The 908,598-nt window shown below is 37.6% G+C and overlaps 2 protein-coding genes, 3 long non-coding RNA genes, 1 other non-coding gene and 3 pseudogenes across 9 annotated transcripts; 5 read left to right on the top strand and 4 right to left on the bottom strand.

The window, feature by feature from the left end:
• Positions 1–83,235: 83,235 nt before the first annotated feature.
• On the bottom strand, positions 83,236–152,850 carry LOC112861551 (uncharacterized). The gene is made up of 2 exons (XR_003223648.2): positions 152,709–152,850; positions 83,236–83,769 (listed from the first exon to the last, which is right to left on the bottom strand). It is a non-coding gene; the product is annotated as an uncharacterized LOC112861551 (long non-coding RNA).
• Positions 152,851–161,012: 8,162 nt separating this feature from the next.
• Positions 161,013–163,689, top strand: LOC147584230 (uncharacterized). Its single transcript, XM_086718695.1, has 4 exons — positions 161,013–161,072; positions 162,211–162,267; positions 162,683–162,780; positions 163,084–163,689. Exons 3-4 carry the CDS (start codon positions 162,690–162,692, stop codon positions 163,587–163,589), a joined length of 597 nt encoding a protein of 198 aa, XP_086574821.1. The 5' UTR covers positions 161,013–161,072; positions 162,211–162,267; positions 162,683–162,689; the 3' UTR covers positions 163,590–163,689.
• A 61,733-nt stretch (positions 163,690–225,422) lies between these two features.
• Positions 225,423–723,207, top strand: FBXL17 (F-box and leucine rich repeat protein 17). 4 transcript variants are annotated; one of them, XM_086686042.1, is made up of 9 exons: positions 225,445–226,911; positions 244,215–244,337; positions 248,784–249,041; positions 269,331–269,462; positions 377,666–377,773; positions 403,423–403,553; positions 558,591–558,667; positions 701,161–701,303; positions 720,316–723,207. In XM_086686042.1, exons 1-9 carry the CDS (start codon positions 225,925–225,927, stop codon positions 720,454–720,456), a joined length of 2,100 nt encoding a protein of 699 aa, XP_086542168.1. In that variant the 5' UTR covers positions 225,445–225,924; the 3' UTR covers positions 720,457–723,207. The 4 variants fall into 4 exon arrangements, with proteins under 4 accessions (XP_086542310.1, XP_086542379.1, XP_086542237.1 ...); XM_086686184.1 differs by lacking the exon at positions 269,331–269,462 and having other exon boundaries at positions 225,423–226,911; XM_086686253.1 differs by lacking the exon at positions 701,161–701,303 and having other exon boundaries at positions 225,429–226,911; positions 720,316–720,453.
• On the bottom strand, positions 332,076–333,273 carry LOC147584231 (uncharacterized). The gene is made up of 2 exons (XR_015243965.1): positions 333,228–333,273; positions 332,076–332,366 (listed from the first exon to the last, which is right to left on the bottom strand). It is a non-coding gene; the product is annotated as an uncharacterized LOC147584231 (long non-coding RNA).
• LOC147584232 (uncharacterized) lies at positions 520,803–525,031 on the bottom strand. The gene is made up of 2 exons (XR_015243950.1): positions 524,671–525,031; positions 520,803–521,007 (listed from the first exon to the last, which is right to left on the bottom strand). It is a non-coding gene; the product is annotated as an uncharacterized LOC147584232 (long non-coding RNA).
• On the bottom strand, positions 522,672–522,777 carry LOC112861774 (U6 spliceosomal RNA). Its single transcript, XR_003223674.1, has one exon. It is a non-coding gene; the product is annotated as a U6 spliceosomal RNA (small nuclear RNA).
• On the top strand, positions 541,573–547,580 carry LOC147584233 (uncharacterized protein C19orf44-like; annotated as a pseudogene).
• A 137,038-nt stretch (positions 723,208–860,245) lies between the features above and the next one.
• Positions 860,246–860,909, top strand: LOC112860542 (H/ACA ribonucleoprotein complex subunit 1 pseudogene; annotated as a pseudogene).
• Positions 860,910–885,632: 24,723 nt separating this feature from the next.
• Positions 885,633–886,254, top strand: LOC112861203 (high mobility group protein B2 pseudogene; annotated as a pseudogene).
• Positions 886,255–908,598: the final 22,344 nt, after the last annotated feature.

The following is a 908,598-nucleotide window of genomic DNA, read 5'->3' on the forward strand; positions in this document are numbered from 1 at the left end:
AGCCTGCTTTGGATTCTGTGTCTCCCTCTCTCTCTACTCCTCCCCTGTTCACACGTTGTCTGTCTCTGTTTCTCTCAAAAATAAACACTTTAAAAAATTTATTTTAAAAAGTGAATGTATTTACTACTAATATATTTAATGACTTAGGATTCTAACCAAGTAAGTCATAGCCACCCTTCTTGAATATTCCTAAGAGTAAGTATAAAATCTCAAATAAGTACACAATCTTAAAAGTAAGTATAAAATAAGATTTAGATGAGATTTATCCATCCAATTCCAGACCTTGGAAGAGTTTTTCCATACACGAAAGTTGAGGGAACCAGGACTTCATCTGTGGGTAAAAAATACTTTCATGTGGTACAGTGAGGCAAGATGCAGTAGTAAAGGTAGTTAGTTTATTTTTCCATCAAGTGGGAGTAGGTCTCCTTCCTCCAAATCTGGATTTTGGTAAATCACTGTTTTAAATAAGTTACCAAGACTCTCCTCTTGCTCACCATTGTTCCACTTCAGAGTCCCTGTCAGAGCCTGCTACTCTCCCACCCCGTATCCTTCTCATGTTGTCTGATACCTCCAGTTCCACACAGGGACACCCAGGGGATGTTGAAGAAAATCCCACTGCTGATTTTACACATGCATGGTTCCAGCTTCAGCAGAGGCCCCTCCCCTCAGCCTTCCACATGTCCCAGAAAGTTCTCGTGTCCATTCATCATTGGGGGCTATTTCACTCAGTCCCCCTCTTGGCCTCCACTATCCCTCACTCCCCATTCTTTCTCTCAGTAGATGATCTTCAGTCCTGTAACATTAGAAAAAATAGACTCTAAGGCAGTTGCTAAACTTCCTACCCCTTCCCTTGCCCTCATCCTCATTCTGTTCCTCATGTCTTTAATTCTATCCCATTTCTGGGGTACCTTCAGTCTTTCCCTCTTCTTTGACTTCTCCTGAGCTTATGAAGCTAAGCCTCTCTAACCCAAGAAGAGCTCCTTTCAGTTCTGCTTTCTTTTCTAGTCACCTTCAAACCCCAATCTTACTGGTCTTTCAGGTAAGACTGGTCATACTGGTCTTAACTGATCATTGCAGGTCTGATACCTGTGAAAGGAGAGAAGGAAGGAAGGGTTGGATGGGAAAAGCCACAGACCACAGTGTAACTCTAAGAAAAATCTCATCTTTGATGATGATGAGACATCACTGAGCAAAAGTTTCCTGTTAGAGGGATCCTGTGTTGAGCAGAAGTGGGCTGGTTCTATGACCCTGCAGTGTTCAGTCAGTCATTAGGGGCAGTCTGTGCAAAGTATGGTCTCAGTGTTTCCATGGTAGAAGACAAAATTCATCAATCAGTTATGTTTCATACAACAATTTGGAGATCTGGACAGCATATCCGTGATTGTCACAGTCTATACCATATACTGCCCAGATTCACTTCTCCATTCATGCTTTCCATGGTCTTCATGTGCCTCTATTCTTAAGGGAAACTTAGAAGAGGGAGTTATCCTACAAGGATAAGTTACAACCCCTGTTTCTACCATTGATCTCAAACCTCCCCTCGCTTCCTCCCATACTAAGCTGTCTTCTTCCAGTCTTGTTGGCTTACCTAGTGGCATAACTCAAAAACTCATTCCTGAGGGGTCTGATTTCTTAGAAATCATAACCTTCTCAGGCTGTGGCTGCTGCACATGTACATTCACAGTTACCATTAGGCAAGAAAGTATCAAGAAACACCTAAGCAAACCACCTTGGTTCCATACATCTTCTTTTCTGCCCTCATTTTGTCATAGCAGCCCTACCTCTTCCTGCTGGTTGGGTTAAGTTATTTCTGACAAGATGGTGGCTCCATGTCTTATCTGCCAGTACTTGGACACAAAGAGTCCATAGTGATCTGGCAGCAGTCATAGCTTAGAGTTCATGGGGATCCTTATTCTGTTCCTTCACAAGAATGCACCCCTTTGGTGACCATGACCCCCAACCTTGCAGAGTCCAGAGCTGAAGGAATGAAAAACACAGAGATCTCAAGTGGGTCATTGAGAATGATGATAAGTGAGGCCATTTCTATTTCTACTCTTGGTTCCCAGATCCATGTATTCTTCCTACTGAGGCTATTTAGAGGTCTCTGATGGCACCCCATCCTTGCAGAGTACTGCATTTAAGGATGTTAGTTCAGATGTGTCTTCAATAGGTTCTTCTAGTACTCTATGAGGGTGGCAGATTCCGGAAGGTGCAATGTGTATTGCAAACAGTGAATTCTTTGCTGAGCAGTGGTTTCCCTGATTGGATGCTATATTATGTGGACTACATCCTATGGATCAAGCATCCTGTAAGCCCTCAGAGAGTGATCCTGCCTGAGGATCTATGGAAAGGAAAGGTAAACTCATATCCAGAATACGTATCTACTCCTGTGAGGGAGTGAAAGGGGTTCAATGTAGTTCACTTGCTACCAAGAAGATAGTCGGTTTGCTGAAATAATAGTGCCAAATTGGGGGATCAACATTGATTGTTCTCTTCTGCTCACGGGTTGGACATTCAGAGGCAGTGGCAATTAGCAAATGATAATACATGTTGTTAGATTCATGTGCAGTCTCCATCTCTGCCACTGGGCCACTCTCATTTTGTACCCATCATTCCAGTTCTGAGGTGGCAGTGATGAAAGCTGGTGAATGCCAACTGTCCTTTTTTCTGTTTAGTTGCTCATGGTCTCCTCCATAGTGCGTGCTTTCTCCTGGGTATTAATGTGTGAAAATCTTTATACTTTGTACCCACTACCATATGCTATCGATTTGCTTTTACCCCAGAACTCCTTATGTCTGATCTTCTAGTGTTTTTTCTTCTAGGCCCCTCGCCATCTTGTTAGGCTATTGGTCACTGCCCAAGAACCTATAGTCTTGCCTTGGGCCACTTGTTCTTGCACACAAAGTAAATGATGAGGCATATCACCTGCTCATTGGGAAGATTTTCCCTTTCCACCGTATTTCAAGGCCATCCCTGAATGTGGCTATACAGCTGCAATCCATTTTTGGATTGTACCCACATACTAAGCTGATCCATATGCAGACCAAACCTAGACATTTTCCTCCACCTACAGCTGGTCATAAGGGGCCCCACATATACTCATAGATGTTATCTGAGACAGTGGTTCTGGGGCAGCTGTGGTGGAAGGGTAGACTACTTGCTCATGCAGCTTATTTGTGCCCTCTGGTCTTGCTTCTGATTATAGATATTAGGCAAAACTGGCCAATTTTTGCTCTATTAATTTTCCACAACTTCCTGAAGTCAAGCATCCTTGGCTGTTCCACTCCCCTTATTGGTTGTTATGATTATTGTGGCCTGCTGGCTTTTAGTAGCTGATCATCACTGCTTGGTCTTCTTTACTTCACTTCTCATCATGAGTCCAGCTCTGTGACCAGCTATCTTACCATGATCCCTGGTCTGCATAGGTGGCCACCACTGAAACTTTGAGTGCTGCTGGTGTCCCTCTCACCAAAACATTCCTGAAAGCCTTGGTGAATGGTATATCCTCTGGGGCCTTCCATGGAATGTTATCCTGCAGAATGTCTTCTGGTTTCACATAATGTATCTATTCCAGCATCCCACTTTCTGCAGCCTTCATATTCCATCTTCTACCATATACAGGGAAGTTCAGGCATTCCCATTGTCCGGCACAAGACATCATTTTTTCCAGACTTCTAAGAGTCACCCAAGTTGAAAGTTTGTCTCATCCCCTTGGGTCCAATGCAGGGTGGTAAATCCTATGTCCTGAGAAAGCATCACCAGTTGCTGACTTTTTGCTTATCCAGTTTTATGCTCTGACCCTTTGATCAAGCACCCTCAAAATTCAATCCCAGGATTATTCCCCCAGCCCATGTGTATACATACTGCTTAATTCTTCCAACTTCTTTAACAGAAATATCTTTTCCTCCTTCTCTCAGGCCCAGTATGTTTCCAGCAAAGTTATGTGGGGATTTAATCCTAGTAATTAGTCTGGCAGCCTGAAGAGAAGGTGGGATGAGCTCCTGAGGGTGTTATCCATTGTTTAATGAGGAAGAGAGCTCAGCAGAATATTTCCTCTTGGGAACTCTTCCTCCAGAGAGGTAGGCCACATTTTCAAACTTTGAGATTTCAGGGGACTGTACAGAGTTAAGATCCACAGAAACACTCACTCTGGGTGTTTCCATTTCATGTTTCAGGGTCCCAGGTTTTCCCGACCTCAGCCCTTACCCTTGTACACAAGACCTACTTTGAGCATTTAAATATCACTAGAGTTCAGCAACCTCAATTATCAGATGTTGATTTTGCTCCTCAGCTGTGATTGCTCTCCCACACAGCAGGAGATAAGGGTTTTTTTGTAAACTGTCAGGTAAGCTCTCACATTTAGCTTTTAACTGTTTGTTAACAGCTCTTACTAGGATTTCTAATCATCCCTCTGTCAGGCTTCACTACAACCTAATAATAACCAGCCAACTCCACAATAGTCTTTGTCCTCTCAATATTTATCAGATGCTTTTGCATCATCTCGCTGGCAAGGGCATTCTTCTCCACTGGGTGTTTCCCAGGTCATCACTTTCCAATGTCATCCCAAATGGCCTTTCCATTCTCATCTCCTGCTGTCTATCTGTCTTCTCCCACCCCACAAGCACCTTAAGCTCCTCACCATTCTCCAAGCAATTTTTGCTGCATCATGCCTACACACCTTTGCCTATGGTATTGCCTCTGCCTGAAGCTTTTCCTCTTTACCTCTATGACCCATGCTTCAAGTTCAGTGCAAGCATCATCTCCTGAGAGAGTCATAAAGTGGACATGCCTTTGCTTTAAGGTCACACAGACCTGGGTTGTAATACCAACTCTATGACTTACTGCTGCAAGAATCCAGCAGTTTTGTGGGGGGATGTAAACTCCTCTGTTAGTACTCAAACTGCAGGGATGAATTTTCTGATAAGCCATGGAGTGCAGCTCTGTGCTATGGTAAGGATGTAGTAAAGTGTCTAAATTTGATGTAAATGGGAGCTGGTTTGGGGCTGGAATCTTTTAAAATGCATCCAATGACTCCTAAAGGTCAGACTACCTCTATAGGCTGAACCCACACTATTCAGAAGAGTCAAGGTAGTGATTGCTGGATTGGTGAAGTAGGTGAGTTACCGGTTAAGACTTGGGAACCAGATACATCTAGACTCAAATTCTGACTCTGCTACTCAGCTGAATGACTGTGGGCAATTTACTTAAGCTCTCTGAGCCTCAGTCTCCTCCTGGGAAACTTGGAAACAGTAAGCCTAGCTCATTGCATGGTAGTAAAGCCTGGGTGAGAAAATGTGTAGAAAGCATTCAGTACTCTGCTCAGCACATTGTAAGAGCTGGATGAAATGAAGGAAGGAACGACATTGATTAGTCTACATTCCCATCTCAGGTGATGGTCTCTCTTTAGGACAGATGACCTGTCATAGATGGTGAAAGGGATATCCTAAGTGGGTTCCTTTCCTGATGAGCCCATCTGGCCTCCTTCATATTTAAAGCTTTTTGCTCCTCCTTCTTTCTTGACTTTTTCCTTCCATGTATTTGATGCTTCACTTCTGCCCAGTTTGCTGAGCACAGTTCTTTCTCCCCAGCTTGCGCCAAACGCTTTGAATCTCATTTAGTCCATCACTTTATCAACATTTACCTCTTATGCCCCCCTTTGATTAGGGCCCTGCTGGGGAGACACCCAATTAATGTGGTGAAGCAATTAAAGGCAGGGCATTAATGGCTGGCAATGCTGTGTTCCTCCCAGGGAGTCTGAGGTACTTTAATAGGAGTCTCCTTAGCTCAAAGCAAGGAGTGACTAATGGGCTAATTTCAGGACCTTGTGAGGTCAACATCACTGGGACAACAACCTACATAAAATCCAACTGGAGGACTGAATAGACTAGTGAGTGCCAGACACTGACTATGAACAGGGTCTCCTGTCCTTGAAGTTGGTTAACATTGTCAAGGGGTCAAAGATTCCTAAAAGAGCACACCAAGCTAAATGGGACAGTGGAAAGTGCCCAGATAGGTGCATTACTGAGACTTTGATTCAAAACCTTAGTCTCTCTTGCCAAGACAGCAGGTCTCCCTGCCTCCTTGAATAGGTTTCTTTCTAGTCTTTTTTCCATACCACTGATAGGGGACCTTTAGGTGACACCATTCTGAGAATGGTATCTTTCATTGGGCCCCCATTACCTAAAGGTAAGGTCTGAACTCCTTATCTTGACACAAGCCCCTCCTGCCACACGTTTACTCCCTTCTTCAGGCTCATCTTCTGCCACTGCCATCACACACTCACATTCCAGACCAAATGGGAAGACCTGCTGACCCCTAAAGCCCTCCGGACCTAGCATTTGCAGTTCCCAACACCCAGACTGCCTTCCTCCCCTCTCACTCCCATAATGCCTCATCTCCTCATTCTCCTCCTCTTGTACATTGCCCCATGGGTGCTTCTGTATTTTTTCAAGACTCATCTGTTATCACATCCTGGGGAAGTCTTCACTATCGCTCACCGTCACTTAACACTTGCAAAGTCATACATTTCTTCTCTTTTGTCCTACCAAGCATACCTCTGTTATAATATTTTCACTTTTTAAAAGTTACTTGTTTTGCATGTTTCATCCCACATTAGGTAAAAGCTCTTTGAGCATTTGGAGCATGTCCTGTTTGTTTGAATCCTCAGCTTCAGGAGTTCAAGGTGATCGATAAAATGTTTTGAGTGAAATGAATGTAGCTATGAATGACCAGAATTTAACTGGCATTCTGTGTCTACCACATATTATAGGGCAATCTATTTAATCTCTCAGTGACTCCATCTCCTATTTTGGTAAATAGGAATAAAATACCTACCTACAAGGATGAAAATGAGATTTTATGTATATGAAATGTCCTGTCCAATGCTGGACACAGCACACTGTCCAGTTGGGCTGCTGCCCCCACCTTTACCAGCCTCAGTATATGTCTGAGTTGAGTTACAGTACTTTTGAAGACAAGTCCCCAGAATCATAGGAGGAACCAAGAAACTGAGGGGAAAGCCAATATTTGCTGAGTAATTTCCTGTGTCTAGTCTTATTACCACTAGTAATAGTAGGTGTTCAATAAACATCTGAATTTATTAAAAATTTTTTTTAATGTTTATTTATTTTTGAGAGAGAGACAGAGTGTGAGTGGGGGAGGGGCTGAGAGAGAGGGAGACATAGAATCTGAAGCAGGCTCCAGGCTTTGAGCTGTCAACACAGAGCCCGACATGGGGCTCAAACTCACAAACCATGAGACCATGGCCTGAGCTCAAGTCAGACGCTGAACTGACTGAGCCTCCCAGTCGCCCCAATAAACATTTTAATTTAAATAAATCAAACAGAATCTTTTTACACTGATTCAGAGTTTGAGGACCATTTCCTTCTGCTGTACTTTCCCAGTAATTAAGTTACAGATTTTCCTTGAATAACTACGATTATGCAGACAGATTTATAAGCTGTTACTGCTGAGTATTTAAAAGAGACTGGTTCTTTATACTGGAATGAATGTGTTTGGCTCACAGTTTTTGCCAGCTTTGTGAGTAAAGGATTCAAAGACATACATTTCTATTGTAAATTGAAAATTTCTCTACCAACAACAAATAGAGGAAATGAAAGAGAGAGAGAGAGAGAGAGAGAGAGAGAGATTGATTCCCATACGTGTGTAGATACATAGAGAGACAAACGTCTCCTCCATTTGATGGCTATTCAGAGCACACTCTAGTCTGGTATCTTAGAATAGCTTATTTGTTGAATACTAGAAGAATCAAGTAACTATAAGGGATTCAAATTGCTATAGAAAGTCAATCTTTGCAATATATTGTTTGCTCAAATAAACTGACAAGGAAATCTTTCAGGAACTAGAACCAGAAGGCCTCCTAGATATAAAAGGAAAAACACTACAGTGAGCTCTTGGTTACTGAACACTTTTAAAACAAAAGGAAATGACAATAAGACATCATTTCCTTGGCTTTGTGTAAATTCAGTCTGTCAGTACCTGGGCAGGACTCTTTCAATCTTTCACTACCAGATATAAATTGTAATCTATGCTGTTATTTACTGCTTATAGAATATTGTCTCTTAAGAAATGTATATAAAAAAGGGTAAATATATACAATGGTATATGCAGATGTTTAATTTATATGTGTTCATTTATGATTAAACAATTATTTATAGAATACTTGGTACGTGCCAGATAGTGCTTTAGGCACTGGATATATAGCAAAGGACAAGACAATGTCTTCTGTCATGGAGTGTACATTCTGAAGGATGGGGCTGGGGGTAGATGGAGAAAACATGGCTGTTAAATAAACTGATGAACAAGAAAAATATCACAGAGTGAAAACTGCTATGCACAGGGAACATACAAGTCCCTACAGTAGGAATAGGCTTGGTGTGGTGAAGGAACAGAAGGCAGACCAACATGGTTGGAGAGAAGTGATATGGTTAGGAGGTGAAGTGGAACATCAGACTTGGAAAATCTAGGTACTGAATTTGAGTTTTATTCTCAGTGCAGTTGGAAACCTTTGGAAGGATTTTAAACTGAGTGGTGACAGAATTGGAAGAACATTTAGAAATGAGGGTGGAGAACAGATTCCAGTGGGTCAAGAGTGGAAACAAGATTTCCAGTTAGAAGGATTCTGAGTTGAAAAAAAAAAACATGACAGCAGCATAGACTATAGCAAACTGGTGAAGATGGAATCAACAGAAAGAACTTACATATGATACACATTTGCATCTGTTTATTAATTGGCAAAAGAACTAAAATATCTTTGTCTTTTTGACATTTAAATACTAAATGTAAGCCAAGCACTGTGACGTATGCTTTATCTCATTCGATCCCATTACAACCCTATGGATTGCTATTATAATTATTCCTTTTTTATGAGATAGGGAAATGAAGGCTTGGAGGTCCAAGGTCATACCACTAAAAAAAGGTATCCTCGGCTCTCTCTGCCCTCCCCTGCTCATGCTCTGTCTCTCTCTGTCTCAAAAATAAATAAATAAAAAAAAAAAACATTTTAAAAAATTTTTAAGAAAAGGGGGGGCACCTGGGTGGATTAGTTGGTTGAGCAACCGACTTCAGCTCAGATCATGATCTCACAGCTCATGAGTTTGAGCCCCACGTGGGGCTCTGTGCTGAAAGCTCTGAGGCTGGAGCCTGCTTCGGATTCTGTGCCTCCCTCTCTCTCTGCCCCTCCCCTGCTCATGCTCTGTTTCTGTCTCAAAAATAAATTTAAAAACATTAAAAAAAATTTTTTTTTTTAAAGTATAGTTGGAACTTGTAATTCAGGTCTGCTTCTACCAAAATGAGTGAATTTATAACTTAACTACAAATTAAACTGCTTTTCAAAAGTGAAATATATAAACGATTTACTAAAAGTATCTAGAACACTTTCTTCCCTTCCATCATAATTTTACCAAGGACTCTAGATTTTACCATTGAATAAACATCAGGATCAGAAGCATATAACTTGAGTCTATGGCCCTAACTGTGGAATGGGATATAATAAAAAGGACCAACAGATTGCCTATACATTTCTCATCGTACCTCACCAAGCACTTATAGGCCAGTCTTCTTGAGTTGAGACTTGCTCAACAAGCCACTTTGTGTTCTGATTTTTAAATCCCATTGATTCTATTTCAGTGCCTCAACCTCGTAGCCCTTTTTCTACAGCCGCTTTCAATACCCGTGTCCAAGTCCTACTACCTGGTGCTTCATCAAAATTCTACCGGTGGTGCTTTATGGTTTATAAATCATCTTTTCACATTATTACCTCAACTCTCGTAGCAATGTGAGATGGATATCAATACATTTTGTTGGTTTCTTGATACATCTATCTTTTTTCACATTGTAACATATTTGCAAGTGAAACAGGTTTTACACACTGGCAACTAACAATTGCTATTGGCCAGATAGCAGTTGTGGTATGTTTGTCCTTTACTTGCTAGCTCAGTCTGACATATTTTTCCCGATGGTATGAATGGAACTCACTGTTCTCAACTGCTAGCTCCTAACAGATTGTTTAAGGAAGGAATAGGAGTCCTGATTATTATCTAAATACTTCTATTAAACATCCTAAGATGTCTTCCAGAAACAACATTTTGAGAATGAATAGGGCTTGAAAAAACTTGCAGAGACTCGAGTGGAGCACTTTTTAGAAGATGATGCATCACCAATGCATCTACTGGCACAGAGGCTAATAATGTGTAGATAAAACATGGGTGCAGACTACTCTGAATCAGAGCGATCCAGAAGAGTTGCACTATGAATGTGAAGAAGTTTTACGAACATCCTAACCCAGAGATTCACAAATTTTCTTGGTTTCAGCCTTACGAGGGTCTCAGTACTTGTTCACAGCATGCCAAGGCCAATAGTTCCAATTATTAATTACTTAGGCCCAACAATTTAGTAGCCATTTGAAAATTTGAAAAAATGATATCTATTTTTTCCTTCCTAAATAACTGGAATTACCTTCTAATGGGATAATGCTTTTGGGTACTGCACAACTCTAAATCCTTGGAATTAGATTGGACACTGCCACCCTCATTTCCTGTTCCACATTATTTTTGCATTATGTGCTTTTTTTTAAGTAAGTATAATTGACATACATTATATTATTTTCAGGTGCACAGCATAATGATTTGATATTTATATATATTGCAAAATGATCACCACAATAAGTCTAGTTAGTATCCATCACCATAGTTATATATTTTTTCCTTGTGATGAGGACTTTTAAGATCTACTCTCTTAGAAAACTTTCAAATATGCAATACAGTATTATTAACTATAGTTACCATGCTGTACATTACATCCCCATGACTAATATTTCATAACTGAAAGTTTAGTACTTGCTTTTTTCTCACAGCGATTGCCAATAACCCACCTTCACAAAATACAATGTCATCAAAAGGGATGTAGCCTGAGCTAATATTAAAATTGCCAATAATCTCCAGCTCATAGTTGGTACCATGTCTAACAGATGTCGAAGTTATCACTGTGCTTCCCTTAAAAATGTAAAATATACTATGATACTGTGAGTTCCTTGAGGAGGATTGGTACATGTTACGGGAACCATGGCCTTGCTCAATCCATTTGGCTCAGAGTTTACTTTTATAAATGCTCAAGAATAACATATGATAAAAATGAAAACAATGTCCAAGTAAGTACACAAGAGCAATTAAATACACATAAAATAAAGTTCCAAAACGATAAATCATTTTGTTACAATTTTATTGGTAGGAACCTTTCTTTCTTTGGGGTACATAAGTGCTTCTTATAACTGATGGCATCTTAGATTCCATTTTATAGATTGAGGTAATCAGACATTAGATTCTGAATTCATCTCCTTGCCTCTAGGCACTTAGGCTATACTTTGTTGTCAGATCAGTTGCCCTAAGTCATAATTTTCACTATGTCACTTCCCCTTATCCAAATATTCAACAACTTGCCTTTGCTTGCATGATTAAATCTAGGTTTCTCCATGTGACAGGTATTGCTGTCTGCAGTGTATTTTAATGTACCTACTTTTGTAGCCTTAGCTTTTGCCTTTTAGGGCCAGAAGACTCTCAGCCTGCACCTTCTTTTAATTGGTAAAGCACTTTGCTACTCTAGGTCTCAGTTACCGAATCTATAAAATGAGAGTTTTGATTCGATCAGTGGTTCCTAGGTGTTTTGGAAAAAAAAATTTGAAGACTGACATAGGGTTGCCAGAGTTTTAGTCCATGACTGATTAATTCTGATATTCATATAGTCTATTTTAATAGAATTGTGTTGCAAATAAAGTAAACAACATAAATAACAAGAAAAAACTGAATAGAATTAACTATATAAAAAGTTCAGTTTATTACTTTTACTGTTTTCATTTCACCATGGACTGTATACACTGTTAAGCCCTGGTTCTTAGATCAGCATTTGAGACCAATGGATGACTCTTCCTACTCAAACTGAAGCCTTAGACCAGGGGCATCATATCACCTGGAAGCTTGTTGGAAGTGCTAAATTCAGAGTCTACATTTTAAAATGATCCACACGTGATTTGTATATACATTAAAGTGTGAGAAGTCTTAGACCAGATGCTCTCCAGCAGGAACATTCTCTGTTACCTATGATTCTCTTATATGGACTTGGCTGCCAAACCATGTCTTGCCCTGTGACTTGCATCAAGCTAATCTTATACTTTCTTCCATATTTCTTACTGCTCAGCCCCCTCCCTGCCCTTTTACCTGTTCTTCAATGTCTGGCTCAGCTCTCATCTTTGCTTCTCTGTGTGTGACTTTAGGCAAGCTGATTTTCCAACCCAATTTGCAACTGCCTCAGAAATATCTATTTCATAAGGCTGGTGAAAGATTAAATGAGCTAATATTTGTAAACTTTGTACCACAATGCTGGCCATAACAGGCCCTCAATGAGAAGGAACTGCTATTGTTGCTGTCTTTGTCCTTACTGTAACTAGCAATACTAGTGTACCAAACAGGCAAAATGCCCTGCCCCGTAGAACTTACTTCCTAGCAGGTACTGCCGAATTAATGTTTGTTGGATACCGGAGTCACATCTTGATTTGCCAGGCAGTCACTCATCAGCTCAGTGGGTCCTGAAGATTGCCAGAGAGCTCACTGTGAGATTTTTGTATGCTTATGAAATTTACCATATTATGTGTTACACTATAAGTATTCATGTATTTGTTTTTCACTTGTTAACCTCTTAAATGCCTTGCTTCTATGAACAGTCCCTTGGCACTTGATACACAGTGGGTATGCTTAGTGGATAGAAGAATTTTAGAAAGTTCTCAGCTCTCTTTATCCTTCTAGTGTGAGGCTGCTGTAGTCAGTGCGGTTCAAGCAGCCATCTTAGAAAAAGGTGTTCCTAGCTCCAATCAGACACTGTTCTCTGAATTCTCCTGTTTGTCCCAGCTGTTTAACATGGACATCTCTATTTCTAGCCTCACTGTCTTTAAGTTGCCTTGTCACTGATGCTGATGACTTCATGGAGAACTTCTAGCTTGAAAAACATAATGCCAACCACAGGCTGGTCCTGAGTGCAAAGGTTTTTGTCCACTACAGATTATTACAACACACATTCATTCTCTCCGACTTTCTGATGTGGCCTTTCCTGTAGTTCACATGACTATGATTAAGAAAAAAAGATCTTGGAAATTTTTGGTTTAAATATAAAAACTATCACTAAAGCAATTTCAGGGAAATAAAGAACTGTCTTATCGTTCCTTTTGGCCTTGTCTGCCCCATGATCTAATTGATATCCATTCTTTTTCAATTAAATCACCACTTGTTTTGGCAAATCCAAGACAGTTCATTGTCTTTCTACTGCCTGTTTGGTAAGGTCAGGGCTGGTGTTTCTGTGCATTAGTTTCCTGAAACCAGGTCGACACGAGCAGAGGGGACTTGGAAACCGAGGTTGTCTGGTTCCCTGGAATAGCCTAAAATCACCCTTCCAACTGCAAATGCCTTCCTCACTAAAGTTTCATCATCAATTTGCCGATACGCTTCTCTTTCTCTAACAAGCCCCAGTAAAGCCGTATCCCTTATTCAAAACACCCATGTTCTCTACATCCTCAAATTCGCCATCTAAATCCAAGATGCTTGGGGAGATCATTAATTCAGACATTTGACTGAACAGAGCCCTTTATCCCATTTCCCCCCAAACAGCAAGCTATGCTAAGTGCAGGGTAGGAAAACTCAATAACTCATGGCAAAGGCATTCATTTTACTTTTAAATTTCAATCACCAGGGTGAAGGGTCAAAAAAGGCCATGACAGAAATTCTTACAGAAGAAAATCCCCCTGTTGCCCTGAAGCCAGTCATCTTCCGATTGAATAAATCATTACATTCTGTGGAACGTCAGCTTCAGCTATGATCAGAGTGCCAAAGAGAAGGGCTTTCTTTAGGGCTTTCTTTTCTTTCTGCCTATTTATTTTGGTCAGGCTGACAGATGAACAGCCTTTTCAAAACAGCAAGATTCATTAAAGACTCGTTCCTACACATGCACTTGGTGCTGGCCTGGTCCCATTGTAGGAATGAGGAATCTGCATTGCTGTGCATGGTCCCCACGGTAGCATACGCAGACCTCCTGGTCCCCTGCAAGGATATGGTGGCTATCCACATCCTCCTGCTTCACTCCTTTTGGTGCGATGCCACAATATTTAAAAGAGAAGGAGGAAATAGACTTTGACTCTAATCTGCAGCAAATGGACAGGGAGAAAGTCCTGCCTTTTGCCTCTCTCCCAGATGGCACCATTTCCTTTTCATCACCTATCTTCCCAGCTGCCCTGTACACCTGAGCTCATAACCCTCTCCCCCAGTACTCTGAGACTTCCACTGAAACTTCCAATGAAACCACACAAGAAACCAGAGAGACTGCTCACTCCCTGCTTCATGAATGCTCTTGCCTATTCTCTCCTTTCTGCCTCCTGGGATTACCTTGGTGCTTCCCAAAGTTTGGACTTGGCTCTGCTTCTGCATTTTGCTGAGACTTCGCTTCCCAGATGCCCAATAAAATCTCTACTGGGAGCACCACTTATCCTCAAACTCAGCACTGACAAGCTAAACTAGATTCATTCCCAGGTAAGTTCTCCTCCTGACACCCCTGTTTCTCCAGTTGACTAGGTTTGAAAACAACAGTTTTCTTCGATACCTCATTTTCTCTTCCAAAGAATGAAGCCAATAACCAATTGGTATGACTTAAAAATGTCTCTTGAATCCACTGCCTTTCAAACATCAGGGCCACATTTCTAGTTCATACCCTTATTTTCTTCAGACATTTACCACTGGCTCCTCTCATCTCTCATCTCACTTGCAGTCACTCCTAAGTCTTCCTTGCCCTCCATCCTGTGAACAGCTCATTCTGGAACAGCTCTAATCCTGGTGCTTTTCTGCATAAAAACGTTTAGGGGCCCTCCATTGCTGAATCAGGTGCATGTTCTTCAGACCGGTTTCAGAGCCCCCAAAATATGGCCCCAAGATAGGACATCTGTAATTTTTCCTACCCAATAGGCAGTTCTTTTTTGGTAGATGCCTTTAAGTTTCCTTTGGGGTTTCCCTCCTCCCTAATCCATATGGTTTGGTTGGCACTGATCCCTCTTCTTGGCTCTAGAAGTGGACATGTGACTTATCCTCCAAAACACAGTAAATAGTTCTGGGAGAGGCAGAAATAACTTAAATTGGAACAAGAGTCTCTATTCTGAGGCTTTTGCCTAAACATTTGAGAAAGAGAAACTCATTTTGTGTTGACACTGCTAGGAGTAACAATGATAAAAGATTGGAGCTGCCAGGAGTTAACAAGCATAACATGATAATGAAGTCAACAGAGAGAAAAGAAGTGGCATTTAGAGAGCAAGATGGGAGTCCCTGGATCTAGCTTTGATTGAAGCCAGAGCATCCCCTGGCCTCTCCAGTGATATGGGACAGTGCATGTCTTTCTGAGTTTGTCCGGTTTTATTTATGCTGCAGTGACCTTCAATCTAAAGAATTTTGACCAGGGGCGCCTGGGTGGCTCAGTGGGTTAAGCGTCCGACTTCGGCTCAGGTCATGATCTCACACTTTGTGAGTTCAAGCCCTATGTCGGGCGCTATGCTGACAGCTCAGAGCCTGGAGCCTGCTTCAAATTCTATGTCTCCCTCTCTCTCTGCCCCTCCCCTGCTCACGCTCTGTCTCCATCTGTCTCAAAAAGAAATAAAACATTTAAAAAAATTAAACATAAAAATAAAAAAATTAAAGAATTCTGACCAGTGCAGCTTCCACTTATCCTTTTGAATATTTTCTCCTCCTCTTCTACAGCTATGCTAAACTATTGGTCTTGCTTCAAAGTATAATGATTTTACATATTTGTGCTTTTGCTTGTGCTGTTCTATTTAGAACACTGCAGCCATCTATCTCTACCAGTCCAATCTTTTAAGGTCTCTTTCGGATGTTAACTCCCATCTGATGTCTTTTCTGCCCTTCAGCCCCATAGGGTCTTGCCCCCATTTGAATCCCCCCACTGCCACGGAGCCTTCTGTGCCATTAAACACTTAACATCCTTCACCAGTGACCCACATTAGATGCACAATAAACTCATGTGAATTAAATCAAACTAAAAAGGAGGGGGCTTCCTACATAGAAATGAAGTCAATACTTGTTGAGTTGAATTGACTTTATGTCCTGAGGAAATAACAGGAAATAGTTTATCCTTTCTACATTACACATGGCTTTAGTTTCTTCCAGCAGATAGGTAGACATTTTCACTGCTACTTCCTTAACCACACATGCCACTATAAACTATAATTTTGCAGCATAAAAGCACTTTAGTTTGAACGTGTGGGAAGCAGTAGTCCTTCTGGTTACAGAAAGGAATTTTATTTACTTTAATACTGGGTGCTTCCTTTGACATAGAGATTTTGTTGTTCTTTTGTTGGTGTCACCATTGTTTTGGTGTTTGGGATGTATTTTTCTCAAATTCAATATTGTGGATTTATTTCACTAATAATATCAGTATTTCTGAGGCTTTTGTATTGCTTTCTCCTTCAGAGTACTGCAATTCTTTGAGCCTTGTTGGTTTTACTACAGCCCTATTTGAAATGAATGTTTTAGTTGCATTTGGTGTTTATATAATACCTGCCAGTTGATCTTCTGAATGATTTTTAGCTCCTCTCTGGAAGAGGAAAGTAACTACACCATAGTCTGGCAGAAGAGGGGCTCTTTCTATAAATGTTAACTGACTGGTTAAACACGAAAAATCCAATCCAACGCCTTGAATCTCTCGTCTACGTGATGCCAAAGACCCACTTTTTTCCCCTTAAGTTAAAATAGTTACCTTGATGTCACATAAATACAACTTATGGAACCAGACTTTGAATTCAAAAGAAATCTTAGGACTGAAATCCAGGCCTTTCTTTCCCTCACTGCCATAGGCTCCATCCCCTTGAAGAGCTGCTTTACAGTTAAGTGAGGAAAAAAAAAAAAAAACCCTCAATTTATGTTTGTCTTGGTAAGCAGCTTAGAAAGGAAACTCTAGATGGTCTATGCTCTTGTCCATATTCGGCTCATAATATCACTGGGAAATGTTTTTCTTATGAACACTGAAACATGGGGAACTTGTAAGTTTGGGGTTTCTACGTATGTGATGTGAGTGTCTGAACTAAAATGTTTACTGTTTCTACCTGATTTTACAAGCAATACATATTCACTGTGAAAAAACAAGGCCACAATGAAATACCATTTTATAACTGCTTTATGGGCAAAATTTAAGGAATCTAACATTCTGTGTATTGGGAAGGTGTAGATAAAGAACATCTTTCGTATGTTGCAAGTAGGAGTGCAAATTGGTTCTACTACTTTGGAAAATAATTTGGCATTATCTTGTATAGTTGAGCACTCACATACCCTATGGCATGAAACTATACTTTGTATATACCCAAAGGAACATGCACCAGGAGTTCTATACAAGAATGTTTATAGCAACCTTATAACAGCAAAAAACAAACACACAAACAAAAACTGGAAACAACTAAAATACCCAGAAGCAAGGAAGTGTACAAATTATTGAATATTATACAACAGTGAAAATGAATGAATTATAACTACATGTAGAGTATATATGAATCTTGTAACATACCGTTAAATAAAAAAAGCAAATCTTAGAAGACTGCATACAATATTTTACTCTTTTAGCAAAGTTCAAAAACAATTAACATTTTGTTTAACCATACATTCACACAATGAATAAGAAAAACAAGACAATGATAAACCCCAACTTTGAAAAACTTGTTATTTCTGGCAGTAAGGCAAGAGCATACTATGGGGAGGAATACATGGGAGAATCAAATAATTGTTAATGTTTGAATTCTTGGATTGTATGATAGTTTGTGGGTATTTATTACCAAGAAATAAAATTAAACAGGGCTACGAATGGACCAATGATGGTAGTGTGCCATTAACCAAGATTTAAGGTGAATTCAATTCTGTGCATCAGAAGTCCAGAGTTAAGAAACAAAGGACAACAAAGATGAAAAGGAAAAACATGTCACTTGAAACTTTTCATTTTTCGATAGTGGGAAACTCAACTGCAGTGGCTTAAACAAGAACGAGATTCCTTATCTCTTCCTGCACTGATATTCGGGTGTATAGGACTTTCATTTTTATGAAAGGCTAAAGCCTAAGATGCATGCTGACCAAGGCTGTCCTCTTTTAAAAGGATTTGCCGAAGCCCCATCTAGCTTCTGTTGGCTTCATTCATTTACTTTTTATCCTTGCTTTTACTGTTCCTGCTGCTTCCCACCACCTTCTCTCTACTTTCCTTCTCTCTTCTACGTGGCTTCTATTTATTGCCCCTTATTGCTTCTGAGTATTCACAACTTCAGTGTCTTACCTTCTCTCTTTGTGCATTTCACTTTGTTCCCAAAATGAATGGTTCGTTCTAATGCCGTTAAGTCCAGAACTCCTTGAGAGAGACCTATTTAGCCAAAGCTCACCTGTTGGCCCCCTAAAGTGTCTCCAGTCAGGTTTATTGATTGGCTACCCTGCTTCATTCCCCTAAGGCATTATGCACCAGCAAGGCCCCTTTAGGGATGATCTCTCTGAAAAGGGTTGTAGACATGGCAGACATTCCAAAGCTTGACCCATCAATGACAAGCCAGCTCATAATGTATAGCTGACATATACGGTCAACAATATGGTCCTAGAAGAGCATATAAATGGTAAAAGAGAGGGTGGATTTCTACATTGTTGTGGTATTGGGAAATGTTATCAACTCTTTTTAGAGAAATGTGTAAAGGATTCTTGAAGGAGATTTTTTTTTTTTTTGAAAGAGGAAAAGAAAGGATGAGTCTCACATATTATTATGGTTTTATCCCTCTTCTGGTATCTTTACTGTCATTTCTATGGGACACTGGAAAGGAGAAATAAATACAGGTTTTCAGTCAACCTCCTGAACCAGAAACCAGCTTCCGCATTTTGATGAGCTTAGTTCATTTCAACATCACCTGCATCCTTGAAAACAATATATTTTCACAAAATAACCCTTCTTACTGCTCTGGTATAATGAACAGGAAACTTTTAAAAAGGTGAATTTTGGGAAAGGCAAAGTCCAAACGCTACTGCTGACAACCGAGTCAATGGGCTAATTTGTGGTCTCACTATATGGGGAAGAATTCATCCCTTGGCAGCTTTGCTGTGACTGACTATCAGTGGGTTTTTCCTGATCTACTTTGCACTTGGGAAAGAAATGCAGACTAATTTCTAGAAGGCTGAATCGTATTTTCAGGATGGGCTGGAGTGGGCAAGAAAAATCTAGAAACTCAGCTCAGCCAGCAAGTGGCATTTGTTGTCTTGTTAACTATCTTACTGTTATTTTTTTTTTTTTAAGTCAGCAGTTGGTATTGAAGGCATTATAACACAATTACAGAGAAAGCAGCAGCAAATTCCTCAAAACAAAAAAATAGTAATGAATGTAAATGTTTTTTGCCTCATCTCTTACTGACATTCTTCTTTTCCTCAGTGGTTTAATAGACTGTACTAAATCATCTACACGTGTTCAGCTGGTTCCTGCTCTAGGGGATCAGATACATTTGGAGGGAAATTAGCAAGAGTAAATATTTAGCCTTTGGCTGTGAGATGGGAATTTAATCTGAGTGAAGATAGTGACCCATTTGAGATTTAAATACATGATCTTGCCTCTAACTCATGGACCCTATATGGGGAAAAATCAAACAGTCCACCAGAAGTACTTAACTACATACATATTTATTTACTATTTTCTGTGGTGTGTTCAGTATTGTGGCATGTGTTAAAGATGGAGGAGTGGTATGGGATCAGCAATCAAAATGCAGAAACACCATTTATTAATTGGCAATCTATTTGGGTAGATAAAATATGAAGCAAATTGCAAGGTAGAATGCCAGTGGTTCTCTGCCTTAACTATCCACTGGAATCACCTAGGGGGCTTTTAACACTACTAGTGCTGAGGGGCACCTAGGTGGCTCAGTCAGTTAAGCATCCAACTTTAATTTGCATCATGATCTCATGGTTTGTGAGTTTGAGCCCTGTGTAGGGCTCTGTGCTGATGGTGTGGATCCTACTTGGGATTCTCTCTCCCTCTCTCTCTCTGCCCCTCCCCCACTTGCTCTCTCTCTCTCTCTCTCACTCTCTCTCAAAATAAATACGTAAACTTAAAAAAAAATACCAATGCTGAGTCCTACCTCCAGAGAACTTCATTATATAATGTACTTAGTATATAGTAAAGAATTTGTCCGGTGAGGACTACAAGTCCTAGTGCTTGTTTTCAACATTAGTAGCATATTTAGAATCACTTGGAAGACTTTTAAAAGCCCATGAACCCAACTCAATAACATGAGGATCTCTGGGTATGGGACCCAGCCATTAGTATAACTTAAAGTTCTTGAAGGCTGAGAGCCATATCCTTAGAGAAATTCATAGCAAGAGAGAAAAAAAGTAATGTCTGGTACAGTGAAGAAGATTCCACAAAGAGGGCATAAGATGCTTTGATACAGAAGGGAGCAGACTTTTATGTGGGAATAAACATGGGCAAAGGCACAGAACTGGGACAGAGGCTTGTGGGAACCCAGAACACAAGCTAGACAACAGTCAAGGCTTTTGTTTGAGAAGAGTGAAAATACATTTTGAAAGACAAGGTGAATTGAAAGAGGGATTTTTTAAAGTTTATTTATTTTTGAGAGAGAGAGAACACAGGCACGAACAGGAGAGGAGCAGAGAATGAGGGAGAGAGACAGAGAATCCCAAGTAGGCTCCACAATGTCAGCACGGAGACTGACCTGGGGCTGGAACTCATGAACCATGAAATTATGACATGAGCTGAAATCAAGAGTCAGATGCTTAACCGACTGAGCCACCTGGGTGTCCCAAAAGATGGATTTAAAAGTCACACTGCACACTTATTAAAATGATGAAAACCCCAAACACTGGCAACACACCAAATCCTGGTGAGGATGTGGAACGACAGAAACTCTCATTCACTGCTGCTGGGAATGCAAAGTGGGATAGCTGCTTTGGAAGACATTTGGGCAATTTCTTACAAAAAAAAAAACAAACCCAGGACATTCTTATACATTTCAGCAATCATGCTCTTAGGAGGTACCCAAATGAGATGAAAACTTATGTCCACACAAAAGCCTATACACAGATGTTTATAGCAGCTTTATTCATAATTGTGGAAACTTGGAAGTGACCAAGATGTCCCTTGGTAGGTGAATGGATAAATAAACTGTGGTACATCCAGACAATGAATTCAGCACTAAAAAGGACAAAAAGACATGGAAAAAACTTGAATGCACATCACTAAGTGGAAAAAGCCAATTTAGAAAGGCTGCATGATATAGGATTCCAGCTATATGACATTCTGGAAAAGGCAAAACTATGGACAGAGTAAAAGGATCAGTGGTAGCCAGGGATCGGGGAGGAAACAAGGGATGAATAGGCAGAGTACAAAGGATTTTTAGGGCAGTGAAACTATTCTATATGCTACCACATTGGTGGATATATGTCATTGTACATTTGTCAAAACCCAAAGAATGTGCAGCATCATGAATGAACTATGGACTTTGGGTGATAACGCATCAATGTAGGCTCATCGATTTTAACAAATCACCACTTCCATGCAGGAGGTTGATAGTGGGGAGCCTGTGCATGTGTGAGGTCAAGGAGTGTATGGGAACTCTTTATAATCCCTGCTGAATTTTTGCTGTGGTCCTAAAACTCTAAAAAAATAGTCTATTTTTAAAAGTGGGGGAAACAAGTCAGGATGAAGAGTTGAAAATTTAGACCGGAAATAGCAGGGTGCTCTTGTATTTCTTGAGCAGGGAACGATGTGGTAAGAATGATGTTTTAAGAATACTTTTGTCACAGTGTATAGAGTAGATCAAAACAGCAAGACACTATGACAACAATATAAATGCAAACTGATGAGAGAGGGTTGAAGATCTGGTGATGATCTGAGACTCAATGGGAAGGAAGCCTTAATGTTGACATCTCATCATCTTGACCCTTGTGGTTCTCTTTTCATTATGTGATAAATAAAAGTGGTGTTGGGGCTATCTAAAAGGAAAAGGGAAGAGTATGAAAGAAAAGTTGAAATGTGTCCGAGGCTCTGAAAAATCTGTGCTTCAGAATGAGGCTGGAAGGCGGCATATGGAAAGCACTTGAGTACATTAAAAAGCCACCATGTGAATTATTTTAAAAATCTAATTTGCAAAGGCCATTGGCATTGCTTGGGTGCATTTGTAAATCAGGCAGTCGCTAAGTCATCTTGAACAGCTAAAGCTATAATTTCCATGAAAAGGCTCAAAATATTAAAACATTAATTGAAAAAGAGCACTTTGAAAATCCTGTTTGCAGAGTTCACTCAGCTGGGCAGGATAGGGTCAGGCTACTTTTTCATCTGCAGGATAGGCTAAGCCTTTTTGCATGATTGCCCTGGAAAACAAATCCTTCATATTGTAAATGAATGACTCCTTGGTCTGTTTGCTTTATTAAAGTCTATTGCAGTCCTTTTTATTTATTAAGCTCTCGGTTTCTAGTAAACTCTCAAACTTGAATATAAAATGTCCTGTGTTATTTAATCTGCTAGCTATTGTTTATCCCCTTGTCTCATGAAGCCAGGGCTGGCAGACTCAGCTTTTATTATAATGGCTGTAAAGTGTCTGTGGCATCTGTGATGGGGATAAGCCTGGCAGGACAGGGGTCTGCTGTTCCCTGCTCTTCTCCTGTGGGCTAGCAGGTGGGCACAGATGCTCCCCTAGCGCTCCCTCCCCAACAGCTCCTGCCAAACCTTAGATCACCTTTACAGAACAGAGGGTAACTCAATGTCAGCACCTCACACAGGCTAATCTTCCCTCTGAGGCAGTTGACAAAAGCTGCTGAGAACAGAAGATTGACTCTGGGCTCCTTCTCTGAAGGTCCTTGCTGTTTCAAGGTCAGGTAGGTAATGCACATAGTGTCTTAATTAGGGCAGACGCTACAAAGTCTGGAAGGGAATAGAAAAAAAGGAAAGGAGAACTATATGCTTATTCCAATCCAGGTACTTTACATTAGCATAGTTTACGGTCTTACCATCTTAGGAGAAAAGAAATATTATTTCCCTCATTTTATAGGTGAAAAAAAAAAGGAAGGTATAAAGAAATAACCAGGAAGCAGGGCAGGCACACAGATAAGAAGTTAGTAGTAAAAAAAAAAAAAAAAAGTTATTAGTAAGCAGCAGAGCTGCGGGGGTAAATCCAGGCCCGCCCAACTTCAGACCCTGAGTACTTTTCACTCCACTAACTCTTGTCTTGGTTCTGTTACCAGGTCCGCCTGGACCCGCCAGTACTCTGCACCTCCTGTCTGTGTGACCCATTCCTGCATTGCTTCTGAGATCCTTGCCTGAATGGCAGAGCCCCAGGGCTCACCCATGGAAAGTTACTTCTCTGTGGCTCCCAGACTGCAGGTCAGCTGGGAAGTCCACATTCTTGTCACACACACACCAATTTTGTCACTGGTAGGATTAATTTAGCTCATTAAACACCTTCGCATTAGGCCTGTGGCTTAAGTGACATGTCAAAATTTGATGACTACTATTTTATGAATTACACTGATGTGCTGCTTCTTTGATCCCTTTTCATAGCCCATGTGATGGCCATCTGGACACCTCCTTCTCTTGGAGTTTTTGGGATGGCAGCCAAAGCAAGTACAGAATGCTGAACAGATCAATATAGTTAAGCGCATTACCATAATCCACAGACATTAAAACGTCAATACCTCATCCCCCTGACAAAGCCTATATCAAACAGAAGGCTCGATGGCACAATAGATAGATTCATGAGGCTTTCACCTCTGGGAATGGGTTTCAACACGGCTTAGGTCACTTGAAAAAGATGAGTTTCATGGTGGTAACTTTGCCAAACTTTGTTTATTGGCATTTGGGCTCCGATCACAATCCAATCACATGGGCAGCTTTCCTTTACAAAGGGGACACTCTCTACGCTTTCATCAAACACAGGAATTCATTTGAGCTCTGTGTGACCAGTATCCTGTTCTATTAAAAACACCTATAAACATTAGACTGTGAAGCTTCACATATAACCATATCAATATGTTACGCCAAGACGTGAAGAATTTTAAAACTCAATGAGTATTTCTCAGGCACTTAACTTATGTGCCCAGCACTGTTCTAGGTGCTGGAGATGTAGGAGGGGTATACAACAGACTAGGGGCTTCCTCTACAGAATTTATGTTGTAGCTGGGGAGACAGACAAGTAAACAAATAGATAAAGTAATTTCAAGTAACTATAGATGCCATGAAGAAAGCAGACCTGGAAATGTAAAGTGGGGTGGTGAGCTGAGTCCAATATGTGGTGAGAATAGCCATGAAGAAGTTTGGAAGTTACAGGAGAGGCATCCTAGGTAGAACAGTAAGTGCAATGCCCTGAGGCAAGAATGAGCTTAATTCATGTAAGGAATAGAAATAAGGCCAACAGGGACCTCAAAGTCAAGCTGAAGTTGGCATGGGCTAGATCATGCAGAGCCTTCCTTGACATGATGAAGGACTTGGGGAGTCACTCGAGGATTCAAAGTAGTGAAGTGACATAGTTTTAATTTCATTTTTTATTTTAATATTTGTTATTAGTATTAATCATGATTCATTTTTTAGATACAAATTATTCTGGCTATGGCAGTAGTTTTCAACATGGGTGATTTTTCCCCCTAGGGGACATTTGTCAACGTGTGGAGATACTCTTTGGTCATCACAACTGGTGAGTGCCACTGACATCTAGTGGGAAGCTGCTAAACATCCCATAATGCCCAGGACAGCCCCCGCAGCAAACAGTCTAAAATATCAGTGGTGCTGTGTTTGAGAACCCCTGAACTATGGTATGGAGAATAGATCATTCAGGAATGGGGAAGAGTGGAAGCAGAAGGCTGGGGCAGGAACCAAGGAGAAATTATGGTTATTTGGACTAAACTGTCAGTGGCAAGGTAAAGTGACTCAAGATATATTTTGGAGATAGAGTTGATAGGACCTGCTGATATATTGGCTGTAGGAAGTAAAGGAAAAAGGAGTCAAGGATGACTCCTCATGTTTTCATTCTGAGCAAATGGGTAGACAATACAGTCATTTACCAAGATGGGAAAGAATAGGCAAGAAATGGGTTGAGAGGGGAGAGATCAAGAATTTTATTTTGGGCACATTAAATGTAAGACCTGTTAGACTTCTCAGTGGAGATTCATTAATACATGAATCTGAAACTAAAGGTAGGGATCAGTTATTGAGCATGTAGATAATAGTTAAGGCCATGGGACTGGAGAGGGTGGCTAAGAGGAACAGAGAGGAGAGTGCTGATCTCTCCAATATTTAGGGGCTGAACTGAAAAGGAAGATCCAGCAGTGAGCACTGAGAAAGAGGTGTTAGGGGAGCACCTGGGTGGCTCAGTTGGTTAAGTGTCCAACTTCATCTCAGGTCATGATCTCACAGTTTGTGAGTTCAAGCCCCACCTCAGGCTCTCTGCTGTCAGCATAGAGCTGGCTTCCAATCCTCTGTCCTCTCTGTCTGTCCCTCCCTCCTCTCTCTATTAAAAATAAATAAACATTAAAAGAGAGAGAGAGAGAGGTGTTAGGGAAGCAAAAGGGAAACCAGGAGAATGCACTATACTCAAAAATAAGGAAGGAAAGGGTTTGCAGAATGGAGCCATCATCTATACTGAATGTTTCAGAGAGGTCACATACAACGAGAGAGAAAAAAAAAAGACCTTGAATTTGGCTGGCTCGATTTGGCCAACAAAGTAGTCACAGACTAGAGTAGCTTGGGTGACATGGCAGATATTGCGCCCTGACTGGTGTGGGTTGCAGAGAGCTTGTTCAGAAGATATAATCAAACAATATGAATTCTTTCACTAAATATTGCTAAAAAGAGGAAAGAAATGGGATGGTGACAGAATTCCAATTGCACAGCAACAAAGAAGTGTCTTCTTCTTAATAGAATCCTTTCTTTATAAGTCACAATGTGTTACATTTACTTATGAAATTCACCAGTAATCATTTAAACAACTAATTTCATTATTTCCTAGGCATTGGTATATAACACGTGCATTTTATCAACAGTGGAACTCTATTTTATGAATGAAACTAAAATAAAACATCCCGGAGCCACTGAACGAGCTTCAGAACAGTAATTATTTTAAGAATGTAGTTAGAAAACGACCACATAAAGTTCATTTAATTGAAACAACAAACTTTCGTGCACCAGTCAGTAAGGGGGTAAACTTGTCCTCCCAGCAAGTTCTTTCTCCTAAACCTGAAATTATAGCAAGATTTTCATCTTGGCACCGTCACTTCTTAGTTCTCTAAGTTGCTTCATCTCTGGACACACAAGATTCCTCATTTATAAAACAGTAGAGGTTTGGGCGGAGATTAAATGAAAAAAACATGCAAACTGTGTGTGTCCTGCAGGCATTAAAAATCCATCTTCTCACTTCTTTCTGGCACCTTCACTCTAGTACTTTCTGACTTTCTTTACATGGCAGTGCTGGTCATCATGGGGAGTTCTGTTTTTTCCCCCACATCTCTCTTATGATGTCTTCCCACCTCGGCTAGCACACAGTCCAGAATGCAATGGAATTTGATACACTTGCTGCCTATTACCCTGAAGCATCTATATGATGTTAACACTGTAGCAAGATTTGTTTCCGTGGTTTCTGTATTTCAGTATATGAAACATTGTGGATTACCAAATATGTAAGCTATGATGACTTCAGAGTGAGAACTCCACCAAATTGTTGGTTCAGAGTTTAGATACAGTCAGGACCATAAGATACAGCCAGGACCTAAATTATCCAACCACAAACAGAAGATTTTTCTAAGAATGAAAAAAAAAAGACCAAAAATCACAATAACTTAAATTATTTATATAAGTAGAAGGGAGAAAAAAGCCTCTTCAAATTAAAAAAAAAAAATGCTACTGCCCTAAATTGAGATTTTTGAAGAGAAAAGAACTTATTTGTTGATTAAATTCTTATCAAAGATGGGGAATGCTATAGGAGACTGTTAAAAACTGAGAAAAAACTGAGGGTTGATGGGGGGTGGGAGGGAGGGGAGGGTGGGTGATGGGTATTGAGGAGGGCACCTTTTGGGATGAGCACTGGGTGTTGTATGGAAACCAATTTGACAATAAATTTCATATATTGAAAAAAAAAAGATGGGGAATGCTAGGAGGAATCCATAAAGACAAGGAAATTGTAATAATGAAATCTTTGTATAATGTAAGCAAAGCAATCAGTTCCCATACACCAAACCACAGGCTCTAGAGTTCACCAGTTCAGAAGAATGGCATATTCACAAATGTATCATTAGGATGGGCTGAAGGTTTCTGGGTTTGTTTTTTAGACAATGCTGGGAATATCTGCCAAAGAGTGCTCATCCTTTTGTGCTTCCAATAAATGGATGCTGATAGTTCACTCCAAATCCCCAGACTTTTTTTTTCCAACCATGGTATTTTGGAAATTTCTTTTATTTCTGAGTTGCCTAGACTTTCTCCTGTCTCTGTGCATACATTTAGGGAATTTTGATGTGAATGTCTCAATGACTGCCTTATTTTTAACTTATTTATGGGCAATTCCTAAGTTCTATCTAGTATTCAACTAATTTAAATGAATGAAAGACATCATTAAGTCATGAACTGTCATTGGAAGAAAGGTGATAAAGCCAGAGGCCCATGTTTTCCTCAGCAAAGTCTATAACTAGTCAATGGTCATCTAGATCCCCATTTGACCCTCTAAAGATCTAGAACTGAATATCCAACTAGGGAGCCCATGCTGATCCCGATCTATTTGAATGGCTCTACATCTATCCTCTGAATCCACACAGAAACAAACTAATTTCCTTTTCTAGGCAGGCATTGCCCATAACACAACCCAGCTCTGCCTAGTACAGAGTGAGGGATAGGGAGTTCAGGGGATGAGAAGGAGCTGCTTGAGAGGGTAGGTAACCAGGCACAAAGAGAAGAACTCTTGCTTAGCCTGTGAGAAGAGCATAGGTGAATGGGGGTGGTGGGAGTAGACAATGCCTTCTGTTAATGTTAAATACTTTTCAGGTCATAGTTTGAACCCTGTGCACAGACTGAAGGATGCATGCCATTTTAGCCCCAGTTAACAAGTGATTTTCACACTTTTGTCCCTTCTAGTCTCAAATCCCCCACTACCGCTCTGCATTTCTTACATTGGAGCCTAAACATCCCAGAACACCATCTCTGTGAATATTCTGAGATGTGCCTAATGGAGGGAGGATAATGTCCTTGGGTTAGGGTAAAGACTGTTTTGGAGATACTGACCTATGTTCAGCAGCCTTCCTAGGGCAGTTTCCACAATGAATGAATCCTATCTTTAAACATGGAGCTCACTTGGGCTTTTGAAATGTGAAGTCAGTGCCAAGTAGGACCAATCAGAGTCTGGTGTAATTTCTGCCATGCAAATCTCTTTTATGTAAATTGTGTCTTAGGGAGCTTCCAAACACATACAGGTGGGGAGTGATTACAGAAAGTCCGTAATTCTTCTCATATTATTAGCATCTTCAGTGCAAGAATTCTGACAGAGACACTAATGATGAAGCAGCCAAAAAGGAAATTAAGAAAACAATCCCATTTAAAATTGCGTAAAAAATAATAAGATATCTAGGAAAAATTTAACCAAAGAAGTGAAAGACATGTACTCTGAAAACTATAAAACACTGATGAAAGAAACTGAAGATAATACAAAGAAATGTAAAGACATTCCATGCACAAGGATTCGAAGAACAAATGTTGTTAAAATGTCTATACTTCCCAAAGCAATCTACAGATTTAATGCAATCTCTATCAAAATACCAACAGCATTTTTCATAGAACTAGAACAAATAATCCTAAAATTTGTATGGAACCACAAAAGACCTCAAATAGCCAAAGCAATCTTGAAAAAGAAAAACAAAACTGGATGTATTCCAGACTTCCAGTTATATTACAAAGATGTATTAAGTATGGTTCGGCACAAAAATAAACACATAGATCAATGAAACAGAATAGAAAACCCAGAAATAAACCCACAATTATATGGTAAACTAATGTTTGACAAAGGAAGAAAGAATATGCAATGGGAAAAAGTCTATTCATAAATGGTGCTGGGAAAACTAGACAGCTACATGCAAAAGAATGAAGTTGGACCACTTTCTTACACCATACATAAAAATAAACTCAAAATGGATCAAGGACCTAAATGCGAGACCTGACCATAAAAATCCTAGAAGACACTATAGGCAGTAATTTCTCTGACATCAGCTGAAGCAACATTTTTCTAGATATGTCTCCTGAGGCAAGGGAAATAAAAGCAAAAATAAACTATTAGGACTACATCAAAAAAAAAAAAAATTCTGCACAGCAAAGGAAGCAATCAATAAAACTAAAAGGCAACCGATGGAATGGGAAAAGATATTTGCAAATGACATATCAGATAAAAGTTCAGTACCCAAAATCTATAAAGAACTTACCAAACTCAACACCCAAATAATCAAATAATTGGGTGAAGAAAAACAAATAATCCAGTGAAGAAACGGGCAACAGACATGAATAGACACTTTTCCAAAGAAGATACCCAGATGGCTAATAGACATGAAAAAAATCACTCATAATCAGGGAACTACGAACCAAAACCACAATGAGATAAAACCTCACACCAGTCAGAATGGCTAAATTGAACAACTCAGGAAACAACAGATGTTGACAAGGATGTAGGGAAAGGGGAACCATTTTGCACTGTTGGTGGGAATTCAAATTGGTTCAGCCAATCTGGAAAACAGTATGGAGGTTCCTCAAAAAATTAAAAATAGAACTACCCTATGACCCAGCAATTGTGCTACTGGGAATTTATCCAAAGGATACAAAAATGCTGATTTGAAGGGGCACATGCACCCCAATGTTTATAGCAGCTCTATCAACAATAGCCATATTATAGAAAGAGCCCAATGTCCATTAACTGATGAATGGATTAAGAAGATGTGGTATATATATACAATGGAATACTACTCCACAACGAAAAAGAATGGAATTTTGCCATTTGCAACAACGTGGATGGAACTTGAGGGTATTATGCTAAGCGAAATAAATCAGAGAAAGACAGATATCATATGACTTCACTCATATTGGAATTTGAGAAACTCAACAGATGAACATAGGGGAAGGGAAGGAAAAATAAGATAACAGAGAGGGAGGCAAACCACAAGAGACTATTAAATATAAACAGGGTTGCTAGAGGGGAATGTGGTAGGGGGTATGAGTTAAATGGGGGATGGACGTTAAAGAGGGTACTTTTCAGGATGAGCACTGGTAGTCATATGTAAGATACAATTGCTGGGTTCTACTACAAGACTACATTGTATGTTATCTAACTTGAATTTAAATAAAAAAGAAATCTTGCCATTTGCAACAACATGGATGGAGCTAGAGAGTATAATGCTAAGTGAAATAATTCAGAGAAAGACAAAGAGCATATGATTTCACTCATATGTGGAATTTAAGAAACAAAACAAATGAGCAAAGGAGAAAAATGAGAGAGACAAACCAAGAAACAGACTCTTAACTCTAGAGAATAAACTGATGGTTACCAGAGGGGAGGTGCATGGAGAAGATGGGTGAAATAGGTGATGGGAATTAAAGAGTACACTTATCACAATGAGCACTGAGTAATGTACAGAACTGTTGAGTCACTATACTGTACACCCAAAACTAACATAACACTGTAGCTTAACAATACTGGAATTAAAATGAAAAACTCAACAACAACAAAAAAGACTTCTGATATAGAAAAGCTCCAAAAGTTCTAAGACTATTCATTCTTCAGGGGATGCTTCTCTATTTTTGGTCGTATTTTATTTCCCTTAGTATTATTCTATCTGCCTTGGCATCATTTTACTTTCTTAAAAAACTTTTTTTAAGCTTCATGTGGTGTGGATGAATCTTTAGCCTTGGGATAAAAGTCAATTCATAGCAATTTAGCAGTATCTAGTGATTCTCAGGATTGTCCTACTTAAGACAGGTTAAACTTGGGGCGCCTGGGTGGCGCAGTCGGTTGAGCGTCCGACTTCAGCCAGGTCACGATCTCGCGGTCCGTGAGTTCGAGCCCCGCGTCGGGCTCTGGGCTGGTGGCTCGGAGCCTGGAGCCTGTTTCCGATTCTGTGTCTCCCTCTCTCTCTGCCCCTCCCCCGTTCATACTCTGTCTCTCTCTGTCCCAAAAATAAATAAACGTTGAAAAAAAATTTAAAAAAAAAAAAAAGGTTAAACTGTTCAACAGGTTAAAACTGTTTCCAGATCCCCCACATTATTATTTATATCCATTGATTGAGAAACCACATAATGACAGAAGCAGACGCACTTGAACAGAGAATAGTAGCAACTGAACAAGTTCACTAGTTTTCAAGACAGTACAAATACATGTCATATTAATCCTACACTTTTCAGGAAGTGCTTAGTGTGCTATAAGAATGAGTCAATCTTTTAATGTGGTGGCTGCTCAGGAGTCTGCCTCCATCCTTTCGTCATACTTCCCCACCTCCCCACAAAGAGTTCCTTAAAGCCCTGATACGTTTGTTAAGCAGTGTGCCAACTCATAACACTCATTGGTTTTGCCCAGAATGCAAGATAACTCTTCTGGCTTGACCTGATTAGATCCTAAGTTAAAACCATAGAATTTGGTGCTAGGGGGCAGTAGAAATCATCTAGTTTTACCACCTTAATTCCCCAATAAGTAACCTAAGGCCAAGGCATTGGAGTGGCTAGCATAGGGCATGGAGAGTAGGACAGAACCAGGTCTTTCTGGTGCCCAGTCCCTGCCTCTGTCTTATATATAGAAGAGCCAGGCCTGCATCCCAAGCATTGGCTACTCCCTAAGGCCTGAAGATTCTCCAGTGTGTCAGGTTGTGTCCTGCTTTCAGCACTCTACTCATATAACTCCTCTCGCCCACAATCTATTTCTCTCCACAATTATCTGGCAGAAATTTGGTGCATTTTCAAGACTTGGCAGAGTAGAATCTTCCCATGAAGCATCTTTAGACCCTCTCAAGTCAAATAAGACACTTTTTTTGTGCTTCTACCATAGAAAGAATAATGATAATGGCTAACATTTACTGAGCATTTACCATGTGCCAGTAATGTTATAAATTATATATCACTCAATTCTTATAACATCCTATGCCATAGGAACTATTATTTGTCTCCAGGATGAAAATGAGAAAACTGAAATTCAGAGATTTAAGTAATTTTTAAGAAGTGCCTACAAGTGAGATGCCTCACTGGCCGCGTGAGTTAAGTATCCACACGCTTAAGTACTGTGCTATCAACAGTTGTTGAGGCACATCACCCATAACATGGGAGTGTACTCATGTTTGACATATGTCTTTCTTTCCCACTAGACTGTAAACCCCTCAGAGCAAGGGCTTGTGTTTTGACTTTTTTTCTCTCCATACCTAGCAGTTTCTGGCAGAGAGTAAGTTGTCAATAAACATTTGCTGAATGAATGCATGGAGGAAAGAATCATTTTTCATCAGGGGTTCTTAAAGTGCAGTTCCAAAACAGTCCATGCACAATGGTTTATAAATGAGAGGCCCGGACTAGTGATTTTTTGCCTGAATAATGACTTCCCCAAATAGACACTACAGATTGTTGGCAAAAATGTCAGATACTTAAAAGACTTTATATAGTAGCACAATCAAATACCTCTATAGGTCACTATGAGAATTTCAGATTTCTCTCTCTTCTTTTCTTGCTAAGGAAGAAAGGGGAGCAAGAGAGGAAGCAGGGAACAGTGGGAATAGTGTCAGAGTGGAGGCCGAGAGAGACAGCCCCACTTTCTGCTCTGTAGTCACTTAGCTTCCTGAGAAATGCTGGCATGGGAGATAGCCATAAAAACAACTCTTTCCAGTTTTAAAAAAGATATGCTTTTACATGCTCTCTAAGGCCTTTTAAAAGCAAATATTCTGGGATTCTAAAATTCACCTCTAAATTTCACCGTGGCCCCCGGGTGGATCCAAAATTCAAGTCATAGGAAAAATCTTGGTTACTTTAGAATTCTTCAAAGTACGTATTTTCTATTGTACAGTTTTGAAGCTGCTTTTAAAAGACAGAAAATGAAAATTTAGAAAATGAAACTAAACCTACTCTTCTTTCCCAAGGGCAGAGCCTTCAAAGATTTTGTGTTTGTGGTGCTGAGGACCAAAGATGCTCTCACCTATAAAAATGGTCATCAGCCAACAAGAGCTGAAGACACGCCGTGACCCCGAGCTAACCCTCCAGCCCAGCTTGGTCTGCCTGTCTGTCAAATGCAGGGTGGGAGCTCATCAAAGGTCTCTTCCAAGGCAAATGTTCCATGATTTCACACACTCCTGAAATCAACTCGTGATCTCCCTTTACACCACCAGCAAGGGAGGGCATCAGATCAAAACCCCCTGCCAAATATGGCCTTTTGTAGCAACATGGATGGAACTGGAGAGTGTTATGCTAAGTGACATAAGTCATACAGAGAAGGACAGATTCCATATGTTTTCACTCCTATGTGGGTCCTGAGAAACTTAACAGAAGACCATGGGGGAGGGGAAGAAAGAAAAATGGTTGAGAGGGAGGGAGCCAAAACATAAGAGATGCCTAAAAACTGAGACTAAACTGAGGGTTTATGGGGGGTGGGAGGGAGGGGAGGGGTGGTGATGGGCGTTGAGGAGGGCACCTGTTGGGATGAGCACTGGGTGTTGTATGGAAACCAATTTGACAATAAATTTCATAATAAAAAAAAAGCAAACAAAAAACAAAAAACAACCCCCCCCCCCCCCCCCCCCCGCACCACATACCACTCTTTCTTCTACCGCCTTTCTATTAATGCTGTAGCTTTGGTCACAGCCATTATCTCTCCATGACTATTGGAAGTTCAAAGTCACTTACTTCTTTCTTTTGACTTTGATTCTCCTCATCCCCCACCCTGCCTACAATTTTTCTGGATGACTGGGAATTATCTGAGAACATGCCAATACTCACTTATGTCATATTCTAGACACAAATCTTGAGATTCACACCCATTTCCTACCATAAGAGAAATACAGTATATATGCATTTAAAATATGACTTTCTTTGGAAAAAAATCCTTAATTTCACAAATAGTTTATTTGGTGCAAAATTTGAAATTATCTTGAGTTTTTAGTTCTCGTGATTTTCTCATTAAATATATTTTGCTTTAAAAAAATACAGTAACAAAAAATTTAGTATTTGGAATTAATACTAAATGGTCAATAAATGACCATTATTTAATAAAAGAGGCTATGGCATTTTCCAGTGCTTAGCTATGAAGCTCTCAGCATGCAAGTCCCTGATAGATATTTTTGAACAACTCACATAAGCTATTCTTAATATCATAAGCTTCCTTTTATCCTCTACCACTTTCTTTTTTAAACCTGTTAGATATATTCACAGAATATCACATTTTCCTCACAAGCTGTTTTAATTTGCATTTTTCTCAATGACTAATCTGACATGCCAGATAGGAGATTCTTATTTTTTTCCAACTTAGGAAATGCTACCAAAGTATTTTGTTTTGTTTTCGTAAATTCTGAGAAATCTAGCAATAATAGACAAGAAATAAAGAGTCCAATGTCTGCATGTTCTTGTTCTCAAGATGGTCATATTTTTGAGATTATCCTTTCTGCAAAATGGCAGTCCACGTTTCCTTTTCAGAAAGTCATAAAAGTGTTGCCAGAATCAATATTTTAAATTCTTGTGTTGGTTTCAGACAGCAGGATTCACAGTGGTAATACCGTATACCATGTGTTTCTATTTGAAATTATCTGAGTTTCTTATTTGTAGTTATGCTGCAAGATGGTGTGATTCTGAGTTTCCTTTTCTCCCAAAGATTTTATTGCCTTATTTTTTAGGAGAATGAATTCTCTTATTTCTAAGACATTGAGAAACGATTCCATTTCTCTGTATTTGTACCAAGAAGAAGGAAGCAGTTATCCATTTCCATTTCTTCTGTGTCCTATTAGTTGCCAGGAGAATCCTCCTTGTACTTTCAGTGGCCATTTGTCTCCCAGTTATTTATAGTCAACTAATGATCACTCTTCCGGAACTTTGTCTGTGTTCCACATGTTTGGTTGGAATAAGGCAGTCAGTTGGCAAGAAAGCTCAATGAGGAAACCCCTCAAAAACTGGCTTGAGGATTTTCCATGTTTATTGTTGGTTAGAAATAGGACTCAGGAAGTACTCATTCTGTACTCATCACCAGTAACAATCAGAGATTTAAAATAAATGGAGAATCCCCATGTGAATGGTAGTTAAGTTCCTAAATGTATGTGATTGCACTTTTTCCATTGGCATTTTCATACCTTAAGTAAATCTTGCATCTGAAAGATAAGATGATTCTTCTAGAAAATTCTCATGACTGTGGCTGAAGAAACCACAAAGTTCAAAGGGGAGCCAAGAGTTGAGGCTGAGGGATAGCAAAGACTTAGAAACAGAGGTTATTTCAGTTTGCAGAAGGAATGGGGCAAGTAAATGGCCTGACCTACTGGTGGCTTTACTTTTGAAAGAGTCATAACGGTTTCTTGAGAAGTTAGGCACAAAGACCTCAGACTGAGAATAGGGGTGACATAGAGGTTAAACAGACATCCCCAGACTAAGAGAAATGAGTAAAAATCATTCCTAAGGCTGGAGAATTCAAGACTAGTCCATCCATTCAGTAGCATTTATTGAGGATTTATTGTATGTAAGTCACCAATTATGTTACTATGCACACTCACCTCACTACTAAACAGAATGTTCCCCTGTCCCCTTCTCTTAGGAGTTGCTCCTCACTCATCTCACGGTCATGAGATCGAGCCCTGTGTTGGGCTCTGTGCTGACAGCGTGGAGCCTGCTTGGGCTTCTCTCTCTCTCTCTCTCTCTCTCTCTCTCTCTCTGCCCCTCCCTCACTTCTCTCTCTCTCTCTCTCAAAATAAATAAACTTAAAAAAAGAAAGTATATACTTTCTGCTTTGTAATTGTACAAGCCCTCTTAAGCCTCAGCTTGCCTTTTTATTTTAGAATCATATTGAAGACCACATGGCATTCTAACCTACTGAACTTTTCTTTTTTTTTTTTTTTTTTTTTCAATGTTTATTTATTTTTTGGGATAGAGAGAGACAGAGCATGAACGGGGGAGGGGCAGAGAGAGAGGGAGACACAGAATCGGAAACAGGCTCCAGGCTCCGAGCCATCAGCCCAGAGCCTGACGCGGGGCTCGAACTCACGGACCGCGAGATCGTGACCTGGCTGAAATCGGACGCTTAACCGACTGCGCCACCCAGGCGCCCCCCTACTGAACTTTTCTTACCAGGTTTCCTAATGCTATAGACTCAGTAGGCACATGGTCACAATTCCTATATTTAACTAATTGTTTTGCTATCACATGACAATGACTGCCAATTTGTAATGGTGTGTTCACTGCCTTCTACCCAGTTTGCAGTCAGCAAGTCTCACTTTTTATAGTCTGTTATTTTCAACACCTTATTTCTGGGAACAAATTCTGTTCCCATTAAGATATATTTGGTTGGGATGCATCTGGGTGGTTCAGTTGGTTAAGTGTTTGCCTCTCAATTTTAGCTCAGGTCACAATCTCACCCTTAGTGTGTTTGAATCCCACATCAGGCTTTTATCTTTTATGTCAAATAAACATATATTTGACATAAAAGATAAATTTGGTTGGAGGTAACGCAACATGCTGGATGGCTTAAACATCAAAAGTAATTTATTGGCTCATGTAACAAACAGTTTGGAGGTAATGTAGGCTTCAAGCATGGTTTGATCAGCGCTCTGGCCCCATTTCTCTGTGGTGCTTGGCTCTGCCCTCCTCTTTGTGTTAGTTTGGTCTTAGGTTGTCTTCTCTCATGGTAGTGAAATGGCTGCCAATGGCTACCAAGACTACGTGTTTCTTGTTTACAAATAATAAATTTCTCTCTAACTTTCACATCTTTTCTGTCACACAATAGAGAGAAGCTTTGGTTCACAATTAAGTTGTAGTTAATCATTTCCACATCTTCATGTACTAACTCAACAGGTACTCCTGACAAAATGTAATCCCATCACCAAATAAGGAGATAGGAGATCTCAGTCCACTCACCTATTTTCACAAGCATTTTATTTCACGACACTTCATGTTAAGCAGATTTTCTCTTACCAGACTCTAAGACCCATTTAAATTTTCCTCTTGCTCTTGAAAAGGACAATTTTCCTTATTTCCAAATTGATGTCTGAGAGCAAAGAGGACATATGGTTTTTGGTAAAACTGGAAAGTCTTTGGGAAAGAAGCTGTCCCAGGATAGAACACTCTTTTATGCTACTTTTTCCTTTCTGACTCCACTCCTGCTCTTAGAGGTGTCAGTAGAAAGAGGAACAAGTCACCCTAAAGACACATAGCTTTGGGATGATGTTACCACCTTACACATACACCCTGGAATTTAGATATCTGGCTGCAGTGAGATCTGCTCCTTCACTTCTATGCCAACTCTGCAGAGGGTCCCGCGTCCCTACTTTGTACCCAGCACATCTGTATTTTAGAATCAGCTCTTGTTGTTCTATTCCTTTTCACTAAGGCATAGGCAAACATATTATGGTCTCCAAATAGATTCAAACCACTTTCTTAAGAGCAGACTCAAGTATTAGATGTTCATGTGTAATATGGGTTTACTTAGAACATCCAACCACATGTTCAACTACAAAGGAAATCAGATTAGAGGAAGATGTAGTCAAAGTGGTACTTAGTAATCTCCCAAGGCCAGGGTCCAACCCTCTGACTCTGTCTGTGAAATGTATAGAGATGTACCAAAGGAGGCCTGAGGGAAGTCAGGAGGAAATGCATTGTCCGTCTTAAGAGAATTTCTGATAAATTCTAAACGAGCAGAAAGGAATTTGGAAATTTGGAAAACACCACACAAATAGCCCAGAAGTTGCAGCAAACGATATATTTGGTGGTTCAAGTTCACAACTCTCTCTCTCAAAATGCCATTATTTGGGACCCTACATGGAGTTAGGTCTTACAATCCAGCCTTTCCCCATCACAATGCCCTTCTTGATTTAGATAACAAAACCAAGCAGAATACAGTCTGACACCACCTTGGATAAGACAATGGATAAAAGATTATGCCATCCACTCCTGGATTGGATAGAGCTGGAGTTCCGTTAGTGGACAATCCACCTAAATCATTCAAGGCTCTTGTGCTATGGCACCTTCGATGTCTCAGGACAGCTCTCACTCCTCTCCCAGACATCTCTCCTATTTCCCAAGCAGCTCAAATGCCCAGCAATTCAACCATGTGATAAATACAAATTAAACTTTTGGCTGTCCCCAACTTTATTATGAACACCTGGGGGGAGCCAATTTAAGGGAATAAGCATTCAAGGGAAGACATAGCTATTTTGTTATCATTGTGCACAAAAACAGGTGGATGCAAATTCCTCACTTTATTGCTTTGTTTGGTTTGCTTCATTTCCTCCCATCAAGACCTTCTCTCTCTTTCTATAACCTGTTTTGTATTCTGCTGGTAGATCTAGTTCCTCCTCAACACAGAAAGAAAGCTAAATTGTTTTGAGATAAAAATGTCATCTGCCTCCCTCAAAATGGGAAATTCAATCATACAAATGACTGTACAAATGACTGTGGAGGCTGGTTCTCCATTTCCAATGTGGTGTCACTTAGAATGAGATGTCCTTCAGCAGCTGTTGTGCATTATTATGGAGGCTGAAAGCCCATTCCTCCAATCACAGCAAAGGACACCCAAAGCTGCTGCTCCCTCCCTCAAACAAATCACTCCAGGCTGCAAATCTTAATTGTCAACAGCAACCAAGAGAGCAGACTGCACTGGGGAAATCCAGTGCACCCAGCTTGGAGTATGGGCCAGAAACACAAATAGGAGCAGAGACTTGCTGTGTAGCCTGGAGACACATAAGTACCTCTTCCAACTGTGACATTCTTTGTCAGGTGAAGGTATAGAGGGCCTGAGAGCCCCAAGAGGGGAAGGGGCCACAAAGCTCGGTAACACATCAGCTGGCTTCAACCAGATTTCCACTCCTTCATTCCGACTAAACATTCCCTTGGGACTATTGCTCTTCTCTGTTTGATAGTGTTCTTTAGGCAAAGTCAGAACATGTTTTTTAAAACAAGTGTTTATGTTAATTTATTTTTGAGAGAGAGAGAGTGAGACAGAGACAGAGGGAGAGGGCCAGAGAGACAGAGACACAGAATCAGAAGCAAGCTCCAGGCTTTGAACTGTCAGCACAGAGCCCGACACAGGGCTTGAACCACGGACCATGAGAACATAACCTGAGTGGAAGTCAGATGCCCAACTGAGCCACCCAGGTGCCCAAATTCAGAACATATTTTAAAGATCCTCCCTGTTGATGGGGGGTGGGAGGGAGAGGAAGGTAGGTGATGGGTATTGAAGAGGGCATCTTTTGGGATGAGCACTGGGTGTTGTACGGAAACCAATTTGACAATAAATTTCATATATTAAAAAATCAATAAAGATCCTCCCTTTCAGTAGATGCAGTTTAAAGACAACTTTAGTTTTTGAAATACCCATATTATACAGCCTCATGATTAGAAGGAAAAGGGCTCATTATTAAAGACATCTGCTGGGCACCTGGGTGGCTCAGTCAGTTGAGCATCCAACTTCAGCTCAGGTCATGATCTTGAGGTCCGTGGGTTTGGGCCCTGCATCAGGCTCTGTGCTGACAGCTCAGAGCCTGGAGCCTGCTTCGGATTCTGTGTCTCCCTCTCTCTCTGCCCCTAACTGACTCACATTCTGTCTCTGTCTCTCTCAAAAACAAATAAACATAAAAAAAAATAAAATAAACATGTCTGCCAAGGAACAGTCAATAGAGATCTACAACCAGTTCATTCTAATATGCCCAGATAACTGTTAACCCCACCAAGAATGGGAGCAATAAATTAAAGTGCACTAGTTGGTATCCACAAAAATGGTGACAGGAAGGGAAATACTTGTGTGCATATCTGGGGCCAGGCCTCAGTGTAAGGGATTTTCATGTGCATTATCTCCTATAGTCCTAGAAAACTCTGTTAGATAAAATTATAACTTCCATTTTTACAGGTAAGAATAGTGAAGTTGACAATATTTAAATTGGCCAAGTTTCTACACAGAGAGTGAGTGAACTAGAATTTGACCTGTCTAGCTCTATGCTCTTTTCATTACATATTTCAATTTTGGGCATATGACTTCAAGAAAGCAGATTTAAGTAAACCCTTCCCACTGTGGGCCTGATCAATTTTAAGAATAAGTCCTATATGGGAATATTGCTTCTGGGAGGAGTAAATTACTCATACCTCAAGTAATAAAACTTTCTCTCCTGTTTTTCCATCTCTAAAACCTTCTCTTCCCTTTTCCTATTTGCATAAGCATGGGGATTTACAATAGCATAAAAACAGTAATTCTAAGAGAAATGTAATTATATTCCTCTAAAAAAGTGGCCGCCTAGGGGAATCCATATAATTCTTTCCCTCATCAAAAGTTACCCTTCCAAAAAAAAAATACAAAACAAACAAGCAAACAAAATGATAGGAACACACACACACACACACACACACACACACACACACACGCATGCAAATTCTACATGTGTCTCCTAGCCTGGCTGGTAAACTCCTTACAGAAAGAAATCATTGGTCTGAGACTTCATCAGGAATTGAGGAACTCACATTGGAAATGAATGGTAGCTTGGCTGACTTAGACACTTCTCAAATTGCTGGGGGTGGATCTGAGGGTTTATCTTGAGGGAGCCCAGGGTTTAGAGAGACAAGGGAAGCCAGCCAACACTCTGCAGGAGAAATGCAGGACTGGGTCAGAGGTAGGAGTGAAGCTGAAAGTATAGAGCCAAGAGGTTAGAGTCTGGTGGAAGCAGAGATCTAAGTACAAGAAGGACAGAACAAGAGTGAAGACAATCATGGGACACCTGGGTGGCTCAGTGGGTTCAGCATCCAACTCTTGGTTTTGGCTTAGGTCATGATTTCACAGTTTCATGAGTTCAAGCCTTGCATCAGGCTCTGCACTGGTAGCATGGAGCCTACTTGGGATTCTATCTCTCTCCCTCCCTCTCTGCCCTCTGCCACTCACACTGTCTCTGTCTCTCTCAAAATAAATAAACTGAAAAAAAAAAAAGAGTGAGGACGATCACCATGAACAGCGTTGAAGAATACGTAAAACTTTTCACTTTGGGATGGCTCAATTTTTAAAGTATACCGCACGTAAGATGGGTAATACGTGGTAGATAGGACAAGTACCTAAAATGGAGACTCACAAAAATGATCCATAAAATACATGTGGGTTTTATTATTGTTATTGTTATCATATTACCTTAGGTCAGCAAGGTTTCCAATCTCAACAACAGCTCCATTCTTTCCCCTGGAGAATACATTTGTCCCTTTCCTTTCTGTGAGGATAATCTTCCTGATGCACACAGGTCATTGTGCTTCAATGTTACATATTTTCTTTTTCTTTTTTTTTTTTTTTTTAATTTTTCTTAACGCTTATTTATTTTTGAGACAGAGAGAGACAAAGCATGAGTGGGGGAGGGTCAGAGAGAGGGAGACACAGAATCTGAAACAGGCGCCAGGCTCTGAGCTGTCAGCACAGAGCCCGATGCGGGGCTCGAACTCATGGACCGTGAGATCATGACCTGAGCCTAAGTCGGCCGCCTAACCGACTGAGCCACCCAGGTGCCCCAATGTTACATATTTTCTTACCTCCCTTTTCTTGCCATGTTTTCTATTATCTACATTATTCCAAATGTGACTTGCATGGTTTTACATTTCCTACTGAGTTGTACAATCATTCATGTGCTTCCTTCTCACAAAGTTCCCTGAAAAAAGATGTATAGTCTCTGGAAGCAGTGCATTATTACCTGTAAAGTAAAATTGAGACACTCAGAACATCAGCATGGAGATAATTCTCTAGCCATGGAGCCCATGGAAACCTGTCTTATACAAATATTCCATTTTAGTGTTACACAAAGAATAATCTAGTACATAAAGAGTCCCCCTAGAAGTTAAGTAAGCACTATTATAAACTTGTTTTGCAACACCTATGTAAGGGACATTGTGTTTCAATATTGAATAATAAAACATTGAAATACAAAACATTGTGGAGCCTGCTGTTATGCTCAAAATAAAACTGACACAATTCTTATTTTTTTATAGAAACCTAGCTTATTTTAATGTTTATTTTTGAGAGAGAGACAAGCACAAGCAAGGGAGGGGGAGAGAAAGAGGGAGACATGGAATCTGAAACAGGCTCCAGGCTCTAAGCTGTCAGCACAGAGTCCCACGCGTGGCTCAAACTCATGAACTCATGTGAGATCATGACCTGCGCCGAAGTCACTTAAATGACTGAGTCACCCAGGCACACCCACAATTCTTTTTTTTTAATTTTTTTTTTTTGAGAGAGAGTACAAGCGGGGGAGGGGCAGAGAGAGAGGGGTACAGAGAATCAAAACAGGCTGTCAGAGCAGAGCCCAACGTGGGGCTCAAACTCAGGAACCCCGAGATCATGATCTCAGTTGAAGTTGTATGCTTAACCAACTGAGCCACCCAGGCACCCCAAAACTGATGCAATTCTTAAGTTAAAACTTGGAAAGTAGATTGTTACCACCTGGAGGTGGACTCAGGTTGGAATGGGAACCCTCTCAAAGTGTTTGCCTGACTCTGCACCCCTCCCTAGAGAAGAGTAGCTCTTATCTTTCCTTGGCCAATGCACTCATACTCTGTCAAGATGAAAAAAAAGTTCTTCAGATACATGTACCGTGAAAGGAATATTCTTGAAGCAGAGGAACGGTATGTCCATCCTTCTATTCCCTCTACGTACACTTCTTCAGAGCATCAGAGAGGTGCCAAGACCTTGAGCTCTGCAATCAGGTTGATTCCAGCAAGTCTCTGAGCCAACTTTAAGTCCCATTTGGGGCAGAAATCGAGAGAGTGTTATTTTCTGCCCTCCAAAGCTCTGGAGCATGCTTTGATAGAATGTTTCAAATCAATACAATGCAAGTTACACTCTAAAGTTCTTGAGGATTAAAATGTGCCTGAGAACAGGTTGCCAGCATATTGGGCTAGAATTCAAAAATTTCTTCTTTTGAATACAGAAAACCTCCTGAGGTCTCTTCACTACATCACCACACAGTCTCCTTTAGAGGGCTCGCAGTTGGGCTGGTTAAAAGCAACTCTGAACGCTATCACCCCTATTATATCTGCTTTGAGGGTGAAAGATTCTTCTAACTTAGTATTTGTTGTGTTTGCAGATCTTTTTTGGTCTCTTACGATTTGGAAATGGGAATGCACAGCTGCAGAGTGGCAATCAAAGTGGGGGAGGTGATCATTTACATTCTAACACACAGAGATTTCCTAGTCAAGGTTACTTATAAATCAAATAGACGTCATTTTATAAACACCCCCTAACAACTGTACTCCATTACCAAAATGGGAAGCAGTGCTGTTAATGGGTATCTAAGGACTGAAATCAATTTAACTTACAGGCACTCAGCTGCTACAACAGTTGTGAACATATCTGAATTTTAATAAACGCTGATTAGTATTAATATCATACAAGACTTTAAATGTGGCTGGCATGAAATTCTCAATCTAATGAACAGAGAAGCCTGTTGACAAAGATACATTCTCTATTCCCTTGTCTAAAGAAATTTCCCATAGGTTTGACAGTATTACTATCAGTTTCACAAAGATATCATGGCATTTAGTTAGTGTTTGATACTGTAACACTCTCATGAAAAGAGAGTAACTACAAGACTCACATGTCATTCAGAGACAACATGGAAATGATACAGAGCAAACCCAGGAGCAGCAAGTGGAATGTGAAAATTAGGACGAAAGACAGTGAAGATATGCAGGCCGTGATGACACAGAACAGCTGGGGAGTGAGAGCCTGCTCCTTAGAGAAGAAGCTGACAGCAGCCATGACCTGCATGAGGAGTGATAATGCTGGGACATGGCTCCACTTTTGTTTCCTTTCAACAGGAGTGTAAAGGAGCAAAATGAAGGGAAGTGTAACCTATCAATTGGAATTGCAAACATGTCTGATTTTAGCAAGTTTCATGTGAACTCTGAGCTCTGATTTCTATTTTCTCACTCATCATTGTTTGCCTTGACTACCCTGTGATGTAAGAAAACTGGACTCAGAGTGGATAGTTAATTGTTAGAATAGTATGAATCAGTGGGTTTTATTTGAATAATATCTATTGTCTAGGATACTTATATATATTTTAATGGATATATTGAAGTATAATTGACAAATAAAAATGATATATATCGAAAGTGTACTCCTTGATGTTTTAACATATGTATACATTGTGAAATTTTCACCACAATCAAAGTAAGTAACATATCCATCACTTCACATAGTTACCATACTTTTCTTTGTCTTTTTATTAATGGTGAGGACACTTAGGCACATTTCGCACGTACAATACACTATTGTTAACTATGGTCATCATGCTCTACGGTAGGTCTTCAGGGCTCATTCATCACAAAGGTGACACTGCAGTGAGATGGAGGAAAGGATTCTCTTTTCAATAACTGGTGCTGGGTAAAATGGATACCAATATGGAAGAAAAAAAAAGAATATGTAACCCCTCCCCCACTATATACAAAAAGAAAATTCTAAGAGGGCTGCAGATTCAAACATGAAAGGTACAAGTTTCCTTTTTTTTTTTTTTGAGAGAGAGAGCGAGTGGAGGAGTAGGGCAGAGAGAGAGAGAGACAGAGAGAGACAGAGAATCTTAAGCAGGTTCCATGTTCAGCACAGAGCCCGATGTGGGGCTCAGTCCCACGACTCTGGGATCATGACCTGAGCTGAAATCAAGAGTCGGCTGCTCAACTGAGCCACCTAGGTGCTTCACCTTTGCTTTATATGGGTTTCTGGGGTCCTAATGACACAGTTTCTTTATCTGGGTGCTATTATACAGGTATGCTCAGTTTGTAAAACCGCATGCAACTGCGTACTTACAATTTGTTTACTTCTCTGTAATAAATGTTATACATCCGTTAGAGCTGTTATACCTCAATAAGAAGTTTTAAAAATCAAGTAACATCTGAACTTAAATGTTAACGGGTCCTTACTCTCTCTTACAACCCGCAGAAAAGTTGAAAAATTGTTAATACCATAAGCACACATATAATGTACACCTATATTCACCAGTTGTCAAAATTTTACATTTGTTTTCTCCCTCCCTCCCTCTCTCTTTCTGTCCACCCACATACATATCCACTTTAATTGAACAAGTTAAGAGTAAATTGTACCATTTTAACTGAACCAGTTACGAGTAAATTGTAGACGTGACTACATTTCACTTCTAAATTCTTCACTGTGGATCTCCTAAGAACAAGGACATGACCACATCAGCACTACATAACCACATTCTATTCTCATATTTTAAAAAGTGTCTTATGTAAATTAAGTGTTCATACTTTCCCAATTGTCTCAGTAATGTTGTACAGTTTTGTTGTTGTTGTTGTTTTTGTGTTTTCAAAGAGCCAGACTCCTAACAATTAGTTGTCAAGTCTCTTCAGGGGCAGTTGCTCTCTTCCTCCCTGCCTGCCCCAGGAGGGAGGCTTTCTACCGTCTCTACCTTGCCCTTGGTCTCTGGAGGCACTCGTGGCATCTGTGAGATGGACTGGAAGTGTTAGGACAGCCCTTGTGTTTGAAGCTCCCAGAGGCCACGTGTTGTTAAGCTTGCTCACCCTCAACGTCCAGCAATTCATTAAAGCTTTGATCTGAAATGTTAAACTCACTTGTAGAGTCACCCCATCTTCCCTGTGTCCTGCCCCAGGCAAACCAATGTTCCTGTACCTTCTCTTCCTGGAGGTATCCATTTTTTCCCCTTAGATTTCACAATAGGTGGATGCACTGAAAAACTTAGCTTAGTCTGTTATTCAGTCTGTGGTTGAAGTTTCTCTGGATGTATCATTACCTTTAAAGTTGTTGCGTTGTTGTTATTGTTGTTGCTGTTGGTGGTGGTGGTGGTTTTGTGTAGGTATGTGTGTGTGTGTGTGTGTGTGTGTGTGTGTGTGTGTGTTTGAGGCTATTTTTTTCCCTCCATTTTTGTCCTATCTGCTTTCTATATTCTGGGAATTTCCCATCTTTTTTTTTATATATGTTGATAGCATGATTTGTAGATTTGCTTTCTTGTGCTGCTGAAGATTTATTCACAGTAAAATCTATTTTCTATTGCTAAAAGGAATTTGAGCTGGGAAGAGAGAGGTAAATGCATGTGCTCAATCCATTGTTTTGCTCTCATTTCTATTTTGATTCTTTTAACTTTACATCAAGATTTCTTGCAATTAGGGCCAACTGTGTACAAGCAGATGATTTCATCAACTCTCAAGTTGTTATACCCACCCCTTCACTCTCCTAAGTTTTGTTCTTCCCTCTTTTGCTCCCTAAATAAAGAGAACAGAGAGAAGGCAGTTATGAAAATCATATACCACTTTTGCTTCTGTGTTCACCCATTGTGGGAAAAAGTTGATTTTGGTTAAAATTTCTCCCTAAAATGAAGGCCCTGCAGTATTAGATTTCCTCCCCACCTGAATACCCAATGCGTGGATAACAGAAGCACTGTCATAACCTTCAAATAACTGGAACATTTTGATGAAATAAGCCTATTCAATAAGCCATCAAAAGCACAAAGGAAGTGGAATCAAGTTGATAACCTCTTTTAGGGAACTAAGATGGAAGTGGATGGCACAACCTCAGAGACAATAATGATATTTCCTAATTGGACTACAGAGTGCAGAATGTCTTATCAACAGATAATATGGCATAGTGCAGCCCATAATTAAAGGGAAAGATTTTAAAGAAGCAGATTTTGAAAGGGACATAAAAGTATTTAGATCAAACGACACATACAGCTTATAAATATATACAAATATATACACAAGTTGCTTGTCCAACTCACAGAACAAGACAGTCAGATTTGAACTAAATTTCCAGTAGAATTGTACGCTAAATGCATACGAGAGACCAGAGCATAAATTCAAGCCCTGAGAGAGTAATAGTAACTGACATACAGGACAGAGGAGAGCTGTTTTACATGTTCTCTCAGCAGAAAGTATAGTAAAGGGAATTGGAGGGATAAATGTTTCAGAGAAAGCTAAGTCTTGCAAAATGGACCAGGTGAAAAGAGTATTAATTCTAATATACAAGGCAAGCATTCAAGGGTGAAGGACTAGAGATTGTAATCCATCCTTCTCTCTGCCAGATTGAGTGCCATCCATACCATGCCAGGAAAACATTCTATTTAGGGCCATGAACTCAGTGGAAAATTGAGTAGCATCTATAAATTCTATTCACTCCCTTTTCCAGATCATTAAAGGCATTAAACTAGACCAGACCCAACAAAGACCCTTGCAACACCCGACTACACATCGCCCTAGAGTTAATTATGCTATCATTAATCATTTGCCCATTGTTTATAATCACCCAAGCATTGTTAATAGAACTAGATTCTTATTCAAGTCTGTTTTAAATTAATTTTGCCAATGAAATTTGGAGGGCTAACATACAATGATCAGTTGACACCTACATCCATCAATTATGCAGCATTCTCTCTTTTCCTCCTTGGGAATTTTTTTTGGTAGGATGTGCCCTCCCCACAGATCTAAGCTTTATGTTAGACATAGCTCAGCTGTGCTCTACTTGTTTGCAATTTTTCTCTTTCAATAGCTGCACCATAACTTTTTAATCTGTTGACATAAGAACAACCAGATGCTAGTGACTCGAATCACACTTGTTTCTTAAAAACTGATTACACGTCTGTTTTGTTTTATATTCATTTTTCCACCTACTACATTCCTGTCTTCATTTTCAGCAATATGTCCTAGTTCTCCATGGAAGTGACCAGTTCGTATATTTCTTTAACACCATTTAGGTCCTTTTATGCTTGGATGTGTGTCACATCATTGCCACTTTGGATTTATTAAATAAATGTCTTATACTCTTTTCAGACTGCATTTTGAAAAGGGTTATTTTTCATATTTTTCCACAGACTTCAAAAACAGTCCATATCTTCCCTTTATACATCTGTTCATTAATTACTGGTTTTATTTTTATGGACTCTATTCTTTTCCAGCTCTTTGTCTCTTTCTCTATTTTTAACTAATAAAACCTAATTTTAAATGCATATATTTTAGAATCAAACAGCTCTACAAAGTTTGTAATGAAAGAGAATACTCTTCCATCCCCACCCCAGCATTTACTTCTCCAAGAGACAACAGATTTGATCTCAGCTAAATATTTTGGTATTTATCTACATGACTTGAAATAATGTACTTGAATTTCTACCATTGATTTTTATTTTAGACATTATGTAATGTCTTCCCATTATGGAAGATGAAAGTTTTACTCCTTTTCCTCCCGTGTTCCTACCATACATGTGTTACCTTTCCTTTATCTTATACTTCGGATATGATTATATCATAATTTTAATTAGATTAATATCAGTTTATTTTATTATGATTATGTACAAGTTAGGTCTAGGAGAAATAAATGGTAAAGTCTGATTATTTATTCTTTCCTGTACAACTTTTTGTTTTCTCTGGAATTAACAATTGTCTTTGTTTTCTTGATTTTTTTATTTACTTTTCACTAATTCATTCCCTGACTTCTCATCAGTTGTCAAAAGCTCCTCTCAAGACTGTCAGATTCATTAGCATTACCTCCATTGTCTCTTCCTAATAAAGGGCCTTACAGAGACTCTGACTTCTTCCAGGCTGGAATGGTAGCACGCCAGGTCTGATGGACAACTCTCATCCAGGGATTCCCCCCATTGGTTGACTCTCCTGGTCTCTTTGTCCTGGGTGTTTCTCTTTCTTGACTTAATCTCCAAGAGTCTTGAAAATACATAAATGGTAGGTGATGTTTTGAGGAAGCTGCGTGTTTGAAGTTGCTTTATATTGCCCTAACACATTGTTGGCTGGGAACATAAATCTAACTTGGGACTGGTTTCTTTCAGATTGTTTGAGGCCCCCTTTTCTATCAGCTTCTAGCTTTCAATGTTGCTGTTGAGAAGTCTGAAGCATTCTGATTCTAGCTTCTTTAGTATTTGATCAATTTTTTCCCTTTCTCTTTGTTTCTTTTGGTGCCCTGTGTTCTGAAATTCCACAGTGATGAATCTCAGTATAGTTCTTTTTTCATCCATTGTGCTATATACTTGGGGCACCCTTTCAATCTAGAAATTAAGTTGTGTAATTCTAGGAAATTCTTCCTCAATTACTTCATTGCTGATTTCTTCCTTTGTATTTTTCTTTCTTTCCTCTTTCTGGAATTCCAATTATTTGAATATTGAATTTAATGTGCTTTTCATTTTCTCCTGTCTTAGTTTCCATCTTTTTGTTCCTCTGCTCTACTTTCTAGAATAGTTCCTTAATTTTATCTGTCAGTCCTTCTATTGAGGTATTCACTTTTGCTATATTTTCAGTTTCTAATAGGTTTTCAGTTTCTAGTATTTTTTTTATTTTTTTTATTTTTTTAATATATGCAATTTATTCTCAAATTGGTTTCCATACAACACCCAGTGCTCATCCCAAAAGGTGCCCTCCTCAATACCCATCACCCACCCTCCCCTCCCTCCCACCCCCCATCAACCCTCAGTTTGTTCTCGGTTTTTAACAGTCTCTTATGTTTTGGCTCTCTCCCACTCTAACCTCTTTTTTTTTTTTTTCCTTCCCTTCCCCCATGGGTTTCTGTTAAGTTTCTTAGGATCCACATAAGAGTGAAACCATATGGTATCTGTCTTTCTCTGTATGGCTTATTTCACTTATCATCACACTCTCCAGTTCCATCCACGTTGCTACAAAGGGCCATATTTCATTCTTTCTCATTGCCACGTAGTATTCCATTGTGTATATAAACCACAATTTATTTATCCATTCATCAGTTGATGCACACTTAGGCTCTTTCCATAATTTGGCTATTGCTGAGAGTGCTGTTATAAACACTGGGGTACAAGTGCCCCTATGTATCAGTACTCCTGTATCCCTTGGATAAATTCCTAGCAGTGCTATTGCTGGGTCATAGGGTAGGTCTATTTTTAATTTTCTGAGGAAACTCCACACTGCTTTCCAGAGCGGCTGCACCAATTTGCATTCCCACCAACAGTGCAAGAGGGTTCCCATTTCTCCACATCCTCTCCAGCATCTATAGTCTCCTGATTTGTTCATTTTGGCCACCCTGACTGGCGTCAGGTGATATTTGAGTGTGGTTTTGATTTGTATTTCCCTGATAAGAAGGGACGTTGAACACCTTTTCATGTGCCTATTGGCCATCCGGATGTCTTCTTTAGAGAAGTGTCTTTTCATGTTTTCTGCCCATTTCTTCACTGGGTTATTTGTTTTTTGGGTGTGGAGTTTGGTGAGCTCTTTATAGATTTTGGATACTAGCCCTTTGTCCGATATGTCATTTGCAAATATCTTTCCCATTCCGTTGGTTGCCTTTTAGTTTTGTTGGTTGTTTCCTTTGCTGTGCAGAGGCTTTTTATCTTCATAAGGTCCCAGTAATTCACTTTTGCTTTTAATTCCCTTGCCTTTGGGGATGTGTCGAGTAAGAGATTGCTACGGCTGAGGTCAGAGAGGTCTTTCCTTGCTTTCTCCTCTAAGGTTTTGATGCTTTCCTGTCTCACATTCAGGTCCTTTATCCATTTTGAGTTTATTTTTGTGAATGGTGTGAGAAAGTGGTCTAGTTTCAACCTTCTGCATGTTGCTGTCCAGTTCTCCCAGCACCATTTGTTAAAGAGACTGTCTTTTTTCCATTGGATGTTCTTTCCTGCTTTGTCAAAGATGAGTTGGCCATACGTTTGTGGGTCTAGTTCTGGGGTTTCTATTCTATTCCATTGGTCTATGTGTCTGTTTTTGTGCCAATACCATGCTGTCTTGATGATGACAGCTTTGTAGTAGAGGCTAAAGTCTGGGATTGTGATGCCTCCTGCTTTGGTCTTCTTCTTCAAAATTACTTTGGCTATTCAGGGCCTTTTGTGGTTCCATGTGAATTTTAGGATTGCTTGTTCTAGTTTCGAGAAGAATGCTGGTGCAATTTTGATTGGGATTGCATTGAATGTGTAGATAGCTTTGGGTAGTATTGACATTTTGACAATATTTATTCTTCCAATCCATGAGCAGGGGATGTCTTTCCATTTCTTTATGTCTTCTTCAATTACCTTCATAAGCTTTCTATAGTTTTCAGCATACAGATCTTTTACATCTTTGGTTAGATTTATTCCTAGGTATTTTATGCTTCTTGGTGAATGGGATCAGTTTCTTTATTTGTCTTTCTGTTGCTTCATTGTTAGTGTATAAGAATGCAACTGATTTCTGTACATTGATTTTGTATCCTGCGACTTTGCTGAATTCATGTATCAGTTCTAGCAGACTTTTGGTGGAGTCTATCGGATTTTCCATGTATAATATCATGTCATCTGCAAAAAGCAAAAGCTTGACGTCATCTTTGCCAATTTTGATGCCTTTGATTTCCTTTTGTTGTCTGATTGCTGATGCTAGAACTTCCAGCACTATGTTAAACAACAGCGGTGAGAGTGGGCATCCCTGTCGTGTTCCTGATCTCAGGGAAAAAGCTCTCAGTTTTTCCCCGTTGAGGATGATGTTACCTGTGGGCTTTTCATAAATGGCTTTTATGATCTTTAAGTATGTTCCTTCTATCCCGACTTTCTCAAGGCTTTTTATTAAGAAAAGGTGCTGGATTTTGTCAAAGGTCTTTTCTGCATCGATTGACAGGATCATATGGTTCTTTTCTTTTTTTTTTGTTAATGTGATGTATCACGTTGATTGATTTGCGAATGTTGAACCAGCCCTGCATCCCAGGAATGAATCCCACTTGATCATGGTGAATAATTCTTTTTATATGCTGTTGAATTCGATTTGCTAGTATCTTATTGAGAATTTTTGCATCCATATTCATCAGGGATATTGGCCTGTAGTTCTCTTTTTTTACTGGGTCTCTGTCTGGTTTAGGAATCAAAGTAATACTGGCTTCATAGAATGAGTCTGGAAGTTTTCCTTCCCTTTCTATTTCTTGGAATAGCTTGAGAAGGGTAGGTATTATCTCTGCTTTAAACGTCTGGTAGAACTCCCCTGGGAAGCCATCTGGTCCTGGACTCTTATTTGTTGGGAGATTTTTGATAACCGATTCAATTTCTTCCCTGGTTTTGGGTCTGTTCAAGCTTTCTATTTCCTCCTGATTGAGTTTTGGAAGAGTGTGGGTGTTTAGGAATTTGTCCATTTCTTCCAGGGTGTCCAATTTGTTGGCATATAATTTTTCATAGTATTCCCTGATAATTGTTTGTATCTCTGAGGGATTGGTTGTAATAATTCCATTTTCATTCATGATTTTATCTATTTGGGTCATCTCCCTTTTCTTTTTGAGAAGCCTGGCTAGAGGTTTGTCAATTTTGTTTATTTTTTCAAAAAACCAACTCTTGGTTTCGTTGATCTGCTCTACAGTTTTTTTAGATTCTATATTGTTTATTTCTGCTCTGATCTTTATTATTTCTCTTCTTCTGCTGGGTTTAGGCTGCCTTTGCTGTTCTGCTTCTATTTCCTTTAGGTGTGCTGTTAGATTTTGTATTTGGGATTTTTCTTGTTTCTTGAGATAGGCCTGGATTGCAATGTATTTTCCTCTCAGGACTGCCTTCGCTGCGTCCCAAAGCGTTTGGATTGTTGTATTTTCATTTTCGTTTGTCTCCATATATTTTTTAATTTCTTCTCTAATTGCCTGGTTGACCCACTCATTCTTTAGTAGGCCTGGATTGCAATGTATTTTCCTCTCAGGACTGCCTTCGCTGCGTCCCAAAGCGTTTGGATTGTTGTATTTTCATTTTCGTTTGTCTCCATATATTTTTTAATTTCTTCTCTAATTGCCTGGTTGACCCACTCATTCTTTAGTAGGGTGTTCTTTAACCTCCATGCTTTTGGAGGTTTTCCAGACTTTTTCCTGTGGTTGATTTCAAGCTTCATAGCATTGTGGTCTGAAAGTATGCATGGTATAATTTCAATTCTTGTAAACTTATGAAGGGCTGTTTTGTGACCCAGTATATGATCTATCTTGGAGAATGTTCCATGTACACTCGAGAAGAAAGTATATTCTGTTGCTTTGGGATGCAGAGTTCTAAATATATCTGTCAAGTCCATCTGATCCAATGTCTCATTCAGGGCCCTTGTTTCTTTATTGACCATGTGTCTAGATGATCTATCCATTTCTGTAAGTGGGGTGTTAAAGTCCCCTGCAATTACCACATTCTTATCAATAAGGTTCCTTGTGTTTATGAGTAATTGTTTTATATATTTGGGGGTTCCGGTATTCGGCGCATAGACATTTATAATTGTTAGCTCTTCCTGATGGATAGACCCTGTAATTATTATATAATGCCCTTCTTCATCTCTTGTTACAGCCTTTCATTTAAAGTCTAGTTTGTCTGATATAAGTATGGCTACTCCAGCTTTCTTTTGGCTTCCAGTCGCATGATAAATAGTTCTCCATCCCCTCACTCTCAATCTAAAGGTGTCCTCAGATCTAAAATGAGTCTCTTGTAGACAGCAAATAGATGGGTCTTGTTTTTTTTATCCATTCTGATACCCTATGTCTTTTGGTTGGCGCATTTAATCCATTTACATTCAGTGTTATTATAGAAAGATACGGGTTTAGAGTCATTGTGATGTCTGTATGTTTTATGCTTGTAGTGATGTCTCTTGTACTTTGTCTCACAGGATCCCCCTTAGGATCTCTTGTAGGGCTGGTTTCGTGGTGACAAATTCCTTCAGTTTTTGTTTGTTTGGGAAGACCTTTATCTCTCCTTCTATTCTAAATGACAGACTTGCTGGATAAAGGATTCTCGGCTGCATATTTTTCTGTTTAGCACACTGAAAATCTCGTGCCAATTCTTTCTGCCCTGCCAAGTTTCAAAAGAGAGATCAGTCACGAGTCTTATAGGTGTCCCTTTATATGTGAGGGCACGTTTACCCCTTGCTGCTTTCAGAATTTTCTCTTTATCCTTGTATTTTGCCCGTTTCACTATGATATATCGTGCAGAAGACCAATTCAAGTTACGTCTGAAGGGAGTTCTCTGTGCCTCTTGGATTTCAATGCCTTTTTCCTTCCCCAGTTCAGGGAAGTTCTCAGCTATAATTTCTTCAAGTACCCCTTCAGCACCTTTCCCTCTCTCTTCCTCCTCTGGGATACCAATTATGCGTATATTATTTCTTTTTAGTGTATCACTTAGTTCTCTAATTTTCCCCTCATACTCCTGGATTTTTTTATCTCTCTTTCTCTCAGCTTCCTCTTTTTCCATAACTTTATCTTCTAGTTCACCTATTCTCTCCTCTGCCTCTTCAATCCAAGCTGTTGTCGTTTCCATTTTGTTTTGCATTTCGTTTAAAGTGCTTTTCAGCTCCTCGTGACTGTTCCTTAGTCCCTTGATCTCTGTAGCAAGAGATTCTCTGCTGTCAGCTATACTGTTTTCAAGCCCAGCGATTAATTTTATGACTATTATTCTAAATTCACTTTCTGTTATATTATTTAAATCCTTTTTTGATCAGTTCATTAGCTGTTGTCATTTCCTGGAGAGTCTTCTGAGGGGAATTCTTCCATTTGGTCATTTTGGATAGTCCCTGGAGTGGTGAGGACCTGCAGGGTACTTCCCCTGTGCTGTGGTGTATAACTGGAGTTGGTGGGTGGGGCCGCAGTCAGTCCCAATGTCTGCCCCCAGCCCACCGCTGGGGCCCAGTCAGACTGGTGTGTGCCTTCTCTTCCCCTCTCCTAGGGGTGGGATTCACTGTGGGGTGGTGTGGCCCGTCTGGGCTACTTGCACACTGCCAGGCTTGTGGTGCTGGGGATCTGGCATATTAGCTGGGGTGGGTAGGCAAGGTGCACAGGGGCAGGAGGGGCAGGCTTAGCTCGCTTCTCCTTAGGTGATCCACTTCAGGAGGGGCCCTGTGGCAGCGGGAGGGAGTCAGATCCGCTCCCGGAGGTTTGGCTCTGCAGAAGCTCAGAGTTGGGTGTTTGCGTGGAGTGAGCAAGTTCCCTGGCAGGAACTGGTTCTCTTTGGGATTTTGGCTGGGGGATGGGCGGGGGAGATGGCGCTGGCGAGTGCCTTTGTTCCTCACCAAACTGAGCTCTGTCGTCCAGGGGGCTCAGCAGCTCTCCCTCCCTTTGTCCTCCAGCCTTCCCGCTTTCTGAGCAGAGCTGTTAACTTATGATCTCCCAGAGGCTAAGTCGCGCTTGCTGTCGGAACACACTCCGTCCGTCAGGCCCCTCCGCTTTTGCCAGCCAGACTTGGGGGCTCTGCTTGGCCAGCGAGCTGCCCCTCCACCCCAGCTCCCTCCCGCCAGTCCGTGGAGCGCGCACCGCCTCGCCGCCCTTCCTACCCTCTTCCGTGGGCCTCTTGTCTGCGCTTGGCTCCGGAGACTCCCTTCTGCTAATACTCTGGCGGTTTTCTGGGTTATTTAGGCAGGTGTAGGTGGAATCTAAGTGATCAGCAGGACGCGAGGTGAGCCCAGCGTCCTCCTATGCCGCCATCTTCCTCCTATCTCTAGTATTTTTTAAATGTTTATTTATTTTTGAGGTGGGGGGAGAAGCAGAGAGAGAGGGAGACAGAGGATCTGAAGCAGTCTCTGTGCTAATCAGGGCTCAATCTCCTGAACTATGAGATCATGACCTGAGCTGAAGTTGGACGCTTAACTGCCTGAGCCACCCAGGCATTCCAGTTTCTAGAATTTTTAAAAATAAATCTAGTTCTATTAGGACCTTAATCCTGTTTTCAAATTTGCATTAACTTTTGTTATGTAAGCCTATTTTTCCAACATTTTAATCCAAAGATTTCAAACATACACAAATAGTGAAAGAGTAGAGTGATAATAATCATACACACACTACCCAAATTCGGTAATTATATACCATCCAAATACAATAATTGTTAACATTTTACTACCTTTGTTTTTATCTATGTCTACATATGTATATATGTATATTTTGCTAAGCCATTTGAAAATCAATTGCAGATACCATGTTACTTCACCCCTAAATTCTTTCATGGATACAATGTGATCAGTTTGTCCTCATTTGCCATTGATTTTCCTAGGTTTTTTAAATGTTTTATTTATTTTTTGAGAGGAAAGAAGAGGACAGAGGATCCCAAGTGGGTTCCATGCTGACAGGCTGATAGCATCAAGTCCATGTGGGGCTCGAACTCACAAAACATGAGATCATGACCTGAGCCAAAGTCCGATGCCCAACCAACTGAGCCAGCCAGGTGCCCAATTGTCCTAGTTTTTAAACTGAATGCCCTGTGTCTTCAGAACCCCGCTCAGGACAGTCAATCATCCTCAGTAACTCATAGTGATGACATTCTCCTACATAATCATAAAACCATTATCAAACCTAAGAAAATTGACAGAAATTCTATATCATCTTCATTCCACTCTACATTCGAATTTATCCACTTGTCTTTATAATATATATGTGTATGTTTATGCGTTTGTGTATGTGCATGTGTGTGTATATTAAGCTCTCTACCCTTTGCTTCTCTGACATTAACTTTTTTTTTTTAATTTTTTTTCAACGTTTTTATTTATTTTTGGGACAGAGAGAGACAGAGCATGAACGGGGGAGGGGCAGAGAGAGAGGGAGACACAGAATCGGAAACAGGCTCCAGGCTCTGAGCCATCAGCCCAGAGCCCGACGCGGGGCTCGAACTCACGGACCGCGAGATCGTGACTTGGCTGAAGTCGGACGCTCAACCGACTGCGCCACCCAGGCGCCCCTGACATTAACTTTTTAAGAAATCAAATGAGTTGTCTTCTAGAATAATGCCTTATTACATTTTTGGATTTTCCTGATTGTTCTTGATGTCATTTAGTTTATTCTCTGTCAACATTATATTCTGCATACAGGCAGTAAGGATTAAACTTTGATTGGGTTGAGGTTAAATGTTTGGTGTGAATACTCTATATGTTATACTATATACCTCAGAATGAATCACATCAGGAGGCACAAAATGTCACGGTTCCCCGCTATCAGTAATATTAGGTTTGAAATCTCAGGTAAGGTGATGATCACCAGATATCTCCATTGGAAATGCATGTTATCTCCTTTGCAATTAACAAATAATCCATGGAATAATATTTTAGGGCCCTTAATATATTCTGCTCCTCACAACTTTTCATCTCATGATTTTGGCATTCATTGATGATTTTTACTGGTAATATTATTTCAAATGGGGCCACAAAATCGTGATTTTTCTGTTTCACTTATTCCATATTTATTAGCTGATGTTGTTCTGTAATAAAGAACTTTCTCTAAACTGGGGATAAACAATAGTTTCTCTTAAAAAGATCTAGTAAGTCTTTGCTTTTTTCTCTTTCATTCCCAATTTTCAGAATAAGGAATGGTGCTATTGGCCCTCCGAAGGTAGCAAATAGGATCTTTCCCCTTCATCCCCAATCAATGAGGGGTAATAGATTTTCTGTTGTTGTTGTTAATATAACAGATTTTATAATTTTGTTTTATATATAATACAACAGATTTTTTTTTTTTTAATTTTAGAGAGAGAAAGACAGAGTGGGGAAGAAGGGCAGAAGGAGAAAGAGAGAGAATTTTAAGCAGGCTCCACACTCAGTGCAGAGCCCAACATGGTGTTTGATCCCATGATGCTGTGCAAAAAATCTCTTTAATTTCAATAAACATATATATGGATCATTTTTTTTATTTTTATAGGTTTTTTAATTTTAATTTTTTTATTTTTAGAGACAGTGCAAGCAGGGACAAAGGGGGAGAGAGAGAATCTCAAGCAGGCTCCACACTCAGTGGAAGAGCCCAGGACAGGCCTTGATCCCATGACCTGGGATCATGACCTGAGCCAAAGTTAAGAGCTGGATGCTGAACCAACTGAGCCACGTAGGTGCCCCTATATGGATCATTTTAAATGACTACATAGTGTTTCATTGTGGAACTAAAACAAAATCTGACCAGTCTTCTATGATTACAATTTTAAAGGCACTATTATCCTCTCCACTTGCCTATTTTTTTTCATTTACTTATTGAATATCCAAACAGATTTTTGATTAGACAAAACTTGAAAATTTTCTTTAGAGAAAACAGAAACCCAAAAAGGCAAAAGACATACAATTAAATTATTAAAATTAACATTTTTACATTTTACTTTTCCATGGAAGCTCTAATAAGTTTGAACATGGACTGGAATTCTATCAAAGAGAAGTGATATCACAGCATTGATATCAAACAGCCTGTGTCCTGACTGGTATTTTAAAAAAAGATGGAGCCAAACAGCAGCTCTCTAAGTCTCCTAGCTTTGGCAGAAGAGTGTGTTTCTAGAAGCCAGATTTTAAAACTTGTATACTAATTATCCATAATGAAGATCCTTCTTTTGTAGGTCATATGTTTCAGAAGTGCTTTACTAAAATGTCTTCAACCCTAAAATTAATTTTGTCTTTAACTTTCTTTTCAGTTAACCTTAATCCAGTTATGGGAAATTGGACTCAGGTAAGTATGGGTGGTAATAGAATTGTTTATTTTTCTTTTTTAGCTCACTTATCTCATTATTAAGCTTTTAAGTATAATGGATACTAACAGCTCAGTGTTTGGCCAAATTGCTTATTCCAGATGAACTGGATATTCAGGTTATTTTTATTTAGGAGGAAAAATGGCAGAGGAAAGCATGTGGTCAAAAAGAATGACAGAACGATGAGCCTAATGAAAGGGTTGGCTGGATGTTCTCCAGTATCTCTTCAAAATGAGATTTCTTGACCCAGTTATCTAAGAGAAAATTTAGAACTTCCCCCCCCCCCAAATCCTCACTTACAAAATTGACTTGGATATTCCACCTGTAGCATTAATATTTTGAAACAAATTCATTCCCTTAGTCATCCCCAATGAATTGTGTTTAACCTGACTTAGAGCAGGGAATTAATTCTGTGTTATAGTAAATGTATTTTGAAATTTCTAAGTGTGTGGAAGTAAAGCTCTGTTCAAGAGCATGCCAGTTACTTAAAATATTAAGAAAGGGTGATTCTGATTTTTCTTCTGATGTTCTTCCACCCTGATTTTGTATATTGGTCTTTTTCATTCATGGTCAACTCTTTGACCCACCAATGAGCCAACTTAGGATCCTAGACTTTTCTGGAAAGATTTACTAGTGGTTCTTTCTTTCTTTCTTCCTTTTTCTTTCTTTTCTTTCTTTCTTTCTTTCTTTCTTTCTTTCTTTCTTTCTTTCTTTTTTTCTTTCTCTTTCTTCTTTCTTTTCTTTTCTTTTCCTTTTCTTTTCTTTTCTTCTTTTCTTTTCTTTTCTTTCTTTCAGTACATAAAGATTTGCAGTGGGAAGTTCTTTCTTCCCCCATGTTGAGGCAGCATGTTGAGGTTCCTAAGTGACTGGGCAAGGAAATTACATTCATATTCATCATATGCCTGCACTTCTCTGCCTACATGAATTGAAACTATTGGTATCACGACGAGGTTTATTGTCGGCATCTTCGCCATCTGCATGCTTTTCACACTCTTGCTGATTGCTTTTCTCAGCTTCACATTTCAGCCTTCATTTCACATTGGCAATGCAAAGATATGAGTCACTGTGGCTTAACAGTTTGAAATAATGGCCCCTCAAATAGGATCTCTGGACACTCTGCTTAAGCAGGGGCTTTCCTTGCCACAATGGACATAAATCCTATGCCCTCTGCAAAGTGAGGAGAACAGTTTGAAAAAGAGAGGTTAGATTTAGTATCTCGGTTGTCCTCTTTGAACTGGGGTTGACTTCATAAGAAGAATGTTCTTGGCCTGGTGGTCTGTGAGTCAGGGCAGCTTTGCTGTCATTTTGAAAAATTCAATTGAGTTTAATACCAAGTGTTTAATTCAACACATTGACTGACTTCTCAATCTGTCCTAGGCACGATGTGGGCATAGACATGAGTCTCTGCCATATGTTCATTCAGCTGACCAGGTGAACTCTTGCCTAAGCTACAGACTTCTCTAGCTGTCCTTTTTCTCATTCATGGCTGTCTTGGGGACAGTGAGATGGCCTATAGGAGCTGTTGGGAAGTCCTAGGGGACAAATAAAAAGGATGTATAAGTCAGACTATAGATAATTAACTTGGCTCTCTTTTCAAAATGTTTTCCACTATTTCTGGAGCAGGGGAGCAATTATCCAAGTTCTTTCATCTGAAAGCTCTAGTGCTCCACATTTATGGTATTCATGGGAGTCCAGACTGTTCCTGAAGTTACACTACATCAATGTCACTTGCAGTTAAACAATTTTACACATAACTAGTCCTTTCTTCCTCAGATCCTGTCATTTTGCATGCAGATAATTTCTATGGGAAACATGTGCCATATTCAAAATCAGCTTTCAGCCTTCATAAGTCCTATATGTACATTTCTGACGAGCAAGTGTCACTTCTCCAGAATTTGCAAATATCACAAAGGCATAACATTTTCTTCCAAAATGCACCTTTTGAGCATACTTTGGCACATATTCTGAAAAAAGATTTGAAATATGCTCTTTACTCAACTGACATTGGGAGGAAGTTGTCCAAAAAATACATTATTCTCTATTTCTTTTTTGTATAATGTACAAGTCAGAGCCTCACTGGGGCATCTTTCTTTCCATTTTGATTGATCCATCTAATTTGCAATTTGGCTTAGTGGTTACTGAATCAGCCCAGCAACCATCGCCCGGCATCATATACTCTTTTCATAAAAGCTAGTGTCAAAAATGCACTTGTTTTTGTTTGTACCCAAATGTATAGAATGGAATCATTATATTTTACATCTGAAACTAATATAACACTGTGTTTTAATTATACTTGAACAAAAAAAGAAAAATCACATATAACTCTGTTCTTTTTATGATACTATTTTAAAGGGCACTTTAAAAATTTGGGGGTATATATTCTACAACTTACAGATTTCATTTGATTTCTAAATTTTATAGAAATCTCTATTCTCTGACTTAATGATACCAAGCCCATTCTTTTTAACATGCTTTACCTAATCAGGAAACATGCCCCATGTTTTCACCTAACCAAAGGAGAATCACTTCTTTAAGTGACTATGCCACTCATGACTGAGCAAAGCAACTTTTTCAGCACTATTTTAAAATTAACAAACAACTTCTTAAATGAATATTCATGGTTCAAGCAAAGACAATGGAAATGAAAATGTGAGAAATGTGCCTCCACTATCTTGACACCCAAACAAATAAAACTTTGAGTTCCTTTCCAGTTTTTAGTCAAACACATTGGCAAATTTGTCATAGTTACCAAATGTAAACAAAATCTTATGCTCTGTTTTTCATGTAATGTTTCATAATAGTTTTCCTTCATGTTGAATGGTCTTCAAAAACTTAAATCATAATGACTACACAGTATCCCCAACAGTTCACTTTGAAAAATGCATAGAAAAGCCAATACAAAAGCCCACATCATTTCTCCCAATCATGCCTAAATACACATGAGAAATCTGAATGGAAGTGGTTATCAAAAAAAAAAAAAAAATACACTTTTTTCCCTAGTGACAATTTCCCTAGTCACAGTTCTCCCTAGTATCAGGGAAGTTCTTCTCCCTGCTCATCTGTGGCTGTTTCAAAATATATCTACAAAATCTTTGACACTCCTCCTTTCAGAAGATGGAATCTAATTCTCCTCTCCTTGATTATAGGCAGGACTCACTTCTAACAACATGTGGTAGAAATAATGCTCTGTGACTTCTGCTTGGTCTTTCAGGATGCTTGCCATTGAAAACCAGTCACCACCATGTTGTAAGGAAACCCAAACTATATAGAGAGGCCACACGTGGGCGGGCCTACAACCTCAGCTAGGTCTTCAGCCAATAGCCAGGATCATCCACTAAACATGTGAATAAATAACCTTCAGAAGACTCTAGCTGGTGAATTTCAAACCTTGCACCTGAAGCTCTGAAGATTGTGGAGCAGAGACAGGTCATCTACACTCACAGAAACCATGAGAGATAATAAATGATTATTATTGTTCTAGTGCAAGCCTCTTCAGTGAGCCTGAAACAGAAAAACACTTAACTTCCCCCTGGTAGATGTGCTCAGACTTTCAGAAACTTTGTGTTGACCTCTCTTTCAGGAGTCAGAACAAGAAAAAAAAAAACGCACTATTTGGCTTTTTGTTTCTTAGCAAATCATCATTTTGTTCAGTTGATTGTGCATAACTCTTTTGGTTACAAGTTTCAGAAAATTCAACCCCACAGTAGTTTACACAAACAAAGGAAATTATTGTTTCTTGTGTCTGAAAGATCCAATGCAGATCTGGCTTTAGAAACAGCTATATGAGGGGCGCCTGGGTGGCGCAGTCGGTTAAGCGTCCGACTTCAGCCAGGTCACGATCTCGCGGTCTGTGAGTTCGAGCCCCGCGTCGGGCTCTGGGCTGATGGCTGGGAGCCTGGAGCCTGTTTCCGATTCTGTGTCTCCCTCTCTCTCTGCCCCTCCCCCGTTCATGCTCTGTCTCTCTCTGTCCCAAAAATAAATAAACGTTGAAAAAAAAAAAAAAAAGAAACAGCTATATGAAGAAAATGAAACGGGATAAGAGTGCACTTAACATGGTGAGCACTGAGTAATATGTAGAACTGTTGAATCACTACCTTGTACACATGAAACTAATATAACACTGTATGTTAGCTATTCTGTAATTAAAAAAGAGAGAGAAGTAATGCCATTGGAACCTAGTGTCTCCAACGTTTTGTGGCTCTGCTCTTGTCCCTGTTTCTTCATTCTTAGCTTCTAGGTGGTGACAAGATGGCAAAAATAATTACAGGCCAACCATCTTCCAGGTGCAAGTATTAACAGAAAAAAAAAAAAATGTACCTCCCTGTCAGCAGACCCAGCACAAAGTCTGATTACATTTCACCAGCTCTGATTGTGTGTGTGTGTGTGTGTGTGTGTGTGTGTGTGTGTGTCCACCTCTGAACCCGTTACTATAAATTTGGGAATGTGCAGTGCTAACCAAGTCACCTGAACTTCTGTGGGGCACACGAAATGGAAATTGAGAAGATGATTCTGAGAAGAAATCAGGATGTAGTTACCAGAGAAGGACAGAGAGGTAGGTAGAAATAATTGCACAGTAAAGTTAAATAAAATGAACATAACAAATAGGGCAATGAATAAACTGAAATTTTCTAAGACATACTAGCAAAACACCTTCTTTCCTCCTGCCTCCTTTAACCCAATGAACAAGTACAGAGAGTGTACTGTCCACTGAGGTGGTTTAGAATGCCATTTCTAAAGACTACATTTTCCATCAAGTTTTTAAAGCTGTTTACAAAAAGTGTTATTCTACTACTTCTGATTTTAAATCCATTAAGCACTTATAAATATCTAAAAAGACTACATTTTTCACACAAAAGCTTATTTACCCACTAGGTATACAGCACTGTTAAAGAGAACTGCATGTTGGGGCGCCTGGGTGGCGCAGTCGGTTAAGCGTCCGACTTCAGCCAGGTCACGATCTCTCGGTCCGTGAGTTCGAGCCCCGCGTCAGGCTCTGGGCTGATGGCTCAGAGCCTGGAGCCTGTTTCCGATTCTGTGTCTCCCTCTCTCTCTGCCCCTCCCCCGTTCATGCTCTGTCTCTCTCTGTCTCAAAAATAAATAAACGTTAAAAAAAAATAAAAAAAAAAAAAAAGAGAACTGCATGCATTTAACAATGGTTATAATCTGATGTATCTTCTAAATATAACCATTTTGGCCTTATAACATTCCCTCCTCACTTCCCTATCTTTTCCACCAATCCAGTAGACAAGCACAGGCATGTGTAATGCTTAGAGGTGATGCAACAAATTTATATCCAAAAGCCATTTACAAAAGACAAGCTTTTCTCTGAATTTCAAGACAAAAGGTACAAAATGTGCTAATTTTACTACTTTGTCATATACTGGTAAGCTCTTTAACATCTAGAGACTAGACATTGCAATATCAGGATTTGTTTGTTCATTAGTTAAACTATATACAGCCAAAAAAATGCACATAACATACAGAAAAACAGTTTTGTTGGGAATGTTGATGAAAACATTAGCCTATTAACTTTTGAAATTCGTTCCTTCCCACTTCCTTCAAACCATTGAACCAGTACAAATAGTAGTACAATGCTCACACAGGTGATTTAACAATTTCATTCCCAAAAGACAATATTTCCTATGAGTTTTAGCAAAAAAAAATTTACAAAGTGCTACTTTACTACCTCCTCTACATTTAACATGCATCCAGTATTTCTACTAGATGTTTCAAATAAAGACTTCATCTGCCAACTGAATACACAGCAGTCTTGAATAAACCACACACATGTAATGACAATTATTATATGAAAATGTCTTCAAAATGTGAACATTCTGGCCTAAAATCCGTCCTTTCTCTCCCTCTTCCACTAACCCAGGGGACTGTAATGCTCAAATTTTCAGAGGACAATCTTTCCTTGGAATTTCAGCACAAATTTTTCAAAATGTGTTAGTTTACTAACTCTACTTTTGTCATAGACTGGCAACCTCTTTTAACATCTAGAAAGGCTGGATATTATAAATTACAACTCAATTGTCTATTTTATACACTATATATCCTGTAGAGTAATAAAAAATGCACAGACATAAGGAACAATGGTTAATTTTGCCCCATTATAAACACAGTGGAATAGTGGTCTCTGCATTTCCTCTCCCTCCTCAGAACAGTGCACAAATACAATTTTCCTGCTTAAAGAGATATTTTCTCTATCCCCCCAAAACAATATTGCATGTGAATTTTAATAAAAATATATTCACAAAATGTGAGATTTTATAATCTCTAGTTTCAACACATGTCAGGCACTTCAGAACATCTAGAAAGATAAGATATTTAATAAAGCACTCAGCACCATCAACTATATATACAGTAGTGAGGAACATGCACACACAAAACAATGATTATAATATGAAAATGTCTTCCAAATATGACCAGTCTGGCAAAGAATCTGTTTCTTTTCTTTTCTTTTTTCTTTTCTTTTCTTTTCTATTTATTTATTTGTTTGTTTAATTATTTGTTTCAATATATGCAATTTTTTTTTTTAATTTTTTTTTTCAACGTTTATTTATTTTTGGGACAGAGAGAGACAGAGCATGAACGGGGGAGGGGCAGAGAGAGAGGGAGACACAGAATCGGAAACAGGCTCCAGGCTCTGAGCCATCAGCCCAGAGCCTGACGCGGGGCTCGAACTCACGGACCGCGAGATCGTGACCTGGCTGAAGTCGGACACTCAACCGACTGCGCCACCCAGGCGCCCCTTCAATATATGCAATTTATTGTCAAATTGGTTTCCATACAACACCCAGTGCTCATCCCAAGAGGTGCCCTCCTCAATACCCATCACCTACCCTACCCTCCCTTCCACCCCCCATCAACCCTCACTTTGTTCTGTTTTTAAGAGTCTCTTATACTTTGGCTCTATCCCACTCTAACCTCTTTTTTTCCCTTCCCCTCCCCCATGGGTTTCTGTTAAGTTTCTCAGGATCCACATACGAGTGAAAATATATGGTATCTGTCTTTCTCTGTATGGCTTATTTCACTTAGCATAACACTCTCCAGTTCCATCCACGTTGCTACAAAGGGCCATATTTCATTCTTTCTCATTGACACGTAGTACTCCATTGTGTATATAAACCACAATTTCTTTATCCATTCATCAGGTGATGGACATTTAGGCTCTTTCCATAATTTGGCTATTGTTGAGAGTGCTGCTATAAACATTGGAGTACAAGTGCCCCTATGCATCAGTACTCCTGTATCCCTTGGATATATTCCTAGCAGTGCTATTGCTGGGTCATAGGGTAGGTCTATTTTTAATTTTTTGAGGAACCTCCATACTGTTTTCCAGAGTGGCTGCACCAGTTTGCATTCCCACCAACAGTGCAAGAGGGTTCCCGTTTCTCCACATCCTCTCCAGCATCTATAGTCTCCTGATTTGTTCATTTTGGCCACTCTGACTGGCGTGAGGTGATATCTGAGTGTGGTTTTGATTTGTATTTCCCTGATGAGGAGCGACGTTGAGCATCTTTTCATGTGCCTGTTGGCCATGCAGATGTCTTCTTCAGAGAAGTGTCTATTCATGTTTTCTGCCCATTTCTTCACTGGGTTATTTGTTTTTCGGGTGTGGAGTTTGGTGAGCTCTTTATAGATTTTGGATACTAGCCCTTTGTCTGATATGTCATTTGCAAATATCTTTCCCATTCCGTTGGCTGACTTTTAGTTTTGTTGATTGTTTCCTTTGCTGTGCAGAAGCTTTTTATCTTCATGAGGTCCCAATAGTTCATTTTTGCTTTTAATTCCCTTGTCTTTGGGGATGTGTCAAGTAAGAAATTGCTGCAGCTGAGGTCAGAGGGGTCTTTTCCTGCTTTCTCCTCTAGGGTTTTGATGGTTTGCTGTCTCACATTCATGTCCTTTATCCATTTTGAGTTAGTTTTTGTGAATGGTGTGAGAAAGTGGTCTAGTTTCAATCTTCTGCATGTTTCTGTCCAGGTCTCCCAGCACCATTTGTTAAAGAGACTGTCTTTTTTCCATTGGATGTTCTTTCCTGGTTTGTCAAAGATTTGTTGGCCATACTTTTGTGGGTCTAGTTCTGGGGTTTCTATTCTATTCCATTGGTCTATGTGTCAGTTTGTGTGCCAATACCATGCTGTCTTGATGATGACAGCTTTGTAGTAGAGGCTAAAGTCTGGGATTGTGATGCCTCCTGCTTTGGTCTTCTTCTTCAAAATTACTTTGGCTATTCAGGGCCTTCTGTGGTTCCGTATGAATTTCAGGATTGTTGTTTAAATCCTTTTTGATCAGTTCGCAAGCTCTTGTTATTTCCTGGAAATTCTTTTGAGGGGAATTCTTCCGTTTCGTCATTTTGGATAGTCCCTGGGGTGGTGCGGAACTGCATGGCACTTCCCCTGTGCTGTCTTGAAAACCTTGAGTTGGTGGGTGGGGCTGCAGTCAGACCTGATGTCTGCCCCTAGCGCACTGCTGGGGCCACAGTCTGACTGGTGTGTACCTTCTCTTCCCCTCTCCTAGGGGCGGGATTCACTGTGGGGTGGCGTGGCCCGTCTGGGCTACTTGTACACTGCCAGGCTTGTGGTGCCGGGGATCTGGCGTATTAGCTGGGGTTGATAGGCAAGGTGCACAGGGGCGGGAGGGGCAGGCTCAGCTCACTTATCCTTTGGTGACCTGCTTCAGGAGGAGTCCTGTGGCACCAGGAGAGAGTCAGACCCGCCGATGGAGGGATGGATCCGCAGAAGCACAGCATTGGGTGTTTGCGCGGTGCAAGCAAGTTCCCTGGCAGGGACTGGTTCCCTTTGGGATTTTGGCCGGGAGATGGGCGAGGGAGACGGTGCTGGCGAGCCCCTTTGTTCCCTGCGAAGCTGAGCTCTGTCGTCCAGGGCTCATCAACTCGCCCTCCCGTTGTCCTCCAGCCTTCCTGCTCTCTGAGCAGAGCTGTTAACTTATAACCTTCCAGATGTTAAGTCCCGTTTGCTGTCCGAACACACTCCGTCTGGCCCCTCTGCTTTTGCAAGCCAGACTCGGGGTCTCTGCTTGGCTAGCGGGCTGCGCCTCCGCCCCTGCTCCCTCCCGCCAGTCCGTGTGTAGCGCGCACCGCCTCTCCGCCCTTCCTACCCTCTTCTGTGGGCCTCTCGTCTGCGCTTGGCTCCGGAGACTCCATTCTGCTAGTCTTCTGGCAGTTTTCTGGGTTATTTAGGCACTTGTAGGTGAAATCTAAGTGATCGGCAGGATGAGGTGAGCCCAGCGTCCTCCTACGCCGCCATCTTCCCAACCAAATTCGTTTCTTTTCGTTTTATACAACATAAACAGCTAATTCTCTTCTGTCACTCTTTCCTTGATATTTCTAGTCTTATCATACAACCTGCTTATGGCCAACATCATCAATTATCAGTGATGTTGAGACTAACTGTCTGATTCTGTGCTTACTTCCCCTTCCCAAATCTTGGCCGTTATTTACTGTGATAGTATTAACCTAGTGGCCCTTCTGCAAGGCTTCACTTTTTTGGTCCCAGACTAAATCCTAACTTTGGATATAACATCCCAGTAGAAATCTTTACAGACTTTAAATTTCACTAAGTCTTAGCCAACATGCTTGTATAGTTTGCTTTTTTACAAGTTGAGGCTGAATTCCAGCGTAAATATGCAATTGGTTAGTCCTTTTGAAGGCCACCCTAATTGGATTTGATTTGAAGATTCATATTATAAAACTCACTCAACCAGACCTTTCAGTCTCTGATCCATAGAAGGATGAGAGGAAGTCAGAAGTGTAAATTCAATGACACTTTTTATTTTAACAGCAAGAAAACTGAAAAGCAATCTGAGAATTGGAAATCTATTTTCTTCATCACATGTAAACTTTTAAGAATCTGCTGTACATGACTAAATTTTTATTTGCAACATTATGTAATTCAATTCACTAGAGTATTTAAAAGAGAAAAGTGGTCTAATATTAATTTTCAATCATTTATAATGAAAAAAATTCTATATTATAACTTTGTGAGTCAAAACAAACAAGTCTTTTATTTTCTTTAAAGGCTTTTCTGTGTTCTGTAATTACACTAAAATTTTCTACCCCTTTCCCCATTTTGAGAATTGTTTACTAACTAGCTAAGAAATTTATTATGTATAAACATAAGTGACATGATATTTTACAAATATCAACCTACCTCTGAAATGCAAATATATTTTGCTCAGTACAGTGATACAAATATGACTATAGATCCAAGAGTAGAAAGAGGCTTACACTTATATACGTAATTCTTTGGAAATTGCATAAAATGCAATCACAGAAATGTGTTTATAATATTTACTTTTCTTTGTAGTTACATTTTAAAAATACATATTTTCCCAAAAAGTTTTCTGTATAAATTTGACCATTTTAATTATTAAATCTCTGCTTTCAGAAGACTGTTCCTTCATCAGCGATGTGCAGAAACCAAAAGAACCCTGAATTAGATAAATGGAGGCTATGGAGCTAACAAAAAGAAAAGCATATTTACACTCCAATAAATAATTACCTGATGCTATTTATGCCTCATGAAACTAGAGAAAGGGTTCAGCTCTAGAAACAGTGACCTCTTTCACTTATCAGTTAGCAAAACCAGAGAAGGATTCTAAATTGAATGTAATTCTGTATATTAAGGATGATTGGGCCAACCCAGCAGTCCAGTCTCTGGATGAACATATGTGCCTTTAGTCACATAGGTGTTTGCTTCTGGATTGCTACACGAAAAGGAAAGAAATTTCTATCTTTCCACTGTATTTTGGGATCTCTTTGTTACCACAGCTTAACCTATGTCCTAACTGATGGAACAACCCAGAAAACCTCACCTACTGTGAGAACCAGCATAATCATCATCATTATCTTTGTCCTCATGATATAATATTTGCTATCACCTGATGTATCTACTAATACACTGCTCATGTCAAGATGATTTTATTTAAAAATCAACATTAACAGCATACACTGTAATGCATGCAATACAATACACGGTGCAGGTTACAATGGGGTTACAATGGTAAATGTGCACCCTGAGCAGCATTTTTGTGCTGAGTAACGTGCATGTGCAGATTTCACATCTCTTCACTAAAGACTGGAGTGTCGGAGAGGAGGCGACATGCCCCCGGATCCTTTGAAAAAGGCCAGAATGTGATTGGGAAATGAAAATGGAGAGATGTGGCTAAAGTGTGGAACCACAAGTTCTATCTCTCTTAGAAACACATTTGCTGCTAAGTAATTGGTACTAAATATATCTTTAGACTAAAACGGACAGTTTCAGTAAAACTTGCAGGCAAACATACCACCCACAGAGGGCAAAAAGGCAGAGGAATAACATGCATCATCCAATTTGTGCCTGTAGGTAAAATCCATCACCTGTTCAGACTGCTGTGGATCAGGCCTCTTCTCTGCCACTCCTCACACTCTGGGCAGCTGCAGGCTGACAGGAGCTCCTGGCAGTGAAGTTGTCTTTAAATTTCTCTGCTATTACAATTCCATTTCCAAGGATTTTTAGTGCAGCAATGGAATATATTAGTATACTTGTATTATTCACTAGTCCTGCTTAGCTACACACAAAAGAGGTTACACTGGATTCAGAGCAATGTCTCTGGGTCTTAGAAGTTTCATAGATGCATGTATTCCTTTGTACAGTTTGGAAAAGAGGCCAATGTGAGAATTTCTCCTTGGAAGAGAAAACAGCCTCGAGCATCTGAGACCTTCCTGCCACAATTTTACCCTCTCCTGAGAAGCTCCAAATCTCCTCTCCAAATGTATATGTATGTATATGTATAGAGGATTTTGCCTTTCATGCCTGAATACACGGGGCATGTACTGCTGGAAATCCCTGAAAAAAAAAACCAGACTTAATTAATACAGGAATGTGCCTGAAAACACTCATATAGGGACAAATCAAATGACTCTAACTTTCTAAAACAGCAAACTGAATGCCTCCTGCACACAGATGTTGAAAATAGAACTTATTCATTTTAAATGCTCACATTTACAATTCACATTAGTGAAATTATCATATTCCATCAAGGTCACTGAAATTAGCATTACGGTGACCTCTCTATTGTGTCTCATCAATCATTCAATATATTAAGTCACTCTTGAGAGCCAGGCCCTGTGACAGGTCCAGGTCGCCATGTGAGGAATGCCTTCCCATTTATACCATAAAATCATCTCTTACTCCATGGTAGGAGTTGGCTGGACCTAAAGAATAATGACAATTCATCCTTGCTTTTACAAAATCTATTGGATAGCTGAGGAGCAAGATATAAACATGTCAAGTGTAACACTTTTTCAGAGATTTCAAAGCCCAAATTAATTAACTGCTAAATAGAATGAGTGGTGTAAAAAATTAGTCAAATTCCCAAACCTGAACAACCTCTAAAGGCATTGCCAGCCCCTCCGCCAAAGGAGAATGCTTGGGTGAAGCGAAGTTCTAACCCTCCTGCTCGATCTCAGAGCTCAGACACAGAGCAGCAGTCCCCTACAAGTAGTGGGGGGAAAGTAGTTCCGGCTCAACCATGTGAGGAAGGACCAGCAAGGAAAGATGAAAGCAAAGTAGATGGGGTGAGTGTCCCAAAAGGCCAAAGTGGGCACTCCAGCCATGGTCCAGGACACGGAGGGAACAAAGACCACTGGAAGGGGTCAGATAGGAAAGATGGCAAAAAGCATCAAGACTCCCGATCTGCAGATAAGCCAAAGAACCTGAAGAAAGTACAGCTTCCAAGTTCAGTTCTGCAAGCAAGTATGCTGCTGTCTCCATTGATGGCGAAGATGAGAACGAGGGAGAAGATTACACCGAATAGACCTATGCATCCTGTGCTTCCTCCTAGTCTCTCCACCCTGGAACATTCGAGAGCAAATCAAACCTCTATCTAGACAAGACAATAAAACTCACCATCTCCTGGAGACCTTTCTTAACTTTTTTTTAAAAAAACAAAAAACAAAATGAAATGAAATTCTTTTGCATGCTGCTGCAGCCTTTAAAGTATTGAACTAACTGGAGAATCGCCAGTGTAGCCAGAGAGAAAGAGACGGACAGCTTTTAATGGAAAAGTTGTGCATTTTTACGACACATGCAGTTGCCTGTGTGATTAGTGCCTGCGGGCTTCCATTTAGCAAAATGGCAGTGACAGTGATGCAGTGTCTGGACCTGGTTGGGCAGTAGGACAGGGTTAAGGAAGAGTGAGATTTCTACCTTTTCGTTCTTAATATCCTATTGTGGCACATATGAATTCTCAAACATTACCTGAATAAATTTTCCATCCTTGGAAAAAAAAAATTAGTCAAATTCTTAACAAAGCACCCAGCTGGTGGCCAAGAAGGACTTTCCAGTTATTGTCTCACCTAATCTTCTCCACAACCCCCTTAAGTATTATCCCCATTTGTGGAAAATGAAGTTAAAAAGACAGAGTAATTTGATCAAATTCATGCGATGAGTAAGTGAGGGGTCTGGGACTGGAATCAGACCTGTCTCCATCAATGACTTGAATTTAGAGGACCAATTAGACTCTCAGGGAGAAGTGACATGACCTATGCCAAGTCTTAGAGGAAGGCATATTTGGCCAAAAGAAGAACAAGGGCTTTCAGAGTTAGCATCTGAGGTAATTGGGAGCCTCAGGCTTGCCTGCCTACCCAGGAGATGCCTCAAATCCCAGGAGTGGTTACTTCTTCCTTTTGTTAGAGCATACAGTGCGCTAAGCAGTTTTCTGTACTATACTCATTTCCCACGTTTATATTTGCTTTCTCTTTCACTGGTGGTCTGAACGTATGAGTTAGTTTTGGGGACAGAAAAAGCCGCATTCTATCATTCAAATTAAACGCCTTCAGGTTTTTTTTTTTTTTTCTGTAGAAGGGCATCTGGATATTAGCATTTCCAATTGTGCCTAGGAGTCAAGAAGCAGATAAACACATTGAAAAGTTGACTTTTCATTATGTCCTTGAGCAGATCATTGCCATGAAAACTTTAGTCCAATTACGGTTTATGCTGCAGACCTAAGGTTCCAATAAAGCTACTAAATTTGTAAAGAAGATTCTGTTTTAAACCTGCTGGAAATTTCAAGCTGGTATCTCCTAGGGTTTCCAAGATACAGTTGTCTCCAAATTGGCCCTTTGTGTTGTGCCCTAGGGCAGCACAGCAGTGTTGCAATTGTGTCTAATTAACCTCCTGCTAAACACAAAATGTCAGAAAGGCAAATCACCAAGCTACAGCAAGATGCTGGGCTGTTGTTATTTTCAACAAGGGTAGAACTAGCTGTTTTAGGTTTGGGGCAACTACTCAGAAATTTGGCAGGATGTTAGCACTTAGTATTAGGGTATTTGCATGTCAAAGATGAGATTTGAATAGGCCTTAACTTTGAGGAGGTTACGTTTTAAAACAAGAAGCTAAGAAAGAAAAAGATTATTATAGATGAATATTAATTTAGAGGAGATTTTGTAACTAAGTTTGGTTGCATTCAAAATTCTGTTCTCTGCATAACTCAAGGTGACTATCATATATCGCAACTGAAATTTTTCTTTCTTTTTTAAAAATTTTAATTTTTATTTACTTTTTGAGAGAAAAAGAGAGACAGAGACAGAGTACGAGTGGAGGAGGGGCAGGGAGAGAAGGAGACACAGAATCTGAAGCAGGCTCCAGGCTCTGATGCAGGACTTGAACCCACGGACCGTGAGATCATGACCTGAGTCCAAGTCAGATGCTTAACTGAGTGAGTCACCCAGGTGCCCTTGGAACTTTTTCTTTATTTAATAATGTAGGTAAACAGGTGGGGAAAGCAAAAGACTTGCATTGCAATTCAGCTGCTGTAGGCTAAACTATGCTTCAGCAACAGCTCCAAAACCACTGTAGTCTTAAATACCAAAGTTTTTTCTTTTTTTCTTTTCTTTTCTTTTTTTGGCGGGGGGGGGATGGGGTGGGTAATCTCTACACCCAACATAGGGCTCAAACTTACAACCTGGAAATCAAGAGTTGCACGCTCCACCAACTGAACCAGCCAGGCACTCCTCCCCCAAAGTTTTATTTTTCAACAGCGCTCCATGTCCACTTGCTCGGCTGGGACCCAGTTTGCAGGAGGTTATATCTCTGTACTACCACAATTGCCAACTTGTTTTCTATTGTTGTATATCAAATTACTACAAATTTAGCAGCTTAAAACAGTACACACAAGAGTCTTGTAGGTTCTTTGGGTCAAAAATTCAGACATGGCTTAACTGGGTTATTGGCTTCTCGGTCTCTCACAGGACTGTAATTAAAACGTTAGCCAAGGCTAGGACTCTCATCTGAAAGCTTGAATGGGGACAGATTCACTTCCTCACTCATGTGGTTTTTGGGAGGATTTAGTACCTTGCACGTGGTTGGAATGGGGGCCTCAGTTCCTTGTCATGTCAGCCTCACGACAGAGCAACTCAAAACATAGCAGCTTGTTTCACTAAAGCCAGGAAGGAAGCGAATGTGCTAGCAAGACAAATCTACAATCTAATAAATATAATAATGGAAATGACTTCCCAACACCTTTGCTATATTCTATTTGTTAGTATCAAGTTACCAGAACAGCCTATACTCAAGAGGAGAGGACTGCACAAGGACACGAACCATAGGATGTGAGGATCAGTGGGGGTCATCTTGGAGTCTGTCCACCACACAGTAAGACAAAAAACAAAAAAACAAAAACTAGTTAACATAAGGGGCCATGCACTGGCTCTTAAAGATACATCACCTCCACTACTTTCATCAGCCATACCAAGTCAAATGGCCATATCTGCTTTGGGAGAGGAGGCATGCAATCCCACTACATGCTTAGAAAGAGGAGAAACAAAACATTTGCCAACAGCCCCAATGACAACCACATTTTGTCTATGCAATAAAATCACTTTGGTCTCTGTAGGCCAATTCACCAATTGCAAAAAGATCAGTGCATAAAATAACAAATTAAAAAAAATAATAAAACAAGAAAATTATACCATCACACCATTGTCTTAACTTGGGTTCTAAAAGCAGACTCCGAGATAAGAAAAAGTATAAGTAGTTTATTTTAGAAGTGATGGTGTGAGGACGTGAGAGAGGCAGGGAAAAAGCTAAAAAAAGAGGGGTGTGTGTGTGTGTGTGTGTGTGTGTGTGTGTGTGATAACAGTGGCTACTGTGGCAAATTGGGGCTCGAACCTTCTGAAAATATTTCTAATGAAATAAAATTCTGGAAACATTTTTAGGAGGCCCGGCTTCCAGGTCCAACATATTATTCTAAGAAGCTAAGACCTCTTGAATCTTATTTTCTTCATCTGTAAAATTGAGGAAATTTGCTCCAAAACTTTTTTTTAGGTCTTGTAAAAATAATTTACTTCTGACTCATATATGTCATGTTATTTAATATGAAATCTGCTTTACTCTGGTGCCTTTGATTGTTTCTGTCACATTAGGGAGAAACTGAAGTTCCACCGTTCCATGTACTATGCTAGACACCTCTGGGGAGACATATGAGTAAAAATCCTAACATCCCTCCTCAGAAAAGCTTTTAGTCATATAGGAAAGACAGACATGTACACCTTAATTCCTCCCCCTTATCCTCTTTCTCCTTTCTCTTAATATCACCCATGTCTGTACTTGGTATTCAGAAGAAATATGTGCAGCAAAAGATGCAATAAAGTGCTATGCTATTTCTCTATTTATCTTCATTATCTCCAGAGAGAAAAGATGCCAACGTGAAAATCAATGACAGGTTAACTGTCCCTTTCTCCTCACAAAGGAAACGTCTTAAATGGTTTCTTAGAAAAATTCAGACTTGGATTCCTTTCTGATTTCCTTTAAATGAAAATTAGCATAGAGAACTGAATTACAAATAAAATGCAGCGCCACAGGCAAGTTTGGACAAACCCAAAAACCAGTTCCAGCGTTAGAGAATTTCTGCATGTTGCAGGCAATGGATGAAACAGAGGGAAAGCAACTGTGTCCTCACACCCTATGCCTCTCCTCATGAGATGCTCAGTGTTTCCCAGGGCCAGGATTCCAGATGTTGAAGTCTTGAGAGTGGCCTGCTGAGCAGAGGTTCTCAAGAGATTGGTACCTCCATCTAGGGTATGGTTGCAGATTTAGTAAGTAAAAATACAGAATGCCTAGTTAATGTGAATTTCAGAGAAACAGTTATTTTTATAGTGAGAGCATGTCCCAAATATCTCACGAGACATATTTATACTGAAAAATATTTTGTTGTTTCTCTGAAATTCAAATATAACAAGGCATCCTGGATTGAATCTGGCAACTCTACTCTAGGGAGCTTTTCCAAAATTTGTGGAGGGAAATATTTTCATCACAGTGATGAAGGAGGGAGTAGGGATGCTGGATATTGTTCATGTGCTAAACAATCTTACATAATAGAAAACTGTCTCATAGCCACATGACTTTTGAATATCCCACTGGACACTCATGAAAACAAAGTAAGTTGGGATGGTTTTAATGTATAATGAGTTTAACATGCAATGGAATCTTAAAAATAAGAGTGCAACAACTATGTATATTAAGGGATAATTTTACTTTTTGTTCAGTATGTTACTAATGGCAATCCATCATCCCAGAAAACCATAATACCCGTGGCAACAGAGTTTGTGGAATTTGAGTCACCAATATATCACCTCTGAATCACTGGTGGCTGTCACCATCACACTGCTTCTATGTGTATGTGTGTACAAGGACGTGATTCTTCATTATTCTTGCAGTATTATTGAGTGCAAGTTCTTACATGTTAAAATACTGTGTCATAAATTATTTCCTTCTATTTCTCTTTTACATTAAAATTAGGGCATTATATATCTTATTCAAAATATTTGCAGAGATAGATTATGTTACCTATGAATTTCATCTCAGGACAGTAAGGGGGTTTGGGTCCGATTGGACCAATACTCACTGCTGGAGGAACCTGGGACCTAGATTTGTCTACCGTGCCACTTGGGTAGGCTCTGGCACAAAAAAGAACTTTGGAGGAAGAAGGACTCTAAAATTTTCAAAGGAAAATCAAAACAGCGTGATTATGCAAACACACTGCAACCTCTTCACCTCCTCCTTTCTCATCTAAATCCTTCCAAGAAACAGAAATTCAATCTTGATTCTGCTTTAAATTTTTTAAATGTTATTTTTTCCTCTAAGCTTTGGGACAAAAACTGCATCATTGCATGTTGGATGTATTTCTTTGCATTAACCAAAATTATGTTTTATGAATCCTAATAGATCTAAATGGAAAAGAAATCAACCCCTGAGGCTATTCAGGGTTTATTAATACTAATACTTCTGTCAGCATAAGGAATGATAGTGTTGATTTGGCTTTTAAAAAATCTATTTCTTAGTGAACACAGTGTCTAACCAAATAGAAGACAGACCTAGATCCTGCAGATATCTAAACATAATTATTACAATTCACATTCTAGGCTATTAAGCAATTTGTCTGGCAATTAACTTTCTATACAGTTCCTTGAACCACTGTTATCATAATAAATAGCATTTCGATATAATCAATGTTGGGATGCTATGAGACTGTCCTCAGGAGAAGGGAAAAAATGGATGCTGGTGACAAAGAGGAAGGACAGAGATGAGCCTGGGTGTTCTGGATATCAACTGCTGTGTAATAAAGTCCTCCTAAAATCAGTGGCTGAAAACAACATCCAATTTAATTATATCTCATAATTTGGGGGGTTAGGAATTCAAGTAAGGCTCAGTGGGGCAATTCTTCTGTTCCACGAGATATCCACTGGAGTCACTTGGGTATTTAACTGGAATTGGTCTGAACGGTTCAGGATAGCTTCCTTCACAGGCTCAATGCCTTGACAAGGAGAGCTAGAAACATGAGCTAAGCTGGACCCTTGTCCTCTCCGTGTGATCTTTTCTGGAGAGTAATTGGGTTGCTTACATGGTGGCTAAGATGCAGGAGTGTTTCCTATGAAGCAGAAGTAGCTGATCTTTTAGGGCCTTGACTTAGAAACTAGTGCAGTGTCATTTCTGCTGTACTCTACAGTTGCCATTAACAGACGGTGCACAAATTCAGAGCAAAGGAAAATTGACCTCACGTCTCAATGGGAAAAGGATCAAAGAATTTGTGGCCACTTAACGTACCAGATTTGAAGAGAAAAAGAAGATAAGCTGGTTGATGGGCACACATTACACCACCACAAGATGCAAAGCACCATGTCATGCAAGAAAGACATTGTAAAAAGAGACAGAGGGAAATGGCATAGCAGAAAATAAACAATAAGGTCAGCGGACGTACTGCTCACTGTGGTTCTGAAGAAGTCTGACAACAGTTTAAATTTACAATGTTGTGAGAGATTACAGCATCACCTGACATTATATCATACTAGCTAACACAGAAAAGTACAACAGGTTCATATTTTGAAATACTGTATGATGGATATTTTATTCCTGTAAGATTACTTCTCTAAAGGCCCTCTTCAGAGTAAGGGAAGAGTACAGCAAAGATAAAAGATTTATACTTTTATCCTACTTGGACTTCCAAATTAAGTTCATGAAGTGCATTTCATGTAAGAATGTAAAAGAGTCGGGTGGTTTAGAGTAAGTAGAACTTGCAGTTTTAAATGAGTCTGAACTTAGTGGAATCAAACAATAGAGGCTATAAACTAGACCACAGAGTAGTACGGATAAAGATGTGATTGTTTTGTCAAGAACTGGGGACGTGTTATGCTCCTTGTACTTTTTATATGCGAATCCTATGGACATAAAGCATCTGGGAATTCTTTATTGATACAACCAGATCAACAACCAGAATAGGACTGCAGAGTCTGTCCCTCACACCCATCCCCCAGACTTCTCAATGAGAGCCATGGAATCTTTTAACTTAGGTGTGTGGGGCAGGGGCAGAGAATAATGGATTTTCTCCATTTACACACAGGAAAGAAGCTGCCACCTCTATGTCCTTCCCCAAATAAAAGATGAAAAGAAAGAAATTTAAAAACTTCTGATCCTTTGAGAATGGAAAGGATGCTGGGTTCTCACTCTATTTGGATTGTAAATAAAATCTCTCCGGGAGTCAAAAAGCCTGGTGTGTTCCAACCTAGAGAGGTCCTGGTTTTTCATCTCTTTTTATACATAAATTCCTAGGAGCTCATCTAAGTGCCTATCTCAGGATGTTTGGATTTGGAGGAGATAAGAGAAGTTGTATTATCCTTTCAGATCAGAACAATTAGCTACATCATTAGAAAAACAAATGGCTACAGATCTAATCCTTATGGCATGTGAAAATGCATCCAGGGGAAGTGAAAGCCAGTATTCTCTATCTTTGTATCTTTCACATTTCTCTGTCTCAGGCGACTGGAGCTTTTTGCAGGAGCACTGAGGAATCCAGAGAAGTTTCATTTCCCCACAATGATATAACAGCGGTTTCCTGACATCTAGAATGTTAATAAAAACACTTGCTAGTCTAGGGGTACAAGTGGAAGTTGAAAAGTCACACATATTTAGAAGTGGCAAGACTAGGATATATATGGTGTCCAAGTTGATCATTTTTATTGCTTTTAGCTACAAGTACAAGTGACATAATCACAATGACTTACGTAAGTAGGGGATTATTTTTCCCCTCTAACAAGAAGTTTGAAGGTAAGTAATTCATCAACGTTCCAGACTTCTCCTGGCATCCGATTGCCATGTTAGCCTATGGCTGGTCAGTTACAAGGTGAGTACTCTACCTCCTGTCATCATGGATGCACTTCAATAATTAAGAAGGAGAAAAGTCAAAGGTACATATCAGTTTTTTAAGTTTTTTTAAGTCCTAGAAACAATACCTTCAGAGAGGCCTATCCAGTTATATCCATTTATATCTTTTTTCCCCATTCATACCTTATTGCCCATCCCTAGTGAAAGGGAACTTGAAAAGGTGAATATTGACACTAACCACATTGGTATCCTGAACAAAACTGGGTTTCTTTTAGCAAGAAAGACAAGATGAAAAGCTATCAGAACAGCAACAAGCAATGTTTCCCATCCCCTGGGCCTCAGGCTAAGGAAGGAACATAAGACTACAAAAATCCCTGGTAACTTGGGAGTAGGCTGAACATAGAGAAGGTTTCTGCTCCACTTGCTGTCTGGATCTGTGAAAGGAGACTTCCTCTCAATGTGCTGGCATTGTCACAGGGTGGATGGAGTGGAGTAGGAAGGCAGGGGTGGTATCTTTAAGCAGGGAAACAACCTAAGAACAATATGGTGGTTATCCAGAAGTTCATGCATCCTTTATATGGCTCTGAGAAGGGCCAGAAGGGACAGAGGAATAAAAGAAGTCCCAGTCAGGGGCATCTGGGTGGCTCAGTCAGTTGAGCGTCCAACTTCAGCTCAGGTCATGATCTCACAGCTCCTGGGTTCGAGCCCCACGTCAGGCTCTGTGCTGACAGCTCAGCACAGACTCAGGCTCTGTGCTGACAGCCTGCTTCGGATTCTGTGTCTCCCTCTGTCTCTGTCCCTCCCATGCTTGTGCTCTGTCTCTCTCTGTGTCTCAAAAATGAATAAATGTAAAAAAAAAAAAAATTTTTTTTAAAGAAGTCCCAGTCAGGGTGAGAAGGATGCAGAAGACATGGATCCCCTCACCAGAGGCTCTGGCAGGGACAATAAACATCAGAATCATATTTCTGTCCAAGATCCCCAACCAGATACATCAGCAACAGATAGAGTGCTTCAGAGGTAGATCCCTAAAAAGCCAATGGCAGCTGCTGAAGAGCTGAGGCTGGCCCATAGACCAGACATGCTACCCCGACATAACAGTACAGAGTGGCGAATGGAAGGAAAGGTTACAAACTTTGAATTGTGTGCCTCTAAATCCTGAATTGAATTTAATTAACTGAGAGGCTAAATTTTCAACTGAATGTGACTAAATTACGTCCAATCTGCAAAATCAAGATCATCCATCTTTCCCTCTACAGTGAGTGGGGATAGCATAGAGTCCCGAGTTAGTTTAATTAAATCATGGAAATATAAAAAAGTTGCACTTATAAAAGTTACACTTAAGTTACACTTACGTCATATATAAATTTAAAATCTATGGTCATAGGTAGAGTTATGATTATGGTATAAAAATTATTGAAAATTAGAAATTGTGTTTGGCCATTTCTGATAGCAAAGTGTAATTGATTAAGCTAATTCCTGTATTCAAGGCACAAACAATAACTGAGTCTTCTTTGAAGAGATGTAGTGCTTCATGCTGGTGGCTTGATTTTAACCACCACAGTGGAGTCTCTGGGGCTCTCTGAGCATGAGACAGGAGGCTCTGCAAAGGTGAGTGAAGCAATATTCAGGTTCTGAGTAGGAAGTCCCTTGTGGGGTGCGAGTCAGGCTGAGGAAATCTCAGCAGTTTGGGGTAAGTTTGGGAGATAGTCCACCCGAAGACAAAAGAAGAAAAAGAATGTTTCTCAGAGCTTGGTCATCACTGGGGAATTTGTAAGAAATTCTCAGAAGGAAGTATTAGGAGAGGGAGATGATAAGATAATAATAGTAGTAATAATAATCACAAATACTTATAACCGCTATTATTGGCTATGAATTTCTACTCTTTGGGAAACATGAAAAATAGTTATCTTCAATTCTCACAACAATTCTTGCAAGGTAAGTATTTTTATCCCCAATTTTGCATATAAGGAAACAGACTCAGAGAGATCAAGGCACTTTCCTAGGATTACACAGTCAATAATAGGGTTGAAACCCAGGTCAGCAGCCCAACACCAAAGCACTGCTCTTTTCACTGTGTTGTGCCTACTGCACACAACCAGGGAAACAGTCTTTGGCCATTTACCTAAACCCTCCCATTCTGAAAATGGGGAGAGGTTGTTCAAGACAAGCAGTGGGGTTTTGCTCCTTGTCCTGAGATATCCTACCTCCCATTCCTGCCAAAAAGGGAGCGGCCGAAGGTCCCCATGCTTACATCTGAGTTTCAAATCAACAAAATCTGGGTGTGTAAGTAGGAGGAATAGGATCTTCAACAGTTTCATGTTCAACAAAAGACTCCTGATTCCTAAAAGATGCAGTCTTCCAGGGTAAACACAGTGAACTTTCTGGAATTCATAACCAATTACATATGAATTTGGGATTTTTCCATTACATTCTTTGAGCTACTCCCTCTTAACTTCATAACAAGTGATGTCACCCCTGGGGGGCCACCAGGAAGCAGAGGGATTTCATGTGTCTTAAATGTGTATCTAGACTGCAATGGTGTAACTAAGTCACATTACAGTATTTGCAAATATTCAACTCATTGTTTTCTTTGGATCACTGAAGCGCAGCATTAAAATAATCCAAATTTCATTTTTTGGTTTATTTCCCAGAATAGAACTCATTATGTCCAGAGCCTTATGGGTCTCTTTAGGAAGACAAGGGCAGATCTCATTCTCCTCACCACAAAGGAAAACAACAATTGAAGATAACCTGTGGCTTGCATCTCTTATATCTAACTTCTTCCTTTGGTCCAAATTTCTAAGGGTTCCCTAGGGTGAAAAGATAGGGGAGCTTGGGCGGAAAGGAGAGAATGACAGTTCAGGATGAGAAAGTTTGTCACTAGTTGACCCTATGCAAGAGGATCCAATGCTTGTGAACTGATCTTCCAAATATTCTATGCTTTTCATATAGAATGAAAATAGAAAATATGTGATATTTATTGACATGTTTCAGCAATTAAATTTAAAACTTTGTGTCAAGAGGCTCTTAACTCAAGTTATATATAACTTAGCCCACACTTACATGTCCAATGACATGGATTTATGATAAGATAATGTCATCTCTTGTGTTGCCCACAAGATCCTTAAAGGTGATCCTGCAAGAAGTGGGGACTAAGCCCAAAATGTCAGAATCAAGGTTGGGCATGATTTCACAATAGGACAAGGTACAGAGTTTTAGGGGGTGAGCACACCTGGCCTTGATCTGAATTGGATCTGGCAGATGAGGTTTACAGAAAGAATTTCTGGAGGAGACTAAGGCAAATTATGCTTGCTAGGCCAAGATCCTAGCCAAGTGTTGGAATACAGCATGGGGTGGCCACAAGGAACAGATTCCACTCCCCTGGAAAAGAGAATGAAAATAACTAGGTGGGGCTTGGGTTAGGGTTCTCGTACAGTAGGACAGAATACATTCAGAAACCAAAGCAAAAGCCAAGGTATAAATTATATAAGCACACTATCAGGTGACATCTGTAGCTGGGTAAGTCCAAGAATGCCTGGAGGTTTCCCCTAGGTACCACAGGTCATGCCACAGGCAGGAAGGGGGCATTTAATAGGTTCATGAAGTTGATTCATGGATGGTGAACAACAAGGCTGCCTCATTCCACAACTTTCATGGGGCATGTGAAGGGCCTCGCCTGGCTAACTATCCAGTGGCCAGGACTCAAAGACAGTACAAATGGTATCCACTGGAGTGTTCCATGCAGTGGCCGAGTGTCAATGTTACTCTGCACATTTATGGTCTTTAGAACTGTTAGCATGGTATACAGATAGAACAGAAGATAATGACCACAAATTTCTATTTACTTGTGCATATCTTAGACTGATTTAGAAATAATTCTAAAATATCTTGCTCTAAGTTGAACAGAGCATATTGCTGAATGTGAAGAGCCAGAGAAACAATTCAGTTGAAGCAAAATTTACTGGTTAGAGGTAAGGACCAAAGATTTTTTGAACCACAGATTTTTGAATACCAAAGTGCTTTGACTATGATAGTTAGATTTATTTGTACAAGTTGCTCACATGAATCTTTTAACAAGGGAGAAATTTTTAACAAGGGAGATGAACAAGAGCTAAGCTGTGAAGCTAAGGAGGCTGAAATTTGAACCCACAACATTTCCTTGTCAGAGACCACAACATCTGGCTAGTGGAGCACATTTATATCCCTCCATTGCTGTGTCTTCAGGGTATGCCTGTCCATAATTCCACTCTACATTTTTTTATGTTTTATTTTTTTATGTGAGTCCAAACTCACCCCCACTCAGACTAGAATATGATAAATGACAACCTGAAGCATTGTAAAGATATGCCCCAAAAATAATTCTCACTCAGATTTTTTTCTGGCATCTTGTTTGGTCCAGTGTCTGAAGCTGTGATTGATGAAAGCTGGGCGCAATGGCACAAAGCTGGAGTCGTGACCACTCAATGTTCCTTCACCTGAGAAAATAAATCAAGAGGAATAGCACCATGTAGCAGGGAAGTGAGGTATCCTAGAGCTATTTCTGTGGCAGGCGGGGGGAACAAGTCATAGTCTCCCACAGAGCTTGAGTCTCTCAACTTCATTTCCATAATCAGGTTAGCTACTTTTCAAAGATGCACTATGACACTCATATGGAGGGAAAGCTCATGTTTCTTGGCTCAGCCTAATATGCTGACAGTGAAAAGGTGAGGAAGGCATTTCCCCTCTTTTTTTCCCTTAGTGAATTGAAAGGCACTTTGAAAATATATTTAGTGTCTCTGAACATTTCTGGGCTCACTGCTGGTAGCATTTACAGAAGCCACCTGGTGATACAGAAGCCTCACTCTCAAAAGCGAGCTTGAGATGAGTGAAAATAATGATCTAAATATTCTCTCCTAACTTGGGTGAGAAGGGAGCTGAGATGACAGGGGATCCCAGTTACCTAGCACTCCTTCTGATGCCTTCCTCTCCCTCTGTACCCTTCCAATCTATCACCTAGCCCTACCGAGGTTTCCTTCTAAATATCTCTTGAACCCATCTGTTATTTCCATCTCCACCACTAATACCTGGTCTTCAGTTCTTATCGGGGGACACACACACACACACACACACACACACACACACACACTGCACTAATCTATGGTCTCCTTCCTCCAGTTTTGTGCTCTCACAGTCCATTCCCCACACGGTAACCAGAGGTGTTATTACAACATCAATCACTTATGCCACTCTCCTGAATCAAACTCTTTTATTGGCTTCCTTTCACACTCCAAATAAAATCCAAGTTCCTCTAACCACAGTTTTAGGCCCTCAGTTATTTGACTTCTGCATCTTTCTCCATTTTCATTTCCTACAACTTTCTCATCATTCATAGTGCTCCAAACACACTGACCTTCATCCAGTTCCTCCTACCTTGCGCTTTCTTCTTACTCTTTCTAGAATGTGCTTCCTCCTGATCTTGGTTCTTCGGTACCACTTGGATAATCAGATTAAACATGGATGCTATACAGAGTTATTTCTGACAACTAATAGATTTTCACTCCCTGCCAAATCTGTAATGTTTTGTAGGTTACTGAATCATTTACCCATTTATTGTTAACCTCCAACAGACTATAGGATCCATGAGAACAGGTATCTCACCCTTGCACCTAGTAGTAACTGGCAGGTGGTTACGCACTCAATAAGTATTTATTAAGTGGAATGGACTGAATAAATGAAGGAATGACATTCTGGCTGTAACCCCTAACTCCCAGTTGCTGAGTCATTGTTCCAGCTAATTGGCTGGCCTGCTGCCCAATATTATATTATCTTGCTTTCCTCTGGTTTATAGGCACCCCAAGAGACACTTTGATATATCAGTCACCTTTTAACCAATTGTGCTTTGACTGATTCTGCTTGTCTCAGTGAGCTATGCCTATGTATGGGCTCTGACAATGAATACCAATGACCCTAATGTAGTTTCACTAGCTAACAGGGATAAAGGATGGTATGATGGATTAAAGATTGGCACAAATTCACTGACCTTCCTCCCTGGTATATGTTCAGGAATATATGTCTACTCCCCTTGAATCTGGTGTGTTCTGTGACTGCTTTGACTGATAGGATGGGTTGGAAGTGGTGCCGTGCCAGTATGGGGTCCAGGCCTTATGAGACTGGTAGCTCATACTTCCTGACTCTAGGAACACACTCTCTTAGGGTCTTGAGTCACCATGTAAGAAGTTCAATTACCCTGTAGAGAAACCATGTAGACAGCCCTCAAACTATAAAAAAAGGGAGAGGGGCCTGGCTGAGCCCAGACATCAGTCAATACAAATAAGGCAACACACATGAATTAATCCTTCTTGGACTTTCCAAATCTAAACAACCACTAGCTGAATACAACTGAGTGACCCTAATCAGGGCTCCATGAGGCAGAAGAGTTGCTTACCTGAACACTGTCCAAATTCCTAGACTACAGATTTTGAGCTTAATGAAATGACTATTGTTACAAGGCATCATAGGTTTTTTTTTGGTTTATTTATTTATTTGAGAAAGAGAGAGAGAGAGAGAGTATGTGTATGTGAGCAGGGGAGGGGCAGAGAGAGAGGGAGAGAGAGAAATCCCAAGCAGGCTCCGCACCGTCAGCCCAGAGCCTAATGCCAGGCTTGATCTCACAAATCATGAGTTCATGACCTGAGATGAAATCAAGAGTAGGACTCTCAACTGACTGAGCCACCCAGGCACCCCTATTGTAAGGCATCATGTTTTAGGTGGTTTATTAAGTGAGAGGATGGGTGACAGGACAAGCAAGTAGACTGAGTTTTATCCTTCAAAGAAGGCATGATCCTCTACTCCTTTGAAAAAGATACTTGTTATCAGTCAGTAATATGGAACAAATTAATCATAATCAATATTTGGGAGGGAGTGTGATGTGTGATGACTTCTCAGGTTCAGAAGAAGATTCCTGTGTGTTTTCTAGGATGCAAATCTAAACCACAGCAATATCAAGACTATCTTATCAGGACAACTGATAAATGAAAAAAACTGTCATAATATTCAATTTAATTCTAACTCAATTTTCCTCCAGGCCTATCTGATGAGTCTACCCAAATAGGATGTGATATAGTAATTATAGGTGCACTTTAGCATATTCTGACACAGGATTTGATTGCAATTTCTAGATTGAGGATATACAGCACTCTCAGAAATGAATCTAAAAACCTTCCAGCACTCTCTACCAACTATCTACTAACCCCATTAACAGCAGATAAGAGAGTATATCCAACAATTTTTCTTGCAGATTCCAGACTTTCTTAAGATTGTCTGAATCTGATATGCACTAGATTACAGTTTCTGTCTGTTTTAATCACTGATGTATCTCCAGCATGTAAAACAGGGACTGAGACATTGTAGGAGTTCAATAAATACTATTAATAAAATAAATCATTGAATTAGAAAAAAAATCAAAGAGGCAATTCTGAGCTGAGGTGGTCACTCCATAAAAGTATCAGATTGGGGCACCTGGGTAGTTCAGTTGGTTAAGCATCCAACTCTGTTTTGGTTCAGGTCATGATTTCATGGTTCGTGAGTTCAAGCTCCACATGGGGCTCTGTGCTGACAGTGTGGAGCCTGCTTTGAATTGTCTCTCTCCGCTTCTCTCTCTCTCTCAAAATAAATAAATAAACTTAAAAAAAATTTAATAATAAAAAAATAAATAAAAGTATCAGATCACCAGCATTTCTTTAGGACCTCAAGCATGCCCAAGTGCTATTCAGAAGATTATGACACCAAAATATTTCATTATAAAAGCTTTACAGTATATTTTATAATATTTAAGAGAGAAAAAAGAGGAATGAAGAATAACATAACTGAAATTCATGTACTACTCCCACCCAGCTTTAGAGACAATTATATTATCAAAATTGTTCCAATTCACCTAGGATGGCCCTTTGTAGGTGCCTTCTCCACCCTGCCCTGCAATATTACCACTATACTTAATTTGGTGTTCATCAAACTCTTTATACATGTATATATGTACACAAAATCTAAAGCAGGCTCCAGGCTCTGAGCCATCAGCACAGAGCCTGATGCAGGGCTCGAACTTACGAACCACAAGATCATGACGTGAGCCAAAGTCATACGCTTAACTGACTGAGCCACCCAGGCACCCCTCTTTTTACATATTTTATACATAGGCACACACACATATGTAATATGTATACATATGTGTGTGTATATATATATACATATATATGTAATATACATACGTGTATATATACATATATAATATATATACATATATATTACATATATATAATCTCTCATATATATAATCTCTTTATAATAATGGTATTATGTAGATAAGTATCTTTAAGTGCTAATAGATAGTATTGTTCCATGTCTTAAATTGTGTTACCTAACTATATGAATCCTTCTGCAATTTGTGTAAGTCTATGTTTAAGCGTTCATCCTTCTAGAAGTTCTGCACATTTACATAGCACAGATACAGACAGACATACCATATATGCTACTTTGTGACCTTGTTTTTTTCTTTATGGTCTTTCATTCTAAAATAATTCACAAAACAAAAATATAACAACCTGAGGTGGCCATACCCCAAGAGTTAAAAAACACTGCACATATACTAGAAGTGTCCTTTTTTCAGTGCATTCACTTCCTTCACTCTCCCTCTTATCCTCCTCCCATAGGCAGAATTTGGTCTTTATATTTATATCTCCCTCCCCCAAATATCTAATACAAGTTTTTATTTTTAAAAACTTTATCTATCATCCTCTTCTAGAAAGAAAAAGAGAAATACTGACTTTTTGAGGGTCTGGACTTCATGTAGGTATGAGAGTTCCAGCTCCCCACGTGGAAAGGGTCCTATGCCTAGTCTTAGATCCCCACACACAGCCTCTCCTCTCTTGATTTTTCAAGACTTGAGATGCCCCAGGGCGGCCTGTGGACATCACTACCCAGGGGCTTCTCTCTCTCCATTTTTGACACTTGTAGATTTCTACTGTTTTATTGTGAGCTCATGTATACAGTTTAAAGATGTATATTTGACCTTATGCAGCATTTCAAGGTGCTTATAGCAGGAGAGTTTTTCAGAACATCGAATCTGCCAAATTTCTGGAAGTAAAAGTTATGAAAGTAATTCCTCAATATTCTAAATATATTGTAGGCAGCACAAGCATACAGTCATTTCCCATAAGACTGTCACAATTTAAATAGCTGACAAATATTTACAAAACACATGCTAGATTTTTTAAGTTTATTTATTTATTTTGCGAGAGAGAGAGACAGAGAGAGAGAGAATGAGAGCGTGCATGCACATGAGTGAGCAGGGGAGGGGTGTAGAGAGGGAGGGAGAGAGAGAATCCCAAGCAGATCCTGTACTGTCAGTGTGGAGCCCAAAGTGGGGCTCAATCCCATGAACTATGAGATCAAATTGGACACTTAACTGACTTAGCCACCCAGGTTCCCCACTTACTAGATTTTTTAAAGACATGTATCAATTTCATCTAAATAACTCACTTTGTTTCAATGTGAATATCTTATATGATCATTTTTGTTTACAAAAACATATTTTTATTTTTTTTAAATAGAGAATAACTACACATGCCTAATAGGTTAAAAAAAAACTAACCAATTTTTCCTTCATTAGTATAAAAACAAAGGGAAATATTTCAGAGGCAATAAGTAGTTAAAAAGCAAAAGAAGAGAAGAATCTCCAAAGTGGTTAGGCCAGGCTTAGTGAGAGGGAACATTTGTGAACTGGGTCGACTAACACAGATAGAAGGAGGGGTCCGATGTCTGGAAAGGGGGGGGTTAGTGACGACAACATAAGCAAGTGTAACTCTTAGTCAATGCTAATGGAAAAAAGAACTCTGCAATACCTGGGAAGTCTTGTTCTGGAACTGCATATAGCACATCAAGTAGACTATTATTCTATCCGAAGTTATGATTATGATTGCTTTTTATTGGTTGTATAAGGTGGTTTTTATTTTGCTTTGATACTCTTTCTGTATTTAAAAATTCTTCCTGAGTTAGTAAATATCCTAGCTATCTTCCATTTGTCCCTTTGTCATTATCTAGCCTTCTCTGCCCTGTTCTGGAGGGTCCCTGGAGGCTGATGCATGGTCACAATGATCTCTTTTGGACCCTTGACTTTCGGTTGAGTTTAACCAATGAGAGGCACCAGGACGGGGCTAGAGGGTAGAAAGAGAATGAGTCACATTACTTGCTCCCCCAGCACGTTCCCTGACAGGTAGTCATGGATTATCTGTCTCCTTCTAACCAAAGCCACATATTTCTATACAGTTACTATCTCCTTATAACAGTGACTCTTCCCCTACCTGCCCCATCAGACATCAGGTGGTCCCAGTATCATTACTACTAGCCCCATGAGCCATTAACACTGCCTATAACTTTATTAACCTCTCTTCAAATTATCCAACTTGATTTTATCATCTAATTTATGAAGGAACTTTGCATGATATCCAGGGATAATTTTGGTGTGACGTGAGACTGAAGAGATAGGTAGGGAAACTAATATGATCAGATTTTTTTTTTGAAAGATTTCTCTGGGAGAAGGCTGGGAAGATGGTGGAGTAGTAGGGCCCTAAACTTACCTCATACCACAGATATAACTAGATAACACTCACATCACCATAAATAACCCCAAAAATGACCCAAAGATTGGCAGAACCAACTGTACAACTAAAAAAAGGAGAGAAGAGGCCACATTAAAGAATGTAGTAAAAGGCAGAGATGTGGCTTGAGAGCTAAACAGACTATCTGTGGTCAGGAGGGAGTTGGTGGCGCAGAGAAGGGTGAGAAAATTTTAACTCATCATTTCCCCATTTTATCATTCAGTCTTTTTGTGGTAGCATTGTTTAGATATAATATGCCATAGAGTATTTTTGGGGAAAGACACTATAATTTTTAAAGAGGAAAACATTTTTTTCCTTAGCCTTTTTGAGGTAAATGGGTGTTAAAGGGATAAAATGACTATCACACCAGCAAGCCCACAAAGAGAAGACAGATTCCCATAACACTTTATTTTGAAAGTGAGAGAGACCGAATTTCATGAGTTCTTAAAACCAGTGGGACCTAGACCCTGGAATTTTAAAAATCAGTGGCCCAACTCTTGGAGAGCCCAGAGGATGTTAGGAAGCTGATAAACCAGATGGGTGGTTCTTTAAATTTTTTTTCATGCACATTACAATATGATGAGGCACATATTCATTCCTTCATTCATTCCTTCATTCCACAAATGCTTATGATTAATATTTATGATCATCCACTATATGGCAGGCAGAGCTCTAGATAGTGGAGATATAAGCAAGAGTAGAGAAAACCCTGCCCTCGTGGAAGTATCATTCTAGTGTGAGAATGTAGCATTGAACTTGAGCTTTTAACATATCTTGAAAGGTGTTTGTAAAATAAACCTCCAGATGTGAGTTATGAGCTCCTACCAGTGTATGTTAACTCTTGACCTCATGGACTTGGTTTTGAATCCCCAGCTCTGTAAGCCCTTCCTTCCACTCTTTTCTCAATGTACTTGAACCTTAGCTTTCCGCCATGGAATTATCACTCTGGATGTCAACATTTTGAGGTAGCTTTAGCAGAGCAATCTGCTGTAGCTCTTGACTGACAGCACCTATCTCTGACATCTCAGATGGATGCACCCTAGATCTTCAGAGGGCAGGGTGGGGGTGAGCTGGTAGTGCTGAAGCAAGTATTCAGAAAGAATGAGTCCTACACAGCAGCAACAGTTAACAGCACATTGTGAGGATCTAAAAAATATTCATTGTATTAGTGTTATCAGCTACTTCCAACAAAATAAAGACATTAAATTGTTAATTGAGGGGTTGGATCAGCTGCAAAGGATGAGGGGACCCTGGCAAACTAGGGTCAGTGGAGAGGAAGGAGTAAGCTGGGAACACACAGAGGTTGTGCTTGCTTGCCCGACAACCAAGAATGGTCTCCCAGCTCTACAACTTATTGAAGTTACCTGTCTAAAATTTCTCATACATAAAACAGACATGATAATGGCACCTAACTTATAGTGTTGTTGTGAAGATTAGCATAAATACATATAAAGCACTTAGAATAGCACCCTGGCATACAGTAAAAACTCAATAAACATTAGCTATAATTATTTTTTAAGTCATAGGCTGTGTTGAAGAGGGAGTGTGCTACAGTTGTAGTTTGGTCAGAAGTACAAGCATCACCAAGTGATGGCAGATGACTCTCCATATTGTTACTGCCTCCTACTGGAATGGATTCCAAATGGGGTGGAACTGCATGTAAGGACAATTGTTTGAAGTAACTCATGGGAGAGAAGAAAAACAAACAAGGATATGAGTTACTGCCTGAAAAAGATAATTTCATACCTTTCCCAATAATTAATCCTAAAATTGTTATGATGCCATAGTTTAATATTTCTCTGGCTAATTCTCCATGTGGTATTAATAATTGTCTTCCAACTTGTCTTAAATTATCCTTGGAAGCTATATTGCTTCTAGAAACTGCACTATGCATTACAACCATCTGGAGTAATTATAAAACACACTGATGCCTAGGAGTTGGTTCAGTTATTTTCTCATAGGATCTGGACATCTGCATTTTTTTTTTTTTTAAGTGGCTCAGACGATTTCAGTGTGCAGCCAGGGCTAAGAACTTCTATCTTAGAAGATAGTTCCAGAATCAAACCAGTGGTTATCAAAAACTTTTTTCTCACAACTGCTAGCTCTGAGCACTTCAGCATGATGAATAATTACTGGGACTGGCCCTTTTTCTAACACTCTACTAATTTCTAATTTCCCTTTCTTCCACTGAACAAAAGGAGAAAGGAAAAAGAAAAACTTCATTCAACCAAAGTTTGTATCTTCATTCAACCAATATTTATTGGGCATTTGCTACAGAACAAGCATTTGTTGGGTTCTAAGGATCTAGTGATGAATAGTGTAGATTTCACAGACTGGTAAAGGACTGTGTGGTCTAGTACATTGCTTAGCCAATAGCCTCACATCTTACGTATGTGAAGTTCAAAGTGCAACCCTTATCTGGTTAAAATTAATCTGGGAATTCTTTATATAGATTTATATATTAAAAAAAGATTTTTTTAAATCCTTATTTATTTTTGAGAGAGAGAGAGTGAGCAGGAAAGGGGAAGAGACGGTGACACAGAATCCACAACAGGCTCCAGGCTCTGAGCCCTCAGCACAGAGCCCAACGCAGGGCTTGAACTCACAGACCATGAGATCCTGACCTGAGCTGAAGTCAGATGCTTAACTGACTGAGCCACCCAGGCACCCCTATGAATCTTTTTTCTTTAATTTTTTATTGTGGTAAAATACACATATCATAAAATGCTACCATCATAACCATTTTTAAGGGCACGATTCAGTAGTATTAAGTATTATAATATTAATAGTGTCATATTGCTGTGTACCCATCACCACCATCCATATCCAACTCTTTTAATCTTGCAAAATTGAAACTCAATCCCCATTAAACAATAACTTCCTAACTTTCATCCCTCTAGCTGCTCACAACCACCATTCTACTTTCTGTCTCTGTGATTACGGCTATCTGATACCTCATATAAGTGGGTTCATATGGTATTTGTCTTTTTGTGACTGCCTTATTTCACTTAGCATAATGTCTTCAAGTTCCATTCATATTATAGCACATCAGAATCTCCTTCCTTTTTAAGGTTGAATAATATTCCATTATATGTGTATTCCACATTTTGCTTCTCTACTGATCTGTCAATGAACACGTGGGTTTCTTCCATGTCTTAGCTATTGTGAATAATGTTTCTAGGAACACGGATATACAAATGTCTCTTTGAGATCCTACTTACAATTATTTTTTGTATACACCCAGATGTGGGATTGCTGGATTGTATGGCAATTCTATTTTTAATTTCTAGAGGAACCACTTTACTGCTTTCCACAGTGGCTGCATTGTTTTACATTCCCACCAACAGTGTGCAAGTGTTCCAATTTCTCCGCATTCTCACCAACACTGTTATTTTAAGGTTTTGTTTGTTATAGTAGCCATCCCAGTAACAGATGTGAAGTGGTATCTCAGTGTAGTCTTGATTTGCATTTCCCTGATGATTAGTGATATTAAGGATCTTTTCATGGGCTTCTTGCCCACTCCTATATCTTTTGTGGAGAAATGTCTATTCAAGGCCTTTTTAAAATCTGATTGTTTGTTCTTTGTTGCTGTTGTTGAGCTTTAGGAGTTCTCCATATATTCTCAATATTGATCCCTTATCAGATGCATGATGTGCAAATATTTTGTTTCATTCAGCAGGTTGCTTTCCACTCTGTTGATCGTGTCCAATGATGTGCAGGTTTTTAATTTTGATGAAGTGCAACCTATTTTTTCTTCTGGGGCCTATACCTTTGGTGTCATATCCAAGACCTCATTGCCAAATCCAGTGTCGTGAAGATTTTTCCCCATGTTTTTTTTTCCTAAGAGTTTTATAGTTTTAGCTTTTACATTTAGGCTTTTGGTCCATTTAAAATTAATTTTTGTATATGCTGTAAGGCAAGGGTCCAACTTCATTGTTTTGCATGTGGATATCCAGTTTTCCCAGCACCATTTGTTGAAAAGACTACTGAATAAATAGTCTTGCCATTCCTGTCAAAAATAATTGGATTATATTTGCAAAAATTTATTTCTGAGCTTTATATTCTATTCCATTGGTCTATAGGTCTGTCTTTATGCCTGTTCTTCAGATGAAATTTTAATGAGGGAAAGATAACGATACTTTCTGTAAAAAATCAAAGGAGGCATCAGAGCTATAGAAATATGGGCCAATATTTTATTTTTAGCCTGGCAACACTCAAGCCAGATATACCTATTATAACCCAGCTTCTAGCCACCTCCAGCCAACCTTGTGTTGGTTTCTTTAGAAGGAACAGAAGCAACAGAAATAGCAGCATATAACCTTTGATGATCTCTTCTCATTGTCCCTCTTCCTGCATGCTTATGTGGTCCCTGCTTTGCTCTGTCTTCCCCCAATTCCAACAGATAGGCTGAGATGAAGGACAGACTTTTATTTCCAGGTTTTGAACTTACTTTATGTGAAGTAAATTAACAAACCTGGTTGTCAGTCATTTATACTTCAGTGTAAAATACAGAATGCTGATACTCTGGGATACTTAGAGACCAATGAAATGTAGAAACATCTTAGCTGACATGTACTTCATTGTACAGTCAGAACTATAAAACCTAGATATCCATTCAGTGTTTTCTTCACCCTTGCCTCTTCATGGTGGAGACAAGAGTGGGTGTTTTTGTAGAAGTGGGGTCAAGGATCCTCAATGATTTAGGCTGAGTTCTGAATACTAACAGTGTGGGTACAAACAAGGAAGACAGGGATGAAAAGCATTGCCTGCTTTTGTACTGTGCTGAGATCTAGCTCTTGATCAAATTTGACTAAGAGATATTTTAGTCAAATTTTGGATATTTTGAAATACTGAACTCGCCTCAAAAAAAGCTGATGTGTGCCCCTTCCTAGTGAAGTTTTGCAAGATACTCTAAGCTCTTCAAAGCACATATACAGAGCACATATCTGAATATCCACAGTGAGGATAATGCTATTCTTTTCCTGGGGTTGAAAAGAGGATTTCTCGCTCATGATATCACATTCTGCTTGTTACAAAAAAAGAGAGGTGAAATTGTCTCACAGCTGGCAAAGCTCTTTCCTAATCTATAAAAATTATTCTATGCATTATGGCTTCTAGCTATTCTCTTAATCTCTGTAGCCTTGATTTTCTGATTTCTTCATTTTTACAGGGAAGTCTTATTATACAAAGGACATCACCCATGATGGGAGTTTAAAATATTGCTATGCAAGAAAGGAGTCTTTGGTGTGTTTGATATGTAAAGCAAGCAAGAAAAAAAAAAACCCTAAATTTACAAAGTTGATACATTTTCTCCATGATTCCCCAGGGGCTCAGCCAAAGCCAAAAATCAAAATGATCAAATTTAGTCTGGAATACACTATACTGCTACAGATTACTTGTACTTCCTGTGGTTGGAGCTCTTCTGTTCCTCATTTGCGATTTTCATGGGCTACCAAGCTGATATAAATTTGGGCATTTCTAAAATCCAGATTGGGTGTGAAGATTTCTTATTAAAAATTAAGTTAAAATGGGAAGACAAAACATAATTGAACCAATCTGAGATTATGGTTGGATTGTGTTTGTTCAAAGAGTTCGGTTATCAGTCTTAACAGCCATTAGTAATGGTTTGAGGTCAAACGTCATGCATGCCTTTTAAAATCAAGATATTTTAAAGAGGCCTTTTTGACGCTGTGTGTTCAGCCTTGAAATTATTTGCTTGGATGTTGCTGCCACAGGCTCTCAGTGATGTACTTGAAGAGAAGTTTCAATGGACAATCATTTAGAACATTTAGAATACTCAGAGGAAATGAGCATTTGAATGAATCATTGACCCAAACAAGAAAAGCTTCTATGTTATTTAAAATGCTTCAGAAATCCTAAAATAATTAGTAGCAAATCTGAGTACAGTGGAACATCCCTAAATCTTGCTCCAAGAGCAAGTGATGAATCACTCTTCTGGGGCCCATCTAAAATTAATATTCTTCAAGCCAATCTCTATTGTACTTACTATAGGGATGTTTTACTTAATCAGAAAAGAATATGAGTAGGCTGGTATTAAAATGTGCAATGTAGCCAGAAAAAAAATCATTATTCCTCACAATTTTCTGTTTTATAAAATACACCATGTTGATAACACTATCCAAACAATTCCACTAAATAATGAAAATTAAAATGTTAATTGTCGATAGTCTCTAATCTGTCCAAAATGGTTTATCTGTTTGACTTATTTTGGCATTTTTTCTTGGAATTAACATGTCCATGAATGCTGAAAATGTTGTATTTCTTGATCTGGATGGTAGGTACATGAGTATCTTCACTTTTCTTTTAAAAAATCACTACTTTAAGTATGTTTTGTGTGTGTGCTATACCTCAATAAATTGTTTAATACTTGCTGTAAAAACGTCTACAGTAATACACTTGGAAAAAATATTCTCAGTTTATATCAAAGACCAAGGGTTAATTTTCCTAATTATATATAAACCTTCTAAAATAAAAAAAAAGGAGGGGCACCTGGGTGGCTCAGTGGGTTAAGCGCCTGACTTCGGCTCAGGTCATGACCTTACTGTTTGTGGGTGTGAGCCCTGGGTGGGGCTGTGTACTGATAGTTTGGAGCCCGGAGCCTGCTTTGGATTCTGCATCTCCCTCTCTCTCTGCCCCCGCCCCCCCCCCCCATTCTCACTCTGTCTTTCTATCTCTCAAAATTGAATAAACATTTAAAAAATAAAAAAATAAAATAAAATAAAATAGGGAAAGATCCAAAACCCAAGGAAAAAGGTTGTGCAAAGGATATGAACTTAGTGTTCACAGAAAAAAAAGAAATACAAGTGGATCTTAAACATATAAGATAATGTTAAATCTCATTTAGAACAAGAGAAATGCAAATAAGACTTTATTGAAACAGCACTTTGTGTTTACTAGCTTGTCAAAAGTCAGAAAAGGCTGGGGTGCCTGGGTGGATCAGTTGGTTAAGCATCCAAATTTGGCTCAGGTCATGATCTCACAGTTCGTGAGCTGGAGACCAGCTTCAGGCTCCACACTGACAGTGCAAAGCCTGCGTGGGATTCTCTCTCTCTCTCTCTCTCTTTCTGCCCCTTGCTCACGTGTGACTCTAAGAAAGGAAAGGAGGGAGGGAGGGAGAGAGTGAGGGAGAGAAAAAAGAGAGAGAGAGAGAGAGAGAAAGAAAGAAAGAAAGAAAGAAAGAAAGAAAGAAAGAAAGAAAGAGTTATCCTAAAAATGAAAAAAAAAAAAGGTTGATCACACTATGTGGTAAGATCAAGGAGATCAACAGATATACTTCTCTACTGTAGAGAAATGCAAACTGGTAACATTTTCATAGAGGACAATTTGATGGTATCTGTCATATTTACAAATGGATTTTTTTGCCATAGCAACTCCACTTCTAAATATTTAACCTACAGTTATGTTTAAGCATGTGCAAAGTGACACATATACAAGAATATTAATGGCAGCATTGCTTACAAGAGCAGAAGATGGAAAGCAACCTAAACGTCTCTCAGTAGACTGGAGGTACAGTCACACAATGAAATACTCTCAACCCCAGAAAAGAATGGGAATGTTCTTTGTGAGTTGATATAGAAGGATCTCCAAGAACTACTGTGGGTAAAATAAAAAGCTGTGGATAGTGTGTACAGTACACTATCATTCACCCACGAGAGAGACAGTATGTATTAATATTTTCATGTATATTCATAAAATATGCTTGGAAAGATATACAAGAAAGTCCCACCATTGCTCAGAGAGGGGAACTGGGTGGTTTGGGAACAGAAACTCAAGGAGGACATTCACTACATAACCTTTTACATCTTCCAAACATTGAACTAAGTGAACGTATTGTTTCAAAAATACATTTTTTATTTTAAACAAGGATACATTTTTTTAAAATATGCCCATGAATTTCTTCCTTTAAGTGTTACTAAAATGCCTTAAAGATTGGAATAGATAAGAAGCACTATAGGTGCACAAACTGATCTCATCCTGCTTTAAAGGATCAGTGGGAGATGTAATTAATGTATGGGGCACAATTATGTGAAAATTCCAGAGATTCTGTTTTGTTTTGCACTGTATGCTGATTTTTAGAGACTGTTCAGACTTCTAATGAGGTGTTTCTCATCAGTCAAATTACCAAAAGACTACTAAATAGGTAAAAATTGTGGTAGGGAATTATGTAGTCTCTTTCAATATTAGTTTCATTAGTCTAAGAAATCCGAGAAATCAGTTAAAGAATGTAGATGCTCTAATTCAATATTCTAACTCAATCCAGTATTATTCTAATTTGAATTCTAATTTGAATTCTAATTGAATATTCTAATTCAATCTTATATTTATTAAAATATTGCGTATCTTTCTGAAGAATGCCCTTTACAGAATGCCCTAAATAGAAGCCATAAGACACAAGAAAAGACAGTCTTGGCATTAAGACAACCAGCTTGCTGGGTTAGTGTCGTGTCTTATTTTGTGTTCAGCAGGTATCTAACACTCTGAAAATAATCAAAACTGGTTTTGGAAGTTAACTATCAAATGGTGGGGCTATACAGTCGATCTGAGTGACTGTGCCAACATCATTTATTAAAGTAGTTAGAAAAAAATCAAAGCACATGTTGCAATGGCCTTGACTGCTCTATGGTGGTAAGATAAATGCTTAGCAAAATTATTTAAATTTTTCATACCATTAGGGTAGAGAGATCACTTTATAGTGACATATTTGGTTTTCTACATGGAAAAAAAAAACTAAACAGATAATTATCAGTTGGTGTTCCTGCTGTCGAAGACGAGGCATTTATTGAAGGCCTCTCTGCACCAGGCACTTAAGTTTGGCTGAGTAATTTTTATAGCTACATGAGGTAGGTTTAGTTATCTACCTTTTGAGACAAGGAAGCAAAGACACAGAGATTGTACATTTAGGAGTGATGGATCTAGCATTAAAACCAATCTCTGGCCAACAGGATGGACCAATATTCTTCTACCACAGTACTTTTACGTAAAAACTACTTACTGCCCATATTTCAATTTTGCCAGCTGACCTGTATAGCACTTTCCCTTTCTCTAGCACAGGACTGAGTCTAGAGCTGGGAAACTGCATGTAATCACCATGCCTCTTTAGCCTCTTTTAATCTAAAACATCTCCACAGCCTTTCTCTCGTTTACAACATTGACATTTTTATTTTTAAAAATTTTAAATGTTTATTTATTTTTGAGATGGAGAGACACAGGGTGTGAGCAGGGGAGGGGCAGAGAGAGAGGGAGAAACAGAATCTGAAGCAGGATCCAGGCTCCAAGCTGTCAGCACAGAGCCTGATGCAGGGCTCAAACTCACAAACCATGAGATCATGACCCGAGCTGATATTGGACTTAATTGGCTGAGCCACCCAGGCACCCCAACAGCATTGGCATATTTAAAGAATACTGTTGCTCTGTATACTTTTCTTTTTACATAGAAAGTTTCTCTTTCTGTGTTTGTCTGATGTTCCCTATTGATCAGATTAAGGTTTTGTACTCTTGGGTGGAGTACTACACAGGACAGCGATGTTGTATTCTTAGAGCATATCATTGGGATGCACACAATGTGCATCTGTCCCTCACTGATGATCTTAATTTGATCACCTGGTCAAGGTGTTGTCCAATGTTCCCACTCTGTAATTACTGGATTTTTTCCTCAGTTGCAACCAATAAGTGGTCTGTGGGGAGATACTTTAAGACTATGCAAATATCCTGCTTTTCACTAAACTTTCCTCCTAAGTTTAACATGCATTGATGATTCTTATATGATTTAGTCTTTACCATTATGGTTGCAAGTGATAATTTCCTAAAACCAACATTCAGTCTACATTTACCAGTAAGGCCCAGTCATTCTACTTGAAGTAAGAGAAGTCATCTATCTACCTACCTATCAATCATCAGTAAGAATTCATAAGTTCATATTTTTTCAATCATTGATGACTTATTTTACTTAATTATATGTTCAAATGGTCACAGATTCCGTGGTAGATCCTTGTGACATTTCCCTATCATGTGTTTTAGTATTTCTTTACTTTCTGGAGTAACAAAAGATGTTCTTGTATCATCTTGTACCTACTTGCTCCAATTCCAGAATCAGCTATTTATCTAAGAAGCTCTAGTTGTTTTTATTGACAATAATGTTAGAGACCAAAATCTGGATGCTAGGTATGCTGACTGCTACTGGCATGCCTTTACTTCTTAGCTCCTTCAGTAGACAGAGCTAGGAAATATATGTATGTGTATTCACATATACATACACATACATACAAACAAATAGACATACAGATATATACACATATTTTATGATACCCAGCTTCCAAGATGGCCCCCAACAATCCCTATCTCTAAGTTTCGTGAGAAGTTTGGTCTGAGTGACCAACAGGACATGGCAGAATTGATGATATGTCACTTCTGAGATCAGGTTATTAAAGACACTGTGGCTTCCATTTTGATTTTCCTCTCTCCCTCTCCCTCTCCCTCTCTTTACTGTCTCTGAGAAAAGTCTGATGCCTTGTAAGCAGCATATGGAGAAGCCCACAGAATGAACAACTGAAGCTTTCTGCCAACAATCCTATGAGTAGGCCTGGAAGTGGATCCCCTAGCCTTAATCAGCCTTGAAGAGGACTGCAGCCTCATGAAAGACAATGAGTCAGAACCACCCAGGTAAGTTATTCCTGCATTCCTAACCCACAGAAACTATAAACAATGATTGTTGTCTTAAGCTGCTAAACTTTAGGATAGTTGTAGGGCTATAGATTAATATATGCATACACACATACATACATACATATCATGAGTATATACGGGTATTTCCAATTCCAATCCCTTCTCACATTCCACAGTTGTGTGTCCCTTCTTCCTCATCAAGAACTCTTGCTTCTGCAATCCCTATCAAAATAACACCAGCATTATTCACAGAGCTAGAACAAACAATCCTAAAATTTGTATAGAACCACAAAAGACCCTGAATAGCCAAAGCAATCTTGAAAAAGAAAACCAAAGCAGGAGGCATCACAATCCTGGACTTCAAGCTGTATTACAAAGCTGTAATCATAAACACAGTATGGCACTGGCACAAAAACAGACACTCAAATCAATGGAAGGAATAGAAAACCCAGAAATGGATCCACAAATGTATGGCCAACTGATCTTTGACAAAGCAGGAAAGAATATCCAATGGAATAAAGACAGTCTCTTCAGCAAATGGTGCTGGGAAAACTGGACAGCGACATGCAGAAAAACAAACCTGGACAACTTTCTTACACCCTACACAAAAATAAACTCAAAATGGATGAAACACCTAAATGTGAGACAGGAAGCCATCAAAATCCTCAAGGAGAAAGCAGGCAAAAACCTTTTGAACCTCAGCTGCAGTAACTTCTTACTCAACACGTCCCCAGAGGCAAGGGAAACAAAAGCAAAAATGAACTATTGGGACCTCATCAAAATAAAAACCTTCTGCACAGCGAAGGAAACAATTAGCAAAACTAAAAGGCCACAGACAGAATGGGAGAAGATACTTGCAAATGACATATCAGATAAAGGATTACTATCCCAAATCTATAAAGAACTTACCAAACTCAATATCCAAAAAACAAATAATCCAGTGAAGAAATGGGCAAAAGACATGAATAGACTCTTTTCCAAAGAAGACATCCAGATGGCCAACAGACACATGAAAAGATGCTCAACATCAGTCATCATGAGGGAAATATAAATCAAAACCACAATGAGATACCACCTTACACCTGTCAGAGTGGCTAACATTAGCAACTCAGGAAACAACAGATGTTGGTGAGGATGCAGAGAAAGAGGCACTCTTTTGCACTGCTGGTGGGAATGCAAACTGGTGGAGCCACTCTGGAAAAACAATATGCAGTTTCCTCAAAAAATTAAAAATAGAACTACCCTACAACTCAGCAACTGCATTACTAGGTATTTATCCTTGGGATACAGGCATGCTGTTTTGAAGGGGCACATGCACCCCCATGTTTATAGCAGCACTCTCAACAATAGCCAAAGTATGGAAAGAGCCCAAATGTCCATCGACAGATGAATGGACAAATATATACATACACACACACACACACACACACACACACACACACACACACACACACACACACAATGGAGTATTACTCAGCAATCAAAAAGAATGAAATCTTGCCATTTGCAACTATGTGGATGGAACAAGAGGGTATTATGCTAAGCAAAATTAGTCAGAGAAAGACAAATATATGACTTCACTCATATCAGGACTTTAAGATACAAAACAGATGAACATAAGGGAAGGACGCAAAAATAATATACAAACAGGGAGGGGCACAAAACATAAGAGACTCTTAGATATAGGGAACAAATAGAGGGTTGCTGGAGGGATCGTGGGAGGGGGGATGGGCTAAATGGGTAAGGGGCATTAAGGAATCTACTCCTGAAACCATTGTTGCACTATATGCTAACTTGGATGTAAATTAAAAAATTAAAAATTAAAAAAAGAACTCTTGCTTCCAACATCAACATATTTACTCATTAGCTTAATCCTATTAGGCATCCAAAGTCCTCTCATAACATTTTGCCATACCATGACATAAATACACCTACTTTTTTTTTTTTTTATTAAAAATTTTTTTTTTCAACGTTTATTTATTTTTGGGACAGAGAGAGACAGAGCATGAACGGGGGAGGGGCAGAGAGAGAGGGAGACACAGAATCGGAAACAGTTTATTTATTTTTGGGACAGAGAGAGACAGAGCATGAACGGGGGAGGGGCAGAGAGAGAGGGAGACACAGAATCGGAAACAGGCTCCAGGCTCCGAGCCATCAGCCCAGAGCCCGACGCGGGGCTCAAACTCACGGACCGTGAGATCGTGACCTGGCTGAAGTCGGACGCTTAACCGACTGCGCCACCCAGGCGCCCCTAAATACACCTACTTAAAAGTGATCATAGGGGTGCCTGGCTGGCTCTGTCAGAAGAACACGTGACTCCTGATTTTGCAGCTGTGAGTTGAGCCCCACGTTGGGTGTAAACATTCATTACTTAAAAATAAAAAGTCTTAAAAAAAGAAGTGATCATGGCCTGTTTGCAATTCTTCCCCTTTTCCAGCCTTTCCCTACTCCAAACTGAGGGTATACAGGGAAATTCCATGTGCATAAGTTATTTGTATCACTTCTTTTTTGATTTCTTTGTTTTCTCTTCCTGAGTATGGATCTGGTATTTATTTGAGGTAAAATCAGAATAAGTTCTTTCAGTTTTAAGGTTTTGTCCCTGTTCTCATACTTACTGATTTAGTTTTACTTTTGAATATATAAGATATTAACATGTCTTGGAAAGCCAAAACTATATAAAAAGTTACACTCAGAGAAGTATTACTCTCACATGTATCCTTTCCACACTATGCCCCCACACCCACACCTTATGGGTCACCATTAAAAAAAATTGGTTTCTTGTTTATCATTTCTGATCTTTGTTACTTTGTAATAACAAGATGCAAGTATGATTTTTTATTGTCTTTTCTTTTGCACATACCTATATAATTTCATAGAGATTGTTCTCATTCTTTTTACAGTTGTATAGTGCCCCCATTTTATGTACCATAGTTTATGTTGGAATATTTAGGCAGTTTCCAATATTGTGTAATTATAAATAATGTTGAAGTAAATAACCTATGCATACATATTTTTATTTATTTATATTTATTTTTTAATTTATTTATTTATTTATTTATTTTTTATTTTTTTTACGTTTATTTATTTTTGGGACAGAGAGAGACAGAGCATGAACGGGGGAGGGGCAGAGAGAGAGAAGGAGACACAGAATCGAAGCAGGCTCCAGGCTCTGGGCCATCAGCCCAGAGCCCGACGCGGGGCTCGAACTCACGGACCGCGAGATCGTGACCTGGCTGAAGTCGGACGCTTAACCGACTGCGCCACCCAGGCGCCCCAATTTATTTTTTAATTTAAATATAATTTATTGTCAAGTTAGCTAACATATAGGGTATATAGTGTGTGTGCTTTTGGCTGCAGGAGTAGATTCTCATGATTCACTGCTTGCATACAACACCCAGTGCTTATCCCAACAAGTGCCCTCCTCAATGCCCATCACCCATTTTCCCCTCTCTCCCACCACCCCACCCCCATCAATCCTCAGCTTGTTCTCTGTATTTAAGAGTCTCTTATGGTTTGCCTCCCTCTCTGAAACTATTTTTTTCTCCTTCCCTTCCCTCATAGTCTTCTGTTAAGTTTCTCAAATTCCACATGAGTGAAAACATAGTCTTTTCTGACTTATATCACTTAGCATAATACTCTCCAGTTCCATCCACATTTTTGCAAATGACACGATTTCATTTCTCATTGCAAAGTACTATTTCATTGTATATATAAACCACATCTTCTTTATCCATTCATCAGTTGATGGACATTTGGGCTCTTCCCATAATTTGGCTATTGTTGAAAGTGCTGCTATAAACATTGGGGTACATGTGCCCCTGTGAATCAGCACTTCTGTATCCTTTGGATAAATTCCTACTAGTGCTATTCTTCAGTCGTAGAGCAATTCTATTTTTAATTTTTTGAGGAACCTCCACACTGTTTTCCAGAGTGCCTGCACCAGTTTGCATTCCCACCAACAGTGCTACAGGGTTCCTGTTTCTCCACATCCTCACCAACATCTGTTGTTTCCTGAGTTGTTAATGTTGTAGTGACACCTGTCACTCCGACAGGTGTGAGGTGGTATCTCAATGTGGTTTTGATTTGTATTTCCCTGATGATGACTGATGTTGAGAATATTTTTATGTGTCTGTTGGCCATCTGGATGTCTTCTTTGGAAAAGTGTCTTTTCATGTATTTTGCCCATTTCGTCACTGGAATTTGTTTTTCAGGAGTTGAGTTTGGTAAGTTCTTTATAGATTTGGGATAGTAATCCTTTATTTGATATGTCATTTGCAAGTATCTTCTTCCATTCTGTCTATTGTCTTTTAGTTTTGTTGATTGTTTCCTCTGCTGTGCAGAAGCTTTTTATCTTGATGAGGTCCCAAAAGTTCATTTTTGCTTTTGCTTCCCTTACCTCCGGAATTGCGTTGAGTAAGAAGTTGCTGCAGCTGAGCTCAAAGTGGTTGTTGCCTATTTTCTACTCTATGGTTTTGATGGCTTCCTGTCTCACATTCAGGTGTTTCATCCATTTTGAGTTTGTTTTTGTGTAGCGTTTAAGAAAGTGGTCCAGTTTCATTTTTCTGCATGTTGCTATCCAGTTCTCCCAGCACCATTTGCTAAAGAGAATGTCTTTTTTCCATTGGATATTATTTCCTGCTTTGTCAAAGATTAGTTGGCCATACATTTGTGGGTCCAATTCTTGGTTCTCTATTCTATTCCACTGGTCTATGTGTCTGTTTTTGTGCCAGTACCATACCGTCTTGATGATTACAGCTTTGTAGTAGAGGCAAAAGTCCGGGATTGTGATGCCTCCTGCTTTGGTTTTCTTTTTCAGGATTTCTTTGGCTATTCGGGGTCTTTTGTGGTTCCATACAAATTTTAGGGTGGTTTGTTCTAGTTCTGAGAAGAATGCCAGTGCAATTTTGATTGGGATTGCATTGAATGTATAGACTGCTTTGGGTAGTATTGACATTTTAACAATATTTGTTCTTCCAATCCATGAGCATGGTATGTTTTTCCATTCCTTTCTGTCTTCTTCAATTGCTTTCATAAGTTTTCTATAGTTTTCAGCATAGAGATTTTTTACATCTTTTTTTTTTTTAATTTTTTTTTTCAACGTTTATTTATTTTTGGGACAGAGAGAGACAGAGCATGAACGGGGGAGGGGCAGAGAGAGAGGGAGACACAGAATCGGAAACAGGCTCCAGGCTCTGAGCCATCAGCTCAGAGCCTGACACGGGGCTCGAACTCACGGACCGCGAGATCGTGACCTGGCTGAAGTGGGAGGCTCAACCGACTGCGCCACCCAGGCGTCCCTTTACATCTTTAGTTAGGTTTATTCCTAGGTATTTTATGGTTCTTGGTGCAATTGTAAATGGGATCGGTTTCTCGATTTCTTTTCCTGTTGCTTCATTATCGGTGTATAGAAATGCAACTGATTTCTGTACATTAATTTTATAGCCTGTGACTGTAGCTGAATTCATGTATCAGTTCCAGCAGCTTTTGGCTGCAGTCTTTCAGGTTTTCTTTTTCTTTTTTTTTTTTTTTTAACGTTTTATTTATTTTTTGAGACAGGGAGAGACAGAGCATGAACAGGGGAGGGTCAGAGAAAGAGGGAGACACAGAATCTGAAACAGGCTCCAGGCTCTGAGCTGTCAGCACAGAGCCTGACGCGGGCTCGAACTCAAGGACCTCGAGATCATGACCTGAGCCGAAGTCGGCAGCTTAACTGACTGAGCCACCCAGGCGCCCCAGTCTTTTAGGTTTTCCATGTAGAGTATCATGTTATCTGCAAAAAGTGAAAGTTTAACTTCTTTGCCAATTTGGATGTCTTTTTATTTCATTTTCTTGTCTGACTGCTAAGACTAGGACTTCCAACAGTATGTTAAACAACAGTGGTGACAGTGGACATCGCTGTCATGTTCCTGATCTCAGGGGGAAAGCTCTCAGTTTTTTCTCATTGAGGATGATATTAAATGTGGGCTTTTCATATATGGCTTTAATGATATTAAGGTATGTTCCTTCTATCCCAACTTTCTTGAGGGTTTTCATTAATAAAGTATGCTATATTTTGTCAAATGCTTTTTCTGATCTATTGACAGGATCATATGGTTCTTATCCTTTCTTCTATTAATGTGATGTATCACACTGATTAATTTGTGAATATTGAACCAGCCCTGCATCCCAGGAATGAATCCCACTTGATCATGGTGAATAATTCTTTTAATATACTGTTGAAGTCGATTTGCCAGTATCTTGTTGAGAATTTGTGCATCCATGTTCATCAGGGATATTGGCCTGTAATTCTTTTTTGTGGGATCTCTGTCTTGTTTAGGAATCAAGGTAATGCTGGCTTCATAGAATGAGTCTGAAGCTTTCCTTCCATCTCTATTTTCTGGAATAGCTTGAGAAGGATAGGTACTTACTCTGCTTTAAATGTCTGGTAGAATTCCCCTGGAAAGCCATCTGGCTCAGGACCCTTATTTGTCAGGAGATTTTTGATAACTGATACAATTTCTTCACTGGTTATGGGTCTATTCAAATTTTTTATTTCTTCCCCTTTGAGTTTTGGTAGTGTGTGGGTGTCTAGGAATTTGTCCCATTCTACCAGGTTGTCCAGTTGGCATATAATTTTTCATAGTATTCTCTAATACTTGTTTGTATTTCTGTGGTGTTGGTTGTGATCTCTCCTCTTTCATTCGTTATTTTATCTATTTGGGTTCTCTCTCTTTTCTCTTTAAGAAGTCTGGTTAGGGGTTTATCATTTTTGGTTATTCTTTCAAAAAACGAGCTCTTATATTCATTGATCTCTTTTACTGTTTTTTTTTTTTTTTAATTCTATAGTGTTTATTTCTGCTCTAATCCTTATTATTTCTCTTCTCCTGCTGGCTTTGGGGTTTCTTGCTGTTCTGCTTCTACTTTCTTTAGGTGTGAGGTTAGGTTTTGTATTGGGATTTTTCTTGTTTCTTGAGATAGGTCTGGATTGCAAAGTATTTTCCTCTTAGGACTGCCTTTGTTGCATCCCAAAGGGTCTGGACTGTCATATTTTCATTTTCATTTGCTCTCAAATATTTTTTAATTTTTCTTTTGTTTAATTGCCTGGTTGACCCATTCATTCTTTAGTAGGATGCTCTTTAACCTCCATGCATTTGGAGGCTTTCCAAATATTTTCTTATGGTTGATTTCAAGTTTCATAGTGTTGTGATCTGAAAATTATGCATACATATTTTTAAATTGTTGGAGGTGTATCTTTAGGAGAGATTCCTAGAAGTGAGATTTCTAGTCCAAGGATAAATGAATACGTGATTTTGTTTGACATTGCCAAACTCACTTCCATTCTGAATTCCAATCAGAAATATATGAAAGTGCCTATTTTCCCACAGACTTATCAACAGAAAGTACCATCAAACTTTTGAATTTTAGCCATTCTGTTGAGAAATGCTGTCTCAGTGTAGCTTTATTTTGTATTTATCTGATTATGAGTGATGTTGAACATCTTTATAAATATTAAAGAGCCAGTTTTATATCTATCTTTATAAATTGTCTGTTTACTTTTTTTTTAAATTTTTAAGTGTTTATTTTTGAGAGAGATAGAGAGAGACAGAGTGTGAGCTGGGGAAGAGGCAAAGAGAGGGAGACACAGAATCCAAAGCAGGCTCCAGACTCTGATCTGCCAGCACAGAGTCTAACACAAGGCTTGAACTCACAAGCCTTGAGATCATGACCTGAGCCAAAGTCTGATGCCTAACTGACTGAGTCACCCAGACACCCCATGAATTGTCTGTTTACTTCTTTTGCTCAATTTTATCTATCAAGCCCTTTATCTTTTTTTCTTAATTTTTAAAAGTTCTTTATATATTAAGGATATTAGCCCTTCACCTGTGGTATATATTGCAATTTTTTCCCCACAATTTGATAACTGTCTTTTGAATTTGCTTATAGTGTGTTTTGCCATGCAGTTTTTAAATTTTATGTCATCCAGTCTATCAATGTTTTCTTTTTATTGCCTCTGGACTTAAATTCCACTTAACTTTCCTCCACAGAGCAATTCACCTTTGTTTTAATACCTGTATTATTTTTTTACATTTACATCTCTGATCTATTTTTTTTTATTTATTTTTGAAGGAGAGAGAGACAGAGCATGAGTGGGGGAGCAGCAGAGAGAGAGGGAGACACAGAATTTGAAGCAGGCTCCAGGCTCTAAGCTGTCAGCACACAGCCTGATGCAGGACTCGAACTCACGAACTATGAGATCATGACCTGAGCCAAAGTCGGACGCTTAATCGACTCAGACACCCAGGCACCCCAGATCTCTGATCTATTTAAAAGTTTATATATATATATATATATATATATATATATATATATATATATATATGTTTGACTCAGTGATCTGAGATACCACCTTAATCATACACTATTATTTTTATATATTTGGTTCTATTTCTGGACTTTTTATCTACCCCACTGACCTCTTTATCCTTGTACCAATACCACACTGTTTTGATTATAAAAGCTTTTGGAGTATGTTTTAATTGCTGGTAGTGCTTGTCCCCTCTCAGAAATGTTACTTTTCAGTATTTTCCAAACTATTCTTTTGTGTTCATTTTTCCACATAAATCTTGCAACAAACTTATTTGGCTTCACTTAAAAAAAAAAACTTGCTGGATCATGATGGGCTCTGTGCTGACAGCATGGAGCTTGCTTGGGATTATCTCTCTCTACTTCTCACTCTGCCCCTTCCGTGCACATTCTCTCTCTCTCTCTCTGTCTCAAAATAAATAAATAAACTTAAAAAAACTTGCTGGAATTTTTGTTGGGGTAATACAACACATATATGTTAATTTAGTGGAGAACTGATATCTTGATAATGTTTAGAAGTTCTAACCAAGAACAAGGGATTTTTTTTTAATGTTCACATCTACTTTTTGTTTCTCAGCAGTGTTTTATAATTTTTTCCATATAAGTTGCAGTAGGCATAAAAACGGCCTCCCAAAGATGCCTACATCCTAATCTTCAGAACTTGTGAAGATTTTACATTAAATGACAAAAGGAGAATTAAGATAGCAGATGAAATTAAGGTTACTAATCAGCTGATCTTAAAATAGGGAGATTATCCTGAATTATCTGGATGGGCACAACATAATCACACCAGAGGGAGAAAGAGAGAGGGAGGGAGGGAAGGAAAGAGGGAGAGATTCTGAAGTGCACAAATGTGGAAGGGAGAGGCAGAAGGGTCAATGTCAGAGTGACATGGTATGAGAAAGAATCAACCAATGGCTGGCTTTGAAGGTGGAAGTTGGCTATGAGCCAAGGTATGCAAGCAGCATCAAAAACCTAAAAAAGGCAAGAATCGGGGCGCCTGGGTGGCTCAGTCAGTTAAGCCGCCGACTTCGGCTCAGGTCATGATCTCACGGTCCGTGAGTTCGAGCCCTGCGTCGGGCTCTGTGCTGACAGCTCAGAGCCTGGAGCCTGTTTCAGATTCTGTGTCTCCCTCTCTCTGACCCTCCCCCATTCATGCTCTGTCTCTCTCTGTCTCAAAAATAAATAAATGTTAAAAAAAAATTAAAAAACAAACAAACAAACAAAAAAAGGCAAGAACCATTCTCCCAAAGCCTCTCCAGAAATCAATTCAGCTCTGTAGATACCTTGATTATAGTCCATTTCTCACTGTTTTGGACTCTGAACTTACAGATCTGTGAAATAATAAATATGTAATTCTTACACCACTTAATTTATTATAATTTGCCACGGCAGCAATAGGAAACTAATACATAAATTCTTAACATTTCTTGTTAGGTTTACTCCTAAATATTTTCTATTTTTTGCTATTATTGTGGATAAGGCTTTTCTGATTTATCTTGTAACTAGTTCTTATGCCTGTTTATAAGTTCTATTTATTTTTGCATGTTAATTGTATATGTCACTTCCTTTTCATGCTCTTTGTTTGTTGGTTTCATCATGAATCTCAAGAATTTTTCAGGTATACTACCATGTAACCTGAAAACAGAGATAGTTTTCTTTTTCTTTTTGTACTTATACCTCTAATTATTTTCTCCGGTCTAATTATATTGGCTAATGCCTCCAGAATAATGCTAAATAGTGCAGTGTTATACACGGAATGTTTGTGTCACTCTAAAATTCGCATGTTGAAACTCTAAACCCCAAATATAATCACATTTGGAGATGGGGCTTTAGGAAGGTAATTAGAATTAAATGAGGTCATGAGAGTGGACCCCCCCACCCCCAATGAATGGGATTAGTGCCCTTATGAGAATCATGACTCATAACGTTGAACCTTTGAAAAGTAAATATGTAGTTAAGACAAACTCTTGTTTAAAAACTCAGGATGGGGGCACCTGGTTGGCTCAGTCAGAAGAGCATCTGACTCTTGATCTTGGGGTCGAGAGTCTCAGCCCACGTTGGGTGTAGAGATTACTTAAATAAATAAAACTTCAAAAAATAAAATAAGTAGTACATAAATATAAATAAATAAAAATAAAAACTCAGGATTTTTAATCTCTCAGATCCTCATCTTAAGTCACTATGTTCTCTTTTTACCTTTTTACATCTTTTTTGTCTTTTTATCTTACAGTAAAATTGAACTTTTATTCATGTGGTATATAGTTCTATGGCTTCTAACTTATGGATAGATTTGGGTAACCACCATCATTATCAGAATATAGAGCAGTTTCATCACCCAAAAAACTCTTTGATGCTAACCCTTTATAGTCATTACTTTCTATTTATTGATTTATTGATTGATTTATTTATTTATTTTTATTTATTTTTTTTCTAAAGTAATCTCTATGTTCAATGTGGGACTTAAACTCTTGAGCCTAAGATCAAGAGTCACTTGCTCTTCTTGACTGAGCCAGCCAGGCACCCAATTACTTTCTTTTTAAATGAAATAAATATCTACATAAAGATTCAATTTTTTACCCTATACCTTCATTTACAAATATGTATCCTTTTAATTATTCCTTCATAGATAATATATCAGTGTTCTATTGCTACATAACAAAATACCACAAAAATTAATAATTTAAAGCAATAGCCTTTTATTATCTCAGTTTCTTTGGAGCTGGACTCTGGGTATGAATTACCTAGATTTTCTACTCAGGGTCTCACCAGAATGAAATTAAGATGTCAGCAAGAGGGGCGCCTGGGTGGCGCAGTCGGTTAAGCGTCCGACTTCAGCCAGGTCACGATCTCGCGGTCCGTGAGTTCGAGCCCCGCGTCGGGCTCTGGGCTGATGGCTCTGAGCCTGGAGCCTGTTTCCGATGCTGTGTCTCCCTCTCTCTCTGCCCCTCCCCCGTTCATGCTCTGTTTCTCTCTGTCCCAAAAATAAATAAAAAACGTTGAAAAAAAAATTAAAAAAAAAAAAGATGTCAGCAAGAAATGGGGTCTCATGTAATGTCTGGGTCCTCTTCCCAACGTCATTCAGGTTGATAGCAGAATTAAGTTTCTTGCAGTTGTGGGATCAAGGACCTCAGCTACTAGAAGACCACCTTTCACTATGGGCAGTTGACAACATGACTGTTTTCTTCTTCCTTGAGATTAACAGCAAGGAATCTGCTGTTGCTTCTTGTCTCTTTCAGGGCCCACTTGACTAGGTCTGGCCCACCTATGATAATCTCCCTTTTGATTAAGTCACAGTCAAACTTTAAGGAACTTAATTGCATCTATAATATCTCTTTTGCCAGATAACATAATCACAACAGTGACATCCATCATTTTTACAGGTTCAGACCACACTCAAGAGAGAAAATTATACAGAGTTTGCTCACCAGGGTGTAGGAATCTTAAGATCATCTTAGAATTCTACCATAGATACCACAGATATATATATATATATATATATTTTTTTTTTTTTAACTTAAAATAGTCTATTTTTCTGTTGTTTTAGTACACTGAAGTGACTACAGAAGCTGGGAAGGTGACATAAATGAGTAACCTGTTATGATGTTTCAAAGGGACACATGCACCCCAATGTTTATAGCAGCACTATCAACAATAGCCAAATATGGAAGGAGCCCAAATGTCCATCAATGGATAAATGGATAAAGAAGATGTGGTATATATATACAATGGAGTATTACTCGGCAATTAAAAGAATGAAATCTTGCCATTTGCAACTACGTGGATGGAACTAGAGGGTATTATGCTAAGCAAAATTAGTCAGAGAAAGACAAATATCATATGACTTCATTCATATGAGGACTTTAAGAGACAAAACAGATGAACATAATGGAAGGGAAGCAAAAATAATTTAAAAACAGGGAGGGGCATGAAACATAAGAGACTCTTAAATATGGAGAAAAAACAGAGGGTTACTGGAGGGGTTGTGGGAGGGGAGATGGACTAAATGGGTAACGGGCATTAACGAATCTACTCCTGAAATCATTGTTGCACTATATGATAACTTGAATGTAAATTAAAAAAAATAATAATAAAAAAAAAACGAGTAACCTGTTATGACAAATGATACAGCCATGCTCTGCTGAGCTGGGGGTGGGAAGGGAGGGAGTAGGTAGCTATTTACTCCCAAGCAAATGTCAGTCAAGCACATAGATAACTACTGCCAGATCACCTTTTTCAAGAGATGCCACAAATTTGAATTTGTACACATGATCTGCCATTTTAAAAAATTTAGGACACTAGATCAAATTTTAAAAGAAATATTGTGTGGGATGAACAACTCCTAATTAGGAATGCATTCAGACTATTAGTTTATAGAACTATGTTATAGTGACTTCATGATCATAGAAGTAAAATAACTGAGGTTAAGAGACCTGCCCAAACATCACTAAAGTACTTAATGTCAGGGTTTAAATTAGAACTCAATTCTTGTGGGCCCTAGCACTCCCTTTATCTTAAGTAATCATTGAACCTGTTCCACTGTTATGTATTCAAATAACCCACTTGAAATTCACAGTGCTTTGAAGAGGCTGATCACTTCTCAAGACATTCACCTTTCAAACTAAACATTTCTAATAATTTTCCTTTCCTTTTATCTCAAAATCAAATACCAAAAGGAAGATTTTTATTCATGGTTCCTCTATTAAGACAAGGTATAATTTATCAAGTATTTGTAACACTTTGAGTATTGCTTTTGGAAAAAACATCTGCCAAGAGATAAATGATGTGATATCTGGATAAACAGTTGCCTGCAACTTGAGAAGCAAAGATTCTTCTCAATTAATTTATATCACATTAGACATTTGTGTCAAGTGGGTGCTTCATGGAATTTGACATCAGGACAAATATTATTAATAATAAATCTATCTTTCAGGTATATTGTAAAGTATAATTAGCTACTATCTGAAGAGTACTTTGTATGCAGAAATTGCTTTATAAATCCCAGGTATGGTTTCTCATTAATAACCTTGAATGCATTTAACATTAGTCAAATGTGAATTAATTTGACATGAAAATTGCCTATGACCCATGAGTGGTTATAAATGATATAATTATACAATACAGTATTATTAACTACCATTGCCATGCTGTAAACGTGCTAAAAGAGTAAATCTTAAAAGTTCTTATCACAGGAAAAAACAAATCTGTAATGACATACAGTAATGGATATTAACTAGACTTATTGTGGTGATCATTTCATAATATATACAAATATCGAATTATTATGTTGTATCTCTGAAACTAATATAATGATGTGCATCAATTATACCTCAATAAAAAATTTAAAAAATAAATGACATATTGTGAAACTCAATAATTCTAACCAAGTAAGAAAGAATAAATAGTGGAAATAAATATAAGTTTTTGGGAAATAGCTAAACACTATACCAAAAACAATTTTGAAAACTCAAGGAAAATTGTTGCACAGAACAATAAAAAAAATTGTGGGGGGAAACAGTCAGATTTAGCTATTTGACTATTACTTTTGATTAAAATGAGATTCTCTTCTTTTTTAGAATTAATCATTTGACTTCATGTGAAAACCCCAAAGGAATCAAAGACTCATAAAAACATCCCAGGTATTACAGACAGGCATTTTTTATTACTGGGCTGAAGAAGAGCTCCTTTCTGAACCATTGCCCAGTAGCTATGAATTGAAATTACTGCTGTTAGAATTTATATGACTCAATAATAAAAAGATAAATAAGCCAATTTAAAAATGGGCAAAAGATCTACATAGACATTTCTCCAAAGAAGACATTCTGGTGGCCAATAAGCACACGAAAAGATGATCAATATCATTAAGTCATTAAGGAAATGCAAAATTTTTTCAATTTTTTTTTTTTAAGTAATCTCTACAACCCAACGTGGGGCTTAAACCCACAACCTCACTATCAAGAGCTGCATGCTTCACTGAGTGAGCCAGCCAGGTGCCCCCAAGGAAATGCAAATTTAAATCACAATGAGATACCCACTAGGATGGCTAGAATCAAATCATCAGGTAATAACAAGTGTTGGCAAGATATGGAGAAATTGAAACCTTCATACACTGCTGGTGGGAATGTAAAGTGATGTAGCCACTTTGGAAAATAGTCTGATGTTTTCCCCAAAAGTTAGATATAGAACACACTTCATACCTACTAGGATGGCTATAATTTTTTAAATGATAATAACAGGTGTGGGTGAGGGGTAATCATAAATCACAGACAGGAATATAAAATGGTACAGCCACTATGGAAAACAGGTTGGTGATTCTTCAAAAAGTTAGACATAAAATTATCGTATGAACCAGTAACTTCACTCCCAGATGTTTACTCAAAAGCATTGAAAGGGACACCTGGGTGGCTCAGTCAGTTAAGTGGCCAACTTGGTTTCAGCTCAGGTCATGATCTCATGGTTTCTTGTGTTTGAGCTCCGTGTTGGGCTTTGAGCTGACAGCACCGAGTCTGCTCGGGATTCTCTCTCCCCATCTCTCTGCCCCTCTCCCATTTGCACTGTCTCTGTCTCTCTCAAAATAAATAAACATTTTTTTAAGCACTGAAAGAAGGAACTCAAATACTCATGTACCGATTAAAAAAAATTTTTTTTAATGTTTATTAATCTTTGACAGAGACAGAGACAGAGTCCGAGTGGGGAAGGTCAGAGAGAGAGGGACCTACAGACTCTGAACCAGGCTCCAGACACAGAGCTGTCAGCACAGAACCTGACATGGGGCTCAAACTCACAAACCGGGAGATCATGACCTGAGCCAAGGTCACACCTTTAACCTACTGACCCACCCAGGCAGCCCTCCTACCAATGTTTATTGCAGCATTGTTCACAATAGCCAAAGGTGGGAATGACCCAAGTATCCATCAGCAGATGAACTGATAAGCAAAATGAGGTATGTATACTCACAATAAAATATTAGTCAGTTATAAAAATGAAGTTCTGATATATGCTTCAACATTAATAAATTTTGAACACATTATCTAAGCCAGGCATACAAAGACAAATACTATATGATTCCAAATATATGAGGTACCTAGAATAGGCAAATTCATAGAGACAGAAATTAGAATAGAGGTTATCAGGGGATGGGGAGGGGAACTGGGAATTAATACTTAACAGAGTTTCAATTTAAGGTGATGAAAAGTTCTTGTGGTGATGGTTGCCTAACAGTGTATTAATGTATGAATGTAATTATGTCACTGAATCCTATAAAAATCATTAAAATGGCAAATTTTATGGTTTACATATATATATTACGGTGTGTGTGTGTGTGTATGTATATATATATATATGACCACAATTTTTAAAAATTGATAATGTAACATACCAAAAACTTGGCTTGTATATTTTAAATGGATGAGTTTGTGTCATATGAATAATATTCCAACAAATCTATTTTTAAAACCTATTGCTGGGGCACCTGGGTGCCTCAGTCGGTTAAGTGGCCATCTTGGTTTTGACTCAGGTCATGATCTCATGGTTAATGGGTTCAAGCCCTACGTAGGGCTCTGTGCTGACAGCTCAGAGCCTGAAGCCTGCTTCGGATTCTGGGTCTCCCTCTCTGCTTCTCCCCTGCTCATGCTTTGTCTCCCTCTCTCAGAAATAAATAATTTTTTTAAAAGTAAAACTGCTTAAGCCCCAAATACTCCTCAAATATCATTTACACACATGCACCCCAAAAAATATATTTGCATATTGTACCCGTGATCCCAAGCAAGCTTTCCTGAACACTGCTTGTCCATTCAGAGTTAATTCCATGCTTTTCCTTCATAGTGCTTATCACAGTTGACATTTGTTCCACTACTAGATTCCTAGCTCCATGAGAGTAGGGATCAAGTTTGTTTGCAATTCACTACTGCTTTATAGTGGCTAACACATAATTGGTGTTGAAAAAATGAATGACTGGGTTTGCATGAATAGCTGTGGGTCTTATCAGTTGATAAAGTAACCTTGCAAAATCTATGAGTTGACAGCACACAAAAAAAGTTTATATAAGGCAGTGAATAGCACATTTCTTCAAAACTGCCTTAGGAGTACACCCCAAGACACCTATCTACAAGCACACTAAAAACATGTGCGTCTAGTAAAGGAAGGTTTACCCAACTGTGATTTGAAAGGTGGTGCAAGGGTTTCACTACCAAATGGTTAGGGTGCTGTTTTATATTTGGATAAAAGATTCATTTATACATTTATGTGAAAATTGAATTTGGCAGATCGAATATTAAGAGAAACCTTAAATTCTAGAAATAAACAAAAACAGTTGCTAGTATGAGAAGAAAGCTACCAAAAAGAAGTCAAGAGATCTGATTTATTTAGATTAAAGAAATGACATTTCAGGTAGCAAAACACTTAAAAAGAGGGACTTGAGAGGAAAACAGACTTTAGAGTGAAGAGGTCTGAAGAACAGTAAAGCAAGAGCAAAGGGCAGACTCAAACTGAAATTGGGAAAATATTCCTGGAGCTAATTATGGTCAGAAAGTGGAACCATTTTCCTAAAGAGGTAATTATAGCAAACCCAATAGCAACATTCAAATGGAAATTAAATGTTTATGGAAAATGTGGTATTCATTTTTCTGATACAAGAAGTTCTACTAGCTGACTCATGAATTCATTACCCTCTTCCATATTCTTTCATGCTTTTGCTTCCTAAGAAGTTTTCCATTTTATCTGAGCTTGGGTCTGATGAGTGTTTTACAATTGTGTGCTTAGTCAGCATTTTATATTTTACAGGAGGTACTTACCGGAATGCCATATTTTAAATTTCATCTAAAGGCTAGGACAGTGAAGTTCATACAGTATGATTTTCTCAGCTTGGGTTCAGTGCAAGAAGCTCTATTTTAGGCCAAAATCTCTCAATCTAAGTGACATTGTCAATGAGTAAAACACTTAAATCTCTTATTCAAACATTTAACATTCTATAGAAATATGATACACATATATTTCAAGATACAAATTGGGATTTCCTGTTCAATAGCAAATTTAGAACAAGTGCTTTTCTCCTCTCTTTCCCTAGACCCCAATAATATAGTAAAGGAATAAACCTAGTGAAAGATGATAACTACACTTATTATGGTAAGCACTACACAATGTATGGAATTGTCAGATCACTATGTTGAACATAATATAACAATGTATGTCAACTATACTTCACTTTTTAAAAAGGAAGAAATCCCTATCACATCAAGGGAGGAGAGATTTTGAGAAATTTCTGGAAGATAAAAAGAGGGACACAGATAATATGGGAAGGTAGGAACCAAAAAGAGAGGGGTTGATAGACCAGCTCTCTCCTGAACAGCTCCACCTGGCAGTCTCCTTCCCCTGCTCTCCACCTTTCTGTCCAGGTTACTCAGAAGTTATTCCCAGGCAAAATCACGGGGACCTTCTCTTAAGAATTTAGTGAACTGCCTGAGGAGAATTAGAGTTATTAGGGTAGCTTAATAACTGCAGCCATTACTTTTTTGACATTTGGGGCCAACACGGCCTTATGGCCAGCTCCCTCCTAGCCTCTACCCACCATGTCTACACAACTCCCGGTCAGCCATTCTGATGAGGCTACAGAACAGATGGAAAAACAGCACAGGCACTCTAAACCAGTTACCTGGAACAATCAACACAGTCAAACATCACAGACATAGGAAGAAAACCATCAGCATGTGGGATATAGAAAAAAGAAACTGTATAAACAAAACAAAAATCCTATGAAAATGGAACCAACCATTACAAGAAATGTCTTTGAGCAAAACTGAACAGACTCAAGACAGTAAACAGCAAAAGGGGAAGAGACGATGTTTGTGACATGATAAAAAAAAAAAAAGTTTCCTCCTTCAAGAAGAAAAAATTATAAACTTCAGAAAAAAACAAACTATAAAATTCATGGTCCAAATAAGCAAACTAAATTATGGCTAGATTTAATGTAAAATATTAAAAGAGAATTCATGTAGGAATATTTTTTACAGGAATATTAGTCTTTGAGTGACCCAGAGGTCATGACATTAGGACCCAGCACACTCCTTTTCTATTCAATGGACCATATTTTACACAATGAAAAATGTAAATATTCTCATCTAATATAGTAGGAGTCAAGAAAAACTTTATTTTTAAAAAGTTTTTAAGAAAAATTTTAAATAAATATTCTAAAAGAAATACAGGGGGAAATATTTAAATAAATATTTAAATATTCAAATGTAACCAAAAGAACTAAAGTAATAATTATCAAAAATTGGAATAAGTAGAAAATAAGCTAAGGAAAAGAACTTATCTAAGTGCTTATCTTTCAAGGCAGGCAGTACAGACAATCATGTAACTGACAAATAAGAATGAGTATTATGGGTATATTTAGTGGCATGGAAACAATTACGGAGTTGGGGGCAGAGAGAGGACATTTAATTGGTTGCTTCTTTGGAAAAAAATAGGCTTAGGTATCGTTACTTTTCATTATAAACCTTTATACAACTTTTCTTTTTTGGTGTTCTCGTTGCTACTGCTTAGATAAAAATTAAACCTGAGGGGAGGGGCCAAGATGGTGGAAGAGCATGGAAGTTTTTTGTGTGTCTTATGTCCATGAAATATAGCCAGACCAACACTAAACTATCCTGCACACCTAGAAAACTGATCTGAGGATTAACACAACAATCTGCACAACCCAAACCACAGAATTCAGCAGGTATGTGGTGCAGAGAGGTGAACTGGGGGAGAGAGAAGCCACGGAGGGCAGGGAGCCACTTTTGCATGCAGAGATAGGACGGAGACGGGGGTGGGGGGGAGAATACAGAAAGGCACCCCCCTCAAGAACAGCTGGAGAGAAAGTGGAAAAGTGGAAACAGCCCCTGGGACTGAACTAAAAAGGGAGATAGGAGAAAGGAGAAAGGAGAGGGTTTAAATTCCATTAAGACTATAAAAAGGGTGAGCACAGAGTCTGAAACTCTGCAGCTCAATACCTGGCGGTGCTCTGGTGGGAAGGGCGAATCCCCAGGAGCAGAGTGGAGTCTGGGGTTCTTCAGGCCACATGGAGACAGGCAGTTCCCCTGCTGGAGGACACCTGGTAGAGGCTGTGTGGGTGCCCCAAAGGCAAGGCCCCAGTGGACCCGGGAGAACAACCACATTTACTGGTGCTGGAACAAGGTTGTTAAGGGTGAAACCTGGTTCCAGATATGTGTTGTGATTTTCCATAATTCCTGAAACACTTTGCTACACTATCTCGCAAACTTTTTCTGGGGTGGGCTAGCACCCAGCTGCAGTCTCTAGGCATCAGCAGCAGCACAGTCCCGCAAACGTTCCTGGGTGCAGCCAGCACCTGGACATTGCTCAGTGAGACCCTCCTGCAGGGGAGGGCAGAATGGGTAAAAGCTGCGGTCCCTCAGCAGTGGGGGTCGGGAAGAACAGCCTCGTCTGGGACAGAACTCAGGAGGGAGGTGCTGCCTGGGTTATGGTCACGGATTGTGTAAAAGCAGGGAGTGGATGGAGGTTAAAGACAAAGGATGGGTGCGCAATTGCTGACCGGGGAGAACAGAGTTCTGATTAACTAGAGACTGGGAAGCTGGGTGATGCCATTTTCACTGCTCCTGCACATGTGCAAATGCACCTATGAGGGCCACAGCAATCAACCCCAGGAAGCTAAGCAGCGCCATCTAGTGGAGAATGGAGCCATTACACTAAGCCCTGCCCAACTGGGCCAACTTCGCTCTTCAGGAACACAAGTCTCTCCGCTTGGTTAGTTTATGGACTACAAAGTGCTTCATAGTTTGACTTCAGGGTAAAACGAAGTAATTTCAGTCATATTTCAGTCTGTTCACAGGTCCATCTTTTCAATTTTCTTTCTTTTCCTTTTTCCTTTTCTCTTTTTTCTCTTTTTCATTTCTTTTTCTTCAATACAGAAAGAGAAAAAATTCATTTTTTTAAATTTTATTAAAAATATTCTTTAATTTTTTTCTACTATATTTTTTACTTTTGTGTAAATTTTTTCAAATTCTATTTTACTTCCATCATTTCATTTTAATCTACCTCAGTGTATTCATGTTTTCAAATTTTCAAACTATTTCTTTTTTTTTTTCTTTTCCCTTTTTTCTCTAATCTATCAATCCCCTTTCAACATCCAGACCAAAACATACCTGGGATCTAACATCATTTATTCAATTTTTTTGGTATGTGTTTGTTTTTAATTTTTTCATTTTAATATTTTTTAATTTTTTTTTTTTACTTTAATTTTTTTACCTCATTAATTCCTTTTCTCCCTTCAAAATGAGGAAACGAAGGAATTCACCCCAAAAGAAAGAACAGGAAGAAACGACAGCCAGGGACTTAACCAACACAGATACAAGCAAGATGTTTGAACCAGAATTTAGAATCACCATAATAAGAATATTAGCTGGAGTCAAAAATAGATTAGAATCCATTTCTGTGGAGATAAAAGAAGTAAAGGCTCCTCAGGATGAAATGAAAAATGCTATAACTGAGCTGCAACCTCGAATGGATGCCACAGCAGCAAGGATGGATAAGGCACAGAGAATCAACGATATAGAGGACAAACTTATGGAGAATAATGAAGCAGAAAAAAGAGGGAGATTAAGGCAAAAGAACATAATTTAAGAATTAGAGAAATCATTGGGGCGCCTGGGTGGCGCAGTCGGTTAAGCGTCCGATTTCAGCCAGGTCACGATCTCGCGGTCCGTGAGTTCGAGCCCCGCATCAGGCTCTGGGCTGATGGCTCAGAGCCTGGAGCCTGTTTCCAATTCTGTGTCTCCCTCTCTCTCTGCTCCTCCCCCGTTCATGCTCTGTCTCTCTCTGTCCCAAAAATAAATTTAAAAAAACATTGAAAAAAAAAGAAAAAAAAAATTAAAAAAAAAAAAAAAAAGAATTAGAGAAATCAGTGACTCACTAAAAAGGAACAAAATCAGAATCATAGGGGTAGAAGGGTTATGTGAGCAAATCATAGAGGAAAATTTTCTTAACCTGGGGAAAAACACAAGCATCAACATTCAGGAAGCACAAAAAAAGGACTCGCATTAGATTCAACAAAAACTGACCATCAACAAAGCATATCATAGTCAAATTCACAAAATACTCAGACAAGGAGAGAATCATGAAAGCAGCAAGGGAAAAAAAGTCCTTAACCTGCAAGGGAAGACAGATCACGTTTGCAGCAGACCTATCCACAGCAACTTGGCAGGCCAGCAGTGGTAGGATATATTCAATGTACTGAATCAGAAACATATGCAGCCAAGAATTCTTTATCCAGCAAGGCTGTAATTCAAAATAGAAGGATAGATAAAAAGTTTCCCAAACAAAAATTAAAGGAGTTTGTGACCACTAAACCAGCCCTGCAAGAAATTTTAAGGGGGACTCTCTGAGGGGAGAAGAGATGAAAAAAAACACAACACAACAACAGGAAATAAATAAAGACCAAAAGCAGCAAAGACTAGAAAGGACCAGAGAACACCACCAGAAACTCCATTCTACAAGCAACATAATGGCAATAAATCCATATCTTTCAGTACTCACTCTAAACGTCAATGGACTAAATACTCCAATCAAAAGACATAGGGTAACAGAACACATAAGAAAACAAGATCCGTCTATATGCTGTTTACAAGAGACCCACTTTAGACCTAAAGACACCTTCAGATTGAAAGTAAGGGGATGGAAAACCATCTATCATGCTAATGGTCAACAAAAGAAAGCTGGAGTAGCCATACTTATATCAGACAATCTAGACATTAAAATAAAGACTGTATCAAGAGATGAAGAAGGACATTATATCATAATTAAAGGGTCTATCCACCAAGAAGACCTAACAATTGTAAACATTTATGCACCAAATGTGAGAGCATCCAAATATATAAATCAATTAATCACAAGCATAAAGAAAGTCATTGGTAGTAATACCATAATAGTAGGAGACTTCAACACCCCACTCACAACAATGGACAGATAATGTAATCAAAAAATCAACAAGGAAACAATGGCTTTGAATGACACATTGGACCAGATGGACTTAACAGATATATTCAGAACATTTCATCCTAAAGCATTAGAATATACATTCTTCTCCAGTGCACATGAAACGTTCTCCAGAATAGACCACATACTGGGACACAAATATGTCCTGAACAAGTACAAAAAGATCAAGATCATACCATGCATATTTTCAGACCATAACACTATGAAACTCAAAATCAACCACAAGAAAAAGTTGGGAAAGGTAACAGTTACTTGGAGACTAAAGAACATCCTACTAAAGAATGAATGGGCTAACCAAGAAGTTAAAGAGGAAATTAAAAAGTTCATGGAAGCCTATGAAAATGATAACAACACAACCCAAAACCTCTGGGATGCAGGAAAGGCGGTGATAAGAGATATCTAGAAATCCAGGCCTTCCTACAGAAGGAAGAAAGATCTCAGATACACAACCTAACCTTACGCCTTAAAGAGCTGGAAAAAGAACAGCAAATAAAACCCAAAACCAGCAGAAGACAGGAAATAATAAAGATTAGAGCAGAAATTAGTGCTATTGAAACCAAAAAAAACCAGTAGAACAGATCAATGAAAACAGATGCTGGTTCTTTGAAAGAATTAACAAAATTGGTAAACCGCTAGCCAGTTTGATCAAAAAGAAAAAGGAAAGGACCTAAATAAATAAAATAAAAAATGAAAGAGGAGAGATCACAACCAACACAGCAGAAATACAAACAATAATAAGAGAATATTATGAGCAATTATATGCCAACAAAATGGGCAATCTGGAAGAAATGGACAAATTCCTAGAAACATATACACCAACAAAACTGAAACAGGAAGAAATAGAAACTTTGAACAGACCCATAACCAGTAGGGAATTGAATTAGTAATCAAAAATCTGCCAAAAAACAAGATGCCAGGGCCAGATGGCTTTCCAGGGGAATTCTATCAAATATTTAAGGAAGAGTTAACACCTACTCTCTTGAAGCTGTCCCAAAACATAGAAATGGAAGGAAAACTTCCAAACTCTTTCTATGAAGCCAGCATTACCTTGATTCCAAAACCAGACAGAGAGCCCACTAAAAAGGAGAACTACAGACCAAGTTCCCTGATGAACATGGATGCAAAAATCCTCAACAAGATATTAGCCAACCGCATCCAACAATACATTAAAAAAATTATTCACCACGACCAAGTGGGATTTATACTTGGGATGCAGGGCTGGGTCAATATCTGCAAAACAATCAATGTGATTCATCACATCAATAAAGGAAAGGACAAGAACCATATGATCCTCTCCATAGATGCAGAGAAAACACTTGACAAAATACAGCATCCTTTCTTCATAAAAACCCTCAATAAAGTAGGGATAGAAGGATCATACCTTGAGATCATAAAAGCCATATACAAAAGACCCAACGCTAATATCTTCCTCAATGGGGAAAACTGAGAGCTTTCGCCCTAAGGTCAGGAACAAGACAGGGGTGTTCACTCTTGCCACTGTTATTCAACATAGTATTGGAAGTCTTAGCCTCTGCAATCAGACAACACAAAGAAATAAAAGGCATCCAAATCAGCCAGGAGGAGGTCAAACTTTCACTCTTCGCAGATTAACATGATACTCTATATGGAAAACCCTACAGATTCCACCAAAAAACTGCTAGAACTGATTCATGAATTCAGCCAAGTTGCAGGATATAAAATTGACACACAGAAATTGATTGCATTCCTATACACCAACAATGAAGCAGCAGAAAGAGAAACCAAGGAATCGATCCCATTTACAAGTGCACCAAAACCATAAAATACCTAGGAATAAATCTAACCAAAGAGGTGAAAAATCTAGACACTGAAAACTATACAAAGCTTATGAAAAAAATTTGAGGATGACACACAATAAAGGAAAAAGATTCTATGCTCCTGGATAGGAAGAACAAATATTGTTAAAATGTTGATACTACCCAAAGCAATCTACATATTCAATGCAATCCCTATCAAAATAACACCAGCATTCTTCACAGAGCTAGAACAAATAATCCTAAAATTTGTATGGAACCAGTAAAGACCCCAAATCGCCAAAGCGATCTTGAAAAAGAAAACCAAAGGAGGTATCACAATCCCGGACTTTAAGCCATACTACAAACCTGTAATCATTAAAACAGTATGGTACTGGGGCGCCTGGGTGGCACAGTCGGTTAAGCGTCCAACTTCAGCCAGGTCACGATCTCGCGGTCCGGGAGTTTGAGCCCCGCGTCGGGCTCTGGGCTGATGGCTCAGAGCCTGGAGCCTGTTTCAGATTCTGTGTCTCCCTCTCTCTCTGCCCCTCCCCCATTCATGCTCTGTCTCTCTCTGTCCCAAAAATAAATAAACGTTGAAAAAAAAAAAATTAAAAAAAAAAAAAACAGTATGGTACTGGCACAAGAACAGACAGATCAATGGAACAGAACAGAAAACCCAGAAATGGACCCACAAATGTATGGCCAATGAATCTTTGACAAAGCAGGAAAGAATATCCAATGGAATAAGGACAGTCTCTTCAGCAAGTGGTGCTGGGAAAACTGGACAGCGACATGCAGAAGAATGACCCTGGACCACTTTCTTACACCATACACAAACATAAACTCAAAATGGATGAAAGACCTAAATGTAAGACAGGAAGCCATCAAAACCTCGAGGAGAAAGCAGGCAAAAACCTCTTTGATCTTGCCCGCAGCAACTTCTTACTCAACACGTCTCTGGAGGCAAGGGAAACAAAAGCAAAAATGAACTACTGGGATCTCATCAAAATAAAAAGCTTCTGCACAGCGAAGGAAACAATCAGCAGAACTAAAAGGCAACCAGAAGAATGGGAGAAGATATTTGCAAACGACATATCAGATAAAGGGTTAATATCCAAAATCTATAAAGAACTTATCAAACTCAACACCCCAAAAACAAATGATCGAATGAAGAAATGGGGAAAAGAGATGAACAGACACTTCTCCAAAGAAGACATCCAGATGGCCAACCAACACGTGAAAAGATGCTCAAGTTCACTCATCATCAGGGAAATACAAATCAAAACCACAATGAGATACCCTCTTACACCTGTCAGAATGGCTAACATTAACAACTCAGGCAACAACAGATGTTGGCGAGGATGCAAAAAAAGAGGATCTCTTTTGCACTGTTGGTGGGAATGCAAACTGGTGCAGCCACTCTGGAAAACAGTGTGGAGGTTCCTCAATAAATTAAAAATAGAGCTACCCTATGACCCAGCAATTGCCCTACTAAGTATTTATCCAAGGGATACAGGTATGCTATTTCGAAGGGGCATATGCACCCCCATGTTTATAGCAGCACTATCAATAATAATCAAAGTATGGAAAGAGCCCAAATGTCCACCGATGGATGAATGGATAAAGAAAATGTGGTATATATACACAATGGAGTATTATTCAGCAATGAAAAACAATGAAATCTTGCCATTTGCAACTATGTGGATGGAACTAGAGGGTATTATGCTAAGCAAAATCAGTTAGAGAAAGACAAATATCATATGACTTCACTCATATGAGGACTTTAAGATACAGAACAGATAAAGATAAGGGAAGGGAAGCAAAAGTAATATAAAAACAGGGAGGGGGGCAAAACATAAGAGACTTTTATTATGGAGAACAAACAGAGGGTACTGGAGGGGTTGTGGGAGGGGAGATGGGCTAAATGGTAAGGGGCATTAAGGAATCTACTCCTGAAATCATTGTTGCACTATACGCTAATTTGGATGTAAATTTAAAAAAATAAAATTAAAACAAATAGCAAAAGGTTGTTGACCAAAATGGAAAAAAAATTAAATCCGAAATTGTTTTTCTGAAATTCAGGAAGGAAATAGATTTGAACCATCATGTTCTTATTCATGGCAATGTTAAGTGTTCCAGTTACCTGGGGAAAATGAAATAACCTAACACATTTATTAGGGCTTTCTAGGGTTAACCCTTAGAAAGATCAAACATGTCCTTAGTACTTGAAAAAATGTTAAAAAACAACCAAAGAAAATCATCCCAGGACAACTATGATATTTGGAAAAAGATATAGCTACTGCTTCAGTACAAGATGAGGCCACTGCTAGAGCAGAAGAAACCTGGGAAGGTAATGGCCATTGTGGATGGAAGGGATATCAGGAAACCATCAGGTGGGATTGTCCATCCTAAGGCAACAGAGGCCAGAGAAGGCAGGGACTTCACACTGTATAACAAAGAGCAATGGGACTGCTCTTTTACACAACTTGATCAGGAAGCTCCCTCACATAAGTTAACATTTGAACAAAGACCTGATCAAAATGAGGGAGCAAGTCATAAAGATACCTAAAGGAAGGAAGTTTCAGACAGGGAAATCAGCAAGGGTAAAGGCCCTGGGTTGGAAATCTCATTTAATGCAAAATTTCTCCTTCAATATCTCAAAGGTGTTTCTAACTTAGTATATTCCAAACTAGACTACTTTTTCCCTCAAACTAGTCCTCTTCCTGCACTTGAAACCTTGGTAAACAGCACAAACATATAGCCACTAGTGCAAAACAGGAACCTAGCAAACATCACAGATAAGGGTTTCTTCCTGTCCACAACATCTAATACATCTAGTGCATCTGGTGGACAACCTTGCTAGTCCACAGCATTCTCACCATCAGCAAGGACTCTTGCAGCAGCTTCTCCATGGTCTCCATCCTGTGTGATCTGACTCTGGTGACCTCTCCATTTGCATCTAGCACATCCTCACCTTTGCTCTCTGCACTCCATTCACAATGGCTTTCTTTCAGATCTGGGAACACTATTTCTTCTGCCTCAGGTCTTTGGCATCGGTTAACTACCACCTCCTGTGGCCATCCCTTCAGTGACCTGTATTTTATCAAATCTTTAGATTTTATTTCAAATGTCACTTCCTCAAGAAGAACTTTCCTGATTGGGTCAGGCCCTGATTCTATCAATTCTTATGCTTTTCCTTCCTCATCAATCTCTTAAATTCTCCAATGGAAGGAAGAGTGTTTATTTTGCTTGTATCCTCAGCACTTACAATAGTGCCTGGCATATAATAGGTCTTTGGTAAAGTTGACCTTTCTTTTTCAAGCCCCTGGCTCTACATCACTTCCTGGCACTTCCCTCAGAACCTCTAACTTCCTCTTAAACCAAAGGGACAGGACAAGCCACACCAGACTTCTCCCTAGTCAGTGAGAAGGTCACCATTTCTAAAATGGAGGTAAAGGGCAGAAACATGTTTGCCTCCCCTGTGTCAGCCAAACGGGATCTTGCACTGTCCCACCCATTCTTTGATCACCCTCTGCACCACTATTCTGCAGACCCGAGGTGGTAAGCATGGGCCAAAGAGAAGACAGTTCTCTCTGGTAAGCAAACCCCAAACAATGGTGCCTGACAGCCCTGGTTCACTGATAGAAGACCACTACTGAGGCAAAACTTTCAGCTCCAAAGACAAAGCTCCCATGCCCTGTAGAATTGGGGATAACAGGTACAAGAGGCCATTCAGAAGTTTTTTAAATAACTGCAACAATACTTAATATTTATTGGGCATTTGGCATGAGATAGGCACTGAGATAAGCATTTTAAACATATTACCTTATTTAATCCTGTCAACAGCCTAGGAGCTAGGAACTACTATTTTAACCATTTTACAAATTAGAAACACACTGAGTAAAGTCCAGCAATTTGCCTTAATCTCACAGCTAAACAATTGGCGGAACCAACTTTCCAGGAAAAACAACTGTATTATACAGCATGGTTAGCAACATGGACCTTCTAATGGTAAAAGTGGTGTAAACGACTACAATTTGCCAAAGCCTGGATGTTAACTAGGCAGTCAAGAGAAACTATTAGGCAATTTTCTAGCAAACATAGTCTCATGCTACCTTCTTTTTAAGTCACAAACTCAGTATCTTTGCCTTAGATATATTTGTGGTTGTATTTATTCCAAAATTACATATATGATCATAATATACATGATTTTATACATGCTAGGGGATTCTGTAAGAATTATTCCATGTCACAGAAGCTGTAAATGTGTTAGAGAGGACATGGATTCTAATATGTTCCATTACTGAAGAGTTTCTGTCTTATAGTCTTCAGGTCAACTAGCCCTACAGTTGCATCAATACTGGACCATTTTGATTGGGTTGGTTTCAAGCATCGTATCCGTGTACTACAATTGCTAAAATTCCCAACTGTGGGTGTGTGCAACATGGTGGAAAATGTCTCCCTACCCCCCAACTATGAAATGGCCCCATAGCTAGTCCCTGCCACTCCCAGGGTTCAGTAGTTTTCAGTCAATGTGGTCCTGGGCAGCACACAGAAGTAGAAGAGTCCCCACAGGGGATTCTACAGAACAGAATTTAACCTTTCGCTTCTCTATTTTTTTCTAGTTTTGTGTTCCATATATGCTCTACCTTCAAGTAACAAGGGAGGTCTGCCCCGTGCCTTTAACTTTATAATAGACGGTGCCCTCTCCTGGCTGCCAAGGGTATGACATATAGAGCTAAATCACTTCTTAACTCTACCCCCAAAATGCCCAAAGGATTTAGAGAACTAGCTGACAAATCAATAGAATTACAGTTGGCCCATGAACAACACAGCATTTGGGGCACTAACATCCCCCCTCCTTGTGCAGACAAAAATCCATTTTGACTTCTCCCAAATTTACTTACCTGCTAATAGCCTACTGTTGACACAAAGCCTTACCAAAAGCATAACTGATTAACACATATTTTGTATGTTATATGTAATATATACTGTATTCTTACAATAAAGTAAGCTAAAAAAAAAAAAGAAAATATTATTAAGAAAACCATGGGGGGGGGGGGGTGCCTGGGTGGCTCAGTTGGTTAAGTGTCCTATTCTTGATTTTGGCTCAGGTCATGGTCTCAGTTCCAGAGTTTAAGCCCTGTGTTGGGCTCTGTGCTGTCAGCAAAGAGCCTGCTTGGGATACTCCTCCCTCTAACTCTGCTCCTCCCCCATGCACATTTGTGCATACATGTGTACATTGTCCCTCAAAATAAATAAACTTTTTTAAAAAAGCTTCCTTAAAAGAAAGGAAATCATAGGAAAATAAATTTATAGTGATGTACTGTATTTATCAAAAAAATCCATATGTAAGTGGATCCACACAGTTCATAAAGGGTCAACTGTATTTACTGGTTGCAAGGAATTACACTAGGATTGGCATACCATACAATGCAATAAAAATACTTTTAAAAAATCTGAAAGCTTCCTGCCACGTGGTCTGTGAGTACAAACTATTATTATGAAAATAGTTCACCTTTGCTCTATAAATGAGAGAGTAAAAACTCCAAACCATTTGTATCAAACAAGGATCTGACAATTAAGTGTTTGTCAGACCAAAAAAATGAAAATGCATTTCATAGGCTCTGGAGCCAGCCAGCAGGTTGGGGTCTGAACCTGGCTCTGTCATTTATCATCTGAGTGACTTTGGGCAAGTTACTTTACCTGTATGAGGTTCAAATTCCATAGGGATCACATATACTACCTACCTACCTCACAGAGTTTATTGTACAGGTTAGATTTAAGAACATAGTGACATAAAGGACTTAATACAGTCCCTAGCACTTATTAAATGCTCAACAAATGGCAGCAATTATTATGATATTGACAATGATATAAAGCAATGATCTCCAAATATCTTTGATTATTCACTTCTATCAGAAAAAAATGTTTGAATAGTATATCTCCAACATATATATATATATATATCTTTATAAATTATATCCACATACACCAATGTGTTAAAATAGAACTGTCTGAAGGATGCAACACAGTATCTCTATTTATAGACACAATTATAAATAAAAGTTCTATTTTCTTTCCACATCCCAGTGAACTGTGTTGTGACACTCCTAGTGTGTGTGCACCCTACTGGAGACTACTGATCTAAAGGCCCAAAATAAAAGGCTTTTCCCAGAGCATCTAGGTCCAAGTTCAAGATCATATTTCTCCTCCATAACCTCTTACCACCCCTCTCTCTAAATTTATCTTCCACAAAATATAAGTCCTATAGACCATGTGGGAGCTTGCTTTCTGCCTCTCCCGTAAGCCACATTCACTGTACTTGATGACTCAGCTCACGTCCAACCTATACCCCAACACCTGGCTTAGTAGTCCGTCCTGTCTATTGTTAGTCCCAGATGAATATGTGTACTATCTTGATCTCTACTTGGTTTATATTTCTACACATCTTATCTCTCCAGCAATAAGACCTGAAGACAGGAACCATGTCTTAGGCTTCTGGTGATCTCTGATGCCGGTGAATATATCTTCAAAATACATACCTGTTGAAACATTGACATGCAACTTACTTTTATTTTTTAAAAATATTACATTGGCTTCCTTGTCTAAAAGTGTGTTCTACCACATAAACTAATCATAAAAATTAAAGTTTCTTGCTACATGTTATTCAAACCTACTTCTTAAAATTAAACTATCTTAGAGGTGAAAAGAACTATCTTATTTTTCAAATGTGAAAACCAAGACTTGGAGATTAAGTGAACTCATTTTTTAAAGACATTTTCCAAAGGAAATTTTCAGAGTTCAAGATAGTTCTTAGTTCATCAGAATAAAAATATTTGGAGTGGATGGGGAGAGAATTTAGACATTCCTTTTATAGTTTGGTTCAAATGAGATCCTTTAGGACAGGAGAGCCTCTTTCTGTCTTCCTTGTCTCTGCACCTCATTTGTCTACAGCTTTAGGGTTTTTTTTTTTTTTTATGTTGTACAAAAGCACGAGGCTTTTAAAATCTGTCAAAAAAAAAAAAAGTGGCCCTTGTTACAGAAGGTACCCTGAGAATTGAACATAAGCAGTACTAGGCAGTTAGATGACCTAACTATAAGATGATGACTATCGAATAGAGAAAATCAATTGCCTTTTTTTCCCTGCTCAGAAAGTGCCCTGTAGGGGATAGATAAGTGCAGGCTGTAAATAGTTTATTACTCCGGAGTTCTTCCTAATGGCAGGCAGCACTGAAGCTGACAAGGTAACAAGTAGTCACTCAGCCAAAGGTCACTTTCCGTAGCCCAGCAGCCTTCCCACTTGGAAATGCAATCTGGATCTAATGTTGATTTGAAAGGAGAGGTCATTATACCACCCAGCTCCAGGCATCAACTTTCTAAAGGTTTTTAAATTGTGCTTCTTTTAAAAATGAACTCAAACCTGTGATATTTGTGCTTTATTGCTAGTGAAAAGACCTGATTACCGTGGTCAGCTTAACTGCTTTTATTGAGAAGTGGAAGCCAAGGAGTGGAAAATAAATCTTGTGGCTCTGTGTAGGAACTCTGAAATAAAATTCATCACTCCAGTTAGCTTTCAGAAATAAGAGGGATGAGGATGGGGCTCTGGTTTCTTTTGATTACAACTGTCTGTACAAGTGGATTGGGAGACTGTTTGGGGTCTGAAGGCTGCTGCCCTGGAGAAGGTCACTGGGATCCCTGAGCAGAAGGGAAGGACCTCCAGACAACACTGACTCTTGCACAGTAGCAAAAAATCAGTTCTGAGTCACCCTGTACTGGGCAGGAAGACTAGAATATACAGACAAGTAGATCTACATTTTTTAAAGCCTCCCTGCCCCACTCACTCCTCAAATATGCCTACCCTTGAGGGTAACCTAAGTAATTCTACTGGGAAAGGGAAGTAGAATCTACATTTAAGGATGTAATTTTTATTTCCATTCAGGGACAGCATTCTTTCACCTCTAGCTTTACTGGCATTAGTGGTGCTGCCACAGCCAGTTCAATTTCAGTCATTTGACAATGATTTGGGTTTGGCTGTTTGGGACCAACTAGCTCCAAGTTGAATAATGCTGATTATTACATATGATATGTTTTCTCTAATATTCCCTGTTTAATCTCTTATACTATCTATATTCACAAATTGTGTAACACCTACTTGAATATATCTCCCATACCTGTGTAGTCACAGCTACTCTTTTTTTTTTTCCAATATATCAAGTTTATTGTCAAATTGGTTTCCATACAACATCCAATGCTCATCCCAACAGGTGCCCTCCTCAATACCCATCACCCACCCTCCCCTCCCTCCCACCCCCCATGAACCCCTCAGTTTGTTCTCAGTTTTTAAGAGTCTTTTATGCTTTGGCTCTCTCCCACTCTAACCTCTTTTTTTTTTTTTCCTTCCCCTCCCCCATGGGTTTCTGTTAAGTTTCTCAGGATCCACATAAGAGTGAAAACATGGTCTCTGTCTTTCTCTGCATGACTTCTTTCACTTAGCATAACACTCTCCATTTCCATCCACGTTGCTACAAAATGCCATATTTAATTCTTTCTCATTGCCACGTAGTATTCCATTGTGTATATAAACCATAATTTCTTTACCCATTCATCAGTTGATGGACATTTAGGCTCTTTCCATAATTTGGCTATTGTTGAGAGTGCTGCTATAAACATTGCAGTTCAAGTGCCCCTATGCATCAGTACTCCTGTATCTCTTGGGTAAATTCCTAGCAGTGCTACTACTGGGTCATAGGATAGGTCTATTTTTAATTTTCTGAGGAACCTCCACACTGTTTTCCAGACACAGCTACTCTTAAAACAGAGGTGGACTGGAGTGCCCGAGTGACTCATTCAGTTAAGTGTCTGACTCTTGATTTTGGCTTAGGTCATGATTTTGGTTTTGGTCATGAGTTTGAGCCCTGTGTGGGGCTCTGTGCTGACAGCACAGAGCCTGTTTGTGATTCTGTCTCTCTCCCTCTCTCCCTGCCCCTCCTCCGCTCTCTCTCTCAAAAATATATAAACTTAAAAAAAAAATCAGGGTTGGGCTAACTGCTTATTTCGTAATTCAGCCCATGCTACCTGAGGGAGGAAAATGGCTCAACCTCAAAATACATGCATTTCCATGGTTTACATTCTGAAACTTAACTGGGCAGATTATTCAGCATATCCAATAATTTCTTTTGGAATTTTTCTGATTATGTGAATACACTTCAGAGGTAAGTTACATGAACTAGCTTGGATTTGCGTGCTGATCTTGTAATAACCCCATTGGCCAAAATACACCGGCCATAATTATTTCAGGTGGCCAGCCCCTACTTGTCCCTTGCTCCAGCAACACAGCTTTGTCTTGAGGACATCACTGTCATCTCCACTCCTCAGAAGTGCACCGTTACAGGCCATTTTGAAGTGCATCAAGTTGAAATCAGAGCTGCAGTTTCTAGGTCTCCATGAAGAAAATGCATTCCTCAGTTTTAAGCTGACTAAAATGAACACAGAATTGGTTTTGTTTCGAGGAGAGTGAATGTATTCACAGCAACTTATGGATTAATAAAACCATAGGTTTTATTATGGGAGAAATAAATAAATGTCTTTGGGAGTTTTCTTTGGGAGAAACTGCCACAAAAATGACAGCAGCTTTATATGGGTGTTATAAAAAGTGATACGCCTCAATAAGAAAATCAGAAAGGCTCTAATAACTGAAGTATCAAATGCATGGAAGGACAACCCTCAAAAGAGTAAATTTAGCCAGTAAGCAAACCTGGAGAAATGTTCACTCCTCCCAGTAACCCAATGAATGCAAATTTGGAAAAGAAGATACTGTTTTCATCGCTTAAATCAGCAAAAAAATTAAATTAAATTAAAATAACCAATGCTGCTGAAGTGGCAATCTGTCACTCTGATGCAAGCGACATTTTAATTGGCTCATCCCTTTAAAGAACATTTGACAATAAGCAGTGAGAATGTTAAAACTACCTATTTTTGGTTCAATAGTTCCTAAGAAGATAATCTAAAATGAATAAAAGAATCTCATGCATAAAGACATTCATTTCAAAATTATTTATGTTACCAAAAATTTGAAATAACCTCAGCAGTCAAAAATAGGAAAATGTTAAACAAATGGCATATTAGGTAACCATAAATTAATGCTATCACGAATATTTATTCACACCTAAAAAATGTTTATGGCCTTCTGGTCAGTATGACAGTTTTAAGCTTGTGAAATATTTCTCCTCTGCTTCAAATACATTAAAATTTCACTTAAAAAAATTTTAATATATAAATAATCTCAATTAAAAAGACTTTTAAAGCCTCAATACACAAGCTGAACAGCAAACTAAATACATTCTAAAAAGAAGTAATGAATTGGGAGACAGATCCAGGAATCTCACTGAGAATTCAAAAGCAACATAAAGAAATGGAAAAATACGAAAGAAATAATAAGAGATGTGGGGAACAGAAAGATCAGTCCATTATCTAACTGAAGTTTCAGGATAAAGAATAGAGAGAGTGGGGAGAGGCAATATTTAAATTTAAAAAATGGTTTAGATTCTCCCAACTGTAAAGAGACATGAGGTCACAAAAGGGGCACCCTGTGTCCTGAGGACAGTAAAACCAATGCACATCTAACCACATCATAATGAAGTTGAGAATATTAAAATCACAGAGAAAATCCTAAAAACTACCAGAGATAAGTCAGATTATCTACAAAAGAACAATAATGGGCTTGGGTAACTCGCCTCTGAAGTGTCTCCACATAATAAAGAAAAAATCCCAAAAATGTTACCAGAAATGCTAAAGCCCTTCACCCATAGTTGGGTTTTTCAACATTGCTTATCTGTATCTATTTCTATTTCTATAGAAATATTATTATATTTCTATATAATTTTATACCCTGCTGCCTTACTGTATCCTGTCAGTGTTGTTATAGTTTTTTATTTGTTTCTTTGGTGTTTTCTAGGTATAAAATGTATATAGTGATGTACATATGATACTGTAATGTTTACAATTATATCACCTAGAAATAACAATGCTTTTACGTCCTTTTTACCAATGCTCATTCATTTGGTTTCTTGGTCTTACCTAAGTGCGTTGACCAGAATTTCTGGAACAATATTAATAGGGACATCCTTGTCTTGCTTGTCACTTTATTGACTACTTCCAGTATACAATCTTCAATTAACATGATGTCACTTGAGGGTAGAGATGAATTCTTCCTTAACATGATAAAACATATCTATTGATTCCCACTTTACTTATTATTTAATAAAGAATTGATGTTGAGTATTATTAAACATATTTTCAGCGTCTATAAAGATGATCACATAAGTTTACATTTTGAGTAATATGATAAATATTATTAGTTTTTTCTGATGTTAAATTATTCTTATACTTCTAGATAAAATGCCATTTGGTCATGATTTATTATCCTTTTAATGTGCTGCTGAGTTTTGTTTATTAATGTTTTATTTAATGTATTACATAGTCATAAGACTGATCTGTCATTTTCTTTTCTGTTGTTGTGGGTTTTTTGCTGTCATATTTGGATTCTGGTATCAATGTTTTCTCATTTTATAAAAAGGATCTGGAAGCTTTAGTCCTTCTTCTATGTTCTGTAACAATTTAGACAGCATTGGAACTCTGACTTTTAGGAGCTAAATAAAATGCGCCTGTGAGAACATTTGGACCTAATGATGTTTTGGGGTTGCTTTCTGACAACTTTCCATACTTCTCCACTAATTCCTGTTTGCACTTTCAAATCTCTTCTAAGATCAGTTTTGCTAGTTTAATTTTTTCTATGAAATTAAACATCTTATGTTTTGATATTAATTGATATCACTGATATTAATATCAACATTATATATATTACATATATAAATAAAATCTCAAACTTACAAAACACTTACAAATACAAAGTGTTTATCTTTTCCATAAACCCTTTGAGTGTAACCTGTTGGCATGATACATCATTATCCCAAATATTAGTGTCATTTTCCTACAAACAAGGAAAGTCCCCATTCTAACCAAAATGCAAGCATCAAATTCAGGAAACTAACACTGATATATTACCACCATCTTATCATCAAACTTCATTTAGGTTTCACCCATTGTACCCAAAATGTCCTTTACAGCCAAATGATCTAGCCCAGAATCATGTGTTCCATTTAGTTATCACATCCCTTTGGTGTGGAAAGAGACTCATTCTTTCAGTGACTTTCATGATCTTATTGCTTTAAAACATTACAGACCAGTTATTTTGTAAAATGCCCCTCAATTTAGGTCTAATGTTTCCTTATGATTAAATTAGGGTTAAGTGCCTTTGGTAGGAATAGCACAGAAGTGATGAGGAAAAAATATTGATTTTGGGATCAAATTTATCACTTTTTTATTGTCTCTAGATTTTGAATAATTAGAAAGCTTTCCCCATACTAAGATTAAAGATGTATTCACCCATGTTTTCTTTGTACTTAAATTGTTAGAATATTACACTTAGATCTCTGATGAACTTGAAGCTTATTCTTGGGTATATTGTGATATTTCATTCTATCTTTTCCCAGATGGCTACCCAAGTCCATCTTTGACCCAGTGATTTGAGATATACCTTTACCATATACTGGATTTGTGTAGGAACATGGATCTCTGTCTGGGCTTTCTATTCTGTTCTACTTCTCTGTCTATTCATATACCAGTATGACATTGCTTTAATTATAGGAACTTTGTATTATGTTTTAATGCTTGGTAAGAGTAGTCTTGACTCATCTAGTGGTTTTTTTTTTTTTTTTTTTTTTTGGTTGTTTGTTTTGTTTTTTGGTCTTGGCAACTCTTATATGTTGGTTTTCCACAGAAACTTTAGGATCAACTTTTCTACCCCTATATTAAAGACTGGTGGTGTTTTTATTGGAGTTGCATCATATTAATAAATTCATGTAGTGAGACTGTCTTAAGTTTTCCTATTCAAGAATAGAGGATATACTTTGCATTTCTTCAAGTCCATGTTTGTGTCTTTCAGAAGTGTTTTAAAGTTTACTTCACATAGGTTGAACGTTTCTTTATTTTTGGTTTGTTTTGTTTAGAGAGAAAGAGAGAGCATGAGCCAGGAAGAGGGGCAGAGAGACAGAGAGAGAGAGAGAGAGAGAGAGAGAGAGAGAATCTTAAGCAGGCTCCATGCTTAAGAGCCCAATGTGGGGCCTGATCCCACAACCCTGGAATCATGACCTGAGATGAAATCAAGAGTTGGACGTTCAACTGACTGAGCACCACCCAGGTGCCCCAAGATTTTAGATACTTCTAAACTTTATTCTTAAATATCTGCTGCTATTATAAAGGGGTTGTTCTCTATTATTATGAAGACCTCTTTATTTTGAAACAAGACAAAACTACTTCACCTTTACAGTTCCCTTTCCTTCTTCTCCTACCTAATATAAATTGCGTACTCCATAAGTCATCCCTCCTAGGCACAGGGACATCACATCTGGTCTATGTAGGTGGTGCACTAGCTGTCTCCAGAGCATAGCAGGCACCTGTAATCTATGGCCATATACCAAGGCCTTGCCAAGAAGCCAACAATATTACCTATGATATCCATATAGAAAAGATATAGTAAGGTCTGTAGAATATGACTTGTCACAGAATTACATCTGACAATGTCTAAAACATTAGTCACTTTTGTTCTCTGAAAAGCTAATCTAAACAGTTATAATTAATTATTTCATTATATGTCCATCTACCTTTGATCTGAATCCCTCTTTGAGAGGCATAATGCTTTAGTTATTTATGAATTAACAGTACGTGGCACATAACACTAGTTACTCAATAAATGTTTATAGACCCAATAAATGAATGAGTAAATTATGTCTATCATAAACACGCCTTACCCTCTTTAAGACATAGATGTTGCCTCTTTCCATGGTTTTATTTTCTCTCCCATGCAAATTTAAAATTGGGAACTTTTTTCCTCAGAGTAAGAGGAGAATATAGCATTTTATCTTACTACATTATAAAATGTGATTATTTCTCCCGAAAGTAGGTCTCAGAGTGTGTTAGGTCCTCCCAGGGCTTCTCCTCAGTAGTCATCTGAGTGTATCAGAGCCACATGATCCCTTACAAGCACTTCACATGTTTTCAGACATCATGGTTTGTAGATTTGCTGTCACTATCAAAACTCCTCAAGCTAGGCAAGAAGGATTCCTCTCTAGGTATAAAGGCCAAGAACATTAAGCAACAGTCCTTACTGAGGACTGAAACCCACTGAACTGAGCACAACCAAATCTCTCACTCTAGTTTTGACCCCATCTAAAATCTGAAATTGAACTCACAGAGATTTTTTAAAGCTTCAGAAGAATACACTGCTTTCTGACATTTTCCTGGTTTTCTTCTCCAGGCAAGGTTGTTCTATCTCAATCTAAAAGCCATTCGATTTGGTAAATCTCTTCACAAATAGAAAAAAAAAAAAAAAATCCCATACCTTTTATAAGCACATAGCAGTTTTCTTCCAAGAATCTTCAAGTAGTAAGCAAACAAAAGCAATATTAGAAATGATGATAAGAGGAAGTAGATGTTACCACTGAATTGCTTCTCCAGTTGAGAAAGTATTACATGAGAAGCTAAAGCAAAAAATATCAAAGACAAAGGAAAGAACTTCAGAATCTGATCAAAGTCTCTCAAGTATGTGCCATCAATCTTTCAGAATCAATATCCTAATGGTCATTTGTCTCGATGGGCTTCAGTTTTCAAAGTGTAGGAGTGGGAAACATGGGGGTGGGGAGGGATTGATTGTGTTATGACTAAGGCCAGCTTGCTGAGGAGGGGCCAAGCAGGTGGTAGATCTTCAACTCTTCTGGTTAGTTGGGGAAAGCCAGTGCTTCTCATGAAGCATGAGGAAGGGACATTAACACAATAACCCTTGAGACAGAAAGGAGAGGAGAGCATTCCACTTTGTGCTATGAGAAAATGCACTTGAAATGGCAAGATAGGACACACCTACAAAAAACAGTAGAAGATATGCCACTAGTGGCTAGATCCAGACTGAGGGCAACTAAACAGCAGCCTCTTTGTCATTCTTGTCCCTGAAAATACATTGTTATCTCCTGTCTTCCAACAAAAGGGTTTTTAAGAAATGTCAATTGAAAGAGTTGGTAGGAATGAATCTTCATCCTTATAATTTGGGAGAGAATATTACATTTTAGATTTCCTAAATCAATATTATCTTTGCTCATATTTTTTTAATGTTTATTTATTTGAGAGACAGAGTGCATACACAGAGAGAGAGGGAGAGAGAGAATCCAAAGCAGGCTCTGTGCTTCAGCACACAGCCCAAGGCAGGGCTCAATCCCACAAACCTGGGAGATCATCACCCGAGCCAAAATCAAGAGTTGGATGCTTTACCGGCTGAGCCACCCAGGCAGTTCATATTAAATACAATTAAATCACTGAAATTATCTCCAAATATTAGGGTGTAGGTTTCCTGTTATTTCAGAAAACAAAAAAGCAAAAAACGGTAGACAAGTTAACAGGTGATCTGAGCAGAGACATGCATTTGGGTATATAATTAATTCCACAAACACTATTGGATCTAAATATACCTTCTTAGTTCAAAAATGCATAAAGCAAGGTTAAAAAAAATCATTTTCTGCAATCTGTGTTAAATCTTCCCATGTTTCAAAATGTAGAACCTAAAACTTTTCTTCGGATCCAGGCCACGTGTCTTTTTGAGAGATACGTGGGACTCATTTTATTGGGACTCATTTTACTCTGACGGAGGTTTACACAGTCTGTGATCACTAGAGGCTTAAAGGCATTTAAACTTATTATTTTCTAATTGCCTGAGAATCTAATTAAGTCTTGATCATATGATTAAAGGTTATCATCACCTCAATACTAAAATCAGGATTTTGAATGTTATAGTTCTATTCATATGTCTTAGTTAACTGAAAAATAATTTCATCCAGTTGTCTTCTAAATTATTGCAGCCATTCTTTTGACTTTCCCGATAGCAATAGAACTCAGGATATCACAGGGAGAATGGCCATTTTCTCTGCTTTGATTAACTTTATTTTTAGGAGTGCAAAACAATAAGTAACTGAGTCTACTTTAACATACATAAAAGTACCACGAGTTTTCAAATAAGCTTTATAAGGGATCCATACCTACTTCTCCCTAACTTGAAAACAAGCAGAAAACAAACAAGAAAGCCAAAAAAAAATCTGGATTTAAAAGCCCTGTGGCAACTGGGAATCAGCAAAAATTGAACACATTATCTATGGCTAAATTCATATTATGATTATTATGGTCAACAACTCACATTAAATTGTTTCTATTTACCATTATATAGCTCATATTCTTAGCTGTAGGGAAACAGCCAAACCACCTTTGCCAACTTTAGAGACTTGTGACTTAGGTTCAGTTTCACTGCATGGTATAGCCAGAGCTCCTATGATCAACAGCAATAACAAGAATGTTCTCTTGTAATAAATATTAGCAAAGGGTGTGTATATTTCTGCTCTTCAGATGACTGTGTCAATTTAATCTAATTTTAGTTCAAAGAGTCATTCATCTCTGGTTCTGCATCAGAGAAAAAATTACTTTATTTGATTAACTGTGAGGACTGGGAAGAAGTCTTCCATATATCTTAATATTCAATTCTAATGCATTCATTAGGAAGAAACAATTCCATAACCTCAAGTAAATCGTCTCAAATTGGAATGGTCAAAACAAAAATGCTAATAACCAAATAGAATTTAGTGTGTTACATAAGCATGTGCAATCATCTAAATTAAAACTAATCACTTTGTATCAGAAGCAGTAATAAAAGCCAAGTTCTGCCTCATTGTTCTCCAGCGAAGCATGAATAATTCATGACTCAGGTAAGCTTCCCACCTCTTCTGTGTCTTCCACAAGATTTTACCAGTTTTATTATTCAGACTGTGTCTCTTTAGAGCACTTTAGCCCTGTCAGAATTGAAATGATACTAGGCATCACACCTTCTGATGTTACTATTTGTAGATCTGTTCTTAGGCCTTGATCCAAAGCCGAGTTTGACCAGGTCTTCCTGGACAAAGCAAAATCCCAGAATTTAGCCTTGCTTCAGGACTTCCCACTCTCCCTGAACCTGCCCTGATTCCTCTCCATAGTCTCCAACACTCTCCCTGAATTAAAAATCTTTTCTGGTATCCGGTCCCACCGTGTCTTTCCAGGAAGCTGCTTATAGTGGAAAATTTAAATTATCCTGTTTTATAGCCAAAAACTCTTAATAGCACTTTTTACTTCACAATAAATGCACCCACCAATAGTGTCACCACCTTTGCACATCACATTTATGCATTCAGCAAACATTTACTGAGTTCCTACTGTGGGTGATATGCTAAAGTCAGAAAAAGACTCAAGCTCTGCCTCCATGGGGGAACAAATATGGTGGACCAAATGTTAAAACAGCGGTGCTAAGAGGTACTAACTCACATGAACAGGAGACGTAGAGAAGGATTCCCAGAGAAAGACACTTCCACCTATTCTTAAAGGATGAGCAGGAGTACCTAGGTGGTTGCAGAGGAGGGAGAATAAGGGAAAGAACTCCAGCAGGAAGAGATGAACACCTACAAAGGTGGAAAGTTGAGGACAAGAAACAGATTCCAGAGGGTTCCAACGTCAGTTCCAAAGTCAGGTCCCAAAGTCAGTCTGGATGAGCAAAGCTGGCTCAGGGCAGAGCAGCAAAAGCTGGGAGGCAGTGAGCTGACTGGAGAATGCAGGCCACTTCGAAGGCACCAGCCTACAGTGGCCATGTGGGATTGCAGGCCCAGAGAGGCCAGAGGCAGCCAGGAATCTGGATGTTTATGTAATATCTTAAACTTTTTCACTGTCAGCAACTTTTTTTTTAATACCACTCAGTAGGTGAAATCAAACATATTATGTATTTTGTGGTAGGCTGACTAATGGCCCCTAAGATATTCAGATGCTAATCCCTGGAACCTTAAATATGTTACCTTATGTGGCAAGAGGGACTCTGCAGATGTGATTAAATTAAGGACCTTGAGATGTGGAGATCATCCTGGATTCTTTGAGCGGACCCTAAATGTAGTATCAAGTGTCCTTAGAACAGGGGGAAATGGGGAGATTTGGATTACAGATGAGAAGTAGGAGAGGAGATGATGGAAGCATGAAGCAGGAGTGATGTGAGGAAGGGGTCAGGAGCCAAAGAATGCAGGCAGTCTCAGAAGCTAGAAAAGGCAAGAAAATGGATTCTCTCCCAAAGCCTCCAGAAGGAACCAACCTTGTAACACCTTAAATTTATCCCAGTGAAACTGATCTCAAATGTGTGGACTCTAGAACCAGAAAATAATTAATCTGTGTTATTTTAATCCACCAAGTTCATAGCAGTTTGCTACAACAGCCACAGGAAAATAATAGATCTTCCAACCTGATTCAGCTCTTTGAGTTGTCAGTGGCATGTGTGTTTGTGTGCCCAGCTTGACATTAGACCATAGAGGTGGCCTGGTCCAAGCTCTTGGTATTCTACCTGCTACCCCATTTGGAAACATTTGTTTATGTGTCATTCTACCCTATTAGACACTGTGAATTCACCAGAGACAGGGACTGCCTCTCACTCTCTCTGTGTTTCCATTGCCTAGCAGAGCGCTTGGCACATATTCTTTGCTTCTCAATAAATAAAAGGCAAGGTAGAAAGGCAGGCTGGAGCCAAATCACCAAGGTCTTATTTTTACCATGCCAAGAAATTTGAATTTTATATTGAAGGAGATGGGGAACAAATAAAATATTTTAAGCATAGGAAGGACATGATGGTTTTGCTTCTTAGAAACTGACAATACCTTAAGGACAATTTAGAAAAGCACAACTGAAAACAGGAGATTGGTTAGAAAGCTGTTGCAGTAACACAGGAATCCTGTAAAGCAAGACTAAGTTAGTAGCAGTAGGGATATAAAGAAAATTGATCATATATTGGGGTTTAAATTGATGGGACTTAAAGACTGGTTCAGGGCCGCCTGGCTGACTTAGTCAATAGAGCATGTGACCCCTGATCTCAGGGTCATGAGTTCAAGTCCCACACTGGCCACAGAGCTTACTTAAAAAATTTTTTTGTTGCGGGGCACCTGGGTGGCTCAGTCGGTTAAGCGTCCGACTTCGGCTCAGGTCATGATCTCACGGTCCGTGAGTTCGAGCCCCGCGTCAGGCTCTATGCTGACAACTCAGAGCCTGGAGCCCGTTTCAGATTCTGTGTCTCCCTCTCTCTCTGCCCCTCCCCTGTTCATGCTCTGTCTCTCTCTGTCTCAAAAATAAATAAACGTTAAAAAAATTAAAAAAAAAATTTTTTTGTTAATAAAAAATAAAGACTGGTTCAATATTGTAAGACAGAAAAGGAGAAGTCTTAATTGACTCTCAGGTTTGTAGTGGCAAAAGTAAGGTGGAAAAGGAGAAGTATAGGAAATAAAATGAAATCAGCTTTGACAGGTTGAGATTATAGTGCCCATGGGACATCAAAATGGAACTATTCAGTTGATTATATTTTCTTGAGTTTACAAGGGCAGTTTGAGGTAGAGATAGAGATTCTATCTATCAACAATAGTTGAAGCTATGAGTTGTGATGACATGACTTACAGGATGTGCATACATCAAGAGAAAAAGAGAGGAGGATAGAAGAGAAAGGAGAAGGGGTGAAGCTCAAGACTAGTGGCATTTAAGAGAAAAATACAGAAGAGTATCTCTTAAAGTAAATAAAGGACAAATAATCAGAGAAAGGAAGAAAAGTCCAAAGAAAGACAAGTTACTGAAACCAAGGCTATGAAAAGACCAAAAACAGCAATGTGGTTATCAGGGTCAAACACAGAGAATAACTGAGATTTTAAGACTGAAATTTGTTTAAGAAATTTAGCAACTACAAGAATATAAATTTCCTTAGCAAAAGAAATTTCAGTGGTATGACAAGATGAGGGCATCAGGCAGAATCAGACTGCAGTGGACCAACTAGTAAATGAAAAGGCAGGAGTATGAATACAGTGAGCAGAGATGGCGAGATCAGCTCTAGATACACACGGCAATTAAATTGGTAGGTTTCTTGGGGAAAACTGAAGAGGTTTCTGCCTTATTAATTCTATTTTGTCTGTAAAGTGGGAGTCAAGATCCTTTCTTGAGAGCAATGATGAGTTAGAAGATATGAAGGGAAGGGCGCCTGGGTGGCTCAGTCGGTTAAGCGTCCAACTTCAGCTCAGGTCACGATCTCGCGGTCCATGAGTTCAAGCCCCGCGTCGGGCTCTGGGCTGATGGCTCAGAGCCTGGAGCCTGCTTCCAATTCTGTGTCTCCCTCTCTCTCTGCCCCTCCCCTGTTCATGCTCTGTCTCTCTCTGTCTCAAAAATAAATGTTAAAAAAAAAAAAAGAAGATATGAAGGGAGTAATGAAGCCTTGAAATAGTCACCAAAATGATGGCGAAAGAGCTGAATAAATTCCAGGCAGCAAGGAAGATTAGCATACACTGGAGACCATCAATCCATGAAGGTTCCATACCAAACCAGTTGTGTGGTTCTTCTCCATGGCTGGTACAGTGAAAACAAGGACCAAAGAGTTAAGAGTATCTGTAGATCATGGATCTCTGCCAGAAGGAAGAAGTGGACCCAGAACCAAGCTGATGGCCTGAGAAACAATGAAGGGATTAAGAGACAGGATATTAGGGGATAAGGCAGTAAGAGAACGAAAATGATAGGATGTCCTAGTCATATAAGAACACTTAGGGGTCTAATGTTTAAGTGGGGTCCAATCTAGTTCAAGGATCAGCCATGGAGCAGGTGACTAAGTGGGAGGTGGCAAAAGTTCTTAGAGCCACAGAGGGTAGGAATCCTAAGGCAAACATAATGCTAATAGAATAGATACTGATGTCACACAGAATGACTTCAGGTAAGGAATAATGCAACCATTTGATGAAGTAATATAAAGCCCCACTCTGCCTCAGGTACTGCATTAAGTGATGGGTCAGACCCTACATGAACTAAAAGAGTGTACAATATTGTTCAGAGTAAAAGTGGTAAATAAATATATCCCATTTAATATGTGATAAGTAGTAATTGATATGGAATACCCACCTAACTGTAGTGGGCATACAAAGGAGGAGGTGTAGTCAACAACTTGGCAAGTTCAGAGAAGACTTCACCAAGAATGTAATACTTGCCAGAGTTACTAGAAAAAGTTACATTAGGAAGTAAATAGCTGACAATGATAAAGAGGAGTAAAGGGCAGCCAGTCCTAATGACATGCAAGTGAAGAGCTGCAGGCACCAAAAGTCTGCAACACAGAAATGACATCTCCCCTCCATATCTCTGGCTGCCCTAAGTGCCACCTAAACTATTCAGCACACCGCTGCCACACCTACTGGCCTCAAATACTACTTTCAAGACTTCGGTTTCCTTCTTACATCTTTCCATTTCTTTCCAGTTCCTTCACCAGTTCCTTTTTAAAGTGAACAGTCTCAATTCTTATATCACAGAGAAACAAATGTGAAAAACATTTGTTTTACTTGCCCAACATCCCCAACCCAACAGTATTTCCCACTACTTACCTATCAAGTACTTCTGCAATGTGTCACCTGCTTCCCGTCTTTCTCATTCATGAATGCTCATGCTCATCCCATGTTCTCCACGTGTGTTCCCTGTCTGTAATATTTCTCCCAGTTTTCCCATCTAAATTAGTTCATTTCTCCTGGCCTAGGTGAAGTTCCATGACTCCCATGATGCCTTTCCTTGACCATCTCTGAATTAGTTTACTATGTATTATAGCCTTTAGAACTGTGCTGTCTCCTCATATTCTCTAACAGTTCACATGTGCTAGACCTATCTTTTCAAATAAGGTTCCTGAGGACGGAGACCTTGCTTTATACCCCTAGTGGTTTGTAGAGTGTTGAACACACATCAGTACCAAACTAATATGGTAGTAAGTACCTGAGTCAGATCTCATTTTTTAATTCAAGATTTGTTCCTCATACTGAATTCTTTTTATTTGTGAAATGAAGAACCTGTACCCTAATCACTCAGATCCCTTTCACCTGCTGCAATCTGAGTCTAACAAATGCTAATTATTTTATTTGATCAGAAGCTGTGACAGTACACATCAAGAATATCACATGGGCGCCTGGGTAGCTCAGACAGTTAAACGTCTGACTTTGGCTCAGGTCATGATCTCATGGTTCATGAGTTCGAGCCCCATGTTGGGCTCTGTGCTGACAGCTCAGAGCCTGGAGCCTGCTTCAGATTCTGTGTCTCCCTCTCTCTCTGCCCCTTCCCTGCTCATGCTCCATCTCTCTGTCTCTGAAAAATGAATGTTAAAAAAAATTTAAAAAAAAGAACATCACATTGCTTTGATTCTAAGATTCTATCACATAGCATGCACCATATTTAAAAGGAAAGTAAATATATTTCAATGTACACTTTAATTCTAAGAGTCAAGTTTAATAAATAATTATTAAATTCATTCAGCAAATATTTATTGAGTACCCATTACATGTCAGGCATAATTCTAGGCTCTATAGGACCTTGTAGTATATAAAGCAGACAAGGTCTTTGCTCTCTTGGAGCTTATATTCTAGTAGAAACAGACACTAAATAAACATATAATATCAGGTATGCTATGTCATTTACATGTCACTCAGCGCTATGGAGAAAATAAAGCCTAGAAAAAGGATACAGAGACATGGGGTTTGTTATAGATGAGGTAGTCATCTTAATTTTAACATCACACAGTAAAGATATGGGTATTCTTGTAGACATGGACACAGGTATGTATAGCTATAAACAGATACAGCTATGGATACATAGATAAGTACAGATGTCCATGTTCTAGACACAGCACTATGTGCCATGTAATGAGCTTAAGTGTATCATGCTCACAAGCTTATTTAATCTTTCCAACAATCCTTTGAAATGTACTCTCCCATTTTACAAATGAAAAAAAAAAAAAAAACACCTCATATTCAGAGAGTAACATGTCCAAAGTCACTCAGAAAGTGTCAGTACTGGAAACCATACTGAATTTGCAACATACTGATTTTCTTGCACAAAAATATTTTAAATTAGAATGGGAAGAAAAACCATCATGTATTCTGATTGCCAGGAAAAGAAATGTATTCTCGTTTTAGGGACACCTGGGTGGCTCAGTTGGTTTAGTGTCTCACTCTTGATTTTGGCTCAGGTCATGATCTCACAGTTCATGAGTTCAGGCCCCCATTGGGGTCTGCATTAGGAGGGCGGAGCCTGCTTGAGATCCTCTTTCTCCCTTCTCTCTGCCCCTCCCCAGTTCATGCTCTCTTTCACTCTCTCTCAGAATAAATAAACTTTAAATAATGTATTTTTGGGGGTGCCTGGGTGGCGCAGTCGGTTAAGCGTCCGGCTTCAGCCAGGTCACGATCTCGCGGTCCGTGAGTTCGAGCCCCGCGTCAGGCTCTGGGCTGATGGCTCGGAGCCTGGAGCCTGTTTCCGATTCTGTGTCTCCCTCTCTCTCTGCCCCTCCCCTGTTCATGCTCTGTCTCTCTCTGTCCCAAAAATAAATAAAAACGTTGAAAAAAAAATTAAAAAAAAATAATGTATTTTTGTTTTAAATATGTCTTTGGCTTTGTTGGTTAATCATCTGACTTCGGCTCAGGTCATGATCTCACAGTTCGTGTGTTTGAGCCCCACATTAGGGGCTCTACCATCAGTGCAGAGCCCACTTCAGATCTTCTGTCTCCTCTTTCTCTGCTCCTCCCCTGCTTGCACACTCTCTCTCTCTCAAAAGTAAATAAAATTTTTTTAAATACATAAATATGCCTTAAAAGGTCAGAGGTCTTTTGTGTATTTAAGAATTGTGATGGATTATATCACCATAAAAGCCAATAACATAGCTGAAAATGAAGAAAACTCCAAGTTACATGGTTATACAAAAAACAAAGTTGTAAAAATGTAATATATCATGCTGCCATTTATACATAAAAGTGGACCATTTTCCTTATTTGTGTACATATGCACAATATATCTCCCAAGATCAAAAAAAAAAAAAATGTTGGTAACAGTGGTTACCCTAGACATGAGTAAGGAGACTTCCTTTTTACTAGTATATAACTCTTAAAAGTTTTTCATGTGCATGTGTTGCTTATTTACAAATAAAGCTTTAAATTTTTAAATGGGATAATTGATGTCAATAGGACACCCAAAATTGCAGATAGAATAATCTTGTACAAAGAGATTCTTTTCTTAACAAAACATAAAAATTTTCCACAAAAGAGCTTTCATTAATGTGTAGCCACACTAAAAATTGATGTTATGACAAGCTTGGCCTACTGTATGATTGTTGAACCACATTCCTCTATAAGCAACGAATAAATGAACAATTGGAAAATAGCCAGAAAGTAGAAAGTGACAACATAAACAATCTAAGCACTGTAAAGTTTTTTTCCATCACACATCTAAAGAGTGATAAGAGCTCAAAAGGTACTTGTAAGTATTTGATAATAAAAATTTAGATTATTTTTCAAACCTTTCCTCCTATATAACATTTTCACTTGCAACTTCCAAATATCCACCAAGATTACAAAGGAACAAGTCTTTCACAAGAAAGTCATGGGAAATAAAAATGAGAATATCAGGGTTCTCTTTGTATAAAATTACAAGAATGCCAAATGCCAGCATTATCTGGTTACTTAATGTATTTTAAATGTAAAATAAGTTTATACTAATCCTTTGCCCTTTTCAGTCATGAAATGTAAGTTTTTAGCTATAACGGGTATAGCAAAACGTTTTACCTAATTCAAATTCATGCCTCTACAGTGAAAAAGGAGGCGGAGTCCAGGGTACCTCAGTATAATCTATTGGGAATTTAGACCTGTAATTAGCTACCTTTGGTATCATCACTTGCTGTTCAATATCACTGCAACTGAGAAAGCATTTATCTGGCAATAAAAAGCTTTTTATATGTTATATGTGTCAGCTTTGTGTAGTTAGTCAGATCTGTAATTAACTCTCCTTTATAAGCTTTGTAGAAGAATGTAGGAGTACAGGTAGTGAAATCGTGGCAGGTTGATGCCCTGTGTCATTTTGTGGACTAGTTATGGTGCCAAAAAAAGAAAGGGGCCGAGTCAACACCAACTGGAACACAGCATCACAGAGATCTTTAATTTCTAGGATTATTTAGAAATAGATAATGATGGTATGACATACACTGACCCTGAATCTCTAGAATTGTGGGCACTTTGCTTCAAAATTTTATTCGCAGTGGTGAGGTTGCCACTCAAGTTTTCTTCCTTCCTGACAGGGCAGGTGGATCACTGAGATGGCTGCCTACACTGAAAAAACAGTGTACATGTTTAAAGCAGAAATTTCATCAGCATAAAACTAACTGGGCAGAAATGAGGCTCTTTTGACCTTACCATCATTAGCATCTTGTAACCAAACAACTCAGATACCTTTGAATCCTTTGCTGGGTCCCATGAATTATTAAGTGGAGAGTCTGATGGCTTGCCCAATTAATGATATACATTTTATTTCCAGGAAGCATTTATTCATCTCTAATAAGTGTTTACCATGTTGTGAGATTAAAAAAATAATAAAACACTTGGAATTTGGGTCAAGAAAACCTACAGGATTTATGTGACTCATTAATAAGTAGAGTAAAATAACCTTCATCTTGAATGTAAAAAAATAAGTACAGCAAATTTTCCATTAGAGTCGTTTCAAAATGGAGAAGAAACATAATGGAAAAGATTCCCTTTGACAAAATATAAACATTGAGATGGGAATAACAATTACAAAAATTACCTATATAACTAGATATATAAAGGGTCCATGACAAGAGAGTGTATCAGTCATATATGTGAACCATATACTGGAGACAAGAAATCCTCTCATTTGAAAAAAGTGCCAGAAACCATCCAATGTCTACAAGTGGACCTGGTGTCTCACCTTCTGTGCATGCAACCAGATTTTTCGAACCCGTTTCCTTTAAAGCCTTGCACACATATACATGAGTGATTAAGTAATCATTTTTTCCCATCCATTCTGATGTAGCAAGACAACATTCAGACTCCTTTACACAAAGAAGGCTTGTGCCAGGAGAAGTAAAGATATATACAAAGAAGGGCAAACAATTTTGCTCAAATCGCTAGCCTTCCTGTGTTGCTCCATCATCCCTGACTGAATAGACGTACCAGACATAAGACAAGATAATGGGAAGAATATAAAAGAGATAATAATATTCTTTCCTTCTGAAGAATCTTCCTACTGAAGAAGGAACATACATTTGTTCAGAGCAGATAAGAGCATACTCAAAGACAGTATTTGATCAGCTTCCCAATGGGAAAAACTATGCAGTTACAGGCAACTAAAAGGATGAGAAGGTAGGAAAATTTGCCTTAACTCAAACCAACAGTTTAAATATTACGTATAGGTAAAAGCAAGCAAGGGATATCCAGGAAAACAATGAAGCCATGTCACAGATAGGTAGAGAAGGGAAAGGGGTCAATTTAGAAGAATAAGACATACAAAATAGAGACTCTAGATATGTTCCTTTTGACATTAAATACTCTCTTGACATTAAATACTTGGAAGGTTTGGGGCGCCTGGGTGGCGCAGTCGGTTAAGCGTCCGACTTCAGCCAGGTCACGATCTCGCGGTCCGTGAGTTCGAGCCCCGCGTCAGGCTCTGGGCTGATGGCTCAGAGCCTGGAGCCTGTTTCCGATTCTGTGTCTCCCTCTCTCTCTGCCCCTCCCCCGTTCATGCTCTGTCTCTCTCTGTCCCAAAAATAAATAAATGTTGAAAAAAAATTTTTTTTAAAAAAAATAAATACTTGGAAGGTTTGAGCAAGGTAATAACCAAGTGAAAATAACTTATGTACAAGTATAGAGCTTAGCTATATAAAAAGTCCCTAAAATTTTTGTTTTTTAATTTATTTATTCTTTTTAAGTAGGCTCCAGGCTCAATGTGGAGCTCCAGTTCAAGATTCTGAGATCAAGAGTCACATGGTCCTCCAAATGAGCTAGCCTGATGTCCCTGAAATTTTTAATTTGTTATAAAAGCATATTACTTAACCAAAAGTTACATCCTCATCTGGACATGGCTGAGAACATTCGAAGTAAGTAACAGGAGCCTTTAAATATCCAGGGGGTACAAATCACAAACCAATACACTAAGGTTACCCCATTCACCATTGGAAAACTGACTTTCATTCAGAGCTTGTTCACTCTTATTTTAGAAAGGATCTAACTCCCCTCCCCATTGCAGATTAGAAGCAAGAAATTAAAAGGGGTAGCTTCTAGATTCGGGCATTCTCACAGTTGTAATAATTGATGGTTGGCAGTGAGACAATGAAGGAAGCAGAAAAAGTATTAAAAATAGTTATTAATTGAGAGATGTGGGTATTTACTGAGGTCAATTACCTCAGTAAAACAAAAATCTTCATTAAATCATTTGAATGCTTTATTTTCATTCTCTAATAATTTTGTTCCTGTAACAACATGAAGCAGTTCAAGCCAACCAATAATGATCTAAAAAATGTACCAAAAAGCCAACCTTTCTCTGACTTTCTGACCAATTTTAAATGTTACATCCTTTTATTTAGTTTCCCATTATAACATGTGACTGCACTCACACTAGACATTTACAATATTTGCTCAAAGAGAGCTGAAAGAAGGCTACTGTCCAATTGCAATATCTTCCTTGTAATGCTGTAATCACGTTTTTGCAAGGAAATAACAAATTTTTAAATAACAGTGTTTAAAGGCATACATGGTCTAAGAAAATGTCTCTTTTTTACCAGGCAGAGTTCTTGCCAACACAGCTCTCTTCTCATTGATTTCATATCATACAAACTGGTGTAAGTGAACATATAAAAATGGAAATTGCTTCAAGGCTGAATGCAACCATGATAAAGCAGTCATACTTTGTTGCATTTCTATATTAACCATTAACCCACAAGAAACTGAAAACATGCTAAAGTGTAGCCCAGGGTCTCTCTCTTTGTACCTTGGGCTGCCAGACTCCTGTCCAAACGTGTCAGGAAACACAGATGAGGATGGAATCATCGTGTACAAATCCAGAGTTCCTTTCTGGCACCACATGTTGTAATGCCTAAAAACAAGGGGGGAATAATAATCATAGCAATGTATTTTGACTACTTATTATGCCCAGGTACTGTTCTAAGCTTGTTCCTTAAATTAACCCATTTAATTTTTTTTAAAAAGCACTATTAGACAGGATTATTAGATCTAAGTACAAGGCAAATGTGGCTGAGAGATTAAGTAACTTGACCATGATCACAAAGCTGGAAAGCAGAGCCTAAATTCCAAAGCATGTCTATCACATGGAAACTCTTAGGTACCTCAACTGAAATTTCCTCTTCTACTGATTAATTACTATACCTTTCAACCAAATACTAAGATTTGTTTTATGATTATAGAGTTGACAAGATGACACAGCACCAATATTTCCCTAATTATTGCTATCTGTCACTCCAGTTTTACAAATAGGGTAAAGGACAGCAAAGCAGAATTCTAAAACACAACATGAGCAACCTAGAGTACACTTTTTGCTCTACAGGAAAATGTCAACAACTCACTTTGTGGCCCCCTCCTCAATATTAACAGAAGTCTTCATTATAACTGTTTGCATCCTTGTTAAGGCAAATATAGGCATATCATGCTCTTGAGATTTGGTGTATGGTTTCACCATTGCGTTATTCAGGATTCTTTCAATTGCAAAAGGCAAAAACCAACTCAACTAACCTAAGCTACCATAATATTAAGGGTTCACTACTGGCTTCACATGAAGCTAGATCTAGGTACTCAAGCGGTGTAGTTTGTATATCCTCCATCCACCCCCCAGTTTGGCCTACCCCATGCTGCCTTCATTTTCAGGCTGGCCTCAAGTAGTGGCAAAATGGCCGTAAGAAGGTATAGGCTTAGCAATCCCAAAAAACAAAAGAGAGTTTCTCTTTACCACTGGTTCCAGCAGAAAGTCTCAAACTGATATTTACAACGGTGACTGGCCTGCCTGGATCACATAAACTGCCTCTGAACTAGTCTCTAGGCCACGGCATATACTGCTCTCAACTTCCATGCACCAACCACTGGCTCTAGAGGCAGGTTCAACTCCAGCTGAACCAAAGGCCTCAACTGAATCAATGAAAGAGGATAGTTCCCTATAGGAGATTATTTTTACCCCGATATAGAGAAACAGATGCTGAGTACAGATAAGCCACAAATGTCCATTATTTCTTTACTGGCATGCCAGAATAAGTTGCCATCTTGTCATCACTTTAAGCAGATTTTGAGTTCAAAATGACTTCCTTATAATGGACTAACTTGTACTGAATCAAACAAGAGCAAGCTGAAGAACATTAACAAGGTTTCACTGAATCATATCAATGCAGATGTGTAGACACAGCAGTAGCAGCAGAAAACTTAGGCAACTATAGCAGTCATAGATGGTGGGGCTAATTTGGGCAAAGGCAACCTTTAGCAGAGAGGGCAAAGAGGCACTGCTAGTAAAGTACTTTGCCACATCACAGTCAACAGGTCAAACTCACATGATAATGTTTACTGTGAAAGTAACTGCAAATAATATATGCATCAGACTTTGTAGTTTTGCAAATAGGCAGAGAACAATGTTGTCAGCAGTAATATCTTTAATGCCGAGAATGCTATTTGGAAATAAAATAGGAAAGAACTTCAATATTCTCCTGCACACAAAAGTTACCCTAATTTAATCCAATTTGTCATGCTACACAGGTTTCCATTCATTGCTGTTACCCAATTTAAATAGTTCTCTTCTTATAAATATATTGTGTTAAGAAGTTTCATTTGGAAGAAGAAGGAGAAGAAGGAGAAGAGGAAGAAGTGGAAGAACTTGTTTCATTTGTAAGTCAGTGTTTTTAAAATTTGAGTCCATTTTCCCATTGAAAATGTATAAGAAATGGAGACTGGGTTCCAAGGCTAGACCATTAGTATCAATCAAGTAATCTGTATGTGCTTAATATAGAGCCTAGCACACTGCAAACACTTCACAGATTATAGATGTTATTATTTGTTATAATATGGTAAGCATGAACAAAACAATCAAAATGGTTTTTTTAAATACTAAGAGTTAAGCTAATGAGTATTTACAAAAATGACAGGAACACTCAGTTACTATGAAAAAACAAGCCATTTGTTTTAATTCCCAATTCCATTTCATATAAGAAGGTATTTAGGGGTGCCTGGGTGGCTCAGTCAGTTAAGCATTCAACTCTTGATTTCAGCTCAGATCATGATCTCAAGGTTCATGGGATCAAGCCCCTCTCTGAGCTAACTGTGCAAAGCCTGCTTGGGATTCTCAATCTCTCTCTCTCTCTCTCAAAATAAATAAATAAACATTTTTTTAAAAAGATGGCATTTAATATATTTCAGCTTAATGAATGTTTATTATTACAAAAAAAAAAGAAGTAGGGAATTATCTTAATATGTTTCAGAACAGAATACTATTTAAATTATGATATAATTAAATTTTGGGATTCTATGTAGCTGCAAAACTGAATTAAATATTTTGAGTACAACTAGATCCATACAGCTGGGAATATTTAATGAATTGCTTTTTATTTACCAAGAACTTTTCATAATTTCTCCTTCCACATGCTTACATCCGATGAAATTCCATTTATAAATTGAGGACACGGTATATTGCTATTACCAAAAAAAGAACTGTAATAGGGACACAGCCATAATTGAATTTACATCTTAATTATTTACACTCTTCTCTTTGCAGCCTGAATATTCTATGCCTCAGAGCTGTTTTGCAGACAAAATATCATCCAGGATTAGTAACGCAGATACTCTTTTGACATAAGTGACAAGTTCTTTTGGGTAACTCACACAATGTCTCAGTAAAATTTACTTCATTTAAGAATTAATTCCACAGATCTATTATAGAAAAATCTGATGCTAATTTTGACATTTTTTAAATTACTTAAATGCTAAAGATACCTAACTGCTATCATTTATCTGACCATTTTTGTTTTAGGACGATTTGGGAGAGAATTTTTTCAATCAGAAGTCCTTAAGAAAAAAAATAAATGTAGATAACCATGGGTGCCTAAAAAAATTTAATGAGTTAGTGTCAATAAGACTGCCTCACTAGGGTTTAGACTTCTACTTTCCAAGTATCTGGCTTACTGCTACCTATAAAAGAGATAAAATAGAGATACCAGATTGATTGAACTTTGCTTCATTTTTTTTCATTCACTCAGTAACTAGTTCTGGAGCACCTATTATGTGTCAGGCATATTTCTAGGTTCTAAAAGGAGACAGGAGTAAATAAGACAAAGTTCCAATCCTCCAAGGAACTTAATTCTGCTTGAGAAAGACAAAAAATAAATTATTAGGTAGTATTATTCCTCCAATGAAGAAAAATAAAGAGGATAAGGACAAGGTTGGGGAGAGAAGGATAGTGATCAGGGAAGTCCTTTCTGAAGAACTGACACTTGAAACTCAAATAAGAAAGTAAGCCATGCAAAAATTAGAGTGCAAAGGCCCTGAGATGCACAAATCTCACTGTGTTACAGAACAGCAAGACCATGGTAGCTAGAACAAAGTGAAAAGGTCAGAGGGAAAATGATAAAAGATGAAGTCACAGAAGTGGGAAAAGCCAGACCCTACAGAGCATGCAGGTCACAGTAAGGAGTTTGCGCTTACTTTAACTGCAATGGGAAGCCATAGGATGGTTGGGAATAAGACAGTGACAGGACAGGAAGTCCGGAAAAGAGGCTCTAAGGAGGCAAGGAGACCATTTCAATCTGGGCAAGGTATGACACTATTGCACTATTAAAATATTGACTCTATACTGCCTAATATCCAAGATGAAAATAAAATTGTTTCTGTGCAAGTGCCATGTTGGGAACAGAAAAATCAGCCATTTAGCTGAAGCGGAACAGATGCAGCTAGAATAAAATACCTGTTTCTATAATGACTGTAGAGAAACTGCTCACCTGAAGGCTTACCTGAAGTACCAATTTACAGAGGTTCTTTGTGGATGGATGCTAAATTAGAGAAGAGTGTAAAAGGTCAGAATATTCTGAAGTACATATAACACCTTATCTCCCACCCCCTCCTCCTGTGACAACTTGGCTTCTGGGTGTTGTTATGAATAGAAAAGCACGATGGGCACTACAGGCAATAAACAGCTTCTTCCAAAGTAAAATGCTGCCATCTTGAGGTTTCCAGAGAACAAAAATAATGTGAAAAACCAAACAAAAAAACCCTGTGTCTATTTGTTGTTTCTATATACAAGGTATTCGATTTGGGGGGAAAAAAAATCATAAAGGCCATTAATTTAAAAGAAGCAACAAGTCATCTAACCAGTCTCATGCTCTTGTTTGCTTGATTCAACCTGTGCTCTATAGTGGGCCTTAAATTCATTGTAGGTAGAGGGTATGTTTGGATTTTTTTCTCCTCTGTAGCAGCTAACACTAGCCCTAGTGATAAATGATAAATCTTTTCAAATGATAAATCTTCTGCATCCCTTTCATGATCTGGACCTATTCAGGTTTTTTATTTATTCAATTTTGGTAATTTATATTCTTCTACAAAAACATCAATTTCCCAGATTTTTAAATTGTCATAGAGTTGTACATAATATTCTTCCATAAAAGTTTGAGTCTCTCGTCTACCCATGGTTATGTATTATTTTTAATCATTAGTGTTACATCTTTTTTACTTTCTCATTTATTGTAGAATTTTGAGCAGAAAAAAATGACAAACTTGGGACCATTTAGGAAATAGCTATCTCATCTCTAATTAGTAATAACTGGAATCTGAACCAAAGAAAACCAGATTTAAAGGATCCTGCAAAACAAATCAGCAGGAAATGGTGACTACTGATATCTGTTTATAAGAGAAAGGAAAAGGTTAACATGATGTTGCAGTTTCTAGCCTAGGATGATAACCAAAGGGGGAGAATAATGATTTCCCCTGAGGACATCTGAATTTCAGGTGATGGAAGGATAGCTTTGTGAAAAAGTCCAATCAGTTTGGAGCTGTAAATACAAATCAAAGCTAGGGATTATAGCTGAAGTTGTGACAATGCATAGATCAGATGGAAAAAATTATACAGGGAGAGAAAAAAGTGAGTGTATTAAAATGTCAATAATTAAGAGTTTTTTCTAAAGACTTACACTTCTGGGCAGCTGAATAAAATCAGAGAGCATATTAGAGAAGCCAAAAAGGTCAAGAATTTTAAGGAAGAGGTTTAAAGAAAGCACAGCACAAAAGATGCAACACACTAAAATGATAAAGATTTGACTACACAGAAAGAAAAACTTTAATGTGGAACAAAGTACCATCAATAACCAAATTAAAATTTTGTTTTTATATTAAAAAAAACTATTTCTAACATGCCTGACCAGTCATAGGACTAATTTCCCTAATACATGAGCACTTAAAAATCAATAAGAAAGCCATAAAAGAATAAACTGATAAACTGAACTTTAACAAAAACTAAAACATTTGCTCTGTGAAAGGATCTATTAAGAAGATGAGGGGGCACCACCGGTGACTAAGTGTCCGACTCTTAATATCCCTTCAGGTCATGATCTCAAGTTTACAGGATCAAGCCCCACTTGGGGCTCTGTGGTGACAGTGAGGAGACTACTTGGGATTCTCTCTCGCCCTCTCTCTTTGCCCCTCTCCTGCTTTCCTTCTCTCTCTGTCCACATGCAAGTGCACACGTGCACACTCTCTCTCAAAATACATAAGTAAACTTTTTTTTTTTTTTTAAAGGTGAGAGGCACCTAGGTGGCTCAGTCAGCTAAGCATCTGACTCTTGATTTCAGCTCAGGTCATGATCTCACAATTGTGAGACTGAGCCCCACGTTGGGCTTTGTGCTGACAGTGCAGAGCCTGCTTGAGATTCTCTCTCCTGCTCTCTCTGCCCCTCCCCCACTTGCTCACGTGCTCCCCCACAAGATAAATAAATAAACAAACAAAACAAAAAAAGAAGATGAAAAAACAAGCTGCAGACAAGAGAAAAATAGTTGCAAACAACCTACCTGACAGGGAATTTCATCTGGAATTTATAAAGAATTCTCAGATCTCAATAGCAAAAACAAATAAACAACTCAATAAGAATGAACAACTCTAAAAGACATGGGTAAACAGATATTTTACCCAAGATGAGTTATGAATGGTAACTAAGAAAGATGAAAAGATGTTCAGCATTATTAACTGTTAGGGAAATGCAAATTAAAACCACAATGAGGTATCATTATACACCTATCAGAATGTCTAAAATAAAAATTATTGATAACACCAAATACTGGCAAGTATGCAGAGAAACTACATTAGTCATACTTTACTGGTGACATGTAAAATGGTACAGCCACTCTGAAAAATAACTTGGCAGTTTCTTATAAAACTAAATATGCATCTGCTATACTACTACCCAGTAGTCACACTCGTAGAAAATTATCCCAGAGAACTGAAAACTTACATTCACACAAACACTTGTGCATGAATGTTCATATCAACTTCATTCACAACTGTCAAAACTGGAAACAACCCAAATGTCCTTCAGTGGATGGATGGTTACACAAACCTTGGTATATCCATATAATGGAATTCTAGTCAGCAGTAAAAAGGATAAACTATTGATGCAAACAACTTGGATGGACCTCAGGGTCATTATGCTTAGTAAAAATGCCAATCTCAAATGGTTACATACTGTACGTTTGTGCTTGTATACATTCTTAAAATGACGAAACTATAGAGATGGAGAACAGATCAGTGGTTGCTAGGGGACAAGGATGAATGTGGGAACAACTACAAATTGGAAAGTCCTTTTCTATCTTGATTATGGTTGTGGTTACACAAATCTACATATGAGATAAAACCGCATAATACTTTACATGCACAGAGGAATAAAAATGGAATAAAGTCTGTAATCAAGCTAACAATTTTGTGCCAGTATCAGTTTCCTGGTTTTCATATTGCACTACAGCTATATAAAAGGTGATCAATGGGATAAATTGGGTGAGGGGTTCACAGGGCTTTGTGTGCTGTTTTAGCAATTTTGTAGGAGTCTATAATTGTTTTTAAACAAAGATTTTTTTAAGTTATGAGGAAATATGTTATTGCCTAGAATGAAGGACTTCTAAATATGGAAAAATTGCTTTTAACCTTAGTTAGATGGTATATGCAACTGTTTTTGCAATGTTTCATTATTTAATATGTGAAAATAAATTAAAAGAGGAAAAATATCACTATGAAAGTGACACATCAATAGGAAAATAAGCAAAGAACTAGAACAGACCTTTCAGCAAAAGACATACAAAATGGTCAAAAAACATGTGAAAAATGATCAAGCCCATTCCTTATCAAAGAAATACTAGTTAAAATCAGACATCATTTTTGCCTTTCACATTAGCAAAAATGTTAAAGGAATCTGTGTGACTATAGGGAAATAGGGATCTACGTCCTTGGAACATTTTTGGAAGGCAATCTGGAAATATTTACTAAATTTTTAAGAGTTTTTTTTTAACCTAATAAACTTTTTAAAAGTTTATTCATTTACTTAGAGAGAGAGGGAGAGAGAGTATGCACAAGTGGGGGAGGGACAGAGAGGGAGACAGAATCCCAAGCAGGCTCTCCACTGTCAGCACAGAGCCTAACACAGGACTAGAGATCCTACCAGCCGTGAGATCATGACTTGAGCTCAAACCGAAGAGTCTGTATGCTTACCCAACTGAGTCATCCAGACAGCCCTGTGGTCATTTTTTTGTAATGCTACTATTCTTCTCAAGAATTTATCTAACAGGGGTGCCTGGGTGGCTCAGTTGGTTAAGCATCCAACTCTTGATTTCGGCTCAGGTCATGATCTCAGAATTGTGAGATCCAGTGCTGCCTCTGGCTTGGTACTGGGTATGAAGGCAACTTAAAAATCTCCCTCTTCCTCTGCCCCTCTCCCACTCATGTACACCACACAGGCATGCTCTCTCTCTCTCAAAAAAAAAAAAAAAAAAGAATTTACCAAATAGAAACAGAGACTGTTCAAAGATCTATGTACACGGATGATCGTTGTAATGTTTATCACAGAAGATTTTTACAAACATTTACAAACATAAATATCCAACAATAAGGGATTGTTTGAAAGTTAAGATATGGTCATACAATGAAATATAATAGGGCATTCAATTAATGCTATTTACCAATAACCTATTATTTGTTCTAGTTGCTTTATAGATATTAACTCAGATAACTATCACAGCATCCCTATAAGGTCGATACTATCATATCTCCATTTTTCAGGTGGAAAAAAATGAACTATAAACAGTTGAAATATCTCACCCAAGATACTCAGCTAGATGTAAGTAGTCCTGGCTTTACACAGTAATGTAGGATCATACAATGACCATAATCAATAAGAAAATAATTGATATAAAGTTTTTTAATCAAAATATTAAAAATACTCATGCTGTCTATTATAAATGCACAGAAAATAATACAAATAATACTTAATACACTCCAATTTATTTTTTAATTTTTTAATGTTTATTTATATTTGAGAGAGAGAGAGAGAGAGAGAGAGAGACAGCACGAGAGGGGGCGGGGTGGAGAGAAGGAGACAGAATCCACAGCAGGCTCCAGGTTCTAAACTGTCAGCACAGAACCCAACTCTGGGCTCAAACTCAAGAACTGTGAGATCATGACCTGAGTGGAAGTCAGACGCTTAACCGACTGAGCCACCGAGGCATCCGTGTAACATCATTTTTTAAGTTTGGATAACTTTCCAATATTTTATCCTTAATGCTTTCAATATTGTGAAATATTTCTCATGGTTTCTGTGCTGTGAAGTTTTTGTAAGTGTCACTTCTTCTGGGATATCTTCCTCCCTTCCTTCACAAGCACTTTCTTCATTTATGTCAATGCACCCTCACTGAGTTCCTTGGCTGCATATCTAGGGTCTCTCACATAGCCGCAATGTTAACATTCCCCTGGTCAGTCATTCCTTCTAGAAATTCTACTCGAATTTCACTTTCAGCACTATTACTTTTTGTTTCTTTGCTGCCCTTTCATCTTTTTTAGCCAATTCTTTCTTTTTTGTACCCATTTTTCCAAAATGTCACATAGGTTTATCAATGGGAAACATGGAAGCAACATAACTATGTGTTTTATTGGGGTACCTGGGTGGCTCAGTTTGTTAAGCATCCCACTTCAGTTCAGGTCATGATCTCATGGTTCATGAGTTCACGCCATGTGTCAGGCTCTGTGCTGACAGCTCAGAGCCTGGAGCCTGCTTCTCTCTCTATTCCTTTGTGTCTATTCCTCCCCTGCTCATACTCTCTCTTTCTCTCTCTCAAAAATAAATAAATATTAAAAAAATATGTGCTTTATTGTCTGTGTGTGAATCGGTAACAGATGTACAATGACCAATCATCAACAGATTTTGAAAGAAGTGATGTGATTGGTGACTGATCATAATATATATCTATTTTTACATACAGATGTGTGGTTTGAAGAGCTAGCAGCAACATTTTGTTCTTTATGCAATTATTCACATGGTAAGTGAAATATGAATTGTGTTGTTGAGTCTGGTTTTTTTTTAACAAAACCATAGCAACTGAAATTCACGCAAAGAAAGAACTGACTGCAATAGCTTAGCCAGAATTTGAAGACTAGCAGTATGACACCAGAACATTTTCTCTTAACCACTAGGCAATAATACCTCTTAGAAAAGAAATGGTAGGTATATTAAAACTTTGAAATATGTCATTACAGTAGAAAAGAATTGCTAACATATAATATGATCTGATATTTGAAAAAATAAGTTGCAAAAATAGTCATTTGTGTGTGTATTAACATATTTAAAAAATCTGTAGAAATATTTACCAAACTGTTGATAGCAGTAATTATCTCAAGGTTGGGGTGCAGAGTCTGAGAACTTTATCTTTTATATTATATATTCTCTCTACACAGAGCCAGCATGAAATACGAAGACAATGAAAGGGAGAAGGACAAAAGAGGAAGTGATGGAGGAGGAGACTGCTGTCAATATTGGGGACTGCGCAATGCAAGTAAGACCAGGCTTGTGACACTGAGAAATTGCCCTCATAAATCCTCTCGTCTCTCCTCCTCTTTCACTCCGTCTCCTGTCTAATATGCTCAGGTATCTCTCGTCTTCGTTAAAAATTAAAAAATTCCTTTACCCTGTGGATTCCTCGAGTTCCCATTCTTGTTTTTGTTTGTTTCTATTCTTTTCATGGCCCACGTCTCAGATGCATACACTTTTTCTTCCCTATTCCCTCTTGCCCAGCACTTCCCATCATGTCATAACCCCGTTCCCAGAACAATATCAATGTTGAATTGTTCTCTCAAAGGTCAGCAAGGGGAGCAAAACAACCTCCTTCCCACTGCCACCCCAACCAAACCTGGTGCAGACATGGCCCGAGCAACCTTCGGGAACACGGAGCTAAGTACGCTGCGCTCTGCGAGCTGTTCTGGTGAGACCAACCCTCCAGGCAGAGGCCACCAGTCACCGGGGAACAAGCAAGTCCCCGTCTCTACACCGGAAACAGGAACTCTGAAGGGGACAGAGAGGCGGCAGCGGTTGCACAAACTGAGGAGTCGGGTCTGCGCAGAGGACTTCGGCGTTGCTGCAGGACCCGGATGCTGTAAACGGCTGGTGTGCGTGCAGGAGCAACATGGCCCACTGCAGGCTAAAAAGGGGGATACCCCCCGCTTCTGTCCTCCACCACAGTCATTGCAGGATGGGATGGGATTTTATAAAGAAGTCAGCAATGTTTCCTTAGAAAATGACGCCTTATTACCAACAGTGGACTATTCTTACCCTCTTTCCCAACATACATTATTAACCACGAGGTAATCACAATACCTGTGTAATGCCCCAGAATTTACACAGGTGAGAACCTGACTCACCTTCCCCTCTGATGGAAGGAATAAAGGAAAAACCTGGTATCCGAAAACCCCTTTGCTCTGGCTTCACGTGCTTTTCTGCCTCATCCAAAGCAGCCCAGAGTGGCAGCCTCATGGGGCTGTGGCCAGCAGAAAGGGAGAGAGAAAGTCCTAGTAGCTGCAGCCACGGATTCTCCCTTCTTCCACACCAGTCGTCTGTCCTTTGATCAGGGGTGGGCGTGAGGCCCTCCTGGCTGTGCAGGACGGAAAAGGATGGATCCAGAGAAGGGGCTTAGATCTCAGCAAAGGCAATTTACCACAGAGCCAAGGATTCAGGCCGTGATCTTGGGGAGGCCAGGTACCCCAAACCTAACCCAAAGTCCTGTGGTGCCTGGTCCCAAAGCAATAAATCCCATGCTGCTCTGCGGACCCCCTTCCTTCTCAGTGGACATAGAGCACATTCCAGAACCAGGAGCGGTGTCACAGCCAAATATATTTGGACTCTGTGGGGATGGGGGAACAACTCTGGAAGAGAATTAAATGTCACTAGGACCCTGGGATGGTAGTGAGAGAAGAGCTTCATGGGAATGGGATTTTCCCCTCATCTCTTTACATACCTGGCTCCTTCCTCTCAGGCCTCAGCTCATAAGTCACCTCCTCACTGAGGCCTCCAAGCGCACCCAGACAAGGCCCACTCTCCTCTAACTCCTCAATAGTCCTGGTTATTACCTTCTTTAGGTTCTGACAATAATAAGAATAAAATTTCTTTCACTTTTTTATTGCCCTCTCTCCCAAGTCATAAGTTCCACAAGAAGGGATCATGTCTTCCCTTTTCCCTGTCTTAGTGTGGTTTACCCTCAAAATTGAAAAATATTTAGTGATGGGGAGGTAAGCCCAGGCAACACTGGAAGGGAGGGAACAGGGAAGAGAGACAGGGAAGGGAGGAAAACCAATAAAGAAAGCCTCAATGAGCAGTTCAACACTGGGAGGCAAAATGGGCCTCAGTCCTCCAACTGTAAGGAGACTGGGGCATTTACCAAACATCTGCTGGGACCCACTGGTGAAGGAGCCTGTCAGAGATGTTGTCACATCTCTGAGCACATGCACAGGCCTGGCAAACACACTTAGCAGAGAAACTTAAGAAGCCATCAGCCTCTGTAGGAACTTGTGTGCCAGCAGCCTCCAGAGAACACTGGGCAGACACAGGCCAGGCAACAACAGTGTAGACTAGGCCTGTTCCCAGATAGCCTCAGTTCCCAGATCAGGCTCTGGCACCTGGTGTGTGTTCCATAAATTACAGCTGAATAAACAGAAGATTGATACATGAATGACTAAAAATGAGGATGAATGGGATTCCAGTAATGATAATGTCAGGACTGTTTTCTTTTTTTTTTTTTTTCTTTCTTGGTGTTGGCCTTAATTTTGACCCAATTCCTAGATCTTTACATTCTCCTTCTGCCAGGTTGAGAAGGATTTATCAGATTTCTCCTGCCATGTGCATTTTCCTTCTCTTCCTCCTCGCCTTCCTGGTCAGTGATTCATACACCTTCCTCAGAGGTGTTTTCTTATGCTCATTCCACTGTCAGAAAAAAAGCACTTTTTGATTGACTTCATTCCTGCTCACTTTTCAATGAGAAAAATATTACTAGGTTTCTTGGAAATAAATATAACATTACTTTATTGATCCAGTTTTCCTGGTATGTAAGCTATTGCCTATAAATTAGTTGGCCTACTTTTAGAAGTTGCATTAATTCTTTTGGGCCAATTGAGTACACTTTAGTGCACAAACAGCAAGAAAAGTTAAATTTACAACATTGCACACTGCAACTATTAATCTAGATCAACACATACTAGGGACCACTTTTTCCTTTCCCTCTTTTTATATCGTTTTCATCTGCACTATGAATAGGACATCTTGTCCTGGGCAAAGAAATATTATATCTTCAGGTTTTCAAATACTTGATTAAAATCTTTTAATTTGATTTAAATCTTTATATTTAAATCAAGATAAAATAAATCTTGATATTTAAATCAAGATAAAATCTTGATAGTAAAAATCTTTTAAGCTTAAATTGCTGATGTACACATTCTTTTTGTTTTTCTCCCACAGCTCTTGGTTTACATGAGCTTGGCCTAATTCTTTTATGTAACAAACGCTCTGTGAGAGTGAACTTTCTTTATATAAGCAGTAACAATGAATTTGAAGTTATCAAACACATTTGATTATGTTTCTAATTGTTTTCTGTAGGGCCTCTCTCTTATTTGTTATAATCAATTGTTTTTTCTTGCTTCATGGCGACTTGCTATAATACTGAATAATAAATGCAACTTTCCTGGCCAAGGTCATCTAAATAATACTACATGAACTTAAAATTAGTAAATAAACTCACATCTCTTTATTGTTCCTCTTATGGTTGATTTTATGTGTTAAATTGGCTTGATCATGGTACCCTTGTTTTTGATCAAGCGCCAATCCAGATATTATGATTAGCATTTAAATCAACAGACTCTGAGTAAAGCAGATTACCTTCTGTAACAAGTTCCATCCAATGAGTTGAAGGCCTTAAAGAAAAAAGTAAGGGCCCCAAGAAGAAGGAATTCTGCTAGTATATTGCCTTGAGATGTGGGACTGCAGCATCAACTCAATCCCTGGGTCTCCAGCCTGCCATTCCATCCTGCAGATTTCAAACTTGCCAGAACCCACAACTTTATAAGCCAATTCCTTAAAGAAAATCTCTCTCCCTCTCTACATATATATATATGTACATATATATGTATGTATGTGTATATATCTACATAAATATATAAATACATAAATATAAATACATAGATATGTGTGTGTGTGTGTGTGTGTATATATATATATACATATATATATATATATATATATATATATATATATGCAGTTCCTAAATTGCAAAAACAGTAAATCTTCAGAGGAAAGTCCTATATGAATTTTTGTATGTTTGGAAGAATTGTTTCCTTGTTTCACCTCCATCCTTCCAGTCATCATGTTGAGTATTAAGGGCACAAAGAAGAAAAGTCATGGGCACTGTTCTGAAGTTACAATATGATATGATGATAGCAGAGATAGATATAAGGGATGCACAGACATATTCAAGGAGATAAGCACTACCCAATGCCAGGAGAAGCTGAGGAGGCTTGACAGAAATGTTTCAGTTAAGCTGGATCTTGAGAGATTAGTAGGAGTTGACTAACTGGTATAGGAAAAAGATCTTCTAGACAGGTTTAATATTTGATTCAAAAATATGACAGCTACCTGTTATATTCATTAATTCACTCAGCAAATATTTATTGACTGTATTTTTTATGCTAGAGATGGTTTTTGTCCTCAATTTTAACTCCTATTTTTACATCTCCCTTTCCAGGCTAGGAAAAAACCATCATATTTATCCTGCTAGATGTCTGTCTCTCATAGTTCAGCTCCCATCACATCCTATAGCAGATGTTGGCAATAAAATGTTGAGCAAAAACAAGCAAATAAAAAAGGAATGCTTAGGATTCACTTTAAAAGCAATGACAGAAATCCCCAAATAACAATGACGTTAGCATGATAGAATTTTATTTTCCTCTCATCAAAATGTCTAGATCTATGATCTAGGGTTGGAATGATAGCATTAGGCTTCTTCTACCTCACTACTCTGTCAACCTCATCATGCAGCTATCACTTAATTCAAAATGGCTGCCCTAGCTCCAATTGTCTTGTCTACATTAAACCAATAGGAAGGAGAAAAGGAAGAAGAGATGAGCACTAATCTTCTCTTTACAGACACTTCTGGAAGTCACATATATCACTTCTACCAAAATCCCATTTCCCAGAACTTAGTTATACAACTACAACTATTCTTCATTAGTGGCAGCCGTATACCCAGATAAAAATTGAAGAAGGAAAGGAAAAAAAAAAAAAAAAGAGGTTAGAGTGGGAGAGAGCCAAAGCATAAGAGACTCTTAAAAACCGAGAACAAACTGAGGGTTGATGGGGGGTGGGAGGGAGGGGAGGGTGGGTGATGGGTATTGAGGAAGGCACCTTTTGGGATGAGCACTGGGTGTTGTATGGAAACCAATTTGACAATAAATTTCATATATTGAAAAAAAATTGAAGAATGAAAGATAAATATTCAGAGACGATGGACTGTGTTGCAGAAGGGAGAGAATCAGAATGAATATTATTCTGAACACTACACCCTTAGGCTGAAAAACAGAGTTGATAAACAGAAGTTAATTGTTGTTTTAATGTCTTTTAAAATCTCCACTATATTAGGGTGCCTGAGTGGCTGAGTTGGTTAAGCATGTGACTTAGGCTCAGGTCATGATCTCACAGTTCATTGGTTCAAGCCCCACATCGAGTTCTGTGCTGACAGCTCAGAGTCTAGAGCCTGTTTCCAATTCTGTCTCTCCCTCTCTCTCTGCCCCTCCCCTGCTTGCAGCCTGCCTCTCTCCCTCTCTCAAAAATAAATAAACATTTAAAAAATTTTAATCTCCACTATCTAATTTCATTGTTTTAATGATAGTCATTTAAAGCTAGTTGTTTAGAAGAAAAATGTACTTGAATTTCTCCAAAAATCAGGAAACGAATTTACAATTTCTGCACGAGTTAATTGATCAGTGGATAAGATAATTGGTTTTGTAAAGGTGAGTCCCTACCCAAAAGGTATATCCTCTTTCTTATTTTGAATCCTTTATATGATAGATGGGAGAGGAAATCACAAACGCTGAAAACTCAAAATAGAAGTCAACAGCATGGTTTCTCACTAATAGCAAAAGTCTGAAAGATTTTTAATTATTGTATTAAACATATCTATGTGGCTGCCATGGAGGCACACTGTCCATTCTTACCTTTCAGAGAACCTGCCATGAGGAGCATTATTGATGGACACACCTCTGGATTCTTGGTTCAAGACCAGATAGCCTCTGACTGTTCCTAGCCAATGGCTGAACACGGTGAAAGTATGAGAGATGTAACCTGTGAATTTCCAATCCTGGTCCTCAAGGATCCCTTCAGTTTCTGCTCTCAGTTTTTCACCTGCCAACAACACATGAAGAAGCCGAGGCATTCTCCTTGAAAATTAGAGACTATATGAAGAGAGCGGCTCAGTCAGTAGCTGACACTAACTGCCAGACCTATAAGGACATCTTGAACCATCTAGTGCCAAATTGCCATGTGACTTGCAACTGCATGAATAATTCCAGGCAAGACCTGCAGAAAACTGCCTTTGAGTCCAACACACATTGCTGACCCACAGGAACATGCGCAAATAAAATGGTTGCTCTAATAAGCTACTAAATTTTGGAGCAGTATGTTAAAGATCAAGAGGTAACTGATACACACCTAAAATATAAGGTATATGGTGGCTGAGATTAAATATATCTATACGTTCATATACATACACATATATACACATATAAGGCAAATACTAACAAGATTCAAGTCCAACTTTCTACATTAAACAAATTAGATTTCAAGACAAAAGCCATTATCAGAGTTAAAGAGCGTCAACATAATTCTAAATTGTATACACCTAGTAAAATGGTCTCAAAGTATATAAAACAGAAAAAAAGCAAAAAATGGAACTACAAGAAGAAACATATACGTCTATAATCGACACAACTGCCATCAGTGATTAAAATAGATCAAGAGGACCAAAAAAAACGAGATTTGAGGAGATTGGAATGCACAGTTAAAAAGCTGGATTTAATTAACATATAAAGACCCTTATGCTCTGCGGTAGGAAGAATTTTAGCTTGTGCAGGGCCCGTGGATATGATGGGATAGTTACATCCTTGATTACACTATGTTATACAGGACTCCATCTTTTCAGACTGGAAAGAGATTCTCCTCCTGGCTTTAAAAAATGTAATGTTCTGTGTGTGAAAGGACCACATGGCTAGAACCAGAGGGGGCTCCAGGAGCTGAGAGCCACCCCTGGCCAACAGCCAACAAAAAATATGAGGGCCTGTTTTATAACGACAAGGAATCGAAGACTACCAACAATCTGAATGCATTTGGAAGAAGATCCTGGGCTGCAGATGAAATCATTGCTGATAGATACTTTGATTTCAGTCTTGTGACACCCTGAGCAGAGAACCCATGCTCAGACTTGTGACTTACAGAAACTGCGCAAGAATAAAAATGGATGTCATTTTTAAGTCTCTAAGATTGTATTAATCTTAGCTAATATATACTCAACCATTAGAAAAGCATATTCTTCTCAACCTCACATGCAGTATTTATTAAAATTGATCACAAACAAGATCTTAGGGATAGTTTCTGCAAGTTTTAAATAACTGATGTCACATGAACTATATTCTTTGATCCCAGTATAATTAAAACAACAATCTGTGCATGAATTTCAGGGAATCCAGAAGGTTTCAGTGTCCAAATATAGCCTAAAAGTGCTAAGAGGGCTGGCTATACATGAGCAGGTCAGGAGAAAGAGGCCACCATGAATGGAAATGTTGGATGCAAGGACAAATGATTGTGATGGTGGACTCTGCAGTGGTCCCTGTGCCCAAATAGCTCACAAGAAGCTAAGGACTAGCTTCCCTTCTTTAGTCGCCGGTCTGGGGCAGCAGAGTAGACACTTGGCAGTAAGACCATCAATGACTCTGAGGATGCTTTCCTCCCTACCATTCAAAGTCAAGAAAGCCTGCCAAACACCTAACATTATCTGGAAAGAAGCAGGTGAGAAGGAAGAGAAATCAAACACTGAGCACTAAGCCTAAAGAGGGTGTGCCTGGCTGGCTCAGTTGGTTGAGTGTCCCACTTGGTCTCCAGTCATGATCTTGCTGCTGGTGGGTTTGAGCCCTGCATCTGGCTCTGTGCTGACAGCTTAGAGCCTGGAGCACGCTCTAAGATTCTAGACGGATTCTGTCTCCTCTCCCTGCCCCTTCCCCGCTCAAGTTCTGTCCCCCCTCCCCCTCAAATATAAATAAAGCATTAAAAAAAAAGCCCAAAGAGGATAAACATCCTCAAAAGACAATTAAAATGGAAACAGATACTACTGAGATACTATCGATCGATAAGTTTAAAATTTATTTTCCCTGCTATCAGCACAGACGACTAGTGAGGTATTTTTTTTCATTCCTGAGAGCAGTATAATTAAGAATTTTTTAGGGGTGCGTGGGTGACTCAGTCAGTTGAGTGTATGACTCTTGGTTTGGCTCAGGTAATGGTCTCACAGTTCATGGGTATGAGCCCCACTACTTGGGATTCTTTCTCTCCCTCTCTCTGTCTCTCCCCCGCTCTCTCTTTCTCTCTCTCTCAAAATAAATAAACTTTTTTTAAAAAGATTTTTTTAACACACCACACAAAATTTTCTTTAAAACTCATTTAAGGGGCGTCTGGGTGGCTCAGTCGGTTAAGCGTCTGACTTCAGCTTGGGTGAAGTCTCGCGGTTCGTGAGTTCAAGCCCCATGTTGGGGTCTGTGCTGACAGCTCGGAGCCTGGAGCCTGCTTCGGATTCTGTGTCTCCCCCTCTCTCTCTGCTCTTCCCCCACTCATGCTCTGTCTCTCTCCCCTTGAAAAATAAATAAACATTAAAAAAACTCATTTAAAAGATCAGTATTTAAATTATAATATGTCATCTCCCAGCAGGTGTCTGTTAGACCTATCTCCATACTAGGATCTCAAACTCAAGTGCTTAACAAGGACCAGGCATATAACATAAATGAATGAAGCAGACTAAGTTTACAAGAATAGGATATGGTGGAGTCTTTGGTAACCTGAAGAACACATACCCCAAGTCAAAGGATCTCAGATTCTGTGGCTTGGTTCTTGGCAGTGGGCCATCATTTTGTCTATTCCATAATATGCAATATGCATGCATATTTGTTATCTCTAATACATCGTGATCAAACTAGATCATAGTTAAATATTTTTATATCTGTTTCCCCTACAGTGAGACATTCCAAATGCTAGAACAGTTTCCTATTAATCTTTAAATCCCCAGGATATACCTTTAGCATACAGTAAGCCTGCAATAAATACTTGTGGTAGAAATCATGAATGAATAAATAAATGACCAGGGGCTCATAGCAGCAAATCATCCAGATCAATGCATTAAATGAATGATGGCAAGAGTAATCAAATCACAGACATGAACATGAGGCACCTCACAAAGTTCTGCCTCTCTGTGGTGTGACATGCAAACAGCTGACAGCTCTCTGCTTAATGACAGTCTGCAACCTGAGATTCTAGAAGCTCAGTGTTTGGAAAGGCACTAATTTCTTTCATTTTTAATTAGGTGACCAGTGATTAGATTATTATTGCTAGAGACAAGCTGATTAAGAAGTCACTGACAAGTCATTTGTCCTCCTCCAACGGCTGTCACAAGGATACATTTACATAATGACAGCTTCCCAGATGGGAGCTGTACTCTCAGCTAGTGTCACTTCTGGCAATAAATGCCAGTCCCTCACTATTTGGGACTTCAGTAAATTTTTCCAAGCAGGCAGTTTTCTAGAGGAAATTCTTACGGAAAAAAGTTAGGAATGGAAATGTACTGAAAGAGGATTTGCTAAGGCTTGTAGGTTTCTCTCTCTAGGTCTCTTTTTCCTAGAAACTAAGTTTCTTAAGGTGGTGATGAAAGGGTGGTGGAGGAAGGAGAGGGATCATCAGTTCTGTCTTAGGAAGAACACTTTGGGGAATTAGTTAAAAGAGTATCACCTTAAAGGGGCAGGGAGGTGTAGGGGAGTGAGTGATTGGTGTGTGTGTGTGTGTGTGTGTGTGTGTGTGTGTGTGTGTGTGTGTTTGTGTGTGGCTGGGGTAGGAGTTGGAGAGTCTGAGAGCAGGGAGTGAGTAGAAGGTTCTCTCTTAAATATTGTTGTATTTGAAAGGCAGAGGGGTGCCTGGGTGGCTCAGTTTGTTGAGCATCCAACTCTTGATTTCAGTTCAGGTCATGATCCCAGGGTTGTGGGATTGAGCCCCATGTTGGGCTCCACACTGAGCATGAAGCCTGCTTAGGATTATCTCTCTCTCTCTCTCTCTCTCACACACACACACACACACTCTCTCTCTCTCTCTCTCAAAAATAAAATAAATAAATAAAAAGAAAAGCCAAAAAACTTCACTTGATAAATTTTTCAAACTAGAGCAGCCCAAAGCCTCTATCTAGGTTGCTTTGTTACTTTTTTTTTTTCTTCTCATTTTCAAAAGCCTTTCAAGGCTTATTGTGTTTCTCCATTTTTACATAAACAGTTGATTACATTCATTAAATGAAACATTCAATGGGATAAGACAAAGAGAGGGAGAGAGAGCAAGAGAGAGAGAATTCCACCTCTGATTATTTCAGATTAGTGAAGCCTCAGTTAATTTCTAAATGGAATGCCATTAATCAAGTCCCTAAGTTGAATCTCAAAAAAGACAAACAGAAAAACTGAACTTCAAATGCAACCTTCAAAATGGCTGAAAATGTAGGAGAAACTAGCTTGTTTGGAGTAATGTTCCAAATTAAAGAAAATTCTAATTATGTAAAATAAAGCAAATTGTTTTTTCAGTGTTGCCAGCGAGGGATTGCTCTGAACTACTTAATGATATTCTACCCCTGCGTCTGAAATTTTCTGAAATAGGTGAAACATTTTTCATGCATTTTTTTTTTTTACATTATTAACTTGTTTGGTAAATTTATTTTTTCCTGTAAGAGATGATGATGCTCAGTAGAGTGCCCAAATTGTGGCAGTACATCAAGATAAAAAAGGGTACATTCCAAAAACATAAGGAGTTCAATATCAGAAAATCTAACGCAGTTCACCATCTTAACAGATTAAAAGGAAAAAAAACATAACACCAATAATTTTTTGCTCATGAACTTGTAATTTGGGCTGGATTTGGTAGATATGCTTCACTTCTGCTTCATACAACTTTTGTTGGGGTGGCTGGACTGAGGCTAGCAATTCAGCTTCCAGGTGAGCTCATTATAGGGCCAGCAAGTTGGTACTTGCTATTGTCTGGAAGGCTAGTTGGAATTTTTAGGGGAGCCTCAGTTCCTTTCCACAGGGCTGCTTGAGCTCTCCACCACGAGCTGGATTCCACAAGCAAGTGTTCTAAAAGACCTGGGTGGAAGCGGCAAGGCTTCTTAGGACTTAGCCTTGGAAATCCCAGAATGTCATGCCCACTGCATTCTATTCTTCAAGCAAGTCTCTTAGGCAAGCCTAGCTAGATGCAAGGGGAGGGGACTACATAGTCTGGTTTGGGGGTGCCAGCTTTTATAGGAGTTGTATGAGAACTAGCTGCTTGCAGCTGGGGATAATGGGGACTGTGGAAAGGCATAGGGCCCCCTATTCCAGGGGACAGAAGTCACTGATCCCATGGGAAGCTGAACCTGGGTGCAGTCACTCCAGTTGGCAGAGAAAGTAAGCTGGATTCCAGTTAGCTTGTTGACTAGATGACTCACAGTTAGTACCACAGTGAGAATTTTAGCTATTCCTCCCACTGCCCTTCCGTCTATCTGCCTATTTGCATCCATTGTTCTGGACACTTCTTGGTCCCCTTCAATCAGAAAGCTCACATTCTTCAGTTTTTTACTGATTCAGTTCTGTTTTCTCTTCTTGAAGTTCCTATTATTTGGACATTGGATTCCCTAGACTATTCCTCTAATTTTCTTATCTTTTCATTTCTATTTTTCATCTCTTTATATATTTGTTATGCTTACAGAGAGATTGCCTCAATTTCATCTCCTAATGTTCTGGTTTTTTTCCCACTGCTATAATGTTTTTAATTTCCAATATTCTTTCTTTTTTTGTTCTTTATAAAAATTTTAGCATCATATTGTTGTTTCATAGTTACAACATTCTATCTCCCTAAGAATATTAAAAAAATAGTTTTGGTTTGGGGTTTGGTTTAGTTTCGTTTTGTTTTTAAGTTTTTTTCTACCTAGATAGCTTCTGTTTCTTCCAACTTGCTGTTTTGTTTTCTGTTTTGTCCTTATTTTCTTTGTTAGCTTTCCTCATATGCCTGGAAATCCTTGGCAGCCTGCCCTTCATTAAGAATAGGAAACTAATAAAAATGAACTATTGGGACCTAATCATAATAAAAAGCTTCTGCACAGCAAAGGAAACAATCAGCAAAACTAAAAGGCAACGAGAAGAATGGGAGAAGATATTTGCAAACTACATAAGAGATAAAGAATTAGTATCCAAAATCTATAAAGAACTTATCACACTGAACACCTAACCAATAATCCAGTGAAGAAATGGACAAAAGACATGAATAGACACTTCTCCAAAGAAGACATCCAGATGGCCAACTGATACATCAAAAAATGCTCAACATCACTCATCATCAGGGAAATACAAATCAAAATCACAATGAGATACCACCTCACACCTGTCAGAATGGCTAACATTAACAACTCAGGTAACAACAGATGTTGGCGAGGATGCGGATAAAGAGGATCTCTTTTGTACTGTTGGTGGCAATGCAAACTGGTGCAGCCACTCTGGAAAACAGTATGGAGGTTCCTCAAAAAATTAAAAATAATGGGTATTGAGGAGGGCACATTTTGGGATGAGCACTGGGTGTTGTATGGAAACCAATTTGACAATAAACTTCATATGTTGAAAAAAAAATAAAAATAAAAAAATAAACGTAAAAAAAAAAATTAAAAATAGAGCTACCCTATGACCCAGCAATTGCACTACTAGGTATTTACCCAAGGGATACAGGTATGCTATTTCGAAGGGGCACATGCACCCCAATGTTTCTGGCAGCACTATCAACAATAGCCAAAGTATGGAAGGAGCCCAAATGTCCATCGATGGATGAATGGATAAAGAAGATGTGGTATATATATACAATGGAGTATTATTCAGCAATCAAAAAGAATGAAATCTTGCCGTTTGCAACTATGTGGATGGAACTAGAGAGTATTATGCTAAACAAAAGTAGTCTGTCAGAGAAAGACAAATATCATATGACTTCACTCATATGAGGACTTTAAGATACAAAACAGATGAACACAAGGGAAGGGAAGCAAAAATAATATAAAAACAGGGAGGGGGACAAAACAAAGAGACTCATAAATATGGAGAACAAACAGAGAGTTGCTGGAGGGGTTGTGGGAGGGGGGATGGGTAAGGGGCATTAAGAAATCTACTCCTGAAATCATTGTTGCACTATATGCTAACCTGGATGTAAATGAAAAAAATAAATTAAATAAAATGGTAAAACACACGCACACACACACACACACACACACACACACACAAGAATGCTGAAGAATGAATCTGCTAATGACAGATATGTTAAAAAAAAAGAAGACTATTCAATTGAAAAAAAAGAATAGGAAACTAAAAAGAGGTTTTGGGCATGTGAATGAGACCTATCAACTATGGGCTTCTCTTTATCTGGACAGGCCATTTGTTAGGAAAGCCCTGGTGTTGATATATTTAGATATTTCCTCTTTGCCTAGTCATATTTCTAAGAATATTTTGACACTGACTGGAGAATGAGAGTCTAGCTGACTCTTCTGGAGGCCACATAAGGGATGATGGCTAGAGGGTTCTGCATTCAACACTAGGCATATGGCCACCCATTCTCCTTGTTTTTAGTATTGTAGCCATGATCCCTCAACTGTGTTTAAAATGCCCCTTCCCATCACCTCCAGGGCACTGATCCTGTTTTACACTTTCCAGAATTAAACCTCTAATCCTCTACCTGGATGGACAATGGACAGTTTACCCAGAGTGACAGAGAGAAGGAGGAAATTTTAAAATCCAACCATTTCTCGAACAGCATTCACCCATATTTGTTATTATAGCATGACTCCAATACACACATACCCATAAATGGATACACTTCACATCCAGCTCCAAATGCACCTGGCACTAACAGTTCCTGAACTTCTTCAAGACTCTGGAGTAAATTGTGAATTGTATTTATTCGTAGCCTCTAGGCTGTTAGCTTGAGATCTGGTCTTCTAGTTAATTTGCCCTCAACCACTAGCTTTCCACCTTACAAAATTCTGTTGTCACCACATTGAGGGGCTTTGATTATTGAAAATATACCTTGTGTGTAGTTTTAATATGGTTTGGGTAAGGAATTAAATTAGATGCACCATCTTATCCCAGTCAGTATTTTTTGTGGTTGTTTGTTTTGAGTATAGTTGACACACAGTGTTGGATTAGTTTCAGGTGTACATCAAAGTGATTCAATAAATTTATTATGCTGTGTTGACCACAAGGGTAGCTACCATCTGTCCCCATACATCTCTGTGACAATATCATTGTCATATTCTTTTCGGCATCTTAACCTAGTGGTGTTAATAGTTTTAATAGCAAATTTTATATTTTTTTTCTTCTAGCTGCTGAGCAGTGTTTAAGTGTGTTCCCTACTAGAACAAGTGAGTAGGGAAGACTGACACAAAAATAATCAAGCCTGTAAGCTGAGGTGTAAAGCTTTCTAATGTATAACCACACTTGTAAAAGAACTCTAAAATGGCTAGCTACTCTATTCTATAGTGTCCTAACATCTACAAATTTTTTAAAGTTGATTGGTATATAAAAGTTTACTGGATGGCATAGCAATAGGTCCCAGAGTCAGACTTCAGAAGAGTTTAAAAATCAGACCTTGAAGAGTTAATGGAATTCTTCTAAGACTCAGTTTGTTCAACTCTAAAAAAGAAATGATGAGTGTGGACCTTATAGATTTATTGAGAGAATTAAAGGAGTGAAAACATAAAAATGGCTTTGAATAGTGCCTGGTATCCAATGATTACACAATAAATGTCGGGAATTAGAATTGAAATGCAATTTAATATATTGACATTAATTTGTTTTTAAATGTGCAGATCCTTAAGATAACTTTTGTATAACATTTATGAAATTAAATAATCCTACATAACATTGAAAAGAGTGATCTTCAAAAAGTTAACACTTGGTATTTCCTTAACAGGAAAATTCAAGACATTTATAAGAATTTCCAGTTTGTACTTAATCATTTCTGCCAAAACTTAGGAGAAAATGATACTTTAAATTTCCACCATAATTGTGCTAGCATAAATTGTGCTAGCAGCCACTGTATATGTCAATTTAATAAAACCAGTATATAATTAACAACAAGCTAAGTTCCATGAGATAATTTCTTCATTCCTTAGCTGACACATGTTTTAAAGAATTACCTCCTTCCTTTGATAATTAAAGCCAATCAGGAAAGGATTCTTTTTGTTTTGTCTTTCTAGTGCCAAAATGAATTCCCTTTTATGGCTTATTGCTTAATTAGAGGATATAAGGCTTCTCTGCTGATAAAAATATTTCACCACTCGAAAACCAGCATTGCAGTTAACTTTTCTGTATAGGCACTAGTTGAAATATAGCATGGAGCAAGACTGACACCTGGTGGTCATATGAGTTCATCACACTAAATTATTCCTTGGAATTATTTCATTTAAGGCCCCTTTTTATTAAAAAATAATAGGGCGGAACAGCATTGAAGCTTTTTGTGTGTCTCGCATCCGTGAAGTGCAGCCAGACCAACACTAAACCATCCTACACACCTAGAAAACCGATTGGAAGATTAACACAACAGTCTGCACAACCTGAACCACAGAATTCAGTAGGTACGCGACACTAAGAGCTGAACTTGGGGAGCAAGAAGCCCCGAAAGGAAGGGAACCCCTTTTGTGGGCGGAGAGAGGACGGAAACTGGGGAGGGGGAGGAGCATACAAGAAAAGCACCCTTCCCCAAAAGCAGCTGGAGAGAAAGTGGAAAATTGGAAACAGCTGTAGGGAATAAGCTAAAAAGGGAGAAAGGAGAGAGGAGAGGGTTTAACTTCCATTAAGACCGTAAACAAGAGGAGTGCAGCCTGCAACTCCATAGCTCGATACCTGGTGGTGCTCTGGTGGGAAGGACAAATCCCCAGGAACAGAGTGGGGTCCGGGAGGTTCTCCAGCCACACGGGGAAAAGCGGTTCAACTGCTGGAAGGACACTTGGTAGAGACTGTTGAAGCCACCTGGTCCCAGCAGACCCTGGAAGGCAGCCACATTCGCTGGTGCTGGGGCAAGGTTGTTGAGGGTGAAGCCTGGTGCCAGATGCGTGTTGCAATTTTCCATGGTCCCTGAAACGCTGAGGCTACACTGTCTCACGATTTTTTGGGGGGACAGGCTGGCACCTGGCTGCAGTCTCGGGGCACCAGCAACAGCAGGATCCAGCAGGCATTCCTGGGTGCAGCCGACATTCGGCTATTGCTCATTCGGCCATCGCTGGGTGAGACCCTCCCGCAGAGGGGCGGAGGGGGTCAAAGTCGCAGTCCTTTGGAAGTAAGGGGCCGGGGAAAACAGCTGCATCTGAGACAAAACTTGGGAGACAGGTACTGCCTGGGGCCTAGTCACAGAGAGTGGAAAAGCGGGGAGTGGACGAGAGCTGAAGACAGAGGACCGGTGTGCGACTGCTGATCCAGGAAAACAGACTGGGTGGCTGAGTGGCGCCATTTTTCAGCGCTCCCGTGCATGCGTATGCGCACCGAAGAGCACCGCAACAATTCATCCCAGTAGGCCAACAGCGCCTTCTAGGGGAGAGCGGAGCTGTTACACCGAGCCCTGCCCAACTGGGCCAACTTCGCTCTACAAGAACACAAACCTCACTGCCGGCTTATGTGGACTATAAAGAGCTACATGGACTGACCTCTAGGGGAAAACAAAGCAATTTCAGTCCTTCTTCAATCTGTTAGCAGGTTCATCTCTTCAATTTTTTTCTTTCTCTTTCTCTTTTACAATTCTTTTCTTTTTCTTGAATATAGAAAGAGAAAAAACTCATTTTTATTTACAATTTTTATTAAAAATATCTGTCTTTAATTTTTATTACTGTATTTTTTACTTTTGTGTAAATTTTTTCAAATTCTACTTTACTTCCATCATTTTATCTTAGTCTACTTCAGTGTAGTCACCTTTTAAAATTTTCAATTTCCTTTTTTCTTTTTCTTTTTTTCTCTTTTTCATTTCTTTTCTTTTTCTTGAATGCAGAAAGAGAAAAACTTCATTTTTACTTTCAATTTCTTTTAAAAATATTTTTATTTAATTTTTATTACTATATTTTTTGCTTTTATGTAATTTTTTTCAAATTCTATCTTACTCCCATCACTTTATTTCAGTCTACTACAGTGTATTCACTTTTTCAAATTTTCAAATGTTTTTTTGTCTTTTCCTTTTTTCTTTTTTCTATCTTTTTTCTCTTTTTCATTTCATTTCTTTTTTTCTGAAATACAGAAAATGAAAAAATTCATATTTCTTTTTAATTTTTATTACAAATATTTTTCTATAATTTTTTTCTACTATATTCTCTACTTTTCGTGTATTTTAGTCTACTTTAGTGTATTCATTTTTCCAAATTCTCAAACGATTTCCTTTTTTTTCCTCTCCCCCCCCTTTTTTTTTTGTTTGCTTCCTTGTTTGTTTCTCTAATCTGTCAAACCACTTTCTACACCCAGACTAAAACACACCTAGGATCTAGCATCATCTATTCGATTTTTGTGTGGGTGTGTTTTTAATTTTTAATTTTAATATTTTTTAATTTTAATTCTTTTAATTTCAATTTTTTGACCTCATTAATTCCTTTTCTCCCTTCAAAATGACAAAACGAAGGATTTCACCCCAAAGAAAGAGCATGAAAAAACGACAGCCAGGGATTTAACCAACACAGACACAAGCAAGATGTCTGAACCAGAATTTAGAATCACGATAATAAGAATACTAGCTGGAGTCGAAAATAAATTAGAATCCCTTTCTGCAGAGATAAAAGAAGTAAAAAATAGCCAGAATGAAATTAAAAATGTTATAACTGTGCTGCAATCACGGATGGATGCAGCGGTGGCAAGGATGGACAAGGCAGAACAGAGAATCAGCGATATAGAGGAAAAACTTATAGAGAATAACAAAGCAGAGAAAAAGAGAGAGATTAAGGCAAAAGAGCACAATTTAAGAATTAGAGAAATCAGTAACTCATTAAAAAGGAACAACATCTGAATCATAGGGGTCCCAGAGGAGGAAGAGAGAGAAATACGGGTACAAGGGTTATGTGAGCAAATCATAGCAGAAAACTTTCCTAACCTGGGGAAAGACACAGACATCAAAATCCAGGAAGCACAGAGGACTCCCATTAGGTTCAACAAAAACCGACCATCAACAAGGCATATCATGGTCAAATTCACAAAATACTCAGACAAGGAGAGAATCATGAAAGCAGCAAGGGAAAAAAAGTCCCTAACCTACAAGGGAAGACAGATAAGGTTTGCAGCAGACCTATCCACAGAAACTTGGCAGGTCAGAAAGGAGTGGCGGGATATAGTCAGTGTGCTGAATCAGAAAAATATGCAGCCAAGAATTCTTTTTTTTTTTTTTTTTTTTTTAAATTTTTTTTTCAACGTTTATTTATTTTTGGGACAGAGAGACACAGAGCATGAACGGGGGAGGGGCAGAGAGAGAGGGAGGCACAGAATCGGAAACAGGCTCCAGGCTCTGAGCCATCAGCCCAGAGCCTGACGCGGGGCTCGAACCCACAGACCGCGAGATTGTGACCTGTGCAGCCAAGAATTCTTTATCCAGCAAGGCTGTCATTCAAAATGGAAAGAGAGATAAAAAGTTTCCCAAACAAACAAAAATTAAAGGAGTTTGTGACCACTAAACCAGTCCTGCAAGAAATATTAAGGGGAACTCTCTGAGGGGAGAAAAGATGAAAATATAAATAAATAAATAAATAAATAAATAAATAAATAAATAAATAAATAATAAATAAATAAATAAATACCAAAAACAACAAAAGATTAAAAAGGACCAGAGACCACCAGAAACTCCAACTCTACAAGCATCATAATGGCAATAAATTCATATCTTTCAGTACTCACTCTAAACGTCAATGGACTCAGTGCTCCAATCAAAGGACATAGGGTAACAGAACGGATAAGAAAACAAGACCCATCTATATGCTGTTTACAAGAGACCCACTTTAGACCTAAAGACACCTACAGATTGAAAATAAGGGGATGGAGAACCATCTATCATGCTAATGGTCAACAAAATAAAGCTGGAGTAACCATACTTATATCAGACAATCTAGACTTTAAAATAAAGACTGTATCAAGAGATGCAGAAGGGCATTACATCATAATCAATGCGTCTATCCACCACAAAGACCTAACAATTGTAAAGATTTATGCACCAAATATGAGAGCACCCAAATATATAAATCAATTAATCACAAACATCAAGAAACTCATAGATAGTAATACCATAATAGTAGGAGACTTCAACACCCCACTCACAGCAATGGACAGATCATCTAATCAAAAAATCAGCAAGGAAACAATGGCTTTGAATGACACATGGGACCAGATGGACTTAACAGATATATTCAGAACATTTCACCCTAAAGCAGCAGAATATACATTCTTCTCCAGTGCACTTGGAACGTTCTCCAGAATAGACCATATACTGGGACACAAATCAGCCCTAAGTAAGTACAAAAAAGATCGAGATCATACCGTGCATATTTTCAGACCACAATGCTATTAAACTCGAAATCAACCACAAGAAGAAATTTGGAAAGGTAACAAATACTTGGAGACTGAAGAACATCCTACTAAAGAATGAATGGGCTAACCAAGCAGTTAAAGAAGAAATTAAAAAGTATATGGAAGTCAATGAAAATGATAGCACCACAACCCAAAACCTCTGGGATGCAGAAAAGGCGGTCATAAGAGGAAAGTATATAGCAATCCAGGCCTTCCTAAAGAAGGAAGAAAGATCTCAGATACACAACCTAACCTAACGCCTTAAAGAGCTGGAAAAAGAACAGCAAATAAAACCCCAAACCAGCAGAAGACAGGAAATAATAAAGATTAGAGCAAAAATTAATGCTATCAAAACCAAAAAGACAGTAGAACAGATCAATGAAACCAGAAGCTGGTTCTTTGAAAGAATTAACAAAATTGATAAACCACTAGCCAGTTTGATCAAGAAGAAAAAGGAAAGGACCCAAATAAGTAAAATCAAGAATGAAAGAGAAGAAATCACAACCAACACAACAGAAATAAAAACAATAATAAGAGAATATTATGAGCAATTATATGCCAATAAAATGGACAATCTGGAAGAAATGGACAAATTCCTAGAAACATATACACTACCAAAACTGAAACAGGAAGAAATAGAAACTTTGAACAAACCCATAACCAGTAAGGAAATTGAATTAGTAATCAAAAATCTGCCAAAAAACAAGAGTCCAGGGCCAGATGGCTTTCCAGGGGAATTCTACCAAATATTTAAGGAAGAGTTAACATCTATTCTCTTGAAACTGTTTCAAAAAATAGAAATGGAAGGAAAACTTCCAAACTCTTTCTATGAAGCCAGCATCACCCTGATTCCAAAACCAGACAGAGACCCCACTAAAAAGGATAACTATAGGGGCGCCTGGGTGGCGCAGTCGGTTAAGCGTCCGACTTCAGCCAGGTCACGATCTCGCGGTCCGTGAGTTCGAGCCCCGCGTCGGGCTCTGGGCTGATGGCTCAGAGCCTGGATCCTGTTTCCGATTCTGTGTCTCCCTCTATCTCTGCCCCTCCCCCGTTCATGCTCTGTCTCTCTCTGTCCGAAAAATAAATAAATGTTGAAAAAAAAAAAAAAGGACAACTATAGACCAATTTCCCTGATGAACATGGATGCAAAAATCCTCAACAAGATATTAGCCAACCACAGCCAACAATACATTAAAAAAATTATTCACCACGACCAAGTAGGATTTATACCTGGGATGCAAGGCTGGTTCAATATCCACAAAACAATTAATGTGATTCATCACATCAATAAAAGAAAGGACAAGAACCATATGATCCTCTCAATAGATGCAGAGAAAGCATTTGACAAAATACAGCATCCTTTCTTGATAAAAACCCTCAAGAAAGTAGGGATAGAAGGATCATACCTCGAGATGATAAAAGTCATATATGAGCGACCCAATGCTAATATCATCCTCAATGGGGAAAAACTGAGAGCTTTCCCCCTAAGGTCAGGAACGAGACAGGGATGTCCACTCTCACCACTGTTATTCGACATAGTATTGGAAGTCTTAGTGTCTGCAATCAGACAACACAAAGAAATAAAAGGCATCCAAATCAGCCAAGAAGAGGTCAAACTTTCACTCTTGCAGATGACATGATACTCTATATGGAAAACCCTAAAGATTCCACCAAAAAACTGCTAGAACTGATTCATGAATTCAGCAAAGTTGCAGGATATAAAATCAATGCACAGAAATTGGTTGCATTCTTATACACCAACAATGAAGCAACAGAAAAGGAAATCAAGGAATCGATCCCATTTATACTTGTACCAAAAACCATAAAATACCTAGGAATAAATCTAACCAAAGAGGTGAAAAATCTATACACTGAAAACTATAGAAAGCTGATGAAAGAAATTGAAAAAGACACAAAGAAACGGAAAAACATTCCATGCTCCTGGATAGGAAGAACAAATGTATTGTTAAAATGTCAATACTACCCAAAGCAGTCTACATATTCAACGCGATCCCTATCAAAGTAACACCAGCATTCTTCACAGAGCTAGAACAAATAATCCTAAAATTTGTATGGAACCAGAAAAGACCCTGAAGAGCCAAAGCAATCTTGAAAAAGAAAACCAAAGCAGGAGACATCACAATCCCAGACTTCAAGCTATACTACAAAGCTGTAATCATCAAGACAGTATGGTACTGGCACAAAAACAGACACTCAGATCAATGGAACGGAATAGAAAACCTGGAAATGGACTCACAGACATATGACCCACTAATCTTTGACAAAGCAGGAAAGAATATCCAATGGAATAAAGACAGTCTCTTCAGCAAATGGTGCTGGGAAAACTGGACAGCGACATGCAGAAGAATGAACCTGGACCACTTTCTTACACCATACACAAAAATAAACTCAAAGTGGATGAAAGACCTCAATGTAAGACAGGAAGCCATTAAAATCCTTGAGGAGAAAGCAGGCAAAAACCTCTTTGATCTTGCCTGCAGCAATTTCTTACTCAACACGTCTCCGGAGGCAAGGGAAACAAAAGCAAAAATGAACTACTGGGACCTCATCAAAATAAAAAGCTTCTGCACAGCGAAGGAAACAATCAGCAAAACTAAAAGACAACCGACAGAATGGGAGAAGGTATTTGCAAATGACATATAAGATAAAGGGTTAGTATCCAAAATGTACAAAGAACTTATCAAACTCAACACCAAAAAACAAATAATCCAGTGAAGAAATGGGCAAAAGACATGAATAGACACTTCTCCAAAGAAGACATCCAGATGGCCAACTGACACATCAAAAAATGCTCAACATCACTCATCATCAGGGAAATACAAATAAAAACCACAATGAGATACCACCTCACACCTTTCAGAATGGCTAACATTAACAACTCAGGTAACAACAGATGTTGGCAAGGATGCGGAGAAAGAGGATCTCTTTTGCATTGTTGGTGGCAATGCAAGCTGGTGCAGCCACTCTGGAAAACAGTATGGAGGTTCCTCAAAAAACTAAAAATAGAACTACCCTACGACCCAGCAATTGCACTACTAGGCATTTATCCACGGGATACGGCTGTGCTGTTTTGAAGGGACACATGCACCCCCATGTTTATAGCAGCACTATCAACAATAGCCAAAGTATGGAAAGAGCCCAAATGTCCATCGATGGATGAATGGATAAAGAAGATGTGATATATATATATATATATATATACACACACACATACACACACAATGGAGTATTACTCGGCAATCAAAAAGAATGAAATCTTGCCATTTGCAACTACGTGGATGGAACTGGAGGGTATTATGCTAAGTGAAATTAGTCAGAGAAGGACAAAAATCATATGACTTCATTCATATGAGGACTTTAGGAGACAAAACAGATGAACATAAGGGAAGGGAAACAAAAATAATATAAAAACAGGGAGGGGGACAAAACAAAGAGACTCATAAATATGGAGAACAAACAGAGGGTTGATGGAGGGGTTGTGGGAGGGGGAATGGGCTAAATGGATAAGGGGCATTAAGGAATCTACTGAAATCATTGCTTCACTATATACTAACTAATTTGGATGTAAATTTTAAAAAATAAAAAATAAAGTGAAATCAAAAATAAATAAAATAAAATTTAAAAAATATATAATAATAATAATAATAATAATAATAATAATAATAACTGGGGCACCTGGGTGGCTCAGTTGGTTAAGCATCTGACTTAGGCTCAGGTCATGATCTCACGGTTTATGAGTTTGAGCCCCGCATCAGGCTCTGTGCTGACAGCTCAGAGCCTGGAGCCTGCTTCAGATTCTGTGTCTCCCCTCTCTCTGCCCCTTCCATGCTCATGCTCTGTCTCTCTCTCAATAATAAATAAATGTTAAAAAAAAAAAAAGGTAAAACATGTAAAAGATTATGAAAGTAGTAAGAGATTTGCTGTACAATGAAAATCAGCTAGGGAATATTTTGAACTTCAAAAGCACAAAAAATGGCAATTAGATACATCTTGTTTCATTGGTAGGAGAGGTGAAACTTGCTTTTTATGCTACAAAAAGCATATTGATTCTTCTGAAACTATATGGGGATTTTACAGAAGATTCCTCCCATAAATGAATTTAAAAGAATTCAAAACAAAAAATCCAACAACAAATAAAAGCAAAGTATAAAGACAATATCATCAATACTAAACAAAGGTAACATATCTGATCTTGTCTACAAACTTCGTGTGGCATCAATAATGAATAATTCAATTTAGAGCACAGTAAATGTAAATACCAAAGTCAAAGAGGGCTTCCTTTGTGGGAAGGTCAAGATGGTAGTGTAGGATATTGTAAAACAAACAAACAAAGAAACAAACAAACAAAAAAAACTTCTGTCCAGTTCAGGAATACCAGAACTGAGGACAGTAGCATACTAAGAAAAAGATACAGACTATGTTCTGTGAAGTCCTCTAGCCAACCTTCCAACATAGAAGCTAGAAGAGAAACCAAACAAGAGAGGCTTTCCCCTAGATACACCACAAAGTGGGAGAGAGATGGGGGTAATTCCCAGGGACCACTATCTCGAACTTGAGTGATAGTGGCAAATAAAGGCAGATAAGTGCAGGGATATAGGTACAGCCACACACACTCTCTGTGTCTCTCTCTCTCTCTCTCTCTCTCTCTCTCTTTCTCTCTCTCTCTCACACACACACACACACACACACACACACACACACACACACACACGACAAAAAATATTGTAACTGTTCACCAAAGTGGTTCACTCTCCTGAAGAGAAGAGCAAAACCCTGAAGGTAACATATCCTCATACTTGGTTAGGAAATATCACTATCTCAACTCAGCTAGCCTTGGGTGCAGGAATTTCAACAGAATTATGAGGAAAGAGAGAGCAGAAATATATTTCCCCAAACGCGATTGACTATAGATGTAGCTTCCTCCCCATCCATCTCATACAGCTGCATAATTGAACAGATAATACAAACCAACATATCTAGTCTTCCGGCTGCAGGGGAAGACTCAAAAATAGTACCCAAGGAAATAAGAAAGAAAGTCAAAAGGAAGCCATTTATGGTATTAGGAGGGTAAATCATAATCCTGAATAAACTACTCTGATTCAAAGTTGAGAATAAAATAGATAATCTTTAATGATGCAAAGTGCTATGCTATGCAAAGTGTAGCAAAAGGAAAAAAGAAAGTGAGTACCAGCATCCAAAGAGCATACTCTTGAAGAAGCTTATCCCAATAAATAGAAAAAAATAGAAAACAATGCTTAATAATGTCAGAGAAAATTTGACATAAAAGAATAAAATAGTGGCACCTGGATGGCTCAGTCAGTTAAGAATCCAACACTTCGTTTCTGCTCAGGTCATGATCTCACAGTTCATGGGCTCAAGCCCTGTGTTGGGCTCTGCACTGACAGTGCAGAGCCTGCTTGGGATTCTCTCTCCCTCTCTCTTTGCTCCACCCGCCTCTCAAAGTAAATAATAAAATAAACTTTAAAAAAGTTTTTTTAAAAAGAATAAAATAAAAATACCATGAAGTGTTTTAGGAGGAAAATGATGGCATTACAGGACGTCCAATTCATTAGGAGTAGATATTACCTTACAGTAAAGTGAACCAATGACATTGAGACACATTTAAGATATCCACACAAAGCAGAGGAAAAAGACAAAAAGAGGAATCCCTTTTTTTAGGAAAGAAAAAGAGATACAAAAAAATACAACAGAAAGGTACAAAAGAAAGACAGTAGAAAGTCAAATATAAGGGCACCTGGGTGGCTCAGTTGGTTAAGCATCAGACTTTTGATTTTGGCTCAGGTCATGATCTCACAGTTCATGAGTTCAAGCTGGGCATAGGACTCTCTGCTGTCCAAGGAGGAGCCCGCTTGGGATCCTTAGTCCCCGTGTCTCTCTGCCATTCCCTGCTTGTGCTCTCTCTATCTCTCTCAAAATACATAAACTTTATAAATCAATCAATCAGTCAATAAAATATTTAAAAAGAAATCCACTGACTCCAGACACAGATTTTTGTAGGGGCATATTGTCCCTTGAAAGGGAATGAGTGATCTCTCCCCTCAATGCTATCCCAGCCAAGTTTGTCCCCTCATTGGGCGCCTTGGAGAGGAATTTTTGTGCTCAGCTCTTTTCATTTTTCATACACAGACCTCTCCCAGGGTTTATCTTAGGCCAGTGATACTGAGGTGGGACCAGGTTCTGGTTTTGGTCTCTTCATAATGTCAGAACCATGTCTGCCTTTCACTATATGGAACAATCCACAAGGTAAGCAGCATTTTTATTTTTAATTCTTAAAACACGAAAGGTCTGATTATTAATTACCCTTTCCCTAAGCCATCCTCCCGCCATCCTCCTGCTACTTTTGTAACTCTGTATGCAGCAAGGATGGTCGGTCCCCATCCCCCGTCCCCTCAGCCCCATGTGTTTACTTGCATCTGCTGTGAACAGCTTCCAGCATGGCAGGGTGCCTGCCTCCAGTGCCTGGGCTCACTTCTCTGCCTGAGAGCTTTGTATGGCAAAGAAAGAGCTTACTCCTGGCCAGCAGGTGTAACTGGCAGTATAGGGGAGATGCAGCCCCTGAGGGGCAAAGCAGAGAGGAAGGAAGTGGATGATTAAATGCTCCATCCTTCCTCCCTCCAGACTAAAACTCAGTGGTATTTTCCAAGCACTTACTCAGAAGGCTCTGCCAGGCCTGAGCCCCAGTTCTCCTGGTGGTGGCAGGCTCCTTAATGCACTCTTAATGACTGTCCACTTTTACTCTTCTCACTGTCACCCTGTCTCGCGTTTACCACTTTCTGGCTTGTGCTTCTTGAGATCACCTTCCAAATAAAACCACTTGCGCCCAAACTGTCACAGAGTTATATTTATTGATATAGAAACATGTTCTCAAGTTATTCTGAACTGAAAAGAAAGCATATTAGAAAGCAGTAGCACCAGTTCCTAGCAATCATGGGCTGTGGTGTCTTCCCCTACAAATGTGGTGCTGAAGCTATAGGGAGAGGTTGGTTTGTCCCAGTGCTAACCTCCAAGTTGTGGGAAGCACATTGGTCATGGAGAATGTGCCTGGAGGGGATGCCTTTGTGGAAGAGAGGGGAATGTGTAGGTTAGAGGAGATGAAGGCCAGATGCCAGGAACAAGCATGGGCCGGGGAGGGCTTCCTTATTTCCTCCCTTTTTTCTCCCCACATTTCCCAGACAAGCCCAATGGATATTGCAACGCATTGTGTAGCAGCCCCATCCCAGTGCCAGCCAGGGGTGTTGGGTCACTTTGGCTTGTGCAAGAACTCAGCTACAGGCCAGAGCTGATAAGGGTCATGCAGGCTTGTATTCTCCCATCTCACCCCCTTTCTATGTCATCATAGAAATAGGAATCCACCTCCACCCCCTCTACCCCCAACAACCATGGGCTAGGCAGTTATAATAAAGGGAGGCAGCCTCTCTTCTCTGAGCAGTAGTCCTAGGAGATAAATGAGTGGTCGAGCCCAGATTGCTTTATTCCTCAACACAGCACCACATCTAACTAATCTAGGATGGCACAAACTAGGGCCTACATTTGTACCTCTCCCCAGCTAAACATTTTCAGTGAAGGGAATCAGGCCCCAAGGAATATAAAATACTAAGAGGGGAGCTCTGAAAAGTGCAAACACTATAAACAAGATTACTTTAATAATTTAAAAATTTAGAAAAAGGAATTATAAGACCCACTTCACATATTATTATGACGAAGTCAAAATGCGTGGCGAGGACTGCCCAGGTATAAAGTTCTGTGCCAGCGTAACAAGAGGGGTACAGAGCACAGTGGAGGTGGAGTTTGAATGTTTGGAAGGGGGAAGATAAGGGAGGTTCCCTAATTGCTTCCATTTTCTTTATGAAGTAAGGGATGAGGTCATTACTTAGAGCAAAGAGGAAGGTTTTGGGGGTTTGAGCGGATGCAGAGGGGAACCAGGTAGGTTGGAAGTTTAGAAATAGCCTCATAGAGCAAGACAGTGAACTGCCCTGACAAATAAATCCAGCAGGTTTGAGGCCAATAATCACGAGTTTGTAGTGGGTATAATCTCTGTTGTGTGACTTCTGTCATCAATGTTCAGTTGTACTTTTGCAGACATGAACAGAGTGGGTAGTTAGGTTTATCCAAGACAAAGGTTTTGCCAGACATGGGATGAAAAGATAAAAGGACATAGTTTAGAGAATGGCAAAAGGCAAGGCATTATTAAAACAGTAAACCACTGAAGTTAAGCTGGATAAAAGGAAATGTAGAAAAACAGCTGGCCAAGAGGGAGATGTGGAGAGGCTAGGACTACGTTTATCTTTATGCATTTCCATCTTTACAGATTTCCTACAACTCGCTGAATGAATCATTCTTCTTTTAAGAAAGTGAGGCTTTTATTTTATTCTTTATACTTTACACGTTATATACTCTTGTTGATGTTTAATTTTTTTAATGTCTATTTAGTTTTGAGAGCCAGACAGCGCACACACAAGCAGGGGAGCGGCAGAGAGAGGGAGAGAGAGAGAGAGAGAGAGGCAGACAGACAGAGGATCTGAAGAGGGCTCTGCACTGACAGCAGAGAGCCAGACACGGGCTCGAACTCACTAACTATGAGATCATGACCTGAACCGAAGGTGGATGCTTAACTGAGCCAACCAGGTGCCCCAACGTTTAATTTTAACTGCCAAATATTTTATAAAAAGAAAATGCAGAGGCAAATTACAAGATTTCTCTAGTAAATCTCTTCACAAGGCAGATTATGTAGTTAAACCTTTTGCTTTACAACTGATGACACCCATGCTTTGTTTCTTAAATGAAGGTTTTCCTTTTCTTCTGAAGACAATAATCATCCTTAGTTGATAATAGATTAGAAATTCTGTATCTTCAGGTGCCAGTTCTTAAGTAGCTTCCAGTTGGGGCAAGACTTTAGTTGCAGGTAAAATGGACAAAATGAATGTGATATTCCTTTTGAGAGCCTTGCAGATCACACGGTCACCATTTTCTAGGGGCTTTTCTTCACCGTGCCAAGTACAACCTGAATCACGCCAACAAACTCTCCCACTGCTGTGGTCTGTCCAGCAAGGCCAGGTGGAGTCACATGACTGTCCAGGTGATGTCAAAATATAAATGACAACTTGGCATAACCCTGGGGCCACAGGGGAAAACTTCATAGACATTTGCCAAACCCCATGTGGATAACTTCAACTTCAGCCAACACAGCATCTGTGAAGACAGCCAACCAAATCTGGGGCTGCATGTGATTCTGCAGATTAACAACACATTGGAGTCTAATCAGTGTCTTACTGTCATCTAGTGACCGTTAATGGAAATGCAGACCCTAAAACTCCCTGAAAGCCTGCAGGACATGGGATGGCTCTGGGTTGGAGTTGGCCAAAAGAGAAATAGGAAAGAGATCTAGAAAGCAGAAGTGATGCAGCAGCCATTGCTCTCTGAAGGTCACTGTGGTTAGAGACCATGTGAGAGGCGGACATAGAGGTGGGATCCAGTTTGTACTCATTCTTTCTGGCCCCAGTTCCCAGTCTTGCCCTACAGCTGGCAGTTCTGACCAATAGCAAAAGTTCACTAATTGTTTACTGTGAACTCAGAGATGTCAGCCAAGAAGAGGGAAGAGCTTTCCAGGGACTTCAATACCAGCTTTTCAGGGGCTCATATTAGCAACTGCATGTGCCTGGCTTCCCATAAGCTCTGACTTGTCCACCTGTGCCAGTGCTTCAGAACCACTGTCCTTTTCCCTGATCTTCCAGTGTTGGGGACATCTTTACTGGCACAGCCCTTCTCCTAATTGTGTACTGTCCAACTCCTATAATAAATCCTTATTTCGTATACTCATAGTGGTTCTGCTTCCCTGAATGAACTTCATTGAAACACTCCCTCTCCAATAATCCATGACAGCAGAAAAGATGTCCTGTACCCCACCTGTTTCCCGGCAAAATTCAGCCCCAAATGCAAATCCCAGAAGGTTACATCCGATTGTTAGAATCTCATTCATGTTTGCATTCAAGCAAACAAGGAAATCGGGACATGTGTGGCTTTGTCTTGCTTTTAAGTATTAAAATGTGGAGATAGTGTTTGTCAGGGGCCTGTTTGAAGAAGATGACACCCTTAAACAGGGTAATATGACAACACTTTAAGACATGGGTAGGATTTAAGGAAAGTGGGTAGAGGTTGGCAATCATTGCCCTGAGAAATTAGTAAAGGGAGCAGATAAAACAAGCAGGAGGGAAATGGAAGGGGCATCTGACAGAAGCTGGGGCCTTCCACAGAGGCACACAGCTAACCACATCCACCTATCAAGGACAAAGATGCTGACCACTTTCTCTTCCTGCCCTCTAGACCTCCTCTGGGGTCTGTATGATTACCGCAAGTGCCTTTGCTCATGTTATTGCCTACACTTCTCTGTATAGTTAATTTCTGAACACCCTTTTGACTTTACAACATCTATTACTTCCATCACGAAGAAAAAGTACTTTGCTCTTTCTGCTAGAAAAAGACTTTTCTATATTTTCAGCAAAATCTTTAAAATCCATGTTGAAAATATTTAAGGCCTTTATAATAGTGATTCTTGATTTTGAGATTTCACTTTATTGTAGACCAATAGGTTGGTAAATTAAAAAGCAATTAATTAGAAAAAGAAATAAAAATAAAAGCAAATAAAATACAAGCCAAAATATTTTACCATTAAATTCTATAGCACAAAAGTATTCTGTCAAATTGGCCATAACAGTTTCTTAATACATATCCTCCATTCTGTGCTACCATTGGTCCTCTACCTCTGCTATGTCCACGAGAATAATTTGAAAGAATCGCCTCTGAATATTTTTTTTAAATAGTGTAAATTCTCTATACCAGACCAACTAAATCAAAATCTCTGGAAGGTGAGGACTAGCATATACATTTTGTTTTTAATTCCCCTATGTGATTCTAATATGAGACTATGGTTGGGAATCAATTACCCAGACTGATAAGTTAGCTAAAAAGAGAAACTGAATCTTCTTTGTATTTGCATAGTATAAAGCCTAGGATGGGTTTTTTTTTAATACCATATTAATTTATTTACAAAACATTTACATTAAAAACCCTCTCCTCTAAATGTATAGCTTTAAATACTACACTACATTTAGAAAACCTGTCATTTTGCAAAAATAGTTTCTTCAATACTCTTTTTTCTTACTCCAGTATTTTCCCCCTCTGAAGTAGTTTATCTTAATTATTGAAGGCGCTGGGGAATTAATTATTTAGGAAATCTTGAACAATGGCTTTTCTTCTTTCTCTTCTTTTTCTTTCTTTTTTCTTTTTTTTTGGGAAAAATTTTTTAAAATAATTACTTCTGTGAACTTTTCATCCAACGCTGATGCCTCTTATCTTTCTAGCAGCCTGGCCTAAAAATGTCAGGTTGGTATAATCCATATCCTCAAACATCTCAGTAGATTTTTACATGAATTTACTCATTTTTTCCCACTAAATGTATTCTCTTTGTGTTGTCTTTGTGTTGTCCTCTCTTTATTTTACACCTGGGCTTTTTTCTTTTCTTTTCTTGGAAGTTTTCATGGAGCTTGTCTATTTTCCCTACAAATATTCTTACTTACTCATAGTCTTAAAAGACTTAAGACTGTATGTTTTTAAGTAAGTTCTACCATTTTCTTCATTTGAGTTGTAAAAGGAGATTTTAAAGTGGAGCAAACAAGCCTAACTAAAAGAGTCTTTTTTTAAAACTAGGTTAAGGAGGCCATAAGGGAGGTGGAATTTATTCAAGTCCTAATCAGGGAAACCATGAACTTAAAAAAACAACTTTTCAGCCAGCTGTAGGTCCTCAGCCTGGACTTAACTTCCTCCTCATCAAGACACCTTAGTGATCTGCATTCTTCCCTTCAAAAGGAACCAGTGCCAGTGTTTTAAGAAGTTTCAGTCTCTCATTTGCATATTAATCCAACCAATCCCAGTTAACCTGGTTTTAATCCCTGATCATAGAGGGCCTGAATGAGGACTATACTAGTAGTCTTTTACCTGTATAACTCTGCCCCCTCCTTTTCTTCCCCGGAACATGATCCAGGTTTCTACCTGAATCTTTGTCTCCCAAATTGCAATTCTAATTGCCCAAATAAATGCCTATTTGCTTAAATTTTCAGTGAATTCTTTCTTGATCAATGGAGCTTTAAACATTCTGAAGAGTCTTTGTGAAAGCTTTAGGGGTTCTGGAAAATTAGGAGAATTTTTAAAAGACGTTCCTCTTTCTTTGCCAAATTTATATTCTTAAAGACCTTGGTAGATTTTTCTAAATGAGAGGCTTCAGAGTAATTTGGTTTTTTTTTTTTCTTTCTCAGTATTTTCTTTCTTGTCTGCCTGACCATAAGGACGTAAATTGAAAATTCCAAAGGAGGCCCTGGGGAATACTTTAGGAGGCTGTCCCGGAAACTACTTCTTTCTCTTCTACTTAATAGAAGTTTTTTTCCTTCCTCTGAGCTAGAAAGAGGTTTTTTAATGAAGGGTTTTCCCCTCCTAGTAGCCTAGTTTAAAAAGTGAGGGTGAATTTCTTAAACATGAAAATTTTCTGGGTCTCACAGCTTCTTTTTCACTTTTAACAGTTACTGGCTTCTTGTGAGAGATCTGCTTTAGTAAATCTCAAAGGCACTAGGGAATTAATTATTGAAGAAGTTTTGCATGAAGCTGTAGTCTTCGTTTCCACTTCAAATACCCTGTTTTTTCTCCAAGCCTTAAGACATGAGGTGGTGTTCTCTGATGAAGAACGACATCATGTAATGAGAATTGACTTAACCTGGTGCTGCCTTGTGGTTGTGAAATTGAGGGATAGATGAAAGAACACAGGTTTTAGAGTCAGAATACAGAGTTCAAGTTTTTTGTCACTACCCCCTGTTAACTGTGTATTTGTAATTGATTTGCTTGGTTTCTCTCAACCTTATTTCCTTTATCTGCTGAAGAGGGGATTATATCTACTCCCTCAAGAGATGTCGGGAGAATTAAATTTGATGATATACATAAAAGTGCCAAACACTGGACTTGGCATCTAGGAACGTGTCCAGAGGAGAAGTAATCAGATCCTGATACCGAAGAGAGTTGATCAGGTAGCTGGGGTATTGATTGGTGGGAACAAGCCAGTTCCTTTGACTACTTTCATGCCTATAAAAGTCTTGTTACATGTTTTCTCCAACATGGTGGTTTTCATTCCTGGCTACCCATAAGAATCACTTAAGGAACTTGAAAAAAACAATTGGTGGGGGGGGGGGTTCAGTGAAAAATGAAATCAGAACTTTGGAGGCGGCAGGCAAAGATATTTGTTGTTCAGGTGGTTTTAATGTGTGAGTCAGGATTAAGAATCAATGAACTAAGTAATTTTATACTAAGGAAAGATATAGTGAATTCAATAATAATTGTCTAATTGGAGCGCTTGGATGGCTCAGTTGGTTAAGTGTCCAACTCCTGATTTGGGCTCAGGTCATGATCTCATGGGTCATGAGATCGAGCATCACATGGGCTCTGCACTTACAGTGTGGAGGCTGCTTGGGATTCTCTCTCTCTTTCTCTCTCTCCTAGAATAAATAAACTTTAAAAAAATAATTGTCTAATCATTAACAAAAAGACATGTCAAAGACTGGGAGAAAGTATTTGCACAACACAAATCTGTGTTTATCCAGAATTTACAAAGAACTCTTACCACTGAGTAGTAAGAAGACAAACAACTCAATTAAGAAGTGAGCAAAAGGGGCGCCTGGGTGGCGCAGTCGGTTAAGCGTCCGACTTCAGCCAGGTCACGATCTCGTGGTCCGTGAGTTCGAGCCCCGCGTCGGGCTCTGGGCTGATGGCTCAGAGCCTGGAGCCTGTTTCCGATTCTGTGTCTCCCTCTCTCTCTGCCCCTCCCCCGTTCATGCTCTGTCTCTCTCTGTCCCCCCCCCCAAAAATAAATAAACGTTGAAAAAAAAAATTAAAAAAAAAAAAAGAAGTGAGCAAAAGAGGGTGCCTGGGTGGCTCAGTTGGTTAAGCATCCGACTTCGGCTCAGGTCATGATCTCGCGGTCCAGGTCATGATCTCGCGGTCCGTGAGTTCGAGCCCCGCGTCGGGCTCTGTGCTGACAGCTCAGAGCCTGGAGCCTGCTTCAGATTCTGTGTCTCCCTCTCTCTCTGACCCTCCCCCATTCATGCTGTCTCTCCCTGTCTCAAAAATAAATAAATGTTAAAAAAAAAAATTAAAGAAGTGAGCAAAAGATATGAGCAAATAACTTGATTAATCATTTTTTAAAACTTTTCTCTATTTTGTGATGTTTTGACATCTTACAAAGCTTGCTAGCGTGGGAGAGACTGACCCTTCCAGGACTAGCCAATTCTTTCAGAGGGCAAAGACTGGGCTGGGAGCACATCTTCTTATGCACACCAGTCACTCCCAAATCAGTAGTCCCAACCAGCTCCTTGTCTAACTCTCACACCCCAAGCCAATGTTTTCCCTGCCTTAAACTATCCCAGGGCCAGGTACAGACAACCAGAGACCACCTCTATAGATCTGGGGCTGCAATTATTCAAACTAGCCAATCCTAAACTGTTACTCTGCCCAAGAAAACCCCAATAAAGCTGATTTCCACTTGCCTTCTGTTTTGCCCAATCTCAAATGGAGGGGCAGGAAGGGGGTAGATTTAGTAGATGGCATTAGGGCCGCTCTGTGGGAAAATTGCAAAATAGATGTGTGTGTTTGGGTTCTTCAGCAACCTCTTTGTGCTGTCTCCAAATATCCCAAGGTCTCCCCCTCTCCCAGTCTTCCTGCTCTCCCAGCAGTGACCAAGTGCCCCTCCCAGTTCTCTAGGCCAATTGTTTTCAAAAGTTTTGAAATAAATATGGACATCTGTGTACCCTCTTGCCCATTTTTAAGTTAACAGCTAAAATGTTATCATACATTTAAATGTTTGTTGCTTGTTAATGGAAGATACCGAATATTAAATATTTTATTTATTTATTTAAAAAATGTTTTTTATGTTTATTTATTTCTGAGACAGAGAGAGACAGAGCATGAGTGGGGGAGGGACAGAGAGAGAGGGAGACACAGAATCTGAAGCAGACTCCAGGCTCTGAGCTGTCAGCACAGGGCCCGACGCAGGGCTCGAACTCACAAACTGTGAGATCGTGACCTGAGCCGAAGTTGGTCGCTCAACCGACTGAGTCACCCAGGCGCACCTTAAATATTTTATAAGATTAAATTGATGATTGATTATAATTGGAATCAATGAATGAAGATAAGATTTGATGAAACAGGTCTAAACTACCTTTTTGAATAAGCATATTCTACCTAAAGAAGTGATATTACATTTTTATCTGTGGGTTTTATCCAATATACCTCAAAATTTTGGTAGCTTCACAAAGCATGCCATTTCTGTTTAAAAGAATAAGAATCATTATCCACACTTCCTTTCCTATTGTGAATTCAATGCCTCAACATGGGTCAAACACACTATTTCTCAGAACTTCACCTTATTTTTAAAAAAGATTTTATTTTTAAGTACTCTCTACACCCAATGTGGGGCTTGAATTCACAACTCTGAGATCGAGAGTCACATGCTCTACTGACTGACCCAGCTAGGGGCCCCTCAGAACTTCACCTTTAACAGAAAGGCATATAAGATATATATGCCTTAATAATTGACAGGGGTTTCCTTGAACAAAAACTTGAATATTTCTTTGTTTGGCTCCTCAGAAGTATTTACATTTCAGAGCCAAGCACTGTAGTAAGATTTGAGATGGAGAGGAAGATAGGCATGCTATCCTTGTATAACAATGGGGAGTTGGCCATTTCAGGGAGCTCAATTTTGGAAAAACATAAGGATATTGATATCCTGTAAAACTATTCATGTAAATGCACGTACTTGAAAGTTTTCAGCTATAACCATGGTATGCATACCTATTGTTATCTTTCAAAACTTAACTCTATTTTAAACTTTATATTTATGGAATAAAAAGATTCATCTGTTTAAAGAAACTTCAGGTATCATGAATTGATAGTGAAAGTCTTTGGGAATGTGCTGTTGCTGGGTGAACTGGGGAGTCCCTGAACCCTGGGGCCTTGATGCAGCCAAACTACAAGGAGTCACCCAAGGTTTTTGGTCCACAAGAATGAATTCAAGGAGACAAAACAGAGCAGATGGATGAGTAACACAAGTGGGAAAGTTTATTAAAGCAAAAAGTCCACTCTTGAGATATGAGGAGAGCCGGTGAGTTCTAAAGAAAGAGTTGGGCACCCTGGGGGTTGGGTTTCTATCTTTTATTGACAGTTTTTAACTAGGGTGCAGAATACTTTTTACTTGGGGTGGAAAGCAGGGTTTCCTGCTTTTTCTTCCTAATTTGGTCAAGGGTTTCCTGTCATGGTGTCTGTCATCTTGGGCCTGTCTGGTTAGATCTGACCTCTTCTGGGGTACTGCATGGACAGACCTCTGACTTTCGTGATAGCTGGCCATGACATCCTCCTTGCTGACCTCCAGCTATCTTGTTAGGACCTAATTAACTGCTACTCTAACAGCACTGAAACTTGTCCATCACCCTGGAAATTACTCAGTGATGGTAGTCATCTATTGCCTAGAGTAAAGTCCACTCTGGCATTAGATTCTTGAGAAAAATCCACATTTACAGCTTTATTTCTGGATATACCCTATGTTTTACTTCTGAGCTATTAAAACATAGGTATCTTTTTCAGATTACTTACGAAATCTATATATGTTTTCCTATTTTATATATAATCTTATATATTTCTGGCCATAAAGACTTAATATTGTATTCACCTAAGAAGATTTCAGTACATTTTCAAGTATGTTTGTCTTAAATATATAAATGCATTACTCAAGAGATTTCAAATGGAATTAATTTTCCTCTTTCTGCCAAATTAATAAAAACCTAATTATTATAATAAGTTATGGTTGAGTCAGAGGTTGGCAAACTATGACCTGTGGGCCAAATCTGGGCCAACACATATTTCCATATGGCCCATGAGCTAAGAATGGTTTCTACATTTTTAAATTTTTTTTTTCAACGTTTATTTATTTTTGGGGCAGAGAGAAACAGAGCATGAACGGGGGAGGGGGCAGAGAGAGAGGGAGACACAGAATCGGAAACAGGCTCCAGGCTCTGAGCCATTAGCCCAGAGCCTGACGCAGGGCTCGCACTCACGGACCGCGAGATCGTGACCTGGCTGAAGTCGGACGCTTAACCGACTGCGCCACCCAGGCGCCCCGGTTTCTACATTTTTAAATGTGTGGGGGAAAAATCAGAAGAAAAACAGCATTTCCTGATACACAAAAATTATATGAAATTCAAATTTCAGTGTCTATGGAGTTTTACTGGTGTTCCACATCCTTCTATCCACGGGTGCTTATGCACTACAAAAGCAAAGTTGAGTAGTTGAAACAGAAACTACATGGAACTAAATGTCTATAATATTTATTATCTGGTCCTTTACAGAAAATGTTTGCTGATCTCTACATCAGATTATTATCATACAATTAAAAGTCTGCTCCAGGGTAGAAATAAAATAGTGTACAGATTGAGTTGATTTTCAGCATTTGTCCTTTTTTAAAGCAGAGAAATCCACCTGGAAATGGAATTCTGCGTAGTGGTTTTCCACACCATTCAGAATGAAGTCCAAAGTTATTATCATGGTTAAGAAGGTCATTCATGATATTGCTCTTACCTACCACTGTAACTTTTACTATACTCTTCCTTTAGTCACTCTGATTTAGTCATAGTGTCTCCTTGCTGTTCTGGGATTCACACCTCGGGGCCTTTGCATTTACTGGACTCTCCATTCCCTCCCACCAACAGATAACAGCATAGCCTACTTACATATTGCATTCCTTGCTCTGTTCAAGTGTTACTTAATCTAGAGGCTATCCATAACCACCTTATCTAAAATAGCTCTCAGCCCCCAACATACATACTCTTTTTTCTACAATCTACGTTCCCTGGGAGCAGGTACGTTAAGAAAGTTTTATTCAGCACTATCTTCGAAGTGTTCAATTCTGAGTAGATGCTCAAACTATTTGCTGATTGAACGAATAAATGATCACCCAAACTGTATATATGTGAGTTACTAAGTCAAACAGAGATTCATCTAAAATGCTGCAAGTTCCGTTGAAAAAATATATGCATGTGTTTGTGTACTACTCTGCTTGGTTAATCAAAGGATTTAAGGCAGAAAAAAAAATGAGTAAAATATTTGGGAACTGTGAAGACATTTGAGGATAAAACTCAATGACTGTTGGCCAGACCCCACAAACCTATGATACCGGTAGACCCTCAGAAGCCAGTAAGAGAAGATCCATGGTGTGCCAGAGAAGAGACAGTTTCCAGCTGGGCTGGAGAAGAACACGGTGATTAAGAACCTGCAGACCTTGTGTTAGGTAAGGCCTCTCACTCTTAATTGCTCATTAACCTTTTAAAATGTCTGTGGTGCAGACCTTTTTACAGATAAGGAAATTGACTCCAGGAGAAGTAACCTGCCTTAACTTTCTCCTACTTTCTTATGCACAGAAATTAGTGGGTTTATAAATGGTAGGATTACCAAACAGAAAAACAAAAACAAACAAACAAAAAACAAGTACATTGGTGAAATGTACTTTGGTGAAAATCATATAAAATTTAAGTGAATATATAGTGAAATTTCGCTTTATTGGAATTCTACCAAGCAGAAAATGTGGATAAAGGGGACTAAGGACTGACGTTATAATTTTCCTAATGATTCACCATAAAAGACAGGGAAATGGGTGGGATTTGCTGAAAACTGATAGCTGGCCTGGAGGAAGGAAGCGAATGGAGGAGATAAATGAGAAGTGTGAAGAGTTCATTTCTTAAGGATTAGTGGTAGTATCCGTCTTACTTAGCATCTTTATAAATGATCTGGTGGAGGCTCTATCAGAGAATTAATGGATTTAAATAGACTTTTCCTTTGCATAGCAGGAAAGGTATAGATTAGAGATAGCCATCATTGAGATGTTAATGAATCCTATCTCCATCTGAGGGATTTGGATAGCTGCCTTTAAACCAATTAAATGCACTATTACCATCCCAAAGAGGATGTGTGTGTGTGTGTGTGTGTGTGTGTGTGTGTGTGTGTGTGTGTGTGTGTGTGTGTTGGGGGTAGTAGGGGAAGTACCCACTGACTGAAGTACTGATTAACTGACTGAAGGTAGAATCAAAATGGAAAAATTTTGGAAAACAAGGGGCCAGAGTGAGTTTTGGGTTACACAAACTATTAGTATTTTTCTAAGAAGTAACTGAAACCTCTCCTAGGAAATTCTGACACTATCACCACCAATCACAAGAACAAAACTTCTTTTCCTACTCTTACGTAAAACTGTGGGGTTGATATAGGTGGAAGATTGTGTACTTTTTATAATTGCTAATTGTGAGAAATAGGATTTTTGAAGGGTCACTAAACTCACTGAAAAGCTGTGGGTAGTTGTGTGATAGCAGCTGAGAGAGCATAAAAATACTAACCTGGGAAGAGTAGAGAAATCAGGATATCGAGTGAGGAGAACAGTGACTTTTGTCTGGCAGGTTATGCCAGTCAAGATCTGCTAAGGTTTGCCTATCTATTGCTGATTCCTTAGGTGTAATTCCAGATTTTACATAACCTGGATTTAAATTACCTTTCCCAGGTTATCTTTCATTCCAGCCTTAGACCACCAATAGGCAGCATTGATGTGAGTCTAACAAATGTTAATTGTTGTCATTATCAGTATCATCCTTTAAAACCCCTTCAGCTACCCTATCTGAAGAAGTCTTTTCAAAAGATCTCTCTCATTCCCTCATTGGGATTAGTTGATCCTTTTTTTTTTCCGGCCTTCCGAAAGACTTGTTTTACTCCTCATCCTCAGTATTCCTTTTATTCTGTCTCTTTCCTAGCTAATTGTTTATTCCTGGCTGCTCCCCCTTGTTAGTTCTTCAAATGAGGGAATCTTGTCATATTCAACTTCAAAATTTGCCATGTATATCCTTAAGATTTCTACCAGAGGTATAAAAAGAGAAAACCTATTTTAGTGTCTTTCAAAGATACAATTGATATCTTACAAGCTTTGAGGATCATTTAAAAGATTTGGGCAATGGTGGATATTGTTTATGACTTTTTGACACAGCTGGGGTGAGTCATTAACTCCCGTCAGAGGCAAATGAGAGCAAATGAGAAAAATTTGTTAATGCTATGGCTTTGACATATACCTTTGGCACTTCCTCAAAATATTCTTAGAAATTCCGTTTGGAGAAAGGAAAGTGATGAGAGCTAGAAATGAATTCTAGCTGTCTGAAGATAGCCGATCATAAAATTAGGGCTTGAAAAGATGGTAAAATGAATACTAATCTTTATTGATTGCTTTCTCTCAAAAATGACAATATGGGGCGCCTGGGTGGCGCAGTCGGTTAAGCGTCCGACTTCAGCCAGGTCACGATCTCGCGGTCCGTGAGTTCGAGCCCCGCGTCGGGCTCTGGGCTGATGGCTCAGAGCCTGGAGCCTGTTTCCGATTCTGTGTCTCCCTCTCTCTCTGCCCCTCCCCTGTTCATACTCTGTCTCTCTCTGTCCCAAAAATAAATAAATGTTGGAAAAAAAAATGACAATAATGAGAATCTTTTCTAAGATACCACCAGTCCTCACTTTTTTCTTTTCTTGTGTTTCCTTAATTAATGAAAATCAAATACACAAATTTCCTCACAGAATTTCTCTCTCAACCTTTGTTAAAGAAAATCAAAATCAGTAACACTTGTTAAAGATGGTAAGGCAGACTTTATTCAGGACCATCAAGTTAGGTGTAGGGGCCACTGCAATGGGATCTTATAGTGAGCAACGGAGAGCTTGGGCTCCACTCCAAATACAGCACAGGCCGGTGGCGATTTATAGCTGGGAGGCAGAACGGAGGTCCATGAATGAAGAATTACTAAGGAAACATCAGAGGTGAGGGTGATTCTGGCTAAACCAACCTAACGGGATTCTTGCTGAAGACAGGCCAGGGTGATCAGATATCACCGGCGGGGGGGGGGGGGGGGGGGGGGGGGGGGGGTTGGGAGTAGGTACAGGATGGTGAACTTGATCAGATATCAGGGGCGATCAGATACGCAGAGTAGGGGGTTCTTGTTAAACTAATGGAGTTCTTGCTACAACTAGATTTTACAAGGAAGTACACAGATAGGCCTAGGAAAAGGTTCAGGAGCCTGACTAAAGTTTAGTGAAGTGAAGAAGCTGTGTTGCCATAATTGGCAGGAGAAAATTTTCCAATAGCTTAAAAATAGACATACATAGTAAGTTTCAATAAACTGCAAAATGTTAAAAATGCCAGGAGATGAAACAATGTGAAAATAAAAATAATATTAAATACTGTAACACTGAATTTTTAATTATTTTAAAGATTTTTTAGATGTTTATTTGTTTTTGAGAGACAGAGAGTGAGACAGAACACGAGAAGGGGGGGAGCAGAGAGAGAAGGAGACACAGAATCGGAAGCAGGCTCCAGGCTCTGAGCAAGCATTCAGCACACAGCCCAACATGGGGCTCAAACCCATGAACCTTGAGACTGTGACCTGAGCCGAAGTCAGAAGCTTAACTGACTGAGCCACCCAGCTGTCCGAAGTTTTAATTATTTTAACCCTTTTTTAAACTAAAAATAAAAAATATTACAAAATTAATCTAAATCACCACCTTAAAGTATCTACTTTTGTTTTAAGTAGATAAAAAACTTCATGACAATTCCCCTACCTTCTACAGAATGGGAAACATACCACTGTAGCATTTTGTCACCACAAGATGACTTGCACCATGACTTAGTCATTTACCTAGTGATCACTGTCCCCTTCAAAGAACACACAATTCCAGGTTTCTAAACATGCCTTTTACCTAAGACCCACCAATATACCTGGGCTGCTGCTGACCTCGCCTTTACTTCCCTGACCACTAGAGATCATGTAACCTTTGCTGTGAACTTGTCTGTGAAGCCAGAATTTCTGAAGGTCGAGAACAGTCCGGTTTGGACTGCCTATGTGTTTGCCCCACATCAAAAACTTATTCCCTATAAACCATCTGAAGAATTTTCACTTCATTTTGCTACCCATTAAAAAAGAGTTTGAATTAGAGATTTCACAGAGGACAAGCATCATTACTATTGTTTCTTTTAACATATCCGCACTTTGGGGCAGGCAAGGTGTATAGATAGGGTTAAGAGCTTCTTGTAAAGTATTTCGTTTCTAGTGGTTTTTCCAAAAGTTAACAGAGACAAAGTAGATGGAGCCAAAGGGGAATGGGACTGATGTTAAGGGAGGAGAAGGATGGAGAAAGGAAAGGGTAGATCTCACTGAGCTGACTCTATGAGGATACTGGGGAAGAGGCATGCTGAGAGGTGGGAGAAAATCTGTCAGGAAAGAGTACAGAAGACTTGGAAAAGAGGCGTAAGAGATTACTGGGGGTTATATGGAATGCTGGGTGTTTTCTAGCCTAATCTTCCTTGTTATCTACATCTTTTGTTGTCTCAGAGCTATCTTATTGCTCTGTTAGTTGTAGTAAGCAGATAATAATATGATGGGGTTCAGAACACACTAGCCCTAAACGTGGCCACTTGCATATTGAAAATTTTAAGCTCAGTTTGAGGAAACAGTGGAAGCAGAAATGTATCTTTGACTTTCCCTTCCATGGCCTCTCTCACTGAAGTAGGTCATAAGACCCTCTTTTGAGAAGTGCCCTCCCTATACCCAGAAGAAAGGAATTATCCTTTTCTCCAAGACAGAGGGACACCAAGAGGAATCTAAACAAGCAGGCCTTGCTTGGTTTCCCATATATGACACCTACCATTTATTACTCTGTCCTATCTTATTTCTCCATGACTGTTCACTTTTCATCAGATCTAGCATACAAACACTCAGGCTTAACCACTTCTTTAGGTCTTCATTTCCTTAAGAAGCCTCCCTTGTCATGTAAATCTAATAGTAAATTAACTCACGATTTTTTCCTGCTAATCTGTCTTTGTCAGTTTAATTTTCAGACCCAGTCAGGCACCTAAACTTGTAGAAGGAAACTTCTTTCCTCTTCGAAAAAACAAATAATTCTTCTTTATAGAAACACAAGTGAAGTTTTGCTACTGGTAATGTGATTGATTATTGCCCTGTGAATGTTACCCAGTCTTGATCTCTTACCAAATTCATTTCAGTGTATCTGATTGTCTATACATTTGGCTGCTCTCTGATTTCTCCTTTGACTTTTTTTAACACCGTCCTGATTCTCTCATTGATTAATGGGTTGTAGAAAATCTTTGACACGTGTTCATGTTACATTTGATTGACAACTGTGATTTTCCTTGTACAAAATTTTAAAGTTCAAAAGTTTAAGAGCTCATCCTCCAAGATGCCCGATGGCTTTACCTGGCAGAGCCAGGGAACACGCACCATGGAGAAGCGTATCTCAAAAGCAGCCCCAGCAAAATGCTGTGGCTCCCATAGGTGAATACCAAACAACCACAAAACTAACATTGCTGACTTTTTCCCTCATTGGGGTATACAGACGGATCAGGGCACTTATGGGAAAAATGAATGGTTTTTGGAAAGATAAATCAGCAATAGACAGGAGAAAAACTTCTCTGTTAAATGGTAATGTAGAGGTTCCTCATCTTTGGTGATAAGAGTCAGTCTTACCTGTTTGCTTTCAGGGATGGAATTTATGACAATTGGGTTCCCTTAAGTTTCAGAGAGATTCTGCTTTTAGGTAGATAAGGAATTCAGAAACTCAAATGCCTTCTGCTCAAAGTAATTTTTATGCCACATTTTTATGCCATTTTTATGCCCTTTATGTACATTTTATTTTACTTGGATTTGTTTTTTTCGTAAGCTACAGTTTCATTAATCAAATAAGCTGACATCACTTCTACATGATTAGAATTTTTTATTTTATTTATTTATTTATTTATTTATTTTAATTTTTTTTTCAACGTTTACTTATTTTTGGGGCAGAGAGAGACAGAGCATGAACGGGGGAGGGGCAGAGAGAGAGGGAGACACAGAATCGGAAACAGGCTCCAGGCTCTGAGCCATCAGCCCAGAGCCCGACACGGGGCTCGAACTCATGGACTGTGAGATCGTGACCTGGCTGAAGTCGGACGCTTAACCGACTGCCCCACCCAGGCGCCCCGATTAGAATTTTTTTTAAATTATTTATTTATTTATTTATTTATTAATTTAAAAAAAATTTTTTTTTCAACATTTATTTATTTTTGGGACAGAGAGAGACAGAGCATGAACGGGGGAGGGGCAGAGAGAGAGGGAGACACAGAATCGGAAACAGGCTCCAGGCTCTGAGCCATCAGCCCAGAGCCTGACGCGGGGCTCGAACTCACGGACCGCGAGATCGTGACCTGGCTGAAGTCGGACGCTTAACCGACTGCGCCACCCAGGCGCCCCGATTAGAATTTTTTTTTAATTTTTTTTTTTAATGTTTATTTTATTTTTGAGACAGAGAGAGACAGAGCATGAACGGGGGAGGGGCAGAGAGAGAGGGGGACACAGAATCGGAAGCAGGCTCCAGGCTCTAAGCCATCAGCCCAGAGCCCGATGCGGGGCTCGAACTCACGGACCGTAAGATCGTGACCTGAGCTGAAGTCGGACGCTTAACCGACTGAGCCACCCAGGCGCCCCCGATTAGAATTTTTTAAATGTAAATATTGTTTAACTAAGTCCTTATTCTGACAAACTTTTAATTTCAACAGTAATTTTGTATTCCAGTATGTCACCTTCAAGATAATTTCCAAGATCTTAAGGTAACTTAAAACCTTGGACTCTTATTAAAGTTTATTTATTTTGAGAGAGGGAGGGAGAGAGAGAGAGAGAGAGAGAGAGAGAGAGAGAGAGAGTGTGTGCATGAGTGGGGGAGGATCAGAGAAAAAGGGAGAGATAAAATCCAAACAGGCTCCATGCTTCTAGCGCAGAGCCCTATGTGGAGCTTGAACTCATGAACCTGAGATCATGCATGACCTGAGCCGATATTAAGAGTCAGATGCTTAATGACTGAGCCACCCAAGCGCCCCACTGGGAGGTATTTTGTAGACGTGATTAACACGTGATTTTTTTTTTTTTATTTTTTTTTTCAACGTTTTTTATTTATTTTTGGGACAGAGAGAGACAGAGCATGAACGGGGGAGGGGCAGAGAGAGAGGGAGACACAGAATCGGAAACAGGCTCCAGGCTCCGAGCCATCAGCCCAGAACCTGACGCGGGGCTCGAACTCACGGACCGCGAGATCGTGACCTGGCTGAAGTCGGACGCTTAACCGACTGCGCCACCCAGGCGCCCCAACACGTGATTTTAAACAACTGAGCCACCCAGGTGCCCCTAAATTGAGTTAATTAATAGATAAGCATCACTCAACACCAGGACAATTTCTAGATAAACCAGAATACTGAATCATTGATTATGAAGCAAAATTTGAACTTTATCTACTTCTCATCCTAGGTCATATGCTACAAAGAGGCTATATCTTTCATTCATGTTAATGAAGTGTTCCTTTTTGCATCTTAACAAGGTATAAAGGAGATGTATGTTGTTGTAGAAGTTGTGTTATATGTGTTCACATGCTAGTTGCTCAAATGATGGTGTATGACAGACAGTTAAACAATTGATCCCTGTCGGGAGAGAAACTTTTCCTGTACTCACTAATGCTCATTTCATAGGGACATGCAAATTAACTAAAAATAGACAAACAGGAGAAAAGACAGTTTATTTACATACTCTCACAGAAGTCACCAGTAATGAATAACTCACTGAATAGCCAGAGGTAACTGTTTATATACCAGCTTCACAAAGAGATAGGTTTAGGGCTTCAACTGGAAACCATGGAAGGTTCTATTGGTCTTTATTATGCTAATGAACAGATAATTTTGCACTTCCCAGTGGTAAGGACCAATCTTCTTCCAAATGGGAAAATCTCTCAGAGAGGTCAATGGCAGCTATATTTAGGGGAGAACAGTAAAACCTTGGTTTGTGAGCATAATTCATTACAGAAACATGCTTGTAATCCACAGCACTTGCATATCAAAGCGAATTTCAAGAACCTTTGGCTCAGTTGTAATCATGTGATGTTCATGTACTACTTGTATTGCAAGACATCATTCATTTATCAAGTCAAAATCTATTAGAAATGTTTGCTCATCTTGTAGAACACTCAATGGAACAAGTTATTCACAATCCAAGGTTTTACTGTTTCTGCTTCAGTTTAAATGTTTCCTTCTGTGGCTGCTGATTGGTCAGATGTTTGAAACTTAATTTTAATCGCTTCACCCCATACCATCATTTTTCTCTTTGAAATAAAAGCCAATTTCTTTTTTTTTAAGTTACAATTTTTTTTATTAAATTTTTTTAATGTTTATTTTTTGAGAGAGACAGAGACAGGGTGTGAGCAGGAGAGGGGCAGAGAGAGAGAGCGGGAGACACAGAATCCAAAGCAGGCTCCAGGCTCTGAGCTGTCAGCACAGAGCCTGATGCGGGGCTTGAACTCACAAGCTATGAGATCACGACCTGAGCCAAAGTCAGGCACTTAACTGACTGAGCCACCCAAGCACCCCTAAAGTTATAATTACTAGGAGTGGATGAGACCATAACAGGGGCAAGAATGACAGAGAAATAAAATTATGTGTTTTTGTTTTTCAAAGAAAAAGAGTAGGGTTTTTTCCCTTAAGAAAGGTAATTTTGGGGACATCTAGGTGGCTCAGTCATTTAAGTGTCTGACTTTTGATTTTGGTTCAGGTCATGATCTTATAGTTGAGGGATCAAGCCCTGTGTTAGGCTCCCCGCTGGGAGTGTAGCCTGCTTAAGATCTTCTCTCTCCTCTCCCTCTGCTCCTGCTTCAGTCTCTCTCTAAAATAAATAAAAATAAATAAAATCTTTTTAAAACAAGGCAATTTTTAAAAAATCTCAATATTCCTTTACACTTAAGAAGTATTGAGGACTCCAGGGCTTTTGTTTATGTGAGAAATGTAAAAAATATTTATATTTTGAATCTTTGGAAAACAGCAATATCATATGAACCTATTGCATGTTAAAATAAATAACATTTTAATAAAAAATAACTGTTTTCTAAAACCAAAAAATTCAAGAGGAATGGCATTGTTTTCCATCATTGGGAACTTCTTAAATGTCTGACTTACTAGAAAATAGCTGGATTCTCATACCTGCTACTGCATTTAATCTGCTGTGATATCACACTCTGTACTGTACAGTTGTGAGAGAATAAGAATGAAAGGGGCAAATAATAGCTTAGTATTATTATGAAAATAGTCTTGACTTGGTGCATCCTCTAAAAGAGTTTTAGGAACCAGGGTGCCTGGGTGCCTCAGTCAGTTAGTCATTTGACTCTTGATTTCAGCTCACATCATGGTCTCATGGGTTGTCGGTTTGAGCCCTGCATTGGGTTCTGCGCTGGCAGCTCAGAGCCTGCTTGGAATTCTCTTTCCCTCTTTTTCTGCCCCTCCCCCAGCTTGTTCCCTCTTTCTCTATCTGTCTCTCTCAAAATAAATAAACTTAAAAAAAAACAGTTTTAGGGACCCTACGGGTCCTGAGACCATACTCTGCCCTAGCCACGGACTTAATGTTTGTGTCCTCCCAAAGTTCGTAAGTTGAAACCTAATCCCCAATGTGATGGTATTAGGAGGTGAGGCTTTTTGGAAGTGATTGGGTCATAAAGGTGAAGCTTTCATGAATGGCTTTAGTGCTCTCATAAAATGGACCCCAGAAAGCTCTCTAACCCCTTCCAGCCATGTAATGACACTACAGTTAGCTGTCTATGAACCAAGAAGAGGGTTGTCACCAGACACTAAATCTGCCAGTGCCTTTATCTTGGACTTTCTAGCCTCCAGAGTTGTGACAAACACATGTTTGTTATTTAAGCTGCTCAGGCCATGGTACTTTGTTACAACGGCCCAAATGAACTAAGATAATCCTTAAGAAAAGGGTCAATTTATTCTAGAATATAAAATAAAATAATAGAGAAGACTCATACAGGGAATTTTATTTTCTTTGGTTTTATAATACTTCAGTCTGAAAGAGGCTATAAAATATGTTAAATTTTAGCAAAGATAACTCAGTTTTAATAGCTTACTTCCTTGGTTGACTGATTAATAACTATCATTTATAAGATGAAAGCTCACTCTTTATCTTTTATGTTATCTGACTACATAGGGAAGATTCTGTGGCTTATCAGAATAATTTTATTTGTGCTTTAAGTTGATTTTGTGTTTGTGATTAAGAAAAGAAAAAAGAACAGTCTTTCCACTTTTGAAAGAACTAAAGTTCTTTTTTTTTTTTTAATTTATTTTGAGAGAGAGAGCATGCATACCCACACATGGAGGGGCAAAGAGGGAGGGAGAAAGAGAATCCCAAGCAGGCTCTACAGTGGTTGTTAACTCAGAGCTCAGTGCAGAGCTCCTACCCATGAACGGTGAGATCTTGAGCAGAAACGAAGAGTCGGAATCTTACCTGAGTCACCAAGGCACCCCTGAAAGAGCTGAAGTTCTTTACAATCATATTAACCTTCTAGGTTTACCTTAAAAATCTTTTATTGTCACTTTGATTAAATAAGTAACAAAGTATTGTTCTTCAGTAACCCTTGATCCTACCTTAAGAATCTACAGATCCTCTGACAACTGTTTTGAAATTGCCTTCCCCAGGGGTGCCTGGGTGGCTCAGTTGGTTTGGCGTCAGACTTGGGCTCAGATCACGATCTCGTGGTTCGTGAGTTCAAGCTCTGCATCAGGCTCTTTGCTGTCAGGGTGGAGCCTAGTTGGGATCCTCTGTCTCCCTCTCGCTGTCCCTCCCCCAGGCTCTCCCTTACTCTCTCAGAAATAAACATTAAAAATAAATAGCCTTCCTCAAAGCAGGACCCTAATTTCATAAATAAGTAAACAAACAAGTAAATAAACATTTCAGGATAACTTTTACACCTGTATCTTTGAGATTTTCAAAGGATCCCAAGAAAAATATCACAAAGACTTGCTTTCTTATTTTATAAAAAGAGAGATGCTACAAATAATTAGGTTTGTTTGAAATGTTCCTATTGTGAGAAGTGGATGGGAAGAGTTGTCAGATCAGAAGAGATGTTCATCTTCTCTAGCATAGATTTGTATAGACAAATGTTATTATATGTTTTCAGAGCTTGCATGCTTTATGGGACATCCCCAGAGGTTTGTTAGTGTCCTTGCTGTATATAATATTTTTAGTTTCGGGGGAAATCGGAATACAATTCATGAAATAGTTATGCAGTGCACCCCAATAGAGAATTTTACTTTCCTCCATTCTGAAATTATTGGGTGCAGTAATAAATGAACCATAGCCATTGAGGCTCTGTAATCTACACATAGGTTTCATTTGTGTAGCTTTGAAGCTTGCCTGAGGGCCAGTTGCCTGGGATTTATGATTTGGGAATGGTACTTTTTAAATGAGCGAGGATAGGTCATTTTAATGGAAAACAAAAGTTGACAAATGATAAGAATAAGTTCACTTACTGGGAGGCCAGAAACCTTAGCCTATTTTGGGGACCTCAGAAATGAGGAAATCACTGAATGTATAAGCACTACAGAATAAATCTGGTGGAGGGAGGTTTTGAGATTTGATTTCTTTTTTTTAATGTTTATTTTTGAGATGGAGAGAGAGAGAGAGAGAGAGACCATGAGCAGGATAGGGACAGAGAGAGGGAGAGAGAGAAACCCAAGCAGGCTCTGTGCTGTTGGTGCAGAGCCTGATGCCGGGCTTGAACCCATGAACCGTGATCGTGACCTGAGCTGAAATCCATAGTCGGACACCAAACCCACTGAGTCACCCAGGTGCCCCTTGACACTTGATTTCTTATCCTTAGGATAGTCAATAATAGGAGCTTTTAAAATTCCAATCTAAGATTCCTTATGAAATCTCCCAATCAGAAGTTTATTTTGTGGTCTTAAAGCTTAGTGCTTAAGTTGGAATAGCAGCCTCAAGGCAGGTTATATAGTTGGTTAATAACTGTTGTTTATAAACTTTTCTCAGTAGTCAGTAATAAATAATTTAAGCCTTCAATAGGGCTAGGATCAGGGTGAGGCAAGTGAGACGTAGCAGTGTTTTGCCAAGCCATATTGGAACCTGAGGCAAATGGGAAAATCAGTAATACCCATCCTGTCTTTGTTTAAAATTTTGGCATTTGGGTGGTTTTTTTTTTTTTTTTTGCATTCCTTTTGATTTTTAAAAATATTGCATCAAAGTATAATTCATTCATTGTTCATTACTAGGTTTTTTTTTAGGTTTATTTATTTTTTTTATTAATCTCTACACCCAACATGAGGCTCAAACTCATGACTCCAAGATCAAGAGTTGCATGCCTTTCTGACTAAGCCATCCAGGTTCTTCTTTTCATTACTTAGTTCTTGGTGCCCCCTTAAATCTCATGCCCAAGGCACCTCAATTGTTTCATCCTAGCTCTGGCCTTGTTTTGTGGACCTGTGACAACTTTTCAGCTCTGCCATTACCTAGAGAAAGCAGCCACAAACAATATGTAGATGAATGAGCACAGTTGTATTCCAATAAATCGTTAATTATGAAGACCGAAATTTGATTTTCACATGATTTTCATGTATCACAAAAAAGTTATGTATCTTTTGATGCTATCCAACCCTTTAAAAATGTAAAAATTATCTTTAGCTCCAGGAGGTACAAAAACAGGCTTTAGGCTGAAATCAGCCCACAGGTTGTAGCTTGCTGTGTTAAAAAAAACAAAAAATTTCAAGTGAGTACATTTGAAGATCAAATTGGCTTTATTCAACAATTCATGAATCAGGCAGCATCCCATCTAGCAAACAGAAAGCAGCTCTGAACAGCTGAACAGAATGGAAGACTTTCACAGGCAGAAAGAGGCAGGGACAAGAAAATAGCAGATTACCTCATCTTTCTTTGGGGGACAGGGGTCTATATGGTGGATTACCTCATTGATGTTGACCAGGAAATTCCAGATATGCTGGTTTAAGATAACATTCCTAGGAGAAGTTGAAATTGCAGTTAGGTTAGGTATAAGTCTCCCATCCGTGATGTGGGTTTAGCATTCCATTTTGGGTTTGCTGTTTTTTTTTTTTTTTTTTTAACAGCTAACTCCTGCCTTTGCTTCAACGATGTAAACAATGAAGCCAAACCTAATAAAACCAATCTTTTTGTGTGATTAAGAGTAATCTTTGAAATTATCATTCTCAGAAGAAGAGACTGTCCAGAAAGATTGTGAAAGACTTTGAAATGACAAAAGAAAAAGTATCTTTGAGTGTCCTATGAAATGCCAGGTGTTGTCTAGCCCACTCTTCCTCATTATTTGTATCTTTCATTGTGTCTGAGTCTTTACCACTGTTAGTTATAGTAAATTAGTTCACTATTTCCCTGTGAATTTTGATCTTTTTTTCATGTATTAACAAATTCATTTTAGCACTCCTGAATGCCTCTATTTGCATCTTGCCTTCCTAATCTTTTTTAGCTGGCCTTTTATACTTTTCTAGTTTCCTCAATAACTTAGTTAAAACATTTTTAAACACATGCCTATTTTATTTTTGTACAACATATTCATGATATTATCTTTAAAGAAAAAGTATCCTTTAGCAACAGGTTAAGACAAACATAACTTACTATTAAAGTCCAGTTCCATACCCAGGTAAAGTGAGATAGCTCTTGGATATTCTATTCATTCAACACTTACTGATTGGCAGAATGTTGGGGATATAAACATGAATAAGGAAATCCAGTTCCTTCCTCTTAGAGTTCACAATCTAGTGAACCTGCTTGTCCTTCCTATTGAGTTATTCATTCACTCACTCTCTCATACTATAGATATTTACTGAAGCCTTCTGTTAGCATTATAGCTCCATCATACTTGGCATTCATATCTTACCAACGTGCTTAACAACGTTGCTATGGGGGAAATGTTATGTGTTGTACATTCCAAGCAACTTCTGTTGATTAAATAAAAACATTGGTAACATTTCTACGGCTTTCTCAAACAGAAGAGGAAAAGGTCCTACTTTCATAATTTTGTCTCACTACAAGATTAGTAACAATTTACAAATGAATTTTCAACTACTCTGTTGCATTGGATATTGCCTATATCATTCATGGATTGCAAATCCTTTTCCAATGATACCGTTATTCCTGAAAAGATTTCTCGAAATTCTTCTTTAAGATTGCTTTGAAATGTAGAAGTGCTCTCTTATGAGTACTTAAATGTAGATATTCATTGATTTTAGGAGGATTTGGTTTTACAAAGAGTCAAAAGTCTTTTGGAAAGAATTATAATCTCATTGTACAGATGTGAAATTAAGGATCAAAAATAAGGTTTTAGATGACTTCCTCTCTACCTCCTTTCCACCTTGAGTCTTTTACCACAAGAAAAGTAGAGATCACCTAAAAGCCTTTCAGCATTTTAAAGTGTATAAAGTGTTAAGTATAGAGTACTAAATAAAATTTCTACTTGGGTACTTCCAATTTCTGCTTCTTCATCTCATTTACCAGTAGGTACCTCTACCTACATTATCATGTGTATCAACACCAAATTATTTAGGAACTTATAAAGATAGATCTATATACACTAATCACACACATATTTTTTAAACCTACAATCATGCAATATATATTTTTCTAGAATTTTCCTTTTAATCATAACCACTGTGGACATTTGGTATAAAATAATGGCAATATTTTATTTTATTTTATTTTATTTTATTTTATTTTATTTTATTTTATTTTATTTTATTTTATTTTATTTTATTTTAAGCAGTCTCTACACCCAACTTGGGGCTTGAATTTACAACTTTGAGATTAAGGATTGCATGCTCTACTGACTGAGCCAGACAGGCGCCCCAATAATGGTAGTATTTAAGATCAGACTGTTATCACTAAGAAGACATTTTTCTGATAAGCACAACTCAGGTCAACAGATTCCTCACCTAGTTTTGAAAATGATCAGTATTTGGGGTGCCTGGGTGGCTCAGCTGGTTAAGCCTTTGACTATAGCTTAGATCATGATCTCACGGTTTGTGAGTTCGAGGGCCATGTTGGGCTCTGTGCTGACAGCTCAGAGCCTGAAGCCTGCTTAAGATTCTGTGTCTACCTCTCTCTGCTCCTCCCCTGCTCGTGCTCTGTCTCTCTCTCAAAAAATAAACAAACATTAAAAAAAAAAAAAAAGATCAGCATTTGTCATGTCTCCCTTCCCCCTTTTTTATAATACCATTTGAAAGTAAGTTATAAATATCATATTTTACCTTAAATATTTTAGTATGAATCTCTTAACAAAAAAGACATTCTTCTATAAAATCATATTCTTTTAATGCCTAAGAAAATTAACAATAATTATATAATATCATCTAAAACCCAGTCTATATTCAAATATTCCATATGTACAAAGATAATTTTCTTAGTTGTTTTGTTACATTATTTTAAACCAGAATCCATTCTAGGTTCATATATTTCATTTGGTATTTTTCTTTCTTCAATCTATTTAAATATAGTTCAGATACCCTACTTTTTGTTTTTATAATATTGAATTTTTGAAGAGTCTAGGTTAGATGTCTCACAAATTAATGTCCTATGTTCCTCATTTTAAAGTTAAGTTTAATGAGATATAATTTATGCAGTGTAAATTTCATCCTTTTTAGTGGTTAGTTCTGTGAGTTTTGACAAATGCTTTTAGTCCTGTAAGCACCACCACAATCAAGTTATAGAATACTGCTAACTCCCCCCAAAGTTCCATTCTAGTAACCATGGCTCTATTTTCTGTCCCTACAGTTTTGCCTTTTTGGGAAAGTAATATAAATGGAATCGTATGCTATGTAGCATTTCCAGTCTAACTTCTTTCACTTAGCAAGATGTGTTTGAGATTTATCCATTGTTGTGGATATAACACAATGTATCCATTCAGCAGTGGAAAAATGAGTTGTGTGCAGATTTTAACAACTATAAATAAAGCTACTATAAATATTTGCATATAGGCTTTTGTGTAAACATACATTTTTATTTCTCTTTGGTAAATACCTAGGACTAAGATTGCTAGATCATATGGTAACTGTGTGTTTAATTTTATAAGAAACTGGCAGCATGTTTTCCAAAGTGGCTACCATTTTGCATTTCTATCATCAGTACATGAAAGTTTTACATTTTCCCCATCTTTGCCAACACTTGCTAGATCAATCTTTTTAATTTTAGCCATTCTAGTAGTAGGTGTGTGTGATGATACCTCATTATGAGTTCAATTTAAATTACTTTAATGATTTTGAGGTCTATGTCTCAGGGACAGGAATTGATAGTTTCTGGACTGTGTGCCATTAGAAAGACCCCACCAAAATGTTAAAGTCATTTCTCTACTGTCTTTTTTGTTTTCTCCTTTCAAGTTTTCTCTCTTTTGGCTGAGATTAAAAACCCAGCCCCAATGCCTATCTCAGTCAAGTCATAAGGCTGCAAGAATCTTTCCAACCCTGAAAACTCTTACTTGCTTATATGTATCAGTTTCTCTACAAAATGAAGAGACTGAGTTAACGTTAGAAATTGTTTGGTATTTCTTGAAAATTACTTTTGATGGTAGCATAATACACAAGGAGAAGCCTTGTCTCTCTTTCTCACTCTTTCACACATATACATTCCCATATACCTCCAGTAGTCTAAAACCTGATGGCTTCCCAGAAACTGATGGCTTCCCAGGCTCATATTTTATTTTATTTTATTTTTTTAAAGTTTTTATTTATTTTAGTAATCTCTACAAAATTTGGGATTCAAACTCATAATCCCGAGACGAAGAGTTACATGCTCCCATTACTAAGCCAAACAGGTACCCCCTTATTTTAGAAACCATTATTCCTCCATTAACCCACTCTTCAAAATTTCCATTCAGAGTAATCATTATCCAACTTGATCTTAGCAAATATTTCCTATAATGTGCCTGAAAAGGATTGTTAATTTTCTTCATAGACTCTTCTCCAAAACTACATCTCTAAGAAGAGACTATGAAGCAAATCTCAATATTGTTGAGGTATAGTCTGGAATAGCAAGGCATAGTCAGAAATGAGACAGACATTTCAGGGGTGATGGGAGGCTGGTTGTTAATGAAAGTAGATGAAACAGCATGAAATAGGCAATACAATTTAAACTAGGTCTTAGGGTTAATTTCCCTTAGAATTAGAGTTTCTTCTGAAATAACAAACTTTCTTATAATTCTTTATAGATTCTAGTCACTTTCTACTGGCTATGTGTTTCACATACCTTTTTGGTGAAGATCCTAACACATTTTGGTGGCCCTAAGACTTCTAAAGTAAATTTTCTTCTTCTTCTTCTTTTTTTTTAATTTATAAGAATGTGTACAGGGTTGGTGACTGAGGAACTATTATCCTTTCAAAATTGACATGGAAAGTGACTATCTTAATTTTAGAAATAGTTCCTCTAGGTCTACAGCCCTTAAAAATGGCATCTATCGGGGCGCCTGGGTGGCGCAGTCGGTTAAGCGTCCGACTTCAGCCAGGTCACGATCTCGCGGTCCGTGGGTTCGAGCCCCGCGTCGGGCTCTGGGCTGATGGCTCAGAGCCTGGAGCCTGTTTCCGATTCTGTGTCTCCCTCTGTCTCTGCCCCTCCCCCGTTCATGCTGTGTCTCTCTCTGTCCCAAAAATAAAAATAAATGTTGAAAAAAAAAAAATGGCATCTATCACTATCTGCACTTGTTACCTGTCAGTAGGCCAGCAGTGAAACACCTTTGATGTACAGTCTAATAAAGATTCAAATTATTCAAGCTAGACCTAATTCATTTATGTTTAGGGCTGTCAATTTTTACAAACATGGAAGAAAACAGAGTAAATATGTTGATATATCAGGGAAAATCACTGGGAAAACAATAGGAACTGGGAAGAAGCCCTGACTTCCCAACACACACACACACACACACACACACACACTCTTCCAGAAAATAAGACTAAAATTAATATACAAGGTGATGGGGAGAGGAAAAGAAGTCACAAAGGACAGTATGCTTCCTAAAAGAGTGGTTCTCAAGCTTTTGGGACCAGTTCTCTTGGCGGTGACAAAAGACCCTGACATCCACATTTTACACACACCCATTTTTCAGATGGGGGTAGGAGAGGGGACTCAAAAGCAAGCGTTACTGACCAAGCACATCTAAAAAAGATTATGTTTATGTTTGCTTTAACAACTGCATTATAGACAACATAATTTTTAGTCCCTCTACTTGGATCTTAACATGTAGTTAGTAGAAAATAATGGACCCCAAACTGGACTGATGCATTTGCATTATCACATACTGTGAGCATAATGGACAAAGACACTAAACTAACAAACTAAATTTAAAATGATTAAAAAATGTGATATATAATTAAAAAGCAAGTAGAACAGAAGTGAAACCCAATGCTACTTAATATAACAAAGGTGATATATTGATGAAGTGTCCTTCCAGAAAGTTGAGGGAATTTATGTAATTTATGAGGTTAAAGAGATTTCCAAATCATTCTTCCATTGCTTTCATACATGGGTATGACCCTAACTGTCTATTTTTAGAGAAGAAAAATAACTTAAAAAAATACTTTCATCCTGGGGCACCTAAGTGGCTCAGTTGTTTAAGTGGCCTACTCCTGATCTCAGCTCAGGTCTTGATCTCAAAATCGTGAGTTCAAGCCCTGTGTTGAGCTCCGTTTAATTAACACCTACTTAAAAAAAAAAAAAGTACTTTTGTCCCTTTCTATATCCAAGGCATATTATTCATTCCCTGAGACAAAGAACAATGTCTCAACACTTGGCTAAGGAGGCAACATAAACTTCCCCCTATCCAGGGATTAATACAGCCAGCAGTATGGGAATATCAGAGGAGAGGTGAGTTTGACCCCCACATCACCACTCCTGCCACCCTTCCTGTCCTCAACCTGTGCCAGGAAGGCATTACACATGTAACTTGAATGTTTTTTTTAGTCCCTTCAGTTTGTGGATGCTGGTTATGAATGGGAATGGGCTAGGAAGAGGCAACCTGCGACAAATAATAAGACTTGGAAGTGAAGGAAACAAGGCCAGAGCACTGACATTCAGTTGATTGTTGTACTGATGCCTACAAATTGTTAACATGTGGAATTGTGGCTTGCCATTTCTGAGTAATTAAAAGTAATTTTAATTATCTGGCCTTTCTTTGTTTATTGTGAGCAAGTAGGTAACTATTTTAAAATTATATAATAAGAACTTTTAAACTTAAGAGGATAAATATAAAATTTGTTAGGGAAACACATGTAACTCAATTGTTTTATCTAAAGTTCCTGTCTTGGCAGTAGAAAATGAGAAAATATCAATTACAATATAGAATGTAGCTGGACACAGAATTGAGGAAGTATAAATGGAAGAACATCTTTGTGGTGTATTAATTTAAGTAGAAGATAAATATGTGATTCTTAAGCAAAAGAGAGAAAGAAAACTAAAGCCCCAGCTTTGCCTCAATTATTACTTTAATTCGTATAAAGGTGGGAGAACAAGGAATTCACTCTATTAAGTCCTGGTTGGTTGCTTTCATGACCCTGAATGAATCTTTGAAGAGGTATGAATTGTTTGCTTTCTCCTGGTAGACTATCTTAAGTCTTGGTTTCCAGAGGACTATGTTTGTTGGCTGAATACATTTCCTATTCCCACAACAACAAGTTACCACAAATGGAGTATTTAAGACAGCACTTGTTTATTATTTCATAGTTACGTACATCAGAAGTTTTGGCAAGGGGCCAACTGGATTCTCTGCTCAGGTTCTTACAAGGCTGAAATCAAGGTGTCAGTGGGCCTGTGTTCCTTCTGCAGCTCAGGATCTTCTTCTAAACTTACGTATTTGTTGGCATAATTCAGGATTCTACAGGACTGAGGCCTGGCCTTCTTGCTGGCCATCAACCAGGGCTACTTAGTTCCTCGGGGCCACATAGTCCTCTCCACAACATGGGAGTTGGGTTCTTCAAGGCCAATAGTAAAGCGTCTGTTGCTGCTTAGAATCTCTCTGACTTCTCCTTGACTCTGAATTCTAGACTTACTTTTAAAGAGTTTACCTGATTACACCATACCTACTCAAAATACTCTCTCTTTAAAATGCAACTGATGGGGTGCCTGGGTGGCTCAGTCGGTTAAGTGTCCGACTTCAGCTCAGGTCACGATCTCGCGGTCCGTGAGTTCGAGCCCCGCGTCGGGCTCTGGGCTGATGGCTCAGAGCCTGGAGCCTGCTTCCGATTCTGTGTCTCCCTCTCTCTCTGCCCCTCCCCCGTTCATGCTCTGTCTCTCTCTGTCTCAAAAAAATAAATAAAAAACGTTAAAAAAATTAAAAAAAATAAAATGCAACTGATTAGCAACTGTAGGTGCTGGCGACTCAGGAGTAAACTTAATTTGGGAGTAGGGCTTAATTCTATGTAGGCAACAGTCAACCAATGCTGAAACACTGCAACTGCAGACTGCGGTAGCTGCTGTGAGGGAAATGAACAATGTACTGTGACAGAGCAACTAGGGAAGAGCTCTTGTGACAGGTGATATCTGGGCTGAGACCCAGAAGATGAGCATCAATCAGTCATGAGATGAGCTGAGGGAAGAACAGTGCAGGCAGCAGCTGAACTTTTTTTTTTTTTTTTTTTTTAAATAAGCTCTATGCCCAACATGGGGCTTCAGTCATGACCCTGAGATCAAGAGTGGTATGCTCTACTGACTGCACCAGCCAGGCGCCCCAGCAGCAGCTGAACTTTTATATCATGTCTGAAACAAACTATGGAAGAGTACAGATTGTCCTCCTGGGAGTTCTCCAAAAGCTTGTTTTCTCTATTATCTTTGGCTTTGAGTATTTGAAAAGCCGATCTGTGTATTATCTTTGGTTTTGAGTATTTCAAAAAGAAGGCCAATAAGGAATTAAATTTATTGAACGCTTGGGGTGCTGTATGCTTTTTCCACGCATAAAACAAGGTGTTCTCCTAAAGAGTGTTCTTTTAGGTCATCTGTTGAACATACCACAATCAGTGGGATCAATAGCATGTTACTTGTGTTCTACTTGTATCCCTGGAGCTATAGGATGTTGTAGCTATTTACAACAACCATGATTACCCAAATGCAAGCATTAAAGCATTTTATACATAAGTGTCTTCTTATAGGCAAATGTGAATTTCAAAGTAGGTACATTCTTGGTCAGCAAAGAAGAAAGAAAAGGCTTTAAACGAAAAGCTGTCCTTTCAACATTTTTTAAATGTTGAATTTTAAATCTATATACTGGCTTTTTAAAATCTATATACTGGCTTTCCATGTGATTCTATGTCATAACACATGTCTACCCTAGGTAAGAGCTTTATTCAAATATGAAAATATTTTATATTATAGAACTATTTCACAATTATTTATACATTAATAAAATAACTTAAATATACAAGTCACTATTTCGGTGTTCTTCGTTCCCTCCCTATACATCATCCCCTCTTCTCTACCTTATTCATAAATTACAAAACCCTGAAAACTCCACATAAGAAATAATTTTCAATCCTACCCCTACTTCATTCTCCCCACAATGATTGCCTTAATTCATGCTTTTAAGTTCTCTTCATTGATCTTTTGAACAATCTTAACTAGTCTTCCTGGTAAGAGCCTCTTCCTTCTCTAGCCCTTCTTTTATACAGTTACCAGATTATGCTCCTAAAAACTGAACAAAGTTCCTGTCCTCATGGAGTTTACATTCTAGTGGAAGGGACTGAAAGTAAAAAAAGAAAAAAAAAGTCAAAATAAACATGTGATATTGAATGTAAAGAAAATAGAATTAGGGTAAAAGGAAAGATTAAAGGAGGGAGTGATTCAGTTTTAATGGGATATAACTGACATATAGCACTATAAATTCAGAGTGTGTGCATCAAGAGGGAGTAATTTTAGGTAGGGTGGTGACCTTTGATTATAACAAATGTTAATGACCTTCAGCCAATGTCAGCAGGAATACACCCATAGTCAAACCAAGTTGGGTTTATTGACTTGTCACAAGGACACAGTATAACAAGAGGAACTGTGGAGAATCTCAGTAAAAAGGTGTTGTAAAAGATATATTATAACTGGGCTTGTGTTAGGTGATTCTAGAAAGGTTCAAGGCTTTCCTCTGGATTGGCTGCTGTCAGGAAGCAGAGGTAATTCTATGATGGAATATTTTATTTTATTTTATTTTTTAAAATTTTTTTAATGTTTATTTATTTTTGAGACGGAGAGTGAGAGAGAGAGAGAGAGAGAGAGAGAGAGAGAGAGAGAGAGAGAAAGAGAGAGAATGAGCGGAGGAGGGGCAGAGAAAGAGAGGACACAGAATCTGAAGCAGGCTCCAGGCTCCGAGCTGTCAGCACAGAGCCTGACGCGGGGCTCAAACTCACGAACCGTGAGATCATGACCTGAGCTGAAGTCGGACGCTTAACTGACTAGCCACCCAGGCGCCCCTGATGGAATATTTTAATAACTGTTTTTCTAGTAGGAAGAATAGATCAAGGGTAGGTTGTAATAGGTCAAGAAACAGGTCATTTATATTAACCAGAAATGCTTGGTCATTTTTGTGGTTTGAAGAATGTTCTTGTATTTGCTTTGTTTAGACAGAATTATAGAGGAGTCTTTTTTAAATTTATTTTTAGTTTTAGAGAGGTCATCATAGAGCCTGACATGGGGCTTGAACTCACAAACTGTAAGATCATGCCCTAAGTCGAAGTCAGACGCTTAACCAATTGAGCTATCCAGGAGGGGTCTTATATTGGGTCTATTATGGTTACAGAGTGGCCATGACTGATATTGATGTTTTGTAACATTGTTTACATTCAACAGAACACTCAGACCTAGCTGAGAATGCCAGAGACACCAAGGCCTAGCTAAGAGTTCCAAGCCAGCTTCTGGTTGTTCAGAAGCTGCTTTTATTTTTCTAACAAAACCATCAAGTGTTATAATTGTTTCTAAGTTGCTACTTACAACTCTTACTCATAACTGTTTCCTGAATATTTATCAGTGTTATTATTTAGGATACTTAGTTCTAAAACTCATCACAGCTCTGATGACCACAGCAGTAGCTTACTTAATCATTACTAAAATACACAAGATTGCTACATGCTGTGGTAAAGAGAAAAACAGCCACCTGTTTGTGGTTGAATGCCTCTGGAATTGGAAGAATTAGTTCTGTGAATTTCAGAAACCCTTTCAACAATTTCAGTCACTTAGCCTCAAGCTAAGAAGTTGGAGTTAGATTATATGTGCGGTTCTGATAGATCTGCATGGTGTCAAGCTGGGTAGTGATCACGTGGGGAGCTTGTTAAAATCAGGTAGAGATTTGAGGGCCCCAAGTCGAGAAGCTGATTTAGCCTAAGTTTGGGACATTTATCCATGTTTTTTTGTTTTTTTTTTTCCTTTCTTTTTAATTACTGAGTAGTATTCCATCAAATTAGTGTACCAGCTTATTTATCCATTCTCTACTGATGGACCTCGGGATTGTTTACAGATTTTGCTGATCATGAATGAAACTGCTATGAATATTTTTGTGCAGGTATTTTTGTGCATATAGGCTTTTATATTTGAGTAAATACAGAAGTGGAATTGTTATGTCATAGTGCATGTTTAATTAATAGGAAACTAATGGGTCCATAATCTTGACATTAAGTAATATAAGATTTAGAACATCAACTTTTGTTCAGAGTGCAGCTTGGTAGAGACCCCAAAGGACCTGTAGTTACAAGGCCTCAGGCAACCCGTCACCCCTTAATTCTCCTCCTCAGTATTGGACCTCTGGAGCCAGAGAAGATTCCTATACAGTCCCAGAGGAATGAAAGCTGTGTGTATAACATCTGCAGAAACGTAGTTTGGGCAGTACCTTCTGATAGTGAGTGATACGTAAAAACCCTCCGACAAGCATTTTCCTCTAGGTTCCCAGGGATTCCACCTGGCTGTGATCAAGCTCAGAAATGGAGATCCCTGAGTGCTGGAAGGTCTAAAATAAAAGTCATTCTTGACAAAGAGGCCGTTATTAGCAAAGGTTGGATGGTATGTTTGAGCAAAGGCTGGGGGAGGTTGGCCACAGGGGTGGGAGTCACACAGACTCAGACAATGGTCTCTACACTGATTGGCCTTGAATCTTGAAATAATTGCTTCCTCAGTTTTCTCAAGTTATCCTTAGCAGCTTTTAAAAACACCTGCCACTTTGCCTCCACTCTTCAGCAGGTAAGCAGGCTCCACTTAAAAGGAAAATAGAGACTATGTGACAGGAACTTTCTCACTTTCATATCTCCCTATCTGTAGCCATTTTTTATGTATCTTTCCCTATTCCTCCCAATCAGTGAAGACGATACTCCTCCTAAAATACTCTGCCATTCCACCATCTCAGGGGCCTTGCTGGCTTATCTCCTCCCTTATACTGACGCATTCCCATCATTTAAGCCTCTTCGAATTTGTCCCTCGTGAAACCTAACCTTCTCTCAATACTAGGTACTGCTCTGATCATTGTCCTACTTCTTGGATCCCATTACACTCAAACCTTGTAAATGGCTGTCTGCAAAGCCTATTCCCTCTTTCTCTTGGGGATCATCAAGGTCCGTTCAGAACGCTTTATCCTATAGTAGGCACTGCACAATCATTTTCAAGGTATACGATGGGTGGTCGATGGGACTCCAGGAGTGCAGACGATAGTCCTCTGTAGTTTGTAGTCTGGAATGCCGGATGACTCACTCGGTTGGGAAACTTTGTATCTTTTTGGCGTGCAAAAGTAACGTGATATACGCTTTCACTTTGAAATAAAGTTATGAACTCTGCAGTTGGCCACAAGCAACAAGTATAAACACAAGTGAAATACACAGCGGTTGCGGCACCACTAATTAGCCACTCACGTGAGAACACAGGGGCACACCACCCGAGGGCCACGCATCTAGTACTGCACCGGAGAGGCTACCAGGGAGCCAAGTGGGCTTCCGGCGGAACCCTGTTTACAGCTCCTCAGTGGTCTCGGTATCCGAGTCTGGGGGAGGGGGTGAGGGGAAGAGCGCAGCGGCTCCCGGCCAATGGCAGTTGTTGAACTTACACCTACAGACGTCAGCAAACGGATGTCACACAGCTGGCTCGGAAGCGTCTCCTCCCGCCTCAGAAAAGAGGCGTGGGCCCAGCGGCCTCCGCGAAACCTTGGGCGAGGGAGGGAGGGAGGGAGGGGCGCGCCGCTCCCCGAGAACCCCGCGCGCAAGCCGGTCCGCTTCTTCCCAGCAGTCCCTGCCTAGCGGCCGTCCCCGGTGAGCAGCCGGGCGCCCGCGCGCCCGCCCCGAGCGCGCCGCCGCCGCCGCCAGCTCCGCCCCCTCCTCGAGCGGGCCGCGCGCTCCTGCGGCTCCGAGCAGTGTCGCGGGCGCGCGCGCCGCCGGCGGAGCCGCAGTTAAAATGGTCCGAGCGGGACCTCGCGTTCCCCCCGCCGCCGCACTGACTGACTGAGCCGGCGAACCAGGCTTGGACTGGTCGCCCAGCCGGCAGGCTCGCTCCCTCCGTCGCGTCCCCAAAGCTCGCGCCCATCGTTCTCCCGGCTTCCCGGGGCAAAGCATGTAGCCCCCGTCGGGCGCCCGGGCGGCCCGCAGCTGACGCCCACCCCCCCACCGTCGCGTGTGTGCCCGTGTGTGCGTGTGTGTGCGCAGGGCGGGCGACCCCGCAGCGGGCCTGAGGCCGAGCCAGAGAGCGGCCTGCCCCGCTGCCGGAGCTCGCCTTTCGGGGCCTCCTTACTTCCCTGTCCCGGTCCCCCTCCTCGGGGCCTTCTATATGGGCCACCTTCTCTCGAAGGAGCCGCGTAACCGCCCGAACCAGAAGAGGCCTCGCTGTTGCAGCTGGTGCCGCCGCCGCCGCCCTCTCCTCAGGCTGCCCCGCCGGACCCCGGCCAAGGCGCCCCCCCAGCCGGCGGCGCCCCGGAGCCGGGACTGCTTCTTCCGCGGGCCCTGCATGCTCTGCTTCATCGTGCACAGCCCCGGCGCGCCCGCCCCCGCCGGCCCAGAGGAGGAGCCGCCGCTCTCGCCGCCGCCGCGGGACGGGGCCTACGCCGCGGCCGCCTCCTCGCAGCACCTGGCGCGGCGCTACGCGGCCCTGGCTGCCGAGGACTGCGCTGCCGCCGCCCGCCGCTTCCTGCTGTCCTCTGCCGCCGCCGCCGCCGCCGCCGCCGCCTCGGCCTCGTCGCCCGCCTCCTGCTGCAAAGAGCTGGGGCTGGCCGCGGCCGCCGCCTGGGAGCAGCAGGGCCGGAGCCTCTTCTTGGCCAGCGTGGGGCCCGTGCGCTTCCTGGGGCCGCCCGCTGCCGTGCAACTCTTCCGGGGGCCGCCGCCGCCGGCCGAGCCCCCTACGCCCCCAGAGATGGTGTGTAAGCGGAAGGGGGCCGGGGTCCCCGCCTGTACCCCGTGTAAGCAGCCCCGCTGCGGCGGTGGGGGCGGCGGCGGCGGCGGCGGCGGCGGCGGCGGCGGGCCTGCCGGGGGAGGCGCCTCGCCGCCGCGGCCCCCCGACGCCGGCTGCTGCCAGGGCCCCGAGCAGCCACCGCAGCCTCTCTGCCCCCCGTCCTCCTCTCCCACTTCCGAGGGTACCCCCACAGAGGCCGGCGGGGACGCCGTCCGAGCGGGGGGCACCGCCCCCTCGCCCGCCCAGCAGCAGCGTGAATGCGGCGACGCGGACTGTCAGGAGCCCCCCGAAAACCCCTGCGACTGTCACAGGGATCCACCCCCCGAAACCCCAGACATCAACCAGCTGCCGCCATCCATCCTGCTCAAGGTGGGTCTGGGCGAGTGGCGCAGGGATGCGTGCGTTCCCCCAACCCCGGCCCCCGCCTCGGAGGTTTTCTCTCTCCTCCCCCTGAGCGTGGAGGAGGGGGTTCCCTGATAGCCAGAGAAGTCCGAAGGGGAGATTGGAAAGCCAATGGGGAAGATGTTTATGGCCTGCTCTTTTGAAGTAGAAAAACTTGGAGTCTCGTCAGTGGCTTTTAATAGTTTGGGTTTGTTACAACAATTCAGGATTCGTCTGTTATTCCCAGTGGTTTAGAAATTATTCGTAGATGTTCTGCGAAATATTTATCACTTGAAGCAATTAACATTTACTGGTAAAGACTTCGTCTATTAGTTTTTGATAGTATTCAAACCGTACTTTCCGATTCGGTAGCTAACTAGTTGAGGTCAGTTACGATGACCTTTAATTGAACATTTACTATGGTCAGGCAGTATGCCAGAGCTTTATATACATACCTCATTTAATCCTCCAATTAACACTATGAAATATTAACCGCACTTTATACATGAAGACCCTGATACTGCAAAATAGTAACTCAGGCAGAGGTGGTCTTTGCTTTGTGGAGCTTAGAGTCTAGCGAGGCTTGAAGAGCTTGACTTGTCCAAGGTCACACACACAAAGTAAGGGCACATCTGGGGGAATTTAGGCCTTTTGGACTTGAAAACCCTGTGATTCATTCTATGTTTTGTTGCATTCCTACATTTTAACCCTTATATAGAAGCATACAGTTTGCCAGAAAGTAGAGACAAATGTATTTTTCATGGGGGAATAGGTGAGTGGAGAAGAGGTGGGTGTCCTCTGGGAGACTACAGGACACTTTCAACTACTAAGTTAAATTTGCACTTTTGTTAATGCTAGCTGAGAAATTTAAGTGACAAAGTTAGTTTTAGGTTACTGCAGCAAGTTATTTTTTCCTCATTTCCCAGCCCCTTCCTGGAACTTAATAAATATAAACCTCTTTTTCACTGTGGGTGATATTTAAGACTAAGATATTTAAGATACTTAGTCAAAAATAACCTAGATAAGAATTTGGCGACTTTTATTGTTACTGAAGTAACTGTCTTCAGTTACAGTGTTACTGCCACCATTATACTTTTCTGATTAGACCTTTTGAACATTTATAATCCTGTGTGTTAAGATTTGTTTTACTGTAATGTTCTTGTAACTGATACAGCAAAAGAATGGGAAAGCATAACCTGTTCTTGAGTCAAAATGTAATGATTTAACTCTTAAGGAGTTGTATTTGTTGGAGGAGTAATTGCCTCCTCTGTGTTGAGGGTGTGCATTTTAGGGCAGAGCGAACTTTCTTGAGTCCTTTTAAATCAGTAATGACAAAATATCAACAAATACTTGGTATAGAAGTTTGATTACTCTTGTTACTTGGTCAGTAAGACTGTTTAAAAGCAAACCAAAACAAAACCCAGGTACTTTCTACCCAAATCATAATTTCAGGAGGTAGAGAACATTTTAATAATAAAAAAAAAAGTACATGGTCTTATAATAAAGAAAATTTGTTTAGAATAAATTTTGCTAGAATAGAATATCTACAAAAAACATTTTTTTTTTCATATTTTTGTGTGGACTGTTGAGAACTTGGTCTAAGGGATATTTGAGAATTTTACCTACTGGATTTGCCTTAGACATGTTGGGTAGATTTCCTTGTTAATAGAAACATGAATAAAGATTCTTCGTGTGGATCTCATGGTCTTAGTGGTATTCGGCACAAAGGAAGTTGGGACTGTTGGAATATTGGAAATAGAGGTTTTTCAGTGTTTACTAATCCATTCCAACTTTTAGGGATAAGGCTTTTGGGAGCAGAGGCTCTGTCAACATATATTTTGTTTCTTGCTCTATCTCCTTCCCTAAGTGCAGTGGCTGGTGTGAAGTAGCTCTTAGTAAATATTTATCCACAAATGAATGGACAGGTGTTCAGGATGTCTAGGCTGATACTGTGGGTGACTGTGCCATGCCACTAAGCAGTCTCTAAGAAATGTTTATGTCCTGACTTGAGTTGTTTTTAGTCTCAATAAAAGCCATGTGATGGTGAAAAGGTTTTGGCTCTGTTTCTGGTAAGAACTGGAGGTGTTTGGCCTGGAGAAAAGAAGACTTTGGGAGCTATTACAATGTTTTATAGTACAAGAAGAATTGTTGGGTAGAGAAGTACAAATCCATCACCTCTATTGGAAACATTCTTAGAAAGCATGCCCTTCTTCCCTAATAGTGGGTCAGTAGCCTTTATGATTGTGTTGCTGTATCTTTGTACCAGAAGTTACTATAGTTGTAAAGGGGATGTGGAGGAGGGAGAGTTTGGGAGAGAAATGTAAGGAAATGTGATTTAAAGGTTGTTTTTAAGGGATTGTTTCCAGGTAAAAGTTTCTCCAGGCAAACAGCAAAGGAGAAACACTCAATTTTTTTTATGGTGCTTCATAGGGCAGATTTTTGGCTCAATATCAACAAGATTTTCTTTTTAAATTTTATTTTTATGTAACTTGCCTTAAAATATTAACACAGGTAAGGCAAAAGTTTGCTTAGGTGCACCCCTACCCTCCCATCTAGTTTCCTGTCCAGAGGTAACTGACCACTCTTACCAGTTTAGATTGTACTTCTAGAACTGCTTCTAGAACAGTAGCTTAAAGTACTTAACATGAAATCAGATTTAAAATTTAGTTTCTCAGTCACAATTGCCATACTGGACTATACAGATCAGAACATTTCATCATTGGAGAAAGACCTGTGTAAGCCTTCATAGGTGTTTTGTTTTGTTTTGTTGTTGATAAATGGCACCGAATTGTGCATGCTCTGCTTTTTTTTCTTTTTGTTATAACAGTATGGTTTGGAAGTCTTTCTTTCCTAGTGAGCAGTGTATATGATTTCTTTTATTGTTTTCTTTTTTTTTAAAGTTTATTTTACTTACTTATTTTTTTAAGATTTATTTATTTTGAGAAAGAGTATGAGCAGGGGAGGGAGAGGCCATCTCAAGCAGTGTTTAAGCTATTGGCACAGAGCCCGATGCTGGGCTCAAACTTAGAAACTGTGCGATTTTGACCTGAGTGGAAACCAAGAGTCGGATGCTTATCTGACTGAGCCACTCAGGTGCCCCTAAAGTTTAAGTAATCTCTGCACCCAGCCTGAGGCTCAGATTCAAAACCCTGAGATCAACAGCCATATACTCCATTGACTGAGCCAGCCAGGTACCCTTTCATTATTTTTAACTGCTGCATAGTATTCCATACTGTTATACTGTATTTCTCTACTATTGAATGTTTCCAACTTATGGCCCCTGCAAACAATGTTAATACATGATTTCTGTGCACATAGAGTCCTTTTTTTTTTTTTTTTAAGGTAGCTTTCAAGAAGTGAAATTTTAGGATTGAAGAATGTATATATTTGGAATTAAAAAGTCCTTTCTAACAATAAGAACTGTGTGAAAATGTCCTGAAATAGTGAGCCTCACCGAAAATCATAATTACGTAATTTCAGAACAGAAAGGGGTCTTTGAGATCATCTGGTTACTCCCCACTTCTGCATGAAAAAACAGGCATGGAGAAGTGAAATGGCTTCCCCAAGACATTTTAGATAATGAAAGGCAGACACTGGGCTGGAACCCCTCTCACTGTGTCCAGGTCTAGAGATATTTTCAGTGTATTGTGAAAGAGGGTCTGAGTAATCTTCTTTCAGAGATTTTTATGAAAGAGATTCCTGAATTGGGGATGGCACGGAGGAGCTTACACCAGAAGACTGTAAGCTCTTATGAGTCAGAGGCTAATTTTATAATTGGGTCTGTAGGGTTGAATTGTGGCCTGTAAATACAAGCAATTTGAGAAGTAGGGAATGACTCTTGAAAGATCAACTGTGGGAATAGCTTTTTGTTAGTACTTCTGCCTGTTATAGTTGATATTTGACTGGTTGATGGATTGCTTTGAATCAAATAAGGTAGCTTCAGTCTCTGGTACCTGTTGCCTTCAGAACTTAAAGCAGTTCTGCCTCCTGATATCACAGTTATGTTTTTTTGTTTGTTTGTTTGTTTGTTTTTCAAATAGGCTCCACACCCAATGTGGGGCTTGAACTGAGGACTTTGAGATCAAGAGTCAGATGCTTGGAGATCAAGAGTCAGATGGACTGAGTCAGCTAGGCACCCCCAACAATTAGATTTTTATATTGTGGAACCACCGTGCAACAGTTTTACCAAATGATAGCTGTGAAATACTTTTCTTCAAGTAGTTACTATTTGAGTGACTGCGTATTTTGAGATCTATATTTAAGGCTTAGAGACTTTGTGTGCTTTATATTTAGATATTTTGCTTTCTGTCAGCAGACCTGTTTCTTCACAAAGGAAATGAGGTGAGAGATCCAAAGTCTCTTACCACCATTAGAAAACTGCCTCACCATGTACGCGCCCCTGATAATGTGTCATTAGGTATTAAATCTTTGCTTTTACAGCTTTATTACCAACAGGTTGCTTTAGTGATCGAGGAAGAATTTTATAAGAGAAATGTGCTTTTGGGGAAGGCTTATGTACTTGCTATTTTTTTCCAGATATGAAAATAAGGATGAAAACAATGGAAATGGGAGTCAAACAAAAGAAGTAATATCACTTTTTAAAGCTTTGAATGTAGATTACTAGTGAGCAAGAGAAACTAAATTAATATGTAACATTTCATGAATGCTTGACTTAAGCCTTCAGTACCAGATTACCTCTAGAAGGTATGTCTCTGCAGTTCTATGGATGATTTTAGTCAGCTCTGAAATGGAATGTTGTGAGGAAGTCAGGTTCAAGATTTCTCTTTGCTGAAGAATGCCAGATAATCTTGATTAACTTAATCAGGCATAAAAGGTGAGATTTGTTTTCTTCTTATCTTGAGAAGTCTATAAATTTTGGTGCCTTGTGATGAGTAGCTGTTAAGATGATAACCCTGAGCCAAATTTTTCTGCTAACCCTGGAATACCAAGTCCTATAAATGATAGGGAATATGAGAAGGTAAGTGAATGCATATTTGGAAGTATTTAATTTAGCATAAAAATTTCCTAAAAATTGTTTAATTTTGGCTAAATATCTTATTTTATGCTTGTCCGGAGTCTTGCCCAAGTCTTGGCCAGTTTGGAGTCAAGTGGTGTGCTAAGTGCATCTACGTGGAGAAAGAAGCTAGAATAGTGTTGAGTGATGGTTACATGCATACATTTATATGTAAATTCTCTAGTTCTGTCCATATGAGAGGGCCTTAGAGCAGCAATACCCAGTAATAATGTATGCACTTAGCATCCATATCTTAGCTTCTAAAAAACATTCTCTACTAAAAGGAATCTGTGCTCTTGGAGAAATGGCTGATTACAGAGCTGATATGAAGAAAGTACAAGATGAGCCTAGAACATTTTGTGCCAGAACACAATGAAGAGCTCAAAGGATAATAGATATGTGTCAGAAGGACACATCATTTCATAGTATTTCCTTCCAAAATACTTAAAAAGAAAAGTTTTGTATTTTATTGAATTCTGTGACTGACTTTAGAATAGAACTGATTCTTGTGTAAATTTCATAATACTTTGCTATAGAGTAGCACTCTGTAGTAATAGTTGGGATTTTGTAAGTTTGCTGTGCCTTAAATTTTAATCACTAAATTGTGAGAAATTATTTTAAATTATAGATTAGAAAATAGTTTTCGAGTCTGTGACTTCTGTGTGGCTATGTAGTTAGAAAAGTACCAGAAATGTTTTGTGCCTCTGTTTTTCTAAGTGGTGCTTTATTCAAGAGACTGCTTAATAAATGTTGCTTTCAAGCTTTTGGCAGGTAATGCAAGTAGAACATTTAAGAGGCAAGGTATGATACACATGGCAAAAAAAAAAATGGAAAAGACCAGAAAAGTTGAATATGGTTGAAATAGTTCATGTTGAGAAGCTTACAAAGAGGGAATCTATCTGAATCTTTAGAATATTACCTGCTTTGTTTCTGACTATAACATGTGATTGTTGTGTGTATGTGTGTATGTTTTCTCAATAGGAATCAAAGGTTCTGGGAAGAAAAATGATGGAATGATAGAAATACAGAGCTCATGGACTGTTAAAAAAAAAACAGCTCTATTGATATTTAATTTACCCAATTTAAGTAAACACTTTGAGTTTAGGAAGTATGTAGAGTTGTACAACCATCATTATAATTGAGTTTTATAACACCTCAAATAGTTCCCTTATGCTGCTTTGCGGTCAATTTTTGCTCATAAGGGGTATGAGCAGGTAGGGAGCTCAGGCAACCACTGATCTGCTTTCTGCCTATATAGTTTCCCTTTTCTAGAAATTTCATGTAAATAGCATCATACACTATGTAGTCTAGAATATTGTCTTGTATCTTTAATATCGCTGTCTCTCTCATGACACCTAGCATAGTCCCTGCCACAAAAGGAGCCCATATAAAATAGCTGCACAGATTTACTTCTTTTCAAGTATTTAAAAAAATTTTTTTAAATGTTTATTTTTGAGAGGGAGAGAGAGAGACAGAGCATGAGTGGGGGACAAAGGCAGAGAGAGAGGGAGACACAGAATCTGAAGCAGGGTCCAGACTCTGAGCTGTCAGCACAGAGCCTGATACAGGCCTTGAACTCACAAACCACAAGATCATGACCTAAGCCGAAGTCGGATGCTTAATTGACTGAGCTACCCAGGTGCCCCAGTCTTTTCAAGTATTTCTATAACTTGCATGCCACCTGCCTAGTCACAAACTTTTGCAGTAATATTTGATAGCAGATAACACCTCTTTATCAAGAAATAAAATGGCCAAGTGTAAGTGTTGGCTTGGTTGATTTTCAAGTACTCTAAGGTTCTGTGGGGTAGGTATGACCAAGTGCTAAGCAACGGTGTATTCTCTCGAAGTTTCTTCAGTGTGAAGTCTTTGAAATCTTATACTGATGCCCTGCTTAAAAACAGAATCTTTTTTCTTTTTTTAAAATTTTAATCTTTATTTATTTTAGGGGGGGAGGGGGAGAAGGAGGGGCAGAAAGAGAGAGGGAGACACAAAATCTGAAGCTGGCTCCAGGCTCTGAGCTGTCAGCACAGAGCCTCACCCAGGGCTCAAACTCACCAACTGGGAGATCATGACCTGAGCTGAAGTCAGATGCTTAACCAACTAAGCCACACAGGTGCCCCTAAAAATAGAATCTTTTAAAGATTAGAAATATTTGGCTATCACCTCGTGGTGATTAGTTCAGATTATATCTGTAATATGACTTGTACCTTTTCTGGTAATTCATATTTTAAAAAAAATTCTTCTTTAAAGTTTGTTTATTTTTGGGACAGAGAGAGACAGAGCATGAATGGGGGAGGGTCAGAGAGAGAAGGAGACACAGAATCTGAAACAGGCTCCAGGCTCCGAGCTGTCAGCACAGAGCCCGATGCGGGGCTCCAACTCACGGACCGCGAGATCATGACCTGAGCCGAAGTCGGACGCTCAACCGACTGAGCCACCCAGGCGCCCCTGGTAATTCATATTTTAGTTGTGTTTTCCAGATTCACCACTAAAGATCAAGAATATTGTTTTCAACCCAGGTCCTGTTTAGAAGTCACTGCTATTTTCTAGTAGCCATTCCCCTTGTATTCTTTTTAGTAACGGAATCTATCATGTTCTAGCTTGGCACATAATCACCTAATTAGAAACTGTTTCTCAGCCTTTCTTCTACATAGGTGTAGCTATGTGATTAAATGTTAGGTGATAAGATGTAAGTGGAAGCATTGTCTACTTTTATGGTATTCTTAGTCATACCATAAAAGTAGCTGTTTGTCTTTTGCTTCTTCCGTTTTTCAGGGCTAGACCACCTGGATTATAAGAGTAAGCCATTTTCCACTCTGTAGATGAGGGCAGTGAGGGAAGAGCAACAAGGTACAAGATGATGGATCCCTGGATCTTCTACATCCTTAGAATACCTACACCTCCTTAGTTTGGATTTCTGTTATGTTCAAGCTATTGCTAACAGGCCTGTGGTAAAGTAAGCAATTTCCTGGCTTGTTGCAAGTAACATCCAAGTTTTTTTTTCCAATGTCATTTTTTCCCTTTGTAGTTTCCTTTATTCAACAAAAATGCTGTTTCTGGTCAGTCCTTTACTGACCTGTGGTCTCTTTATTCAAAGCAACCTTCGGGGGCACCTGGGTGGCTCAGTCGGTTGAGTGTCCGACTTCGGCTCAGGTCATGATCTCTCACTCTGTGAGTTCGGGCCCCGCGTTGGGCTCTGTGCTGACAGCTGAGAGCCTGGAGCCTGCTTCGGATTCTGGGTCTATCTCTCTGCCCCTCCCCCACTCATGCTGTCTCTCTCTCTCTCTCTCTCTGTGTCAAAAATAAACAAACATTAAAATTTTTTTTTAAAAACAACCTTCAAAATACTCTTTGTCTTAAATTATCCAAAGATAATTTGGAAATGCCTTTGACTATATAATTTTAAAGCCAATGAATGCATCTCATGTCTTAATGTCTCCAGCAGAAACCTGGGTACATACACACAAATGTTGGTTAAATGAGTTAAGATAATTTGGGAGAGAGGTAGTTACTTTTTGAGGAGTTAAGATATGGGAGAGAGAGCATTTTAATGACAACAGGAAAATTTTTATTTTAATTACCTATTTTTATGTAACAAATTATCCCACTGCTTAGCAGTTTAAAACCACAAACATTTATTATTTCATATTTTCTGTGGGATAATAATCCCTGTGAGATTGGGATGGGTCCCTTTGGCCAAGGGTCTCTTATGAGGCTGTAATCAAGGTGTTGGCTGGATCTGCTCAACTGGGGCTCCAGAATTCCTGTCCAAGCTTATTTGTGAAATTCTTGGCAGGCCTCAGGTCCGCATTGGCTGTTGGCTAGATGCTTAAGTTCCTTGCCATGCCCTGTGGCTTCTCCATAGAGATAATAGCAACATGGCAGCCCACTTCTTCCAGAGCAACAGATCCTAGAACACCCAAAAATGGAAGCATTTTTTTAACTTCATCTTGGAAGTAACATCCTGTCACTTCTGCCATACTCTGTTCTTTGTAAGTGAGTCATTAAATCCAGCTCACACTCAAGGAGAGGATTACACAAGTGTAAATATCAGGAGGTGAGCTCATTGGGGACCATTGTGCAGGTTGCCTACCACAAACAATATGCAAAGATCTATTAAGTATGCGTTGGCATATCAGCTTAGTGTTTTTACTTTTTTACTCATACCCATCTTTCCTAGTACTGGTTTTATCTACACTTCACCTGCTTATTAAATTTCCTTTCAGCTGGATAACTAAGACTTATGTAGCTCCACCTAGATTTAGTCAATTATCTGTGGATTAGAACAATCATCTCACTTTTACAAAAGAGAAAACTGATGTTCAAGGAAGGTACAAACCAAATTCAGACATATTTATTTTTGTAAACTTTATTTTGAGAGAGAGCATGCAGGGAGTGGGGGTGTGGGCAGGCCGATGCGGGAGCGTTGAGTGAGTGAGTGAGAGAGAGAGGAAGAAAGAGAAGGGAAGTGAGAGAGGATCCCAGGCAGGCTCTGCACTGGTCAGCACAGAGCCTGATACAGGGCTTGAACTCACAAACCGTAACTGTGAGATCATGACCTGGACTGAAATCAAGAATCAGATGCTTAACAGACTGAAACACCCAGGCACCCCCAAAGTCAGATGTATTTTAAACAAGGTGCTTTTTGGTTCCACTGACCATGTTCCACATATCTTCTACTTGTTAAGGGACAAATTAGCCCTTTAAAACCACATAAGTCCTTTAACCTTAAACAAATGATCTACTTTCCCAGAATCTTTATTTCTCATTTTATAAAATGGGGAAGGTGAGCATAAAAAAACATCCACAAGAGAGGGACTTCCAGCTATGGCTGCATGAAGAGTTTGGTGACTGCTCTCCACAAAAATAAAGTAAAACTAGGTAAAATTGTCTGAAACTATTTGGGCTATGGAAATTTGGCAGGCAAAAATTCAGAAGCACTTATTTTTAGGAAAACAGCTAGAGCTTTTAAGAACGGTTGATATCTACAGCATTCTTGCATGGAGACCCCTACTGTGTGCCCCACCTCTCCCCAGTTCCTGTGGCAAGAATGAAAGTTTGGGAAACCAGCGGCCCTGCTGGTTTGTGGCAGCAAGTGAAAACATGTATTTGTCAACTTAAAGTGATGAACTTGATGGGAAACAGGGAAAACTCACATTATTTGCAAGTGTGAGATTGTGGTGCTAATTGGGATGCGTGGGGGACCAGCCAGGTTTTTAACAGGCAGACCTTGGAATTGAGAATACCATAAAGGGATAAGTTCTCCATGTATCCCTGGTGAAACTATGCACATGTGCTGGGGACACCTGAAAGTGTCTAGCAGAAAGCAGGGGCCAAGGCAAACTTGAGAACTGGCCAAGGCTTGAATGTGCTCTTCCCATCCCACACACAGATTGAAGAGCAGGTTTGAAATGTGTGAGCATACCTTTGCCCAGATAACTAGCTGAAAACTAAGCTATGCAGATAAAGGGTAACCTCCTTAGGAAGCCATAGTGAAAAAAAAAATAGGTAAGTATTAAAACCTGAGCAGAGACGTTGACACTGCAGGAGACATAGACCCCACTCTTTAAGGCCAGGGAAATTAAAAAATTCTGGGGGTGACTGGCAGGCTCAGTCTTTAGAACATATGACTTGATTTCAGGGTTGTGATTTCAAGTCCCTTTTTGGGTGTAGAGGTTACTTTAAACATAAAATCTTTCAAAAAATTCTGAAAAATAAATTCCAGAGTTGGTATATTTTTGATAATAAGTTATCTAAAATGTTTTTAACAAAAAGCCAGGAGACATGTCAAGAGACAGAAAAACGTGACCTATACTGAGAGAAAAGAGTGCAGTTAATAGAAAATACCTGAGTGGACTCAAATATTAGACTTAAAAGATAAAAACTTCAAAATGCTATTATAAACATGTTAAAAGAATAGAAGGAAACATTTTCAAATGATAGCAGAATATGATGATACTGACCTGACAAATGGTGACTCTCAATAGAAGGAAATGGAATCTATAAAGAAGTATTTTATTTTTTAGTATTATAAATGGAAATGTTTTCATTTTTGAATTATTCATTGTTAATATGTGGAAATACTTGCTTATTAGCTCTAAATTATTTGTGTGTTCTTTAGGATTTTTTTAATATATAAGATCATGATATCTGTGACTAGAGAACACCTTAGTTCTTCCTTTCCTGGATGCCTTTCATTTCTTTTTCGTGCATAGTTGCCCAGGCCAGAATCTCTAGTACAATGGAGACAGCAGACAGCCTTGTCTTGTTCTTTATCTCAGGAAAAACTTTCATCTTTCATCATTAAGTATAATGTTAGCTGTAGGTTTTTAATAGATGTGCCATCTATCAAGTTAAGGAAGATTCCTTTTATTTATAGTTTTATGAGTATTTTTATCAAGAAGGGGTATTGGATTTTGTCAAGTGCTTTTGTGTATCTGTTGTCTGTTGAGATGGTCATTAAAAAACCCCCTTCATTACATCTAAAACGGTGAGAGGAAAATTGCACTGTATCTAAACAGAACAATATTTTCAAAGGATCCATAGCTTCAAAAATAATGGATTTTAGAGGATGTTGGACCAACATCTTTACAGTGATGAGTGGGAAAAAGAAAAAACACAAAAAGCCCCTAAACTATCAACCCAGAATTCTATATACAATCAACAATTGTCTCAGGAAAAAAGAAACAATGATATTATATCATGAATAAAACCTGAGAAAATGTTCATCAACTCATTTGAGCTGCAAGAAATTCTAAAAGATGTATTTTAGTTTGAAAAGCAATGAAACAAATGGAGACTTGTATATTCAAAAAGGAATGCAAACCATCAAAAATGCTATTGTGTCTGCCTTCTTGATCTAGGGGAGGAGGGTAGAATTCATTGGTATTAAAAATAAAAATTTATACAGAAAACCCCCCTTCATTTCAGTAATATGGTTCATTAAATGGATTTATTTTTTACATTTTGGATCACTTTTGCATTTCTGTGATAAATCCTACTTGGCCATGGTATATGATACTTTTAATGTGTACTGGTATAAGTTTGCTGATATTTTGTTGAAGATTTTTGCATCTGTTTTCATAAAAGACATTGGTCTGTAGTTTTTTCGTGATGTCTTTGTTTGGCTTTGGTATCTGACTCCATAGAATGAGTTAGGAAATGTTCCCTCATCCTCCAATTTGGAAGAATTTAAGGATTAGTATTAGTTCTTCTTCAGATGTATCACTAATTATGCCCTCTGTTCCTTGGCATTTCTTTGTTGGAAGTTTTTTGATTACTGATTTAATATTTTTACTTTTTATTCAGATTTTCTCTTCTTGAGTCAGTTTTATTATTTTTTTTTTTGAGTTTGTATGCTTCTAGGAATTTGTCCATTTCATCTAGGTTGTTTAGTTGCCATAGTATTCTATAATTCTGTTTCTGCAAGATTGGCAATGATGTCTATTTTTTTTTTAATGGTTATTTTTGAGAGAGAACGAGAGTGTGCATGCATTAGTAGGGGAGGGGCAAAGAGAGAGAGGGACAGAGAATCTGAAGTGGGTTCCATGCTGATATCAGACAGCCTAATGCAGGGCTCGAACTCAAGAATCTCGAGATCATGACTTGAGCCCAAGCCAGATGCTTAACTGACTGAGCCACCCAGGTACCCTGATATCTCTATTTTCATTCGTATTTTAGTAATTTGAGTGTTCTCTCTTTTTAATCTGCTGAAGGCTTGTTAATTTTGTTGATATTTCCAAAGAATGGACTTATGTTTTCTTTGTTTCTATTGTTTTTCTAGTCTATATTTCATTTACATTTGCTCTGATTTTTATTTTCTTCCTTCTCCTCGGCCTATATTTAGTTTTCTTCTCCTTTTGTAGTTCTGTAAGGTGGAAGGTTAGGTAGGTTATTGGTTTGAGATCTTTGTTCTTTTTAATACAGTTATTTACAGTTATATTCCATAAATTGTGGGATGTTGGGAGCACATGGCTGGCTCAGTCGGTAGAGCATGAACCTCTTCATCTCAGGGTTGTAAGTTCCAGTCCTATGCTGGGCCAGCTCTGCTGGTTCTTATTATATATATAGCATGCCAAGGACCATGTAGCCAGGTTGAGAGCAGAGAGAGAGAAAGCAGACTTGGGGCTCAGCCTTTATTAGGGTCCAGTTGTGGAGTGTCTAGGGTTTTGCTCATTCACTCTATTGGCTAATTTAAAGCAGAAAGGCAGGAATTAGGGCCTGAGGAAGGAGAAAATAGGGTCACTCATGTAGTCAGTTATTTAGGTTACCTGGGGTTTTCTGACAGAATTTCACAGATGGGGCAGCCTCATTGCTTATGTGGTGGTTTTTCTAGTAGCTGTGTCATACAGCTGGCAATATGTTTATTCAAGATAAATGTTTTTTGAAATGGATATCATGGCGATCAAAAGCTTAATGTTAGACCCACTACAATAAAAAAATCTTACTGTCACCAAACTATGGAAAGAGCCCAAATGTCCACTGACTGATGAATGGATAAAGAAGATGTGGTATATATACACAATGGATTATTACTGAGCCATCAAAAAGAATGACATCTTGCCATTTGCAACAATGTATGGAGCTGGAGTATATTATGCTAAGTGAGATAAGTCAAAGGAAGACAAATATCATAGGATTTCACTCATGTGGAATTTAACAAACAAAACATGAACTTATGAGAAGGGGGAGAAGAGAGAGAAAGGATAAAAGACTTAACTATAGAGAACAAACTGAGGGTTGATGGAACTTGGTGGGGGATGGACTAAATGGGTGATGGGCGTTAAGGAGGGCTCTTGTATTGAGCACTGGGTATTATATGTAAGTGATGAATCATTAAATTCTATTTCTGAAACCATATTACACTGTATGTTAACTGAATAGAATTTAAATACAAATTTGAAAAAAAAACCTTATTGTTAGACACTTAACCTACAAATATAAATACCATGGTTTCAATGATATATAAAAACTTTGTTTCTATATTTATGTACTTCCTGTCATATATTTTTATGTGTTTTGTGCCCAGCAACATAGATTTATAATTATTATTTTATATTTTTAATTTTTAATTTTTTTATTTTTGAGAGAGAGAGAGTATGAGTGAGTGAGGGGCGGGGAGAGAGAGAGAGAGAGAGAGAGAGAGAGAGAGAGAGAGACAGAGACACTACCCATGAGGGGCAGAGAGAGAGAGAATCCCGAAGTGAGGCTCGAGCTCATGAACCAGGAGATCGTGACCTGAGCCAAAGTGGAATGCTTACCCGACTGAGCCACCCAGACGCCCTTGTAGTTTTCTTCTCAATCATGTACAAAATAAAAGGGGTACAAGTCCAAAATACATTAGTTATAAATTTTATATTTACCTACATAAACACCTATCTTTACTGTTTTTTTTTTTTTTTTTAACGTTTATTCATTTTTGAGACAGAGACAGAGCATGAATGGGGGAAGGTCAGAGAGAGAGGGAGACACAGAATCTGAAACAGGCTCCAGGCTCTGAGCTGTCAGCACAGAGCCCGACACGGGGCTCGAACTCAAGGACCGCGAGATCATGACTTGAGCCGAAGTCAGACGCCCAACTGACTGAGCCACCCAGGCGCCCCACTGTTGTTTTTTATTTCTGCATGTGATTTCAAGCTGCTGGCTTATGCTCTTTCATTTAAGTCTGAAGAGCTCCCTCTAGCATTTCTTACACTCAGGTTTACTAGTGACATACTCCCTCAGTTTTTATTTATCTGGAAATATTTTTTTTTATATATTTTTTTAAACATTTATTTTTGAGAGACAGAGAGAGACAAGAGAATGAGCAGGAAAGGGGCAGAGACAGAGGGAGACACAAAACCTGAAGCAGGCTCCAGGCTCTGAGCTGTCAGCACAGAGCCTGATGCGGGGCTCAAACCCATGAACTATCAGATGATGACCTGAGCCGAAGTCAGTTGCTGAGCCACCCAGGTGCCCATCTGGGAATATTTTAATTTCTCCATTATTTTTGAAGAATAGTTTTGCCAGATATACAGAGTTCTTGCTTAACAGTTTTTCTTTCAGCACTTTAAATATGTCATCCCATTGCCTTGTGGCAAAAAAGGTAGTGAGGATTCCTTGCACACTCTTTGGTCCACAGAGTTCTCTTTGCTGGTTCCACTGGCCAGAAAAATGGTTTTACTTTCAGAGTTTTAGGTGTCTACACAGCTGCCACATTGCAGCTCTGTGACTTAGGCTGTATTGGGACATGGCCAACAGAGAGAGAAAAGAAAAGGGAAAGGAAAGAAAACCCAAAATGAAGGTTCTCACATTTTCTGCTCACATTCTGTCCAGAAAGATGGTTTTATCTCTGTAGTTTAGTTGTGTCTTATGTACAATTCTGCACAGGGGCCATCCTATTCCATGATGGGAGAAAAAACAAAAAAACTCAGGAAACTCATTCCTATTACTGACTATTCTTTAAGTTTTGGCTCACTTCCCCAATCCATCTGTTACTAACATTTATTTATTTGTTTAATGTTTATTTTGAGAGCATGGGTTTGAGTTTAATGTTTATTGAGAGAGCATGGGGGAGGGGCAGAGAGAGGGGGAGAGAATTCCAAGCAGTCTCTGTGATATCAGTGCAGAGTTGGATTCAGGGCCCAGTCTCCCTAACTGTGATATCATGACCCAGCTGAAATCAAAAGTCAGATGCTTAACCATCTGAGCCATCCAGGCACCCAACCTTTTATTTATTTTTAATGTTTAAAAACTTTTTAAAAAGATTTTATTTTTAAGTAATCTCTATGCCTCCAGTGGGGTTCAAACTCACAACCCCAAGATCAAGAGTCATGAGCTCTACTGACTGAGCCAGCCAGGTGCCCCTATTTACTAACCTTTTGGAGTCCTGAGTTATTTGCTTTTAGTATGTTATCCATAGGTTTTAGTTGTCATGAGTGGGAGTGAGAGACTGTAGTGGGCTTAACGTCATCTTTGCTGGTGATTCTTACACATATTTTTTATTTCTCAGTAGACCCTTGGAAAAAGAATGGTAGTTGTGAAGAGAAGGTAGTTATTTTCCCCAGGCTTAAGATTTAAATATAGTAGAGATTCTAGCTGAGGTGTCTACACCTTTTGCCTGCCCAGAGGCTTACCACTTTAGGTCATAGTAATGATAGGAATCATTTATATACTATTTACTCTGTTCCAGATACTGTTTCCAAAACTTTAAACTCCTTTAGTCCTCACAATAACTCTATCAGGTCAATACTATATTATCCCCATTTTATTTATCATTGTTATTTTTAATGTTTATTTTTGAGAGAGAATGAGAGCAGGGGAGGGGCAGAAGAGAGGGGGACAGAGGATCTGAAGTGGGCTCCATGCTGACAGCAGAGAGCCCAATGTGGGGCTCAGAATCATGAATGGTGAGATCATGACCTGAGATGAGGTCAGCCACCCAGGCAATCCCTATTATCCCCATTTTAAAGATAAATTGAGGTACAGAGAGAGTAAGTAATTTGTCCAAGGTTGCATAGATAATAAATGCTGGAGTCATGATTTAAACCCAGCATAAGACAATTTAGTGTTAGAGCACATGTTCTCGTTAAAATTTTTACTTATGTGTTATGGAAATTATCATATACAAACCAAAGTAGAAAATACTGTAATGAACCTGCCCTCCACCATGTATCTTCAACCAGTTTTATTAGTTTTCAGTATTCTGCCTTTCTTGTTTTATTTTTCACTAACTTTTTTTTGTTTCTGATAAGGTATCTGAAAGCAAATTCTAGATATCATTTTATTTATAAACACTGAAGTATATATCTAAAATGCATAATACTTATATAAAACGTAACCACGGTATGAACATAACTACAATATAATCAAAGCTTAAAAAGTGAATAATAATTTTCTGATTTCTAATATCTTGTGTTCAGTTTTATCTGATTGTCTCAGAAGAACCTTCTTATAGTTGGTTCAGTTCAGGATCCCAATATGGTCCACACATTGTATTTATTGATACATACCTTAATTGTAAAAATTTTAATACTGGCAAACACACATTTTCTCTCTCTAGAGAGAAATCCCCCTGCTCTCACACCCACTCTTTTTACATAGAAGGTAATGTTAACACACATTCTTAACTCTCATACCCTCTTTAGGGCTGTCCCTAATGATGACTTTTCTAATAATGGCCACTTGTATTCAAGATGATTTTCTGTTTTAAAAGTTAATTTTTTCTAATTAACAAAAAACTGTTCCTGTGCTTTTGAAGTATTTAGCACATATTATATGGTTCTTTTTTTATTTACAGATATTTTCCAATTTATCCCTGGATGAGCGTTGCCTTTCTGCCTCGTTGGTTTGCAAGTACTGGCGTGACCTTTGTTTAGATTTCCAGTTTTGGAAGCAGCTGGATCTTAGTAGTCGTCAGCAGGTATGGAATCCAATTCTAAGAAACACCTTGGCCTACTCAACAAATATCTTTATTTCTCTTCAGAAATCATTTCTTTCATGTTGGAGTTTTTCAAGATAGTAGTTCGAATGACTGTAACTTATAATTCCATGCTTCAGTAATTTTTTTGTGTGAATTTATGTTATAGCTAGGTTCTTGTGATGAAGAAGATATTTAATGTGGATTGGTAATTTTGGGTTGCTTCTTAATCCTTTTGTCTAAGTCCTCTTTGTCTTCTCCCTTTTTTCATTACGTTTAAAGAAAGTTATTAAGCTTTCCCCCCCTTTTTGTAGGAATTATATCATGAATTTTAGTTTAGTAGTAGAACATGATGGCATATGTTTATATAGTACTGCTGATATGCCATGTACTGTTCTCTGGGCTTTACACATACTAAAGCATTTGAATCTTCTAACAACGTTTTGAGTTGATACTATTATTATCCCTTTTAATGTGTTATTATTATACTATTAATTATAGTATCTTTACACTGTTATAGGTGAATAGTATAAGTATTTTTTTTTTTTAATTTTTTTAACGTTTATTTATTTTTGAGACAGAGAGAGAGCATGAACGGGGGAGGGGCAGAGAGAGAGGGAGACACAGAATCGGAAGCATGCTCCAGGCTCTGGGCCATCAGCCCAGAGCCCAAAGCAGGGCTCGAACTCACGGACCGTGAGATCATGACCTGAGCTGAAGTTGGACGCTCAACTGATTGAGCCACCCAGGCGCCCCTAAGTATTTTTTTAAAATTTTTTTGTTAAAGAATTTTAGTTTATTTTGAGTGAGAGAGTGAGAGAGTGTGTGTGTGAGAGAGAGAGATCGGGGGAGGGGCAGAGAGCGAGGAAGAGAGAGAATCCCAAGCAGGCTCTGCACTGTCAGTGCAGAGCTCAATGTGGGGCTCAATCCTATGAACCGTGAGATCATGACCTGAGCTGAAACAGAGTCTGACACTTAACTGACTGAGCCACCCAGGTGCCTCAATAGTTTAAGCATTCTCACACTACTGTTACAGATGAATAAATAGAAGCAAAATGGGCTAAGATATCTTGTTTTTATTTTCCTTTTGATTAATTTTCTAATCTTCCCTATTGCCTGGCTGCCCAATGTGTTCATATGGTGGCATAAGTTAGGAAAAAAGGTAGAGTTAATAGTGCTTATTGCATACAATTTGTTGGACTTGTTGTTTTTTTCTTTTGGACTTGGACTTGATTGTTAGAACTTCTTTTGGGCTTGATTGTTAGAACTTGGCATTGAAATGCATAAAAATATTCAATAAGAATAGGATTTTATGGGAGTACTGAACCTGTTCTAAATCCATGATACTGTTAGGTACTGGTGTGCTGCCACATGTTTAACAACTCCTTTCAAAAACAAATAGAAAGCTGTGATTTGTAATATTTGCTAGTTTTTGTGGTGCAAATGCTCCCACCATGGCTTATTTCAGGCTATGGATGTAATATCACTGAATGTGGTGATGTCCCTGATTTGGAAAGAGGTACACATTGCAGGCTCTTGTGAGTTGGTACAAGCCAACTACATGCAGCATACCACTAGTAGTTTACGTGGGGGGTGTGTGTGTGTATCACTCGTTCACTTTAAACAAAATAAGCAAATCCTGGACATTTATGTGTAAGTTTTCTTTTTGTTTTTCTGCCTCATTGGTTAGAAGCTGAAATAATTACAGAATTAGTCATTTCCCTGCCTGGGTCCATGAAATTTGTGTCCAGGGAGAATAGTGAGTATTTAGTTATTGTGGCTGGTAGAGTGGAAAGAAGTAATGTGAAATAATCCATTGGCTCTTTAGTACTCTTGGATATCTGAGCTGTTTGTTACAAACTCAGGCTAAGAATAGCTTTACCATTCTATTGGTAGTTATGTCTGGAGATGAAAAAAGAAGAAAAGATAAAAGGAGAGCTATGTCCAGGTTTTAACTTTGAAGGTAACTGTCTGTATTTATGCTTTTTCCAGGGAGCATAAAGGTAGTTTCAGCCTTGTCTCTTACTTTTAGTGCTCCTCAGCACTGCAGTTCTTTACTTCTGTTCTAAATTTCGTCATGTGCATCTTCTCTGACCGTTATTTGTACTCAAGGGACTTGAATAATATTAACCCTCTTTTTCTTTTTTATTTATGTTTACTTATTTTTTATTGAAGTCTACTTTTACAGGTGTACAACATAGTGATTTGACAACTCTATATGTAATGCTGTGCTCATCCCAAGTGTAGCTGCCATCTCTCACTGTACAAGGCTATTACCACACCATTCACTATACTCCCTATGCTGTACCTTTCATCCCTGTGACTTATTCCATGATTGGGTATAGAATATGTACAGGTTGATTTTTAAAAAATTATGTTTAAAATTCAGACGGCCATGTGAGTTTTTTACCACATGAATTCTAAGGTTACTCATACTTAGCTTTGAGGTATTTTTCTTACATAAATTAAAACAAATTTTGTTTAACATTTTGTAATTTATTTTTTTGAGAGAGACAGAGTGCGAGCAGGGGAGGGGCAGAGAGAGAGGGAGACACAGAATCTGAAGCAGGTTCCAGCCTGAGCTGTCAACACAGAGCCTGATATGGGGCCCAAACCCATGAACCCTGAGATTATGATCTGAGCTGAGTTGGACACTTAAAGCACCTCTAGCTTTGAGGGTTTTTTTTGATAAAAGGTATTTGTTATGGACATTTGTATGTAATCTTGGATGTGTTCATAAACAAAATGATGTATTTTCTATATATATATATGAGGTAGCATTCTGATAGAAGTAGTAAAGGGACACCTGTTTGGCTTGGTGTCCTACATCAGCTCACGTCATGATTCTACATCTGTGAGTTCGAGCCCTGTGTTAGGCTCTGTGCTGATACAGCCTGGAGCCTTCTTCAGATTCTATGTCTACCTCTCTCTCTGCCCCTCCCTCACTCATGCTATGTCTCTTGTTGTGTCTCAAAAATAAATAAACGTTAATTTTTTTTTTTTTTAAAGGGGCACCTGGGTGTCTCAGTTGGTTAAGTGGTGACTTCAGCTCAGGTCATGATCTCGCCATTCCCAAGTTCGAGTCCCACATCGGTCCCTATGATAACAGCTCAGAGCCTGGAGCCTGTTTCAGAGTCTGTCTTCCTTTCTCTCTGCCCTTTCCCCACTTGTACTCTGTGTGTCTCTTTCTCTCTCTCTCTCTCTTTCAAAAATAAATGTATATTAAAAAAATAAAAAATAAATTTTAAATAAAAAAGTAGTAAAACAATTAAAATTTATATTTTGTGGTAGGGATCATCTAATACTAGGTATAATAAGTTACAATTCATATAATGTGATGACTGATACACACTGTTTGCTGGGTTAAAAATAGAAAACAAAGCAATTAAAATCTCAGTATAATTTTGTGTATTCAAACTTCTTCAAAGTTTAACTTTGAAAGTTAAAGTAACTTTCCTGATAAGGATAGATCTTAGGCTTTCAACGAAAATTAACACATATATTTTTGCTTGGTGTTTTTCCATACCACTTCTGACACGAGATGTGTGGAGTTTTTTTCATTCTAAAAAATTCTCTGATAATAACTGGGTATCTAACAATTCAGTGCAATTCTGACACCAACTCCTGGGGTTAATGCAGACCTCACCGATTATGGGCTTTAGTCCTATAAGACTGTCCCCTCTTCATACACCCCTCACGAGTCCCAGGAGTCACCAGTAGTTCTCACTGACCAGCTGTGACTTCAACAGTTCCCTCTAGTCTTTCCTCAGGTTTGATAATTTGCTAAAATGACTTACAGAACTCAGGAAAATACTTTTACTGGTTTATTGTAAAGGATACAACTCAGGACTGGCCAAATGGAAAAGATGCCTAGGACAAATTACGGGGGTGGAGAAGATGTGGAGCTTCCATAGAGTCTGTGGGCCTGTCACCCCCCTGGCTCCTTAAGGTGTTCGCCAACCTAGAAGCTCTTCAATTTTCATTGCTGAAAAGTTTTTCTAACCTAGTCTCTAGCCCCTGTACCCTCCCAGGAAGTCAGGGGTTGAGGCTGACAGTTACCACTTTCTAATCACATGGTTTTTCTGGTGACCAGACCTCATCGTAAAGGTATCATCTAGGGGCCCCCGTTTAAGTCATTTCATTAGTATAAACTCAAGTGTGGTCAAAAGGGGCTTGTTATGAATAACAAAGGACACTCCTATCAATCAGGAAATTCCAAGAGTTGTGGAGGCTCTGTTCTAGGAATTAGAAACAAAGACTAAGTATGCATTTTATGCTATACCACAGTTCTTGTTATGCTTTAATATTCAATAAGAAGGTTTTGTTTTGATTGTGGTTTTCATGCTGTAATCTAATTATTATTTATTGGGGGAAAACTTAATAAAAGAATAGAAAGTACGTTTCTACTTTTAGCAAAAGTTTAAACTTATTCCTTCTTTTTCCTCCTAGGTCACTGATGAATTATTGGAAAAAATTGCATCAAGAAGTCAGAATATAATTGAAATCAACATTTCTGATTGTCGCAGTATGTCTGATACAGGCGTATGTGTTCTAGCATTTAAGTGTCCTGGACTTCTTAGGTATACAGCCTACAGGTGTAAACAGCTTTCTGACACTTCTATTATTGCGGTTGCCTCTCATTGTCCTTTACTTCAGAAAGTTCATGTAGGCAACCAGGACAAACTTACTGATGAAGGACTCAAACAGGTAAATATTAGCATCTATAAAATGGTTTTACTCTGATTAACTCAAAATGTTTGCTTGAAGCTACACTTTAACACATTATTATATGTTAAAAATAATGCTCAGAGACTAAAATAAGCCATCTTGTTTTTTGTACCCATGGGTGGTTGGTTCAGTAAAATTGATAAATAACTTTGGTGTGTTTTGTAGTGAGTGCCTGAACTTCTGGGACAAGCCATTTTATTTATTTTTTTGTTAGTTAAATTTTATACCAAATTTGGCTTTAGGTTCCAATAGTATGCATTTTGGGTTGGTATGAGGTTTTAAAAATTGACTTTTAATTCCCCTTTTACATTACTAGATGATATGCTTATGTGCTTTAAAATACATATTTTAAAGCATAAATGAAAGTCCAAATTAAGGAGTGTAGAATGAAGTAAAAGCTGCTCATTACCCATATTTGGAACAATAATTGGATTAAAATACTATATTTTATCTTTGACACACTTCCTTTGGAAATGCCATTTAAAATTTTTTTGTCTCAGAGTGGATTATTCATTCATGAGTATTGAATGGATTCTATGTGCCAGGCTCTAGATTTGTGAATATTTAGTAATGTTCCCAGTTTTGTACTAGGTACTTACTGTATTTTAACATGTAACCCTTGAAATAACTTTGTGAAATAGTTGGTATTAAACTCATTTTGTAAAGGGAGAAATTAAAGGTTAGAAAGATTAATTAACTCGCCTAATGTTTAGCAAGTGGTGGAACTGGGGTTTAAAGCTTAGATTCTCCAAAATCTCTTCCATCTTTTGACTTTCCCACTCCAAAAGACTTTGAATAAGGGGGCCTGCTCTGTGAGGGCAGAGGCCCTGCACGTTTCCCACTCCAGCTACGGTTTTCTTGACAAACATTTTTGAAAGAAAGAGCTAATTAATAATTTCATTCAAGAACTTGTCAGGATTAAAGTTTAAATTTAGAAGTGGGGTGTAGTCCTGACACTTCCCAGTAAAAGCAGAATATTGGCAAAGTCCTAGATTTAAATCTGATCTGAAATGAACTTAGAAGAAGATTGCTAAATTTAAACATTACATATGAATTAATTGAAAGCTCAGTATTAGAAGGAATTTGGGGAGATTCTGTCTTAAGCAGTACTGGGTGTGTCAATCTAATTTATGTATTAAAAATGCTAAAATGTATAAGGGAGACTGTTCTGTCTGCAAAGGCAAATTGTGCAATAACACCGTTATTTGTTTTAGTATCTGTCCTGATCATTTCTGCTATATATACAATCACCCACTAGTGGAATGAAGTTCTTATATGTATTAGAACAAATTAATCTTTAACGGGAAATTATAAATTTTGTTGACATGGCATGATTTTTTTTGTGATAGAAATCTGTTGGCAAATTATACTTTATAATGAGACATTTATAGAGGTCTGTGTATTTATAAAGTTGACTAAATCTGTTGTATTTTTAAACATGATATAATATGAATAGTTGAGCAGACTGTTAAGGGTGTTTGTGGTAAGAATAAGATCATAACTATGATTGAAATAGAGGGAAAATAAAAAGTCCTTTAAGGAACAAGAGTTAATATGCCAATCAAGTACCATGAATTTACCTAACCTCTACAACTTCTCTAGAATGTAAGATATCTTGGAACCTATAAATTTATGATTAGATGTTTGCTTCAGATTTTCATGGCTCTTTTTTAAATACATATATTTTTGATTTTTAGAAAGAGAGAGAGTGCACGGGAGTGGGGGAAAAGGGCAGAAGGAGAGAGAGAATCTTAAGCAGGCTCCATTCTCAGCCCAGAGCCTGGCAAAGGATCTCACAAATGGATCTCAGAACCATGAGAGATCATGACCTGAGCTGGAATCAGAAGCTTAACCAACTGAGCCACCCAGGTGCCCCATAGGCAAATATTTTAAATCAATTTTTGGAAACATGCTCAAAGAGCTAGTGGAAAGTATGGACAAACAACTAAAAGTTTTAGAAACTAAAAGAATTCTAGAAAATGATGTATCGAAAAATTGAGATAGTAATAAAGATCTAGAAATTATCAAAAGGAACTAAATTGTAATTCTGGAGCTAAAAAGTACAATAACTGATACTAAAATATTTTCTAGAGGGATGCAGCATCAGATAGGGGTAGGCAGGAAAGAATGAGTGAACCTGGAGATGAAACAAAGTGAATTACTGTGTCTGAGAAGAAAAAGAAAAAAAGAATGAGGAAAAGTGAATAGAGTCTGAAGGGCCTGTGGGATATCACTAAGGAGAACAACATTTGCATTATGATTGTCCCAAAAGGAGAAGGGAGAGAGAAAGAGAAAGAATATTTGGAGAAATAATTACTAAAACGTACCAAATTTGATGTGAAAGACATGAATCTGTATATCCAAGAAACTCAGTGAACTCCAGGCAGATTAATTTCAAAGAAGCCTACAATGAGACACATGATAGTATGATTGTCAAAAGCCACAGACAAATAGAGAATCTTGAAAGCAGCAACAAGAGTAGTGTCTCTTAGCATACAAGGGATCTTTAATAAGATTAACAATTGATTTTTCATGCAAAACCTTGGAACCAGAAAGCAGTGTGCTGATGTAAGTTCTGAGAGAGAAAATATCAAACAATTTGATATTTGACAAAACTATTCTTTAAGTATGAAGTCAACATTAAGATATTCTCAGGTAAACAAAAAGTGAGGGAAGGGGCACCTGGTTGGCTCAGTCAGTGGAGTATGTGACTCTTAATCTTGGGGCTGTAGATTTGGGCCCTGAATTGGGTATTAGATATTACTTAAAAAAAAAAATCTTCAAAAAAAAAAAAAAAGGAATTCATCGTTAGTAAATCTGCTTTACACAAAATGCTAAAAAGAGCATGATAGCTATATAGGTAAATATAAAAGATAGTTTTACTTCACTTTTGGTTTGTAATTCCTCATTTTTTCCTATGTGATTGAAGAAAAGCAAATGTATAGAGTGAAGATTATAAATCTATGTTCATGGGCACGTAATGTGTAAAAGTGTAATCTATGATAATACTGTAAGTAGAAGGAGTAGAGACATAGCACCATCGTGTATACTGTTGACACTATGTTGGTATTGTTCAGATTATGCATTATAAGTTTATGATGTTAATTGTAGTCTCCATGGTAACCATTAAGAAAATAACTGAATATGTGTAGGAAAGTAATGGGAAGAGAATCAAATGGTATACTGCATAAAATCTATTAAATACAAAAAATGTGGTAATGGAGGAATTGAGGAACAAAAAACATTTAAGACCTACAGTAAGCAAATAGTTTCTAAATGGCAGAAGTAAATCCTTCCTTGCCAGTAGTTACTTTATTTTTTTTTTTTTAATTTTTAAAGTTTATTTTATTTTGAGAGAGAGAGAGCATGGGAGGGACAGAGAGCAGTGGGGAGAGAAAGAGTCCCACCACCAGCTCAGAACCTGATGGGCTTGAACACACAAACTGTGAGATCATGAGCTAATCTGAAACCAAGAGTCAGACACTTCACCCACCGAGCCATCCAGGCGCCCCTATCAGTAGTTACTTTAAGTTAAATAGATTAGTTGGAGCACCTGGCAGGCTCAGTCAGTAGGGCATGTGACTTTTTTTTTTTAAAGGTGTTAAGTAATCTCTACACCAAATGTGGGGCTTGAATTCATAACCTCAAGATCAAGAGTCATATGCTCTTCCAACTGAGCCAGCCAGCTGCTCTAAGCAAGCAGTTCTTCAATTTTTTTTTTTTTTAACGTTCATTTTTTTTTTAAGTTTATTTATTCTGAGAGACACAGACACAGTGCAAGCAGGGGAGGGACAGAGAGAGGGAGCAAGAGAGAGAATCCCAAGTAGACTCCACACCACCAGCTCAAAGCCTAATGTGGGGCTTAAACTCATGAACTGTGAGATCACGACCTGAGCTGAAACCAAGAGTCAGATGCCTAACTGACTAAGCCACCCATGCAACCCAAATAAATGTTCATTTATTTTTGAGAGATAGAGAGTGCGAGCAGGGAAGGGACAGAGAGCAACAGAGGATCTGAAGCAGGCTATGTGCTGAAAGCAGCAAGCCCAATGCAGGGCTTGAACTCATGAACTGTGAGATCGTGGCCTGAGCCGAAGTCAGCTGCTTAACCAACTGAGCCACCCTGGTGCCCCTAAGCATTCAGCTCTTGATCTCATAGTCATGAGTTCAAGCTCCACATTGGGTGTGGAGTCTACTTAAAAAAAAAGTTAGATTATACTGTAAAAGACAAAGATTGGCAGAATGGTTAAGAAGATAACTGTACCTATCATGTCTATAAGAGACTCATTTTTTGATAGAGACAGAATGAAGTTGAAAGTAAAGGATGGAAAAAAGATACTCCATTCATTCCCACCAACAGTGTGAGAGGGTTATCCTTTCGCTGCATCTTTTTGCTCACATTTGTTGTTGCCTGTGTTGTTAATTTGAACCATTTTGACAGGTGGAAGGCGGTATCTTATTTTGGTTTTTATTTGTATTTTCCTGATGATGAGTGATGTTGAGCATTTTTTCATGTGTCTGTTAGCCATTTGTATGTATTCTCTGGAAAGCTCATGGGGTGGGGGTTTCTCAGAAAGTTAGAACTAGAATTACTCCATGACCCAACAATTGCACTACTAAGTATTTATCCAAAGAATACAAAAATACTGGTTCAGAGGGGCATATGCACCCATGTTTATAGCAGCACTGTCAACAATAGCCAAATTGTGGAAAGAACCTAAATGTCCATCAACTGATGGATACATGTGTGACACACATGTATGATGGAATATTACTCAGCCATCGTTTCATTCAAAACGAATGAAATCTTGTCATTTGCAACAATGTGGATGGAACTAGAGAGTATTATGCTAAGTGAAATAAGTCAGAGAAAGGCAAATACCACGTGATTTTGCTCAGATGTACAGTTTAAGAAACAAAACAGATGAGCATAGGGGAAAGAAGGAAAAATAAGATAGAAACAGAGAGAGAGGCAGATTATAAGAGACTTTATAGAGGACAGACTGAGGGTTGCTGGAGTAGAGGTGGGTGGAGGTATAGGCTGAATGGGTGATGGGCATTAAGGAGGACACTTGTTGGGATGAGCACTCAGTGTTACATGTAAGTGATGAATCCCTAAATTCTACTGATATCAATACTACACTATATGTTAACTAACTTGAATTTAAGTAAAAAAAAAAAAAGATTCTGTTCAAATGCTAATAACCAAGTAGCTATATTATCATCAGAAAAAAATCAATTTTAAGTCAAACAAGTTTATAGTAGACACTGAAGCTCATTATATATTGATGAGTTTCAATTTCTCAGGAAGATAGAACATTTATAAGCATATATATACTTAATAACAGAGCTCCTAAATATAGGAAACAAAAGTGGAAAGGTTTGAAGGGAGAGATAGGTAATTCTCCATTAATAATTAGAAACTTTAATACTGCACTTCAGTGATGGCTACAACAACCAGACCGAAGATCAACGAAGAAATGGAGGACCTGAACAGTGCTATAAACCAATTATACCTAACAGACATATATAATACAATCTACAATAGAATATATATGCTTTTCAAGTACACATGAAACATTTTCAAGATTAGACTACAAACAAGTCTTAGTAAGTTGAAAAGATTGAAATCATGCAAGTTTCTTTTGTGATCACAGTGAAACAAATCTAGAAATCAGTAACAAAAGGAAAATTCGAAAATGTATGAATATGTGGAAGTTAAGCAACACACTTTTGTACAGCCATTGGGTTATAGAGGAAATGATAAGGGAAATTGGAAAATACCTTGAAATGAATGAAAATTAAGACACAATACACAAAAAGTTATGGGATGCAACAAAAGTAGTGCTCAGAGGGAATTTCATGGCTGTGAAAGCTTACATTACAAAGAAAGAAAAATCTGAAATTAGTAACCTAAATGTACACCTGAAGGAACTTGAAAAAGAAGTTAGCAGAAGGGAGGAAATAATGATCTGAGATAAATGAAGCAGAAAACAGAAAACTAGTTTTTCTGAAAATACTAACAAAAATGACAAATCTTTGAGTAAGAAAACAAAGAAGACTCAACTCACTAAATCAGAAATTTAAGCGTGAGCATTCCCACCAACTTTATAGAAATAATAACAGTTCTACAAGAAAATTAAGAGCAACAATACACCAACCAACTGGGTGGCCTAGATGAAATGGGCAAATTCCTAGAAATACACAAATGGCAAAAACTGATTGAAGAAGAAGTAGAAAATCTTCTACAACAAGTAAGGAGATTGAACCAGTAATAAAAATCCTCTCCAAAAAGAAAAGACAGAAGTCAGATGGCTTCCCTCATGAATTTCCTCAAACATATAAAGAATTAATACCGTCCCTTCTTAAACTTTTCCAAAATATTTAAGACGCAGCAAGCAGTACTTCCTAACTCCTATGAGACCAGCATTAGCCTGATTTTGAAGCCAAAGACACTTCCAGAGAAGACAATTACAGAACAGGATCCTTGATAAGTATAAATGCAAAAAAATGTCAAAAAAATAGCAAGCAGAAGCCAGAAACATATTAAAAGGATTATGTATTATGACCAAGTGTGATTTATTCCTTGATTGCAAAAGTGGCTCAATCAAGCCACTGATGAAAATCAATCAGTGTACTATATCACATAACTAGAATGGAGGAAGAACTCACATAATCATCTTACTTGGTGTAGAAAATGCATTTGGTGATTCTAGTATCTTTCCATGTTAAAATCATGCAATAAACTAGGAATGGAAGGACACTTCCTCAACGTAATAAAGTCCATATATATCAAAACTATTGTTAATATACTCAATGGTGAATGACTGAAAAATTTTCCCTTAAGTTCAGGAATGAAACCACGATGCCCACTTTTGCTTTTTCTCTTCAACATTGTACTGGAAATTCCAGCCAGAGTAATTAGGCAAGAAAAAGAAATAAAAGCCTTCGAAATTGGAAAAGAAGAAGTAAAACTATCTCAGTTTGCATGGTTTTATATAGGCACACCTCAGAGATACTGCAGGTTTGGTTCTAGACCACCGCAGTAAAGCAAATTACAATAAAGCAAGTCAAATGAATTTGAGTTCCCAGTGGATATAAAAGTTATGCTTATGCTAATTGTAATTTATTAAGTGTGCAATAGCACTATGTCTAAAACAATAATGTACATTTCTTAATTAAAAAATACTTTATTGCTAAAAAGTGCTAGCCATCATCTGAGCTTTCAGGGAGTCATAATCTTTTTGCTGATTGCCTTGGTGTTGTTGGCTGCTGACCGATCAGAGTGGTGGTTGCTTAAAGTTGGGGTGGCTCTGGCAGTTCTCTTAAGAAACCACTTTCTTCATCCATAAGAAGCAACTCTTCATCTGTTAATGTTTTATCATCAGATTGCAGCAATTCAGTCACATCTTCAGGCTCCACTTCTGATTCGAGTTCTCTTGCTATTTCTACCACATCTGCAGTTACTTCCTCCGCTTAAGTCTTGAACCCTCAGAGTCATCCATGAGGGTTGGAATCAACTTCCTCCAAACTCCCATTAATGTAAATATTTTGACTTTTTCCCATGAATCAGGAATGTTCTTAATGATGTCTAGAATGGTGAATCCTTTCTGGAAGATTTTTTTTAATTTTTTTTTTTTTAAACAAGATTTTTGCCCAGTGTGGGGCTGAACTCATGGTCCTGAGACCAAGAATCACAAGGAGAGTGGGGGAAATGGAAAACAACTAGTTGGTGGAGCAGTCAGAACACATGTACCATTTATCAATTACGTCTGCTGTTTTATATGGGTATGGTTACATTGGAGTTCAATGATCACAGATCACCATACCAAGTATAATAATAATGAATATGTTTGAAATATGGTGAATTTTACCCAAATGTGACACAGAGACATAAGATGAGAAAATGCTGTTGAAAAAATGGTGCTGATAGACTTGCTCAATACAGGGTTGTAAATTTGTTAAAAAATAACTGTGAAGTACAATAAGATGAAGTACAATAAAATGAGCTCTGACTGTATATAGAGTAGACCCTAAAAAAACTCTTCCCAAAACTGAGCTAATAAAAGTATTCAGTGAAGTTCTAGGATACAAAATCAGTGTGCAAAAATTGGTTGCATTTCTGCAAACTAGCAGTGAAAAATCCAAGGAAGAAATTAAGAAAATAATTGCGTTTACCATAGCTTCACAAATAAAATATTAAGGAGCAAATTTAGCGAAGCACATGCAAGACTTACACACTGAAAACTACAAAACAGATTAGAAAGAAACTAAAAAACACCTAATAAATGGAAAGACATCTTGAGCTCCTGAATTGGAAGACAGTATTTTTAAGAGGATAATACTACCCAAAATGATCTACAGATTTAATGTAATCCCCATTAAAATTCCACTGGTGGTTTTGCAGAAATTAAAAAAACTCATTATACAATTCATAAGGAATTTTAAAGGACCCAGAACAGCCACAACATTTTTGAATAGGAAGAACAAAGTTGGAGGAGTCCTACTTCTCAATTTTAAAACTTCTTATGAAGGTATAGTCATCGAAACAGTGTGATACTTAGTGGAAGAACAGATGTATAGAAAAATGGAGTAGAATTATGAGTCCAGTAAACCCTCACATCTTTAGTCAATTGATTTTTTACCATAATGCCAAGACCATTCAGTGGGGGAAAGAACACTTTTCCAAAAAAAAGTGCTGGTAAAATTCGATGTCCACATACAAAAGAAAGAAATTTGATTATTTATACCATATACAGAAATTAAATGGGTCAAAGACCTGAATTTAAGAGCCAAAACTATAACACTCTGGAGAAGGGATAGGTGTATATCTTTAGGACTTTGAAGTTGGTAATGATTTCTTAAATACGACACCAAAAAGGCACAGCAACAAATGTAAAAAACAGATAAACTGGACTTGATTAAAATTAAAAACTTTTGTGTTTCTATGGACATTATCAAGAGAGTGAACAGGCAACCCACAAAATATGAGAAAATATTTGCAAATCGTGTGTCTGAAAAGGGTTTAATTTGTAGACTATATAGAGGACTATTACAGCTCAACATCAACAGAAGCCCTCCCCAAAACTCAGTTGACAGGCAAAATGCTTGAATAGACCTTACCAAAGAGGAGATACAAATGGCCAAGAAGCACATGAAAAGAAGCTTAACATCATTAGCTGCTAGAGAATTGCAAATCAAAACCACAATGAGATACCAGTTTATACCCATTCTCATGTAAATAAACCCAAACCCACAAAACGAAATAACGCAGTGTGGCTTTGTGTATTTGGAGAAACTGGAACTTTGTACATTGCTGGTTAGGAATATAAAATGGTGTGCCTCGTGTGGAAAACAGTTTGGTGGTTCTTCAAAAGATTGAATACGGGGTTAACATATGACTCAGCAATTCTGCCCTCAAAATATACCCCAAATAATTGAAAAAGATGACTTAAGTAGATACTTGTTTATTAGTTTTTGTAGCATTATTCATAATAGTCAAGGTGTGGAAACAACCCGATGTCTATTAAGAGATGAATGAGTAAACAGAAAATATATATGCATTATGGAATATTATTTACCATGTAATAGCATGAGATGCTGATACATGTTACTTAGTGCATGAATGAACCTTGAAAACATATGCAAAGTTAAGTAGGCTAGATACAAAGAACAAATATAGTATGATTATACTTATATAAAATACCCAGAATAGAAAAATTCACAGAGATGTAATGTAAACAGGAGTTTTCAGGGGCTAGGGGAAGTCAGGAATGGGGACTTGTTGCTAAATGTGTAGAGCATTGGGGTGCCTGGGTGGCTCAGTCAGTTAAGCATCTGACTTCGGCTCAGGTCATGATCTCATCAGGTCATGATCTCACTGTTCCCGAGTTCGAGCCCCGTGTCAGACTCTGTCCTGACAGCTCAGAGCCTGGAGCCTGTTTCAGATTCTGTTTCTCCCATTCTGTCTCTGCCCTTCCCCTGCTCGTGCTCTGTCTCTCTCTCTCAAAAATAAACATTAAAAAAAAATCAATAGGTAGAGTGTTTGGAGTGATAAAGTTTTGGAAGGAGGCATGGTGATGGTTGCATAACACTGTGAATGTAATTAATGTCACTAAATTGTACATCTAAATATGACTAAAATGGCAATTTTTATGTTCTATACATTTTATCACAGTAAAGGAAAAAAATAAAATATCTAATTGTTTTTAGATTCAAAATTTCTGTAAGATAAAGGAAAATGTCAGTCTCCCCTAATCTATCTTTACATGTTCCAATGATGTTCAGTCAGTTAGGGAATGAACAGGTGTATATTGAGCATGTACTATGTGTCAGGCTGTTTATACATTCTAACTACATGTTCATATTAAATTTCTCTTTTGATTCACATCTATTCTGAGATGAGGAAGCAGTTATAGAGGGATTGTCAGTTATTTATCTGAGGTTGAAGTAGTAAATGATAGGACTGACTCATATTCAGGGGTGTCTAGAATTCATACTAAATCTACTCAGTTCATTCCCTCCACTTTACAGATGACATGGCACACATTTTACCCTCATAATGGTGATTGATGTTTAATAGTAAGACTGAAAAACTAGAGATCTTGAAAAACCTTTTTTGGCAAAATGTGTTGTGTTTAGTTAAAGGATATTTTAGGTATTCTTCCTACATTAGCATCACAATTGGCAAAAGGAAGTAAATATATATTGGGTTCTTTTTATATATGTTACACAATTTAATCTTCACAACAAAACTGAGGTGGTATTTCAAGATGAAAAATGGAATCTCTTGTAAGTTATTTGCCCAGGTTCACATAGCTAGGAAGGTATGGAGCTAATACTCTCTTTCAATTTTTTGATCTCTGAATCATGTGATAACTAGAAATGTACAGCTTTTATATAAATGTCAAGAGGCTTTTTTTTTTTCAGGAAATTCATCTGTATAGCATTTCTAAAACATTCCTTTCCCATGGATCCTAATGAATAGTTTTCTAATAGCTTCCTTCTTTACCCATTAATAATGATTAATAATGATATACAACATTTATTAAGCACTTTTATATGCCTTGCAGTATGCTAATTAACATTTCTATGTGCAGTGTCATTTTTAATCTTCTCAGCAACTCTGTGAGGTATAGGTAGGCATTATTATAATTCATTATAAGCCTGATGATGGGCCTGAGAATGGAAGTTGGTCAGTTAACTGAAAATCAATGAAATTAAGGAATCACAAAAATCAGTGTGTGTCATAAACATTTTAATTAAAAAGCAATATAAATGTAATTCATTCATGAGTCTTTTGATATAGGGTTAAAGCCTTTTTCTTGAGTTAGAAATGGCTAGAGTTTTGACTTCCTTTGGTTCAACTATTACAATGGTGTCACCTTCATGATTTTCAGTTGTTTTTTTCATTTAAGTGATACAGGAACTTAAAACTACTAACAGAGGAATATGAGTGCATCTTAATTTAGAATATGATCTTTCCAGTACAGCTCTTCTTACCATGGGATTGCATTCAATGAACCTGTTGTAAATTGAAAATACCCTGTCAAAAATGCATTTAGTATACATAATTTACCTGACATCACAGCCTAGCTGACCTTAAACTTGCTCAGAAGCCTTACACTAGCTTACATTTGGGCAAAATCATGTAACACAAAATTTATTTTATAATAAAGTGTCAGATATCTCATGTAATTTATTGAATACTGTATGAAAGTGAAAAATAGAATGTATGGGTACAGAATGATTTTAAGTGTACAGGTTGTTTACTGTCATGATTACATGGCTGGCTGGGAATTGCAGTTCCCCGCTCATGCCCAGCATCATGAGAGTGTATCTTACCACATACTGCCAACCTAGAAAAGGATCAAAGTTCAAAATTTGAAGAATAGTTTCTGCTGAATGTGTATTGCTTTGGCACCATCTTAAAGTAAAGAGATCATAAGGCAAACCATCCTAGGTTGGACCATATGGTTGTCTTACCCAAAACTAATATGACAGCAGCTTTTTATGGCTTCCTTTCATTGAATGCAAACATTCAACCTAGTTTTTATAGCTACAGCTTTCTTTTTTCCTTCTCATTGAAGTCAGTTTATTTTTCTTAATGCAATTGTGTTATCAAACTTACAGTTAGAAAAAACAGATTTGGGAACAAGCATCCCTGCCTCTTGGCAGTTTTTTCTCTCAAGTTTTGTTGACATTTGCTATTTCAATGTGTTCCTTTTTTTCATTGTGATAAAATATACATAACATTTACCATTTTAATCATTTTGAAGCATATAAATCAGTGGCATTAAGAATAGAATATTGTGTGATTATCACCAATATCTATTTCTAGAACTTTTTCATCATTCCAATGAGTAACTCCATACCAGTTAAACATTTACTTTCTATTCCTCCTTTTTCCCTCATGCCCTAGTAAGCTCTGTTTTGAGTCTATGAATTCTAGGCCTATTCTAGCTGTCTCCTATAAGTGGAATCATGCAACAGTAAATATTTTGTGTCTGGCTTATGTTTTCAAGGTTCATGTATGTTGTAGCATATAATAGAGTTTCATTCCTTTTCATGGCTGAATAATTTTCCGTTGTATGTATAAACTACATTTTTTCTTTTCATCTGTTGATGGACACTTAATAGCTTTCTATGTTTTAAAAATGAAGTTGAAAAAGTTTTAATCACAGTGTTTTCTTAGTTGAAACATTAGTTGTGACAAAGGTTTTTTTGGTGTGTTTTGGTGTTGAAATAGCATTTTTGATATGGATTGAGTTTTATTCACTGTTCTCATTTGCATGTGGATAATAATTACAGCAGTGACACATTGGGAATGGAAAGTAGAAGGAATAACTTTCTTTTTCTAGTTTAGGCAGCATATTTTAAAAATATTTTCTTAATACTGCTTTTGAGCAACTTTCATGTGAAATTGGAAGACCTAATCTTGTTTTTATCCCACACCAGTTTTGTGGTTTCAGTTGTCTAAATTCATTGTCCGTTGAAGTATATTCTTCCTAAGGTGTGTTTTTTTTTTTAATTATAAAAATAACCTGGTAATAACAGATGGCTTCTTAAAACAAATTCTCTTTTATAAATGCTCAAGGGTAGTATGCAATATTTTAATTAAAATTTGAGATGCTAGGAAAATCACCTCCCAACATTTTATAGAAAAATTTGAAAAATACCTTCGGATGTTTTAGAGCAACTTTGTGAATAATCTTGAATAATTATTATAAAGAAGAAGAGAATTAATCAAGGGCAATCTATTTTCTGTTACATTTGTTTACTTCCGTCCATTTGTACTCCTGATTACTGTCACATGTGAAAATGAACCATGGCTTAATGGGTGGATGGAGTAGCTTCTTTTTAGGTGATGGAGTGACCAGCAGCATGCCTTTCATTAAACACTTTCCTTCAGGGTTGACTGCTGAGTGCCTTTTATATATTATTGTTCTTCTTGAGTTAGAGAGGGGTCTTCTATTACTATTTATCTGATTTTTACCTTTCATGGGTAGCCAGATATTGAACTGATGTCGATAAAAATTCAGAACTTCTCTTTTAAAAAATTTTTCTTTCTTTATTTTGAAAGAGAGAGACAGACACATACACACATGCAAGTGGGTGAAGGACTGAGAGAGAGGGAGAGAGAATCCTAAGCAGGCTCAGAGCTATTGGCTTGGAGCCTGATGTGGGGCTTGAACTCACAAACTGTGAGATCATGACCTGAGGGAAAACCAAGAGTTGGACGCTTTAACCGACTGAGCCACCCAGGCGCCCCAAAATTCAAAACCTCTTAAATGACAAACTTGGGTTCTATATCTTAGGTTACTAAGACCATTTACTTGAGTGAAGAGTGAGAGTTAGGATTGCACCTGACATGGGTGCCAGATTCAAGTAGAAATAAAGGGCAGGTTGAGTGAAAATGGAGAGGTGTGGTTGGAGGTAAAATTCCACAAGGTTAATAATCTCCATTACCTAGGAAGGCCTTCAGGCAGCAGTTTTCCAGTATCCAGCCAAGGTAAGTATTGATATTCATCTAGTCAACATCAACCAGATAGGTATTCTTACCTGGTGATGAGTTGTTATCATTTCACAGTGTTCTTTGGTAAGGTGGGAAGTAATATGGAGATAATTTTGAGATGTTTGTAGATCCTTTAGGTGTTGATTTTTGCTGGGATAAGAATAATGGGGGTAGATTATTTACTTGAGATAGGAGGAGATGGATTATAATTTAGTGTTTCCTACCCTAGCATTGGTTCCGGTAGAGGTGTCTTCTAGTGGGTTTCTGCTCTGGCAAGTTGTTTTTCTGTGTCCACCTTTTTGTCTCTCCAGTTTTGGGGACACTGGTTTTTCTTGTAACCTCACTTCTGTAAGAAGAGTTATTGATTTTTCAGTTAAGCTTTTTCCTTTCTTGTTAGTATGGAGTGGTGACTTCTTTAAAACATTTTTAAAAATTCTTTATTTTTGAGATTGAGACAGAGTGTGAGCAGGGAAGGGGCAGAGAGAGAGGGAGACACAGAATCCGAAGAAGGCTCCAGGCTCCAAGCTGTCATCACAGAGCCCAACGCGGGGCTCAAATTCAGGAACCATGAGATCGTGACCTGAGATGAAGTTGGATGCTCAACCGACTAAGCCACCCAGGTGCCCCTGGAGTGGTGACTTCTAAATTCCTTACCTGCTGGACTAGAAGCTGCAGGTTAATTTTTTTTAAAGGCATTACTATTACTGGATGATGATTTTGATCTTGTTTATACTCAGTCATATGCTTTAATGTGGTAGATTAGTGAAAAGTCCAGCGTCTTTAACTTAAATAATCTAGAATAGTCCCTATACTGGGGTTTGGTTCTTACTCCATAGTACCACCTTTTCCATGTCTCATCTGAAAGCCAGTGTTCTTATCAAGATCTCTTCATTTTGCTAGGGCCAGAGCTTTAATATCTCTAGCACTCTCTTTCTGAATACAGAATTCTGTTTTTAGACGAGTTATATACAACTTCTATAGTTATTAGATAGAGGACTAATTGTATGAAATTTAGGGAATCGTGACAGGGCTATTCATATAGGTTGATGCCCTCTCAATGTTTTCCTATGGACAATGGACAAGATGATTGCAGCATTGAGAGATCTGAACAACATTAACATAACTGGGAAATATATTGGGTAAAATGATTGACTCTCCGGTGATTGGATGGTCTGGAACCTTAGGATACTTACGGCTGGGAAAATGATGATTAGTTCAAATAAGTACTGATGGAAATGCAGTCTTGCCTATCATGTCCAGTGATGATGTTTAAAACAGAACATCAGTTTCTGCAGTGAGACTAAATGACAGTAATTATCCCCTGAGGCACTCTTTTTTGATAAGTTTCTGAGGCTCTCCTGCTGCTGATGTCTCTTGAAGCCCATGTTGCTTCTACTTCTATGGAAAGTCACTTGTTTTTATATAAAACCAAAAGACACTTGATAAGTCAAAATACCAGGTGATCAGCTTCAAACTCTTTTGCAGGCTGCAGCAGTGTGACTTACGTGTGTTGACATGAGATTCTACCAACCTGTTCATACAAACTAATGTCTACATTCCTACCAGAGACCTCATTCACTCCTTCTGTATAGACTCCTCTGTATTTTTTCAGTGGTCCTGGTTGGTGCACTAAGTGTTGAGGCCTCTTTACTTCCTAGGATCTGAACAAATTAACAAGAGAAGGTAATAGGGACAGAGGAAAAATATCAAGTCAACTTTATTACTCAGAAAGGCTAGATTGGAGAATATTGCTTAAAATGGAGCAGAATGGGCTTGTTAACTCTGGAGGTTGGCCAGCAGACCCACTCATCATCAACTCAGCCACACCAGCAGAGTGGCCTTGCAAATGTAGAAGTGCATGCTTGTTTGCTGTGGGCAGTTTGTTTCCAGGGGGAAGAAGGATAGAGATGAGCTGAACATATCCAGTGTATTAAACACAAACTAGTCAGTGGAGAGATAAGGAATTAGACTAATTGAACTTTCTCCAGAAGAAGGAAGCATTACTCTTCTAAGCCTATCTGTATTTTCTTGGTTTATCCATTTTAGACCATCTAGGCAGATTCCTTGCTATGGAAGATGAGAATTTAGCTTACTTATCCTTCCCGGTCTCCTATTCACTCATCCTCCCAACATAATTCTTCCATAATTTTGATTAAGTATTTGGTATTTACATTTTATAATTACATACCTGCCTTTTTTCTCTATAGAATTTTGTGGTTCTTGAAATTAATCTTCTCATCCCATTTAGTTTACTGACTTTTTATGATTTTTTAAATGTTTTTATTTTATTTTTGAGAGAGAGAGAGAGAGACAGAGAGAGAGAGACACACACAGAGCACGAGTGGGGGAGGGGCAGACACAGAATCCAAAGCAGGCTCCAAACTGTCAGCCCAATGTGGGGCTCAAACTCACAAACTGAGATCAAGACCTGAGCCGAAGTCAGACACTCAACTGACTGAGCCACCCAGGCACCCCATTTACTGAGTTTTATAGTCTTATCATGAATGGAGTCAAAAGCTTTTCCACAGTTGCATTAGTATATCTATATGTAGATACTTAGTTAATATATATCTTCATGTAGCAGATTTGCCTGGCATAGTCTGTAGGGTCCACATTGGACTTCTTGTATACAAGTGCTCTTGCGTTAGTGGTCATCAAAGTATCTTAACCTTCACCATTATCCTTAAGGTTTTCCTCACCTTGTGGTTGTATTAGATATCCTGTTACCTAGATGTTATATCTTCTTTCTCTTGGTGTATTCTTGTTTTGTAGAGCACAGATTTTAGTAGCTTCCTGATAAAGAATATATAGGAGGTAAATCTTTTGAGAACTTGCGTGTCTGAAGATGTCTCCTTTTTATACTCATACTTAATTCATAGTCTCAATCCTGAGCATAGGATTCTAGGTTTGAAATACTTGTCCTTGAGAATTTGATGGCATTGCTCTATTGCTTTCTTTCAGTGTTGTCATTAAGAAGTTTGATGCCTTTTTAGTAGCAGTCTTTTATATGAAATATGTCACTGGAAGTCTGTAGAATCTTTTTTTTATACCCTTTAATTCTGACATTTTATGGTGATTTGCCTTGTCATTGGTTTGTTTTTGTCATTTGTGCTGGACATGTGAATGTGCTTTTTCAGTCCAGAAGTCCCTATCTTTTAATCCTGGAACATCTTACAGAATTCTTTATTTGAATTTCTTCATTTTCACCTTAGAAACTTTCATGTCATCCCCACATTTTCTGGAGTATGATTTTGCTTTGAGCTATGCATGGTGTACCTCAGTCCAAAAACCCTGTGTTTTACTTACTCCAGTCTTTTGCTATTGTGAGAGAGTGGGCAAGATCAGGCTGTGCAGTCATGGGTAGGTGATCTGAGTGGTTAACCACTTCTTAAGTACACTTTAAAGAATTCTGGTGTTTTTAATGCCATCCTTGCCCTCAATGCCAGACATATGTGAGCCTATGAGGAGTTTTGTAGTGATTATCAAGTTGATTTTCCATCTTCCCTGCTGTTGGCTTTGGATTAGCTTTCTTAGGTGTAAGTAATGTGCCATTATACATTTGTTCTAGAAATATATGTGCCTCTTTTATGCATTATAAGATCTGGTTGTGAATGTAATGAATACTGATGAACAGAAATGGAATTTCATGATAGCTGCAACAGCAGTGATATTATAAGAAATTGTCTTTGATTTCCATTGTTTACAAAATCACATGTACTGCTAAACTATTGTGATTTTTTTGTTTACATTAATAAGTGAAGAAAAGGCTAGAGTTCATTTAGAGGATAGTATGAAAATAAAAATGTACTCTTTTTTTTCTCATCTGCTTTCCTGGAATCCCTGAAGTCTACCTGTGGACTCAATTTAGAATTCCTGGATTAATTGGATATGAGACCATAATCATGGTTTCCTATATTCATCCATTTTTCAAAGAGGCTTCTTTACATATATGTATCAGCCTTTTCATTCATTCAGCGAATATTTACTCAGTATCAGCTGAGTTAAGCAGAAGACACTGGGCACCAGGGATAGTTAACAGGAAAATTTCTGTCTTTGTGGAACTTCCGTTTCTAGTTGAATATGTAATTGTTTATAGTGTGGTCTAGATGAAGATAACATAATTTAACTATGTATCCCTGGAAAATAATGGAATTCGCATGTCTTTGTTATAATGTCATTACTTTACTTGAAACAGAACTTTAAAGTTTTTTTTTTTTTTTTCAACGTTTATTTATTTTTGGGACAGAGAGAGACAGAGCATGAACGCGGGAGGGGCAGAGAGAGAGGGAGACACAGAATCGGAAACAGGCTCCAGGCTCTGAGCCCAGAGCCCGACGCGGGGCTCGAACTCACGGACTGCGAGATTGTGACCTGGCTGAAATCGGACGCTTAACCGACTGCGCCACCCAGGCGCCCCATTTAAAGTTTTTTTTAATTACTAAAGTAACATTTATTTTTAAAAAGATGTGAGAAGATTGATAGGCAGAAAAGAAAAAAAATGCACCATTAAAACCTTGGTGTACGTTTCAGTCTTTTTTCTTTTTTTTTTTTTTTTTAACATTTTTTAAAAAAAATGTTTTTATTTTTGGGAGAGAGAGACAGTGTGTGAGCAGGGGAGGGGCAGAGAGAGAGGGAGGCAGAGGATCCAAAGTTGGATGCTTAACTGATTGAGCCACCCAGGTGCCCCCACTCTCTTTTCTGTACACATATACACATAGGTATATTTAAATGTGCATAATTTGTTTACAGAAATTCAATTGGATTATATTTTAAAAACATATAAAATTTTAATTTTTATTTGTCAAGTGTTTACTTCAATTTTAATGGCTGTACAATATTCAGTTTCATGAAAACACTTATTTGTATCTTTAGGTTGTTTTCTCTATTTTACTATTTAAAAAAAATCCCATTTGCTAATTGCTTGTAGCTAAAATTTACCAAAAACTTTTATTTAATTGTTCCATCAGTTTATTATGAAAAATTTATATTAATGGAAAATTAGAAAGAATTTTACAGTGAATGCCCATATACCCACTATCTGGATTGTATAATTAACATCTTTTTTATATGTTTTAAAATTTTTGTATTAATTCCAGTTAGTTAATATACAGCATTTTATTAGTTTCAGGTGTACGATATAGTAATTCAACAGTTTCATACATTACCCTATGCTCATCATGACAAGTGCACTCCCTAACTCCCTAATCCCCATCACCATTTAACCCACCACCCTATAACTAACATTTTAGTATGCTTACTTTATCATATAATCTATCTAATTATCTATCCCTGTCATGATTTTTTTTGCAAATATTTATAAGCTGAGTTGTACATTTATCAGTTACACAAATTTTTTTCATTTATGCTAGGTTCCGCTCCAAGGAAACTTTTCAGTACTAATTTTCACTCTTACCAGTGGTATATCATGACACTTTGAATCTTTGCTGACACTGAGTTTTATTATTTAATGTAATTTTTTAGATAATTTTTGATGTATAAGTTGTTGCTAAAGGAGATTGCTTATTTTAACTCTAAAATGACTCCATTCATATGTAGTACTCATGAAACAGCATTCATTTATAGTTTGATCATCTACACTGTGGCTTTTGAAAGGAAATGTATATAATTTGTTCTCTGTGATACTTGATGGTTTTAATGGGAACATTGTACCTGTTTGGTAACTAAGGTACAGTTGGAATTTCAATCAGGAAATAGTCCTTTTGTTTTCAGTTTATGCAGTACAGTGTGTAAATAAGTACTCTAAAATATTACCTACAGCATATTTAGACTTTTTATTTTTTCCCAGGGTAATGAGCCAGTGGAGGGAAATGATTCATTGGGGTCGTCAGGAGTAGAAGTAGATCTGATGAATTAAATATTCTTTCACTCATTAGACCTTTGCCTTGCTTCTTGGAACTTTGTTTTATTCCTTGTAACTGGGCTCCACCAGTGTAACAATATAATTGACTCAAGAGAAATACAGATGTGATTTTGAGGTGTTAAGAAATCTGGACGCCTTAGGTGGGCATATAGTATGAGGTAGTTGAAGCAGGGAAGTAATTAGCAGATGAAAAGGCTTACACAATACTATCTTAAGTTATAGATCGCCTACATTCTACTTTATTTTAAAAGTAGTTTATAAGCAGTTAATTTAACTTTGGTATGGCTATTTAAAAAAATTATATGGAAATTCCACTAGAAATATGTTATCTTTGTTATTTTCTGAGCATTCAGCTAAATCTCTTTGTTTACAGCTGGGCTCAAAGTGCAGAGAACTCAAAGATATTCATTTCGGCCAATGTTACAAGATCTCAGATGAAGGCATGATCGTCATAGCTAAGGGCTGTCTGAAATTACAAAGAATATACATGCAGGAAAACAAATTAGTAAGTACTTGTTATAATCTTCATTTTTAAAAATTTTGTTTCTAACCTTTGATATCTTTATAACTTATAAAATTTTATCTGCTTCTTTTGATGGTTTAGAGGCAAATACTACTTAAAAACAAGAATCCTCTCAAAACAATGGTTTTATAAATTGATCCTATAACTCTGTAGGTACTTGCATGTGGTACTTGTGTGTTAAAAATTCCTCATTAGCATGTGCTAATAGGTTTTTGTCTAAATTCTGGCAATTAATTAACTCAGGTAAATTGGAAAAAATAAAATTTAGTTGCTAAACATAAGTCTGTGGTGGTTGTTCCTTTTGATTTCCTAGGGATTGGAATAATTCTAGGTAGTTAGATTTTTTTTTTTTTTATGGTTCAGAAAGATGTGTACGTGTGAACTAAAGCTTTTCACTTAGTGTGGTGAAAAATGAGATTCAGTAAACTGAGGTAGATAATCTTTTTAGTTATATAGATTTTATATTTTAACGATACGTGTAACTCATTCATACTTAATATATATATTTACAGCTGTTTATTTACTTTTATTGAGATGTAATTCACCTGCCATAAAATTTACTCTTTGAAAGTATTGTGACTTAATGGTTTCTAGTATATTCACAAAGTTGTGTAGTCATCATCACTAATTCTAGAACAGTTTCATTACCCCCAAAGAAAGTCTGCTAATTAGTTGTCACTCTCCATTTCCCCCTTCCTCCAGCCCCTGGCACCTGGTAATCTACTTTATGTCTCTGTGGATTTGCCTGTTCTAGGCATTTTATACAAATGGAATCACACAGTATGTGGTATATTGTATTTGGCTTCTTGGACATAGCATAATGTTTTCAAGGTTCATTCATGTAGTAGCATATATCGGAGCTTCAGTTTTTTTAGTGGTTGAATAATACTCCAAACCTTTAAAATTTTGATTTGATGGGTGCTTAGTAAAAGTTAACAGAACAGGTTATCATTAGGGAGGTACTAGTAGATTTCTCAAGGTTGAGAAATCGTGTACTTTAAAATGTAGGCAAGGTGGTACTGAATATGTTGCATATTTTCAAAGGAGACCTGCTCTTAATTGTATTCCCCAAATAAAGGGATCTTTTTGTTGCTTCTTGGGATTAGTTTACAATATTTGATAAATGTGTCTCATAAATTAATGTAAGTTTTAAAAGGTCTCTAGAACCATCAGCACTTCAAATGAGATAATGTACTTTAAAACAAGATTCCAGTTAGAAAAATCAAAACACTATAAGTTAAAAGGAAATGCTTTTATCACCACATAGAATTATATTTTCCTGTGAAATTATATAGTAAAAATCCTCCACATTTCTCTTTACATTTATTACAAGTTTAATAATCTCTCTTAAAGCAGTATGATCTTATAGAATGAATAAGGTTTTCTGGGTCAGAGAGGGTGAATTTTTTAAACCTGGTGTACAATCAATCACTTGTGATTCTAGGGAAATTGCTCCTTGAACCTCTTCTGCAGACAGGGTTACTAATACCTGTTTTCTTGCAGGTTGTAGCTCTGAGGATTAAATGGCATAATGTCCTTACATTGTCTAGTACAAACTCTGACCCATAAGAGACACTAAAACTAGTAATTTTTATGAAATCCTGTCTGTATTTGTTGTCTGTTGGTTTCCACTTTACATTCAAGAGAAATGAAAGGATGGTAAACCCAACTTGAGATTTTTATATTCTTCACATATTGGGAATATTTGTTGGATGATTAATATTTGTTTCCTTGTTGAGTAAACACAGAGAAACATTTTTCTTAACACATTAACATTTTTAGTCCGTGGTTCCCCAGAGGAACTAATTGTATATGTTCTGAAGTTTATACTTACATTCACATTTGTTTTTCCTTATTATTGTGGTTCATTAAAAAGATGATATACTTAAATGATAAGGAAATCAATTTTGTATGTCGTGTTATTCAGTAAACATTTGATTTCATTGGAAATTTGAAGTAATTTTGCTAAATCTTAAAGTTCGGTTCAATAAAGTTCCTTCAATTTAAAGTTCTAGAAAAGGAATCTTAGAATCATTTGAGCTCTTCATACTGGACAGTTGAATTATTATCTATCTTCCCATAGGAGCTACACCTTGTTGTTTTAGAATTTATGGAACAATGAGAAATATTTGAATCCTTTCAAAGCTATAATTTTAAGTAGTTCAGGTGTTTTCACTCTGAGAACTGTTATTATTAGTCTTTTAACAAGAAATATTTTAAATGGGGTGAGTAGAAATAATAGCAGTCTGGCTAAAGGCAAATTATATTTATATACTTTTATATTTTTATGCAGTATATATTTATAAAAATATTTATACTCCATATGTAATTATAGGTAGGAAATATCACTAAACATCACTAAATAAGACAGATTTTGTAAGTTAACAACTAATAGAGATATTTAGGAGAATGCTGTGTCTGAAAGGATGCCAACAGAATTTGACCTGTGCAGATACCGATCATTAATGAAATTGTTTTGCTAATTCTCTTATTAAATTGAATCTTCTCAAAAGAGTATTAGAATTTTGTTTATAGTCTAAAAATAGTCATAGCATAGAGTTTCTTTAAAAGTGTAAACTTTGCTGACTTTAAAATATCAAATTGTTTTTATATATTGGCAGTATTTGAGTATACATTTTTTTTCATATTGTATCTTGGCCTTTAGATGGCAGCATTGTCTTTGTATATTTCAGTGACATCGCTTTTGTGTCCTTGATATAACTATAAAGGTAGAATGCTTATACATAGTTTCTGCAGGTATTATGGTTTGTTTTCAATTTTTGTTCTTTAGGTGATTTTAATGTGAAAATTTCTTAAAATAATTTGAAATATTAGTTATATTTAGAAGTTAAAAGATGAACTTGCTGTTTTACACAAAGTAGAAAGATATTTGGACATTCTTATTTGTGGGACTGATTTAAGTAAGATAAACTTTAGGGAAGGATTCCTGTGTTTATCGGAGCGAGTTTTATTCCGGTGGAAAGTGAGGACAATGACTTTACATTTTAAAACTCAGTGAGTTATGGTGAGGCAAAGAATTGAGGACTTCCATGTAAAATTTTACTCAAAAGAGAGTAGATTTCTGTTTTACTTCTTTTTGAGTGATACAGATGCCATGCTCCTATATGACATGTTTTGTATTTGCTATAAAACTGTGGTATAGATTTTAGGAATAGATTTGAGGAATGCAACTATAGTGAGGTTCTAGCATATTGTATACAACTGTCTCCCTTCTTCTAGTGATAGCTTTTGTATCTCTTCTGTGCAGTACTGGCTACAAAGTTATTTTTTAATCCATACTTACTTAAATGTACAGTTATTGATGATCTAGACACCTCTTTAAATGTATTCTCTCTGCTTCTTTACTCTTGTTGCTCCAGATTCCTCTTCTTTACTCTTTGGACAGAGAAGCTCTTTGGGCAGCTTCTTACTTAGTTGTGACAAGATCAGATGGATTATCTGTCAATTGTCATCCAACCTGATGCTTTAAAGTACTAAGATTTTATAATTTATTTAGAAAATAGCTTCTATGTGAAGTCCTAGGGTCAGTATATTTTATTTAGATCTATATGTGTTGTGTTTATTTGGTCTATTTTTTAACACCTTCTATTCTATAGAGTTGGGTTGTGATCTAGTATAGGGTGTCTCAATTACCAAGAAAGTAATAATGTATTATGAATAGATTTTTAGAAAGTTTTAGGGAAGTGATAAATGTTTCCTGGTTAAAACTTGATGTCCTAAGAGTTAATTGTGAACTTTTATTTTTTTTCAATCTCCTGGTGAATTGTTATTTTATTAGTTTTATAATTATATGGCATAGAGTTCTTTGACTGCTACCAAAATTTTTTAATAATGGTTTTATTTTTTCATTTTATAATTTTTTCGAGGCTTACATGTATGAAGTAGGATCTAAATTCACCTCTTCAGACCTCCTTCTTGTAGCCTGGAAGCATTTCAAGGGGTGATTGAGGCAAATGCCCTATTTGAGTTGAACTAAACTCAGTTCATACCTTGATCCTAAGGTTTCTCAGTCATGTGACTTGGGTTACTTACCTTAATTTTTGTACTTTTATTTCTTTGTTTGCGGAAAGGATATAATGCTACCTCAGATGTGTTCTTATGAGTATTAAAGAGATTAAATGAGATTAAGAGGTAAAGTAGCAAATGTGTTTTATGGTCCCCAAAATAGGAAGTCTTCTGTAAAGTTTACTTTACTTCCTCTTCCTTCCAGAGTTTACTTTCTGGAATCTACCAATTTGAATTAAGGGTATCATCTACTATATTCTGATTTCACACCTATTCACAGTTTAATTCCTGGTTGCTGCTTGCTGTGATTTGAGGTTGTTGCAGCAGCTAAGTGAATACACTGGTAACCATGTTATCATCAACTGGAGTATGTGAGGTAAACATTTTCGTCAGAATTTAAATACAAGTAGCTAATTCAGCATTTATACTAAGGCTTGCGTTTCCTGACTCTTTGCTTTTCAACTTAGAGTTAATATATTAAGGGATTTGGTTCCCCTTTTACCCCCAACACCCCACTACATTTCTTATATCTTATTTCTGAAATACTCCTTGTGAAACAAGTTTACTTGTAATCCCAGACTTAAATAATTTATATTTGTGAGGGATTCCCTTTTCAAAATACTCATTTCAACTTCCAGGTCTCTTACAGTAGATACTTGCCTTCATTGTCCTTTCCCCTCTTAATGGATGAGGCATTTGCTTACATCCAGAGTGGTACTTACTTTCCAGTAGACACGGTGCATGAATGTGGCACTCTAAAATAGGTGACCTAAAGATACTGGGCTTTATCTTATTATTGAATGCTACATTTCAGGATTTTGCTGTCACTTGTTGATATTTAAAAATATTTGAGGGGCGCCTGGGTGGCGCAGTCGGTTAAGCGTCCGACTTCAGCCAGGTCACGATCTCGCGGTCCGTGAGTTCGAGCCCCGCGTCAGGCTCTGGGCTGATGGCTCAGAGCCTGGAGCCTGTTTCCGATTCTGTGTCTCCCTCTCTCTCTGCCCCTCCCCCGTTCATGCTCTGTCTCTCTCTGTCGCAAAAATAAATAAACGTTGAAAAAAAAAATTAAAAAAAAAATATTTGATAGTTAGGTTTTTCTTTTTGTATTTATAATGTGCCAGGCAGTGTGCAGTTTTACATAAGTAGTCCTCAAAACCATCATATGAGGTAGTTTATTTTTATTCTATTTTACAGATGAGAAAATTGAGACCTAGAGAGGTTAAGTAACGACAAACAGGTGTCAGGGTTAAGATTCTAACCCAGATCTGTTAGAATCCCAAACCTTTGTCCTCAAGCCCTTTCATGGATACATCACAGATGGAGCTAATAATCTATTTGCCTTTTAACCATACAGTAATTTCTAAAAGACATTTTCCCCCTTTAAAACACTTGCTGACAGGTACTTTGAGACATCAAAGAAAGAAATTATTTATTATCATGAGCAGAAGATCTTTTTGCTAGGATGATAACTGATTTCAGGGGAAGTACCAATGGAGACATATTGAAATCTTTTCTAGAAAATTAGTAAACTTATCAAAGAAGAAAGGCGTTTCAAGATGGCATTTAATTTTCATCTTAATCCTGTATGAATATGATCATAGTTAACTTTAATAGAATTGCACTATTTATGCACAATTTTTTTACTTTGCAAAAGCATAGTATTTTATTTTAGTTTTTTGTGAAATTTGGATTCAGAAGCTAAATACCATTTTATTTTTGTCCAGTAGATTTAGTAGAAATTTGAATAAGTCAATGAACTGATTACCTTCTACTCTGTTCCTTAATATTGTTTCAGATGTTCATTCGGTTCATTTAATATTTGACTAGCGTGTGCCAGGCTCTGTGAGAAGTGTTGAGAAATTAAGTTTTATTGCTAAAGGGAGGAGATTCCTGTCTAGTTCTAAGTGCTATGGAAATACCAATGACAAAAGTAGTTTGTAAATTGTACTATAAGTAGTAGGTGACAGTTGAACTGAGTCTTGAATGATATATAGTGCTGTGATATTATGATGCAGGTAAACATTTTTGTTGGGGTATTTGCATTTGTGAGAGACAGCACTAACAAAGACAAGGCACTGGGAAAATACGTGGAATGTTTAATATGTGGTGGGTGTGAAAGTAAGATTAGTTTTACAGGCAGGGTGGTGGGTGAAGTGTTGATATTTGGGTTTGTAAAGGAGGATAGGGATCAGGATGAGACTTTTGAACATCATGCTAAAGGAATTTGTATGTCTCTAGGTAATAGGGACTATAGCATGGGGTTTCAGCAAATGTGAAATGTGATCAGGTTTTGAGGTCTTGTATTATTTTTTTATTTTGAGAAATTGAAAAATATAGAATAATAAAAAGTAATAACATCTATATGCCCATCATCTAGACATTGACAGTTGTTAAACATTTTGTTCAATTTGCTTCTTTTTTGAGTTAATAAAATAAATAAACTTTGAGCCTCTGTTGTCTTGTACCCCATGTCATTCCCACTGTCTCCTAGAGACAACTACTATGATGACCTAAAATGCTTTAAAAAAAAAAAAACAACTTTAATAGACATAATTGGTACCATGAATGATATAGTATTGTTTAGTTTGTAGTCACATATAGTTTATATCTGATATTGTATTGTTAAATATCTGTTCTTACAAATTATCAGCCAACAATTTGCATTTTTACTTTTAAACTTACTTATTTTTTAGTTTTTAAAAATATAATGTATTGTCAAGTTAGCTAACATACATTTTATATAATGTGGCATTTTTACTTTTTTAAGTTGTTTTTGAGATCTAGTGATAATATGTAATTCATTCTTTGTAACTCTTAGTGTTCTATATAGATATGTATATCCTGTTTATCCATTCCTTACTGAAGGACTCTTGTATTGCTTCCAGTGTTTTACTGTTACAGGTATTGTTGCAATAAAATCCTTATGTAAGTCTCCTGCGCTTATGTATAAGAATTTCTCTAGGGTCTGTACCTAGAAATGTAATTATAGGGAGCTAAGAAATGTAGATTTTCCAATTTTTACTAGATCATGCCAAATTGCTCTTCAGGAGTAATTAAAATCATGCTTTGCAGGTTTATCTTGCTGATGGATTATGAACTCTTTTGAGGGCAGGGAGTATCTACTTATTCTTTTATCCATCACCCCTCATTGTGCACGTAATAGACATTCAGTAAGTGTTGGCTTAGTGACAAATGGGTTCCTACTGAATTGAACATGCTTTTAAAATGTATTTTTCCAGGGGTGCCTGGGTGGCAGTCAGTTAAGTTAACTGAAGTTAACTGAAACTTCACTTTCAGTTAAGTGTCTGACTCTTGATTTTGGCTCAGGTCGTTATCTTGCGGTTCGTGGATTTGAGCCCCATGAGCCTGCTTGGGAGTCTCTCTCTGCCCTTCCCCTGCTCATGCTCTCTCTCAAAAATAAATAAATAAACTTTAAAATGTATTTTTTCAAGTATTTTGGCGATGTACTTTAAAAAGAAGATAGATTTACGTATGTAAATAAAAGCTTGAAAAATAGCTTACAGATTCAGAGTCAGTAGTTTTCTGCCTTTTTAAAATCTTTTTTCATGTTTATTTATTTTGAGAGAGAGAGAGAGAGAGAGAGAGAGGGAGGGAGAGAGAATCCCAAGCAGGGTCCACACTGTCAGCACAGAGCCTGACGTGGAATTCGATCTCATGAACTGCGGGATCATGATGCTAGCCGAAACCAACAGTCAGATTCTTAACCAAATGAGCCACCCAGCCTCCTCTGACTTTTCAAATAAGTAAATTTCTTTGATCTAGTTACTGTATTAATGATGCCATTCTTTGTGTATCAAATTTATCCAGCCATTGTCATTAAGTACTCAAGAGGTATTTTCTAGGATGGTGGATTTTTAACAACATGCAGTTTTGAGCAACAACTAGAATATGATTTGTATTCTTGTCAGAATTATATGGACTTGTATATCCTTATTGTTAATAAAATTGGTTTTATTTTCTCAATGGTATTTGAAGGACCAATTTTAATTAAAAGCAAAAGTTATTTGGCATCCAAATAACTTGAAAACCAAAGTTAAAAGATTATTTGGTATATTTTTCAATCTGAAGAATATAATGAACTCATTATACATTCTTTGCTAAAGCTTATCCTGTGTCTTTTTAATCTATTGGCATCTTTCTCGTGTGGATATCCTTTTTTATGCTTTTTTTAAAAATTATTTTTTTCTGTTTCTAAAAATTAAAGGAATTTCTATTAAGTTTTGTTTTAATTCCACTGTGGTTGGCATACAATGTTATATTGGTTTTCAGGTGTATGATATAGTGATTCAACAATTCAGTACATTACCCAGTGCCATCATGATAAGTGTACTTCTTTGGGTATCTTTATCAGGTATTTTGGTAAGAACATAAATGAATTGTATTATGTCATTTGGAAGGTATAAAAAACCATAAAGTGTGTGAGTGTGTTTTCTTCTCCTGTGTACCAGTGTGACACAGAGACAGGCAGTGACTTGGATAATAACTAAATAATTTTTCTTTGGAATTTAGTAATTTTTTTTTACCCAGCATATTTACTTGCCTCATTGTATTAGTTTAGTAGTATTAAAATTAGTTCACAAACTTGGGACTTACGACTGATGATAGGAGATGCTCAAATGCAAAAAGCATCTCAGGAGGAAGCTAGCCTATTATTAAGAACTCCAATACAGATACCCAGTGTTGACAATGCAGAATTTATTATGGTTAAAAATAGGAGACTCCAAGTGGTATTTACATATTCTTAAAAAAAATTTTGGGGTGATATTCTAGATTGCTAAAAATATCCAACTTGTTTTGGTTTAAAATTTATAGTTGGTAGGTTATTTCTAGTATTGCGGTTCTTTTGCTGATGTTATTTCACTTATATATTTTATACTTTAGATCTTGCTTTTTCTTTAAAGATGTAATTTTTGTTTACTTTTCTTTTGGCACTACATATTTTAAAAAATCAGAAAGATTTGGAGCAAATCAAATTATCTCTCAGCTATTAAGTGTGAAAGTGCTGTCTAGGGCTTTGTGCTCAAGTGTTGGTAACAGGAGATATTGGATTGAGATAAAGAGCCTAGTCATCAGACTTAGCAAATAGAAATTTTATAGTGTTGGATGGCATTGGGATGCTGGGAGTACATTAATTCTGTCATTTATGAGCACATAGTCTCCAGCTACCTTTCTAGACTGTCAGTCACCAAGTAAGATGTATTGCTTGGATCTAGGGAGAAGTTTTGCCTTATGTGTTTCTTTTTCCACAGTAATGAGGTGCTAGGGTCTTAGGATATCCAAGACTTAATCCCATTTATTATTTTAGTCGTTAAGCTTAAGGGGAAAAGAATTAGTGTTTTTGTTTTGGTTTTTTAGGTTTGCCCTTCTGAATATCATTAGTTGAGTCTGGCTACCAGGTGACAGTATGCATCTTTCCTAGCATTTTCTTACAGCTGTTATCAAAAAGATAAGTTGCCATGAAAGTGTTATGCTACTTGGGCTTTCACCAGTGATTCTTCTTCAGGCAAAAGGTGTACAGGTTGTGCTTCTGTCTAGGTAACTTGTGTGGTGAGTACTGTTCCTATTTCTGTTACATACTTTGCTTATTCATATTACGTAGATTGTCTTCCTTTGTTGTCTTTCTTGAAGTTTTTGATAAAAGTCTAAACATGGAGTTGCCTCCTGGGTGGAAGGATGGATTGTCCTGAGAGTGTTGGAGTAAATTCTTTGCCTTGGACTGTGTCTTCTGGTTTTTAGTAGTTGAGAACTTGAAAAGCCAGATGAAGTCTGTACTATTTTGATATTTACTCACTTTTTAAACTCTCTTATTGCATCTTATTTATGTAGCCATATCAAATTTAGGTCGCAGAAAAGATAAACATGGTATTTTTCTTTAGTAGTTACTGTACTTCACTATTTTTGGTTTCTAAAATATAATAGAAGTGGATTACTTCAGAAGAGTTCTTGGGGTAGAAAATTTATAGTGTCTGTTGCCAGGTTTTTATGGGACTGACTTTCTGATTTAAGCGTAAAATGTAGGTGTTTATCATTCACTCTAAGATGATATATACATGGATACATTAAGAATATGTAATTCAAAGAAAAATAGTTATAAATCAGAGTCCTTCTAGTTGAACTAAATTTGGGCGATGAGTAAATCTTTTATTTTTTTCTTTTTGAATATGTCTTTGTAAAAATAAAGAGGAAGGCATTTATTTATATTCAGTGTTCTTAAAATGCCTATCTGAATACCTACAGATTGTAAAATTATTTGCATGATGTTATGCTAGCCCTTCTCGTCAGAGAACATGATAGAATTAGGTTAAGTTTTGATTTGTAGATTCTCTGAATGGGGAGTCAAAATGTATTTCTATGATTTTTCACTAAGTTGATGTTAACTTTAAATATTGGCATGTAATTTGAATAGCTTGCTATGTCATATGTTTTAAGTTGTTGCAGGACATAGTTTTGTACACACATGTACATACCCCTCTACCACTGATATATTAATAAATATTTTTCTCATTATATATAATTGTAGGCAGTTCTATTACATAATCTAATATACATTCCATAAATTAAAGTTATTTTAGGCTTATGAATGAAGAGCTTAATGGAAAACAGCGTGAAAGGTATACCACTGAATTGAGTCATGACCTAAGACATTTCCGTAGATTGACCTTTTGTTTTTCACATCCACAAACCAGGAATGCTCTTGATAAAATACTATTTATCATTTCAGAAAATCTGTAATGGCTTCCTTCACAGGTTTCTCTAGTTACTAGTCTCTATTCTCATTATATTCTCAACTTGTTCATTTACTCTTCTTTTTCTGCTATCATCTTGCTTCTAATATTTGTTCAATACCTTCAAGCTCAGCTAAATATTTTTTGTCAAATTTTCTTTAGGAATTCCACATTTATTACTTTCCCATATACTATCAGCTTTTCCTGTACTTTATAATTTTTTATTAATCCATTGATACCTTGTTGTAGGTTTCAAGGTTTCAGTTTAGTCATGTAAGCTCTTTGTAAATGGGGATGATAATGTCTTTTTTAAAACATGTAGTTAAGTATCAGACTACATCTGTCAATGTTTTGGCTATTTATTTTTTTTTTTTAATTTTTTTTTTCAACATTTATTCATTTTTGGGACAGAAAGAGACAGAGCATGAACGGGGGAGGGACAGAGAGAGAGGGAGACACAGAATCGGAAACAGGCTCCAGGCTCTGAGCCATCAGCCCAGAGCCCGACGCGGGGCTCGAACTCACGGACCGCGAGATCGCGACCTGGCTGAAGTCGGACGCTTAACCGACTGCTCCACCCAGGCGCCCCTGTTTTGGCTATTTAAATAGATATTAGAAGTTCTTAAAAATTAAAGATCTTCTATGTAAAAATTGTAAAGTTTTTGAAAATGACTGTTAATGAAGATGAAACATTTTATACTCAAGTCTTTTTGATTTAGTTCTGGAAAAATTACTTTTGTGACAGGAAGGAAAGGTATTAAAAATTAACATTTTCAATGAAACACATGTCAGTAACTTTAAAGATGATTATTTATACTTTGGTATGTACACATAGCCTAGCTTGTGGTACATAAATTTTTATTAACAAGTGAATTGGTGAAATAAGCTTTATTCTGCAGCAGTGTCAACTGATTTTTCATTAATGTTTATACCAGAAGAATGGCAGTGACAGCTTGAGGAAGTGAAACCCCAGAGAAGTCTACCCTCTTCAAGAATTAAGTAGTTTTTAGGAAATGATTTCTTAAAAGTGAACGTTGAACTTGTGTCTTTAAAATCTTTTCATTGTAAATGGCATTTCTTGATTTACATCTTGTTGAGAATATTTGACTTTAGTGCTTCCACCAATGCATTTTTTCCTGCTTTCTGACAACTGTAACAAAAATCTCTCCAAGACTGCTAAGAATTGTGTTTTTTTTTTTTCTTTTGTCAAACTTTAATCACTTGGATGTTCAGGAGATGAAAGTTACCAAGTTGTTTCTGTGGATGAGTTTGTTTAGATGAGTTTGATTTTGTTGCTACAATTAGAGATAGATAAAGTGTAATATTTGATGCATATCTTGGTTGCTTGATACTAGCTAAATGCACCAAATAAATCTGGTGTTAAGTTTAGTTAGAACACTGATACTGCATGCTTTGAGGGTAATATACTGTGCAGAAATGACACTGACGTGTATTCTTTTAAAAATACTTCCTGTAAAAGTCATAGTTCTTACTTTCATAAATTGATTCCATTTATATTATTATCTTTTTGTTCTTTAAAATGTTCTAATGGTTTTGTAGAATCAAAAATTGGGGAAAGAATACCCAGAAAGGAGCGTAAATAGGCATCTGACTAGAATAATCAATGCAGTTTGTTTCTTTCTTTTCTTGGAGGAGTAAGTACCATTTGGAAGACTTAAGGAAAAAAATGGGCAAGTATTTGTTCAACCAACTGTATTTTAACCTTGGATTGTGTTTTTTCATTCTGGAAGTGATATTTCTTTCTAGTACACCTAGATGGCTTTTGACTGTAAAGTAAGTCCAAGCATATAGGAATCCTATTTTTTTCATATATTTCATCTTTTTCATATATTAAAGTCTATATAAACCAGTTACATTTTTTAATGTACTTTATATTATAATTTTTTTTATTACAGTCAAGAGCAGTTTTGTTTTTTTTTAAAGATAAGGTACTTGTGCTGACTGTGGATCACTGTAAGACTAGGAGGTATTTCCATATAGTCTTTTCCATAGTGGTGAATCATTTTCATTCTACTGTCTGCATTTCCCTAGTGTCACAGGTTAATTCTTCAGATGTTTGTGCTTTTCCCTTTTCTTTCTATTAAAGCATACCTTACTTTACCTGTTGTGGAAAGTAACTTCTTTCAGTTATTATAGCCAACTTGTAATCACCTCAGTGCTTACCTCCCATTCTTGAGATTCTATATTTGTACATGTCTAAGGTTAATTATTCATTTGTCTTAATACATTATATATATTAAAGGTACATTAGATTTGTTTGCATGTCTTATTGATAATGCACTTCCTTCTTCTGACCCTACTTATTAAAGTAAGAAAAGTCCTGTTTCTTAAGCAAAAATGGTAATGACTTAACCTTGAAAGTGACCTTAGAAGGCTCCCAAACCTACTTCCTACAAATTCCTTTAGTGCATGCCTGATAATGAGTTGTCCATCAATGTGCATCTGTGTCGAGAGGGTGATTTATTGATAAATATTCAAGAACTCATGCAATATTTTAATGACAGTTTAAAAATTATTAATAATATTCCAAAGTGATATTTGACCAGATTTTTCTTATTTCTAGCATTTAGGTTATTAATTAATGCCCCTTTTAAAAAAGAGGTTACATAAACTTAGCACATTATTTAAACAAGACTAGAGAAGCTTATTCTCACATCAGATTAGTCTGAAAATCTGTAATTTAACAATTGAAATCATCACCTTTTGTGATATGTGCATTGTTTTAGGAGACCTTTCCTTTTTTCGGTGGTGTATGGCAATACCCACTAAGTTAGTGGTTCCCGTAAAACTTCTGTGGTTTCATTTACTATTAACATGCTCTTTGACAGCTGGCCTTTACTAATCTCACACCATGGGCTTGAAACTTTTTCCTTAAAGCTTTATAGTTGAATTACAATACATTGTGTCCTTTATTTTCTCCTGGAAAAGGATTTAAACAAACTTTCTATTGCACTTGTTGAATATGTATTTCATAGTAACCACCATGAAGTTTGCAGCATTTAAGAAGATGAAGAAGCAAAGATAAAAGATACACATTCAAGAAGGCTTGGTTTCACAGTTGCTGCATAATCCTTTCTGCTGTCATTGGTACCCTAACCCTGTACCTACCAGAACAAAAGAAACTGAATTGGAAATTGTGGGAGCTGGGGAACATTCAGTTGGCAGCCCATCGCATGGCCCATAGGCGTTGTCAGGTCTCAGTTTGATGCCCTTTATTCTTTCTGACAGATGTGAGGTAGGGTCTATGAGGGGGAAGTCATTACTAGAGAGAGGGCAGTGTCAGATCAAAAGTAACCAGTGATCAAACAAGGTAAAGGGCTGTGGAAAATAGGCTCTCTTTCTGGCCTCAACACCTGCCTGATCACTGAAGGGAATAGTCCTTATGTGTCAGGGAAAGTTGATTTTCTTTGATGTACAGTGATTTAGAAGTCGGAATGGAAGCTTAACTGGAGTACAGAAGATTTTTACTTCCTAGTTCTTGGGCAATTTGGGTGTTTAAATTTTTTACTTTAATTGTCTAAAAGTTAGAGAAGTCATTCTCTTCTAAATATTAAAGCTTACCCATACTAACTTTGTTAACACTATATATTTAGAGGTAAGTACTAATAAACAAGCAAGTTTCAGTACAGTATAGAACAGGCTTTAGAAGTTACCAAATTCTTCTTTTCAGTATCGAATTACAACTTTACGCAGAGCATTTGTATGATTATGACAGTGAATACAAAGTGGATAGTGCTAAGCTTGTCACATAGTAGGTCCCTTCATTGCATAATTTTGGAATTTATCTAAGTCATTTCAAATGAGTTTGAATTAATTCTTTCTCCTTAAGTGCTTATTATTATATTTTCTCTTCAGATAACGCTTTCTAATCAAGTCAATTAAAAGAAAATTTAAAGAGAATCTTGTTGGGGTTTTCTATGTATGGTTCTTTTTTCCATGCCCTTTCATGTTTAATGCATATGACTAAAGTCTAGAAGAAGGATGCTATTTTTATCTTTCATTAGCTTGCTGTGGTGATAGATTGACAATTGAGACCTATTTCTAAAAATTTCATTTATGGTGTTTTCCTTTATATTAATAGCCAAGATTTAACCTTTACTAGTTCTTTACTGTCTCAACTTTTGGTATTTTAAATACTGCTGAATTTCATTCAGTTCATAAGCAATTAAAAGTCATTTTGTCCTCAAATTCTAGCAGTAAGAATGTACGAGAGATTGTTGATTTTCCAGTAAGAAGAATAAAGAGTCTTAGTGCCTCTGCCTTTTAAAAGTGATTTTTAATCTAATAACTTGTCTGGCTCTACATCTTTGCATGAACTCTTACATTTGTTTGTTTTTGATACTATTAGGTAGCCTAAATCTTCCTCTTTTGTACATTTAGATCTATAAAGAAATATAAAACATGATATACATTATGTTGTATTACCTTCATATTAAATTAATATTTGGCTTCTAGATTACTGTTAATAATAAATATATTTTATGCTTGAGAAATTTCAGAATAATGTATTTGAGCATACTGCTAACTACTGATATTTCTGATTTGGCTTTTAAACAAACTTTGCTCATAAATAATCATAAATATGTTTGTTTAGGGTTTTCTTAAGGTAGTTTGACTTAGGAGTTTTTATGTTGACATTGAATAAGATGCATTTTAATTTTTTTATTTGATTTATTTTCTTTGAAGTGAAATGTGTTATAAATTAAGATTCTATATCTATTTCTGAAGCTTTATGAAATTAAAAAAAATCTTAATACAGATACATCACACATCTAAATACAATTAGACTCATTTTTTTTTTTTTTACTTTCTTTTATTATATAAATTTCAGGTATATAGCATTATAACTTCTAACATGTTTGCCCTGAACAGCCTCTGAAGGACTGCAAATTGAAACCAATATGGTAATGTTACTCTGATTAAAGGAGGAGAATAATTTTGGCTTGGGTCTTGGTTCTTTGAGAACATTTCTCCAGTCTGCCCTTCAGTCTGAATATTTGCAAAATGGGTTTGAGTTTGCCAATATTTTATTTTATTTTATTTTATTTTATTTTATTTTATTTTATTTTATTTTTTTCAACGTTTATTTATTTTTTGGGACAGAGAGAGACAGAGCATGAATGGGGGAGGGGCAGAGAGAGAGGGAGACACAGAATCGGAAACAGGCTCCAGGCTCTGAGCCATCAGCCCAGAGCCTGACGCGGGGCTCGAACTCACGGACCGTGAGATCGTGACCTGGCTGAAGTCGGACGCTTAACCGACTGCGCCACCCAGGCGCCCCGAGTTTGCCAATATTTTCATACTGTTAGGAAGAAACATTTGTAAAAGGTAAATTTCTATAAGGAAATTCCAGTTGTTTTTCAAAATGGACTTCAGTATAAAATTTTGCTAGTCATAATCTTTGGTTTTATAGCATGCTATCATTAGTCCATGCATGCTCTTATTTCCTTATAAAAGCCAATTTATCTAAAAATTATTTAAAATTTACTCAAGAACTTATTCCTCTAAGAATAGCATATTACCAGTAACTTTCAACCACCCATGTATTCCTCCTTTCTCTCATCTCTGACTCCCCTTCAGAGGTAACCAGAAGTAACCACTATCCTGAATTTTATGTTAATAATTTTTCCCATTTTGTTACATATGTATATGTGCCTAAACAATAAGTAGTTCAGTTTTTACTTGTTTCTTTAAATTTAAATTTTAATTTATCATTTTTAAAAATATTTATTTATTTTTGAGATAGAGACAGTGCGAATGGGGGAGGGTCAGAGATAGAGGGAGACACACAATCTGAAGCAGACTCCAGGCTCTGAGCTGGCAGCACAGAGCCTGATGTGGGACTCGAACTCTCGTACCGGGACATCATGACCTGAGCCAAAGTTGGGTGCTTAATAACTGAGCCACCAGGGTGCCCCTACTTGTTTTTTTTTTAAGTACATTTCTAAAGGGGACGTTGAACTGGTAAAAACAGTACTTTCTCAGATATTTCAATGCATTATTTAAAAGTAATGTAATTTAGTCAATTAATATAAGGAAATATTTCTGAACTTAAACTTGATACTATTTAAAGTAAATCTAATTTGTGAGATAGTCTCTGCTGTATTTTCATTTTAGATCTTTTGATTGTTGGTCCCTTACAATTTGAATCTTCCATTTATAAATTATAAATATAGAGGATGAAGCCTTTTCTTTCTCAGTTTTGGTTTATAACAATTGTAGCAATTTCTATGACTTGGTGTACAGTTTAGAAAAATTCCTCTTTGGGGGCTCCTGAGTGGCTCAGTTGTGGGTAAGCCTCCAACTTCGGCTCGGGTCATCGTTTCACGGCTTGTGAGTTGGAGTCCTGCGTCGGGCTCTCCATTGACAGCTCAGAGCCTGGAGCCTGCTTCAGATTCTGTCTCTCTCTCTCTCTCTCTCTCTCTGTCTCTGCCCCTCCCTGCTCATGCTCTGTGTCTCTTTCTCTCTCAAAATGAATAAACATTAAAAAAAAAGTTCCTTTTTTTGGTGATAGAAATAGTTGATCAGGATAGCTAAATAATTACCAGTTTGGTATGGAAGTAAGTGGATTTTAAGCTTACCAAATGACCTTTATGTTTTACTTAGTTTAATGTGTCATTAGTAATATAATAAATACAACCATTGCCATTTTCCTAAGGATAAAATGATTGAGCTAAATTTCTTTGATTGCTAGATACACAATTGATCTAAAAACAGCTTTTGTTGGTGGGGGGGTTGTGTAGAGAAAGCTACATTAAATATTTAGGTTGGTTTTTAAGACTTCCTATGATTTCAGAGCTACTGATTTGCAGAAAAGTGTTTTTTTGTTTTTTGTTTTCCTCTCTCAGCATAGTTCATTAGATTGGTTGGTAATTCAGTATTGGTCTGGTATACAAGTTTTGGTGAAATCAAATCAAATAGCATATTTGCTTGACTACAGGTGATTTTACTCCAGTTTCTATTTTTTAACTGTAGTCCTTGTAAAATAAAAATCAATATTCATATTGTCTTCATGTTTTTGGTAATCCTTTGGAAATACAGTTGATAATACATAAGAATAGTCAATATTCAGAATGGCTAATGATTTACAAATATATTGACTGAGCTAATTAATATTACTGGAGATCAAATTAGCACATTTCAACTTTGATTAGCACATATTTTTTTTTTCCTCTTGAGCAAGTTATGATCAATCACATTTACAAGAATGTAGAATATACATTTTTATACCAGTCTTCATTTGCAGGAGACTTTTGATCTAAGTGGAAAACTCATGCACATCCCTTTGTGTGTGTGTAAATATGTGTGTATGCATGCAAGCATACATGTATTTGTATATGTATGTATTTATAAAATAAAGTTGGTAAAGTGATTTCAGTTAATGTAATTTGAATTTAAAAGGGAGATTTTTTTTGTTTCCTTCTTTATACTGATGAACTATGCTTTTTTGCTCTATTATGGTGTCCAACAGGTCCATATTGAATGTTGGTTCATCTTTTCTCTCCAAAATATATTTTGGTGAGATCGCTTATGAATGATAAATACAATTGGCAGAAAGTATGTAGGTTGTAGTTTGAGAAGCTACACTTAGTTCATTCCATTGAGCTTTATTCGCTGTTTTGTAATGTATGGTACATCTGAAGAAGCAAAATAATACTCCCTTGCATGCTTTTTTTTTTTTTTTAAGTTTATTTATCAGAGAACGTGAGCGGGGGAGGGCAGAGAGAGATTCCAAGCAGGCTTCACACTATCAGTGCAGAGCCCCACGTGGGGCTCAGACTCACGATCCCTGAGATCCTGACCTGAGCCTAAATCAAGAGTCTGAATGCTTAACCGACTGAGTCACCCAGGCACCCTAGCCTTTCATGCTTTTTAAAGGTGTCAAATAGTTTTCTAAAGATATAATGATATAGTTCCTTGTTTTTTCTTAATTTAATCTAAAAAGTTATCACATGGTTTATAGTGGTCATTAAATACATTGATTTAGGGTTTGGGAGAATAGAAGCTAAGGCTAGAGGTAGAGATTGAGAGTGGAGTGACATTGTATGCTCTAGTAAATGATATTGAAAACGTGGAAATAAGTGATGCTGCAGTTTCAGGTGATATAATTGTGTAAAATAATTTTCCTTGGCTTTTTTATGGTTGTTAGCTACATGGATCAATTACTTTTTTTTATAAGGCCAATATTTTACCATTCACTCATTCATTTTAAGCATTTCTTGAGTACTAACTACATATACAGCACCATGTTTCTAGACCCATTTATCTAGCGTGCCAACTCACTTTATAGTAACTTTTAAGGATTATGAGAAATTTCTTCCTATCTTGTATTTATCTATGAAAGAGCCTGATGTAGAACGTAGTAATACCCCCTGTCAAAGCCATTGCTCTAGAGCCTGGACTCTTAAACTTTCATATATTGAATACTACGTTTTAAGAGTAAGAATTTGAAAATTATGGAATGTAGATAATATTTTATTTGCTAACAACTTAATAATAATAACCTTGAAGTTATTTCATGTCTATTTCATCTTTACTAAGATGAAATATTTTGAAAATTAAAACTAAAGGAGATATTATTAAATAGCATAAAACATGATATTATAATGACTTGGTCTTTTTTTTTAACTTAAAATTTTTTTTTTAAATTGAAGTTTCTATTAGCTGTTTATCAGAAGTTTTACTTTTAAAGAAAGACTTGCTTCATTGAGCCATAGGAGTACTTGGGTAGTGTGTGGGTTGTAATACTTAAAGAATTAAATATAATGAATTGAGTTTTGGCATTATTCCACTGAACTGAATTTTAATTATTATTAGGATATTTAAGGGACATTGTTAACTATATCACAAAGAATCTTCCCTTATGAGAATTTTCAGCTAAATATTCCCTCTGGTCATAGTACTATGGAAAGCTAGACTTCTGAGCAATTATTTTCCTTTATTATTTTATTACTGTGAATTTTATAAAGGACATTTTGGTTTCCTTTCACGCTTTAGTGTGGCATCTTAGATATCAAGAAACAAGTTAGTAATTCATCTAGGACAAAACATTCACAACTTCCGTCTTTTATTGTAGAGTGACTTTTATTTTAACCCTTAATTTCCCTTGCCTCAGTTTTCTTCTACTTTTTTTTTCCTGTAGGGTTTATTTACATGAATTGCCTCAATTCTTTTTTGGAAAGGGGAGGAATAGATCTTAATACAAACAGAAGTACTTACATAACCACATTTTAACTTTAAAATACATTCTTTGAATAGGCAGTTGTGGTATAATGAGAAACGCTTTGGAGCTTGAATTAGGAAGATACAGGTTTAAATATTACCTGTATCCTTTAGTTGAGTAACCTTGAGTGAGTGCTTCTGAGGTGGTTTTTTCATTTGTAGCATGAATGAGAATATTATCTCAGGTAGTTTATGTTCAAGTGGTAGTCTCATGTTAAGTGATCAGTAAGAATTTTCCTTCAGAAATTTATCTGTCAAGCTGTTGTTATATATCAAAAGCTAACCATAATAAAAAAATATTTGGGAGGATTTTACATAATACTGGGAAATATAAGAAAGTAGACCTAAATATCCCTTACTATTGTAAAAAAAATACATGTGCATGGTTATGAAATTCTAATATAGAAAAGTAGAAAATGAAAAGTGAAAAACTTTGCTAATCCTTCTGGTGATTATTTTCAGTCAACTTTTAATGCATATACCAATATGTATACATATGTCTTTATTTAAAAAAATTATACTACATATTCTGTTCTACAGCACTTCATTTTTGCTGGGCACTTCTTTTTTCCCCCTATAACAAATGATAAAGCCACAACTTTCAGTGGTTTTCATTAGAAAAATGTATCTTCCTATGTGCCTTTTTATGATATTTTGTTGATAATTTTAGTAAAACCCAGAAGCATGTCTTTTCTACATATGGTCCTTTATCTCCGTTCCTCATGTTTTTATTTTTTCTTTTAAATAGTGACCATATCTGCTGGAATGTTTTTGAGACCATCAAATAGTTTAACACCTGGAGGCAGAGATACTAGAATAAACAAGGTGCTTTAAAAAATATTTGATACTCTATACTTAGTCATATCATTAAGCAACATATTTTTTTTTTTGTGAAAAGTAACTGATCCTTTTCTTTGGGCCAGACCAACGGACAATGTGACAGACCTCTTGATGTTTTATCAAGAGTTTTGCAGAAAGGTAGCTTATGTTTCAGACAGATAGAAATTCCAGTTCTAGCATTACCAGTTTGTAAGTTATAGATTCCTTCTTAAGCACTTAAATATTTTGGAGATTTTATTCTCTGTTTATAAATTGGAGATGATATCATATACTTTGGGCATTGAGAAAATTAAATGGACTGAGATATAGTATATGTAAATTGTCCAACAAAACATCTTGGCATCATGAAATAATAGCTTCCCCTCTTTTCTTGTTAACTTCCCAACTGCCATATCTCTTCTCTCTCTTCATGACCAAAGGAAATTAGGAAGGAAGTCATTGCTAGAGCTTGCTAATAGTGAACACTTTTGTTTTTTAGCAACTTAGAAAGGGGGAGAAGTAACTGATGGTTGCTTTATGTATTTGAGAGAGTTCAGTGAACCTTTCATCTTGTGGTGAATTTCTGGAAGAGTGATCTTTAACCTCTAGTGTTTGCTTGATATTTTCAAAACTCCACCTATGCTTCTTACTAGTTTTTTTTTTTTTAATTTTTATATTTTTTGAAGTTTTAATTTAAATTCTAGTTAGTTAACATATAGTGTAGTATTGGTTTCAGGAATAGAATTTAGTGATTCATCAATACATTTAACACCCAATGCTCATCACAACAAGTGCCCTCCTTAGTACCCATCACCCATTTAGCTTATTCCCTATCCAACTCCCCTTCCAAACCTTCAGTTTGTTTGCTATAGTTAAGAGTCTCTTATGGTTTGCTTCCCTCTCTTTTTTTCCCCTTCTCCTATGTTCATCTGTTTTGTTTCTTATATTCCACATATAAGTGAAATCAGTGGTACTTAGCTTTCTTTGATTGACTTATTTCACTTAGTATAATGCACTCCAGTTCCATCCAAGTTGTTGCAAATGGCAAGATTGTATTCTTTTTGATAGCTGAGTAATATTCCATTGTATATATACCACATCTTCTTTATCTGTTGTCAGTGAATGGACATTTGGGCTCTTTCAATAGCTTGGCTATTATTGATAATGCTGCTGTAAACATTGGGGTGCATGTGCCCCTTCAAAATAAATTTTGTATCTTTTGGGTAAATAGCTAGTAGTGCAATTGCTGAGTTGTAGTGTAATTCTATATTTAACTTTTTGAGGGACCTCCATACTGTTTTCCACCACGGCTAAATCAGTTTGCATTCCTACCAACACTGTAAGAGTGTCCCCCTTTCTCCACATCCCTGCCAACATCTATTGTTTCCTCTCTTGTTAATTTTAGCCGTTCTGACAGGTTTGGAGTGGTATCTCATTGTGGTTTGGATTTGTATTTCCCTGATGATGAGTGATGATGAGATCTTTTCATGTGTCTGTTTGGCATCTGTATATATTTTTTGGAAAAATATCTATTTGTGTCTTCTGCCCATTTCTTAGCTGGATTATTATTTTTTTGGGGGGTGTGTTGAATTGGTAAGTTCTTTATAGATTTTGGATACTAACCCTTTATCCTATATGTCATTTGCAAGTATCTTCTCCCATTCTGTAGGTTGTCTTTTGTGTTGTTGATTGTTTCCTTCAATTTGCAGAAGCTTTTTATTGTGATGAAGTCCCAATAATTCATTTTAGCTTTTGTCTCCCTTGCCTCTGGAGATATGTCTTATAAGAACGTGCTGGTCGAGGTAAAAGAAGTTGCTCTCTGTGTTCTCCTCTAGGGTTTTGATGGTTTCCTGTCTTACATTTAGGTCTTTCATTCATTTTGAATTTGTTTTTGTGTTTGGTATAAGAAGGTTACTAGTTTTATATTTTGTACTCCTAGTAGCTTATGTACAGTGGTTATTCTGGTTGATTTTTTTTTTTTTCTATCATTTTCTTATCTATTTGTTTATTTACTTACTACTTATTTATTTTTGGGAGAGTACAAGGCAGGGAGGGGTAGGGAGAAGGGGACAGAGGGTCCAAAGCAGTTTCTATGCTGACGGGCTGATAGCAGAGCCCGATGTGGGGCTCCAACTCAAGAACCGGCTCATGACCTGAGCTGAAGTTGGACGATCAACCAACTGAGTCACCCAGGCACCCGTGTTCCTATAATTTTTTTTTTTTTTGTCTTGAATGCTCATTCTCAGAAGTTAAATTCTCTTACTTTTTAATGGGGAATATTGAAATCATTAAGTATGAGCTACCTCATATCATCTATAATTCATTTGGTTGCAAGTAACAGAAAACCTGATTCAACTTGCTCAATTAAGTTTATCCATTTATTCATAACTATGTAGATGTAGTTAGACTTTAGGGTTGATTTGATTCAGTGTCTTTGACAGTTTATTTATAGAACTGGTTCTTTTGGACTCTTAGTTTTATGCTTTGTTGTCATCTTTCATCTAAATCTGAATCCACTTGTAGTTCAAAGATGGTTGACAACAATTCCTAAGTATATTTTGTGTGTATATCATCATTAATTCATTTTGATTGGTGAGAATGTTGTACTCAATTTGATGCTTGGTACAGAATGTAAACATGCAACAATTTGTTTATCTTCTCATCTGTTAACAGACATTTTGGTTATTTATAATTTTTTTAAATGATTTTCTTGAAGTTTATTTATTTTGAGAGAGAGAGTGTGCATGCATGTGCACGTCTGAGGTTGAGGGAGGGGCAGAGGGAAAAGAGAGAGAAACACAAGCAGACTCTGCACTGTCAGCATGGAGCCCAATGTGGGGCTCGATCTTATGAACTGTGAGATAATGACCTGAACCAAAATTAAGAGTTGGATGCTAATCGAATGAGCCACCCAGGTACCCTGGCTATTTACAATTTTTTAACTGTTATGTATAAAGCTGCTATGTTATGTATAAAGCTGCTACTGTGTTTTACATTTTTTCCCTTCATGTCTAATGATACTGAACTCCTTTTTATGTGCATATTAGCCATTCCTGTCTTTTCTTTTGTGAAGTATCTGTGCAAATATTTTGCCTATTTATTTATTTATTTTACAAATTTCGTTGTCTTACTGAGTTGTAAGAGTTTTTTATGTTTTGGATACAGGTTATTGTGTCAAATATATGCACTGTGTTTACTTTGTGTCTTTCCTTTTCATTTCCGTTCATTTTCTTTTGAAGAGCAGAAGATTTTAATTTTGATGAAGTCAAATTTGTCTTTTTTTTCCTCAGTGGTAAGTGCTTTGTGCCTTGTGTAAAATCTTTGCTTAGTGTCAGCTGTTTTTCTTTATTATTGTGTATTATGCTGCTCCACTAAGGTGTAAACTCAGTAGGAGTAGGGAGCCCATCTGTCTGACTCACTCATGTATTCTCTGTCTAGAAGAGTGGGGCAATGTGATAGTTGCTCTAAAGTAATTTTTGAGTGAATTATTTTGGTCTGATAGACTAAAATATTTTAGCCATTGTTTATGTCTTAACTCTCTTCTCTCCTCTGTACTTCACTCATTGTTAGACTGGCTTGTTTCCTTTGATTGCTTCCTTGCTTTTCAGTCCCACTGCTAACTCTTTAGTCCTAGCCCCTTTATTTTTGTGTGAATTGCAGTATCTCGTTAGACTTGTTAGGTTTGCCTTTAAATCAATTCCAAAAAAATCAGTAAGATATTTAGTCTCTTACTGGTACTTCCTTAAGAACCAGTTAAAGCTCTATTATACATGGTAAGGTAGAATCTGTTATCTTAATAGTTCTCTCTCTCTTTTTTTTTTTTTTTTTAACTTTTCATAGCTTTCTTCTTCATTTATTCTTCTCCTTCCTGGAATACTATCCCTTTTCCTCCTGCTGAAATAAATCTCAATTATTCTTTAGGTCCTTTCACTTATTTTTAAGATCGGGTTTTTGCCTATCATCTTGCTGAGTATTTCTCAACATTATTTTTTTGCCTCTCTGGATTGTTTTTCCCTTGAGGTAAGATTCATGCCTTCTGCTTCTTTTGTAAGGAAGAACATCATAGAGGTGATGTTTCTTGGTTGATCACTCCTTTTCCTCCTTGACTGAATTTCATGGTGGCACTGCATGGGAAGGGAGTACCTTTATATTCATTTTTCATCTCTTTTAAAAATTATTTTATTTTTAATTGTGGTAAAATACATATAACATGAAATTTGCCATCTTAACCGTTTTTAAGTATGCAGATTACTGGTGTTAAATTCGTTCACATTGAGGAGCACCTGGGTGGCCTAGTAGATTAAGTGTCTGACTCCTGACTTTGGCTCAGGTCATGATCTCACAGTCAGGAGATCGAGCCTCACCCCCCACCCCTTCAGGCTCTGCTTTCAGCATGGAGCCTGCTTGAGATTCTCTCTCTCTCTCTGTGTCCCTCCACTGCTCACAGTCTGTCTCTCAAAATAAATAAATAAACATTTATTTAAAAAATTTGTGCACATTATTGTGTAACCAATCTCTAGAATTGTTTTCATCTTGCAAAACTGAGACTTTATACCAACTAAACAACAAGGTTTATTCCTTCTCCCGCAAGCTTTTGGCAACTGTCATTCTACTTTCTGTCTCTATGAATTTGATTTCTCTAGGTACCTCATATGAATGGAATCATACAATAGTTAACTTCTTGTGACTGGCTTCTTTCACTTACCATAATGTCCTCACAGAATTTGTGCATATTGTAGCATATAGAATTTCTTTCCTTTTTAAGGATGAATAGTGTCTTATATACTTGATTTTGTTTATCCGTTCATTTTTTATTTTTTTTATTTTTATTTTTATTTTATTTTTTTAACGTTTATTTATTTTTGAGACAGAGAGAGACAGAGCATGAACGGGGGAGGGGCAGAGAGAGAGGGAGACACAGAATCGGAAGCAGGCTCCAGGCTCTGAGCCATCAGCCCAGAGTCCGACGCGGGGCTCGAACTCACGGACCGTGAGATCGTGACCTGAGCTGAAGTTGGACGCTTAATCGACTGAGCCACCCAGGCGCCCCTATCCATTCGTTTTTTAAATGACACTTGGGTTGCCTCCATGTTTTAGTTATTGTGAATAATGCTTATATGAATATGGGTATACAGATATCTTTTCAAGACCCCTACTTTTCAGTTCTTTTGGGTATATAACCAGAAGTGAAATTGCTGGATCATATGGTAAATTTTATTTTTAATATTTTGAGGAACTGCCATTTGCTTTTCCACAGCAGCTACACCATTTTCATTTCCACCAACATTGCAAAACAGTTCCAGTTTCTATGCATCCTTGCCAAAACTGTTGTTTTGGTTATTTTGGTAGTAGCCATCCTGATGGGTGTCACATGTCATCTTATTGTGGTTTTGATTTGTATTTCTCTCATGATTAGTGATGTTAAGCATCTTTTCATGTGCTTGTTGGCCACTTGTATATCTTTGGAAAAATGTCTATTTAAGTCCTTTGCCATTTTTAAATTGGGTCATTTTGTTGCTGTTGTTGAGTTCTTTGAGTTCCTTATATATTCTGGATATTAACAACCCCTTAGTAGAAATTAATATGGTTCACATATATTTTCTCCCATTCCATAGGTTGCCTTTCACTTTGTTGATTATATCCTTCAATGCACAGACATTTTAAATTTTAATAGACTTCAGTTCATCCGTTTTTACTTTTATTTCCTGTGCTTTTGATGTCATATCCAAAAAATTATTACCAAATCCACTGTCATGAAGCTTTTATTTTTTGTTTTTTTTCAAAGAGTTTTGTAGTTTTAGTTCTGTGTTTAGGACTTCGATCCATTTTAGTTAATTTTTGTATATGGTAAAGTAAGGGTCCAGCTTCATTTTTTTTTTTTTTCCCACACGGATGTCCAATTTTCCCAGCACCATTTGCTAAAGAGATTTACTCCACTGAATGGTCTTACCACCCTTGTTGTGAAAATCATTTAACTTACATATGTGAGAATTTATTTCTGGGCTTTGTATTCTGTTTGTATGTCTGTCTTTATGCCAGTATCATACTTTTGATTACTGTAGCTTTATAATAAATTTTGGAATGAGGAAGGGTGAGAGCTTTAACTTTGTTCTTTTTCAGAATTGTTTTGACTATTCAGGGTTCCTTGAGATTCCATATATGCTTTAGGATAGATTTTTTGTTTGTTTCTGAAGAAAGTGCCATTGGGATTTTTACAGGGAATATATTAAATCTCTAGATCACTTTGGGTGGTAGTGACATTTTAACATAATTGAATTTTTCAATCCATGAACATGGGGTTTCTTTCCATTTATTTATATCTTTAATTTCTTTTAGCAGTATTTTGTAGTTTTCATTATACAGGTCTTTGACCTCCTTGGTTAAGTTTATTCCTAAATGCTTTATTCTTTTAGATGCTATTATATGTGGGATTATTTTCTTAATTTTCTTGATTTGTTTATTTTTAGTGTAGAGAAATAACAACTGATTTTTGTATGTTGGTTATATGTCTTGTAACTTTATTCTAAAAGTTTTTTTGGTGTATTCTGCGGGTTATTTTATATATAAGATCATACAATCTATGAACAGGGATAATTTTACTTCTTGCTTTCCAATTTGGATGCTTCTCCCCTACCCCAAACCCAATTGCTCTGGTTGTGACTTCCAGTACCATATTAAATAGAAATGGCAAAAAAGGGCATCCTTGCTTTGTTCCTAATCTTAGAAGGAAAGCTTTTACTCTTTCACCATTGAATATGATGTTAGCTGTGGGCCTTTTCTATCACTTGTTACTGAGTAGTATTGGTCACATTCCGTAATAAAGAGTACTGTTTCTAGCTATAAACTAGTCTTGCTGTATTGGCATTAAATAAAGTTTTGGGGTTTTGTTTTCTTGTTTTTTTTTTGTTTTTTTGTTTTTTTGTTTTTTTAGCAGGCTTGCATACATTAAGTTCCCAAGTAATATTTTTTATTCTATGTGTGTGTGTGTGTGTGTGAGAATATACACATATTAAATAGGCTCCACACCCAATAGGGAGCCTAGTGCGGGGCTTGAATTTATGACCTTGAGATGAAGACCTGAGCTTAGTCAAGAACTGCTTAACGGACTGAGCCACCGAGGCATCCCCTCAAGTAATATTTTTAATGACAGTATAGGCATTGATATGGCACTTGCTACTTTATCATCCTGTTTGGAAACATGTATTAAATAATTGATGGCAATATTACAAATGATTTGAGAGAACTAAAGTCCTAGTTTTTCCCACTCATATTTGGCAAAGTCACCACTTTTTTGGAAAGGTTACTGCTTCAAAAATAAAATTCTTTTTAAAAATACATACCCCAGGAAATCTTGCTCCCTATGTGTAACCAGTGTTTATGAAAATATGAGAAAGTAGAAGCCTATATTCTTATATATTTTTTATACAAAAAGTAGTTAGTATTTACAAAAAGGGAGGTATGCTAGTTACAGAAATGTTAAATTACCATGTGTATTATATTTCACAGATTTCTCATAACAGTTACATAACATATCACTCATTTTTTCTCTCCTCTTCTGTAACTAGTATATAGTCGTTTATTATTTGGAGATAGCATAATTCATTCAGCATGTGATTCTTAGATGCTTAGGGTGTATCCATTCTTGCTATTACAAGAATTGTCAGATTAGTTACACATACATTATTTTGTACAAATATAAGTGTCTTTGTCAAGAGATTCTCAGAGTGGGATTGTTAGGTCAGAGGGTGCAGACACCTGTGATTTTGGTAGATACTATCAGATTTTCTTTTCTGGGGGTTGTGTCATTTTGTATTCCTATAAGTAGTGGAAATGGATTTAGAGTGCTTGTTTCCCACAGCCTTGTCCATAGTATGTCTTCAGTATATTAGGTTTTTGCCATTTTGATAGGCAAGAAATGGTATCTCACTTAGTTTTGATTTGTATTTCCCTTTTTAAAAGTCTGTTTGGGCATCTTTTCATATGTTTAAAGACCATTGGGATTTCTTTTTCTGTGATTATTCATCCATGGCTCATTTTGCTACCAAGTTGCAGATCTTTCTCTTATGTATTCCTAGGCAGTTGTTATTTATTCAAGATATTAGTTTCTTGTATGTGATTAGTGTTCAAAATATTTTTTTCCCAGTTTGTCATTTCACTTTAGCCTTGCCCGTAGCACTTTTACCATGCAGAAGTTTTTTATTTTATTTTTATTTTTTTAAGTTACATTTATCACCTTTCCTTTTTTGGCCTCTAAAGTTTGTTTTATAGTTAGAAAGGCAGAAGCAGTACTTTCTGAATGGACTGGAATAGCCTCAGGTAATAGGAACATTAGCAACATAAATTGTACAACTGGTGGTGTGGCAGAGACATTGGAACATTTTTAGGCAACAGTATGCAGATGTATTCTTACATAATAGCATTCAACACCAGTCTACATTTCTATAAACCAGAGGCCATTTTTTAATGTGAAAGAAGTAGGGAAGGGATGTCTAACCATTATTCTTTAAATCTGCACCAACAAAAGACATGCACTTAATTTTATCAGTGCTTGAGAAGAAGCCTCTTTATCCACTCATCTGTCCTCAAAGAAGAAGCAGAATAAATATTTCAGAAGTTGTGACTATCTCTAGTTAGAGTCACTGATATCAATGTCTTGTAATTCAGTGCTTTACTGATAATGTATTCAGTAATTAAAGATTTGAAATGTTAGTATTGTTATAGATTTAAACATAACACAACAAATGCATGCATACCCATATGACAGGTAAGTAGTAGTAACGATATTAATAATAATGTTTTTATAAGCAAAAATTATAGGCAACATGAAAATTACTTTCATTAGATATATTATTGAATACATACCCTTAGGACACCCCTGCTAAGTGAACTATGTGGTGATTATTTAATTTTAGATATCTATTATAAAGCTTTGTTTGCAGATAGGCATTAAACCTGTGCTTTTCCTTTAAATAAATTTTTATAATTCTTCTCAAATTTAAAATAAGCATGATCTATAAATTGTTAAAAGTTAATCTGTTTTTAAAAACACTGTTTGAAAGTAGTCTACTCAAACAAGATTGTTGAAAATCAAGTTTTTAAGGCTTTGGGAATTATTTTACCTATTTTTTTTAGTTGCAAAATCTGGGGTTTTCATTTTTGAATAATGTAGTAATTACATATTTAGTAATCGATATTCTTATTAGTTGGAGCAAAAATTGTGGGAAGCATAAAACAGTTTAGCTTTCCCTCAGATTTAAATGTTTAAATAAAATTAAAAATTTTCAAGACATTTAGAGTCTTAGCTTATAAAGACTTTACTTGAAACATTTTTGAGTTCAATAGACTTGTGAAAGAGATTGGATTATTATAGCCCAATTATGCTTTTAGTTCTCTTTTCTAGACAAGAGAGAAGAAATCAAAAAAAAATTTTGGATGCTTTCCAAGAGCTCTATGTGTGTGCATGAGAAGTTATAATCACTTGATTCGAGTCTGAGTTTTATTGGACAGGCTTGCCTGGTGGGTTAAAATCCCCTCATCCTCTCCCAGATGGTAACTGCCTTGTTTATCTTCCCTTAAAAACAGTAAGAATTTGTTTTTTATAGCTATCTCAGACCTGGTGACATAGGTCACTTTGGCTTCATATGCTGCTGGCTTAAAGAAAGAATGAAATATGAAAAGACAAAAAGAAGGGCATAAAAGAAGGTAAGGAAAGGAATGCTGTTCAAGGTAAAAGAACAGGAAAACATTGAGGATTAAAAATGATGAAATAAGTTCAAAGTAGTAAGGAGAGAAAGTATAGAGTGCTAAATGTTCTAAAGAAAGGTCTTATTATCATGTCAGAAAACGATTTTTGAGCTAAGAGAGTAGATATTTTTTAAAGAATATATTATCAAAATTGAGTACTTTTTAATGATGTATAAACAGCATTCAATGCCAATAGGTCACTTTTGGATCTTAGGGAACAGTTTTGGATCATGTTTGATAAACTTATTTTTCACTGCACACATTTCAGATACACTTATTTGAGGAAAACTATTGCTGTTCACTTTTTGGTAGTATCTAGCTTGGATTCCAGAGGTAATCTAGGTTGTATATTAATAGTTGCACATTTGCAAATAACTAATTTAAAAAGTGAAAGTTATCAAAATTTAAATTGCTTTTCTGAGATAATTTTATCCAACTAAAATAATTACTTTTAGATTATTGATTTTTGTCTATTTAAAATATATTAGGAATGTTTATAACTATTTTCAAAATTATTTTGCATTTAAGAAATATTAATATAATGCTGCTATGAAAACGTTGAAATCTTCATATTATTTCAGATGTCTTATAAATTCTGCTGAAAAAGTTAAGTAACTCAAGTTGTCTCATTGTGAATACTTTCTGCATTGCAGTGCACAGATAAAATTCATTAGATATAACCTCTCCACAATGGTAGTTGTTTGTCCTAACCAAATTAGAAATGCTTTAATCCAAGAAATATGATATTTAATTTTGTTTTATTTTAGGAGTAATGCCACACTGTTAATTTTACTATCAAAGAAAATTTCAGAGAAAGTACATATTAATGTATTTAAAAATCTCTTAATGGGAATGTTGATTTTTTTTCCTGTTGCTAACTCTGCTCATGCTGTACTTAGATGATCAATTTCAAGAATGAGATTGATAATATAATTTTAATACTATTACATGGAAGAAAAAATGAAGTGGAATGGCTTATTTAAAATACTTCGTTTGTTGTCTGTATATGTAGAATAAAAACATTGGAAGGCAAGCACTGTTTGTCCCCACCTTGTGTCTCTAAGGGGGAGTAGACAAAGCAGAATGTTCCAGCTGTGTCACATCAAGCATAGTCAGTCATGGTTGGGTTTGGCCTTGTTTTGGGGATGTGCTATAACTTATTTTTTAAATGAATCTTTAATTTCTGCTGTGGGTTTTAAAACAGTAATGTTAAAAACCTTTTAATAATTAATTGCAATTGCCCTATCACAAATATGATGGATGTTAGACAGTTGTTTTCATAACCATTACTTGTTTGGCTTATGGTTTTAATGCCATGGATGAGAATGTTAAACATTTCATGCTGAGAGCAGTTGTATTGTATCTTTATCTTGTGTGCTGTTCATTCCATATACTTTAAATTCTAAGTCTCTCATGCCTATGATATATTGGGCTACTGTTTTCTGTTTATGATTGCATACAGTGCTCAGAAAGGCTTAATTAAACACAGTTTTGATGAGGAAGAACTAAAATAATATCTCATATTTGAAAATATCATATACAAATAGTAAAAGTTACCAAATGCTGTCAGTTTTTAAAACCAGTTTTCACTTCTTGCCTCAGAAATGTCAGGGCCTCTTTGCTTGTTGGTTATTGAAGAACACTGTTTTCTATATACTCTTTTTAAAACAATATTGGATTGTTTGGGATTTATTTAAAAATAAAAATAAAAATGATTGCAAAGATATTAACACATAGCACCATATAATATAAGGTGTATAATAGGAGTTTGGTAAATACTTTTGCTTGATATTTGTGCAACTTACTGTTTTGGTAAAGCTGTAGGAAGGATGAAAACCTGCTAAGACATTAAGTTACTGGATGTGGTATTGCTCTGTTTTTGAACATGATATATGAGTATGTACCTCATTACTATTATTTTAAAATAGGTCATCTTTTTGTGGTTTGTGTTGGTCTTTTTCTCAATATTAGAGAACCTAACATTCATTTGTTAGGAAGGAAAAACGTTCACAGTTTTTATAGCTGTCTATTAATTAGTATGTTATTTTGTTGTATGTACAGGCAATGAAATGTTTTGTGAATTGTTTCATGAAAGTCATTTTAGACAAGAACCATATATTTGATTTTATTGTTATTTAATGATCTATTAAAGATTTTATTTTGGAAAATACAGCTCCAGTAAAAACAGTTAAGTTTCATGTGATTATTTGTTTGCTAATACATAGACTGATAGATAGGATACATACATAAAATGCTTTTGCCTTTAAATCACTGGATATGTAAGGTGCATATACTTTTATACTAAAATTACTGTTCCATTTGATTGATGAAATTCTTTACAGGTTTTGGGATAGATATTTAATATTGCTTTACGATAACATTTTTAATATGACTAAGTGTTATGTGGATACTGGCATATTTTTTTTAATGAATTTGACATGTTAAGATGTATGGAAATGCTTTCTTATTGTACTTAATTAAGGTGATTAATCTTCAATGTAACATATCTTAATTTTTATACCAAAATACTTAAGAGTGTTTTCTTTAGCAGATTGCAGGAAAATTATTGTTATCATTAAAAGTGCTCGTTAAAAGTTATGACTAAGGTTTTGGTAGTATGATTGTAACAAATAAATGAATATACATAGGTTTAGTTTTTGGAGAACTAATATGTCAACTTCACATGTTTTTAAAAACTTTTTAATCGAAAATATAATACAGGAAATTAACATTTAGCAACACACCTGTTTCACTTAATACCTGATGGGACTTGATAGAAACATAACTCAGAACTAGAAATTGAGATGATTTGTATGATTGGTAATTATTACTGTAAAGAATTTTAAATGTGATGGTTTTAATACATACACAAATTAAGTTTTAAAAACCTAAAATGGAACAATGTATATTGGCTCCATATCACAAGTGGTATTTTGTGTGATTAGTTGGGTTTACAATAACTTACAAGATTGCTAATAGTTTAATGATTTGGTGTGATTTAGTGATTACTGATCTCTAAAATATCAATAGTATAATTTCCATTTTGTGTTTATTCTATGGTATCTAAAGGTGTGCAGTTATTTAATTCATTTGTTTATTGTATTTACAACATGGCCTTGCTGTTTAAAAATGACTACTTGATAGGCAAGGCTAAACTATATGTAATCTAGTTTGTTTAATAATGAGTGGGCATCATTCAACACGAGAAATCAGTGTTGTCTTCTAAATGTGAAGATGTTTCTCACTTTTTTGTTTTGATATTTTAATGTTAAAAATTTTACAGTTCATATTTAAAGATAGCTATCATTTATATGTATAAACTTTTGAATACCTGCCGTATAAAAGGTTCTACACAATGATGACTAGTGCTTGTGTTGTGAAAGGTAGGATTTTATTAATCATCTATTAAGTGTCTTGTAGGTTTAACTTGTGATCTATGACAGAAGAAATTTGTTGTTACAGGGAGTTATTTCATGAGAAATTAGAACTTGATTTTGCCTTATGAAAATGGGTTGCATTTCAAATACAATTCTAGTACGTGTTGGTAATCTTTTAAAAATGTGTTTCTCTTGTAAGTATTTTAATCATAGTAGATCATCTTTTTTTCTTCTTTAAAGAGTTTAGAGGGTCAGGTAAGCAGGATGGGTTTTACTGAAAGTCTTAATCTTTCCTAAGGGTAGAGTTTCATTGAGTTCATATTATGTCATTTTTCATGAATCATAATACATCCCATTTGGGATAGATCTGTGTGGAACTTTTTTTAAAGAGTCTCATTACTGACGACCCTTGTTAAATAGATGTCAAGAGATGGCCTCATCAGCAAGGTGTGTGTGTTTACAGGGCAGCATTGTGGTCAGACATTAGTTATATATTGTGTCCATTTTGGGACATTTAAAAATGAAGGCTGTTTACTTATTGGACTTACTCTATATATCAAAGATAAATGTTTCCTATTATCCATTCTAAAGTATTCTGTAGAGTTACAACGTGTTAATTTGTTTTTAAATACCCTCTGTATTTTAAAATATTGGAAGATGTTAGATTTATATCCTAATTGAATTATCAAATGATATACATTAGCAAGCAGAATTTTAATTGTAGTTGAAGAGTCTTTGAGTTTTTATGGGAATGTGGTGCCGAATTAAATATGTTTGATGCCTGGTTGCTTGAAGTGTTTTTCTTTTTTTTTCTTTTTTTTTATTATTTTTTTTGAAGCATTTTTCTTTTTTGACAACTTTCATATTTTTGGAAGAAAATAAAAAGTCTCCTAGTTGTATTATGATTGGAAGAAAAATACTGAGAGAAAACTGTTATCAGGTTTGATTAAAATTATGCAAGTTTGGGGTGATATTTAGTGTGCTATTTCACTTTTTTGATATAAGAAAACTATTTTGAAATATAGTACATTTAAAGTTTATTGACTGTAACATTACTAAAATTATATATAACTTTTCACCTCACCATTCAGATGCACAAAAGTTAAATTATAAAGGGGAGAATCTTCCCGATCTTACTAAGGTATTTCTGTTTTTAACAACAGATTCAAAATAAGTAAAACCAAAAATAGGTCGCTCAAGCACATTTTCTTCTTACTTCTCTAGATCTTATAAGCTCTAGATAGATTCTAAAGAAGATACATTACAATTTTTTTGAATGTATTTTTCTTTTTTGCTTCAATATGTGACCTTACTGATATGCTCTTTTCCTAAGTTTTGATTAGTTTTGCTTTCTAATGAGCTGCATTTTTGCAACCTTGTTATTTGATCAGTTTCAAAAAAATATTCATCTATCATTCTTAAGTGATTTTTAGAGATAGTTGTCATATTGAACATAATGATGTATTACATGGCACTTATATTTTTCTTCATAAAACTAAATAAAATGGAAAAACTTTTTAAAATAGGAAAATAAGACAATAAATGGTCTTAATATTTCAATGGGTTATAAAATTCACCTATTAAATTGGTGTTATGATACCTGTCCTACCTAGGATGTAAGATTATAGACTAAAACAAGATTAGAGCTTTTAAAGGATTTTATAAGCTATAATTATTATACAAATATATTATTACTCCGGATGTTAGGACTCCAGAGATTTTCTTGCCTTATTTTAGAATGATGAAATGAAATAAACATATTTTATCACTTTTATAAGTAGTAATTTCAGAAACTGAATGTTATTTTTTGCTTTTTTGTGGGGGCTAATGTCTAGGTTGTATAGACAGACCATTTAACTTTCTAATACTATATTAATCTGAATTAAATTTGTAATGTGGAAGAAGAAATACTCAGATTAAAAACAAAATTTAGGATTAAAGTTAATAATATCAATTTATGCTTTGTTAATTATAATATCAAATGTGCCAGTCATTATAGTAGAACATTAAATTATAAATTATTTCCCTTGTGCTAGTTTTCTGAGTTCACTTATGGGAAAATCTTAGCAATTTGCTGTTTCACACCAAATTATAAATTGAATCTTTTTAAACATAGTTTAAAAACTTCTTGACTATACCATTTCAATACTGGCCGACAGTGTAAAGTTTATGGTTATTTTTAAGAGTATTTTTGAAGTCATCGATTTTTTCTCTTTACCACAGTTCAGGGGAATATATTCAGAAGACTGTAGAAAAATGTTAGTGTTTAAGGTTACTCAGTTACTTATTAAATATTAGTAGTATTTTAAGGAACATGTTTTAAATACGGTCTTTTTTTTGCTTTCATTTTAGGTGTTTAAATTGTTGTATTTTGAAATGATTTCAAAGTAGAAGTGTTACAAAAATAGTACAAAGAACTCCTATACCCTTTGCCTAGAATTATTAATTTTTAGCATTTTGCCACCAAATATGGTATTTCCCATTATCCTCTATTTTGACTGTGAATGCATTTTTCATTATGGTAACTATTCATAGTACTATGATTTTTATTTCTAGATCTTTTGTTATCAGAACCTTCTTCACATAGTTTTTGTAAAATTTTTATTATAAAGTTACTATATTGGATGTTCAAAAAATAGTTTTAGATATATTTGGGACTGAGGCATTAAATACAGTGTGCAGAATTATAAATGGTGATATGAACCTAAAATATTTTACAGAATCTGTTGTGTTCATTTTCACTGAGGCTGATGAGTGAAATGATAGCTCTTATCTTAGTAGCGGGTAGAGGAATAATGGAAATACAGTAATATATAAATATAAACAATTGAAGATAATTACCAAACTCAATACTAGACTGTTTCATCCTTCTTTTGCTGAGGTCTAACTCTTGCTGAAATGTAAATGAGCTGAATAGTTTAGTATAGCTACTAAGGTTATATTTTGCAGTTGTTAGCTTGCTATAAATGAATGACAGAACTAGGTCTGTCTGTTTTAATTCCTTCCTCACTAACACAGTGATGTACTTCCATGTAGCAAAAGGTAGAGTTAGCATTAAATGGCCTTAAGCTTCTGCTTTTTGAAGATACATGGCCCATTGTTTTCACATTGAAATATCTGCTTTCAAAGCATGTTTATCCAGTCTGGGTGCGCAAGTTTGGAAGTAAATGTAGGTGTTTGGTAGGGCTTATTCCAGAAGAGTTGTGATCCCAGTTACTTACCTGAATAGAATGGCTTATACATACACTGGTGGTGTTAGAAGAATTATTATCAGGTAGCAAGTTGGGAGAGGTGAATTCTTCTTTCTAACACCTTGCAATTGTCTAATTTATGCACCATTTGAAAACAAAATTCTCCTGTCTATTCAATGGGTAAGAAGTGAAGAAGAACTGAAAGTGGAAGTTGGAAGGACAAATAAAGTAGCATGAGCATTGGATAGTTGTTGAATCTTTAGCAACTGAGATTTGGCTGTATGTAAATGTTCACTTCCACTTAAAAATATGACAGAAACAATCAGTTGGACTTTGTTAATTGATTCAATTTAAATTCAGTTGTATTTCATACAAGTAACTTTGGTCTGACCTGAAAACAGGAAATCGATGACTGCCATTAGCTTATTATGGTGGAATGAGGGAAGAGTATGTATGACTAGGCACTAACTTAGAAATTGTCAGTATTAGGCATTTTAATTAGAAGGTCCTGAAAAAAGAATATATATTTGTGAATGTTATATAGAATAACATATATTTGTGTTTCCTCAGAATAGTGAAAAATTTACATACTTGTATTTTTAAGGATAGAAATGATTTTACTCTATTAAAGTACTTTTTAAGTAACAAATTCAGGATTAGAATAGCAGGCTTATTTTCCTTAAGTTTTACAGGGCTCTTCAACTGAAACTTAGGTTTATAAAAGTTAGGGTTTTTTGCTCACACTTTGGCATTTGTGCAGTGTCGTAACATGTGTGACTGCTTAAATAGAAGATACGTGTGAAATTACTCTCATCCCACTGTTGGGTTGCCTTCCAGCAATGGCTTGTACTGCTATAATCAGGCAATCTGCTACTCAGGATATTTAAGTTTAGAAAAAGGAGATTCTATTTTTTTTTTTTTTAAATAGGAATAAGGGAACTTGCTTTTCTACATGGAAAGGTTGCCATACTAGCTATGGTTGCATCAGAAGTAGAGGTAGTTCATGACCTACAAATGAGCAGTTTCCAGCATTGAATTTTTAAAGACGTGCTTTTTTTAAAGGAGTTGAGTGGAACTAGGAACACCTTTTCCTAGGAGTGTTTTATGTAATGTGTTTCTAAGCTAGTCTACGTAGCATTTCCTATGAACTATAATACTGCTGTGATTATGAGGTGTAGCTGCTTTTGATAAGAATATTTCTATAGAAAAATATCTCCAGAGCACTAGGTTAGGAGATTCAGAGGACACATTTCTGTCTTTTCATGATGACTCCAAAGACCTGGACAGGAACTTCAGCAGTGAGCTAGCTGGGGGCACAGAAGTAGGTGTTAGAATCTGGGGAACAGATTTTTTACTTTGGAAGCTAAACGGTCTGACTAGAACTCTTCCATTGAAAATACCTAGAACACACTCATTATTTCCTGGCATTGGGCCTTCATCTCTTCTCTTCTTAGGTTCATTACTAGCCTCTTGTTATCATCCACTCCTTTTGTAACTAGGATTTTTTTTTCCTTTCTTCAACTAAGACACAAAATAGTGTTAGTATTCCCTTCTCTTTTCCTATCATCAGAGCAAGTCTTCTATCTTTTTGAGGTTTTCTAAGAGTTTATACAAATAACAGAGATTTGGAGAAGGAATAAAAAACACTTAGGGAAAGCCCAGTCCAAGGACAGATAGCAGTGGTGGATATTTGGGGATTCAGAAACCAAAAGTCATTTTCTGTATAGACTCCATTGTTGCATCTCCAAGGGAGATCATGAAAAGAATTAGTGTTAAAAATGTATGTGAAGGAAGGGTAGGTAGGTTAACTTTTTTGCAATGGGGAACTGAAAGTAGAATGCGATCATTTCAGTGGTGCTTACCTTTCCCTTATTTCCATTTCCTCTTTAGTCCCAAATTTAATTTGTGTTGACCTGGTCCTGACTTGTTCCCTGCTTGAAGCCAGAATGGTGATGGCTGGAGTTTTCTGAAGAAGTTTGCCGACAGTTTGGCTAGGAGAGGAAAGGAGATTAAATCTCTACGGGCAGCAGCAGATAGTGAAGGAAAATTATCTGTGGATTTTCAGTCTTGGGCCATGTAGGACATGTGTAAGTAGGTGATGCTTGCAAGTCACATACTGCTTTTTGTTTAAAGCAAAAGAAGCCTATGTTCCACACTTTGATGTTAAATAATGATGTAATGGTTATTTAATAGGGCAGTGGTAGAGGGCCCTGCAAGAAAATTAAGTAAGTATTCTAACATACATAATTTATTGATTCTTCAGTAGATATAGCTCTAAATTGATTTTTTTTGAGACAATTTAAAAAAACACCTTAAGAGTTCTAAGGGAATATTTTTTAATGTAAGAAACTTGCTAAAGTTTCAAATGATACACGTTGCAACCATAGTTAGGTTATTTATTGAAGCTACACAGTTTAAATGGGCAATTTCTGACGTAATTAAACATTGTGGGATATAGATAGTCTGAGAGGATTATTAAATGAAAACAGGGTGGGTAAATTTGGAGTAGAGGATTTTTAAAAAAAATGATTTCTTAGAGTAAAACAGTTTTTAAGTTTGGTAATAGGGAGCTACTTGGGTAGAAAAGGAATAGTTAGTTCATATATTATGGGTCAGGGTAAATGAATAGTGTGGAAAGTGCTTTTTTCTTAACCTCACTGTCCTTTTGCAGCTACTGGAAACGGTAGTCCACTCACAAATTTTACCTGTTTTGTGAGACCTTGCAGTTTTAGAACTGTCATCTTCTATAGGATATCCTATTTCAGAACATCCTGGTGATGGTTAGGAAGGCCTGAATAATTCTCAAACAATTATTTAAAAGTAGCTCTTAATGCACAGAAATTCACCTGCCCTGAAAGACCTTAAATATTTAATTTATAGAATGATACTTTGCATTTGATAGAAATTTTAAATTTTAGAAAAACTTTTTAGTGATTTTTAGCTGTCAGACTTATCCTAAATAGAATAGTTTTCATTTGAATTATTAGATATGGAGTATTATTTTAAACATAAACAGATGAGAAGAGGTAGAGAATCCTTTTATTTCTTTATTTTGCTTTTTTAAATTACAAAATCAGTACATCGTCATTAAGGAAAGCTTGAAAAACACAAAGCCAAAATGGCAGAAATCACAAATTACCCAGAACCCAAAGACAAATCAATCACTGTTTATACCTGAATGAATATTGTCAGGATTTTTCTATGTAAATATAATTTGTATTTTCCAAAAAATGTTATGTTTTATATATGACTTCACTAATTAATATATTTTAAATGTTATCCTATAACAAGAAGTAATTTGGGAGAACATCTACAGAAGAGTTTACACCATAGACTAGATAACTAAAGGTCACTCATTTAAATTTAAACCTTTTTCAACCTTTCTAAAATACTTTGTTAAAGAGAATATATTAAGATAGACTTTTCTGGTTGATTGAGGGTCATCACTATAACTATCAATACACTCAGGGTCAATTGAGAGGTATAGGAGTACTTGACTTGATAGTCAGTGGCCCCAGACCATTATTTTTTAGGTTTCATGATGGATACCTAAAAACAATGTGTTCAGTACAAAAGAGAGGGATAGTGTAATAACCAATAAATGACAGTGATTGAAGTAGACATAATCATGACAGTGAATTAATATATTTAATGGCATGGAACAATTACTAGTGTCAGTACTTTGGGTTTTTTGTATACCAACTAGTGAGAATGAGAGAAGAGAGAGAGTATGAAGGTTCAAGTTCTCTTTTATGTAAGACTTTCAAATTGCACATAACTTAAAATACTATGATTCAACACTCTGTGGACATCATGATGGAAAAATGGCAGCCTTATTCTTTATACTGAGAACGATAAAGTACTTGACAGACCCACAGTGAAAGGCCCCTTTATTTAAAAGAAGTAAGAGTCTGGCTAGATAACTTGCTCCAAGGTAAATAATAATACTTAACATGTGAATCCAGCACTCTGTGATATACTTTACCTATTTTAACTAGTTTAATTTTCATACCATCTCTATGAGGTAGGTAATATTATGTCCATTTTTCATATGAGGAGACTTGAAGCACAGAGAAATGAAAGCTAGTACGTTTCAGGGCCAAACTTAGAATCTGGACACTATCTTATTAAAATCCATGTGCTTAACCACTACTTTGTGCTGCCTCTGTTACAGCAAATAAGGCCTAATGTTGTTTCAGGCATAAAAGTAGTAAAAATTTCTCTTGGAGACCTGTATCCTTTAGTAATTTATATTAAATGTATAACCACTATTGTGTCCTTCTCATTCATTTCAGAGCATTACAAAATTAAATCTCTAGGCCTACTTGAGACACTGGGAAGTATGTTTTCCCTATATCTAAATGCTCATAGGATAATAACAATAATAAATATACGTACATGTTTTTCAAGAAAATGTATAAAAATTTACCCCCAAAGTAAAAAGATCCTTTAAAATATACAAATTCATGTATCTCCATTAATGTAGACAATTATGAATAAGATTTAAAAATTCCGGTGTAATGGCCCTTAGATATCAGAGTCTGCTCTGAGTACTACAGTGGTACTTTTAGATCAGTTTTACTTTGCTAGTAAAGGCTCAAGCAGTAGGTTTTGATATAAATGTAGTAGATCCAAACTGTCAGGTTTGGTGGTTGTTGTTGTTGTTGTTGTTGTTTTAAATAGGAATGGAAGTGAGCAGATGTATTAAACAGTAAAGGTCAATATTTTTTTTTTTAAGTTTATTTATTTATTTTGAAAGAGAGCTGAAGGGGCAGAGAGAGGCAGAGAGAGACAATACCAAGCAAGCGCCATACTATCAGTATGGAGCCTGATGCGTGGTTCGAGCTCACGAACCGCAAGATCATGACCTGAGCCGAAATAAAGTGTCAGACGCTCAACTCACTGAACCACCCAGGTGTACCAAGATCAATATTGTTTTGAGAAACTTTAGTTTCAGAACTAGATAGGTAAATGTATGGATGTTTCTTTCTGTGGAGATTGCTCAAAACTGTTGGAAAAGGACCCTTAGCAACTGCTTGAGTATTGACTCCAACTACCTCCTGTAAACGGAGACTGCTAAATAATTCTTAGTCTTATTCTCTTTCTGTATAAACCTTTATTTTCAGTTCAAACTGAGTAATGCTCAAAGCTCAGTTGGACTGAACTCATAATCTTATCTATCTCTTTGAATCTATTTTTCTTTTGAGTTCTTGTTCTTGGGTAAAATCCTTCAATGTTTGTTTCCGTAGAGATTCCACATTCCTTAGAATGGTTAGCAGTATCCCTCTTGGCTTGACTTCCACTTAGCAAATCTTGCTCCTACTATGCCCTTACAAACCTACCGTGCCTTAGCTGAATTCACGTGTAGTTTTCTGAACTGATGTTCACACTTACTTTCCTGCTCAAATTTCTCTTTCCCCTCTTTTCCATCAGGCTCATCTTTTAAGACTTGTTGGTTTATGACAGCTTTATCAGGTAGGTATTCTTATCTCTACATTTTTCATATGAGGAAATTAAAGCTTAGAAAGTTTATCTTTCTCAAGAACTGATCAAATTCCTGTCTTAGAAATTAGAAATTGGGAAAATGAATCCATTCCTCATAGAAAAATTTTATTGTAGACATACAGTAGAGAATCAGTTCCTAATGGAAAAACTTTATTTTTATTTTATCATAGAGCAAGATCAGGAAGAGATCTCCCTCCACACAGGGGAAGGAAATTGTTTTTTTTTATTATGTATGAGGCTGAGATTGAAGGTGATGGAAAGGAAATAATTGAATATGAGGGGTCGAAACACCATGTGAGGAGAGAGGGTAAGGGCTCTCTTGGTGGCTAGGTCTTTTCATTCTTGTGTTGATAACTGTAAGAGACTTCCTTTCTCTGCAGTTCATTTGAATTGATTTTTGGTTCTTTGTGACCTAAAGGTCCAAATTAAAGCAGACCTGTATATTTGCATATATTTGCTAGCTTAGTTTCAATTAAGTAGAGGAAATCTTGACTGAAAAGTGATTACATTCCAGAAGTGTATTTATGAATTTGATTGGAATGTAGAAAATGGTTTCTCATGAAAACAATTATAATTATATTCTTTAGTTAGTTCATATAGGTTGTATCAGGTTGAACTACTATATATTATTATGTAATAAAAATAGATAACACTATTGAAATATGTTTATTAAAGTAAAGTCAGTGATTCAAATGAAGACTAAAATAGTTTTTCTCAAATGCTGGTACCTGAAGAAAAGCAGACTTAATTAAAGAAGCATAGGGTAGTAGATATAAATTTACATGACAGTTTTGGCTGCTTCATATTTATTTAAAACAACTGTATTGAAGGTGTTTAGTATCCATGACAGATAATTTGTGTTTAAAACTGTAATGAAATGAGAAAGGATGGAGATATATTTCTTTGGTCTGTGAAAGATAGAGGGAAAGGAACATGATACATGATCCCTACCTCCTATGTTAAAAGCATTATTTGTGGGCACCAAATTTCTGTTCATTGGTTCTCAAACTCTTGGGTCTGTGGACCACTTTATACTCTTAAAAGTTATTCAGGACACCAACGAATTTTTGTTTATGTTGTTATGTCTATTGATATTTTTTGTACTTGAAATTAAAAAAGAAATATTGAATATAGAAACATACATTCCATTAGTCATCAGAGTGATTATGTTATCACAAGGTCATATAGTGTCTGAGAAACTCCACTGTATACTCAGAAAATGAGAGTAGAAAAGGCATTTAACCTGTTAGCCATATTATTAAAATAGTTTTGACTTTATAGCTATCCTGATCAGGTCCTGAGTGAGAAACCCTGGATCAAACTTTGAAGACTGCTCCTGTAGTTATAGTAATTCTGTTTTGAAACTCTTTATTTTAAATGGGAGAAGACTTTAGTCTTCTAAAGTTGATGCAAGAAATAAACCATTTTCAGAATGTGTATATTTTATGTTGAGCAAACTCATCACTCTTAAATTCAGTTATTTTACATAATGGAAGAAAACAATTTGAGTTGACTTTGTATTTAGTTTTAGATTGGAAGACCAAAATATGAAGAAAAAAAGAGATGGACAGTGTTGATTGTAGGGGTGTGTGTGTGTGTGTGTGTGTGTGTGTGTGTGTGTGTGTGTGTGTGTGTGTGTTGGGGAGAAGTGTTTTGGTCAAATGGAATTGAGCTGGTACTGGAAATGTGATCTCTGTGGCTCATCTAATGGTGGTCATTTTGCTCTGTTTTTAGCCATACATTGTGGTTCACTATATGGCTGTTACTTGAGTCCTATACCAGGTAATTTAGAGACCACAGTTAGTAAAGGGAGTATATTTTCAAACATTCTTATATATGAAAGAATCTCATGATCTTTCTGAGCCTTAGGAAGGATGTTTATATTAAGACTTAAGCACTTTGTGTTGTTACTAACACTAGCTGGATTTGAACCAGGGACTTTAATGTAATGGTGAAGCTGTACAATTTGGTGTACAACTGTTTTTAAAAAAAAGAAAAATTTTTAACATTTATTCATTTTTGAAAGGCAGAGAGAGACAAAGCGCAAATGGGTGAGGGGCAGAGAGAGAGGGAGACACAGAAACAGAAACAGGCTCCAGGCTCTGAGCTATCAGCACAGAACCCAACGCAGGGCTTGAACTCTCAGACCGTGAGATCATGACCTGAGCTGAAGCCGACTGAGCCACCCAGACACCCCTACAACTGTTTTTTTAAAAAGTCGGTAGTATTTGCCCCTTATATATTAGGTACTCTATTTAGTAAGTGCATGCAAATCACCTTTTTTTTCCCCTTTACATTGAGTTACATGTTAACTTAATTGTAACATTTTTGGCTAAGAGGAATTCTGTGCCTTCCTTTTAAGTAATCTGCACCCCATCTGGGGCTTGAACTACGACCCTGGTTTCAGGAGTCAAATGTTCTACTGATTGAGCCAGCCAGGCATCTCAATTCTGTGGCTTTTTTATAAAATAAAAAAAATTATTTTGAACTGTGAATTATCACCAGTTTTTCATTCAGCATAGGTTTTTCTTAAAAAAAAAACAAAAACAAAAACAAATTATATCTACATATGAATTCCATAGAGTACATTGCAAAAAAAACTATTAGTGTGTATGTATATATATATAAGGGCCATATGCCAATGTCTGTAAAACCCTTTGAATTAAAATATCCCACAAATTACAAACATACTATTCTTTAAAATATTTAAATATAGTAAATATCACTTAAATTGAAATACTGCATATATTTCCTAAATGGTTCAATTAGGTTTAGGCGTTTTGATGAGGAAAATTATTATCTTAATTATAGTTGCTTCTTTAGAAGAAAGTTTTCAGGTTTTGTGTGTAGGATTACGTTTTCTAAGTATCTTAATTTTTCAGTGCCTCTCTGAGGCCTAGGCAATGATGAGCTAATTCACTTTTTTAAAAGGGCTAATTTGGAAGTGATTATTTCTTCAGGCTAAAGATTTGTTTGGAGAGTCTTGTAACAACTTAACTGAGTAGAGTCAGGAAGCAATCTGGATTTCTAACTTTCTTTTTGAGACTCTGTTTGAAGTAATTATTCCAAAAACAAAGATGAACCCTCCACTCACTTTTTTTAGGGAAATTACTCAATGACATTGTATTGATATAATTCATTTTTGAAGTATTTTTGACTAGTGATGACTTTATATTCATTTAGGAGTAATCATTAGACTATCTTTGTCTATTTTAGTGTAAACTTTTGTTTTTCCTTGGATGTGTCAATTTAGTTACATTGATGACATCTGTATTTTCAGCTAAATTAGCCTTGACCAACTGCTTTTTTGATTGGTCCAAATTTGTGGCATGTTTTTCAGAAAGACTTATGATGGGTTGGCGCACAGAAATGTCATATTTCAATCACGACATGAGAAATGGTTGGATTGCCTGTCCTACTAGGAGGTATTCTTAAAATTAGTTATCCTGTTATATCAATACTCATATCTCCCATTAAGAATGAGAAATATTTAGATTTTGTTATTAACAGTTTATTTATAAATTCATAGAAATTATCATTCGAGGAATTAATGTGCCAAACTTCTTTGGATTCTGAATTTTTTACTCTTCTTCTAAATAGGAAAATATGTCTCTGAGTAAATAATAACCTACTCTGTTGATACTGATAACTTATAATTGATATAATTGACTATAACTGATAACTCCATTTATGCTGATAACTGTAATTTTCCAGGAATAATGAAGCTTTATCACTTAGCATCGATGCAAGAATAAGTATTATTTCTCCAGCTTTTAATTTTTTTCTTAAGACCAGATCTACAGAATTACAAATAAAAACAAAAATATAAAACTTACCTCAATTAAATTTCCATTATATAAAGATAGTAGTTAATATAGTATTTAAATCTTTGTCCATGAGAAATGTGACTTCAAGTGCTGTGTAAGAAAGATGTCAGAATCTTGCAGCATAGGTAAACTGTAGTAACTGTGTGCTAAAAGAAATGTAGTAAAATTACTGGCTTAAAATTGTTTTGTAATTCAGGTGGTGCCAACAGTTCTTCATGAAAAGGTGACTTGTTTCAAAAATTCCATTTATTAATATGCATTTTAAAGCTTTTAAACTCATTTTAGGTTTTTATCACTTAATTTATCTATATAAATATGTGCCTCCCCCATTTTGAGAGTAGTTGATAGAAAACCGAGCAACACAATAAAGCCAAAGGTCTCAGAATTAACAAGTGGTAGAAATAACAACTCAGAGATCCTTGAGTTTTATTTGTACTGTTTCTTACATTCAGTAGACAAAAATGCAGTGAAAAGCTATAATTAAAATGCTACAGTGGTTACTTTATGAATCAGTTTCATTTCATAGAAAAAACCTTTAGTAGGTATGTTGCTTTTTATTATGTTCATGTATACATATACTTTACTACAGTCTATAATCTAATTATAGACCATATTTTAAGCTATTATTTTAAACTATAAACATATTTAAACATACATATATTCTTTGATATTCATTTTATTTTCCTAATTGTGATCTTTAATTATAAATCATTTTGAGTCAATAATATTTTGGAACTAGCAGAACTCTACCCTTATATATATAAAACAATTCCATGTAGGCCTTCATTATATAAATTCTAGGTAATAAAAATGTAGCCAGAAATACACATCTTTATTTTTTTCCTTTCTCTTTGTTGCTTTGTGTGTGTGTGTGTGTGTGTGTGTGTGTGTGTGTGTGTGTGTGTAAAAGAAGCTAAGTGACTTATTTCATACTAATGAATAATTTTTAGGTCTAGGAGCTGCCCTCTAGGTTTTCTCAAATTGCTACCATAGCAAAATAAAACTAAGTAAAACTCCATAGAATGAATACATCTTTCTGTATATAGAACATTGTTAAACATATTTACTTTACAGTAAAAATCTCCATATGGAGATAATTAAGTAATATAAAAGAATCAGGTCTTTTATAGCCATTAATTTTTAACAACTGCCCTATAATACAGTAGGTAATTTGGTCTGCACATTTAATTAAAACCATTATCTTTCTTTTTGGACACATTTATTGTACAATTCCGAAAGTTGTACATGAGAAAAATTGTGAATCTATTTGTCTCTAAATTAGGCCACTTTGAACAAGTAGGGGAAAGAGAGTGTGTCTCTGTGTAAAGAATTATTCATTTTAGATTTTTGAATAGTAAAGTGTATATAAAATTATTTTAGTTATGTCACTAAAATTTCTTGAGCCAGAGATATAAAAATGAAACCAGGTACTCTAATCATTAGCAGAACCAGTGATTAGTTTAAAACATTTTTTGAAAATTTCAAATGAGAGTCTGAAATGTAACTATTTATTTCTGGCTTTAGAAACTATAGATTGTACAAACTTGGAACTGTAATCAAAATTCCCTGTGAGAATGGACACATTACTTTTGAGCTCTAAGAAATTCATTTTCTGAAACCTTTAAGTTTAGGGTCTAAATTTGCACATTTAGGCTCATTTACCCATCATTTTAGATGTTCTGGGAAGAAATATCTAATGATTTTTCCATGACATCTACCCTTTTTTTCAGATTCTCGACTGACATTTTATCGTGTTATTGTGTTCCACGCTATTTAGTTCCTTCTGGAGCCTTCCGAATTTCACATGCACTACTTTCATCAGCTCCTGCAGAGTGGATAACTTACCTAGGGACCCAGGTCTTGCTGGACAAGCAGGCAATTGTGAACAGGGACAGACTGGCCTTTTTTTTTTTTTTGACTTAAATTTTTATATTTTTTGCGTTTTAAAGTATAGATACTCATTTTGGCAATTTATTGAAAAGTAAAAGCCAGTGAGTTTTCTGTAGGAAATACATATCTTTATCTGAAGTGGAAAGATTGTGTAAAAGTGAGCCTAACTACCTGCTGGCTTTTCTTTCCATATTCAGTAACTTTTACATTGTAACTGAAACATTTTTCTATCTCTAAACTAAGTATATCTTTGTTTTCTGGTACATATTTCTGTAATGTAAACATGCTTGTGTAGATATGAAGAAAACAATGAGAAGCTGTTCTGTATGCACAAAATATGGTGTCTTGTGGGGGTTTACTAAGGAAGTAGAAGGGAGGGATTTATTTGAGGAGCTTTAAACTAGTTGCAAACTGGGAATTTATTTTGTATATCATAAAGGTATAATTCTGCCATCAGTTTAAAAGAAAAACAAGATTTTGGTAGACTCTTGACTAAATGACTTTAACAATGTTAGAGAATTCTAAAAACTGGTATAAATCAGACTGCTGTAGAATAGCAGCAAAAAATTGGGGCTACTTTTTCGATGTGTACTCATTATAATTAGGTGTCTCTATTGGCATTAGGTAACAGGAAAATTTGATATGTTGTATTTTAATGAAATAATGGCACTTTATAAAACTGAAAGTTAATTTTAAATATTGTTTAGCTCAGCCAGCCAGAATTTTGATGTGGATGTGGAAGAAAAGAGTCACCTTATAAAGTGCAAGAATAAATATATATATTTTTAAATGCTAAAGTATGAAGTTTAAATTTTTTTGCTGCTTTTTGAAAATATGTAAGAACTAAATTAGGTTTTTGATTAATGACTAGTTAATAACAGGGAATAAATAAGCATGATTCTAAAAATCAAATAGAATGAATTAGGAATTGTTAAGACTTACGACGCTTTAAAATTCTGTATGAGAAAATAGTGTATTATCAAGGGATGAATTGTGTTTTGTGTTGATCGGGAACTTTGCTATTTTTAAAAATTTATTTCTATTTTCTGCAATTATAACATTGTTTCCCATCTCTCAGACTGAATTTGAACTGATTTCTTCTTAACACCATTAAGCAACTTAGTAATCAGTGGCATTTAATTTTTGTAAAGCAAAACTTAGGGCTTAGGGGGCTTCCAATAAAACTAAAAAGCCATTGAAATTGTTTTGTTTGGATTTTAGTTTAAATCTGTGTCTATCCTGCTTTATAGCTCTCCCTTTGACTAATAGATTAGCAGTGCCTGTTTCTGTGCACAGGTTTTATGCAAAAAAGTAAATTTTCTTAATGTCTTCTATCCTTCTTTTTGACATTCAGTAGCCAAATACTTTTTGCCTTATCTTTACATTAAGTAGCAAGAACAGTGTAGCTTGAATAGATTAAAGATTATTGTGTTGGAGTATTTTTTATCATATAATGCTATTAGGTTTTGCAGAATTTCTGTAGTACTCTGTTTCTCCCATTAGAAGAAGAAAGAATTAGTTGTATAATAGATAAATTTAAAATTGTATAATAGAAGCCCTAATTGGGTATTTGTGGAAATGCAAGACTAATTGTTTTATCATTCTTCTGGTAAGAAGTAAAAGCATTGTTTTTGGTGAGAATGGCACTTAGAGTTAGAATTCAGCCAGACAATTGGGGCTTCAACTGTTTTTACGAATAAAGAGTATAATGGCCTATAGAAACCTAAATTTTCAGAAATATACTGATTTCTGGCTTAGCTGAATTTCTTAGTTTTGTTTGTTTGTTTGTTTTTGTTTTTAAAGCTATCTTTCCAGCAAAGGATAGAATGTTAAATACTTAGAATTCTGAAGCATGATTTGGTATAAAATGACCTAAAATTATTTTTTAATTTATAGTAAATACTGGGTTAATTTTTTAAAGTATATTTCTGAGTTGCTTAACATTTTTTTTGCAGTATTCAATGTTAATTTTGAAAAGAAATGTTTCAGCAAAATTTTAAAACTGTTTTAGCACTCTTCTGCAGATGAATGGGCAGTCAGTGTCAGTCTTAAAATTCTTTTGCAAGGTAACCAAAATTATTTTTCTCTGTGCAGTAGAAACAGTTAAAATAATGTTTATGCACTGGGTTTTCTCCTGATGTTTGAGTTTTTAAAATTGCCACATAGTCTGAAAATGATTTCATTGTGCTGGAAATGCTTTGGGGAAGACTTATTTTCTTTGTAAGTGGAAATTGAGCACCACCTGTTGGTCAAACATATGTATTTTCATTTGTGATTTCAGCAAAAATATTTTGTTGTTAAGTAATTACATTTCTTAACAACAGAGGTCTTATATAATTCTGTCACAGTATAGATTTATATCTAAAAACTGTATTTCATAAAGTTCACCCGAATGCCTTTATTATTACAGATTATAAAATGATCCACTTTTATCGTCTTTACTGTATAAGTAAGATGTACTGTATAAGTAAGTTTTCCTAACTTTATTGCTATATTTTGCTGAATTATATGTTACCCTCTTAAGGAAGTGGATGGTCTTAACCCTCTGTGTACCTATTAAGTTATTAAAAGAAATAATTATTTTATTTGCCTTATGTGGAAACTATCAAATTGAGGAAGAACAGTTTGACGTTTCCTATGTTATCTATGCATTAGCTGAATGCTGCTGGATTTAACGTTTTAGAAAAAGAAATCATTTTCTATTTGTTTTTCTTTCTTAGTAGCAGTTTGAAGTAAAAAGAAAGTAAGAATTCTTACACTAGAAAAAGCAATTACTGTTTTTATTGCAGCTTTTAAAATAATTTTACACTGTCATGCTGAATGTTTTATTTTGCTTGAAATGGATACTTATAACTCAAGTAGACATTAATAAAGCAAATTACTAATTTTAAAATGTTAATTTTAATAATTGATATGAATATGAATGTTAGTAAAACTACTCAGAGCAAAGCAAAAAAGGTCTGAAGTGACATTTGATACTCTCAGAGATGTGAAAACTATATTTTCATTAAGACTAGTTGCAGAAGGCAACTGTGGTACTTCTTTCACTACTGACATCAAAGTGAGTGCTACAGCTGTATCAAAGTCTTAACCCCTCATACATTAATAATGTACAGTAAATAAATCAGTCCTTTTGGGTTTTAGGGAGGTTGATCTTTTTATTTTAGGTTATACTTTCCAAGAAGAAATTCCATGCTTAGTGTTAGATGTATTTTTGCCAAGAAAACAGTATAAATACCGCCAAAAGAAAGGTTTAAGAAATTTACATTGGTATTTTATATATCATAACTGAAAGTAACTGACTTTTTATATAAAAATTAAGACTAGTAGTGTCAGCTATATTAGATTATTTCAAATCATGAATCATACCCCAATTCCCCTCAACTCCTGTTGCTTTTTCCTATATCCCTTTAATGTTACCACTTCTTGCTAGTTTTCCAAGCTAGAAACTTCAGAGTCAGTCCTGTCTCATCTTCCCCATCAAACTCAGTTTCTAAGCACTGGCAAAGACTCTTCATTCTCTTCTCCATACTACTGCTCTGCTTCAGTCTTCCTCAAATTTCTGACTATTCCAGTAGCTACCTAACTAATTTTATTGTTTTTAATCTCTTTTCTATTTCACCTTATCTTCAATAGCACTGAGACATTTTTTGTTTTGTTTTTCTACTAAAACACTTGGCTGGTCATATTAAAATTATTCTTTAGATCTCACTTGCCTACTATGCAATCAAATCTAAATTCCTTCAGATGGCATTTTACTGGGACCTTAGAATCAGGTTCCAATCTACTGCCTTACTTTTTCCTCTTCCCTTTCCCACCCATTGAAACCAAATGTCCTCTCCTTTGTGAACAGTCTTTTGAAGAATTTAATTATACTCATTTGAGCTCTACCAGCAATTGGATCATATTACTAGAAGGTCTTTTATTACTGAAAGAGTTGTTAGTTTATACTGGTATAAATAGTTATGAAGTCCCTGAAACCGGTGACTATGTGGTTTTGTTTGTTTGTTTGTTTGAATTTTGAATTTTAAGTCCCAGGCATAGTCCTTGGCACACAAGAGGCTATAAACTTAAAAGAGTTTGTCTACTTTGTCTCCTAGAGCAATTTACTTAATTACTCAGTCCCTAAATGTATTTACATGTGTAATGTGCTTAGAACAGTGCCTGATACATAATAAAGGCTCAATAAATGTTAACATTTAAAAAACAAAATAAACGATTTAATATACTCAAAATTGGGGGAAGTACACAAATTTGAAGCAATTATTTAAAGATGTTTTTGTAGTAAAATATCACATTTTGAAGCTAATTTAAAATCTTGACTATATGAAAACCATTGTAACTGAGTAATGAATGGTTTAAAGTTTTAGTGAGTTTGCTCTTTAGAGTTTAATAAAATATGTGTACATATACAAATAACTGCTTAATCTTGTCTTAAAGTTGTCATATTATGTTAAAGTAATATCACTCTAAACTGTTTACCAAAATGTTTTTTACAGCTACAGAGAAATATTGTTAAGAAGATAAATAAAAAATTGACACCTTTTTTTTTTTAGGTAGACTTTTAAATTAAAAGATGAAGGCCTAGCATAGGTTCCCCCCACCTCCAAAGTCTGGATTATAGTAATATTAGTAGAAGGTTTTAAAAGACAACTGTGGAATGTTTGAAATAAGTCATTCTATCACAAGGCTTGTGGCAGAAATAGACTTCCTGTGACTTGACAGTCTTAGCTTTACTAGTGTTTTTGGTTGTTTGTTTGTTTTTACTTTCTTCATCCTTAATGACTTGATGAATTTCCTCATCATTTCCAGCCAAGTTCAAAGTAAATATTTCCCTGATTTTCTTTCCATGGTTTTAGAGGGAGGATAGATGGGTACATAAGGAAATGTCTATTTTTTTATAACATATGATGTTATAGTTAAATTTTATTTCTTTAGTTAGAAATCTTTATTTACCATTTGGCATTGGGAGATAAAGGTTAAAAACATCCATTGGGAAATAGACCTCCGAATCTAGACAGTTCTCCTCAAAAATTCATAAAAGCATTCATAATGAATGAGAATCACTGAGTAATGTTAATATTAGCTTAGATTGTAAACGCAAGGTACTTTTAAGGAGTTTACAACTTCTTGGAATTATAAAAGGTGTTTTTTCAGACAATGGGGTAAAAAGAAATTTGATTCTTTGTGGGTTTGGATCTTATATTTTGTAATCTAGTATCATTAACATATTGCATAACTTTAAAATATCTTGGTATGTATCATTTTCTTTCTGTGAATGCTTATGTTGGAAACAAGTATACCTTTGACAGTCTGTGTTTAATATTATGTGTGTCTGCTTTGAATTTTTTTCTTTTTTGATTGACATACATTACTCCTGAGTGAGATGCTTACTGTTGATAATATTCTTAAATAATTTGTGCAGTCTACAATTAATAATTTAACTGCAAATGGCTTTCTGTTGACTCTTTGTATGTTATTTCATCTTATGATTATAAAAGATGCCATAATTTAGTAAATTAACTTATTTGGGGAATTTAATTAAGCATTCAAGGATGAATACAGTCTGAAGACTTATAATCTTGAATTTTATTTTATTGTTTAGTAAATCGTATATTATTCCCTAAGAGTTGTGTATTCAGAATAACATAGGGATGTTAAAACTTAGAAGAAACAAATATTTTAAAATTATTTTCTAGGAATAAAATGATACATCTTTCCTTACTTGAAAATACCTTTTAATTACTGATTTAGTTTTCACAGTTTTGTTTAGATCAGAAAGCTTTCAGTATTTCTTAAATGAATAAGCCACTTAACATTAGCGTGAAATATTTCAATTTTATATTTTTATATTCAATATATAACCCATATTAATATGTAGCATTTCACTTTATAATGAAAATTTCTCATTGTAAGATGTAACTGTTATTCCTACCAAGAAATATTTTAATTTTAAAATATCAGTGATGACAATATTTTCAAAATAATAAGCTAATAGAAATACAATGCGTATTCAACAAATACTTCGGTGTCTAATAAACACTATGATTTAAATTGGGGTATTTCTTTTTTTAAATTTTTTTAAATGTTTATTTATTTTAAAGACAGAGGGAGACAGAGCGTGAGCGGGGGAGGGACAGAGAGAGAGGGAGATGCAGAATCTGAAACAGGCTCCAGGCTCTGAGCTGTCAGCAAAGAGCCTGACGTGCGGCTTGAACCCATGGACCACGAGAGTATGACCTGAGCCAAAGTCAGACGCTTAGCCGACTTAGCCACCCAGGCACCCCTAAGTTGGGATATTTCTTAATGAAATATTATTTAGGAAGAGAAAAACATAATAGAGAATTAAAATGCAGTGTTACAAGTGCTATAAGAAGTGGTACAAAAGGAACTTAGAGCAGTGCTTAAGTCTTTTTAAGGATTCAGGGAAGGTTTTTGTGAGAATATTTTGCTTCAGCTCATTTACAAGGAATTGAAGCATATTTCCAGGTGGTATTAGAAAATAAAGAAGGGGTTTGAGGTTGAGGGAGCAGTATGTGCAGAGGTGTGGGGACATTTAGAGAACAGGGCTTGAAAGAGGGGGCTGTGGACCATGAGGCTGACTAGAGATATAGTCTATAAAAGTTTTTGGGATGTTATGCTAATAATTTTGGATATTATCCTGGAGGCATTGGTGAGGCATTAAAGAATTTTAACCAGGAGAGGAACATGTACCCATTTACATTTTGAAAGATTATTCTGGTCATACTATGGAGGATGAGGGAAGAAAGGGCAATTTAGGAAATTACTGCAGTACAGGAAAGAGAGTGCCTGAACTAAGTGGCAGTGAGAGTAGAAAAGGAGGGTATTAAGGAGATAGAGTCAGCCAGCAGGTCTTGATGATTAATTGGTTGTTGAGGTTCACAATGTTTTGTTTGTTTGTTTGTTTTGAGTACTCAAGGACAGGTATCTAGTGTGAACTACTACCCAGTGACATTGGGACTAATGGAAAGAGGACATAGTTTTGAGATAGGGTTGGACTTTAGTAGTAAGCATGCCATTTTTGAGATGTGACAAACGCTAGCTTAGGTACGTCCAAAGATCTGGAGCCCAAGAGATAGAAATTTGGAAGTTAGCCAAACTGGTCCCAAACTCATTTTGTTGATTTTGTTTTTTTAGCTTGTTAATGACTCTCTAAGAAAAACAGCAAAAGAGTAAGGAGAATTTAGAAATTGGGTCAGAGAAATTTTGGGAAAAGAAATGTCTGTGTATAGTCTATTTTGGATTTTAAGGGAACTATCTGGGATTTGTTTCTCCTGCCAGTAAATTCAGTTCCCTGCCACCATCTTTCTCATGTGATCGGTGAAGTTGTCTTAAGGGAAAGGAGAGTGGATAATGACCCAGCTGTTCTGGATACCTACAAATTTAGGGGATGCCTAACTTTTTAGTGTACATTTAACTCACGTGGGCACAATATCTGCTTTTTTGTTGTTGTTGTATGTGTCAGTGTTTCTTTCAGTTGGTATGGCAAATGGGGAGTTGACAGAATAAAATCACTAAAGTGAGCAAGAATAATTGTTTTGATGCCATTATTTATTTCAAAATTGCAGAAGTAGATCTAATCCAGTATTTAATCCAACATTTTATATGTATTGTATATAATTTTCGATGCTATGTTATTTCCAGGACAGTTTATATCTGTGCTTTAGTTATTTTAAATGAAGTTGCATATGAGTTATGAATCTTTTATTTGGACTTTTGAAGTTGCAGTATTTTGTGTATCATGGAAATATTTTTGTTAATTTTTAAATTGTGATATGTATAAACATAGGAAAACAAGATTAAACGTATTGTATTGTCTTATATACTTGAGATTGCTAAATATTCCATAAATTTACCGAACATAACTTAAACACCATTTATAATAACTGATCCCAAAAATAAATACCAGGGACTAAATTCAACAAAAGATGTACAAGACCTCTATGGAAAAAATTACCCAACTTTATTGAAAGATGTAAGATCTAAATAAATGGAGATACCACGTTTTTGGATGGGAATACAAGAATAGAAATTCTCCCCAAATGAAACCATTAAGTTTAATACAATTTTAATCGAAATCCCAACTAGTAGCTTTTTTCAGCATTAGCGTAGATGCCCTACCTCGCCCAGCATGGGTTGTGCGCATATGCGAATAACCTTGCGTTTCAAATGGGCGCTCTGCGCATGCGCAAACGCCCTTTCGCCACGAGGGGGCGCTGTGTGCATTCGCGAACAGCCTTCCTGCCTCAGGGGTGGTGTGCTTAGACAGTCTGATTTAAAAATTGACATAGAAGAGCGTCAAGAAGAGCGAATTGGTTTTGAAGTACAGTATGGGTGGACTCATCCTAGCACATATCAAATTTATACTTTGCCACATAAAACAACAGTAAATTAGCTAGAATGATAATGACACAGGTAAACAAACTGATGGAACAGTCTACCTCATCATTCTTATTTCCTGGATCCTCTTTTTATACAACTATATGCCAGCCAACTCGAACTATATATGCCAACATCATGCTGGGAATTGCAACACTGTGCCTTGGGTATTGCCACTCTCTACAGAATTCCCTTCATCCATATATATTGTACTTTACTGAATCTAAAATGCATTATTATTTTATATACCACTAAAAAAAAGTTGCCAATTGAACTGACACATCATCATTGCTGGATATGTTCTGTTTCAGAGATGTTAAAACATGAAAACATGTGTCTTAGGATCTTTGGAACATGGTATTTAAAATGCCAGTGTCTCCAGAAAAAATATTCCCTGGTTTCTCTTATCTGAAGTAAGTTCTCTCACTAAGAATTTGCAGAGCATTTATTTGTGTCTTTTTGTGAAAATTTTACAACAGATGTGTACAAAGCCTTTTCCTCTCCGATTTCCCATTTCTCAGTGTAGGTATCATCAATAGTAATTCTAAAAGGACTGAGAGTTAACAAATATTGAGGACCTACTGTATGTCCCATGGTAGTTGCTTTAAGGGTATTGTCTTGATCTTTAGGCAGCTCTGCAAGGCAATTACTGTTATCCAAATTTTTGCATAGGAAACGAGCTTGGAGTTTAAGATTGCAAAACCAGGATTGGATCCCCAGACTGCTTGAGTTCAAAGCCATGACATACCACATCACACTGCATTTCTGCCTCTCTGCTTCCCTTACCCTGATTACAGTGAGCTAGCTGATTGCAGAAACCATGTGTTTTGTATCTCTGTATTCCCCATATCTTGTTATTTATTCCTTAAACCTACTAGCTGGATGTGTAAAATTAGAGGAGATTAAGGCACCTCTTCAATAATTCTTTAAATATTTGTTCAATGTTTATTTCTGTGTGGGATCACACAGGGTAGGTGTTAATTGAGGCTATTTTTTTGACATCACTAATAGATTAAATAGTAGATGCCACTTCTTAATTCAATGAACTTTGGAACATTTTGGAAAAATAATTTCAAGTAAGAATTTGTATTTTCATGACAGAAAAATTGAAAAGGAGTAAAAAAGATTAATAACACATATTTTGGAAGAATATACTATGTACCAAGCACTTCACACGCATTATCTCAGTCCGCAAAGTAACATAATCATAATCATCAGTACTATAGTTATCTTTATTTGTTACATAAGAAGACTCAGGCAACCAGCTGGTAAGTCAGTTAGTCCACCATGTCATTGCTAGTAAGAAGAGTTACAGTTCGCCTAACAATGGCTACACTCCTCACTGTCTGTTTTGGTTGTTTGCTTTTAAACTTCAGTAGTGAACTCAACAGTTTGAAATTTTCCTTTTTTTTTTTTTGGCCCAATATTCTTTTTGAGATTTTGTCAGTATTGATTCATGTAGCTCCACTTCAATTAATTTAAAATTTTTCAGAAACCAGTAAGTGTACTTAGTTTAAAAAGTCAAAGTATGTTAGGCCTAGAGTGAAAGATGGATACCTCTCTCTCCATTCCTTCCTCCTTCTCACAGAGACAACTGCTTTTCATATATCTATAAAAAAATGTTTATTTACTTATTTAGAGAGAGAGAGCATGCGTGAGCATGAGCAGAGGAGGAGCAGGGAGTGAGGTAGAGAGAGAGAATCTCAAGGAGTTTCCACGCTCAGCATGGAGCTCCATCACTCGACCCTGGGATTATGACCTGAGTCTTATCAAATCAAGAGTTGGATACTTAACTGACTAAATCACCCAGGCACCCCTGCTCTCAACTTTTGGTGCTCTTTTTTCCCCCTTTATTTGCTTCTATATCTGTCCCCTCCCCCACCCCCCATTGACTCTGGTATTTCCTGACTTTTCAATTTTAATTATGTCTTTCTACTGTGAAAGACAATGATTTAGCATTTCCTCCCCCCCCTCGCCCCCCACACCATTTTGTTTTCTTTTTTTTTCTCTTCTCATTTTTTGTTGTATTTACATCACATTATTATAACTGTAAATATTTACAACAGAGCTATGTAAAGTTCTATGTTCACTTTTTTTCTCTTTTGTGAATTTTTTGAGTTGTTAACTCCCCCCCCCACCATTTTCTTAGTTTTCATTGTACAAATTACTAATTCTAACCTTAAATTCTGAGCAAAATAGAACTCATCTCAATATGATCAAATTAATAACATAATTAGTGTTTGGTTTTTTTTTCTTAGAGATATTCTTTCTGGAGCCCTAAGCCCTCCTTCAATTTGGCTTTCTTTAAAAAAAATTTTTTTTAATGTTCTTTTTTATTTTTGAGAGAGAGAGGGAGACAGAACGTGAGCAGGGGAGGGTCAGAGAGAGAGGGAAACACAGAATCCAAAGCAGGCTCCAGACTCTTACTGTCCGCACAGAGCTTGATTCAGGGCTGGAACCCACAAGCTGTGAGATCATGACCTGAGCCGAAGTCAGACGTCTAACCAACTGAGCCACCCAGGTGCCCCAATTAAGATTTCTTTTGTCTCTTTTCTGTGTTAGAGCCCTGTTTTTCCTGGTATCTGTATTTTTCTCTAACTTGTTTTAATTCTTCAATTTTAATTCCTCTAATAGTGTTTTGAGGAAGAATGCATGGAGGTTACATTTTCCCCCCTGGAGAATTTAAAGTGATACATTGATGTGGAGTTAATTCTTCTGTAACTACAATAAAATCTGATATTTTTTTCAAACTGCCCAATAGTAAAAACAAATTGTTTCTTATCCTATAATTAAATAATTTAGGAGGAAAAATATGGTGAACTGTTACCTTGTTGAAACTTTCCCCTCCAGTTTACTACTGTCAAAGACTTCAGGTTGAATTTAAAAAATGATGAAGCACATGAAGATTTAGAGAAAGCATGGTTAATATAACTCCTTATATAAAAGAGGTAATGTCAGTTGTAAAGAGTGTCATGGCTCTGTTTTCATTGATATAATGGCATTTACTTTAAATAATTCTTGATTTAAATGAAAACATCTAAATTGTAGTGTTTAAAAGCAATTATAATCTAATTTCCATATAAAGATGTCCAAGATACAATCTAAATATAGGTTAAGTGGGAAAAAAAGTCTTTTATAATTGCCTATGGAAAAAATTAGGCAGAGTATGCACGTTGGTTTATCTTTTATGGTTTTTAAGTGGAAGCTTTCTGTTTCTGACATTGCAGAGAAGCCTTTTCACATAAATAACCTCCCATAAATCATCTCAAAATGTCTAAGTAAGGGCCTGCATAATAATTTTTTTCTTGAGTAGTCTGCAAATGACATCTCAGTCATTAACTACTTTAGGATAAAAGCATTTTGCTAACATTGAGCTTCACTCAAAATTCTTAACTTGTTTAGATTGGCATATGCTGTTTATAGTATTGTATTTGACTTATTTGTTAGATGTCTTTTTTTTTTTTTTCCTTAGTAAGAAATTTTACTGTTAGTTAGCTTGTCAGACATCATTATAAATAGGGGGATAAAAATCTTGGTGGTAGATTGCAGTGTTTTATAGTGAGCATTATTGATCCATAAAGACTTACAGTATATTATTCTAAGGTTGTCATTGCTAGAAAGGACTGAGGAAGGATTAAGGAACTACATTGACAGAAGTCATCATTTTAATGACAGGCAATTTAGTTTGAGGTAACTGAAGCAGGGAAAAATGCAATCAATCATCACAGCAAGGATTTTCACAAATGTTTACCAGTCTATAATGAATGTTGTGTAGATCATCAAGGTCATTTGATAGCTTCTCTGAAAGTATTCATATTATAACAAAGCAATTCTAGTATTTTAAATAAACTACTGTGTCCAATTCCTAAAGTTCTGTGGTACAATGAAGTTGTGAAATACAAAGTTTTAAAAGGATAGGAAACATGAAAAAAAAGTCCAGCTAATTCATTAAGCATTTTATTTCATCCTTGGAATTAGGCATATTGTTTTCTCGCCAGTGATAGTTTACTCAAGTGTTTGGCTAAGGAATACACATAAAAGATAATTTGATATTGGATCACATTCACTTTATTGTTAATTGTTTTCAAGTTTTAATACAGTGTTAAAAATTTTATGTTTAACAACTCTTCAGATTGTTTTCTCTTGATTATCATGAGGGGGAAATCTACATATAAATTCCCTTCTACCCAGATTCCCCATCCAATTAGTTCTGGGATAGTACATGAGGAGGACTGCTGAGTTAGGAGAGTAGTGCTGGTGAAGAAAGTGAGGGTAAATGTTGCTCACTGGTTGAGAAAGCTTTAGAGGTAGTTTTGGGTTCAAATTTAGGCTCTGTCTTTTGCTGGATGGGTGATCTAATTTAGAGGAATAAATATCGTGTTTTGCCCCTGCGGAATGGGAATAATAATAATACCTTGCCAATGTGGTGGTTGTGAAGATTAATCTCATAGCTTTTGTAGGAGACTTACAGTTCTGGACACAAAGTAGCATTTGAAAGATGTTTAGTTTACTTCTTCACTTCTCCTGTATGAGAACAAAGGTAATAAAACAGTTGGTCTCTAAAATGCCAGTATTGGTAGGTAGAAGGGAGGCATGGTTATTATTTTACTTTTGAATGAAAATATACTCAAGATTTAGTCACAAAAGGCTTACCATAGACCAAGGTTATTAGAAAGTAAAAATTGTGGCTTAAAAAATTGTTTTAGTGATTTCATGTAATTGTTTTGATTTAAATTACTATGTATCTCCCTCTCCCCCCCTCACCGCATACAAAACAAAAACCTGGATTAGCTTATTTGACCAAATGATTTGTTGGAGTCTTGTGTCCTAGGCACTACCTCAGTCAACTAGAACTATCACTGTAGTTATATGGTGAAGGAAATACCCTTGTCATCTACTTTATAAGTTACACATTTGCATTTCATTCAGCATTCATGGTAAGTAATCTTAAAGGTCATTAATTTCTGTCTTTCTATCTATCTATCTGGAATTCTGAGCAAGTTGATAGTTGTGGAGGGAGTGTTCATTTTGTTGAGGAGCTCTCTGGTTTTGGGGTTATACAGACCTGGATTTTAATTGTGAGTCAGTCACTTACCTTGTGTGGACTTAAGTAGTAGTTATTTAACCTCTCTGCTTCTCTGTTTCCTTATATAGGAATAGGATATTCCTAATTATATCCTTAATTAGGATACTAATAGTAATGACATTTGTGGTTCTGTTTTTAATTAAATAAGATAGTATATGTATTTTGAAAAAGAACAAAGCTGGAGGATCACACTTCCTGATTTCAGAGTATATTAAAAACCATAGTAGTCAAAGCAGTATAGTAGTATCATAAAAACAGACACATAGGTCAGTACAACAGAATAGAGAGCCCAGAAATAAACCCCACATGTATGGTCAATTAATTTATGACAAAGAAACCAAGAATGTACAATGGAGAAAGGATAGTCTCTTCAGTAAGTGGCATTGGGAAAACTGGACCCCTATCTTACATGATGCACAACAGTTAACTCAAAATGGGTTAAAAACTTGAACATATAACCCCAAACCATAGCATTCCTAGAAGTAAACATAAATGGAAAGCTTCTTGACATCAGCCTGGGCAATGATTTTTTTGGATTTGATGCCAAAAGCAAAAGGCAACAAAAGCAAAAAATAAGTGGAACTACATCAAACTATACAAAGCTTATATAAACGAAGGAAACCATCAACAGAATGAAAAGGCAGCCTACTGAATGGGAGAAAATATTTGCAAATCATATACAGTAAAACCTTGGATTGTGAGTAACTTGTTCTGTGAAGTGTTCCTCAAGACAGGCAAACGTTTTTTTTTTTTCCAATATATGAAATTTATTGTCAAATTGGTTTCCAGAGGCAAACGTTTCTAATAAATTTTAACTTGATAAGTGAGCTGTCTTGCAATGTGAGTAGTATGTGACTCTGAATGTCACGTGATCACAGCTGAGCCATTGGTTGGTTCTTCCATCTCTCTTGCTCACTTGCTTGCTGGCTTGCTTTGGGATTGTGGGAGATCAGCAACACAGTGTTACATTTCTGCAAATACTCAAAAGGAGACAAAAGCAGGTTCATTGGATAGGTTCCTTGTTAAAGTTGCCTGAAAAGAAAAAGATTCCAGTCAGCCAATAGATAGCAGTGATTCCGTTAGTGATAGTGACAGTCCTGCACAAAATCCTCCTCTCTCTTGTCTCCCTTACACCAGCCATGAACGTTTTCAAAGGTAAGTGCAGGTTAATTTATTTATTTCTTTATATTTTGGGTTTTCTTTATTATTTTGTATTATATTACAGTAATATAATCATTTTTATATGAATATTTTGGGGTTGTGGCATGAATCATCTGAGTTTCCATTATTTTTTTTTAAATTTTTTTGATGTTTATTTATTTTTGACAGAGAGAGAGAGGGAGAGAATGAGTGGGGGAGGGGCGGAGAGAGGGAGACACAGAATCTGAAACAGACTCCAGGCTCCACGCTGACAGCAGCGAGCCTGATACGGGGCTCAAACTCAGAGACAGCGAGATCATGACCTGAGCCGAAGTTGGACGCTCAACTGACTGAGCCACCCAGGCGCCCCTGAGTTTCCATGATTTCTTATGGGGAAATTCACTTTGATATAAAGTGCTTTGGATTACAAGCATGTTTCTGGAACAAATTATGCTCCCAAACCAAGGTTTTACTGTATCTAATAAGGATTAATAGCCAAAATATATAAAGAACTCCTACAACTCCATAGCAAAATAACAATCTGATTAAAAAATGGGCAGAGAATCTGAATGGACATTTTCCAAAGAAGTCGTACAGATGACCAACAGTTTCATGAAAAGGTAGTCAACATCACTGGTCGCCAGGGAAGTGCAGATCAAAACCACAGTGAGATAACATCTCACCCCTTTTAGAATGGCTATTCTAAAGAAACAAGAGATAATAGGTGTTGGTGAGGATGTGGAGAAAAGGTACCTCTTGCACTGCTGGTGGGAATATAAATTGGTGCAGCCAGTATGGAGATTCTCAAAAACTTAAGCATAGAACTACCATATGATCTAGCAATTTCACTTCTGGGTATTTATCTGAAGGAAATGAAAAAGCTGACTTGAAAAGATGCATGCAACCTTCATGTTCTTTGCAGCCATTTGTGATAAGACCTGGAAGTAACTTCAGTGTCTTACCAGTGACTGAATGGATAAAGAAAATGTGTTATATATACCATTGACCCTTGAAAACTTAGGAGCTAGGGATGCCAAATCTCTGTGCAGTTGAAAATACATGTATACTTTTTAACTTCTAAACCTTAACAGCTAATAGCCTACTGTTGATTTGATAGCAAATAGTTGATTAACACATATTTTGTATATGTATTATATACTGCATTCCTAAAGTAAGCTAGAGGAAAAAAATGTTAAAATCATAAGAGAAAATACATTTATAAAACTATATTGTATTTATTGAAAAAAAATCTGCATTCAAGTGGACCTATAAAGTTCAAAGCCATGTTATTCAGGGTCAGCTGTGTGTATATATATGTGTGTGTACGTATACACACAGTGGAATATTACTCAACTGTAGAGAAGAAATCTTGCCATTTACGACAACATGGATGGACTTTGAGGGCAATATGTTAAATGAAATAAGTCAGGCAGAGAAAGACAAATAACATACGATCTTACTTACATGTAGACTCTAAAAAAAACAAAAACAAAAAACTCAGCCACCTCATAGATGTAGAGACTAGATTGGCAGTTATGAGAAGTGGGTAAAGGTGGTCAAAAGGAGCAAACTTCCAGTTATAAAATAAGTCATGGAGTGCAATGTATAGCATGGTGACTATCGTTAACACTACTGCATTATATTTTTGAAAGTTGCTAAGAGAGTGGATCTTAAAAGATCTCATCATAAGAAAAATTTATAAATATATGTGGTGATGGGGGCACCTGGGTGGCTCAGTGGATTAAGTGTCTGACTCTTGATACTGACTCAGATCGTGATCTCAAAGTCATGAGACTGAACCCTATGTCCATGCTAGGCATGGAGCCTGCTTGGGATACTGTCTCTCCCTCTGTCTCTCCTCCTGTCACTTGTGTGCATGCTAGCACTCTCTCTCTCTCTCTCTTTCAGAACAAACAAACAAAATATATGTGGTGATGGATGTTAACTAGACTGGTTGGTGATCATTTCACATATATGCAAATAGTTGAATCATTATGTTGTATACCTGAAATCAATAAAATGGTATATGTTAGTTATATCTCAATTAAAAAAGATAACACATGTAAAAGTCCTAATATACACAGAGTATCTATTGTTGACTGTTAATTATAATTACGGTTTTCATACCATACTCTGGATTAATTTACTTTTATATACATGTCCACATGTATAAAAAATAACTATTTATAATGTAACTTTTTACAGTTAAGTCACTAATCATACATAATACATTTCTGACAAAGAGAGTATTAGTTTTATTGTGAGTGAAGTAAGAGACCCTGTTACTTGTAAAGTGTGGGGTAATTTGATATAAAAGTCATAGCATTTGTTGGTTGCTTTGTATATGTCCCACACTATGCTAGTATATTAGTTCATTTAATCCTCACTATGACCCTGTGAGGTCCATGTTGTTATCAGCCACATTTTATGGATGAAGAAACCGAGACACATTAATTTGCTCAAAGTCACATAGGTGGTAAGTGGGGGAGCCAGAGATCCTTGTTTTGAAGATCTTGGAAGAGTTCTTACTTTCACTTCCTCTTTAGTTCTCTTACCAAGTACTTGGAAGGTGTTTTCCAACTGGGTGAAAGGAACTCCATGAAATATTAAGATGTCACAAATAAGATAGATCCATGGCAAAACCTTGCATTTATAATTGAGTCTCCCTGAGCAGGTTATTTTATAGTTGTTATAGTTTGTAGTTTTTTGGCAGATATAGCCAACTCAAAGCATGTACCAGTCCATAAATATATTCTCATGAAGTTGCCTATAATAATAATTTCCTTCATGGTAAAGACTCATCTTTCACAATGTGTGCATTGTAGCACCTTCCAATATTTTCTCTAGCGTTTGATCCTGTGTTGTGATGAATAAAGAGTACTTCTGTGGCTTTAACAGGTGTCAGGGGCTCATTAGCAATTTTAAGCTGTTTTGTGCTATCCACGCCTATGCGCGTGTGTGGGTGCTACCTACCACCTGCTAGATTCCTGAATGGGTGGGGGAGGAACAGAAAAAGCATAAGAGAGTCCAGACTTATTCCATGGAGTTAGTCTTGGGTTTGGAGCAACCTCTCTCCTTTTCATTTTTCCTTAACCTCAGTAGTGAACCTTTTCTAGTTGAGGTTGGCCTGGAATTGAGAAGGCCCTTAATAAAAATGTGATAAATTAATATAAGTAAATGGGTGAAATGAATTTTCTCATCACGATCAAACAGATATTAGGTGGAAAGTGGGAGGAGAAGCAGCTGCCACATGTGGATGTGACTGGGACATTTTAGGATATTAGAGAAGATAGACCTTTAACAGACAGGGGAGAAAGCTCCAATTTGAATTGTTCATTTCAGTGGTTCATGAGGAACAATGAGCCCATCAGGTGTCATGATTTCTATTATAATTTGCTTCGTTATTAGATATTGATTTTCATTATTTATGTTCTTTGCTGTTGCTATTCTTATTTTTCTTTTTTTTACATCATCCTTATTTACCAAATCATTTGTCTTCATCATTTCTACTACTTGCTTGGATGTAATTATTGGGAAGGGGTGTGTGTGCATGTGCCCACCAGGGGTAAGGGAAGGGGAGAGGAGACAGAAAAGGATGTTTACCAAGAATTACACTTTTGGGGTGAATTTCAGTAATCTGTTATTCTTTAATTTTCCTCCTGGTAATATTGAAAGGGGATATGGGAGGAATAATTTAATAAAATATTGTTAACATAAAAGTGTATGTAAACTTTGTACTGAGAAAAGAAATTTTAAATGGGATTTAGTCTCAAGATTTATGGCTAATGAATGTTCTGTTGCTTTGGTTTTAATAGATAAATTTCCTTAGAAACGTGTGGTTTTTCAAACAAGGAATCTAAAGCTCTACTCTTTTTCATTTTATATAAATGGCTGTTAAATGCATGACTTAGCTGCATTTGGAAATGAGCTAGGGAGGCACCCTCTTTTCAGCTGAACACTGGAATGGAGTGTAAAGAAATCCATCACTTCTTCATAGGGCTCTACAGACATTGAGAGTTTTTCTTATTTAAGGTTCCTTTTTATTCTTAAGTGTTTCTACTGTTTTTAAGAATCTAACCTTTGTCTAGTAACATGCCTGGCATCCCTCCTTTTTACCTCCCATGGATGTGTTTTTTTTTTTTAATTTTTAATGTTTTTAAATTTATTTTTGAGAGAGAGAGCGCGCGCGCGCGCGCGCGAGCATGAGTGGGGGAGGGGCAGAGAAAGAACAAGACAGAATCCTAAGCAGGCCCCAGGCTCTGAGCTGTCAGCACAGAGTCTGATGCAGGGCTCAAACTCAAGAACTGTAAGATCATGACCTGAGCTGAAGTCGGACGCTTAACCGACTGAGCCACCCGGGCGCCCCTCCCATGGATGTCTTATAGATGATTGGAGATAATAAAAATTGTCTTTCAATCTATATGTTTCAAAACTTAGTTTCAGAGTTGTTGAGGAGACTTTTTCGCTTTGGGTACTTGGTATTGCTGCTGTTTTTGGTTTTGTCAGGATTCACCTAGTCTCTCAGTACCTAGTCTCTCAGGCTACAGCCACAATACTTCACACGGATATTTGTAGTAATATTAGGGGGAAGTGCGTTTCAGGGCAGTACCAATATTTTCTTTGGTATTTCAAGTAATAAATTAACGTGATAGGAAAACCTCATCTAAAAGATTTCGGTTAATATTCTTTATTCTTTGAATGTATATTTTATGCCAGTACTGTCTTAGGTGCTGGAGTTTCAGAGATAACCAATGCATAGTCTTCTTTTTTTGGAAGATCTCTGGGTTGTAGAAGAGGGGTAGAGAGGGTGAGGAGGAGATCCAATAATCGTATTTTCATATCCTTGCCTCACCTCAGATTGCTACAAGTGTGGGGAATCAAGATTCTTCTGTGCACCAGCCTTATGATCATGTGGGGCCAATGCTGATGTAAAAAGTATATAAAATGGGGATGCCTGGCTGGTCTAGCCCGTGGAACATGAGACTCTTGATTTCAGACTAGTGAGTTCAAGTCCCATGTTGGGTGGGGAGATTACTGAAAATAAAAAATAAAAAAAATCAACCTGCATTGAAAAAATAAAGTAAATAAAAATGAAGGAATTTGGTGGAGGAGGCATATATAGGCAGAGCACAGAGGATTTTAGTCAGTGAAAATACTCTGTATGACACATAATTATGGATATATGCCATTATACATTTTCCAAACCTATAGAATGTATAGCACCAAGAGTGAACCATATTGTGAAATATTAGGACTTTGGTCATTGTAAGTTCACCAGTTGTTAACAAACTTACCCTTCTGGTGGAGGATGTTGATAAAGGGGGAGGCTATGCATGTATGGGGACAGGAGATATATGGGAAATATTTCCACCTTCCCCTCAATTAGCTGTGAACCGAAAACTGCTCCTAAAAAGATTTTTTTTTTTTTAAGATTTTATTTTTAAGTAATGTCTACACCCACCGTGGGGCTTGAACTCACAACCCTGAGATCAAGAGTTGCATGCTCCACCACCTGAGTCAGCCAGGTGACCCCAAAACAGAAATTCTTCATTAAAAAAATGAAGGAATCCACACATTTCTTCATCTGTCTCCAGTAACTAAGCTTGATGGAGTTAGCCCTGTTGTATACATTCTTCTCATTAAATTCTTCAGATTATTCCCATCTTGGATTATCTTGAGATAATGGTCTCAGTACTTTTGCTGTGATGATGGATCTCATCTAAGTTATAGATTGAAAACTTTCATAACACTATAAGGAAATAATACATTCCAAGGTAATTCCTATAGTCAATTTTAAAGTCCTTTAATTAAAAACCTATAAAAAAGAGTATAACATGTCATAAGTGATATCTACCTTTTTTGAGTAGTGTTTATATATCTTTAAAGAAAATGAGTTTCTCTCCTCTGACATTTTTTCAGGGGTTGAATTCTAGCTTTTTAGTTTGATACGTAAATCCAGCATAGTTCTGATTGAACAGTTTATCGGGGAAGGAGTGAAGAATCAGGCTTTCTGCAATAACTGAAGTATTGTGCCAAGTGGCTGATGCATCTCGGAAGAAAAACATGAGAATTTATATAATCTAAAGTTCTGGTCCTTTTCTGATAACGTTGAACCAGAGCCGTTTCATAGTTACAGATTTGCTTTTAAACCTTACACTTTGAGATAAAATACTTTGAAAGTAAAGAGAAAAGTGCTGGGTGAAGTTAGTATAAAAGACATGGCACATATATGCATGTGTGCATACACACACCCCCTACTCCATTAAAATTATTGCTTCTTTGGAATAAAATGAAAATAGAAATGTCATTTACTCATGATTTATTCATGAGCTGCTTATCCAGTTTATGGATCATCCAGACACTTTATTTCTCTTTCTTCTCCTGGCCCATCAGTTGCCTACTCATAAACCTCTAGTTTTTCTTTCTCATTACCAACTCTACTAGAGGGTGCGATGTGTCTGGCCACACAGCAAATTAAATTAGCCAACTTTGTTCCTTGTTGACAGTGATCAAACTAAGAACCAGAACTAGTTGAGACTTGTCTTTGATATATAGTTGTTTATGCTGTTCCTATTTATTATTATAAGGGATAAATGAAAGTTGACTTTCTTAAATTTTTTTTTTTTTTTTTTTTAGAGAGTGCGTGAGCAGGGAGAGGGGCAGAGGGAAAGAGAGAATCTTAAGCTCCACGTTCAGCGCAGAGCCTGGCACGGGGCTTGATTCCAGAACCCTGGGATCATGACCTTAGCCAAAATCAAGAATTGGATGCTCATCTGACTGAGCCACCCAAGAACTCAGAAATTTGGCTTTTTAAATAATAAAATTCAGAAAATGTAGTTGAAACAACATGATCATTAATTTTTCATAGCATCCTACAGGTAGGTCTCCACTCATATGTTACTTCCTCAGATAGGCTTTCCCTGATTTAACCCAGCCTAATAAAGCATACTTACTCACTGTTATCCTCTTATCCAACCTTATCCGTCTTCATAGGGCATATTTAATTCATCTGTCCACCTGTGTATTGTCTTTTGGTTTATATTACAAGTGCTGTGGAGGTAGTTGGTCTTACTCTAGTATAGTGCCTGCTTCAGAGTAGGCACAAAATATTTGTTAAATAAACCATAGACAAATGAAGCAATTTTCTCTGTGCTATAGAAATAAAAAGTAACAATTAAAGATAATAATTTACCAAGGTTAAATTACTCCTAGTGGGAGTAGGATTAAGTAACACCCTGAAACTTACAATGCATATCTTAAGTGTTGACACTTTACATAAGTAAGAATTTCCAACTACCTAAATTTGTTAATCTGTGTATAAACTAGAAGTGAAATAATTTGTAATTATGTATCATTTCATAATGGAGTTTTTTCACTTTCAGTCCAGTAATAAAAATTTGGTCTATTTTATAAATATGTTCTAAAGCATATCTTGGAAATACTGCTTTTGCTATGTTTGGAGAATTCTGTATATAGCTCTTTCAGAAACTCTAGATTTTCTGTTATATGTTAACTGAGAAGTTTATTGAAAAAAGTAATCTCAAATATTGAGATTGGTGTGTGTAAATTTAGGAATAATAGTAGGGGTAAACATTTTAGAAAATGCACTTACAGACTTCACAGTATTTTCAAAGTGGCATTTGCAAGTGTTGTTTAACAAACCTTTAGTCCATACAACCCAGAAAAATAAAATTAGGTGTATACATTATGCAGGATTTTCCACAAATACTTTGAACATTTAGATGTAAACAGTTTTTGTTTGATATTTGGCTTATGTAACATAATGCAACATATACAAAGTATTGATAATAGAATTAATTTTTCTTAGTTCAAGTTCTTTTATTTAGAGAAATTGGTTCTGTAATGCCAACTAGATTTTTAGTGATTCCCTACATAGTTACTACTACTCTGTTGTGGGAAAATCCTGAAAACATTATGCTAGTTAAAAATTTTTCCTAGTATAGTGTTAACTACCTTTAATAGTAAAAAACTGTTTTTTAATAATTTTTGTGAGAACTGTAAGTAGTTGCAATTTATTATGCTGTAGAATAAATCTACATTTCCCAATCATTAGAGTTATTAAAAATTATTTCCCAGTATTCAAACATTAAAGTTAGTAATGTGGTTACTGTTGTAGCTGCACCTTACGTAAAGCTACAGTGTGAAATTTCAAGGAAATCTTGCTTCATATTTTTAAGTCTTGAAAAGATCCTTGTAGTATCTATATTTCAACTCTACCACACTCACTCATCTGTCACATTCTAAAATTTGGAAAATTGAAGGAATTGGAATTAGTTCACCTTGTGAGAGAAAGCCAAAGGACATTTAAGTATTTCTGTCTATGAAGAGAAGTATATTACATTTCTGTAGAAGTTAAACTTAATTGCAGTCTTGAACCTTGCTATTCAAAGTATGATTTGAGGACCAGCAGCACTTTAAGGTTTGTTAGAGATGATAGGATCTCAGGCCCCCCATCAGGCTCAGCCGTGTTAGAATCTGCATTTTAACAAGATGTGATGTGTATGCACATTAAAGTTTGAGGTGCTCTGGTTTAGAATAAGCTGGTCAAATAAAAATGAAAACAGAACCTGACTTTAGGGTGGTGAATACTGTTTTTCAGAGATTTAGATATTTAATAATAGCACAAGTTCCATAAGTCTTGCTGGGAGTAGGTGCGTTACTGTTTATGTGAGCCCTGAGAACAGTGGTTGCTTCAGTTATCTCTTGTAAATGGTACAAGATTGACAAAAGTCAGTGGAGCTTTGAGAAATCACAAGTAGGATCTTTGCACTGTGTGCTGGTGTTTTCCATTAAATCTTTATTATAAAATAGTATTAGGTTGAACATACTCTAGATATAGTAAATGGGAATAGTTGAGAAGAGTAAGTAGTTTTGGGAATAATGGCTTCTGGCTCTGTCACTTGAAAATATGTTGGGTCAGGGATGCCTGGGTGGCTCAGTTGGTTCAGTGGTCAAAATTGGCTCAGGTCATGATCTTGTGGTTCATGAGTTCGAGCCCCGTGTCCGGCTCTGTGCTAACAGCTCAGAGCCTGGAGCCCGCTTTAGATTCCATGTCTCCCTCTCTCTCTGCCCCTCCCCCGCTTGTGCTCTGTCTCTCTCACTGTCAAAAATAAATAATAAAACATTTTTAAAAAATGTATTGGGTCAGTTGTCTAGATTTAAGAATTGTATCAGGATCACTGAATATCAAAATGAAAGTCCTTTCCTGAAGATGAGTACCAATAGTTTTGTTTTGTTCTTTTCCCTGATTACGTAGAATGATAAATCAGTATTTTAAGAAATCAGAGAACAGCTGCCTGGGGTTAGTCATATCATCAAAGCAACTAAAAGGGCAATGAAATAATAAGTGTCCAAACATGAAAACAGAAAAGATCTTTCAATGTAGACAAGTCATTGATTAAAACAAAATTCTAAATTATTCTATTGCTTTTCCTATAATAGAGTTTTGTGTTCTTGATAGTATTAATTCATCTAATAGGTTTTGAATATAGAACTAATCCATGGATCATGGATAGAAGAAATATGGCTTTGGCCCTATCACAATGTCAATAAAAGTTGAAAATATATTCTCAACTGTTGTTATAATTCTTCACAATTTTTTTATGTTTACTAATATTACATAGCATTAGGAAATGTAAACTAGGGAAATAGAAAATGGACTGGTGGGGTTCCTGACTGGCTCCGTCAGTAGAATATGTGACTTTTTTTTTAATGTCTATTTATGTAGGGGTGCCTGGGTGGCCTAGTGAGTTAAGTGCCTGACTCTTGATTGAGACTCTTGAGAGTGAGTGAGGGAGGGAGGGCGCAGACAGCACTGAGCCTGTTTGGCATTCTTTCTTCTGCTCCTCCCTTGCTTGTGTCCTTTCTCTTTCTCTCTCCCTCTCTCAAAATAAATAATTGAGGGAGAGAGAGAGAGCGAGTGAGGGAGGGACAGAGAATGAGAATAGAATCCCAAGCAGGTTCCGTGCTGCCCGTGCAGAGCCCAACATGAGACTCGATCCCAGCAACAGTGAGGTCATGACCTGATCGAAAATCAAGAGTCAGACACTTAACCAACTGATCCACCCAGGTGCCTGAATGTGTGACTCTTGATCCTGTGATTGACAGCAATGATAGGTGTAGAGATTGTGAATTTAAACCCCATGTTTGGTATAGAGATTACTTAAAAAAATCTTAAAAGAAAATAAAAGACTGGTTTATTCATCTTTCATGGATATTTGAAGAGTAATGATTGGTACTTTCATACTAGTAGATTTGTTCTACTGAAGTTACTGTCATGGATCAGTAAAGCTGGCAGAGCTTAACTTATCTTGTCTTTTCTTTTAGCCTTGAACCTTTTTTTAACAAATGAAAATCTATTTAGAAAGTCTTCCATATGAAAATCTTGCATACTTCGTAATTCACTTCAGTGTCAGAAAATTTTAACTTATTTTGAATTGGAATCACTTCATTTTCATTTTAACCCTATTTATTCCTATAAGTTTATAAACACTGAACCAAAGAAGCAGCACAGAGACAGGGACTAATTTGTTATCTTTGTGTAATGATTCGTAAATTTGGCTTAATATTTTTTTCTATTCATCACTGGTTTTCCCCTTATGTTTTGATCATTTGGGACAGAACACCTGACCCATTGAATGTTGTGAGTGCTCTTAAATTATAGAGACCAAACTAGGACAAGAGTACCCGTTGTCTTTCTGACTCAGTTGGGACCAAACAAGTTACTGAAAAGAATGTGTTAATGGAAAAAAAGCTGTAGACATTCTTTAAAACAAATACTCCACATTATATACTGAATGTTTCTTTCCATTTTGGGTAGTGTGTTCAAATCAAGATAATTTTCTCTTTCTCCATAATTATGGTTTTGAAGAATTAATTAAGTGTTATGAACACTTTGACAATCTGGTGAAGACTATGGAAACTTTCTCAGGATAAAGTTAAAATACAAAGATATGTGAAAATACATAGATGTGTATTTTTTAATGTATTAAATAATAATACTGGCTAATAACTGATAATTTTGAAACCGTAATCAACATCAATGCCATTTCAAGATATCTGCAGCAACTATAATATAATGTGGAAAGAACCATAATTTCTGTTGGTGATAACCACTGTATTTTGTTGCCTATATTCATAACTGAAGTAAGTGCTAGGTAGAGGAAAGTGAAAGTAAAATGTTATAGGGAAAGTAAATAAGTTACTGAATATAAAAATGTAATTTATTTTTCCATCCAAATGTACATATCCATTAGAGGTAACAGACTCTATAGCAAGAACCCTTTATCCAACAACTTTCCTGAACTCTTTTATTTGGAACCTTAAAAAAATGTCCCCCCTGCCCCAGGTGGATATTTATATCATCTAAAAATAATGTTTTTTTCCCTTCCTTTCCAAGCTTGACACATTTCCTTTTCTTTTCTATTTTATTTTAACCATGACCTCTAGAACTGAATTTAAGAGCGGTGATGCTAGTAGTCTCCTTTCTTTCGTTCTCAATCTTAAAGATTCTTCATTAAATATAATGTTTCCTGTAGGTTTTTGCTATACGAGTATTCTTGGCTATCCAAGATTGCTTGGAGCTTGAATTTAAATAGTTGATGGTAGAGCAAGGAGATCTCAATTAATTGGTTATATATGGTTTATGAATTTTGAGTAGTGAGTGGTGAGAAGTAAGATAATGAGGAAAATTTAAAACTGAAAATGTATTTGAATTGATTTTGTTACTGAGTTTCACTGGTAGGGGTGCAGCCAAGTTCAGATGGGACAGTATCCCTGTATAGTTCATACCAACCTAAAGAAGTTCTATTCCATTAAAAAAAATCACGAATAAGTAATTTAATAAGTAATTTAATAAGAATTTACTTTATCAAGTATTTTCCTGTATTAATTGATATAATCATATGATATTGAACTGCCTTTGCATTATAGAATACCTCATGATGTCATTATGTATTATCATTTTTTAATATAATTGTAGATTCAGTTAGCTAACATTTTATTTAGAGATTCTTTTTGGTTTATTTTCTCTGTATTTAACTCATAAGTGAAATGGGCCTTTTTTTTTTTTCTTATAATATCTGATTTTAGAATCAAGATTCCATTAATAGCTTCTGAAATTGAACTGGGAATTTTCACCCTTCCTATTTGCTGGTACAATTCATATTAGAAAGTCATTATTAAAACCCCCCTTTTTTGGGTTTTGGTCTTGTGAGAGTGAGTGGAGCTTTGACTATTTCAAATTATTTCATGATATTTGGTATATTCGTGGTCTTCATTTCTTCTTTTGCCAATTCTGGTATGTTATATTTTTCTAGGAATTTATCCACTTCATCTCAATATTCAACTTTGTTATACCACTTTAAAAAAATCTAGCATTTGATACTCCTCCTTTTCATTCTGTATTTTGCTTCTTTGTTCCACATCCCAACCTCACACCTATTTTTGATGAACAGATTGTCAATATTTGTTAATATTCTTAATCCATGAAAAGCAATCTTTGTTATGTTGATATTTTGATTGGTATTTTGTTGATTTCTATTATTTATTATTTCCTAGCTTCTTGTTCTTGTTAATGTTATATCTTTGCTTCTTGTTTTTGTTTAGAGTTTTTGTTCTCAGTTGTGAGTATTCTTTGTTTTCCCCTTTCTTTGTGTTTAGTTTATAGGACAATAACAGTAAGATATTTGATAACCCTTATAATCCTGTGTATTTTCATTTTCTTCCTGATTTTTTTGTTTGTTTGCTTAAGTTTCTTTATATTTTTTTTTTCGACTTTTTTTTTTTTTTTTTATTTTTGGGACAGAGAGAGACAGAGCATGAACGGGGGAGGGGCAGAGAGAGGGAGACACAGAATTGGAAACAGGCTCCAGGCTCTGAGCCATCAGCCCAGAGCCTGAAGCGGGGCTCGAACTCACGGACCGCGAGATCGTGACCTGGCTGAAGTCGGACGCTTAACCGACTGCGCCACCCAGGCACCCAAGTTTCTTTATATTTTAATAATCTCTACACCCAGAGTGGTGCTCAAACTCATGACCCTGAGATCATGAGTCCCACGATCAGCCTACTGAGCCAGGCAGGCACCCCTGTTTGTTTTTAATTTGGGTACCTTCTCTAAGAGTGTTCTCAGTTTGGGTTTTTGTGAGGCAAACTGTCTGATCCATTGTATGCCTGAGTGATTTTTATTCTGCCCTACCTTTGAGAAATAATTTGGCTTGATATAAAACTCTAGAGTGAATATTACTTAAACACTTTAAAATGTTACTATATTATATTGTATCTAGTGTTGTTCCAAAATTTATCTCCTTTCTCTCTGGAAGCTTTAGGAATTTTGTCTTTTTCTCTTTGGTCTCAAATTTATCCATGGTGTGTTATGGTATAGAGTCTTTATTTGTTCTTTTAAAGACTCTGATCATTTGGAGATATTTCATCTTTCTTTAGTTCTGGAACATTTATTTTAATTATTCCTTCAGAAATTTTCAGTGTTTCTCTCTACTTCCCTCTCTCCACCATTTTTCTGGGGATTCCTATTATCTGGCTGTTCACATCTGCTTCCATTTATTGGCCTCCCTTTTGTGTTGTTATATCTTATCCTTTTGTATTGCCTTTTAGGAAGAATCTCCAATCCAATTTTCTAAGTCGTAGTTCATTCTTAGTGGTATCCATCCTGCTATATATTTCCTCTATTGTATTTTCTATTACAGCTGCTATATTATATATATATATATATATATATATATATATATATATATATATATGTATATATGTATATATATATATATTCACATATATATTAAGTGTCTTTTTAAAAAATGTTTATTTTGAGAGAGAGAGAGCAAGTGGGGGAAGGGAAGAAAGAGAGAGGAAGAGAGAATCTTAAGCAGGCTCTGCTCTTTCAGTGCAGAGCTCTATGTGGGGCTTGAACTCAGGAAATCGTTAGATCATTACCTGAGTCAAAATCAAGGGTTGGAGGGTTAACCGACTGAGCTACCCAGGCAATACCCCTATACCAATATTTTAAATTATTTTTAATGATTTCTTATTTATGACTCACGTTGCTGATATCTTTCTTTATTGCCATAGCTATATTGTATTTGTTTTAAATTATTAATACAACTATTCCAATAATTCTGCTTTAGTAGATACGTAAAACTCCTCCAGAAGATCATAAGAGAGTCCAAATTTTTAATTATGTAGGTGCAAGAATGTGTGATGTTGATATTGATGAAATAACTAGAGGAAGCCTGTGCAGTTTGCCATCCAGGATTTCTGGGTCTTGCACGGACAGCCCATTCTGTCCTGGTCCTTGCTGTGGTTTGGTGCCACCTACTGGCCATTGCCTCTTCTGGCTAAAATTTCCATGGGCACAATTTAGTTTTCTTTTGTGAGCTGCAAGGCTGAGCTTGCAGCTGCAAATATAATTTTAATTGTCTTTCATTTTGTGGGGCCAATTGGAATGATTAGTCTGGGAAAAATAGGGGAGTATAGGAACCCAGTCTCTCCCTCCCTGCTTCTAGGAATGGTGTTGCTCGGCATGGATTTGTCTTCCCCTTCACTCCTATCTTCCATTCTTTCCTTACTCATCCCAGAGAGGTAAGTCAATCTTAGATGTTTAGATTTGTGTATTTACTTAATTATGGATGTTCTTCATAGTTGTCCAAGGATCTAGATTTCTAGATCTAATCTTGTTCCTAGGATATAATCACTATGTTTCTTAATATGAATTGGGAAGGGCTGACGGCCAGCCTCTTGTGGTTGTTAATCCGGCATTGAACTACAGGCACCACTGACTTCCTGTTGATCACTCATTGCCTCTTTTCTGCCTAGAAGTTTCATTCCCACCTCACAAGAACTTTTAAACTGCCCCATATTACCTTGCTGACATTAACGACCAGCTACCTACTGCCTAGTTTCTATGGTATGGTGAAGGTGAATGCTTTGCTTATCTCAGAGGAGAGGCAGGGGTAGAAATGAAAAGTTTTCCAACAGCCTGTTTCCTTCCAACATAGGCTCCAGGAGTCTGACTCTAACATAGTTTTTTTGTTTTTGTTTGTCTGCTTTTCTTCTTCCTTTTTTTTAAGTTCCATGTAACTACTTCCTTCATCAAGCTATGGTTTTGCCCAGGATTGATTGTTGTGGAAGAAGTCAGTAGTAGAGGGAGTTTGCCATCTTGATAGGAACAAGAAAATATATTACTTTATAGGTAACCACGAAGCAAATTTTTTCTTAGCCTAGGTTAAAAAACAATTAGTCTCAAGTTGGTAAATTTAAAAATGGTATTTTATTGCATTGCCTTCTGGTATTTATATTTTGATTTCACTAGCTATTGAAAAAATTTTCTTTTAGGGTACTCTGTATCCTCATATGATTCCGTCACTTTGGGAATTCCTTTTGCCTTTTGTTTGGCTTTGTATTTTTTATATCTCATATTATCACATCTTCGACACTGAGAAATTGAACATGCCCTGGATTCTTGGAAGGTGTCACATTTTTTAGCAACAACATTTTTACAGAGCTCTTTCACATATATTAATTGTATTCATTTATAACTGACATTGTGTGGAGGAAACTGTAAGGCTCAGAGAGGTCAAGTTTTTTGGACACAATGACACAAGTGGCAAGGCAAGAATGTAAACCTAGGACCAGCTTCAGTTCCATGGCTCTGTCTGCTACACTACAACTACACTGGGAGTTTTTTTCATATTTGAATCCTCTGATTTCTTTGAAAATTATTCTTTATTCTTTTTTTTGTGGAGAAATGAGTTTCACAGTTTTTGCCACTTAGAAACTTTTAAGTTAAAGATTTTCTCAAACCCACATATTCTATATTGACAGGCATTTTTGATGGGTTGTACTGTATTTTTTTTTAAAAAACAACATATTTGCTTTGTACCTGACTTTTCTCCTAGATCAGATCTCTTCAATTCCCGATTTTCACAGCTTGAAAAACAGTGTTGTTTGTGTTGGAGAAAGAAATTTCTCCAATTCAAATTATGCTGAGAAAATAGCTGATAGCAGCCAAGGACTTCTTGTTGGTGGGGAGCACCTGCCACTTTTGAATCATAGAAACTGGTTATTTAAATGGAAATTGTGTAATTGTTTTCATTATGATCTATAGACTGCCTTGGAAATATGTAGTCTCTGGATTTAGCCTCTCACAGGTTTTTTTTTTTTTTTTTTTTTTTATGTTTAGTTTTTCTCTTGATTACTGGCATCTAATTTGTGTCATTGGAATTTCTTTTAAATTCTTTGTTATCACTCTAGGACTATATCTAGAGTAGACTCTTTGTTGATTAGTTTTCTACTACCTAGATTATAGGATCCTACAGTGTTTTAGCAGAAAAGAAGTTAAAGGTCATCCAGCCTGACTTCCTTGATTATATCTGAGCAAATGGAAAGATTAAATGACTTGGCCAAAGTCATCTTACAAATAAGGGCTTAAGCCTCCCCAGAGCTCAGGGTTTTTGACTCCAACTCTGGTTCTTTAAACTATACCACTTAATCTCCTTAATGAATGGTATAGAGAAAGTTTGTATTTTTTATTTGAATCTGTTTCTCTTGTAGGGGATCTCACATTTTTTTTCTTTTCAACAACTGACTACTTCTTTGCTACTTATTTTTTCCCCCAACATGTGAAAGTGTAGAAAGAAAAAAGAGAGCTAACATTATTAAGTCCCTTCTCCATTGATGCTCTGTGTTAGCCTGCTTGACCTGCCATACAAAATACCATAGACTGGGTGGCTTAAACAATAGAAATCTGTTTTCTCACACTTCTGGGGTCTGGAAAGTCTAAGATGTAGTTCATTGTCTGGTGAAAGCTCGCTTGACAGCTACTTCTGCTGTGTCTTCACCTGGTGGGGGAGGGAGAGAGAAAGGGAAGGGAAGGTGGAGGGAGAGGGATGGGGGAGGAAGACAGAGAGAGAGAGAGAGAGAGAGAGAGAGATCTCTTTCCCTTTCCTCTCCTCTCCTCTCCTCTCCTCTCCTCTCCTCTCCTCTCCTCTCCTCTCCTCTCCTCTCCCTTCCCTCCTCTCTCTTCCCTCCCCTCCTTCCCTCCTCTCCCCTCCCTTTTCTTTTTTCCTTTCTTTCATCTCTTTCTCTTCTTATAAGGCCATAGTCTGGTCCCATAAGGGCCCCACCCTTATGACCCTATTTGACCTGAATTAATTCCTAAAGACCCTATCTCCAGATACTGTCACTTGGGGATTAGGGCTTCAACATATGAACTTTTGAGGAACACAAAACAATCCATAGCATGCTTTGTGTATCATAACCCTGTGAAGTAGCTAGCATCCCTTAGAGCTGCTGACATGCCTGCCTTATAATTCTTAATGGATCACTGTGAAGGTCTGAGGAGATAGCAGATTGATGTAAGCACAATTTCTTCCACAACCTTTGATAAAGCACACACAGTTTCATAGGATTGTTCCCAATTCCCTAATTCAGGCAAGGACAGGGTTTTCCTTCAAAAAGTTATTATATGTGGGGCGCCTGGGTGGGTTAGTCGGTTAAGCGTTCGACTTCAGCTCAGGTCATGATCTCACACTCCATAAGTTCTAGCCCCACGTCGGGCTCTGTGCTGACAGCTCAGAGCCTGGAGCCCGTTTCGGATTCTGTGTCTCCCTCTCTCTCTGCCCCTCCCCTGCTCATGCTGTCTCTCTCTGTCTCAAAAATAAATAAAAAAATATATAAAAATTAATGTAAAAAGTTGTATGTGTATGATTAGTTTAAGATCATTTTACCCATTTAAATCGCTGTTTAAATCTTAGTGGAAGTCATTATCAGGTCATGATTGAGTGCACATGTGCACATTCTTTGGTATGAGAATTCCTAGATTTGAATCCTTGCTTGGCCACTTAGTGTCTGTAAACTTGGAGAGGGTGTTTGTCACTCTGCCTCAGCTCATCGGTAAGGTGGACAAAATTACCTCTCAGCTGCTGACACTGAGGAATAAAGGAGTCAGTGCCTCCTGAATAGTAAATATTCAGTTAATAATGATTATTATCATCTTATTTTGCTACTCCTCCTGACTTTTGGGGCCCAAATGACTAGCTTATTTACTCTCTGTAGTAGACCTAAAAAGTTCTCCCTTTGTCCCTTAAGGGCTTGGTAGATTTCAATTAATTCTGTATTGTGTCTTGGAAGGGTAAATAATTATAGGCTATTTTATCCAGTTTTTTTTTTTATTCTTAAATTATGCTAGTGGTAGAGACATCAGGAATCATAATATCCCAACAATTCCTGCTTTAAAAAAAATTTAATGTGTATTTATTTTTGAGAGAGAGGACGAGCTAGGGAGGGGCAGAGAGAGAGAGGGAGACACAGAATCTGAATCAGGCTCCAGCCTCTGAACTGTCAGCACAGAGAGCCCGATGTGGGGCTTGAACCCACAAACTTTGAGATCGTGACCTGAATTGAAGGTGGATGCTTAACAGACTGAGCCAGCCAGGCACTCCTGTTTTATAGATGAGGAAACTGAGTCTCAGGCTGAGCCAGAATTCTCTGTCAGGCCTCTCTGCCCCCATATCTTGTGCTGTTTCAATTACAGTTCATTAAAAACACTTCAGCACTTTCAAATGATATCTGATTAGTGTGAAGTTTGTAACATTTGAAATATCTGAAACTCCTATAAAGCCCAGGTAATTTGTTACCCAGACATAACAGAATCCTGTTCAGTGAAACAAGAAGTTGGTGACTAAAATACTGTTAAGAACAAATTAAATATTTGTGGTGCTTCTAAAAATGCCAAAGGGCCACAACAGTCATAATGCACATCAAACTAGTGGACATAATGAACATTCAAATAATCATCTGAAAGAACTGAAAATCCTTATTACTTTTTGGAAAGGAGAAATGAGGGTGGGGGTGGGGGAGAGAGGTCTGCAATTTTTTTTTTTAAATAAACCTTCTGAAGTTATTTGCTAATTCAAGATAGATACATATATAATTTTAATAAAATGAAGCTAGAAATAAAGAATAAACAAACTTTTGCCCAATCATAAATATTTTGACTTTAAGTTAGCTGATGTTTTATTTGAATGTCAAGATAAGCATTGATTTTCTTTAGAAGGCATCATAGTTAATTAATTTGCCCAATATTAACTGAATGCCTGCAATGTGCTAGGCATAGCAGGGGATATAAATGTAAATTAGACAATAATCCTTGCTTCCAAGGAAGTTGTGATCTAGTCAGAGATGAGATATATGCAAATAACCTAAATGGAAGATAGTACAGAATACCTACCAGCAGAGCAGGCTTTCCTGAGCCTTGTTGATTCTGAGCTTTGCCTCAGGCCTTGGGGTAACGATATAGCTCACATTTCTAGTGATATTGGCCTTGTTTGTGATTTGCAGACTTGGTTTAATTCTAGGTCTTCATCTGTTTCCAGTCTTGGTGATCTTGGCCCTTTTTTTCTCATGGCTTCTTAGCATTTTTTTTTTTTTTTTTTTTGAGTGGACTTTACCTAGGAAGACACTTGCTCAGAGAAATCCAGTAGGCAGCATGTCTTCATCAGTTGCTCCATTTTCATTTCAAATTTTACTCTTAGACGAGAGCAGATGTTTCTTTATTTGTCAGTATGTTTTTTGAGTACCTATAATGGGCAGAGGTAAAGGTAATTGAAAGGTTGTTTATAATATATGAGATAAGAACAAGACACTCTCTCAGATTTCCTTCCAGACCAGTCCTTTGAGTCAGAAATGCTTCTAACTGAAAGGGTTAGAATCCAGAAATTGGGTTTTACAGATGAGAAAACAGCCCTAGGGAGGTTTAATGGTTTACTTAAGGGCAGGGAGCTGGTTATTTTTGGAGTCAACAGAGGGGCCAGTATTCAAAGTTTTTGCTAAAATTTGTACATGTTTATCATGTGTCTGTTTTGTTTTGTTTTGTTTTTTTGCTAAGCACTTTTATATAGATTTCCATTCTATCACAAGATCTCTGTGTTTTTATTTCTGCCCCTCCCCAGTGACCAGATTAAAAAATGTGGAATCTGTTTTTAGTAACACCTTCAAATCTGAGTTTTCCCAAATGATTTATCTAAGGTTGCTTTGTTAGAAAGATGCTTTAGAAAAAAGGATGTGTTGTTTATAACAAAACCTTGGAAAAGTTTGCATCATTTTGGGTTTTAAGACCCTTGTTATTTGATTTACAACCAATTTAAAGTAATATAATCTGTGTAAACAAATTTAATGTGTGGAAATAAGTTAACCTGTCTGACATGTTAGAAATAGCATCCTAGGAACTGGAACTAGATCACGTAGTGGGCCTGATCAGTCTCTTATGGGCACAAACCCAGAGGACTGCTTGGAGTTGGGACTAAATATGAACCCAACATAGTTCTGTTATATTCCCTCAAACCTACTGTGGGAAAATAGGAAGTAAGAAAACCTTGCTACTGAATTAAAAGTCAATTTTTGGATTGTGTTGAAGAAAAAAAAAAACCCAACACACCTGAAACCTATTCTTTCTCTTTTATGAATTTGCTTTTGAATCTGCCTAAATGTAGGGATTCATGGTAGATACTAAAAAATCCTATCAATTTCTAAGTTTCTGATTTTAGAAAATACTACAAAGAAAAGATTATAGGAACAACCAAATGAAAAAGTTAAAATCTATTTTACAATGTATATATATTAAAATACTCTGGGGGCGCCTGGGTGGCTCAGTTGGTTAAGCGGCCGACTTCGGCTCAGGTCATGATCTCGCGGTCTGTGAGTTTGAGCCCCGCGTCGGGCTCTGTGCTGACAGCTCAGAGCCTGGAGCCTGTTTCAGATTCTGTGTCTCCCTCTCTCTCTTGACACTCCCCCTGTTCATGCTCTGTCTTTCTCTGTCTCAAAAATAAATAAACGTTAAAAAAAAATTAAAAAAATAAAATACTCTGCATGTTAAGCCTTCAGGACACTGGAACATACTTCTTTTTATTTATAAAATAATTATCTTCTGCCACAATTATATTCTGCCTTAATGTTCTTCATGATTTTAGAAAAAATATATCTCTGTTTGCCAGAGAATAAACGATAAATGTATGTTGAGATATGTGTATATGGACCTTTCTTTAAGATTGATTACATAATCTCTTTGATGGAGATATTGCTCAACACTCTGTTCCATTAAGTTGTACAAGTTCTTTGTGCACTCACAGAAGCCACATTAATTATCTCACATAGCAGACATGAGCGAGTAAAGCATCATATTTCGTATGCAGATTGTACAGTGCTCCACTGCAATAAATCTCATAGCTGAGTAGCATATGTGTAGCCAATTCGAGGAGGAGGACATTAGAGTTAATTTAAACATTGATACTAAATGGTTTTCTGAAGAGCATAATGCAGTACCTCTGAAAGCCCTAATGGAGGGAAAAGCAGAGGGTAGGGCTGTCCTTTGTTCTCTGTTCTCACCATTATAATTTATCTCACCTTTGTGGGATAAAAGTATATTTTTGTGAAATTATAGCTTATCTTAAATTATTAAATCTTATTTCTACAAATTATCATATTGTATCTTTCCTTGGAATACAATTAGATAAGAATCTGTCACTCTTCAATATTATAGAATTGATGCTTGAGAAATTAGAGGCATTTATGATTTCCATTTTCTCTCTGTTTGATTTACCCTTTGGGAATAACTGATGTCTTTAGGATGTCTTGATGATTATTTCGTGTCCTTACTGGATCTTCAAACTTAGTCACATCAGTGATTTAAACAGTGGAAGAAAGGAAAGCATGGGGGACAGAGTTTTCTCTCTAGGTGGGTATTGAATTAGGGAAGAAGCTATGTATAGGCAGAGAATTTTAGACATTAGTAATTGGTGTCTTGTGTCTTCTGAAACATAAGAGAATATGTAATTTAGCCAACTCAAGCTCAACTGGGGAAATGGACTTGAATATGTTACAATTTTTTTTAAACTTTATTCCTCTTTCTCTTTTAGAAGCACAGTTTACTGTTTAAGAGCTATTTTACTAGTAAGTTCCTCATTTACCAGTAAGTTTTTTTTTATGTAATGTACCTTGAAACTCTTTTAATTTGGAGTTTTAAATTTTATAAAAAGTATTCTTGTCTTGTTTCCATGAGTACAAAAATGCAAATTTACCTAAGCATACCTATATTGTGGGAAAAGGTGGTTTCACATTTATTAGTGCTTGTATCTGGATACTTCTTCACAAATTCTAAATTACTTTAATTACTTCTTAAAGTGTTGCTACTTCTAATTATCCCTATGACTACTGCTAGGTGTTAGAACCAAGGAGGATGGGCCAAGTAGGGGGGTCATCTGGTGGCAAGATCCGATATACTTTATTCATTTTCTCTTGTAAAGAAAACAAAACAAAAAAAAAAAAATAGGAAGGAATTAGTGGAGTAGCTCTCTATCAATCACTGTGTCTACATCTCAGCAACATAATGTTGAATGAAAAGATGAAAGCAAATTGTAGAAGGATATATATACAATATATGATTTACATAGATAATAAAACCTGTAAAACACCACTTATGTGATGGTGGAATATTATTTGGCTTTATAAAGGGCTTATACAATGTGGAGAAATGTGTGTTGTGTATAACAGAGTAGAAAATTGTCTATGATTATAGCTCCAGGGAAGTGGCTGTATAATGTGTTTACTGTTCTGCATCCTTCTGTTTGTAACTTGCTTGTCCTGTAGTTTTGCCAGCTTCTTTTGGCTCAGTGTCAAAGAATCTTGTGAATTTACAAAAGCAGATATTAGATTGTACCAGAATAATAAAGTCTGGCTGGGGGAAGATTTCTATTAAACTGTTTTTCTATTTATCTCAGAAAGAATCAGGCATTTATTGAGTAGTTGCTATATATCAAGCTCCAAACTAAAGGGATCAGACTTGATTTTCTTGTTCTCACTAAACAAGATAATAATAATAACTGAAAACAGCCATCTTTGAATAAACATATGAGATTTGCATCCTTATTAATAATGAAGAAACCCTAAATGAGAACAATGTTGTTATCTTTTTTACTTTGGAGGTTGGTGAAAGTGAGAAGTATGATAATTCTCACTAGAGTCAAGGATGTGCAGGAAGGGGTATTCTCTTCAGTGGCTCGTATCAGTCAGTGTAGTCTGTCTGGAAGACAGTGTAGCAAAATCTCTCAAAATTTAAAAAGGCACATATTCTTGGATCCAGGAGTCACACTCTAAGGAGCGACTGCCGATACCTTGCACATGCTTTTTAAATTGTACTTATAAATAAGGATATTCACAGAAGTGTTGTTTGCAATAATAATACAAAATAAATAACAAAATGGGAGACAGCTTAGATATCCATCAGTATAGGATTGGTTAAATAAATTTGTATTTTCACATGATAGAATACGGTGCAGTGATTAAGATAGACCTCTGCTTGTTGAGATAGAAGGGTCTCTAAGATATTGTAAGTGAAAAAAGAAAGCTGCAGAGCAGTGTATCAAGTACGAAACTGTCATTTTATAAAATTAAAAGGAAAAATAAACAAGTACATATACTATACACAAGCATATACATCGAACAATTTTTTTTATAAGCGATTATAAGAAATCTTAAGAATAACTTTTGGGTGATGAAAATGAAGAGGAGAAGGCTTTTACTTTTCATTTTGTACCTTTAATTACACTTTATATTTTTTAAACTAAGACGTGTTAATGTAATGTTTTTTAAAATGGCGATAGGATTTACCTCAGATTTTCTGTCTCCTCACCCTCCACCCTCATTCCTCCTTTAATGATAAAATGACACAAGCTACAACAAGGAAACAAACAAAAATCAGCAAGCGACTGAGGGGTTATACAAAACACAAAAACATTATGTTTTCAGTGAGCAGAGACAGTGAAAAACACCCTTCAAAATAGGTCATTATTAATAGTTATTTATTGTCTTGTTAGTTTAAAACATGATGCAAAGGTCAGGACAGTAATGGCTAAAGCCAATTGGTCATTAACTGTGGTAATCATTGACCTTAAAAAGGAGAATTGGTCTTCTAAATGATTTTCAGAAGTTGTTAATAACTGTATTTGAAGATTAGCAGTTATATTGTGATGGTGACAAGCGTGCCAAAAGACATTGGCCCCATTCGTATGACAAATTATGTTTTTGGTGTGTAATTTGCAATAGTATTCGTCAAAATTATTCATTCTTTCTAAAAGGAAAAAATTGATTGGTAGCAGTCACAGCGCCAAGGTTAGCATTTTAATGGTGCTGAAACATCTAAATTTCCTGGCTTTTAAACCTTTTAAAAACCTTTGAAGAGATTTATATGGCGTCTTAGATATGTAACAGTTCTTAAAAAATAATAAGGTCACTTTTTTCTTGCATGCAAAAAATGTATTTTCCTAGATGTAGAGGAGAGTTGTCAGCTTTCCTTAACTGTTTTTGCAATCTCTTTATTCATTGGGGTTTACTTTTGGGTAAAGGAAAGAGAAGGTGGTTTCCCTGCTCTAATGTGGTGGCTGTAGTGGGATTTTCCCTGCACTCATATTTTGTTAGTATAGGAACGTGTCTCATTATGGGCAGGTGACCTCTAATAGCATGTTCTAGAAAATACAGGTCTTAGCTCTGCACTGCTCCTCAGGGCATCTTGCTTGGAGTAGTGGATTATGAATGGAGGTGAGAGTATTTCTGAATACAGGAGAGCAGTGCTCCATTTTCTTTCTGTATATGTTGCATTTCTATGCAAGTTGATGACCTTAGAAAGGTAGCAGATCTTCACTCTTCAAATAAGTTAAATGTAGGGGCACCTGGGTGGCTCACTCAGTTAAGTGTCTGAAATTGGCTCAGGTCATGATTTCACAGCTCTTGGGTTTGAGCCCCGGGTCGGGCCCTGTGCTAACAGCTCGGAACCTGATGCCTACTTCGGATTCTGTGTCTCCCTCTCTCTCTGCTCCTCCCCTGATTGCACTCTGTCTCTCTCTGTCTCTCAAAAATAAACATTAAAAAAATTTAAAAAACCGCAAATAAGTGAAATACAGAGTTCTCCTAACATGCAACAGAATATGCATGGTGCTGTATGTAATACTGATTAGATATGTTTCTGTAAATTAACATGCTGGTACAGAATAAAACAGTATATTTTATACTGTTTGGCCAGATCATAAGTAGAATCAGCTTTCATTTTTAATCCTTTGTTCCTACCATAGTTAAAAATCATGTTCAGGATTTTCTCTAAGTCAGGTGCCTTCCTGGCTTGTTGCGTCCCTTTTGTAGCAGAGAGAGAGAGACTGAAATCCTCCTTCTTAAAGCTGTAAGTGGGGGGGGGGGGGGGGGTAAAGCATGCTCAGTCATTTCATTACAGTGCAGGATCAGGAAGGAGTTAGGGAGTTAGGTCTCTAGGCCAGGGAATCAAGATCATGTGTCCATTTCCTGGTTGAGAGAGGGAAGGGAATGGGAAATGGAGATTGCAGTGGGCTCCCTGGTTGAATCTGGCTTTGAATTTTTCTCAGCCTGTTCCTGCTTTAATGTTTTTATGTCAAATATAATTTAGAAAACTCAAGAGAAGGAAAACCTAGTGTATTAATCTATATTTTAACTTTTTCTCTTGCTCCTCTGTACTTTCCAATGTTCTGAGATTCTTTCTTTTAGTATTTCCTTTCATTTCAAGAACTTCCTCTTGTTCTTTAGAGTAAGTCTGCTGGCAACAAAGTTTGTTAAGTTTCTCTTTATCTGTGAGTGTCTTGATTTCCAGTTCATTCTTGAAGGATATTTTTGCTTGTTACGGGATTCTGGCTTGCATTTCTTTTCTCAGCATTTGAACAATATTGTCCCATTTGCCTCTGGTGTCTATGGTTTCTGTTGAGAAACCTATTGTAATATTGAATTGTTTTTTGAATTCCACAATAGATTTAGCTGCTTTCAAGATTTTGTTTGGTCTTTAATGTTTAGGAGTTTGATTATGATACATCTTAGCATTTTTTTTGGTCCTGTTTGGGGTTCATTCATCTTCTTGAATTTGTAGGTTTATTTCTTTAACTAATTTTTTTAAGTAGCTAAATTCTCTGGATTATTTTTTGCCTTATATATATCCCTGACTGGGTGCTGGAGAAGCCAGCAATCTGGAAACATCAATGAGCACAGACAAAAAACAAACAAACAAAAAACCCCTAAGAAAATGGCCTCAGGAAAACTCTGCTGTCTTGCTGTTTCTGGTCAAAGGATCAGAGTCTGAATGTGTTTGTTTTATATATGATGCCCAGGGTTTTTGCTGTACTTAGGAGGAAGAGTAAAATAGTTCATCCTATTCTGGAACCACAGTGCTAGCTTGAATGTTAATCCCTGACACCTGATGGGTAGGAATCATGTCCCTTCCTAGCTTTGTCAGAAGCCATGAGCACTCCGAAGATGTTTAGAAGGCAGTAAAAGTTAAGTGGCATGAATAAAAATTAAAATATGCTCAAAACTTTTTAAAAATAAAATTTGAATATCATAAATTTATATACATTAATTTTAAGGGCGCAGTGTGTTAAAAATTTCAAATCTGAGGTTAGAATGAATCTGATATTATCAGAAAAAAATTTAATTATAATATCTTATATTTTTATGTGAGTGACCTCATTTATGAAAAAGCCTTAATCTGATAGTCTTATCTTCATTTTACAGAAGGCAAAACTGGGGTAAGAAGATTCAGTAATGTATCCAAGGTGGCCACAGTGCTGCCTAGGGCAGAGCTGAATTTGATACATGGATGTTTTCATTCTTTCCATATACTTTGTATATTCACATCTCTAGGCCCTTGAGCCTCTTATTTTGTTGTGGTCCTTCCTTACCTCCATGCCTGGAATGATCTTTTAAAGGTCTTTCCTTTTGCAACTTTTATGATACCATTTGGTCCCTTTACACATTTATAAAACAAATTGCTTTGTCTTCTGTGATCCCAAAGCAATTTTGCAAAACTGTTTTAGCATTTGTCTCATGTTATTATGGGTATTTGTGTATATTACCCTCCACTACCGCTGCACACACATACATGTTAGACCGACACTTTACATAGTTGATGATAAACTTTTATTAACTGAATTAAGATTAAAATCTGACTCCCAGCTAGGGACTTACTTTCCTATGTTGCATTGCATTCTCTGAATATAATGAAGTATACGGTGTTGGGTAGGTACAAATTGCCCAAGATTTTAAGAGACCAAGCCTCTTCACCTAACTAAACCAAAAGCCTGATTGAACAAAGATGTTCGTTTTGATGCTTTAGTGGTTGGTTTTCTTTATGAAATTGTGAAAACTTAGGTTTTACTCCAGATTAACATATAATATTTTCTATCTTTTGCCAAATTAACAGATTCATTTGAAAGCAATTACATTGAGCTTGTATTATACATGGGTCCTTTACATGCATTATCTCTTAATTCTCACTACAACTTGATGGGGGACTATAGTCTCTCTACTTAAGATGACAATATTGGAATTTGGACAGATTAAGTATGTGGCTGGTATGTGGTAAATTAGTATTTCAAATCCAATTTTTGTGACTCCAGATCCAAGTCTTAACCATCTGAAGTTGTAGAGATGCTGTTCACCCATTTCTTTTTATATACATGCTTATATGCACAGTGTTTGCCAGTGTCTGGTGTGTGCATTTTGAAAACAGGAAGAAGTGGGAAAGATCTGTTGTCAGAGGACTAAGGAAAGGGGCAAGTTGTATGTCATCTCTTCCTCATTCAACACCTTGTACTTGGTTTTAATTTCTGTGGTTAGAGGGAAGGGGCCTGAAGCTATATGAGAGACAGACAGACATTGTGAGGTAGTGGGCCCCAACAGAAAAGCTTTGGTGATTCAGGTGAAGGGGGTTGGCAAAAGTCATGGAGGACTGATTCCCCTGGTTCCATTGGTTCTACTTCTGCTGAGATTCCAGGAATGGAATCTCAGGAGCTGCGGGAGATCACCCTGTGACACTGGGGCGGTCATGAGAGCCAGGACAAACCTGCAGCTCTGTTGAGAGGCTGTGCTGTAACAGACATGGAGCAACAGGAGCCAGAGCAGGAGGAGCAGAACAGGTCAACACCTTATGGGAATAGCATCTAACAGATGGGCATTTGGGCAGGAGTGAGGCATTACTCTGGACACCTCACAAATGACTGTGGAGAAAATTTAGAGTTGCTAATTTCCATGCATCAGGCAACTGGGAAATTTTAGCTCCCTAATTAGGTCATTAAAAGCAAATTTGACCCTATTTTATAGTCCCATATGAGTGAGGTCTGGGATACATTTGATTTATATTGTTTTCAGACAAAATACAGGTGAGAAGCTGTGTGATACAAGCATATTATCACTATGTTGCTGAAGCGGTTTGCTTTGTGAATCCCTGGAATGCATCCCTCCACTAAACATCACATATTTCTGTACATTGGAAGTATCTTTTAATACTTGTTTTGTAATCGAGCTGTATGTTGGAAAATTTTCCTATTTGTATTTTGGTTCTAAATTAGTGAATTGACTATAGTATTCTTCTTGTTCCTTAATAATTCTTAAAAATTTACATGTTTTTACTATATAGGAAAAAGATATAAGCAGATTCTTAAAAACTTGGCTTTGGTCTATGCAAGCAAAGTGTACTTAGATGTATTATATATTGCTTTATGGTATATTTTCTTCTTTTTTTTTAAGTTTATTTATTTTGAGAGAGAGAGAGCGAGCAAGCAGGGGAGGGGTAGAGAGAGGGAGAGATAGAATCCCAAGCAGGTTCTGTGCTGTCAGCGCAAAGCCTGACATGGGGCTCAAACTCACAAACCGTGAGATCATGATCTGAGCCAAGATCAAGAGTCGGATGCTTAACCAACAGAGCAACCCAGTATATTTTCTTCTTATTGTGTAGTTTATAGAAGCAATTTTAGAAGAATAAAGGCCATTGGGGCACCTGGCTGCCTCAGTCAGTAGAGAATGCAACTCTTGATCTCGGAGTTGTTGGGTATAGAGATTACTTAAAAATAAACTCTTAAAAAAATAAAGGCCGGGGAGAAGTATAGTACTAATTTACATTTAATATTTTAAAACTTAAAATAACTTATGTTCTATTTTTTTCCAATTTCTAAGAAAATTTATGTTTTTTCTTAAATTTTTCTAAATTGGAGAATTTACAAAAAGAATAAAGTTAAAAAGCCCTCTCCTGTGCTTTTTCCTTTAATAGCAGTTTTCTTTTATGACTATAAGAGTAAAAATATTGATGTAGAACTTTGGAGAATGAGAAAAGCATAAAGAAAATTAAAATCACACTTAGATAATCCCACCCCAAAGAGGTAGTTAACATTTTATTTTTCAGTTTTTTCTCTCTGCATATATACCTAATAGAATCATATTTCTACTACTAATAATTATATATTCTGCTTTTTCATTTACATTATATTTTCCTACTTCATTAAATATTTTAAGAAATACGATTTTTCCTGGCCATGTAGCACTCTATCAAAAATATATGCCATCATTCAACCATTTTAATACATTTGGGAGCTTTTAGTTTTTTCATTACTACAGGTAGTGCTGCAGTGAGCATTCTGGTCCACAAATCTGTCTGCTTCTCTGCTTAGCCTGTTGTATAGAGGTCCCCAGAAGTGTTCTTCCTGGGTTAAAATGTGTAAACATCTTTAAGACTTTACACTGTAGTTTAAATAAATATAAATGAAATCATCTAGCATAGTACCTGGCGAATAGGCACTCAAATACTGACTTTTTTCTTAACAGTAGAAATTCTGCATTTTATTTGTTGTTCATCCTCATTGATGATTGATTTTCCACTACCTGCCTTTCCAGGATTTTTTTTTTTAAAGTAAATTGTATAGCCAAAGTGGGGCTCGATCTTGTGACCCTGAAGTCAAGAGTTGCATACTCTACCTACCAAGGTAGCAAGTTGCCCCTCCTGGATTTCTTTTATTCATTTGTTCATCTATTCAGTAGATGTTTATTGAGCACCTACTATCTGTCAGGCCCTGTGCTACTGGTACATGTTAATTTGGACTTGGGGAAAGCATCATGGAAATACTTGAAAACTTCCTTGACCCCTATACCTAGAGAAATGAATCAGTTCTTGATCTTGTACAACATGAGCTCTCCCCTTCTGAGCTTCTAATTAAAAAAAAAAATGAAGTGAAACAGATTTATACAATTGACATTTTAATTTTTTTCTGCCAGAATTGACAAAGAAAATGCTTCCTTTGCATTCATGTTACTTAGCATGACTTCTTTTGTGAAGGTTAAGTGTGTGTACCAAGTGGACTAGGTCAAGGGTGGGTAATGGACTCACCATCTTACTTCCAATTATTGTGGGAACCTTATTAAACGAGGTGGGATTTCATAAGCTGTTTGAAATGTAAGAAAGAACATTTAGTGAGCTATGAATGTATTTGTCTGACATGATGAAAAATGTATAACCTAATTTTAGGTTTTGTTTTTTGATGATAGGTTTTCTTGTTTAAAGAATGTTAACGTGAATATGTAAGAAATGTTCTATATTCATACATTAGGGTGTTTGTACTCTTTTTTTTAAAACAAGTCATTATTGTCTTTCATTTATGATTAAAACACAGATTGTTAAGGCTTTATACCTTGGTAGATTTTATTCATCCTGGGAAGCATTTTCTCCTGTTAAAATATTAAAGCCTAATCTGAAATATTTTCACAAACACAAGTGACTTTTTGAAGGTTGTGCTCTTGCTTCTGTGCATTGTCTTTTTGCATATTATATATCAGCCTCTCAGAGAGGGGTGTGTTCTTTGTTGCTATAGAATATTGTACATTCAAATGAAGTCCACTTATATATTCATGACTTAAACACCTTTGTAGAAACCTTCCTTATAAACACAGGTGAAAAAAAATTTGCTATTCTACTTATTACCCAGCACCTTGTATATTTAAAAGCTTGTTACAAAGCCTCATTTTGGGTGTGTATACTTTGTTGTGCCTTACAAAGTCTTTAACAACAGTAGGAATATGCTGTCAAACCTAAGTGCTTAGAGTAGAATAATTTGTCAAGTTAGAACATTAATAATAGAATCGATGTACCCAAACAAAATAAAGTTATTTGGGTTATTTCCTTTTATTACTTATTATTTAAAATGTATTGCAAAATACAGGTAAACCTGTTGTGTACAGTTAAACTTGTTACTGATATTTTACCACCCAAAGACTCATTTAACTTGTGTTTTTTTCCCTTCGATACCAAACTTCAGACTGGTGGACATGTATAGAGTAGAACAGTTTAGGTATTGGTATTTCTATTTATAATGACTTGGTGGTGGATAGGTGGGACATATTATAACAGAGAGTTTCATTAAGTGCCGATTTACATTCTAGCAAGTATAATGGTAGCAATAAAATTAACTTAGTATAGTAATGTTGTAGCTCCAAGGAATTGGGGAAAGGAAATGTGTACATTGAGTAGTGGCTAAATTTTTTGAGCACTTTGCATGGTAGGTGTGTAGCACACGTCTCTTGGAATGCTCATAAGAATTCCATTAGGTTCATATCTTATTTTCACACTTTTTGGATAATAAATAACTTCCCTAAAGTCACACAGCTAGAGAGAGGTGGATCTGGATTGCAACCCAGGCAGTCTGGGCTCAGTGATTTTTTAGACAGCCGTATAATACTGCTATTTCTTTTTGAGATAAATAAAAAATGTAATATCACTGATTTGATTGTTGCAGTAATTATATTTAAAAAGATTTCATGCCACATTATGACCAGCCACTTATGAAAACGTATGACAGTGGCCATAAAAGATGCAGAAGAAACATGAGGAAAAGGAAAGGAAGGACCCAGAGAAAGGAGGTGAGGTGAGGTGACCGATTGAAAGGGGAGAGGACAACAAATGAAGAGGGATTCTGGCAGAGGTTGAGGAAGGAAGCAGAGAATGCTAGTTACATAGGTAGGAAAGAACCAGAGACAGCTTAGAAGTCTAAGTAAAATTACTTTTTTCATGGCTGGCTTTTCCCTTGCTTTGTGAGTTTCAGCGTGCCTTTTGGAATACTGACTTTTCTGCAATTCACAGTTCTTTCACTCTTCTTTGTGTGTTAGCCTTCTGGGACTTAATTTCATTTCATCCTTTATGATGAAACTTCATTCAAAGTTGGATGATTCAGAATTCAAGTTGTATATATTCTTTTTTTTTCCTATTTTCTTACATAACTCATGATACACATCTGCATAATGAAATTTTGGTAAATGATCTGTCTGATGGATTTAATTTAGTCTTCAATCATACTCTTGTGAATTTCTCTTTTATACTTTTGAAATGAATCCTCAAACTAGCCATATCTGTTAATTTAAAGGTTTTATTTACAAACAAAGTTTGACAGAATAGAAGAGACTTTACTTTCAGAGAATGAAACTTTTTTTTTTTTTGGTGATATGACCAAAGAATGAATTATATGTTTATGAAACAACTACTTTATTTTCAATTATGTATACTTATTACTTAATTGATTCCAAATTTAGTGCTCAAATAGATTATTTGGTTTTATTTTAAGTACCTTACTGAGTATTTTGCAATGAAAAGAGCACTGGGCTGATATGTAAACTTGGACAGGTTACTTTATCTATTTCTTTATTTGTAAAATTGAAATCACACCTGCCCGTTTATCTTACTGGGTGAGTATACAAATGTGTATGTGTATTAGAAAATACCTTGTAGATATTGTTGCTAAATACACCTATGGTTGTTACATTAGTATATTGCTTTTAGATTCCCCTTTCCATTACTTAAAAGATGAGCAGATACAGAATAGACTAATTCTTCTGTTTCATTTAGATTATCCAAATATTGAATTTCAATAAACTAAAGCAGTATTAGTCAAAGAAACTTGGTCAGCAAATTGCAAGGAAGTGGTTAAGTCATACCCAGCCTATCATACATCTTGTTAATAGGGACAAATATCTATGCCATTAGTTCTGGACCAATGTCTTTCCCTTTCACAAGACTTTTAATGCATAACTTATAAATCTCTTTATCAGCCAATCTGACTTTTCCAAACCCAGACTAACATTAAGCAAGATAGAATGAGTAAAAATCAGGGAAGGTCAAATAAGCAATCAAATGATCAGATTCTCATTGGACACTAATGGAATTTTAGACTTTTAGAAAATGATTAGTTATGAATTTCAATGCCCTGTTGACAAAGGGTCAGTTTTTGTAAAATTATGGTAAAATCTTAATGAGATTTTTAAATCACTGTGTTGGATTATTATCTGCATAAAAAACGATACATAGTTCATATTAAGTCTCACATGAACATTTTTACTGAAAAGATAATGGTATTATGGCTATGATTTTTTAAAGAGCCTTATCTTTTAGAGATCTTTTGAAATACTTGCTGATAATTGTGATGTTTTAGAAGTAGATGGGGCTATTGATGAAACAAGGTTGGCCATGAATTAGCAATTATTGAAACTCGGTGATTGGCAAACGGAGGTTTATTTTACTGTTTTGTCTACTATTGTAAATTGTTGATATTTTTTATAATAAAAATAGGTGGGTGGGAGGATGGGTAAAATAGGTGAAGGAGATTAAGGGGATTAAGAGATACAAATTGCCAGTTATAAAGTAAATAGGTCACGAAGATGAGAAGTACAGCATAGGGAATATAGTAATAATATTGTTATAATGTGGTATGGTGACAGAGGATAACTACATTTATCGTGGTGAGCATTGAGTGATATATAGAACTGTTGAATCACTATGTTGTATACTTGAAACTGGTCTAACATTGTAAACTATAGTTCAATAGTAAAAAAAAACCTAACATTAAATTTTAGTACTTTGTGTTTCTGATATACTTAGTGAAATAATTGTGTCATGCTAATTTAAAGTCAGAGTTGTACTGGCAAATGTGAAGTCTTAAAAAATCCTTGTCTTTTTCATGATCTATAAAATCAGGGGAGCCGGTCTGGCTCAGTTGGTAGAGCGTGCAACCCTTGATCTCGCGGTTGTGAGTTTGAGCCCCACATTGGGTGTAGAGATTGCTTAAAAATAAAAATTTTAAAAGTTAATATTTTTTATAGCTCTCTATTAAAAAGATATCAGGCATGTAATTAAGACTCAGCTTAAAGTGTTTGGGAAAAACCTTATTTGTAACAAGTATAATTTTTAGTCATATTTTTGGTTCCTTTCCATGTGAACTACCTAAGTATGGCATATATAGAAAATAATAATTCAATGACTATATTAATAGAGTGAACACAATTGTAACAAATGTTTAACATTTGTCCTTCTCACTAAATTGTAAACTCCATGAAGTCAGTCTGTAGGTCTTAATCATTGTGTGGAACACAGTGTGTAGAATATAACATGTACTCAGTAAATATTGTTGTGTGGTCATGGTTTAAGAGAAAACTATGTTTAAATAATCTGCCTTTAGATTTCATTTAAAAATGTATTAAAGATACGAAATTATTATTAAATGAAGAGCCCAGTGATGAAGGTCTTACTGAAATGATTTATAAAGCAAAGCTATACTAAGTGTTTGTCTTCGTAATTAGGTATTTCCTTTAATGTGACAAGTGCCATTCTTTGCTGTTTTTTTTTGCAATACTGTGTCAAAGGAGAAAGCTTTCTAATGCATTAATTGTGAGTGTACCTATTGCACTCTGTTGAAAGGTATAATATAGGAAAGCAAAGGAAGATGGAAATGAAATAGTTTTTGTAGATTTTCAAGATTTGAATGAACAAAAGGAGACATTTTATTCTGTTCTGATTTTTTTAATATTTATTTTTGAGAGAGAGAGAGAGAGAGAGAGAGACTGAGCATGGGTGGGGGAGGGGCAAAGGGAAGGGAGACAGAATTTGAAGCAGCCTCCAGGCTCTGAGCTGTCAGGACAGAGCCCAATACAGGGCTTGAACTCATAAACGAGATCATGCCCTGAGCCAAAGTTGGTCACTTAACCGACTGAGCCACCCGGGCACCCCTATTGTGTTCCATTTTTAAAGCTCCTATAAGTATAATGTATAGTCACTGGGCATTTAAATAAAATTTATTCCATTTGGGATTTTTATCATTATAGTACTTGACATATTCTTTGTCAGTTGTCAGATGTGGGTGCTTACTGATTGTGGCATGTGTCTACGCCTAACTGAGGTAACCTGTGGTGTGGTATTCTGCTGTTTCCTAGGGGGCATGGACCCTGCTGTGGTGATAGCCTTCTGGCCTGCTTCTCTGAGGCCAAAATCTCCCTTTGGCTGGTTCTGTGTGTACCTGCTGGACTTTGAAGTACAACTCTCCCTTTACCTTTCTCTTAGAGCCTTTAATTAATGGCTCTGTTAGTCATGGGCCTGTGGTATGTGTTAGCTTTGCATTTCATACATTGCCAATAGGATAGATACCCTCATTATCAAGTCATAAGTATCCTGTCTGGTTTTCAGCCCTCCATAATCTGGTTACGTCTTCCATCTTGGCTTCAGATCTAATCAGAAGGCCTTGGGAAACTGAACTCCACTAAATTGGGATGCAGTATACAGACTGAAATATTCCCAGGAAGCTTTCTGATAGTTGTGGGAGCTAGATCTGTTCCTATTCCAACCTGTAGCTTCTGTTCTTAGAGGCAGGGACTGTACCTTATCTTCATACTGCATTAGTGCTTAACATGAGGTGGTATGACTATAATAGGTACTCAAATATTTGGTGATTGAAAGGGGCTTAAGAAACTGAGCAACCCTGAGTGAAATAAGCCCTTCCTTAAAAACACTGTAAGTGTGTCTTTATTTCTAAAGATATTGCTGATTTAGTAGACTCGGGTAGTCATTTACTACTGGGGTCACTTTTCTTTATTAAACTTATAATTCATTCAAATGATTATTACCAAATGGTTATTACTCAGACAACCAAACTCTTTTCCACCTGGCTTTTGCCCAGAATCCATAAGGCTTTTCTTCTCTGGTGAATCTTGCTAAACTGGAACACATGGCAATATTTTGCCCTTTGGTTATAATGTTCAGTTAGAACCCAACCTAAGCAGATTGCTTTATGCTGGCTTTATTTTGCATTCAGAAGATGAGGGCACTCTACAGGCCCACTGACCACTCTGGCTGTAAGAGATGAAAAAAATAATTAAAGGTTAGCTTTCCTCCTGAAAAATTCCCTAGGAAGTAGATTGACTATGCCCTTGATCCTTGTTATTCTTTTTTCCTGGAGATAGAAAGAAGGCTTTGAATTGGTTCTGAGGTCTTGAGTGAGATTAGATAGTCATGCCAATAATTTCCCCACCTTAGTTTTCCAGTCCATTCCAGAATCGAAGTGCTGCTGTTGCTTTCTTTGAAAATCCTGTCCTTCACTTCATGAATCCGTTTGTCTCATTCTTAGACTCTTGGAACAAATAAGACCAACAATTCACATTTTCTTGGCATTAGAAGGATTTGTTTTTCAATACTGGGCCAACAAGCCATTAACGTGCACCAAAACAGTACTTTGTTCATTTTTATTTTTGGAACTTCTGTTGTGTGCCAAGTCCTGTGCCCAGCACTGAGGATACAGTTGTGAATGGGATAGATGGGGAGACCATCACATAGTGAACAAGGAGAGAGGACGGTGGGATGAAAGGAGATATAACAGACAGGAAGGAGGCAGATCATGTATGGCTTTGTAGGTTATAGAAGGAGTTTGGATCTCATTCTTAGAGTAATTGGTACCAGTGGAAGATTTTGAATAGCAGACTGACATCTGATTTTTAAAATCACTTTTTTTTTTGAAAGATCACTGTGGCTTGATGGGTGGAAAACAGATAGGTGGAATCAAGGGCAGGCAGAAAGAGGTCCAGTGTGCAGGATATTGAAAATGTGCAAGAGAAGGCTGGCACATCGTGGACCATGGTGGTCTATTGTGGCAGTAGAGGTGGCAAAGAGATAACCCTGAAGTGTACCCAAGATCATCTTAAATACTAATATTTGAAAGTTGTAGTTAGCTATGGTTTTTAGATTTAGTAATAGGATTGTTTCTGTCTTGTCATTTGCAATGACATGGATGCAGCTAGAGAGTATTATACTAAAGTCAGTCAGAGAAAGACAAATACCATATGATTTCACTCATATGCGGAATTAAAGAAACAAATGATCAGGGGCCACTGGGTGGCTCAGTCTGTTAAGCCTCTGACTTCAGCTTAGGTCATGATCTCACTGTTCCTGAGTTCGAGCCCCGTGTCTGACTCTGTGCTGATAGCTTAGAGCCTGGACCCTGCTTTGGATTCTGTGTCTCCCTGTCTCTCTGCCCCTCCTCTTCTCATGCTCTCTGTTTCTGTCTGTCTGTCTCTTTTTTATCTGATCATTTGTTAATTTTATCTTTATTTTTAAAAAAAATTTTTAATGTTTATTTTTGAGAGAGAGAGAGAGAGAGAGAGAGGAAAACCAAGAAACAGACTCTTAACCAAAGACAACAAAATGATAGTTACCAGAGGAGAAGGAGATGGTTAAATAGGTGTGCACTTGTCATAATGAGCATCAGGTGTTGTATGTAAGTGTTGAACCACTAAATTGTACACCTGAAACTAATATTACACTGTATGTAAACTAACTGGAATTTAAATAAAAATTTTTTTTAAAGACTGCAAAAATAGGGCTATTTCTGGATGGATTCTATAAGAATCAAGGAAACTTGTTAAAAGTGTGTATTTCTGGGTCCTGGATTAGTAGTTTTGGGATGAAGTTTAGGAAAAACATTGAAGTTTTCTGAGCAAGGTCAAGAAATAATTTTATATTATTTAGTGCATTCATGTACTATTTAGTACACTCGTACGTTCTATAATGCCAGCAGCATAAACATATCGAAAGGTTGCTCTACCTTTTTAGAGTCACTACAAATTCCTTTCATTCCCAGATATGCTAACAGTCATTCCCCAAAGTTAATCTTTCAGCTCAGATTACAAAAATCCCTTTCATTGAATCTATCTTATTCTGATAAAGATAGATCTCTCCTCCCAAGTTCCAAGAAAACTTTTAAGTGTTAAAATAAGAATAAATTGCATCTAAAAATAAGGTAAAACCAGAGAGACAAACCATGGGAGACTCTTAAGTACATCGAACAAACTGAGGGTTGCTTGCGGGGTGTTAGGTAGGGAGATGGGCTAAATGGATTATAGGCATTAGGGAGAGCACCCAGGATGAGCACTGGGTGTTATATGTAAGTGATGAATCACTAAATTCGATTCCTGAAGTCATTATTACACTATATGTTACCCTGTCACTCTGCTTCTTTGGGGCTGAAGGGAAGGCCTTGACTTAGCTCTTGCATTTGAGTGAGATTAGCACCATGAAATGAATCACAGACACTCCTTACCACCAATGCTTTTTCTTGTTGTAACACTAAATGGATCTGCATCCTCTTTATGCAGATGTAGAAGTGTAGCTTGGCTTTTAGAATGCCAGTTTAGGGATAGGGTTCTAGTTTGTATAAGGTAAAGAGCATGGGTCTCAAAACCTAAAAGACTAAAGCGTAAGCCCCACTTTGCCACCTTCTAGCTGTGTAATTTTGAGGAAGTCAGTTTCTAATAGGCTTATGTTAGGGGCCTATAAATGGAAATTATGATGCTTCTTAAAGCTCTTATGAAGATCCCAGATGATGCATAGAGAAGACTTCGTTTGGCAAATGGTAATGCCTTAGTAAATATGGCCATTTATTATTATTTAGCTGTTTTATTACCTACTCCCTCTTCAACTCTTTGGCTGCTAGTACCCCTAATCTTGGTTTAGTGTGAGCTGTGTCAAGAGATGAAAACACAATCCAAAAGCACATTTATAAACATTTACTCACCAAGCAAAATTGGTGACCCTGTACTGTCCATCTTCTGCTCTTTCTATTCCAGACAAGAGTTTTTCAGTCATATATGGCCATTTCTGCCACAGTGGCTATTACACTTCCCCTGTATTAGAATTTTCTAGGCCAATTCTTTCTTTTTTTTATTTTTTAATGTTTTAAGTATTTATTTTTGAGTGAGAGATACAGAGTGTGAGTGTGGGAGGGGCAGAGAGAGAAGGAGACACAGAATCTGAAGCAGGCTCCAGGCTCTGAGCTATCAGCACAGAGCCCGACGTGGGGCTGGAATTCACCAGCTGTAAGATCATGACCTGAGCTGAATTTGGACACTTAACTGACTGAGCCACCCAGGTGCCCCATAAGCCCATTATTTCTACCTCCTGAAGATGTTTCTCTCTTGTCTCCACAATTAGATCTCAGAAGAAATATATCTGATTGAGTGTAGTTCCCAAGAGCTTATGAGAACCAACATCTTTTTCCTTTGTCCCTTTGTACCCTGCATTTCTGGTTTTCATTTACTTCTAGGTTAGCCACTGGAGAAGGCCCTCTTACGATTCACAAACTAAGGGACACCTGGGTGGCTCATTAGGTTAAGCATCTGCCTCTTGATTTCAGCTTGTGAGTTTGAGCCCCTAATTGGGCTCTGCGCTGAGAGTGTGGAGCCTGCTTGGGTTTCTCTCTCTCTCTCTCTCTCTCTCTCTCTCTCTCTCTCTCTCTTCTCTCTCTGGTCCTCCCCCGCTTGTGCTCTCTTTCAAAATAAATAACTTTAAATAAAGATTCACAGATTGAAGCTCTACTAGAATCTTTGTGCATGTTTGTATTATTCAGGCTTTTCATGGTTCTCTCAACTCTGAAGACATACACTCCTTGCCATCATTGCTTTTTCTCATTGTAACACTAAATGGACCTGCATCCTCTTTATGCAGATATAAAAGTGTAGCCTGGCTTTTAGAATGCCAGTTTAGGGATATGGTCCTTCTCTACCTCTGCCATGTGAAGAGATCATGCTATTGAATCTGAGGTTCATCTTCCTCTTTCTCTCCATCACAGCTTTGACTCAAAGATTAAAATCTGCTTTGTAAGCTGATCTCATTCTTCCCTTATTTTTTGTTGCTTCTTTCCAAAACCTGAGCTACATTTCTGTTTGCATGGTAATTCCTATGTGTTGCCTGGTTTCCCACAGTCTTTGAGTTAGTGTGATCCTTCAAGGCCAACGATTCCAGTTTGGAGCTTTTTATCATTCCTGCATTAATAATAGAAAGGAAAGAACCATACAGTCCTCTCAATAGATGCAGAAAAAGCATGTGACAAAATACAGAATCCATTTTTGTAAAAACCCTCAACACAGTAGGGATAGATGGAATATGCCTTAACATCATAAAGGCCATATATGGAAGACCCACAGCTAATATCATCCTCAATGGGGAAAACCTGAGAGCTTTTCCCCTAAGGTCAGGAACATGACACGGATGTCCACTCTCACCACTGTTGTTCAACATCATACTGGAAGTTCCAGCCTCAGCACTCAGACAACAAAAAGAAATATAAGACGTCCAAATTAGCAAGGAAGAAGTCAAACTTTCACTCTTCACAGATGACATGATACTCTACGTGGAAAACCCAAAGACTCCACCAAAAAATTGCTAGACTGATAACATGAATTCAGCAAATTCACAGGATGTAAAATCAACATACAGAAATCTGTGGCATTTCTATACACCAAGAATGAAGCACCAGAAAGAGTGATCAAGGAATCGATTCCATTTACAATTGCACCAAAACCATAAGATACTTAGGAATAAACCTCACCAAAAAGGTAAAATATCTGTACTCTGGAAACCACAGTATGTAATTTTTTAAACAAATGGTGGTAGGACAGTTGGATATTTATATGCAAGAAAGTGAATATTTACCTTACTTGGCGCTGTTCACAAAAATTAACTCCTAGAGCACAATAGACCTAAAGGTTAGAGCTAAGACTACTATTAAGAAAATGAAAAGACCAGGCATAGAATGGAAGGAAATATTTATGAAACAAATATCTGATAAAGGACTTGTGTCTGGAGTATATAAAGCGCTTTTAAACTTAGTAAGACAACAAACCAGTTTTTGAAATGTGTAAAAAACGAAACTTACATGACTCAGCAACTCTACTTCTAGATATTTATCCAAGAGAAATGAAAATATATGTCCATACAAAGTATTATATGTGAATGATCACAGCATGATTATTTATCAAAGCCCAAACTGGAGACAATTCAAATATTTATTATCTGGTGAATAGATAGGTAGTAGAGCTATACAGTGGAGTTCTGCTCAGCAATAAAATGAGCCAACGACTGATCCATGTAGCAAGGGTGAACCTCCAAAACATTATGCTAGTGAAAGAAGATAGAAACCAAAGACTACTTATGGTATAATTGTTTATATGGAATTTCTAGAAGAGGCAAACTATAGAGATAGAAAGCAAGACCAATGGGTGCTTAAGGGTGGGAGCTGTGATTGCCTGAATATGGGCAAAAAGGATGAAGGGCATGTTGGGGATGGTGCAGTGGAGGCACTTTAAAAGGATTGTGGTAGGGCATCTGGGTGGCCAGTGGGTTAAACGTCCCACTCTTGGTTTTGGCTCAGGTCATGACCTTGCGATTTTGGGAATTTAAGCCCCATGTGGGGCTCTGTGCTGGCAGCAGAAGCCTGCTTGGATTCTCTCGCTTTCTCCCCCTCTTTCTGCCCCTCCCCCACTTGCACCATCTCTCTTTCAAAATAAATAAACTTAAAAAAATTTTTTTAACTGCATTGTGGTGATGGTAGCACAACTGTATAAGCTTACTAAGACTCAATAAACTATATCATAAAATGAGTAATTTTATGGTATATAAACTATACCCCAATAAATCTGTTTAAATAATTCTCCATAGCACTTGGTTTATGAGATAACTACCCAGTTTTTGCTCCCCTCTCCCCAAGAAGATGTCATAGCTCCTTGTCCCTTCAGTAGTATTTCTCAAGCTTTAAGGTACATGAGAATCACCTGGGGGGGGGGGGGGAATGCTATTTAGCTGGCTCAGTTGGTAAAGCATGAGACTCTTGATCTTGAGATTGTGATTTTGAGCCCCACATTGGGTGTACAGATTATTTAAATAAATAGTAAAACAAACAAATAAACAAGGAATCACCTGGAGATCTTACTAAACTGTAGATTAGGATTCAGTAGGTCTGTGATGGGGTCTGAGATTTTGCATTTTTAACAACCTCCAAGTTGATGCCAGTGCTGTTGGCCACATTTTGAATGAAAGGCTTTTGAACTTGTTCAAAACCCAGGCTGCATGTTAGACTCTCTCTGGGTTGGGGGGGGGGGTAACTTTTAGAATAAAATTAAGGCATATCTCCACCAGAAATTAAATCAGGAAACTCTTCAGGTAATTCTGATGTGCAGTCAGGCTGAGAACCTTAACAAAATGGGATTCTTTTTACCATAATGGTTCAATAATAAGCTTCTACCAATGTCTCCTTCACTCTCGTCCCACAGTTTAGCCCAAAACTTAGAGCCCCCAAATTATGATCAGAATGTCTTGGAATAAGTAGGAGGGTAAGCCAGCAGGCTTTGACTACACTTTTTTTTTTTTAATTATTTTCTTACACATGTCAACCCCTTAGTCCTGGCTAAGAACTAGAATACAGAAGAAAGGGGAGCCTGGGATGATTATGATGATAATAGCTAAAATGTGTTAAGCAATTACAATGAACCATGTCCTGTTCAAAACATTTTATATGCATTTATCTCGCCTCATATTTTACCCTGTGAGCTAGGTACTGTTATTTTCTCTGTGTTATAGAAGGAACAAAGTATAGAGACATGAAATGACTTGCTTAAAATCACACAGCTAATAAGTGGTCCACCTGGGATTTGAAAAGAGTTAGGCAGACTACTGGGTCCCAGAGAAGCTGATACTCACCAGTACCTGCTGCTTGCAGTCTATACTTATTTCTGCCTGAAACAAGTGAGATATTTAACCCCAAATTTCTAACATATCTTCTATTCTTTGGAATGGAGCCAGACCCTGCCCGAATCTTCAAGGCCCTTTGATTAGTCTCCCAAAACATACCCAAGCGTAGTTAAGAGTGTTTCTATATCCCAAGGACTTACTCTGGTCTTGCTTGACTTATAGGACTCTGTTGGTGCTGGAGGCTCCTCTGAGTTCTCTTGTTCTGATTGCTTGAGCTGAACGAGGAAGACCCGCAAACCAAATTTTTAATACTCTTTTTTCTTCTCTCTGCAAGATTTAACACCTTGGACCTGAGCTTTCTTGTGTCCTTAATCCTTATCTGAGTTCCTCTCCCCTCCTTGAAGATGGAGGTAGGAAAGGCTAGATGTTAGAGTGAGATTGGGCAGGGTATTTAACCACCTGACCATATGTATTTAACCTCTGTTAACCCCTACCCTCTTTTTAAAAAATAGAAATTGGTTTCCATTGAGGCTTCAGGCGATTTTAGTGCTTGAAACATTCTTTGTTAACATAATGTTTTTTAGAAAGCTGAGTGTCAGGAAGGCCCATTTTTAATTTATCAATGGCACCCTTAGCCTTAATATGCTAAAGCATACTTTACTTTTGAGTGCAGAATTAATCTTTTATCAGATGTACCATGGATGCTGTTGGTTTCATTATTTTAGGAAAATGTTCTTGTGATTGTTTTAGAATTAATGCTACCCACATACCTTTATTTTCCAATATCTATTCAGAATAGATAAGGAAGATACAAAGTGTCACCCATATTAAAGCTAATGCAAAAGAGATTTGTCACTGCTGTTTGAAAAACTAACAAAGGTGTTTAACTTGTTGATCTCATCTTGACTGTGAAGAAAATGAAACTGAAATTAAGCCTATGGTAGAGAATATTTGGACCTTCTTTTATAAACTACCACTTTGTGGAACAGTGAAGAGAATTTTAGCACAATTTCAAGAGGATAATTTTATACACTGAAATTTTCTGGAGGTGGGGGAAGACAAAAAAGGAATTTCACTTTGCCCTTTGTTTAAAGCAGAGCCAGGTGGAAATGTCAAAAGTTGTCAAGGTAACTTCTTGGCAGCACTTGGGCCTCAAGCTTTTACATGCCTAGGAATCACTCAGGGGCTTATTAAAAATAGGGATTCTTGGGCCTCACCCTTTTGGCGCTGAATATTTAATGAACTCCTCAGGGAATTCTAATATGTATTACATTAGTCAGGGTTTTCTTGAGAAACAGAATCCGTATGAGAGAGAGAGAGAAAGAGAGAGAGAGAGAGAGAGAGAAAATGTGTGTGTGTGTGTTTCTATAAAGAGATTATTGTAAGGAATTGGCTTACACATTTATGGAAGCCAAGAAGTTCTAAAACCTGAGGTCACAATCTGGAGACACAGAAAAACTGATGATATGGTTCTAATCTGAGTCCAAAGGCATAAGAACCAGTAGAGCCAACAGTGTAAGTTCTAGTCCAAGTTTGAATCTGAAGGTAGGAGACTGATGTCTCAGCTTGAAGATAGCCATGTAGAGAAAGAGCGAGAGCGAGAACAAAAGAGCTAGAGTGAGAGAGAGTGAGCCAAGTCTCCCTTACTCAGCTTTTTTGTTACATTTAGAACTCCAGTGGATTAGATGAGGCCCACTCACATTGGGGAGGACAGTCTGCTTTACTCAGTACACCATCTCAAATGTTAATCTCATCACAAATATCCTCACAGACATACCCAGAACACTGTTTAACCAAATATTTTGGTGCCCCGTTGTATAGCCATGTTGACACATAAAATTAATCATCACACCACCCTAATTTAAAGAATTTGAAGCAGCTAGGGGCAAAGTCAGATTCCTTGAAAGAAACACTTGAAGGTATAAACCTTATAAAGAGACCATTGTCGTCTTTTAGGAACCAGTTATATAATTTCCATGATAAAAAAATGTTCAGACCAGGCAAATCCATAGAGGTGGAAAGTTGCCAAGAATTGAGGGCAACTCTTTTGGGGGTCATAAGCATGTTCTAGGGTTAGATGGGTGCACAATTGTGAATATGCTAAAAACCACTGAACGGTACCCTTTGAAAGGGTGAATGCTATAGTGTGTGGATTATATGTCAATAGAAAATATGTATATTGAGAGAGATTGTTAGGAAGAAGTGGTGATGGAGAGTGTTGACATCGTGGGTGCCTGGCTGGTTCAGTCAGAAGAGCATGTGCCTCTTGATCTTGGGGTTGTGAGTTCAGGCCCCATGTTGGGTGTAGAGATTACTTGAAAAAGAAATAAAGTTAAAAAAACCCACAGGAGATATTGCTGCATGTTTGTAAACAGATTAAAATGAGCCAACGGAAAGGGAAATATTAATGACACGAGGTAGGGCAGAGGGAATTTGCAGGAGCCAAATCCTTAAACTCGCTGGGATGCCACTTTGAATAACTTTATTCGTGTCCCTTCCCTAGGTAACAGATCAGTCAGTGAAAGCATTTGCTGAGCACTGTCCTGAACTTCAGTACGTTGGCTTCATGGGTTGTTCGGTTACTTCTAAAGGAGTCATTCACCTAACCAAGGTAGGTTCTGTGGTTGCATCTCCTTAGCCTTTCTATCATTCATATCAGCACCCTAGCATTGGTAAATGTATTTGAGTGAGGAACAGTCAGACCATTACAGGAGTGTACTAGGATTGGGGTGCCTGGGTGGCTCAGTTGGTTAAGCATCAGACTTCGACTCAGATCATGATCTTGCGGCTCCTGAGTTTGAGCCCCGCATCAGGCTCTGTTCTGACAGGTCGGAACCTGGAACCTGCTTCACATTCTGTGTCTCCCTCTCTCTGCCCCTCCCCTGCTCACACTCTGTGTGTCTCTCTCTCAAAAGTAAGCAAACATTAAAAAAAAAAATAAAAGTGTACTAGGATTTGGTAGTTGAGATCAGTTTAAAGCAACAATACAAAATCTATCCTTTCTTAAATGGAACATTCATTTAAACAAGAAAGCTTACTTTCTTGCTTTTTCATTGCCAATGACTATGAGATAAATATATGCATTAAAGAAACTGATCTATCTAACAAAAATTATTTAAATGTTAATTTATTGCATTTGGCTTTTAGGAAGTACATATGTCTCATGCATATGATTAAGCTGAAAATGTAAGGTGAAAAGAGAGGTGAATTTATGTCAAAAATTAACCTTCTAGGAGAGTTCACTTTTATACCAAATATATAAAATATCATATTTTGGCAATGATGAAAATTCCAGTTCCTTTGTAATCTCTCACTTATGTGTCATCTGTACTCCAGAGCTTTAAAATAATTAGGAGCTAATTCTTACATGTGTGTAATGAAGAATGGATGACTATAAAATTTACCTGTGTATTATCTGAAATTTGTCATTGGATAGATTTCAACTGCATCATATTATACTTAGGATAATGGGTATGAGTCCTTGCCTTTCCCACTTTGTAGTTGAGTAACCTTTTCATTCACCTTTCCTTCATTTCACTACTCTTAGGAAACTTATGTTAGCAGCACAATGTTGAAATAAACCGGTTGAGATCCCAGGTTTCTTAGGGCTTGGTCTCTTCAGGTCTCTTTAAGCTTACAGTTTAGTGGGAAATAATCTTTTTCTTTTCTTTCTAGGAAGAGAGCAAATGATAATGAGTTACGTGGGACTCTCCAATAAAGGCACAGGGGATAGGTGCCTGGGCTCTGTTGTTTGCTTGAGTTTGAATCTTGTCTCTGGCACTTATTAGCTGAGTAGACAAATATTTTTCAGGGTATTAATTGAAATAATACATGCAAGGTGCTTGCCTCAGTGTCAAAATTGCAGTAAATGCTAAGCTAATGTTACTCCTAGTATTAAAATGGATTTTGTTATATCTAAGTTGCTTGAAAATCAGAGCAAACTTTGAGAGAAGAATATCAAATCACTGGTTTGGTCTGGTGTGTCTGAAACAGATCCTGTGATTGTCCTGTGTCTTAAATGACTGATAACTGACCAACTTTAATTGTTTTTTGAGGATCAGAGACTAAAGCTGAGTGAGAGGAAAAACACATCATTCTCAATTATTGTTCTATCAGAATATCTTAGTGTAACCAAGACCATACATGACCATAATTTTTATTCATTTCCTATAACCTTGGCCTGGAACATCTTGGTGGATGAATGTTTTTCTAGTCACATCTAATGTTGTTTATAGTGTAGAGTAGAAATGCCTTTGGATGAACAGATTGTGCACAACAAGTGTTATAATGACCATATGTGGGATTTTTATGATCGCTAGAAATTGTACTCATTAAAGACAAAACAAGACTTATTAGATCAGTAAGTGCTTCCCTGAGCATTTTGAGATGGCCAAAAATTATGGTACACTGGTACTTAAAAGATCAGAATTACTCTCAGTGACAAAATAGCAGCTATAGCAAATAGCAAATGTCTGCGTTGGAAGGCTGAATTTGCTGAGAATGTTCTTCTGAAGATTATAGGCCAGAATTGGTGGTTTGGACTGTCAGTAGTTCGGATCTACTGGATTAATATCAAAGCCAGTCCACAGACTTTTGAGGATCATTCTTTGTTGGTCAATAAAGTCGTTTGCTCTGATGAGAAGACTGGTTGGTGGTATAATATTGCTTATTTTCCTGGATTCAAATAAAGGCAAGATAGAATTTTAAGCATGCATAGCTTCTCTAAAGCTATTTTAATTGTTTTTATCTCTTGAATACTAAGGGTAGAAATCATGTTTTAGGGGCACCTGGGTGGCTCAGTTGGTTGAGCGTCTGACTTCCGCTCAGGTCATGATCTCACAGCTTGTGGGTTTGAGCCCCACATGGGGCTCTGTGCTGACAGCTCGGAGCCTGGAGCCTGCTTCAGATTCTGTGTCTCCCTCTCTTTCTGCCCCTAACTCACTCACATCCTGTCTCTGTCTCTCTCAAAAATAAACAAACATTAAAAAAATTTTAAAAAGAACTCAGGTTTTAATAAAATAAAAGCTTTTGGGTTAAAATATTTGCATTCTGACAGTTTTCATACTCAGATATTGCACAAAATGTAATTTACATTCACAAAATGTTTATAAATATATAAATGCTCCGAGGAAGTTGTGTTACCCTTCTTATCATCGTGGTATATAATTTTTAAATTAATGATTTAAGAGATGTGAGATGCAGAGTGTTGAGAGCTATTGGTGTAAATATGTTTAAGTTTATATGGTTTAGAAATTCTTTCCAATATATTACTTTTCTAAGTCTCTGGCTCTCAGTTTGCTAAAAGAGGCAAATGACATAAAACCTCCATGATTTAGTTTCTTGTCTATGAAGAGATGTGTCTAAATTAGATGATCTATCTTTAGAGTTTTTTGTACCCAGAAGAACCTATGCATTTAAAAGTAATTGACCTATGGGGCACCTGGGTGGCTTAGTCGGTTAAGAGTCCTACTCGATTTCGGTCAGGTCTTGATCTCATGGTTCTTGAGATTGAGTCCTGTGTCAGGCACTGTGCTGGCAGTGCAGAGTCTGCTTGAGATTCTCTCTCCCTCTCTCTCTGCTCCCCCCTCTCCTGTGCACATGCTTGTTCTCTCTCTCTTAAATAAATAAATTTAAAAACAGAATCATTAACCTAGAAGGGACTATGAGGGGGGTTTCCCTGAAACTAAGAAACCAAATTAATAATTTAGAAAGGAAAATTGGGGATTTGTTACACCAAGGGCAAGAAGACAGAAGATTTGGAATAGGTGGAAAAATATTGATATCCTATTACTATGGTTCGTTGGGCTCAATTTTACTTTGATGCTCTCAGCCTTGACTAGACTGTTACTCATTTTGCAATATTTATTGACGAAATACCCTTAGTCTTCAGATAAATTCTGCTAATATCAAATAATCTTAGAGTAGGAGGTCTTCCTTCTAGGCTCCTATGATTGCAAATTAGAGTCCAGAAATAGCTAAGACTGAATGCAGCCAAGTTGAGAAGATAAAGTCAGGTTCACTAGGCTGTGTTTGGAAACAATGAGACCCATATTTAAGAAGCAATAATAAGAACTTTTGAGGTCTCCATTTAACAGTTGAGAATCTTAGTGACGTGTTGTATGTGACAGAATTGAGTCTTCTCCAACACAGGTATGTTTGTTCTTTCACTGCAATGTATCTGTTTATAAATATAAAATATTTCTATATTGTTTTCCCTCCTACTCTTCAAAAACAGATTTAGCAAATGCAAATATGTAATTAACCCCTAGCGTCTAGATGGTGGTGCCTAAATATCATTTGCCACTGAATGAACTAATAGAAACACGTCAAAAGGACCCAAAGTAAACATGAAATGGTTCCCAGTGGCCTAAGTTGGCTTACTTTGAATATCAAAAAGGAAAATGGCTGAAATGGGTTAAAGCAAACCAAATGTACAAAAATCTTGAATTCATAATGATATATAAAAAACAGAATAAAATGATTTATTTTTCTAGCTAAGATGGAGCAATAGGGACCAGATTTACTCTTTTCCTTGAAATATCCCCCAAACCAGGCAAAATATATGTAACAGTAGTCTTCAAGACACTGGCTGTCAGACAACTAAGGACAGTGATCCCTGAGATATGAGAAGCAAGAGGAGTCCTATGATTGCTTCCATCTAATGCATTGAAAGAATTTCCAGCACATAGCACAGGGTGGGCGTGGGTGGGGGGGGCGGGGTGGGTAACCCAGGCAAAACTCAGCAGACACTCTTGAGTTAAGACAGAACAGGAAGTCCAGGGAGACCAAGGCAGCCAGAGTTCAGAGGACAGACCACCAGAGTGGAGAGAACCCCATAGAGAACTCATAGGGAATCCCAGAGGTCTGTAGATGATCTCTTTTGCGCATCCAATCCTAAATAACCCATGAGTACAGAAGAAATCAAAAGAGAAATTAGCAAGTATTTTTAACTGAATGAGAATGAAAACACAACACTGATGATTTAGTGTGATCCTGCTAAATTACCCTTTAGGTAAAATTAAATAGCACTAAACACCTATATAAGAAAAAAAAGAACATCTGAATTTGGTGACTTTCTACGTTATAAACTTTTACCTTATAAAACTTAAGAAGAGCAAATTAAACTCAAAGTAAGCAGAGGAAAGGAAATAGTAAAGATCAAAGTGGAAGTCAATGAAATAGAAAACAAAAATAAAAGAAAAATCATTGAAATTAAAAACTGGTTCTATGATTAAATAGATCAAATTGATAAATCTCCACTTGAACTGATTAAGAAAAGGAGAGACAGAGAGACAAAGACAAGACACAACTTGCCAATATCATGTCATAACTACAATTCTACAGATGTTAAAAGGATAACAAGGGAATTTTGTATGTGTTTATGCCTATAAATTTAATAAATTAATGAAATGAAAAATTCATTTGAAAGACAGATTACCAAAGCACACTCAAGAAGTACATAATCTGAATATCTCTGTATCTGTTAAAGAAATTGCATTTGTAGTTAAGAACCTTCCCTCCAATAATACTCCAGGCCCAAATTGCTTTACTGGTGAATTCTACCAAATATTTGTTATATTTAAAAACTTTGAGGCACTTGGCTGGCTCAGTTGGTGGAGCCTGCATCTGTTGATCTCCAGGTCATGAGTTCACGGTGTAGAACTTAAAAAATAAATAAACAATCTAACTAAAAAACTTTATCAGTAAGAGATACACATGAGTATTTACTGGTAACACAGTGTTTAGGCATTTGGTTTGAAGTATTTCAAAGAAGATAAAAAGAAGAAAACGTGGATTGGCCGATGAAAAATGGCAAACTATAGATAATTGAGCTAGATTATAGGACATGGAGGTTTATTACCTTATCCTCATTACTGTTGTTTGAATTTGAAAATTTCCATAATAATAAAAAAAGCTTTTAAGAGGTCAAAAATTTAAAAATGTTGATATTAATGTCACATGATAAAATCACACCATTCAGTATCATACTTTTTAAGAATGCATACGAACATGGGAAGTGTTCAAGATAATAATAAACAATAATTTATATTAGCATATAATATTAATTTAAAAATCAGTTGAACAGATAGATCTATGGAGTCTGAAATGTCAAAGTGGCAAGTTATTTTTACCTGTAGTTGGAGTACAAACTTCAGAAATGCTGTGGGTTCGTGAATTTAATGCTGCAGATCCGTTGTTAAGTTTACATCAGATCAGCTAAAATGATTTTAATCTTTTATTAGATCTTACTTTAAATATCTACTAACGGGGGCACCTGTGTGGCCCACCAAGCGTCGACTCTTGGTTTTGGCTCAGGTCGTGATCTCACAGTTCATGAACTTGAGCCCCATGTTGGGGCTCCATGCTGACAGCACAGAGCCTACTGGGGATTCTCTCTCCCTCTCTCTCTGACCCTCCCCTGTTTGGGTGCATGTGTGTACCCACGCTCTCTCTCAAATAAATAAACTTTTAAAAAAATTAAAAAATAAATTACTGTTATGCAAGGTGGGGAAGAATTTTTGACAAAAAGTTCACTTTTATTATATACCATGTAAAAAATTCATATTTGTCATAACTTAAAGGTAGATGTATTTTTTAGATTGCTGATATATTTTAAAGTTATGTGTGTTGATATTATTTTAAAATATGAATATAGTAAGATTACTAAATATTATAAAGCTGTGAGTGTTAATTAGTTAATAATATAATTCTGATGCTACATTAGGTCTTATTGTTGCTTTAGTTATTCAGTTTATAAACATGACCTGAATTCTTGGGATATGTCAGGTATGGTTTTGGTTGAAGTTTTTAATGTTTGTTTCTGTTTTTAAACAGAATTTTTTGGGCAAGGTAACAGACAACTAAACAAAATGCCCAAACTTCTGATATTTTTTTGGACCATAATCACATTTAAAGAATTTAAAAAAAAAAAACACGTATTTTAAAAGTGCTTATGGTTGAAAGTATGAAATGTTTTCTAAAGAAAAACAAAATTGATTTTTTTCAGTCAATTTAACTTAAGTAACTGAAAGAATGTTCATTCATGCAACTAACTCAATTTTTGTCTTCCCTTTCTTGTGTATCCAGAGACTAGAAATGAAAGATGAACTTTCTTGCCTTTTAAATTTCCAAACAACTGATCAGTTTAGAGTACTTTATTCTACAGTTAGAATAAAATGTTTTGCTGCCTTAAGGATGATGTTGCTGTTTAGTTATAGATTATCATTTCATTTTTTTCTAAGTAATTATAGTAGTTGAGTGTTATTTTGAGATATGGAAAAATACGTGTTCTTAAATTCATTCAGCGCTAAAATATTTTGTAGTAAGTATGAGCCAGTGAGTATTATGAAGATATGTTTGTTAGATGACCATGCTTTGGTTCTATTTAGCCTCTAGAGTTAGGAGTTGAGCCCAAAACCTGAATGTTGAAAATATTGGCGATGATTATCTAGATCTGGTGTGATCCATTAATTGATTTTTTTTTTTTTTTAGAAGTTTGCAATGGACAGCAAACCACTTATTGCTGTCATTAAAGTTGATGGTATGATGACTAATTGTATGACCTGGGGGAAATCACCTAATTTCTTTGCCTCAGTTTCCTCATCTATAAAATAAGGATAATAATAGCGTCTACCTGCTGCTTGGGTTGTAGAGGAAGTGTGCTTGGGCTGTAACTAAAGTAGTCAAAAAATAAAATAAATAAAGTAATGAGAAAAATATTCATCCTGGTGTCCAAAAGTTCCTGGTAACTCTTTAGTCCTAATCTACTCCTATTCTTTCATTAAAATAAAAATGTAAAATAAATTTTCATGAAAATAAATCTTATTTAAAATCTTTATGATCCTTTTATTTCTATCTCAGTGCCAATACTGAATCTTAAGATTAATAACCATATGTGTGCTCTTCATTGTTTTGTTTTGTTCTCTTCCTTTCCCTGCCAACACCCTTATGGGTAAGTTCATGCACTGAACAACTAAAATAGTATTTTTAATAAAATTATTAAAAAATTCTTACTGCAGCAGTACACTGAATCAGAATATACTCTTGTACCTTATTATTATTGCACAAATTAGTGACTTTGATTTTTACTTTGCTAAATTAGTATAGGCCGTATCTACATAAGCTGTGGCAATTTATCACATTTAGTTTTTTATTCTGTTAAATCAGTAACACCTGTCCAATGAGGTTACTCTTTTTATATTTTATAACCCTGTTGCTCACATTCTAGTTGTAATATATATTTGTTTGTGCTACCTTTTCATTTCAACAACTACAGTGGCAGGATGTATCAATGTGACACGAGTAAAATAAATGAATTCATCTTTCAAATGACTCCATTTGTGAAAGTCCTAACAAGTAAAATGAACAGATGAGTTTCTTTGTTATATCTATCCTTTGATAAAATGGTTGCTTCAGGCTTTAATATAAATATATAATATAAAATGAAGAAAGTAGGCACTCTTTTTTGAAAGGGTCTTTCTTGGATGTTGGCTTTTATATTTTAAATATTGTTTTACATTGCTTATATTATCCTCATTTTACCCCTTGACTTTTTATCACATACTTCTTATTCATAAATTGTGGTTTTGAGGCAGATATTCTTATATTCATATGAAAAAGGATTTCAACTTTATTTATCAGGTCTCTAACACATGAGGTCAGTCTTTATCTAAGAAAGATTAGGAGATGTTGCTTTCATGCTTTCTTAGACTTTCAAATTCGTTCACACTGTTTTGTGAGAGAAATTTTATTTAAGGAACAGTGTGAGTCTACTTCACTCAGTCTTGTGGTTTATACATAAATTGTAATATTAGACACGGATGGGGCCCCAGCAGAACAGACTGCCGGAATTAGAGAAACCATATTTGGGGCCTAATGAGAATAAATTATAATGAAACTTAATGAGGAAATCTATTACTGGGAAAAAATAAAGTAAGCAGATCTCATTTATTAATTTAAAATAAACATTTATTGAGAATTAGAGCTAAATAGAAACCAAATTTATTTAAGGGACATAGTCAATTATATAAAACCATTGACAGTTATATTCACTTAATAGCTTTGAATGATTATACAATATTTACCAGCATTTATTTTTAATTAATTTAACTGTGTACTTAAGTACAAATTTCACTGCACCTGGGCAGATCTTGTTAGCCACAGGGAAGTGCCTGTGTATGAATATATTACATTCATTCACACACATAGTTAAACATGGTACACACCCACACCATGCCAATCATTAATCATTACTCAGAAACCAAATAACCAGATTTTTCTTTACAATTTTGCTTAATATCATATGATGTTTATAATGATGAAGGGGCTCCTGGATACTGAAAGGAAGATAAATTATGTTGTGCCTTTTTTATAGTCGCATTCTTGGACAATAGGGAATTCATTTCCATAGTAACTCTCTGTTAGTCAAAAGCTAATTTATTTATGTGACAGTAGAGGTATGTGTTCTGAAATTTTAGCTTGAATCCTCAGTATTTAACCAGAATTTGAGCTAACATATTTTTACTCATTATTTTCCATAATTATTTTTGGAATAAAGTTTGGTTCTGAGCTGCTTCTTCTCCAGACACCCTGGCCCAATAATAGAGGCCAATCGAGTCCATTGACTAAAGGCAATTGAGCTTCTCACATGTTTGCTATCCAGCCCAGAGGTATCACAGGCATTTACACAAAAGCTGTTGATCACACTGTATTTACAAAACCTTTAGGAATATAGCTGCTTCCCCTCCTGTAGACTTCCCTGCAATTGAACGGTAGACTTCCCTTCAATTGATTGTATCCTAGTGGGATGATTGGCCATCAACATTTTTTTTTTTCCCAAGAGAAAGCTTTCCACTGGAGCTTTCTCTTTTATATTCACTAGAGGAAATGCTTGGTTATTATGTTTGATCAGAGGTACTTTTTCAACATACAATTGGCTATCAATCTTGGATCTTTAAAAATGAAACAATACCCCCGTGCCTGAGAAGGCAGCACAAGTGATGACTTTTACAGATCTCATCTAGCTGGAAAAGAAAACAAAGTTGGTTAGCACTGCATTTCTCAGGCAAGTTGCAGGAATACTCTGGCAGTTAGGCTTCTGGGTTGTTATAAAGAACTCCCATTAGATTGACTACTTTTTTCTTATTTTTGGAAACTGGATCTCCTAACCCTCTCCTTTTACTTTGTTCTCACCCCTAGGTCTGTTAGTCCTCAGATCCTTTTTTCTCTCTAAGCTATGTGCTTCTGCATCACAGAGGACTTCATTCTCCAGGCTGCATTCAGTGGGAGGCAGCTAGGCCAAAGGAAGTGAGAAACTAGTGTATTTCTCTCCCTCCCTCTCTGTCTCAGGTAACATTACTGGAGACAGCTTTATTTCCTCCATGGTTCTAGCCCTGGACAGATCCCCTGCAGCTCCAGCTTGTATTGGATGGCCATAGCCCATGGATTCCAGTAACACTGACCCATCCTTTTGTCCTTCCCTCCTTGGGTACATGTTCTTCCTGCTGTTGCAAAATCTCTGGCTTATACTAGCCTCTCCAGTTTTTCTTCTCAGCCTCTGCTTCACCAGAATAACCAATTTCCTTAATGAAATTCCCTTCGTGTAATTTTAATAAATACTTATAGTGGTTTCTGTTTTCCTGTTTGACCCTAATGCATCTTTCTTTCTGCATCATTCCATGTTTCTTACATGAGACCCCCTTTAAGAGAGTAGAACCAATAATTATTTCCTCTCAGAGGATCTTGTAATGGTGGCGATCAAAGCACAAAGCAGAGAATTGCACATAATGTAAGATTTAAGTTATTCTTGACCCTTCCTAAAATTATCACTACCTGTACTTCTGCTCTGGATCTAGACAAGCCATAGCTAGAGAGATAGAGACAGCTAGCTATGTGACAGTTAAAAACAATGAAGCTACAAGGCCATGGTGAGTCCCCAAAATAGGATGATGGACTAGCTGCTTAATTCTCAAGAGACAGTTTGTATACATGCTCCTAGAAAGACAAAATTTAAATGTTTTCTCAGTGCTATAATCTATAATGTCCATTCATAGAGGAAAATTTGAAGAAAAATATTTGACTAAGAAGTTGTGAACTAGTTATCTGAGTTATTGGTTATTAGTCACTAGTTAATTTAAGTTACATCTTAGATGGTTTTGACTGATAATTTAAAAATAACATGCTATCATGTCCACTTCTATTTTTTCATTTTCAAAAATCTTGGTCATGCTTTTTTTTATTGATATGAGAGGGCATAAGTGACTCAGAGTACATATTATTAAAGTAAACCATAATTTGATATTAAAGCTATACCTTAGGTGTACACTGGCTATTTTATTTTAAATTCATCTCGGTTGAAGCCTTTTACTCATAGATGGACAAAATAGGTTGAGAGAGTAGCATTACAGATGGATAGTTCTTTGTATCAGAGTGTGATACTTTAACATATAAGGCAAAGTTATAAAATTTTTGCAGCTTACTTTGGAAAAACTTGTATTTTCTATTTAATGATAATGTAATTTCATGATCTATATTATTTAATTACCATTTTTTTTAAAGTTTATTTATTTATTTTGAGACAGAGTGTGTGTGTGAATGGGGCAGGTACAGAAGGAGGTACAGAGGTACAGAGGGAGAGAGAATCTCAAGCAGTCTCCGCACTTCGAGTGCAGAGCCTGGTGCGGGGCTCGAACCCATGAACCGTGAAATCATGACCTGAGCCAAAATGAAGAGTCGGAAGCCACCGACTGAGCCATCCAGGAGTCCCATGATTACCGTTTCTTACTGATAACCGATATACTGCCTGTAGCATAGATATTAACTTTGATTTTAGATCATTCACTTTTAGCTCTTGAGTGCCATTAGCAGAGTGAGGAACTAAAGTTTACCAATTTCAAATTTAAATATATTTTAACCAAATGCTGTTGCTTCTCAAAATGGTTATTATAGAACAAAGGTAAAACAATTGAAATCTGATTTAGTGTTTGGAGAGTTCCTGACTTGGATTTTGAGTACACATCTTTACATGCCCTTTAAAAAGTTTGAGTCTTCTAAGATTTTTCTCATGTGGAAAGTGTTCATTCTTTCATTATCATAGGTGATTGGGGCACTTGGATAGTACCATGAACAATTAAATCAAGTACATTGCCAGAAATGAAGACTGTGGAAGAAATAGCATTTTTTCCCAACTTACGTCTTGATTTCTTTTCGGATGGATTCAGTGACTCCTTTCTCGCTAGTAGTGGTGATCCAATTGATTAATTGTAAGTTTGTTAGTATCAGATATGTCTTCCAACTAGAAGGAATATTTGGGGTTTTATTTGGGTACTGTAAGGGGGCGTGTAGAAAGAAGTATGACATATATGTTTTGGAATGTTTCTTCTCATAAAAATGGCTTTGAGATTGAGAGGAGAGAATGCTGCTGATGGATGCCTAGGTGAGCTGTTTTCTTCCTTGGTGACTCAGGGTGCTCCAGACTTACAGGGCAAACCTCAGAGAGAAGCTGCATGTACCTATTGACAGAGGCCCCATGCTGTTCCACCATGTGTGTTAGGAAGTCTTTTTCTGGTGGCATGGAAGGCCGAACACTGGTCGGTGGCCCCGCTGGTGGTTATTCTGGACACCAGCGTTTTTTTAGTTCACACTCCCTGAAACAGTACCTGGTCACAGAATAGGAAGAATCATTTCTGAAATTAAGATTTAAGCACTTTTCCCTCTGAGCTGTGGCTTTAGGCTGAGGCCCAGAAATGAGAGTGTAAGGCTATGAGATTTTCGATGTGAAGGTGAGTCCCAGTTGCATATTCTAAATTGGGAAGAAAGAAAAAAACAGACATTTTATTTTACAGAGTAGGTACAACATTTCGGTAACATTTCTGGAATGCCAAAAAAATAGATATGTCAGAATACTTTTTTAAGTTAAAGAGCATTAATGGCATCCTTTTGTTTTTCAGCTGCATACATTTAAAAATAAAGACTGGAATGATAAGACTTTTGCCTGAGTAGCATATGATCAAGAGGTCAACGTACAGGTCGCTTGGCTTGGATATGACAAGCTTTTGTCCTGGGCTAAGTTTCATTTATTTTCCTACTTTAAAAAATTAGGTCATGAAACTTTTATTTGGAAGGTACCTCCCAAACTTCTGACACACTGAAGTGTGGTGTATGATGCCAGTCACTGAGATAGGTTCCAAATTCCATGGACTGTCTTTTATTTTTATAATAGATCTCGGACCTTGTTGCAAAGAAATGAAGGACAAGTACCCAACCAGTCCAGTTAGATGAAATAATCTCTCCTTGTTTGCATTCACATTTGACTTAATTTGCCCTTAGTTTATTTAAGCTTTGATTTTTTTTTTCCTATGTGAGTGAAACAGTGTGAACATTTTATTTTTTTAATTGAGGAGAAGTTCTGTTTCTTAGCTCCTGCTGGGTAAAAAAGTGACAGGGCTGCTTAGTGCTGCTAACTTTAAGTGCTGTTTGTAGTTTGTTATGAGCTCCAGAAATCTTATGTGGAGAAAAGAAAGGGATCTAGTGGAAAGAAAAGTCCTAGAAAAAAGTCAATTAGAGACTGCTGCCTGCCAGAGTACAAGATGAGGAGCAGAGCATCCATTCTGAATTGGTACACCAAGACGCAGAAATCCAATTAACAAATTCACATTTCTGCAGCAGAAGACAGTGATTACAATTTTGGTGAATTCTTCAGAATTCCTGCCACACACATCAAAATGCTGACAATTTACAGAGGCTTGAAAAAAAGAAAAACTGTTCTTCACTTTAAAAACAAATATATGTAAATAGAGAACTGATTGTGCTTCTTGTTCTAAATGACCTTTAATTGTGTGGAATGAGATTTTTTTTTATTATTTAATACTTACATCTTAGTGAACTTTATGTTCACTAATGTTCAAAAATATCACTTTTTTTTTAAATTTTTTTTTTTAACGTTTATTTATTTTTGGGACAGAGAGAGACAGAGCATGAACGGGGGAGGGGCAGAGAGAGAGGGAGACACAGAATCGGAAACAGGCTCCAGGCTCCGAGCCATCAGCCCAGAGCCTGACGCAGGGCTCGAACTCACGGACCGCGAGATCGTGACCTGGCTGAAGTCGGACGCTTAACCGACTGCGCCACCCAGGCGCCCCAAAAATATCACTTTTAAAAACACGTAGCTTCAGAGCCTTAGATCCTGCATTTGATAGAGTTAGAGGGACAGATACCTGATTTCTGGAAATGTAAATAAATGAAAATATCTTTAAAGTTTTGACCCTAATTTCAGATTTACTCAGTCAGCAAGAGCATTTAATGAATTGAGTTTGATGCACCTAATACCGTGTAAGGCACTGGTGACATGAAGGTGAATAGCCATGGCCCTGACCTATAGTAGCTTGCCTTTGACTCTAGTGGGAGGAACACTTACTAGACCAAACTGTAGAGCAGCGTGTTGAAGGCCCTGGTGGGAGAATGACCACCATCAGTGGGTGTACGTAGGGCAGTCTCTGACTCTGACAGTGGGCATCCCAGATGATTTTACAGAGGATGTGCCCTGGAGCTGTGAAGGCTGAATTATGCTTTGATGGGAAATGAAGCCAGCCTGTCACTGCCCCAAGGTGGCTCAGGATACTATTGCTGTTAATGCATTTAAAAATTTTTTTAGAATCAGATTAGCCGACTATGTATTATATTCTATTACTATGCTTATGTATGCTTGGATATTAATTTAATCAATCAATTAATTTTTTTTTTCCCCTCACTGTTAATTGTACCCTACTATCATTGTATCCGGCTAACCCAACGAATTTAATCAATTGTAAGTGCCATTTGTGTGCTGATGACTTCCACATTTTCTTGACATCTTTTCTTGGCCATCTAATGGACATCTCAGACATAGCATATTCAAAATCAAACTCTTTTCCTATCCGCTACCAAACCATCTTAGTTAATTGGAGCAATACCTTCCAGGAGCTCAAATCAAAAACCTTAGAATCATCCTTGATTCTTCTTTTTCTCTCATGCTCCATAATCCATTTGTCAAAAAATTCTGTTGATTCTTCTTTCAAATATATCCAGAATCTGATATTCATACCACCTCTAGCTGCTATCACTGTGGACCAAGTCAGATATTGATTGACTACATTAATTCAGTATAGTCTCTCTCTGCTTCTACCTTTGCTTCTCTTACAGACTCACGCAGAAGCTAGAAGATCATTTAAAAATGTAAGTTAGATCATGTCATACTCCTACACAAAACCCTCCAGTGGCTTCCCAAATTCCTCAGAGCAAAAGCTAAAATCCTTACCTTGTCCTACAAGGTTTCATACAGTCTGCCTGTCTTCACTCACCTCTTTGGCTATGTCTCCTGTTAGTTTTCTTTCTGTTCATTCTGCTGCAATACCTCTGGCTCCCCATTCCAAAATGCTCCTCCTGTTCCCATCCCAGGGTCTTCGCACTAAGTCTGGGCCCAGACATCAACATGTTTTGTGTGCTTCCTCGCCTCCTTCAAATCTGTGCTCAATGATCATCTTTTCAATGAGATCATCTTTGACTGCCTATTTAAAATCATACCCCATCTCATCCCTTCCCTCCACTGTTTTCCATCTGCCTTGCCTTGTTTTATTTTTTTTCTATAGTACTTTTTTTTATATAGGACTTTTAACATACTATATAATTTACTTATTTATTTTTCTCCTCACTTTTTTCCAGGTAGGAATATTAGCACCCTATGGACAGGGTTTTTTTGTCTGCTGTGTTCACTTTTGTATTTTTAGCAACTAGAATAGTGTCTGGTCCATGATAGGTGCCCAATAAATAGTTATTGATCATATGAATAATATCTTATGCATTCTTTTTTTTTAAATTTTTTAATGTTTATTTTTGAGAGAGAGAGAGAGAGAGAGCGAGCATGAGCAGGGGAGGAGCAGAAAGAGAGGGAGACACAGAATCTGAAGCAGGCTCCAGGCTCCAAGCTGTCAGCACAGAGCCCAACACGGGGATTGAACGCATAAACGGTGAGATCATGACCTGAGCCGAGGTTGGACGCTTAACCGACTGAGCCACCCAGGTGCCCCTCTTCTGCATTCTTTATTTGACTGATGGAAGAGGCTGAGCTTTATGAATTAGTTTTACACTTTCAGGATTTAAACCTCAATAGCTCTGTATTAGAGAAGTGGTTCCCAATTTAGGCTGCAGTCAGCTGGGTATCTTTTTCAGAAATACTAATGACTGGCCTTACCTCAAGTCAGTGAATCAGAATGCCTAAGGATGGGGCCTCGTTATCAGTATTTTTTTTTAGAAGTTCCCCATGTGATCCTAATGTGCAGCCAAGTTAGAGTCAGGTGTTGAGGAGACATTTAAGTAAGTATGCGCAAATGAATGAAAATTCACAACTATCCAGATATGGACCAGCTCAAGCATTAAGACTGGATGGCGAGTGTTTGGGGTGAAAGATTGTTCCTGAGCAGAAGAGCCTGGGAAGGGTTGGTTGAGTAGGAGGGGAGGTGGAGGGGAAGTGAAAGAGTTGGGAAAGACAAAGAGGGGTCTCCCAGGTACTTGTAGCAGGAAGGGAAGGTTGGACCCTGGTCCCTTGGCAGCTGCTGCCAATTGATGGTTCCTGTCTAAAGGGCATAGTTAATATTGGAGACTGTCTGGTTAATAATTTGTGTTAGGCAAGTAGATTGTATTTCCAATACTCACTAATTTTTACTCTCTCTAAAGTAATTGAGAAGGTTTTGTGGAGAAGTTGAGGTAGGAACTAGGCAGTTGAATAAGTGGCAGGGAGAGAAGAAGACACACTTCCAAGTTATCTGCATAAAAAGAGTGAAGTGAGAGCAATTTTAAAGTAATGAGCACAGCTCTTTGAGTACATTGAGACTAGCCTCTCAAAATTTGGGGAAAGAGATTTCAGCTGGCTTAACAGATTTCAGAAAATGGCAGTAATAGTGAAGGGCTTTGATAGGCAAGTTCTGGGGTTCTTTTTTGCAGTTGAAATATTTTTGTTTCCTAAAAGTTTCAGAGAAGGTGAGAGATATGGTCAGAGTTATTTAAGGAAGATTAATCTGGCTGGTGATGTGCCAATAAGGAGTTAGAAGGTACAGCTCTGAGACACAGTGCAGTAAAGTGTGCTAGAAAGCAAAACAGGATGTGAATAAAATGGCAAAAAATGTCAGGTCTAGTAGGAGAATGGCAGAGTGAAACAGACCTTGGATTTGGAAATAATGCAAAGAAACAGCAGCCCAGTGTGATTAAGAAGGCAGTGGATGGAAGGAATACATAAAGTGTCAGAGAATTAACATAGTAGCTACTGTGTATGTGACAGCATTCAATACCCTGAAAGTCCTGTTTTCGTGGTTAGATTTAGAAATTTTTATTGTCTATGCCAGGATCTCAGGCTGTTTAAACGCTTTCAGTTACATCCTGAGGTTCTTGGTTCTGTGAGGTGCTGGGAAGGTTTCACCTGATTGCCTAAATGTAGCTTATCTAGCTTTTATTACCATTTCTATACTTGAGTGCAAGCCTTAACCAAGCTGAGATTCAGAGCTAGTTGATGAGCAGAAGGGATGCCGCTCATTCTCTCTTGTCCAACCAAATCCTCTAAATGTAGATATCAGACCCTGTCAAGATGTAGAAGCCATCCTATGCTCAGGGACAGAAATTCCCTCTCTGCCCCTTTCCTTCCCATTCCCAGCAGTCTTAATTTTTCCCCTCCCCCCGCTTTTTTTCCTGTTTTTCCCATGCAAGACCTGTGCTACAACTCCTTTCCTTTATTTCTTGTGTCTCCCTCCCTGTCGCTAATAGGAGACTCTTCCCCAGAGAAACTGTCTTTCTCTGATCCTTCTGTCTCCCTGTGCCTCTGCTCTCTCTCATGACCTCCATCTTGGCAGATGAGTATGTGGTGCTGATCTGCAGCCCCAGTAACCCTGATATCACAAGGCAGCCTGTCTTAACCTTTGACTTTGCTCCCTAAAGATTATGACTGATTGCTTTGAAACCCAGTCCCAATAAAACCAACATCTGCAGGGCTGGTAAGAAGTAATTTAGGACTGGTTGGCCTTTGAACATATTAAACTATGCAGAAGTCTTTATTCTTTTTAAAAATTATTACCTCCAACTGGCTTCATCTGAATTATCCTTGTTAGCCTGAATTGATGGAACATCCCTGCTGCCGCTGCCAAGGTCCCGTGAGTCCTCTTATGTTGGTTCATCCACCATAGTCAATTTGCACAATTGAGGATTTTGTTTAATTTTTTACTTTTCCAGAGTCTTACGAGAACTTGGAAGCCATTTGAGGTCTTTTTATAAACCTTCAAGACTGTTTCCTAGGTAACATTTTAGTGTCTCATTTTATACTTAAGTACATACATGGCCATACCAATCATTGACTAATTTTAGTCTTTAACCTAAATTAGTTACAAGTAATATTTTTTCTCAATAAAAGCAAAATTAAACTGAAAGTTGATTACCTGTAGTCTACATTCTGACTTGAGCTTCTCTTAAAATACCTTACTACATGTTTAAGAATTGGAGTGACGTGTTTAGAAGATCTTGGTTGTAAACTTTGTTTATTCAGATCCTCAGTGATTTGTATAACCCAGCTACCAGTGAATTTATAAGGAAAGTAAGTTTAATTAAAATGCCCATTTCCTAAATGTAATTGTTTGTTTTATACTATGAAGGATTATTTTAGGTAGCTTTTTATGAAACACTTGAGGGCACTATTATGAAATTCCCATAGCAAGGGAAGGAATGTGATAAATTTGACAGAGCTGTTTGTGGAGTTTTCAATAAAAAGTCCTCAGTACGTGTCTTGTAATAATGCTGGTTTCCAGGAATTAGCCTTCTGAAACTGCCTTTGGATACTGTTGTATCTCATGCTGAACTGGCCAAAATAGTCATAGGGAAGACCACATGAGCATAGTCAATGACTGTCAGCTCATAATAAAATGAGCCTTAATTGGATCCGAGAGTAAAATGCTCTTTTCAAGATCTCAGAATGCTACATGTGATAGCCAAAGTAAACTTGTTTCCCCATGTATGAGTTTGAGCTCCATTGTAAGAGTAAGAAATGTTCCATTTATGGACAATAAACAGGGAGGCATCAGCCACAGGTGGGCCATTGTCATCATTTGACCTGCCCTGCAGTGAGGAATGGTCCTGGATGCAGGATTTCTAAAAGCTAAAGAATCAACCAACTAAAATTAGAGGTTTTATTACACAGAGATAGTTTTTGGAATTGTTACTTCTTACTATTCCATTAATTTTAGAAGATATCTTTGGATTTTCTTAAGTCTATAAAATAATTTAGATTTGCTAACATCTCTCTCCCTGTTATCTGTTCCTTAATAAGTTATTCAAACCTGTTTGGTCCTCAGTTATGTTTCGTAATGTGAGGGGACTGAACTGCACAAACAGCTTTAAATTTTCTTCTTTACACAACTTTATTACAGCCTCCTTCTATGTCCTGGTTAATGAAGTGATTTTTCTTTTGTATCTTGGCCAAATGTACCTAACATACATAGTTCACCTTTTTAACCATTTTTAAGCGTACACTTTTGTGGTACCAAGTACATTCACACTGTTCTGTTATGATAAAGGTAATTTACAGCGAAGGAACCTAAGAGATATGTAAGAATTCACATAGAAACTTTGTCTCGGAAGCTGTGGTAAACTCCAAAATATACATGTGTAGGAAATATTTATGTGACTGGGTAAAAATTTTATGAATTTGTGTCTTCCTAGGGACTATAATAAAGAATAATTGGAAATAAAGTGATGCTGTATATGTATTATACATGGCTATATTTAATAGTTCACATATGCATACGGTTACACATAGGAAAATTCATCCTTAACACTCAGGTTTAATAGTCATGCTTCAAAGTATTTTCTAGCATCTCTATGGGTCCATTTTGTGTATTTCTGATTTTTCTGTGGTACAGACATGTCAGGACATAAGCCCAGCAAGCCATCCAGCACCTGCAATTCAAAGAGGCTATTTGTTTCTTTATGCATTTCCAGAACAGTATATACTTAACAGTAGTACAGACTTTCGGGTGTTCACACCTAAAGGAACTAGGAAAAGAAAAAAGTTCGAAGGTAGTAGAAAGAAGGAAATAATAAAGATTAGAGCAGAGATAAATGGAATACAGAGTAAAAAAAAAAACAACAAAAGAAAATGTCAATGAAACCAACATCTGGTTCATTGAAAAGATAATCACAATCGATGAACTTTTAGTCAGACTCATCAAGAAAAAAAGAGAGGCCTCAAATAATATCAGAAATGAAGAAGGAGAAATAACAACTGTCACTATAGAAACATAAAGGAATATAAGAGAATATTATATATAAAAAAACTATATGCCAACAGATATATAACCTAGAAGAAATGGATACATTTCTGGAAACATACAATCCAAAACTGAATCAGGAAGAAGTAGAAAATTTGAATAGACCAATTACTAGTAATGAAGTTGAATCAATAATCAAAAAACTCCCAACAAATAAAAGTCCAGGATCAGGTGGCTTCATAGGTAAATTCTACCAAACATTTAAAGAAGAGATCTTACCATTTGTGACAACACGGATGGAACTAGAGGGTATAGTGCTGGGTGAAATTAGTCAGAGAAAGACAAATACCATCTGATATCACTTATATGTAGAATCTAAAAACCAAAACAAATGAACAAACAAACAAAAACAAACTCTTAAATGCAGAGAACAAACAAGTAGTTGCCAAAGGGAAATTGGGCATGTGTTGCGGGGTGGCGATAGTTGAAATAGATAAAGGAGATTAAGAGGTGCAAACTTCTAGATGTAAAATAAATAAGTCATGGAGATGAAAAGTCCGGGAATATAGTCAAAAATAACATAGTGTGGTGACAGATGGTGACTATACTTTTGTCGTGAACCTTGCGTAAAGAATTGTCGAATCAGTATGTCGTACACCTAAAACGAATGTAGTATTGTATGTTAATTATAATTCAGTTTAAATATATAAAAACATATCCTGTAAAGAAAACTAACTATATGGGGCGCCTGGGTGGCGCAGTCGGTTAAGCGTCCGACTTCAGCCAGGTCACGATCTCGCGGTCCGTGAGTTCGAGCCCCGCGTCGGGCTCTGGGCTGATGGCTCAGAGCCTGGAGCCTGTTTCCGATTCTGTGTCTCCCTCTCTTTCTGCCCCTCCCCCGTTCATGCTCTGTTTCTCTCTGTCCCAAAAATAAATAAAAAACGTTGAAAAAAAATTAAAAAAAAAGAAAACTAACTATAAAAATAATGTGGTTTAAGAAAATGGTTATTTTTTATATAGGAAATACAAGTATAGGATACATTACTAAGAGGAGCTTTAATAATAAGAGTATCAAATGTAACAGTGACTAATCCTTGATATGTACAAGTTCATCTTTGCTTAACTGAGAACAAGAGAACTTGACCAAAGAAACAATTAGCTACTTTTTTTAGTCCCTGTACAAATTCTTGTGAAAAATAAAAGATTTGTGAAAGTAAAAAGACAGGTCCTTACACTATTAAGATATTTATAGGAAATGTGACTGTTTACAAAATACAAATTGAGGGGGCACCTGGGTGGCTCAGTCGGTTGAGTGTCTGACCAGCTCAGGTCATGATCTCGTGGTTCATGAGTTATGGGGCTCACTGCTGTTGGTCTTTCAACCAGAGCTCAGTTCGCATCCTCTGTACTCCCCTCTTTCTTCCTTCCCTTACTTGCACTCTCTCTCCCAAAAAAATAAACAAAAAATTTAAAGAAATACAAATTGAGTAAAACCCAGGGGATATGCAAACATTTTCATGAAGCAATTCTAATAAATTCATCTTTCCGTGAGTGAGGATTGGTTTGAAAAATTTAACAAGACCTCCCCTCACTACAGTATGGAGCTAACAGGAGTGGCCAATTCGAGTTGCCTATTTTCCCAGGAAGTACTTTCTTGGCCTTTGAAGATACACCTAGATGAGAAGGCTGAATGGACCACGCATCTCCTTCTGTGCCTTTGTGAGCATATACATCTAAAGGAGGGAAGTGGGCCTCAGTGTTTAAGGTGGTTAAAGATATTACCCTTGTCTTAAGAGAAACTTGGCTTCTTTTCAAAGATAGAGAACCCTGAAGCTGTTCTGTATTAATTTTCTATTGCTACATAACAAATTAACACCAATTTAGAACCTAAAACAATGTACATTTCCAAGGGTCAGGAGTCTAGACACTCCAATGTGGCTTTTTTTTCCAGTGTTTCACAAGGCCATAATCAAGGTCTCAACTGGGGATGCATTTCTTCCTAGAACTTAGATCCTCTTACAAGCTCATGTAGTTGTTGGCAGAATTCAATTCCCTATAGTTGTAGTAATGAGGTCCCCATCATCTTGCTGGCCTTCATGCAGGGATTTCTCTCAGTTCCTATAGGCTTCTTGCAGTTCCTCTCACAATATGGCTGAGTAATGACTGCTTCAAGACCAGCAGGAGAATGACTCTGACCTCTAGACCATTAGTGTAGACTCTGACTAGGTCAGCCCCATCCAGGATATGGTCTTTTTTGATTAATTCAGTGTCAACTGGTCAGGCATCTTAATTACTGATGCAAAATCCCTTCAGCTTCACCTTATAAGGAAGATACCCCCATTATATTCACAGATCCTATTCACACACAGGGTCAGAATTATACCAGGGCCTAGATCATTGGGTTATTTTAGCATTCTGCCTACCATACTTGTTTATTTTCTCACTGTGTTTCTCAGGGTCAGGAGGTAGGGGCAAGATCTTTGCTCTCAGCTGCTTTCAGATTATCAATCTTCTACCCTCATGAAAAATAATAACAATAAATATAATTAATAAAACACTGAGACTTTGAAACCTGTGCCATTTGGTATTTGTTGTCTCCCATTTTACTGCCATCTTTTATACTCCTGGTGTCTCCTGCTCCTTCATAGAGATATTGGATGCCAAAGATTTCGGCACTTGACTCACAGCCTTCCATTTTGTTCCATGCCCAACTGTTACTCTGAATGACTTCAGTTTCTGTGCCCATCACATAGAGATATGTCAGAAAGAAAACATAATAAGGAACATATGTATTAGCCCTTTGATTCCTTATTAGAATTTTAGTAATATCAGAAAGACTATAAAAACTTTGGGGATGCCTGCATGGCTCAGTCACTTGAGCGTCTGACTTTTGATTTCAACTCAGGTGATGGTTCAAGCACCATATCAGGCTCTGCACGAACAGCATGGAGCCTACTTGGGATTGTTTCTCCTTCTTCCTCTGCTCCTCCCCCATCTTAAAAATTAATAAACATTTTTTTTAACTTAAAAAAACATACTTTGCTGTTTATTTTGTATTTTATGTATTTGTTTTTTGTTCCTGTAGATACTTCGAAAAGTTTTGATCATTGTTGTTTTATTTAATGCCAGTCTGCCTTATATATAAGGGGTAAAGGATAAGGATCAGGAGTCACATTTGAGGCAGAATGTTAGAGCCTGAGCAGCTCATCTCTGGGCCCTGGGCTTGGTATTGATTCTCGTCATCAGAGAGAGGAAGGCGAAACAGGGAGGCTGCCCTGATTCTGACTGGTGAGCTATCTGGAGCTACTGAAGTGGTTAGAACAGTCTGTTTTATTTTAACAAAGTGAGTGCATTCCCTGTGTACTTTGGTTGCCAAGTACCGATCATATTCTGTTGTTGGTAAGGCTCTGAGACCATGGTAACTTGAGTAGGAACTTTGTTAGAACCCATTCCTCCCTCCCTCCCTCTCTCTTTCTTTTTCTTCTTTCTTTCTTTCTTTCTTTCTTTCTTTCTTTCTTTCTTTCTTTCTTTCTTTCTTTCTTTCTTTCTTTCTTTCTTTCTTTCTTTCTTTCTTTCTTTCTTTCTTTCTTTCTTTCTAAATGTTTATTTATTTCAAGAGAAAGGGCAGTGAGGGGCAGAGAGAATGGGAGAGAGAGAATTCCAAGCAGGTTCCGCTCTGCCAGCTCAGAGCCCGATGCAGGGCTCAAACCCACGAACTGTGAGATCATGACCAGAGCCAAAATCAAGAGTCAGATGCTTAACCAGCCGAGCTGCCCAGGTGCCCCTGAATCCATTTCTTCTTTCCTGGTTCTGCCTCCATTCTGGAGTGTTGTCCTGAGTCTCACTTTGGATTGGTGGCTTTGATTATCTGACCCTATAAGCTGATTATAGAGACATTTCCTAAATCTTTTTATGAATCTTCAGAATGCAGCCCTTAGTGTGCAGAAGCTTGCTGTCTCAATTAGAAAGAATGTACCTACTGTTGTGGACATTTTCATATTTCCTCTCAGCTATCTATGTTTCTTTTCTCAGTTCTGCAGCATATATCAGGGAGCAGTGAGTAGTTGCTCTGTGTGAACCTTCTCTGTGTCACTACTTCCTTTGTGAGCTGAGGTGGAAAAGAGGGTTTGAGTGCTGCCTAGTGGACTCAGTTCTGTAGAGCTGCTCTGCCCAGCATTGTAGCCACTAGCCACATACATATATGAAAAGTAAATGTAAATTAAACAAAATTAAATAAGATAAAAATTCAGGTCCTCCCTCACATTGGTGACATTTTAAGTGCTCAGTAGCTGCATGTGACTATGGTTACCATATTGGGCAGCAACGATATAGAATATCTCCATCATCAGAAAGTTCTCTGGGACCATGCTGTTTTAGAGCATTTCTTTCCCTGTAGCCTGACAACAGTGGAGATTCCAGTGTCTTACGTTGTCTTGGGATTGAAGCTCAGTGAACCTTTGGGTGGAACTTGACTGTCTCATTCCTCTGAGGTCTTTGGGTTGGGTTACACCTGCAGGTCAGCTTCCTGCAGGACTAACCTGATCCCTTTACGGAAGGATTTGAGGGTAAGCATAGAGAAGACTGGCCAGTTCTGGGAAAGCTCCCTCACAGTGCTAGAAATGCCCTATAGTCATTTTCTACTGCTGACATAAAAATTACTGCACACTGAATAGCATAAAATAGCACAAATGTACTATCCCATAGCTGCATAAGTCAGAAGTACAACATGGGTCTCACCAGGCTAAAATCAAGGTGTTGGCTGGATTGTGTTCCTTCTAGCAGCTTAAGGGGATGGATGATCTGTTTTCTTGCTCCTTCAGGTTTTTGATGGAATTCAGTTAAGGTTGTAGATCTGAAGTCCCTATTTCTTACTGGCTTTCAGCTCAGGGCTGTTCCAGTTTCTAGAGGATGCCCACAATCCTTAGCTCCTAGTTCTCTTTCTCCATACTCAAAGCCAGTAAAGGCATGTTGAATCCCTTTCACAATTCTAATGTCTCCTACACCACCTTCCATTACATCTCTCTGACTTTAGCTGGGAAAGGTGGTCTGCATATAAAGGCTCATGTAATTAGATTGGGCCTACCCTGTTAATCCAGGATAATCTCTCCATCTCAGAATCCATAACTTTAATCACATCTGCAAAGTCTCATTTGCCAGGTAAGTAACATATTAGGGCTTAGACATATTTGGAAGGGGTGCTACTTGGTTTATCACTTGCATCCAGAATAATTCTTTACGTGTTATTAAGCAAAAATACCTTATTTGATTTGTAGCTTATTTGAAGAGGATGATTTCCATCTTTGTTTAAATGATATTATTAATTTTCTTTGGAGACTAAACATCAGGGGAAGACAAGAAACCTCAGGAAAGGAGGAGAGAAAAGGGAGAAATGGGGAAGGTGACACCTGGAGAAAAATCTTTACTTAAACAGCATTTTATATTGCTTTCCACTTGGTAAAACACACTACACGTAATAGTTCTATTTGGAGTTTATTGATAAAATATCACCAGAGTATCTCCGAATTAACCACTTACTCATATCTCATCTTTTAAAAAGTGAAAAAACCTATACAAAAGTGGTGTTATAATCCTGAAGATAAATATCTGAAATTGAACAATGTTAGAATAATCTTACTAAACTGTAGGTACTTAATGTGATATTTTTAACAGCTTTCCCACGTATTATGTTGCTATTTTTGATTCTTATGAAATGTCAATACAATCTATTTGATTTTAATATTTATTGCCATTCATATATATATATATATTGCCATTCATGTATATATATATATATATACTTCTCCATTCATTTCTAATTTAGTACATAAAATATTATATGAATGAGTTTAACTTGATTAGACTGTTATCTATTTTCAGTATCATACAGTGTGATACTCTACTTTGTAATAAACTATATAAATTTTGAGAATGAATGTAGCATTCATCTTTCTCATCTTTCACTTTTTTTTTTTTATCTCATTAGCTACGAAATCTTTCCAGCTTGGACCTACGTCATATCACTGAACTGGATAATGAAACCGTGATGGAAATTGTCAAGAGGTGCAAAAATCTTAGCTCTCTCAATCTCTGCCTGAACTGGATCATAAATGACAGGTAACCATTGTAATATCTTGAAAACAGTTTTCCAGAGGGAAACATGTGTTCTACTGACCAAATACTAATTATCATTATAACAAGGCATGACAATTTTAAGGAAAATTTAATGTAGCCATGCCTTTTGAAATAGATATGTTTAAGATTTGAAAACCATCTAGACGTATACTTTTAATCCATCCACTGCTTATATTTACAACAAGGTTTTATGCATTTTGATTCAAATGTTTGCCTAAACAGTTATAACAGCAGTCTATTGAATTTTTCTTTGTCACCCATCCAGGATATATTGTTTGTTACTTTAATATTTTTGCAACTTTTGTGCTTGATTTACTGTTCACTTATCAAGGAGAATGATTCTAAGAAATGATTTCAAATATTATGCATTCAGGTCCTTTCTCAAGGATGACATTTTGTTCTCTGCATCAATATAATTAGTTTTAAAAATGGAAGTCACGTGATGGACAGTTTAATACATAGTGTCAAAATGTATAAAATGGGTAGTTTTCTTCTTGTAAGCAATGATAAACCCATTTTTCTTTGAACTATTGCATGAAAGAAAATTAGATGGAGGAGCCCCTGAGAGTAGACTTCTTTATAATGAAATCAAATGTGGAGTAGGACTATTCTGCTGCTAATGATTAATGTAGGTAGGTTCTGAAATACAGACAAGAGACAAGATGTTGGTCCAGTAACTTTGAGGGATAAATTTTGTTTTTGTTTTTTTTAAAGATAAGCCACCAAAAATATTTTGCTTTCAGAATAGAAAGTACTATTTCAGTTAAAATTAGTACCTATTTAAATTTAAATACTTTTACATAAATAGGATTTATTAAGTTTGCGTCAGATAATGTTTTAAATCAAAATACTTTTCCCCTCCTCTTTTAATTTTGTACTTAAAATTAAAGTTACATGGACTCCATTTTCCCCCATTATGGTAAGTTCTAGTGACAGTTTTGTAACTTAACCCGCATTATCCTTACAGTTATGTGATAGCCTTTGACTTGACTCTTTCTTAGTAAAATTTTTCTTGAAAAATTTTCTAATCCAGATCACATGGTCATCATTTATAAAAGGTATTTATTGTTTTTGAGTAATAGTTTCCATATAGGGTATATTGAAATCTACAGAAAATTGATAAAAATGTTTTTTAAAAAATTCTTCTTTATAATCAACATTCTTCTACAGTCAATTTTATGACATCTTAAAATAATCTTTTAAGTGTTTCTCATAACATCTAATAAGATAAAGTGCATAAGGAAACATCCTGTGATGTTTTGCCTTAGTTTAATATTGAGAGAAACTACTTAGTAATACAAAGAATTAAAAGGAAAAAACTGGGGTGCCTGGGTGGCGCAGTCGGTTGGGCGTCCGACTTCAGCCAGGTCACGATCTCGCGGTCCGTGAGTTCGAGCCCCGCGTCAGGCTCTGGGCTGATGGCTCAGAGCCTGGAGCCTGTTTCCGATTCTGTGTCTCCCTCTCTCTCTGCCCCTCCCCCGTTCATGCTCTGTCTCTCTCTGTCCCAAAAATAAATAAACGTTGAAAAAAAAAATTTAAAAATAAAATAAAATAAAAGGAAAAAACTGTTTCTTCAACAAAATGATTATGAAAATGATTTCCTTTTATTCCACAACAATTTTCTGTGTAGCTGACATATGTGGAAGAATCAGTAATTAAATACAGAGGTAAATAAGAAGCAGCCCAATTAGAAAGGTTGTCTTCTAAGTAAACATTTTGCTTAGGTTTATATCATTTAAATAAAGGTATTTAGGGATTTCTAATCTTCTGGCTTTTCAAATGCTTATTTAGTCCTAACTGGATATTTACAAATGAGAACCCCTCACTTTGTCTTTCCTTTCCTTTGTTAGGCTCCATCTTTTCAAAGCTCTTGCTATTTCAATAATTTTTTTTCCTACTTAACTGTAATGGTTATTTGGTATTTGATCCTAAATATATGCACTGTAGAGATTTATTTGCAAGGAATGAAAGTGTATTTTTATGTTTTTAATGGAAAAGTTTGGATTAATTGAGAAAACATGCATTTTAATGAGGCTGAGCGGTAGAGTTTTAAAAATCAGACTCTTTTAGGTTTTAATTACACTACTTGCACTTATCCTGTGTACTGTAATAGAAGTTTCAAACATTAAAACCCACTTTGCAGTATCATCTAAATTACTCATCTCATTGTTCTTACCATACTCTATCACTAAGCTAAGTAATATTCGTAATTATATTGGTATAAATCTAGGACTTCTCGTCAGACTTAATTATAATTTCAGCACTTAGCCAAGATGGGTTAGTAACCTTTCATATAGAGGGCAGTGGAATGCACTAATGCATTTAGCCTATCAATTAGCGTCTGTTTTACATTTGTTCATTATTATTATCCTCTAGTAAATCAGGAAGCATTTATTAACCCCCTACTAAATACTTGGTACTGTGTCTCTGACTGTAGGGCACTGAGTCCCTCGTGCTCTCAAAGGTTGCTCTCTTTAGGTGACATAAGACTTAATGAGTGAGATAGATAATAGTGAGCCTTGTAAGGAGAGAAGGGAGGAAAGTAACCTTTACTACCCAGGTAATTGATAGGCACTTTATACATGTTCTCTTTTAATTCTTTCAGATCTTTTGTTTAGTGGAAGGTCATACTATTCCTATTAAATTTAGACCTTTGTATGATTTTTCTTTAGCTTTTCCAGCAGATGTATTTTTCCATCATTGCTGCATTAAAAACTGGGTGAGGACAAATGAAAAAAAGCACATGGTGGCTAATGAGTCAATTTTCCATTTCATAGTTGGGATTCACACACAACTGACATTAATATGTAAATTTCTTAATTTTTAAAAGGACTCTCATTATTTTCTTTTCTAATAAAAGTATAATAGAAACTTTAGATGTTGTTTTATATGTAGTACATCTGAAAAGGATCTATGTTTAATGCTTCTAGCCTTAAGAAAGGAATCCTTACATGAAGATAAACTTTGATATTCAGAACTTTACACATAAGATTTATCTTGAACTTAAAAATTCTTATCTGTAAGCTTTCTTTTGAAGTTCAAAAACTTAAAATATGTAGTAATTGAAGGTCTTTATTGTTATGCTCTTGGTATCTTTTAGCATTTTTTGGTTCTTCTATCGATGTGTGTGACTAAGACATGCTGTTCTTTATCTTTGTTTTTCTAAAAGAACTTTTTGTGTTTAGAGAGTTAAACAGCATGATATTTTCTTGTATTCAGAAGGATGGTCTAGTAGTCATTTGACATTTACCATTGCTTTTGAATACAAATAAAATCCAAGTGGTTTATGAAAAGAGGACACTATTTCTATCAGTGACTTAAATTAAACGTCTGGTTGTTATATCTACCCTACTCTCTCTGACTCTAAGTTTAGTGAAATGTTTATTTGTATTTGATATAAATCTTTTGTTATTTCACATCCAATTTGGTCTTCTTCGTTTTTGTATGTTTGGCGCAGAGTCTAAAAGCAGCATGCTTTGGATATAACAAACTGATATGTAAAAAACTGAACGGTTCTGAGCATCTTTAGTGATAGCTTATAATGGCTCTTTTGTTCCTTTTTGCCAAGAAGAATTAAATGAAATCTACTTGATTTTAATAGATCTTTACAAAAACTATTTAAAATTTTTAAATTGGTTATTAAAGACGTAATAAATCTCCCATTTTCAGTTTTTAACATTAGTCTTGAAAAAAGTTCAATCGCATGATATGTATACCCATTATCAAATATATGATCCACTCATTAACAGTTGACCATGCTTGCTAATGAATTAGGATAACAATATAAGAGAAATGAAAATTTCTCTAGCATCTATCAGCTAAAGTCACAAAACATAGTAAATACCAGGTTGGTTGTTAAAGTAAGTTATGTTGCCAACCAGTCGAACTTGCCTAGCTAGCGATTTATGTTTTGAATTTGCAGTTAAAAAAATTGAATGTATTAAATTTGTTGAACATTAGTAACTGAGAACACTTTCTTTAAGGAGTTAATTGTGCTGTGTGAATCTGCTATTCATGTAAAGGAGTTAATTGTGCTGTGTGAATCTTCTATTCATGTCTATTCTATCAGTGGACATTCTAAAATTTGGAGAATTTTAAATCTTAGACTATTGTGACCGATTTCTTTCAAACATAAAATAGCATCTATAATATGTTAACATTTCACTTTATATGTCCTAGTGTTTAAAATAGTAATTATGGATAGTTGCTCTTTAAATGACACTTTTAAATAAGTTGAAGCTGCAAACTGGTGGTCTACAGCTGAGTCCAGTCCATAAAGCTGCTTTGTTTGGCCTATAAAATATTTAAAAAGTTGAACTAGTTGCCAACACCTTAAAAATTGGAATAGTTCACATAAAAATTATGAAGTTGGGCTCTCTGTTGGAAATTTGCAGATCTAGCAACATTGGACTCAGTCTTTCTGGGAAGACAAATAGGGTATTCTCTCTGGCGATTCTCCAGTCCTCCACCATTCCTACCAGGCGTGGTACTTTTGTACTTTTTTTTGTATTATCTGTCTATCCCCAGTCTACAAGCTGAAAATCAAGAATGTAGAGGTTTTTAAAGGGTATTTCTTATTTCAAAACAAATCGTTCTTTTTAAGTCCAGTCTGATAAACTATATTAACAGACAATAGAGAGTTAATTGGTCTACTTAAATTAGTTCTTCATTATTTTAGGCATCAGAGCTTTGGCCAAAGGGTAGAAGTTACAGCAAGAGACAGAATTCAGCTTAAAATTAGCTAAACACTTTAATTTCATCCACTGCCATCCAAAATGGACACTTCCACTCAGTGTTCAAACAAGAGTGTTCTAAAAAAAGTTTCCTGAATTACAAAGAGAGCTGAGCTAGTTTATTAAATTCCCTCCAACTTCAAGGCTGTGATTTAAAGTTACTTATTTTAAAATGAAATGAATTTATTTCCAGTGCTCAGTATTTGAATCTTGATTTCTTTGTTTATAGCATTGAGAAAAATCTTAATACTATTCTTTCTCCTCTTCTTCTGTGGGTAGCCCTATTTAGTCTTCTAGGTGTACTTAGGTTGAGGTTGTAGAATGACAGATTACTCCACCACCCCTTTGAGGGAGACTGACAGCGCCCTGGCTCATGGAAAACTCAATGAGGCTTTCTATAAAGATTTTTCTAACTCCCTTGATCTTCTCTGGATGTTTATTCTGTTTCTTCTTTCAAATTTCCGTTGATTCAATAAAAAACGGTGACATTTAGAAATAAAGTTCAGAGAGGATTTGAGCAGGTGTTGGTGATATAAACTATTTGCTGAGTGCCCATTGTGTTTTATTTCTAAGAATTGTTTTGTGAGCATATGCTATATATTGTATTTATAAGTGTTCGAGGACTGGGTGGATAATCTACCATCTTCCTGTGAATGTCATGTCACAGTGGACTTAGAATTTTATTTCATTTCAATCCCCTAATATTACTTAATTCTCCTAGAGACTGAGGTTTAAAGATTGCCCAGGGGGGACAAACCTATCCATTAAATCCAGCAGGCATAGTTGAATTTGAGTTTGAGAATATTTTGTTTTCTATTAAAGTTAAGTGGTCTGGAGGAGAGGAATACTTTTCACCTTGGAGTATTGAGTGGTGTGAAGTTTGAACAATTTTCTCTTATAAAAGTCTGAAAACTTGGAAATAAAGAGGCAGCAAAAATAACACTGACTATTGAAGCAACGCTGTGGTGGCATTTACAGCAGCACTGCCCTGCATGTGTAGAGTATGTGGAGCGCTCCGTCTGCATACTTTTGGTGCCTAATATTGTGGCTGGGCTGGTCAGCTCCAGCTTTTGTGCAACTAAATTTTAGCATATTTTTGTAATCTGAATAATCTTGTATGCTTTCTCTGATATTCATATTTTTTGCAAAAAGAATAAGAAATGTTTTATTGAGTTCCGAGGGAGTTCTAGGGACAGAACGGAGTCTTTCTGAGCTAGTGACACTTGTTTAAGCTTGGCATATTTTTTGACACTCTCTTTTATATTCACAATTATTTGTAAGACCATCCCTAAAAGAATAGTATGATATTAGAGTAACTACTATTCAGATGCTCAAGCTATCTGTAAATATGTCTTCTGTGTCCTTCTATCCATTAGACCATCTTTTTAAAACTGTGATTGGTTCTTGTAATGTTAGAGAGGCCAGAGGGTATAATATTTTCTCCCTTTTGTTTTTTGGACCAAGGATAATGAAGATAGCTAATAATAGCTATCATTTATTATAGTTTGTGCCATACACTGTGCTAAGTGTTTACACACAGTGTTTCATTTGTCTTTACAACAGCCCTGAGGAAGAAATTAACCCCGTTTTCAAATGAAAGGATTAAGGTCCAGAGAGGTTAGATAGCTCACAAGTAGTAAGTGGTAGAACATATTAAAATGAATCCATATTAAAATGAATTCATTTTAATATGTTTTCAAAGTCTAAGCTCTAACCACGAGGGGCTCATGTTCTCCCAGTACCTCGTTCTGCCTCAGACCTGGAGTGACCTAGTGTTCTCATTTGCTAGAACATTTCCAGCCCATTCTTGTTATTTTGAAATTCTGTCAGGTTTAGCATTTGTGCTTCACTGTTCCCTTCTGTGGTCCAAAGTGTCCTGGTGTGTGTGATAAATTATATGGTCATCCTATCTCAGGCATCATGCTGTGCTTGATCACTCTAAACATCATCAGAATGCTACCTTCTCTTTTCCCTTCGGGATATTTGATAGGTGACAAGTTTTGGATATCTTACTGTGTACATAAAGTGGATTTACAAAACAGCTAATTTTGTAATGAAGAGCAAATTTTCCCCACCGGCTTTATTTGTAAATACTCTTCATTTCATACTAAGTTCCTTGAGGAGAAGTAGAAAGTCTTGCCCATTTTTGTGTCTTGTACCACACCTCGTTCATAGTTGGTATCAACAGGAATTTCACAAATGAAATTTGAATAAGGATTTATTTAAGCATGTGCTGACACACATTTGTTTTTACAGATATTTCATTATCTATAAAAGCTCCCTCCCAGTTGTAGGAAATACTTAACCATTGCAGAGTAAAGGAGAATACTGGGTGTATATTTTGAGTAAGTTGTCTCTGGGTTAAAAAGAAGGAAGTTCATTGAATGTCTCAGTACCTTTGGCAAAAAATAATTGCTATAACTAGTCTGTACCGGTTTCCCCGTATATGTGATTTTTCACAAAACTGATGACATTTTTGTACAAATGGCAAAGTCTCTGATAAAATGATTTGTGCATCTATCCTCAGATGAAATTTTTAGTGCATTCAAATGAAAGGAACTTTTTCATTGTTTGGTACATAGTGATACTGGATATTTGTTCTTTTAGTACATCTAGCGGCTAAGTCTCATTTTTAAGGAAATGTTAATTGATATATGTTCAAAAGTATTTAACCTAACAAAATCACTTGAAAGGAAAATCTGTATGAGATGTATATGTCTCAGCTTGCTTTAATTTTTAACTGCATTTCTGAAGATGGGATGGAAACTGGATTTGATGTGGATGAGTTTGTCTTATTGATTCTCCATGTTCACATTATTTTGTCTTACAGAATAATGTGAATTTTTATGGTAGTTCTGACATGTAATGGCAACTTTAAATTTCTGCTTTGTGTGTGGTTCCTATTGTGTGATAAATACATAAGTAAAGATTTCTGTAAATAATAATTAACAGAGCTTCCATACAAGTATATCACTAGCTTTCCTGGATATGGTACTCTAAACACTGCTATTGCTTTTGTGTTTTTCAGGCAATATAAATGTAAGTAAACATACATTAATCATTCAGTTTGGGGGACTAAAAAAAAAACATATGTCTTGCATAGTATAAAATCCGAATTCATGATCAGATTATGGGAAGAATGGGATGTGTTTTATGCGATGATAGATGCAGCGCTATATGCTCATGGATTTAGAGGCTTCCTAACCTCAAACCTGCTTTAAAATTGCCAACAGTGAAGAAATCTTCATTTATTGACAAAATGGTAATCGTTTATTGATTGCTCGGACAAACTTAGGACCATCCCTCCCTTCTCCATTTCCCCCAGGAGTTGTCTTTTTCTTAATCCCCAACCAGAAATGGTAATTAAAATAACTCACTGTTGTCAAAATTTTTGAATGTATGATAAATGAAACCTAGTAAATAGTGAAAATATGAGAAAGGTGATTAAATCTGACAATTTTCCTGTAAAAGGCTTGAGATGATAAATATCTCCTGTGATTAGTTATTAATTTAGTGCAAGGGATTTGCATCAGCCTAAAATATTTTATGAACTGTGGCATAAAGAAATATTTTAGCAGATAGGTACACACATGTTTAACCAGAGGAGAAATTGCTGGAATTTGATTGGTAATAATTAAAAATGGCAGACCTGACACATATGTGCCTGGGCTATTTTCTGTGTGACAGTTCTTTCAGAAATTAAGAAAGAGGACACGAAGACGTGGAGACATGAAGAATGACAGAGTACTTGCAGCTTGAACCCTTTGCTTCTTGAAAACGGAAAGGTTTTAGGTATATTATTCCCCAGCTGATAAAATATTTAATTTAAAGTAGTATCAAATAACTCCTCACTTACTGAAGCCAAAAGATCAGACTTGTTTCATTAACAGTTATGGTTGCACTACTGATGATTTCCCTTAAATTGAATGTGAATTTCTTTATATTTAAAGAAAAGAAGAAATGATGATGGTGGTTGTAATGAAGTGCTGTATCGTGTTACTGTCTGGCTGAATCCACAGCAGTCACTCTGTTGGTGGCGTAGATCATTTTGTGGCTGCATAATGTTTTGTGTATGAGTTTCTCTCCTGGTAAGGAGGACCTGTGTCTTCATCTTGGGCCCCCTGCCCCCATCGCAGCACCCCCTAGCATCTCGTGTAGGGCCCAGATCAGAGAAGCCATTTAATACCTGCATGGTGCAAGAATTATAAATGCTGCTTTTGTAGGATGTATAAATCTGCCTTTAAATTTGGCTTGAACTCTGGCTGAAATCCAGGCGGTTGGTTCAAATGCCCTCTTTCTTCCAGATTTATTTATTTCTGAATAAAGTTGAAACTTCATAAGGTGAGGATTTAATGTCATTGTCTGGATTCGGATAGAGCTTGCTTTATGTATTGCATGCTATTTATCTGAAACCCGTAGCCTCATTTTTTGAACAATAAATAGGATTTTAATGTTGAATCCTTGGGTTTGCCCTTTTAATAGGGTCTTTGGAATACTTCTAAATGAAGAACCAGAAACTTCACTTGCCTTTCATATGTAATGATACCTTGTGTTAATTGAAAAGATGCAAAGGAGACAGTTACAGCTTTTTTCTGCTTCTTGGTGAGAAAAGTCTGAGGGAAAAAAAACCACAGTTTTGTTCTTAACTCGTCTTGTAGCACTTTTAAGTTCTGTTCTTTAAAGTATGTTTAATATTTGGTTAATTGCTACCATGAACCTAAACATACTGATTAAGGCCAGGTTCACATTAGAACAATTATCTGGTTAATTGCTCTGGTGCAAAAATAGGCTAAAAAATCATCAGAACATCAAGTTGTGAAAGCACTGGCAGGAGTTTCAAAACCACCAAGCATACCTACTGCAAATCACATCAGCAAAGCAATTAATTTAGGCTAATTGCTTTTCTGTTTGTTCAAGATGCACTTTGGAACTGTCTTTTGAAATCGTGGCAATTAAGATTAGTAAGCAGTATAATTAAAGAATGTTAGAATAGTCACTATTTTTCAAAAGTGGTAACTATTCCGTACGAACCTATATAGTGTTTCTATCACTTGTGTAGGGCTGCGAAATAATTAAAGCAAAATAAGAGTGTTTTAGATATTTACAAGATTTCCTATAAAAATAAATTGAGAAGTAGATTACCTGTACAGGAGCTGTAGCATGGGGTTATCTTTAATCTTTAATTATCAGTTAGGATTATCTAATTTCAATATGCATGCTAACTTGCCTTGTTCACATAGGAGAAGAAATACCTAGCCACCGAAGATGGCACCGGCTAGTGATATTTCCTCTAGCCGAATGTGTATTTGGCTTCTCATGTGGCTTCTCATAAAGTAATCAGGATTTTTAATGTCTTAAAAACCAGATTAGGCACACTTCATGTTATTGAAGTTTTCCATTACTGAGTATTATAATTTTGGCAGCATCAATTTGTCTAAAATTGAAAACTACTTGAGTTTCCAACTGTTTCTCTATGAAGCAATGTTGTAACAGATTCTCAGCTGAAAAAAAAAAAAATGGCAAGTTTAGGAATGAGTTCTTCATTGGAAAATGTAGAAACGTCAGTGGGGGAATTAGCCATTACCCGACCCCTCCTCTGCTCACCATATTGTCAAACAGCAAGTAGCTCTTTCTTTCACCTCTCTCCTTCCATAAGGAGCAATTCTTACCATTCAGTGTGTTTGGTGGCATATCCTGCCCCATGAAATTCTCCAAAACAAACAGATTTTATTGTATTAAGGACTGTGGCTCAAGATAAATCTTGCAGAGACACACATCTTAAAGAAAGTCTTGGTAGCAGTTATCATTTTGTGACTTTCCGAGGCTGTGATAAGAAATTTAGAAAGATATTCATTAAATTGAGATTTGACCCAATAATTTAAAGATAAGTTTCAAGTTTTGCTTGGCATTATACTTTTTGTTGGATGAAAGATATAAAAATTGTTGTCTTTAATTTATTTCTTTTTATTTTATTTCTCCTGAATTCAGGATGAATAGCTAGCTGACTGTATCACAAAACTAAAATTTTCTCTAGTGATCATTTTCATCGAGAAAAACAAACGTGTATATACTTTTTACAGTGATAGATTTTTCTTTATTTTCTTTTACACATTTTGTAGTCTCTAGAAGTACTTCATACTCGATCCCAATTTCTTGGTGATGCTGTTTGTTGTGGAATCTTTAGTTAGACAGTTGCTTGTTGAAGGTAAAGCCATCAAGTCAGATGAAAATAAATGTATTGATTAATTCAATAGAAACGTGCTGAGGACCTTTAGACCAGAAAAGCAACCAAAGAAACTTACATGATGATATCAGTCACTGGGACTGGTTGTTGGGTATCTTTTGAAATCTGTCATTGAAGCAGCAGAAGAAATGTTTGGTGGAAAACTCAAGCTAGTACTTCTTCTTGGCCTTCTACAAACTTGGATTCTACAGTTATTTAAATAATAAGAATTTAAATAATTCTACAATTACTTAAAGTTTTAAGAATTTGTCACTATTTTGCACCCTTCAGAAGATTGCAAATTACAGCCATAACTTTTTCCCATCCCTGTATGCATGCCTTTGTGCAGTGTGATGCTGCCTAGCCTCCCATCCGTAGGTAGCATCCATTTCCCTATCCTTCTGCATCTAGGCAGGCTTTGTGACTTTTTCTAACCAATAGTATATAGTGGAAATTATGTTCTGAGGCTTCCAAGCTTTGGCTTAAGAGACCTAGCAACTTCTGTTCTCGCCTTTCTGGAATGCTGCCATCACCTGAAGAAGCCCAGGCCAGTCTCTTGAAGATGAGAGACCACATGGAGATGGAGGGCAAGCCAACAGCAAGGATCAACTGTCATATATGTGAACAGGGCCACCAAGACTAGCCTCAGTCAAGCCTTTGGATTCCTGCAGTCCTGTATAGTGAATGAGACCAGGAGAACTACTCAGCTAAGCCCAGTCCAAATTGCTGGCCCATGGAGTAGTGAGCAGATAAGCGCTGTTTTTTTGTTGTTGTTGTTTGTTTGTTTTGTTTTGTTTTTCTAAGCTACTAAGTTTTGGTGTAGTTTGTTATACAGCAGTTAATTACAGAGATTTTATAGCGACTCTGTGTTGAGAATTTTATATTGTTAGGTAAGGTACCAAGAGTGTTTTAGTTATTATCTTATTTCATCATCACATTAACTATGACATAGGTATCATTATACCCTGTTTTATAGATGAACTAAAATGAAACTCACAGAGGTAAAGTATCTTGCTGACGATCACAGCTAGTAAATGCAGAGTCAGGATTGAATGTAGATATGTCTGACCTCAATCCCATCTATCAAACTGCCTCCAACAGCTTATTCTGAGTTTAAAAATATAGTTGGTTGCCATAAGCAGTTAAATCTACCAGTGGAGTCTATTGAATCGAAGTGCTAGCTAAATAGCATTATAATAAAATAAATATCATTGAATGAAATAAATATTACAATAAAATAACATCCATTTGCAGTTTCTCGTGATACTATTTAATCTTGAGTATTCATCTAAAAGATGCGTGGAAAAAAAGACAGCTCTACTGGTGTCATATGAGCTTTGAGTCTGAAGGGAACAGTGTGAATATAGATTTAAAAATACATAAATATAAGGTCTTAATTTTATGCATACAGTTGAGACTTGAACAGTGTGGGGGTTAGGAGTGCTGACCCCCTGCACATCTGATAATTGGCGTGTGTACTTTTGACTCCCCCAAATATAACTGCTAATAGCCTGCCATTGACTGGAAGCCTTATAGATCATAAGAAGTCAGTTAACACAATTTGTCTATGTTGTATGTATTATATACTGTCTTGTTATAATAAAGTAAGCTAGAGAAAAGGAAATATTACTTTAAAACTCATAAGGAAGAGAAAATACATTTATAGTACTGTACTGTATTTATTTAAAAAATCTGTGTAAAAAACAGACCATTGTGGTTCAAATCTGGTTGTTCAGTGGTCAATTCCTATATTAAAAACAATTTTAGGTGCTTTATAGTTTTAATAGTATATTGTGTTTTACTCAATTGTCACATTAGGGAGAAATGAAAAGGAAGAGACCCTCTCTTAGAAGGAAGTGTTGTGGCTGGAGCTTAATCACCATATTTTTACCTTCAGCATTTGTGTCTTCTAATAATAAGTCTTATAAGGACATAGCTTCTAGGGCATATGTAAGTAATGGCACTTAATACCTACCACAAAAATCCCACAAATACAAGCGAGGATCTTTTCATTTTTGAAATGCTTTTATTGTTAGTTTTAAGTATCACCTTAATAACTATACATCAATAAACCAGTTAATAGTAGTAGTTGATTTTGACATATGTATCAGTGCTCATCTTATCATTTACCATAACAGCACACTAATCGGACCTGCCTCAGGGTTTTATTGCCTGTTAAATAAAGTCTGGGACATTTCCTCCATGATTTATTACAGTATTTTGAGAACTGGTTTCGTTTGGGAAAAGCAGTTTCCATTTGTTTTCCTTCTAACTTGAATTTAAGCTGAATTCTTATTTTTGGTTTTGCTTAATCTCTTCTTTCAACCAATAAATCACCAGTGTATTTTACTATTTTGATATTTTATTGTATTACATGAATATAAACAAATATTTTGCTTTGTGTGAATATATATCTAGAAAATCTTACTTGATGTTTGGGGAGAGAAGAGAGAGAGAAGTTGCGTTTTTGTCTACTAGTTTTAATTTACACTCAGATGGTTTATAAATTTCTTAGAATGTTACATTGATAGCAGCATAGGTATTAAAACTGTATCTGGACATTGTGACTTTTCCATGTTCCTGGGCTCCTAATCGGAAGCTCGGTAAATCTGTGTTGATTGATTACATGGCAATCAGACCATAAGTTTGTGTTCAAGGTAAAAGGAAAAAAAAAAAAAAAAAAGAACTGCTCAAATTGGTCAAGAAATAGAGCAAGTCAAAATAAGTCATTCAAAATAGTAAACTTCATTTAGTGGGTATAGACATAACCTTTAAAAATGCTTGCAGAGTTAAAGAGATTCTAACTGAAGAGTTAAAGAGACACTAACTGAATTCTCTAACAGAGAGTGGTGGTTTGTGTGTGAGGTATGTGGAGACAATTTTCGTCTAACTGACAACATGTTAACCTTACTGGATTAAGAAAACTGAATGAAGAAGGTGGAGTAGGGGGAAGAAAAACCCAGAAGAAACATGATATCCTTGTGACAGCCATTTATTGGGAAAAGGGATGACAAAATGTGTCAAGACAATGCCCTGGCTTCATTAAATTGAATAATCAATTTGGAAAAAAAAAAAAAAAAGTTGTGTTCCATAACATTTCTTTCTGCAGATTTATAGACATTTATGGGATAACTGTCTTTGAAAAATATATATTACTTACCATAGAGTTAATATTTTGCTCATTATAGTCTTACTGAAATTAGAAATGTTTAGTAGTTTATATCTTTAAAGAGATGTCCATCTTCTTTTTGGTTCTGAGATTTTTCTTCACAAGTTTATTCTCAGTATGGAGACATCATTATGTTACAGAAGCGCTTTTTCGGGGGTGATGTCTCTTGGCAGACATCCATCTACAAGTAGAATGTAACAGTGAAGCTTGTAAGAGGCAGAGAAGTAGAAAGTAGCATCAAGGAGGCCCTGACAGATATTTAGACATCCACACAGACATTGTTGCTACTGGAAGGTCCTCTCCCATTTTGAAAATGTAGCTATTTAGGAAGGGACAAGGTCACAGTAACTTCACAGTGTTACACCCCTGTTGATTCTTGTATGCACATTTATTTTGTGATTCTTTTTCCATTGACAGTATTTTTCTAATGTTTACTTTGAATGGTTGCATTTATCTTCACTAACTTGTCGCTGTTGCACAGTGTATTTCAGTCCACTAAGTTAGTTCTGTATGTGCATATTGCATTTGACAAAGTTTTTAGAATTTGTGATGATCCACACTGATGGGCTTGGGAGTGTATATGAGAGAAACATGGGATAATAGTTGGTAGCAAGAAATTCCAATGCGCACCTCTCTCTGCTTTGTTAACACTCATATTAGCATTCATTTGCTTCATTGTTGGGAGGATAGGTGTCCTGTGAGCATTTAGTTAGAACAAACTGCCTAAAATTAAATTTGGACTGTGGTTAATCTTCAGAACAGTTTATCCTCAGGCAGGTAATTAAAAGTGTAAATGTGTTATTTTGAAGGTTCTATTAAAGCTTTATTTAAAAGTGCCAATCATATGCAGATGAAAATTCCAGACTATAGAAAAAAATATATTCTGATCATCAGTAATGAACTGTAATCATTAAAAAAAATTTTTTTTTAAGTTTGTTTATTTGTTTTGAGACAGAAATCACAGGGGAAGGGCAGAAAGAGAGGGAGAGAGAGCGAATCCCAAGCAGGCTCCACACTGTCAGCACAGAACCTGCTATGGGGCCTGAACCCACAAACTGTGACCTGAGCTGAAACCAAGAGTTGGTCCCTCAACCAACTGAGCCATCCAAGAGCCCCATGAATTGCAGTCATTGACTTCAATAATCTCAACTGACTGAGCCATCCAGGAGCCCCATTGATTGTAATCACTGATTTCAATAATCACATTTGAAGCTAGGTGCATTTTTTTTTTAATTTAATTTAATGAATTTATTTTTTAAACTAGGTCCATTTAGAAAAAAATCCAAAATCTTAGTGTAAAATAATTTTCTCAATAAAATCATGTATACACATATATCATATATATTTATATAAATTTCAGAACGGTAAACATATCCAACTGGATTGTTTAATTTCAAGTATTTTTACAAGTGAAACTTACTTCCAAAGACTGTAAAATGGGACAATCAACAACTTTTGACTTTCTATCTTAAGGACAACAAGGAGGAAATTTTTGTTCAGTTTCTATTTAATTATCTGTGACTATTTATGACATTCACAAATTATGTCATTCATTTTGACATGCAGATGAGAAAATGAGTGACTTTGGGATTCAGATCTAAAGAGCTCTCACAGGTGCTCAGACATGTTGCCTCCATCTATATTGCCTATTCCCGTCCCTCCCAGAAAAAATAGCATGATTTCAAAAGGAGACGTAGTTTTTCTACAAGCCTCCATAAAAGGAGTCTTTATTCTCCTTTCTGATCCATTAGAGAGCACTGGACTCTCAGGTAATTCTTCCCCTTTGATTTGTGTCTTCTTCTTTTATTTAAAGCTGTGGTCTATTTTTTGTTGCTGTAGTCACTGATGACATTTTCTCAGGTAGTTTTTTCCCCCTTTAACTTGGATCTTCTTTCGTTCCTTAAATCTGTAGAATATTTTCTTTTATTGTTGTCAGTGTCACTGATGACATTTTCATCTGATTCTTGACATATTCGTTTTATAATATATGGCATTGTATGGAGTTTTTTGGTCAGTGACATTTTGGCAAACACTTGCCTGTGGCTACCAGAGAAGGTCAGTTAGAAATAAATTACTCTTGAAAGGCTTCTCTGCAATACTAACGAATAGGGGCTTGCAGTGGGAGTTGAGAGTCTGGGGCCCTTTGTGTTCTTGTTTTTCTGTTATTCCAAACTTTTGTCATTGAGTCAGTCACTGTATGTGTAACCTTGGTAAACTTATTTAAGTTCTCTTTTATAAGATTGGGGTAATGAGAACCTACCTTAGTGGAATGTTTGGAGGCTTAATCATGTTTCGAAAGCACCTTGAGTATGAATCATTAGTTCATTATTAGAATGGTGGCTTGGGTGGTACCAGTTGTGACTGATGCTTCATCACCATTATAGCCTCATAGTTTCCTTCAAATTGACAATGGACATCTTAAGTCATATGGTTTTTAAGATAGTCGCAGACTCTTGAAGGTTACTTAATTGCTTATCGTATAGTAACACTGAAGTGTTTGCAGTTTTTCCAATTATCTGAAGAAAATAAGACAATTAGAGTGTACTAATTGTTATATATTTTCACAAACGAGTTTTCAGATTAAATGGACAAAGTACATTCAGATTCAGAAGTAGAGATTTAAAAAGAAACACAACAGTGTCTCCTACTTATATTGCCATAAAATAATTTATATATAGCTACTTACCTTTGTGAAATGTTTTTCACTCACAGCTTTTATCCAAATGTATTTTAAGGAGTTACACTTTTCAAAAGATACTTTAACATTATACACACACACACACACACACACACACACACACACACACATACATGCACGATGTGGGTAATGAGAGATTATGTGAAATTCAATATATTCTATGAAGCAGGGCTTTTAATTTCTAATTTCTAGTTCAGTTGAGAAAATGTAATGACTGAAAATTAAGAAAAATTAACTATTTACTTTGAATGTTTGTATGTTATTCTGAATTTAATATATTCCAAGAGTCACAGGATTTGATTTGGAAGTAGTTTCAGCCTTCTGTGCTCCTGAGCTCCTGGCTCTTCATCCATTGCATATATTCTCTCTCTGTGTTTCTCTCTCTCTCTCTTTCATTCCATCTTCGTACCATCTTTTCCTTCATCTATTATCTGGGTCTATTTAGTTAACATACAAAATCATACTCTGACTATATGACACTCAAAATGCTTCCTATAACTACAAGATCAGTTTCTTAAAGTGTTTTTAAAATCAGGTTATTTATTATTGATTGAAAAAAAACTGTGATACACCCTCCTAACTTTAGAGCTTGGACAGGTCTGTGAGAGGTTTTAAAATCCAGAGAAGTCTCCGGAGTGTGTGTTTTGCGGGAGTGGAGCAGGGAGGACATAGTGGGCTGCCAAAGGGCAAACCGCTGGAGGGAAGACATTGCACATGCTGATTTCCCTTTGCTCTGTCTCGCTCTGTTTTTCCAGCCCTGTGGCTTGCAGGTTTATTAAAATGCTAATGATGTTTATTCTGCTTTTATTGGCAGCTCTCCAGATTTGATTATTGATATATCTGAATAACAGTGGAATGCAACATCAAAGTCTCACTTGACTATTCCTTAGATTTTTGTCAGTAGACAGATAAATACTGCAATGTCAGATGGATCATATAGACTTTTTTTTTTATCTGTATAAATGTGAAATGTTATAAATGAACTGTCAGCTGTTTGGAAATGAACTTTTATTGGGATGGAGAGGGTCTCCTGGGGGCTCCTTTCTTAGGAGAGTATACTATCCCACTCTCTGAGGAACAATCATATTTCCAAAAACAAGTTGTCTGAGTGGGTTTGTGGGTTTGCACTGTTGTTCTCATTTTCCAGACTTTGATATTTCACATCCTTCACAAACAAATTAAAGTGTATACTAAAAAACTGCAGAAGAATCCAGGGCCTGGGTGGTGCAGTTGGTTAAGCGACTGACTCTTGATTTCGGCTCAGGTCATGATCTCATGATTCGTGAGATCAAGTCCTGTGTTGGGCTCTATGCTGACAGGGTGGAGCCTGCTTGGGATTCTCTCTCTCCCTCTCTTTGCTCCTCTTTCTTTCTTTTACCTTCTCTCTGTCTCTCAAAATAAATGAATAGACATTAACAAAAAGAATAATCTGGGGTGCCTGGGTGGCTCAGTCGGTTGAGTGTCTGACTTTGGCTCAGGTCATGATCTCACAGTTTGTAAGTTCGAGCCCCCCCTGTCAGGCTCTGTGCTGACAGCTCATAGCCTGGAGACTGCTTCAGAATCTGTGTTTCCCTCTCTCTCTGCTCCTCCCCCACTCACACTCTGTTTCTCTCTCAAAAATAAATAAACATAAACAAACAAACAAAATAATCCACTTGTGACTAGCAAGGGATAGAGGAGTTGTCCTTTTCATATCTGTTCTTTCTGAAAATTTACACCACAAACCATTAGAAATGAAAAGAACTTTTGAGAATACCCCCATGTAACTCCTTCATTGTGCAGTTCTGAAACAGGTGCAGAGATCATCTGTAACTTGTCAAGCTTTACTCAGCTTGCTGGTGGTGAAGGTGGTGCCTGAATGTTGCTTCCTCTTGACTCATACATAGGCTGCTGCATCCCGCTTTGCTTGAGCTCGTTTCTCATTGTTCTTATTAGCTGGCCACTTATTTGCCACCAACACTTATTTTCTTTCATGGCCTACAATGTGTCTCTGGATTGTAGGCTCTTGTAATTCTTGTATGCTCCTTTGAATGACAAAATAACACACACACTTAAGTAAATTTTTAGTAAATATTTTTAAAACAGTGAGACAACCTAAATTACTGCCATTCAGACATTTATACTGTTTACATTTTGATGAACATCTTTTCAGATGTACACATATGTATATGTACTCCCCCTACTTCCTTTTGGAATTTCACTGTGCATACTATTTTGCAATCTGTGTCTGAAAGTCAACAGTGTACTATGGGTTTATTTTTGGTTTAATGAATATAGATTTATGTCACCATTTTTTTATGGTTTCATGTGTTTCAGCACAGTGTATTTATACAATTTCTTACTGGTAGACATTCAGCTATTTCCACTTTTTATTCCTATAAATAACTGTAAAGTAAACATTCTTATACCTGTATATTTGTACACTTTTATTTTTGTCCTTAAGGTTAAATTCTTCAGTGGGAATTTCCTCATCTGAGTGAATACATACCTAAATTTCTTATACATCATGCTTAACTCCCTGTAGAATATGTAAGTCTGGATCCCCGCAGAAGAGTGTCTGTTTCTCCATACCTATGCCAATTCTTGATGCTCTCACAACTATTTTGGAGCATTTAAAAATGACTTTAAGGTTTAATAGCTGAAAAAATAACTTGTAATTATGTAGCCACAAGTATATTTTCCACTAAGAGACAGTGTAGCGTAGTGGTTATAAGCACAGGCTCTGGGGCCACACAGTCTGGATTTATACCTGGCTCTGCCACTTCCTACACGTTTGTCATTAGGCAAGTTACTTAACCTCTCTTATTTTCTTATCTGTAAACTTGGGATTCCAGTAATATTTACTTAGGAAGTTTTTGTACGATTTAAATGTGATTATACATGTAAAGTACTCAGAAAAGTTTCTGGCACATAGTTAATTACTCAACATATGCCAGCTAGAATAAGAATTATTATTACTGTCAGCCAATGAGCATTCAATTTCTATCTACAGTGTGTAGCATATAGTATACGGTGCTGGAATGTGCAGTTTGAAAAAAAACCATGAGACATTGTCACAGTGATCAAAAACATTCACCATATACTAGAAGAAATAAGACATAAATAAATGAAAAGTTACAAATGTAAGTTAAATATAACAACACAAAACTGCATTGTAAGAACAGACTTGGGCTAAAACATTACGAGTTACCAAATATGTGATATATTCATGCAACAGGACCCTCTTAGAGTACTTGGAAAGGCAATAGTGAAGTTTGCTCTCTGTTTTGTATTCTTTTTTTTTTTTATTTTTTTTTTCAACTTTTATTTATTTTTGGGACAGAGAGAGACAGAGCATGAACGGGGGAGGGGCAGAGAGAGAGGGAGACACAGAATCGGAAACAGGCTCCAGGCTCTGAGCCATCAGCCCAGAGCCCGACGCGGGGCTCGAACCCACGGACCGCGAGATCGTGACCTGGCTGAAGTCGGACGCTTAACCGACTGCGCCACCCAGGCGCCCCTCTCTGTTTTGTATTCTTATTTTGCACCTTGACCAAAACTTTTTGTAATGTAGGGTGATCGTATGTCTCAATTGGTGTAGCATGGTCCTGATTTATGTCTGGCTTAATGTCATGGTTGGATGATAAATGATACGGTTGCCCTGTTGCCAGTTGATATCTTCCTTCTGTGGTTGTCATTGTGATGACGATGTGATGTTAAATTCTTGTTGTAGCCTGGGAGTTCTTTTGACTATTTGTAGTCAAAATATAGTTCTTTTGACTATCATTGCTCATTTGTTCTCTTTTTTCATTTCATGGTTTAACTTAGGAGACAGTCTTGTTTCTAGGTGCTCAGGGGAAAGCTCATTCTTACGTATCATGTACTGCTTAAAATGTTAGGAGGGAAACCACAGAAAACTTTTATTGCCAGGTTTTAGATGATTCAGCATGTTGTATTGAGGTAGCAATTGAGATTTTATTTCTCTAAAACCAAAGGGAGAAATATTTCAGGGTGAATAATGGCAGTTGGGTGGAAAATTTTAGATTTATAAATAAAACAAATCCACTCTTTCTTAGAGTTCTAACATATTATTTTGCACAGAAGTGTGCTTGTAATGCTAAACACATTTGGAGCAATGGATAGTTCTCCATATCTTCAGTACAGATTTTTAAAAATGTTTTAATGTCCTGCATTGTTGACATCTTAGCCCATTTCCCAATATTTGATTGTCAGTTGAACCTTCTTATCTGCTATCCTTGTCATTGATGTCACAGTAATACATTGAAAGGATTGAGAGTTTAGTTTTTGCATGATGAATAAATGGTAAGGAAGAGGATAGAGGAACAGAGATTGACTGTATGATGAGCCTTGGCAAAAATGAAATATTTTAAGCTCTTTCATTATAACTGTCTCTTAATTAGATATTATCAAATGTTAGAGGAAAATTCTTGTCACATCTGGATTTATTATGTAGGAAATTCATGCTCTGAATCATAACAGGCCTAGATGACTTTTTTCTGATGAGAGTATTGTAATATTAGTGTTTGATTTGGCACAATTTGTATTCCTTTTTTTCTTTTGGACCATTTATTTTGTGCCTGGCATTGTGCTTAGTACTGGCAATACATAATTAACTAAGAAATGGGTCTGTGCCCTGGGGTCAGGAAAAGGGCTAATAAAACCAGTGACTGGGGCGCCTGGGTGGCTCAGTCGGTTAAGCGTCCAACTTCGGCTCAGGTCATGATCTCGCGGTCCGTGGGTTCCAGCCCCGCGTTGGGCTCTGTGCTGACAGCTCAGAGCCTGGAGCCTGTTTCAGATTCTGTGTCTCCCTCTTTCTCTGACCCTCCCCTGTTCATGCTCTCTCTCTGTCTCAAAAATAAATAAATGTTAAAAAAAAACAAAAAACCAGTGACTAGCCACAGGGTTTTAAAAACATCCTTGGACATTATTACAAAATAACAGCAGAAACCACTAATGCTTACTTAGTCATTGTTCTAACTACTTTCTGTGTATTAAACCCCTAATAATGCTGTCTGTCAGGTTGATACTGTTATTATTGCCTTTTTTTTTTTTTTTTTTTTTGAGAGAGAGAGAGAGAGAGAGCGCGCGCGCACAAGTGAGCAGGGGAGCCAGAGGGCGGAGGAGTGGGGGAAGAATCTTAAGCAGGCTCCATGCTTAGCGCGGAGCCTGGGATCATGACCTGAGCCGAAATCAAGAGTCAGAAGCTTAACTGACCGGGCCACCAAGGTGCCCCATTATTGCCGTTTTTCAAGTGAGTGAACCAAGGCACAAGAGATTAAATTGTCCAATGTCGCACAGGTAGAATACAGCATTCTATCCCAAGTGAATTCTTTTGAGAAGCATTCTTCACATGTGTCTGCTTTGTGTTTGAAAAGCATTATAAGAAGTAATTACTTGTGTAATCCAAGAGTATGTAAGGGAAAATTACTGTATGATATCACTTATTCTTCATTTATTCATTTATCAGCTATTTGTTGAGCACCTACCAGGACTAGGCATTTAAGATAGGGCAGTAAGCAGAACCATTTGTGTTCCCTGCCTTCACAGAGTTTATAGTTTAGTAATCCTTGCCTCTGATATAGTCAAGGGATTTCTGGATAATTGTATAATACTTCTGTTACTTTTCATTTTCATCATTTCTACTCACTCCTTTTAACTCTGCTGAGCACACTCTGAAGCCTTGTTTGCTATTCCTATAATTGGCAAAATTAATGGTCTCCAGTTTGCATGTGTGGATAGTTTTTAATTACTATACACTGCACTTTCCTGTCACCTGGATTTTCAAATATTGTACAGTGACTTCAATAAACTGCCTTTCATATGCCAAATTTCATTATTCTAGCTGACAAAAGACGGTACCTGGCTCTCATGTAGATTTTCTAACTTATTTTCAGTGACACATAGGGATATACTGTTTAAAATTCCTATTCCAACTGTATTTCTTTTTACATGTAGAGAAAATGAGTAAGTTTTTACTGTCCTAATGGGAAAGTAATCCTGAGTCTTGAGTTGGTTCATCATTGCCCAGTGGTGTGATTACTTGCCAGCTACCACAGCTGGTAGGGAAGAGTCTGGCTTGTGTGGAAGCCTTGAGATGCCAGCGGCTAGCCACTTGCAGCAAGAACTGACCCACTGGTTGACTTGCATTGTTTTTTTTTGTTTTGTTTTGTTTTGTTTTTTTCCAACACGCCATGATTTTCTCCCCAGGGTCTCTCACACAGGTGATCGCTGAAGCACAATCTTGGCTGATGAAAAAGACATCTGGCATCTTTCCTCCAGGGACCTCGTGTTTCCCACTGTAGAGGCTTGAAGGGTTGAGGGCTGGCTGACCTTTTCTGGAGGCCCAGAAACAGGGTGGAGAAAAGGGTGGTTGCTTTCAGGTAGGGGATACTGCTTGCTTCACAGCCTGAGTCATGAGTCCTCTGGTATGACTGGCAGCTGACTTCTCTCCAGGGCCCCAGTCAAGGTTCTTACCTTCCTGTGGAATCAAGTAGGCCCAAGGAAGACATGCCTTCCTGGACCACAATTAGGGATTTTTATCATTCTTATTTTTAGATCACTGGGACTAAACTTTTCCACTCCTACCCTTCTTCCAACTGTCTCAAATAATATCCTTAATTCAGGTTTCTGACTTGTTTCTTGTTTTTACTTTTTTTTTTTTTTTAAACCATGAGGCTCAAACTCAGGATTCTGAGGTCAAGAGTCACATGCTCTACTGATTGGGCCAACCAAACACCCCTTATCATTCAAACTTGTTTCCGGTACTAGTTTTTGCCCTCAGGTAGGGGGATTGCCTCTATGTATATGAAAAGGACTTTTCCTCTGGGATTTTTGTCCTTAATTCGGATGTTAAACTAAACATAGAATATAATTTGTGAAAACGCTTTTCTTATTGATAACTCATTTTTCCCCCAGTAGAATGCCAATCCCATTTTTACTCTGCATCCTCAAAGCTAGTGACTGAGAGCTTTCTTCCTCTACTCTTTATTTCAGAAGTAAGTAGTGGTTTGTCTAATTACTGTACTGTAGTTACAATTATAGAGAAAAGGTCAGTGTAGTCATTGCCAATTAAAGTAGGAAAAAAGCTGCATTTATAACCACTAAGAGCCATTATGTCAATTTAATGCTGTTCATCAGCGTGTAACCCATTTTCTAGGATATATAAATCTAATCTTGGTATTATAGTACACTCACCCTATTAGAGGCCTTTGGTACTGCAGAGAAGAGATTATTGCAAGCAACTTGTATTAATTGTGCATCCTTTCACTCATAGATTTTAGGATCTGGATTTTGTAAAACCCGGTCACCATAATGAGTAGAAATAGGCACTCCAAGTCACTGGTTGATTCTTTTATTTTTAGGTATTGGACAAAAGTAAAATAATCTGTTGAGATTTAGGTGTTCTTACTTTTTTTCAGTGACTGTTTCAGGGATATACTATTTAACTAAAATTCTCATTGTGGTTGTGTTTTATTTTATATATGAGGAAAATGTATAAACTTTTACTATCCTAATGAGAAAATATTTCTGGGATCTAAGTTGATTTATCATTGCTCTTTTCACTTTTATACCTTCATGTAGTATTTATGGATTTTTAACAAGACATCATGGATTTAGTACAAGTTAAGAAAATATAATAGAAAATGAAATATTAGTGTTAATTTCACCCCTTATGAAAAGTCTGAAAATACTTCTCAATATATCTGTATATGCTATGTAGGATGTGTCACATTTCACCAGATTTATACAAATTGGAAAGGTTGTCTTCCTAAGTAATCCTTTTACTTCAGTAGTTTTTTTAAATCAAATTGCATAGTGTTTGGAACAATGAAAAAGGGGGTGGGAAAGTTGAGTTTGTCCAGCTTAGACTTGTGAGGGATATAAGAACATACCTACCACTTGATATTCTAGAGTAGATTTCTGTATTCAGGGTGTTTGTGATATTAGGGCAAGCACATTTTGATCTTTATTCTCTGAGTCCTTTATAAATCCGAACGATGGATTGCTGATTGAAATACCACTATTTATAGGAACCTATTACTTTGGTTCCCTTTTCTTTTTTGAGTAGGGTTCAAGCTGTACCTTTGGGCCTTTGAAGCTTCCCATTGCTGTATTTGCCTGTTCTAGTGTCTTCTATCCTCAAGAGAAAATGTAAGGCTGGGTAAACTTATCAAGGCCTTCTTTTCTAGTTTTAGATTTCAGATGCTATTGTCTTGAACTTCCTAATCTGAATATGTCATGGTTGAGTACATTAAAAGTTTTTTTAAGAAACATCAAGGTTGAATTCACTGGTTATTGAGTCTTTATAGACTGTTCCTAAAACTCCATAGAGCACAATAAACATGACCTTTAAAATAAAAAAGGGTTAGGGTGCCTGGGTGGCTCAGTCAGTTAAGTATCTGACTCTTGGTTTCAGCTCACGTCATGATCTCGTTTCTGAGTTCAAACCCTGCATTGGGCTCCATACTGACACTGCAGAGCCTGCTTGGGATTCTCTCTCTCCCTCTTTCTCTGCCCCTCTCCTGTTTCTCTCTCTCTCTTTCTCTCTCTCTCTCTCTTCCTCCCTCCCTCCCTCCCTCAAAATAAATAAGTAAACTTTAAAAAAAAAAAAAAAAAGATAAGATAAAATAGTGTTGGATTGAGTTTTGTTACATTTTCTCTTTTAAAAAAAGAACCTTCCTGTAAGAGATACTTGGGCTATTTCCCTGACTAGATCTTCCTAAAACATACTTTCCTAGTGACTTAGAGTTGTAGAATATTTGTTGACAGGATGTATTTTAATAACTCCGTTGCACAGCAAAATGAATTATTTGGAATGGAAAAGAATTTTGGAAAAAAATCATTCCCCCTTCCATTTGTTTATTTTAAAAAACTTACCCAGTTATTTCACATTTCTATGTTGTCCTTAGCTTACTATTTTTTTCTACTTTGTTCAGTGCCATTCATAGGAGTGCATGAAGTGAAAAATCAAATACTACACGATGCATATTATCAGATGGTGGATGTTTGCATATCTAACAGCTAGATCTAACTCTGTGTTTTAATTCATTATATAAAGTAAATTACTGAAACTCTTGTTTTTTATTTGAATAAAAAAAACTTGTTTTTTATTTGGTCATTTCAAGAATGATTAAAAATAAAAGTATATAACTTAAGAGATTTTAAATTTAGCACTTTGTATAACTAATACTTACCCTCACTATTTTAATTTCCTTATTTTTTGGTGTCTGTTTGTCATGCATAAGAGCTAACTTGTATATTAGAATCAAATTATTATTCTTGGAACTTCAGAATAGAGCAGGAGTATAATTCCTACTATTATTTTTGTTTTTGTTTCTTATTTGACATGTAAAGCTAGATGTATACTTTAAGAAAAACTTCATTTAGACAGAATCATAAAATGATTCCTGAAACTTGTCTGTATGAAAATTGTTGAAAACTTGATATCAAGTGCTTTTATAACAACACATTTATAATTTCTCTAAGTAAGGAAAAATAAACAATAGAGGTTGATTTAGAGTAAGATGGTAAAATACCAGCAAGCTTTGATATTTCCTGTACTCCAGAAATTTTTGAATCCTTAAGTTGTGAAAAAAAAGACATCTATTCTTTTTTATACTTCAATATAGTATATCTAGGATATACAAATAGGATTTTGTAGCTAGGACAACATTAATGTACGTGTCTCTGGAAATTATTTATTGATATCAAGTACACAGATTTTGTTTCTAGGTTGAATATATTTACATTGTATATTCCATAGAGGATTTTGTCCTCTCAGATAACTTCAAGAACTCAAGAACTCTCTCTCCCTCTCTCTCTCTCTCTCTCTCTCTCTCTCTCTCTCCCACTCTCTCTCTCTCTCTCTCTCTCTCTATATATATATATATATATATATATTCCACAAAAAACAATGCTCTATCTTAAAATCTTATTTTTCTAATGCTTATGCCCCATACATACACATACATACTGAGCACCTATTAGGCATTTATTCTAACACTGTGCTAAGTGCTGGGCACAAAAAGGTAAATAAATAATGTGATTTCTTGTGTTAAGTTGCTCACAGGTGTCAATAAGTAGAAAGGCAGATTTATGAATCAACAGCTATAGTATGATATGATGCTTATTATGATAGAAGTCATGAGAAGCAAAAAAAAACCCCAAAACAAACAAAAAAACCTTAACAGGATTATAGCAAATATTCATCCTAAATTTTAATAGTCTATGGTGGATAAGGCTGTACACAACTAACCAGAACTATATATAAGTTGCTTCTTTAAAATTAAAATTAAGTTTTAATCAGTGCCCCATTTTTTACAAAAGGTAGTCTCTTTATTTATAATCCTGTAGTAGTAGTTTCTTGACTCTAGTTTTGTCTTCTTTCAGAGCAGTCTGGGAAGATTATGGTCCTGCCTGATTTCTTTAAGCCGGTCTCTTCAGGGCTAATGGCTGGGCAAATCTCCAGGTTTCCTCTTTATACCCCTTTTATTCATGTTCTTCCACATCACTCTTTGGTCTCTTTTGTCATGTCTCCTTCCCACTTACCCCCATTTCTTTCATTTCATCTTTGAGATGATCTGTAATCCTTTTCACACCATTTTTTTTCTTTCCTGTCTTGAGTTTACCTATCTCTAGTTCTATATTTTCCCTTTCTCTTGTCTGTCTTCCACCCTTCCCTTTTGAAGTTAATCTTGTCTTCCAAATCAAGTGTTCACACCTTGGGTGTTTGGTGGTGCATGGAACATAGTCAAGTTCGCCCCTTGCTACTGACATCATGCTGACATTCACCTGATGGTCCAGTTAGCAGATTTGACAAGTGGGTCTTTGGAATGTGTTGAAGTCCCTACACAGCCTGGGGAAGAAAGTACTGCCTCCAAGGGAAACTTTTGCAAGTTGACTGAGCCATGGACACCAAGGTAATACACATGGACCTCAGTGTCAAAGTTGTTTGAGCATTTTGGACTTTAAAAAACAATTTTAAACATATTTTTACATAATAATTGATCCTCTGTCAGCAGTCCTGACAACAGTGAAAGTGAGTGTTCTTGTGAATTTTACCCTTTACTCAGAGGATAAAACTTTGTTTTCAAGACAGCAAGCTAGTCCTTGATATTTTTTCAGTGAAATTATCCAACTCTTAGTCACAGATGTCACAGTCCCTGGACCAAGTGCTATTCCATTGAATGGTGGGGTTACCGCCTGTTAGATTGGAAAGATGTTGGCTTCCACAATAAAACAATGCTTTATCTTAAAATCTTATTTCTCTAATGCTTATGCCCCATAAGGCATTTTCAGAAATATTAAGTTTCTTGAGCCTGTCCACTCTGTAAGGTATGTAGGGCAAATAATATTAAAATATTGAGTGGAAATAGTGAAGTTACACAGAAGTAATTTATCAATGTTAGTCACCTAGTTGGTGCTAAAATTGTATTTGAATTCAGTTCAGTGCCTTGTGTCACAATGCTGCCTATTTGTTGAATAGTAGTTTCACAATAGTAAAATAGAAATTTCTTATTTAGATCCATATTTCATGATTCACGTTGTATACTACCTACCGCTTTAGGATTGCAAAAAAAATACAGGATGCCCAGTTCCATTTGAATTTCAGATAAAAAACAACAAGTATGTTTTAGTAGAAATATATCTCATGCAATATTTGTATTTCTATTTGCTAACTGTGGGCTCTACCCCACTTCTAAGGTTGTTTCCCTAATTCTAGTTCCCACCCCACTCCTGCTCCCAAACAGGAAGCTCTGGTCTCTCTGAATTCTAGGATTTTTGTTTTCTCTCTATGGTACGTTGTATTTCATTTTACGTTTTTGTAAAACTGACTCTCCATTTCTTTGAGACTGAAATCTAGAATAGAGGAATTTAGTTTTAGACATTTTGGTGCTTCGCCTATTGAAAGAATGAATCCTTACTGAACCACATTAGAGCCTAAGGCATAATTATTAAAAAAATGTGTGCCCTTGTAAGTACTTATCAACATATCCTCCCATATTTTGCATCAAGTGGAAAAATCTCTCTAACAAAATTGTGATTATATATAAAAGACATATTGCTTAATGTGTTGGACACCTTTCTCAACCCTTATAAATAAACCTTCCTGGCAGGAAACAGCCTCCTGGACTGGGAACTGCCAGCTGATGGTAAATATCTGTTCCTGTTATACAGTAATTCAGGGTCATCAAACAAACAACGACCTGTCTTTGTTTATTAACATTTTGGTATTTTGTTTATCATGGATTTTTGCATTATTTTTATTTTTAAAAAATATTGTACTAAACTATTAATTATCTTGATTACTGAGTATTTTCAGTGCCTCTTTAAATCTTGTGCTTCTGGGGGCGCCTGGGTGGCGCAGTCGGTTAAGCGTCCGACTTCAGCCAGGTCACGATCTCGCGGTCCGTGAGTTCGAGCCCCGCGTCAGGCTCTGGGCTGATGGCTCGGAGCCTGGAGCCTGTTTCCGATTCTGTGTCTCCCTCTCTCTCTGCCCCTCCCCCGTTCATGCTCTGTCTCTCTCTGTCCCAAAAAAAATAAATAAACATTGAAAAAAAAAATTAAATCTTGTGCTTCTGGTTAAATCTTTTGGGGGGAATGCAAGGGGTTATTTTATTTGAGTATCAGCTTATATTTTTATATGTTAGTCAGCAATACATTTAGGTTCATAGATGACTCTGAAAATAACATCTTTAGAACTCATCAAATCTAATCCTCTTTTTCATAGAGGAAGAAATGATCACAGTAGCAAAGTTCAGACTAGAGTTCCTTGCTCACTGTGGTTTCTGCTGGTCAGTTAAGCTCCCTTGTGGGAGAATGCATAATTTAAATCAAACTTTTTTTTTTTATCTTTGGTATTAAAGTTCATGAGAATAAATAATGTCATTGGAGCATATCGGTGTTCATTATTGGAGGTGTCAATGCACATTGTTCATCCCTAGATTACTTAAAAAGTCTGCAGGTTTTTCTAGAGGAAAAAAATATCAAGTGGAAAAATAGGTGTCTTTATTAAAATTGCTTTTCCATTTTGCATAATGGAAAGCTCAGTTTTGATTTTTATGGGTAACATTTGAGCCTAGGTCACAGTTACTTTCTGAAAAAGTTCTACTATTGTAATTGTATGTCTTAGCAAAGTTTCTTGTAGGAGTCTACAGATGGCTATGCTCTTCCTGTGCTTGCTCTCTTGACTTCTGATTTGGGAATTAAGATTTTGATAGAAACCTTATTTCACCTTCCTGTGTAGCTTGATTCATTAGAGCTGATAAAGTAAGATCCATAGCAAATACAGAACACTAGAGATATGACAGACAGCCTGGTACAAGTCTTTTAGGAGACAAGCTAAGAGCTTGATTGACAGATTGTCCTGTAATTTTGTGAAGCAAAGAGAATTTTCTTTATTAACCAATGAGACAGACGGGCTCAAGTTTGATGGGTTTAGTTTAGTTCTGCTTGTGTATGGATGATTTTTTTTTTCTTTTTATAGAAGGTAAGGCCAGCAAATAGACTAGAGTTTGTTCAGTATGAGCGATGAGACAACTACTGTGTAAAATACTATATTTGAAGCTCTTATTAAAAGAAATTTCATAAGATTTAGAAAGGGGAAAAAAGGGAGGGGCTCTTTATACTAAGGACTTCAGCAGACCATTACGCTAAAACTATAGGCCTCACAAAAGGACCTTATGGTGTGTTACTTAAGCAGGCATTCTGAGGACAGATTGGTTAATATAGCAACATAAGGAATGAGGGGCCCACGTGAAAATTAAGGTTGTCATATTCATCAGTGATGCGAAAGTCATTGTATGGAAAATTGTTGGGGAAAAAATAGTTTTATAATTACTAATTGTGAAGGGTAAATTATTGTGAAGGGCAAATGTACCTTTACAATGGTAAAATCCAGCAGACTCTACTTTAATCGAGTGATCAATCATTACCTCCAATAGTGGAGAAAATGGCATTATGTACCTTCATTTGGGATCCTTTGGGAAGTACAGTATATCTTGCCAAAAATGCTTAATCTGAATTTAATCACAAAGTAGTAAGACAAATTGAGATTACAGGACATCCAGAAAACAATTGACATGGACTCCCTAAAAATGTAGCTTAATGAAAGGCAAGAGTAAAAGTTAAAGAAACATGACAATTAAATGTAATGAATAATCCATCATTTGGTCCCGGATTGAAAAAAACTTTTAAGAACATGAGTGGGACGGGGCGCCTGGGTGGCTCAGTCGGTTGAGCGTCCGACTTCAGCTCAGGTCACGATCTCGCGGTCCGTGAGTTCGAGCCCCGCGTCGGGCTCTGGGCTGATGCCTCAGAGCCTGGAGCCTGCTTCCGATTCTGTGTCTCCCTCTCTCTCTGTCCCTCCCCCATTCATGCTCTGTCTCTCTCTGTCTCAAAAATAAATAAACGTTAAAAAAATAAAAATAAATAAATAAAAAAGAACATGATTGGGACAAATGGAGGTAGACTGTATTAGAGAAACATGATTGTATCAAAGTTAAATTTCTTGAGTGTGAGAAGATACTGTTATTTAATAGGAGAAAGTCCTGGTTCTAAGGAGATATGTTTATAGTTTTTATAGATAAAGTATTTATAGATAAAATGTTTTAGTATTTGAAATTTACTTTAAATGATTCTGCAAAGGAAAAAATATATATTTTGAGAGAGCAATAGAGCAAATTTGGTGACATGTTAACAATTGATAAATCTGGGTGAAAGTTTTATAGGTATACATTTTCTTCTTTCATCTTTTCAGCATGTTTGCAAATTTTCAAAAGTAAAAGCCAAAATCAAACAAGTAAGCTTCAGATCCCTAATTAATACAGGATTAAAATTTAAGGGGAAATCTCCCACGAGTTCCCTGCATTGGACTGTATGCCTTGGAGTTAGGGGCGGAAAAATAATCAAAGTAATGAGGATTGTTTTTAAAACACAAGTCATATGGTACATGAAAAAACACTTAGAGAATATGGGATATTTAAAAAGATTTTTTTTAATGTTTGTTTATTTTTGAGAGAAAGAGACACAGAGTACGAGTGGGGAAGGGGCAGAGAGAGAGGGAGACAGAATCCAAAACAGCCTCCAGGCTCTGAGCTGTCTTCAGCACAGAGCCCGACATGGGGCTCAAACTCACGAACCCTACAATCGTGACCTATGCCACAGTCCTACGCTTAACCGACTGAGCCACCCAGGTGTCAAGAATATGGGATATTTTGAAGTTAGGGCTTTTTTCTAATTATAATAAATTAATGGATAATTAACTTGGACTTTAGTATGAGAAGAAATGCCTGTGACTAACTGAAAGTACCAAGAGTATGGACTGTGGTTAGCATCTGTTGGTAACCCTGGGGGATGGTATTTGGAATACAAAGCGGCTGCCCCTGGCACCGACTATCCAGAGACTCATGTGCTAAGGGTAGGAAATGAAGTTAGAACCAGCTCCCAGCTCCTTTATGCTTCACACATGCTTGACACACTAAAAAAGTGGAAAAAATTTGTAGCTATGACGTACCTCAGATGACAATTTCTCTTAATGTTTATATGTGACGATTATTCACGTTCACTTATTTAGTTGTTCTATTTCAGTTAATAAAAGTCTCCTCCTTCTCCCTTAAAGCCTGTGGAATGTACATCATTAAATGACTTGCCCTAAGGCCAAAGTAGGTTGAGCATGGTGGTGGCATGGTTCATTCTGAGCCTAGACCTTCCAACTCAGCAGTCAGTATGTCTTTTGTGTACCTCCTCAGAGAAATTGTTGCAAGGTTTAAATGAGATCATGTGTGTGAAAAGGGTAGAGAAATTTAAATGTTTATTCCATACATAATTCAGGTATTTTTAAATTGAATGTTTATTTTGAAGGCTATAAGGACAGTGAATCCTACCCTTCGAATTTATAGGTTGTTGAATGAGATATGGAATGTTTGCAAATCATGGTTATCCTACAAGCTGCACCGTGGTACATGCCACAAAACAATGGTGGTAAGAGAACAGGCTTTGAAGTCACATAAGTAGAACCCTATCATTTGCCATATACTATGTAACCTTGACAAAGTGACCTGAATCTTGGTTTTATCATGAGCAAAGTGAGAAACTCCCTCTTCGCTTACGAGTCATGAGGAGCGATAATGTCCTAACATAGCATAGTGACTGACTCACAGTTAGCACTTCATAGATAATAATAATAATGATATCTTTGTGACCCTATTCTATATTTTCTCCAGAACCTATAGCATCAACTGCCGCTTGATGGCAGCTCTCAGAATTATATATGTTGATGTAGAGGTTGAAATTACTTGATGTTTTGTGCCCTTCGAAAACTCCCTGAGATAATAATCTCTAATCTGTGGGTGCACTTAATTTATCTATTTTATTTTGTATATTTGGATAGTTTCCAATTTTTGGGTCTTATGAGCAATGTTGCTCATGTGAATGTTCTCATGCATGTCTCTGAAGCACATATGCAAAAGTTTCTTGAGGTCATATACCTCAAGAATTGTAGGATTGTGCCTTTTCCCAATGGGATGCCAAACTGTTTTTCAAAGTGGTTGAATAATTTTACACTCAAAGCAGCAGTAGATGAGGGTCCCTTTGCCTCATATTCTCACAAATGCTTGTGAAACCAACTTCTTAATTATTGCTTGAACTAGTAAAGTTTAAAAAGAAATCTCATTGTAGTTTAATTTGCATTTTCTGGATTAGATAGCATGCTTTTCAATTTATTTAGTTCTCTTCTAATGTCCTACAATAAGATTTTATAATGTTCTGCATCAAGAACTGGTACATAGTTTGTTAATTATTCCTAGATATGGTATTGCTGCTGTAAATGGTATTTTTAAAACAGTTTTGTAACTCTTACAGGTATATAGAAATACAGTGGACTTTTTACTGTTGATTTTTATATTCAGCAACTTTACTGTCCTCTCTTATTATCTTATCTGTTAGATTCTTTGGTGTTTTCTACATAGACATTCACAACATTTATAAATGATGGCAGTTTTGTTTCTTACCTATTGCTATGTAACTCTTTTTCCTTTGGGCTTTGTTACTGGAGTCTTACAAGTTTAGAATGTCAGTATACTTCTGTTGAAGAGAATGTTTTATTATTCTATCATGATGCTCTTTTTCTCTTTTAATGCTTTTAACGTCAGGTATCTTTTGTCTGATATTAATATAGCTGATTGGCTTTCTTTTTACGTAGTTTAATTTTAGCTGCTGAGTTATTTGCATTTGTGTGACTTCTAATATAGATCTTTCTTGACTTACAGTGGAGTTATGTCCTGATAAACTCATCTTAAGATAAATTTATATTATATTGAAAATGCATTTAATACACCTAACCTGCTGAACATCATAGCTTAGCTTAGCCTGCCTTAAACGTGCTCAGAACATTCACATTAGCCTACAGTTGGGCAAAATCATCTAACAAAAAACCTATTTTATAATAAAGTGTTGAATGCTTCAAGTAATTCATTGAGTACTATACTGAAAGTGAAAAATAGAATGGCTGTGTGGTGCAGAGTGGTTTTAAGTTTTGTGCCCTTAAGGGTTGTTTAGCCTTGTGATCACTTGGCTGACTGGGAGCTGTGGCTACCACGCCCAGAGTCATGAGAGAGTGTCATATCCCATATCACTAGCCTGGGAAGAGATCAATATTCTAAATTTGAAGCATGGTTTCTACTAAACGGGTATCATTACACCATTGTAAAGTTGAAAAATCATGAGTTAAACTGTTGTAAGTTGGAGACTGTCCATATTTTGGATATTTTGGACCAAGTTATTATATTTTTTAAGCTTTTTAAAAAACTGTATTTTGAGAGAGAGAGAAAGAGCATGAGCAGGGAAGGGCAGAGAGAGAGGAAGAGAGAAACTCAAGCAGGCTCCACACTGTGAGCACAGAGCCTGACTCGGGGCTCAAACTCCCAAACTGAGATAGATTATGACCTGAGCTGAAATCAAGAGTTGGACGCTTAACCGACTGAGCCACCCAGGCACCCCTGATAAAGTTATATTTTTTATTTATTTCTCTCTCCCAGCCTTTCCCCCATCTCCTTTTGTCTTCTTTTGGATTCACTGACTTTTCCCCCCTGCCCTGGGTTTGTACTTTTAATGGTTACCATACCTATTTTTTTTTTTTTAATTTTTTTAACCTTTATTTATTTTTGAGACAGAGAGAGACAGAGCATGAACGGGGGAGGGTCAGAGAGAGAGAGACACAGAATCCGAAACAGGCTCCAGGCTCTGAGCTGTCAGCACAGAGCCCAACATGGGGCTCGAACTCATGGACCGCGAGATCACGACCTGAGCTGAAGTCGGACGCTTAACCGACTGAGCCACCCAGGCACCCCTACCATACCTATTTTAATATGCATAATTAACAAGGTATAAAGGTAATCAATATGTAATTTTTTGTCAAACTTAACCTTTCCCTCCCATCAGAAATTATTGTTTTATAAAATTGATGTTTATTTAGATTTACAACATATTTACTAATATTTTCCATTAACCTTGTTTTTTTGCATTTTTTTCTTTCTCTCTGGGATCATTTTCCTTCCTCCTTCAAAAGTATTCTGTAGAATTTGCTTTGATGAGAAGCTCTTTCAGTTTTTGTTCTTCTGAATATGTCTTAACTTTTTCATTTTTCTTTTGGAAGATTGGTTGAGTGTTGAATTCTAGTTTATAAGTTATTTTACTTCAGCTCAATAAAGATATTATTTTAGTGCCCTCTGGCATTCTTTGTTGCTGTTAACAAGTCATTTTAGGTCCAATTAATATTTCTTTGTAGATGATCAGTCTTTACATTCTGGCAGGTTTGAACATCTCCTCTTTGTCTTTCTTTCTTTTTTTTTTTTTTTTAATGTTTATTTATTTTTGAAAGAGAGAGAGACAGAAGGAGGGACAGAGAGAGAGGGAGACGAAGGATCTGAAGTGGGCTCTGAGTTGACAGCAGAGAGCCCTATGCGGGCCTGGAACTCATGAACCTGTGAGATCATGACCTGAGCCAAAGTCGGACATCCAACTGACTGAGCCACACAGGCGCCCCTCCTCTTTGTCTTTCATATAGTGTGATTTCATGATGTGTTGAGGTTCAGTTTTCTTTTTATTGTGCTTGTAATTCATTGAGCTCTTTAAGTCCGAGGATTGGTGTTTATCAGCTGCCAAACACCTTTGCCATTATCTCTTTGAAAATTTTCACTTTCCCACATGCTGTGTGTTTCTCTGGAGTTTTGATTACATATGTGTTGCTTCCTCCTATTTAACTCCTACTCCATATCTCTTTACCTCTCCTTGTGTCCATCTGTTTGTGCTCCATTCTGGATAATTTCCTCAGATTTATCTTGAACTATGTTGGTCTTGATTTTGATAGTCTCTAAATTACAAAAAAAAAAAAAAAATACAGTCAAGGCAACTGAGATTTAGTACTATATTCAATAAAATGTTAAGCATGAAAGTGAATTAACTTGTTCTTGTCTCCATAGCTTACTCCAGTAGAATAATCACACGGTCCTATAGAAAAGTGAAAAAATTACATTTCTTGCATAAATAATTATGTGGATTGAGATTTGTATTTATTGTATCTAAAATTATTTTCTACTTTCACAAAAATCTCGTATGTCACTTCTTAATTTGAAAAGCAAGTCAACAGAACCAGGGCTAACTTCAAGGTTTTCTTTCTTTCTTTCTTATTTTTTTTTAAATCTTTTTTACATCTTTTACCTTTTGTCTGTCATCTGTATCAAATTTTTCTAATGTGAGTTTAAAAGAAATCTTTTACTTTTTAAAGTCCTGCTTCAGCTAGAGCTGAATTTTTCTCTTTTTTTTCTTCTCATTATCAGTGAACACTTATGTTTATTTGAATTTGAATTGATGAACAATTTGATATTCCTTTTAAAAATTCAATTAAATTTCAAGAAGGCATGTAATGAACAAAACAGAAAGGTCCTTTAAAGGAAATAAAAACCATGGCCATAGATTTTATTTTAAGGAAAGTTCTTTTAAAGGGGAGAAAAAAACTTTAAAATAACAACACAATAATTACACATTGTTAAAAATTATATAAAAGTATATATACATATTTAAGAGACAGAAATAAGCCTTCAAAAAATGTAAATAGTTTAACAATACCCAAAAAAGGAATATCTGTAAAAAAAAGTAACTCAGTAGAGGGGCAGCTGGGTGGCTCAGTAATTTGAGCAGCAGACTCTTGATTTTGTCTCAGGTCATGATCCCAGGGTCCTGGGCAGAGCCCTGTGGTTGGCTCTGCCCTGAGCATGGAGGCTGCTTAAGATTTTCTCTCTCTCCAAAAAAAAAAAAAATTAACTCTATAAAACATAAATGAAAAAATAGGATTTGATAAATCATGAATGTTTTGTATTTTATTTTGAAAAGGTAAGAATGTAATTGTTTTCTTTTTCTGTGCGGAAAGGTCATCAAAATTGTGTTCCTGCCAGTTTTCTCCTAAGCACAATATTTGCTACTGATGGTCTGGTGTGGGAGAGCAAGTGGAGAGTGAGAGAAGAGGATGTTGTTACATTAGTAGATTCTTACTCTGCTCCCAGTTCATGCTCCATGTGGAAACCTCTGAGTTTATAATTGTTTTTCTAGCCTTTGCTAGATAGGATCTTGGCTAGGTAGATTCTTTTCTGCTTGAACCTGTTTGGGGGTCTCTAGCCTACACTACCAGTGCACCCACCCCAGGACACAACATTTCTGAATTTATAGCTCCTCCTCTTGTGGGGAAATTTTAGATAGATCATTGATTGATGGCATAAACCACATAGCTTAAATCTGTAAGACTTTTGAAGCTTAAAAACCAGGTCATTGCAACTTAAAAGCCTGGGTTTGTGAACCTCAAAGAAGAGTTTGCTTCTTGTTTTCCTCAGATCCCTTCTCTAAGACTGTGCAGATTGTCCTAGCCACTTGGACTAGGGGAAGGACATGGCATACTAGGACCTAAGCTGGAAGGGAAAACTTTTGGTGTGTCCTACTCTAGTGATAATGAAACAGAAAGTAACCCCAGAGTTAATTTAGAGGCCATGAATTAAGATAATCCTCATGTAAATAAGAGGATTTGAAAATCCTTTTTTTATGTTAAAGAGTGACAATTTAATTCAGATTCTAAGATTCTGCTTTGGCAGTGAGAGGCTTAATAGCTTATGTTTACTCTTAGTATCTTTGTGCATTTTTCTATCAGTCTTGATAGTGATTAACTCTAATTTGTAAGGTTTTTGTTTGTTTGCTTGTTTGTTTTTAATTAAGGTAACCAAGAGTTTGTCATCATCCTATATTCTAGAAGGGTTTTTTCTCTGTCCTTTAAAAAGACCCTTTGGAAACTTACTGAGGCGCCTAAAGTTCTAATTTCAAATAAGTCTTTAAAACTGACCTTTCTGTTATTTAGTATAATTCTCTTTATTTAATAATTCACTTTCTTTATTTGCAGAACTCAGTCTAAAAATATAACCTGTTTCATATCCTTGACTTCCCCACAGTAATAAACATTGTAAGACGCTTTTTAACGTTTGTGTTTTTAAATGAAAGTGGAGAATGAAGGAAATTGTGAGTTAGTATGTGTTTAATGTAGTATGTGTTTAATGAGGGAAATTTTTAAGTAGGCTGGTTTGGTGAGGCGATAAAATGGAATTTGTCTCGACCTATCTGACATTGGATTATACAAACTTCAAAGTTCTGTCTAGCGCTAACACTTCTGAGAGAGGGGATCTGAGATGCTGGTGTCCTTGAAGAATCGAGTTCTGCTTGTTGCCACGTGATCCCTACTCATTTACTTTTATGAAGTTGATTGTTTTGTTCTTGATGTATTTATTCTACAAGTATTTCTTAATGCACGATGACAGAAGTAGAAAATGATCTGTCAAGTAAACTTCATGCATACTTTTTAAGTCACAAATTATGTTTCTCAATTCATCATTGGCAAGTGCCATAAGCTAGAATACATCAAAGTATATGGAAAATTGGGTCCTGTTTTACCATTTAAAAAAAAAAGCTTTGTGAAACTCTGATAATGAAGCAACTGTTTTCTCTATTTAGTGCTATTAACTTCTTGGTTCTGGTGGGTTTGGGCTGAAAGTCAGTAATTCTAAAACAATGTGTTTAAAATGTTACTGTGCTTCTCATCACATTTACATTTTTAAATATAGAAAAGTTTGGGGCGCCTGGGTGGCGCAGTCGGTTAAGCTTCCGACTTCAGCCAGGTCACGATCTCGCGGTCCGTGAGTTCGAGCCCCGCGTCAGGCTCGCATCAGGCTCTGGGCTGATGGCTCGGAGCCTGGAGCCTGTTTCCGATTCTGTGTCTCCCTCTCTCTCTGCCCCTCCCCCGTTCATGCTCTGTCTCTCTCTGTCCCAAAAATAAATAAACGTTGAAAAAAAAAAAATTTAAATATAGAAAAGTTTGCAAAATTATCAGTCTGTGAGTGTAACCAAATTACTTGAATATTAAACATGTTTATTTTCAATATATGTGGAGATTCAGTCATGAGCCCTGTTTTACTAGTTTCTCCAGGTAAAATAGGCCAACTAAAAGATTTTGTCAGTTTCATTCCTATTATGATTTAATTTAGTTTGAGAATTTCTGTAGATTGTATGTGTTAAAGAAGTTTCTGATAAGAAAAAGTATGCAAAATCTATTAGACATACTGTATGAGCAATGTTTATGAAATAATTTAAAATATATTGGCAGTACAGAATTACTAGGTACAGTTTTTTGCCTACAGCAGTTGAATATCAAATGATTAGAATTGTTGGAATGCTTGGTATATCTTTGAAAGAGAAATCTGCAAAAGTCCGTATCTACCCTTGGCAAGTTGCCAATCCATGTATTATGCCATTTTAATACAATTTTATTCTCATATCAGATTTTTAAATATTTTTAGCTGTGGGAAATTGCTTTCTCCAGTTGACAAATGATTAAATGAGGTCTCTTTCATGTTAGAAATAATTCCAGTATATTTATATGGGTCCATGACAGTACATAAATGTGAGCCAAATAATTTAATGTTTATCATATCCTTTTAGGTTCATATAGGATTAGCTCATTAAACACCTTTTAAGAATCACCTTCCCTCATAGCACATGCATTAACTCGTGGAGGGCATTGGAGTATAATCAAATGTATTAGATTACATTAATCTAGTGAAGTAGTCAGGTTCCTTTTTCTGAGAAATGGTTTGAATAAAAAACTTTTATTTAACTTTTGATTATTTTCAATTTGGTCTAAGTCTGTCAGAAATACCAAAGAATTATAAAACTAAAGAGAGGTTTCCAAAGGCGTCACACATCCTTGGTGCTACTATGACTTTAGAAACATGAGTTGCTAGTTGATTTTTTAAAAGCTGCAAATGAAAAGATGTTACAACATTTCTCTATAATTCTTCAGTCATAAGTTCTTTCCATTAGCTCAGTTTTTGTTTTTTTTCTTTTTTTGGTTTTTTTTTTTTTTTTTAATTTTTTTTTTTTTTCAACGTTTATTTATTTTGGGGACAGAGAGAGACAGAGCATGAACGGGGGAGGGGCAGAGAGAGAGGGAGACACAGAGTGTGAAACAGGCTCCAGGCTCTGAGCCATCAGCCCAGAGCCTGACGCGGGGCTCGAACTCACGGACCGCGAGATCGTGACCTGGCTGAAGTCGGACGCTCAACCGACTGCGCCACCCAGGCGCTCCTGTTTTTTTTTTTTTTTTTAATTAGGATCTCTTTGTTAGCTTCCTGGGACACAAATTCAAGAATTAAAGAATGTGAGTTGTGTTTTTCCTGCCAAAATGAGGTCTTCCCCCAGTTTCACATGGAGGCATATTGCAGAAGCACCCACAGGCAGGATGTGTGTCCATTTAAGAAGGAAGCTTGCGTATATTCTGTTTTCATGAAAAATGTAAGGTCACAGGTGTAAAGAGCGATAGAAACACCTTCACTTCAAGTAAGGGGCTCAAAGAAGGTTTACTGGATGGGATTTTGTTAGGGCTGTTGGGCTTCAAAATATATTTAAATATTCACATACATGAATGAGGATGGAGGGATTTTTGATGGCAGATGTTGGCACAAGCAGAGGCAGGAGAGAGCAGGGTATAGTCAGAAGGCCAAGTATTTCGTATGACCGAATGTCTGTTGTAGAAAGTCTGGGCATGAAGGGATGCTTGTTTGCATTTGAAATCCTTTATAAAACACTGTAGCAATGAATAAATAAATTAATGGCATGTTCTTCTTATGAATATGTGAATGCTCTTCTTCTGTTAAGACACGCTAGTAGTCTGTATTTGTTTATTGAAGAATATATTTAATATCTGAATAATTCTACATGGCAATACTTGCAACATCAGAAATTTCTTTTTTTAGCATTGGAATTCATCATATAAGTACTTTTTACAGTTAAAAGAAATCTTGCCCGCCTTCCTCATCAATACATATTTTTCCTGTGGTTTTCCTTGTTTCCAATTAGTTCTTAAATGCAATAATTAGTATTACTTACGTATGCTCCAGGGGAAAAAATCAGTTAACAAATTGATATTTATTTATAAACAGACAGCATTTTTTGGACAGAGATGTTCTTGTGATTGCCGGAGAACTGCTGCTTTGAGTTGATTTAAGGAAATAATAAGGAGCATCTGGAAATTCAAGCCCAACTGATTTACCACTTACTGTATCATTTTTGGGTCTGTACAGATTTAGCTCATTAAACACCTTTCAAGAATTTCCTTTTCTGGAAACAGAGTGGGAAAAAATTCCCTAACCAGTCTTTGAAAAATTACTGTTTGCAAAAAAGATTACCGGGGAAGCAAAATGTTGAATTCAAAATAATTATCATTAGAAGCATAGCCTCTTATAGTTTCTAAAGTGCCAGTGCTAATATGATAAGAATAGATAGGGAGGAAGGGGAGAGTATTTTAAGTGTAGACAAATTAATGTCAACTAAAGTGAGTTAGAATGTGTTTGTATTTTTGTGTTTGCACAATGCTCATCTTCTTACTCATCCTTGACACTTACTCAGCCACGTGAAACGTAGGCTTTTGTGTTCCAGACATTTAAAGATAAATGTTACAGTCTCTACTCTGGAGGAGTTAACATTCTAGTAGGAGAAACAAACTTTTAAACAAATAAGTTAAAGTGAATGAAATGAATGGAAAATACATGAAAGGTATCCCAGAGAGCAGGTCAATCAACTTAGCCAGGGATGGCAGTAGTTAGGTCAGATTTCTGACCTTCTGATGCTTTATAGAGGTGTGATGCCCAGACACTAAATGCTTCATAGAGGTGTAATGTCTTGAAGCATGAGGGGAATTTTCCTACTGGGACCCTGGCGGAATGAAGTATCCATGTGTGCAAGCCTGGAGGCATAAGACAACATGTACTCTGATATTGCTAGAATGTCTGGCTTAAGGGTAAGGGTGGGTAGAAAGGGATTGTGGAGAAGCAAACAAGGATCAAGTAGGTCATGTAGTGACTTGGATGCCAAATTGAGGTATTTGAAAATTTCTTCAAATGTTCCTCATTGCCTTTAGATTAATTAGGGGTGTAACCTGATCAGATCTGCCTTTAGAAGTAGAACTCATAGGTGTATGGAAGGAGAAAAGTAATCGGAAAGAGAAAAGATTGGTGCCCTTATTTTCACTGAAAAACTATTGATTGGTTCCTACAGTGGCTTGAGCATGATTTGAAACTCTGGGGTCACAAAGCAAAGAAAACCTGAACTGATCCTGCTCACAGAATAGCAGGCAAACAGGCATTTCGACAAAATAGAATATAGTGTGGAAAGGTCTACAGTCAGAGTCGTCATTTTGATAAAAGGAAAAGAAATGTGGGGCGCCTGGGTGGCTCAGTCAGTTAAGCGGCCGACTTCGGCTCAGGTCATGATCTCGCGGTCCGTGAGTTCGAGCCCCGCGTCAGGCTCTGTGCTGACAGCTCGGAGCCTGGAGCCTGTTTCGGATTCTGTGTCTCCTTCTCTCTGACCCTCCCCCGTTCATGCTCTGTCTCTCTCTGTCTCAAAAATAAATAGACGTTAAAAAATTTTTTTTTAAATAAATTTAAAAAAAAAGGAAAGAAATGTGAGAAACTGCCAGGTCTGTATGTGTGTTGGTAGAGGGTCAGAGGAGGGAATTCACAGATGGTTTACACTGGACCTAAAACCTGGAAGCTGAGTAGAATTTTGTCAAGGAGATTCTGCCAGGTAAATAAGTCACTTTGGGCAGACTGAATTAGGCCATAGTAGGAAATAGACATAGATTACTGATTCTAGAGTATAAAGGATAGGAGATGAAACAAGAGAGGTAGACAGGGGCCACCTAAGTGGAGGGGTGATGTCATCACATTTTTATGTCAGGACAAATAGAAGTTTAAGATCAGGATTCAGGATTATTGATGTAGGGAGACAGTTTTGGGTGGTCCAGGCAAGAGATGACAATGTCTAGGCTTAAGGCAGGGTTAGGGAGGAAGTATTAGGGGAAATACATTAAAAAATTAGGAGGTTGGTTTAATGAGTTTTGGTATCTGGTGTGATGTGGGGAGGGAGAAAAGGGATGATTCAAGTTTCTTGTGTGTGTAATTGGGTGGTGCCATTCACAGAATAAGGTGGGGTATCCTTGAGTTTATACCTACTTGGCTATTGAATCTAGGCAGAACTTGGGAAATAAATCTGAGCCAGGTATTAGGAGATATCAATATTTGGTGGCTGTTAAAACCTTGGGTTGTGGATGTGCTCTCTTGAGAGTACTGTAATGTAAGGTTCCAGATTTAACCTCAGTGAATACCGTTGGTTAACAAGTGGGTAGAGGATGCTGATGCCCCAGAGAGAGAGAATGAACAAGGGTTATCCGAAAAATAGGCAAGTTGTTGTTACTTGAAACCAAAGGAAGAGAGGTGTCAGATGCTTCTTGAAGCATGTCAGATGTTACTTGAAACCAAAGGAAGAGGGAGGTATCAGATGCTTCAGCGGTAGGTATGAAGTTGAGGACTGAGGAAAGACCTTTGGATTAAACATTTCAGAGGATCTTGCTGATTCTAGTGAAAGCTGTTTTAGCAAAGAAGTGGTAGGGGAAAAACCCCAGATTATAGTGGATTGAGGAGTTTTGTGTGCTTTTTTAAGGTGGGTGACACTTGAGTATGTTTGGCAGAGGAGGCAAAGGAAAGAAGAGAAGGAGAGAGATATAAGTAAAAGGGGGTGGTTCATGAAGTGAGGTCTCAGAGGAATTCAAGGGACCCGTTAGGAATACGAGAAGTCAGGAGGAATTAACCTTGAGAAGAAAGACCAAGAGATACCCTCTACCTCTGAGAAGAGAGGGTGGATGCTGATTAAACACTCATAGGGTTTGTAGAGTATAAGAAATTGAAAGAGTGCAACTTGATGGCCCCTCATTGTTCTTTGAAGCCAAACAAGTTCTGAGATAAAAGCCTGAGGAAAGGAGGGAGTTGGGTAGGCCCCTGGGGACAGGAGCTAACATTTGGAAGAGCTGCTGAGGCAGAGGGAGCTGACCAGCAGAATGTAGAATTGCTGAGTGGTTGTGCGAGCTTGGAAACCATAAATTTGTAGTGGCATCAGTCCAACATGATTGTTGTATTTCCTCCAGCAGAACTCAACAGCCCAGTTATGAAAACTCAAAAAATGTTGATTGAAACTGAACCTGGAGATTCTGTGAACCAAGGATGGCATAAGACAGCTATCAAAATCCATGAATTCAAATTTGTAGATTTCAGAGTAGACTGAATAATTCTGTGAATTCTAAAATCAACAAATGTTGTATCTTGGGTCCTAAGTAGACATAATTTGTTTTCCACGTAGTGTTTCCTATTCAGGAATATCCTCAGTTACTTAAACACTGTGCATCATCACCATGCATGCCACCCTCCTCCCCCACTCCCCCAAGGATGTGATCTTAATTCTAAGTCCAGTGCCTATTTTATACCTGGAAGTTTCCTTATTTCAGTCAGATCATTTCATTTGAGTATTAAAAATTTCTACATTCGTCATGTAAGAATAAGAGTTTATGTCTGGATGAGTGATGTCCCTTGAAGGGAGTTAAATGCTTATTACCAAATGAATTAGTAAATCTAAGACACTTTTTACCTCAAAGTCTAGCTCTTATGTGGCCCTCTCCTTAAAATCTGTCTCAGGTTTTCCCCCTTTTTGGACAAATAACCTGATCTCCTCTACCTGCCTTTTCTTACAGCCTCTTTTCCATACCTTTTCCATACAGCAGTTGTCACAGAATTTCATGACTTTTTCTGTATATTTTTGAATTCCATGAATACAGGGACTGAGTCTTACTCATCTCTGTATTTATTTCCTGTGTCTCCTTATTGCCTGGCCCAAATTAGACACTGAATCAGCAGTAAGTAAATAATAAGTACATGAATAAAAAGTAATAATAAATGTATGAATAACTTATTACTTCTTTTTTTTTTTTTTAATTTTTTTTTCAACGTTTATTTATTTTTCGGACAGAGAGAGACAGAGCATGAACGGGGGAGGGGCAGAGAGAGAGGGAGACACAGAGTGTGAAACAGGCTCCAGGCTCTGAGCCATCAGCCCAGAGCCTGACGCGGGGCTCGAACTCACGGACCACGAGATCGTGACCTGGCTGAAGTCGGACGCTTAACCGACTGCGCCACCCAGGCGCCCCCTTCAGTATAAAAGCGATGAGTGAGAGAGAGGAAGAATAAAACTTTGTGATTCTAATTTCTTTCTACCTCTTTTCCCCACTGCAGTATCATCTGGTTTACCTGTGACCAATTCAGGAAGAGGTGTTTACTTATCCGTTTGATATCAGACCCAATTATTCTGGGCATTGGAATGGAGAAAAGCATAAAATCCATATACAATCCAAAAGCCCAAAGTCTTACCAAAGTTACTGATGGGCAAAAGAAAATTGAGAGTTGTAAATTTTCTCTTTTCTTTTCTATGCTTAAAATTCTATAAATAATGCATATTTTTAACAAAGCCAATGAAAAATTAGCCAGACATATTAGGGAGAAAAAGAAAATGGGAAGAAGTAAAGGTTTTCAAAAAATGTCAGTAATCTTGAGGTTTGCAGTCTAAAACATATTCTCTTTGCTTGACCTTGTTTTGCTTATAAGACTGCCCCAATTAGCTTGAGTCTGTTTTTAAAATAACTTTGGACAAATTATTGAACAGTATTATCTTGCCAATAATCTTTTCATTTTGATTTAGAATTTTTAAGTTATCTTGGTATCATAAAAGATGTTACTTCTGAAAACTTCTATGGGAAGTTACAAAAAATAGGCACAAAAATTCTAGAAAAATAAGGCAGCTTAAAATTCAAGTAGGAAGCAGTTATAAATAGTTTTAATAGCTCTGGGACTTTTGTCTTAGAAGTGTTGTACCCAGGGGCCTGGCTGGCTGTCAGTAGAGGACGTGACTCTTGATCTTGGGAACAGGAGTTTGAGCCCCATGTTGGATAAAGAGATTACCTAAAAATAATCTCTTAAAAAAAAAAAAAAGAAGTGTTACACCCATATCATCAATAGGCTTGGTATATATCATGCCTTTTGTTGTTTTTTTTTTACCGAAAAACTATAGAAAACAGAAGGTTTATTTACATAGTATTTAGGTATAGGCCCTTTTAACAAAGTGACATTCACTAATGACATGAAGGCAATTTGATACCCCATTTTTTTGTTGTTGTTGTTGTTGACTTGATATCCCACGGAAACTAATGACAATCTCTCTAAGGTTTTCTAATCTTTATTTTTTAAATTAAATTTACATTTTAATAAATGACCTGTTTTGTTTCATGTATGTGGGCAAATAATATAGTGTTAAAATTTCCATTATTGATGTTAGATTCTATGCTGGTATTTTTGTATATAGTGCATCTCTTAATAACTCATCTGATTTTCACTGGACCAAGAGTTAAATGTGATGCTCCTCTTTTTCCCATCATTTGAAGTTTTAGTTCAACAGATATTATACAAAATAAATGTATAAGTGGTCATGTTAGACTATTTATTATGAGGAAGAGGGGCACGGCTAAGATTCCTGTCCAGAAATTTTGGTTATCAAACTGTCTTCATGACTTTCACTGCAAATAGATAATTTACAAGTATAGTGCATTTTATGAAGCAGATAATTGTCGGGCAGTGATAAGCTGGAGGATAATTAAGTACTCTCGTCAGTGGGCAGTTATCATCTACAGCAGCTTTTTCAAAAGTCGCAATGCCACTTTACTCTCATGCCTGATTACTAGCAGGTGATCCAATCATGCTAGTTTTTAAAAACACAGAGGTTATTAGTGATGTTCCTGATTTTGTGAATGTGGGTGGTGGGGAGATAAGGAGCAACATGTCACAGTGTGGAGGCAAAGAGCAGGGAGGGGGCTTTTCCAAGTAATGCCAAAGAGAGAGCAGTGTCTGATCCTTGTACCCTCCTCCCCCACCCCCCCACAGCCTCAGGTTGCCAACACGTGCTATATATCATGCACAGATAACCAATTTCTACAGAGTTAGAATGAAATAAAGTATACTTAAAAGAGATCATACTGAATGTACACTGAGTTACATTTTAGGATTTTTCCCTATTTCACAATTAACATTATGATGTTCATCATAGAGGAAATGTATTTATCTCCTAGGAAATTCCAGTTAATGGCAACTTTTACAATTCTAAGGTTAATATCTAATTTCTGAGGACTCTGGTTTTTTTTTACTTTTTTTTAATCTTTATTTATTTTTGAGAGAGAGAGAGAGCGAGAGAGAGAGCGCGAGTGGAGGAGGAACAGAGAGAGGGAGACACAGAATCCGAAGCAGGCTGCAGGCTCCAAGCTGTCAGCACAGAGCCCGATGCAGGGCTCAAACTCACAAACCGTGAGGTCTTGACCTGAGCTGAAGTCAGATGCTTAACTGACTGAGCCACCCAGGTGCCCCCTGAGGGTTCTGGTTTTAAATCTTTTTGTCCTTTGCTTAAAAAACTGGATGATGTTATCTGATTATTGAAAAGTTTCTTAGAAATTAAAGTATATGTTACTATATATATACATATAGTACATGTATATGTATATGTATGTATGTTATATAGTAACATATATAAAATTTTAGGTTATAGCTTTAAAGTAATCAATACATTGAAGCTGGATTTCAAAATAATCTGGATTATTCCTGGATTCATTAATTTTTTTTGCTGCATTAAGAAATACTAGAATAATCAAAACAGATTTTCAGGATAACTTAGAAACATGAGGTTCCCTCTGAGTTTAGACCACATACCTAATAATAGTCACTTCTAGAAAATTCTGTAATTACCAAGCACTCTTAAGTTTTCGCTAGGTTGGGCTCCCTGCACACTGAAAATTTATTATGATTTTCGATGTTTTTTCCCCCTGAAGGATCAATTTTATATATCAGTGTGTGTGTGTGTGTGTGTGTGTGTGTGTGTGTGTGCATTTTTTTTTTTTTTTATGTGAGCAGAGTGCTACCAAATTGTGTTTGCTAGATTGGCTACAGTACTTTTTATAGCCACTTCTTTGGCCATAGTCTTTCATTCTGTATTGCTCAAATGGGCAAGAAAAACTAGTTATGTCCACAGCCCCAAAGAAATACCATTGTTTAAACTTGATTATAGCATACCAAGAAACATGTTACTGAAACTTGCTATCACTATAACTTAGTGGTTATAACTTAGGTTTTGAATTTGATATTTGAATACTTAATTTTTTACATGCAGCAAGCTTAAAATACATTAGCCCATTTTCCCTTTTGTGAGAATGAATGAAACTTATTCAGAGGAAATGAATGATTTAAGAAGCATTAATCAACTTGGGATGACCACTGGGTGTTGTATGCAAGCCAATTTGACAATAAATTATATTAAAATAAATAAATAAATAAAATGACTAAAAAAAAAAGAAACATTATTCAGTAGTAGTTTGACTTAGTTCTGGAGTTAAGTTTATAAATAGGTAAATTTAAGAGGTTTAACCTATCTGCAATATTTTTCTTTTTCATATATACGACACACATGTATACATATATTTTGAGGTGAAAACAAAATGTTTTCTTCAAAAGTAATCCTACTTATGCTGAAACAGAAACCATTGTTGCTCATTGATGATTCAAATACCCTTTATTCTCAAGGTGCCTACAAAGACCTACGTTGGAGGCATTGACAAGTAGATGCTGTAAGAGGATAAGGTGAATGTTTTACAACTTTACAATGTTTTGCCCCTTTCCTGCTGCCTCATAAAATATTCATCTAATTAATTAATTATTTTTTAAGGTGTTATTTTTAAGCAATCTATACAACCAACATGGGGCTTGAACTCATGACCCTGAGATCATGAGTTGCGTGCCCCCCCCGACTGAGGCAGCCAGGTGCCCCCAGATGCCACAATTAAGATAAAGATCCTTTTAGCCCCCTTTCTTCTCTGGTTTTGTCAAAATTCCATGTGTAACGTAAGTTCCTTACTGTTTAAATAGAAAGAAATTTTTACGAGTATAAAAATTGTGAAGGAGAATCGACAGTGGAGAATCTAGATTTGTTCATTTCACTACTGATGAGTATTTAAGGCATTAGTGAAGGACTGAATCTCTTACAAACATGGTTTGAATCTCAAGGATGTGTGAAGTTAACCAAGGCCATTTTCTCATCAAAATTCGGATGCTTGCATAATTCTTACCCTTTTGAATGTCAGGGTACTATTACCAGGAACAAAAGCAGCATACTACGAGTAAGCTTCTCTTGACTCGTACCTTCAACCCTACTCCTTATTGAAACCATCCCCTTTAAACATGAAGGAGCTGTATCAAGGAGTGATTTATGGGGGTCTTAGCTCTTCTCAGAACCACCACCAGTTTTCTCCCTCTAAGAGCTATGCTGAATGAACAGATAAAAGCTTTGGGGCAGTTATGTGAACACACGGGTAAGATGATTTCTGTGGATGCTCCTTCTCCCATCTGATTGACGCCACCCCCACCCCCCGGTCCCTTCTCTAATGAAACTCTGAAGCTGCCATTAAAGACAATAGACTATATTAGATAGATGGTTGCTAACCTTTTTAACTCTCTGATTGCAAAGCATTTTCTTAGATGATAAGAAATAGCAGTAATATTTTCTACCTAAAGATGGAATGACAAAAAAAAATCATTTAGATGTTGTTGTGATTATTAAAATACAAACTCATTAAACACTTCACTAAGTTCCTAGCAGCTTTATTTGTCAATAAGGAAGAGAAAGAAAAGGACATGCAATACAGGTTTAACATGCAGCAGAATGGAGGGTAAGGAATCATGATCTGAGGATTTCTACAGAAGAAACTGCCAACCTGTGGGAGACTTTGGGAGCTAGGAGGCTGTTGGAATTAGGATTGGAAATCAGTGGATACATCCATATTTCACATGTCTTACACATATGTGTGATTTTCAAATCGACTCCTTCATGGAGAACTTGCAGTATTTACTGTTGTCACAATGTTAGTCCCCTGTGGTGCCTCTGCACATACCGTGTGCTTTTCTTTTTCTTTTTCTTTTTTTGTGCTTTTCTTTTTTTCACTATCCTGTGCCAGACACTCCTTGGAAAGAGAACTCTGTTATTATCCCAGAAAGAGTGGCTACAGTTTGGTTACATGGTTTGAGGAAAAAAGCAGTTACATTTTTTATTTGTCATTTTCTGAAATTACATCTATCTGTTATTTTAAAACTTACGGGTAGAGGGGCGCCTGGGTGGCGCAGTCGGTTAAGCGCCCGACTTCAGCCAGGTCACGATCTCGCGGTCCGTGAGTTCGAGCCCCGCGTCAGGCTCTGGGCTGATGGCTCAGAGCCTGGAGCCTGTTTCCGATTCTGTGTTTCCCTCTCTCTCTGCCCCTCCCCCGTTCATGCTCTGTCTCTCTCTGTCCCAAAAATAAATAAAAAACGTTGAAAAAAATTAAAAAAAAAATAAAAATAAAACACGGGTAGATATACAAGTATGCCCCAGTTTAAGAAAAACTTGATATATTCAATTATAAAATGAGACAAAGTTAAGATGGGATTATTTTCATTATAGAATGATTCCTTAAAACAAAAAAGAAGAGTCACTCTTTGGATCCCCTGGTACATTTTCTATGTTTCTTACCACATATATATTCATATATTTGCTTTGGCTTTTTTTCCTTACATATAATTTCCCTCAGTGGATTATTATAGTCATATATAGCAAGTACTAAAGTTGTTTGCTATTGGACTGATCAAAAATTTGTTCTTTATTATTTTGTGCCATTTTTGAAGAAATTAAAGCTAGGTCTTTGGGCTTTTCTAAGTAATGATTATATATCTTCAAAACAGCTAGTAAGGACAGCCAATGTTCAGCCTCACTTTACTTGTAGTGCTTAAATTTGTAGTATTGGAACAGTAGAAGTGATTTTAAAATACAAATTCTTCGAAGTATATTAGTAGGTATTAGTAGGGCAGTAGTAGTAGGATATTACTGAGCACCTACTATGTTTTGGACTTCTGTTAAGCCTTTTACAGATGCCACCTCATTTGACTCTCATTTTAACTGGGAAGGAAAAGAGAGCATTTTAAATACATTCAAGATTTTCAACTGGTAAGAATAGATACAGAATCCAAGCTGAGATGTTTGACTACAAAGCCAAAATGTTTTTTAACTCCTTTCTTCTATCTTATCTTTCCCTTCTTTTGATTTGCTACATACAGGCCACCCTTCTTTCCTTCCTTTCCTCTCACCCCTCCATTTTTTTTCTTCTTCTCTTCCAACAAATCTCTGTATGCTGTCTGTATGCTGACACTGTGGTTGGCATGAGGAATTCAATGTGGCTTGCCCTTGGGGGGTTTAAAGTTCAGTCTCCAGAATGGGCTGCTCATTTGTACTCTGAATGAGTGAATGAAAAAATGAATGAATCGAGAAAACAAAATAGAAACTTTAGATTTCTTTCGTAACTCCGAATAGCTTATTATTGCTATTAGTGAATAAGACTAAATTGTCAGATAGAATTCAAATGCATAACCTATTAGGAAATATTTAAATTCAGTGTACTAAAATCTCAATGGTGGCCACTTCCTTCAGGCATAGTATCATTTGGTGACCCCTCAAAGAAAAAGCTAAACTTAATACAAAAATTTTTATATGTATGGGCAATCTGAAAGAGGATAGTTCAGAGAGGAAATAGTTTATGAAAGAAGGTTAAAATTTACCTTAAAAATTTCAGACTTTTTGGGGTGCCTGGGTGGGTCAATCAGTTAAGCATCCAACCCTTGATTTCTGCTCAGGTTATGATCTCGCAGTTGGTGAGTTCCAACCCCACATCGGGCTTTGTGCTGACAGTGTGGAACCTGCTTGAGATTCTCTCTTTCTCTGTCATTCTCTCTCGTGCTCTCTCTTTCTTCCTCTCTCTCTCTCAAAAATAGATAAACATTAAAATTTTTTTCAGAATTTTTAATGTATTCTTGTTTCATCCCTTTATTGGTAGTGGTTTTTAAATTGTAATCATAGTGCTTATGCAGTTTCACTGTTTGCCTCCATGTTTCTGCAGGATCTTCAGAGTGATCATATTAATGACTAGATTGCTACCAGTTGTGCCTCTGAGTAGATATTTACTGCATTTTATGTAACCATTTCCATTTTCCTCTTTGAAGGAATAATTTATTTTATTATTTTTTTCTTTTTTTTCTTTTGAATATATTTATTTTATTTTTTGTATTTTAACTTGCTTTATTTATTTATTTTTTAAAATTTACATCCAAATTAGTTAGCATATAGTGCAACAATGATTTCAGGAGTAGATTCCTTGGTGGCCCTTACCCATTTAGCCCATCCCCCCTCCCACAATCCCTCCAGTAACCCTCAGTTTGTTCTCCATATTTATGAGTCTCTTCTGTTTTGTCCCCCTCCCTGTTTTTATATTCTTTTTGTTTCCCTTCCCTTATGTTCATCTGTTTTGTCTCTTAAAGTCCTCATATGAGTGAAGTCATATGATTTTTGTCTTTCTCTGACTGACTAATTTCACTTAGCATAATACCCTCCAGTTCCATCCATGTAGTTGCAAGTGGCACAATTTCATTCTTTTTTATTGCCAAGTAATACTCCATTGTATATATATACCACATCTTCTGTATCCATTCATCCATTGATAGACATTTGGGCTTTTTCCCTACTTTGGCTGTTGTTGATAGTACTGTTATAAACATGGGGGTGCATGTGTCGCTTCGAAACAGCACACCTGTATCCCTTGGATAAATGCCTAGTAGTGCAATTGCTGGATTGTAGGGTAGTTCTATTTTTAGTTTTCTGAGGAACCTCCAAACTGTTTTCCAGAGTGGCTGCACCAGCTTGTATTCCTAGGAATAATTTATTAAATTTATTTCTAGTTTTTCCCACTGCTTATAATACTGCAGACAACCCCTTTATGCATATAACGTTCCTTTCTCTTGGTTCCATGTTTATGTGGTGGGTTTGAGGTAAACTAATGCAGGATATCCAAATGGAGATGTTCTATTCACATTTGGGATTACAGAGTGTTGGTGAGATCTGGCTAAGTAAGCTTAAATGGTTTGTGGTGATGTTTATGCAGACTGTCCTGAGAATCAGAATACTTCTTGTTCTGTAAGACGATTGTTATTAGTTAAATGACATGTTTGTTAAGAAGAGGTAATAATGAAGGTAAAGGTGTGTTGCAGACCATGGTTTACTTGAATGAAAGTCTACTGAAGTGTAAACTTTTCAATTTGCCAATCAAATCAATTAGAAAATCCTTCTAGTAATTCTTAAAGAAAAAAATATTATTTATACAAGTTTTGAATATTTGTTATAAACATAACATGTTATAAAAAGCAAAAAAAAATGTTATTCATTTATACAAAACACATCCAAATAGGGGGGTCTGACTGGCTCGGACCATAGAGCATATGACTCTTGATCTCTGGATTGTGAGTCCAAGCCCCATGTTGGGTGTAGAGTTTACATAAAAAAACAACACACACCCAAGTAATATTCCTAGGTAAAGTGTTCACTTTGGCCAATATCTGTTAATAGGCATAAATATTAGTGTATTAACTAATTAGGGTTTTCCATTATTTTGTATTTAGCATTAATAACAGCTCAGAGATTTTAGTCTAATATGGTCATTGTTATCTGTATATAAGAGATAACTTGAGTTTTCAGAGCTACATGTGAATTGTTCACATTTTTGCATTTCTTAAAGGGGACTACCTTCAGTCAAAGTTAATGTAAAATAATTCTTTGGAGAAAACACATGATTATACTTCTAATAGAATACTAGTTTGAGTATGATTGTACATGTAAATTAGTGTGCCAATTTCTCTAAATAACTAAAAGGATTTTATGAAAAAATCACTAAAATTCAGCCTTGACATTTATTGAGATAATTTTAGAAATTACAAGAGAAAACTAGAGGTTATAATGGAACCATAATTACAATAGCTATATGATCATTAGCATTCATAATTATAATAAATACTATAATAATTATTTCTGTCTTACTAACCAGTCCATGTTCTAAATTCCCTCTGTAGTAAGAATTTATATTTTGATGAAAATATGGTCTCTTGCTGCTCTGAGAATGTAAGAGAATTCACAGTGGTGATTAGCTTGTGAGGAGTATATTCTCTCTCCCACTTTTTTTCCTAATGGAATGTTTTATTAGGATTTTCCTTCAAAGGTGTGGATTCTCATTATTAAAACCAATAGTGCCCATGTAAGTGGTCTTTCTGTGGAAGCATCTGCCTCACTACAATTTTAAATCATTTATAGTCATCCTATTAATGAGGACTCTGGGGGTCTCTTCATTTGTGATTTTGGTACCTGAATTCTTGGGCTGCTTGCAAATCTTTCACAAATCACACTTAGAGCAAAATATTATTACCAAACAGTCATGGATTTATTTATAATAGAATTCAGAACTTCCAATGGTGAATAGTCAAGGAAACACATTTATTATTTAAGATTCATTAGATGCTTAAGGAACCTTTTAATGTAACCAGGAAGTAATAATTTACTGGTGTCAGAAATAACTTGAACCAAGAAGTTTGTGTCAGAATAGACATAAAACAGGAGTAGATCTAAACCTGCAAAATTGTTCCTATTCCTGCTTGAAATACGTTATTTATTTCAGTAGCAGAGTCAAGAATTGCATAGAGATTTATGTGGATAGTATGTCTCTTGAGTTTTGCTGTTTTTCTAAAATTTGAAGGTTTAGAAAGATTGCAAAATCTGGAATAATAAAAAATATTGCTTAGTCTATTTTCATTCTCAGAAACAAAATCCAAGTAAGAAATAAATGAAAAATGAGAACTGGAACTTAAAGTCAGTCTTTTAGGTGAGGTCATAACAATATTGAGCTATTAATGAATTTGTAAGAACCATCCTAATCTCAGCACACCTGGCGAGTGTGGTTGTGGCCATCTTTGAGTGCATAAATTTCATTATGAAGTTAGAACACAACCGACAGTGAATGTAAAGTTTAAAAAAAAAAACAAGGTGGGATATTAAAACGGATTTTTTTTAACCCTTTAAACCCTAGAAGTTGATAAATATGCCTTTAAAAAGGCGGCAATAGAAAAGAATTGGTTTGGGAAATTTGCAGCATATAGAAAAAGAGACTTTATAAATTTAACCAGCTGGAGTAAAATCTTGAACAGATAGCCTTTTTTTCTTTTATCCATATAGATTGAATCCGTGTATAATATCAGCCCTTGGTATCCTATCCATAGGATTGACACATAATCATTTCAGTGTAGTTTTAAGGACCTCTCCCCAAATTATATTACTACTTGCAGATATTTATGAATATTTTTACTTTTTTATTTTTTCTTTTTTCTTTTTTTCTTTCCCATGACCACCCACTAGGTGAGATATGTGATTTTTTGCCAGTTTTAAGGTTTGCAACTCTTAGGTTAGAATGGCAAGTTCACATGTGTATATGAGAGAAAGAGAAATTTTCCTTTTCTCATTTATTTTCTATTCCAAGTCTCACTTTTGATGTCATGAAACCTTTTTAGTGTTTGTTTTCTCACCTATAATAAAAATTACATTTCAAAAATCAGTTATATTTATTATTATGTAAATGGTTATATAAAAATGTATGACACGGTCTGGATGGGAACATGAAAAATACAAATAATTTACATATAATTATCCTTCCTTTAAAACAAGTTTTCTTCGGGGCGCCTGGGTGGCGCAGTCGGTTAAGCGTCCGACTTCAGCCAGGTCACGATCTCGCGGTCCCGGAGTTCGAGCCCCGCGTCGGGCTCTGGGCTGATGGCTCGGAGCCTGGAGCCTGTTTCCGATTCTGTGTCTCCCTCTCTCTCTGCCCCTCCCCCGTTCATGCTCTGTCTCTCTCTGTCCCAAAAATAAATAAACGTTGAAAAAAAAAAAAAATTTAAAAAAAAAATAAAAAAAATAAAAAAAAACAAGTTTTCTTCTGTTAAAATATCATTTTAATAAACAAAATCATGAAATATAGAATTGTTTATATAGACTTACCAGAACTTGTATAAATTCTTACATTTATACTGGTCATTTTTATTAGATTATTAAGTATGTGTGATTAAAAGATATAGTTTATTTAGATAACAGACTATGAAGCAGACTGTTAAAAAAAAAAAACCTCTCTGAAAAAAAAGGTAATTTAACATTATTTTGAATTTAAAGGGTCTGAGTATACCAGCCAATAATTATTTTCATTTATTTTGAAAAATTCTTGTTCTAGTCAGGCTTTAGAATAGATTTAGCCATCTACCATGGTAATGAATTACTGCTTTAAGGAATACTATTTGATATATTCTCAGGAGTTACGTAACTACCATGACATATTTTTACTCAGTAATTTTCATCTCAGTAGAGACATATTTAAATAAGTAATGTTATTCAAAACTGTTCGTGAAGTCTTTTGACTCCTTTTCACTGTTTAGAAAATATTAAGGTTAAAACTGCAAAGTGATTGAAGCTAAATGGGAGCCTACTTTGATTATAAAGGAAAATGATATTCAATTAGACAATTTCATACCTGTGAGACTTTTCAACAGATAGTGGTAGGTTGTCTATTTTAAGAGCATAAATCAGACTGCAAATGGATTCCTTGGAAATATGTATGCAACCCTGCTCGAAGATGCATCCCCTTAATTTACAATACTGTCATCCTGTGACTGACAACTAGTGAATACATTGCATTGATTTCATAATACCTGACACCCTATACAACTGCAGAACAAATTGGTAAAATCCGACTTTGTGAAAAGATGGTGCTAAAAGAGCCTTTCTTTTGGTTTTCTCTTTCTTAACTCATGTGCTCTGTCAGGAGGTAATATAGGTAGATTGATTGCTTACAGTTGAAAGAAAATACTTAAATTCAGATTTTCTGCTAACAATAATCAAGACTTGAGAGCATTTTTAAGTCAATCTATTTGATGCAATTCTCTGGGAATGCAATTTTCAGTAGCAATTGGTATCACATCTACTTAAAAATCACATCAACCAGAAAATTCCATTTAAATAGCTAGATGGGGAAATGAATTTCTACATACTGTGAACATAAATGTAATAATTGAACTTGGTTTAGCTTGTTTTTATATTGCAGATATTTAAATATCCAGATGTTCCTGCTGAAATTATATATCATATTGAAAAGTTTATTTTCCTTACAGTTGGCATTATCTGCAGAAATTATACATTGGTAGCTGTACTCCCCGGCGTATCCCAGTTGCATTCTTTAGCTAGTGTTGTGCGATCTATATCTCATTAAAATTTTAAAGTGCTTGAAAAAAATTGTGCTATGGATCTTCACATAATTTTTAACTGTGCTTTGTAGACCCTTGTTGGTTTTGGTATTTTAATCAGCTATCATGACAGGCCATCAGAAGTGCTGAATTAAAGGAAGTTTTCTTGGCTGTTGTTTTTATCATCGAGTTTCCGTGTGCCACAGGGCAAGGCATAATAAGGTGATAAGTTATTGTCGGTATCTTAACCCTTTCACTTGTCATCTGTTTCATAGCCTTCTTTCTTATTGTAATAGCATTTTTAATATTGAAGCTGGGCCAGGCTCAATGACTAAGGTATCCCCAGTAGCACTACTAACTGTTAATGTTAGAGGAAACAATACCAGAAATGAAGAGCATCAAACATTGACCTTCATTACAGGAGAAATCCAGGGAAAGCAGAGTTATGACGGCAATGATTGAATTTTCTGGTTAATGGAAGGTTATGGAGGAATTCTTAATAATTGATAAGTAGAAAAAGCAGAAAAACAAATTGTTTCATAAAAACTCACAACTCTAATTAAAAAACCTTATGTGGGCTTGTTATTGAAACATTTTTCAGTGTTTCAGTGAATTTTCCACATAGCGTATTTAAAAATCAACTTTTAATTGATGCTTGTTTTTTAGTAGTTTGATTTAATTAAAAGAAATTGGTATTAGGGAAGAAGTTTTTTTTTTTTAATGCTGAAAACTGTGATCTCTAGTTCGTAGTTCTAGTTCTAGTACATAGAGTTCTAGTACATAGAGTTGTTTGAAGCAGAATTTTAAAAATATATTGAAGGTTTTTTTGTTGTTGTTGGAAAAATGGCCTGCTACAGAATTTCCTCCTTCCTAGTTTCTTATGTTTTTAAGCACCTCTTCTCATCATCTAACACTAAAGCACCTCCCTTTCTCCAGGGAAACAAATGTGTGTCAATAACCTTTGAAACTCAAAGTCCTATTAGTTATGCTGACTCTGCAGCTCACTTATATGAGTGGAGGGAGCAGTGATGGCAGTTTTGAAAAGGGAATCAAGATGCATGACCCCCTGGAGCTGCACAGCTTTTCGACACTGTTTTCCTTCCTATCGTGTTTTGGACAGGACAAATGACAGCAGTTTGGTATTCATCATCATTGTAGTTGAGTATCAGAATTTGACACTGTGGTCTCACCATTGCCTCACTTGTTCTATCATGAGGATGATAGGCAATTTGAAAGCTCCTTCTACAAAGACATACATATCTGAATCTTCCAAATCTGTAATTATATTTAGACAAAAATGACTTTTTAAATTTCCAGTTGATATCTTTCTTCTTATTCCTATTGGCACAAGCCAAACCACCACCACCACAAAGCACAATATAGAGAAGCAAAGACAATATTGAAATTGTATTGATTTGAGGATTTTAGATACCTAAAGGCTTCTGGTGGCTTTAAATAGAATCTGTCTGATAATGTTTGTAATACTGTCTTCACTGACCACAGAGATGTTTTCTTCTCTTCTTTGACCCTCAATGACTCTTTTCCCCACAAATGTGTCTTTCAGTGAACTAAGGAATAAACCAAACCTGGTGATCTAAAATGTGCCTTGTAAAGTCAGCAAGTATTTTCATCTGCCCCTTCTTTGAGAAAATAGGCCTTTAGCTGACCCATACTGCATGTTTGCTCTAAGAATCGATACACACACACACACACATATGCGCGCGTGCGCGCATGTGTGTGTGTGTGTGTGTAAAACAAATTATAACTATGATAAAAATACAAACTGGCAGTTTCTCATAGGGTCTTAACTGTCTAGAATGTTAATAAACTCATTTTTAATCTGAAGTAAAAATAGTCTGATTTGAATTATGAAAATTTCAGGTTTAGTACTTTAGCAGATAAATTAAAAAAAATACTTCATGGTTTAACAAAAGAAACTGAATCTTAAATGAAAAGAGAGAGAAGTGAGTAAACCTTAGCTAATTTTACCTACAAAACCTCCAAAATAGTTTTTAAGAAAATGTGCCCTTGGGCTGATATCTCAAATGCCAGGTTCTAGGCGAGGGCCCATTTTTTTTTTTTCTTACCTGATTTTTAAACTGATCAAATTAGAGGCTAAATTATGCTCTCTATTTTAGTTAAGCCATGTGCTATTAGCAGGGAACCTAGGACTATCTCTGGTCGACAGCTGACCAGAAACTACTTGCCTCTGCATCTCTCATAACTGCACATGATTGCTCTAGAGAAAACTCTCAAAAGCTCCATTCCATCAGAGCAATCTAAAATTAAGGAGTTGAGAAATAGAATTTTTACACTTGTGGGCTTTCAGAATTTTTGTTGACTCTTTGGGCCCTTTGGACTATGAGAATATACAGGTGTTGTGTTTCACTTGGTTACATTTCTCAGGAAAATAGAAGAACATGTATAGCTAAGGAAAGGTTTTCTGGTTGCTTCTGGGGTTTGGATATTATTTGAATGACAATAGCAGAAATTCATCTAACTTAAAAAGAATCCCCTCGCTCCCCTACACAAACTGTAAAATAGTTCTAGTAACACCATAAAAATTATATGCAAATGTCTGCCAAAATATCCATTAACATAGCCTACCAAAGCTATCACTGTTGATAAATTACCTGCCATTTTTAAAAAGTTTCATAGAATTCCATTAGCTAACCGCCCCCCGCTCAAAGATTCCTATAGTTACTCACAGATATAAATTTTGAATATCTCATTCAGGAAGTTCTTACTTCTGTCTAACTTATATTCTAATTGATGTTAGGTCTTACTCATTTTGTTCAGTTTTGACTCTGATCTAATTTTATTGATTTTTCTGGAACTTGCATGAAACTTTCAAATTTGTCTAGTTTATTTTTATTTACATTTATCTTGTTGTCTCTGTGAATAGTATGTGCAGAAACGCAGGAAAGTCTCCGGTGATTATGATCCCTTCTTTATGTTGCATTAATTTCTTTTCTTGTATGTTCCATAGATATCTATATCTGTGATTTTAATTGCATTCCTTTTTAAAAGTAAAATGCAGGATTTTGTGGCTTCTAGTACCTTGATAACAAGGAAAAATATTATTAACCAGGTATCCAACCCATAGCCCTTTTCGTTGGGTAATTAGATAATTTCAGGTATGGTTTATTTGGACATGGAGTTTTCTACTTCGGATATTACCCTAGTCGTTTTACTTTCTCAAAAAGAGGATATTTGATTGCAGTTAAATTGTGAAGTTCTAAAGCTATGTTAGCTAAATTTTTTACTATGTCAGCAAGCAGAATATTGTTTGCACTTCTTTGCTTTTTAAATGCTGCTCAGGGAGCTGCGTAAGTTATAATTGATGCACAGAAGAGATTTCGAATTTTATATGCCTATAAATTGGCACTGCTACATAGACTAGAAAGATGAGATTGGAGAAGTTATTTTCCCGTGAGAATGATACAAATTACTGTCAAACTGTTTATGCTTGCTGTAAAAATATTTTCGATGTACAGGTATTTGCTTACTAGCTGGGTAGCACTCTTATTAAAGTAGAATAACATTTTAAGCCAAAGTGAAATGTTTTCAGTAGTATTGTATATTTTTGTAATAGGCCAATTTAGTCATTTCAGGGCTTAAATACCTATAATTATGTTTGTTCTTTAAAACGCTGATAAATTTGCTTAAATTTGAAGTTTAAAAAATTTAAGGTACCATAGAGTTTATCTGGTCCAGCCTTTTTATCTTCCGTAGGAAGAAATTGAGGCCTAAGGAGTTAAGGAATATATGCCAAGGTCAGAGACCTAGAAATTTGCATGAATGAAACTAAAATTAAGTTTTCTTTCATTACTTACTTTGGTTCTTTTCCGACCTACTTCCTACCTTAGGAAATTGCTATGCTTAGTATATGTTTATTCCAGGAATATGAATGCCTCTTCTTCTTATCAGCTTAATTTAACCTCCAGATGACCTGAAATTTACAGTGGTTTAGATGAATTTGTAGAACTTACTTGAAGTTGGGTAAAACTTTAAAACCATAGAACAAAGTAAGCACAGGCAAATCCACTGTTTATCTCACCTTGTCAAGGCAGTTTAGTAATGTCAACAACGGGAGTGTGATTTTTTTTTTACCCCACATAAATTGGCAGTCACTGACTCAAACTTAGTACATCCTTTAATATAATCTCAAAAAGAATACTAGCAGGTAGGTGCTGTGTCATTGGGACTCAGGCGAGAAACTTACAGCCTGAGGTTACATAGGAAATTGCAATTGTTCATTTTGTGAGTGGCTTCTCCTAATAATAATGTGATGTGTTTTGTATATGAAGATATTGATTTTGACTGACCATTTCAGAGTGTAGTTTCTTGGTTTGCTTCCCCTTTACCCATGAGCAGAATCTAGGAAATCTCATGCTTTGCAGTATTTTTTTTCTCTATTGGTATATAGAAGAGACACGGGAATAGGGAGCATCAGCTAATGAAAGGCGACAACAAGACGACAGTTTGAGGTGTGTTGAAATAGGATGAAAACTAGGCTTTGCTTTCACTCAGACAGCTATTTTTTTTTTTTCTTTCATTCTGGAAAGTAAGCTCTAAGGGAAAGACTTCATGATATGTCTCTACTAAGAATTCAATAATACAAAAACACCAGGATGTAATTTGTTTACCTTAAAGTTATCAAATGGAAATGTACACATAGTAGCAGAATGTATCTATGCCCCCAGTGATATTGAAGATTTATCTTTAGGAATTGGCGTGCATACTTAATTGCTAATCTTTAGGTAGCATCCTTCGATTACTTTAAGAGTTGCTTGAAGTTGCTTGATGTTACTTTTCAGAGCTTTGCCTGTGGAGAGGAGAATAAAGAGGTGAGGCTGAGGGAAATTAACAGGCTAATACACTTCTCCTTAGAGAAAGCTATATTAAAAATAGAGACACTTGAGTAATTCCTACAGAATCTTGACTTTCCTGTGGAAGATTTTGCCAAAACTGTGTGGTGGCGATTAAAAAAAGAAAAAGGCAAAAAGCTCAACCAAGTACATACGTGTACAAAGCAGCATCACCACAAAAACACCCTTTTCCTAAAAGATCCAGCATGGTAAAGTAGGAAATCTATGCAGCTAAGGAATAAGGAGTAAAAGTCAGGCTAGAGATGAGAAATAACAATGTTTGCATCCCTCAGCCCAGGTTAAGGTCGTGTGTTGGCCGTATCAAAAGCAGATGCTCTCGTGAACTAAATGTTGGACTATTGAATGTGTGAGCCCCACCAATAATCAGGGGGTAACCGTGGGAGCATGCTGTCTTCTTGCACGTACTTTTCCGAAATGCCGTAGGGATGAGAACATACCACGGGAAGAAGCCAGGCAATGCTGTCTGAGCAGCTCCTCATGGGCATTTTCTGTAAAGCCTTTTGCTGACAAATAATGCAGCAGACACTATTGAGAGTCATTTGCGTTTGCCTCACTGACTTTGAGTATATGTTACTCAAAGGCCTTGTTTCTGTAGGAATACAAAATTGGCATATAGTTCTAAAGTCCTATAATGTTGATTTTTTAGTTTTAGATATTTGTCCTTAGAGGTTATTTGTTTCTTGCCTCCTGTATGTGTGTACCTCCTGTTTGTGGTAATAAAGGTTAGGTCCACATTTTAAGGGCAATTCATTAGTGGAATTATTAGAAGATATTACAAATATTTAACTTTACATATTCTAACAATGTACTTAATTTATGATACCTTCCCTCAAAATTAAAATCATTGCTTTGTGAAATACAGCATAGTGATTTATATTATGAACTCAGGAGCCAGACTGTCTGAACTTAAATACTGGCTCTGTTATTTATTAGCTTTGTGACTTATTAACAAATTACTTAACCTCTGTGTGCTTCAGTTTCCTCATGTTTAAAATGGAGGAAATGATGGTATATACTTCATAGGATTTTTATGAGGACCAAATATATATATTTATGCATGTACATGTGTATGAATATGCATATGCATATATATATGTATTATATATAACTTGGTATTTTATTTTATGTTATACAAATTATATAAAAAATTATATATAGCATAGATACTACTTATCCGGTACATAATAAGTTCTTCAAAAGAGTTTGCTGTTGCTGTTGTTGGTATTTTCATTCTGAAGGCCCAATATAGTGTCAACATTTGGCTTGTAATTTAGAAAATAGTATTTTAATACTTTCACAGATGTTTTTACTATTTATTAATTTGATTCCACTCTCTTCCAGTGCATGGAATTAGAGTATTATTTATCCAAAATAATTTAAAATGTTTAGGCTGAATTATCATAATACCAAGTGTAGTAGTAATAAAGTGTTACTTTTCAGGGACTTTAAAAATAACATGAAGAAAACATTTAAATTGTAACCACATTTTTGTATGCATTAGATTTATGTAGCCTTTTCCTTTTGTATAATGAACAGTTATACATTAAAATATGCATAGCCTCATTCATATGAGTTAGAAATATTTCTTTTCTTCTTTTCTGTTTTTGTCAAGCCTTTGTTTATGTGGGGAGCATACATGTGTGTCTATCTATTATCACTTTATATATTCCATTGCCAAAAAACATTAAAATTTTATTAATGTTGTAGCCTATTTACTTGGAAAGTATGTAAAGTGACAGACTAAATCTGAAACCCCTTTATCCTTTTGAGCTTTTGACTAATACAAAGAACATAATAATCATGGTGGTAAGGATAGACCCATTCATTCAATCAATCAACAAGTTAAAATTTGAACTATTCTAGGCTGTAGGATACATCAGTGAAAGTTTTGGGTCAGAATTAAACTAACACATTTTTTTTTCATGGTCATAATTGTTGATAACATCCAAATACATATTCAGGTCACTGAGTTCTTTACCTGTGTTAGGTAGTTCAAATGATTTTTTATTCTCTTCCATAAAATACCTTAGATATTGTATGCAGTATCTCTTACAAAGGGGAGATTAACCACAATGGGATTGTTCATAGAACTTCCATCTTGACATGAGCACTGTTTTCATCAAGTTTGAATAAGTGGTCCCTGCTACCTGATTTAAAATAGTTTTATTTAGCCCGTGGACCATCCTCTTTGTTCCAGTAGGCCCAGGAGCTGGGATTGGGGAATTTTCGGCCCCACAGGGAATTTGTGTTCCTCCTAGTAAAGATAAGTTACTTCTCTCAAGTCAATTTCTCTTTAGCACCTTGCTTTTGGAATGGGATGAAGGGTAGATGAATGTTAATTGTAAAGGCAACACGAATAGCACAAATGCAGCATATGTTAACACTATAGCATTTCAATGGTGAATGCACCATATGGAGCAAGGCTAATGCCAGGGCCTGATCAGGCAGTGCCCTGGAGCCAGTGGATGGCTCATCAGATACCACTATTTCCACGGCCACCTTCTCTATTTTGTAAAGTTCTATACCACGGAAATCTACACAGGGTAATCTTTTTAAAATCTGGTTCTCTGGAATTATTTGAAAATGTAGAGAAATGATCAGGAATTGCTGTTCTTGTTATGATGTAAGGGGACAAATAACTATCAAAATGAGTCGACCATGCTGGCCTGTATTCTCATTACATAGAAACTTCTGCAAAATATCTAATGCGTGTTAACAAGTTACTATACAGCCAACTCCTCATTAGAGTACTAGATGTACTTATTTAATTTTCTGGCAAAAATATGAATGCTACAATTTTATTAATCCTTAAGGTCTACATTCCAGAACTTTCTTCATTGAGTTTTGGAGAGATGGAAAACACATTCTTTCCAAAGTTGAGGCTCCTGATTTTCACAGTGTTAACAATGGGCCCTATTATGCTGCTTCCAACTGAGCAAGGCTAGGAAGAACTTCACAGCTGGCTGGGCACCTGACATGCCCAAGGCAGGTACTCTGACCTGCTCATATAGCCCTGGTTCCTCCTGGGGAGAATAGCAGTTTCCATTCCCTGAAGTGCCTAATTTATTCCAGGCTATGAATAGAATGAGCTTGTTGACTTGGGACTAGTGGCATTCCCCTTGCACAACCTCAGGACATGATTATCCATGCTAGGGTCAGGTGGGAGCTTCCCATCTGACCCTGCTCAGTCCTCACCCTGAGCACTTAACAAGAGTGATAAGAGGCTATTGGAATGTCACATTCTTTCACATTTATTTGTATTTTTAATAAGGTATGGACATCTTTTGCTTTTATCTGAGCCTGACTTTATAGTAACTTGATTAACAAAAGGGATGTTAACCCAGTGAGTTGTTAGATGAACGATATTAATACATGAAAATCATAATCCTGGAATATTGCCTTTTAGAACACATGTGTTCTTTGAGTTTATAATGTATGCAGAGCACTATACTAGGTTCTATCTGCGACAACAAAAATATAACAGGAAACAATGTTTCTGTTCCTGAGGCAAGAAAAACCTAGAGATACGGAGAAATTGAGAAATGAATGGAAGAAAACATATGAATGAATCAAATCGTACATACTGTGATCTAACCAAATACCTAAGTTATATTTAAACACAAAGGACACATCACAGAGAGAAGATGACTAGGAAAGGTTTCTTGTAGATAGTAAATTGTACTAGAAGTCCTAGAATATTTCAGTAGGGTCCAAAAGAATGGAAGGCTAGCTGTCATGAGTAGTTTTTGGCCGGTAGGGTAAATTGTGTCTTCTTAGCTGGAGCTGCATCTCTCCTAAGAGTAACTTCTACTTAGTGGTTGTTCAGTAAATATTTGTTGAATTGAATCAGTTTTCTCCTTAAGGGAAGAGAGACTGAGGTCTCTGACACTGTCAGCAGAGTCAGCACAGGACCTCCAGATTCTCATATCCTTCAGGCATAAGGATTTCTGACGAAGAGAGACCCACATGAAAACTAAGGTATTTGAAACTTTAGTATATTTTGTGCTTTAGTTGTAGAAGACAGAAGGAGACATTTACGATTTATTATTGGCCAGGAAAAGAAAAGGAAAGAGAAGAGAGGGGAGGGGAAAGGACTAGAAGGGAAGGAAAGAAAATCAGTTGAGGGAATAGATGGAGGATGGGAGATAAGGATTTCTGCTCGAGTTTCGAAGAGGGTTATTAGAACAAGGCAAAGAAGGAAATGATCACATTGCAAACTTAGGATTTTAAAAACTTGTTTTAGAGATACTGACTCAATATAGGTAGTGTACTAGATAATTAAAAACATATTTTAAATACCTAGAAAATAATCCATGCCACCTCAGTCTTAGTGGGCAAGGCAGTGATGTAAAGCAAATAATTGCAGCACTTTGAAATGAGTGCCTTTTACATATTTGAATAAAGTGCAGTGAATTAGCCCAGACTGGGAAGTATGCAAAGGGCAGGGGAGGCTCCCTGAGGAGGAGACATTTCACTTGAGTCTTAATGAATGAGGTAGGAGTTTTTTGGAAGAAGGAATAATAGTAAGGGCACTCCAAACAGAGAAAGCCTCATGTGAAAACATTTAGAGATTTGGAGGGACATGGCAGATACTAGGGAGTGTAAGAAGTTGCAGGTGTCTAGAACACAGGGTTACGTGTGGCGGTCATAATGAGAGGGAAGTCTAAGTAGGTAAACAGGAGACAGAGCATGAGGGATAGTGGTATCATACTGAGAATTTAAAAAATTATTGTGTATAGATTATGGGGAGGCATTGAATGTACCAAAAAGCCAAAGAGTTATATAAAGTAGATTAGAGGGCAGTCAGAAGCAGGGAGATGTGATAGAAGACTATCGCCAAGGTCCAGGAGAAATTGTAGACATTCTGAACATCAGTAGTAAAAAGCAGAATGGAAAGGAAAGGATAAATTTGAGAGTCATTACGAGTGTTCCAAGTCTTAGTGATATGAAGGCTTGAGGGACTAGAGATGTCCCTTAGGAATACCTAAAAAGTTTCATCCCAATCCAAAGATGGAAGTCAAACTGAAGATAAAGATTTTGAAGCCACCAGGATGTAGATGATAGTGAAAATCATGCATATGGATGGGGCTTAAAGAAAAGAGAAGGCTCGTGTATAATACTCAGGAAAGCACAAACACTGGTTGTGGACCCTGACAATAAATATATGAACATTATCCCATTTCATTAAGGCAACCTACCTGCCAACTGTTGTGTGATAGTACCAAATAATGGAAACCTTGATCTCCTATAACTGCTCTTTGATTCCTTATGGTTCCAGTATTCTGACAAAGAAGAATCCTTGAAGGAGTTTTTCACAACTATCTAGTATAGGGTTTCCCAAACTCTGTTCCGTGGAGCACCTTCTGCAATTCTGCAAGATGTTAAAATGCATTAAATGAACTTTCACGTTGAAAAAAGCAAAAGTGAAACATTACTTTATTCCAGTACTTCTTAAAACCTTTAAGAATGTACACTAGAAATTTCTAGGGGAAGGGAGATAGTTGATAGCTTCTTCCTGAGCTTCTCTTTCTTTTTTTTAAAAATGTTTATTTTTGAGAGAGAGATAGAGAGTGAGTGGGGGAGGGGGCACGGAGAGAGGGAGACACAGAATTTGAAGCAGGCTCTAGGCTCTGAGCTGTCAGCACAGAGACTAACACGGGGCTTGAACCCACGAACTGTGAGATCATGACCTGAGCTGCAGACACTTAACCAACTGAGCCACTCAGGTGCCCCCTGAGCTTTTCTCATTTTAAGCAACAGGCCTTTCTCTTCATGCATTAAGTATTGATATCTCAAGGTATTGAAAAAAATGCTTATCACTTGATTGGGGAAATTAATGTCATCTTCATACAGTTATTTGGGCTTTTAATCTTTGAGAGTCTCTTATATTTGAAAGGAAAACTCATATTCCTTGCATTTTTAATTATTATTCATTTTTTTAAGTTTGAAATCTTAAACCTAAGTTTTATAAGCCTTTAAGCTCAATTTAAACATCTTGTCATTTTAGGGGTGCCTGGGTGGCTCAGTCAGTTAACCGTCTGACTTTGGCTCAGGTCATGATCGCCGTGGTCCATGAGTTCAAGCCCCTGTGTCAGTCTCTGTGCTGATAGCTCAGAGGCTGGAGCCTGCTTTGGATTCTGTGTCTCCCTCTCTCTCTGCCCCTTCCCCCACTCACACTCTGTCTCTCTGTCTCTGTCTCTCAAAAATAAATAAACGTTAAAAAATTTTTTTAATCTTGTCATTTTAAAATTTAGTAATTTTAGGGGTGCCTACCTGGCTCACTTGGAAGAGCTTATGACTCTTGATCTCAGGGTCATGAGTTCAAACCCCACGTTGGGTATAGAGCTACTTAAATAAATAAGACTTACTAAAAAAAAAAAAATAAAACTTAGTAATTTTAGTTTAGATTTAAATACTCACTTTCATGTGTTCCTTGATTAATGATCAATTAATTAGCTTATAAGTTTGACAAATTCTAAACACTTTACACCATTTTTAAACTTGATTAATTAAATTCCTGTAAACATTTCAAAGTTTAACCTCTAATATACTTAATTTTCTCAAGCATTTTAAACTTCTAGCAAGATAGCCTTAGAGATCTTCCAGAAATCTTCCTGAGCCCTTAAATACAATTTACAAATTGAAAGCTTAACATATATGTCAGTCAATTAGTTTTTCAAACACTGTGTATAAACTTAGTCAAACTATCCTTAACTATTTCTAATGAAAATCTCAAGTTTACCATTAGTCAACTTCTCTTAAGTATTTTAAATAAAAGTCGCAAGCCTAAAATGACAGCTTTCCTAAGATGTCAGAATCCCTTAAATGTTTCAGACACCCTAACTATCAAACAAAACATTCCTAACCCTAACAAAAGTATGATTTTTAAAATTGTTTTGATCTACCTCATGATTTTTGTATGTGTCCCTTCTCTTTTTGGGGTTGTAGAGTCACATACATGATGAAATATGTGAAAGAGTAAGTGTCTCGGCCTTGCTGAAGCTAAGGATTCAGGGTTGTTGGCCTAACTGGAAATGAAAAACCTGGGTGTTCATTGCAGGATGGATCTCTCTAAGCTGCTTGAACAGAGTGATGAGATTTTTTTGTGCCCATAACTTCTTCTGTAAAATGGCGTTATGCATCCTTCATCCCTTATTCTTTATTTTAACCTCTTCTACTGTTGTTAATTACCTAGTCGAATTGCTGATATTCTTTACCCCCTTGTGGCTTGCTGGTAATCTCTCATGATCTGGCTTAGTTCTCACTTACTTCCTATTTTGCTTCCCCGTCTTTCTCATAGAGCTGCCTTCTGGAGTCGTTTTATTGCTGTCCGGCTGCAGGCCTTCCCACCTTCCACACTGTGTGCTTCCTTGACTTTAGGACTTCTCTTTCTTCTTTCTGTTTTCTTTCTGGTTCACTACATTCCTTCAAAGGAGATTTTATTCACAGTCCTCTTATTTCAAAATTTTTGTTCTATCTTTTTTCAAGCCAGGACCATTTTAGTAAAATTTCTAAACAAACTGATGTTTGTTTGTTTGTTTGTTTGTTTTTAAAATATAATTTATTGTCAAATTGGTTTCCATACAACACCCAGTGCTCATCCCAACAGGTGCCCTCCTCAATGCCCATCATCCACTTTCCCCTCTCTCCCACCCCCCCATCACCCCTCAGTTTCTTCTCAGTATTTAAGAGTCTCTTATGGTTTGCCTCCTTCCCTCTCTGTAACTTTTTTCCCCCCTCTGTAACTTTTTCCCCCTCCCGCTCCCCCGTGATCTTCTGTTAAGTTTCTCAGGGTCCACACATGAGTAAAAACATATGGTATCTGTGTTTCTCTGTCTGACTTATTTATTTCACTTAGCATAATGCTCTCCAGTTCCATCCACGTTGCTACAAATGGCTAGATTTCATTTTTTCTCATTGCCAAGTAGTATTCCATTGTATATATAAACCACATCTTCTTTATCCATTTGTCAGTTGGTAGACATGTAGGCTTTTTCCATAATTTGGCTATTATTGAAAGTGCTGCTATAAACATTGGGGTACAAGTGCCCCTATGTATCAGCACTCCTGTATCCCTTGGGTAAATTCCTAGCAGTGCTATTGCTGGGTCATAGGGTGGATCTATTTTTAATTTTTTGAGGAACCTCCACACTGTTTTCCAGAGCGATTCCACCAGTTTGCATTCCCACCAACAGTGCAAGAGGGTTCCCGTTTCTCCACATCCTCGCCAGCATCTATAGTCTCTTGATTTGTTCATTTTAGCCACTCTGACCAGCATGAGGTGGTATCTCGGTGGTTTTGATTTGTATTTCCCTGATGAGGAGTGACATTGAGCATCTTTTCATGTGCCTGTTGGCCATCTGGATGTCTTCTTTAGAGAAATGTTTTCTACCCATTTCTTCACTGGATTATTTGTTTTTTGGGTGTGGAGTTTGGTGAGTTCTTTATAGATTTTGGATACTAACCCTGTATCCGATATGTCATTTGTCAGTTGCATTTTTATACACCAATAATGAAGCAACAGAAAGAGAATAAAAAAACTGATCCCATTCACAATTGCACCAAGAATCATAAAATACCTACGAATAAATCTAACCAAAGATGTAAAAGATCTGTATGCTGAAAACTATAGAAAGCTTATGAAGGAAATTGAAGAAGATACAAAGAAATGGAAAAACATTCCATGCTCATGGATTGGAAGAATAAATATTGTTAAAATGTCACTACCCAAAGCAATCTACACATTCAGTGCAATCCAAATCAAAATTGCACCAGCATTCTTCTCAAAGCTAGAACAAGCAATCCTAAAATTTGTATGGAACCACAAAAGACCCCAAACAGCCAACAAGCAATCCTAAAATTTGTATGGAACCACAAAAGACCCTGAACAGCCAAAGTAATATTGAAGAAGAAAACCAAAGCGGGAGTCATCACAATCCCAGACTTTAGCCTCTACTACAAAGCTGTAATCATTAGTGTAGTGTGGTATTGGCACAAAAACAGATACATAGACCAATGGAATAGAATAGAGACTCTAGAATTGGACCCACAAATGGATGGCCAACTAATCTTTGACAAAGCAGGAAAGAATATCCAATGGAAAAAAGACAGTCTCTTTAACAAATGGTGCTGGGAGAACTGGACAGCAACATGGAGAAGGTTGAAACTAGACCACTTTCTTACACCATTCACAAAAATAAACTCTAAATGGATGAAGGATCTGAATGTGAGACAGGAAACCATCAAAACCCTAGAGGAGAAAGCAGGAAAAAACCTTCTGACCTCAGCCATGGCAATTTCTTACTCGACACATCTCTAAAGGCAAGGGAATTAAAAAGCAAAAATGAACTATTGACACCTTATCAAGATAAAAGCTTCTGCACTGCAAAGGAAACAACCAACAAAACTAAAAGGCAACCAATGGAATGGGAAAAGATATTTGTAAACCTATGTTTATATAGCTCAAAAACAAACAAACAAAAAACAGTCATGGAAAGTGGCCAAACTGTGTTATGTTATTTAATTTCGGTGTGATTGTGTTTATTTTAATCCCTTTGAGCCTTGGTCATGTCAGCTTGTTTTTTTTTTTTTTTTTAAATCTTTATTTTTGAGACAGAGACAAAGCATGAGCAGGGGAGGGGCAGAGAGAGAGTGAGGGAGACAGACTCTGAAGCAGACTCCAGGCTCTGAGCTGTTGGCACAGAGCCCAATGCAGGGCTCAAACTCATCAACTGCAAGATCATGACCTGAGCCGAAGTCAGACCCTCAACCCACTGAGCCACCCAGGTGCCCCTCATGTCAGCTTTTTAAACTTTTTAAACTTAGTCTTACCTGACTGAGGACAGGGTCCAAATAAGGCAGTATTCTGGATTTTTTTTCTTTCATTTCCTTTTTTTAATTTTTTTTTTTTTTTGAGAGAGAGAGAGGGGGCAGAGAGAGAAAGGGGGACAGACGATCCGAAGTGGGCTCTGTGCTGACAGCATTGAGCCCAATGTAAGGTCTCAAACCCACCAACTGCCAGACCACGATGTGGGTGGAAGTCGGATGCTTAACACACTGAGCCAACTAGGCACCCCACCTTCTTTTTCATTTCTGATGGCTCCAATTCGTGTTCCTTTTCTTCTTGCTCAGTTGCTTACTACTAACGTGGTCTATATATGTGGTCATTTTCTAGAACTACTCAGAGAAATAACTTTTTCAATTTTGAAATAGTTGCAATAATTTAAAAATTGTGAGATTTAAATTCTTTTCTTTTTTCCTAAAAATTGGAAGACGTGGAAATACCATATCTGCATTCCCACTTCTCCCCAGGCAACTTGAGCTGAATATTCATTACCACCTCTGGATGGATGGGCCTGTGCTTTCCAGTTTGCCCTAGTCCCCACCACACTCTTCTTGTAATGAAGTGAGCCTATGAGCTATACCAAAAAACAAGTCTAAAAAGTGAGGCAGTGTAGAAGTTAAGGATTAATGTTTATGTATGTGATGGTATGTGCATTTTAAAGAAAAAAATTTAATTTACTATAAAGACATTTTATATACCAGAATCAGCATGAATATATATTAAATTTTCACACGTAAAAAACTTAGTTTAAAAATCAATGAGGGGTGCCTGGGTGGCTCAGTCTGGTTAAGTATCCGACATTTGCTCAGGTCATGATCTCACGGTTTGTGGATTTGAGCCCTGTGTCGGGCTCTGTGCTGACAGCTCCGAGGCTGGAGCCTCCTTCAGATTCTGTCTGTCTGTCTGTCTCTCTCTCTCTTTGCTCCTACCCCGCTTGTGCACTCTATCTCTGTCTCTCTTTCACTCTCTCTCAAAAATAAATAAACGTTAAAAAATCCAATGAATAAAAGCCCATGTTTTCCCTGTTTTTGTTTTGTTTCCCCGCTAGTAAGAACTTTCTGATTTTACCATGGGTTCTTGGAAGGGGCAAATAGTTTTGTTTGCATAACTTGAATACTTACTGTTCTATCAGATTATTGCACCTGCACGTATATTTCCTAATGATTATTCCTCAGTTTTTTCTAATATGTCTTGAATTTCCCCAATTGTCATGTGATTGATGCATTCTTTTAGAAAATTGCTTGGGGACTGTGATCCTGTATACACTGAAAAGAGTGCATACCATATTGAAATGGCTGCGTTTTTCAGACTGCATTTTTGTATAGGATTAGAGGCACTCTATTAATATTCCAGATAAGAAAAGAAATCTGCAACATGTTTGTCATTTACCTTGGTTCTCTGGACTTAGGACATGAAATTCTATCCAGCAGCTTGAGAGCAATATTAAAAAATGATGTAGCATCACAAGTCAATGATAAATATGTTCACCCTAAGAATTTAAATTGTGGTGAGTAGATGCAGCAGTGTGATTAGCATTCAGTGGCCTATCTCTAATTCCCTTTTCAGGCATTTAAAAGTCAACCAAGCTTGAAACATTTTGCAATGTGCCAAGCATTTGTGTGCTCCATTCAGTATCAGGGTAAAATTTGCCCATTTGAATGTCTTTCTGATATACATAGTTTGAAAAACAAATGTCCACAGATACGAATATAAAAGTCACTTGATATCCTACACCATCGCAAACAAAGAATGTGGGGCTACTGAACATACAACAACTTTATTCCTCATTATTGTCTATAAAATTATTTTCTTGCCTAATTTGTTTCAATCAGACATTTAGTGATGTGTACCTAATTGTCTTTCAATAATAATAACACTCAATTAATATAAATGATGATTTATGCTTGATGTCATACGGAATTTATAGTAATTTGGAAGCCAGAGACAACAACTTATAGGGAATTGAATGAAATGAATTCACTAAGACACTAACAAATCAAAAGTATTTTAAGAGTAAACACATCGTTACCATGCACAATAAATCTATAAACAATTGGGAAATTCTAGGAGTTGGAGTATATACAATCTATACATGTTATAATCACAAAGTGGCATATAAACTGTTTTGGGGGAGGGTGTTTTCTAGTTTTTTTATTATGGATAATGATGATCAAGGTCAGCTTTATGACTTTCATGTATAACACTATTGTGTAATCCAAAGAGTTGTTGCCACAATTCTTTTTCTATAACTGAAAGAATGTAAAGGATTATTGTTTAAATAATTTACAAAAGTATTAGAAGGTTCTTCCCTATGCACAAGTTCTAAAAGAAATGGAAGAAATTTAAACGATGTTTCATAATTATTTGTGCCTTAATTCTGTTTACTTTTTCTTTTGAAAAACCAGTTTTCTGAAGAATAGCTTACACAGCTACATCCCTAGCTTGCTTATTTCAGGTGTAGTCTTCAGGAGTTATCTCAAGGCAGAAGGACATAGTGTGTAGAGAGATTCTGGGGACACACTTTCCAGTTTCTCGGTGTTAACAAAAATTCAACTGAGTAAGTTTTAAAGATCAAATCAGCTTTACTAATTGATTCATGAATGCGGCAGTATACCATCTAGCAAGCAGAGGAGAATTCCAAAGGGCTACAGAAAAGGAAAGGTTTTTAAAGGTAGAGAGGGAGCGGAGAAAAGGAAATTATGAGCAAAGCATCCATTGTTTTAGACAAGGTCGCCCTCCTAAGGGGAACAGAGGCAGTTTATCAGTAAATTTCCTGGTGCTGACCAGGAAATTAAGTCTTGGTTTACTGACTTGGGACCTTAACCTAAGTGATGTCTTTGGGCCTGTGTTTTTCTTTTTAACAAACAAGAAAGGATGATTTTAAAATAGGCATCCCTAAAATTGGATTATTTTAATGTGAGGTGTGTTCACTTGTAAGGGGATATTTCTCAGAGACTCATCCATTTTTGATGGTGTTTTGGTGTCTGCTTGAGAGTCCCTTAGTAGTTTTCCTGCCTCTGAGAAAGACATCGCAGAAGTATTTTTTTCTTTCCATGTGCCAGTATTTATTACTTATTGGAATGATTCATATATATTACCCCTGTTCATAATTCCTCTCATTCTTTATGTATTCAAAGCCAAATTTAAGAAGGTAGAATTTTCCCAACACATGATTTTATATTATCTGCAGTGGTTAAATGACTTCGTTCTATATTCACAGATACCAGCTTTAGTCATTTTAAAACTACTATGACTATTAGTAACAAATACTCATTGTTTAAATTTTGACTATATTAGGAATAAACTGGCCTATATATGGGACCTAGATTAGGGCAATGCAGCAATATTTTTCTGATTATCAGAGTGATATAGCATACTAATTTGATACTAATAAACACTCAATCACCCCTACTCTAATAAAAGATGGTATGTTGTTCCTCTCCATCCTTTCCATCTCTCCTCCTTCATCTACAACCTTGTAAAGGACAGTCATGCTATCATACACACCATTATATCCCATTGCCTCACCCAATAGCTGGCATATAGCAGATAGTAAGTACGTGTAAATGAATGAGTGAATAAGTCTGACATTGGAGGTGACTAGTGGAGATAATCCATAGTTTTAAAAATAGGTAACCAGAACTAGAAGGGATGGAATATGTGAGAAGGGATTTGTCTCATCCCTTCTCCTGTGCTTCTTCTCCAATACACCCATTCCAAGAGTAGGATGGCATATGTGTGTCTTGCTTATTTAGCCTAAGGGACTCAGTGACTGGAAAGTATTTAAAATTGCTGATGAGGGGCGCCTGGGTGGCGCAGTCGGTTAAGCGTCCGACTTCAGCCAGGTCACGATCTCGCGGTCCGTGAGTTCGAGCCCCGCGTCAGGCTCTGGGCTGATGGCTCGGAGCTTGGAGCCTGTTTCCGATGCTGTATCTCCCTCTCTCTCTGCCCCTCCCCCGTTCATGCTCTGTTTCTCTCTGTCCCAAAAATAAAATAAAAAACGTTGAAAAAAAAATTTTTAAAAAAATAAAAAAATAAAAAAAAAATTGCTGATGAAAACAATATTAAGTTTTTGGGTTTTTTTTTCTTTATATATATATATAGAGAGAGGGGGGGGGGAGTGTGCATGAGCAGGGTAGAGGGGCAGAGGGAGAGAAAATCTTAAATGAGATCCACACTTAGTGCCGAGCCCATTGTGGGGCTTGATTCCATGACCCTGGGGTCATGACCTGAGCCGAAAACAAGAGTCTAGACACTCAACCAACTGAGCCACCCAGGCGCACCAAGACAATATTAAGGTCTTAATCTTAAAATCAAAGATTATCTTCTCAGGTAAAGAGATTGAGATCCAGCCACATTAGGCATATGCTCTTGAGGTCTTCAGACAGAGGCAGAGACCAGATGGGAGTACATGTCTCCTGATGTCCTACCCATACCTCCTCTATGACACCAACACATCTGGAGGATAGAGATCCAGATTAGAGTGAAAGTATGAGAAAGAGAGGGTGAGGTATTAAGAAAATCTAGATCGCATTCAACTGGATTACTGTATGCTATGTAATTTTAGAAGAGTAACCATTTACTTGTAAATGGGGGTACAATGACAAGAAATATTAGAAAGAATGATTAAGACTATGAATATCAGATTAAGAGAAAGTTTGGAACCAATGGGCTGTGACATACCCCTACTTTACCCTTATTTTAGAGTTCAAATATCAGAGGAAATCAGAGGAAGAAGTTAAAGATTTATGAAAATATGAAATTTTTAAAATGTAGAATATTTTGACCTTAAAGCATATCAGCATATTATTTTATCTCCAGAAGTTCAATTTGGATCTTTTTTTACATCTTTCAGTTCTTTCATGCTGATGCTTCTCTTCTCCTTTCCAAGCAATGATACATTTATAACGTTGATTAAATATCCTTCTTCACTAATGCTATCATCTATGTCATTTCTTTGTCTATTTCTGTTGATTGATTGTTCTCTTGGGTTATGGGATATATTTTGTTGTTTCTTTTCATGACTAGTAATTTTGATTGGAAGCCGGACATCATGAATATGAATTTGTCGAGCACTAGGTTTTTTGTATTCCTTTAAATATTTCTGGATTTTGTCCTGGGATGCAATTAAGTTACTTGGACACAGTTTGATCATTTGTGGCTTGCTTTTAAGCTTTGTTAGGTGCATCCAGAACAACCGTTAGCCAAGGGAAATTTTGGCTACAGCAGTGAGGCATTGCCCTTCTGAGGCCTTGACTTGATGCCCTATATATAGATTAGGAGCTCTTTCTATCCTGGCTCTTGGAAAACTCAAATATTTCCAGGCCTTTGTGAGCTCCAGAGATTATCCCAGTTGCTTCTTAATGATGATTCTTTCTCTAGACTCAGTAGCTTTCTTTTATGAACAGTCAGACCAGTACTCATACAAATACTTGACCAGACTCCTGTGTATATTTCCAGAGCTTGCTCATTTGCTCTTTTTACGCAGCTCCGTCCTTTTTGGCACTCTGTCCAGCAGACTCTGGCCACCTTGGTGTTTCACAACTCTGAACTCTGTCTCCTGAACTGAGCACTGCTGTTGTGCTCTGTGTGGGATCTCCTGCCCCATGCATCAAGCTGGAAACTCTCTAGGCAGGAGTGTTTTACGTGTAGGGCTCACCTGTTTTCTTTCCCTTCTCTCAGAGATCACTGTCCTGCATTGCCTGTTTAATGTATGAATACCAGTTTTGTTTGTTTGTTTATATGTGTTGTCTAGCGTAGTGGTTTTCTGAGGTAGGAGGGTAAATCTGGTTTCTTTTCTCATCATGGCTAGAAGCAGAAGTTACAGAATCCACTGAAACTTTATTGTTATAACATTTAAAAATATTTAACATGAATTTAATTTTTTTAAGATTTTTGATCATCTGATCAGAAGCCTGAAGTCAGAATTTTTAGTCAGTTCAAGATAGGTTTTAGGACCTTATGAATTTGTGACACAGAACTGTAACATGAGTCATGCAGTGGTTTCTCCATGAACAATGCCTGACCTTCTGTAAACTGAAGAGCTGGGACTAAGTAATCAATCCATTTGGCAAATATTCATTGAGAGTTCATTATGTGATCGGATTTTGTCAGTCACGGAGAATGCAGAAATGAATAAAGCATGATCCCATAGCCTAGTGGAGAAAGCTGGCGTGTATGATTTTATACATTGACTGAATGATTATGAGAATGGGGAAGACTCTTCCTGAGAGATCAGAAGGTCTTAGAACACTTTGTGATTGCTGGATGTAACATATAATTAGATCTTGCACAGAGTAGCACTCAATAAATGCTTGTGGATGAAGGATGCTGCAGATCCTTCAGAAGCATATTCTGCTCAGAAATGTTAACTTGTTTATTTCTTAGTTCTCTAGAAAAGACAGTTTAAATAAATACACACTAGGAATATGATAATACATGTTTTAAGAAAAAATCTAACTTGGTTTAGCTAGTACTGTCATGGATATTATGTATTGATAATTTCAAAGAGTTTAAATACAACATTGACATCTAAGTTCTGCAGACCTGCTTTGTTTCTAATTGTCATATCAAACAATCGAAAAGTACCCATTCAGTCAAACCTTCGTTTTTAACTGCTGCTCCCCCTTTTTTGGCTATTCCTGTTCGTATTTTGAAAAGCAGTGTCTGCAGATAGTTATTTATATGTATGAATTCACTGGTTCATTCTAGTGCGAAATAGGTCATTCTGGAACAGTGAGAAATGTGATTGCTGAATTTCAAGCAGTTTTTGCTGCTCAGCTGGATCGTAGAAAAAGAAAGGGGGTCAGGCCAGCACTTGTTGAAGATTTCTTGTTGCCATTGTCCTCATGAAAGAGGCTTGATGCTGGTGAATACGGACTCTACAGTACTGGCTGAGAGGGGTAAGGAGGCTTAGATCCCAGGTTTAGTAACTATTATGATATTTTATTTGAACCACTAATTAGGATCAAGGAAATGCATAAAATGCCATCCTAATTAAAATGTGTGGGGCTTTTTTGTGTTAAAAAAATTAAGGTACAGCAAATGGCTGTGTGATATTTTTCAGGCACAGAATTGCTTTTTTTCCCCTTTCTCAAAGCATGCCAGTGTACTACAAAGAAAGAAAGAAAGCCGCAGTAGGATTGGCAAGTGATGATTCTCGTCAAAAATAACAAATTCTTAAATAGTAAAATAAAGAATACTTAGAAAATATTCCACATTACTCAGCATTTGAAAATTGAAATCATTCTAAGCCTTCTTTTCCTCTGTGTGGAAAGTAGGACTCTAAACAGGAAACTATTTTTAAGAAGTCAACTTTATTTACAAACTTGATAAAGGGTCCATTAATTAAAATCTAATTCCTACAGTCAGATAGCATTTTTGCTTATGATACATGTATGAATTCATTAATTTCTTTTTCTTTTTTTAATGGCATAGCTGATTATAATAGACTGTGGTTATTTCTATTAATGTCCAGTTAAGAAATCTCAGGAATCCAGTATTTGGAAATATATATCTTAGTCTATTTCAGTTGTTAATATAAATAAATATCTGGCATTCCTGAAGAATTTGTTTCAAATTAAACTCAAAGAGACAATCTAAGAGATTAATTCAAAATTATACTTCAGGTTCTTCTGGGGTGTTCTTGAATACACAGATCTTTTTCGTATCCATTTTAAGGTGAGTGAGAACAAGAGCTCACAGAACAGTGAGAGGTTGGCAAGGCAGGCCCGGGAACCAGGGTGAGATGGGGGCACACCCATCCCATCCAGGAGCTGTGAGACGAACAGGGGTCACACTTTAGCGTCTGTAAATTATGATGTTAATTGCTTTATTGGTCTGTAAGCTAGAAGAGAGTAACAGCATTTGACTCTGTCATATGACAGACTTAAATTTTCTTTTTATTTGAATATAGTTGACACACCATGTTCTATTGGTTTCAGGTATACAACATAGTGATTCAACTTCTCTATACCTTATGTTATGCATATAACAGACTTTTAAAAGAAAATCTTTATTATGCAGAAAAGAATTCTTTCTCTGACTTTGACAGAATGGATGTATCTCGTGCCCCTCTTCCCCCAACTTTTTTTTTTTTTAAATGAAAGAAAATATAAATCTTTGTAAAACCAGTTTGAATTTTGAAATCTTTGTGGTAACTATTACCTCAGTAGAAGAAGATTATGCTTTAAAAATAATAAAAATTAGAAATGAAAAATCACTCTAAATAATAATTATGGCTCCAACATAGTTGTAAATTATAACAATAGTGTAAACATATTAGGATACATCCTCAAGGTTACATCTATTTTCCCTCAACTTTATTGAGGGATAATTGACAAAGTATATAATGTGATACAAACTATACAATATGATAATTTGATATACATATTCACTAAGAAATGATTACGAAGATCAAGATAATTAACACATCTATCCCCTAACATAAATAATGTTTTATGTATGTGTGTATGGTGAGAATGCTTAAGCAACATTATATTTAACAATTTTTGAATCAGTTTAGGGCAAGGACAATGCCTTATTAATCTTTGGACCTCACATAACGCTTAATACTCCTCAAAGAGCATATATGCTCATGTGGAATTTTTTTTTTTTAAATAATTGAGTGGTTAATATTGATCTAAATAGGAAAGTATAATGAAAACATACTTAGTTTTATTTTATACTTTACCTTTAAGTTTGGAGGTACATAATGTCAACTTTTAAAGTAAAATTCTTATTAGAGACTAATACTATTTTTCGGGTAAATTAATTAAAATATATATACGTGCATGACACACTCATACATTCACATTGAGAAATTTTATGTTACTATATTTTAACTTGTTATCAGTTCCATTCAGTTCTTCTTCCATTTCTTTTTAAATTTATTTTTTTTAATTTGCATCCAAATTAGTTAGCATATAGTGCAACAATGATTTCAGGAGTAGATTCCTTAATGCCCCTTACCCATTTAGCCTTTCCCCCTCCACAACTCCTCCAGTAAACCTCTGTTTGTTCTCCATATTTAAGAGTCTCTTAATGAGACTCTCTTAATATGTACCCCTCCCTGTTTTTATATTATTTTTGCTTCCCTTCCCTTATGTTCATCTATTTTGTATCTTAAAGTCCTCATATGAGTGAAGTCATATGGTATTTGTCTCTCTCTGACTAATTTCGGTTAGCATAATACCCTCTAGTTCCATCCATGTAGTTGGAAATGGCAAGATTTCACTCTTTTTGATTTCTGAGTAATACTCCATTGTGTATATATACCACATCTTCTTTATCCATTTGTCCATTAATGGACATTTGGGCTCTTTCCCTACTTTGGCTATTGTTGATAGTGCTGCTATAAACATTGGGGTGCATGTGCCCCTTCAAAATAGCATACCTGTATCCCTTGGATAAATACCTAGTAGTGCAATTGCTGGGTCATAGGGTAGCTCTATTTTTAATTTTTTGAGGAACCTCCATATTGTTTTCCAGAGTGGTTGCATCAGTTTGCATTCCCACCAGCAGTGCAAGAGAGATCCTCTTTCTCCATATCTCGCCAACATCTGTTGTTGCCTGAGTTGTTAATGTTAGCCATTCTGACAGCTGTGAGGTGGTATCTCATGGTGGTTTTGATTTGTATTTCCCTGATGGTGAGTGACGTTGAGCATTTTTTGATGTGTCGGTTGGCCATCGGATGTCTTCTTTGGAGAAGTTCTATTCATGTCTTTTGCCCATTTCTTCACTGGATTATTTGTTTTTTGGGTGCTGAGTTTGATAAGTTCTTTATAGATTTTGGATACCAAGCCTTTATCTGGTATGTCGTTTGCAAATATCTTTTCCCATTCCATTGGTTGCCTTTTAGTTTTGCTGATTGTTTCCTTTGCTGTGCAGAAGCTTTTTATTTTGATGAGGTCCCAATAGTTCATTTTTGCTTTTGTTCCTCTTGCCTCCGGAGATGTGTTGAGTAAGAAGTTGCTGTGGCCGAGGTCACAAAGGTTGCTGCCTGTTTTTTCCTCGAGGATTTTCATGGATTCCTGTCTTACATTTAGGTCTTTCATCCATTTTGAGTTTATTTTTGTGTATGGTGTAAGAAAGTGGTCCAGGTTCATTTTTCTGCTTGTCGCTGTCCAGTTTTCCCAGCACCACTTGCTGAAAAGACCTGTCTTTATTCCATTGGATATTATTTCCTGCTTTGTCAAAGACTAGTTGGCCATACATTTGTGGGTCCATTTCTGGGTTCTCTATTCTGTTCCGTTGATCTGAGTGTCTGTTTTTTGTGCCAGTACCATACTTTCTTGATGATTACAGCTTTGTAGTACAGCTTGAAGTCCATCTTACCCCATCTTCTATGGTAGAGGAAGGGGGGCAGTGTATTAATGTATTTGTTGTATAAAAAGTGATTAGATAAAAGGTAGTATTCCTAATATCATAAAGTGTTTTAATCATATATTGCCCTTCTTTTGGTATATATTGCTTATATTAAGAATATGCAATAAAAGAATATGTATCATAAAACAGCATGTTTGGGAATCCTGGGAATTGGAGCTCTGGCAAGTATTACATTCTATTACCCTTTGTCCTATCTTTTGCAAATCTCATGTGTTTCTCTGTCTGCTCTCCTTTCTGCTTTCCTAATAGGTCTTTGTCTGAGGGTGTGAGTCTTTTGGCCCCCCGGGGAATGAGATCTAATGGGTGTGCTTTCCCCCAATTTGTCTTGTTTTAAGTAAGGACACTGGTTATGTAAGGTGTGTTCTACTTAGTGCTGAAAAAAATGGAGATGAACAATTTTTTTATATATAATAGGAAAGCCAAAGGAAATTTTAAAACCCTTTAGTAATAGCTACTCATGTCTTTATTCAAATATATAGCTCAATCCTAACCTGATTATATTTAAACACAATAACTTCATTCATTCATAAATCCATCTATCCATCCTTCAGAATTACTAGATGCTCAGCCCTAAGGGCACTAAGATGATTGCTGTATCTGAAGAGCTGATGATATTTCATAGTTTTCTAAGCACTTTCACTGAGACTCGTCTGATTGTTTATTCATTTATTCAACAAATACTTGCTGAGCTCCCTATTCTTGGCACTGGAGTTACAACAGTGAACATAACAGACCCTGCCTTCGTGGAGTTACATTCTAGTAGGAGGGATGGAAAATGAACAAGTCAAAATGCTCGTTACATCAGATAGTGATAAGACAAGTGTAAGAGTTTCAGTGGATGTGCCTGTTATTGTTTGTGGTGGTGAGGATGTGCCTCATCAAGGAGCTGGCACTGGAGCAGAGACTTGAACCAGGACCACATTTGTATGTTTGAGAAACAGAGAGGAGGGTAGTGTAGCTAGAGCAAACTCAGTAAAAGAAGGAGGGGTGGTAGGAAATAAGATTGGAGTGCTAGCCAGCAGGCAGATTGTGTTGGGCCACATAGGTCATGTGAAGGGGTCTGAATTTTTAGATATGATGGAAAGTTGTGGGAAGGTTTGAATGAGAGAATGGCATGATCTCATTTATGTTTTAATTTTTTTTTTAACATTTATTTGTTTTTGAGAGACTGAGAGAGAGCATAGGTAGGGGAGGGACAGAGAGAGAGGGAGATACAGAATCCAATGCAGGCTCCAGTCTCCAAGCTGTCAGCACAGAGCCCAATGTGGGGCTCAAACTCATGGACCTTGAGATCATGACCTGAGCCAAAGTTGAGCCACCCAGTGCCCCTCATTTATGGTGTAAAAGAATCATGCTGGCTGATGAGTTGAGAATACAAAGCAAGGAAAGGATGGAAGGAGAGAAATTAGTTAGGCAGTATTAGCTTACATGAGATCTGATGGTGGTGGGGGCCTGGATGATAGCAGTGGAGATTGTGGCAAGTGGTCTGATAGAGTGTGCGTTCTAAGGCTACAGCCTGTCTTGGGAACTAAAGAAAAGAGTAGAGAATGGCTTATCGTGACCTCTCTTGGTACCTACACCAATCCTATGCAGCTGGTCCACACTGCAGCTAAGGAATGGAGTTTCCAAGGTGCTATTTATAGTTAACCCTTAAGTGACTCCAGATTAAGGGTACCAGTCTCCTGCACAGTCAAAAATCTGCATATAACTAATAGCCTACTGTCAACTGGAAGTCTTACTGATAACATTAACAGTTGATTAGTCGATTCACATATATTTTGTATGCTAGGTGTATTATATATTGTACTCTTACAATAAAGTAAGCTAGAGAAAAGGAAATGTTATTAAGAAAGTAAGTCATAAGGAAGAGAAAATACACTTATAGTACTGTGGGAAAAAAAAATCTGTGTACAAGTGGGCCCGCAGAGTTCAAACCTGTGTTGTTCCAGGGTCAAATGTACTTTCCCAAGCCGCCTTCTATTTCAGACCCTAGGCTAGCTCAGAAAAAAAAAAAGTTGAACTCTTTTTCTAATCCATCGTTTTTTCCATTTCCTCCTATTCAGGAAACTAAGACCATTCTGCATTTAAATAAGGAGGTAATATTGTGGATATCAACATTACAAATATAATGAACACATTATTTCATCACTGTGAAGATTACAGAAATTTTCATTTTTTTTGAAACACACTCAAGATTTTAGATCAATTTCTTTAAGATTGTTTCCTCCCTTCTATTACATGCAACCATTCCCAAGTAGTATAGCAATGAGTGACTAACAGCCATGTACAATTTTAGAGGAATACTTAGAAAGGACTCTTACAGAGCAGAGACAGAATAGAAAATAGAGGCAATAAATGGATAGCGAAAAGGAACATTGGGAATTTAAAATGAGTTTCTGTGCAGACTTTCTTTGCTGCATACTGTTCTCTCTCTAGTGATGGACCCAACATCTGTTCTCTCTGATATGGACCCACAGAGCAAAAGGTGACTCAGTGGTTTCAGTTGAGTAGGTGAAATAGGGAACACAGGTAATAGTCCAGCTCCTTGCCCCGTGCTCTGTCAGCCCAGATGCTCAGCTGGGATAAGGCTGACCCTGGTGCAAGCTGTAAATAAATTAAGGGACTGCAGATTTTTCCTGTTTTCATTATTAAGGAATTAGTTAACTCTTAGGCTGTGCTTATGTTGTATTATGTACATGGTACTGATCAAAGTGCTTTATGTATATTAATTCATTTAATCCTCAACAGCTTGCAAGGAAGTTACTATTATTTTACCATTTTAAGATGAGGAACCTGACCCCCCAGGGAGGTCAAGTGACTTACCTTGGGTTTATAGAATTAGAGCTAATGAATAGCACAGCCAGGATTAGAACCCAGGAAGTCTGGCTCTGCTGCTCTGCTCTTACTCTTTACACCATACATCTCACAAGGAATAAGTACATGTGTTGGATCAAATGAAACGGGAAAATGTTCCTTACATTTCATAGTACAGATTTTCAAGTTTTAGAAAAACAAAAAGGGATGTAAGCTTAGGAAAAAAATGTTGCCTAGGGTATAATTAATCAGTTTCAATAAAAACAGTATCAAAATAAGAGGCTTTGGGGGCAGACATCCATTAGAAGGATACATGTCATTGAAGAGAGATGAGCTGAATGAAAAGGTGGGAAGGACTTACATGAGTCAGTCCTAAGAAAATGGGTTCCCATCCTGACCCGTCAAAGTCCTCATGGCTCCCGAGGCATATTTACTTTATGTACGTGTCCTCTCTCCCTTTAAAAATATTTTTCACTTTATCTCTCTCTCCATATTCCATTCAAATGAAGTATTTTCCAAAGATAGTTTGATTCTGTAATTCACCTTCCTCATGTCTTTAAGACTGGCGAATGACAAGAGTGAGGTTTCCCTTATAGGAGGCTGTTGAAATGATGTTTTCCAACTATAAAGGAAGCTGAATTATAAAATAAAATACTGCCTAATCAGAGTTGGAAATCCTTCATTTTGCTATGTCAATTAACAACAACAACAAAAAACCCACAGTTGTGTTTAAAAGTCAGACATTGTTAAGAAAGATACTGTATGTGTGTGTGTGTATGTATATATATATGTATATTTTTCTGTTTCTTTCAATTTTTCACCTCTTTAAAAATTTTTTTTAAGGTTTATTTATTTTTGAGAGAAAGACAGACAGACCATGAGTGGGGTAAGGGCAGAGAGAGAGGGAGACACAGAATCCGAAGCAGGCACCAGGCTCCATGCTGTCAGCACAGAGCCTGATGCGGGGCTCGAACTCAAGAACCTCAAGATCATGACCTGAGCTGAAGTCAGACACCCAACTGACTGAGACACCCAACCGACTGAGCCACCCAGGCACCCCTAATTTTTCACCTCTTTTTAAAATAACAGCTTTACATAGATGTATTTCATATACCATAAAATCCAGCATCTTAAAGTGTGCAATCCAGTGGTGTTTGCTATATTCACAGGTTGTGCAACCATCACCAAATCTAATTTTAGGATATTTTAATCAACCTAAAAAGAAACGCTGTTATCAGTAGCAGTCACTCCCCATTATCCCCTTCTTCCAGCCCTTGGCAACCAGTCTACTTTCTGTTGCTATAGATTTACCTGGATATTTCATATCAGTGGAATACTATATAACATGTGCCCTTTGCATCTGGTGTCTGTAACTTAACACATTTTTTTCAGTGTTCTTCCAGGTTTTGGCATTTATCTGTACTTCATTCCTATTTATTGGAAATATTATTCCGTTGTATGGATATGCCATATTTTATCCATCCATTCATTAGTTGATGGACATTTGAGTTCTATTTTTTGGAGCGGGGCTCTTAAGAGTAATGCTATTATGAACATTTGTGTACAAGTTTTTATGTGGGCATATATTTTCATTTCCCTTGGAGATTATATATATATATAGATATATATCTATCTATATCTATATCTATATCTATATCTATATCTATATCTATATATCATCTATATATATATAGATATATAGATATATAGATATATCTGTCCACCTAGGAGTAGAAGGGCTGGGTCATATGGTACTTTATGTATAATATTTTCAAGGAACTGCAGACTCATTTCCAAAGTGGCTACACCATTTTACCAGCACTATATAAGGGTTCTAATTTTTCTGTGTTTTGGCCAATACTTGTTATCTGTCTTTTAACTTTCATTTCCTTTAATTTTCATATTTAGACGAACTAGAATCCTGTCCTGCTTGGTTGTTTTATACTTAGTTCTCCTGCCACATACTATGGTGCAGTTGTTAGCTGTGGAGTAAAAAGAACACTAAACTTAGACAAATTGGCTTCTAGATCCAGTTGATTACTTCTTACCCAGCCTGAGTGACCTTGAGTAGGTCTATCAGTTCACTCCTGAGAGCCTCAGTCTTCCACTGTTTCAAGTAGGATTAATTCCCCACTTTCCAACAATGGTCTAATAAAATAATATGTAGAATTAATTTGCAAATTATAGAGCATCAGATTCTTCTTGCTGTTCCTTCTTGTCACCATCTCTTTTACTCTCTGCTTGATACTTGTTTCTTAAGTAAATAGAGGAAGATATTAAGTATTTTTGCTTTAAAGACCTTTTTCTAATACAGTATAAACTCTAAAAATAAGTTTCTTTCCTCCCATCGTTATTGTTGATTAACTTTAGAAGTAGTTGTATTAGCACACATGTTGAAAGCAAAGTTTGTCTCTGTCCTATTCATTTTGGGAAGAATTTTATAAATTGTCGAGGATAAGAAATGAAGCACATAATCGATAACATACACAAAAATTAAGAGATGAAGTAGCTCTCTCTCTAACATTTTAAGCTTTTTCCCACAATTGCTCTATTTATGTTTGTAACTTGGATATGTATCCAAAGAAAGCTATGTTTTCTCCTTTACCCTTTTTGTAGTTAAAGGCAACTTTCAGAAACACATGTAAGATCTAGTTAGTGGCTTAATAACAACATCAGGTCAAAGCCTTTGACAACAGCCTTTTTTTTTTTTTAAGTTTATTTATTTATTTTGAGAGAGAGAGAGAGAGAGAGAGAGAGAGAGAGAGAGAGAGAGAGTGTGTGTGTGTGCACGCACGCCAGAGGAGGAGGAGTAGAGAGAGAGGGAGAGAGAGAATCCCAATCAGGCTCCACACTATCAGCCCAAGCCCAGTGTGGGGCTCGATCCCACAACCCTCGGATCAGGACCTGAGCCAAAATCAAGAGTCAGACGCTTAACAGACTGAGCCACGCAGGCACCCCAACAGCCCAACTTTTCTCCTGCAGTTTTACCTGAATTATCTTCTGAAACCACATTGGCATAATTATCATCTTTCGCGAGTGCCAAAACTTTGCTCCCACAGTGCTTTGAGCTTTCTCTGCCACCAGCCTGGCCCATCACTCCCTGCCTGTTCTTCAAGGTTCACTCGTGTTCTGCCTTTTTCAAGAAGCCTTCTCTTCTCTTTACTCATATGAACCATTTTATTTATTGTCAGTTCTTTGTTAATACAAATAGCAATTCATACTGTAAAAAATCTGGCATATCCAAACTATGTGAAGAAAAAGGTGAAGTCCTTTCTACTCCCAGAGTTCTCTGTATGTATACTCCTGGTCATTTTTAATATATAGCCAAATACATTTTTTAACAGAAGTGGAAACATCCTATTCATTTTGTTTTGTCACACTTGTTTTGCATTAAAACTATGAATCACTTATTACATTCATTGAATGAATCTTTTACTCTTTCATCTGTTTTTATTTAATTTTCGCATGTGTGTTAGCCTTACTCTTCCAACTAAAATAAGAAGCTTCTTGGAGGACAGAGGCTGTATTTTTAGCTTTTGTTCTTCCCCATCATGCACAGAGGTCTGTCTTCTAGGAGATGCTAAAGATCATAGGTTGAGTTGGACGTTTTGAGCCTGTATCTCAGTGTGATCTTCTCTAAATTCAGGAGAATCCTTAGAGGATTGATTAATTTCTTTATTTTCATTGTAGATAATCTTTCTAACGAAAACAACACTTAGAAATGCAGTGAAATTAATATTTGGGTGAGGGAAGACAATAAAATTGATGAAGGGAATTTGAGAAAGTCCAGCACAGGCTGGTGTCTGGCACAGTTTGCTTTGTGGAAGAAGGAAAAGGATAGCAGCTAGAGGGGTATAGAAAGGGAAAATCGACAAAAACCCAAAGAACAACTTGTTGTCGAGTGAGAAAAAAAGGTGAATAGAGGGAGACTTCTTGAGAAGTAAAATAGTCAATACAAACACTGTGGAAGAGACCACCCTACTGCCTCCCAAAATACGTATTCCATTCAAAATAAAAAGGTATAAGCTTTGCAGTAAATGAAAGAGCAAATACCTTATTGGCTGGAAACATTTGAAAAATAAAATGCTTTACTGCAGAAGTGTGTGAGATTGCTTAATAAAATACATGACATGACATAAAAAAATCAAAGTTTATCTTCTCACGGCTTTTTCCTTTACTTTCGATGCTCATGATCATCTGTTGACCAGTGTTCAATTTTATTTTTTTCTTAAAGTAGATGAGTAGTGTTTTATACTAAAGGTTTACATTGAAGGTACCAGTGATGGGATCGCTGACCAAGCGATCATTTAAACAACAACAAAGGTAACCAGTGTACTGTTTTTGAGGCAGAGGCAATAGCCCAGCCTTATGCTTTTTTCTAATGAACTCTTCTTGAATTTGAAAATTCTTCATGCCACTGGAAGGCGAAGTGGCTCCAGCCTAAAACCCTATGCTGGAGCAACTTTTCTGAAGTTTTAGAAGTTGGATTACTGAATACAGGTTACCCTCTCCATAATTGTATAAAGCTGATGAAATGGGTGTCTTTTGCTCTGACTGCTTTCTAAATTCTAGCCAAGTGAATTCACAGCTGCTGGTTTTAAGCAGAGTAAGGACAGATTAACTGGCTCACATAAAATAAAACCTTTAAAGACAGAAAAATTAAATAGTCCCACAGCTTCACAAGGTGTTATACATATTTGCAAAGCACCCAGTAATTCTGATGGCAAATATCTTTTTCTCCCCCTCTGATTGGCTTCACTGTAGTGCTTATAGCATATTTACCTTTTCCTATTAGTCAATATCACCTCTTTTATTTAGTCTCTCAACTCTGACTTTACATTGTTTGGAATAGTAAATGTTATTGGCAGAAAAAAATTTCACGAGAGAATTGCTTTGTCATAAGAGCCTCAAGTCTTGTAAAAGGTATGATTTAAATATTTCTTCTGCCAGGAACCGTTTAGACAATTAAGCATTGGTGAAACACAGGAAAAACTATGCCTGTGTCCTGTTTGCAGAAATGTTTTGTCAGGAAGGTTTTTTGTCTTCCGCTTTTTGTTGTTGAGCCGCATGTACACCGGTGAACTTAAATGAGAGCAAAACCAAAGACAGGGCCAACAGTGCGACAGTTGCTTTTGGACTGGAGCATTCCTGATCAAGGGCAGACTTAGCTGAAAAGGAAAGAGTCCCACCATCACACACTCCAAATTCCAAGTAACAATGTAGGCATTATTTCCATTTTACACATAAGGAATCTGTGGCTCAGAAAGATTAAATAATTTGCCCAAGGTCCCAATTAGTGTTGAAATCAGGAATAGAACTCAGGTATGTCTGATGCAAAATTCTGTCCCTTTAATCATCACACTTAGGATTTTGTTTCCTCAATTCTAAAAGTTTGGTAGAAAAAAAAGCCACTTTCAGTCAGAGGGGATTGAAACTTGTAATAAATTACTTTCCTAATCTGAGACTGAAAACTAGTTTAGGGCTAAAACTTTTACTATTTAAAAATAGTACATGTTACAAGTTTGTTTCATTTTCGGGTTAGAATCTCTGATGTCCCCGAATCTCTCCATATCCCATTTTCATGAATCTCATTCTCTAGAGACAAAAACCCTTTAAGTCTGTAATGGCCACCTCTTCGTGGGCGGTAGGGGTAGCAGTGTGGTAGACTGTATTTAATCCTTGTTCCTTGAGGACAGGCTGCCCAAACTGATTCACTTCATCTCATTTGAGTCCCAGCTGCTCAGGAGCTCAGCTACCCTGGGAACTGGTGAACCCCTTCACACAGGTCTCTGTCACATACACCATTTTCTCAAGAGCTTTTTGCTTCTGTGATGTCTATTTTGAAAATTTTGCAAGTATATCTTTAGCATTTCTCCCAACTGAAGTGGCATCCTTTATACATTCCGTTTTATATTTTTAGTGGTTTTGAATAATTTTGTTAGTTAAAATAAAAGCAACAGATTAGTGTAGGTGATGATTACAAGTTGCTACTTGTTGTCCGGTTTCCCTGCCTGAGTGCCGTTGCAAGCGTAGGAGATGATAGGTTGGGAAATCACTATTATAAAGTACATTTTAAAATGACTAATTATAAACATTTTCTCCTTTTTGTGTCAGTTAATGTTAAAATACAGGAGAGAGGTAACTCAATTTAGTTCAAAAGCCATTTTCTAAATGAGAATTAGCTGGGAACAGTGTTACATTAATAGACACTGCCAGCGGCTGGATTCTGCATACAAAACACTTGTTCATGTTTTCCTTGAACCCCTTTGATTAGGCCTAGCACTAAGTTTATACTGAATGGGCTCAGTCTGGTCCTTGGCAAGCATCAGAGAGTAATGAATAGTGGAACATCGAAAGGCTTAAATGTCCTGGCACAGGCCCTGTGTCAGTATGATGAGCTAACCATTGCATTGTTCAATGAGAAGGCCTTGTGTCCTTTGGAAATAAAATCTTGGCCTGTGGACAGAGGTCTATGTACACACATTGAATTTCTGTCTTCCTGCTATGCTATTCCATTCATAATTAAACTTTGAAAGAGAAGTTCTGAAGAGGTTCTTGAATGCCTCTCCTCCTAGCATGCCCAGAAACAAGTGGCTGATGTAAAAATGACATAGCCCAACCCTTTTATTTGATAGCTCTCCGAAATTCACATCAAAGACCTGAAGAACAAACTCTTTAAACTAGAGAGCAGTGTGGACATTCACTGTTTTCTCTTCCATAAAATGTCTTCCCTCTTAAAGCTGGGGTAATTTACCACAGATTTTTGCTATGGAATTTCTGATGTTCTGATCTTTTATGTTTACAGCTCCATCTGTATTTGTACTGAAATGTCTAAATTTGTCTCAGTACATCTAAATTCTAAGAATGAATTGATCTTCTTCTGAGTATTTTCGCCTTGAAAGCAAAGAAAGGAAGAAAAATTAAGCCCTAGTGATTGGTTAAAACTATGACCTTATAACTTGCTTTTCCATTCTAATTTTTATTCTTAAAAACAGAACAAAAATTCTGTAATCAGAGCCTGCCAGAAAGTACCTGAAGAAGCCAGAATAGAAACTTATTTTAGCTGTTTTAAAACTGGTTCGGATTTTCTAAATTATTGAGGAGAGTCTCCTAACAAGCCCTTTTAAAGCATCTTTTAGTTCTGGGTTATAAAACCAGGCTCCTAGTATGGTATAAATAGCTAAATGAAACCATCAAAAAGCTGTGGTATATAAATATTAAAAATCTGAGCATCTATTAGAAATATATTTTGAGGGGCGCCTGGCTGGCTCAGTCGGTTAAGCATCTGACTTCAGCTCAGGTCATGATCTTGTGGTTCGTGGGTTCGAGCCCCGCATTGGGCTCTGTGCTGACAGCTCAAAGCCTGGAGCCTGCTTCAGATTCTGTGTCTCCCTTTCTCTCTGTCCCTCCCTGCTCACACTCTGTCTCTTTCTCAAAAAAATAAACATTAAAAAATTTTAAAACATATATATTTTGAAATACTTACAAATATAATAACAATTTCTCAGATGTGCTTAAAAAACAATTTGAAGTGGACACAGAAGTTGGGGACAAGTTAGGTCAGTGTATAAATGACTTAAGATCGGCTATGAGTTGGTCATTGTTGACCGGGGGCAGTACATACATGAATGTTCACTATACTATTTCCTCTACTTTTTTACATGGTTGAAATTTTTCATAATAAAAAGTTAAACAGTAATTTCTTGTGGTTCAGAATGGTTTCATGGAATGAAATGTCCTCCTGGTAAAGAAATTCAAAATGTAAAATACCTTTAAAAACTTTAAAAATTTTTGTGATATTCAAATAACCCTATGATACATATATAACTTTTCCTTTAGTGACTGTTTTTAGAGTGCTAATGGTAGATAGAGATATAAAAATCATACTATAAATAGTATCTTAACTGAAATGCAAAGGTCCTTGACATAATTAGAATAGTTTAATTTGTCTCTAATATAGGTTATACACAGATGCACAATCTTCTAAAATCCTGCTATATTGTAATACAAGCAGTAAGCACATACCAGGCATAATCTACTCTCCATAAAGTAATTAAGAAAATGGTACATTTTTATGGTTAAGACTTACCATACTGTTGTGGACATGGAAGAGGTTTGGTTAATAGAGTCTCAGCTAACAGAATGAAAGATGTTCTGTGTACCAAAGGTAATTGATAAGTATGTTAATGTCTATTTTTGTCATATAATAAACTATTTTATACTTCATTTTTCTTTGGCTTAGTTTAACCACCAATCAACTACATTAGAGTTCAGTTTTTAAAACTATGTTTATAGGGGCACCTGAGTGGCTCAGTCGGATAGGCGTCTGACTTCAGCTCAGGTCATGATCTCAAGGTTTGTGAGTTCAAGCCCTGCATGGGGTTCTCTGCTGTCTGTGGAGGAGTCCGCTTGGGATCCTCTGTCCCCCTCTTTTTCTATGTCTTCCTCGTTTGCACGTGTGGGCTCATGCTCTCTCTCTCAAAAATAAACATTAAAAAAATCCTATGTATATAGTATTGTCTAGTTGGAGAATAAGCATATCTTGGTGAATTCCCAGTGGGAAAGCTTTAATCCAATGAGGCTGTTAATTTTGGTGTCAGAGGCAAAGCAAACATCAGGTAGATGCCGATGACTCAAGTAAGCATGATTTGTCTTTGATGACTTTTTTGCTGTGGTGCTCCTCTCCATATTTGCTTGTGTAAAATATTTTAAGAGTCTAGGTAACTGGTCCTCTGTTCTCTAAACTCTGAATAATGCTACATCCTTCATGTATTCATATTTACAATCTTTTATTTCCTCTTGATTAAAATAAGTTATTATCTTGGAGGCGCATGGGTGGCTCATTCATTTAAACATCCACCTTCGGCTCAGGTCATGATCTCATGGTTTGTGGGTTCAAGCCCCACGTTGGACTGTGTGCTGACAGCTCAGAGCATGGAGCCTGCTTCAGATTCTATATCTCCTTCTCTCTCTGTTCCTCCCCAGCTCATGCTCTGTCTTGGTCTGTCTCAAGAATAAACACATGTTAAAAAATAAAAAATAAATTAAAAAAATTTTTAAATATGTTATTATTTTTTTCAGTTTGGAATGTTTGGTAACATTCTGTTCAAGAGGGATTTAAAAAAAATAGTAGCTTCTGGGGCAAGTTAACTCCAAATTAAAATGAACAGGAGGCAAATGCTCTCAGATTGAAGACTTGATTTTTTTTAAATGCATCTGTGATATCACTGTGGACTTTTTCTTTAATTTTTTTAATGTTTATTTATTTTTGAGAGAGAGACAGAGCATAAGCAGGGGAGGGGAGAAGAGAGAAGGAGACACAGAATCTGAAGCAGGCTCCAGGCTCAGAGCCTGATGTGGGGATAGAACTCATGAACGGTGAGATCATGACCTGAGCTGAAGTCAGACGCTTAACTGACTGAGCCACCCAGGTGCCCCTCACTGTGGATTTTTATAAACAGGTATTAAAAATGTCTGTAGTACCTGGCAGTCTAGATGAAATTTCTGGTCCTTAAAGAGTACAATCAATCATCAAATATTTATTGAAGATATGCTGAAGTAACTATGTGCTCATTCATCTGACCATGCACTTGTGCATGTGCTCATTCAACTAATATTTATTAGTTCCTAGTAAGAGTTTACTAAGTGTGTAAGAGATCCAGCGGTGAATAAGATAGGCAAGTTCCTTGCTTTCATGAAGCTTTTGTTTTAGGATTTGTGGGTAGGTGAATAAGAAACTGATCAGATAGTATAAAATGTTTTTCCGGGAGTTAGAGTGGCATGAGAGAAATGTTGGGTGGTCAGAGAGGGCACCTATGCAGATTTAATGTTTAAACTGAGATCTGAATGGCACAGAGCCAATCTTGCAGAAGTGAGTTGCTTAGTTCTTTGTGTTAAAAACTAAATCTTAAAGCTCTCCCTCACTTTCATAGTGGTAGGGTTTTATCCAAATAATAGGTATACTTTGATTCTACTTGACCAATCAGTGGACTGGTTAAAATGTTCCACAGAAGTGCATTGAATCCACGCCACTGCCTCATTCAATAACACATTGTAAGCCCTTCTCTCTAACTTCCAATGCAAAACTCAAAACAGGATGCTTATGTTTGGCGTGTTTCTCTTGGCCTTACAGCCATTGCTGTGGGGCCTTCCCTCTGCCCCAGAACTTCATACTGCTTTCTGGTTGCTCAGAAACCTCCTTATTTCCTGATATTTTTCTTCCATGTGTCTGACCATCCAGGTACATTGTTGGTACTGCCTAAACCCTCACACCCAAAATAAGGGAAATCTAACTTGTTTTCTTCTGTCTGCTTGATGCCAAACTCTTGTTCTTCCAGAGGGTACTCCTGGATAATCTAATGTCCAGATCTGAGCCAATATGTGAATGTCAGAAAGCTTGACTACCTTCTCCTCTGTCACTCACTCCACTCCCCCGAGCTATCATGCTCTCTCCCTTCAGGGTAACATAAGCACATTTTCTGGTGGTCCTTTGGGACAAGGTCCACAACTTTGGTGGTAATTTTGGACTGCTACCAAAGGCATTATGGAGATAATGAGTCTTGTAACACTAAGGTTGTCCTATGTGGGTAACTGTCTAAATTAAGTACTATTCCTGCTCATGTCTGAAAAGCACTGTATTTTCCACTTGGACAGTAACAATGTTATCAATAATGAATTAATGGCTTCCTACTAAGCTGAAAAGATCACTTTGCTAATGTTTCATGTGTAAGATCTCCATGCCTAAATAAATTATTGTTTCAGTACCTGTACAACAGGATGACCAACATTTAAAAACAAAATCAGATAGGATATTTTGTATTGCAGTAATCAATCACATTTTTTTCACTCCCTTAACTTTATGATATTGCTAACAAGCATAACAGTTTTAGAACACTAAGTCTATATTGAGGAAGATAAGTAGATTGATATGGTAATCATGCTGTTTAAACAGACCCAGAACATTTTCAGCTCTTTAGAATTTTAAACTTAAAAAAAAATAAGTTTATATTTTTAAAGTTATGTTTTGGCATAGATAGCATGTCCATGTCCGGCATTGATTTTACCTGTCTAGGATATTGATTTATCAGTTTTTCTTATTTCTAAGAAGACAGTTCTCTTCATAAAATTCCCTAGTTCTTTTCAAACAATTGAATTTGTGTCATTTTGTTCTGACATCTGACTTAAAGGTGAAAACTCTATGAATGATGCCATTTATCATCACATCAGCCCTTATTGTGAATCAAATGTAACTACATTTGCCATTTGTTACCTCTGGCTTGATATTAAGAGTGATGAATGATACAGAAAAGTTCCTAACATATAATGTGTTCCTAACACAACACGTATTATTAAGATTTGTTGAAGTAACAGGAAAAGCTTCTCAGTTGTCAGGAAATTATCAAGTCAGATGCTAGATAGCATTTTGTTAATGTGAATAGAATAGCTACTCAGTTGATTTTTTTCAATATAGTATATGGGGTTAAGGCTGGAAGAAACTTCTGTTCTCTAATTTCTTTGTTAATAGCTTACTAAAATAACGTATTTAAATTTTACATAGCTTGTTTTCCCGCATAATGGGCATAAATACCATCCCCTCTTTTTCTTTCTAACAGTATGGTAAAGGTTAAATAAACACCACATATTAAGTGAGAAAGCATCTGAGGTTTCCACTGATTTCTGTTCCCCGTTCTTTCTTCATTTTCATACTATAGGTAAACAACTTTGCCATCTGATGGTATTTATACAAGTTGCTTAGAGATAAAAAGTAGGATTCTGAGCACATGTAAAACACTATTAATAGGAAGAAAAATACAAGTCCTCCTGTCCCTCAAGGGTAAACATACAACGTGCTATGATTTTTAAATGAATGTTATAAATAACACATTTGCCTTCTATAAAGACTCACTTATATATAAAATAGAAAAACTAAATGTATCACTTAACATATGTGGCCAGAGAAGCAGGTTTTTTTTTTTTTTTTTTTTTTTCCCTCAGTGTGATGATTGGTCGCATTGCTTCCCTATCCGTTTTGAAATGCTCTGATAAAATGCATAAGAAATAGGCAGGCCTAGCTAAACCTTAGGTTGTTTTTTCATAAGAGATCACTCACTGATTTACTTAGTTGTACCCTTGTTTCTATCAATTTTGATGAGAGCCTTTCAAACTTTAGGTTTTATCATTTTCACTTTGCTTCAGTTTCCTTAGGTTCCTATTCATAGCAAATCATATAATAATTAGTTCCCAGAAATGGTTTAGAACAGTAACATCTTTAGAGCAGAATATGACAGCCCATACAGATTTTGTAAGTAATCCATATTCAACTGCAAAAAGCTCTTTCTCTCATAAAACAATAGTACACTTGCAGCTTTTGTTTGTGTTATTTAACCATAAGACCCATTTTTATACATGAATGAGAAACTTCTAAATATTTATTGTTCACATGAACATGCAAAATGGAGTTGAGGAATAGTTTTGGTATTCTCTAAAGATAAAGGAGAGAAAGAGAATGAATGAGTAGGGAGAGGCTCCCTTGGTTTTTCTCCAAATCGCACATGCTGTTTACCCAGTGTTATACGCTTGTCCTGCTGGCATTTGCATGATGGAAACTTGATCATATAATAGTTGCTTCTGTGTCTTAGAATCGCTGAGTTTACCAGGGTTTGGACAGCTTCCTGGATGTAAGATACACAGAGATACATAATTAATTTTAACCATTTTATCAGAAAGATGATTTCATAACTTGTTTGCGCAGAAGAGCTTGTCCCTCGTGTCTTGCCCTTGCTTCTTGATGAACTAACTGGTCACAGGGAGCTTAATTTGCACAAAATAATGACTGAAAAAGCATACCCTGCTAAGTGCCACAGATTGTGTTTTATACCTGTGTTCTAGTAATCATTTTAAGTTTCTGGGCCCAGGGGTCTTGACTGTGCAGCCTTTAGAGAGCATACTATGTGCAAGTACAGATTTTGATGTTTAAACCATTGACTTTATGCTATGTTGGCACACCGAGTGTTCAAAGAACTACAAAGGGGAATATGGACATCTAAAATTAAGGATTATAGTACATGCAGATGTGTTCTGGCTCTAGCATCCTGAATCTGTGGCTTTCTAAGTACTTGATGGCTTTGATTTTTTAAACATCGTGCTCCTTTCTTTCCACATTATCATACATTTACATTACATCTTGAAATAAAGTTAGGCATTAGAATAAAACATAGACACCCTACTGAGTTAAAGATTTTAAATCTTATTCTATTGTCCTTACCCTTAGACAGATCCACCCACTTAACTCTCAGGTCTGCATATAATCATTGCAAATATAAATGCAGTAAAATTACTAAATCAAAAGATGTTAAAAACTGTCAGTGTGGGATTGTGAACTTGAATGGGGAGTAAAGGAAATTATTCTAGGACGCTAAGATGCTAAACACCGTATGATATAATATTTTTTCATTGGTGACCCCTAGGGAATATCTGGCAGTGTAAATTGCCTTTTCAGCTTTTGGATACATTTCAAGATGAATTCCTTATTAGAAATTCAAAGGAAATCTTCTTTAGTAATCATTTTAATGCTCCCCATCAGTGGATTCAACTTTGCTTCCTCATAAAGTTTTGCTCTTTCTTAGTAAATTACTGGCAAAATGCTGTGGGGCGTGGTGAAGGACTGAGTTTTCTTACAAAACTCACAAGGGCAGTAGTTCCAGGGGAAGGAAGATAGTAACTGTGCTAAACTACTGCATTTAATTTTTTTAAAGTAGACTAAGATTTTGAATGGGATTATTATCATAAAAGTTGATTATGCCATGTAAAATACAAAAAAAAAAAAAAAAAGGAATCTTTTCAACAGTGGAATGTTTACCAATTTTAACAAATTATAAAAAGCAAATTTTAAATGAGTCTCCCTAAAAGGATACCTGGAAGTAAGCATGACCAGTGGTACTGGGGAGGAGTATGTGTGTGAAGAGGTCTGTGTGTGTAAGGTTAAAGATGCAATTATTAAATACTTTATCATTTGTCTACGTAAATGGTTTAGAAATGTTTTATTTTGCTCTCCATTGCTGATTCTCCACATAATTGTCTCACAGATTGATTATATACTTATTTAGTTTGGGAATTGAAGAGAACATACTCTAATTAAATTCCTCAGTTAATAGTCTTTTCTTTCTTTAAAACAAAACAAAAGTGATCAAGTTTTTCTAAAATATGTAATACATCTTAACAGTATGCACAAATCCAGTATTTACTGCTTGTTTTCATTTTCTTCCCTTTGGGAAATATTCATCCCTCAGGTATGTAATTGAAAAGACCTGTTTGTGTACTTATGTAGGGGAAAGCCTTTAATGAGACGTTTAAATGTTTCTTGGCAATGAAAAGAAAATAATTCCAAATTCTGTAAATTTCATATTTATATATATACAGACCCACTCAGCTCCAGCCTCACCCTCTAGATTTTCGAGACCAATGCTTTGTCTCATTTAGCTATCGTCATTGTGAATACCTACCTCTCTCTGGCGTGTGAGAGTCATTAGGAAGAGTTCAGATAGCCTGGTCCAAGTGTACAAGGTAGAGGCTTTGTAGACGTTCTCTGATTTTTCATTGCAAAAAAAGACACTGATTAATTTTTGTTGGCACATTCAAATAAATTTTAGTTTGTAAAGTAATATATGGAACTAATTGTGTCCAGAGTCACACTTTTTTCCCAGCCTAGCAGATTGCAAAGCTAATGCCAGAGTATAAACGTAGGAGGGGCATTGTGTTTTCTGGACAGGAGAGTTTGACACATAAATTAACAAAAGAAAACAAGTTGTTACAGATTTTTTTTTTGCTTTTACTAAAACTAAATATTTTATTTTGCTACCCACATATATTCTGATCTGTAATATAAGGATTAGAGTTTATTAAAAATTTACAAGAATTTTTATATGCACCTCAGTTTAACTGAAATGCATTTAAACAAAATGTACAACTGAAGAATTCACAAATTATGTTAACAATTCACATGCATAAGCAGTAGTTCATTTCCTGGAGACCTGCTGTGTGCTAAGCCCTGTTTTAGGGGAGTATGTGGGATACAGGCTTTGTGTGTAAGGAGTGAAGAGTTAGCATAAAGAGTGGGAGAAAACACATAAGGCCTGATGCCTGTCCTCAAGGACAGCCTGATCCTAGAAGGAGCAAGGTTTATATAAAGCAAACAGCAGAGCAGCAAATAATAAGAATATGCAATAAAGTGTCAAAGTGGGTAGCATATTAAAGGAAAAATACAGGCTTCCCTTCCCAAGTGAAGTTTTATGCAGAAGACAGAGAAATGTGAGGTATTTTGTGCTCTGATTTTGTTGTACAAGTTCAGATGTATATGATATTTACTCAAGAAAATATTTAAAAAGCAAGGGTATTTAAATGAACCAAAGAATTTAAATAAGTAGCAAAGGGGTTGGCTCATAGTAAGGACTCGATAAATGTTAATTACTCTTGTGATTGCTATTAGTTTTAAATTATATGCTTTGGATAGCAGTTGCAATACAATGTTAGCCTCAGCTTTCAATTCTTTTCTGTATTTTGTTCAGGTTGCACATTTCAGAGAAAAATCTTGACTCACACAGATAAATAGTTTTACATGGTAAGGTTTTGTTTGGTTTTAATAGTTTGCTTTGCTGATGTCACCTTATGATAGTCTTCAGTTAAATCAAGATGGCAAGAGAAGAAATTCCTTTAAGCAGACTCCCCTCCCCGCACTGGAGCAAAAAAGAAAACTTGGTGGCACAAGTTAATTCATTGGTTATTTTAGTATATAAAGAAGAGAAAGAGAGAGAGAGAGAGAGAGAGAGAGAGAGAGAGAGAGAGAGAGAGAGAGAGTGTTGTGTGTTGTGTTAATGTGTAACAACCTACAAAATAGAACCAGACATTTGAAAACCCCTTAAGAAACCCTCATGTAATATAAACTTAGTAAGGCATGCGGTTTGAGAACCAGGTCAGCAAACTACAGCCCATCGGTCAAATCCACCTCACTGCTTGTGAGCTAAAATTGGCCCAAGAGCTAAAAGTGGCTTTTTATGTTTTCACATGTTGGAAAAATAAATATGAAGAACTTATCATCATGTGAAAATTTTTGAGGCTGAACCACCAGTACTTGATGATGGATTTGGATGTGGGAGACAGTGAACTAGAGGGAGATGTCACTAAGGCTATTTGATTCTGGTTTTTCATTATAAGGTGAACCGTAGCACCATTCCCTGAGATAGGCAACTTGGGAGAATGGCGGTCAGGAGTTTAGTCTTTGGCATGTGGAACTGGAGGTGCTTTTGAGGCATTTATCTGAAGTGTTCTGTGAGTGGTCTGTGTATGAGTGGATTATGTGTATCTCTAGATGGATGCTGCTTTAGAACCATGGTATGGTGTGGACACTAAGGATTGCTTATAGAATGAGAGGGGGCTAAGGTCCTTGGACCAAGCTTGAAGTGATGTCTTTTCATGACTGCACGGAAGGGAACGAGCCTGGAAAGTGTACAGGAAAAGGAGAAAGGTGAGAGGGAAGCCAAGAGTGTTATGTGGTAGATGTTCGAGAGAATTGCCAACGGAGTGATAATACTTCAGAAAATTAAGTCTGTAGGAAAGGATTAACGAGTGTCCATGGGGTTGTGCTGTGAATGTCTTTGGTGTCTAGAGCAAGAAATGTTTTGATGAGGCAATGAGGATAGAATCCCTAAATTGGGGTTGTTTTATCGAAGTTGTTTATATCTTTAACTATATTAGTTTTAAAGAAAACCTTCATTCCCAGGTGTGATCTTTTTATTGTTCAATTGATCTCTTATAATGGCAGTTAATTAAAAAAATAGGATTCACTTAAAAGAAATTTGCTTCACAGCAAGTTTTGATTGAACACATCTATTTGCCATCACCTAAATACTTAAATCTTACCCAGATTGTACATCAAATCCCCTTTAATAAAAAACAGCAATAATGAGAAAAAAGGTTATCATCATTGCAACATTCAGAGTGACTAAAAAAAGCAAAACTGGTGACTCATGGGAAATATCACATTGCTCATAGCCTTGTCGATTTTAAGTGGGTTCTCAGCTAACTTAATAGTATTAATCCAATTTATTAAACAATGCCTTTCTCCCTTACGAAGATTTCTTCTACATGTGCCTGAAGGAATTTGTATTATCAAAGAAAGTTTGGAAAATGAGAGGCTGAGGTGGGACAGAAGAGAATCTATGTTGTACATTTTGTTTGTAGAGATTTGGTGAGGATTTTCCTTATATGGTTTCACATATATACTTGTTTGTATTCTCTTGTCTTACTTTGTTAACAATATGTTGTAATGCTCACTTGGATAGAGACTGTGTCTGTCACTGTGGGGTTCTTTGGCTGCAGGCACTGAGATGGAGGTCAGGGTCTAAGGTGTGTATTAGGGATCAAGCCTTGTGAAAGGAAGCATGCAGGAAGGCTTGGGCTGAGGGAAAATTCAAACTGATGCAGCCGTAGGAAGGTCTTGGCCAGCCCTGCAGGGAGTTCCGGAGTCAGCATTTTCTGTCCAGGTGTCCTGCTTAGGGCTGAATGGGTGGCTCTTGATGCCTCCCCCCCCTCTCCCCGCCCCCCCCCTCCCCCCCACTCAGCCACCGTCGCAGACTGCTGCTTAAGCGAAGTGGCTGTCTACAGGGAGGTCGACCCTGTGGCAGAGGCCAGCATCTGAGTCTGGTGCTGCCGATGCCCCAAACTTGGCAGCAGGCCGTTGCTGGAAGGAGGATCTGAGCAGCTCATTTGTCTCTAACGTTACTGTCATGTAATTTTCCACATATTTGAATCGAATGCTTTATATATACTTATATTGGTTTGAATTCTTTGTTATAAGCAGCTACAGTCACTTCGGTCAGAAACTTCATTGGCTCATGCAAACAGAGACCCAGAGGTCAGGTGGCCTTCCCAGTTTCCTTAATCCAGCAGCTCCAGCTCCATTGTCTGGGATTCTCTTTGCTATCTTCAGCATACCACAGGCTCTTCCCTCTGGTTGACCTCTGGTAGTAGCAGGCAGCCAAGGTCAGGGACCTGTGTCTGCATACCACCCAGGCCAGAGCTGGAAGGAGTCTCATGTATGTGCTAGGAGAGCTCAGGCATAGTCCCAGGACCACTCTGCCTGAATGCAGGAGCATAGTCCAGTGGCAGAGGTAGAGAAGATGCTGAGAGACTTAGCTGTGGTCTGTTCCTGGGGCCAAAGAGAAAAGAAAAATGAATAAAACTGACATAGGAATTGTAAGTGTTAAAATATTTATCCACTTAACAAGTTCCTAGTCCCATTTGGGACACCTATTGTATAGATAGGAAGTAGACTCTATAAAAAATTACATTTTCTTGGAGGTTTTATTGGAGTTTTTACAAAAATATCAGCATTTGATTTCTCTGCCTTTACTAAGTGGTTGAGATTGCAGACTGACACTTATTAATTATACCAGATTTCTGGTTTTAATTAGAGAATGTCTTCTGAGACTAAACCTTTTTACCATTAGGCTGTTTGAAACCTGTGAGATAAAAAGGGAGAGTTCTTTCAGAAAATTATTTACATGATTTTAATTAATGATTATAATCTCCATGGTCATTTTTGCAAAAGAGCATTTAATCCCTTAACCAGTTTTCATGATTTGCATTTTGCAAAAACATGTCGGCCCTGCAGGCTTATTATCTGAGTTGTATTTTTTTCCAGATGAAACTTATTTTGGGTGAGTTTTATTTTGCTACTGCTCCGAGCCCCATTTCATACCTTAACACCTGTTTCTCATGCAGAGCAAACCGATTGGTAGAAAAGTAAAGTTTGCTTCCTTTTGCCAAGACAGAACATAGCCCTTGGCAAGGTTACCTTTGAAAACAGTTTTTCATGCAGAGACCGTATACAAGTAGCATTGCTGTTGCCAAGATCCTCTGACTAATGAAGGGTCGGAGAGATGGTGTATTCTTTCTCATTGCTTGCGGCACGTATATGTAGCATTTCTTCTGAGAAAAGGCACTCTAGCGTTTCAAACAGAAGCTAGAAGTTTAACCTTCCAGGAGGAAGGTCAGTGTTAGTTTTTATTGATAACACAGAAGAAAGCCACTTTATAAGAATATGAAAGATAAATTCTTTGCTAAGTAGAAACGATTAAACACAGTGAGTTTTCCACCTTTCTTATGAAAATCAGTCTGAGACTATTTTCCATTTGCAAAGTTGCTTTTTTTTCCCCCTTTCTTCGCTGAGATGTCAGTCAGATCCTTTACATGGATGATACTAAGCACTGGTCTCCAAATTATGGAAATTTGGTCAGGACTCAAGGTCCAGGTCCCAATATATGACTGCCTGCTCTGTTTTGTTTGGTGCAGTTACGTTTTTTATATTTTTGTTCATGTGTAATCTTATTTTATGAGAACATTTACATTTCCAGTATGCTTTAAGCTAAGTATAGTCTAATGGTTTCATAAACAATGAGACTGATGCTTTGTTTCACAAATGGGAAAATCCTAGAGAGTAATGTTTTGTGAGTACTTGTGGAACTGGGGAAGGAATGGAAAATGTTTATTCCTGTGTGCATGATCAAAGTAGCTGTTACCTTAAGGTATGTGCGTGCGTGCGTGTGTGTGTTTTCTGAGGTAAAAGTGAAGGAAAAGCCACGGAGAGGGGTGTTTTTTGCTTTATTTTCCTCTTCCCAAAATAGTCATTTGGTAGATGTTTTCTACCATTTAAAGATTTTTCACATTTTATACCTTCTTAAACATTATTGTAAGATTATATTTTTCATTGTATCTCCCCCACCTTCAGTCATGGGCAAAGACAAATTAATGCATTAATTCCATAAAATTTTGGCAATACTGATGTATAATGTTGCTTCCTAAACAAATCCAAATAGCTGACTGACAAGTGCAATATTTCTCTAAATAACAAATTTTATTATCCAGATATTGCTGAAAGGCTCCACTTCCTGCTAGGAATTATCCAGATATTGCTGAAAGGCTCCACTTCCTGCTAGGAAATACCTGCTAGGTATTGCAAGAATTCAGCTATTTTCACTTTTGCTCCACAGTCTTTTCTTAATACTTTTGACCAAAGATGATCCAGTCATAGCATAGTTCAATCTGTTTATCAAAGGTTGGAAATAAATTTTGCAAAGGGTACTGGAGACAAAACAACAATGCTATTATATGATATTTTTGTTTTCTTTATTATTATTATTCTGATGTTTTGCTAACAGGAATTTGTAGATCACTTTGGGTTGTCACGGGGGTTCGTGTTCTTAGAGCACATTGCAGAATATGAAGGAATATTTCTGCAACTGGAAATAAGAAAATGTGACATAAGTAGAAGAGATTGCTGTTATGTGGAATTTTGTCTACTGTGAGACAGAAGCAGCAAGTCAGGTGTCTCCTTGTACACCTGTCTTTGGTTGGAAATTTTTAGAGTAACAAGGAGAACAACTACCATATATTGAGTACTTACTATGTGTCAGGTATTATTCTAGGCACTTACCAATAATATTAAGTAGTTTAATTTTCATGACAATGCTATGAGGTTTCTTGCCATTTTAGAAATGAGAAATTAGACATCTACCATTAGGAAGTGATGAAGGTGAGATTTGAACCAAGCAATATGAGCCTACAGAACATAATGAAACCACTGTCTTTCTACGTTACAGCAATAGTGTTTTGGTACCAGAGGAAATTTTGAGAAATCCTCTATCACCCTTCTCATTTTACAAATGTCTCCATATTTAAATATGTAACCGGCTCTGAGACACTGAGTATCTTTCCCAGGGTCAGATGGTCCGGATAGAGGTAGAATACAGTTAAGCCTGTGTGCTTCTGGTTTCAGGTTTTCTCATCCTCTGGGGCTCTTCCCTGGTAATACTGGAGATGTGTTATACCAGGAAGCCTCTTTCCTCAAGCTGTATCTAGAATTGAGAGTGGCCTTAAGCTTTTTCTTCTTGATGATGTTACAGCCCAGAGGGTGCTGAAGTTTAAGCAGGTAGAGTGGAAAGTTAGTTGGAGAGGAGAGAAAAGGAAGGGAGGTTGGGTACAGATGGAGCAGGGCCTGGGGGAATGACTTGGACATTATTTGCCAGGCAAAGCTTGAGTACTATCTGAACATAGGATTATAAGGAGACCCTGTGACTGCGTATGGTTTTTTATCTTAGAGAAGGCAGTCTTAGCAGGCAGGGCCCTAACTTACCAAAATGCAAAGGTTGTGTTGCATGGGCATTTGGTATGTGACTCTGCTGAGTCCAGACTTTGTCTCTCTACTAACCAAGTGGATGATTTCTTCTTAGAATAATGGGAAGTGCAAACCCTTGTTGAAATTTAAGAATTGTTTCCCCATGGCAATTTGTTTGGAGACATCTAATGCCAGAAGAAAATTCTTTTACTACAGACAGGAGTAATCCTTAGGCCAGATCATTATCCTTTTTACTTCTATGAGAAAAATAAGTTTTAACTGTAGTTAAGCTTTTATTTTCATTTTATTTTTTTCAAGTTTTTGTTTAAGTTCCAGTTAGTTAACATACAGCGTAATATTAGAACTTGGTGATTCATCACTTACATACAACACCCAGTGCTCATCAGAACAAGTGGCCTCTTTAAAAACCGTCACCCATTTAACCCATCCCCCTGCCAGTTTGTTTTCCATGGTTAAAAGTCTGCTTTCTGCTTTGCCTCACTTTTTCCCCCTATATTTACCTGTTTTGTTTCTGAAATTCCACACATGAGTGAAATTATATGGTATTTGCCTTTCTGTAACTGATTATTTCAATTAGCATTATACGCTCTGCCTCCATCCACATCATTGCAAATGGCAAGATTTCATTTTTAATGGGTATGTAATATTACATTGTGTATATACACCACATCTTCCTTGTCCATTCATCTGTTGATGGACATTTGCTCTCTTTCCACAATTTGGGTATTGTTGATAATGCTGCTATAAACATTGAGATGCATGTATCGTTTTGAATCAGTATTTTTTTATCCTTTGGATAAATAACTAGCAGTGCAGTTACTGGGTCATAGTGTAGTTCTATTTTTAACTTTTTGAGTAACCTCCATACTGTTTTCCAGAGTGGCCGCACCAGTGCACTCCTACCAACAGTGTAAGAGGGTTCCCCTTTCTGTGCATCCTCCCCATCACCTGTTGTTTCTTTTTTGTTAATTTTAGTCATTCTGACAGGTGTGAGTGATATCTCATTGTATTTTTATTTGTATTTCCCTGATGATGAGTGATGTTGAGCATCTTTTCATGTGTCTGTTGGCCATCTGTAGGTCTTCTTTAGAAAAATGTCTACTAGGGGCACCTGGGTGGCTCAGTTGGTTGAGCAACTGACTTCAGCTCAGGTCATGATCTTGCAGTTTGTGAGTTCTCTGTGCTGACAGCTCAGATCCTGGAGCCTGCTTCGGACTCTGTGTCTCCCCCTCTCTCTGCCCCTCCCCTGCTCATGCTCTGTGTGTGTCTCTCTCTCAATAATAAATAAATGTTAAAAAAATAAAAAAGAAAAAAAAATGTCTACTCATGTCTTCTGCCCATTTTCAGGGAGAGAATCTCAAGCCAGCTTCACCCTTAGCGCAGAGCCCTACGCAGGGCTCAATCGCACAACCCTGGGATCATGACCTGAGCTCGAAATCCAGAGTTGGATGCTTAACTGACTGAACCACCCACCCAGGCACCCAGCCACCCATTTTTAAACTGGATTGTTTGTTTTTTGGGTGTTGAATTTGATTAAGTTCTTTATATTTTACGTTCTTTATATTTTAGATGCTAGCCTTTATCAGAAATGCCATTTGCAAATACCTTCTCCCATTCTGAAGTTTGCCTTTTAGTTTTGTTGGTTGTTTCCTTCTCTGTGCAGAAGCTTTTAATCTTGATGAAGTCCCAATAGTTTGTTTTTGTTTCCCCACGGGGTTTTATTTTTAAAAGCATGCTTCAATAAGTTAAATTTATCTGGTTTTAATTTTTCTCTAAGATACTTACTTTAAATCCTATTTATTCATTTCCATGAGCCATATGTCCAGTGTCACAAGGATGCACTGAATAAATCAAGTGCCTGCAGACAGTAGATGGTGGTGTTCGATCCTGTACAAAGTGCTGTGTAATATAGAAATACTATGCTTAATATCTGCCTCCCTGCCTTGTTTCTTAATTGGATCAGTGCTGTAGGGGGCATTAGGTTGAACTGAACAACAATGTAGAAACAACATTGCATTCCTGAAGCCAAGTCAATTAATCACACAATGCATTTCAAAGGAGTTACTTCTAAGTAATTGTTGTGTAAATTAGGCCCATTGCAATTGCTGGGTAGTAAACAGGAGACAAGCCAGCTTTATGCAACCTAAGATACATCACAAATTTGCCATTTCTAACCCCCCTGTGAGATAATCCTTAAAACCTCATTGCTTGCACCCACAAAATAACCATACAGTTTTTTATAACCACGTTGGTTATGTTTTCCCAGTGAGCCTATAATTACACATTTAACTTTTTCAAACAGAGGTTAATAATGATGGGATTTTTGATTTTGAGGTTATTTTATTTTTCTCTAATGACTTTCTCTGGTTCTTGTATAGTATAGGGAATTAAAATACAGGTAAAGAATGTCTTCTCTTTAACAGCACTGAAATTCCAACCTATACCTTTCATCACATCAAACAACATGAAATATATTATTTATATTTTATTATTAATCAGGAATCGGCGATTATATCTTGAGACTTCCTGTTTCAGGAATATATCCAAAATTCTATAAAGGACCCTCACAGAGAGAGTTTCAGGATCACTCTGCCCTGTTATACAAATTATTTTTCAGCAAAATAGTCAAGATACTCAGTAAAAGTTTCCCACTGGTCTCTTTGGGAAGCACCCAGCTTTCTAAAAGTAAGCATACCCAAGAAGTACAATTCCTGCTGGACCAGGACTAGCCATGTGACCTTTGCTGTTCACATTCCACCATCTTCCCCAAAATCAGATATGTTTGGCTTTGAACCTCTAAGGTCGTGTTCCTGAGAGTGATTTTTCTGGATCAACTGTAAATATAGCTCAAGCTCACTAGTCCAGCACAAAGAATGAGAGAGTGTGAGCCCAGAGCTTCCTCAGCCATGGTTCTGCATTGTGGACAAAATGATTCTGAGAAAATGAAGTCAATTTAGAGAGAGAAGTGGAAAAAGACACAGAGCGGGTGATGGGCATTGAGGAGGGCATCTGTTGGGATGAACATTGGGTGTTGAAACCAATTTGACAATAAATTATATTAGAAAAAAAAAGGAAAAAGACAGAAAGGGACTTCAGTATCTCTACTTTCAGTTATTCCTGAATGTACCTTACTTCTGTGTGGAACCCAATTTATTGGCATTTCATACAACCTACTTCTTTTTTTTCACATTTTTATTTAAATTCTAGTTAGTTAACATATAGTGTAACATTGTTTTCAGGAGTAGAATTTAGTGATTCATCACGTACATGTAACACCCAGTGTTCAACACCCAACAAGTGCCCTCCTTAATACCCATCATACATTTAGCCCATCCCCCTGCCCACCTCCCTCCATTAACCCTCCTTTTGTTTTCTATCCTAAAGAGTCTCTTATGGTTTGTTTCTTTCTTTCTGTCTCTCTTTTTTCCCCCTTTTCATATGTTCATCTGTTTTGTTTCTTAGATTCCACATATGAGTGAAATCATATGGCATTGTCTTTCTCTGCCTGACTTATTTCACTTAGCAAAATACACTCTAGCTCCATTCACATCATTGCAAATGGCAAGATTTATTTCCTTTTGATGACTGAGTAATATTCATATATATATATATATATATATATATATATATATATATATATATATACACACACACATATATATGATAATATGTACATATACATACATAACTACATACTGCATCTTCTTTGTCCATTCATCAGTCAGTGGACATTTCGGCTCTTTCCATAATTTGGCTTAGCATAATACCCCATAGTTCCATCCACGTGGTTGCAAATGGCAAGATTTCATTCTTTTTGATTTCTGAGTAATACTCCATTGTATATATATACCACATCTTCTTTATCCATTCATCCATCTTTGCACATTTGGGCTCTTTCCCTGCTTTGGCTATTGTTGATAGTGCTGCATAAACATTGGGGTGCATGTGCCCCTTCGAAACAGCACACCTGTATCCCTTGGATAAATACCTAGTAGTGCAATTGCTGGGTTGTAGGGTAGTTCTATTTTTAATTTTTTGAGGAACCTCCCTACTGTTTTCCAGAGTAGCTGCACCAGTGTTTATTCCCACCAGCAGTGAAAAAGAGATCCTCTTTCTCTGCATCCAGCCTACTTCTGAGTTTCTTTCACATTAAACAAGAGAGACCTGCTCAGTTATGTACATCTCCCTGAGGCTTCCACAGCACCTTCACAAACATTTGTGATGGCCTTCACCATATTACTTGGTATTTGTTTGTCTGTTTCTGTGAGGAAAGGTACTGTCTTCATTATTACTTAGCAACAAGTCCATCAGTTAATGGATAACAGGTAAATATTGGATGAAGAGTGAATGAATGAGCACCCATATAGCTTTCAGTGTCTCACCCTTTTTCTAGCAAGAAAATGATAAAAATCTACTTGGTTTTGCATGATATGGTTATTATATGACTTATTATAAAACATGTATAGAAACTGTGAAAAGATTTTTGTATTAATTTTTCCAGTAGTATTTTCATTACCATAGAATTGTAATACTGTACCCTCCTTTTTTTTACTTCTCTCCTAGCTAAATATAGTTAAATTCTGGAGCCTGTTTCATGAGATTGACCTAATCCTCAGTAAGAATTTATATCTATGTCAGTCTAAGTATAGAAAATGCATTATAAATATAGTGCTGAATGCTTTCCATAGTAAGAGCCTTCTTGTGTGGGATTTAGAGGGAAACTTGCTTATGATGTAAAGCCTCCGTATTGTTTAGTCATCATCATCTCCTAAGCCTTCAGGTAGAGCAGGTTAATTACTTATTTATTTTTCAATTTTGGTTATCTTTCATTTCCTCATGTGTAATATTTTTCATGATAGGTTTTGACTTCAATTTACGTCCCTACACATAATACTTTATAACTGGTAGTAATTACATTCACGAGTAACATTTTCTTTCATTTTACTTGTGTCTCAAGTCTTCACAGCTGCTACAAAAAGTAAGGTGGTAATAACTATTTAAAATACTGTTCTCTTCACCCCTTGTACTTTAGGTCTAAATTTCAAAGCCAATGTAGTTCAATCTTTACCCATTAAGTGTAGTTTGTCCTATATTTGGTGCTATTCAATGTAGGAATATATACACAGAATTTTTCATTTTTCGTTTTATCCTCTTTACTCTGCCATTTAACCAGCTATTACCATGAAATATCGTTAAAATATTGCCTTACTGGCCTTCTAACTCTTGTAACTTGACGACTAAAAGTGTTCTTCCTGAAGCAAAAATATGTGTAAGTGAAAGCAGGCTATCATTAAATAAGCATATGTATTTCAATAATTTTATGGACATGAGCCTATATACCTTTATCTTTTTCACTTAAGATGAGGTCCTTTTGTTTAGCTCCCTAACATCTTTCCACTAAAAGCAACATATTTCATGTTGAGAGAGATGCTGAGTGCCCCTTAGCTTGGCTCTAGACATCTCAAATGTTTCTAATGCAAAAGAGTTAATGAGGGATGAGTTAGAAAGTGTTATTAGTGGTTGGGATCAAGATATGGCTGAGGACTTCCATGTCATACCTTCTGGGAGAGTTTCTGCAGATCATGACTGTGTAACTGTTTTTGACTTGCTGTTGGTCGTACTTGATTTGTAGTAATAGCTCTCTCATTTATACAATGTATTGTGAGAGTTTGGGGTGTTAATAAGATTTTTTAAAACTCATTAGATTTTTTTCAAATGAGCTGTCTAAAGCTTTATCTAGGTTGAAGTATAAGGAGATAAAGATGATGAACGGGTTTCAGAGAAGTTGAATCTCAAAGTGTATGTAGAGATGTGTTGAGGGCATAAAGATTAAGAATAAAGCTCAGGGCCTGGGATGCATTTGGGAGTCATTCAGGCAGAGTCATGTACCCATCACTTGCAATAGATAAGGTCACTCCATTCAAGGGAGCTGAGGAAGCATCTCCAACATTGTGTTAGGAAACTCAGAATAATCAGGAAGATAGGAAAAGAACCAATCTGATGGCTGCCCGGGAGAAGACAGTTTCATCAATGAGTTTTGGCAAATCCGGACATTGTGGAAGTTGTGTTAAGATGAGATTCTGTTCTAGATTTTTGATTTAGGAAATTCTGTGATAGGCAATTTTACTGGAGTTGTACTCTAAAATGTAGGGAAGAGAAACTGAATTAGAATGTACCAAGGAGTAAATGAAAGAGAAACAGAAGGGACAGCAAGTGTAAATGATTTGGCCTGTAACCACGAAGGGCAGGAACATGTGTGACGATGATTTCACAGTAAAGTAGAATAAGGGAAGTTCCTTTTAGAATCTGAGAAACACAGAGGCATCGAGAGGCTGACTAAGGTTGGGACAAAAGAATAAGAGAGAAAAAATGGTCAAGTCTAGAATGAGTAGGTAAGGTTGACCACCAATTTCAGTGTTTGGGGATCTCTGTCACACCCAGCAGTACTCTGACACCAGCTGGATGTCCTGCAGTTCAACTCAATTCTGATACCAGTTACCCAGAGATAACATCAGATCCCATAGATGAGGGGCTCAGTCTACTTCACATGCCAGGTGCATGCCCAGCTGTTACCGGTGCTTCTGACCAACTGGCTGTAGCTTGGAGATTCCTTCCAACAACCCCCTTCTTGGGTTTGATTAATTTGCTAGAGCAGCTCGCAGAACTCAGAGAAACATTTTATTTACTAGATTATTGGTTTATTATACAAGGATATAACTCTGGATATATAAAAGCAGATAATAGCCAGATGGAAGAGAAGCAGAGGGCAGGGTCTCGGGAAAGGGCAAGGAGCTTCCATGCTATCTCTGAATGGCTGTCCCCAAAAGCTTCATGTGTTCACCAACCCTGAAGCTCTCCAAACCCCATACTTTTAGGTTTTTATGGAGTCTTCATTACATAGGCGTGATTGATTAAACCATTGGCCACTGTGAATTGATTAAAATTCCATCCTCTTTCCCCTTCCAGGGGTGTGGTGGGGCAATGACAGAAAGTTACAGCCCTCCAATCACAGGGCTGGTTCTCCTGGCAGCCAGACCCTTCCTTGGGCACAGGACCAAAAACCACCTCATTAACATAACAAAAGACACCTTTATCTCCCTCATCACTTAGGATATTCCCCAAAGAAGTAGAGCTACTTCCTCTGTGACATCAAAGCAAGTTTAGAAGAGGACTGAATGACTGTCCCCACCCACCTACTCACAGGGGTTGTGGATGAGGAAGGTGACTTGGAATCAGATTTGTGTCAGTTTAGATCTAGCTTGAGACTGGACAGAGAGGAACCCATGCAGTTTGCTGAAGTCATCTTCACAACTGGAGATGCCAGGAGTGAGATGCAGTTTTCCATCTAATTTCAAGCCTATGCGTGAGATATGTGACACAAATGGAATTTTGTTTTTCCAGCGTTACTGAGTCTTGAAGCAGGTCGTTCCTGTTACAGATTGTGCTCCATTGCCTTTCACCTGAAAACTTCATACAGATATACTTCATTTGAGTATAGTAGGATCATGAAATTCTTAGTGTCTACATTTCTACTTTCAAAACAGGATATTAAAATGTGTGTTTTGGCAACAAAGCCAAGTTACACTTTGGGAATTTCAGGGAGACTGAATTTGTCCCAACAGTGCCACCTAAGATGCTAATGCCATTTGTATCTCAGTAGCACATAATGTTTCACACATTGATTTTTTTGTTTTGATCTCAAGATGCTTTGGATTCTGATTAGCTCAGACAGCTCTTTCTCCATCAAGAAACTGTATTTCGTTGGTTTAAAAAGGAAGTATTATGTAAGTGCCTTATCCACTTCATGTGCAAAATTACTAAATTTTTTTTTTATTTTTTTAACGATTCACTTTTATTTACACCGAAGTGTTTCCTTAAGCTCCTGCTGCAAATTAAAATTGCATTTCTCAGTGTTAGTTACATGGTAGTGGCTATTATGGGTTTGGGCCTCTCTGTTTTAGAAGGTCTTTATGCTCTGCTGCACTCTGGAACTATACAGCCCTAAATTACCTTAATCTCACTAGTCCACATAATAAGGATCAGAGTTAGTAAAAACTGTCCAAAGCAAACTATATATTTTTAATTAAGTGACATTAATTTGGATATCTTTATATCTATGTTTTCAAAAATGCTGAGATCCTTGCAATTGAGGTTTGGTTTACCCTAATGAGTTTACACTAATGAGTACTGGTTTGATTTATGCAATAGAAACAACAGCAGGAAAGCAGATACATCTTGTGAGATGGGTTCAAAGCATTTGTAGTGATGAAGTGTACCCTTGCGAAATAAACCCTGTCAGTGACTTAAAAACAGTGTAATTTTTCAGTTTTCATTTTATGGCAATTTCTTTCTTCATGCTATCATGAAAAGCTCTTTGCATTTGCTAGCATGAGAGATAAGATTTTTAGTAATAGGGAAGACCTGTTAAGAGTATCTTTAAAAGTTACTGTCTCTGAACTTAACAGGAGTTTTCAAAGATAGCCACACTTCATGGAGATGAATGTAATACTGAAGAAAACCATCGTTAACCTGCTCAGAGCCTTGTGATTGGATGTGTTATTGAATCTTTTGCCAAATTTGGCTTTGCAGGACCTGACTGAGTATAAATGGAATGATATAGTGAATATATTAATTTATGCTGAGATTTTCCAACATTGGTAGATTCATATACAAATCTGTTATGTGGAGAAATACTTGTACTTAATCTGCTGTTTTAATGCATAATATTTTAATTTGAAATATATGCTATATGTCCAAAGAAACCTCTTAGGACAGCAATAAAGGAAGAATCAAGCAACTAACATAGATGGGTAATTCTCTTTGTAAGAATATTCTATACAGATTAGTTTTGTTATTTGACCACTGGAGGACTTCAAAATAATTATAGCTAGTAATCTAGAATATAAAATGAAAAAAAAATCAGTTATCAATACTATAGAACTTGATTTCAGGCATCTGCATGAGGAAGGTTTTGAAATTAGAAAGATATATGTAAAGAGTCGTCAGCTCTCATTTCTTCCTCCAGCTACGTGGGGGCATGACACCCTTCAAACCACCCCCCCCCAAAAAACAATAAGACTCCTTTCTTTACTGACCAGTCCAAGGTGGGCAGTGAGGGTGCAGGAAAAATAATCTTCCTTTTCTCCATGATCAGTAAGAAGTTAAATTTACCTCTGTGATACCCCGACTTACAGGTTATAAAATCCAGCTTTTTAATGAGGTTAATTTTCTTTGTGACTTTGTCCTATGAGCCCTTATTTTCTATGTATGCATACTGCTGGCATGATGCATATACAAAAGCACATTAGCAGAGATAACACAAAATTATCCTTGAAAACTGATTTTCCCTTTTTCTTTCTTTATACACAGACATCACTCATATTCCTTATCTTCTTTGACTTAAAAAAAGGTATGTCCTTAAGGTTTCTATTTTCAGAATAAATAAGCATTCTTGAATAGCCAAACTGTTAAATTAAGTCCTTAAATCCTTAATATCTCCCCCTTTAAAATACAAAATCACTCATTAAATGTAGGTATAGCATAGCACAGGGAGGAAAAACAAATGATGTTGTAGCTGCAGTAAACATGATTCATTTGTACATTTTAGGACATCTTCTCCGTGTCAGTTTTTCATATTTCTCTTCTACTCCCCAAGTAACAAAATGTCACATGAAAAGGATCAAAATATTCCTTGCTGTAGATCATGGTGTGTATGTGTGGTGTGGGTGTAAAATATCACACTCACACCTTCAGGCGTTTGTTTTAAGAAGAAATCTAATGATCTTATTTTCAGCGGAATCAGATGTTCTTGAAATATTTTCTTACATCCTTTCAAGGCCGAGAGTATTTCAGTTGCCCCATTAGTTAGCACCAATGTACAAGTTTGCTTTTTGGGTTTTTTGTTGTTTTGGTGTGGGTTTTTTGTTTGTTTTTTGTTTTGTTTTGTTTTATTTTGTTTTTTTGGTTAAAACTGTCAGTGTTTGCACTGTGAATGCTATTTTCCAGGCATTCATTGCTCAGCATAGACTATAAATATTCGTTTTGGACTAACACTTGTCAGAAAAAGTCTGTGAGCAATTAGGAGTATTTATATTTTATTTGTATAAAGAGAACTTTTTTTGTGTGCTGTGCTTTAACAAAAGCATCATTGGCTCAAAGTATTTCACGGTGTTTTCATGATAGTTGACTTTAGATATTTTGGTAGAGTATGCATGTCAAAACATTTAACTGCAAATTGAATGCTATATGTGTATTTTAATTGCTATACATTTTTAAATGAGACATGTTAGATCACAGAGGCAGGAATTAGCAACTTTATGATATTTTCACATGTTGAATGAAACATAAAAGATTTAAGAAGTAATATCAAAGTGTCTGTTTTCTTCAAGTACTCTAGGCTTTCTGAAAATATGAGGAAATGGGAAATGTCAACACATGAAGTAAAATAAGTGAGGTACTAGAGCAGCTGTTATCTGTCAATAAATGTCCAAGCATAATTGCCAGTAAAGAAGACTGCAATTTGAGAACACGTGCTGATACATGATTGGAATCTCACCACGTGATCTGTTAGATGATAAAGTGTATTTCAGAATACTGTGCTCGCCTGTTAACTTAGAATCGGTCATATTTTTATTTTTCTACAAACAGTGACAAATATTTATGAATGTACACTAAATCTGGACTTCCTGACCCACTGTTGGTTCAGTTTCAATTCTTGTGTTAAGGATGTATTCGGCTCTGGGTGGTAGGAAACTGTGGAGGAGCACAGCCCAGTCAGTAGAGCCTTCAGGTTTACAACTTTCCCTCCGTTCCTTAAGAAATCAAACACAAAATTATAAACAAAAAACTTGAATTCTAAATGTGCAGTAGTCTTAGTCATAGTTAAAATATCATAGAAAAAATTTATGAGAACATATGACCAGGCAAATACAATGCAAGGATTGCTCCCAGGCCTTAGAAGGGCTCATGGAACGTAGAGGCCCTTAAGCTCGAAGATTACAGAAACTAATTTTCTAGTGATTATAATTATTCCTTTAAGTTTTCACTTTCTAGTCACATAAAAAAGTATTTTTTCTTATTTTACCACTTACTTTAGGAGTGCCTTTGCATGTTTTAACTGAAACTTGAATGTTATAGTCAATTCATTTATTCAGTATTCAGTGAATGATCATTTATTGAGCTGCTAATATTTATGAGATTTGGTGCCTGCTAATAGGAATGCAATGATATATATGGTCCTGGATGGAAGGTTTTAAAAAGTACACATATAACAATGTAATCATAAGAGGTAGGTATTGTCTATTTTACATGACTCAGACAGACCGTCTAGTTAGTATATAACGCTCCCCCCCACATTCTTATGATAACAAGTTTTTCTGTTATTTAAATTATTACTGATCTCCACCACTTTCCTTTTAGAATACCTATTCAATGAGATATAATCTAGTTATGTCTTTTAGGACATCTATTTAAAACATAGTCTAGATTCAGAGTTATATGATACCATGACCTTGCTTTATTGTACATCTAAGAAGAAAATTAATAATTTATTTTTTTAGAAGATAAACTAAATAATCCATTTGTAAAATTTATTTTTGCTTTAAATGCTTATTTAGATTTTACACTTATATGCTCAGTGCTTATTTTCAAGATCCAGTGCTTTATTTAATGTAAGATATAATTATCTCATTTACTTCCATATATGAATCAGAAAACCATACTCTAAAGGCATATATGTTGTGTTTTGAATAACTGAGAATAAAAGTGAGAAATTCTTAAATCCTACTTCAGGTAAACAGTGTAATTATAAAACAGGTGATAGCCTTGTGAAAATATCCAAGTTTATAAAGCAGATAATAAAATGGAGAAAAATTGCAGTTGTTCACTTTCCAAAATGATACATAATGAAAAGAACACTTTAAAGTTTTCACACTGGCCTCAAATTTTAGATACAAATTATACACTTGAAACCTGCTTTATTCAGGAAAATTCATATATAGTTAATTTAAAAGATTGCATTATAGTTCCCAAGAATTATACAGTTGTTTGAAGTCACTTTAGAATGGAGATTATAATTACTATGATCAATGCTTTTTTTTTAATTAAATATAATTTATTGTCAAATTGTTTTCCATACAACACCCAGTGCTCATCCCAACAGGTGCCCTCCTCAATGTCCATCATCCACTTTCCCCTCTCCTCCAACCCCCATCAACCCTCAGTTTGTTCTCAGTATTTAAGAGTCTCTTATGGTTTGCCTCCCTCCCTCTCTGTAACTTTTTTTCTTTCTCCCCTTCCCCTCCCCCAGTGTCTTCTGTTAAGTTTCTCAGGATCCACATATGAGTGAAAACATATGGTATCTGTCTTTCTCTGCCTATTTCACTTAGCATAATACCTCCAGTTCCATCCACGTTGCTGCAAATGGCAGGATTTCCTTCTTTCTCATTGCCAAGTAGTATTCCATTGTATATATAAAAAAAAACATGGAAGCTTCACAAATTTCCGTGTCATTCTTGTGCAGGGGCCATGCTAATCTTCTCTGTACTGTTCGGTTTTAGTATATGTGCTGCCGAAGCAAGCACTATGATCAATGCTTTTATTTTAAGTATGTGATACGATGGTGGGGTCATGTACATGTACGCATGAGACCAGGCCAAGTATATATGCCAAACTACTACCACTACTACTGCTGCTTCTTCTCCTTCTTCCTCTTCATCCTCCTCCCCCTCCTCCTCTTCCTCCTCCTCCTCCTCCTCCTCTTCTTCTTCTTCTTCTTCTTCTTCTTCTTCTGAGAGAGGGAGGGAGGGAGAGAGAGAGAGAGAGAGAGAGAGAGAGAGAAAGAGAGAATGGGGGGGCAATGATGGGGGGAGAGAGAATCTCAAGCAGGTTCCACACCTAGTGTGGAGCCTGTTGTGGGGCTCAGTCTAATGACCATGAGATCACGATCTGAGCTGAAATCAAGAGTTGGAATCAAATCAGTTGCACAACAAACTGAGCCACCTGGGTACCCCTATATGCCAAACTTCTTCTTTTTTTTTTTTAATTTTTATTTATTTTTGAGAGAGAGAGACTGAGCAGGGGAGGGGCAGAGAGGGAGGGAGACACCGAATCCAAGCAGGTTCCAGGCTCTGATCTGTCAACACAGCCTGACACGTGGCTCAAACTCATGGACTGCAAGATCATGACCTGAGCTGAAGTCAGACACTTAACTGACTGAGACACCCAGGCGCCTTCTTAAGTAAAAAAAGATTTAAAAGATAATCTATATATTTAACTTACCTGTTAAATAAATTAACATTAATGGTTATTATGTCTTAGAGATTTAAAATGCTTCTTTCATTGGCCAACATAGCGACTTAGTTAATAACAAACAGTAGTAGTTTGCAGACTTTGAGTGATTTCTAAGATTTCATAACCCTCCTTATAATCAATTTCATGATGTCCCCCAGGAAAAGCATTTTGAGTTTCAGAGCCTAGGTCTGCCCAGTTTCTCTTCCATTCTTTCCCTTCTTAGCATTTGGAAGACGTTCTCATCAGCAACGGTATAAAGTAAAAATCCCTGCCAGGAACCTGACTTTCAGTAGTTCTCTGTCTCCTTATGAAGCCATTCGTTCCTCAGGTACTGTCCATTTTTTCTTTGGTAGCCCTTCCTTTCTCATATGAGATGTATTGGTAACCATAGGATTTCTAGCTCAAGTCCTGGTGGTTTTATTTCATTTTTCTCATTTTTTTTCTTTTCCTTTTTCTTTTTTTTTCCTCATCACCTCTTCCTTGAGAGGAATTTTGCCCTACAATTTGAAGGCTACTGGAAAGAAGGACTCTTTTAAAACTGAGATTTAAAATCCTTTCTTTCAGGTTCAATCCAAGTAGTTTTCTTGTTTTCCTATCTAGGGGTAGGAATCAAACATATACCTTGAATTATTAGCTTCGAGAGTAAGAGGTTAACTAGAAGCAGAATTTATTAATTTTGAATTGTCTTCCTCCTCTGTAAAAATTCATAGTAAATCATTCTATAGTCACAACATGGAAAGGGTCAATTGCTACATTGTGTTTTCGAATTTCAAGTTTTTACCATTATAAAATATGAGAAAGTACTTGGCAATACTTTCCAAATAAAAAATGTGTATACCTTTTGACCTGGAATTCTACTTTGAGGTACTTATCTAACAAATAACCATGTGTGTAAAATAATATTTAAGGATGCTTACTGTATGTGTTATTTGTATGTACAATGTAAAACTAACAAGTTCTATATGAGAAGTTTAAAAGTAAAATGCATCTTTCTTTTAGGCATTATACATTTTCATTAGGATTAAAAGAATGATCTCAGATGGTCTAGGCCTCTTAAAAGCTGAAATTAGTTTCTAGTCAAAGATACCTAGAGAGGTATATAGTCCAACTATGTAAGTAATTTATAAGCATGTTTTTTTATTCAGGTTAAAAAAAAAAGAACTGAAAGATCACTGGGAAATTACCATCAGACTTTCTGGTCCCACTAATATTGGAGGTTGATTTAGATATTTCTCCTGCAGAACTTGTCTTGATAAGTAGATACATCTCAGGGGATAAAGTCCAAGTATTTAACTGTCAAAGACAGAAAAGGAATAAGTAAAGAAAAGCCCAAGACACCAGTAGAAGGAGAACTAAATTTATCTAAGACATAGTTAGAGGACAAAAACACAATCAGGGTAGCTCTACAAAAAAAACAAATAACAAAAAACAAAACAAAATAACAACAACAAAAAAAAAAACACACAAAAAAACAAAAACAAAACAGACAGAAGTTGGTAAAATGTCCAAAGAAAAGTTCTCCCAATGATCTTGTGACTCAGCTATTAAAAAAGAAAAAAAAAAAAAAAAGTGAAATGCAGAAACAGCATGTATGCACTGCTATTTATGGGAGACAAACTATATATATACACATACATATGAATATGTATATATATAACTTACCCATGTATATATACACATACACACATATGGCGTATATTTGTAAATGCATAGGTTATCTGTGGAAGGCTATTCATGAAATTGCTAAAGGGTAGATAGCTAGCCTCCAAGGAGAGAAACAGGGCATTTAGGGATAGAAGAGTGGGGGAGTCTGACTTCATTTTCACTGTCTTACAGCTGTATCATTTAAATGTAATCTCTCTTAAAATATATATCTAAAAATAGATAGGATGTTTAAAATTAAAAGTAAAAAGAAGCAGGCCAGGTGAGAACCTTTGATGGAAGAAAGGTGCGGGAAGGAAGACTGCCCCAAACTGTTAAGCCCAGGAACCCTGAAATAAGAACACCAAGCCCTTTAGGTCTAACTGTCCATCTCACAAACTCTGACCTGTAAGTTTCCATGTGGGGGAGAATGCACCCATCTGACCAGGCCAGGGAGTCCGCTTGCATTTCAGAAAGGTGTCATTTTAAATTGGTAAGGTAGCATTATAGGAGTTGAGTTTTCATGAGTGTATCCCAGATAGACTTCTCAGTTTCCCTAAAAGCACAAAATCATTCCTGGAGTACTGAGGACTAGGTCCCAACTTTGCCGACCCAGGTGAAGTGTCATCCTCAAGAGGCCTGCCATGCCCCCGCTGGGCACCCACCCATAGATGCCATGTCTGCTCTGTGACTGTTGGAGGGCTGGGTGCACATGTTGTTTGCCACCCATCAGGATCTCCCTTGCCCTGAAGTTTAGTTTTTATTTCATAGACTAAAATGAGCTCAGATTCCAAGAGAAGTAGGAAAATGAGTGCTCATTATCTACATTAGAAATTGTGAAGTTATTTCTCAGAAAGTGAAACTTGATGGACCCATAAAAGAATATTATCTGTGTGGAGAATACTTCAGAGTAGAATAAAGAGCATGGTAAATGATTGACTGACATAAATATAGGTGTGCCTGCAATATATATTAATAAACAGGGCCGTAATATTAGGGACCAGAAGCAATCTATTTCATATTTAAAATATCAAGTAAAAACTATCTCCACAATTATGAATATTTAAACAGTATTATTGCTTCTCAATATATAACACATGCAAACATACCACATCATTTTTATTGCCAAAAAGGAAAAAATAATTAAAACTATAAAAAGCTGTTCTTAGTGTCATTTTAATGTCTTTGTTATTGCCATTTATCTCTGAGAGATAATATGAAAAAGAAAGTGAGAAATAATGCATCAGTAGATGATAAATTTTATTCATAGCAAACTGTTTTAAAAAATCACTGTTGCTTTTTATGCAGGAGAATGGCAGGGAAAACAAGAAAGACATATCTGTTATAAATGCCTGTTTCATATTTACATCATTTTAAAAGCAAGGGTTTGCTCCTTCCATCAACTTTTCAATTTAGTTTCCCTCTTTGTTTGATTTTTGTCTTACCTATTTTCTTAAACTTAGGAAAGAATTTTATTCATTTCAATGAATGCATGCATGAAGGAATTTCCAATACATGGTTGCATTGTGGGTACACATACAGATCATTCACTCACGACTGTGACAGATTAGGAATATAGTTCAAAGACTGGGCTTCTTATCTCCTCAAGTGAAAACAGTAGAATGAGAGGCCGTGAAGGTAGGGGATTGACAGTTCAGGTCTTTAAAAGCCACATTAAACTAAGATTACTGAATGGCCTATGCTTTGTACTGAACCTCACCTCAGACTTGCTTGTAAATGAGACAGGAGGCTAAATTCTTGAATAGCTGACTAGGAGAAATGATGGTGCCTCTCTAGGTTTAGATAACCAATTCATTGCAGCATCTCCTTTTCTCAGAGTGTTCCAAATAAGACCATCACCATCATTTCTCAAGCCATTGGGGAACAGTCTGTAGGACAAATGACAAAGTTCTGGGGAATGTCAACTTTCCACTGTGATGGATAAAGCAATTTTTTGAAATGAAAAAATGAACTTTAAATAAAACAGAAATGCATGCTTTGGGTGTAAAATGTTTCTTGACATACTAACTGAAAACAGCGTGATATAACATTGTGTCTCCAACAGTGTATGAGATAAAAGAGAGAAAAACCCACACATACACAAACACAAAAAGCTACATTATTAGAAAACAATAAGAGGAAATATATAAGCAGTGACTGGTGACTGCATTAGACTCATAGGATTATTTCTTTTTTCTCTTTTTATTTTCCTGAACTCTAACTTTTCTTTTATGAACCTGTATTGCTTACATAATAATGAGGTGAAAAGAAAGCCCTGTCCTTTGGAAATGTAGTAATTTTATGTTTTTATGTTTTTGCAGTCACTCCTTTGTGCAATCTTAATATTCTATAAATTTGTATGTTATAATGTCAAAAAGAAAAAGTGAGAAAGGAAAATAAGCCATAGAAAATTTAGAATAAATACCAGAAGAATATTTAATAAATGGCTATTGTCCCCCTCCAAAATGTTGGCATGAAAATTGCCTTAGCATTTTAAATCCTAGATTGAGAATACTAGGTTCATTAGGCTAGGGAGTTTATCTATTTAATATGTTCCCTAGAACATAGAATCCAGCTTACTCCCAGCTGTTGAATAGTTTGTGATTCTTATTTGTGGCTCACTTTGGGGATTCTCCTCTCATTCCTTTTTTTTCATCCTTGGTAGAATTGCCAACTTTGTTGTTAGAAAAGTTTGTGTTCTTTTTAATTGATACCTATACTTTTAAAAATATGAATTTTATATAGCTGGATTTCTAGCTTTATGTTGTATAGCCCTCGTATCCATGGCCACATAAGTATGATGTCTGTATGCTAATATGCTTACTTAATCTTTAATACATTATATTTTAATAATATAGGAATGCCAAGCTACGGAAGAGCAAATGAAAAGGTCATTTTTTATTCATGTACTACTGAATGTACCTTCTGCTTGTAGCTCATTATACATGCAGTTGAGCCCAATTTTTTAAAAGTGGAAAGCATACCAAATTAAACCACAAGTTTCACAACTGATGTTCCTTTTGTAAAAGGAGTGCTCTCCATCTTTTCAATTTTATTTATTCTGACTGCTTGTTACTCATTTGTGCTTCTCTCTTCTCTGTTATAGTCAGAATTTCTAATCCCATTTCAAGCAGAAGGCTGCCACTTTTCATCAGAGAAGAGGCAATAAACACGCATCACACTTATATATGCGGGCTTTCATCTGGGGAGCTCAAAGTGTTTTATGCATAAGTAGCATTTCCCCTGGCTTTTTTTTTTTTAAGTAGGAAAAATAAAGTCTAGAGAGCTTAAATGACTGAAGGAGGCCCACACCTGCAACAATGGAAGTCGTGATTTTAATTAAATATATATCTATGAAAGTATTCAGGATTCCTTGACCTGGATATCAATTTATATGCAATGTTTGAAGAGTAACAAAATTGTGGAGAGTAAAAATTAATACTAGCACACTCTTGTCAGTTAGGGGAAATGGTAACATAACAAAAATGAGCTCTAATGTAGAGTAACTTCATAAACTTGACTAATTCATTTAATGCCTTTAAATATCGAGATTATAAAAAGAACTCAATGGGAAAGGAAAAGTCTTTTTAGGGTCGGGCTTTTCAGTGTTACTAGGGTTGAAAGGGTCAAAGAAAGAGCAGCCTCTGTATGGGGTCTAGTAGGGCAGCAGGAAAGGCCCGTCTCCAGAATTAGCCCCCTTCATTTAATCAATCTCACTCTTTCTTCCTCCGTCTTTCCCTCTCCCTCTCCCTCCTATCTTTCCTCCCCTACCTCCCCCAACCTTTTCTTTTCTTTTCTTTTCTTCTTTTCTTTTCTTTTCTTTTCTTTTCTTTTCTTTTCTTTTCTTTTCTTTTCTTTTCTTTTGCCAAAGACATAAATGATCTCAGTGGTACAATTCAAAAGCGCGAGTAAGAGATTGACAGAAAATAGGGAATTAATAATAATAATAATAATAATAATAATAATAATAAAAGACCATCTTATTTTGAGTATGTCTAGACTTAAGTCTGTGGTTTTCAACCTGCCTTGCACTGGGTCTGTGGGCAGGGCCTTGGGGAGGACTTAGAAGGTCTTTTGCCACCTCCACTTTTGGTGATGGTGGTGTTGTGCAGACTTGGTTTAATATGTGTGGGGGTGGCGGTGAAAGTGGGGGGAGTTTGACTTACATTGAGAAGGAAGGCATAGGATGTGAAGGCGAGGATGGAACGAGAAAAATTAAAACCAAAGAAGGCTGTGTCTTTGAGAGAGTGATGGGTGAATTTAGAGATTTAAATGTAGACGTCAGAGTTCGTTGCTTTCCGTGATGAATGAGTCTTTGGGAAGGTAGTTTTCTGAAAAGGATTTTCAGAAGTGTAACTAATAGTGAGAGTCGAGTGGCTAAGGTACTAATCTGTAAGAGATTATTGAATTTGCTGGCATGTGACACATTCTGTCTGGTGAAAAAAATAGGCTAAAAAGTGCTGTGTGTTCCATAGACTCTTATTAGAGATGGGTGGCTGAGAGCTTAGTATATCAAATAATGGATTGGGTGAACACCAAAGGGACGTCCATGTGATCGCACTATATCTCTCTGCCATTTATAATGCAAACCAGATTAATTTCCTAAGTAATATAGTTACTGAATTAATTCTAAGAAAAACTTTAATTTCCATCTAACTGAAAAATGGCATGAAGTAGAATTTACTAATACCAGTCAATATATTTTTTAGCTGTGCAATGTCTCTATATACACATATTTGGGTATAGTGATATTTAGGTAAAATGTAGATATATACTTAGCAAATAGTAGTACATATTCTGACGATTTCCTCCTGAGTTCCAAGGTATATATATTTATTTCCCCTGTGTAGAGTGTAAAATCACTCCCTATGTAGATATGATGAAAAGCACTTGATCCCCCACCCCCCGCAAATTATCCTTATAAAATTTAGAAATACTCTCGAGTGTCATAAATGCCTGTCAATATAGTAGTTGGGGGAAAATTGTGGGTATATTAGTCTAGAAACAAATATCTAAGATGTCAGACACCTGCCTGATATTCCCACTGCAAACATTTCATGCTCAAAATTGCAACCTGACCATGATGTTTGTGATGGTTCCTCTGGAGAACAAAGCAGCATAGCAAAAAAGCAGAACAACAGCATCCTGAGGCAATATTTTTCAGTGCCCGTAGCTACTCCTGCTTAGCCTGGTGGCTCTGGACCAGATCTGCAGAGAATGCCAGGGAAGTGCTGGATAAAAAGCTTCTGACACGTCCTCCTGCTAAGGCACCATGGCCAAATCCGATGAGAGGCCACCACTCATTGGCAGTGCAGCCACTTTCCAGGGTCCAGTGATGTGGGAGCAGGTCCTCAATCCCTGTAGGCTCTTGCTTCTTCATATGTAAATGAAAGGATGATAAAACCCTTAAGGCCCTGCCAGATTTAATATCCAGAGATTATGCCATTTAGCCTCATCTGCCCTGGAGCTAGTCTTCGTCTATACCTTTAGAAAATGCACTATAGGTCTGTACCTAGTGGATAATGTACTAAATAAATATTCCTCTATGTAGTAATTATTGTAAAAAGGAAAAAAAAAGCATAGTGTAGATTATTATTACAGTCAAGTTTGAAATATCAGAAGTTGTTCCCCAGAACAATTTACACTTGGGAAAATACTTGGTCAAGTCAAGTGAAATGGGCCTGCAATACTGTTCAGAGCTTTTTCTGTGTTTATATGCATTGTGACCCAAATCAGTTTTTTCAACTGATTTGAACGAAGTCTGTCTTTTTTGTTTGGAAAGTCTCTACATTCTTGGAAACAATGTTTTTGGCTCTTGTCAGTATTCAGCTAAATAATCATCAAATATAGTGAGTGTTTTTCTTCCTAAAGTCTGCCCTTCTCCTAGCTTACTTTTGTCTCCAGAGACAACTTTTGTGGAAGTATCTCAAAGCATTAGGCTAGGAATTCAGTTTTAGGAAGAGGTGTAGAAATATCGGAATAGTAAGAAGCTACAGACCTGGCCCAGATTTACCTGGTGTTTTGAGTTCCATTCCCCTCCCTTTTCTCATATAAGAAAGTGTCCGTGTAGATAACTAGTAGGGAAGGAGTGCATATCATAGATTCTGAATTATTTCTAGCTTCAAGTTTATTCTCTTAGAGAAAAGCACACATTTTGTAATCATAATCATGCCAACCTCAGTTTAAATCTGCCACTTACTGGATATAACAGTAAGGCTGTGCTCCTATTTCTGAATTTGGAAAATGGAAAATGGTAGAATGGAGTAATATATCACAGAATTAAATAGGTAAATATTTGGCAAATTACCAGCTATTGAATGCTCACTAATGTTACTGGCCTTAATTCTTTCATTATCTAGCAGAGAGGTCCTAGATATAGGAACTAGTAACCTGGTCTCATTCCTTTACTAACTTATTACTATCACAACATATAATATTGTTGCCCCCAGGACTTAATATCCCTACAACTCAGTCCTCGCAATTATCAAATGAAAATAAAACCACATACACAGTGTTTTCAAGTATAAACTAAGATAATAGATGTGTAATTAATTTCAGTTTTTTAAGATTTTATTTTTTTAAGTAATCCACACACAACATTGGGCTCAAACCCACACTCCCAAGATCAAGAGTCACATGCTCCACCAACTGAGTCAGTCAGGTGCCCCAATTTCAAAAGATTTTTATTTTATTTTATTTTTTTTAATTTTTTTTTTCAACGTTTATTTATTTTTGGGACAGAGAGAGACAGAGCATGAACGGGGGAGGGGCAGAGAGAGAGGGAGACACAGAATCGGAAACAGGCTCCAGGCTCCGAGCCATCAGCCCAGAGCCTGACGCGGGGCTCGAACTCACGGACCGCAAGATCGTGACCTGGCTGAAGTCGGACGCTTAACCGACTGCGCCACCCAGGCGCCCCTCAAAAGATTTTTAAAGTACCAATTAATAATGCCATTTTTTAGTAGCAGTAAAATTATCATTGACTATTACTCTGACAGTGGAACCTTTTTGTTGCCAGTGAAATACCTATTGTAATGAGATTGCTGAAAGTTTAAGCATACTATTTTAACAAAATCCCTTTGGACAGATTTAAGAAAAAGTACTGAGCCTCTTGTTTTCCATCTTACATAGCAAGGTTTATATACTTTTAAACATTTGTATACAAGTTTTTTCATCTTCAACAGCACAACTGTAAAATATTTAGAGTTTTTGAAGATTATGCATTTAATTTTTAGCTAAATTGTATATAGATCAAATCCATGCATCAGAAAGCCTCCAAAAAGAGAATTTATACAGCCTGGGGAGATGGAGTTAAAAATTTGTAAGTCTTTGGGAACTTTAAATGGGAAAGACGTTAAAAAAATGTGTTTTTGAGACACTTAAAACTACATTTTAGAACTATGGGAAACTAACTCTTGGTAAATTCTTAACATGAAAAGAATTTCATGTTGAAATTTTCATAATGAAACTTATGATGCTAATTTCTTCTATTACATTAAAGACACACCATTATGAAAATCATTAATTTCACAATGCAAAGATACTATTGGCATTGATATTTTGTACAAGTTATCTTAAAGCATTTTGTTTTGAAAGTTTATTTCTGATGTGAAATTTTAATAGTTTAGTACAAAACAAAATTTTTTAAAACAAATTTAAATTTTATTTTGAGACATATGTTTATCTTACATTATGTCAAACATTTTTTTTTCCCTAAGTTTTTCATTTGTATATCTGATCTCTTGAATAGACTGGGTTTTGAAGGCATTTGCAAAATGCTTTTGGGTGGTTGATAGCTTACCTGTCTTTTTTGATAAATCTCCATTTCCTTACTGGATATTTAGGAGAGAGATCTAGATTCCTCTGGGATATGTCTCTAAAGCCCTAGATGCTTATTCTATCTATTGCAGCCATCTATTCATAATTCACTTTCCAAGTGTCGATAGTTAGATGGGCATTCTGTAATTTCCTGTAGGAGTTAAGTGTGTAGACAGAAAAAGTCCTAAAATTGTATTGTTGAGAAAATATTTCAAAACATGTAAATCATTGGTAACATTGTGTTCCATCTAAGATATGCTTAAATTGGTAAAGATCATAGGCCAGTTGTCTATTTTCATGCCATAAATGATGACAAAGAGTGCTTCATAGATGTTTTTATAGGAGTTTATTGTAGAGCATGTGAGTCCATAAATTTCTGTATGCTAAGTTCCATCTCTGGGCACAGCACTGTATCAAAACCATGGCATGAGAAATCTCTTCTGCTTAACACCTAGTCGTGAAATTTGATTAAACATGAGCCTCCTGTATTGGAAAGAGGAACATTCTCATGCCAATAATTTTAATATTTAATAATAAAATACTAAAGATTTAATTTTTTAAAATCTTTTTATTTTTTTTTTTCAACGTTTATTTATTTTTGGGACAGAGAGAGACAGAGCATGAACGGGGGAGGGGCAGAGAGAGAGGGAGACACAGAATCGGAAACAGGCTCCAGGCTCTGAGCCGTCAGCCCAGAGCCCGACGCGGGGCTCGAACTCACAGACCGCGAGATCGTGACCTGGCTGAAGTCGGACGCTCAACCGACTGCGCCACCCAGGCGCCCCAACATTAATTTTTTTTTTAAAAATTAAAAAGATTTTAGGGGCGCCTGGGTGGCGCAGTCGGTTGAGCGTCCGACTTCAGCCAGGTCACGATCTCGCGGTCTGTGAGTTCGAGCCCCGCGTCGGGCTCTGGGCTGACGGCTCAGAGCCTGGAGCCTGTTTCCGATTCTGTGTCTCCCTCTCTCTCTGCCCCTCCCCCGTTCATGCTCTGTCTCTCTCTGTCCCAAAAATAAATAAACGTTGAAAAAAAAAATAATGTTTATTTTTGAGAGACAGAGACAGAGCACAAGTTGGGGAGGGTCAGGGAGAGAGGGAGATATAGAATCTGAAGCAGGCTCCAGGCTCTGAGCTGTCAGCACAGAGCCCAATGTGGGGCTCAAACTTAGGAACTGTGAGACCATGACCTGAGCTGAAGTCGGACACTTAACCAACTGAGCCACTCAGATGCCCCCTAAAGATGTAATTTAATTTAAATTTAGTAAGAAAATACTAAAGAAAAAAAAACCCTTAAAATATTTTACAAATACATATTTTCTGATTTAGAAGTATTAATAATGGCTAACAACTGAAATAATAATTGAGTGCTTATGATTATGAATCACTGTACGTGTATTATACCATTTATCTTCACAATAATCCTGTGAAGCCATTATCTCCATTTTATTGTTAAGGTCATGGACCATAGAGGTTAAATAATCTGGTTCATGGTCATACATCACAAGACAAAACCATGTGTGAACCTAGACCTCTGATTCCAAGTTCTGTGATATAATGCTCCATATCTACTGATACATTGTTACAAATTTTATAGTTGCTTTATTGCCCCAAATATCTAAACCAAATCACTCCTACATTACCAAATCTGCACTCTACCTTTATATTCTTACATATTTAATGTCTGATAGTCAACTTTCATGATAAAAATCTCATGCCCACAAAACCTCAGAAATTATCTCCTTATTCCTACAAATCTTTTGGTAATTAATGTTTTGAAAGAAAGATATTAAATCTAAACAAATTTAAGAATATGGAAGAGGGGTGCCTGGGTGGCTCAGTCAGTTGGGCGGCTGACTTCAGCTCAGGTCATGATCACGCGGTCCGTGAGTTTGAGCCCCGCGTCGTGCTTTGTGCTGACAGCTCGGAGCCTGGAGCATGTTTCGGATTCTGTGTCTCCCTCTCTCTGACCCTCCCCCGTTCATGCTCTGTTTCTCTCTGTCTCAAAAATAAATAAACGTTAAAAAAAAAAAAAGAATATGGAAGAAATATTAAAAAGCCGTAATATAGAAGGGTCCATGTTATTCATTCTGCTTTGTGACTTTATTTGTGACATATTCTTATTTGTGACTGTTTCTTGAAATCTTGACATGTCAAGGAAAATATGTATCATCCTATTACATGTGTGCATCTGGATACCATAATTTTATTTAACCTATTCTATTTATGTTTGCAGTAATAGAATTTCTGTGTCATAGGACACAGTCACTGAAAGTTTTCTTAGTTTTGTTCATCCTATATCACTAGGATCCAGAATATCCCTAGGCCATGTATGGCGGTCCTTAAGTATATAAAATGAAGGGATGAATAATACCAGACTACATTCCAGAATGATGTTGATAATTTATGCTCCTGCCGCATGTGTATCTGTTTCCCCATATCCTTCCCACAGCCAGATATGAAAGTTGACAACTAAGTCCACATTGTCTTTTTATAAATAAACTGCCTTTTGAGTGAGTCTAGAAGCTCCAAATGATCAAAACTCATAGCGGCAGCTGTGTTTGGGGTGGCTCCTAGACAGCAGTCATAATATCCACTGCAGTTTTAAAAGGCAGTGTCAGATTTCTAAATGCTTATTCATAATTCAAGATTTTATTATACCTAAATATGTAATTCTTATCATTTTGAAAGTTTGGTTTAGAGAAACTAAAATATAAAGTTTTCTATTTTGTTTCCCAAGATGTAAAGTAATATCTTCACCATTTTTACTATTTTTAAATAAAGTACCAAACAATGTCATTTTAAATTTATGATGATGAGGAATTCTGGCATGGGGCTTTAGGCACTTATTATGTATTCATTTTATGCTGATTTGCTGCATTGTCATGTTTTCCAACAGCTTTGAGATAGGGGCTATAATTAAATCAAAACTATAGCAAAATATATTTTACTGAGATAATTTTTTTTTCTATTTTCAGTATATTAGAACATACAGCTAGGATTTGGGGTAGCTTTCTGTGATTATTGTCCCCAAAGTGTATGAATAAACCTCAAAATTAATTAGTACTGATATTCCACTGTACAAATGAAGACTGATAATTTTTAACAGGAAAAGATATTTTAATTCTGGTACTTTATTATAGTGACTTTGAATATCTTACATAACTTGGCTTTTGGAAAGGAAGCTTATTTTAAGCATTTGTTTTCCTTTTAGAGCAAAGTCATCATCTCATTGTCTTATAACTACCTAAAATGAACATTTACTTTCATTTTAAGCTACTGCCAATTCTTTTGTTAAGTAAGCAGAATATAAATAAATAACTTGTCATTTTCTAAGTCTAGTTGATATTAATACATTTTACTGTGTATTTTATCTTTGGTCAAATGCAAAACACAGCTTTTTGCAATTTAGAAAGACCCCCAACTTCTGATTTATTGAGGCCATAGTTGTGGTAATATGATCTTCATTCTAAAACTATAAACATCATATCATTTTCTCAATCTATACCACTTTAATCTGATATTATGAATCAATCAATTAACTTAAATAGTGGAAATAATATTTGGGACAGGATTTAAAACAGAAGTAATCTATGGATTCCATTAAGTTAAAAAGGGGGTCCAAAACATTTATTAAAGAACAACAAAACCAACTTGTAACTCAGTAGAAACTCTTCTTTTCTGCCCTTATGGGGATTAGTATTTGTTTATTTCAAGAGTTAAGGGGGAGGTAGGGATTGTAAAATAAAATATTAAAGTAGTTTGTATCATTTAAAATTCTATAAATGCCCACTTATTCACCAGTGTTCTGCTGAAGGACTAAGACCTTTTATTTGTACAAGAGCGTTCTGATGGGTGTTTCATATCATCTCACCTCTGCCAACCCCAATTGCATCATCAGGGATCTCCAATTTTCAGTACATTAAAGTGGAATGTGCACTAAGATACTTCTTAGCACTAAGAAGCAATATAAGTACAAACCTTCTAAATTTTAGACTTTCCCCTAAACTTTTAAGATTCTCTCACACCTAATTCAAAAGCATTTTTAGTGAGTTACTTTTATCAGATATATGCAAAGCATTCAACATAGTTTTATAAAAATAATTATCTCTTTTTCACTTTCACATTTAATTTATTATAACATTTAGTTAAGTTGCACAATTAGAAGAACAAATATGGATAGCATAAAGAGATTTTAGGGTAAACACATTAAACTACCATATGATAAATTTTAAAAATTTAAAGCTTATCATGGAAAGTTTCAAACATATATAAGTGTAGAATCAAAAAATGAACTCTTGTGTACTCATCACCCAAATTAAACAATTACCAACATTTTGCTGTTCTTATTCATCAATTGATTTCCCTCTAACTTTTTTTTTCCTGGAGTCTTTTAAATTAAATCCTGAGCAAATACCAATTTGTAAATTCTTTTTTTTAATGTTTATTTTATTTTTGAGAGAGAGAGAGAAAGAGAGATAGAGTGTGAGCAGGGGAGGGGCAGAGAGAGAGGGAGACACAGGACCTGAAGCAAGCTCCAGGCTGTGAGCTGTCAGCATAGACCCTGACTTAGGGCCGAACTCATGAAGGACAAGATCACGACCTGAGCCGAAGTTGATGCTTAAACCAACTGAGTCACCCAGGTACTCCCCTCATTTGTAAATTCTTCGGTTATCTCTAATGAATGAAGATTTTTATTTCTTTTTTTAATTTTTTTTTTTAACATTTATTCATTTTTGAGAGACAGAGAGCGACAGAGCATGAGCAGGGGAGGGGCAGAGAGAGGGAGTAACAAAATCTGAAGCAGGCTCCAGGCTCCGAGGTGTCAGCACAGAGCCCAACGTGGGACTTTAACCCACAAACCGTAAGATCATGACCTCAGCCGAAGACAGATGTTTAACCGACTGAGCCACCCAGGTGCCCCCACCTTTTTTTTTAATAATTTTTTTTACATGTATTTATTTTTGAGACAGAGAGAGACAGAGCATGAACAGGGGAGGGGCAGAGAGAGAGGGAGACACAGAATCTGAAGCAGGCTCCAGCACAGAGCTCAGGTGGGGCTTGAATCCATGAACTGTGAGATCATGACCTGAGCTGAAGTCAAGACACTTAACCAACTGAGGCACCCCGATGAATGGAGATTTTTAAGTGTACACATACAATACTATTATTACAGCTAACAAGCAACACTAATTTCTTTAAAGTCTTTTTTCAGCTTATTTGTTTAAATTAGGATCTAAACTAGGTTACATGTTGCATTGGGTTGATACATGTTTTAGTTTCTTTTGGTGAATAATACCCCCACCTCCTGCATTGGCATGTCATTTATTTGTTGAAGATCATGAATTTTTTGTCCTACAAATTTCTTACATTGTAGAATTTAGCTGATTGTCTTCTTATGGTGTCATACAATATGTTTTGCTACTTGCCCGTCTCCCATATTGCCTATGAATTGATAGGTAAATTAGAAGCTTGATTAAATTGAGGTTTCTGGTTTTTCAGCAGTATACTGGATAGGTAGTACCGGATATGTCTTAATTAAATCAGGAGGTGCATCACATCTAGAGATAATGGAAATTTTAAATAAAGTAACAATAGCTAAGATATGTATCATTTAATATGTGCAAGGTAGAATTCTAAACAACTTACATATATTATTTTAATCTTTACAAAATCCTTTTGAAGTGAATGTTATTACCCCACTGCACAGTTAAGCAGAGTAAAGCACAGGGAGGTTTAGTAACAGACCAGATTTGGTCTGGTCCCTGGCTCTCAGACTGCGGAATTTGTGCTTCATAGCACTCTGCCATTCTGCCTCTTGAAAGCACTGACATTTCCAAATTACACTAAAAAGAAATGTGTTCCAGATCCTTCCAGTAAACATACCGTCTTAATTCTGTAAGCAAATAAATGTTAAAGGGTATATATTTTAAATAAAAAGTACTTTTGAACTATGTTGTTTACCTCATCTTCCTTCTTTGAAAATAATACCTTGTAAACCATATTTATTTTCTTGCTGTGATATTTACTCTCACATTGACAAATTGTGGTATTTTCTTTGTCCTGAAGTAGAACTTGTCATGGAAAGTGAATTTACTTCCCTCAGGTAAATATTTCCTTTCCAATATCAAGAAGTGTAAGATGGGCTCCTTGAAATTAATAGCAATTTATAATTTTCAGTAGCCGTCACATTTTTTAAGAGTTTATTACAGTTTTTGTTCCTTCTTTTGCTTACCTAAAAATGAATATTATAGCATCTTCTGAATCATTTTGGCTTATCTAGTGTAGAAGATAAGTCTACTAGGAATTCAGCAGAGCCCACTTCATGTTTCTAGTACATGTTCTTATCCTATTATTATACTTTTAACTTTATGGATTTCCATATACAGTTTTTCTCCTTTTAAATCCCTTTACATTTTGTTATTACATGCTTTTTATCCTTTATGGTAGCCAGATTTTTCATAGATATTTCTCCTCATAACTACAAATTATCTAGTCCTTCTGCTTAAAAATAATGTCCTACTTTGTTGATATATTCTCTTTTTTTAAAGTTCGTATTTATTTATTTTGAGAGAGAGAGAGCTTGTGCATGCTGGGGAGGGGCAGAGAGAGAGGGAGAGAGAGAATCCCAAGAAGGGACCCCAACACGGGCTCAATACCACAAACTGGGAGATAGTGACCTGAGCCTAGATCAAGAGTTGGACACTCAACTAACTGGGCCACCTAGGTGCCCCTTATTGACATATTCTTAATAAAAGTGATGTATTTAGTCCTTTTATTTAGAATTCTAAGTATATACAAGGGCATGACTTGTCAGCACCAATCCTTCACTCATTTCATTCAACAAACCTGTCCTGAGCATCACATCACAGATGAGTAAAACATGGACCCTGCATGAGGTGAGAACTAGAAGTCAGGTCAGGATGATGAGCTATATACTTCATACAGTGGTCACAACAGAGGAGAAGGAAAACCACGGGTCAGGAGCAACAGACAGTCTGAGAAGAGACCAGCACTTGGGTCTGAATTAAGGGTTTTAAACCAATGTGGATGAATATACATGGTATTTTCAGGAGTTGCAAACCTAAATGCCCATAAAAGCCAGACAAAGAATGTACACGAGTAAAGTAGATCAAATGTATTCATTAGGGAATGGTGGGGACTGTTACAACTAAAGAGCACATGTCTGATCTAAAAGCATTCATATTCAAATGTTTGTTTAAAACACAGACTCAGCCATATAAAATGTGGCTGGACTCTATATCTATGGCTCTGGTAAGATCTAAATATATTAAAAGGCATAGTGTTTTGAGAAAACATCTAGGTAATAAATGTGTTCAGTGCACCAAGTCAGACAGTAATGCAGAATATATGTGCCAGAAGTCATTCTTAGTTTTCAATCTACATTGAAAGAAATAGGTGGTGAACAAAATTTGAACAAAAAAAAAGTGGCAGAATCATTGTAGTCCATAAAATGGGGGGATAGAGTGTTCCCAGTGAAGTAGCAGTCATTATAAGATCAGGCATTCTACTAGATTATTGTTAAGCAGACCAAGTGCATGCTTAGTGTATCAGCACCACGGGGACAACATAAACAATCTGGGGGGAAAAAAGAAAACAACTTTGATCTTCCTTTTATAAATTGTACAGTTTAGTGGATTTTTTAATTGTTATGCAATTACAGGTGAGAGAGAAACCATGTGGTGTTTTTTGTTTGTTGAGGACTTCATGGCTTCTGCTCATCTTTATCTGGCCTGGATAAGGCAATAAAATTTAAGATTCCAAGAATAGAGGGGCTAGGTGTTTGGCTGAAGACCAGACTCAGGGTGACTGGGTATGGGTGTTAGAAGCTGGGGTCAATAAGGGTGACTTAGTCTGGTTAAGCATCCGACTTTGGCTGACTTCGGCTCAGGTCATGATCTCACAGTTGGTGAGTTTGAGCTCTATGTCGGGCTCTGTGCTGACAGCTCGGAGCCTGGAGCCTGATTCAGCTTCTGTGTCTCCCTTTTCTCTTTATACTCCTCCCCTGCACTTGAGCTCCTCTTTCTCTCTCTTTTTCTCTCAAAAATAAACAAACATTAAAAAAAAAAAAAAAAAGAAGTTAGGCTCAATAACAAATATGGCCCTGTACTAATATATGAATACACAGCCCGATGCCCATTAAGACTTCTTTCTCCCCCAAATAATTCTGAATGCCTCTTTATAATTAATGTTTGATATTGGTTGTACTATCTGTTAAGAGAGATTTCCAAACTTAAAGATTTCAGCTCTGTATTAATTTTTGCAGTAAACATGCATTTATTTTTCCTTGCAGGGATTTATAGACATTGATTCTAATCAGTGTTTAAAGTTCACTTTAAAAAGAATTATACACGGGGCGCCTGGGTGGCGCAGTCGGTTAAGCGTCCGACTTCAGCCAGGTCACGATCTCGCAGTCCGTGAGTTCGAGCCCCGCGTCGGGCTCTGGGCTGATGGCTCAGAGCCTGGACCCTGTTTCTGATTCTGTGTCTCCCTCTCTCTCTGCCCCTCCCCTGTTCATGCTCTGTCTCTCTCTGTCCCAAAAAAATAAATAAACGTTAAAAAAAAAATTAAAAAAATAAATAAATAAAAAGAATTAGACTGAATGTTTTGAAAGTTATATGGGATAATTGAATAATGTAGATGTATAAAATGACTTTTAAAAGCTTCCACACAGTTAATAACTTTGCAATTATTTCTTAGTGGTTTCCATTTTTAAATATTGATATTATGAAAAATAATACAGTAGTTCATAGAATTCTTACTGTAGTTTTACATAATTGTGAAATAAAGGTATCTTTTTCCCTCACTGAATACCAGACTTTGATCATGTAAGGTTTTTAGTAATATGCTTAAAGTTATTAATATCTTCAAGTTATCTTTATATGATGTATCAGAAGGCTCTTTCAGATGTAGCCGAAATCCTCAAATATGTGCTTGGCACATCTTAGTATGGCTTACTACGAACTTTTATATGTCTCGAGCCTTAATCGAATACTTTAAAAGATTCATGACTATTTCTCTCCTTGATCCTATTTGGAAGCCATGTTTACAGAATTCTTTAATTACCTGATGTTTAGTTGCTTTACCCAAATCATCTAGATCAGAGGTGAATCATTGTATGTAAGACATAAATAAAATTTACAATGGAGTGGAAAAAGATAAACTGTCAGGTTAAATTTTCTTTGATCTTTTCTTTTTCTGTGTTCACATATGATTATAGAAAAACATTGACTTTATCTCTTCAGCAGTACTAAGCATCTTAATGTTCACTTGAAATTTTCTGTATGTTTCAGTTAAGATTTTTATTTTATATATATGTAGCTATGAAAATCAGTGGACTGCAAGTTTCTTAAAATTGGCCATTTTGCTTAAATAATTATAAATAGTAAAAGAAAGGAAAATCATTTGTTTTTATCCCCAGTAATTGAAGAAAATTCTGAGAGATCCACGGTATCCAACTTTTACTATTTGCTGACGAATGCCAAAGTCCTAATCTAGTTTCTGGCTATATATTTTTTTACAATGTTCTTGGTAATAGAATAAGCAGCCTACTTTGTAAGTCACAACATTCTATAATGTCTTCCACCAAATACTGATTTAGGTTATAAACCTTAAATGATGAAAATTTTGGTGGTTATAGAGGAGATCATAGTTTGGAGCTGATTTTAAATTAGTTTCTAACTTCTAGTTCAACTTATGAGAGATAATGTGGAAAGCAACATATAAGGTAACATTGAGGGCTATATGAGATGACTAAGACTTCTTTCCTAAAATTATCTGATTACTGTTAGTTACACTGCTTGGGATAAAGATGATAAAAGAAATGGAATTAGCCATGAAGATGTCCCAAAGACCTAGCAGATGGAATGTTGCATCTGGGCCAAAAAGCTATTACAAAGAATCTATACCAAGCTTTGTCTGTATAATGAGCAAATCCATATCATATATATGTACTTTTAATGTTGTGCGCATTAAAAAATTATGGAAATACAAAGATAAAGTTTAAAATATTGATCCGTTTCCAAATATAGTTTGTCATTGTGTAAATATTTTCTTAAAAGATAAAAAAAGTAGGGGCATCTGGCTGGCTCAGTTGGAAGAGCATCTGACTCTTGATCTTCGGGTTGGGAGTTTAAGCCCCACACTGGATGTAGAGATTGCTAAAATAAATAAACTCAAAAAACAGATATAAAAAATTTAATTATTATCATGATAGAACATTTATGTTTTTTAATGTTTAGTCTTCATTACATACTCACCAGAATGTCTAGATGTCTGATAACATCAACAGGTGAGGACAGGAAGCAACTACAACTCTCAAAAGTGTTTGTGGCAATGTAAAATGGTATTACAACTTTGGAAGAACATTTGTCAGTTTCTTCTAAAACTAATCATCTACTAAATACATACTGCTAATACTCTATGACGCAGCAATTCCAATCCTAGGTTTTTACCTATGAGAAATGAAAGCATATATCTACAAAAAGATTGTACAGCAATGTTCCTAGAAGCACTATTATTCACAGTTGCCCCCAGTCTGCAAACAGTTCACATGCCTTTCCAGAGAAGAATGGATAAAGAAACTTGGTATATTAATATAATGGAATACCTCTTGTCAATTGTAAGTTACAATCAGGAAGAACTGAAATATGAAACAACATAAATGAATCTCAAACCTTTATGCTATGTAAAAAAAAAAAGGCCTTACACAAAAGAGTACATACTGTATGTTCTATTTTTATGAAGGTTTAGAACAATCAAAACTAAGCTGTGGTTAAATAAAATAACAAAACATCTACAACTGTAGTTGCCTTTTTGGGTGGGTATGAGCAATGACTGACTAAAAGGGGGCATGTGGGAAGTTGGTGGGGTGCTACAAATAATCTTGATAGCAGTTCAAGGTAGACAGATGTGTGCTTTTGTCAAAACTGATTGCATTTAAGATTTATGCATTTCACAGTAGGTAAATCTTACTTTAAAAAAAAAAGAACATTGAACTCTAGTTAATGATGTATATGCTGAAGTGGCTAGGAGTGAAATGTTTGCAGTTACTTTAAGATGCACCAAAAAATAAGTTAAATTGATGATAGATACCTGGATGGATAGAGAAATAGATGGATGGATACATGTGACATAAAGCACATGTAGAAAATGTTAATTATAGAATTTAGATGGTGGATAATGGGTTTTCACTGAACAATTCTTTCAACTTTTTGTATGTTTGCAAATTTCTGTAATAAAATGTTGGGGGGGGGATGATTGTTTATTCTAAAAAAGCCATACCTTTTTTGGAATTTATTCTAATTCAGGCTTTAGATATGGTTACATTCTTTAAAGTTTTCCTTTTTTGTCCCTTTCACAAATTAAAATTTTGTCTTATCCAGTAACATCATCATAATTGCACTTAGCTTGTTACCTTTATAAATCACATTCCTTGGTGCCACATGTATAATGGTTAGTTTAATAACATTTATTAGGCTTTGGATTCATTTCCTATTGGTACTATAACAAATTATCACAAATTTAGTAGCTTAAAAACAAAGATGCCAGAATACCTGGCCTCCTAGTCAGGCTTTCCCTGTCACCCACTGAATGGCCTGGGCTGAGTCCTCTCCTGGCATCAGCTGCAAGCATGAACAAGGATAGGTGTCGACATTCCAGCGCGCTCTACTTCCCCTTCACCACGTCCTTCCAGCTAAAAGTTAGCCCGTTGGCAGAATGGCCTGAACAAGAAAAACCAGCCATCCCACGTGCAGTATTTTTGGTGGTTTCAGTGATATTTCCTTAGAAAATGCAAAAATGGAAGAATTCAGAAACTTGAATTTCAGTCGAAGTCTTTCAAAATAGCACCCAGTCATAGCAGGTTTCTAAAAAGAAACCAAACTCAGGGTGGAAAACAGTCCCGAAATTAAAGGCCCATGTGGGGAGTGGGCCACCGCCGCCTGGAAGCCCAGGGCCAACCCCGCGCCCACGAAGCAGGCTCGGAGGGAAATCAGCAGCAGGAAACCGGAGGTGGAACCTGACCTCTGATGGATGGTTTTGCAAGACGGCAAGCAGACCCACCCGGGAGTACAGAGGCACTTCCTTCACACAACACAGACAAACCCCCCAGAGACAAGCCCGGGAAACTCGTCTCGCCGAGAGCGGGTGGGGCAGGAGGGTTCTCAAGAACAGAGAGGCACATTCTGGAAAGAGAGGAAGTTTACAATACCCCAAAAGAACCTACTAGAAAACTGGATGTTCCAGACAGTAACGAGGAGGAAATGAAAGAGTTGCTGGGAAGCTTCATGGAATCTTCTAGAAAAAAAGAAGCACACTCCATCCATTCATAGTTTTTCCTCAGCACCACAGCCAGCAAGCAAGAACGGGTAAAACTCTTCCGGTAGGATCGGATCCCGGCCTAACGGAGAGTCCTTTCCGCCGGAAGCCGTTCCGGGGCGTTGAGTCGGCCGCCCTGACAGTCGGCTGGCAGCGCCTCGTCAGCCGCTCTCGGCTTCTGAGCTCGCTCCCCACACACTCGCGCCTCGGGACACACAGCCTCCCGCCGCCAGCGTCGCTTCCTCTCCTGCTCCCAGTTTGTACCCTCGACGTCCGGGGGAGGAGCGAGTGAGGCCGGCTCGGGCGCTCTCGGAAGCCACCGCGGCCCGGCGGACCGCTCGCATGGCTCTGAGGGTCACAGGGTGTTGCCACAGGGGCGACCCGGCAGCGCACGCTGCTCCCTCAGCTTCCTGACCTCTGGGGGTTGAGGGGCCAAGTCAGACTTGTTCTGTCTTTAAACTCTTCCTATGGCAACCCTGACCAATTACAGAGCAATACCCCCAAAACTAACTTCTGGAGCCACCTACAGCAGAAAGGCAAGTCAGTTTACTTTTTGTAGAAGAGAAATTTGCCTCCTTTCCTTTTAAAATTCCCAAAAGGAAACAAATCTCTAACCAGGCACAGTTAAACGTGTCTGTTATTTCCAAAAGAAAGGACAAATCAACAAACACCCCACAAATATTTACTCTCTCATGACTGTGGAAGACAAACATCCAAAATCAGTTTCGTTGGGCCGAAGTCAAGGCTCTAGAGCCTTCCTGAAGGCTCTAGGAAGGAATCCATTCTTCCTGTTTTCAGCTTCTGGTGGCTACCAGCATTCCTTGGCTTGTGGCCAAATCACTGCTGTCTCCACCTGTCCTCACCCTCTGTGTCACTTCTCCATCTGCCTCTCTTAGAAGAACACTAGGTATTGTTTGAAGAGCCTCATCAGATAATCCGGGAGAACCTCCCCCTGCAAAGACCCTTTTTTCCACATAAGGTTACGTTTATAGGGGCACCTGGGTGTCTGAGTCAGTTAAACAGGGGGCTTCAGCTCAGGTCATGATCTCACGGTTTGTGGGTTGGGGCCCTCATGGGGCTCCCTACTGTCAGCACAGATCCCGCTTCAGATCCTCTGTCCCCCATCTCTGTCCCCTCCCCTCCCCCCCCCCAAAATAAATAAACATTTAGGGGTGCCTGGATGGCTCAGTCCCTTAAGCCTCCGACTTCGGCTCTGGTCATGATCTCCAGGTTCGTGGGTTCAAGCCCTGCGTGGGGCTCTGTGCTGACAGCTCAGAGCCTGAAGTCTACCTTTCTCTCTTTCCCCCTCCCTCACTCTTGCTGTCTCTCTCTCTCTCTCTCTCTCTCTCTCTCTGTCAAAAATGATTAAACATTTAAAAATTAAACATAAAAAAACCTAAATGTAAAAAAAATGTAAAAATGTAAATGTATAAATGTAAAAAAACCTACATTTATAGGTTCCATGGAATAAGAATTGTTATCTTTGGGGGCCATTTTTCAGCCTACCACAGGTGTTTTTTTATGTGCCAAGTTCTGTGCTACAGCCTAAATAATATTAATTAACATTTAATTGCTTACTGTGTACCAGGTGCTATCCTATGTGTTTTATGTCAATTTTTTTATTAAGAAAAAATTTGATTTAGCATGAACTTATTGAACCATACATTTCTTTCTTGCATATGCCAACTATTAAAGCCCCAGAGTGCTAGTTTTCTGAGAAATGTATGTTAGGAAATTCTATTCTATTCTAAATAACCCTGTCTTATTTGTGTGGAGGATGTTAAAGTTGACAAGATTGTGAATCCCCCTTGGGAAGAGGCTTGGCTTATCCATCTTTGTATCCATATCGTTAGGGGCATAGCAAGGGTTAGTAAATGTTTGTTGAATAACTAAAAGCATCTTTGCAGACATTATGAAATGTAACCTTTATAAAATCCTTGGAGGCAGATATCGTAATTTCCATTTTACAGAAAAGATTTAGAAATCTTTTTGTTCATTTGGGAATGTTTTTGTTTGATTTGGGAATGTTGAACCCCATTCCCAACACTAGGACAGTGGATGCACCCATATACACACACTCACATATGATGATGACAGTCTGAGCATCTGAAACATATTTCCAGTATCTGTAACTGATTGATTTTGTATATGAAACATTAAAATTTAGCAAAATTCCAATGTAACTAAATCTATTTTATTATTATACTGTTATTAATCATGTATAATATAGTTTTAATTTTTAAATTTCTTGAATGGCCAGTTTCTCATGGGTTAAGTCCATAGTGGTATTAAGAAATGAGAGGACAGGGGCGCCTGGGTGGCGCAGTCGGTTAAGCATCCGACTTCAGCTCAGGTCACGATCTCGCAGTCCGTGAGTTCGAGTCCTGTGTCGGGCTCTGGGCTGATGGCTCGGAGCCTGGAGCCTGTTTCCGATTCTGTGTCTCCCTCTCTCTCTGCCCTTCCCCCGTTCATGCTCTGTCTCTCTCTGTCCCAAAAATAAATAAAAAACGTTGAAAAAAAATTTTTAAAAGAAATGAGAGGACATTTTCTAAATGATGCAGAATATTTTGATACTTTTTTTTTGAAACGTTAGCCTTTACCCAGAACTGCCTCAGGCATATCTAGTCTTTTTGTAGGTTCTTTTGAACATTAGATTTTTAAAAAATCATTGATATTATGAATCTTAGAAATAATCCTACTTTCCTCTTTACTTTGGTTCCTTGAAAGCTTATTCCAAAATCTTAACCCACTTGCAGAGGCTTTTCAGCACTGAATCGTATGAATCCCTTCAGGGTGAGTATACCCCTGACATTATTTTACTATCCGTATTTCTTACCTTTCTTGCCTCAAATATATTCTTTATAATTTTGTATGCATTTCTAGTGGAAAAAACCTGAATGTAAGTAAACAAAATAAATTCAAGTCCCCTACTAATGATGAAATAAATGAATATATTTTTATATATTCACTATTACATATATATGTTATTTATAACAAGAATCATTACACATGTTATATGTAATGTAGTATGTTACATATTTGTATTGTTACATGTTATATATATTGTTTTCTTCTTTTTCCTCTTTATAATACTCTTTTCACAATCTTAACTGAAGCCACTAGTTTGACTAGTACATCCCTGAGTTTATATCACATTCTCTGACTTGCTTATACTATTAATACTCTTTATATTTTCATTCACCTTTTTAAAAGTTTGGTGTGTCATTGAATTGCCATTATTTTCCCCAAAGCCCCAAATTTTGCTAAATGGCCTAAGTGTGTTTTGTTTCTGAGGACTGCGTATTTACCTTTCAATAAAAGATCACAAAAAGGAATTTGTGCTCTAATTTTATTTTTTAATACAATTCTGTCATTACCAGGGAAGAACTCATGATACTTTCAGGACCCATAGAAGCACAAAACTGATCATCAGATTCCAAGCACATTTACCTGACATCCCTTTCAAACACCTGGCATTGCTCTTGCCTCTTTATTCCACGAATTACTTTTAAAAACAGTAAACTCTCTTCTCAACTCTCAATCTTGCTTTTTCTCAGAATAGCAGAATGAATTCCTTTATTTAGTTGGGTAGTTGAGAGAAGTGGTTTTTTTTTTTTTTTTTTTTTATGCAGAGCAGGAATGTTAATACTGTTACTCCATTTTGCTACATGGTTTGTTGCTTATGCAGACAGAACTGTAACTATAATCAACAGTAGAGCATTGAGAAATATGCCAGAGATGTGCCGTTCATTTTGATATAACTTTAGAATAACATAAAGCTGAGTACTGGGTTTGGGAGTGTTGCTTGTTCTTGCTGTCAGACATGATGTTGCCTGCAAGGTACCCACTGTCTGAAACAAATGGTGAAATGATTCTTCCTTCCCCATGTTTTTGCAACTTTCTGCAAGGAGAAATTGGGCAATGCTTCCCTCCATGGTTTCTCTCAGTCTTACACACTGGTTTCATTAGCTTTCCACCACTCTCCCTAGGAGCAGAAATGTGTTTCCCCTTCATAGGGAATAGACCGATGACTAGTCCAAGCAGAGCAAGCTGGATTTTAGTGATTATGATATTTCAGAGTCAAGACTGCTAAAATTTGTACTAAGTGCATTTATAACAATTATGTGTTTGCTCATTTAATGATAGTATTGGTAAGGGAAAATGTATTTCTTAAGAATTACATTTATAGGGGCGCCTGGGTGGCTCAGTCAGTTAAATGTTTGACTTCAGCTCAGGTCACGATCTCGTGGTTCATGGGTTCGGGCGAGCCCCATGTGGGGCTCTGTGCTGACAGCTCAGAGCCTGAAGCCTGCTTCCGGTTCTGTGTCTCACTCTCTGTCTGCCCCTCCGTCCCCTCAAAAAAATAAATAAAAACTTTTTAAAAAGTAGTTATAACAAAAGAATTACATTCAAAAATGTATACACACATGCACATATATATTATATACTCTTCTGAATATAAATTAAATGATTGATGATCAAGTCTTTTCATTGATGGATAGAGGTAAGAGAGAATCCTCTGGAAGTGTATTTTATAGGCAAATGAACTTTATATTAGGAATCATTGAATCAGCCTGGTAGCCAGAAAAGCTAAGTAAGATTCAATAGCCTTTCCCTGGAATTTCTGAAATTCATTCTGTTGTATTTACTTAAATATTATTTAAGAAGAAAATTTGGAGGACTTTGTTTCTATATCCTTCAGATAGATAAAAATTAACCGAAACCAGCCATTATTCTTCTGTTGGGATTTACAAAATATAAACTGCATACTTTTCATAAGAGAATTCTTGGTCAATGCCCCTTATTGTCATTTGTAGAAATATGTGGCTGTTTTCTTTCTTTCTTTTTTTTTTTTTTTTTGGAAAAAGAAATGTAATTGTTATTTCTTTTTTAAAGTGAAAAAGTTATCTCTTTGTGTAACTACAATGTAGCAGAACAATTAAGCATGACCCAATGCTTCCCTTTCCCATAAGTGTTAGAGCAAAGATTATTTTACCTCTGACATGAACATTAATATGTAATGATATGGGAGAAAACAAGAATAAAGCAGTGGCAGTTTCAGAGCTTTGGAATAGGTTTTTATGAATTCAGCAGCAATGATCCTTAAGCCTCAAAGGGTTCAGAGTTCAGTCTAGCCAAGTATTAGTAAAGTCAAATGTATGTAATGTCTCTGCCTTCATCAAGTCTGTGGGAGCTTTCCGTTTTCTTCTTTGTGGATGAATATGCAGGTTATTTTGTTCCCAGTGCCCTCCCTTTTCCAGCTCCTTAATCTAGAACTCACTCCTTTTCCTTTCTTTTTTCAGAACCTGACAAGAGGCCTTCACTATGCTTTTCTCCCAATTGCAGAATTAATTATTTTTGTGTAATCACTACTGAAAATCACCTGTAAAAATTCTTTTGTTGGCTTTTGCTAAAGCCAGAAATTTTCCAAGCTTAAAAATTTAATGACAAAGTACAGGCTTCCTGAGTATGAATACTTGAAGCGTAGGGGAAACATTTGGAGTGGAGAACGTTGACCTCCTTTCTTTGTGTTTTATTACAGCTATCTAATTATAAGCTTTCAAAGAAATCAAATTAGGTGCCCTCTTCATTGCATTTTAAAATAAATAATCTATTTTTTTTCTTATCACTAAAACCATTTCTCAAGCAAAATTTTGAATGATACATTTGGATGTTTAAAATCACTGTTAGCCAGAGTGAAACCATTCTTTTGACTTTTATAAATTGTCTTTACCTGCTGTGTTTTATAGTCTTCTGAGAATTTGGCTTATCCAAAAAGAGATTTTGTGCCTTCCCAAGGGAGAAGGAAACCTTTTGTCAGCATCTTGTCTGAGTTAACTCCTTGGCTACGCAGGTCATGGGAGGTCTATGTTGAACATCAGTCTTTGGCTCTATCACAGAACTAGTATTGAAGCACGGGCCAGCTCCCAGAGTACAGAGGTTAAAGAGGCAATTAGTCACTACAAAGCCGACTTGTGGTGTCTTCTGGTAAGGAAGTACTTAACTCCTTCCTGAATGATGCCTGAAGTCTCATCTTCTGGGTGCTTTTATATTCCAGTAAAATAATTCAGTCTTAGCCATTTTAAATCAAAGGTGAGCACGAAGTATATGATGTCCGTTAGATTGAGACTTTCTTATCTACTTACAGCAGTTAGGGTAAATGGGGTAGGAATGGGCAGGGAGATTATTATCAATTATATGTGGAATAGTCCACCTCAGTTTCATTTCAGTTGTTTGGAAGCCTAAAAATCTCTTCTAGCTTTAACATTAAAGTTTTTCTTTATTATTGGTGGTGGTAGTGGGGCATGGTGTGGAGCTTGCCAGAATCTTGCATCACTTTTTTTCAGAAGGGGAATGGCTTCTGATGAATTACAATTCACTAAAATGGACCATAGCTTTATATGTTTTTATATTCCTGAGTCTTTTTTTAAGGGCCTGGGCTTTTGCTTCCACACAATAAATTTTTGTAACATGTAGAATAATAAAATCTTCTCTTTTGTCCTTTGTCTAAAAATATGCCAGAAAACCATAGAAGTAGCACCAGTCTTAACAGTATCAACATTGTGCAGTGCCGTATTCCCCCAGAGATGTTGATAATAAATTGATGGAACCCCAAAAAGTTTAAAGGAAGAGGAGGTTTTTTAACTTTTCCTGTTTCAAAGTAACTACGTTTTCCCCCACTGAGGAATGAATACACTGCTGAATTAGAAAGTCTTGCCTTTACATTTCTTCCTCCTTTCTTTCTAGGATTTCCTTTAGTCCTGAAATATAACTGTTTTCAATGATATGTTTGTTTTTTTTTTTTTGCTCCTAGGTGGGAACATTATTATTAACAATAACAAAAATAAACAACAGTTGATTTATCAAGGTTATAAGTATTATGTCCATCATTTTATAATAATGTGGCTTTCTGATTATATCTTTTAATGTTTCTAACGCATAGTTTGCACTCAATAAAGCATGGTTGAAATAAATAAATAAATAAATAAATAAATAAATAAATAAATAAAAGCGTTGGATCTTTTTTCTGTTTCTTGCATATTTTGAGGAATGCTCAGACTAAGTGAGCTCAAGTTGTTAAATAATGATTTAGTGTAGTTGTGGTAAAAGGATGGGACAATGGCTAAAATTAAAAACAAGACTTTGGATAAATGTATCTGAAATATTAAAGCCAAATCCATGTTTGTCACAAATTTGTTGGTTTAAGCTCCCTTTGGGGAAACCTTTAACCATCTTGTTTCTTAGTAGCTTAAAGAAGATGTACATTTTTAAAATAGTACAGGCTTCATTCTATCCAAAAAACATTTTTAAAATACTCTGAGAAACATCCAAATTATATTAAAACATATTTTACTATGTAAATGAAGAAGCAAAATATTTCAGTTAGAGCTGATTTGTAATGGTCATTCCTAAATATATTGGAAAATATTATTTTGTTGTTGTGTACTCCTTTTTCAGCACTGACTCCTACTAGCTTTCCAGTTGGGAAGCCTACCTAATGTTAGAGATGCTTACGGAAAGGCTGGTCCAGAAGGATCAGCAATGACAACATCTGCTCTGCCTCCTCAAAGGTGTCTAAAGGTGCAAACCCCTAGGACTTAGGTTTCAATAACATTTCAATTTATAGGTCACTTATTGTAGTAGGTACTTACTGTAATAAGTCTACTTACTGTACTACTTACTGTAGTAAGTCTCTCTTTCACTATCCATGTGACAAAATGGGCATCAGTTCTCTACTGTTTTAAGTAGCAAATGCCTAAATTAATCTTAGGTCCACTAATCAGATATCGGCTTTCCAGAGAATAACGTTTTGTATGTGAGAACTTAATGAGTGTCCCACGATAACTATTGTTAACTGGTGGAGCTGGTGACATTTTGCATGTCACTGCTAGTCTTTGCCCCTGTGGTATATTAAGAACATGCTCTGAGCAAATGCTTTTAGCATTTTCATTGCAAGTCAACCTTTAAAAAAAATATGTTATGGTGAACATGTCTACTATGAGAATATCTTCGGAAGTTTACATGAGAAAATAGACTTGCATATTTTTTGGTATCATGTTGTAAATGGAATAGACTAGAAGAATGTTTACACAAAAGTGTATCATAAAATACAAAGCACACTCAGCATATCATTTTGATGCTGTTGTGTCTTTCATTTGTCATTACGTGTAGCTGTTTAAGTTAAATACAATAACTACTGCATACCATTTCTGTGAGGTTAAGGTGTCCTATTACTAGAAAAAGTAACTGTAAATGGAATGTTTATAGATGAAATTATAGTGACATGTAATAAGGAGAAATGTACTATTATTAATAGATTATCGGGTCGATTCGTCTTGTACATGTTTACCTGTAAATGTGTCTTTTTTTTGTAAATAGAAATCGTTTATATAGGGCATTTTCGGAAAGCAAGATACACCTGTAAATCATGCCAATTCATTTGCTGCACTGGGATTGGATTATTCTTCAGTAAAACTCAATTGGAGGATTTAGAAAAATCAATCAAATATCATTATTCTTTCCATAAGATGCCAAATTGTGTTTTGGTGACCTCTGCTATCATTTAAATGACCTGAAGTCAGGATGAGCTTTTGTAGCACAGAATTGGAGTAAGTTTGCTCTGTTGTTGCTCTCCTTAGATCTTGTAAATCCTTTTTATTCCTTTTTCATTTGTATGTGTCTGTGCGTTGCAGCTTCTTATGCTTTTATAAGCTATATAGCATAGGGTGGCTTATTGGCTTGCTCAGTTTCAAGAAATGATGAAAATGAAGTTATATTCCTTAAACCCCCCCAATAGATCACTTTTACAATGTGTTTGCATTTCAGGAGTTTTAAAGTTTGATCTCCATGTTTATTCAACCTTAAACATACCTAGCTCCCCATTGTACTTATTTGCCAATTACTTTACAGCACTTTTCATACTTTTTGTTTTAAATCTGTGGGGTTGTTTTTGTCTTGTTGCATTTTTTCCTCTCCTTGAAGTTATATCTATTATTCAAATATAAAAGTGACTTAGGAAAGAACATCCTAAAGTTTATTTAGAAATTCACCAAGCCACATACTAATGCATCTCTAATAGGGACATTTCTTTCCACACCTCTAAGGTGATTGAGCCTGTCCTTTAAAGTGAGATTTGTAAACCAGTGTCTGGCAGCTCCAATTAGCTTCTTTTGGGTTTGAAGCACATCACAAACAGTAACAAGGTCTCCTAGGACACTCCTCTTGCAAGCAATGTAGTCATATTTCCTCATTAGTTCTTTTCAATTGTCACTAATGCCATGTTCTAGCTTTTGAGTAGGAGACAAAAAACATAAAAATTTGGTATGTATGTAGAATGGGCCATTGTTTTCCATAATTCAAGGCTCTTTTGAATTCCTTTGATAGTTTTGAAGCTTACACAGCTTAATTCATTAACCTTTACCCTTCACATAAATCAGGTGATTAGGAATCTATTGCTAAGGAGACAGATTTTCCCTCCACTGAAACTAAGTAAATGCTTTTTCTTCTGAAAAAAAAAAATCTTCTATAGCTGACAAAAGTAACCTTTTTGTTGCTTTTCGAATTTCATCAGATGTTTCAGGTGCATTTTAAAACATTATCAAAAGCAAGTGAGCATAACATTGCATTATTATAAATAATAATTCTGGATGCTTTGGATACTTTGGAGCAGGTTTTCTGTCACATTTTGGAATTCTAAAAGAGTTTATATGTATATATGTATGTATACACACACACATATGTACTCAACAGCTGTTACTCAAGAATTTACAGTGGTTGCAAATTTTAAATTTTTTTTCAGAACCCTGCCAAAGCATAAAAGAAGAAAATAATTTGAGGGGAGGCAATTCAGAAGAAACTAAAATATATTGATCCTAGAACATTTGATTTGGATAAATTGTTCATATAGGCCCTCATGTTTATAGAGAATGGTAATACGGGCTTTCAAAGGAGCTAGGTGGTTCTGTGGGTCCATGGACGTGAGAATAGGGTATATTTCGCCAGATTTTTTATTTCTTCTTGTTAAGATATGTCTCACTTTATTTCTCAGAATTTAGGGAAAAGTTTAGCAGATTTGTGTTGGATATTTTTTTTATTTGATAATCTGAAGTTTTCCTTTATGCCATTTTCTCATTATTAATTTCTCCTTAATAATCTTATAGATTGTTTCTTTCCCTAAGGATATAGTTCTTTTTCCAAGTTTCGTAATTCTTTATGTTGTTGTGCATTAAGTGAGAAAGCTTTGAATGTACTGACCCATAGAGAATGTCAGTCATACGATATTCTGAGGTTTGTCTTTAGGGATGGTGGGGACAAGCGTGGGGTGAAGAATGGGTAAAAATTGAATTCTAGATTCTGAGTTTAGGGACTCATGGCTTGTCCCTCAGGACAAAACTATAATTTATCACTGAAATTAATGGATATCCTCCTATGCATTATCTGTGAATAGGAGAGGGGATGGAGAAACAAATGTTTTAAATGTGGTCCTTGTTTCTCTCGCTCTCCTTAAAGATTATCACTTTACAAACATTTCTTTTTTATTGCTACCATTTAAAAACTGACCCTTAAAAAATTATATAAGTACCTGTAGTCAAAAGTTTCAATAACTGCTACGTTTTACCACCTTGTTTGTTGCCTACATAGTGCTATACAGTGAACTGGGAAATGCTGTAATGTTAATACACTAAAGGTCAGACTAGAGCCAAGACTCGAAACAGAGAATCATTTAGAGTAAATGTGGTCCACAGACTATAGTGTTATGTTCACATACTTCCTGTAAATACATACTGTAATGGACTCTAAAAGTTTCAGGAGGAAAGGACAGTCACCATGCAGGTGTCTGTCTCATCATGACCTGCTGTCACTGCAGGCTGCCTAGGAAACTAGACCTGGACTAATCCCTGGATTTCAGGCACTAGCCAGTTGATGTGGGGTTCCATTTCCATCACACCTTGGAATGATGTGATATTTACATCAAAAAAATTAAGTTTTGCCACACATCTTCCAAGGAATGTTTTTTTTTTTTTCTCTCCATGAATTTTTATTCAAGGAGTACCTCTGTGTTGTGTGTAACTTCTAGTACACTGGCTGTGATTACAGGGTAATTAAAAGTGTTTGGAAAACCTCATGCAGCTGAACTTTTAAAAACAGCAAAAATCCTAGGTGATACTTTGTAAAAGCAAAGTGCTTTTATATTTCTTTTCTCCTTTTCTGTCTAAAAGATATTTACTGCTTTCTTGTTAATCATGTGTTATCTCTTGGCTGTCGCCTCTTGAATAAGCTAAATTTACTTGCCATATCTATTCATGATAACTTTCCTCTGACACGCAGTGGGGAAACCTGATGCTCATGGCCTTTCATCAGTTTTTCAAGAGTTTTCATCCAGTGATTGATTATCTTATTTTATATGAATACTGGTTCTTGTTGCCTATGAAATAGCATTTGGTCTGGCTTATACAGTGAAATCAATTTGTGTTATTTGCTCTTTGTAGTTTGCTCTGTGTGTCTTTAATGTTCCTATGTGCTTGTGGCATATCTTATAAAGAATCAAGTGACGGGAACACAGATAGGATATTGCATCTGGTTAGAGTTTTTTCACAATCAAATGTAAAATCAGGCATTTTGGACTATTTGGAAAGAGCATGAGAATAAAATAAATGACACAAACATTATTTCTGTACTAATTTATTTTATTTTGTAGTAGTCATACAGAATACTGCATCTGTTAAACTTTTTTGGTAGGTGCTAGAGGAGGACGATGAAACGTACCTTTGCATGAGAGAAGGTAGTCATTTCTTTTAATTTAAGGGTTTTGTAATCATCTAGGGTCTTTATTTTTATCCTTCGCGTGTGAAAATTCATTTTTAAAGTTGTAAATAAAACATAGTTGTTGCCTGTAATGTTTCATCTCCTTTTGCCCTTCCTTTTTTATGAGTTTATTCAAATATTACATTAAAGCCAAATGACATGGAATTAGATTTAAAATTTTCCCTTCATAATAAGCCCTATCAATGGTAATTGCATTGTATTGCTGTTTTAAGTTTTCTGTTGTAGCCATGGAATAACTTCTCTGTTTTTGTCATAAATCGTTTTTTTAAAAAAGCCAAAAACAATGTTTATTCATTTATTCTGAGGAACTTTGAAATGTTTATCATTTCATTAAAACAATATTCTATAAAAATATCTTAAAGGAAAAAGTATGTCTTCTTTATAACTAATTTAACCTTCAGTAATGAATTATGTGAAGTAAAATCATATAAATTTTTCTGACATTTTATGAAGATTCCTACAAATAAGCCAGACAGCAAATAAAATATCTGCAAGGCAGAGATGGATACTCAGTAATTTTTTGATGGATTATACACACAGGTATCAAATTACTTGATCCTTACTTCCTAGAAAAGGTTAATGACTCTTTTTGCTTTTACCCTTTTACTTAACCGTTATTTATAAAGATTAAAACAGGGACTACATTGAAGGATGCATATTCCTACATTTCAGTATGACTGTACAGGTTTTTCTGATATTATGGGAGACTGAGCCACAAAACGGACGGCGTTGTTAATCATTATTTTTAAAGTTCATTCAGTTCTTTACCACATGTTCCGCTATAGCTATTAGAGCTGAGTGCACCATTCAAAAACCTTTTAACTTAAATGAGACCAGAGAAGACTTTAAATCTTACATATCTTTATATTACATATCTATCTATATTATTATATCTATGCAATAATTCACTTAAAATATTAAGAATTAAACATTTTAAAGTAATAGATTTTAAGGTTCTTATGTGTTCAGATTTTTCTTTCATCTATAATTAATGTTATAGATTTTAAAAATATTTCTGATTTTTGTGGAATAAAGCACACAAAAATGTATATTTTAGTGTTATCAAACTCCATCATTAATAATTGAACCAAGAGCCCATCCATCTATATTCTAGTTTCATTATAATTGTTATATATTATTTTATTATGTAAATGACATGTTCTTTATATAGCCTGTGTTTACTAATCTGTTACTAAATGTGACATTACTTTTACAGAACCGTCTCTTTTTCATCACTTTGTTTTTAAAATATACACTAGTCATAAATGTATTTAATCAAAGTCATTTAGGTATTACTACACTTGAGTTTAAAGCAGAGAATATAACACTTTTTCCTGACACACTTGAAAGAAGTTTGTTGAGAGAAGAGAGCTGTGGCATTCATCAAATGCTGACCTCTTCCTGTTACAGTCATGGCCAGACTCTTGCTAATTTAACTTGAAACGCATTAGTGTAACTCACCACTTTCTATGTGTGTGTTTCAGGTGTGTGGAGGTCATTGCAAAGGAAGGACAAAACCTGAAAGAGCTGTATTTGGTGTCCTGTAAAATCACAGATTATGGTATGTAATGAGTCCTTGTCCTATTCCTTTTTCTAGAATTAAAAAGTTACAAAATCTTTGAAAACTTTTTAAAAGAAATCAAGAGCTACTATCTCATAGAGACTGCTCATCTTATGATGTCTGATGATACCAAAGTAAATTAAGAAATCATGAGACGAGGGCCCAGAGTAAAATGAACATGCAGTGTCAATTTTTCACCACATGCAATCACACACTATGTGCATATGCACACATACACACTCACATTGGATTAAAAAGTATGTCTAAAAAAGCTGTCCAGTGAAAATAAGCACGAGCATAATTTAATATTTGATATAATAATAAGTATAACTAAAAAGTTATTACTTGAGTTAATATGCTTAATTTAATGTCATGTCAAATACATTCCCTGCTGACACCCCAAATGGCACGCTACTTAATGCTTTAAATTTCTTAAAGCATTGGAAACTTCCACACGTAGATATGTAAAAAGTAAAGGGTATACATTTGGATGCAAGATTTTAAATTACCTTAATTTTCAATATCTTTCTAAAGTGGAGAAGAGCAAGTTGTTTTAGAAAAAAAATGAAAAGTACGAAATCATCTCATTGGAGTAATAAAAGAGTAACCTAGCCTTTTCTTTTTTGTTCACATTTATATATTTTTTCTTATTAATTTGTGTATTTAATCTAAATATAGAGTTTTAAGCAGATATTTGGCATTATGGGAGACTGAAATGGTTTTCTTTCCTCTTTTCTGATTTTTTAATTTGTTCATTTAAATTTGAGAATATGCTTTCTACCTTGAGGGAAACTAATAATTCATCAAGTTTTTTTATTGTTAACTCTGACATATGCTAATAAATGACTCCAATCCTAGGATGTCATGCTGACCATCTGTCCTGGGTTGGAGAGTTGTATTTTATCGGCTACTAAATTCAGCCTTTAGAAAAATTCTATGCAGCTATAATAAAAAATAACATAAAACAAGATTTGGCTTAAAATAATGCTAATTTCTTTTCAGAGTTTGTTTTTTATAATGGTAAATGAGCCTTATGTTGATTTATTCATAATGTTTTTGGGTTGTTGGTTTTGTTTTGTTTTATTTTTCTTATACCAGGCAAAAGGAGTGTTTTGATAGGTTTTTCTTTTCTTGTAGTTTGTTTTCTGGTTTGGCATATTACATTGCCCCTTAGATACAGTAATTCTAAAACCTTCAATATCTCCCTATTGTCTAGGCCTTAGAGAGTTCTCTCTGTCCAACCCAGGGCATATACTCAATACCTATGGACTTGTTAATCAGCTAATATATTCATTCATTCCAAACTCTTTACTTAGCATTCAAGCTCCTTTACTCTTAGTCTCCTACCTGCCCCTCCAATCTAATTTTATATATTTCTCTCCTTTACCTATTCAGTGCCAATGTCAGATTGCTAATTGCCACTAGAGCTATGGATTAAGTTCCTTAGAATGAACTCTTCAAGGTCCTACAGTGGAAAATATTGCTAAAATGACACTCTGTCCCAGCACCTAAGTTAGCAAGTGCAAAGAAATGATTCAGAAGATACAGAGAGGAGAAAAATCTTTGGACTTGAGACTTGATCAAGTTCAAGCTTTGTTCTTTATCTGTTCTTTGGCCATAGAGAAGTTCCTTCACATCTCTGAGGCTCAGTGTCCTCATTTTTAAAAATGGGGAATTCATGTCTGATTCATATTTATGTACCTGGTACCAGGTCTAATGATTAGCATTGAAAAATGTTGATTTCCTATATAGGAGGTGGAGAGGGAAAATTTTTTATACAAAATTCTTCTACCCTTTTTCCTTTCCTGGGTTTTGGAAGAGGTTTTTATTGTTAGTGTTGCTGTTGTCTGTTGTTATTATTTATTGCTATTGTTTATTGAAATTATCATGTTTTGGTGTTTAGAAATTTTAGAATTTTTTTCTTCCAGTGAGGTGAAAACTATGTTAAAACCTTGCCAATATGATTTACATTTATTCATATCTCTGAATTATTTGAGTCGGTGGATTTCTGCACATTAGGATCACCTGGGGAATTTCTAAAGCATACTGATTCCTGAGTCTTATTCAGGAGTAATTAAATCAGAATTTCTGTGAGGTGGGGCCCAGGCAAAGGTTTTATAAAACCTTCGTAAATGGTGTTATATCAGCCAAAGTTGAGAACAACTGATCCAGTCCATCTGAAAGCACCAGAGATGGACATTTAGGGGACTTCCTTGCCATGTTGATGAGAAATCTGTCACAGTATTTCCGGTATCTTAGTTCCTTCAGCGTTAAGCTCTCTGTCTCACCTCATCTCTCTTCCATCTTTCCTGGGGTTTTAGGTGTTCAAAGGGTTCATGGTGAAAGTCAGTGTTCATCTATGGATTCTGTTCTTCAAAATGTTGGGGCACAATTGAGGAGGAGGGGTAAAGGTCGATAGTTTATGCGATTGTACTATAATTGCTATTTGATTATAAAATTAAAACAAATCATTGAAAGTTCAGATTCGTTCATCTCTTTTTCCCTGGTAACATGCTGATAACACATGAATAATTTTTGTCAGAAAGACAGCAAAAGGATTATCCTTTGTTAACCAGAGAAACAGTGTGTTATTGGAGGTAAGTGCTCTGCTGGGGGAGGCTGGCTGTGATCCTTTGCCCTGTGTTAATTATAAATTTTGGGATGGAAAAACAGATGCCTATTTTCTTCTTTAGCTGGATAAGTAGAGATACATTCCATAGAACTTTTAGATTATTAAGGCTACTTAAAATTGTGAAATTTGATGCACACCTGATACTGGGGGAGTTTCATCCTTTAAGAGACTCCTCCATAATTCTGCTTCCTATTGCTTTACTCATATTTGAGCTAGTTAGTCTCATCCTCATCTCCTCCCTCTGTGATGCTGTGTTTGTACATGCTTTCATTATAGTATCCCAAGATTTTTGAAGTTTTTTGCAGAATGCATTGATTCAGAAACAGCAGCCCGCCTGGCGTATCATTTGTAATTTTTGTCAAGATTCTCACAGATGTTGAATGCGGTATTATAGTACTTAGCAACACCTGGCCAGGCTGTTATGAAGTTATGTTCATTTTAATTGATGTATGATATAGTCGTCATGAAGAAAACTATCATTCTAATAGGCTTCTTATTCCCATATTGAACATAGATCTTTATGGTAAAGGATGGCAATTATAAACAAATCAATAATTCAGGCACAGCTAAATGGAAAATATAGTCTTGGGAAATTGCTCCCTGAAGAGAAATCTAATATCGTCACTCTTCTTTCCCTGAACAAATAAATGTTATGTAGGCAGTATCGTGGGGGGAAAAAACCCTCAAACTTAGGAGTCAGAGAGTTAGGTTAGAATCCAGCTTTGCTTCTACTTTTCTTTATGACCTTGAGCAAGTTACTTAACCTCCTAGTTTTGTCATCTATTAAGCACATAATAAAATGTACCATAAAAGGTAGCGAATATGAATATAAAACATCTGCGTTGTACCTAGTGGCATAAGTGGGTATTCATTCATTAGCAGTTCTTAAAATAATAGAATCATCTCTTTCTCTGAAGAAGAATCGGCTCTCCTCCTCCTCCTCTTCCTCCTAGTGTGGCTTTCCTGTCTGTGGGAATCATGATCTAGAAGTTTGACCTGTACTTGCCTCATTGACTTACATACCTAAGCTGTGTCAACCACATTCTTATTAGTAGGGAATAAAGGAAAGATGCAGCAGAAAGTTCAAAATCTTTCATTTGCCTCCCTAGTTTTTTCCTCATCTCTTCTTCATTTTTGTTGGGATAATTTTCTCCTGGCTCCCCTTATGCTTTCTTTTCAGAATTTGTCAGCTGATAGTTTTTAACCTACTTTCTGCTTACCTTCAAACGCTTTTCTGTTCAAAGTTCTCTGGAAAATTGTATCCCTGGGATTAAAAGGAATACGAGGAGTAGAAAGTCATGTGTATCCTTCAAGCCTGTGGGCATCAGAGCCAGTCTGTCTTGGACCGCATGGCACAGAGCATGTGGCGGGATGAATGGGATGGATGAATAAAGCACTTACCTCCCCTAGCGTTTCCATAGTGAGTTTTACCAGTGTGGCCCTATGTCAGGGAGCAGTTGTAAAAAGGGCCCTGTTTTCTTTCTGGGTTGTTATCACATTTCCTTTGACCTTAGCACTCCTAAGGGCTCTAGAAATACACTCCAGAGGATATCTTTTTGCTTTCCCTCTCAAGTTGTCAAATAACCTTTAATTAAAGAGGACTGTAAACACTTAACTCTGACATCGATATTTGGGGCCTACAAGGTCACTGACAACCCACAGGGTCATTCTGTGCTGTTCCACAGGCTCCTCTGTCTCTCCCAAAGGCCCTGGGGCTACTCTTTCAGCACAGTCTTTGGTTACCCCTTCTTCTGCTTGCCATTGGTCTTCTGCCTGATTTGGGACTTTTAAACCTAACCTCAAGGTTTGCCACAAAAGCTTTTGGATTGCTCTGAGCAAAAGGTCTCCCAAGTGAAGGAGGTCACTATTCCCATGGTGATCATTTCAGATGTCATTTCAGTTGGCCTGCTGCACAGAAGACGTGATACGTATTCATTCTGTCAGCAGATTGATTCAGCACCTACTATGTGATGTGTTCCATGCTACGTGCAAGACATATATAGTTTCTGTATTCCTGGAGATTTCATTCTGATGGGATTGAGAGTACAGGACTAACTTGCTCATTTAAAAAAAAGGAAAAAAAAAAAAAAAAAAAAAGTAATGCATCTTCTTCCAGACAGGAAGAATGGCAGGGAGTGGCCTGCTGACATTAATCTGTGCTTTGGTGTAATCCACGCCTCACCCCAGCCTTGTTGAACTTTGAACATTATTGAAAGATTTATAGGTTGTGCATTCCCTACCTCTTCTTGAGATACCAGATCTCTTCAGCTGTTAACATTAACTCAAATTGGGATCCTGGATGCATTATCAAAACAAGTATGCACGTTGAAGAGACAAAAAGAAACCCTGACAAGTATTCTGGATTACACTCGTATCAAGAGGGCCTCATCTTTTCTTGTCAAACCAACACTGATAAAGTATTCAAGAAAAAGTCTCATACCAAAAATAATTTTGCTCTTTTTTATATTACTTTATTTTTCGTATTTTTAGGTATGCATTACATACAATGATATTCCACTTAAAATTAAATCTCTGGTTTTTCCTTTTCCATTTTGTTTCATTTTCAAATTGTATTTCAAAGTGTTCCAAGATTGTTGGGTAAGATTCAGCTCCCTTTGTCAGCAGGAATAACTCTAATAGTTGTAAAGTGACAGAGAAGAACTTTAGAAAATACATTTGCAAGTCAAAAAGAATGTCTTATTGTTTACTGTTGATTATTCATGCTTTCTTTCCATTCTATCATTTAAATATAGATAGCTTTTATTGTTTCTAACAAAATAGTACTAAATTGCTAAATCTTCTATTGTTGCAAATTTCCCTTGTTTATGTGTCCATCTTGAAAGTTACTTCTTTTCACTTCTAATTCTCTATTTCTATTCCTGAAGTTCCTCACTGCTAGATTGATATACCTACTGTTGTACTTAGCAAATATTATATTCATTTTTTTCTTCTCAGTAATTGTCGTAATTTCTCACCAAACATTTGGTATTTAATTGCAATTTTTTCTGAATGTTTTTCTTTACTCAACAGCAAAGAAATTGTTGACTTTCTTCCCTATTTCCTAGGTCATCCTAAGACTGCATCTACATAACCTTGAAGTAAAAGGCTGAGCGGTAACAATGCTTATCACTCTGCCTTGACATAACAGACTACAGAATCTCAAATCTATTGAGAAGGACTAAAGACGTTTCTTCAAGTTAATGCTCCCATAACCAATTCACAGGCCAGCTTTAGCTTCATTAATATAAGAAGTTTTTTTTTTAAATTAAGAAACCTTTAACCTACATTAGCAAGACAAATGGACCAATTTCTATTTGCTTGCTCCTAAACTTTCTTATACCTCCAGATGCATGTATGTTGTTGCTCTAAATTAATTAGTTTTTTTATAAATAAATACTAAATTTCTATATTTAACTGAATCATTAACTAAAATATTCACTTTCCAACTTTCCTCAATTACTTCTAACATTTCTAAAATGTAGCATTTAATTTTAATTTTAATTAGCTGTTTTTAACATTAATCTTATAAAGGAGGCCTATTATAGATAAAGAAATTTGTCCCAAATCACACACTTTTGAGAGTATGCATTCTAAGCATTTGTTTTCCCTGTAGTATGCTGTATTATTATTGAATTTTTATTATTATCAGTGACAACTAGATCTAAAGGGGACTACAGTGAACACCAAGATAATTGAAATAATACTATGTTTCCAGTATCCTACATGAGAAACAATTTCCTAGTGTTTAAAACTTCTTGAAAATAGATGCCTTGAATAGTAGTGAGTTCTCTATTACAAGAATTATTCAAGCTGAGGGGCACCTGGCTGGCCCAGTCAGTGGAGCATGCTACTCTTGATCTTGGGGTTGTGGTTTGGAGCTCCACATTGACTGTAAAGATCACTTTTAAAATTTTTTTTTTTTAATTTTTTTTTTCAACGTTTATTCATTTTTGGGACAGAGAGAGACAGAGCATGAACGGGGGAGGGGCAGAGAGAGAGGGAGACACAGAATCGGAAACAGGCTCCAGGCTCCGAGCCTTCAGCCCAGAGCCCGACGCGGGGCTCGAACTCCCGGACCGCGAGATCGTGACCTGGCTGAAGTCGGACGCTTAACCGACTGCGCCACTCAGGCGCCCCTCACTTTTAAAATTTTTTAAAAAAAGAATTATTCAAGCTGAGATAATCTCTTTAGGAGAATGTGGAAAGATGGAAGCATTGAGTAAGGAATTGACGTATATGATGTTTAAATTCCTTCTAATCCTGCCATTTATTCTGGACTGGTTTTATGTTTTGTTTCATTCCACAGATGTTTACTGTATAACTGCTGGCTGGGTGCCGTGGAGGATACCGAGTTGGATAGGAAGTTTACTCTTTAACATTGAGAAGGAAGATAGAAACAGTGAAAAGTTTTTTAACAGATTAAACAATATGATGAGGTCAAAGAAAAAAAATAGGCCCTACAAGATATAGGGTTTTGAGGGGCCGATCATCAGGGATTGAAATCACTGGGGAAGCGTCTGTAATGGAAGAGGCATGGGAGGACAGAGATGAGAAGGAAGGGCATTTGAGGTAGTACAGCCCTAGGAAAGGCTCAGAGCAAGAACAGGTGTCTGAATGGATGAGTTTGTATGCGTTGGTTAATCTAAAGAAAGAACAGAAATCATCCAAAGTGATTACGTGCACACACGGGCAAATTTTGAAGAAACCTTATGAAAATATTCTAGTTGAAAATTCAGGGTAAGTTCCAACTTTCATCTCAACTTTTCCTGTCTTATTCACCATTCCCATGGTAACAACTTCATTTAACATATATAAAAGGAAACACTACTTTGGGTTCTAACTACTAATCAAGTATCCAGTTCAATTGAAAGAAATCTAATGTAAACTTTCATGACAATAATCATAATGATAGAATAGTTAACATTTTTTGGGTGTTTTCTGTAGGCATTATTTAACCCCCTTAATGCCCCACTTTAGATAGTACTGTTAATATTCAGGCCTACAGATGTGGAAACTGAGGCCTAGAAAGGCTCAGGTTCACATAGTTTGTTAAGTAGTGGTATGATAAGGATTTAATAGTAAGTCAGTCTCTTGTATAATCACTCATAGGTCAGTGATGTCCTTAAAAGTATTTATTACTAAGAAAGCGTTGCTAGATTTTCCCAGTTGTCAGAGCTTAAGAAATGTGACTGAATTGCACGCCACCATGTTTGTCCATCTGTGGACAAACACTGTCACAAAGCTACCCTGTAAGATCTAATTATATAGTTACAGAACTTAATAGGTTTAATGTGCTTATTCACCATAAGTTTGTTATGCCAGCACCAAATATCAGTTGCATGCTGTGATTAAACATTCCCTAGCCAGAAGATGGAGACTCTCATTGATGTTCAATGTGTAATCATGTATTCAACAAATATTTTCTTAATAATTTCAACACTATATATAATTCTTCATAAGTAAAAAATTTTTCTTACATCTCCTACCTAAATTATTCCCCAGAATTGGCACTTGGGTGGCTCAGTCGGTTAAGCAGCTGACTTCAGCCCAACTCATCATCTCATAGTTCATGAGTTCAAGCCCTGCGTGGGGCTCCTGCTGTCAGCACAGAGCTTGCTTTGGATCCTCTGTGTCCTTTCTCTCTCTCTGCCCCTCCCCTGCTCCCTCTCTCTCTCCCTCTCTCTCGTTCTCTCAAAATAAATAAACACTAAAAAAAATTTAATTTTCCCCCAAATTTATGAAGGAAGCAGAAATATTATTGCTCTTTTTTAGTAGAGGAGAAAGTTGAGCCCAGACAGGTTTTAATTAATTAGCAAATCTGGAACTAAAATCTCCTACTTCAAATCATTTACTGGATTATGTGCAGATAACTCCTCAAATGTCTCTGTTTTTCATATACAAATGATTTTTTTCATTGAAACAGTCTTTAAAAGCAATTTTAGCCAATACTAAATGACCTAATTTCATAGCAACTTTTTAAAAGTACAGTTATTTCTAGAGATAAGCAGTCATACGGTTCTCAAAAACATAGGCAGTTGTGCTCCTCTTTAAATTCATCTCCCTTGAACCTGAGCCCAGAGGTTCCTGGGGCCTCAGTGTCATCACCTGTCTCAGGTGCCCCTTCCTTTCCTTCCCTTAGGAGAGCCTCTTCCAAGAATGTTCTCAGAAAAGTCAGAATGGACTCTCTCTTCCGTGTGGCTTTGCACTCTACCTCCTCTATGCCCTTTAATTTTAGAGCTCCCCATTTTCTGAGATATGAAAAGGAGGAGTGGAAAGGGAGAAAAAAAAACAAGACCTGCATCTCTTCCTTCTAAAGCATCAAACCACATCTCCTCCACTTGCAAGCATTCTCTAGGGTTTCACCCTCTCTTTGAAATGATTTTACTCTCCCCAGCTGATGTTTGACTCAGTCTTTTTTCATTATTTGCTGACTACCTACTTAAGATACTTGGCATCTGATTTATTTTAAAACAAAACAAAAACATTTATTATGTTTCCCCTTAGAAAGTGGTAGCACTTACAATAAAATATAAATTGAACATTAAAATAATTGATTTTACTGCATGCATGTCTGTCACTAGTTAGGCTCAAATCATTATGTCCACTAACACTGATAGGATTGAGCTTTACAGACTTTATAGAAGGTCTTTCTCTTTTCTTTTTTTAGCAGCGCTTCCTTATAGTAATAGCAACTTTCCATGATCAACTTTTTGGTCTACCTGCGTTCAATTTATATAGGAAAGAAAAGACTAATACATGACTTTTTCTCTGTATTTACTACCTTTCCTCTCTTTATGTTTCTATCATCCTCCAAAGGTGCCAGTGAAGAGTTGTTGTTGTTGAATTATCATTATAAACTCAGCAATCCCTTACAGTCAGTTTGTTCTATCTTTGGTAATGGAAGCTTCTTCAAGTTGGTTCCCATGTGCCTTTGACATAGACTGATTATGTCAGATACAGCAGGCTTTGTGCATTTCATATTAGAGGCGTGGCATCAGCTGCTTTTCTAAAGAGCTCTGGTTCTTTGAATTAGGCTCTTTTTTTTTTTTAATTTAGAAAATTTCATCTTTTAAAGTCTGTTGCGCTCTGAATCTTATGTCACCATATAAGACTATTATTGTTTTCTTTTGTTCCTCCAGCTTAAAACTTATTCTGTATTTCATCACAAGTCCAACCTTCCTATTACAACTCAGCAATTCAGCCCCTGAGTTTTAAAGCATCCTTATTTAGAGTTTCCCAACACACTAGAAATTTCTAGTTCCTTGTATCCAACACTCTCTTCATCTTACCTGCATGTTCTGCTTTTGGAGAAGTTAGAGGTGGGAATTAGAAGGGAGAAGTAATTTTACATTTTAGCTACTCCAGCTTTTTGGAGTTTCCTTCTGATTTTGTTTATGATTTGTTTGCTGCATTTGTTTTAAGTTAAGTGTAAAATTAGACCTCTTGGATCCATTTGGAAGTAAGTAGAAAATTGTTCAAACTGTATGGTCTTCTATAATCTCATTCAGGGCCTTCATACTTTCTTGTCTTACCGTGAAAAATACGTTTTGCATTTAAAATGCTTGTTGGACTCTCACTAAATCGATTTTATCACTTACCAGAATAACCAGGAGTTGACGCTGCTGTGGTTCAACTTCTCCTTCGGTGTATAGGTAAGAAATACATCTGTCAGTGACCTGCTCAGGAGTAGAAAACTGATGAATTTCCTTGCTACAGAATGGTCACCATTCTTCTTGGGGTAGCAGATGCCAATCTTCCCATGCTCATCAAATCCCACATGTTGCTTTTATTATCTATGGAATAAGGGGTTAGTGGTGCTTCTGTCTCGTATCTTTGGGAGTGAGAGAACCAAAGAGATTCTCTTGATGATTGATTTCACCTTAGATAGTTACTAAATGGAACTTTCTCCTGAGGCAAAAAGGTAGTTTTGTTAATTTCCTAATTTGGTAAATCCAGTGTACTTTTAAATATTAAAATGTTCATTTTAACGCTTATCCTAAAACATTTCCTTGGGTTTATAAGACTCAGTCACCTAAAATTTATCTGTCAAATATGTTCCTTTTCTTGGGTTTATCTGCATGACATTAAATAAATAGTTTGAACTTTTCAACTTTTCAAACAATTGTGTGGAGTTGACGTGGCTGATCCAGCCTGTGTGTGTCTGTGTGCAATGTGTGCTGAGTACCTGAAAGCGACTTGTCTTTCATTATGAATGACTGAATGTGGGCAGAGAAAAGGAGATTTTAAAAATTGGAAATAAGAAGTAAACAAAAGAAAATTCTGTCTGTCTTCAGTGAGTTAGGGTAGGTTTCTATTTGTTATATAATGTAGCCTTTCAAAATGAACGACCTTTATACTGATAGAATGTAAAACTTGCTTACCATGATACTTTTATGTGGCAAATCATTCTTAGAAGAAAAAAAAAATTAGTAGAAACTAGCTGAGTACTGTCTGATGATTGAATGATGACTTTTAATCATCTCTCTCTCTTTCTTAGATGAAATTTCCCACTTTTTCCCTTCCTACTATCTCTTTCTTCACATTTATGTCTAGGAGCTTCCCCAAGAAAGCAGTTTTGCTTTGAAGATATTGTGTTTCCTCTCAGAAAGGATTCTTCTGTTCTTTTAGATTTAAAATCACAATAATACCCTGGTAGGCTCCATCCCCTTCCCTGCCCTCTGTCTATCTGAGAATCTCTCTGAAGTCAGCCTTGGAAAGTCAGATTTGGAGATTAGAAGTCCAGAGATGCTTCTCTGGTGTACTGAGGACAAGACCGGCGTGCGTGAAGCAGCTCATGACCAAGCTGAAATCATCCAGCATGACATTCTGAATGTGCTTGAGGAGAATATATTTGAAATTTTAAATCACGTATATCCTATAGTAACCAAACACTTCTTTCAAATGAATGAGAATAATATATATATATATATATATATATATATATATATATATATATGTATGTATGTATATGTATATAATTATACATATATAATAGCATACAATTGAAGCCAATTTTGAACAGCAATAAGGAACTTAACATTTCAGCTCTACAAAATAAACGAAGAGTTTGAAATTCAATCAGTCCTATTTTATGTTGAGGCAAATGTACTTGGCTTTTTCTGAGAATCATACCTTCTGCTCTGGTTTACATAAGAAATCACATGAAATCCTTTAAAGCATTCGTTTTCAACTTTGCCATCACAACACACCTTGCAATCAAGGTTTGGACAGGATTTATTTTCTAAAGAATTATAAATTAGAACAAATTTAGTAATTTCTTCTTTTCACTCACTTGGATTCTGGCAAAATTTTCTTGAGCAGCAGAAGGAGGGGTGAGTTTAGCAAGCATATTGAAATTTGCACATAATTTATGGGTTCTTTGTTGTCACAGCTTTTGGCATGTGGTACTTACCAGTATACTGTTATTAATTATTTACATGCTTGTGACATGTGTTATTATGAAAGCCAGTCACCTCCTCCCCATACGCATATCCCTCCAAATTTCTGTTGTGTTCTTACTTCAACAACGTTTTGGGGCTAGAGCACATTTAGGGAATGCACACGAATGTGTGCTATACGTGTCAGTATTACCTATTATACTCATCATTCTCTGGAGGAAAACACAGATTCTAGAGCTGGGGGCCAATGAGGACAATGGGACACCAAACAGCACAAACCTAAAGAAAGACCCTCTCCTCTACACACACAAAGGCTCAAAAGGCTATGCCTTTCCACAGTATGCTGGTTTTCTTGTGCCACTCATACTTCATTCTTTTGCTAGATTGTTGATCTGAAACTTACTCTACTCATTCGGATCTATGAAAAAATACAGTTTTTAAATTCCTCTTCCAGGAAGTGGTCTTTATTTTTAATAGTTTATATAGCATATACTTTTACATTTGTTATTTTAAGATACAATGTTTAAATTAGACACCTACTATAATTTCTTATGGTTTCCTGGATATGGCAAGGCTCTTGAAAACATCTTTTTATATGCAGTGGGCTCTACAAATATTTACCTCTGTTTTTCAACTTTAGGAAACCAGTTGAAAATTGTAGAATTAGACTTCGGGGCTGTGTAGTGTGTTTTCCGACTATTGCAAATCTGTCTAAATCTACAATCTGCTAGGAAAGATCGAATCCCTTCTAGCTTGTGATTGTAATAAATGATTTGTGTGGACTTGAGTCTGTCTCACAAATGCATTTATTATTTCTGAACCAAGCTTCTGTTCTGTGCCAGGCAGGTTTCTAACTGTGCGTGTTCAGTCCACTGATTGACTGACTGAGGGCCAAATTATTCTCACTAACACATACTCAATTCCCAACTACTACAGAAAAGATGGACTCCAGGGCCAAAATTGGACCCTCACTAACAAAGCTTGCTTTCTGCCACTAGTAATACTTACACAATGAATGAAAATTCAGTGACCTATATTCTTCCATTTAAATCCTTAAAATTTAAATTAAAACTTTGTCAACAGTAATTCTAACCATACTGAGGCAAAGAGAGTGTTCCCTGCAATCTGGCAGCACTAAATGTAATTCATAACTATCAAAAATCCGTTTTCTCTGCATAACTTTAAAGAACGCTCCTGATGTCTTGAAAATTCCATGCAATTTTCTTTAAAAGTTGGTTTGGAATGCCACTGTGCATCTTGAAGCCCACATACAGTGAGTTAAATTACAGCAATAGCATATTTCTCAAGCACCATATAGTTGCAAATCCTTTATCCTGAAGTACATAGTGAAGGATTTTCTCCTTGAACAGTAAAGGAAGTTGAACTTTGGGGTTGTTTCAATTTAACACATGATGTGCTGCACACTTAAAGCTGTGTTTTGCCTTTCTTACTTTTTCTTCTTTATTCATCCCCACTTCCTGTAAAAGGAATTAAGTATATAATTCTGATTATAAAACTGGATCCGTATTATCACTTTTCTCAAAGCATTATTTCCCCACACTGCCGTATGTAAGTACTTACTTTTCAGGGGGTTAATCTAAATGCAGAGTAGAAGCCTGTTTATTCTTCACCACCATTTCTATCACTTCTTTATAACCACTGCTGGTCTCCTCTGACTCAGTAAATGGCATTGCTGTTCACCGTGTTATTCTAGCCGAAAGTTAGGTGTCCCTGATGCTTCACTCTTCTTTATACCTCTCATCACATCCACTAATAAGCCAGGGCAGCTCCACCCTTGAAATATATCTCAAATAAAGCCAGCTCCACTGATAACTGCACTGGCCACTTAATTGTATTTCCTATTTGTCATCTTACCTTACCATCTGTTTGTCATAGAGCAACTACAATGAACCTTCTAAAAAAATTATTGAATGAAAGAACCAATACAAATATTATTAAAATTAATTTGTCTGTGACTTTAGCATTATGCTGTTTGTCCTGGGTTATAACCATAAGAAACACAAAAAATTAAACATTTGGATGCTTTGCCCGCATTCAACTGAACATTTAGACTTTTAGCCATCATAGACCACCATTGGCACAGTTTATTCAGAAGGATGAGGATGGGAACCTTCTCTTGCCAGAGGACAGTCCTCTTCTCTAGGAGGCCTTGCACCAGTCCATCACACAGCTCACCCAGCAGTCAGGGAAGTATTTTCTTTCACCACCAGATGAAAGTTCAAGTGCAAGGAGATGAGATCCACATGGTGTGGGTGTGGGCACTGCCCTGGCTTAGAAATTTCATACCCCCATGAACGAATGTCTCTTGTAATGGTCAATAGGCACAGCATCTAGCATCCCTGAAAGTTACATGAATCGTTTCAAGAATGACTGCACTAAAGAAATCCAAAGCCGTGGTGTCCCCATCAGGTATTTATAGTTCTCTTAAACCACTCAGATGCTGTCTACCAATTAGCTGCCATTGTTACTATAAGCAATGTTGCCTAGTAACATAGTTAATGTACCGTTTGAGGGGAACAGATCTAGGAAGTTAACCAAAGGTCAACTTCTCATTCAGAAAGGGACAAGCTTGTTAGCTCTCTAGTCACTGTAGGATTTTTAAGTCAGTGTTAGATTTTACCTTAATTTTTTTTTCTTATTTTTTTTTTCTTTCAAGTTTTTATTTAAATTCTAGTTAGTTAGCATATAGTGTATGTAGTATTGGTTTCAGGAGTAAAATTTAGTGATTCATCAGTTACGTGTAACACCCAGTGCTCATCATAACAAGTGCCCTCCTTAATGCCCATCACCCATTTGGCCCATCTCCCTGCCCCACCTCCCCTACAACAACCCTCAGTTTGTTCTCTGTAGTTAAGAGTCTCTTATGGTTTGCCTCCGTCTCTCTTTTTTTTTCTTCCTTCCTCTATGTTCATCTGTTTGGTTTCTTAAATTCCATATATGAGTGAAATCATGTGGTATTTGTCTTTGACCTATTTTGCTTAGCATAATATACTCAAGCTCTATGCACAACATTGCAAATGGCAAAATACCATTCTTTTTTGATGGCTGAGTAATATTCATTCATATATGTATACACACATCACATCTTCTTTATCCATTCATCAGTCAATGGACATTTGGGCTCTTTCCATAATTTGGCTATTGTTGATAATGCCGCTATAAACATCCAGGTGCATGTATATCTTCAAATAAATATTTTTGTATCCTTTGGACGAATACGTAGTAGTGCAGTTGCTGGGTCGTGGGGTAGTTCTATTTTTAACTTTTTGAGGAAGCTCCTTACTGGTTTCCAGAGTAGCCACACCAGTTTGCATTCCCACCAGCAGCGTAGGAGGGTTCCCCTTTCTCTGCACCCTTGCCAGCATCTGTTGTTTCTTGTTTTGTTAATTTTAGCCATTCTGACAGGTATGAGGTAATATCTATTCATGGCTTTGATTTGCATTTCTCTGATAATAAGTGGTGTTGAGTATCTTTTCATGTTAGACTTGGCCTTAAATTTAACATTATGTTATATTAGAGGGCAGACATTTAACTACCATATTTCTTGCTTTCTCTGCCTGGCACTGTATTTTGTTTTTGGTTTTAAAGAAACAGACATTTTACTCCTAAAATTGAGGTGAAAGGAGTAAGCCATTTGACAGGATGGTACTGCTGTGTTTACACCCCCTCTGTTCCAGCCTCTGGACCACTCTGGATTAGCTAGGCCTGGCCTCACTGGGGATTCTGAAACCTTAGACATGGTCTAGACTTAGCAGCAGGTACAAGCACTTTTAAATTTCCATTTTGTTTTTGCATGGGAGGGAAAGCCTAGCCAACACCAGGCAGCAAAATCACCTAGAATATTGCTTATGCCTAATGTATCAGTCTGGTCCCAAATGACACAACTAAACAGGAAGAAAAAAGTCATTGAAAATTTGCCACTGTAGCAATATACTTGGTACTGTTGGGAAGACCTGTAAACTGGCACCTAGTATCCCCTACCCAGCACTGTATTCTTGGGGAAAAAAGCTGTCAGTTTTGTAAACCTCTTTCAAAACCGTTGTTGCTGTTATTAAATCTCTTGGGGCTTGGGGAATGGGATGAGGAGTCCAGACTGGAAACTTCCAGTTAATACAATTATTAGTGGGAAAATTTTGCAAGAATGTGTTATATAATGTGCTACAAATTCCATCTAGAAATATTTCCAACTAGCTTTATTATGGCTTCTGAAATTATGGAAGACAGAAATTTCGTCCTATAGGATTGGGCTAAAAGATTATCAGGCTTGAGAGCCATAGCAGCCATCAGAAAATGTTGATGTCTATGAAGCCCCTACTTTTTACAGAGGAAGAAACGGAGCCAAAACCAAGCTGTCCTCTTTCCCCAGCTGGAGGCCTTTTTCTCCTACAGACCATATGACTTCCCACCTCCCACTGTCATCCTTCTTTGGGAGACCTACTAGGCTTACCTTTCCTCAGAATTGCAATGGGGGGTAGAAAATATATTGATTACTCAAGTCAGTCATGTTATGTGATAAAAGGGTATTATTTCTTTGGTGTACTGATTTTAGAAATGTTCTTTATTAACTTCTTATATACATTAAGAAAATAAGATATAATTTCTTACCCAATAGCTTAGATTAGGCAGGATAACATTGTTGTTAGTTTATTCAAGAATGGGGAACATTGTATTCACGAACAAAGATGTGTGGTGGGCCTTTTATGCAGAAATGTTTTAAAAATATAAGATCACATTTTAGGGTACCCAATTCTTGAGTGATATGTAGCTATGTACATAATATTTTTAAATTATAGTTATTTTCTTTCAGTATTTTGAAGATATTATTCTGCTATATTCTGGCCTCTATTATATTGAGAGAGCTGACAGTCATCATCCCTTTTTAGTGATTCCTTTTTTCTTTGGAATGCTGATAATATCCTTTTTTTTTTTTTTTTTTCCTTTTAGCGTTCTGCAGTTTTTCTGACAGCTCTACTTATATATTTCTTATTATTTACCATGCTTAGACTTTGTAGAGCATCCTGGATCTAAGGACTCAGTTCTTTAATCAGTTTTGGGGAAAGTTTCAATTATTAAGTTCTCAAACATTGCCTTTCCTCCATTACCTCTATGCTTTTTTCCTGGAGATTTAATTAATTTAATTTAGTTTATCATATATTAGACTTTCTTGTCTGTTAAACTCTCTTTTATATTATCCTTCCATGGGTTATAAAAGATTCTGTCTTCAGATCTGTCTTCCAATTAATTAATTTTTTCTTCAGCTCTGTCTAATTGTCTCTTTAAGTGTCTGTTGCATTTTGAATTTGGGTAATCATGGTTTTGATTTGTAGAAATTCTGATTCATTTTCATATAGTCTTTATTTGTTCATGTTTTCAGTTTCCTTTTTATTTCTCAAACATTTTAAATATACATTTATTACATTTATGATCTTGTAATCTAAAATCTGAACTCCTTTGGGACTTAGTCTTGTTTTTGTTTTGTGTTTTAAATGTGAGCTCTGATTTGAGCTTTATCTGTAGAACTCCAGTGGGACTTGGGCTACTGGATGTGCCTCCAAAAATCTGTGTTTGCTTCCATCAGGAGCTCTGGGGCACTACCGATTTGGACAGGTGAGTTTGAGTTTATTACTTGGGTAGAGGTTTCCAAGAGCAGTATTAAAGGGTAATTCACAGTCCAAATTTATGTGAAGGATGGTTTAGGACTTTAATTCTCAGAGGAGTTCATTTTTCCCCCTTCAGGCATACATGGCCATTAAAATCAGGCTACCAAGATTAACAAGTCTCTTCCAGGTAATTGTGGCATTCTTCCTTAATTTGGGAGTCCTTAAATTTTTCACATTCTTTTTAGGAAGACTTTATTTATATTATGTAAAATTCACCCATTTTAAGTACACAGTTAAATTATTTTAGTAAATTAACAATTGTATGACTATCACCAAAATCCAGTTTTAGAGTATTTCTACCACCCCAGTAAGATCCTCTTGTCTTGTTTACAGTTAATCTCTCTTCCCATATCCAACTTTAGGCAACTGCTATTCTAGTTTCTATCTATATACATTTGCCTTGTCTGGACAGTTCATATAAATAGAATCATAAAAGGTGTGGTGTTCTGCATCTCCCCCTTTCACTTGGCATTATGTTTTTGATATTCATTTATGTTGTGGCATATCTCAATGTTTTATTCCTTTTTACTGCTGTATAGTATCCCATTGTATGGATATGCCGTATTTTGTTTTGTTTTGTTTTGTTTTTTGGATATGCCATATTTTGTTTATCTGTTTATCAGTTAATGGACATTTGAGTTGTTTCTAAATTTTTGCTATTACGAATAATCCTGCTATGAACACTCTCATGCAAGTCTTTGTATGAGCGCATGTTTTTGTTTTTGTTTTTTATATTGAGTGGATGGTTATAAGAAGAATTGCTGAGTTGTATGGTAAATTTTTGCTTGCTTTCTTACAAAGTCAGCTGTGTATTTTGAGAAATGCTTATTAAATTTCATCCAGCATTTCTAGCTACTTTGTAGTAAAAAGATTTTTTTTTTGTATATCTGGAGCTTAACAGTATTTGAAAGAGAAGCTTTTTATTTGGGTTTTTAATCTACAATTTAATAACAGAAATTTGTGAGTTGAAATTTTTGACATTTGAAAATATCCACTTGCAAGACAGTGATCATATCTGTGTGGGTATCTTTCCTTCTACTTTCTCCCTCTGTGTGTATCTCTCTCTCTCTCTCTCTCTCTCTCTCTCTCTCTGTAGTTATTATAGTCATCAAAGGCCCTTAATAACACAGGAGGAAGACACCAATAGAATGTCAAATGTATTAGGCACAAGATATTTTTGTTTATTTGTCATTTGTTTTAGTTTTTATTCTAGGACACAGGGAACTGCCTTCCCCAAAGAAGTGAATTTCTCTTATGCCCTGTCAGCCAAAGAATTCAGTTGAAAGAAATACGCTTTTAATTTATTCAAATGTCCAAATCCAGATTACTTAAATTCTACTTTTGTTATTAGAATGAGCATTGACTTAAAAAGTTGTAATGATAAAGTCATTTAATTCGAAATTAATTCCATTTCAGAGACTTGGTTTGTACCTGTGCTTTCATTAAAAACATAAAAACATCCCCACTTAAAACATCCTTATTTCTCTGTTTGGGGTCTTCTTTTCTCTAAAGTGGACCACAACTAGTAAGTAGTTACAGTTGTTATATATAAAAAAATATTGCACAACTAGCAAAGTCTACCACCATATGTGAAGATAATTTTTCTTCCCTCCACCCTTAGGTTATTTAGGGCTATGAGGACAACATTCTGATATTGTTAGTTGCTTTGAGGTTTTATATTTTCAGATCAGCTTAATGATTTTGTGCATCACCTATTTTATAATTTCATGTGTCTGTGGTAGATGGAAGGGGGCACAAGTATTTTGGATTACCCGTCACCTATAAGCACTTTGCGATTCAGGGGCTTGTGTTATATTCCACCTAGTAGAGGAAATTACTTCACTAGCCAAATGCTTTAAAATAATTTATTGTGCTATGTTTCTCTTTTTCTATACAACAAAATCATTTTTGCAAGATCTTTCTAAATGGATATTGTTTTTGTTCATGGAAAATTTCAAGATCATAAGGTTGATTTAAATGCTTTTAACCAATCACTTATCATTAATGCAGTGAATCATCAGGGAGATGCTGAGAGCAATTTAAGGTTCTGGTATATGATACTCTCTAGTGAGATATTATTGTCTTGAGATCCTGCCGTATCTATCTTAATAGAAAGTTGAAGATAGAGTTTTTACTCAGTGTATGGATTACATTAGTATAGGATGTTTATGAAATACACTCTTCCATCAAGTATATGAATTAAATTTTAGCAGCAGTCAGATATCTGTTGTCATTTCTAAAATATTGTTATTGTGCTTTTGAGTGTGCCATTTAAAAAAGAGACTTTATTTTTCTTGGTAGAATCTCTGAAGCAAGCAACAAAAAAGATGATTAACATATAGATGTAAGTAGAATTCTGCCTTTAGAAGGAAGGAATCTGTCCTCATATCTTCCCACGTATTTGCCATTACCTACTATAACCACTTCCTTCTGTTTCCGCCCTCGCCTGAGGAAGCCTCAGCAGTAAGTGTGCAAGAAGCTTCTGGTTAGACCAGAAGTCAGCCTTATCTTTGAGGTTGTAAAGGTGATGTTGTTTTTGTTATTATTATTCCCAAATGCACACAAAATAATAAAGCAGCTTTCATTTATAGGTCATAATAGAAGCTCATTTATAGCAGATCTTGAAGGAGGGGAGCATTATCACCAATTATAGATAAGTAAATGGAGACCAAGGAAAGTTCTGTAATTTGCCTGAGGTTATTCAGCTAGAATGCAAATCTAAATGTATCCGATTTTAAAACTCATTCAGGTAATCTATATTCCCCGGCTACCCTGACTGATTTTTTTTGGTTTGGAAGATGCCTGGTTTCTGCCCACCTTGTCTCATCTTTCATTACCTCCTTCTTGTTTGTTCTTAATGGGTACCCCATTTTATCCTATTTCTTTGCCTTGACAGTGGTATATGAATGCATTTTCACTTTCGAAACTATTGAGTAGTTTATGCTCAAGCACCAGAGAACATGAATATTCACGTTTCCATTCATTCAATCAACCAACAAGTGTTTGTTGAGTATCTATTATGTGTAAAGTACTCTACAAGATATTTAGGAAGCATGAAGATTCAGATAAATCTGCTTTTGCCTTTGAGCTCCTTAAGAGCACAGTCTAAGAAATATAAGAATGAAGGGAAGAACAGAAACAAACACCTAAAGGAGTTGGAAGTCATGGACTTTAGGAAGTAGGGCTTGAAAATGAGAAAGTGTACAACATGAGACTGCTGGTTGTAGTATTTAACTTTTTTTTGGAAACAATATACATGTATTGTTCTGATAAAAGTAAAAACAAAAGGAAACAAATTTCAAGAAGAAAAGCATTCCAAACTGGTAGAACAGTAGGGATGTTGGTCATATTTGTAGGAAAGCACTAGATGCTTCAAAAACATGAGAGTCTTATGTGGGTCATACCTAAGATGAAGGGAAAAAGTGAATATTTATTGGAGATCCAGTTCATGTCTGTCACTCTCCTAGATCTAGGGGCACAATGTATAATGTCAAGATGCTTGTCTTCATCTCCTCCTTCACAAACTGATCTTCAGTGGGGCAACAGCCCTGTACAATATAATGTGATAAGTGTGATATATGAAGATATCAATATACCAGCTACCCGAAGGGTATAGAAAAGGCCATCCCATGTCATCTGGGAATATCACTAAAGGCAAGGGGAGATCACCACCAGACAGGGAGGAGACAGGGGGCAGCAGAGCTCCTGAGCAACCTTGGCATGATTGGGAAAGGCAAAGCATTTGCTAGTGGTGGAAAATTCTCAGAGATGAGAGTGGAAAGAGGTTTGGAGTGAGATGTTGGCAAGCTTTAACTCTGAAGAATTTAGACTTTATGCTATAAATGTTGGGAGTTGTTGGAGGTGTTTGAGGAGGAAAGTGACAAAATCCAATTAATCTTCCAAACCAGAACTCTAGCAGTGGTGTGGAGGATGGGTTGCACTGAGAAGAGACCAGTGAAGAGACAAATAAATAAGGAAGACATTGGAATAGTCTGGGAAAGAGATGACAAGTCTCAGGTTTCTCAGAGCTTTTGCTTTTGCTTTTGACTTCCTGACCTTGTAAACCAACAAACAAACAAACACACACACACACACACACACACACACACATTGAAATCTGGTATTCCAGTGCCATCTATATCATTAAATATATTTAGAATTTACATTTAAAATAGATATTTAGAATTAAGTTCTTTAAATCTTATCTCTGTAGATCACTGTCTTAAAGATCAAAAACGTTTCGGGTGACAATGTAATAACATGCTAAATACCTACTGCATAATATCACATGAACATCTGTGACTCAGGAAGCAGTTGGCAAATATAATTCTTAATGAAGTTCGACTCCTCTTATTTGAGTCGAAGAGAGTATTTCTCATGTATATCACTTGCTTGAATGTCACATATCTTTGATTCTCATTCTAGGCCAGCATTGTCTAATAGAAATGTAATGCAAGCCACAAATGTGTACTACATATGTAATTTCAAATTTTCTATAAGTGCATTGAAAAAAGTGAAAAGAAATTGATGGAATTCATTTTAATAATGTATTTTATATAACAAAACATATCCAAAATATCATTATTTCAGCACATAACTAATTGAAAATATTACTACTTAGGTATTTTCCATTCTCTTTTTTATATTAAGTCTTTGAAATCTTAATTCCGATGATCCACATTTCAAGTGCTCAACAGCCATGTATGGCTAGTTGCTACTGTATTGCAGTACAGCTCTAGATTGGCCATCTTTTTTTTTTTTTAAGTTTATTTATTTATTTTGAGAGAGATAGAGACAGCCCAAGTAGGGGAGGGGCAGAGAGAGAGAGCAAGGGAGAGAGAATCCCATGCAGGCTCTGCACTGCCAGCACAGAGCTCAATGTGGGGCTCTAACTCACAAACTGTGAGATCATGATCTGAGCCAAAACCAAGAGTCAGATGCTTAACTGACTGAGCCACCCAGGTGCCCCATAGGTTAGCCATTTTTAGTGTAAAACTCCATTTTCGGATTCATTCTAAATTTAGTAACATGAGAAAAATGGATGTCAGTTTGACTTTTGTTTTCTTTTGGTTTTTTTTCCCCTTTGTGGCAATGATGCAACCAGTCACTGAACATGGATTTCATTTATTTTATTGCCTTGTTGATTCAGGGTGTTAATTCATCCATGTAGTTAATAGACCTTAAGTTTACCTCCTTCTTCATCTTTCTGAAGCTTTTTCCTGCCTTTTATAATCTCATCCTTTTGTTCTCAGCTGTAGGATAATTTATAAATAAAGACTGTTCATCTGACATCCTGGAAGGTAGACTGGAACAAATCAGAAATAAAAAGGAACCCATATCCTTCACAACTCCTTGCCCTCTTCTATTGAAATCTGTCTTATTTGATATGATAATGAATGCTTGAAATTATTTTCAAGATGCCATCTCCTTAATACTCTTGAGTAATGGATAGCCAGGAGCACTGTTCTCTTATAGACACCTGGAGGGGTCATGGAAGACCATGTGGAGTAGATCCCCTGTAGAGGACATACACTGTACATTTCTGGACTGTGCTTTATGATGAACCCCTGCAGATGATGACATTTCAGTAGAATACCAGAATTCAGCATTTCACTGTGACATGTAAGTTGGGAGGGAACAAGAAGACTAGCTGTGAGTATTTTGTTAGTAATTTAACATTTATCAGATCCCTTAGTCTTCTCATTACAGACCTTCAATGTCTCTATTACTGTTGTTGTACCAATAAGAAAATAGGCTGAGAGTATTTCAAATGTTGCCTAAGGATACAAAGTAATGCTAGAGATAGGATTTATTTTATTTATTTATTTTTTTTTCAATATATGAAATTTATTGTCAAATTGGTTTCCATACAACACCCAGTGCTCATCCCAAAAGGTGCCCTCCTCAATACCCATCACCCACCCTCTCCTCCCTCCCACCCCCCATCAACCCTCAGTTTGTTCTCAGTTTTTAACAGTCTCTTATGCTTTGGCTCTCTCCCACTCTAACCTCTTTTTTTTTTTTTTTCCTTCCCCTCCTCCATGGGTTTCTGTTAAGTTTCTCAGGATCCACATAAGAGTGAAACCATATGGTATCTGTCTTTCTCTGTATGGCTTATTTCACTTAGCCTCACACTCTCCAGTTCCATCCACGTTGCTACAAAGGGCCATATTTCGTTCTTTCTCATTGCCATGTAGTACTCCATTGTGTATATAAACCACAATTTCTTTATCCATTCATCAGTTGATGGACATTTAGGCTCTTTCCATAATTTGGCTATTGTTGAGAGTGCTGCTATAAACATTGGGGTACAAGTGCCCCTATGCATCAGTACTCCTGTATCCCTTGGGTAAATTCCTAGCAGTGCTATTGCTGGGTCATAGGGTAGGTCTATTTTTAATTTTCTGAGGAACCTCCACACTGTTTTCCAGAGTGGCTGCACCAATTTGCATTCCCACCAACAGTGCAAGAGGGTTCCCATTTCTCCACATCCTCTCCAGCATCTATAGTCTCCTGATTTGTTCATTTTGGCCATAGAGATAGGATTTAAACCCAGATTTCTCTGCCCTAAATCTGGTATCCTTTCCACCACAATATGCTGTCCACTTAGATACAATTGTTCATCCTTGAGTGTTCAGTGGAACATGGGGCAGAGGAACCAGAAGATAGTTTCTAGTCCCTGTGCTACTATTAACAGGGTGTTTGAGCACGTGCAGATTCGTTATTGACATCTATCTCTGGCAATGTACAAGGAGTAGTGGAGTTAGTCATGCAACCCATTTTCTAGAAGAGGTACCATGGTGCAGTACAGTCTTCTCTGTCCTTCAGAATCACCATCTGCTTGAAGGTAGATAGAGGCTCTAATATTTTGGAGTCAAGCAGCCTCCGTATTCAGAACCCAATATTGGTTTTTAATATCTCTGTGAAGACTGACAAATTATTTAGTCTCTCTGTGATTCTAAATTTTTTCATCTGTGAATTGGACTGCTGGAAAGATTCAATGAGAAAATGTGGTACATGGAAGTTGTCCTTTCTTTACTTTTCCCATCAGAAAAAAATGAGTTGCATTCATAAAACACATCTTACATAAAAGTTCAGCTCCTAGTGCCGGAGGATTCTAGAGAAGGAAAAAGATCATTGGGAGCTGGGGTGTGATCAGAGAGAGGATGAATGTCAGATTGGTAGAGGAATGAAGGAACGATTTGGGCAGGCAAACTGGGCAATACGGAGAGCAGTATCATAGGAACAAAGGGGAAAACAGATATGCTATATATGAGAATATTCAGAATTGGTAAAGATTTTGAGCATTTTAACCTTGTTGAAGTTATTGAGCTTTTGGTCATAAGCTAACCTTAAAATTAAGTAGCTTCCTCTGCCTGAGTGTCTAATTATGTCTAAATAAATAAATCTGTTATAGCGAGCTGTCTCTTCCACGCTCAGCTATCCTGTGTACTTCACCAGATGCCGATTTCAGGTTTTGTTTGATGTCTGCATTTTTTTCATTTTCAATGTTCCATGACTAGAAATTTCACCTTCTTTTAGGATAATAGCTTTGTGTCTTTTATTAGGTTTCATAGAATTCATTTAAATGTTCATTGACCTAATACTATTTGGGTATTTAATATTATTTATCTGATAATATTATTAAATTAAACTTTCAGTGAGACGACACTACTTGAATATCTTACTGTACATTTCATATCATTTTTCAAAAATAAGATCTATTTTATTTTTCAATAATAAGATCTATTTTAAAGATCTTGAATAATTTATAAAAGCCCTCAGAAATTTGAGTTCATCAGGCTTTTGGTTACATTGATGCACATATGTACAAACTTTTATGGAACATGCTACTTTTTTACTCCTTAAAAGTAAGGGAAATTTTGTAGTCTCTAAAAAAGGCCTGTTAGAATTGATGAAGAATAGATCTTTGTTTTTCGGTTCTTTTGGTTTACCTGATAGAGATAGTTTAAATATCCTATACTAAAAGAGTTCATTTAGCCATCTTTACTCCTAATGGAGGCTAAGTCACATCCAAAATTATTCCGAATTCCTCAAAGGAGCATATATTTTAAATAAATCAGGTTAAATAAGAAATAATTGCCTTGTACAGCACTGAAATTAAAAGAACCGCTTCTATATATATATATTTGTGTGTGTGTGTATATTTACGAATGTGAAAATATGTACTGATATATAAAAATATAAACAAAAATGGTGTAATATCCTTTTAATTCATTTTCTGCTTAAAAATCTTTTAAGTATAGGGACACCTGGGTGGCTCAGTCGGTTGAGCGTCCGACATCGGCTCAGGTCATGATCTCGCGGTCTGTGGGTTCCAGCCCCGTGTCAGGCTCTGTGCTGGCAGCTCAGAGCCTGGAGTCTGCTTCTGATTCTGTGTCTCCCTCTCTCTCTGCCCCTCCCCTGCTCATGCTCTGTCTCTCTCTGTCTCAGAAATAAGTAAACATTAATTTTTTTTTTAATTTGTAAGTATAATATAAAGAAACATGCACATATATTGTAAGTTCAGTAAATCTTCACGAAGTGAATATACCCTGTAACCAGCATTCAGATCAAAAAGCATTTCCACCACACTACAATCCTCACTCCTCCTGACCCTTTCCAGTGATTACCCTACCCCAAGGGTAATCAGTATCATTACTTCTAATAGGACAGATTAATTTTTCCTCCTTTTCTGCAAGAGCATTTTTCTTTAAATAAATGTAGCATTATAGAAGTCTTTAAAATTTATTGTTTATTGTCTTGTATGTTTTATTTTAAATATGTAATTTCATTGCTGTCTTCAGCCTGAAGATAAACTAGTTTTAAATTAATTACCTGTGGCCTAAAAGGGAGGGAAGGAGATTTATAATCTGTGCATATGTGGGTACCTGCACGCACATGCACATACACACACACACACACACACACACACACACACACACACAATAAGATTTTGCCCTATCACAAATTCATCTGACTTAAAGCACTACAATAGCAAGAAAACACTATTTCAATGATTTCTTTTTAACATTTGGAATTACTTAGCATTGAAATGGAGGATTTTCTTTTTAAAAACAATTTTTGTGATACCATGTCACTAATCTTTATTGGAAGTAGTTTTGAAATCTTCCAGAATAGTCAGAAAAAACAATCCAGCTTTTGAATCAGTGTTTATTCTATTTATGAATCAGTGTTATCGTGTCTCTTCCAAGCCTTCTTTAATAAGATACAATTTTTACCTTTAAAATTTGTTTTTAAATATGTGGAATTAACCATAAGGGTCATTTCAATGTGATTTTAACGTAATACTGAAAATCACTACTAGCTCTTCAAACTGCACCACAGTCCTGACTAGGACACTAATGGGAATATGTATTCTTGAACTAAAAGATGTTAGTTTGAAGTGAGCTTGATCTGGTGGGATGGGCTGTGTTCAAAAATTGGTTGATTGTGGAATTCTCAGATACAAATTTTGATTTACCACCACATTTTGTTTTAGTACTGCCATGACTTTACTCTTTAGGATAACATCATGATACAAAGGATTATGATTTGAAGGAAGGTTTGAATACACATTATATTAAAGGAAGACATTACATGTAAAAATGAAACACCCTAGGAAAAATATATATTAGATTAAAAAGGAAAACATAAGAAATTGTCCTATTTATGCGGGCCTTGGTTTTTAGATACATGAAAAGCATCTATGTAGACTATTTTTTGCTTAGTCAAATGAATGTAAAAGTGGAATGAAAAAGTTGAGCTTTCCTGATATATGAAAAATGTTGAGAAAACCACATGTATTTAATAGCTTTGTTTAGAACATAGTTGCAAATGTGTGTTTAATAAATCCCTGCATCTCTAATTTCTTACCTGATGATCTATTTTAATAGAGTCTCAGATTACCCATCTAAAATACACATATGTGAAGAATCACTTATCACCTTTAGTATGCCTGTTTAAGAGAACCTTTATTTTCTGGGCAAGCTATAAAAGCATTAAAACATAAGAGAAAAAATTTTATGAATGAAAAAAGTACAAGAGATATGCATTTAAAAAGAACACAAAATCAAATTATTCAGATGCTGGATAATGGCTTGACTAAATGCCCTCTGCCCGCCCTGCCCCCATCCAATGATCTGCCATGCTATTTGGAATTTGCTTTAAAACAATCCAGTCAGTGTGTCCATTAGGGTAGGGAGAGTAGGTAGGGGTGTTTACAAAAACAGTTTTGCGAATGGGTTAATTAATTATTGAAGCTAGGTGATGGATGGATACATGGAAGTTCATTGTACTATTTTTTCTACTTTTGTGTATGTTGGAAATTTTTCATGATAAAAAGTTTTAAAAATTTGTCCCCCAAAGTACATTTGGAGCTGATATGAATAATTCTTCCATTTTCAATGTGCCATCAGTTACCATTTACATTATGTAGAGGGACAAAGAGGAAAATCTGCTTAGTAAAGGCAAGATTTTTAACATGAAAAAAATGATAGATATTCGCAGAGTCATGGCCTTGTTTATACATCTTTTTCAAGGACAACAGTTTTGGGATTTGTGTTCCAGTCTCAAGGAGACAAAGTATTCTTATCTGATGTGCACTAATAGAAAATTTCATTACTGTCTGTATTTAATGATATTGTACTTTTCATGTTAGGTTGGATATTTGTGATATGTTCCCAGAGTGGGAAATTAGTTCCTTTCCAGTCTGACTAAATCTATTGGTCATTGCACTGTACAAAGAGATGTACTACTTCCTAATTCTTGTTTGGTGTAAGGAAACTCTTAGTATTACATGGTATTATACTATCTAGATGGTCCTATACCTGCCCCAACTTTATATCTTTAAATGTCAGTGTGTGGGTTTGTGTGTGTGTGTGTGTGTCTAATTTTTATCCCAGTATTTTTAGATGCAAATAAGTGAGGTCCTGTTTCATCACCCCTCTCACTTCATCTGGAAGAAATTCTGATTTAGGCAGGTAGGTTTTACTTCACTAAATACCATGATTAAATCTCCTTACCCTAAGCACTGGAATGAATGCTTGGATATGTGTTTTATGTAGGGTACCCCTGAAAATAAATTATGTTGACTCTTCATTTTTCTAAGCTGATGAAAGGATATTGTAAAAAAGCAGATAAACCATGCAGGATTGTTTTTCTCCCAGCACAAGCAGTATCTAAATACCAAAAAGAGAAAGAGATAAAGTAGTAAGAGAAACTTAGATATGAAAGAGCAGTCTTCAGGTTATTTCTGGGGGGGTGGATGAAGATTACATAGTACATCTGTCACTTTGGAATTTAATTTTTTAATCTTATCTATAATTTGGCTTCATTAGTAGTTGGGATGTGTACCCCAAGTTATGTTTGTGTCTTCACTCAGTGCTGTAATGCAAAGAGCTCATATAACTTCTACTGGTAATGACAATGGCATACCTTAGCTTTGAAGCACAGAAATCACATCGAGTTTTGCTATAAACTGCTCAGAAGTAAACTGTTGAACTACGCCCATGGTCCGTAGGTCTGACTACACCTTAGAATCAGGTGGGCATGCTTTATTAAAATACCAGTGTCAGATCTCACCCTAGACTGGTAAAACCACAGTCTCTGTGGAAGTTGGGGGCTGCATGATAATTCTAAAGATCAAACTGAGGTGAGTACATCCTACCCTGGTACTCTCTTCAAATACTCTGGGCAGCTCTGGGAGTGGGGAAACTACAAGTGATCATCCTTCTATCAGACCTACTAAATCTGACTCTTGCCAGGGGTAGGGTGAGAGTTAGGGGTGGTGAGCAGAGCTCTGTGGTTTTTTGTTAATGTTATTTAGTAGTTCTCTGGTGAGTTTTACGATTGGTTATATTTAGATATCACTGATTCAAAGAACCCTATGTTCTTTTAAATCAAAACAAGGTAAATTAGAAAAAAAATACATCTTCTATGGGCATATGCATGATACTTCCCAGGCCTCCAGGACCATAGACCATAAAACCTCAGCACTGTTCCTTGATCTCAGCCTTTTACACTCTTGTCTCTGCTTTCAGAAGGCCCATTTACCAGAGTGCCTGGGTGGCTCAGTCAGTGGAGCGTCTGACTTTGGCTCAGGTCATGATCTTGCGGTTTGTGAGTTCAACCCCATGTCGGGCTTTGTGTTGGCAGCTCAGAGCCTGGAGCCTGCTTCAGATTCTGTCTCCCTCTCTGTGCCCCTCCCATGCTTGCACTCTGTCTCTCTCTGTCTCTCTCAAATAAATAAACATTTTTTAAAAATTAGAAAAAAAAGCCCATTTACCTGCTCCATCTGTTCTCATACACAGCCATGATAGCTGTGTAGTCATGTTAAACAAACCAGACACTTTTTTTTTTTTAATTTTTTTTTTTTCAACGTTTATTTATTTTTGGGACAGAGAGAGACAGAGCATGAACGGGGGAGGGGCAGAGAGAGAGGGAGACACAGAATCGGAAACAGGCTCCAGGCTCCGAGCCATCAGCCCAGAGCCTGACGCGGGGCTCGAACTCACGGACCGCGAGATGGTGACCTGGCTGAAGTCGGACGCTTAACCGACTGCGCCACCCAGGCGCCCCAAACCAGACACTTTTAGAAAACAAGACCCCATGTTTGAAGACAGGTATAAGGAACTGAGGAGAAAGGTTGGGATCCTTTATGTTTTGGGCCTCCATTTATCTGTCATCACGTACACTTCAATTCATTCTCATGAAGTCTTATTCTCTAATATTATCATTAAAAAAAATCTTTTGTTAGTAAATCAAGCTTGAAGGATAAAGTTGGGCCTCTTTAAATATACAAAAGATTTTAGCCTGGTCTTATTCTGAAAGTTGATGTTTGTTATAAAGATAAAATGTTAGATTGGTATTAAGACGGTACTTTACGTCAAGAATCATGTTTCAGACAAATTCTAGAGTCCCAAAGAAGATGAAGACTCATGGGCGCCTGGGTGGCTCAGTTGGTTAAGCGTCTGACTTCGGCTCAGGTCATCTCGTGGTCCATGAGTTCGAGCCCTGCATTGGGCTCTGTGCTGACAACTCAGAGCCTGGAGCCTGCTTCAGATTCTGTGTCTCCCTTGCTCTCTGACCCTCCCCCTGTTCATGCTCTGTCTCTCTCTGTCTCAAAAATAAATAAACGTTAAAAAAAATACAAAAAAAAAAAAAAAAGAAGATGAAGACTCGGTACCATAAGACAGGTTCCTTGGGGGCAGGGACCTTATCTTTCATGTGCATATTTGTGTCCTCCCTTGCTAGCTGCTTGCCAAGTAAGACTAGCATTATCAATATTTATTATATTAAAAATTATCAATAATAGTAGCTAATGTTTATTGAGCTCTTGTTATATGTCAGGTCTATTTTAAGAGTTTCCACATTTGTTAACTTAATCAGTTCTTACAACAACCCTACTAGAGACTTATTATTATTATCCCCAAATTACAGATGAGAAAAGTAAGACACAAAGAAATTCATATCAAAGTTCTGCAGTTTTTTCAGTGATCGAGCTAGAATTCAAATTATAGAGACTAATTCTAGAGTTTGCACCCTGAATCATTACTCACTTGATAATTAATTGTTGAATGAAGAAATGATAATGAAAATCTTTGGTCCCAAACCTAACACAGAACTCTAATAAAAAAAATAATAAATAGGGGCAACTGGATGGCTCAGTCAGTTGAGCATCTGACTCTTGATTTCTGCTTAGGTTATGATCCCACGGTTGTGGGATCGAGCCCCACATCAAGTTCCGTGCTGAGCCTTGAGCCTGCTTGAGATTCCGTCTTTCTCTCTCGTTCTCTTTCCCTTTGCACCTCTCCCCTACTCGTGCTCATGTTCTCTCTCTCTCAAAAAAAAAAGAAAAAAAAAAACATGGAGTGCTCCTTTCATCTAAGAACAAACCAAGCTGGTTTCTGCCCCCAAACACCAATCCTTAGAATTAGTAACCACGTTGAAACAAAAAGGCACGATCATCTGCACCTCTCACTCCTGGGGCAGTAGCTCCAGTTTTGTCTGCCCATGCTGGAGGAAAAGGGATGGTGGGGAAGATGCTGAGTGGAACCTCACAGAAGGATGCTGGAAGAAGGCAACCACCATACTAGGTAAAGAAAAGCTCTTACCTCTTTTGAGAATTTCATCCCTAGAACTTGTTGCTCAATTGCCATGCTAGAATCCAACTTGAGGTCCACACTCTTCCTCCATGGAGAGAAATGTGGAGGAGTTAGGGGAGGAACAGAAAGGAACTTCAAAGCTCCCTCCTGGAGCCCCATAATGATGGCCTTTTTGAGTAAAGATCCATAAACAGTTCCAACAGGGAGATCCTAGTGGAGAAATTAAGTTAATTCAGGGAGTCACATATGTCCTTATATCTTTCTGGAAATATTAGCAACTCCAAATACATCAAATACACCCTTATTTAGATGTTCAGATGAGAACATTCTTTGGGCAAATAGACATGATATGAGGTTAAATAGCCATTAGGGATTATCCTCTTTCTTATTCAGTCTAGTCAAAAGGTGGCTTCTTTGCACAAAATTCTTTCTTTGCCAAATTTCATTGTTTTCTAAGAGAAAATTTAGCTTGGGGTTAAATCCCAGGTGGGTGGTTACCTACATTAGGCTAAATAAAAGATCAGATTATCATGCTCTTTTTTATTAATGAATCATCTTCATTTGTTTTTAATTTTTAACATTTATTTATTATTTTTGAGAGACAGAGAGAGACAGAGCATGAGTGGGAGAGGGCCAGAGAGAGAGAAAGGGAGACAGAATCCAAAGCAGGCTCCAGTCTCCAAGCTGTCAGCACAGAGCCCAACGTGGGGGTTAAACTCACAACTGTGAGATCATGACCTGAACTGAAGTCAGACACCTAACCAACTGAGCCACCCAGGTGCCCCATAATTAATGAATCATTTTTAAACTAATGGATCAAAACATTCAAATGTGCTGTCATAGCTAGATGACTAATTTTATTTTAATCAATTTAATCTAATCAATATTCTCATTTTAAAACTAAATACTCAAATTTGGTCTATTTTCAATAGTCCTGGTTTATTTGTGTTTGATGTATCATTCATATATAGTAAATGATCTTTAACTGTATTGCTCTACTTTTTATAAAATCATTTGTTTGGATTCACAAGAATACCACTCCTAAAACTGAACTACTTAGAAAGAGAACTTTATTTTTAACAGCCTATATATTCAACTCATATCAACTTTTCAGTGCTCTAAAGGTATTGATTGTGCTTATGAAAGCATTAGCACCATGTATGACATCTTCAAAAAAATGATTGAAAAAAATTTTTAATTGCGAAAGCAGAGGAAAAGTGTTTGACCAGTAAGTTCTCAGATTAATCTGTTTCTGCAGCAGAAAAAGTGGTAATGAGTTGAAAGGTGATATCTTGCCAGACTCCTGGATATAGAATTACTTGGTTTCAAACTAATCATGGATTTCAGGATATTGTAGTTGTATTACACACAGGATATATTATGGGGCAGATTGTGAATTTTATGTCATTTGATCCTTATTTTTAAAAACTATTTTTATTTGATAAAAGAAGAAATATATTAAAATTGGCCCTATGCACTAAAGAAAATCTGGTGATACCACTTGTTTGTATTGATGATGTTTAGTTCTTATCATTAGATTTTTTTGTTATCAAGTATATACACACACACACATACACACACATATATATACATACACACACAGAAATTCCAGCAGTATTCTCTTGTAGCCAATATTTATACAAGAGAATCAAATGAATTTAGAAAATAATTCTTTTAATCATCAGCATCAATTTAATTTCACCTAATACATCCACGATGAATTAAACACTGTCAAAGTATTGTCTTTTATCATTAAGGTGGGTATAGACTTAATCATTGCTTGGCCTGACCACAGCTTCTTATTCATTCCCAAGAATGCTCAAAACCCATTTCTCCCTTTTCTCATTCTCACCCATGGTTCAGAGCATCTATTCAACATGTGCTAAATTATGCTAAATTTCTTGGCTTTGAATACCTTTATTGTAAATATTGTTTAAAAACAATAAACAAGATGCCCACTGAAGGCAGGTTTTATTTTCTGGACACACAGTATGCAAAGAGCCTGAGCAGGCATTGAGCCAAGGCACTACTACTGTCTTACTAGAAGTGTGTCTTGAGCTACTGAATTTACATGAGCCTTTTTCCTAATCTGAAAATAAATTCACGACTTTAGGAAGGAGGTCATGAGAGAACTTGTACAAAGCACCACATCTATTAGGTTTGATTCAATAATTGTCCTTATTCTTTTATTTTACATTTTATTTTATTTCATTTCATTTCATTTTTAAGTTTATTTGTTTTGAGAGAAAGGGAGAGAGAGTGAGCATGTGTGTGAGGGAACAGGGGAGAGGCAGAGAGAGAGAAAGAGAGAGAGAGAGAATCCTAAGCACTGCACTGACAGTGCAGAGCCTGATGCTGGGCGCAAAAACACGAGTGAGATCATGACCTGAGCGGAAACCAAGAGTCAGATACTTAACCACCTGAGCCCACCCAGGCACCTTGCTATTATTCTTTTAAAATACAAATTTTGTTTTAACCCTAGCACAGGAGAAATGACCATTATGAATCTAAAGGGTTTTTCTGTGCATGTATTTTTTTTTAATTTTTTTTTCAACGTTTATTTATTTTTGGGACAGAGAGAGACAGAGCACGAACGGGGGAGGGGCAGAGAGAGAGGGAGACACAGAATCGGAAACAGGCTCCAGGCTCTGAGCCATCAGCCCAGAGCCCGATATTTTTTTTTTTTTTTTTAAGAAAAGAGGAGTGTTGGCTAACACATTAAGCAGTAACAGTTGTAAATAGCTGAAAATCTACAGTACTTATGTGTTTTTTGGCTCTTATATATCACTTTAAAATATTTGTTTTCTTAATACCACCTTTTCTGTTTTTAATAATTAAAGACTATAAAGATAAAATATCTAAAATACATGAACTGTAATGTACTTTTAAGTTCCCACTCCTGTGTTTCCCTACGTCTTCTCAAAGGAGCAAATCTTCTCCAGTCACCTTTTTATAAAGCAGTTGATCAAAAATGTGTTAAAGTTTCAATAATCTGACTTTTCATGTCTGAGTTTATTAGTAATTTTCAATTTAGGATATCAATAAATTTGTATAGACTTAAAAATTTTGCTCAGCCAGATCAACATAGTTTCCCCACAATTGATCTTACGAGTAACAAAATTATGACATTTGTTAGATATTTACATCCTCAGATCTGATTCTTGGAATGTATTATTAATTTTTGAGTGACTGATAATTTTTGAAATTGTCATTATATATAGGGCTGCACTGTTGTAAATGTGTCACTCTATTAACTAAAACACTTAGTGTGTTAATATGTAATATGTTTTCTTAGTGAGAATGACTACCAAGTTGTCAAAATAATTCTGATATAATTTGATTTGAAAGACTATTTTACTTAAACTTACATTAAGTGACATGATTAGGTCTGTTTTAAACAGTTTACTGGATTTCAGTATGTATCCTTGTTACATTGAAAAGTATATCAAGATATGATATGGAGACTTGAATTCTTTTGCTATAAATGCAGATACTTATTGCAACATTATTCACATTGCAAAGAAAAGGATAAATATGTATAAATTAGTGTCAAGTTTGTGTTACATTGTTCTAACATTTGAGTAGACTGCTTTTTACGTATGTTTAATCTAATACTTTTCCTTAGCATTAAAAAGTTAATTTGAGAGCATTTACATCTTTTGTGATTTGAGGTTAAACATGCCAACAAAAAAAGTCCCTATTAAAATTAATCATTTTTTTCTGGTTTCCTTATATCACATTAGTTATGGTCGATTTGACAAGGCAAGAAGAGGATTTATCAGTATAAAGAGCATATATCTATATGAGATATTGAAATATTTACTCTAGCTACAGATATATTTTATCTCATATATTTATTATGGTTCCTGTGTAGAGTAGATTTGATACTGATGATTCAGTAGATTATATTTCTAGTCTGAAAAGTAAATTTGTTTCAGCCACATTAGATAATATAACCTTCCAAAGTTGCTAGGTTTCATGTTTTTAAAATGTTTTTATCATGGAAAATTTCAAATGTTAACAAAAGTTTCTACAGAAAACTGTAATGAAAGCCTGTGTATGTAGTACCCAACTTCAGTAGTTGAATAGACAGCTAAACTGGTTCTGTCTGTAGTCTCACCTTCTCTGCTCTCTTCCCGCATACTGAATTAGTTTGAAGCACGTTCAAGAGACATTATGATATGTTTATAATTAGTAATTTGTAGGATATTTCATCATCTAATTTGGGCTGTGTTTAATATTCGGCTCTATTTTGGCTGGCTGCAGACTGATAGATGGTTGACCATTTACCTCTACGTAGTAATTAACATCATGTTATTGTTTTCAGACAAGTGGAAGACATTAAGAGTTCTTTTTGGGATTGGTTGCCATAGTTTAACACCAGATCACTCTGACATGTATAAATCATAATAAAAGTGGAAACAGATATGTGGATATAGATGGCCTGATAAAATGCCTGAAGTTACTTTATGTTTCTCAGCAATATGGCAAAAGTGAGAAAAACAAGAGACCAATTTAAGGAAGTCCATTTATGGCAGCCTGAAAACACACATCACAGGCACAAAGAGAATAGATATCAAACTCTGACAAGCTTTCAGCGGAAAAGCCAGGATGTTCTCTGAGGTAATCCTGGAATAGCTACACAGTCTGCACCACCTCCACTGAACTTTTAGCTTTCTCTTGAGACACTTGGCAACATGCCATATCAGCCTGATGCCAGCAGTACAAGGACTAATCATCCTTAGACGTGGCATGCTCTGAAGGTGCATATAATTCTTTCAAAAACTGAAATAGGATCACAAGACTGAGGCATCTATTTCCAATTAATTTGGTCACAGGAGTTTATCTGTCATCTTTGTTCTGTCACAGCAGTTTGTGGTAAACCTGCTTCACATGGATTATCAAATATTAAGAACAGTGGATTGCAGAATTTTCCCCCCAGTCAATTCCTATTTTGTCACTTCTGGTTTAAAGTAGATGAAACTAGCCATGGGTTTAAAAATGAACTTGACATTTTCAAACTTCCATGAAAAGGAATTGGTCAAACTTCTGGCACGATGACATAGTAGGTTATCGTATATACCATACTAATTCATTCTGATTTTCTCCACAAGGTTAGTATAAAGTTTTTATTCTAGAAAAGTATATGCAACTTTAGCAGCAAAAATACTTTCTTCCTTTTGCCCAGAAATGCATATATGAGAATGGTGTGCATAAAATCCTTATTGCGTGCTAAATAAAATGGATACTAGTTTTGTGAATGGTATCTCTCAATATTTAAATAGCTTATTTACCTTAAAAGCATAACAAATTATTTTCCCCTCTATGGTCATATAATTCCAGTGCAAAACAGGTAGGAATTTGGATGCCATGATAACCGGTTTTTAATTTTTATCTGATTTTGATTCAATTGTTTTAGGCTATTTTGGTCGCAAGAGCAAAGGGAAAGGTCATTAGAAGGATACAGTGTATGTTGTAGCTAGGAGGTAACAGGAACTCATGGTCATCTGGGAACTGAAGTTGTATGGCTGGCTTCTTACACTCTGAAACCAGACCCAGAGTACCTCTGCAGACCTCACCGTATGAGGGACTAGACCTTTGTTAATATTGTCATTCCAACCATATTTACTCATTACTTAATATACTGTGTCTGAGTTTTGTAAAAATGAGACTTAAGAATGGAGCACCTTGGTGGCTTAGTCAGTTAAGCCTCTGACTGTTGATTTGGGCTCAGTCATGATCTCGAGGTTGTGAGATCCAGCCCTGTGTCGGACTCCTTGCTGAGCGTGGAGCCTGCTTGGGAGTCTCTCTCTCTCCCTCTCTCTCTCTCTCTCTGCTCTTCCCCCACTCATGCACTCTCTCTATCTTTCCCTCTCTCTTCCAAAATAAATAAATAAACTTCTTTAAAAAATAAGACTTAAGTATAACTTATATTACAAATTTCTAAAATTAAATAACTTGAAATTTATATGACTTGAAGGGAGATGGAAATGGGACCGTGACTCCTTGAAAGTATTTTAAATATCTAAGCTTGCCCTCATAATAGCTCTAGGAAGTTAATGTCGTTATTCCCAGGTGACTTGTGCAAATTTGATGCAACTAGCTCATGGGGGGGAAGCCGAGAATCAGAAACCTCACGTATACAAACCCCCAAGGCTGTGCGTGCTCACTAGACCACATAGTCTGCCTGTAATGAAATTAATAAGAATTTTCAAAATTGCTAATGTTTGAGGGGCATGATTGGCAACTCCATTTTTCCCCTTTTGGACCTTAATCTTTTTACTTCGAAACAGGTTAAACCAATCCAGAACACCCCTCTGACCTTTTCCCTCATCATGTATTCCTTCTTCCTGTCTCTCCTTCTACTTATGTTATTCTCCATGCTACTCAAACCCTTCTACTTTTCTTTCTGATGAGTCTCAACACTTGCGGGTGTGATACATCCACACAAAAGAACATAGGGAACATGACACCAGGTCAGTTTCCAGTCCTGCCTGGACTCTGCCCTCCTCCCTTGGCTTAACTCTTCTGACATTCCTACTGTTTGAAGACCTACTTTAGAATGGACCTTAGGGGCTGCAGTTTTATCCCCTGGATTTCTGGTAAATGCATCTTTGTTTCGTGGGGAAAGGTTTCCCATGCATCATATTCACCTCTCCCTTTGCCATCTCTGTATTGGTTTTGTTTATGAACTTCATGCATTGTTATTCAAAAGGCAAAGAGGGCTGCCACTGTGCATCCCAGGTACAGGGCGGCCAGGTTTCTTCCAGAGGAAACAGCAGGGCAACAGCCAAGGCTTGGAAAGGAAATGACATCAAAGAGAAGCCATCATGTCTGCTCCTGATGAAGGTGTATTGGACTTTTATGAGTAAAAAGGAGAGAACAGACACTCAGAAGGAGCAAATGAGCCAGGAAAAGGAAGGGAATGCTTCCATAACAACAGAGGTTGCTAATAACAAACAGCCAACTTCCCCAGTTTTCTTCCGAGAGTAGCCTCCTAGGTGTATTCCCCATGGCCCAAAGTGGCTGTGGGCATGGGGGGAGCACTGTGGTCATCTGGGCCAGGAAACATGAAAACCACTCCTTTTGTTCCCTACCATGAGTCTTGATTGTAATGGAAATCCTGCCAGACCCTTAATTATGAAAGTACAACAGGGCATTAATATAATTCATCACCTGTTAGAAGGAGCACTTGTGGGCTATTTACTAGAAATCTATTAAATATGACATGAAGACAGATTGCACTCCATTTCTTAACATGACATTATAATCAGGATATATGCTCGGTAAAATGGTTTATAGAACCCTTGTCTGTGAGTCCTATCAATTAACCTAAAATCTGCATAAATGAAGTGTAGCCAGGCAGCGCCCTGAGCAAATGGATGCATTCTTTCTCTGGTTCTCTGCAGAGGAAAGTTTCATTTTGAAATATCAGTTGTTTTCATAGCAAGTTCATTGCCATGTATTATATTCATCAGTGCACCAAGTGAAAGGATTATAAAACAGAGTACTCACTTCATAGTTGTGTTACTGAATGTTGAAGAATTTGTTTCTGTATGAACCTGGTACATTTCCTTGACATCCTAATATAAAAATCTTTTGTATAGATAAGGTCAATATTGATGGCCTAGTACTGTAATCCTGTAAAGTATGCCCTGATGTACCTTCAAGTACAAATATCCTTTTAAGCTTTTCTGCTTACAAATGAAAGAAAATTCATTTATGTATTATCTGCAGTTAAAGATGAGAATTTTTATTCTCATCTTTATAGCAGTTAAAGATGAGAATCTCTCTGGCTTTAAGTGGAGAGTAAGTATTCTCAAATGTATTTTATTTACCTTTGTGCTCAGGATTCATCCTTGCCTTTTTTTTTTTTCCACCTAAAAATATTATGTGAAACTCTTCTCATTATCCTTATAGTTATGACCCCACTCAGTATTACTCTCAACTTATATTAGAAATGTTAGACAGTAAACAAGCAGCCATGTTTGACATTGTCTTAATCAGGCTTAGTTCAGATCTCTTTGTTCATTTCTCTGATAAGGTCACATGTACATATAGCTTTATCCATAGAGAGGCATTGTGTTTTGGCTGCGATGAAGGGAAGTAGTGGAAGAGGGCAACCAACATGAAATAAAAAGTCATCTAGGCATGGCTGTAGAATAAATATTTGGTTTTACTTACTATGTTTATTCATTGGTTTCTCTCTCCTTCACATGCCAACAAGAATGTCAAGGAGAATATTTTCCTTGTGTTCTGTCCCCTGCCCTGGTGCCATATTGTGTTATGCTTTAAAACAAAAGCTGCCACTGCCGACCCAGATTTCTTTAAAGAGAACACGCTCTCTTCAGGCCAGAATAGAGCAAGTGTTCGTTAGACCAGTGGGACCCTGCAGGCTGAATGGAGGGAGTAGGGGATGACCTTGTTAGTTCTTCTTTCACCAATCCCTGCCCTGACTGAGCAGCTTTCCACCTCTACTCTTTCTGTTATGCTTCTAGCAAGAGTTGCTTTCCTCTGCCTGTGGAGACAGAGAAGAGCTCTAAGCCAGGCTGTGGTCACTCCTTGTAAACATCTTAGGTATATCCATGAGTGGCACAAAGGTGCAGAAACTGTAAAGAAAAAAAAAAACATCGTTATGATGACATTAGGATTCTGGCTAGCGAAACCTTTGGCTATGAATGGGATAATCAGGTCCACAGAACTCATTTTCACCCCCAGGTCTTCTTTTATTTCACCATATGTCCTACGTCTCTACAACATGAACTCCTATGCAAGCCAAGCCAGGCTGCTTCTCACTCTGCCATAAGCATTTTATCCTCAATCCAGTCTCTGTGACCCTGGCCATGCCCCAGATGCCCTCCCTTTTCCCCTCATGACTGTATCTCATCTCCTCTATGAATTATCAGTTCCTTAATGACAGTCAAGCACTTACTCACTTTTGTATCTCTCCCAGAATTTACTACAGGAGATTTTACTAAGGAGACATAGTAAACATCTGTTGAGGTAACAAAATGTTGTGTTATTAAGTAAAATTTCTGGGTAGTTTTAGATCTATAATATCTGTAGAATTAAGGTCAAGGGTTTGTGAGAGCATGAAAACGCATTTACATTTAAAGCTATTCTTAACTATTTTTAAATCTCTTTGTACATCTTCAACATAAGTAAACAGGATATGTTTCTTGAAATCTAAAGGCATGAAAATAATCCTTTCATTGTGTTCTTGTGTATCACATGCATCCAAAATTAATGTTCTCTGAGGGATAGTTCAGGGTTCATGATGAATACTTGTTGAAACAAACAATATAAGTCCTAGTTAGCTGTTAGCCCCAAAATAGAAATGGTCATTATCAATAATCATGTGCCCATAATAGATTCTTACTCTTTTGGAGGAGACCCTGATGTTTGCTGCCTCATTTCCAGAAGGGGCTTGTGAGAGAATCAGTGCCTGGAGTCACAGCTGTCACACTTTGGAGTCTCGGCAAGGCATGCTGGGTTGGAAAACCAGCTTTCCAAAGGGTCAAGGAAGCAGAAACTGATTTCTCACACACCATTACACAGTTTAACTAACATAACAAATGCCAAATAATTGCTGGCACTAATGGGTAGGTGGATGTTTACTTTGTGTGGTTACCATGGATTCTCTTAGCATTGATGGGCCTGCAGTGATTGAGAGGCTGCAAATTTAAGGAAATAGCAATGATATGATTAGTTTGACTCAATAATTTGAAAAGGGTTTATTTATCTGAAAGACGATTAAAACTGTCTTACTATGCTCAACTTGCTTTGATTTAATATATTGTCCTCTCCTATGGGAGTTGTTTCAGTACTTTATAATTCTATTTAATCCAAGTGTGTGTGTGTGTGTGTGTGTGTGTGTGTGTGTGTGTGTGTGTGTGTATAACCTTATTAGATGTATATAAATGTTTTTTGAACTATTGAGTTTACTGATTTATGCATCAAATCTGTTGAGTTCTTAATGTGTGTCATACATTGGAATAACCTTCACATATGTTATCCTGTTTAATTTTATTAGATATAATCATGTCCACTTTACAGATTCGAAAACAGAGGTAGGAGGAGGTTAAGTAACTTGTTAATGATACCACCCTCATAAGTAATAGGCCAAGGGTTTAAACCCCATTGGGTCCCCGAGTCTGTGCCTCAACTCAGTGTGTTCTTCCCTATTCAGCAGCAGCAGCAGCAGCAGCAGCATTACTGGAAACTTGTTAGAAATGCAGATTCTCGGGCCCCACCACAGCCTGAATGAATCCAGAACTCTGGGGGTGGGGCTCAGCAATCTGTAGTTTAACAAGCCCTCCAGGTGATTCTGATGATGCTGAAGTTTGAGAATCATCAAGCTCCACTATTCTCAAAGCATAAGTTCCCAGCCAGGTTTACCAGCCTGCATCTGCCTCAGCTCCACCCCGCCCACCACAAGCCCCCAGCCCATCCTTTAATAACTTGCTATGTTTAATGAATCCAACCGTACAAGGAATATTGCCTAAGTTTATTGAAAGAAGAAACTATGTATAAGGTTTCTCTTGAACAAGTACTTTAATCATTATCTGATGAAAATTAGAAACTTTCTGCCCAAATAGGTTTGTCCAGACACATATGCAGGTTCATGTACAATTTGTTAATCATGTTTCTTTGGAGCCAATCCATGGGATATCCCTGTCACTCAGGTGAAGACTCTCAGGTAGTGGCTATCAAAATTTGTCAAGGTGGAGCACCTGAGTGGCTTGTTCGGTTGAGTGTCTGACTTCGGCTCAGGTCATGATCTCACAGTGAGTTCGAGCCCCACGTCGGGCTCTCTGCTGACAGCTCAGAGCCTGAAGCCTGATTTTGATTCTGTGTGTGTGTGTGTGTCTGCCCCTGCCCCACTTGCACTCTGTCTCTCTCTCCCAAAAATAAACATTAAAAAAAAGAAAGATTTGTCAAGGTAATATCCAAGGCCCACAAATGCCCTTCATAGCAACAATAATACTCAGTTCATCTCTGTTCTTTAGTATTTTTTCTTAAAGAAAAAAAAATCTGACCTGTGACACTTAATTATCTATGTGTGAACTTAAGCACAGCTAACCTTCTCTGAGCCACAGTCTTTTTTTCTCTATAAACTTAGGGGTATAAACTCTCTCTATACTCTCGCTCTCTTCTCTATAAACTGTGGGATCATTGAAAATTTAGCAGTAATAAATTTAAAGCTCCTAGCAATACAGCAGGATACTCTTAAATTGTGTATGTGTGTGTGTGTATTCCTTATCATTTGAAAAATACAGAATATTACAAAGAAAATCAGTGATAACCCCTAAATAAATGATAACGTAGAGATAACCCACTTGCCTCTCATTTCTAAAACTGCATTTGGAATATGCACAGTTTAGTAAATCCCACTTTTACTAAACACTTTATTATGATTCTTTGTCAACCTGCTTAGGAAGAATTATGTCCAATGAATAATTTAGTGTAATATACAAATAGGACTTAATCCCTGCCTGCCTACACCCAGCTATATATTCTTTGTCCTATAATAGTGGCAGGGATGCACATTTTTTACTTTTAAACTTGTACTTAAATAGCAAACACCCTCGAAATTTCCAACCCTCTTCTCCAGCCAATTCCCAGTGATAATGACCTTGGAAAGAGGGAAAAGAGTGGAGGCGAATATGGGCTTAAAATGTCTCTTATTCTTCTATGAGAATACACTCAAAGTACATTCTAGTACTTACAATACCTGCTCCTCTCTCCCCACCGCCACAAGACTAGAATCACTTGTTTTAACTCTAGATATTATAGCTTGAGACCTCAGTTTAAACACTATTTATTTATATTGAAATCTGTTCCATGATCTCTTTTATTGTCTCACCCTTTCTTTCCCTCTAATTGCTTGCTATTACATGAGATGTCTCAAAAAGAGTAAAAAAAAAAGTTTTAAAGCATTTTTAAAAAATGAAATGTGCTCCATTTTCTACTCATAACTTATCTCCTGTATTGTTTCTTTACTGTTGTCTGGAACAAGGTATCCCCAAATAGAGGGAGAGCACAAACTACACAATCACAAGAAATCACGGGCAGACCTGTCCTGCCTCAGACCCTGCCACTAGTGTCACCCCCACCTAGACTCTGAGTTTACACATCGCTGAGACCTGAGAGGAAAAGGGTAGGGTCTTTTTTTCGTCATTTTTATCCAGCATCTAGTACTGAGTAAAATTAATCCAATAACACTTTGTTGACTCACTATTATGAATTTGCTTCAAATAGCCTGAATGATTCAAATATCTTTTTTCCCTGTATTTCAGACATTCTTATATCAACTTCAGTAATTGGTTCGAGGGAAATCTAGCAATGTGAGGAAAAATTGCAGATAGAGAATCTTAGGTTTTTCTGCTTCCTTAATGCCTAAAATATTCTTTATACTTGTAACCAGTGGAGATAAGATAGACTTTTAAAATAAAGTCATGATTCTTCCAAGTGATTGTATATCAACCCTGAGAGAAGTCAGCGTACATCATATATAACATCTGGAGATTTATGATCCCTTGGAGAATGCTAGCAGAAATCTTCCAATCTTCTCAGAATTGTATTTGGGTTTTAAACTTTTTTTTAATATTAGCACCTTTTTATCTGTCTGTAAAAATGATAGCTATTCATAGTCAAGCATTTGAAAACCACAGAAATAGTAGGGGGAAAAATTGCCATCACCAGGAATTCAAACATACAAACATAACCTTTCTAACTTCTGTTGAATTTCCTGCTACCATATCCACATTTGTTGGATGTATCATTAAACAAAGGGCTGGCATAAACTATTATTTATGTTCATTTTGATATTATAAAATGATTTTACAGCATGCCCACTATTGGTATAATTATCTTTCTGTTGGAATATTAAACATTTCCCCTGTGAAGCTTTGTTACCTGTTTTAGGTCAACCATCTTTAAGTTTCTTTTCTGAAAAATCCGCTTTAACTAAAGTAGGAAAATCAGAACAATCTGATTGTTGAGCAAGACTCCTAGCTGAACCTTACAAATGGAATCTTTGATATTATTTATAAGCCTGTTATCTCAAAAACTCTATCATCTGTAATAAAAATGAACTGTCAAATTTACATCTAGATTGATTCAGATTCCATGCATCTTTTATCTTTTGATTTCTAGAATTCTTTGTGTGTTACTGAAGAAAACAGTAAGTTCGTTCTGCATGTTCAGTTCATGAGTCAAATTCTATTAATCCTAATGCCATTACAATTAAAGAAAAACCCACTATAATAAAAAAGTATCCAAATCTCAGGCAATGACACATTTTTTTTTCAAATACTCTTTAATGTAGTAGATTGTGCCCAAGCAAATAAAAAACATGTATCCATTTTTAATCTTGAATACTATATAAAATTTTAAAGCACAAATATCAAATAGTATTTTTGTAAGAATACATTGTAAGCTCATGGGATGTTAGAAATGAAATTATATTTTATGATATTATTTCTTTATATGACATGTTTACTTGACCTTGGACTTAATCCCATTAATTAAACATATTTCAAGAACTGTAATGAAAAACAAGATTACTGAAGGGAAGTAAATTTCCAGAAGTTTTTGTCAAGTCTTCTAAATCGATAGATTTGTGTCACCCATCTTGTCTTGTCCTGGGTGTGCTAATGAGCAGTCAAAGCCAATACATGAAGAAAGGGAAGGAAGAGGAGGAGAAGTATTTGAGCATGTTTATTGGCAATCCATAGCTTATTGACTAGACACTGAATATCTGTGAATTGATTTTATAAAAGAGCATGTTTTAAGAATGAGGATTTTCTTAAGTTCTTTACTCCCAGAACAAAATAATCTTACTGTATTTTTAGGACGCTTGTCTAGAGAAGGCTTTTGATATAAATAAATGATGCATTAACATTATATGCAGACAGAGTGTATATGCCAGCAGAAAACTAAATGGGGGGAAATTGTATGTTTATACAATACAATTCCAAGGTCAGTTCACTCTTTGCTGAATGCACAGCTCAGGTTTTTTTCTTCTTTTTCATATATGTTCCTTTTTCTGTTAACAGAAGATATCCCTTTATCAAACATTCCATAAATCTGATTCTAGTGAGAGAGTTTTTTGTAATTTTCCCTTGACCCATTTCTGTGCAGTTTTGAAAACATCTAACAGCTGCACAAAACAACCTAGTAGCCTAAAATAACAAAATAGCTGAACGTGGAGCTAAAAGAAGTAAGCAAGTAAGGTTCTATATCGCAATCAAATTTCCAGTCAATAGTTATTTTTGATGAACTGACTAAACACTGTTCTTTAAGGACATTGTTGTTAATTGTCTCTAAGTGTATTGTTTATGACTTTTCGAAATGGTTGCGATAGTGACAAAAATGTTGTCTGATGGAAATTTCTCTAGGATCAAATATTTTTTGAGTGGAAATTAAATTTACTTATCTAGGTTAAAATTACCAATGAAGAAAGCCTTTACAACCATTAAGACATAATTGCTTTGCTCTTTTTTGTTTAAATGTGTACAGTATTTGGTTTGAAGTTTAGAAAGTAATGGAATCTTTTTAGTGAATATATTTAATTTTAAAGTTACTTTTCACTAGTTTTTGCCTTTCCGTACAGTTACGCAGTAAATATTTTGTTGAGTCATTCAGCAACTTGATCTCAAGACAGTATGACTATCACAATCACTTAGATTGTTCAGGTGCCTATATTTAGCTTCTTATATTGACTTAAAAATCTTTTTACTTTTTACATTTTAAATAGTGAATTAATTGTTGATTTACTTTTAAGTTCCACAGTGACAATAACCAAAGGAGACCACCATTTTAAAATCTTGGTTATAGGGGTGCCTGGCTCTTGATCCTGGGGTGGTGAGTTCAAGCCCCACGTTGGGCAAAGAGCCTACTTAATAAATAAACAAACAAACAAACCTTGGTTATAATTTTATCTTTTTGTTTTTCGAATGGGAAAGCTACCCAAACTGATATAATTTCCTTCTGTGATGAAATATTAACCTATACAGACTAAAGGAAAGCAATATGATGGAGTAATTATCTATTTGTGATCACCTTTAATTCTACCCAATATACTGCTACCCATTTACCCATTATCATTAAATAAGAAGATTATGTCTAAATAGATCCCATCACAATTAGGTACATATGCTTTTTTTTAAATTAATTTTTTAAAATTTTATTTAGGCTATTACCCTCTAAAGTCCTTATCATAAGCCACAGGGGTCCGTTAGTTGGAGATCTTCAGGATTCAGTCCTGGTGCCTATGTTAGATTCCATTCTGCATTTCATTATTTCTTGGGTGACAGAATGAAAAGCATACTGATTAAGTTTGGAGATTACACTAAGCTAACAGGAGGTTACAAACATTTGGAAAGCTAGAACTAGAATTCGAAATGATCTTAATAAATTATATAAATCACATTTCAAAAAATGGAACAAATTCAAGGTTATATTCTGAGAGAAGAAAGTAAACAATACTATCAGCAGAGGGAGGAAGATTATCCAAGCACAGCAATGACAAGAAAAGGACTGTGAGCTCAAGGTGAGTCAGCAGAGTAGTGCCCAGCCTAAAACAAGATTACAAAGGCCAGCTTTGCTCTGCAAAAGACACGTTTAGGTCCTTCGTGGTCTGGGCTACATAAAATTAAGGTGAGGCACACACAGAATATGCTTCGCTACTCAGAGCCCTAGTTCAGCAAGCTGGTGGGAACAGACACAGAGGGTGTCGCATGTGCTCAGGGCACCTTTGAACAGCTGTTCACAAGGAGAGTTTGGGTGTCAGGATCTCTTCAGACAGCACCCATTCAGAGAGTGCATGTAGACTAAGAGGCACAGGGAGGTGATAAGAGCTGGTTGGCTTTTAGAAAGCATGCTATAAAACTCGTATGATACTGGGATTTGGGGAGTTAGGAAATAATCCTTTGTTATGTTTGGTGTTGTATGAGCTTTTATTAAACTATTTTGTCGTCTTTGAAAAAGAACTGTGAAAATTGGGAAAGGTCTGTAGAAGAACAATAGAAATGCTTAATGGGATGTAAAATAGGTCATGTGGGGAAAGATTAAAGGAGTTCCGTTGCTTAGCCAGGAAAATAGAAAGCTAAGAGATGACTTAATAACTGTCTTATAGTATACAGAGGTTTATAATAAGAATGCTGACCAGTTCTCCATCGTTACAGAATAAAGAACAAAAGAAAATTAGTTTAAAGTAGCAAGGGAGAGCTTGCTTTTACATTGGTAGGGATTTCTTGATTATAAAATATCATTAAGCATTGTCTAAGGCTACCAAGAGACATAATACAATCTTTGAAGGTGTTTAAAATGGAATAAGCCTTCCTGGCTGGAAAGCTTTACAGTTAACCTGCTTGATGGGGGAACTGAGGCAGACCCCTCTTGAGGAATTTAACTGTTCTCTCGTGGTTATAAAATGTCGTAGTCCTCTTCCTTTCTTATGCATCTATAAAGACAAATTCACAATATTAATATTAAGACTTTATTTGACACATTCAAGAAATGGCTTTGCTTCCCATTTTCTTGTCTCTAAACAAGTATGCTTCTCGTTTTCTGTTTTCTGTCATTTATTCAACAGTGTCTATTGAGTGCCTGTTCTGTGGAAAGCACTATGCTCAAGGCTGTGAGTAATACAAATAACTGGACATTCCTTTATTCTTCCTTCACAAACATCTTCTGGGCACCTCCCCTGCGCTAGACACTATGCTACATGCTCAGAATCCAAACACATGTGCAAAGACAGCTCTAAAGAGCTCACAGTGCGGTGAATGAGAATAATAAGTAAACAGAGTTGCAGTGTGATGCGATGAGGCCTGTGCCAAAGGAGTGAGCAGGCAGCTTTGAAACACATGGCACAGAGTGGGTGCATCTAATACAGATTGAGGTGGTTGTGGAAGTTGGGAAGGTTGTGCTGGAGGACACGACATCTGATCTGAATCGAGGTGCGATGGGAGGGGAGCCCTGTGTGCTTTAAAATTCCAAGAGGACTACCCTATGTGAACTGATTGTTTCTCCTTAGCAAGACACATAAAAACATTTGTTTCATTTTATCAACTAAAATGATATTGATTCTGCCCTCTGCCCTTTCTTTGGTCTGGAATAAAACAATGAATCTGATTTACAGTCAGTTCTGTTTTAAGGTGACATGCATGTTTCTAGATTCATCATGCTGCACAGAACATTATAGCTTAGGGTTAGGAAAGGGGGTTAGGGACAAACATGAAAAAACTTCATCAGAGATGTACAAACAGATAGGAAGCTAATAAAAAATGGCAGCGCAGTTTTACACATGTTAGTTAAGGAATACATACTAATACTACTAGTGCTACTTAGATACTATAATAAATATGGCAGTGTCCCATGAAAAAGACCTGGAGTTTACTTGTGGAAGTCAGAGTCAGAGGGTAAAGTCGTGGAAGGGGATAATCTAAAATCTGATGGGAGGGGCGCCTGGGTGGCGCAGTCGGTTAAGCGTCCGACTTCAGCCAGGTCACGATCTCGCGGTCCGTGAGTTTGAGCCCCGCGTCAGGCTCTGGGCTGATGGCTCAGAGCCTGGAGCCTGTTTCCGATTCTGTGTCTCTCTCTCTCTCTCTCTCTGCCCCTCCCCCGTTCATGCTCTGTCTCTCTCTGTCCCAAAAATAAATAAACGTTGAAAAAAAAAAATTAAAAAAAAAAAATAAAATCTGATGGGAAGTTGTGACAGCAGATGGGCATGAATGTGGCTCATTACTGCGTCACAACACAGGAAGTGAAATGAGAAGTTCGAGATGTGTGCTTATGTGTGATTTGTAAATTTCTCCACAGTTCAGTTCAGCTGGGTGCAGTTTTCTGTGCTCACCTAGCATTTCTCACCAAGAACTCCGCATAAGCAAATGCAAAATTCACATTATGCTCAGAGTGTTCCCTAATATACCAGTCCTCTTGGAACAGATTTTTTATTTTAAAATGAGCGTTATTGCGAACGGACGGTATATGGTTGCAGATTAAGTTCATAATTTTTTTATTATATCTCCTGAAATTTCAAGTATCATTTATTTAGATTCTACTGGGAATATCAGCATTCCTCATAAATTTTGTTTTCTGCTCAATTAATGCTAATACAGAGACTTCCGTTTCTTCCCCAAACAACATTTCCTCTAGGCTTCTGTAACAGGGGAGCATCCACAGGGAACTTGGAAAAACAGGTGAAGGCCATGCGAGTACAAATAGTGTCTTGCAGTCTGAGCCCCCATGTTTGCAACAACCGCTGGGGAGATGCAATAACAAGGACAGGAGGTCTTTTCTTTCATTCTGGTAAGGTAAATGGCCAAAACTGCAAAGGAAAGATCTCAGGACACTGGGGTTTTGACCAAAGATCAGTCTCCACTACCAGGCATGCAGAGACAGTGATGCATATAGGGATCCAAGTGCTTCATTTTCATAGGGAGCCAGTAGGTCCAAAGAACTGGCCTTTACTTTCTGCTTTCTGCTTTCTAGAGTGGACTTAGATTCAGGCCTAGGGGGAGAGGAAAATCCCACTGGAGGAAGTTATAGTTAATGGGCAGTGGAGGTAGCATCTGGGAAGGTGGGTCAGGCAGTGTCCCTCAGTGGGCCCCTGTCTCCTTTTGAAGTATTCCCCCTCCCCATAAAAAATATTAACAGAATGCTTTTCACCTATGCATGTGGTGGTTTTTTTTTTTTTTTTTTTCCACCTAATTCAAGTAGTTCCTGAAAGAAAAGCAGCTCTGTTATGCTATCCAAGGTGGGGGAGAAAAGACCATTTTGGACTTGGATTTGGTAGTGGAGAGAGTCATCACAGGCACTTCATAGTGTTCTTGATGTAGTCAGAGTCCTCTTGGTCATGCTTAGCCCCCCATTTGCAGGCCTAGAGAGAAGGAAGATTCCATCTGCCCACCCCTCACTCCCAGGTTAAACAGCTCCTGCATAAAAATTGGGAGCTGAAGGGTTAAATTACACCAGATGATAAAATCCTTACATGGCCTCAAGCAAACATTCAGCTGACAAAAATGTTATTGTATGTTCTCTCTTGAAAGCTTTAAGATATGCTTGGGTTAATTAGATTTCCAAATATGCAAATATGCCCTAGTGAGGTTTTTCTGAAATGCACCATTTTAAAATTATGTAGCATGGCATTAGTGTTCAAAATACTGAATTGTAAGACTTAGCCTGAATAGCTTACTAACATATCATATAAATTCATAATTGATCAAACCCATTTATTCCCCACTGTCCACATTATACTGTTCAAATTGGGTTAGAAAGTTTTATGGAAATTAGGTTCTCTAGCATGCTTTGGGGAAGATCAAGGAGTAGTTTAAATTACAGCGGTAGTTCTTCAAAAAATGCCAATTCACTTGTCTGATATCAGTGTTTCCAGTGTGCTCAGGTTAGGGAACATGATACTTCTATAGCCCTGAGACTGGATCACCTGAAGGAAATTAGAACACAAACTTTGATCTTAAAGGAAAAAAGTGTTTCAGCAAGGGCATCTGAAATGATTTCATTTTGTTGACCTGCTTGTGCCAGTAAATAACTGTACGATTTTGACTTCTGAGTCATTTATGTTTTGAAATACTAGATTTTCCTTTAGGAACGTCATTCATTCAGGTGTTCTATAGACATAGTTTTCTGGTTAACTGAAATGTTAGTTCTGTGTTAGTTAAAAATAATATTTCCTGGAAACCTTTATAAAATGGGTCATAGCCTTCAATGCTTTATTAAATAATGCCTGCTGAAGCCTACTAAACACAAGCCAGTAATTTCTGGATAGCTCAGGTATGCTATGCCCATAGGCCCCAGTGAGTTATGGGAAGCTGTTTATCCACACTTTTAATGAGCTAGATTCTACCGTCAACAAACTTTTCTTTAAAGAGCCAGATATTAATGTTTTAAGTTTTGCAGGCCATGTGGTGTCTGTTACTGCTACTCAGCTCTGGCACTGCCCTGTGAAAGCAGCTATAGAAAATATACAGTGAATGAACATAGCTGATTTCTGTTAAAACTTTGTCACTGAACAAAAGCAGCAGTTGAATTTGGCCTGCAGGCTGTGGTTTGACAACCTCAGACCTCAGCCACCATCTTTCTTGAATCATTTTTTAGAAGTTCATCATGGTCATTTGTCTGTGTTTTTGATGTTCTTGTGTTCCTTCTTTTGGCAATATCTCATCTCTTTCTGTTTATTGCTGTTGATGTGCTTTGGTGTACAAGGAGAAAAAAACTGACTTGTTAGAATTGTACCTAGAATAAGAGTCACTGGACTCCCAAGGGAGGGGCCCTAGGCTTTCTAGTAGGGAAAGCACACAGTGCATTTACTTTGGCTTTTCTTCTCCATGCTTGCTCAGAGGCCATTTTTATTTATTTCTAGATTCTTGACCAAATTGTTAATGTGTAAAATAAGTTTTGTGTTAAAATAATTTTGTTGTGGTTCAATGGGCTTTTATAACTCTACATCAAATTCACTTAAAAGTTGGTTGAATGGGTTTTTATAAGTAGACATCAAATTCGCTTAAAAGTAACAACAAATTTTTCAACTACATTTTCATGGGCATAGTTTAGTGTGTCTCGTCCGGTGTTTTCCATATTTATGACTAGTTATCAAGAGTAACAGATGTGTCTACTCAAAAAGAAGAGACTAAATTGCCTTTCAAACAAGAAGAAATTGCCCTGCCCTCACCATGATCAGTCTACTGTAATATTTTGTGCTTACTCTAGGTTTACTTTATTCATGTAACCAAACTTTGTTTTTGAGTTATTGGGAACTTTTCAGCCTGCACACAGAACTGAGTTGTTGAAAACCCTCGATCTGGGTTCAAATCGTAGCTCTATCGCCTATAGCTATGTGATGTAAGGCAAGTTGATTAACTTTCCTGAGCCTCAGCTCCTTCATCTATAAAATCTATAAAATAGGTACAGGGATACCTACCTGAGAGCATAGTTGTTCCATTTCTTTGATGTTTTTGTCTTTATTAATCCTCCTCTTTTTCTTCCTTCCCTCCAGTGACACTCAAATCAACCATAGGTTTAACTCTTGACGTGTCATTTTAGTTACACTATCCTAGCAAGGCTCTTTTTTCTTTCCAGTTCATCAGTGAAGGAGGTAATACCTGAGATTAAAATAATTTCTCTCACTTTAAAATAGGTGGTCACAGTGATACCTGCCATACAGGGAGTGAGGATTTGTAACATAAAAAGCCACATCATGATACAGAAAATGTTATTTTATCATTTTTGCTTTTATATTATTAGATAATCTAGGTCTTACCTACATCTACTTCGGGGTGCATGCTCAGCAAAATATTGAAAAGTTTGTATTACACAGGTCCTAAAATAAAGTCTGCCAGCTCAAGGAGAAGGTGATAAGTTTAACTGTCGACATTGGTCTAGTTCTTCCATGATTGCACTTCCAGGAATTTCTAGAGATTTAATTCTATTATTTAATTTTCTAGTTAATTTCCTAAGCATCAACTGTCCAACAATTATGTCTTTGATCTCCATGGTATACACAATTTAAAACTGTGCCAAAAAAAAAATCTAAACTCACAGGGACCCCAATAATGACATGAATGGTATAGTTGATGGAAACAGCCCTGGTGGGTAATTAGGCAAATCATCAGTACCCAGAGCAAGTTGCTCAACTCCAGGCAAGAGTTGTTCCATCTTTAAAATAAAGAGGACTTTTAGGTTTTACGATGACAGAATAAAAACATTTCTGTACCCTACTCTTGAAAATCACCCCAAAGCTAGAAAAAAAAAAGAAGCACACACATAAAGTTCAATTGTGGTTAAAGTAGTAGGAGCTCACCCTAGCCCAAGAATGCAGTTGTGAAGCTAGAAATAAATGGAAGAATGAGAAATGATTGGGATAATGAAAAATCTTTGGGAGGAGATATTGGTGATGGTTGCATAATAATTTAATCGTTGCCATTGAATTGTGCATTTAAAATAGGTAAAATGGCAAGTTTTTAATATATATTTTACCACAATAAATATTTTAAAAAATAAGTTATTTACTAGAGAGAATTTACTGGAGAGGACAAACAAAAACACTTACAAATTGAAAGTACCAAAGAACAGCTAGCCAATCTGCTTCTCAGAAAGGGCTCAGAAATTTCTAGTAATAGAAGGTGAGGGTACTGAAAACGGATTGCTTGAAAAGGTATACAAGTTGCAGCTAGAGCTCCTGATCTTCCTTTCCCCCACATCTCCTCTGTGCCTAGTCAGATGACCTGGCCACTTCTATCCAGGCAGGAGATTAAGCTGTCAGGGAGACTGAATCAGAGAGTCTCAGGCCTCAGAGACTTCAGGGACTGAAGACCATGAGGGACCACATTGAAAACACAAGTGGAAGTCTACTACTAAATATGAGGTCTTCTTCCAGATGAGCCCCAGAATACGGATAGTCAGGGGTTATCCCTGTGAGCTATCTCACTAGAGAAGTCCTAGCTGATTGAAAACTATGGAGGTCAGTTGGCTCCATAGCTCAGGGGTTAGAGCACGGGTCTTGTAAAACCATGGAGGTGAAGAGCCAAAGCAATGACTGAAAGAGTTGATAGTCATTTCCTTTGGAGAGGAGGAGAAGAGGAGATGGGATAAATATCCCTAAGGGTATTTTTTTTCTTTTTTTTATTGGCATGTACTTAACATACAGTGTTACATTAGTTTCAGGTATACAATATAATGATTCACTAATTCCATGCATTATTCAGGGCTCATCGTGATCAATGTACTCTTGATCCCCTTTATCTTTTTTACCCCCCCCCCCCCCACCTTCCCTCTGTGTCAACCACCAGTTAGTTTTCTGTATTTAAGCATCTGGGGTTTTTTTGTTTCTCTTTAGTCACTCTTAAGTTTTTAACAGACCTTTTACTTGATTTCCAAACTATATGCATGTAATACTTCAGTTTTTTAGATGATTAAAATAAATTTAAAAGACATAAAACAAGGGACAATTTCTAAGAGCACATCTTGCTTTTATTTGTTTCGGTCATACTCAGGCACGATGTCCTTGACTACTCTTTCTAGATTCTTCACTTTTTTCTGCAAGGAAAAGAAATTCACCAAAATAGCCATTTCTAAGGAGTGCTAATTGGTGTCATCATATTTTATGTGTAGTGTGTGTTTCTACTTAGATACATTATTTTTCCCTCTGGTAATTTTGTGTCTGTGCACTAGACTATATCTACTTCAAGATCACTAATTTGGTCCTAATTCAGAATGTCTAATAGTATCATCAGAGTTGGGCTTAGTTTCATTTATAATTTTTTCTGAGGAAACCATTTACTAAGTAACGGAATAGGGCATGTTTAAAAACATATTTGGGGGAGGAACATCCTATCTACTATCCAGCCGCTTTGAATTTGCATAGAAAATGTATGCTAATTTCAGAGGGTCTTATCTATACCTTAGAGAAGATCTGGGATTTTTTATTTTGCAGTATCTTATTTCCATATAGAGCTATCTCATTGCCCTACTCACTAATAGGCTTATATTTTAATTCGTTTTTATGAATCTAAACAAATGAGTTGAGTTTAGTAGACATTGTTATAATAGGTATTTTTCAGCAGACTACTGCAGTTGATTTATGCAGTTCTTTATGTTTGCTCCCATGAAAAGACCATTTTCATCTTTTGTTTTTATTTTCCAAACATACAAGGGTCACTAAACCTCTTTAGAAATTGCTTTTGAATAGTCATTCTTTGTTTGGAAAAACTACAGTATATTCCTTAAGTGAAATTCAATCAACTACTTTTATGGTAACTGGGCTTAAAAGACATCAGTGAAAATACCCACACAAGCTCTTAAGATCAAGGCATTTGTTTTAGCTGACTTTAGTATGTACTTATCCATTGTGCATCAAATAATGAGCAAAATAGCCAGACTTCTAATAAGCAAGTACAATATAGACAAAAGAAGAACACTGATTTAAGGTCCTAGTGTCAAATGCGGTAAAACACTCTGTTTATAGCAGGTCAGGCTTGGGTTTACAATTAGCACTAATTACTGAGAAAAAAATCAAAACCTCAGCTTTAAGGAAGGACACTTTTCACTGCAAGATCAAAGGCAGTCTCTGCAGAATAGGGAAGCCTCTACCACTTAATTGCACTGAAGTGCTAATTGGATTGTAAGGAACTTTCATGAGTTCCTCCAATTAGCCAGCCATCTCTGACGAAATCCGAAAAGAAGAGATTATGAGTTCTTAGAGCTTTTGTCTATGTGGTTGCCATTTGTATACCTGAGTGAATGTAGCCTTGCCTTCTTTTTATGCAAATCGAGGTCTTGGGGGTCTCAGTTATTAGCTTCCTATAAATAGCCTTGAAGGTAAAGCTATCTGTGCTAATGATAATGGAACAACATTTAATGGAACTATCATTTTTACTAAGATACTTCATTTAAATTATGAGAGTTGGGGGTAGCTTCTTGGCTCAGGATTGTCATCGTGCAGTTAGGATCCAGTTAGGATATTGGTATTACATTTGATATTTGTATTACATTTAAGTACTCTTCATTTTGGGTAATTTTATGAAAGGAATAGATAATAAATAACTTCACAGTGTTTATTCTCCAAGTAATAATTTTTATCCCTGAGAATTATTCATGGCTCTAATTGTGCTTTGCCCATGCAACTGCCTCCCCTGTGATTTTTATTGTTGTTGTTTGATCATATAAGGCGGCAGCAAATCTGCCAGCTCATATGACAAAGTGATCTCTTTGGGCAAAATTATCCATTTGGATAAAGAAAATGGGAACCTTTGCCTGATGCCAGGTTGTCCCTACACAAAGTGAAATAAAAAATTGTCAGCTGTGTGGTAAGTTCACCTGTGTGTGTTAGACTGGGACTATAATAAATCTTAAAAAGCTCTTACTGACATAAAAGCTATTCTACTTTATTCATATTCCTCAAACTTTGTTTATTTGGACATTTGCCTAGGTGATAAGTGTGCTAGGTCTCTTTTGTACCAGCAAAGGAAATCAAACTTAAGCATTTACTCAGAATTTTTAGATGTTATAAATTATCTGATGATTAACCTCATTAACTAGAAAAGAATCTACTTACACAGTTTACTTTCTGTTACCTAAACCCTAGGGTGAGTTTCTGAATAATAAAATTGTTTACTTGCCTCTGCAAAATTTGAGCACAGTTCTTCCTCAACTGCAGTAGGGTTATGTCTCAGTAAACCTATTCTAAGATGAAAATACCATAAGTCAAAAATACATGTACTTTTTTTAGGTTTCTATTTATTTTGGGAGAGAGAGAGCCTGGGGGAGAGGCAGAGAAAGAGAGAGAGAGAGAGAGAGAGAGAGAGAGAGAATTTCAAGCAGGCCCTACACTGTCAGTGTAGAGCCCCATGTAGGGCTTGAACCCACAAACTGTGAGATCATGAACTGAGCCCAGGTCAAGAGTTCGATGCTCAACTGACTGATCCACCCAGGCGCCCCAGCTGAAAATATATTTAATACACCTAACCTACTGAACATCATAGCTTGGCCTAGCCTTCCTTAAATGTGTTCAGAACACTTATATTAGCTTACAGTTGGATAAAATCATCTAAGACATAGTCTGTTTTGTAAGAAAGTGTTGAATGTCTTGCATAGTTTATTGAATACTGTACCGAAAATGAAAAGCAGAATGGCCGTATGAATGCAGAGTGGTTATAAGTCTATGGGTTGTTTATCCTCGTGATCACGTGACTGGGAGCTGTGGCCGCCACTGCCCACCATCAGAAGAGTATTTACCACCCATCACTGGCCCAGGAAAAGATCACAATTCAAAATTCGAAGTACAGTTTCTACTGAGTATGTATTGCTTTTGAACTGTTGTAAAGTTGAAAAATCCTAAATTGAACAGTTGTTAAGTTGGGGACTGTCTGTATGCTAACAGTGGCAGAACAACTGACTGTCACAGAGAAGTAACATGATTTTCTGTGCTCCCAGAGTTAAATGTGTTTCATGCTCAGTTTTTGTACTTTATAATGAATGGAGGGCTTATGGTAATAATGGCACCACTATGTATATCGTTGATTTTATTAGGCATTTTGTATACTTTATCCCTCTTAGAATAACACTCAAAGAAAAAGAAGTGCTATCTTCACTTTCTAGGTAAAGAAAACTAAAGTTTGGAAAGGTTCAGTAACACAGCTGTTAAGTAACACAGCAACTGACTAGAGAAGTCAGGATTAAAATCCAGTTTTTTCTGACTTCAAAGCCTTTGCTCCCAGTTCATTGAAATTAATGGCAAAATGGCAAAAAGATCCTTTCTCTTATGTTTAGTCTTAGCACCTTGTATATTTCTTATATAGGACTTACAGTTTACATCTATATGTTGTTTTGTTTAATTTCTCATTCCACATTTTAGAAATAATGTACTATGTCTGCCTTATTCATCAGTGCCTAAAAACTTGTCTGGCCCATAGTAGGCCCTCAATGAAAAGGTGGATGGGTGTACCAGTACCTAAGCCATAGGCTTCTAACCTGAAGTTAATGCTTTAAGTATTCTGGTAAAGTCCTGGAATTTATAAAATATTTGTAGTTTAATAAAAGATCAGGGTTCTGGAATCCTACAAATATTAAGAAGAAAATATTCATTAAAGAATGAATGGATTTCATTAAAGAATCAATGAATTTCATTAAAGAATGTATGATTTTCTCTCCCAAATAATATATATATATATATATATATATATTTCCCTATCATGAACAGATACTTGCTGTTACAAATTTAAAAACCACCCTAAAGGAGGATGGATTTTGTACTATGAATTATTCAGATAGCTTTTTAGAACTAGATTATTGGGTGGCATGCATTGTTTAAAATAACTGTCTTTTTTTTTAAATTTTTTATTGTTTATTTTTGAGAAAGATAGAGTACAAGTGGGGGAGGGGCAGAGAAAGAAGGAGACACAGAATCTGAAGCAGTCTCCAGGATCTGAGCTGTCAGCACAGAGCCTGACACGGGGCTCGAACCCATGAGCCATGACATCATGACTTGAGCCCAAGTCAGACACTTAATCAACCGAGTCACCTAGCGCCCCAACTGTCTTCTTTATGAAATTTTATTCTTTTGCCAAATTCAGACATTATCTACAGAGGGCCTATATGGACCTTGAAATTAATGAAGTCATTAAAAAATTTTATCAGCTATGTAAATTTATTGATAACCACTAATCTTTTCTAATTTACGAAGAAAATAATTAGCTTATGGTTAGACGCATTTAAAAAAAAAATAAAATGAGAAGTTGTTCATTAAAAAAAACCTGATACATGCTCAGTTATTAGTTTCAAAGAACCTGGCTCATAGATAACTTTTAAAGTGCATTTAAGAGTATGAGAAACAGGCATTTGAGATGCAAGGTGATAGCAATAACTTTTACATGATGATCTTCGAATTTTGCTTGTAAATGATTTTTGTTATCCTAAAAGTATATATTCCTTATCTGTAAAATGGGAATAATACCAGTATCAAAAAGCATGTGTGGTATGTTGTGTAGAGGGCCTGCTGGAGTAAATGGTCAATAATTGGTAGCTATTTATACAGTGGACTGTTTATAGTCACAGTGAAGGCATGGGTTATTAACTAATGTTGTTAATGCTGATTTACAGTATATAAAAAGTTTTGTACTGTAAATCCTAACTTACGTAATGTATATTTTATATATTGTACATCACATATAATATATACAGTAGTTTCCCCTCATCTGCAGTTTCACTTTCTATGGTTTCAATTCCTACGGTCAGCCATTGTCCAGGAGCATATGGCCTTCCTCTGATGTATCATCAGAAGGTCAGTAATAATGTCCTACATCACAATGCCTGCATCATTCACCTCAATCCATCCCGTCACGTAGGCATCTTATCATCTCACATCATCACGAAAAGAAGGGCGAATATAGGACAATAAGATTTTTTCAGAGAGAGAGACCACATTCACATAATTTTTATTATCGTATGTTGTTATAATTTTTCTATTTTATTTTTAGTTATTGTTGATCTCTTACTGTACTTAATTTCTAAATTAAACTTTATTATAGGTATGTAGGTATAGGGAAAACATAGTGTATTTAGGATTGGGTACTATCCTTGGTTTCAAGCATCCACTGGGGGGTCTTGGAACATATCCCCCACAGAAAAGGGGGGACCCTACTATACATAACTTTATATATTTTTTAATTTTTTTGTAAAATATGCAAAACAAAAAATTTGCTATTTTAGTCATTTTTAAGTGTACAATTCATTGACATTAAGTATATTCACAGTGTTGTGCAGCCAACATCATCATCCATTTAAAGAACTTTCCAAACAGAAACAGTGTAAATATTTTATTTTTAAAGACTTAGACAACAAAAAATGCATTTAACAGATCTGTGGTGAAAATTTATTGAGTTCGCCCTTTTCATTCCAAGGGCATTTCACTCTTTTCTAAGTCACATTTACCATAAGGAATTAATGAATAAAAGTTATCATTATAAAAATCTTGATCTTCTCTTCCCCAGACTCCCCAGAACCGATCCCCGATCCTTTGCTCCCTCCCACCTAACCCCACATACATAAACCCCAACCCATGATTACTTGAAGTTAAAAAGTTTAGCTGAGAAATCAGTGCAACTGAGATAGTCTCCCATCTCTAAATGAAAGCATTCTCAAACCAGGTGTCTTTCAAGAAATACATATTTACCAAGAAAAACATTTTCTATTAGTTCTGTTTAATCCACATTGTTCCAGGTTTTGATTTTGTTTGAACCATGAGTCTGAATCACCTATGACTATTTCCACTGTCTTTGCTCCACCCTCTTGGTGCCCATTCCCTACCGCATTACCTTGGTTCATCTGAAATTGACTGCACTCGAGTGTCCTATGTCTATGCTTCTTGTACGTATTGCCTATTTCACCTTATGTGTCCCTCCCTGGCTTGGACTCCACTTCTTTGCAGACAGGCTCGTTCTTACTAGCACTTTGTGCTAAGCTCAGACTTCACCTTTTCAAGGAAACCTTCTCTGGCACTCAGCCTACCTGCATCTCCTCTGCACACCCATAACTTCCTATTTTTATACTGTGGTATGGAGCCTGCATCCCACTCTTGTGAGAATTAAAACTTACCATCCTTCTTTCCCTCTACATTGGGAACTCCCTAAAGCTTGGGATTGTGACTTCAAACATTTGTATTCCTCTATCCTGGCACAGTACATGGCACAGAGGAAGCAGTCAGTAAATAGTTACTGAATGTTACCATATTAGAATGTTTCCAATTGTAGCCAACCTGTCAGACCCAAAAACAATGGGTTGCTATATTTTCAGTCTATCAGAAACCTTTGGGGGTTACTCTAAAGAAGAAAGTTGATGAATGAGCAACTATGCATGTCAGGAGACTTAGGACAAGCTGAATCCCAGAACCATGGATAAATGAGCAAGCTCCAGCCCACATGAAAATCAATGTATTCAGAGGAGCAAAAATAAAAAGGAATTGAAAACCAACAGGAACCACAAAATTCTCCAAATTTGCCTTCTACCCATATCATTCCTGTTCTTGATTAATCTGAATATCAGTTTCCACAACAGAATAAGGCCCTGGGACTTGTGTGTAACGTGAAAAGGAAGGTACACAGATTAATTTTAGTCATTGAGAACAGATCTACTGAAACATTCCCTGCAGTAAGTATGGATTTTATTACAAAGTGCTGAATAAACCTCCCAGAGCTTTTCTTGCTTTTGTGATACCATGTTAGTTCCAGAGACAAAAAAAAAAAAAAAAAAAAAAAAAAAAGAAAAGAAAAGGAAAGAAAAACCCACAGTATAAAAGAAACAGGGAACTAAGAGGCCGTTTCTAGCCGCAACCTTAGCAAACCACTTTAAGCTCTATTCTGCTTCAATCAAGACCACATTGGAAGGGACCTGAAACTGTTTTTAGTAATAAACAGCAGACATAGTTCCCATGTTATAAGTTCACATAACTTTGTACGTTGGGGATATAAACATTTTGGCATAATAAAAGCTACTGATATTAAAATATACCATAAGATGGAGTGATTAACATGCTTTTTACAGTGTGAGTGTTGAAATGTACCAAGCAAATAAGCTAGTGAATTTGATGAGTGAATGAAAGGAGATATAAGGGTATTGATTAGACCCATGTGAAAGGCAGGTGAGACACATCACAAAATGTATACAGAAATAAAATTTATCTTGATACTAAAGATGTGCCTGTGTGCGTATATGTGCTTGTATGTGTGATTATATAGCGGCCCCGTATATTAAATAATGATCACGGCTCAAAACGCTTTAATTTCTTGTGTAACTGAATAAAAGTAAGTTGAAAATACATGAGGTTCTTCTAAATTATTCCTGAACATTCTTCTTTATATGAAGTGGTTTTTGTACTCTGCTAAACCCAGGGTTCTGTGATTGATAATTTCAACCATCAGCGTCCCAAACTTAGGTTAATAACCGGCCCTGAATGCAGAGGGCCCCCACCTATGAGGAGAACAATCCTATGGCTCAAGCACTCATCAGAAACATCATGGGGTATTGTGCATGTAAGAGAAGGCCCTTTGATGTAAGCACCAAGGCTGTTACCATGGAGACCACATGATTCAAGTCACTTCCTGATGCTAAAGCACCTGATCTTCGTGTCTCCACTAATTTCCACAGAACCTTGACCATACCTGACATTTTAAACTATAATATGACAGAATTTATTTTAAGAAAATGTGTGATTACCCATCATTCATAAAACTGAAGATGCAAAATTTTGAAAGATGTACAATAACCCCTATAAAATTTAGAACTTGATACAATTTTTCCTTCACTTTCTATGTCTTAGCTTTAGGACAAGATTATTTTACATGTAATTTTGAAAGCTATCCGTTTAATTTAGATACCTCTGAGAAAGCAGAGGTCTGTCCAATGTAAGGAGAGTGGTTCATGGGTGTTAGCTGGCAGCCACATTAAGTGGGAAGAGACCAGGACTAGAGGAAGAGCCTATTTTTCAGGGGTATGCCAGGAGCACGCACAGGAGTGTTCATTTTAGAGCCCTTGCTCTGTTCCTCAGAGCTTGAATGATCTCCAAACCTCTATTACATTTGCATTAAACATAGGCTGCCGATGAACAGGTCACAGCTTGGGCATGAGCAGTGGTCACTGAAGGAGCAGCTATTGAGGGATGGAAGGACACTGATAACTTTTCATGTGGGCATGAGGAAGGAGCTCATAATAAAGTATTTTTTGAGGTGTACAAAATGCAACATGCTATAGTTCACATCTTTAGATAAAATGAAGAACATCATAAGTTCTAATGTGTCATGTTGTTTTTACTGAACTCAGTAGTTACGTAAGATCAATTTGAAATATAATTAAAGAGGAAATGGATGATTTAAAAAAAAAGGAGGCTATAAGACAGAGGAGCACATAACAAGTATCTCTACATCAAACGGCTAAGTCATTTGTGTTTTCCTGCTTTTTAAGGACAAGTTAATTTTGACTGGAATTACTGCAGAGGAATAAATAATTTAAGCTTTTCTTTCTTCACAAGAGGATGTAGGAAAAGTATGTGAGATGTCGATTCTCAAATTTTGAGCTGGCTGGCGCTAGTGTAGATGATTGTGAGATCAGTACGGTGTACCTTTAGTTCTCAGAGTAAAGATTTTATGTTAGTCAGTAGGAGTCTTAAAGCCAAATACGGGGAAATGTTGATGGTCAATGAGAAGAGAGGAGATATTTAAACTTACAGACAGCTACAGGAACAGTTCTATATCTCTCTGTGCTTTGAACAACTGACAAAAAAAGAATCTGGGCTATCTTTTCTCCTATTTTTACTCATGATTCACTTTTTTTCCCCAAGCCACTCCATTTCTATGCACCATAGTTGACTGAGTCATACGGGAGGTAATTATGCTTTCTACCTGTATTACATGGCCATTGTACTATTTCCACTTAGATCTTTTCTCTACCACATCGACAGTTACAAATTCACAGGGACACAGGGCCTTGAGGCTTGCACAGGATGCCTGGTTCAGAAACTGCTGTTTAAGGATGCATTCTACATGTTGATGTACATCACCCCGTAGAATCAACTAGGTCATCTTTTTTTTTTAATTTTTTAAAAATGTTTATTTATTTTTGAGACAGAGAGAGACAGAGCATGGGGGAGGGTCAGAGAGAGCAGGAGACACAGAATCTGAAGCAGGCTCCAGGATCTGAGCTGTCAGCACAGAGCCCAACGCGGGGCTTGAACTCACAGACCGTGAGATCATGACCTGAGCCGAAATCGGATGCTCAACCGACTGAGCCACCCAGGTGCCCTAACTAGGTCATCTTAAAACTGTTAAGTGAAAATGGGAAATGGGGGTTCATTTTTAAACATTTCTGGTTTTTTCTCAATCCAGCTGAATCACTAGGAAGTTTCAACCACAATTATGTTTTAAATAATCACCAGCTATATGCTCTGTTGTCAAAGTACAATTAAAAGTGCTTACTTACTTTTGTTATACATGTACATAAGTGTGTGCTTATGCTGTGTTTGGACATACAAAGCAGCTTAGGTTGTACTTGAGATAATATGGACAGAGAGCTACACAGCTTGTTAGATGGAGACATGGAATATACCCCAATTTGAGGAATCTAATATCTCCAATGCATTAAAGTCTTTGGGAAGCTCCAACAAATGACGTGTAACGTTTTCTTCACTAAAATATCAGTTTTAAGGATAGTCCTTTTTAAGTAATGTATTTCTAAATGTATACTCTAAACAGGAATTAAAGATTCTCTTCTTCCTGGGTGATTTTTTTTTTTTTTTTTTTTTTTGGTAATTTGGCCTGAAGCCACTTTTTCTAACCAATGAAAAAATCTTGTTTCCTTTCTCTCCTTTCCAGTGTTAGAACTGTTTATTAGCATGTTACTTCCTGATCACACTAATTGGCTGAGTGTGGTGGAACAGTTGGTGGAACCAGATGCTGTTTACAACCACTCTTCCTGGGTCTCTATCTCCATTATCCTCACCTGGATTACTTATAAAGCCAGTGCCCTTTGTCGTTTTGGATGTATACTTCTGGTATAAGGATTCTTAATCAGTGACACTAGAAGGTTGAGAAAGCACAAAGGAAAGGAAGGAATAATCAAGAAGTGACTATATTAAGCAAAGCAGTGAAACCATGTAAATTTAAAATTAAAGAAATCAATCTCACGGTCCTGAAGGTGACAAATTATGTCGTAATTTTAAATGTGAAATCTATGCAAATTCACTTGCTACCTTCTCAACACTATAGGTTCTTAGATTTGGGCACAGAGAAAATGCAAAAATTGACTTTTGTTTTGGAACCATTTCTTTTCAGTGCTTTTCTTGACTTTGCCCTTAATTATCCAATAAACAGTCTCTTTTCTACCCATTCCCACAAAATTAACCTTGGGAAGTATTTGTAAAACTTCTTAGGGTTTCATCAAATCACCATGGCTTGGATAGTTAGGAGCACACAACCCCAAAATAGTCCATTTCTTTATTGGCTGCTGTTTTGAGGTACATTCTGTGGACCAGCTCCACAACAAGTTAATTGTCACTGTGGGGATTGAACTAATAATGCTATCTTTGAGAGCCTCCCGTATGCCAGACTCTTAACACAAATTTTCTTGAATCCCCAGAGCATCTCTATGAGTACTAAAAGCTTTATTTTCAAGATTTTGAGAGTTCAATAACTTGCAGAATGTTATATTATAAAGGGAAGAACAAGAGTTGGAGCCTTCAGTCTACCTGACATCTCTGATCACTGCACCTTATGCCTTTGGAAAGAAAGCTAGAGATCACCTGTAGCATGCTGTACACAAGTGAAGTGGCTACTACAGCAGTAGTTCTGAAACCTTACGGTGCAAAATAATCACACAGGGAGCATTGTAATACTGCAAGCTTTTTGCCATACTTGCAGATTCTAGGAATCTGATTTTTTTTTAGTGTTTATTTATTTTTGAGAGAGAGAGAGAACGGGGGAGGGGCAGAGAGAGAGGGAGACACAGAATCCGAAGCAGGCTGCAGGCTGCAGGCTCCAGGCTCTGAGCTGTCAGCACAGAGCCCAACATGAGGCTTGAACCCATAAACTGCAAGATCATGACGTGAGCCAAATAACCAGTGGAGCCACCCAGGTGCTCCTAGGAATCTGAATTTTTAACGAGTACCCTGGATAATTCTGATACAGTTTTTCACATTGTGAATCGCTTTTCTTTTTTTTTTTTTTTTTTTTTAATGTTTATTTATTTTTGAGAGAGACAGAGACAGAATGCAAGTGTGTTAGGGGCAGAGAGAGGGAGACACAGAATCCGAAGCAGGCTCCAGGCTCTGAGCCGTCAGCACAGAGCCCGATGTGGGGCTCGAACCCACAGAGCTGTGAGATCGTGACCTGAGCCAAAGTCAAGCGCTCAACCGACTGAGCCACCCAGGCGCCCCAGTGAATTGCTTTTCTAAAGGCATTACCAAAATTAACTGTATGTATCTATTCATCCATTCATCATGTGTATATACATCTGGAAGAGTTTCTATAATAATCTTTACTTGAAGGAAAAAGAAATCAACTTCTCTTGCCACAGGATGGTTAAGTTGTTGATGGCTTTAATGTCAACCCCTTCACAATCTAAGCATTCCTTCTCTGCCCACTTTCTTCTTCCCAAGAAAACTGAGGCCATTGGTTTGCTTTCTTCAGATTAATTCAAGAGGTCATTGGTTTTGAGTTAGTCATTCCAAGTTATACTAAAGATGTTTTCATTTTGATGGGATCACAATTGTATTTAAGATTGATATCTATTAGTATTTTGAGGAATCTTTCTTTTGACACACTTAGCCACAGACATTGATTTTAATTAGTGAGCACAACTTAATTCTACAAGATTTTTGGAAGGTGGGCTGTTCTGAAACCAGATGTAAGAGTAGGCTGCCTTCAGGGGCGCCTGGGTGGCACAGTAGGTTAAGCGGCCGACTTCAGCCAGGTCACGATCTCGCGCTCCGTGAGTTCGAACCCCGCGTCAGGCTCTGGGTGGATGGCTCAGAGCCTGGAGCCTGTTTCCGATCCTGTGTCTCCCTCTCTCTCTGCCCCTCCCCCGTTCATGCTCTGTCTCTCTCTGTCCCAAAAAAAATAAATAAACGTTAAAAAATAAAAAAAATTAAAAAAAAAAAGAGTAGGCTGCCTTGAGAACCCGTGTGTCTGAGCTACTAAGGAATTGGGGGGAAATAGGTGCAGCAACACTTTTTTTGTTATAAGACAAATTTTTAATTTAAAAAATTAGTTTTCCATAAGCCAGTACATTTTTCATGGAGAAAGGCGGTTGCTGACACTCCCTAAAGTGCTGCAACATTTTGCTAATTTAAAAAAGGTCTGCTTCAGATCGATTGCGACCTTATCAATAGGATGATCTCATTCATCTCCTTCGGAGACTCCTGTCACTGGGAGCTGCGCTGGCTCTGAGCTGCCTCTACTCTGATTGCAAAATCAACATTAAAGAGGGTTTCAGAATCAGTTTGTGGCAAACTGAAGCATTTTTGTGATCCTTCTTAGTTATTAGTTTTTAAAAGTGGAACGTCTTTGTAATCTTTCTTAGTTATTTGTTTTTAAAAAATCACATACTCGTGCTGCTGGTATTATCCATTCTAATTTTTTTTTTTCCTCTACAGACTATGTTAGTCAGGTGCAAGAGAGAATGATTTTGTGAAATGTATTGAATTTGTGGCTCTTTTGGACAAGTATTTCCTCCTACTTAATGCATTAATTTTGTTGATATAAACGGCTATTATTTATTGGAAATAAAATATCAAACAAATATATATCAACAAATATAACAAATTTTATTTTCAAATTAACAAATATCAACAAATATAATAAAAAAATGAAATTCCTTATAGTTTACTAGTTGTCAAGATTTACTTGTGAGAAATGGCTTTGTAATTAAAAAAAAAAAATCTTTCCTTGAAGTTGCATAAAATTTAGAGAGTCAGTTTTCAAAATGCATTCTGTGTTCCATACTTAACATATCTAAAGTCTATCAGTAAATTAATGAGATTAAATTTCCTGTGTGGCTTCTGGAGTAAATCTCTGGCTTTAAAGTCTATTTTGTATCAGAGCAGTCATTGCACAATCTATAGTCAGTTCCTTGAGCCTAATTTTATAGATAATAATAAAAATGAGAAAGTTTTCCATAATTACCCTTCTTCCACTTCTTTTGTTTTCCACATTTATTAATTTTGTGCTAACCATTTCAGCTTTCTGATTCTAGTTTATCTCAATTTCCCTTCATTCCTGTGATCAAAACCATTTTCTCTCCATCTGCTATCTTTTCATTCATCTCTCCTTTTAAAATCTGTTTCCTCTCCTGTAGACTCATGAATATGCCATGGTATGTCAACTTTCTTTGACTAATTAGGAAGGGGAAAACAATTCTTTACTTTTGAGGTTGTCATTCTCCTGTGTACCAGTCTGAACAATTAAATCATCTGTCTTTGCCTGCTAGTGATTCCCCAAGTTAGATGTGGGAAATTGGAATGGGATGTTTTCCTTCTGAGCACCCCTGCACTCTGTAACAGTGCACCTTCCATCACCCTGCAGCCTGAGTGACTGCTATTCAGTGCACAAGTCAGCCTATTTTCTGAACTGATCTTTCCTAATGAGACAGCACTGACCTCTTAAAGCTGTTGCTATTTTAAATTATTTTTGTGTGTTTCAAATATGTGTCAGGAAAAATATTTATTTAAATGCCCCCATTTTGGTAATATCCATAATACTTTATAGAGTTATTTTATATCCATTTTATTTTGTGCCTGTTATTTACCTTCTGCTCACTTGGAAATCCTATATTAAATAAGATGCTCTTCTAAGAGAAATATTTATTCAGAGATCAGTTTCTTTGTTTTAATATTCAAAACTATCAGATAATACTTTTAAGCATCTTATTCATATTTTAGAGATATGTCAGCCAATAACAAGTTACAAAGAAATATGATTCAATAATGAGGATTTATTAAGTACCTACTATATGCATGAACTTTTCTAGGTCTCATGAGAAATGCAAAAAAGTTTATTAAAGTTTGGTAATTAGTGACAGTAAGATATATGACTAAGTATCAAAATAATTGGTAAACTCGGGCAATGCTCTACAATTTCAGAGGAAAGAGAAATCAGTGTAAGTTGATGACCTTGGAAAGCTTGGTTGAAGAGTTAGTACTCACACTTGTCCTTGAAAGATGGGTATATTGCTATATAATCTCTGTACCAAAGATCTCTTATTAATTATATTTAGCAGATTAAAAGAAGGAGTCAATAGTGATCTAAAGATTCCTGCTAGGATACCCTGGAGAGTGAAATATGATTAGTAAAAAAGATGTCATGGGATCTGGCTTGGGACAGAAGGTCAACAATCTGGTTTTGGACATTTTAAATGTGATATCCAGTAAGAAGGTAGAAATACATTAGATCAAATGAGACACCAAGGCTAAAAATGGATGCAGTATTGTATAGTTAGAGAGCAGACAACTGGAGTTGGCAGAGACCTATGTTCTACTGCCCTCCCTGATGCCAACTAGGTGGGTAGGTTTAGTCAAGTGACTTCATGGCTTCCAAATTCCATTTCTTATGTATAAAATAAGAGAGTCCTGAGATTCCTTGCATTTTAACATTTCATAAAGAAACATTCCAACTTGCCCACATAGAAGCCATAGTTGAATGCATAAAGGACATTGACCTTTGAGAAAAGAGGATACTTACTGAGAGTGAAGGAGGAGGGCTGAGTCTGGAGGAACACAGCAGTTTCAAATTGGAAAATGAGGTAGAAAGAAATGTGTTGTCAAGGGGCAGATGATAGGGTTAAGGAGAAGAGATGACCAGCATGTGAGATGACAGAGAGCTTAGGCAGAGTAAGTAAGGAGAATTACGGAAGGAGTGACAGTTCATGTCTCCTGACTATCTGTCCAGTCTTTGTGTCTGATGAGACAGACATTGTGCTGTGACACCAGAGTAGTGTTTCTTAGAAGGTTATAATCACAAATCACAAGACATACATATGGATTTCACCTTGTTATATCAATTGAATATTTATATATTATGCATCAGGAAAGTCAAATTAACTTATTGCCTGTTCTAAGAAAAGCTGGACCTCTTTAGGCTAAATCAGATTCACACACCCAGTATAGTTAAGTCTAAATATGTTTTAATAGCCCATTTATGCCATTTAAATAGTTTGAACAACCTCAGTTTCATCTCTTATTACTTATTCCAGGTCCAAGTTTTGGAAACAGGACAATATTTTAAACAAAACTACTGAACACATCATTTGATTGTCTATACTGTTTGATGATATAGTAAAAGACACGTTCTAGAACCTAAACTTTGACATACATCAGAAAACTGTAATTCATAGAGCTCCTCAAAGGCCTAATAGTCCTTTTTGCACAATCTTTCAGTAAAAAACAATTGTATTAAAATACTCATCATTTCTAACCAACTCTGTGACTGGAGTCTCCAAATAACTAATAATGCTGTTTATCCTCCGGCATGTTACTAAGATAGTTGCAGTAATGTTGGTGGCAGATGTGGAAAACTGCCAACACCTAAAATATCCTGAGTTTTTTTTTTTTTTTTTTTTTTAATGTTTATTTATTTTTGAGACCGAGAGAGACAGAGCATGAATGGGGGAGGGGCAGAGAGAGAGGGAGACACAGAATCGGAAACAGGCTCCAGGCTCTGAGCCATCAGCCCAGAGCCCGACGTGGGGCTCGAACTCACGGACCGCGAGATCGTGACCTGGCTGAAGTCGGACGCTTAACCGACTGCGCCACCCAGGCTCCCCGTAAAATATCCTGAGTTTTAAGACTGTGAGCAATGCAGGGGCACGTGAGTGGCTCATTTGGTTAAGCGTCCAGCTTCGGCTCAGGTCATGATCTCATGGCTCATGGGTTCAAGACCCTGTTGGGCTGTGTGCTGTGACAGCTCAGAGCCTGGAATTCAATTCTCTCTCTCTCTCTCTCTCTCTCTCTCTGCCCCTCTCCTGTTCGCACTCTGTTTCTCTCTCAAAAATAAATAACACTAAAAAAAAAGACTATTAGCAATGTAAAAAAATCCAATTTTTATCCTATCCGAAGAGATAAAATCATATAAAGGTCATTACAGAAGAATGCAAGGAGTAAATGTAAAAATGTTTGAAAAAGAGGAGCCATCAATGATTTTTTTTTTGACACTTAAATTGGCAGATATATTCTTACATATACCAACTGACTAAAAGTAAAAAGGAGTTTGCTTTTTTTTTTTTTTAAACATATGTGTATTCCTGTCCTTGAGTTTTTACAAGTGTTAAAGTAGTCAAGATTTTAAGAAACGTGTTGGGCTAAAACCAGGCAAGAAATATTAATTCTAATCAGTGTTTATTCTCATGAGAATTTATCGTTTTGGGGGAAAAAGTTTTAGCCATTACAAGAAAAATGCCAAAAAGCCAATTAGATTTTTCTCTAAGTACTTTAGACAAGCACAGGTTATTTGTATTCACCCCATAGAGCACTATGTGGGAAACTTTTGTTGCTATCTTTGATCTATGAAAAGTGACTACGCTGGGCTTTTTCTCTGGCTTCCCTTACCTCATACTTCTAGGCAGCTTTCATCATTAAAATGTACTTGATGCAGTTTTTAGCACCACTATGTACTAACTGCTTTATTCATTATTTAATTTAATCCTCACAATTGTTTTCCATTTTTGCAAAGGAAAAATGGAGACTTAACTGAAATAAGTTGCCCAGTGTCAGAGGTTCGTCAATGGCAGAGCCAGGATTCCAAGCCTATTTGCTTAACTCTATATGTAATGCGTCCTTTTTTCTTGGCCGTCTACTCCAGACACCATGTTTGGTGCCAGGGATGTGAAGATGAGAAAGACTTTCTTTCTGATCTCATGGCACTCAGGCTGGTAGAGTAAGGTCATTGCCCTTTCCTGTGTGGTTCACCTGGCAGCACCAGGCCTGCCAGTGGCTGCCAGGCTGAGTGCTCCCTCCAGGTATCAAGTGACATCAGCTAGAGCCCCTGTTCTCACAGAAGCCACAGGCAGTTTTCTATCTTAACTCCAAGGTGGCTATTGTCTAATACAAGTTCTTGCTGTAACACTCCCAAGTATTTTCCAAGTCTTCTGGTATTCTCTCAACAGAAAAATCGGGAAGAAATGTTGCACAAGAATAAAGCAGGAATATTACTTATAGGAATTGAAAATGTGTTTCTGCAGTGTAAGTCAGAACTGACAGGCACATAGAGCCCTGAGCCCGAGCCTGTAATGAGACTTCCTTTTTTCCAGCACCCTGTGACCCACTGCATGACTGGTCCATTATGACAGCAGCAGCAACCACTGTGCTCAGCTCACCACATGAGGACAACCTTTCCAGTGTGTGCCTGCCATTTATTGGGACATTAGTGGACGGCCATCCTCCAGATGCCCAGCCGTGACTGTCACACAAAGAAAACATTAGTTTTCTTGGATGTTGCTATTATAATTTGAAAATTAGTTTTGCCTTCATGGCTGCATCACATTTGGAATCTCTCTTTGATGTTGTTATTAGTTTGGCTCATGGTGTTCATGATAACTGTCACACATTAATCACGTCCATCACGTGATTCTTAATTTGCTCCATTATGACAAATGGATTTAGACACAAACTTGCAATTACCTATTTTGAGGTTAATAGCAGATTTGGGGTTGTAATTGGTTCCCAAATATTCAATTTAGGGAAATTATTTCTCACCCAGCTCTAAAACATGTTCTAAATGAGCAAATTGTATTTTTTACTGTCACTGCAAATTGTGCCAGATGAGACCATCTGAGACATTTGAGCATAGTAATACACCCAGAAGTTTTTATCAGAACAGATATCTGTGCATTCTGTGGGGTGTTTTGCTCTTTGTCATTATCTCATTTATCCACCCCATTTTTATCTGGATCTCAAAATACTCCAAAAAATTTTACTTTATCAACTCTCTCCTTATGGGGAATATTGTGTAGTAATTCTATTTTCAGAATGTTACCAGTCTTAATAATTGCCTACAATTACCATTTTTTAATCTAATGGCAAGAAGAAGATATTTGTAAATGTTGCTGTACCTTTTGGTTTTTTCTCTTGGATCTCTTTCTTAAGTATTGTATATTTTAAATGATTGCATATCTAAAACCATCCCAATAATTCTCCTTATGAATAAGCACAGGGATATCTAATAGGGTCTTTTTTGATTACAGAGACTTTTTCTTGCAGAGTTTGTATAGATTAACGTTTCCCTTCTGCTGCAGCTATGTCTCCTACCTATGAATTCCTGTATATCTCCAGGAAATGGTACACATTCATCTATTCCAGTAAAATTTCCTTTTCTGACAGATCTTAGTAATAGGAAATTATAGGCACATGGGATGCCAGTTAACAAGTGACTGCAAAAAGGGGTGAGAGATGGAAACACGGGAATTACAGGTGGAAACATTCAGAAATCAGCTGGCTTAGAAGTTGTGTAGCATGGAGGCTAAGAGTCCAAATTCTGGACTTAAGCAGCCTGTACTTGACTCCTGTTTCAACTGTTTTCTGTTGGACTATAGGCAAGTCACTTAACCTGTATCAACTTTCTCATCGGCAAAATGATGGTATCTATCTCACAGAGTTCTTGTGAGGATTAAGTGAGTAATTTTGTAAAGCTCTTAACACATCATTAAGTGCTTAGTAAATATTATCTATTACCCTCTCTTGTCCAAAAAAGAAATTCTTTCCTCATGGTCCTTAGAAGATGATCATTCAGCCTGTGCTTAAAACTTTTCCTGTGAAGGGCCATTTGTTACTCCTCTAAGTATTTTCCTCCTATTTTTTGAGTAGTCCTAATAAGGAAAATTCAGGTCTTCTTCCTTGTGACTTCTATACTTTGGGTCTAACTCTGCTCATTAAGACCTATGTAATGTGTTTTCTATAAAAAGACTTTTCAAATATTTGAAATATCTCATCCATCCTCTCTGTCAGGTCTTTCCTTCCCCAGGCTAATTACCTCGGTTCTCTTAACTATCTCATACATTGTTTGCAGGCCCTTTACCTTCCTACTTGTCCTAAATTCATCCTTAAGTCACATGTGAATCCTGCTATTATAATATAGTGCCTAGAATAAAACCGAGTGTTACCTGACCAGTGCAACATGTGGCTTCTCTTGCTTTAGTTCTAAATAGTATCATGGTCTAATATTTCTTTAGATTGTTTTCTGTGTGTGCATTGGGATAGGGAAGCAGCCTGGAAACCACCAGGGTCTTTTCTCTTACATGCTTGCAGTCACCTAAAATTCATAAGGTCTTTTTCCATGAACTGTGAAATGCCCTAAGCCATTTTTAGTGCTATTGATATTTTAACCCAAGTGTAAGACTTTATATAGTTTAGTTAAATGTAGTAATCTCCTTGTTGGCATAGCAATGAGAAAAGGGTGTATAGTGGGAGAAGTCCTAGAAAGAGTTTACTAGTTTTTTTGAGGTGCCTAGCCTAGTATCATACACACAGTGGATGTTCTCTGAGTCTGCTGACTGTAAAATATTCAGATAGTTAACACTCACTGAGTGCTTGCTGTGTATCAAGAAGTGTCATAAGCGCTTTACAGGAAGGTTCTGCTCTTTAGCTGCATTTGATAGCATAAAAATTATAATATAAAGAGAGATTCCATAACTTGATCAAGCTCATATAGATTGATAATGATGGAAAGGTGGACAGGAACCAAATCCTACATGCTTGAAAGCTAGGGAAGGAGTGTATATTTGATTTGCAAGCCATCGATATGACACTGAAGAGTGTTTCCCGGGGAGTGGTGCAGCCAGGTATGGGCTTTAAAAAGTTGCTTTGGCTACTCTGTGGAGGGAGACGAAGATGGCCCGAGGGCAGAGAGGTCACCTCAAGACTTTTAAAGGTTAGACAAGAGATGGGTGGGTGGGCAAGGGAGCTGTGGAGAAGTGGATAGTTCAAGGTCTCTTAAGGAGGTTGAGTCAAGATTTAGTGGTTGGTTGGACTTGTTGCCAAGGGAAAGAAGAACTCTGAGGTGACTCCCACAAGATGACAGTGGTGATTAAAAATATAAGGAGAACTAGTTACTTAGATGATTATGTGCTCAGAAAATATCTTAGTGGGTGCTAAACGAATGGATGCTATATGTTAAAGTTAAAAATAAGATACTACTTTCAAAAGGTTTACTTCTCTATTACATCATATCCTTAAAAATTTTATATAAGACAATGCCCTTATGAGAAAATGAAGACTGTTTTATAGCCATAATACCTCTCTCTCTGGGAGAGAATGCCTTTTTCCCATGAGGCAAGTTGGCAGGCAACAATTCCCATTTGTTCCTTTATGTTTCCGATCTTTTTAGTCGTCTCTGATATATTTCTATGAGATTAAATCATGGGTACATGTGTCCAAACACATCTGTTCAGAGCATGTTTGAAACGTTTAGGTAGGAGAAGGAACAGAGCTAGAAGGAGGTAGAATAAATTTTTTTTTTAAAAAAAGGAAAGTCATAGAATTTTAGCTCTGTGATAAGCCTTATAGATAATGTCTACTAAATTGCTCATTTTTGAGTTGAGGAGGTAAGGACCAGAGAAGGTATTCTTCCAATCCAGCCTGGGAGTCTTAGATCCTCAGTCTAGAGATCTCTCAATGGTCATGAATTTTCTTAAAGCCATCATCTAGAACCCTGCGCTTCGGAAAGGAGCTGTAGAGGAAGAAAACAAATTTAAAGTTAAGGAAGAAATAGCTTCCATCTGAGTGGCGACAGTGATCGTAACAGAAAAATACATCAGCAAGAACTTCACATTTTTGGGATCAGTAGGTGAGATGGGTGAGAAGAGAGGAGAAAGAAGCTTAGCATAGATACCCTAGTGAGAATCAGCAGCACAGGGTCAAGGTCAGCCAAACAAGTCAGGATAATGAGAGCCAGTAAGCATCAGGAGCTAGGGCTCAAGGTATGACATGCTTGCCAAGTGGGCTGGCAGGCATATTCCAGACACCAAAAGGAACCTGAGCACCTCACAGCCCAGGCAAAGCCTGCACCATGTTACCTGCCAGAGCTTAGAGAGCTTTACTTAATTGCAAAAAGCAGTAGGCATTAAGCACCTGAACTCTGGAGTGAAAATGAAAGTCTTAGTACATGAGAGGCTGAGCTCTTGAAATTTGGGTCTATAGCATTGCCAAGGTAATGGCTGTTGTATTCCACCTGTCAGGCCCTGACCATCACCATCCTTTTCTGATAAGTCTATGAAAAAGTCGTGCAGGCATGAAAAGAAGCTGGAACTGGAGTTCACTGATAGAAGAAAGTGAGAAAAACGATGTATCTTTCGTAATAGAGGAGGTATAAAAATGTATATAGTGAAAAGTCACCTTCCGAATCATGTCACCTGCTCTGCCCAGTACCCATTCCTGCTAACAGCTAACTGCTGTTTGGGTTTATCCTCTGTGGGTATTTTTCTGCATATGTGAGCCAAACAAATACAATATTCTTGTTTCCCTTCTTTTTTTTATAAAGTGGCTCTGTATTATACATTCTGTTTTGTACCTCACTATTTTCATTTGATAAATAAGAACTGTCATAATACAGAGCCATCTCAAGTCCAGAATGTATCCAGGGGCTCCTGTCCTTAATGAAGGTTTCAAGATACATAGTTGTGATTCAAGCTTAAGTAAGATTGACAAAAGTAATAATACTGGAATGTTGGATATTGTGCTTGAGAATCCCTCTGTTTAATTACACTCTGTGTCTGTGGTTGTAGCCGGTAGGGTACGGACCCAACTGCTCTAACCCTGTCACTGGCCAATAGACAATACTGACTGAGTTATTCCTGCCATTTCCTACTTGTAAATGGGAGAGGGTTAGACTGGCCAACCTTTAAATTCTAATTCTAGGACTGAAAACCCTGTTTGAGTAGTTTAAAATCTCACCAGTTTATGAGATATTCCCATGTTCAGGGACTGGAATATGTCTGGCTGTTAGATTTATATTTTGGAGGTAGATGTTATGGCAACTTCCTTCAACAATAATGGTCTTCAAAGTGATTGACTTTTTAAATTGTGAAAATTCCAGGTATTCAGAAAAGCATAGAGAATAGTATAGAAACATCAATACACCTTAGCTTAAAAAAACAAATGATTACAGATGCAATTAAAGTCCCTAATTTCATGCCTTCCTTCCTCCTCCAAAAGTAACCACTCTCCTGATTTTGGTATTTATAATTCTCACACACATCTATGTACTTTTGCTTCATTTGTATGTATCCCTGAACAATATAATTGATTGTTCCTTTGCAGGTTTTAAATTTTTATATGTGTGTTTTTTTAATACATACATATTCTGCTTCTCACTTTTTTTTTGGTTATTATTCAGCATTATACCTCCAGGATTTATCCACGTTGGTATATGTGTCTTAATTCATTCATTTTTCCATTCTGTAAACAGCCCCAACTTAATTTTCCACTCTTCAGTTGAAGGACATTTAGGTGATTTTTCTCTTTTCTGTTGCAAACAGTGCTGCAATGAATATCCTTCTGTGGGTGTGTGTATCCTTCTGTGGGTGTGTCTAAGAATAAATGTAGGAGTGCATCTTTAGCTTTATTAGATACTGCCAATTTGCTCTCAAAGTTGTGCTAATTTACACTCCTACCATCAGGTATAAGATTTCTTATTGCTCAGTATCCCTGCCAACACTTGGTGTTGCAGATTTTTTTAATGTTTGCCAATGTGATTGGTGTGAGATGATATCTCATTATGACTTTAATTTGTATTTACTTGATTTATGATGAGGTAGAGAATCTTTAGGAATGTTTATTGGAACTTCAAGTCCAATCTTATTTTGGATTGCCTGTTCATATCTTTTCCCCCTGTTTTAGGAGATTGCTTTTATCTTACTGGTTTACAGTCATTCTTAGGGCATCTAGATGTTCATCTTTTGTCAGTTGTATGCTTTGCAAATACCTTCTTTAAATCTACAATCTGACTTGAGTTTATGTATGGTATCTCCATGAACAAGTTTTTAATTTTAATGGAGTTGAATTTATCATCTTTTGCTTTGTTTCTTCTATTTTGTCTTTTAGAGCCCTTCCCCATCCAAAATTTAGGAAGATCATTTTCTCCGAAAAGCTGTAATTTGTTTTTATACCTAGGTCTGTTATCTACCTGAATCCAATTTTTTTTAATGTAGCTAACCACTTATTGGGTATTCCATCCTTTACACAGTGTCATTTCATTAAACAAAAAATATGTTCTGGACCACAGAGTGTTCCCATCAAAGTTAACAGCCTAAATAGAAGTATTTCTTTCAAGATGGCTGCCTTCACTGAAAATATTTTTGAAATTTCTCTTTTTTTAATTACATTCTTTTTTAAATGTTTATTTATTTTTGAGAGGGAGGGGGGAGAGAGAGAGAGAGGGAGAGAACAAGTTGGGGAGTGGACAGAAGATCTGAAGCAGGCTCTGAGCTGACAGCAGTGAGCCCGCTGCAGGGCTCAAACTCACAAACTGTGAGAGTGCCCCATTTTTTTAAATAACTTTTTTAAGTTTATTTATTTATTTTGAGAGAGTCAGAAACACAAGCAGGGGAGGGACAGGGAGAGAGACAGAGACAGAGAGACAGAAAGAGAGAGGGAGAGAGAGAATCCCAGGCAGGCTCCATGTGATCACACAGAGCCTGATGTGGGGCTTGAACTCATGAACCATGAGATCATGACCTGAGCTGAAGTCAGATGCTTAACCTACTGAGCCCCCCAGGTGCCCTGAGAGTGTCCCTTTTTAAAATTGCATTCAAAGCCTGCTGTAAACTATTTATTACCTACCATCATTGGCAGACATTTTTCCCTTTAAGGTCAGATTTCATTTAGAATAAACTTGGTGATGAAGCTGGATAGTGACTTTTTATTTAGCTTAAAATGAGATATGACTGCAAACTCCTAAAATTCTTTTCCTTGTATGAATATAAAGGGATTCTGAAGGCAGGCATCTAGGAGAAATTCTCAAACTATTTTGAAATAACAGTAGCCTCAATATAAATAGCAGCGTAAAATCTTCATTATGTTCATTTGAAAGTTTAATCCTGTTAAGTTTAAGCCAATTTCTTATAACTTAGCTAGGCAACCATATCTGTAGATAGATGCATGAATGAAATACCAAGAGATGAATGCGAATAGAACAATATGTTAAGTGTTAGGAAATAAAGAAGATGTGTATGTGCAAGTCACCTTCAAGATCAGGAGTTTATTTATTGGGCCAGAAATACTGTATTTGGCAACTACAGTTTGGTCCCTCACTACCAAATGTAGCCACAAAAATCTTTTAAGCATGGAAGCAGTGTGATCAGATTTATACTTTTAATCAAACTCATCCTGGCAATAGTGAACTTTTTCTATAAAGGGCCAGATTGTAAATAATTTAGGTTTTGTGAGCCACGTGGTCTCTCTCTCCACTGTAGCATGAAAGCAGCCATAGAGAATACATAAATGAATGAGTGTGGCTGTGTTCTGATTAAACTTCATATACAGCAACAGGCAGAAGGCGGGAGCTGGCCCTTGGTCATAGTTTCCTGACCACTGAATAGGAGACAGATTGAGGAGAGGATGTAGCAGAGATGGGAAGATCGCCTAGAATGACTGGGCTGGATGTGGGGGGGTGGGGGGGGGAGAAGAAAGGAAACGGAAAAAAAAGACTGGATGGAGAAAAAGGGATGACTGAGTAAATGTTGCAGAAATACTTGGCAGAACTGGTGGTGTTCTGGAATGGAGAGGGGCTGGTATTGAGGTGAAAATAATGGTGGGATCTATCTCTGGGAAGGCTTAAATGTCCGTGGAGATCCCATCACCTCTGTTTTGAACTCTCCAGGAGAACAGTCGTGGTTTGGGCTTTTGTTTTTGTTTTTTAGAGCCTGCTTTATATGATTTGACGGACCATGGTGGTAGGGAAAGGCCTAGTGAGGGAATGTTAGACACCCTGTGGACAATTATGCAAGCTCAGCATATTTGCTGGTATTGCTACTTTAGCCTTATGCCAAGAGGTAGAAAATTCCACATGGGAACATCTGTGTACAGTGGACTTCTATGGGCAGTGACCATCATGGCATCTCTAAGTTGGCAACAGACATTTTCACAAGGAGATGCATCCTTTTGCCACTTGAGAGCCAGCTGTCAGAACCACTAAGGGACAGTAGTTCAACAACAGAACTTTCAGTCATGACAGTCTCTGAATAAAGCCTAAAAAATCTCTCTTCTTCTCTTCTTACAGTTGAAATAGTTGAGCTGTATTCTGCCACTTGAGCTCTTTTGGGGGAAAGGGTGTGTGCAAGATGCTAAATTAGGTTCCACTTGAATCTTTAGTTCTGTTGACACTAAAAGGTTCTTCTTATCTTTTGAAATGTGAGTGCTAAGTTGAAGACAGTGAAGAATTTCTCTTTCTCTATCTCTAACATGGGATCAGGATTACATCCATGCTCAGCCACCAAGTCTTGTGTTAATGGAACTAAAACTCTCTGGGGAAGCATCCCAAACCTACTTAATGTTCCCAAGCACTAAAGTTTGCATTAGGACTTTTACATTAGCTGAGGTATCTATAAAAACGCATGCTTGCAACTAGGTCCCTGGTGGCTTCACATTGGAGGAAACTCTGGAGCATCCATCATTCTACCCAAGAGCTAGAATAACTTTCACTGCTGCAGGTACTTCCATTACATAACTCAGTTGAGAGTGTTCTGCAATTGCCATGGCAGAGCTTAGCCATGATTCCATAGAATAATGTAAAGATAAAAAGGATTTTTACCTATTTTTTACCCAAGATACGTTGGTAGGAGATTTGAGGAAAAGGTTTTTAAGATGAGCATTTGATTTTCTTTGTACCCCTTAAATGTCATGGCTTTTCCACACCGTTTCCTCATCCAGTGCTATAACTTAACACATTCTGGCCCACATCTTGCCAGCAGACCCTTACCTTCGGCATGCAATCACAAGCAGAAGTGTTTTGTTTTTAATTTTCACTTTATTTAGCAACAATTTTGTGAGACCTTGTTTAGATTTGTATCTTACGTGGAATCTTCTGGATTGGTGGTTATGTTTTGCTGCTTGTGTGGCAAATATTTAATGAAAGTCAATTTTTTTATAAATTAGACACTGGAAGCCAAGAAACATGATTCTCAGCCTAGCCTGCATATTTGAATCACCTAGGGAGCTTTTTAAAATACTGATGCCCAGGCCCTGCCCCATATCCTTAGAATTCGATTCTTTGGGAGTGAAGTCGGGGCTCCAGTAGTTCTTTGAAAGATCCCCTGATGATTCTAATATGCAGCCAGGTTTGTGAACCACTGCCTTTTAAAATGGAAATCCTGGGGCGCCTGGGTGGCGCAGTCGGTTAAGCGTCCGACTTCAGCCAGGTCACGATCTCGCGGTCCGTGAGTTCGAGCCCCGCGTCGGGCTCTGGACTGATGGCTCAGAGCCTGGAGCCTGTTTCCGATTCTGTGTCTCCCTCTCTCTCTGCCCCTCCCCCGTTCATGCTCTGTCTCTCTCTGTCCCAAAAATAAATAAACGTTGAAAAAAAAATTTTAAATGGAAATCCTACTGCGCGCCTCTACACTTTATAACTTTTGTGAACAGAAAACAGCCTAACTCCTTAGTATTTAAGATCCTTCATAGAATGGCTTCGCTACTTGTCCAGTAAGCTCATGCTAGTCTGCTGTATACACCCTCTAACTACACCACTTTTTTCCGGTTCTATTTAGGTGTAATTGACATACAACACTATATAAGCATATGGTGTACAGCATAATGATTTAACTTACATATATTGTGAAATGATTACCACAGTTATACTCCGTTTTCTCAAATAGGCGGTCCTACCTCCATCTCCATGTGTTAAAAAATATTTTGGAGAAGAGACCCTATCATTGCCCACCAAGGTTTTCCCATTTCTTAAGATGCCCCTTAGGCATCAGCACCCTTACTTAGGAGGCCTTTTCTGGTTCTCTTGGGTGAGGTTTTCTTCCCTCTGCACTGTGTATCCTTATCACCTTGCAGGTACTCAGTTGTCTGATGTATCACTATTTATCTATATGCCCCCCTCCTCTAAAACACTGAGGTTATTGAGGATTGGGTCCATGTTTTACTATTCGTTGTACTATTATACAGGGCCTAGAACATAATGAGTACTCACCCTATGAATAAATGAAATTTATTCTAAAAACTCATTTTATGGGGAGCAATAGCATGGGTTCCAGAGTCAGACAGCCTGGGTTCAAGTGATAGCCCTGCCACATACTAGCTTTGTCACCTTGTGCAAGTTATTTAATATTTCTGAGCCTCAATTTCATTATCCATTAAGTGGGAATAATATTATTTGCTACTTAGGCTTGTGAGAATTAAATGGGATACTATTTATAAAGTGGCTAGTATAGTACCTAGTGCATGGTAAGCATTAAATATTCACTGGTATTATTCTTACTGCCTCCTCATTGATTTCCATATGGATGTAACTGTAAGTACTATGTGGGATAGTGATAGAGCAGGAAACAGGCGAAACGTGGTCTGTGAAGTTTGGATTCATCTGGTGTAGGTTGGTTGAACCCTCTTGCCCTTTCTTTCAAGGTCTTATTGGCTGGCTTGGAGAAAGGAGTAGACAGAGCTCCATGGAATCGACTGTTAGAATACTTTGTGAGTTTTTAGGGCTTGAACTCAGGACCCTGAGGTCAAGAATCTCATGCTCTACCAACTGAGCCAGGCCCTTGATAGGATACTTTGAAAGACAAACAGAGGATCCTGGATTTGTAAAGGATATGCTATAGCAAGAGAGTGAAACAACTGAGATTACATATGAACAGAATTATTGTATACAATTTTACATGATTAGAAATAGGAAATACTGGAAACAGGGTAACCCCTCTCCCCCAAACTGACATGAAATAATGAGAATCTACCAAGGGTAGACACTGACTATGAATTTCTGACTCTAAGGCAGAAGTAAAAAATTGTATACGCACTGATACTTTATGGCTACAGTCATGTGCCCAGAGGCATTTATTGAAATCAGATCATCACAGCCCTTCCTGATCCCTGGTCTGAGACTGGAGATTCTAGTAGTTAGAAGGTTAGAAGAAGAAGTGGATGGGGAACAAAGACAGAGAGTAATCAAAGAATCAGATCATTTATTTACTCTTTCTCATGTTGCATGCCCTAGAAGCATGAGGATTATCAGGGTCTGATATATATGCAAAATCACCATTGTGATGACTGAAAATTACAGTGAGTTCAACCTTAAATAATGTAGCTATAAACATCATCACTACATTTTTTACTACATTTTACTTGTAGGTAAAATAAAAATGACGTATTATGTTCCATAGCACAATACTGGGTCTGTCATCTGTACTCAGTAACTATAAACTGTTGTTAATCTCATGAGATTGATGCAGATGATTGATGATAATTATCCATGACTCATCCGTCAGTAGGAGAAAATCCTCTACTTTTAGAGTATACTTAGGAACATTGGTTGGGATGATATATTGAAATTCATGCTAAGGTTTCTTTGACCCAAATTTAAACAATAATACTACCTTGATACTCGAGCGTGGGGATTTTATTATTATAGAAAGAAGTTCCTAGGTCCTAGAAAAGCAGTATTGTGAATAATAGGGATTACTTTGAACTGATTTTAAAACAATTCTTTTCAGATTTAATTCCTGTAAATATTTCAGAATCCACAGAAGAGATAACAACCAAAGGATAAAAAAGGGCCACTATTATTCAGGTATAAAAGTGAAGCATATGGCTGTTTTCCAGAAGACATGTTTATGGTAATATAACATATGGGTAACATATGGAGAAAATCAAGTTGGAAGCCCTCTGGAAATTAGACTAATATATCACCACTAAGCAGATGTAAATTGCAGTGCCTTCGTTACCTACTGATGTGACTATCTCTCTTAGAATTAAAGGAGCTTTTCAATAGCTGAAATCGTTTGGACGTATGTTTACATACAGTGTATTTATTTATATCCTTAGTGTTTAAAGATAATGCTATTGCTTCTGACTACCATTTGTGACAATTGATGTGGCTAAAAGACAGAGAAGTGACTAATAACCCTTGTCACCCTAGATTCACAGAAACTAGTGACTTTGATGGCTAGGACCATGTTTTCCCACAGTTTTTCTCAGTGTGAGCTGTCCCATTTCTTGATTACTGGTAACCAGATTCATCTCATCTTCCCTGTTTTCCCAGGATTTTTTTTTTTTTTTTAACAGTGAGGCTGTATCATTTTGAATGGTACTTCACTGGGTTCTTTAAAGAATTTCTAACACTCGTCCAGCTTACGTTAATCCCATTTCAGGTCACCATAAAGCAGTTGTTTTCATGTCTAATCGGCAGGCTTGCATAATCCACAAGAAGCCTGTTGTCAAGTGCACTTCTTCAAGCTGGTAAATTTGTTGCAGTCTGGGAATGTGATATTTGTGCTTCTCTCTCATTGCTCACTAGGAGCTTAAGTATTACTCACAGGTGATGCTGATGAAATTGCGCAGATAATCCGATGTGGTCAGTTCAGGTCTCTAGCCACGTACTAGAAGGTTGGACATTCGTCACTTTGATCTTGACCCTGTTGCTACAGTGAGTGCGCTCCCTGTCTGCCTGACACAAAGGTCATGCTGGCCTTCTTGATTTGATTTTCTACTCTGTCAGTCAGCACACCATTAGGCAGAGTGCTGCCGGTGACCCCTGTAATCTCAATATTGGCAGTGAGCGGTATGTGGGGTTCTGCTGATGGGGACAAGTACGTGATCTTATGGTGGAATTCAATTCAGCATCTATGTATTGCACATCTTCCATTCACCTAGAAACATACAAGGTGCCACAGGATAGAAAGAAATACAGGCACAGTTTCTACCTTCAAGAAGCTTACATTATTTTTGTGTGATGATAAAAGTCCATCTCATGATTTGGAGGGACAGACAAGAAATGATATTGGAGGTCAGTAAGCTTTTCAGTGTTTTGGCCACTGGACTTATTCTGCAGAAAGACCTATAACCATGAGCTGTCTTTCTCTGTATGCATTTTGAAAGCTCCCATGTCAGCCTACAGCAGCAGCCCTTGAATGACTATCTCACGGGCTTTTAATGATATACCGAGCTGTTAAGTGGTGTTTCCCAGAAGACAAAAATCAGTCTAACACAGGCTTTTGAGCCCTTTATTCTACTCTCAGAGAATCACTGCACACAATAGATTGAATAAGACGGGCTGATTTGCATCCCTGCTTCACCAGTTGGTGACTGAGCATCTCAGCCTATTTATGTTCAGATGATTATTGGATGTTTCACATGCGTCCTATAATATGTTTTTATCACTAAGTTAATTCATACCCTTTTGTGTTTACAAATGAGAATATAGAATTTTTGCTTAATAATAAGATTTGTTACTCAAGTTTTATCTTGACTTTTTATTTTTTAATTCAGGAAACACTTTCCTATGCTGACATTGGCCATTGTGGTTTTATTCTCAGCCATTTTTCTTATCCATGGTTATTTTCAGTGATGAATTGTTTAATTTTTTTCCTCTTTGAGTTTCTTTAACTGCTAGTTAAACTCTTGCCAACCTGCTTAATATAATATAAAAAAGTAAGTGCTAAAGACAAGTTCATGGTGGATAAAGCTGATCATCTTGTTTCTGTTGTAATTTATAACCTGCAGGGTTACCAATGTAAATATTTAGGAAAGTAGTCTTGCCACCCAGCCTCATATTTACACGTGGGATTTACTGGTCCAATGTTAGGTCAAAAGTCAATATAAAACAGGAGTGGAGGCTCTGATGTCTTGTCCCTTGGAAATGTTTTCTGAAAATTCCACAAGCAGATCACTGTACTGTGAAAATAATGGGCTGCTTAGCACATCTCCAGACTTCACCTACATAGGGGCCTTTGTGTAACACATCAGTCATCTTTCTAATGTAGAGTCATCAACAGTTTTGAATTCAAGAAAAGTAGGACAAAAGAATACTTGTTAGATCTGCCAAGGTAGAAGATGACACAAGGAAGGGGAGGAGGAATACTTAGCCAGAAGGCAAAAGAAAAGTAGCAAACTTAAGAGGATTCTCAGCCTTTGGGAATAATTTTAGAAAAAATAAATAGTAAATTAAGTGACTTACAAGCTTTTTTGACCCCACTCAACAGTAAGTTGAATAATCTTGCCACACGAAACAAATAAATCTTAGGAAGGGATTTATACTTTGACTTCTTACGCTATTAAGAATTTGCGCAGATTTGAGAATACAAAATAGACAGTGATGTAAACGTCAGAGCTACAGGATGCCTTGGTGAGAAACTGCATCTGAAAAATCAAGTTCATTTTCAAACTCATCTAATAGTGCAATTTAATGCAAACTAAAAGGAAATTATCAGCACAACTTTTTTATGGCTATCATACGTCTAGTAATAACATAAAGAAATAAGATTTCTTGGGAACAGATGGCATATAGCAAAGTGGCTGGTATGAAATATAGTATTATTAATATCTGGGTGTTAACAATATGGTGGCATGTTATAAGTTGAAAAGAGAATTCCCAATTAAGTTCCTGTGTTACTTGACTCTTATCTATAGCAGTCTCTACAGCACTGCTCAGATTCTCCAGGATTTCTTGAGCTTGCCAACAATTCTCCTAATTGATTAGCAGGTAGCATGTGCTTCCCTGCCTTTCCCCACCCTCTCAGGTTGCTATGGTGATAGAATCTTAGCTTCCCCTCCTTTGCTTCTTCCCCTGCTCTGACTTATTTGTAGAGTGAGATCTTGTGAACCTGTTGGGCAAACTAGTGGTGGCATTTCTATTCATATGTGTTACCTAACATTCCTTTTTGGGTTAGTAGAAGGAAAGTGGCCTTTCATGCCAGCTAACATGCTTACCTTTTGTAAAAGTGTCTAAGAAAAAAAATGATGTAATTCTACTTTATAAAGCTTTTGTCTCATCATTACTTCTAAAACACTAGAGTATAAAATATTTTTAAGGTAAACCCTGAAAGCTCATTTACCTTCTTTCTTAAAGACTCCTAACAATCACTGTGAAAAGTGTTCTGTTAACGCTGACAACACTTTTGAGAGGAGTCTGTGTGTGTGTGTGTGTGTGTGTGTGTGTGTGCCTTTTATTTTAAAGTTGTTTTGAGAATCAAGAGCATTGTTTTGTTTGCTTTAGTATGGTTTTTACAGAGAAGCTAAGGCAAGTCAGTAATATTTATATACCTTTTCTATAGTCTCCTGCTAACGTAAAAAGGACAGCAATTACTTTCAAATCAATTCCTCAGAGTCCTTGATTTTTGAAGGCAGCTATTCACACATAACAACCAGAGAGTCTAAGCTAGGCATTCTTTGCATCTTCTGTGAGGAAATACACATTTAAGTAATATATAAAAATACCACTTTTTATTTAAATGGCATATTGTGTGTAAAAAGTACAGTAAAACAAAACACATCATCTTACTATTCTACTGACCATTCTTTACTGTAGACAGATGACAATAACTCCTTAGAACAATTCATTTCACAGGCCACCTGACTTAAAGTCCACATTTCTGGAACCCATTTTACTTCCAGTCATGAGAGCACTGTGCTTTAGGGTGACATTTGGCACCTACCTTTTTAACATGACTTTATGTACTTCTACAAGTACATAAATGTGATAAAATGTGTGTAAGTAGGGCAGTAGTTCAAAATGCATTCCTGTGCTTTTATAGGAAATACAGTACATAGTAAGAGAATCAAGCTCCTAGACTCCTGCCGTCAGGGCCCAATCTGAAATGCACTCATGGTGACAGCTAGAAATCTGCCTCTCCACCCACCTCTCCCCAGTTAAGGGACATGTTTCAGAACTGGTAACCAGAGTCACTCTGCAAATAAAGAGCACACAGTGAAAGAATGAGAAGAAAATGAAATTAAGAAAACAAAATAGGAAAGAAAGTAAAAACAAACAAAAAAAACCATCCCATCTTTAACATTGGGAGCATGTACCTAGTTTCAAAAAGAAAAAACACCTTTGGTGAAGTTTATCCTGCTTCAAAAAAAGTTTTCAGGCTTGACTAAATTTTCAATAATTTTGACATAGGGATAATAATTTTAAAATATTTTTTTAAATATTACCATATCATGTGATCTGCTTATCTGTTTTGTGATCATCTGCTTATTCTGTCATATTGACTATTTTGAAATTAAGAAAATAATTCATTTAATTTATGTAAAATTCTCATTTAATGTATTGAGTGACAGTCAAAGAATGATTCACTAGAATTTTTCTCTTTGAAATCTGCAGAACAGTATATGTATGTCTTCAGAATAAGCCTGTAAATTCCATACTATTTCATACCTTAAGTAAGAAAACTGAGACTTCTTTTAAAGTGATCCAGCTAACGTCATCTATCTGGATCTCAGACTTGTATCTTCTTCTGATTCAAAATCCTGTCCTTTCCTTACATCTGTCTCCTCCTGTCTTCTGATACTATTCATTTACCCCTTTCAAACCATCTCTGTCTCCATTTTTGCTCTCATAATAACCATAACCTTATACCCAATTTCTAGAATTCCTATTTATATCCACAATCAACATTGAACTAGACATCCTGTGTATTTCTTAGCAGGCTCCTTACTATTGGTGGTGATAGATTTTTCAGGCTTAGAGTAATTTGGATTCTAAACACTGTTTTAGAGAGAGTTATGGGGTTCCCCCCCCTTTGCTGTTCTTTCCAGTTTCTCTTTAAACTTAACAGATATCTCTTATTTTGAAATAAATCATGTTCAATTTGAATATTTTAAGATTGTCTTTGATTCTTAAAAATCTTTTCACCATATGCTAAAGAAGAAAAAAGACTGTCTTATTTTGAAATAAATCATGTTCAATTCGAATATTTTAGGATTGTCTTTGATTCTTAAAAATCTTTTCGCCATATGCTAAAGGAGAAAAAAGACTGTCTTAGTTCAATGACTTGAGATACGATAATGCTTTTAAAACAAATCAAATTTGTTTTATTAAATATATTTGGGGTTGAGAGTTCAGTAGACAACAGTCAGCACTTTATTTCAAGCCGCTTAATGGAATTGCATAAAATAGATCAAGTAGGAGAAAGTGCTTTCCTATTCTTCACAGTAATTCCACCTGCTGCTAGCCACATGCAGGTCATTAAAATATCCAGTTTCGTTGTATTCTTAGAAAGTTTTAAACATAAATGTATTCCTTAAATGTAGCTCTTTCCCCCAAAAAAACTAGTATTTGCCAATATTACTATTCAAAAGATATATTATACCAATGAAAATATTCCATTAGTTGTTTCATAAAATCATATAATAAACTTTCTATTCTCATGAACAGTTAGTTCATTCAGTGAAAATTTATTGATGCCCATGAGATGCCAGGTAATGTGCAAAGTGCTGAAGGAGACATTAAAAAGTGCTAGATAAAAATCCTTCTGCAAAGGAGGAAAGACTAGACCGGTGGCTTTGAGCATGTGTGCCTCTTTCCATCAGCATCCACATCACCTGCCAAATTGGTTAAAAATGCAGATCCCTGGACCCCACCCCAGACCTACTGATTCGTAATCTGTAGGTAGGACCCAGGAAGATGCACTTTTAAACAAGTTATTCAGTGATTGTGAGGCTCATTAATTTGAGAGGCACCTGTATATCAAGAATATAGATAGACACAGAAAGAAATTAGTGTAACACTAAGTGATAATTACTCTAGTGATATTGGCGTTGATAAATGCTTGATTTAAACTTATGTTTATAATGAATGTAAAATGTAAACATATGACCTATCACATGGAATGAGCACATGGCTAAATATTTATCTAGAATTCCATGCCTCAGATGCCTTTATATTTTCACCGAAATTAACTAAACATATTGGTCTAGAGATTCTGTCTGTTTTAAACTAGAAGTGTCATAATGAAGTCATGTTTGGAAGGAGTAAGAATAAAATAGAAAGATACCTGTTTAAATTACTCAATTAAAAAAATTCTCTTTAACTTGAGTAGCTCAAAAATATTAAAGAGGTCTTGGCTTCTTACATATTTCATAGCAAAAGCAGGATCAAGTGGCTCTACTTGAGGCTAACCCTACTGCCTGGTCTGCTTAGATGTGCAACTGGGAGTCTCAGAAGTATCCATCACTTAGTTTTACTGTTTGGTTCAGTTCAACTAACTGCTCAGCTCAACCACAAGTGGCGGTTCACAAAGGCTAGCCACATGGGCTGTATATATAGCCCCAGGGAGAAATGTCCTTATTTACTTTTTACTCAGCACGAAAAAGTGATAGCGCTAAATTCCACAAGATGCTTAACAATCAATAGGAAATGTCAAGGTAGAAATTATTGACAAACTAGTGTAAATAAAGCTTTTTTTAAAAAAAGGATATAACTTTCCAGTATTTATTAGTAAGGTGTGAATTTCTAAAATCATTCACCTTTTATAGATAAGCTTGCAGTAACAGTTTGAACTGTAGGTCACAGTTTCATATAAACAGGTAACACAGTGAAGTGAAATATAAAACAACACTAGGATGCTGCTAGATCTCCTCTTCACCTCAGTTTTTTCTCTTGTGTTTATTCATTTAACAAGTGATTATTGAGTGGCAATGCCAGGTGCTCTCCTAGCCACTGGGCTGCAGCCTAGAATAAGCACACATAATCCTGCCCAACACTTGGCATTTGTATACTGGTTGGAGAGTGGTCCATAACAACATGAACAAACCAATTAACAAAATTGTTTTTAAGGAAATTTACAGGACTCTGTTACACAAAAGAACAGGGTGGGTGTCCAACCTGACAGAATTATCAGAGAAGACTACTCTTAGAAGGAAATATCTAAACCCCAAGATGAGAAAGGGGCAGGATAAAGAAACTAAGGAAACAATAGCCACAGAGGCCCTGCAGAGGGAGAGAAGGTGGTGAGTTGAAGGAACTGACAGAATTCCAACACAACCCAGATAATAGGGACAATGTACAGAGGAAGTCAGATAGGTAGGTGGACTATCCTATATAGGCAGTGGCAGTGTGCTTGGGTTTTATTCTAAATGCAGTGAGAAGCCATTGAAGAGTATTATGCAAAGCAGTGCTATCAGAAATACTGTTTACAAAGTTTTCTTTGGCTACTGTGTACAGAATTAATGGAGGGTGGTGGTGGAAAAATGACCAGTTTGGCCACTCTTGCTGTGGTCTAAGGAGAGATGATGGTAAGCATAGAGATGGACAAAAGTGAAGGGATTCAAAGTATATTTTAGAGGGAGAATAAATGGACTTTGCTGATGGAAAGTACATGAAGTTTTTAAGAGTATTATTTTCAGAAAGGATATATATAAAATCCAGACTAAATAGGTGTAAAAATGTAAGGAAATGGGGAAAGAAAATTTCACAGCTGCTAGCTCCCATTCCTTTTCCACCCTATGCTGCATCCTCTTTGGGGAAGTCATAACAAAAACATTTTGCCTTTGCGTACACTGATGGGGGAGGAGATGGAGTGAGCCTTTCTCTCTTTGATTCCTCCCACAGAGATCGGTAAGCATTATGTAGTCCTCTAATTGTATCAGCAAATGTTTCTTGGAGCCATTGTGTTTCATAGGTATCTGATTCCAACTTCTATTTTTGCCTCTTATGCCATGTCCGTATTTTTAATAAATCAACATTTTAGATTGAGAGTAAAATCCAAGAAAATCTGCCAGTGTTTAGAATCTCTAAAAATAAGAAAAAAAGACGTATTTAAAATATTTTCACTTTTACTAGCATACACTTACACACCCATCATAGTTAAAATGTTGTTTTCATAATAATTTAATACGTTTTTCCATTAAGTAGTAGTAAAAGTAATTTTATAGCATTTAGGTTAATTTATCAGATTTAATAATGCCAAACAAATGCAGCTCATTTTAAGTAATGAGACTAGAGTAGGAAAAGAAGCATCAGGAAAAATCGGAAACCACAGAATAATTAGATTTAGGCTTTCAAAAGCTCTTGACTCCATATCCTCCACCCTACCTCAAAGGAAATAAAAGACAAGCCATTTAAAAATAAATTCTTTTCTGAAGACTTTTCTTATTGTGTCTGTTTAGTCTTCACAGTTTTCAATATTGACAGTGAGTTTCTTTTCACCACCAATATGGCAAGTTCCTTTGAGGTGGAGAGAGATTTCACCTTTCATTGCCTTGTGTTATTTCCCCTCTACTGAACTATGTAAAGAAAGGTAAATGGTAAAATGGCAGTGCACGAGATGGAGAGCCTTAGATTATTCACTCCTGCACAAGGAGATTGTTTTCTTTTTTTCTGGTGTCAGTGTGCATTTGGGGGGGGGGGGGAAATCTGCTTTAGCAAGAAATTCTTCTTCCAGAGAGGTAATTAGGAAATACATAACTTCTGTTTTAAGAGCACGTCTTCTACAAACGGCTGCATGCACTTACAGTGATGATTGCATAATCATAGGCAGGCCTACAGCTAAATAACAGATGAAATAACTTTATTCGGAAGATTAGGGATACATGCCTTTTGCTCACATAGTAATAATATGTTAGGTATTAATCCAGTTAAAACCACTACCTCCTTCTCTTTAGACACTGTCCTTCCCATAAAGTAAAAATTTGAAGCTATTGAGCACTGAATGAAATATGCAAAGTGTATGCCTTCCTTAAGCCCAAGCATATAAGATCCTTTAAGAAAAAGAAGTAATTGTTGAGTTTCTGTACGTAAAATTAAAATGTAATTTTATTTTTAAATGCAATATAGCTTCTTCAAAAGGAATGTCTAGCACACATTTTGGGAGGTCATCTTTGCTGACTTGTTTAAAAATCAAAGTAGCTTTTTGTCTCTTAGAACAAATCCTACAGCCAAACTCTCTTAAGTAAATAAAGGTTTAAAAGAATAAATGTTTCACAACTAAGGATGTGATGGATTGCTACTGTATATGTATTTTCCTGCAAAGCTAGTCAAAGGCTTTTTTTCTCCCACTACCTCTTTAATCTTAGTGAAAAGCTTTCCTTAGAGCTTCAGCAGGCCCCATAGGAGCCCTATTTTCTCTTTATGTGTTTCTGCACGCTGCTTCTCTTTACCAGACTTTAAGATATACCCACGTTTCCTACACCAGTGCTCGCAGAGCAGTCATATTTTCTCATATTAATTATTATTTAGAATTTCCTTTGTCATGGTTGAGAGGAGCTGTCCCAGAATTTCTTTTCCCAGGGTAACCTTAATGTGTTTAAAGGCTCTGAGGATGAATGGTAAGAAATTAGTCATTTTATAATATTGTTTGCCATCCTTAAAATATTTGGATACTTGATATCTAAGTGCCAAATGAGGTCACTTATAAGAACAGGTGAATTTAAAAGAGTAATTGCTAACATGATATGAAAAAAAGCAGTGTGCCACCTCCTTCATTCTTGCTCCTTAACTTCTTGGAAGACATGTAGAATACCAATCAGTAAGTTTCAAGAGAAAAGGTGGCGTATGTTGGGTGTTAATTTCTCATAATTTTTTTTTTTATTGAAAGTTTTGGTCCCTTATAAAGAACGCTTATGTAAAGTTAAAGAACCTTTTCTTCAGAAGAAAATTACTATGTTAGTGAAAAATATAACCTTGTGATAGATAAAATGCTCTTTTATATCGAGTTTTATTTACTAGAGAATCATTGTGTGTTTACAGTTAAAGTCTTATGAGAACTTATTAACTGGAGAAATTCTTTTCTGTATGTTTTGGTTTCCACATTTGGTTCATAATCTTTTATATAAAAGGAAGCAATTGTTCTTAGCTATTGGACAGATGGGATGCTCAAGAAACAGACTTTAAAAGCTTTCCAAAGACTCTCACTCACGTGCTCCTCTACAAAATCATGGGTAACGGAAGTCGATAGTACGAGTTACCATTGCACTTCTTCCTCCTGTAGCGAATTGCCTAGAGCATGCATTGTGGCTCTGAGCCATAATTTAAATATTGCTATTATGTAATGTAGTTACAGTTCTTATTATTAGAGGTCGTTTATTATTTACAGCATGTCACTTTGTCATGGCTAGTTCACCCAAATAGATTAACCTTTAACATTTTAAATATTTGAAGAGAAATTGATTTAGCATTTATTTTTCTAGGGAGTGTTTTTATTAAAAGTCATAGGACTTTAGGGGCATTATTTTAATAACCACTAAGACCTGTTCTATAGATCACTTTAAGTTTAGCTTATTTTTTTAATTGCTCATTCACCTGTGCAATTTATAATTGTTTTTAGATACATCATTTAAATTGTTTTGTTGTCTTCACATGTTTAATTAGCAATTTTATTGTGCTGTGTTTTCAAACAAAATTCAAGTCAAGAGTCCAAAAACAAATAGGTTTCCAGTTGATGGGCTAGCAACATCATTAACTTATTAAAGAAAGGTATAGATAGCTCAAAAATGTGCATTAGCAACTGAAAAGAATTTTTTTTCTTGACGTACTAAATGTTCCTAATTTATTTTGAGGCAGAAAATAAATATTGCCACTAATATCACCTCTACCTGCTTCCCTCCATATTAGTTTCTTTTTTTTTTTTTTTCATGATAATGATGATGATGATGATAAAAGGGAGCCACTCACTTCTTCACCTAGCATAGGCAGGCTGGTTATTCTGCCTTTCTAACTCTTGACCTGAGAAATGGCTATTGGTCAAGGGATTGTGACACACGTTAATCACCAAATTGAATGTTGCAATACTCTGACCATACATATACAAGGACAGACGCATGAATTTGCTTATTCAGAAGACACCAGGAGAAAGAGTAGGGAAGGATACAGGCAGCCAGAAAGATTATGACCACTATAATCAATAAATGAAGATACAAGAAATGCAGATTTTATGTGTGTGACAACGATGTTAGCAACCCCACATATAACTTAATCTCTCTGCAAGCCTAGAGCAAATAAATATTTATTAACTGGACTCCTTAGTCCTCTTCCTCATCTAGGTCATCCTCTAGGATAGCGTGGCATTAAAGGCTTGAACTCTGGAATCATCTCTGCAGTTTACAGCTACAGAACCATCGGCAAGTTACTTACCTTTCTTTTCTTTTCTTTTCTTTTCTTTTCTTTTCTTTTCTTTTCTTTTCCTTTCCTTTCCTTTCCTTTCCTTTCCTTTCCTTTCCTTTCCTTTCCTTTCCTTTCCTTTCCTTTTTCTTTTCTTTTCTTTTCTTTTAAGTTTATTTTATTTGTTTTGAGAGAGGGGTTGGGGACAGAGAGAGGAGACAGAGAGTCCCAAACAGGCTCCACACGGTCAGCATGGAGTCCAATATGGGGTTTGAACTCACAAACTGTGAGATCGTGACCTGAGCCAAGGCTAAGAGTCAGGTGCTTAATTGACTGAGCCACCCAAGCACCCCAAGTAACTTACTTTTCTAAGTCACTGTTACATCATCTGTAAAATGGGATTTAGGCAACAGGTATTTAATGAATGCAAAGAGCTAAGGCTCAACAGTGAACCAGATAGTCTATTCCTTCAATAGTATCCACCTCACAAGGCTGTTGAGAAAGTCAATAGGATATAAAGTTTGATACAGTGCATGACATAGATGTGTTCAGTTGTTGTTAGATGCTTTCTTCATCATTATGTATGACACATATTATGTACAAAGTACTACATTGTTTTAAGAAATGCACAAAAAAAGGTCTGTTTTGGGCCTATTCTTTAGCATTAATAGTCTGTTTGCATATTTAAGATGTAGATTACTTTAGGTTGTAATTCTCGAGAGACTCTGAGGCAAGGATTTGAATGCAAGTAGCTTATTTTGGAGGCTATCCCAAGAAGCACTGGTAAGGGAGTAGAGATGGAAAACGGGGCAGGAAGGGAATGCCATTAGAGGATACATTAATGAACACATTACAGCAGTAGGCAGCTGGGACTCTGTCCCACTTGGGGGGTCTCTGGAAGATGACATAGGGAATGCCTCTGAGTTGTCTCCCCAAGGGGAAAAGAAACTGGGGTATTTTTCAACCCTTGCCTTTTTGTCATTGGCCAAGGGCTGTTTCTGGGGAGTTAATTCCATAGCATTTCCATCCAGCACCATGTGCAGTCCAGGCATGTTCTGGGGCCAGAGATGCTCTCAGCAATCACAGGTGCTTGCAACAGGAAGCCCTTGGACTTTTCAGAAACTATGATTTTGAAGGGATCTGGGAGGGCAGCAATAGCATTTGCTACATAGCTCTTCACCCAAAAACCACAATATAAGACTATATGTGGCGAGCTCAAAATACGTAGAAACATGAGAGGCGGGTACAAACACTAGATTTATAATTTCTTTTTCAGAATAAGGGTGGGAGCATTAGTATGGAAACACAACACCTGACTTACATAAAGGAAATGTACTTGAGCATTTTTCTTTCTAAAAGCATCACAAGTAATTGTTTGGCACCGAGGAACGTTTCAGAATGGTCACCATGTTTTGATCAGGTCTTTTATCAAATTAGAACTTAATTACCTAACATCTATATGAAAAAAAATCAATCTTTTTTTTTTCTTAGTTGCTGAATCACTTGGACACTCCAAAGTAAATTGAATCTTTACATCAATTTTCCAGGAAAAGAAACGATAAAATCTTTGTCCTTGAGGTTCCACTTGACAGGGTCAGAAGCAATTCTTCCATTGTATTATACCATAACACAAATCAGAAAATGCAAAGATTTCAGAATCGCTCTATTTCACATATTATCTTTGTAGCTTTCCTCTGCAGCAGAGCAAGGGTGTTATTAGGCACAAGAAATTTTGTTGAATTCTTAAATTGGTCTCAAGAACTTTGTGATGGATGGTTTACCCAATTTAAAACAGATCATCGGGTGAAATTGCTTTTAGGTTAAAAGGAGGGTTCTTCAGACTCTTTTTAGGGCAGATCCTTTCAATTACTTGGTTAAGTCCAGAATTGCTAAACTGTAAAGTATGAAGACTCTGGGTACATTGGTGGTGAATATGATAAAAAGAGAATGCTAGAAGGAGAATAGAGCAGCCTCAAGGCCAAACTTTGTCTGCTTGAAGGTTTTACAGGGAGTAAGGACTGGCCTGACGACTTATTTATCTTTGTTCAATCCAGCTTATTCTAAGTAATCTAAACCTTAATTAATGATTATTAATTTGACATGAAGCTCAATGCAAATGCCTAGATACCATCTGGAGCATTTTACCCAGTTTCATGAAATAAATATTTGTCTAATAAGACTCCTCATACCCAACTAGAAATGTTTGTGGCTCCTTGCCATGAAGCTCAGCTTTTAGTGGAACCTAAACCACATAAATGCAGACAAATAAAAAATATTATATGTACTTCTTTCATATTTTCGGTATTTCCTGGTGAAAGTTATAAACTGACGTCTCAAAGGAACATGCTCTCAAAAGTCTTGTCTCACTGAGCTCAGATGTTACCTCCTCAGGTAGAACTTCCCTGGTTATTCCATTTAAAATGGTCCCTTATCCTGGCCCCTCACCTCCATCCCCTCACTATTTAATTTTCTTCAGCACACTCATCACTATCTTGTGTTCTTTCTTTACTTTTTCATGTTCCTTTATTTGTTTATATGTTTGACTTCTCGCACTGGAATGTTACTGCCATGGAGGAAGAGAATTTATCAGTCTTATTCATTGTGATATCCCAATGTCAAGGGCAGTGCTTCCCATAGAGTAGGCACTCAATAAATTTTTGTTGAATGAATCAATGAAAGAGTGGATATTAAGAATCCTGTGTCCTTGAAAATAAATGTAGCATATCAAGTACCCTAGTGTTTTAGGGAAGAATCTTAACTCTTTGTGGCTTAAAAAATTGCATTTAATTTCACTGCAGCAATAATGTAAAATCTGACAAAGAGGCAGCCTCTCAGTAGAATCTTGAGCTGTTGAGCACAGATTTGCTGACAAGGGAACAGTAGATGGAGGGATTGGGTGGCCAGAAGGTCAGTGTGCCAGGCAGCTGTGGAACTGTATTTGGAAAGTACCAGGGACTTAAGACAATGTGAATCAGCAAAGAAACAGGAGGGATCAAAGGCTCAGTAAATCCCCACCTTCTCAGGGCTCAGGCACCTGAGGCGTCCCCTGGTTATAGGGGCCTTCTTACTGAGACCAGGAATAGAGGAAAATGCCATAATAGGCCACCAGAGGAATGGACGGGCTGAGTCTATTTGAGGTAAACACACTATGGGACTTTAGAGCAATCCAGTCTTTCCTTTCCTGAAAAGATAAGCCATTTATTCTTTTAACAAATATTTATCAAGGACCTCCTATGGACTAGCACTATTTAGACTCCAGCCTTCATCGTCTCTTCCTTCTCTGGCCCCCAACACACTTGCGTACCCATTGCTACAGAGACACTTTGCTTTTGGTTTTATTATTTATTGGCCTTTTGTGTAAAATTTGGTTTGGAGAAAGGGCTTTGCCACTGTAACAAGGCCAGCAAGCCTTCTTTTCACACCTTGTTAACACTAGTAGAGAGTGCTTTAGGTATAGGTAGAATATACCTATTCCAAAACACAGAATGAATCCCACTAAAATACTCCCTTCTGCCCTCCCAAGAAGTTTGGAAGTGTTCAAGTTTACTCTTGGGATCGCATCATTTATGTGCAGGCCTGTTTTTCTTCAAAGGTACCAGGTGACCCTGTGCCTTTTGGGCAATTGAGATTGAAAGTTAGGTTTCTGCTGTTGTATTAAACTAACTCTGGTTTCTTATTTGACTGAAATATGAAAAAGCAAGGATTTTTGGATTGCTTCTGTTATATTTCCCCAGATGTGAGTGTGACAGGAAATTTTTATTTTAAAACAATACCGTGATCCGTGTACTTACTGACAGAAGACATTGGCTTAAAAGAAAAAAAAGAAAAGAAAGGAAAAGACAATGTCAATCTGAAAGAAATTGGGTGCAGCCAGACTGTTAAACAGACAAGTCAATTGCTGAAGATATCTCATCCTCATTCATTGAGCTCTCGGGGAGAGTTTTATTAACCTACTGTGTTTTCAGGGTCTATACAGTCTTCTGCCCAGTGGGCCATTACCCAGTGGGATTGAACCGGGTGAGATCCTTGCATAGACTCAACATCTTCTTAACAAAAATGAAAACAATATCATATTGCCTTTGAATCTGTTTGAGGGGAGAAATATTTTTAGGGAAAAAAAAGATAATTGAAAAGCTCTGTATTCATCTCTCTGTGCCCTAGGACATTGATTTTTCAGACGTTGTAATGTATTACATGGTGAAAGAGTCCCATGGACTTTCATACATATTAGTGACTCCAGTGCCCACAGCACACACTGCAAACCTTTCACATTCAGAGATTCAGCATGCCTTGTGGTATTTCTGTCTGACCTCAATCCATTTTGGAAATAAAATGTTCCATACACTAAGGGAAAGAAAGTCTTAAGGGCCTCTCTCTAGCTTTCCTGCCATCCCTTGGTAGCTGTGTAGGGAAGCCAGTGGCAGGCATTCTTGCTCAGAATCTGCCTGGTGATACCCACGTCTCTGCCAAGGGCTTTAGGATCCATCTTTCACTCTTCTGTTTCCCAGCAGTACCATCTGCCCATGTGGTCACAGGAAATATGAGCTTTGTATTCAGCAGGTGCTCTGTAGATATTAAAATTCAATTGAATCAGGACTTAGTAAATCCAAGCCAAATCAGGTTTGAGTTGTGTGAACTATATCTTCACTGGAAAGCAAGAGGTAGAGGGAGGACTAGCAGTGACAGCAGAGGAGAGAGAAATCAAGTCTTCTTCAATTTCAGGCTTCAATAGAGGCCTTCAATAGAGGCTCAAGCACAATAAAAGAGAAGAGATCTCCTTTATGTATAGATTGAGGAGGGAGTGGCTCCCTCTCCCATCCCAGGTTGTGACTGTCCCTGCACAAATCTCTGACCCATGCTTGATTTCTATTAGCAGATGCTTCTCTCCTGATCTTACCTCTCAGTCACCCAGCTTCCTGGCCAAGAGCATGGGTGTGATGCAGTGTGCATCCTGGGCCCCCTTCCTGGGTCACAGGAGACTGCCCCATACACCTTAACCCCTCACCAGGGATGCCTGAGTGTTGGTCTGTTCACCCTGGCTGCTCCCACAGCCCCTTCCAAGTTTTCATTATCCATAATGACAGCCAGCTTAGATTTAACTCCTCAAGTTCTATGTGTTGTGTTTTGTATAAGAAGCATGAAAATTTGGGGGCACCTGGGTGGCTCAGTCAGTTAAGCGTCTGACTTTGGCTCAGGTCATGATCTTGCGGTCTGTGGGTTTGAGCCCCGCGTCGGGCTCTGTGCTGACAGCTCAGAGCCTGGAGCCTGTTTCAGATTCAGATTCTCCCTCTTCCTCTGACCCTCTCCTGTTCACGCTCTCTCTCTCTCTCTGTCTCAAAAATAAATAAATGTTAAAAAAAATTAAAAAAAAAAAAGAAGCATGAAAATTTTGGCGTGCTGCTGCCTCCATTTTCTCCATTCTCTTCTATGACCAGCCCTTTCCTTCATGCCATGCTACCTGCTATGCCTTGCCCTTTGCCACACTGCTTCTCAGTTGCATTGCTTTCTGCTAAGAAAAATTCATTAGAAGAGCTGATCGATGCCAAGTTTTGTGTTGTTGATATCTTAATACTTTATGTGAAAATAGTGGCATAATATGGGAATGTATATGAACTTTGGAATATACATGCCCAGCTACTGCTCTCTGCATCCTATATGGTCCATAAAATGGAGGCAAGGGAGGTATGAAGCAAGTTTCATTTGGAAAGCAAGCACTCCTAGGCCAAAATCAGAAACATTAGTCAAAAGGCAAGGTTACATACTCAGAATTTTCAAAGACTAGCACCGAATCCCTCCTAAAACTTTACATAAAACCCTACCAAAGGATATTCTGAACTGAAATCTGAGAAGTTCAAGTTTATCATTTATGATAAAAAATTCCTCATGTCCTACCAGTCCTCTTGTGACTGTTTATTAATAAACAGTATTGTTATAAACGGGTGTGTCCCTGAAAATGGACCCTGACATCAAATAAATATGTGTGCGCCTATAGACTTGCATAATTTTTTAAATTGGTTTGTTTTTAAAGCAGAATAAAAGGAAAATAAGTCTTTGCCAACTGTGTCTTTATTTGTGTTTGGCATGTAAATACAAAAAAAGTTCTCTTTACATTTCTGAAACACTAATTTTGAACACTATTGCTCTTGGTAAATTTAGCACACATTTTCTTTTACAACTAGTATGATGAAAAGAATTCAGGGATGTTCAGCTTTACAGAATTCCTGAATAAACCTCATGGACTCTAATATAGTCACTGTGCTAAGAGTATGTGAATAATTAATTTTATGACTAGGCTGGAAGTAAAAATTCAATGACCACCTCCTTCATTCCCATTTACATTTGAAACCTCCTATTCAACTTGTTGTGCCATGTCAAATAAACAATATAATGCTGTTTTTACTCAGTTTATTGTAGTGTTCGTTTTTAAATATTTTATCCTCTGAATTTTCATGTGACTATATCCTGTGGCTCTGTAGTATATATAATAGCATGTATTTTTTTTCAACAAGGAATAAACAAAGAAGTGCTATGAAAATAGAAACGAATTGTAAACCATGGTCCTGACATAAGAAACTTAGTTCCTAGTGGGATTGTGGGGCAATTTTCATGGCTTTTAAAGGAAAGGAGAAACTTGTAGTGGTGATAAATTATACCACGGGGACCTCTTAAACACTTAGCCTTGCCGAACATTAAACCTGTCTCTTCAACAGGTTTATTGCAGGATTAGGCACTTCCTGGAGAAAGATTCACTCTGCCTTTGGCATTGATGTAAATTTGGTTTCTGCTAGATTTATAAAAGGTGCTATACAGAAGTCATTCAATTTTCTCAAAAGTTCACTTCAGGATTTGGGATGTGGATGCCATTGTCCTTAAAGTGGACCATCTAAAAAATTTTCCCAGATTCATACTGAGCCAGGTTGTTCTAATCCTTTGTAGTACTTCATATATGCCTAAACATTATATTAACTCTTTCTGGCCACCAGAATTGTGCTGATTAAGTGACAAAATCAGTGTTGCTAAGACTTGTGAACCATATGTTAAGATTCATATACACACTTTAGACGTGAATGTGGCAGGCCCAGTCACTTCAGCTCTCAAATTGCAGATTTGTCGAACAGAACCAGCATGTCATTTAAAAATATCTAATGGCTGAAGAGTCAGGACACTAAATAACTTTGCTTTTTTTGTTTAAGTTTTTGAATATGCATTTTGCAACTTGTAGTGTAAAACTGGATCTTAAAAAGTTGCTTGGTTGCACTCTTTAGCCATCATTCACTTATTCTTTAAGTATTTATTGAGCACTGTACCCCAGGTTTGTCCTAGGGCAACTGTAAGCAAAACAGTGAAGAAAACAGGCAAAAATCCTTGCCCTCTTCGGAGTGGAGGAGGTTACATTCTAATGTAACTAAATCAATAGAATCAGCTGATAAGTGATACGGAGACAGATAAAGCAGATCAAGGGGGATAGGAGAGCGTGGGAAGAAGTGTCATTTTAACAAAAGGAGTGAAGGAAGGCCTCACTGAGAAGGAAACTGTAAAAGAAAGATCTGAAAGAAGTGAGAGTGGAGCCCATGAGGATTTGGGGGGAGGGAGGATTGAGCATGTCCGGGTAAAGGGAACAGTAGGTGCAAAGGCCACCAAGTTGGGCGGATGGTTCATTTATTGGTAGAACAGTGATGAGGGTGGTGTGGCTGGAGTGGAGGGAGCAAGACGGGGAGCAGTAAAGAGATGAAGACCAGGAGGTAAAGGAGGCCGGAGCATATAAAACCTTTATGGCAATACTCTGAGTGAGGTAAGAGCCCTCTGCTGATGTACAGAGGAGGGACTTGAGCTGATTCACTTCATTTTTTTAAGGTTTTATTTGTTTATTTTGAGAGAGAGAGAGAGAGAGAGAGAGCATGAGAGGGGGAGGTTGAATCCCAAGCAGGCTCCCTGCTGCCAGTGCAGAGCCCAGTGCGGGGCTTGAACTCACGAACTGAACCATGAGATCATCACCTGAGCCAGATCAAGAGTGGGAGCCATCCAGGCACCCTGAGCTGATTCACTTTGAAAGAATTCCTTTGGCCATTCATAAGAATAGATCCTAGGGAGACAAAGGCAGATGAAGAGGGATGGGTCAGGAGGCTGTCACAATCACTGGTAATCGAGGCAAGAGAGGAAATTGCCTTGGACCCAGGGTAGTAGAAGAGGTGGGGAGAACCCGTTGGATTCTGGATCATTGGAAGGCAGAGCCAACAGCACTTGCTACTGGATCAATTAAGGCTGTGAGACCAAGAGAGGAGTCAAGACTGCCAGTCTTATAATCCCAATTACTTGCTAAGGTAATAGCCAAAACAAGAAATCCCATCTCCCTCTTTTCAGGACCCTATATATTTTTTCTTCTTACTGACTGTGAAAACCTGTTTGTCTTTAAGAAGACTAAAGTGATACAAGAAGTATTTGTTGCAAAGTCAACAAAGTTTCACTAGGGGGTAACATAAAATAGAGATGCTACTTGAAAATTAAGTTAACAAATACCACCCCTCTAACACAGCCCCTCCCCCAGTACATCCATGAGTAAGGCAAGCAAAGAGAGGGTCAAGTTTGAAATATAAGTGGAACTAAAACAAGAGCTCATGCATGACTTCCCTGGATCAAGACACAAAATCCAGAGGAGGGCTGAGCAAAGATTGGTTGATAGAGTTAATCACTCAGCAAGGCAAAGTGCTGTTAAATCAACAAAGGAATATGACACATTCCTTGCCTTTGAGGAGCTTAAAGTCTATTGAAAGCACTTGCCTTCCATGACTCAGTGGAGCACCAGGATTTTATTTATATCATTTGCAGAGATACATGTCAGTAATGAAACTGTTACAACTAAACGTATAGAGATATTAAATATAGATTCATATAGATATTTCAATGTATGGTCTTTTATGTGTGTATAGGCCAGCAGTATAGGTATATGGCTACAAACTTACTCGTATCCTTGTTCCAAATTTTAGTATTCAAAACGTGTTTGGCCTCTGTGATGAGTAAAAGCAATAGTAAACTGGAGAGTCCATTAAAAAGTTCACTTTGGAAACTTAATACCCAAATAAATGAGAATATATTGAGCAAGATTTCTTGAAGAAAATCTCTGTGCATTGCATAACAGGTATTAAAATCTCAGCAACTCTCCCAAAGGTGCCCAGAGTTCCCAGCCAGCTCCAAAAAGGTGTCCGTGGCTGTGTTACAGCTCTCCAAGGAAGCTGGAGAGCAGTTGTGTGCTATTCTCAGTCACTTCCGGCTTTGCCCCCTTTTGTGCCCTCCTCAGCCTGGCAAGGGAGATCTGCCTCTCCTTCAGAGGAGGCCCCCCCTTGCTCTGACTCCTCTCCCACCAGGGAGCCGAGGAACAGCTTGCTTTCCTAAGCATCAGTGGTTGCGCTTCTCCCCTGGCTGAAAGGCTTCTACAGGAAGCAATGAGGGGACACAAAGCTGGCAAACCAAAGTGAGAAAGACACAAGACCTTGGCTGAGGGTCATCATTCTTGTATCTGTGTTCCTCAGTCTGCCCTGCAGAAGATATACTCACTAAACCTATTTGTTTGTTTTTAATTTTTCTGGTGAAATTTTGTTGCTTTTTAACTCCTATAAGTTCTTGAGCTATTCCTCCCCTCCCCAGTTCTAAGCTTCCTTTAACTTGTTTTGGAATAAGCCGAAATGAAACAAAATCGTACATTCTAAATCAAGCTCTTAAGACGGAACTGAGTTCATTGATTAAATATGAAAGAGAGCATCTTTAGCAAAACGAAAGCCAAGCTTTTAAGTCTTCACTGAACACTGGTTGATCTTACCACCGTCTTGGCACTAGTTTCCTCATACAGTTTTGCATATCAGGTGTTTACAGACTAAATAGTAGATGAGCTTCAAGTACACTATGTCATTTAATGTCAATGAGCTAACCCTGTTTATTCGGCTCTGTGCTTAGCAATTGAAATAATCTGCATCGAAGTGCTCAGTATGCTACAATTAAGAAGCGTGCTTGTGGAAGGCACACTCTTGGTTCATTTTTTAAAAAGACCATCTGTTTCTTGGTGTGCCACTTGTACAGGTTTTCCTTTCATCTTTCACCTTCTTAAAAAAAAATCCACAGCTTTCTAAAGCTTCCGATACTATTTCATATCGGGCTTTATAGAATGCTCATTCTCTGGATTTTCAGCTGTGGTTTTACTAGCATTCTCACAAGAACATTTTAAACCCTCAGGAATCTTAGAAATTGGAATAGGAAAATAGGAAGCCCTCCCCCACCCTGTATCTGTTCCCTTCTGGTGAGCTGACAGGTGCTGTCGGCAACTGGTAATGATACTACTTGTAATAGGGGCAGTGGTGGTGGCGGTAATCTATTAATATTTGCAAGTTAACAAGGTAAAATATATTTAAGGTTTATATATATTCAAGAAACTTTTACTCGTTTCTTTGAAGTGCCCTTAGGAAAGGATAGAAATGCCCTGACAGGCTGTGGAATAGGAAATCCTAAATAGGATTCTTCGACCAAAAGTTGCAATGTCTTAGTGGCATACCTTTGATCACGCTCAAAGACTAAATTTTTAGCATGTTGACAAAACAGTTTCTCATTCTGAGTATTTGTGGTTCAGAAAACAAACTTCTTTAACCACATATCTTTAAGACATTTTCGTATTCAGTCTGAAGGTGAAGTGTGTACATTATTTTGTGGGAAATGAACAAGATAAAGGGAAGAGGTAAAATATTCTTCAGTTAAATAGCACATTTTATGCCCAGCAGCCACGGGAAATAGGTTAGCTTATTTAAGAAGTTTATTTCCTAATATAAGAAAGAAGAAAGATGTTTGTATAGCCTGTGCTTTGGAATAAAAATAGCAAATTTTAGACTTGACTTCATTTAAAATGATTAAACATAATGCCTATTTACTGCTGAATTTCTTGGAGGAAAGAACAGTCTTGTCAGAATTGTATATTCCCAAACTTCTTTACTTGGTGTCATTTTTATCTCATGAAACTACATTTAAAAAGGGAAGTAGGAAGTGAGGCAGCTTTAAGGAAAATCACAATGTCAGAAAAGAGATTGGGGGAAGTGAGATAACCTTACGCACCCCTGTGTTCCCCTGGGATGTGGAGAAGGTGGGGTTTTATGGTGACGTCAGCCTCAACTAAGAGCCTTCCCAACCTCTGTGGTATGTTTTGTTTTAGACTTTAAAAGCATGACCTTAAACATGTTTAGGTGGTCTTCCATTTTATAAAACCTTGTGAAAACAACGGATTGATTATTATAGTCCCAAACCAGCTAGTCTTTATTGACTAAATGTGGACATAATACCTGGGATCTGGACTTTGTGTTTACCGCACCATCTCCACTGCCCGGCAGGGCTTAGGTGAGGTCTGTGCTACACAGAAGATATTTAAGCAACCAGTTTAGGTTCTCATTAGACTGCCCATCACAAGAAGAAAAATCTATTGTTTGGAGCAAAGAAAGTATCAAGTGAGCCTTTATATAGTGAGAGAAAATACCTGGAAAGCGATGAGGTGAGAAATCCAGAGGTGCCTATTGGTAAGCGTGGAGATCTGGCACCAAGCATCCTTTGCTGGCAGATGTGTAAAGGTCTCTGAACCAATAGATGTCAGCCTGATTGAACACAGACGGGAGACAGCAGGAGCTAGCAATAACGATGAAATGTTTGGGAAGTCAAGTTTGGATTAAGGTATTTGGTTCTAGCCGTTGAACAAGGCAGCGGACACGGCTGGAGTAAACACAGCTCTCCTATTTAGCTATTGATTTATTATCAGCACCAAAATTACTTTTATTTTTACATGCAAAAAGGTACATTCAGGTTCTAAAATTATATGTCCCAAGACTAGATGACGCAAGAACAATGTGGCTCACTGTACATTTCTTAGAAGCTAAGGGGGGAAAATCTCATTACTTTCATAAGTTCTTACAGAAAAGACTGTTGTATATTTTTCCAGACTATTGGTGGAGATTTTTCTTAACATATAAAGAATAAACCATTCCCCTACCCCAGCCCCTACACAATCTGGGAAACCGCTCTTATGAAATAGCAGTTCTCTAAAATAAAAACACCAAAGACATATTAACTAGGCTTCTTTTTTCTTTTTATTGTTGGCATTGAATACAAATCAACATTAAATCTGAGACCATTTTTAGTGTCAGATTCCCAGATCTAAAATAGGGTATACAAATAAAAAAAAATTGGCAAAAATGTTTTACTTATGTTTTATGCAGCTTGTAATGGTTGAGACTCTTCATTTAGAATTCAAACATCCCCCTCCGTATTCCATATGGAATAAATTTTAGGAAGTGCCAAAAATAATGAAGGGATGCTTGGGTCTAAGCAAATAATATATTTTAAATTTTCAATTACAGTAAGAAACTAGTTTTTTTCTATACACAAAAGATAGTTTATTAGCCTCTCCATCAAAGACCAAAATGTATTTCGGCGTTCTATCTATATTTTTAAAACACTTAATCAAACAAATGAAATACTTTAAGTTAGGAATCTTTTGGTTGCAATTAATAAAAATACAAACTTAACTGATCTAAACAAAATAGGAGGGGTGAATTTGATTGGCTCATGGAACTGGAGAGGTAGTTCTACTTACACACAGGGTTTGGACCAGCAGTTCCAGGCTCTCAGCCTCCGGCTCTGTATTTCTGTAGTTCTTTCCACTCTGCCTCCCTCAGTGTGTTGGTGTTGCCCTTAGGCCAACCCTCCTTGTGGTAACAAAAAGGGCTATAGTGGTTCTAGACCTAAGACATCATAAGTACTGTCCCAAGGGAGGAAAAAGTCTGTCCCAGCACTCCCAGCAAGAAGCCCTGGGATTTACTCTGGGGGGATTGACTAATGTCAAATGTTCACTAATCAGTTTGGCCAGGTAGATGGGATTCACAAGTGTGCTTTAGCTCTTCAAAACCTTAGCTCCAGAGTTGAAGATATGTTGAATTCCATCTAGGTACAGCTAAGAATTGGGGGATGGGTTAATTCTTAAAGGAAAATCTGCGTGTTTTTAGAACAAGGGAAAGAGGATGGAGACCAAATAATTGGGAGGCAGCCAGTGAATATCTTTTGCAACTGTATACCTAAAAAGAGTAGTGTCTTCCAGGCCTAGGCTTAAATTGGTTGGGGAAAGGGGCGCCTGGGTGGCGCAGTCGGTTAAGCGTCCGACTTCAGCCAGGTCACGATCTCGCGGTCCGTGAGTTCGAGCCCCGCGTCGGGCTCTGGGCTGATGGCTCAGAGCCTGGGGCCTGTTTCCGATTCTGTGTCTCCCTCTCTCTCTGCCCCTCCCCCGTTCATGCTCTGTCTCTCTCTGTCCCAAAAATAAATAAACGTTCAAAAAAAGAAAATTTAAAAAAAAAAATTGGTTGGGGAAAGTTTATCTTGCCCATCATCTCTTTTACCTCTCAGCAGACAATGCAATTCCCTTATGTGGGTGTTTTCAGTAGGGACGTTGCAATCTTGTTTCAAAATGTTAATTTAGGAGGGGTGTGATCCACAGACATAAGTGGTCACTTCCCCATTGATTCTAGTACCTCAGGTGCCCACCTCAGTTGACCAAACTCTGGTTTGAACACTGTTCTGGTTTCAACAAACTGCATGTAGGATTTAGAGAAAAGCTAGATTCAACAGGAAGCATTTTACCAGATTTCCTACTAAATCTATAATGAAATATTCCTGTAGAATGCTGAACTTTCATATGATGGACTTATGGTTGCATTTTATATTCATGTCATTGTGTGAAGTGCTTCTTGTGTGGAAAAAAACAAAAACAAAAAACCTCACAGAATGAAATCGCAAGTTTTCCCCCTCTATTTTTTTCTGTTTCTCTGAATAAGCTCATCCAAATATGTTCATTTCAGTCCTGTGTGGCACATGGTCTTAACATGTTTTTAGCAGCCCTAAATTGCCCCGGTTGGCCCTAACTTGGATTTGCATTTCCACCCCCAACCGTCCGTATTTTCAGAATGAGCAGTGATACTGTTGCCCTTAGCAGATAGCATCCTTCTGTGCTGAGTTTATGATGCCAAGCCCTGAATGCTCTCCTTAGACATACATAAGGAGAGGAGTCTAAGGATTAGAATGTGGCCTTTCATCCCTACCAGCCTGCACCCCTCTTCTCCAGGGTGGGGTGCAGTGAAGAGATCGTGGATCTGCATCACTGAAGGTTCCACAATTCTTAAGGCAGCTCTAAAGCTTTTGTACCCAAGTAGGGTCCCCAGAGGATCAAGGGAACCATCATCAGCATCACCACCATCTCTTCATGGTTCTTCTTTTCCTTTGCTCCTATCCCAGAGAAAATGTTTCTCTCAACCCAGTGATCTGCGCATGTGCTTCTCTCGTCCCATGTCCTCTGCTCAGCTCCGAGACTTGACATCGTTTCTATACCTCCACTTCTGCCTGCTCAGAATGCAATGAAGGCAGCTTGCCAAACCCCTCCAATCTGCCGGTCCCACAAAAATGTCACCATCTCTTTCTCCTTCATAGCTGCTGTCCTGTAGTCATTCAGAGTCCATACCAGCTTCCTTGGCTTTTGCCCTGACCCACCCATACAAGCACACATCCTCCTAAAGTTTCTAATAATTGAATAAATATTTATCGTGAGGTATTGTGTGAAAAGACAAAATGGTGTGTTAAGATACAAAATAAATTCAATATAGTCACTGCTTCTAAACCACCTAACAATCTTATGATAGCTGTTTCCCACCTAGTCACGCCACTGAAACTCTCTCTCTAAAAGGGTCCCAGGGCTTGCCTACACATCAGACATAAAGTCTTCCTTAAGTCCTTAAAGTACACCTCTTTATAACATTTGATTCCTTGAGCAAGTATGAAAAGTAAGTGGCAAAGCAGGAACTTGAACGCGAGCCTTTTGGGCCAAATTGTGAACTTTATTATTATATTTTAACTGCACTGATAATACATGAATACTTTGTCCTTTAAAAACATGTATAATGTTGCAGGTAAATACCTTTTAGCCACCACCCTACTTCCCAAGTGGAAAACACTGTAATATGTGTAGTTCTTTTAGGCTATCTTTATATATATTCATATGTGTATGTATTCATCAAAAACATGTAGTATTGTATTTATTTTTTTATGTAAAGGAATTCTAGTGTAAACATCTTTTAACAACATGCCTCTTCATTCAACAATATTGTTTTGAGATTGATCTGTATTGATACATACAGATTTAGCTCATTTTTTTAACCACTTTGTGAACTCCATGAAATGAATATACCATATTTTATTCATCTCCCTTTTTGAAGAACATTAAGTTCCTTTTTTCATGCTTTCACTATTACAGATTCCTCAGCGGCCCTCCTTGTGCATAGTGACGCAATGTATTTTGCTGGTTAAATCCCAGCTCTTGACTTACTAGCTACGGGACCTTGGATGAGTTACCCAAACAATCTAAGCTTCATTCTCCTCATCATAGAGTTGTTTTAAGGATTAGATGGGTTTAGGTATGCAAGGTGCTGAGTTACAGGCTTGGCACCTAGTAAGCGCTCCATAAAGTGAGCTGTTAGTATCGTAAATGTCTGGATCCTAAGTTGTACTCATTTTCAGTTTAATTGGTACTTCCAAATTGCTCTTTAAAGTGGTCACATTGATTTATAATTCCCTGAGCAGTATAAGAGAGTGTTCATTTTCCTTACTCCTCCTAACACATTATATCATCAAACCTTTTTATTTGCTGTTCTGTCCAATAAGAAATGTCCCCTAAGTGATATTTTAATTTGAATGTTCCTAATTATAAATGAAGATGAATACTTTTTATGTGTTTCTTAGCCAGTTTTATTTCCCCTCTAAATTATTTGTAGCCCTAGTACAGTTTTCTATTTTTGTAGACTTTTGCCAAGTTTTAAAAAATGTATTCTGGATACCAGTCCTTTGTTACGTGCTGCAAGTGTTTTCTCTCGATCTGCCACTTACTTCCCTTAGCTTAAAGTATCTTTGTCTTTAAAAAGATGGAATTTTATAGGGCCACACTTATCAATCTATTCTTTTATGTGCTTTAGGCTCTGACAGTTGAGATTTGAATCCTAGCTCTGCCACTTACCAACTCTGAGGTCTTAGACAACTTACATAACCTCTTGATGCCTTCATTTTCTCAGCTGTAAAATGAGGATAATAATAACATCTACTTTATAGGTTGTCATGAGGTATAGGAATTAATACATATAAAGTGCCAGCCACAGAGCTGACATAGTGTGTTTTCTGTTATTAAGTCCTGCCCCAACCCAGAGCCCAAAAATATACTTCTTCCATAGTATTTAGTAAATATTTCAGTTTTCTTCTAAAGTTCAGGTCTTTAATCCACCTGGAATTTATTTTATAGATGAGGTTGGGATCTACATATTTTTATATAAGGATTGTGAATTGTCTCCAGAATCATCTATCGATATCTTTTCGCCCCTGATTTGATACGGTGCTTCTCTCATAAACAACATTTCCATGTATTGGGGCCTATTTCTGGGATCTCTTCTATTTGTCTATCCCCTCGCCAGTACAATACTGTTTTCATTATTGTAACTTTATGTTGTGACTGGACATCTGGTAGATTTATCCTCCCTGAATTCTTTTTCAAAATTGTCTTCCCTATTCTTACACAGTATTCTTCTATAGTAATATTACAACCAATTTCTTAAATTTCACTTAAAAACTATGTTGGTATACATTCAGTGTATAGATTTTTCTGCAGTGAATTTTCCCATCCATAAATTGGACATAGCTCTCCATTTCTGGTCTTCTTTTATGCCCTCTACTAAAGTTTTACAATTTTCTCTACAAAGCTATTTCATATTTTTTAAAGTTTATTCCTGTATACCTTTTTTTTTTTTTTTTACTATTATCAGTGAGATCTTTTTCTTTTAAATTTTAACTGGTTGTTGTTACTAAATTTGAATTCATTTGGTTTTGTGGATCTTGTAACTGGCTCACTTACTAAATTTTCTTAGTATTTAAAAACAGTTTTTTTTTTAAATGTTTATTCATTTTTTGAGAGAGAGATTGAGACAGAGCATGAGGGGGGGAGGGGAAGAGACCAAGGGGGAGACAGAATCTGAGGCAGGCTCCAGGCTCTGAGCTGTCAGCACAGAGCCCCACATGGGGCTCGAACCTACTAAATGCGAGATTGTGACCTGAGCACAAGTCGGACTCTTAACCGACTGAGCCACCCTGGTACCCCAAACTTTCTTAGTGTTTTTTAAAGTTTGTTAGTTTGAGTCTCTTGTAATCGTAATTTGTGAAACTCCTGATTATCTTTGTCTCGTAATATTTTGCCTCATATAGCTTCTTTTTTTTTTAAGTTTATTTATTTACTTAGAGAGACCAAATGCATGAGCAGAGGAGGGGCAGAGAGAGAGGGAGAGAGGGAAAATCCCAAGCAGGCTCTGTGCTGTCAGTGTGGAGCCCTACGTGGGGCTTGATCCCATGAACCATGAGATCATGACCTGAGCTGAAATCAAGAGTCAGATGTTTAACCAGCTAAGCCCCCCAGGTGCCCTGCCTCATATATCTTACTTTATTGCCATTTTCTAGGACCATGAATGTCCTGGATTCTAGGAATATCAGAGATGTCTCTGGCATGTTTCTGGCTCTAATGGACACTTACACTTTTACCCCTTCCAGTCTGATGCTTGCTTGCTGTGGGTTTCAGAGAAACACTCTTTCTTGAGCCTGTATCATACTACACTGGTTCTTATTTTGCACATTGGAAGACTGAAACAATGAGCCTTAGAAGTCTGTGTCAGCCTTCTTCATCTGTGAAGTGGAAGTCCTCGTAGTTTTACTTGTAATTTTCCACTGATTAAGTTTTGAGGAATGTAAGATTTTTTAATTAATTTTTATTTGCTTCTCTCTTCATTTTCAAAAGAGTCAGGCCCGATTCTATTATTTTTCTTTCTGTAATGGTTACTTTCTTGAATCCTTTGAATAGTTTGTCTCTTAATCCCCCATGGCCAGGCCTTCACCCAGTCTAGATAACTTCTCTTCCTACAAGCAAATGACATTGAAGATTCTAACTGCATTGATGTGAGTGGCTTATGGTGAGGTCACTTTAGTTCAATGTGTGTAGCTGTCCAAGAATAATTTAGTGTCTTTACTTTTCTAAGGAAAGAGTATTCTTAGAAGACAACCAATATATATTCTACATATTAAGCCATTAGGCATCAATTTTTGTAATGTAATTGTAAACATATGTGTTTACCTTGTTCAAGATTGACTTTCATCCCTGAGATGGTTAGACCTCCTTGAAGTAGAGGCCAGTTCTGGTCTGGTCCCAGCACCTGGAGCGTGAGGCTTATGGAATTCTGCCTGGGATTATTTGGGAGAAGCTACATTAACATAGGTTAACTTTAACATCCTTCCCATCTTTATATGCAACTTTCCACTCGCCTCTATTATCCCTGCATTCGTGCTTTATATTTTATTTAAAGTCTCAGAATTCATTGGGCAAGGAAGTGAAGGGGATGCTGCCATTTGTATTATGTTTTCCTGAACAATCCCTGAGGCAAAAGGCCTTAATTAGTGAGAAAAGTAAGATTTTGCTACTTAAGCTTATGAAGCAGGATAGGCTGGCGAAATGTTTTAGTGCAGGAGGAAAATGTTTCAAAGGCCTGCAAAGCTAATAGCTATTCTTTGTATTTCCATCATTCACACAGTTGCTTAAGGATTTTGAAGACGATTTCATTCAATCACCTTCCTAAAGTTCCAATGTGCTCATTAGGCAAGGCAGCTAATTATGGTTTAAAGCTCTGTTAAAGAATATTCAAGTTATGTGTAGCCACTGAGCAATAAACATTGTTCACATACAGTAGGTATCATTATTGAAACTAATTTGACAGTCTTGACGCACTATGCACAAATTGTGGTTCTTTCCATGGAAACTTGGCGCAATTGTTGTGAAGTACTCAGGACCCACTTAAAGGAGTTAATAATGAGACTTCAAAATGGTCTGCCTGGAAATACTACTTCACTGTATTTTTACTCGCTCTACATTGGTTTATAGTACAGAATTCTGTTTAATTTTGTTCATTTTCCCCTCAGAATCTCAATATACGTTGCTGTAAACATCTGTTTATGTTCATTTAAGTGTACAAGTGGGATTGTCACAAGTTTGGTTAATCATAATTAACATGGGGCAGAGTTTATCACTGTGGCCACTTGCCATGCTGCAGCCAGCAAAAGTGTGTGTCAGCACAGCAAGAAGAATCATTTCAGAAGGAGATCACTGTCATGGATTTATAAGCGTAAGGCTGTTGGGGGCTTTCAGTACAGTTCAGCTTCCGAGACTAGCACTTACGACCTTCCCAGGAAGACCATACGTTGATGCCCGTTGTTTCTCTCCATAGATTCATGTGTTCTGATATGATCAGATCATCACTGATAAGATTGTTGAACTGCATGCTGCCATGTGCATTCCTTACCCAGAGCCTTTGCTTCCCCTACCCCATTTCTTTTTTTTTTTTTTTTAACATTTATTTATTTTTGAGACAGAGAGACGCAGAGCATGAATGGGACAGGGTCAGAGAGAGAGACACACAGAATCCGAAACAGGCTCCAGGCTTTGAGCTGTCAGTACAGAGCCCAACGTGGGGCTTGAACTCACGGACCGCGAGATCATGACCTGAGCCAAAGTCAGACGCTTAACCGACTGAGCCACCCAGGCGCCCCAATCACCTACCCCATTTCTAGAATGCCCCCTCATCCCTTCCCAGTCCACAGTGTCATGGCTCAGCTTACAGCTCACTTCTACAAGAGTCTTTCCTGACTACCCTAACACACATGGTATTCTCCCTATTTTTGAACACATGGCTCTTTATAGGGAATTATTTTTATACAGATTTTTGGTTATGTTTCTCAGTTTTCATATATATCATTTTCTCTAATGAGGGCTCCAGGTTCATTTAAATTTGAGTATTTGGACATTTTGGCTTAAAAAGAACATATTTTGGGGGTGTCTGGGTGGCTTAGTGAGTTAAGCGTCCTAGTCTTGGTTTCGGCTCAGGTCACGATCTCGTTGTTGGTGAGTTCGAGCCCTCCATCAGGCTCTGCACTGACAGCATGGAGCCTGCTTGGAATTCTCTGTCTCCCTCTCTCTCTGCCTTTCCCCTGCTCTCTCTCAAAATAAATAAATAAATAAAACTTAAAAAAAAAAAAAGAATATATTTTCTATCAGTATCCCACCCAATTGATTCTTTCATATTGCAGTGCCTAAGACCTGTGCCTGGAACCTAATAGATACTTAGATAGTTGTTGAATAAATGAATAGATTTCTCTTCATGCAGAAGGCAATATTCGAGTATTGGTGAAATTAGCAAATAAATCTCCTTATGAGTAAGTAACCAAAATAGTGATAATTAGTTATTAGCGTATTACTAAGTAAAGGGAATACCAAGTAGAATCCTGTGCATTATTTGTTTGCTTGGTTGATTCCTTTTTTGTGTATGTGTGTTTTGCTTTGCTTTGAAGAGGGATTAGTTTGCAGCCATCCTGAGCTGGGATTACACAGGTGTTGAGTACTGAGCTTATATGTACATTCAGTAGCCTGTGGCTACTGCATAATTTTCATTCACAATGAACAAAGAACATCTATAAAGTAATGTTACTAATCTTTAACCAGCATACTAGAACTTCCCTATTTAGATCACTGTCATCTCCTTCAAATTAGTCATCTTTTGAAAGTATTCCTTATTCATTACACTGTAGTCACACTTCATAGATCTTTATAAGGTAAATGTGTGAAGTGTAAATGGATGATATGGTCAAGGAGAGGTAGAGGACAAGAGGGTAGGAGGGTGCAAATTAGCTATTAGTATTTTGCTCCATTTATCAAAGAATTGCTGTACGTGTCATGGGGGTTTTATCTATTTTACTAAAATATTAATTGTGACTCAAAAGTTGACTATATTTCTCAGTCTGACTGGGAAATATCTGCCTTGTATCCATGCAGAATGGAGACTGCTTGAGATGTACACCTAACTGAAAGAAAATTAAGTTTAATGTGACAGTAGTATTATAAGTTACCAAATATTGCATAGCGTTTATGACCGTGTAATTTCTTTGTCTTGTTCAGACTGTTTAAATGAGAGGATAGCCCATTCCTTAGTTGTTTTTTAATCTCTTTGGTTACTTTAGTTTACTCTTTATAACAATTCGTATTTAATAGACCTGTTCATAGGCATGTTCTCGCCACCCAAATTCTTTTGCCTTCTTTCCTTTCCAAGTTGTTTCTAATTATTTAGTGTTCTGAGGTGAGATGGACAGTCAATGGACCATGTGCTAGAGCTCCAGTCCCGGCCCTACCTCTTATTAACTATGGAACTTAAGTTGTAGTTGTTCAGCCTCATTTGGAGTATAGCCTCCTCATTTATATAATACCATTAGCATCTATGTCATGAGAATGGGATGAGGACTAATTGAGGAAATGTATATAAAAGCACTTACCAGATAGCACATGGTCGTAAACCATTCCTCCTTTCATGATTATTATATTATTCATAGTCTCTTTGGTGGACACTATATTGTTTTCTCTTTTATTTTCCCTTTATTTAAAATGGTTTTTACCAATTTTGCTATAGTATAGGAAGCTTAAAGTAATAATTTCCAGCTATATCTTATTTACATTTAGCAATGCTAACTAGAACACATCTTGAATACTTGTGATGTTTAAAGAGTGTGGTTTCAAAAAATATGAATTAGTAAAAATGATTTTCACTCTTTGACTGGCTTGTCATCTAGTTTCCAAGAAAAGGTCAAAATGTACATTTGGATCTAGGGAATTTAACCAGATTTGCTGAACTTCCTGGAAAAAAAAAGTTTGCTTTAGGCATGTAGTCTGCCTCTCTTCCTTTTCAGTTCATTTGGGCATCATATTAGATTGGTTCCCAGCGTGGCCATGCTTATATTCTTATATTCTTGCTGAGTTTGACTGCAGTCCCATACTTCATTCTCAAGAAATGTTGCCCAGAGGCATGAAGGTAGACCCACAAATTACCACAGGAGGCCACAGCTGCCTGAGGTAGATGAGGCCCAGAGTAAATATGAAACATATACAGTTTGTTAAAAGGTAAGTCTTCACCCCAAAGTATGATATGAAATTCCATTATAAAAATAATTCCAAATGGATAAAAGCTTAAAAATGACATTTTAGTATAGGTGAGTTATAGCCTCGTCTATATATCCAAAAAGAAGAAATTGTGTGTGTGTGTGTGTGTGTGTGTGTGTATACATATATACATATATACATATATACATATATATGCATGTATATATATATACACACACATAAATATATACATACATATACATACATGTATATACATAGGCACACACATATATTGTGATGGTATGTTCAGGTTTACCTGTCACTGGCCACATTTAACTACAAATGTCTGCAGTTGTCTGTATTTGATCTATTTAAAGGTCTCATTTTCATAGTTTATACTAAGCAATAGGTATACACCATTTCACAAATAGTAAACGAATATTAACATAGAAGTCTGAGGAAGTATTCCACACACCTTGGGGCTTTTTAGGGGGGTCGTTTGGTTTTTTTTTTAATGTTTATTTATTTTTGAGAGAGTGTGTGCATGCTGGTGTTAAGTGGTGGGGGTGGGACAGAGAAAGCAGGAGGCTGAGAATCCTAAGCAAGCTTGCACTGTCAGCACTGAGCTCAAAGTGGGGCTCGAACCCACAAACTATGAATCATGACCTGAGCTGAAATCGATTAAAGAGGCTTAACTGACTGAGCCACACAGGGGCCCCTCCACGCACCTTGTTTTAAGAGTACTCTTGTTTGATAATCAAAAGTAGAGCCTGTGAGAAATCAAAGCAAAAGGAATTTATCAGAATAATGTTGGATAAAGTCTTCAGTTTGGGATAAACTCTTCTGATTTTATTTTATTTTATTTTATTTAACATTTATTTATTTTTTGAGAGACAGAGCAAGACAGAGCACAAGTCGGGGAGGTGCAGAGAGAGAGAGGGAGACACAAAATCCAAAGCAGGCTCCAGGCTCAGAGCTGTCAGCACAGAGCCTGGTGCGGGGCTCAAACTGAAACCAGGAGATCATGACCTGAGGTGAAGTCAGCCGCTCAACTGAGCCACCCAGGCACCCCTGGGATAAACTCTTTTTAGAAATATATTAAGTATCTTGTAAGCAGAAAATCTTTAAGAAGACACAGAAAAGGGGGCGCCTGGGTGGCTCAGTGGGTTAAGCATCTGACTTCAGCTCAGGTCACGATCTCAGTCTGTGAGTTCGAGCCCTGCATCGGGTTCTGTGCTGACAGCTCAGAGCCTGGAGCCTGCTTCATATTCTGTGTCTCCCTCTCTCTCTGCGCCTCCCCTGCTCATGCTCTGTCTCTCTCTGTCTCAAAAATAAATAAAAACATTTTTAAAAATTTTTTTAAAAAGACACACTAAAGATCGTTTTATATGGAAGAAGGATAGGTTTTGTGTTAATGATTATTTAGTGAAAAGCTGTTTTTTACATAAACAATTACTACACATTAAATTGAAGTATTTTTCATCTACTGTAAATTTTTAGACTATAGAGCAGTAACTTTTAAACTACTATCTTAAGCATTGTTGCCCTTTTATCATTAAATCTGATGAAGAGCCACAGTATATTTAGCTTAAAAAAAAAATGTTGAGCTACCCTGTTTGGTTTGGAAGCAGGTACCAGGGATCTGACTTACTTAGAGTTTCCCTTTTCTCTTCTCTCTCTGCTGCTGTTTTTCATCCTCTTCCTCCTTCTGCTCCACCCCTGGAATTGGTGTAGTATCTGGAAGTACTTCAGCAGAATTCAAGGTTCTTTAGCAGTCTGCTGGAAGTCTAATAACAATTCAGCTTATGTTAAATTCATAGAAGTGACATAAGCATTGAAATTGTATCTGTTGTTATTGTTTTGTACCTTTAATCCTTTAGGACTTTATTTAGGGAAAATACACTTGGTTTTTGCTATGATATTTGATTATTGGCATAAGTAAACACTCCCTTAAGAACCTAAGTAAAGAGATGCCTGGGTGACTCAGTTTGTTAAGCGTCTGTCTTCAGTTCAGGTCATGCATGATCTCACGGTTCGTGTGTTTGAACCCTGTGTTGGGCTGTGTGCTGACAGCTCAGAGCCTGGAGCCTGCTTCAGATTCTGTGTCTCCCTCTCTCTCTGTTCCTTTCCTGCTCACGCTCTGTCTCTTTCTCTCAAAAATAAAATAAACAAAAAAAAATTTTTTTTAAACAAGAACCTAAGTAAATAGGCCCAGCTTTATTGTCAGTGGGTGTTACTTACCTGCCACGAAATAGACTTATCTAGTAGTTATTATGCCCCTGCCTTTGGGTTCAAGCCCCAAATTAGCATATGCAAGTTAAGAAGGTGGTTTTTCATCTTTTTAAACAGCTTGATATGACTAGAAACTAGAAAGTGAACATATCGCAAAGCTTTCTTTATGTGAAGGCTAGATTGAAGTGGGGGTGAGCCTGGAGGCAGGGAAACCAGTTAGACTGGGTCACTGGTTAGCAAGAGATGATGAGGATCCAAATTAGATTAGAGGCTTTTGAGATGGAGAGATTGGGGAAGACTGAAGAGCTGTTCAAGAGACAGAATCAGTCCTAGGTTACTGATTGAATATGAAGGCCAAGGAAGAGGAAAAGCAAAGGATGACCCTCCCGGCTCTGATCTGGGCAACTTATTGGTGCCATCACCTGATAAGGAATAGGAAGAATGAGAGGTTTGGAGTCACGAATGCTGAGTTTATTTTTAGACATGTTGCATTTGAATACCTCTGGAAAATTTAGGGGAACCCCCAGATGCAAAAATGCACTGGAGCTCTGGAGAGGTATGGAGGCTTAGAGTCATTAATGCTTTGGAAGTTCATTCTTTTATAGTGAATAAACTGATTATCAAAGTCACAGTGTTACTCTTACAAATGTGTGTTTATAAATGCATTGGAGAAATTTGCCCTTGTAGTCCTTGGATCATATGACCAAGGCTTCCTTCCTACCAACTCTTGACATGGTACCCTAATGGCCTCAGGAAATCTGTTCTGGGGGAATGAATAGGAACAGTGCAAAATTGCTTCTGAAATTGCAACAGTAAAGCTCAAGTCATGGTGCGAAAGCAAATGTCCAATCATTTTGCACTTTGTGGTATGATGGTTTCTATTTTTCCTGGTTAATATTGATATTATTATTTTCTGCTTAAGCAAATGGTAAAAACTCTTACAGTTAAGGTACGGTCTTCTCCCTTTTCCCCTTAGTTTTGCCTACACCTGTCATCAGGTTCCCCCACCACATAAGAATACAGACTTTGGGGCCAGCTGGACCTGGTTGTGAATCCTAGCTTTGTTGTTAACGAGCTGCGTGGCTTTGGATAGCTCATTCTACCAGCATCTGCTTAGTTTTCTTTGCTGTGATATAAGACTTATGCTAATATTACTTATTAGGTTGAATCATTTGCAATTGCTGGTATTTGGTCTACCAAAATAGCAATTTCATGGGGTTCAAACTAATACTGTGCAACCGTATAGTGAGGCTGAAATACTGTGTTTAATCTACCTTGAAGGTGCTCAGTAAATAATTTTTTCAATAATTATTATGTGACTGGCTACTGCTGCCACTATAAATGTACCTCAATTAACTATATGCAATGATAGTTTCTTTCTAAATTTAAATTCTTTGAAATATCAAGGAAAACTAAAATTGCTTAAGTTGAAAATCTGAAGTGTTAGGGGGAATGTCTCACTAAAAGGTCTGTGAAATGGGAAATATTTTCCAGAAGTTTGTTGCCTAAATCTTTTTCTTTAAACTTCGATTATAAATTGAGTTACAAAGACAAAATCAAAACTACTTAATGGTTTTCATTTTTATACATAAAGGTTGATGAAATAGGTTGAAGGAAAGTTCTTCAGCCTCATAAATTACTGAGATAAAATACAGATTTCTGTTCTCGTCACTTTTTGTTCAGGCAATGCCATGAATGATGATTTTTATTAAACTACAGTAAAATTTCAATTGTCTGGAGATCAATTACCAACCAACTTCAACTAGAACACAAACCAGAAGCCTGCAAGTTATCATAAAAAAAAAAAAAACACTTTGTGCAATTAAAATAGATACCACAAAGTACATGCATAAAATCTCTTACTTTTGTTTTTAAATTTCCATAATAAGAACTTTTAAAAAATAAATAAAGGCAGATGAGAAGAAAGTATGAGAAGATATTTTTAGGTGGTTTTTAAGAGTGCATCATCTTCAGATAGCTTTCTACTTTATGGAAGGAAGAAAATAGACTGTGAGTTACCATGCTTTTTGCTTGGGTGCTGAAAGATAATCCTAACCTAGCTGTTTGAAATCTCACAGTGTTAACGATTTTGACTGCAACTCCTACCCTAAATGGGGGATGCTGTGATAGGGTTAGAGTGCATGGCACTATTCTGCTTGCCAGTCTCTCTTACATTCCTAATTGCATTAGTACTGCATCAATAGTAAATATTTCTTTAAAACCCATACTGTGATGTCACGTTGAAATCAATAAATTAAATTAAAATTAAGTTATTTTCAAAGAAACCTCTTGTCCTTTACTCCTGTAGAGCCCATTCATTCCAACTTTATATACTGTTGTGACACATGAGATTATCTGATTTCTCAAGCTGTCCAACAATCTAAGGAGGCACTGAAAAATAGCTATGACAACAGGGAAGAGAGAAATACGTAGAAAGACCTAAAACCACACAGCATAGTATGAGACCAACTAGAGCAGAGATTCCACAGTTGTGCTTAATAGGCCATATTCATCTCACAGATATGTTTTGTTTTGCTCCCATTAGGTTGATCTGCACAGTGTTTTTTGTTTTTTTGTTTTTTTTCAGTTGCTAACACTTAAGTAACAGATTCACATTCTAAAAAATTGATTTCAAGCCTCTCTTAAAGATTGAAGATCCAGCAGCACTGATTTACATTCCTAAAAGGCATTAGCTCTTGGCAGTTCCAATTGACTGCAGTGTATGGGGTATCTATCCAGTTTGCCAACCCTCCACCATTTAGGGAGGCCATTTTGATCTTCACAATCACCAGTCAGCCCCACTGTCTCCCCAGCACTGAGGGTTCGTGCTGGCTGCCACTTATCTTTGCATATATGTATTTTTAACAGTCTGGTTTAAAAGAAACTGAGCAAAATATTTGTGACATCTGAGTCTCCATCAAAGGGAGGAATGGGGGGAAACAGGCTTTGTGGGCTGAGTGGTGTAGAAAGAAAGGGAACAACTACATTTTTTTTTAAGGAGGAAGAAAATATTTCTGTGTGTAATATGCAAACAGAGTGTGTCAAATAATGTAATAAAGCAACTTTGTTCATTTAGTTTACCTACGTCACCCTTTAGGCATGTGGGCTTACTAAAGAGCCCTTCTACAATTCTGTGCCTGGCTTATTATAGTAAAGTCATGATAACCAAGGAAAAGTTTGACTAGATACAATAAATGCTATTTTAAAAGATGAAGAAATCTGTAAAAATTTTCCAGAACTATTTTTCTCCAAAATAGTTAAAATAAGAATCATTTGGTATATAAATGTTGAACCATATAGAATTGCCATATTTAATAATTTTTGACCCATAAATATGGCAACTTCACATCAATTAATTTGTTGTAAAGTAGTAAATGTCTGCTACCTCTTTATTTTATATGGAACTCTCTTTCCCACAATTCCATATTAATGAGAGAGTACTTTATCTGGGCTAATAAAATTCATAATATGCTAAAGAACAGTTACAGATATTATATGAATCTTATTAAAACATACAGTACCATGCCTGATTACAGTCTGAAATACAGCTTATGTTCATGGATATGATAATATATTCTGAATGTTATGACTGAAAATATTTTGTAGTAGATAAGCCCTTCATTAGGAGAGGATAGTAGCTTTACAAATCTTCTAATCCCCTGAGATGTAATGCTGTCTCGGGAGAGGCTTTCTCTATTTAGCATCTAATAAAAATGTTCTAGAAACTAACTACATTCCACTTTGTTGGTTCCCCTCTATGAGTACTACTTTCTGCTTTTATAGGGTTCATCTTAAAAAGAAATCATTACCTGAAATTCAGTAGATTTTGTAAGAAGCTTCAATAAATGCGAAGCGTTTAACTTAAATAGAAGCTTTGGGGGATGTAATTTTATTTAAAATCTTTCATTTCCTGGCATCTGAACAGTTCTTAAAAGTAATTTATTTAGTGCACACAAATAATTTTTAGTCGCATAGTGGTTACTACATTCTGTATACATATCTAAAAAAAAAAAAAGAAATGCAATGATTAGTAAATAGAGAATTATCTTACCTGATATTCTTTAGTTAGAACATTTTATTTTTGTTGAAAGCATAAAATTCCAGAGAACTAAAATGTGTAAATTCTGCTTTTTAACTTCTAAAGCTATTATCGCTGAGGATAAATTGCATTTCTTAAACTAATAATAGTTTGTTTATAACTGTATATATAAACATTTATGATATTACCAATTTGAGGGAAATGTCACTCATAGGCTACTTTTTTGAAGACATCTTTCTCTTTGGACCTGAAAAAAAGTTGGCTGAATTTAATGACTATTGCATATATTGGCATATATTGTGGATAGATGATGCAATGAAGTGAATGGAAGCACAATACTATTTCATTAAGATTTGCTACAATTAACCAAGTGGAATTCTATCTCTAAAAAGATGCACTGAGCAAGTCATGCTAATACACTTATGTTAGCAAAAATGGTTTCTTTACTGAAAATATTCTTTTGCATAAAATACCAGGTGTTTACTTACTTGTTTTCAAATATCTTAAAATAAAAACATTTCATCTATTAAGGTGTTGGTGAAACCAGAAAAAGTGTTTCAAATATATTAGGAAGGAAACAGCCAAATTACAGAAACTATTCCTTGAGAGTATATGGAGAATTTTCCAGCATCTGGGATTTAATTTCAGATGTTGTTTAACTCAGTGGTAAATACAGTACTCCACTTGATAAAATAGTTAAAATGCATCCCAGTAGATGTTTTTTAAACAATCTATTAACCATATGGATTAATCTAAATTTAAAGCAGAGTAATATTAAATACGGAGAAAATAATAGGTCAGGGGCCAGGAATAACTAAAAAGATATTATTGTTTAATTAGAAGGTTTACTTACATTTTCCAGGATATACTGCTCACCCTTGATGCTGAGTTGTCCTGCTTTTACTGTGCCTTTAATAGACTGGGTATGTAACACATACACATGTAAAGAGACTGACCTTTCCTTTAATGATATATTTCATTCAAGCTCAGAGGAAGCAACTTTTAATGAATGCCTAAAACGGGGAACAATTAGGAAAGACCATACCTTTCCCATGATTTTTCTCACCAATTAAAATAGCCAACAGACCACGTGCATTAATCTTTTCTTTGTTGTAAAATCTTGCTAAAACGATGTTAAAGGGATTTTTTCAGACAAAGAAAATAAGAAAGGAGATAAGAAAGGATGAGAGATGTCAACACATTATTAGAAATCAGAAATAAGAAGGAGTGCTAACCATCTTAACAAAAGCAGGGGAATTCACAACCCAAATGTTTTTAGAGAGGGACTCCATAACAGGTGAGCTTGTTGGCCTGCAGAACCCTGGCAAGGCTTAGCCTTCAGAGGCATTAGGTACTCTAGAAACCCCAAGTGATATGGTCAAAGATCCTTAGATGGCCACACTGTTGAGAAAAGCATCCAACATAGAAGAGAGATATTAAAACAAACAGAGAAATTAGGCTAAGAGAAAACAGAGGCAATGCAGATAGCAGAAGAAGACTTCAAAAACTGTAAGTACTATTCTCAGAAATAAGAAGAGCACTTCCTTCCTTGACAAAGAAGAGGCTGCTATGAAAGAAAGGACCTGAGTTTCCAGATTGAATGGGCCCACCAAATATCCAGCACCATGTATAAAAATAGATTTACATGAAGGCAAATCACCTTGAAAATTTAGATTGCCAAGGATGAAAAGGGGATTCTAAAAGTTTCCTAAGAAGGTAGGATCGATGTTTCCGATAAAAAGTAAGAGTGACACCAAATCTCTTAAAACCTATATGGATGGTAACCATTTTGCACTATTTTAAGTATATCCAATCAACACATTGTATGCATTAAGCTTACACAATGTTCTATGTCAGTTATATCTCAATAAAGCTGGAGAAAAAAGCAATATGGGAAGCTAGAAAACAATGAAGCAGTGCCTTTACAACTAAGGAGAAATGGTTTTCAATCTAGACTTCTATACAATGTCCAACAATTAATTGTGAGAGTAAAATAAAGGTGATTTTAAGCATTTAAGGACTCAAATTTTGTCTCCCACTAACCCTTTAAAAAATGTGTTTCATCACAAAAATGAATAAGCATGGTAAGGAGAAGACATTGGACCCATAGGAGAGCTGAAAGAGGAAACCTTACAAGCAGGAGTTTGAAGGACGTCAGAAGAGAGGGCATGGAGACAGGATGGTGTAGTTGGGTAATGGAACTATTCAGTTGATTTATTTTTTTGAGCTTTTGGCAAAAATATGGATGGGGATTTTAACTATTTGTAGGAACATTTAAAAAATACAAAAGAAGAGGAGCACCTGGATGGCTGTTGGTTAAGTGTCTGACTCTTGATTTCGGCTCAGGTCCTGATCTCACAGTCCTGAGACAGAGCCCTGCATTGGGCTCCATGGTGAGTGTGGAGCCTATTTGGGATTCTCTCTCTCCTTCTCTCTCTCTGTCCCTCCCCTGCTCATGCTTTCTCTCTCACTCTCTCAAAATAAATAAATAAATAACATTAAAAAATACAATAGACAAAAAGTGAACAAATAAAATATGAGGCAAATATAAACTCCACATGAAAATTGAGAAGTGAAGTTTAACCATAGTATACCACTAGGCTCAGTAGTGAACAGTATGTACAGAATCATAATAACATAAATGCTTTCTATGTAATTTATTCTCCCTATCACACTGAAAGCAAGGACAAGGACTCTGTTTTACTCATCTTTTTATCTCGCTTGTTATTTTGTGTGTAGTAATCATAAAATAAATATTAGCCAAATTAGTCTACAGTTTAAGAATTCTCTTTTGTCAACATTATTGATTCAAACCTCACAATTCTTAAAAAAATTTGGGGGGATACCTGTGATTAACATGTAATAGGTATATCCCATTTAGAAAGGGATAGCGACAATTCATTGATTCAAGCCATGAATCTCTATGCCCATGTAGAGTCCCAATTTTACATCCCAAAAGTGTTGAGTAAGAGGTCACCAAAGGAGAAACCATGTTGATGAGCCACCACCATCTTCTGCCACCTTGCTTTGGAACAGAAGAGACTTCCAGAAGCAAAATGGGTGAAAGAGGGAGAGAAGCAGAAGGTGCTAAAATTCAACACAAATAGGGTTCAAACGGTTTTGTTATTAGTAACACGTAACATCTTAAATATAGAAATCTGAGAGAAGAACAGGTATGTCAGGATAAAGGAAATAACAAACATGTGGTGAGGATACTGGACCCAAAGATTCTTAGTTAGTTCCAACTTATTACTCACCTCCCCATATTGCACACAGATAGCCAGCCACAGGTAATCAAAGAAGAATTTGAAAGGAAGAAACATAAGACCATACAGCGTCTGTACCTAGCATTTTATTTGAGTGCATCATTTACAAGGGAGGGGGGGAGGAACAAGTGAAGCCAACAGAACAAGAGTGAAACACGTGGATCCTGCATCTAAAGAGTTCTAAATCTACAACAAGAGTGTCCTCCATGTTCTAGGAAAATAAATCACTGCAGAATAATAAAGACACTCCCTGATAAATACATTGATTCTAAGAAATAAAGGAGGAATCATATAGCTTTCAGACATTAAAACAAGACACGTATAAAGGGGAAGAAATCAGATTGGACTTAGTTTCTCCACAACAACACTGCAACACCTGTATATAAAGCTCTGAAGGTAAAAAAATAAGTATGCCCCCAAATTTAATACTTAGCCATGTTGTTCCTTAAACATAAGCCAAACGGTCTTTCAAGCATTCAGAACTTAGGGAATATATGATGAATCTTTCTAAAAAAAAAACACAAACAAACTACTTATAGATAGTATCTAGTCACCCAAAAGATTAATCAAAAAAAGACCTCAGGAATGAAAAAAGAAAAATCATGAAGGAACTCATGGTATTTAATCCACCTAATACAGAACCAGAGCAAAACAACCAAGAGACTTGTTGCTACTAAAGCAGGTGGGAACACTGAAACCTGACAATGTAAAAATAATAATAGAGGTGATGAATATGAAAGGAAGAAGGAAGAGGTAGAAATGCCTACCAGTTTTCTTATTTTTTTTTTTTTCTAGAAGGGAGTTGATAGATTTTTGTCTGAGGTAAAGTATAGAATCTTTTAAATGACTCCAAATTCTTCATGTTTTCATACATTTTGTTCTGAATTTATGTAGACTCTTTTAAGAATTATCTTGGTAAAGAAATATTTTACCAAAGTTCTATGATTCTTTTTCAATTCAATTTCTTTACTTTGGTTAAATTCAAGTAAAAACAAATTAAATACTTTTTTAAAGCATGCATAATTATTTCCAAGATTTCTGAAATTATTTTTCTCTTTCTTTTGCTCTGTCTATATATGGAAGAAGGTGCTGGAAGAATGGTTACCAAGTATTAGTGATGGTATTTCTGGATAATGGGATTTGGGATAATTTTAGAGTGTTATTGTACTTTCCTTCATTGATTTAACTTTTACAATAACTTGAACCATTTTTGTGCAAACAATAGAGTTATTATTTGAAAAATTTAAAAGGATATCGTGGAACTAAATAGAGTTATTTTAATTCTCCCAAGAGTGAGTACAGATATGTTAGTAACATCTACCAACAAAACCAATGTTTATTTACGGAGCCATATTTCTATTTTCTGCTGGTGTGACTCTTTCAGCAGGGCATTGTTGAGAATCTGTCTGGGGTTTTTGTTATCGTAGAAAAAAACTGAGTTGTCATGCACACAGTTTTCTGTATGAGTTAAGATTCTTTGGTTGCAAGTTATAGAAACCAACAGAGACTACTTTAAGTGAAAACAAAACCCAGAACAAAAGCAAATAAATTATTGGAAGAAGATGGGGTAACTCCCAGAATCAGGCTGTGGGAAAGATAAGAACATGGAATCTATAGGTAGCTGGGACTAATGAGAGTCTCTTTCGGTAACCTCCCCCAGGATGGGTGTCTCCAGCTGTTTTACTTCTTAAGTCATTCTGGGCAGAAATCACATACTAGGAAGTGAGTATGCTTATAGTCGGATTTGGGACACATGCCCACCTGCATGTTGGAGAAGGGGAGGGAACCTTTGATTACAGTCCCCATGGTGCACCTTTGGAAAGGAAAATTAAGGGTTTGTTACCAGGAAGTGGGAATGGAAGCCGGGCATGTGAAAACTTCCCATGCCCCCTGTCTTTGCCTCACTTTAAACTGGCAGGGAGGTGAGCTTCTCTCCCACTCGGTATACCCCTAGAGGAATTAGCTGATTTAGTTTCTTTATCAGATCTGTTCCTTCATTCCTTTCAAAGTAATTACAGGCTGCTTCTTCCCTGTCTCATGACACTGATTATTAGCTAAAGCTAATTCATCAGCTAGATATAGGTGAAACACCTTTAGCTATCTTTCAGGAAAAGCTTAGTAAATTATTTGTCATTCTCCAACCCAAGAAATATTCTCCCTGTAAGTAAAAGTTTATTAGATACCGTGAGAGGTCTTGGGGTTCAGCCATTTTCTGTCCCAACTATAATTAGAAAGCTAGACAAATTATATCAACTCCTAGGGAAAAATCCACACACATACTCTTTTTAATAAATCCAATTTACTCTATTTGCTTGGTATTAACAACTGTTAATGTTATGTCCAAATTCCCTTCCTTCCTCTTTGAAAAGAACTATATCGCTACAGCCAGTACATACAAATGGATAGTTAATTACTCGGCACAGAGGGTTATGTGATTCATCACTGCAATGTGGAAGTGAATGTTGCCAATTGTCAGCTTTTTCCAAACTACATAGTGTTATATGGTTTATGTCCCAATCAATGGTGGCAAAGCTCCAGGTAGAAATACTACCTAGATGTCAGGGACTCATTAAACTGATCAGTCTGTAAGTCCTTCGTCAGTGATTTCCAAACCTGGCTATGCATCAAAATCACTTGGTGACATTAAAAAATAGGAAAGAAAAAGATACAGCTTCCTGATATCCACCCCCAAAGCCACTGAATCAGAATATTCTGTGTTGGATCAGGGACAAATTCAGGATTTTTCAGGACCTGAGGTTTAAACAATTTGAGATCTCTTTTAAAGAAAAGAATACAAAAGCATCTTGCTTTTACAGAATTTTACAAAAATACATTACCCTTTGAGTACATTTCTGTGAACCAGGACCTTGTGAAAGTCCATGTAAATGTTGGACCTTCAGAAGGCCCTTCAGTAGCTTTAAGATAAGTCTACCTGTGAATTGGGGCCTAAGAATAATATATGTATATACGTCTGTGTCTGTGTCTCCCTGCCTGTGTGAGCATTTGCACTAGTGTGAGAACTGGGATTTCTTCTTCCCCCTGGAAGACAAAAAGAATATAGAAAGTTTAGTGTTCCCTGAATTTTAATCTAGTTCTCCACTAAACTTTTTTTTTGATGTTTGTTTATTTATTTTAAAAGAGAGAGTGACCTCTCACATGTGCATGACCAGGGGATGGGCAGAGAGGGAGGGAGGGAGAGAGAATCCTAAGCAGACTCCTCACTGTCAGCACAGAGCCCAATATGGGGCTTTATCTACGGAATCATGAGCTCATTCCCTGAGCCAAAATCCTGAGTTGGGCACTTAACCAACTGAACCACCCAGGCACCCCATAAACTTGAAAAACTCAAATTGAAATGCTTTGAATTTCATGTTTTTATTTCCTTTTCCCTTCTTATGGCAGAAAGATCCATAAGCAAGTTTTTGCCAGTATCTAAGCTAATCTATGGTCTGGACAACGGCCCCTGAGTAGTAACTGCTGTGGTTATAGTTAAGGAGGAGTAAGTGAACTTACCTTTTTGTATTTAATTTTAGTTTGCAAATAGCTTTATGCTTTTTTCACAGGATTTCATGATTTTTAGGAATTGAATTTTGGTACCAGTCAATGTGTTTGTTTGCCTTGACGAGCAAGGTTAGAGAGAAACCCCACTTTCAGAAAGGTTAAGTTCTGGGGCACCTGGGTGGCTCAATTGGTTAAGCATCTGACTTTGGCTCAAGTTATGATCTCACAGTTTGTGGGTTTGAGCCCTGCTGACAGCTTGGAGCCTGGAGCCTGCTTCAAGTTCTGTGTCTTCATCTCTCTCTTCACCTCTCCTGCTCACTCTCTCTCTGTCTCAAAAGTAAAATGAAACATTAAAAAAAAAAAAAAGAAATGTTAAGTTCTTCCCTTTACTCTGGTAAAACTAAGAAATCTATCTAGTTCCTCTTTTTAAAAACCGATTTTTTGGTAAAGTGAAACATGCCTAGTGTTAGAAAAAAAATTAAGTTTGTTTGTTTGTTTGTGTGTTTGTTTGTTTGTTTAAGAGAGAGAGAGAGCATGCCCAAGAGAGAGCAGGGGAGGGACAGAGAGAGAGAGAGAGAGAGAGAGAGAGAGAGAATGAATCCCAAGCAGGCTCTGTGCTGTCAGCACAGAGTCTGGTGTGGGGCTTGAACTCATGAATTATGAGATCATAACCTGAACTGCAACCAAGAGTCAGATGCTTAACCAACTGAGACACCTAGGTAGCCCACACTCTTGAAAATTTTTAAATGCAGAGACATATAGGGGGAAATGTTTATTACCTATAATCTCCTCAAAGGTACCTACAAACATCATAGTGATTAATATACTGTAGCTACTCAGTAAATACTTTTAGAATAAAAGAATGAATATGAACTCTAGAGAATGCCAACAAGACCCCTTTCTAAGTTGTTTTTCCCTAAGTGCTTTTAATTGTGATATCTAAGATGTACTACATATTTAAATGAACATATATTGAACACTAACAAGTAAAGGCCCTATGCTAGATAATGATGATATAAAGATGAATAAAGGTGGTCTTTGCCCCTCTCAGAGTTTGTATCCAAGAGAAGAAACTGATATATTCCTACTAGTGCAAGAACACTTAGACACACAAGGACCCAAGGACAGCTATGTAAAATTCCATGCAGGAAATGTCTTTCACATCTAAGTGCCGAAAAGAAAAGATTTCTTTTCTCTTAACACCCTGACTCTTCTCCTTCTCTTACTCCACACCCAGTCCATCAGCAAATACTGTTGGGTCTCTCTACTGTAGTCTAGTTCAACTCTTCCCCATTTCTGTTACATAGCCCTTGGCCAAGCCACTATCACTTCTTGTCTAGATCATTGCAGTGGCCTCCTTACTGGTCTCCTTGCTTCTGCTCTTGCCTCTTACAGCCTGTCTTCAACCCAGAAGCCAGAGAAAGTTTAAATTAGATCATATCACTCCTCTGCCCCAAATTCTCCAGTGGTTTCTGATTTCATTTAGAGGGAAAGCCAATGTCATTAAAATGATCTATGAGATGATTTTGACCACCCCCTTTTCCATTAACTCTCCCCAACCTCCTCTCCACTACTCACCACCTTGCTCTTTTGCTCACTCTAAAACAAACCAGCAACCTTCCTGCCTCATGGCCTTGGCATTAGGTGTTCTCTCAACATAATGCCTTTCCCTTAGATATCTGTATGGCTTGTTCCCTCACCTCTTCAGATCTTTGCTCAGATGTCATTTTCTCTGTGAGGCCTTCCATGGTTGCCCTAATTAAAATTGTAGCACTCCCACCTCTAGGCCCTGCTGAATTTTTCTCAGAAGCCTAATCACCACCTGAAAACCTAGGTATTCTAATTATTTATTTGTATTCCGAATACAAGCCTCACAAGGGCAGGGATTTGCTCTCTTCATGCTCAGTTCCTGAAACATTCCCTGGTGCTTAGGAGGCACTTGACTAGTATTTGTTTAAAGAAGGAAGAGATGATATATTCACTCTGCTGACATCCTCGTGTGTTCTTCCCTCTTCCTTCGGTTTCCTTCCCTTCAGTGTCAAGATATTTTTACAATGCCTGTTGGGCAGTCTGGTAACACATATGTTGTCACCAACCTTGGTATCTCTCAAGTGGTAGTTGCTGCCGTGGCATCCTGCTCTGCTCCACGTGGGGTCAGATAAATATTTGTATCTGATGCCTGCTTGATACTGATGCTCCATCTTTATGGCAGTCTGGAAACTCCAGCTCAGAAAGGTGGACAAGGCAGATCTGTGTCAGAAACACTAATATACTTTTCCATATCCATGAACCAACATATTGAAGCCCAGAATTCACTTCTCATAAAGTGAGGAAATCTAATATAATGTCAGAATTTTTAAAAATATGCATAATTCTTTGATAAGTAATATATGTATTTATGCAGGCTAGCTAGAATAAAAAAGAATCATTGAACCAGGGACTTCAAGGTTCTCAGCTAATGTTAAGATTAGTAAGGCTTTTTTTTTTTCTTCCTCATCTTGGATTCCAAAATTTAATAAGGGGATTATCAAGGGAACCTAACATTCCTCTCAGAGGGTTGGTTTCCACCAAAAACAGCACCACTGAAAACCAGAGCAGTGGATCAGATTCCTGTTAAATGAAGGTTAGTTCTAAATATGCCTTTTGTTTATTACGTTTTCAGAAGTCACATACTCAAAAATAGTTTCTACCTACCCAATGTGATTTGTGTCTTTCTGCTATTAAAATAAAAATAATTTGGAAAGCATAAAGAATAAAAAATACTTATCCTTGCTTCTGATGAACTTAAAAAAATTCTTTAAAAAATTCTTCATGTGAACTCTTACTTTCCACCAACTTGCTAATCTCCTAGGAAGGAAAGCAGGTGCAGCCTATAAATAATGTTGTATTTCCATTTCAGGATGTATAGGGCAGGAGAGTCTTTTCCCCGAAAGGTCAGGGGCCACAGCCAGCTTCTTCCCTTTGTCAGATAAGACTTGCATGTTGCTGTTCTGAACTCAGTAAGAAGAGTTCTGTAAAATGAATGCCCTTACATAAAGTATCTTGAAAATTCTACCATAATTCAACATTTTCACTCCAATGTTATCCACCACAATTTTTGTATTATATTTATTTTTCACTTGATTGTAAGAGATTTAGAGTTCCTAAATAAAGCATACTCCACAGTCTTTGAAATTCCACAAATAAATGAGCATTTGGAAAGTTTTCTATAACTGTAAATTTTTTGAATTTACTCTCTTATTTTAAGAAACTTGAAGATTTTTTTCGTGTCTCCAGAGGCTAGACTAGTTTATTTTACTGGTACATTCCCTCAAATTATGTGGAAAATGATCTGTCGTCTAGAAACAGATATTTTGCTATTCTTTGCTAGGTAGTCTAATAATAGAAAACTTACGTGCCTCTCCTTCTTCATCAATTTAATTTAATAGATACTTACTGAGTGCTTGAAAGGATAAAGGCACATAATATTATGCTGGGATTTTTTTTTTAATTTTTTTTTAAACGTTTATTTATTTTTGAGACAGAGAGAGACAGAGCATGAACAGGGGGAGGGGCAGAGAGAGAGGGAGTCACAGAATCTGAAACAGGCTCCAGGCTCTGAGTGGTCAGCACAGAGCCCGATGCGGGGCTTGAACTCACAGACCATGAGATCATGACCTGAGCCGAAGTCGGATGCTTCACCGACCGAGCCACCCAGGCGCCCCTGTTATGCTGGGATTTTAAAGCAGTGTATGACACCATGAAAAGATGCACAACATCATTAGTCCTTAGGGAAATGAAAATTATAACCCCCAATAAGGTAGCACCTCACACCCACCAGAATGGCTATGATCAGAAAGACAGATACCACTAAGTACTGGCAAGGATGTAGAGACACTGGAATCTTCACACATTACTGGTAGGAATGTAAATGTTATCGCCACTTTGGAAATGAGAATGAACAAACTATTCATACCCTTAACAATGTGGATGGATCTCATTAACATAACAGACTGCTGAAAAACCAGAAATAAGAGTACTGGATGTTTGACTCTATATATTTGAAGTTCAAACACAAGAATACTAATCTGTGTGGTTAGAAGTCAGGATAGTAGCTATTCTTAGTGGCAGAATAACAGTGACTGGAGTTGGGGACGAGTGAGCTTCAGGGGTGATGGTCATGCCCTGTCTCTCAATCTAGAGAGTGTTACACAGCTGGGTTAACTTTGTCAAAATTCATCAAATTGTACCCTTAGGATTTGTGCAATATTCTGCATGCATGTTATACTTCCAAAAAATTCACTGAAGCTGTAAAAAATGAGTGACACTTGATTTTCAGAGACTTAGAGGTCCTAGAAAAGCATTCTCTACATTTGCTGCTTCAAAGACTTTACAATCTAGTAGGAAGACAGGTGTTTGATAAATAATTCTAATATGAAACAAACTCTGATAAGTGCTGTATTAGAAATATAAATAAGTGCAATGAACTAAAGGAAACTATTTACTAAAAAGGACAACCTGGAAAAATAGCATATGGTCACTGTCAGGTTTACTACATAACAGTAGGAGGAATATGGGGCACCTGGATGGCTCAGTTGGTTGAGCTTCCGACTTCACCTCAGATCATGATCTCGCAGTTGTGGGTTTGAGCGCCTCATCGAGCTCTGTGCTAACAGCACAGATGCTGGAGCCTGCTTCTGATTCTGTGTCTCCTTCTCTCTGCCCCTGCCCACTCGTGCTCTTTCTGTCTCTCAAAAATAAAAATAAACATTAAAAAAAATGATAGGAGGAATTTAATAGTAATATATCAAAATGGAAGGAAAGGATATAAATTAGAAATACAGAAGTTAAAAAGTATTGGATTGTGTACAAGAAGTCACTACTGTTTGAGAGACAAAGTTGTATTAAAATATCAGAACACAAAGCTACTTATATCCTTGAAAATTAGTTCTTTTGTTTTTAGTTGACTGACTTTGCCCGAGTTACAGGTTATTCTGTTCAAGTGGTTCTCAGCCCTGGCTGCACATCGGGATCACAGGAGTTTTTATGGCTTCTCCTGAGTCAGAATCTCCAGGGGTGGGACTCAGGCATCTGTACTTTTTCTAGGCACCTGTGATTCTCCTGAACTGGCAGGGCTAGGAACCACTTATATAGTCCCTGCAGGGAGGAGGGAGCCTTCCCAGAGACCATCACACAACAACGAATGTCTCTGAAAGTGTCATTTCTTTGTTTTGGGGGCTTCTGTGGCATCTACAAAGAAGAGTGCTTTTCATATTTATCTCTTTGTATCCATGCCAAGAAATTTCTTTGCAAATCCTTTTTTCCAAGTATTACATGAAAGATGTTAATCCCACTGTTAAATTTTAACCCTAGTTCTTTCAAGCACCAGGGCATTTCTTCTGATTGTATTGCAGGTACATAGATCCATAGCAGAAAATAGAACTGGAAAGGACAAAATGGCACATGCAGGTTACTTGTTAATGCACTCGTGTGACTAATCTTCCTCCTATGAAGAAAAAAATGTATTTTTAGTTGTAACATTTATATATCAGATTGTTCGCTGTGAAAGTAATACCTGCTTTCACTTAGAAAATTTTATTTCTCTCCTTAGTTCATTCACTGGTTGTCTGTTACTAGCTTATCTACGCTTTTAAAATCTTTATTTTCAAATACTGTTTTTAAGATTTTATTTTTGAGTAATCTCTAAACCCAGTGTGGGGCTCGAACTCACATCCCCAAGATCAAGAGTTGCATGCTCTACTGACTGAGCCAGACAGACACCCCAAAATACTTTTAGAATTCAGAAAAGTTGCAAAACTAGTAGACAGTTCACATAATACCCTTCACCTAGCTACCTCTAGTGTGATCAACTCCTATAACCATAGTATAATTATCAAACCAGAAAATTAACATTGAAGCAATAAGATAACTAAGTTATAGATCTTATTTGAATTTCACCAGTTTTCCCCCTAATTTTCTTGTCTATTCCAGGATCCAATCCAGGATCTCACAGTATATCTGCTTGTCCTGTCTCCTTAGTCTCCTCCTATCTCTGATGCTTCCTCATTCTTTTCTTATATTTCATTACCCTTACCCTCTAGACCTGTAGAATGTTTTTCAGCTTAGGTTTGTGTGATGTTTGGATTGAGATTATTTTGGCAAGAATACTGAAGAAGTGATCAGGTGGTACATGTGATGTCTGTATGTGTTATTACTGGTGATGTTAACCTTGGTCATTTGGTTAAGGTGATGGCTGCTGGGTCTCTCCACTGTGATGTTAGTAATTATACTGACTTCCCTTTGCAGTTGATAAATATCTTTGGCACTATGCTATTATTCTGTTTCTCCCAAAACTTCACCCACTGATTTTAGCATCCATTTGTGAACTTGGACTACAACAGTTATTACTGCGGTCTTTGCCTAATGATGTTTTTGTATTTCCCCCATTCTTTCCAAATTGATTCATTGGAATTTTTCTGTAAGGAAGACTTGTCCTTCCTTGACTGTATATCCATCTTCTATCTTTCTACCTCTATGAATATGGATTTGTGGATGCTTATTTGGTTTTCTTAAGTATAGTCCAATACACTCATTTATTTTGAGATTCACATTGTTCCAGCTGTGGCCATTGGCAGCTTCTTCTGAATGGATCCTGTGTCGTTTTGATATGCCCTCACTCTTTTAAGCACCTGTTTTTTCTGATATCACAAGATGTTTCAGACTTATCTTGTATTTCCCTGCCCCAGTGCAGGAATCAACCATTTCTATAAGAAGACTTAATTCTTTTTATTAGAGAATGATATTTATAAATCAAGATCTGGGTGCCTGTACATCACTGCTACTAGAGTGTCATTGCTCCTAGTCTCTCTCAGCTGAAAAGATAGGGAATATATGCATGTATACTAACCCATGCATGCACATACATCATATTTATTAGTTATTTCTATATCTGTGTATCTGTTATGAACCAACAGTTCATTCTAGTACCTCTGATTCCAAATCAATACCACAGGGTTTATTATAAGCCTCTCCCCTTTTCTTATTTATAACTTCTTTCTCTGACAGTAAAAAGACTGGCTCTCATCATTTACAATCCTAGATTACACATAAAGTAGTTACTGAATTGCTACCTCATAGACCTGTGAGAAATAGAATTACTAACTGGAATACAATGTTTGCTGACAGTTCTTTTTGGATTTCACCTTACAATATCCTGCCAAAATAATGTTTTCCAAAGTGACTGAATTCTTAATTCCCATCCTCTTCTGTGTGGTTATTTTATTTGTCTGGGTCACGCTCTTCATTTGTAATACAATTAGCTTCATTTGTTACTGTTTGTATTCTACTTTCCATTCCCCTACATCCTTGTTAGTTTTAATTTTTTTTTTTATTTTGGGAGGTATGTTAAACATTACTATGATTCACAGTCGAAGCTATATCCAAAGAGATACTCCAGGAAGTGTCCCTCCCTCCTCAAATCCCCACCTCCACATTCCATGCCCCTTCCTTCCTCCCCTTTCCCACCAACCCCGTATACTTAAACAGTCTCTGTATTTCCTGGTTTCTCTCTCCCATATTCCTTTTTCACAAAGGAGCAGATTTGTAAGTGGTTTTTTTTTAATTGTATTCTCTTTTATATGGTGATAGCACACCATATAAATTCTTGCACCTTTACTTTTTTCACTGAATGATTTAAAAGTTCCTAGTATTATTAAAAGTATCTTTTTCAAAAAGTATATTTCCAGGGTATATTCCTGGAAATGGAATTTCTTTTTTTTAATTTTTTAATGTTTATTTATTTTTGAGAGAGTGAGAGACGGAGCACAACCAGAGGGAGGGCAGAGAGAGAGGGAGACACAGAATCTGCAGCAGGCTCCAGGCTCTGAGCTGTCAGCACAGAGCCTGACACAGGGCTCAAAATCACAAACCGCGAGATTATGACCTGAGCCGAAGGCAGATGCTTGACCCACTGAGCCACCCAGGCACCCCTGGAAATGGAATTTCTTAGTCAAAATTTAATATATATGTGCTCATGGTTTTCACTTTCTCTGTCTATGGAAATGCCTTTTAGGGGGTTAATGTATTTTCTTGATAATGATATAAGTTACTGGATTATAGCTTTTAACTTGTGTAATTTTTTTTAGAATTTAACTATTTTTGTTAGTTGTACTTAGCACATAAAAACGTATAGTCAAACTGCATTGAGATTAGGAATTAGTCTTGCATAATTTATCTCTTTTCAAGGCTCCATAAATATCATTGTAATGTGTCAACAGCCCCTAGTGAAGGTAGTAATCACACATTACATTTGCAGCCCTATCATCCCAGGTGCAATCTACAAGTTCATGATCACCAATAGAGAGTAGGCAGTTCAGGAGCTCTAGCAGTGACATAATGACTAAATACTTATATAATGCTCTCATTTTCCCGGAGCATTTTATTTTTCAAAACTCTTTAAAGTCTTTTCATTTTATATCAACTGCACCACTGTAGAATGCTTTGGGAAAATATCACATAAATCATGACATTTATGAAGTGCCGAGCCCCTTACATGTATTATGTCATTTGAACCTCAGACCAACCCCGTGAAGTAAGCAGGACATATAGTCAACATCCCCATTGTCCAAGTGAGGAAGCTGAGACTCAGAAAAGTGAAATATCCTGAGGTCAGACATCTACTAAGTAGTGAGCCTGGAAATGAACTTGAGACTGTACCACACTACAAGTGTCATGGGTAGCTTGTGAAGAACAATGAAAAAATATTCAAAGGTAGGATATAGTCACAAAGATGTAAATTGTTCTATATATTCTGGAATTTACAGGTTCTGGTGGACTGTGTTTTATGGTCACCGTGTTTTACTTGGCTCCCTGCAAGCTGTAATGGTTAAGTCCTGAATGGTGGTAAAGGGGAAAAATACATTCTGTACACATGCAGGCTCCTCAACCACCCGTGTGCTGCTATGGTAGAACCAACACTGGCCTTGGAGCCAAACTATCTCGGTGTGTACCTTGGTTTTGCCACTTAGTAGGGGTGGGGCCTGGCTGAAGTATTTAACTTCAGTTTTCTACCATAAAATGAGTATTGTTTTTGCAGGGCTATTGGACAGATTAAAAGTAACTTCATCAGGAAGACTCTCCCTAGTGCCCACCCCCTGCCCCCCCTTCCCCCGCAAGTGTTATTCCTAAAGTAATCAGTCAGTTTCCTTCAGAACATTTGTTACAATTTAGATTTATATATGGTGGTGTGTTTATTTGCTTCACACCTGTCTCTCCTACTAGAATGTAAGTTAAAGGACATCAAGGACTCTGCTTGTTTTTGCTACTCTGTGTCTCTTATACCTACCTACTCCAGTGTCATTAATCATTGAATAAATATTTCTGAAATAAATCCTGCCACTTCTTGGCCTTGTTTTTATTTCAGCTGCACAGAATGGCCTACAGCTGCCCTACCCTTTCACATCTCTCTATGCTTTCATATGCTGTTTCCTTAGCCCAACATACTTGCCCAAGCTCCTTTGTTCTCCTAGAGAATCCTTACTCATCCCTCAAGACCTAACTCAGCTCTTCCATGAGAGCGCCTATGATTTCTCTTCTCCCTTGAAGAGTGAGGGGCTCCGGTGCCCCCTTGGCATGCTTCTGTAGTAGACCCAAACCATATTCCAGTCATTGGTGCGTTCCACTAATACTTTTAAGAACTACCTCCGTACCAGGCACAGGCTAGGGGCTGGGCATACAGCAGTGAATAGGAGCTGTCATACTTATGGGAGAGATGGGCTACAACAAAGTGAATAACCAAACAAATTAATAATAGCGTTTCCAGTAGTGGCAAATGATAGAGTGATCCATTTTGAGAAGCTGACCTTTGACTTGAGATCTGAGAAGCGAGAATGAGATAGGAATGGGAAGAGAGGGGGGATGAGCATTGTATTGTCACTATTTACTTGGGTGTTCCTCATTTCCACCCCACTCAGCTGGCCTCTGAGCTCTGAATCTTTCTGTCCCCAGCACCTAGCACAGTCCCCTCATGTCACACCCACGGTTCCACTTCCACACGCCAGTGGTGCAGCATGTTAGAACTGCCTGGTGACTGGCCCCATGGTTCTGACTTAGTAGATCTCATGTGCAGCCGGGACTGAGAGCCTAATTCTCAGCCTATTATCCCTCACTTAGTGTCTTGTGACAGGGAAGGTCATTCAGTCTTTCTGTGACTCAGTTTTCTGATCTTTAAAATGGAAATAATAATAAAACTTCATAGGGTTTCTGAGAGGATTTAATGAAATAATTGCCTAAAATTCCTAGCCCAGTGCCTAGCCCATGGATAGTCAATAGACATTAGACAAAATGCTCTAGAGCAAGTACTCAGGAGGTGTTTGCTGAATAAATGAACAAGTTAAGGAATAATAAAGTTCAGTTCTTACTTTACGGTATAGAGCTATGTCAAAACAAACATAGAATGCCCTGATTTATCTTCAGTTGTCTTGTTTACTGCTTATTTTAATTTGGACAAGAAAGGAAAAAGAGGGAAATAATAAACACCAGTGTTCTTAGCAGTTAGAATCAAAAGCTATTGACTCTTCATTTGCTTATAAAGCAGCTTCTAAAAAACTTCTCAGATCATTATTTTTATGTTTTTCTGTCCGGGGCAGGGCTTGCATGTTCTAGCCTCAAACCTGAATAAAAGTCCACAATCTACCAACCTGGGGCCTTCTGCAACTTGTGATTTGTCATCTTCTGAAATTACAGTTTGAGATTGAAAGAAATTTCTTTTATGTATATTCTACTTCAGTCATCATAGGAGATCCTTAGGATAGCATAACTAGTGAAATTATGATGGTGCCAGAGATCATGGCTTTCTTAGGGCAGGGACACCGATGGGATTAACCTGGCATATTACTTCTACGCACAAAATATCATTCAGACCACTTGGCAAACCTTTGGCAAAACCCCCTCTACCCTGCTCCACTTCCTTGAAAACTAAATGTCAAACTAGCGGGGCGCCTGGGTGGCTCAGTCGGTTAAGCATCTGACTTGATTTCGGCTCAGGTCATGATCTCATGGTTTGTGAGTTCAAGCCCTGTGTCAAGCTCTGAGCTGACAGTGTGGAGCCTGGGTGGAATTCTCTCTCTCCCACTCTCTCTTTTCCACCTCTGCTTGTGCTGTCTCTTTTTAAGTAAATTAAAAAAAAATAACAAATGTCGAAGTAGGTGGGCAAAGGTGAAAGCATGAACAAATTCATGGCATGAGGAATTTCTAGGAAAAAAAAATTTGTGTCCTTCATCGCATTTTCACTGGAATACACTGAGATGATGGGTGTTTTTGTAAACCTTAAATATCAGGCTACTTAGGAGTGCTTTGATACTTGAATCATAGGCATGAATTTTCTAGTAAAAAAAAAATATTACTGAGGTAATTGGCAAAGAGATTTTGCCAAGTTCTTTTCTGTGAGCTGTAAGAGTTAACATTTATTTACGTGAGTAATTCACTCTGCTCTTATCAATCTAGTCAGTTGGAAAATATCATCCGCCTTTAATGTCACAGAAATCAACTCATCCTATCTTAGAATGAGGAAATAATTAGCAAACAATTTCTCTGTCCTTTTTAAAATGTGTGGCATTGTTTTCAGGGTTTTCTTTTACAAACCAATGCACCATGAACTTATTCTGGCTGGAGGTATTGAAATCTGTTTTTCTGCTCCACAAATGTAGAGGTGTGCATGTCTATCAAGTCAGAAGTCCGTAGCAAAGAGCCATCTTCACTGATTGGTCGCTCTGACAGGGTGCTGGGTAATGGAGCAGTGATAAGTGGTGCACATCGTAGATTATGGGATAAGCATCTGCCCTTTAGTAGTGGTCCAATGCTAAACAGTCAAGAAGACTAGAGATACTGATAGTTTTCAGATGACAGGCTTCATTTTATATGTTAATAGAAGGAAGACTTCTGATAATGGTGAGGAAATTCAGCATAACAAATGCATTCCCTTTACCGCACTGTAGCATGGCACCAATTAAGTTCAACTGTATGTATAATGTACTCTTAATTCCTAACAGTCCCAAGAAGGACTAATGTGAAAAATATTATATAGTCTTACATTTTACAGATCATGAACAGCTGGAAAAAATTATGCCAATCGGTAAAGAAATTTATATGTGGTATAATACACCTCAAAATGGTGCTTACATGGATTTTTCTTTTAAAAAATTTATTAAAGTTATCTTGGGTAAAGTTTAGTTTCTACTCAGCATTTTCTGTAACATTATATATATAATTCATTTTAATTTATTCCTTCTGCAGATATGAATGTTTGAAAGTACAGGTAACCTTGTAATGAGTAAAACTGATAAGAAGCTGTGTTCCAATGAAAGGGGAATTATGGAATGATTATTCACTTTGTGAAAGGGTTTGTCATAGAGCAAGCTTTCCTAAAGCATTTCAAATTTAATTTCGTTTACAAAACATTCATTTACACACAACATTTCAGGAACAAATTTACTGAGGAAATGAGAGAAATAGTCATAATAAGATAGAGATCCCATACACTGCTAACATTTATGCTTGCTTTCTCTCTTTCTGTCCCTCTCTGCAGCACTGATAGCCATTGGCCGGTACAGCATGACAATAGAGACTGTGGATGTTGGATGGTGTAAAGAAATTACAGATCAAGGAGCCACCCTGATTGCGCAGAGCAGCAAATCTCTAAGATATTTGGGACTGATGAGATGTGATAAAGTAAGAGTTACCTATCAAGTTTGTAGTTAATAGCTTTCTATCATATTCTCTCTCTCTCTCCCCCTATATGTATGTATGTGTACGTGCACATACATGTACTGTTACAGTTATGCATTGCAAGATGCCTGGTTTTCTAAACTAATCTGAGGTTATTTTTGCATTTTTCTATTTAAAAATGAATTTTGTGCTTATGCAGAAAGGAAAAGCAATCATACGCACAAATTATATTTGGCCTCCTGTCCCTAAGTCCACGGACCAAAATTAAAAGTGTTTGCACATCACACAGCAATGTGCAGGGTCTAACGGTAAAATTCTTTTCTGGATTCCAAGTTTCCTGCAACAGTAAGGTGGAAAGAACAGTGCCAAACTGGTTTTTCACAATTTGAAGTGTGTGGTTTCAGTGCTCAACATGTATGTATTGTGGCCATCTGGGGGCAAGAAAGGGCCAGTGAGGGAATATTATGTGGGAATTTGTGCCTTTCTGCACTTAAGATGTCACTTTTAGTACATGATGAGAAATGGTCCCAGAGGTCCCACTGAAGGTGTGTGGCACTGGCCAGAGATGTGAGTGTGAGTTTGGGAAATTGTGCCACGTTTAATATGGGGCCCTTGAAGACTACGAAGGAAAATGATAAAAATCTGTATTGATCACCAAGTACTACCGAGATGCTTCCATGTTTCCCCTGTAAGTCTAAGAAGTGGTTATTTGTGCTATGAACAGGAGAAAATGGAGACTTAGTGAGACCAGACCCTGGCCTGAGGCCTGTCATCCAAGATTTTACCACAGGTCTCCAGGGTCTGGGCCCAGTGCCCGTGGCACACCCTGGGTGCCGTCTCCAGGCACGGGGTCTGCCCCCTGGGAACAGATCCACCTCAGACACTTTCTCAGAAAGTGCTAGCATCTTATAATAATTTACACATGTGTGCTACTTTTGCAACTGGTGATTAGGGACAGATCTAGCAAAAGAGAGTGAAACTAAATATATATGTCTCTCAAAGGACATGCATTTTCTAAATGTACCAAATTTGGGGGCTAATAGAAGAATGGCCCAAATCCTTTGTGTGCTTTTGTCATTTTTGTTAATTGACCTAGTTCTTTTCTCCAAATGCTTTAAATGCTTTAAAATCCCAGCTTATACTAGGCCTTTGCCAGTTAGTTATGTTTAGAGAGATTTTACTATATATTCTCAGCCCAGCCTAAAAAGCTGGCTGACTTTGTTACTAAGCAACAGCACTTAGACCCAGGGGTTGCAAGTCTCCCTCAGATTTCACCACTAACTAACCTAATGCTGCTACTAACCCTTTCACTTTAAAATGACTCCTCTGAGGGGCATCTGGCTGGCTTAGTCAGTGGAGCATGTGACTCTTGATCTCACAAGAGTTGTGAGTTCGAGACCCATGTTGGGTGTAGAGATTACTTAAAGAATAAAATCTTTTTTTTTTTTAAAGACTTCTTTTAAAACAAGTTAAAGAATCTACAGTAGGTGGAGTATTCTAGAAACGTTAAACAATGACAGCAGCTTTGCTCAATGTCTGCCAGAAGAAACTGCTACTACCTGGGTACTACCTGAACCAAGGACGCCAAAATGTATGCGTTCAAAACGGATCTGTATATCCACAAGCACTCTTAGAAATTACCATATTTCTAGTCTGTACTCCTTAGATTTGTTGAGGTCAGCTCCACCTTCAGAGATGAATGGTAAAAGTTTATGTTCCAGTTAGTACAGGAGAAGATTATTTCCGACATATTTGCTGACCAGCATTTTGCTTATTTTAAGTTAAGGAAAGGACCCTTTTCTACCCAGATGCAAATTAGTCCAAAATGGGATGGGGAGGCTGTTCTGATTAGTGGGCTCCCTGAGAGAGCGTTAGTCCTTTCCTCTGGCGGCCTCTGAATCCTGTCTCCAACCACTGAACTGCTCTGAGAGCCTCTGGCTCCAGCACCATGCTGTCTGCCCATAGCCTGCTGTGGTGCGGCCCAGCCCAGAGGATGCTGGGGCCAGCCTTACTGCCTGGCGTCGTTAGGCTTAGGGCAGCTCAGAACCAGACACAAGAGGTTCTGTGAGGACAGAAGAAGTTTCCAAGCCACCCACAAAGTGCAAATAAAGCCTTGCACATAATCGCTTGTTTGTTGATTTAGTTGGATGGAAACCTAGAGTAAGTAGCTACTCAGCTTTCAAAATTTGTGTTATGCAATCTGTCTCCAGATTTTAAATTTTTATCAAGACTCAAAGTAACAATGTGAGTAACAAAGAGGTTAATAGTTGAGGGCATGGGTTCAGAGGCCAGAGTTAGGTTCACATCTGGGCTCTGCTCTTAGTAGTGTTATCTTGGGCAGTTACTCAGTGCCTCTGTTTCCTCATTTGTAAAATGAAGATAATGATAGTACCTGTCTTGTAGAGTTCTGTGAGCATTTAAGTGAGTGAACATATACCAAGCCCTTAGAATAATCATGTTTGTTATATATAAAATACTCAGTTCTACTGATTATTCTTATCATCAATGTCATATTAACCTGTGTTTTGATATTTGAAATTTCCAAATGAGAAAAAATTGTACTGCCTACTGTCTGATTTTGAAAGGAAATTAGACAGGAAAAAATAAACTAAGATGAGAAAAGATGCTGCCCTTTTACTTTTTCCTCAGTTAAAATTAAGGTTATTATTTTCTATACTAAGATGTCAAAATTACATTTTTTTTTTTTTACATACTCGACAAAGGAAAACTAATGCCTCCATAGGACAATCTGTATTTAGAATCAACCTACTAACCAGGGTGTAGGGATAAAGAAAGATTTGCAGGGTGAGAAAAGGCTGAATTGAAGAGAAGACAATTCAAATAGGCAGGGAAACAAAAAGAGAGTAATAAGAAAATAGTGGAGAAAAATAAGAATAAAAATAGAAAACACAGAGAAATCATGATCAGCATATGGACATGAAGACCCACGATTTATCTCAAGGTGAGCATCTGTGCCAACCAATAATTGAAGAACAAAACTATTTGGGTCTATCACTCTTCTCTCTGTCCCTTAACCAAATCTGCTAACCGTTAAGTCATCAATTTGAGCTCTTCCCCTTTCTGCACACCAACTGGATCCAAAGGAGGAGCAAGAAACCTCAATGGTCTACACCATTAACCCCCTTGTCAGGAATATTGTCACTGGGATCTCTGCGCTGGGGGAAAGATGGGGTTTGTGATGTCTTTGTGTCCCGGGCTTGTGATCTGCGATCCTGTAGTTCTGCGAAATAGTGAAGGCAGTTATATTTTCTTTCACACATAGCCAGTTTCATTTGGGGCCACTTATATTTAATTTGGAAGCTATACTTTACCGAACTTGAGCTTTTTTCCTCACTTGGGCTTTTGAGGAATTGAAAGAATGACGAAATGCATTGCATTTGTTGTAGGAAAAGGTGTTTTCCTCCGTCTCCCTGTTCTTTCTCTCTCTCATTTGGTAAACAAAGAACAGATGAGAAACATTCACCATATTCTTAGCAAATACAAGCAACGTGCGCTTAGACTGTCAGACAACTTGTTTGGCTACAACATTGGTGACTAGTAGGGAGGAGTCCTCCAGCCATTCCACAAATGCAGCATTCCCTGAACACTTGTAAAACTAGGAAGTGCGTTAAGAAGCCCGTGTTTGAGTAGCTGTTCCGATTGCTGGATGGATAAGCATGTTAGAGGCATTACTTTGAGTTTTAAAGCCGACGCCACTTAATCTCCTAAACTTCAGTGCATTGTAAGAACCAAGAGAAGAAAACGCTGTGTGAGACGGCTTTGATGAATTGGGGTGAACTTATATTCTTAAAGACTGTTCAAAGGCTTACTTGACCTTGGGAATTAGAGTTGACCCAAAATCACCTATCAACTTAACACGCATTTATTTGGTGATTTAGTTAAAACTGCTTGTATAATCAACGGGACTCTCTAATAAGAGTGATATGTTTACTCTGCTTTCCACAATTATAGACAGTAGGTGGTTTTGGTCAGAGAATATTTTCACAACCTTAGAATAGAATATTCTGTAGAATTCTAGAGTCCATATAGATCTGTTTCTTCTCATAATAGGATATTTTCCTCATTTCTTACAAGGCCGTTTGGATGGAGAACAAAACTGAAAAGGACAAAAAAAAATCATGGGAAAGCTGTAGGGCAAATGGAAACGCAATGTTCAAGGTTAATGAAAAATGTTTGGGGTAACAGGGTTGATGAGAAGGGAGGGAGCCCAGTGGCATGGCATTGGCTGAGAAACCAGACCTCGCCAGAGGCAGCCTGGCTGGTTTGGGAAACCTCGGTGATAAAAAGTCGTGGTGGAAACCTCTGCAGTGTGTGTTAATACAGAAGTTCGGAGACAGAGGGCCTGAATTATGAGCAGCGAATAACATCATAAATGTAGCAATTCTCAAATGCCAAACCCTTGTGAAAAGCAGTTGGATGAAGAAATGCTGGAGCTTTTAAAAGCTCCCTTTCACTTTCTTTCTTTCTTTCTTTCTTTTTTTTTAAACTTCATGCAGAACTAATTTTACACACTGTTCATTTGATTTGAAAATGCCAGCGTCTGGGGTATCATTAAAGAGCGTTATTGAGGGAGCCACTCTTGGCAAAGCATTTGGCTTAAAAAGCCTATTTGTTCTTATGTCCCTGGAGAGTTGTAGATAGGAAGGAGAAAGTGCACCTCAATTTACCTAACGCTGCCCCTCTGCCTACGCCGGGACCAGGTAGCTGCCCTTCTGTTGGGAGGAGGCTCCTTCTCCTTGGCCTCTAGAGGCGCCAGGAGGGTTGTGGGGGCCACATTACTGAAGGAATAGACGCAAATAGATTTTGAAAGGTCCACCCCAATGTCCTATGACCAAAGCCTCTTGGAATTTCTTTGATTTCTAGTTGACATAAATTAGAATTACACAGGCGTGAAGAGTCCGCCCAGAAAAGATCAGAGAGGCTGCTGGGGGAGGAGAAGCCTCTGTGTGATCCTATTGATTATCCAGCTGCCTTCAGGCCAGGGGCCTCTGCGAGGCTGACTATTATTGATCCACACCATGGAAATAATCGAATTAATTCATTTCTCATCAAACTACCATTGCCAAGACCTTTCTCCTCACCTGCTCCAATTCCTGAAGTACTTAGTCGAGGAGTGAAATAGATGATTTCTTTCAATAAGAAATGATTTCTTCAGGTCATAAGAAATTCTTGTTTTCACACAGAGTTCCTCATTTAAATGGTAGGGAGATTTAATCAAATCAATAAGAAGCCAACCCAGAAAGCAAGTAATAGAAACCAGTCATCTCTTTAAAGCCAGAAATCTACTTTACAGCCTTCAAATATCAAGGGCCAAGTTTTGTGTGCCCAATTTAATGTAAAAATATTCAGGAAAAATTGACCACTGCATTTTTCAGGAAGTAATTATGGTAAGAGAAAGCCTCAACAACCTAAATATTTCTGTGGAGAAAATGGAGTTTTTATCAGCTTGTTTAGGGAATCAGGAGCAGGAAAGCCCTATGGGGAAAATAATATAGGACTCTGTAACTAATACACAGAACTAACTGGAAAAATCAGTTTAAAGGAAAAATAATTTGTGGGGCGCTGTGTCCAGGACTGTTTGGGTAGCAATTCAGCCATGAAACAAAGTGTGTACCTGCAGGGACTCCCCTCTTCCCTGCCATTCATGCACAGCTGTTTCCAGATTGCCCATAGCCAAAACTGAGAATTGAAAATTTATGCCTTATCAAAGAAAATAAAGTGAAAAAACAAAACGAAACAAACCATCCTGTGCTGATAAGGTGGGAGTGGTCTTGCCTGTGTTAGACTGTGCAGCCCAAGGCCTAGGCAACATAACCATTGCCCTGACAGCCCGTAGTCATGTGCTCAGAGGGAGAGGGAAGATGAAAAATGGTGACAGCATGGCTGGGACTCTAAAATCTGAACTGAAGTCCTTCGCTTGAAGTATCAGCATCTTGTTCCTTTTGCTGATAAAACAGTTTCTCCAGGTGATTTTCGCATAGGAACACTTTAAAACACAGTTTTACAACCCTCTCCTGATTATTCCTGGTAATTGAAACAGAAAAACACATCAGCTGAAATTCAGAGGTTACCTCACAACCGCACTGTGGCGAAGCACTCCCGTCTCCTCTTCTGCCAATCCTGGGCACCTGAAAAGCCTTCCCTGTATTTAAGCATTAAACCAAGAAACACAGCATGGAGCTTTTATGGCAAAGGTTAAACTGGTAAGCACTGGTGTCAAACTGCTGGGTTTTTAAATTCTACCTACTTCACTTGACTGCCTGTGGACTTTGGACAGCTTAATCTCTAAAAGCCTCAGTTTCACCATCTGAAAAATTGGGATGTATTTACTCCATAGGGTTGTCATGAGACTAAATGAGGTATTGCAATAAAGCACTTAGCCCAAAGTCATGCACGCTGCAAGCCCTCAGTAAATGTCCACTACTAGTGCTATTATATTTATTCATATATACGTATCTGTTCTAGAATCTGGTCTGTGATATTCAACCATGACATGAACTACCTGACTCATGATATTGTAGCCATGAATAGAAATTCACATGCGAAAATCTTACAGAGAAACACCAGGCCCCGAGACTTAGCAATTCTCAGAAACAAATAGAATCTATTTTTATCATAGCTAAAATTCATTAAGTAACAATTCCACTTATTATAAAGGAAGAAGAAACTCAGAGACCAATAGGTCTCAGTCCTTTGGGGTAAACAGAGTAAAGACTTGCCAAGTTAGAAGGCCACTCAGTGTGCAGGCTGGGACTTGTTTGGTTTGCTTCTTCAGGAAAATCAACATCAACCTAGAACGCTTTAAGAGAGAGTGCTGTAAGGAGCTGCTTATATTTTGCTCACTTCTATTATGGGAATGATGTATGAATTTTTTTTTTTTTTTTTTAGAAAGGAGGAAGCAGAGGGCCTACTGTTCCCCAAATGCTGGAGGAATAGAATGTTATGTTGGAGTTTGCCTGAAGGCACCAGGGAGCGTCATTGCTTTGTAGTAAATAATCTCCTTGGAACTTTGATTTGGCTTAAGTAATTATATGAAAGAATTAGATTGCAGGATCATATTATTTTTCTAATTTAGAAACAGAAAAGGTAACAGCGGTTTCTTAACAGGGTTCAGATTAGATCCCAGAACTCCTAAGCACCTGACTTCACAGAATAGAAACAAAGACAGCCCACAGTGGCTCCGGAGACTGAGGGGCTCCTTGGGAAGGAACAGGCTCAGCCCGCACATGAAACCTGGCCATCCAGCAGCAGGTTTGCAGTGAAAGTTTTATTTGGCAAGTGGTTTTTCTTTTTTTTTTTTTTTAATTTTTTTTTTTTAATGTTTATTTATTTTTGAGACAGAGAGAGACAGAGCATGAACGGGGGAGGGGCAGAGAGAGAGGGAGACACAGAATCGGAAACAGGCTCCAGGCTCTGAGCCATCAGCCCAGAGCCTGACGCGGGGCTCGAACTCCCGGACCGCGAGATCGTGACCTGGCTGAAGTCGGACGCTTAACCGACTGCGCCACCCAGGCGCCCCGGCAAGTGGTTTTTCAAGAAAAAACCCAAACTCCTTCCCCTCTCCCAATTTTTATCTATTTTATCCATTTATTCAAGAAATATTTGTTGAGTGTGCTTGTTGGGTTCCAGTCACGGTGATAGGAGACGGGTCAGAAAAAACAGCGAACAAGGCAGTTCCTACCCCATAGGTAGGGGAGTCTCCTAGGGGAGACAGGCCAGCAAATGGGCAATTACAATGCAGTAAGACTGCAAATTAATTTTTGAAAGTGGTACCCCAAAGTATATTTCTTCTGCATGAAGAACCTTGCTTTGACCCCACAACTTCTTTCAGCTGCATTCCTCTACAGTTCTATTTTCTGCCACTCTCCTATTAAACTCCTTTCTGCAAAGGATGGACTATGAACAGTCATCCTTCCTTTTTCACCACTCCTTACAGTCTTACTTCCATCCTCATCGTGCCACTGAGTCTGTTCAACATCACCAGTGACTTCCTTGTCACCACATGCAGCAGCCACTTCTCTGTCCACAATTGGTCTCATCCCTTAGCAGCTGCACACATATGGTAACCATGCCCTCTTTCATGAGAACGCTTTTCTCTTGTCTTCAATGTCACCACAATCCTGGCTTTTCTATCTCCATCTCCCGTACTGCCTCTCTCATCTGTAAAGAGGGAATAAAAATAACACCCATCCCATAGACTATGGAGAGAATTAAATGAGTTAATGCATGTAAACTTCCTTACATGAAGCAAGCAAGGACCATTTGCAAGCAAGAACCATGTGGTGGTGAATTCCTACCTTCTTCATCCCCATCACTCTCCTCCTCACTAGGTTGTAAGATCCATGGATTTCTCCTTCTGTTATATTGCCAGACCCAGCCTTAGGGGCTGATACATAACAGTTACCTAAAAAATATGTATTGGATGATGGATGAATGGATTGTGTTTCTTATCTGCATTCTGTGTAGCTCCAAGGTTCTGAGGAGGTTCCTCAGAGTCTCTGGGAATAACAGAGCAGCTAAGAGGGCAGGGTGCCTGGTCCTTACCATCTAACTGACTTCAGCCAGAGCAACCTCACTTTTATTGCTTTGTTTATTTAGTTTACTTATTTGGTTTGTGTATTTATTTATTATTCTGGTTTGCAGAAGTATTGTACAGCTAAAAGCAAGTTTGAAAAACATTAGATCCCACTTCCTCCTGATAATTTTATAGATTATAAGAAGTATCTGGACAGAGGGAAATTAGAAAGGTAACACCTTGGATTTAACACCAGCTTCCTGTAGCTGGGGAATTCTGAGTGTAGCTGAAAGCCCCTGGGGTTCAGGACAGTCACAGACTGAGTTCAGGCATCTGCTGTGTGATTGGACTCAGCATCCTTCTGAGCCTAACCCTGGAATTCTCTGATTTATGTAGAGTCTCTCTTCTGAAAACCAGAAATATCACTTGTTTTCAGGCTTTTACAGATCACTTTTATGCAGAATAAATTTTTATTGGTAATAAATTTGTTTTAGGAAACAGGTCAAATCCATAAATTCTACCTGATGGCAAATGCCATTTTAGAAAGATATTTTTTTTTTTTTGGTCAGGTGTCCACTGGTGATTACCACCGCCCCAGGCTTTCTGTAAGAAAATAAAAACTGAAATCAAGAAAGCCATTAAGCGTACAAGAAGACATTTTTAGTTCTGAGAGTTTTCTTTCTCGATTGTGTTTTTTAGCTTAACTTTGTGAGTTTAATTTAGAAACACCCAGATGTGTTCTATAAATACGTTGTACTTACCGCTCAGTTAGTGACTACATTAATTATCTTATTAGGGCCCAGTTTTTCTCAAATAGTCGATCTTTTGCTGAACCATTTAGAGAATTGCAGATGACTCACCAAGTAGCTATCTCCATCCTGATGTCCCACACAGGTCCGCTTTGGTTCTCATCTGTACCGCACATGCAAATCTATACTAAAAAATGTATGCATTTGTGCGCTAGGTCAATTCCATGGCCAGCGGTCAGTGGCCTCAGAGTGGCCTATGCAAGGCTCTGCATAGAGCTTACACTTGACTTGAAACATCCTTCTTGGTGGAGGATTGCTTGGAGAAACGGAATGAAAATGTCACTAATTTCTCTCTGACAGTCTGGTTGTTGGACTCCTGTCACACTAATCTCTAATTAGAGGCTTCAGGTTGGCGAGCCCCGATTCTCACTTAACACTGCAGGCGTTTCTGTGATCTTCATCCTCCCAGGTTCTTTGCTGCTTCCTCACTGTGCTAATTCAAGTGAATAGAAAGCAATGCTAGTGTTAACAGGCTACCCACATCTCATGAAAAAGAGACAGCATGAAGCCAGGCCTGTTGTGATATTGACAGAGCATAGCACTTGCAATCATTGCAGATTCTGAAATGGAATGACTGCATTTGACAAAGTTGACTGAATTTATGAGCCTGCCTCTGTCAGGTTCATTGCATTCTCAGTATCTGTCTCTTTCCATGCTTTGGGACTTTTAGATGAGTGTTTTGCCACCCAAGAGTAATATTTCTTACCTCTTTCTATTAAAAAAAAATCCATCCTTGAAGGCCTCAGGGAGGTTCATGCATGAAGCATAGTGCATTGTGGGTGGCCTGTAGACACCTGACTCCCATATGTAACAGGTAGCTTTTAGTCTCCAATAAAATGATCAATTTTTCTTCTTAAAATTATATTAAATACTTAGTCGTGCGTGCCCTGTCCTTCACCTTATGGGTGGTCCCTTGAGGAAGCACTACATCCATCCATGTATAGCTGGGTTTAGGGGAATCTTCCCTTCCATTAGCTATTGGAAAACTCAGGAGGTGGCCTCCTTGGGCTGTGCCCAACTAGAGATCCAAGACCAATGGTGACAGACAGGAAGCCAGTCTGTTTTTACCACATTCAAAGAATATACCTTTTGTTTCGGGTAGGGGTGAGTATTTGTAAAAAGATGGGCCAATAAGCTGTAGGAGCAACCATTTCTTTTCTCCAGAACCCCTGACTCAGTTTAATATAGAGGGCAGCGTGGGAGGCAAGTGCTTACTTGTTGTCTTCAGATAATCTTAGTTCAGACTTTGCCTTCATGTTCCCAGGAGCAGAAATCACCTGTGCCCTCTGGGAACTTCACAGCTGAAAGCTTTAACCTGGTGGGTCTCAGCCCAAGCTGCACATTGGAATCTCCTGGAGGGTTGGGGGGGGGGGTACTTTAAAAAACATTGGTGCCTGGGTCCCACTTCCCCAAGATGCAGGTACAGTTAGTCTGGGATATGACCTGGGCACTGGGGTTTTTAAAAGATCCCCAGGTGATTCTAGTGAGCAATTATGCTGAGATCCACTGTATTCTTATTTGTGTTCTTGTTTGCAGACACAGTTTAACTCATCCCATGTCAATAAATGTGTATCAAACATTTGTTATGTCTGAGTTGCTGTGGGGTTTGTGGTGAAGGGCCTTGGCTTGACTAAGAGAGACAGAGGGAAGGAAAGGAATGCAAAGTTGACTGTTGAGTAGAGACAAAGAGCAGGTGCTTTGGCTCACACCTAGAATCATTTTCACAGCTCTCACCAGTCTGGGAAAGACCCTTAATCTTCATTGTGGGCTCTGCCTGCAGCCTGTTCATGCATACTGAGCTACTGCTGTATCCTCCTCCAGACTTCTGGAAAGCTTAGCCTTGCTGCTGAAGAGAAAGAGTGTGAAGAGAATGAAGTAAGAGAGTGTAAAAGTCCCTCCAAATTTTTGGTGTCCTGGACCTCCCTGTTCTAACGTAGGGAAACATAGGTAAGACATGGTATGTCACCCAAGCAGGGACATGAGAAGTCCCTCTGCGAAGGGAAGAAAATAGAATCCCCAAAGAGAGCCTGCTGCATGTTGTTGGCTGTGCAGGGTCCTGGGAAAACCAATGTATCATCTGCTGTTTTATTCTTTTCTTAGTGTCCTATTTAAAATATTTTAAACTGCACTTAGATGACTCATCTCATTTACATGCAAAGTTGACATATTACTAGAATTCACATTACCCTTATTTTATCCATTTTAATATGTGCCCATCTCGGGGCCAGTGGGCACTTGCTTAAAGAGCAATTGGGCCTCTTTTGAATATGCATTTTCTGAGATGACTTTTGCTACACCTTGTGAATGCTGGGTTCCACTGATAGCCAGTACAGTTTCCCAGAGAGCCAGGAAACTCAGAGAGAAGCAGATTCTGGAGGCGTATTGCCCGACAGACAACACTCTGCCTCTGGGCCGCCAGGAGTCAGCCTCTGGGGCTGTTAGCAGTGAGTGACGTTGCCCAGGGAGTCTGTGAAGAATGACAGACCAGTGTGAGGGCAAGAGCCCTGAATTACGAGAGAGTAGTTGAATGTGCTATTTGCAGCCCCTTCACAGATGTACTGTGGGTTCCTTACTTTTCCCACCTGAAGATAGGGGGATCCATTTTCTTCACTCCCCTTTCCTCAGAATGGAGTTATGTGAAGCAAGAACTACTGAAGTTATACACTTGAGTTTGCTAGATGAGCTGGAGAAACATTACCTTACAAAGCTTACAAAGTAAGGGACAGATTAGTGGTTTATTCTGGCTCATGAATGGGTTTCCTTTCTTCCCTGAATCATATGTGTGCATTTAACAAATGTGTACACAGGCTGATGCTTCCCTGTCCAGAAGTTCAATTAAATATTCCTTCTTTTGGAAAGCCTTTTCCAGCTCTCCTGGAAAAGGTCAGGTGCCTCTGTCCACAGCAATCTGCACTTCCCCTAGAAATCAATCCTCAAGCTTTGCTGTTGCTGGTATAATTGTCCATTTTCCTTGCTCCAAGGGGTCAAGAACCTTGTCTGTCAAGTTGGCCATTCTACCTCTGCCTGGGACACAGAAAAACGTGTTGATGGGCGGGAGACTGGAGAAAAAGCAATGCCTGTTTATGTCATGGGCAGTTGCCCTGCCAGAAGGTCCCTTGTTAGTCCTGCAGCTTCATCATGTTTCTATCATGTTTCAAAGTCTCATGCAACCACAGCTGCACCATGGAATATTCCACAAGCAAAGTGAGATCTATTATAATTTACATTCCCACAGAGCAGCCATTTTGAAGACATTGTAAAGGACTTTGAAATGTGCTTATCTGTAAATTGAAATCATTTTTTGTACCATAGATGGAAAAGGAATGTCAGTGAACAGTTTACTGGCCAGGTGATCAGCTAGGCCACAGTATGGCACTTCCTGTGTCTCGCTGTTACCTGTGTGCCAAGGCAACATGGCACAGTGCAGAGAACATCTTTGCTTAGGGGTCCTGGATTCAAATCCTAGCTTCCATTTACAAGGTACATGACCCTGTGTGAAATACTAATTCTCTCTGAGCCACAGTTCATGTGAAATAAGGAGTATTAATGCGTATATGCCTGGAAAATAGTAGATGCTCATTGAATACTTTTCCCATTCCCTCCTTGCTAGAGTGGAGGCATACTTTCATTTTGCCTTTATTGGTCATTATGGTGAAGAATTAACAAATTATGTTCAACTTTTTGCCAAAGTAAACCATGCTGAAGAGAAGAAATGTGTTTGATTTATCCCCTACCACACAAGTGCCTCATTCTGATGAGCACAGTGTTTCTCAGTGGGGGGCGTAGGACAGTTTGGTTTGAAGAATTCTTCCTTGCCCGGGACTGTACTGTGAGTTGCAGTATTATTTTCATGCTATCTGGGACAACAAATGCCACACGTCACTGTGATGACAACACCAACGATAGCAACAAAAAGCTCCTTGGATTTCCATTTGCCCCCCAGGGAGCAGTAAAGGCAGGTAGAATTTCTGAAGCCCAAGAAATTGGGTAGCATTATTTTGAGGTAGCATCATTTTGAGTCAGGGGATCTGCCCACATTTCCCCTTCTGCCTCCAGATAAATGTGACATGAGAAGGCACGTTAAATGTCACAAAATTTCAGAATCTTCTGTGGGGCCCACCTGGGCCTGCCGCCCTGAGCAGGGCACTGACGCTGGAAGCAGAAGTGGGTTTTTGCAACGTTTTGGAAACAAGCTCATATCTAGTGACCAGTAATGTGTTTCTCAGTGTTATCCATCCAGTCTAGTGTGTCACTGATCTCCAGTAAGGAAGGCTGCCCTCATTTAACTCCAGTATGGCCTAGGCTTTTCCTTAGTACTGTCTGACAGCAGAATGACCCAGCAGAAATTACTGAACCACCAGCATGAGCTACTTTGGTGTCCCGTGCCAAATTATTGGAAACCCGAGGGAAGGTGCATCTGGAAAGAGGCGCCCGGTGATGTCGGTTGGAAAGGAGAGTAACACAGAGAATCGCCTTAGGTATGAACTTCAAAGGATGAAAGGAGTTTGGAGCTGCCATAATGCCCAGACTTTAGAGACTGCTACCCCTGTAGTGGGAACAGTCTGGGAACAAGGTGAGGTTATGTCCACTGTTTCTGATGCAGAACTAATTCGTGCTTTTGTGTTTACTCTGTACCTGTTCATTGAACAACTACTACATTAATTTAGTCAGCAAATATTTATTGAGTAGTTACTAGGTGCTAGGCATTCTATAGGTGCCAGAGATGTGGCAGTGAGCAAAACCAACAAAAACTCCTATCTCATGAGCTCATAATCTAATGGGGGCGAGAATATGCCAGGCAGTGTGCAAAGGACTGAAAACAAAGAGATGACTCAAATACTCTTTGCTGTCAAGAAACACAGTCTAGCAATAGCGTAATACATTTTAATGTTATTGATATTTTCAGTAGTGGTCACCTTTGCATGGAAACTTTCTCCATTTAAAAAAAAATGATTTTTTTAAAAAGTGATTTTAAGTGGTTTATTATATTCATGAATGTGAGTTTCATACACTCAGGTGTCAAATATTTCCCCCCTCACAAGAAACGTGTCCTATTTTAAAACATGAGACAAAGAGGAAATAATAATCACTTCACATAAATGTTTTTTTCTGAAAATTTTATCAGAAATAGCAGTTTTTGAATGGTAGGTATCATTGGGGAGATACTTCAGATTTGGGCTTGCACTTAGCTGGAACTTTCTGGGGAAAGTATAGATAAAGTGAAGGAATGAGTGTGATGGTCTAGAGAAATTGTTTGAACTGAATCTCCGAAGCTCGAAGAGTCTCTTCTCACCCTTCCATAGTAGTAACAGGAAGAGAATGAAACTATGGTATGATTTACCTTAATTAGCATAGCAATTTACCTCACATTTTCAAAAAGTGCTAATAGATGTTAACTCAAAATAGATTAAAATACCAGACAAATTGCTACTACCTTGAAAAGAGTTATAATAATTTTGAAAATGTAAATTATGGTTATGCAGTCTTTGGAGAGAACTATAAAATCCAATCTTTCTTATATTTAAAAAATAACCTGTGGTACACACTTTTTTTTCCTTTAATCACAGTAATTTCTTCAAATGACACCACTGCATATTTCTTTAGGAAGATAGGCTGCATTTTTCAAATCTCAAGTGTAATATAGGAGTTGCCATTGATGGTTTTCAGCAAGAGGAAAAGAAATTGAATACAGAAAACCAGGGATCATGGAGAAATGTAAAAAAATTAATCTATGTTCCCTTTTTATATTACACACATTTTATGAGTTGGAACAGAGAATTGTTCCTTTCATTCTAGCAAGTGGAGTTGTGCATGACAAAATGTCTGCAGAAATGTGTATGTAGGCGTAACAATTTAAAATGCTTTGGACCCTCCTGGTGTCTAACGCTGAACTTTTTCTCTAAGGCACCAAAGTGCTTATGGATTCTATACAAAGAGGTGAGCATAATTTGTACTTCTGAGGAGTAAATGAAAATAACTTTAGTATAAAATTTGTCACACTGTATCGCCAGGAGACACTATAAGTAAAAGATAGAAACTTCCCTAGTGGGAACACATGTATTTCCCCTGAATAGCTTCTACCCAACAAAGCTCTAAAATGGAATATTTGCATTTTCCCCTTTGCTTTGTTTTCTAGAATTTACAAAGCACAGTTAGCAAAAAGATTACTTAGAAGACATATTATATCCACAGAGGATTGCTGGTTTAATTCAACTATACAAAACCAAGTTACTGTCTATTCTTGCCCATAACCTTTGAAAGCCAGAGACCTAACATACTCTGTATTCTCAGCTATGGGTATACCTTACTTTAGGCAACTGAAATAGGTAAATTGAATTTTGGTAAATCAAAGTATATATACAATATTGGCAGAGAAAATCAGTTAACCTGACCGTGGATGCCTTTACCAAAGTGAATAATTATCCCCTAATTTATATACTTCATAAATTTATGTTTATATATCAGGTTTGCTTAAGGTAAATTGTTTGCTTAAGGTAAATTGTATCTCTCTTTGCACAAAACAGTTACCACATAGAGATATTTTTTTTTTCTGTGTTTAAAAATTGGACCTCCAAAACAGATTGCCTGTCAATCCCTAGGTATCGGACTTTGTGCAAGCCCACATGTAGATCAGAAAAGAGGCAGCACAGAAGACAGCACCCATCTTTACAGTGGGTTTAAATGTTTTCTCTTCTCGGTTTTCTGTTATCTGTTTTCCTGGTCATTGTTCCTTGAATACTGAGTGGTCTGGACTTTCTCCCCTTGCCATGCATCCTGTCTGACCAAATGACTTCAGTTCTTTCTTAATGAGACCTGCATCCTTATGGGTTTGTTTATGACAGAAGGGAGGAAGGTAACCTAACAGCAAAGTGGGGAACATCAGGTAAAGAAAAGGGAGGATTTTCTGAAAGTAGATATTTAAAACCTGCACTGTTCCATTAAGGAAAGTTCTGGAATCACCTCCAGAGACCAATAAGGTAGAATAGACTCTTCCCTGTGTATGATGTATGTTTTAAAGCTTACTTCTCACCCTGTGATTATTTTATTTTGAACACTACAACTAATGATACCAAGGTTCACTTCTGAAATATCTCAGAAATTGAACAATACGGAGCATCACGACAGAGAATCGGTCACCCTAGCGTATCGTTAATTAACTCATGCACCTAATAACCATTTACCAAGTGCCTGCTCTAATAATAAGAGCTACCATTTGGGGACCTTTTTAAGTCAGTCACAGTGTTAAGCATATCATTATACTTAAGCCTTACAACAATCCTGTTACTTTTAAGTAGTTTTATCCTGTGTGTATAGTTGAGGAAACTAAATCTTAAAGAAGTAAAGTGAAACGAGGGTTCAAACCTGTTTCTGGTTGACTCTCAAGTCCATGGTATGAACCACAGTTGCCATTTTTCTTCTCTACGTTGCACACAGCTTGACAGCCTTAAAGGTAAGAGACAGTCTCTGGTCCCCAGAGGCTCTTCTTATGCAGGTGGAAGCCATAGGCAAGTGAAGAGATGATTACACAGTGAGAGTGCTTAAATAAAAGAAAGAACCATGCAGGGTGCCCACCACAGGTGCACAGAGAAGGGGGTACCTAACCCTACCTTTCTGGGAGATAGGCTTGCTTCGGGAAGGCTTCTTGAAGGAGGGAATTCCTGAGCCAAATAAGAGTTCCTCAGGGAATTGGTCTTTGTGTGATTAGTATTTAATGTCTGGTTTTGCCTTGCTCTTGAGTTTCCATTTCTTACTTGCCTTTTGGTATTTTTTTTTTTTTTTTATCATTCTTTCACTAATAACTAGGCCTGACTTGTGGGTACAAAAATGATCATGGCTCTTGTGGATTGTGCATTGGGGCAGGAGAAACAGATATTAAATTAAGTAATTATAAACTAACTTTATAAGTGTTATGAAGACAAAGTGGGCAATGTTAGAAGAGTAAATAACCTAAAAGCCTTACCTAATTTGGGGTGGGGGGGAGCAGGGATAGGGCAGTGAAATGACATTGGGGAAATGACACTGAAGCTAAGAACTGAAGAGTAAGTAGGAAGTAGGCATGAAGAGAGGGCTTTTAGAGGGAAGTGGGTTAAAAAGTATTCCAGGTAAAGAGAATAACATGTGCAAAGACCCTGAGGCCAGAAAGAACTTGGACAGTTTGATCATTTGGGATTAAGTCAGGTGACTGGAGTATCAAAAATACGCTACCGAGATACATAGAGCCAGATGGCGCATGGCCTTCTTAAGTGTACTGTCTTAGGCTGCCTCAACCCAAGCAAAACTTAGATCATAAATTTAAATTAAAAAATTAAAAATGTTGCATAAGATCCTCTTAAGGCCATCAATTCCTATTCTCAACTCTAATTTGTATATCAGTTTTTCTTTTTTACTTTAAATGATTTTCTTCTTGTTTTTGAAAACAATGTTATACATCATAACTATCACAAAAAGAATTAACTACATGGTTTGGTTGAATTTGGAGTGAAAGTTGATTTAATACAAGCAAGTCTTGAATAGAGAGGTGTTCTGACAGATTAAGTATCATCAGTGCAATGTTGAAATATCAATTCTCAATTAAAAAAAAAAGATTATATATAACAATTTTCCAAATCACCCAGAAAACACCATGTTATCTCAGAAAAGTGTAGACGACTGAATGTCATGGTCGTCATACTTCTAAGCAGGCTTTCAAAGCAAAAAGCAAGGGTTTGATGTTGTTTTAGGCATTTCTCGGTGGTCCTGATCTTTTTCAAGAATGGACAGACATGGAGAGGGAGCACAAAATTATGTATCATAAGCACCTTCTTTCAGACCAGCTTACTCAGTATAAATGAAATATTGATGCATTTGAAAATGCCCAATAAAGATTTTAAATAAAGCTACCTAAAAGTTGTGGTTCTTAGGTTAATCATTTATTTATCTAAAGGATGAAGGAAGCTGTCTACTTCTGTGATATGAACTGCAATCAGCTTAAAAATAATTGACAAATTAATCCCTTCACAGCACAGCAATTGTAAAGGTGTTAGTTTTAATTAGGCCTGTCTGATTGCCTTGTCTAATCAAGAATCAAGGTGGTATCTTTGATGGTTAAGGTCTATTGGGGCCATCCCTGACCTGCCAGCCATGTATGTTTTAATTATTGATTCCTCACATTTCAGCCCTTTTCACAAAGGGACTTGAAGTTTGCAATGCCTTAACATTTAAAGGGAAGAAAAATAAACATTTCCCCAACACTTCCATCTAGATTCCTGTGGATCCTCTCTACCACTCTACAGTTTTGTCCTAAAAAAGCTGTCAGGTTGATGATGTAGCTAAATTCACATTAGAATGCTATCTCCCTGCTGCCTCTCCTCCCAGGCACTAGCTTTTCAGTGGGCATTGTTAAGATCTCAACAAGTCGCTATCATTTATGCTTCTAGAAAACACATTTGATTTCTTGATATCCTATGTCTTCTTTAAAAAATCCCTGAGGGTGAATGTAGTACTCAGGAAATCGGGAAGGTCAGGCAAAAAGGGACACATACCTTCTCACAGAACACTGGCTCACATTGCTGATGGGGAATGAGGTGAGAGTTCCTGTTACCACCATTAGCACGTCAGTCAGAGGACACGGGCAGTGGGCGGTCTCAGCCGTCCCGTCCTGTGCTTGACGATGGCTCTTCTTTGGTTGCAGGTCAATGAAGTGACAGTGGAGCAGCTGGTGCAGCAGTACCCCCACATCACCTTCAGCACCGTGCTGCAGGACTGCAAGAGGACCTTGGAGAGAGCCTATCAGATGGGCTGGACCCCCAACATGTCTGCTGCCTCCTCCTAACACTCCTGCTCCGCGTAGGTCCACTCGGATCAGTCAGCAGGGCGGAGAGGAGCAGGAGATTTGGGGCAGGCGATTCCTTGGAAGGGTTTTAACTGTTCCACGTGTACGGGTGTACCCGAGTGTGTATATTTGTGTCTTGTTTGCATACTGCATAGCGTAAGCGCAATTGCTATTTGTTCCCAGGTGAGCTGGGGTTCTTTTTTTTTCCTTAAAAATTAAAGATTTAAAAAGCCACACACACCTTTTAGTTTTTAAGTTCAAAGACTTGTTTCTCTAAAAATTTTTTCTTCCTATAGAACCAAAAAAACATCGGTCTATTATTTTGAGCTTCTAACTACTGCCTCTTGAAGATGCCCCAAAATAAATGCAACTGTCTTGTCTTTTGATGGGATAGAATCGTGCACTTCTGATGATCACCAGACCAGAAGTGATGTTGCACTAATTGGAAACCAGGAAACCAGTACCCTGCAAAATTTCAAGCACGTACACACATATACGTTCTTACACTCCTTCATAAACATGCACACGTGCGTGCGTACACAATTCCAGGGCAGTTTCTTTCTAGACCATTTCTGACACAGGGGCGTTCCTCCAGGTCACTGAGGAAACATGTCATCCACTGTGGCTCTGCCTAACTCACTGTATCCACAGATGGTCAACTTGCTATCTGGAGATGAATTAAGCCTTCGGTGAAGTTTTTATATGGAGGCAACGATCTGAACTCCCCTGGCCAGCTCACAAAAGTTAATTATTCATTATTTTGCAAATGTGTTCTGTTGAGTCCTGAATATTTCAGTGAAGTTTTGTGTTAACGTTGTGTTAGCTTTTATTTCATGGATAGTAACTGGTCGAGATATATTTTAATGATATTTGGAGCTAACCTTAGCATTCTCCACATTAAAGGCACCAATGTAATTAATAGTGTGCAGTTATTTAAAAAACAACCCTACCGATCATTTAATTATTTTTTTGTTAATTTTGGTAATTATGAACATGTATTTCTGAAATTTGGAGGTAGTCACATGAATAGAAAATTAATGAGTGAGATATAAGTAGACAATCTTCCTATTACTTTCTTTTTTTCTTTTCTCTCTTTTTTTTGCTTTGCTTTGAGCTTTAGAACAGGTTTTATGGATATATGCATGTTATTTTTGAATAGTTCTTGTGCTACTGCAAAGATCTATTGCTGGTTAATGTATAAGTTAAGAGGAAAAAATTAGAAAGTCTTTTCATTAAGATTTTGTTTACACTTGTCAGAAATAAGCATTTCTTTGTTTAAAGATTGCCAGCTTTCAGTTAAGACAATATGGATAAGTAAATGAATATGTGTTTTGATTTCACACATCTTTACAATTAATTCATAGTAGGGACTCAGGCTCAAGTAAACTTGCCTGTGTCTAGATTTATAATCAAGACCACAGGGAGCCTTTTTAAGCTAAAGAGTGATTATCTTTCACAGTAGAGCTAGATACAAAACCCTGACTTGTGAGTTTGCTATTTATTCTCCCCCAATGTGGACATAACTGGGTTTTTTTGGTCTTTAACAGATATACTAAGGTTTGAGTTTCACTTTCTGTAAGCCCCAATATGGCTAAAATGATACTAGCTGTAAGAAACAAAATATAGCTTTACATTCAAATACTATTCACTTATTTATAAAGACTCCTTTTTTGTAAACACTGTTTCCTTTGATTACGTCAACATGTTTCTGATGTGGCATTGTTTTGCTTTTAATCCCAATCAGTTAAGAAAATCTACTTAGTAAGCACCAAGGGTATTTTTTCCATCACTAGATAGATTACTAATTTAATTTGAAAGGAATACAATTTGTGTAAGATTAAAAACTGTTTATTATTAATAAAAGAGTTCGTCTTGCACATCAAATAGTATTGTTTTCATATTCATTTCCCCACCACTGAAAAATATTTTAATTCACAATATTTTAACTGGTTTTTAATCCAAAACTAATTTATAAGACAGTATGTATAGAAATAGTAGCTTGAGTGAATAAGCAAAAGTTTAATTTTTATATACGTCACACTATATTTTAAATAGTTAAAAAAAAAAAAAGGGAGAGCCATTGATGATATGGATGGTGCCATTTCAGTTCAAAGTTGTCATCTTTAGAGTGTTACAGTTTGCTTGTCAAATGGTTTCAGAAGTGTAAAATTGATTTTTTTTATAATGTTGCGTTGTTTGAATCTCAAATACAGCACTATAACATGCTTTAGCTTGGGGGTGGGGTGGGGTGGGGAACTTGCACTTATTCTTTAAGATGTTGACTAATCCAGAAAGCCTGATGCAACATAACCTGGAAAACTGCTTTGGTATATTTGTAGAAATCTGTAGAAACATCATATCCAGCCTCAAAGCATTAATCTCAAAAAAACAACCAAAAAAAAAAAAAAAAGCATCACCTTGAGTGATCCTGTGATGGTTGTTGAATGTGTTCTCATTAGATGCTTTGAAATGAGGCTTAAAATGATTTCTGGGCAATATAGTTTCTTGTTTTGCTTAGAATGTCATAAATATATGTGGACACGTTTAATGCAGGGCTTTGTATCCTCTCCAAAATGTCAACAGTATTTTCAGAATAAAGACTATGAAATATATTGCTGTAGTGAAAAATTCTGGTCCTTTGTCTTTAATGTCTTTTTGAGTGGATAAAGGAAATTCACCCAGTTTGTAGTTTCTATATTTCCGTGAATCTTTTGACCTTGCAATGGGTTGCAATAAAAGAGAAACAAAATACTTTGTCTTTTGTTTTATTTTAGAGATAATAAATGGCCTCCCTGTTGCTGGTTGGGTGTGATGCATGCAGCAGTCCACGTCCTTGTGTGTTTCACTCCTGACTTTATGTTGGTTTGACTAACCAGGATAATGAACAAGACTGGGTTTAGGAGGTTCTAACTTGGCCAGTGATTACTGAGATAGATTAAAACCTTAAGGGTTTAAACAAGTGGTTTGTTTAAAATCCCATTCCCTAAACAGTCATTCATTTGCTTTGCCATTTATTCCATTTTTCAAAAGTAAACAGTTAAATTTATTGAGTAAAAAACATGTACCCAGCACTGGTCATTTAAAGATAAATATGACTTATTCCCATCCTTGTTTCTCATAGCCTAGCAAGGAGACATTCTTGAAAACTAGCAATGGCAGTGGAGTACAATAGGTGTAATAATGGGCATAATTAGAGGGCACACATGAGACAGAGTAGCAGCTTTGGAGAGGAAGAGCTTCACAGAAGAGGTACTTCTAATGAGGGCTGAAGGAATAACAGGAATTTACAAACTTAGTGTGGGGAAGGAAGGGAGAGCAAACCTGGAAGATGGAAAAGTATGTGCAAAGTCATGCAGGAATGAGACAGCAAGGCAAGTTCAGGGTGTAACCAAGTTAAGGTAGGTAGCTGGGTAGGTAGGTAGACGGCCAAGTGAAATAGAAAAGTATGTTCTGTAGGAGCAGAGAGTAGAAAAAGCCTCTACAGAAAAACCAAGCCTAATCATAAACTTTTCATGGACTACTAAAGAGATTGGATTTGTAGGGAAGGAAGATCGTTTCCACTAGAAAAGTCTTGCCCTAAATTCTTTCAACAAGTAGAAATTTAAATGCAGGACTTCTATTTCTGGCAATATGTGAGAATGAGGATCCTGAAAGATTTTCTGCTATGTAACCTCTGAAATTTTTCAGTAAAATAATTTTAAACCCTTTTACCTTTAGAAAAAAATTTAAGTTTATTCATTTATTTTGAGAGAGAGAGAAAACACATGTGCACACAAGTGTGGAAGGGAGGAGGTGGGGAGAGGGACAGACAGAGAGAGATGGGCAGAGAAAGAGGGAGAGAGAATCCCAAGCAGGCTCCACACTGTTAGTGCATAGCCCGACCCATAGCCCAACACCGGGCTAGAACTCACAAACCCTGAGATCATGAGTGGGACGCTTAAACGAACTAAGCCACCCAGACACCCCTTTTTAAACCTTTTTAAATGACTAGCTGTGCCTGCAAGAAAGCAAACCCCTTGTGACCAGGAACAGAGTAGGGACATCCATCAAGAACAGGGGTCAGCAAACTATGGCTCCAGGCCAAACCTGGCCTGATGTATATTTTTGTAAATAAAGTCTTATTGGAACACAACTACACACATTCGTTTATGTCTTATCTGTAGCTGCTCTTGTGCTACAACAGCAGAGTTGAGTGACTGTGGCAAAGACCGTGCAATCTGTGTTCTAGAAAATCCTCTGGGTGATTGTGATGCTTGCTAAAACTTTTATCTCTAGAGAAGCTTGGAAACTTGCAAAATCTGGGAGACTATACTGATCATTGCAGCCTAGAGAATGTGTATAAAACTTTGGGCCTGTGGATAATTGGGACACAAATCAAGAGTTCACCTCACATAAAACCAGGATCCCTGAAAGGCAACATCCTTTTACAAATAGTGAACTAAAATAAAACAAAACAAAAACTGAAGATGCAAATAGTCATTTTCAGCCTTGGCTAGTCTCGAGTTGTTTTGTTTTTTTTAAGGTTTTCTTGAAAATTAATAGCCACTGGCTACCATTCACATGGTTTAGTACCTGAATCTACAGTACTTGCATAGTTTGTGTTGCTTATTTGTATTTTAAAAGGATTCATTACAGGAATGCTCATTGCCTGACAAAAGCAAACAAAAATCATCCTTTGAGAAAGGTACCCTTAATCCAGTCCTTAAAAGACCCCCCCCCAGTAGAGTGGCAACTAATTTAAACTCACAATCTAAAATCACAGAGAAGTTTTAAAGATTTTTTTTTTTTTTAAAAAGCGGGGGGCGCCTGGGTGGCTCGGTGGATTAAGCATCCAACTTCAGCTCAGGTCATGATCTCACTGCTTGTGAGTTCGAGCCCTGCATCAGGCTCTGTGCTGACAGCTCAGATCCTGGAGCCTCTTCAGATTCTGTGTCTTTCTCTCGCTCTCTGCCCCTCGCCCGCTCACACACACACACACACACACACACTCTCTCTCTCTCTCTCTCTGTCTCTCTGTCTCTCAAAAATAAACATTAAAAAAAAATTTAAATCACAGAGAACAGAAAATAAACCAACACTAGTTGCTAGTCAACAGAAAAAAAAAAACAAACACACATCTGCAAAGGCGTCAATATTAAATTTTCAAGTCCATAATACAAAAAGTTTTGATACACTTAAAGATATAAAAAAGTTATTTAAAACACATATGAGAAAAAAGCTATCAAAAAAATGAACAGATACATTCTTAAAAGAGCTAAATAGAATTTTTAGAAATCAAAATGTAATAATTGAAATTAAGGGGGCGCATGAGTGGCTCAGTCGGTTGAGGGTCCGACTTCGGCTCAGGTCACGATCTCACGGTTTGTGTGTTCGAGCCCCGCATCGGGCTCTGTGCTGACAGCTCAGAGCCTGGAGCCTGCTTCTGAGTCTGTGTCTCCCTCTCTCTCTGCCCCTCCCCCACTCATGCTCTGTCTCTCTCTGTCTCAGAAATAAACATTAAAAATTAAAAACAAAAAAGAAATTAAGATGGAAGGCTTGAATAGTTGTGGTATTCAGCCAAAGGGGGAATTTGCAAACTGAAAAGTAGATCTGAGTAAAATGAAACAGAAGTTAAAGAAAAGCCTTTTTTTTCCTTTTGTATGGATAATTTCCATGTGGAAGACTGAGAGATTAAGACACGTGGATATAGTATGAGACTTTTCCAAACAATCTCTCTAATCTCACAGAAGAAAAAATAAGATAGGATACAGGCAAACCAGAAGAGACTTTTAAATACAGAGAACACTCTGAGGGTTGTTGGGTGGGGGGATGGACTAAATGGGGGATGGGCATTAAGGAGCGCACCTGTTGGGATGTGCCCTAGGTGTTATATGTAAGTGATGAATCACTAAATTCTACTCCTGAAACCATTATTACACTACATGTTAACTAACTTGGATTTAAGTAAAATTTAAAAATTAAAAAAAAAGATAGTGGAGTTTCCATTTTTTGGAGAAGAAAAAAAAATTTTGGAGAAGATCGAAGTCTCAGTTTTGGATGAGTTGATTTTGAGATGCTTATTAGACATTCAGTGAGTATGTTGAGTATGCAGTCAGATACGGAAGGTCAGCTCAGAAGAGGGACTTATCGGTGGCATATAAAACCATGTATGCACCTGTCTGTAACCATCATACTTGGTCATCACCCATTAATTTAGCTGGAAAGAGGTCTAAGGACTGTGTCTGGGCATGCTAGATTTGGAAGACTGGAAGAGCAAGGAAATTGAGGTGGAATAACCTGAAAGGTAGGAAGAAAACCTAAAGTGTGTTCTATCCTAGAATCAAGTGAAAACAAGCAAAATTAAGTAAGCTGTTATTTAGGGACACACATGTATTTATAAAAAGGAGGAAAGATAAAGGTAACAACTGCCAGATTTCAGAGTGGTGGTTACCTCTGTGGGGAGCAGACAGTGGGTTGGGATTATAGGACCTCACAAAGGGACTTCAAAAGAATCTGTAGATTCTATTTTATAAATTGAAGTTGGCTTCAGAGTATTTGTTTTATTAATCTGCTTCATAATGTATGTTTATGTAAAAAAATATTTTGTATCAAATATCTTATTAAATTTTAAAGGAAAAGGGTTGTATACCTCGTTTAAAATGATTGATTATCAAGAATTGTGAGGTTCCCTCCTGGTTTGGTAGTGGAGGTTAGCTCCGTGTGAAGCAGGGTTTACACAATCCCGTGTCTAAATGGTGGCAGAGGTGGGGAACACAGTAACTCACCCTTTTCTTCTCCTGCGCTGGGAGCATGGTGTTGCCCAACTTCCTGGTTTCTAGCCGACTGTCGTTGGAATTGTGAGCAGAACAGCTGTCCAAGTTGCGGTGAGGCAGCTATGGGATTTCTTGCGGCCTGTCATGTCATTACCACAGGAATCAAAGGACCACCACACTGTTTTGTAAAACAGTGGGGGACCCTTTCATTATCACTTCATCTTTAATTACACAGATAAATCTGATATCAAACCTTTTAGAGATACAGAGACTTGTCTGATAATGTGATAACCTATAGCTGAAATGAGCAGTTTTAGGGTCAAGTCTATCCGCTTCATTATATGAATAAACCACAGTTGATTTACCCATATTACCAGTGGTGGATTTTAGGTTGCTTTCTGTTTGGGGCATCATGCTTCTAAAAATTATTTCTAGTTTCTTGATATATTTTGTAGTTATAAATGCAGCAATATAGCTCCCTCAGTCCCTGAAATGCAACCATCTCCAGAAAATAAACTTGAGCACAGTAAAATCATCTCTGTAACAACTCCAAATAGCATCCCCCTTTTTATGATTCTTCGTGGATAATAAAACTATGTATGGATGCCATCAGTCCAAGAAAAGAGAAACCCCCAAAGGCAAGTGTTTGTTTTGGCTCTTGTATTCACCACGTGATAGATGTTTCTTGTACTTTTCCCCATTTGGCATCACTTGAGAGATCTGGACATGAGAGGCATTAACATTGAGTGACCTGGGAATGCCTAGCGAGACAGGCTGACGGGCACTCGCTCAGATTCTTTCTCCAGCCTTAAATCTCCCAGTGGTGTGTCTGTGGCCCTGTGTGTGTGTGTGTGTGTGTGCGCACATGCGTGTACACACACATGTGCTCATATGTAACATCCAGTCATAAATGATGCCTACTGACGGCAGTCTGTTCAATCTTCTGTTCTTTGAAGTTTTTAGTGATTAACATAATGAAAGATGAAAAAGTAGTGCCTAAAGAAGGGCTTTTTAAGAAGTGCTATAAAAATATATGCTGCCTTGATGGTCCTCGGTGGCTAATAACAAGGGTAATTTTTACAAATAATGCTAAAATAAATGGAGAAATCTCAGCAAACTTGATTTTGTTAATAGAAATCATTTTATGGTATTTTAAGCAACATCTTGCAACTGAGTCACTTACTGGCTAAAGTGGGGGAGAAAAGACATCTTGATAATTGGATTTCAATAAAGCTTTTATTAATGTTTCTTTGATTCCAAATCAAAAGTTGAATTACTATATGGGGTTCATGGATGTGGAGAGGCAAATACTGGGAAGTACACTTATAGATAACTTAAATAATTTGGCTTAATGTGAAATTAAGTGGCACCCCTCTTTATTAGATAACTTAAGACGACTGCCTTCCCTCAAATGTATACTAATGAATGTGTGGTCCACTTCTCTACTCTTCTCCCTGCTGTTGAATGTTACTGTTCCTGTTTCTTCTTAGCTCTACTTCACTCTAATCATTAACCAAACAGTCTAAGAAAATTAGTGATCAGAATCTTCATGCCTGTGAGGATTAACTATATATTTGAAACTGATCCCCAGGAGGTTACTGGAAGATGGCGGCGTAGGAGGACGCTGGGCTTACCGCGCAGCCTGCTGATCACTTAGATTCCACCTACACTTGCCTAAATAACCCAGAAAACCGCCAGAGGATTAGCAGAATGGAGTCGCCAGAGCCAAGCGCAGACTAGAGGCCCACGGAAGAGGGTAGGAAGGGCGGCGAGGCGGTGCGCGCTCCACGGACTGGCGGGAGGGAGCCGGGGCGGAGGGGCGGCTCGCCGGCCAAGTAGAGCCCCGGAGTCTGGCTTGCAAAAAGCGGAGGGGCCTGACGGACTGTGTTCCGACAGCAAGCGCGACTTAGCGTCTGGGAGGTCATAAGTTAACAGCTCTGCTCAGAAAGCGGGAAGGCTGGAGGACAAAGGGAGGGAGAGCTGCTGAGCCCCCGGACGACAGAGCTCAGTTTGGTGGGGAACAAAGGCGCTCGCCAGCGCCATCTCCCCCGCCCATCCCCCAGCCAAAATCCCAAAGAGAACCAGTTCCTGCCAGGGAACTTGCTCGCTCCGCGCAAACACCCAACTCTGCGCTTCTGCGGAGCCAAACCTCCGGCAGCGGATCTGACTCCCTCCCGCGGCCACAGGGCCCCTCCTGAAGTGGATCACCTAAGGGGAAGCAAGCTAAGCCTGCCCCTCCTGCCCCTGTGCACCTTGCCTACCCACCCCAACTAATATGCCAGATCCCCAGCATCACAAGCCTGGCAGTGTGCAAGTAGCCCAGACAGGCCACCCCTCCCCACAGTGAATCCCGCCCCTAGGAGAGGGGAAGAGAAGGCACGCACCAGTCTGACTGTGGCCCCAGCGGTGGGCTGGGGGCAGACATCAGGTCTGACTGCGGCTCCGCCCACCAACTCCAGTTATACACCACAGCACAGGGGAAGTGCCCTGCAGGTCCTCACCACGCCAGGGACTATCCAAAATGACCAAGCGGAAGAATTCCCCTCAGAAGAATCTCCAGGAAATAACAACAGCTAATGAGCTGATCAAAAAGGATTTAAATAATATAACAGAAAGCGAATTTAGAATAATAGTCATAAAATTAATCGCTGGGCTTGAAAACAGTATAGCTGACAGCAGAGAATCTCTTGCTACAGAGATCAAGGGACTAAGGAACAGTCACGAGAAGCTGAAAAACGCTTTAAATGAAATGCATAACAAAATGGAAACCACCACGGCTCGGATTGAAGAGGCAGAGGAGAGAATAGGTGAACTAGAAGATAAAGTTATGGAAAAAGAGGAAGCTGAGAAAAAGAGAGATTAAAAAATCCAGGAGTATGAGGGGAAAATTAGAGAACTAAGTGATACACTAAAAAGAAATAATATACGCATAATTGGTATCCCAGAGGAGGAAGAGAGAGGGAAAGGCGCTGAAGGGGTACTTGAAGAAATTATAGCTGAGAACTTCCCTGAACTGGGGAAGGAAAAAGGCATTGAAATCCAAGAGGCACAGAGAACTCCCTTCAGACGTAACTTGAATCGATCTTCTGCACGACATATCATAGTGAAACTGGCAAAATACAAGGATAAAGAGAAAATTCTGAAAGCAGCAAGGGGTAAACGTGCCCTCACATATAAAGGGAGACCTATAAGACTCGTGACTGATCTCTCTTTTGAAACTTGGCAGGCCAGAAAGAATTGGCACGAGATTTTCAGTGTGCTAGACAGAAAAAATATGCAGCCGAGAATCCTTTATCCAGCAAGTCTGTCATTTAGAATAGAAGGAGAGATAAAGGTCTTCCCAAACAAACAAAAACTGAAGGAATTTGTCACCACGAAACCAACCCTACAAGAGATCCTAAGGGGGACCCTGTGAGACAAAGTACAAGAGACATCACTACAAGCATAAAACATACAGACATCACAATGACTCTAAACCCGTATCTTTCTATAATAACACTGAATGTAAATGGATTAAATGCACCAACCAAAAGACATAGGGTATCAGAATGGATAAAAAAACAAGACCCATCTATTTGCTGTCTACAAGAGACTCATTTTAGACCTGAGGACACCTGTAGATTGAGAGTGAGGGGATGGAGAACTATTTGTCATGCTACTGGAAGCCAAAAGAAAGCTGGAGTAGCCATACTTATATCAGACAAACTAGACTTTAAATTAAAGGCTGTAACAAGAGATGAAGAAGGACATTATATAATAGTTACAGGGTCTATCCATCAGGAAGAGCTAACAATTATAAATGTCTATGCGCCGAATACCGGAGCGCCCAAATATATAAAACAATTACTCATAAACATAAGCAACCTTATTGAGAAGAATGTGGTCATTGCAGGGGACTTTAACACCCCACTTACAGAAATGGATAGATCATCTAGACACACGGTCAATAAAGAAACAAGGGCCCTGAATGAGACATTGGATCAGATGGACTTGACAGATATATTTAGAACTCTGCATCCCAAAGCAACAGAATATACTTTCTTCTCGAGTGCACATGGAACATTCTCCAAGATAGATCATATACTGGGTCACAAAACAGCCCTTCATAAGTTTACAAGAATTGAAATCATACCATGCATACTTTCAGACCACAATGCTATGAAGCTTGAAATCAACCACAGAAAAAAGTCTGGAAAACCTCCAAAAGCATGGAGGTTAAAGAACACCCTACTAACGAATGAGTGGGTCAACCAGGCAATTAGAGAAGAAATTCAAAAATATATGGAAACAAACGAAAATGAAAATACAACAATCCAAACGCTTTGGGACGCAGCGAAGGCAGTCCTGAGAGGAAAATATATTGCAATCCAGGCCTATCTCAAGAAACAAGAAAAATCCCAAATACAAAATCTAACAGCACACCTAAAGGAAATAGAAGCAGAACAACAAAGGCAGCCTAAACCCAGCAGAAGAAGAGAAATAATAAAGATCAGAGCAGAAATAAACAATATAGAATCTAAAAAAACTGTAGAGCAGATCAACGAAACCAAGAGTTGGTTTTTTGAAAAAATAAACAAAATTGACAAACCTCTAGCCAGGCTTCTCAAAAAGAAAAGGGAGATGACCCAAATAGATAAAATCATGAATGAAAATGGAATTATTACAACCAATCCCTCAGAGATACAAACAATTATCAGGGAATACTATGAAAAATTATATGCCAACAAATTGGACAACCTGGAAGAAATGGACAAATTCCTGAACACCCACACTCTTCCAAAACTCAATCAGGAGGAAATAGAAAGCTTGAACAGACCCATAACCAGCGAAGAAATTGAATCGGTTATCAAAAATCTCCCAACAAATAAGAGTCCAGGACCAGATGGCTTCCCAGGGGAGTTCTACCAGACGTTTAAAGCAGAGATAATACCTATCCTTCTCAAGCTATTCCAAGAAATAGAAAGGGAAGGAAAACTTCCAGACTCATTCTATGAAGCCAGTATTACTTTGATTCCTAAACCAGACAGAGACCCAGTAAAAAAGAGAACTACAGGCCAATATCCCTGATGAATATGGATGCAAAAATTCTCAATAAGATACTAGCAAATCGAATTCAACGGCATATAAAAAGAATTATTCACCATGATCAAGTGGGATTCATTCCTGGGATGCAGGGCTGGTTCAACATTCGCAAATCAATCAACGTGATACATCACATTAACAAAAAAAGAGAGAAAAACCATATGATCCTGTCAATCGATGCAGAAAAGGCCTTTGACAAAATCCAGCACCCTTTCTTAATAAAAACCCTTGAGAAAGTCGGGATAGAAGGAACATACTTAAAGATCATAAAAGCCATTTATGAAAAGCCCACAGCTAACATCATCCTCAACGGGGAAAAACTGAGAGCTTTTTCCCTGAGATCAGGAACATGACAGGGATGCCCACTCTCACCGCTGTTGTTTAACATAGTGCTGGAAGTTCTAGCATCAGCAATCAGACAACAAAAGGAAATCAAAGGCATCAAAATTGGCAAAGATGAAGTCAAGCTTTCGCTCTTTGCAGATGACATGATATTATACATGGAAAATCCGATAGACTCCACCAAAAGTCTGCTAGAACTGATACATGAATTCAGCAAAGTTGCAGGATACAAAATCAATGTACAGAAATCAGTTGCATTCTTATACACTAACAAAGAAGCAACAGAAAGACAAATGAAGAAACTGATCCCATTCACAATTGCACCAAGAAACATAAAATACCTAGGAATAAATCTAACCAAAGATGTAAAGGATCTGTATGCTGAAAACTATAGAAAGCTTATGAAGGTAATTGAAGAAGATTTAAAGAAATGGAAAGACATTCCCTGCTCATGGATTGGAAGAATAAATATTGTCAAAATGTCAATACTACCCAAAGCTATCTACACATTCAATGCAATCCCAATCAAAATTGCACCAGCATTCTTCTCGAAACTAGAACAAGCAATCCTAAAATTCATATGGAACCACAAAAGGCCCCGAATAGCCAAAGTAATTTTGAAGAAGAAGACCAAAGCAGGAGGCATCACAATCCCAGACTTTAGCCTCTACTACAAAGCTGTCATCATCAAGACGGCATGGTATTGGCACAAAAACAGACACATAGACCAATGGAATAGAATAGAAACCCCAGAACTAGACCCACAAACATATGGCCAACTCATCTTTGACAAAGCAGGAAAGAACATCCAATGGAAAAAAGACAGTCTCTTTAACAAATGGTGCTGGGAGAACTGGACAGCAACATGCAGAAGGTTGAAACTAGACCACTTTCTCACACCATTCACAAAAATAAACTCAAAATGGATAAAGGACCTGAATGTGAGACAGGAAACCATCAAAACCTTAGAGGAGAAAGCAGGAAAAGACCTCTCTGACCTCAGCCGTAGCAATCTCTTACTCGACACATCCCCAAAGGCAAGGGAATTAAAAGCAAAAGTGAATTACTGGGACCTTATGAAGATCAAAAGCTTCTGCACAGCAAAGGAAACAACCAACAAAACTAAAAGGCAACCAACGGAATGGGAAAAGATATTTGCAAATGACATATCGGACAAAGGGCTAGTATCCAAAATCTATAAAGAGCTCACCAAACTCCACACCCGAAAAGCAAATAACCCAGTGAAGAAATGGGCAGAAAACATGAATAGACACTTCTCTAAAGAAGACATCCGGATGGCCAACAGGCACATGAAAAGATGTTCAGCGTCGCTCCTTATCAGGGAAATACAAATCAAAACCACACTCAGGTATCACCTCACGCCAGTCAGAGTGGCCAAAATGAACAAATCAGGAGACTATAGATGCTGGAGAGGATGTGGAGAAACGGGAACCCTCTTGCACTGTTGGTGGGAATGCAAATTGGTGCAGCCGCTCTGGAAAGCAGTGTGGAGGTTCCTCAGAAAATTAAAAATAGACCTACCCTATGACCCAGCAATAGCACTGCTAGGAATTTATCCAAGGGACACAGGAGTACTGATGCATAGGGGCACTTGTACCCCAATGTTCATAGCAGCACTCTCAACAATAGCCAAATTATGGAAAAAGCCTAAATGTCCATCAACTGATGAATGGATAAAGAAATTGTGGTTTATATACACAATGGAATACTACGTGGCAATGAGAAAAAATGAAATATGGCCTTTTGTAGCAACGTGGATGGAACTGGAGAGTGTGATGCTAAGTGAAATAAGTCATACAGAGAAAGACAGATACCATATGGTTTCACTCTTAAGTGGATCCTGAGAAACTTAACAGGAACCCATGGGGGAGGGGAAGGAAAAAAAAAAAAAAAGAGGTTAGAGTGGGAGAGAGCCAAAGCATAAGAGACTGTTGAGAACTGAGAACAAACTGAGGGTTGATGGGGGGTGGGAGGGAGGGGAGGGTGGGTGATGGTTATTGAGGAGAGCACCTTTTGGGATGAGCACTGGGTGTTGTATGGAAACCAATTTGACAATAAATTTCATATATAAAAAAAAAAAAAAAAAAAAAAAAGAAACTGATCCCCAAACATAGAAAACACTCAGTGTTTTACAACATTTTGCTGTGAATACAACAGAATATAACACATTCATGTAATACAGTTGTGAACTAAGTTCCACTTAAGTCAAGAAATAGAGCATGACTGGCACCCTAGAAGGCCTCACCACAAGTACCCCCTCCCTGGCCCATGCATCACCCTGTCTCCAGATGCAACCACTCTCCTGGACTCTATGAAAATCATTTTCTTGTTATTTTTGCTGTATTACCTGTATGCATCCTTAAAGACATGGGTGCTTGGGTGGCTTAGTCGGTTAAGTGTCCGACTTCAGCTCAGGTCATTGTCTCGCAGTTTGTGGGTTCGAACCCCACATCAGGCTCTGTGCTGACAACTCAGAGGCTGGAGCCTGCTTCAGATGTTGTGTCTCCCTCTCTCTGCCCCTCTCCCACTCATTCTCTTTCTCTCTCTCTCTCTCTCTCACACACACACACACACACACACGCACACACACACAAATAAACATTAAAAAAACTTTAAAAAATATAGTTTGGTTTTGCCTGGTTTTGAGCTTTGCATGAAAGAATCACATTGTGTGTATTGTTTTGTGACTTTCTTTTTTATTTGATAGTGTTTCTAGGATCCATCCATTTTATTGCGTGTAACTCTAGTTTATATGGTTTTATTGCTACTTAATATTCTGTTGTGTGGACGCACTACTATTTATCCATTCTGCTATTGAAAAGCATTTGGCTTGTTTCCAATTTGGGACAAACTGCTGCCAAAACCAATCTTGTACAAGTGTCATAGTGCACATAAGCACACATCTCCAGATACAGACATAGGAGAGGAAGTGCTACTATTTGCCTATCTTCAATTTTATTAGATGATACCACACCATTTTCCAAATTGGGTGAGCCAGTTCACATATCCATCAGCAGAGTATGGAAGTGCTTAGTGATCACTTATTTCCTTCTGATTGCCATGTAGTGATATCTTATCGTGGTTTTAGTCTGCATTCTCCAGAATATTTAAAAAGCTGGGTACCATTTCACATGTTTATTGGCCACTTAGGAAACAATGATTGTAAAGATCTTTAAACCATTTCAGAGAAAAGAAAGCACATAGGAAAGGGCTGAGAGGGTTGCCACAGTTTCACTGTGGATTATAGCTGTTGGTGCAAAAGCGATGCAAAGAGGGCAAGGAAGGTGAGGGACCCTGAAAGAGATTTATAGATTAAAAAAACAAAGCTTTACCTTCCTGTGACTTTATGACATCTTGTTGTATGGAAGGAGGTCATTATCTTGGATTTAAATGAGAAGTTACAGGGATCTGAACAGTGCCTTAATGCAAGGTTATATGGTTATTGTGACAATGTAATTAAATTAAATATGATGTAAACCAATCAAATAAGAATGGGAAAAAGAGAGTGTCACTTCTCTGCTATGAAAACAAAGTTGAGTGCTTTGGAAATTGAGATGAAAGGAAAAGCACACACACACAAAAATCTTTCAAGTCAGTTACAGAGCTCACAAGATGTGAGAGCTCACAAATGTGGGAAAAATTATAAAAACCTAGAAGGAGTTTGCATTTAGATTGCTTCCACAATGAATTTAATTTCTTATTCCATTTTAAAGAAATTGACACTAGAAATCATAAATGGTATGTTATGGTGATGGTTTACACAAGAATGACAATGTAGAACACAAATGGCCTTGGCCATTGAATGTGTATGTGTGTGTCTTATATTAGTATAAATGTGTATATAAGTTATGTGTGTTTATATATGTGTTTTATATTTATATAGATGTGTATATATGTTTCATATTAAAATACTGAAAAAATATATGAACATATATATGTTTAAATGATATTTAAATACACTTTTTCAATTAAGTAGCTGACTAGCTGTCCTAAATTTGCTAATAAGAGGGCTTTTACTTGACCTGCTTAAACCAAAACAGATATCCAACTGATGAGAAATAATGTTTTAAAAATACCATTTTTTCAATTGAAGTGTAGTTCATCTACAAGCAAATACATATATATTAAGGTACAGTTCTCTGCATTGTGACAAAGGTGTAGACTTTTGTAACAAGCCCACAAACAAGCTATATAATTTATAAAAAAAATATATATATAATGTATATATGTGTTTGTGTATACATATACACATATGTGTGTATACACTACCCCAGAAATTTCCTCAATCCTCTCACCCTACCACAGACAACCATTGTTCTGATTTCTATCCCCTATTCTGTTTGCCTCTTATTGAACATCTTATAAATGGAATCATACAGTATATATCCTTTGGGTATAATGTCTTTCTCTCACATAATTGTTTTTGAGATTTATCCACACTGTTATATGTATCAATCATTGCTGAGTCCATTGTATGAATATACCACATTTTTTAATCCATTCTGTTGAAATTTGTTACCAGTTTTTGACTACTATTTATAATGCAGCTGTAAATAACTTTGTACAACTCTTCTTATGGGGTATATTCCTAGGAGTGAAATTTCTTGGGTAACTACCTAGGAGTGGAATTGCTGAGTGATAGAATATGTATATGAACATAGACCTTGTGAAAAACTGTTTTCTAGAGTGGTTATACCATTTTCCACCACCACCACTACCGATGAATGAGAGTTCCTATTACTCCACATCCTGACATTTGATGTTGTCAGTGTTTTAAATTTAACCATGTTAAGGGTCCATTAGAACTTTAATTGGGATTTTATTTCAAAGTGTGGATGGGGCGCCTGGGTGGCTCAGTCATTAAACATCTGACCCTTGATTTCATCTCACGGTTTGTGAGATTCTTTCTGTCTCCCTCTCTCCCTGCCCATCCCCAACTCCTGTGTGTGTGTGTGTGTGTGTGTGTGTGTGCACGTGCACACACACACACATGCACACTTTCTCTCAAAATAAATAAACTTAAAAAAAAAGTCTGGATAAATTTAAGGATAATTGACTTATCAACAATACTGAGCCTCCTAGTCCATAAACATATTTCTCCATTTATTAAACTTTAATTATTCTCAATGTTTTGTAGCTTTAAGAATAGAGGTCTTGTACTGCTTTTATTAAAATCATTCCTATGTATTTTACATACTTTGATGTTATTATAAATGGAATTTAAATTTTTTTATTTTTAAATTTTTTTTAATGTTTATTTATTTTAGAGAGAGAGACAGACAGAACATGAGCAGGGGAGGGGCAGAGAGAGAGGGAGACATAGAATACGAAGCAGGCTCCAGGCTCTGAGCTGTCAGCACAGAGCCCGACGCAGGGTTCGAACTCACAAATCATGAGATTGTGACCTGAGCCAAAGCCAGATGCCCAACCGACTGAGCCACCCAGGTGCCCCTAAATTTTTTATTTTTATTTTTTTTTTTTAAATTTTTTTTTTTTTCAACGTTTATTTATTTTTGGGACAGAGAGACAGAGCATGAACGGGGGAGGAGCAGAGAGAGAGGGAGACACAGAATCGGAAACAGGCTCCAGGCTCTGAGCCATCAGCCCAGAGCCTGATGCGGGGCTCGAACTCACGGACCGCGAGATCGTGACCTGGCTGAAGTCGGACGCTTAACCGACTGCGCCACCCAGGCGCCCCTAAATTTTTTATTTTTAAATTGTTTGCTACTAGTATATAGAATTGTAGTTTACTTTTATCTATTGTCTTGCATCTAACAACCTTGCTAAACTTACTTATTACATCTTAGTTGTTTTGCAGATTCCTAGGATTTTTTTTAGTCCAAAATATCATAATAATGATAGTGCTTATTTCTTACTAATATTTATGCCTTTTATTTATTTTGCTTGATTTATTGCACTGGCTTATGAGCCCCAGTTGAATATTGAATAGACCTGGTGAGAGCTGACATCCTTGTTCCTGATCTGAGGGGGAAAGCATTTAGTCATTCACAATTATGTTCTTAGCTATAAGGTTCTGTAGATGACCTCCATAAGGTTGTCAAGATTCACTTCTATTTTTAGTTCCTGAGAGTTTTTATTGCAAACAAGTGTTGAATTTTGTCAAATGTTTTTCTTAATCTTTTAATATCTACCCTCATATTTATTATTTCTGGTGATCCTCATTACATAGTAATGACTTATTTTCTTCTAATATCATTTTTCTTTATCCTGAAGAAATTCCTTTTATCAACGTTTTTATTTTTTTTGGGGACAGAGAGAGACAGAGCATGAACGGGGGAGGGGCAGAGAGAGAGGGAGACACAGAATCGGAAACAGGCTCCAGGCTCCGAGCCATCAGCGCAGAGCCTGATGCGGGGCTCCAACTCACGGACCGCGAGATCGTGACCTGGCTGAAGTCGGACGCTTAACCGACTGCGCCACCCAGGCGCCCCCTGAAGAAATTCCTTTTAAATTAATTATATAATCATATAGATTCTCACATTTATTTTTATCTGTTATATTATGACCTTGTAATATTTCTTTATTTTCTGAAAGACTATGTGAAATTGGTATTATTTGTTTCTTACACGGTTGAAAGAACTCTCCAGTGAAATCATAGGGCCTATAGTTTCTCTGTGAGGTTTTCCATTTTTTTCTTTTCTCTTGTGTCAGCATAACACAGGGATTTTTTTCTTCATTGCATCTGAGTTATAGAATTTATTGTCATAAAATCGTCCATAGTCGCTTGTTAGTTTTTTTCATGTTTGTAGGATCTATAATGATACTTCTTTTCCATCCTGCTATTAGTGACTTGTGTTTTCTCTCTAACTCTCTCTCACGAGTTCAAGGTCATCAACGAATAATCTAACTGCCTAAAGGAAAAAAAGTTAAAAGTCAACACAGGAAGATAACAGAAGACAGAAACTCTGCAACATATGATCTACAAGATCCTGTGTATAATAAAAATAACTAAAAGGTATGTTCAGGAGAAGGAAAAGCTGACTCACACTCAAGAAAAAAAATTAGTCGAAATAGACCTGATACGATCCAGATATTGGAGTTAGCAGGCAAGAACTTTAAAGAAACTATTATAAATATGCCCTAGTACTTTGAGAAAAAAAAATGATCATAATGAGTGAACAGATGGGGAATCTTAGCAGAGAAATGGAAACTATATTTTAAAAAATGGAAATTCTAGAACTGAAAAGTACAATATCTGAAATAGAAAATTCATTGAATATGGGTTTAAGAGCAAATGTGAGTTGGCAGAAGAGTCACTGGGTGTGAATATATAGCAATAGAAATGATGTAATCCGAAGAATGGAAAGCAAAAAAGCTAAGGGAAGAAAAAAGAACAAAGCCTCAGTGGCCTGTGGTACAAGTACCCTAATACATGTGCAAATCCCAGACAAAGAAAAAAAAAGAAAAGAATAGGAGAGGAAAAAATATTTTAAAAAAATAATAGCCAAGTCCCTCTAACTTGGAGGGACTTAGACTCCAAATGCTTTCTTGCCTGTGTTGGCAGAGCTGAAATGCCTTTTTAATCTTTCCAGCCTTCCAATTGTGGCTTTTACTGGGGTCTTCCCCATGCAGGCACACAACAGAACTCAGCCAAGGATTGTCGGAGAGTTTGTATGCAGGTTCTGATGGTGTCTTTTATTTCCAGAATGTCCCCACTCAATGTCCCATCTCTTGGACGCTTCTCTGAGCCTTCAAGTCTATAGATAGCAGCTTTCTGCTCAGGTTCCAACCATCTTGGTACCATGACAACTGGGGAGTGCCCTCAGGGGAAAAGCCATGTAAAGGTGGGGCTCACCCAAGTGAGTGTGGTTCCTTTCTTTAAATGGCTGAATTCCCTTTAATAGTTGCTTACTTTAGGGTGTTCTCCTGTGACGTCAAGAGGTTTGTTTTTGTTTTTGTTTCTACCCCCAGAGTTTAATTGTTTTCTGTGCAATGGTTAGTCCAAGACAAACTGATCTACCACTCCCAGAACCATAACTCCTAATGTTTTGATTTTAAGGAAGCCAAATGTAGACATGCCACAGGGGTGCTTTTAATGCTATATACACACTGTCCAGTGGCAGAGACCACTCATTGCCTCCAAAGACCCATGTTCTCTTTCTTCCTCAGGAATAGAACCCTAATTTGATGTGGAGTCACCTTTCCCACTGTCCCTTGAGGCAATATAAGTTCTGGCTGGTGAGATATATGAAGAAATTGTTGGGAATTTGTGGAAGCCTCCTTAAAAGAGAAAAAGACAGCAAAACAAAGACCCTTTGCCCTTTATCTTTCTTCTCATCTTCCAGCATGTAGTGTGGACATAATGGTTGGAATTTCAGCATCCATCTTGGGTCATGAATTGACAATAGGAAGATGGAACAAAAAGTTAAGAGTGGGGGTCCCTAATTTCTGGGGAGTTACCACAGCAGATCTGCCTACCACCAATCTTTTTTCAAATGAGTGAAATATAAATTTTTAAATTATTTCAGCCATTGTTGGTGGTAGTTGATGCTAATCCTAACTGATCTAGGTCCAGTGAAGCCCTCATATAATTAATGCACCAATAAATACAAGCATACCTATTGTATAGGATTTTTGTCAGGGAAAAAAAGTAAGTGCAGTGGAAAGGTCATTAACCTGCAAACTAGGAGTCCTGAATTCTAGTCCTGCCTCTTCCAACTATAGCTACATATTTTTGAGCAAGTCTCCCTCTGCAAGCCACAATTTCCTCATCTATGAAAGTCTCTCATTAAGTTAAATGGACCCTAATCTATCTCCCCCCATTCCGCTGAACTCTACACGATATAAGTCACGTTTTTGCTATTTTATTTATTTTTTATTTTTTTTTAACATGTATTTATTTTTGAGACAGAGAGAGAGCATGAACGGGGGAGGGTCAGAGAGAGGGAGACACAGAATCCAAAGCAGGCTCCAGGCTCTGAGCTGTCAGCACAGAGCCCGACGCGGGGCTCGAACTCATGGACCGCGAGATCATGACCTGAGCCGAAGTCGGCTGCTTAACCGACTGAGCCACCCAGGCGCCCCACGTTTTTGCTATTTTAAAGAGTTTTAGAGATTTCATATATTTTCCCCTTTAATTTGATCATGAATCTTCACTTCCAAACAACACCCTCTTTCTCCTTGAGTTTCCAAGAAACTTTGGTGATCAAAATCAAAGAATCCATGTTCCCATTGATCTTAGTCTGCTGACCTTATGTTTGGAATGGAAAGAATAAATTTTTTCAGTGTACCTCTCTGCTCACAAATATTTCCCTAATTTTTTAAGAGGCTAGAACCAGTCAGTGGTACAAATCAAGCAAATAAAACACATTTTCAACAGTGCTGAGGCTCAGAACTGTTGCTGAGACGATGAAATGGTTTTATTTTCTAGATGACTATTTTTCAAACTAGAAATATGTTTTGCATCAGTGATGTGTTAAGGTCAAGTCAAGAAAAGAGACAATATGTCCCATGTCACGGAGACCAGGATAATGAGAGTGTTCTCTGGGAGCTGGCTCAGAGGCTGTTCATTTCACCGGCAAAAGGTTATACCAGACAGATTGTTTCTCATTTGATGTCTTAAATTAAACTGCTGACATGACCTGCCTCAAAGTAAGAAACATACGTGTTTGCCAAACAGACCCTAAAGAAAATCCCTGTTTGAGAGAGTTGGTTTCTTTGGCTGCAGCCTTCGAGGCGTTTCTGTTTTTAAGGTGTGCTTAGCAACTGAACCAGGTTTTCCACTGCAGAACAACTTCTAAAGTGTTCTTCAGGGAAGCTGGTGGATCTGAGGCTTGGTGGCTGGTCAGAGTGCTGTGGGGTTTATAATTTAGAAATATCACACATTCAAGATGCTCATGAGATCAAAGACGAATTACTGCGATTAGAAAATTATTTGTACAGGATTCGTTTTGATTATTCTCCTCCTTTCTGTCCCCGCCTCACCCTCTTCTATGGCCATCTCCGCCCACTACCCAATCTGAGCTAAAAGAACGCCAGATTTCGTGGAAGACGGTCCCCAGACAGGCCACATCAGCACCACAGGCCCTATCCCAGGCATCAGAATCTGCATTTGCACAAGATCCCCAGATGATTCAGAAGTCCTGGTCCATACATGTCAAATAAGATTAGGCAAGAGTGATGTGCCAGGCATTGTTCTAGGTTGGGAGGATATAGCAGTAAATATAATAGACAAATCCTTCTTGCGTTGACTCCACATTGTGGTGGGGGAGGAAGAGAGATCAGTAAACAGCAGACAAGGAAGTATTAGTATTTCTGAGCGTCATAAGTTTGGGGGCAGGGAAAGGGGAAAGAAGTGCTGATGTGGAGTGAGGTTCCTACTTATAAATGGTGATCAGGGAAACCTTCAATGAAAGGGTGAAATCTGAACAGAGATGTAACAGAAATAAGAGAGAGGACCAGTGGGTGAGTGGTCGGAGGAACTGAATCCAGTGTGACCTCCCTCTCTCAATGGAGGACAACATTTTGCAAGCTATTCAAACTTCCTGGTCGTTGGCCTCCTCATCTGTCAAGCAGAAGTTAAAATACGACAAATTTGTGGGTGATTTCGAGGATCAGATATGACGCATAAATGCATGCACAAGCGCCATTAACCCTGTTGGCCAGGGTCCAGGCTCCTTGGTCCTTGGCCTGTGACTCACAGGGGTCCAAACTGGTGGAATTCACAGTTGCAAATGGAAGCGTAAAGAGTTAAGCTTTGCACAGTTACTCTACTCGAAGTCTTCCCCGAGTGCCATACACAAGCTTGGACCTCACTTCCCAGAACAGAGGCACCTCCACATAACGTCCCCTCACTGACCTCCTATCTGACATGCTCCCTACACCTCTTCCTTGTCACAGTCTCACCTCCATGCACACATCTTTAATATCTGCTCACCTCTGACGTCTCCATATCATCTTCTTCCCAGGCAAGGGTCCTTCCCCAGAGTGAGGCCACTTCTACTTTCCTCTGGCAGGGAGTGTTCTCTCAACCCAGTAGCTTTTGCCAAGTCTACACATCCTCCTCATTTCCATTCATTTGAGGCTGTACAATGTGTAGCATCTGTCTGCTTTGTGGAGCCTGGAGCTACAGTGTAAACCCTCTTCTATGACTTAAACTTGAAGTGCTCAGTCCTGGGTGCTGGGTCAGCAGATAAAGGGACAGTAGAACTGACCCACCGGTGAGGTCCCCCACCGATGTGATGATGCTTGATGGAAGAGAGCCCTAGCCAAGCGCTGTGCTGCAGTTTACCTTGTGGCATTTATTCTTCACTAACAATAAGTTCTTTCCGGTTAATTTGAGAGCATGTCTGTATTTGGTGTTTCTGTAATTTTATTTTGTGTTTCAGTTGAGTAAGTGTTGCTGAATATCCGTAGAATGTGTGATAATTTTTTTTTGTAAAAAACTCAATAAAAGAAACATTAGCATAGGAAAATATTTTATGTTGTGTAAAACGTTTGGCTGAGGAAATGTTTTAATGCATTATATCAAAATGCTACAGACGCTCAGCAGCTAGATTACAGGAGTGTTTGGCACTGAAGGAGACCCAACTCAGCCTTGCCAGGTTGGGAGAAGGGCACTGGGGGAGGCCTGGATCAGGAAAAGAATTGAGTATCAAAGGGTTCTCCTCAACTGGCTCAGCATTCATTCAAGCACCTTCAGGGCAGAGCACTGTTCTAGGCTCTTGGGAAGGCATATTGATGAAAAATACAAACACCCTATCCGCCTGTGGATTACAAGCTAGAGATGGTCTGGGTATAAGCATTCATTCAGTTGGCCCATCTTTATGGGAGTAACTGTGAGCAAAGCACTGTGTGGGATGGCGGGAAATAAAGATAAAACAGATGTGGACTCTGCCCTGGGTTCTAGCCGGGGTGAGGAAACGAGTTGTCATTAAAATTGTCAAGTGCGGTGAGTGGTAGATTTTGACATTAATGATTTTATATCTTATTTTTGAACCCAGCACCTCGCAACACTTGACATCCCCATTTAACTGGCTTTGGTTCGTAGAATTTTGGTGCCTTACAGTGCGAAAAAGATCACGCTTCCCTTCTCCTTGTTCATGCTGCCAATTTGCACCACAATGCCCTTCACACCCCCTCGTGTCTCTCTTTTTATCTGACCTCATGGGCACCTCACCTAGTAAATAAACACATGTGCACTGAATGAATTGGGCCTGCTGTGTGTTTACTGAATTCTATCCTAGTATTTCTCTCCATTTAACACACATGTGGTCTTCCGACCTCAATCACAACTTGAGCTGCCCCAAATCCACAGTACGGAAAGAAGTTTAATAATACCATTCCCACCACCTAGGAGGACATACAGCCCTATATTCAGACTTCAGTTTCAAGTCTCAAGGGTTTCCTTGCAGAGGCTATATTCAGACTTCGGTTTCAAGACTCAAGGGTTTCCTTGCAGAATCCAGACCACAGACATCATACGCGTTTTGTTTCTTTGAAAACATTTCATTTTGAATGGTTGAGACATTTACCACCAACCCCTAGTATACTCTGTCACCTTTTATCTTGCCTGACGGCAAGCTGCATATGCTTGAGCTATCACTCAGCAACTCAACCTATCTTCATACATCTTGGGTCTGAGTTTTCAGGGACCTGTAGACCGTTGCAGCTCTAAGTCCTACCATTCTTATTCCGTGAAATTTAGCACTGCAAAAACCTCTGCTCCCAGATCATCGGAGAAAAAAAGCTGAACATCTTCACTCACATCTAAAAGGTTGCCGATCCCCTGACCTAGAAAACACAATAGTCATTGAGAAAATGTTGGGAGAAGTATCATAAAGGAGGCTGAGGATATTGGAACCTTAATACCCTGCCATCGAGGCTTTAAAAAAAGAATTCAGTGACTTAAAAGCACAGTTTTTTTCACTTTGCATAAAAATAGTCTAACATTGGAGTAAAAAAAATAGGAAGTGTATCAATTTTTAATAAATACAAGCCACAAAATAAATTTAATAAATTATAAATGATAAAATTATTGAAAAATTAAATATTAAACATTCCCACATAAAAATGTAGAACATTTATTAATTAGGGAGCATTTTCAGAGTAATACTTGCACTTTAAATTGGTCTTAACTTTTTAAACATGCAATGTTGTAGGCCTATAGAAAATGCCTCACTATATTCGCATGGCTGGTCACACCAGAAAAAATGATGCACTTGATCAGTTTCCTGCAGGATGGTCATCGGGTGGAGGGCACAAGATGGTTAGGGATAGGGTGGGAAATAGGACCAGTGGTGGGATTCCTGGGACTGGCATTTATGGAGCACAGTAAGAGATATCTCTTTTCCTATTTGGATTTCCAAATTCAGTAGTCCCCATTTATCAGCACTTTTGCTCTCCTGTTTCAGGTGCCTGTGGTCAACTGCAGTCAGAAGCAGATGATCCTTTTTCTGGCGAATCATCTGAAGGTCAATAGTAGCCTAACTCTACATCATTACCTGCGTCATTCACCTCCCACCCCATCACGTAGGCATTTTATCATCTCACATCATCACAAGAAGAAGGGTGAGTACAATACAGTAAGATATTTTGAGACGCCACATTCATATAACTTTATTACAGATTACTGTTAAGATTGTTCTATTTTTGTTATTAGTTATTGTTGCTAACCTCTTACTCTGCCTAATGCATAAGTTAAACTTTACCGCAGGTATATGTGTATAGGATTTGGTGCTATCCACGGTTTTAGGCAGGTCCCAGAGCATATCCTCTGCAGTTAAGGCGGACTACTGTACAAGGAAGAGCAACCATCCTGTGAACATTTCCAGCAAAAATTTGGAAGGAAAGTCCACACAGACATGTCTGGTTCTCTTCCTGGAGGCTATAGGGAAATTCCCAACCCAGATGTTCTTATTCTGGGTTTTGGATGAAAAAAGATGAGGGAGAAAAGACAATGAAAGAGAGTATTTGGGGAGGGAAAGCTTTCCGTTTTCTTTTCCTTAGATCATTGTGGGTTTTTTTTTTTTCTTTTTACCTCCTAAATTATACACAGTCTTTCTCTGGGCCCTCCCGGTCATCTTCCCCCTCCTACAATGGGAAAATAAAGGGTCGAGTTTGTAGAACCCATGCAACAGGAACCACAGCGCGGCTTCAGTCCTGCACCCACCCCACCCTGTGCAATGCCACAGACCTGTTTGTGAGGTCTCTGAGTTGCCTAAGGAGAACTGGGTGTTAGATTTGGACACATGCTGGGCAGATTTCCATTCATGGAGGGTCCTGCAGGCCGGCCATAGGGAGGGAGTGAAGCTAGCAGCCAGGCTTCAGCCATCGGCAACTTCAGCATCAGCCTCAGCTGCAGAAGCCATTTGGCTGGTCACGTTCTTCCAGGGAAGCTTGTGTGAGACTCTCTAGACAACACTTATTCCAGAGCATTCTGCCACGTTGGCCAAAGCTTTGTCAGGCCTGCATTGCAGATCACCTTCTTCCTTGGACCAATCCTTTCTCTCCCCCTTCTCTTTATAAGTATTAATACTTAATAAATATCATGGTCCCCAAATTGCCTCAGGAACTGCTTCCGGGGAATCAGCCTTTCAATACTGACAGAAGTCTAAGATAGCAGGGGGTGATAAGATAGAGCTTTAAAGCCAAACCACTTACCGCTTCACTGGCAATTAGGGCCCATTTTTGGGCACCAGGTGGTGGTCCTTTTGTTAAAACTCCCCTCAGTGGTGGATTGCTATGGCATATTGGTGGAAGGGAATTTACTAGTGACAACTATATGTGAGGCACCTGAAACTTATGATGGTGTGGACAGAAAGATAACAGGATTAGGGGACTACTGCTAAGTATCGATGATGCTCCAAGGAAAGATCACAAACAACTGAAGGCAAGAAATAGGTAACCGAAAGCCAGAGGTGAAAGCCTAGGGCCTCTTTGCTTGCACACAGTGAAGCTCTCCTCTCCTCTAGCTAGAGAGTGCAGCAAGCCAAGGACCAAGCCCAGGATTTCAAGTCAGACTGGATGAACCAACCAAGAAAGATCTGTTAACCCAAGGTCAGGGTTTTCCTGGCGGGGAAACGTAGGACCTTGACAAATGAACATCTGAGCAGATGCCCTCAAAGAAGCTATGGTATCCCCACGTGACCATGGTATCCATGGGTTGATCATATATATTCCACACTGCCCAGAAGGATATAATATATACATTGAACCAAAAGCCTTTGTAGGGCATTATGTCCCTACAACACTATGCTTCCAATAGGAAGAATTCATGTGTCTAGGAACCAAGGCTTAGGGATAGGAGTGGACTCCACTCCCAACGACCCACTAGGGAACATTGTGCCTCATGTCCCTGCAACCCAAAGATGTCCCAAAGGAGATAGACTTCCTCTAGGGGACACAGCAAGGGTCCCATTAAATTCTAACTATAGCTACTGCCTAGGCATTATAGGATCCTTGTATGCAGGGAGAGGTAGGCAAGATGAATTATGGAGATAAGTGACCCTGGTCATCAGGGGCAGGTGGGCTTCTATTATAATGTGGAAACAGGGAGGACTATGTGTGGAATCAGATGGGTGCCGCTTTTTATGCCTTACCTAATTCTCACTCTAAATAGACAGAATTAACAATGCCATTAGAGAAAGATATAATGATCCATGGAGAGGGTGGTCTGGGTCCAGCCACCAAGGTTAGCAGAGGTGGTATGTGAGGGAGACTGGAAGATAAGAAAATAAACATCGCTGTGGACCCTGAAAATACTTGCCTTGCTCAGACAACCACACTGGGAGTGTAATTACTCACTGATTTCCCCTTTTTAAAAGAGGTTCATGGGAACCCTGGAGGAGCTGCTCCCTGAACACATATGGGGAATTAGATCCAAGCAGCTCAAAGGGTGGACCGTGGTGGACACTGAGATGTGCCTCCCAGATCCCCTTCAGGGAAGGACTTGCTGCTGTGCTGTGGGAGTGCGGCAGACACAGCTCCAGCCGTCAGTTTCGTCATGGTCAGCCTCAGCTGCGGAGGGTGCCTTGCTTGTGATCATGCTCTTTCCAAGGCAGCTCTCATTTGGAGACTGAGCAAGAGGAGCAGTATGAAGGCCTGGGCATTACAGTCCAACACTGTATCTTCTGAAGGGCAGTACTCACACCGGGGTGGCTGAGCATTGTCATTTTACTTGTCCCTCTGTCTAATCCCACCTTATCCGCTTTCCATTCACAGCTATTATTCCCTAAAGAAAATCTTGTACCCCAAATTCTATATAAGCATCTGCTTTGGGACAGTTCATTCCATAATTGGAATTTCCAGCTCTGAGAGGATTGTTGGCCCCAGAGCCAGGAATCAAGGGACAGAAAGACTGCCTTCCAGTCCTCATGATGGGTGCTCAGGAAGCCATCTTGCAGGTAAGAGACTGTCCTGAAACACTCACTAGTTAGGAGTGGTCAAAACAGGGCTGTAATGTGGCCAGTAGAGAGTTAAAGAAAAACCCTAATCCACCTCTAGGCATCAGTCTAGACCTCACAGAGCAAAGCCATTTCAGGGCTTGATGAATACTTGGCTGTGAAGGTTTGGAGCTTATAGGACAGGCACAGACCACTGTGATGAGAAGCCAGCATTGGACACAGATGTGGTGGGCAGAGTGGGGTCCAGAAGAGAAGGTGATGAGAAGCTGCAGGGGATCTGCAGATCACAGTGGCATTCAACTGTATTCAAGTGGCCTCTTGATTTTTCTGTTTCACCTCCCTGCCCAGCCATCCTGTCTCTTCTTCATGGCAGGGACTATGTGTCATTCCCTGTAGCTATGGCAGTACCCAGCACGAAGCCTATACACAGGAGACATATTTGTAGAAGGACTAAACTGAAAGTAGCCAACAAAGAGGCCCTATGGCTCAGACAACCTTCAGCTTTCCAGCACTACCTTAAAAGATTCAGTGTGGCCTTCTGGAGGTGGTCAGTAATAAAAGCAGCACCAGTGATCACTGGGGTGATTTGCAGGAAATTTGGAGTTCCAGCAAATCCTTGTACAGCTTCAGTTAAAACTAAGGTGTTCCTTTGTTTTGTTTTGTTTCCCATGACTGGCATGACCTAAAAACTAAATGCTATATTTGTTTATCACATGGATAGATGGATGGATGGATGGGTGGATGGATGGATAGATGGATGGATGGATGGAGTCAAAGAAAGATACAGAGAGAAAGAGACAGGCAGATAACCTCTTCTGCAATGTATCAGTTAAGATGCTTTTGGCTGCAAATAAGAGAAAATCTGGCTGAAAGTGGCATAAAAATGAGATGTTGATTATCTCACATAAGAAGTCTGGTGACAGGCTCTTCCAGGTTTAATTTTGTGGTTCAATGACATTGTCAAGGGCCCATTTGCTTTGTTTTTATGTGTTAACATTCTCCTCTGACTTGAGTTGATCCACTCTGTCCCCTCATGGTTACAAGATGGCAGCAGCATCTCCAAGTGTCATATCCTCACCAAATAGTCTCCAGAAACTGTTTCTTCCTGCATTTATGTCTATTTCTCAAGAGCAAGAAAAGCTGCATCGGTCATGATAAAATAGATTATATATTGTAGTAACAAACAAACCTCCAAATGTTAATGGCTTAAGACAATACTAGTACACTGCTTGCTCATGCTCCATGTCTTCAACAGATTTGCTAACTCACTGTAAAGGATCCACGCTAATGGAGGCTCTCATCTTAAAAAGAACTTCAGATGTTGCAATGACAGGGGAAGAGAAGGTTGGAAAGTGTAGCTCCTGCTGTTAAATCTTTTGGCCTGAAGTAGCACATGTAACTTCCTCCTAGATTTCATTGGCCAGAACTCTACCAAGTCCCTGCCTCACTTCAAGGAAATAGGGAAGCACAATTTACTATGTATGTCTAGTAGAGGAGAACCAGATAATAGTGAACGTTAGCTATGTCTTCCAAAGACAGCTTTCCCCCAGAAGCCCCAAGTCTTTTATAGCTCTTTGTCTCGAATTGGGTCACATGGTTATGGCTAAATGAAAACCTCATTCAGGGAGAATGGATCACTATCAATACTCTGGTGCGAAGAAACATTTGTGCCAGCAAGTCAGGAAGGGGGTTGATCTGAGTAGGCAAACACCAGTACCCTCTGCGTGCTATAAATGGACTTACTTGGCAATATCTGTAAGTCTATTAAAAAGGTCCTTCATAAGAGGATTTGATTCTAGATCTAGAAAATAATGCCTCCATGAGTTAGCACCTTGCTCACTGACAATTCTTTAATCACCATGGGAGGGTCAGACCAAAACAGATCCTGCGACAGGTACCGTTAAGGATTTTGCCTTCATCCTCCAACAGCTTTGAGAGATGAATGGTGGACTTCAGACAATAAGAAAAGCTTAGTTTGCTAGTTTTCCCAGAAAAATTAATTCAAACAAACAACCAAACAAAAAGTCTTTGAAAGAAGCCAATGAGTTCTTTTATTCAGAGTTAATGAGGGACGGTTGAATTCTTTTAGTTTCTTCCTTCTCCCTTTCCTCTCTACCCATCTATCCCACTCATAAAATAAAGCTACATAAAGTGCCATTGCCCTATTTTGCCATGGTTTGGGGCCTCACATGTTTGTGATTCTGTGGCAGCATGGGGGCAGTTTAGTGAATGGTTGAAAGGGGAGGGGGAGAATTACAGCAGATGGTTGAAATTCCAGAAAAGTCAGTCATAGCACCCCTGCTAAGACTAAAATTGCTCTATTTCTGGGTAGGTCCAAACCTGGAAGTTGTTTACCTACATAGCCTCCTTGAAAGGAAAAGCCGAGGGTTGAAAGAGGAGTCCAAACCTATAGTGCTGACTTGATCCCAACCCCAAAACAGGCATGTGGGGTGTGTGTGTGTGTGTGTGTGTGTGTGTGTGTGTGTGACATATGGCAATTTAAAACAGTTAAACATATGAAGAATGTTTTTCATTCACAGATGGTTAAAAAAAAAAAGGCATTTATTTTTTCATGTAACACATTCTCGGGGTTTGGAGCCAACCACCTCCAGGGAGGGTCACAAATCCACTCAGTGCCCCTGACAACTCAGGTTTATGTTTGAAGGTCTGCTTCAGCTGAAAGATGAGTAAAACTGTGGTTAAGTCAGACGTTCCCTGGTGGCTCTGGGGCCTAGGGGCACTGATTATTTCAACAAGTCTCTATGAAAAAGTCCAATTCGGAACATTTGCTTCAGATGGATTCACCTGTTCAAGGCAGGCGAAGGAACAAGATTTATCCACTGAGCTAAATCCTTCCCATGGCACTTACCTGGCAACATTTACCTGGCGACAGCTCTTCAGGAGGGGCTTCTGGGGCTGTAAAGAGAGGGATAGAGGTGGCTTTCCTATGGCAACCACATTCTCCTTTTCTCCAGTGAATAAAGTATTGCTACTTGCCAAGGTTTTCTCCTGCTGCTATGAAAGCAAATTGTGATCCAGAGTGTCCAATCAGGGCACCAAATCTCTGCACTACTTGCAAAGGCAATTATTCCACTGGGGCTTTTGACGGTGGGAAAAGAGAATTAATTAAGTCTCATTGTAAAATTAAGTAGCATAACTATATATTTTAGAATGAGTGCATTTATGCCTTATCTTAGAGTATTGTAAATTCTTTGTAACTGTGATGTATTATTAGAAATTTTTTTTAGAATTGTAGAACTCAACGGTCTTTAGAGATCACGTAATGAAGCAACTTCCTTTTTGTAAGGATGAAAACAAACACAGAGCAGTTATGTGACAGACTAGAGCCTATAAGTCTCCTGACTTAAAATCTAGTATTCTTTTTTGTCTGACTTGTATTTCGCACAGAGATAAAGTCTAATGCAGGTGAAAATAGCAGGTGGTCAAAATGGTCTCTGAAAATCTCTTAGAAGGGCACTGTGCTGCAAACAAGCACCTGTCTTCCACTGAGTCCAACACAACCAAGTTTTCCTTCAGAGTAGATCTTTGTTTCTCAAGTTGTGCACCAAATGAAGTAGTAGGTTGGGGCTTAGAGGCTATATTGTATAGAAAACGGGTCTTTAAAGTCAAGGATCACAATCTGTAAAGATGCTTGCCGCAATAAATGACACCTACAGTTGAGACCAACTCATGGATGCAGAGTGTTCTTGGGCAGCGAATGAAAGGGAAGACTGGGATCTCTGAAGTGTTCTCTCTGTGACCTCTTACCTGCCTGGTGCTTTACCCTGTGAAGTTTAACCTCCCTGAAATCTAAATTTTGTCTCCTCAACTTAGCCTGCTGCAGGTGATTTGGGACTCCCCTGTCCCTGGGTTGGAACCTGGAGACTCTCTTCGGACATAGGCTGTGGCAACCATAGGCTCACCTTGGAGTTCTCCAGAGAACCAGAACCAACAGGATATATAATATATGATATATATAATTTATTATAAAGAATTGGATCCAGTGATTATGGAGGCTGACAAGTCCTAAGACTTGTGGTCGGCAAGCTGAAGACCCAGGAAAGCAGATGGTGTAATTTTAGTCTGAGATCCAGGAAGAGCCAGTGTTTCAGTTTGAGTCTGAAAACAGGAAAAAAAATGATATCCCAGCCCAAAGGCAATCCGGAAGAAGGAGTTCTTTCTTACTCATGGGAGCCTTTTTGTTCTATTCAGGCCTTTAACTGATTGCATGAGGCCCACCCACACTAGGCAGGGCAATCTGCTTTATCCAGTCTACTGCATATGGTTCATACATTTATACCATCCAGAAACACCCTCACAGACACATCCAGAGTAGTGTTTGACCAAATATCTGGGTACCATGTGACCCAGTCAAGTTCACATATAAAGTTAACCGTCACCGCTGTTCTATCTGCTTTTGTCCAATGTATAAACATTTTTCCTTCAAACATTTCTTCTGTCTATTGTTATTTAAGGTGAGAGAATACATTTAGTTTTATTTAACTCTATCTTAACTGAAAGTGGAAGTGGGGCAGATGCATTATTATTTTGAAGGACACTGTCACATTTCCTCCCTTGGGAGTTTCCCATTTCATCTTCTGAATCAGCAATGGCTACGTGCTCCTCTTTCCCTGCCCCTCTAGTAGAATGTGTTGTCTGACTTCAGGATTATTGTTTGTCTCATGGAAAGAAATGGCATCTCTGGATATTTTTAATTTGCTTTTCTCTTGTAATGAGTGACACTGATCATTTTGATGTATGTTTGGCATTTGTGTTTCTTTTTCTACAGTTTTTTTTCATGTTATTTGTCCATTATTCTATGTTGGATTCTATCTTCTTTTCTAGGGGTTCTTTTTATAGAGAAATTAGCGCTTTGTCTGTATATGAGTTGCAACTATTTTTTTTTCTCTTTTACTTTCTTTATGCTACTTTTGCATGGAGAACTTTGTTTATTTTTAATGTGGCTGAATTTATCAATCTCTTTCATTATGGATTCTGAATTTTCAGTCATAATTAGAAAGGGCTTTCCTACAGCAAGATTCTCCCACGTTTCCTTCTGGTATTTTTGTGTTTCATTTTTCACATGTAAAGAATTAATCTTTGTATATAGTATAAAGTATGGATCCAATTTTATCGCTCAGCACATGACACTCAGTGTTCCCAATGTCTGGTATAAAAAGTCAGTCTTTAGCATATACTAAATTCTATATGTATACGTATTTTATTTTTCTTCTATAATATCTATTCTGTCTAAAGGTCTTTTTATCTGGCAACACCAGTGTTTAAATATTGGAACTTTTTATTAATATCTACTAGAATTGGTCTCTAAAAATCCCTGCTCTGGCCAATTATTTTTCAGAGGTTTCCAGGTTATTTTGATTATTTGTTTTTTCCATCTGAACTTTAAATTCAGCTCATTTGTTTAGGTCCAGGAAAGAACTAGAGTACTTTTACTGAGCTCATGTTAAATTTATAACTTAATTTAAGGAGAATTGAGATATTCATGATGAAAAGACTTTTTGGTCAAGAACCTTTTGGGTCCTTCATTTGTAAAAGGTCCAAGGAGATCCTGCTGGTTTTCAACCACTGCCCTCCCCACCCAGACTCAGCTGGCAGCTCTGCTAGGCAGACTTTAGGACTGTCTTTTACACGAAGCCTAAATAACCCAGAAAGCCAGAGCTGGAGAAGGCCATGTGTTTTGGTGGCAGTTCCACCTCCATCATTGTTAATAATGTGGAACATATAAGATCTCCCCATTGATGGATTATCCTAAATGACACCTCCGCATGGCACAGCAGAGCCATGTCATTACTTTTGGATAAGACCGGCCCTGTGGAAAATGATGAAGTGATCAACTTGGCAACTTCACGTTTCACATTTTTCATCGTTCTCCCCCACACAGCATCCCCTTCCTCCCCAAGGCACAACGGCAGCTACCAATAATAGTCCCAGGCTCCCTCCTTTTTCCTCTTCTCAAAAGCCATCCTTGGAAAAGAATCTGATATCAGTCATTTACACCTCAATGTGAACTTCCTTCTAGCAGTGGAAAGAAAGATTGTATTTACTTAAAAGAGTTTTGTGTACCTGGGAGCAACTGGAGGAGGCAGGAGCCTTCCACATGTCCCTGAAATATTACCAGATAGATATGTACCTTCAAAGGCCCTACTCTCGGGCTTCAGAGGACCCTGCAGACCCCAAGAGATGCTCTTGTCATCTTCTTTCCCATGCTCTGAGAGGGATCCTGAGACGATACAATTGATTTCATTGTGACCACACGTTACAGGGAGGCTGTCCAGAAGGAATATATTTCCCTTATCTGCCAGGCCTTCTAGTGCGCATCCGGGATCAGGGAACTCCTCTGAAAGCCAGAAATGGTACGATTAGAAGCAAAAATATGAAGTGCATTACATGCAACTTCTCTTACAACACGTGCAAAGTAATCAATCTTAACCTCTGGCAGCCACACCAGGGAGTCTGTCTTTCCCTTTTTATTTATTGACTTGCCCTTGGCCAGGCCTTAACATATTTGTGTTTGTCGTTCCAAGGCTTTTGCTTAAAATTCAGCCAGTCCTGTTTCCTTCCTGGGATGTAGATGGCTCATCTGTCAGCTGCCTTCAGTATTAGTGACCAACACCCATACCACATTGTAAAATAAAGCCCGCTTTATCATGATTTAGCGACATGGAGTCTTTTCGGCTCAGCCATTCGGTGTTTTAACGAGCAGAGAGGCTCCCTTTGGACTCAGGCTCTTTGTGGCTCCAGTTGGAGGGTCTGAGGCCACAGCTCCTCGGGGGGCTGCCTTCTGGGGGCACCACCATTGCTCGGGACCTGGCAAGGAAGCCCTGAGGCGCCTCGGGCTCCATTCTCCACTGCTACTGCTTTGGAATTGGAAACTTTGTGCCCGGCTCTAAACACTGCATTTGAACAGTTGAAAAACCCAGAGCTTCACCCTCAGGAGTGAGGGGAGCCTTTGGAACAAATGTGAAAGGGATGTGAGCTCACTGAAGTTCCTGCATGTGAGGCGCTCAGAGTGGAGGACTGCACTTCATTTTTAAACACCTCGGCAGTTACTCTGCTTCAAGAACTAACTGCAGCGCACGGTATTAAAGGCCCCAATTCCCTCTGACATGCCTTCTTTTCTCTCAGCTTCAAAACTTAGACAGAGCTGGAGATGAGACTCGGGAAGAGAGCGGGGAGGGTGTGCCTCCGACCGCAGGAGACATTGTTGCCCCATCCGTGTTCCGGCTACTCCTTCTCAGGCTTCTTCTCTCACCTGCCCTTGTCTCTCAGGCGGGCTCTCCAGTTTCATCTCAGGGCTTTTTATGAGGGCTTCAGTGAGACTGCACATCACAAATCAGGTGTGTGAGGATTTATTTTTATTTAAATCTGCTTAATTTTAGATTAAGCCCTGACTCTGCTGAGGTGGAGGAAATTTACCCCCCATTAATCTAAGGTCCCCTCTTGCCATTCTCCAGGGGGTGGCATCTGGGGGCCAGGGATCCGCAGAGGGTACAGAGGGGCAGGTGGAAAGAGGTGGGGGGGGGTGCTTTTGGTGTTTGGAGTGTCTGCCACCCAAGTCTCTACTTAGGAGTCCATATTTGGTCCTTTGCTCCTGTTCACCTGGACCCGTGGGGTCAAATATCTCTCTCCACTGTTCAGTGCCATGCTTGATGTTAGAGCCATCATTTTGCTGTTTTCATGCCACGTGCCATTCTGAAAGCTGAAAATCTCTGCAAGGCCATCATAGGCCTGCCCTGTCTACCTAGATTCACCGTACTGCCATCTCATCCCTCTGGGAAAGGGCACAGGTGCTCTCTGGTCTCAGATTTGGGAAAGCACCTTGCTTCTCCTCCCTGGGGCCTCAGCCCGGGAGACAGGGCCAAAAGACCCTTGTGTCCAGGAGCCACCACCATCTATATTCTATGGGTTCCTCCCTGTCTCTCTTCCATTTTCTCCAGCTCAGGGAATTTTTTTCTGGTCTGAGGAGTTACGGGTAAAGAGGAATACATTTCTACATTTTCTCCCTCAAATCCATAGCTCTCAAACTCTTTGTCACTTTTTCTCCTTAGGACACGCAAGAGCCCAGGATTTTGGATGACAAAAGCCAGGAATGTAATTTTGATTTCCACTTTGTGTAGCATCCTTCCCTTGAAGCAATGAGCATAAAATGGCCCAGCTGCTTGAATGGGTACAAAATACATTGATTAAAGTTTCAAAAGTATTATTCTGCCACAAGGATAAAATAGCTTAATAAACAAAAATCTCTCAGAGGGTCCCTCTGATGAAGCTCCTAATGACTGCTTGCTAAAGGGCGAAGCATAGCAGTGTATCGGGATGAAGGCTCTGGGCAAACTCAATGAATTTTGGCACTGGTTTTTCAAATGTGACTGCTTTTTGGCACACTAACGTTTGTTCCTGCTTTCTGAAATAGTTGTGTTCTAACATCCTTGCTTAAGCAAAGGACTGCAGACGCTCTCTAAGACCATATTACCAATATGGTGATGAACACTAGGACTCTTTCTAGCATTATCTGTCTTGTTCCCTGCCTGGTATATCCTGAGGTCAAAATGTATATGAAAGTGGAGAATGTATCCCTCAGTAAGATTCTGCTCTCTCTTCTCTAGCATTTCTTCTAAGTATTTTCCTTTACATTTTTCCCATTTAGAATTCAATAGTTTCTTTAATAAGTGAGCAAATTTGTAACAGACACTCTTTTTTTTTTACATGCTTAATTTTTCAGCGTATTGTCAGATAAGCTTCAAGTAAATGGAACTCATTCAGACAGTCTTTTTAAATTATGAGTCCTTTTGCATATTTTGGCATCAGGGATCCCATTTTAAAAGGCATATTTATTTTTATTGATTGTACCAATTAGCAATTTTAAAAAAATTAAAAATTTTTAAATGGCCTGTGTTAAGAAACATGAAAACAAAGTTATTTTGAAATTCCTAAAGGTAGCACAGGAAAAATTGCTGTTGAGCTCAATATTCAGTGGTATGCATATAAAGACATAAATCCACACAATACAAGAACACCTATAAGAGTACAGATAAATACTCAAGAGTGGGATAATATAGAGATGAGAAGTGAGTGGATCATACAGGAAAAAGAGATTAGTGCCTCACAGGGAATAAAAGACTAAATTAGCATATAAGGTGTGCCTGCTGTGTGCCTGGTACTTCTCAAGCCTGTGGTGTAAACATTATTGCTCTGCTCCACTGTGCAGAGAAGGAACCAAGGCTCAGAAGGGTTAGGCAGCTTGCCCAAGGTTACATGTCCACTCAGCAACAGAGCTTGGCTTTGAATCTAGGTCTGTGGGACTCCACGATATCCTCTTCACGATCGCTGACCACCAGCTGTGGTCAGTCCCGTGCCCACAGAGTGGCAACGGAGATGTCTGGACATACCCACCTTGGGTGTTTTATACTTCTGGAAATCCGTGCCAAAGGATTAGCTAGAAGGAATACAATAAAAGGAGATAGCCAACTATGTGTCCTTATACTATATGCATTTCATACACTGAAATAAGGTTGGCTACAACAAATCTTGGAAGATACTGATTTGATCAGTGCCATCTTTCAAGATACGATCTTGGTCTTTGGCAAGAACTACACTATTTTCGCAATCCATCGAGTGGTGACAGGAGTTCACTTCACACCATCACAAATTTCCCACGAGACCTAACAAAAGCTTGCAGCTTGGGAACATGTGGGAAAGTGCAATATGCTACTCACAAAGTAAAAGTAATATGTCACCGTTATATGGTACAGTAATAAACTATGTGTGTAGTATAAGTGAAATGGAGCTGGGTGGAGGGGGCGGGAGTTAGTCTGCATACAGAAGGTGTATTGTGAACTTAGAAACAGCAGGAGATACTGCATTTCTCAACAGATTCACCTCCGACACTCAGTCTAGCAATTTGTGGTGTAAATGCCTCTGTTTCTTTATCCTCAGCCCAGAACTAGAATTCAGGCATTTTCATTCTGAAGTCAGTTTTTACAAGTATCAATCATTTGATGACACCTTTGATCCCTCAGAAAGAAAGAAAATCTACTTAAGTCTGATTTTCTTGAAGAGCTCATCTTTTGCATAAAATGCTTGATAAAATATGCAACCCATGTACAACTAATGTCTTAATGACTGTCTTGAGATTTCTCTTTCACTCTAACATTTAAGAAACAAACAAAAAAATTGGATGATCCATGTCTAAATCAAATCGGACCAGTTTCCTTTTACTTTTATTTTTTCTTATTTTAGCAGCAGCTCCTTTCTCTCTTTTTAAAGTAATCAGTATATTGATTTTGAAACCTGAACATCAAAAGAGAAAAAATTTTAAGGATGGTCATTATCTAGAAATGGCACCAACTGGTAAACCTAGTAATTTATGGTTCACCCATTCCTCATCCACTGCCAAAAAAAACCACTTCAGGATAAATTCGTCCTTCTCCAAGAGCATTTATTCTTTGAAGATACAAGGAAGAAATCAAATATACCAGGAACACTGGAAAGTTCTAGGTAATCATTTTACCTCTAATTTTAAATAAAATTCAATTCTTTAATGCAATAGCTTATATGACCGCAGAGATCTTCGGAGACAGTCTCAGGTAGAAGGAAGAACCTGGGTTCTTGCATCAGGACGTTCCCAGGCCTACACCCACCACTTCCTAACTAGGTGATCCTTACCAAGTCACATGGTCTCACCGAACCTGGTTTCTTAATTCATAAAAATTGACATCAATAAGCCTCTGAACTCATGGGATCAAATGAGGTAATATTTGAAAGTCTTTTCTATACTCTGATAGTATAGACTTTTAAAAAGTAGGGAACTCATATCTCACATGGTTTACACTTACAACAGTGCAGTTTCCTTTAACTGCACGTTTCTTTGGCATCACGGGGAATTTCAACCACATTAGGAGTTAAACAAGCTTTCATATGCCTAGGCATGTAAGAACCATTGCAAACTTTTTTTTTTCAGAGAAATAAATGTGAATCAATTCCCAATCAAACAATAAGCCCCCCCATTTGTCTTTTTAAATAAAACCTACTTGTTAGTTGGGGAGTCACCTATTTTATTCTGCTCAGTGCTACCTGGAGTACAGGGCCCTTCCATGCAGGAACTGTAAAGGGCTCACTATTCCATAAGTTTGTTGACAGTAGGGACCATTTCTTTGTATCTAGCACATAGTACAGTGTTTGGCACAGAGTGGATTCAGTGAGTTGGTTGAACTCAATTGTTGAGCACAATGGAATAGGGATAACAGATGTGCATATATTGTTTGGCAACCCTCTTGGAGCTTCTCGGGTGTGATCTGAAACTGGCCCCTGTACTCAGAGGGCAGGGAGAGGCCAAGGAAAGGGGCAGGCCTCTTCAGGTTGGTAGGTGGCAATTTTAATAAGCAAAGGGAACTTAAACACAAGGCCTGTCTTGGGTAGGAGCAAGATGACTAAATCCTTGCACCTGCCTGTCAAATCTAAAAGCTTACCGACACATTAACCAGGTTCAGTCATGTATACTATGCAGGTGTTCTGAACACCACATCACTATCTCAAGGCTATGTCCTTGGAGCAGTCTCTGGGAGTGGGAAAGGCAAGGGGAACCCACATTCCAAGGACAGGGAAGGGGAAGAGGAGCCTTGGATTGCCTGCAGCCAGCTCATGGGTCAACCAGCAGTCATGTCTCTTCAATGACCTTCCTCAACACTGTAACAGTACAGTAAAATGAGGGAGTAGGCCAGGAGCTGACAGGTATGAACAGAGACTTCCTGCCTGGAGATAGCAGTGATCACCCAAGGCAACAAGGCCAGTGGTGGGAGCATGTCTGTAATTTGTGTGTAAGAGCAGAGTAAAATTCTCCCTCTGTGAGCTTGTGTATACATTTTTATTTGTGTAAATGTATGTATAAATAGATGATGGGAATTTTGATGGCTAGCTACACATGCAGGTCCATTTAAGTGACATAAAATCTGTTTATTAAAAACAATCAAGACCTCTTCCTTTCTCTAGTTGTGAAAGTTTATCTACTTTGTCTTTTCATTCTGACTTTCCAATTTGGCTTTTCAATTAAAATCTAATTTTACTTATTTTATCATCTTATTAGAGCTCATAAATATATTTTTAAAAAGAAACAAGTTATAGATGAAGAAAAAAGCCAGTCTGTTTGTAAATATATTAGTGTGTTTCATTTCATTCAGATGCCTGCCTGGTCTGAATTAGGCTATAATGGGGCCAAACACTGAGCTTAGCGTTGGTTTCATGGGGGAAAAGCCAAGTAGTCAATTTTAATTACTTGTTGCCATATCCTTAAACAATGCACCAAGCGTGGAAATGTTCAAAATATCTTTCCTTCTGTCTGATTTCACTTTAGTCAATCCAAATTTGGCATCACTGCTTTCTGAAATATTTTTGATTTTAGAGCAGTTGGTGATTTTAATAATTTAGTATAGAGGAGAGAATGAAGAGAAAGAAATTGGAACTTAAAGCACAATGGCAAAAAAAGTTAATTTAAAGTGATGTTTGGTTAAAAAAAAAACGGTTCCCTTTGCAATGCTGTTGTGTAATTGAACGGATTAAGGGAACTGACGGGAACTTCACGGGTGTCTCAGTGGAGGTCTCTGAGGTCAGCCCTTAGCTCTGGTGCCTCACGTTAAACAAGTTTGTCAATTTTCCATCAGATTGATTTTTCTCACAGGTCTGAAGGCCTTGTCTTATTTCGCCTTATTTCCACAGGGGTTCTTAGCATTGCAAACTTCCATTTACTTTTGTTTCAAATTGTGAAAAGTGGTTTTTATCTCTGAGAGATCATCAAAGAAGAAACCTCTGGAATCGGAGTACCCCATTTAATATGTGGACCATGTTGGTTGTCTACCACTTTCTTTCATTATTTGTTTTCTACTGGAATGAATCACCCTTTAAGGATAATCATGTTTATCTAGTTTACCTGGAGTTGTCTTTTGCATTTGATTTTTTTACTTACAACAGAGGTTTTGGAAAAGATCAGGTAAGTTTCCCCTTTCAAGACAAGTTGTTTAAGTGACTACGGAGAGATTCCAGATAGACCCCTGGGAAATACAGAGGCTTGCTAATATTTAAGAGTTGATCTACCTGGCCCAATGACATCTTTAAGAACTCAAGCACTGAGTAAAGAAGCTATTTCTTAGCTCTTAATTTTTAGTTCCTTTGTGATAAATATTGGATCTCTCAGGGTTTCTTTTTTTCATTTTTTTTAAAGTCGTGTTCTGTTAGTTCCAAAAAAGAAAAATCACTTTTACTCCAATTAAAAAAAAAAAAATCTCCTTAAAATGACTTTTAGTCTTATGACTTCCTTTTGAGTTTTTTGGAAAGCATATAAGAAAAAAAAAACACATTTACATAAGCAGAATCAATTATGTCTTTCATTGCTGTCCTTACACGTGCTTGACTATTTCTTATTTAAATAGGAAACCACAAAAAATACAGACATCATGCATTTCTGTTTTCTTAAACTTTCTAACATTGTCTTCTCATACATGGTCTCATTTGCTCCTCCCAACCTGCTGTGAATTAGGAAGAATGGGTATTGCCAATCCCCATTCACAGACGGCATGAGTATGTCCTCCCCTAAGACACACCAATAAATGCAGAGTTGGATCTAGAACTCAGGTCTTCAGACTCTTCAGCCTATGCCTCTTCTACTGCATCCTACCACTTGAAAGAGCTTGTCAAAGACTATGGATCCTTCAAATTGATACCCTGGCAATTTTTTTTAATGCAAATGGTTTCTTCATCCTCAACACTACAATCACTTCGTTAATTATTGGGGAAAATCTTTTCATTTCCAGACTTTTCACAAATAGTTACCACTGAATAAAAGAACCCTGCTCTGTCTCTTACCTGTTAATTTATTAGCTGTTTTCATATTAATACCTAGGACCAATCTTAGAAGGAAGCAAAACAGGTATCCAGAATGTCTGAAATTCCACTATTATAACATTTATTTCTTTGCCTACTTTTGTCCCCATTGGAAATGCAAATAATTCTCCGAGGATCATGAAATGTTAATTGAAATTGTACTATATGCTAGTCTCTGTGGTTATAGATATGAGTAAAAATGACATGTACTGAACTCTTAGTACCACCAGCCACTGTGCTGAGTACCTTCCACATACCTCATTGAACTATAAAACAACCCTATAGGTAGGTTCTTTTATCATCCTCATTTTACAGATTTGGAAACTGAGACTTAGGTTTAAAAGCTTGTCCAAGGCTCACCGCTAAATGAAGAGGTAAGGTCAGGATTTTTAACGCCATCAGCCTGGCTCCCAACTCTTTGCTTTTAATGATCATGCTCTAGGAATCAAGTTTCCTGCCTGTGAGTAATTTGTGTTCTAGTCAGAGACACTACGATGTGATAGGAGCAAAAACTGTGGGACCACAGAGGAGGGAGTGCCTCAGTTTGCCTGTAACAGAGAAGACTTTCCAGGGAGGAAGATCAGAGCCTGGGGCCTGAAGGATGGGTAGCAGTTTTCCAGGAGAAAGAGGAGAAAGGTGGAGAGGCCATTCCAGGCAGAAGGAACAGCCAAGACAAAATAGAAGAACATAAAATATGTGGTGTGCTTGGGAATTTGCCGGTAATTTGCTGTCATTGGAGCAGAGACATTTAGAGTGGTAGCACTAACAGAAAATAGGTTGAAAAGCTGCAGGTAAACGCCAAATTACAAAGGAGCTAGGATGTTCTGTGCTGGATTTTTAGAATTTTTCTTTTAGAGCAATAAGGATCCATAAAATATTTTTAATAAGGTGAGTATGATTGGATTTGTGGTAAGAAAATGCAGTATGGAGCAAGGATACCATTTATTCGACTGTTATAATACCCTAGAAAACACAGGACTGGCTATATTGGTTATCTAATATATATTGTTTTTAGCTACCAAAAGTAGTAGCTTAAAACAATAAACATTTATTATTTTACATTTTCTATGGGTCAGGAATCCAGACACGGATTTCTGGGTGTTTCTGACTCAGGGTCTCTCACAGGGTACAATCAAGGTGTCACCTGGGACTGCATTCTTCTCAAGCTTGACTGAGACTGAAGACTTCTTCAGAGGGATCCATGCCTAGGCTAACTCACATAGCTGTTGTGAGGTCTCAGACAACCCACTTACACGCTCAATTACGTGGCTATGGCAGGCCTCAGGTTCTCATTGGTTGTTGGCTAAGATATCAGTTCTTTGCCACATGGACCTCTCCACAGAGCTACTCACAGCATGGCAGCTTGTTTCCCCTTAGAGCAAGGACTCTAAGAAAAAGAGAGTGTGAACAAAGGAGAGACAGGATGAGGGAGCAAGAGAGGGCAAGCAACACAAATGCCAGAGGTTTTGGGGAACCTAAACCCACCATTAATGTCCTATAACTTTTGTTACATTCTGTGTGTTGGAAGCACGTTGCCAGACCCAGCCTATTGCAGAGGAGGGGATTACACAAGGGCATGAATACCAAGAGGCAGGATCAGGATCATTGGCTGCCATTTTAGGGGATGCCTGCCATACCAGCTTTTTAGGATGTTGATTTTGAATGGCTTATGGGGCCTTAAAATGCTGATGTCAGTTGGGTGGTTGAAAATTGAGGTTTAAAGTTGAGATGGAAAGTTGGATCAAACTATAAATGTGTGTGAAGCAGGTTTTTTTTTTTTTTAGATAGCTCTGTGGCAGCTGTGTTTGAATATGGGGCACACCATAGATACATTCTCATTTACTTAGTAAATATTCTAGCACCCTCTGGTTGTAAGATGCTATGCTAGGCCTTCAGATAATAATTTGTTGTATTGCTCTTCTATTTCTTAACAGGACTCAACCCCTTGTGGTCTTGTAGTAATTAAAGACTTTGTAGTGGCATGAAAATATGAGGTGGCAAGCCCACATACCCTCCTGTTCCATATTTGCACCATAAGCATCTTTGCTGTAGACATCTTTGCTGCAAGCATTTTCACCGCACACATTTTCGCCGCATAACTAAGTGGCCATAAGGCAATTTTGCTGTAAAAAGATTAAAAAATAACTGGTTGACAGTTTGGTTTGACAGTTTGGTTTCATTTCTCCATTGACACAGAACTTCGATTTTATATTATATAAATCTCAGCCCTTATGATGGTCTATACACTGGTGCAGAGTTTTGATCCTATGCTTCTCATAGAACTTCGGAATATCCATCAATGAACATGTAACAACATGCCAAGAACAAAAAGCAGTGGAGAAAGCTTTCAACAGGCAATACAAAGGTCAATTGCAAATATATATCCTAATATTTGGAAACTGACTCTGAATGAAGGAAGAAATTTTAGTAAAAATAGAAAAAGTGCAATGTTGAGCAAGATGAATCAACAACCAAAAGAAAGTATAATACTATGAATGAAAGACTTAGAAGACAAGTGCTTAGGTACAATTCGCAAAATAAAATCAGTTATTTGCACAGTACTGCCTGAAACTACACACATTTTAAATGTAATCAAATGACTGTATTTTGCAATAAAGTTTTTAAAATTCTGTTATTCATTTTTCATGTTTCATTATATTCTTTTTAATGAATGTCCACCTTTTATTTTTTTGTGATTTTCTTTTACAGCAAAATTGCCTTACAGCCAATTGGTTACATGGTAAAAATGCTTCCGGTGAAAATGCTTGAGGCAAAGATGCTTACAGAGAAACTACTTAGAACCCCTCTTGTAGTATTGCCTAAACATGTTGAGGGGGAAGGCTGGGCACTGGGAGTGATGACCTTGCCACATGCAGCAGCTCATATAACCAGTCCACATGAAGGGCCAGCCTAAGGGAAGGCAATGCTCAGATACAACTGAACAATACCATGTGTAAGCTGATTTAAACGAACATCCTGGAATGCTAACCTGACTAGGATAAGGAAGCCAAACCCACTGCTGCCTTCATTTCAGTGAACTTGGAATAAATTATTTTGCAAGAACCACAACCAGAGTATGGCAGAGTTCACAGTCTGCAAGTCCAAATAGCACTGATAAGTGCATTTTCTGTTTGTGTTTACTCAAAGTGGATTATGTATCTTAAAAAAAAAAAAAAAAAAGATCATTTAAGGCCACTTTCTAGATAGTTTAAGAAGGTTAAATCTTATTATAACAGACATCATTACAATGATAACTACCTATATAACAGAGGTCTAATGCCCAAATGATGACATACTTCTTGCAAACAATATTCAATATTCAAAACAATTAGTGTCTTAAAGTTTGTTGAAATTGGATTTTACTTATATCCAGATAATTAAGACAAGTCAGTAGTTTTCCTGAAATCTCCAGATAATTGCTTCACTTACCCCCTTGGGGTATATGTGAATAGCTGAATCCCCATGCAACTTCAGGAAGAGTCCCCCGTGTCTCAGAGAAGTTGTATGTACCTCACACTTTGGTACAGGATCCAGTTCATTATTCAAGAAGGAAAGTACAGCAATCTGAGATAATTAAATGCCTAGTCTGTCAACACTCAATGTGATACATTAACACAGGAGAAAATACGTGAATTAAAACTTTCTGGAGAGATGTATGACTAAAGCTGTACATGGCCAAGCTTTGGGGAAAAAATATTGCTACATCCAGGGAAGTAATATCACTGTTCTACCCAAATATGACTCAGGTCCTTTCATGTTGCTAATTTAATTTCTATCCTGTTAAGTTCTTCTTTATTTCCCCACTCAAGACTGCTGCATTGTGTGGCACGGAATGGAGCCATGGCTTCAGTTGGGAAGTAGAAGCCTTATCTGTGGAGTGCTCTCCACCATGACCTCTTCTTTGGTCTCATGGAACCATCTAGTTGTTTAGCCTACCTTCTTCTAATCTTTACTCTTCTTTCTTCATGTACCTCTTCATCCAACTTGACTTGCAACATATCGATGGTTGAGGTTATTGTTAGGACCAGTGTTCTGAATCATTCATGTCTCACAAAAATCTAGCAAGCAGTAAAAGCTCATATCTCACAGGTCTCCACATATTTACAGCACTAGTGTATTTGGAATATTTGAACTGAGAACATGATCCGACTTGATATATGAGTATCATAATCATACCTTATATTTTAAAAGCATTTAAAATTTTTTCTAAGCCTTCAATTGTATATATACATAATATGTATATTTAAATATATATTAAAATTTTATTATGTTTAAGATTTTATATATTTAAACATATATAATAAATATATATTTAAATGTTCATTGATACACAAGGCAAGTATTACTGAGTTTATATTTTAAATGAAGAGATGGTCACAGAAAGCTGTGTCATTTATCTAAGTTCAGACACGTTTGGTGACAGGACTGTGATGATATATTATTCCTTTCCAAGGAAACTGGTGAAAATAAATTCACAATACCTCTCCTCCCTGTTTTCATCAGTCAGAGCAGCAAACATAAGCTCCATAGTGAATGGATTCTCAACAAACTCAGATCTTCATATCCTGCTGAATTGCTCCATCACCATTTTCTTCCTTGCTCCTGACCCAGCTCCCCAGTCCCCACCTGCTACCAACAAAACTTCTACTTTGCTGTCTGGAATTGCCATATTCCACCCCCCCCCCACCAGCCCACAGGTATATAATCATTTCTCAGAGTGCTCTCATTAACTCTCTTCTCAAGGAGGACCTTCCCCAAGGATTTTGCATCTCCTCACCCCTTTCAAGATCTGGCTGTTAATTCTCTCCCATCTAGTATGCCTCAAGGCTAGCAGGAAGGCTGAGTCAGTACTCTCTGCTTTCTGCTGCTACACCTTAACTGTGATTTCCCTGCCTTCTTTCCCTCCATGCCAGTTCTTTTGTGAATTATACCACTCAGTGCTACCACCCTATTCTTTTTCCAACTGACCCGTGGGTTCCTCTACTTTATCTTTCTTCAGTTTTTTTTGTTAATTTTTTTAATGTTTATTCATTTTTGAGAGACAGAGACAGAGAATGAGCGGGGAAGGGGCAGAGAGAGGGGGAGACACAGAATCCGAAGCAGGCTCCAGACTCCGAGCCATCAGCGCAGAGCCCCATGTGGGGCTCAAACTCACGAACCCTGAGATCATGACCTGAGCCGAAGTCGGACGCTCAACCGAATGAGCCACCCAGTTGCCCCTCTTCAGTTTTTTTTTTTTATGCCAGCTTAGACTCCTTGATATATCTTTTAAAAAATAACATTCTTTCAAGTACCCTCAACTCTCTAATACCTCTATGTTTTCCTTCATAATGCCTTTCCTGACCCTCTGAGCCCAAAGATACAGTTCACTGCTGAACTTCCCTATCAGCATCACTGCTTACAACTACCACCATTACAGCTACCCCTACTACTACCAACGTTCACTAACTACTCCCTCTACTACTGCCACCGTCCGCCATTTAACTGGGTGGATATTCTGCGCCAGCCCTGTGCTAAGTTCTTCGTATGAATTATCTTTTCAAATGTTCACAACAACCCTGTGAAGTAGGTAATATTATCCCCATATTATAGTCTTGGATTTAGCAAGATTTACTGCCTGTAGTACTTAGTGTGCACTTAACGTGAATTTTTAATACAGTGGCCCACGCTCAATAGCTCAATGAGTTGTCATCAATGAAGGTGACTTCAAAGTTCAATGAAGGGCAACTCATTTCTAGGAGGATCAATTATATACCAGGTCTATACCAGACACAGGAGATACAATAAGCAAAACAAATAATTGTTCTTCCAAAATTTATGGTAGCCTGGTAAAGACAGATAATTAGGCATGCAATTGAAATCAGGCAGCCCATATTTTAGGGGCCAGGACAAGATGACAAATAAACACCCGCATACCATATGCTGAAATATTTAAAGCTAATAAGCTGTTAAAATATGTTCTATTTCCCTTCCTTGACAAATATATTTCATAGAGACAAAATTGAAAAATATAGGTAAAATTATAGCCTTTATATGATCTAAAGTTGGCAAAATGTCAAAAATGACTGAATTAATTGTTATTGCATATGTCTGAGTGTTCCGTTGATGAGCTGAAGGTGTTTGAATGAATAACAAAATAAAGATATACATAATTCATAAACTATCATATATTTATGTCATAAAAATTTTTCATTCATTTTAACAAAATCATTAATTAAGATGTTTTAGGTAACATTTTCATATAATTTGTGTTCTATTAAGAGTAACGTCTAAATATCTTAAAACATTAAGATATAGTTATATTATTAGCTTATATAAAAATGTGAAAAATTTATTTTCATTAAAATGCAAATGAAAGTAAAACTTTAAAAAAGTTAAAATTGTTTTATATTTTTAAAATAATTTTTCTTTTAACAGAAGGCAGTGTTATGATTGCCCGGGTCTGGAAAGGGGAGAGCAAGGGGAATTATTGTTGAAAGGATATAGAGGCTCTGCTTTGCAAGATGAAAATGTTCTAAAGATCTGTTGTACAACAAAAGGCATATAGTAACACTACTATACACTTAAAAATGACTAAGATGATAAATTTTATGTGATGTGTTTTTACAATAAAAATATTTTTCTTTTAAAATATTCAAAATAACCTATTAAAATTAAAAAGCACTATACGAATTATGATAATTTATCATTTTAATAATTATAAAATAAACATTCAAAAGCTAGATTTTACAAATCAAAGCCACAATGAGATACCACCTTACAGAATGGCTAAAATTAACAACTCAGGAAACAACAGATGTTGGCAAGGATGTGGAGAAAGGGGAACTCTCTTGCACTGTTGGTGGGAATACAAACTGGTGCAGCCACTCTGGAAAACAGTGTGCAGTTTTGTCAAAAAATTAAAAATAGAACTACCCTTGACCCAGCAATTGCACTACTGGGAATTTATCCAAAGGACATGAAAATGCTGATTGAAAGGGGCACATTTACCCCAATGTTTATGCCAGTGCTATCAACAATAGCCAATTCTTGGCTAACAACAATAGCCAATGTCCATCAACTGATGAATGGATTAAGAAGATGTGGTATATATATATATATACACATATATATGTATATACATATATATGTATGTATATATATATATATATATATATATATATATATATGATGGAATACTACACAACAATGGAAAAGCATGAAATCTTGCCATTTGCAACAACATGGATGGAAGTGGAGGCTATTATGCTAAGCAAAATAAGTTGGAGAAAGACAGATATCACATGATTTCACTTACATGTGGAATTTGAGAAACGTAATAGATGATCTTAGGGGAAAGGAAGGAAAAATAAGATAAAAACAGAGAGGGAGGCAAACCATAAGAGACTCTTAAATACAGAGAACAAACTGAGGGTTGAGGGGGTGGGGAGAATTGGTGATAGGCATTCAGGAGGACACTTTTTGGCATGAGCACTGGGTGTTACACGTAAGTGATGTACCACTGGATTCTACTCCTGAGGCCAAGACTACACTGTATGTTAACTAACTTGAGAATAAAAAACAAAAATAAAAAAATAAAAGCTAGATTTTTAAGTTTTTAAACATAAATCTTATCACATAGTCTCATTGGAAAAAAAAAAAAACCAACTATTTGCAACCCTACTCTTAAATTCCCACCTACCGGTCAATGTAAAGCATCAGTATCATGTTCATTCATGTTACAAATAGACCCATGTGTACATACAAATTTCAGAGTAATACACATCGACAGCCATGTGTAAGTGTTGTGAATGCCATACTCATGTGTGAGTACCTTGTAATTCCCAGTTGGAGTAAGAAGAGAAGCAAGCAAACGGATGCTTGACACCATTGGGAAATGGTGCTTTGTTATGTAAGAATTCATTGCATTCAAGATTTGTGAGAGGATGAATTTGAGAGGTTAGTTTGTCATTTCTCTCACCTAAGTGCTTCCACTGTTGAATTCCTCTTTGTATTCTGGGGCAGAATCCACCCCCATCATCTCCCACCTAACCATAGACCTCCATGGAATTCGGATGTGGTAGCCTTTTGTTTTGAGGACCTAAGACAATCTTCGCTGGGGCTTAACAATATTATTCAGGAGAATAGATGTTTCAGAACGCAGACAGGGGGCACCTGTGTGGCTCAGTCGGTTGAGCGTCAGACTTCGGCTCAGGTCAGGATCTCGCAGTCCGTGAGTTCGAGCCCCGCATGGGGCTCTGTGCTGACAGCTCAGAGCCTGGAGCCTGCTTGGGATTCTGTGTCTCCCTCTCTCTCTGACCCTCCCCCATTCATGCTCTGTCTCTCTCTGTCTCAAAAATAAGTAAATGTTAAACAAAAAAAATTTTTTTAAAGAATGCAGATAGCCTGGGGCACATGGGTATCTCAGTTGGTTAAGCATCCGACTTCAGCTCAGGTCGTGATCTCGAGGTTTGTGAGTTCGAGCCCCGCATCAGGCTCTGTGCTGACACCTCAGAGCCTGGAGCCTGCTTTGGAGTCTGTGTCTCCCTCTCTCTCTACCCCTTCTCCACTTGTGCTCTGTCTCTGTCTCTCAAAAACAAACAAATTAAAAAATTAAAAAAAAAAAAAAAGAATGCAGATAGCCAACCATGTGCTAGCATTGAACTTTGGATCTCAAATGGCGGAAAGGGCCACAGAACTGCGTAGTAAATAAAGTTTAGCATCTGTTGGCTTTCTCCATGTCCAGAGCTCCTTTCTTTACTTCCCTCAGCTCTGGGGGTTTTGCACTTTCCGCTCACTACTCGCTGTGGCTCCCTCTCTTGTGAAGGCCATATGTTTTCTCCCTTTCCTGTTACTTTCCCTTCACTCTCCTCACAATAGAATTTCTGCTACTTCTGGTACAAAACTGGTAGTTAACCTGTGATTTGTTCTTTCCTGAATGGTGTAATAAACACCACTTTTCCTAAGAATAGACAACATAACAAGTTCCTTCCCAGATTACCTTTTGAGTTTGGTTGATGTCTTCTGGATTCAGTGACTTTTCCCCAAAGATCAACTTTAATAACCAGTATATAGGTCACTGGGGCCTACAACAGGGAGGGACATATTTTGGGGAAGATGGGTGTACTGATTATTTCTAAAGCATTTGTTATAAAAAAAATGCCACAATCACGATTTCTATTTTCCTAATTCCAATATTTTTAATTCACTTAACTAATTCTATTCCACTTTTGCATTATATTGAGTCCAATGTAATCTAATTTTCAAAGGTCAAATTGCTATTACTTTTCACATCCCTTAAGGAAGCTCCCTGTGTTTGATATTCCTTCGTACTTAACCGTTGATCCTTCAGAGATGTGAGGAAGTCAGGAAACTGGCTGGGTGTCTGATCCTACTCTACATTCTGATTCACGAATTTAATAAATTACACTTTGAACAAGCCCAGACCATCACAAGTCACATGTTCTTTAAAGTCAGGCTTTTTATGGAACACTGCCTTCTATGCTAGTGTCCTTACATGACAGCAATAGTGGTATTAGTGACTGTTGAAAATGCCATTTAAGGATGGCAAGAAAACTAAAAACCTTTATGAAAGGTAATGAAAGTTAATTTCCACAGACACTTTTCAAAGCTAAATGCTTGAGACACCTTACATTTTTCTCATAATTCTAAAAATAATTAGATCACAATGTGGATTAATTTCTTGTCACATTTAATTTTTTAGACAAAAGCTGTTGTTCAGTTGGGCACCAGTAATAATAATAATAATCCCCAAATGAAACCATTCAAACAATGTTGCCCCCATTTTCTCCCCCTGGCGCTTTTCTTTAAGAAAATAAAGGTTAGGTCCCCTAGATTTTGGACTGCAGACTGAGATGGGGTTTTTAGTTTGGTTCCTCATATCTTAAAAAAAAGTCATTAAATAATCAAATTGTTGATTAAGAAAGAAACTCTCACCATTAACTACTTACGATATTATAAGTAATGGATCTGACTGTTCAAAGGATCTCATTTTCAAGAGCCAAAAATGGAAAAAAATGTACAGGTAGTATCTTAGCAGCCATAATGAGTTATTAACCCAGAATTCCGTGATTGCCAAGATGTTGAACTCTACATTTAGAAAGATCAAGGTTCTGCTCCCAACACCACCATTCACTCCCTGACAACATCCAATAATTACAGTCATTCCTCTGAGCCTTGGTTTCTTCATCTGTAAACTTCAGATACTAATACCTAATCACCAGGTGAGCATCAAACGAGACAATAAGTAGAGAGCACTTAACAGGTTCAGTTCACAGAAGAAAACTACTCTGATGAAGCCAGGTTGACTTTCAGGACATTACAAAATATTGTTCAGTTGGTATCAAATTAATACTTAGAAGTAATGAAATAGCTTTGACATAGAGAAAGTCTCGGACTTGCAGGAGACCATCCAAATCCCAGGCTCTGAGGGGTCACGGGCCACTTCAGATTTAACCATGTGATGACAATCTTTGTGAGTCTCGCCTTCTGTATTTCCCAGAAACTCCGTGACCCTTGAATCCCCAGCCACCTGGCCTCTCACCTGTTGTGCCAAGGCTCCCAAGAACAGGGCTTAGGTCAGGGGTGACAGTAGGAAAGGCTTTGTAAGGAGCTGGAGGCACCTGCTCCCTCTGGGACACCTGAGGAAACATTCAACAGCTTGAATACAGCAATGCACAGCTGGGGAGACCAGTCCAAGTGGGTGGGCAGCATCTGTTAAGGAAGACCAGCCTCACTCACAGGCTAAAATACTCTCGAAACAGCTGAGATGGAGGCAAGCTAGTGGTGAAGCCAGAATTCCAGGCCTCTTCCGCAGAAACGGACGAGTGGATTTCTGTATGCCCCTCCCCACTTTATCTGACACTTTCTCTGCTTCCCCCTCGCTGGGCCACTCTGCTTTCCTCTTCAGCCACCAGGCCCACCTGGTGGCCTGTCCTAGCCCATGCAAGGTGGTAATGCATGGACTCTAAAGTCAGATGGCCAGAGTTCAGCCCCAGCTCTGCTACTCATTAACATTGGTAAGTTACTCAATCCTTTGATTCTCCATTCACTCATCTGTAAGATGGGGTCAATTAATATTATTTATTTCAAGAGTGGTTGTTGAAGGTTAAATTGTATAATATAAACTTCTCAATAAATACCAGCTCCTATAATCTTTTAAGAAATAGTTATTTCCTGAATGCAAGGCAGGTGCTAACAGTCGGAAATTCGGTGGAAAAGAAAGCCATTCTGCTGACTGTCCTCTAGAAAGGAACGTACATCAATAAATAATCATACAAGGACAATGGAGTTGTGAAGAAAAGATACACGGTGTGATGAAAATATATAATGAAGGGCTGGAAAAGCCTTCCCTGAGAATGTGGCAAATTGGCTGACCTCTGAAGAGGGCATTGCCAGCTTCTGCCCAGCCCTGTCTACCTGCCCTCTGCCTGGGCCCCACCAGCACTTCAGGATGTGTCTGTGCTCCCCCTTCACAGTGATCTCTGTTCTATTTGCCCTTGGGCCTTTGCCTTGCCCATGAAAGAGCCAAATAGTGTTTAGGTGTGTGTTAACACAGGAGGGAGTCCTGGGCCAACATTAGCTGTGGCAGAGATTATGTCCAGTCTGTGAAGGGTCCCTCAGTGGCAGGCATGTCTACGCGTTTACAGTGAAATGTGTGGGTATTTTGGGAAACTTATCTTGAAGACTCCCTAATAGGAGATTTAAACTATGAGAGATTTAAACATTCAGGTCCACCCATGTTAAGTAGACAAGAAAATGGAAGGATTCTTCAGGTGACAATCGAGATCTGTTTGTTCACTATTTCCTAGACCTGCCACAACTATACATTGTCTCCTACCTGACCTCCTCCTGTCCGTATACACTAGACTGCCTTGTATCCTCTCTGTAGACCCCCACAATGCTCTTTCCCAAAAGCAAAATTGACCACTTCACCTTCCACAACATCTACTGGCCCTCTACTTGTGTGGCTGTGTCACCAGCCCAGGGGCTGATCAAGACCAGGAGATGCCTCTTTGCATCACCTGCCTGGCACATAGTGGCACTCAATTAATTCCTGTAAAATGACTTGAGTCCCTTCGGCCATCCCTGCAGCTCTGATACCATGTGAAGTAGTGCCTGAGTTTTTATAAATGTCAACAGTATTTAGGAAGAAAACACTTCTACTTTATTACCTCCTTATTACATATTGGCTTCCAAATCTTTCTTTTACATATTTTCCTTATTCTAAATCCTACCTTCAATTTGAACTCAGGATATATTCTTAGTACTTTGTAAACTTTAATAATAATGCATTTTATTATATATTTATTTGCCCGAAAACGATCCTCAAATATGTACATGTATAGAGGCATAGCAGATACCCATAGATATTTATAATGTTTGACTCACTCCAGAATGATTCCTGGGATTTTTGCTGGGTCAGCCATCTGGCTCCTGTACTATAGGCTGTCGGGTGTCTCACTGCGGTGTCTCCCAACCTTCCATCCCCTCGTTTAGTTGGGTGACAGCTTGCTTCTGTAGTCAAATCCAGCCCTCACCTCCTTGAGTCCTTTTCCCACCCAAGTCAATCCCTGGGTAGTTATAGTGGACATAGCTGAGGGGGTGGCCACATGTCAGAGGTGGAGGGTACAGAGGGGAGAAGGAGGAAAAGGGAGAGCTCCCAGCTGCATGACTGTCAGGGGCTTCTGGTGGGGGAATCTGATGGAGTCAGGAGGTGAGAGGAGGACCAGCTGCTTAGCAGCTATTTATAAGACTGTCATATGGGGAAGTGTGTCTGGCCGGCAGAAGTAAAGGGGGGTGGCGGACTGAACTGGCTCCTTATTTAGCTTTATGACACACACGCAGCCCAACTGTGAGAACCCACTCTGTGTGGAGACACCTGGTCAAATCTGCCACTGCCAGACGGTGGGAAAGAACATTGACATTTCTCAATGGGATTGAAAAATGGTAGAGCAATTGAATTTTCAGCCAGAACAATAAACTTTTTTTTCTGTTTTCTTTTCCTTCTTTGCTCAATCACGTGGGCCTCCCATCACATGGACTGGTGTTATCCCCAACCCCCGGCACCCAGGAGTCCAGGCCCCCAGCCTGATAGTAATGCGGGGCTAGTCAGGAAAAGAACGGAAGCAGAGTTTGACTCTTCTTTAAGCTGGGCAGGAGCAATCAAAGTGGGGGTTTTCACAAAACCAGCTAAGCAGCAGGAAAGAGTGTCAGTTGGTCTCCTGGAGTGGAGGGAGGTTAATAATGTGGTGCATTTGGGTCCGTTTGGGGACCAATGTTATTTAATGTGTTTATTATTGATTTGGAGGAACAAGTAGATAGTACGTTAGTGAAGGCTGTGGAGGGCACTAAGTTATTTCACTTAGTAAACACCCAGAGAGTTGTGGAGAATTCAGGAAGGATTTTCCATGGAGTTAAAGAAATTAGAAATGAAAACGTCTTGTTAGATGATGTACTCCATCCCAGTGGGCCAGCACAGAATCGTTGCCGACAATAGAAAATATTTCCAAGAGTTTAATTCAACCTCAATTTTTAAATGCCTTGAGTGTGCTCACTGTCCCCTCGGAATATGGAAGTTCTGTCTCTTCCCTAATGCCTGTCTCAAATTTTTCTTTTTAAATTCCTCTTCTACACCTCACAGTTATTCCATGGGGCTGAGTGTTCTTTGTGGCTTCTCAGGATTTCTCTTTCTGTACGACATAATAAAAGCAGACCATTAGCATTCCTCCCAGCCAATTCTGCTCCAAAGTAATTCTTTTATCTTTTTTAAAACCATTTTGTCATTTCATTCAGTCTTCCAAGTTCCCAAATCCTGGCAACTGCCTCACCTCCAAAGTTCCTTTTCAGGTCCCCAAAGTAGTCTGGTCCCAAGCCTAGCTGGTTATCCTGGTGGCTTCATCACTGGTTCCCGCCCAGGAAGAAGAAAATTATGTAAATGTTATACAGACATGTATTTATACAAATACCTATTCGGATATCCAATGGCCTGTGGTTGAAACTCAAAGTCCTAAAAACCAAGCGAATACATTGGAAACTCTTCTCCACCTTGCCATCTAGGCTTACAACCAGCATTCTCGAGTTCCAAGTATCCATCTAGCTCTAACCACTTATACTTCAGCTTACTATCCCCCAGTGAACCGCTTTGCAGTTTTCAATTCCCAGAACAGGGAGTTCTGGGCTCCAGGGCAGCTGCATGGAGTGTATTTTGTTATTTACAATATTCTTGACCATGCTGAGACATGGAGCAGCTTGATGAGAGACGGCTCTTTAAATAAATGTAAAGTTTTTTGTTTAAATTGATACTTCTCATCCTGATTGCTTAACTGCATCAATAACATGGGTAAACATGATTTGAGGATTAATTGTAATATATGTCCAGCCAAGACAATGGCGGAGGCTTCAACTTTGTACCCAATTTCAATCATTTTTCTTCGTCCTGTTGGTATTGTCTTCCTGTTTGCATCTCACCTGCAGTCATGGCTAAGTACTCATTGACCTCCCAGCTCCAGTGTAGATATGGAAGAGATGGCAGTGGAGAAGCTGCATAGAAAAAAAAAAAAATCTCCTTGCAGGTTTGTTGTTACATTAGAGGAATTTTATAATGCTTCCACTCTAGCAAAACAGGCTTCTGTGTGGAGGTCTCCTTACATTGCCTATTCTTGTCTGGGAGGAAATATGGTTCTCCCAGCCCCAGATAAATACTCAAGGGATCATAGACCGTTAAGCCGGAGAGATGGATCTTAAAGGTCATTTTAATTAGCCCCTGCATTTCTAGATGCTGGAATGGAGAAGCACAGAGTTTAAGCTCTTTGTTTGAATGCATGAGACGACTCCAGCAACTCATCTTTGAGTAGGAAAAATATTTAACAAATGTAAATAAAAGAACTCCCACTTTTGATGTGGCTACGGTATGCCACCAAGTAGAACGTGCAAGCTGGTGTAAAGTGTGTAAAGTGTGCAAGCAGGTGTAAAGTGTGTAGCTCAGCCCCGTTATGTCTCTTATCAACAGTTGATTATTCTATCCCTGGAAATGTACCTTCTCAGCCCAAGTGGTCAGGTGCAGTTTTTAGAAGGACCCAAGAAGCTTTGGGAGAAGAATAGGGTGCTAGCCCAGCCAGCCAGCTCAGCCTAATCAACCGTGGTAATCACGAGGCGACATATGTCATAGATCATTCTCACATCGAAAATGCATAGAATTCAAAAGCCACTGTCAAAAGCAAATCTATTTATGGGTTAATAACAGAAAATGAGCAACCTCTTATCTTCTGAAGTAGTTCCCAGTCTCCATTTCAACATCTGTTTCTGTAGGATACTGTAGCGGATGCTGTGGCATGTCACCCAGATGCCCTTTCAAGACTAAGGGTCTCATTCCTCCTCCTAGTGGGACTGCGGGTGGAGGTGGTAGCTGATGGCTGTCAGCTGATCCACTCCAGGAATTGGCCCCGAGCTGGAGCGAGCTGCCTTGCCCCAAATCACATCCCTGCCAGGGAGGCGCCAATGACTAGTCCATTTCACTCCCAAAGATGGCTTATCCTGAGAGCACGCCTCAATAAACTTCCTACATGCTCCTTCTTGGAGCGTGCTCCCTTGGGAACCCGACCTAACATAGATATATAGGACAGGTATTATTATTGCCACTATAAAAATAAAGAACTGGAAGCTCAGAGCACACTCTTCTTTCATAGCACTCATATATTTTATTGTGTAATTATATTCACTTCCACTCCAGTCAGAGACCTTCAGAATTACTGAAACACTTTCTCAAAATGCTTATGCCCAGGTCGTATCCTGGAAATGCTTCCAGCTCTATTAAGTCTGGGCTGGGGTCTTCACTGATTAATTGTATGTTGAAGCTCCCCTGGCAACTCTGAGGGATATCTCTGTTTGAGAACACCTAGGTAGAAGGATCCAGTATTTCTTAGTCATTATTTTTCTCCAACAACACTTACAACAACGCCTGGCATATGGCAGCACTCAATAAATGTTAAATTAATGAATGAATTCCCTAAAGTCATAGACGGATTCATAGCAAAGGCCTAGGACTCCTGGCCCATTGCTTTCACTGCTGGAGGTATTTAAGGGGAAAAAAAAAAAAACTTTCTTAGCAATATCTTAATCATCACTCCTCTGGCAATTGTTTATTTAACTTCTTAAAATTCCTTTCAGCGATGGCAACAAAAATAAAGCCACAAAAAAAAAGCTGTATGCTAATAGGCTCTCTTAATAATTTTACCACCGAATTATATTGTACACTCTCCACTGTCATCCCCCACTCCAGAGTCATCTGGGCTAGAAAGATGATACATACACAGATTAGTCTCTGGTCGTAATGAACACATCCATTATAAAAGCAATAGTAACTGCAACAGGGATTATGTGCTTGGCGAAAACATCTCCAGTGTCTTGTAAACACCTCAGCCTTCTGGCAGCCCCCCTGTGGGCCTATTTACTGCCTCTACAATGCAAGGTAGCTACTGTCTAATTATACACAACTGGCTTGGTTAATCCTGTATAATAATAATTAAAAACAATTCATATTTTTTTTCTTTTACTCTCTTTATTAACTTTAAACTTTTAAAAGCCTCAGAGGTCCCTGTAGAATCAAAAGCTTATTAAAATATCAAGACATGCGAGCCTTTTCAAGTGCATATTATTACATTTGTTTTTGTTAACATGACAAGGCCCAGAAGAAACTCAGCAGACTTCTGTAGATCAAAACAAAGGCGATGTGAGAGAAACTGGAGCAATGTCACCCATAGCCATACAGGAAACAGCAGGCCCCACAGAACTGCCCTCAGCAGCAGCCTGGATGGGCAGGACAACATTAAGGGAGAAAGAACATAGCCAGGGGGGAACTGCCCCACCTTGACTGCTTTCTCAGGTAGGCCTGCCTAGGTTCTGGGGGCTTTTGGCTGCCTTGGTTACCTGGCCCACGGGGTCCCAGTATCAGATGCATCCTTTCGACAGGAGGGCTTGAGAGAGGGCAGGGAAAGGAGGGGAAGGTGCTGTTCCAGGCTGTAGGCTGCTTGGATACTCAAAAGGGGACAACTGAAGGAGCTGGCTGCTTGGCTTACAGGGAAATAAAGGAGTCTTACACACATAAACCCACATGCACATTCTGGAAACGCACACAATGGACACTCCAAGCCTCTCCATGGGCCTTGGGTAAAGAAGGGCCTTCCAGGCCACTTATTTGAGGCTACCCATCCTTGATTCCTTTCCCTTTTTGGAAACTCTCTTTGCTTTATTCCACCTCCTTCTAGGCTTGGGAGGAGGGGAATCGGGCTGAGTTGTGTACATGGTGTGATTGGGCTTCTGGCCTCCTTCAGGGGACCACAGGCCCTTGGATCAGCCTAGGTGAAGACTAGTTAGTAATTCCCAAAGTGGATTCTTCTCGTTCCCTAATCACAAAAGGAACCCACATATTCGATGGAGTATTAGAGCTTTAGAATGAAAGGGTTGCAGTGGTAAAGAAAGGAAAGATTCCCTTGCTTATCCATACCAACTAATTAGTGCTAAGTAATTTTAATTGGTCTCAAGAAGCAGAGGAGAGTGTGAATCCACATAGGCCACACACAGGCAATTACTATTCTGAGCAGAGAAGTAACATTATCTATTGAGCACCTTCCCGGGTCAGGCATGGCGCCAGGTGTTTCATACATATGTAACCTCCCGTTTGAGGTAGGGAACTGTGTGTTACTCAAATGAAATTACCTAGAACAGCAACTACACTTTATACATATTTATCAAATGGATTAACTCATAATCCTCACAGTGACTTTGTTTGAGACATTACTATCCCCATTTAGCAGATGTGGAAAGTGCAGCTCAGACATTTGCCTGAATTCTTTTTTTTTTTTTTAATTTTTTTTCAACGTTTTTTATTTATTTTTGGGACAGAGAGAGACAGAGCATGAACGGGGGAGGGGCAGAGAGAGAGGGAGACACAGAATCGGAAACAGGCTCCAGGCTCCGAGCCATCAGCCCAGAGCCCGACGCGGGGCTCGAACTCACGGACCACGAGATCGTGACCTGGCTGATGTCGGACGCTTAACCGACTGCGCCACCCAGGCACCCCTTGCCTGAATTCTTACTTCAGACACTCTCCTCCACTGGCTTTCAGGTCTCCACACTCTCGGTTTCCATCCTACCCCTCGTTCACCCGTTCCTCCTCTTCTTCCTCATTTCTTAATTTTGGAGTATTTTCTTCTCTAAATTTACTCCCTTGGTGACCCCACTGAGGCTTGAAATACTGGTAACTCCCTCACTTATATTTCCTCCCCATACATCCCCTCACACTCCAGACTTGTCTATCCAACTGCCATTCAACATCTCTCATCTCAGCTTGGAGGTCTATTGGATATTTCAATCTTAACATGTTGAAAATCACACTCCTGATTCTTTCCCACCAAATTGACTTCAGGTACACCCTCCCCAACTCCGTGATGGCAACTCCACCCTTCCTGTTGCTCAGGCCAAAAACAATGGCACCATCCCTGGCTCCTGTCTTTCTCTAGTAACCTATCCACCCTCTGTCTTCAAAATATATTTAATTTGGTACTTCCTGTCAGTCCTCCAACATTGACACCCAGGTCTGAGCCTTCCATATCGCTTGCTTGAATTATTGCAACAGCTGACTGGGCTCACTGCCTTCAGCCTTGCCCCCTGACACTGAAGCTATATCATGCCACTCCTTTGCTCAAAATCCTAAAATTCACACCATTTAGCTCAGAGTAAAAAGATAAATAAATTCAAAATCCTTCAACAACCTACAAAACCCAACATGACCTCCTACCTCCCTCACTTGCAGAACCTCAGCTTTTATTTATTTATTTATTTATTTATTTATTTATTTTTTTATTTTTTTATTTTGAGAGTGGGGGAGGAGGGGCAGAGAGACCAGGAGAGAAAGAATCACAAGCAGGCTCCACACTGTCAGCACAGAGTCCAATACAGGGCTAGACCCCACAACCATGAGATCATGATCTGAGCCTAAATCAAGAGTGGGACGCTGAGCCAACAGAGCCATTCAGGTGCCCCCAGAAACTCATCGTTTTAAATTCTCCCCTCACTCCTTGAACTCTAGCCATCTTGTCTCCCACCTTTGTTCTGGCTGTTTCCTCTGCCTAAAGCTACCTCCAGAAATTTGCCAGCTAACATGCTTTAAATCTTTGTATAGATCATACTTCCTCAATGAAGCGTATAGGATATTGTGGCTTGTCAATGAGATAAATACAGAAACTTAGAATGTGTAGGAATTTTTATAGCAACTTGACATTGGCCTGACACCCATGCATATGGTCTCTTGACCATGGGCTAGGCCAGTCCAGGTATTGTTGCTATGCAACATGAGTCACGTGTGGTGTGAGCTTGCTCACGGGTCACGCGCAGTAGAACCGTGCACCGGTCTGCAATACACTGGAAGGTACAAAGCTGCTTCCTTGTCACAGTAAGTTTGAGAACTGGATGTTCTAGAGAGCGTGTAGGCACTGAGGAGATTGTTTTATGTTAAACTGGGACTTGGAGGTTGTGGAAGAATTCTCTCTATTGTCTCCAGCCGACCTGACGCTTTGAAGCTCCTGCAAGTTCATTTCTCCTTTTCTTCTCTCATGTTACCCAGAACCTGTATTCCCTTTTCCCCCCCAGAAGTTTGTATGTGATCCACTCAGTTAACTTGGAGAGAGAAGGCAGAGAGGTAGAGCTAGAGACAAAGAACACAGCTGCTGATCTTGACAGCTGCTGCTTCTGTTACTGAAACTGGGAATTAACTGAATTGGAGAGACTGGATAGAATTAGCAAGCCGTGGGATGTATCTGCTGGGAATTGGCTTTCTTCAAGCTGGTCAGAATGAGAATTTGGGAGGAGGGCTGGAAAGGGAAGGCCTCTGGAGACCCTATAGGGGAGCACTCACTCTGGTTCAGCTGGAGCTGCAGTTGGCTCTCCCCTGAGTCCAGGAGAATCAGTTTCCCCAGCTTTGCCCCCTTCTCAGAATCATCACCCATGTTCCTCCACAGCAGACATTTTCCTCCTTTTCTTTCTATCACCTGTGGTAAAGTAGTTATCTTGATCAGGGAAGCATGAAGGGCTCTGACATTTTAATTATCATCTGTCTCCTTGAACAACAAGAATAAGAGGGAAAACAAATCCCTTAAGAGTTACCTGCTGGAGGGTTTTGCCAGGTCTCCTTTTACTCTACCTTCTGTATAGTTAAGCGGGATCTAGGCCGTGAGTTATGGAAACGGGGACTATGAAAATGCAGAGCTGTGTGTGGCCCACAGTGTGGAGCTGAGGAGGACCCCGGGGGCCTAGGTGTGGAGTGGTATGAAGAGGCTCATTACTGAACGCTTCTATGGATCACAAGCGAGTTTCATAATTTCTCTTTGACTCTGTTTCCTAATCTAAAAGTGGGGCTAATACCAATATCACTCGATAGATGTGAGGATTAAATGTATGCACAAAATATACATAAGGCCCTTAGCACAGAGGCAGATGCCTTACAAGTGATGCTCAGACAGTAGGCAGTGGTAGCAGGTGCTTTCAGTGAGTTATGTCTGTGTGAATTTTATCAATTTCTGGACATCTTTTACTCTCTGGCTCCCTCAGTGTGCCAGGCAGAATAAGCTCCCCTTCCCCTCCCAAGAAGTCTACACTCTAATCCATGAAACCTGGGAATTTGTTGTGTTACTTGGCAAAGGGGAATTAAGGTTGAGTATGGAATTAAGATTGTTGGGGCGCCTGGGTGGCTCAGTTGATTATGTGTCCGACTTCAGTTCAGGTCATGATCTCGTGTTCTGTGAGTTTGAGCCCTGCATCAGGCTCTTTGCTGACAGCTCAGAGCCTGGAGCCTGCTTCAGATTCTGTGTCTCCCTCTCTCTCTGCGCCCCCCACCCCCCATCCCCCCTTGCTGCTCACACTCTGTCTCTCTCTGAAAAATAAATACACACAAAAAAATTAAAAAAAAGATTGTTAATCAGCTGATTTAGCATGGATTCTCCAGGTGGGCCCAATGTAATCACAAGGGTAACAAGGGAAGGGGGCAGCATAAGAGAAGGCCAGGGTGACGCAATGTGTGGACTCAAACCCCCTGTTGCTGGAGATGGAAGAAAGAGGCCAGGAAGCAAGGAAGGAAGGCAGTCTCAAGAGGCTGCAAAAATCAAGGAAAGGGATTCTTCCTAGAACCTCCGGAAGGAATGCAATCCTGCCAACACCTTGGGTTTAGCCCCATGAAATCCATTCCAAATTTCTGACCTCCAGAACTGTAAGATAATAAATTTGTGTTGCTTTAAGCCACTATATTTGTGGTCATTTGTTACAACAGCAATAGAAAACTAAAACGCATCTCACCCTGTCTGGTGTTTATAGAACTGCACAAAGGCCAGGTTCTTATGCCCTAGTCAGTGAACATTCAGCATGTGCTCACAGAGCTCCTGCTATGCATGCAGCATTGTGGTAGGGCCATAGGGAGAATGGAAGGAATACAGGACTCTCTCTGCTAGGTCTTACCTTCTCCTGAGTGGACAAAATAGGCAGGTATATGTGAAATTTATGGTACAAAGCAGTAAAAGAACTACAGGACAGAGGGAGGGCTTCACTATGGAGATAAGGAGTGTGAAGGTCTGGCTAGTATCTGAATATACCACAGGCGGGACATTTGTCTGAAAGAATATATGTCTCGTGATATACATGGGAAAGAATGAGGCTGCTTGGACTTTCTGCCTTTATGATGGGCAGAGGTAGACAATGGGTAGGAGAGAGGTGTGTCAACTCCATTGCTTCTTAGCTGACAACCTCAGGATATGTCATTTTATCCTCTTCATCTATAAAATGTGGAATATACCCAGAGCAATTTTATAAGGATTAACTAGACATGACCCATGCAAGTACTTTGTAAACTATAAGGAATACATACAAATAAGCTTTCTGCCTCTAATCTCTTTTGTAAAAGTTGGTCGCCTATGTCCAACTGGCATCCTCAATAGTTATGCATAAAAGCTAATGTAAGCAACCTCTGGCTTCGTCCGCAAACTGTCAGATAAAGACTTAGGGGTGCTGTTGGGAAATTGTTAATTACAAATAAATAGCTCCTCTCCTATAGCCAGGAACCACTGTGAACACCAGAACAGGGCAGCTACTAGAAGAGCACTCCTGGGAAGTAGAAAGCATTTGCTCTGGATCATGAAGTGAGCAATGCACAGCACATGGTGGGAAAAGGCAGGACTTTCATGATCCCATCTAGGGATAAGAGACTGACTTCATGAGTGCTGGGACTTGAGGAGAGCATTCACCATACATAAAAGCTCTCCGGTGGGTGGAGCAGCAGGGTTGTTCTTGACAAGGAAGTACAGATAAATCCCCAGGGCCTGGACTCCAAGGCAGTGTCTTGTCTGACAGCCATTTTTATTTCTTCCCTATTCTGAGATGGTACAACTGTTCAGGCCGTCAGTTACCCTTGGACACTCCCAGTAGGCGAAGAGCTCCCCACAAGGTCATCAGGAGGAGCAAATGAGCTGAGGCTTACAGAAGAGTTTTGCAAACTGGAAAGCCATGTCTATCAAAAGGTGAATCCAGACCAGCAGCATCACCTTTACAAATGCGAATTTCCAGCTTCCACCCCACACCACTGAGTCAGAAACTCTGGGGTGGCACCCAGTACTGTGTCTCCCGAAGCCTTTCAGGGATGCTGGTGCCTGCTACTGTGTTAGCACCCCTGCTGTCCAGTTACAGCATTACTTCTTTTCCAACGGTTTCCTGGCACCGCTGTCCCTCTACCTTGGGATGTAGGACTCTTTCCTCTGGGCTCCCTGTGAGAGAACCAAGAGCCCCAGTTGTACCACTGAAAGTTTTGTGCATAAACCTCTTCATTTGGAAGATCAAGGTCGTTGGTCTTCCCAGAAGGGACTTCATTTTTTTTTAAGTTTATTTATTTATTTCGAGGAAGAGAGAGAGAGAGGGAAGAGAGACTCTCAAGCAGGCTCCACACTGTCAGTGTAGAGCCCAATGCAGGGCATGAGATCATGACCTGGGCCGAAACCAAGAGTCAGACGCTTAACTACTTGGCCCCCAGTCCCCCACTTCATGATCTCCTTAATTAAATATGAATATGGCCCTTATCTTATTTCATCTTGTATCTCTTCATGGCTTTGGGGAATATGCTTATCCTAGTGTTCCTGCGAGGCCGGCAGAGAGTAGGGACTATATACTAACCCTGGGCAGCAAACACATTAAGCCATCATTCTACAGCACAATGACAGAGATATGTGCGGGGCCCTGTGGGCATGAAGACACCAGCCCTGGACTTCAGAGGAGTAGGGAAGGCCTCAAGGAAATGAGGACACCTAAGACCAGGTAGGATGTTGCAAGCTGAAGGGTATTGGGTTACGTATTCTCTAAGGTTAGAGTCAATTCAAATGCCTACAGGTGTGAGGAAGGAAACAGGTGAGTGAGACAGGCAAGGTATGAGGCTTTGCAGACAGAACACGAGCTGTCGAGTCTAAAGAGGGCAGAGCTCTTCCGATGCTGCCTCACATTTCCTGGTAGGAATACATGCTCTGTGGCCAGGTTGTCCAATTTTGCAATAGGAGGCAGAACTTCTGATTATTTTCCAGCAGGTGTCTTTCCCCACCTGCACTCCTGCCCCCATGGCTGCAGTACCTGCCTCATTGACACTGGTTAAAGGATTGGTATGGTATTTTACAGAGCCTCTAGTAGGATTTATTCTGACATCACAAGGATTTGGGGAAGTACGGTGGATTTCATAGCCAAGGGACCGTGAGTATCCCAATTCTCCTTACCACTTTTGATAATGAGAGTTCACTTCTTGATTGTGGCAAACTATACAATGATTTCTGTGATCCTGAGAGATGTATAAGTGATAGATATGCTTAATATTAATATATGAATATAAGGATGAAGACTGTTAAGAGAATTCTTTTCCAAGCAACAGTGTATATTAAAGGGTGACACTGTCACTAAGCTTAAAGTTGGAGCTATTGCTGAGGTAATTTTTTTCAAATTTTCACCTTTAATCTTTCTTTGTTTTTGAAGTGACATTTTGAGAGAGTTAAGATTTGTTCTAAAATGTACCTTGCATACACACACACACTCACATATTTGCACTTGTGTATGAAAAGATCATGGGGTCTGTTTACCTGAGATTATTTTTTACTCTCTGTTATTTTGATTGGCTTGTCTTGCAATCCAAGGAAACACTCAACAGCTTATGTATCTTGAGTGATTAAAATGACTTCATAATAGAAATCATACAATTTTAACATTGATGGCTGTGAATACTAATTAATTTCTGAAAAGAAGTATGAATATTTTTGTTAGAAAAATATTACAAAAGCATGTTTATCCCCATGAAAATTTTAGACTATGTTTATTGAAATATGAGTCAGAAGTCATGTGAGGCTTATGAAGATAAAAGAGTTCTTTAAATTCTGGTCTGTTTATGTTTTTCTCAGCTAAATTGCTTCTCTACAGAGAACATTACGACAAAAAGGTGAAAATAGGCCAAGAAGCACCATGGAAATTAATAAAAGCCCTAGAGTGCCCTTCTTAATAGAAGGTATCCACTATGTGTCCAGGATATTCAAAAGTGAATGAATCCGGTATTGTATAAAACGGTCCCATGCAATATTTAACTTCATGAGAATTTCTGCATAGCAAATATTTTCTGGTTATTTTAGTGAAATTGTCACTCATGCAACAGCTTTGAACTAGTTAACTCCTGGGTAGAAGAAATGCAATTTATTTTGAAATACAGGGAAAAGAAATAAAAAAAAAAAAAAAAGCCAAAGCAGTTGTAAGCCACATTTACTTCTTTCTGGTTTTGAAAGATTTTTCAGCTTTTTAAGAAAAGAGAATTAGCACAAAGTATTTCCTGGGCATCTCTTAAGGTTGAAAACTGAAGAAAATTGAAATAATGGCCCCTGTGTTTGGCTTCCTTCCTCCATAACTGAAAACTCTTCCATATGTTTGCTGTCTTACCCCTCCTCATCCCCCACTCAATCTCTTTTTGATTTCCGGGATGGCTGATCTTGTTTTCCTGTTTCTCTGTTTGGCTGCTATTGTTTGAGAGCAGCAGGACATCCACAGGAATGGCTCTCTGAGGACCCAGAATATCTCTATTCTTTGGGCTGTTTGTCCCCGTGTCAGTACTACAACACTAAGAATTTAGGGGGCTCAAATCATTTACAAGGGCACAAAGTACATTTTGTCATTTGCATCCTGAGGTCCAAATCTTTCTTCAGATTGCAAATGAACCAACAAAACAAAACAAAACACAATTCTTTTAGCTGTGGTCAGTAACAAATGTGACACAGAGCAAGGAGATAACACCAGACCCTTTCGGGGCCGGACCTCTGCAAGGTCACTAGTTCCCATTAACAATAATGCATTGACTCTTGCCCCTTTGGGCTGAGAAAAATGGACATGCTACTTGGGCCATAGCTCAGACTTAGGTATAGGGAATTGATCATGCCTGAGCACCTGGCTCAAATTAGAGCTTGTTAAGGGGCATCTGGGAACCACATTGAAAGGACTTGCCTCATACCAGGGATGATTTAATGCTTATTTCACCCCAAATCAGGACATGCATTAGAATTTGTGTGTGTGTTTGAGAGATGGAGAGCACGAGCAAGAGGGGGAGAGGGGCAGAGAGAGAGAGCGCATCTTGAGCACACTCCACACTCATCACACTCATTGCAGAGCCTGAGGCAGGGCTCAATCCCACAACCTTGGGATCATGACCTGAGTCAAAATCAAGAGTCAGAGGCTCAACCAATGGAGCAAGCCAGGCACCCCTAGAATTTTTTAAGTTTATTTTTATTTATTTTGAGAGAGAGAGACAGAGAGAGGGAGAGAGGGAGGGAGGGAAGGGCGGGGGGGGGGGGGGAGAGAATCACAAGCAGGCTCTGCACTGGCAGTGCACAGCCCAATGCTGCAGGGCTTGAACTCACGAACCATGAGGTCACGACCTGAGCTGAAACCAAGAGTCTGATGCTTAACCGACTAAGCTACCCAGGCACCCCTCCCCTAGAATTTAAAAAAAAAATTTATTTTTATTTTTATTCCAGTATAATTAATATATAGTGTTATTAGTTTCAGGTATACAATATAGTGATTCAACAATTCCATACATCACCCAGTGCTCATCACAAGTGCACTCTTTAATCCCCATCACCTATTTCACCCATCCCCCCATGCACCTCCCCTCTGGTAACCATCAGGTTATTCTCCAGAGTTAAGGACATGTGTGGGAATTTAAAACCCTATCAAACTCTCTATATGAGCTCTTTTGTGAGGGCAACGACCATACCTAAAACATCACATGCCCAATGAATTCCACACTCAAGGTTAATTCATACAACTAAAAGTCAACTTTTTTTTTAATGTTTAATGTTTTTTTTAAACATTTAAAATTTTAAAACATTAAAAATATTTTTTAACATTTACTCAGTTTTGAGAGAGAGAGGCAGAGTGAAAGCAGGGGAGGATCAGAGAGACAGGGAGACACAGAATCTGAAGCAGTCTCCCAGCACAGACCCCAATGCAGGGCTAGAACTCACAAACCATGAGATCATGACCTGAACTGAAGTTGGCTGTTTAACCAGCCGAGCCACCCAGGCACCCTTAAAAGCAAACTGTTTAAATGATAGACTCCAGGGTTTTTTGTACCTATTGTCTACGAACTCCAGTTAGTTAGTTAGTTTATTTATTTATTGAGAGCGAAATTGCATGTGAGTGAGAGAGAGGCAGAGAGAGAGAATCTTAAGCAGTCTCCATGCTCAGTGCAGAGCACAGTCCCATGACCCTGGGATCATGATGAAATCAAGAGTTGGATGCTCACCTGACTGAGCCACCCAGGTGTCCCTAGTTAGTTGATTTTATTATCTCCACTGTACTCATCTATGATCTTAGATTTGGTATTGCCCTTCCTCTACTTAAAGCTGTGCTCTTCAGGAGTGATATGAAATCAGTCGTTTCTACCATAGTGAGAATTTAAAGCATGTGTATAGCTTCTCCCAGATGTTTTTATTTATCAGTAATGATAAGTTAAGCATGCAGAGAAAATTTTCAGTGATATGAAGGTCTAACACTCAAACAGGACTTTAAGTGAACTTAGATCAGTCATAAGCATTTTAGTTTTCTGCCCCATCCATTCTCAGTTAGGGGCCTGACATCTTCCTCTGTTGATGGAATAACCTTGAGTGGCCAGTCATTAGCATGATGGCCCTCTTGCTGTTTCTACCTAACCATTTAGAAACTCTATGCTACTTCCAACATCCTTCCATAGAAATCTTCTCCCTTGCAATGTACAAATTAGGTAATTGGTCTTCAAAAGCATAGAATAAAACTTAAAGAGGCCTGAAGGTCAGGGAGCTAAGATTCACAAATCGCCTTTTCTCCCTTTATAACATGTGGGTTCCCATACCATGCCATGGTGATGGGAGGATGGGAATTTGGAAAAGACCAGGAGATGCAAAAAAAATTTTTGTGATGTCTCCTCCTGAGTCCAGCCTGGGCCAAGATTATTGCTTGATCTCATTTTGTGGTGAAAGGTGGTCGGTAAACACACTTGGATTCCTTGTCTTATCATCTCTGCTTTCTCTGTGCTACCCTGAGAACTTAATAGGGCCTAGTGCTACCAGGGGGTTAGTGCTTCTATGGTTTACACATCAAATCTCATTTTAAATAGTTAAATGAAAGACTGTTGGAATTTCAAGCCTTCTCAAGTGTATGGATGATTCTGGTAAGAGTCATGCAGGAGTGTGCTTGACATTGTATCATACAACGGGTAAGGTAGACCTTGTTGCTCCATCCTTGCGATCCATAGCAAAAGGAGATAGAGAACAGAATGAGTCTTTCCTTGTCTTTTTCTAATAAGTGCAGAAATAAAGCCTTTGAGATATTTTCCATTGATTCAGTGCTCTCATTTGAGGGCCACATATCTCTTATGCAGAGAGATAGCCAGACCCCCAGTCACCATCTTATTGACAATTTGAATATAGACACTCCAGGTTCACAAGGGAAACTCTAAGCAAATGCACATGTTTCATGACTAGACGAATTTGATCCCAGAGGCCTCCATGGAACCCCTGACCATGGAGAGCTGGAGGGCCCAAGGTCTGTGGCTCAAGTCATTACTTAGAACCTCATACCTGTGTTGGTCATCCAGGTATTACTAGTCACAGGTCAATAAAAGGCAGAAAATAGTAGACTCGACAGCAAGATAGTAGTCTTCTTCCTAAAGTCTAGAGTATGTGGCCTCTGCCACCCACTCCTTGGGTTCTGATACCTGAAGCCCCACTTATATCCACTAGGTTCTTTACAAGGGAGGAAGGGAGAGAAGTAATCTTTGTCACAAGCTGGAAGAAGTCTGGCTTGTCTCATCATACCAACTGTGTGAGAGGAGACAGAGGGACCCAGGGAGAAAGACAAATGTTTTTAGAGAAAAATCCAAAAAGGGTATTTGTATGTACAAATGAGCTTTAAACTTCTTTGTCTCCTTGAGTGTCCCACACCCCAGAGTCTAATGTCCTGGTAGCATCTTTGGCCTTGACCTATATCAATGACCCTCTTGGTCCTCAAAACTCCTTCTGGACCAGGGCATTTTCACAACCCCTAATGCCTACATGGTCCAGGCAAGTAATGTCAACATATACCATGTAGGGACTTGGGGGAGTGGGTGGCTGTAATGGGAATAGCCATTCAGTTTTAGCTGATGGTTATCATGAGAAAATGCAATGCCAGATATTCCAATTTTTAAAGTGAAGCTAGGAATTCAGATTTTTATTTGTATCTCTTATTCTTAGGATGCTAGTTCCATTTTAAAAAGCAAAAAACAAAACAAAATAAAAACAAAACACTTTATAACAGATACAGGCAGATGGCCAGTTACCAATTTCTACCCTGAAGCTTAGACATTAAAGCAACACTATCCAAGAGTCTGGGTGGCTCAGTTGGTTAAGCGTCTGACTCTTGATTTTAGCTCAGGTCATGATCTCATGGTTCATGAGGTTGAACCCTGTGTCTGGCTTTGTGCTGACAGCATGGAGCCTGCTTGGGATTCTCTCTCTACCTCTCTCTCTCTCTCTGCCCCTCCCCCCCTCAAAATAAATAAATAAACATTAAGAAAACACCATTCAACATTGATCATAATAAATATTACATGAAAAAGTAAGTTTGGGAAATTCAAGGCAGAGTGTATTGCTAACACATGGTGAAGGCTGTGCAGTAGCTTATACTTCAGGACACTCAAGCATAACTAAAGCAGAGGATAGTCTAGATTATATCTAGAATCTAACTGCTTCTTCCTACCTTGGTTTAAGCTGCCATCATCTCTTGCTTAGATCATTGTAATAATCTCCTAAATCATCTCTCTGTGTCTATAATTGTCCCTTAGCTCAATTCTGTAAGCAGAGAGATCTTTTCAAAACATGTCAGATCATATATCTCCTCTGCTTAAAACACTACTATGGTTCCCATTTCACCTAGACCCAACGCCAAAAGGCCTTATTATTGCCCAAAAGGTCCTTGGTATTCTGGGCCCATTCTTCTCTGACTTCATTTTCTTCTCCTCTTTCTCTTGCTCCTTCTGCTCATGCACCTCCCAAATTAGGGCTTTTGCTGGCTGTTCCCACTGACTTAAATTCTCTTCCCTCTAATATCCATTTGCTCCCTGTAATGTAGAAGCCTGCCCTGATCACTCAATTTGAAATTGTCATTCACTCCTACCCTGGCACTCTCTATCCTCTTTACTCTGCTTTGCTTTTTCTCTTTATCCATAGTACATATCCCTTCCATTGTAATATATAACTTGTTATGTTTATTGGTTATTGGTTATTATTTTCCATTGGAATATAAGCCCCATAAGGGCAAGAATATTTATTTCTTCTCACTGATAGATCTCCAGTACATAACCAGTGCTTGCACAAAGCATTGTGGGAACACTCACTATATTTTTATTGTGAATTAACTAATGAATGGAATTATGTGGATATGGAAACATATCTTTGCGGAAGTCCCATTGGTCTAACAGATCGTAGTGCCGTAAATAATAATAGGTGCAGCCTGAGGCCAGTTGTGTGGCTGGATTGAATCTGGAGATTTGGTGACTCTTGAATGTGTCAAGGACCATACATGATGAGTGCCGAGAGAAAACAACAGGCTTCTTGAGTTTTGCTTCCATGAAGGGGCTATGCGAGCATCCGAGCCTGGAAGAGCTTGGTCTGAAACAGTGTACAAGGAACAGAGCCTCTTTGCACATAGTATGTTTGCACTGCCTCTTTGAAATCTGGTTGATGATGACATCTCCTTGGCAAAAACTCAGTCTCCACGGTCCTGACTAATGTTCCGTTAAGACCTTGAGGTAGCAAAACCATTTCTCCTAGGAGCTCGGTTTGAGCACCGGCAGAAAGACAGGCAATCTATCCCTGTGTGCTGGCAACTGGCCTCTCTTCAACATCTGTTCCTTTCAGTTTTCCTATTACCACACACATGCCAATTAATTTTTAACTGCATTAACATATACTTCCTGCCACATCACCCACCCTCCCTGCTCTCTTCTTGGTGAGCTTCCTTCAGACCTACTCTCAGAAGATGGAACGTTCTCAAGGCATGATCCCAAGTGAACTTTACTGAGAGAGTTAATGTATCAATGGAATCTTATTTCAGCCTCTACCCACTACACATTTTTAAATAAAAACTGCACACAGCACAAGACAATACATAGCTTACTGGCAGGACTTTTAACTTGAAAACATGAATTGCTTACCATCGCAAGGAGGGCTTACCCCTGACTAAAATTCTCCTATCACCTATCCAACCTAGTCCCACCTAGAAAAAGCCTGTGATTGATAACTACTTGAGGAAGAGTTCGAAAGCCAGCCAGAGGCTAGAAAGCTCAGGAAAGGAATTTTCAAGGAGCTGACACGTGAGGACAGTAGACAGAACTTAGTTACCTTGATATCTGAGAGGACAGCTTTCAGCCACTCGAGCTCCTGAGAGTTAGGAAAAGAAGCAGATTGAATCACTTTAGTGGCCAAATGGGAGAGGAGGTGAAGAGCTTCAAGACTGGCCTGGCTGGGTCTTTCAGTTGGACTGGTCTCACATCCTCTGCAGTTTGGGTCACATTTAGTCCTCCCTCCAGGCCTTTGCTCACTTGAGTTCACTTTGTTCACCTGCCAACCCGATTCCGTTCATCTCAAAAGCCAGCCACATGCCACCCTCTTTTGTGGACTCTTCCTGATCTCCCTCATCTGATAAATCCAACTTCTGGAGTTTGCCTTGAATCCTTAGTCTCTTTGCCATACAGCTTAATGTTCTAGTGTGTTATTTCATACATATTGATTATTTCTCCTACTACCTTATCAAATAATATCCTCCATAATATAATGCTATTACAATAATGTTAAGGTGAGGGCCTCAGAGAGATCCAGGCTATCCAGGACAGCCTGATATTAAGGACTTGGGGTACGGTTTCAGTGTGTAGAATAACAATATCCACAGAGAAGATGTGTACCCAAGTGATTCACAAGATGATCCACTCAATTAAGGAAAAACCATATTAGAACTTCTATTTACATTTACTTTTCAATTTCATCATTTTAAGATTTCTATTGTGTAACTTATCATACATGCATTATTTTAGTGAAGTGCACATGATTTATAAATAAGTTAATACACATAAATTAGAGTGGCTAGGTCAAAGTTATATTAAAAAGGTGTGTGCACTCAAAAAAATCTTTGAGATTACTGGCATAAAAGTCCAAATAGAAAAATAAACATCTGGATCTGTCTACATATTCCTGAATAAAACAAAAAGAGATCATCTGACTTTAGAAGGAAACAAATTGATGTACTTATCACCAATCATATATTGTATGATAAATACAGTATAACTCCAAACCATTTGTACTTCTTGCTATGATAAGTACTATGGCTTTTGAGAAATCTTCCCTTTTAAAATTGTTGGTTCTGGGGCACCTGGGTGGCTCAGTCAGTTAAGCCTCTGACTTCGGCTCAGGTTGTGATCTCAGGGTTTGTGAGTTCCAGCCCCAGGTGGGGCTCTGTGCTGACAGCTCAGCACCTGGAGCCTGCTTTGCATTCTGTGTCTCCGTCTCTCTCTGTCCCTCCCCTGCTTGTGCTCTGTCTCTCTCCCTCAAAAATAAATAAACCTTCAAAAAATGTGTTGGTTTTGAGATTCTAAAATAGAGCAGATTATTGATATTTATGAGTTGTGGGACCAGAAATAGCAAATATTAATCTTTGTAAAGCGGTAATCAATAAGTTTAAACTGGATGGATCCTCTCAGGTCCTTAATTGCTAAATAATGCTTTCTGGCTGTGACAGTGGGGTAAAGGAGAGGGTTAACTACCAGGCCTGAAATGTTCAAACCCTTCACGTTCAGAAAAAACTGGCCCTTGACTGGCTCTGGGAAATAACTTCTAAATCCTTGGAATATCCTGCTTGATAACAATGCCTTTTTATACCTGGGGCCTTGGGCCACCCCAATACTTTATGTTAATGATGTAACTGATGGTGATGGCCTTGGGCCATGTTGTATCTTTGTGACCTTGGGAAGGGTGGAATTACCCCATGCCCACATTACCACACAATGGACATCACAGTTCAGATAAGTTTCCCTGGTTGGCAATACTCTGTACATGTTGTTACACATTATTACTGGGAGAAATAAGCATTGTCTGTAGACTCTACTGAGAGACGATAACTGGAAACTTGTGCCTGCCCTATACTCCTTTTCCTGATTTTAATATGTGTCTGTTCACTATAATAAGCTGTAAGTAAAACAGCTTTTCTGTGTTCTGAGTCATTTTAGTGAATCATTGAATCTGAGGGTAGTCTTGGGGAACTCTAGCACAGTGATGAGAGTATCTATGACGTAAATCATAATCTATCATGTGATCTTATTGCATGGAACAGGAACATGATGCTCAGAAGAGTGAAGTGACTTGCCCAAGGTTGCACAGCTGGGAAATAACAGAGGGAAGAATCCAAATCCAGGAGTGTCAGATACTGAAATTTGTATTCAGATTTCCTGCAGTCAAATACCAGTTCTGCCACTTATTGGCTGTGTGACTTTATCCAAATGACTTAATGTTTCTGTGGCTTCAGTTGCTTCCTCTGTAAAGCAGGGATGATAAAAACAGCCTCAAAGGGCTGTTGCAGTTGGTGAGGATAATGAGATAGTGCATGTAAAGATATTTGGAAGAGTGCCTGGCATATGGTAAACACTTAGCAGTTATTAGTTTATGTAATTATGATGATGAAAGCAGTACTTGAGACTAGATTTATTCCAAGCTGAAGAAACAGGCCACTAGCTGTGTGTGTATATGCGCCAGTATATACATTTCAGCTATTCCCAAATCTCAGCCCTGCTGCTCCTCTACACAATCATTTGCTTCATGTGGTTTTTTTTGGTCCAGATTGATCCTATCAAACTAAAGAGAAAGACCTAGGTTCTACACCCTTTCTCTCATGTTAGATGTTGCTTCCGTTGCCAAAGGCAGCCATCTTTACCTTAGGCTAAATTTGGTGGTGATGGCTACACCACATAATTGGATATTTGTATATATTTCAAAATGATCACCACAGTAAGTCTAGTTTACATCTGTTATCTCACAGTTACAAGTTTTTTTTCCTTGAGATTAGGAATTTTTTTTTTAATGTTTCTAATGTTTATTTTTTTGAGAGAGAGAGAGACAGAGAGACAGAGACAGAGTATGAGCAGGGAAGGGTCACAGAGAGAGGAAGGCACAGAATCTGAAGCAGGCTCTAGGCTCTGAGCTGTCAGCACAGACCCCCAGGCAGGGCTGGAACTCATAGACCATGAGATCATGACCTGAGTCGAAGTCAGACACTTAACTGACTAAGTCACCCAGGCGCTGCAGAACTTTCAAATATACTCTCTTAGCAACTTCCAAATATGTAACAAATTATTATTAACTATGGTCACCACACTGTATATTATATCCATATGTTTTAATTATTTTGTAACTGGAAGTTTGTAGCTTTTGACCACCATCACTCATTTTTCCCATCTCCTATACTCCACCCTTGACAACCACCAAAATGTTCTTTGTACCTATGAGCTTGGTTTGTTGTTGTTTTAAAATTCTGCACATAAGTGAGACCATTATATCAGTATTGGCTTTCTCTGTTTGACTTATTTCTCTTATCATAATGCTGTCAGGGTCCATCCGTGTTGTTGCAAATGGCAGCATTTCATTCTTTTTTATGGCTGAATAGTATTCCACACAAATATATCACATCTTTTTTATTCATCCATCCCTCACTGGATATTTGGGTTGCATGGCTATTGAAAATATACTGCAGACTCATCAAAACATGAGAGGCATATATATTTTCAAATTAGTGGTTAGTTTTCTTTGGATGAATACCCAGAAGTAGAATTGCATATGATAGTTCTATTTTGATTTTTTTTTGAGGAATGTCCTACTGGTTTCCATAGTGAATATACCAATTTACATTCCAACCAACATTTCACAAGAGTTCCTTTTTTCCCCATATCCTCACTAGCACATGTTATTTCTTGGCTTTTTGATAATAGCCATTCTAACAGGTGTGAGGTGACATCTCACTGAGATTTTGATTTGCATTTCCCCATTAGTGATATAGAACATCTTTTCATGTGTACCTTTTGGCCATCTATATGTCTTCTTTGGAAAATGTCTATTCAGATCTTCTGCTCATTTTTAAATTGAATTGTTTATGATTTTTTTGTCATTGAGTAGTAGGAGTTCTTTATATATTTTGGATGTTAACCCCTTATCAGATATATGATTTACAAATACTTTCTCCCATTTCAGTAGGTTGCCTTTTCATGTCATTGATGGTTTCTTTTTTTGTGCATAAGCTTGCTAGTTTGATGTAGTCCCACCTGTTTATTTTTGCTTTTGTTGTCTCTGCTTTTGGAGTTAGAGTCAAAAACACATTGCCAAGACCAGTATCAAGAAACTTACCACTTATATTTTCTTCTAGGAGTTTTATGGTTTCATATATTATATTCAAGTCTTTAATGCATTTTGAGTTAATTTTCGTGTGAAGTATAAGATAGTGGTCAAGTTTCCTTCTTTCGCATGTGGCTATCAAGTTTTCCCAGCACCATTTATTGAAGAAACTTCTTTCTCTGTTGGATATTCTTGGCTCCTTTGTCATAAATTAATTGTCCATATATGCATGGGTTCACTTCTGAGCTCTCCATTTTGTTCCATTCATCTCTTTTTTATACCAGTACCACACTGTTTTGATTACTGTTTTGAAATCAGGGAGTACATCATGAATCTCCAGCTTTGTTCTTTCTCAGATTTGCTTTGGCTATCAGGGATCTATGGTAGTCCCATACAAATTTTTAGGACTGTTTGTTTTATTTCTGTGAATAATACCACTGGACTATTAATAGGGATTGCACTGAATTTGTAGATTGCTTTGTGTAGTATGGGCTGCTTAACACTATTATTTCTTCCAAATCAAGAGCATGGAATGTATTTCTACTTATTTGTCCCTTCTTCAATTTCTTTCATCAATGTCTTAGTGTTTAAGTGTACAGGTCTTTTACCTCCTTGGTTAAATTTATTCTGAAGTATTTTAGTATTTTTTATGTAATTATAAATGGATTTCTTTTCTTAAGTTTTCTTTTTAATAGTTTGTTATCAGTGCATAGAAATACAACTGATTTGGGTATATTATTTTGTATCTCACAACTTTACTAAATTTATTTATTAGTTCTAACAGGTTTTTTTGGTGGGAACTTTTGGGTTTTCTAAATGTAATATGTCATCTACAAATAGTCTAAGTTTTACTTCTTCCTTTCCAATTTGGGTGCTTTTATTTCTTTTTCTTGCCTAATTGTTCTGGTTAGGACTTTCCAATACTATGTTGAATAAAAAAGGTGAAAGTGGGCATCCTTTTCTTGTTCCTGGTATTCAAGGAAATGCTTTCAGCTTTTTGCCATTGAGTATGATGTTAGCTATAGGCTTGCCATATATGGTTTTTATTATGTTGAGGCACCTCTATTCCCCCTTCGTTGAGAGTTTTTATCATAAATGGATGTTGAATCTTGTCAAATGCTTTTCTACATTTATTGAGATGATCATAGGATTTTTATCTTTCATTTTGTTAAAGTGATGTTATATTGATTGATATATAGATGTTGAACAATTCTTGCATCCCTCAAATAAATCCCACTTGATCATGGTGTATGATCTCCTTCTAATGTACTATTGATTTTGGTTTGGTAATAATTTGTTGAGGATTTTTGCATCTGTTTTTATCAAGGATATTGGCTTGTAATTTTCTTTCCTTGTAGTGTCCTTATTTGGTTTGGGGATCAGGGTAATGTTGGCCTTGTAAAATGAGTTTGGAAGTGTTCCCTCATCTTGCATTTTATGGAGGAGTTTCAGAAGGATTGGTATTAATTCTTTGATTTTTTTTTTTTTTTTTTTTTTGGCATAATTCACCAGTGAAGCTGTCTGGTCCTGAAATCTTCTTTCTTGGGAGGTTTTTGGTTTTGTTTTGTTTTGTTTTGTTTTATTATTACTGATTCAGTCTTTTTACTAGTAATTTGTCTATTCGGATTTTCTATTTCTTCATGATTCACTCTTGGAAGGTTGTATGTTTCTAGGAATTTGTCTATTTTTCTCTAGGTTGTTCAATTTGTTGGCATAGAATTGTTCATAGTAGTCTCTTATAATCCTTTGTATTTCTGTGGTATCAGTTGTAACTTCTTCTCTTTCATTTCTGATTGTATTTTCCTGAGCCCTTTCTTTTTTTTCTGGTGACTCTGGCTAAACGTGTGTCAATTTTGTCTTTCCAAAGAACCAGCTCTTTGTTTCATTGATCTTTTCTATTGTCTTTGTGGTCTCTATTTCATTTATTTCCACTCTGATCTTTGTTATTTACTGCCTTCTAAGTTTGGGATTTATTTATTTTTCTTTTTGGAGTTTCTTCAGGTATAGGGTTAGGTCATTTGAGATTTTTTTTTTAAGTAGTCATTTATCACTATGAACTTCCCTCTTAGAGCTGCTCTCACTGCATCTCATAAATTTTGGCATGTTGTATATCTATTTTCATGTATCGCAAAGTATTTTTTCTTATTTCTCTGTTGATTTCTTTATTGACCCATTGCTTGTTAAGAACCTAAGTTGTTAATGGTGTTCTTGAGCTGCCAAATTCTTGGATCCTGTCCTACTTTTAGATTTCCTTTCATAAAGATAATACATTACATTGTTATGTAGTCACTTTGACTTAGGGATTTTTGTTTGTTTGTTTGTTTGTTTGTTTATAACTTACAACAGAAAGCATCTTAACTAATACAGCCCAACCCCCTTGGTTGATTTTCAGCTTTGCTACTCTGTCTTGGAAACTCTAAAGACAACATTCTCTTCCCTTCAGTCAACTAGGATTCTTCAGTTGTAGGAAAGAGAAAATCAGTTCAGTCTTACTTGATCATCATACGGTTCCATTGTTTCATATAACAGAATATTCCTGAGATAGAATGAACCCTAAGTGTGATATGATGGGAACTCTGGTTCCATTCCTCTGTCTTTTTTCCCAGCTCTATCTTTCTCTTTTTATCAGCTTCATGTTCAGCTGGCCTTGCAAGCTAACTAAGTGGGTGATTCTATGTCACCCTTCCAGAAGCCATTTCCCACCGCTTCACACCTCTACACTAGATGGAAATTTACTTTTGGTTAGTGTGTAATAGAGATCCTCTGATCTCAGAGATCAAGGTTCTGAGTCTGGTTTAAAAGGTAGCTGTGTAACCCAGTCCTTGCTTCAGGGGTGTTTGAGAATGAAACTTTTTCTCCTGATAGGAGGAAGGCATATGAGGAAAATGATGCTTTGTGCTTTGTGCTCCCTCTGCCCCCTGCTGCTGACTACAAATGCGTAAGAATGGATCTGCTGCAATAATAAGACAAAGTGAATTATGGACTTGTTGCCGAAAAACCATTGAACTTAAGCCAACAAACTCTCATCTCTGATGTATTTTTTTAACAGTAACCAATTACTTTAATCGGGCATTTTGGTTACTTTTAGCCAAAAGTATTCTTGACTTATGTGTCCTACTGGCAGCAACCAGAGTTACATGCTTCCTTTACATCCAAGGGAAGAGAACTCACCTCTAACTATACCCAATGACTAAAAGTCCTAAACCTCATTCTGATTGAACCACCCATGCACCAATCACTATGGCACTGGGGATGACACACCCCTGATTCCCTTAGTCTGAAACGGAGTCAATCTCTACCAAGCCAAAAATGTGTGTGGGAAGGGGGGGATATAATGATTTATAGGAATAAACCACAATATCCACACACCTCAAATCACATAAGCAAGTATTAATAAGCACTGTGGTGACATGGAGGTGTACCACTTAGATGTTTCTTCAAAAGATCTTTGGGTGGACATATATTCAGCTGATGGCCTCCAACTTTGGCACCTGTGGGCCCACCACGGTGTTTGTACTAAGGCAGGAGTATTAGATTCAGGCCATTCCTGCTCAGCGAGGGATTCCTGTACTGTTAGTCTCACTCTTGAACTCCACATTGGCCAGGCTGAGACTTTCACAGAACAGCGCTGTATCCTAAGGCTGCTCTTAACTGATTCTTTTTCCTTCTCCTGTCAAAAAGGCCAGACCTACTATTCTTTTTCCTTCTCCTACAAAAAGGCCAGACTATTGGTCTGAAGAACTCCCCACCTACTCCTGATCTTCCACTTACTCTGCACAGGCATTTCCCCCAATAAATCTATTGCATATCTATTTCTTTCATTGCCCAAGATGCAAGCATCTACTGGATAGTTCAGTGCTACACATGTTTGAGCACATAATTGTCCTGGGAGTGAGTGCCTCTCTCCTGAGAGTGAGTGCCCCTTGACGGCCTCATTTGCATCCCTAGTCCCAGCCCTGCAACAGAGTAAATAAGTCAGACTTTCAGGCTAGACAGTCTTGATCACAACTGCTCAACTCTGTTGTTACAGAACAAAAACAACCATAAACAATATGCAAACAAGTGGGTATGACTATGTTCCAAAAAAACTTTATTTACAAAAACAGGCAACATCCCAATGGGGCCTGTTGGCCAAAATTTGTTAACTCCTAAGACAAAGGATTGATTGGAGGTAAAGGGAAAATAGAGTCAATTAAAATGTTCAAATGAAAAATAATGATGAGCTGATGATGATAAAGAAAACAAAAAGGAAACAGTTTTTACTTTCTTCATATTATAAAATTCATACATATTAATTTTTAAGAAGTGGAATTTGTAGGAAAATGCAAAGAAAAAAATCAGCCATAAAATCATGAGCCATTTTTATGTGATTTCACCTTTCAATAATTTTCGAATTTTCAATAACTTTCAGTAATATTGCAAATTCTCTGTAATTGTGTATTATTTTACTCAATATTATTATAACATTAACATGTCCTCATACCGTTCAAAGATCTTTGAAGAATTATTTCTGATGGCTGTACAATATTCAACTGTGTATTCTGTAATTTACTCAGTTTTCCTTTATTGATATGTTTAAGATTGATTTTAGTACCTCAACAGAATGGGAACTTGGAGATTAATAAGATCTGTTTTCATTTTTTTTAATATATTTTGAAACGATTTTACAGTCCCCAATATTTGGGAAAAGTTTTGGAGGTCATGACCTTTTTGGGAAGTCACAATAACATTAACATCTCCAAAATCTTGAGAATTCTGTAATAAAAGGTGAAAACTCCTTACTTTATTTTAACCCAGAATTTCTCAAATACACTTGCTTCTTAAATCATGCCTCCCTTTATTCTGGCTGAAGACATGTTGTATCCTCCAGGACTCAAGGAAAACACTTTGGAAAAAACTGCTACAGGGATTTTCATTGCAAAATGAAATTAGAAGGAAAGCAGTATTAGCACAATGCAGTTCTATTAAAAGTTCAAATGACATGATGGCTTTAATAGGAAAGCTTTCTGGAAGATAATCAATGGCTGTGAATATAATGTACTTATTTTTCTTCTGTTATTTCTAAAGAACGTTTTTTTTATTGAAATTAGGGAAGGGATTAAAAATATGTCAGATAGAGATTATAGATGGCCACTGAACTGAGGCAAGAAACGAATTCATGAATCCTGCCACAATTGCAGTCTCAAAGTAAATGAAAGAGTTAGAACTTGTCGGTTTAAGAGTTATAGATTTCCATAGTTAGAAGCAAATGATAAATGATGAGCATCGATAGGATAATTTCGGCATGGAACATAACAGCTGAATATTATTTATATTTTATTATATATCAAGGGTATTGCAGTGTTAAAATTTCATCTCGAAATATAAATCTACAGACATATTAATCTGCACCTGTATTTCTGAAATAGTAAAATCCTCAAATGAAATTGGTACTTGGCACATTTGTCAGTTCATTGATACTCTTGTCATTTTGTGGAAACAGAGAAAAGAGAAAGAACATTTTCTATTTTACAAGGAGTTATGCTTCATATTTTTCATGAACTTATATTAGCAAGAACCAATTGAAGATTCTTTTGTTGGGTATAGTGATTTCAGCAGCTGTCTGTGAAAGAAAATTAGTATTTTATAGCCAGTGACAAAAATTAAGTCTGCATTTCTAAACACAGGAGACTATAAAACATCAGCAGTGCCATTACAAGAAGACCAACTCTGGTCTATATCCTATTTAAAAAAAAATTTCAGACTGTCATATTAGGAAGATGAGGGTGGGGAAGGGTATAATAAAGAGTCTGAATTAAATATCATAAGACTTGCAAGTGGAACCCAAACCTCATATAACATCTCTAGTTTTAAAACTACCACCTTTACTCAGTCCGTTGAGCATCTGACTCTTGATTTGGCCTCAAGTCATGATCCCAGGGTCATGGGATGGAGCCCTGCATCAGGGTTCCTGCTGAGCAAAAAGCCTGCTTAAGATTCTCTCTCTCCCTCTGCCCCTCTCTCCCACTTACATTTTTTCTCTCTCTCTAAAATAGATAGATAGATAGATAGATAGATAGATAGATAGATAGATAGATAAAACTAGCCACTTTTACGATTAAAAGTTCAAAAGGAAAAATAAATAAAATTAGAGAATTACTTAGTCTTAACCTCTATAGATCTTGCCCTTGCCCTCGATTATTAAATGAGAAATGATAAACAGGAAAACCATGTGCATGTTTTACAAATAATCCTCGTTCATATTTGTATATATGCATATAGATGCCCCTTTGGTTTCTACTTCAGCAAAATGTCAATGTAAAAGATGTTTCCCAGGATTGCTGGTTGATTACTGTCATAGCAGCAAACTCTCTGATGTGATCTCTGCTAAGTACGGAATGCCCGGTAATAGTTAAATCTGCTATAATAGACATTCCATTAGCCTTACTAACTCATTGCCTAAGCTCTTTCAAGACTGAAATTCTGATCCCATTTACATTTTATTAGCAGTAAGTTGAGCTTGGCTGCAGCATATATACATTTATGATTTCAGTTAATTAATCTTATTCTAGATCGTGTTTTCCAAGTATTTATTTTCTGTGTAAAGTCCTCCTTCCTCTGATTGGACCAGATCAGCATTTCTAAAAGTCACAAGGGAGTTTTCGGCTTATTATAGAAATAGGTATTATAAATTGTCTAAGTATTTTTTAAGAAAAAAGGAAGCATCTACATTGAAAAATTGATCATGGACTCTTCTGTCCTGTCTCTTCCATTGCTCTTCCTTTACCTCAGTGCCATCCGGTAATATTTGAGTGTGGGCCACTGGGTCTCTGACTCCCCATTCCCCTTGTCAAAAGCACATGCCATTGGTCTTTCCTTTCTCAGAAGGAGTAAAGTGTTTCTTTCAATATCATACACCTATATGGGGCTGGTGCTATAATCTCCTGGAGTAAAGTTTACTTTCCAAAGAGCTGTAAATCCATGCCTTTTAGTAATGCAACTGATCTCAAATATACAAAACTAATGGAATATTGATACTGTTTTTCTAAATTAAAATTACATTTCTGTAGACTCCTGGTATGAACAGAGCAGCATGGGTCACCATTGTCTCTCTTTCCTCCATATAAAAGCGAAAGTAAATGAAGAAATTTAAGTGAACATCCTTTTCAGTAAGAAGATAGGAGACAGGTATAATCAATAAATTCTAAGATAACATATGAGGGGCATAAAGCTTCTAGAGAAAACATAGCAAAATATCTGTACTACACCAGAACAAGAAAAGATTTCATAGACAGGACACAGAAAACAATAAGTATAAAAGAAAAAAATAATGAATTAGACTTCTTCCAAGTCAAAACTTTTGCTCATTTAATCACACTGTTAAACAAATAGGCAAACCACACACAGGGAGAAAATATTTGCCTTAGATATACTTGGCAAAGTGCTTGTATTCAAAATATGTAAAGAGCATCTATAGTTCAATAACAAAATACCAAATAATCCTATAAAAATGGATATACCCAAAGTTAGCTAAACTGCAAAGTCTTAGGGCACAGTCTTCCACAAGATCACTCTTACTTCTGACACCAATTTCAAGTTTGGTGGGGGGTGGTTCCAAAACCACCTTCATGTTCAATAATTCTCTGGAGTATTCACAGAACTTACCAAAAGCTATTATACTCTCGGTTACAATTTATTATAGAAAAAAAATACAGAAAATTAGTCAAAGAAAGAGACTGCTAGGGCAGAGTCTGGGTTGGTCCCCAATTTGAGATTTCTATTGTCCCCAAGATACTTTACCCTCCCAGCATTGATGTTTGACGGTATATACAGAGTACTGCAAATTTGGAAAGCTCATCTAAAGTTTGGGATCCATGCTTTTTAATGGGAATTCATTACATAGGCATGATTGATTGATAGATTGATTGCCTACATGGTTGATCTCAGCCTATAGGTGAACTGACTCCACATGACCCAAAGCACCCAGACTCCATTCATAAAGTTGATCTTTCGGTGGCCAGCACCCATGCCCTAAACAAAAGTATAACATAAATTACTTCCCAGAAAACAAGCACAAAGGCCAGAACTTTCCTTGGCAACTTTTTTACTACAAATGGCAAAGGGACCCTCTGCCAAGGAAGATATGTGATTGATTAATATGTACACCAAATATTGCTCAAATCAGTAGTCATCAGGGAAATGCAAATTAACACTGCAGATACCACTACAGTCCACTAAAATGGAAAAAATGAAAATGATTTGACACTGTGAAGTATTGTTGAGAATGTGGACCAAATAGAATTCTCATACATTTCCTATGCAGATGTAAAATTGTAGAAAACTTTGTGATAAAGTTAAAAATACTTATGGCCCAACATTCCACTGCTAGGTCTTTACTCCAAATTAATAAATGTGTTTTTCTATGAAAATATGTGTACAAGAGTTTTCATGCCAGCTTTAGTCATAATAGTGAAACCTAGGTAACAACCGAAATTTCCATTAACAATGGATAAATGGCTTGAGGTTTATTCTTATAATACAACACCAATCCTCAACAAAAAAGAATAAACTGCTGTCTTACCCAGAAGTTTAATGGATCTTAAACAATTTATGCTGAGTGAAAGAAGCCAAATACAGAAAGATTCCATAGTGTATGATTCCATTTATACAAATCATAGGACTGGCAAAGCTAATCTATGGTGATAAAAATCAGAATAGTGGTTGACATATAAGACAATGGGGTGGAAGAAAGTAGTGACTGACAGGGAAGAAACTCAAAGAAACTTTCTGGTACGATGGAAATGTCCCATAACTTGGTAAAGGTGAGGGTTACAAGGTATAAGGCATAAGCAGTTGTGAACTCGTCAGCTTGAACATTTAAGATTTGTGCATTTCATTGAATGTAAATTACACCTCAGTTTTAAATCCACTTTCTGAAAGTGAGACTCATGCAGAAAAAGGCAAGCTATACCTTCTTTGTTTGGAGTGATGGATGGGAGCTGTGTGTAGCCTTCTGCTGGACCAGGGAGATCACAATATAGAAATGCAAAAACTACAGAAAGATATGAGCCAATGGAGAGATGAAATGACTTGGCAGAACTAAAAGAGGAAGTAGACAAAAAAACAAAACTGTCATAAAAATAAAAATAAAATTGGAAGGATTCCAAGGAAGGAAAGACAATAAAGAGAATATAAATTAGTAATGTGTCAGGGCGGTGGGGGGGGGGGGGGGGGGAGGGAACCTGGAAATGTTAAGAGTTAAAAAGCATTTGGAAAGAAAAATTATAGGTAAAGATAGATATAGGAGATAAGTGAAGGAGATCCACTATCCACATATTTATAATTCACAAAATTATAAGAATCAATAATGGAAAAAGAAATAATTCTATAATTCAATGTTTTTACCATTATAAAAACATCCCAAACTCTATAAATTGAGTGGGCATCCTGTGTACCAGAGAAAATTGAGCCAAATGGCTCAAAAGAAACTTAGCGTTAGAAAGAAATAGAGACTGTTTCTAGGTATGGGGACCACTGAGCTGAGGATGCCTTGTAAGAAAAGACAAGCTCTTCCTCTCAGATAAAATGGATGTTACACACCCCCACATAATAGCATAATAGTGTATCATTTCTCAAGGTGCTAAACAGCAGAGTGTTGGGGCTAGCTTATACCTGCTCCCAAGAGCCAATTGTTAGAGGCAGGAAATTTTGAGACCTGGTTTTTAAATCATTGATAGCCTGAAATTAGCCATTGTGAGAGTATTTACACCATGTAATTGGTAAACACTACTAATCAGGGCACTTTCCCTCCCTCACTGGTTTAGCAGCACATCCCTAGTTAGAAGTATCTGTTTTTGTTTCTTCTAGTTATGTCCTTATTCACTGTTCGGGAGGTGCCCACAACTTAGCCTGGTGTTTGCAGGTTTCATATGGTAGCTGGGGAACATTTTGCAATATTGAATAACTAATGTTACTACTAAATTTGCGTACCTGTAGGTATCTTATATTGAACATTGAATGTTAGGATTGCATATGTTTAATTTTTGTGAAACTAATGAAATTTCAAAAAGTAAATTAGAAAGTTAACATTATTTTTTAAAGTTTACTTAAAATTTTTATGTTCAGTGATGATAATTTATATTTAGCCTTTTAATTTGAATATATAATTTTAACATTGTAGAAGAAAATTAACTTCCTTGAGAAATATTTGAAAACTAAATATAAATAATTTTTATGTTTGATTTAAAGTTTTGATGCAAATGTATTCAGATTTCATATTTGATTACTATTTCCTTTCACATTTAACACCAGATCATTTTTGGCAATAGAACAAAAATTATGTGAAAACCTTAATTATTACAATATATTTTTGTTCATGGTTGCTAGAGGCTGGGGAAGTGGGAAATGGGGAGTAAGGACTTAGTAGCTGTGGGGCTTTTTGTGGGGGGTCATAAAAGTGTATTGCAACTATATAGGAGGGTGGTTGCACATTGAGAATGCACGGCCACTGAATCGTTCACTTTAAAATGGTTAATTTTATGTTATGTGGATTTCACCTAAATAAAATTTTTAAGAAATAAATAAAACAACATAATGTTGCTGAAAGGAAGGCAAGAAAAAAATTTTAGGAGATAAATATATAATAATTTATGAATTATGAATGTCTTATTTTATTATTTATTCAAACAGCAGCATATCAACAAAACATCCAGACATGTGCAAGAGTAACTGAATTCTGTCATTTTTTAACTATTTTTCAGACTCTTAGTCATATAAGAACTATGTCTTTTTATATATTACTCAATGTTGTTATTATGAACATTTGTTTGTCAGGATAGAAGAAGAAACATTTTATTGAGCGTGCTAACCTCAATCAGTGTAACCTTTCAGACATACAGTGTAACTTTTCAATATTTAGATATATAATATGTTGGCCTGGATTTGTGCTCCCGCCTGAGACCCTACCCACCAGTGGTAGGGATGGGCCTGTTCTACAGCATGTGAAGCATCAAAAGACAGTGCAAGGAACAAAGACCTGGGAAGTTCTAGAAGCAGGAGAGACTGTTAGATAACAGAAGATACTTACAAAGTGCAATTTTGGAGTAAATGGTGAAATTCTCAATTATGGATTAACTTTTCAGTCTGATTTCCATAAACTTAATGTGCTTGATTCATTTAGTGATGTTTCAGAAGACAATTTACACAGAGGAGAGTATTTTAGAAGTTTATTACATCAGCAATATCATTGCAAAGGACTTTGCCAGTCTCTTAGAAGAAAATATTATGATAGATGGAATGTCTGAATATCAGTACTTAAAATAGGTGATTGTTTATCCATCAGTAAATAGAGATTTACCTAACCACTGATATTTTTAAGGATATTCAATAAGATAGAGTTGGAGAAAAACAATTCAATAAGATAGAGTTGGGAAGGTTTGCACCTTAAATTAAGACACACAACAGAGCAAAGAGCTAAATAGCATATGGCTGCCATAGAAAAGCTAAATGATCACTTGGTAAATTTTATCTAGAGTTCTTGGTGCTATATAGAACTGTACCTTAAAATGGCATTCACCAGGATGACTTTCCACCCCCTGTCATTGTGCCCAGTTTTGTCATTTTGAAATAACATGATAAAATCCTCTGGTAGCCCCAACTACAAAATAATTGTTATTCTCAGTCCTTTACAAAACATCAGAGAACTGCAAACATTTTGAAGGTCAGGGAAGTGACCTCAATTTGTGTGTGTGTGTGTGTGTGTGTGTGTGTGTTCACTCTCAGCACTCAGGACTCCAGCTGTATTGAGGGCTAATGTCACATTACAATTCGAGGAGGGTCTGATTGACAATACTGCATGATAGCCCATCCAAAAAATTAATCTGTGTTGGAAACAGTGAGATGCCCTCAAGACACTTAGTCAGTTGGCTCTTTTTCACTTTTTCTTAGAGATAGTAAGGATTACAGTGATTCTCCTCAGTCCTTGAGAAAGGAGAGCACACAGACATCAGAACAGCAACTTATGTCTGTATTTTCAGCAGGTCAGCCATCTGATCTGGGAGCTTTAGTTTTCTTTGCAATCGTACTGAAATGTCGGTTTTGTCAAAAGATAGCATCATATCTATGCCGAATGTCTAGGTGGTGGGGCTGTGCTGGGCTTTGGCGACATTATCTATGATGATGGAAGAGCCTGAAAGGTGATCACAGAGGCATTGTTGCTGTGTCCAAAGCATCTTCCTTTGTCAGCTCTTCAGAAACTCCTTCGTAACCATGGAGTTCGAAATCATCTTTCATGTGAAACATTTCAAAATGTCACATTACAATTGTTATTCTTCCAGAGAGGGTTGCATTTTCATGGAGCAAAAAGAGCAAAGAGGAGAAGTGCTTTTGAATGTAAACCCTGAGAAGGCAGAGACCAATCCTTCCTCATGATCTGATAGCTATTTTAGTTCTCAAAGAGGCATAGAAAGATCCAAGCTTAGGCATGAAATAACTTTTAACTTCCTGTACCCTAAATGATTGGAACGGCCTTGACGGTGAAATCTCACCTGAAACCTTCATGCCTCCTGTTTAGTTTCTCTGTTCCCTGCAACCTGCAGCTACACTCCACATTCTTTGACTCCATCAGTGACCTTTGTAATCAAAGGATAAACTGAGTCTTAGCATCAAACCAAAGTCGCAACTCCCCCCTCCTCCTACCAACTCTGAGACGTGGGAGAACGACAACCTTGCCTTAACTTGTCTCTTGCAAAACACAAAGGAAAATACCTTTGCGAGGAGAAAAAAAAAATCTACCTATATATATATATGAACTATAGCAATAGACTGTCAAAAAGAGCACATGACAGGAGAGGGTTCATTCATTTCAACCCTGAAAGATCAGAGGGATGATAGAGAACAGATCTTGAACATAATCACTTTGGGTTGCAAGAGAGACCTTAAACTCTGCCATTGGAGTTGTGCCCTGTCTTGAAGAGAAAGATCACAGCTCTTTCACTTAGTAAGAGATAAAAATACCCTGGTGTAGAAGAGCGAGGCCTAAGAGCTATCATTTCCCCTCTGACTTCTGCTTGCTGCAGTCTGCTGAAAGATGTTACGGCTGACCGACCCTCAAAAATAGACACTGTGATGGTGATATATTGTGGCCCTTGAAGAATTTAATTGTCAAATTGACATTTATCAAAAGCTTTAGTGCGTTTGAAAGATAAATTGTGCAAGTTTGGTCAGATCAAAGAGCCCTGTTCTTCTCCATTCATAGTGCAGGCAGCTTCCGCAGGCGAGTCATGTGTGAAAAATGATCCCCTTCCAGGCCCACCCCTTTAAGCACTGCACTGGTGACAGATAATCACAAATTTAAATGGTAGCCTCCTCTTCAGAAAGTTCTTAAAATAATGGAGAACCCATTGAGACCATTTGTATTTGAAAGGAGTGCTAAATAATTTAGTGTTCGAGAGCAGGATGCGCTGTGCTGGGCAGATAAATGATGAAACCCCAGCACAGACTCTCTTCAGCAGTTGCCACACTAATTACAGATCAATTACTTCCCAGTTGTTTGCAACCTTATCAAAGAATGGTAAATTTACTGAGAGCAAAGTGTGATAAGATGACTTTTCATTATTACAGTAGATTTGTTGAAACAGCTCTGACACTGAGATTAATAAGAGCTCTCCCAGAGGTAATAGGATCCGTGAGCATATAGGGAGAATTTAAGAGCTGAAAACCGGATGCTAGACGCTATCATAAAAACCCTTCCTCTCATTAATGGTTATCATGAGTGTGTTCATAATGCAGAAATAAGGCAGGGAAATGATCCATTCACTGAAAGTTGCCTAAAACAATGTAGGTCTTTACTCCCAAAGAGGCACACTGAAAATCAAAGGAAAGTAAAAGCATTTGGGTTTGGAAGCAAGAGAAGAATGTGGTGTGTGTGTGTGTGTGTGTGTGTGTGTGTGTGTGTGTGTGTGTTTTAGCTGGATTCCATTTTCATTAAGACAATCCCAAAGAGATAGTCTGTCCAATGTCACTATAAAAGAAAGTGTCAACGTTTTTGAGGTGGATATCAGTGGAATTACTAAAGAGCTGAGACCAATAAAGATTTGGGGTGGCTTCTAGGGTCACACATAGCAACATCCCTCCTGGGAGAAAAGCCCAGGAGGAAAAATAAAGGGTTCATAGAGGCCAGAGAATCTTTCAAAATTTGAATAAGTAATGTATAATGTTCTTCACACAGTGCACAGTAGTTATGGAACCCTATTTTTGTTTGTTTGGTTTTTTTTAACTGAGAAGTAACTCATTGAGGAACACTTCCACTGGGTTAATTTTAACACCAGTGTGCCAGTCTACTAACATTTTAGAAGCCGTCTCCACACCTCCTGGTAACCCCAAGTCTAGTGGGCACTTGGAACTCTTGTAGACTTGTATATTCAAATTTGCAAGCTATTGCTATTTTAAATGCATGCTCTGGTCACAGGAATCTGTGGGAAATGATGAGAAACTTCCACCGTGACTTGGGTAACTAGAGTAAGATTTCAAGTTCCAATGGAAATGGATGAAGAGAGAAGCTGGGAAGCTACAGCCAGCTTTTAAGGAATGGGCAGGATTTTATAAGACATTTTAATAAAGTCTTCCATATTTTTTTCCTGTCTTTTCAAGGAAATATGAAACCATAGAGTAAAGGTCATATCTCTTTGTAAAATTGAAAACTAGTCAGGAAAGGGAAGAACCAGGGGCTGTGAGGCACCATTTAGTGGTAGGATGTTGACCCTCACCCGTGTTGAGTGTTGCTAATAGGAGGATGAACTAAATATGGTTTACCAGAAAGTGATGTTCACCTGAACTTCTTAGGAGTTCTAGTCTATCAAGTTCTATAGTTATCCTTATTTTTTGAGTGGATCCAAATAGGTTAACTAAATCCCAAGGACAGAAAATAATTCCTCCCAGATTGCCTTCAGAACAAAATTTGAAGCCTTGTTATAGATTTTCAATGCCAGTGATTCTGTTCCTTCAAGGATAAGCCATGTTGAGTTTGAAGACTTTTCAAATACAACCAAGAAAATTGGGAAAGAGGCCAGGGAGAGAGTATGTAATATTTACTTTGGATAAATGAAGGTAAAGATGATAATGACTGGGGAAAGATAATATGAACTTGGTCTATTTCAAATTTAATTCTTATACCTGCAGACTTAATTCTTACACATCCCTATGGAAAGGTCTTGGGAATAATTGCCAACCAATCAGTACATTTTTCTGAGCCACGGAGACCAAGAAATCAAGATGAAAAGTAAGTCAATGTGGCATCAATAGTAATGTTTGTTTTGTGCATTCATTTTGTGTGTTTTTGCCACTACAAAGGAATAAAGCAAAAAACTATACAAGAATAATAAAATATCTTCTTTAAAATTTTTCGTTAGCCAAGAAATCTAAAACAAATATTTGTATTCTCTTCTACTCAATGGGCTATTTGTAAGGTGATAATAGAGAAGAGAAAGCTCAGAAAAGCCTCTGAAAACCACACAATGGTATTTCCAGCCCAAATTTCTCTCCTCTGCCTCAATCCTCTCTGCCTTTCCCATCTCTCTTCCTACTTACTGAATTTGATCTATTTCACTCTTGGTGGTTACTTGGACATAGGAGCATACTGCTTTCTTTACACATTCTTGTTGTAAATTTGTTTTCCTTCATTTTAAAAATCGGGCTGGGAAAACTCTGGTGTGTGTATGTGTAAGTTGCTATTACACAAAGGGGAGAGGAGAGGAAGGGAGCTGCCGTGGTATATGAATTACACATGTTGAGAATATTTAGCATGGACTGTCTTGAAGCAGATGTGTTTGATGTATTCAAACACGTGCATATTCAAAAATCACGAGAGGTGTTGGGAAAGCTGATCAGTTCTCTGCATACTTCCTGCCCAGAATGTCAGAACAAAGGATCACTTGATGAAATTGAAGGGCAGAGATTTATGAGGGAAGGGGGTACAAAATGAAAGGAAATTCCACTTCACATTACATTCATTCAACCTTCTGAATCTGCTTCCATGGAAATCCCTGACTTAATACTGTGGTTGGATTTTAATAAGGTTAATTTTCTGACCAATTGTACCACTCATACAAGCTTTTGCTGAGATTATGATAAAAAATAAGAAAATCTCTTGCTTTGGGTTGTAAACCATCCTCAGAATGATTAACTTGATTCTATGCGTAGTGTTGGCAGAGTTATTCGAGGGAAGAGTGGGATTTATTTTCCCTCCTCAGAAGCATGCTTTGGGATCATCATTGCACTGGATGAACGTTTGCTTCAGAAAATCCTGTTTATGTCAGCCTGAAATCCACTTTGTTGAATCCATTTTGGTGTTAGCTGCCATTTTCTAAAGCATTAGGGCTAGCCCCATTTTAAACATTTATACTTTGTTTCCATGATAAAAATAATATGTGATCATTAAAGAAAATGCAGAAAATTAAGGAAAGAGGGAGATAAAGTACTATCAGTTAGTTGTAGCTACTTTTAACTTTTCAATACATTTTTGTCTATTCCTGTATTTCCTCTACAAAGGATTTGTTTTCCTTTTTTTTTTCCTTGTTGGTTGGATGGCTTGTATAATATATAATCATGCTTACTTAGAATTTTGCATCTTGCCCTTCTGACTACATTTTAGTAGAAGTATTTTCTACAGTATTGCATAATCTTTATAATCATTGCAATAGTTGTATAACATTGCACTCATATCATAAACTGTGGCTTACTTAACCATTCCACGATTATTGGCTATTGAACGTGTTTTCTATTTTTTACTATTGTTTAGAATTGTTTCCTTGGAATAGTGGTGTTACCAAGTCAAAGAACATGAATATTTTAAAAGATCTCACTAATTTGGAATGCTAGTAATTAGAAAAAAAATAGATTGATAAATTTGTTTGATTCCATGTTTCAGTATTCAAATAGTAAGGCACCTCTTTAAGTAGGAGAGGAATAAAGACATCACTTGTAAGCCATTTTGAGTAAACTAATGTCTGCTTGTGTTAAAGATGGGACCTGAGATCTATATCGTGTTTCAATGCCCTTAATGGCTACCATTCCAAGCCAAGTGGCCACCATGTCTATGGGCCATCAGCTTCCAGACTGGTTTGTTGACTCTTGTTATCAAACTTTGTCATTTTTACAAAGAACATTTTCAAGTTCCTTTTGTGAAAAACATCTCCAGTTGCTGCACTGAAGCTTCCTGATGGTATTTTTCTTTCACTACTTATGTAAAATTGAGTTTGCTTTCTTTTGCCTCTTAGGTGACAGAATAAACTCACCCAGGCACACTCAAGGGCACATCTGCTAACTCAAACAAAGGGAGTTGGGTGGATTTCAGAAAGAATATTTTAGAGTGTGTGTGTGTGGGGGGGGGGGGTAGGGAGCAGGGGAAAGGGGAAGAATTTAGATCATCTTAAGTGGATTAAAAAAAAAAAGATAATTAGACCACTTTGAGATCTCTCACCCACAATTGCCCTGGCCTGAGCGCCCTTGTCAAAGAAAAAAACATTCCACCAGGGAGGCACAGGGCAGGCACTGTGGCAATGAGTACTACTGTAGCCCTGTAGCCTGGGGGGTCCCCTTATATTATCACAGCAGTAGAACCAAGAGGTCAAAATGCCACTTTCTCACTATGGCAAGTTTGGGACTGTCCTCATTCTGCCCTGCCCTGAGGTCCTGCCCACCTTTTGCCCTTGGTGTGCTTACACTTGTGCTAGGGTGTTAGGTCAGTGCCAGCTGTGTCACACAGCTTCCTGTCAGGAAGGAGATGGGGAGGGGGATGTCAAGGATTGTAAGCAAAGCTAAAGCGATGGGTGTCCTCTACCAGGGGGCTTTTATGAGAGAAAAATGAGGCCATACTTGAAGGAAGCCTGTAGGCAAGTTTCATTAGTCCAATTTTGTAAATTTGTTAATAAGTTGCCAACCTTTAAAAATTGGGCACATTCAGGGGCGCCTGGGTGGCACAGTCGGTTAAGCATCCGACTTCAGCCAGGTCACGATCTCGCGGTCCGTGAGTTCGAGCCCCGCGTCGGGCTCTGGGCTGACAGCTCAGAGCCTGGACCCTGTTTCGGATTCTGTGTCTCCCTCTCTCTGCCCCTCCCCAGTTCATGCTCTGTCTCTCTCTGTCCCAAAAATAAATAAATGTTGAAAAATTGGGCACATTCACATGAAAATTTAGGTTTTTTATTTCTCATTAAGAAATCAAAAGTTGGGGCACCTCAGTGGCTCAGTTAGTTAAGCATCCAACACTTGATTTTGGCTCAGGTGATGGTCTCACCATTTGTGGGTTCAAGCTCCACATCAGACTCTGTGCTGACAGTATGGAGCTTGCTTGGAATTCTTGCCCTGTCTCTCAGCCCCTCCCCTACTCACTCACTCTCTCTCTCTCTCAAAATAAATAAATAAGCTTAAAAAAAAAAAGAAAGGAAATCAAAAGTTAATACTAGATGGCACTTCCATAAAGTACTACTCTGAGAAGCAACTACCCGCCCCCCACCCCTGCCCAGAGCATGTGCCCTGGCCCCTAGGCACCTGAAATGGCGACCTTCAAGATGCAAAAGCATGCCTAGGAAGAAATGTGGAGTATGAGATCCTAAGAGTGTCCTCAAGAGTGACACTCATCATCAGGGAAATACAAATCAAGGCCACACTGAGATGCCACCTCACACGGACCAGAGTGGCTAAAATGAACAAATCGGGAAACTACAGATGCTGGCAAAGATGTGGAGAAACAGGAACCCTTTTGCACTGTTGGTGGGAATGCAAACTGGTGAGCCGCTCTGGAAAACAGTGTGGACATTCCTCAAGGAATTAAAAACAGATCTACCCTATGACTCAGCAATACCACTACTAGGAATTTGCCCAAGGGATACAGGAGTGCTGATGCATAGGGGCACATGTACCCCAATGTTCACAGCAGCACTTTCAACAATAGCCAAATTATGGAAAGAGCCCAAATGTCCATCAACTGATGAAGGGATAAAGAAGATGTGGTTTATATATACAATGGAATACTACCTGGCAATGAGAAAGAATGAAATCTGGCCATTTGCAGAAACATGGATGGAACTGGAAGGTATTATGCTGAGTGAAATAAGTCAGACAAGGACAGATATCATATGTTTTCACTCATATGTGGATCTTGTGAAACTAAACAGAAGACCATGGGGAAAGGAAAGGGGAAAAACAAATAGATACAAACAGAGAGGAAGGGAGGCAAACCACAAGAGACTATCAAATACAGAGCATAAACTAAAGGTGGATGGGGGAGTGGGGGAGAGGGAAAATGGGTGATGGGCATTGAGGAGGGCACTTGTTGGAATGAGCACTGGGTGTTGTGTGTAAGCCAATTTGACCATAAATTATATTCATTAAAAAAAAGAGTGACAGGGCGCCTTCAGCCTGGGTGGCTCAGTCGGTTGGGCATCCTACTTCAGCTCAGGTCATGATCTCACAGTTTGTGAGTTTGAGCCCCACATCGGGCTCTGTGCTGACAGCTCAGAGCCTACAACTGGCTTTGGATTCTGTGTCTCTCCCTCTTTCTCTGTCCCTCCCCCTCTCACACTCTGTCTCTCTGTCTCTCTCTCAAAAATAAATATGAAAAAAAATTTTTGAAAAAGAGTGACAATATATTGCCTTTCTCATGGATGCCATGGTCTTTTTGTTAGGGGTCAATGTTACTGGCTGCTCTAACCCTTTGACCATAATAACACTCTCCAGAGCTGTTTGCACTTACCAATACAGATTTCTCATTGTTTACCTGCCCAATCACATACAACAATCCTACTGACATGAACAATGGACATGGTTTCACATCATCTTAAAAGAACAGCATAGGAACTTCCCTTTTTCATTAACTGAAATTCTGTGAAATGTTTTGCCCATTGCATTAGTGTGATAAAAACCCGGTCACTAAAAGCTGATGTCTACAAGAAACTACTGACCATGGTTAATTAACCCTGGAGTAAAACTGAGGTCTACATTGGGAAGAATTCCTTCCCATCACATCACATTTTCCAGTGAATTGATTTTTTTCCCCAGTATGTAAAGGTGTAATTTTCATTTACAAGAAGTGAATGTTCATTTTTATTTAGTTAATCATTTTAATATTTTTTAAAGTTTATTTATTTTGAGAGAGACAGAGTGCATGCAGGGGAGAGGCAGGGAGAGAGAGAGAGAGGGAAAGAGAATCCCAATCCAATGTGGGGCTTGAATTCACAAAACTGGGATCATGATCTGAACTGAAATCAAGAGACATTTAACTGACTGAGCCACCCAGGTGCCCCTCAAATGCTAATTTTTAAATAACATATGATGACATGGGAGAGGGGGTTTAATGTTGAATAAAAAATCAGAGTACAATATCATGTATACAGCAGGATTCCAACTTTGTAAAAATGGCATTTAATATGCATATGAAAAGTCTAAAAGGGAATAGTTCATAGTGTTAATTGTGATTATCTTTAAGTGGTGAGATACAAGTAAATTTTCTTCCTTAAAGTCTGTTTTGATTATTATTTGGGGGCTGGGACTATTTTGCCCAGGAGAATGGTATTCTAGAAACTCTTATAATTATACAAGTTGAAGTAGCATTCTAAAATCTTTCTTTAGAAGATACCAGTTGTTAGTATAATGAGGCTATGCTCTATATTGGTGAAATTAAGCATTCACATCAGATACTTAAGTATAGCTATTTCTTTCTCCCCCCTATAATAAATGGAATCATACTTCCTTTTGTATTTCCAGGTCCAATATGGGGCCAGCCCATTTCACAGACAACACAGCTGAGGAAATGCCAGGAAACAGGAATGAGAAGGGTAGACAGTACATCTGATATACTTTTGCCTGTGATGACTTTTTAGCTAAATAGTAATTGTATCTCACTCTTTCCCTTCTGGGTTTCAAGGGAGAGGGATACATAAACATGGCAAATGGAGCTGAACATAATTCATTCATTAGTATGGAAGGTAAAGTCTGTCTTCTCCCTTTATTGCTTGTGCCATGTGACTAAGCAAGCATCTCCAACAATAAAGTGAGAAACTGGGAAGCATTTTACGATAAGAATTTTACCAAAGTGTGGGCAGTCTTATACAGAAACACATAGACACTGCATTAATAGATTAGTTTTTCATTTTGAACTCATTAATAAATATTAACTACTATTTATTAACAGGACAACCAGACCTGGGATTTTTAAAAGTTAACGTCAAATTTAACAATATCCATTGATATTCATGGGCAGAGATGTCAAAGGTGAGAGTGTTCCAAAACTTTTCACTGATTTATTTATTTTACCAAGAAAAAGCACTGCTTTGGATCAAAGTTAAGCTAATTACCAGAATGTATTTAGACATCCCTAAACAGAGGCTGGGATCTTTATAAACATCTCTTGCATTCTTGTCTGGAAATGAAACAGGGATACACCATTTAGAAGCCCATGTAAATTATTCCTACTAAATCACTGAGCAAGTTTGAAATGACTTTACAGCAACGTTTGTCCCTCAGGTATCAACTGTGTCTGGGTGCCCACAGAGCTCTGAGTGCCTGATTGGCCCTCTCAGTTCCCTGCCTGGCTTCATCTCTTTCTCAGCCCCTACTTCAAAAGCAGATGATAAAGGCCATTCTCTCAGGCATATTTTCTAGCTGCAACTATTAACTTTTTCTTCTCATTCTTTTTTGCAATTAGAAAAAAAAAAAACACACAGAGTTCTTTTCCCAAATCATTGCTTCCTTCCGGCTACAGATGGGGCCATCTGCTCACTCTCCATTTCGACAGAGGCGGGAAAGAGGCAGCCATTGTGTTTTCTGCCCCATGACCTCTCATCCTTGTGTCCTTGCAAGGACACCCCAGAAACACACTTGTCACATTTTAAGTGAGTGAGTGGGTGGAAACTGAGAATTAGAAATTTCCTACCTTTTTTTTTCTAATCAAGGAGGGTCTGTTTTGCCAGTCCCCCTCCGGTGGAGAAGGTGTTTGGGTTTGACAAGTGTCTCTCTTTGTGGCGGGGAGGCCCAGGGTGATGTGAAGACAGACAGAGAGGGACCAGAGCTGGCTTGTTCCTTCGTTAATTCAATGACCACGAAAAGTAAACTTTCCTGACACAGTTTTGTGGTTCACTGCTTTCATTCCCCCTGTCCTCCCTGAGCACAGAACAACTTTTAACTTTACCTCCGTAATTAGCCGGCCTCAGACAGCTGAAATTTAAATCCCTCTGAGAGGTGGTAAAAACATTTTAAAGAGCTACGACAAAAACTGTTAGCCTGTACCACATTTTTACAAACCTCTGAAATCCCTTCTTTTTCTTTCAAAATTCTTCCACTTTGAATTAGAAGAAACCTTGGCAGAGTAATAAATACTTAATTCTCGATAGACGGTTCCTAAATTGCTCAGGCCAACTTGTAAGTAATCCAGCCTACAAAGAAAAATGAACTACCCTATCCGTTTACTGTGCCCGTTAACAATCTAATTCCTAGAAACATCACACTTTCAAAACTTTACCCTAAAAATCTATTGCTCTCAGGCAAAATGCCAGTCACCCTATTAAAAATCCTGAAAAACGGATTGGTGATCAAGACAAAAACCACACTCGACATTAGGGGCTAGCATCTGACTTTCCATTTACTCCACAGGCAAAGACTGGCTTCTGATGCAATCCATCAACCGTGCTTTAAATGAACTGGTATAACACTGGTGACTTTCAAAATCACTAAGAAAGCCAACTTTGGAGAGAATTTACCGAGTAATGAACCCCCATGGATTTCTCCACAACTCTATTCTTCTTCCTCCGAAGCTCATCTCCTGGATCTCTTTCCCTAAATCAGTTCCCAGCACCCCAGGGCTCTCTATTAATCCTTCATCTGGCTCTATCACCCCCTGCTTCAGACCTATTGCTTCTCCCTCCCTATTGCTGCCAAGCTCCCAGGCTCCCCCACCTCTCTTGAAACATACCCAAGATTCCTGCCACTCTCTTGATACAAACTACCAATCTGAGACACCAATCCTAATTCAAGTTCTAGGAGAGCGTCCAAAAGAGTCTGCTAGTGTTCTCTGTCTTCAAGAGTCTCCTAGAGAGGATACCCTGTCTTTACCTAAATCCTAGAAATGAGTCTAATAGTAGAGATTCTTTACCAGTCCAATCACAAGAAGAAGGCGGCTGCCAATTTCTCCCGTGCAGTGGGCTGGCCCTGGCTATAAGTATATGTGTGGGAAATTGAACTGAAGTTAGTAAACCTAGTATTTACCCTGACCTAAAATTATTTACTTGGAGGTCTTGTTGATGCTTCTTTTCTGTCATGCTTTATAAACACAATTCTCTAAACTTATTTATGCTTTTCCTTTCTCAGCTACAAGAACTGTTCTCAATGCACTCTCACTCCACACAGGTGTGTCATGATCAGTTGTGAGATGTCACAAGAAATTTGTTACCAGTAATAGTTTTCTTGGAGCCTGCAAAGTATTTGGTTTCTTTTTCTAAGAAGAGAGTTTTCCAAGCTATAGCAACCCTCTCACGGTCTTGTAACAGCTAGAATAACCCTGACAGTGCCCTTGAGAGTGTGTTGCACATGTGAAAGTCAACTTCCATGGATGAGAAGGAGGAAAACATGATGATAAACTCTGCACTACAGCATTACACCCAGTAATTGAATATAAGGGAGATTACTGGATCACTTATTCCAATGGGCTCCTATTCAGTTAAACCATATGCCCAGAAGAGCAAGGCAGACAATTCACAGGAAAGAATAGGGCACCATGGTGACTTTGGACCCAGAGAACATACCGGGTCAAAAAGGGCAGTAGCTCCTCTGCTCTGGGTGAGAGCTGCCGTGAGAGAAAGAGAGTCTGATATTGCCAGCACTCCCAATTTTTCCGAAGAAATAGAAATGCAAATTTTAATGTGGGATATCTCCATTCATAAATGTAAATATCTATGTAAAATGTAAAGCTTAATTCACAATTTGTAAAACTCTGTTTGGGGCAAATGATATGCAACCAGCCAGGTTGGTCTGCAGGCCACGGTTTGCAATCTCTGGATTAAACAAAACATTAACGAGCAAGGTTCAGCATTTGAAGATGAGTATGACCCAGTTCCTAATTGCAAGGAACCGATCAGGAAGAGAGGGAAAGTGTGAGACTTGGGTAGCTTAAGCAAAGCATGGTAAACTGCTTTAGGAGAAGCACAAAGTACCATTTGGCTAGGAAGCAGAGCAAACAGAGTTGGGAGAGCTCGTGTCAAATATCAAAATTTGTCTGCAACTTTGGCTTCTCATAGGGGCCAAGAGAAGTCGGCACCTGAGCCCTCCCCCAGTAGAGTAGCACCTCCCTCAGGTGCTTTGTGGATACAGTCCCATGTGCATAAGGGTTATACATGGATGGCATATTATGCAGAGCACGCAAAAGGCCTCTTCATCCAGGCAGTTGGAACCCCATGGCAGGATGCTCGGCTTGGCCAGCAGATTACAGGATAGATTTCATCCCCTGGCCATGCCTTTGGCTGGGTGCCCTTTTGCAGGACACAAAATGCAAGACACATTTACCAAGCAGCCCAGTTTCTTATCAACCTAGGTGTGCATCTCCAGATGTGCTTTTTTGGAGCCTGGTAAAATGTAGACTGTGTTGAAAATGATTTTCCTGCACCGTCCTACCTGCCATGTAGATGGAAATCAGGAGCCCTTGGGATGTGGAGCTATTTAAAAATAAATGTGGCATATGTAACCATAGCAAGCGATTATATCAATTCTAAATGGACTTTGCCCTAAGAAAAATAAAAAGCCAAGCTTTGGGGTTTTATTTCATTTACCAAAACCCAAGTGAATTGAGCATGATTGAAGTGCCTGTGTTTGGCTGGGCTCCTCTATGTAATGCTGGCTTGTTGGACTGGTTTGAGTGGACCCAGCTGTAAAACTAAGAAGCCCCTCTGGACACAATCTCTTCCCAGATGCCAAAAATACCTCCTCTTTGAGAAGCTGGAGGAATAATTCTGCTCCAACAATAGGACATTCTTTCTTCTTGAAGGTTTTATTTTTTCAGGGAATAGGAATGGAGCAGGAGGTTATTCTCTGCCACAAGGCAATGCCCAGAGCAGGGACAAAGTCCTAACCTAGTTAGGAGACTGGGAATTTGATCCAGCATCCCAGAGAGAAAGTTGTTCTATTTTTCTCTTTAGACACAGCACCGTTGTCCCTATGGTACATTTAACGTGTGTGTGTGCGTGTATGTGCGTGTGTGTGTGCGTGTGTGAGTGTGTGAGTGTTGCCAGATGGGGACGAGAATCACTAAAATTCTTGGAACCAGACTTTGTTTTTATTTCTGAGGGCATCTCACTCACCGAGTTCTTTCAAAAACCCCAGTGCTGAAATATTTCACCAAGCCACATTATAGCAACGTGGATTATGCTGCGGGAGGCATGTACATTCTCTTCCTACACACTGCTCTGGGGATTGTTGTGTGGCTGCAATCTCTTACGGAAGCCTACCCCTCCTTTATTTCTCTTTCAGGGTGTACTCAGCAGTTCTCCCACACAACCTTGTAAAGCGGATGTCTCCCAGTTTTATTTTAGCTCACCACTTAGTTTGAAACTCTTGCTTCTTGATTCAATTTGAGCAACTGTGAGAGTTCAGATTGAAACAAAACAAAAAAGCATTACCTCTCTGTCTGATGTTGACTTTCAAATTGGCTAGAGGGCTCCTGGGATTAAACAGAAGATGTGTGGTATCTTCTTGTAAGGATCATTTTTTTTTTTCCTTTCTTTTTAATAGAAAATTTCTGACTGAGACAGAGGCGAAGAGAGTCTCTTGAAAAATCAGAACATCTCATGTGGCTATTCCAATGGAAAATAAAAAAGAAATGCAAATCTTGCACAGCACCTCCGTCCCTATGCAGGAACCATGAACTTAGGAGTCTGGGAGTAGCAACTTGCCTCACTGGGGATCTGGGGTAATTAAACGGAATGTTGCAAAACCTAACTCGGAATGTATTTAAGCATCACTAGGGACATGCAACCCCTTCTTTGGGAAGAAGGTGAAAATATGCATCCTGATGGCAAACAGGAAAGCTTTTCATTTGACTCTGTACTTATTTATAGCATTTGCTACTTTCTGTCACATTTGAGCTTATCTTCCTTATTCTAGCCATAAGGAAGCAATGGTATAGCTTGTTATGTCAAAGTTGTGGAGGAAGTACGTACCTAGCTGAAGAAAGCATGTCGTTATTTTTCATAATTATTTCAGAAATGTCATTTCTGATACCATCCAGTCTTTTGTAACTATGAGGAGAAAATTGAATAACCGCCCATTTCCCGAGAACCACTTTAAAAAGTTTGCAGTCAATTTTTTCAGATGGCCATGAAACAATTCAATGATATGGGTAAGCTTGCAGGATGATAGGAGAGCCATTACACGTAATCAGGAAAAAAATATGATGGTGTATACAGGCAGACTGTTTCACATAGTTCAGTTAGTTTAGGTTAAGAAATGTTTTCTCTCAGGAAATGCCTCTAAACCAGGGCTACATTTTATTTAATGATGTGGAAAAATTCCACAAAATATCCTTATGAGAAATGTATTTAATTTTCTCTTTTTAAGCCAGTCAGCAAGTAAAGTGAGCTGCATATTGCTTGCATTACTAACACCGCCTGGCAGAGAACAGTGAAATATGCCTGGTCATGCACATTCAGAGGTAATGTTAGTTGGGAGCACTTGGTATGGCTGCTTAGCACTTTCCAGAAACTGATTGACTTCAGCTGCTGGAAATTTCTGCCGGGATATTGACAGATGTTGAAACCCAGAGTAAACTCCCCTTGCCTTTTTCTGTCCCTAGGTACAGAGGAATAAACAGATGTGCATCTTAGCATCACGAAACAAGAGCCTCACCTTCCCCGGGCTCTAATGACGGCACTGAAGGAAGAGCATTTATGCCCTGATCTAAAAGAGCAGTTATCAACCTTGGCATCATCAGGGTAGGTGGGGGGAATGAGAAGGCTCAGAAAATGGGACTGTTCTCTAAATGTGCACCTTTATTCCCTCCCACCCTGGCCACTATCCTAACTCGATTGATCTTTTTTAGAAGGTTTAATTATGAACAGGTCACATTCTGTCCTTCCCTGGATCATTTGGTTTCTCTCTCTGACCTTTGGTGGAGGTGGGCTTGCTCTACTCTGCTCTATAACACTGCAAAGGAGTAATGACATTCTCAAAATATGTGGGATTCAGTTATGAAAACCACTGAGTTGACAGTGATAAAACAGTGTGCTAAATTATCTTTTCCCTGTATATTTACAATTTGTAAACTCTAATTTTTACTCCAGGTAAAAAGCAAACGGTAAAGATAGGCTGATTTTTGATAGAGGCAAATGTGATAGAAAATTCTTGGTGCAAAATGAAATGTATCTGATTTGAGGTTTCCTTTCTTATTTGACCTTCACTCTTGCTTCCAGCTCAAGGCTACTTGCTTGAACACTACAAAGAGAATGTGTGTTTTTCAGAAGTCAGATATGCAAAGGGAGAATTGTATTGGCAGGGCTGTTTAGACATTTTAATTCAATTAAAGCGGTCACAGGGTAGTGTTTTCTATAGAATCAACTTCTCCAAATTTTAAATATGTACACTGTCTAAAGTTCATATATGATCAGCAAATTAATAGAAGATGTATATATTAACTAAGGATATGAGCACAACAAAACAGTAGTCCTTGACCTTGGCCAAGACATTAATCATAATTATTTATATTTACCCCCACAAGGTTATTGCTGGGAGTTTGCAGTGTGCTAATAGCTCTTATGGAGGATGTCAGCTATCAGTTAAAAATGAAGTTTTATTGTTACAGAGGCCGAGATTCTGCCCTCCAGACTGTTGATTGACACTAGGCCCTGGGTAAACTTTGGGGTATAAGATAGGCGCAGTCACTTGAAGCCAAATATCTGTCTGACTTTATCTTAATCCAATGGGAACAAAAAGGAACCAGTGTCCTGCAACACTGTATATCATCTCTTTGACCTGGAGACAGATGTTATCTCATGCTTAATAGAGGTTATTTTACACAACACTTTCAGTTCCCTGGGAAATATAAATATCCTATTGCTTTTGATAGCTTCAAATTACCTATAAGAGGACTTGAGAGGGGCACCTGGGTGGCTCAGTCATCTGGGTGTCCAACTTTGGCTCAGGTCATGATCTCGCGGTCCGTGAGTTCGAGCCCAGCATCGGACTCTGTGCTGACAGCTCGGAGCCTGGAGCCTGCTTCAGATCTGTGTCTCCCTCTCTCTCTCTGCCCCTCCCCTGCTAATGCTCTGTCTCTATCTCTCAAAAAATAAATAAATGTTTAAAAAAATTGTAAAAAAAAGAGAGCTTGATAGAAAATGTCTTATACTTGTGGAGAAAAATATAATTAATGGTCATAAGATATATACCTCCATGATTTTTTTACTGTAATCTTTGACACAGTATTCTATATTTTAGCTCTATGCAAAGTGAGGTATTAGTTTATATTTTTACTAACTTTTTTGGTTATTAATTTCATAGTGTCCTTTTTCTTCCTTAATACAGGTAAAAATGAGGAGTTGCCCAGATTTCATTTAGAGCTTAAATCGCTCAATAACATCTCTATTAATTTTTCGCTATTCTAATATAAAATCATGCTAGACTGTTCAATTTCATACCATGTATTGGATTATCCATCTTACACTCTCTATTTGGAGTCTTATTTGAGAGTGGTTGCCTTAACTCTTATTATACTTGGCTATCCTAAATCTTTTTGAGTAAAGCCACCATGATTAATTATACTCTTAAAGATAAATATTTTAAGAGATGTTTTAATATTGGCATATTATAGTTATTTGTCTCAACCATCTTTCTGATTATAGAAAGAATACATATTCATAATAGAAAATTGGGGGGGGGACAGAAAAATATAAATCACTTTTAGAAAGTAATGTTGGATTAGTTATATTCTCCCCATTTTGTACTTCCCCAGAAAGAATTTAAATTGAATATTGATTTCATTTTTTGCTTCAGAATATATCAAGGTTATAACTGCATATTGGTTCAATTAGTCTTTGAAGTAAGTGTTTTAGAATTCAGGAGGCTCAGAGTTTTTGAGTTTCTTATATCTCCTGAGGACAAAACACCTTTGTAATTTCCAGAAATAATCCCTCTGTACTAACAGATGATGGGACCCAATTCTCAAACCTTTATTCAAGAAAAAACTCCCAGTGGAGCCCAATGTTTAGGTAAGAACGCAGCATTGAGGCTGTATTTTATGTCCTGACCAATGCTATGGCCATTCACATGTGAGTCCTCCTGGGACCCCACAATGAATACCATCTGGCTTTGGAGAGTTGAAACACTCACATGTCTTAAGTGCTACGTAATGACTTCCTGGAAGACTTTATTCTCCATGAACATTTCACAAAAAATGAATACAGGGGACATTTTTGTTTTACTTTAAACTTCTTTTGCTGAAACTTCATCTCTTGAATTCTCGCTTTGTATCATATTCTTTGTGAAATTTATCTTTAGCAACAGAATTTTTCATCCAGCTTCTAAACTATAATATGTAGTTTTCAAAAAGGTTCTCAACAATCTATCTTTTGTGCTGTTTATCTACCCCATCGCATCTGAACTTAACATATGTATAATACCACAATGACTATAATTAGAGCCAGGTAGGTTTTTATCTTTTACATTATATTTTATTTTAAAGAATTTTTGTGTTTTTTTTTTTTCTGAAGAAATCATTTCTCTACTTTATCACACAGGGATTGCTCTTTCTTGACTTTACACTTTACGTTTCAAAAGTATAGTGACCTTCAGTGCCTTTAACTCAACATGTTTATACAACCTCAAGGCTGATTCTAGGCTGCTGAGTGTATTTTATATGTGTGTTTTGCTTTGGTTTCTTCTCTGTACTAAATTTGCCCATAGGGCTGCTGCTACTGACCACGCCAAAAGGTGTAGAATTGTAGACTCTCATTCACTATTGAAAGGCTTCCCTTAGGTTCATTTTGCACAGTGGCTCTTAATCTTTTGTATTTTTTGTTTAACCAATGTGACTATACTATAAATTCCTTGAAGGCGGGGACTGTAGTTTATTAATATGAATCTAAATATTTGCAGTGCCTAGACAGTGCCCGACATATGGAGTACTCATAAGTGTTGAATAAAAGACTGAATGAGCGTCCCTTGACCTTACCATGATGCGAAATACTCACTCTTTCTCAAGCTGACTTTTATTAGTTTATGGTGATGTATTTATCATCTACAGACAGTTTTAAAGATATTAAAATTGCAGAAGCAGTTTTGGGAGTGAGCTTTAGTACTTTTGCTAAGGCAAAACGGAAAATATTTCCATTTAGAATGTAGAAGTAGTCATGATGCTGTTTGCTACAAGTGGAAATAGAGATTGCAGAGAATAAACTCTTTACAGTTGTTCTGAAATCCTGTGGTGCCCTGCACTACTTCTCCAGCCCACAAGTGGCATGTAGCTGAAATCCATCAATCCTTTGCCATTGTCCTCCTACCACAGACAATTCCTGATTAACTTTAGAATATTTGCATTAGATCGTGCTGTGGATGTGTTGCAGACCTGTGGAAGAGATAAACTTTGAAATTAACAAAAACTGTCACCAGTTTCTAGGAAAGGCTTGTGGTGTCACTGGGGTCACCACTAGACCAGGAACCATTGTAGCGATTTTGACAACCATCATCTTTTTGTGCTTGCTTTTTTTTTTTTTTTTTTTTTAATCTACCAGTAATAACAGTGCTGGCTTATCAGGAAGATAAAATGATGAATTGATGTCAATGTACTTTAAAATGTACAAAACACCCAAAAAATATTGTTATCAGATAGGTTTACTCTGGTAATCTCATCCAGCCATCAGTTCCATGGAGCAGCCAAGGATGGGGAGAAATGCATGGTAGTCATTTTCTCTTAGATCTCAGGCTGTGTGGACAGAGAAGGGCCTAGGCCTTACTATGAGTATGAGTCATTTTGTTGAAGGGATCTCAGCCTCAAAAATTCCCCAAATTCCTATAAATTAAAGTTTAGATAAGAAAGGTCTCATGGGGCACCTGGTGGCTCAGTCTGTTGAGCATCCAGCTTCAGCTCAGGTCATGATCTCGTGGTTCGTGAGTTCAGGCCCCACATCGGGCTCTGTGCTGACAACTCAGAGCCTGGAGCCTGCTTCAGATTCTGTGTCTCCCTCTCTCTCTGCCTCTCCCCTGCTCGCTCTCTTTCTCAAAAAATAAATAAACATTAAAAAAAATTTTTTTAAAGAAAGATCTTTCTACAACAAACAAAAGCAAACACAACAAAACAAAAAACTCCTGAGAAGGATGCGAGGACTATGCAATGGAACTATCCTTTCTCCCTGTATAACTAGTCCCTTTTGATAAGAAAGACACACTGTGAGGTGATGCTGGGGATTGTGTGGCACGTCTTCTTCCCTGGAATCCTCAGTGGATCTGAGCGTGATCCTGGGCCAGCAGTGTTGACATCACCTGAGGTCTTACTAAAAAATTCAAATTATTGGGTTTACCCACACATACTATATCAGTTACTCAGGGAATAGGACCCAGCAATCTGTGTTTTAACAAGCAATCCAGCAGATTCCAATGCACCCTAGTTGAAAACTAGTGGTTTAAATCAGGGAGAAGTATAGAAGCTGATCATCCCAAACCCCATAACTATATTCATATTTGGTGAATAGTCTCATATTTGGTGAAAATACCATATTTCAGTCCCCAAGTGAAAGTTAAAAAGACATGGCCTGAAATTCCCCAAATAGTCTTTGAAGCTTCTAGCCTATCATGTTGTTCCTTCTGCCTTTCTTTTATCTCCCTTGTTGGCATTGACAACTCCTATTTACCCTTTAAAGTCCTGTTCAAATGACATTTCCTGTTTGAAAATTTTCCTGACTTCTCTCCTTCCTTTCCCAAAATCTATATAATAGAGTTATTTGTACTGCCTCTATATGAATTTTGTCATTACTACTTTTGAGAACTATAGATATTGCTCTATATTTTTCCTCCTTGACCTCATTTTCTTGATCCTCTTCCTCAGCTAACCCCTAAAGTGTCAGTAACCGTAGGGCTCTCTCCTTTGTTCTCTCCCTGGACAGTCTTTCATTGGCATGGCTTCAACACCATCATTTAGTTGATGAGTTTAAAACCCATATCTCTAGGGGCACCTGGGTGGCTCAGTCAGTTGAGTGTCTGACTTCAGCTCAGGTCATGATCTCGTGATCAGTGAGTTCAAGCCCCGCGTTGGGCTCTGTGCTGACAACTCAGAGCCTGGAGCCTGCTTTGCATACTGTCTCCCTCTCTCTCTGCTCCTCCCCCCCATCATGCTCTGTTCTCTCTGTCTCTCAAAAATGAATAAATGTTAAAAAAAAGTTTTTTAAATAAAAAATAAAATAAAATCCATATCTCTAACTTTCACCTATTCTCTGAGTTCTAGACCCATACTAATGCCACGTTAACATCTTCACCTCAGAGAACAACAGCGAACCTCAAAGTCAACATGTTTATGTGGTGTGAAACATCTTTTCTCACCCCCTGCACCAACCCCTCATTTGCTTCATCTCTATTTTCTCTCAGAGGTTGTCACTGCCATTCACTCTGTGAACAATGCCAGAAATCTGGGAGCCATCTTAGTCTCCTTCCTTGCCCTCTCCCCCAATATCTTATTGTCACCTACTGTCATTTTATAGACCTTATCCTGTTTTTTTTAATTAAATTTATTTATTTATTTTTAATTTACATCCAAGTTAGCACATAGTGCAATAATGATTTTAGGAGTAGATTCCGGTGATTCATCCCCTATGTATAATACCCAGTGCTCATCCCAACAAGTGTCTTCCTTAATGCCCCTTACCCATTTAGCCCATCCCCACCACCCACAACCCCTCCAACAACCCTTAGTTTGTTCTGTATATTTAAGAGTCTCTTATGTTTTGTCCCCTCCCTGTTGTTATATTATTTTTGCTTCCCTTCCCTTATGTTCATCGATTTTGTATCTTAAATTCCACATTTGAGTGAAGTCGTATGATATTTGTCTTTCTCTGACTCACTAATTTTGCTTAGCATAATACCCTCCAGTTCCATCTACATTGTGGCAAATGGCAAGATGTCATTCTTTTTGATTGCTGAGTAACACTCCATTATGTATATACATTATACATAAAGATGTGAGATATATCTATCTATCTATCTATCTATCTATCTATCTATCTATCTATCTATATCTATATATCTATATCTGTATCTATATCTCACATCTTCATCCATTCATCTGTCGATGGACATATCCTGTTAAATCTCTCACAAAAATACTGGAATAGTGTCCTAACTGGTCTCCTAGGCTGAAATTAGTTCCTACGCCTATGCCTACAATTTACCCTGTTCACTTCAGGCAGAGAGGTCATTCTAAAATGTAAATCTGATTTTAGCACTGCCCTGCTTAAAACCTTCATGGCTCCATATTCTATATTCAACAGGAGAAGGACAAAACTCACTCAGCTGGGTCTTGGCAACCCATTCAGCCTTAAACTTTTGCCCAACACTCTATTATGAAAAGTTTCAAACATATAGAAAAGTTGAAAGAATTTTACAGTGAATACTCACATACCCTCTACCTAGATTACACCATTAATATTTTACTATACCTACTTTATCACACAACAGTCCATCTATCCATCCCTCAATGCATCTATCAATCCATCTTACTTTTAGAAGAATTTCAAAGACAGTTCAAGCATCAGTATACTTCTTCCCAAACATTTCAGCATGCATGTCATTAGCTGTTTCATTATTTGAGGTAAAATTTACATATGATGAAATGCACAAATATTAAGTAAACATTCTCTGAGTTTTGATAAATGTCTATATTTGTTTAACACAAACCCTATCCCAATATAGAACATTAGCAACACTGAAGAAAGTTACCACATCCCCCTTCCCAGTACACTGTTACCCCCTGAGTTTTCTGACATTTTCCACCATATATTAGTTTGCCTTTTCTAAAACTTCTGAAAGTGGAATCTTTGTATAAGGCTTCTTTCCCTCAGCCTTGTTTTTGATGCATTCAAAATTGATTGTTGTACATAACCAATATAGTTTTCCCTCTTTTAATTGCTGAGTAGTATTCCATTGTATGAATAGAGCAGAGTTTATTTCTACATTATCCTGTTGATGAACTGTTTCCAGTTTTTAGCTATTATGAATAAATCCATGAACATTATCATATATATACCTTTGTGATCACATGCTTTAATTTCTTTTATTAAATGCCTAGGAGTGGAATTTCTATAGACATAAAGTAGCTCATACCTACTCCAGGTTCTACCATTTGTTGCTCCTACCAATACCTTATAAGAGTTCTAATTAGTCTACATCTTTGTCAACTTTTGATGTTGTCTGTCTTTTTAACTTTAGCATTCCTTGTGGGTGTGTAATGGTATTTCATTGCAATTTTAATTGCATTTCTCTAATGACTAATGACATTAAGCATTTTTTTCATGTAGTTTTGGCTATTCCTATATCTTCTTTTGCAAAGTGTCTTCACATCTTTTTCCCCCTTTCTTATTAAGTTATAGTAGTAGAAATTCTTTACATGCTGAATACCAGTCTTTTGCCAGATATATGCTTTGTAAATATTTTCTCTCAGTCTTCAGTGTGCCTATACATTTTCTTAGCAGTGTCCTCTGATGAGAGAATTTTCCATTTGAGGAAGTTGAATTAATTTTTTTTCTTTCATGGTTAGTGGTTTTTTTTTTTTTTTGTCCTATCTAAAAAAAAAAATTAACCTGCCCCCAAAGCATGATATTTTCCTATCTTTGAAACATTTTCTCTTAAAAGTTTATGATGTTAGCTTTTATGTTTAAGTCTATTATCCATCTTGAATTAATTTATGTGTATAATGTGAGGTAGGGGTCATGTTCACCCTTTTTCCATATGGTTATCCAATTTATTGATATTTATTTCCTTTTATTTATTGTACAATTTATTGATGAGAATTGCCTTTTCCTATTGGATTACTTTGGCATCTTGTCAAAAACCAAATTCCCACCTAAGTGGGAGTCTATCACTGTGCTCTCTATTCTGTTCCATTGCTCTGCTAGTCTTTATGCCAGTATCACATTGTCTTGATTGCTGTAGCTTCCCAGAATATTGTAAGTCCTCCAACTTTGTTCTTCTTTTTCAAGACTGTTCCGAATATTCAAAGTCTTTTGCATTTCCATATAAATTTTAGGATCAGCTTGTCAATTTCAAGAAAGCCTGCTCACTGAGCCTTAACTTTTGATGTGCCACACTCCATCTCCACTGTCCCTACAGACTAGAGAGAGTAAAGAAACTGCCTTCTTTAATAAACTCTTAGCTATATTGGGCTTTAGCCAAGGGACAGAAGTTTTAAAATACTATATTTAAGGTTTGTTCTTAATTCTAGGGAAAAAATTCCTCTTTCCATTCTGACAAAATGCATATGTCTCCATTTCAATTTTACAATGAATATTTTTCTACAAGGACAGGGAAAGGAATGCACCTAAATCCTGTGCTATACTTTATTTTACCCTTGGAAAAAAAAGATTTTCCCATTTCATCACCAGACAATTGTTTCTCAGGGATCTCTTTTAAAAGGATTATAGATTTGAGTTTAGCTGATCTTCTTCACTCTCTTCCTTCTCTTCTTTTTCATCATTTTCACCCTTATCATTACCAACATCACAGCTGACATTTATTGAGCCCTTCCTCTGTGCCCCAACCCTATGCTAAGGGCTTCGTTCAGGTCTCATTTAAACTTCACATCAACCGCATATAGTCGACCTTGTTATTGTGCTCACTTCAAAGGCAAGGAAACTAAAGCTCACTGAGGTGAAGGACTTTCTCAAGGTCCAACAGATTGTTAGTGGTGGTGCTAGGGCTCAAACTCAAATTCTTCTTACTCCAAAGGCTGACATTTTTGGCATCTTTACTAAATCTATACAATGGTACTTCCTTTGTCCATCCTAGCATATTTTAAAACTTTTATCATTATGGTTGCTGTTTCTGTATAAGGCATACCCTGAAATCTTCAGATACTCCTCCAACTTCTGTAATTATGCAGTGCTGAAGACATCTGGGAAACAAAGTCGGTTCAGTTGGTTTTGCATTACAAGGGGTTTTATAGCCAAAGTAATTTAACCTTCCCCTCTTCTCTTCACAGTGGTAAACTATTTTCATAGTGTCAAAGGATTCCTTTATACATCATGTATGTCTCATTCCAGTACTAAGCTATCTTTATGTATAACTCAAAGTAAAGCTTGTCATGCCCCACTGATTTCTATCACCCAAACATGTTGCTGAAATTCCAATTATGATGACTCTTTCTGACTCAGCCATATAAATTCAACCCTATGATTTGGATTTTTTAATTTCACAATTAGTGTAGAGATAGTCATTAATATATTTTTGTATTAAGCTACACATAACACTTCGTACTGAACTCTTTGTTTTGCTGAGAGTGGAACATATGCTTCTTTATCCTTGCTCCTGAGAATCTAAATTTTCCTTAAAAAAAGAAATATATATGCACACACACACACACACACACACACACAGACACACAAACACATACATACACGTACATACAAACTCTAATAAAGCCACACAGGTAGCATTCTGTGCTTTCTAACTGACTCTCAAGTGGGGAATTGAAATCTTACCAGGTGTCTATATTGATATACAATAAGTGCTGCCAAAATCAGAATGATGATCTCTTCACTTGATATAAACAGAGAAGAGTTAAAGGATTCACACACTGGGATCCTTGAGAAAATGCCTTTTTCTGAAGATGTATGGTAGAGGAAGAAAGAAACAATGACCTAGAGGAAAATATACTTTGTTTATTAACCACTGGCTACAAATAGACCCCCTATCACAAATTAATCAGATGGTGAGAAATACATTTATAGCTCAAATTGAACATGAATACATTCGTTGGTATAAATACTGTTTTGAAGATTTGAAATTAAAAACAGGAATTTTTTCCTATATCCATTCATTTTTTTAAACAGACACCATATTTGTAAGCTTAATGGCTTTGGTTGAAAGCATAATGAAGAAAAGTTGGTACATCCTCAGTTTAATTTTATAAAGATCACATAATAATGGTGACAGGTGGAGCCACGTGGGGGTGGAGGCAAATTGGTCTTCTGTCCCAGACGTCAAAGACGTGCTGCAGACATCAGGGAAATGTCTCATGGTTGGGAAAGGTACGGAAACTCAGCAGGCTGGTCTTTGATACCTAGGGCTTTCATTTTTAATTAAAGAACAGAACTCTGGTGAAAAGTCATCATATCGTCCTATCTTATATAGGGCTTGGATGATAGCTCTGTAAAGGAAATGATTGGGAATATGCCTAATATAGTATCTAAAAGGTTCTACATATCTAACAAAACAACAAACAGTAACACTTATTGAACATCATCTCATTACTGCTCACATCTCTGTGAAGGAGGCACAACTGTTATCTCCACTTTGCGGATGAGAAAACTGCTTCTTAGAGCAGCTGAGTAACTTCTCCAGGGTCACAAAGCTAGGAAGTACGTGGCCTAGGAGAAATAACCAGAATATCATTCTGAAGACTGTGCACTCACCCACAATGCCATATTCTGAGAACCTTTCTTCCTTTCTAGAGGATAGATTATATTCCTAAATTTTTAATATACTGTGAGATAGAATCACTTCTTTCTCCATATGTATGGCCTCATTGAAATAAAAACCCTAAATGAGCCTTATCTCCAGTATCTTTTCTTCCAGCCATGGTACCACCCTGACCCCAGTGCGGAAAGATGTCTCTTCTTCCTTTCTTTGACCACATGCTATCATACCCCACAATTCTCCCAACTTTAGAGTCTGGAGACTCTTCCTAATGTCTCTTTGCAATAGCCCAAAGCATTTGTTCTCCTCTGAGTAGGAACATGAAACAGCTGCTCACTGTCACTCATATAATAGTTTTTTCAGACACTCACAAACTAATTGCTAACATTTCCTGCCCCTACCTTTTCTTTTCTGAGTCAAATAATTTGCCCTCCTCGTTCTCTTTGTCCTCCTCCTCCTCCTCCTTCATTTATAAATTACTTCCACATAGAGCCTATTTCCAAAATTGCTAATCATTTTTGTTCCGGTCCTCCAGACTCTTTCAGCATCTGGATGTTCAGTGGGTGTCATGAAGACATTGCCACACAGTTCTAAAATTATGGCATCTGGGAAAAATTTTAAACATGTCCACAGGAATAGTTTCTGTTGTTTTACAAATTACAGGCAAAACATTAAAGAAAATTATGGTTTTCCCAGTTCTCAGATGGTGTTTTGTCTAAACTAATGCAAGACAAGAAAGGTAGAGTAGTTTATATTGTTTTCCCTATGTAGGAAAGATGTAGTCGTTTTGGAAAAGTGTTATGCTCTCTAAATTTAATAATTATTCACATTTGTGCATCTGAATTTATAATATGAGGGTTGCCAATAAGCTATAGAAATTTAGAGGAAAAGAAGTTACCATTTAAAGGAACCAGGCAAGGCTTCACAGAGGTAGCATTTGTGATGGATCTTAAAGAATAAGTAGTACTATGACATAAAGATCTTGTAAGGAAGAGAAGTTCAAAGTGAAAAAAACAGCGTAAGTGGGGTGCCTGGATGGCTCAGTTGGTTAAGCGTCTGACTTCGGCTCAGGTCACGATCTCGGGGTTTGTGGGTTTGAGCCCCGCATCGGGCTCTGTGCTGACTGCTCAGAGCCTGTAGCCTGTTTCGATTCTGTGTCTCCCTCTCTCTCTCTCTCTGCCCCTTTCCCACTCATACTCTGTCTCTGTCTCTCTCTCAAAAATAAACATTAAAAATTTTTTTAAAAAAATAAAGAAAAAACAGCATAAGCAAAATGAAAGTATTTTGTTTGCAAAAGAGGAAACGGCTTCATTTTGTGTCACCCACTTTGGTTGGTACATCAAGAAACAAGCAATAAGGCTGGAAATGGATTTGGGACTAGATTATTTAAGATATTTAAGCAAAGTTGAGTTTCCTTTAGGAAAATAATTGTGGCAGTGGAACACATGATGGATAGAGAGATTGTCAGTAGGGGGAACAGTTTTGAAATTGATGCTATTATAACAGGACTGATATGTATTGAGAACTTATCATGTGCCCAGGAGAGAGTCAGGAATATAAAGTGTAACATGAAAAGGCTAAGGGTCCAAGAAAATGAAAAATAAGAAAAGACCTTTGGATTTGATGATTAGAAGATCATTGACTAACTTTGAGTGGAAAGTTATCTGGAGAATGGAGAAAAATGAATACAGATTGGTCAACAGAAATGAAGCAAAGGAAAGCAACATGATGGCAACTTGAAGGTCAAGGAATGTTTTCTTGTTAGTTTTGTAGAACGTGAGACTTAAACTTTATGGGGTAATATCAGGGAGATAGTAGAAACACATTAAAGATTCAAAATAAATGTAATTCCCAAAGCCAATAAAAAATGTGACAAAGATTAAGGCATGGTCTTGACAAGCCTAAGAGGGACTTCCTTCTGAGATGACAACAAAAAGGGAGTAAAAGAATCAAATTATGGAGAGATTTTGAGGTCAACAAGGGAGAAGTTGAGGGAGCTCATATTGTCTTACATTAATACTTTTAGTTAAATGTATGGGGAGTCACCTGTGGGGGTGATAGGAATAAATGGTGCCTAGATTTTAAGCGATAAAGAAGATTTGGTGTAAGCTCCATGGAAAAGCAATTAAGAACAGTTAAGAAATCAATTGCCAAGCAGCAGTGAGTGCCCAGCCAGGAAGGGTGAATAGCGCATATGCATAATGAGCATTTGTAGGCTATTTAATGCAATGACAGCAAAACATCTGATAATTCTTCATTTGCTTTGATGGTAATTTCATCTCTCTGATATAGAGGAATTGGCAAAGGAATTAGTAATCCCTTCTTAATTCTGATCAACAGGAACAGTGATTACTTCACCTGAAAGTGTATAGCATAGTTGGACAGATAGCCTGACTCTCAGACAAGTCAATGTCTAAAAAGTTCCATGAGCTCAGCAATATATGAATACAAGAAGACAGGGCACATAGCCATGGTAAATGTAAAAGAGAAGTATAAATCTATTTTAAAACTGGCCCAAAGACCTAACTAAGAATATATCTGGGGAGACGTGATTTAACAGAAGTTTAAGTTAAATGATTTCAGGGAATTGACATATATCCCTTATATATTACTGATGTGGTGTAGCCAACATGAACTTGGACTGCATTACTAAAAGTAGCAGGCAGAACAAAGCACAACCACCCTATTGGATTGAGTTTTGTTTGCCATATTCAAATGATATTCAATATCACTCATCTATTGTCTTGGATTTTTGAAATAGTCCTCAAAGACCATGAATAATAGATGAGGTACCAAGTTCACTTCTGTAGGACATACTAAGAGACCATAAGTCCAGTTTGGTCAGCATTACCCTGTCACCCATTCGACAGAAGATGAAAGAGGGAAACATAATCTGCTCCTTAAACCAAGAAAGGGAGGCTTCAAGAGAACTGGGCACGTATCTCCTGAAGCTTAGCACACAGAAATACTCACACCCTCATCTCCCCATGAGTCTGAAATGGACAGTTTAGGGGCAGGCACCTATGAGGAGTATGGCAGTGAGGAGATAATGTTGGGAAGGAACTCTATTGCTGCTAGCTATAGGGAAGATGTAGTGTCCTGGTGTTTATTTGTGGGCTCAGCTCAGCAGGAAAACACAGACCTGGAGGTACAATGTGCCCAGAAACCTAGGGCATAACCTGGTTTTAAGCGACCAGCCAGAAGAGAGGAACCACTTTTAGATCAGTGCTTCTCAAACTTTAGCTTGCATTAGACTCACCCGGAGGGCTTATTAAAACAGATTCCTGGGCCATACTTCTAGAAATTCTGATTCCTTAGGATGGAGTGGCTCCAAAATGTTATTTTTAACAAGTTCCCAGGTGATAATAAGTTCATCATTTGTGGATCACACTTTTGAGAAGCACTGATTTAGATGTCGCCAGCAAGGCATCTCAAGAGGATCATGTGAAAGCACCGCATAAGAGAAAGAATAAGCTTTGCATGTCCATTATGACTAGAAGCCATCAACAGATATAACTGCACCAGCCAGTTTTCCATAGTCTTTTCTACCCCAGCACAACCCTGGAGTGGTGAGAAACAGCAGCTAGTAGGAAGGGGGAAGGACAATAAGATAATAAAGGAGACAACCATATTCTGTCCCCCAACTCCAGGTTTCAAAGACTGGGTCAGATCTGAGCAGGAGCACAGCATAATCTCTTCTGGACATATATTTGGAATTTTGACTAAACTGGAGTAGATTGGACTCGAGTTACAGAGTTATTAGATTTTTAATGCCAAAAGGGACTAATATTATTTCCCGAAGTAGAAAACCTGTGGTTTCTGTTTCAGATTTTGCACACTGATGGAAAAGAACTGGTTTGGGAAGAACAGACACAAGAATAAACTTAATTGAGGCAAGCTTGTTTAATCAGCCAATTACACATGTCTTAAGAATGGTATTTCTTAAACGCTTAGCAAATCCGGTGAAGCACAGCCAGGACAACAGGGCGCTGGAAACCTCACCAGAGAAACACCAATGCAAGGAGATAGGGAGCTTTAATTTAGAAAAGATTGAGGAGGCATAATGAGTCACTTCAAGTATTAACGGGCCATCTTGTCAAGGAAGTATTAGACTTCCGTGTGGTGGCAGAGGCCCCAATTCACTTAAGTTAGTGGAAGTTAAGACAGGAGTCTGCTTGGGTTCCATGTAAGGAAGACATAACAATTAAAGCCATGTTACTCACACTAAGTGATGGACACTTGACTAGAATGCTGAAGAGTTTTACACCTGGCGGAGGGAAGTTCTGGAGGAACTCTCAGTGCATCAGCTCTACAGCAACATTTTGCAGCAGGTATGGTGAAAGGTGGGTTGGGGGTCATCAGGACCCCCTTGGCTCTCTGGCTCTGCTTCCCTTCACATACTTTAGCTGAGACTGCCTGGGGCTCCAGGACAGCTCCTAAAGTAGCCTGGAGGTGACTCAGCGTTCCAATGAGGGCAATTGCTCATGCATGGTTTTAGTCCCTCTTAGTTGAAATTTAGAAAGTGGGCCTTTGTAATCAGACCTTTCTAAGGCAAAGTTACAAACCAGTCAGGATGACTGGATGCTGCCTGGTGTCCAAGCTCAGCCCTACTCTTGCCATTCCTCTCCCTGCCCCCCTGCCCAGCCAGGCACCCTGTTGAAATAACTGACCGTGGTGTCTAGGTGTGATGAGAAACCAGAGAAGTCAGGGACAGGATGAGTCTGACAGGAGTCCTTGACACATGGAGAGTCCAAGTGCAGAAGGGAAACTAGAAAGATGGGGAGCAATGCAATGACAGAGGTGGAAGGAAGAGAGGGTGATATGATATTGCCTCTGACTGTGAAATGCAGAAGTATGTTTGTTAGGCCTGTTTATATGATCACAGACAAGAACAGTTATGATAGTTATGCCAGTCAAAATTCTGAGCAGACAGAAAGGCATTGTGTCTCTATTCCAAATGTTGACATAATCATGTAATAATCTGGGATCAAGAAGTTCCTAATCCTCCATCTAAAATAGCTTCCAAATGTCCACAGGGGTGCAGAAAAATATTAGTGGGGTCAGCTGACCACAGGTAAGTGATTGTGACAGCTGCAGGCCTTAGCATTTACTTAGTGAAACAATGGCTTTTAGACAATGTCTTTCCAATTTGTTTTCAACATTGCAGCCGGAGTGCTCCTTTCAAAACACAGATCTGATCATGTCACCAACCTCTTTAAAACCCTTGAATGGCTTCCCACTGTTCTTAGAATAAAGACCAAATCATTAACTAGGAACTGCTCGGCTAGGCCGCTGTCGGGGTTGAGCTTGGGGGTGGGGTCCTCCTTTCGGTATGCTCTTCTCTGGGTCTCCACTGCTCCCCTCCCCCCCCCACCCCGCTTTCTCAGTTAGCTTTAACTCAACCTTATTCTTTAGATCTCAGCTCAAATAGCCCTTTCTGCACCCCTACCTGGGCTCCTTTGTTCTTTGCTTTTTACAGGACTCCACTCTTTTCTTTTAAAGCACTTATCTCAGTTTGTAATTATACATTCATCAGTGCCATTATTTGTTTACTGTCCCCCCCCACCCCCATTCCCCTGGCCTCCCAGGTCCATGAGTGAGAAAGGTCTCTTTTTGTTCACCATCTTGTCCTAGAGCCTAACATTGTGCCTGGCTCATGGGAGGCCCTCAATGCCTTTTTTGATGACTGAGTAAAAGGACTGCCTAAATTGTGCCTTCCTTCCAAAATTTTGAATTCTATAAAGGGAGGAAAGTGTTAACCAGACATCAGAACAAAATTCTTAGTAATATTTCCTCTGCTTCCATGCAGTGATTTATTTTAAAATGCAGAACCCTATGAGCTCTAATCTTCCTTTATATTATGTAGAAATCAGTTCATCAAAATAACCCTCTAACTCTACCTGGTATTCTCATTTATTCCCCATTTTCTCTGGAATGAATTTAAGTAGTCTTTCTTAGGGTTCATCTTCTTTTGGGAACTTGTATAGAGAACATTTTATTTTAGGTTAATTCAGTTGAGATTTTATTTAAAGGCACCCTAAGTTACAGACATTGACAGGTAAATGTTTATGAAAAGATAATATATATACACCCTGTATGTGTGTATGTCTATCAATCCATCTAAAAATATGTGTTTTTGTGACTTGAAATAGAAAAGATTGGATTTAGGTAAGGAAATCATTACAGTGTCGAAGTTTCCACCCCCAGACTCTTACCCTCTCCAGCTAAATTCTGCAGGATTTGGTGGAATAAGCAGGCAGTCGTGATTTCCTGATGACTGACTGAGGGACATGTTACTTCCCCTCCTAATGAAATCCTCAAATAGTGAGTCATAATGCCAGAGGCGCTGTTCTCCAAGATTCCATCTCTGCCTATTTCTAATCCAAATGCTGAAAAGAGCACAAGTCTAGATCCAGCCCTTCAGATCTCTGTGTGGGACTGAAGCATACATTTCCTGTCCAACTTCTCATTTTCTTTCTGCAGCAGAACTGACTTCCACTGGGCAGGAGTGGTCAACTTTGATGACCATGATGGTAACAGAAAATAAAGAATTGATTGTTATTTGCTGGCTATGCCGTGGTGGTGAATGTCTCTTTCAGAAAGCCACAAAAATGGGCATTTACTCAGTCATGAAAGAGCCCAAGCCACATGATCTAGACAAACAACCTCCACTATGACTATCCATAAATGGCAACATCTTATAGAAATCTGGTTATTTCCTTTAAAGTATCGATCTATCTGCCCCTCAGGAAAGATATTTTCCTAAGTTACATGGAAAGAGAAAACTATCTTTTGTTTTATTCTACAGCACCATCTAAGTTATTGTCATGTTTCTCACCATACTTTTAGTGCCAAATTTCTTAAAGAATGAGTCTACAAGCCCTGTCTCCTTTTCTTCACCACCTATTTTTTTTCCTGAACTCCTTGCTTGTTCTCCCACTAAATGACTAAATCACTTCTCACAAAGATTCAAGAAACCTACTCTAGGGGCGCCTGGGTGGCTCAGTCTATTGGGCGTCTGACTTCGGCACAGGTCATGATCTCACAATTTGTGAGTTTGAGCCCCATGTTGGGCTCCATGCTGACAGCTGAGAGCCTGGAGCCTGCTTTGGATTCTGTGTCTCCTTCTCTCTCTGCCCCTCCCCCACTTGTGCTCTGTCTCTATCAAAAATAAATAAAATATTAAAAAAAAAAGAAACCTACTCTAATCAGTTTTTAATATTAGTTTCCTAACAATCATAGGGAGTTGCCCATTCTCGTTCTATCCTCTTTAATGCTTCTAGTTTCACTGACCCCAACTTTACCCTGAAGCTTCAAGAATAATGCTCTGAGGAGATTCTCTTCTTCCTCATGAGATAACTTTCTGGATTTTAGCTGTCTGTGCCCAAATGCCATCCAACTCCAAGACCTAGCCTTGTCTTGGTTTCCTTTCTCTTTCTTTCAGCTCTCATCCATCTTCACGTTTTCAACTATCACCTTTCACAAGTGAATCCCCAAATTTTCTTCCCTAGCACTTAAATCTTTTTTTCAGAGCTTCAACCTCACAGCTTGATCATCTGGTTAAATATCTCTTTTAATGACTATCTTGGGACACTTCCTATCATGTTCCCGGTTTCCCATTCCCATCTCTCCAAATCAATGCTTTGCCCTCACTGAGACATGAAGGCTCATGCTTGCATTTGACTTCTCCTTTCCACACAATCTCTTGCAATCAGTTACTAAAGTCTTCTCTTTTTTTAATTTTAATTTTTATTCAAATGTGATTAACATACAGTAATATATTAGTTTCAGGTGTACAATATAGTGATTCAACAATTGTATACATTGTTCAGTGCTCATCATGGTAAGTGTACTCTTAATCCTCTTTGCCTCTTTTACCCATCTCTCCACCCACCTTTCCTCTGGTAATGATCAGTTTGTTCTCTATATTTAAGAGTCTGTTTTTTGTTTTTTGGAGTTTTTTGTCTTTTTCTCATCACGTGTTTCTTAAATTCCACATATTAGTGAAATCATATGGTATTTTTCTTTCTCTGACTTATTATAGCATTACGTCCTCAAGGTCCATCCATGTTGTTACAAATGGCAAGACTTCATTCTTTTTTATGAATGAGTAATATTCCATTGTGTGTGTGTATATATGTGTGTGTGTGTGTGTGTGTACATATATATGTATATATCACATCTTATTTATCCATTCATCTACTGATGGACACTTGGGTTACTTCCATATCTTGGCTATTGTAAATAATGCAGCAGTAAACATAGGGGTGCATATATCTTTTTGAATCAGTGTTTTCATTTTCTCTGGGTAAATACCAAGTAGTGAAATAACTGGATATATGGTAGTTCTATTGTTAATTTTGGGGGAACCTCCACACTGTTTTCCACAGTGGCTGTATTAACTTGCATTACCACCAATGCACGATAGTTCCTTTTTTCCACATCTTTGCCAACATTTGTTATTTCTTGCATTTTTTATTTTAGCCATTCTGACCCGTGTGAGGTGCTATCTCATGGTGGTTTGATTTGCATTTTTTATTTGCATTTTGTTGAGCATCTTTTCATGTGTCTTTTGGCCATCTGTATGTCTTCTTTGGAAAAAATTTCTATTCAGTCCCTCTGCCTATTTTTTAACTGGATTATTTGCTTTTTGGTGTTGAGTTGTATCAGTTTGTTGTATATTTTAGATATTAACCCCTTATCAAATATATTATTGGCAAATATCTTCTCCCATTCAGCAGGTTATCATTTTGTTTTGTTGATGGTTTCTTTCACTGTGCAAAAGCTCTTTTACTTTGTGTAGTCCCAGTACTTTAAAATTTTGCTTTTGTTTCTCTTGCCAAAGGAGATATATCTAGAAAAAGGTTTCTTCAGCTGATGTCAAAGAGATACCACCTATGTTTGCTTTTAGGAATTTTATTGTTTCAAGTCTCAGATTGAGGTCTTTAGTCCATTTTGAGTTTATTTTTGTGTATAGTTTAAGAGAGTTGTCCAGTTTCATTCTTTTCCATGTATCTGTCCAGTTTTCCCAATACTATTTGTTGAGGAGACTGTCTTTTTCCCATTATATATTCTTGTCTCTTTTGTCATAGATTAATTGACCATATAATCATGGGTTTGTTTCTGGGCTCTCTATTCTGTTCCACTGATCTATATGTCTATTTTTGTGCCAGTACCATTTTGTCTTGATTACTAAATCTTGTAGTATATCTTGAAGTCTGGGATTGTGCAATTGCCAGGTTTGTCCTTCTTTTTCAAGATTTCTTTGGCTATTTGGGGTCTTTGGTGATTCCACACAAATTTTAGTATTATTTGTTATATTTCTGTGAAAAATACTGTTGGTATTTTGATATGGATTGCGTTAAGGCTATAGATTGCTTTGTAAAGTATGGACATTTTAGCAACATTGGTTCTCTCCCACCATGAGCATGGGATATCTTTCCATTTGTTTGTGCCATTTTCAATTTCTTTTATCAATGTTTTATAGTTTCAGAGTATAGATTTTTCACCTCCTTAGTTAAGTTTATTCCTAGGTATTTTATTATTTTGGTGCAGTTATAAATGGGATTGTTTTCTTAATTTCTGTTTCTGCTACTTCATTATTAGTGTAGAAATGCAACAGATTTTTGTGAATTAATTTTGTATCCTGCGACTTTACTGAATTCATTTATCAGTCCTAGTAGCTTTTCGGTGGTGTCTTTGCTGTTTTCTATATATAGTATTATGTCATTTGCAAATAGTACAAGTTTTGCTGTTAATGAGGTTTAAAGTCCTCTATTATTATATTACTATCAATTTCTCCCTTTATATCTGTGAATAGGTGCTTTATGTATTTGGGTGTTCCATGTTTGGTGCATAAATATTTACAATTGTTACATCTTTTTGTTGAAGTGTTCTTTTATGATTATGCAGTATCCTTCTTTGTCTCTTGTTACAGTCTTTGTTTTAAATGTTGAAAAACATTTAAAAAATTAAAAAAAGGGGCACCTGGGTGGCTCAGTTGGTCGAGCATCCAACTTCGACTCAGGTCACGATCTCACAGTTCATGAGTTCAAGCCTCACACTGGGCTCACAGCTGTCAGTGCAGAGCCCACTTTGGATCCTCTGTCCCCCTCTCTCTGCTCCTCCCCCCCCCTTGTGCACTCTCAAAAATAAAAAATAAAAATAAGAAATAAAACAATAAAGTCTATTTTGTCTTCAGGGAGCCTGGGTGCCTCAGTTGGTTGAGAGTCTAGCTCTTGGTTTCAGCTCAGGTCATGATATCACAATTCGTGAGTTGGAGCCCTGCATTGGCTCTGCGCGGACAGTGCAGAGCCTGCTGGAATACTTGTTCTCTCCCTCTTTCTCTACTTCTCCCCCTTTCTCTCTCTCTCAAAATATAAATAAGTGAACTTAAAAATAAATAAATAAAGTCTGTTTTGTCTGATAAAAGTATTGCTATCCCAGCTTTCTCTTTCCTTCCATTTACATGAGAAATGTTTCTCCTTCCCTTCACTTTCAATCTACATGTGTCTTTAGGCCTGCAATGAGTGTCTTGTATGCAGCATTTAGATAGGTCTTGCTTTTGTATCCATTCAGTCACCCTATGTCTTTTGATTGGAGTATTTAGTCCTTTTACATTCAAAGTAATTTTTGATGGGTAGGTACATATTGCCATTTTGTTACTTATTTAATGGTTGTTTTTGTAGCTTTTCTCTGTTCCTTTTTTTTCCCCCTTACCCTCATCTCTTACAGTTTGATGTATTTGTTTTTTTTTAACGTTTATTTATTTTTGGGACAGAGAGAGACAGAGCATGAACGGGGGAGGGGCAGAGAGAGAGGGAGACACAGAATCAGAAACAGGCTCTAGGCTCTGAGCCATCAGCCCAGAGCCTGACGTGGGGCTCGAACTCGCGGACCGCGAGATCGTGACCTGGCTGAAGTCGGACGCTTAACCGACTGCGCCACCCAGGCGCCCCAGTTTGATGTATTTTGTTAGTGATATGCTTAGATTCCTTGCTTTTGTTTTTTTGCATATCTATTACAGGTTTTTAATTTGTGGTTACCATTAGGTTTATATATAAAATCCTATGCATATTGCAGTCTATATTAAGTTGTTGGTCACTTAAGTTTGAAACCATTCTAAAAGTACTAAATTTTTACTCCCTCCCTCAATGTTGTATGTATATGATGTCATATTTTACATCTTTTTATTTGGTGAATCCCTTGACTGATTTTTATAGATATAATTAATTTTACTGCTTTTGTGCTTTAGCCTCTGTACTGGTTTTTATAAATGATTAATCTACTACTTTTACTATGTTTGGATATACCTGTGAAATTTTTTCCCTTCCTAATTTTCTTACTATTGGTTGTGGCCTTTTCTTTCCGCTCAAAGAATCCCTTTAACATTTCTAGTAAGGCTAGCTTAGGGTGATGAACTTCTTTAACTTTGTTTGTCTGGGAGACTCTTCATCTCTCCTTGTTGTGAATTGTAGCCTTGCCAGATAAAGTATTCTTGCTTGCAGGTTTTTTTCTTTCAACACTTTGAGACATCATGTCATTCCCTTCTGGCCTACAAAGTTTCTGCTAAAAAATCAGCTGATAGTTTTATGGGGTTTCTCTTGTATGTCACGATTTTCTTTTCTCTTGCTGCTTTTAAAATTCTCTCTTTATCACTATGTTTTGCCATTTTGGTTATTATTATTGCCTTGGTGTGGACCTCCTTGGGTTGATTTCTAGGGGGGGGAGGGTGCTTTCTGTGCCTCTTGGATCTGGATGTCTGTTTCCTTTCGCAGATTAGGGAAATTTTCACTATTGTTTCTTCAATGAAATTTTCTGCTCCCTTTTCTCTCTTCTCCTTCTGGGATTCCTATAATGCAAATGTTATTAACTTGATGATGTTCCTGAATTCCTTAACCTATTCTCATTTTTCATTATTCTCTTTATTTTTGCCATTAAGCTTGGTTGCTTTCCATTACTCAGTCTTCCAGTTCCCTGATCCCTTCTTCTGCCTCCTCTAGTCTACTATTTATTCCCTCTAGTGTATTTTTAATTTCAGTTATTGAGTTTGCCTCTGATAGGTTCTTTTTTTATATTTTCTATCTCTTTATTGAATGTCTCACTGAGATTTTCCACTCTTTTCTCAAGTCCAGTGTCTTTATAACCATTACTTTGAATTCTTTATCAGGTATATTGCTTATCTCTGTTTCATTTAGTTCTTTTGCTGTGATTTTGTTCTTTCATTTGGGAAATATTTCTATGTCTCCTAATTTTGTCTAAATCTTTGTGTTTGTTTCCATGTATTAGGAAAGCCAGCTATGTCTCCTGATCTTGAAAGTAGTAGCCTTATGAAGAAGAGGTCCTTCAGTGCACTGTAGTACAACCCCTTTTCACTAAAACCTGGTGCTTCAGTGATGTCTCCTGTGTGTGTTTCATGCACCTGACTACTGTGATTGAACTGTGTTTGCTTTTAGTGCAGCTGGCTGCAATGACCCTCTTTGCCTATTGTGAGCAGGGTTTGGTCCCTGTGCTATTAAGGGGCCAGTCTGGGGCCACCATGGCCTTGTAGTTGGGTCAGACCAGACACCTTCTCTCAGCCTGTTTACAAGGCCTGCAACTGCACTTAACTGTAGGGCACTTTCCCTGCATTGTCAGTGGAGAGGTTTTGTTAGTGGGCAGGGTGTGCAGTCAGATCAGATGTCGGCCTCCTAATCTACTGCTGGTAATGCAGTCAAACTGATGTATATGAATATCTTCCCCTCTTCCCAAGGCAAGAGTACTTTGGAGTGGGGCTGGTCACTGTTGGAGCTGCTTGCAGAATGAGACCTGTAGCATCCCTTTGGAGGGACTCTTGCCCAGTGGGGTAGGCCTGATGGTGTAGATCTGCAGGAGAACACAGGGGCATGACACACGGTGTTAACAAGCTATTTTGAGAGTGTTGGTGCTATTTCCCACAAATGTCTGGATACCTGGGCTGGGTATAAGGGAGGAAATGGCATCTGCCAATCTTCTGTTCTTGAAGATGACTTCTGAAGATATTTGCCCCTCCAGGGCACATTAGGATTAGTAAATAAATCTTCTTCTCGTATACCCCAGGTGATTTTCAAATTGCTGCTTCTATGCTGTATCTCGGAGGAGTTGTTTGTTATGCTGGCTCTTTTGGGGCAGGGACTCAGTTTTCTATCACCCTCAAGCTCTCCCAGAGGTAAGTCTGCTGATTTGTAAAGTTCCCACTGTTAAGACCCAATGATTGTAAAAACTCACAAAGTTAAGCTCTTCTGGTTTTCAAAGCCAGATGTTATGGACATTCATCTTCCCAAGGCAGGTCCCCCATTACTGCGGTGCCTGCTCCTATCCCTCCTCTGTGCTTATGATGTCCCTCCCACTTGTGGTTAGTTTGGTTCCCAACCAGGACTTCATCCTTCCTATTGTTTTCAGTGTGGCTTCCTCTCTATCATTAACTGTGGAGAGTCTGTTTTGTCAGCTTTTTGTTCATTTTCTGGGTTAGTTGCCCTAATGTAACTGTTGTCTAGATGTATCCGTGGGAAAAAGTAGGTTAGGATCCTCCCACTCTGCCATCTTCCCAGGCTTAAGGTCTCCTTTATATGCCTCTAATGTCTGTTCTGCTTCCCATGTCCATGCCACCACTAAGGTCCAGAATCATTAACATCATGTCTGGATTTTGGCAATAGACTTCTAACTGGTTTCCCAACAATGCCTTCTCCACTCCAAGCCATCCTATACCCATTTACCAGAAGAATCATTTAACCACCTGAAAGCATCATTGTCTATAAGGAAAATTCCAAATATCCAGGTGTGGCAGGAAAACACCTTGATATATTAATTAACAGAGGTTCCCCAGTCCATTTTCTTCCTCCCCATTCCAAAAAGGCATCCCAGCCTTTTGGCTCTCTTCTTCCTTAGTAGAGAGGTTTGTACTAATTGGTGCCGACAAGGCACTTCCTTAAAACCTGAGTTCCCTGAAGACTTTGAAGGTAGCTAGAGGGGACAGAGGGTGATTGCTTCAGATTTATAAAAGGACTTCAAGTTTGCTGAGATAGGGAAGAGAGTGTTTCCTCCACTGCAATGCCCCATAAGAGGCAAGACTTCAAAAGCAATGGCTTTAAGCTCTATCTAGGCAGTGAAACCATGTTCACAGTAAAGATTCCCGTATGCCATTGTGTCTGAAACAGCAGGGAGTCATAAGACTTCAAGGGACTATTATGAGCTCAGTAAATAAGAATGGTTAGCATATTCAGACTGGAATAGACAATATAGATTCGATCCCTTTTTTCTAGGATCCAGAGAAGCTTCCTAGACTCTGATATGATCCAGGAATGGGAAATAGCAAAATAATGACTGAAATGGATTTTCCTCTGAGCTTAGTAAAAGCATGCTCAGAGTGAAATCTAATTTAGAACAAGATTCAACCCTCTATTCTGCATCCAAGGCTCTGAAATCTGCATGCCTTCAGTCATTCACTCAATAAAAATATACTCTGTGTTTCTTACACTGCCTGAGAACAAAAAGGGAAAATAGAATACTTTCTGTCCTTAAGTCATAATAGCGGGAGAAATAAGCAAATTCCCTCCTCTTTTCTCTTCTTGAAGGAAGCCTCCCCATGCCTTCCCTGATCTTGGTAAAATCCCCGTATACACATTTTTAATAGCATGTGTTATCTGTGGTAAGTGCTCCTGAGGAGATGTAGTTTTACATTTATTTCAGTATAAATAATTATGCCAACTCCAATAGACTGTAAGTTCTATGAGGGCAAAGGCTATGTCAGTATTTGAGCAATGAATGTTTGGAGGAGATGATGTCTATAGTGAATACTTCCTTTTACCACATTAAGAACTTCTATGCTGCTCCTCACAATTTCTGCCAGAGTCCCATAGATTTTTTTTGATATCTTGAGAACACGTCAATATATTTTTGCCTCTAAACTGTTCCTTTACCATTCTCTCCAAACTGAATTCCAGCATTGGCAACACCATACCTATCACTCCTAAGAGTTTTACAGTTTCAGTTATCTATATCTATATAATTATCTTATCTCTCCAATTGGTCTGTAAGCCTCTCAGCTGACAGAACTATATTTTATACTAGCCAAAAGTGAGGCACACTTAATTGTTGCTCATTCAGAGACCCTTTGCTTTCCATATTTCATGAACAGGAAGAGATTGTATTCTCTGTGAGAGGCATCTCCGAGGGCTGTTCAGTGCACAGACTGAAAGGCTATATGATGACATGGCAGCCCTAATTAATCCACACTTGAATGAATACAGTCCAAAGTAGGACAACTGAAATAAAGATCTTTCACATCTTTGTGATGTTCATTACCCTATAACTAATAGTAATGGATTCATTTCAACAAATGTTTTTTGAGCTTCTACTATGTGCCAGGAACGCATCTAGGTAACTGAGATACATCCATGAATAAAGCAGAGATCCCTTTTTCCCTGGAGCTTACAGTCTAGTGGGAGAAACATATAATAAACCATAAGCACTACAATTATTAAAATTAGAAGATAGTTCTACAGGAGAAAAAGAAGAGCAAAGGATAAGTGTTTGATAAAAGTTAATCTCCTGCCTGCAGGTGTAGTTTAGTTCTTGTCATTGTAAAAAGTAAGGTCAAACTCAGGTAGGTCCTTAAAAGTCAGGTCAGGATCTTAATCAATTGCCATTTAAAAGACTCAGGAAGACCAAAAACAATTCAGAAGCTCACTTGGAATTAGTTGTTGACCACTACTAGGGCAATCAGGCAGGGAAATGTTCGATGATAACATTAAGAAATTGCAGCTATAGCACAATAATATTCACTTTGTAACCAAGTTAATTAACATTAATATGATTATTTTTATTTTAGTGATAATAATAGCAAATATTTTTGAGAGCCTACTGTAGACCAGACTTTGTGCTTAGCTTTTCTTACATTATCACTGTTATGTTCACAACCGTTTATTAGCATGGTCTATTATTACTTTCATTTTACAGATAGAGAACTGGAGACTTTATATAAGTTGCCTAGGGTAACACAAATGGTATATGATGGGGTCACGATGTAGAGATTGCAGCCTAACTCCAGTCATACTGTCAACCACCTGCTCTATAGCCTCATGCTGATGAGAGATTAAAGAACCAGCCACAGGGAGGTTTAAGTACGGAAAGAAGCTACACGTGTGAACTGATGAGTAACTTAGGAAACTCCACTGATGAATGCAACTAAAATGTAGAGCTTTAGTTTCTATCAGGCAGCAAAGGACATAGGAGAAAAGAAATGCTCAAAAGCAAAGGCATTGAAGATACCAAGACCAGAGCCATAAAACAAATACAAGACTCTTTGTTCAGTTGTTTCACAGCTTGGGTTGAGTGTCTCTTGTTCAGATACACCTAGAAGGTTTGGCACTGATCAGTAGGAATGTTTGTTAATCTTAGCATATAATTGTTCATAGCTATTTTTCTTAACTTACTTTAATTCGCTTGACTTAAACCTTAATGCTGTAGTTACGGTTTATTCAAAACATACTCTATAATTTTTTAAGACACTTGCTTTCCTGCTTCTAAATACAGTATATGTTTTCACTTTTATTGGGTTGTCTAATTTTTCAATATGTTTTATTCTCCAAGTGACCTTTTTCATATGAAGGGATCATCTTATTCCATGGCTGTTTCTGATGGACAGTTTGGGCTGCCCTCCAATTGCTGATTATCTTGTTAGAGGTCATCTGAAGTTATGTGGAACATCTCATTGGCCATCCCCTGAGCAGTGCCCTGATGGAATCTCTAGAAAACTACACATCCAGTTCCATAAAACACATAGTTTTCACTTATCAAGAGTTTTCCCCAGTGGTTTCCTTTATCCAGAGACAGATCCTACCACATATCTGAATCATGACTTTTTCATTGATATCATGTGAATGCATGTTAGCTGAGGCCAAAAGGTAACACTGTAATTTTCTTCACAGTTCAATTCAAAGTTCCAAGAAATCTTCCTTAGTTAACTCCACTAACTTAGAATATCTTCATCTAGCTTGATAAATATCACAGAGTGATCTTGACTGTTTAGCTCTCATGTCTGCTTGAATATCTTCTAAATTATACACCTCTTGAAGACTGGAATTGTGTCTTTACCTTTTTTTTCTCTAGCTTTCTCATTACGCTTCTGTACTTAAGTGTTCAATGGAAACTTGTGGAGCAGAAGAGAACAGAGCTGATCTTTTGAATTGCAAAGGACAATCTTGCATCTGGATAGTTTTGTGTAAATCTGGTACAGATGGTCATCTCAAGGCCCTGTTAGTTTCAGAACTCTATAGTTTCCATTTCTCCCATGTATCTAGAGCATAGAGAACACTAATAGCCTCAAAGTGTTCAGAAATCAGCTTTAGCGGTAGCAATGCAGCCAACTAGACATTTTTTTATTCCAAAGTAGTAGCTATTGATCGTTTGGCCTCAAATAAAACACACATTTTAAGGAGATTCCTTGCTAAGTTTTGCTCATTTTTATTTGTGCCAAATGAAAACTTTCCAAGAATGTTCATTTAGAATCTAGAAAGATTTATTAAGTATGTATGTTTTAGTGTCAGAAAAATTAAATTCCAAAGAAAATCATTCATTATATAGTATGGAAAAAGAACAACTCTAAAGACAAAAGTCAACTGTATTTGAACAAATTATCCATTCATGTTGGGCTCTGTCTCCCTACTCTTCATTAAGAATTTATCAATTTCTTAGAAGGAAAACCTACTATACAGTGACTCCATATCAATATTTAATGTAATAGTGCCTGGAGCACTGGATTGACTTTCTTATTGTGAAAATGGGAAAGGAAATTAAGACTCTGCCCTATTTTCTAATGGCAAGACCCTCGGATAAATTACAATTTTGTTGTTGTTCTTTACATCCTAGGAGTGATAATGATCAGATTCTTTGTGTTCATTGATATGTTCTTGCTAGTTTCATTTTGTCAGACTTAACTGCAGCATTTAATGTTATCGATCAGACTGAAAAGTGCTAGGATGTCCTAACACTCCCATAGTTATATGGCCTGGCTGTAGCTTGTCCAAAAAAAAAAAAAAGAAGTAATTTGTTGGTCTTCTCCACTGGGTTCCTGACCTGAAATATCCACTGTTCTCCTTGCTTTTATTTTTACATCTAGTATATTCAGTAAAAGTGTAATACATTCCTGATAACTGGCAATACTCTTGATATTTCTTTGCTGCTTGCCCATCTACCATTCAGTGTGAGATATAGTGATTCTGCTGCTGTCCAGGTATGGACTTCGGTATAACATCAAGTTCACACAAAGGCAGGACATTCTATAAAATAAGAACAGGAAAACGACAGATATTACCCAATATGTATAGAGGCATATAGTTCGGGCCAAGGCCATCTTGTATTGTTTGAGGTGGTCAAGTAGAAGTACATGAGAAAGCTGTCTGGCAATCAGACCTGAACCATCCTCATTTAATCAATGAGTCTGGTTGCAAATGATTCTAGATCAATTCCATGATATAAAAATTTCCAAGATTTTCTCCTCCAAAAGCATCCTTTAAAGTGTCTTCTAAGGGTGTTTTCTCCAATGTTTACCACTGAACTTTCTCATTAGCAGCTTTGTACTAAGTGACTGAGACTTATCCGTGGAATTGAATGTCGTTAGAACATAGAAAATTAAGTGTCTGGAAAAGTGCCTTGGTGAGAAGGTGAGAAACCAATTAGACCATTAAATGCATTTGGAGAATCCATCTAATAGTAGATCCAACTAATAATAGCTTCTAATAGTTATATTAAAGCCAAAACATAGCTCTTATTCTTATAGCTTTCAACCCTGGCATTTTGTTTTGCTTTAAGACCACTATATTCTGGATCATGTATTACCATTGCCATCCAAATGAATCAGGACCAAGAAATTATCCCTTTATAGCAGAACAGCTCACCACAAAGTGCATACATGATATCCCCATCCTTCATTGTAGATGACTCTCTTGCCCAGATTTCTGTGGTGAGTGGGTTTGTAATCAGTTGGCCAGCTGCAGAATGGAGAACACTTATTACTCATCCCTATAGAAATAAACTTTTGATGACACATTATTTATCCAAGCAGAGTATTGCTTCCAACTGCATAATAATTATCTATATGCATACATATAGATAAATAAAATAGCTGGGTATATAAATGTAGATATAATGTGAATGATCCTTGAACTATGGATAACAGTACGTTCAGGAGATTCTTTCTGGAACAATAAGATTAAGAGATACCACAGAGAAGTAAAACATTTTTCTTAGGTGTAGAAAATATCCATTTGTTTGTCTTTTGATAGCATTGCTATCTTTGAGGTTTTCTCAGTTCATGTAATTTGGTTGGAGCAACTTCAAGAGGCCCAGGGCTGGCCACCCAGATCATCACATCTTCCTGGGTTTGGTTTAGAAATGGGTTCATGATCCTGTCAGAGACAATGAGACTCAGTTCTAGGATGCTAGAGGAACCATTGGGACAAAAACTCTCTAGCTGATGGTAGACATTTTGATTCTAGGAGTGGAGAGATGGCATAAGAATGAAGGCAACACAGAGGATGGCAGAGGGAACCGGTGTTCTGATGGTATAGAATGTACAGAGGTGAACCTATAAATGATCTATTTTGCCTAATCTAGTTTAAATTGAAATTCTGTCATTTGAAACTGAAGTAGAATTCAATAATACATGGGTTTACTCATCAGGTAGGTCAAGGAAATGCTGCACAATGTGTTAGTATTTCAACAAGGAATCTGACAGTGTTTTTCAGGAAATCCTTGTGGATAACATACAGAAATGTGGAGTGGATACAAGCACAGTCAGGTGACTTCATCAATAATTGAAGAGCCATGTCCAAGAATGCTAATTCCATGTCAACCTGAAGGAAATTTTATAGTGGTGTGCCTCGGGGTTCTTGCCTGGCCCTGTCCTTTTTGACATATTTATCAAAGGTTTGGATGAGCACACTGATGGCCTTCCTATCAAATTCTACAGATGACAAGATGATTGGAGCACTAGATAGTATGTTGGATAACAGAGACAAGTTTCCAAAACTCTTCATAAGCTAGAGCATCAGAATGGAATTTTAAAAAGAACAAATGTAGAATCTTTGAATTAGATCCAAAAACTAATTATACAAATAACCGGGTAACACTAGAAGCTTAGTTAAGTGTAATTTCAAAATGGATCAGCAATGCGATACAGCTGTCTAAATAAATAAATAAGTAAATAAAGCTACATTAGATTGCATAAATAGGACACAACAGTGATGGAGGCAGATGTCATATTGAATCATAGTTAGGCTGGTAGGGAAGAAGCAGAAAGAGCCAAAGGAACTAAGGTTTTCAAATATTTCTACCTGAATATCTAATGATCTGCCCCAATGTGCCAAATTATGTAAGCAGAAAGGACAAAAATTACCAATGGGAACATTCACAGCCCTTTTTCTGCTCCCACTTGTTATTTGGATATCCTAATTCCCCCTTCCCAAGAAGAAAGGGTTGGTTTTTCTCCAGGAGAGAAGTTAAGTTATGCTACCTAATAAAATAGGCAAGGAGGATAAAGAGAGGAAGAGACAGGAAAGCCAATGGGCACATACACTAAGAAAGAGTTTGGGCATGTTTAAAGATAGAGGAGTTCCAGAACACTTTTAAGGTGTAAGAGAATAGAGAGAAAAGAAAGGAAGGGGAATTTTTTGGATTATAGTAACCACTCAAGTACATATAAAACCAAAATGCATCTCTACTATAATTACCCAGCTTTTGGTATGATTTCTGGCTCTGTAAGTATTATTAGGACTTTTCATATATTTCCTTCTCAGCCAGGTCCTGCCTCCTCCCCATCCTCTACCACAGGCATATAAAAGCCTTATGGGAAAGCCTACCACATTCCTGACCAAGAATGTATAATAGTGGATTTCATACCACAATATGATTGGGTCTGGAAGTAGACAAGGCTAATTTCTTTCAATGTTACTAATCAACATAGTATTGGAAGTTTTGGCTAGTATAATCAGACAATTAAAATAAGGGGAATAAAATCTGGAAGGGAGAAGAGAAAATTGCCATTGTTTATAGATTATATAATAATTTACATTCAAGTACAAAAGAAGTTACAAACTCTGAAAATTATTAAGAGAGTTCAAGGTCAGCAAGTTTGAGCAATAACAATATCATTAAACAAAGACAAATAGCATTCCTTTATATCAGCAATAACCAATTAGAAAATGCAATAGAAAATAAAACATTATTTACAGTAACCCAAAAGCTAAAACTATGAGCTGGCCTAATGGTCTTTATAGAGGAAATTTTAAAATTCTATTAAAAGAAGAGATTTGAATAAATGGAAAGCCACACTACATAAACAGATGCAATATCTTTACAATTTAAAGTTACAGATTTCCACAAATTGATCTACAAATTCAATACAATTCCAATAAAAGTTTCAGCAGAATATTTTGGGAAAACTGGATAAAATTGCTTCTTAAATGAATATGGGAAAATAAAGGCCCATAAACAACTAAGACAATCTTGTGAACGAAAAAATCTAGTGTGTCCCTCACTAGAGGAATAATATGATAGAGTACTTGCCTAAGATGGAATAATATACAGTGTCAAAAGAAAAATGAATTAGATCTTCATATAGTAGCATGGGTGGATCTCACAATGGTATATACATATAATGGAATACTTTTAAAAAGAGGAAAATTCTGCGATGTGTGACAACATGGATGAACCTGAGCATATTATGCTGAGTGAAATAAGGCAATCATAGAAAGACAAATACTGCATGATTCCATTTCTATGAGATATCCAAAATAGTCGGGATCATAGAATCAAAGAGTAGAATGGTGGTTGCCAGGACTGGGGGAAGAGGAAAATAGGGAGTTACCGACCAATAGGCATAAAGTTTTAGTTAAGCAAGATGAGTAAGCTCTAGAGATCCAGCATACAACATACCTAGAGTCAATGATGTATTATACACTTAGTTTAAGAAGGTAGATCTCACAGTAAAATAAAATATACTGCTAAGTGAAATAAATGTGGTTTATAGCAAAATAACAATTGTGTAAATTTCTAAAAAATTTTCACACATACCAAACAATATTTTTTACAGATACACATATATACACATAAACAAATGTTTAGAAGGTAGATGGGAAGTATTCACAATGCAAACAAAAGATTGGGGGATCTATGAAAGGACAGGAACTGGGATCCGAGACGAGGATGAAGGAAAAGAATACATTAAAAGGAGGGGAACTGCATGGGCCAATTAAGTGCTAAGAACTAGGGAGCATAATTAACTCCATTCTGTATAGGCAAAGACCAAAAAAAAAAAAAAAAAACGGTGGGGCAAGTGGGGGAAAAAAGACTCCTTAAAGGATACCAGCTTAGGATCTCCTTTTCCATAAAGCATTTAAATGAGGTTTCATTATCCAGATTTCAGGCAGTGGCTACTTTTAAATGATCTATGGAGGAAGTAGCCTTTTGCTCTTGAGGTCCTAAGGTTCAAACTGTCTACACATCAAAAGAAATCAACTTACTTTATAAATTATGCATTCTTTCTTCCTTTCATATGTCTATCCATCTAGTTATATCCTAAAGCATAATCATTTATACAGTGCCATAGTATATAAAACATTTTCATGTGAACTATACCATTTTTTTAGAACTATACCATTTGATTGTCACAAAAATATAGTATTAAAGGTGAGTTAGGTATTATTATTATCATTATTATTATTATTATTATTGGTTTCTCCTTTTATAGATTATAAAATCTCATATTTTGCCCAGGTCACATTAGTGGAAAGGGCCAGAGCCAGGAAGGAATCCAGATTAAGTGACATAAAATCTCCTGATGTTTCCACTGAATCCATTCTACAGAGGTGAATGTGCTCAATACGCCATTTCCCTTAATCATCAACATCTCTGGGAGGAAGGAAATATTACACAATGAAGAAACTGTAGTTCAGAATGTTTTACCCCAAATCTGGCAATTTATAGTTGCAGGAGCCAAGACTCAAACTCTGTTTCTGTGCCTTAATCATCCAAAGGCCAACATTGAAACAACATCCGACCAAAGGTCTCTACAAAATGGGCTTCTTAAAAATACAGAAGCAAATGTTAAAAAATTTACTAGCGGTTCTGAGTCCTTTTGAGGGCCCACTGAGCCCACCAGAGGCTCTAGCAGTCTCTAAAATCCAGCTTTGGTTTGCAAGGAATTGCTGCAGGCAGTAAAGCCGGCCTCACCACCAGAGCCACCTCCAGGTTGACCTGTTAAAGGTCACCCAGCTCTCTGCTCTGAGAGCCCGAAATCAAGGATGATGTCCCCCCCTGTATTGTGATTGAGCAAGTTTAATGGACAGGCAGGAGTTCAGACAGAATATGTGCTAGTTCCTCTATTGTTACAACATCCCTGACAGGTCAGTGAAGGCTCCTAAGTAAGTATTAACTCCTTAAACAGTATTGGAAGGTCTGTAACCAAACTCAGGAACTGTGGTTCTCAACCCTAGTTGTGCAATAGAATCGCCTGAGAAATTTACAAAAACACTGATGCCTTTACCCAGTGGACTGGTTAATTCAAAATCTCTTGAGAGTAGAATCCATGTATCAGAACTTTGTTTAAAATCTCCCTGGTTGGTGATAAACATGTTCTGTAATTAGATAGTGGTGATGGTTGTGCAACTTTGTGAATAAGAACTACTGACTCGTACACTTTAAAAGGGTAATGTTTATGGTGTGTCAATTATACCTCAATTAAAAAAAATACTTTCTCAGTTTATTCTAAAGTATAGCCTGGGCTGAGAACCACCATGAGACTGGACAGTGTCTTCCAATCTGGGCTGTACATTGGAATTTACTGGGGAACTTTAAAAAACACTGAAGCCTAGGGGCACCTGTGGGGGGCTCAGTCAGTTAAGGGTCAGACTTTGGTTCAGATCATGATCTTGCCAGTCATTTGTTTGAGCTCTGCATTGGGCTTTATGCTGACAGCTCAGAGCCTGGACCCTGCTTCAGATTCTGTGTCTCCCTCTCTCTCTGCCCCTCTCCCACTCACACTCTCAAAAATAAAAACAAACAAACAAAATACTGGAGCCTAGTCATGACCACCGTAGATTCTGATGTTATTAGTCTGGGTGATAATCTTGGCATCAGGAGTTTAAAAACTTCCTAAGGTGATAGCAATGTGCAACAGGTTGAGACACTGGTCTAGAATAGTGACCCTTCACCTGGGCTCCTCTGGGAACCTGGGAACTTGTTAGAAATGCAAATTCTTAGTCCCACCCTAGACCTACTGAATCAGAAACTCTAGTGTTGGGTCCAGCAGCCTATATTTTAACAAGCCCTTCAGGTGATTCTGATACTGGCTGCAGTTTGAGAACCACTGCTCTAGCCCTCAAGGAAATTGCATTCCAATCCAGTTATTATCCTTAAATTTCCCTAATCCCTAAATATTTCTGGAGGACCTATTCCAGATGTAGGAAACCTTTTCATACCTAGCACCATGCTACACAACTGCGACTGAAGGTCTAGCTGGAGAGTGACTCACTTGGAACTAATCAGGAAGAGGAAGCCATGTAAGACGCGGGGTTATAACTTTTCTCTTACACAAGAGTGTTAATTTCAGGCAGGTGAGCTGCGGTAGGGAGCAGGAGGATCTGGAAGGAAGGAGTTGTGGCGTCAAGAGTTCACTGCTTGCGGGGGGAGGAGGTTCTAACCCGGGGCGATGAGGCTGGTAGAGCAAACAGGTCTTTTCCAGGCGGAGGTTGTAGAAGCTTTAATGGAGGTGGAGGCGTCATTCATAGCAGCCGCTACAACCTTCCCGGATGGAGGCAGTAATTTCAAAAGCGATGGTGGCAGAGAAGGATTTGGACAAGGAAGTGGCCACGGGCGGTTGAACAAAGGCCAAGACCAACGATCTCCAGAACATGTAGTTTTATTAGGAGCGTACCTGTATCCCTGTGGAGATGACATAGTTTTTAAATGTACTGCTGACAAAAATAAGGTGCTTTACTTCAGCGCTCCAGTTTATTTAGAGAGCAAAGAACAGATTAGTAAAGTGGATGACATATGTGGACAATTTAGAGATTTTTTTTTTCCGTTAAATTTTCAGAAAATATGAAGGCACTTTCCTTTAAAAACCTGCAGAATTTCACATGGACCCATATAAACTGCTCCCACTGCAGAGGTTTTTACCTCGACCTCCAGGTGAGAAGGGACCTCCAAGAGGTGGTGGCAGGAGGAAGAGGTGGAGGGGGCCCAGTGGGCGGAGGGGCGGTTTCAGACGCGCAAGAGGAGGTGGAGATGGAGGCTTCAGAGGAGGAAAGGGGGTCGTGGTTCTGACGGAAAGGACATTCAGCGTAACAGTTCAGGAGAAACTTCCTGCATGATCTGCTTCTATGGATCAGAAACTTGTTTCTTGAGCAAGTCTTGAAGAACTGGTCATTTTATGACAGTGGAACTAAAATGTCAATGCATGCAAAAGTGAGTGAAAAAAATAGGCAATTTTGCTCTAAAAGAGTGTGAACAAGTTTTCTGCATAATGCTTGGAACTCTGTGGATGCTTAATAAATGGACAATTTTCGTTTGAAATATTAAAAAAAAAGGAGTTAATTTCAGTTCTCACACCAAATCCTTGAGATTAGAATTACAAAATACTACCTACGTGGCCTGTTATTCCTTTACTTCATTCATTTTGAAACTCAAAATACATTGTGTAACCTCAAATCCTTCCTTAGTCTTAGCCTTTTTAAGCCAGTGATTCTCTTTCTTCGTTTTGATCAATAAATGATTTCTGCAGCCATTTGAGAACGATGTTGCTTTGACATTTTAGAAAATGCATTGTTTAGAATTTTTTTTCTAAGTTTGTAATGAAAAATCTAGATTTAAATCTGTATTGAAAGTTTTGAGATACTTTTTTCTATCTGCCAGCCCACAGTTGTGTTGTATGTTACTGCATCATTAATTATAGACTTTTAATGAAGCAGGTTTCCCTAGATTTTCAGCATTTGTGGGAATATCTCTTAACAGTATTGATCTAAAATCAGTCTTTGAAGAAATGGCCTACGTTTTTTGTCCGATGTTAGGTCACTTTGATATAACGAGGTTGCTAATCATTTATCCCCCTGACACTAATTATTCCCAAATTACAAATAGAAGACTCCGAACCTGTTGTTAAGGCTAGTTTATTTGGGAGCATTACAGTACCACACACACATACACACCTCTCTCCAGGCTCATTAACACAGGGATGACACAGCAGTATTTCTGGGGCCTGAATTGTGACCACACTTTCATTTGAATAGAGAGATAAGCTGCAAAACCAAGACTTATGTCCTTGAAATTATAGTGCCTTAAAATTGGTTCTAAGGCCTGTCAACATCAGAATGTAGTTTTATGTAACTTTATCTACCTCTTATGCTCTCCCAAATAAGAGAATTTCAACTCATTCTGCCAGACATATGCCTCAGGCCTTGAGTACTACCCATTTCCGTTGGGGCCTTGCACTGGTACCCCATCACCATGGTGACATTCAGACATCCCTCAAGAGGCCTGAGCAGGTGAGTCCGTGCATGGAGCTCATTATCCCACAGCGCTAGAAGAGAGAGTAATGCATAGAAGAGTAGTTGGAGATCATGGAAGATAAGTAAAAGATAGTTATTAGGACCATTTATGGTAATTTTTTAGAGGACAGACGATTAAGTAAAATCAGAAAAGCATGAGGTTGAAAATAATTGGAAGGTCAGTAAATTGGGTATAAAGGAAATACTCTCCAGTGAAGAATGAGTCTTGAAACATCATATAGTCATTTCTATAAATTTATTGGGAATTACTTTAAAAAAATCATGTGTGAAAAATTTCTCAGTGAACTAGTAGAATCTTTCTGCCTTGGAGACCCTGGGAAGTCCTTTTAAATGTGTCCTCACTAGTTCTCAGGATTCCCTCAGTCTTGAAAATCAATTTCTATTCATTCTCCATGGAGTTCATTTTCCAAATATTATTGGTAACATTTTTTGAAAATTATAATCACACATAGTGACTGATCCATTATCCTTCACTCATAACATATCAATAATCTCCCAAAGTAGGTAATTATATCATTATATACAACAGGACCTCTGAATATAACAGGTACGGTTAGAAGGAGGCACAGACAAGATGACAGCAAAAGGTCTGCTCAGGGATGAACACTTTTTTTCATTTTTTTTTTTTTTTTTTAGTTTTATTTCTGAGAGAGACAGAGAGTGCATGAGTGGGGGAGGGGCAGAGAGAGAGGGAAACATAGAATTCAAAGCAGGGTCCAGGCTCTGAGCTGTCACCACAGTGCCTGACTTGGGACTCGAACTTACAGACCACTAGATCATGATCTGAGCCAATGTTGGACACTTAACCTACTGAGCCACCCAGGCGCCCCAGGGATGAATACCTTTAAAAAAATTGCCTAGTTCTTCATAAAGATTACCACCTAAAGATAATCGGAAAATATACCTGATAGCACATATTTTGCTTTGTTTTTCTTCTGGTACTTGAATTACTCCTTCTATAGTAATAAAAAAAAAGTCACATTGGAAAACAATTCAATATATAACCAATCTAAACACAATGTATTATGCATTAGCATTAAAGTGAAATTACATATAGTTTTATACTCATGATAGCCTAAATAAAAGAGATTAATAAAATAATTGTTAACATACATTCTTTTTAGAGTGTGAGTGGAAATATCAAGAAACTATTTTTAAGACAGTTAATAAAATATTTTTCTCTCTAAAAATCATGTGGATTATATGCAAATATGAAATGGAAATCTTTTATATTAATGGAAGAGGGTGTATACTAACCCTCAAGTAGCACAAGAAGAGAATTTCTCTGTATTTATACCATGAAAAGAACTTTTGACTCAAGGCTCAAAAAATAAGAGCCCTAGTGGTGTTAATGATTCCAAATGCAATTGAATAAAACCATCTGTCTCTAGTTTTCACAGATAATTCAGTGTGTGGGGAAGATCTAACTTTTGGTGTAAAAATTGCTGTGTTTTCTGAAACCGCACTTTTTTAATTAATTAACTTTATTTTTTTAGAGCAGTTGTAGGTACATAGCAAAACTGAGCAGAAAGTACAGAGTTCGAGTAAACATTCTGCAGCCTACCTCACACTGTACAACTTCTCCTTCTGTTGACATCCTCCACCAGCATAGAACATTTATTACAACTGTTGGAATTACATTCACACATCATTATCACCTAAAGACCATAGTCTAGGGTTCACTCTTGGTGATGTACATTCTATGGGTTTGGACAAGTGTATAACGACATGTGTCCATTGTAGTACCAGACAGAGTAGTTTCACTGCCCTAAAAATCCTCTGTTCATGGCCTATTCATTCTTCTCCCTAACCCCTGGAACTATTAATCTTTTTACTGCCTCCATAGTTTTGTTGCCTCTTCCACAAGTCAGGCACACAGTTGGAATCATATATAAGGCAGCCTTTTCAGACTAGTGTTTTTCATTTAGTAATAGACTTTAAAGTTTCACTCATGTCTTTTTGTAACTTGATGGCTTATTTCTTTTTAATTCTGAATAATTAATTTTCACTTGTCTGGATGTACCACAGTTTACTTATCCATTCACCTACTGACAGATATCATGAATGCTTCCAGGTTTTGATAATTCTAAAGAAAGCTGCTGTAAACATCCACATGCAAGTTTTTGTGTGAATGTAAGTTTTGAGTTCATTTGGGTAAATACCAAAGGGAGTAATTACTGGATCATATGGTAAAGTATGTTTAGTTTCTTAAGAAACTGCCAAATTGTCTTCCAAAGTGACTGTACCGTTTTATATTCCCACCAGCAATGAGTGAGATTTCCTGTTGCTTCACATCATTGTCAACATTTGGTGCTGTCAGTGTTCCAGATTTTGGCCAAGCCAGTAAGTATGTAGTGATATGTTATTATTTTATTTTGAATTGTTACTGATTTTAGTGGGAAAACTTTGAGTTTCTCATCATTAGGTATAATGTTAGCTGTAGATTTTTTTTCTAAGATATTCTTTATCAAGTTGAGGAAGTTCCCCCTCTATTTTTAGTTTCCTGAGAATCTTTACCATGCATGAGTACTGGATTTTGTCAAATGCTTTCTCTGCAGCTATTACTATGACCATGTGATTTTTCTTCTTTAGCCTGTTGATATAATATATTACATCAATTAATTTTTGAATTGTTGAACCAACCCTGCATACCTGATATAAATCCCACTTGATCATGGTGTATAGTTCTTTTTATACACTGTTGATTTTGATTTGTTGATATTTTGTTGAAAACTTTTACATTTATGTTCAAGATATTGGTCTATAGTTTTCTTGCAATGGTTTGTCTGGTTTTGGTATTAGCGTAATGCTGGCCTCATAGAGTAAGTTAAGAAGTATTCTACCTGTTTTTATCTTTTGAAGAAATTGTAGAGAATTACTATAATTTATTCCTTAAATGTGTGGTATAATTTACCAGCAAATCCATCTGGTCCTGGTACTTTCTGTTTCGGAAGGTTAATTATGGATTCAATTTCTTTAATAAATATAGGTCCATTGAGATTGTCTATATCTGCTAAGTTTTAGTAGATTGTGTCTTTCAAGGAATGGTGCTGCATTTCATCTAGGTTATTAAATTTGTGTTCATAGAGTTGTTCACAGTATTTCTTTATTATCCTTTTAATGTCCATGGGATCCATAGTGATGTACCCTCTTTCATTTCTGGTATTAGTTATTTGTGTCTCATCTCTTTTTTTCTTAGCATGGTTTAGAGGCTTATAAATTTTAATGATCTTTTCAAAGAAGCAGCTTTTGGTTTTGTTGATTTTCTGTATTTTCTGTTTTCAATTTCATTGATTTCTGCTCTATTTTTTTTTCTTTTGTTCACTTTGGATTTAATTTGCTCTGTTTTCTAGTTTCCTAAAATGGAAACTTAGATTATAAGTTCTAGGGGTGCCTGGGTGGCTCAGCTGGTTAAGCCTCCAACTCTTGATCTCAGCTCAGGTCATGATCTCGTGGTTTGTGAGTTCAAACCCCACGTCAGGTTTTGCGCTGACAGCACAGAGCCTGCTTGGGATTCTGTCTTTCCCTCTCCCTTCTCCTCCCCAGCCTGCTCTCTCTCTGTCTCTGTCTCTCTCTCAAAATAAATAAACTTAAAAAAAGATTTTTTTTTTAATTATAGTTCCAAATCTTTCTTCTTTTCTAATACATGCATTCAATGAATGCTAAATTTCCCCCTTAGCCCTGCTTTCACTGTATCCCATGAATTTTGATACCCTGTATTTAATTTATATTTAGTTAAAAATATTTTTAATTTTTTTTTTCAACATTTATTTATTTTTGGGACAGAGAGAGACAGAGCATGAACGGGGGAGGGGCAGAGAGAGAGGGAGACACAGAATCGGAAACAGGCTCCAGGCTCTGAGCCATCAGCCCAGAGCCTGACGCGGGGCTCGAACTCACAGACCGCGAGATCGTGACCTGGCTGAAGTCGGACGCTTAACCGACTGCGCCACCCAGGCGCCCCTAGAAATATTTTTAAATTGGGGCACCTGGGTGGCTCAGGCAGTTAAGCATCTGACTTCAACTCAGGTCATATTCTGGTGGTTCATGGTTTCGAGGCTTGCATCAGGCTGTGGGCTGACAGTGTGGAGCCTGCTTGGGATTCTCTCTCTTTCCCACTGTCTCTGCCCCTCCTCTGCTGTCTCTCTCAAAATAAGTAAATAAACTTAAAAAAATATTTTTAAATTTATCTTGATATTTCTTCTTTGAAGTATGTTTTATTTAGATGTATCTTGTTTAACCTCCAAATACTTTGGAATTTTCCAGTTATCTTTCTGTTGTTGATTTCTAGTTTAAATTCATTGTGGTCTGAGAGCAGACATTCTATAATTTCTCTTCTTTTAAATTGGTTAAGGTATAGTTTATGGCCCAGAATATGGTTTATCTACATGAATATTCCATGCAAACTTGCCAAAAAATGTGTAAATATCTGTTGTTGGATAAAGTAGTCTATAGATGTCAATCATATTGAGTTGATTCATGGCTCTGTTGATTTTGACCATATCCTTACTGATTTTCTGCCTGATAGATCTGTCCATTTCTATCAGAGTGGTGTTAAAGTCGCCAGCTACAATAAGGATTCATCTATTTCTCCTTACAGTTCTTTCACTTTTTATCTCATGTATTTTGATGCTCTGTTGTTAGGTACATTCACATTATGAATTACTATGTCTTCTTGGAGGTATTAATGCCAGTGTCATTCTAGTGTCCCTCTTTATCCCTAATAATTTCCCTTGCTTGGAATCTGTCCTGTCTGACATTAACATAACTACTCCTCCTTCCTTCTGACTAGTGTATATTTTTCTTCATTCCTTCACTTTTAATCTATATGTGTCTTTATATTTAAAGTGGGTTTTCTATAAACAATATATAGCTGGGTGGTGTTTTATATTCATTCTGGCAATCTTTGTCTTTTATTAGTTAGTGGATTTAAACCACTAACGTTCAAAGTGATTATTGATATGACTGGATTACTATCTACCATGTTTGCTACTGTTTTCTATGTGTTGCCTTTGTTCTTTGTTCCAATTTTTTTTTCCCATACCTTTTCTGCCTTCTATGGTTTTAACTGAGCATTTGATGTGATTCTATTTTCTTTCCTTTCTTATCATATGAATTATATTTAAAAAAAATTTTAGTGATTACTCTGGAATTCACAATATATATTTGCAACTAAGGCGAATGTACCTTTAAACAAAACTATACTGCTTCATGAGTAGTGTGAATACCCTATAATAACAAAATATTCCTAATATCTCCCTCCTCTCTCTTGTTTTACTTCTGTCACTCATTTCACTTATACATAAGCATACACAATCACATGATATATATATATATATATATATATATATATATATATATATATATATATATATATATATATCCCAGAATGAACTGTTATTAGATCAATTAAGAATGAGAAAAATTAAACTTTTTATTTTACTTTCACTTATTCTTCCCCAGAGCTCTTCCTTTCTTAAGTCGATCCAAGTTTCCAACCTTTATCATTTTTCTTCTCTATGAAAAACTTCTTTTAACCTTTCTTGCAAGGTAGGTCGACTGGAAAAAAAAAAGTCTTTAATTTTTGTTTACTTAAGAAAGTCTTATTTTTCCTTCAGCTTTGAAAGATACTTACACAGGATACAGAATTCTAGGTTGTTGGGTTATTTTTTTCTCTCAGTAGTTAATATTTAACTCCATTCTCTTCTTGCTTGCATAGTTTTTTGAGAAGTTGGATGTAATTCTTATCTTTACTCTTCTGTAGGTAAAGTGTTTTTCTTCCTCTTGTTTCTTTCAATATTTTTTCTTTACCTTTGACTTTCTGGAGTTTGAAAAATATATCCCTAGGTGTAGGGTTTTTTTTTGTAATTATTCTTCTTGATATCTCTGAGTTTCCTGGATCTGTGGTTTGGTGTCTGACATTAACTTGGGGAAATTTTTAGTCATTATTGCATCTTTTCCTTTTTCTCTTTCTTCTTGCTTTGATAGTCCCATTACGCATATCTTATACCTTTTTTAGTTGTCCTGCAGTCCTTGGATATTCTGCTTTATTTCAGTCTTGTTTGTCTTTGCTTCTCAGTTATAAAAGTTTCTACTGTCATGTCCTCAAGCTCAGAGATTCTTTCCTCAGCCATGTCCAGTCTACTAATGAGCCTATTAAAGGTGTTCTTCCATTTCTGATACACTTTTTGATCTCTAGCATTTTAAAAATTCTGTCTTAGAATTTCCATCTCTTTGCTTATATTATCTTTTTTTGCATATTGTCTACTTTTTTTCATTAAAGCCTTTAACATATTATTCATGGTTTTAAAAAAACTCCTTTCCAGTAATTTCAGCATTCTTGACATGTCTTACTCTGGTTCTGATGCTAGTTCAGTCTCATCAGGCTTGCTTTTTGATCTTTTAGAATGACTCGTATTTTTTTTGTTGTTGAATGGTGAACATGATGTGCTGGAAAAAAGGAGTTGCAGTAAATAGGCTTAAATAATATAATGTAAGGCATGGGGAGGGGGAAGCATTTTATAGTCCTTAAGACCTATTAGATCTTAACCTTTGGTGAGTCTCTTTCTTGGACTCTGTACTTCACGAGTGTTTCAGTCTTTCTCCTTCTCTCTCTCTCTCTCTCTCTCTCTCTCTCTCTATCTCTCTTTCTTTCTCTCTCCCCTCCTATTGTGGAACAGGATAGCTAGATGGGGCTGGAGTTAGATATTTCCCTTCTCCCAGATAGGTTAGGCTCTGATAATACCCTAGCAGGTTAGGGTCTGATAAAATAGTTTCTCCAGAGGACAGGTTACATTAAGAATAACAGAATGTTTTGTTGTGTTTCAAAATGGTTACCTTTCCCCTTTCCCTACCAGAAGCACAAGGGGATTTTTCTCTGATATTCATTATAAGGACCTGATAAAACTCCTACAGATACAAAACCAAATTGTTGTACCACCTATGACTGGGTTCCCTGGAGTTTTTAACTCAATGACTTGCCCCCACTGAGCCTCTATGAGGCCTCCATGTAATTCATGAATTACAGTTTAGGTTTTACTACCCTGGCATTGGTTTTGCTGAGGTTTCTGTTAATGAGTTTCTGCTCCAATAAGTTGAGATTCTCTGACCTTCCTGTCTATCTCTCCAATTTGGGGGTCAGTAGTTTGCCTTATAATCTTACTTCTGTCACAGATAGGAAATAGGAAAGAAGAAAGAGGTGATGGGTCCCAAGCAAATCTCAAACCTAGCAAGGCAAATTCCATTTGTTAGATGTTCTGGGTCAAGACTAATCCCCTTTGGCTACATGTCCCCCCTTCTAGGTCCACTGGGAGCCCTGCCTTCTGAAACCAACAGGGAAGCAGCCCTGGCCATGGGCCTATGGTGGGAATGGAAGCTCTGTGACCTCTGAATTGCCTTAGGGTCATTCTTCCCTTATTTGAAGAATAGTGCCCATTCAGAGCCCAAAAGCTCTATGGTCACATCATGTAGAATCCACAAAATCTGACAGCCTCCCTTCATTCTGTCTCACTTTATCTGTCCCCTTTGTTCAAACTGGCAATGACTCTGCTGGTATATTCCCATGTCTCTCCCTGGCTTCTGCTGAAATGTCCAATTAAGTCCACGAGTTGCATTCATAATCTCTTTTATCAAATTGTTGTTCAGCCACACCTTCAGTGTTCTCTTTGAGCAACGTTTCTCATTTTTTGCCATATGGATAGGGTGAGAGTTTTCCAAATCATCAAATTCTGGGTTTTCTTCTGCTTAATAATTCTCTCTTCAATTCACTTCTTTTTCTCTCATCTTATTATAAGCACTCAGGAAAAAGCAAGTTATTACTTCAAAACTTTGCTTAGAAATCTCCAAAGCTAAATATTCAGTTCCTGTACTCACAATTTCTACCTTCCACAAAACACTAGAACACAATTCAGGTAAGTTATCTGCCACTCTATACAAAATTCACCTTTCTTCCAGTTTCCAATAACCTGGTCCTCATTCCTGTCTGAGATTTCACCAGAATGAACGGCCTTTAATCTCTCTCTTCCTACCAACATTCTGTTTCTAGAAATCTAGGCTTTTATTAGCATACGTTCCCAAACTCCTCCAGCCTCTTATCTATTACCCAATTCCAAAGCCATATTCACATTTTTAGGTATTTCTTGTAGCAACACCTCTTTTCTCAGTACCACAGTATGTCTTAATAAGCTCAGGCTGCCATAACAAAACAGCATACACTGAGTGATTTAAAGAATAGAAATTTAGGGGTGCCTGGCTGGCTTGGTTGGTAGAGTTTACAACTCTTGATATCAGGATTGTGAGTTTAAGCCCCGTGTTGGGTGTAGAGCTTACTTAAAAATAATAATAATAAAGAACAGATATTTAATTTTTCACAATTCTAGAGGCTGGGAAGTCCAAGATCAAGGTATTGGCCAGTTTGCTTTGTGGTGAGCCTCTCTTCCTGGCTTTTAGACAGCTGCCTTCTCATCACTGATCCTATTGGATCAGCACCCCACCCCTTTGACCTCATTTAACATTAATTCCTTCTTATAGGTCTTGTCTTTAAATGCAGTCACACTGGAGGTTAGGGCTTCAACATATGAATGGCTTAGGGAGGGCACAGGCTTCAGTCCACAGCAGTGGGGTTTTGACCTTGGCTCTTTTCTTTTCTATGTGTATATTAGCAGTTGACAACCTTCATTATTATTATAATCACTAGTGAAAGTTTGTTTTTACAAATCCTGATTCCCAGGCTATAGGCAAACCAATTAAATCAGATTCTCTAGGGAGGAAAATTAGACAGTAATAATTTTTAGAGCTTTTCAAGTGATTCCATTATGTAGCCAAGGTTGAGAGGCTATAGTGTCTTTGGGTGATCTCATTCATCTAGTAGGTTTAATTACCATCCATAGCAGTGGCTGTAAATTACAATTACCTGGGACTCTTGCACATTCTTTTTAAGTCAGTGCTTGTGCCTCCCACTGTCAAGGCTTCACTAAGCCTGAGGTGGAGGACCTGCATGGGTCTTTTTCAAAGCTCCTCATGTGATTCTAACTGACCCATTGACTGTTAACTCTGCAGTGATATATCTCTAGTCCAGATCTTTCCCCTGAAAGATCTTTTATGTCCAATTTCCCCTAAACTGTACCATTAAATGTAATATGTGTATGCCAATCATTTAGTAAATCCCCTTTGCTCCAAGCTCCTCATGAAGACACTCACCTTTGGGTCATCTATGGCTACCCCCATTTCTGTGGATACGAGGAATAATTGCTCACCAAGTCCTGTGAATTCATCCTCCTAATGAATTCAAAATTTGTCTACTTGTCTTTATCCCAATACCGTTATTCAATTATCTCAAAATTATTGCAACAGTTTCCTTTTATATATATATGTGTGTGTATATATATATATATATATATATATATATATATATACACATATATATATATTCTTTTAAAAACTTTTTTCTTAATGTTTTATTTATTTTTTTTTTTTTATGTTTATTTATTTTTGAGAGTGAGAGAGACAAACCATGAGTGGGAGATGGGCTGAGAGAGAGGGAGACACAGAATCCAAAGCAGGTTCCAGGCTCTGAGCTGTCAGCACAGAACCCGATGCAGGGCTCAAACTCACAGACCATGAGATCATGACCTGAGCCAAAGTCGGCCGCTTAACCGACTGAGCCATCCAGGTGTCCCTATGTTTTATTTATTTTTGAGAGAAAGAGACAGAGCATAACTGGAGGAGAAGAGAGAGAGAGAGAGAGAGAGAGAGAGAGAGAGAGATGCAGAATCTGAAGCTGGCTCCAGGCTCTGAGCTGTCAGCACAGAGCCTGACATGGGGCTTGAACTCAGAGACCCCAAGATGATGACCTGAGCCAAAGTCGGATACTTAACTGACTGAGCCACTCAGGTGCCCCTGCAACAGTTTCTTAACTAGTCATCCATCCTCTAGACTTTCACAGTCTTAGAAAAAAACTAAATTTGATTACTCACCCCCAACCCATTCCCTAAAACCCTTTAATAACACTTCCTTGTCTTAAAGGTAAAGTCCAAAGCTCCAACCTATAAGATTGTTGCTGATCTTGTCCTATCTATCTTCACCCCTCCCCTCTTCCTGTTTATCGTCTTTCCTGTGTTCTAGGAAGTAGGATGTTATCTTTCTAAGGGATACATAAGAATTTGGAGGATAGAATAGTGTATATTTTGAAAAGCCTGTAACTTTTTGATATATATTCCCTCATCCTTCTCCATATCTTTTTGTGGAAATCACTGCTCTAAGCCATAACTCCTTGGGGACAGAAATCATATAACTCATCAGAACATGTTGCTTATCACATTACTTGGCACAATCAGCAAGATATTGTGAATGTTTAAACATAAATACATGAATAAATGAATGGCTGATTGAATGAATGTATCTGCTGTAGTTGTGGAAAGCAGTTACCAAATATATTAGAAATGTGTTTGAAATAAGAACAAGTAGGCACTGAATGAGAACCTGAGGAACTCTCTAATAAGTAAAATGAGTTACTTTTAATGCATGAATTTTCTGACATAATTTGGCTGCTAAGAGTTCTGATTTGCTTCATTTCTGACAATTGCCTATATAACGTTAAAATGTGGGTGAGTAGAAGTCATGTTTTAAGAAAAATCTTTTTATTTTTATTATTTTTTTTTTCAACGTTTATTTATTTTTGGGACAGAGAGAGACAGAGCATGAACGGGGAAGGGGCAGAGAGAGAGGGAGACACAGAATCGGAAACAGGCTCCAGGCTCTGAGCCATCAGCCCAGAGCCCGACGCGGGGCTCGAACTCACGGACCGTGAGATCGTGACCTGGTTGAAGTCGGATGCTTAACCGACTGCGCCACCCAGGCGCCCCAAGAAAAACCTTTTTATTTTTAAATAATTAGACTCACGGGAAATGGCAGAATTAATATACAGGGTCCAATGAACCCTTCACCCAGTTTCTCACAATAGTGACATCTTATATAGCTGTAGTACAATATCAAAACCAGAAAACTGACCTGATTACAATACTAGTCAAGACTGTAGACTTTGTTCCGTTGTCGCCGGTTCTTATATGTACTTATTTGTGTGTGTGTGTGTGTGTGTGTGTGTGTGTGTATTGTTCCATGCAGCTTTATCCCATGTAAAGATATCTGTAACTGGTACCATATCAAAATACAAAACTGTTTCAGCAACACAAAGGAACTCCCTTATGCTATCCCTTTATTAGTCACACCCACCTCCAACCCATCCCCTGACAACCATTAATCTCCATAGTTTGTCATGGTAAGGATGTTCTATTAATAGAATCATAAAGTATATAACCTTTTGAGATTGGCTTTTTTCTCCCCTTAGCATAATACCCTTGAGATAAATCCAAATAGTTGCATGTAATACTTTTTTAAATCAGAAAATGCGAAAGAGATACAAATTGAGTTCTGAAATTTGGATAAAACTTCTTTTATCTGAAATACATTGAGATGAATCTTTTAAAAGGCATCTGGGTTTACTCATCTTAGTTAATGATTAAAAGTACATTTTAAAATTCAGGTGAGCTTATTTTTACATTTTTGGAGAAATATTAATGACTGTTTCAGATATCATTTGGAAAGCTATATAAACTCAGATTGTGCAGTTTTGAAATTATGCTCTGCAACTTGATGCATAGATTTAATATAAAAATTCACAAGGTAAACTCAATTTGCCATTGCTACCAACTACGAAAAGCCAGTAAGTATTTTATTGACTGTTAAATTTGGTGAAATACCATTCTGGCGAGACTGATTTAGGAACTTACTTAATCTGAAGAAACTTTTCTTGATTTCCCAATTCCTGAAAATTTTTCTTGTCTGACATAACCTCTTATTATTGTCACCTCTCTACAAAATGCTATCATGGTTTTCATATTCAAATGCATTTTCGATGTTATTCATATTTTTCAGCTACTGACAGCTATCAGTCTTGTGACAGGTAGCATTTATGATAATATACTCACAAATTGTTTGAAAGAAAAGAAAAGTGAGTGATTTATGTCTTGGGTTTAAGAGGTTAAATTTTATTTTATTGTAATAAGACACTTCAAGACAGACTTAGCTTTGCTGCTGTGAGCCTACTAGAGTTATTATGCCACATTGAGCAAAAGCTTTTATCCATGTTTAGCCAAAAGACTTATTCATTCTGCAAAAGAAAGATTTCCATCGTGGTTTGAAGAATTAACTTCTGAGTAGATTTTCGAGAGAACCTTTATCTTGTTAATGCTCTGCTTACATAATACAAATATATGGGAAACTCCCCAAAATACATCTCATCCACAAGAACCATTTTATTCCAGTCTTCTTCCCCTTCTAGATTTGCCAATGCCATTGTCAGCTATGCTTTTCAAATGTAGCCATGCTTACGGTAGTACAGGTTGTCAATTCCTTTGACCCTGTTCTTCCACTTACCTTTCCATTCATAAATGTTACTTCATGCAAACGTGCATAATTTGTCAAACAAAGAAAAGCAACACCAAAAGAGAAAAAGCATTTAGACATTATTTATCTTAATAGCTTTAACTTATTAAAGCGCTTACATATTAAGAAGAAAAAGAAGAAGGTACCTGGGTGGTTGAGTCATTAAGCATCTGACTTGGGTTCAGGTCATGATCTCACAGTTGGTGAGTCAAGTCCCACATCAGGTGAGCATGAGCCCCACTTTGGGTAAAAACACAAGCCCTAGGTGAGCCCCACTTCTCTCTCTCTCTCTCTCTCTCTCTCTCTCTCTCTCCCTCTCTCTCTCTCCCTCTCTCTCTCTCTCTCTCTGCCCCTCGGTCACTTGCACACACACACTCTCTGTCTAAAAAAAAAAAACAAAGAGAGAGAGAGAGAAAGAAAAAGAAGAAAAAATCCTAACATGAGGAAACTTGGGGAAAATATCATGAATGGGCAACTCAGAAAAGAGGAAAACAAAAATGCTGATAATCACTTGAAGAGATGTTCAACGATGTTATAAGCAGAAATTCAAACTTAAAAAGTAGTGTTAACTTTTTTCCCTTTTGATTGTTGAAGGTTTTATAAAAATGGGCATTTCCAGATTTGGCTAGGACTCAATGAAAAAGACACTTCACTCAGTGCCTAATGTGAATGTAAATTTAGATAACATTTCTAAAAGGCAATTTGGCAATAAGAATCAGATGCCTTAAAAATGTACAAATGTTTTATGTTATTATCATAATTTGTAGCACTGATAATATTTTTAAATTCAAACAAACTAAATGTCCAACAAAAAGATAATGATAAATAAATCATGGGCCATCTATATGATGACATATTATGAATTAAAAAAATATATATAGGAAGATGACCACAATATGTTATTACATGAAAAAAAGGCTCAAGCTTATATGTATAATATGATCTCAGTCTTGTCCCCCAAAATGTATTTATGGTGAAAGAGAAAGATAAAAGACTTTAAGAATTTTAACTGAGTATCAATAGTGCTTATCTGTGCAGAATAGTCACGGTTGATTTTTCTATTTGTGTCTTACAGTATTATCCAAATTTTCTACAATGTACATGATTTATCTAAGGAAATGGGAAAGCAGAAATTACTTAGCAGTGATCACATACAATATTCTAAAATGGATAAAACAGAGGCTTACATGATAAAAAAGTACTGTGATATATCAAAAGAACTGTGTGGAACTATTCCTACCTGTCTCTAACTGTTTTGTTGTGTTTTAACCACTAGGGACCATATTTATTATTCTCTTTCTCTCAGATAGATCTCACGTTTTGGAATGTTTCATCTACCAAATAAAATTAAGTAAAGGTTAATTCATGTGTCTTCTCAATTTTCTTCAAAAAATTATCGTTGCCGATCATATTTCATGAGGAAATAGTTGTTACCAAGATGAGTTGACATAAATAAATAATCTCATACACACACACACACAAAAGTGTTGCAGTCACTGAACAGCCTTGTTACAGAATATGCCCAGGCTCTTCCCAGGATTAGACCGAAATTATGGAAGGCAAGGACCATTGTGGCCTCAATGAGCACATTTGCCTAGAATGACTAAGTTGTTTAAACATCTTTTAACTTTTATTTACTATCTCCCAATTGTTTGTTGTTTTCTAGATAATTTCCTTAACTTTATTTTCTATGGAATTTTTACCTTTTACTTATTTTTTTTCTCAAAGACTATTTCTTGTTCTCTGTTTTTTTTTTTCTTAAGTTTTTTGTTTGTGTTTAATTTCTGCTTTCTATTTCATAGATGAATATATCCTCCTAACTCTCCGGAAAAAATGTAGTCTGTTTTGTTTCATTTTGTTCTGTTTTAGAGATTTTCTTCAAATGTGTCATGATCTTAGATGACACTGTTTTAAAAAAAAAAACTTTCACATTTTTGTCATTGAGAATAATGTGTATTCAGTAATGTGCACTGATATTAAATGTACAACTTGATGAATTTTTACAAGTACGAATTCATGTAACTAACACATGGTCATGGTATAGAGCATTTTCAGTACCACAGATAAGACTCCCCTGACTGCTAATTCTAACTACTAATACCATAGGTACTTTGTACTGTATTTGAACTTCATATAAATTGAATCATGCAGTATATATGTTTTTATATCTGCATTTTACCAAAAATATTACCTGTGAGGTTTATTGATTTTGTTCCATATAGTAGTAATTTATTCTTCTTTTAAAACTTTTTAAATAACTGTTTACTATTCTACCATATACATTTACTACAGTTTTTAAATGCATTTTCTCACAAATATGTATTTTGATTATTTCCAATTTGAGGCTACTGTGAATAAAGCTTCTATGAATATTCTTTTACATGTATTTTGGTAGACATATAAACCCACTGCTTTGGGATATATGCCTAGGAGTAAAATTGCTGACTTGTAGAATAGGTATGTATTTAGCTTTAGTAGGTACTACAAAACAGTTTTCCCAACTGGTTGCATCAATTTATACTTGTGTCAACAAGTTCAACAAGTTCAAATTGCTCATAATCCTTACCAAAATTTGATACAGTTAGTCTTTTTGTTTTTTTTTTTTTTTTTTTTTAATTTTTTTTTTCAACGTTTTTTATTTATTTTTGGGACAGAGAGAGACAGAGCATGAACGGGGGAGGGGCAGAGAGAGAGGGAGACACAGAATCGGAAGCAGGCTCCAGGCTCCGAGCCATCAGCCCAGAGCCCGATGCGGGGCTCGAACTCACGGACCGCGAGATCGTGACCTGGCTGAAGTCGGACGCTTAACCGACTGCGCCACCCAGGTGCCCCAGTCTTTTTGTTTTTTAATGTGTATTTATTTGTTTTTGAGAGAGAGAGAGAGAGAGAGAGAGAGAGTGGGGGTGGGGGGCAGAGAGCAAGGAGACAGAGAATCCCAAGCAGGCTCCATGCTGTTAGCACAGAGCCCCATGCAGGGCTTGAGCTCACAAACCCTGAGATCGTGACCTGAGCCAAAATCAAGAGTCAGATGCTTAAGCGACTAAGCCACCCGGACACCATTTATATAGTCAGTCTTTTTAATGTAAGCCATTTTGGTGGTTTTACAGTGATTCCCCATTGTCATTTTAAGTTACATATCCCTGGTGACTGGTGATACTGAATGTTTTTTCCTATGTTTATTGGATATTTGGATATGTGCTTTTGTGATGTTTGTTTCTAAGTTTTCACTTAATTTTTACATTAGGTTGTCTTTTATTTGTTTGAAGGTTTTTTACATGCTCTTGTAAGTATTTTGTCAGATATCCGTATACAGATATATTCTTCCTGTTTGTGTCTTTATCTTTCACTCTCTTGATGGTGTTTCTTGATGAACCAAGTTCCTTAATTTTGATGAATTCTAATAGATCAATCTGGTTTTTTTTTTTTTTTTTTTTTTTTTGGTTTAGGACCTTTTGTGCCTTTTAAGATATCTTTGCTACTATAAGTTCATGAATATATTTTTGTTTCACTTTTTTTTTTTTAATTTTTTTTTCAATGTTTATTTATTTTTTGGGACAGAGAGAGACAGAGCATGAATGGGGGAGGGGCAGAGAGAGAGGGAGACACAGAATCCGAAACAGGCTCCAGGCTCTGAGCCATCAGCCCAGAGCCTGACGCGGGGCTCGAACTCACGGACCGCGAGATCGTGACCTGGCTGAAGTCGGACACTTAACCGACTGCGCCACCCAGGCGCCCCTTGTTTCACTTTTAAAGGCTTAATTGTGGGGCGCCTGGGTGGCTCAGTCGGTTAGGCGACCGACTTCGGCTCAGGTCATGATCTCGCTGTCTGGGTTCGAGCCCCGCATAGGGCTCTGTGCTGAAAGCTCAGAGCCTGGAACCTGTTTCAGATTCTGTGTCTCCCTCTTTCTCTGACCCTCCCCTGTTCATGCTCTCTCTCTGTCTCAAAAATAAATAAATGTTAAAAAAAAATAAAAAAAAAATTTTTTTAAAGCTTAATTATTTTAAATTTAGGTCTGTAATCCACTTTTAATTAATTTTGTGTGTGGTATTAGGTAGGAGTCAATGTTCAGTTTTTTTTCCCACATGGGTATTCAAACAAAATTGTTTTCAGTGTCCATTGGTCTTCTGCACATACTGTGCTGCACTCAGTCAAAAATGAGACACTGAGGTGCCTGGGTGGCTCAGTTGGTTAAGTATACGACTCGAGTTCTGGCCAGGTCATGATCTCATGGTTCATGAGCTTGAGCTCTGCATTGGTCTCTGACAGCATGGAGCCTGCTTGGGATTCTCTCTCTCCCTTTCTCTCTCTGCCCCTCCCCCAAACATGCATTCTTTCTCTCTCAAAATAAATAAGCTTTTATTTATTTTATTGTTTTATTTTATTTTTTTTGAGAGAGAGAAAGTGCATGGGGGAGTGGCAGAGGGAAAGAAAAAGAGGATCTTAAGCAGGCTCCACTTGGGGCTGTATGCCATGATCATGAGATCATGACGTGTGCCGAAATCAAGAGTCGGACGCTTAACCAACTGAGCCACCCAGGCACCCCTCAAAATAAATAAAATTTTTAAAAAATGAGAACACTAAAAAGCAAGGGAAAAGCGACCTATTAGCAAGAGATAAGACAGTCAACAGAAACAAACATCAAGAGTGATGCAGTAAAATCTGACTGTAAGCTCTCCGTACATGGGTGGGATTGTCGACAGGCACCACTGTGTGATATTGGGTGACTATCTGGCTTTTTCATGGGAACCTACAATGTTAATTATTGTATTTTTTCAAGGACATTCAGTTTCTGCCATTAAGAATCCTCCAATCTTCTGACCTAGTTGGAAGTTTAAAATCTCCTTTTACTTGGAAAAGTAAAGGGGAGCCAGTGTTCTAAGTGTTTTCTCTCTAGTCTTTCAACCAGTCAATAGGCTTTGGTGGGTCAGTTTGTCTTGCTTGTCATTGATCTTCCCCTGTGCACAGTTGTGGAAGTTAGATCCTCTGGCTTTATCTGCTAGTTTCTACCACTTAACAGCTTTCTTATGAGCCCACTCTGCCTCAGAGTCATCACCTGTTAAATGGAGAGAATAATGCTACTTACCTCACAGTGTTGTTGTGAGAGTTAACTGAATTAAATTATGTGAAGCTTTTACAATAATGCTTAGCACATGATAAGTGCTTGAAAATCGTTAGCTATTATTAGCTTTCACTGTTCAACTCATTCAGTTACCATACATTTACTTTCATCTTCCAAAAAATGTGTAGACATGTCTCTTGAGCTACTGTCTTCTCTCACATTCTCTTTGTTCTTTTAAATATCTTTGTTGTAATCTTTACAAGATTTATGGAGGAATTTGATGTAAAAACATGTTCAATCCACATATTTAACTGAAATTCACCCAACTACAAATTTAAAATTTTAAATTGCTGCACAGACTCCCTTTATAATTTTTTAGACCACAACTGTGTAATCACTGAGCTAGATGAGTCTAGCTCAAAGATTTCCAGCTCTAAGATTCTTTCCAGCTCAAAAATTTTTATGAATTGATGAGATAAAAAAAAAAACCCATGCCCATGAAAATACTGAATTCTGTCTTTCTAAAGAAACCTCAAATCACTTTTGTTTACATTTTTTTGTTTACATTTTGTTTACATTTTTTACATTTATGTTTACATTTTTTTTCTCCTTTTCTGGGATACCTATCTTCCTACCTGATTGGACATTGGTTGGTTGATTGACAGGTGTGAAAAACACTTCAGGGAAGCTCTTTGGAAAGGACATGGAAAGCTATATACATTCCTTGATCAAATTTAAATACCCTTAAGCAACCTCCATTAACCTTGAACACCCCAAGCTGTTCCCTCAGGCTCTACAACTTACTCAACGCTCAAACCAAATATGGTCTAAGAATGAGCCCATCCACAAAAAAATGAGTCACTATTGTTTCAATGAGTGCAAAAAAATGTGAACAAAATAATTTCTATAAATATATTTATGGCATCAGTACCAAACTGTTTATCTCTGTGATATACACTGAATAAGCTATAGTAAACACTATAAGATCATATGATTTTACCTATGCACAATAAATATTCGGAAAGTGACATAACATTTAGATTTATTGTTTGTTGCTCCTGTATCAGTTAAAAGCAATTGATAATTGTTTTTATCAACTAGTGACCTAAAACTTAGGGGTCTTTTCATTAATTTTTCTCATAAACATATTGCAGCTTTGTAATATTTTCTACTTGTGTATATGTGAGCACATGTATGATGCGTATATGTTTGTGTGTATATATACACATATTTAAGGGGGGGTAGGGAGGAAAAGGGAGAGATTAGTCTATCCCAAAAGATCCAGACTCAGCTGGGTTTGATTATTTAAATGTAGATTGTACCCATTTAAAATTAAATTCAAGTAATTTTAAGGTGGACTGGGGAAATACAAAGCAGAATAATGGAAATAAGGCAAAAAATATATATAGGGGGCCTCCCCTAGTAGTTAGCTATTTTAGACTGTGAAATGATATCCCAGGAGAAGCCGAGAAGCCTCCATCACTTGAATCATTTAAAATTGGACTAGACTAAGCTCGGGAGAATATACCATTGGGAGTAATCATGCTTTGACAGAGAAAGACTGAGAGATCTTTTTCAATTCTAATTGCCATGATCCTGTGTAATTCAATTTGAAATGGCCTTGCTATTCTAATTCACAAAGATCCTATTTTTACTAACTCTTTTTCATAATCCTGGTTCTGATATCACTACTCCCTTAAAAGGAAAAAGAGACCCTCAAACTTGATTCCCAAGTATTCATTGAATTACACTCTTTATTTCCTTTTTTTTTCCCCCTCCAGACAGGCTGTTTTGCAGACTCAGGCACTGCACTCAGGGCTGGGCAGACAGTGATTATCATCACCCTCTGCTTTCATCCATTAGAGCTGGGCGTTAGCAGGTAAGGGTAAGGGCTGACAGAGAGGTTTTCAAAACTGGTCAGCATAAATGCTTCCAGGAGGCCAATTCAGGATAATCTATTGAAATATGGATCAGAAATATTGCCAGCCAAGGCTGAATATCTCTATCTGTGGCATTTAAGCCAAAGCAATAGAATGCTTTCATGGGGGAAAAATAACAAAAGCCATAATTACATGTGGAGAATTGTCTGTTCACATCGTTTGGGGGTTAATTTTGTCAAATGGTTGCCATTCTGTCTGGGTCCAGCATCTGTCTCAGCCACTTTATTTGTTTTGAGATGCTTCAGGGGTAAGGTCCCTGGAGACTTGAGTCCAGGAGGCCTCTGGTTTCCAGGAGCCAATTTGTGACAAGATCAAAGGGGTCTATAGTCCCAGGAGCCTGAGTTACACTTTGGAATTTACAGGTATACCTCGTTTTATACACACTTCCATGTTTGAAATGTATTAGAAAGTAAATTTTAGTGAATTGAATATTTTATTAACTCACTCATACTTTCAATTGTTAGTGGCCTCTGATTATTTAATTAGTGGCCAAAATTAAAGTGGAGGCATGCAATGAATCTTTATAAGCCAAGAATGCTTTTGGGATAGAGCTATCAGTGTTTTATGGCATTTCATTCCCATGTAAGTTTTATTCAACAATTTAAGAAATAGAGACCTAAAACCAAAATCAAAAAACCAAAACCACAACAAACCCAAAGCTCTGAAAATTTGAAGTAAAAATTCCAAACATTCCCAAGACAGTAATTATAATTTCTTAAAATTCAAACACTTATACGTAGGGAATATTTGAATTATAGAGTGATAAAAATTTCCCACTGTACCTTACTAACACCAATTCTTTATTCTGAAATATTTCAAACATACAGAAAGATATAAGTAGTAATATAATAAATATTCATTACGCATCACTCAGATTTTCTTTATTGTTAAAAAAATACACAGATACATACAGTTGAAGAATGTTGAACTCCCCTCCCTGTTGTTATTTCCCTTCTCCTCTCTCCAAAATAACTCCTATCCTGAAGTAGGAATACGCCCTGCCCATCTATTATCTATAATTTTACTACATGTATATGAATCCATAATTGATATGTAGTATTTTAAGTTCTATCCATATTGATGCATGTAGATCTAGGTTTAGATAAATTTAACAGGTATGGGAGTTCCATCATTATTTACTTATCCATCCCTCTAATATGTATGTATGTGGCTTCCAATCTTCCACTACTATAGACTCCACAGCACGCCTTCTTATGTACAACTCTTCAAGTTTCTTTGAAGTTTATAAGAAAATTGGAGTTTCTGGGCCTAAAACACATGCATCTTCAGCTTTTCTAGATGCTACCAGATTGCTCTCCAAATTGATAACCTTATCAACAATAAGAGTCAAATTAATCGGTCTTTCCTTTATGCTTTTTACTTTCTGAGCTTGGTTTCAGAACTCCTTCCCTCTACAAATGATAAAAAGGTATTTATTGTGTTCACATTTATGTCTTGAATTCACTTAGAATTTTTTTTGAAGTATGAGAGGTAGTTTTATGGTTTTCCATATGGATGGTGAAGCTACTTACAATGCTTGCTGGTTTTTAAGGTCACCTCTGCATGCACTGAAGTCTGATGTAAGATTAGGTGTTTCCATTCTTTGATAGTCTGGCTTCTTTTCCATTCATTGAGATGTTGCTCTTCCCCTAACACCACATTTTTAAAAAATGTATTTATTTATTTTGGAAGAGAGAGACGTGCACGCGAGAGTCGGGGGGGGGGGGGGCGGGGGGGGGGGCAGAGAGGAAGAGAAAGAGGATCCCAAGCAGGCTCCAACCTACCAGCACAGACCCTGACTAGGAGCTTAAACCCTGAGATCATGACCTGAGTCGAAACCAAGAGTTTTGAAACCAAGAGCTCATCTGACTGAGCCACCCAGGCACCACTAACACCACATTATTTTAGTTGATATAGTGCTACATTAATCATGATAGCTGATGGAGCAAATCTTTGTTTCTTTCTTCTTCTTCAAATTTGTCTTGGCTATCTTTGGACTTTTGTGCACTTATATGAATTTCATAATCAGTTTTTAGAAATTCTTTAAAATGATAAAGTGGTAATTAAAATGTGTAATATAATCTATTCTTATATCAAATCACTAAATCTAATTTATTGCTCATTAGTCAATATTAATGATATCCTGCCATGTCCTGACACTTAACTTCTTTGAAAAATAAGCTTATTATGTTCCCTTTCTTCTACAAATAACTACTATCTCTTGATTTCAGTAATTTTCATGCCATTTTCATTCTCCGAACTCATGGGCCTCTTAATATCCATTCCTGCACCAACTTAACAGATTCATTCAGTCCTTCCTGGTGTCCTGTTGTGAGACTGGCTTTGTAAATGTACCTCTTTGTCTATCTTAGTCCTCCTCTGCCTGTTTCCCATTCTGATACATACTACAAAGAGCTTGAGGAGCAGCTGTTTTCCTGGTTTAATCATGTCACTTTTATGCCCAAGAACTTAAACTCTTATTTGCCATAGGTCTTGAGTGACCCTCAGAGACTGCACATCCAATTTCACCGATGAACACTGAAATCCCAGAGAGGATTTGGTCTGCCCAGAGTCACAGAGTTAATCAGGAGAGGAATTAAGACTTTAAGGTAAAACTTAGTCTAGAACACAGGTCTTCTGACTCCTGAACTGATTCTCTCTACATTTTGCTCTCCTCTACTGAACCTTCAGATATTATTTCCTAAATGGTGTCAACACTGCATTGATTTTATTTCATATAAATCCCCCAAAGGAACTTCCCTTTCTTAGTCTTACCTCAAATTGTGACTTGTTCCTTCCTACTGCTTTGGAAATACAAACTTTTACCTTGAAATCAAATCTCTTTACTTTCCACAGAGCTATATCTTGCCTTCTTGGAAACATGTACCTTCTTCAGGGAACATAACTTTGTTATCCTTATTCGTTGTCCTAACCATGATGATAAAACCACCACTTATTACATACTTACCATGGATCTACCTCCTAAAAGACATGACATCACCTTGCTTTGCTCCACAGATACAGGATTTGAAAGCCACAGAGGTGAAGTAACATGCCCAGGCTTCCACAACGTGGAGTAGAACTCTAGTCTTTAGCAGTCCAGAGTCTGTGAGTTTACCACTTTGTTCTGTGCCTCCTAACACTAAGAATTCGACACTTTTTGGCTTACTCTAGCTTACTCTTGAGTTCAGTTGCATTTACCCTTAGCTGCGTTGGGTATATTCTTAATGTTTGTGATAAAAGTAAGTTCTTACCTTCCAACTAGACTCTATATCCTCTGAATACAGGATTATTAAGATTTTCTTTAGATTACCCTCTTCCTTCAGAGCACCTGGTATGAAGCTCTGCTCTGGGCCCCCCGTGACTAGTGAGCGTCCCTCTCACAATCATCCAAGAGACTTCCATGTTGAAAAATCTCCCATTATGGCAGAGACTAAAACTGGAACCAATAATTTTTATGACAGGGTGAATAGAATGCCACTGATAAAACATATTTACTATATATTTTAGCACAATGACTTGTTTGCTGTTACATGGATAAAGTCCATGAAAAAGCTCTCTGATTCCTCGTTACTTACAGTTTCCCTAGCCAATATTATATGCTGTTAATTGGAAACAAATTTAGCCTATCGTGTAAAATGCATTATAAACAATTCTGAGTGGATTTTACTTTAAAAGTGACTTTGTGAGAAGAAAACATAAAAGCACATGAAATTACCGAGATGAAGAAGATGTTTAAGTATAATTCAGTTTGAGGCCCACTGTTCACAATGCTCAAATAGTATTTTCCATGAGCTGGAATTAGAGCGCTCTGTGGCCAGGCTTGGACAAGGAAGAAAACTTTTTCCTCTCTCTACTTCATCTTGAACAATCATCTTGTAGCAGTGAATAAGCAGGGCTCAGATAAATTTTCAAAAGTCCTAATTAAGGGGGGTGTGGTCCATGGCAGGACTTGGAGAACTCTGCCAAACAAGAGGCTGAGGATGGCATTAGTGATAAACTAGAGCCTCTGTGGATCCTGCCCCTCCATGGGAAAAGCCACCACCTGATAGATGCTGTCTGTCACCATAGGTAAAGGAGACCCTAACAAGCTGCTGGACAGGATGTCCTCAGATGCCTTTTTCATACAGATCTACCGGGAAGAGCACAGGAAGAAACATCCAGACTCTTCTATCAATCTCACCAAATTCTCCAAGAAATGTTCAGAGAGATGGAAGACCATGTCTATAAAGGAAAAGTCGAAATTTGAAGGTATGGTAAAAAATGACAAAGCTCACTCACAGATGAAAAATTGTGTTTCTCCCAAAGGTGACAAGAAAGGAAAGAAAGAAGATCCCAATGCTCCTAAAAGGTCTCCGTCTGCTTTCTTATTGTTTTGTTCTGAACATCATCCAAAGATCAAAAGTGAACACTGTGTTTTATCCATTGGGGATACTGCAAAAAAATGGGGTGTAATGTGGTCTGAACAGTCAGCCAAAGAAGGTAAGCAACTATATGACCTGAAAGCAGCTAAAGCTAAAGGAGAAATATGAAAAGGAAATTGCTGCAATTCGTGCCAAGGGCAAAAGTGAAACAGGAAAGAGGGGCCTTGGCAGACCAACAGGTTCAAAGAAAAATGAACCAGAGGATGAGGAGGAAGAGGAAGAAGAAGATGAAGAGGATGAGGAAGAAGATGAAGAATAAATGACCATCCTGTAATGATATGTGTGGAGTGTGTGCTCAGGGAACTGTTTTGCTAAGAATGTGAATTCCAGTGTGGCTCAATATTAGCTTCGGTATAAAAACCATACAGGGGCGCCTGGGTGGCGCAGGCGGTTAAGCGTCCGACTTCAGCCAGGTCACGATCTCGCGGTCCGTGAGTTCGAGCCCCGCGTCAGGCTCTGGGCTGGTGGCTCGGAGCCTGGAGCCTGTTTCCGATTCTGTGTCTCCCTCTCTCTCTGCCCCTCCCCTGTTCATGCTCTGCCTCTCTCTGTCCCAAAAATAAATAAAAAACGTTGAAAAAAAAATTAAAAACCATACAGATTTTATTAATTTCTTGACTTGTGTGTTGTAGCACAGCAAACTTGTAGGAATTAACATCAATAGTAAATTTGGGGTTTTTTTTAGGATGTTGCATTTTGTGGTTTAAATTTTTTTTTTTTTTTTAATTTGAGGTGGGGGGTGGAGGCAGTGGGCACAGAGACAGAATCTTAAGCAGGCTCCATACTCAGCACAGAGCCCAACATAGGGCTTGATCCCACAAGCCTAGGATCATGATCTGAGCCCAAATCAAGAGTCAGACATTCAACTAACCACCCAGGTGCCCCTACATTTAAAAAAAAAATTTGTAATAAAATTATATATATATTTTAAAGGCCTAATTAAAAGATACTTACAGAATTGTAATGTTGTTGGGCTTTTTATTATAAAATGTATTAAATGGGCTTCTAAAAATTAATAGACTTTATTTTTTAGAGAAGTTTAAGGTTTATAGGGGCAACGAGTAGAAAGTTCCCCTATAACCGCCTCCACTCACACCCCTGTCCCAGATTCCCCAATCATTAACATCTTGCATTAGTGTAATACATATGTTATTGATGAGTCAGTATTGACACATTATTGTTAGAGTCTATAGCTTACATTAGTGTTCATTCTCTGTATTGTACCTTCCATGGGTTTTGGCAAAATGACATGTGTCCACCATCACAGTATCATCGAAACAGATTTTAAGCTAACAAAATATAAAAAGAAGACTAGAAGATACCATTTTGAAATATTTAACTGGTGAAACAAGTAAACTGAAACTCAACCAAAAAGTTAGTGAACTTATTCTTTATAGGTCCTACCAGACAGAAAAGCAATAGAGTAAAAATTAAGCAGTCTTTTCTTTGAAAATTGTAGTTATTTTGACAAACAGCACCGTCAAAACAGCAAATGTGAACACCACATACTCTAGCTCATTCTCTTTCGTGTACTGTTCTCAAGGTTTGGTGTGCATACTTCATAGTTAAAGTATGTCTTCCCTCGAGGATCGCATAGCCATTTAATTTCTGCTCTGGCATTTGGCCTACTGTGTTTGTAAGGTTCTATTGAGAAATGGAATTGATGATTTCTTCCATAACCACAAAGAAAAATTGAAAGTTACTGATTTCAAACCACTATTATAACCTTTCATGTTTTTCTGGAAAAATGTTTTCTTTCCAAAATGGAAAAGAAAAAAAAAAAAAGAATTCCCTATTAAATGTCTAACCATTAGGTATCAACCCATCTTTCACAATGTTGAAATTTCACCTCAGACTTGGCCAGAGGAAGGCTGGAGTTCCCCATCTGTAGTTTGGAATCTACCAGATGTTGCTGACTAGCCTGATCTCTATTAGGTTCCTGCTTGTGGAGGCATTATTGTCAAGGAAAAGAGTGGATTTCACATCCAGGGCTGACCCAGTTTGCCCCCCAGAGCAACTTTCTTGTCAGTATAGACTCACTGCTCTTGTCTCAAAGACTTCCCTCCCCAACCTCTACAGTCCCCTTGAGGACTTACATGAAGTCAGCACTGATACTTTTCCCACTCTTTCCAGTTGTGTGAAGACCACTGTAAGACTTTTTTTGGAGAATCAAAATCCAAGTTGTGATGTACAGAATTTCGTCTAGAACAATGGTTCTCAAGTGGGGGCAAATTTGGTCCCCAGGAGATATCTAACAATATCTGGAGAGATACTTTTCGATTGTTTCAGATGGGGGCTGGGGAGGGTACTGCTGGCATCTAGGAGGTAGAGGCCAGGGATGCTGCTAAGAAGCCTGCAGTGCACAGGGCAGACTTCCACATCAAAAGATTGACGCTAAATGTCAGTAGTACTGAGGCTGAGAAATTATGCTCCAGAGTTTTAGTCACACAGCCATTTTTGCCATTGCAGGTTGAAATACTTTGCATTTCAAGGTATTGCCTTTGTTGAAATATTAAAACATTACATCTTGACTTTTTAAAAAGTTAATGTCCAGTAATAGTGGAAAATAATGTTTTTTTTTTTTTTTTATTATTACCTTGCTCAAGAATAAAGCAACCACATTTGTAAAGTAGAAAACCTTAGTTGTCACTCAAAATGCAAACTGTCATAAGGGACAAGAGATTAACTGATTCTACTGCCAACTTTTATAGTGTCATTATTTTCCCCTCTAACTACCTCCTTAATATCTTTGCTGACGAAGATGTTTTAAAATGGAAGACAATTAGAGGCTTTTTGTTTATGAAAAATGAAGTGTTCAGGCACAAAAGCATGCACAGTGGACCTCTTATAGAATGTTTAAAATCTCCTTTCATTAAAAGATGTTCTTAAGTGGCCATTTGTCACCTAATAGGAATTCCTGTTGTTGCAACTGTTGTTTTTATGCATAAACACCAGCATCTGTAGATTTCCAGGATATCCTTTACAATTTCACACCCTTTAATTTCATGTTGGGTTGACTTAGATGATTTTTCCCTCTTAAAATCACATTATGCAAAAGTTTATCTGAGAATACACTAGAAAAGCCATTGTAAACCTGCAGTCAGAGAACTAGATCCTAGGCACAGATGAGTTCTGTTTAGCCAGGATAGAATTTAATTTAGATTTTTAAAAATCAGTTGTCAATATTCAAAAAATGAACAGACTGCTCGCAAGAATCTGGATATCTTTTTTTTCTTGAAAAAAGAAAAGAGCATTTGGGACCAGTATTCCTCCATGGCAATAGTTCACTGCAGGAGAATGGCAGCTGGACACTTTTGCCAGGGCAGGCTCACGCCAGCTTGCTCTATTCCTGCCCAGCTTGCTTCACTCAGTCACCCAGCCAGGCTGCCCCCAGCGTCCTTGGAATTTGCAACCCCTGCTCCATTACAAATGAGTTCTGCAGGTACAAACATTTGGTGGTTAGTAGAACCCAGTCTTTGGCTCATCAACCAATTTAGCAACTCATATTTGAAGGAAGATGGAGAGCTGAGGCAGTTCAGGAGGGTGCTAGGAAATGTGATGAAGAGAATGCAGAGCTTGAGCTGTGACTGAATGGAAGGAGAAGGGAGGGTCATGAAACGAACTGTACCTGAGACTGAAAACAGATTCACTTCCTCGGATCAGGCCCTGCCAAGAAATCTTCTGGACTTTGGTGAGAAGAGGGCAATCCAGGTAGTAAACATGAAGAAAAATCAAGGACTTTATGGCTACATCAGAAGCTCTTTGTCATTAAATTGGACTGTGTATCATCTTTGCCACAAGCGGTAGCTTCTAGTCCTGGCCCGTGTTCTTGAGGAATCACTAGAATTAGAAACAGAATCCAGGATATAGAATCCAGGAAGAGCTCTAGGAGTCGGTCCAAGGAGGGAGGATTATAATGTGCAAAAATTAGGACACAAGCAAAGCAAAGGTAGAGGGAAAAGCAAGCTTATGACCAAAACCCAAGGAGTATCAGATATGGCATTATGATCCAAAGTGTGGGGTCAAGCCAGAAGAAAGGTCAGGATAGGGAAGATGTAGGAAGAGGACAGTTTCTGGCCTCTGTGTTCCTTTGTGCAAAGTCTATGATTTGGATGAATCTAGAAGACCCATGGGGCCCCTCATTCTTTTATCTGTAGTAGTCTGAAGTTCATGCGTTAGTGAGTTTCCATTTCTTTGGGAGCATGGTGTTTGATAGACATTTCTTTCTAGTCATTCACGGTCTGGAGAAAAGCAAGGGGTGGTCTGACCACACAGAACATGGGGTTACTTCCCTCTCTCCATGCCCCCAAATAGGACAAACAAGATAAAATCTTTAAGCTATAGTCTACAAATGTGAAGGTGAAGGTGAAGGTGAAAAAATTCTTGGGGCTAGAGGGAGGGGGGAGAATGAGGAAATGTATTGTTTGGAGGGTGTTTAAGCCTTATCTGATGCAAGAGAAAGAAAGGACTGGAAAGAAAGACATTTGAGGAAGGAAGAGACTAAAAGAACATTCGAATTGTTGCTGGAAGGGTTCTCAGGAAATACTACCTAGGCTGGGCTTTTCCTGTTCAATAAGTATAGAGGGACCATATAATTTACCATCCAAATCTAGGCTCTTCCAAGAGTGAATGAGGAAACTATTGGACAATTTTCCAAGACACCGGCAAAATCTGAGAGGAAGTAAGGAACCTCCCTTCAGCTTCAGGGCCCCAGGCTACTGACTACTAGGCCCATGACTGAACCTACAGTGTTGGGATGTAGAAAGTGGAGACTCAAGCTTGGTTAGGATGAAGGAGAGAGTGCCTCTTATCTCTAACTAAGCTTCAGAATCACCCAGAGACTTAAAAAAAATTACAGATGCCCAGAAATTCAATTTTAATTATTATGGATTGGGCCTAAACAAGGGTGTTTTTTTTTTTTTTAAAGCTGCATGGTGATTCTAATGTGCTACCAACCCGGAATGCAACATTTTTTCCCAGGCTTCTAGGTGACCATACCTTCTCCTCCCTCTCCCCAGTATTTGCCTATGCTGCCAAGATGGAGAGAGCACCCTGAAACTAGGACATTTCCCCCCTGCTTCCACTGCTCCCCCAGCCCCAATTCTGGGGCAGGAGGAGGTATGGGCTGCAGTAAAGTGAGCTTGTGTATTTAAGCTGAGAATTTGTATTTCTTGCCAGGAATAATTGAATATTAAAAAAAAAAAAAAAAAAAAAACAGAACAAAACCTGAACAAAACTTGTGAGTGAACCAGGTCTATTTCAGCTCTTGGCATCCCAAACTTGAAGACGGAAGAAGTCGTGCTTGGCTTAGTGCTTTATCACTACCTAGAGCCATACAGATACATTCAATATGTTGGTTGCTGTGCCTATTTAGTGTTTGGAGATGGCAACATCGAATCTATCCTCAGACCTTCAGATTTTTCATTTAACCCACATTTATGGAGCAAATGTTGGGGCAAGGCACTAGAAACCACCACAGCTGCAGCTGTGCTACAAAGGAACCCACAGACTTCACTTTCAGGACAGTTGCTGAAGTAATACATGGAACCCAGAGAAAGCCAGGCTGCTTTGAACTGTTAAAAGATAAACTGAGGCATATTAAAAATTGTAAGAGTTTGAGTAGAAATCGATTGGAGTGAGGCAGGGCCGAACCAGAGGTGGTTAGGAGCAAGCACCCTGTGGCAGGAGCTCAGGAAAGACTTTTATAAAGAAATTACAGAAGCAGGGCACCTGGGGAGCTCAGTTGGTTAATCATGGGAACCTTGGTTTCGCTCAGGTCATGATCTTGCAGTTCAGTTCATAGGTTCAAGCTCCCATGGGGCTCTGTATAGACCGCACTGAGCCTGCGGGGGATCCTTGCTCTCCCTCTCCCACTGCCTGTCCCCTCCCTCAAAATAAATAAATAAGCGTTAAAAAAAAAAAAAAAAAAGAAATTGTAGACGCAAAGAAAGGAAATTATTTGATTAGCTATAGCTTCATGTCTGGTTGGTTGGTTGTGATCAGTTGTCCTTAGCGTTTTGATTTCCTTTGAGGCATTTACAGGCTTAGGTTCTTGGTTGCTTTGGTAGGCCGTTGGGGCTTTAGAACCATATCCATCTAACGGCCTCCTTGTTTAATTAATTTAACAGAACTGCTCTCACCACAGTGTCAGTGGTTACACAGCCAGTAGAAACACCAGTCGAATAGGCAAGAATTAATAAAAAGCATTTTAAATCCTCATTTCAGCCTCTCAGAAAATCACCAGGGGATTATATAACCCTCGGCCAGGCTTCAGTTTGCCTTCTCTCTTCACTGGCAAAATCTCAGGACCGCATCCCTTATCAATAGCCCAGTATTTCAATTTCATCTCACATCTCAATACTTAGTGCGGTTCACCAAGGTAACTGTTCTCTCTTTCCTTTCTCTCTCTCTCCACTCCCCCAAACTCTGCTTCCCAACTCCCTCTTGGAAGCCTTTAATTCTCTCCTCCTCCTTTCTGGGAGCCTTTTCTGGGGCCAGGGCTCCTTTTCCTTTAAGATGTAAATCCAGCAGCTCAGCTCAGATTCTAATCAGCACGACAAAAGGCCAGGCCTGAAGCTGTCTGAGCAGCAAGACTCCTTCCTCTTGGAGCCTGGGGGTGGAAGAGGAGGGGGGAATGCTGTGACTGCTCAAAAATGAACATATTTGCTCTGCATATTTGTATGTAAACGTATTTACATATACATATATACAAGCATAATTACATGGAGGGTCCTAGATAGGTGTTATGAAATATTGTGGAAGGATTCAGGAATCATTTTGTGTGAGAATGATATGTATGATACAGAAATATATGCCAGTGGTTCTAAATTAATTTTTGTTACCGAACACATTTACAGTATATTAAAAAATGAAAGTTTTGCCAAAGGAACTAAAAATGCCTTTTAATATCCCACTACTGTTAATTTTCACAGTCACGGAACAGAAATTATTGTTTCTCATTCTAATTAGGGTCAGATGTGGAGAGGTATGTACACATTCTTTGAAAGAAAATTAAAACATAATACCTTTACAGGTCCAAAAATATAATGTAAATATAAAATATAGAAGTTTGCAAAAATTTTTCTTGTTGGTATTCATTATTAGGCTGAGTATTCCTCAATACACTGGATTGTTTTATCACTGTAACTCTAGCACCTAGTATGTTGCCTAAAATAAGAGAGGTGGTCATTATAAATAATACAAGCTGGCATTTACTGAACATTTGCTAAGTGCTGGGCATTGTGCTATAAGCACTGAATCTCAGTCTCTTAGATTTTCTGCCATTGGTGTTATGCATAGAAAGGACTTTTCAACTGTAACATCTTTTAAGGCTTATATCTTTTAGTTCTCCAAGATTCTTTTTCTTTTTTCTTCCTTCCTCCCTCTGTCCCTCCCCCCTCTTTCCTTCCCTCCTTCCCATTCATCTTCCTCTCTTGTTGTAAATATTTAGATCAATGCTGCCCAATAAAAACATAGTGCTATCCGCAAATGCGAGCAATGCAATTTTTTTTAAAGATTTTATTTTTATTTTCAATTGTATTATGTATTTTTGAGAGAGAGAGAGAGAGCTAGGGCAGAGTAGGGGCAGAAAGAGAGGGAGACAGAGATCTGAAGTAAGCTGTGTGCTGACAGCAGCCAGCCCAAAGCGGGGCTCAAACCCACGAACTGTGAGATCATGACCTGATCCTAAGTCGGCACCTCAACTGACCGAGCCACCCAGGCACCCCTGTGAGCAACACAATTTTAATTTTCCTAGTAGCTACATTAAAAACGTAAAGAGAAGGAGATGAAATTCATTTTAATAGTATATTTTATGTTACCCAGTATATACAAATATTATCATTTCAATGGGTAATCAATATGCAAAAAATTTAATGAGATATTTTGGAATCTTTTCTTTTAACTGAGTTTTCAAGATCTGGAGTATATTTTACATATTAATATATCTCCACATAAAATAGCATATTTCAAGTACTCAATTGCCACATGGGGTTAATGGTTATTGTATTGGACAACACAGTTTTAGGCCATGTGAGTTAGAGATAGAAATTACCAACCAGTCACTCCAACCCTTTTTCTGAATAATCCACCTTTTCCCTACTTATATCCAAAATGACTTTTATTCGATAAGCGTCCCACTTCGGCTCAGGTCATGATCTCACAGTTCGTGGGTTTGAGCCCCGCATAGGCTCTGTGTTGACAGCTCAGAGCCTGGGGCCTGCTCTAGATTCTGTCTCTCTCTCTCTCTGTCCCTCCCCTGTTCATGTTCTGTCTCTCTTTCTCTCAAAAATAAATAAACATGAAAAAAAATTCAAAAATGACTTTCATTTATATCCTGACATCTTGTATATATGCACAGCACTCAATACACGTGGTAGAATGAGTGAATGATAGGATGACATGATTTATTTTAGAAGGATAAGATATTAAAGAACTTCATTGGAGGGGAGGACTTAACATTAATGACACCCACAGAACTGGACACATGTTGAATCCCTGATGTTAGCCCAGTTACTTGATAAACATGATCTTGCGTACTGCTCACAGCATATTTTATAAGATTGCTACGTTCAGACTCACTTTTACAAAGAAATTGAGGCTTAGCAATGTTAGGAACTTGCTCGAGGTTATCGAGGTTACAATCATAGTAAATTGCAGGCCAGATTTGTAACTACATTTGTCTGAGTCCACACTGACCCCTTCACCATGCCATACTGACTTTATAGATAAGACCATCAGGCTAAAGAAACAGCAGAGTCTGTGTTTAAAAAAAACACCATTGCTTACCATAGTTGTTGAAATTTTCTCTCTCATTTCACTAGAGAGAATAGTTTAGTATAGAGTAGCAAATATTTTTTCATTTCCACAAGTTTCTCTATTTGTTTCCAGGATATTTACTGGAAAGCCATTTGGAAAATTATTTTATTCCTTTAAAGAGTGCAGGAGAGAGAATATATAACTTATATTTTGTGGTTTGAAGCTTATGTGATTAAATAGTACACAAAGATATTAATAGTGGAACCAAGATACCAGTATCATTATATTCCTTTCTGAACCTCCTCTAAGTACCAGAAAAAGTCCTCTTTAGATTGAGGTTACAAATTAGGATGCTAAATTAGGTGAGTAAGACTCTTCCTTACTTATTCTATAAGGTAAGCTGCTTGTTGAAAGTCAGAAAATAATGCATTCCTGTGCATATGTAATTGTACAGATAATTGCCTCTATCATTTAAAAATATCATTTGCCAAAATGGTGTCTATGATTAATTATGTACATTTATCATTGAGTCGACTGGGGTACATTATAAAATCCTTTCCCTAAGCTCATGCATCTTTCCTCCCTTCTTGTTTTTTTCAGTGTAACTTATTTAGTAATTCAAATTTTTTTGTTATTCGTTAAGCCATAATTCACCTGCACAGGAACCAGCAACCAAATTGCCCTCTGGCTGCAGGGGGCTTGTTTCTTGACTTGTGACATCAGGGAACAAGGATGATGTTTAAAATCTTCCTTCTTGTTTCTTGGATGCTTCTAAAACAAAAATCCTGGGAGAAGGATCATTTATTGATATTAAATATCTCCATTACCATGTCCTTAGCCTGAAACCATGTAGTGTTGGGCTTCAAAGTCAGGTGCTACTAAGGAAAGAAAAAAAAAATAATTAATTTAAAAATAAGAAAGTATATAGTAATCCTGAAATCCTGACATATAGAACTTATCTAATATACATATGATGTAATTAATGATAATACCTACTGTTTGAGAACAGATTCCATCTTTAACATGAGGCCTTCTGATGGTCTCTCTGTTTCTGCTCCCCCTTGGATTCTTAGCAAAACATCCAGATGGATCCTGTTGTAGTCTTATTTGTTAAACCTTAGCAGTCCTACTTCCCAGAGTAGGAAAGATGGTTGCTGTCAGCCCTGAATCTATTATCTACATAACTCAAAATCCCCAAAGAAGCCTTCTTAATCCCAACTCCATTTACAAATCTAGCAAGAACCCTGATTGTTTGGTTGACCCTATACTGGTGATAGGGGTGTAGTGTTGATGTAGCATGCTATATTATTTGTGGCAGTGGATAGCTTCATCAGGATCAGAAGGATGAGAGAAGGAGAGGTTCTCCAAAGAAAGGATTTTAGGCAAGTGGGCAGTATGAGTCCACTTTGGAACCCAACACTTTTATTGCTTTCATGTCATTTGAAAAGACTGTATTTTAAGCTCCATGAAGGCAGGGACCAACTCTGTCTTGCTAACTACTGTATCCTCAAGATATAGAACATTATTATTAGATGCTTAATAAATTTATGAATGAATGAATGGATGAATGTCAAGCTACACGGGAGGCAAATTACTAAGTTTGTTTGGTGACCTCAGAGCAAAGGAGGACATTATGTGGGTTAAATGGTGTTGTGCGGAGACAACTGGGGGGAGCCCTTTGGATTTACCTGCCAACCCCTACCCCCATCACTACTTGGGGATTAGAACTGCTAATATGCCTCAGTTCATTTCATTTCCTTTGTTCCATTTTTGACTGGCTCCCTTTGAGGTTGGCATATTCCTTCTTTAGAAATGGAGAGACCTTAAGTTAGGTCTGGCTCTAGGTAACACGTTGTTCCTTAAGGTTAGTTTTATATATTTTTGCTGGGGTTTGTTGTACGGAGCTTCTCTTCTTCAAACTTTCAAGGGAAATCTTTCATTTCTGAATCCATTAGAGGCCCTTGACTTCCTCCCTCTTATCCCCACTGCCTGTGTATAACTCTGAGATCTGTTTCCTCACAGAAACCACCCAGGAAAACACAGTGTCAGTACTGGTATGGTATTTTCATTCATTCATTCATTCCATATATATTAACAGAGTCTACTATGTGCTGGGTACAATGCTGAGCTCTGGAGAGGTGATCCTGAACAATTGGACTAGAAGAGGAAGCAGACATAATGCCACACAAATACACGATTTAAATCAGGAGACAGGTAGTACAACGGAAAGAAACTCAGTGCCGTGTGGGTATATGGAGGAATCCTCCTCTATTCTACGTGATCTGAAGAGCTTTCCCCAAGGAAGTGACATCTGAGCTGCGATTTGAAGGATGAATACATGTTAAACTGGTGGGAGCCTAAATGTTTCAGGCAAAGGGGAAAGCATAAGCAAAGACCCAGAGACAGGGAAAGGCATGGCTTCTTCAAAGACATGGGAGAAGGTCAGAGTAGCTGGAGTTAGTGAGTGTGAGGAGGGTTCTATGAGATGAGGTTAGAGAGGGAGGGAGGCATCAGCTTATGCAGGGTTTGATAGACATATTGATAATTTTATCTTTATTTTGTGAGGCATGTGAAGCCTTTAAGTGGTGGAGGTTGACCTCTGTTTCTCCGTGGAATAGATCACTCTAACTGCAGAACGAAGCAGGTATTGGACAGGGCTAAGAATGGGTGGCCGAGACCAGTTAGAAGCCAACATGATACAGAAATGAGAAATTAGGAAACTAATTTTTGCATTCTTCACGGAATATTGAGTCCTCTGCTTTATCAAGTCTGTCAGCTAGCAGTTCTCATTTGGGAACTGATGATGGGCTGTATCCTGACTTTGGCATGCTAGAGACCAGTGTGCCAGGAAAAGGGTATATTGAATGAGCAGATACACTTCTGGGGCTTGCTGGTTTGGAGGTATTGGAGTACAGTCATGTAGAAAAGTAAATGAGAAGGCTGGGGGTGTGGGTCTGATGATGGAAAGCATTAGATCCTAAAGCTAAGGCTTGGGAGACTTCCATAAAGAGACTGTCATAGGAGCTGAGAGTATGAATGCAATTATTAAAGATTATGTTAGGGAAGAAGGAAAAAACTGCTAAGGAAAACACCTATATTTAGGAATGGATATTCATTCCACAAATACTAAGTATTCACTATGTGCCTGGCATTGGGCTGTGACTCATAGTTGACAGCCAGAAGAATATAGTTGGAGATGAAAAAAGAGGATTCTGAAAACATGGAATAACAAACAACAAAGGATAAGAAAGTCTCAGGAAGGAAGGGTGGTCAATGGTTTGGTTTCTGTGGAGGATGAAAATACAATGAATGCTGAAAAGACAACTTTGGGTTTGTGGATTAGTCTCCACCCTACATGGTGCACATTATAAAGCTGGGCTAGTAACCAGACTTAGAGGGGGCACACCTAAGGGACCTTGACAAAGCCCTCCTCCCACTTAGAACTTTACAGGAAGATAAGACTCGATATATACAATTTCACTTTGTATCTCACTTCCTTGAAACACATCTATTCTATCTACAGAAAGAACTGTGCTTCCCCTGCCCTTGCCATGGCTGTCAGCCAAAAGCAGAGATGTTGTAATTTGAGGTTGACAGCGAGATGACCCTTACAGGGTCACTACAGCTTCTGTCTCGTGGCAGATTCTCCTGCTGAAATATGGAGGTGCCATGATGTTAAATCAATAGTCCTGAGTGATGTGGAGATTTGAGATGAAGCTAGTCATAGCTTCCTTTGATTTTACCTTTTCATTTTTCCTGCTGGGTACCATGTTCTTAGAAGAAGAATGATTTACCTCCGGGCAAATCATCTGCTCAGGTTTGCTCTTCTAACCAAATGACATTATCCTAAGAGGATCAGAAGGGCCTGAATGTGAATTGTGTTCATTTAGGGTCCCAGGTTAAGTTTTTGGTAAAAGAAGAAGAAGAAGAAGAAGAAGAAGAAGAAGAAGAAGAAGAAGAATCATCTCTATGAAATTTGTAAAGTAGGAGAAAGAAACATTCCTGTTAGAAATATTTGGGTAATTCTGATTGCCAATTACAGATTTAACACCAAGTACCTCAGTAATGGAAATCAAAGTTGTAAAAGAATAACATATACTTGGGCTGAATAGTATTCAAAATTTTATTTCCAATAATTTAAGAAGAAGATGTAGCTGTTATCTATTGCTGTATAACAAACCACCCCAAAATTTACTGGCTTAAAACAGGAACCATTTGTTCAGAACATGATTCTGTGAGTTGGCAGTATAGGCTGGGCTCAGCTGTACAGTTCTTCTAGCCTCAGCTGGGAATTTCTCATGCATCTGCTGGCAGCTGCCAATCAGTTAGATAGCTCTGCTTCTGGGGATTGGTAGGGACCGTGCCGGTAAAGGAGCTACGTGTCTCTAATCAACCAGAAGGCTAGCTTTGGCTTGTCCACATGGTAATTAGGCAGGGTTCCTAGATAAAGTGTGGAAAATTGAATGCCTCTTGAGGCATGGTTCAAAACTGGCAAAACATTGTTCTGCTACATTCTGTTAGCCAAATCAAGCCACAGGGTCAGCTCAGATTCAAGGAGTAGAAAAACAGACTCCATCTATTTTGATGGGAAAGGTGAACTACAAAGTTACATTGTAACAGGGCAAGAACATTGGCCATTTTGCTGTCCACCACAGATGATGCATCATTTTTATCCTCTTTGTTTTACATATAGGTAGATAAAACGTACAATATACACACAATACCTTTGGAAGGACAAATATTTTCATTTTTTTGCCTTGATGGAAGTTTCAAACTAGAACCTATCTCAAAGCAACCAGTTAGGATGAGATTGTAGTAATTGAATATTTTTGGCTTCATTTTTGTTTCTGTAACTGTAAAGAAAATCCTCATGTTTTCAGTGGCTGTTACTCTAGGTCTGTGTGACACAACCAATCCCAGACAAAACAGAACTTCTTACTGGAAAAGAACACTACCTAGGTGTTGGCCTGGTAATCTTGTATAAAGATTTTACAATTGCCATTGGGAAAAGGGCATTTACTTGACAAATGGCACTATTTCTATTTTTGTCTGCCCAATTTTAAATTTCTTCTTTAAAAAAAATTTTTTTAATGTTTATTTATTTTTGACAGAGAGAGAGAGAGAGAGAGACAGAGCATGAGTAGGGGAGGGGCAGAGAGAGAGGGAGACACAGAATCCGGAGCAGGCTCCAGGCCCTGAGCTGTCAGCACAGAGCCCGACGCGGGGCTCAAACTCACAGACCTTGAGATCATGACCCGAGCCAAAGTCGGACGCTCAACTGACTGAGCCCCCCAGGCGCCCCGAAGTTTCTTCTTATTAAAATTGCAAATTCAGGTCCCTTAATAAACTGAACAAATTAAATACATAACTGGAAGATGCACATTTCAACACTTCACTTTTTAATATGTAGACATCTTATGGATGCAAGGGCATTTCATGGAAAGAGAGTCTTAAAATTACTTTGTATGTGTATAGAGAAAATAAAACTTTTTTGATATCTTGGCTCAAACTGAATAGGATCTCACTTAATAGCCCATGTAGTACTTTAAGATGATTTATTATTATGCTAATATTGTAATGTAATATTTATTAAGCATTGGAAGTGTGCAGAATACTGGATAGTCCACATAAAAAGATCCAGGTGGATTTCAAGGAAAAGGGCTAAGAAATGCACTCTCCTAATCCACAGGAAAAGAGAGCAATTCAGAATCTAGCTGGCCAATAAATCCTATTTAATTTAGTAGACAGCATATGCCAAAAAAAAAAAAAAAAAAAAAAAAGTAGACTAACAGAAGTGGAGAATGATCATCTCTGATTAGAAGGCCATCATTTTAAGAGCACACTTTCCTCCCCAGACTTGAGTTCAGAAATGACCAATTCAGTTAGATATTTCTCATTTAAAAGAAGTTTTGGCCAATAATCCTCTGCATTATCATCTGACATTCTAAGATCCTAAGTTATAGTGGTTCCTATGGTGACCAGCTTTATAACTATTAAATGCTTTTAAAGAATTGTACCTTAACTGTAACTTTACAACATCACAATAAAATTTATAATGTTGGCATAAGGTATTTGGAAGTCTCTTAGAATAGAGTTATAAATTTGCTGTAAAAGGACACTTTTCTCCTAAAATTAATAGTATATTTTAAAAGATTATTTCTAAGGTGGCCAAGAGAAGTGAAAACAAAACAAAACAAAAACCACAAAAAAAACAAAACAAAAACAAAACAAAAAACCTCCTGACACAATTCTTTAGGTGACTACAAAGCAAAATCCACATTCCAAAATATGAGGACCCAAATCCCTCCACTTTTGTCTGAAAAAATGCATATAATTTGAGGAAAGAGTTTCTTAATTTGCCATAATTCTACACTTTGCTTTGCTTAGCCAGTTTAGATCTGGAAGGGGGAAAAGAAAGGCCCAAGCTAAAAAGGGGCTTAGAGACAGCATTTCCTATTTTATGAAATCATATTCACTGACTAAGGGTTATATCTTTTACTTGTATTTAAACACAATTCTCCCAGAAGTTGACAAAAGTCTTGGGTGAAAATTGATTAAAAAACAAGTTGTCTCTCTTTATCTATATTTACATGCTTCTATATATGCTATACATATATATGAAATAAACAATAAAGGTACTTTAGCTTCTTTTGAGTCTCTAAACAAGTAAAAGAATATAACAATGAATACTTACTTGCTTTTTGGATGATGGTAGATGGGGCTGATGGGATGAACATATCCTAATTATCAGTGTGAATACAGAGAAAAAGCACAGATTAATTTTGTTTCTGAATAGGTTATTTGTATTATTTTTATTTAAATAAAGCTATGCCGAAGATGTCTATGATTGCCATTGTAATAAAATATGAATACAAACTTTTTTTTGGTGATATACATTCATTGTCATGTATATTCATTTAAGCACAGAATGTAGTATTATTTAACAGTTCACAAAGAACATTTTAGGACAGTATACTTTATGCTGGTTGATGGATTTGATTTGTAAAATGTAGATACATTTTATTTTGTGATTTTTATTTAAAACTTCGAAGGGGGGAAATACAGGAGAGTGAAAGGTACACACAGTTCAAATAGTAAAGACACCACGAAAATTTCCTCCGGGAATAAAATCACCTACCAATTTCAGCTTTATGGTTGAAAACCGGTCACATAACTCTATGGTATACAGAGTGAAGTTTAGATAACAAAAAGTGATGTGGAAATTGGTTGAATCAACTAGTTCTTGTTTGCTTCTTTTTAAATTACATGTAAGCACATACTCATTTGTGATATGCAGGGATATAACACATATTTACATATGTGTCTAATTATATAGTTTAGTTGTTTATCAAAATGACTGCCCAAACTTCTGTATGTTTAAAAAGTTGGCTAGGTAGATCTTACTTAACCTATGTTTTGAAACAGGCAAAACAACAACAGTTCATAAATAAAAAAATTTTTAAATGCCTTTTTAAGAATATTGCAGCAACTTGTAAAACTGCTTCTACTAATCCTGAGACTTTAAGAGAAGGGATGCTATGAAACAAACTCCAGGAAGCACCAGCAAAGTAAAGAAAGAATGAGGAAAAGTGGAAAATTCATGATAGAAGTTGGTCACAAGACGGAAGGTAGAGACGCGACACTCTAGCAGACAGCTTTTTTGTTTTGTTTTGTTCTATTTTTTTTCCTTTTAGGTTGTACACAGAAGAGACACCTAGATTAGAAATAGAAAAGGAGCATTTCCGTAGGTCTCCAAGGAGAGAGAAGCTAGCAAGTAGTTATTTCTAAAGATTCTGAGAAACTGGTTATAAAAAGGTGTGAGGAGGGGCAAAGTCTTTATTAAGTAACTTCAGTGTACAGGCAGGATAACTGGGTGACAGTTTGGTGATAGAACCTGGGTTTCTTGGGGCTTTGGAATGAATCCTCAATGTTCTAGGATGTTAAATAGCAGGGTTAGCTTAAATACCATTATGTTAGTCATCTGTTAGAAATTTTTGTGTCTAATTGTTATTTCCTTAATCTTTATTCTTGAGTTTATTTCCTTTATTATATCTTCTGGGGGTCAGTTCTAACTTACTGTATTGAGCAAGAGTTGCTTAGTCTGTGGACTGTGGGGTTTGTTTTTTGTTTGTCTGTTTGTTTTTTTAATTTTTTTTTTTAATGTTTATTTATTTTTGAGACAGGGAGAGACAGAGCATGAACAGGGGAGGGTCAGAGAGAGAGGGAGACAGAATCTGAAACAGGCTCCAGGCTCTGAGCTGTCAGCACAGAGCCCGATGCGGGGCTCGAACTCACGGACCGTGAGATCATGACCTGAGCTGAAGTCGGATGCTTAACCGACTGAGCCACCCAGGCGCCCCTGTGGACTGTGGGGTTTGATTTACCAGCTTGTTTCGTTTATTCATCTGGACACTTGACCCAGCAGAACTCTACTTCAACCAAACTAGTCCAAGAAAGATTAACCCATATCATCTTGGAGATGACATTCTCTTTCCTGCCATGTGAAAACTATTTTATTATTATTTTTAATGTTTATTTATTTTTGAGAGAGAGACAGAGCATGAGCAGGGAAGGGGCAGAGAGAGAGGGAGACACAGAATCCAAAGCAGGCTCCAGGCTTTGAACTGTAAGCTCAGAGCCTGACATGGGGTGTGAACTCAGGAACCGTGATCATGACCTGAGCTGAAGTCAGATGCTTAACTCACTGAGCCACCCAGGTGCCTGTGAAAGGATCACTTCATTTGAATAGAGAGGATCATAAAGTTCAGTTCTCTAAAATATCAACATTCTTGCCTTGATGGTTAGTTGAAACATTTTAGACAAATAAGTATAGAACTTACTTTCTGCCTGAAATCCTAAAGTAGTTAAGGTAAAAATAAATTACCTGGTTCAGTGATTCTCAGTTCTCTATGCTCCTTAGAATTCCTTGGAGAGCTTCTAAAAATTACAGAAAAGTGGGAACAGGAAGTGAGGCCCTGATGGTGTTCTTTTTAAAAAAGCTCCCTAGGTGACTCTAATTTGTAGCCAAGATTAGAACACCAATCTAGATAGTTCAAGGCCAAAATAATGAATAAATACATAAACAAGCATGTAAATAAATCCACCCGTTTTTTTTTTTTTTTTTTTTTTCAACGTTTATTTACTTTTGGGACAGAGAGAGACAGAGCATGAACGGGGGAGGGGCAGAGAGAGAGGGAGACACAGAATCCGAAACAGGCTCCAGGCTCCGAGCCATCAGCCCAGAGCCTGACGCGGGGCTCGAACTCACGGACCGCGAGATCGTGACCTGGCTGAAGTCGGACGCTTAACCGACTGCGCCACCCAGGCGCCCCACCCGTTTGTATTTTGAGATGTAATGATACTTGCTTGCTATTTGTCTTAAAACCACCAGTACATTTGGTTGCCTGTAGCTGTAAATTCAAACATTTTAAGATTGCAGTTAAATCCTCTTACAGTCCATTCTTAACAGACTTTTCAGGTCTCAGCTTCTTACAACCCCATTCAAGTCTTGTTAGTGCAAAGCTTTTGGAACACTCGCTACCCTTTTATTCCTCCAGGTATTTCACTTGCTGTTTTCTTTCTGTCATAACTCAACCTTCTTCTACACTTGGCAGAATGCTATTTACCTGATTAAGCCTGATTAAGAGTCATTGCCACTGTAACACTGGGGCGATCATAATATGGCTATTTTATACAATACTGATTTGTATAAATTCAAATCACTTAAATATTTCCCTGAAGAGACAAAGTCAAATTGTCCAGCGATGAATGTATGGTCTTCAAAGTCCAGCTCTTCAAAGTCCTTCTATCTAAGTATGTATCTATCACATTGCTGCTTAGTTACTCCAATAACAATAATTACTTAGGTATATCATCCCAGAAGGGGGCATTTGTTTTATGAATTATTTTACAGAGACATTTGAGTTATATTCTGAAACAGTTGTAAATTCCAGTATCTTTTATTCCAACTCCTTGAATCATTTTAAGACCATAATGTATGATTTTTTTTTTCTGTTTAAAATTGGATTATCCAGACTTTAAGCAAATTAGATATTGAAAATATTAGGACATCTATGTTCTTTTGATATGTTGAATTTTCACATTTGCAGTATGAGTTTCAAATAGAAATAACTGGATATAATTTCTTTTTCTTTAGTCCTTTGGCTTTGACACCACAGGAAGCCAGCTTGCTAACTCCCTGATACCTGATATTTCCCTGACTAAAAAGACTTTCTGATGAGGATCAGCATTTTCCCCAAGACAGGAGTGTGAATTCTCTTCTTCCTAAAGCTACGCATGTCCCTTAAAAGAGTCCAGAACATTTCCTGCAAAACTGCCTCAGTCATCTGAGCACTTAGTACAGCTCCTTCAGAAAGGCTAAGAGATGCATCATCCCTGCAAAGGAAAAAAACAAATGCACCATAAAACAGGCCAAGAACTTGAACATCAGCAAGATTACAGACGGGGGGGGGGGGGGGGGGGGGTGTGAGGGGGTGTTGTAAATAAAGTTTTAAATAAAAATTTGATTTAAAAACTAACTGCTTATCCTCCAATCTACTGGCTTTGGTTTTCCAACTTCTTTATCACTCCTGGAGTTTTTGTGAACTATACAAATGGCAGACAAACATTTGTGTTAATACGTCGAATTTTCTTCTTTTTTTTAATTAGGAAGGTGGTTGGTTTGTTGGGGTGGTCTGTCACGAAGTCTATAATTACACAGGGTGCAATTTATACCTAGTCATAAATAGAGGAATTACTTTCCTAGGAAAATTTCAGGATCTTTTCAGGTAGGAAAAATTTCTGCAACTGAGAAACGACTCAACTTTTAGGCAAGAGCTCATTACGTCCAGGTAGTTCCATGCCGATGTGAGCTGTTGCTTTCTCTTCAAGTCGTTACTGATCTTGACCCCAGTTTCTCCATGGAACTCAATCCGGGCTGAGCTGCAGGCAATACCCCCGCTGGGTGCGGACTTCAGGCCCACCACTGGAGGGCGTCTGGACGCTTCCAAACAGCTTCGAAGCGCCTGGCAAGTCTGAGTTAGAAAACTGTAAAGACAGGAGGGAGGACGTGATATTTGATTTTATTGGGCTAATAAGTAAAGGGAGAAACAGGAAGGTTTGAAAGCAAAACTAAACTGCTTGCATTCTTGGGATCAGCCCTTCCCACAGAGGCAGCAAACTCCCTAGAGAGCAGGAGGGAATAATATCATGAAGGCCCGAGCCCTCGGAGCCCCGCAAGGGCAAGTCTCCAGGGGTTGGTGCCCCAGAGCGCCGGGCTCCGGGCTGTCTTCCCGGGCGCTAGAGGACAGGAGGACGCGTCCCGAAGCGCCGGGGACTGTCTCTCTGTCAAGCGATCGTACTTCGGTGGCCGCCGGGGACCAAGGCGCTGCAACCTGCTCTAGAGGTCCGGGAACGCGAGGCCTTTTCCAATAATAAAGCAACTCCTATCCCGACCTCCGATTCTTCCCGCATAGGGTTCGTTCAAAGACTTTATCCTTCGGGGAGTGGGCAGCGAAGCAACCTCGGGGTTGAAATGCAAAAGGTGTAAGGTATTTCTGATTGACTCCCCTGCCGCATTCATTTCCTTCCTTCTGAAGGATCGCATTGAATTGTAATCACTTTATACTATGATTCTCTCAATAAAAAAAAAAAAAATTAAAAATTAAAAAAAAAACAAAAAACAAACGTGTTTTCAGAGCATCACTGTAAAGAAAAGTCTTGCTTCCTGTTCGTGAACCTTTAAGTCCCTGGTAGGAAGAAGCGAGTTGAAAGGCACCTGAGAGAAGCTCAGGTTTCCAAGATAACCCAGCGCCGGGCAATGCACGTTGTGAACAGGGCAGAGATTTACAAGAACACGTATTCATTAAGGCTCCCTGCCAGTCTGTCTGCTGGGACTTCATGTCACCTGCGGGGCCTGGGAGACAGATTTTGGCTCGCCGGCTACAGGGTGGGAACCGGTCCCATTGTAACTGAAAGACCTCAATCTCAGGTAAAAAGATGTCAAATCATTCCTCAGCCCAGACGGAATTCAGCATCCAAAGGGTTACGCGCGGCTGCTGGGTTCGGGCGGAGGAGAGGGCGCCTCGGCACTCCCAGTAATTCAATTAGTCAGGTTTCTGGAAGGTGGGGCCGGGGAGGGGGATAGGAGGCGTGGGGAAGGGAGGAGATTAAGAAAACGCCTCTTTCTCGTGGAACAAACCAATCCTGTTGGAGTGAAGAGAGAGGAAAAAACCTCGACCTGTAAGCAAACAGCAGGCCGTTCCCTGACTGGCTGCTCCAGCCACCCACCCCACCCCCCGCTTTCCAAGTAAACTGCTTGGGGAGGGAAGGGGGAAAAAAAAAAAAAAAAAAAAAAAAAGCAGCCCACATGACCCGGGCCGCGGCGGCAGCAGCGCTGGCTGGGCGCGGGCTGGCGGCGCCTCCCCCTGCTAGGTCCGGAGCTCACACCCGAGCTCGCGCCGCCCGCCTGCCCCGTGCCCTGCGCTACACGCCTGGGCGTCCCCCCCCCATCACCGCGCCGCCCACGTCCACGTTCACGCGCGCGGCCTTGCGCTCCGGTGCGGCGGCGGCGGCGGCTGCTGCTGCTGCTGCTGCTGCTTCTGCTGCTGCGGCTGGGTCGCCTCTGCTGTCGGCTTTACACGCAGGTCATTAACGAGGGGGCGTGCCCGAGAAGATTTTTCCCATAAAGCATTTTCTCTCTCTCTCTCTCTCTCTCTCTTTTTTTTTTTTCTCTTTTGCAAAACTGACTTTTACCTCTTTCCACTTCTCGCCAGTCATTTCAATCCCTCCCGGGCTGTTCGTGCTGTTGCTGCTGCTGCTGCTGCTGCTGCACTCAAGTTTATTTTCCCGCCTGGTAGAGGTTTTAGGATTCGGTTGGTGGTTTTCACCTCTTGTTGCTGCTGTGCCCAAGGAGGGAAAGAGGAGCAGCTGCAGGAGGATCGGGAAGGTTTTCTGATGTAGTCAGCGGGGAGGTGCCACTCGCTCCTGCGATCTCTCTTTTCTTCCTCTTTTCCCATTTCAAACTGATTGATGCATCTCTACAAGTTGTCGGGCTTGGGGCCGGACCGGTCGGAGTCGCAGGGACATTTCTGAGCGCTCACCCGAGGCTCTTGGCACGGCGTCTGGGGGCTCAGTCTTGCTCCCAGAAGGCGATCGGAGACTGACATCAGCTCATCCAGGAGTTGGAGGGATTCATTTAAAAGTGATTGTTTTCCCCTCTCGCTCTCCAGCCTAACAGTTGGGTTGGCGTCGTCCTGCAGGCTTGGGCTTCCCAGCTCCGTCTGGCCGGCTGGTTCGTAACCTCTGCTCTTCATTCACTCTGGTGCACCCACACCCGGCCAAAAAAAAAAGCACGCGCGAGAAATCCCCGAGGCTCCGCCAGTGCCCGGGGTGTCGTCTCCCGCCGCCGCAGTCCGACTCCGCCGGGGGACCTGCCGGAAGACACGAAGAGCTAAACTTTTCTTCGAGGTTTGCAAGGCAAGACCGCTCCTCGCCAGCTTAGCTGCCGCTTACCCAGTTCCAGGACGCCGGCGGGGCTGGGTTTGTGGCTTCGAATCCCCACCCTACTCGGCGCACCGCCCCGAACGCGCAGCACCTACGACTCCTCCGAGATTTCCAGGGGTCTCCCGATTAAGGCACACAGAAGGAGGGGGAAGGGGTTTCTCACACAACAAGGCCACAGGCGCGAAGCCCTCCATCCACACGGAGCCTTCCTCCTGCAGTTTCTCACCGGCCGCCAAAGTAACTTGGAGCGAAGCGGGGCGCAGTGCGAGGGCCCTGGGCGGCGGCGGAGCCGTGCGCAGCCCGCGGCGCGGACACTGAGCCGGGCCCGGCGGGCCAGTGTATGTCTCCCCGCGGCCGCGGCGCGCAACTCCCG

Source organism: Puma concolor, chromosome A1, assembly GCF_028749965.1.
Source record: "Puma concolor isolate L17-30 chromosome A1, mPumCon1.1.hap2, whole genome shotgun sequence".
Lineage (NCBI taxonomy): Eukaryota > Metazoa > Chordata > Mammalia > Carnivora > Felidae > Puma > Puma concolor.

What these genes read in the sequence shown, in the direction of transcription:
- LOC147584230 (XM_086718695.1), top strand. Translation starts at nt 162,690, where the DNA reads ATGAAATACGAAGACAATGAAAGGGAGAAGGACAAAAGAGGAAGTGAT. An exon ending in TTGGGGACTGCGCAATGCAA is followed by an intron (nt 162,781 to 163,083) that starts GTAAGACCAGGC and finishes GTTCTCTCAAAG; the next exon opens with GTCAGCAAGGGGAGCAAAAC.
- FBXL17 (XM_086686042.1), top strand. Translation starts at nt 225,925, where the DNA reads ATGGGCCACCTTCTCTCGAAGGAGCCGCGTAACCGCCCGAACCAGAAG. An exon ending in CTGATGAAGGACTCAAACAG is followed by an intron (nt 249,042 to 269,330) that starts GTAAATATTAGC and finishes CTTTGTTTACAG; the next exon opens with CTGGGCTCAAAGTGCAGAGA. An exon ending in AACTGGATCATAAATGACAG is followed by an intron (nt 403,554 to 558,590) that starts GTAACCATTGTA and finishes TGTGTGTTTCAG; the next exon opens with GTGTGTGGAGGTCATTGCAA.